General features: G+C 38.0%; 1 protein-coding gene and 2 long non-coding RNA genes across 9 annotated transcripts; 1 reads left to right on the plus strand and 2 right to left on the minus strand.

Moving 5' to 3' along the window:
• Positions 1–124,037: 124,037 nt before the first annotated feature.
• Positions 124,038–138,902, minus strand: LOC114017803 (uncharacterized). The gene is made up of 3 exons (XR_003563061.2): positions 138,742–138,902; positions 124,783–124,832; positions 124,038–124,603 (listed from the first exon to the last, which is right to left on the minus strand). It is a non-coding gene; the product is annotated as an uncharacterized LOC114017803 (long non-coding RNA).
• Positions 138,903–183,023: 44,121 nt separating this feature from the next.
• On the minus strand, positions 183,024–833,934 carry ROBO1 (roundabout guidance receptor 1). 7 transcript variants are annotated; one of them, XM_055701109.1, is made up of 30 exons: positions 833,794–833,934; positions 567,559–567,642; positions 457,380–457,706; positions 297,194–297,351; positions 269,896–270,016; positions 266,176–266,314; positions 264,792–264,919; positions 246,570–246,694; positions 244,500–244,671; positions 241,499–241,704; positions 239,994–240,075; positions 239,660–239,828; positions 239,397–239,563; positions 235,649–235,770; positions 232,996–233,227; positions 231,583–231,704; positions 227,931–228,102; positions 220,608–220,805; positions 217,176–217,202; positions 214,465–214,507; positions 210,693–210,847; positions 206,986–207,321; positions 204,429–204,536; positions 201,616–201,760; positions 201,050–201,262; positions 196,799–197,208; positions 194,850–195,002; positions 186,822–187,130; positions 185,349–185,548; positions 183,024–184,757 (listed from the first exon to the last, which is right to left on the minus strand). In XM_055701109.1, the coding sequence occupies exons 1-30, from the start codon at positions 833,879–833,881 to the stop codon at positions 184,743–184,745; spliced, it is 4,926 nt and encodes a 1,641-aa protein (XP_055557084.1). In that variant the 5' UTR covers positions 833,882–833,934; the 3' UTR covers positions 183,024–184,742. The 7 variants fall into 7 exon arrangements, with proteins under 7 accessions (XP_055557084.1, XP_055557082.1, XP_055557083.1 ...); XM_055701107.1 differs by having other exon boundaries at positions 201,050–201,301; XM_055701108.1 differs by lacking the exon at positions 217,176–217,202 and having other exon boundaries at positions 201,050–201,301.
• LOC114017801 (uncharacterized) lies at positions 506,772–549,957 on the plus strand. The gene is made up of 3 exons (XR_008730742.1): positions 506,772–506,833; positions 521,349–521,515; positions 540,175–549,957. It is a non-coding gene; the product is annotated as an uncharacterized LOC114017801 (long non-coding RNA).
• Positions 833,935–1,153,433: the final 319,499 nt, after the last annotated feature.

Below are 1,153,433 nucleotides of genomic sequence, written 5' to 3' on the forward strand. Positions count from 1 at the left end.
CCTACGGGGATGTGAGGCAGCAGCTGCTCTGGAGTCAGCAGGAGGAAGGACTTCCACAAACTTACTTGGTACTATCTGTAAGTTGGTTCACCTTGGATGCTATTACTTGGTTACCATACTATGTGATCTCTATTTCCCAATATGCCAGAACTCTTTATTAAATCTCTGTTTAACCACTCTGGCTTCAGCTAAGCTTTACATAACTGCATGGGAGACAGACTTGTAAGGTTAAGAAAATTTGGTACAGTCTTAGAGGTATCAAAAAAAACTGAAAATACTTTAAATTTGTAACTTAAGAATGTCTTCTTTCTGGTCTCTTGGTTAGAAAAAATAGATATATATGGAGGATTTCATTTGGGGGTTTTTTGTGAGCACTCAGATCTTATTCCATACCATTTTATCCACCTTTTTTTGAAACTTTTCATCAGACGTACAAATTGGATAATGTGAGACCTCTCTTTAAAAAATGAAAGAAACAAATGAGCCTTTGCTAGTGAGCAAACCTATTCAATCAGCTTCTGTGTAGAAGCAGTTTTCAACATTAGCAACTGGATACCACCCATTAGCATGACTTAGTGCAGCTGTGAAATGCTGCCAAACTTTTGTAATACAATTATTATGTGGCAGCATTGCATAAAATAAACCAGGGCTGCCACTGTAAGTTCTCATTTGTAACAATTCTGTTTTTTTAAAAGCTGATGAAGAACATTAGGCAGTTCTGTGGTACAAGGTAGATCTGGGAAAGCTCAGTCCCATGAGAATAAATAAAAAAACTGCTGTACTGGACATCTCAAATTAAGAGTCTGTTGCATTTCTGTATTGGTGCTTGCTTTCCTAGAGAAAAATACCAAAACATTCTTTTTTCTGCAATTAAATACAAATTAATCCCCCATATTTGCATGACACACAAACTTATTGTAGTGCCTTGCTGACTTCAGAAAAAAATAGTTCACAGAAGTCTGTTGATTTAAATCAGATAAATTTTCTATAAGTCTAATTGTCTAATCAAGGGGAAAAAGAGTGTCTTCTAAAAAATGCTGGGGTGGTTTTTTTTTTCTACAAAAGCCAGGAGACCATAGACTGTATGTGTAAAAGGATTGTTTAGAAGAAAATTATGTGAAAATGACTTTTAATAAAGACCTGCAAATCCAGCCAGCATCTTAGAAAGGATCCTTAAGATTACTGAATTGTGTTAATCCACACAATCTTTACAATACATGTCGCTCCAAAATCTCTGGCAAGGACTCAGCTATGCAATGCTAACATTTAAATATATGTACTTATTTCCTACACACTGATGTAATAATGAAAGGTATATTGCTTCCTCCCTTGTTGGATCATTTAAGGTTTCATACTTTCTGGCCGTATTTTGGAAGCTTTTCTCAGGGCAGACCCCTGCTGCTGCAAACAAATCTTTATCTGTAACCAGCTACACATAATTTTAGCAGCTTTTTCCCTCCTCTCATTATTTTCTAACTCTTTCATCATAGACCTTGGCTCTTTCACTATTCACTTAACTACCAAATATAATATTGAAAGACAGATGAACTAATAAAAAAATGTCATTCAGTACACTTGTTTGAGTCAAATCATGACATTTTTTCTTTGTTTTTGCTCTTCTGAGATTTTTTTTTTTAATCCTGATTAAATAACACTGTTAGCTAAAGTTTGTATTATGTAATCTGTGATTTTCATCTCTCATTAGTATGGTGTTTAAAGCATTGCTCTTTCAGGACAGCATTTTATCTCACTGAAACCTTTCACTTCTTTACTGAAGTATTAATTTCTTCATAGGATACTGTTTGCACTATCGTCATGCGTTAAGATGTAGAAATGTGAGGAAACAATAAGCTAGAGTTGAAGTGTCGCGTCTTGTAACTCACATTTTGCTGTTAACTAGTTACACTGGGTTTCTGTCCTTGTGTATAGGATAAGCAGGATCACTTCATGTGATGTTAGGCCTTACAGATTCTTAGCTGACCCAGTTAAAGATAAAAGATAGTCATCTTCAGAGGTCAAAAATTGGTTAGTTAATTGCTAGGCTGAAGATGTTTCTGGAGCACTGTTGTATTTTTGCTAAAAAAAACACACAGATTTAAGGTGCTCACTGTGGAGCTCTTTCTACGCTCGGTTTGTCAAAAAGGCTCTGTGTTCTTTGGACAAACCCACATGATTGAGCAGATGTGATCTCATAGTCTGCTGCCACCAAAAGGTAGAGGTCCTTTCCCACCCCACCCCCGGAGGCTGTGGAGTCCTGCCAGTTAACTTCTGCCACTTGTGGACCTTTGTGGGCCACTTTAACTCACTAAACAAAATTCAGATTGGCTCAGGATCTTTCACAACTGTTTGCAAAAGAATCGAGGTATTATTTTCTCCTCAATCTGCTCAAGAAAAACCCAGTATGACAAAAAACCTAGGACATTTAGAATGAAGTTCTTGGGCTTTAATTCTGTATAGGGACTCCTGAAGCACAAATTCGCCCTTTGTCTGAACAGAATTAAAATGACGTGCATAAAAAGGGAGGATTGCCATGGAGTTATACATACTGTCTCATCACCTTCAGCTGGTTGTACTTATTTTGCCATTTGAAGTCCATAACTGTAAGAGTTCTGTAAAGGTCAATTACTATGATCATTTTCTTCTTTTAATTAGCTTTGGTTTGCATATTTGCATTTTTGTGAAATTTTACCATAATTATTTCCTGCAATCTGGCAATTTCTCACCACCCCAGCTGCACAGAGTTGCTGGGAAGTCAAATTTGACAGGAAACCTGGGACAATTTTTTCTATAGGGGATCCTTATTTACCATAGAGATCGTGAAAGCCCTGGCCCTTAATATTTAAAAGAAAAACCCCAGGAAAATGGTATGAGCCCAAGGAATTCTGTTGTTCCAATAATCCCTAAAAGCTGAAATGATCCCCTGAGCCAAGGGCAGCCAGGTGCATCTTGGAACATGTCATGAAATACTGATAGAAGGTGTTGAATCACAACCTTTGTTGGCCTCAGTTTCTGGAAATTGCAACAGTGAAGAAAAATCAGCTGGCCTTCAGGCACTCAGAGTAGCCTTCGCTTGCCATAGAGGAAATGTGATGCAGCTAAATCTCAGGAGAAACAATCTTTAGAAACTCTTGCTGCAAGCTCCAGGTTTACTGGAATAAACCTCCGAAAATCTGATGCATGGAGTCCGATTAGAAGATGCAGTCACTGTTATTCGTTTTTTAGTGTCCTTTTTTATTACTTTCCAAACTTCAATTCACAAAACATGTTCCTGGCCATATAAATGATCACTGGGTTTGTGCCCATCAAAATAAAATGATGGGGGTTTACATTGCATGTATACCACAGTCCAAGGAAAATCAAATTGTAACTGAATACTGAGAACTTGATCCATAGACCAAGCTACACTTGATTTTTCCACTTGCTCTCAGGCTGTTTGGTTATGTAACTGGACTTTAAATTAGAAAATGCATCTGATTTCTCCCATTTCTCTGTCTAGCATTTCTTAAATGGTGGTACTTGGGGGGACTTCCTAAAGTCTAATGATTTAGAATTTGCTGTAGAGTCAACCTTGAGAAACTTTATTTCAAACTTCAAGCATTACAAACATACAAGTGTAATGATCACACAGGCAAATACAAATACTTGGTACAAATCAATAGGCCAAACACTGTTTTCTCACGTAAGTCTAACAGTTCAGAATACACCCTTTGAAATCAATGTATTCTGGATTTACTGGTTGTTTTTTGTTTTTTTGTGGTTTTTTTTCCATGGCTAGCCTGATGCAAAGATCTAGGTTTTGGGTTTCTTACAGTTTATGTATTGTATCATTGCCATACAATGAAATTTAGGCATCACATCATAAGAGCAAAAATCAGAATAGGTAAATCAACCCTCCAAATATTTAAAAAGAAAGCTATCAGTAAATACTGTACCAGAATAGGTTGAGAGGGAAACAATGGCTTAACTGCAGAAAGAATAGTATCCACAACTAATTTTTTAACACTGCAATACAGGTTTTCTTTACAGTTAGGATAATTTAAGAGAAGAAAATAGTTACTTATTCAACAAAATAAATACCAGTCTTGATAGTGATAGCTCACACCTTTTTTAGTAATTCATGCTAAACTGCATGTGTTAAAGTTTTCATACAATGCTATCAGAACACAAACTAAGAGGAATTGAGTTCTAGATCAATATAGTAATGGATTAGAAATGCAGTTAAAATATAGTTACAGAACAATGGTCAATCCAGGAGAATGAAACCCAGTCTCCATTAAATGGGGAAGTGCTATATGACATAAATAAATACTTGGAACTTAAATTCATGTTTTAAAAACTCAACAGACCCTGGAGTTGTCAATGCCAGAGTAGAACTGCTCTAAGAAAAGCCTGTTTGCTGCAGGAAGCTGTTTGAAACAGGGACCCTCTGAGTTAGCACTGACACAACTTTGCACCACTGAATTAGGGACAATGCCATGGAGCCATGATTTGTCTGCATTCAGAGACTTTATAGAAAACATCATGCATTTGTGCATTTGTGTTTTGGTTTTGTGGTTTTTTTGGGTTTTTTTTCCTCAGCAGCCAAGTGTGTTAATACTGGTTCCATGGATAATTTCAAATAGCTAGTTATATTGAAGGCTATATAGAGCAAATGATGTGACTCATTTACTTCAAATTTATGTGACTTACTTTTAAATTCATGTGACTCTATCCTGAAATGATAGCTTTTTCTGCTTTGTTTCAAAATTGTTACTGCAAAGTCAGATCAAGTTAGGTAAGTTGATTTCATCATTCTGTTAAGAAACTTTTTCTCACCTTTTCTGCATAAGGCAAAGCAAAGATTTTCAAAAGCCATATTTTTTTTTTTTAATAAAAGAAAATATATTATTTGGAAAACCCTAGCATTCTCATGATTTGTAACCAGTATTTGAAGTTAGTACTCTGACAAAGCCCACCCTATTTATCTGCTTTTTGCCATCCCTGTAAAATTCTACTCAAACTTGTGGCGTCTTTGGGAAATCACAATTTGTACGTGCTTGGTAGCAATTTGTTAGATTTTTTAACACTAATATATTCCTAAAGGATATCATCTGCACTGGCAATGCTCCAGCCAGGGCTGAGAAGGAATTTCCCTGCAACTGTCTTCTAAGATGCTTCAGGCTATGCCTGGTGCAGCAACTGCACCGAAACTGGGAATCTCACTCTCAGGCTTTCAGTCACATCCTAGAAAGGACTCGAGGGGGATCCAGTAAGAAGCTTCCCAGGTGTAAATACACTGGAGATAAAGTCTAGCAGTAGACGAGGAAAGATCCCAGGGTAAATCATGGAGAAACAGAGACAGCCTTAGGTGGAAAGGACTGTCGTTCTTAGAATGTAATGGTAGAAAAGCGTGGACCTGTAAGGTTAGTGATGGTGGGACAAGTATCTGAGTGATGAGGACAGTGAGATGTAATAAAGGTCTTGAAGGAAAAGTCTAGGACTAGAGGCTATAAAGTGTGTGTGGGAAGGAAGAGCAAGAGAGAAACAGAATGAAAAAGCAGAGATGGCAGCTACATATGTCTTATGAAACAAGCTTATTGTGTGACCTCAAGGTCACGTAACTTCCATACACTGAATCAGCTCCTGCAGTTTAATGAAGTCTAGACTGGAGGAGGAAGCCATAAGCAGCGATTCTAATCTTAGCCCCTTTGTTTCTGAGCCTGGCACTCTAATCCTATTGGGATATCAGCCTCATCATTTAGACAGATCCACCTTTCTTTCCCAAGGACCTCCCTTCAGAGGTTAGCCTACCTCTTTCCTGGCCTTGAATAATTCATCCTCCCCACAAATTTTTCTCTTTTTTGTCCATAAATCTCCCAGCAGATCTGGCTCCAAGTCAGATGTTTCTTTCATCTCACAACCTTGTACTCTTTGTGAAGACACCACTAACACTGGTGCAGGCAACACTTGAACCCACCTCCTGACAGCCTTATATTTAAACCCATCCATTTTGCTGTCAAACATAGAACTCGAGTGCATGAAAAACTCCACAGCTATCAGCAAGTGACTACTAGCAAATGCATCCAAACTCTTCTTAAAGGCAACACCACAAAAAAAAAAAAAAATATTTTAAAGGCAAAAGGAGACTACAGTTACTTAGATAGTCTACTTAAAGCAGCTTCCAGAATTTCAGCAGAAAATTCCTACTGACTGTAAGTTCTGACTTAGGTAGCATATACCCTTTAGAAAGATAGCCAGATGAACAAAATAATGGAATTTCCACACCCCACACCCCCACCCTTTTTTTTTTTTTTTTTTGTGTGTGTGTCTGAGGAGAAGGGAAAATACATGAAGAAAGGGAAAAAAATCTAGACAGGCCACAGCTTGTTAGGCAAGGAGTACAAACCATAAGATATAGAAATGGAAATTCCATTCCTCACTTTTGAGCATAACTGTGAGCAAGCCCACTGATTTCTCTGTGCCTCTTTTCCTTCAGCAGTATTGTTTTGACTTTCTCCATTTAGCTGTGTGGAAAGCAGAGACATATTTGGGTGGTGGTGGTGTTTGGAGGTACCTTGCATATGACTGAAACAAAGCCCACTCCCAGCCTGTGGTGCCAGCTTCTCTCTGCTTGTATTGCCTGGGATCTGAGAAAGCTCTTAGCAGCAAACTTTGAAAACATTTCCATCAATGACATGGAAGTGAATATAAAATTACTTCTGATAAGCTTGCAGAAGAGGCAAAAAAGAGGGGGAAAAAAAAAAAAGATGCCATGGAAAAAAAAAAAAAAGATGACTGCAGGGGCTACCCTGCTTGGCAAATGGGTACCCTTCAATCAAAACATGTTTCATTCTGTCTCACCAAATGCCACACAACAGACTGAGAAATACAAGTTAAACCTAAAGAATGGAGTAGTTTGTCTCAGAAATCAGTGACTCTGAAAGGAATTTTGGGGTCACAGTAGATATACGACTCAAAAAGCCTTGATGTGGTGTTGCAGGAAAAGGGTTAATGCCATCCATGGGTACATAAACACAGGAGGAGAGGGAGGTAAGCTTACCTCTGTGAGACTGTTATTGCAATACTTTGTGCTCTTCTGGTCTCCATATTTTTAAAGGATGTTGGTGAGGGTGCTAAAAAGAGCCATAAAAATTATTTAATGGCTGGTGACTTAATGACTTACAGTGAGAAATTTAAAACACTCATTTTGTTAAGCTTATAAAAAGGAAGATTGAAAGGTGATTTGATAATGGTTTGTAACCACGTGCATAGGGAAAAAACACCAGGGAACAAAGGATTCTTTAATCTACAGGGGGGGGAAAGAAAGTATAGAAAGTATAGAAAGAATTGATGACTAAAAGCTGAAACTGAAAATTAAAAATACAGTACACGTTTTTACCTGGAAAGGTAAAAATTGTTGAAAATTATCAGGGGAAATGGTGGACTCTCTACCTCTTGCTGACTTCAGATCAAGACTGGAGTTTTTTCAGAAGCTGGCTGCAACTGAAGAAAATATTTTTAATTATATTAATATAAGGGGAAAATGAGAAAAAAATGTGGTCCCCATCAACTTCCAATTTATTTTTTTTTTATTTTTTTTAATCAGCACGGCATAGATAACAGACTGTTGTGTTACCTAATAGCTTGCTGGAGCCTCATGATCACAGGTCTCCAGTGAGGGGAATAACGCAAAGGGTATACAACTGGCTAGACATGTGAACTTAGCTCTGCAGAAAAAAGTGGGTAAGAGACAATGGTTTGTACAGATAGGCTGAGAACTGTTAGGCAAAGGTAATGGACATAGGTTGGATAGTAGAAAAAGTTTGCTATCACATTTGTAGGACTTGCCAGAAGATACACAGCAAATATCACCTCCTTTCCCAACATTTATTTTTAAGGAATTTGACTCCAGCTGTCTAAAAAGTAAGAGCCTTTTTGGTATTCAGACCATATTCAGACTGAGCATTTCCTTCTGTAGTTCATGAAGTGAAAGAACGCTGAGCTAAAAGTCAGGGAAAAAAAATACTTAAAAACAAACTCCTTAATCTTTGAAAATAATTCCAGGGGTTTTAGTCCGAGTTTGAGTGTTGTTTGTTTGGGGTTTTTGCTTGTTTTCACCTTTCCCATTTTGCTTCCCTCCTCCCCAACTTTTCTGGGCATTTCTGTATGTCCCACACAAGGAAGCCAGGCTGGAATAGCTGGAATAGCTCTGTGACAGGGGTCTCCTCTTGTTCCAGCTCCTGTCCCCCAGGCAGGCTGTGCTGATTGACCTCACTTCACCTTACTGTTGAGACAGGAGGAGACCCTGATCCTCGTTATTCTCCTTTAAGAGCGAGCAAATAATTCATAATGAATTACTGATTTGGTTAATTTCACTCCCTCCTCCCTGTTTGTGAGTTATTTATGATTCTCATAAATACACTTGCTAAATAATTCCTATTAACATTTCTGGTCTGCATCTCATTTCAGAGCACTTCACTGTGAGCCTGCGTTGTGTGACATTTGAGTTGTGTTATCTAGCTTAAAGTAAAGATTTCTGGTACACTTTTCCACCAAAAGACTGAATTCCTGGGATTCACTTTTCTTAATAGCTTAGGATAGTCTATCAAGGAAAAGCAAGACTCCTCTGTCACATACACTGTGTGATCTCGGACAACTGTTGTCACCTTTCTCTGCCCTAGGCGTAAATTGGAGACAACACTTTCCTACTCATCTTTCAAGCGTGTATTTCTGTAATAAAGCAATGTCCTGTTTATAAGCAGTATGTTAAATGAAGATTTTTTGGGTCTGGAAAATTTTACCAACTCTTTGTTTTGTTTTGGGGTTTTTTGCTTTCTGAGTTCTTCCATATTCCTGATATTTCCTTGCATCTTCAGGTCCTTTCTCACCTGGCACTAGAGGAGGTGCTGCCTCCTTGCCCATTCCTCTGCTGCAGTCATGATTGCTTTCTGGTGCAGGGAAACTATGAGCAACAAGCAGGGACAGAGCCTAAACAAATTGCATGCAATCCTGCCTGTAACATATTCCCACAACAAGAAAAAAAGGGATTCAGTAGTTCCTGAACGTAGGGCCAAATTTTGCTATATGAGTGGCTCTGTGTAGTACATTTATAGTGGCCACAGGATCCCTAACCATGTAGCACTGATACTCAGGGCAACTGTGAACCTAAGGAACTTGGGCTGTAATAGCTCCTCTCATGAACCCGGTAAACAGACAACCACTGTATCTCTTTGCTGTTCTTCAGCTTGCAAGGAGAATGGGGGCCTGGAAAAAAGCACAGCAACAGGATTTATTCTTATAGGTTTGTTCTTCAGATTTGTTACAGTAATCACACGGTCCATTCTTGCCATAATTTATGCTTTGTAAGTACAAGTTGTACTTGATGGTTTCTCTCTTACAGTTCTTGTTTTCCTTCTTAAACATCACCTGCGAACAATGCCAGTGGGTGGGAAGACAAATATGTGTCATACGCAAGGTGATACATTTGCTTTGTATAGAGGTGGAAAAGGAACAAGCAAATTAACTGCTTATTCATTGGTGCTAAACTTCCAGGCAACAAGCATGAAGAACTGGAAATTCTCCTCATAAAGAGGTAATCTGGTCTAACTTGCAATGCTGAAAGCCAGTGAGAAGGGTTGTTTGGTTAAAATGTGGAAAAAAAAAAAAAAAAAATCACTGTCCACAATGTTTTTAGGAAGGACAAAGCAGGGAAAATGGTATTTGCTAGTAAACACTGTTATCTCTTATTCAGAATTGGAGAGTCATGAACATATGTAAATCAGTGCACAGCCTAGCAGGGTGAGGGGTCACTGTTTGTTATGGCCAGTGTAAAATAGCCAAGAGAATAAGCTACACATTCAGCAGTTGTCTGAACAGAATCAAATGATGTTACAAATGAAACTGCAGTGGGGTGAGCATGAACAGTTATTTCAGATGGTTTAAGATAGTTTCATTACATAAAACTACTGCATTAAGATTAACTGATTTCCTGGTCATTATGACAATGGACAAAGGTGAATTGACCCTTGAGCTGAAATTACAGTAGTTGCCCAAACTCTGCCCAGTCGTACGTAGCCCGATAACATTCAATAAGCATGAACAGAGGCCTTATTTTTAGACTTGCATACTTAAATTTGACAACTGAATTATCCAAGTCTTAAGAATGTTATATGTAAAGGTTGGGAATACGAAGAAAGAAAAAAAAAAGAAAACCTCAACAAATGAAAGTAGGGGAATAGGGAATACATTTAAGAAGTTAGAAAGGCGGCTCTGGCCCAAAGTGCATTTAACCACCCAAAGTGGTTAAACGAGATGGCTTGAAAAGTCACAGCGGTGAAATAAGGGGATGGGGTTAGCTTGTATTCCCCTTTGCAATAGTGACCATCAGAAATGTGTGACGGGATATTCACCTTGGAAAATGTGATCCAGATTTGGAGGTTTAGGATATACAGCCATTTCATTCAGTTAAATGAACACTCTTTAATGTAAAATCTGTACACCATAGCTTTGTACGTGGACTTTATAACCATGGTTCGTATGCCTGTTAATCACTGACGCTCCAGACACAGCATTACAAAGGCTTCTCACAAAGCAGATTTTAGTTTTAGTACCTTCTCTGAAAACATATGGACCTACGTTAAGGGATATTGGTATTCAAATAACAATTTATTAATACGTCACTCTTATTAAAGGCAGTACTTGCAGCATGAGCTATTAGTAAATTATAAAGACTTTCTTGTTTTTAAAGTGGTTTAGTTTCCATTGCTTTTATACCAACTTTTAACATTCTTTCTCATTATTCAGATAATAATCTACATGTTATTGTGTTAATACATAATGTGTTATTATATTGTTATTATTACTATCCTCTCTGGAGATTCTGTGTATTAATAAATATTTTGGACCACAGCAGATACTGCTGACCTGTTTCCAGTTAAAAGAAAACCTACTAAAATGAATAAACCTTCCAAATGTATGGTTTGAACACACTCAGTAGAGATGCACAAGATCATATCTGCTAAATTACCCTAGGCCTAGTATAAGTGCTCTGAATTGTCTTCTGGAGGATTCTCTCATTTGTTACCTCTCTCCCTCTGTTAACCGCAGGAGACAGCCTAGTCAAACTGACCTAAAACTAGATGTCTGGGGTTTTTTTCCATAAACCATGGAAAAGTTGCAATAAGAAACATGTAAAACCATTATTAAGGTTAAATATTAATTAATATTTAATAATATTAAAACTTCGGTGAAAATTTCAGGTATTTTGGGCTAAAAATGTGTAATAGTCTAAATTCCATGATCACATTTTTCTTTTTTCCCTGTGAGTTGTTTGCTATAGTGCTTGCATAATGAGCAGCTATTCAAGATCTCTTTTATCATTATTGCCCAATACATGTCTCTAGGATTTATTTACATCACTCTGGTCAATCCTCCTCTGAAATCAGATATATCGATTGCCCTGTGGATTTTTCTGATTTGATCATTACCATACCATCTGAGTACGTCATAAACCATACCGTAACACCTCTTTACAGCTGGAAAAAACCATGGATATTCAAAGATGATGATTAAAAATATTCCCCAATTTTAAAATCCCCAAATTATGACTTATTCTTTGGAGGGTGTTGTATTATCTACAAAATCAGTTGTACCACACACAGATATGCCTGAGTCTTTTCAGTACCATCACTGGTATTTATGCATCTCTGGTCTGTCACCTCCCAGAATTAATGTCCCCACATCAGATTTAGGTCAGTTTAATGCTCCAGAGAAATAGTTACACCCTTACACTGCTCAGAAAAATGAAGTCATATGCAAATGAATGGGAATCAGATTGCAGCGAAACTCTTCTGACAAAATTTATTAGACTTTGGCACATCAATCAATGGTTGTGCATAAAAGATATGTATCAGACTAATCCTGCATCTTTCATAAAGCATAAAATTTACAGTACCTATAATATCCTTATGCATAAACTTAAATGTGAATTGCCAATGTTTGCAATTATCTAGAAAATGGCCTGCTCTTATAATTATTAAAGCAAATGTATAAACCCTGGATGACAGAAAACACAATTTTACTGCTATTAAGAGACAATTTAATGTATGAAATCACATTAGCATGCTCAAAAGATGGCTTTCAATCATTCACATGAACATTACAACCCTGTTCTATGGAACTTCAAAAAGAGGATGGTTGATTTTTCAGAAATAAATCTTTATGAGTAGATTACTGGCACATTGCAATTAGAGCAGAACAGCTATCTGCTATCCTGAGAAACCATCAACTGCCCAAACTCCCTTCATATACCGAGTGAAACTACTTCTATAAATCTGATACAAATAATTTATTTGGAACTAAAACAAATTTCTAGATCTCATTACTTAATATTAATTAGACGTTTCTCTCCCACTTCAGGGGCTGGAAGGCAGGGAGGAGAGAGGGGTGAAGGAGTTTTGTTCATGGGGCCCTCACATACCCTGTGACAGAATGGGAAAGGACTTGGGCTCTTGACGTCCTCTGCCTGGGCAAGCTCAAAGCACTGACCAGGCTGGTATCCTAACATCCAAACCACTGGATACTGGAGGGAAGCGTGCAGACACATTCAGTACAGACCTGTTTCAAAATTTCTGGATTTATGCACCCCAAGTTTCCCCTGTAGACCTGGTCTTTCTTCTAAGGCCTCGCACAGAAGCAGCCATCTCCCCCATCTTTCTCAAGACCACTTCATCCTCTTTTTGATGGATGAAGTGTATAGCCCTTTCTAAGTGTCCATATATTTCAGCCTCAAAGAGAATTTTAGAAAACTTCCCAGGCCTTTTCTGTCTTTTCATTTGCCTTCCTGCCATAGAGCTTCATGACAATCTAGACTATTCCAGTCGGTACAACAGCTACAATTTTTGACATAACTCCAAGGTTGATGTCTACTCTTCAGAAATGTACTTCCAAGTCTAGAAATAATAACAGCAGGAAAACTTACTTCAAATAGCATAGGCCTTATCCTGAATTTTGAGGATTACCTAGCTTGTTGTGTATGAAGGCACAGACACCAAGTGAGAACCTTTACTGTATACATAAGTAACATTTATATACAATCACTTATCCACGCAAGTTCTGCCCCAGAATGTGTTTATGCGCAGCAAATTACCTTTGCAGCCAGTCCACACTCCACCAAGCTGTTTACTCCCTCCATGCCCATCTCAGGAGGTCCCTTCTTCCCCCACCCATACTTAAGCTGTGGGAGGCTTTGGGCAGCCCCTCATTGCAGACAGGTGTGCACAGAATGGATTTGCAGGTGAGCTCAGAGAGCCAGATTTAGTGTTAGTTGTTTCCTCACTACATTTTCAGGCACTCACCCTGCAACCTGGCACCCAGACAGTGAACAAAGCCTTTTCTCAGAAAGGGCCCCTACACAAGCTGTTGCATGTTTTTTACTAGCGTGTTGCTTCTGTAGAAGTGCCACATTTTCTTGGTACAAGAGAATCTGCATCAGAATCGTAGGAAGGTATCTGAAAGGTAAAGGCAGAAAAATGGAGACCTTCTGTAATAAAACCATATTTTATACTGTCCTTTGTGTAAATAGTTTGCCTTTTTCCTTGTGGCTTATTTAACATTTAATGCCAAAAGTCAAGAGCCAGTTGTGCTGTAGCTATATTTCTGACTCTCTGATAAATATGAAATCCAGTTTAATTTATGAGAGAACAGGTAAGTGTGAGACCTTGATATAAAAGATACATGAATGACCAAGGTCAAAAACCATAATAGACTTTTGTGTTTAAAGCTTAATAAGTCATAATCAGTAGAGATAGGAGAGAAAATGGAGGTCAAACAGTGGTAGAAAGATTGAAGCAGCGAGTGCAGATGTTATTCAAACTGACAAAATAAATATTATTTCAGTGAATGGCACATTCACTTTTTTTTTTTTTTTTTTTTTGCTTTCATTTATGATATGCAATAAAACATTACCAGACCAAACTGGAACGGCTTATCTGCTAAGAAAATTGAGGGAAAGATGTGCATACAGGACTTACGCACACACAAACTGGGAAGGAAATCCTATTTGTGTAGACAAGTATGCACATATATATACTCCTGGTTCAGAAAATAGCACCCAAGGTCAGTTTTCACTGTTGCATAAACAAGGTTGAATTTCAGCTTTCATTTTCTACTTGAATTATCATCTATATCTCCACCCATGAAAAAAAATAAAATTATTTCCAAATAATTAAAGCCAACCTCTGTCTTTCAGTGCTAGGGGCTTCCATATTTTCATACACTCTGAGCTTTGATTAATCGGTCTTTAGTTGAAAGAAATTTTTATTAGGAGGGGACTCCAGGGACTACCTTCCTTAGAATTCTTCTAGTGGTGTGAGATGGTATAGTTTGGAATTCAATTATGTGCATGAAAGAAGAGATACTTTTCTTACCAAAGAAAATGAAATTAAGATTACTTCTTAGAATTCTTTATAATTTGTTTTCTTGAACTGTACATTAGATAAAGAGATAAAAATCTGTAGGAAGCCATTCTTAGTCAGGAGCTAGTGTCCGCATCAAGATGGATATTTATGATCCATGGCACAAGACAAGATCTCAGGAGAAAGACAAAGCCTCAAGTTGAAGTCTAAGTGAAATCATCTATGAAAAGAGCAAGGTGGAGCAGCATAAAGCAAAACCTATCTTCAGTAAGAAAAAAATATGGAAATAGAAAGGATTTCTGAAGTGTTGGCTGAGCTGCAAACAGATACGCACAAGGATGAAGTCGTGCAGAAAAGAAAATAGACACCAAGACATTGTACCTGGAATGAAGACTTTATTTGTAAACCCATTAACTGCTGCTCAAAGCAAGGCATTGCACAAGAGAGGAATATGAACAAAAACAGAATTAACACAGCCATCCGGCCACATTCCATAGGGACTGACAATATCGGAAGATCATTTAAAGAACAAAAAAAAAATATTTAAAATTACAGTTTCGATGGACAGGAGACAATGATGAGTATTGATGCTAAAGCGGCACAGAGTAACTGCTCAGAGACCAATTTTGTCTTTAAGCAGCAAAGGTATTTATTCTGTGCAACGTTGGGGAGCTAGCGGATTCCCACCGGACAAACCAGCTCCAAAGTTTTCAGTGAAAAGTTAGGTATTTTATACAGTTTCCATGAGACGTTACACAACATCTTTACATACATATTCATTTGATTTTGACACCTAATCATTCCATTCACAATAGGTGGGATCTAGGTGGAGTAGACCTTTCAATTTTCTTTGTTCAATGATTTCCTGACTTGATGGTCTCCTTATCTCCTTCAGGTGCCCACCTTATCTTTTCTAACTATTCAGAGTACAGTCAGTGGAACGTTTTCTAATTATTCAGAGTGCATTCCTTTCTCAGCAGAAACAGAGCATCAGCCAGAGCATTGCACCAAACTCATCCTGACTAATCTTTTTATTTTAAGGCCTTGTTCTGTTTCAGTGTAATAGGGCTCACTAGCCATCTGTATGTCATCTAGCTGTATGGCTGATAATCCCATATGGAATGTGCTCAACAAAATATTTGTAAAGTGAGCCTGGTCATTTATGATTAAATAACACAGGAAGAGAGAAGGTTTTAGAACTGATGTAATGTCAAGAGTTACTGTCTTTTATTGTATACTGCCTATACCTTCTAGTTGAGGTCTAGCACAATCATTAATTCAAAACACATAAATTGTATGTGATAGGTTCCAACAACAGAAAGAAAAGCTGTGCTACCTTAGGAATGGCAGTCTAGTTTCATCAAATTCTTGGTCACAATATGAAGAAAAAAAATCCAACACATTACAGACCTGAATTATAAAACAAGTAATCTCTTTACAGTGCAAGTCCATCTACATGAACCAAAGGATCTCTTAACCAAAGATCATACTAAGGAAATCAATCAATCAAATATTAAGTGAGGAGAAGAATGTGAGCTATTTTGCCTGCCCTCCGTTCTTTAAACAGCAGATGCTGTTTGATCATTGTGCAAGACTGATATAATTGGGTTCAGCAGGCTTTTTTTGTGTCCAACATGCTAGAAAGCCTAGATAAAAATCTGCCCAAATGTTATTAACATTAGTAAAATAATATCCTTCTTTGTGCTAGAAGCATAGAGCATGCTATGGACCAGTATGACTTCTGGGATCACTGTACTGTTGATACATTTCTAAATAAGGAAAATCAGAGAATACTAAAACTTGGGCAAAAAGGAGTCCACTTTAGACCAGCAGAGAATACTCTGATCAAACAAGTGGGACAGCTGACATCAAAATGACTTAAAACATTTAGGGACTACTGGGTTATCAGCTCCCAAAGCTATCCTGAAGCTTATGAAAATCCAGCTTGTATAATCAGTGAACGTAAACCAATTAGCAATGGATTTAAGTGTACAGAAATGTGCAGGCTACCAACTGTGCAAATCAATAATTAATGATAAGGTGTACGGAACTGTGCAAAATTATTTCAGTGACGTGACTTGTATGAAGAAGGAAATCATGATGATGTTTGAAATACACGTGTAGTTTCTTTTGACTGCTTTCTAGCTTATCCAAAATATCTTCAGTATACTTGCCAGCAGAAAACATTTGTATTTCTGACTGGCATATTTAAACAATACTTTTATCTCCTAAATTGCAGAAGTATTAAGCTATAATGCAAAAATGTACCTATTAAGAGAAGGGAGAGTATCACCAATAAGAACATCACAATCCATACTCTCAGTGAAGTTAGATCCAAACAGAATAATTGAATAGCTCAGGTTGCCAGGTTCAGATTCAGAATTCACTGGGTCCTAGTCCACCACTTAAAGCAAGGTCATCTTCAACAACTAATTAATTACAGGTTCAGAGAAAAGAACACCCTAAGATAGCTCTGTATTCAATGCCAAGAAAAAGAGAGTGAAAGTGCAAGAGAGAGAGGATCCTCCTTTAAGTCAAAGTAGGGCTTGGTTTTATTTATTCTGACCTTACCCTGGAAGGTCTTTTGCAAATTAGAGAGTTTAACCTCTTAATGACTGTCACTAATCTTTGTGAACATGCCCTTATATTCATAACCTGTCAAGTACTTCAGGAAAAAAAAAAAAAAAAAGTTTCCAAACTAATCATTGTTCTTACCTCTGTATAAAATAGTTTTGCTTTCCTCTTTCTGAAACAAAGCATGAAGGTTTTATAAAGATTACTGTCATATGGTTAATTTCATGCCCCTAGACTCCAAATCGGAGAATTTTCTAACATTCAAGTCAAGACAATGAAAGGAAGTCGATGGCCTCCCTCATTTTTGTAAGACTGCACCTGAACAGTGGTGACATGTACCGGGAATGACAGGGAAGGTGTGTCAAGTGGGAGAAGCAAGCTGGTATGGATATTATAGGCTAGGATTTTGATGACAGGAATGGTTACAGCATTTCCAGTGGGATTTATGGTAGCTGTAATCCAGAAGCTGTAAAAATACTTGAAGGATACTAATGGAAATCACACAGCTAGTTCCTTCCAGAGAAACTCAGAAAACACAACCCTAAGAACAGATTCAATTACTATTTTTAAACTATCTCTTATTGCTGTGCATTTTTTTCACATCCCTGGACAAAGATATTGATGTTGTTGCCCCTGAGCCATACTTTGTAGTACACCATTAACCTTCTTATATCCTGCGCGTTTGGTCCCTTCCTCCCTGGCGGAGTGCAGGGCAGACACGCGTGTGCATGTACACACAGACACATGGGCAGGCACAAGCTGTTACAAGATTGTTCTTACAATACTGGCAAAGGTTAAAATTAGGTTTTAGCATAGGCGTACATTGTACACAGATGGCAGTGAATAGATTTAACACCACCATCAAGTACACAAAATGCATTTATAAATCTTCAGTGCTCAAATTAATTTCAGGCTGCACTGCACACTCTTGCATCTACCAGTCTCTTATGTACCTGGTTTTTAATTGTTTCTCTCTTTGACATAATGAATGCCAGAAAGTAACCCTGAAGCACTCATTTTGCATCATAAATCACAGTATCTTTTTAAAAGGGAAGGATAATTACAATGAAATAACAGTTCAAAACTTCTTACCTTTGACAAATAGCAGAGAAAATAATTGCCTAAAGACAATGTACAACATTGATTTAGATGACTTGTTATGCACACATAGTGTATTCTGTGAAAACCTTCTTTCCAAAAAAAAAAACCCCAAAACTCAACACACAACCAGCAAACCCAAGAACTCTTCAAACTCCTGACAAATTAATTTGTTCAGGGCAAAACACTGCACATTTGTAATTCCTTGTCTGTTTCTTAAAAGCCTGTGTGTCACGTCTCTTCTGCCCTCTGTATGTATGTCTGTTGTAGTTTATTTTAAAGAATGCTTCACCTTATCAGCCTGCTTTCTTACTGTTCCTATTATTTTCCATAAGAATTGTCTTTTCTTGGCTTTTTTTCATTTTTAGCTTTTCTAGTTTTGATGGAAATACAGTAAAATGTCATGGTTATATGAACCGCTGTGTTTTGGTACTGTCCTGTTTACTCTTTCTGGTGTGGAATCTGTCTTTACAGGTTCTGCTGTTTTTGCTGAAAGCTGCTTGAGGTCAGATAAAGTTATACGCAAAGATATGATGATCTCTTATAATTGCTGTCCCAGTCAAATAAATATTATTTGAATCATGTAATAGTCATCAGATTGTACCAGACTTCTTATCATGAAAAGTCAGGAGGAGTTGCCTTGTTCTTATTTTAAAGGAATATGAGGGAAACAGAGGCAAAGTTTTCACTGTTCAAGCTTGGTAGCTTGAAAATAGTTCAGGTATGTCTGTATGAGTTGTATTTACTTTTGCATTTACTTGTACTGTTATTTTTAAATAGCAATGAAGACATAGCCTGCATGATATATGCAAGCTATTTTGCCTCCCTTTTGCTGTTCTTCATCCCCAGTCCTTTCTCTCCCCTTTTTAGATCACATGTACAGTGCCTGAGACCTGTTTCACTAGGCTAGCATCTCCACTAAAATCACCAGGGTTTGTGTCCCTAAGCAGCCTGGGCAAACACTCTGCTTTGCAGGGTCAGGATTTAAAAGGGAGAGCTGTTCAGCAGCTCATCTGGAGCTAGCCAAATGAGGCTGCAGTTTAATCGGAAGGTTTCCAGACACTACTGAAGTAGAAATGACATCAAGGTTGGAAAAGGCATACAAAAAGCAGGTCCACCTGCTACCTCCCCAAAGAGGGATATGGTCTAAGGGATCTGAATACGACTTTGTTCTCTTCCAGACGTTCTCTTTCCTTTCTTTCCCATTATAAATCTGTCTTTGACCTCAATCTTGCAATCACCTCCTTTCATGCACATATCAAGCTACCTGTACCTTCTCGTCCACAGTCCTCTCGTGTTTCCCATGGCAGATCCACCATATGCAGGAAATGGTACTCAAACTGCAAAATAAACAATAATCTTTAGCATACAACAGTTTTACACCATATTCTCAACAGAGGTGTTATTTAATTGTAGTATTTTATTTTTCATAGAGAATAACTGTAACAGCACACTAAAATATATAGCTAAGAATGACACTACGCTTCTGATATTAACCTAGTAGGTCTGCTTGATGAATTTACTATGGTTCTATATTTTTTCAGAAACTACTAAGTAACTATGAATCTAATTGTAATTAGCAAAATTATCTCTTTCAGTGTTCATTATTCCTTTTTAAACTTACCTGTGATATTCAAAAATTACGGTCCACTAGAAAGTAGAAAAAAAGACATTTTAAATTTGTTCTTCTAATATAAGATCTACTTAAAGTAAATTGTGATTATGCAAACTACCTCTGCTTGGAGCAACAGAAAATCAAAAGTATCAGTTTCTATGAAACAGTTTGGTGTTCTGAAGACTGGCATCAAACCAGGCTTCTTTTCGTGAATTGAAAATCATAGGGGTAGGAATGTGCTGCCACAGGCATCACTGAGAAGATGGACTAAACTGTTTTCTTCAGGGTACTTTGGACAGAAAAGAAAGGAGAGAAACCATAGGGCACCCCTAGGCAATTACATAGAGTTAGGTTATTTACTACTGGAGATGAGGCTTGGTTTGAAGCCAAATGTTCACTAGAAGGGAATGTAGAGGGAAGAACTGATTAACTAACTATGGACAGTATGAAACAAAAAAGTATTGTAAAGAAAATAACTGGAAAATCCATGAAGGGTAGGAGCACCAAACTTCAAAGTCAAATGGTAAAATTCTTTTCCATTTAAACTTTCTTTCATTTCTTTTGAATCTATTCTGTCATAGCCATATTGTCAACATCCTACTGGAATCAATGCACAGACATCTAGCTTCTGTTATTTAAAAAAGTAAAAAATAGCTCATTGTCAGTATGCTTATTAGAGAAGAATGTTTCACAAGTTAGCTGATACTTTTCTTGAAGACTTAGTAGTAAAGCCCACTTTAAAGACTTTTTATGTTTGTTTACAAAACAACAACAATCAAATGGAGATGACAGCAGTCAGAATACTAAGCTCACAATGGAAATGAGAATTTCCAAATAATGTGTAGATGTTGAAAGCACAATTTATGTCTTTGGACATATAACTACAAAATTAATCATTGCTGAAGTAGAATTTTGATGACATTTTGTATATTAGCTTTTCATTAGCAAGATGTTTTGTTTCCATATTTATTAGTTGTGTGTTTTGGCAGCAACTTTTGTAAAATAGTTCTCCAAAAGAAAGTGTCACATATTTTCTTATTTTTTTAGTTTTAGAAGGAAATATAAATGAGGGTCTTTCTCCTTAGCTGTACAACTAATGTTCAAAATAGCAAATTAACCATCATACCAGTGGTCTCTCTTGAATTGGGTCCCAGGGAACCCCTCTCCAGCATTGGCAAGTTCCTGAGGCTAAGAGCTCAGCAACAGTATGACTTGCCTTAGGCAAAACTTCCTCCAATCTATGTTCTATGGTTTATGCCTGGAAGTACAGGGGTTTTTTTTCCCCCCTCATAAAAAAATATAATAAAGTAAAGCAAATATACAATGCCATGGGATGCATCTGTGGCCACTCAAAAACTCTATACAATGTCTAACCTTCTCACACATGGCCTTACTGTCACCATGACAACACATATCAACAAATACCTTGATCAGTATAAATGTGTCACTTGTCTACTAATTATGTCTGTGGAAACAATTTATTGAAGACAAGTTAGGTAGTAAATGGGAATTGGAACTCAGTGTGGTGAGAAGTGGACATTAACCAAAAAAACCCCAAAGAGGATGCGAACACATTTGAACTGCAGATGGAGTTTAATTTCTTTAATTGGATCCAAACACTAATCTCACTTCTGTAAAGGACTGAAGAAGAATTCAGACTGAATATACTCAGACCTTGGAGTTAAAATTTGAAATTCATGCATATAGGATTTAAAATAGGGGTCCTACAAGGTTAAATCAAAATACTTCAAGTTACGTTCAGAAAAGCATTACTTTGTTGAACATTGCTGCAGCAATTTCAGCAACAGTAACAAATCGAATATACATGCATTTCTGGAAACATTTTAAGATCTCCACCAATGATGTGCAAAAATGGTTGAGAAGAGAAACACTTACACCAGACTTAACCAATTGCTGATCTGAGAATAGACAGACAGAATGATACTGAAAGGGATATACTGTAGCAGGTCCTCTCCTTCTCATATTGCAGAGCGTTCTTTGGTATTCTGGGCTGTTACCATGAGCTCTCAGCCTCACCTAAGTTATTAGACAGCAGCTTTTTATATATTTTTAAGGACATATAAATGCACAGATTTACATAAGTAGCCAAGTTACTTCCAATAAAGGCCACTCCTTAACACAGACTGGCTAAGTAGTGTTGGCAGGAAATAAAACAGCAGGAAAACCGTTAGAAGTAGCAGACAAAGTACAGCTTTCCAGAAAAAGAAATACTAAAACAAACTAATTTGCAGTCAGCAAACCCGATATATTTACTTGCCTTAATTAGAGTTGCCTGAAGACTACCTGAAATACCAGGCTCTCAAGTTTATGCTGATTCCTTTCAGTTAGCATATCATCCCCATGCAAAACCAAAAACAATTTGTTTCTCTGTAAGTTTATATACCATAGCCAAAAAAATGCTGCCCAGTCAATGTCACTTATTTCCTCCGAATTATGAAACGCTAAAGCTGTCATTATCCCCCACAAAAACTTCTGCTTGCCCAAACCCAAAATTTACTAATCAAAGTATCCTTAACAAAACTGCTTCTCCTTTTCTTCATCAGTTGGTTTCAAAACAAAATTTCTCTACCCTCTCCAGGCAATCCATTCCAACCCCAACTGAAATGTTTGGGCAGTTCTTCCAGTCCCCATTCCTCCTCACGTAACGATATTCACAGCTGCCAGTTCTCAAAGGAGCCAGTCTCCAAAATTCTCATCTATGAAAACTGTACTCATCTTAGTTCTATACAGGAAGATAAAGATAGGATATCAGATGCCAGGGAGCAAGTGAAACTGCAACCACCTTTAAAAATATATATTCCATCAATCTACATGGGATCTGAACAGAATTTAGCATCTTGAAAGCATGGCAGTTAATCAACTAGAAGAAATAGGTCTCTATTAAAATACCACAGTGTAATAGAAATTTTCAGTCCTACACCAAAATGTTAAAAAAGGTTGGTATCTTGGAGGAGATAAAACCACAGACTTCCTACTGTTTAAGAACAAAGCATGACAAGCATGAGCAGCAGAGAAAATGTCATTAAAGTTCTATGTGGAAAAAGCTCTAAGTGTGTATCAATCAAGATAATATCAGTGGGAAAATGGCTTCAAACCACCGGTAGCTAAAACAGCAAGGTATACTTAGAAACACATGCTCACCTCGGAAATTTAATGCAGAAAGGAAAGGATTTAAGTAATCAGTTTGCATGCTTAGTGATTCCCAGAAAGCTTTTCAGCCCATCCTGTGTGAAAGTGTATGCTGGGGCATAGCTATGGTTCTTGCTGTCAGGGTGTATTCTCATGGAAATTTCTAACTGAATCACTCAGTGGGCACATTTACATGGTAAAAAGCTGTAGGAAAATCTGCAAAAGCCAGGGGAAAGTTATACTGCCAAAACGGTTAAGCCCTAAGTGGGTTTCCAAATAAAATTCAGTTGCTCTATTGGGTGCCACTTGAATGAGTCAACAATAAACTAAGCACTAGTTAAAAAAGGCCTTTTTAGTATGGAAAAGTATCTTTCAGTTTCTGAAACAGCAATCCCCTTGAGAATAAACTGAAAGGTGAGACTTGTGAAAGGCTTTGTCCAGTTTCAGCCCAGTGCCTTTCATATGTTTAGAGATGCATTCTGCTGTTGCTGCATATCAAGTTTGCAGCTTTAGTGTGGTTTTCACCAGTTGCACAGAGCAAAAGAAACACTTCTTTGGACTTCAGACAGCTTTTTAACATTTTCTGTATTGTGGCTAACCTTCTAACATACAGACCCATTCACTGACCACTTTCATTCCCTTTCTTGTTAACCTCATCTCACGCCTTTTCCTTCAGAAGGTCATCTGTTTGAGTACATAAAAAGTTCACAGAAGGTAAGATTAAAATGAACTTCTTCAGTGAAGGGCTGTTGTGGAGGTTGTAATTAATTTCATACAGCAATGAGTCTTTGGAGGCCCACTGTTATTTCATAACGATCTTCATAATTTGTTTTGATGTGTAGCTTTGTCCAAGTACTCTTTATGTTATTAAGGTAGAAAAGACATATTTATTCTAAAAGCCAAATATCTAGGGTGTATGGTTGGCTCATGAAGAGTCAATATATAATATAATGTAATAATGACTTATTCATGAAGACTTCAGGAAATTAAAAAAAAAATATATATCTGTGGTAAGAGGAAGTATGTACAACCTTGTTTGTAATGGGTGCTGCAAGACATTGGAGCTGTAAATACATACTGGGTAAATTCTTTCTTGTCTAAAAATACCAGTAAAATACCAGACGTGAATCTTGAATCTTGAGGAATTCAGTTACTTGAGCTCACCAAAATATTCCAAATACGATTAAACAGCTGTTAAAGAATTGGACCTCCTGCCCTTTACCTCTAACAGATATTTTGTGTAAGAATATTTTCACTTTGGTTACTTGATAAACAAGAGTATTTAGTATCTTAACCAGAACTACCAGCTGTTAAAACCTAAAATGAACAACTCCCTTGGTCTGCTGAGGTTCACCCTTAAAGACCATGACCACAGACTTCCACTGAGCTTTTGCTCTGTGATGATATTTCAAATGTATTAACCAGGCTGCCTTTGTGTCATATTTTACTCACTTAATGAGGTTGTACTTGGAGGGATGGCGTCTAGAAGATGTAAGACATGGCAGCAGTTGAAGCCTAGTCTGATATCTGAGAAGGGGGCAATATTTGCAACAAGCAAACATTTCAACCTCCCACATTCTGAAAAGTGCCCAAACCTCTAATTTCCTAATAAATAGAAAGGTTCCTATGCAATATCACCCTTTTTTCTGCATAGAAAATAAATATTTAAATGCTTATTTAACACCCTTTCTTTCAATATGTAAAAGAACATTTTCCACCTCATATCAAAGCTTCCCAGCTTAGACCAGCCCTACTGTTGAGGTTCAGAAGGTAGAATTATTTTCATTAACTGACCCCTTAAAATAATGTACCAGACTGGTGTTTGGGAGCCACACATTATGCTGGTGGAGGCTTTATCTTTTTGGTGAGACACAAAGCAAGAATTCTGTTATGGTGGTCTTAAATTCTGCCTAATATTCCACCTGATGATAACTCACTTCTTTACAATTCTTTGCTTTCTGTTTAAATGCCTTGTTGGTATTGAAATGTTCTATTTACAGAACATAAAGTCTGACAAACAGCAAGAATTAACATATACTGAATGTATCAAAAGAGCCATATCCATTATCCTTAGAAGCACAAATAAAATCCACTGCCAGATCTTCTCAATATTCATAGCAATATTTGAAAAAAAAAAAAACCAAACAAACCCACCCATCTGCCATTAAAGGAATTTCTCATGCTGATCCTTTCCCAGTCAAACAGGGTAGGTGGATAATGGCATTGAAAGTAGAGAGGGAAAAAGGGGCTAAGTTTTAAATACCATAAAAGACAGCAGCATATAGACAAGTTTGCTTTAATCAGAGAGCCAGCATCAGATAATTTGAAAAACTGTCAGTTTACAGTGGCTTTATTAGCTTGTGTTATTTGAAGGACATTGATATACACATCAAACAGAATTTAGGGTAAGCATTGTGGAAGTGCCAGTCGAAGCTTTATATAAAAGCTGAAGTTGGAATTTAATCCCTTTACCACACACGAGATATTCAGACTCTCTCCGAACAAATTTCCACTCCTTTGGAACAAAGAATGATTTTTCTGAGGATTTACAGGTAAATGAGTTAATTATAATCTAGTCTTTAAACAAAAATTATCACATACTCTACACCAAAGATTTGGCATAGGTCAAATTACAGTGAGCTTGCAATGCTTATGTTGTTTTATTATGCATAAAATTTAGCATTAGAAGCATAATATGCTAAGTTTCTTAAAGGGGTCCTAATAAAAATGGTAAATGAAAAACCCCTTTTTTCCATGGAGGGCATGGACAAATGTACATTCCCAAATCTTGCCTTGTATTCTTGGGTCATACACTTGCTTTGACCTTCCCGTTGCTTTGTCCATGTTCCACTCTGCACAAATGTGCATATATGAGCATACATATGCCCAAACAACTTCCTTCTGCTTTCTGTACCTGTGTTACCTCACTCAAAACTATTCCAGTCCAAATTCTTTTATCTTCCTGAAGCGTGACCCTTATTGAAATAATGGGGTTTGCCATCATTTTTAATAGCTAGCCATTCACAAAACAGTAGAAGCGGCTGCATAACCTCTCCTCCGGGAAAGAATCACAAAGGCTACCTCCCAGTGATGTAAGGAAAATAGCAGAAGTGGATGTCCTAAACCTCCTGACAGCAAGTTGGTAACTTCAGTTGCACTGTTGACAATGGAAGGCGACAACCATTTTGAAAGATATTTCTCTGTATACGATCTACAAAACAACACCGTTTTGCTGAGGAGAAAACTTCTGGTTAGAGGATAACAGGGAAAAAACTTGACTGATCAGGTGGCTTTGTTGTCCTGTTTCACACACTGACGATGAAATAACATATTTCTCCTTGCATGGGAGTTACAGGATATCTTCCCCTAAATATTTGTACAGCAGTGGTACTGCTAATGAGAAACAAATGGAAGTTCTTGAAAATGAAGGAAGGCTCCTTAGCCCAAGCAGCTGGTTACCAAATCTGCCAACTGAATTGTTAAATCACCATATGCAGTCTTTACAGAAAAGCTGTGACATACCAAAAAAATTATAAACTAAAGCCAGTCACTTTGTTTTATGTATGTTAAATTTGAAATATCAAGAATTATTTTTGATTGGTTTTTAACCATCTGGGAAAGCAAAGACTTGGTAAAAAATGTAATGCAACACACTTTTAGGAAGAAAGGTAAGAAAGCTTTAGAAACAGACTTATAATGGATGCTTTAAAGATGAAAGATAATTACTTCCAGCTAAGTTCTGAATGCTTCGGCTGCCATAAAATGGAACAATATACCTCTGGCAAATGTGCTTGGGAAGATGTGACTGAGTGAACAGGTTTGACTCTGGAAATAAATTTAGGATGTTGCAGTGCTTTGAAGATAAGAAATCCCAACATAGCTGTAGGTACAGTTCATCCCTGGGGGGGACTTGCAGCCCAGGATGTGGAGGGGGAATAGTGTCTCCTGCCAAAGTGTGCAGAGAGCGTGGAGGCTGGTCCTGCTGGTACCAGGCTCCGGGGAGGAATTCCCCTCCATCCACAGGCACAGACCAGTACCACTCCTGCAAGGGCGACTCACAGCCAATGCTCACTTCTAGGCAAATGCACTATAAAATCCAGCATACTAAGCTTCTTTCTTTCAATATGTTTAACAAGTCTTTTGTGGCTCTTACAAGCAGCCAAAGGATTTTAGTCAGGACTGGAGAGTAATTTTTTTTTTTTTTTACATGTATGTAAGCCGCCACTCCTTTGCCAAAGATGGCAGCTGTTCCCATCTCAGTCAACAAGACCACAGATGCTTACACAACACATACAACACTGCAGTCTTTTGAAAAGGAGGCATAAATCTCCAATTTTATTTCTGCCCTTTACCTTAGGCAACTGTTTTTGTAGATGTTCGTACCACTGTGCAGTATATAACTGGTCAAAAGCTAGGGAATAATTTGGATGGAAGGCATGATACAACTGTAAGAAATTATTATCTAATGTCACATAATCAATGAGAGGAAAAAATATTTCTGTGAGAAATATTACTGGTACTAAAAGATTAATGCTGATGAAAAAAAGTAGCTAAACAACATCCTACCTAAATATTTTTTAACTTCTTGAGACAATTATTTTTGAACCTATACTATGAATATACTTTTCTGATATATCTCAGCTGTACAGATTCAAAGGGAAGAGAAAAGCAGAGCAGAACAGAGGATTCATTTGTTCCTTGTATCAGAACATCATTTTCCACTGACTTCAGTACTTGGAAAACAATTAGGGTGAAAAAAAAAAAAAAAGACATTTTCTGGGAAGTGAGAGGTTTATGACCTTCATTGACTCCTAAGTGGCGCTTAAAGTGTCAGACTCAGTGTAAAGTTACTTTTTAAAGTGCAAATTAAAATTTCTGTGCATTAAGCTAGAATGTTAGACTGGTGTGTTAGTTACTGCATTGAAATTTCTCCAGTTTTCAGTTTGCAAGTGTTTACCTTACAGCAAATGTGAGGAGCAAATTATCTTACTTACTTGCTTTGGATAGTAGCATGCACACAGTTGTTTCAAAGTAACAACGTGTAGCTTGCTTATCCTGCGGTGACTTGTTCATGCGGCAATGCCTGTAATGTAGTTTATTTTGGAACAGATTTGCTAGTTTGTCTGGTCAAGGTCACTCAACAAGGTTGACCTAAAGAAATTAAATACGTTTATTGTGGCTTTGTTAAATCACATTAAACTTGAAGTATTCATTGAAAACTTTAACAATTAATTTAAAGCTAGACTGAGCTTCATTCAGTTTAGTTCACTTCCAAGGTAAGGCCAAGTTTAACACTATGCAGAAATTCTTTCACTTACCTAAACTGAGACAAATACCAGATGGACTAACAACTGAGACAAAACACTTTACAACTAGATCATTTTGTCTCCAAGACTTACCTTTTAATTCTTATTTAATCTCAAAAACCTTTAAGGCTTCTCCTAAAGCAGGTTTACCTACAGAGCACTAGAACAATTATTTGATTACTGAATTACTAGCGGCAGCCAATAATGCTGGATAAAAGGTAGAAGGACAATAACCCTTGTGCTTGTTCCATCTTTCAAGGCAATGACTTTACTGTAGAAGAGTGAAACATACATTCAGTAGCAACACAATCAATATTTGAAAATTTGCCAGTCTTTTAATATTAGATTTGCTTAGGGCAAAGCAGAAACATCAGAAGTCTGCAGCAGAAATGTGTGTAGTGTCCTCTAGCCTTTGAGAAGCATGTTAACTACCTTAAGTCACCTGGTGACCAATTAACTGATGACAGAAATGTCTCATGAAAAAATCTTTTTCATGGTAAATTTTGAAACTATTTGAAACCTTCTCCTCTAAAAAATGTATATGCTTAAATCTCACTGAAGCATAGAGAAACTGTGAGAATTACTTTGAAACACAGACAAATCATAGTGTGGAGGGTTGGTGACAAGGCATTAGCAGAGGTTATCAGTAATTCAAAGTAAGCGGCTGTTACCCAGCATGTGCAGCTGCAGGGACAGAGCCCAAGCTTTGAAAAACACACACAGATGTACGCACATACATGTGCAGACATACACAGCCATAAATGCACATAGGCATGTATGTAGGCACACACACGTGTCCACACATGCACACATGTGCACAACCAAAACTGCAGACTCTCATACATAGATCCAGTCCAGGAGGGCAGCAGACTTTCTGGACCTGCCACAGAAGAATCCTGAACAACATCCAGTTGGCCTAAAATCTCAGAACAGCAGAAAACTATGGTTCCTTTTGTCTCAAGAAATACAAAATCAAAATTATAGAGCAAGTGAGACACTTTTCTTCTCATTTCTATACTGTTACTGATGGCTGTCGCAAAAGATTGTTTTTAAGGATCTCTGCGTATGCATCAGCCTGCACAATTCCTTCCTATAGCATTCTTCCTTTTAGTATAAAAAAACCCCAAAACATAAAAAATTATTTGCTTTGCCTTTGGCTGTGGCTTCTCCTCTCAGTGGAAAACTGAATCTCATGTCAAATCTACTGTCCAACAAATAAATCAATAAATGTGAAGTGATGCTGCCAGCGACACTGATATGGAGGGGCTGAAGGAGCCCTGCTTCCACGCTGCTGGGCCAGAATGGGGAAACTTTGGCAGCAATGGGAAAATGTGGTAGCACACTGCAGGAGGAGTTTTGGTGCTTGGGCAGATGCCACTGCCACTACAATCAGTCCTGGTCTTTCCTAGGGAAAAGGTGGAGTGCTAGAGGGAAGCAGCTCCTGGGTTTGACCCATGGCATTACCTTGACCTAGGCTGACCAGATTTCACAGGGATGGCAGAAAAGATTAAATACTGGAGGAAATGAATAGATTCCCCAGTTTAATTGGCAGCTACTTCTGCTGCCAGAAGATATTAAATAGATCCTCTTAAAGAATGGTTTTTCTGAATCACTAAGGTTCAGATATAATTGAAAATGTGCTTATGAGAAACATTTTTTGCAAAGCTGTGAAACTGTGAGGATTAGGTTGAAGCATCCAGTGTGATCAATATCTTGCAATCGCATTAAGGCCTCGGGCAACAGGGGCCCTCGTTCCTTCCCATTTCCCATTTTCTGTTTTCTGTTTCTAGGCACCCTCACAGGCAATCAGACATGAACAGAAAATGAATTTGCTACAACCTAGTAGCATTGTAAGTGGCTTTGATATAAGTGGAACAAGGGTCGGTAACTTCTAAGCTCCAGTAGCCTGATAAGAATATTAAGTCTACTATTTATCCCCAATGAGTGCTTGATTAGCCATACAGTGCTCTGCTGACAGAGTTCACTAAAAATACATTATGCTAATAACACTTGAGTGCCAGCAACACTGGGAAAGCCCAAGTCTTAACACAAAGAATGAGTCATTATGGTGTTTACCTAGTAGATACAGTTATAGGCAAAAATATGACTTCCTAGTCCTGTTTCCAAAGGTATGAGTAGAAACAGAAGTGATTCTTGAAAGGACATAAGGATTAGGGAAAAAAAATTAACAAAAACATGTTGGCACACTGGCATGTGGAAAATGGAGACGCTTATTTTTTCGGAGGAGGTAGTTGCTAGTGAGGACAAGTCACCTGTATGTATTTATCTTTGTCTAAACTACATCATATGGCTATTTACTAGTGCCTCTTTCTGCCTGGTTTAGCATCGAACATGTTTCCTCCTGGCTGTGTACTCGCACCATAACCGGGGGTCCCCACTGCAGCCCCACGGCTCCTGCCTGCTCCCCAGCCCGCTGCCAGTGCCCCGCTACTTCTGCCCCGGCTTACACAGCATTTGCTCTCGTTTAAGGGAAGGATTTATATCGGCTGTCTCTCTTCCTTAGCATCACCTCCAGGTGTCACATACCCCAGCAACAATCCAAACCATACTTCAAGGTACAGAAGGCAGTTGACCGGAGAGGTTCATGGCTACTTCAGCTTAACTCACTGAATCTTACAGCTTCTCCCAAACATCCAACACCCCATTCCACAGTTCTCCTGTCCTCTGCCACGGCTGCCAACGTGCAATTAGCAAGCCGCCTAGCAGGCCTCTGGACTTCATACAGAACACAGACACATTCTGCAGCCGCCTGCCTGGCTGCCAGCTATTGAACAGGCAAATTGGTGTACAGCGCTTGGCCGTGACTCATAGCAAGGGCAAGCAATCATTTCACAGACATACAACTGAGAGTTTTTCAAAAAAAGATCAAGCTTGGAAAAAAAAGCACATCTAATCAGGCCATTAGAGCTGGTCAAAGATTTTCTTTTTTTTTTTTTTTAAAAAAAATCTTTTACTAGCCAAAAATGTTTTTTAACTGCAGCCAAAATTAAGTCAGATTTGGCAAAAAGTTTCAAAGAACAAAGATAACATTTCAAAAGGCAATGGACTGTCACTTCAATTTTTAAAAGATTTAATTTTTTTCTGTATTTTAGAGGTGCCATAAAAATATATTTAAGAGTTGATCGAAGTTAAAACCAAAATATATGCTTTAGAATATGTAAAATATTTTGATGAACCTGAAAAATATCTTTATTTTCAGTGCTTAATTTTGCCTAGAAAATGGAAGAACAAAAAAATAGCTTGGGACTCTACCAATTTTAAAAAATGTTGACAGTGAGCCAAAACCCTCAGCTACTCACAGTCAACTATTACAAGCCACCAGGCTGTTTAAATGCAAAGGTACAAAAGAGCTAAGTAATCTGATCTATTGTAGCTGCTTGTACGTGAAACAGTAATGTGAGAAAGGTCCAGGCAATGGAGGAAAACAAGCACTTCCATGGCACAATCTGTATCGTGCTAATGTAGATGCCTAAAATAGGTTAGATGAATCATGCCATAAAAATACTCGTTTCTCTTCACTGGGGGAAACACAGGTGACTAGTGCTGGTGTAGCATTCTACCTTATCAACATCAACAGTGGGGTGAGATAGATTTCTCCATTTTAATAATTAAAAAAACCAAAACAAAACCAAAAACAAAACCAAACCCAGCAAACCAGTTTTATGTGAAATACCCAAAACATGGGGCCAGAAACTGGAAGGACTGGTCAATGGACAGGACATAAATTCTTGCTGGTGACTCTGGCATTCAGTGTTTCACATCCTAGTTATTCTTCTAGTTACCATTTTTCTCACCTTTTTTTCCATTTAACCCTCTCATCTTCTTTTTTTCACCTATCTTCTGTCTTTCTTCAAACTACACAGCTTGGTAACTCTTTTTCAGAAGCTACTGTTGACAGTGTCCACCTGCTTCTGTCATCTGCTTTCTCTCTTTCATCACCACTGGAAAACAAAAGAGGACACTTCAAAAACCATGAGCACTTACACATAGTAAAGTATGGGAATTCTCCCAAACTGGCAAACTGTACCGTTGTCATCAGGAAATGACATTAGATGTGGCTCCAAGAGACGATTGCTCTGTTTTTTCAGAACTTTAACCCTGAAATGCCACCTTCATTACCCTCCATTTTTCAATGTATTTGTCTATATTTAGACCTCCTTTTTGACGTTTTGTTATGAAGTCAAGTATTCCAGGAACCCTAACCTCAGTTTTTTTGGTCTCACCTTTCAAAGAACTACTATGAATTCCATACGCAATATTCAGAGTTTTATATTCATCCAATTTTCTTGCAAGCAGGACAATAAAGTCCTTAGTGGGGCCTTAGAACATATTTCAGTTGGTCCAAATCTGGTCAGTGGTTTCACTGTTGATTTCCATGTTAACAGGACAGTGAGCAAATCTGAAAAATATAAGCCCTATACTGAAGCAGAAAAGAGTTATGTGTAGAGTTATTAACAATACTTTAGTATGCATTCTTCATTACATATGTATACCTACACACACACATATATATATATACACAAACACTGCATCCATCTCTTAAATTTTATTTCATTTTTAGCTAGAGCTTTCTGATGATGCCTTCTATGCACTACAAAAATACAGTAAGGATCACAACAAAAATTAAGGACAATCTGTATCACTCCTAGCTGTAAAAAATCATGCATTGGCATACACTTCTGAGGAAAGAGAGCAACAGCTGTATCAAGCCACTCCATAGGAGCAGTTTACAGGCACCAGGCAACTAGAAAATACAGTTTCAAAGGAACCCACTGTACTCCTGGTTGAACTGAGCTGCTGATCTCTTTGGCTGGATGCACTGAAAGTTAAAGCAAGCTGAAAGTTTTCGATTTATAGTGAGCACTGTACTTAAGCAGCAGAAAATTATATACTTACTGTTTCACTCCAACTGTGTGTGATATATGAAGTATAATGAACTCAAGTAAAAAAAAATGAAACCAGGTGGTAAATGATTAAACTATACTCTTCATTAGCCGTGGTATTTATTCTACCATTTTGCAAGTAATAAGAAGCCCCATGCAGTGTTAGGCCTTTTATTTCCTAATGGTCTTTATTTTTTGCCATTTGTATTCTCAGTATTTCCCTTTTACATTTTCCTTATTGTTCCTTTTTTCCTCCTCCTTCTGGGATTCTGATATTGCCATGATGAGTGACATTTATTTACTATCAGATTTAAACACATTTTTGTTTATAAAGTTAATTAGCCATCACTATAAGCATGTCAATGTAAGTTCTCTAGCTAATCGTACAAAAGTTTATATTGTTATCACACTCTCTTTCCCGATAAAGTCTCAGTTAATTTCAGGAATATAGGAGAAAGCAGAATTTTTTCCCGAGTGCTTATGAACCTGATTTTGACACTGGAAGAATACACGTATGGGGATACATGCAAACTATATTTAAGGCAGAATACTTAGGATAAGGTAAAATCCTTCCGCAGATCTGTAAGTATTTCATCATGTTAAGTGTACAGAGACTTCAACAGACACTGAACATGAAGCAAATTAAAGACACTGCAGAATGAAGTTTTTTGAAAGCAAACCATAATTCTACCTGCAGCTTAACATGTAAAATTACCTTTATGGAAATTGGGGACTTTAGCCCTTTTTGTTCCGATCGCTTGAAATCTCGTGTCATCTGTCTTTTTCATAGTTCTGTGCTGTACTCTTGGCAATAACACTGAGCACATTAGACTCAGAAACAGTAATTAGTATCTGTTCATACAAATGTTCTGGCCTGTTTTTTCTCATTACTCAAACTCCATACACAAGACATGTTTAGAAGCTAAATTGTTTTCCTACTGCGCTTCTAATTAACACTTCCATTAAGACCCAGGCAGAGAGCATGGAACATACTGAAAGAAACTGCTGTTTACAGAAACGGTGATAAAATGTATACAAATATGTCCTGCAAAGTGCAATCAAGCCAGCTTGCGTGACATGTGGATGTGTTTCTCTGTGTATGTAGGCACAAACAGATGTGGTACACTCACATGCAAGACTAATTTGTTCATTAACACTGAAAAAACTAGATGAATAACAGTCCATTAATTTTTATAATTACTTCTTGCATGCCCATATCACTGCTCAATTTAGTTTCTGAAGCCCTTGGTAGCTTCGCATTGGCTCCTTGGCATGATCATACCGGATACTTCAGTTACCGTTGACAGGGTTTGCATTTACAAGATTGGATTTACTTGGATTTTTATATTTATACACTTTCTAATGGCCTCCACCTCTCTTCTTATTCTACGTGAAATTTGAATTAACCTTAAATTAAGATAAATAGTAACAGCTTTCTTTTTTTTTTCCCCCATGTTGAAAGGCAGAATGAGTTGATCAAATGGCTTGCCAAGCATCATAAATAGTTCTGGATTTCTAGAAGAGCTGATTTATGCCTTTGAATAAAAACATGCATATAATCTTTTTGATTTTGCATATATTCAATAAAAAACGTGTGAGAAAAACCTCCAAGCAGCTGTAAGTGAATTTCACCTCCAGAAATCCCATTGTGAGACTCAGGAGAGTCAATCCACAAGGAAAGAGATTAAACAAATAGTCCTGTGACCTAAAGTGCAATAAGCTTTGCACTGTGAGAGTAAGTTTGAAAGCCTGACAATTAACTGTTGTAACTCAGGGTTGGTGATAGGGGGATGTTGGTTTTGGTTTTAATTACGTTTTATTGAACAACTAAGTGATAAGCATCAAAAGACAAGATTGTCTTGGATCATCAAAGACAGGGGAGTTTGTTTGTTCTGTGAATTCAGGGAAACTAAAAGAGCTTTTCCTATGTTTACCTGAGTAATTAATGAAAGACCAAATTGCTTTTGAGCCAGCAGACTGCAGTTAATTGGAGTTATGTGCATTCAGTGAACTTCATGATTTGGAGTAAAAAGGATTTACAGTGTAGGTGACAACCCTTTTCAGGGAAGAATTGCAGCAAAGGCTGAATAGTAGAAGACATCTTCAGATGATGTAATTTATGTGGAGAGCTTTCTCTTTTGGTTAAAGTTTGAAAGTGGAAAAAGTAGTGGGTTACCTGAGCAAAATGCTTGGAAAAGTTTTAGTTAAGTAATAAGTTTTAAAAGTGAGATTCAGACATTCAGCTTATTGCTATTATTTTTTAACTGGTAAGATCAATGAATTCAGAGAAGTTTGCCAGTCTGCCCTAAGGAAAATTATGTCTGCAGGGACAGACATGTCCTAATTTCTGAAGTTACTACTAAGCCTATTTTTCTAATAGACCTCACTAAGGACTGGAGACATATTGTGATGTTTTTTGTCAAATGTAGTAGCATCTAATAATCTACTGTTATTACCAAATAATAGTTAAGACAATTTACTTTAAAGGTACCTCTCAAAATGCCAAGAATTATCAGCATTTGTAATCCAGGTACTTATTTATTTTATTTTCCAGACCTGCCTGAATGTGTTCATCAAAGTGTTCTTAGATAGACCTGTGGTGGTACTGGGGATCAAAGACAAATAAAAACTGAAAAACGTCCCCCTTCTTCCTGATGAATGCTATTAATTTAAATAGACAAGGTTCCTCTGGTTCTTAACCAAAGCGTTTTTCACTTATGCAAGAACAAATTTAAAAGAAAGATGAGGAAATATTCTTCCTCCCTTTCTGAAGAAACTTTGAGGTACATACGCTCTTTCTTGGATCTCTTTCTCACCAAATAACAATGAGCTGATCAGACCTCAGTCTCAGTACACCTTATGAATTTGTGCACTAAATAATTATCTTATTAGTCTGGAAGATCTATTGACTTCAGCTTTTTCTCCTTCACTCCCTTTTTTGTCCACCAAGGTACAAACCATCCTGAGTTCTTTTACTAGATAATTGTACTATACATTGTTGTAGGATAAATGAATTTTCAGTCACTCTATCTTCCCTCTGATCTTTTCCCCAAAATCCTTTATCCCTATTTCTTGGAGTTCATGATACTGTTGACCAGTAGATATTTCCATGTATTTTTAATAATAAAAAATGCACAATGGCACAGTTGGTTCAATTTCACATGACTTTAAATAGACTTGTTTGTGTTCTATTTTTTCTGAAATAAGAGAAAAGATATTCAGCCATTGTTTCCTCTGCTTTTAAAAATCCTAATTTTACTCAGTCTTCCAGTAAAGATTTTTACAGAGAGCTTCAGAATTCTTTGTTCAAAGTCAGTCATTCTTCTCCCTCCCTATCACCCTTCCTTCTTTGTCTTCCTTGTCCTTTTCCATCAAAAATGCTGATGAACTGTACTGGTATTTCCACATACTTTTCAGCATGAAGTAGAATCAAAGTAGCATGCAAAATCTCATCGCCATCACTGGGTTAGGGATCAGGCCTGAGAGCCTCTACCCCGAGCCCTATCACTGAAATGTCTGCAGCACTCTGTGGGAGGCAGTAAGATATTTCAACAGTTCTATTTTTAGCCTGTCTGTTGGGACTAAAATTATGCAGTGCATCAGAAAACTTCTCTCAGCCTGAAGTGCTGTGGGTGTCTGCAGAGGCTGCAGTATAATCTGTGTTTAAGCCATTATGGGCTAGATTCCCAGTGGTTTCCTTTCTAATTTGATAAACCTAGAGATCCATTACATTTAATATGGACTTCATGAATTAATAGAAAAAGCTTGCTCGGATTAGTAATAAGGCACACATGTCCACGCTGGACTTTAATCATTTCAGCTGACTGGATATTTGCAAAGATCCAGAGCTCTGTAAGTTCCGTGAGTTGCGCTGCACATGAGAAATAGCGCAGGGCCATAGGTGGCCTTTTTAGAGTTCCCCATTCAAGCCAACGAGGAACTCTACGGAACAACTAGACATCTGTTTCTGGTTTACCTCAAGGCAAATTTTGCCACACTTACTCCCACTGAGTATGGCCTTGTACTGTGAGAAACAGTAACGAAACCCTGGGACTCCACGAGAAGAAGTTTCTCAGTGCGCATAATGTCGACAGAACCTGGTTTTCCCTCCCTGCCCCACTATAAAATGCTACAGAACAGGTGAATGGTGCTGAATTCTTTGTTTTCATTGCAGATAGCTGTTATTTTATACTGAAGCCACCTAAATACCATATAGCCAATGGTCATTTAATGGAGCTTCATGAGCCATGTGCAAAAAAGTTATAAAAATATATATGTTTGTGTATGTATCTACAAATGCACAAATATCTCTATATGTGTGCCCTCACTGTTAGTTCAATTGTCAGAGCCCATATTTGTTTCTTCCAGTTCCATAACTGTTGAATACAACCACGTGAGGCCAAAAGCCTAAAGGCAACACCATTATTAAGTGGAAAGCAATTACCTAGTGATGATAGGACATTCAGTAGCAGAAAGTTTGATAAATACAAATAATATTGCTTTCCCTGTTACTGTAAGAATGACAGATTTCTTTTAGAGAGGTGGGAAATTTTCATGGAATGTACTAGATTGCTGCATAGTCAGTAATTACTATGACCACAGCCTTACTAACACCTTTTAAAAGTAGTTTAATTTTCTTTCCTTGTTTCACTCCTATTTTCATTACTTATTAGGAAAATGTCTTAGTCACTGGTTATTCATTGCACAATTCTGTAATTACATTAAATCACTGAAAAAATTGTTAAAAAAAAATAAAATGGGAAACACACCGGCTTCTAAGTAATGCCATATGTTTCCAATGGAGTTGAGAAGACTCAGCTAAAAGCAACACAAAAATCAGGGTAGAAAAAAAAGAAATACATGCTAAGCTACTTTATTTTGGTTGCACTCATTTGTACTTACTTTATAAGAAGATGTGATGAACACATTTTCTGGGAATAACATCTCTGGAAACCATGAGCAAGGATATTAATTGAAACACTTTTCCCATTTCCTAGTTCAGAACAGCTACATACTGTATTGAGCAGTTATATTTCTTGAATTTGGAACCATTTAAAAACCCCAGATATTCACATCAGAGTACTGACAGTAAGGTCATGTAAACAGAGAAGTATTTTACACTTACAACTGAGTTGATACTTAGTTGATCAGCAATATATTCCTCTCAAGAGAAAGGAATTAATCCTGTTAGTACAATACATTTTCATAGGACTATAGCTGTGTCACTACTTTTCCCAGTATGTCAGTTGTGGCGTGTACAATATTATTATTTACAAAGCAGTTTCACAAATGATGTCTGTTAAATTGTGGAATTCAGAAAAAGCAGCAGATACACTGTGAATACTGAATATTTAAGCACTTTGAAGAGCCAGATTTACTCTGAATAACCAAATGGTTTTTGCAAGTCAGAGTGTTCTCACAAACTATATGCCAAAAAAAGAGGTTTCATTGAATAATTAAATATCATAGTTTTTTTATATAGAACTAATATTTGGTGTTATTAATCCTGTGAATATATTATTCCCCACCATAACATTTCTACAGAATTTATTGAATGTTTCTATATTCATGCAAAAAACTACATACACAAAGGATTTTTGCACTTTTTATGATTTAAATTTAACATTAACTACAAAGTGTTTGATTCCTAGGCTTCCATGGACAAGAGACTTGAAATAATTCCTCTCCTGAAACTTTCATGATCTGTGGAATTAGCTGACAAAGTAATTTGTAACTTATGGAAATACTTCTTTTGTAATGATTCGTAAGCATTATATTCTTCCCCTTGGTTTTGCATCTAAAGGTACTTCCTATGCCACATATTGAAGGTATCTAGACAGGCCAGCAGGGATAAATTCAAAGAAATGGGAAGAGTACAATTCATAGTGTGATCTGTGGGACCAAAATCCCAATTCTGACATCCTAGTACAATAAAAACACAGACTAACTGATCTGGTCGGCAACTGGGCTTGCCACTAGCATATCCCAAAGGGGAAAATAGGACTGCTAACAGTTAGCTAAAATAGATGCAGAAATTAAATTAAAAATTGGAACCTCCAGGGAATTGCAAGCCCATTCCTTGCCTGCAAAATGGAGGTGTTCTTTTGGTAAGGATATCAGTGTAATTCTGCTGCATAACATAGGAATTAGGCTCTGGAAAGATAACCTCATGTTACAAGCTCCCTTGCACAGAAGATAAGGAGTGGATGGACTGGATAATGCCTCCAGCCCCACGTGCTTTACCCTCCACTCAACTACAAACATCCGTACGTACCTGGCTACTTCAGCTGGCCTGGCACAGAGCACACAAATGGGATCCTGCAGGAAAGAGCGGGAGAGGGAGAGGGAGAGACGAGGAGGAAGAAAGGAAGCAACATATGAATGATTAATCCCAGGCACAAAATGCAGCTAGCAGGCTCATTTTCTTATATAGCTTGTGTAGGCCTGCGTAGATAATTCAGATATCATAATGCCAAGCCACATTATAAATAAAAATGCAATTATACTCATCACCTTGTATTTTGGCCAATGCAATATTTGGCCTCATTCCATCCTATGAGAAGATTTTAATGTGAAACAAGCCAGAAAGTTTAGCAAAAGAGAAATTGTTCCTAGGATAAGAGATAGGCAGAACCCTAGATATGTGCCAACCCCAGAATTCCTTTAAAGGCCTAACGATATGAGAAGTTACTCTTAATGTGATTTGGGAATAAGTTATATTTGCTACTGCCTGATTTGTAGTGTAGATAGAAACAAGAGACACAAGGGGTTTCTCTCACGTACACCTACAGATCCCAGCACATTATTTTGCTGCATAACTCCATAGCAAGCAAATGACGCATCATAAATTATACCTAGAAAGGGAAAATGCATGGGAAAGACCTTTTCGATATACCACACAGTACAGGTGCAAACTGTCTTGTGGTTTTTTCATACATTGAAAAAAAGCACCAGCCCCCCACCCTCAAACCAGGAAATACAGCTGTTCATTGCATTAACAAGCTGCTGGTAGCATTAGGCTTGATCCATGTGAACTGGATTGTACTGGACATCTTTGTAGTCATTCTGCTACTTGATGGCATTTGCAACCACATATTACACATGAAGGGTCTCTCCCCACCACAAGGAATCTCACCGAGGACAGAGGATCCAGGGGTCACCAAGTGCCAGGGGCCAACCTAATCCAGTCACCTCAGGTATCCAGAAGCATCATTTTGAAGCTGTTCCCCTATCCTCCAGATCATGAAATATACGGGGAAGTAGAAACAGACGATGCAAGAACGACAACTAAGATACTGATAGCACTGTTGTCAGGATTCAAGTCTCTGCTCCATGACAGGTAAGTTTTTTATAAAAAGCACAAAGGATTCAGCAAGACAGATCACAAGAGCCCCAAACCAGAATATGCTGCAATGTGGTGACCAACAAACTCCATCCAGTGTAGGAAACATTCTCAAGTAACAGAGATATAATTTTACAGACGAGTTCTATAATCATTGAACTATTAGAGAAAAAAGAATACAGCACACTCTCTTCAGCTGTGCTTTCTGCAGATTTGGAATTGGCTTGATACTGCTTTCTGGATCAATTCCTCAGGTGACCCACACAAAGAAATACATACATTTCCAACTGTTGAACTAGAAAAGGATCAATACTGCCCTCTGTTTTCTTTTATATTTGCAAGAATACGTCACCATATTCTTCCAATGACAAAAGCTGTTTCTAAATTCTTCACGTTAAGGACATCCATTTTTTTTTTTTAAATTTTTGCCAATACAAATGAGTTTCTTGAACTTTAATGGAGTGTAAAGAAAGAAGCTGTTCCTTCTCAGAAGAAAATTCTCAAGTAATTTTTACTGTGTTATTATGGTACTTTGTATATAAAGTTGTAACAAAGCAAATATTTTAAACCATTAAAATTTCCCATGTTACAGATTTTTGAAAATGAAACCAATGTTTTCGACGAAAGCTGTAAGAAAGAGAAAGTGGCCTGAAGCCTAAAGCTAGGAATCTACTAATTAAGATATGCAATAAAAATGTTAATCAAGTAAACTTAGGGAGGATGGGGGAAAGCGATTACATAATCCTCTTGGCACTGTGCAGTGTCTCGGTGTTCTCACATAGGAAAATGATGAGTAGGTAAACAAGTGAGAGAGAGAAAAAACAGGTCCTTTGATTGTGGGCCAAAGAAGAAACTGTTCCAAATGGCTTCTCTAACCAGCATTAACAGTTCAAGTAGAAAACATTCAGATCTAAGAGCTCTCTCTAGTGTGCCAGCCTGGGGATGGCTCTCAGAAACTAACGAAGCAGCATGAAAAACGGAAGTACTTAGGATGATGCTTGTTAAGTATGGTCATAGCAGTATCTTTCGTTAATTGCACCCTTGCAAAACTATAAGTGAACAGGGTATTTGTTTCTGTATCCTGTGTTACAGATGTTTCGCTGCAAACCAACAAGTAGGTATTTCATTCAAACTTGCACGGATCCTTACAAAGAGGGCTTTGAGATTCTCCTTGCTTGTAGCCTTGTCGCCCACTAAGCACAGCGTTGTCTGTAACCGGCTTTGCATTAAGCTAGTCGCACAGAGCTCAACACCTATCAGGTTCTGCCAGGACTTGGTTTGGCCTAGCTGGAGCCATATTTAGTCTTGTTTAGCTGTAACAACAATTACCTAATCACCTGGTGACTTTTACTTTGTTTTAGCTTGTGAACAACCGTGTGGAGCAATAGCAAGCAGTTCTTCAGTGCAGAATGAACTATTTATGACTTTTGAATAAAATGAAAAGTAAGAGGAGTACTGGCATGGGGTCATAGCAGGGGAGTTGAAACTATGGGCACAGGATGACCCCAGGGACCCCAGGGCTATAAATACGTTACAATGGTCAGTTAATGGACATTAAAGGAATGCAACCATGTGAGCAGGGTAGAAGTAGCTTTAAGGATGAAAAAGAGAACAATGGACAGGTATCTAACGTAAGTTAAATGTACTGTATACAGTAATGTGGAAATGTGAAGCAATGAAGAAGCAATAGGGCAGAGATGATAATATAAACCACATAAAATTACTCCAGACAGACCCAAAATTGAGGAGGAAGGAAATGTACATCAACACCACAGTTCTCCCATGATGCTGACGGCTGCCTGTAATCCTTCTCTCTGCCCTGAACCAAAGCCTGAACCTTGCAACACAGAAAAACAGCGGAAGGATGACAGCAATACCAGAGAAACATGGAAATACTAGACTGTTGGTCTCTACTAATCTTAACTGTATATAATTTGAATAGTAAGTGTTCATACAATTGTAAGTTGACTAATAGCTATTCTTTGATCAACCTGTTAAGACTTAAATTCAGGTAACAATACAATTCCTGTTTGTGTATGATATGTACTTATTTCCCCTGTAACAAGATGTTGAGTGTAACAAATAAGTGGGAATAAATGCAACTTGCTCTGCAACCTGGATCCAGCAACAAACTGGCAACACTTGCAGGATGCATGATACCCCAGTGAATTTCTCTGGTGTTTCAAAAATGCAAGAAGATACATCTCCACCATGTTGATCTGTTTTAGGAGATAACAATAACATAGAGTCTATACATGCAGAGAAGCATCTTTCAAAATTACCCAAGAAACTCCTTGCCTAGAAGTAAGATATTAAAGAAAAATAAAATTGAGAATCGCCCCAATTTCATAGATTTTTTTTCTCATTTTTTTCACAGTTTTTCACAATTCACAGTTACCAGCATCGGCGTCTGTAGCTCAAAGCTTGATGCTGGACTGAGGACTGTTCAGAACTCTCTGTCTGTCCGTCACTGATTCAACCTGAACCACAGATCGAGATTCACCCTTCTAGGCAGTGTGCCAGGACTTTGGTTTTCTTCAGGACAGCGAGGCTGTTTGCTCAGGAGGACAGTAGGGCTTTTCTAGGAGTTTTCCCTCTCTTGGAGGAATTCCTTTTTTAACAGGAAAAGGATTGGTACTTAACACCCAAAGCAATGACAGTGATTTTAGGTTTTCAGTACTATTAGGATCTAAAATGCTTACCAAATAGTACAAACATACATTTCAGAGGACTCATTATTTTTTAATATAACTTACTTTTGCATTAGAAGCAAAATCACAGCAACAGACTAATTTCTGGTGAAAAGAAACTCATTGGCTCTAATTTTGATAAAGTTGTCTTGTAACATTACTAACACTATAGCTTTAAATTTCCTGACCTGACTTTTTATTTTCATTGTATTTATACTGAATTATTTTGTCCAATACAAAGGCTATTATGAATTAGGCTTAAAAATATTATTCAGGTTAGGTATAAGTCACTCTGTAAAACTTGAACACTGTATTTATTACCTGGCTAAAGGTACCTACTGTTTTGGGATTCTGTATATTGATTTCAGCGAGCTTGACTTTATGAACTGTCTTAACACATCTCTCAATTCTGTTATTTACTTTCCAAAACAGTAATAACGATTTGCAATGTGCAATTTTGATTGCAATGGTAATACCTCTGTAGCTAATAAACATAATTATTAGCATGTGAACTCTTGCTTGGAAAACCTCCAACAGTATTTACAGTTCGACTTCATACAATAATTTTGTGTGCAAACTGGTTTTTATTTTTATTTTTAATATGAAAGGTTTATTTTTTATATGAAAATACTAATTTTGGTAAGGTGTGACAATGCAGTATTAGAATAATGAAGAAAATTATATGAATTGAATATGAATGTATAATATCTACATGGAGATGACTTCTCACTACTTTTTTTTTTTAAATCAACATATTTTAAAGAAAAATATTTAAAGAGGGCAAAGAAAAAATTAAGTTTACGTAAAACATATATTGTAAAAAAGTGAGAAAATTAAGACTTTTGTATCCAAGCCAGTCACATATGTATCTCTTCTACTAAAATAAAAATGATGTGTCATTAAAGCGATCAAAGTAAGGAAATAAATTATAATAATAATTTGCATTTTTTTCCCTAGATATCAAAGTTAGCTATAATTAATGCCATTTTACAAAGAAGGTAGCTTAGGAACAGAAGAGTTATTTGAATTATCTGGGTACAGACTGGTCCAGCTATTAGTCCCCATTCACCTAAATCACCCTGGTGCACAAAAGCAGTTCAGAAAGTACATCTGAGCCATTTCACAATCTTAGTTTTGATTTTAGTATCTTTGTTTTGTTTTCAATGTATAAAATCTTCTGTCTAGAAGTGGTGTTTTCATGTAGTTTTCAAGTAGACATGGATTTTAGCACAATGCAGGTATTTTCAAAGGTGAAATACAACCCTGGTAGCATGCAGGTTGGGAACAAATCATGTATATCAAGAAGTCTGGAGAATTAGGCTATAAATACACAGAAACAATGACAAACCTCTAACCCTTAACTGTGTACCACTACAGCCCAATACAATAATTTACTATGTCAATAAAACTGGGTGGAACATCAGCAAAACTCGCCTGTAAAAAGGAAAAAATGCTCTTCCTAAGAATATCAGTGACAAAGGAAAGATTAAAACAGCAATGATATGCCTTTTTTCCTTTGCAATGTGGAGTTTCAAAGAAAAAATAAAATTTCCCCCACTCAATAGTCAGTGATGTATATAATTAAATAGAAAGGTTTTGGAGGATGTGATTTTATCGTTACCGTAGCAACTAGTACCTAGATGGTCCATATTCCTGCGCTCTTCTACCATAAAAAAAAAAAAAAAAAAAAAAAAAAGAAAAAGAAAAAAAAAGGAAGAAAAAAATCTATGACCCACTTGAAAACAAATAAGTTTGCACTGCTTAAACTGCCATTGTTCTTTGCAGATTCTGCTATGGCTCAGAATCAGGCTGCTGGGATAACCCCACTCTGGAAATATTCCAGTGGTTTTACCAAACAGCAATATCCATCCTCCATGGCTTGACCTATAGCATAGCAGTGGAAATCCTGCGCACAGCCATATGCAGCTCTGTTTGGCCATGTGTGGCTCTAATTCTATATACAGGGAAAGGAAAGGAAGGTTTTAAATGGCTGTTCCATTTCATAGCCTAAGCTACTCATATTTAGAAAAGTTTTAGATTTTTTTGTCCCATAGTCACTCAGATACTCTCATCCCATCTCTTTATGAACAATTAACTTTTAAAACCTTATTTATAGTGAGCAGAAGTAGAAAGTTTTTCCCCAGGCTCACCTTACTGTTGTTCTGGCATGAACTGAAGATGCACCAAAGCAGAAGTGCTGAGCAGCTTATTTCCAGAGAGAGTTTTCCTGTGTTCATGTTTCTAAGAACGTCTCCTCACCTCTCATGTTGTGCCTGAGAACTTAAGAGAAAGGGGTGGCATAAGTTATAATAATGATGCAAAGTTATCATCTAATGAGAAACATAGTGTACTTGTGGACACTACTTCAATTATTTGTTCTGAGTTTAGATCTCTAATTGCAAAACTTTGTGTCAGTTTTCCAAAGGATGCAATAACATTAAAGCATGAGAACAGAAATTCAGCCCAACATAGTAAATTACCATTTTATTATATTTACCGTCTCTTCCCTCAGAGGCCTCACAAATGTTACTCTTCATTGTAAATGTAATCCTTGACTTGCCAGCAGCTTGCTCCTACTGTACACACATATGAAAGGCAGAATTAATATTAACATTAATGTTTAAAAGGCAGGAAGATGTTCTTTTTTTGTTTTTTACTGAAATGTCTGGTTATCATTCCAGACTAATTTGAAAGCAATTTCTTAATCTCGCTCTCTTTCTTTTTAAAAATAAGCATTTGTTTCTGTATTATCAGAGGTGGAAAACCAAAGCAAAACAAATAACATAGAACACCTCTTTATCACATGTTAGTTTTAAGTCTTCTAATAATTGACAGTACAACACATTCAAATGTAATATATTTATTTATTAACTAAATATTTCTTACTAAAATGACAGCTTCCCTTTTTACATTCCTTCACTCTTTTCCCTATGGGCTGTCTAATCCTTACTTCTAGACATTTTAACTTTAAATCATACTTATTTCCATTCTGTGATCGGAATATAAATACCCTGTACTGCCAGACAGGCGTATAAAGAAACTACCTTTTCTCCTCAATCAGTTCATCCTTTTAGAGTAAGTGGAAAAAGCCCAGGTTTAGAAACAGCACTGGGGAGAGGTTTTACATAGGCAGTATTCCACAAGTTTCTCTGTAAGTCCTCATGTACTTCAAGTCCTAACTGTACCTGCCAATCCATATGCAGGCGACAGATGTTCCTCCTTCCACTTTGTTAACTACCTTGTCACAATACATCCCCAATTATCTGTTGCTTCATGGAGGTTTGATTTACACCATTTAGCCTGCATTTCCACCTGTGCTTGAGTAGGATTGGAGAAGTACCTGTTAAAGCTACTGGATTACCTCATGTTTATGCAGCTGGTTTTATTTATTACATTTAATATTCATATTACATAGCAATTATATTAAGTCTGTTCTGTGCTCACCGCAGGTAACAAGTTTGCAGTCCTAAAACAGGTCGTTTGGCTGCCTGCAGAGGTTAGGGGATGTTTGCATCGTATTTTCACTCAGGTAGCAAACCTGAGATGGGTTAGTTGTACGTGTGGCAAGACAGCCAAGCACCTAGCCCAGTTACACAGCTTTTTGGTCTCACTTAGGTGCAGCCAGCAACGACAGTCATGCTATACTGTGTATAGGCTCATCCTATTTTTAAGTTATTTAAGTATTAAGTTATTAAGAATTTAAGTGCAACCACTAGAACATATCACATGCACTTGAAAAGTCTCATCATACATGGAAAACTTACGTCATGATCAGTGTGTGGCATTTGATCCAGAGAGCTAGCAGAGAAAAAAACCAGACCTGTATAAAATCCATAGAGGCAAGCCATTGATCACCAACAACGGGGCGCAGTGACCTCAAGCACTCTGCTGACGGTGGTGGTCAGCATGAAGCATGAGTGCATGATGCATGCATTGGCATCAGCTATCAATTTACCGGTCGCAGACCAAAAAGTTAATGTTTTTCACATCCTTAGGACTCCTAAGGGGGGGCTGAACCCTTCACTCTGACTGTAATATGTATATTAACACTTTCTGCTGTGCCAAATAAAAATGCAAAATGAGAAAAATCACAAGGTTATTAAACAAAGGTAGATTTTCTGATAAAGTCTATTATTTGTCTTAGGTGTACTGTCTCATTCATTTGACATATGTCCAGCACTATGGAAACATGTGAAACATGCTGCGCCTCCTGACTTACGCTGCTATGACTGGAAGTGGAATTGGAATTATGTGAGGGGAGTTGAGATGCTTCATCTTCAGTAAAGCATATCCTGCCCTTTTTCTTCTCAACATCAAACACAACTGTAAATATGAGGCTATTCAGCCTATGGAGGCATAAAACACAGGCATAATTCACTGGCAGGTGAAGAAATGCCACGCCAGAATTTCTGAGGCACATCGTCACTCCCTAAAATATTCCTAAGGTAACCCTGTGCACTGTCAGACTCCAACTGGAAAAAAGCAAGGGGAAGTTGGGAGGGCTGATGTTCACACACCATCAGTCCAAAGTTATTTAGCACAATTGTTTCTGTAATTGCAGCTCACTGGGAATGTTCAGTGTTCAATGGTCCTCGAAAATCAGACTTCCAATTGGCTGATGATGGGTTTTGTTAGATCCGCACATCAAGCTGGGAAATTCAGCTGCACATGTGAAGACCAGAGGATTCTCAACACTGTCACATGTTTTGGGGTGAAGAGGGTCTTAATGGCATCTAAGCTATTTTTCTTCATGCAAACATGTATCTTTCTTGCTGCATTAATAACATATATGTAAGAGTCTTAGCTGAACCAGAACCAACAGCTGTTTTAAACTGCAGCGAGCTAAAAATTACAGTGGCAATAGGAAATGCATTTGCTAAGAAAGGTCTTATGGAACTTAAAATTAACCATTTACATACTATTACCTTTGATTAAACAGCTAAGTATAACCAAGATGTCAAAAATGCTGCAAAACTGAGGTTACTGAAAAAACTTCGCAGACACTTTTTTTTCTGTTAGCAGCACATACAAATCACCCCCCAACTCCTAAACAAGTTAAATAAGTTACTTTCAGACTTTATCAACAAGAGTGGTGGCATCCTCACAGCTGGGATAGCACAGAAACATTAGAACGTTTTCTCTTACAGGGATATCAGATGACAAGAGTCCTCTCCTGCTTCAGGGGTGGGGGAGGCTGGAGGAGGCATTGGCTTGGGACTGTGAAGGTGGAGGAGCACATACACCTGCCCAGGACCACAGGTTGTCTCCACATCTGATTAACGGAAAAATCTCAGCAGAAATGGAGGAAAAAGTAGTGAACTGGTCCAAAGCTCTTTGAGTTTCTTCTGTATCCTGCACCCACCTCTAAATCCACACCTGAACATAAAACAAATGACAAAACAGGTTGACAATTAAAGGCTATTTTACAGAGGCTTCCATTCTGCAGCAACATAAAAGTATTGCAGTCAATAACTCTACTGCCTCCAGAAATATTGTGCTGGGTAAAATCATATTCCTCGGGGGAACAGAACTCTGTGTTCAAACACTTGATCTTACTTTATAGATGAGACTGTTCTCTGGCGGTAAAGAAAATTACAGTCCATGTGTAGGAGCTATATGAAAGAGCGTGCTATGAGTCTCAAGCTGGGACTGAGGAGCTCTGCAGTTCCTGGCGAGCATTTTGTTAGAGATAGCCTAAATCTCTGTGGGTTCACAGCCCAGCCTGCAGCTTCTGCCCATTTGACTTGATGATAATAGTCCGGGCTATCAACTCTGCAGGGTGAGGATGCTCACTCAGCCTCCTTGTCAGATGGAGCAGTGGCAGCCAAAGAGGGCTAAGCCTCTGGGCTGGCAATGAGACACCCAGCAGTGTGAGGTCATATTTTTCCTGAAAAAATATTTTTCTCTCCTCTTTTTAAGAAAAAATCTTGAAAAGAAAAAAATACAGGTTTTTTTACATTAGAAATATACATATATTATATATACCTCTTACATTTTACAAATGTAGCAAATTATTCAAATACAAATGCACATCAACAAAAAGAGCACAAACCCATAAAAATTAAAAGTTAAAAAAAAAATTCTGTTCTCTTCCTAAGAGAATTCACTGCGATCTGTGAGCACAGTCAGGGTGAGAGAGGCAACCCCAGCACATGCACATGTAGGAAGGCATAGACACCTATGAAAAATGAGTACAAAAGCCTCTCCAACAAAAGAGTTGCAAATAGGCCACGACATAAAACTTGTGTGGATAATGTTGCAGTAGCCACTATTCTTCCCAAAGTACATCACACTTAAGTTTTACAGACACGTGCCAGAGGAACAGACTGCCGAAAGTGGCCAGGCTCACAGGCACTCCCTAAACCTCTCCGGTTTTCACCAGAGGGGGACTGGTTACTGATGGCAGATGCTCACATGATCCAGGGCTTTTTTTCTTTTTTTTTTTCTTATCCCATCAGTTAAATTCTTGAAGAGTAGTACAAAGCCATAGTAAAGAGACCAGCAAATCAAATCCATTACTGACCGGTATGAGAAGGTTAACCAAGACAACTCAGCAAAGAAATAAAACTGTGCAATCAAAGCCGTATCTTTCACCAGCTCCTGCCTGCTGCCTAGGTAATCTGCATATTTAAACAAAGCTTACTAGTGTTCATGCCTGGAAGTGCATACCCAGGGAAACTGAAGCCAGATGGTTAGAGGTCAAAGTGACTAAAAATTTGCTTTTTAGAAGGTGGGCTTCCTATAATTAATAGTCCAGGTCTTCAGGTAATGTAAATCACTGAGGTGAATTGCGCAGTTCTGATTTACACTCCACATAATCTAGTTGTGTGTGTCCAACCCTCATTCTCAAAAACGTTTAGCACAGATTGCTCGGATAACTTATTTTCGAGATGGGGAAGGGGGGTGGGGGGGTGGGAACTGAACATGCGTTTGCTGAAAGCCTTTAAGGATATGACATATTCTAAAGCACTCTAAAACATAACTACATGCTAATTAAAACTTCATACTTTTAAATAACAAAGCAGGAAAGAGATACAACTCCAGCTGGAATAAGCATCGCGCAAGAGCACACAGATAAGACAGTTTCCAAAGGCGAAATGGCAGTGAGGCACCTCCCATTGAGAACTGGCGATGACAGATCAGGTCAGGCAACTCTGCACTCTCCCAGCATCCTAACAGAAAGATGTCAAAAAGCTTCTGAAGACAAAATGGCTGTCGCTACTCTTCGCTGATCAAAGAAAATTTTTCAGTTTAAGTTTCAGCTTAATTCTTTGCATTCGTAGAGGGGTTAAAAGACATTACACCTCTTCCCACCTGGTGGACTCTTGTGTTACACCTTGCAAGGCAGTAATGAAGACAGATTAATGCTGTTTACTTGCTGAAACTGACAAGAGCAGGCTGTCTTTGTTTCTGTATTTTATCATTAAAGTCTTGGTTTTCAGCCTCAAACGGCCCCAAGACAATGCACTGCAATAATTAAATAAAAAAAATATTTAAACATTAGTAAACTAGATAAAATCAACAAAAGTCAACAAACTGTACTCAGTGCCTTATCACATTCCTGAGGTAGGAAACAATAGAAGAAGATGGGTGTGTTTATTCAGAAAGGTTGTCCCCTTTTGAATTAGCCTTTAGGGATCCCTGTTCATCAATCACTTATAGGTAAAGCACTTAAAAAGCTCCCAAAACAAAGCAACAACAGCAAGCTGGATGGGCAGTGCAGCAGTGGAACTCGCTGCCCAGGGAGGCTGCCAAACCTGCAGATCAGTTTTTCACTACCCAGCTAGGCCAAGCCAGAGCTGACCTGATCTAGCAGCAGCTACAGCTCTGCTTTGAGCTGGGGTTTTGACTAAAAGACCTTCGGTGGTCACTTCCCACCTACGTTTCAGTGGTTTGACGATTCTACGAAAAGAGCTGCAGGATGGTGTCATGATGCAGGATGTGCTCGGGCAGCTTATACCTCAACAAGGAAAGAAGTAATGGTGCTGTGCCTTTATAACTTACGTGCAGCCTGAGACTTTCCCCGTCTGCCAGTAGTAGTATAACTCTTAATGAAACAAGCAGGCAAAACATCTCCTAATGAAAATAGTTATACGTTTTAAGTACGGTTTTAATTACAATGACAAACACCATTGATTTTCACACATAGCAATAAATTTACTCTGATGCTTGTACTTACGAGATCCAGACCTTAAGTATGAAGTTCTTGGCTTACTTCTTCTAAGTACTTGAACTGGCTTCTTTCATCTGCTTTATTTTTCTATTATTAAGAATTAATTAAAGCAAGCTATCAAGCTCATCTTTCTGACTGAAGTCAGCCTTCTCTGCTTGGGTGAGTATAGGCGGCGCTTACAGCTGCAAGCAGTATAGTCTATTTTTAAAATGCTTTTTATTTTAAAGGGTCACCACCAAGGTGATTAGCACCAAACTCAAACGACCTTTTAACCTGCCTCCTTCACTCTGATGCTGATTTAACTAAGAAAATCCTGCCAGCAACACCAGTTTTAAAAACCAGCCTTCAAAGCCCTACTACAGCAAAAGGTTTCTTGAAGTCCAAGGAGATTATGTCTGCTGCAGCGCTCCTGTCAGCTGTCATTGTCACTTCCTAAGGAGAAGTTAATCAGGTTTGCTCAGCCTGACCTCTGCTTTAGTGAGCCTGGACCTGTCTAAGGCTGTACCTGTCGGGTGCTCCCTGTTGGGGTCCTGCTCACCTCTGCAGCCAGCCTTGGCTCCCTCCCAAAGAGGGGTGTCAGGTCAGCTGCCCTCCCTCCGTGACCTCTCAGCTGCCTCCTTCAGCCTCTCTGCCACTCTCCCTCTTTCCTCATCTAGCACTAACTTAGAGGTAATGGGTGTTCTGCTTTCCTCTTTCCTCTGTGTGACGGGGTGAGTATGTACATCGTCCCCAGATTCAGCAGCTTCATGGTTATCCATCACCACTGGCTGAAGTGGGGCTGCGGGGACCATGGCAGGGAGAAGACCCTGCCCATGCCCCCACCCCCGCCCCAGAACTAAGTTGTAAAAATTTCCTTTTATTTCAAATGTTTATTCACCATTAACTGCATTTTCTTTCACTCAAATTGAGTGTTTATTATGCAGAGAGCTGGTAGTGTTTTAATTAAGGTTGTCTAATAATTTCCTTTATAGCTTTCGGTTTTCAGTATAGTTTATAACCCCAGGTACGTTAATCATTCTGGCCTAAATTTTTCATGCTTCCTTTCTGCCTAAAGTGGAATTGAATATGTTATGATCAGCTACCCTGCTCAGGCTTCCTCTTTTCCCCAAAATATACTTTTGCTTTAATAAAGTACAGTAGGCTGGGAGCCAGGTGATCATAAATTGCACTTTCATCATTTCTACTGCATAATGTTAATAATTCTGTGCAATTGTATCTGTAATCAAGCAAGGTGTTATGCATCTTTTGCATAGAAAGCAGAAAACTGTCAGCCCATCAGCTTAATCAGTGAAGCAATGGAGGTTTTCAAAGATTGTGCAAGGTCACCAGGGCAAACTGGGGTTAAAACTGCATGGAAGAAATGTGATGTTGTCCACTTTACACAATGCTTCCAAACTGCTTTCTTTTGCAAAAAATATTAAGCAGAAAAAGCCAAGACATGAAAAGAACTTCTGTAGTCATCAGATTTTTACACCCTGATTGTAGAGGATACCATGCATACCATATAGCACATCAGAGACACTCTTGGGTTGAGCTGGGGACTACGAGGCTTTCCCAGCACTCACAATAGCTGGCTGATAGCCTAAATGCAAGTTTGTCAGATCAGCACCGGGAGTAACACATCATTTCTAAAGGTTGAAATAGGAAGTTATTGTGATTATTTAAAAAAAAAAAACAAATTGAGTTTCCATTCCACTGGACGTTTCAGTAGTAAATGCTGAGCTGGAGACTTGGTATTTTTGCTTTTTTCCTTTCTCCTCCCTTCTGTCTTATCTTTGTCTCTCTTTCCTTCCTTTACAAGGTTAAGATCACATGCAGAATGGAAGTTCAGGATTTCAAAGAAACTCTCACTCTTTTGTCTTCTGCTCCACATCCCCTTTGGGAAGAAGGCTGTCCTCAGTAACTCTCTAGAACTTGTAAGGTTAGCTGCGGTCTGGGACAGACACAGCCCCCAGGGCTGCTCAGCACCACTGATCCCGATGAGAGCTGTTCAGTTCTCAGGACTCCAGGCAGCAGGGCTGCCCTCTCTTCTTCTATTTACTGCTGCTGTCTTCAACAATTTGGCAGGAAGGCTTTCTAGCCTATACTTTTCCAGCATCCACCAGTTCAAAACAAGTATCTTGCATCTTTTCTCCTTCACGCTTAGGCTGTTCAGAGGTCTAAGGGAGAACAAAGTGTTCAAAAGATGTTGAGCACTTCTGTCCTTCTTGGTAAAGCAGAAGAGTACGCGTCTGTGGCCCAACCCTGTTTGCCTCAGACCTGAGAGCAGTTTCATGGAAGTTACTCTTAAAGCACGCAGGCTCTGCCCTTGTGAAGAAAGCTGCCTTCACCTTCGGCACTGAATGCAAGATCACTCGCTCTTCTGCTTCTACTACAATACCTAGGTCCGACGGATAAGGAAGACAACCCAACTCTAAAGTTTTCCTATTCTGTGAGGTTAACCTTCACTTTAATCCTCATACTTTTCACTCGGTTTTGTGAGTGCAGTTTCTTGAATATATCGGGTCACAAGCTTCAGCAGCAGAAAGAGAAGGGGCAAAACCTATTGTCAGACAAGAATGTTAATTCTGAGCGCAAGCATCGAAAGGTTGACTCAGCCTGTGCCACATTGTGAGAGTTCAGCAAAGCTCCATTAATTTGTGTGACAAGCCTCATTATGAGGAAGCTTTTTAAAAGCAATTCATTCTGAGGAAGCTTTGGATACAGTTCCAAAAGCAGAAAATAAACCCTAGGAGAACTGGAGAAAGCAAAAAGAGCAGGCAGTAGAATCAAGCAGGAAGGCATACAAAATTCAGCTCTTTTGCAAGTTCATTTTTTCATTATGTTTGACATTCTTCAGGAGACAAAACTGCATTGCACACTTGTGGCCTCAGGCAGTGAAGCTGGAAGAAGATATTTCAAGAACTGCAGAACACACACATAGCTGTGTAACATTGAAAAGATATGAAAACTGAATTGACAAGATCATGATGCTAACGTGCTCCAGAATTACATCAGCCAAGGTACTCTATTTTGAAGTAGAAAATCTTACATATTCCCAACTATTTTACCGCTTATTTGGACCTTTAGGTGACCAAAAGGTGTGGCATCTGAAGTTCAGCTGAAAACTTAATTTAAAGTCAAACCCATCAAACAGATTAGACAGCTTTTCTGAAGAAAATAAGCCATACCTGGAAGTTGTGTGTGCTGTTTCGGGGGGAGATGAGGGATATGATCAGTAACAGTTCCAAGCAGACAGCTAGAAAAATATGTAACTTGATGATGTCCTATGGGTTCTAACAACCTCGGGGATTTGGGATTGTCATTTTTAAGTCATCCACCCCATCACCGAGAAATTACAAGAAAACAAACAAACAATGTTCCGTGCTCCCTCTGCTGGTGCTGGAGCAGCGGGGAGCTGGCAAACTCAAAGCTCTGCTGTTTAACCTCAGTCAGTGGTGATGAAGCAGAAACAAGCTTCGACCTTCAGTGTGGTTTTGTATGTAGCTGTTCGGCTCCCTTTTAGAAGAAAAGTCCATTTATCCTTTTGCGAATGACGGAAAAATAGTTTATAATGTTTTCTGAACCTCAAGGCACCTTGCAACCATCACCTCCTGGGCGAGGCTGTGAGACCGAGTGCCTTGCACAGGAACTGCCAAAAGCTCTCCAAGTGCTTGTTGCTATTATGAATTTCAGTCTCAGTATGAGCTAATAGTTGATCAGACCTCAGCTATGCTTATTAGCCAAGTAGAACTGAGGATTTAACTCATATGCTCAGAGAATGTAAATACAAAATAATTCCTAATATTCTTTTTTTTTTTTGAAAGAAATGAGATTTAACATAAATAAACTAGTGTGTTCACGAAAGGAAATTTGTACTAATTTGGTTTACAGGAAAACACAAATGAGTTTGACTTAGGTTAATATTCTGGCATGCTTTGGTGCAAACAAAGTTTTTCCTGCCCTACAGAGCACCCACAGGTGCTACATAGAGGGATGGTTCCTTTCACCTGGCAATGGCACTTCTGCTAGCAGTTCCTGCAGGAAGAGGAAGGTGGAAGGAGTGATGCCAGAGTACTGGGTGATCTCAATACTCCTGAAAAAGTTGTCACATTCACCTTTCAGTAAAAAATGAAGAGAGATGGGGACTTCTGAGATGACTTGGCTTTGACTTATTCTGAATGGAGAACCCCCTAACCTTCAGAAGTACAGAAGCTAAGTTTCTGGACTTAAAAATACATTAGTAGATATTTTAGGTCTGATTAAAGCCAGGGTTTGATTCCAGCATCAACACAAGGAAAAACAAGCATTGTAAGTACAGAGTGGAATAAGGAAAGTAATGCACAAACATCAGAGACACATATAACCCTAACTTTCTCATTGGGAACTTGTGATGTTCTAAAGCACCAAAATAACATGCATGTTAGTGTTTGAATACATTGCTGCAGCCCTAGAGCTATAAAATGTAATTCCTTTACCAATATATGCATAATTCTACCTATTCTCTGTCCTTTTTTCTAGTATGTTACTACTTCTGCTCTGGAACTGTGTTCATACAAATCATTCTACATAGGCCACAGTTGCAGAGATTAGTTGGGGAGTTCTGGTTTGGTGGTGTAGCTGAAAATCAGCCTGGTCCCAAGGCAGACACAAGTTCCCCAAGGACAACAGAATTGCACTAGCAGAGCACCTGTGTAAACAACTGGAGGACCAGGCCACCTTCTTAGTGCGTCCCCCACTTTTGACCTTAACACGCTCTTCATCATTTATAGAACTGCTTTTAAAAGCAATTTCAGAGGGATATAAAATGCCTTCCTTCAGCAAAGAAACTTGTGTAAGGCACACATGAAAAAAGATGTGAGAAAACTCCACCGGCCATTTGATTAACCCTAAGGAACAGAACTTGCTAACATAATGAAGCATGACACATCATCAGGAGGCTGTATCTATCTGGAGAAGCGTCAAACAGCACAGTTCTATAAAGCATGAATAGTGTGCATTATGGAAAGAGAAAAAGATTTAAATTTTACTTCAATCTCAGCTACCAGCCCACCAGTTCTAGGGTAAAGATGCTGCTGTATGCAAGACTGCACAGTTTAGAAAGCCACATACATTATTATGGCATGAATAACAGTAAAAGCATCAAAACCAGTTCTTTCTTTCTTGGAAATGGTAGGTAAATTCCATCCGTTCTGTGTTAATTGTTTGGGTTGTTGGGTTTTTTTTTTTTTTTTTTTTTTTTGTGTAAGTATATCCTAAGAAAAAAATAATTCTTGTATTAAAATAAAACAGACAAGGAATAACATAAAAATTGAATTACATAAATTATTCACTTGATTCAGTTTTGTAAGAGAAAGATAGATACAGGGAACAATTTCCTTCTGATTCACTGAAAACTGTATTTTTAACTGGATCTAGATGCTTAAATTTTCTGGATAGTTCAGAGTCATAATGCACATCTGCATACTATTTCCCTCTGTGAAAATTACAACATCGATGAATTATGTTTATAACATCCCAAAACTGGAGAGAGAGATCAGATCTGGCAGCGTTAGGGTCTAATTTTAGAATGCACCCAGTTGCCTGATAATCATTTACACCAGAGATGTTACTATGCTTTCTTATGAACTGTAGCTTATTATTAGCGATATATTACCGAAAAACACTTTCCCTCATTTCTGCAATGACTTTTGTATGCCTAGACCCAGTAGAATGGAGTTTCAGCTTTAAATCCCAGACTCAGATTCAGCTCAGCTCCTGCACCATGTGATGGAAGCTGCCGCGCAGGGTCTGGGGTGGCCTTGGATCTGCTCTCCCCAGAAGATCACACATGACAGTACCTGTAACATTCACGACCACGTCCGTGCCATCCCCCGTTTCCTTCAGTTGCACTTTCCGCCTGGTCTGAAACCCTGCTCCTCACTATTGCTTCCTTCTACGCAATAGCATACATAAAAATGATCTAGTGCCACACTTGGTTCTTTCTAGTCCCTTCTAACTTACCAGACATTATTATTTCTGCTGAAAATGTCCTTTGGTGTCTTGAAGACTCTATATTTGGCCTTAATGCCACCGCTAAACCATGTAATTAACTATTTTAATCAGAAAAGTCTCTACCCATCAGACAACCGAGCTGCCAATATCTCATTCTTAGCACTGTCACATTATTCATGAGGGCTATGTAAAGATTGGGAATTAATTATTTCAGAGAGGTGTCTTTTCTGAAATTTTCAAGTGTCCTCATCAAGATTTGAAGTAAAATATTCTCAGATCATTGCTGCAATTTCATCATCTTAAAATAAAAGTTACGCAACTGGAATTATAACAAGTGAAATGTGAAAGAAAAAAAAACAAAAAACAAACACCACCAAACTGTATATAAAGCCGGCATTCAGACCCCTTTTCAACTGAAATAATCCAACCAATTTCTTTCCTTTTGTATCTAATTTACAATAAGCAGAAAGAAAATGTAAACACTACCCTGAAATCCTGCAGGAGAATTACGAGGCTAGTGATACCCGATCACTGTGCCCCGTTATTTTCTATGTACTAATTCCTGCACAGCATGGTCTGCTTGAGAGGTGTGAAAGATCAACAGCTGTAAAAACAGAGCAATAGCTGCACTGAAGTTTCACACCTGCATGCAGAGACCCCTTCATCAACTTCATGAACTTTGTCCTTTTACTATAAGGCAAAAGGGTTTTTTTAAGTGTCATGCTGCTGTTTCCTTAGTAAACAATGGGGGTAATTAAAGCTATTATGTATCCTCCAGGCAAAAGGATACCACTATTAAATCGGAAAAAAATATGGTTTAGGATTTAACTGGCTAGATTTGTAATTCTCCTACTGTAGATGATAAACTGTTACCGAGTAAAAAAAGTGGTAGTAAATTTTTGTTATTGCACAGGAAACGGCTGCAACACTTAGCTGTAAAGGCAGTTCATAGTGAAGTGTTATTAGTAAATAGATTTCCGACAAGAAAAGTTTAGTTTATTGCAGCACAATGTAAGTTGCACTGGATTGCATTGCATGTAGTAAACAGAATTACCTCCAGATCTGGAAATAACTATAGCTGGAGAAAAACAGGAGAGTTAGCAGAAACACTAAACCCAGAAGTCAGTGATACAGTAATCACTTTCTGTTCTCAAAGGAGACTAAGAAATTAGCAGCGAGGTAGGGTAGAACAAAAGAGGTGTAATTCATTATTCTCTGAGCATTATTTTTTAGTAGAAAAATGGTGCTACGACGACTGGAAGAATTTAGTTTGTTTTTTCTAAACCCATCAGCTATGTAAATGATACAGACCATATTGATAAATGGTTAAAATGGAATGGAACAAACCCCCAAAACCAGAAATCCATGGCAACAGCTGTCCAAACCAGAGTATCTTTGTCTTTCATTTAGAAACCTCCAGCAGGTTGAGTGAGTTATTCCATGCTGCAGAAATGCCTGTGGGATGTGCTCCGACTGGCATCCTTGTGCCACCTGCTTTGGGAGTACTGTACCATGGGCCTTAGCATTTGCACAGACTTCTGTAAAAGGAAAATGTCAGCGTCCATCTGATGTCTCAGTTTTGTAGTTACAAAAGATGTACCCGCATAAGCGGTGGCTAGGCTTACGGAGGCAAGACGCACACACGCAGAGTGTGTCACTCCGTGACACTTATTTCAGCGAGGCTGGAATCTGCCTCTTGATTTTTCCATTCAAGCAAAGTGATTATATGGTGAATGAACAGTAGATTTCATGCATGTGAAATAAGACCTATTCTATACCAGCTGGTAAATGGGAGCCCAGCAATATTGCCCCCGCAACTTCAGCCTTAAGTCTTTAAAAGCTTCTTATAAGAAACATTATTTTCAAAATATATTCCGTTATTGGTATGTCTTCCTTTTGAAAATATTTCCCATGTCACGGCAGAAATTATTTATACAATGATAAACCTTATGTTCTCCCCCTGCTGCTTTTATAAATCATATTTTTAAATCTCAGGGGAAGCAGTCTCAAAAAGGTTTATGCAGAGTGGCTAGGCGGGGGAATGACTAGAGATAAGGTACCTGGAGAATAAAACTAACCACACTCTACAGGTTACAGAATAATAATAATAATAATATTAAAAAAATAAACATTGAAAATTGGAAAGGCCAACATAACTGAAACTGGAACCTAACACTGTATGTAGAAAAAACATGTACAATAATCTTGTCCTGTGAGAGAACTATACTAAACAGTTATGCTGAAGACACCTCTTGGCAGCAGGCAACTGGTGAACTAAGTAACTTTCCATTTTGGTTTTTAGATTGTCTTTGAACATGCTTGATGAGAAACCACTCATCTAACACAGAATGTCTTCTCATGAACGCCACCAAAACTGATATATATCAATGTTCTGTTGTCATCGGACTAATTTTTCCACCACAGGGTATATTTTAATTATTTAACAGTAAAATATGGTCCTCTTACTCTTTGATGCATCTGCACCACGTCTTATTCAGGGCAGCTACTGCTGTACATCCCATGCTACAGAGTGCTACAGCCAGCTGTATTTCTATCAATAAAGAAAGGCTGCTTCCTTCTCAGACCGGTAGGCAGTAACAATTCATAGTTTAATAATCAGTATTTTAACTGAATCTGCATTTCAGAAATCTTAAGATATCCTTTGTGTACTCCTGCTGGGATAAAAAGTTGCACAATCAGGGATACAAGCTGTTAATCCTATGAAAAATGAATGTTAAGTACAGGAACGGAATCATTTAGGTTGAAAAAGACCTTTAAGATCATTAAGTCCAACCATGAACCCAGCATTGCCAAGTCCACCATGAAACCATGTCCCTAAGTACCACATCTACACCTCTTTTAAATACCTCCAGGAATGGTAACTCAATCATTTGCCTGAGCAGCCTGTTCCAGTGTTTGATCACCCTTTTTGTGAAGAAATTTTTCCTAACATCCTACCTAAACCTCCCCTGGCACAACTTGAGGACATTTACTCTTGTCCTGTTGCTTGTTATTTGAAAGAAAAGACCTACTCCCACCTGCCTACAACCTCATTTTGGGTAGTTGCAGAGAGTGACAAGGTCCCCCCTGAGCCTCTTTTTCTCCAGACTAAACCATCCCAGTTCCCTCAGCTGCTCCTCATCAGCCTTGTGCTCCAGACCCCTCCCCAGCTTCGTTGCCCGTCTCTGGACACGCTCCAGCACCTCAGTGTCTTTCCTGTAGTGAGGGGCCCAAAACTGAACACAGCATTTGAGGTGCTGCCTCAGCAGTGACGAATACAGAGGGACAAATAAGCAAATAAACCAGTAAATAACAAAAAACACAGACCTGTGAAACATTGAAAAATCCCATATTCTAGAACATTCAAAACCCCCATGTTAATTCTTCCCAGAGAGAGATAAGCTGCCACACTAAAAGATGGCTTCTAAGCTTGGTACTTTATTGCAGAGAGAGCATGGGAGCAGATCCATCCCAGTAACTAGTTACTTAATTTTTATGTTTTCTTGCTGTTCATTGCAATGCATTTACAGCAAGTCATTTAAACGACATTCACTCTGAAAAATTAAGCCCTGGTACTGCATTTCAATCTTAAGAATTTCTGTCATTGCCAGATGTTAGAAGGACACAGGGAATAAACACTTGAAAGTAAGCAGAAGCTGTGTATACGTGGTTTACTTTACTGCTCTAAGATTTTCTTTTTGCACATACCTTAAACCTGTAAATCCCGTATTCTAAGATTCCTAGAAATAATTTCCAAGTACCAGAGTATTTTTCTAATATTTTGGTTACTTCTTGCAGCTGGCAGCTCTGGTTTTTTGCATTTAAGTAACAAACAAAGCTGTTTTAAACATCATTTTTTAAGACAAATTGCCTTTCTGAAACTCCAAAGAAGTAATCTCACTCAGACACGGGAAGATCTATTGTCCTCTCATCCCTAGGCACAACTTCCATTAAAGCAGATCAAGGAGGGAATACACTTTCTATTATTTAGATTTTAAAAACTATCTCAAATCAGACCTGTGAAGAATATTAAGGCCATTTTAATGGATGAGCCATTAAAAAAAGAGAGCAAAACACATACATTTTATTGAGCAGAAACAGCGATGTATTACACATGGGTTGCTAGACTAGCACAACTCCATTTTACTGACTTTAGTATATTACCCCTTGCCCGGCAACATCAAGGTAAATGACAAAAAGAAATAAAATAAAAGCAGGGTGTAAGAGTAGCGTCCACTTCAGAAGAACAGCAGTGGATCCCATTGTGGAATCTTTACGGTTAACTAGAAAAAACATGGAAAGCAGTAAGAGGCATAAAGCCATCATGAACAACATCCCATTCTCCTTGTAGCTAACCATTTAAAGCCTGCTAACCTGTTTCTGCCTCAGAATTTATACCAACACTGACACAGGAATTTTAATTTCAGTGATAAAGTACACATGAGCATTGTGCTAAGACAGAAATTCTCCTTCCATCACAGAAGCACAGATGTTACTTCATGTTTCTGTATGCAACAGCTTCACAATCAAACTCCATACAGAAATAATTGGAACAGGTGGGGACTTCAACAACATATGACCACCAATTTTGTCTCACAGCATCTCAAAATAAAATGCTGACTAAACTTAGAAAACATCCATTGGAAAAAAAGAAAAAATCACCTTCTGCTTTTCTCTGTTTTTAATGTCCTCCTGAAACAACCGGCAATGTATATACATACATAACATAAATATATCCTACATACCATATATAATCTCTCTCCACTACTTCTTTTTAGAGGTGAACAAAGACCGTTCAGTACTCTAAGTCTGACAGTTATTCTCATCACCCCGGAGTAACCGCCCTCCCTGTGCTCCATTTGTTTTGGAATGGAGCCAGATAAAACACTCAAAGCTTAAGTTCACTCCCCCCCCAATACTTTAGTATTCTTTCCTACTGTTATAAAGAAAAAGACACATTGGGTACTGTCTTATTAATACTGTAGGTTCATTGTTCAGAAAGGGATTGCAAAGTGTCTTGGAATAAATCAAAATAACGATTTTTTTACAAAGTCTTCTAAATCTAAACATTTTTTGTGACAACTTTATACTTGACATATAGAGCATTTATTTTATATAATATCAGTCTTCAAACTCTTTCATCCCTTCCTTCTGTTACTATGTTTGTGGAGGGGTAACAAAGCCGAGTGTGTTCTAACTTTCGACCGGCTTCCTTTCTGTGTATGGTATTTCATGCCATATCTTTTGGGTCTGAATATAGTATCCAGAAGTAAAATCGTGTCCCACCCTACCAATGCTTCTGTCCTTTAGCTCAACTAACTAACGTATAAGCTTCTGTGATGGATTCACTCAACCCTTAACCAGAGTAGCAGCAGTTTGGTGCAGGCTCCAAAGGAGGTAAAGGTCTAAGTCATAATAGCGTCAAGAGCTTCTCTAATCCTGATCCATTCTCTGAAACCCACAGAGGAGCAGTGACACAGTGAGCATCGATGCATATGAGCTTGGAACACTGATCATGTGATTAACATATGGATAGCGGGTGGCTTCTCCAAGACTCATTTATCAAGGAACAAAGAAAGTTGTGGGTACAAGGAATCTCATGCATACCTTCTCCATCACATGTAATTTGACTACAAACCAATAACTTTATCCTATAAATAGGATAGCCTAAGTGAGCTGTCTTTGAGCTCTCCCTGCTAAGCGTGCACCATGGTGGTGATGTCCCCTTGAGCAGGGACACCGCTCAAGGTTGCTCCCCGAGGCAGAGACCTTTCACCACTGCCAGCCTTTGGTAAGTGACCGGTATTGTGCATAATCTTGTATTATAGTACATTAAGATTTTACCTTGCAAACTTTGGGGTTTGTCTTCTTCAAATGATCATGCAGTACAGTAATAGCATGAACCTTGCCATCAAACTGTGTTGTCTTACTTTTACAACACCATATTTCAATAAAAACGGTTTTGTTAATACCTTTGACAGTGGTTCTTTAAGAGATCGAAATCATCCATTTGCAGCACTATAGCTTAACTGCTGAGAAGAATTGCATCTAACAGCTGGTTATTTCTTAGGTGCAATGTCTTTAGTTTAACCATTTTTAAAAAAAGAATGCACGTGAAGAATTATTTCCCCAGAAGCAGAAGAAAAACAGTCAGTTTCCTGCCTCACTATTTCCAAGACTGTTAACGGCTTCTTTGTTAGAGAAACAAGTAGAAAGCCACAGCAACCTCTTTCACAAGAGAATTTTCTTTTCTCTGTCCCAGGAACAAGGCAGATTTATCTCCCTGCCTTCTGACTCTCTATTTCTAAAATACAAGATTTGGACTGCTAGTTATTGCCCACCTCTGTTTGCAGCCAGAGCACGGCAAATGGGGCTGGGAGAGGGCACAGGGATGTCACTGCTGCTATGCAAACCCAAACGTTTCACCTTGCCACAGCAAGGACACCCAGCTCCTTACCTTTGCGCTCTGATGGACTCACAAGTTACAGTCCATGGGCTGACCTGCACAGAGCATCACAACTGCAAAAGGGTAGTACAGGCTTCAGCCACTCCAGCTGGGTCTAAAATAGGTCTTCTACTGTACCTTTGGCTTTGATGTCACCTTTGTTATGACTCAAGTTCTTGGACAGAGGCTTAGATGCAGTTACTGATAGAGGAACATTTATTGCTGTACTTATAATTAAGTTAAATTTTGCATTTATTGAAGGATGCTTAGTGTATACGTTTTGTTTAACTTTGTCACCAGTGAAGGCTACAAGCAGGGTAAATATTATGGTTGTATGAAGCATGGAAAAATATATGGCAAAATATTACTTACACTGATTAAAGGCATTCCCATTTTACTCCCAGTTCAGCATAGGAGTGGGGTTAGCAGTTGTTCAGTTAGTACTTACACATGAATAGTTGGGATTGTCAGGTTACCAGTCAATAGCAAGTAGACAGATAGAAAAGATTTCCAGTTTCTAAAGTCAAGAGTGATTCTTTTTGTCCAGTCTCTCTCCCCATCAGCTGTTGGGATGTATGATTATGTGTACTCGCTAGTACACTGTAAAGTGCAAAGGATTTGTGATAACTTATCTGCACAGGACCATTGTGCAAATCTGATTTTGCAGTAACTCTACAGGCTCAGTAAAGTTAGTTTGGTAAAACTCTTCCCAAGGATACTAAATTATGAGCAGCTGTACAATTTGGTACAGTCTCATTGGCTGAATCAGTCCTTTTAGTATATCATGAAATATTCCCCTATTTTATCAAGTGCTGTTATTTCTGCATCATTGATGAGCAGCATTTTCTTCATTGTACCATTTAAGAAAACAGAGCCTACATATGAACAGTGAAATTAGAGGCCTGAATTTTGTATAAAGCTTCTTTATGGTTACTTCTGTACTGTTTATGTTTGCCTCTTCCCCCCCCCCCCCGCCCCTTCTAATATAAGCAGCAGTAACAGAAGATACAGACAACAGATTGAAACAGAGAATGGATCGCAGTAAGTAAACTATTCTCCCCACATGTAACTGGAGAACTACTGGCTATTCTACAGTGCTTGTATCTTTTCAGATAAGAGCAGTAGAGTTTTCATATCAACACATGGAGCTGGAAAGACTGCGTTTACCAATGTGATGAAACTGCTTTGAAACTGTAAAAGGTATACTTTTGCCTCCTAAATTCTTTAAGGATTTTCAACAGCTCTTAAAAAACATTTGGTATAAGAATGAATGCTGGTTAGTCGAAGTCTGCTCGTTGCTTGAAGTTAGGTATGATTCATTGTTAGAGATACACTAACAAAACGTTACGCTGCAGGTGCAGCTCCTGTTGACAGTAAGGAGCTTCTGTTAGTATTACTTACACAGGTTTCTCAAGGTATGCCACAGCAGCTTCAACAGGAAGGCTTTTGTTGGTAAACACCTCTCTAACTAGCCAAACTAGAAAAAGTCTTATTTCCTGGAGCAATCCACAAGAACATTTTCATCATTCTTTGTCATATAGGTGACTGTGTAAGAATAATACAAGAAAGCCGGTGACGCAGAACTTGGTGCTGTTGCTTATTGCCTGTGAAACAATGGCTGCTTTGTTAATATGCTACGGTTTTGTCTTGTTCCTTTAACAGCAGGATTTAGTGGCTGTCTACAAAGACAAATCACATGCTAAAGTGCCAGCCTTGTTGCCCTTGCCACTTTCCTGAAGCTAAGATGGAAAAGGTCTCATAGCCTCAGCAGCAGCATCGCTGTACAGATGGGCAGAGCCACTCTGCCTTCACTGGCAGAAAGAAATTGTGCACTGCCTTCCCCGGTCCTGCTATCTAACACAAACATCCAGAAGCTCATTATTAACTGTATTAAATTTGTTAAGTACCATACATATTTTCCCCCACTTTGTATTATATGCGCTGTGCTAAAGCAAAGCCATTTCCTTTTATAGTTCACAGTCCCATTTTCTGATTTGAGTTCTGTCAATTTTTTTCTTTGTTGCAGTGTGATCCCTCCTGGTAAAGAGGGCTTCAGCTGTTTTTTTAAAGAGAGTGAAATGCTAGTTGCTTTCATAAATAGAAATACCTCAATTATTCTTTGATACTTTTGTACCCCTGCAACATGCTGGACTTTCATTTACCAGACCATCTTCAAATGAAAATATATTGTTTGGCAACCTTGATGCAGACTGTTTCTTCTGTTTGTGTGAAATATGTCGCTATTTCACTAATCTATTTTAACCCGGACTCTACATTCTTTACCATCATTCTTTGGTTCACAAGCTTAAAAAAACTCTCTTCAGATCTATTTCCCTGCTGTCATATTTTCCTTTAGATATTTTCTGAAGAAAGCTTCTTTTTCTGAATTGAAAAATGTCATAGCATGCTTTGTACTGTCTAATTTTTCATCTTATTAATACCAATAATATAATGTATTTGAACACCGCAATATTTTCATAAGAGTCATTGGGGGTCTACCTTTTTCCAGCACTACTCTAATGTTCGGATAATGAAGCGTGGGGGCTGAAATAGATAGCCTGCTGACCACCTGAACCCAGAAAGATTAAAATGTATGATTCAAAGCTGTTCAAGGGATATACTTTCTGGAAGAAAGATTCCTGTAGTGCTCTATCATTAACATCTAGACACTTCATACTGGAAAACTCTGAGGAAAGTAGAAATTCGACTGCTTCACAGAGCCAAAAATACATGTTTAGACAAAAATGCTAGGGACAGAGATAAGTGTCATTGAGCTGCATTTATACCATCAATTAAGCTATTTGAAGAATTTTCTTTTTCTTCTGTAGAGACTAAACATTTGGGTGGCTCAAAAATGAACGAGTAACTGAGAAGCAAAATACCTCCTCTGGTATTTCTCATAAAGGAGGCAGAAAACGGCACCAATAAATATCAAACAAAGAGAACAAAAGCAACATGCTGATAATAAAGCTTCCTATTAAATTTTAGCCTCCAGAAATTAGATGCCAAGGAAAAAGTATAATTAGTGAACTGGAATACCTGCAGTAGTAAGATCAACTGTAAAATATATATACATTATTAACAGAATTTGCTTTTTAACAAACATACCAGTGACAGACAGGGAACTAACTGCAGGGGATTTGCAAGATTTGAAAATGCAGGGTTTATGAGAGCTATTGAGTTGGTAGAAAGAATAAAAGAACCAACAACATTCATTTTCATCAAAATGGTCTTCAATAATGAATGTTGTCAAAAACCTTAAATGAAGACAATTTTGAGCACACCTAATTACATTGAATAGTCAAAAAATATGGAGGTAATACCTTGACTTTGATGTCTTCTAGGTGACTGTGACTTGGATCATAGCCTAGTCACTTTCTACAGACTGTCAGAAGAGATCCCCAGTCTGATCTGATGAAAACTCTTGGCTGAGTCAAGTGGCTTATTGACTTCATTGAGGCTGAGGCTTCACTGACTTTTCAAAATAAAATTTACAGACAGCTGAACAACAGCTTGAACGGTACTACTTTAAAAATATATTTAATTATCAAAACTCAGTAATATTCATAGATGGTATTCTATTTCAAATATAGCTGGGTTTTGTTTGTAAATATGTATTTTGTTGGTAAATATGTTTTGCGTCTCCTTGCTTTCTCAAGTAAAACCCACGCTGTGATTGCAAAGTATAATTTTTCTGGCTTATTTCATTAATGTTACATCCAGATGTATTGCACAAACTCTCTGCTGAGGATCATTTATTGTACCTGGAAGCCCTGAGACATTGCTTCTGTATGGAATAATGCTGCCAAGTCAGAGTCATCTGCACTTCAGAGGAATATAAAGAGGTAAAAATCAAATTCTGTTTGACACCTTGATCATGCCTTGAGGCTACAAATCTGATGGTTTTTGATTAGTGAAAAGCATTGTGTTTGTGAGAACAGGTGGAATACGACAATTCAAGATGTTCCGAAAAAGTAGTAAGGGATAAACAGACTTCAATGTCTTTGACAGGTGCTTCTAAGAGATAACTATAACTACTTCAGTCCCAAAGGCTTTTTGGCCATGAATAAAACTTTTAGTAATCCATAGGCACTGTGACAAATTGTCAGCTCTTCTGCATTATTTTTAGGGAGGCTGGAGTTCAACCTCCCCTCCCTTCCCCAGGCTATTGGGAGATTTCTTTGGCAGTTGCAAAGTTAGATGGGTTTCTATTTATCTTGATGTGAAGTGCAGTTTTCTCACATAGCAAATCGTCTTACAAGGTGTTAACATTTCCCGTTCCCACTCATCAAAACACTTACCACGAAACAGATGCACCAAAGATGAGTCAAGCTTGAACTCACACTTTAGCTACCAAGCTTCACTTTCAAGAGTGAACTCAGATACCAAGAAGATAAATTTGAACTGACCAAAGAAGAGCAACCTGCTGTCCCCTTCTAAGGACAGCTTAAGTGAAATAATCAGTATGCTTTTCTTTCCTAAATACTGGTGGTATTTGGACTGGCCAATCAAAAGGAGAGGATATCAAGACTTACTCTATTTTTACTAGCTGTCCATGGCCTCAGGAGTTATTCCCTCCTACAGCATCACTGCAGAACTGAAGTACCCTGTCTGTAGGACAGTTTTCTCTCTTTCTGCATCCTACTTCAGAATAGGAATTCTCTATTATATGTGGAGTTGCCAAAGGAAGACTGTGCTAAAAGAGTCTTTCAGCAGGATGGGAAGGAAATGGAAACAGCACAAAAGTGGCCAATCAGATAGGTATCCAAGGGAAAAATATCCTTATGCATTAAAACAACCCCCATACCAACATGCAAGTTTAGCACCACCATCTAATATTCTCCTTCTATTCATAATGATTCATCTTAAAAGAAGAAAAAAGTTTGATTTACTGTAACTAAGCTGTGCTTGCATCTTTTGAAGAATTTGTTCTGTTAATCCTCATAACCTCTTACCAGTCCAGAATGATTGTTATTGTCAGGTACATTAGTATGTTATTACCAGAATGAATCCTTTCAGTTGTGAGTCCTCCAGGAATTTCAGCAAAAAATGTTTGCTTAGGAAAGATCACAAATTAAAGCACCTGCTTTTTCACTAATAAATTCACTAGGAATGTTTTTCTTCAAAGCATAATGAGCAGTCATGAGTTCTTATCACCATGAGAATAAAGAGAACTAATTTGGCAGTTCTGCCTTCAGTCTCCTTCACACTTATTTTATATCAAAATAACTCCCCTGACTTCATTGGGGCTGCTTCTGTTTTCTGCCAGGTTTTGAAAATAATCATATCCAAATTCTTTTATTTCAACAACGTCCTTATTTTTCTTAGACCTTTTTTTAAATTCTGAAGAAGCTGTAAATGGGACCACCCTTGGTTCGTATGTGCTCCTTTGAACTGGCAAGCTAAGCTGTACGCTGTGCAAACTCCCTTGATGGCTTGACGAGAAGGGGCACAGCTCAGGTCTGCTGTTTGCAAGATGTCCCTCTAACTCATTTAAGCCCTTTCATTAGTACTAAGCAGTCCTTTAATCAGTGCCTTCTGTTCTCCCATAGAAGTCAATACATCCTAACAAAACTCACCTGGGGGGCTGGTTGAGAACAGAGCAGCTTAGCTTTTGCCAGCCTACACGGTTCTACGCCTGCATGGTTCCACTGCTTAATGCTTTCTGCATATGCACCAACAGAGAACATATGCCTATAGGAGGTGCGGCGGCCAATACTCTATCCAAAATATAACCAGACACTTCAAGTGCAAGCTTCAGGTGTAAGCACAGAGGCGGGAAACCTTTCAGAACACGTTTACAGGGCTGCGTACAAAAGCTTGCTAGCTGAAGTCAAGCTTGGTTAGTACGTACCATATGGTACTACTGATACTACTTAAACTGTTACACAGCTGGATATTAATGCGGATGCATTTAATTTTAACATCAAGTGAAAAGGTTTACCTGTGCACTTTAGATGGGAAGAGCTAGCTGAGATACAGAATGCAGTCCCCATACTTGAGAGAGTGCATGGACGCATCTGTGCCTGCCTGTGACACCAGGGGGGGGGTGGTGGTCCTAAAGGGGTCTCCTGAAGATCTCCTTGTGCATTCATGCAGGTGCTGTTGCAAATTTGCTCCACTTTAAGAAGAAGATGTGGGGGTTTTTTGCAGGCAAATCTTTATTGTCTCTTTTCTGATCAGAGTATGAAGCACCTAGGACAAGCACATAGTATGGATGAAATTGGGACAAAACCCACAATTTGTCTAGCTTTTGGGGGGGCTGCTTACAATAATTTCAAGTCTATCATAACTTGAGGACTATTTTCTTTCCATTGCTTTATGAGAAAACTCTCAAACAAAGCAGAGCTGATGAAATTTCTTGTCTACAATCATTTCAGATAAATCAAATAAATTACATGACCAAAAGGTTACACAAATTATTTAAACATCTGAGTGAAATCTTATGGGACCCATAAACATTTCTCAATGATGAAACATAACAATAAGAGTTTTCTTTGTGGAGGTTATGCTGAGGTTCTCTTGGATTCTTTATATATAAAACCGTAAAAAGTGATTCCTGGGATATATAACTCGAATGATGTTCCCTCTACCCCTTACTTGTAGCTAATATTTCACTAAAAACTAATAGCATTATAGCTATAAACAATGCAATATCCTGTATACAGGGATATGTTGAATGCTTACTAAAGCACTAAAAAAAAATAGTATCTAGTTATTTAACACACTTACAAAAAAATAAGTAATGGAAAATGAACTATATATTATAATTTCTTGGAAACATTACCTGCCTATTTTTCAGTGTTTGAATAGCATGGTACACAAAAGGATTCCCAAACACTAAAATACAATGAGAAATTTTTAAAAATGCAAATTAAACTGTTGCAGAACACTTCATCCAAATTCTTATTCCTGGTTTATGAAGATCCCACTACCCTGTTCTCATTGCTCTTTCAAAGTTCCCAAGCATGGCATTGCTTGCCTTTGTAGCTGCAGTTTACTGGGTAAGTACAAGCTAATTTCCATGAAGCATGGTATAAATTAAAAATAGCTTTACACCACCTTCTCCTTCCTCCCAGGCTAAATACTTTTGTGGCTTATGAACTAAAATTAAGGGCAATAATACATGAAAGATGTTCTGCAGTACTGAAACATCGCATTTGGATGTACAATAGGTATATGTAGAAATGTCAGTCCTATGTTCAAATTATTACTTTACTGGACCTAAGCTTACATTTTTGAAGTAAATAAGAATTAAATCACCGTGTTTCTTACAGAAAGTGCTTATTTTGTAAGCTCTTTGTACAGGATTAGTTGGGTCGTAGTGTTTGTATGGCGTGATGAGATTTTTATCTGCAGCCACTATCAAAATATAGATTCAGAGTTTTTTATTCCAGAGCAGAGAGTTGATTACTTACTCAGGAAAACATTACTACAGATTTCAATATGTAAATGTTACAGTATCAATTATTTATGGGAGGAAAGTATTGAGAATGAAAAGCAAAGCACAAACAACCATGGAAAGATCTATAGTATCAACAATGCTGCTAGACGACTTCTTGTTGTCTTGGACATAAATTGCAAACAGAAAATAGAGTTGTGCCATTCTGTCACAAAATTATAGATTTAAAACCACTAAAATTCAAGCCCTAGTAAATGAAACTATTTTTTCTTGTCATCCCTCAGGACCACAATGTTATTACATAAAGGAAACAGAGGAATAAGACATATTGTTTCTACAACTAATTCTCAAAAACTATTTATGTATTTTATAAAAAGCAGATCACCTAGGGGTTGTTTTTCTCTGGATTGTGTTGTTAAATTTAGTCCCTCTAAAAATATGTTTCCAATATTCCTGCTTTGAATAGACCTGCAATATCTCAGAGAAAAGCAAGAAAAAGTTTGAATGTCAGCTATTTTTGCTACATTCACTGTTGCACTTACACACACACAAAGGAATTATTTCAGCAAAGCAAATTTTGATTTCTTCTTTGTCTAAAGAATAAAAAAAGAAAAAAATCCCCATAGCCAGTGTTTTTTAAACTGAGACAACCTAAATAATCTTTTGTGGAGGAAGGACAACTCTTTTTGGGAAGGGTAAAATGTAGCAGGAACTATATTCTCGCTAAATCATTTGGAAGAATCATATGCAAAGGGAATTTAACAGCAGCATACGTGCAGTAAAACTGTATGATACTTTGCTTTTTTGAATATTTCGTTGCCTGTAAGACTCCAAAAATGAACTATCAGCATTAGCTACCTCATGTGCTAATGAGAACATTTGATGTTACCATAGTCGAGGCATACTCCTTTTCAGATAGTTACACCAGACTTTTGCATACATTCATCACCACATGAAGAAACACACCTTGAATTCTCTTCCAGACAAGTAATTTGCAGTGCAGATGCAAGCACTTAGTTTCTTTGAAAAAGCACTAAACAGAGAAACTATAATAAAAACATCTAGTATTTCAAACATACAGCTCATTTTAGTTCAAATCTAGAAATAAAAACCTATTCCTCAATTCTTATTGCCAAGATCTGGCTCAGAAGCATGAAAATGTGTCTTCTGGATTACAGATAATTTGTATCTGGCTGTTTAATGTGGCCGTAACCCTACGTATAATAACAACAAAGTGCACCTGATTTTTTAGATCAAGTGAAGTTCATTTCCAGTTTCCCTGAAGTGATAAGACACTTGATTTTACATTGGTTGTAGCTTTACTACTCCTCGAATCCCTTCAGCTCATGACCCTACAACTCTCATCCTTCACATAATTCTCATTTTTGGAACAGCTGAATGGGCAGTGCTGACAGCTGGAATCAGTGGGGGCTCAGTGAGAAGGGTTTGTTCCCATCCATCCAGATGACAGAGGCCCTGGATTGATTTTACCCTACATCTTAAAGGCCAGCCATACCAGTGTAATACTGCAGGAAAACAAACAAACAGGAAAAAAAAAAACAAAACAAAAAAACCAACAAAACCCAAACACCAAAACCACACAGGTAGCTCTTGTTCTATAAATATACTCAAGAAAAATTACATCTGTTTTTGTTTGTTTGGGGATTTGGGGGGTTTCTTTGTTTTGGGGTTTTGCTTTGGGTTTTGGTAGTTTTGTTTGTGGTTTGTGGTTTGGGGTTTTTGTTTGTTTGTTTTTTGGTTTTTGGTTTTTTTAGGGGGGGGGGTGTTTGGTTTTGGTTTTTTGCAAGCCTTGTTCTATCCAAGTATTTTACATCAAGACAGGGACCTCACACTTGTCCGATAGCAAACACAGCTATTGCAAATGTAACCAGCCTTAACCCAAGCACGCCTGTACATTTCCTTGCTAGTATTACCAGATTTGTGTAAAGGGTTTAACTGTAAACACAACCAGATCAGCTGATCACCTACAAGAAAATATCTTTGCAGTCAGTGGAGATGCAGGACCTCCATACAGATTTGTCCATTTTCTTTGTTTCTTACTTGGTAAGGAGTCAATCAACCTGCCCATTCTGCCTTCGGCTTTCCAGCTACAATAGTAGTTCTGTCACTCCTACTCTTTGGGAACAACGCTGGGATGAACTGCTCCACTCATATTGGTCAATGAACATTACAAAGATTTTTTTTTTCTTTTTATCAAGCTGGCTATTTTGTAACAGTTGGTGACAACCTCTGAAAAGCTCAGATACAGCTGCCACTCTCACCGGCTATCTTGTCCTTAGGGCTATTCATTAGTTGAAAAGCAACATGTGAGTGCTGATGAATTTCTATAGCTCACATTCCCAAATACAATGAAAGCAGATGAATTTACAACTTTGTCAAACTAATCTATTTTAATGAGCTGAATATAAATGTTTTACTCAAAAGAGAATTGCTGTTTACCAGTTAAGACAACAGGGTTTTAATGAACATTGAAACTGTGTACAACATGTAAGAATGAGGAAAGAAATCATACAGTGAGTTTACTGAACAGGTATCTTGTGAGAGCAGAAAGGAGCCACAATCAGAGACACCCTCAGGGGTCCACCTTTTACGGACACATGGTCCACAGTAGATGCATTCCTTCCATGAGAAACAAAGTAGGCTGGAAAAATTAATTTGGAGACCACCACTACAGTCAAAGACATTTTTGAATAACATTTGCTTCTTACTGTCAAAATGTTTATGACCACATACCTTCGAAGCTAAAAATATTTCTGCTGCTTTAATAATGTACTTGGAGAATGGCTAGATGAAAGCCAAGCATGCAGCTTCTTTTGAAGAATCTGAGCCACTAACAGGATTTCCAGCTTCTTCAATATGATTCTGTTTGTTTGCCAGATTTAACGTAGGATCCAACTTACTGACTTCAAATGGAACTGCAGTAGGTCTGTTACTTGGCATTCAGCACCTTGGTGTACAGGAGAAAGCATTACATTAGTCTGCCGAAAAAGGGCAGCCTATAGCTTCACTTGTCTGGGACAAAACCATACCACCGTGTAGCTCTCACAAGGCAATTGCCCTGCTTTTGGTTGGGATAGAATTAATTTTCTTCTTAGTAGCTGGTACAGCACTGTGTTTTGGATTTGGTATGAGAATAATGTTATTAACACACTGATGCTTTAGTTATTGTTGCATAGTGCTTACCCTTTCCAAGTTTCCCGTGCTCTGGCCAGTGAGCAGGTGCACAAGAAGCTGGGAGGGGACACAGCCAGGACAGGTGACCCCAGCTAGCCACAGGGATATTCCATAGCATAGAACGTCATGCTTAGTATAGAAACTGGGGGAGTTGACGGGGAGCTGCTGATCACTGCTCAGGAACCAGCTGGGCATCGGTCAGTAGGTGGTGAGCAACTGGATTGTGCATCACTTTTTGTTTTCCCTTGGGTTCAATTCCTCTCTCTCCCTCTCGTCTTTATTACAATTATTACTGTTTGGTTTGGGATTTTCTTTTTGAACTTTATTTCAATTATTAAACTTTTCTTATCTCAACCCATGGGGTTCACCTTTTTTTAATTCTCCTCCCCATCCTTCCAGGAAGGGGTAGAGCAAGCAAGCAGACACATTGTACTTAGTTGGTGGCTGATGTTCGACCACAACAGTGATGGTACTGATTTTCCCATAGAATCAAGAACTCTCCTAGAGCAGCATAAAATGAAACTGCTTCAAGACACAAATTCTCTTGTGGTTCACTTGGTTTCCTAATGAAACAGGCAGCCTTGTGGCACATTGAAGTCTGCCTGCGCATACACTGCAAACCCTTCAATTTGTTTACCTATGGGCAAATTATTTATCTGTAGGCAAATTTTGAATATAGTTTAAAGGCCAGATCTGGCATCCTTTGATGCAAATAATCAGCACTGAGGCCAGTAGCAGTTTCCTAGTGGAACTGAAAGAGCAGTGCACAAGTACACTTCCTTGGCATCTGTAAGCTTTACCTTTAAAAAGTAGAAATGAATAGTGACAAGCTGTCATAGCTTGAGGAGCACCACAAAGGAAAATGGGAGGTGAACGTCTCTGCACATCTCCTGAGGTTGAAGAGAGCTGGTGTCACTCTGCGTCCAATGCCTTTGAATCCATCCTGTGCCTAACCCTACACTGGTCCTGCCACCAATAGCATAAATATTGCAGAGTGGACAGAAGAGCAGATTTTGGTATTGCTGTCCTGATAGACACACACACACCTCTGCGTACAGGTAGAGAGAGAACATGCCACAGAATCACTGAATGGTTGACGTTGGAAAGGACCTCTTGAGATCGTCTAGCCCAAACCCCTGCTCAAGCAATGTCGGCCTGGGATTTTGTTGTTGTTTTGCAGGGGTTTGTGTGTGTGGTTTTTTTAGTAAGTAATGCAGGATGCTTTCATGAGAAAACATGAAATAATTGAGTGTAGAGTCTGCTAGGATGGTAATGGAGGACTGTGAAGAGAAGAGAGAGCCAAACCTGGCAGTCTCATCCATATTATCTAGTAAAGAAGTACTCACAAAGAGTGATTTAATTGATCACCAGAACAACCCTGGATTTTGCCTGGGAGGGAACCTTTACATTTCCTTCAAGTGAAGTTCTGGAATGGGTTAGTATCTGTGGGCAGACAACAGGGGCTCCAGAATCCAGGAGTGGTGGCAGGAGTTGTATGATTTTACCACACAGACTCAGGCACGAAGGGGTAACTGCTAATGCACCAGCAACCACCTCTCTCTGCAAAAGGGTTTGTCTCAGGCCAACCAAGCCATGTGCGAGCTTGCTGCTTCCTGAGCATTTGTTACCCTCTGTATGTGCTCACGCAAGATGCCAGGGGCCTCAGTGCCAGAACAAGTGTCTTGCTTGCTCTTCTGTCACCACGGCTTTGCCTTCACACTCCTGACTGAAATAGCTGTGCTGGCAGAATCCAGCATAGATCTGTGCTTAGTTTTTGGAAACAAAGGAAAAGCACTTCAGGGAAGAGAATGTTTGAATAAATTTGTAATGCGCTGAAGATTGAAAGACAGGATAAAATTTAGATCTCTATTGTTGCTACATGGCTTGACGTCTGAATTCTTACTATTCTGCTCAGGTTCAAAATCCCACACCTCATCACTGTGATCACCGAGTGCCTGCTGGCAATGGCTGAGGTTTTCAAAAGGACTGTAAGGCAAGTTGAATTTCAGTGAAATTTGGGCACCTGATTCTCCCACGATACCTTGATAATCCCAGTACACAAAATAAGGGGGTTATGTCTGGAAATTGTTAAAAAAGGAGAAAGAAAAAAAAAAAAAAGTAGTTGGGGTTCAAACACCAGAAATCAGCCCATGGCACTGAGAAACTAATCACATAATGTTAGAGTCCCTTCTAAGACTAGAGATTGCTTCATCAAAACCAAGCACATACAGGACAAACTGGTCTTAGGAAAATCAGAGTCCATCTGGGGTGAGGGAAGTTCACGTTAAACAGACAGAAAAGGCCACTTTGAGAAATCTCTCCCCAGACTGAAATACGGGATCATCTTTGAAAAGGGATAATATTGCAGATGGCAAGGCTCTGGCTAAAGAAAATCTAGTTATAGCAGAGGAGAAAAGCATATGTTCCAGATACATACTATAAATAGACTAGGCACTCTTATGGGATAGATCAGCATACAGAAGAGCAGCAACAGAAAATGCCAGAATAAATGTGCAAGGTTGTTTGGTTGTTTGTTTTGTTTTTTTTTTTTTTTTTATATTCAGTCCCGTCAGTTTCCTGCCTGCACCTAGTGGCATTACAGGGTGTTTTTTTTAACGTATCATATGTTTTAAAATCTAGTGTTTGATTCAAAATAAAGCTAATTTGCATTGGCATAGTGACTTAACTCACTGGTGTATTATTACTGTGTAAGCAGGTGTACCAGCAACTGCAAATAAATGCTTGCTGATGGAATCCCAGCAGGGTTTCTGATGAGTTTTCATTTTGTTGAACCTTACCCAGGAAATTATTGTGTAAAAAGCTCTGCTCTCAGTTTTGCCTGAAACATTATTTAGCTACACCTGGCCAAATTCATGGCAATTATACTAACTATTCATAGAGGACATACCAAAAATCCCATCAGCCTTTTTAAATCATTGTCTCAAAACCCACATATGAACAGTGAAAAAATCCCCCTCAGATTAATATGCACAATGAGACTTCTGATCCAAATGCTGTTCACTGTATAACCTACATAGAGAAAGATAAAATGAAAGCTTTAAGGTGGAATCTAGGTGACATAACACTGGAATATTCTAAGTGGAAGTATGTTACCCTAAAACACCTCCTTCAAAGCAAAATGTTTATTATTATCATGGCTTTGGCAAGACATTTGATCATGTCATTAGAGTTCAGTTTCTTTTTAGTTATTTGGGCTGAGAGCATTTCCAGTGTTGCTATTTGAGGGCTTAATGGTTTATTCAAATGATTTCAGAATACCCAAGAAATGCTACAATGGGCACTGCATGTCCCACATTGTACAGCCTCCTATGAAAGAATTATTTAGGTCAATCTTTCTTACCTACTGTAAAGAGGAGGAAAAAAAGTTTTCAGTAAAAGGCTGAAGAATAGCTATTGATGCTTTTATATAGATCCACCAGAGCAACCACCAAAAGCACATACAAAACCCACATCTAATATTATATAAAGGTTTGTAAGTCACCTTCAAATATTACCAGGGTGATTATTTGAAAGCCAACAAACAAGATTAAAATAAGTGTTTCCCTTTCCTACACTAACAAGTGAGCATTTGCCAAAGATTGAGAATTAAAATTAGTTTCCCTATTGATTGCTATGAGTGTTTATGAATTCCTTTAAGTGATAATGATGATAATTTACATAAAATGTAGAAAAGTAACTCAAAACCACTGTGAAAGATTCTATAGGGGAACTGCACCATTATTTACAAAGCATACTGACCTAATTATTTTTTTCTAATCCCACTGAAAAAAAACTCAAGGCAGTAAGGTATTTTTTTTCCAGCTTAAAACTAAATTTACCTTCCTGCTTAATTTCAAAATGATATACTATTGCACAAATTTTACTCACCTGTGATGTAAAAGTTGTTGGACAAAATTCCCATATCATCAGGAAGCTGCCAACCCAGCCACCATGCCGTCATAGCGTGACACCTGCCAGTAACTAGAGGAACCAGTGTCTTGATACAAGTCATAAGGGCACCATTTCAGGTTCCATTCAATTTGGTATACTAAATTAAAAAGATTTTTTAAAAAAACCTAGAAATATATCAAAAGGTAAAACCTCCATCCTGTGAAGAGTCTCTGCTTCACAGCTTAGCTTTTAGTACTCACAGCTTTTAATACCATGGAAAGACTGACAGACCCATCTTGCCCTACTGAGAAACCACTACTTGGAAGGACTCTCTACCTAAAGCAGAGCAGAAAGAAGCAGTAACACAGCTGCCAGTGGGCTTCTGTATATCATTTCCAGATGCTTTTCAGCTGTGGAAACATTTATACATGACCAATTGAAGGGAGGGAGGATAACACAATCACTTGGATATCCGCATACCGACCCAACTTCTATAAAAATCTGTCTTGAATGCCATAAGGAGTTTCCTGTGTGTATAAAAAAGGTCACAATACACTTTAGAAATGTAAATCTCTCACATCACATGATGCTGTTGCTTAGTTTACTGTTAACTCGCCATGGGTTTTACACAAAAAAGGCATGAAGCAGGGTACAGAGCACAATGTGCATCTAGGAAGCTGTTATGTGGGTAGGGTCAGTAATGACCAGGAACGTGACACCTTTTCTAGAGGCTGGATTAAGTTTTTTGGGCATCATAGTGCCAGCACTCATTTAGGGAGTACTGGGGTAGTTGCACTCCTACAGGTGCTTTGGAAGGCCTTCTCCTGGGAGCCAGCTGTCAGCACCCCGCTGCACTGCAGTCTCTCCTCTCTCTAAAAAGTGGCTGCTTCTGTTTCCCAGCTCCTGCTGAACTCAGCACTCTGCTAAATGTGTTGCCTCCTGCAGGGGCAAGAATCCCATTTCCCCCAGAAAAACAGGCTCCCACTGCCTCCTGGCCGCTGGCTCAGCTCTGCAGGAGGTTAGCTCCCAGCTCTGTGATCCCACTCGCCTGCAAGCACAGCAAGAGCTTGAGCTGCTACCTCTACTGCAAGCGTAATTCCCACCTATTTAAAGAGCTGTGATTCACAAATCATGAGAACTCCAAATTTAGTAAAGCAGATTTTAGAAAAGCAGGAGTCCTGTCCTTTCTCCCCACTTAGCCTCAGATCTCAGGAGAAGCCTGAGCCTGAGCAAAGGCATAAACCCACCAACTGGCCAGGAGCCAGGTGCAGACTGGGGGAACTTTGCTTTAGAAAATTCAACTTTTTTTTTAATTATTTTTTTATTTAGTTAGAAAAGGAATGAGAAAGCAAGCATGCAAGATACACAGTTCATTTAAGAAGAAACATGTAAACAGCATTTTTATCAGGTCTTCCTGGAGAAGATGTGATTGTTACCTTGACAAAAATGCTTTATCTCCCTGAGATCTGCACGATAGACTGGCAGAGCTGTTAATTGATTCTTTGTATTTCTGAACTCACTCAGGCCAGCAAGCATTCCTAACAGTTTCTAATTCCTCATCATGACATCCATTATGTTCACCTCTGAGATGTCTAAATGTATTCCATGTGCAATGGCAACGTTATGTAAAATGGGACATGACAGGAATACCTAGAATTGTCCAAAACTGTGCTGTGGAAACCAACCTTATTTGTGCTAGCCATCCAGCGTAGGATTTGCATGTTTTGGTTTTCTACAGGCATACTGAGAAACTCAGCTACGTAAGGCTTTAAACATTACAGGTGGGCTAGTGTTCTATCCCTTGTGGCTCCACTGTGAACATAACGCCAAACACAAACAAAAATAATCTATACAGGAAGAACAGGCATGCTGACAGAGATTGTTTGACATTAGAAAAGCACAGCTACAGCTGCCTACTCTTTGTTACAATGTCTACAGTAAATCTGGGATAATGGTCACACAAAAAACAAAGAACTACCACAAAGGACTCTTAAATAGGAGAAATAGATTCTGAAAGGTGTCAACCTAAGTAATTTAACTACAGCAAAGGAAAAATAAAACAGCTTTCTAAAATAGGAGTCTTTCAATTAGAGAAAGCAGCTGTGAGAAACCTAGCTTTTCTTTGAAGCAGAAAACCAGGTCAATTGTATGATACAGGCAAGAAATTGTATTCATAAAATATAGTCTGCTTTGCTTATCTATCTAGCACAGTGCCAATAAAAACCTCAAATCTACTGTTTCTGTGCTTAAACTGTGAAGAGAGTTGTACAGGGCGGCTGGACTAGATGATCGTTAAAGACCCCTTCAACCCGAGCCATCCCATGATTCTGTGATTCTATGATATGGTCTCCAGCACAGCAAAATTACTTGTGTTCACAGAAACATGTACAGCTTGTTGGTTCATTGGTGTTATCTTGCTCTAGGGCCATACAGTAGCTACCTCACAGATCTCACCCAGCCTGGAAAGGTAAGAGAATATCCACTTCACAGAAGAGCAAATTGTAGTATCCAGAGGGATAGTTATGAACACGTAGGAGAATTGGTAAGACACTGGTTGTAGGATTTGTAACTCAAAAGATGTTCCAAACCATGCTGAAAATAAATATAGTTTATTCTTCTGCCAGTTGAGAGGAGGGAATCCAAGTTTCTTTTGGATTTACCAGGTGTCTGGGAAGAAATGTCCAATTTGAAAAACTCAAAGTGAATAACAACTTGGAAACAAAAGTAAATATCTGTGATGCAACTTTCTTCAACATATCTGAGAAAGACCTGCAGCATTACTCACACTCCAAATCCACTCATAGATTAACTAGTAGTGCTGTAAAAACATGCAGAAACATTCCTATTTAGCTTTGCATTAATGTGTATTCTTTCCCAAATAACTTATATTTGCAAAATCATATATTCCTTTTTTTGTCAGATAAACAGAGCCGTTATTAAAAGACTACTTATAATAAAGAATTGAGACAGAGATATTAAACATATGCTGCTTTAAAAGCAACTAGATCATTGGTTCCCCTATATCATCAAGAAAACCAACAGATCCTCTTCTGAAATGTATCAGAGCAAAAATCTGTGAAGAACATCTGGGGGCCAGAACTGGTAAAATGTAAGAAAGATAAGAAAGACTGGCAAATAAAGAAAAATTAAATATTTGGTTTGGTTTGGTTTGGTTTTAAATTTGGATCTCACTATAGTTTTCTCAGCAGAGCATCTGAATCAAATAAAAGTGCAGTTAGAAGAGGTTGTGGACTGAACAGATTAAATGAGCGGCAACAAATGGTCAGGTTCATATGATACTTACCCAGCATTTTAGCATAATTCAAGAATAAATTACCTTGCCTACTAATTGTGGTGTACAACTTCTCTACATCCACATGTGGTGACTGGGAAGTGGCCAAATATTGATATTTTAAAGGTTTTGAGGATCTGATATCCATGGAACTGAAAATTGATAAACCTACCAGGAAAATTAGTAGAAGCATTATCAAGGAGCAGATGGACTGCTGCACAAACAGGAAAAGAAAAATCAGCACATGCTTTGAAGGGTAAGTCCAAACTCACATATTGTTAGAATTTTTGAGAGTCAAAGGCCTATGGATAAAAGAGGCCTTGTTAATGCTGATGCTGATCTCAATTAATTTCAGAAAAGCTCTCACCATAGGCTTTTAAGAAAAATATACAACCATGAAATAAGAGAAAAGGATCTTCTGTAGATAAATAAGTCATTACAAGAAAGAAAAAGCATCCTGTATTAGTAAATGGGAAGTTTTCATAGCAAAGGAAAAGTCCACAGGGGTCTATGCTTTTGCTTTTCAGCATTTTCATAAGCGATCTGGAAAAGGATGTGCCAAAATCTGCTGGTGCTACCAATTCATTAAGGATAGTGGTACAGATTATAGCTGAGTGAATCACTGTCAAAGGACTTATCAAAGGAGATAACGGCAGCTGAAATTCAAGATAGGTAGATGTAGTGTGGCACAAAAAATTCCTACCTTGATATATGAAATGATCAACTCTAAGATAACTGCTCCTATTTCGGAATGAGATCTTGGAGGGTTAGCAGTTCTAAACTGAATGCTTGGTAGAGGGTGAAAAAAAACCAGATAGAAAATGGAGCAAAATTGTTACTTCTCTGTATAAATCTGTAACATACCCACAGCTTGAAATTGCGTACAGGTCTGATCTTCTGCAACTTGAAAAGAATAACATGGAAGCAATAAAGGTTCAGGCAGGGACAACAAGGACGTGAAAGGTATGGAATTATTTCTGTACGGGGACTTAATCAACTAGGACTCTTAAGCTTGAAAAGTTAAGTCATAGGAGATGCAATAGAGGTCAATACAATCATGAGTGGTGTAAATAGAATGATGAAAGAGTTATAACTTCCCATACAAGAACTAGGAAAGCTAGCAGGTGTTGAGTGCAAAACACAAAACAAATGATCCGCTCACCATTAAGCTGTGGAACGATGTGAATCTTCAAAATTCAGATGCCTCATGCAGGTTAAGTTCTTGGAAGGAAAAAATCATCACACCTTATATGAAAAGAAATTACCTCTGGCACAGGTAGTCCTTGAGCCACAAACCTTTGGGATTTAAGAGGAAATGTTGTATGTAGTGTCATTATTATACTCTTTGATCCACATCTACTGATGGCCACTGTCAGATCCTACCTCACTGAATTTAAGTATTATCCAGTATGGTTATCCTTATGTTCTTATGCTAAAGATTTCCCAGGCACATTACAAAAATGAGTCCAGAAAAGAACCATTCTTGAGAAAAGATTGCAAATGAATCAGGGCCTACCGAGCTCGAGTGAAGCATCCAAGATAAATGTAAGTGTAAGAATATTTTTGCTTGCTAGAAATACCTTTCCAGTCCATTTGTATTATATGCCTAATGATATGTATTTTACTTTCTTTTTCAATATTTCTCAGCTCTGCAGGAAAAAGTTGGACCTGATGGTGAAGTTTCTGAGGAAGATCAGGTAAGGATCACAAAGAAAAACAGTAAAGAAATATTTCAGAACAAAGAACAGGTAACATATTCTGTGTTTCAAAGACCACATGAAATGTAAGAAAAGCACAAGAGAAGAATGATATAAATGCACCATTGAGATTTATAAACAGAAGGGATGAAGGAATCTTTAAAAGGATGTTTAAGAAAGTTTTTTTTCTGTCTTTAGAATTGTGAATCTGACAACACACCTCTACTTACACAAGAAATGACAAACTAAACCTCTTGCTTTACCCCTTGGGTTAAAAGCCTCAAGCAATCTCTCCAGAGAACTATACCCTTCCAACACCGACAATGATCCCTAAAGCTGCTAAAGGCATTTTGCTTATAAAATTAGTTAGGTAAATTGTTTCAAGAACTTTCAGGGAAACCAAATTTAAACGTTGCTTCAACTTTAGCATATCCATACTTTGAGCATTTGAGAACAAGAAGCAAGTGTACCTGGCTTAGCAGAGAGTAGAGACAGGCTTTATTCTTCCTTCCAGCTACATCATTCTTTTTGTCAAGCACTCTTTAAAAATAGACTTCTGTGAGATTGTCTGCATAGTCACACCACTGAAACTCTTGCTGGGCAGCTGTGTAAAACAGTTGTTTAAACTACGGGCTCTGTACATGTGGTATTTTCTACAGTAAGTTCTTAAAGAAATAATTTTCATAGTCATCAGAGGTTTGATTCATGAGAACAAGAACATTTACTTTCTATTAAGTGAAGAATTATTGCTTATGTGTTTTGTAAATACTAAAATCCTGCATATTTCATTTGTAAATCTTAAAAGGCAGAATAAGAACAGACACACTAGAAATCTAAGTCTTTGGCTGTAATATTTTTTTCAAAATATAAAATCCTTGAAGTAGGAAAAAAAGGAGAAACTTCTTACTTCTTACCTTGGCAAACTCCCTGTATAGAATAAAAAAGAGATAAGCCTATAAGGGAGGAAGACAACGGAAGAGGATTGTCATAGCAACCAGCTAAGAACATACTCAACACAGGAAACAATCTGATTAATCTCCTTTTTTTTTTTTTTCAGAACCACAGGACATACTGCACTGTCCAGAACCACAGGACATACTGCACTGTCCAGTTGAGTAACGGGACATTTTTTAAATGATAGTATATTAAATCTCACTTCATTAAAATTTGTACTTTATTTGCAGAGCTTTTGACTCATTCAGTGCACACACAGCTTGTAGGGCCGTAAATGAAAATTAAAATAGCCAGGTCTTCTGTTTTTTTAAGTTACCTAGGCTGTAATTAACCTCAAAGATCATAGGTAGAAGCCAAACAAAAGGCAATATTACTTTTAAAAACTAGGAACAGATAGTCTTGCACCGAAAATAAGAGTATTAGAAAGTTAAACTAGTCCAGGACTAGACACTAAAGAATGTAATCCCAACTATCCTTCTTTCCCACTTTTTTGCAAGCCAATCTACTACATTACAGAAATACTGGTGGCTTCTGAACAGTATCTTCAATTCCTGAAATCACACTCCTGTTTTAATATTGACATAGCCATTCACTTAGTCTTACTCAGTCTGTTTTACCACATGCAGTAATCAAATGCTGCTACATTGCTAGGTTTAAGATAAAACACAAACACTTATTTCCCTTTGGGAAAAGTCTTAATATAAGTAACACTTTATGACACATGTTTCTGAAAGGCTTGTTTTCAGTCACTACAGGACTTCACATCGAAGAATTCCAGGAAAGACTCATTAGCAGATTTCGATGGAAAACATTGCTGCTCATTAGCGAAACTTTATTGCAAACAGAAAAGCAAGAGACAGCAAACTTTTAATAAAACGTTCCACCTTTTTCCAAAGAAAGCTGAAGTATTAAATACAGCCAGACCTTGCTTTTCTAAGAGAAAGTTAAAAATTCTGCAAAAAGCCAACATTTCTGGTAGTAAATTGTTCTAATGGGATTTCTATTTTTCAGCACAGGAGAATTTGCTCCAATAATAGGTCGTTTGCTGTTCTTCAAGTTTTCAGAACCAAACTGCATTTGCTACAAATCCTTTCCTCTATGTAGCTGTTTATATTTTAAATGTCAAGGGAAAATACCGCATGAGCTAAATAAAAAGGGTGTTTATTACATAATTTAAACCTGCAATTATTTTCTAGGAGGTTAAATGCATCTCTTTCAGATCCTTCAGGAAAGAGCACTATTATTGCAACTATTAAACCCTGCACATTTCTGAAGTTTACATTTTTACCCTTAGAGCTTCCTCTTCAGATGCAAGAAAACAAAACACAGAGACATATTCTAGTAGAACGGATGGATTATAAATTTGGTCTCACTCACTCATTTGCTTTAAAATGCTTTAAGAGATCCTAAACATTAAACCTAATTCTCCACTCCAACCCCAGGGCAGAGCCAGAGTGTTTACTGCAGTGTTAGTTACATCCACTCATTCCTTGGCAGCCCCTGGGAAGCACCCTTCAGCTCCTGGGCCAGGCAGCACAGGGTGGCCCCCAGCCAGGCAGGGCAGCAGAAGCACTTCATGTCACCAGACCTGTCCCGAAGACCTGCTCTTTCAAAATCCACATCTCCCTTGCACCCCCGTCATGGCCAGACCACACCAGAGCTCTCCCTACAGCAACCTGGAGTGGCCGCTTACCTCTTCACTCCCACCTCTGTACTCCTGTGTCCCCCTCACTATTGCTGCCCCTGATGCTGTTTTCACAGGGGAAAGCTGTGCTTTCTGTCACATAAACCTTTGGCAGCGAACCAAGCTGTCCCAGCAGCCGCAACTTCCCTGTGGCAATGGGTGGATTTGGTGGTGGGAGGCAAGCAGGCACTTCACTACTCTACAGACCTGGAAAAATCAGCAATGGGTACATTTTTGATCAATAACTCCTTCACTTGGTGGCCTTCCAAATACCTGGTACTCTGAGGTGGCTTGAATGTCATCATTTCCTTCTCCAACATAGCCAAATCTTAGAATAGAATAGAAAATAGAGTATAAGGTAGAGTAGAGAGTAGAGGAATGGAATGGAATGGAATGGAATAGAATGGAATATTTTTGGTCAGAAAGGTCCTACAACGATCATCTAGTCCAACTGCCTGACCACTTCACGGCTGACCAAAAGTTAAAGCATGTTACTAAGGGAATTGTCCAAATGCCTCTTAATGACTGACAGGTACATCCTCAGCAGCTGCAGCACAGTACTTGCAAAGTCATCATTGTGTGGCTTTGCTGCCATTTGCCAGTGAAAATTATCTGAAATTCAAGGTGACAGGTCTGCTATGACCTTGCAAGGCCACCCTACAGATGTGCGCCATCCTCCACTGGAGGACCACCGTACCATTGCCAATCAGCAGCTCCTCAAGCTGAAGGTCTCCTTTGCTCTGTCAACTGGTTTTTCTATTCGTATTAATTTTACTACAGAAACACCAGCAAACTACATTGAGTTTTGAGCTATCACACTTCAAGGAATGCAAAAGGAATGTAATCCCTCTCCTATACAAACCTCTGCTTTCTTCCTGCTCCCTCCCCACTCCTCTCTCGTTCCACACTTGTCTTCCACATCCCTGTTCTTGACTGGTCCCAGAAAGTCGTGTTTGTAGAACTACCTAAGGTTCAGTTTTGAACTGACTAACGGCTGATACAAAAAGTGCCAGTAAAGTACTAGTGATGGTAGCAGCTAAAAACATGCTCCATAAAATCACAAAAAAGCAGAGAGCATTGGCTTCCACTGTTTCCCAACACGCTCCATTAGCCTTCTCTACAAATGGGCAAAGTGCTGGCCTGAAAGTGGCAGGGCAGATGTGGGAGGCTGGGAGAGTCCATGGAGGGGTGCATGGGTGAACACACTGGGTGTGGAATGGCCTTTTCAGTGGGAAAAACGTACTTAAGGAACCTCTTTGAATTTCAACAAAAATCCTAGTAACCCCATTCCCCAAGAACACACAGGGAATGGGAACTGACTCCAGTTTGTCCATCATGTGATGTGGATGCAAAGATTTAAAGATTTATGGCTCATGCTTTAAGCTGTCAGATGTCTAAGCCTCCTTCTGGTATTTTACGTTTCTGACAAGTGTAGTTCTTACTTAATGTATTCAGCTTTTCATCTTAGAATGATTAATTCATCAGTCCAATGCTCGCTTATTGGATTTCAATTTCATCATTTGTTGTTTCATGTCTTCTGAGGATTTTGTTAAAACTCTTGATAAATAGCTCCTGCTATTTTCCCTTTAATACTCGGGCACATTTTTAGAAGTCCCAATAAAGTATCATTGAAAGAACATACATCTTCAGCTATTGTTGCTTTGTGTTGTTCTTACCTTTCATGAAGGTTAAAGAGGTATTTTTCATTTTCTATATAAACACACTGATTTACAATAGATTTATGTTGTGTTTACACAAAATCATGGATAGCTGACCACATTAGAAGGATTAAGTGTTATGCACTGAAGAAAAACATAATGTTGTGCAAGTGTCAAAATTGCAAAATGCTACTGAAAAGAGAAAGTTTAAAAAGACAAAGCAGTAATATTTTCCTGCTTCTTTCCTCTTGTGGGAACGCACCAGAGAAGTTGAGTCTCCACCCTGGAAACCTGTAAGAAATTAAACTTTGTTAGGAAAACCTCAAAAGCTTGGGGTGTGTGGTATATGTGTGTGTGTTTTGGTTTGTTTTTGTTGTTTTTTTTGTTTAAACTACAGTATAGTAAACGTTTTCTTTTTCTGTATTTAGCCTTAAATTTATTGTATACGAAGCCTCAGGGGAAATCTCAATCAGTTCTAGAAGAATCTACATGAATTTATCTCCCAAATCTCTAAAGGTCAATGAAGAAATGGTTCTTGAACCTACATTGTATCTTGAGCATAGTTGCAAGTGAGGACAATCTACAAAATAGCAGTACACATTGAAACAAATTCCAAAGGGGCAGACAGAATTCCTTTGCCAAACAAACAAGCATTATAACCAAGAGTCACACAAAGTTCATCTGGAATGAACGTGGCCACTTTAAAGCAGTCACTAATGACAAACTGCCTCCTACAGACATTTCAGTGACAGCACTGGAACATATCAGGCAGGCCTATAGTTTCAGCAATAAATAGGTTAGGCACTCATGCATTATCATGGCAAAGACCACTAGCAGAAATAAATCAGTGACCTACGACACCATCCATTGGCAAAATAATTTTTTAACAAAGTATGACTAGTGAAATAAGCAGTCCAATGGAGAATATCGCTTTTATAGCTAAGGAAAAATTTGCATGGATATGTCCTTTCTTTCAGTGAAGCTATCTCAAATTTGTGCTTTACTTTTTGACGTGAGTAGCTGCTGATAGTTCCAAAACTAATAAAAAGATACAGTAAAGGGAATCAATAAAAGGTGTATCATTTATCCCTCTGAGATTCCAATGTGTTGCTAGATCTTGTTGAATATTTTTCACTGATAACATTATATTCCATTAATTTAGTGGAAGTTTTTGTAGTCATTTTTTTATAAAAAAGAATTTTTTTCTACACATGTACCTATTATTCATCAAAGCAGTGAATTTACAAGGTTTTATGACTGAGAGAAAGAACATTTGAAACAGAACAGACAATGGAAAACTATCACAAGCTTACTGTGTCACCTGCTATATGAGATAGTATGTAAGAATACATTATAATTTCAAATGAGTAGTAAAAAAAAGGATATTACTTAAATCTACACAATTACCAAGGAACAAAATGCTCATAAAAAGGTATGTGAAAACTTTCTGAAAACTGAACCAACATGCAGTATAAGACAATAATGAGGGTATTTGCTTTAAACCCACACTGCTGTTAGCATCCAAATAAGCTAATGGACACACAGCCTACTTTGCCTGTTGTGGACAGTTCCCCTATAGAAACATGTATGTTTTCATATGTGTAGAGATATATATATATATATATCAGTATGTATATACTGGTGCATGATAACATACTGGTTTAATAGAGAAGCGAACTAGTGATCAAAATACAGCAGCAAAGGAGTTTAGAAGCCAACCCATTTTTTTATATCATATAACCTTGCCCAGAGCAGGGCTAAATAATATGGAGGTTGAGAGAGAAAAAAGCGGGGAAAAAGATACTGTATATTAGCATGAACAGAGTTACATATGACAAAATAGAAGGATTTTTTTTTTTCTTTTAATTCAGTAGGAACAAAAAAGAGCATTACCACAGTGGCTCCACAAATTGGATTAATAAAGGCTGATTGATGAACTGTCTGTTGTAGTACAAGAATGGGGGGACAACAAATGAACTTAGGAGGTATCCAGTTCAAAACAGTGAAAAGGAAGAATGTATAGTCAAGAGTTGGAGCATCTTGTTTCATGATGCTATGGGTGCTTAGAGTTCAGCTGTATTCAATGAGAAAACTAATAGAAGAGATATCTGCCAAGGGCTATTAAATATAGAAAGAAATATCACTGATTTTGAAAACCTCAGCCACAAACTGGGAAAATACTTTGAAGAAGCACCATTAAATGAAACTTCTGGAGACTTTCTGTATGTGGGTATCACACCAAAGGAAATGCAAACTTACTAAAATATGTTGTTAGCAGGTTTCTCACTTCAATTTCTGATTTCTTATTATTCATCACTGTGAAAAACTTCCCGTGTAATCTCACACGGTGTTCTTCTGCTTACGGTCCACAGATTGACAGTGACTTGTAAAAGTCAGATATAGGCTGTGAAGTGACTACAGAAACATGTGAAAACCTCACACGCCCCTCCCTGTAATTGCAAGCAAGTGGGACAATAATAAGGCAGAAATAAAATGCATATATTAATATTCAATATTTAACCTAATTTTCAAAATAATGTAAGGAAAACCACTGAAACAGTTCTGGACTGAATTATTTGAGGGTTTGGGAGTGGCATTACTTTTTCCTAAAATGTTAGCTATGAAGATTTTAAAGTAACAATTTATACGTTGCCTGCCCTAATACAGCCACAGTCTCATACATTTTCTTCTTAATCTGCACACACCCACACCAACCAAGCTAGTTAAATTTTAAGAAATGGGGACCAAACCACCCAGTTTCAAGAAGGGTGTAGAAGACAGCTCCACATACTGTATAATACAACCTTAAATATTCATGAGTTTAGGTTAATACTGTAAGCAAGTCTCATTTCATAAGCATATTTTGAAGCTTTAAAACAGAAAAGCCCACTGTTCCTTATTTTATTCTGTTCAGTACAACTGAAAGTGAAGTCACGTTATCATAGTTAAGTCAAAAACAAAAGAACAAAAGCAACTTGTTTTGTTTGAAGGCTGTTTGCTTGCAAGCGCTGAAGAGCTTAGATACCTGAGTAAATCAGACAGCACAAATTCATGGTTCATTATGTCTCCTCTACGTTATACTGACAGCTCAGTCATATGTCTTTAAATCTGCAAACAAGAAAAATAAGTTTTATGAGTAGTAAAACTTAAGAAACCCAGCTTCCTTTGTCTTCAGGTTTTACTTCTGAATTTTCCCAGTCTGCCAGATTTTTATTTTCAGTGGGGCATTCACACTTCCAGTGTAGATTTACTGGTGTCTGTCTGATAAGATAGTTGAGCTGGCATGACAGTCTTTATCAGAACGTATGGGTTCACAAAACTGTTTTCTAAAGATACTCCGGAATTTAAACTGCAGGAAGCCAACAGGTTTATACAGTAACAATTCTGAAAATCAGTCTATGTGTGTTGTTTGGGTTTATTTTGTGGTTTTTTTAATTTGCATCCACATTAGCTGATGGAAGATCCTGGGTCTGCTTCCCAGGATTAGACGCATGGTATCATCTCTCAAAACAAAAAGCTATGGTAAAGCTGGGCATGTTGGTGAACAGTGAATACTATAGAAACACAGAATAATTTAGATCAGAAAAGACCCTTAAGATCTTAAGATCAAACCCAACCATAAAACTAACACTGTGAAGTCCACCACTAAGCCATATCCAGAGCCTTTCCCTCATCGACTAAGCAGGTCGCCTTGCCATAGAAGGACATCGGAGGAGAAAAGATTCTACACAGCAATATCTTTTTTAAAATATCCATGTTTACAGACATATGAATGTTGTAGAATCAAACCACATGAGTCTTGCTTACTACAGTAAAATGCCCTCACACACATAACATGGAACCAGGAGCTCCAGGATAAAGGTCTGTTTATGGATGAAAGTAATTTTTATTAGGCAATATGTCTCGTTACTCTTCTGCAATTTCCCAAATTCTGTGGATTTTGTACAGTAGCACTGCATTAATGGAGGAATTTTCAAAATTAACTTTGGAACAGTGCAAAACAATTTTATGGATTACTACCCATAGAAAGGGTGTACATAGATCATCCATTCATATGTGCATGTGTAAGTAGTCATAACAATAACATAGGTATTAATTGATATTATTAATACTCTAGATACTGCATGCTTATACAAATGACTGTATAATGGATTTACAGGGCTTTCAGTGTGGTATGTGTGGTTGGATGGGCAGATTGATAGATTTTTACATTTAATAGGAAAAGAAGAATATTTTGTGCAGGTATAAATCTCTTTTGTGCTCGGTTATTTGGGAACTTCATGCCATGATGCTGGCTTACTCACTTTTACATTATCTCCTGTCCCAGACTAATAAAACAGAAAAGTATAAAGAATATAAAGTCTAAAGAATAAAATGTGTGTGTTTGAAAATTCTTCTGTATTTAGGCATGTTGGGAGTACTGGGCACTGATTTGATTTCACAACAACACAAGACAAGCTGACAGCAGAGAACTCATTTATCCTTAACACAGAGCACAAAGTAAATATTCAGCCTTGTTGTTTGAATGTTCTGTCTGGACACACTGCTCACATATTACATCTGACTACATTACTTTGAACAAGCTCAGCTACAGCTACCAACAAACCTTTGTGTTTTAAATTCCTCAGTCTTTTTTCTCTTTATATCTTCCAGATTTTATGATGTCTCATCCTGAATTAACTGCCTTGGGCTACTACTGCTTTAACAATGCTCAGCCTAGAAAACTGTCTAACCTAATGGAAAAGGTAAAAATCAGAAAAGAGAATCACGCAGACTCTGTTCTCTTAAGAACTACAGCTTATGCTATGCATTGTCTCCACAATGTTTTGGCTTATTTTTTCCTCATACTTCCATAGTGCATTTTCTGAAATCTACAATATTATAAATACATTTATAACTATGACTACCCCCATCACTGAAAACATTGAATATTCAGAAATCATAACCCTGGCGACAACAACATAAATGTGAATAAATATCTTAAATACACATTTGTATTTTTTAAAAAATGTCTTTTTAGTCCTCACATTGGAACAGAAAAGCCTAGTAGATTGCAGTCATATAGTGAGAATCCCAAATGCACTGTTTTAAAAAACAATTTTTAACATGTATTTTTAAGGTGATCCCTTTTTTTTTTTTTTTTTTTTTCCCCCCCCCAGTGTTTGAGGCCATGGGGAAAAAATACCTTGTGCCACATACTTTTCAATACAGTCTTAAAAGCAGAGCATCCATTAGTTTTTTCATCATTTTACTACTTCATTAAAAAAAAAAATAAAGCAAAAAACCAAGAGTTCCCAGATGATTTATTTCTGCTTGTTCTGTGCACAACAGAATATGCCAACATGAACTAAGCTAATAGACCTAAGCAGCTTTCAGTGCTGCGTTTGGGGAAGGGGAAGGGGAAGGGAATTTGTGGAGAATTGGTACATTAAAGTATAATCATTAGAACTTAAAATTATTTTTCTTTGTACTAATTAGCTCTATATTGCTCTCTGAGGTCTTACACTGAAGAAGGTATGTGCCTTTTACCTTGCCTCTGTGCTGGCAAGGATTGAATATAAAAGAAATATCTTCATGAAAATGTTCTTATTTCCAAACACTGAACAGAGCTCTAGCCTTAGCTGTTTAGGAAGAAAATGCAATAATTGAACACTAGGTGCTCTGAGTGACAGAGTGATTGTAAAGTTAGTCTGACTGGAAAAAAAGGGAAGGTGCCTGGAGGGGAAAAAAATACTTATAATAAGTTTGAGTTCTAAATGCATTCAAGTGATTTATTTTTAGTATGTGCTTACTATATATTCATACAGGCTGCTTATTAAAAAATGCATGTCCCAAGAGTCCAGGTCTCCATCTGAAATACCAACAAATGCACCTTTGCACAAACGCCAAATAACAAATAAAAAAATAAATTATCCAACTAAATAACGTTCAATAAGGTTTAAATGACAAAAAGAAACTAAGTAGCAGTGGAAGAAGGCCTGCAAAAATTCAGGCAAATCTCCATCTGGCTTTAGTATGCCAAAGAAAAATAACAGATAAATAGAGATTCAGCAATGAATAAAGGAGTGTCAATGAGCTGGAAGACAGAAATTGGTATGGACAGTGCGAAACATCTGAGCTGTTTGCAAACTAATGTACAGTGTAAATGAAGCAGCAAAATGAAATACCAGTATAAAATAGAAGAGCAGATACTAAAGAAACAGCTATAATGAAGCTTCATCGGATTTAGTTTTAATTGGTTAAGGTCAATAAACACTGGGGTTTTTTTGCTGTGTTTGTCTGTCTCTGAGTCGTTAGAATACTTATTTCATGGTTATAGTTTCTGGATGATACAGCAACAGCTGTGGACTCCTGGCAAGGAAGTTCTGGGTCTCCAAAGTTGTTACAGGGAAGAAAGGATTAAACTGTCCAGAAATTACAACCACTGATAACCATCAGCAATCAAACCTTGGTTTTAACACATAATTTTCAAGAAAAATGCAAAATCCAATAGTAAGAAAGTTAATTATAACACAAATATCGACAGTTATGTGCACTAGGAACTAAAATGTGGAAGTATAAGAAATCGGGTAACTAACATAGACTGAATAATTAATGCTAAGTACAATTATAAAGTGCAGCTATTTCAGGATATAATAGTAAACAGATTTATTCACCAAATACCTACTGAGTCAGCAAGAGATGATTTTATGCTATTTTTAGATGAGGTTTTGGTAAGTGGCAAGGACAGAAAAGAAGAGCTGATTGCAGAAAATAACCTTGAATGGGGTGATCATGAGTGAATTCAATTTAAACCAAGATTAATAAACTATGGATTTCCATTTCGAAAAGACAGACTTTGCGATAGCAGAGTCATCTGGATTGCACTGATGAATGAGTGTAGAAGAGGCTTGGAATTCCTTTTAGTCAAGTGAAAGAAAAGATGTGGCATTTGTACCCTAAGGACAGGGTAAAAAGTTGTATCCATACAAAAAGGCCCTTCTCCCTTTTGCACCGATTTGAGTAGCTACATCGAACCCCATTTCCCCATAAACATCTAAGATGTAAGTATGCACAAATAGAAGTACAATGGTTCCGTATTTGCAATGCTCTCTATTCATTTGTGTTTATTCATCTCAGAATGGCAAGATTTGCTTGCAGAGATCCTGAGATCTCTGTACTCTAGAAACCCTCTTTTCTCTTAATATTAAGAAATCTTATCTTGGCACATGTGTTGATGAGGCAAGGTGCCAGCCCCTGAAAAACACTTGGTATCCATCATTATCCATATTATTGTGTCCTTGTGTACTCAGAAAACAGTTGATGTCAAAGATATTCTCATGACTGGCCACAAAGAAAGATATTTTCCACTTCAGTATATGAGAAAGAGATGAAATGTCTGGAAATCATCTCTAAGCTGCACAGTCATTCCAGTATTCCAGCTGTTGCCATGAGACCTCTGGATTAACTGCCCACATGCCGAAAATTCTCAAAACCCACTAATAGGTTAAAGATGAATGGAAAAAGTTGCTGTAAACTATTACATTATTAGCAGATGGAACATCACAAATCAGTAACAGAAGAGGATGGTAACATCTAAATAAAAAAACATATATCAGTTTGCCCTGTGCTGTCAAGCAAAATGTGATCATTTCAATACCTGCCTGTGAGAATCTAAAAATTTAAAAAATACCATTTGTATACCTGACACAAATGTATATACACAGAGAAAGTGACGCTCTGCAGTAAAGGGCTTAATTACTTGGGTCTGTTTTGTTTCTTAAATCAGAAACTATCAAGCAAGAATCCAAGAATTCTGAATTGCTGGACAATTAGTAGGTTGAATTAAAGCAGAACAGCAAGTAAAGGAACATATTTAGCCATTATCAGATAAATGGGGAAAAAATTGGTTTGAAACCAGTCACACAGTTATGTTACCTTCTTTCCAAAATTATTATTAATTGTTATTTTTTTTGAGGAAGTACTGTTTTGGGTAATGAATTTTTTCTCTTTATCAAAGAAAGAGCAAGTGTGTTCACACGCAAGTGAACAAACTATGTACCAAAAAAGCCATCCAAAACTGAGGAATTTCTTTTTCTTCACATAAAAAGAGGGACATTTCAGCACAATTTTGTATTTCTCCCAAATGGTCAAAATGTAAAATTCCATACAGAATTAGAAAGCCATTTCAAAGGGCAGGAAGCTTCAGTATTGAACAGAATCACTGTTCTCTGGAAAATTCAGAATTAAGACACAATCATTTTCTCTGTCATAGAGTCATTTAGGTTTGAAACAACCTTTAAGATCATCAAGTCAAACCATTAACCCAAGACTGCCAAGTCCATCATTAAACCATATCCCTAAGCACCGCAGCTTAGTATTTTTAAAACACTTCCAGAGATGGTGATTCCACCACCTCCCTGGGCAGCCTGTTCCAATGCCCTTTCCACAAAGAAAATTTTCCTAATATCCAGTCTAAACCTCCCCTGGTGCAACATGAGGCCATTTCCTCTTGTTCCATCAGTTGTTACTAGGGAGAAGAGACTGACCCCCACCTGCCTACAACCCCCTTTCAGGTAATTGTAGAGAGCGACAAACTCGCTCCTGAGCCTCCTCCTCTCTAGACTAAATGTCCCCAGTTCTTTCAGCCGCTTCTCATGAAACACGTGCTCCAGACCCTTCTCCAGCTTTGTTGCCCTTCTCTGGTCACAATTCAGCACCTCAACATCCCTCTTGAATTGGGGGGCCCAAAATAGAACACAGTATTCAAGGTGCAGCCCCCGCAGTGCTGAGCACGGGGGGACAGTCACTGCCCTTGTCCCGCTGACCACACTGTTTTGGATACAAGCCAGGATACTGTTGGCCTTCTTGGCCACCTGGGCAAATATATAATATAATAAATGTAATATTATATAACTTAACATAACACCACATATTCAATCTAATATAATACACTGATATATCATATTACTATATAACATGTAACATATAATGTACATAATAAAATAATATATTATACCAACATAGTGTCAATAAGACTAGATGTGTCTTGAGTTAAATATATTAATATAACTGATACATCCTACTGTTACAATAAGTGTGACTGTGTCCCAGCTTCTACATATTAAAGTATCAGTGAGAAAACTATTACTTTAAAATTTCCTATCCTGGTAACTGTAAACCTATACTGGAACTGACTTGTTCTCACAACACATTGACTGCTCCCAGGATTAAAAAAAATAAAGCAGAAAAGATAAATAAAGATAATCAAAGAAATGCTACAGATTTAAATACCATCTATTTAATTCCATCCTAAGGCTGCATGCCAAACAGTTTTCATTTTTTTTGGACTGTAGATGTACCTACATGTCTTGTTATATAGTTTACTATACTTTTAATCAATAATGCTAAAATAAGGAGTTACTTGCTTTTCAAAATTGCCAGCTTCAATATTAGCAGTAATGGTATGATTTTCACAGGTTTAATGAATAATCCAAAACTCAGTGGCCAGTCTTCCATTAACTTTCACAAGTAGTGTGTCAGACCTCTGATGGTGTAAACTGTATATATAATAAAATTTTATCTCATAACCTACAACCAATAAAAGAAGTAAATAGGATCCTGTCTTTTTGACTATCATCCTGCTGATACCAAAAGACAATTCTGTTACATTTTCCTGTCCTAATAATGTAAATTAATTTACCATGTTATGCAGTTGAAGCTGTGCATTGTATTTTCTATTACTCTATAAGCAAAATGGGAATATTGCTTAACTCACAGAGGGGATTTCAAGCTTAGATTTATGATCCTACTTTGAGTTGCCTGAATGCACAATTGAAAGCAAACACATTGTCTTTTATTTTGTACAGATCTAAGCAATTATTTTCAGCAGGCACTTTCAAAGGTTTGCATGAGATAGTTTTCATATTTTTTTTCAATTTTTCAGCATTTACTATTAAATCTTAATCAATTAAAAAATACTGTGAGAAGGCAGTGCCCTTAGGTTACTAGTCTAGCTTCTCTCCAGTGTGAAAAGATTGTCCTTGAAAGTGCTTACAGTCTTAATTCCAAATTTTCCTTGTTACTTTTTCAAGACATTCAGAAAACAGAACCTAGTAGAAAATACCTTTTCCTGTAAATAAGCTGTAGCCTAATTTTTACTGCACCATCTAGCTTCACCTCTGTTTCATTTCAATCACTTCTGATTTTTCTTAATACTGATAAAATTTGGTTTCGAATTGGGGGTCTTGTAAGTATCTTTCTGTTTTTCAAACTAAGGTATTGAACAAAGTCACTACATGATGGTGTACTCTAGAAACCTTTTCCTCCATGTGTAGAAAGGCACAGAACATGTACCATACACTTCTTTTAAGGATATATATGTACCAGTGTTCCAAAATTACATCGATTTTACCTCTTTTTTATCTCTTTGCATTGTTTAAATTTTAGATTAACACAGGAATTAGATGCTTATTTTGACATAAATGGCTATTATTGTAGTGCATTTAGGAGATTTATAGATTCAGGGAGTTGCAATAAACTGACTGAAGAGAGGAAGGCAAGCAGCTCTGAGGACATGAGGAAAAGGAGTGAGAGGGTGTGGAGGGAGAAGGGAAGAAGGAGTGAGGGCAAGCAGACCTCAGAAAGAACTATGTTGGGAACTAATAAGGAGAGACAAAGTGAGTAGTTTTCATACACTGGGGTGATACCTTCTCTCATGTAATGCAAATCCATTAGAAGAGGCTGCATGAAGGACTTTTGCTTTCATTTTGCAGTCAGAGAGAGAAGGAGGAATTGGTCTAGAAGATATTCGAGTAGCTACTCACAGGTAGTAGCCCACAGATCCCATTAACCGGGGATTATTAGCTCCTAGTGCAAAACAGATTTTATCACTTCTCAGTGTGATTTTGCACAGCCAGAAAGGGCCAAACCAGTAACTTACGCTTCTTCATTAGCTCTCCTTGATAAGCAAGAGGGAGGCTGGGGGGTCCTCAATGAGAGAAAGTGAGCAGGAAAAGACATGTTCCGTTAGATGCATGCATGCAGTGTTACAGAGTTAGCCGTGGCTTGTGGGTCCAGCCCCTTTGCTAAAGCCCCCTCAGCACTCTGCTGGGGGGGGGGGGTATGAACTCTGACTGAGGAAAGCAGAGAGTGCCACAGCGGTGCTGTGCAGCGCACCCCTGGGAGCGCTGCTGCCGTCCATGGCCAGTGGGATTTACCCCAGGGAAAAACATGGAAGCAATTCCTCGCGGAGCACAGGGATGTAATGGTCCACACAGGTGGAGGAAAACCCTTCGGGCACTCTTCCTATCCTCTTTCTTCTCTGACATTTTGCACCTATAAAAATTCTACACAAAATGGGGCACTAAAAATGAAGCTGAGGATTTAAAATGAAGCAGTTACCACTGCAGTCACGTTCACGCAGCTTCTGTCCTCCCCCAGCAGCAGTTCTTTGGAAAAGGACTTTGTGATACCTTGCTTGTAAACTGTGTGATATAAAATTAAGTTCTTTGCCCTTCCTTGGCAAAAGGAAATATAAAAATCACTACTATAAATACTGCATCCGTCTTTTAAAATGTATAGCTTTTAAGACTATATCACACATGGTGAAAACAGATCAAGAAAACAGATTGAGGCTTTTTAAACCATTGGTTTTATCCTGCCAGCTGCACTTAAAAGTGTAAAGACTCCAACATATTCTTGAAAAATAGTATAAGCTGCATGCTAATGAAGCCACTGTTCCCGAGGGTCTGTCTCCTACTATTTGTCAATAAAGACATTTAAGTTTCTATAGTAAATAACGTCTGCTCCTCAGAACATACTGCAAAGCCCCAAGAAGAAAGAGGAGGATAACAAGTACCAGGCATTGTTCCTTTGCCAAGAGAAACACTAGTGACTCCCTCCATCAGCCATCACCTCTGCCCTCCCCCCATCTCCTGAAAATAACATCTAATTGGTGCACCATTCAAAAATTTGGATTCCAGAATATAGCAACACAAGTTTTATATGGTGGACAGATCATTAAAACAGCACGAATTTTTGTGAACTGTAAATAATGAAAGAGAATCGGATTTGTGCCATCATTCTCATCAGCACATACAGCAATTTCAAGAAGCTGAAGCTGACATCTGACTGACTTCTCAGCAAATATTACCCCTGGCTGCACTGGCAGATTCCACCATAATATCCGAGACTGAAACACTAACTGACTGCTGCCAAACCAGGACTGAGCCTTGGCTTTTATATTGCCTACTTACTGTGGGGTTCTTTTTTTGGTTGGTTGGTTGTTGTTTGATTGTTTTTCTTAAGAAATTATTAATTTGTGAAAGTATTTGCATTTCTGCTTTACATTATCTTAACACATAGTAGCAGAAAAAAAAAAAGTATACAAATACTTCCTCTCCCCAGTGGCCCAAATAAGATTTATATACTCTTATCTCGTAGCATTGTGTTTCTGTTTCATAAAAGCCATGAGAAATATGTGAGCATATGAAGGAAGGGATAGCCAAGAGGATATACAAGTAATTTAGTTTTCATCCCAAATATAAACAACAACATTGTAGTATGCACAGATAAGCACTGCTCCAGTTCCATCAGGGGGTTCTGCTGCTATCTATATGGCATGATATTTATCATTCATACAATGACCTTCAACCATTTACTGTGCTACACTACCAAGACCCCTTCATAGAATAAAGGCCAAGTTTTACAGAATTAGAAAATATTAGTCATTCTCTACAGTAGCTTTACATAGGTCTACATTTACTCTCAGGGTAAAGCAAGGCCACACACTTCCGCTTAGCTGTACCTGCACAGATCTCCCAGTGCCTGAATTATTGATGAGTAATCTCAGGACAGAATACAATCTTTAAAGCATTGACTGGAAATATTTGTCTTACTACTGGGGATGAGGCACATTTCTGATGCAAAACATCCCCAGGATGTTTAAGTACTACAGGAGTAGAAACAGCAAGTATCCAATCCAGTGGTTCAAATGAATACATGGATGCATCCAACCAACCATCCATGAACCTTTCCTGAACTGTCCCTCCACAGAACAACGAGTTGGCTAGCAGGAAGGTCCCACCTACCCCTGGGTAGCAACAGGACATTTCTGTACCTGGAAAGCATCCCCTGGATGAAGGCAGACATAGAAGTCCATGAGTCATTTCTAACAAAACTACTGGTGCTAGCTGCCCTGCTGCAGGAAGGAAAATATAAAGCCCTAGTTGCTCAGATTGGAAAAGAGAGGTGCCATGTTACCTTCTGAAGATTGCTTGAAGGTGTTTGATTCAGATTAAAAGGGCGGGGGGGGGGGGGGGGGGGGGGGGGGGGGAAGTGGGAAAGGCACACCAAACCACTTGAAACATGTGAAGTACAGCCTTTGCAGTTACACTAGGTAAGATAACAGTTATAAGGGCTATTAGCCTCCATATTACAGATCAGCAGAAGATGTCAGGGACATATTTCAGCAAAACAGTGTATCCCAGCTAGCCAGAAGAAATCATTTTAATCTTCTTTGGGCTATTCACTGGGCTAAATCAAATGATATAAGCAGTCATTGCAGAGTTTAAGGACCAGGGCTGCACTTAGAGTCCCTGGATTTCTATGGCTATTTTCAGAAGTAAATCAAAATTAGGCTGCATCCCCAGTTCCAGAGAGAGTTTCCTTGAGAAAAACTAAGGGATCGTTGTGGATATTGCATAGGCCAGAAGTCAAAGAAAGGAACTGGTCAGGTTGTGCTATAGCTGAACAGATCTACAATGGGGACGAAGAGATAAGGCAGTGGTTTAGAGAGGTTGCTTGCAAACCTGCCTTTTAATGGTAGTAAAACACTGAAAGAGCCTTCTGTGTCACTTTTTAAAAGTAAATTTACATCCAAACTTAAGACTCGGGACAGTTAAAAAAAGACAATGAGGATATGTAGAAGATTTTATATTCCTCCTGTATTTATTTCAGATTTTATATAAAAATTTAAAAGGTTTAAACTAGAATCATTGGATGCAACACATCCCAATTTTAGGCAAATTTAGATTAGAGTATGGGTACAAATTCCACTTTTCAGCCCTCTCCAGTAAATGTGTCCCAAACTACACATGGGAGCAGGTAGGAGGGAGGACTTTAATACAGTCCAACTCAATTCTCCCATTGACTACAGGGGGAAACATCCTCTCTGCAGTGTCAGAAAAATAAAGAAATCAAAATTGCAATATTAAAAATAAATGTGGCCTATCATGCACTTTGAGAGGGATGATTTTGTCCTGCAGAAATGTAGTAATACAAATTCCTGGCCAGTCTGGGATATTTATAAAAGTATCTGTGTTTTTCTCTTCCTTTATGCGTACTTTTTGCCTGTTAGGAACATTTATTTAATTTCATGATAAACATTTTATGCTTCTGTGTCCTGCAAGGTCAACTAAGCTATGAAAACCAAGCTGCTGTCTGTCTGCCTTACCTCATCACTAAAATTCCCAGACAGAACAAAACCTCCAAAACTCATCAAAACACTATCAGTTAGACTGGAGAGAATTAGAACTGAATACTAATTTTAATACCTCTATTATGTATGCACAAGACAACTATACTTGAGGTTGAAATAAGCAACACATCTTGAAGGACTCTTGTTTATTCACTCTTCCCCAAAAGAAGAGGAGTAACAATTCCATCTAATGAAGTGAGAAGGTGAAGGTAGTTTTACTTTGCGAGTGAGTTAGTTAATGAGGCAATATCCTCTTGAATCTTTGAGATAAGCTCTAGGTCAAAAGTAGACAAATTAGCATAACATTCATATTAATATATTTCAGAATCAGATACAGAAACAACCTGCTCTCTGAAACCTGCCTAATCACAGACAACTAATTTTCAAAGGAGTTTTGGCACTCATTATGGTGACGGATGACAGTACTAAAAACATCAACATTTCCTTGAGATTTGCCATGCTTTGTAGGCACTTCTCTTATGTAATCCATGAATTGAATTTTATATTTTTCATAATTTATTTAGCTACTTAGAAAAGTAAAATGAGGTTCCTTGTTGAAGGTATTTTGGCATTTGCGTACTGGCAACTAAGATAATCCAACACGGTATCATATTCTAGTACCAGGCAGTTGCAGTACTGCAATTCTAAAGATATTATTATCATATCGCAATGAGAAATACACACAGTTATTTCTGCAAACACACTAAAATGCGAAATATTCTGTACATGAAGTAAGCGTGCTAGTATTTAGTGTGCTAGTATTCTTCAGGCACGTATATACAGATACATACATGCAAACACCTCTGCTTTCATAGCCATGTATACACAGCGTAGCCACTGTCAACATGTACTAATCTATATGCTACTGTATGCAAAATTATTAAATTATCTCCTTTTCCTGTAAATTAAATTAAACACTGGTACACCATGAAAGATTGACAACTCTGGGTTAACATTGATGGTGCTGTCTAGTAAAAAGCAAAATAAAAGTGGTGGGAAAGGCTGTGTGGAATATACTATTAAAAATAAATAATAAAATCAGGGAATCACTTTAAAGAAAAATGTGTCTACAACTGTTTCCTTAAGTTTTAATGGATTCTGTTGATGAGGCTGGTTTAAGCTGCCTACAGTTCTGTGGAGTTCATCTGAGCTAGTCAACAGAATGATCTTGATTCCAGGACAAAGTGCATTTCTTACGGTCTCAAAATTCACTGTTGCTGGAGAAAATCCATTTTGAAATATGGTATTAATCATCAATAAAAATGAAATACAGCCTTTTGCCCTCTGAGCACTGGGCTTGAATAAATGGGTACTCAAGGCACCATCTTAGAAGTGTGTTATGCATCTTTGGAGGCGATGAGCACACTCAGCTTACACTGTCTACAAGGGAAACTGATGTCTTTTGGCATTTTCTGGGTCCAGGCTCCTTTTGATTACAGTAAAAAAGAACACAAACGGATCGTGCCTTAGGCAGTGCAGATTAGCCAAAAGCACATGTGCCTAAAAATAAGAAATGACTGGAGAGTGCAAGGCAATGGTAGAGATGATGGGAAGATTTATCCTGCAAGTTACTGGAATACAAGCTGGCCATGGGCCTACTAGCAGCGGAAACTGGAGAGTAAGCCAAGGGAAGGGAGCTCATCTTATCTGACATGAGAGCCGACAGCATGTTGGCAGCTGCGGTCACAGCCATGACAGCTGTGAGTCAGGTTACAGCTTTCCCTCTGCCGCCCCAGGGGCTCCGCTGCCCCTCTCATTTGTGACAGGAACAAAATCTGCAGCTCGCTGGGTGCCGCCGCGATCGATGATCCAGCAGCATTTGTTACAGTGGTCACTTCCAGCTCACCGTTGGAAACGGCCTTATCCCCTAAATATTATTTTTGCTCAGTTTCAGCATATTGTTCTATACGATCCTAACGCTCCCTTTCATGCTTACTGTTTTCTGAACAAGTTCTAGCCACCGTCACCTTCCTCCCTTTGCTGGTTGGGACCGTGTGAGGTGTAGCACAGACACCGAGTGGGACAGCCTCTGTGCTCCTTCAGGCACTGTCACACCAGTGAAACTGTTGTTCCTTCCTAAAATGATCTCTGTCTGCTGGTACCCCCCTAAACATTCATTGTCTGCTTGGGTCTGGGTGGCAAGGTGTTGGTGCGGGGCTGCAGGGGCGGCCCCTGTGAGAAGCTGCCAGCAGCTGCCCCCATGTCCCACAGGGCCCGTGGCAGCGGCTCTGGGACGGACCCGCCGCTGGCCGAGGCCGAGCCCGGCAGCCGCGGGGGCAGCGCCTCGGGGGGGGTTTAAGGGGGGGGGACCCCAAAACCCAGAGCGAGAGCAGCCAGAGAGGCCTGAGAGCGTGCGAGAGCCCCAGCCCCGCAGCCCCCCAGGCCGGGGCAGGAGGAGGCCGGGGGGCTCCAGGCGCCGCAGCAGAGACCCCCCGGCAGCCCCTGGAGAAGCCCCCGGCCAGGCGGGCCGTGCCCCCAGCCCATGGAGCCCCCGGGGGAGCAGCTCCCCCCCGCAGCCCGGGCAGGACCCCCCCGGGGCAGGGGGTGCCCGCAGGGGGCTGTGACCCGCGGGCAGCGGCGCTGGGGCAGCTCCTGGCAGGGCCCGTGGCCCCGCGGGGAGAGGAGCCCGGGCTGGGGACCCCGCGGGGACCCCCCTGGGGCCGGCTGGGCCTGGGGGGCTGCGCCCTGGCAGGGCCCCGGGCTGGGGCAGGGGCAGGGGGCGAGGAGCCTCCCCATGGGGGGCAGGGGCGGCAGGGACAGCTGTGAGGGACTGACCCCAGCCCCGGCCCGGCCCGGCGCTGCTGGGGGGGCCGGAGGTAGAGACACCGGGAGTGGAGCTGAGCCGGGGAGAAGGGACGGGCAGGGGGAAGGGGGTTTCAGATGTAGGTTTTATTTCTCATTATCCTACTCTGATCTGATTGGTACTAAATTAATTTTCCCAAAGTCAAGTCTATTTTGCCCATGACTGTAACTGCTAAGCAATCTCCCTGTCCTTACTTCAGCCATTATATTTTCTCTCCCCTGCCCAGCTGAGGAGGGCAGTGACAGAGCCGCTTTGGTGGGCACCAGGTGTCCAGCCAGGGTCAGCCCACCAGAATTGTAAACGTGATACTTTGGGTCTTTTACGGCAGCTTGGCTGGCACGAGCTCAAAGGTAAGCAGGGAAGTTATTGGTGACGTCCCAGTGTGGGAACTCAGTGGCATGAGTATTGCTGACAGCACAAAGCAGAACGGCTTAAACCCACTGGAAATTCACTTGGCATCCAAAGGCTTCTCTTAGTCAAGCCACTAATATTCCAGAGGGATTTTCCCATCATCCAAGGAGCAGGTGTGTGCTTTGTGTCCTGGTCTCAAATCCTTATGCCTGGCCGTATTCTTGCATCATGCAAGAAGAAGAAATTAAAGCCATTACAATGAGACCATGAATTAAGGAATTCCTCAACAAAGAAAGACTAATCTGCTGGATGTATGACTACTGCACAGATATGAATCTAACACAGTACTTTGATTCATCTTAAAAAAAGAAAAAGTGCTGTAGTCTCTCCACTCAAAGATGCAGAAAGAAGTCTTAAATATAGGCAGAAAAAAACCCCACCAATGCAAAAAGCACAACCAAACCAGAAAAACACAATACATCTCCGGTTTCTCCTTCCTGCAAAATTTCTCTGTTGCTGTAATATGGGAAAGTTGCTTTGTGAAAAGCTTTTGTTCTCCTCTGATAGTAAATGCCTTTATTAAAGGTGAGCAGGTAGCTAGGAGTTTCCCATCGTGATTTAGAAAGCTTATAACCATGCCTATCCATTGCATCACCGATTCTCCTATATTATGCCAAAACCTGAGCTTTTTCAAGTCCATTCCTACCTTTGCTAGCATTTATTTACTAGTTTTCAAAATGTATCTTGTTTCTAGTCAGGTTATGACAGCAGCTTTTAGTTCATCAAACATCCTTATGCTTTCTGCCATGTGGATCCTTATTCTTCAGGGGAGCTCTTTGTAAACCACCACAAAGCCATCCCATGGTTCTTTAGATGCCCCCCCAAAACTCACACATCTGATGCCAATGAACAACTTGGCTATACCTCCTCTCTGCTGTGATTCTGACACCACGTAAGAGGTTAAGATTTTCTGGCATCCATTTTATCACTCGCCTGAGAGTGTAAGGCCTATGGGAAGGACTGCATTTTCACTCTGTCTTTGCACACCACCTGGCACGAGGTGGTTCTTGTCCAGAAGAAACAGCAGGAGACAGCTGCAACTTGCAGCCTGAATGACTACAGCCGGCTCCAGAGACAGTGTTGCAACTATCCACTGTGAGTGATTTCCCTCATCAAAAAATATAGCATGCTGACTCTAAGTCCTTCTCTCAGTGCTTGGCCCAAGAAACAATGTTAGATTTAATAGCTGATTATAGATCTTATATATAGAACTTAATTCTCATCTGTAATAACTGAACTTGTTTAATATCCAAGTTTCAATAGCGGGAGGATCATAACGTATTCACATGTGACATTAAGTGTTCAGCTATTCAACCTCATTTGATGGAAACACAACAAAAGCAGAACCTCAGTGTTTTAAGGGTTGGCGGTGTTTTGCCCCTCACTGTCTTTACAGTATGTTTCATCTTGTATCTTTAAGCTTTATAGATTCACAAGCATTATGCAAAATATCATGAGGATAATCGGCATGATGGGGGTTCGGTATTTAATGAAAGTAACTTTCTTAATTATAGCATTTAAGATAATCTTATTGTCAAGTGGAATACAGATTTGCTGTTTTGTGACTTGGCATCCATGGTTGGATTTAGGAAATATCCTAGCACCCCCTGCTTTTACAATGAAGATCATTTCCCACATTTTCAGGTAGCTGTATACATGTTACATACTTTGTTTGGGAGCTTTCCAAAACCAGGACTGAATAGCAAACAAATCAAAGACATTTATGAACACCTTAGTGGAAAATATTTTAGCATACTGTAAATGAATGTGGGCTGAAGTTCAGATTTAGTATCTCACTGCAAGATATTTTAAACTTTGAGCATATAAAATTCTCCAGTTTTTGTAGTTTCCTCCTCCTAAAAAGTAAGTCTCATGATGAAAGCAGCCCCACTGCTAGACTACTTGAAGCAGACACTTTGACTGCAGGTAATTAGATTTCACACATTTCATATTTTCAGTTATTTCATTTATACTATAATCAATGTTTTTCACATTTAGGGAACACTGTATTGGACTAGAGGTTTCTATCATGCAAGAGAAACCAGCAAAAAAAGAGAATAAAAGGCATGATTAACAAAATGTTCCAAATCCTGTTTGCATACCGAGATGTACTACACCTCAACAACAGCAAAAAGTAATTGTACCCAGATACACACACATTTCAAGACTGAAAAAAACCCAAATGTAATTGCTGTGTTTAATGTTTGTATCTTTTGTGTATATTTTAACCATATTTGCAATTTGCAAAGCTATTTGCCTGATGGCATTATTATAAATCTATGAAATCCATCCTTTGAACAGATGGTGCTATAAAACACAATTGTATCTGGGAAGAGGTGTTTGAAGACATGGTATATGTGTAGGCATACATGTGATGACACCTAGAAGACCACAAAAGCTATGTAAAATAGATAAGCACACCAACTGGGAGGCCCCGTTTCCCAGGATGGCTGATAGGTATGTCTGTTTCATAATATCAAATGCCATCTTTGCAATGCTTGTAAAATAATATCCATTGGGTACAGGAATAAAGATCTCCACTGGTACCTCAGCACTATCTCTTTCCTGAAAGCTCTGTATTCCCTATGGAAGATCTGTTTCAGCGAGGAAGAGATAAACAATGTGTCATGTTACTTATTTTCTCTGCGTTTTCAGGGGATTTTTTTTTTTTTCTTTTTATGTAACAATCTGTTACTGGTATAAGAATCTAACAAAAGTTTAAACATTTCTTTTCATCATAACAGTAGCAGTAACAATATTTATTTAGTAAGTCTTTGAGGCTATTTCTTTCATGAAAATATGCAGTAGAAGTGATAAAAAGCCAATAATATATTATTTGATTTGATGTATATAAGAAACTGGCTCCAAGTACTGAAATTCATACAACATGTTGGCATAGCTCAAGGAGAGCAAATTTGCAATGAATGATGATAATTTGCACTGAAAGAAATTAGTGCCTATTTTGATTAGGAATTAGCCTTCTGTTCAAATTTCAGCAGAGTAATGCATTCATTTCTGGTTAGAGCATTAGCTGGGTTGAAAGGGTGAGAGAAAAGCTGGTGGACAAAGGGAAAATTAAAAGTAAAAAGATTAAAGAGCTATTTCTCTAGTTCAGTAATAAGGTAACTTACTGAGTTCGAACAAAGAAAACACCACCAGCGTGTTACACTGAAACGTACGTTTAACATGGTACCCAATATTTGCCAAAGTAGGAACTCCTGTTGTTCAGTTTTAGGAGGACATTGTTCACCTTGCATCTTTGCACCTAATCACGCCCAAATTGCTCAGTTTTGAAGGCAGGTAGAAATGTTACTGTACCATGCTGTGACAATGTACAGCAGTTGAGGATATGGTATGCACTTCATAATTACATACATACAAATATTGCACAGCTCAGATTTTTGCTTCCTTCGCTTTAGCCCTGGTCTGGAAAAACAGTTCATCAATTACCTTAAAGCAATTCATGTCAAGCCTACAAAAGCAGGTTTCAGAGCTACTGAATTCTTCAGCTGCCCTGCTAGAGTTCCTACCAGGGTGCCACACTAGCCAGGGTTACAATTCTTGCAACTTCTAGCCAGGAAAAACACATTTCCAGAAAGAACTGGCTAGAGATCCAGCTTTAGTACTGAAAAATACAGCAGAGAACAAACGAATTCTGAGCAATCTCTGCTCAGTGAAAATCAAAGCACTGACTGTGATGAAGTGGAACCTGGAAGGGTCTGCCATTCAAGTGTGCAAGCTCTTTGAGGAGTTAATCTATGAGATAAGCTTAAAAAATGCCAGTATTTCTGTTGTGGTGCCAGCTGTCAGGGCTCTGACAGTTTACCTCGGCACTGAATCTTCAGAACAAAGGAACTAGGTCATGAAACAGAAAATTTAAGCATATTCCCCATGAAACTCACCTTAAAAGACAAGTATTCAGGTTACCGAGTCAAGGACTGAAAAGTCAGAAAATGACAAATTTAGGGCTGTATGTTCAACTTTAACTCTCCCTCTTTGTAGACATGCAATGTTGAACTACTAATTATATGACTGCAGAAATAATTGTATGTAAAGACCATACTTCAGCTGATGGCAAAAAGGAGTGCTGTTATTTAATTTTTAATGATTAATCAAAACAGGGGTTTAAAATATCTCGGTGAGTACAGTGCCCGTCCATCAGTGGTTTTAAGTTATTTATGCTTAACCTTACAATTAAAACCAGTCTTTTAAAAACTGAAACTAAAACAACTAAAAATACAGAAAAATATTTACAAATGTAAAGGAATTAGGATATTTAAGCATAAGTAAAATCTTATGCACAATGACAATAGCCCCCTGTTTCGCTCCCCCCCCCCCCTCCCCCCTAGAAATATATCTAGCATCTACTCTAATGGCTAATTTTTCCTCAATTAAAATATTGTAAGTTTAGGCTATTGAATGAATCTGGACTTACACATTAAGAAGACCTTAACCTTAATCCAGTGAAAAAAATTCATGATTAGATATAGAATTAATCAGAGATGGAAAGGAGCATCTCAATACCCAGGCCCATTGAAAAAGAAGCACCTGGCTGACGGCAGCTCGGTACGTATGGAGATGAAACCTTTTCAGCCGAGCTGCAGGTTACACTGCAGCAACACGGGAAGAGCAACGGGTCTGGTATTTCTTGGGCCCACTCGGGCCACAACACAGACAACTTGGCCAAAAGCCATACTAAACCCTTCTAATTCCCCAAGATCTCCAAATTCAATGAAGTCCTCTAGCAACACATTCATTTCTTTACATAGGAGAAAGCAGAAGTCTATAAAGACTTGTTTAAGAAGGGGAAGGATTGGGACTGCATGGGACAAAGGAGGTAGTTGTCTCTTTTTGAACTTTAGGAACTGAAAGGCATCACCTCCTTGTGTAAACTTCCCCACAGCCCCAGACTTTGCCACCCCTGAGCTCCTTCCCTTAATCCTCTTTCACTGCCTCAGTTTTCCCCCGTCTCCAATCACAGTTCAGCTCATTGGACTCCTCTAACTCCATTTGTCAGCAGCACCATCTCCATGTCACCTTTTACTCTCTGTATTGCTTTTTCTTACCACACACCCCCCCCACCCCCCCACCAGTGTTGGTAAGACACTGGAAGATGCAGTAGCAGAGGAAGGCGAGTGCTCCCTCTGGGCAGAGCTGAGCTGATGGGTCTTTGCTCTGGTTTTGTTCTTGGACACCAAGAACCAATTCAGAAGAGCCAAGGCAAGGTCTGTGGCTGCCAAGAGGGAGACACACCCTGAGGCTGTCTCTTGCCTACCCAGCTACTAATTTTCCAGAAAGCAAACATCAATTGCTTATAGCCATTCATTCACTCTCATTCAGTGTCAGCTACCTTCAACTTCCTCATGCCAGACACTCTTCAACGTACAGCTCCCAGTCTAATTAAAGAGCTTATAGTTCAGAGAGTGCAAGTTTTCAAATGCTGATGTCCTCCACAAGAACAGCGCTGCCTCTGGTTCCCTTCTGTCTTCCTGCTCCAGATGGAAAGGAAGGACACAGTTTGCATCTTCCCTTGTATCCCAAAGTTAAGGCAATGTGTTTGCCTTGTCCCACCTTCTACCCAGCCACAAAATGCATGTACTGCACAAAACGCTTCTAAGTTTTGCAGTTACTTCCTGCTATTGGATAAATAATACAATGCTACTATAAATCAAACCTCAGTCTTTAATGAATGGGCCATTTTGTAAGGAGAGACAGTATCTTCTATGAGGCTAACTAATAAAGCTGGGAAAAAACCCACAGAAGCTTTTTGGAATACATCCTTCAAATCATGATTTCTCCAGGTCATGGATTTATGGTTCAAGTCTATTTAAAAACACCAGCAGCGAGTGTATGGTACCATGTACAAGACATGGAGAAATAAGGCAGATTACATCTAATATGTATTTACAAAGCCATTGCTCACAAACTGCTCAGAGAATAAATGCTTCCTAAAGCCATTTTAAACACACTGAAATATGCTCCCTGACAAACACATCCTTTACAACCTCTTCCAAGTCAGAAATGGTTTTCAGTTTAAAAACTGCAGATACTGTTTTTCTAAAGCAGTACAGAAGTGGCATATCCTTCTGCACAAAGTGCTTGCTTAGTGAAGATAATTGAGGATGGAAAATACATTATTTTTCTGTTCTATCCACCATGGCAATTAAAAACAACAATTAATTGTGTCAAGGTGCAAAATGATGATTTTAATTACACTGCCAGAGCAACATAAAAGGTTCACATGCAGTGACTGCATCCTTGATTGGTCCAGGATACTACAGAAGAAAAGATAGAAATGCTTCCCCGGGGCAATGTTCCCCAGCTCATTCATGTTGATTTACTTCACAAATAATCTCACTAAGTTATTTTACTGACCTCCATGGTAGCAGGTTTTTGAAAGTAAACCCAAGATATTTTTCCCTTTTATGGAAGCTTTATTGTTTCATTCTATTTTAAAATACTAATGAGAGAAGTATGTTCCATATACAGCATCATATTTTTAAGGTCTGTCTTGTAATTTAAAATTGGTTATGAAGGTAACAGAAATAATTCTAAAAGAATGAAAAAGTTCATTGTCAACAACATTCACAGTGTCATTCAGGGCTCATGAAGTCCAGATTTCTCACTACTGTTGCTATCACACTGAAGCACATTCAGAAAGCAGAACACCAGAAAGACCCTCTTTTCTTTAATTATGCCTTCACCTCTACCATCATTGAAATAGCACGCCCTAAGGCAAAATAGGGAAAAACAGCAAACTCTTTCCTGAAAAGTTCATAAAGCAAACATGATCCATATATCTAAGTGTCTATTCCCCTTGTACCTTCAGGGAGAGAGGAATGTTATTGAAATGATTAAGTTCATTTTACTGTCTAGTGCCTTTGAATGGCATTGTTAAATTGGAAATAGAATATCGCTGCATATATAGGATGTGAAGCCAGGGTCTCTAATCCAGTGCTAGAGGCACATGGAACCATATCCATATACTGCAGAAGATTAATATATTCAAATTTATATTAGACATTTCAAGTTGAAGAGGGTGGTTTCTCACTAATGCAATATCCTAGCTTAAATGGCTTTGTCAAAACAAGTTTTCCTGTGGTTTCAGACCTTTTTTTGTTGAACTGTTACAAATATAGAGATTGTCTTAATCCCTCTTGTTTGTATTCAAACACCTGTGCTGGTGCATATTCATAAAGATGTTTCATATCACATCATACATCTTCCAGATGGTTTTTATTAAAGGTCTTTGGGAAGATTTTCCTCTTAGCCCCTTCCTTGTTTCTTCAGAACAGTTAATTAAAATACTTCCACGGTGATGCACAACATGGACCCACTAACTAGTGTCAGTCATTGTGCAAAAAAATGCACCAGTGTGTTGGATAACTGGTTATTGCAATCAGGTTTTTTTTCATGGCAGCCTGTGTTCTTATTGTGAATCAGCAGTACTGCTGAGGCATCAGTTAGTGTGTGGTTTCTAAAACCTTTTAAAATTCATGTTTAAAATGCCAGCTTCAACCACAAAGCACAGCAGTCCCATAATCTACAAAATAAAATTTGGGGCTCAGTTTCCATTTACCTAAACTTCTTCAATAATAAAAATATGTCTGCTGAAGACATCTGTTACAACTCAGTAACATCTAATTTAAATGGCAAATAATAGAGTTCAGCTCCATAAGATTAGAGGTTATGGGCTAGGCCTTTTGGCTGGCTTGGCTTCCCTGTTGAAATGTTCTGCCAGCCAACTTAATATATGCATTAAAAAATCCCAATGACTTGATGATTCCCTCCTCCTCCTAAGCCTCAAAATAAAGCAATTCTGTCATCTCTTAATGCTTTGCTCCATTGCATTGTTGAGCCTATGGCAGCATCTGTTTGATGGGACTGACAATAATATTATTTCTTTTCACTAAAAATACAGGCTAAATGAAGAGAAATCCAGAGTTAATTATATGGTGGAGACATATGCTCTGCTGGAGAGGAGGTGGAGTTGCAAAAATCACTGTATTTCAGGGCAGCCCTGCTTGCATTCCTGGATTTCAGATATTGGACTTTGTCAACCTGAAGCTTGAGATTGAGGATTTTTGAGATCACATTCAGTCTTCTAGCACATGTAAGTCGCAAAACAGTACAAAGCTATTGTAGAGGATGATTTTTGGAAAATAAATATAGCAACATCACCGTTCATAACAATCAAACCATCTGTGATTTTTAACCAAAGTTCTGCATTCCTTTTTAATCCAAAAACCTGTGAGAGAGATTTATGATTCTGCTGGGTAACATATATATTAGTGAAGTAACCAGATTTGAAATGCCTGTGGAAATCATGAGCAGAAAAAGGATACCGTCACTTCATCTGGCCTCTAACAGAGCACCCAATCCAGCGAGTCACTAAATAGAACTGCTTGCTAGGACATGCATGAACAAAGCTACAGAGAGCCGTTCACCAGAGACTCAAATGTTACTAAATAAGTCTCTGTAAATCCAGCAGAATCTGGGAAGATTGTGCCGTCAAAATCAATCTGCCCCATTTGAAAGCTGAGTAGCAGAAATATCATAAGCTCGGGAAGAAAAACGATCAGACACCCCACAGACTCACTGCTGATGTTGCAGAGGTCTAAATGGCCTGCTGGACATTTTGAGTGAGAGGAAAGCATGGGCCAGGTCACAGTTTGGCTTTCACTGCACCTCTGTGCACAGCTTTCCCTCAGGGCACGCACCTTTATTCTGTCTTTTTTCCCAGCTCAGCAGCTTGCACTCCTTTTCTCTCCATTCTAGGAAGAATTACTATGATGTGGTTTCTAGACACTATCCATGTACAGACGTGCCTAAGGGGTAGAAGAATTATCAAATCTGCCACTTGTGTGACTCATGCAGAAAAAGAAATTGCAATCCAGGAATGGGAGAGTGCCCTGGAATAACACAGAAGCATAGAATCATTTAGGTTGGAAAAGGTCTTTGAGTCCATCATGTCCAACCGTTAACCCAGGACTGCCAAGTCCACCACAAAATCATGTCGCCAAGCACTGCACCTACATGGTTTTTAAATACCTCCAAGGATGGTGACTCAACCACCTCCCTGGGCAGCCTGGTCTAATGCTTGATAAACCTTTCCCTGAAGAAATTTTTTCTTAATACCCGATCTAAACCTCCCCTGGTGTAACTTGATGCTTTTTCCTCTTGTCCAGTCCCTTGTTACCTGGAGAAGAGACTGACCCCTCCTGCCTACAGCCCCTGTCAGGCAGCTGCAGAGGGCAATAAGGTCCCCCCTGAGCCTGCTCCTCTCCAGGCTGAGCACCCCCAGCTCCCTCAGCCGCTCCTCATCAGCCTTGTGCTCCAGACCCCTCCCCAGCTTCATTGCCCATCCTTGGACACACTCCAGCACCTCTGTGTCCCTCTTGAAGCGAGGGGCCTAAAATGAACACAGCATTCATCACAGACCATGTCCCCAGCTACTGTCAGGCTTCCCTCAGATATCACTCACAAGTAGCATTTTAAGATGCTGCAGTCCTGGTTCCTCACTATATCACCTCTAGTACAATCATTTACTTCTCTATAAATTGAGTGAAAACCAGTTGGCATGTATTTTTATTTAATTTCAGTAGTACTTTATGAACAAATCTGTAATATAAAGTTTGGAAGTGAGCAACCAACTTTTGAACCAAAACCATCCCCACTTTTAAAAGGGTTAAAGATTTTGGACAAGGCACTTGCACCTTTCATTCAAGCTTAGGTCCATAAAACAACCATACACTTCTCCAGAGCCTTTTACTCCTTCCTGCCTTCTCCTCTGCGTTAGGACAGGGGTTGGCCACGGACACCTGTGTTCACCATGCTGACACAGCTGACTGCGTGACCACAGGCACGAGGGAGGTGCAACCAAGAAGCAAAGGATTCACAGGAGCAGCATTTTAGAGGCTCTGTGGATGTAGTTTCAGACCTGCAACTGAGCCAATGGAATGCTCACCTCCATGGAAAGGACACTTACCACCACCTCGCACACACACAGCCATTCTCTGACATTTACCCAGCCACTAGGTACATGAGCTGTTGCTGAGTGAAAGAAACAAATTCACTTCCCCCACCTGCCCCTCTCCCCCCAGGTATGTCCCTCCCTTTCTTTTAGGAACACTTACTGCAAGGTCACCCGAGTGTCACACCATGCTCAAGAGAAACAGCAGGAGTGTGAGCCTGACAGGGGAGAGACGGTTGTGAGGGAAGGGGAAACCCCTTTTCAGAGGTGACAAGCAGTTACATCAGCTGAAGCCGTGTCATGGAAACACTTCTCCAGAGAGTGAGAAGACTCTCTGGAGTCCGACAGACTTAGCGGAACAGTCAGGAGGGTAAGCAGTACTTACCTGCTATTCACTTTTCCAAGCGCGTGGCTAGGGAGCAGAAGTGGAGAAAGAGACAAGTGGGAGAAGCTCTGGCAATATCCCTCTCTCTCTAGTCATTAGGAAGAACAGCTGAAAACAGTGTTTACCAAATGGGCTAAAGTACCTACTCAGCACCCCAGCGTGGGGAGGGTTAAGAGGATACTGAAATCACAGCCACAGCTCATTCTTTCCTCCGTCCAGGGGTTAACCACCCACCTCCCTTTTATTTAGGATGTGTCGCAAGGCAACAGGCTAGTTCTTTATGACTGAAAGATTGTTTTTGCTCATTGGGGCTTCTTTGAATGAATAAATATTAAGTAATCCTATTGTTTTCATCTTCTGTCAGTGCTACACCACATACCGTTTCCACTCTTCCGTTGTCTTTAATGAAGCTCTCTGTGTGCTGGACACACCTGCAGAGCTCTTTAGGAACAGAAGATTGGTCATCATCAAGCAAATCTCTCTTCACCTCTCATGACTCTATTTATGATATACTGATTAATTAATCATCAGAGAGATTAAAGGTCATCTTTATAAAATAAATGGCTTATGGTTGCAGCAAATCATGGCTTTGCGATTTATTGGAAAAGGCTGTAAATTGTCAGTCATGTTATTACACAAATAAATCAGATAGTTACTGCAAATTGATTAACTGATTCCAATTTTTTTAGGAACAAATTGTTGCTCCAACCTATTTTTCTCTCTTCTTGGACAAAATGATTGCTTTGTAGTTCAAGTGAATGATTGCCTGTGTGTCCAAGGCCACAGTTAATGCTTTAAGTTGCTCCACACACATTAATGTTTTCTGAGTGTTGTTCATGACAATTTGCTTTCACATGAGCACTGCTCCTCATTTGAAAACACTAAATGGTACAATGGCTGCTTGAGATGTTGAAAATAATATTTCAACAGCATAATCAGCATTATATTTATATATGGAACAAACCTACAATTAATATAGATAGGCTTTTTCAAGTTTCACAATAAAAATAGAGGACTGAGGATAATTTCCTACACTGAAACAATTAAGAGCCTCTCATTATACCTGGCTTGCTGTAAACAGTATTGTGGGGTGAGGAGCAGAAAGAGAATTAATAGAATGTTTTAATAACAGTAAATAAAGTTGGCTAAAATTCAGAACATTCATTTCTGAGATCACAATTAATTTTCTTAGCAAAAATAATTATGTAGAGGTACATGAAATCAGAAATAAAGAGCCGACTAAGCATACTTACTCTTATTCTCAATGCATTTGCACCTTCTGCATGTCTCAAATAAATCCCCCTGGATCACAGCTAGTAGACACATTATTGAACTTACACTGTCCATTGATTGTCCTTTGTTTCATTTCAGTGCCCCGTTGCAGTGACCAGCCTCACTGCACACCTGTGGGATCCCTTCTGGAGATAAATAGGTAAGTTCCTCTCACCAGCTAAACCCCAGGCATGGCATCATGGCTAGATCAGCTCAGGCACTGCTCCAATGGGTGGTATAGATATGTCTGCACCAGCTTTTTCTCTTGCTGTAGAGACCTGTCCTTTGACGCTAACACGTCTTGCATTCTTCTGCATCCTCTTGGCATGCCCTGCGGTGGGCACAACCTGAAGTGCCATGTTATCAGAACACAAATGCAAAAGCCTGTCATCTCTGGCACATTACAAAGAAGCATCCATTATTAAAATACCTTAAAATAGCTAAAACATCTCAGAACCAGAGAATTCTAGGCATGGCTGGGAGGCTTATGCCTCAAATCACCCCAGAACTGGCAGTGTGCAGGGGGAAGGAAGATGCATTTAGAAAAAATAAATCATCACACTTGAAGGTCCATTGTGAAAATTATTATGGGTATATGAAAAGTACAGAACAGGCAACTTTTGTGCACTGAATATAGTGCAGGTCAGAGGGGCCTATGGGTGAGACAAAGCAAGCTGTGCGATAGGTGTGAATCTGAGATCTTTCCATGCGCCATCCTCTGAGGCTAGCCAGGTCTCCCTAAAAGATCCTTAAAGGGAAGGACCTGAAAACAAGGAACTTCATGCCAAATTCAAGCAGTTTAGTGGAATAGGAGCAGATGAATAGACTGGTAGGTAATGGCATCCTTACATTTGCAATATATACGGTTTGGGATGTACTTCAGCAGATTAGGCTATTCCAATGGGCACAAAATACACACACACACATAGAGGAAGCTCACAATAAAGCAGTCCCCAAATCTTGGCTTTCTTGGATGCAGGTCCGTATATAGGCAAATCTAGGAAGCCTTGTATGGTCTTCTTGCCTGTTTCATGCAGAAGTTTGCTTGAATTGTTTATAATGAAACACGCTATCCTGCCATCAGAAAAAAGTCTGGGTCCTTCAGAGCACAGGCTGATGTCAGTGTCACTGGAGCACATTTCTGGAGCTTCTGTGAGAATGCAGGGAGATCTGTTGCCATTTCCACGATGGCAGAAAGACTCTCTGGAAAGATGGAAGAAAGGAACTAAAATTCTTTAAAATAGTGATAGAATAAAAAAACAACCCAAAACCTCAGCAATTGAAGACAAAGCAGTTCAAGAAGGGAGAGGATCTTGAACAAAGAGAAGGCTGTACAACGGCTGTACAACTGACTGCAAATGTGAAGGAACATATGTCTTATGGATCTTAGCATACCATAAAATACCTGTTCTGAATGTTGCAGGAGCTCTCACTGGTTTGCAAATCTTCAGATAGCCCATGCATGCTCAGCATGAACAGGATGCCCTTGTGTTGTTGTGAACCAGTCATCACGTTGCACCCCTCTGTGAGGTTGGAGCACATTTGGTGTGTACTAGGTGAGGAATTTCCAGCTTAGTTTGCCTTGAAAGGATTCAGGTTTGCACACACCAGACTAATCCTGTGAACCAAACCGACGTCTGGGAAGGTAGGGTGATCTGCAATTTGCTTCAAGATAGTTCTGGCCCTATTATAAAGAAAACATTAACACAATCCCAGCCACTTCTGTTACACCCACATAATGGCTAGCAGAACTGTTTATGCTATCATGAAGCAGCAGCTCTGGCAATGTGGACAACAAACCTGATTAGCAAGTCTGATTCATCCTGGTCCCTCATTAGAGTCTTACCCCTTCCATATACAGTAGCACAATAGCTCCTAAAACATCCACTTTGCCAACATGAATGCAGCTGAAAAGAAGATATTGTTTGGTCTCCTGCATGTTGGAGTTCCTAGTCTCTTGACACTGGAATGGTCCTAGCAGCTATGGGTTGCCGGTCATAAAACAGACAAGCTTGAGGATAAATGTTTTATGGCAAAGATTTAACTGGCATCTGGCAGGTCCTGAAAGAAGAAGCAGAATGATAACTGAAATGTCACATTTTCCCTTCTGAGCTTGCACAAAGCACAGTTCAGGCAAACCAGACACTCTGGGCCAGACAGCTGAAAGGTCTGGTCAGCTCCTGCCTAGGGGGGGAGGGTACCAGGTGCTCTGCATCACCAACTCCTGCTTGGCCTCAGCCCTTCAGCCCTTCATCTTTTTAGGAACTGTTGTTTTCAAGGAGGTACAACAGGGAAGTTGGTGCTGGTTTTTCTGTAATCATGTTGATCAAATGCCCATTATCAAGACTTGTTTATTATATAACAGCTCGTAACTGTTAAGGGGGCTAAAGATGCTATATGTTTGTTAACATACTTAAAAAGCAAAAGGTGATAGTATTATCCATTGAAAAGAATCCACTAATCCGGTCAGGAGTTCATCTCACAAACACTAATGATACACAAAAGGTCTTAAAACATCAGTAATACCTAGTAATTGCATTTAAGAATTTTTTTAAGGTAATTCTTTCACATTTATTGACTCACAGGCATCCTATATTGCAGGTACTTATCTGTGGCACATCAGTCTATCCCATCAACTAAAAAAATATTTCATTTGTTGGAGCTAGGCTGATGCTTTTGTGATAGACTCCCTCCCACAGATGCCTGCAATGCCAGGCGGTCAGTGTAAGGTTGCTGAATTCAATGGAGCAAGGCTGATTATCACCAGCTGAAAGCCCAGTCCTTCCTATAAGCAAGACCAGTTATTTTGGGTAATTTTTTTTAACTGTATCCTGAATACCTTTGAAAAGTTTGACAAAAGTTTCATGCTTTTTACAATGGGCCCTAAAATATTAAAAACCTCTATAAATGTTTTAAAGATTTAACAAAGCCAAATAATAATAAAAAAATAATCTCTGCAGGTTCATCCATTCCTATTCTGAAGTTCCTTGTGAGCACACTGCTTCATAGAAACTCTTTTCCCAGTGTAACAGAATATCCTTTTAATGGCAAAAAGCTGTATTCTTATTAACTCTTAGACCAATATTTGCCTTAGTTGCATCACAGTGAAGCCCTTGCTATAGAAATCAGCTAGGAGAAAAAAAACAACCCATAGGAACTGTTACAAACAGAATATGCTACCTAGCTCACTAATTTTGAAAGATCACAGTTATATTTTCTGATAAATATAGAATGAAGCCTATAATGTACTTTCAAACAGCACCAAGCAGAGCCGTTGAACTTTGCTTTTCAAATACGTCTTTTCTTTTCTTTTCCCTGTTTTGCCCTGAGGTCTCTGAACTTTGGTAGGAATATGAAAGTCCTCAGAATCCCCACTATTTTCTTTCTCTTTCTTCTGTTACTAGTCATCTTCTGGGTTACCACTAAAAAAGCCATGCTGTTGTAAGCCATATGTAGGTGCTCCACTGAAACATCTTTCAAATGACCAGTAACAGAAGTAAAATGCTGGTACTTAAAGACATACTTCATTAACTTACTGCTGTAAATATTTAAGGTATAAGTAAAAGCAAAACCGTAACACACTAGCTCGCTTATATCGCTCAAGTGACTAAAAATCTAGTATACTTGTAAATCCCACTAACAGATCTCACCAGAAAAGGGTATATCTGGATGCACATATTAGAATTTTAAAAATCAAATGCCATTTTGTACAGCTATGATGCTGTGATTTGATAATCTGAGTGAGAGATTTACATAGTTTGGTTTGAAAACTAAGAGGACAGAAGTAAATCTTGAGGCTATTGAAGTCAACAGACAAATTTTCATTGCTTTCCATAATGATAGGATCTGGCACATTGCAAAATCACTGTAGAGAAACACATAATAAAACAAATTTTCAAAAGCTACTCTTCAATTGGCTTCAGACTACTGTATAATGACCCAAAATATTGTTATTCCTTTGTCAAGTAAATGCATATCCTATTATTTTAAAATAAGCTCCAACATATTTTTATTATATTGTGCTAGTACCCGAAAGAGTTTGTCAGTTTAAAGAAAAATATTTTCCTCCCTTTTGTACAATGTATTTTAATACTGTGTTAAGCTGTTTAAAAAGACATTATAGCTTTCCTTAGGTTCTCTTCATGGTGGCATTGCCACCACTGAGTTATTATGTAAATTATCGCAATCTGGTTAGCTCCTTCCATCTCTTTTCTTAACAAAAGGGGTCTGCAAGTGCTAATCAAAATGTTGCAATTTACATATTAATGAAGTTTTCATAATGGCATTTGCTTCATATGCAATATGAATGGTATGGAGACTTCACTTTTCTTTTGAGCAACCACTACATTTTGATTTCCTGAAGTAGCTGGGGTACATTCGAAAACAACCTATAAGTGCATCACAGTATCTCTCTCAATATATATATATAAATATTTCTATATGTCTTCATTATCAAAGTGATTCAATCCAATGTTTGAAGCTTAAACATAGCATCACTTGTGCCTGTGGACTGTCATTATTTACCCACATTCCCTTGAACACTTTTGTTGCAATCATTCTGCAAAATGCTAAAGGCGTATTTTTCTGCTGAGACTGCTGAGCACAAATAAGTAGTTAATCATTTGTGTCATTAAAAAAAAAAAACAAAAAAAAACAGAAAGAAAGAAAAAAGAGGGAGAGGGGGATGGAGACAGAGGGACAGAGGGAGAGAGATAAAGTGTTAAAAATACCATAACCCACTCCTATGAAAAGTTGAAAAGTAACAAATTGCTATACCAGGTCAAATATCATGTTAAAAAAGCCGGATAGGGAAGCACATTGAGTTTCCATTTTCCATTCTATTTTACACTTTACTGTTATTTTAAAATATGGCAACCACACAGATTGTATTCAGCATTAAAAGTTTAAAGCATTCTAATTAAAGATCCAGAATCAATACAGTGGACTGTATCGATTTCTACTTTCAGTTGAATAGTCAAATGTGAACAAAGTTATGTCCCGTAAATGCCTGATGGAAATTGTTACGGAATACCAAACAATGTAGGGTATTCCTAGTGGCAAATTGTCACCCATATTACTCCTGGATCTCCAGTTGTTGGGTGTTTGTTTGTGGTTTGGTTTTTTTTGTTTGGTTTTTTTTTTTTTTAATAGCTTCCAGTCACGGGATCTTGTTCAGCTCTTTTCAGTTAGACTGAAGAGTTCTTTAACAAATTTTTGTTCATCACTTAAAAATGGAGATGAGGTTAAATGTCTGTTCGCTAAACTAAACAGATCATGTGGAATCTCTCAAAACAATCCATTTTCTTTAACCATTTTCTTTATTCTTATTTGATTCTTCTACAGTACTTCAACTATTTTCTTCAGGAGTGGACTCTAAACTTGAGTGTTCCAGAATTGTTTATTCTCATTGATAGAAAATCTATACCCCAGGTTTCTGCTCTAAACAATCCCATTGGCCTTTTTTTGGCCAAAATTTCTATGGGGAGTTCATTTTCAATGGGACAGCCACTGCGAATCAGCTTCCTGAATTCGTAGCTCTGTGAGGCTTTTTTAAGGATGTTCTTGACACTTCAAGGTAAAAGATTCTTTGTCATAATAAGACCTAATAGTGGATTATTTACATGCTGGATGAGAAATATTTTTAGCTTGTAAAAATATGTATAGATGGCAATCTTTAAGATATTTCAATCTTACAGCATGACACTTTAAAAGTTACTCAGAATTAAGACTCTATCAGAACACAAATTTACGTGTGTTTTAATAAAACAGCTTCAATGTAATTGACAGATTTTCACAGGACTTTACTGTAGTCATCCTCAGCTTGAGCATGAGTTAGTGCTTTATCTGAAAACACTGGCCTGGGAGCTTACAAATAATTTCTCTCCAAATTTTTAGGAACAAAAAATGAGAAATTATATTTTTCTACAGCATTTCACTCCTGTTTGTCTTTTAGGGTCTAATCCAAAGCCAACAGAGCCAACATTACCCAGGCTCTAATGGAAGGATAGATTTGTGTGGAGCATGTTTTTTATCATTGAAATAGAGACCTAGTAATGATTGTATCTGATGCTTCATAAGGACGTTGAAGACATGTAGGAGTTACCGAATGATGTTAAGAAAAGGATAATTTACACTGAATTTCAGGAAAACACTTGAGAACAATATTGATTCAGCTACACAGAATATTCTCAGGGGTGTTGATAAGTGTTTCATTGCTTTGAGTATTTAGAACTAGTGCTAAAGAATAAACACCTTTTCTTTTTTTAGTTCAAAGCATTTGAAACTGGTCATGTTCTTTTCTATTTTCTGTTCTTTTTTTTGAAACTGACATATGATCGATATTTTTAATTGAAATAGCCAGTGTTTGAAAAATGATACATTTCAATAACTGTTGCAACCATATTTTCACTAAGTAGATCAGAACTAATCCAGAAGGGTCACAAAATGGTCAATCAAAATGTAATATTAATAATTTAATTCTCTGGTTTTAAAAGTATATCTTTTGAACCAGAAAATCCAGCCCATATGAAATTGTAGAGCACTTGTACTTAGAACAAAGTTAAGCATTGCTTTGGAGATCATGCGTGCTCGTTGCAGCTCCTATCCAGTTCTCAATGTTTTATTCCCTGAAGGGAGGGGCAGGGATGATGTGCAATGCCAGCTATCGTGCCAGTGTCTCATATTGTTGTGCAGAGGAAAGATGGAAAGTCTTTTTGTACCTGTGCTCCTTGCCAAGACATCTTATGATCCAATCAGAGATTGACAACCCTTCTAGCCGTGTGAACTTCTTACATCATATGACTGAGGGCCATTTAACACCCCCGCACACACTGCAGAGACTAAAGGGGTGATCGCTGAGAGGAGTTAACTGAAGCACAGCAACTGAAGAAGTTGCACTTGAGCAATTCATAAGCTGCATGCAACTCAAGAGTTGCAAGTTGGCCATCCTGATCTAACTCAGTGCCAGCATCTAAAGCAAGACATAAAATAACCAGTATAAATCTGCACATATACTGCATACAATATCTGATAACAGATAAGGAAGCAAACACTGAAAATACCACTTTGAAACTTGCTTTTTCTCCATAAAACCCGTGGCAGATTCATTCCAACCTTATATAATTTCGATGAGGAATTCTGGCAAGGTGTTAATGTATCCACATTTTATGGTCAGCTTACTTATTTTTAAATTAGGTACAGAAAATTACTTTTCTCAAAAGCTAAAGGTCCTGTTTTAATGAAAAGGATACTCTCCCCTGTAAAGAGAGAAGTTCTGGTGGTTTAGTGGCAGGTGAAAAAAAAGCAGTAGCTTTCCCGGCAACCAGAGGGGACATATATGTACGTATATATCTCAAAACATAGCACTGCTTGGAAATGGAATATGGTGTGTAATAGTGTTATACTGTTGGAAAAGCCAGCTCACCTTTTGTCAATGCTCCTCTTATTCTTTTCCAAGCAATTCTCAGGTACAGTTGAGGAACTAGGTCCTTCCAGAGCTGTTATTCGTAGGCAACTTGCATGCAGCCAACCTTGGTGTTAGGGATAAGGCATTTTACAAACACAGACTTGGATCATGCTCTGGAAATTGGTCTCCATGTCCAGAAACCCTCCCGTTCACACTCAGTTTAGTAGCACAGATATAAGTATACAGTTCTTCCAAGGATGAGAAAGCTGTTGGATCCATTGGTTTATTTTCATTAAACTTAGCTTACTCTTTTTTTTCTAAGGTTCACATACCTTTTGAGCAAATCAGGTGCTTTTCTCTATCTGTGATGTAGTCTTGAATCTGTTTTTTCTTTTCATTTTTTATGCATCTGTCGGCTTTTTCAAATATATCTCAATTGGGACAAGGACTTGCACAAATGCTACGAAAAAAAGAATCAACTTTCTAAAGTAGATTTCACTGATTCCATGACAGTGATGGAATTATTCTCAAAACTGAAATCTGTAGTTTTGAGACATATCAATAATCTTTTCCAGTGGTTCTTTATTCTAGAAGACATAGCACACATTCCAAATCCTGAAACAGAAATGACAAACTCACCTTCTGCTGTGAATGACACGGAAACATCAAATACAACAGTGTATAGGTACCTGGAAAACCAAAACATAAAAAGTGTTTTGTGGAGAGTTCTCAATCAAGCATTCCTAAAGAGAATAAATTTACTGATCCATACCATCTCTATTACTTCTCATCCCAGATCAAATGGCCCAACAGAATTCTTTGTACAGATACTTAAAAAGACATTGCAGATAAAATGATTTCGAACCCAGCAAAACTGCCTTGCAGATTTTCTATTTTCGTACAGATCTGCACTACATTCTGCCTCTCAGAAAACTCCAGCAGAGTTCCTTCTATAACTTCAGTTATCTATCACATCTGATCTGCTTAGAACAGATTTAGCAAAGCAGTGGAAGCAGAGCAGCAAAAGGTTTAAAAGCGTTCCCTGGGAAATATACTCTACAGGGCATCGGCATGAAATTACAGGGGAGGAAGGAACTGGGAGAGAAACGTATTTCTAGGAAGGTGTTGCATCTGTGACATGCCTGGCTGAGGCATGGGAGGGAACAACAAAGAGCCACACTGGCCAGTTGTTACCCACGAAAGGCTCAAATAATTTAAGCGCTCCATTTTTGTGAGTATTGTAAAGTTTAAAAGTAGTGTGGTAGGGAAGTGGTAGAAGTGGCAGGGGAGAGACAGAATAGTGGGGTATGGTGGGGAACCTGGATCTGTAGTGCTGAGAAGAGCCTGGCTGGTAAAAGCAAAAACCCTTGTTAGGAGCTAGCGAACCTCTCCAAGCTTAGGAATGACAGGATATTGTGGTACATGTAGCCAGTTCTGCAAAGAGCTGCAAGAGAAGATAACATAAACCTAGAGCACCTATGTTGATGATTTTCCTTATAATTTCCTTTATTCCCCACTAAGTGTGAAAACATAACTAATACCAAATCCACCTCTGGAATAGGATTTGAAAGTTCCCAAAAAACATATTGCTTACTTCTATTACCTATCCTTCTTACTTTATAAAGGTAAATAAGTGATTTGAAACTAGGTGCCATGGTATCAAAATGAGTCCTAGGTTCCTCTCTGCTTTTACTTTTAGTGAAAGAAAATGCCACATTTAAATGAAATGAAGTCTGAAGCCCAGCCAGAAACCTTTTCCTCACTGTATTTTCATTTTATCTAAGAGAAAGGTCTTTCTAGGTATAGCATTCCAGGTACGGCCAGGAACAGAAGGAAGAAAACATATAATCGCCTCTACACTTAGAAACAAGTGACAGATGTCATTGTTCTAGAAAAACTAGGATACTGTATGGACCTGGGGTGAACAGCAATGGTAGTCTATTAATATATGCACCTTGTAAATCAGCAGAGAACTTGTAATGTTTCCACATTTTTAAAAATTGCTATGTCTAATTTAAGAGCAATGAGGAAATATGAAACAAAATATGATGTTTGGAATTTATGGTAAGGATTTAAAACCACAATTTACCTGGAACCCTAAATGCACAGATTCACTTTAAAGCATTGGTCAGTTCCCCAGTTTTAGCTAGGAGATACAGCCCTCTGACTTAGTTCTACATTTCAAATATATGAGCAAGCAGAGAAGTATTTTGGGTCCATATGTGTGGAGACCAGTTGCTGTTCAAAGCAATCGCTTTCTTCTCTTTTTCTAACACTTACTTTCCAAGTAAAGCTAAAAAGTCTATATCAAGTCACCTCACACCAGCTATTAACACAAATTTCTTGCTTTTTTATGGTTATTTGTGTTGGAAACAATTGCCAAGGTGTCCAGACTGCTGGATCACAGGGAAGTTGAGATTTAACCTTGGCAGAAGGCTCTGTGATTGACATTTCCATTGCCAGAGTTGGCCCAAGTCATTTCAAGAGCCAACTAGATTTCATTTTGCCTTATCTGTGGGTTATCATTCTTACAAGAATCATCTCATTCTGGCAGGATCTTGATTTAAAGCTTTAAAAGTCAGCTGGGCTCAAACTGATTTTGCAAGGTCACAGACACTGCAGGTTCACTCCGTAACACGGAATTAGAAGATTGAGTGCCAGTCCTTTCAAGGTCTTAGCAACACTTAGATGTGTCTCACAGTCTCATTCTCAATTAAGGCAATTTTTAAGGCTGTCAGCAGCTCACAATTTTATCTCATTGTTCTCACCTCAATATTTTTAACAGGTTCACAATCCTGACAAAAGTTTGCTTCCCTTCCATTTGCAAGCTACTTGGAGAACCTTCCTTTGTGTCATATTTAGATAAGTGCATACTCCAAATTCTCGCCCAATCAAATAGAATTTCCCTTTCCAGAAAATGTCTGCTGCCATAATCCACTATCTCACCCATGCGGGTGCATAAGATGGAATGCCCGTTTGCAGTACGCTTGCATACAAATGATCAGCCATGTAAAATTGTTACCATGTTTTGATTTAATTGCCAATTGTTTTATTAATTAACAACAATTAGTTATTGTCAAATATATTGCTGCTTTTTACACTATACCATTCCCCGGGGAAACAAAATAAGCACTGAACTGCTGGTAATTGCGGGACATAGTTTTAATGGGTTTACTATGAAAACACTATGAGTTAATATGCAGATTTTACCATTCAATATACCCCTTTGGCTAGTCAAGTTTTTATTAATTTCATTGCAAGAGGGTAGCACATACAAAATCCTAGGCAAGTAGTCATCATACATGTGTGAACTGACTCTGAGATGCAATTCAGAATTGATGCAGACTGCACGCATATGAGCAATAAATATGATTATGGGATCCTGGAGCTCACTTCTTCCAGGTTAGTCTGTCTGAGTCAGATCAATTGTATGGAGCAGTATGTCTAATCAGTCCTGGACATGTGAAATACTCTTAATATGTCATATGTTACATGAGCATCCTCTTCTGTGTTAGAAATCTGAGACAGAAATCAGAGAGTCTTTTACTTAAGAGAAATTTTTTTGTTTCATTTTTCATTTTTAGTATCAGACAGCAACTTTTAGTTAGATGCCTCATGCCAACATGCAGCTTTGCATACGTGAGGTATGTTATGGGAAGGAATGCCATTTACAGAGGGGAAAACCCCCAGTCCTATCAAATGCTAACTTTTGAGGTAGCAGCTACCAGTTTGGGTTTTTTTAATGTATCAGTTTATTTTTGCCATTGTTAACTTTTACTGCTAGGTGTCTCCTCCTTTACTTGTCCCACTAATTGCTATGTGCAAGATGCTTCTCAGGACCAAAAGAAAAGAAACTGCAAGGAAATGTTTTATGAACATTGTTGGAGAATGTTGAAGGAACAAGACAAAGCTATATAATCCAAATTACCAAAAAGATGCTTTTTAACCAAAGGACCCAACAAGCTACATAAAGTTTTATTTTAATAAAGATTGTAAAACAGCACAATAATTACAACTACTTACTGTTTGCATTACAGCAATATCAAGAACAGAAAGTTACAAATCCTTCCTCACAGAGCTTTGGTACCAATCCAGCCATACACTTTAAATCCACAACTTCAGGTAATCTTAATGAACTCAAAATGCAACTCACACGCTTCAGGTTAAATAATGTGTTTAGCAACTTTCCTGGCTCAGGAGTTAAAAACCTACACATCTCTTTTTGAAGTTTAGCAATGGTCAGCTATGAGATGCTTCATCTAATAAGAATAAAAAAAGGAAGTTTCATTTATATTTTTCCTTCAGTCTTTTCCAGTAAGACTAATTTCCATTTAGTTACAAAATTGTTTCCTCCTAAAAAACGCCCCACAAACATATATGTCAGGGACTTCTACTGAATCATAAATATAGCTATCCAGAAAATAGCCACCCAGGAATAGTCCTGTTATTTATTATACACCATAAAGAACATCTTCTTCCCATCACTTTGAATTATCTTTGACGTTGTGCTCTGTACCTTCAGCAGGGCACTACTCTTTGTTTGAAAAGGTCACTGAAACTGAACATGGTGAATGAGCTGAAGTCTGGCCAGTAGCTTGTGTGGCAAACAATAGCATTTCAATCCGTTTCCCCATGGAGATGCCTCTATAGCTTGCTTGTCTTTTCCAGCTCCACTACATGCAGTCAGGGATTCAAGGACTGTTAAACAATAACGCCCTTTTTTGTCACTTGTGTCTTAAATTTCCTATAGCTATTATTATTTGTCATGCATTTCCTTTTACACATGCAAGCGTGTACTTTAGTCTACTTATGGCAGCTTCAGAAACTGAGGGGAAGAGGGGATATAAAGGCCATATTCACCATTATGAAGATTGCTGAAGACAAAAATGTTACAAACTTCTTGAATGCTAATAAAAAAATAGTAATTTTTGGTGTCCTAAGTAAGTCAGATGACATTTTTATGTGTTTCAACCAGTAACAGTTTCTGATCCTATTGCAAACCATTCCCTAAAATTTGCTTTGTTTACAGATCTGCTACCAGTAGTATGCTAGAATGACAAGTATTATGAATTAGTCACATGGAAGAAGAGGTAGCCCATACTAACAAAACCTGAAGATGCTACTAGGTGGGGTTCAAGCTAGAGACACTACATGGACTACAACTGATTATTATAAGCATTTTCACATATCTCAAGACATATTCTCCACTTGCTTTTTCACCAGGTTCAAAAATCCTTTTAGTTTAGTGTGTGTCAGTCAATAATTCATACTCATGACTAAAACACAACTACTTAAGGATTTTAGTAAGAGACTCGACTGATACTCGATGTAATTTGACAGGGTGAGGTACAGTGTCTAACTGGGTCATGAAGCCTCTGTAGGGCAGCTATTTATCATCATTAAAGGATTTTTGTATCCTTAGTGAGCCACATACTGTAGCAAGTAGGAGCGTGTGTGCAAGCACCTGGAGAAAGCTCAGGACATGGAACTAGCAAAGCAAGCAGAACGACAAGCTCCACGGGTAAGCTACTGCTCATTGTAGTTGCCAGTGGCAAAGCCAGGCTCCAACACGAATGAATCACTCCTGCAAGTGACATCACTGGCTGACTCATCATCCTGTATTTCCAGAATTACCTCAATATTTTGTTTGTGTTTTCCTGAAACATGTTCCTTCCTCAGGCGCAATTGTTGCATGCAAAAGAGCCACAATTCAAATGAAAGGGAACACAATATCTGTTGCACTGAATAAAAGGTAATATATTTATATGAATAACAAATAAGATGGTAATAGTCTGTAAGTCTCATTTTCTAGTCACTGTAGTCAATATTTAGAGATGAATCTGACTTCTAACTGAAAGAGTAATCCTGCACCAGTCACCGATCTCCGACATTACTATGACGGGGGTATCAGTTCTCGACCAAGAAGACTCTGCACCTGTTGAACGCCCATACACTCAGTACTTTACAACCCTGTGAGAAGGCAAAAGTCTTCTAAAACCTCAGCACTGCTCTGCTGTTTGATGCACAGAGAAATCCCCTTCCCCAAGTCCACTGTAAACCACATCATCACACTTTTAGGAAATTTACAGAAGGGGAGGAAAGAAAAGAACTGAAAAAAGGAAATACATCATAAAGCTGATTACAAGCAAAATTTGTCTCAAAATCTGAATTATTTTGACATACTTGTTTGGACACTTCCACTTGGCTGGTCTTAATCTAGAACTGCAGTCCTTCAGTAGCAACCTTTTGCCTGATATTTTCTGGAAACTATTTGAGCAATTTGAAAGCCATGAAATCATCGCACAAGAAAGTCGCACTACCTTGGATGAAAAATAATTGACCTGAAAGCTTCAGTCCCGCTCTCAAAAGTGATGTGTAATATGTCAAAACCAGAAGCGATGTGTTGCATCAGCATCTAATGCGAGGAGCCAAGCTGTGGCCATGCAGAGCCCCACAGGAGGGGCAGCTCCCCCTGTCCCTGCTGCAGCCAGAGCAGAGGAAGGGGCAAGCCCAAACCATACACTGAGAAGCATCACCTCAATGAAACTGTAGGAACAGGCTCAGTCTTCAGAGGAAGAGGATAAGGGTATCTTTGCCACCATCACCAAGATAACTCCTTCATGAAATTAATCACTGTCAAGGGTGAAAATGGTATACATTAAAAAATAAAATTCTGTCAGTTCTTTTTGTATTGAATGCAGACAATACCACATAATAAAAACTGGGGGGAAATGACAATTGAATTAAGAAATACCCAACTCTCATAAATTTATGTTACTTGTCTCTAAGGAAATTAAGTACCACGGCATGCTCCATCAATGACCCTACACATTTTCGCAAATATTTTTCTATAACTGATGACACAGACCTATCTCAGACTAACGACATTATGTTTGCAAGTTTGTAGTGCTCTCATCAAGGAACCTGGAAAGTAAATTCCCAAAGATTTCATCTGTTTCTATCTTCAGTTTCTTGAACTCACATAGCTATTAATTATTTGCATTCTAGTATTTCTTTTTTCTCAAGATACTAGAAATTTTCCTTTATGATCAGGTCTACGTCATGAGGAACATGGCACTGAATCATTTAAGAACATAAACTTGTTTTCAACTTCAAGTAATTGTGTGGTCTTTTTGAAAATGCTGGACACATTTATAATTTTAAATGTGAGGTGTGTTTTACAAGCCGAGGTTCAATTTGTTTCTCTTGGACTATACAAGTAAGCCAGTGGTAGAAGCAGGGAAGGAAGGAAGGAAGGAAGGAAGGAAGGAAGGACAGAAGGGAAGGAGAACAGAAGGAAGCCTGCTTGCAGCCTAGGCATACAGGTTGGGTTCTGTATGACACGATCGTGCATGTGGTCTCTCACCGAGTGAGTGTAACCAGGTCCTTGCCGCCTCAGATAGCCCACCCAAACTATTTCACAAGTTCCTGGTTCCTACAGAAACCCTAGATGTCCTCCTGCCATTCCATTTATTCCGTGTAGTAGATAGTGTACAACTGCTATTCCCCTTAGGTGGAAACCTGCACCATGGCTGGCTTCACTGGGGCTGTGAAAGCTATCTGCCGGTGTGGAAAGGTTTGTAAAACTGGGGAATTAATTTCCTTCCTGTTCTCTTGCTTTGCTGAGCTATTTTGCTATCTCCCCCTGTCTATAATCAGATTTTGGCAATTCAACAAGAATGGGAACGGCGAGGCAGGGAAATGTCAATCAAAAAGACACTTAATTTCACCACTGCTACCAATTCGCTGTGCACCAACCCTAGCTCATCTCTGCCTCTGCTTCCTTGTCTGTAAAATGGAGCAAAGCTTATTCCCCTGCATCTGTTACCAGCTAGTGCAGAGCTCTGAACACGTTAAATGTAACATTAAGTGTTGATAATTGGTTTAATTAGGAAGTATAATCCTTGCCCTGAGCAGCTTGCCATCCCTCATCTCTTCGCAAAATCTGTTATTTTATTAAACTTTTTTGGTTCCCCAATCTACCTTTTAAGTAGATCACATTCCCGTTTTGTTCTTCGTTTACTGTAAATACAGCAGCAGAATCCTTTGTTAGATGAAGTACCCTTTACAATTCGACATTCAGTACTGCTAATTATGTTCTTGACTTGCTTATGCTTATTTTTTGAGATTTCCCAATCCACCCTCACTACTTTTTGTATATATTTTTAAAGAAGCCTTCTGTTTATAATTATTTTTACATTGCCACTTAAACAAACTTGCATCTGTTGCCTTTTTTCCCTCTAGACTGAACCAGGATGGATTTTAATTGCATCACCAACTGTTTCTAAAACACTTCCTAGAGTCTCCATGAGATTCCCTCTGCATAATAAAATCTAGACCGATAAAATAATAACCAAAACCTGTTAGGGCATTTCATATTTTCTCAAAGTCAGCTTTCCTGTGGTCCAGAATGTTTACTTTGCTTCCACAAGCCCCCAAGAATATTTTGAACTAATGATATTGTAATGTCCTGGGTGTTTCTTTGCTTCAGTACTATTAATCATACTTGGTATATTTTCTAGGACTTGGTCCAAAATACCCTCTAACCATCTGAATGCTTCAATAAGCTGTGGAAGAAAGCAATCCTGAAATACCTCTCAAAATGTGTTCCTCCTCTTCATTTTTATATTGAGTGCCATCCAAATCAACATCTGAGTAATTAAAACTCTGCCAGGATCAAATATCCTGCCTTGTTATAGGATTCTCCAATGTATAAAAACATTTGCTGATTCTGTGTTATTTTATTTTAACTACCCTAGAGATGTAAACTCTCTGTAGCATCCTAGAATCAACTTACCATTTTATGGCTCTAATTTCTATACAGATTTCTGTGTCAGCCATAATATTTCTTTTCACAAATCAACGTTCTGCCTAACCAGTTCACTTACCTTCTGCTTTAATTTACTTAACCCTTTGGAAGATTCTGTATTCTTCATATTATAAGGTATTTCTTTGTAAAATTATTTAAAAACGTGTCCTACTTGTCAAATTATAAATATATAAAAAGTATACAAAATCCAAAAGCATAATATAAGTGCACAGAAAAATATTGGCAAGATGCACATGCACAACAGAAAAGAATATGAATAAGTGCTTCAGAATTTAATGTGATAGTCATGCTAAAGCCTGCCTAACTTCCTCAGTCAAGTTACAGGGTTTGTAGTCACAGGCTCATGATTCTCCCTTGCTGTCAGTAAAAATGCTGTTGCTAGAGATGGATATCTGTTTACCTTTTCAAGTGGAAAACGAGTCTTGATAGATCAGGCAGACAGAGAAACAGAGATCAGAAAACAGTTTGATTACATTTGAGATCCCAGAGTGATTGTAAAATGGGGGTGCAGCTCTCAGGGTGCAATGCACCAGTGAGGGAGCTGAGGTATGGAGAGAGGGATACCAGAGGTGAGAAAAATATCCCAGTCACTGAAGTAAGGCATTAACTGAGAGCTGTCTCAGGCAGTGGAAGAGTGCAAAGACAGCTGGAATTGCAGGGAAGTTACCTGGATAGGTAGGATGAAAAGCCTGCACAAAATCAAGGGTCTTTGTGCAGGATTCAACACAGAATAAGGTACATTTTAGATGTTAATAAAAATGTTTGGAATTATGTATCCTGTGATCCCTGAGCATATCCATGATTTTTCCCCAAACTAAAGCTTTTTCTTTTTTTTTTTACTTCGCCTACCATCAGCCAAACATAAAATTTTATACTCCTTTTCATTTTTACAGGTACAATCCTCCACGTGAATTTTTAAAATATTTCCAGTTGCATGTTTCCCATGTGATACTCATTTCAGGAATCACAACAAACTGCACCAGGTTCGTCCTTCTAATTCCTCTCAACTCACTAATCAAGCTTCTCATTACCTTCACTAGCATTTGGCCTGTGCTGAATAATCATTTTCCAATTAGCCTTACGCTTCTAACCTAAATGGTTATCTAAACGCAAGTCAGTTATTGCATCCATCTCAATTCATGACATAATCCCCTTATTTCCTTCCTTTGCTGCATGCATCTCCTGCCTCCAAGTCACCTGCAAATGGCTACAAAAACTTTAGGCACTTGGACAGTGAAGTTTTTTATATCATTTTTCTAGCTGGTGTCTTCTAAGAATCAAGCATTAGCGACAGATTTGGAAATAAAGCTTCAAGTGAGTTCTGAATTTCAGGGAACTATCAGATCATTCACATTAGGATCCAGATGTCCCAAACTGGTGGTATCACCTTAAATTTGAAAGCTTTAAAATTCCCACATGTTCTATGGGAAAAGAACAGCTTAGAAATACACTGGGAGAATTTCAGCCTTGAGAACACCCGACCCGGGAAATCCCAGGCAGGGTTACCACTGCATTCCTCTGTAATGACTTATGTTGGAGTACAGAAAACCTAGGGGAAGGTTTAACGTTGTGGCCCTTGAGGAGCCAGCTCTTGCCCAAAGCACATTCTCCTGATCCCAGTGTCCAGTTACACAGGGCACAACTAAGACTTATAGCTGCCCTCAACTACGAAGATGCTAGCTCAGCACTGTTACAAACACAGCAGACACAGAAATGTGTCCACTTGCTTCTTTGAACCCAAACTTCTTCACAATGATCCACCAAAACCAATTTGGTGTCTTTACATTGACCTCAGCTGTTCTCTCAGTGGCACACAGGTGCACAGCAGTGCCTGGAGAAGAGCACCAGAGGGTAGATGGATGGGCAGCCTTTTCTTTTCTGTTCCACAGCCTGATCATCCATGTTCTACCACTGCTCCTCCATCACACATTTTCACTTTATTTTGTTTTTACCAACCAGAATTCTAATAGTAATCTCCAATATACTCAAAAAACCCTGATAAATATTTTATATTTTAAATACAAACATCTTCCATGGAGTTTAAATCACTTCTCCCTTCTTCCACAAAAAAAAAGAAGGGGGAAAAAAAAGCAGACTGGGAAAAACAAGCAAACAAACAAACAAACAAACCAACCAACCAACCAACAAAAACCAACACACACCCCCCCCCAAAATGACAAAAAATAATGAAAGACTGAACTTTGCCTTTAATCTATCCTAGTTAAACCAAATAACTTGCCAGGTGCTGAGAAAAATGCTAGGTGGTAAGGGAGAGTCATCAGGACGCCTTTGTTTTAGCATTGGCCTTTGTTCACATGATGATCATAGTGAAGACGTGACCATGGAGCACTCAGTCTGCAGATGCCCTGAAAACTGCATTAGTTGTCCACATTGTTCTTTTACCTACACTGGCAAATTATCCACATTAAGTAGATGAATGCTTATAATACCAAAATGTTATTGTCCTTGAAACACTCAGTTTCTTAGTGATTTCAATTCATTGTATACACTGGGGTTAAGGATGCAGAGAAGGAGGTGTTCCTCTGGTTTTATGTTCATTAAAACAATTGTGTGTTCATTTTGATATTAATATTCAGGCTACCTGACATTTTGGAACAATTATATATTACTGTTTTTAAATACAAGCATTTTTTCTGAAAAAGGATTTTAAAAAATAGGAGTTTTTCTTGTAGTTTTCTGAAGGCTTTCTGAACTTTATTTTAAACAATCATTATTCCCCCCCCCTTTTTTTTTTCTCCCACAAATTTTTGTTTCCCTCAGTGAAAAAAGTAAAATATGGAGATCAAAAGAACAGGGATGAAAAATAAAAGAAAAAGAAGAATCACCTCTGATTAAAGATGCATTTTTTTAAATTATTTTTCCTAAATAAATTCCTTTCCGCTTCCTGGAATATTTAACATTGATAACAGCTTTTACATTGGCTTTTTTATAACTGAACAGGAAAAAAAAAATCCTTTTTTTAGCATTTTGACTGGTTTTTTTTCCTGCAAAATATAGATACTGGCAGAAATATTTCACACATTATGCCCCCTATGATTGTTATAGCTGTATTGTTGCAAAGGATGGAAGGTGCTTCTCTACCTTTGATGAAAGAAAAGGAAGGAGTGAAAGAGGAAGAAAGACATCTGGATTACCTTTACGTTATGCATTATTATCGTTTGAAAGCCTTGTTATTTCAGTTAAGCTTATTTTAGTTAATTCTCAATTTTCCCAGAACAGGACAACACAGTCCAGAGAGGTGGCACAGAGACAGGAGGTCCCTATTCATTTTCAGCACTCTTAGTGATAAGGCTTAGCAAAAGTCTTTCTGAGATGAGTAATGGCAGATTTGACTCTGGGAGGTAATTATAGATTTTGACAAGAAGTTTGAGACTTTGGGGATGAAAGTGACTGTGAAGGTTTCACTGAGGAAACCAACCCCTGACAGGCACAACATGCTCATTACAGAAATTCTGAAAAAGCACAGAGATCTATAAAACAAGCTAGATACAGAAGAACATATTTTTATTAACCCCACTGCTGCTGATGGCAGATGCATCCTCCTTGTTGTTTGGGGACTAAAGTGATTTGTAATCTCAGCTACTGCTGCCTTTTTAAGATTCAGAAGTTCATTTGCTTGTGAACCGCCTCCCATCCTCCCTCTCTCACCCTTTTTCTTTTGAGAGTTAGGCGTGGGGAGTGTGTGTGTGGGGGAATATCAGAAAAAATAGTGCCATGAAAAATAAATTATGACTGATCAGAAATTTCTTCCCATAATGCAACTACTAGTTATATTTGCTGCAATCATTTTTTATTGTTTGGGTTTCAACGGTGGTAAGAATAAAGAAAATATCAAAGTGGCATATGCACTTCGTATTCTCAGAATACTTATTTTCAGTATTCTGAAGTGTAATGTCTGAGAACTGGAGCAACTTTCTAATTGAAAGGGCTTCCTCCAAGGAAAAGGTCCTTAAAACAGCAGGGCTTCTGGTAGGAGCTCCGAGTGTCTGCAAGTGCTTTAGGCTCTTAAAGCAGCATCTTCCAGCTGCATCAGACTACTGTAGGGATTGACCATCATGTTACTACAACTCAAAAATACACTGACCAGGCTTTTACTGCAGACTCTCTGACTGGCCAGAGCTTTTGGCGATGGAGGGGGAATAGTTTTCATCACACAGGGGAGAGCAGAGCCCTAATGTCAATTCAGAACAGAACTTTTCCCCAAATAAATATTTTCTTTCTTCCAGTGAATAAGAGCATTGAAATAGAATCTCCAGGAAGAAGGAAATAGAAGCTCTAGGAATGGGCCATGAAAAGACTTATTGTCAAATCTAAATGTATTTATGATCCATACACTCCTTTATACATCTTGCCACTACCAGATGCAGACCTCGTTTCAGCAGTACCTTCTGCCTCCATTGTGCCTTTTTGTCAACATAAAGCAGCTGTAAACCTGCCTGCTCTGGCCAATTAAGTTGTTTTGTATTTTTGGAGTGGCACAAAGGAAACCCACCCCTCCTTCTCAGTTTTAATAAAATCAGGATATATGGGGCACATAGGAATTGCAAAACTTGGAGTGGAACAAGAGTCACAGGCCAGATTCTTGAGCTGCAATAAAACAGTGGCAATCCAAGGGAGAGATGGCAAATTATGCTAGCTGGGAGTCTGCCTCTGAGATTCCACGAACACTGTTCTGTCAGAAAAGAAAATGACATTATTAGGCTGCCTTTCACCAACATTCCCCAAAACATATATCTTCTCAAACCATTTGTGGGAACCTATGAAAAAGGGGCATATGCCCAAGTTCATTTTTATGAGATCGTTTGTATTACTTCATATGAATTGTGAACAGATGCCTCAGTGCAGTAATGGCTTATCAAGACAGCCTGGGAACTGTCATGTACCAAGAGGATATGCCCCAGACCAGGGGGTCAGCTTGGGACCACTTCATTTCCCTTCAAAGCCTTGTTCTAAGGTTTTGAGTAAAAATCAAATGAGAAATTTGCCCTGGACTTTAGGCCAAGAATATATCTAACCTGAAAGGCATAATGAAAACCTTAATAAGCAGGAGAGGTGTGTAGCAGAGCTGCTCCCAGTGAGGCAACAGGGATTTTGCTTCTCTGGGCACAATTAAGTCATTGATACTATCCAAACTCACTTACTCCACTGCATTAAAAAAGTCTGTGATGTAGATTCCCTCACTGGATTTAGGCACCTAACAGAAGCCAGGATTCATTTAACCTAAATTCAGATATCTGCAATATAGAAATTTCCCCTTGAGCTAACCACCATAGCATCGCGCTGCTTTAGGATATAATTTATGATTGTCTAGAAGTGCCTATTTCACTGGTGTCCTCTACATTTCAGTTATATAAAACCTGGTTTGAGCCTCCTGGTCTACCACTGTGATCAGCAATGAGAGTGTGCAGGATGATCTGGGGAACAGTCCAGAGCATTTGTGATCTGAATTGTTCTTGTGTGGTTCCAGTCTCCCTCAGTGCCAATTGAAAAGGGAGCCAAACTGGTGGCTATCATCAAATAAATAGTTTAAGAGTGAGGCTCACCTCTTGCGCCTCACGTAAGATCCTCATTTATATGTCTGGAATTAGGTGGAAAGCATCTGGGCCTATAAATTTCTGTCCAATAGGGATTTGTGGACTTTACTTTCACTCACATATGTTAATTTAATCATCTTATTCTTTATAGAAAACACAAGAGGAATAAGAGCAGATGGAGTACCGTAGCACCTACATTTTTTTGTGACTTACCTATAACATTTAGTTTCACCTTCATTCCATAGTGAAAGAAGCAGCTGCTGGAAGTTCATCATCTCAGGAGCGGGCAGGTGAACATCAGGAAGAGGCACATCACAGTGTACAGAGTAGAGAAAATGATGTAAAACATGAAGCCTTGATGGTGAACTTAGTTAAAAACCTGCAAGGGAAAAATGTTTGACATTTTAGAGGAAGTTATTTCAGTCCATATCTGCAGTAGCTTTTCACAGTTGACCAATATATGCTTTGAAAGCAACTTCAAAGTTACATGCATGAGAATTGGCAGAAACCGACCTTTACATCTGTACATAAAATGTTCACATAAGAATGGCTTGTGATTTCATGCAGCCAGGACACAAAGTACCGTGGGATTCATGAGGCCAGTTGTAGCTAAGCAAGGATCAGATAAAGCGTGTCCCGTTTATTTCAGCAGGATTAGAGTACAGAGCTCCATTTTCAAATAATCTCTGTGGATATAAAATAAAAACTCAAAAAGACATCTGTCAAACAAAATTTTAGTAACATATGAATCAGAATAAGTTGTGGCCTATTGTTTGAATATTCCAATAGTAGAAAAGGAGGTTAAATTCAAATAAATTATTCATCAAGACTAGTTGCTCCTTTCTAGTATTGCTCTGTATAATTTATAACAAAAACAAAGGTGTGCCACAGAATAAAATGAGATTTTTAAAATACTTCTGTGAATCTAGATGATGCAATTCCCTATCTCATTCCAAAATAATTATTGAACACGTGGAAAAAATACTAACGCATAAGAAATATATTCAATTGGCAGGCGACAAATACATTATTTATTGCATCAAGTTATTGATGAGCTTTCATACCACCTCGTCATTCTGTTTTGCTCTGTCACTCATGAGCTATAAGATCATCAGTAACTCATAATAAATAATGTATCCATAGCCAGTCCTTTGGGTAGCTACCCTTATTTATCTAGATATATGCACACAGATATATACTTTCTCACAAAAAAAAAAAAAAAAAAAAAAAAAAGGTCAGCATATTATACAATGCTGATTTGCACAGGTATCAAACCTAGAAACAGAACATGCAAACAAGGGGTTGAGGACATTACAGGGTTTTTGACAATGTATTATTTTCATGCCAAGAATGCATTGTTAGAATAATATGCAAATATGGAAGGTTATAGTGGATCTGTTCAAACCATATTTATGATAATTCAAAATCATAATAAAAATGTAATTTAACTGATTTAATACAGGCAAAGGGGAAAAAATATTACAGAGGTGTATTAATTGGTGTGACTACTGAGCCAATGAGCTGTACACTTTTAAGTTTATGGATAATATTTGGAAAAGGTTAAAATGGAAAGTAAATTCAAGATGTAAGTTAGTCCTATAAAACTGACGATTACACACATTATTGGACTGAATGGATGTTATTAGAAAGATTGAATGGATTCTGATACAGTAATATCATTTATTATAATTAAACATCTAATATATTTTCACCCTATAATACAAATATTCCTGAATGTTTGCACTGAGATGCTGATGCAGTGATCACTGATGAAAATGCCCTTTGTTTTGACCTGCGTATTTCAAAGTTACATACAATGCAGTTATTAACTCTTTTTTCAACTAATGAAGTAAGAATTGGGTTGGTTCCTGTCAATTATACAGTAGTATTCAAAATGGTTAACCTGTTAGCCTGAGTTACAATTTGCATTTTCAAAAAGCAGCTGGAAGTGACCTTTTCTACATAGTTTTTCTTTGGGGGGAAAAAAGTGTCTGAGGCAAGGCGCTAGAGTCTCCACCTCTATATGCTATGTGCTGGATTACATATTTTTCTATTATTCTATCCACCTTGTTTTATAATTTACTATGCACATTCAGCATTTCTATATGACTGAGAAGAAAATACGGGTATATTAGCTGCATAAAATAGATGAATTAAGGTAACATATAAGCAGGATGAACGTGAAACATCTGTGCATTTTTTATTTTAAAGAAGCTAATATGATTGCACAAAAATGCAAACCAAATATTTCCATAGGGAGATGGAATATTAACTCTATGGTATAAGATCTTGACAACAATTTATGTAGAATACTATAGGGATACTTTGTGTAGTTCCAATCATGTACAGTCAAGGAAGGCAGCTTCAAACTGGAATAGAAAGAAAGAAGGTTATCTAGGTTAATATGAGGAATCAAAGGGCTTCCTTTGTTCAGTTTAGAGAAAGAAATTACTGTTCATGTCAGTAGATATATGTATTTTTCAAGAGAGTATGTGTGTGTTATGGGAAAAGAGGGGTAAACATTCAAAAGAAAAGCTATTTACACTAAAAGACAATATAGTCTTTGGTATGGGAACAAAGAGGAGGACAACATGGCCAGGAATAAGCTTGCACAGAAAATGAGGAGATTTCCAGAGGAGTGAAATTTTTAAGCAGATTTCTAGTGGTAGATATAGGCAGAACAAGGAGACTAATGAAAAGGGAATTCAGTAAATCTATGAATGTCATTAGATAACACAAGGCAGGCTGTGGCTGCCCTTGATGACCTGAGGAACGTTCCCTAAGATTTTAGAGACATAAATCCATATGATTTCTCCTGAATAAAAGCTAGCACAATTATGTACAGAACCCACAAGGTCTCAGCTCTAAGTGAGCAGAGGAAACAAGAAATAATTTTTAAAATGGCCTAATAAACCCAAACCAACAAAACAAAAAAATCAACCCTTCCAAACCTCCCAGCTCTCCCCTGCTTTCTCTGTGCCCAGGACTGGAGCCACACGGCTAGTGTCTTATCTTAGCAAGGCACAAAGAGCTACGCTACCAATTCATTCCTTTGGTGTAGCACCTTTCACCACAACTGAGAGGTGAGAGGCTGCTCACCAAGAAGGAACAAATGCATGTGGCTTTTACATATTTAAAGAGGTGCTTATGGAAATGACAGTGACTCACATCAACTGAAATCGATAGGTATAGTAGCTGTATACAGAGAAATAAAGAGCTGGCATGCCAAAAATCCTCAGTGCTTCCCACTGACTTCAAAGACCTGTGCTAGGACAAGGTCCAAATTAATTTCCTACATGTTATTAAAGTTTTCCATCATCCAAGGCAGAGATATGCCGAGGCCCCGGGGCTGCAGTGAGCTCTACGGCAGTGTGCGCACAGTCACTCTGAAGATGGGAAGGATTCAAGCACCTCGATCCAGTCGTACACGATGGAAGCCTTTCCGTGACTGCCATGCAAGGCTCAGAGGCTGTCATATGCTGGAAACCAGAACCCAAACTCTGCCTTCGCGGAGTGTAGCAACACAGTCCCTGCATATGGGCCCATTTCGCGCAGTGCACCTAAAGCAACCAATTACAGCAGCAAGCCAGCTAAGTGTCTGGACTTTTTGTTCCAAAGAATAAAACAAACTAGTTCAATCCCCCCCCAGAATCTCACTCTTCTCCTTTTTAAATCGGACATCTGCTGTCATATCCCAAATTTGACACTAGAAAGCAGCCGGCTGGAATTTCTAAAATGTGTAAATTTTTCATATTGCACTGAGACTGCAACAGCCTTACCTAACCAACTGGATCTATCTGTCACCTGCCAAGCAGCACTTCCAATTTGTTTACAGTCAGCTGCAAGGAGATATATAAACTCCCCCAGATGAGGAAGATGCTGAATTTATACAGACAAGTGACAAACGAGCTCGGAATTAGAACGCATGCAAGAATAGCCTACAGTATGCTATTATATCATGACACAAATATATGACAACTACTCCAACCAATGCCCATGGCAAATGTTTCAATGTGTTACCACCACTAGAGTAATTTCTGTTACAGTTTTTGCCTTCTTTTTTTTTTTTTTTTCCCCCTTGAATGAGAGACTTGTTCTAAAGTAATCATGAATAAAAAGGCGTCCATTAGAACGAGCAGATCACACTGTACTGAATGGGTTACAGGACAACAGCCTCATTATCACAGTTAACGCCTCTCATTTCTTGTGGATCACTGTCCACACAGCAGTAATACACTCCACCAGAAATATACACATATATACACCCTGTGGTAAGTTACAAGAAGAGATAAACTATACTCTCACTATGCCTACCATTAAATTGGAGACTGCAATTATAATAAACAGAATAACCTACCGTATGCATCTGTAGAGTAATACAAAACAAAGCTTTCAGTACACATGAACTGCAGCCTTTCATAAAAGGAGTGGACTCCACATAAGTGTTAGCATGGGATTCAAGCTTCCTTCTGTCAAGCAGCATTTCCACTTCTTTCCAAGCTTGAAAATCACGACTCTGCAGAGAAACAAAGCAAAATCTCTGGGCACAAGTGAAATCCTCCCTAATCCTTCAAAATGAAGCTCACATTGCAGGAGGTGTTGCATAGATATTGGGCTAATCCTCTGGAAGTGAAGAACTAACTTTGCAAACAAGGAAAAAGTTGCATCAACCATGGCAACTTCCCCAATCTCTACAGATTGTTATTGGAGATAAGACTGATCCTTGCTTCAGCCTCTGATGTTTAGAAAGTAGCCTTTCAGTTTTAGAAGGATAAAATTCTGTGGCCAACAAAATCTCCTAAACACACCTAATCCAGGAATTTCCAGAATAAGGATGTCACCTTTTCAGGTTGAATGTTATTGATTATTCATACCTCCATACAGTTTTCCTAGCAAGTTACAATTTAGCTGAAGAAGGTTGAAAAAGCCTTGTTCAGAACAAAGTTATAAATCCAGTTTCTCTGCCAGAGACAGTTGAAGCAGGAGTCTGTGCCCAAATGCAGGTCATTCAATACCAGATGAAATCTAACCAAAGCGTTATGACTGAATGAGTTTGTTTAATTTTTTTGTTTTGTTTTAGGGTGAGTCCAAAAAATTCCATGAATAAATAGAAAAGGCAGCAAAAAATAATCTGTTTCTCAAAAGCACAAGGAGTAAAACCTGAAGGAGGAGAGCTCTGGACTGGTAGGAAATCGTTAACTGTAACCAAGGATAATGAATCCCCAATTTGATTGCTAAGAATTCAGAAGACTTAGACTTTGCCTCTTTTCTTTTTGTGTCCTCTTTTTTTTTTCTCCCCCCCCCAATCAAAGGAGAACACAGCAAGGAATTATCTGACTCCATCAACTGTTTCTATCCCTAATAAATAAAATCCACAGGACATCAATTTCAAGTAACCACTTGGCTCAAAAAAGTTAATATTTTATTCTCTGTCAGTAGACATATCATTGATTTTTGGTCTCATGCCACTGTTTACTAAAAGGAAAGGAAAGAGAGATCTGGAATGGTCCCTGAGTAGTAGACAAGGCATCTTCTCCACGCCAAACATATCACCAGCTGCTCCCTGGTCTTTCTACTCTCATGTTACAGATACATAGTCAGGGAAGGTGCCTGGGAAGGAGACATAGCACATTTGGACCAGGTTAACCAGAGGACTAGTACTTCGTATTAACCTTGGTGTTTATTGTCCACTCAGTAAAGACCCAGCTGTAGTTCAAGACACACACTATGCATTATTGTTTATTTCCAGTGACAGGTGCAGTATCTTCAATTCCTGAAACCCTTATGGACTAAACACGCAAAGAATGCAACAGAATCATTGCTTCTGCACAGAAAAGCTGGAAGATGGACAGGAGTTGCCTGAAGTTACTCTAATAAAAAATAGGAATTGCACTAAGAAAGAAATTTCATTATGCCTTTATGTAATGCCGTGCATGAAGCAATTTTCAGCTTCAAGAATAATATAATTTACATTTCGCCTTGCATAGCCCAGAAGAGCATTCCCAGTTGCCAAGCGAAACCAGGGTAATTCAGGCAACCAGCCACTGTTCTGTTTTAGATACCCTAGAGTATTGCCTCCAGCTGCCCCAGATCTTCCCCAGTCCTACACCACGTTCACTACCCTTGTGAAGCTGTCTTCAGTACCTAAGGGCTTCTGTCTAAAGGGTCTAGATGCTTGTGTCTAGGCAGCTGAATCCCACCCATCATGTTTTCCCTGTTTTTAGGCTGGGGCAGTAAAGGTTATAGTCCGTGTTTCTGGGCAGCCCTGGGATACGTTCTATGTTAACAGAACAGTTGCTCCAGCTTAACAACCCCTTTGTGTAAAAAGCAGCATAAAGAGGTCATATCAGAGCTGAAAATTGGGCCAAAGAGGGTATATTTTCCTCTGGATGCACAGTTATAATTGCTATTATGTTTAGGGAATTGGGCTTGATCACTGAATGGAAAACACTTTGCAATTAAGAGGGTTGAAAGCATAACTAGATTTGAATAATTGATGTTAATTTCCTTTTGCAGAGAAGACTATCACGATGCAGAATCCAAATGCCGTGCAATCTTCTGGTCCATGCCCTCATTTCTTGTTGCCATAAATTGCAAGGTAATGCTAACTGGAGGCCCTTGTGCAGAATTGCTATATGGATCACATCCCATTATACATCAGAAATCATGAAAAATCCATGTTTGCATCACTCATGCTCATGAAGCAAGTTCTTTCCTTATTTGGCTATACAATTAGCTTCAATGAAACTGAACGTAATGCCTTGAAAACAATACTAAATTAAATGGTAATGCAGTAATCCATCAATTACAATGGGGCAACTAATGGCTTGAAATAGCTTTGTACAAGAGTTTCTAGTTGGATTAATAATATAATTAATGCTATGTACTCACCATTAAAGTAGGAAATAAAATATTGTTTTAGTTAATCTCTCTTTGTCATTGATGGGGAAGTGGAATGCAACCAAAATTAATACTCATTGTAACGTAGTGCAAATATACATCTACCAAAAAAACACCAACAACCAGAATTTGCCAACTATTAAAACATAGTTCTTACTGGGATTGCTATAAGTATCAGAAATGGTGAACACATTTTTAATAATCTTATTTGTCTCAAATGCAATAATAGTCACACTAGCTTTGTACAGGTTTGAGAGAGAGGAACATCTGGGCGACACTGTGAGCTAGTAGCCTCAGTATTCAGTTCGTTCAGTTCTTTCAGAGACACAACCAGAAACACAAAAAATGGAATAAAGATATATGTAAATTATCTGGCCAGCTGTAGTAAGAAGGAACAGAACAGCATCTACATTTGGAGAAATGAAGGGAAGCTGGCTCCTCTGCTTTCTGATGTTACCCATGCAGATTTTCAGATTTTCACACTTCCTACCGACATCAAACAAAGCTTGAGAACTGCAGGAACCCAAGGCCACGTGCCTGTATTTAGTGCCCTTTGTGTGACATGCATGCAAAGGGACGCACAGCAGGTATCACCCTTTCTAGTCTCCTCCATTAGATCCCGGATCTGAATTACACTGATCACGCTCCTGGTTTGTTTAATTTACAAAAACAACCTGTTCCATTGTCACAGTTGTAAAACAGCCAGCAGCTCCATGTTACAGAGCAGAGTACTCCATATTTACTCAGCAGATTCCAAAGATGCAGCTTACACTGTTGTTATTGGCCAGGGATGGGGTGGGAGCAGGAGGAGGCTCACGAGCGCAGGTGGAGGGCGAGGACCCTCTCCCACCTGGATCCCACCACACGGACATGCCTTCATGGGAGGGAAGGGAGGGTTTTTGCCCTTACCTCAGCTCTCTTGCACTTTGTGCTGCATGCAAAGCTGCTGCCTGATGGCCAAAACTGAGGGCACAGGACTGTTCTCCAAGCACTGCCAAGAGGGCACAGGGGTGGGGGCCAAAGGCAGAGGGAGAACCATCCACCAAGCCCACCCCACGTCCCACTGCTAAAACCGCCCTGCTCAAGTGATTTACAGATGGCAGAAATCCTAATGCTCGCAGAGGAAAGCCACGCTGAAGCGTGATGTGCACAGGCACGCTGGGACTTCAAAGCCTGGCAGCCCACCCCTTTGAATACCTTCAGATCAGAGAGATCTGCACATAAGGCTGGATTTCAACAGTTGTTCAACACTTCCTATGGACCTAAAACGTAGCTATAAAAAGGAATCCAAAGCTCTGATGTCATGCTTTTTATGGAAAATTTACCCAAAGAAACCGGTTAGCATATGATGTGAGCTAAGGTCTCAAAGATTTAAATACTGTGCCTATAAATAGAAGTAGGAACAAATATACACACAGACACATTACAATTCATCATGGTATGTTTACAGTGGCCTTTGAAGCAGATATAAAAAATCTCCATTGCAATAGGGGCTGCTCAGAGGCTCCCCAGGAGAAATGACTTGCTCCTGTAAGTCTTTGGACTGATGAACTGGAAAGCAAAGATAACGGTACTGGCTCCTCCTTCTTTCACCTTTCCCTCTCCCAGGTTTTGTCTTGCCCAGTAGCTGATAGACACAGTTATTTCTGAGCTGCGGAAAAGCAAGGGAATGGCAGTTCTGCTTTGCTTCCTAATGCTTTCCCCTGACTCCAGCGAAACACCCCGTGGGCAAATAGACGGTTAGGACATGCTGCAGAGGTCACTTACAGAGTAAAAAGCTATCTTGTATTATTTACAAGAAGTATTAGATAACATTTTGGCCACAGAGACATAAAGAAGCATCGTGAGATCATTAAAGCTCTAAAGTGCATGTAAAGCAGAAGGGTGTCTTTTTAAGAGGTTATCAAAGGATCCCACATGTGTATCAAGTCGACTCCAACGGAAGCAAAAAGAAATATGCCTGTTAATGTTAATGGGAACTGCAGAGTAAGTAGGAAGGCATTCAATCCAACTGTCTCTGAAAACCAGAGAATGCTTATTTCAGTAATACTGAGATTTTAACTTGTGATTTAAGAGAATCTGTACATTTCAGGTAAGAAGCATAGCCCATTAGACGTCATGCCTAATAATTTGCAAACATTTAACATATCCACACAGATAGATTTTATTTTTGTTTGCTGTTTATGGGGGGGTGTGTGTGTGTGTGTGAGGGTAAGGAAAATCAGCTTTTATTCCTGCATTTATTTTATGCTTATAAGGGAAAAGGAAGAAAAAAACACAGGATACCATAAAACCCAAGGGGTGAGATGGAAAAAAGGTTAAAAGAACTATATGGGACAGAGTCTCCACTGACCTTGTGCACTCTGTCCTTTAAATGTAAATGCTGCCTTTCAAACCAGCAGCATTTTGTATTTCATTAGTGCCTGTAGAAGAACAATAAAAATGCACAAAGTGTAAAAATCAGGCTTCTGCCAGAAAGCTTGAATAAGCTAAAATTAAGAGCATATCCTACCCAGCTAAGGGTTTCCTTTTGGTTACAGTCATGCCTATGTATTTTCAAATATTGAAGGAGATGAGTATGGATATTTGTGGCTATACATCTGTATCTCCCAAGAAGAGGATAAAATGCATTAAAAGCTTGGATTTGGGGGGAAGGAGCACAGAAAAGGGACTGTAACAAAAGCAAAGGCGGGTGATAAGTGGAGGAAACAAAAGAGACCAAGAGTCATTTGCGTTTGAGGTAGGGTGATGGAATTGCTTAGAGGTTTTTTTATATTGTTTGACTGTATACAGCTGTCCTAGGTATCTTAACATCTGGAACAGATTTAAATTATTAAGGAGTGAATGACTAGGAAGAAAACCCTCATTAAATTATGAATGGCTATGTTTTAACATCCCTTTAGCAGGAAAATACTAGTTCAAAGAGAAACCCGTTCAAGTGTAGAACAGTGTCCCTCTCAAAAAACACAGCTCCTCTGCACTACTTGGGATCTGTGGATAGTGGGATCAGGGGTGTGAAGCTGGAAACAACCCTGTGTGATCACCTTCTCCTATAATTTATTGACTGCTGTCATGGCATGTGGTACTGTGCAAACACTGCCCTGGGGGGTTTATCCTCTAACCAGACACAAATGATAAAAGTCAGACACAAAATACCAGGGGAGAGTCCAAACCAGATGGAGATAATCCATTTTACATCAGATGTGGATGTGACTTTCTCTTGGGCTGATTACTTCTCATTAGAAGAGTGCTTTGCTCAAGGATTTAATTGAAAAGTGGCTGTCAGTCCTACCAAGACAAAGAGCTCCCTTGCAGGAGGCACAGAGTGAGTGCAACAACTGTAAATTAAGAGCAGGGAGTACTGTTCAGGGACACCTTATGACAAAAGATGGTTTAGTTGACGTTCTGGATGCAGTGTAGCCACATCATGTAGTGCCAGCTTTGAGTAATTACTACATTGTGAAGTGGCTGTTCTGTGTCTGCTGAAGACAGAAAGCATGCCACACTGACCTGCTGCCTTATTCAGAGCCAGATTTTCTTTCTCTGCCTGGTCTTACATTGAACAGGCTATATTTTACTCAAGAGGGTAAAAGAAAACTGAGTTATACTCGTGCCGTCTTTTGCCTACCACCTATTTAGGCTGCAGCTCTTCATGGCTCTGACCACGTTTATGTAATAGGAGGAGGAGGATGTCACAATCTGACATGTGCTGAATAATTCCAGACCATAAATTTTTGCAAACTTGCTGACACACCTTTAAAATAATCATAATAAATATCCCCAAAACAGAGCAATCAGGACCCAGAGGTCCGACAGCTGTGTTTCCCAGTGCACAGAAAGCCTTCGCCAAGACAGTAATGCACTAAAATGAACTCCTGGGTGATGATTAAAGGACAGAGAGCCCCAGTGACTCACATGAGAGTATTTCCCACAAAGCAACCACTCTATCAGTGATCTCTCAGCCTTGCTCTCAAGAGAAATGTATAAAACATTTCCAGGCATGAGCTCGGGAACTGAAATTTGTAAATCTACTGAATACCAAAAATGTCATAGCTTATACACTTATTAGCTGTAAAACGTTCTCAGTTTCATGCTCACTCGCACCCCTATTAATCTCTTAAAGTTTTGGAGGGTATGAACTAACCTTTTCTTCCACCTTATCATCCCTCTCCAGCAGTAACACCCCCTCTACTTCCAACAGATCTAATACTTTTTCTCTCGTGGTCTAACAGAGATTTAGCTAATTAAATTCAGCTTATACCTGAAGTTTGCTGTTTCTATTTTGAACCTGAAAGGTGTGCAAAAAAGTTTATTTCCTCTGCTAATTGTACTAGAAGTTTTAGTAAAAGATGTTATCTCGCTCTGCCTAAAAATTTATTGACATAAAACTAATCTCCTGAAGAATTTCTAGAGGGAAACTCCAAATTTACCAGGTTTTTCCATATATACCTTCATAAAAAGAAAAATAAATACTATTTCAAATATTTCCAATATATAAATATTTCCAGTTACTGAATGGAGACAATCCTTTAGGCTGCATTTAGCACATGAAAGACTCTCAACTCCAGCACCATAAGATCTTATTCTCTCTGGTCAACTCAGCTTTTTTGCCAAATCACATCTTTTCAGGTATACAGCGGTCACCCCTCTTATTCAAGTGTATAGTAAAACCCCCAGAGGACTCACATCTAGCCATTATGCACTACAGGAGATGTCACCAAAACAAAATGTTTTTATTTGCTTCAATAATTACTGCAAACTGGGTTCTTTGAATCCTCATTCACATTTGGTCTATTTTGCTCTGCAATTAGTTTCGCTGGGATGAATGGGAGATTTGAAATCTAATGCATGCCTCAGTGAGGGTAAGTATAGTGGAATCAGGCCATAACAATGGATAAAGTAAACACATCCTTTTGTTGCAATCCATACGGTTCTTAAAAGCCCTATTTAAAATAGCCATCAGACAAAGAAGATGATGAAAAGACACAAAATGAGGCCATGAATAACAACATAATTCAGATTAAGAATTCTAACCCAAATGGCCTTCAGAATTAATAGGCCATTCAAGGAAAAAAATACCCTCAATAAAAACAACTATTTGTGTGAAATCCTCCCTTTATACCTTTAATTTAGGCAGAGTTTTTCCTCCTGAGCTGCTGTTTTGCATGTATTTATGTGCTTCAGTCCACATCCAGAAGAAAGAGAAACTACCTACTGTACGTACTGACATACAGAAAACAAGTAAGAAATATCACTCCAGTCAGAAGACACCACCAAAACCAGCTATTACAACTGCATGAGGCAATTTGATCAGTTGCATAACAATACCTAGATTATCACAACATTTGGAAATTCTGACTGATTTATTTTGAAAGACACTGGTAACAACAGTGGGTGTATGTTATACATAAAGAAAGCATTCAGCTATCTGTAAACTATAATATTAAAATTTGTACTTACATGTAGAAGTCATTTTAACACTTTTTTCCCCTTCGTAATACAGAGTGATTATAAAGTTTGTAAAATGATGCCATAATACTTTGAAGTTTGAATTGGGTGATTCATATTTTGTTGCAGGGCAGCAAAGACACACTGTGGTGACTTTTTTCCTGAAAAAAATCTCTCACTAGCTCCTTTCAGCTATATAATGATTGACACTGCCCACTCCAAAGACTCCTGAGCAAACTGGCTATAAAAATATCTTTTCTAACTGTTTTTTTATGTTTTACAAGTGTCTTATTCTTTATCTTCCTGAAAAACTTTTCAACCCATAAAAGTATGTACACTCTCGCTGCTAACAGGATTTTGTTCAAGTAGGCTCTCACCTCAGGTACGAGGGCTATTATTTCTGGTAACAGCTATGACTTTCCTGACATACTTGAATTTCCTTAAAAGTTTTCTCCTTAATGCAGGCAAAAGAGACTAAGTATGAAAACCAATTGCAAATAAATGAGACTTACTCAGTAAAAAGCAAAATGAGTTGTGTTTTGATCTTTTCCCACCATGTTGTGCTGTTTAAAAGCACATGAATGTTTGAATATCTGAAAAACCATTTCACAACTGGAAAAAAGTAAAGGGGAGTAATAAACCAGAGGGAATCTGGAACAAAACTGGAATTTTATCCAAAGGAATCCTTGACAAAGAAGAGAGTAAATCTGACTGAATCAAACCAGGAACAGTTAATAGACAGTGCTCAGAAATGAAGTAAGTTATTATCCAAAATAGTACAAGAAGTGATATCTGATAAAAAAAATCTCATGCTGTGCAAAACTGGAGTCTGCAAAAGATTGCACATGCTGCTGCAAAAGGAACATGCCAAGGCAATATCCCACCCTCAGTGAAAGAAAGAGTTGCATTAATGTTTTCAACAGAGCAATAATTTGTTAAATGTACCAAGGGTGGAGTCCATGACCATTAAGGCAGAGTATGCATGACATTCCTGATTAGAAATGAGAAAAGATGAAACTCAGCATAATTTCAAAGAGAAAACATACTTCTGTGGGTTAAGAACATGGCAGTCCTTGGTTACTAAAATTTGCAAAGAGGAATAAAGCCATAGGAGGAGTCATCGAAAAGGCATAGAAAATATCTCAACAAATGATTAAAGGGATGTGAAGGACTACAAACGTTAAAATCAATGTGCCAGTTCTCCTTGTTTTTGAAGCTTCAAGAAACAGAAGGCAAAGCCAAGGATCAAGAGACTCAGTACCCTCCATGATCACTAAAATAGATATTTTTTAATAAAGTATATACATACGTATTAAATACTTGTTCACTACACACAATGATAAATAGCCATGGGCAAATAGCTGATACTTATTTTTTCTCCTGACACCTTGTGTCAGGATTGACCTAGGTAACACAAAGAACGAGACTTATGAAGTATGCAATGAATTCTCCTGAAGAACATAAGTCAGATGATTGTTGGACATTGGAAATAAAGAGGTCTAAAAGAAAATCCGAAATCTATTAGGACCTGAAACAAAAGAAAACAATAAAAAGAAGACTGCAGGGTTCTATATTCAGCTCAAATACACAAGAAGTAATTTAGAGCAAAAACTGAACCAGGAATGGAATTTTTTGGATTGAAAAAAATTAGCAGGTAGTTGTTGACATTTTTATATTGGTTGTAAGAAAGTATGTCCTTGTCCTAAACTACTTAGACTCTCTTCCTTCAGATAGCCTTACTAGATAATACTCCAGTTCAACAGTTATTTTTGTTACCCACTATCCCTAAAATAGTAGGCATGACTATGCAATTTTTGGCAAATTACATGTTTTGACATAATCTGTGGAAAATCCAAATAGGAAACATGGAAAAACACTCTAAAGCCAGATCTTTCTCCATATTTAGCAGTGCTAGATTACAGCTTGGGACCGGTGAAATATAGGTTGCAAGCTGATAACATCTGGTTTGACAGAAATCAGAAAATATGTTTGCACTTATGTGAGAGGCACTCGAACCTTCCAGATAAACAAGACAAAACTCTTACTGTGATTTGCAAGTGAGGAACGTTCCATTAATGCCCCAAACCGAAAGTGAGTAGTCCTAAGGTCACAGACATCAGCAGCACTGGGAATTAGCACCAGAGGTCCATGGATTGCTGTTCCTGTCTCACAGGCACACTCAGAAAAAGCTAACATCCCTTTCTACAGTGGCAGATAGGGGGGAAGACCAGAGGTGATGCTCCTGCCATTCTTTCAGACACAACAGACTGGCACTGCTCAACCTCAGGGCTTGGAAAGCCCAGAAAAATAGCACTGCTGGAGCCCATGGAGAAACACATCTGTCTGTGAAGCAACACGCGGCGCTTCAGGGGCTACAAGAACATCACTGGTTTATAGGGGGAACACATCTGTGAAAACTCACCATCCTTTTTGCTGTTACTAGCTAATATCACTATGCTTAGCCACAGAACGCAGGTGCGGGAGGGTGTACCTATAGCAAGTCATCGTCAGAGAGCTGAGCCACTAGAGCTGTTGTGCTGGTTGGAGCATTACATTACACAGCCACAAGCAACCAGACTCTGCATAAAGCAAAAAGCAGCCAGCCCCCTGATTCGAAGGGACTATTGGCCAGATGTGCCATTAGTGAAGGAGGGGGGGCAGCTCCGGGGACAGCTTAGTTCATCCAAAGCATATTGCTCCCAGGAGGGAAGGGCCCATGCAGCTCTTGCTCTTCTTTGCCAGAGACCCAGCCAGATTTTTGCGGGCTTTGCTCGCCATCCCTTAGCCCCTTAAGAAAGACACGAGGGGTGTCCAAGGAAACCACAGGGTTAAATACCCCTGACAAGGTAAGCAGCAGGAGTCCAAGGCCAGGATTACCCAGGGGAATAGGAAAGGTGGGAATGGGTCCCCCACCCCCTTTCTGTAGCAACGAGCTATTAATTTGCCTCAGCGATGTCTTGTGGAACAACAGCCCGCAATCAATCTCTGCTCAGCATTAACTGCAGCAGCAGAGCGTTTCTGACAGACTAAATGCACACAATGAATGGCAAGGAGAGATAGCAAGCGGTTTTGCTGTGCTGTTCTCCAGCCTTTAAGTTCTCTGGAAAAAAATACTAAATCAATGTGTTGCCCCACCCTCCTTTCCGAAAAAGGTGTCACGTTCCTCTGATCAGTGCAAAGCTACAAAATACTGACTTTTTTCACTGGAATAGAAGCAGCAAATACTAATTATTAACCAGTTACTAAGTATAGTTATCAGCTGAATCACATACCTTCAGCAGAGAAATCGCTGCATCTGTTATGTGGGAGGCAGACATTGTACCGCAACGGGAACGAAGCAAGTGTCAAGTAATGCAGTATTCTTGTTACAGCTTCAGAACAGATGTCATTTTGTCATAGCTGCTAACATAAGTTTGAAGATAAGAGGATTTGGAGATTTAGTCCATGATGTTTTAAAGCTAAACACAGGCAGGATTAAAGCTTTACATTTAAAAATAAGCTAGATATGGACTTACAACACAGGGTTACATCAAACATATCCTAAAAAAAAAAAAAAAAAAAAAATTAGAAAAAAGCACCATACCATCTTTAATTTATTGTAATTGTGGTACTAATGCTACTTCAATTATTATTTTACCATCTCATATATTATTAACTACTATTTTCACAGAATAATGTAGCCAGAAAACCTGACCCAAGATTGCTGTTCTGGAAAAAAATGTAGAACTAATGAGGCTTGGTTTCCTTGGATTAAGTTTTATTGACTTTCACGTCTAAGATGATGTAAACTCCAATGCAAGCTTTTCTCTGAGTGGGACCGCTTAAATGAACATATTCTGTGTGGATTCTCTGGTGTCGGGTACTGTATGAGATCATACTGTAGTATTTACAGGTTTTCTTCTCCACCCAGACTTCTGTTTTCAAACAGCTTTGCGGTATTAATAACTTTCAAAATTATGAACCTTGTTCAGTTTTGACAGGATGAGCTCAATGAGTTTGAGTCTGTTTGGTGTGAGGAAAGAGACACTGGCCCATATCTGAAGGCACAATGATCACTTAACCCTTTTTTGGAATAGGTGATTTTTTGCGGGTTTATATTTAAAAAGATAACTACTCCATAACAATTAAATTTGCAGTAGGAGTTTCTTCAGCAATCTCCAAGTTACTCTGAAGCTAACCAGCTTGGGTATGAGTAGGGCTAGAGATAAGTATGGAGTTAGGAGCACAGACCAGGTAAACTAAAGGAAGCATAGCCCATCCTGCTCTCTGCTCTACTGCAGCTAACGCACTGACGCTCAAACTCGTTTAAGCCAGTTCAAAAGTCAGATAGACATTTATATCCAGGTAAGCTGAACTCATATTTCTGACCACAGTGCAGTCTGTACACATAAGGCTATATCCCACTGTAGCCCCGATGTGTATCAGTATAAATGTAGGACAAACCATTCCAATAAAAGGAAATAATACCTGCTTCAGAGAAATTAGTCCAACTCAGACATGAAAACTTAGTGTCTTATTTTGAAAGAGCTGTACTCTTGATCCTGGATCCAGGGAAAAGGAAACAGTAAATGCAGTTGTAACTGGTTCTTAAATATTGTGTGAGATATTTTACTCATTAAATAACCTTAGTTAAGCCCTCATTCTGTCTAGTCATCTAGACTATACATCAAACCAGTATTTGCTTTCTGTTGAGGCTTGGTCATGCCCACACATACGATAACAGATTTCAAATACATCAAACCATACCCCAGCTGGATATTTTGAAACCAAATCAAAGTCTCACCTTTGTAAGACTAAAAGAAGGACTCCAGTGCTTTTGACAGTGATTGATCCAGGTTTATGGGAGCTTTCAAATCTTTTACTAATACCTACTCAAACCTCTTCTGCTAGATGTAGAATCACTATTGAAAATATTACTGCAAATGCATATCAGTCTCTATCACTTTTGACTTCTTTAACAAGACTTCCAAATGAAGCCGTCACACAGACATGCTGCCAATGGCCTAAGATGGTAAAAATAGTTTTATAAAACCTACAGTGAATAGACTGAGCCCTCTGATTATCCTGCCTGCCATTAGACATTTTAGTAACAGGCGATTGCTCGTTGTTCACGATAATTTCTAATGTGGAAGGCTTATCCTTTATGTTGGTTCATATCTGCATCTGAAGACCATTGCTACTACAGCAGTTCAAACATTTTTGCAATTAATACACAACTACTGGTCTCACACTCACAAACACGGAATAGGAAAAAATGTCAAACTAACAAAGTCAGGCCAAACAGGCTGGCACTGTATGGGCAAAATAACCGGCAAAAGGAAAAGTATTTGTGCCTTCCACTAACACTGTGGCATATACAGTATTGTGGTTTTTGCTAGTAGCATGTACAAAAATTTTCTAAAATGTTGTCTGAAAGCACACGTTGAGGAAGAGAAAATGGAGAAAGACAGAGAACCAACTAGGTATATCATCAAATGGCTTTTCTAGGAAATAAAGAAATCTAATCTTCTGATATAGGACTGTTTTTATATTTCAAAACTGAAATCCATCCAGTCTAAGTTGCAATAGATAAAATGGGATATTCTGTTCAACCTCTGCCTTGGATTTAATGTCATCTTCAGTGGGTATGGAATTAATCTCTGCAGGTATGTCTGAGTCTCTGAGTTTTTCACTTAAATTTCAAAATGATCTGCAATGGATTCCTGTACTATCTGGACTCAGGTAGCACTAAACCTACTCCATTTGGATTGGTTTATCTCTTGACTTCTTTGACTTACAGGAACTTAACACCACACCATGCTTTGAGAGATAAAACTTATCTCACTGAATATAATTTTTCCCTTTTCATATTAATGTGAAAGGATCTCTCATTGGATCTCGAAAGAAAAAAAGTCTTTATGGTCATATCTGTACAGGAGAAGATCTGAGGCCTGATGTAAAGTCACATTCAGTAACTTCTGTTTAACCTAATGGGAAAGCACTAGCCAAAGCCAGTCCATCAGAAGACCACTTTTCTCTTGAAACTTATTAAAATTTCCAAGGTGTGGGAGTTTGGGGGTTTCATTTTCTTTTTTTTTCTTTTTTTTTTTTTTTCCCCCAGCTGCTTGAACTCTTTACTTTATGTAAACATCCTATACACTATCCCATTCCAGGACTTCACTTTTTACTTGGTTTTGATTTTCTAAGGAAAACAGATCTTGCTCTGATTATTGTATCTGTCAATGCCTTTTCTGTTGTGTCTGTGTGTCCTGAAATATTAAGGGTAAATTTTTAAGGTCTGAAAGGCATTTATTTTGGGGGGTTTCTAGGGGCTGGGATGAAGAGGACAAGATGTCATTCCTGTGAAGCGCAAGGGGAAAGAAGCAGTTGTGTTGTCCTACAGATCTATTAATTCCTACAGGTGACTATCACACTTCCCGAGTTCAATACACAAGTAAAGGCTTGTGTGCTGAATCTTAATTCATGTACTTGTTTCTCTCTATTGATTTCCTGCTATTGAATTTTCAGAAACATGAATTAGAGAAGCGTGTAGCTGTCATTTTATACTCAGTCAGATAAATGGTTAAAGACCAAACCATGACACAGTAAAATCCTCATAATCTTAAGAAATGGTCGTAAACTAAAATGGTTTTGCCCCTCGTTTGATTTTCAAGTTTTATTTATATCACTTTGGTCAGGGAAGTTATTTTCAGGAAAACAGATAAAGATCTGAAAAACAAAGCTCTACAGTCTTGTTATCCTGCTTAGGATATGAAAACGGTTTACCACTATAAAAAGCACAAATCAGTGTCTTTCAGACCTACAACAGATCAAAATGTTTGACCCAGTCCCCTATGTCACAGCTCTAGTGGAGGAAGCATCAGCTTTATCCACTGCTGGTAGCTCGCTAGGAGGGTACCTCGTGTTTGGCTGAACAGCAGGCTGTGGTTTGTGGTACTCCAGCTCCTGGATGGATCCTTGCATGTGTCCGCATGTGGCATTTGTGCAGCTGCAAGGATTTCTGTCTCCTCAAACTGGGCTGGCAAGGAGGAAAAAGGAGGAACGTTGTCTGCAGGGACCTCACTGCAGGATAGAGACTGAAAAATATTCAAGAAGCAACAGGAGGTACAAATCCAGACCTTTAAAAGACAGAAAAGACCCCCCCTCTAGGGACCCAGTAATGAGGGGGTTTTCTGTACTCCAAAACCCCATGGAATACTTCTGGATTAAGAGGAAAAAGGACCGTCTTTGCAAGCACGCAGTGGGTGGGAGGTCAGTCTTATTCTGCAGATCCTGTGTAAAAGGTAAACGTTCTAGGTTGTCGTCCAGAAAAGCTTTGAGTTTGAGGGTCAAAATTCCTGGTTTTTCTACATATTTTTTTCTTGGAGGGATTGGCAGACCTACCTTGCATTTTGTCTTTTACTTGTCATCCAGCCACAGCAGCAGCGGAGCATCTCACACCAAATGACTAGGGTTTTGTTTGTGGTGTTTCTTCTTTCTGGATTTAACTACTTAATATGATTTTATGAGCAAACAAGACTCTTTTCTTTGGAATCATGACTTTTCTCATAGTATCATATCACACACATCATCAGACTCTGAACCTTTTTGACAGGCTGATGTAATGCAAAAATATCTAGATCCACAGAGGCAAAATCTCCCTTGACAGGAACTACAGAGAAAGCAGCATGCCACTCCCATGAACCTCTCATAGAGGAAGGACCTGGGTGAGGGTGGGGGACCAGTATCAGCTGGTGATCCCAGAGCTGACGATACCAACATAGCACTGTTGCTTCTTAAGCGAGTTGTGGCTACCAGAATAACTTAGCCTGAAAACTGGATTCAAACATGCTGATGGCTGCAAGCTGCTCTGCATCTCTCTTATCTTGTGGGCTACTAAGCAATTTCTTTTTTTACCACAATTACTAAATAAGTAACCCACTCCCTGACAGCACAGGGAAAGAAGTCTTTTTCTTGGAAAATGACACTGTATTTTAAGCATAAAACTCTCTTAAGAACCAATAAATGTTTCTGCAAATTTCAGAATTCAAAATTTTCTGCTGTCCATGGGGAAAAAACCCTATACTTTTTCATCATATGCCTCAATACAGATGTCTATGTACACATACACATTTACACGTGTCCGTGTCCATGTCTCTGTATATATGTCTCTGTACGCATACACAGAATGCATAGATACGCAACGCTCAGCACAATGTACACATATTTCCCATCACTTCCTATTGCCCAAGAGCAGACCGAATACAGGTGGCCTCATAATAGCAAGCATAAAAATGACAACTATTTTTTTATTGTAGAATAATCCACAGTCAGATGTACTGCCATCTGTGTTATTCAGTACTGCTCGCCGCCTGCTGCCACCAGTACTGGCCCATTGTTGGAGAAATTAAGGAGATGCTTGGCTTTATGAGAGAGCTTGAAACCGGTCCCAGAGTCAAGTAGAACATAAACCCCAAAGCTGGACTTACATGTGTATTCAAACCCTGTCCCCTGCTGTTACACAACAGGCATAGCTGAAGGGGATGGTGTCCACCATTTCCTTGTCAGAGACCAATGAGTTAAAGTAAGTAAGGCCACAAAATGCTTCGTATGGTTGTGAGGGAAGAATTAAAAATCCCAGTGACTCAAGCTTGCTGAAAACATTCACTTCTGCAGCTGTCGTTGCTGCGGTGCTACAGAAACACGTCTAGCACCGAGCCTGTGCGTGAATCGGATACCAAACCTGCACCAGCTTCCACAGGACTGCCAGCCTCCAAGTGCTATTGGGTGAATCCTCACAAGAGGAAAACCTTTGACACAATTTGGGTACTATTCTCTTTTTATTTTCTGTTACCCTATTGCTTTAAAATCATGCTCTAATGAATGCTGGTAAACATCAACATTAAAATGAACATGCTTTGTGCAGAATAATAACTTAAAGGACGTTAAGACCTTCAATGATTGTAGTCAGATCGTTGTTTTCTTCCTTTTTCCCTCACAGCCTCAAGTGCTAATGAAGAATGTTTTCTGGTATGCAAATACTATGGGTGGCAGTTCCATTTCTAGTCAGCTAGTACCTGTTTTTATTTTATTGCAGGCAGTTCTATTTTGAGAATGAGATTATAACAGCTATTATAAAATTAAAACATTACATGACTGAGGGATGTTTCCATAATCATAACATTTTAAATAGTTAAAAGAGAAAATATCTAAAGTAATAAGTATCTTCAGTAGAAAATAGAGTTTAGTCACAAATGTTTTGTCAGCCTTTGGCCATTTTCTACATATGCATTCATAATTCATACCACACTGTATAACAAATAAAACCTGCCAGATGGACTAAAGATTGGAGGTAATAATTACAGATTAAACACGGACTAAGAAGGGTCCCAGTTGTCCCATTCCACCTATGAAGGACCTGGCAATATGTAGGAGAGGTTCCTACATGTATATTGCTTCAAGGGTGTTAAAAAGATTTTTCACAGCCATAATATTTTGACATGGCTTTATAAGTAAAACCATAGCGAGCAAACACAAAAATCTTCAGAACGGTTTAGCAGTAAGGCTACCTGCTATGAGCTCTCCATAGGTGTCTATAATTTTCACACTGCTTCCAAACAAGGCTATGGTGCTAGCTGCCATCCATTTTCACGTATTCCTCATTTGTGACAAACCTTATTCTTTTTCTTGTCATCTAGGTCTGAGCCCTTGAACAATCTGGAATCAATTGACATCAGCCATCTACCAGCAGTTTCTCCAATGTAATGTTTTATGCTGTATTGCAACAATACACTAATGCGATAATTTCATACGATAATGCAAATTAATACTATCTTTTTCTTTACTCTGAAAGAATTTATGAATGAAAGTTGACATTTGTCTGACTTGTAAGTTATGTCTTCCAAAGCTAACTTCTCTCTTCACTGTCTTATTCCAGCCCTGACATATCTCAGCGGAGCAGGGTGGTATAGCTGGAGAAACCTCCATGTTATAGTCATTCTTAGAAAATGTCACATTATAATCTTACAATCATGACGTCTATTTCACTGACCATTTGCTATTCAGAACAAATGATGTTTTAATTCCCTCAGACTGTTGTTAGTAACTTCCATATATTTGCTGGAATCATGATAATATATCAATATCTCTTAGAATTAACAAAACAAAATGAAACAACAAAAAAGAAGAAATAAAAATCTGAGCATGCCATAAGCACTGTAAACAATGTCTGAAATGATGCAAAAGTACCATCAAATTAGATCGCAACCCTGAAGGAAAGAAGAGTCAAGAACATAAGTAAGCATAAAAAATCATTGCAGCTCTGAAAATGTTTTCAATCGGTATAAAATTTTCATTATACTACTGAAACATATATATTTGATTGCTTTGTCTTTCACTTTCTGACTTCCTTTTAGCGCTATGAAGAAGAAAGAAATAGAAAGATTAAAAGAGAGAAATGAGGAAAGCATAATGCAGATGATTAAATTGCACTTTTTTAGTTCAGCCTTACAAAATCCATCAAATTAAAAAAGATTAAAAGCTTGGTTAAATTTGCTTGAAAAAGAAAAGTTACTTTTGGTTCAAAAAAAGTTGGCTTGCTAAGTTAGTGAATGCAAAATCTTGAACCTGATGTTTCTCACTGATATATTAAAAGGAGACTCCGGGCATTAGAAGCTCCAAAAGAGAATTCCTTTAGGTTATACATTGTGAAGCTATAACTATTCCATTTCCTCTTCTTTGTTTAAAAAAATGGTTCTTCATCTATATTGCTATTAGTAGAAAAACCATATGCATACAATTGCACTTCTGCATTCTTAAAAATAAATGTATTTATTAAAGATGAAGTCCTGGTAAATCTGGAATGTATTTAAAATGAATTTAGCTGTAAGAAAGGAAAAATACTAATAAGAACTTCACAAAGCATGAAAATTAACTATGCTATGTTAATTGAAGTTGAATTTCAAACAGACTGGACTCTTGTAGAGCTTCAATTACGAAAATGGTACATCCCCTTCAGTGTAATAACAGTGTTTGTTCTACCACAAACTGAAGGTTTTTTTTTAACTAAGAAGTCAAGAGTTGTCAAAAAACGTAAGCATCACATCACACACAGAGTCTAGCGAGTATGGGTGTTTTCCATGCACTTATAGGAGCAGTATACTGTGTCACTAGGAGAGGCATCTTGTCACTCATAGTATCTTGCCACTGAAATCCATCTATTGCAGATTACAAATATCGCCATATTTAGAACAATTTTTTGTCAAGGTTACTTCTACCAGCAGTTGTTTTTCAGGACTGGATTGACAGTTTGACTGAGTCCATAATTTTCACAGTTGGAGTTTCATGATTTGTCATGCAACGGTGGCCAGCTTGGCGCAGTGGGAAAGTCCGCAATTCTGTAAATGCCCCAAAGGACATACCAGGGTTTACCATGCGTGTGCTAATCCACTGGGATGGGGTCCAAGTCACAAATGATTCCTTTCACTCACAGGCAAGAGAATATTCCTGATCAGCAACACTACAAGAATAACATTCTAATCTGGAGGCTTACCTTGCCCTGCCGCTGCTTTTTTCCTGTTTCTTTATACATGCATATATATGTACATGCATGCATAGCTTGTTGTGTTCTCAATGCAGATAAAGACAAGAAAACATTTAGCTCTTGAGTGAAAATACCTCCTTGCATGCTTTTTGGGCTATAATCTCAGCTATTATTAAATCTGTGAGCTATTAAGCTCCCTTATCTCCTCTGAGATAACTAAGAGAAAAGGGTGGTTGGCACCTGGTGCGTCTAGGATCTAAATGATTTCTAAAAGCTCAGTAGCTGCTTCTCTAATTCAGAAAAAATTGTATTGAGTATGATTTTATGTGTAAAAAAGATTTACCTTTTTCCATTTTAAAGACAAAACAGTGGACTATAATGAGGACTGGCAAGAAAAGTAAGGGGGAAGAGCACAGCATAATGGAAAAGAAAATGGAAAAAGTGAAATACATGAAAGAGTGAGGAGAGCAGAGGGAGAAGAATAAAGCTAGCTTCCTTTAAAAATCTCTTCTAGCAGGGCTTCCTCATGCCAGTTACGACATACTCATATGGCATCCCAAAAATCTTTCTCTTAGCGGTCTTCATTGAAAGCTGGTGTTAGCAAAGTAATGATGACTGAAATGCAACACTTTCTAGAAACTGATTAGGTTTCCAGCCTTACAGCTACTATTTCATCTTTCATTGCTACTCTACTCAGTTATGTGTGTTTCTTTATTTATTTTCTGGCAATTTATTTCCTCTACTTTAGGTTCTTTTCAGTTTATAGACCAAGGAATCCTACATCATCTTCTTAAGTGGGATTCAGAGTAATAGCTGAGACTACGAATTTACTCTTTTGACACAGATATTTTCTCTGGCCCAGAAGCCAACAGTAGCAAACTGCAGTGCAAAGGGAAAAGAAAGCAGGGAGAGGACAAAAAGTCAGTGAAACAAATAGCTTACAAACAAGTGCAACCCAAAGGTGAAATGAGTCTGTGGGTAGCTGTTGCTCAACTAATGGAAGGAATAAAGCTAAAATACCAGCTCCAAGACAGCTAGCTGTCACAATGTCAGAGCTCAGGAAAGCCATTTTTTCCCAGACAGAAGACAAAATAACTTCTCCCTTTCATTATGGGGACATCTTTGTAAGCTCTGTGTTACAGGGGAGGCCTTTCCTTCAGGAGACAAACAACGTGCTTCCATGGCCCAGAGACAATACTGGGGGAATGATCCTGGAGCAGGTGAAAGGGGTGACAACCTCCAGCATTCATTTTTTTTATATTCCCTAAACTGCATCTGACCAACCATTCAGCATCCCTCTCTGCCTATCAGGGCATGCTGCATTTTGGACTGAAAACCGGCTAAGAGCCAAACTTATAAGCAGCTACTGAAAACATTATTCTTTCTTTCATCTCTGCATTACTTATTGAATATTAATGTGGCTCTGACTTTCTACCACCATCAAAATTCTCCAGCCGTGCCCTGGCAACAAACTTCTGTTTCAGGATTTTTAACCTAATTTATAGTCTGACAATTTCCTGGTGCCTCTTTGCTCAATACATCACTTTACCCTTTTCTGCGTGGAGCGGTGTGGTGGGCTGACCTGCTCTGCTTCTCAGGTGGGCATGGAAAAGCAAATGGAATGAAAGGCCGTGGGTCGAGATAAGGACAGGGAGGTCACTCAGCAATTACCGTCATGGGCAACACAGACTCGACCTCTGGAAGATTACTTTAATTTAGTACCAATCAGATCAGAGTAGGATAATGAGAAATAAAACCTACATCTGAAACCCCCTTCCCCCCGCCCGTCCCTTCTCCCCGGCTCAGCTCCACTCCCGGTGTCTCTACTTCCGGCCCCCCCAGCAGCGCCGGGCCGGGCCGGGGCTGGGGTCAGTCCCTCACAGCTGTCCCTGCCGCCCCTGCCCCCCATGGGGAGGCTCCTCGCCCCCTGCCCCTGCCCCAGCCCGGGGCCCTGCCAGGGCGCAGCCCCCCAGGCCCAGCCGGCCCCAGGGGGGTCCCCGCGGGGTCCCCAGCCCGGGCTCCTCTCCCCGCGGGGCCACGGGCCCTGCCAGGAGCTGCCCCAGCGCCGCTGCCCGCGGGTCACAGCCCCCTGCGGGCACCCCCTGCCCCGGGGGGGTCCTGCCCGGGCTGCGGGGGGGAGCTGCTCCCCCGGGGGCTCCATGGGCTGGGGGCACGGCCCGCCTGGCCGGGGGCTTCTCCAGGGGCTGCCGGGGGGTCTCTGCTGCGGCGCCTGGAGCCCCCCGGCCTCCTCCTGCCCCGGCCTGGGGGGCTGCGGGGCTGGGGCTCTCGCACGCTCTCAGGCCTCTCTGGCTGCTCTCGCTCCGGGTTTTGGGGTCCCCCCCCCTTAAACCCCCCCCGAGGCGCTGCCCCCGCGGCTGCCGGGCTCGGCCTCGGCCAGCGGCGGGTCCGTCCCAGAGCCGCTGCCACGGGCCCTGTGGGACATGGGGGCAGCTGCTGGCAGCTTCTCACAGGGGCCGCCCCTGCAGCCCCGCACCAACACCTTGCCACCCAGACCCAGTACAACAGGTTAAGTGCCCTCCTGTTCCATTACACAGCTAAAGCACACTACTACTCTTCCATAATTAAATATCGGCAGAAGAAGTGGGCAGGCACGATGACAGATGTGACAGAGCATGGAGGAGCGATGGCGGGGCAGGCAGGCAGCAGGGAGCCGGTACCGGTGGGAGCGTGCCCTGCGGAAGAGCCCGAGTGAGGGCAGATGTAGCAGCGCTGTGGTGTTGCAGAGATGGCACTATTCAGATGTGATCCACCCAGCCAAACAGAATGCTAGAAACTACATATCTGTGAAATAATTATACAGTTATGGGTCATTAAGTCTACAGTATCTCTGTTCTCTGACAGAGGCAGTAACATTTGACCGTAATTTTTAAGAATGTCTGTGGTCACAGGAAGGTTAGATTTCATATTTGCCAGACCTATCGGTTTTTAGTTTGTTTCCCATATGAAAAAAAATATGTATAGAATATTCATATGACTCGATAGCTAAAGCAGAGCTCAGATGTTTTTTTCATCGTCAAATGGTACTGTGTATGTATGCTTTTTTTGGGTTAATCTGAAAAAGAATGGGACAACAGAGCTGGCCCTCTTCCTGCAGGCTAGCAATGTCTTATTGACTGTATCTTTTGTCCAAGTACTACTTCTGCCAACAACGTTTTTCCTCGAGCTATACAAAAAGTATAGATGCTTATTATGCTTATATCTTTTCCTTGACTCGGCCAATTTTAGAGACAACGATCTTTCAGGGTAAAACAGTTTTCTTTCCTTCGTTTTTTCAGGTATGCCCAAATGTGGTAGAGACTTGTCCACCATAATCTCACAACTAAGTACTGCACAGCCAAATGCATGATTTGGTGGATTAAAAATTTGATCCAAAGCACCTGGGAAGAGACAGAGATCTCTTTTGATGACTTCATCACTTCAGAACCACAGTGCAGATCTCATGCTGTAGTATTCTGATTAGTTGGGGTTTGTACCCTCATGGTACTTTAGACTTCATTACTTACTGTAAATATGGGAAAAAACCCACCCAGCTAGAGCTCAATGGTTGGGATTTAAACCATCTAGCTCTTCTATCTTAAAAAAAAAAAAAAACAAACAGACAAAACTCCTTAAATTTTCCCTGCCACACAAATTTTCACTAAGCTTCTAATTCTTATGGGGACTTCGTTAGCTACTACAAAACATTAATTTCTCTTTTGGATAACGATTCACACAAACATTTTCAACTCCCTTATCTCATCTGTCCCTAAGAGGAAGGAAATCTCTTTCAGCTCTAGATGCCGGGCAGTACCACTAAGGGATTTCAGTGTGGTGGTAGCTCCCCAAAGCCCACTCATCAGTGCAGCAATGAAACACAAACTTTTGCATTATTATTAATCCAAAATAATAATCAGCACGACCATTTTAATGGCTTCCACAGCACTGAATTGGAACTTCTCTTGCCATCCATTTCTGTCAATCACTGTGGAAAAGCTTTGCCTGAAAGCAGAACCGATTCTGCTCAGCATGGAAGCTGAAAAATTCAGCTATGAGGCAGTTGTGTTAATATGCTACCAATAATTACATTAAGACAGTTAAAAGTTCTGACAAATAAGAGTAAACACATTTAAAACTGTGACAAAATTATGCTTATACATATACTTACAGTGGCTGAGTAGACTGAGTAATATGTGACTTCTGGAAATATAAGGAAAACCAGTCTGCCTTTAAAGGTTCAGCAATACATACTGATGCTCTAAAGTAAAAGACCTGCACCCTTCTGAAAGCCTTGTTTCACAGCTTGCAGTCGGTCCAGTCCTCATTTGCTCCATAATATACATACTTCTTACAATGAAATTGCCAGGATATAGGATTGGATCTTTAACTTAAAGTTTAAGCAGATCTTCAGCCCCTGTTTTCTTGTTCCTGTGCTAAATGCACACCTGTCTATCTCAGCCTGCAGTGGTTATCAGTTAGTTACACCCTGCATTAGTCTGAATAGAAGAAGTTAAAGAAAACTCTTCCCTACAAGAAAAGGGGAGATACCCAATTTGCTTCTTCACTCTTACCTTAGGAGAAGAGGAAGCAGTGGAGAGCACATGCTACATCCCGGTCTGCCCCTGCAGTTTGCGGCCATAGTGCTGCGGTTGCTCCACTCCCGCCTTGCAGCAGGGACAGGAGCTGGGCTCAGGGGAGCAGGGCTGGAGGGAAATGAGCCCATGGAGGTGCATAAGGCAGACTGTCACATGGGCAGATTTTCTGTAATTGCCTCCTAAATGAAGAATCCTGAAGTGACAGAGTCTCTGCCAACTGGATCAGACCTTGCCTCCTCCATTACAGTGCAGTGACTTCTTTAAACTTTTGGATAGAGAAGTTTCTCCCTTTCCCTCAGTCCTGCTCTTTTGCTGTCTTACGCTCAATCATTTCCCCTTTGCCTTCTGCCTTCCCTTCTCCCCTTCTCTCCCTTTCTCACTCTCTTCTTCCTTTCTCTTCTTTTTTTAGCTTGGTGTGGAATATATTCACATGCCCTCTTTCACCAGGGAAGAAATTGCCACCATATGTGCAAAAAGATTCTTTGATGGTGCTGCTAAGATGTTCAGGGGCACAGCTACATTTTGCAGTCTGAAGTCTATAACACATCTTTACTTAGGAGGAATGAACTGGGATACAGTAAAATGTTGTGCAGATCCTTCCAGTTAATGCAGTTTTCTGGAAATTAGCTTATAGTGCTTGTGCTTAAGTGGCAGATAAGTTAGAAAAAGTGAGCAGACAGCCAGAACCCCCGTTTCTTGATCACCACCTATGAGAAGAACACTTATCTACCTAAGGAAAACGCCCAGCTCAGCTTTTCTGCAGAACAAATAAAAACAAATAAAAATATTTCTGAATCATATTTCGTACAATACACCAAACCTACATCTGGAGAAAATTTTTATAGCTGAGTCGTGAAACTTGAAAGGCAGAATCTGTAATGAAAATGATGACGGTGCCATTGTTCTGCCAATAATATAGTCATTTCAACCACTTAAAATAATACCGTGGTACAGAAAACCTAGAACTGCCCTAGCAGACAGAAAGATTCAGTGAGCACAAGTCGGAATACAACCATATCATCAGACTCAATTGCTCGCTGTGGGGTAAATATTTGAAATGATATAAAGGGGATTCATCCACATGATGCTCAGTGACATTAATGGGACCCCACACAGCTAAATCCCCTTATACAGCTACCCCCATATTTCTGATATGATAATTAAGCAATGGGATGCATGCTCCGTTGCATTCATTCATGCTTACCCTGTTAACCTCAGAACAGAAGCCAAGTAACACCAGTACAACCAGGCTTAGGCCAACAATACGCAAGTCTTGTACTTCTCCACCCTATTGCTCGTAGGAAATGTTAGCTAGAAACATTTATATAGCTAACTAAGCATCGGCAGTCTGGGCTGTAGCTGTAATCAGTCCTATTCACTGCGAGTGAGTTCAGTGTTGTGAATGGTGCTGATTACTCGTGGTTTGTAAGGCTTCCAGACAATCACATTACACAGTAGCTCATGCCCATTTTATAATTATTTAACAGAGCAGTAAATAGAATTTTCATAAAAAATCCAATAAATAATGTCCCTATTTTCTTTGTTTTATGTAGCTAACCCTCCACCAACATTTCCACCTGGAATCTCCTATTCAATATTACCAGGAATGCATTTGGCTCAAATTCCATAGACTTAAAAAGATATATTTAACTTTGATGTTACTCCTGTGTTATCTTCTGTGATTTATTGTATCACACTTTCACAGAAGAGCTAAAAATAATACTCTATTTTTAAATGCCTAAATAAATTTCTTTTAAAACAAGCTTTATTACTGTTATAAGATTCTATTTTAGCTTCATAACAGTGAATAGGCTATAAAAATCTGCCTATGTTAATACAGAAGTGCCATAAGCCTAGAAAGTAAAAGCAGCATAGACATTCTTCAAGCATTCATTAAGGATGAAATATCTTTGCTTCCTTAATCACTAAATTAAAAAAAAAGAACTCGGAAAACCAAAATGTCAAAATGTAACAGTAATCACCATCAACAGTAATCAATGGTAATCCACAGGAGTTCAAGCTCTGTTGAAACTAAGCAGAGGATTGTCTTCTAAGACTGCTTTGGTATCTATGCTAGGTGACTAATACAACTGAGAAAGTACACAGGATAACAGGACTAATTCTTTAGAATAACTTTTTTTTTTTTTTTTTTGGGGGGGGGTGGGGGCGGGCAGGGGAACAGAATATTTTTCCTGAAATATGTAATAATGCTATTAGCTCCAGCAACTCGAACCTCAGGGTAATCACATACTGAAGCAGTCAGACAATGCCTGAGCAGCAGATTCTTTAACCCCAAGAGATTTGTAGTCAAACCTAGACAAGACCAAAAAAATCAAGGATCAAAGAGTGGTAGAAAAGCTACAAGCTTGCTCTGCTTGCATAACTTGAGGTTAATACACAGTATTTAATTGTCACTAGGTATAAATCTGAGTGACTCTGAATAAGCTTAGCAGCAAGAGATTACTTGTCGTTTAGTTATGTATCAGGCTCAAAAGGATTATTTTAATACTGATATCAATATTACTTGGTTTGCACAGGCTGAGTGTTTGCCATGCTGTGACTGGAATTGGGAACTATAGAGTATATTTTACTCTCCTAATGCCAGTTCTATGGCTTGTTTCTGTCAAACAGAAATCATTGTAAATCCTTGCTGTGATTGCAGTGTGAGGTATCATTATAAAGGTATGAGGGAACAAGAGGAGTACTTCTGTGCGCTACTTGGATCCAAAGTGAGATCTGTTCAGTTACAATCATTCTTCTGGTAAAGGTTACCCCAGGTTTTCCATTAGATTTTATGACCTGAACATAAAAAATAGGAACAAAAAAAAAAAAAAAAAAAAAGGAAGCTATTGAGATAAGATGTACACAACTAGGGTCCTGGTATGCAGTCATCAAACTTGGACCGATGATACAAGGATCATGGGGTGGAGAGAGAGAGAGAAAACGTGATCTTTCTAGCCAGAGCAGAAAACACCAAAGCAATATTCACTGCACACTATAAAAAAAGTATAAACTCTGTACTCTTTAAATTATATGTAAATAATAAATTAAATAATCACAATAGGTACTGCCAATATCAATAATAAAATGCCCAACCTACAAGAAAAAGTAAAGCCAGAAAAAAAAACAAACAAAAAAACCAACAGAAAAGCAGAATATTTGTGAAATAAAGGTGCAATAATATCCAGGCAGCAAAGAAAACCTATTAAATGCTGAATACCAGGTGTTTTATATATATATATATATATATATTATTTTTTTTTCCAAGAAATATTCTGGGAACATTTGTTTTTTCCCCCAAGTTAGCTGCTTTCTTGCCTGTGCAGCTTCCAGCCACAGATATCATGTCAATGCATTTTGCAAATATACTCATGACAGGAGATGTATTAAAAATAAATAAATAAAATGTCTGTAAAAGTGCTTAATGCATGTCAGTAGACCTGTAAATACTACTGAATTACTATTTTTTAAGAGAATCCACACACCACAGCCAACAAGAATTAAAATGAGATGCCCATGTGCTATTGAAAAATATTAACAAATATTTTGCTTTCCTATACTCATGATGTTCAAAGTCATTTTGTGTTAAAATGCTGTGACCATTTATCAAAGACCTCTGCTGGTAATTTGCAGGGAAATAATCTATGTTTTGGTTTAGACAAAGCATTAATTTTTACATTCAAATAAAGGTCAACTACCACAGCCAGATGCAGCTGTAATGAAAACGTGTTCTGCTGAACAATGAAATAGTTCTTTCCATATTCTGTGTCAAATGCCTCTATAAATTAGCAATATTAAAACTGCATGAAAAAAAGCACCCACTAATCCGTCAACTGTCAGATATGATAAGGAATTAGTGAGATGTGAATTGCAGGACTCAGACAGGAAAACAGCACTAAGAAAAAAACACTTAAAAAGTCCAGATTATAACAAAGGTTAGGATTGCTTAAAAATAGCGAGGACTAAACTGTCATGGATAGCATTTTATAGGTTTATATACCAGATTTATATATATTTATAGGATTTATAGAATTTCAGACAATGCTTTTTATAACAGAAGAGTAAAATATTATGAACAGTTTAGTCACATTCAAGGAAGAACTGGGAGAAATTTGTGCTTTAAATACCATAGTGTTTGCATTGTCCTAGAAGTAAGTAGAGTCCGCTTTAATTTTTATGTACTTTTGGTGACCTCTTCATGAACTAATCTCACATAATTAGTTTGATGTGACAGTAAGAACTGTGCCAAAATTATTTATGAATGTGATTCAAATTTAGTAACATTAGGAACTCAATTTCCAGCTCATAGTGAAAACATACAAAGAACATTAAAAAAGTATTTTAAAAGTTATGGTTTCTTTCACAAAGTGCTGTGTATTATTGATAACCGTGTATCTTATAATTGCCAAGTTCACATTGACTTTTAACAAAGTCACAGTTAAGAATTTCCAGGAGAATATAAAAATGATTTTAAAATCTGACCTTTTAAGAGACTATAAAAGCTACCTGCCATAGTACTTTGCTTCAGAAACAAAACTACCAAACTTCAACAGATCAGCTGTTAAAACTGTCTCCATGTTGTCCTTTATATATCACTCCAGATTACGGTTCAGTTCAGTTGGAAGGGTAGCCTGAAAGACTACGATACGGATTCAAGCAGCCTTCACATCATTAGAGTCTGGAAGTTAAGCAGACCTACATTTTGAATGAAAACTCTGCTTAGAGGCCTCCCACCAAGATGAAGATTTCAGTTATATTTGCATTTATATAAAGCCAGAAGGGTTTTGTTGAAATTGTAGACTTTCCTAAGCCAGCATTTTTAAGCTTCAGCGTCTAAAGAAATCCACAGCTAGACAGAAAACAGAATTCTTGAGTTTGTTTTTGTTCCCTGTAAGAACAAAAGGTTAGTGTTTCACAAATTTTCCACTGGCAGGATTTAAAAAACCCCTACCCTAATAATCCAGAGAATTTTGAAATCTTTCAAATTAATAATACTTCACTTTTGCTATGTTAACACATAGTGACATAACAGAGTTCATACAAATGGAAAACTGAAAATAACTAATTCCATTTTTTCAAAGAGAAAATTGCCTTAAAAGAAGTGCAGCTCCAAAAAACTTCCATCTTTCAGTAAGCTAATACTTCTGTTGCCTCTTTTTAGAATAACAATTCCTATTATTCTAAGAGGAATGAAGGCGATATAAGTAGCTATAAATATATATAAATCTGTTCTTTGGAAGGAAGCACTTGAGGTGCTCAAAGGTAAGTGTTTTGCAGTATAATGTGAACGGTTATCTCAGCGGTAAAAATTAAGATTGTATCTTAACACTGCAACTTCTTTTTTAAGTAAAGATGACAGGGATGGAATTAATCTCACCCAAGTTTAGGCATCAGCAGTGCAGATACCTAAATCAGCGCTGGTCCTCCTGGGTCCCTGGCACCGGCCATCCATCAAGTGAAAGAAGCAGTGTCAGAGCATGATTTATCTGACCTATTTTAGATACGTGTCTTAGGATGAAATGAGTCACACCAGGAACGTGCCATTTTCTCTCCCATACAAGGAGGCAGAATGCAGAACCAGCTCAGGTGCAGACTGCTATGGTCAGTTCAGAAGAGTGTCACCCATGGGGCATAGATGACAACAACAGACAGGAGGAAGGTGTTACTGTCCTACCTGTAAAGCATGGATTGAATCCTGCCAGTTAAAAAAAGAGAAAGGTATGTGTCATCCATGCATGCATATCCTCAGTTTATGCAAGGTTGTTGCCTAGAATAAAAAATTCTTTTAGACAAGTTTGCCTTCTCTCTTGCTTTTTTCTTTCTCCTGAAGGACAACATCATAAGATGTAGCTTTGCAATTTAATTAAATGTGGCATGTGTTGCTATAAGCTACATACTTGCAAGTACTGTATTTATGCCAAGTATGAGCAATCCTAGAGTAATTATGGTTTATGTTTTACAGAGGGCATGTCACTCAGCAGACAAGTTTCATGAAAGGACCGAGAAAAAGAAACTCCAAAAAAAGGAAAGGAAATTATGGCCCTGAGGGTTTAAAGCTCCCAGCTGAATAAAGCGAAACTGGAAAGTCTCTTAATGACAGAGGAGCAGATATGACAATAATGATAATCAGAAACTAGAGGTTAGAGTTTAAGGTCAGACTGCCCAACCAGGCACCGTGCTCGGGCTGCTGAGAGGCAGTTACTCCAAGGATTGCTAGGAGAAGTATTTTTTCCACAGATCTGCTCCAGAGCCTTTGGGGTGTAATTCTTTTTCAGCGATACAAGCTGGATACAGAATGCATTTCAGGAGGTGTATGCAGAGAGTAACGTCTACCGGAGGGGTGCCTGAATGTGGCCATAGGTAGACTCCATCTGAAAAACCATGCTACAGCTTTCATGCTCTGGTGTATATCGCTGGCGAAAGCCACAGGAGAGATCATGTCAGTCAAGAAAATACATAAAGATATTTCAGTAGTAGATATAAAAACCCTTAAATGGAAACTACACTTATTTTTTGGCCCCAGAATGGAGATTCAGTTCAGAGTGGTCGATTTACTGCTTTATAAACTACTGTGATTACAATTGTACTGGCATTTAAGGATCCTGTGACTGTAAGATACTTTAAAATCAACAAAAACATTATAAACTATTGTAAATGTCCTTGCCCTTTCTGTGTGGGATACAGCTATGAAGGTAGCAACTTTCTTACACCAATATGTGGGGAGAAGCTTATCTCTAATTACATCAAGATATTAAAAATTGCAGAACCATTGTGTGAAGGGGCTTAAAATATCTGAATGTAGTAAAATGTGCTCAGGGGCTAAACCCTAGACTTCTAAATGATTTAAGCATGTTTGAACGTAATTTGTTTTTACACTTAGCACCCTGGGTGAAAAAGATGCGCCCTCAGGACACTGAATCACCCTTGCAGTCACCCCAAAAGGACTCAAAGCAATACGTAACACGCCACAAAAAAAGCACCAGGCTAACAAAATTGCAGGAGGAGCCAAGCTGCCTCAATCAAGTGCATTAAACTAACATGTGAAGGAACTTGTTTTCTACTGTCACGTATGGTAGCTAGTGCCAGTGAGACAGACTGAGAGGTCCTGCTCATCATTAATGAGGCATCCCAGAATTATCCACCAGGCTCAGCAGAGCCTTCCTTGGGCCTGGAGATGATCTGTGCAACGCCACGAGCATCCTGTTTTCTGTTAACTCAAACTTCTTCTCTGATGCCATGCTGGTACTGCTCTGATGACACTCTTGCTCCTTTGCACCTCATCAAATCCACCTGCTGGTTACAGGGTATTAGTTCTCCCCTGCTTCCTGGTGACTTCCATGATCTCATAGAGTTGTCCTCCCTTTGTCTTCTGGACCATGCCATTGAGTGGGGTTTTTTCAGCTTTATTTTTAAGCGCTCGTCTTCTCCCTTCTCCTCGTATTCTCATTTTCACTTCCTTATGTTTTTTCTCTGAGCTATCTCAGACATTCAGATGGTCTCAGCTGTCATCTTTACAAATACATTAAGATACCTCTCGCTCAGATTCAAGTTAGGGTGAAACATTTAACTTTGGATCCATCTCCAAAAGATAAGTTATTACAGGAATGAAGTTCATTATTTTCTGTCTATCCATTTAATTGTCTGAAAAGTGAAACCAAGTTGACCACTGTAGGTTATCTCAAGCTATTGGTCCTCTGCCATTTCTTCAGTCACCAAGATAACTGTTCAGTTTTCTTTTTCTATCTTTAGATGGAAAACTCTGACTTAAGTATTAACCTTAATGCCTTGCTCTGAAAGTGAATGTGGTACTCAATCATTTCAGCTTGTTTCAGAAGCAGTTTCAGAAACCACTGTACAGAGAAAAGTTGCATTTTGTTCTGTCATTACTTTCCTCATGAGTCCAGCTGTCAAAAGTTTCCTAATGAAGAGGAAGATTTCACTGGAATTTTAGACCAAATACAGAGACCAAATAAAAATTATTCTGGATTTTTCACATATAAACATAGCAAATAGTTGTTTTCACATTTGTCTATAATAGACTTTATCAAAAAGTTGCGCTATGACATGAAAGAAAATCTGGTTACCACAATCCTTCAGTTTACAAGGAGTGTATCTGATTACAGAGGGTAGATACTTCCAGTTTTCTAAAAGTGTCACCACAGCATCAGCTCCATGAACAACTAGAATTGGACAAAGTATCCCATTTGTGTTTTTGTAAGTGCTGAGACAATGACATATGCATTTCCCTTTCTTTCTGTTGGAAATACATTTTATGAGATATCTTAATTTTCCTTTGTTTTTATTTGCATCATCTCACTGGGAGCTTATAAAACTTCCTGGGATTAGCAAATACATTCAGGCCTTTTTCTTCCTCACAGTTGATGAATTTCCAGCATATAATAGGCATTCAGATTAATTCCTGGATGCATGACCTTGCATAGTGAACTACTTAATTTCATCCCATTTCTGTTATTCCAGTCCTGAAGGTGACCCACTCCTCCTCCACACTGACAATTGCTCACAACTTCCATGCTCAGCACATTTATTATAGGAGTCCTGCTTTTGTGTGAAGTACTTTAATGAAAATATTAAATAAGATTGTCCCAAAATTGATTCTCAAGGGGTTCCACTGATAGTCTCAGAATATCATTAGGCCTTACATTTTACTACTAATTATATTGTATTATTTACATTACAGCAGCAATGCCAGACTTGGCCGTCCTGCAGCACTACACATATACATACACTGTAAGAGAGAGCCCTTGTCCAGAGAAGCCAACCACCTGAACTGGCAAGATACACAGAGACAGGCTGGAAGTAGCATTCTACTGTTTTGAGAGGCCATTATCTAGATGATGTTATGGCATTTGTAATAAGGATTATCTGATAAATATAATACTAATAATAATAGCTTAAAATTTAGATTTCTGCTATTTGCAGATTGAGAGAGTGGGGAAAAAAACTCCAACCCTGTTACATCTTACTCAACTACAAGAATGATGACCTAACGTTAGTAGAAAATCAAAATTACTAAGCAGCTGGTAAGGAAACGGATAGTGATAAAGATACTTTGCCGCCTACTATAATGCCTGAAGAAATATTCAGAATTTTTCTTTGATGTTCTTCACAAATCAGCATGCTGTCACACAAGGCTTCTCTGGATGTGTTGAATGAGATTCCTGAGCATTTAATAGAAACATTTTTCAACATTAGTTTCAGTATTCCTGGGAAAATTTTTACCGTACAACCTTTCACCAACACAAAAGTGGTTTGATGACAATAATAATCAATGAAGAACTGTTTGATTCTAATTGCTGAAGTACTGCAACCACCAAATACTTAATAAAAGTACCATTTATATTTTTCCTGTCAGTTTTCCTTTGATCCTTTCTATAAATCGATGGTAACATTTGAATTAATTTCTTTAGAACTTGATGAATTTCTTAAATCGTTCACTGTCAGGAACTTTTTCAGTGTATCACTGATCACTGACAGCAACAAAATGTTCCTATTGTTAGCTGGACCAATATCCTCCATAGTTTGCCCTCAACAAGAAGTACAAAGCAACTGAAATTAGTACATATGTGTTTTCCTGGCACTTGGAATCTGCATTTCCCCAGTGTGGGCATGATGTCAAAATGTAGTGACAGTGTGCATGCATCCAAGAAAGCAAGCCTACAAGCAGTGAGCATGGCACAAAACAAAACAACAAAAAAAGAATCCACATATAATCTATTTTTTGTTTTCCTTTTTTTTTTGTAGTATAGATTTATTGCACTTCAGTGGACTGGTTAACTAACTAAATAAAAGCTCTCCAAAAGCTATTGAGAAACCATCCTGACTGTGATCACAAAGCAAAACTGACAGAAGTGCTGCTACTACTTATGGCTTACACAGAAATGTTCACATTCAGAGTGCCTGTCAGACATCAAATTAATCCTACTGTATCTTAATTCTAATTGCCATAGGGATCCAGACTGTTCTGAGGCATATCTGCTGCAAAAGTTAAGTGTCCATAGCACCTTCCTGCTGCAGTTAAGCTCCCATTTCTTTTGGTAAGAATATTATCTCAAGATTGTTTTTCTACATTTTACAATGGGGCTGAGACACCTTGGTTGGTATCTTGTTGGCACAGCCTTATTAATCATTGTTCAAAAAATGGATGTAGCTGCAACTTCTCCTTTGAAAGTTTTATGATGATTGCTGTGATAGCCAAAAATGGTGATCTCCATAGGAAATATCACCTCTTATTTGTTTTCCTAAGCTTTCATACACAATAAAGTAGGAACATAACAGTATTTATTTGCTCTTTCGAGGAAAAAACAAACAACCAACTCCCCCTAAACATTAAAGCACATTTTCAAACCCCCTCTTCATCTCCCTTTTTCAATTTCAAATTTTTGTTCCAGGACATGTAACATTTCTGACCAACTCTTTTCCAAGCACTTGTGTGCTCAGTCAGCTCATTAGAGACCCGAGTGCCAAGAGGAGCAAATGGTTTTGGGTAAGACGCCCTGATTTTCTTTCATGATCTGAGACTTATATTCTGGAAAAAACCAGTTCTTCAGCACCCGTTGCCTTACGTCTCGCTTCATGTTGCTCCCCCTTCTAAGTTTCTCCTTGGAGCACAGTGGACAAAGCCCCATGAAAGGCAGAGGAATACATAAGTACATCTGGAGGTAATCAAGAACTGCAGGAGGTGCTGGATCCCCAGAGCATCAGTAGGTTGAGCCTGTATTTGTGGCACTTATTAACCTGAAACGAAGGAAAACATTGCAAGACTTCAGAAACTGGACATCAGCACTGCGCTAGTCTGCCTCTGCGATTTTGACAAATTCTCCAAAGTGCTCTGAGAATCTAAGTTTCACTTTATATTTTGTGTAGCTGGGGAAAAAATGCCACCTGTGTCACAGGAATGCGATGAAACCTACATAAGAGGTTCGATAGTATGAAGAGCTACATCGGCAGCACAGTGTTAGTAGCGTGCACTCTGGATTTACTGCCTGCTTTTATGATGGCCAACCAAAGTGAGCTCTCAAGGATTAGGTTCCCAATGAAGATGTGGGTTTGGTTTCACAGTACTGTGCAGAGTTTTAATGAAAAAATTAAAAATTCTCCCTGAAGAGAAGCACTTTCAAAATACCCACCAAAGGCACAGACTTGCTCAACAAATAGAAATGGTTATAGCAAATTAGACAGTCTTATCCTGTACACTCTATGAAACGGGTTCTGTAGGAAAAAAGGTAAAATTCAACTTAAAAGAATGTCATAATGCAAGCACAGAAGGGTGGAAAATTGTAGGCTGATGAACAAATCTACATTCTTTCCTTTACACCTTGTACACAATAAAGCTGATGATGACTCTTGTGTAGTCCTTCCAGAAATTCAACCTACAGCAGCAGAAGCATAATACCCATGTCCCTCCCAGATGGATCACAGTAAGAATGAGGTTAGCTCAAGAAACAGAAGACATACATATATATATATATATGTATGTATGTATGTATGTATGCATGCAAAGCCATTTGGCACTTATATATTGTTTACATCTGCCTAAACAGATTCTGTTTCCTGTAAGACCAGGCTCCATTAGCACCTTCCATCGTTATACTATCTGTACAATTATTTCAGGTACCAGTATCCAAGAAATAAAAACTTCAGGTTTACGATGGCTTTTGAATTTTAAGCTGTTTCAGCCATCAAATGCTGCCACCTTTGTAATACCTGTTAATGATGCTATGGAAACTAATGTCTGTGGCAGGATCTAGTTCTCAGCTCCACTTTTTCCAGGATTTTATGAGGTATGAGAAACTGCATTGCTCTGTACTTGGTTCAGTGACGTCCAACTTCTTTTGCAAACATCTTGTTCAGGAATAAAATGAAATCTTTGACTCTGTGACAATTAACATTACAGAAATAAAGGTTCTTGGCCATTATTTTCATGCAACCAAATGCTTTAGGAATACCCTATTAGTTACCATTTACTGAAAGGGGTGGTTGAGAGTGGGTTTTGGTTGGGGTTTTTTGCCTTGTTTTGCTTTCGCTTTTCTATGCATCAAAGCCCATAAGAGCCCCTTTACTATTATCCCTTGCTGCTGATTTTGAACCACATCTGGGTTTTAAGACTAGTGGGAAGCCACAAAATAAAAGTCAATACTAAGTAGTTTCATTCTACATTTCCTTATGTTGCTCTTGCTAAAAATATCTTAGGTCTGAAAATATATTCAATAAACAGTTTTTATTGTCATGGCTTTGATTGTTATGCTCCAGAAAAAATCTGAAAAGCAATTTGCTCCACTTTATGTCAGATACCGAGGCTAGAGCTGAGTAGATCCCATCCCCACCATCTCATGTGACAAGGAAGTTGAAATCCATGGTGAATTAAACCCCCACTTTTCTGATAGCTTAAAATAAGCCCATTTTTGTACATTTAGCAAGAAAACAGAACAAAACAAGCATGCAGCAAGGATTTGACTTCCAGGACAGTTCAACAGGATTTTTGCCATTAGCTTCAATGAGACTCAGGTTTCTCAGCTCCTTTTTCTTTCTCTTTCTATCCCTTGATTCCCCTTCTCCAGTGTGCCTTCCTGCTTTATGGCTTTCATAGAAACTGGGTTCCAGTTTCTCCAGTTCCTTTTTCTCTTTCTGAACAGGATGGAAGTTTTGCCTATCCTCAATACGGAAGTAAAATGTAAAGGGATCCTCATTTCCATCGTGTCATCTCAAATCTTTGCCTGTTTCTGTGATACACAATTCAGTGGCTTGAGAGAAAGAAAGGAATCATTTAAGAAATACCATTCCCAATCTTCAAATGTTTCACTGCCATAGACAGCAGCACAACAGTGCACTGGCTTTGGTGAAGACCTATTTATAGGCAACAGAAAAGTCATATACAATGAAAAAAAAGTAAAGAAAATCAGACTTGGGTAAACAGTTCACATTGAGATCCACAGTTGTTGTCAATTTTAAAGATTCATCTTGTGATTTAAATTCTGAAATTTTCAGTCAGTTCAACACAAAATGAAGATGTTCAAGGGCATCTCCAGTGAGGATGAAGACCATGGCAACACTGTGAGTTACTCATGCATGGGTGAACTTCAAACATCTATAAACATTTTCACCTTTCAACTGAGTGTTTGGAACAGACTCTCAGTTGCCAACCTTAATCTCAGCAAACACAGAAGTGTATACACATGAAAAGCTGCATTTGCAGATACCAGTATCTTCCTGTGTACACACTAAACATATTATAATGCTTGTCTTACACATAAGCAGTAGGACTTTCATTTGCAAAGAACTTTCATCGTAACATAAGCAAGAATCATGTATAAAAACATTTCCTCCACTTGTTAAGTAGATCCTTCAATTAATGTGCTTCAATCAATGAATGCTTCACTTAAGGGGTATATTGTTCTTAAAATTTAGTAGATGGTTCTGTTGTTGACAGTAAAAAAACGCTTTAGGAGCTGTGAATACAGAGGTTGGAGGTTAGCTTTTGAAAAAGCATATTGCAGAATATATGTTATGTTAGGCAGATCCTACATTTTTGCAGTAGAAGTTCTTTCTTCCTTAAGCTTATTCAAAGAAGAAAATAATTATGGAAAACTAAAGCAGAAAATGTTAAAAGCCACACATTGTATAAAACTCACATGCTCACTAAAGCAATAAAATAACTAGATTGTTTTTTTAAAGAATAGCTGCTTCTGGAAGGAAGGTTCAGGGAGCAAGGTGGCAGACAGTTCAAATATATTTCCAGGAGTTGAAGCAAATTATATACATGATCACTTACAGCTAACCCACTCCTATACAATTTTTGCAAATACATTTCTAGGGCATATTTGCATTACACTAAAATAAAACCACTTTGTCATTTATGCATTTATGTTTCAAAATAAGTACTCATTTGAAAATAAAATTATATATAATTCTAAAACATATGCACGGCATTTTCTAAAATTTTAACAATTCTGATTTTTTAGACATCTTTCATAGTATCCTAACAAATATTTTAATTAAGTGAAGACAAATTTAAAAGCAACTCATATGGGAGTTCACAGAACACACTACACAAAAGAAATCAAACTTCTACATCCATTATATTAATTCAGCACACACATGCTACAGACGTTCTAGTACAATATTTGTTCAGGTATACAGCACAACCAAAGCCTCTGAACACTACTTTCTTCTGCTGTGTTGGCCTTCCAGTCACTGAGTAAGTCTTTAGGTAAAGTAGCAATGCGTAAATGACCTAGTTTTACTGTACCTGAATGCCTAAGACCAAGCCAAGTGTCTACCAATACTGATTAACAGGATTTGTAATTTTACGATCAAACTGTTGTATACTTTATCTTCATTATGGCGTTTTTGTTAAAACCACAAGGCACTGAGGACCCAGCGTGGGTGCATCAACTCTGTGACGACTCTGCCACTGAAGATACTGCTAATCACAAGTGAAGGCAATCGCAAAACAATCCAAATAACTTCCTAGGGGACACCATCAACGATCAAGCAAATTTGTAGTAACTCTTTATAAAAGAACTCACTGGGCAACATTTTCCACTTACCTTTGTTTGAGGTCAGAACTTCAGCTGGAGTCTGACTTCCAGCAAAGCTACACAGGTGGACGTAGGCACCAGCTGGGGATCCGAAGCGCAGTTTCCAGCACGTGACCATGGCAGTAAAGATCGAGGTGAGTACCTGCTATTTCAGGCCTGCAGCACCAGCCTTTCTGGACAGATACACCTTGGAGAGGTCTACACAGTCGAGCTGCAAGTAGACCCCACTTTTGTGATTCACCACTACACCTTTGCCAGCAGCTTCAGCTTTTGTGACACACTCAGGGACCCTTCCTCTAGCCCCACTTGTTCCCCAGACCCTGCTATAGCAACGGTTTGATCCCAAACCATGAGGCCATTCCTGGTGCCAGGAAAGACACAAGCAGCTGCTGAAGCAGTCTGTGCCCATCACATCAACCTCTCCAGCCTGCGCCAAGGGAAAGGGGCAGGCAGATGGGTATCTCCTACGGCACAGCACGGTCTGGTCTGTGGGCTCTTGTCTGGGTTATACTGGCAGGTCTAACACCGGGTGGGCTGAACTCAGGCAGGAGGACCAAAGACATGCAAAAAAACCCCTTTAAGCAACACAGAAACATTACACATTTTACTCGCTCTGCTTAATACCTGCATCAAAGCTACAACTACGAAAAAAAAAATTATACTTGAAGGTTTACACCCGATATAAGTCGTCTTGTCAAGCTCTAGCAATCTTCTATGGTAAGACAGTGCAGTACACTGCAGAACCTTAGGATCTAGCTCTGGAGTGCTTCCAGCTCTTGGGAAAGGGAAGTATGGTCGTCAAAAAGACAAGAACCAAAACATTTGTTGAATAAAAGATGTACTGATTTTTTCCTATGCAGTGTGCTGGCTATCTTTTTTCTCTCTCCTTTTTTTTTTTTTTCTTTTCTTTTACCTGGGATGACAGGTGCAGGGTAAGGAAGGGCATGAACAGGGTGATGAGTAGGAGTACAAAAAAGCAAAAGTGGGAAAGGGACCATCACCTACTTGATGGTGATCCACAGCAGGACTCTGGTGACCACAGAATGGCTACAGCTCAGGAGGACGACAGGCAGGGAAGAAAAATTGCCTTTGTGCAGGTCCCAACAAACATATGAGTCGTAATATTCATTCCCTTCACTTACTTGGATCTCGCTTCCTCTGTAACAAATGTGTCTCACCCCTGAGGTGAATACTTTCGTTGGTACAGATTTCCTTCATCATCTCTCGTTGGAAACTGGCAGGCTAAGAGATGTTTTCGTTATCACAGTTCATGAAGCGCCCAGAAATCAGATCTTTAAGGCAATCATTTGTGACTATGTAAAACCTTTAGACTGCATCCAGCTCTCCCACTTTGCTCACGCTACTGAAACGGCAGATTGCAGCGGAACAGATTTTGACTCCTACCAACAGAAGTAAGATCAAGTTGGCCCTAAAAATACGTTGCAGGGAACACAAGAAACTACGCAGGAAAGATAATGTATTTGAGAACATTTTTAATAAATAATGTGACAAAAATTACTTTTCTGATTATTGGATCCTCAGTATGCAAAATTATGGCTAAAATATGAGGTTTCTTACATGAACATAATGAAAACATTAATCACATGGATTGTTCCTTTAGTACTGCACACCCTTTCTATGGAACCTTTCTTCAAAAATTAGCTAAATGAAAAATTTCAGTCCTCGGTAAACACCAAAACACTTTTTTTTTTTTCTTCTTTTTTTTTTTTTTTTTTTTCATTGGGGCTAGACCTGATAGCTGTCAATAAACAAACACACATTTTTCCATTAGCACCAATGACAAAGAAATTTTATAATTACAAAAAGGATCATAAATTCTACAGACAGAGGACATCATTTGGCAAATTCAATGCAACTAATGCCTCTATTTCAGCTTTAATGATAATCCAATGTTCAGAGAGGCCACAGCAAAATTGGTAATTTTCTGTAAGTCCAGGAAAAGTGAGAAGTGTTTTGATTATGGCCCACATTTACGTTTGTTACTTTACCATCTGTCATCATTCAAATATTCCAAATACAAACATAGAGCATTAACAAAAAGATGAAAAATATCCCAAACAAATGCTTAACATTTTCAATAAGACAAAAAAAAAGGTTAATAGTTACAATGGTTTACAAACAAAGTTTAGTGATTGTGCTTTTAAAACCAAAAAAAAAAAAAAAAAAAAAAAGATAAGCAGTGCATTACAAAAAAAATTAACCGCCAAGATCAAACAAAATTTCTTTAAGTGGCACTTCTTTAAAGTTAATTGACACAAGTAGAGGTCTGAGATTTGGGCCAGTAACAGTTAATGATATTACCCAATCATTATTAAAAATGTCCATTGATTTTTTTGCTTATTTTCATCAGCACTGTTGAAGCTGAAAATCAGAAGAAGTTTCAGATAAACTTGCTCATGCCACGATTAGGCAAATAGCAATCACATTGGCTTACCTCCTGCCTATCCCAAAGGGCATTTTTAATAAGAATGTACTTAATGATGAAAATGGAAAGACAAATCAAAGTACCACAGGGGATTTAAAATGAGTACATATTTACAATAAGAGCCACCTCATCCCAAATTAATTTTACTTGCATTTGTAAAACTGTATCATCTGCAAAAGGTTAGCAAAAGACTGGCAGAAAACAAGACACACAGTCTGTATAGAAACTGCAAGACAGCATTTGCAATAACTGCAGGCTATAGTGAAACCCTGGAATAAAACGTTCTGCACGATGCTCACTTTGGGGGTCTTTTTAATCAATGCTGTATTACTTGTATTACTTGCAACGTTCTCGATTGGGCTCACTGGTGTACTAGCAGTGTTCTAAGCACTGCCTTGCTGGGAAGAAACCTCGGGATCCCAGACTCTGGAATTCCCTTCTGTGCTAATCCTGAAGCAGCAGCTGACCCAAGTACCACGAAGAGCAGCTTACCTGCCTTCTCGGGCAGCGAAGGTGATGCCCTTAGCGTTACGGAATAGGCAAGGGCTGTTCCTAATAAGGAGGGTTTACAAAGAAAGAGTAAAATAAAAACTAGCATTCTGATGGCATGGAGAAAAATGAAAAATTGTACACTCTGATTGCACTGAACATTATTTCTGGCGTCAAACATCATCAGACTTGAGGCATCTTAAGTGATTTTTTTTTTCAGATTAGATTTTAAAAGCCTGTTACAGTACATGTCGTTGTCTTCAGCTTTCTGTTTCCTGTATTAAAAAAAATTAAAAATTACATGTTAGATTTTATCATTTAAAATTTGTTTCACATATTTCTTAGAGAATTATTACCTTTTAAAAATAATTACTACTTTTAATTATGTGCAGCAACGTGACTGCATTTAGATACTCTTTCTACAATAAGGACTTAAACTGAATTAAAATCATTAGGCAGAAAAAAAAAGAAAAAGGTTCATGCCTTGAATCTAGAATGATAAACGTTCAAAAAATGTGAAAGGCAAAGTCAAGGTGTTCTAAAATGCTCCAGTTTTTTATTTTCACTTTTGAATGAAACTGTAAATATAAATTGCACATTTAAATACCATATTTCTACAAGTTCTGTTCCACAGGCTTTAATGCGGTGACAGTTATAGTATGCTACATATTACTTGAATTTTATGTTTTTGACACGTTCTTAAAGTTTCTCTTCCTGGATTGGGCATAATGTTGATAGACAGTGAAATGTACTGGTTTTCTTCTGAAGAGAAATATTCCTGATTCAAAAATGCTTTTTCTTGGCATCTGCCTAAGCACAGGAAATAATCTTAGTCTAGTCCTCTGCAGTAGTACAACCGCAGTTACCTCCATTTCTTCTTCTTCCTCTTCTCCTTGTTCATAAGCTCCCAGTACTTGCATTTCTGCAACATTCCTTCGGGCTATATTTGCTTGATCTGCTCTCTGTCTGCCTCCTGATCCTCTTGATGACATAGAGCTGGAGGAGCTGGGATCTCTAGGATTATTTGATGTTGGAAACGTTGGTCTAGAATATGGCAGGATGTCCTCTGTATAATTAAATATATACATTGTTATGTTTACAAGCCCAGAGATACTGTGATCCTAACATTTCTGCATGCAGGTGATTTATTTCACTTTTTATGATCCTCAGTAGGTTTCAAGTGATGCCTGACAGGAATATGAAATATACTGTTGCCATAATAGCATTATAGAAGCTTTCTCGATGAAATTTATAGTATTCACATGGTAACATTCACTACAGAAAAAACTAATTCATGATTACTGTCCACTTCATTTCCATTTATGATCCCTGCTCTATGTTCTACAGAAAAATTAAGTAAAAAACAACCCCTGGTAGTGTATTTTCGGTATGACTGAGTAGGAGGAAATGACAATATATGCACGATACTCACAAGGAGCTCATTCCACCTAAATATGAGACCCTGCATTTCTCAGACTGAGTTTGAAACAAAATTAGTAGGTGTGTTTTAAAATGTCAGCACCGTCCTCTAAGGTAACCTTCTAATGCTTTTTCTCTCTAGCAATCCAACATAAGCACCTCTTACTAATGTGCCCATTTAATGAACTTACTACCCAGTCACCCCTGATATTGACCCTGGACACCTGTGGGAAGAAAGGACCAGGCGTTTGTATAATCTGTGTTGAAAGTCTTAGTGAACACTTGGCAAATTCCATTAATCATGTTCCATTAATTACTAATCTTACCAACTTCCAAACACAAGAGATTACATTGATCAGGTCTGATTCACACAATGCCATGTCAGTTGGCATTTATAACTACTGTTTTACTGCTGCGTCTTTCTGATTCTTTAAACAGGACCAGATATTATTCTGGCCTTTTTCTCTTTTACAAATGGGTAAAAATGGGCAAAGCACCAATTCTTTGGTAGAAAAGTTAAATCTCTGACTTACAGATCTACTATCTGACTTCACTCAGTTCCCGTATCAATTAGATTCTAATTAGATAGATTAAATATAACTACATTATAAACGTATGGTAGGGGCAAGGACACTCATCCTTACAACTCTGAAAGAATATTTCTGTTTGGGCTTCCTCAGCATTAGCTTTAATACGTGATGGGTATACAGAAGGCAAGACAGAAAATCTATGCTTTTCTTTCCATTTTACCCTAATGAGAACCTGCAAGGTGCCCTATATTAGCACTGTATACAATAAATGGTGACAAGTCAGGAGGTCTAGTTTCACTCACACCGGCAGTGTGAGAGCCCTGAAAAGTGCTGCCCTGTTCCCTGTGGTCAACGCCCAACACTCCAGTAACCCAGAGCATGCAAAATAACCTTGAAGAAGATGAGTTTTTGCTGGCGTGCCTTCTCGTTTTGGTGCTTTATTTCCTCGCAGTTTCCCATCGTTTTGCTGATCCTGTGATTCTCTCCGCTCTCCTGAATTTGTTCGCACGTCTGAATGCTGTCTCCCATCCACCCCGTCCCTCCCCTTGTAGCTCGCTCCTTTCCTTTCTGCAGATCTGTCTGTCCTCGCTTCTATAGAAGCAAGTTTTGGCAACATGACCGGCCGCACCTCCAGCTGGGATTTGGACTGGGCAGTTGGTGATTTTATAGCTGGAGGTGGCACAGGAGGGGGTGGCAAGTCTAGAAAGTTGAAAAAGAATAAGAATTATGATGACATCACATGCTAGTGAAATTAAACAATAATATTTAACTTCAACTGAAGAAACAGATGCCCTGTTTACTTCTGGCGCTCACTCTGCCCTTCCCTCTCCATCCCCAAAACTATTATGTTACTGTTACAACTGCTGATGGGTATTTTTACCAAAGCTTGAGCTTTAAAAACATAAAGTAATGACCTCTTTCTGACTTTTCAAATCACAGTATTTTCTTAACAATCATTACAAAAGCTGTAATAAACTTTAGACACTTGAATATTAACACATCGGTAACAGTTATCGACACAGAGTTAAATATATTAACATATCTTTGCTGATACTTATCCGTTTTGCTAAGTCCATTCAACAACACAGCAGCTTGTGCTATTGCATGTATTATTTATAATATATTATTATAATATTTATTTATAATTATTGCATTCCTCTTTCAACATAATAGGTTGATCTAACATAAGATATCCCTGATGTCCAGAGGTATGTCATGAGATACAAAAAAAAATAATCCACACATCGATGAAGTAGCAAGCTCTCAGGAAGAACAAAGAAGGAAAAAAAAGACACACAAGATTTTAGAATTTGTCTCCTCAAAGTAGCACAGCTTAAGGAGTTCTAAAATTGCTTTTAAATAGTAATTATAAGGCACACATGTTTTAATTAGTTATTTTTTTCTATTCCTGCATTAAGAATTAAAACCAGAATGTGTAAACTGTTCATCAGGATACAATAATGCTCTGTGGAATACAAAATGTGAAGGAAAAGAAGGGTAAAATCAAACAAGGAAGAGACAATACAAAAGCAGTTCACAACAAAGCTGTAGGAACAAATCATGCATATATGAGAACAACAGGTTAAAAAAAGAGATGTGAAAGACGTTTCTGAAGTTAATATTCTCAAGTGAGATTGCAAAAAAAAAAGATAGCGGCACTATTTAAAAAATGTAACTTCAGCATTTTATAATAGTGTGCATTCATTCTTTCTACTTCCACAAAAATCTTGGAGCAGCTGTGTTTTTCTAACACCATCCCTATATATACAGCTAATTCACAGTCTATTCAAGAGAATGTTCCATCTGAAAATTAACTAAATTGGGCCACGAATAAAGGTAGTACTCCTGAATAAGAAAAAAGCAGACATCTAACATATATGTATAATTTCAGATACAGCAGATGCCAGAGGTTTTTGAGAGGTTTCCCAGTGACACAAAGCACAAGTGACTTGGTACAGCTCTGTGGAAAGGTGTAGCACTGCAGAATTCAGCGCTCTACACAAGCTTAATGGGCACCACCCTCCATGTTCGACTAGTGACGTAACTTGGATTTGCCCTTGACCTCTTTTAAATAAGACTGGAAATTTTATTGCTTGTCTGGACTGGGATGATGAGGAAGAAAGATGTCATAAAGGACATTTCCTAAGGCTGGACATAGTTCAGGTAAATGAGATCTGTAACATCATTCTTGCTGTGTTAATTCCACTGTCTTGGTATAAAGCACAAAAAGAGAGAGCAAAAAAGAAAAGAACACCCACAAAAAAACTAACAAAGCAACCAAGAAAACTTCTCCGTGTTCAAATATATGGCTTGAATAAGGGGCTAAATCTATTTCACAAAAAAACGCAGAAACTTCTTCATTTCTGTTCCTCTTAGCTAAGAACAGGTTGGACAACTGGCTTTATACTCCTTGCAATTTGTGTAGCGTAGTTTGTCTTTCAAAACTGAGCTGTTTGGGCAGCAGCAGTTTTAGGGAGCAGCTAAAGGTAAACAACTGAATACTGAGACATCATTCTAAGTTTCTACTTAACACTCACCATTCACCATTAAAAGAGAAAGGTATCTTTTAAAGAAAAGCACTGTCATTTCCAAAACTTGAGAAGGTACAATGTAAATTAGCTACAGGCTTGGATATACTGAGTGGCTGAATCAAAATAATTTTATTTATAAAGTGGGAAATATTAGACTATAAAGTAGGAACAAAGGCAGATCTGTGGGCAATGGACCAGATTTTTTTTATCTGAGGAAACTAAACTGGTAAAACTGAGAGACAACTTCTGATTCACTAAGATGGGAAACACAACAGATTTGGTAAGAAAGCACAGAAGATTGTGCTCCTTTGTTACCCATAACTGTTTAAACGTGGTTTGCAGAGGTAACCTCTGTCCAGTCCATGACCTTAGCAATGAAACTGTAATTCCAGACATCAGAGGAGCATTCAGACCACCTCCTCTAAAAATGCTCCGGGAGCTGCAGCCACCAAAGAGCGAACCAAGCCACTTGCACGGTGCTGTCCAGCCCTGTAGATGCTTAAACCAAGCACCTGTGAGTTTGGATACTTGATCACATCCATAGCTGTGCGATCTTAAGTTTCAATAGTTGCTCCAAAAAATGTCAGTCTGAAGAAGTACATAACCTCTTAGAATGCAAGAACTAAGTGAAAAATTGTGTGAAGACTGCCCAAGACCTTGGAGTTGCATGTGACATGTTCCTTGAAAGCCCAATGCTTCAGACCATGTCAGATCCAGACCAAAGTTTATCAAGCACAAGAACTGTTCTGCAGAAGCAAGGCTGAAGATGGTGATGGTTCCCACCTTTTGCAGAATACTTTTACTGATTATAAAACCTGGTCAAGATTTAGAAAATAAAACTTTGCATTAGCCTGCGGAGATTCAAACAGTATTTTACTTTCTGGGGAAAGCATCCTTCTCACATGTCTTCTCTCGGAAAAGGACATGCTGAATCAGAAGTGGATGAAGATACTCAAACTCAGAAGCATAGGTTACTGGAACCACAGCTGTTCACGCAGTATCTTGTGTCTCACATTCCCCACTCGCTGTCTCCATTAAGCTGCTGGAGGCCTGAATAAGCCCTTGTGATGAGGCTGGAGAGGAAAAGGGAGCGTAGGTACCTAACATCAGCTTTCCCGTCACCCTTGGAGCCAGGCTCCAACAGCTGCGGCACGGCAATGCGCTGGCTGCATACCAAAGGGAAGGAACAGCATCCTTCCTGTCGCCTATAAAATACAACTTGGAACAACCCACTTTATTCAAGAATTCTACCCAGCTACAGAGGACAACGAACAAAGTGGTGTTAAAGCTTGACTATGGAAAGGAAAGATGCATTGATATAAAAAAAAGTTTCATAAAATGGCAGTAGCTCTATCATACAGTAATAACTAAAGAAAAGTGATATTCTTTTCCAGGCACATTTTTGCAACCTGCAGGGAAACTATAAAAATCTTCATTATAACACAGTGCTTCTCGCTGAAAAGAATCCTTTACAGAGGGGAAAAAAAAACCCAACCCAAAAAACTTTTCAGAGGTCAACACTATTACACCCCTGTGGTATTTATTTTAACAGCTCAGACCACAGAGAAAATCCAGATTCAATCTGCCTCCAGTACAAACTGGCACACTTCTTATTAAAAGCCAAATGGAAGCTTCTATTGTAAAGAATAAAAAATAAATCACAAAGCAACATGAAACCAATATAAAGAACTCAGAAGTATTTGTTAAAGTCAGCTGTGTTCACGTTTCATTCATATCTACGTATTACTGTCGTACCGCTTCCCACGTAACACAAACAATTAACGGACACCATTTCATAGCACAGTCTATAGGGGAAACCTTCCATATGTCTTTTGAAAGGAGCGATGATAATTTTTGAAGTAAGAACATATACAGGAATGACGAGATAGGCAAAACACCGCTGGGGAGTGGGGAAAAAGAATCTGCTTAGTTAATTTGGCACTGAGGTGGAGAATGCACAAACAAGCACAAAAAGATGAATTGTAAGTAGTGAGTAATGAGTGAAGTGGGCCTTATTAGGCAACTCGCTCTTTTAAGCTCTTATTGGGCTGTAGATTTCTATGGTCGCATCCTGAAGCAAACAGCAGTTACAGACCTGATGCGATACTGGAGGAAGATACCAAGTGAATTGTCTTCTACTGCAAATTTATGCAGGCACGCAAAACTCACGATTCCTCCCGACTTAGTAAAGTTCTAGGATCATTTAAGATTCTTAGTTACATAATAACCTCAGCCACAATTATTTATGTTTTGATAGTATTTTCATGTTTTATCTTTCAAGAAACATGCTCAATCTGTACTATAATGAGATTAATAGATAGATACAGCAAAACCCAGGATGATCTATAAAAAACAGTGGGTTGTAGGTATTTTTTGCCTTTCTGTACATATACATAATGCTTTTATCAAACCAATTTTCACTCCACAAAACCTCCCTCAGTATCAAAATCAACATTTACAAAATATCTCACAATAGAATCAAAAGTAAGGACTGCAAAGCGGACAGGTATCTGAACATTATTATCATTCAGCAACAAGCTGGTTTTTAGCAGAGGTAAGAAATGCATTACTACTCACATTTTACCTTGTTGAAATTTGTGCAGAGTAGGTTTTTTGTACTGCTCAGGCAGAGGGAGACAAAAGTACAAATGATGCTGGCATGCATAATGGTTTAACATTTCAAAGTGAAAATTCATGGAAATATTTGGCAGATATTCAATTGCCTTTTGTGAGAAATTCAGCTGCCCTTATGTCACGTAATTGATAACACAGCTAAAAAACTCAGTTACAGTCTCCACCAGTTGTGACAATGTTAGTGTTTCTTCCTTTGTCACTCACGAGATTTAAAAAGAATCAGGATTTAAAATCTCATGTGAACAGTCAATGGCATAATTCCTACTGAAAGACCTATTGAACTAAAGCAATGTCAAAGTACAAATGTCAGCTGTTTTTATCGAAATACTTACAATTCTGAGGGCTTGTAACTAATAAGTCAAGGCAGTTCAGAAGATACTTTCACATTAATATTAGAAAAGACAAAAGTATTTTGTTAAAATTCGGTTTCTTAAATTAAATATTTAAGTAGGTCAGGCAAGGTTGAGAAGGAGGATGCATCTGTTAGTTGGTTCTTGTAATGCACTCTTAGTAGTTAACTCTAAAAGGCTAGATGAAGAGCAATTAAAAATTCATACATTTCAATCCTTACCACCTACTGAGCAAAGATTTTTAGCAACAAATATGGAGAACATTTCACTGCTTGGATGACTTTCAAGGAACAATACAACTGAGCTGAAATCCTGTTTCACATAAAGCAGAAACTGATTTGAACTAATGCTAGCAGAAAAGACAATATTGTTACTACTTGTACAATGCAGAGTAGATCAGAGAGCACTCTCCTTTATTTAAGAAAGGGTAGTAGTAGACTTTTTACTGTTACATTAGTAACAAACACACTTTCAGAAACAGCAATCTCCTTCATAAATCTTGTGGTATAAAGAAAAAAAAAAAATCCAGAATTTAAGACTTAGAGATATTGCTGCTGATAATCCTTTTGGCATTTTCAACCACTGATGCAAAGAATTTGTTTATATATCCTTTCTGTCAACTAATCATGCAAATTCTTCATGACACTGGGATGTCATGAAACTGCTAGCAAATAGTAAAGCAGGTAATTTGGGAACAGTAGAAAATTCTTTATATGTGAAAGTGAATTACATTTTAATGGCTGAGAAATAATGTATTTTTCTCTTATTAGTATTTTTCAATGCTTTTAGCCACCAATAACTGCTTAAATTCAGAATATCTGCTTTTCTGTACTACAAATGTACTACACACATATGTTCACTCACTATGAAGAAAAAAATAATCTTTGAATCGGGCACGCCTTTACAAAAAAAGATAAGTAACAGTATGACATCAAGCCAACAGAAAAAAAACCCTGTATATCTGGGAAAGGTCAATTGTGCTTAAATGTTTATCACTTTTCTCCACTTAGGGAAAGCAATTATAGATGTTATTTTATAGCTAATTCTAAAGGGACAATATACGAGATGTGGCTATTAAGATGAATGCTTATAATATTCAACAAGGTTCCAAATATGCTTATGTAAATGGATCAGGGAAGAAAAACAGAAACATCAAAACCAAACAAGATCTTCAACCTTTGAACTGTGTTTTATTAGATCTGCAGAAATTAAAGCCGTAATTTGCTGTTCCCTGAATGACCACACTGTATTGCACACTGAACAGGTTAGTGGAAATTCTTACCTAACTAGGAAATATGCTGAAGTAAGCAGGTGGTATGTAACACAAAACAAATATTGATCATGATTGTCCAGTCTATTGCCGTATCTAACCACAATGCTCTGTGATTTGATTTTGTATAACTGCTTTCACAAAACCCTGTCATCAAATACAGGCCCATCTCTTATTTATTCCTGTTAGAAGAAAACGGCCACATAAAACTCCTGTCCAGATCTTATTTCTGATGTCCTGGTTCTATCAAGGTTTGCCGCTCAGCCAATTATTCAGTTAAGAGCATTCTCTTCAAGAGAATAAAAGCTGATAAAATGTCCATAAAATCTTGCAATACACCATTACGAGGGTCTCATAAATGTAACATTCCTGGTACAGTTTTGGGATTTACACCTTGAGTTGTCCTTTCACAGAAGCAAACATGCACAAAACCACTGTAATAACCTCTTGAAATCAGATAATATTCCAACCGCTCAGTTTCACTGACAGAAGGGGCCTGGGCATAAGCCAAGAGGCCCAGGTGCACTGTGTCATGCCAGTATTTAATGCAGCCTAATATCAGATAGATGCTAGTGAGAGAAAATACTCAGAATAAAGTACAGATAATAGCACGGACAACCACTCATTGCTAAATTACTTCTGCTCATCGTGCTGTGAGCTTTGTATTAAATTTTTTTGTCAAGTGGCAGGAATCATGGGGAGAAGTGGCTCAAAACTCCCTTCTTGTAACCCTGGATAAGGATCTATAATATTAGGCTTTCATATGATAATGGCAAATGATGCCCCTCTTTGAAAAATTTCAGACTGGTAATGAAAGTCCTTATCAGATTGTTGTTGCAGAGAACCAGGAGGTGGGGAAAGATGCCTTTCTTTCTGCTCCCCCCCCACCTTTAGCAAAATCAGCAAACTTGACAAGATGGGTTAAGTCTTGGAGAATTTATCTTACATGATTTTCCAACAAAGCCCGTGGGTTGTTTTATAAAACTGGAAGGTAGTGCTTTAATAAAAGCTGCACCACCTGAGGCATTTTCATTAAAGGCTCTCTCTAGACAACATCACAATGTTTGCATTATCCTCCTACACTCCCAAGAGAACACAAGCACTACCTTTTCAGCAGGAGTTGATATTGTGTGTGAAGGCACGAAAGAAGATGATTAGATTTTGCTTTTACTCACAAAGTAACCGCTTGCAACAATGCCATGGTCGGGATTAAAATTCATTGATTTGTGTTGTCCACCATTTGAATGGTAAAAGGTTTTTTTTCAGGAACAGATACATTCTGAAGGTTTTAGTAGTCAGTCATGTGAATGAAGATTTTAATCCTAACCACACATTATTCTCATTGACTGTACTATTTATGCTATCTGGGCTCTTAAATAATGACAGTAATTAGCAGATTAGGACACTATAGAAAACAGGTGCAAAGCTCTGGAGTGGAAGCATCAATGTACAGTATTAAGGAACTCTGGCATTTAGAATGATTAATCTCTGCAGTGTGTTTAGCAACAGGAAACACAAATCACAGAATTCTGAAACATAATGTTATCTCTGTGGAAAAATTTCACACACACACGCACATTGAATGCTATTTAGAAAGGTTCACTGACGTTTTCACCCATTTCAGTGGACTCACCATCTGTGTAGACTTCTCTGCGCAGATGTCCTGGCTGGTGTTTTTGCTTTTTGGCAGGTCGGACCTTCTGTATTACAACAGCACTCATGTTGCTGTCAGTCGATACGGGGCTGGTGGGTCTAGGACAGTGTGATGCATGAAAATGTCTACGGCCTGGAAGTTGTTACAGAACAATAGCTATTATTTTTCTCACCCAAAATAAAGACACCTCACGCTTTCTTTTCAGAATGACCTAGCTATATGAAACCTGAAAATACAGTTGGAACAAAAATAAAGCTCTCACCCTTCCTGTAATCAGTTTTAGAGTGAGCTGTAACTAAATCGACACATTTGCTACCCCATCAGTAGGCAGGCTGGCTTAGCCACACAGAAATTATCCAACTGCTCAGAGGCTGGTAGCTCCTGTCCAAGGAATGTGAACTCCATCAGTAGGCAAGCACAAGCAGGTTTCCTGCCCAGCAACTTTCCAGAAACAACAAAACTTTTTACTTTCAAGACGGGTTTCACCTCCCCTAGCTCGGGTAGCGCGAGGACACCCGTGCCATATGCACAGCAAGTCGCCAGCAGGTCCCAGGTACAGAGGCCGCCTCTGCTGCTTTGAGAGAGTTACCAGAAATGCATCAGGGATGCTCAACTGGCATTTTATCACAGCTTATTTGCAGGTAGGAAGTGTCACATTTTTAGGATGTGTAGTCAGGTATAGGTAACATCAATACATAAAAATCCTGCGCGACGTGAACTTGACTGTTGTAAAACTCTTTACCTGTAATAGCAACGGGATGTAAAAAGACCTTTTCTAAATATATGAATTTACACCCACATAGACAGAACTGTATATGAACTTATATGTATACAACAAATAAAATACTGGCCCCGTGGGTATGAATGGGAGTTTTGCCACCTACTTCAATCGGCCAGGATTTCATCCAGAATTACTAAATTACCTCCCCTCTCACTCTCCATGATGAACAGCTGTGTTGAAATGAAACAAAGGACTATTAAGTGGGAGAGGATATCAGAAACGGGAGGATGGCTGCAAATCTGTGAAGTCAGGGTGGACACAGTTGTGCCAGAGTACCTCTTCCCCAGGTCTGGAAGTTTAATAAGAATGACTGGCAAAATGTTCATGGATCTGCTTGAAACCTGCATTCCACGCTGTGGTATTCTTATTTCTTAGCTGAACTATAACAATATCCATTTGGCATGGTCAGGTTACTGATTACCTGTATACACCCAGCATTACTAATATCCCGTATGTTGTAAAACATGAAATATTTAAAATACCGTATTTCACATGTCCAGCGGTGAGGAGAAAAAAAAAGATGGAACACATGCACAAGGCCTTGCTGCATATGCATAATCTGTAATTTAAACTGCAGCTAATAAGAGCTGTCAAATTATGAAACCTGGACAAACTCAGTTCATCTCAATAACACAGCAGTAAGAGCTTAAACAGCAGTCTCCAAAAGAGAACAACAAAGTATAAAATGGAAAACTACTATTATTACATTATTTTCAAATATAGGGGAAATATGACTCTAAAGGTTTGCTATTTATGTGGACATGTCAACACAGAGGGATTAAATCTCTCATGAAGAGTGACTGAAAACACTGGGAGCTTTATAATAGGAAAAGGATAGAATTCTGTAATTAATTTTTTTTCTCATTCAATCCTGGGCGCAAATCCACCAGCAGGGTTGAGGTTTGGCAGTAATCAATGAGACCAAAAAATTAGGATCTACTTATGAAAAACAATGTAGAGCAGCAATTTATTGGAACTGTTTCACCAAAACTCCTTTTCTGCACTTCCACTAGTGCAAACTGACTGCCCCTCTCCTGAATGTCTGAATGTTGTAAGAACAACAGGAACCCAGGAAGCAGCTGTGGATAAATACATTTCGAAATAGCCATTGTTTTTTCTTCTCCCATCAAACAGAGGACAAACTCACCTCCTGCTGCATCCTGCATTTGACGTCTGGCAACCTTCAGGCCAGCGTATTCCGCAGCTGCCGCAACAGCCTGTGCAAAATCTGCATCGGTAAAAAATGATCCATCAGAAGAGCTAACGCTAGACCGTCCGCTTGAGATGTTATCTTCTTCGGAGGCTGAACCCCAGCCATTGATCATGGACCCTGTTACAGAGCTCTCCAAATCCCCAACGCTGGAGGCAGGTGTCTGCTCAAGGCCACGCAAAAGGAGCCTTCTGTTCTGCATCTTGGCAACCTCTATGTCTGCCTCATCCTCCTCCTCTTCTGGTGCATCAGTATCCATATCAGAGACCAAGGGCCCTGAGATATATCCATAGGTATGTGGCGGGGAGATAGGCCTTGGAGGGGGTGGAGGACTCACAGGTTGACGTCTGCATGAAAATACAAGGGTAAGAAGAATTGAAGTCACATAACAGAGTCAGAGGAATAGTAGATTGATGAAAATATTTATTTCCCAACAAGCCTGACCTGCCGTTTTGAATCAACAGAATTGGTATGTGAAAGGTTCAGGGTTGGTTGTTATTTCTACGTCTTATTTTTGCTGTAAATCAGGACCGACAGCTACGTAGTTTGAAATCTACCACAAAGAAATCTGATTTTTTAACATGGTTCCTTTATCACGTATTTTAATGAAAATTGCTTTATTTTGCACAATGCTACAAATAGTACATGTACAGCTAGGTGAAGAGGTAGGCAGAGTTCATGTGATATTAAAAAAAAATAATTATTTGTGCACCCTTGAGAATATGAGCAAAAGAAGTGTCTGTATATTGCTCTAGAAGCTTGAAACTATCAATGTCAACAGATGCCTCTATCCAAAGAGATTGCTTCATAAACATTATCTTCCCTCCACCTACCTCATGATTCAGAAAGATACAAAAAGAGATACTGTTATTTCATTATGTTTTTAATTGCTCTAGGCGTTAATTTAAAGAAAGAATTCTCTACTGTAATGTTAGTTCTAGATATTAAGGATACCAAAATGCATATAGATGCATAGGTTAATTTATTTTGAGCTTAAATCATCAGTAGCGGTGTCTCAAGCTTAAAGAGGCCAAGTATTATATATCATTAGATCAACATTCTGTTTAGTTAATATTTCGCTCAGAAGTCCCGCGTAGTAACACTGTCAGCAGTTTTTCTTCACAGGGCCAGGGGCACGCTCCTTAATGGCCATTTGTCTGACAGGCAAAAAATACTCTCCACAGCAAAGGCTGTACCGTTGGCGTTCTCACCAGAAACTTCTGCTGCACTCTGCTTGGCAACAATTTCCAAAGTAATTTTCCTTTGTCAGTTTTCCCCTCTTACTATCTCATTGACAAATGGTGGCTCTCATAAATTATATCTTTTCTTTTGAAGGGGGCAGGGAGGGGCACAGGCATTTTTTTTAATTTTATTATTTTAGTAAATGGGAATACTTACTAATTTTGGAAGGAAAAATTAGCAAGGAAAAACCTAATACTCTGTGGCAAAAACAAGCTGGAACCTCCCTGGACTACAACACCTAGCCACTGTTTTCCACTTGCTGTATTAAATACGGAATGGAATGAAGAAAAGGTCAGCCTGGGATATATATCCAATAATCATTTAATAACCTGCCCATCCCCCCAAATCGCAGAAGCCATTGCTGCACGGGAATCTCCACCTGCCTTTGACTAGAGACCTTGCCTAATAAAGTTTTACTGCCTTAATTTAAAGCTCTTGTGACAACTGTCCTTGCAATATGTTTGCCAGTCTTCCTGTTCTCTAGGTTTTGGTGTTCGAAGACAGGCAAGCGGTTACAAAATATGTTAGGGTTCTTGAAAACACAGCTTGCCTGCCAGCCTTTAAGGATAGGCTAATTGAGAGCAGCTGGTTCATGGGCATACAGAATTAACAATACTTTGTTCGTTTTATCTGATGCACTGCTTCTCCTTTCAACAGTGACATCGTCCCCTGTATCAGCTCCTGTTTTAACATTGACATCATCTGCTATCTCACTAAATCTTTGTATTTTTCTCTGCTTATCCACTGTTCCAGAGCACAGATTTCTATTTCGGTTTGCTATACTTCTAGCAAGCTGACCGGACAGAGAAATATTACAGTACACCACCCACCACCAGCATTGCATTCTAGATGCCTGGTTCTGATTAGAAACTGACATAACATTCAGCAGAACTACAAGTAAAGCTTATAAAAAGTATGACAAACAGTATTTTAGACATTATTTTCCCTAAAGAAATCAACATTTGGACACCCACCCCACCCACCCCCAAAACCAACACAGCCATGCACCACTCAGAATGTATTCTTAATTGGAAAGTATTCGTCACCCCATATTCCAAACAGACCCCCCTTCCCGAATGGGCTGCAGCTGCTGAGCACAGTATATCCAGCTCCTAAACAGCAATGCCACGGGTCATATCAATGCCGTTAGATGGAAAAGGCAGTCAGCCAAGCCTTACAAATCGAGTAAACAGAATTAAGTGAATCTTTCTTAACTGATGAGATGGATGTAGCAAAAAGAAAAGAAACAATGCTTGAAAAAGTAAGACGAAAAAGACAAATTTAGTCACTAACAACTCTCAGGCTTTCAGCAAAGCTAGACTTAACCATTGCAGGAAGAACAAAATAAATATACATTTTATTTTTTCACTCAATGACTAAGCTGTATGCCCTAGAAGCTTAAATTGGAACATCCTTCCAGATACTTCTGCCACGACTTTTGATGACATTCATGGTGACTAGTCATAAGTCTTTGTGTTGAGCAAACTTTCTACTTTCCAGGCAGTTGCTGGCTGGTTATACATGTTTGCATACGTCTGCTCCAACACTTACTCCATTCTCTATGTCAGTGTGCATCTCCCACACTCCAGAACATGGTAGCTGAGGTTGTGGAAAGTCACTCACAACACATCGCTCACTTAGCATTTCCCTTTTCCATTAGTGTCCGGCTAGTTTAACCTCTAAATAACCCAGACAACTTAAGTGATTAAAACGAACACTTCTATGCCTTGACATACCAGGGCCAAGGGAAATTACAAGAAAATATTATTAGCCACCACTAATAAAGAGAGTGATTTCAAAGACTCAGGAAGTCAGAGGAAGAGAAAAAGATAAACAGTACAAGAAGTGTTACAGTGTTATCATACAGAATAAAGAAAATAACACAAGGCAGACCACGTAGAAGTGGGGAGCAAAACTAAAAACAGATACAGTCCCTTTGAAAAAAAGATTAATAACTACTGTTTACTTAAAAAAGGGAAAAATAAAAATGAACTAAATTTTCAAACTACATTCTGGAAAATACATGCATAAAAGTCCAGTAAGCTGTATTAAATAAAATCAAAGTTCTACAGTCTACTTGGTGAGACCAAATTCATTTCATCATCATAGGCCTGCATGTCACTAAAAATAGAAAGTGTGCCTAGAATATTGCAGGTAGTTCTTATATTTGTGGTAAGAAACAGTATGTGCAAACCACCTGAGAAAAAAATAAAATATAATTTGGGATGGAAAAGCTGTGCCTTCGTAAAAAAAAAGCAAGACAAGTAAGCATCATACATAAAAAGCCTCATTCAGATTTCATTGTTTTATGGAAGAGAAGCTCTGAGATTGTATATGCAAAAGAGTATGTACTAAAAGAAACTCAGAGAAGAAACAAAATTTCCCTCTAACAAATATCTATCTTTATTAATGTTGGTTATTCCTTTAAATAAGGGTAGGTGGAAATGTTAAAGAAAATTTTGCAAGCAATATCTTCCTGTATTAGGATTTATGAATGCAGGAAAATCTATAGGTTATATAAATTATATATTTATATATATTCATACATATTGGTGACAAGTTAATTGCACAGTTACTGTGAAATAATGCATGCTATTTTATGGTAATAATGCAGTAAATCTGTTGGAAACAATGGAACTGTAATTATATGGTAAGCTGTGTTAACGATACCACTTTAATATCCTGATGACTGTGAATTTAACTTATGTCAGCATCGTATGTACCGTAAAGTGATATACTGCATTTCTTTCCATGGTATAAAAATAAAACAACTTAATTACACATTTCTTAGGTTACAAATAGTACTAGTGTCCTGGATTAGAAGTTAAATTTTAACAGAATAAATATCACGGGGGAAATCTTGGCCTCACTGAATTCAACAGGAATTTTCAGTGGGGCTAGGATGACTTTTGTCACATCTCTCTCGCTACGTTTGCATTGACACACCTCCGGTCAGGTTGGTGTTGTATGTGTCCCAGATCCTCCTGACAGTCCTGTAACATGGGCTGGAGTTCTTCCTGGGGAGAGGGGGTGAGAGTGGCAGTTGACTGATGGCTATAGGAGACAGCGGCTGGAGAGGAAGCTGCTCCTCGGACAGGTGGAGTAGGACCTCGCTCATCTTCTTCCTCTTCCTCTAGCTCATCCTGCTGCAGATACATCCTTGCAGGTGGGACAGGACAAGGAATTTCTTGGTCATAGCTAAAATTAATTTTTTAAGAAAATAAGGACTTAAATTTGTACTGTGCAATTAGCAGATCTGATACATGTATAAATAGCCCAGAAAAAAAAAAATAATCATTGTTATATGTGCTCTTGAAAACAGCTTAGTAAAGATGCACTGACTGGATGTGTACCACTGTCAGTAAGTGACTTCTACACAGCCACACCACAGCTAGATGAGGAGCACCAGAATGGTACTGAAGGAAGGTCTCGCTGCCAGCTTGTAGGTCAAATTACTGTTCAATCAACTAGTGATTTAAGTGGGAAATGGCTGATGGATTCGTTTTTCTTACCTTTCATCCACTGAAAGACTGTAATCTTCACTATTGCTATGGGGAGGTGGATGTGCGGGAGGGGGTGGGAGAAGATCTGCCCAGTTCATGCCAGCTTGCTTGGGAGCCTTTGGGGTCCGAGCACCCTTCTTGTGCCCTTGACTCCCTGTGAATAAAAAGCAGAACAAGTTTGTAATGCTTTTAAGTACCTCCTCATCACTCATTAGCTCTGAAAACCAAAATAACCATAGTCCTCCCCAGATCCTCTTGAATTCTCTGGGAATTTACTGTTGTGCTGAGTTGGAATAAACTGGCATTCCTCCTTTTTACACCGATCTGTAATTGTAGCTGCTTCGCAGAATTACTCTGCATTTTAAGCAGTTGAATTTAACCAGAAACTTTACATAGCATGGAAAAAAGCACATGGGATACAAAACTTGAATTGTTAATAAATAGTCAAAATGTGATAAAACCATACATTAATTTTACAAGCAATGTCATTAAAAGTGAGCTTCCTACTTCTATTAATTACATTATAGATTAACATCTAAAACAAATGAGCTGTAGACATATTTTCTAAAGTGCCTTTATACTATTTAATTGCTGGAACCTAAAATACAATATGATACAGATATGATCTATTAAAGTTCCACTGTTGCATTAAGTCACTGAATATATGTAATTTGTACTTGTCCACTGAAACATTTTAAGCACAATGAAATTACTAGTTTTAGTTTAAATGGCAGGTGCAGTTGAAAATAATTGCTGGACGAACTACAATAACAGAAAAGAGAAGAAAGAAGATCGATGAAGTATAGCACAAATGTTTTCAACTACTATTACCAGGAAATTATAGCTCATAATAGAACAACGCAGCCTTAACAGTTCCAATAACTTTGAATAAGACCAATTATTCAGGTGATCTTCCATTTTAACTTTGGACATGGCTATGATGAGAACTGCCCTACCACTGTTCCTCAGTATACGTTATTATCCTTTGTTATTGTTACTTCTTTAATTGCAGATGAAGTCACCGTATTTTTTAGTATGTTTTAGAATCTTTAATATTTCTCTCTTCAGCTGAGGCATGGTTTTATAGTACCATAGTTAAGTATTATACGCAATTAAATATGTTGCAGCAAGATTTAGCAAACTTGTTTTTCTCACTTCTGCTGTCTCAGATTTTTCCATTCTTATGGACAGTAGTTCTGCTTATTATTGTCCCACATTAGCTGCCAGATACAAATACGTTTTAGCTATGTGCAATTATTTTTCTGCTATTTCAGTATGTCATGCAAGATCCTAACTATCCCAAGGCGACCATCGTCTGCATTCTCTACCCTAAGCAACATGATATATACTAGGTTCAGCACAATTAATTTATTACTCTGGTCACCTTGCTTCATTCCTGCTGGAATCCTTGTAGGACTATAAATTGTTAGTCTTATGAATAACTGTAATAGGTGTCGGCATGGAGAATACCACCTTCTCATTTTTAATTTGCAGGGGTTCATACCCCTGAGATGTTTCATGCCGAACTTCAGGTCCCAACGCCACTGAGCACAGGCTCAGCACCACATCCTGATGTTGCAGACGTGGGCATGGGCAAAAGGCTGGCTCCCAGAAGAACACCCCTGAGCAGCTGGGAGAATCGGGAGCCATGCTCATCTCACCCCAGCCACTGAGAATTCAGGTCGCCCAAAGGCGCTGCAGGCTCACCCACAGGTTTATGCCTCTGCTCTGCCTCAGTCACAACTGGTCAAGATGGAGCCACGTTGGGATTGAGGCAACTGGACTATCAAAGGCAACAGCAGAACAAAAGGGGAAAAGAAAAGTCCTCGTCTTGATTAGCAGATGTAAAGTCCAGGGGGCTTCTGATTGTGACCATGAACTCACCCTATAGCTGGCCTGCTGCAAATAAACATAGACTAAGTATCAGACTTACAGTAAAGCCAGTTCTGAGCATTTCACACACCTCTACCAGACATCAAAGCTGCAAGTGAACAGATTATACTCCAATGAGCAGCAGTCTCTTTTGAATTAAACCATGTTCTGCGGTTCCAAAGCACAGAGTGCAATTTCAGTGCCCTAGTCAGCACTCCCCAGCGCAAAGGGCTGTCTTGCCTCAAGATTTTTACGAAGAACTTTTAGATATTTTGCATAGGAAATGCTGATGAGAAAATTTACTTGTCAATTCTCTACATTTGAATGATGTACAAAAATAGTTTTGACGTATAGCCACTGAAATCTATGAAAATTTTATGTATGCATGCATGCTTTTTTACTTAATAAAAAGTATGGGTTTACTTAAAAAAATGAAAATTTTCTTAAGGCAGTTCTGTTAGGTATCACTCAAATGTTCTGGTATCTTGAGCCTGTTCACGAATAAGGCTGTCTTGGGTAAGTAGACCCAAGAGATGGAAAAGAAGTCAATAATAGTTCCAGGAAGGTAACAGATAAATTAAATCCTCTTTTTTTTTTTTGGTGACAGCTGAAAAGGCATTTTTATGGCTTGCCCATCTGGAGACCATAACATTAACCACTAGAGCATTAACATTAGGAGATCCAACTTCTATGTCGTTTCATCACTTTCATAATTTTGGCCAATCAATTACTTAATTGACATTGAGATGGCACTGAGCAATCACCAGGATGCAACAGAAACATAGGCACCTATCAGGCCACTTTTTTCTGATGTTTAACATCCCTGTGCTGTATGACTGCCAGTGGGTTCCTGCCCTTCAGCCCTTCTGTCCAGTAACTAGCGCTAACCATGGCTAGAGCACTCAACCACCACCAAACCCCAAGGTCTGGAAAACGCCGTAGGTACTCACCAGATGTACTACTGCCTCTGTCTGAGCTGTTGTAGGATCCACCCGTATTCTGGTCGTATGACTGGTTGTATGGAATAGTTGGAGCAATGTTGTCATTTACCCGGTAATCTGCAAGTTTAATAGTATAATTAATGCTACCCTTCAGAAAGACATTTAATTTTATATACCTGTGTTATAACACAAAGCAAAATCTCCTGAAAATAGTAAGGAAGAAACACATAATTTTTTTGAAAGGAAAATAGTCCTACACTCATGCTTTATTTTTATCTTGTCTCTAATTGCAAGTGTAAGGACAATTGTGGAAACTTAGTAGCTCCACAGCAAAAATGAAGTAAAATGTGCAGGGGTTGTCGCAATGCCTCTGCAACGATTAAGTCTCAATGGATATATATACAACCTGTGTGAGCGTTTTGCATATGAATAGACTGTCATCTTGATTGATTTTCCATGGTCTCTGCTTAATTTACACGTGCAGGGCAGCCAATGGACTGTGGTAGTGACTTTTTGTGTTTTAAAGGCGACAAACCCACACAGGAGTCAGCCTGGTATTACAGGGGCTGAATGATCTGCTGGAGCAACAATGCAGCTCCGCTGAATTTGGTTGACAACAGAACAGGTTTTTGTTTAACGCCTGCGGGCTCCAAGATTTCTATTACATTGGGTCATGCAGGTTCTAGCTACAGCCAGGGCCTTTTTTTTGGCCAATTGCTGTTACCCTAACATCTTTCTTCAGTACCAAAGTACTTGATAAACGTAGAGTTACTTTTAAATCTAGAATTGGCAACCAGATCTGTAAAACTTTATCAGAGGTAAAATACTCATCTGACAAAACAATACTCTCATGCCAAAAAGGAATTACAATTATATAGAGAAAAGAAAGGAGCTGAGTTACTCTTCATACAGCAAATAAAACTGCATCATAAACAGAACCACTGGACATAAAATCGTGACAATGAAGCACAGCATGTAACTCATCAAACTGGTTATTTCCCATCACAAAAGCTAGAGGTATAGTCATCAGCAAGATGGTTTTGACTTAGGAAATGAGAAAACCAAGATCAGAATATTGACTCATAAAATAGCAAATCAAAACAAAAATAAACAAAACTAAGAATCCAGTCCCCATCTGCTGCAGAAATGTTTGTGATAATGTAAGCATGGGAAAAAGAGCAAAATGATAAATTCCACACCAGAGTGTATTCTGTAATAGTTTCTCAGCCTAGTTGCATTCCAGAGACCACGCTGAAGCTCTACATGCCGCATATGTTTACACAGAGGATAAACACTAAATCAGCACTCTGAAATATGTATATATGACTGTCAGCAGACAATGCTTTAAGGGGGCCTTTCCACACTACAATATGCTAGAGAATATGCAGCTGTAATATACACAGTTTGAAAGATGCAGTATCTTCCAGGGCATAAACCCCAAACATGTTTTAATTCCAAAACAGATATGTAATATACAGTTCATGAAAGAAAACATAATTACAAAAAATTACAACTTTCATCCTCCAGTAAGGAGCCACAAAAACTGAATTTTCTGTTGACATGTTTATGTCAAGGGAAGGTGTCACATTTTATATTGCCCTTTGAATTCCTCTGTGAGTAGATGGGTCCGGTAGAGAAATCAACATTCCTGTAAGGAAACGTATCTTTTTACTGGATAACTTATCACTATGTTGAGTTACAACAATCCATGCAAAAAAGTTCCAAGTTAGAATGGGTCCAGTTCCTAGGGATACTGTTTTGCAAATCAGGTTATTAAAAGAGGTTGCATGGTAGCCTGGAGGACTAGTAAGAAACCACATACCTATTTCTTCCAACTCCAACACATTATATTAAAGTAACATGCCCTCAAGGCCACAAAAGTACATTCTGATGTTTTCTGTTAACACTGAAATCAATTTATTTTTAGCTTCTGGATCCACAGACTTCAGTCAGGGTAACAAAGGAATTTAGTTTCCAAAACTGCGTGTGGTAGCACTGCCTCTCAATACGTGAATCAGAGGCTTGCTAGGAACAAGTCTGAAATGAATTGGATCACTCCGTTTGTGTCCCCAGTGTACAACACAATACAATTTTACAGAGTTTGATATGCAAAATATCATTCGTTTACATGAACATGTAGATTTAATTAGTCTCCATCCACGACTGGGAAGAGTGGGTTGACCTATTTAAAATTTAAGGTAGAGTATAATTGTGACTACCATGCATCTGGCTTATGAATAAAATATCTGGCCTCTGTCCTAACCAATCCCTGAACTACTATTAAATTTAAATTAATCTCAAATCCATAGGAAATCTATTTTATTTAACTCTTTTCTAAAGATACCGCTTGTTATTTTTTATAATAGATTCAGTATCTGAAGGTTATTGTGGTGCTAATTAACTTTCTGACGCTGCTAACAGCGGATTTCTAAATCTAAAGAGAGAGAAGTCTAAAAGCACCACAGAAGTCTGTAATTGCTGAACCTAAAAGCTTCAGACTCCCAGCACCAGAAGGTCAAAGCTCCTCTGATGCCTAAAGAGGAGAAACAAGCTAAAAGCTCTTCACCTTTGTTTAATTTGTTTTGTTCCATAATGTTGTACTGTATGGGTGCAACCTCTTGCTTTTGCTGAACAGAGGGTTTCCAGTGTTTCTCATTCGTATCCCCGCTGCCATTGTTAACATTATTGCTGATATTTGACTGGATGAGTTGAGTGGTGGCATAAGGAGTGGGCTGCCCAGGCTGGCTGACAAATCTTCCGTCCTTTAGATTTGGACTATTGAAGGTTTTCATCTCATTGATTTTGTTGCTGAGGTCCACATCACCATATACAGTTGACTCAGGCAACATCAGGTTTGTTTGCTTGTTGTCCAGCTGATTGTTGTAATTTGCTATACAATCGGCTAACCACAGAGGAAAGAAAAAAGAAAAGGTCATTCTGTTCGCTTACAATGCCAATGAAATTCCCTTTAAAAATTTTTTAGTGCATAACTATACGGCTTGCATCCATGAAGCAGAGATACCGTAATTAACTAAATAATTAACTGAATATTATTTACCTTATAAGCTACTGCTTCAAAAGTAGTGTTCACTGTTTTGATTCGCTGTAAATTCAGATATTCTGAATTGTATCTACAACGACTTACCTTGCTGGGCTTTTTCCAGTGTGGCCACATGAACATTCACATGTTTAGACAGTACGCTCAAAGCAGTATAGATACCCAACCAACAACTGTGACTAAAAGAATTTGCATCGAAAGGAAAAATCAACCAAAACTTAATAGCGGGAATAACTAAACACGACAGTCATCTCATGTCACCTCAACAGCATTTAGACTTTCTTGTTCTCGTGGTAAGAAACAGAGATACAACAGACTTTTGTAAAACAGGCTGAAAAATGATTACACATAACAGAATTGAAGAGTAAAAGTACAATGTGAAAGGTAAACTCAGTACCCAGTAGCCAAGTCTTTATTTGAACATCATTTCCTTGTACAATCTTGTTGGAAACAAAAAGACAGGAAAGCAATCTGGAATTTTTTGCTAATTTTTAGTTGCTCTGGATATTGCAAAGTAAGTAATACCACAGTAATACCATTGCCCTGTATGCTAAGTATATATCATATAGACAGCATGATTTAATTCTTCTAATAGCTATCGCATGATGAGATCACCACTTATTGCGTAGAGCAAATTAGACAGATACTGGTGCTCTGGCCACTGCGGTGTGACCAGCGTGCCTGCCTTTCCACATTCCCTTGCCTCTGCGTGACAGAAACTCCACACACCTTTTCCCTTCTCTGTATCCAGCCCACGGGAAGAATACTGAATGGAGTAACACAGTGTGTGAGTCGGCAGTTACAAGGCTTACTGAAACTAGCTTGCAATGATCATTAAGCAAAAATTCTCATTTACCAGCTGATTAGTGCATCAATAATTACATAACAATCACCAGGAATATAGTTTTCTTCTTTTAAAAGATGTGGTATTTATGCTAATGAATTTGATTCAAAACCTGAAGTCCATTACCTGCGGCCACAGTTAATTTACCGGAAAGGGTGCCAAGTAAAACTAAGTACAGAATTCAGGATTTGACCATTATACTAAATGAAATAACTACTAAATATAGAGTACGTTCAATTTCAAAAATATTCCCTAATACATACATCTTTTTTGATAAATATTTCCTGAAAAAGAGAAATAAAACACTACATTGAGGAAGAAAACCACTGATCCACATTTTCAGTAATTAAGGAACAGTATCTGAACATGCCACATACAGCTTATCATTGCACGTTTCATGCCCCCCAGCTTGTGTTTTCTGAAGGTTTTACTGTTTGATATATTTTTCTTTCTTATGTGAGCTGTTATTTATTGCTTCACAGTCTTCAGCTTCTTGATTTGTACTTTTTAAACGTTTTCATTTCTGCTTTTCTTTCACCTACTGAAACCATGCTGGTCTTTCGTCCTTTCAAGCCTATTGTATTATATTGGGCAATTAGATATCCAGTGTATTCTTCATTCTTAGTACCTCTTGCTTTGCTATAAAACCCCTGCAGAGTCACCTATAACATATATTTTTACTTCCTTCCGTTTTCAGCTACGTCTGATTTGTGTGTAGGGCAATATTACCGATACAGTATATGCAGTAGGTACATTTTTTTACACAGACACATCAGAATTCCTTATGCAAAGTACTTAAACAACACTGGTTTACCTATATGAGAGAAGATTTGTTCTGTTAGGTTTTTTTTATAACATCTAGTTTTAGAACAACCCATTCCCACTCTGCAGACTTGGAAGACAGTACTATACTTAAACAAAATTAGAAATGCACAGTTACTTAGCATATTGACAGCTATAGAGGGGACATTCAACTCAGCTGCTTCAGATCATAAATCAAGCCCAAGCTGACATAATTAAGAATATTTGCCAGATTTTCCAGGACAGGAGAGACCACTATGAGCATAATGTCTGACTCTTAAGTTTGCAAGCTCTGCTTGAAGGGAAGGAATCACTTTGCAACACAACCAAGCTTAATACAAAAGTTAAATTGAGAATGAATCCACTGCACCTCACGACAAGACGTTATAATAGTTTACAAACCTCAAAAATGAGCATTCTCTTCCTTTTCTGAATTTGGTAAGTTTCAGTTACTAGAACTTGGTATGTCTGTACTTGCCACAATAAAGTATCTCCGTATCAGAAATCTTTTTACTTAAGTACATGTGGACATGATAGCCTTGGGCAGTGTAAGATACAAGTCTCTAATGTTAAAATCTCTCACCTTCCTCTGAAGCACCTGGCACTGGTCATTGCCAGACAGCATTACTGCAGGAGATGAATTGAATTACCATTACCACCATCCATGGATTACTAACCATTATGGCTGGTTTCACGTTAATTACAGGAGGTAATGTTGTTTTGCACTTATGCAACTTCACTATAGGCAATTATACTCCCTCTCCGAAGTTCTGGGAAATGTTACCAGCAAATATCAGCCAGAGATGCTGGTAGTGGAAAAATCTCAATTTTATTCCTCACCACGTGACAGAAACCGGGTTAAAACAAAAGAAACCCAAGGTCTGTTTAAAACAAAATGTGCAAAAATGAGTGCTTCCAGACATAATTCCCCATCTGTGCTCCCATGGCACTCACAAGGTTTTCTTCAAGAGCACTCCGAGTCCTGCCCAAGCTCTTGGGAACTACCACTTAACCTAGCATTTCATAATTGCTTTTAGACTGTGAAGTTAACTCTCCTATTCACACGCCCTAAACAGAAAACCAGCTATCCGATTTTGTACAGAGTGGCACCCCAAGGGAGGTTCTGAATGTGCCAAAGTAGACGGACTGTCTTACAAGTACTGTAACAATGTTTTATTTCTTGCTTCCCAACAAATTCAAACCAGAAGGAAAATCTTACTAGTGTCATTTCGGTACTTCTCCACCCAAGCAACAAGGATGTACAGAACAACCTAAAAATGACCTTATCTGCTTTCTTCAGTTGCCGAAATGTATCAGTTCAGCGGGACTTTGGTAACACTGAACTATGCAGGGGCTCCTTCCACCTACAGCTTGCTACAACCATCCAACGGGGACCAAAAAAAAGGGTTCCAGAAAGGGACCAAAAGCATAATCGTGACATAAAGGAGGAACTATATTAAGTCTAAATGCATTGGAAATAAAAACCCGAACAAACCTGTATACTCTCTTAAGTATTATAAATATATAATTTTTCAAGAAGATTCCTTAGCAAGGTAGAAACATATCTAACCTGGTCGACTGTACGTCGTAAGGTTGCTATCACTGTTTCCGTTGCCAGAGGTGCAGCAGTTGATGGAGCAGTCGTTGTGGTTGTTCCCTGTGTTAGGCCACGTATCTGCTAGCCATGGCTGAGTGGTCGGTTCACTGATGTTTAGGAGTCCTGGCCTTTAAAAACAAAGCTTGGTCATTAAACATATTAAACAAAAGCATTTTCACATTGCAATTATATTCTTCTCAAAAGGTTAGATTATTATAAAATAATATCACATACTGAAAGGCTTGAACATTGGAAAATACAGCTTGAGTGCATTATTTAATGGCTTGCAGTCTCCTATATAACCTGCTCCTTGCTACAACATTCTGAAGTGAACAGCCAAGGACAACACCAGTTCGGTTTGTTGAGCTACACAAGTGTTGGTGTGCAACCTTTATCTGACACTTTGGTTTTGTTTAAGGTTTTTTTTTTTTTTTTTTCCTTAACTTTCTGGGAAGGTTGTATTTTTATTTTTCTGCCATTTCTCCCTTTCTTACAGAAAACAAAACAAAAAAGGGGGAAATTGGCAAGTCAATCAAAAAATTCACACATGGAAGCAAGACGGATCTGTGGAAGTAGGAGCCAGGTTTGGATGTGAATATTCCCAAAATCTTGGTGATTTGTGAAGCTGAGCTCTCCTCACCATTAGATAGTTCTACTGCAGTGGATCAAAGGGAAGAGCAGATTACAGAAACCTCTGTCCTTTGGAGTATTTGGATCTCACTAAGCGTACTGAGGGTGCAATGTATCTTCGTTAATGGGTAAGCCGCTCGGTTAATATTTACATGGGTGAAAAGCAGCAGCTCCTAAGCAAGATTAAAGTAACTGAGAATACTCAACACCTCTAAAAACATCCAGTAATCAGTGCTGCATACTGGCTACATTTGAAATACAGTGTATTTCTACAATCGGCAGAAACAGCATTCCTTGGTTTCCACGTTGCTGGATTTTCTCAGTGAGCATGAAAGATGCTCTGGCAAATGTTTTATAGAATCTTTGATGCCTCTTCAGTTTTCACACTAACAATGCAATGGCATGTTATAAAGTCGCATATATGTAGCATCCCCTAACAACTTAAAATTGCCATTGATAACTAAGGTGCTTTTAAAAATAGATAATTTTAGCCACTGTCATGTATTTTTTTTAAAAAGGAATGCAGTCTCTTTCATCACAGGATTTAACAGGCAACTTTCCATTTGAAATAGTGCAGAAACTAGTCTCCATAATATTAGATGTGATGCTCTTCAAAAATAAAATATGCTAATCCTCTTAAACTGCAAGTTGAGAATACAAATTGCATGCAGTTAGTGTTGGAGGATATAGCCTGTCAGTGCTGCAGGCTTAAGTCATATAGATATATGTGTATATATATTTCTGTACTGCATATGTCACCTGACGATTTTACTTAGGAGGTGATGAGGCTTGACTCACTGTCAGGAACCAGCCAATACACCTACACTGAAGTATTTTCCGTAAATCTGAAATAAATGTAAAGATATGTAGTCCTGTGAGCAGACCAGGTGATTTGAAACACATGTTTTCCCCCTACCACATTGCTCTTTACAATAAAACTTTACCTCAAGACATTTGGAGGAGACAAAGCCTTTCAGAATGTTTCAGCACTTCTAAGACCTGGTACTGGACTTTTGGATAGAGAGTTAAAGGTCCTTTGCTTCTACAATTTACTTTGCATTCACACCTGCTGTCATGTAAGAAATGTGGTATGAGGTATGTAAGCAGACGAAAACCCTACTAATAGGAGCCATTTAGGTGGAACTGTTGGCAAGAGGCATTACAGCTCTATAACCAGTGATGATTTGAGATCTTAATTTCCAAAGATCTTCAAACTTTGCAGCAAAATCTTTGGTCCTTAGGATCACTGTACTGCGCCTGGAGCAGGGGTGGGCTGAGCAAGTGGCTGTGTGGGTGCCTGGCTGGAGTCAATCCACCACAACTACTATTACTTGAATCCTGGCTAGGAAAGGGATTGCCACAGAAATGAGTATTTTTTCAGCATTGCAGAAGCAGGGATTATGCTGAAATATCTCTCTGTGACATTCTGAATTCTGAATAATGCTTTAACATGCTCACATAACTGCACTTGGCAAAAATGCTAAACCTCTCCAAAACATTGCAAATAAAACGTAAGGAAGCAAAAACCTTAGGTTTGGAAATCAGAAGAAGATTTCATATGCAAAAATAACATTTTTTTAATGTTGCAGAAGTATGTTTCACATTCTACAAAATATGGTACATCATATATCCTGTAAACGCTACATATGCAAACGAACAAAAGAAGCATAAATGTCAGCACCTTGAATCAATTGCACTGCTAGATTGTGGCACTGTTCCTTAAAACTAGGACAGTAAAAAATGATGATGCTTCTCTAGCAGTACCAAAATGACTGTACACAATATAGACACTTCCAGGTTCATTTCTGTCCTCTATGTGAGTGTGCTTTCTCTAGCTTGTGCTATGGGAAGAGCGAGAAAGCACAGTGGCACAAAGAACACAAAGGATGTTAACTGCATATCTTTTTGAACAACCTTGTCAGCAAAAGAGAGGGTTCATCTCTGTTCTCTCTTATTTTCTCACTATCCTGGGGTGAAGGCAGCAACCCAGTGATTTACAGATTTGTCCATTCAGAAATCACATGGTAACTGCTCTAGAGGTTTTTCTCCATGGTTTTATGACTACGACAACACAGCAACATACAGTGCTGGACAGAGATATCTGCAATTGCTCTTAACATGCCAGGTTCAGCAGCAGCAGCAGCAGCAGAGTAGCCTCGCCTCTGCACAGCATTCAAGTAGACTGGGAATGTTTAATTTTATGCCTAATCTTTACAGTTACTGAATTTTTGTATGGTCTTGCAAATTAGAAATCACAAGATGCCACTTGTGAAACAGGAATTGATATAGGAATTTATCACCCAGCTGCTCTCTGAGATTTTAGAGTTTATAAAAAGGCATGCCTGAATGTGACCTAGAAAAAACTAAAAGGTGTGTTACTGAAGTGACACTGCTCTGACCTGCTTTTTTGCCCAAACTGTTATTTTGCCCTCCTGAAGAAAACTCCATCTCTACACAGGAAATGTAAATTACTGTTTTGCCCATTGCCATTCATTAAGTAACAACGTAAACCCAGTAAACATGTTTTAGTTAATTCCTCAGCATGGAATGGGCTAGGTTCTCAAAGTGGGGGGCTTTAAATGTAAAACCTCTCTGTTTCCTTCTCCTTCGGTGCTCGTCTCTCGCAAGCAACACTTTTAACTGTTTTGCATTCACAGCAAGATTTTTTCTTAAAAAGTCACCTTATAAGCCGTTTATGTCTTCAGCAATTTTTTTTTTTACAATAAACGTTTTCTTTCTTTGTAGTATTTGTGAACCAGCTATACTTCTTCAGAAATGCCAGGACGTAATTACTTTAATCAGCTGCTAAACCAGGTCTTTATTTTGAAGTTAAAGTGCTCCCTCTGCTGCTCAGATTTTGAGATGCAGTTTTTAGAGGTTAACAAAGCTGAAAATATTACTAATCATTCCCTGGAAATCAACCTAAAAATTCAAACCATACATCCTCCTTCTAAACAGAAAAATATATGGCTAAAATGTAAAATTAATATCATAAATTAAAACATATCTTTACAAGTGATTACTCTGCCATCAGTTACTAGGAAAATTATACTCCTAGCATCCTTAAATTTAGTTGCACACAATTCACAGCTTTTAAAGTAAAGCACATAATTACCTGCCTCCACTGCTTACGGCCTCTCCTCCTCTCTGATATGTTACTAAAATAGTTAAAGACAAAAAAAAGGAAATAATTTAAAAACCATAAGACTCCTTAAATAGCAGTATTACATTTGCCTTTGTTTCATTTTAGCTAAGACAATAAACGTGCATTGTTTATACATTAATCCTGAATCTCACTCTGCAAACTATTCCTTCAAACATGAGTTTATACGTAATACTTGTGTTGCTTGATAACTGCTAGTCTTAGCTCCAACAAAGTTTTATCTTTCAGTTCTGTTCTGCAAAACACAAAACACACGCGTATCACTTCAGAAAGCAGGAAGCCATACATCAGGTTGAACTTATCCTTAACATAACTCTGCTGACTTCAGTGGAGTTACTCTGTGGAAGAACTTAGGTCATATATTTATTTCACGAATGGGTAGATGGTAAAGCTTTGCTCTACCTTATTATTTTGGTAAGATTAAAGAGGTATCGTGATTCTATAACAGATCTTACTTCCAGTGTAAACAATGGCTTATTACAGCCGAACCTACTGCAAAAACACATCCTCCTTCTGAATGTTACTGAACCGTATTCGTGGAACAAGCACACTCTAAAAGTCCACAGATGCTTTGAATTTTATAACATTTTACTATTGGATTTATTAATGATACTCTTTTATCTACAAATTTAAGAGTATAAATCTTAGTAAAAAACGTATGGCAGAAAGAATACTCCCTAAATTAGAAGGAAGAGTTTTGCTAGCTTTTCAGAAGCATTACACATTAACAAAGTGGATCTCCACATGCATTTATTTGTTGCCATGGATTGCATAACCTTCACAGGAAGCATAATGGTTGAAAAGTTATTTTTTAGGATGCAAACACCCAAGAAGAAACACTGATATAAATTCTGCAGTTTTGCATTGGGTTTGGCAAAGGGTTAAGGAGATTGTCTTCCTGCAAATGCTGATGGATTCTACATTTTCCAGCTAGGTATGTGTTGAAAAAAAAGCAGCCAAATTCTGCTCTTTAGAAGAACTCCAAACTGGGAGTCTGCAAGAGAGAGATAAATGCTGGCAGTGATTACAGTAACAGGATTAAAATGTAGGATGCATTGCTACAGGTAAGTCATTTACTATTGGTAATGCTAAAGAAGAGGGTCTGGTTCCATTTAAAGTCAATGGAACTAACAACTGGGATCCTGGATTGAAAAAGGATTATTTTTTCCCCCCCCTCCTTTAAATGTTTTACATCTGTCATTTTTTTCCAATTTCTTCTTTAAAAAATCTCAGTGCTATTTATTTTGCTGCTTTGATGTATCTATCTTACGGAGACCCGATATTTTCTTTTAATGTTAAGAAGCCAACTGAGACAATATAAGTTTGTTAATCTACGAACCTCTGCAGAATTTCAGTAGTGTGCAACACTTGTGATTGCAATAGTAGCCCTCTGATAAGCCAATTAAAGGAACAGCAAAATAATAATAGTTTGAATTAGTGTCCACCGTGGACCTCAAAGGACTCCAGAAACATTACGGGCCACTCCGGCTCATGTCGAACAGTAAGCAACTCCGCTGAACATAATGGGATGACTTTTGAAACAAGATACTATTCAATGTGATTAAAAGCACATGGATAAGAATCTAACCCATTGTGACTGGGTCTGCGTGGATGAACGCAGAAGGACATGAGCTTGCTTCATCTGCGGTCCAACTTGGATGGATGTAACTCAGCCGCTGCCCAGGGGCCACATTAGTACTGTGCTGGTGTTGAGCTAATATGCCCTGCTAACGTAAGTGGGCAGAGGAAGGGGTGGGTGGATTTTACCCTGCTGGGATATACGTCCTGCAAGTCTCACAGACCTCTTGTGAAAATAAGGGGCTTAGAGCAAAGGAGGGATAAGCACCCTGTCTGTTCACTCCGGCTTAGCTAGGAGTAATGCATGCAGTATACTGGTGGGCACTGAGTATGTTGAATTGTATCTGCTGTAGAGGAAGAGCTGCTCAGCTGCTAGACTGTGGGATGGGCTGAAGGTCAGCTCTACAAAACGGCATGGTCTTACGGACTTCGGTGAGTGATGGCTCAGGTTATGTCATATTTTCTACATTTCCAAAGAAAAATGAATAGAAAATGATTTTAAACCCACCCTGAATTTAAAATGCACCTCTGTTTATGTAGAACAGGATGACTGTTTTACAATTTCAAAGCACAAATACAGTTTAAGGCAGCAAGCAAAGAAATCCAGCCAGTGTAACACTTTGATTTTCTGAATGTTCCAAAGCAGACAACTCCTAGGTCACTGGATTAACGCAAATTCAGAGGAAAGAGAAGAAGCAAATGTTTCACCAAGTATAATCCCACTGAATCCCTTTCAAGTCAGCATCTGGGCTCTGCCAAGTCATTCCTCCTCCATCAGAAGCACCTTTTGCATCACTAGATACAGAAGGTCACACCCAGGTTGTACAAGCTGATGAGATCATGCTACAAAATGGCATGCTTGCATCAAGTGGTATGGTACAAAATGGTACACACAAATAGAAAAAAAGTGTTAGCTACAAAGCAAATATACACTACATGAAGAACAAAATAATGACACTTTCATTAATAAAATTGTTTAAAAACCACCTTCAGAACAGCTGGGCTGGTTATGTCAGAAAAAGAAAAACAGTACCACAAACACATGCTAAAGTAACAAAGAAGGGGGGAAAAGTGCAAATATATACCTGTTGGTGTGAAGGTAAAAGACGGGACTGAAAAATCAAAACAAAATACAAACTGGTTATTAAGCTGAAGAGAGAAAGGGAAACATACCACATTAGTATAAATCTAGCAGACAGCTGAACATAAAACAAATGTATATAACTAACCCAGTAGTTCAGTCACATTGATATAGAAATAAAATTAAATTTGCGATTCAGAAAGAAGCTTGTCTCTGCAAGTACTATTCTGAAAAAAAAAAAAAAAAAAGGAAAAAAAAACCCAACCAAAAGAATAAAGCTTGATACTCTACTGTGCTCCTGAGGGGGCTGGACTGGACTGTGGTTTAGCCTTTCAAATACCCGTCAGTTTGGTATTTTAAGTTTTCCTGAAAATCCTAGCACAAACAAAACCCCCACACTGTTAATCATTTTAGAATGCAGAATGACAAATTCCTTAACAAAGCCTTATCAAGGTCCTATTGAATCTTATCTGCAGTTCACTAAGTAAATGCTCATTACACTGAACTAACAGGCACACTCAAGTATTCAGTAAGGAAATAATAATCATATAAAGGAACAAAGAGAACTGCTGTTTTACTGTCTCTGAATGAAGAATGGCACCAACTCTCACTGTAATAAAGGCACTAAAATCTACTGCAGCAATTAGTTTTTGTTTTCATAGACAAGACTGCTAAACAGAGTTATTATCTTCCTTAAATAACCACAAAAAAGATAAAAGATCTCTCTAGATGTAACACCCTTCTACCTTTCAACCCTTGGCTTTAAGTGGGAAAGGTTAACAGCGGAACAATGACATTGCTTGACAATCCTCACTCTCACAGCTACTATAAATCCTCTTCGGATCAATAGGGTCTCTAATCCAAATACAGAGCACCAGCATCTGCTCTTCCTATTAGCACATGCTCCCCCTCCTGTTGACAAGACAGCACAGTTTTTCTGTCACTGATGGGCAGAAAAAGGCTAACATTGCCCTTTTCGATCTAATGACAGCAAAGAAAAATATAAGAAAAACAAAATATTCAATGAAAGTAGCCTTGAGGCAGAATTCGATCAGCAAACCTGGCACAGAAAAAAGGTTCTGGCTAAGAGAACAACTGCTTAATCTCATTTTTACAGTAACTCTGATGTTTTGGGGGGTGGCCAGAGTGTCTTTGTTGTTATAATTCAGGATGTACTGTAGTTTTCCCCTGCTTTTACAGAGCCAATTTATTTCCAGGGATATGACACTAAGCAAAAAAAACCAAAAAAAAAAAAAAAAAAGAAAAACCTCTGCGCATTTGTCCATTTCAGGCTTCATTTGTAGCACTGCTCCTTATCTTGGGAATTCCATTGTGTTTTCTTTGAGCTAGGTCTTTTCACACAGTCAAGTTTAATTTAGCTATACTCAAAAATAGAGAACCATAGTAACAAGCTTTCATTAAAATAGAAGGTGCATTTAAACCAGAGCTATTCAAAAGAATCAAGTGTCTCAAAATTAATTTGCAAGCACAATGACATGAAAAAAAATCTTAAACTACTGTCTCTTTACTCTTCTGTGAGCTAAGTACTAAACCTATTTAGTTTCTTAAGGAACTGAGGAACAGATGAACAGAGGTTCAACTCCACACACAGAGCTTCTATTAATAAACTCTTCTGAGTGTGTAACAGTGCTAGTACAATATGTATGTGTGGGAGTAGTGAAGTATTATAACAGATGTCAGGCCTGAAGCTAAATATAAAAATAAATAAGTAAATGCAAGACTGAAGAAAGTTTGGGCTTGCAGTTATGACTTGATGCACTGCGGAGTGGCAAAATACTTTGCAATATGTATTTCACCAAAGATGGCTTTTTTTCTTGAAGAATACTTGCTAATGGAGATGCAGACCCTACTTTTCTGTATATTTTCATTAAAATCCCTACCAAATTACACGAAAGATATTTTTACAGATATTGATAAACACAGCTGTTTTGAACAATAGCTCATGTCATTAAAGTAACCATTTTTAAGGACAAATTGTATGCCTTTTGCTTAATCATAGGTACTGCTGAAAGCACAGTGATGTTAGTTTGATAGAACTGTAGAAAGGCAGCATGGCAGCATGCTATTAGTAAAACAAAACAGCGCAGGTCAATGCAGCAGTATGTCGGGGTCTGTCCTACCTAGGAAATCCCAGCAAAACAAAATCAAAGGTGAAATTCATCCCCGGTTTCTGTGGCTACAACTCTGCTACAACTGCTGTGCCTGAAGTCTACTGCAAGCATTGATACTTTAATAGCACAGAGGACACCCAAAATCTGCAACACTCCAAAACTATTTCCATGTTTCCACTCACTCAGTTGCTATTTTCTGCACTGCTTCTTTTGCATAGCAACACACTGCTACTGTTTAAAAACATTTGTTATATTGCCCATTTATCTTGCCCATCACATACGCATTCCCGAAGCGACTAAAGAACATGATCTCATGACACCATTCATACATGAAGGTGTGAGCACCTTTTAAGCCAAAGTCTATCTTTTGATTACTAAATATCATACATTCTCCTTCTAGTCCTTCAAAAGCAGGACGTCCCATTTTCTGATTCATTCCAGAATTTATGGTTCTTACTCTATGAGTGCCTATGAGGTACTGCTTTGAAATTTAATGAACTGTAGCTTATTGAATTCAGCTTTAACTTCAGGGCTTAATCAAAAGATTACTGCATCAGGAGAAAGCAAGTTTTTGTTCCAGAAGATCTTCCAGGTAGAGATTCTAGTTTTGTTTGCTATAGAGTACACTGTAAAGCCCTGCTTGGCCAGTGACAATCTGGTATAAAAGGTTATCAATAACATGAAAACGAAGAGTGCTTTAAGTTAGTCCCGCTGCTGCCATTCTAACTGAATGCAGATGCAAGATGTGATAGCCCCAGAATTCAGTCCCAGCAAAGGGTCTCACAACAGCATTTACAGAAGAGCCTTGGAAAGTATTACTGACTGTTGTCCTTTTGCAAACAGCCACTTCACCGCATCCCCCTGGAACACAAGGGAACCCAGCTACACGCACCAGAAGCGTTACTGAAACGTACACCACGGTTAGCGTTCTCAGCAGCAAGCAAAGGACTGAACAGGAGGGACGGCAAACCACCATCCACTTAGCTCCTTTTCAGCAGGTACAGCGTCAGGTAGCAATGGCATATTGGAAGCTCCCGGCCTTAAATCCATCTTTACATTTCTCATTTGTAGGAGTATCTTTATGTAAAGCTAGTCTAGGTATTTTGCTAAAGGCTTATGCTTTAAAGCCAGGTTTCAACACTTTAATAGTTGCTTTCTGCATCGGCTCCTGATCCATACTTCCTGAAAGCACTGAAGTAATTTGATAATTCCTGCGTTGAGTCTTAGAAGAACAAGAAACTTAAAATAAATAGCCAGTAAACAGGCATTCAGCACCCAGCAGACTGAAATATGTAATACGGCACCTTTTCTGATACCCGCGTAAGTACTAGTGAGTCCATTTCGCTTCTTCCTATGGCGATACAACCAGATGCTGAAGACCATAAGGATAATCCAACAGGCTGCACCAATTCCAGCAATAAAGGCTGGCTGCTTTACTACGTCAGAAATCTGCTGGGCTAAACTGACTTGATCTTCTGAAGACACAGGGTTTCCATGAGAATCTGAAAAAAAAAAAAGACACCCAAAATAGCCAATTAATTTGATTGAGTAACTCTAAAAGGCAGCATGAAAAGAACGGACATAACCAGTTTTTCAAGGAAAAACCCTTAAGACTCCTTCAAAATCTCTATTTACACGTCTAGATAGAAATGTTTTGTTTTCCATATGAGACAGATACCTCCAGTCAGCTACCCCAACATCCACTCTTGTAACTGAAAATCACAGAATTACAAATTCAAAGTACATTCACATGAGGTTGGTACTGAGGGATAAATTTTAATTTAGCAGTTCCTGACAGATGACTTAAATCTTGTATTACACATTCTAATGTACTCTTTGTAGTCTCTCACTTTGACCTCAATTAAAGAAGACTGAATATTTAAAAGGATGTAAAGACGTAAGAGCACAAAATAATCAATCCTGCCTTCTTGACTTGCATGAAAAAGCTATAGAGTAACTAAAAAATGAGTTATGAATTGGTAAAAACAATCACATGTTCTCATTATTACTGAACAAGCAGCCCTTTTCAAATACAATTTATCCTTAAATATCCCACTTGAAAATAAAGAATGTGTTATTTTTCCACATATTTTTAATATTATTTTTTTAATAGAGAAAACACCTGTAAAATCAGCCTTTTCTACTCTTTCTGTACTGAACCTTTACAAGAGTCTTGTAGGAACAGCAGTAAGAATATTCAGTTGGTGACCAATGCTTTCTACCTGAATTGAAGCAACTCAAAGACGAAATACTGCCGTCCTGGTTTTTTACCACTACAATGAGCACTTACTGGAAATTTCATTACTGCACAGGCGGAGGGCAAGAATTCAAAACCTTTACTCAGAGCGGATATTGCTTTACACATTCCGCAGCTTAGCCTTTGAAATACCCATTTTTTTTCACTCTTGTGTAAATCCAACATTTAATGGCTTTATGCTATGGGTAGTGACATCAGATTCAGAATGAGAGATTAGTGTTTAAAGAGAAAGGTGCTGCTACTAATTCTATTAATACAACCTATATAAGAAATGAAAAGGTATTTACTTAAGTAAACAAACTTTTTCCCTACAAACTAAGAAGTGAATAGATTTTAATTTTTTTTTTATGGTGACTGTGTTGCACAATTCCAAAATAAGCCTAAATAAAATATAAGAGACTGCAATACAAACAGGAGATGGAATCACAATAAACGATACAAATAATAAACCTCCTCTGGAAAAGGATACCTTTTTTGAATGGGAAATGGTTAAATTATAACACCTTCTTCCAGTGAAGAATTCCAGACGTCAGTTTTTGCAACACTGAGGTCAAATACCTATTTTGCTGAGGCATCACCACCACTTTTGACTGCTACCTTACTGGAAATTATATTTCATACTTCAGGTCCCTTTATCCTCTGTGATGCTAAGCGCACTGCCTAGTCTGAAAGTTCACCAGGCAGACTAATTTTTTCTTACTAATACACCCTTTGTGTCTGCTGGGTTTGTAGATTTCATGCCTATTTGTGCAATGTTAAGATGGGTTGCTTCAGATTTTATGGAGACAGCCAAGTGGAGTTCCACACAAGTGGCCAGATGGGCTTAAACATATAAAGTATACTGTGACCAATGCATTAAATCTGTCATTCTCTATTCTCATCTTTTGTCTCTTTGCAGCTGAGGCCATATTAAGATATGAAAACTTGCATCATCGGTCTCTTTGCAAAATGAGTAAGCTTATTACTTCTGTATTTTTAAACAGCTACACTACCTCGTACATCTTAATGGAATAGAACAAAAGATTTCCAGAGAACCTGTGGTCCTGAATAAATTTAGAAGGTTGAAAGATATTTTTCCTCTAATCCTTTACATACATATATATATATATATATACACACACACACACACACATATAAGAAGAATAAATCCGGGGCAGGAGGTAGGGGAATAATCAAAACTCAAAAGCCAAATAAGAATGTTTTTTAAACATGTCAACAATTCAGCCATACAGAAAGACAGCATTTTCATAGATACAAACATTTTTTTGTATAGAAATTGCTCAGGACGTCACTCAGTCAATGCATGCCTGAAGCTTACAAAATACTGAAAAATCACTTTGAACATTTATTGTTCTAATTTTTAATTAAGATGCATTTCATGGTATTATTTTGCTAGCCATTGCAAGCGTAAGAACAGCATAATGATATATTTGCTTTTAAGAAATTAGGCTTATGGCATGTCATACATGGGTGGACCGTTACAGCCATTGCATTAAATTAGCTGGTATATATTTAGACGCATGGTGAAGAGAAAAATGCCTATGCGTTCATGTACAGTCGCATATAACAGCATCATAGAACAGAAGATGGAAGGGCTTTCAAGAGGCCACATTTGACTCATGTCCTGCTCCTCTTATAATGCAAAAATAGAATGTAAGCTAAATATAAAGCAAAGGGAATGAAATCTAGTGAACTTCTCATTACTAAAGATTTCCAAGAACATTATCTTGGAAGTCTTTCTTTGCGAAGGGCATCTTCTTTTTCCATAATAGTCCTGTGACATCCTGAATGATCAGTCAGGAAAAAAGGCTCTTGAACTAAAAAAAAGTACTTTTTCCTCATCCCAGGAAACTTCTGGAAGCTTTGACTGAGATATAAATGGCTCATAATCAGCATTCCTGTTCCTGCTTGCACTCTTCAGGGAGACGTGCCAAAATAATAAGTGAACATAAACATTCTACGGCAAAGCGCATCGTACTGCCAGAGCAGCAGCCGCAGCGTTTAATGTACTTGAAAAATGCCTCAGAGCTGTTGGAGCAGGCTGATCGCACAGCTCCCTGAAACCACCATATTATCACCGTGACTCACCCCTTCTTCTTCTAGCCCAAGATAAGAGCTTCTTTTTAATCACAGATAATGTCGCTGTGGCTATGGCTCACAAGCTACCCGATTTGACTGTCTTGAAGCTCCAAGTTTCAAACTTCAATGAAAACTAATTAGAGTTTACATTGAGAAGAACTGGGACCTCTAATTCTCTAATCTTGAATATTCATATAAATAATAATAATGTAAACCCCAACATTTAAGTTGTTAAATGTTAAATAAAAGTTTAACATACAATTAAGATTGGAATGCTGAAATTTCAAAAAAGACACATAATTTCAAATTCACAGGTGGGCAAAGAACCTTAACTTTGCCCTATGGAATGGTGTACAACCTATGGAACGGTACTTTTCCATATGTCTGTCTCATTTAGTATAGAAAATCTACAAAGAGTAAGTAGGAAGATTTAAGTTTTGTTGACTTTGCTAATCCTGGAAATTCAAAACGTGCAAAACACCTGGAATATATAAACATGTCTGAGTGTTTCCTCAAATATACATGCATGATGCAATAGTATATCTTTGGTAAAGTATTATACCAGGCTAAGAATATGCTGTTTTGTCTCCTTTCTAGTTATATACATTCCCCAAACTGGAAAAATATCAGGTTTGCACTTTAATCTTGTAACATACGGTTTGAGGAAACAGCACCAAATTGGTTTGGAAAGGTTTGTTGTGAGGAAAAAAAAAAGGTTACTTTCTTTAGGTCGGTTGCAGGCCACAAGAAAAAAGTATCAACAAAAAAACCCTTACAACTATCACACTAGAAGTACTTGAAGGGCTGACAGAATAATATTCCCGAAGGCATGCTAGCTAGTTTACAAATCACTTCTCCTAAATGAAGCAATTAGAATAATAAAAAATGCAATGAGACTTTCTTCTGTTTTGTACACTTGAGACATCCACTGGTTGAATAACGCACTCCAGATAGAAAATAATTGTGCAGACTTAATAAATAGCTGCACACTGTATATGCACACAAATTACGTGTTTAACAGTAACACTAACTGCAGCTTCTCAGAGCTGGTACCCTGAACAGAGTATGTTGCAGTATGTTCCGATTGCACTAGTTATTTGCCAACAAGTATAGGTAATAATGCCAAGCTATCACAGGTAGTATCCCATCACTGTACAAAAGTTAGGTTAGAGATCAGAAAGAAAAAATTAAAAATTGTGATAATTCCCACCATTCTGTATGGAGCATTTTTGTAACCAGCGTCCTGAAATTACGCATCGTGACAAGAAAAGAAGTTCTATCAAAATTCGATGATTTTTCCTTCACAGCACAGTATTAAAAACATAATATAGTGAGCTGTGGCTAGCTCTCATGAAATACATTTTTTTTTTCTTAACACCAAAGTCATGCAGTCTTTCTTCATGTAAAATACCAACTTTTCTTTTAAAATAAACAAACAAATAGTTTTCCAGTCCTTGGAATTCCACAGAAAGCTTTAAAAGGTCATTCAAAAGCCAAGAGGAAAATTCAAAAGCCGCAAGGGGAGGGTTTTAAGAAGACACATAATTTGTCAGTCGATCTCATGATTTTAAACACAGAAAGGTGAGTTCTGAATAACAAGGAAGTAGACTGTTGGCTTGTCCCTGATGGCATGGGAAGTTTGGGGTATTGCAGCTCCGTGAGCTGCTTCATGTCAGCTGAGATGTGGAAAATGAAAGCGCTTTGAACTTACAATTTGTACCTGTCTTTGTAACAGGTTAAGCGTGTGCACAAGGTCATTTATCACAGCTCAGCTGATGCATGGGACTGCAATTGCACGCCTCGGCTCTCAGAGAATCCAATGTCTCCTGTCCTCCCTTCTCGTTCTGGAAGCTGGCCTCCCAAAGGTGAAGCTTTCTTCTGCTGTACAGCTGGCTGAAACTGCCCAGGCATTTCTCACAGCCACAACCCCGGCAGCACCCTGCCGAGCACCAGGCTCAAAAGTGAGGTCGCTGCACCAGACAGTAGGCTACACTGAGGGAGAAAAACTCTTTGGATGGTCCAGAGCCAGCCACAGCCTCATGTTTTTGCAAGAAAAACACATTGTAAGGAGATGAAAAGTTTGATTTTAATGAAACATTCTTAAGAAAAACAAAACCAAAACCAAACCCCTCTGAATATCTAAATAACATCATATATCCTGTTTCCAAACATGGAATTCCTAATGAGCTAATTATTATTTTTTTTTAAAAAAAGCTATGGATTGCACTAATTCAGCTATCAGAAAAAGATTTCCTGAAGGAACAGTTGGGATCAGTGACAGAAATGTAGAAACCTGAAGTTGCCGGTGGCAAAAATGCAGGTACAGGAGGGCAGGGCTCTCCCAAGCCTTCTTTCCCCCATCCCTGGCCTCCCTTCCCTCTCTCCATAACCATGTAATTAATTGCTGGTGAAAAGCGCCAGCTGATGACATCAACAAATTAATTTTCTTTCTTCAGAAGAGCTACCAGAAAAACTCCAGTGTCTGCTCCACACCCATGCTGGGAGCACATCTAAGAGCGAGGAACGCCATTCCTCGCGGGGGCTGCAGGAGAACTTGTATCACAAGGTAGAGTTAAGGAAGCTGCAGCCATCCTTCTGCCTTGTTGATTTTAGGTTGATCTGTGCTATTAAAGGGTACTCCTTTTAAATTTAAGTACTAATTTTCCGCAGCCTCCTCCAGTTGCTGAAAGGGCTGCAGCACTATCTAGGTATGTCTTTGTGCTGCTTCTAGTGGCATGGATGTCCACAAGACTCCTGCCTCCAGGTCTTTGCCAGGTAACAACTAAATTATGGGATTTTTACTACCATACATGTAGATCTGGCCATGCCATCTAATTAGAAGTAAGCAACACAGACTATGAAAGCAAACCCAACCACAAGAAAAATATAGATTCTGCCAGACTTGCACATTTGAACACCCTCTGAGGTGTGTGACTGGTTCATGCTTTCTAACATAGTGTCAGTAAAGGCCAGGAACCCAGAAGCAGGCAAAAATTTTACCTGGACAGAGACTAATTTGTTTCTTTTTAAGCTTATCAAAATCCCCAAGTGATTTAAGTTCCATTATAAAATTCACCTTCATTTAGCATTTGTTTATCATCAGAGAAAAGGTGAGGGGGAAGTGGTTATAAAGTTTTTGGCTCTGAACATCAAGGTTATTTTGCACTCATAAGCCTCACTAATTCAAAATTTTCAAAATTTAAGCCATACAGAACAAACAACTGTGACTGGAAAGCTGGCTGTAGGAAGCTGTGAACGGTGGCTGGCTGCGGGAAAGAACAATCCAACACGTTTAACTGTGGGCTTTTGCACATATTAATGCAATGTCATATAAGCCGTGTGTAATTTTGTCATAAAAGCTCTATTAATGTAATTGGGAATCATATGCCTATTTTAGTTAAATAAGTTAAAGATGATCTTCATTTTAATAGCCAAGGAAATGTACACGTAATTTTCCAGAGAATACATCAATTTGTCGGTCTGGTTTTCACATGCAGTAATTACAGATTTTTAAACATAAAAAGCGAGATAAGAAGGAAGATCTACTAATGATACAGAGAGAAACAGGACATAAAGTCCAAAGCAACATGTCAGTTTACTTTCACAATTATATACTGTAATGATAAGGTATTTTGATACTGGGATACTGGTAAAGCAGCATATGACTATACCTAGAGCTACTCTAAATAATCTTCAACTAACCAACAGCAAAGATGCGTTTCTCCCAGATACATCCAGGAGCAATGCCTCTGATCTGCATTCACGACAGAGAGATGTTGGGTGTAAACGAAGTTAGGAGGTCAAGATTATCGTAAATAATCCGTGTACCTCTTTTTCCTGCACTCAGGTTGTTTACTAGCTTTCACACACAGCAGATACTTATTGTGCTTAACATTGACATGCTCTTGGTTTTTTGCTTCGATAAAGAAAGATAAAATCTGATCAAGACAAATTATATTCCTAAACTAAAGTAAGACAACACTTAGTGATTCATACTTCCCTACTTGTTTTATTACACCAGTCTTAAGTGTGAAAATTCACTTTGAAGAATCAATAACTGAAAAGCATTGCTGAATTGGAACATTAAAAAACCCTGTGTTGTTATAAAACCATCTTTAGAATGCAGTTCTAAGGCAAGTTTTAAACCAGAAATGCTAAATCCTGCTATTCTAGAGATCAAGTAACACTATCTATTTCACTTGTCTCGCAAGTATTTCTGGTGCCATAAAAGAAAAAAAGCAAACAAACAAAAATCATTGAGACCAATAGGTAGGATTACCAGCAGGCTTACCTAATTGGATAAACTGGGGATCACTTTTCACTCCAGGTCCTGCCCCAGTACTTGCGGCCACTTCCACGCTATATCGAATACCAGGAACTAGGGAGGGGATGACTACAGAAAAGGTGGAACCATCTACCGTCTTGTTTATATGGTATCGACTTTCATTGCCAAGACACCAAACCTGCAGGGAAGGAAGTGCACGGTACGTATACATGTTCAAAGTTCAACATCGAAGGATAAGCAGAAGGAAGGATGACACATTCCTTCCTGCTGGATAAAGAACCTTAGAATTTGCCACTACTCTAATCTGGGTCACGAATTGCTGTCCTAGGCACTATGAATACTGAAAAGATACTTCTTGTTCCAAAGAGCAGTTCCAACTACTAAAATTATTTGATGGGTTATTCGTTTTTTTTACAGTTCAACCAGTGACATCAGTGCTAATAAAACTAAAAGCATTAGTAACACAGAACAAACAAGGGAAGCCCCATCGCCAAGAACTGGTCACCTAAACAACAAAGTAAGAGCATTCAGTTAAATGAATTTGCAATTCTCCTGTTCAGGAATCATATGTCAAGCAAGGCTTTCTTCACTGAAGTGCAAGGGCAAGTCTTTCATCACATGACATCACAAGAGAATCGATGTCATGCTGGAATCCAGATGTTATTTTTAAAAAAAAATATTAAGAGACAACAGCATGGCATCAGATCTCATTTTTTGGTTCAGATCAGGACACAGGTCTAACAACCTCAATGCACCCCTTTATAAATTATATCAATGATATTAAATGATTGGGAGAAACAGTATGATGAGATATTTTTATCTCCTCAGGCCTGCACCATTGATGTGGCAAATGCTTTTAAGAGTATAGTTGAACTCCCAACTGCTATTAAAGGTGAAGCAGCAGCTAATCTAGGTCTGCTAAAAAACTAATGAAGCCATGTTGATTTCCTCTTTATTACTTTCCCACAAATGTATTGCTCTACAATGAATATTTATCCAGAAAGTTAGATTAGTTAAATTCAGTACCTTATCTGTAAAGAAGCAAACTTTCCTGAGAACAGCAGCATTTCTGAACGTGTGCTGATTGTACACAGGAGGGATGATTTTGCTTTTGACTTATGGAGCTCCTAAAAGATGCAGTACCCAGATAGCTGCTCTTAATCCCGTGTGCAATTCTGCCGCTGTGGGGATTGCCAGGTGAGTGGGCGAGAGTTTCACGTGCAGAACAGCTGCCAGGGCCCTTCCTGTAGAGCCCTTTCTGCTGGACACTGCAAACGCTATTCCACCTTCAGGACATTTTAAGACCCTTTTCCCTTCTCTGGATGCCAGGGATTGAAAAAGGGCTGGTGGGACACTGTGAGGATCTGAAACGTATTTTAAGCTCCTTTGCAATAGAACCCCAACAGCATATACCTAACCGCTGCTGCAGCGCAGGTCAGAGCACACGAAGAGAAGAGAATCTCCTTTTTATATTCTGATACAAACTAGACACTGTTTCAGTCAGTAGCAGTAGTAGAATTATTAGTATTAAGAGTAATAGTGCTCTAAAATCCTAAAACATGGTCCATGAATATGCTTTTATGTAAATAAGAACTCCATAAAGTTAAGAACAGAAGATTTAAATCTACATTTTGACTTATGTCATTTTCACAGAAATTGTTACTGCCACCTCGTACAATGTGGGGTGTGCAAACAACAAAACCAATTTACTATGTACTTGTAACTGCTCACTACTAATTAATAAATAATAAATTCATAATTCATTTGTTCTTGGGTGCTCAAACACATGGAAAAATTCACAAAACAAGAATGTCAGGTTAAACATCAGGTTGTTCCGTGCTTGCCTGCTATATTTAATTGCACACCTAAACAGGCAAGTGAAAAATAACTTTAAAAATGTAACGAAGGAAGGAGGAATTCACATTATAATAGACACATAAGCGAAGAAAGAATTAGTATAATGAGAATTTCTAACTTCATGTGCTAGGAAAGGAGGGAATGATTTCTGCTGTGATTTGAATTTCTGGCCTTTTGTGTGTGCAACTGTCATTTCTTCAGTTAAGGTGGTATCCCCCTGCCTATTTGTTTTATCCTTTAATTAAAGTAGGTACACTCTTGCCTTAGAACAGAGTTGCTGAGGAAACAAAGAATTCCCCCACATACACATACCTTTTTTCTAGGAGAAAAGAGGAGACAGAAAAATAAAGAGGAAAGGAAAAAGAGAAAATTTTGCCGGACACCTATTTGGTTGTTTGTTTTTTTTTTTTTTTCTTGTTATTAGTTCTGTATTTATTTAGCATTTAGACAAAAACTCCAATTACATATAGCAACTGAAATAACACTCTGCGCATGGTAGAAAGCACAAAGGATGGCATCCACACAATAAATGTAGATGTGAAAGGTGCCAGTATGCCATCTACTGCTACACAAGCACTACAAGAGGCTTGCTCCTACACCTGATAGCCTTTTACCTCTGAACGCCAGGAGGTATGTTAGGTATTAGAGCCACTGGGAAAGGTGAGTTTCCTGACTTTTATTGTTTTGTCCTTACAACCTTAACATTTCTTTGATGCAGTTTCTTGATGGAAATAATTCCTTCTCTTCAGCTCAAGATCTGTCTTTAAATAAAATAACTTTGCAAGTATTTTTTTTCCCCCGTTTACATTATATATCTGAAACTAAGCCATAAACCGATTTTCTTTAACAGTTGACCAGGTTCTGAAAGGCATTTTATTATTCTAAATTGACCATGAAGCTTAGCGATCTTTTCCCTTTCCCATTTCTACTGAGATAAAAAAAGCTGAATGAGTTTTGATGGCTAGGAATATATGCTGATAGCACAGAGTTTTAACCTGAAAAATAGCCAAGACATTCTCATTTGAAATAATTTCTCAATAATGTGCATTTGCAGGAGACTAAAACCAAAGATCCTGCCTCTCTGTGGCTATAAAGCTTACTTGATATCCACAACCAGGCATTTAAAACATCTGTAGCTTGCTTCAGTTACTTTGCTATGTAAATTATCTCAAAACAGCTTGAACTGAAAATATAGTGTATGTTGCTGAATTAACTCCAAATAATAAATATTTTTAAGGTGCTTACAATTTGTTAAAAATTAAAGAGCATAATGAGGCAGTGTTTGTGTGAAAGGAAAAATTTCTATACATTAAATACATTTATTATTATACAAGTACATTCTTTACTTGAGAGTTTCCCATTTGTTTTAACTACACAGTTACGCATAATTTACTCAGATCTTAACACTGTTAATTATTATCCCTGAGCTTTTCAACTCATTAAGCCTGTTTATATTTACTACCTCAGCCAATGTCTTTTGAGTCACAAAATGGTTCTCAAACAGGTATGGTTCCTTCTCTACTTGCGTGTGCATTTCTCGAGGTATAATGAAGGCAAGCAGGTAGTTGTTTTAATTAAGAGTGCTGACCCTTTGCTTTGATTTATGGAGCCCGCTTTAATTGCCTTGTCCCATCCAGACAGAATTACTAAATACGGAGCTTGAATCGAAGTGATTTTTCTCTCCGGTTTGTCCCGGCTAACCAGCAGATGGAGCCAAGCACCCACGAACAACCCGTCACTACCTGCCCCATGCCCCCCCTGCCAGGGGACCTGCCAGGGGACCCCCCAGGGCCAGCGGTACCTTATATTCCTGAACCTTCCCGTTCTGGTTGTCCTCGGGGGGCGGCTGCCAGGTGACCACAATCGCTGTCCCATTCCCTTCGTTCTTAGTTACTGAAACACTTTGAGGTGGAGCACTAGGAGCTGTTTGGTTGGAAAGAAAGAAGGAACGGGGAAGTTCGCGTGCAGAAGTGAGGTTTTTGAAGAGGAAGATGGTTTCTGGCCTACACAAAGGCTTTCTCTTACACCCCACCCTTCATTGAGAACAGTTCTTGCCCACAAGATAAAGTAAGACAGAAGGAAACTGATGGGAACCTGCATCGAGATCCCCGAGTTCTGCCGCAGGACAGTAAGTCACACTTGTCACCACCTCCCCAAAATCAGATACCCAGTACTTGAATGTCACGGTCCTGAGCACTGACTTACTCACTGGTCTGAAATCATCTCACCCAGGATAGACAGTTTTGAAAAATAAAGTCTGTAAGTTGACCCCAATAGACTGCTAAATCTCAGTTCCTCTAGTGTGTAAATTACAACGATTAATACAAAACTTACTAAAATATGGATTAATAATAATAATAATTCAATATTAAAATAACTTTAATAACATTACACAATAATTAATATTAATTAAAATCCGTATTAACAGATTTATACTAATAATTTATGTTCTGCATTTTAAATAGCCTTTCTAAAGACTGGATGCTTAGCTGATGCTTAGGATGGTGCAGTTAAGCACACCTGGCAGCAATAAAGCAGAGCTACCCGGCATTTCTGCTGGGGAGGGGAAAGGCTGCACATCCCAACAGAGGCACCGAAATCCCTATTCAGAGGCACTGCCCATCTTGCATACTCATTATGCCTGAGCAGCAACAAAAGGAAGAGCTTCACGAATCTTCTCTTTTTAGCACATGTATGAGATGGAAATACATAATTTAGTCCACTATCTCTGCTGCCCTCATTCATCTTTTCACTTTGTCTTCCTGATTGATCCAGATATAAAAGCCTTCTAAAACTGTGGCTTCCATTCCCTCTGCTATAGCTCTTTGATGATTTCTGTGGTGTCTGCTATCTACTCAAGATAGTGATTAGCAAGTGCTTGAATCTGACAGAAGTCACTTGTGACCAGACCATGAACTCAGCAGGGAGGAGTGCACACTGAAGTGAAGATAAAAAGCACATTTCCCATTGTGTGTTGGAGGGGATTTTTGCACATCCCTCTCTCTCCGTCTCTCTCACATGGTTCTGAATATTTACTTCTGTGTCACCAAACAATTCACATAATGATCAGTCCGACACAGCCTCTGCTGCCGCAGATTGCTGTTCTCAAACAGCACGCACATCAAACAAAATCAAATAATGAACATATCAGAGGAAAGCAGGCCAGACTACTACTTCAAAAAGGAAAGATGAAGACAATCTGGCTCCTACTTGCCTTCTTCCAGGGTCTTTGCAAATTTCACTTCACTATCTGCTCCCTGAAACTCATTAAAAAAAGGACGGGCCTTGATTTCGTAGTTTACACCTTTCTTCAGCTCTGGAATGATAACGCTGTTTTTGGTTGGAGTCCTCACTTCAAAGATTAACCACTCTGACTCTCCGTAGGATGCCGGGGTAGGTCGGTACAGAATCTTATAGCCTTGAATATACTGGGATTGTTGGTCAACCTGGCAAGACAGCAGAACACACAACACATCCTTTAACAAATACGACCCAGGAATGATGCCTGTGACACTGTGCATGGCCCTCAGACCATCCACCCGCTCATTTTATTCAAAGCAACAACACTGCCAAGGCAGATAAAGGTGGCTTGCAAATTACAGGTGTGAGTCACTAGTGCATTAATCTGTTTGAAGCCGGTAGAACCGTGCTGGTTTCCGTGGATTTATGAAGGCATTAAAGGGGGATAACGGAATTGTATAATATGCCCCAGCTCCGTGAAATGAACAGCCTTTGCATCTGCAGGGCCATGGAGCTCAGCACAGGGCAGGCTTGTGCCCACCCGCATCTGCCTGGCAGGGCAGGCACGGGGCGGGGGGGGGCACGGGCAGGGGCTCTATGGCTCCACAAGTCAGGGTGATGAATACGGAGCTCAAAGAGAGAGCCTGCCAACTCTCCCGAGGTGTGGAAGCCTCCCAATATCCATGAAATGAGCAGCGCTTCCTGCCTGCTTCCTTCTGGAGAAAGGGAATGGGAAGGGCAGCCAGCTGGCACTGCCTCCATCGCCGTGCCGAGGCTGGGCTGTCAGAGGGCAGATCTGTCCCGGCTCTTCCTCCATGTCCACCCACGCAGCAGGAGCCGCCTCCGCTGGAGGCAAAGGGCTGTTCTGAGGGGGCTCTGAGAAGGCTCATAAAGCACAGTATGGTGACGCAGCCAAGGCTCGGAAAAGCAGATCAAAATGATCCTCGCTGGCCCTGAATGCTTTTTAGAGCGAGGTGATTGCATATCACATGTATGGAAAAAGAAATCTTAATGTGAACCAGGGTGGGATTCCATGGTCGGCTACAGCCGAAACAGAAAGCTATCTAATGGAACTGATCTCTCAATGATCAGTCACTTATTTTTTAACGGCCGGTTTCAATTTCTGATGAATAAGAAAATCCTGTAACAACAACAACAACATTTTAAAAAGTGCATCAAATTTTCCCTATTTTCAAAAATCTCACACAGTGATACAGTAAAACTGTTTGCTTGCAACTTTACTCCAGAAAGCAACATGTTTCATTTTTAATAATCACATAAAGAATGAGTGTGTTAACTGAAACTGAGGTAATGCTTATTTTTGAAATTGCAGAGAAGCCACAGGCCACCCCAGAGACTGACAAAAACTGCCTGTCTGGAAAAGGTTGTTCTGTAACTAAAGGTCAAACAAAATCGTGCTAGGCACTACAAAGATGTTTTAACATTATTAGTTTAAACAGGAGATTGCCTGCTGCAGGTGGCCGTGTAATTACCGTGCAACACAGCAGATATTATTTGTACTCTTGCAGCACCAAGGAGATCTGGTCATGGACCAGGACTCCACTGGGCTATGGCTCTTCTACAGAGTCAAAATGCCTTTTGTTCCTGTTCAAAATGTTCTGGCATGGCATGGCAGGGGTTACACCCTGTGCTTCCCTACACTGTCCCTGCCAACATATTGACATGTTCAGATGGAAGTCCTAAAAAGACCTCAAAGCTCATTCCCTTTGGTTGTATTCCTGCACCTGGTATAATTATCCCCCTTTTTCTCTTCATTCTGCATTCTATTTTAAAACTGCTCTTCTTCGAATTACATTTTCTTATCTTACTGCTTGGTACTTGTAGTTTCACATGTTCTTTCTCTTCATTCCTACCTCTTGATTGCCAGCTCTCTCCCACAGCAAACATTCCTAATCCTTTCTCTCACAGAGGCCTCAGCCTTGTAAGCCTACTTGAATCTTTTTCACGTATGTTCCCATTCCCTTTGCTTCAGGACTCCCACAGCGTTGTACCCCCCTCCCTCCTTTCCTCTGCTATATCCTCCATGCGCTCAGCTTCCCGCTTCCTCCTGCCAGAGCAACCTCAATGCAACATCTGAAAACCGCCTGCTCTTTCCGTCTCTTCTCCCTGTACTGTGCATTCTCATAGCATCATGGGAAAGCACAGGTTCAGATGAGGCTATACGGGTTTGGGTGTGTTTATCAGTATGTATATAGGGCGGAGGTAACACTTTCAAACGGAATTATGCAGTATTTCTCTCTGCTGGTGACTGACAGACAGGGAAGTGCCCATGCTATCTCATTAGGGGACTGATACACTTCCTACTGAACGCAGTGCGAAAGCTTCAGATGATAGGATTTAAGAAGGCTTTGATCAGTCCTTCAGCTTCCAGAGGAGGACTCTGAAACTCTCACCATATTGTAAACAGCACTCTCTACGGAGACATAAAATGGTAACAATGGGACAACATTTAATGAAGTAGGAAAGCAAAGACCAAGTAGCAGTTGCCCCAGAGAAAAACATCTGCAAGCATAGAAACTACACAGACTCTTAAAGTGTGACTCCACCACAACTGGTACAGTTCAGCAGCATATATAACCACCTCCCCGACACAGGTTTATACTTACAGTCCAATGAACTTCAATTGAGGAGGAAGAAAGGATAGTAGGGTTGTGCAGATGTAGTACCACATCACCTAGTTCTCTCTGGACCTGCTTGTGATCCACACCTTGACTTGTTGGTGGAACATCTGTAATAATTCAAGATTCCTTTCTCACAAGTATACATGATTGCAAAAATAAGTATATGTAAATACAAATGAATATATCATAAAGTATATCATGCTATCACCAATGAAGTTTACCCTAAGCACTTCCCAATTATGTAAGAAAAAAACCTACATTAAGTATTTTCCAGAGCAAATCACTAGCGCTTAGGTAGCACCAAATCAATGCACCGCACTTCCTTTGACAGAGAGAAACAGGAGGGAAATGCCACATAAAAAGAAAAAGCACACTCAGGGATGTCTTTGGTAAACGACTACAGCAGCATCTCTTTATTCTTTTCTGAAGGGAGAGGGAAATGTCCTATTACCCATTGCAAATTCCAAGAGACCAGGAAACCTATAAAAAGTGGCAAAATCAGAAGCTGTATCTTCAGATAAATTCATGGGCAAACTTACTGTTTTTAATTACAAAATAAATGTAAAAAATGAAGAAATGAAAAATGAGTCATGTGGCTGCATCTTCTCTGCTGGCAAATGACTTCTGTAAAGAGAAGGCAGAGCACAGCTGACTGCTGTCTGCCTCTTCTGACATTTGGTCCATCTTACAGCTAAAATAATTGTTCATACACATGAAGGGACAAATTCCTCTCAAGATACACAATGATACAATGGAAAAACATATTTTCTCCATGCAGAGCCTTTGAAAAGCATATTTAACTGAAATGGAATGACTGTCAGACATAAAATTTATAGAGCAATCACTAATAAGGTGTCTAAAATATATATGTACTATGGACAGCAGATAACATGGCTTCTGTATTGATTTCATGTATCTCTCCTTGATCGCTTCATTTTAAACATATACCATGCTGACTAGGACTAAAAATCACAGACTGGGAAATTAATGAAAAGTACTAACAGTGATTATTATTATTTATTTTTTTAATTAATAGTTCCAGGTACAAAGCAATGCATTACATTAACTTTGCTCCAGCCTACTACTTTGCTGCCTGACCTCCTCTAGTGACAAAGCAGTATCAGGAAATCTTCCAGGATTCTGTTCTCTGAAGACCTTGGAAATTTCAATACCTGTCTGCTTACAAGAATTGCCAAAGAGAGAGTACAGATAAATTGCATATATATTTATGTACAATTACAACTACTACAGCAAGTCACTGTAGTTGTGTAGGCTATCTTGAAAGCTAAGGTTTGGACAGCACAGTTGATGCTGATATAGAAGACACTTATTAAATGCAAGTGCAACAGTTGTAAAGCATGCTTTTTGCATGGTGGTAATATTCTTGGTTTCCCAGCTTTTGGTCTTCTCTAAACAATAATAAAACCATTGCAAAACTGCATTATGACAAGGCATGAGGACAAGCTTCTTTCCAGAAATATAGTTCCCACTTGGGAATACAAAACTTACAACACTTTGAACTTTTACCATACAGTTTCCTCAACATATTTACAAGAAGTTGGGATTTCTTGAAAGTTAAAGAAGCAAACTGAGGTTAGTGTGGAGTCAGTGGGTGACAAATTTGGATTGTTAGCAAGGAACACTGATAACAATAAAACAATGAAACCAAAAAACCCTCCACTGAATCACTTCCGTAGCCAGATGTAGTATATTCTGCCAAACAGTTCATCTATTAGAGTATTTCCCTCCCTCCAAAGTTTGAAAGCATTTAAGATAGAAGCTTCTGTTTGGAGAGTTGCCTAAACGTCACCCTCTTAAGACTGTAACAGGAAAGTGAGTAGAATAATTAGCTCTGTCTTTGCTAGTCATAAAAGATGAGTAATCAATAATATGAATCAAACTATTAATAGGCTCATCCATTTGCATGTCTGTACTATAGGACAATACATGTGTCTTCTTGTTTCAGCTCCAAGCTTCTGAGACAGGGACTGTCAGTGAGACCACCTAAGCATGTTGTTGTTAATGTTAGTAAGGTGTAATGATGAAGGTAGGTCAGGTTCCTGGTCTGGACATGGATTTACGACATGTCTATACCACTCTAGACAAAAAGTAAGCTGGGAAATTTTTGGACTTAGCTAGACCACCATTTACACAAAACTGCAATGGTATTGGAAGAAAAATGGAACTGCTTTAAAGAACTTGACACGAGATTATATTTCTTACTATTGATGAACACTTTACCTATCAGTTGGTATTTTCACTCAGGCTTTGTACGGTTCTCAGGTCTTTATATGATTTATATAAAGCTTTTCCATGCCATTCATTATAAACTATTCCGGTCTGCTGAGTGGACAGAACACTGCCTCATTCACTGTGTCACAGTCAGGTCAGTGATCAGTTCATTTGGGACATTCAGACCTCATCTCATCCTCATCTCCAGGAATGAAACTACTGCATGAAAACCAGACTCATGCAGAACACTGCAGCCTGCCTACAAAATAACGCGTGTTGCCTTGTTCCCAGGAATACAGAGATAACTGACAGGTTACTAAATCTCCCCTTGGTAACAGACTTCGGAACCTGTGCAATCCCTATTTTCCAGGTGACCATGACTCTGCTGTCTATATATATAATCCACCAAAATGGTCACCCATCAGGAGAGATGCATAGTAACAAAGGACAGCAATGTGAAACTGTTCACTCCCCAGGGGTGACGAGAAAGACTTGCTTTCAGACCAACTTCAGAAAAAATGAAAAGTCACCAAGGGAAAATGCTTTGTTTCCTTTAAGGAACTTCCCTGCAAAAACGAACATGTACTTATGCAAACAAACAAACAAACCAACACACAACACAGGCACTCTTAACAAGCCAGTGGGTCAATTTCCCCAGCAAGTAGGAAAAGCATGGGGGTAAAAAATAATTACCTCTATCAGTTTTACTTTAAAAAAAAAATCTCCAGTTTTTTTCTTCTTAAATATTTCTACTGAAAAACGCAGGCTGCAAAGTTGCAATGCATTATTTCCTGTACACCATCAGAAGTGTCATTTGTTTTCTACAGTGAACACAAAAGTTGTTTTAAATTTTGCGTAGCCAGATTCAGTCCATAGCTTGACTTGTCATAGCTGGAGCCAGTGGATGACTCCTTCATCCACTGCCACCCAGCCTCTTCTTCCGCTTGGTTATCTGTATGCATTGTCTCTCTTCCCTAGTATTTTACTTTCAATAGTTACGCTATTGAAATACTTCTGATATATTGCCAAAACCTCTTCTTTAGTAGCTCACAATGCCCAATTCCTTCAAATTTTAAATTCCTCTCCCAATGCAGAAGAAACCAACTTAGATTATGTGCTGTTTCTCTCTCTCAGTCTTATGCCTCATTTGATTCACTGGACATAGTAACAACATTTCCATGGAATTTGAGGAATTGCATGATAACTTAAAAAAAAATCAGAGATTACATTTGTTGCTAATGAGCTATTCTGCAAGATGTAACAATTTCTGGGTAAGAGATACTAGGGTTCCCTTAGGCAACACAATATGCTATCTAAGCAGCTTTCAGAGTCTATGTTATACAGAAATGCAAGTTTAAACACTGTATTTTACCATCTAGTATGTATTATAGCCAGAATAGGCAGAGGGTCAGAAGCTACTGGGATTTCTGCATCTGGATTGCTCAATCGACTTGTGACAGCCACTGTGGATACCTAAAATGTTCAGTTATCAAAAGCTTACCTTGAGTTTTCACTGGATCAGATATTTGGCTTGGGTCACTTAGTCCATATGCATTAGCCGCCCTCACAAGGAAGAGATAAATCGCATTAGGTTTTAGCCCTTTAACCGCAAAACTCTCTGTTTTCACATTTTCAGCCACAGTTTGCCAGCTGCTACCAGATGCATGGCTAAGGGTAAAACACACATAACAGCAGGTTAGCACGTGCCTCTTTAACAACATTGCATAAGCATAAGTACAGCGAGATCACACGAGACTTATATACCTGAAAGCCTCAATTATGTAAGAGGTTGGTGTTGCACCTGAATTCAAATTAGGTTGCCATGACAATGTGACCGTATTTCTGCTGACATCTGTAACCTCGGGTTTTGATGGAGCACTAGGAATCAAGTTTGGGTCAGTGGGTCTTGGTGGCTGCACTGGGACTCCAAACTCTAACAAAGGAGAGAGAAATGCTGAGTACAGACAGGAAGCAGCCCTAAGCTGAATGCTGTTCACATCCGCACTGGCCATTTAGGAGAGCCAGATAACTTCTGCATTTCAATTTCTGATTTTCCTTCATGTATTTTCTCCATGTAAGGAAACCCTAATTGATTTACCTTGGACCTCTATGTATGCACTCCATGTAGCTTCGCCACTTGGGGTTGAAGCAATGCAGGTGTACCGACCAGTGTCGCCCAGCTGAGTGGGGAAAGAGAAGAATAAATATTTGAAACAATCAGGCCACTCAGTGGGTTAGAAAAGTAATTACAGTTCTCCGTGTTCCCCCATGAATATGGATAAACATATCAGGCTGCAAAAACTTTGAACCAGAAAGATCTTCCATTAGAAGTTGTGTTCTGCAAACTGAAAATGGATATTTATTTCTGAGCATTCGTTCAAGGACTGGAAAGGCCACTAATTTAATGTTACCTATTCTGCTATGAACAAACTGAAGGCCAGTTCTTGTAGCATTTATTTCTCACCCTGCAGAGGTCCTAATAAACAGAGAAGGAATTTTGATGACAAGACCCCATGCAACTGTCAACCTTCTGCCTATAATAACGCCTGGGGAGTTCTCTGGACTGCAGCACCAGAGAGCGTGTCATCCTTAAAACAAAGCTTAAATATTGCATGGGGCCTTCTACATATAGGATTCCCTGTGTTAGAATAAATTTCTCTCTACATCAGATCCAAAAAAGAATCTCCATATGCTTGCTATTCTCATCCAGTTTTAAATGTTGGATTATTTATCTATATGTGACTTAATCACATTTCAAAAGGGTTCCCTTCAACCCCCCCTCCCCCCGCAAATGCTATCCTCCTAAGGTCCCAGCCTCAGCAAATGCACGGAACACAACTGCTCAAAAATCAGAGGTTCCAACTCTAAGCCAGTGTAACTTGTAATTGGTAACAGGGCAACCCTAGGGAACATAGTAAAGTGGGGTATTCAACCTAATTTAAAAAAAAAAACAACAAATTACTACATTCCGAACCACAGAAAAGATAGCAGAGAATAGCCAGTATGCCCACACTTAACAATAGTTTAAAACGTTTTATAGCATGCAAGGCATGACCAGCAGTACTGACCAGGTACTTGCCATAATTCCCTAAGGAAGCCAGGTATTTCACAGGTGGTTAGCCATTTTAAGCTCTGTTTACACTTTGAGTGAATATGTTTAAACTTTAAAAACTGTTTTGCAAAAGCTGGGTGCATGGCTATATTACTGCAGTATGCTAAACAAAGATTTTCTTTATAAACATTTGAAATCATTAGATAATTTTAATCTATTAGTGCTAAAGCTTTAATAATTTAAGGCTTCGTCTTACTGCAATGCAAGTTTTGCTTTCCCCTTCGTATTCTAAGTACGAAACAATTCCCTTAATTAATACCTTTTAAAAGCATTTTTCCTTATGAAATCTGAAATAATGTGCCCTAGGCAGAATAAGCCAAGGTGTTAAGCATAAAGAATGAACTATCTGAGAGCATGAAGTACCAAATATCTTAAACCATTTATTTAACATTTAATTAATTCTAAATGTAGGCTTTACAACATCAAACGTGCCCGGAGGTGAAAAAACAAAGTGAAACACAGAAGAAAACCCTTTTGCCAGCTCAAGCTACCTTGGCATATCGGATCTGTAATGCTCCTGTCTCCAGCTGCTTGATGCGAGAGTCCTGGGTGGAAACGAGGATCCCATCCTTCTTCCAGAGGATGGTGGGCATTAAAGTGCCTGTGGCCACACAGTTCAGTACTAAAGTACCATCTACAGCTACAGTCTGATTCACAGGACCCTGCCGAATGACAGGGGGAGGCCGGTCTGCAATCACTGCCAGAAGAAACAACAGGGAAGAGACTTCAGCAACTGGAAGCAATTTTCCGATCGCCTAAGCAACAGCAGTTGCTTCAGGCTTTGAAACAAACTAAAGATAATTAAACAAGTAATTAAAGTTGGAGGCATACATTATTCAGGGTAGGGTGCATTATAATGATGTACAGCTACAGAATTTTAAAATGATACACAACACAGTACTTTCAGAAAGTAAAGAAGCATTACATAGCGGTATCTGCTAGCCATTTTCTAATTCCAATGTCTTTATAAAGTGATAATGGAATGAGAAAGGACTTCCCAAATTCTTAATCAAGGCACAGGTTTCACCTTGTTCATCTTCTACCATGCACCAGGCTGGTATAACAGAATTTCATACTTTCAGCATTCAAAGACAGAGAAAAAAAGGAGGTAGGCGGGCAGGGGATAACCTGGCAAATATGTACTTAAAAAAATTTTATTGTGTACCATCAACTCATCTTGGTGCTGTTTCCTAATTGGGAGATGCCAGTAGTAGGGTAAAGCAGTAGGGTAAAGTAAATTCAAAGCTAATCAATAGTACCATATTAAAAATTTTCAGCTAAGAAATATTTTCCCAGTAGTTTCTGACTTTTAGTTCTATGATGACTTAATCTGTCAATATGACTTTAAAGTCACAAAGAGAATCCCACAATGCATTTGCATCAATTTTAATGCCTCTTTCACACAATGAAAATTAAATGTTATTGATGGGTTATTTAAACGCTGCACAGAAAGGTATAAAGCAGAAAAGGTATTCACAGAAAAAAGAATGACTGTCTGCATAAGTTGGTTTTTTTTTTTTTTAATTCATTATAATGGATAATCAAAAAAAGAGGTAAAAGCTATCTTCCTGTATTTGTGTGACCTCTTCTACCTGTACCATCCAACATGACAGGGCTGATGGCCAGAAAATAGCCACAACTTCAAATGACATAAATCTGTTCAGCAGTGTCACGGGGGCTCATACAACTTAAAAACTGGTTTGGTAGCTGAAAAATAAACCTGAAGTTCCAATAACTTGTGAACATCAGATATTTCTAAATTACTTTTTGTAACAACAGACAGGGTGTTAGTACTGCTTTTATTGGTTAAATTCCAACTCCCGTAATTTCATTTGCATGTTCAAATGACACTCTCTGTTTTCAACTGCATAATTTATCCTTTACTTCTTGTCCCAACCTGCTGCAATGCACTGTGAGGCCACTGGTATCCTCCTGTGCCGAGACAGTCAGAACAAGCTCACTTTAGTTTGTATTTGACTTTGACAAGTTTGTAAGTAACTTTGCAGTTGTCAGTGTTAAGAGGCTGACTGATCTGTGCTGTACAGGAGAAATCTAATGCCACTGAAATCCATGGCTAATTTAAGTTTCACTTAAGTTGATGGCAACTTCTATTACCTTTAGGAATACCAGGGTATCATTCTGCATATCCTGTCTTCACTTTTATACGAGTACCAAAAAAAATATTGTCCCAAGGTATTAAACAAAACAATTACCCATCAGATCAATCCAGAGCGTACAGTCACAGTAAAGGAAATATATTTAAATTAATTTGATTTTTCCAAGTTCAGATGGCATAAGTCATTAACAGAAAACACCTTAATTTTCTATTTTAAACTTATTTCTCACCTTGCCATGGCCTTCTCTCCAGTGAAAACTGGATACAAGTGGATGAAGAAATGTGGCTTACCATTTGTGAGAAACCAGAAAGCAGGCAGTCCTATTCTTCCAAAGAATCTCAGTCCGGTGGGTGCAAATACACAATTTTATTCTCAAGGTTCACTGCATGTTTCTAGTACTGTGCTACTTCTATGTTTTCTATAGGGCAAAGGCCTAGTTTATGGGAACTCTTCTCAGGCATCAGCTTTCCTCCCCTCAAAGTCTCTCCACAGACTGCACTTCGAATCACAGAGGGGTTTAGGTTGGCAGGGACCTTAAAGATCACCTGGTTCCAACCCCCTGGCATGGGCAGGGACACCTTCCACCGGACCAGGCTGCTCAAAGCCCCATCCAGCCTGGCCTGGAACACTGCCAGGGAGGGGGCACCCACAGCTTCCCTGGGCGACCTGTGCCAGTGCCTCACCACCCTCACAGTAAAGAATTTCCTCCTCATATCTTCTCTGAATCTATCCACTTTCAGCTCACCCTCTTTTTCCGTAAGTGCTAAGATTATTACTTTTCCTGTATATTTTTTGCTATTAATAATAACAAGTATTCCTGATAATTGGCAAATTAGTTTTGCATCAGCATATATTACTGCTTGCAGTCATGCTCCCTGTAGCTTTTTAATCTGTTTTTTTTCCCAACTGTTCCTAAAAAGGAATATATAATACTACTCATTTGTATGTTATTCCACCAACTTCCATAGAGGTCGTTTTTTTCTTTACTATACTGAAATATTAAAAAGTAGGGGAAAAACAGGTAAAGGGTGATGCTAAGCAAATGGACACACAATAATAGGAATAAAGAGCTAGGCAGGAAGGAATTTGAAAGTAAACTAAATCTAGTTGGGGAAGCTAAAAAAGAGCCAGATAAATTAACAGATCTGACAAAAATTCATGAACTGAATATACGTACTAAATACAAAATGGCAATATAAACAGTATCCAAAATTTTAACCCCCTGACAGAGCTGGACAAAAAAAGGATTTATATAGTCAAAGACACATACAACCTGCATTCATTCAAAACACATTTCAATAGTGTCGTATCACCCCACTGCTGTCTTTAAATAACAATAAAAAACTTGGGTATGACAAAGTAAAGGTATCATTACCATCAGTGACTTCCAAGTAGGCTTTTGTTATGATACTTCCTGCTACATTTAATGTCTGGCAAATATAGTATCCAACATCAGATCTCTGGACATTGGTGATAGTGAGGTCTCCTGTCTGGGAAACTGAAAATCGGCTGGATGACTGAGGGGGCTGGTATGAGAAAAGCAGATTCTACAAGATGTATAGGAAAGAAAGTGGGAAACAAGGGTTAAATAAATTCAAGCATCAATAATCCAAACTTTAATATATCTAAATAAATTAATTTTTTCACATTATACATAAAACATTCTGCTCGTCATACCTTAAGCATGTTTATACCACAATGTGGATAGCTTTTACAGGATTTTTTGTGACAAAAAGGTGCAGATGGGCACATATAATTGTGTAAATCCTGTGGGATTGCTCTGATACCCTCTGTTGCCAATGCTGGGCTTTACAGAAAGTTTAACAGGCACTAGCGAAGAAGTGATATGTACAGATACCACAATGGTGCAAGAAACAGTGGTGAACCTAAGTAACTTGCTTTAATATCCTTTTTTAGAATTTACTCCACAGCATTCTATTTATTTCATGTAAATCCAGATGTCAGTTCACCGATTTGTATTTTAACTTTTGCCTTCCTAAGAATGGAGGAACTTTTAAAAAAGAGATGCTGTTTAGGGCCCTCTAATTATAGTGGGCTTGTTCTATAAAGAGTCTTATAATACAGAATTAAATCCTATGCCAGCCTCTACTTAGACAGTATTGGTATGAAGTACATAGTATTTACCAACATTTGTCAAAAATCAGAACTGCAATCAAAATAATAGCAGTCCTTTACATGAAATACCGATTCCTAATTTCTAGCTCTGCCTGAAGAATTTGAGAATGAGAACACTTTAAGGTCACAGAGGCTATTTTTTATCTCCCTTTTTGCCTAACTACATTTTCAAAAATCATCCAAAGGAACGGGATGCAACATCCTCTGCTTCAGTATTAGCAAACCCCATTCACTGACCACCTTCTCCTCCAGTTCCCCCATTCATCACAAATGGTCATCACTCAGCAGAGTCAAAAATCAGCCAGAAATATCACGTACTAGGCAACACTTTGGGGGAGGGAGGGGGGGAACAGAGAGAAACCCCCCACCCCCCACCAAAAAAACCCCAGGTCATACAAAAATACAAACGTAATATACTGGGATACTTATACCGTTGAAGATTACCATCTAAATTTGGTTAGCAGTCTAGTTGTACTTAGATATTTAGACAGAAATCTTGTAAATGGAGTAAGGAAGCCAATCTAAGCGTTCTCAATTTCTCTGGCCTATTGTTTTGTAACACAAAGAACCCCGTCATATGCTACTGCACCATTCATTCCTTCATTCACAGGAAAACCAGAATCCCATATTCCTTCTTTCCTTCCAATAAAGAATACTTTGTGTCACATCCCTCCTTCAAAAGATGACTCTGAAAGAAAAGTACGATTCTCTTCCTGTGCTATATTGTGTTTCACCTGCTGGCTTTCAAGATTTTTTACAAAGAAGCTGAAAATATGTTTCCATTCCATTCAAATAAAGAAGCTGGGAGAAAAAGTGACCTATTCAGGTAGGACCTGTCAGACAACTGACAGTGGCAAAGCAGATCTCCTTAGCTCCAGACTAGAGTCCTCCCCACGCACTGCTTCGGATCAATACAGCGAATGATTTAGGCTGCCAGACACACGCAAACACGTGGCCAACTAATAGCTGCACCATAAACACCAAGGCAAACTTTCAGAAAATCTGGGATTGTTTGGCTGTTCAAATAATTTCAGCATTAGTCCTGTTAGGTGAAAAATATTTTCATGGTAGTGAAACAGAACGTTTCTCGTTATTTCACAGATTTATTTTCACATTCATAGAGAAAATGGAAGATTGAGCAGAACACAGATATCCTTTCAAGTAAGGCTGACATCACCAAGCACGCATGTGACTTAGAAGCAGAGGAGAGATATCCAGCATCTTCAAAACAATAATTAAAGTGTTTTTCTCTTGTGATATCATTTCTTTGAGGAAGTGCCAGGAAGAAGGGATACAAAGGCTGTTTTACCTGACTTCCCTCTCTCCGCCAAAAGATGGCTGGCTGAGGGTTTCCCGTCGCTTCACACTGGAAAGTCACCGTTCTCCCCAGTGCAGCTACCTGATCTCGAGGCTTTACAACAAACTGTGGAGGCTCTGAAAGGAAAGCACCGGGAAAAAATTAAATTACACTATTATCAGCCTATCTGAAAGCACAGTTTGCCTACTGATTTTAAACGGTGTAAACCAGAATAGTTCAGTTTCTTTAACAAGGAGTGGCAGCACAAAGACACATCAGCCTCTAACAGCCACAGCTTCAGCATCCCTCAGAACATCTGTTCTGTTGCTGGACCTCCCAATTACAACAACTCTGACTGTGCATCACGTGCTTTTATTACTGATCACTTATACAAGGGGGTAAGTCTCACCAACTTAGCGAGACAACTTGCGGAGCAACAGTCACCAATACAGACAAATCTGTCATAATTCTGTTTGTAAAGAAGGAATCCACCTACAAGCCAGACTGGAGAACTATGAGGGACAACTGGCCCACAGGCCACACTTTGCCAAGGGCTGCAATAAACACTGTCAAGTAACTATGAATTCAGGCTTACATGCACAAAAGTCATCATCTTTGATTTATGAAAGCTGAAGAGAGAAAAAAGCCCTTAATTGCTTATATAAGAGACTTCTGATGTAGTCAGGATCTCAAAAAAATTTAAAGTCAGAAGCCCCAGATATATTACTGAACAAATTATAACCATTTAAAATCTTCAGTTCAATTACTGAAGAGGAATTAATTTAATGGAACAGCAGAGCTAAATGTCTTCCTCATTTACACAGGCAAGGGCATGTTCAAACAAAATATATATGCAAATGAAGGTAAATTTGAAACATCTGCTCAGCCTAACATTATAACAACTGCCAGCATTGTCCAAACTGTTTGATTTATACAGGCTTCAACAACCCCTTCATCCAGTAGTAAAGAAAATGTCAAAAAATCATGTCAGTTACTTTTTAAAAAATATCAGCATATATGACAGCATTGGATACCTTGATGGGGCTAGAACGGGGGGGGGGGGGGGGGGGGGAAAAGCCAGCTTGTTTTATAGGCTGTTAACCCTTACTTCTTGAAAAAAAGTGCATTAAATGAAAGTCCATTTACTTATTCATTTCCAATTCCTTCTGATCATCTGTCCAAAACTAATTATGTTCTCCCTCTTCTTTGGGTTGAGAATAAAGGGGATGTTTTGCATCTGATTTAAATTTCAAGACAAATGTTTGGTTTTTTTCTTCCTTTCAAACATTTCTCTATTCACAAGCTTTTCCTTTAAAAAGTGTGATTCATAGAATTTAAAGATTTCACTCAATGTGTTTTATAAACATCAAGTAATTGTGGCTTTACCTAAAACAAATTCAGTAACACTCAAAAGCCAAAAAAAAAAAAAAATTGCTTTCAGTGTTCCTGTGGGCCAATACTTTCAATTGCCTGTTCCTCATGCCTTGTGGCTCTGTTCTCTATTGAGTTCATATTATATTCTTCCCATGACCCTCCTGCTTTGGGAGGGATTTTTAAAGTACAAAATATTATTGTTCACATTTCGATGCAAATGCTACCTTTCCTAGAATTTCCTTTGACAAGAAACTACGCAAAGTATCGGTGAGATTCACCTACAGTAATTAGCAGACTTCAAAACAATTAGCTCTAAAACATTCAATCAGTATCTTGGAAGATGTGGGAAGACTTTGACGTGACAGCATGTATAATTTAGAATGGAAGGTAAAAAACTGTTGGGGTGTGCCACAGGACTGTAAGGTATGGTGGGGAAGATGGAGATGAGGGTGAAGCGCCTTTGTTATGCTGTTGAATTCCAATAACAAGAATAAATTTAGCATATAGTTGTATTTAGGGCTTGGCTGATTCTGTACTAGTCTGTGACACAATGCCACACAAAATGGAATTGAGGGTTTCGAAATTCTGTGCTAGTGCACAGGATTTATAAGGTTTCAGATTTTGTTGAAGGTGAGAATGGGTACAGCTATAACGAGATTAAAATGGTTCTGAGCACCGAAGAAATAGCTGAATGCTTGCGGTTCTAGTACCTGAAGATGACTGTTCAGGAATACAAAAAAACGAGGGGAAATTCAGTCTTTCAGGTAACCATGGTAGAATTTGTAAAATTTAAATAGGCAGATGTTTCTCTAGATATTATTCTGAACATGTATTTTGTATGTATATTATTATAAATATATATGCGTATTATGCCTATGTGTATTATTCTAAATCTATTGCCATTGAGGTAAATAATACAAACTCTATTATCTTCAATGTCAGAAGAATTAGAACAGGGTTAAGTGAAACTTTATTAAATTCCATTCGGTGTCCACTATACTGGAAGTGTTTTCACTGTCTTTTTTTTTTTTTTACTTCAGTTTGCTTTCACATCTTGGGTCACATATGTGTGGTATGTGCTGAATACACTGTAAAAGATGCTGAAATAATAATCCACTTAAGGAAAGAACAACTTCTATTTTTAAGACCTTTAAAACAAAAATGATTTTTTCAATAGAACACTTTGAAGTTCAACTTACACAGTCACTGAAGAAGGAAGACAATAGGATATGACTCGTTACATCATGTAAAAAGACAGAAAGTTAGCAACCCATTACCTTTCTCCTTGCCATTAAGTTACCCATACTTCATGCAGAATTTATTCTGTGCGATGTGTCTTGTCAATAACAAGTAAAAGATGGGAGCTGACTGGTTGAAGGACATGGAAGGGGATGGATGGGAAGGGGAGGAGAAGTTCCCGTCACAGTGATACGATGACTAGAAGATGGCCAATAAAATTTCAACTTACCAGACACAACTAAAACAAAAACAAAACAAAAAGAAAACATGGAATAAATAAAATTGAATAGACATGAAACAAAGCAAAGAATAAAGTAAAATTAAAAAAAAAAAAAGAAATAAAATGGACCCTTGGTAAGGACCTTAGAAAGTACACGTACATTCTGATACTTGAAAAATAGGTTTAAAATGTTGGATCACTTTTTTTTTAATTTGATTTTTAAGCAGAATTCTCTATGACGTGCTGAAAGCAGTCTGTAGAGGAAAATGTAACAGAACGAAATAATGGTCAGGCAACCCGAGTTCTACTTCAAGCCCTTCCAATGAACTGTTGTGGAACCTTGAGTAATTTTTTTTTTTTTTTCATATTATCATTATTTATCTGCACCAAGAGCCTTCATGATAAAAATAACTTGAAATTTCCAGTAAATATCCACCTGCAACATTGCTGAAATGGAACAGTGACATTGACACCCTGTCTAAGGCATCCAAACATCTACAAATGGAAAAATATTTTTCTGAGGCAAATAACTGTTACAAAGGAAGTTTATTAAAAAATGAATTAGATGCTGAGGCATTTATCCCCCACACCAATCTCTTTAGTGTAAGATCACTGTATCAAGGTCATAATACTTGTTACTAAACAGTAAATGCAAACTAAACCACAAATAAAATTAATTTGGAAAGGTTCTTAACTCTTTTCTTTCCTCCCACCCCAAACCTCAATTTCACTGAAATATTCAAAAGAAGAGATTTATTCCAAAATATTAGATTTTTCAACAGAAATTTGTCAGTGGTAAATTACACAATTTTATTTTCAATCATAGTCGAAAATTTTCATAAATTTCAAAACGGCACAGACCTGGCAGGCTACTTTCACTTACAAGAGAAAGGCATGTTAGAAAGCATTCCAACCTCATGTTGCTGACTGGAAGAGCAGATTGAAAACAAAATGCAAAAATCACGCTTTTCAAAAATATATACAGATCCTGACAAAAAAAGTCAACCAAAAAAAGGGTAGTTGGTATAAGATAATTGCACTGAAAGTCCAAAAATATGTAGGTTTTTTTTTTTTTTAATGCATGTTACAAACACCAAGCCCTTCAACACTTCGGTCTTATCTATTTATGTTGAAAGTAAAACAATTATTGTTCACCAGGGTAAACTTCCATATCAAGCAGGTAAGCACCTGCAGTACACCATTCTCTGATAAAACACGTGGAGGAAACTAATAATAGCCAGTCTGCCAACATTCGTTAGGCATGAGGAATACTGCCTTACTGTTCAAAGAGAATCAGATATAACATTGGAATTTGGATCACGTCGAATCCAAGAAGCTGCAACTGAACGTGACAAAATCAGATGGTACAGAGAATTTAGGGGTTTATGTTATTAGAGACATTTTTTCTTTTTTTTTTTTTAGAAATAATCCCAAATGCAGGAAGTTGAAATATACCTTTTTTCAAAGATTTTGAGTTTCAATTTTAAGGAAATATTCTGGATGTACATTAGCCTTCTTTAAGTGTGTAGGCTTGGTATTTCTCAAAGAGAAAATCAGTAGGCATTATTCTGCTCAGATTATCTGCAAGTCTATGATTTGTAAGAAGAGTGGCCAAGAAGTGACATGCAAGAATTCCTGAGAAATATGCTCATCCCCAAGACTCAGCTCCCAGTTACTCCTGATCGTGTCTAAATATATTACCCAGTAACCACTCCTTTTTAACTGAAAAGCTCTCTGCTAAACTTGCAATTACAGTCTGACCTGCCCTGGAATTAGAAATGCTTCTCCATAAAACACAACTCATATTCTATGTGAAAGAGCTTGATAACAAACTTAATAGGATGCAATTCTTGCACGCAGGAAGTAACTCTGAATTAACAATTTTTCATTACTTGAGTAGTGCCAAAAAGGGAAAATTTCATCCTTTTTGGTAGCAATGCGAAGCTGCCTAAGCCCTCTACTGAAAGCTCACTTTAAAGTTTCTAAAACATAGAAATCTGTCTTGGTTGCTCAATAACACTTCTACAAACGAAATTAAGTTGTAAGTGCTGAATTTCCACTCTTCTTTTTATCAGACGGTTTTGTTATTGTAGGTCAAAAAAACCCCTGTCAAGTAAATGTATTTCTTTGCTCACTTGTAAAAACAGAGGGGATACTGGTAGAAGAGAAAAAAGTCCCTGTAGATACAGGGCATCACATTGCCTGCAAGTCTGTGGCAAGGACAAAGGATGAAATTTCCCAGAAAAAAATTGAACAGTTCTGTCAGAGGAACATCATGTGGTTTAAAAGAACAATAATAGCAACAACTACAACAAAGAGCACTTAGTTTGATTTACAACCTATTGATATCTAAGGTTACTAAAACTAAGAAGTAAATAGTTTTTCCTCTATTACAGCACTTTTTATTTGACAGCACCTTCAATTACAAAGTAAATTAATTTTCCCTGTGTTAATTATGGTTTTCCACATGGCAACTGGGGGAATAACCTGTTTGTAAAGACAGGAAGTTAGCATATAAAACCACAAATACCAAAGGAATAATATTTTTGCCTTTCAAATAATTTCCTGGACATGTGAGGTTTTCAGGGAAGACATGTCCAGTCTCTGAACAAAAAACAAAACAAAAGTGGTTTCCAGACTAGTGACATGATCTTTTAATGCCTTATTCTTGCAAGCAATACTATCAACCTCACTGGGACTACTGGTATCATTAAATCCACTCGCAGGATTAAGAATTTGCAGTTTTAGGACTTAAACTACAGACTAGTATAGTCGCTGTTAACAGAGCAACTATTGTATTTGACAGATGTGGTATTGTAGGTTCATAGGATAACCAGGCTGGAAGCAACCTTGGAAGTCTCTAGTCCAACCTCCTGCTCAAGCAGGGTCAACTATGGGGTCAAACCAGGTTGCACTGGGCTTGATCCAGTTGTGCCTTGACAATTTGCAAGGACTGATAATGCACAGCCTCTCTGGGCAGCCTGCTCTGCTGCCTGACTGGCCACCCAGTGAAGAAACTTCTCCTCATATCCAGCCTTGATCTCCCTTGTTTCAACTTTAAATCTGTTGACTCTTGTCCTCCCAACATGCACCACTGTGACGAGCCCGGCTCCACCCTACCAACAACCTTCCTGTAGGTACTGGCGGTGGCTGTCACATCCCCCACCGAAGCCACCTCTCCTCCAAGCTGTGCAAGCACTGTTCTCTCAGCCCTCCTCACAGGTATGTATGAGACCTTAACATACTGTAACACTACATCTCTAAGTAACACGTTTTGTAATTCTTCTCACAAAAATGAACACCAATGTTGATTAGTGTTTCTCTGTAACTCACTGATTTCCTCATATTTAGAATTTACTATTACAGGGTTATGCCTATTTCTTAGTCTGATGCTGGACAAGCTATAAACCTCAAGTACCCCGTTCTTGAAAGCTGTGGTAGTAATTATCTATTTCAAAAAAAGTAAAATTATAGAGTAAAGTTGTTTTCATTGATTTATACTAACAAGGTGCTTTTGAGATCCTGAGATGCCAGGTGGTACTTAATTACTAAACAGTACCTTGTTCTGCATATTAAATGCTCATTAATTACTGTTTGATTAGTATTTATTAATACCTTCCAGGTGCTCAGAAGATACCTTGTTATTCAGCTGACATAAGCTGAACACTTTCAATTTAACCTCAATGTGTTTCATTTTTAGTTACTTAAATAAAAATCTTCACGTCTTCAAGGGCTGCTTGACAGCCACAGAGGCTATTATAAAGGCAGCAGGAAAGTAGTTCTACACCAGAGAAATGAAACTATCCCAATCTTCAGGCCAATAATTACAAACAACAATGAAGCTCATATACACACTTCAGCTTCTGTATGAACCCTTGGCCATATGACTAACCAGGAAATGGCAGTCACAATGAAATTTAGGCTGCTTTCAAATAATTTTGTCATATATTAATCCCAGTTCAAGGGATAACTATCAGAGGTTGAATGTGCCTGTAGAAACAAACCGGTAGGAGATGGGATGAGTGTACGAGCCTATGTGCTGGAAGAGACATCGGAGCTCGGCAGTAGGCATTTCTGATGTGGATGGCCAGGTAGAGGCTAGACAGCGAGAGGAGAAACTCAAGAGCTAGCAACAGAGATAGTGCAGAGATAGCTACATCAGGTGCCATGGAGCATTGCAGTTCTCCAGAATGGCTGACACTCAGCTGTTGATTATCTCGGTATGAAATGAGCAGGTGAGAAACCCACTGTTTATAACCTCTGTCTGCAATGAGTGGGTACAGAAAATCTGGGTAGCAGAGCTACGTGCAGAGGAAAAGTGAAAGTCTGAGTATGTTTAGCAAACTGGTCAAACTGTACTGCTCACTCCTTAAAAAAAAAAAAAAACCAACCCCAAAACCACAAAGAAACAACAAAAACTTCTGAACAATTGCATTTTCTAATTTCTTTCCTACTTCCAAAAAAAACCTCAACTAAAAAGCTGCCAACCTCTTTCGTTCATAAATGTTTCATTGCTAAGCCTGCTAAACTCTGAAATCTAATTAACTACTTCTTACCCTCAAGTGTCTGAACAAGAACTATTGAATGACTTTCTGCAACATGACTATCAGATATTTATGTTGGTGTTTTGCAAAAACTATTATTAAGGGAGATAGTTTAAGACAATGTGCCTTGTTTCATTTCCTATCTAGTGATTTGTAGCCTATTTGCTCTTATCAAAGCAATCTGAAACACCCAATATCCTTGATATCCACATTTCTCTGCAGTCATTTGTGGAAAATACCACTTTGTACAGAGAAATAAACAAAGACCAAACTCTCTTGTTCTGAAAAAACCATAAACGCTGCCATTCACCTGTCTTCTGGCTTCAACCTGAAAAAATATGGGAACACCAGGTACATTACGGTGGGTATATCACTTTATATTGGGGTATATCACTTTTCATCCCTCATTGGTCTCCCTGTTTTCAGCTGTCACTTCCTGAGGTCTAGATATAAATATGAGTAATTCATATTTTCCCAGATTTTCTGCTACAGTTCACATTCATGTAAGACCAGACCGGGACACCCTTACTCACCACGAGTGCTTTCACAGTATGTAGTCCCAGAGCACGAAGTGTGACTCAGTACAGTACAAACTTCTGAGGAAAGGTCTAACAGTCTGGTGCCAAGCACATCACAGCCAGAGAGTTGAGGCAAAATGTTTCCATGAGATTGTTGATGTTTCAAATCAAAAGTGATGACTTGTAATTCCAAACGCCCAGCAAGGGAACGATTGTGGTTTATTACATTTATGATGACTGGAAAAATTCTGTTTTGGATTGCTGCTCGTGTGTCAGATAAGCACTTCTTAAGCTTAAAGGAACAAGTGACTACAGTAACTTCAAAATTACCAAAGGCAAGAAGATAGAAATCTAACTGAATGGAAAAGAAACAGATTAATTGCTTTCTATAATGGTATTGGAAGTAGAAGAATGAAATGAAGCAAGCAAGCAAGTTGACTGACTACTAGGAAAAATAGTTCTGATCGTAAGATCACCTTTAGAAGTAGTGGAAGCCTAGAAAACTCTAACGATGTTGTCAGGTTGATGCCCAGAAAAGTTAATAATGGGGAAATCTCAGTATCAATTAGCTGCTGTGGCTCCTCAACATACTTCCCCACAAGTTTGCATTTTTTATAGTTGGGTTTTTTTTTTGGTTTTTTTTTTTTTATAATTGACCCACATCCCCTCTCCTGTCTGAATAGTGAAGAGGTGTCACATGCCGCACAGTAACTTAGAAAAAGGCTGGCTAGAGTCGGTGTCTTACACAGAAGTGCTGCTCTTCGGGTACCAGAGTTGCCAGCTGCACTTCTCACCGTGCACTTACCCCGCTGCACTGAGCCAGCAGCCGCGAGACAGCTGCAGTCTGGAAACCTGGTACCCACATCACCATGATGCTTGCTCTGACCGTGCAGGGTAGAATACATCCTCTCATTCAGTGCACGCCTGGCAGGTAGGATTTAGCTTCTGCCTCTCAACCTGATACCCAGAGGAAAAAGGCAGGTGCCTGTGAATACTCAGGAGAGCTCACACTTTCTAGGAGAAAGTGGTCTGATGATGAAAAAAAGCAGGTATGACTCCTAGGTGCTGACGGTAGAAATAAAGCCTTGAAAATCTAAATGCATTTAGAGCTGGTACACATACCAGGGAAAGACACAGGCGAGGATATGGCTTTAGAACATGTATCTAAACTTGTACGTCACAACACATGCAGCGTGGCAGTTCAACATCATCAACTGCAGAACAAATCTGAGACCACCTTAAAGTGCCATAGACTCAAACCCAACGATTGTCCCTCCTGCAGCAAGCAGGAAGGTATCTGTTCGCAGCTCTGTGGCAGGAGCAATAAGCAATTTGTTTCAACAGTTTGTTGATTTCATTATCGGCATTAAAATGTCACTAAGCTTCTCTGCTCTCTTTGGCTGCTCAAACGCCACCCTCTGCGGATCAATGGCACAAGGCCTGTGCATTAACTGCACCTCTGCCTTGGGTACTATTCTGTTTTCAAGAGCTATCAAATGGCATTGATTCCTTATGGATTTCTAGCCATTTTGAGATTTAATTTAGGCTGAGAGGTGTTTCCCTCCTCAACTCTAATTGATGGGCTTGGGCAGTAAAATCTGGCTCTATCTGAGCTGTGTCTCAGTTGTGGAACTATATTTTCTTAATGTCTGCTTCACAGCAGGCTAATGAATCTTGCCTTATAAGTGTTTTTTAAAAGTCAAGATGAAAAAGGCTACACAAGCGTGTGTGTGTTTGTATATGCATGTAGGAGAGGAACCTACTGCAAAAATTTGTGAGCAGAGAACAGCGTGCAATATATACCCCTGAGATTTTTTTGATTTGCAACTGATTTTGCTGATACTAGCTACAAAATAAGGAAGTTCATAACCTCTCCTTCTGCAGGAGTCAATGAAGATTTCTACAATAAAAATAAAACCTGTGGAAATAGACTTTGCAGTGTGGTTTTAAAAGGTAGCACTTCTCAGGTTAATACATGTAGCATGCAGTTTAAAATGTTTATAAATCCTGTAGTTGTTGCCTTGAGGGGACAAGAGAAACCTGAAATGCAGGGGTTAGAAGACAGAGGGAGGGATTTAAGGTCTTCCATAAGTTCCTCTCTCGGTCTCCACTCCTGCTTCCTTGCTCTGGGTCTTCCTAAACCATACTATAAACCAAATACCATTTAGAGGACACACTTATGACAAGTGTAATTCCATCTATTTAAAAGCTACACTAATGCAGTTAAGACTACGGAGTCCCATTTCCCAGGCTTCTCTTTTCAGAGAAGAGTTGTCTCCCCTTGTGTTTAAAAAGAACTGAGTTAATTTGGGGCAGTGCTGCAATCTAAGTAGTCGCGGCTACAAATATTTATACTAAAGCCTTTTAAAAGAGTGAAAAAGGACTGATAGATTTTAAATAAGCTGTGCAGAAATACAAAAAGATTATGATAGCTGGATGGGATTTGAAGAATTCTTAGGAGCTTCTTACTGCATTTTTTTGACTTGCAGTAAAAGATAGTAGAGCTGAAAAGGAAAAGGAGTGGGATTTGTTTTCCAGCTGTTTATGATAGCACAGTTTTCTTCTTGGAAAGAAGTACTTGAAACCCATAGCAACATTCTTAGAGTAAGTTAAAGCTATTTGTGAACAGTGGCCAAAGCTCCATGATCAATGGGTACCAAACACACTAAAAAAGGAAGGACAATAAATCCCTACAGTGCAGTAATTGTTGATCACTAAAAAAATCTTATTTTTGGCATGCAATACCTAGTAAGGAATACTACCAACTGAAACAGATACTATTTGAAAAGAAATTTAGACTTTTTATAGTGACACCACACCCCCCACATAGAGACAACCCAAGTCCACATCTGGGACACTAATACCTGAACTTACTTTTTACTAACATTAAGAGGAAGGTAACCTTGACATAATAACAAAATTTAATTATGGGGAGCAAAAAATACAGCATATAAGAGTTCTATAGAAGAGAGAACTATCCATCAGGTACTGGAAATTTTACTGTGATGGAGGTAAAAGAGGGAACAAGTTGCTTAAGGGAACAAACACAATGTGCAAAACCAAAATAAAGTAAAATAATTCTGGGACACTTGGCCTGATTTTCATACAGTGAAGCAGTGGTTCACCTCTGCCAAAATATGATAATGCTATCAAAAATTGCATGTAGTCTGAGACAAAAGTGTTGCTGCAGCTACGATGGTTTAGGGATATTAGCAAATACGTTTTGAGGTTTAGTCTTCAGTTAAGTTAGTTACACTCTTCAAGGAAAAAAAGTATCTAGCAAGATCTGAGCACCCAAGACCTCTGAAGGAATAGGTACAGAAAAGGCCATCAGTGGTGGAAGACCACACCACAGAGTAACTCTCGGGTGACTTCTTCCTCTGTACCGAGACCCAGGTGTCAATGTGCTACCATAACTGTGTCAAAAGACAGAGGGGCTGTTTAATTTGGGGAGATGCAAATCCTAAGTGGGGTCTCATTATTCCCCTGGAAGATGCAAAGAGAACAGAATCCCACTCAATGCTGTGTTCAGAGAGCACACAGGACACTTACGAGAACAAGACAAGCAACCTTATGTCCCGCTTTGGTTTTTTTGTTTCTTAATCCTCTCATCCTATTCCATACTTAAATGGGGGAAAAAAAATCACTTTAAACTTTGGGAATTAATGTGTGGTCATAGGCACAAGATGAGCATGCAGATACCTCCTGCAGGAAAAAAATAAAGATGTGAGCATACATGATATTTAGCAGTTTAACCTGAAGGTGCCATTTTTTTCTTGCACTGGAAGATTCTGATAATGAGCTTACTAGGTGATCTAGTTCATGTATAAAGACTGTTATATACTTTTTTACCAGTTCTTGAGTGTTATTGAACACCTCAACACCTAAGAATAATTTTTTTTTGTGTTCAAATAAAACCGAATTCATAGTAACAAATGGTATTCAAAACAGCTTATCAAAATAATGGTTGAATGCACTGTTATTGTAAGTCAGCATTTTTTTTGGTCAAGAACCAATTCAGAGATGACTGATTTTAATGATGCATATAAACTAACAAAAATAAGAGAGTGCACTATAATCACTGTATAGTCCTTATGAAAATTACTTTCTGGCTATAAACAAGGCAAAAATAAAGTATGTTTTACCTTTTTATGGATGTTTAGCATAATTTAATAAAGCCTAAGTTTATTTCAGAATGAACATATAGTAGAAGTACTGTTTAATGAACAACCAATGAAAAGTATTCCTTGCACTGTTGAATTTTATACATAAACCCAAAAATTTGCAAACTCAACAACTTGTAGTAAAATTCTACTGTGTCTATTCCAAAGACAGAATTACTGAAATGTTATCTTTAGAACAGCAGTCACAAAACAAAGTCTGCAACAGTGAAGTCTGATAAAAAACCCCCTGATTTTTCCTGAGCCATGGGATTTAGGAAATTGCAGGCACTAGAAAGCAGTCTTCAGATTTTCTTTGCTACTTTTTAATTGAGTGCTGAAGTATGCTACACAAATCTACTTCAATTCTCTGCAGCAAGTGATTAAAAGGTAGGATTTTTAAGAATTTTACAGTAAATAGAACCCTTTAAGCAGGAGAAAGCCTCTAGCTTCAACTTAATTTAAATTCTGTAGTAATGTTTCTCCAAATTATTTTGACTCCTTCTGTTCTACTTGCTCAGAAATGCCTGTCTCATGTCCTGAATTCAAAGTACTAAATTGCAGGAAGGAATCTCAAAAGTTTCTGAAGTTTTATATCCCTGTAAGCAATTGCTGTCACTGTTGTGAGACTATGTAAAAAAATTAAACTTCGTTAAAAAACTCTAAAGCCACAGAAGCAGTTATTTATTAAAACATGTTACATGGATTTGAGACAACTATAATTTACTGATTCCTCCTTTTACCTGTATTTTAGAAATGTTTCAGGAATCTTAGTGTTCATCAACTGCATCAGTGGAACAAGCACCTTCAGGGCACTAATCTTTTCTTCAGATAGTTTCCTCGGTTCCTTCTGATGAACTTTTAAGATTTATATTCTTTCACCAGAAATAGGTGGCAGTCAAACTCCTCAGATCCTTGATAGAAATCTGAAGTCCTGTCGTAGTTTACAGCAGTCATTAAGGGGGAAAGGGCTGTATCTCTAAGCTATACAACTCATAAGAGAGGGTTTCCCTCATTCATCCTGCCAAAAGTTTATTAATTAAAAGAATCCTGAAGTACACAGGACAATCACTGTTCTTCCTTCCTTTTTCATGGAGACTGAAGACACAATATGGCCTAAAATTAGTTCTTTCAGGAGAAACACTGACATAAAGACAAGTTCAGATTTAAAACGAAATCCTAGTTTCAAAATTCAAATGGTTAAATTCACCCATGACACTGTGAGGTGCTTCCTGCAACACATAATAACCATTGTATACCTCAATAGCATTTTTCCAATCCCATAAAAATCTGAATTTTGTCTTTGTTATTTTAATATAGTAGCTCAGATGCCTATAAAGCAACTACATTTACAGGCAACTTATAATGTGTACCAGCAGCCTGACACAGTGGAAACATTTATATGGTATTTGACAGATAAAAAGAGCAAATTCTATTCCTTTTCATTCCAGGTGGTATTCTCAGCCCTACCTAGAATCCTTATCAAATAGATGTCTTTTACAGCTTGCCTTGAAGCTACTTTGTACGAAGAAGGAGTGAAAGGAGGAGGAAATTCCAGACCTGAAGCATGTGCCACCTTTTCAGATTAAAATTCCTTGCCAGTTGATGAGCACAGCAAAATCACAGCCAGAAGTCACTTATCAAAAGTTCTGCTCACTATCCACCTTGCAGACACACTCTGTTAATCCTAATATTACTGACATCGTAAACTAAAAAGCCTTGATATCAAAGATCACCACTGTAATATATGAATTGGCCAGTGTAATTTCCATAGGAATTCTTCTTTTGTTCTGCCAAACTGATAACACTGAATGTGTTTAGTGCCTTTGAATGGCAAAATTTATATTTTACAGTTCAGTCACTGTTGCTGCATGTCTAGGTGCATATTAGGCAGCGCACTGTAACAAGTATTGTGAGGTCCTCCAGAGCCACTGCTCAAGGAAGAAGAGTTGATTCAAAGTTTGAGGATTGTTGTTCACTACCAACCACCAACAGCTTCAGTGTTGGTATTTTTCTTGTGAAGTCCTTAAGTCAACTGACCTACATGACCTGTTTCTCTGTTAACTCCTGCTGAGCAGCAACTACATTGTCATTGCTATAGTGGTTCTTGGTCAACTGCATTAGTAGGACTTCCACTGGAACCATAATTTCTGCATGTATCAGAGAATAAAGCTTGTTTCAGCATAAATTATAAACTTACAAAATTAGATGTTAAAAAAAGCCTAATCAAACACTACAAATGGGAGCGAAGCAAATGGAAGTAGGAGAAAATATGTAAAACCTTTGGTTGTTAGATTTTCTTTAAAGCACTTCTATGATTAAATGTGAAATTTGCAGATTCTTGAAGAAGCCCTACTTCTAGTTGCATTAATAGTAAAACTAGTTTTCTTTTAGAACTGAAGTTCTGAGGCATGCATTTTTTGGTAATTTTGTGTGTCTTAAGAATGTGGGCTTCAATTCTATACATAATAATGAAATACATACTACTATAATTTCTACAGTCCTGCTTCAAGACATAAAACCAAGTAAATAACATAATATATATCTCCGTGAAAACATGAAAAGCATTTTCCATCTATATATAAAATACATACACAATAAATATATCCAATTTGTTTAGTGCTAGAGCAAGAGAGAAATCCACTGGTTCCAGAGATGCATTTTTGGCCATTGTTTCCCTTTTCTGGAGCACATGAGCTACTTGGTAAAACATAATGTATAGGTAAAATATAATGTATTGTGCTCTGAGCTGCTTCCTGGCACTTTGTATTGACTGAGGTATTTATTGAGTAATTAATCATCTCCTGAATGAAATGCTTCCACATATATTTAGCAACATCTCTGGATGCCTTACAAATGCACTACACATCACTGCAGAATGAAAACTGGACTGAGATACTGTAACTTTAGGGAAGTGCAAACAGCAGGATTGCATTTTCTTAACTATTTAGTTTTCCAAGGAGAAAATAAGATAACTTGATGAACAGTTTCAAGGGTGGAAATGCTTTTAAGCTGCAATATTAAGATTAACTGAAGGGTTCAAACTTCTGTATCAATACAGAACTCCAAATTTGGTTTAAGGATATGACTGAAATCACAATAAAAATACAGCATCTGTATTTCATGTAGGACGCACTCATATTCCCCAAAGTTAAAAGTCTGTATAAAGGAATATTAATGCCAATAACCAGAATCTGTGATGCTGGTTGCCATAAGCAGGAAGAACATTAAAATGGAATTGCTACTTCTTCCTCTCTTTTGTATTTTCTACGCTTCGCATCCTATTATATATAGTTGAACTATCTGAGGTGACAGTTCTAGCCCACGGTTGCCGCCTGGGCCCACTCGCCTAGGGCAGAGGCAGGGAGCACTGCAGGGCATGCACCACGCTACGTCAAGCAGGCTCAGAGCTGACCTGGAGGCAATAATGCCACCAGAGCCAGGGGAGCTCTCTGCTCCGGCACCAGGTTAGCTACCCGCTGCATTGCATCGACGCATGCCTGACACCTAGGCATCTCTATTAGCCCCGGTGTTGCATGCTCCACCTTGTAAAACGCTAGATAGCCCTGTACAGTGCAGAGCATACACGGGTCAATCACAGTGCTAGAGACCCGAAAAATGACGAGAGGGTATGTCCTCTTGTCAGCAGTTTAGCGACACTGAGGCCCGAGCAGTGTCCCAAAGAACGGGAGGGTGACCAACAGCCCTCGCTGCTGTGTGCCATGATCCATTCGGTGCGGCGGTTCCACCGTGCCTACACTGGACAGACGACGACTGCTCCTTTCCTAACACGGACACACATCTTCTGGGCTTACCGCTAACAACCCTCATAGTCTTTAGGTGGCACATGACCTGGCATGAAAACACCACAGCCTATTGCTGAGATACTGAAGGGGAAAAACCCCAAAGCAAACTCCCACAAAAATCTTCCAAAACCCAGACAAACCCAAAAAACGAAGCAAAAAACCCTCTCTGTCCTTTGCTGAATCTAACAACTCTGCACAGTGGCAGCTGTAACTTCTGAGGCTGTGACTTGCTACATAGCCCTCTGTTTACAAATATGTAACTGAAATAACTATAGCTGGCATACCAGAACACAGATTTATTAAGCCTTACAGTCAATAGATCATATGACAATCACCAAAAGTGCAGAAAAGACTTGTCATTTTCACTGCCTGAATCACTTGGAAAAAATACCACTCATAAGGAAAAAAAAATAAATTCTCAAAGAGCGGTGTGTCCACAAACAGTAAGATCAATGGCATCTTAGTGCTGAAACAAGAAGATCATATCTACCTGTCTAGATGGAGCTCAGTCCAAAAGCTGACCCTTTAGGGAAAAAGAACAGTGTTTTAAACAAGGGAAGAGGAGGGGAGAGGAGGAGGGATGGAGAGAATAAGGAGGAAAAAAAGAAGGAAAAATGAGAAAAAACCTGAATGGGAAAAGGATGTTTTTTGGGAGTCTTCCCCCCGCCCCACCCCCCCCCATAAAACTAGGTCTCCTGGATACTCTAATAAATGGATTTTGATCATAATTTACTACATTACCAGCTACAAATTGACCTTCCACATCAGTTTCTCACATCAATCCTTTCTACAAAGACATTAGTACAGACAAAGGGCTCAGGAGGTAATCCATTCCCACTGGGAAACAAATTATCCCATACCAATATCCACACAGCAAAGCTGTTACAATGTAAATATCTACTGTATAATACCAGTGCTTAAAAAACGTAAGAATCTTGCTGAATCAAGACTTAGGTTATGATCATGTTCCTTAAAAGTACCATTTCATTACAAAGTTCAAAAGATCTCATTCTAGATCTCTAATAGCTACACAGTTAAAATAATTTTACATCTAAGTAGCACCGTTACCTAAATGGGATTACAAGAATGTGTTTGCTTATTATTTTGAATAGACTACAAAGGTTTAGAGCTACCAATATTTTATTTCCAGAAATATAAGTGCTTAACCAGGCATAAAGCAAATTTTCTTAATACTAATATCTTAGAAGATGTAACAGTTGATATAAGGTGTGATCATCAGAACAAAATGCCATTTAAAAAATAATTCAGTCTTTTTCTTTGGAATAAACTGTGCTTGCTGCTCATGTGTTAATCTTTTATTCTAAAACACTGAGCATAAGTGCTGGTTATTATGCAAACATAAGGTATCAGTTTGATGTAAACATCATGGTGACCAACAAAACAGAACATCTCAAAATTCTTGGGTTTATGAGAGCTTCAACAAAGTAATTCCTATTTTCTAACAGCTACAGATGTTAGGGACAATAAATGTTTCTGGTGGAGAAAGGAGAGCAGGTTAAGGAGAAAACCTTTCCTGTTACAGTAAATGCATCAAAATAGAGGCCTGTTACCAATAAAATACTTTTAAGCCTATACTTCCCCAGAACTCCATAATGGCTAATTCCCACTGAGCAGAGAAAAGGACAGAAGGACCATCAGTGCTTAGAAAAAAGCATCGGGATGACATCACTGCCTGTCTGCTGCCCAGGAAAGGAAGAGAGGGATTATCCGAATAGTGAACATCTGGATTGTGTATATAAAGGCAATGAAGGATTTTTATACATATTAGTACACTGAGTTCCATTGATTTTTTTATCTTACAAAGAAACAGTAGTGCTACAATACGCTTTTATAATTAAAAAGGAACAGGAATTCCAGTGGTCTGGGTTAGTGTATTAAAAGATACACAAACAAATTTATCATTCATTGCTTCTTTACTGTGTTTAATTGAAAAAATTTGGCAGATACTTGAACTTATAACTCTTTCTTTTTTGAGTTAAAACAATATAGCTTGGTAATACTGGTTTTCTTCTTTCTGTCAGGGTTTCAGACACAAAGATTTTAAGTGATACGATTTGGATCACACTTAAGTTGAAAACATACTCTGTTCCCCATCCCAGTACCATAAAGACTGCTTACGAAAAATCATACATGTGAAGTCCTTTAATTTCTTAAGAATATGACTCAAACCAAACTTGTATTTTTGCTCTTGTGGTTTTTTTTTTTTTTTTTTTTTTTTCCACAACACAGCATAGAGTTCCTGCATAAGTCACAACTCTCATAGTTGTGTATATACAGAATTGTCTGCGTATAGCAACTCCACCAAAAAAAATTTATTCTAGACTGGAGTACTATGCAAAGAAACATTCTTACCTTGAACTGTCAGAGTTGCTGATGCTTCAGCTTTTCCAACCATATTTTCTGCAACACAAGTATATGAGCCCATGTCTCCTGCGGTAACTTTCCGGATTTTCAAGGTATGATCATCACGGATTTCGTATCTTTAAATATACATAATAATAAACAGTGAATAGAAATAATAGACCTTTGTAAAATTTCTGTAATGGATAAAAATTACGATGGGTTTGCCCTTAAATATTTTTATACCTGTATTTCCCTTAAAAATATGTATAAATCCTTATAAATTGATAATGTAAAATTAAAGTTTTAAAAGCAAAATATATCTAAATATTTGAAAACCTTATCCTGATTTCATTCGCAATGTGAAACAGTTTTACTGACGTCAGTAGAATTTCACTGGCATAATACAATCATAAAGCTCTAATGCAGAATGTTTTAATTGTTAGATGGCTTTTAACATTTAAATGTAGTAATACTTACTATTCTCCCTATAATTTTTCCATGAAAAAATAAAGGATTTTTTTAACATGGTTGAAAAGAAAATATTGTTCTCAAGAAGATCACAATTGTTTGAGAGTCAAGATAAATAATTTTTTATAAAGAACAATGTGGCCTTTTACAATTTCCTCTGCATTCATCACCTTTTTTTCTCTTCTTCGTATAATGTATTCAATGTGCTTCTCTTTTTGGGAAAAATTTTTTTTCTCTTAAAAATGCTCTAGTTTTTATTAAAGCTGTAGACTAGATTAACAGGAAGCTGGATTTGGATGGCTGGAGCCAACTGTTACAGAGTTTCTTCTTTCAGTCCCATCCCCTAATAAGTTTTTAACTTATAATTGGGAATTCAAAGTAAGAAAATACCTAATCTATCTATCAATCACAGAATATATTTCTTTTTAACAAGGTGGTTTACTTTTTAGCCTGAATTAGAGCAATGACAGGGAAAAAAAAAAGTTAATTGGAAGTTTAGTAACAAAAACATGTATAACCAAGGCAGCTTTCTACATTACCAGACTATATTTATATCAACTGCAATTCCAGTATACACTTTTTGATGTGGTAATCTAATTTACCGTTTCTTATACATCCTCCAAAATGTGTAATAATTAAAAAAGACTCTTCAGGTGAAGCATTAATCTGTGTCAAATATTACTGACTGGAAGTTATTTTTTGTGGTGTTTGTCATGTGTTGTCACAACAAAAGCTTGAGAACGAGCTGTTCTTCAGTTTCAATATAAATAACTTCAAATAGAGCTCAACAGTAATTAGAAATGTCTTATTAGATCAAGCCAGGCCTTCTCCACTCAAGAAAAATAAATGCTACGTGTCAAATGTTGAATGGCTACATCAGACACCAAGCTAGATGACATAGAAAAGGTAACTCCATGTACTGCACCTTGCTTTTGGCAATTCACCATCATCCTTCCTCCACCTTACTGTTGGGACTGGGTCCCCTCTGGCCTCACACTTAAACTCCGCACTATCATCCACAGTTACAGCCAAATTACTTGGTCTCTTCACAAAAGATGGTCTCTCTAAAAGGAAAGGAAAGAAAAACAGGGATTATTCCAGCACTTCTGTGTCCAAACTGCGATTTTCCCTGAACTGTGGCTGCTGGAGCAAGGGGAGCAGGGTGACGAGTCTGACGGAGGTGCCTCTTGCTCCCATCCCCAGGCAGAAGATCCATAGTCCTGCAGATGGCCAGTGCTGTGAACCTCAGCGCAGGAGGCAGATGCTTTCAACAGGGGCTCAGGATCTGAGCACAGACTTCCTCACTTCTTTTATCATCGCCCTAGCTAGCTAAAGGAAATATCACCGTCACAGCTAATATAGCTAAAGGAAAACACAACGTGCACAGAAAATCTAAATACACCTTGATCCTCAGATAGAAGCAGGCCTGCTGCAAGGAGCCAGACAAATGATCACACATCTGCTGCACTGCTGCTGAAAGACAGAAGGCACAAACCAAACATCATCTCACGGGAGGTTCTGACGCAGCGGTGCCTCTGAATCTGAAGGCTAAATGAGGCCCAGCACAGCATCTCTGTGAGGCTGCTTGCAGGTGTCAGCAGAGCAACCAGCGTTCAATGCAATCGTTTCCGATGCTACATTAGAAAGACAGCATTTTCTTTTGCTAGCACACATAAAATAAAACAACCCAAAAAACCCCCACAATGTCCTCTCTATTGTTTTTGTTCATAAAAATTGCAGTTATCCCCAATTTATCTTGTAGGGCATAGATGACCCGCATCCTGGCTCACCAGAGTCAGATTGATTACTGCATAATTTTTCTCAGGTGTTGTGAAACAAAACGGGATCTCAGTACAGGCTGTGTGCTTTTCTGGCAACCCAGCTACTAGCCTGAAATTTCAGGAAAGGGTTCAATACATTTTTCTACCTCTAACAAGGTTGAAAACTTTATGGTGCTGGGCTATTCATAGTTTCATAGTTCCATGCCAGTCTGGAGTGCAGTGGGGTCTGCACACGCACAAGGAAGAAAAGTATTTTTAACAATTTCTGGGATACTCCAGGAAGGATTCCCCATCTAGAAAGGGAGCACAAGATGACAACAGAATGTCCATAAAAGAACAAGGAAGGTTCAACAGGAGAGTGCTCGGCAGGTTCCGTTGCCTCAGGCAGATGACCTTTTTGCCTATAAACCTGTGAAAGCTCTGAGTCAGTTGAGAAGGCAATTGCATGTTTTGACTTGTATGTATTAAAGATATAAATGTAATCTCCCTAGAACTGGAAAAGTCTGAAGCCATTGGCACAATCAGGAAGGGCGAATACCCCAAAATACACCACAAATTTCTCATAGGAATATAAAAACACCAGACAGAAAGACAGACAGGCAATCCCATATTCTTACTGTCTCACATCTGTGTTTGAAAAAGGTGGTTCCGAATATTACTTTGAATTTGCAGATGAAGATACAGAGATTCGGTATTATAAAACCTTAGTGAATGGTTCGAAAAGGACTGACATGGAAATGTGAACTGAACAAAACCCTACAAAAAAGATTCCTTTATTCTCAAGGATGTTCAGACCAGCTGGATGCTTGTGCTTGTGTTGTAACGCTATGCAAATAATGATATATGAAATAGCAAGTTGATCTTTAAGTGTGAGTTCTAACCTGGGTTCGTATAAAAGTGAGAAATAAACCAGAGACCTACACACATGAATGTAGCTGTGAATTAAAAAATAGAAATACAGACACCCCCAACCCTAGCCCCTTTCTTGTAGGTGCACTAAGAACGCAACATGAATGCAAGAACGTTCCAGATTACACTTCAGAGTAAGAATAGTTTGGGGAAGAATATCCAACTTAATTATGCAAGAGAAAAATGACTGATTTGGTAAGGCCAGAATTGCCGCACAACAGCAAAACCCGCAAGAGCACATTGTTCTTTAGATCAGTTTGGTAAAGGAAAAGTAATAGCGTAAAAGCTTTTGTCTGCTCATTCATAACACTCTTATTCCAACGCATAAATGGAGAAAGGAATACTGATAATGGACACTGATTTAAGTATCTATCTTTGCCACATGATTATTTAGTAAATACAAGGAAAGCTTTGCAAGATTCACTTTGAAATTTTCTAATATTACACTTTCTGGTGTGCAAACCTCCCTCTGATCTTAAGCAGAGACCTAAAAGGAAAAGTTCAACTTCTAAACAACCAAACCCCATAAACAGAACATTTACAATGAAAGCTTTTAATATACGAAGTCAGCATGTTTCTCATGCCTTTTCACACATATCTAAGGCTGAGTTGAAAGAATAAGGTGTATTAAAGATTTCTAGACACAGACTGCTAAGACACTCAAAGCTTTACTGTCCTATCTGAAAAGAAAACCTCACTTGTCTTCCCAGGCTGAAAATCAGAAATACGTTTGAAGGGAAAACAAGATGAAGAAAAAGGCAAAGACAGACCTCTCCCTGCAACACATCCCTCTTACAGGTGTTCAGCAAGAGTAGTAATTTACAGCTTGGATTATGTAACAGTCCATACCATCATTCCCTGGTTACTAGTAGACTAGTGATGAGCAATTAACTGGTACAGTTAACAAGGAGCCCAGTGCAAGGACTTTACTCAATGTCTCTACAACTTTATTTTCACTCTAGATTTTTTTTGGAAGTTTCTTAGCTTCCAAAAAGTTACACACTATCTTGCTTGATATTCAGTTTTAACAACTTTATGACAGCCTACAACCTTGCTTTATTAAAGAAAATCCTGCTTCAATTGAAACTCTATTTCATTTGCCCAAGTCCTAACCCTAAAAAGTAGTGAAGACAGTTAAAAGTGTCAATGACTAAGAGGAGAGGTCTTAAACCTGATTTTTTTGCATTTAAAAAAAAAAAAAAAAAAGGTAAAAGGACTAGGAGGACTACAGCAGCAGCACTGTGATGTATGAACCACGGCTTCGATATTCTCATCCTGTGATGACAAAATATCTATTCCTTCTGCAGAAACAATCAAGCTACCTCAAGCATCCCCTACTTTAAATGCAACATGGGACACAATCTGAATAAAAACTACCAAAGCTGCATCTACAGTGATCATGAGGCAACTCTCCCATGCTGAAGGAATTCTGAGAATGCACTTGGAGTTACAGCTTTAGCAACAAAAAGTGTCATTTTCAGCTAAGCTCAGTTATCATAAATTAATTTTAATTTTTTGATGCTCAGAGGAACTGTCATTAGGATGGCCCGAATAAGTAGACTTGTTGTATGCAGCACACATAACTATAAATGAAAGGATTATTATTTAAAATAATTCTGATTTTCTTCAGTGAGAGGGAAAATTAAGCTTCTACTTCTTACTGATGTTAATTTTTGTTTTGCTATTATTTTACAATACTGATCCAGTCAGTGGACACTGGAATTATTTTCAGTTCGAGAGCTAGGTAAGAAAGTGTCTTCTGATAGCAGAAACAGTCCAAGGTGGACTGCAAAACCATCAATTGTCACCCATTTGCTAGAACACAACCATGGCAAAAGCATTTTCAACATAAACACTGAAAAGGAAATCGCTGAGAATAATCCTTAATAAAAAGCTTACTAGGAACAACAAAAGTAGGAAATTTTTATTAACACAGTCTTAAAAGGAGTTCTTACCTAAAACAGTGAGCTCTGCAACTTCACTTTCACGTTCCCCAACCATATTCGTTCCAACACAAACGTATTTGCCAGCATCGTTCTTTCTTGTGTATGTGATCATAAGCTTTCCTCCTCTGATCTAGGACAAATCAAGGACAACAAAAAATACTTTAATATGAACCAGCAATTTCATACTATTTATTAATTTCAAAAAGCTTTTGTTACAGACAATGAAATCAAACAAGCTATCAGTGATTTTCCAAATCACACAATAAAGTGGACACCGCCCCCCAACCTATTAACTTAATTTCTTTCTCTTATGCAAAAACTCCTTCTTTTAGTTTTACCTAAGTATGTAAACATTTCTCAGATTTGGACCCCTATTACTCTTTTCTTCATTTCGTGTAATGTACTACTGGCTGTTCAACAGCCTTTTTAATACTTGTTGGCCAGAAGGCCCACAATTCCTTCCTATGTACTACTGCAGTTTGATATAACCAGGTGGAGAATAAAAATTTGCACTAGATGTAAATTCCATTTTCACATCAGGTGCTTCAATTAATTTGTCTTGAGAAGTATGTATAGTTATCCTACCGTTGGTCATGCTCGTTATTATTCATGAATTCTGTGTTGGTTTTAGTTTCCATTTCTTAAGGAAGTGAAGGAAATTTTTTCTTCTTTAATTCTTCATCTTTAAATAAATAATTTTAACGGCTGATAAGCAATTGGGAAGAAGCAATTAAATCCTTACTGAGAAGTGAGTAACATTCTGCTCTTAATTCTGAATTTAGTTTTTGGAAGAAAATGGAATTCTGATAACCCCAAAATGCAAAAAACATACTTTCCCTTTGTGATTCCAAATCTTATTATTTTATATAATTACAAATAAATACATATTTTAAATGGATATGAAAATATCTGATCTCCCTTTAAAAGTATTTATTTTCCCATCTGATTGACAGAATGGTTCAACAAGTCTCAAAGTTCACCAAAATGCAGCCAGATTTTTGTAGGCAACTGAATACACACCAAATTTATTTTGAGATACAATCCATTACTTAATTACATTAATTACACTTCTAAGCAAACATAGCCTTATGAGTCCATTCACATAGGAAAACCTACGCAGTTCAAGGCATGGGCGGAAGTAAAGTACACAATAAATAAAAGCCGCAGATGAAGCTACATGAAAGGGTCTAATGTGGTCAGTGACAAGGAGGAGAGTGTTCTTAATACGAGGTATTTTGTTCAAGTTGCCTGCAGCTAGAAATCTATCCCTGAAAAGTTGACACCTTGAGCACTGTTGGGCTCTTATTATCATTGTAAGATGTACGCACACAAAGATGACAGTCAGTTATTGAGATAAATGAACATGCACGTGTAATGTAGATAGTGTTGCATACAAATTTCATTCTGTTGCCTTTGGCACTCGTTCGAGAGCAGAAAAGATAGGTCCTTTATCATCCAGAAATCTAGTAATGCTGAAACTTCAATAGGGATTTGAGGCATGAAGAATGAAAAAGTAAAGGTGACCTGCAAACGCCCATATTTCAGGAATATGTGTGCAATTTTAGGTTGTTAACTGACTGAACTGGTAAGCATGAGAAGAGAATGTAAAATAGAACTAGAAGTCTGTCTCTATTTATTCCCATTTCACATCTCCCTAAACCACAGAAAGCTATTTATTTTGAATTAATCTATGCAAATAATTTTTTAAAAAACAATTTTAGAAAGATTTCCACAGGCATTTTAGGGTATTTATATATTGAGATACTTATGCAGAAATATATACTTTACATGTATATAAATATTGAATGCACAGGATTTAACAAAGAAATGTACTTACATATCACAAAAATTCACTAACTCAGTTGATGATTTCAAACCCATGTAAACTAAAAGGAGCGATTTTCATACATGTCTTAAGAGTTTAAGTCCTCCTTTCAGTAGCATTTGTGTTCCTCTGTGATTTTAGCCCTTATGAAAATCCCATTCAAACCCATTACCATATGACACAACTGCTTATTTTGCAGAAATTGTAACCTCCCACAAGAACTATCCTAGGAATTTCTTTTAGGAATCACCACAAGGCTCTCTTAAAGGCATAGATGGAAGGAAGCGTTGAAGTAGAAACATTTGAACAACAAAATATCATCGAAAGCTGCTTTTCTTCCGCTTTATTTGAGATTTACATAAGGAAGGAGAGGTAGAGGAAACATTCTCTTTTGAACGTTGAGGCAGACTTCCAAAGACATGTCAGGAAGCTGCCCTTCCAAGACGGAATTCTGAATGCATTTGATTTATTTTTCCCAGGGTTTTTAGTTTGTTGATCTTGTTTGTTTTCCTTAAAACAGAAGAAGGGGTTAGAACTTTAGCTACAATTTAGCACATTAAATTGTGATGAATTACAGAGTTACAATAAAATGTACCACAAGTGCATGTAGAATTGTGTGTCTGTAACTAGAGCATTCGCAGACATTTTAAAAAAAAAGCATACTGCCACTCTTGCATCGCTACCCCCAGTTTTCCACTAAATTTTAACAATTAGGTACCCACCATCTCTAGTAAGACTGATCAAGCCCTTCTATTTATCAACAAGACACTGCAAATCAAATCTGTAGCTATGACAAATTTATGTTCTTTACACCCAATGTTTGCTACTTTTTCTCTCAGTAGGAAGTCCTAGAAATAACTACGGACTGTAGAGCAATGGCTTTAAGTAGCAAAGTACACAATGAAATAAACGCCTGTGAAGTTTCGCAGGAACACATCAAGAATCACTGCTACATTTCTTTGTCTGACTAAGTTCATATCCCGTAAGTCCTGTACTGTAAGTTCGTATCCAGTATTTAGAGCAGTAAAAAGGCCAATCACCCTTGGGGGCAGTATCTGAAATACTGCAAATTAGAACTATTCACAGTCTGTGGATACTTAATTAATCAAGGCCTTTTAATTTAGGTGCTTTGGCTCTTCCCATATTTGTGCCCCTGCCTCGGAACACACCAGCTGGACTTTATAGGAGCAAATGATATAATGGTTTGAAAAAGTGACAGGCAGTATTATATTTCATCCCAAACCTCCAGAAGAGTTGTTACCATACTGAATACAAAGAAAGTCCTTTCTTCCTAGTAAACAAGATATAGCAAACAGTTTTATTACACTGCTCTGGGTGATACTGCAAATCATGGGAAAGGAATTACTCTGCTAACTGCCAAAGCTTAAAGTCCAATTTTGAAAAGATGGAAGTAAGTATCATGTTCCATTTATACAGAAATGATGCCAAGGTACTTTTGGACTTTTCACGCCTCTTCAGGATTTTGTTCCGTTCTGTGCCTACCAGCAAATTCATCAGGGCTTTGCAAGCAGAGAATACAAGAACAGCACTGAATACTGATGAAACAACAAGACTGTGATCGGCGGTTCACAGATGATCTTCAGTTGCCTGTAACACATATGGATTGTTGTATGTACGTTAAAAGAATATATGATAGCATGGTGCCTTACAAAGAGTTATTGAAAGCTATTTTCTATGACCTGCCTGGCTGACCATATTTTGCTCCTCATGAGTAAATTGTTCATTCAAGCAAGTCCACTTCATTTATTTCTTTAAACAATAGTTGGAGCCATTCATACAGAACACTCTAGGCACCCACAGAGTTAACTAGGTCCAGAATTGTAAATTATGGCCACCCAGCAGCAGAAAATCATATACAAATAATGAATCAACTCGGTCAGCCAATAAATCAAATCCATAAAAAACTTACCCAAGGGTTCTACAACATACCACCAAGTATTCAGTATAACTGTACACACATATATACTTATTTTAAGACCATATTTTATATACCTATGCATGTTGTGTGTGCATGTGGAAATTTCTGTACGTATAAATCCATACCCATCTGTCTGTGTTAAGAAATATTTTTATATATATGGGTGATTAATTTACTTTTCACAGAAATGTGCTATGAAATATGAGAAAGAATGCTGCCATGAGATAAATCCTTGGGAAGTCCAAATATAAAGGTGGCTGGTGTTTTGTTGGGTTTTTTTACTTTCTTTTAGCTCCTAGTTTTATTTTATTTAATAAATGAAATCTGCTTTATTGCAAAATAATTCTAAAACAAATTTAAATCCATAAGAAAATGAAATTTAGACTGCAGGGTAAAATACTCTGTTTGAATAGCCAGCGTTTCTGAATATGTAGTATCTCAAATTTTATATATTTTAGTCTTCTATAGTACAGCATACGTATCACATTTTATTTAAATGAGACATGACAGGCATGTGATACTAACCTGTCAGACATGGTCTTTGCTTTAAAAGTGTGCCATCTAATTATAAATGACAATAACATAGTTAAAGAACAAGGCAAATACGGGCAATTGTAATTAATAGTGTCACCAATGGTAGCTATAAGTAAAATGGAGGTTTTATTCCTTAGGAAACACAGAGTTTGCTTGATTTCCTCTATGCAGTCTAGCATCCCGAAACAGATTAGTATATCCATATTATGACCTATTGTTGCAGCACAGAATGTAAGGCATGGAACGTCAGCAACAGAAGACAAATCTGCAGTTTTAACAAAGTTGAATGAAAAACAGTATAAATGAATACTTATCTTAAATTTTCATTTTAAAACGTGTGTCTTGTTTTAAGCCTTGGGAACCCCAAGTATTCTTTTCTATCTATTACAGTATACTTAAATATCAGACACTAGACATCAAAACGTGTTTGGAATAGGTCTTCAACAATGATTAAAGTTTGCTCTTGTACAGCTTCAAAGTTCAGACAGAGGAGTCTGTCCTGCTTTCGGTTCCATTCCCTGGAACCCCAGGAAGGTACGTGCTGCCTCGTCCAGATCAAACACACACAAAAAAAGTATTTGAAAGACGTTTAAAACATACTTTCAAGTGGTCTTCCTCTGCTGTGTCATGACAAAGTGCAAGTCAATTGTTCCCCCCTACCACACAGACCAACAAAACAGTCTTGCGATGATGACAGGCCTGAAGGTAGAGTCTATAAAGGATGGTGCAAAATGCACAGGAAGGTACCTTTACTTAAAAAGAAAGAGCATTTAAGGTAGATAAAATGACAATAGATTCAAGCTGCTGCTTCTGGCACCCCTGCCAATCCAGACAGGATACATCAGAGTCAGAATCGGATTCAAGTCTGCTCATGAGACTGCCTTCCCCTCTTTTATGGCCTCATTATTAATGGCTGTATCTACAAGAAGGTGGATACCTACAAAGGCTTAAGGGTTATCTGTGTCCTGAATTGTCTGGTGACTTCAGAGGCAGCTGAGGGTTATTCAGCCCTTGGCATTATCACAAGACACCAAATATCACAATTACCATATGTGTTTGATACTTCACCCAACTAACAAGATCGTGGAAACAGCCAGGATATATGCAGAATGTCATCAATCAGCTTCAGAAAAGAAAAAAATCCATACCTCAGCATGTAAAATTTTCAGAAGTTTAAAACTGTAACAATCCCAAACTTACTTTCTATAAACATTTGGCTTTTGTTAATCACAAAGGAAGATTTAATTCAAAATAGGCCGTATAAGCTCACATTAATCACAACTAATTTCTGAACAGACAGCTATGTTTACATAAAAATATTTGAACCAGTAAAATACTTTCCTGAAATGTTTTCACAGCTACAGCACAAAACATTTACTGTGTAATACTTCCTTTCTGATTATAAGCTAAGATTAAAATCCTCCTACAACAAAACCATGTTATGACTACCTTCATGGATTTAAATCTGCCCTACCAAGTCAAAAACCAAACAAACATACTAAGAGCACACACACAAAAAAACCTAAAAAACCCATAACCAAACCCCCAAAAAACAAGTAGCAAATACTTGCCTGAAATTGTTTTTCACAACGCTATTTACTGAGCACAGAAAACACACAAAACAACTAACGAGCAACACATAAGGATAACTTACAGGACAATAAAAAAATATATGAAAATAACCGATGTTTCTGCAACACCCAAAGAAAACCCAACTGAGCCCAACATGGGAATGACATGTTCGTAATGACCACTATGATATTTCTGTAAAACCGTGTATTTCACTTCATGCACAAATCTTGGCTGGGATGCACTGCTGCAGCTTTCACTGCAATCAGTGACTGAAATCAGCAAAGTGAACTTGAACTGAACCCAGTGTCTGGAATGTCCTCATTTCTCTCCCCTTAAGCAAGTCAGATGATTTGAAGTATCTGTTACACAGGAATTTTCTTTTAAGCATCACCACCACTGTGTTATTTACACACATCCAAGGATAAAACCCCAGACCAGCTGGGGTTAATTTGCCACACGAAATCTCTCAGTTTTTATGTTACCTAAAGTATTGCAAATGTAATAAGGGAAAATAATCCTAACCAACCACAAATTTTAAAACATATGAAAGAGTCCTACCTGCTAACTGTGAAAGAAACAATACAGCCCAAATCTACAGAGGATCGAAGCAGCGATTCCCCACTAAGCATGCCTGCGCTTTGAAAGACAGATGCGGGGCTGCTCTGTGGGGCTGTGTTGAAAAGTCACGGAGAACAAAGCCATGGGTGGTTTCAGACTGGCTCTCCAGGGACCACAAGGGCCCGTGTACCCGACCAGAGCAGCCTCTGCCCCCCTCCCCCAGGCTGCCCAAACCCCGCGGGCAGCACCGCCGGGGGGTGCAGGGGCACAGTACCACCACCACGCCATCTGAGGGGCATGGGCTCTGCCGCTGAGTTCACGGGGATTTCAGTTCCAAACTGCCACTGTAGGTATTGACCAATGCTGTCTTACTTTTCTAAGCCTGGAGTTAATGTTGGCGTGACAACGATGTGGATTTAAGACAACTCGGTATCACAGGGTGTATTTTGTCAATAGGACATTTCCTATTTTCCCCTAGGGAAAGAGGAGCTGTGCAAAGCATGAGTCTCCAATGGCAGAGTCCTAACTTTCAACTTCAAAGCTCAGAAGCACGGGTAGATAAAGCTTCACCAAGACTTGTAATCTGATGAGAGACATTTCTCAGAGAGCAGAACTCTCACAGGCATCGTGCCAAAACGTGGGATTTTTCCAGGTACTTATATAGGGTCTTCTGAAGAGAACTGTGCTGACAGGACTCAAGTTATCAAGAGCTTTGAAGTAGATGTTCACAGGTCTTCTACGATGAGCTCCCACAAGGAATGAAAAGGTTTTTAACATGCAAAACCAAGGTTCTTCTAGACTTAAAAGTACAGTTGTGAAACAACAGCACAAAATCATCACCGTCCAAGAACAGAGAACAGAAAGGAAAAAGAATTATTCAAGTATTTTCTCTTTGCATGGCTCTGTGCAGCAGATCATTATTTTCAGCTTTGGCTTCTGTCATTCAGTGACCTTCTGAGACACAGCAGATTTGGCACAGAATCCCAGTTGCCTTGAGGAGAGGGCACATCTCCACCGAGACTGGCTGTCCAGTGCTGGCTCCTCACTGAAGGGGATGCAAATTAACAGGCTCCTGGGTCCTTCCTGTGACTGTTGCATTCCCTGCACTCGACTGCCTGTGAAGGCTGGCACAGCAGCTTCCCAGGGCAAGAAAGAATTTGTCTTTTTCTGAGGGTAAATCTGAGCCCTTTACGGCACAGAATATAAACTGAGAACCACATCAAGCAAAGAAAATTAGTCACAGGTGGCAAAAATGCAGTGGTTTCTTTCATACATTTCCAAGTTGGTACTTTGACAGTCTTAAAATTTGAGACAGATCTATCTGACTTCTCATTCAAAATATTTTCTTTCAAACTTTACAATCAAGCTTACTTCCAAGAAGTGTTGGCCCTACCAACTAACACTACAAATACACTAATATTTTGCAAAAATGTAACTTTTTTTGTAACATAATTAAAACCTACTTATTTTCTGACTTTTGAACAGGATGCCATGTCATGAAAATGAGACCACACTTCAAAAAGAGCACATAAACCTGGGCTGAGTTTCTATTGCATTTATCTCTGACAGAGCCTAGGCTTAGTACAACTCTAACTTTTATATTAAGACTATGCTGGATGTACAAAGTTGTGAAAACGTTAAACCTTTCACATAATTTGTGTAACTGTTAAAAAAAAAAAAAGGAACACATGCACCACATTGTCCCTTTCATGAACAGTTAAACACAAAAGTAATATATGAACCTTCCACATTTCACTCTTCCATCAGTGATCACCGCAGCTATTGTGACTGCAGCACATGCAGATCATAAATCACAGATTTCCTTGTATTTTTTGTGGTCTGCACAAGAAATTTGTGCTACAGGACTGAGGTAAAAACCTGCAGTCACAGGCAACCATTAGTAAATCTGACCGTAACTTTCATTTTTATTGAAGGAATGCTGAAAACCATTGTGCTAGACAATATAGCTACAGATAAGGTCCCTGATTGGAAGACGCTAAAATTTAAACACACAAAAAATAAGGAGGAGAATGTATGCACAGAGAGGTAAAGATCAAGTCCCCCAATTTCCCCCGCCCACACAGCAGTCCAGCATCATGATTATTATTTTTGTGCTCAACTTTAGATACTCCAGACAGGCTCAACAGGGAGTGGGTGACCTGCAGCTCTCGGTCTGTTCGCCCCTGTTCAGCTGTTCTTTAGCAACGGACAGTGAAGCAGGAGCTACTTGGGCGTGTTACTCTTGAAATAAGCCAGCGCAGGTTGCAGTCAAGCAGAACAAAGCCCACACTGTTCTCATTCTCGGTATGTCCTGGGATCACTGCTCCCTGATGCTCACACGTTTCCTACCGCCATCCTTTAACTACGATACCCTCTGAAAGCTGCTCATGGGCTACTGCTAGGCTCGCCACTGAGAAAAACGGCTCCAGTATCAGCAGGAACAGGCTGCCTACCAGTTCAGCTACTCCCACTCAGCCTTTGCCTTTGGAGCAGCGAACCACTTACTGCTCAGTGTGTACATGGAAGCGGTTGCCGTGTGAATAGCCAAGGAGAATGAGGAGACTGAATCCTGCAGAACCCTGCCTCTCCCCTTGCCTGTCTGCTCGCAGCTGGGGGCTGCCCGAGCTATTCAGGGGGGCTGTGGAGCCCTGCTGGGGTAATTGCTTCCTTTGCAGAGGTTTTTTGCTACTCCTCTCAGATGCCACGGTGGGTTTAAATGCCTGGCACAATATTTGTTGTTGAAAGGGTATTGTAAACTGCACCAATGGACAAGGCAAAGAAAAGTGGCTGGAAATGGGAAGAAATTGTTCTGGATACTGGAAATACCAGCTGCCCAACTTTTCCCATTTGTATCTACAAAACAAAGTAAAGTACAATCCAGCTGGCCAAGTTCTGTATGGAAATCGGTGTCTCTTGTTTGTGGCAGTTTGGCGTTGGTAAAATGGGCTTGTAGAAACAGCAGAGAAATTGAAATTACTCAGCACTTTTATCTTTCCAGTTTCTCTCATGGCTGCATGCATGCCTTTTGTTAAACTACTACTACCCTAACATAAATAGGAAGCTGTCATGTCTTCTGTGTGAGCAGTGTAAAAACACATAATGAATAGGAAGCGATCTTTACAGAAAACTAAGTGTTATTTGATCAGATTTCAGTTCCTTTGGTACAAATTACCTTTTTTTATGACAGTGCCAGGAAGTTAAAATCTGCAATTGCATTCCCACAGTAAACGTTTCCTCCCTAAAAACACAGAAACAGCCTCACTATGCTTCCAAAACAGATACAAACCCAAATGTTCAGTCTGAAGTAAAGACTTAACTTTTAAAGACATGACTGTTTCTTTGCCAGGCACTCAGCATGACAAACAGTGAAGAAGACATAATTCTGCATTTAAAAAGACTCATCTGGCCAAATTTTTCAAAAACAGATGGCAAAAGTTAGGAGTCCTTGGCAACTGTGTAAAGTAAGGGGCAGTCAATGCTTTTGACTATCAGATGAACATACTGACACATCCAGGTAGTCGAGTTTGCAATTCCACTTTCAAAATCTGGTCCTACATGTAGATCACCAAAAGGTGTTGCCTGTAGCTCATGGCATGCAATACAATGAGTCCCATCCTGACCGAACGGAGACCATTTACAAAAGGCCTGGAGTCACCACTCCTCAGACACTCTGTGACTTCAATCAGCACCACAAATACATACAAATATTTCCAGAAGTATCTGCGACTGGCATTTCTCTGTGTTGCTCCCTTTACTGTGATTTTTTTCTTTTGCTGACTTCCCACACATGCTGATGTACCTCAAGGAAAGATAAGGAAAATGATGCAAAAAACACACACTAAAGAATGCTGGGGAAACTTGATGTATGTGAACAGGCATGGAAGACAGTATTTAAAGGACAGTTTTGATAGTATCTATGCAAACAAAAGACCTTATCTATAAGCCTCCTTAGTCTTCTTGCCTCCTTTTCTAACAGGAACATTAGCAGGATCAACCACTACTGCACTATGTAAACAAATTTCAAGTAGGTCACATAAGTACCCTGATGTCTGAACCAAGGCATAACCTTACAGAAAATTTTGTTAACAGAAAAGTTCACCCTTGTTTATCTTACAGGGTATGTTTGTTCCAACATAGATCCACTTGCTTTGCTTATTTATGTCCAGAAAAGGTAAAGAAATTATACTTGCTACACTTGCAGATTCATTTCTAATGGAAGACACATAATGTGGTTTTCAAACCCTGAATAAACATTCAGAAATTAAGGGGGGGAAAGTTCTAAATCCCCTCAAATATAAGAAGTATATAAACTAAATAGCGAGCGGAACTTTGCATTGTACCATTAAGGTTTATCCTTCATATACTTATGTCATGGTTTAACCCTGGCCGGCAACCCAGCCCCCCACAGCCACTCGCTCACTCCCCCTCACCAGAGGGATGGGGAGGAGGACTGGAGAGGGATGTAGAACTCAAGGGTTTAGATAAGAACAATTTAATACGGAAAGCAAAAGCTGTGCATGCAAACAAAGCAGAACAAGGGATTCATTCCCCACTTCCCACAGGCAGGCAGGTGTCCAGCCATCCCCAGGAGAGCAGGGATCCAGCACGTGTCATGGTTACCTGGGAAGACAAACGCCACGATGACACATGTCCCCCCTCTTCCTCCTTCTTCCCCCATCTTATGTACTGAGCATGACATCCCATGGTATGGAATATCCCCTTGGCCAGTTGGGGTCAGCTGTCCTGGCTGTGTCCCCTCCCAGTTCCCCGTGCCCCCCCAGCCCTGTCCCTGGCAGGGCCTGAGAACCTGAGAAGTCCTTGACTCAGTATGAACATCACCCAGCACCAACCAACCCCATCCGTGTGCCATCAGCATTGCTCTCACACCACACCCAAAACACAGCCCTGCACCGGCTACTGAGAAGAAAGTTAACTCCATCCCAGCCAAAACCAGGACACCTTCATACAGACTTTTTCTAAGTCAATCATATTGTTGATTTTTTGAAGAAAAATGAAAGCCAAGTTCTACTGTAAATGGCAGTCAGTCATGACCAGAAATGTTACAATTTTAGAGAATTTTTGATACAGAGGGAAAAAAAAAAATGTTCTGATGATTCTCTTCATCTTTCAAATAATACCTTGTGTTACTACACATTTGACTAAAGTGCCATAAAAACTTAAAAACGTTTTGTCCTTTGGTAAGATCCACTTTCAGTGGATTGCAATGAAAAGTTACATGTTTTCCCCAGACCTAAAGTTTGGCAAGAAATCGTTAGTAGAATATAATATGAATATTTCTACTATATTTCAGAAAATAAGCTTAAAAATTCTTAAATTTCTGAATATAGAAATTCTGGAAAATCCTATTAGATGCAAATTTTCTTCAAGTTTTGAGAGAAATGAAGCATAAATTATGTACTATAGATGATATTACTGACACTTTTAACCATCCATGCCAAGAACAATCTGAAATGCAGGCCATTCTATGCACACAATACGAAAATACTATATTTACTGTATTTAGAGTTTCCTTTAATAACGTGTTAGATTTTGATCTAGGCTCACTCTGCTCACGCAGCAAGCTAATTTCACAGCAGGATTGCGTGGAAACACACCACAAAGGTATGAGCTTATGATCCTAATGGTAACTTTTCAACAAATGCTTAGTAGAGATTCCCCTTGAAGCAGAGGACTGGGCCCCTGCTGAGCCTGACATACTTCCTTGAAGAGTAGAAGACCAGAAGCTCATTCAGTGGGTATTTGGAAGAAGGTATACATACGGGATTCCATCAGAAAGACATTTTAGATGCTAAATTAGTCAGCTAGGCACACAGGTATTAGAATGTTTTGAAGTGTTGTTTCTTCTTCTGTATGACCATGTGGTTAAATAAGTAACACTTTTCCTTTTCAGAAACCTATTTTCTGGCATTGTCAACTACTGTTCAAACACTTCCAAAGGGGGAAAAAAACCACATTGGATCACACCTAACTGGAGTTAGTGTAGCTGTTACCCTGACTATTTTAAGTTTCCAGACCAGTGTAAGAGAAGGAAAATGACAGAAATCTAACTGAAAAGAGTAAGTGATTTAAGGCTTGCTACCTAAAAAATTGTGTTCAATGTTTACAGAGAGGACAGAAAAGGATACAACACTGTCCCAGGAATATCTCAACTCTCTCAGCTGAACGTAAAGTGGACATAAAATAACTTTGCATATAGTCTGAATGCTGCAGATAGGTACCCAGGTTTAATGCCTATAGGCCTATTTTAGAGACTGCATCCTGTAGAAAGTAAAGAGGAAAGAATGTAAAGGTAAAACCTAATAGCCTATTGGCTGCTTGGGATTAAAAGTAATCTCCTGCATTTGCAGAAACAAAAATTGATCTGGCATTCTCCACTGCACATGAATAAATAGGTCATCTTCACCTTATAAAACTTTTCAACATTAGCTAGTGTCAATTCTCAAATGAGAATATGTGGAAGTCATTTGAAAGAATGTAGGGGAGAGAATAAAACTGATTTTGGTATCTATTCCTTTTATTATTTCATGACCACAAAACTGATGGCCATTAACAGTATCCAGAAGTAGATCTGGCCAATCAAATGGCCTGTGTGTTTTATCAGAGGACAATCTTGGGGGGGGGCGGGGATGATGAACTCTGCTAAGAGCACATTTATAGGGTACAATGTATTAAAACAATATTGTAATACATATTTGGAAAAATCCATGTCAGCAGACTTCTCTTAAAAGAGTTCCCTTGGCTAAGTATCAGTCCCACAGACAGGAACAGTATTTGCACATATAATTTTCTGGGTTAGCAAACCAAAACCCATTTTAATTATAACCAGCTAATTATCCAACATGGTACCTTGGTAAGACAACTGCAAACAAATAAAGTATCCTTAACCTGTAAGTAGCTAGAACTTACTCCACAAAGCCAATACTTAATGATGTCTGTCCCCACACACTTTTTTGCACTGTGTAGCTATGTAGTACTGTAAGCAACAGTTCAGGTATGAATCTGCTCATTTTGTATTTAAAAGGAAATGCTTCCTCATCTTTTTATTTTTGCTTATGGTCATATAGTTTTTATTTTAATCATTTAGGGGAAAAAAGAGGTAAAGCTGTAAGTTTTAAAATTTCCCATCTAGGGAAACACAAAACTAGGAAGAAATATAATTCACTCTCAAAAATCAACAAAACACACTCCTATGAAAAAGCAATGAGAGACTGAGGCTTCTGTTTAAGTTCTCAGAAACAGTGTAGGCTGATAAACGCTCCAAAAGAACAGGTATCCCGAGCATCACAAGCTGTAAAGATGTGCTAACCTTGGTGACAGTCAGAACAGAAGGGTCAGAGGTTCAGCTGACATCCCTGGGGTGATCCTTCAAGGTGAATTTGAGACTCACTGACAGGGCAGCACAGTAAGACTGCCACTGCAGTCTGAAAAGCATATATGCTTCAAAGACGAAGAACTGCCTTTTTCTTGAACTTTATATTTATAGTAGTAAAAGAAATGGCCTTGGTTAAGATGGGTAAACATAGGGAGAACACAGTTTGCCACTGTGAATGTTAAAAGTTAAAAGTTAAAAAGCTGAAATGTTAAAAGTGAACATTTTTGAAGGTTGTGTTCTCTTTTTGAATCTGAAAAAATTAGAAAAGCAGGCTCACAGGTGTATTTACACTGGTTGCTCCAACGACTCTTTGCAAATTTAAAAAGTTATTTCCCCATGTCCTACTTAAAATGTCCAGATTGCTAAAGTTAAGGTTTCTCCTCCTACTGAACAAAAACCCGTTACAACTACCTACATTCAGCTTCAGGAATAACAGATATAATACATGACCTCTTTTACCACCAAAGATTGTGATTTTGGATAACGAAAGCAGAATAGCAGCTGCCACCTCCAGTTGGGTAATTCCTAATATTTAAGAATGACAAATGCAAAAGACACCGGCAAGACATATAACATGGACATTTTCTAAGCAGAAAGTCTCATTAGGACAAAAATGAGAATGAATATGGAGTATGTCCATAAAATTCCAGCTGGCAAAAGGAAAGTAACTTAATGACAAACAAGCCAATAACAACAAAACGTGAAGCAGTGACAGCAACAGCAACAAAAAGATGAAGAATGTCAACTCATTCAGCACTTCAAAAAGGGGCTTCTCCCTTGCTGTAAATTATACTATATACTTTCTTGGAAAGGGTGAAATATTAGTCCAACGAAGACAATGGTAATATACTGATTTCATTAATGCCAGAATTTCGCACTGACAGTTCAGGATGTGTGCAAAGTGTATTTTCATGAAACATACTAACGACAGTCACTATCAATGCAAATTTCCCAGGAGTTATAATCATGCAAATTACCTACTGTAAAGACATTCCTAGTTTATTATAAACTTCTGAGATCCTTGAATACAAGGGACAGTTAACTTCAAAACCACTTTGACACTTCAGCAGATAACTGAAATGGTAAAGTGATGTTTACTTTTATTATAAGGAAAATCTCAAAATATTTGTAGGTGGGCTAGATCATGCAAGTATTATGCAATCTGAAGCACCTACAGTGGAGCATGGCCTGAGTATTTAATGGGACTATTACAATACTGGTTTGCCTACAAAAAAAGAGTCTATTCATGATTTAGGATGTAGTAACACTTTGGCAAAGGCGCACAACACAGCTTTGTTGCAACAGTGTCAGGCTGCTTTACGCGTATGAATGAATTCAGTCCCAACAGCTCAAGAAATGCTGAATAAGAAGTACTGAACAGCTTCAAGGCTTGCCCAGAATCACGCAGCAAGATTGCAGCAGCCCAGCAACCTGCTTTGCTTAGCTTGCTGACTTTCTACCTCAAGGCAATCTTTCCTTTACTACACAATAATTTTCTCTGTAGGAAAATGTTTTGTAGCTCACTTTTCAAAATCATGTTGCAATGACTGTATAGTCTCGTGGTAATGACAGCTCATCTTTAATTCTACTCAGTATACAGGTCTGCCAGAGAACAGAACCACTTAATTCCTGGAATACCTACCATGAACCATAAAACAGCTTCATCAGATACCTACAGCTTCTATGGCAACACTTTACCCTGAGCAACCAAATTTTTTCCTACTTGATTTGTGTCAGGTCTTATTCCAAGAGAAATGCTCAAACTGAACACCAGAGTTCAAAGTAGTCATATGAGACACATGATTTCAGATGAATGGGATAAGCAAGATCTGCAGAGTCCGAAATGTGGGCTGTGGTGGAGGGAGTCCAACCCATCATGTCAACATCTTTTGCTTTCAAAAATGTGGCATTCTGAATGGCACAGCCACTTGGAAAAGCCGTGATATAAAATACACAAGCTTACAGTTAAGAGATCTTGAGTCTTAATAATTTTGTTCAAGCAACCAAACTTCACAATTTGTGAGGGAAGACAAAGTTGCGTAAGCATAAATCTCTATGGCTAGTTTCAAAATGAAATATATTCCATGTAGCACAAAAAATTTCAAGGTATACACCTGGAAGGCATTTCAGTTTCTCAAGTTTTAGTTTTTTAACAGCATTATTTTTGCTGGAAGGTTTGTGGGTTTTATTCTCTCTTTAACATATAGGGGGAAAGAACTCACTTTTCCCCCTCTTACCTCCGTGTAATTTATTGTCCCCCATGCAACCAGGACCAGGCGACCTTGCAGAGGCAAGCAGACAACTGACAGCCGCAGCAGCAGAGACAGAGGCAAAAGCAAAGCAGTTGAGTTTGAAGAATAATAGTCTAATTAGACCCAAGTATAACTAACCACCCACACTTCCATGTTAAATAAAAGAGCAGCCTTTATGTGACCATGTGCCACATAAGTATCTTGTTAGGTAACTATTTTTCAAGAGGAAAAAAAAAAAAAAAAAGATCAATTGCTCAATGCAGCATGAGTATTAGCAAGAATTGTCCCACAGCTAGGTTAGGAAAGCAAGCAGCTGTTTTTTCTTTCCCTTTTTAGGAGGGCAACCAGAAGACAGCAGACTTGGTCCTGCATAACATTACACAGGAGTCTGGAACAACACCCTGCGATGTCTGTGTTAGTCCCACGCTACTGCACATGCTGAATATCTGAACTTGGCAGTACTAGTGAGTATATGATTACCTGGAGAGAGAAAAGTACTCTGTTGGGTTGAGGAAACCCAAGAACTGAAAAATTATTATTTTTGAAGTGCTGTGATTTGGACTAGACTTTTCATATAACCAGAAGCATCACAGGAAACTCAGTAAGGCAAAACTATCCAAACAAAGTGAAATAAGCAAAAATGAAGTTGACAGAACTTTCAAAAAGTAGACCAAAAAATCAAAGCAAACCAAACAAGAAGCTGTAATCACTTACATCTGTTCAAGGCTCCAAAAATGGGCACTGTTCTCTACTATTTTTATTTTACATTTTTCTTTTGATTATGAGAAAAGAATATGTGCAAACTCAGCACATAGATTGTTGAGGTTTTATTAAACATGCTTTTAGAGTTAGTGTCATTTTTACTTTACAAAACTAATTCCTAAAAAAAGCACGATACACAATAAAGTCTCAGTTAGCAGTTATCCGATATTTAGATTTTAAGTGACAACATGTGGCTGCTGCAGTGTGCAAACGACTAGGAACATCAAAAATGCCAAGAACGATCAAATTTATAAGGTCCACTAGAGGCTTTCAAGAACAAAAATGTACTTTCTTTTTCACCACCTCCTACCCCCACACCCACACCCACCCCAGTGGAGGGGGGGGTTCAGTGTTTGGAAAACGGTGAACACAGTGAGGAGCTGGGTTGCTTCACTCCACTGATACAGACTTGCCACATGTAACACATTGATTTCTGTAGGGTATTTGTGTTTTAAAAGGCCTTTCATGTTTTACTAATGGAAATGTCTGTTATATGAGTATAAACTAAATGTAAATAAAGTAAAAAATAAAGTAAAACGCTCATAGGTTTGTGAATCTGCATGAAAGAACCTTGGAACAGAAAAATTCAAGTGCTTTTTTGCACATTTGATCTGTAGGAATCCAAACTCCCACATGCAATGGACTGAACTCTGCTCTGAACGTGTTTTCTGCCTGCACACAGTGTGCACACTTCCCAGCAGGAGTCCTGAAGTTTGGTGTGTCAGATTCATAAAAGGCTTTAAAAGCTTGATTCTTTGATTATTGCTTTGCTTCTCGTTGTTTTTGCTCCTGATGAGGAAGCGGAGAAGGCACAGAGCACAGCAGTCCCTAAGGGGCTGGGGAGAGCGGTGTCTCCAGAAACGGCTTTTTAACTTAGAGGAGGATGTCCACAGTCTACATGCAGGATTTCCATACAGCTGAAGAAGGGAGGGGAGGAGAAGAATTAACTTTCTAAACGCAATCTTCATCTTTATTGTGCATGATAAAAGCAAAGGCTCCTTTCCTGACTGCTTGAAAAACCTAACCAAACAAAAATGTTTCTTTTTCATTAAGAGAATAGAACGAATGAAGAAATAATTTCCCTCCCACATCCTTTCCTCATCTCCCTTACCCATCCCCCCAAAAAACCCAACAACCAGACTGTCAGCCAACCAAAACAAAGTATTTACTTTCTAAGCATAATAAATCACCTTTGCTCCTAACCCTTCAAATCATAAAGTCCTACACACTCTGGATAGCTCAAGTAAACTAGTCTGTGATAACAACCACCTGGATTTTTATTATTTTTTAAAAGGAGACTTCACAGACTCCATTTCTGTAATTTCAGATGGTCCCAAAGGTTCAAAACTCTCAATAAGCCATTTTAACAAGAAAATTCTGATAGTCTCATGTCTAGGCCTCTGGAAGTCTCAAAACTCAGATATCTAACACATACCCTATTTGCTGCAGGCATTTATTTTCTTTTACTATCTAGGTCATCAGTTCATGACTAGGGACAAAAGAAATCTGTGGAGAATTTTTACTCAATGAGGAGTTTTCAAATCCATTTAAGTCCGCAGAGCATCTGCAAAAGAACTTCATTCATCTTCACTTTACTTTTATATTTAAAAGTAGAAATCAGTGTGAAATGAAGTTGAGCACAGAAAAATACATTCTTAGTTCACATTAAAGGTGTGCTTTTCACTACTGCTGGGTGAAACAATACCCGGAAAATAGTTACATATGTCTAATGCCTAATATTTTAGGAGGCGAGAAGACAAAGTAGATGAAGCAATGCACATCACTCATGCAAAGGAACATTTTTGAAAGTTGTGAGAAAACCCAGAAGGAACAGATACTCTTAGCTACAGGGACAATATGATCAGCAATAGCTTGGTTTAAAATGCCAGCAACTAAGTGACCATGATGAGACATTAAATCTACCACAGAATGATGACGTTTTCATTCCAGTAGTTTTGGTCAGTGTGAACAGTCTGTAAACCTCATAACCTCACACAATAGGCTACACGATCAGCAAGCATGCCCTTGGGAACACAGGAGGTCAGTTTGGTCCTAAATGCGAAGTCTAGTCTCTGTGATAGCCAGCACAAACCTACAGAACCTGGTGTCCTCCCCAGCCCACAGATGTTTGACACCGGCCCACTCTTTTGCCCTGCATCATGATGCTCCTTCTCTTTCCCCTAATTCCACACACCGATGTTAGCCTTTTGAGATACCTACTGAACAGACACATCACATCAAATGTGAACCAGTCCATGGTTTACCCTGTCCTACACTTTACCCGGCAACCTTGCAGAGAAGATTCAGGGTTAAAATGAGCCATTTCAATCAATTAGAACAATGCCAGGCGTTGAGCACGACTCAAACGCTTTAGAGTAACGGGCTTTTCCCTCAACATTTTCTTGCAGCAAACATCACACTAATGGAGAAAGCACCTTGTCCCCCAAACAAATATTCGGGACGGTTGACTGTAAGAGGTACAGAGAAGGAAGGGAATGTCCACGTGGATGTTTTCAGGCCATTTGCTTTGGCTTGGCACGTGAGAGACTTCGAGCCAATGCAAGCTCCCTTTGCCCTTACCCTCAGCGCAACAGAAGCTGTGTGGCCACATTTGTACAATACCATGCCGGAGCGATCTAGCCTGTCTCTCAGCAGGGCTTATTAGCTCAGGCTCGGCGCCACATTAACCGCTGCCATATGGCTTCTGGTTGATTCAAAGAGTGAACTGAATGAGCTCACATCTGCCTGACAAAAGTCCGCATAGCTATGCTCTTTAAAATGGCAAACCTGCAAAAAGCTGCGAGGAGAGAATCTTGTAATAGGTTGGGAGTTTCAATCCACATTTACTTCAGTGCTTGTGGAAATACAAGCTGTTGCTATTAACAGCTGTGGTCAGGGTTGGAAACTACATGTGGATGTGTTAGAGATGAAAAGATCCGTCTCAAAGAGCTGCGTCTGCAAAATGGTGCCAGTATGGTAAGACGGCAAATAGGACATGAAAAGAGAAAGAGGAAAATGAACACAAAAATAAAAGTATGTCCGATGTTTTCTCTTTTTTGTTAGCTCAGGCTATTAGTCAGATTTTTCACAGCCTTCCAAGATGAGCAGGGTCTGCTGTAGAAAAAGGTAATGTTTTTTTGGTTTTTAGGCTCAGCCAACGCTCCCCCCCCCAAAAAAAAAAAAAAAAAAAAAAAAGTAAAAAATGATGTGACAAATGCTAATCAAAGATTAACGTACCACTGAAAAGACCTTAGATATGCCTGTGATCATAAAAAAATGACATGGGAAATAGCAGCGTAGGGGAAGATACCCTGAGATCTCTTTCTCTTAACACAGAAAGAGTGGTTGTGCAGATGTGGAAACTCAAATGGTTTAGGCATGGCAGGCATGTAAAGAGAATTGAGGAGGAAGATGGGAAAGGTGCCCCGATGATAATGCAGGAGACCACAGAAGCACATGCCACAACCAGAACAGAAAACAAAAGAGACAATCCGCAAGACATATTTTGAATGATTTCTGGAATCTGGAGAGCAGAGAGACTTCAGCAGGAGCATAGGGAGCCTGAAATAGAGCTTAAAGCATTAACACAGAAAAACAATGTCGTATCTTGGAAAAACTAAGAGCAAGAAACAGCAGGATTTAGAGCCATTCTCACTATCCCCTGGGACAGCTGTGTGGTTCCAGATTATTTTTCACAATCTTATAATTTTTTTACCGCTTGGGGTTAACTCACAGCAGCTCCAGTTGTGTCACCAGAGGAAGCAATACTAATAGCAGAAGAAGTACGACTCATTAACAAAAACTACTCTTGATCCTTGAGGAAGCCACCATTGTAGAGGTCAGCAGTCGAAGGAAAAAGAGAGGTAAAGTGGGATGCCAACCCTCCCAGGGAGTGAGAGAAAGACAGAATGAAGAAAAAGGACTGGGAAGAAAGGAAATTGCTGGGGGGCAACTAATACATATTGAGAATCAGAAGAAAAAATACACTTCTCTTTCTAACCCTCCTGGGGCACATAGGAAATTGTTGCTTGCCCTTTAATCTGCCCCCCAAAAGAAAAACAATTAAAATGAAATAAAACACTGAACTGTAAGTACACGTTCCCCCCTTGCCCTCAACCCCATTGCTTTGTGTGCTGTGTGCCCAGGCCAGGTTCTTTCATGCAGCTCTCCATAGGACACACAATGCTACCATTAGTGTGACATCTTCTACAGGAATATGCATTCTTTTGCGCTGTACCTAAAATATGGAATTTGGGGAGATTAAGATGTTAAGAGATTAATGAGTAATGAATTAATGAAAAGAGAGGAGGCCAGAAGAAAAAGAGAAAGGGAGAAGAATAAATGGGGATATCTAAAATTAATTTGGAGTGGCATTTTAACAGTATGGTTTGTGTCGGGAGCATCACTGTTTTAAAGGGTTTAGACTGTTACTCCTGCACAGCACACAACCGTGAATTCGATCATTTTTGTCCCCTTTTTCTTGATTCACCTCTCCTCCGCAATTTTTCCCACTGCAATTTAACTTTGGAAGGAAAGGCCCATTTCCTAAATAGGGAATTAATTTCTGCTTTTTCCACTGCTTCCTCCAATATAAACAACCCTTTCTCTTTTTGTTTTTGACAGATAGGCATAGTAATATCTTCTATTTCTTTTTTTCTTTCTTGTTATGACCAAAATCACATTGGGATCACCTATGTAGTTTTAAACTTCTCAAAGCACAATGAGGCTGTGAATGGCCTCCACCCAGAAGAATGAACCAAGACTCTTCAGCAATTCGTTAACAAAAATTTTTTGGGCAAGTAACTAAAACATCTTCCTGTGGATGGCACATTTAAGAAGGTTTTCCTGTCACAGCAGCAGATCAGGAGCTTTGTTTTCACATTTGTAGAAAACATTTTCATCACTTATTCATGTAAAAATACCATTGTGCAAGACACAATAAATGCTTCGTATTTGTGATGTACTATTTAAAGGCCAGGAAATGAAACAGGAATCAAGAATTCAAGTTACAACTTAACTAAAATAAAAGTGTAAGTCATTCAAAACTGTTGATTTCACAAGACAACCACAAAAAAAGGAATGGAAACCTGTATGCATTATTCATCCTGTAACTTTGATCTTAAAAGCTAAGAAACTTGAACAAGGAAAGATAAATGGTTTCTCAACCTTTTCCTTTTAAAAATCAAATGAGGATGATTCAGGATAAATGATAGATAAGAGCTAATATGAAAGAGGGGGAAATTGCAATCACAGTGCTGCACCAAAGTTTCAATGCAAAAGCTTTGCTTTTTGTGTTCAATTACAAAGGATTTCTTTTTTAGGTATCAGCATCTTTTTTTCACATATATGTAAAAGACTTTGCCTATTAAAATTTCATGTTCAGCATGCATAGCTTTTTTTTCTTTTACCATCTACACCATGATTTCATGCTAACAATTAGGAAGCTTTCTGAAGCAGGGGCTACTGCTGGTCATGGGGCAGACACAGAAGCAGCTATGAAATCCTGACCTCCAAACCTGGCTCAAACACATCAACTTGCTCCAGAGCTTACGCAAGCTATGTATACATTCTTCCACTGGGAAAGTATTGATAATTACAGGCACTCTGATGCATCCTGATTTTACTGAAGCTTGGTTAATTATGCAGGCATTGCCCCTAAAATATGAAGAGAAGTTGAGAAAGAGATCCAAAAGCACAGGGAGGTTGCCCTGTCTTGATGGGAGATCCACAAAATCCTCTTTGCATGCTTTGCGCTCCTGAGAGCCTGTAATTATTGCCAGTTTTTGCCTAAAGATATGCTCAAAGGCCCCACCATCTTGGTTAGATTACTGATGTCAGCATCTCATCTAAAGGCAATTGCATTTGGGACTCACAAAGATGGAGCAGCAACACAGTTCCTTAAGGAAGGCTCTGAGCAAGCCTAACGCAGAGAACACCGCATTCATACCGTATCACAGCACACCGGCCACGTACATTAACAGCAAAGCCAAAGGAAGAGTGTGTTTACGTTACGGCATGAAATGGGAGGTTTGGCTTATCTGAGCTTCCAAATTGTTACCTCCACACAAGCAGTTAGCACTAATCAGATGACAGAGTCGGGCCGGACAGGTAGAAGAAAAAGGCTGGGTGGGTGCCAGGGCACGTTGTGAGGTGAAGGAAACAGATGAGGAGATGAGATGATCCCATTGCAGTGGTGTGTGGTAGGAAGGCAGTGGGGACACGGCTTGAAAAGTAGTGGGAGATTTTGGTGCACAACAGGAAGATGGCTGAGAAGGGAATGGAGGCACACCGGAGGTATTCACAGGCTTACGCACAGCCAACATTCACTGCAATTACTGTGAGTGCCCAAGCAAGGCACTGCTAATGGTCCTCGCAGCCACTGATGCTCCTGCCAACTGCATCTAGACAAAATACATTTCGCAAGACCAAGCCCAGTGATCGCAGCAGTCAGCAGAAACCAGACTGACTGCACTCCCTCCTCAGCCCAAGGGAATGCAAACTCACAGCTTTCCGTGCCAAGGGAAGTGCCTGAAACACCTGACTATGTCCTAATGACACTGGGCTGCCATGCAAAGAAGATGGCTAGACTGGTGGGGCTGGGAGCAGACCAGTTCCTGGTGAGGTTACCTACAAGCCTGGAGTCCTGGCCTAGATCCTGGCTCCAAGCAACGTGTGGGGCTGTGAACCTCACCCGGCAAGACAGTGATTCCGAACATGCAAACACCGCTGCGGGCTGGGCGCAGGAGGAACCTCCCCACCTCGCTGAGCTCCCTTCTCTCTCACTCCTAGGGGAGAACTTGCACCTTCTTTCTCCACCCTGTCTCAGCTCCAAGAAGAGAGCAGGACAGCCTCTCCTGGCGCAGACAGGACATTTCCCAAATGGGAAAGCACATTTTATTTTTACATTGCTTGCAGTGAGAAATCAGAGCTATTCTGCACCAAGGCACTCCTTTTCAGCTATATATATTATAGGAGGGATTCTTGATTCCACAGTAATCCCAGGAGAAAAATTAACTAGATGAGCACAGAATCACACTAGTTCTGCTCTGGCCTCCTAACTGTTTTTCAGTTCAACAAATTAAGTTAAAGATAAGCATTTGCTTCACATGCAAGGCTGCTATTCCCACTTCATCTGTAATATATGGAGAGGGATTAGCCACATCAAGCACATGCTTTCATACTGTGGTGTAAAGAATACACATGAGAAAAATCATGTTTTGCTCCAATGTGCTGAGAAAACTGTTTATAGACAACATATTCAAGGGCAGAGAGAAAAATAAAGTGTTTTGATAATGATTCTTCATCAGGGGCACCCGGTGGAAACGTGTGCACTGGCAAGCCTAGACTGAGTCTGACTTGTCCTAACACTGAGCAGTACTGGGAGAGCTGAGCTCAAAGAAAATGCCTATAATCCTCATCACAGATAGCTGTGCCCATACCCTCACCTTCACTTCTTATTTGCTCCATTCACTATTGCTTATAAGCTGAAAGACACATAAATTTATTTGGCTTCAAAGCACATTTATTTGCCCTACAAATGGACCAAAAATATGGAAAGACTACTTTGATTTTTTATTATCTCACCTACAAAAACATATTGATTTCCTTAACCCTACCAGGACAAAATAATACTTTCTTTTTACTGCATTCCAGAGGAAGTTGTGCCTTAACTTGGATCTTATTTAACTGCTATTTATCTACATCTACTGCTTCAAACTCTGTCAGGAACAAAGCTACCACCTCTATTTCTCTGGCACTGACTTAACACTCAGTCTGTAAAGCCTAGTTCTGCTGACTCAGAGATCAACATTATCATTGCAGATGAGAAAAAACCAGCTTCCATATATTGAAAATAAGTTAGCTTCATGGACAAACCACCTTTTTTAAGAAAGTATTGATACTAATTGCAAAAGAGGTGCCAAGCATGATCCCTTATTCTAAAAAAAAGTAAAGTATAATCTTAATGTTTATTTTAAATCTCATCAGACAGGAAAGCATTCATATGAAATGCTTTAAACAGCCTTTGACACGTACAGACTCTTAAAATGGCAATGAGTCAAAGATCAACAAGCCTTTAAGAATGAAAACAACTGGAAATGCTTTAGAAGTGGAACCACTGAAGTGTTTTCATTGAGCAAATGTCCAGTAGCATTACATATATATTGAACATCAACATACATAGTTTGATATTTCCTGATCTGGTAATTTCATGGCTTAAAAAGAGGAAGGTAATACCTGTAAAATATATTACTGAAATTTAGCCTGAGTCAATAATTTTGCCATCAAATGAACATAGGTGTTCATATATAAATACAAGCACTTAATTGAAAAGTATTTTTTAAAAAATAAAATGTTGATTTCATGTAAAAACTAAATCTGTTACTTAGAACCCAACAACTTCACCCTTCTTTCAGCCGTTGTCTTCTTTTAATTCCTTACGTTCCTGTTTAAACTGAAATGGAAATGATCTAAAGGAGGTAAGTTAACAGAAATGGAATAATTCTAAGTCAGGTTTCAAATTTAATATTTTCTGCCCATCTGCCCTTTAGCATGTTGTCCATTCCAGGTCCTAGTCTCCCCTCCCAGCCACTAGCAAGATAATACAGATGGGTACTGCAAAATCTGTTAAGATGTACATCTGAATACGTATTTACCCTCTTGGCAAGATCCTGCTACAGCTGTAAGTAGATGCAAATATGCATGACAATGTAGCTTCAGCCTCTTGCCTGTGTGAGAAAGCAGCCGTGATATTAATAGTGCTGCTTAAGACAATGCCAGGCAAATATGACGTAAGTGAACGCAGTTGAGCGAGCTATCACAGCACTGGTAATTTACACCTCTGAAAAGAAACACTCATTTGGGCACATGAAATATCTGCATATCTGCACCTACATCAAAACTCATTTTCATGTGTTTGTTTTTGGAAGCAGAAATTGATAATGCAAGATAATTCCTCCACCAGATGTCACGGTGAAAGGATACTACGTAGGTGAGTGTTTGATACAATCACCGGAAAACAAAACCAAACTGAGGGCCTTTTTCCCATCCTAAGCACAGTTTTAATAAATAAAGGTGGCACTGCCAGCCACTGATAGTTGCTTTTGTTCTGGGTATGTCTTTGTTCCAGCAGCTGGGACAAGAGCAGTATTCATGTATAACAAAAGAAACGTACTTAATAGGCAGCACCTGAAAATCCTTCAAGAGAATAAACTATAGCAATAGAAAATGCAAGTTCAGAAAGCATTTCCTGGGGGAAGAAAAAAAAAAAAAAAAAAAGTACCACTGGAATCTTCTCTTTATCTCAGGTCAATTGACTTGTCACAGTGGGAAGGGGATTTGAAAAGGAAATTGCAAGTTCTTAGCAAGTATGATTGGAGGAATTGAGTTAATAGCCAGCAATCAGGATAGGTTCAGGAGGGTACTTAAAAATTTAAATGTATGCATATGCCACAACCACAGAAATCCTGAGCTTTGTCTTGTTTGTAAAAAACCCAAATGGAACAACAGGCAATTTAAATCTCAAACAAAAATGGTAATTTTGTACTTAGGTTGCTTAGGTTTAAGTGTTCTTCTGTAAAAGATTTCCCTCTTTTCAGTGCACAATTGAGGTGTATGAATTGTATGTGCCTTTGGTCTTGTTTTGCTCTAGTAATCCTCCTAGTGCCAAAGTGATCCTATATGGTATACACTTTCAGATGATATGGTTTCTCACTGTATGGAAAGATGTTTTCTATCACCACATTGGCAGCATGTAAATGATTTGTGAACTCCATTTTTCATTGTCATTTCTTCCAGCCATCTAGGCTCAGTAGCTTATTGTTTCACATGTCAAAAACTAAAAGGGTAGTTTTCCAAGTTGAGAAGATGCTTTATCCATACTTTTGAATAACTGTGCACTGTATTCATCAAACTACAGAAACAAATGAGTATGACAACACCTCTAAGGAGAAAACAGCTTAATTTGAAAGAGCAGGATAAGCCATCACCTCTCTGAGGAAAAGTGACTATATCTGAAAAGCCTTACCCTTTCTAATAAAATGCACAACTTTTCCGCACAGGTTCTTTTCAACAGAATTACAAAAGAAGGTCTCACCTACACTAAAGCTCCTCTTTCCAACCAAAGAAGGCAGATATTACAGGTTGCAGAAACTTGTAGGTGGATAAAAGGCAAGAAAATTATAGGACAGTGACAAATCTAACGAATTTAATTTCCACAAGCCTCTAATTTGCCTGAGGAAGAGAAGAACATAGGTTTTGCATGGTCCTCTTCAGCAAACAAATGCATACCCTGCAATGAAGCAGTAGGAGACAAGAGGAGGCATTCCAAGCTAAATGCAAACTAGCCTTGCCTCTGAGGCAAGGAAAGGACAGATCCTAGAAAGTACAGCGTGGCTGGATGCCCACATGCTAAGGAGACCAATAATTTCAGATTACCCAATTTTTGCGTTGTTTGAAAGACTTTTTGTACTTACTGTAATTCGCTCATCTTTGTCATCTAGAGGGGTCCCATCTTTTTTCCACGATATAGTGGGTTCTGGGTGACCTCTTGGGGGCTGACATTCCATCACTGCAGGTTCACCCACAGCTACCATTACATCTGATGGATTTTGTCTGAAGTCATCTCGTAGAACTAAAAGAATAAAGAAAAAGAAATAAAAAATTACCCAACTATACACCTACAACCAATTGTTTTGTTTATGCCTTTAATGGTCCCTGCTTTCATGGTACTTTATATTAATGAACAATTCACAGTTAATGAATTTCATCTGGCATCTGTGGATGGTACTTCCACAGAGTAACACAGAAAACCCATATACAACTCATTTAACTTCCAACATACAAGTCAAGTGACTGACAGGGACAGAGGTGAAAGGCTGGCACAGACATAGCACTGTCTGCACAGAAGAGCTGCCTCGCTGGTGGTACTTGGCTAGTGTTTGCCTAGTGTGTGAGCACAGGAGTCACTCACCTCTGTGTCCAGCAAGATCATGGAGCAGATCCTCCTGGAAACTACGCTAAGGCACATGGACAACAAGGAGGTGACTGGTGACAGCTAACATGGTTTCACTAAGGGCAAATCAAGTCTGACAAATTTGGTGGCCTATGATGGGGTTACAGTGTTGGTGGATAAGGGAAGAGCAACTGATGTCATCTACCTGGACTTGTGCAAAGCATTTGACATTGTCCTGCATGTGACAAGTCTCTAGACTGGAAAGACATGGATTTGACGGACGGACCACGCTGTGGATAAGGAACTGGCTCGATGGTTGCACTCAGAATTGCGTCAACAGCTCAGTGTCCAAGTGGGGGGACCAGTGACGAGTGGCATTCCTCAGGGGTCGGATTTGGACCAGCACTGTTCAGCATCTTTGCTGGTGACATGGACAGTGGGACTGAGCACACCCTCAGCGAGTTTGCTGACGACACCAAGGTGTGTGGTGCCGTTGACAACAGTGGAGGGAAGGGATGTCATCCAGGCTTGAGAAGTGGGTTTGGGGTTGTTCAGCCTGGAGAAGAGAAGGCTCTGACAAGACCTTAGAGCAGCCTTCCAGTACCCAAGGGGAGCCTGCAAGAAAGCTGAAGAGGGACTTTTTACAAGAGTATGTAGTAGTAGGACAAGGGGTAGTGGCTTTAAACTAAAAGAAAGTAGATTTAGACTAGATATAAGGAGGAAATTATTCACTATGGCGGTGGTGAGACACTGGCACAGGTTGCCCAGAGCAGCGGTGGATGCCCCATCCCTGGAAGTGCTCAAGGCCAGGCTGGATGGATGGGGCTTTGAGCAGCCTGGTCTGGTAGAAGAAGGTATCTCTGCTCATGGAAGGGGGGTTGGAACCAGATGATCTTTAAGGTCCCTTCCAACCCAAACCATTCTACGATTCCTATCACAGGCGAAGAAGGCATGTCTTCTGCTCAGGTAGAATGCTGCTTAGGAAAAAGCATGGCAGAGACTGCTTTCTGCCACTCTCTTTCTGAGACACAAGGTCAGCTTGCCAGTAACTAAAAGGTTTATGGTTAAAGATTGGCCACTGGCCACATGAATTGCACCCATCCCTAAATATATGACAAAAATTAACAAACTAATTAAACTTCCAAGTTCTTTGATAACATTCTAAAACATCAAACATTTGTGCACCCTTAGCTAAACTCATCTTTGCATTTTGCCTTGTGTCTTCTTCAAGCAAAAGAGAGAAAGATGTTTCCTGATCTCTAGGAGTCATCCCTTCGCCTCAGCCAGGACCACATCCTTCATTTGGAAAAAGTAAATTTTATTATGTTTTCATAGTAAGAAACTTTTTTTTTTTTTTCAGCATTGTTACTAGAATTCTTTCTCATCAGTTGGCTAAGCCCAGACTCTAGCTCCCTCCAATCACCCATTATGAATTTTATCAATAGCTGTCTGATTATTTTTCTTTTTGGGAGGGGAGAGACATCACACTGTGCTCAGCAGACCACTGTACAGGGGCACAGTTTAACAGAATAATGGCATTCTTAAGTCTTGCCATGTAAGTGGCATTAGGTTTAAGCTGAAAATAAATAAATAAATAATATGATAACAAATATAACATTCCAGTCCTCCCCTCTGCTGTTACTGAACAAAGGATATGGTAATGGAAAAGCACATTACCACCAAAGAACTCGGGAACTTGACAAAACTGTCTCATTCTTGCTACCTGCAACTATCTTGTGTCAACTGCAAAAAAATATATCCCTAAAACCACGGACCACAGATATATGGGCATTCGCTCCTGAATGGCGGTTTGGTTGTTAATGCCGCTTCAAAGTGAGGTGTGATTTATTGTTAGATGTTAAGGAATGTGGGTGTGCTTATAAATTGGCAGGTACAGAACTACCACCAAACCATTCCTCTCTGTAAGGTCTTTCAGGTTGTTAAAACCTTTTAAAATGGTCTGAGGGCCAAAGGATCATCTCCTTTGTGACAGAGGTACATACCTTGCTCACACCTACTTCCTGTAATGCTATATAATCTAAAATAAAGGGAGGGAGCAAAAATGACTTGTAGTTCTTCATTTTGGAGGCTTATTGACAAATAGCCCTGTCAATAATCAGTAGGAATATCTTCTATCTTTTCTTCTCCAGTACACTCATCCTGTTCTGATACCCTACTATTCAGTAGCTACAGCCGCGTCCTATGTGTCCAGCTTGGCTCATTATAACATAATACACAACAGGGAAAGCTCCAGATTGACATATAAGTGTCAATGGGAATCAAAAGCAATAAATACAGAGTATTTTACCACTGTTCTAGAAACAGGACATAATTTCTGGATGTACCAAAGAACATCAGTTTATCAACAAGACTGAAGTGTATTGCAGATTTCACCAGACATCATCAGAACTTACCAATCCTCTTCCATACGGAAGCACATTTCATATATTTCAGTTTAATTACTAACATTTATGGATGCCCTGGCATCAGGAAATACTGATGCAATGAAACAGGACAATTGAAAGATAAAATGTCTCTACCACTTTAGCAATATAAACTAATATAACAGAATTATAGGACTTAATGAATAAATTATAGAAAACAATTAGGTTGGAAGTGACCTCTGGGAGGTCATCTAGTCCACAACGAGATGCTATTGGAGGAATACGCTCTCTTGGATGAACCAGGTCTCTTGAACAGACCTAGCCTAGAAAGTTTATTAAAAAAACACCCCAAAACAACAAAACAACAAAGCAAACAAAACACACCACACACCTATCGCTTGGTGTACAAAAACTTGAGAAAATATGCTCCACATCCAAGAACAAAGAATTTCTCTCACTAGAAAGCAAACCACAGGGATATTTTCCTTTGGTGACTAGGGAAAACTGAAAATTATTTCAGCTATAAAGTTAATCCAGGTCAAATCTAGAGGAAATAATATGTTTTCAGAAAGGGGAATGATGTAATTTTTAGTTATTCAGAAAGGTAAGTCAAAAGACCAATCCTTTGGCCTCCCTTCTGCTTTTAACAAAACTTAAATTTAACCTGCATTCTCTTACAGCTTTCTTACTGAATTCCCCTAAATATCAATGCATCAAAATTGGATACATCAAATTATTTTGATGATAGGAGCATTAAAATACTACTCACATACACTGAAAACCTTGTATTTACTTATTCCATTTATACTTAGTATGGCATTAATAACCAGATGCAACTTCTTGTGCTCCCAAGCAGCCCTCAAGCCACCCAGCTACAGTAAATCACGTAGCGTAAGTGGTTAGGCTGACACTGCTTCTGCTGAAGTCAAAGGTCTTTTTCTTTTTACTTCCATAGAGACTTGATCTGGCTTGGGGCCACTGGTCAGATTAGTACCTCTTTTTACCACTTCTCCAAACAGAAGAACATAGAAGAAGAAGAAACAGAAGTTGTACCAGGTTTCTACAAAAACCCTACATATCCAGTTCCCAGTGCCAGGAGCACATAAAAGTGCCGAAGAGCTTGTTTGCTACTCCACAGTTCCACTGCAACACGATAAAAGGGGTGTTTTCACCGTGAGTAAGAAGCTTCTTACTGCTGAATATTGTATCGCTTAGATAAAGCTAAGAGATACGCTAAAACAAAAGTGTCCTTAGGTTTAAAAAAAAAAATAATAATCAAGTGAAGTGATCTTAATAAACCGCAAGTGCTTCTCAAGTCTGAAGGACTTGATAATTCTAAGAAAGCCTAACAGATAGCAGCTCAGATGGCTTTTAGCACCCTTGAAGCAACAAAGGCGGCCATTACTTGCATAATAAAACCAAATTAATTCAGTAATTTCTACACTCCTCAGTCTTCCATCAGCTTTACAAGACAGTGCCTTGTCTATTAAACCAAGACCTTTCATAAATTAACCAATGCTTACTAGAATGCCTTGGGAGGACATGAAAGGTCCAGGCCATAGATACATCAAAACATGATTTTTTTTTTTCCATTTACTATGAATTATTTTGGCTTTAACATTACATAATGAAATGCTAACAAAATGTAATCCATTAGAGATTCCTCCATAGACAGTCATCATGTAATTATTTTTGCAGTTGTAAAGTATATACATGCTCTGGTTTTTTGCCTCAGGCCCTGGCAATCTTGCATGAAGTTATAAACTTAAAATTTTCTTCCCTTACTGAAAAAAAAAAAAAAATCATTTCTTCTTTTCAGTTCTCATAGTCAAGGCTCACTGTAAATTGAGAATACATTTCCCTTGAAGATATATTAAAAGTATACTTTGTAATGCAGTACAGCATGTGCTTTCAGTCACCAAGGGGTCAATTTCACCCCTGCACAAATTCAGAGTAGCATCTTCATACATACACACATGCACCACCACCCCCTACAGTTCTGACATACTGTGGGTAAGGTTTTCTTTAATATAAGGAATAATAATCACAATTGTTGCCATTGCAAAGCCAGGACAACTGCATGATCTTGCTGTGTGAACTCCGAACTCCTGTGTGCTGCGAACAATTTTCGGCTGTGCTTGGTGAACTAAACAGGTTCAAGAGCAACTTTTGTAACTCCACTTAAGAAGTCAACCACTCATGCAACTATTTTATATGGTGTACTATTCAATCAACAAAACAACTGCACGTTCCCCAGAGAATCTTTCCCAGAGCAGAAAGGAACTAGCAATCACTTGAGGATAATTTTTTATTGACAAGTAAAGACAGTGTTTTTTGTATAAACTCCAAACAGAGCTTTTCAAAATGCAGCACCAGGTGGTTGTTTTCTTAAATTTGTCATTGACTACTATGAAAAAGAGTAGGGAGTCACTACTGGGTGAAATGGGAGGTAGGTAAGGCAGGGTTTTTTTGCATATGCACACTGTAGATATTTAGGAAAGATTATTGCTAAAGTTTATCATTAAATAACTGTGATCTAGTTCAAAGAAAATAAAGAAGACACAAGAAAAAAGAAATCAACCAGAAAGCTCTAGTCAATATGTGAAAAAAAAAAAAAAAATAAAAATTGTAAGAAACACAATAATTACCGTCATGCCTTAATAGGTCGTATCACTTAAGAAGTAAGAAAATCTTCTGAAAATTTTGATTAAACGTCTGTTCTAGTCTAGACACTTCATGCTAGATCAGTTCAAAGCAGTGCACCAAAATATACCTGGGATCCCCATCAACTAAGGTATTACAGCCATGGTCCCCCAGTGAACAGAGGAAGAGAGGGAAATGAAGATGTCTGGGGTGCAGTTTCATAATCAGATCGAGGCAATCTTAATCCATTTCAATTCTCATAAAAGACATCATCCCGACTTGCTTCCCACTAACTCTCTTGCATCGTCCCAGACGAAGCACGCTATTCTGCAAGTCTACTTGTTAGAGATCGGAGAGCCAAAGTATTGCACAGTTAGCTAACAGAAGAGATCCCAACCATTCCCACTCTTTCAGCATAAAGATAATTTAAATGTTTCTTTGTATTGTAGCATATGCTTCAAAATTGGGGGAAAAGAAATAAATAGAAGACATGCTTGTTCCTCACACTGCTTTAGAAAGCAACCAGACCTCAGCTAATGAGCAAGTTTTCATCCAGCAAACAAAAACATGCTAACAACAAAGTACAATGCAACCTTAATGGCCCACTGCCCTGAAAGTTTCCATCTAATCCTTAATCATATAAAATACAAGAAATAAGACAACAAAAATGAGCACTTCCTTTAAAATGCTGTACGATTAAGAAAACAAAAAAAGGAGTTCAGGTTATATAGATGTTCCAATCCCATGAAGCCATAATTAAAGATAAACTAATTATTTCTTAGTCAGGATTGAGCTGTTATTCAAAAGCAGATCAGTTCCTGTAATTTAGGACCAGTAATGATTCCCTTTCCCCACTACCTACTGAACTTGTAATTCAAATTTACGGAGATACGGCAGATATTTTTGGCATTTAAATATATTATGAAATGTTTGTCCGTTGGAACAGTGCTTCAAACAAAGTGCTTAATTTTAATTATAATTAATTTAAGCATCAACCAGACTATGGTACCTCGTTTAAAGACTTTGTTGGCATGAGATTTATACAGATGCCAGAATATAATTTTCAATACATGCACACCACTAACAGGAAAGTGTTATAGCACCCAATTAAGTTAAAAAAAAGAACAAAAAAAGCATGCATGAGATAAGATTTAATTCAGCATGTGTTTTACCAAAATGTATTTTAGGCCTTTTTAAACTCTTTCACAGTGTTATCTGGTTTGACCAAAAACTTGATCATTTATAAATGAGAAATATTCTTTTCTGAAGACAACACCCTAAAAGTTTCCATGCTGTCATGTAAAGTTAAAGGAAAAACTGGTTCCCTAAAAAAATTAAATTATTCTTTTTCCATTTGGAAGATGTTAAAAACAGGTTAACACTGGTGTTAACTACAGTACGTAGTCATTAAAATGGAACAGAAGGAGTATAGCTATAAATAGTCAGAAATTACTGTTTTCGTCATTTAACAAGATCACCCACATAATCCAGGCAACACTTTTATGCAGTTACTGAGTCCAGCAGTACTATACTGAACGTTTCAAACGATGGCTACACTTTTTTAAGGCCTACAAAGGTAGGGAGTCCCCTCATTCAGCAGCCGGCCTGACTGGGGCCCCTCGCTTTCAGCATCCTCAGTCCTCATCCGATTCTCACCTTCAGGCACTTTGACCTCGGTTACTGGATCTCGCTACACCTTTCTTAGTTGGACTAAAAGCCTTCTGCAGGCAAGCAGGTGTCAACCAGTTCAGTATCTGGATCTTTAATCTTCTTTCAGCCTTCTCTGAGCTTCCGAACGATATAAACACTGGACATGTGGTCCAACAGTTTGACTCTCGTGGAGTCACCCCCAAAAACACGGGGCTTCCCTCATTACACAGTCTACAAAATCACATTGAGTAGGTTTCCAGATAAAAGAGATTACTCATTGTAAAGAGCCTAATCATAAAATGATGGCCATCACTTAACACCATCACAGTAGAGATCAGTTTTGTATCTTCGACTATACTTTTATGACAAGACATCAAGGTAATGTATTCATACAGTGCTGTCCTGCTCTGCTTTAAACACTGCCCTTTAGTAAACCTTGCTACCCCAAAACCTGAAGAAACAAAAGTACTTTAAAATCAAGTGGTACTTTTTTGCTTAGTATTCATATATATTTGTATCAGTTAGTGTCGATATCCTTGAATTGTCTTTGTAACTGAGATCACAGCATCATATACATTTGTATGCAAGATCTCCTTCTCAAGCTCAAAACAGCAAAGTTAAAGGAAACAACAATCCCTGTATTTTTTCAGCTCCACTATCATGGAGAGCAACTAGTTTAGTTTAACTACCTTGTTCATAAACGCTTCCTCCATGATCTCATCATGGGAGAAATTGTAAGGTTGACAAATGCAAGAAATTTTAAAAGGCCTTTCCTTTTTAATTTGATGTTGAAACAATTCAAAATCTACCTTTTATTATTATGCTCTTTCTCTTCCTAACCTTTCATATTGTCTATGATTTATTTTTAAGTTTGAAATTACAACATTTTTAAGATTTTGGTAGACACTGTAAGGGGCATACAAAAATGTTACCAGCAATTAAAATTTAGAAGAATTAACAGTTAAAAAGAATAGCATTATTTAACTTGAATGAATGAAAAAAAAAAATGAATGAGTTTAAGAATGAATGGTATACATAGAACACTTTAAACAATTCTAGGAAGAGACACTGATAAAACCTGCATCCTACGATCCACCAGAAGAACGCAGAATTTCTAGCAATGGGAAATTGCCTATTTCTCATCAAACACGCAGATCCGGCAATATTTTACTGCATTTAGTACCACATTCTGCTATAAAGAATGCTAACAGATTAAAAGTGTCAGGGAGGAGTATTAAGTTCATGTTATGAACCTATGTAATTTAGCATTGGCATTATTAGTACTGCCTAGCTGATGGCATCATTAAGGACTGCTGGTGGTCAAAGAAACAAAACCCCATAACTTTTGGTGGCGATGAACAGCACCAAGACACAACCCACAACTAACTGAAATAGAGTTAAATATAGGTGGTAGACGTATGAAATAGCAGTAGTGAAATTAGATCTCTCTCTAAAATGTTAACAAAATGTTCTGCCTCAATTAGTGTAACTTATAAGTTATTTTAAAATGTATTCTCTCCAAAGAGTAATATTTTTAATCAATTGCTTTTTATACAGCACCACCAAACTGGGAACTCAATATCTACTGAAAGTCAATAGTTACCTTCTCTGGAAAAAGTTGTTTACTGTTATATTCCGCAATACACATTAGCAAACACAAGACCTGCAATGCTTCTATTCCATTAATGTAGAAAGAAATCAAGGAGTGCTGCACCTGCTGGATCATACCTTTTAATAGGTGCTGATGTCAAATACAAGCGACACGCTTGATTCAAGCAACATGCTACACTGCAAAAGCAATCAAATGTTGAGGCACTTGGCAATAGACATACTGAATGCATATAAAAGTTGTTAAAATAAATATACTTATTGTCATTCGTTACTGTCATTAAGAAACTTGCAATTGTGAATAGAAATAAATGCATGCTTAAGGAGCAGGCTCCAAACAAAGACTGTAAAAAACACCAGCTGAAAGTTACTGATGAGAATTACAAAATTTTATGGAAACTACTCACAATCAGTCTGATTTTATTTTACTAGTTGAAGATTTGTGCTTTAAGTATTGCCAGGAATCTTACTGGGGAACAGAGCTGTCAGCCCGTAACAGTATTTCCATGTGTGGAAAGGAAGGTGTAAATTAATTAGATGATGAATCGGGAAACAATTAAATGACCAAATCTGATAAGTCATGTAATTTAACTCCTGTGAGAAGGGTAACTGACAGGCCTACGAGAGCACACTGCAGTGCTGGGAAACCTGATTAAACCCTGAAGGATCTGTGATGCCTCAGGCATACGACTCTGAGAGCGCCCCTTAGGCTGATTAAAAATTGAAAATAGATAAGGAGAAGGGACCTAATTATTAATTTGATCCCTCTCAACATTTTCCACATATTATGGTCTAGGAAAAGGCACTTACTACCTGTAAGTCAAAATTTACCTCCTGGAGGAGTAGATTTGTTTATGCAGACTGCAGAGACAGTTGTCCTTCACTCGTTTTAAATATTTACAGTTAAATTTCCAATTTATTTCTATTATTATTTTATTGTACCTTTCATTTAAGAGTGTTGGTGTTATTTGAATCACGCTTCATTACAGACAGCATTTTTAGTGTGACTAACACCGCAGATTTCCAAACTTATGGACACAAACCAAAGGGGTTTAGACACAGCTCACAGAAGAAATGTGTCTCTGGGATATCATAAATTAAGTTTTCCTTAGGCAAAGAAGGATTTGCATCTTTAAATCCAAGGATTTGGGTGTGTTCTCTAAAGAAAGTTTTTTTTTTCTGTACACTCCAAATCAAGGTTCCGATGTCCAGTTCGAAATGAACAGTCAGCTGCTTTCTTCAAAGCAGATTATAATAGAGAAAAAGAATCAGATTAAGATGCTGTAGGGAGACATTGTTTTGGCCCTCCAAATTAAAGCATAAAGAGGTAACTGAAATGCCAGAGGAGATAGAAGGCCCAAACAGTGAAAGAGAAAAGGTGAAAAGACACTTCACCAAAATGCCAGTGTTTTTCTTAACTACATACTAAACCTTATTTCAAGAGCAGAACGGTTTTCCCTTTAAGAAGACATGAACCAACACCATAATGCCAGTGCCCTGTAACTCAGGGTTAAAGGGAGAAAAATAAAGGAAGGAATACAGGTAGCAAGGACAGAAGCAAACGTTTAGCCAGTTTTCAATGAGGGCTTAAAGATAGGATATACAGCACTGGCAAATGGGGCCAGATTACAATTGATGGGAGAAGGCGTTGCTGCCAAATAATGACTTACACTGGCCTGGGATGTGAAAAACTGACACTCTTCCCATAGCTTCCGAGCCGGAAAAATCTCTCACTAGGTGAAACCTGAAGGAATCTTATTTGTCTTGTGTTGTTAATAGCGGAGATACAACTGTTCCACAGACTTGCCAATGAAGCCGTGGCAGCACCGTTTCTGTAGTACAGAACAGACTTAAAGAGCCAATACTTGTAAAATTGCTTGTAATCATCCTTTCACCCTCAAGAAGCCAGAAACTTATCAGAGGAGACATTTTCAAAGCCATAAAGATTCACACGCCTGCGATAACACCATTTCTGCAGAATGCACAACCTAAATCTGCATATGGACTGTGCTATTGTTTTGCCATGGTCCTGCCTCAAGGCAACAATTTTAGCCCTGTCCATCTGCTTAGCATTCAAATTTTAGCATGTTATAACTGTACCACTACCATCAACATTTTTTGAAAGGTCTCTATTTCCATGAAAAAAATCGCCATTATGATGTTAAAGTGGTGGAAAAATATGACATTTTCACATCAGAGATGATACAGTATCATTATCACACTCAAACAGCAAAGTCACGTCTTTAATATTCCAGAGAATGATATTCCCCCGTTACATCTGAGGTCAAGCTTGAAACATCAGTCAGAAGTTGCAAGATGCAGGCACTTGGTATGGCTGAGTGGCTAATTCTATAATAACAGCAGAGCTAAGAAGAGCATTTCTTGGTGCCAGACACCATAGCAAAGCTACACTGCCCAAAAATGCTGCTGAACTACTATATACACTTTTATTTCTTCTATTGTTATTATATATGATTTTATTTTCTTGAAAGGAACTATAGACCACTAATCCCCACCGTCTTTTTCTCACCTCTCAAGACTGCTATACAGCAGGATATACCCGAGTTAGACAGTAGATGTTTTGCTAATTATACTCTGCATGACCAAATGCAGAATACAACTTTCTTATGGTAAAGTTATCTTGTTTCTTTGCCTCCTAATCATTCAAGATGTAAACTGACAACAGATTACCACAGTAGAAACAGGTAAACTTTTTCAAAATTACATTTATGCCAGATATCATATGCGCTTCAAATTACCTTTCCTGGTTTTAGAAAACATTTCAGGAAGTCACCTCAGGGAAAAATGGCAGACAGCTTTGTACAGAGGTCATACAGAAATATAGTCTTCATCTAATTCAATTAACTACTTTGAGTTAGGTCCCAAACAGCACAGGCAAACATTTGTTCTATTTCAGGCATATTATAAAATGAATCATCCTGCTTTCTCAGTATGAAGCACCATGGCGCAATATCATACACTCACAGTTTTTATTCTTCATAATCTGAAAAATCTCTAGACAGACGTCTTCATGATTTACAATGATGGCTCTTCATTCAGACAATCATCCAAAGGCTGCAAATGTAAAATTCTACATAGACCATTACAAAAAGTAGCAAAGTTAATAGCTCCAGCAATAAAAAAAGGTTTTGTAAGCAAATGGACATTATCAAATTTACCAAGCTGAAACTCTGAATTGCAGCTCTTGGAGATTTATACACTATCATAAATGGCAAAAGACAATAAAAATCATGAGAAAAGTACTTCTGCATTTGGACTCTTATTCTGGCTTTAATCCCTACGAGATATTCAAAGGCAACATGCCAACTGATCAATATGTTAGTATTTAGTGTGCAGTAAGTGCTACTGAGTAAAAATCAGAGAAACATTGCCTCTTAGCAGAGTCTGCCTTGCTGCTGGCAGGAAGAAGTGCATTAAGTTTTGGTTCGCTCCATGTGGTAAAACAGCAGCCAGAAATCTGATTCAGAATTAACAAAAGGAAACAGAGGATGATGCTCAGCATGAACACATGAACACAAATGTGCATAAAGGCAGCCAGATTTCATTACTGAAGATTTTAATTTTGATTAAACACTTCCTTTTATATTGGGTCACATTCACTGTTTTCAGCCCTGTGTTTTCATTAATATTTTAGTACGCACAGAACATTAAATTGCGTAACTTCAGTGTTGTGGCTAATGATAGCATCTTTAATAACAGCTACAAAAGAGATGCTGGCATCCATTGCTGTCCAACTTTGTAACGCTGTGAGGCACCGTGGGCTGGTAGGGATTTCACGGCATACAAGACAACGTGTCTGCACTCACCACCGAGGAAAAGGAACGTAGATGACTGTAACATTGGCTTAATCTGTTTGAACTAGAAACTTAAAAACGCCTTCACAACAAACCAAACCAACCTAAACTGAAATGGCTGTGAAAATCTAAAAGGATCAAGGTGGTGAGGGCTGCTTTCACCTCTGTTTTGCACCCTGTGAGAAACTGCAGGACAGTGCAACTCCTTCAAAACTTCCCAGGAAACAATGGTGGTAAAGAAATTGTAACACGTTATTCTAGTAATTTGTCTACTGGCTATTTTCCCTTTGCTTTTTCTAACTGATTTTTTCCTATTTCCCCTTAGCTATTTCTAACTACTAATGATGAAACCTAAGTTGCGACAAAATTCAAGAGACCACGCTTTTTCTTGAGTCCATACAAGTTGTGGAACCATCAGCAGAAGCACCCATGCTCGATTTCCCTTGCCCTTACAAACTGAACTGTGGGGTGCCATGACACACTCTTAAAGAGCGACCAACACTGTTAATTCAACTCCTGTCAGTCCTAAACAGCCCATATAGGTTAATTTCCTGGCAAATCAGAAGACTCGGTCTTCCATTCAGAATTGTTTCAGAGAGAAAAAGCAAATGCGGTATTGTGACAGACTGACAGACTGGGATTCTTTTATTTCTCTATGAACTCTGAAGATAATTAATTTTTCACATCAGTTCAGTGGACTGGTTCTTTTATGTATGTTTAAGCACAAAAAGTAAGCTTGAAAACATTATGAGACTTGATTTCGATTATCAATAGATGCAGAAAAATGGAAGTCATACATTTTCACAACAGTTTTAAAAAGCAAATACATTAATGACTGATTTTGGTAAACAAGATACTGAGAAGCCAGTGAATTTTCAAGATAAAGGCTACTGGTATCTTCTAATAGTTCCCTCAGAAAAAACTGAGTCAAGGGATGCGAAAAACATCAAAACCAAAAAATTAGTGGATTGCCAAAATCCTTACACTTGTTTTTCTGATATACAGTGAGAATATATTTTTGCTGTTATAGGACCTTCCAGTAAAGAAAAACGCCAGCTGGTTTGGTACTGCTTACCCTCCTTGAGGCACTTTAAAACTTACTGGTGAGTGGCACTGTTGAGGTTATTAATTGTTACTCATTACTGTGAGTGTCTTTAGTGCAAAGCAACACTGGCTTCAGCAGTTCAGTCAGGAAGAATTCCAGCTCCTGTTTTCCCCCCTTACCTAGTTAGTTAATGCAGAGAAGCTGTACCACGGACATCAGAATTTCAATTAATTTGTTACATTTCTGATCTGCCTATTTATATGGGCCTCTAGTAAATACACAATGTATAACAATAAAAATAAAAAAATTTTGGCTTCTATTGCTTACCTTCAGTTTGCTTCCAAACAGAGCAAAAACCAAACTCAAAGGCAAAACAGAAGTTTATGTGTTTAAGTCAGTACTTGAGTTTGGATCAGGAATACACTGTGAAGGAAAGTGCCAAACCTTCTCCACTAACCTGGCTTTGATTCATATCTTGGGATGGGGCTTGGAATGCAAAACCTGATTTTTTGGAGGGGGGTGGACGGAAGTAGAGCAGAAGATGAACACGGGGTTCCAAGGGGTGTTCAGGCAGCAGACCAAACTGGAGTTCTCGTGAAACATGCACAGTGTAGACACCATTTCTCAGGCCAACTGTTTCCCTCCATAAATACGCTTCTGTTGGGTTGTGCTACTTGCAACTACTTGCTGCATATATAATGCATATATAGCAGAACCAAGAACACCCGGCATCATAAACATTTCTTATTAAGATCCACTATAACAATCTTATAAAGGACAGATAAGTTTTTTAAGTTCATATTACAGGTTTTCTTTCAGTGTATGTATCTATTTATTACATTTTGGTTAGTGATTACACAACCAACTGGGAGCAAGCGGGCTAACAGATAGAAGATACAAGCCTTTTCTTGTCAGGAAGCAAGAAAATACAAAACATCAAATAAGAATCTTCAAAGTCACCATGTTCATTTACATATGAGAAACTAAAGCAAAAAGAGACAATCTCTTTGCTAAAGAAACTGCTTTGTTGTTAGTCCTGTGCTCGAACAAAATTGATTGGCATCTTTCGGGAGCTTACCATGACAAGGGAATGCTCAGAAGCCTTCCTGAACTTTCACACTGAGGGACTACAGTTACTTCATGTAGGAAACGCTTTTAAATAGTAGACACTACTAATGTTCATACAGACTGTAAGGTGTTGGTTTTCCTTGCTGTTTTTCTTGGTTGCTTTACAGCAACGAGATGCTTGTGTCAGGACTGAAATACACCGAGGGTATTATGTACTACCAAAACTGCAATGTGTGCACACTACAGGTAAACGTTACGACATATTTGTATATTTTGTATTTATTGGGGGGAAGGAGCATATCTGTTGTGTCCTTACTACAGCCACAGAAATAACAGTATTACATATGTACAAATCCATTGAATAGATGGACCTGGTCTAAAATGGGAACCCTTAAGAATGTAACAATGAGCAGGGAGGGGTTTTGTTTGTTGTTTTTTTGGTGGTTTTTTTTTTTTTTGTTTTTTTTTTAAGAAAAAAAAAAAAAAAAAGGAGTGATTTTCCCAGTAAACAGAAGTAAGCAGTGTCACTAGCATCTATTCCCCTTATTGTGCCAAACGTCTGTTTTCACTCTAAGTCGATATGAGTAATGCCTAGGTAGCTTTTGTTATTTTAATATGAAAAACTGTACAACAGACGAAACTATCTGATCTCTCAGGAAATTTTTTTGAAGAGCAAAGTGGTAACTCTATACATATTCATCTAAACAAACAGTAACAAATACCTCACTAAATTCTGTTAAGGTTCATAGAAACAACTGGGATCTGTACATACATCATTTGGATATAGGCCATTATCAAACTATCTAGAGAGTTAATCAACACAGGACACTCTCAGCGAAACAAGACTGATGCTACATAATCAGAAACACCAGAGCTGTAAACAATGGAAATGCACCATTATTCCCAAACAGTATAAATAATTTAAGACTTCCAGAACTGAAATTAATCTGCATACCATTTGAAGCACACCGAACCACCAATTCAGACAGAATAATAAAAGGTAAGGGAAAAACAGATGGATAATTAAAAAGATACTTTCCAAGTGGGAATACACTTAGCTTAGCACTGCTGGTAACAAGTAAAGAAATAAATATCAAGGCAATCCTATTACATGCACCTATATTTTATATGATTTTTTTTTCCCAGAAGGGATTGGGATTTTTTTTCCTATGGTGTGATTGGACACTGAACCTGCTATATCCGTCAACATCTATCTGATTAACTCTTCAGCTCTTTGAAGCATCAGTGTTTTATAGGGCATTATTTGCAGAGAGATGGAAACAATCTGATTTGTCCATATTTGAGATGGGCATTCTTCTTTTAGCCCCCACTGCCCTAGAAGTCCATACCCTTTCATCCCCATATGAAGTCTCAACAGCATACTTCAAAGGAAAAAGATACTTATGGTGTCTTAACCTTTCCTTTGAAACTGAACCTGTAGATCCAATATCATCTAGCAAGGCTAATTGCATAGTATGCAAGGAAATTACTATTATTTCAATAGAACCCACCACAGAGAAACGATGAAAGCTGAGGCCCTGTTGTAACAAGCTTTACATAAAGACAGCACCACAAACACACCATCAAAGGCAAATATCTTGCACAGGTAAACCAGGAAAATTTCAAAAATTATCTTTATAACCTTAACAACTACATTCAAATATCGGCCAGCTTATCTTGCAAAGAAATCCTTGGGGGGTGGGGGGGTGGGGTGGGGGGAGAGAGAGAGTGAGGAGAATGCAGATATGAAGGTGGTATGTGATTTCATGGTTAGATGTTACTATGTATCTGTCATTACATTAACTTGCTGTACTCGCAATTTATTTTATATTTAAATCTCCTCTGCAAGTTTTATGTTTTCCAATAACAGAGGTCCAAACTACTACTCAAGTAGGTTTAAGATAAGGTAGAAAAAATATGAAAATGCAATAGAGAAACTACTAAGAAAATTCTGTCATTAAAAAAAAAAATAGTATTTCTCATGCAGCAAGCAACAGTGCTAGAATATTTATGACGCGAGTGGCATGTGCGCAAGTAGAAGTATGACCTAAACAGCAATTTGAAGAACTCTTACTACATTAAACAGCTTCTACTCTTAAGAACATATACATGAGGTGATGAATTTGGAGACAACTATAAGTTTTAAAGTAAAAAAAAGAAGAACTTTCTACTCCGCACCATGAAAATTTGTACCCTCCATCAGTTTCATGATTTCCATCAATGCAGAAGTAAAAGAGAAATACTGGAACCCAAGCTAGAAGAGTGCTTAAACATGTCCCCACTGTTTCTGATGCATCAGTGACTTTAAGATACGCTTAAAAGTTTTCTTCAGCCAGCAACAGTCCTGTCAGTTCTCCCAATAAATGTGGAAAGCAGGAAAAAGGTCTTTGATCTTGTTAAAGCACAAATATGGGGTTCAGGGGAAAAAAAAACCAAAAACAAAACCAACAACCACCTGAAACAAAAATAAAACAAAAAACCCCAAAACCTTGAATAACACTAACATCCATCATTTTTACAAAATGGGAGCTGCCTTCTCTATTACTTCCTTACATCAGAGTGGGGAGGCAGACTGCATGAATTACGTTCAGCACTGCTTTATGCTACCTGTGACTACGCACAAGGGACCGTGTATAACCTTACCCAGAATGCCGAAGCTGAACCCAAAGTCACTAAGGCCTGGTATGCAGTAAGAAGATGCAGCTCTACATGAGGTACCAGGGATGCAAATCATCTTTGAACACCTTTGCCCATTTATGAAATACATTCAAGGATTTTACTACTTTTTTAAAAAACTTTTTTTTTTTTTTTTTTTTTTTTTTTAAAGTTTAGCTTATGAGGAGGCTGGAAGCTGTTAAATGAATGCTTTTGTAAATTCATATATATATATTCCTGTACTGTCCAGATACTCCATCAACTTTTGTTTCTCATGATTCCAAATAAATGTTGTGTAGTAGCATGCTCATGTACAGTTTACCATAAAATGTGTCTAGAATTCACACATTTACTTTAGGCAACATAATCAATCAATAACAATCACATTTTTAAAGGCAGCCGAATTCAGAAATGGGCTGGATGTTACTTATTAACTTTAATTATTTTTCCATGTGAGTCAATATTGGTAGTGCCCACGTTCAGCAAACACTGAAACAATCAGCTAGTATTTTTAAAGATACTTTATGTCAGATGTAAGAGTTAGGTCTGAAAAATTTGATTTACATATTTTTTAGGAAACAGCTATGAAAAAGAGCAATAAAAAAATAAGGTTACTTGTAATTAAACACAGAAATTAATATCTACCACAAAATAACACATTATCAATGTAGTAATTAAAATACTGTATTCTGAAATATAAATATATTAGCAAGCCAGAAGGATCTGGTCTTATTTTATTATACTTTAATAGAGAGGAAACAGAGTTAAACAGATGGCATTCAGGATTTCTCAATGAATTCAGCATCTGTGAGTACATGTTGCGTAAATGCCAATTAAAATGTGTCCGAGTAAATTTAAATCCCTTGCTGATAAAATGTAAGCCAACCTAGCTGGCTTAAGATCAAGGTTAAAGTTAATCATCTGCTCAACTTGTAGCAAGTTGCTCTCAAATTGTACAGAAATTCCCAGTGAAATAGTAAAACAGCATTCTTACTCATTTGTATTTATTTACATTCATAACTCTCTTCTCAAGCATTAGGTCAAAGCACAAAGGAAAAAAAAAAAGGTACTATGTGAATCGTTTGACAAGTCTAAATGAAAAAAATACGCCTTTGATTTAAAAAGCTTCTGCACAAATGTTCTACAGAACTTTCTCTTTCAGTAGTTTTATGAAACAATTACCTCACAAGTATCTTGATAATTTTATTAACCACACAAGCCACTTTTTCCTTTCCTTTATTTTTTACTGACAATTTTATTACTTGTTACCAATATCTTATGTTGTCTGAATTTTTCATAGAATGCAAAGCGAATGCTGGAAATTACATAATAAAATCCATATAGAAAAGGCTATATTAAAAAGTTAAAGCAATGCTGTTATGCAACCTTAGAAAAGTTCTAATTCAATTCGGCATTCAACCATCTTGTAATAATAATGCACAGAGATGAACAGAAAAAAACCAGTTCCTTTGGTATAAAACAAACATTAAACACCACCCAAAAGCAAAACTCACAAAACTTTGAGATTTTGCTAGATATTTCAAGAATTACAAAGTGCAGTCTAGCAGGTCCGTACTCAGGACAGCTGAGCATCCATTCTCATGAGAAAAGAGAAGTCACTTTTGTGATGTGCTGAGCCATCCATAAAAATTTGGTAGCATTGACTGAACTGGGGCAATCGTACACCAAACAAAGCTTGGATCTTTTGCAAAGCAAATCAATTAAGTCCCTTTATAGATAAACCATGTGCGCAGACTTTTCCCATACCAATTATTTCATGCTGGCAGCGTTTTGTTGAGGAAAAAGCCAGTCAGAAATTGTAAAACATACAACAAAACAGCAAATGAAATTAAATGCCAGAAGTGCAAATTAGTATCTAGGAAATGAAATCTGAACTATTCATGCATGCATACATACTAGTAATAAATTAAATGATGCTAGTCAGGGAAAAGACTTAAATGTCATTAGGAAGAGTGCAATAGAAACACTGGTGCCACACTCAGCAACTATAAAATAAAAGCTTTCCTTAAAAGGGGGAAAACAAAAGGCTTATCACCATTTTCTACAACAGCAGGAATAAAGTGCCCCAGCAAGATGCATAAGCATCTCTATATATTTTTACATTACAGAAAACATATTAGATTTTGAACAGTTCACTAATTCAGCAAAATCTGTTTCTTAGGCACTTCTGCAAGATTGGATGGGGAAGAGATCATCATGTCTTTTACAGAAGGCCAGTGCTCAACGGGATGCACACAAGGAGCCTGATTTTCAGACCTATTCATCACTGAACTGCTGAAGCTCTGGCTAAGGAGCATCACTGAAAATAAGGTCCCTGGGCATTTTAATGACAATAGACAATTGTACTGGAGAAGCAAGGAAGAAAAAAAACAACAAAGCAAACCCAAAAGTCAGAGTCCACAACAGACAAGCTTCCTAAATTGAATTATGAAATGGGTAATATCAGCAGAATTTTCAGACATGACTTTAACTAAGGATGGCACGCTACTTTTGACTGCCTTGTGACTTGTCTTTTATTGCAGTATAGAGCGTCTGCAGTAGGGATGGTGACGTACTAGGATGCTGAAGTAGTCAAACGTCATACAGTACAACATGACTGACCATATAATTTACTGGGAAAAGAAGCATGTGGTCCAAACTAGGAAAACTTGTCGTTCAAAATACTATTACCAAGAAAAATAAAACAAAAAACCCCCAACCTTTCGAGCACAGGCAGCATTCAGCACAGAGGCTGAGGGAAGGAAAGACAGATGGGCAGAGTAACTTGGCGCTGCTGAAAACACGACCTGGTGCGTGCTAAAGGGGAGCCAACAACCAATGGTGCCCGCTTCAGGTCCTTCCCGTCCTCTGTCTTATCTTTAGGAGAAGCGTTTTTGCTTGACTTATCTGTAAAGCGGGGTTTGGGGGAAGAGCAAATTCCAACAGACAAATGGAACAGCCCCTGAAAGTCAGATTTCCCTCAGCTCCCTGCAGGAGAGAGCCAGCGAAGAGGAGGGAGAGGTCTGGGTGCCGTGCTTTCCTTCTGTACTTCTTTCGCTCCCTAGTTATTACTCCTGATTGCACCTGTGCTTGATTTCTTCTATTGGCTTATTTTCCAACCCTCTTCAGAGGTTTGATATACTTGCACTTAAAAGTTTCACCAGAGTCAGGACTGGCACACTCCCCCAATCAGTTGATAATGGCTGAATGTTACGTACATCTCAGCAAATGACAAGATTTTTGAAAGTGGATTCAGACCTTTTGATGGCGGAAGCATCTCTAGCTTCAAAACCAACAAGTTTTGCAACTGATGGTTCAGACACATTTGTGTCAAAGGTCTTAGAAAAAGAAAGGCAGAACACCTAACAGGATGGATCTGGCCCTACCAAGCCCTAATCCTCGCAAAGACTGTAATGATACTTGCATCAGAATCTTTAGGTTGCAATGCACAAAATAATATGATTCAACAACTGCTGCAATTCTCTGCAGTTACACAAAGAATAAACATGTAAAGATTCAACTGAGCAGCTTTCATTGTTTTCTACTGTAACTGCTGTCTATTGATTCGGAAGAGGTGACCTTCTAGTAACCTTGTTCTGTGCCTATGAATGAATGGAAATTTGCGTTTGACCTCAATTTATGACCTCTATAAAAAGAATTATACTACAATGATTTTGCATCTTTATGTGAGCATGTCAGATAAATATTTTATTCAATTGCTAACTGCATAATGCATTTGCAAAACAACTCCCAGCGCTGAATGTATTTTTTAAATATATTGCTAAATGAAGCAAAAATTCAGCTAATTTTTTAATATTTAAATACATTTGACATTTAAGTACTGGACATATTTGCCTTAGTGAGAACGCATTATGCATTTAAAAAGTTTTAGCTTCCATTAAGAAGCAGAACCTATGAATAATACATGTTTTTCTAATGTCTTCTTATGTACACAAAAACACCAATTTGTATCTAGCTTAAAAGAAATCTAAATTACAGGTAAGCCATCTAATGTGTCCCTTACTACCTTTTGGCAAGCTTAGTCTAATCAGAGTTTTTCCACTAAATTACCCAGATCAACAGAAACCCTGCACAATTATATCCAGCTCTCTAAAACAGCACATGATCTTTGCTCATGTGGGTAATTGCCAGGGCGGAAAATTGCAGTGAGGATGACGGTACAGATGTTCTTTTTCAGTTGACCAAACAAAATGAAAGAAAACAAAGAATTCCTGTTTCATAATGACTTCTATGTAAAAAGCACTGGTTTATACACATTCGCACACACATGAACAAATATAACAGGAAGTTCCAACATTTTTTTCTAATGGAAGATTACATTCTTCTGTTGACGCTATGGGAAAATATTAGGCTTCAAGGCAGAGAAAGTAATAATAAAGCATCAACATGTGAAAAAAATGTTCAATGTTTTCAAACTGTAAGAATGTACACTATTATACTTATTAGGTTAAAGTTGTTGAAGAGCTTTCCAAAGCAGTGTAGACTGGAGAAAACCTTTTTCTTTTGTATGCAAAGATGGAAGACAAGCAAACTCAGCACTGACAGGATACAGATTTGCCTGCAGATGTTATCACTGCTACATTTACTGGCCCTCATCACCACAACCAGAAATTGCACTTTAAGGGGATGAAGGTAGGACATTGTAAGTAATGTCTAATGAATTCACCAGAGACTGCTGCAGAACCATGCCTACAGAAGGGACATCTCAAGAAAACCATTTTCCGTATCTCACAACCCTCTGCCCTCCTCCCGTCTTGTTCTTTTCTCCCCACAGGTACTCTTTGCTCTGTGTATCTCTGGGAGCTGTTATCCATTATACATTTGTTCAGAGAGATTCTACCAAGGTGTGGGGTATTTTTGTTTCTTATAAATAATTATTTTACATCGTATCCAAACCCCATCATTAAGCATAGTTGCTGTTAGTTGAGGCTTTTTAACATTTAGGTTATTTCCAAAAGTGCACTGCTTATTCTCAAATACAGAGCAAACCTACCAACCAACCCCTAGCAGTTATTCTGCACCGACATACACTGGCACCAGTCTTCAGTTACGGCAATAGAGGGTAATCAAGATTTTCCTATGTTACAAGGAGATGCAACAAGTAAAGGACACACAGACCCAGGCAAAGTTGGTGGAGAGCTTAGAAGAGCAGCTCTGTGGAATCTGATCACCACAGAACCCTTTCATATAAGCAAAAGTAGTAATTTCTATCAAAATGAGTCACCGTAATGTATGGAAGAGCAGCAGAACTTGTGCTGACCCGACAGAATATACTATGGGCAGTAGTGAAAACCAAATTGCCTTCCTTTACCAACACTGAGAAATATCTGGGCTGAAGATCTCCCACCAGTGTACTCACAAGCCAGGAGAAACTGAGATCTGCACTGTGTTTAGTTTCCGATATTTCAGTCCCTCATCAGCAAAAGTATTTGCATTTGCAAAGCAGGAAGACAAAAGTTAATGGCTGTCTCATATGTGTAAAATTTTGCTTTTGTGAGAGGTGCAAGAATCTGCATCTCAAGAATAGCTAATTTCTGGTGAGTGAGCACAGGCCAGAGACTAGCGTTGTCCACCTTCCATGGTCTATGCAACAGTGCTTTACTGTTGTCTGCCTTAAAACAGACTTCTGAGTTAGTCTGAGTTGCCTGGACACAAATTATACACATTCAACACGGAAATGAAAAGACCAAGAGGCATCCATGTCACACTGAGACAGCATGCTGCTATCACCTGTCTCAAGGGCTCCATTGCACCTAAGCCTACTTATTAGGGAAGGAAGAACAACTCAAGATGAGTCAACATGAAGACTGGGGACTAGGTATGGATTAGCTACCCTCAGCCTCATTTCTCACAAAATTCAGATGCTTATGCACCTGTATTAAAAGAAACCATGGGAAATAACCAATAAAGTTATCAGCACTTTCCAAGAAATCCAGTATCTATTTCATGGTTCACAACTGAGTATCTTGCAAGGTGTGTATGTAGATGCTGCATGAAATCCTGTTGGCATTCTTTACAACTCCTGGTTGTAAAGTATTTACAAACAGTAATTTACAGTTACTGGTTTCTAAACGTTACTGATAATTTCAGGTTATTCCATGACTCCTGCCTCTCTGCACTGCTTTGCTATTCCCTGTAAATAACATGTGTCAGAAAGGGAATAAACATCCATGTATGGCATAAACTGCAACTGAAAATCAACCATATTTTTTCAGATGTCTTTTTACAAATCATGCCACAAGACATCTGCTCAGCGTCAGGGCAGACAGAAGAAGCACGAGAGGAACTGCCTTTCCCTAAGGTTTCTGAATACCGATAGAGAACATTAAATGCAATTATTTTACAATAATACATGCACTGTTATGCATGCATATTCCTGTATAATCTCTAAGCATGAAGAGGGATGAAACTGTTCTTCGTATCAACCTCAAATACGTGTTTTATTTATCTTCATTTAGAATAAAATAATTGAAAACATCTGACAGGTGTTTAACAATAACAAATACATAATTACTGAGAGTCACAGATGGGAAGAGTAAATCCACTGTTTCCCACCACCTCGTAGTGTTACCTGTCTGGAGGAGAGTCAGTCCCCATTTGTTTCCTCTGCAGAGCACAGACCTGTAACTACAAGCCAGGCTCACGGTCTCTTTTCTAGTTCAGCTCTACAGGCAACTAAGACAAAAATATAGCACCCTTTGGGCTATGTATCTCTCTGAACCAGTCTGTCAAGGATCAGTCACATCCAAGGCAGGTTCCTGAGACGCTGATCATCTCTCAAATATGCAAGTGACAATGAGTCAGAAGAACCATTTCATGTCTGTATAATGACCTCACAGCTGCAGACTTAGTTGATGACTAAAAGATCTGTCATCCTCTCACACTTTCAAATATTTCTTCCAAGAGAAAGGATGGGAGAAGTGCGAAATAGAGAATAACTTTCTCATCACAATTGCCCCATCACAAAAGTAAGTCTGAGGCACAATCTCACACACACACACACACACACCAATCTAAAAACCAGGCTGTGGTGCAGGATTTTACTTACTTATATCTGGTTAAGCTAAGCACTAAATAATAGCATGTTTCTTTGCTTTGCCCTGGCCACAGCTCTGGCTGATTGATTTGTTCTCTGACAGCAGTTAAATATAGCTTTTTCTGCAAAAAGTATCAGCTTCAGAAATTTTGTGAACTATTTCTTTATTTGCCTTGAATCACTGAATAACTTCAACAAGTATGCATTGACATTTCAGCAATGTCATATTAACAATACTTAAATCTCCTCCCAAACACAACCGGGAAGGAAAGGACATTAGCACTGACACCTATTGCATATATGCCAGTGGCGCACACAGGTTACCTCTCGCCCAAGAGGTCAGCAATTAAGTTCACATTTCCTGGCTGTGATTCACGGAGAAACTTTAACGTTCTTTTCCTGAATAATGTCTCAAACACTAAGCTTTTGGTTTATCTAAACAATAAAAACCTAGCATTGGCAGCTCCATCCTATTCTTATTTCTGAGTTTTGTTCTCTGCAAAATAGTTAGGTATATTACTGGAGTAATTTAGCATGCAATAGTTTTAGGCTTCAGGCTGATTTAAGTCTTTTGTGTTGAAAATCGTATTTTTTACAGTGATACTGTCAAAATTCTGGCTTTAGCAAACACGTTGTTGTAGCTTACAATACAGCATGCTATGAGTGGCCTGTATCTTTGATGCCCTGTTCACACAGAAGGAGCTGGAAGTGCACACTATGGAGTCTACCAGTATTCACATGATGCTTCAGTGACACAAAGATGGGCTAATCTCTTGGTGCTTCCAAGAAATGGAGAGTTCTTCAAAAGTATTTCAAGCAGTAAGTATATCATTATCAGTACCAAAACGTGCGGACGAGGACTCACTCAGGTTAATTTATTCTTGTTTCATGACTTTGTCTGAAAGCTTGCAAAAAATCAGCAAAATTAGAAATGGATCACACAGGATTATGGTCTGCTAAGTACACTAGTCTGCTACGGCATCATCTAAATGCCTTTCCTGTTCCACCAAAAATATCTTATACATCATCCGTGGGCCACCCAGGGTATATCTGCCTCCTCCAGCAGATTGCAGAGTAGCTACAATCAGGTTGGTACATCCCCACGGTGTGGTGCCAGTGATGTGGGGATTCCACTGCAGGTCTGAAATCAGTAAAGCCACATAACCCGGCACCTGAGGTAACAAACCTCCTCCTCAGCATTTACGAATCTGTGAACAGAACCACACTGACAGCCTCCGTAGTGCAAACATGCCTTCACTTTCTCCAGTCCCAGTTTCCCATCTGCAAAAATACAGGGCTACAAGTCACAAAGCTTGTAGTCACAAAACACTAGCAACATGAGGGCTGTATGAAAACCTCGGATAGATGTAGAACGTGACCTAGATCTAGATGTAAATACCGAAACGTAGATAAATACTGAGAGGATTTAGATCACTGAGCCCTTCAGAAACTAAAATGGGTTCATGTGAATGAAAATCCTTCCATCCTCTCCATATTGCCAAAAGTCCATGCACATATGTTAAGAAATTCAACTTAATTCATAGCTTTCTGTGCTTAAGGTCCTATTTTTGCCAGAAAGACAGATTTTCCTTGACCACACTATCAGTATGTTAACCTCAGAAGGTATTAACAAGATGCTTCACTGTATTTTTATACCACATCGAATGCTGAAATGAAAGCCTGCAACCCAGTATTAAATAGATTTAAATCATCCTGAAACTGTACAAGTGATATTTTCTATTGTCTGTTTATAACATAAAAAGCACTGTAATAATTTATGCCATACAGATCTGATAATTTCCATTCACCTGTTCTAATGGGAGCATGAGGTTAATAAAAGATGTCGATTTAAATGAAATGTACCATAATTGGAATCTCATCTTTTCATTTGCTCTCACACTATCAAATCCTGCAGAATAAACGGCCGTCAGATTCCTAGGGTAAAATATATGAGGACTTTACATCCCTGATTTTTATTGGATAATGAGGCCGCTGCCATACCTGGGTCTAGACTACGGTTTTATGCACGCTCAAATTAAATTTACATTCTTTAACAAGGTCCTCGAAGCTCTCTTAATATTATGTGTACTCTAATTATTGCTGTGCTTGAAAATTACAAGGAATCATGTTAAGCTGAATTCTAGTTAGATTGTTAAAAGTCCAGGAATAGCTACAAGAGATGACAGGAAGAAAGAGGATAACAGTTCCATGCATTCATGGAGCTGGACTACACACAAGCATTATATTCTTCCATAGGTTTCAATGTTTAGAATTTCCTAAATAATTTTCGGTGACAAGACAGACATTCAGAATCTTATCACAATACACATCTTGATACAAAAGATTCATATCATGCCGTGAACTGAAGAAATCTTACTGCCTTCCCTCCTTTTTTTCACAGAAAAAAAATCCCCAAACTAAGAATCAACAGTTCCGCATGCTTAAAACTCACAGCACGTATTTATATATACACGTGCAAACAAATATGCTCATGTTCCCTGCCTGTCAGTAGTTCCAAAAAAGCAGGTGACCCGCTGGGAGTCCTGGTACCTCCCAAGACCCCGATAGCGGCTTTGTCCTTCCAATTTCAGAGGAGGTCTCAGGGTCGTAACAGCTTCACTAGCACTAACTTCAGAATCTGTTTTTAAGGAAGCCTGCTTCCAAGCACACTACGGGATTTTTTAAAAATAATTTTAAAAGCCTGACATACAGGCCAGCTCCTATCTAATGTACCTGAGAACAATTTCCAGCTAAGCACCACACTCCTCCTGTGGCTGGGAATCTGTAACACTGCTACGAGCTCACTGATTGCAATACATCGTTGGAGCTTCTTTTAAAGCAAAGTACGGAGAAGAGAACAAATATTGAAATAATGTCAATCACCAAACTTACACCAATAAAGCAGTTACAAAATTTAAGATGCAGTGTAATTTTTTATTTATCACACTGAATAACTACTGGTGATTTTATATTTGCATACACTGGTGGATGGTACCAAATTTCCAAACATTATATAAAACCACCACCACAAAAAAGACATGTTCACCTTTTTGATTTCTTTGGTGTTAGCCTGTTACGATTTTTCAGTGGTTAAAAACTGTCTGCTGTAACAAACTTGTAGCTCAAGTACAAACACATTTGTATGTGTAGTAAGCGTGAAGTGTTTTTACCACAATCAATAAACCTTTATGTTGAAGTACTTTGTCATCACTAATAGATTATCTATATCCTCCAAATTAGTTCCTTTTATTAATTCTAGTATAGAAGGATTTTTTTACAACTCAGACTCTAGTCTACATTTAGGTTTGCATTAGACAGTTGTAATCACCTGATTGAATAATTTTCTGAACTAAATTAAGCTTACACCTAGACAAAATGTGTGAATCTTGGGTCTGTAACAGCAGAATCTCTCAAAAGAGAGCCAAACCCTTAATTCATAAAACTGAACTCCATTTCAGTGGCACCAAAATAATAGAAGGATTTACGAATAGTTTCTCTCCTTGTTACACCCAGACCACTGTGTCGTCTGGGTGAGGCTGAGGACTTAAGAGCATTTCACCTAAACTAATAAACCTATTTACCGAATCTGAACTAAGTGCTGAAGTTTACTTCTAAGGAGTGTTGACTGATCTTGGCAAACAAAGTGAATTAGATGACACATAGCTGAGCCAGACAAGTCATCACTAGTCAGTGTGTCCCCAGGGGACAGGATGAATAAAAATTGTTTCTCAGCTTATTTTTTTTTTTCTTTTTAAGGATCACCACAAACGCTCATGTTGATAGTGGCACTATCTTGACATCCTTTCAGAGCTGTTCTTAGCACTGACTGGTAATATCTTGTCTTGTTGAGACTTTTTTTTTTATGAGTTGAAAAATTGAGCCATTTTCACAGTTTATTTTATTTTTATCTATCCAAACACTTATAACACACTCATCACTCCCATGTTTGTAAGCCTAGATTTGAGTGTTGTCACACAAAGGATTAGTGTGCAAATCCCCCGGGGTCTGGCACGCTCTATGTCAAACAATGGGGTTTGCGGCCAGTTTCCAGCGTAGCAGCTCTGGGGTGGCAGGGGGCTCTGCTCCAAGGGGGCTGGACTGGGGGTCAGAGAAGCTGCTGGGTTTGATTCAGCTTCTCCCGACAGCCTGAACAACTCACATCACATCCCTCTGCCTCAGTCCCCAAGCAGAATGGAAATGGCGATCTCTCAAAGGGTACAGCTAGAAAGCCTAAATAAAAATTCTGTCTCTATGAGTATTCTCTATAAAAAAATGCACAAAATACCACTAAAAGGTTCAGAGTATTATCACATCTAATTGCTTCTACCAAAAGCACTGCTATAATGCCACTGGCGCTGTCACTCTCATGAAATGAAAATAGGAAAAATAATCCTGACCTAATGGAAACATAAACACAAAATACTGTGTATTTTAAAAGTTTTTTTTTTTTAAAAAAGTTTTGCTTTTTTTCATTCACTTGAGGTGTGAACATGAAAAAGCATTTTTGCTTCCCTGGTTTCATGGGAAGTCACCTGTGGCTCAGATCAGGAACCAAACGTAACACATGTCCTATGCAGCTGTGCTGATCTCTTGACCCGAGTATGGCTGGAAGAAGAGAAAAGCCAATCTTTTTGGATGTACCTTTCATCACAAAAGTAGCCGGCAGAATTGCAAACGTATTGCTGCCCTGACGTCTTTTTTCCCCAGATATTCTGACCGCTGGATTCAGAGCATGCGAGTGCAGTAAGGGGCCCGGGGCGCCTTCCCCTGCCATGGGGCTGGGCTGCGGGAGCTCGGGGCTGCGGGAGCTCGGGGCTGACCCAGGCTGGGAGGGCGTCCCTGACAGTGTGGCGAGGAGGCTACGGCCAGGGCCAGCCCCAGGGATGAGGGAATGCCTGCCTGCCCCACAGCCTGGCACAGAAATGCAGAGGGCCAACGCTTTCAGAGAGAGCAATGAAGGCTGCCTGCACTACTTCTGCTAGAAAGACCTGGAAGACACATAATCCCTGCACATCAGTAAACGCAGAACTGCATCGCTTACATTCAGTTACTGTGCCTAATCACAACTGGATTTACTTTTTCCATGGGCACTTACATTTGTGTTACCTTTAACCTGGGTTTGGTAAAATTTACAGCCACCGGCCTCCTATAATTTTCTCCATAGTTTAGTTGCTTTTACAATAAAGAAAATTCACGTACTGTGTTATAAAGGAGCGTTACAGCCAGAGAAATCAGGCCTTCTGTAAAAACTTTTAGGTGTGAAATCAGAATTAAAGCAAGATAAACTCTTCCAAATCAATATACAAACATTTAGTCTTAATTTTCATTTGCAGATATTGCAAGCTCAAATGACATTAGCTTTTGAAAAAAACCCAAAGTCTTCAAAACCAAACCTCACTTTTTTGATAAGGATGAGTATTAGAGACAGATGATGTGGAACACAACACTGCTTGGACCACATTGTGCTACTAAGTGTATCACCATACAGGAAGCTGGAGATCTTCAAAGGTTATTTTAGAGACGACAAAAAAATTTGCAGCCTAACATAATAACAACAACATCTCCTTAAAAGTTACAGTGCATCTGCTAAACCGCTTTGTGCAAAGGACACCGCTCACTTCCTCCCTGGACATTTTCAGCTGTGCTGTATATTAGCTTGAATAACCATAAAAAAGAGCAAATATTACCTGCCATGATTTTTTTTTTCTCCTAAGTACACTGTGAGATGGTCCTGAAGTTCTTTTTAACTACACCTTTTCTAACCTGTATGTTTCCCAGATATCTAGATCTAAGGCAAAAAAAAATAATAAATGCTGGCTAAAAATAAAAAATAATTCAATGTTGGTGTAGTACTGGAGGAGGAAATTAGCATGTCCTTTGGATGCAAGCTTCAGACGACCTGGATAGAGCAGAAGGAATTGTGGGTTCTTCTAATTGAAACCTAGCATCCAGAAAAGCTTGCACATATCTACCCTTTATTCTCTCCTACAAAGCTGTTCAATTACACATGGAAAAATGGAGCACAATAAAAGCTATGGCATCTATTCACACCACAGGAATCCAGTTTAATTATTCCCAGCAGTAGACATGAAGCATTTCCTAATGCAAATACTGGACTCTCAGAACACTGACATCAAGGACCCGCACTGTATTTTCCCCCACAGGAAAGAAGTGTAAAACGTGTTGCATTTTACACTCAGTTTACGCTCAAGATTTTCTGATGATTCTGTTATGGAATTAAAAAGGCAAACATCTAAGTTTTCAGTACAGCTCTTGCAGATTTTCCAATGTAAAATATGAATCTGCATAATTGATTATTGCAAAATACAGCTATTTCTGTAAACATCGACAGAAACGTAACACAGTACACTCTGCATTTACTCGTAGACCTGCCATTAAGATATGTCACTTTCTGTAAGCACTAAGCATTTAAGTGCTGTGTTACACTATTAGCTATGCAGTTACTATCAAAATAAGTGATAGATGTGTAAAACATATCAAAGACCAAAAGTTCATTTCTAAAGAAATGTCTGATGAGTGGCAATAAATGTTGGCTTTAAAGAGGGTAGGACTGATTTGTTAATTAACAAGTCAAAAGATTTTTATGCCACAAAATTCAAAACTGAATCTTCAACCTAAGCCAAATTAACATTTACTGCCAAATACTGAATCCAACCTCCAAGTAAAAGAGTTTCATCCATGTTCTCTCCCAATGCTCTGCGCCTTGACCTTGCCCGTGCTAACCTCTGTGTCCCCTTTCACCAGTTGCTCTCACAGGCCTCCTTTTCCACTTCCAAGTTATTTCCAGTGTCTTCTGCTGGTCCGTAGACTGAGACAGTCTCCAAGCAGTGACTGGAGACTGGTGCCCTGGGCTCCACCAGAGAGTTCAGCTGGCACACAGCTGACAGTCCTCTACGCTATCTACTCAAGTACTATAGAAAGGAAAATGTGTATTCCTATTATATTTAAAAATAATCAAATAAAAAAGTAAATGTGATGGAAAAAAGGTTCCGAATCTACAGACTACCACACAAAGAGTCCCTTGTATCCCCCCAGAGTCTACGGATTTTATGTGATGTCCCCTGAAATGGCAACTGAGTCCCAAAGCACACATCCGTCATGAGCAAAAGCTTCTACTCCAGCAACAGAAATAGGAAATAGATTTTAAGAAAGTACCTGTGTATTTTCATGAAAAGCATCTGTCATTTGATCCTAGGAGGAAAAAGGAGCATGATTGTGCTATATTAACAAAAAACCTCCCAAAGTTTAATTTTGGAGGAAAATTGGGATTTACATTGTCCTCCATGCCGTGCTAGCAATCCAAACATTCTCATTTATACCAGAAACTGTTTGGTTGCAGATCACAACTACAAATAAAAGTAAATCGATTCTCAGTGTCTATGGTGAATGAAATATATGCATAAATAAGTTAAATATATGCATATTTGTATATATGTCTTCATCCAAAATACTAGAGCTAATATAGGGTCGTCTTTCAGCATAATGTTCGAAGGTACACTTAAGCACAAAAAGATCTTTTCAATATTACATTTTAACTTGATATATCTTTTTTAAAAAAGCTGGATAAATGAAATGTTTTAGACAAATGTGGTAGATTCACCACTTTAACTTCTGTACAGAGACATAGACACAACGTTGCCATACACATAGCCCGAAATTGCTACCATGTGCTAAGTAAACTTTTACAGACGTTCAGGAACAAAGTTCAAAGAAACTGCAGTGTGTCTTCCTCGATGTATACCAGCCAAATATATAAACCCCAAGAAATGTCACGGTATAAATGAAGTGTCCATTTGCTGATGTTCAGATAAATGAGATATGCAGGACTAGTAGTATTCTTTCTTTCCAATTACTCTTGAACTACATTCAAAAGATGCTCCGCAGTTATTTTGAGCTTGCATCATGAGGCATTCCAGCTAAAGTACGACATGTTTTAAAGTGACTTTCCCCCTTGGCTCTCAAAAGCATATTTCTACATCACAGTACAAGCATGGAATCCTCCTCCAAGAAACTTTTGTATGCACACACAGAAACTGTCTCTCTCTCAGCATTATACGATCATCGGGAGAAAAACCTACTCTTGTTGGGGTGGGATTACTTTTGTAAACTTAATCACAAAAAACCACTTAACCATTTTGTCCGGTAGAACCAATGATGTCATAGATAAAGTATTTCTCAGTAAGGCATCACCTTCCACCTCAAAAAGTCTGCTTTTATTTTTAGTGCTCTAAAGACAAACATATTGTAAATTCATGTAATAAATCTAAAAATCTTGTAATGAAGCCTGTAACTGTAGGGTAAAATTAATTCATCATGTCCTGTTGACCACTCACCTATCCTATAGATCTGTGCCTACTAATTAATTTTCTCTAAAGCCATTTCTAACATTTCTAACATTAAGACATTCAAGAATTTCCAAACATTTCTTAAAAATAAAAATACACCCGCCCCACCCACTCCCAAGAAATATTTCCTTTCTTTTTCTCCATCAGTGGAATTTCCATTTACTTCTTTATCCCCGAAACACCCCCATGCACACATTCCAAATTACACTTCCCTGAGGCATAGGACAAGCAATATTCAGTCCTGGAACACTGTCAGGTTTAAAGTATAATATTTCACAGCCCATTAGGGCTGGAAAGAGAGGCTTTTTAGCATTTAGTGAGCTAGAAATTCCCTTTCCAATAAGACAGGATCCTGATCCTGCTCTGGGTTACTCACTGTCTCTCTCTGTAAGTGTGTACTTATATATATACACATACACATATAGGTATAGGTATACACTAAGCCTAATACATATGTCTTTATATACATCAAGCACATTTTTCCAACACGAAATTCATGGGAAATGTGTATTAGGTGTTTTTTAGAGGTTTCTACAATTTATTGCTTATAATTCTTTCTCTTTCCACACACGTGGATTTGTTCTATGACAGGAATTCAGTCCAGCAAAGGAAGAGATGAGAAATAGCATCAATGCAAACAAGAAATCATTCAAGAGGGTTTTATGAAGCTAGATTTTTCTTCCATGCAAGTTATGTGATACATCGAGAATTCATGGTGTTTTGGTATAACATAAAGGTTTTATTTGCTTTTCCTTAGGATGAACTGCAGAAGCAACTTAGGGCTTTCACATGCAATACCATCACAAGCTCTTGCCAACAAAAATTACTACCAAACGTTCATGTTTTCTTCCTCTCCTAAAACTAAAATTTCCTCTCCTATAAAAGTCTATAGTTATTGCTACTGAAAAATGACCAGTTGTTGTTTGTTGGTTTTTTCTGTAAATAAAGAAAATTCATTAGAAAACACAACTTTGTGAACAGTGTAATGAATGAAGCCTGATTTCTTGCAGATTTGTATCTCGTAACCAGTTACTCCTAGTAACTAACAAGGTGGCAACTTAAACTGTAGCTTTTCACTAGCTAGGTAATTTACAACAGCTCTGTTCTCTAGTGTCTTGTAAGGGCTGAGCTCATGCACAGTACCTCCTCCAAGGTCTCTAGCTCTCTGGCTTTCAAAGCTAGGTGCCTGTATTTCAGGAAATTTGTAGGAAAGAAATATTTAAGAAACTGGGCTCTATCTCACCCCTACAGATTTGGCTGAAATTGGCCATAAAGCTAAAAATTCTGTCGTTGTGGGAAACACTCACATGCATGTGGGTGCACGTGTGCATGCACTCCCAGGCACACACAGTGTAATCACATAAACCTCATTTCCTTCGGAAACCAGGCTAAAAATGACATAGCAACAGCAGATGTGAACACAGTTATGAGAAGCAGCTGCAAGAGTTTTCCATGAAACAAACAAACATAAGGTCAACACACATACAGGTTTCTTTAACAAAGCTCAACTGGCAAGCCTTTGAAATATTTACATAAATTTTTTAAATATCCTCTTTCTGGGGGGTAGAGGACGTACATCTTAATATCAGTCCATGTAAGGCATGTTTCCTGTTTTCTCTAGGACAAATTCTTACCCAGTGAAGGCAACAGAAGCTTTATCTTTGACTTTTAAATCTACAGTCAGGATTTCTTTCCGAGTACACTGATGTATTTTATATGGGTGTGCTCATATCTCCCATTCCTCTGGCTGCACTTACATAAATAATAATGTTTTTATATCTTCTCCATGCCATGCATGAATATATTTAATAAATTCCAAAATCTACCACTGACAAAATACGTATGAAAATCTTCATAATAAAAGAGTTAGAACCCAGAGACATTTGGAAACAAGTATCATCGCAAAATAGCCCTATAGTCTTAACTAGAGAGATGAGCTTTTTGCTGCTGCTGCAATTCAAAAGCAGTTTGGTTTCTCTTAGACCAATATGAGAGCCATTTAGCAAACACTGTTCCGTACAAATTCTAAAGTCATCTGGAAATTATTCTATGTCATGTGTTATCCTGGTACCGTAAAAGCACAGGACTGTGAGGGAAGTTGAGGGGCAACAGAATCCAGCCCCATCGTCCCCTCTTCCACTATGCAAGAGACATTTAATCTAAAGAAGTCCATAGCATATCTACCTTTTACATCCCACGTTTCTTCTCTCATCTATTTCAGAAAGCTCAAGATGAAACCAAAGCTAGCACTCTAATCACACACACCCTATGCCGCCCCCCCCCCCCCCCGACATTACATGTTCAAGAATCTATTATTAGTATATATGTGGCTTGATATTATTAGTCTCCAGTTCGTCACAGCAGCTACATCACCTCTCCAGGTACTCCTCCAGGAAAGCTTCCTGTATGAAACTGGCATAAAGACAGTTAAAGACAGTATTAGTTGCCGGGTTTATACCACTTCCAGAGGTAAAAAGCATTACCTTAACAGCTTCTATGGCAAATGCAATAAAAGGTTAAAAATTCAACTACATTTTGAAATACTCTAACAAGGGCTCAGTTTTACAGTGTTCTGACCATATTCACAGAATCACACAATACCAGGTTGGAACGGACCTCAAAAATCATCTGGTCTAACCTTTCATGGCAAAAGCACGGTCTAGACAGGCGGCCCAGCACCCTGCCCAGGCAGATCTTAAAAAGTGTCCAGTGCTGGGGGATCCATCACCTCCCTGGGAGATTATTCCAATAGCTGATTGTTCTCATTGTGAAAAATTGTGCTCTTGTGTCCCATCACAATATCCCCAGGTACTACCTGTACTCACTAACCTTCATCTTTTTCATGTGACTCTTTGCAAAAAGCGAGCCTCTGTCTTCTTCGTAGCCACCCTTTAAATACTGGAACACGGTGATAAGGTCTCCCCTAAGACTTCTTTTCTTAAGGGTGAACAAACTCACTTCTCTCAGCCTTTCCTCACATGGCAGGCTTCCCAGTCCTTTGATCATCTTGGTGGCCTTTCTCTGGACTCTCTCCAGACTGTTTGTGTCTTTTTTGTATAGTGGGGACCAAACCTGAACACAGTATTCCAGGTGTGGCCTGACAAGCACCGAGTAGAGTGGGATAATGACTATCTCTGCTGGTGATGCCTTTGTTGACACAACCCAGCACCCTGTTGGCTTGCTTTGCTGCAGCAGCACCCTGTTCACTCACATTCAGCTCGTTGTCCACCAGGACACCCCCCAGGTCCCTTTCTACAGAGCTGCTCCCTAGCCAGGCAGATCCCAGTCTGTGCTCCATTCCTAGACTACATTCTCCCAGGTGCAAGACCTTACATTTGTCTTTGTTGAACTTCATAAGGTTCTTGTTAGCCCACTCTTCCAGCCTGTCCAGGTCTTCCCGCAGGGTGGCTCTCCCTTCTGATGTTGGACAACATCAGACATTCATGAAAAAAATCATAGAATGGTTTGGATTAGAAGAGGGCTTTATAGATTATCTAGTCCAACCCTTTTTTATAGGAGGGTTTTTATTTTCCTAAACTCGTAATTTCACTGGGCTTTGTAGTAGGTTTAATGTAACTTCTGCTTTGAAACGGAGGACAGCTTCATAGGAGATGAGAGAGTTTGAGCTGTTATTTTTCAGTTGTGTGGCTGGTCCCTTGTTGACTAAAATAAAAGCCCCCAGTGAAATACTGGATTTGGAAATAACAATTTTTTTAAAAAAATATTCAACAATCAAAATTTTAACAGCTACCTCACTTACAGGCTGCCTTCCTAAATCTAACAGTCTCCTTTTTGTATGGAGTAAAACTCAAGTAAAACTTAATCACCTCTGCAAGGGAGATCTGGGTAAAAATTAAAAGAAATTCAGAGCTATATGCATCTGATATTGAGTGCAGTTGCAGTCATATATCCTCAGGCTGTGAACTGAAACTAAAGGCTATTAGGATGTACTGTGAAGCACCAATACCCTACAGTATCTCAACTTCTCGATGTTCAGAGAACAAATAGCATAAGTCTAGTAAAAACTTGGTGATTACCAGCCTAGAAGCTGTAACTGGGATTAGTTACCTAAACTGAAATGTTTTCCACTCATTCCAAAGTTTCTGTCCACTGCTTCGTTCTGTCCAAAATGGGAGATGTGCTTTTGCTGGTAATACTTCTGCTTGGTTGAACAGACAGTATTTTTCCACATTTGAATGAATGAATAAAGCAGTTGTCGAGGCAAGGCCTCCTAAACTGAGTGCAACTCTGTAAACACCTGTGTTCATCCCCATTTGAAGCACCATTCTCAGTTTTACCAGTTTTTCCCATTCTGCCACAGTTAATCTTTCTCAAATGCTGGGGGCACAGTGTCAATTGGAGTCTTATTAAGATTTTGCATAATAAAAGTTTCTTACAATATATGAGATTTAAAGTACTTCAATGGAGATGACAATGCAGCAAGTACTTTGGTACTGGTAAAATACATGCCACCTCTGAGCTGCGCACTCACTGTTCTGTTTACTTAGGAAGGGGAGGGAAAAGGAAGATCAAATGAAGCCAGGAAATGAAGATATGAAATATAAGCATAAAAACTAACTCCATCTAGGATGACTCTACAAACATTTCAATTGCATTTTCAACAACCCGCAAAACTCATAATTTTTGATGTCACCAAATTTGCAGAGACAGAAGTAAGAGTGCCCAGATTAATTCTGAAGGCTTAATTGCTGTCAGTGCTTATCTGATACATTGGGAATATAATTAGAAGCCAGTAATCACAGAAGGAGTTGATCTGAGAAGTTGGTCTCCTGTGTACCTGTTTGGTTTGAGTGATGTTATCAGTGCTCCCCGTTGAGAAACATTACTAGCACCCAATTTTGTTTAGTGTTTGGGATTAGAACTGTGCTCCAATTACATCTGTGGGTTTTTTTTTTTGTATCAATTCCAATTCTGCAAGTACATGTCTATTCTTTTACTTTGCTAGAATATACTTCTTCATGTCTATGATCTTGTAAAATAATAATAAGCTTAATATGATCTGACAGTTGTAAAACACACTATTCCTTCGAAAGATATTCCTCCCCTTGAAATGTGTAAATATTGTTGTGTAGCGTTTGTCCTCCCAGATGTGTTTTGGACTCTTCAGAATCAGTGTGGGTTTTATTTTAGGTTGAGACTGCTGCCTGATCAATGAAACACAATCTGCACTGCAGAATACAAACTGAATACGCAATCCTGTGCAACAGAGAACGCAAAGCCAGATCACAGTGCGAGGCGGAGCCCACTAACTTTACAAGACAGTTTTCTATCCCAGTGAAAAGTTTAGCAATACTTGCTACAATTTGTTTGAAAGAGAAGGAGGGGGGGGGGGGGGTAGGGGGATGGGGTGGGTGGGTGGGAAACCCTCCAGTGGTTCTGGTTGGTTTCATTATTGCATAGTCATACATACAGAAAGCATTAGAAATTTTCATACTATGCATTTCTTTGCAGTAAAACACAAATGCTTTTATGCATCAAAATGTTATTTCAACCTCCCTAAAGTAGTAACAACTGCACTTTTTTTCCAGTTTAAGAAAGCAAAAATAAAACAAAACCTAAAATGAAAGAGAAGTTCTGTTTCCTCAGTGAATCCTTAAAGTAAAGCAGATGCAACTGATTTTTGTTTTGAATCTGCCTCAGGATCTGGCACATCCTGGATCAGCTTGCCAGTGCTTGGCTGCTTAGTTCACTAGAAAGAAAGAAAGAAAAAATAAAAATCAAAATCTTCTGGCAAAGTCCTTTTCCCTCCTGGAAGCTTTCCCAATACTTGTGGCTCATGATGCCTTTTTCTATGGACAGCTCAGACATCCGTGGGCTAGCCTGCAGTCCTCTAGATTTCTTTGCTGTTCTTCTTGGATCAAGTTCCCAAAACCTTAAACTCATAAGCATTCTCATAACTCCCGCCTTTTCCATGCTCTTCTGCTTTCGGAGCTGGTTCTGGCACCAGTTTTTTCATAGTTCCTTTCCAGTAATGAGTCAATCTGTGGTGCAAGTCTCAGCACAGCAGCTACCTTCATCCTTCCCTTCTTTTAACTAGCAGTACTCTGCTTAGCATCACACAAGGCCAAGCTTTAAAACAAATTGTAGAGGTCAGCAGCAGTTTTGTTCCCTTTTGTCTGGAATTCAGGATTCCTCCTAGGCTCATTTCTTCTCTGACTAGTGATCTAACACCGATAGATTCTCTTTAACATTCCAGCAAGTTTTCAGATGTAGGTGTCTACTTAGATGACAAACCCACCCCGCTGAGAAAATGGTTGCAGTTTGGTAAGAAAAAATGGCACAACATACTTGAAAGATGGAAGCTTTCTTTAGATTTCATCTACCAAAAAAAAAAAAAAAAAAAAATCACTCGCACATGCATGCTTTCTCTTTTTTTGTTAACTCCAAAAGTCAATGCAGCTATGAAACACTGAAATTAATCTGACTTCGGATCCTAATGGGCACAATAAAACAGACTAATCCATGCCTCATTCTTCTGATTTGCACCTACTCACCATAACGAAATGTAAGGAAGCCAGGAACTCTTCTATGAAACCTGTGCTGCTGATGGGGATATACAACCTAGAGGGAGAGTACCTTCAAGGGAGTCAGGAAAGGAAAGTTATTTGTTGTAAAGACAATAAATCCAGCAGTATTTATATGCAATAATGTGGCTTGCTGCCATTACAGAAAGACCTCAAAAGTAGAACCAGATTCTTAAAGGCAGCTCTTCCATATCATTCAGGATCAAAAGCATTCACACTAGCCTTTCCCTGTGCCACCAGGTATCTGTTAGCTTTGGGATTTAGTGACAGTCACAAAGCTGCTACTGAAGCCCTGAGATAACAAGGAACTTGGCATGCACCTAACTTCAAGAATAAACGGAGCTCATTCTTCTTAATGTGGAGCACAGGTTGCATGGGCACATGTTATCGGTTCAACATACTATTTTATGCTTTACAATATTAAAGATATTAGCACCACCACGAAGATCCTAACAAGTCTTTCTTTACAGTTCTATACACCACTTTGTCCTTTTTTATGCGTTACATCGCAACAGCTCATTATCCTATCAATCTTACTTTCATGCATTCCTTACTAAAACGCTGTAAATATTCCTGAATAAAAATATTTAATTAGTCTATAACCCTGAATTGTCATATCACAGAAAGATGCGTATGAGATTAGGAGTTGAAGTGAAATCTAAAGTAGGTTTCTGGCATTTGAAGGTTATTTGTCATACGGAGATTCATGCCATATCAACCATTTCATATATGGCTACAAGGGAAACATCTGCAAGGTCTAACAGCTGATAAAGAGAAACCTGCCCTGCTACGAAAAAAAAGGAAGACTGCATTCTATTCAAAGGCTGCAGATAAGACTTAATGAACTGAGATTTCATAATGGAGAAATGATGGATAACATAGACCTCATATATTCCACATGCACAAAGCATTAAGAAAATATGTTAAAAAGAGAATCTTAAGCTGGTTTTTGGGGGGTTGCTATTTGATTGTTTTTTTTGTTTTTTTGTTTGTTCCCCCCCCCCCGCCCGCACCCCCCCCCCCCCCCCGTATTTGCAGTCCTACATAAAACATGGATTTAACAATTTTAAACAAGCCTCAATATCAACTTTTCCAGAGATGCTATTTCTAAATTAAGATCGTGTGATTCCCTTCCTCTCTCCCACCCATATTTTGGCAAGCATTACTAAAACATTATTTTAACCAGGGTAGAACACGCAGGCTCAGAAAGGGCCTTGGGATATTAGGTTTGCTGGCCATTTCCACAGAGAAGAGGTTAAACCACATAAATTTTCACAGTACTCTTGCTGGTCATTTCAGAGAGAAGCAAAGCTAGTTGGTGGCATGGAAAAGGATGGAATTAGAAGTTAAAGGAGGAAAGAAAAAAAAACAACAAAAAAACCACCAACCCTTTTCACTGACAATAAACAACAAGCTTTGACCTTTTGGAGGAGGGTGCTCTGTCCTCAGCTCAAATGAGCTGAAAAGGAGCTCTTAGCCCCACAGAATGATTTATAAAATGGAGAATCCTACAGCAGAAGAAAAGAGGGAGCCTAAATGACAATGGATGAAGGACTTAATCCCCATGACTGCAGGCAGGGTTTCACTTTTAGCTAAGTCTCAAACCAAAGGCATTTGCATCTGCATACTCATTTAACTCCTTTTCAATTCTGTTTAGCAAAGGCCCAGCTTTGCATCTCCACCTGAACAAAATGAAACCCACAGATTGTTAAATAAGTCCCTGACACTTCGTCTGGCTAAAGCCAGTACTACAGGCTGGTTTTAGTTGGTGAGGTATTAACACATAGGAGTTTCAAAGATAACAGAAATCTCGGAGATAAACAGAACTTCCACTGCAGATCAAGCCTGTCACACCACAGCCCTTCACAATATTTGTAGCCTTGTCAACAGCTTTCATTTCAAAATATATGGCTGAATCCAAACTTTAATCTAAAACATTTCATTTGGCCAGGAACTGCTACTTCTCAACCAAACACTAATTGTGCCAACATCTTTTTTTCTCGTCTCCGTAACTTAGTCGCATTCTTGAAGACTGTTAAATATGTTACAGGACTTGTCCTTCACAGTAGTGACATCAGACTAGTAAGTAAAGAGGCTTTCATCATATAACAACTCTTAGGTGCCAGCTTTCTTTACTGCATATTAGTGAATAAAATGGGATAACCATGTGTTGTACAAGTATAATTGGCTGAAGTGATCAATATGATGGGCTTCCACTCCTGTGGTTTCCATAGGCACACAAATCAGTATGCATTTGCATAATCCCTCAGTAGGTGTTAAATAACCCAATGTGTGTTTTAGGATTGCCATTTAAAAAAACATTACATCAATTTAAGGTCAATAACTGCTCCTAGGAATGCCAAAGGGGAAGCATGCTACCAAGATTTCTACATTGTTTAAAACAGGAAAAGAAAAAAAAAAAAAGAAAAAAAAAGAACCCCCCCCAAAAAACTATGTCAGCAAATGCATCTGGTGAAAAAATTATTCTGTAATATGCATTGGAAAAGTAACTTCATTCTGTAGCTACTTTCATAATTCAGCTCTTATGTTACCCGTAATGCTCCCAGGTCTGTGAAGGACAAAGGGAAGTTAGCATCCAAAAAAGTGATACATATGGTTTTAATTGCTTTTTGCAGGGAAGTCGGGGTCCAATGTAAAGAAAAGTTATTCCAAACTCCAGCTTGCAAACCAGGTTTTCATGTGAAAATTTCCAATAAAAAAGCAGCAACAGATGTGGCTGAGGCTATTAACTTGCTTGGGACATTTTTTTTGCAGTCTGTCCACTTTCAATCGACTGCCATCTACTTCTTCCCAATCATCGCTGTTTTCACTTAGTGCAGTCAAGACTTCCCTCACAAACCCTCTCCCAACAAAGAATCAGCTGTACGTACAGCGATGTCCAATACCTTCCTTTCCCTTTAGTTCTCTTGTTTAAAAAATAATGTATGCCTGATTTTTTCCTTTTATTCTTGAAGTCAAACATTTGGGATAGAGTATATCATTTTTAAATGAGGTAATGAAATATGGTATCAAGCTACTGCACAGCACTGAAGCTGACTGTTCCAACACTAACCAGAGCAAAAGAACTCGACTTTGAAATTCTATAAAATATAACCAACATTTTCCTAATTTGATTCCTTAGTCTTGGCTATAATAACTCAGGGCATTAGGTAGAGTAAACCTTCACTTACAGAAATCATATGCAATGACACAGTACGATTTTAATGCCCTCAGAATAAACATTACCTTTTCTTCAACAAATTCATCTAAGAATTTCAGTAACCGAGGAGTATTTGCTGTTACATATTCTGCTCTTCCACACACCTATGAATGTGTTTAATTCTGCAAGCGAACCATTCTTCTATGAGTGGAAAGCAGAGGAAGATCAACTATGCAAAGCTAAATGTTGTGGCCAACGTAAGGTTTAGCAGAGGGCATGGGCAGATGCATTTTAAAATTTAAGGAATAAGAAAGATGGTGTGAGAGATAATGGGGGTATTATCAGCAACAAAAAAAAAGTAAAACATCACCACAAAATATTCTGAGTGTAAGCTAAATTTCTTAGGTCTGAGTAAATAAATACACCAAGCACACGCGAATGAACTAAAAATAAAAATACTAAACAAATGATCATAGCTAGGTGAAATTTTACAAAGCACTGACAACTAGTTTTATAGAAGGTAGTTATTACTAACTCAAATTTTCTTGTTAATCTATAAATATAAATGCTTTGTTTGGTCCTTATGATTCACAGATCTGGATTTTTATCAGCTGTGATAGATGTGCAATAAGTAACTAAAGCACAAGAATTCAGTTCAAATACTAATGCATCTGGGGGTTGCAAGCAACCATTAGAAAATGGCATCTGAATGAACTGTCTCCAGAACAAATCCTCACTTGTATTTTCAATAAAAGTATGGATGTGATGGTTAAGTATGGAGCGAAGGAAAAATGCTCGATGAAGCTGCATTTATCCACGTGGGGTTTCTTCTTGTGATTGCATTGTTTGACTGTCACGTACATGCGGCAGAGATTATATATCATTCATGTCCTTTAAATCTTTTTTTATGATATAATATTAAATCTGTCCAAGATTTGGGGTTTCAAAACAACATTCCACTTCTAACCAACATATAAGGAAAAAAAAAGGCCCAAACAAATAAAAACCACAAAGCCAAATAAAAATTACAATATTGCAAATGCTGACTTAACATGCAACACTTTTGAAATGTATAAAAGAGGTTAATTTCAATCTATAGTCTAATTAATGTAATTTAGGGACCTTGCATTTAATGAAATAATATTTACCAGTAAGTTCCAAATGAAGACAAGGATATGAAATGCTCTGAAAATACGTGAGACTTTCCTTTTGTGCATATTCTTAATGTGACATACGACCATGCAGATTTGGTGATGGAGAACTTTCCAAATGAGAACACCTGACCACAGCAAACAGATCCATTAGTTCAATGATACTTCTGTCATGAAAATTTTTGGTAAAGAAGTCTTCCCAATAACAAATTAATATAAGAAAAATTCTCAATTTGAATACTGAACTCAGAGACTATTTTATGTGGAAAGATAGCCCAAAATTGATTTGACAAGTTGTGCAGTCCAGCAAGCTGAATCAATGGGACTACTATATTTAAAGACAATCTGACAACTGTTTTTTGCTGTCCTTCTTAAACGAGTTTGCACTCTGTTCTCTTCAGCCTCAGGATAAAAAGGAATAAAAGAAAGGAATGGAAAAAAAATCCCAAAGTTTTCAGATATTTTTCATGTTAATATTTCTGGTTCTTCAATGGCCACTCACAATGTACGTACCAACCTGCTATAATTCTGTGACTTGAAATTGTGAATCCTATCTATCATGATATCGTCAATCTGAGAAAAAAAGTCTGTGTTGTTAATAATTACATTATCAACTATGTATTTTTAGTTGATTTGATAGTGCGAGCAGAAGTAATCAAACTAATATGCTTTAGCATATGTTAACTCAGTGCCCAACATAGGCTTCTTTCAATTTGCTGAGGAAACATTCCTAGTGACTTTAACACACTTTAAAAAGGAAATTCCTGGATGTAACTGGGTGATACCTAGCTCTTCGGAGACTAATGACACATGTATCCCCTTGAGCATTAATTTGGCTGGGAGGTTGGAAATATCAACAGTTTATGGACTAAAGCACAAGAAGAACAAGAAAACAAATCCCGCTTATATGAACAGAGCAGGCATTTGTTAACGTTCTGTACAGGGTTCCCAAGGTTCATTAACAAGTACATAAGCCTCTCTGCTCCCTCCTGGAGAAAAGGCGTTATTGTCTCTGTACATAATGACAAGGACATACTGGACAGGGATTCTGGTATCCACAAATTCTTTCATCAAGAACAGCAGCATTGCCTCCATCATGCCCTCAGACTGGAGGCTGCAAACCACTTGACCAATGGAATTTGCTTGATAAATGCCACCAAGACTTTTCCCCAATACATCCCTGCTGTTACTTCTCTTTTCTGTACCTCTCTGTTTCTCCTCTCTATCACTCTTTCCCTGGAGCAACATTCAAATCTCCATTCTCCTAAACAGTAGTAGGAAAGTGTCACACAGGAATGGACATCAGATCTGAAAATAAAATAAGTGTATGGGCAAGGGGCTTATACTCGTGCTTTACAGCCACCCAGGCGAACAACATAAAACTAACTACATAAATAATGTTATGTCATGCAAGCTGTAGCAATGTACCATGCCACCCGCAAGGCTGGTGGATTAAATATTTACAGTGCTTTTGTATAGGACTTCCTGGAGCAAACAGCAGCAGAAGCCAGAGAAGAGCAAGCAGCTTTGCAGGGTCTAACTTCAGGGAAAAGAACACTCTGTACATTGGAGTCTCTATTATTGGCTGCCAGGGAAAACACACAAACAAGAAATCTTGCTCCAATACCTACCGACCTACCTGCACATGTTTATTTTAAGGCAATTACTCAGCTTTCTGCTTTTCATTTTATCTGAATACAGGAATTTTCTCTAATCAGAGGTGAAAATAAGTAGCTGAAAAGGAGAAAAGAATGTCCTATGGTCTAGAGAAAAGTCAAAAGTCTTGAGCATCACTTGAGTGAAAGGATTAAGTTAAAGAAGGGCTACGCAATAAGTCAAATGCACAAATATATTCACTTTTCAACTCTTCCTATTCTTACACATCCAATTTCTAGACATCTAAGATGTGTGCAACTTCAGCATGTGAGACACCTATCAGTCTGTCTACAGTCAGCATCATGCTTGAGAAATACTCTAGAACACTGTTAATAAAAGCCATGAACTGAAGTAGACCAAGAAAGTGCTTGGTTTTCTCTCATTTTGAGACTATTAATTATCTCAGTTTGATATAAATGGCTGAAAACAATATACAAAACTAAGCAGTTCAATAATCACAAAAAAAGGACAGAAGCAGTTCAGATAATTACCACCAAAATAATTATGAAGTATTGGTGTCACCATGTAGCAATGACAGAGTGGCTGGAACAATGACTAATTTGCACTTGTACTGCTGAAATACAGAATTCAAGATCCTGATGCTGCCACTGGGAATACATGGGTTCTGAGATCCAACCACTCTCCATAAGCAAGCTTCAGGACATCTGTTGTGTGACCACTTCCCGATTTTTTGCTTCCTGCTAAAAACAAATTACTTTTTTTTTTTTTTTTTTTTTTTTTTAAATATAGGTTATCCTGCACCCATTTATTCATAATAATTTGATGTTCTGGTGATTTGTTTACTTGGACAGCATACTGCAGTTACTAAAGCTTGATTTTGTTCCTGCTTATTTTTGTAACCTATAGGCTCCATTACTTTGTGAACTTTATTGGTTTTGTTTCCTGTCTTTTTCTTTAACGCTCGATCTAATAATGTCTTTTTTTCTTTCCCTAATGTTGTTTCCTATCTGAAAAAGAATGCTATAGCATTTCTCTATTACTCATGTGGTTGTAACAAAATACAGTGGGAAATCTTTAATTTTATAGCTTCGTAATTAAGATAAGTGAAGCTGAATAAAGAACTGCTCCTATAAAACTAAAGAACACCAAAGAAAGATTAGTAGTTAGTATGGGCTTATAAAGTTTCTACAGAGAATATATACATTTTTGTACATGATAAAATATTCTTCTTAGGCCAATGCAAATTAATATTTACAAATTGCTCTGAATCTTTTTCTCCAAGTATACAATAGCTCACTTGTTACCACGGACATATTTATCTGGCCTTTCCCAGTTGTAGGAAAAAATTATGTCAATTTTCCCTCAGACTGCCTTCCTATTTTGTCACACACATTATTTCATGAAACATGAATCCAAATGTTCTGTTTCTTTTCAATTTCCTTTCACCACAAATTCCAGAGTCCCCCTCTCCATGGCTTTTAGTAACAATTCAGCCTTTCTAGTCTAATGGCAAAAACTCAATACCGCTGTCTTTAATCAGGCTACTTTTCACTTCAATGTCTTCAATAATGAAGATTCAACCCTTTGTTAGAACTACTTCTTTCCAGGTCAGATATGATTCTACATTAAGCATCTATTCTCATAAGAAACAGCAAAGCTTGATAAGGCATCTGAAAAACCACAGAACACTCACACACAGAAGGGGAGGGGAGGAACTAATGGATTTTAATAAAGAACACCTTTTACAAGTTGTAATAATCACGTATTCAGGTGCTTCTAAAAGACCCAGGTGACTTCGTACTGGGATATGAGCCATTAGAATTATAGTTAATGCAAAGGTAACCCTTGTTACTCAGAAAAGAAAAGAAGAAAAGGTAATGTTTAAATAATTAGAGGGAATATCTTTGTCTCTTTCCAAATCAAAGAAACATCCCCTAGCTGGTTCAAACCATCTGCAACTGTAATTCTGCATCAGGGTTCTGACAACTGAACAGATGAAGGTCCAAAGAAGCTGGATTCAGATTAAGATCACAAAACTGACACGATCCTGATACTTTCTATCCTGAAAAGCTCACAAATACAACGTGTGACAGACTGTACAAATAAAGGGACAGCATTTACTGACACACCGAGGAGAAAAACATCATTAGCATGTGGATTTTCTTTTTTCACTAACTGCAGTTTTTGCATGTTTTGTCCTGCGGACAACATACTGCAAACTCAATGCGACAAAAGGAGTCACAGTTACACAGGCGAATCTCTTTAAAAGTAAAGAATGGGAAATCCTTTGATTAGAAGAAGTAGCTGTCTTTCACACATTGCAGAAAGGTAAATCTCAGGACTGTGATATAGTTCGATATAGACTAAATAGGCAAGTCTTACACTTGCCTAATTCATCTAAGAACATGCTTTATTGTGAAGAACCATCATCCTTGATCAGCCACATCTCTTGGTCCCGAAGGAGCAAAATACTCCAAAGGAATGTCATATACTGCTAGAAACTAATGTAAATAGAACACAGCAGCAACCAGTATGTAAGAGACACAACAAAAATAAAATTGCTCTGGATCTGTGGTCCAGCTGATGCTGTGAAAACTAATGTTCTAAAAATCTTTAACAATCTTTGGTTTGTTATCAAGCAACAATATACAACAACCCAAATAAGCTATATAACCTGTGAGACAGATTCATAGAATCATTTAGGTTGGAAAAGACCTTTAAGATTATCAAGTCCAACCCTTAACCCAGCACTGCCAAGTCCACCACCAAACCATGTCCCTAAGCACCACATCTATGTGGCTTTTAAACACCTCCAGGAATGGTGACTCCACCACCTCCCTGGGCAGCCTGGTCCAATGCTTGACAACCCTTTCGGTGAAGACATTTTACATGGGGGAATAAGCATTCTGAATTCTGTGCTCATATGAGCGATTCGGGTCCCCCTTCCCACTAAGAGCTGCAGAAGGACAAACACCCACCGGGACACTTGAAGCCCCTTCTGTGGACTTCACATACCTCAACTTCTAGAGATCTGCTGCCAGGTACAGATTCTGTTCAATCCTTAACACCCCACTGTAAGTGGGGAATATATTGTGTGGAAATATAATCTAGAGATAGCCTACACTACAAATTGAAAATAGTGTAAGTGGGTCTCCAGATAACATGAAAAACCAGGAACATTGTTTTTTCTGTTGGATTGTGTACATTTTAGGACTCTGCTCCAAAAGAACCGGATGTTTGGTTTTAAAATATATACATTAAGCTCAAAATTGGTTACTGAAATGAACTGCAGTTCTGATTCAGATGTGTTTATAAACATAGGAGTTATGCTGAAGATCTACAAGCATTTAAAAGTGCTATGTATGTTTGTGTATGACTATCTGCATATAAACTGGCCTCAAGTGTTATGCTTTTATTAATCCCTAAAAGGCAAAGTTTTGAAACCAAGGACAATTTACAGTAACAGCAACCACAGAAATTATATAGGGGGGAAAAAAAAAGTTTACTATAGGAAATACATCTACTTCTTTAAAATTGGGGGATTAGCTCACACATCCTTCCTCCTAAAATACCATTCCATTTTAAGGACACAGATGTTAGGCATAGATTTGCTTCAACACTGTCAATACCAATGGAAGATGTAAGTGTGTCACAGATTGGGAAAATCATGAAAAATATGACTCTTCAGCCATGAAAAGATGTAGCACCTCACAGAGCCAGTAGCAAACAAAACCACAGTCTTGTCTCTTAAATGGGTAGGACTACATATTGATTGGAAATTACCTAAACTCTTGCGGCTTTTATCTAACCAAGCAACCTGAAAATCTGTTCAAATCAAAGTATTTGTTCATGGGATATAAGTAAGGAAATGCTAAAAAGTGGTTTTAAAATTGCAGCAGATTAGGTAGCACAAACTGTTCAGCCATGCTCACCCTGTGCCAAGGTGAAGTCAAGCAAAACAGAACCCAGCTGAAAACATTTTAAGATAGGTCATCACGGAGAACTGCTCAGATTCCTAATGGGACACACAAATTACACCTCCTAATCATTGGTCTGCATATAGACTGGATTTTTGGTGGCTGAAAATTCTTGTCCTCTGATGGTAGTTGGTTGGTTTAGCACTGAATTGTAAAATCAGGTCTATGATCCTCATTCATAAACATAACTCCTTTTTATGTATTGGTAATTATTTGTCCATTTAACCTTTTTATATAGTTGCAGTTTTGGAACAGCAAAAATTAATGGTTCCATTTTCCTCTGAGCTGGCAGTAGCTAAAGGCTTACATTAAGAGAACACTACTGGAATGCTGAATGTTAATTTAATAACAGAAGGGAGCCACCAAAGAAAGACAAAACACTTTTCCCAGTGTTGAATTTCATACTGAGAAAGACACATTGGAGAACGTAGTTTTCTATCTAAAGACATTTTTATATGTTTAAAAGGAAAGAAAAAAATTGAAATATGAAACTATGGAAGCTGCCTTGGACTGAAAAGTACTCCTGAGGTCAGTGCTATATAAGAAAGATGACTCAACAGAGTAAAAAAATTAAGGCAATGAAAGTGAGATACTGCAACCAGGTTATTGTCCTTAGATCTGATCCTAAGAATGAGGAAGAAAGAAACTTTTGAAATGCCAGCATCAATAACCTTGAAGACAGTTATTAAAAGGTACCAAATTTGTACAACATTCTTTAAGAAGGCTGTAATGGAATATACCAGGATTCTCTATTTCCTATTAAAAAAAAGTAAAGGGATATTTTGAAAAGACCAAGCACCTTTTGTTGGGATGTTTAAATAGATTCTCACATTTCCAATCCCCTAGTAGAAATTAAAGCACCAAAGTTCCAAGTAAATCTTAATAAGCCTATGGAATTGAATTCATCTCACGCTGAACAAAAGGAAGGGCAATACTATTCTACGAGTGTTATTCAGTACTTAGAGTTTCCCAGAAGATGGATGCCTGAGTACATTTTGAGCCAAACAGGATTTTCACAATATACATCCAGGGGATACATAACTCACGATGTGCGATCAAGCAATTCTATTGTTCTGATCTTGCTTGTCATGATACTTGCAGGCTTCAAAATAACACTATGGCTAGGAAAACACTTTTATATGCTTGCTACAGACAGAGAACTGAAGCACAGATGAGCCAAGACGTCCACAGTTACACAGATTTTCAGTGAATAGGGAAATCAGGACAACCAGCATCAGATGAGCCTTCCTACCCTTTTCCTTTGGAGAACATGGAAAAGGACTTCAGCGCTCACAGGGAAGCAGGTCTGTAGAGTACTCAGTGCGCTATTGTAATTCCTCTTACTGTAAACTGGTATTTTGTACTATCGTAACCTGGAACTAAACTAGATGCAAAACTGATGACTGCAAAAACGATCTGTTAGTCTGCTACAGATTGAACTAAGCACTGTATTTGGAAGAACAGTGAACAGAGTTCTTCACAGAAAAAAAATCCTATGTTCTGTTAATCCTACAAACCCCAAAGCTACTAAGACTTCATGCAGAGTTTTTAGCATATACAGCTGTGATAAGATTCAAGGCAGATTTGTTTAAGAGACCCCATTTTGTCTCTTCCAGCAACCTGGCATCGTATGTATGTACAATACACCCTTGTGCATTGCAATCTTAGTATACATTGCCATACACATAGATAGGGACAGAGACAGGGACTTCTTACTTAACTTGATCCAGAAAGCTAAAATCTCACCTTATTTACATATACACAGCTTAACTGAAATAGTGAAGCTCCCTCTATTTGCTTAAGCTAAGAATATGGCCCAGGATTTATATACAATAAGCCCCAAAGTACCTCATCTCAATTGTGCCAAAACACTTTTACTAGATACATTAAAAAGGAATCAATGACCAGTGTACTAGACTTCATACAAATCATCTCATTCTGTTTCCTTTCTTTTACTTGGGTTTTGGTGCTAGCAAATCCAAACTTTTCCCACTATCTCTTTCTCATGTTTCTGATACCAGGAACCCCAGATCCACTCAATAAAACTCAATGCTTGTCAAAAAGGCTCTTCAGAGTGCTTTGACTTGGCTTTAAGCCAGTAAGATTATTTTGAAGGAAAAGGACAAAACTGGAACATATTTTCTATTTACACTGATAAAGTCAGTCAGCTGAAATATATTAAAGAATTTGCTGGTGTTAACTTAAATTTTCTAGTAACTGCATCACCTGATATAGAAGTAAGAGAACTTCTCAATTGTAAGCGGTTTATTTGAAGACCTGTTTCTTTCAGATTATATGTCCAAAACGATGACACATGAAACAACTTGTGCTCTGCTTGATGCTGTACAGCTCGAAATCAAGTTCATACTCTTCTGTGGCTGGGAGTAAAACTGCACTCAATTTCAAATTACCTCCAATAAGCAGCATGTACTGGTATACTTGTCAGAATTGCTCTGTTTACAGCAACAGCGGAAATAAGTATTTGTCAATAACTGACTCATATTTACAGATGTTGAGTTTTAATTATGACATATATTAGTAATTAGAAAAAATGTGGAATGTAATACATTCAGTAAAAGAATTGATTTTCTGAGACATGAGTAAGATTCTTCTAGAAAAAGCTGGAACCGCTGAGAAAAAATATAGGGATTCTTTGTAAATCTCTTTAGAGAATTCCTACTGCACAAAGATTTTGAAATGTTCTATCTTCATTTCTACATTTTTTATCTTTATATCTAAAAATAGTTTAAATTATTAGAAGTGCATCACTAAAAAAATAATTTTTTAAAAAAGCAGGAAAAAGAAAACGAAGTAAGCCAAGAAAATACCGTTAGCCAGTATTTTGGAACTATACTTTGGAAACTATAAACAAGTAAATTCATTGTTCTACCAATAAATAGTTAGGGCCTACATATATTAATAGTGTCAACCAGGAGGGCTAGCAAAGCAATCTGTTATATTTTTGTGATGTTGTTAGTGGTCTGTGTTGATACCCCAGATTTTCATTTCCAATAGCTGAACTTGGTTTTACTAAATACCTGCATTGTATGTTTTATCTTTTATGACGTTTTGGCTCACAAAGAATGAGCAGAAGTGCTTTAAGGTCCTCAGGGAACTGTTCTTAGTACACTGCTATTTCCAAATGTTTTGTGTTGTGGGTTTGGTTTGTTGTGTTGGGGTTTTTTTTTGGAAACAATGATCTAAACATAAAATCTCTATTGCAAGCATGCAGATGACAGAGAGATTAGTAAATACATAAATAATCCAAGAACTAAAGCAACTTGGCTACTGCTACAGAGTAATCTACCTGGTTAAACAACTGCAAATCAACAAAATATGTTTTATATTGACAAATAGAAAATACCACCTTTGAGATTAATATACAACCTAGCATAATAAAAGAATAAAACCTAAAGTTTGGAAGGCCTTCCTACAGTGCAACTAAAACAATACAGACTGCAAGACTCCAAAAAAAGCTACTGTTGGAAGGGGAAGAAGTATAGCCGCAGCAGTGTGGCACCATGCCAGAGCCCGACTAACCTTGGCACAGCACCGCTCCGAGGGAGAATCTGGTCCCAAGCAAGTGAAACTAATCTAAGATTACACTACCACTGAAAAAGGGTTACAAATTTCTCTACTTCTGGCCAAAAGGCAGCTGTAGTGCTCTTCATGGGGACTTGGATCAGTTCACCGATACAAATGGAGACAAGAGTGGTGGGGTTTTTTGTTTTTCTTTTTTGTTGTTGTTTGTTTGGGGTTTTTTTGGGTTTTGTTTTTTGGTTTTTTTTCCATGGTAGGTTTAGTCAGATGAGCAAACTCGATTCACCATGCTACGACTGCGGTACAAGAGCCAGCGCAGGGGGAGGAATGGGAACGTGTGGCTGAAGTAAGAACAACCCGTTCCCTTCAGCAGCAATGCAGGCTTTGACCAACTTTTAAGCCAATAAATAGTTACAGTGCTTCCAGAACCACATCAAGAAAAACATGCCATACAGCAATTCTTGCAGACAATTGCCATAACATGTGTTTCTAATGTAATACAGTGGCCAAAAAATAAAGACAAAAAAAAAGACAAAAAATGCACCAGCAATACAACAATCACGGGTTGTACACAAAGAGAATCTTCAAGTACAAGTGAGGAACTGGCCACACGTCTACACAGTGGTAGAAGGCAACCTACCAATTTTGGCTCCCAAAGCTCAACACAGACAAGCAGCTGTCACTTCTATGTCTTAAGAAAGAACGTAGTCTTCCCGGTTAAACTTAGGATGGTAAGGAAATCCTGTTCTTTCTCTGATTCCCAGCAAATCTAGATGACTATGTAAAAGTGACCATATGCATTCTGCTCTGACTGCTTTCAATTTTCACATTTTATTATTCTTTTTCTATTTCTGGGAGAGGGAAAACAGGAATAAAGAAAAAAAACCTCTTAATTGCTTTAAAATTTTACATATTGGTCAGCAACTACCAAAGAATTGCTATTCCTATACCAGCCTGTGTGCATTTCTTGCCCACAGAGTCTCATGGTGATCCCCCCGTGTACAGTCAGACAGATGTATAATGCACACTGTCAGTCTGACAGGAAGGGAGGGAGGAAACAAATCATCTCCCTTTTCAGCACGCACAATGACACACCTGCCGAGATCATCTTAGCAAACTAATCATTTTGCATAGACCACAAAAAGTGATAACATTCTAGTCTCTGCTGTTTTCAGCTGTTCTAAAAAATAATATTATTTATATACTTGCCGGTTTTAGCATGCAGATAACTGGGTGAAATTTAGCAGATGTGACATGCACAGTCCCAATGAGACTAAATGGTTTATTGATCCTTCCCAGTCTTAAACATTATGAAAGCCAGACCTAGTGTGCATAGCAGACAGATCTGAATTATCATGAATCCCCAAGTGAAAACAACAATTGTGCATAATGACGAGTGAGTGTGGGGGTGTGGGACCTGGGTGGGGCAGGGGCATGGGGGGGGGGGGTAACAAAAAAAAATAACATCAATGCAATATAAAATAGTTTCCACTTCCAACTAATTTCATTTGACTAAGCAGAGCATGCAGTCGGATGCATCACAGAATTTGAAAAGATTTTTACTGCATGTGTACTTACGTGAGTATATGCATATATGTATACCATCAGGTGGAATTTATAAACCACTGATTGACCCAACTGATTGTCCCATGCTTCCTCTAATGACACTCATCAAAGTAAAAGATCTGAGTCACAGCCAGAGGCATAAGGGACAGCAAAAGAGTTCTTGCATATCTCTGAATATATGCCAGTTCATTTTGGTTCAACATGTGCAAATAAAGGAGAATAAAAAAAAAAAAAAAAAGAAAGAAAAATAAGACAATTTACATAGACATTTAGTTTGTTCTCAGGCCATGGACTGAACTTGCTGCATTTGTACAGTATCAAGCACAACAATGTCCTGGTCATAGCAGGAATCCCTAAGGTCTAGTGTAATATATGTAATGAGCAATAACGCAGCCTCCTGCTGTTTCCTGTGTCTCTAACTGCTACGCTGACCTTCTTCTCTTGATACTGCACATGTCAGCTGGCTCCATTTGCTCCTGGAATTAGCATTAAAATGGCAATCCTCAGAGATTATGCTACAGCCAGAGTAATGATAATGGAGATTTTTAAATAATTTCTAGGGCTTTTTAATTGCATATTTTAAAATGCAACACTTTTCCTAGACAATGTGAAGCAAAGGTAAAACTTACTGGTTTATCCAAAAAAAAAAAAAAAAAACTTTAAGAAATTTGTGTCAGGAGATGTATTTCTCCACCTCCATCTCTTGTTGCCAAGACAGCCTGTGGATGGATTTGTCACAGCAATGCCACTAATGAGATTTTATTGCGAGCTTATCTTAACTGAAAGAGTAAATGTTTTTCCTTTTTAAAATAACTGCTACAGACATGAAAATTCCTGCAATCTTTGACCAGATTTTAAAATGAAAACCAAACTAGGTTAGTTGAAAAATCTGATCAGTAGTTCTAAGATGGGTGGAAGTAATACAATACTTGATAAAGAATAATTTTCAGATACTGAAGTGATTGGTTAATGCAATTTTGCATGGGCATTGCATCTTGGAGGATTCCTGTCATGCTATATGTCAAAGTTGTTATATATTAAATCTAATTCCTTCTATTGAACTAAACTGTGTTTTCTACGTTTGTATCACCTGCCCTTCACCTGAAACTCAGTAGGAAGATACTGTCACAATAGATTTGCAAGACCATATGAAAGTTCAGGGAGAAATAAGATTAAGAAATAGCACACAACAGCCCATAAAATAAAACCTTTTTTGTTCTAAGATGAATCTTACTGTTTCAAACCCTGAAATTGAGTTTACACCATGTTAACAGTTTTTTTTCTGCTGAACATATATATATATGAATCTATATATTTGGATTATTTTTTTATATTATTTATGATGCATAGAAAATATAAGGAAATATACTGATTCTGCACCACAAACCTCTAACAATGTAAAGTAATACAGTTAGGTACTGCACTTGATAAATTATTCTGGCTGACCATAGTCCTGATTGTGTTTGCAGTATACCAAACCTAAACCACTATTGCCTAGCTCAGTATCTAAAAAGATGAATATTTCTAGTAAAAAAAAAAAAAAACTTTTAATCTGGCAAACAGAAAGCTAAAGTTCAATTGCTCTAAGTTGTAACTGGACAAATTTAGTCCAGAAAATACAGAGAACTCTCAACAGCCAAGGAATGGAATAGATTCTCCCTCATTTAAAATCTTCTAATTAAGACTGGATGTCTGTCTTAAAAGATATGCTCTAGCTCAACCACAAATTGTAGGTTGGATGTCAAAATCACGGAGTGAAATTCAAAGGCTTGTGTTACGCAGGAGGTCCATTCCTGGTCTGCATTTATACTGAGATGAAAGGCACGCTAAAACTAAGCAGCACGTAATTTGATTTCTGTAAATTTTGAAGTCAATGTGTGATCTCCATGGTCAGAAAGAAAGGAAGGATGCAGGCACACAGACTACAGCCTCCTTTTTTTCTAAATGAGTAGGCTAATTTACCTTTCTTTTATGACAAGACTTTTCTAGCTGTTGTAGTAGAACCTAGGCTCTAGGAAATATGCCAGTGCATTAGAAAAACTCAATAAAGTATTTTTTGAATAGGAATAAATGTTACTTAACCGATTTGTCATTGTGTTGTTCAGCCACCATCTCAGCTTACTATTCTACAGTTCTGTGGAACAGCTACGGGTAATATTACTACCATTTAACAATCAAGGGATTTTACCACTTTAAATACATACTAGCAGGTATGCCTTTTCCTTCCCATTAACACAAAATGGAATTAAACTAGATGTCTAATAATTGCCTACAAAATAATTTCTGTGACATGATAAAAAGATTTTATAATCTCTTAGCGCTGAGCGTGTTACAGAGAGAACATTCCACACAGTAACTCAGAAGTATATCAACAAACTGATGAGAATTTAAGGGCACAGCAACAAAAAATGTACTCAAAGACTTAGAGGAATGGGTTATGCAGAAGTATGCAGGCATACTAACTGCGCCCTTTGCAAAGACGACATAAAATGGGACTATCACGAAAACTGTCTCCTTGGTATCAAGGGCAGAAAGGAGAGGGCCTGCTTAGACTGTACAAGTCTATTATTAGCCTTATTTACACCAATAGTCACGCTAAGCTTTGAACTGTAAACCGAAGCTGAGAACTCGCATTCATTATTAAACAGCAGCTATGGAGCACGGAGCCCCCTAGATGCTGCGAGGCCAGGCTGGGCTGACACAGCGCTACATGCTGCCTGAATAGATGCCCTGAAGTCCACAGGGTTACAAAACCCTTCCCTCCCCCTCCACTCCTGTTCCTGCCATTAGTGGGCTGGCACCAGGCTGGCAGCTGCAGGCAGCTCATCCCTATTCAGTTGTCAGAAGGATGCGGAGCCAGGATAAGCAACGCCAGCCTTGCAGGGAAAGACAGGCTGCTCCAGAGGAGTCCTGGCCCATGTAAACAGCAGCACTCTGGAAACAAGCAGCTCAGGATAACCTGTTCTCCCAGGTTAACTTCCCATGCTGCTTGCCAGCCTCTGTAGCAGTGGCAGGTGCCCATCCGTGTTGGGACACTGCAGCCCAAAAGCCCTCCTTTTCCATCCTAACCACCCAGGGCTTTTTCCCTGCTGCTTCCCAGCTCCAATTGATACTTTGCGTATCAACTTCTTGATATACCCCACAGCATGGAGAAAGGGAACCCAGTCTCCGAACAAAAGAACCGGAGTGAGGAAGGACAAGGCTTAGGGCTAACCATGTGTAGAAGTCCCCAGCCCGTGTGGATGTGCCACCAGCAGCAGCCGGGCTGTGCTGGCTGACACCCCACGCTGACACCAGGGTGCCCACCCACACCAGCCAGCCTGCTCGGGGCTGTGGGCTGTGCACACAGAACATCTCCGTCTTGCTGACACCGCTGCTTTTTGCAGCACAAAAGGGCTGTGTTGGAATACGGTCATTCTCCAAACAGGTTCATTTACATAAAAGCAAGAGAATCAAATAAAACACAGAAAATAGGAGGGGGAAAAAAAAAAAAGGGGTGGGTGTGTGGAAGAGTAAAACTATCAAATAATGTGCAATTAGCTTGTGGAAAGCTGCTCCAGGAACCCGAAAGATGCACCAATGTTTAAGTAATTAACTTAGCCACTCTCCTTTGGGAAGTAACTGCATTGGTGATGAGTCCTTCTAACAAGTTTCTTTCCTCTGTGAGCCTCTCGAAGGAAAAACTCTTAATTTTAAAATGCTGACCTTCCAGTGCTGTGACATTGTCGGCTCTTGTCATTCTCACAATACCATCACCATTTCCCTAGTCCTACTCAACTTCTAACTAAGATGTCAAAGTTGTAATTTTCATCAATGAATAAAAATGCAATTCATTTTTGAATGGCAGAATTAGGCAGGAACTTCACAGACTCCTTTATCTGCCACTGAATGACCATGCCTGAGCTGTCTAAGATTGCCTTAGGGAGTTGCTCCGCTATCAGCTGAAGTAGCAGAAGCCTTTGAAGTCATTCCCTTGTAACATCAAGTTAAAAAGAAAACACTGCCTCCAAGGAATTCTAATTACAGTACTCCATTTCCAGGAACATAGTTTTATACTGACCCAATGGTTCAAGGTACACAGATCTTTTTCTTGTCACTATGATACATTAATAAAGCAAAATATATATTTTAAATGCTTCCCATACCAGAAGGTTTTAAATATATGGTTTAAAAGAAAAATAAAAAAAAAAAAAAATCAAGGTCAAAAATCATCTCCAATAAAACAAATCAAAATTTAATGAGGATTAAAAACCAGGTCACTCATCTGCTTTGCAGTTCTATTTATAGTGTGTCTACGTAGACCATTTACTAAATTGTGTATACAAACAGATTAATGCGACTAGAAAAGAATACAATAAAATCAGTAACAAGGAGAATGTCAGTAGTTTGGGTTACAATTTTTGTTGCTGTAGCTAAATACTAAACAGCTATATAGACTTTATAATGTTCTATTTTTTTTAGGAAAAGCTACTTTACCTTAATTTTTAAGTACAGTAAGATATTGGAAACAACGTCTCTTTCACTAAAATCTATGTACCTTAATCCAGTAGTTTGAAAAAAAGGAAAGCTTCATTCATTAAATCTCCAGAAAGGCAGCCACAAAGCAATGACTTTGTGTGGATGGGTTCTAGTGAATAGAAATCAAAGTTCCTTGAGAAAACATTACTGTTGTTTAGAAAATTTTGTCCACCAACTTTTTTTTAAAGTGATCTGGTATCATATGCTTCATAATAATTTTTATAAATATGGTAGAAATACAAAGATGACTGAACTGAGCATACACAACAGTAATCTACATTGTTTACATTACAGGACTGCATTCTAATTTTTCTACAGGGAGCACTTAGTATTAAATTATAAAGCAATAATTTTTTACATAAAAATCCTACTGGGAAATGATATAACCTGAGTATTACAGAGGCAGTATATCTAACTGATTAATTATACCCACTTAAGAATTCTAAGTTGCCTGTATTTAACCGACTGGGAAATGCACATTTCATTGTATTTTTAATGCTGTATTAATCTCCAGTATTTCAATTTACCCAGTCAAATTCAACATCTTTGAACAGCACAGTGATACATCTTAACATTGTGTTAAAGACATTCCCTGCTAAGAAAGCTTAAGTATTCATTAGGAATTCAGGTACAATAGAAAGGACTGATTAATTAAAAGAAAAAAACATATTTGACTTTACTATTTTTTGGATGCCATTAAAGAAGGCAATAGAAGGCAATAGGATGAGCTTCCTTATTAGTTAGTTTGCTACCATGTTTAAGTGATGCATTCTGCTGAAGAAACCCTGCTCCCCAGAAGTTCTTACAGTCTTAAAATGTGCATCAACATGGGTGTAATTAAAGGCCATTTGATTGTGTTTCTGTACGTTTAGGAACAAAACTTCTCCTTATTGTCCCAATGCGTGAAATGGGCTTGGATGTCAGGCATCCTTTTCTAACAATATCACATGTAGAAGACTTATGGGATAGCACTCATCATAAATTCTCCACAAATTCTGACTTGAGCAGGTAGCAATACTTATCAGCTATGATATTATTCATGTTATTTAGATATACTCACGGGTATTTAGGAACCTACTAATCAACAAACATACAGCAAGAGTAATAATTCATAAAAGAACAGCAGAAAGACGACCCACATAACCAGGAAATTTCCAACACCTTTATAAAAACAATAGTCCCTTTCATGCCTCTCCCCCAAATCCCTGCCCATAACGCTCTCTGAACTAAAAAAATCATTAAATATATCCATATTTAATCCAACTTTGTCATAAATTCAAAAACTTTGGTTGTCTCCTGAAACTCCTTAAATACTTTATTAATTATCTGACAGGGTTTTAGTTGGAGATTGAGCTTTGCCATCACACTTCACAAAAGATGTCAGCTAGCTCTAGAGTTCAAAAGGGACCATAAAAGGATAACCAAAAAGACTAGATGTGTCCTCAGATGAAAAGGAGTGCTCTAAAGGATGGATAAGACTAAAAGGGGGACAATGATAATACTCCTTGTTTATGTAAAAATCCCTTTCCTGTTAACTTAGTAATGTATCAGAAATGTTTCAGTTTCTTCAACACTGCTGAGAAATTTTACTTGGACATAGTTACATGTTGCAAGATTTGGGCGCCTACTTGATGCAAATGGCTGAAGTAAGGTTGTCTTGGGACTCCTGCGTCCTATTAAAAAACATGCCTCCTCTCACTCACATGCAAAATATGAAGAGCAAAATTACCGTACTGCCAAAACTATGACGGATGACATCCTCAAGTGTCAAAACCTCTGCTTTTGATTTGCTTAATTTTAATTCTTCAAGTTTGAACTTTCTGTCAGGACGACAACAGGATGATCCCTTGAGGCTTGTTCTTTCTGGAGATATGGATTAGGAGAATGATCTAACAAATCTTGATCGAAAAATGCTGCCAGGGAATGAATTAAACTTTGGTATTGTGTAATGTAGAAACTGTGACTTCTGTGCTATTTTCTTAACTGGTCTTCATATCTTCACTTAGAATCACAAATTGGAAAAAAAAAAAAAGTAATCTGAACCCATATTTTTTAAAAAAACAAGTCATTGGTAAGAGGCAGTTCCAACATCCACGAACTGCATCCCACAGCTCTTTGCAATGACTCAAAGTAAACTTGGTTTTGTCTGTCATGATAGTATCTGGAGACAGGAGACTGACTCCCCACCACCACCCCCCTTTTCACTCAGGTTTTTGTTTCTTTTTTTTTAATTTATTCTGAATCAATGTGGAGATATGTCAGCAAGTTAACAGATGTTAAATGCTAATTTCAGAAGTTTCAAAAGAGTTTGCAAAATCACCATATTGAAAGGTTTAAGAGGTTTTATGTAGAGAGACATGTAATGTAGCAGACTAGCAGGGATGAGAATTCCAAAGACTTTCTTCATATTACTAGTCACTGTAACAGTGAATAAATCTTTCCATCTCAGGTTTGTGTGTGCGCGTGCATGTATCTGCATGTGCGTGATTACACAGTCCTAAAACAAGAGCAGTATGATGGAAAAACACAGGACTAGACAAATACGCCTTAATGAACAACATTTAGGTGAATGGTAGAGTTAAAGTTACCTGAAGCTTTTGACAAGTATAGCTCCCCACATGGATCCAGAGGGCTATTCCAATGAGGCCCTTCTGCATCCAAACACATGCATTTCAATTGGGCATTTTCTTCTTTATTGCTAATATGTGATAAAAAGGAATTCATAGGAACAACCTAGTCAAATATGGTATTTGCTACATCATCCTTTCTGTAAAAGGAATAAGAGAAACTGTCCTTTTGCCTAATGCATAACTCAAAGACACTTCAATGGTAAAGGCACTACAAAAACGTACACAAGGCAGGCCTGTTCAATATGAAGCCTTAAAATATTGCCATTGCTGCAGGGGGTATTTCCACCCTACAGGATGCTGTCTGCAAAAACAAGTTCCTACACAGTTCCTGTTATACCTGTAGGACATAATGAGATTTGAAAGATTCAACTTTGTGTGAGTGATGCTTTTAAATAGAAGTAGCTTTCCTAAAGAAGCAAGCTTTATATGGATAGAGTGCCTGTCTGTCCGCTTACCTGTCTCCTTCTAATAACTCTGTCAAATACAGTCGCTTTCAACCGCATTTAACCATCAGGTTATGGTCTTCAAGATAATTACCTCCTACAAGTTCTGTGAAAATGAGCAGCTAGAGCCAGAAGAGTCTAAACCAGTGTTTCCAGCAAGAAAAAGGCAATCAAAGCTTTTAGGCAGTAGCTGGCTTACAAATCAGCATAAATATACATCAACCACAACAGCTCCATGGCTCACCTGAGCATCACAGACTACACAGGAATCAAGTGGGGTTACATGTGTACCTATCTATACATTAAAAAAGTATCAAGAAACAGCCATCAGAATTTGTTTTCCCCCTCTGAACAGTATTTTTGCCTTTGCCAGTAGACTCTTGGGGTTTTAACAGAAGAACTCCAGATAGGACAGAGCACTCCGGTGTGCAAGCCTCACGTTAGGAAAGCTTTCCATGATGCTTCCCTACAGCTGCCATGGAGCGGCAGAAAACACCTCTGACCCACCTCTCTCCCCAGCCCCTTCGTCGGCGACTGTAAGAAGCTCAGCTCCATGCACAGTGTCAGTCTATGGCAAATGAAAGGTACACTTAAATAAACATAAGATATCCTTGACATTTCAAAAACCATCATCAAACCAATACAACAGTAAAAACGTTTTGGATTTAATGGTCTCACTACTTTGTGTTACTCTTGTGCTGTAAATGGTAACAAGTTTCAATGAGCAAACGAAATGTGAAAAGGACCGGACAAGGAAAATTTGTGAACCTTCCAACGCAATTATACATGCAACAGTCTATATTTACCTAGCCCTGTTTTCCATTTCTCCTAATTAAAAGCAATAAATCAGGACAGTTTATTGCTGTGTTTTGTTGTGGGTTTTCTTTCCCAAAGAAGAATGTTTTGACTTATCAGTTTGACATCTTCAGCGTCAATTAACAACTGGACCTCAAAAGGGCATCTTCTGCTACAAAGCTAATTTCAGATCCATTCCAAAGCCTATTAACAAAAGCCTGTGGACTAAAACCTTGCTTACATTCACAGTGTATAGCAACAGGACTGACAGAGATCACAGAATAGAGATGGTTACATTTTATCATAAAAGGATTGAATAATAATGAAATACCTGATTTAAGTAAAATAATTATTTACTTTTTTGCACGTTAAGCTGTGTTCTTCCAAAAGACTATGTAGGAGATACCCATAAACTAGCCCTGAAGCAAATGGTCCTGTCAAGTCCTCAAGGTAACACACCAAACAGATGCCAGTTTGGGTCTTGAAAGCAAGAGCATCCTTCATCGCTGCACTACTGTGCTCACAAGAATAATTCTAGCACCTCCATGAGAATACAGATTATTTTAAGGCCATACGATGCAATCATTGCTAGGCACTCTGTGCCCTATCACTCAAGACATTCAACGTGCTATTCAAGGATTTTTTTTCTTAAACTGTAAACCATTGTAACCATAATTAAGCAATCTACATTAATAATAGAAAATAAGAACAGGAGAAAATTATTTTAGTCAAGTTTAATACCTGTAATACTAATACCCTCTGAAGATTACAGATACAGTTTGATTCACCTGTTGAACTAAAACACTGCTTTATGGCCCATGAAAAACTACCAGTTTAAAGACATCTCTAGAGAAGCAGTGCTTACTTTTCTGTTTTCTTTCTAGCCACATGTGAAAAACTGTATCAGGGCGTCATGCTATATTTTAGTTAACTTTTACAATTACTTTTAAATATGCAGAATCCCTCCCGTGGCAATGACTTGGAAATTTATATTATTAAATAATTCAGTGATCTTAGATGTAAATAGTAAAATCACTTTATGTCTTAGTACTACAGCAGCTGAAAAAACCCTGCTTCAGCAACTCCCAATTTTACCATGCTGATACACCTTGGCTGAAGAAATCAAGATTAAAGCAGAATATAGTAAGTAGCCAAAAGAGTGAATTTGCTCAAGGTGAAAAAAGATCTACATCTCTCATTTGAGCAAACACAGAGCTCATGTTCCAAGTCCCTTAATGAGTAAGCGTTCAAGGAGTTCAACATAGGTTTAGTCATTTGACTTTGGTTACAGTCAAGCAGAGTCTTGTGGCTAAACTCTCAGTTACCACTTTAGGAACTGAAGTGTTGATGGAGGCTTTGCTTATGCTGCTTCTGAAAGCTGTTTCCTCTTTATGGAGCAAGTAACTTGCATTCAAACGGCAGCAGAACAATAAGCATAATATTTGTCATAAACCTGTTGGTGATAGCTTTTAACCGCTCCGGTCAATGCTAAATACCTCAAGAAAAATTCTAATCCTGCATACAGAAATGTAAAAGCCATACTGCCTTGATGAAAAGGCTCCCAAATTACTAAGTTGGAACATCATTTTTGCACATCTGTCTTGAATGGAAAGCTTTAGCAGTGGTCAACTCCAAACATGTGGGATACATACAGAATATTTATGAGTTAAAAAAAATAACTCAAAGTACGTCCTTTACACCACCCAAACACTAAATATTTGAGTACAAATGGTCAAACAAGCAGAAACCACAGTACATGACTACTTATCAGTTTAGCAAATATTTCTGCAGCAGTAATACGAAATTATTAGGCATTTTATCTTAGTCCTCGGATGAACAAATTAGGATTATTCCAAAAAGCAAAATAACTTTTGCACAATTTATGACATACCACCAATCTTTTAAGTACTACTACAACATACATTGTCTTATTCAGACTTTGTAATGATAAACCGACACAGACAATAGCTAAGAACAGCTGACCTATGTCTAACATACATAAAAATATATACATACGCTCACACACAGAGAAATATGCAGACATATGTATGTACAAAGAAAGCAAGTTTGCTTTATGTGGTCGTATGATACTACCTACTGCCAAAATAAGAATAAAGTAACTATGCATTATACTTGTTTAGTTAGAGAGAAATTTGTTGGGGTTTTGCCCCCTTCACTCCTACAGAAGAACAAGTGTACAAACATGCACCACAAAATCCAAGCATCTATTCATTGTATACTTGTCTGCACAGACGAAACTTGTTCGTAAACTCGTGATTTGAGAGGAGTCAAAAAGAAAAAAAAACCCAAAATCTACACACCATCATGTACATGATATATTAGACCTGTAAGACAGAAAAGGAGATATAACTGCAAAGGACAGTGGGAAACCCAGACTGATGCTTTGGAAATACCCAATTTATGCTTAACTCCTCTTTGACATCTACTGTTTACAGTCAAGAGTATTTAGTACCAAATTAGGATGGGGTTTTCAAAAGCTCTCAGTGTTGGTTAAATCTGCTACCACTGAAGTTAATGGGGGACAGATTCACAGATGGTGTAAATCGGCTTAATCCTATCAAATCCAGCTTTGAGTGTTTTATCACTAACTTCACTGAGTACAGATTAGGCCACTGCCAAGTCTTTTGAAAATCCCACTCCTTAATTCTTCTGTACACAGTAAATTTAAAGCCCAGTAATTAAAAAAACCAAAAAGGACAAAATAAAATTCTAGGCAAAACGAGGCTACTGGCTCCAGAGAAGTCCTCTTGTTCTCTCAATGAACATCCCAGCTGAGTCCTGTAATCCCGGTTTTCGAAGACACACAAGCAGTACATATCATTATTAAAAAGAATTCTGGCTTTTTCTAAGGGCAGTAGTAATATGCTGACTCATGTAATGTGTAATTATATGCATATGTGCAATAATGTGACCTGCTCACTCGTGAACTAAATAGTCTCAGAACTATTTGATAAAATCAGGGGAGGCCAACAATAGGTATGATAGCTAGTTTTTATATTATCATCATCTGAGTCAAATTAAGACTGTATCTACAATGTATTAATCTCATGATACAACTGTACAACTGAAAATATTGGTTTGGTTAGTTTGCTCTCGATCTTCAGAATTCTCTAAACAAACTGTAAATAATACATGGAAAGCAAAGAAATGGACTTTTTCCCCATATGAGCAAGAGGGATGATATCCTCTGCAAGGGTATCAAATTTTAAGGGTATTAAATTCGCAGTGCACAAGGTCAAGTGAACAGTGTACTGTGAATGTACTGTGAATTTTCATTCGATAGCGCAATGACAAATCCACCAGCCTCAGCTATGCCAGAACAGTCCCGTTTGTTAGAAGGAGCTTTGTACCACAAAGAACTGGAGAGACCAAACTGGTGAGGTGCTAAAACATCAAAGAACTGACTAGGTAAGGTGGTCAGAGTCGGCCAGTACGTGTTTCACACTGTTTAGAAGAGCAAACCCCTTTCTGAAGTCCCTTCCCACATCGTCTGCAAACCCTCGCTCCACATGTGGCAATCATTTGAAGCATGAGACTAGAGCCACCAAGGACATTTGTAGAAAGTATGGGGTTTGTACCATCTCATTTACCGCCCAGTGCCTCCCTCGAAAGATATTCTGATGTTACAGAGCCAAAGAAGGAAACAAGTAAAAGAAGATAAAAAGCATTTAACGAGCTGTGCATCAGGGAACACTCTAACCTCCTGGCTCACCACGCAGATGACCCGACAGAACAGCCACTGACTGAAAGGTCAGCGCTACAAGAAGGCTGAGGGCAACACAAGCAACATTGTCCTCTCCAGGGCTCCTAAGCGAACTGAGAGGAGTTCCCGGTGAGGAACTCCCGGTGCTGTCTCTCTTGGGAAAACCATCGCAAACCAGTATGTTGTCTTGCAGTTAGGACACTGCTCCTGTTGTACACACTTTTCTTACACTCCTGTGACATTTTCTCCATGCTAAATGTCTCCAAACAAAGTGAAAAAGTTATGCACGTGACTTGGAGGTTTCCATGTTATGAAGACACACAACATGACAGGAAAATTATTTCTGAGGGTTTTGCACTCGTTTAGTTAAATGCTGTCAAAAAGACTCAATGGCATACCACCATGCCTCACACAGAAAACTAAAGTACTCAACTGAGACCAAAAATACAAAATAACTATTTCAATCTTGTCATTCTTCAAGACTGGAACCTGTCCCACAACCTTTTTCATAGCTGGAACGAGATATTTTGAAATATTCTGCCCTCTTATCCCCTTGTGAATTTAGTCACACAATGAAGGTGCATGTGAGACCATTTTTACAGCTTTATTATGACAAATACAGTTTGAGTGCTAGTCTTGGTGATAACCTTAACTTTTGAGACCCCTTAACATCTGACCCCTCTGTCTGTCTTCCTTTTAATCAACATTCCCCTCACTCCATTTCCCCCCCCAGACTATTAACTCCATGATTTCTAAATAGCATCCCTGTAACAGTCATGCTTCCCACAAAAGTCTCAAAGTCACAAAGCAGTTTTGTCAAAGTTGTCCTGTTGCAATATTTACACAGAACTCAAAAATTGCTAGGCTGCTGATGGACTGCCATCATCAGTTACCATTTACTTCTTTCATTATTAGCTTCTATTCCCTCTGGCTGTTTTTTTTTCTTCACCCATCTACTATCTCACATCAGAGACCTACCTGCACTGTGTGTGGTATCATATACAGCACACAGTTTCCTCTCCTGTTTTCCTTCTCTATTCAGCAACTGAAATGACTAAACAACAGCAACTGTTTATTGAGTGTTAAAAATATTAGAGGGGCAAGTGCCCCTCCCACAGGCAAGAACCAACTTTAACATCCACAATCAAAATGTATGGTCTAACATCTCAGAAAGTTCAAACTTCTGAAACGTATCACACAAAGTGGTCATACAAAACTAGAGCAGGAAGAGGTGTTTGGTTTTTAAGTGTACCTCTGCACTTAATTCCAGTGAGTAAGGGACTCCTTGAAATACTGCTTTCAGATCTCCTGTTCTGTAGCAATACATAGTAACGATCACTCAATTTCTTTCGTCTTTCCATTCCAGAAAAATAACGATAGGAACAAATCTAGTTGGAAAGGAATCAAAAAAGATCTCTTCCGTGCTGCAACCCTTGATAACTACACGTGTTCTAAAGCTGCTTACAGAAGGTGGGATTTCAGGAGAAGAGTGTTGAAGGTTGGTCTCCATAGGAAAATGTAAATATAATAAACTCCACTATAGTGTTCATAGGGATTTACATACAAAATCCAGAACAGAAATTAAAAAAAAAAAAAATATCCCTCTCAGGCGTTAAATCTTTAATCCTTGATTATTTGTCCAGGAAGGTGACAGATGGCAAATCTACTGCTATTATTAAAGCTCTTCCTCTGCATTGGCATCTGTTTTCCCTGGGGTAAGTAGAACAAGGGAGTTTGCCTGCCTAACCAAATCAGCAAAGTCTAGATATGACTCCTTTTAGTGTATTAATACTGCACAGAACTATATATCCTCAACGCTGTGTTCTAGCATCATGCCTGCTAGTTATCTATTAGGTTTACATGATATTCTGTTCCAGTCTTTGCATAAAGGAGAATCTAAACTGTTATTAATTTACACCTATCTACATATTTCTAGTACATGAATTGCTGACATAAATAGGCATCAAATAATACCAATCTCGGAGAAGTGCAATTGTAGTCATGGAAACAAGATCCAAGCATCAATTTGAATTTGGAATTCAAAATGAATGATCATTAAAAGGAGGTTAGTATTGACAAACTCTTTGATACAGCTCTGTGTTTCTGCAAGCATATCTAATCCCCTATCATACAGACCTAGACTGCATCATAGATTAAAATGAAGCTACAAGGGTATCTGCACCTATAGATGCACAATCCAGGGTGGGAGTGAGGGGGGTGCCCAGATATTCAGAACATTGCATTTATGACAGAGTCATTGCTCAACAAAAATAATATTTCTGAAGGTAATAGCAGTTACCTGAGACACGTTACACGTTTGCCATCCAGCTTGAAAGAAATAAAAGAGCATTTTTTTTTCATGTAAACTATGTAAAAACATCCAGAATAACGAAGGCAACTTGCTGAGCTTTTCCTCATAGTCAATCTTTTTGCTTTCTTAAAGCATGTGTAGACTCTAAGTGGTGTCCAGCAGAGACATGGGACAGTTCTGTTTTTCTATTGTTTCAGAAGGAGAAACTACAGCCTTGTTCAGAACTCTAACAGTTAAGGCTTTTATCTTCCCTAAACCCCAATTACATTCTTCCCATCAAAGTAGAGAAGTTAAATTTTGCTCTAAATGACATTTAGCAACGTTTTGCATTCCCTGGAAATTTTATTCACATTTTAGTGGAAGTACTTTACATTAATATATGTGGAAAGTTAGACTAAAATAATAAACTAAAAGGCAGTTAGAGTTGAGACTGTCATGAATATTATATGCATAATGCTATATATCCATACACCCCCAAAGATAATACTGTAATCTACTTTGCAGAAATAAAGAACTAGTATTCAATGTATAAAGTTGTGTTTGTTTTTTTGTTTTTTGGGTTGGGTTTTTTTTCTTTTTTTTTTGGGGGGGGGGGGGAGGGGGCACATTGGCAAAGCCTATAATTCATTAAGATTAGTTCCATTAACTGTTTTTTACAAACAATTTCAAATAAACCAAATAAAGACAAACCAAAAAGAAGCCATCTGCACAATTCAATGGTCAGTCAGCACATTTAACTTACATAGGCCACATTACTGAACAATGAAAACACTATCTCCTGAGCTGACATCCTGGCAAAAAAAAAAAATGCATCTTTCATGTGTTTGAGGTTAAAGTTGCTGTGAAGTGGTGTATCTTGCTCTAGAGAAGAGGGCAAACATAGACTTTATCTATAAAGAAGAAGTGGGAAGGAAACAAGCCCTCTCAGTGGTGTTCTGTTTCTGAGCAAGATTAAAAAGGAGGAAGCTTAAAACATGAAAAATGCAGCAATCAGGATCTTGTCTACCACTTTTTTTTTTTTTTTCTTTCTTTTTATTTTCCCCCCACTTGGTACAGATGTGAGTTAAAAGACAAGCAATAAGGAAGAAAAATGTATGTGATAACAGGAGGCAGCTACCCGTTGTGAAACACACACATTTACAGTCTCCTGAAAAAACTGATTGTTTAATTCTGAGAAATATTTTTGGCAGTCAGGTTTTCTGAACTTCTTAATTATAGACAATTTGTTTCTCCTGCCACCTAGATTATTAAACTGGCTGATTTATTCAGAATGAGCCTTTTGCCCTTTTGAATATAGAAAAAAACCCTATTAAACAGTATGACTCAGGCATGTACCATAATTTTTCCAGCAACAAAACAAAAGGTCAAAGGCTGAGCTCAGAATTGACAGCTTAGCTGTGCTGTAAATCAATACTAGCCTTTGTTGACCATGGCGATCACTTTATGGAGAAAGGTCAAATGATTTAGAAGGTTCAAAGAATAGTAATGAAACCTTGTGCTTAAATTCTTCCGTTTTTCTACTCTCCTGTATTATTCTTTTACTGAACAGAAAGATGAAATGATAAACTATAAATCACTCAGTTGCCAGTCAGAAATGGGAGAAAGACAGAAATCATCATCTATAAACTCCAAAAGTTCCCCTGACACCTGAAATTAAGAGGATGATGCCTTCCCTGCTGGCCTAAGAAAGTGATTACTAGCGCTGTGCTAGTGCTGTAAAATACCACTTAATTTGAAATTCACCATGAGACTACTAATTGGGTCAATAGCCAGAAAGTGAAAGTCGGCAGTGACAGTCTGCCACTCAAGCATGCTTTGCTATCTGCTTAGAGAAATTTTATGCATTTGAAAGGAACCGCAAGCAACGGGATGCAGCTGCAATGACACGAGGAGAAGCGATGACTGGAGCAGTAGTAGCTGACCCTGTATGGAAGGATGTGAGGTCTTTACACGGCAAGCCCTTCTGGTACCGAGTGAATGTTTTCTATTGCATGGCCTCCCTGGTCATCCCGTCACAAAGCCGTGATCTGAGCCAGGTCAAACAGGAGAAAGTTCAGGGCTAGGCTAGAAGACAGCATTTATTTTGAAAACAGAAGCATCTCAATGAATCCAGAGTAGCTCCAACTGTCCTTTGTGATACAGAAACACGTACATTGTCTACACTGAAAAGACAGAGCTAATTCACACATATCTTGTGGAATAGACGCATCTTATCTTGAGATAAATTGCTGCAAATTATTAAATTAAAGCATAATACATTTAATGATATAACCTTCAGAGAGTCATCATTGATTCTCCTATCAGTACAAACTCTGTTAACTGGGGTTTCCAGTGTTTACTAGCATTGCCTTGTCTGATCATTTCTTCTGATCTATTAAAGTTTTATCAGTTTCAACGAGGTTTTGCTACTGACAGAATTTCGATTAGTAACCACTCAGCTTCTTCCCTATTCACAGATTCCTTTTAGCAAGACTGTAAGCCACTTTGTCCCTACACCGCAGGGGAGAGGCAGGCCTTCTCCTGCGTTTTGTCAGCTTGGCAATCACAGATTTAGAATTCAGAAGAACAGACAAATGTTTTCCTCTCAGTTTTGATGAAGGTCAGCAGCAGGAATTCCTCCCTTCCGGGAAAGTCCCGTACTATTACTGTTTTACACTTCTTTGGAGTCAGTCAAGAAAGGTTAAAATGTCTGAGGTTCCCTCTGAGGTCAGAAACATCAAGAAGAAAGTAACCCTCATGTAAGTGCATGGTCTTCACATGAGGTCTCAAAAGCTCTCCTCCCACTGCTTTGCTATTGTTTAACACATTTCTGCCCATCATATCAATGTAACTTATATCTGTATGTGTTTCAGGAACTTTATCTTCTCTTTATAGTAAAACTGTGCCTGAAACACAATTCTGCATGCAACCTGATTCAAAGGTCATACCCTTATAGGCAACTATCAAAAAGATTTAAATGATCCTCTTAAGCTAACTCTCCACATGCCCTGTGCCCTGCTGGAATCACGGTGCTTCCTTCCTCATCTGAAAAACAGCAACAAAACTCCCAACCTGGCTGTAGAATGGGTCTGTCGTGAACTGACAGACATCATGCATAGATCACCTTAAAATGGAAACATCCATTTAAAATGGACAGGCGCTATTTAAAAAAGAAGAAGAAAAAAAACACCCCACCTTCCTGCGGTTTTCCAAAAGCATTCCAATGAGGTTACTTACAGTGCTTTGAAATTGGTTTGAGTTATGGGAAGGCCACAGCCCAAGACCGGCAGCTGAGACAGCAAGAGATGAAAGTTTTCTAGCTTCCAGATCTGAGGGGAACACAGCTGCTCCAGCTGGTCCGCTCAGATCTCAACACTTACTACAGTGATGGAGAAGGCGATAACGTTTTATGCCTCAGCTCGAAGAATGCATTAATAAAAACAGTCCTTAAATAGAATTAAAATCCTCCAAAATAATTAATCAAACACTAAGCTTTTAGCTCTGGAGGTTGAAGTGGGCTGATTTGAAGGAAGCCAGGTTCTGTTACACACTGAACTACCACCTCCGCCTGAAACTGCCAGTGGTGTGAGTCAGTGCTCGCCTTTTTTTTTTTTTTTTTTTTTTTTGAAAGTTATTTTTTTTTTATGTTAACCCCACAATTTATTTTAATTGATATACAGCAACCCATATATATACGAAATAGTTATAGAAGTTTCTTGCAGAATGCTAGGTAATAGATAATACTATTAAATGTGGACCGTGGCAGATATGAAGCACGTTTTCAAAAAAAACCCGCCAGTAATAACCTAAAGTGGAAAGGACTGGAGATCTTTAAGATAATTACTGTTGAACAGTGACTGTTCAACAAATGATTCTGTGACACTTGTACCCTCCCCTCTGGGAACTTTATTTGAAAGCTGGGGGTGGGGGAGAAAGAACACATAAATATGGCGTTTGGAGAAAATGAGCATCCTATTTCATACATTCAATTTCAGTAACAGTGACAATTTCAAGACTTAGCTACAAACAAGTACTGGTTTAAAAATAAAATCGGTAGCACGGCTACAGCTGTTGTTAAAGTATTCAAGTCTATTTAACCAACCTGAAAATTCCTAGTATTTTAACTGAATTTATCATCTGTTCCAGGATCTGGGTAACTTTTTAAAGCATAGAGGAAAGTACCAAACCAGAAACTCAAATTCAAATATTGAGGCTCAGTTTACAAAAAGGTTTCAGTTCCCAAGTGAGAACAATGCAAACCACTGAACATAATAACAACAAAAATGACAGCAGCTCACTTTAGGTGTTTAAACATGAACAGAGCAACTTTGTGAATTTGCCTTCTGCAATGTTCTTTTCTTAGTCAGCATACTGGTTTTGGCTGGGATGGATTTAATTTTCTTCATAGTAGCTAGTACAGTGCTGTGTTTTGGATGTGTGCTGAAAACGCTGTTGATAACACGGGGACGTTTCAGCTGTTGCGGAGCGGGGCTCGCACAGCCCCAGGGGCTCCTGCCCCTCACCCGGCCCCGCCAGCGCGGGCTGGGGGTGCACAGGAAAGGGAGGGGGACACAGCCGGGACAGCTGCCCCCAGCTCCTCGGAAGGATGTCCCACACCATGTGGCATCATGCTCAGCAATAAGACTGGGGAAAGGAGGACAAGGGACATTGGGAGTGACAGCATGTGTTTTCCCAGGGCATCATTAGGCATGACGGAGCCCTGCTGTCCTGTGGAGGGTGAATCCCTGGCTGCTGCTGGGAAGCAGTCAGTGAATTCCTTATTTTGCTTTGCTTGCGCGTGCAGCTTTTGCTTTAGCTATTAAACTGCCTTCATCTCAACCAGGAGCTTTCTCACTTTTACCATTCAAGTTCTCTCCCTCATCCCCCTAAGGGGACTGAGCGAGCGGCTGGGTGTCTATGGGGGTTAACCCACAACAGCCAGCAAACAAGTGTTTGTTAAAAAATAAACCACCTCTTCCAAAGAAAAAAAAAAAAAAAAAGGAATAACACCAATGGCCTCTTCAAATAAATACCTGCTGTCACTGGTAGAATTATTTTGTACTGTGTTGTACCCAATGTTATGAAGGAGAAGGTATTTCAAATGTGGCTTTTTTCAAAATACAAAAAGGAGATCAGAAATTATTTTGTCATAGATTTTTTTCTGGAAGAAAACTTGAGGACTGAAATTCAACAGCTATATATAAAGGATGTTACAATGTTATTGCATCAGACCTATTTTTTCTTTCTTCAGCCATCTAGAATATAGCTTATGAAGCTGATGACTTGTCTGCCATCAGCCAAATTTGCAATATTTTCTTGTATCTTAAATTGCCTCCAACTAGTTTTATATGCTTGCATGTTTTTTGTTTTTCTTTTAATAAACTCATCACTGGCTACGATAAAAGATATTCTTCAAGACTTCATTCATAAATTCTCCCTCTTTCCCAACAGTGAAAATACTGAAAGCAAATAACCACTTATATCAAAGCAGTCATCATTCTATTAAGTTAGCTAAACCATACAGGTAGTTGGAAATCAATACGAACTAAAAGCTGCAAGTCAGTATGCATGAAAACACACATTTAAACAGTCAAAAATCCAAAACTATTTACTCACAACATGCTTGTTAATTGTAATATGATCAGTCTTGGTTTATGTCTCGGGATGGGTAATGGAATTTTACAAAATCATCATTTTTGGTTCATGATTAATTAAAACAGTAAACAAATGAAAAGTCGTTCTCCACAGTAAATCTCCTTTATGAACCACCAAGCAACAGATATGGCATAAACTACTGTTCTAACACAAAGAAATGTTGTATGTTTTGTCGTATACCATACACATAAGTCTTAAGTTATATTTTGATCAAATTTATTTATATTTTGATCAAAACCCTGAAGAAATCTGTCTTGTCTGAAATGAATCCAATCATGGTTTTCCTCCATTAAGCAGGTTTTAAAATAAACAGAATTCTTCTGTTACTAAATTATGTACCTTTTTTTTTTTAAAAAAAAAGTAGAATCTTTGTGTCTACAAAAGGATTTTGCACATTTTATTGCAAATGCTCAAGAAATTAGCTTCACAGAGAAGTCAGCGATAAATAATTATTATATACTTTCAAAAGCAGGTGCAAATGCTTGAAGCTTTTGTTTCTGCAGTGTGAGAAGTGATTCATTTTAACGTTGCTGGTTTTAATTATCCTATATTTGGAAAATGGATTTCAGAAAAAATGGCTTTCAGAGCTTTCACACACATCCTCCAATTTTAAGAGGTAGCCAGGAAAAAACCAAACCAAAAACCCACAACCTTCCTGAGAAATGTGGACATAGGAGGCAAGTATTTATTCATTTACAGTAGGATTCTGGACCTAATGAAGTCAACAATTGGCTACTGCAGGTCTAGAATTTCTTTCTATTCTTCAAAGGTATACTTCTTTCTAAGCTAGCAATTGGCCCCCATAGTTTGGGCTCTCTCACTTCCAGCTTTAGAAGCTCCCCGTATCAACAGGAGCGGCACTGCTGGTATTTCAGTGCAGAAGACAAAGTCTCCACTGAAGTGGATTGATTTATCACATCCAGCAGTCTGTGAAGAAGTACCACTTCATTTATTTCAGTTATATATAGCAAATGGTGCAAATACCTAAGCAGAGATCGCTAAGCATTAGCTACAGCCAGAAGCACAAGAGTGTCACACAAGCCAGAGCACAGCAGGTCCTACAGACCGGAGAACATCTGGCCCTGACAGGCAGAAAGCTGGGAAGTCCGTGAAAGCTTGATTTCCCATAGGATCCATGGCCGTTCACACTGCTCATGTTTTAAGTCCCCTGGAGATAATCCAGACTTCAGAAAAAACCTGGCAAAAGACTACCATGCAAAGCACAGATCACACCCAACAGCTCTTTAGTCTTCAAACAGAAGACTGCTACTCTACTCTAGTTTTATAAGTAAGATAGCTCTCCACCCTCCCCCACCCCCCCACAGTTCTCACCATTCGTATTCGTGGCTAGGCAGGGATCCCATTATACAACGTCATTGTGGTGACAGATACTAATGAAAATTAAAAAACAATCATTTTTTTTCAACATCATACATTGTGTTGTACATCCAGACACAGCTCCAGATCCCAGATGAAGAATAAATATTGAAAAATGTCTTTTAATTCAAAGGGCTAGAATATTAACATGTTGTAAGCTTAATACTTCCTTTGAAAATCTGACGTTAAAATACCACCCCCTTAAAATGTCCAGCAGTGAAGTAGGTTTGAAAGAAAATCACTGAAATTCTTCTGCCTCACCAGAAATAACCATTACTTTAGAAAAGAACCATTATATGCCTTCTGCAAATCATAGGTACCAGCAGCAGGTAATTCCATTTGACTACTGAACATTACCTGTGGTATTTTCACTTAGAAATGCTTCAAGATAATTACATCACCTCCTTCTTCAGAACTGACGTCTGGGATAGATCCAGCAGTTGACTGCCACCACTGTAGTAAGAATACTTAGCATTTAGAACCAAAACAAAACCTCCACGACTTCAAGGGAAGTATTGGTAGATAAAATAAAACAGTAAGAAATACCCTTTTGCTTTCTTAATCCTTACTTAGTTCTATTTATATTAATCTATTATTAGTAGTTCATTTATTTTCAACAAAAGTTTAAGTTTCCAGAATAAAGCACCTAAACTTCTTAAGCTTAAAATAACTGAAAACAATGTTTTAGATGACAGTGAATTTCATATTTCTGAGTGTCGAACATGCTGGAAAAATTACAACTTCACAAAATCTGGTAAAACTACTTGTGAAACTTTAGACTAGTTCTTTAAATCTTTTCATCTAAAATGGTGCTACTTATTTTACTCAAGTATCAGTTAGAACTCAGAAATTAAAATCAGCCAATTTTAATTAAAAAGTTTCTATTAATTACACATTTCTTGGATATTTAGTTCAGTTCATATACCCACGAGGCACTATCAGCAAAAAGACAGACAACAGGTCATACGACTCACATTAAAAACAAAAGCACAGCTCTACTTAACAGTTGGTAAGTGACAACAATCAGGGCATTATTTTGAAAGGGTTTATAATTTTCCAGTTAAAATACACAACTACTTCTGATTTTACTAGGTAAGGTCTATGTGATTCAAGCACTTGCTCAAGAAGTGTTAGTCTAAACTGTCAATATTCCTTTGGGACTCACAAGAGATTCAAATTAATTTCTCCTACATCTTGTAGTGTAGATTCCTGAGCAAGCAGTCTAACAGCCTACCACGTAAACAAAACAGCACCATGAAAATTGGCTTTTATAGACATTATAGCCATTGTCTTTCTAAAATGAAGGTTACTATTGATACAGTTGCCATGCTTTAGAACCCATCCCACATAAAGGAGATAACCCTGGGAATCAAACTTTTCAGACAGCATAGCAGCATTTAGTTTGCAGGTCCCAAGCAGTTGTAGACGTGAATTCAGAACGAGATGTTCACCTTAGCTGGCACGGTGCTAACTGCACATCACCACGATAATAAAAAGTTAGACAGTTGATAAAGCATGGGCTACTAGAAACTTGACAGAGCATTTTTGAAATCTTTATTTGGACTGAGAACAAAAATTCTGCTGAAATTTTGCAGATCCATCTCTTAAAGACATCACCTGCACAACTGAAGTAATTGTTTTAAAATACTTGTACTTCTTTCCTTTTTTTTTGGTGAATGTAAGCAGGATATTAATTAAAACTGCAACATCACCATCAGCTACAGCACATAATTTGTGAGCATTCTTTCTACAAAGTTAAAAAAAAAAATCTTCAAGTTTTGCTACTGCTTTCAGAGAACCTTGTGGGCAGCAGTAAAACTGTAAATAATTATGCCAATGGCACACTACTGCTGAGTCAAAATGCCTGAAAATAAATCCACGCCTTAAGAAACTCAGGAAATACCATTATTTGTGGAGAAATATGACCTAAAATCTGGTGTTGTTGTGGGCAACCATGACCAAAAACCTGAAGCTGGACGAGTCACGAACTGCGAGATGAACAGCAGACACAACACTTTGCCTTCATTTTTTATTTCTCAAGAGGCTTTGCCACGGGAAAGTAGTTGAAAGCTGCTCCTCATCTCATCCTCAGTGTCAAAAGATAAATACTGGCTAAAATCAAATCTATGAAGTGCTGAACAAAGAGGATCTGACCAATGTTAAATGCCAAACCTGACAACTGGTATCACAAGGATCTCAGGCTTTGCATGAGGTTATGGCCTCCAGACTTTTGTCTATCATGTTTTGAAGATCTCCCTATAAAATTACACATTTTATTCAGACCAAGCAAACTGTTCCCAAAGCAGATGATCTCAACTTTTTTTTTTTTTTTTTCTAAGAGAATTCATTAAGATAACAGTCTCTGTAACAAACTGATGCATACTGAAGTTTAACAAAGTCATGGAGAAGTACTTGAATTCAAGTCAATAGTAAAGGTGGAACAGGTATTGACTTCATTGTATTTTTGCTTGTGTTCATTCAAAATCTGCTAACCCTAAAAAGGTCGCAAAAGCCAGGGATTGGGGTAAGCTGATTTGTCATAGATCTTACCATTGCACTCCAAACATGCATTAAGAACAGGAAAATAAAAAGCTTCATATCAGATGTTAGGACAAAGTTAGAATTCTACTAATTGCATCAGATAGACTTTTCATTAAGTACACCTTACTTTTTTCTTCCCCCACCCCCAAAAAGCCTACAATATTGAGATATTCTACGTATGTGGAGTCCCAGCTCTATTTCCAGGCTGCATAGAAACCATCTGCAATACCAGCCACTTTAAAATGTCATCTCTAAAAGCAAGTTAAATGAAGAACTAAATACAAGATAATCTTACTGGTTAACATCTGGTACCTGTAACTACTTCTGTTTCCAAGGAAATTCTACACCAAAACGTACAAGATTAAACAGGTATATTTCTTTCATAACTAAGCATTCCTTATAAATATTACAAGTAACTCACAACTGTTCTGTATTATATATAACATGAGTCTAAAGCCTATTCCTATGGTTCAGATGGCCTTTCTGCAAATGAGTGAAGGTTTTTAATTTGTTGGTAGAACCTGGCAAATGGAACACCACTTCTGGTAGGCAGTCAAACACTTTAATGTTTCCTGCCAATTTGCAGCCACCCCTGAAGCCATTTCAGGTTCTGATTTTAAAGTACACCACATTATTATTTAAGATAGGTGTATTAGTATGTTTTAAAGAAGGTTAAGAAGATCATTTATCAAAACACTGTTTTCCACACAAAATACATTTGGCTGACTGTCATTTCCAACAAAATCACCTTCATTGGCACTCTGAATGTTCCCTTTTCTTTTTAACTGGTTATTTTCATTTTTGTTTCATAAAGAATATTTTTAAAATATCGTTATGTTTGTAAATGATACAGTAAATAATTTCAGCACACTAACAACAGAATAAGCTATGTATGTTTTCAAAGGAAATTAATTCTGAGAGAAGAATCTCTCTCTCTCTCTCTACCTATATATATAAGTGATCCAAAAGTCACCGATGGCGATATTATGGCTCAGGTCCCCGACTTCAACCTTGGAAAATGTGCCCAATGTCTCATTTTATTTGCCGCCTTTTCAACAATCCTCTGACAACGATTGCAGCTATTCACTGAAGGCCTACAAATGAGCATTTTCTATTCAGTCATCTACAACGAAAAGTTTATCATTGTCTAAATAAATAAACTGCATGCTTTCACTAGAGATAATAAAACTATCATTATTTTCAATCAACTATGAATTTTAATTACGTAGACCTACATTTATTTCATAACTTGCCTGCAATTTCAAAAGCATTTATCAGTCTTCATTTCTATAAATTTTTAGACCTCAGTCCTGTAAAGATTTATGCACTAGAAACATGTTCCAATGCAGCTCTTTACTTCCCTTAGAAAGAAGCACAATTTGTATTTTAAGTTTGTAATATGCACTTAAAACTCTGAAGTAGAATTAAATTAAAATGGAATGTATTCTAGTTTTTTAGAAGAAATGAAAGTAAATTCAGTAAGCTGTTTTTAGTGGGGTTTTTTTTAGTTTAAAATATTTAGAGATCTATTATTTCTTGGTTTCAGATGGTTAGAACATAGACATGGAGACTATGGCTGCTTTTGGCTACATACAGAAATGGTGATCAATGATTTAATGTGGACTCTGAAATTTACAGAATGTGCATACATCTTGGAAGTTCAAACAAGAACAACAGTTTAAAAATCAGATATGCATTGCCATTTCTCATCCTGAAAAAAAACAGTCGCTGATACATCAGTGTCAGCAGCTGGCCCACATGGCTATGGCAGCTATCTCTTCCTACCTGTGGAAGAAATCAACTGAAAGCCAGCTCTTGAAAAACAAAGTTTACCCCTTTATTTTTTAAAGGCAGGCTCTTTTTCCATCAAGGTACACTCTCGCAATATCCAAGGACCCTGGATCTCATGGATCCACAAGTTACATTGACCTTAAGGTAAGCAGTAATTTATTATGCACAACTAATAGAAACCACCAGGACTTGTTTACAGTCTATGAAAACATTCATAAGGGAACGGTGATTTTGTTATCAAAATAAATGTTTCATTTAAATTAACAACAAAAAAAAGCATTCATATAGAACTATCATAAGTATTTAAAAGTTACAGTTAAATTCTGACTGAACTCCTCTGAGGTACATAAATACTGTTTTGCTAATAAGCAAAAAGAGAGAGCAGAAACACAACTGAATTCGGACATGCTGTTTCTTCTAAACTATTTCACAGTTCAACTGAAATTCAGCCCTGTGAAACGCTATGGTGCAGACAGGTGAACATAACTGTACTGGAATAACCACTTAAAGCAAACACTGAAAGGCAAGAGAAACATTACGTGAACAATTCAGCAAAACGAGTCTGATCATCTCTCAGAATTACTTTCTTATCTGGTTGAGTTGTGCAGATAGAACTTGCATGGTTTAGCAAAGATTATTATACTTTTTGCTTCTGACCTGTAAAATAACCCAACTCATCTATTTTAATTACACAACATAATGTACGTAACATTAGCTTAAGGAATTTAAGGGATTTTTTACCTTAAAGATTATTTTGCATAGTATTAACATTAAAATCATGTAATTATTAATTATAGACCATTCATAAGTAATTATATAGCAGAAATTATAATCAGAAGAATTAAAGACCAAAGCACTTATTCTATTGTGAACACAATAGCAAGGGAAAGAGAAGGTAAAACAGATTTTTTAGGGTTTTTTTTTTAAATTTGGTATAAAGTGTTTGTAGACTGTGGGGCAAAGGGGTGAAGATTTAAAGGGTAAAAATGGGAAGGAAGACATGGCAAAATGAAGAGTGGTTCAATGGTACACAAGGAGAAGGTGAGAGGGGAAAGTAAATCTTGCCAAGAAAATGGGATGTCCGCTAAAGAGACCTAGAGAAAATGTCGAGACTTGTGTTTAGAAATTAGGTAACAGGTATGGAAAGACAACATGGGACTACAATGTCACCTGTTCCCCCCCAGTGGTCAGGGGACAGAAGACTAGCAGAAGAAAGCGGAAGAACTGTCTGTTCTTCACAAAAGATGGAATGCTAATTTTCTCTTTGGCTGTGAGACAACCACACATAAATTACAAGTAATGTCTCTTCCATCCTAAATACCACACTAATGTGATTAATCTGTAAAGTTTTAAAACCAATCCAAATTAAACAGTTTAGATACGTCAGGTATTTGAGTACTCTTCTACATGAGAGCTATAAATTTTAATTTTTTTTTAGAATTTGCAGCTTGGGGTAATAGCAGTTGAGCACTATGGCTTACATTTATTGTATGTAGGAGAGAAAGTGCTTGTACTGATTTGGAAAGAGCACTAACTGAAAGTTACAGCACTTTAATTAAAGCATGTCATGGCTATTGTCCAAAATGACTTGAACACTACTCTTATCTCTAATTAAAATATAACATTTGATTCTCTGTATCTGTCAATTTAGACTGGATATGACTTCTGAAGCATCAAAGGATACCACAACTAGAAAACACGTTAGAGTTCGGAACAGCAGCAACTGCCAAAGAGCCGTCCTGCATTTCATCAGCTCGGAGTTAATACACTGTCATTCTAACAGCAGCACAGAGTGAGCATACTTGCAAAAAATAAACCAGGCAAAAAATACTTCAGGAAACAAATGACAGTTGACAACACACTTTTCTTTTATGTGCACATATGAGAGAGAGCAGATGAGATGGAAAGATACAAGAGAGTTAATGTTCTAAGAGGAGGAAGGGGAGTGCATATATTTTCCTTAACATTCATGCTAATTTTTCCTAGAAGGCAGTCTCAATCATACAACAGGTTTGTGGAATTCTGCCAAGGACTAACGAGGCAAAACTTTCACACCCTGGAATACTACTCTCCTTGAGTTAAAAAGAAATAGAAAACTGAAAAGTGGTCAAGAAACCTGCTCCTCCAGCCAGTCCTTCAGGAATACCTCCACTGCAGGACACAAGAGAGTAGATTTTGCCATAATTTGTAACTATTTTGTATGCAAAGCACCTCACATGCCTACGAAGCATTAGGCTGTATCTTGATTTACTAGTAATTATTTTCTCTAAAAGCAGATTTTGTAAGATTATAATCTTGCACAAGAATTTTCTATAATGGTGTAAATATTTGAACCTGAAGGTGCTTTTACGTTGTGTAAAAGTACAATGGAACTGCTACAAAAGCAGACTTCCCTACCAGCACGAAGTGAGCCTGCTCTCCAGGCAAGACCTACAGACCTCTGAGGTTCAAAACAGGTAAATGTCATTTATGCTACTACTAAAAAGTTGTGCTCATTTACAGATCAGTGATTTTTACACAAAATAACAGAAGTCAAATTACACGCCATCGTGGATGTGCACAGGAATTTCAAGACTAACTCCATGATTGCCTGGAGGTCTCCTCCATCCAGGATGTTGGTTAGAAAGAAATGTTGCAATATTTACATTTGCTGAGATGATGAAAGAGCAGTGCGGGATGATGGAGTACATGACTTTGGAATTTAGACTGTGATTTAGTGGATTTTGCATGAACAAAGCATTCTGAAATCGGCGCCTGCCACATGGATCACTGGTGATTCAGAAAATATTTCAGTGGAAAAGATACACACATAGGCCCTTGTTAGCATTTTGGCAACAGATCATTGCAGTTTTTCTGCCAGACGTGCAGAAGCTGAACTGGCATAACATCGTGCTACACACTGTACATCCTGCACATATCTTTCAGCTGTGATTGCTCTGGTATAACAAATGGCATCTAAGAACTCATAAATATCAGTAAACAGTTCCAGCCTACTAATAGCTTCTCTCTCTCTTTAATTTGGCATTTCATACCAATAGCATTAGGCCATTTCTGTTGTTCTGAATAGAGAGTATTTCCTTTTGGAAAAGACATTAAAAAAAAAAAAAAAGAAAGAAAAGAAAAGGAAGAAGAAAAAGAGGGGGACACACACAATTCCAAAAGAGAGATGCACAACTTGCTATTTCTAAAACCACTGAATATGTACTGAATTCAACTCCTATGCAATAGCTTTACACATGTAAAAAAAAAAAAGTGACTGAATGCAACTAGGATGAAACAGACACTTGACTTTTTGCTGCCACTTCCAGGCAGGAAACATTAACGGCCACATGCCCTCCATCTGCCATGAGTAAGTTCAGGCAACACCTGTGGCAAATCCTCTACTTCTTTATGGTATACCTTATTTTTTTCTGTGTTGCTGTTGAAAGCCCAGCAGCACATATACAAGAAGTCTAAATCTTCCTCTATCCAGTGCTCAAGCTCATTAAATGTCACAAAATGTTTCCAAATGGATAAAGTTGAAAGGGCAAGGTTCATAGCAGGATTTACAGAACACAATATCCCTTTCACTCACTGTAACTTGGGAGAACATTTATACCAAAAGAAAAACAAACAAACCTAAATAAACAGTGGAAGAAGTTCAGTCATCTGACTGTCCTAAAAGCTGTTAAACAAAACTGATAAAGCTAACCTATTAATCCTCCAGCACGACTGCTGTAGAAATAATAATTTGTGCAACCCCCCTGGTTACTCTGATGTCTTTATCTGTGGAAGTGCACTGACCCCGAAACGTCTTTGACCTACTAAGTGCTAACAGATCAAACACTCAACAGCTTCTAATATATTTTCAGATTTGAGTCCTTCTAATCACATGCTGACTCTCAAATTCTCCAGCAATGAATATTTCATAATATTCAGCCAAATACTGTTAGAGTCAGAAAGTATCAACTCCTGTGGATTATATGTAATATATTATCTTCATACAAATATATTAATTTTGTTGCCTAAATTCTTATAATTTGGCAGGATCAAGTGATTGGAGAGAGTAAGACTAGGCATGGCAGTAATACTAAATAATAAATCACGATGAAAAATATATGGAAATTTTTAGTCTACAGCATTACACACATTTATTTCTTAGCAGTATTTCTTTACACTTGAAAGGTACACTTGATATATTACACTCAGAAGCTTATACTGACAGGAAGTATGAAGTAAAAATGTTGAACTTATTTCACTGTAATTCCATGTCCATACGTTTAACACAATGGCAAGGAAATACACTATTCTGAACACAGATCCAGATGTGGCATCATTGTACAAAAATAAAGACATTTAATTATAAATTGACCTACTCTACTGCATTAAAATAATAATTAAAAAAAGATGTAGTGGTGCAATCAAACAAAAGCAGAGGGAAGATAAATGGTAAAGATTAATCAACACAAAAAACTAATGACTGTAAAAGGTATTATTTTCTTAGGTTACTGTCTTCAGTTACTAAAGCAAAAGTTAACAGGATCAATCTAACCAAAGATGATAATATTTTTAGGTTTTGTACAATACTTATTCACATTAGCATTCCATTCTATGGGTTTCCTTTATATGACGACTAAGGGTTTACAAGGGCTTTGTATAAGTACAAAGAAAAGATCAAGACAAAGGTCCATTAGAAGCCACTAAAATCTGTACTGAAGAGAGAGACTGCCATTCATCGCAGCAGAATATTCCAAACATAACCCAGCGGATCACCCTGCTCCTGGTTCACTTTTACTGTCATTGGAAGTACAATGTTATTTTAAGCTTGTCTCTACCTAGCAAAAATTAAATGTTAATAATGTTTAATGACTCATTTTCCAGTTAATCTACTACGCGAATGCAAAACTACTATGCTAAGTAAAATCCTTCCAAACATGCATAGTTAATAAATCCACAGTATTCAAAATAGGGATTGAGAAGGCAAACATAATTTGCAGTATATGCCAGTAAGTAGCTCACCTTCTCATGAACTCAGATTTGATGATTATTTTGTTGGTTTTTCAAGCCAAAAATTGCTTGTACTTCAGAAGCTTGCCAGAGGGAAAACAAACTCTAGTGTCTTATGAAATGCAACAACTGAAGAACAAGCAAGTGCATATTTGAATGAAACAATTACACAATATCACTAAGCTGAGTGTGATAAATAATCAATACTCCTTAAAACTTGCATTACTGTTCTCTCATAATGGAAAACGCATTACCTTTTGAACAACATTTTATTAAGTTAAGCTTTGTCCAAGAAAATTTTAGTATTCCAACTTACAATTGAAAACTGAGAGTGAACTTTGGGATTTTTTACCTTTCCACACACGCTGGGACGATTACGAAAAACTCACAACCTGGCTTATACTTAAGTCTCATCTTGCTGAAACAAAACCTACTGCCCACATTCACCCACAGCAGCTGTCTAAAAGGAAAGCTGTTACAGAAGAAAGCCTTCAACTCATGGCTTGCCACTACAGACCTCACATTGTGACTTGCACTGAACAGGCTTGCAGGCTCCACTGAACCTCGCAAGTATAGAAACAGGGTCCCAGAAAAAAAGAAGCAGATAGGGGTAGCCATATCCTCTCTAACGTATGGAATAAGCACTGCTTGGAAGCCAGAAAGGAAACCTGAGTTTTGATCCTTCAGTGAAGAATCCTGTCTCTGAAACCTGGATTTATAACTATTTTCCAACCAATAAAGTTGTCCCAACTTATATTAGAGGAAGCAGTACTCTCTACTTTCTATGACGGCAGCATCTCCTGCACTTCTAGGCTTTATATGGAGTGAGAAAATAGCAGGAAGCACTAAGAAGTAAAATCCTTTGAGATCTTTTTGAGTCCTTTGAACAGTTAGACATTCACATTTCACTATAATGTTCACAGTTCGTGTTCAGAAAATTAGCAATGTGAAAAATAGCCTGTAAAGACAACAGTGAGTTCTACAGCTATCTACTGAACATGTCACACTGTCAATATTCAAAATAACTTATTTTTAATTTTGAGCGTCTAATAGTTTTTCCAACTAAATGTAGCCAGTTGCATGAGAAGACTTTCATTGGCAAAAAGGGACCTTTTATTGAAACCAGCAGGCAGGTAAGTGCAGCCTCTACTTGTGCATTTAGAAAGTATCACCCCAGTAAAGCCCTGATAAAAAATAAAACGTGAAATACTTCTGAACATTTTTGTTCACTGCTGTGAAGAAGAGAAATTAAGCATTTCACTAATGCTGCAAACACAATTATTTTCATACTAACCGAAAGGATGTCTACTGGAGTAGACTTGTCACAGGAAAAGTATAATGGCTATTAAGTCCAGGCACTCTAATTGTTCTCCTCCAGGGCTGAAGGGCTTGCTTTGAAGAGCAGCATGCCACACTCCACTGAGGACAACCCCTCTGCCTGGTGAATGGCAGGGGGAGATTGCTGCAGGGCTGCGATGCCTCTCACTCACCAGAGTTGCCATCGCTGTCTGTAGGCTTCCAAGATGTTTTGGATTTATATAAAATAGAGGTGGAAGAATAAAAGCCAAATGGAAGTAAAGAGCACACAAAAATGTCTTATTAAATAGCCAGTTTCCTAGGCTGTTCTTTTATCAACTATGTGCTTAGCTAGACACCAAGAACAGTAAGAACTGAAACCAGCAATGCATCACATATGGCGTTATTCTAGTTATTACAGGTGTTGAAATGGGTTTAGATTTACTGGATGGGAGGCAGTAAAAAAATTCCCTTCTAGACTGCCTTCTCAGTAGGTATGTACATCAAGAACTACAAAGAGACAAAGAAAGGAAAAGGAGGAGAAACCAAGACAGTTTCGAGCAAGCCAAGGACAAAGGGCAGGGTGTAAAGCAAGATAAAAACTAAAATACATTTGTGAAAAAACTCTCTCTTGCCATATTAGGTAGCAATTACATCTTGGCAATGTTCACATGCAGAAATGAAGCCGTTTACGGAAAAAAAAAAACACCAAACCACACACAACAAGAAAAAAAAAGGCGGGGGTGGGGTGGTGGTGGAGGGGAATGACACTGTCCATTTCAAAAACAAGGCAAACTTGTGAAGTTCTGACTAAAAGCAAGTTTTGTTCTGGCTCATTCGAGATGAGCAGCTGGCAGAAGACTAAACTGATGTCCCTTCAAATATTTTAATTTAGGAAATGTTTTTTGGACTTGAAAGAATGCACTTTCCAAATCCTGGAAAAAATGGCTTTTCTTCTAGATGAAAGGGGCAAAGCTTAGAATAGAGTAATAGACATGAAATATTTGGCTTCTCTGTCTAACTGGCAGATGTTTCCTGAAGTATTGCTAGGGTGGAACAGGCTGGTGACTGTTAGCATCACAAAAAGTGGCTGAAACTGTGATCTTAGTCAAACATCTTATAGCAAGTGCCAGAAAGTGGTATGACAGAATTCCAGGGGACAATACAAAAACCTTCAGGTTTTTTTTCTATGTATTAAATCTCATCCAATATCCAAACTGATGTTAATGTACTTAAAAGCAGAAACCCCAAAGAATACCTATCGGTTTTACCACCTCAGTAAAGACTTTTGACTGCTACCTTAATATGAAGAATGATATTGAAATAAGATGCATCACAAAAAGATTGTTAACACTGTATGTGAAAAGAATACTTTTTATGCAAAAGTATAAAATATCATCAGCAGTAACTACATGATAATCATGTTTCTTTTGTGTTGTTCATTACTTCCCATAGTGTGAAAAGAGGAGCATGAATTCTCAGTGCTTCTGTGCTACTATCAGTTTCTTCCAACAATACATTCAGATACTACCAGCATTTAACCTTTAGGTAACAAACTTGGATCCTTCTGTGTAGTAAATGGTATTAATTCACTGAAAACCAAATTTGCATGAATTAGGACTCTGAAATAAGTTATAAAAGATGGAAGGCAAATACTACTTGTATTGGCCTCCAAGTAGAAGCACTTTTGAATAGCCGTTAAATTTAAATACCATAGAAAACAGGGGGGAAAGAAGCAAAAAAAAAAAAAAAATACCCTATCTATGACTCTAAACAAGATTTATCTTTAATAAATGAAAATTAATTAACTATTAAATGAAATTACAGACTTCTAATTCAACATTTTAGACACATCTCTCATGAAAGGCCCAAGGTACTTTCATGAAAGGCCCAAGGTACTTGGATAGCTTCAGCATCCTATACCCCTGTTTTGCAGCAAACAATAAAATTATTCTTTGTTATTTTAGTAAAAAGTAAAAATCTCCTATATTTCATGATAATTATTGGAGTCTGGAAAAGTGTTCTAAACTATTATGTGCTTTGTCTTTCATATATTTTTTTAATCTTCATAGAATCATAAAATAAAATACCAGGTTTGAAGGTACCTCAAGGATCATCTGGTCCCAGCTTTCTTGGGGAAAAAAAAACCCACCAAAACACACAGTATGATTTTCTCTGACCCCCACCCCCACACCACCCCCTGTAAAATAAACATGAAATGCCTTCATCTGAAATTCAGCATAAATGAAACCCTTCAGATATAAATCGATACCGTTAAGATTTTCCTCTTCATTTCAGTAGGTGATGGTAAGTCAGGCAGAAACCAATTGCAGTAAGTTGGACACATGCTGTAATCGCAACCAAGATCAGCTTTATGGTACTTCAGGGCCTGCAGCGTTTACACCATACCACCAATTTTCTATTACTATAATATCATTTTGAAAAATCAAAACACAATATTGGGGTTCTTCATTCATGAGCGCTACTCAACCCAAACAACAATACTTTGTGGTAGCCTGTGTATTTTTATAACAGATGTAAGCAGCAAAAACATAATCAAATCTTGAGGTAACTTCTATCCCCTTCCAAAAGACAAAGGTATTTATTTATCTCTTGGATGAGACTAACAAATCCAGAAAGACCAAGCTGAGCCAAATTAAAAACTGGCAAGGAAGTTTAAAAGGACAAATTTAACAGAGGTGAAGAATGTTTATTCTCGAGTGGAAAGTATATGCACAGATGTATGGGCACACAGACACACACAAAATCTTTTCTTTATTAGGCTCATGCTTTTTTCTCCAGCCTCAAACAGGGGATGTCGCTAACGGTGACAAGCCATCACATCAAGATATGTCTCTAGCTTGCCCAACCAAATATTGCATACACTCTGAATTACCAGAAAATGGTTTCTGCAAAATGAAAGTCTATCTGAAATTGCTAGTTGAAAATTCTATCTCACGCTCAGTGAGCAGACAAAAAATACTGAACATGCTGGAAAATGGGCACATTCAGCTGTATCTTCCCTGCATTACTTTACATAAATATTGGATTTGGGGTTTTGACACTGTTTATTTGTGGGTTTTTGACGAAAAAAAAAAAAAAGTAATTAATTTGAGGAAAGCATGGGAGACATGGAGATGGATAAAAACATACATGTGCTCCTATGAACTAGAATCTACTATTTGAATGCAAAGCATTAGCCAGGAAAAGGAGACGCTAGATTCTCATGGGATTATTTCATAGCGCAGCACCTTTCAAACGTTATCCAATTCCTTGCTAGACAAGTTTTTACAGTTCAATAATGAGAAACAGACTACCTGATGATAAATACCCGTAATGAGCTCCAAGATGAGTGCTAGCCAGGTACTAAGCACCCTATGAACAGAACTACAAGAACCCAAAATATGTAGGCATGAATGCTGCTGATCGGTTGGCAATACACTTTTAAAAGTGTATTTGTCCAACTGAATAATTACCCAAACATCTAAATGTCCACTAAGGCATTTTTGAAGCTACACAAGACATCTAACCATGTATAGCAGGAGGATCCTAAGTGTCTTTAAATACACCAACCTTCTACCTTTAACTTCAACTTTGTTTGTAAAGCATTTGTGAAATTCCATGATTATTCTTTCAGAAATCTACTTATCAAAAACACTCTATTTACAGGGATAAACACAAACCAACCAACCAATGTAATTACTGGAGCTACAAAATCAAACTGGAATCCAGCATCCAAGCTCTAGATTCTCACCCTCGCACAGACTAATTGAAGTTTTACAACTTTTTTTGGTTTTGTTTTTGTTTCTTCTTTCTCCTCAGTGCTAACTGTACATACAACTCTTACCATCCAAAAAGGCTTGCCCTTGTGATGCTGCGAATAGCAACCTTGAAAACAGTGATTTTAACGAAATAAAATTCATGTTGATCTTGCTGGCTAAAGCCTACGTAACTCTTGACATATCAGCTCCACAATCTCAACAAAAGTAGATTTGAAAAGACAAGTCCATTTTTCTGGGAGTAAGGATCTATGAACATTCTGTGATGTGCTCAGAATCAAAATTTGGAGAGGTTCATAAAAGCAGTATATAGGAAAGGCTACTTAGTGTTAAAAACTATTAAAAAAACCAAAACCCTAAAAAACCCCAAACACACACACATACAAACAAACAAAAACTAAAAAAAACCCTGCAGAGTGTAACACTAAAATTTAGGAAGACTTCAAAACATGAATAGGTCTACCGAAAAGATCAATGGTACCTTACTGTCTATGGAAGTACTATGTATATTCAAATTATTTAAGTGTGAAATGAGTTATTAACTACTTGGAAGAGTTAAGACTACAATCCGTAAATGTAATCTGCATGCATTAAAATACATAAGTAATTATTAACAATGAAAACACAAGTTCTAAGTGTATTTTAGATTATCTTATTGTGCAAATCCTTACTTCTGTTAATAAACGCGCCGGTATTCTGAAAAGAACACAGAAAAGCGTTTACAATCCATTTTGAACAAAAAGTATGGAATTCTGTAGTGAAAATAAGTTTTTCTTAAAAAATTACAAATATTGTAAGAAAAAAGTTTTGAAAGCTACTTCTTCCTATGTTCTGTCTTAAAGCTTTAATCTTCTTTATGCCAAATACCTATATTACTCCTATCAGTTAAAAAAAAAAGGGGGGGGGGAGTGAACATTAAGAGAGAGAGAAAACAACAGCCAAGAAAAAATTACAGAGTCTGTAGTGTAATTACATGTGCCTTGACATATCTGTTTTATGTAACAACAAGCATACACCCAGATCCCTAGGTAAGCATTTAATGTTCACAGGTGTCCTCTATTAAAGTTATCACTCACAAGTATTTCCCACCGATTTTAGCATACATCTCACTAGCCCTAACAAAAGGCCTGGATCCCATGAAGATGAGTCCTCCTCTTTCCTTAATTCTCATGGCATAATTCTCCCGGCAGTGAGCTATCCAACAAAGCAATTCTCCCTTCCTTTTTCAAAGATACCAGTTCAGGAAGTTAGATACTGCATCAGGCAGCTACTAAACCAGACCACCCTGCTAGCCACCACATCAGATACAGGTCCTTCGGAAGTTGCTACTAAAATGTAAAAATAAGTCTGCAAAAAATTGGTTCCAGCAGACAGGAATGGGAACAGATATCTGACTTAGTCTTGCTGTTGTGCACAGAACCAAGTTTTTTGGTGGTTTGTTTGGTTTGGGTTTTTTTTTTGTTATATCACCCAAGTCCACGCTGCGCCACCAGACAATGCAGCTGTTCTGAGAATGACCCTATTAAGCTGTGCAATTAGAACAAACTGCAGGCTGAAAACCAGATTTATTTATGCATAAGTCTAAACACGATTTATCAATCCGATGGGAAGTATCTTGCATGTAAGTTTCTTCTTTAATTCCATGTACTAGGTTTGCTCTTTCCAGAAGACTTTAAAAGCTCAGTTCAAGTGATCAAAATATAGCGCTTCATTTTTTCTGTCCTTAAACTCTGTTCTATTTTGTAAGACAGCTGACAAAGTGTGCTTCTTTCTCTGGCTTTGCTTTCCTCTCATGTCCAAGACAAAACCCAAGTAAGCTGCTTTTTCAGCTTCGGTTAAACACATCACTGTGTTACTACAAAAGGCATCAGCTCTGAGATGATGTTTTATTATGCTCCTTTATACAGTTTCAGTAACTGTTCCAATTCTTGCTCATGGCACCCATCAGCTGTCCTCTCCACCTCTGCATGTTTCTTTCTATGTTGCTCTCAATAAACGAGATCACAAGGCTTCAGCCCGTTAAGGTCAACTGTCTCTGTTCATTTAATGTCTTTACTAAAATAAACAATTGCTTCATGGCATTCAGTAAGGTTAATTCCTAGGCAATACGCTCCACAACTGTAGCAGAGGAAAAAAAAAAAAAGCAGTTATTTGAAAACTTAATTAAGAAATTCAACCTCAGTTGGTTTTTTGGGGATTTTGTTGTTGGTTGTTTGTTTTTATGGGTTTTTTTGTTTGGTTTTATGGGGTTTTTTGTTTGTTTTTATGTTGTTGTTGGGGTTTTTTTTCCTTTTCTATAAGATTTGTCTTTTTTAGACTTCCATCTCTATAGGTCAAAGATATTCTGGTAGCTGGGTGTCACCCTGGCACTGTGAAAATCTCATTAAATAATCAGCAATATAAGCTGTTCCTCTTCAGAAATGAACAATTACTACACTGGGTGGCTTCATACAAGATGGTCTTTAACCTGAAGAGACAAAGCATCAGGATATAGGCATAAGAAATTCAGGTCGCCTCAGAGAAACCACCACATCAACAGGTAGTATCTCCAGGCCAAGTCAACGGAGTAGAATCAGAAATAAGGAAAAAGATCTAATAGTTTAATTAAAAATTTAAATTAATTTTAATTTAACAATTGCATTAAAAATTCCCTATTATAGCTTGGAAAACACTCAATGGAATAAATGGACAGCTTTTTGAAGGAAGTTCTCCACTGAGATGTGTTCTCTTCCATTCATTTCTCCTTCTGAAGTTTCAATTTTAACATATAAATAACCAAGCAAAGGCACACATGAGTCAATGGCACTCATGAGGTGAAAAGTGAGAATACAAACATAAGGGAAACCAGTAAAGAATACTGCAATTAGGCTGTACTACTTTTGAGTTGGACAGTCTTGGCACTAAATGAAGCTATTTTTCATTACCACCGTTTCATACTAAACTATCCTGATACTCAGACAAAGTAAAAGCTTCCCTATATTTAACCTAAAGCTTTAGCTGAATGTGTAAAAGGGAGCCCTTAAATAAAACACCACGAAACCCACCAAACAAAAAACCTGATGCAGGTGAGTCTTTCTGAGAAGGAAAGTTTTTCCACTGAAAACAGCCAAACAAAACCCAAGTACCAAACCTATTCCTGTCTTAAATTCACTCTTCCCCCACATCATAAAAAATCGTTACCTTTTCTTTCTAAAGACAATAAGGTAATTTTTGCAACAGAACTGTATTTTAGGACATGAACAACTGAGTGCAAACATGAATTTAGCAGTCGACTTCCAACACTTTGGAGGAAACAGGTTGGGAATACTCACATACTTTATCAATTTTGCTCTTTCTGCATGAACTGAAAGTTTCAGAAGACTCAGAATGACTTGTTTAAGAGTCACACCCTCTCAGCTAGAAAATGCTGCATGTAGGAAAGCAATCAGCATACAACTAGCTGCAGATGCATTTCAAATTATAAAATATTACACAGGAGGTATATATGTACACTTACAGAAAAAAAACATTAAAACACCTCAAGAAAAGAAAAAAAACGTGACTCAGAAGGAGCCTTTTAAATTAAGCTTTATAGAATGGTGATTAAAGAGAAACTAGGCAACCATACTAAACTAATTATACTTAAGATTCAGAGATGAATAGGAACAATCAGCTCAAATTTTAAGTGTATATAACAATTTTCTTTGAGGTTTTAATGTCTAGAATATGTATAAGTTGGATTGTATCCTTTTTAGTAAATCCTCTCCCACCAGAGAAACTGTTAATTTTACCCATTAAGTTAGTTAATAAATTAACTAAGGCTCAAGTGCATCTGCGATATAGTAGGATAGAACTGTCAAAAATCCATGGTAAATTTAAAGTTACGTAAAAAAGAATAAGTGACTATTTTGATTAATGGATCATTTTCTTCTTACAATCTTGCAGAAAATTAAAAGCACCTGGAATCTGCAGGATGGCTCTGTACATAAGGAGTTATAGTACAAGTTCCACCAATGCAAAAATAATTTATCTTGCACTGTAATTGATAAAGGTGACTAAACTTTCTGACTGAGGTGACAAGGTTACTCCATTATCCAGACTTCCATTAGCATGAAACAAAAGAAATTCCTGGCCCCTGAAATCTTTTTGGGGTTTTGTTTTTTTTTGTTGTTGTTGGTGGTTTGTTGTTTTTTTTAAAGGAGGGACACCAAAGCCTGACTGTACATACACAGTAGATTAATACACAGAAATCAGAAACAAATGATTCAACTATTATCTCCAGTATAAACAGAAAATAACTGCTGCTTTTATTTAGTTGACCAAATGCATCATAAACATTTGAAAGCTACTCAACAAAACAGGCATATAAGGACTATAACAGTACCACAGAAATTCCTCTTTTTTCATGATGCAACATTTCTATTTTTTTTTTAAAAAAGTAAAATAACGTGGGAATTCAGTGTCCTTGATGCACACTACAACTAAATTTTAATGTATGCTGTTAAAAGACAAAGAAAAAAAGAGCAACCTTGTCAAAAGCAGGAGAAGAAATAAAAAAATATCTGGCTTAAGCTCCACGGAAGAAATCCATAAATGCATCAAACCAGAGATTTACAACAGAGTTTGAGTTGAAACTTTAACTACAGCTTTCACAGTCAGGGATAGGGACAGTCATAGACATTACCCACTAACACAAAAGGGAAAAAATATGTTTGGCGCATCACAGCTGTCTTCCATTACCTGTAATTATCCAAGTTCAGACCACACTAGGAACAAAAGACACACAAGGAACAAGAGTTAACTGTATGTTACAAGGCAACTGTGTAGTACTCCTTCCAACATGTGATGTCCATTTCCAATGGGAAAACACCAAGTATCCTACTTGCAGGAAACAACATTTTGCTTTACATTGTGGATTTTTTAATTAAATGCAAGTGAAAACTGATATCGTTTTTTAATCTATTGTTTTTAAACATATTATTTAAAAAAAATATATTAAAACTTTCTAATACATTTATTGAGATTTGTCTCAGAAAGTGATACTTTTGACCCCAATACCCCAACCAAAATACTGCTTCAAAACCTCGAATCTCTTATAATTAACCCCCCTTCTAAAACTTCTGGTCAGGCTCTATTTAAGATCATTTTCTACTCATTTATTCTTGGGTAAAGTCTGGTCTTTTAACAGTAAGGAAATACCATGCCCTCCTACATCATTCATACAGTATAGATTTTTTTTAGCTCTCAATTTTGCTAAGTAAAGCAAAGCTGCTCTTACAGTCTCTTCTTACAGTCCGGATTCATCATTCTTTCAGTTATTCTTGTAGCTCCCCTTAGAATCACTTCTAGTCTCAATTCATGTCTCTGGAACATGTGAGATAGATGTTCTATATCATATTTCAGATGAGGTGAGGTCTCATCTAGTCTTTCTACAGTGGTACAGATGCTTCCTTATCTAACATCTTAAAGCTGAATCTCATGAGATGATCAGTCATATTCTGATACCCTCATAAACCTTTTCATTTTCAGTCACTTTTGTTGCCTAAGATCATTGCTTATATTTCATAATTCTGTTAGTTGCCTTAAATACAGGACATTCTGTTCATCATTCTAGTACAGGGTTATGAGCTTCAGCCAATCCTGAATTTAAAATTATTTTATTATCTTTGCTAGTACTAAATCCTAATACTACTATCTGTAGACTCATGCTAACAAACAAGACCAAAGGTGACGATATTTTGAAGTTAAAATTAGGGGAAAAAAATACCATTTAATGACAAACTAATGTGTCTTTTCCTTAAAATATACTATCATTGAAAAGGTGAGAGAATTACAGGTGAGAATCAAATATTCACCTGTTAAATTAAAAAAACCCTCACAATCCCAAACAATTTCCAAAACTGAAACCAAATTACCTTACACATCCGCTCTTCCTCCCACTTTTCTTCTATACTATTTGACGGTCCCACTATCCTATTCATTATTGAAATAAAATCCCAAATGTAAGGATTATAGAGAGTCACACATTTGCAATGCTGGGTTAATCTCTCTGTCCTCACACCAAAATGCAGCATTTTTCACCAGACATTACTGACAGGGTAAAAAACATATTCAGAGCAGGATGCTGAACACCCATAATGCTGAACAAAAAAAATTAAGTCAGCATGTTCTGAAGAAAGCTCCCTGTCATTATGTAAGAGAAACGCTGAGAATACAATCTTAAACCCCACCACTAAAGCAAGCACCTTGGATTCTCCTTTTATAAGGGAGAACCCAGCCAGCAGCTTATAAAGATGCAAATTCAGAATAATGGATCATTACCATAAACCACAGACTAATTTAAAGACAGACTGGTCTTTTGGGGTTTGCTTCACTCTCAAGAACATAAAAACTCTCATTTTTCATGCTATCGCTGCTGTAGAGCAGAGGAAGATTTGTATATAACATCAGTTCTTTACAAGATACAATCCCAAGACACAGTATTTTCCATAAAATTCTGACCTACTTAGTGGTTTTAAAACTTGGCCTTTCCACTTGTTGAATTATGTCCCAACTTCTGCTGTTGCAACTCAAATATTTTCAGTATCAGGGACGCTGAAAGAATTACAGGAATTGTGTACGAGATAACTATTCCTCCTCACAATGAAAGTGAATTTCAAAGTTTTTCCACCAAAACCCAAGCAGTATTTCTGCTACTGCTGTACACTTTTCAAACTATTTTTTAAAACCAGCTTCTTTGTTGATTTCCTTGCTGTTGCACAGGGTTGAAAATACTTTTCTCCTCACACTGCTTTTACACTGTATTGAGCAGCCAATATGGTTTCCTTTTTGCGTAGATGCTTTAATAATTTAGCAATCTAATTTTACTTTGAACTTTCAGTTTTCCCATAATATCTTTCAGCATTGGAGGAAGAAGGACACAGAACTAAAGAAAAGTATTTAGCCTTTTCTCACTTCATCTGTCTTCAAAAATTCTTTAAACATTACACTACTCATAAAACTATTGCACTAAGCTATCAGACTCAATTAATTTTTTCCCTTTTCTCATTTTCTTCAATCCGAAAGTTCTCCTTCCTTTACAAAAGAGAAACCGCCTGACAAAGAGTGCTATTCTTACTCGTCTGATTTATTTTATTCACCTTTTCAAGAGAACAGAGGTAACTGTGACTTTCAGAAGGATTTATTGTTTCGTTTGCACTATTATCTCCCTCTGGAGAGATCAGATTTTGCTGTCTCTCTTCTGCCAAAAGAGAAATAGATGGGCTAGCTAAACTGTTAGATCTTATTTCTGGGTTGACCGTATTCCTTTGTCCATCGACTGAAGCTCTGTCTGCAGCAGTATGCCTGCACCAGGTCTCCTTCCTTTCCCAGGCTACTGGATAAACATCTCAATACCACTGGGATGTCTAAACAATTGCTTGAAAAGTTCATCAGTTTCAAGGTTCCTTTCGTGCTTATATTCAGCCCTGATAGCTCCCCATTTAGATTAAAAATCAGACACCCAAATAGCAGAAGCCTTGCCAACAACCTTCTGAATCAGCAAAATCTGATCTCCCAACACATTGAAGAAGAGATCTTCCTCTTGCCCAGTGCGACTACATCTAAATGAGTTGAATTCACCTTCATGCAATGCGCCTGATACACAAAACAAGTATTTGTCCCCTCAGTGAACAATTCTACAACTGTGGGATAGTCACATGGCTTCTCCTGTAGCAAAGGTTTTGCTACTTTTTCACTTGCACTGCTTGAAAGCACTTGTGAGTTAAGAAAATCTTAGCGGTTTTGCTCCTCAACTCACTATACCACGAACTTCTTTTTAACAAAATAGTTTCATCTGGATTATTTTTAGTGCTGGTGTATTACTCAAGAAGAATATTCTGGAGGGATATGGAATGATCCTACTCTAAGAGAGAGTGCTACATTCCGTACCTAGTTCGGTGATACTGGGGATCAGCACGCATTGCCATTCAGTATCAGCCCAGGGAGAATGCTTGCAGCTGTGTTGCGATACATACTCCCCCCAAATCTCTCTTCACAACTCCATCTGGTATCCGACTCATCCTTTCATTCTTTTACCTCCCTTCTTGGCAGCTGGAACGAACAGTGAGATGTGTCCTGTATCCCACTCCAGCACGCCCCTCCCATGGCACAAATACAGCAGCTCTAACAATGTGGACATGCTTCGTATGCAATGTGTATGACGAAAGGGCACCATGAGATAATCACTGTTTTCTCAGCATGGAGAATTAAGATAGTAACAAAACTGGACTAATGGGCAGGGCAAATAGCAAAGGCCTTGCTGCCAACAGAGCTGCAGGGCCATTTTTCCCCTCACCAAAAGTTCACTGTTGCTCATATCTTGCCAAGATTACCACAACTACAAACCAGAGTTGTTCTTTCAAAAGCTTACTTATTTTAGTTACGTGAAAATGTATTCTGGCTTTTACTATTGTAAGCACTGCACAAGACTTATGAACATAAGATTTATGCAAATCATATTAATCTCTCAAAATCCATACCTTTAGCTGGGAGAAAAGTGATATGGGGCCATGCTAACAGTTTTCAAATATTTGAAAATAGTTCCTGCAAAGAGAAATGTAACGATTCTCTGTGTCCCCAGTAGAATGGACAAGGAGTAATACATTTACATTATAGCAAGGATAAATCAGGTTAGATGTTAGGGAATGACATCTTGAATGTTAGGGAATGACATCTTGAAACAGCAGAATGGATAACACTTGGGAAATAGTGGAGTCTCCAATGTTGCAGATCTTTAAAAATGGCTTAGGCAAGACATTTACCAGGATTGATACTGGAGGCTGATTCAAGAGATCTTCTTTGCAATTCTTCCTGAACAGTAGTGGAGAATGCCTCCTGTTGGCACTTTCTCCCAGGTTTACCTTTCAACTAGCTGAAATACAAGGCAGTGATATGTACACTCATAACGAACGTGTAGAGTGATATGTACACTCATAACGAACGTGTAGCTTTCTAACGCTGTCCATTCTCACTTCCATGGGAGACAAGATAATTTGAAAGCCAAGTTTTGTGCAAGGCTTGCTTCTTACAATCAAGAGAAAGACTGTAGTAGTATGCAGCGAGGTAACAAAAGGCAGGCAATGCCATCAGTTATTCAATGACAATTGCAACTTACTTTACAATATAGTCACAACAGCCGTGTGTTAATATCCATGTTAAACAAGGTATACACACCTCTGCTTCAGGGTGTGAAGACCACCAAGACTTTCTTAGGCATTTTAGAAAAAACATATGGAAGGACACAGTTTATATATGTAACAAAAATAACTTCCTTCAACCTCCTATGTACTTCTTTTTGAATACCCATGACGCTTAACAAAACAAAGTAAATGCAAAATATCTTAATAAACCTCATGGTAAGGAGAGTATAGAGTCACTTCTTCAAAGAATTTATAGTTCTCAACACAAAACAAATGCTGTCCTTTTCCTTCTCCTACTGGAGAGCCAGTAACATGGAAACAAAATCAAATATTCTCAAATATGGCACCGCAGCACACATCACCACTTGAATTTTGAACTTCATTACATGTAACTTACCATCTTTCAGATGGAAAACACCAGCTACCTATTTCTAGTAATACATGGGCAGCCTGCCTCCTCAAGAGAGCACAGAAGGAATCATCGAGTTCCTTCTGCACACAAAAAAATTCAAATACAGAACAATATTTTAGCCACTCACCCCTTTCCACTAAAATATTTAATGCCTTTATCAACAATCTGGATGAGAGGATCAAGTGCACCCTCAGTAAGTTTGCAGACGACACCAAGTTGGGTAGGAACGTTCATCTGCTGGAGGGCAGGAGGCTCTGCAAAGGGATCTGGACAGGCTGGATCAAAGGCCAAGGCCAGTTGTATGAGGTTCAACAAGGAGAAGTGCCGGGTCCTGCATTTGGATTGTAACAGTCCCCCGCAACATTACAACTTCGGGGAAGAGTGGCTGGAAAGCTGCCTGGTGGACAAGTACCTGGGGGTATTGGTCAATAGCCGGCTACATATGAGCCATCATTGTGCCCAGGTGGCCAAGAAGGCCAACAACATCCTGGCTTGTATCTGAAATAGTGTGGCCAGCAGGACTAGGGAAGCGATCATCCCCTTGTACTCAGCCCTGGTGAGGTTACATCTCTAATACTGTGTTCAGTTTTGGGCCCCCCACTACAAGAAAGATGTAGAAGTGCTGGAGAATGTCCAGAGAAGGGCAACGAAGCTGATGAAAGATCTAGAGCTCAAGTCTTATGAGCAGCCACTGAGGAAATCAGGCTTGTTCAGCCTGGAGGAGGCTCAGGGGAGACCTTGTTGCTCTTTCCAGGTACCTGACAGGGGCTGTAGGCAGGTGGGGGTCAGTCTCTTCTCCCAGGTAACAAGCAACAGGACAAGAGGAAACAGCCTCAAGTTCCACAAGGGAAAGCTTAGATTAGATATTAGGAAAGACTTCTTCACCAAAAGTGTTACCAAGCACTGGAACAGGCTTCCTGTGTAAGCGATTGAGTCACCATCTCTGGAGACGTGTAGACCTGGCACTTAGGGGCATGGGTTAGTGGTGGACTTGGCAGTGTTAGGCTTATGGTTGGACTCAACAATCTTAACAGTGTTTTCCAACCTAAATAATTCTATTGTTCCAAAATATATTGTTATGATTGCAAGGAATTTAATGGCACCCACAAACACTCTATCTGTGAATCTGGTAATTTAAATTGCATGTTATTTCTCTTTAATACATGCTAATTCACCCATTACTTCTCAGGCACTGAAATGATCCAGGTAATATATTCTCATTGTAATTATTTGAGTTCTACACAGAGTTAAAAAAAATTTAGAACATCATTGTGTTACAGACTCTCATGAAGTCCCTTCCCAGCCTTCAACATTATGCAATTTTTAGCACAGTATCTTAACTTTTTGTTGTTGAATGAGGGGTGGGGCTCAGACTGGTGTCCACATCCCTTTTTTTCCTGTCCCCTACAATGTGACTGTTCTTTCTGCCTCACTGTTACGCGAGATAATACCCATCTTTCTTACCTACAACAGGAAATATGTCAGCGTTACACCTTTCCTCCATCTACACCATCTCCCATGTTCACCTCGAATCTCCACTCTTTAGTATTAAAATAAATGCTAGACCTTACATAATTCTCTCTAATTCCACTAGCACTGGACTCACAATGTTTTGTTATAACCATTATTTCTTGACTGTTCTCTACCTCATCTGATCTCCTGGTTCTGCACTCTGGATGTTACCTCCATGTCTTTTCTTTCATTTGTTCCTTTGAAGTTCTTACGAGAATCTTTCCAACACTTTAAATATGTTCAGTAATAGTAATAAAATGCGATAAATCAGTGTTTTATCAAAACAGTGTGGAAAATTCCCATTTCATTTACTGAAAGTCCACCTTGGACAATTTAAAAGCTTCAAATTGATTCCAATTGCACTATATAAATGCCAAACAGAATGAGAAACTGTCACTGTAATTGGCAAGTTCAAGATAAGATTTAAATACAGCACGTCTCAGCTTTTATGATGGCTCATTTATATGTTATTTGTTGGTTCCATTGGTGGTGCAAAAGAAAATGCAAAACACTGTCATCATTGGAGTAATTTTTAAAGTATGATTTTTTTTCTCATATATAATATTGGGTTTATTTATGTGATAGATTAAAAAAATTGTTAGCAAACCACTTTCCAATACAAGGTCTTTATAATGTGTCTCCCTCTCACGTCTATATTATATAATCCTTTTGTCCAAAATGCTTATATCATTCTACAGAAAATTAACTTACTATATATTTTGAACCTGAACATTCTGTATGTCTTTGTCAGCATTTATTATTCAAAACAAAAGCAAAGCATAGCTCGTTTGTAATACAGTAATGGATATAACATTGGAATGACTGCAATAATGCAAACTTTACTGAATTTTACTTTTAGGGTCAACAACCAAGAAAATGAAAAAAAATTGTTGCCTCGTCACAAATACCACTAGCGTGGTGCAATGCATTTACTTATTTATCACATGCTGTAAAGTGATTTGCTAAGAATTTCACTGTGTATTTAGGTTCAATTTCACATTTGTTTCCACCCAGTGGTCTGGCCCAAGTACAAGGTTAAGAAATATGCAAGCAAAACCTACGTAGCATGTTTGATCTTATAAAATTCATGAATATTGTTACCACATGCTTTCTTCACACAGAAAAAGGAATCTAAATACCATCTGTGCAAGGTACTTTAATTAGGGGATTAGGACCACAGAAGTTCTGCTCACTCACGTGTTCAAGCGCCTGCTCCCTTGGCCACTTCAGAAAAAACCTAAGTGAAGAAGAATTGAAAAGGGACAGCAGCACCCTCCCGGATCAAATGTAGACAGAAGTTAACTACCCTCAAAGAATTTAGTTGTCCAGCTCTACCCACGGGAGTTTGCATTTTTTTCCCTTGATGTATAATGCCTGGCCCAGCACAAGGCTTGTGAATAAACTTGGCACCAGATGAATCACATTTTAATAAGTTCAAATGATATTCTGCAACCAACTGGTATTTAATGGCTGCAGCACACTACAGGGACCAATTTTTCATGATTTGGCACCAACAATAGAAAACTAAATGATAAAAGCACATAAGTAGTTCTTAAACAAAATAAATGAGGTATCAACATAAGTAAAGGCTATACTGAATATATAAAAAAAGAGTTTGACTACACACCAAACCAAAGACCCATTTGGAACCACCTAAATTTAGAAACAAAAGTGATAAACGTACAAAGCAATATTCTATTAAAAGTCACTAACGTGCTTCACCAGCAATTTAAAAGTGTTTCTGTTTCCCACATCGTTTTTCTTAATCACAGGATAATTTATGAATGCTAGTTACAACATGCAACCAAAACCCTTACAGGAAAATTAGATCTTTTTATTTTGGACACATATTCTGACAAGTTTCAACAGCTTATATCATATTCAACCATTTGACAGAAATTTGTAGAGGTAAGCAATGAATTCGCTCAGAAATACATGTTCAAAACATTTTCTTCTCTTTGACTCACCGAATGCTCACAAACAGATGGGTGGGTTCTATTTGTTTAACATTCAATATTTATTTTATTTTTTTACCCTTTCTGTAGTTGCTGCTCATAGTTCACTTTGACTAAAGAAAAATCAGCATGCGAGACTGGTAATGAATCACAATTATGCAACTAGCCTGCTTCTTGTCTGAATATACATGTATATCTTATCTATCACTAACTAAAATCTGTATTCTGAAAACATTTTTCAGTTTGAAGCTAAGTCAGAATACCTTTGTAGGAGTAGTACATATTGTCAGACTATGGAAATATGAAATGTAACGCCCGTCACTATCCTGATCCTGTAGCTAGGAAAATGCTATATAAAAAGTGAAAACATTATACCAACGTTGTGCAAGATAACTGAGCTGGGAGGCAACGGCAGGTCTCCAGGACCTTGTATTAGCATTATTAAAATCAGATAAAGTCTTTACCAGTGCCCAGATAAAGCACAAGTAGCTTTTAAAAGCACTGTGTAACAATAAAGATGATCCGTGTTGTGCAGTAATTAAGCCGGAGAAGGAAATGACTCAAGTCAGTAAGTGTTGAGGTATCCAGCATGATTACATCATTGAACCTAATTTTGACTTTCAGTGTTATCCCTTGTTTAGTCTAGCACTGCTGTGGAGGACCAAAGACTGATTACAAGGAATAATATTTTAAAGTGATTTGGTAAAATACAGCTGGCCATTCAGAAAAAAAGCAAATCCCCAAACATAATTTAATTACTTAAGATGGATTATAAAGCAGCTCTGAAAAAGCACGTCTCTGCTAACTTTACTGCAAAAAATTGCTTTAATTAAAATTTCAGTAAATTCACTAAAATAAAAAATATTACTTTAATCAAGTAAATATTCAGTAATTGGTCTAGCCAGAACAGACAGGCTTCTCCCAGCATAATGACCTTTGGTTTTCCAGCTGAACTACATAAATAGTAGAGAAACAGAAGAAAACAAATACCACATCCATATTCTACCATGTGAGCAGTTGACTCAGAGTGCTCCAATTCAGAGCTCTCACTGTTAGCAACTAATATTCCCTCTCCCATTCTGGACACTCTAATGTCTTTTCAGATACTGGCTTCCACAATGAACTCACATTGTCAACAGATGTGAGGGTGCTGCTTACTCAGCTTATGAATGGTTGCCAGAAGAGATTTGTTGCTTCAGGCTGCAGTAAATTAATCCCAGTAAAAGCAGGGTTTATTTGCTTCTCCAACAGTTTGAAGAAAATACTGACGGAACAATTCTCAGCAAGGCTAAGGACAACTGAGCACTGGAGATAGCCTTGGAAAAGCCAGAGCTCTACTGGAACGCTCTTTCAAGTCCACATTACCTATAGGGTATTGACCTCAGAAACTCCACTTACCCTTTACAAGATACTGCTGTTTGCTCTTCAAATGTTTACACAGAGAAAACTGTTAGTAACAGTGTATATATGCATTTAAAGTCAAGGACACAAAGTTAGCCAGTGAGGGTAATAAAATCAAATCAAACTGCAAGGTATAGAGCCTTTTTCCCAAAGCTCTAAACTAGAAGCAAGACTTTTTTTTCAGCAGAAATTCTTTCAAAATGACTGTTATTCCTAGAAATTCAATTTCTGCATGGTTGATTTTGTTTTAAATTTTATGATCACAAAGTAAATCTAAAATAACAAAGGCAGACCAACTTTGCTTCCATTTTCAATACCTCACCTAGATGAAACGTCATGTTTTATATTGGGAAGTGAAGTTTTCCTTGCTGTTCTGGAAGCCAACTCAATGCTACTAAGCCAAAGTGGTAATGAATTTATTTTTTTCCCCTTTGCTTGCCTGGAGAGTCAAAGAACTGCTACTACTTCCCTCTCTGTCTTTTGCCTACTGTATTACGTAAGTTAAAATACCTACTTATTACACCGCAACAAAATTGTAAGAGCTGCTTGAAAAGAAACAGTGCAGCAATGTTGGTTTTTTGTTTTGTTTTGTTGGTTTTTTTTTAACCTAATACAACTGATTTTAAATATGATTTTAGTTGGACAGCCAGAGTCAGCAACACAGCAAAGAAATATTAAGAACTAATGCAAACTATGTATCTAGTTTTAAATAGTCAAGAATAACGCATGCATTAAGGAAGCTGCAAACTGATCTTTCAAAATGTATGTACTGCATGTGACAACAAACTTATCTCCAGCAGCAGTCATTGCTCCTATGCTGATAAAAGCATTACTGCCAATAGGAGTATTCAAGTGCTAAATTGTAATCTATGCAATATAAAGTTTGCTTTGGGTTCAGCAGAGGAAGAAATACCAAAAGTTCTATACTCACTTTTATTTTCTTCATGTAGGCATGGATTTTCTATACCCACGTTACACAGTTCCTACACAAAGCATGTATTTGTACAATATCTAACAGTGCAATATAGAACTTGTACAATATTTTGCATTCCAGTAAATTTTCAGCCTCTTCAGTATTTTTTTGTTGTTGTTGTTCAACTTTGACCTGCATTGTTAGCTTTTCCATGGAGATTTACAAAAATTGAAATCATTGAGCAAAAATCTCTGAAGGACACTCTGAGAGATTACAGCAGGAAATGGGAATCTGTCTGCAACATAACTGAAAGGCAAATAGTAATCTTCGTGGTGCAGATAGAAAAATAATGTCATGTTTACTGGTAAAAAAAGTATTGTTAAAGCCAGTGGTTTCTGGACTTTTTATATGTATAAAAAAATATCTTTACTGGCCACGAAATATCCAGTAACTCAAACCAGCACATGATCCAGAAACCTGTTGGAAGTCATTATTTTTAACTCCTAATGTTTCTACAGAAAAAAAATAAAATACTCCTAAGGTGAGCTGGAACCGAATTCTTTCTTTTGCCTGATTCTCCAAGCATACATTTCATCTGACACTTTTGGCTTTACATTCATCCTCACTGAACTGCTCAACGCAATCTTTGCCAGTTCGGGTTTCCTGATACTTACAACTTCATATTATTATTTTATCAGAAATACAGCATTAAAGAAAAATATCTCTGGCTAGATAAATGAACTGTTTACAACTGGAACAAATCTGCCAGATTCTCCATCCTCTACCAATGCTGTTTGTTAAAGAGTCCCACATTCCTGACCTTGTCACAGTGGGCCTTGGCAGGACCTAATGGCAAGCCTTGCTGCAGGAACAGCAAGAGTGAGCAAAGGTTTGCTTCATTCTGTTATTGCTACAAGCATGCCCAGAAGATACAGACACAAGAAGTCGGCTGCAGAATGGCAAACACCAGAGCTGGGTTATTTACCATAGCCATAGATTTGATGGAAGGATATACAAGGAGCAAAATACTGTAACCTTCTCTTCCCTTCTCCCAAAGGCAAACTGGTATGAGAAAGAAGAGTTTGGCTTCATTTATCAAGGATTTACTAAAAAAGCCAGAGGAAATCAAATTTATGAGCAACAACATAAGAGAACAGAGAGAATTTCAGCACTTCTCCCTGTAAATCACCTTCAGTAAGTCATCAGTGCCTTAACTTTGATAAGCTACTCCATCTCTTTTTAATCATGTTTCTAAAATACTACTCTTAATTTTTTTTTAAAAGCTACTCTGCTTACTTCAGTAGCTGACAGTGCTGTATTGAGGTTCCTGAGATTCTGCACCCTTGGGAAAACTGGCGCAGGCAATGGACGCAGCAGGCTACCTAAGTAATGAAATGGAGCCCAAGGCAACAGAAGGTCTGAAAGGCTCAGAGACCATGCAAAGCCACTTCAGTATGACTCCAGGCTATATTTTTCATGTCCCTTTTTGAAGTCTTTTGCATTTTAAAAATATGTCGTATACAATAATTTTCTTCGTTGTTTCTCCATTAGTCTCTACACAAAAACACCTCTACCTATAAAATATAAGAACACAAAATGTCTCCTTGCAAAAAAGCAGGCTCAAGGACTGCTCTGCCCAGTATTACATTCCCATTAGCGGCAAGCTGCAAATTTAAGTAACAGATCTAACAGAATTATTGTTTTCTTAATACACAGAGTTCAGCTTCTGGAAGCCAGAAACAGTAGTTTTAAAGACTTTGCATCTGGACTTACATATTTAGTAGCCACTGACAGATCTACTCTTCATAGTTACTTATTTCCTTTAGAAAGCAGTTCGTACTAGTATATTGCACCAATGAAGCCATTTCATCATGCTAGAAGGAAAAAAAAAAACCCAGGCTGAGATTTTCCAGTTCGGTAGGTTGGTAATTTTCTTCAGAGTTTCACCAGAACAGCACCTCCATTAAACAAAATGATACATCATTCTCCGTTTCATGGGTGCGAGAGAAGAGACGCAGAAATCATCTTCTGACAGTCATCTCACAACCCATGTCATCTTTAAAAATTACATAGTAATTAGGAAGGACAACTAAAAAGGAGTGATGGAATTTTTCCAGATTGTCACATGCAGGTTGTCAAAACACAATAAATGCTTTAGAGAATGTACTTTCCATGCTCATACTGGATCCTTAGGCCATTTGCCTCTGATAACTGCCTAATCTGGCCAAACGAACAAAACTGTCCTTTCCAAAGCACTTCCAGGAGGAAAAATTGTCCTTTCCAAAGCATTTCCAGGAGGAAAATTACCCAAGCTTCTCCTTGAACAGTACTTTAAAAAAATTATATCATGGTTGTTATTCCAATGAAAAAGCAGCTAATCAGTTTACACAGAATTAGCCAGTTAATGCATCATTCATCACACGGCTTTGCAACAAGAATTTCATATATGAGAACTGTAGGTTTTATGAGGCAATAACTAACACAGGGGAAGATGGGTAGACTATGAAGACAACAGAAAGGTTCTTTATCATAGTTCTACTGCTTTCCTCTCCCACTTTCTTTAAAAACAAACACATAAAAAATGACAAAACACCCACACACAAACAAAACAGATAAATAACCAAATTAAACTAGCTAAGCTAACAAGGGCAATGGTCTAATGCTTCACACAGCAGAGTCATTCCAGATATTCTTAGCGGTCTTCCAGAAGAGAAAAAGGAATCAAATTTTATCAACAGTTACTATCCAGCACAGAAAAGTTAAAATTGAATAACTGATCGAAATGTGATTTTTTTGTTGAAGATGTGTCATTCAAATTTTATACTTACTGGAACCTCCAACATCTCATGGTAGCCTAGAATTTTGACTGCTGGAGCTGACAGAATTACTACAACCAAAGCCCCTCCAACAAAATCCCCTTAGTATTCAGAATCAGCTCTTGAGCTCATTGTGGCTACTCTATCAATGCCAGGACCTTTTTTCTGTTCCATTCTAGTAAATGATATATTTTTTCTTATTAATTTTCCACCAAGAATACCAGCCAAAACCAAGACAAACTGTTTCTATCCTCAGCTTCTTTCTGATGTAGATGAGCAGCAGTCTCAAAAACTGAAAGTGCTCTATATTCCTTTAGAACAGGTATGATTAATTTTAAAACGATCTGGATGAATCTGGACAAATCCTACAGTAAGTTTCTTAGGAAGCACTAGCTAATCTTGAAAGAAACAAAACCCTTCCCAGACCTTCTCAGGATTTAATCTCCCTAGAACCTTGCTTTTGCTTTTCAAATTTATTGTGAGTAACAGAGAAAGGACAGTTCATCAGCTGCATTCCTGGACACATAAAGAGTTATTTAAATGCTTTATCAACATATTGGAAAAGACCTCTCTTTCAAAACCAAGTTCCCACCACTTCCTTTGTGGTTCCACTCAAACAGTGGGCAACAGCATTAATTAAAAGCAGCCAGCCAGATTTAGAGTATGTGCTCTGTTTGTTGTTTTAAATTGTTGAATATCAATTACCTTATTATTTTGTGATTAGCATGAAACATATGCATCTATGCCTTGTGGCTTTTGGCAGTGATTTAAAAAAAAAAAAAAAAAAAAAAAAAAAAGCAGCAACTTTGCATACGGCTGTAAAACAGCATGTTTCCAGGCATTTTTAGCGCTGACTAGAGCCATTCTCAATCTGCTCACCAGCATGAAGTTAATTAGGAGAGGCATGAAGCTTATGGCTGGGTGCAGAAATCAGCAATGGAGCAAAATTATCCCTTTTTTGGATTGAGCCAGTAACTGCCACTGACTACACATTTTTTTTCAAAATGCTGTCACTGTTAAGTATTGGTTTAAGCTTTAACTTTGTATCTTATCCAATTTTCTAAATCCTTCAATGAATGCAAATTGATGAACATATGAAAACAGGAAGAGCTAATTATGTAGAGCTCGGGGAGGTATTATAATATACTAATATACAGAAAATCCAGTTTCAGACACAGCCTTGGGATTCCTTTATAAACAGTCCATTTTCAACCAGAATGAAACTGGACATTTTATTCACAGAATGCCAAACCAAACTTGGGCAGCAAAGCATAAACACCTTACAAGAATATCCACATAAAAGGGAATCTTCCTGCATGTTTTACAAGAGTCCTGCATCTGCATCACTACAGTCCACGGGGGGGGGGGGGGGGGGGGGGGGGGGGGGGGGCGGGGAGAATAAGAGTATTACTTTGGGTAAGTGGATTTTATCAAGGCCCTGTCTATTTTTATTATGTAACAAGCCTGCAGTGAAAGCAAAGGAATATGATAAAAGATAAGTAGATAGGAAAATCTTCCTACCAGTCTTCTCTAGTAATAGATTTCATTCCTCATACGATAATAGATCAGGGATTTATTAAGAGGATGCGTTAAAAAAAAAAAAGAACACACCAAAAAAACCAACCAAACAAAAAAAGTAATCTAGGGCAAGATGAAATTAAAACTCCTTTAGTTTTCTTTCTTTTGCCAACTAAGAATGGATTTCCTTGTCTAGATCATCTTCTGCAGTAAAAGGACCGCTCAGTTACATACCAAGGTATTTGTTACCCCTGCTGTGCCTCAAATCATGTGCATACATTAGCTTTTTGATTTAGGTAAGCCTGTTTTTGAAAATACTTCCAAACATCCTCACTTACTGCATTTTAGTTTGCATTGCATAGCAGTCCTGCACTGTGAACTGAATTCCCTTCAGATGAAGGTAAGACAGAAGACAAGGCCCTGAAGGGGAGCAAACGTCACTCAGGCCAGGCATCTGGATCAGACCTTTAAAGCAGAAGCTCCAACAGCCATAAACAGCTGATACTGGGGCCCTACCCCAAACATTTTCACTTCTACTGCACTGTAGTATTTGCCAACACCAATACAATGGCAGTCTTCCTAAGTCCTTTAGCTTATGCTGGCAGAGTTTAACTAAAGGAAAATTGATTTTCATATCCCACACAGCTGCCAGACATCAAGGAGACAACATTATCTAGGTGTAAGAGGATATCTGGGAGAATGGAGTAACAAGAGTTCAGATGCTAACAGGAGGAGGTTTAAGATATTCCAAGTCAGTCCCTTCTTTCTCTTCTCTGAAAGTGAAGAACTATTATAATGGCTCTTTTTTTGGAAAATGCTATTTGCCTCTTCCAACACTGATTTAAATTTCTGTTCTAAGTACTTCAGGAAGTGACATGAGCTCATCACATCCACAAGAGACCATCTCATAAAGTGAACCTTTTTCTGACAGTTTCTCCCTCAAAAGAGTTCTCCAGAACAGCATCCCCATTCTTCAGAAGGCTGATTCCAAATGACAAAGAATGCAAAATACCAAAAGTGAGGGGATTTTAGGTTTAGCCCCATCCTCCCAAAGCAAAAGTCTATTCAGCATGTTGCTACCTCTTGCATCAAACACCACCTGTACACTTACAAGTACAAAACAGGACTTACACTTTTAACCTAGATACAAGTTCAGACAGAACCACCAGGTTATTTAAAAACTTCTTAATTACAGCATTCCATCACATCATGTCAATTTCACATTAAAACATAATCAGAACATTAACATTTTGATAGATAAATACAAAAGATTAATTTTTATAATGGGCACATCAATCAAATACTGGCATGTCTGATCTTAGCTTTTCTTTTTCTCTACTTTGAAGAAGATTTAAAGACACAGCCAAGCTATCACAAGCAAAAAAATCCCCAAAACACTACCCACAAGGGGAAATTCAGACAGTCATACAAACCATAGATGTTTCCAAAAGGAAAAAAAAAAGTCACCAATAGATCAGAACTAAAGACCAGAGAAGGCAAAGAATTTAGAGTTACAAGCTATATTGAAATTCGTTATTTTTTACTGTGTCTTGTTTGTGGCAAAAATACTTCTCTCTGATAAACTCTCGCAAAGAAATACAAAGAATTCTTTCTTGTACTGAATAGTCAAACAAGACATTATGGAAGACTCCTGGATTTGGGGAAAAGATGAACAGAGAGAAGAATCTGCTGTATTTTTCTGTATTCAAAATTAACATTAGAAGAACTTGAAGGAAGCAAAAATGAATTCAAGAGCAAAAGCACATCCCTGAAATTATGAGAACCCTGGGATCCAGTGAAACCTTCAGGTTCTAGTGCAACCACCTTGATATTGCTAATTCTTCTGGTGGTAGAGATTAAAAAAAATATTTGTGTATACTCCAGACAATGATAAAAATAAATGACTATTGTCACTAAATAGTAAAAAAGCTCACAATGTTTAAATCTATATTTAAACTATAATTATATAGTTTAATTAATCTATAACTATAATTATAGTTACCAGTTCCAACAGTAATAGATTCATCTATAAATGTGATGGAAATCAAACATACACACATTCTGAGTTCTGTACAAATCCAGCATGAGGTACGTTATAAGTACATCCACAGTACAAACAAGCATGAACTTTATCGATCACAGATAAATTACTTTTCAGATTGCAGCCATTTCTAATTAACATAAGGTGGGTTTAAAAAGGTACAATTTCCTTATTTATTCTTCTGTCATATCAAAAAAATTCACAATGGACTAGCAAAAGGAAGGATTTAAGCTGCTAACTGGTAAGGTGAACAATTTTTATTCCACATTCTCAGCAATCTGAAGAAGAGTTTTATAGTGTCAACTGAAAAGTTAGAGTGAGTTGATCATACTACATAGTTGCTACATTGTAGCAGCCATTTTATATTCCACCAAGAACTGCCATTTTACTGCTATTTTTACATATATTTAGATTTTATATGAAAACAGTTCAAAACAAGGTAGTGGGAAACACGGAAGAGTTTTTTTTAAAAAATAACAATATTCTCCCTGTTGTGTGTTGGCTTTTCTCCATTAATTGGCTGAATTGTGCAGGATTGCTCAGAAGATTTATTGATGCTAAGGACCCAAGGTGCCTTCCAATGCCAGGAGAGGCTCTACTCTCCAAGGCTTGTCACCGAGGGTTGTTTCAAAGAAGCAGGAGTATACAAACCACTGCAAGTTAGGAATGGTACCTTGTCACAAGGTGAGGGAGCTACTGAACTCATATAATCCATTACTTACCCGTACAGACTTTTCCAAGCCTAAAACAAAACCTGAGCAAAAATTTCAAAAGAAACAAACAAAAAATCCAAAACAAAAAAAACCAACCCAACACACAATCCAGAACTCAACACCTTCCTCTAAATTTAGTCTTACTCATTTAGTCATGTGCCAACTGAAGCTCATTAACCATTTTGAGAAAAGAGAAGTCCTTTAGGTTATCTATTAAACACAGCCAAGGGTCCCCCAAAGAGTAAGTGGCCTCATGGCTGAGGACCACGGCTGGGACATGTGCCACTGGCCTCTCCAGAGCCGAGTGCCAGACTTTCCAAAGGCTCTCATTACCCCCTCAGGTTGAGGCCAAACTCAGCCCGCCTGAAGTTCTGGTAATCTATTAGCCAAGGTCCAGGCCAGCCCAGGAGGGGAATCATTTAAAGGGATGGGTGGGGAGCATGCAGGACAAAGGTACCTCCAGTACTAGAAGAGCTCTTCATGCGCCTGTGTGCCTTGAGCATTGTTCTGCCTCTGAGGAGCCACATTAATCAATGTTCAGGAGGGCTTTAAATACAGAAGTACAGAGCTGGCTATTCACGGGTGATTTATTACCCGGCCCAACACGCAGCAGACACAAAACAAGTTGGTACTTTGGAAGCTGCCACCAACAGACAGAAGAAGGGGGACGTGGCAGTGGGCGTACGGAGGCACAGTCAAACCGGCTCCATTTAACTGCCACGTGAGGGAAATGTGATGTCGGCAATCACCTCAGCCAACGTCCACAACGCATCCCAAGGGAATGAATGCCTCATTTTGATTAGCAGTATTGTATAATTGCTGAGACTCCAGAAAATTAGAGCTCACAGAGTCATGAATACTGCCATTATACATACATAATGTCTTAAATGTCAATTAGAAGTGCCTGGAACTGAGGTTATAAATTAAGATATCTACACCTCCCTCAGAAGGCTATGGAAGTTTTAAAGTTGTGTGCCCTTAACAGTGAAAAATAAAACCAGTTTCCATGTTCCTGTACTTCCAGAATTCTTGTATAAGCCCTTTTAACTTAACCCTGAGATGGAAGCTTCAAAAGTATCTCTCACTTTTTATGTCTAGGGAAATTGTATTTAAAACTTTAAAGAAAATTTATCTCAGAAATCACCTCTTTCTGTTACATACTTATGTCCCAGAGTACATATGATAATGTAGTATCTTCTCAGTAAGTCCAGTCCTCTTAAATATTACTCAAGAAGAGAGGAAGGACAAAAAGCTCTCTGAGCAAAAAAGATGCACATATGTATAATTCTAATTTCATATTGTTCCTCGTGACAAATGCTAGAAAAAATAATTACACATTTCTGTTATTACAGGGCAGTTAATATGTAAATTTTATCTTGAGATATACAGATTATTTTTAAAGCAAAAATACTACTATAGCACATCTCAACTTCAGGGTTTTTTCTTGTCTAAGATACAAATTACTGTAACGTGGACAAAATCCATAGATTACATGGTAGAATTCTTAACACATATGCATTTCACAACGAAGAAACAGTAAGAAATTGTTTCAGGAAGAAAAAGGAAATCACGGCAACTCGAAATACAAAGACCATGATAATAGCCAGAGGTCACAAGTTTAAAAATGTACCAAATAAACTCTGACACCAGCCCAAAATAGATACGTTGCAAAGTGCCATCTGTGCAATGTATGTAAATGTAAATGTTTTTTGTGATCTGTGTGAAAACTCAAAGGAAATATAATGACAGCCTGTGGACAATTACAGTTTGTCTGCTATTTCCAGGAAATTTAGGTTTGTGTTCTCCATTCAAGGAGTGAGTATTCACATTTACTTGAATAATCTGCTATTTCCCTGTAAAGAATACAATCCCTCTGATAATCCTACTTTAAATACAACATGTACAGTCTTCAGTGCCTTCGTTAGCTGCAAAACCAGATGTACCATTTGGCTGTACAGCATTACACCTATTAACATTATACTAACTGGATTTGCCTCAGTGTCTACTGGGTGTCCTTAAAATAGAATTAAAATTAAAAAAATACTCTTCTTCCCAACTTCTACATCATCTGAGCCCAAATTCTCATCCAAGTAAAGCGCTCCAAGCTTCTGGGTTTCATCCTCACAATACCTTTATTTTCACAAAGCTCTAAGGGAACATTTTATTATATATTCTAAACAAGGATTTCTTAGAAAAATCCAAAACCTTCTTCTAAAGCATCAGCTTCAAATTTCAGAGCCTAAATAAACATTTCTAATCCATGTATTCTCATCTGAAAATTCTCTTTGAAAATATTTTACAAAAAAAAAAAACCAACAAAAAACCACCCAACCAAACTTCACTATTCATTTTATTTCTAAGATTCACTTGCAAAAACATTGCAAGTACACAAAACTATACATAAAACACCATACACAGTTTTTTCCTTGCATTGGAAGTCTAATAGATGAAACTGCTACAATTACAGCATTACTCTGATGCAAAGTTGGTATTTATTTATTTTAAAATAATTTGAATGATGGCAATACAAAGGGAAGAAAACCAGAGCAAGTCTGAGGCCTACCACGTATGAAGTACACAGACTTTGAAATCAGCCATAAGGAATTTATTAGTTTCTCCAGTGACAGCAGTCTTGGGGAAAAAGCAAGAATGAAGAGGATTACAGAGCCAAGAATCCAGTATTTAGCTAGCTATAGAAAATTTTAAAAAGAAGTGTCCTTTTCAAAACCAGGTTACAGGATGAAATAGGACAACAGAGGATAAAGTTTATTACATCTCTTGTAATACTTAGAAATCAAAGCTCCATGTACAAGAAATCAAGCTAATTCAATCTAAGTTCTTCAAATAAAAATATGTTTACCTCACTTGACTAGTCAAGTTAGTCTACTAGCCTTAGCTGGTTACATAGCTCCCTGTTGAAATTAGAGGACCAGGACTGGCAACTGAAGGCTGAAGCTTTGGATGCACACACTGTTTACTGATTTATTACAGGAAGGGTCTAAAAAAACCTCATATTCACTAACACCATTCAAATGGCCACCGCTAGATGACACACAGCTCGCACTAACCCTACAGAAGCTAGTGTCTGCCTCACAGTTACAACATGGGTTTTGACAGTGATTAACAAATTCAGGTAAATATTTTTTTTGTAACTAGCATGCCATAACCAAGAATGCAATAGGTAAATACTGTGTACCCATGCAAACACACCCTGTGATTGCCCGCTGAAGTAAATCCTCAACTTGAGGGTTGCAATTATAATTGCAAGAGTAATACACTCTGAGGTGCTCCTTGGCCTTCACCGAGTCTACTGAGAAAAGCATTTGTTGTAATGACAATTATTTTATAATGCAGATGAGGAAGTGTCCAAATCAAAGACCTCTTGTCACTCAAGCAGCAGGACTGCTGTAAAATTTCTGAATACCACCACTCAAACCTGAAATGCTAACTGGGGGGCTAAAGGCCCAAGACTCTCCAAGTTGAAGTTCTGAAAAGACCTTCTCTACACCTGAGAGGTATTGTCAGATGACTTTCATGATATACATTTCCACTAGAATAGTTGGCTCATGCCAGCACCAGAAGGAAAAAGACTAGCAAAACACACAGACATGGGGGTTTGGTTGGTTTTGTTTTGAGTTGGTTTCCTTGGTGTTTTGTTTTGGGTTTTTTCCTCACAAAAAAGTAGTTAAAATGTAATCTGTCATCCAGAGAGGTAAAGTACTGCAATGCCTCCTATTTTTTTTTTTTCTTGTTTACAGCTAGATGCACATCAATGTTTGAGAGATACTTGAAAATGACAAAACAATTTGTTAAGAGAACTCTGAAATACCCTTCATCAGAAAGCTGTCGAAGAAGTTTATATGTAGAAATAAAAATGTCAATATGCTATGAAACAATTATGAAAATATTTTCATCCCTCAAGTATTAGTTATGCAATTACATCTCCCAAGAATATTCTCCTTGAATAATTTTATTGAAATGCAAAAAGAACCTTCTCAGATGACATTTGCTAAAGAACTGCTAAAAAACTCCCAACCTTGAAAGTGAAATTTTTACCTTAATTTTTGAGATAAAAATATATATGCATTACAAACAACAGTCTCAAAGACAATACTCAATATAAATTAGTTATAGTTCCTAAATGAGCTTAAGTATATATTTCAACTTAAACTCCTTTAATTTAATCCTATCTCTTCATACCCTAAGTCCCGTTCATTTGTGGAGTTGTCTGGTTAACAGGGTTGATGCCCTAGAGGAATCTTTGAAGACAGGAGATTTGTTATTACTGAATGATACAAAAGATCTCTTCCAAACCTTGCAATTCTCCAAGTAAATTGTCCTTTAAAAGTGAAACTGAACCATCCATACATTTAGATCATGCTTGGTAAAGATGTTTCATGGGTCATCTGATGTTCTTACAATACATTTTAATTGAAGGATTTTGACTTAATCACAACACCGTGCTAAAATCCAATCAACGGCCATCTCTTAATCACCCATATTTTATTTAAGCTACAAGAACCCATACGCAGAATAACGCTAGTCAAGCAAATGAACGCTCAGGAGAATAAATTTAAACATATAAAATCAAATATCATTAACTCTTTGGGACAAAGAAAGAGATCTCCACAAAGCATTTGTTTACACACTAGCTTTAGTCAATGTACTTAAATTTGTAAAGATTACACATCAAGGTTAAAAACTGGAGGATTCAGGCCTCTAGCGTAAGTGATGATAAAGAGGACACTGTGCTTTTACTTGAGGTATATCTCACACATATGCCATAAGACCTTTAAATTCAAACATGATGCTTCTGTTTCTGTCGCTGTACCTTGCATTGAACTGGTTTTAACCAATTTATTTTACACAGATATAAGTGACTATTTTTTCCTCTTGTTTTAAGGGATTCCCCTGGTGCCTTGCAGCCTGACCTGGTTCAGTTTCAGATCAGGCAGAGCATTCCCACTGCACGGACCCAAATGACAAACAGGGTAGTGAGGCGGTTCCCAGGCTGCACAGCCCATCCAGCTACAGGTCTGCAGCTGGCTCATGTTCTCTTTAACAATGGTTTTAAATAAAAACTTAAATTATCAGTATCCGCTTTGGGCCTTGTGAAATCGGGATGACTCATTCATTATTGGCCATCACTCTTAATGTTTCATTTACTGATGCAGAAGTTAAAGGGCCCACAAGGACAAGCGACCAGCACAACCTTCCCCAAAGTAACTTCGACATGGCTCTCAATGTCTGTCCTGGTTTTTCCAGAGTTATTAAGTCTTACTTGAAAATGGGTGGGGGGACACACAGGGGCAGTCACTTTAAAATCAGATACTGATGTTGTCTATTTGGCTTACCTATTTTCTATTTGGGCTGATGCAATTTTTGTGGAAGAAATCCATTGTTTGAAGGGGAGACATTGATTTGTCAGTTTTCTGAAGGTACTCAGGATTATAAAACCTTTAAATAAGACCTGATGAAACACTTTAGCAAGAAAAAAGCATGAGATTTTTTTTTCTTGTACCACAACTGTTTGTCATGTGGGGGAGCTCTACAAGACATATATATATATATATATATATTTTACATATATAGGCATAGTTTTAGCTCACTGGATGGACAAAAAAAAAAAATAAATCTAAGTTCTCCTAAACAGCACCAACTTTTTTTTTTTTTTTTTTTTTTAAATGGGAGTCTGTTTACCATGCTCAAACTTTGAAGAACAGTGATGCAGCCTCTCAATTTCAGAACTGTTATTCGTTCTTGAATCAATGTCAGTAATTCATAAAAGCAGCAACTTACTCTTTATTACCTGGGCTGTCATGGGAGAAGCATTGCAAAAGCACTCACCACAGGCATACACTTTGGTCACAAAACAATCCAGATTATTTTACTGATACTACTCAGAGAAGTAAGAGTTATAGGAAGACTGCTAACCCTGCCTGTAAATCAAGACTACCATAACATTTCTATGTGTAAGAAACACAGAAATAAATTAAGTCATAAAAATTAATCTTTCAAAAACAGAACAAAAGTAGCTACTGGCCTTTCTTCATATCCTGCCAGCGCAAAGAATTCCTGCTTGCAAGAAAAACAGTCCATGTTGAAAGCAAACAGAGGCCTGTGGGAATTTGAAAAGTGTAAGGCTGTTATTTCTAGGCTTTCATAGACAGAAACGTGATCAGAGCTTCAGGAAAATGCAGAAACCAGAAGACACAGCAATTTCAGTTTTAACCACAGGAACTTTGAAAGTGCAGTTATGCATAGCTGCGGCTCTTGAAATTTTATCAGTATTGCCACATAAGCCTTCATAAAACAGTTAAATTAACATTTAATTTTATTCCAAGCAAGGTCCTTTTGACAAGGCAACCTATTCTCCAACATGTACAAAATTAATTCAGGTATATATCCTCCCCCCACCAAAAAAAAAAAAAAATATCCATTTGCTGGTTGGATGGTTTTTTTATTTTCCTAACTGAACTTCAGGACAAAAACATCTCGACAAGTACATATTTGACGTCATGATTTCATTCTCAGTTCTGATACTACCAGCACAGACTTGAGGGGTGGGGAGAGAGAAAAGTGGGATGGGGGGAGTTATCCAAAGAATATCCTTAAGGAAACAAGTCTGGTCCACATACAGAGTTGGACTGTTTTAATAAATCAGTAGAACTTCACATGCTGACACACTTTAATGGCTCCACCACTGACTTGTATATTTTAACACGTGTCAGTAAATATACAGAAATAAGCCATGCTGACATAAGCAGTTTGAAACCAGTACAAATACTCAGTTGGGACACTAAACTTATTCAGTTAAGTCAGCTTCAAAACCTACTTTAAAAAAGTAAACAAAGCATAGCAAGTGCATACATGTGAATATATAGCACTTATAAACACTGCCATGAACCTGAGTCCTAAATGTGCCAAAACCCCAGCTAGGGTACAGCTTCTGCAAAAGAAGTGAGAAGGGGTTCTTGGGTTTTGTTTGAATGTTTTTCAAAAGAATTTAAATGGAAAGGCAAAACACAGACATGTGGCATCCATGTTTCTCTAATTTGCTGTCATAAGACTAAAAAATAACATCAATTTCAAGTTTATCTTCAAAATAGTTGCTCTAACAAGCCTTTGGCAAAGGATTGTTCTTAAAAAAACATGACAAAGAATTACTGAAAGTGATAACATTTGGCTCCTGCATGTCCTGAACAGTGCTCTGCTTTATTGAATATTCCCCTTAATCATCCATGTTATTTGTAAACACTTATCATAATCTCTCCTGACTTTACATACAGTCATCTGGGCTTTTTTAACAGGGAAGATAGACAATGTTTTCTCCTCTTAGCATCTTTTTTTTTTAAAAAAAAAAAAACAAAACACAAACAAAAATAATTACAAACAAACAAACAAAAAAACCCCCACACTGAGAGAAAACGAGACCAATTAGTCACATTTTCTTGCTTTATACAGACAGCTACCAACTTTAAAGCTGTGACTTGCTATACCAACCAAACCCAAACTCCAGGACTGACTGGCCAAGGGAGAATTCCACTCACCCTACATAATGAAGAGAAAAACTTTCATTATTGTTCGGTTTTCATATTTGCAGAGGATTTTTTTAGATTATGCAAATCTATGAGAAGTGATTTATATTAACTAATTAAAACCAAAGTACAAATCTATAATCTGAAAATTCAGAACAACTGTTTGCATTTTCTATGTAATCTAAGAAAAAAGATGACAAATACAATTGGGACCTTCATAAATATCTGCTTTATTGTCTTATATTTTTTCTTTCTTCGGCAATATTCTCCCCTCTAATTGCTGTTCTATTTTTAGAGTGGAAATTGCTTAATATATAAATAAATACCTAGAAACTGTCATTTCATAGATATATCTTAGGTTTATTCTTGCTAGAATAAACTAATATGCAGTGCACATACTGCAGCAAGATCTCCAGGAACACAGAGGCCATCATCTCTGTGGAAGTCAGCATGGAAACTCACAAGTTCCCTCTGACAAGAGTTCGTATCCAGAGTTTCACGATGACTTGACAGCCACAAGAAGTGACAACCACCTCTGCGCGTCACGGAGAGTTGATCAACCAGCTCCGTTTCATTAAAGAATAATCTTGCAGTGGCATACAATATCAGAACAGAAAAGAAGTTGTGACTAATGTTAAACACAGAATTCTGAAAAGGAATATTGTGATCTTCTCAAAATTTAAAGACAGAAACATTTCATTTGAAGGACTGAAGTTTGAATGGATTTTTCAAATCTATGATGAAACAACATCATCTAGGAACTAATCAAAATTCAGCACAGTAGCACAATACTGGTGATTTTAAAGCGGTAACATTTATTGCAAAAAATGTGCCACTTCCAATCAACTTTTTTTTCTTTTTTAAGTAGGTGGGCAAAACACCATAAAACTGACATTGGACAAAATTTCTTGTTAAAGTGGGGGAACACAATCTTGAACAGAAATGATTTACACCTATAAAATGTTACCCTGACAGGCATGAACTGGCTCCTGTCTTCCAAAATTTAGAAGACAACATATTATCTATCATTTCTTCACACCTATACCTTTGATAAATTAGACCACATCAAGTGTCTCCTCTAATAAGTACTGTGATAGTCCAGTTTTCCCTCTGCATTTGCCATTTCCATGCTTGTTTTCTTTCTCCGATTATGTCAGTTTTCCCCTTCTCTGCTCCTCCCCCAATACCAATTCAATAAAACAGGACAAAAAAATACAGTAGTTGATGGCCATGTCCAAGGAAAGGTGAACATGCTCTTTGATATCTTTATACACAATTTAAAATCAAATACAAAAAAATTACTTTTTTTCTAGAGTCACTATAGTCCAACCTTTATAGACTGAATAGTTTTCCGCTTCATTAACCTTTCACTTAGAGATTTTCTGTATTATTTTTAACAAGTTCAAGAATAAAATGTTACCCTTCTTTTCAGAAAAAGTCCAAAGCATAAAAAGCAATCATTAGAAATTAAATACACAAATAACTGTACACGTTATAGGATTTAATTGGTCTAAAGAAAACATTTATTGATAAAATTTTTTAGAGATGGATTTTTTTAAAAATCTACTCAGAGTGCATAGACTAGAACAGGATGTTCTTAAAATTAAGCAACCCTATTTCAGATCAAAGGATTTTAGAGCCATTTCTAGTCAGAGAATGACATTATTTATACTACTGTCTCCACAGAGGATAAATCCATTTCTTGTTTGAAAAGGTTAGGCAATAAAGAGAGATTTAAAAAACTAGTACAAATAATTGGTTTCCTTTTCCTTATCCTCTGTTGGCTTCAGTACACATTGGATAACCTTAAACCTCCACCCAGTCTGGAGCAAAACATTTTTATTGAGATTTTACATCACTTTTTCTAAGAAATCTGCATATTTATAATTAGGCTTGGACAGAATCAAAATCATATTTTAAAAAGGAAAGCTATCTGCATATATTTTCTCATACTGTCCTAAAATTCACATTATGAAAAGCTGAGTTTTCAAACAATAAGTTTTATGATTTCACTCATCTGTGTAAAATATTCACAAATATTCAGAAGACAAAAGATGGGAAGAAATTTCCGCTGTATAAGCACTGATATTAAGAATTAATTTAACAAGAGAGTGAATGCAGAAAGAATTAAGAAGGTAAACAGTGGCCTTAATTATCTCTGAAATCTGTAGAATGATACTAAGGCTTTATTATGGTTTACTTTTTTGTTTAGTTCTTGATTAATACCAGTGTTAAGTCACTATATCTATCCATAATTTTGTATATTGCAAATACAATTTCATAATCCATTAAAAACCACAACAATAATAAAAAAATGGAATGAATTGGTTAGCTAGAGGTAGCCCTTCTGGAAAAAAAAAAAGGGGGGGGGGGAGCATTTTAACATGCTGTGGCAGTCATTGATACAAATTCCTAATAGCATTTGTAAATCAAGGGTTTCAAGATTTTGTTGCATTTCACACAATGTCACTGATACTATTTTCAATACCTACAACCTATTTCTAAAAGCATGTAAGAGTTGCTGGTGACTATCACTGACTACACTAGGTGATTGAAATCACTGAAAATTACTTCTAAATAAATATGAAGGGACTCAGAATGAAATCTTGTATATCTTACATTCTATTTATCCATAACAGAGCCAGAACAATGCCAGCAAAGAACAAAATTTCTTTTTCTGTGTAATTAAAAATTAAATCTATCTAAACCATAATTGTAAAGGGGGGATTTCTCAGCAAAATGGTTCTGTGCTGATTTTCATGCTCTAATTCAGCAATTTGATCCTTTTAAGCAAAAGAATTGGATACATGCTTAGTAATAAGTTTCACATACTTAAAACTTTTTGATTTCAAAGTGACATAAGAATAAGCTTCAACATTTTGCAAAATTATTGCTTAAATATTTGGTGTTTCTTGGGTGACAGCTTGCCAATTAATGCAAATTACTACAGCACTTAATATACAACTTTAACACCTGGGCACCAGAAATTAAGTGAATATTCATTTATTCACTTCACATAGGCGACTGAGCAATAAATCAGGCCTAATGGCTAGAATGCAGCTTCTTACCCAAAATGAACAAATTGAATAGAACAAAAGAATATTTAACTTGCCTATAAATAAATGCAGCTTTTTAGAACCTTTAGTAGTCTCTACTGGAAATACACCATGAATATCCAGCCAAAAGGAATGCTGTAACATCACAGAAAGCCACAGAAGATGTTAGAGGGACAGTGTCCCCTTATTTTTCTGAACTAAACAACTGAATAGCCAATTACTTATAAAAAATATTTTTATCATATACAAACAAAAATAACACATGCAAAAAAATTATCAAGCATGTATTTTAAATGTTATATATTTCCCTGTAGTCCCTTTGATCAGAGCTTCATATGCTGCTCTAGCAAAAGCCATGCATTAGGTAATATTTGGGGATTGTTGTCTCAATAACTTGGCTAATGCTTTTACCCTACTTTCCAATGCACACACAACAAAAAAAACAAAACAAAACAAAAAAAAGATTCCAAACCCCAACGAAATCACCCACCCAAAATCCCCAAAAATCATATATCAGGAAGAAAGAATTAATACAGTATTTTTTTATATATATTATATATAATTAGGTATATAGATACTCTACTGCTGAAGTGCCAAACCTAGTCCTTCATTAGCAACAGCAGCAGTGATGGGAGCTACAGCTACCAGCTCCTGCCAGGCAATCTGCAGGGAATGCATTGGAAAAATAAGGCCCAGCTCAAAAAACTATTCTACATTAATGATCACACTATGCAAGTAAACTCAGCTTTTTCACTGAACAGACAGAACAGCTATAATGAATGTGAACTAATTCAATCTCCGTTGATGAAAACTACTTCTACGGTCCTTATCTAGTGACACACATCAATAAGGAAGCTTTCAGTCCACAGACTAAAAAAGACCTTTTTGTACAACCACAGATCTATGAGATGCATTATTTCCCACAGTGCCCTAACACTTAGTATAATTCGGAATCTTCAAAGAGTCTCAACCTGTAGGGGTAAGAGGATGAGCCAATAATACAGCGCTGTTGTGAGACTACAAACACAGTTTGCATCAGTCAAGCTTCTGCTGCAATATTGCGTCCAATTTTGGGCATCATTCTCCAAGAAAATAAAAAAATACAAAAAATAAAATCGAGTCAGACATTTAGAAATAGTCTGTGGGAATGCAATACGAATGACCAGAAGGTATGAAAAACTTGACATCAGAGGAAAAATCGAGAGAGTTCAGACTGCTTTGACAAAGGAAGCAAAACTTAGGTGCAAGAAGTAATAATGGTCTTCAAGTAGGCAAAAAAAAAAAAAACCTTGCAAAAAAGACACTTGTGCTCTCCATCACCACAAAATGCTGGACAAAGTATAAAGTCTTGTATTTCAACATAAATGTCACAGCCAGGTCAAAGACTGTGAAAATATTTGCAATGCTGAAGACTGCAAAGCATTATTGACTGCCTGGGAAGTTTACAGACTTCTCACTGGAGGTCTCCAAGATCAGACTAGGTGACCATCTGTCAGGAATGATACAGGAATGATTGGATAGGCTTTGGGGTAGATTTAGGACCAGATGGGCTTCTACGTTTTACAAAAACATAAAAAAAAACATGAAGGACTTTTTAAGCTCACCCATTCTAAGTCAGATATATAATACATTGCAACAAGTTAACAACTGGTTAGCCAAATTAAGATTTTTTTTGTAAAAACAGTCAAGCACAGTTGATATTAGGCTCAGAATCCTTGAAAAAAGTGGTGGTGGTCTAAAAAAACATGAAGAAACAACTGTTAACTTGGTCTCAAATACAAGATCGTCACTAACAAAGAACTACTTAGTACAGTGACTATAAGACACAACAATTAACATCCAAAAGGGGAAATAACGAGCTAGAATTAAAAGTTGAACTACAGAAATATTTTTTTTAAAAAGAAGAGTATCAGAAAAGAACTTAAAAAGATAATATTCTTCCAGCTGACATAGAACTATTTGAAGATCACGTGAGAGATTCATCACTTTTTGTCACTTTTAACAGAATGACTGGGTACACCAACAAAAATACCAGGCAGCATATATGCTCATGCCTTTTTTAAAAACAGTTTTCTGTAATTGTTTTGCTTCTAAACACAGTACGTTCTGTAAATAGCTCCACAATGCTAATAATCACTGAAGGTAGAAGGGAACTCTTGAATTGTTCTATTCCAACCTTCCTGCTCAAGCATGGTCAGTTAGACCAGGTTGCTTGGGTCAACTATGTCCAGTCAGGCTTTGAGTATCTCCACAGATGGAGACGTCATGACCTCTTCCAGGCAACCTGATCCACCATGACAGTATTTTTTTTTCTTGCGTTCAGACTGAATTTTCTGTGTTTTAATTTATGCCCACTGTCTCTTCTGCTGTCACTGGGCACTACTGAGAAGAGTTTGGCTCCCCCTTACGCATTCCTTTCCACCTAGTATCTACAGACATGGCCAAGATTCCCCTGAGCCCTCTCTGCTCCACACTGAACAGTCCCAGCTCTCTCAGTCTTTCTTCATACAACAGATGCTCAAGACCCTTAGAGCATCATTGTAGCTCTGCGCTGGACTCACTCCAGTAAGATTTACAGTTTTCCTGTACTGGGGAGCCCAGCACTAGACCCAGGACTCCAGCTGTGTCTCACCAGGACTGAGCAGAGGGGAAGGATCCTCTCACTTGTCCTGCTGGCAACACTCTTGCTAACACAGCCCAGAAGGCTGGTAGCCTTCTCAGCCAAATGGGTGCACTACTGGGTTATGTCAAGTTGCTGTCCACCAGGACCTCCGGTTCCTTCTCCACAGAGTTGCTTCCCAGTCCATCAGCTCCCAGCCTGAAACTGGTATATGAGGTTACTCTTCCCCAGGTGCAGGATTTTGCACTTCCCACTGTTGAACTGTATGAGGTTTCTTTTTGCCCATTTCTATTGCCTCAAAGTAATATGAATAGCCAAACTGTAAGTGCATTTAAAAAAAAAAAAAAATACCTAGCTACAAGCTTCTGTTCACCACCAGAATCTGGGGAAGCATTCCAAGCACACCTGGTGTTTATTAAAACTTTTTCCCTCTTAACATTTAACACAGGCTACTTGAACTTTCAGCCTGATCAACATAACCCTTTCACATTCCATAAGTTAGCAGTAAAGATATGATAAAGGAGAAAGAAAGGAAGTTTAAAAAAGGGAAAAAAACCAAGTTCTTCTTGTCAAGAGCTCCTTTCACATTCGTCCTCTTTATTATCAATAGACACTTGGTAAGAAATACCTCCAGTCCTAGTCTCTTCTGAACTAACATAGCTTTCACACATTTTTATTAATAACATTCCAACTACGCTCTCCTGTTGTTCCCTGGTAGCAATTCCTACTAATCCTATCGTTTGTCTCAATTACCAAAGCTTCTACTCACTCATTCTGCTGTTAAATACTGAAAATTGTCTACAGTGGCTCTCCGGTACTACACAATCCGATTCCAGTCCATGTTATTCACTGAAGTAATATTAAGTCATCAAATCTGAACAAAACCTCTGAAACTGTAACCATGGACAATGTATTACATGGTATATCCAGTATATTACACATGGGACCTATTTCTGATACTACATTTTGCTTCAAGAACTCCACCATTTAGACAAAAGCATGCAGCACGGTTTCTAGCTGTATGCTTACTTTTCCTCAAATATAAATAGACAAAATGGAGCATTTTTAAATTTATAATCAAAAAAATCAAACTTGACAGCAAAGGATATTTTGTGAGAGAGACTGCTAAGCCAAAAAAAAAAAAATATCAACTTTATTTCTTTTTTAATCCCATTCTAATTATCTTTTTAATCTCTTGGCTAATGGAAGTCTACTCTAAATGCTATTTTATTCTGTTGTATTTCCTTTCAGTTATACTGCAGTGCTCATCTTGACTAATGCATGTCTGTAAATCAACTAGGCTGGCTGTCTCTCCCAGTACCTACTGACCAGAAGGCATACCCCAAAAGCTAATGAGCTGCTAAACACTGCTGCCATTGAAGAGAGATGTATTGTGAATCTGCAATTTTGCAAAACACCATGCACATAACTGATGATTCCTGTCAGTAGGTGCGGTGTGAGATCGCGATTGACTCCAAGGTAACAATTAGAATGGAATACATAAAGTAACTCGTTATGGATAGAAGCATAAAGCTTGTCACTGACTGTGGCTTCATTTCCCAGAAGCAGACACTTCATGAAAGACTTAATGACTTGCCAGGTATCAAAAATTATGAGTCCATGTATAAAAATTATTTGGAATAGTCTATAGCTTTGTTATGCAGGCAAATCACAAATTTTATTTACTTGAGAATATAACCCTCTTTCATCAGGATGCCCAGACAGGAGAACGGTTAAATGATTCAGAAGTATTACCGTGCAGTCATTCCCTCATACAAAATTAAAGATTTGATTTATAAAACGACTACTTGTTTTTAAAAACCAGAATTCCACATTGGACTTTACTGCCCTGCACCTTAGTTCCTTCCTGTTCCACTGCAGAAGAGAAAGAGACAGCTCAGAACCAAATTTACACAAAGGGGTTTTGATAATTGTGCTCCTGGACTCAGTATATAAATTCTTACACTTTCCTTTAAACACTGATGCACTTATATAAACCTGAACTACACATTCACTAAAACTTCCAGGCAGAAGAATTTTGCTGGAACTATTAAATGCTGAACAGGGAGCACATGAAATGTCATCCTTTATAGAGACTTTGGCATATGTTTCATCAATGAATTCATAAGCCGTAGCCCTCTAGATTGAGGTGATAAAGATCTCTCTTTTAAAAGAAAGAGGGAGTGATTCAATCCAAGTATAAACATTTGGAAGTGTACTTTCTCTACATTCAGTAATTCAGTGGTCAAAGTCCTTGTCCATTTATCATCATATCCTCAGGGACCATCTCCCTCGCCATCTGGACTGTTTTGAAGTAAGGTCAGTTATAAGATTATTTTGTTTATTTAAAAATAAACAATCATCATCATCATCATCATCAGTTAACTCCTGATCAGCTCAAAATATATTTCACATTTACTTTGCTCCCTTTCAGTGAACCTGCTTTTGCCACATTTGAACTCTCCTCCACCTGACTCATTTCTAGGATAAAACTGTTCATATTTTTTATGTTTATGAAACTAAACATTGATATTTCTGTGACTCCTGGACAAGACTGTCATTCTAGTTACAGCCCTGTTCCTTAGTGACTAACAACAAACTAAATTTTCACTGACTGTGCTTTAAGTGGATACATGTTTTTTCATACTGACCAACTGAAGTGTATGAATTCAAATGAAAATGGTAGTGACTTTGCATGTTCTCACAGTATTATTTCCAACCAATTACAAAAAAACACTGTGGAGAAAAGCCCAGAATGTCAGACTGCAGATTTCAGTATTTTCTTCCAAGTATAACTTTTCATGCCACTTGAATTCTGAGGTGCAGTGAATTTTATATAATGAAAATAAAGCTATAATGGTCCAAGACTCAGGGTTCTGATGAAGGCTGCTAGTTTAAATGACAAAGAAAAACAAGACAAAATATAGGGTATATTTTAAATCAGAGATGGAAAATAAAGCAATATATCGAGCCAACTTCAGAATTCTATTTCTAATGTCTTATAATTCCTCACACTAGAACTGACAGGTCTGGGGCCTTAAAATCGTACCTATTTTATTTTTTTACTAGTTTGCTGTGATTCATTAGATAAATTCCAAGCTTGACTTCTTGCAACTAACAAAGCATAAAAAACTAAATCTATGAACCACTACTTTCATTATACTCTCCCTTCCGAGGCCAAAACCCAGCCTTCGAGCAGCACTGAATGTTATTAGCATCTAAGTGCACTGGCTCATGAAATATTGGACATTAAAATCAATCAGTGTTTATCCCAGGAGCCTAGACAGAAAATGAGATGTCTCTAATGTAAGTTTTCAATATAAAAATGGAGAAGAATTTTCATCTTTGTAGCTGATCATCACTGTATGAGTGAAAAACATGTGTGGATAGGCAGTACAGACATTTTCCGGCTTAGGAAATACTTGCTAAATGTGGGTCTGTGAGCAGTAATCAGACAGGAAAAAAAAAAAAAAATATTCTCCAAGGACACATATGATTAACAAGCTGGAACCAATTAAAGTCAAGTGAAATCCATTAGATCAGAAGATCCTCAAAGTCCTGGTGATGCCTCCCTGGGTGGCTATGTGCTGCCTAAATATGCACGTGCAACACAGGACAGGGCAACCAGGAGTAAAAAGTTATATTGGCACTGTCACATTGCAGAAGAGATCGTGTAACATTTTTTTCTAAAAGCTTAAATACAATACTTAATGCAGTGCCATCACTAAAGTATGTTTACTAACTAAGCCAAAAATCTCTCTTTGGCCATCAAATCTATTTAGGCTTTAAACAGTTGGTCGTCAAAAAAAAATAATACTATAAAACAATCCCAAATAACACACTATGCTGGAACTTCATTTTGAGCATAAAAAAAAAAATCCCTCTTTTGTTATATAAAAAAAACAAACCAAAACCCATGCCTTTTTAATTATTTAAACAGATAATATTTTTAATATTATTTTTATTCCTGGCTGATTCATATTAGGCATATAGAGAGATTAAAAAAAAATATCTTTCTTTCTTTGGTAATATCTTTAAAAGATTAATTCGAAAAAATCTGCGATCCATACCTCAACTTGAAAACAATGTTGACATTTTCTGTCTTAACTTGCTTAGGAGAAAACAATACCTACAATAGTCTTTTACAATGAAGGTTATGTTCAATAGTTCTTAATATGATGTTTCTTCTACCTTTAATTTAAAAGAACAGAAAACAAACAAAAAACCAACCAAAACCACACCAAACCACTTTACCAAATGGCAATTAACCACGCACAGTGTTGGTAAAACTGTTGATTTTCCAAAGCAATTCTGTTTCATCTCCTCTATTACAGACTCTCTAGTTAACCTTTTCATTCTAGTAAGGCCATTAAACCAATTTTTTCTACTTTTTTGTAAGATACTACATTTGGCTGTTAATGAAGACTTCAAAGTTGAGGCTGTTCTCTTGATTAACATTGAAGTTTCTAGCTCCAAATTTAATTCATCAGAATTTCTGAAGAATTTCTGGTTTTATCTGTCCAATCTTCATCACAAATTAAAGCCTTGACAAGCACTCTGCTTGGGCTCACCGAGTTCCAATTTCACAAACTGCATGCTCTTCCTCTGGACAGAACCCTTCTGCTGTAGCTTTTAGATCTAGGGTGGGTTTTTTCCTCCAAGTTTCCTCCAACATTCATTTTTATTACTAAGCAAAAAAAGAAAAGTCCAAGCATAAATATGTTTTCTAAAACAGCAACGACTTAACAACCACCACCATTCTATTCTGATAAATACATGAAATTCTCTGTTATGTTACGCCCTACTAAAAATAAAGTGTCTGAACATTGGCTTCTCTCAGGCTTTGCAGTCCCTGCATCCCCGTCTCATCCTTCTGCAGATGTACCTCTTTCTTCTCCTTCCTCCAGGATTGGTGTTAGCTGATCTCACTGATACGGCTTTAAAGACCACTTCTGTGATGATAATTCCTGGAGCTTCCTCCCCACTCCTGACCCATCCACGCTGTGTCCTGTAACACTGCTGTCCCTTGCAGTAGCTCAACGTTACCAGAGCTCGTCCGGGGCTCTAACCACAACATCAGTTGTGACAGAACAACCTAACTGTTGCTTAATTTTTATCAATTAACTGAAAACAGCCACATGTAGAGATAGGAGAGTTTGGCTCCCGCTTGCCAGGCACAGAAGGCCAAGTCCCGCTGAACCAGTGCGTGCTGCCTTTCATGCAACATCACTACCCCGTTTCCAAACAATCTAGACAATAAGTCAATATTTAAGATTAAAATTATCTATGAATAATACAGCAGTTGTTCCTAACCCATTATGCTTAGGCTGGAGAGCCAAATTAGTGTGTTCAGAAAGGAAAAGTTACAAATGCACGAATGTTTAGCAATGTGGCTAGAAGCAAATACAAGTGCAGTTACAAAACAATTTTATTTCTTCCCTATATGACTCCTCAGAGTCTCCTAAAGGGGGTTGATTCTCAAACGTTCCTTGAGTGTGAAACTTCATCAGACAATTTTTTTTTTTTAAAAATCTATAGAAATTGTGAACTCTAAGATTTTTATCTACTATCTTCTGATAAATATAATCACAGTAATGCATGTAAAGAGGTCAGTAAGACAAGCTGCATGGATCTTACATTACTAGAAACAAAATCACCGTGCTTATGGACAGGTAGCCTGATATTTCCCCCTTTGGACATCACATAGGAATAGATAAAAGGGTTAATATATACTTGGTATTTTTGTAACAAACAAGATATCAGCTGGTAGGTAAGACCATACAGAAAAGCACTGCTGAAGCCCAAGGAAAATACCAGCTGTCTCTGCTCAGAGAAGACAGATTACCACCTGTCCTGTTATCTTCCATACACAATACAAAGCACGTTGGTCATTTTAACAGGGATAACTGTACCCATATGCTGTTTAATTTTGTGCTGCACTCTGCCTACTTGTAAATAGTCGTGATGGATCATTCTAAAACATAGATTAGCCCAGTGGTGATGTTTAGCTAGAGGCTGAACTTCACGCCTACTTTAGCTCTCAGAAGCCTTAATCTACAGTGTGTTATGTTAACATCCTTACTTTAGGCAAACAACGGAAGACAAACATATGCACATGCATTTGAACACATGCACACGGGGAGGAAAAGAATTTTAAAATATACTAAAATTTTCAAAATTTTTTAGAGAAAAATTGTTTTAAATCACAGGCTGGTTAAAGAGCTTTGTTTTATATACTGTGAGAAGTTCTGCTTACATTTTAAGCAATGCTCCAAATAGTTGTAAGATCATAAATATTGCTGTAGCTTTCAAACCAACATGAACAAGAAAAAAATAATCTTCCCACATGCTATACGGCAAGAAAATAAATAAATAAAATCTGTTCCAGTAAGTTTTACAAAGTTAGTAGAACATGCCATTTAGGATACAAATAACATGATCGGCACTTTGTTTAAGAGCAAATAACTAAAGTCTCAGCAACAACTTCCTATTGATTTAGACATTGGTTCTCACAAGTGAACTGAGTGTTTTTATCTTTGAAATATGGCTCCGCATTATTAGTTTTATAACACAGTCTGAGTTTTATAAAGAAATATGCAAGATAATCATCTACGGTGTAACTCTGCCACCTTCACAACCATAGCTCTACCAAAAAAACCACTCTCAACCTGAATCTTCAGATCACACGAGCTGCAAACGTTATTAGAATATTCTGGCTCCTCTTATTATTATTTTTCTGCCATTCTCTGTGTTGAAGACCAAAAAAAAAAAAAAATCCCAGAGGAAAAAAGGCACTTGGGAAGCACTGGCATAGAATACAGCTGACTGCTGTCTGTCAGCCAGATGTTAGTGGCTAAAAGCTGCACCCATTTACAAGGAATAGCAAGGATGTCTGAATAGGAGTCAGGAATACATCAATGAGGAGTGAGATGAAGGATCTCAAATTTTGACTGTCTCTGAAACTTCAGAGATTTGGAGTGCTCTCTAGCCTTGCTCAATCCCTGCAAATACTTTGCCCTAGCAGCTGTTCAGATGTTCAAACAGATGTTTGTAAAAAATGATGAAATGATTATTCTGTATGAAGCTGTTGCATCATGGTCTAAACTGCTAGTTACTGCAGGGCTCTGAGACAATGCACTGTGGTTTTGACCCAGAATCAAGTATTCACTTATGCTGCTTTCAGTTTTAGAAAAAATTAAAAGACTCAGAGCTGTGAAAGATTTGAATGGAAAAGAAGGATCAGAAATTCCATGTGAAAGCTCTAGTCAGTCACTCATACAACTCACTATTACATCAGGTGTGAAATTCATGATAGCTAAGCAGAAACACCACCATATCCATCCCTACATGTTGTTTTTGCCAAAATAATGACACAAATCATAAATCCACCACTAGACTTTTCAGTATTTCAAACAATAAAATGTTACCACATGTTTAGTCATAATATATATTTTAATTCCTTCCTTGTCTGCACTTGGTATCAAGTTGCCGAGTTATCAAAATAAAATAAAAAATAAGTACAAGAATTCCCACCCAGAAAACCCCAAATCCACAGAACATGATTTTCAACAGTGACATACAACTTACTGTTGTAAAATTAAACCAAGGTAACTTTCAATTTTAAAACATGTTATATTGTCGTTCAACATGCAAGACATTCACAATTTATTGACAAATCACCTTAAAATATCACGTCATTTAATTAGCTTCCACTTCACTGATGCTGATAAAATTTTATCCTCAGCTGAAGGAAGTCAAGGCTTTTCTTATGCTGATCTACACAGGAACTGAGATTCACATGTTGCTTTTAATAAAGCTTAAAATGCTCTGAAGATAAACATGAAGGCATTTGCCTTCTTAAAATTATTTCCCTGTTTTGTAAGGAAATATACATTCCTTCAATCAGATTTTAAAACAACACTTGTAAATCTACTGAAACACAAAACAGCTTTTATATCTGAACTGCAGATACATTATTCATTTGTACTCTATCTCCAGATACATGCAGAATTATGTAACTTAATTAACACAGGTTTGCTCTGAGCATATTCAACTGCTTGTTAAAAGTATCACATACAAGTTAATGATATAGCTATCAGTACTCTAAGTCTGACCAAGCATTAACTTCTCAGCCCCGGCAGTGTGCTCCCACCACCTGTGCCAGAGGTAATACCCGAGCGTCAATGACACAGCTTTGCTTCAGCCTCAAAATGACAGATTTTGCCACTCCAACTAAGTCTAACCACAACAGCCCATTAAACAATGGTTATAATACTGAATTACACTGAATGATTCGTCTTGGATTATTATAAATGGACAAAACCCCAAAACATGCAACCAAGAGATAAAAATAAATTACTTTTTACAGCAATTTTTACAGAAATTAAGGAATGCCTTGAGCTCTTTTTCTTTCAAGAGCAGAAAAATTAAGTTAACCATTAAAAATGTTATTTCATCGCTTTCATAAGTTTATTCCCTGTAGAGTAGTCTAATATTTTACCTAAAACCCTACATTATGATTTGTCTATATTATAGTAAGCAGTAAATACTGTAAACACAAATTTATTCTGTTAGCTACTATATTAAATGCATAGGTTTTTTTAACAGTCAGCTCATACAAACTCTAGAACACGGTCTTATAAATAAATAAATTGTTTATAGTTTAGGCACTTTGAAAGAATAAATCTTCTATGCAGTCAAAATTTTATTGCTTCAGTCTAATCAGACCTTTGTTCTATGTAACCAAACACAGTTCTGTAATCCAGGCAAGAAACAGCGGTCCCTACCAGATGTCATTACTTAAGGCTTACAAATCAGGTGAAAATAAGGAACTTCAATAGGTGAAATTTTAAGAGCTCAGTTGATCCTTAGGTTAAAGTCAAACAAAAAACCCAAAACAAAACCCCAACACACAATTACAGGCACAAATACAGTATACAGAAGTCACAAAAAAGTAACAATCTGGAAGAACATGATCTTTTCGTACCTTTGCCAAATACTTAATTATAGTCTGGTAGCAATATGCCATAGCCCTGCATGCTACCCTGATGGCAAGAAGAGATTATCACCTTTGGCTGCTTATTCACACCCCTTTACCAAAAGCTACCCTCACCGATAAAGATCTGTTTAAATGTGTTAGCTTAAATAAAGGCTAAGTAACAGCTAGCACATAGCCTTTCCCTACCATAGTTTTGTCAAAATAATTCTGTAGACTTCAAATAGCATAACTTAATTCAGTTTTTCTTAAAACAGATTGTCTTGGCAGTGGCTACACATGCAGTTCTGCTGCATCTGAGTGGGGCTGTACTAACTGTAGGGGAGGACTAAAGCAAACCCGACTAAACTCATAACCTGGCCTAACAGTAGCCAGAAGAGCACATCTGACCTAACTTGACAGAAGAGCAGTTAGTGTCACACCCAGCCAACCCCCCACGTCTGTGGGGTCTCACCCACAAAGAGATGAGGTTATTCTCCTAGTCCCCACTTTCTCAGCCATGCAGTAATAAAAGCAATTTGCCCAGGACACCACAGTCTGGTACTTCAACAGCTGCCATCTGGAGGTCAGCTCCACAGTACTGGAATTTCTTTCCCCATGCACCCAAACCAGCCTGTGCTTGCTGTAATTCTGCATTTCTAAATGTAACAAATATCTTTTTTTCCCTCACCCCCCCAGAAGATTTACGAAGAATGAGTAAGCACCTCCTCCGTTTCTGCTGTGGTTCTTTTTTGGGCCTATATAACCTCTCAAGTATTTAATCACCTGTTATATTATGCAACTATTATATAGATTATACCAGGCCTGATTTCCTCCAGTATTGTGACTGAGATACAGCAAGCCAGACCAGCAGCAGGCTAGAACCAGCCACTTATTGGTAGGTTTTCTCTGCAGTCTTAGGTCAGTGAACAGACTTCTAGGCTGAGCTATCTCACATAAAACTCTCACATAAAATTAATACTAACACAAACCCTTCCAAACTTTATTCAGGTTACTGATTTTAAATGGGAGACAAACTCATTCATATTAGCATCTCCTGCGTCTTCTCATTCATAACAATGTCTGCCGATGGGCTTAGTAAAGCAGTAAACTTCGTGGTTGTGGGGCACCATTTCCCCTGTGAAATTTCACAAAAAACTGCTTATCTCGCCATGCACAAGATGAGCAGTGGCACAGCATCACAAGACCTGCAACAGTAGGGTGGTTTACCCTGCACCTGAACTGAAAAATCCGGGATACTCAAAGCAATCTGTGAACATCTTTGGACCTTGTCTGTGACTCACTGCAAACTTCTGCAAACTTTAGAAAAAATTGTTTCTAATGACCTGTTGGAGAACTTAATCTGCAAGGCTGTTCTTCTAAGCTGCAAGACGACACAGCGGGAAGAAGTTTAGGGGCAAAGCCCGAGTTCAGTATCCAAAGAGACTCACCTAACAGCACTTGCTGCCTCTGCCTAGGAAGGTGTCTACAACAGCACTTTTTAAAAGTAAAACACATCTGCTCCCTGCAGCTTTCATCTCTTCTGATCCACTTTCAGGATGTTTACTCTTAGGCTAGGTTGTAAGCTCTTCTGATCCTGTGAATGCTGGATTTCACTCTATAGTCAGTATTAAAAAGGGTGAAAACTAAGCAAATTTTCTTAACAAGTTCCTGACTTGCTCAGGATCTATGACGATGAATACCGATCTCTTAGAAGGACATGTTAACAAAATACTATTTAGAGGAGAAAACAACAACAACAACAACCACCCCCCCAAAGAAACCCCAAACTATTAATACATTAAAAGTTAGCCACACAATGATCTATATTTTCATACTGAAGAATTTCCTTACAAGGAAAGTAGTAACAGACATATGTCAGATATCATTATATGAAAAGAACAGAGCAACAAAAATAAGCCAACCAAAGATGTTATAACCAGGATAAAGTAATTATTTTTCTCCTTGTAATATGTGATCTTTGGAACTCTGGGAAAGATTATAAGTCTTTTTTTGCAAAACTTCATATAGGAAATTGATTACATCTTTTTCTCTGTTGCCCAGAATAACATAGCCAGAACAAAAATGTATTCCTAACTGGTTTATACTTGCCTCTATTTTATTGCTCTGAAATATTCATTATAAGCTCTTGATCAAAAATGAACATATTCATAAAGACATTTATTTTATTAACAGAAAAGGTAAAATAATCTCACATTGCATTTACCAGAATTTTCATTTTCTCCCATACAAATGTGTGCACAAAAAGATCCACAATGGAAAGTCTGAGAGTACAACTTTAAAAAGACCTGTGCTGGATTGATATTAGCCTTCCTCAGTGTATCTCTTGATTTCCCTCCCGAGTAAGAAAGCAGTGAAGTAAGCTCTAAACAACAGCTAAGAGAGATACTTTATTGCATCAGATTTATGACAACCTGAAATCTATTACTTTCCCTTATAAACTCAAACATAGTTTGGCATTGACATTATTTTGAACTCTTCCCATATGAGTAAAAGCTGAGAGGCTTTGAGAAGGGGGGTTGGACTTTACATCCTCTAGAGGAACCTTCCTACCACCGTAATTCTGAGGCTATTATATAAACAACACCCTGCTAAATATACATGTTAAAACACTCAGATTAATAAAGTATTTCTAGGTGTATTTTCTGTTACAACTTCAATAATTCAATCACTATTCTTATTAAATGAACCCTGCAGCAGAAGACCTCCTTCATGCACACTACACAGAATATTCAACTACATTCACAAAGGCAATAAACATGCAAGGCCACTTCACACAGCCTCTAACAAATCATCTCTAGCTAGCTGTACAACGACCTCTGTAAAAGCCTCAGTGACAGCATTTGTGTACTTCAAATATAAAACAAACAAAAATTAAATACTCTTTAAATTTATGATTAATTTCATTTATATTGTAGGCTCTGTGTTTTTAAAAGAGACTAACACATTGCTGGCTGTATAAAAAAAACAGGCATGCCCTCAAGGAGCATCTTTGAACTTAAAAGTCTGAAATGGTATGATCAAGGAAGACCATCTTCCACAAGAGACCTTACTTTGCTTCTGAGAATATTAGGCAACTGAAAAACACGGGAAAAGTCAGGTGTTGCTGAGTTTTGGTTTCCTCTTTAAGTTAATCTTTACCTGAAATGAATTGGAAAAGTAACGATTGCAAGTCAAGAGAAAAGAGAAATATTGCTTTAAAACATTCTGTTTCTTAACGTGAAATCTCTGTTCAAACTCATAAGCCCTAATATCAAACAATCTTGAATAAATTAATATAAAACTCTACTGGACCTTTCAAGTTTAGGACCCTAACATCTAGTATCTGCATAAATTCACTGTAAAAAAATGTATATTTTAGTATGATTCAGTGTCTTTACAGTGAGGAAGTAAAGGCAACTACAAATCTTACTTTGTAATCCAAGAGACTTCTTCATTTACTTTCAAAATTGCAAGCATCCAGATTACAAGAGAGGAAAACATTAGTAAATAGTACCATTTCTAGAAATCTGCTTTATCAGCACTTACTGGGTTGCAATTCAGACAGAAATTTTGCAGGGATGTAATTTACTGGACAATTATAATATTTGCAAGTAGGTATTTTTTTTTTTATCATGAGTGCATATAACTCATTTTTGTATTTTTTCTGTAGAATTTATCAAAAATATCTACAGGAAAATAATGCATTGCTTAATTTTTAACAACTACTGTGGTTTTGCATATTAATCAGACTTACTGTACTTTTGCAGCAAACAACATATTGTTTGCATTAATTTTTACAATCTCCCCATCCAAATATTTCCAAACTAAGTCCATTTCCTACTTCTGGCTCATTTTTGTGTTGCTACCTTGTACTTATTGGAACTATAACTCTGATCTAAGAGGGAACATTAAACAATAAATGACAGAGGGAAACACTCAAAAGGCAAATCTTTACCCACAACAAGAGTACCACAGGTTTGGCTGAACTCTTCCTGTTACCTGGGTTTCTGCACAGCTCATCTAAACCAGGAATCACTCTGTGAACTAAAATGGTTTTCTATCGTCTACAGTTGTTACCAATTCCAGTGTGGAAAACACAGCAGATCTCTCCAAAAAAAAAAAAAACCAAACAAACTATGCATATGAATCACATAAACAGCTATTATTTTTTTAATTCTTAAACATAGGTTTTGTTTCTACCAATTTTTGAAAATATTTTACTTGGAATGAAGCCTGAAAAGTCACTGCAAAATATTTTACTGATTTTTTCCTAAAATCTGACAATAAGCAAATTACAATGTTGATCTGCCCATCTCAGTAAAGCTGTCCTAGCAGAAGGGCCAGCCTCCTTTAAATAGTCAGCAATAAAGACTCAGCTGGCACTTCTTCCTCAAAGTAGTCAATAAAGTGCTACCTTTGTTGTATAGAGCTCCTATACAAGGCATTTCTATATAGCCATAGGTCTCTATAGATACATATTCTACTGACGCCAGGGTTAAAAAGCAATACTAGTTCAGGGCCACAAAACACATTAATTAAAGTCTGGAATACAGTGTGGCTTCCTGGCCTCAGTACTCTCTGACATAACTCCTTTAAAAACCCATTTTCTTTTTCTTTTAGGCCAGTTCTACCCTTGCACTACAGTCTATTATAAAACCTGAAGACATAATACAGACAGTCCTGAAAGCTAAGAGGAAGCTGTGTTATATTTTTAAAATAGGTAATAATATACTCTTACGTGTATTTTGTATTATTTTTAAATACTAATGAATTTATCACTTTTTAAGGCAGCAAGGACACAATGGGAATTTTTAAATATATATATATATAAATAATATATTTTACCGTATTGATTGCTTTATAGAAAATTCTTAAAAGAAGGTCCAAGGTTTTAAATACCGTAACTTCTGCAACACCCTCATATGTGCAAATGTTTGGCGTGCTAAATGTTAAGGCGGCACACACACATACAGTTCTTCAATGAGGAAAAAACCAATACCTCAAAGATGTGTGATAGGTAGTGTAAATATTGGGGTATAAATTTATTTATACAAATTCATATTTGTACCAGTGGTTCAGAAATCAACAGCCCAGTGCTGACCACCCTGAAAACACAGAACAGACAGTAACTAGGATGGTTTTGCTAACCATCTAAAAGAAGAAATGTCTCCATTACTTAGCTTGTCAAATGCCTACTGAATCTGACAAAGTCAAGTTAGCAATCTAACTAACGGAGCAATACACTTCCAGCAGGTGTATTTACAGCTTAAGGACACTATCTGCCAACATGACAGGTATTAGAGATGGCTATGGCCCACCCAGACTAACAAACAGCCCACAGATTTGCTACAATACTACCTCTGTAATTACTATTATCCTAATGACGTGTGCTATGAACAAATGTGCAGCAGTTTGATTGAAATCTTGTGTAGGCACAGCCTCCATTCTTAGTTCATTTGTTTTTATTTCTTTTGCAAGTATTCCAGATATAACCTAAGTCCTAGTTTGTAGCCTTTGTACCAGTCTATTTACACAGAACTATTCAATACAGATCACTTCATGTAGAGATAAACCCTGCTTTAGGAAAGAAAAATCTGTAAAGAAAGAAAAACAGCACATAAAAGGGACTTTAAGGACAGACGAGTTTCTCAAGATAACTAGGCCTTCAGAAGACAAATGAAAAATAGCACTAGAAATACAGATTAACAGCTCTTTTACTGGAAGCATACCCAAGGCTGAAGGAAAAGCTGGGTGGAAGATTCAATGGGTAAAAGGCGAATACTCTATCATTAAAATAAATGAAAATCTTTCACATTAGGGCTTGCCATTCTTAACTACAGAGGGGAGAAAAAAAATCCAGTGTATTTCTGATTCCTGTCTACCAGAAAGTAAGCAAACAATAAAAACATTACTGGATTTAAAAATAACTTTTCCACCACTCAAAACCAGAAGAGCATGTCTGTATCGCCAAAAGGTGCTCACAAATCGTTTTTGTCCTCAACTACAATCTTTTTTGTACTTAATCTTAAATAGAATTCAGACACATTTAACAGCAAGTTTCCCTGCCTCCTTAAAATTTTCATAAACTATAACGGTTAAATGACAAAGGAGACTCTTTGCATTACACTCCCTTCAAAATCTTCCTATGCATTACCAACAATCTACGTAGAACTGCAGGGATTTGGCCCTGCTAATGAACACGTTCAGGTGCCTACAATCACCAGAAGGCCAGCTTGCCCCAGGACACAGACAGATGCCGGCACTTGTTCATAAATGGCCAGAGAGTTAACACAATAAGTATTTCCAAAATAATGTGCAAATCCTAGAAAAGAACAGAAACCTGAAATAAATCTCCCACTCACCAGACGTCAAATAATTATGAAAAAAAATTCTAATTAATAAAATCCCTTGTAAACAAAATCCCTTTAACCTTCACTGGAATGAAAGGCTCTTACTATCTCCACATGCTACCATCGTATTTATCACCAGTTTTAATTATAAACTGTGTTGCAGAGATTTCTATAGGCTAACAAGTCTCATTTCACATCACCAGTAATCCTTAACACAGAACAAAGCTGCAAGAAACAATAATGCTCTACTATGAACCGCTTACTGTGAATTACCTGAAATTTATTGTGACTGCTACTTTTCTAAACAAAATGGTAAAGCATGCTCAGAAGGCGTTTGTGTATTTTGACCATCTTCATCATCACCGCATTTGCACGCTTAAAATATTCAGAAAGATGTTTACTACCTTACCAAAAGAAATCACCCTACCTTATATTTTATTGCTGTTAGAAAGAAACAATTACCTTCCCATCACCATAAAGCTTACTTCTCCCCAGTGTAACAAAACACAGCATCTGCCAGCATTAACTTTATTTCTATCCATAAAAAGGGTGAGGGCCTTCAGACAGTATTTTCCAATGTATTTTGGATAAAATCCTCTTTCATAAAAAGCACTTGCCTCCCTCTAATTAGCTCTAGCATAGCTCTACTCCTTCGTGATTCTTGTTGTAGAAACACTCTCATTTCCAAGCACACCTTAAACTTCTTAAAACATCCTCAAAAAGGTGAGATCTGTACTATTTCCCAATCAGTGCCTTAAAAAGTACATCTGCAAAGCTTGCCATAACTTTTAATAGTGCCCATATTACTGCCTTTAGGGATGATACAGTAAATCTGAGATACAAAAATAAAATGCGCAGGCTCATAAAAGATCTTTATTACATACAATCATTGAAAATATATTTTTTATTTTATTTTTTAAGGTAGACTTTCTCCGTGTATTAAAATAATAGAGTCTTGAACAAGATCTCTGAATAAATTTGCGCAGAATTTTTATTTCAAGTGAGATGTACGCTAGCATTTGTTTTAAAAATGTTTAATTAAGCATACACGTGTGTATTATAGGTTGCATATATTTTATTTAGATCATCACGAGGAATTAAGTTAAAGTCTAAAGTTAATGTGTTTATTACTTAAAACAGTTGAATCTATATGAACACTGACATGCCTTAACATTCCGTTCAATTGACTCATTTCCCTTACAATAAAAAAAAAAAAAAGCAATGTAACTTCTTCCAAAGTCTGACACACTACTACACTTACAGAAGAGCCTACCTATGATTATTCCCACTATGCACACATGTTTCAGACATGATTTTTACTTATCAGCCAGAAGAGTTTCCAATACTTCTATAGCAGGAACAATCAGACACAACTAATCATCAGGCATTAGACACACTAAGCCATATGTCTCAACAAATCATCTTAGCCAAAGTAAAAATTACTTCCCTGGGAGGATATTATTTCTCCAAATCATTTAAAGAGAAAGACAAAAATTTGAATTATTAAGGTCAGGAATAAAGAGATCACTACTCTTAATTTACCTTCCCATGTTTCAGGTCCTAGCCACAACACAGCGCTGAACCTGGGGCCACCACCACTCAATTTTTTTGCTGGGAGCCATCCCCCTTTCGCTCTCACAAGGGAACAGCTCACTGAGTTCCTCAGAGTCCACCAACAGAGTTTAATAAAATACAAATTTCTGGAACTACTAGATGGACAATGCTCTACCTAGCTTGGAGAGACACATGACCACAGCTTCCTTGGCTTGCTGTCCCCAAGCCAGCACCAGCCCTGGGGGCTTCCCTCTCCCACCCTCTGGCAGCACCAGCCCAGGCAGCCTGTGCCCAGGGGTCGAGCCCCTGCAGAGCTGCCAAAGCCCCGTTATACACGCTGCAGAGCATCAAAAGCCTTAGATCCAGCAGAGAAGACAAAGGACAGCTGAGCAAGGACTAAAACTGCAGGTACAGCCGACAGCATATTCAGAAAACATACATACTTTTAAGAGCCCCCAGAAAGAGGAATGAGGGGAGGGAACAGAGCCCCGAGGGCCTGGCACCTTCTGCCACTGGGCACAGCGCTCCGTTTGCTCACACAAGGCCAGCTGGCAGACCTGATGCAATTGAGTGCCTGCCAGCAGAGGTGGCCGAGGATATAAAATACCCTTTTCTGTGTAACGTGCACACATCAAGCTACCTTTAAATGAAATCTGCTGAGAAAGACTAGTGTGTAACCAGCTACTTTCAACTGTTCCCTGCTCTTCTGGTGGTCTATGGATTTACAAGATGCCATCAAGATGAATCACAGGCAGAGACAGTATGTGAGATCTGGTTAATAGTTAATGTCTTCAGATGCAGACCACAGGTCAATTCAAACTTTCTACTCTCCTCTTCAAGTATAAAGATACTGCACAGATCCTCTGCAGTCTTGCATACCAGCAGCTCACTTCAACACAGGAATATTTCAAGTAAGTGTTAAAAAACCCCAGCCAAACAAAAAAGAAAACACAAAACGCCACAAAACCTAAAAATGCACATCATATTTCAGTTAAATACGTCCCAAGGAGTCTACATTTCCCATGAAGAAAGGCAGAGTAAAAGCTACTATTGTTTTCTGACACGCTGTGCTTCTGAAGTTTCATCCACAATTCTGTTCTGTCCCTTCCACTTCTCCTGGGTTCACTAATTTGTGTACTATATGAATAACTATGTATTTCTTCAAAACACTAATGTTCCTTAGGAAGTCAAAACAGTCTGAACAGCAAATCACACTTTCTTATCCTGTAGCCTCCCTTACTGTGTTCTTAATTGATGAATAAATGACAGTAATGAAATAAACTCCAGTTCTGATTGAAGTTGCCAGAGCCGCATGAAAACCAAAGAATTAACAATGTTTCACCTACTGATTTACTTTGTAGGCACAGAATTGTTTACTTTCTTCAATGCCTTAACTGTGGTCAGGGTGGTATGCATATATATATATATATATATATCATCTTAGAGACAGAATCCCTGCATCTATTTTCATGTTAATATAATACTAATTGGAATTTTTATATAGTATGAGTAGATTTCTGGCCTCAAGTTGCCTCTTAACACTTGCTTTAAAAAACTATACTAGGTTGAGCAGAAGCGTCACATATACCAAGCTTGTCAAATTTGGAATCATTTGTGCAAACATTTTCAGAGTCTGTTCCAACTTTCCTGTGTCCTTTTTCATGCGTGTGCTTGGACTCAGCATTCCAATAACGGTCTCATCAATGATTCACCTGTACTGTACCTCTCTATTCGTATTTGCCAACACAACTTGGAAAATCCTAGAAGGCTATATAATGTAATTCCAGTCCTTTACAGCACCGCTCCCTGACAGACTATGGTCCCATAATGCTAAACTGAAAATACACCTTTCGTACTTAGATATACGATGCAACATTTGAATGCAAGCATATATACCTGCCAAGCCGTTCAGTTCAAATATGGGGGGCGGACTTAGCTTTATCACTACTTGTTTAGCTGATAACATTTGTTTTGTGTGCAAACCCTTCAAGTTGTGACTAACTATTATCAGGTAAATTCATTTTGAGCTAGGTACCTCTACTTCGGTGGCTCTTTCTACATATTATCTATTAATTCAGCAGTTTTGTGTGTGTTTAAAGGAAACAGTCACTGCTTGATTCTTTCTATAAAATCATAAGTTAATTTGAAGAAAAGTAAATCAGTTTTTTCACCATTACACTGTTCTTTATAGACAAAATCTCCTCACACTCATCTAATCCTCTGTGAAGACTGGTTTAGATCAAGTTTCTTTTTTGTCATAACTGAAGTCAGGAAAAGATTAAACTTACTTTCTTCTTTTCAGTAACAAAATATTTAAATGGTGACAGCATATTGAAGGAGCAAAACCAGGGACTGTGACTGCTAATTACTGCTCCCATTTCCTACCCTCTTAACTTTGAAGCTCTAAATCTATTCCATGACAGAGCACAAATATGCATGAGTTGCGATTCTCCCTCCAGAACAGGGAAAACTAATTGGCAGCCTGAAGGCTGAATTCAGCTCCGCAGGACTGTTTTGCTGGGCTCCCACAGTGGCCTACAGCAAGACTGCACTTCATGTACTGGGCTGAACAATCTGCTCAGCTCACAGGAGAGCAGGAAAAAAAAGGGAAGGAGGAGACATAGGTGGTGGGAGGAATGAAAGAGCGTGGGTGAATGGCTGATGAGCTGAAAATGGGAGTGTAACCATTCCAGCACTTTCCTGAGTCGCCTCTGTGGAAAGCAGCTAACATGGAGCAGAGCTGGAGCAGGCTGGGTCCCTCACTGGGTCTGGACTGATTCCGCTGCAGTGACTGAGGCAACCACGCCAGGCTCTCCAGCCCACATGCCTTTTGTGATGGGCTTTTAAGGGGTAGCTTTGCTAGATCTACCAGACAATTAGGGTAGACCAGAAGTGAACCAGTGCCCCAAGGACCCTGCAAAGAGAGGGGAAGGCAGTACCATTCCTGCATGGGAACTACAATCTTTTCAACAGGAGGTTGCACTCTTGGAGCAGAGAGATAGCTTGGATGTTCCTGGCCTGGGCACAAGGCCCTCTTTTCTTTGCAGCCACTGTGTATTAAAGCAAAGGGGATTAATTTGACTTTATAGGCTTTCCCTGAGCATGGGTGAAATTAAAATCAGTGACACTCATTTTGTTCCTGTAGGACTGGTCCCAAATCTGGCAGGAACACACTAAACTGAATTCAGAAAAAGAAGTGTCCCTGTACCATGCTCACCTACATATTATTAGGATTTCTCTTTTGTAGACTTCTCTCTCTGAACAATGGAGGGTTAAATACACAATCACCTTGATATATTCATCTGATCCATGAGCAGCTGGCAGGGAGAAATAAAAAAAAAAAAAAGGTGACCCACATCCATAGGGAATTAGCAATCCAGGCTCTAGAGAAACAAATCCATAGAAGGAAAATAGAAAATTACAAGTTAAGAACTCAAATTATATCCCAGCACCACCCAAAAGGGGTAATTTTTGGAACATTTCAAAGGACTTTGAAAGTTATTTGCAACTAGTGCTAAAAATAGCTAGAAAACATTTCAAACCATTCTTAAAACAGAGCAATGAAGAGCAGTTTTGTGAAGAACAAATGTAACAGTGAGTGACTCCCCAGTTGCTCCACGGCTGACAGCCGTCTTTGTGACCCTCTGAGACCAAGATTTAATTTCTTCCTGCCTCAGTTTTTCTGTCTAGAGAACAGCAACAGTAAAACCACCTTTTTTTCTTTTTTTTTCCCCTCAATAATGGGCATATTTTAACATTTATAAATTGTTTTTGAAAACTTCATTTGAAACACCTACAGATACACAGAGAAGAATGGATTTTCAGGGTACTCTTGCAAAAGGAAACATATCACAAAGGAATGCCAAGATACCGAAGTTGAAGTATATGCACTGATTCTCTTTACTCTATACAGGGACAATATTTACTAAAATTAGCTGGCCTTTATGATTTTTTTTTTTCATATTTGGAAAATACTGTGACTGTTTTTGGTTTAAAAACCTAATTATTTCAAGTTAGCATTTTAAAAAGAAACAATTTGCAATTCCCACCATTACACCTTTTATTAACATCAAAGGACCAGTTCAGCACATTAATAGTGAAAAAGCTACATACTGAGGAGATTTTTATTGTTTTTATTTTACTAGCTAATTCCATGATTGCTGTTTTGCATATTTCATTGTCTGCTTCTTCCGTAATTACTAAACTCTAGTACATCTTACTTTATAAGGAAACTTTTCTATCATATCAAGTATCTTGCCAAAAAAATTGCTTGATGCCTATTTATGAAAGGGCAGACCTCTGCACTGCATTTTAATTTATGTTTATTCAGAAAGTCATACATAGGTAAGTATTCATATATTTTGAAGAAAATTTGATCAGTTAATAAACCAGAGCCATATCTAATAGAAAGAACAGTCCAGAAGAAGACAATTTTATAAAATATTTTAGTGAAGTCAGTTATCAGCAGAGCCTTTCCTGTTTTAAAACCTCACCACAGACTACTACCAAAGAACTAATTCCACTAATAAAGCTGGAGCCAAACAAATTATCTTCAGATAAAGCTGTCTACGACAGAGACTTGCTAGTGTCCGATGAAAAATTTAAGTACAGCATGGTATTCAAGGAATCTGCTTAATTATTGCCATCTTACTCTTGTAGCATTTTTAGTCTATATATTCTCTATACTTGAGGGTGAAAAAAAGTATTCATTTTTTTGACATCAGAGAAAAACCTGCAGGTTTTTAATAAATAGTCAATCTGTAGTATAATGTGAGTAAGAATAAAGCATTGAGCTGAATACCAGATTTTAGCACTACGCTTCTGCCAGTAAAGCATTTACTAATAGCAACTGAGGAACAAAAGGAACCAAGAATGCCTTTGCATCTGGAAATGGTTACAGAAACCAAAATGGTAACTGTGTATAAAGTAGCACAGTCACACAACCCTGACTTTTTTTTTTTTTTTTAAACAAGGGTTAGAAAAAGTATTTGACACTTTTTCCTCTTTTTTTTTTTTTAATTGAAATATTTCAAAGTTGTAAGCTAATAAAAAAGCTCATTTCTGGTGGCTTTTTTGCACTTCATTATGAACTTTTGGAACTGAAATTATAGCATGCATATAGGTAAAATATTACATTTCAGTCAAGCCAGCTCAAGCACACAGCTCCCTCCAATCACTTTTGCTAGCACAGAAACACAAAGAAGCCCAGCTTAGAGTGTCCACATGTGTTTAATCTTCGATTAATTGAACAAAAACCAAGCTCTTCCAGACATATTTCTTTTAATCACGGGAAAGATATCTTTTCAGTTGCTTTCCTAGTAGGAAAGAGTCAGCAGATGTCTGTCTGGTCTAAAGGGAGTTTCTCTTTCTCTGGAGAAAACAGTTTAAATAGGAGAGGAACAGACATATGCTGACTATGCACTGCTTAACAGATGACGTAGAGAAGCATCTACTACCACAGGGAGTGAAACAGGGCAGTTTTCAAATTAAATTTCTTTCAAATTCAAAGCAATCAGCTGAAATCAATTTACATAGAGGATGCAAGTTAAGTCAGACAGCTCTCATCAAAACATCTCACAGACACAAAGATGCAAATGTGTCTTTGTCAGCAGTATGATTTTTAAAGAACGCTTTTAATGTGATGACAGTAAAAAAATCCATTTCTTCACAGTTTTAAACACAGCTGATACTTTTGTTTTCTGGGGAACGATGACTCAAAATAACAACAAAATATCTCATCAATATGAAGTATTTGCCAACGGTTCTAAATTCATACACAAAATGGTACTGGCACATGCAAATTTATCTCCAAATTTATCCAAGAAGCAAGTCTTTCAGTACGTCAGGAAAACATGTTTTAAAATGTAGTATTGGGGGGAAAATAACAGCAGAAGAACCAATGCATGAGGATTACTAGTCAGCACTTATTTGTCTGACTTTATTATTTTGCCTACAGGCCTACGCCCTATATCACTTAAGAAATGTAAACGCTTATAAAAATAGGAAGAATCTCCTTCACTTCATCTAGTTCTACCAAGATGTCTGGGGCGGGTGGTGAAGATCAAGAGTTTAAAGCAGAAACTAGGAAAAAAATGCACTAGACATCTATTAGCTGAAAACGGCATATAAAAACTCCCTTGGACCAGAGGAAGCTCACCGACCAGAAAAATAAAAAAAAAAAAAAAAAAAAAAAAAAAAAAAAAAAGAGGAGACAGCCAATGGTCCCATTTCATTTGATAACTTCCACCAAGGAGCTCCCCCTGAACTCTGCTTGAGGTTCTACCTTTCACAGCCCACAGGGCATACCGGCTTGAGACCTATCAAACAGCACATCACCGAGCATCACACGAAGGGGAGTATGCAGCAGAGGCTGAAAACAGACTGTGCTATCAAAACCTCCATTTCCTTCTTCATATAATTAGGATGCCTGCCTTTATTGGTATTTATACTAGATGTTATCAGTCTGAAACATCAGAAGCTTCTGAACAGCAACAGCAAATTAAGGAGAGCTTTGTTATCAATTCACAATGCAGCTGGATTCAAAGAAATTACTTGCATATCTGTCTCAGGCTCACGCTTGGAAAAGTAGGGTCTTTTAAGCCTGAAAATTTTTAATTCAGTTATTTTATTTCCTCTGACACTAATGACTGAGGAGTCTAAATCTGCAGTAAATAAATAAATAGCTTCCACCTTCTTCTAAGAACCAACTTCTCCAGTTCTGGTTCAAGGTTTCAGATAATCTTTTACCCATCAAAGTGGCCATTTCATAGAAAGACTGCCATCACATTTTGTGATTTATGAATGTGCCAAGCTGCACAGCAATTTCTGGCAAGACTACTAAATACTTAATTTGCTTGATCATCCATCCCAGCATGGCCACTATAGCATCCTAAATTACTCATCAGCTTAATCTGCGTAGTCACAGAATCATAACCAATGAAGAACTCTGTTGGCTAAAGGCAACCTAAATTCCTCTGCTCTGCATAGTTTCTGGAAAGACACAAATATGTAAGAACAGCTTTCTTGGGCTGGACCAATATTATTTTGCCCTGACTTTGACAGGAGTAGATAACTGCATTGAATAGCAATCTTATTTACAGGCTTTGTTTTCACAGTAGTTGTAATGTGTATCATGTAGTTCTCATATATCAGCATTTAGAAAAAGCTTTCATTTGTTGTATCGGTTTCATTGTTACCCACCAGCAATAACACTGACCTGTGAACTGCTCTGAGTACAGAATTAGCTATAATGCTCTAAATATGTTGACACACATCCTCAATAGAAGTCCTCTTAGTCCGCTTCCAAAATATATTGAACCTTGGCACTTCAGATCTAGCATGAAGTATCAACAATATGGGCTTTCAAACATCTCCACAGAACAACCAAAATCCTAAAACACTATTCTTACAACTGTAGACTATAAAACCTTCTAACCTTTAAAAATTACTTTTATATATTCCCAAATACATACTTGTTGTATTTTAGATAACACACATACAATACTTTAAGAACAGACTTAGACATAGCTATAGATGAAGTTTTACCATATCAAACTGTATCAGTTAGGAAACACATTTAAGCTATGGCATTTCCAGTCATGTTTTGGTTTTCTGTTGTTTATTGTGTTTTAAACCTGTACATCTTATTCCTCAATTCATACAATAACCCTGTAACCCTCTTTACAGTATGAACATGCAGTAACTCTGGTAAGGCACATTCCTAATTTTATACATTTCTTTCATAAGTACAGGGAAGACTGAATCCCCAAATCACCATCAAATAAATAAATAAAAGCAACCCTTCTTTTTGTCTCCTCCACTGCCCCTGCAAGCGTAGCTATTTGCCTGAAGAAACCTAGTCTTTGAACAAGATAAATGAAAAACTCAAAAAAGAAAGGCCTTTTCTGATACTATAAAACTAACTGCATACTTGAAACAAAAACCATCCAAAACTTTCATAAGTCTTTGCCAAAAAAATTGTAACCAACATAAACGGCACATGCTTGCCATACAAGGCTTTCATTTTATTATACCTTGCTGCCAAGTACTGTATACAGCCTGTGAGTGCAGCAAATCAGTTCTTTCCAGTAGGAACTTCTGTACCAACGTACTTCAAAACCTATCAACCATCCTAAGCAGCCTACAAATGGATGGGAGACTCTCTTCCCAAAAAATTTACTGTGGCATTGTCATTGCTGCTGACAAAGTTTCGAAAGAATCTCCAGAACCTATGGTGAAGTAAAAAAGCAATAAAAATATAAAATAAGACCTGCTTTTGACTTGGCATGAATATGTTTTCATAGAATAAATTAGGTAGGAAAAGACCTTTAAGATCATTAAGTCCACCACTAAACCGTGTCCCTAAGCACATCTACACACTTTTAACAACATCCAGAGATGGTGATTCCATATCACTGGACAGCCTCTTCCAACACTTGACAACCCTTCCCATAAAGAAATTTTTCGTAATACTCAATCTAAACCTCCCCCGGCACAACTTGAGGCCATTTCTTCTTGTCCTGTCACTTGTTACCTGGGAGAAGAGACCGACCCCCCCTGCCTACAGCCCCTGTCAGGCAGCTGCAGAGAGCGATAAGGTCCCCCCTGAGCCTGCTCCTCTCCAGGCTGAGCACCCCCAGCTCCCTCAGCCGCTCCTCATCAGCCTTGTGCTCCAGACCCCTCCCCAGCTCCGTTGCCCGTCTCTGGACACGCTCCAGCGCCTCAACGTGCCTCCTGCAGTGAGGGGCCCAAAGCTGAACCCAGGATTTGAGGTGCGGCCTCACTAAGTGCCAAGTACAGGGGGACAATCACTTCTCTAGTCCTGCTGGCCACATTGTTTTGGATACCAGCCAGGCTGCTGTTGGCCTCCTTGGCCCCCTGGGCACACTGCTGGCTCATGCCCAGCCGGCTGTCAACCAGCACCCCCAGCTCCTTTTCCGCCAGGCAGCTTCCCAGCCACTCTTCCCTAAGCCTGTAGCCTACTCTACCAAATAAATCCCAAGGCGAACAACTAAATCTTAGCTGTCTTCACTACAGGAGTGTTTGCTTCAGATCCAATATGAGATTTTATCTCAAATTATCAACATGCGGGCAACAACTTTAAAGCCAAAGGAGTCATAATTTACGTGCATTTTGTACACAGAAATTATTTCTATCATGAATGGAATAGAAAAAAATTAAAAGACATTAATACTTGAAGAAATGTAGTTTGAGTTACTGTTTATCAAAGTATTGATAAACAAGTATGACTTCTCATGTATTTATCAAGCACTAAATGGAAACTGTAGCATGCACCATAACATTGTCTACTGGCCCACTGCAAAGAGCATGCAGAGCAAACAAAATAATCATGATTTAAAATTGAGCTAAACTTTTAATGAAGTGGTAGTACAGATCATGGCTCTAGTAGCAACGTTCCACCAACAGGTGAAGGGGGCTGCCCTCCCCAAGACAAAGAGAAACCTAAAAACAAATACTCTAACACTGAGAGGTGGTCAACAGAAGTTGAGGGTTGGTGGTTTTTTCCTGATCTGATGAGGTATGACAGTAAAACATTGCTAATGAAAAACGTCATTAAAATTTTTTTAACCCAGCTTTTAATGAAAAAAATCCTTAAAAGTTTTTTCAGTAAGAAATGTGAAAATATAGTAAATGAGATAGCTGCTGGAAGCACAGAAAATGTAACAGCATTAGCCGATACATACCACTGTTGAGCATAGTTGCATATATAGATCTGTGGATCGTGACAGCAAATAAACAGAACTGTTCTTCTGAGGTTTGCCCAGTGCTAAAATCATATGGCCTAGTAGGATAATATACTGCCAGCAATATATTAAGTTCCTTTCTTCAATGAGGAAAAAAACTAAATGTTTTGTTAAAAAGGACTTTTTTTTTCTCTGAGACCACAGGTGCCTCGAATGTTGGAGATTCTGATACATACCCAAGGTTATATTCATTATCACGCAACTGAAGAAGGTAGTAACCTGTTTGCCTGATTCCTCTACCACACCAGTTATTGCACATAAAGTATAATTTAAAACACAGAACATTTATAAAAATTAATTGGTTTGAATTTTGACAGTATCGCATAACAGGAAGCTAATGATACAAACAACAACTCAGGGAGAACTTCTATCACCTAAAATTCATGCAAAATGACAAGGAATTTTGCAGTTAATCAAACAGCTCATATTCTGTATAACACAATGAAGTCATCACTGATCCTTAGATTATGGAGAAACCTTTCCTTCATCTGTCAAAGGAATTTCAGAACAGGGGACATTTCATTTTATCAATGATAATTAACAAGGCTACCGATGAAATTATCCCCTCCTGAGAATGGTTAACTCTGTTTCTTGTAATTCAAAGATCTTGAAGTGTTTTTAACTGTAAGACACCTACACTGACTGTACGTCATTTTTATTCCTTTTCTGCAATTTCAAAACTGAACAAAGCATTTTTATAACTAGAACAGTCACCTAATATGTACTGAAGACCATGTTACAACTATGACAAAGCTACGCATGAAAGAATCGTGCCAAATTCCCTGGTCTTAAATATACTACTTCTCTACAAAAAATCGTAATGACATAGCAAGGGGTGAGAGAAAAGAAATTTTGTACTAATTCAGTACAAAACATGAGCTTTCAGATCTTGATTTCATCAAACAAAATGATCTTAAAATAATTCAGCCACTTTCTCTGAAACTTGACACAGGGTCTGTGTCGATTGGTTGCATGAAGGCAACTTCTGTTCATAAAGAGCATGAACATAAGAAACTCAACATATTGCCTCCACGTGTCAGGACAGTCCAATTTGAAGACAATCTAAAATTATAGCTTATTTCCACCCAGTAGAGATCACCCTAGCGATTTCTGTTCTCATTTGGAATCCTTTGAAATTATTTTTTTTTTTTCCTAATTACACCATGCTATGAGTTCAACTGAAATTCTTCATATGTGTCAATATTTCATTTTTAAACCATGCTATAGGACTTTCATAGAGGGCTGTCAGGACAGCCATGGAAGGCTCATGGAAGACCATTTTTTCTAAACCTGAAATAGGAATATAATAGCTATAACAACATGATTAAACCTGAGTACAGTAGGAACAACGATTTTTAAGCATTTCCATTTGCTGCACTGCTGGATTTCTGTGCAGCTTCACTTCTCTATCTGCTTTCGTGTTTGGCTGATTCATGTTATAATTTAAAGAAGGTCTACAAAGCAGAAATATTTACATCAAATATGAACATAAAACCTCCCTATTTTGTTATAGAGGTTTAATGGGACAAAAATTCCTTATTTCACTCTACTTTTACCCTTTTTATAGGTAAAAGTAAACACAACTGGATAAGCATTCTTTAAAATATGGAAGGTTTGTTAAGCATCTGCTGTTCTCATTAGGTCCACCTCAATATGTGACAACATCATTTTCATCTAATGAAAAAAAAATAGAAAGGAAAAAAGTACAAGTTTCACTTCCCAAACTTTCAAGGATGCAATATTATTATGCTTAAGAGAGAAAAAGCATGTGCATGGAAACACACACACACACTAGCATCTAGAAATACAACGGCATATTTCAAAGACATTATTTTTTTAGTTTCTTCGCATGTTCTCGTTCATTCTGAAGTCTCATTGGGACAATTAGATTTCCTAGAAGTAGCATTTAGTGGGATTTCATAATAGTACTAATAAAATACTTCAGTTCTACAGTTACCAGGGAGTTGGTTACTAAAGGAAACAATATATATGAACACTAAAGATAAGGCTCTATGCATCTTCAAAATCCAGGTGCTGGACTTCCAGAACTACAATGACATTTAAACTCTCAATGAGTTGTAACAGCAGAAGAAATTAATATAAGCAAACTTGTAAAAGTAGCTAAAATAATTGTTCTTGCCTTCCTCAAACACAGTTAACTACATTATAAAGCCAGCACATCTGCATGCAACTTTGACCTCACTGCAAATAAATGTCTTCTAAATGATGTTACATTTTTGGTAAAATATGCTTCAGAGGCAGTTTATAGTAATCCAGGCTTAGCATACCACTGCGACAAGCATTGAAAGAGTCAGGTTCAAGGTAAACCTGCCATTGACAAATAGTAGGTTTTAAGAGGCATTAGCAACAGCACTATTATTAAAACCTTCTATGCCTCAAGCGACTGTTGTTAATGCCGTTGCTTGTGGTAAGGAATGGCATAGTTTCAGTAATTTTTTTTTATATATACATAGCAACTTAATGAGATTCATCTTTGTTATATATATTTAAGTATTTGCATTAAGTCACTTGTTTATCAGTAAGACATTAACAGCTCAAGTAACAAGATCTGCAGATTTGTTCATTGATTTCAGCTTGGTTTGAAACATTGATGCTGTACAATGGCAGGCAGTAGGGCAAGTTTACTCATGTAGCCTAAAACCACACAGGCCAAATGTGATGAAAGCAATACACACGAAAAATGCAACTTTCATTGTGAGAAGGGTACTATTGTTTTAAAACCACTAAGCAGACAGAGCTGTTAACTTCTCTTTTGTATCAATCCTTTGCTATGTAAGAGGTTACGTTTCTTTTTAAAATCACAGCATAGCAAGTCTGTAACTGGGATGTTCCTGGGATCTGATGTAGAAAGTATTTGGAGTATTATTGATCATAAATTGAAAACAAATGCATGCAAACCTCTATACACAGCAGCTTACTTAGCATAAAATATCCTGTTATTGAGGTTAGAGGTAACATACATGTGTACATACTTTACAAATACTTTTGCAAAAGCATTGCTCTTCAGAAGCAAATCCGTATTATCAGTGGGAAATAGGAATGCTATGTCAATTTTTAACCTAGAACTTTCATGGCAAAAGTGAAATAAATGTGTCTCAGAGAAAAGCAATTTGAAATAAAGACACACAAAGCCACTGACAAGAAAACAACTTCATTCATATTTGATTTTTCTTAACATCCCTAAAAACATTAGAGTGGAGAAATAAAATGAATATACTACTGCAGCCATTGTTGCCACTCTTGACATGGGTAGGTGTCTACATAATGCTACGTAACAGACACCTGTGAGAACCAGAGATAATTTTTTCCTCAAAAAGGAAGAACTGGAGGAAAACAAAAGAAAAAAATTAAACCCTGAATCAGACTTACCACACACACCAATAACTGAATCTGGTCTTAAACAGGTGCACTGTTCACCAGACAGTCCAGAGAGATTCAGGCATATGAAGCAGCTGCAGCCGCTTTCCAGTCTGCTAATGGGTAACTTTCCAGTTTTCCAAAACTGCTTTTATTTCTCTACCGTGAAAATTGACTTTTGTTTCCCAAGGGTTTATGTGATAAAAGCCCTTACTCTGAGGATCAAGCATGGTTTCATTTTGTGCTCCCACCCGTAAAAGCTGACGTTTATAGAGAGAATTACTCAGTTTCGTTTTGACAGGGGTATGTCCTTTTTCATGTTCCTTAGCATCTTTCACCACTGGAGAACATGTGACTGGTAGGCAGTAATCCATAACCAGTTACATTCCTCAAATCCAAAATATGGAGCTAATTTACGTAGGACTCCAGTGATTGAAAGGCTGAGTTCAGGAATTCAAGAAGAGCAAGGTAAATGTACTTGTAGCAGCCCAAGTCTGAAGAATGACTGCAGCCTGTTACCTGAGTATCCCGTTGCACACCCTTTCTAGGCCACCCTACTGAAACTGTTCTACTACAAATTAAGTTTGAACGCATACAGTGACTCCCCATTTCAGAAATTTTGTGGGAATAATTTTTCATATGCAAATGAAGTCAGTCAACTACCAAAACCAGAATCCCCCAATTAAACAGGAGTTACATCTCTTACTTAACTTACTCTGAATTCTGCTTTCTGCTGAGTTCCTATTTAGGCAGATTCTTATTCTTCCCCTTTATGAAAATCTTATAGATCTAAATTACATAGAAAATGTCACATAATACTAAGTTACAAAGCTACTTTGCACAGGGCTGTGTATCTTAGAACAGTTTTACTAGTCTCTAAAGTGTCTGAGATTTAATTATTGAAATATCAAGTGGCTACCCATTTGATTTGGGAAAGTTACAGTCCCTGCAACATAATCAAACACAATAAAGTCAGTGGGGGTTCAAGCACTTGTTTCATAGATTTAAGAACAGCACTGCTCTTCACCAGCCAGAAGGACCATCTTGTTTTTAAGGCTATTTTGGGGACAAGGATGGGGCACGGTTTCAAAGAAATAGCAACAGAAACTGCAAGAAATACAGCTACAAACGGTGTGTATAGATATACATATATAAAATAACATTATGAACAAGATATAAAAAATCCCCAACACTATAAGCAGACACATAGGATCTACAAACATTTTGGAAGGGCCATAAGTTGCAGAGATTGCATAAGAGACTGACTGAATTCAGTTTCCTGATAATAAATGGTATTTAGATCACGTTCAATGGTATTATTTGAGGACTAACACTATCATGACCGAGATACATATCAGTGGAAGAAAATGAAGCATCCTTTAGATTAAATGACATGTACACCTCAGTCAAGTCACCAAAGAAAGGTTGATGAATAGAAAGGGACAAAGAAGAGGGAAAATAACTTTATGATTTATGATTTTAATCTCTCCCCCATTGCGGCAATCACATTTAAAGCTATTTTTAAAGTTCTTAAAATACACAGGTATTTAAGAAGATAAACCAACTTCTAACATAGTGCACTTCTGAAATTTTTATAGTCTTGAAATCCTTCCACATTTCCTTCTTTTAAACTGCAAAACGTATGCACAGTATACTTACGGCAGATGTCCACCTTATTACACAGGCAACAAACTCTCCTTGTGGACTATTTAAAACATTAGTATTGGAACTGCTTAAAAAAATTTTGATATGCACAAAGGAGCAACAGGAAAAAAATATTTTTAGTATTAACCTGAATCTGAAGTCAAATCTACACATCCATTGAACAGTGAAAGAACATCATCCAATTAAAGCCATTACTGTATGAGTTGGTAGAAGAAAATGTGATAAACTCCCCATCACAAAAACTGATGTGGACACAAGCTGCTTCTTCCAGCAAAAGCTGGAAAAAAAAGTACAGTGCCAAACATGCTTCTGTGTCTTATGTTTCATGGAAGCTTTTTGGTCAAAATTACAGTACCAAAGCATATAACCAAATGAGTACTCTAAATGGTCATCCGTATTTTGCAAATGGAAACTAAATAAAGCCAATTTTACTCTATAAACATACAAAAATTAAACTATAACATAAGGATTTCGAAACCAGCAGTTGCATATGACTGTATACAAAATATAAATGCTGCGGTGCTCAGAACAGGCGTACTGAGAAGCTAATCAAAACAGTTTACTGATTTGCAGCAATCCACTGTGAATGTAACTGCACTTTATAATGACAACAGCATTACAGCTATAATACATAACTTTTAAATTTGATGAATATTTATTCCAACAGCCTTCAACTCTTTCAGTGTTCCTTACCTCTTCTGTACTATTTAAAGTGGTTTTGTGCTTTTGCACTGTCACATCACTACCTTTTATATTAAAATACTAACTTCTTCTGTTAAAATTCTTTGTCTATAATCTCCTGGTATACAGTTAAAACTGTATACAGTTATACTTACAAATTTTATGTCTAAATATAGATTGGGGGGAGGGCAGAGCTTCCCTTCAGCATTGTTGATAGGTATTTTTCCTGACACTAGCCTTCAATATGAGGGTAATTTTGAGCTGGATTAACAAATTAATGCTATACTATTGTTAGGTGGTGTGCATTTGAATCCCTTTAAGAAAATACTAATTTTGTTTTATTATTATTATTGTCTTGAGTGTTGACAGATGGTCTTAGAAAAAAATTGTAGCAATATCAATATTTTGCATTCAGACCCTGTCAGTTAGGCTCTCTACTGTAACCACATGCAGATGACTTCAGGCAGGAGTGACAAACACATTTAGCAACTATCACCACTTGAATTGATGCACGCCACAGTGTACCAACCACTGAAATTTTCTCACGTTTCTGGGTTCTGATGAGAAATTGTGGAAGACACAAAACCACATGTATTTCAAATATTACTTCAAGGTACGTCGCAAACCAAAAGAATGTGAAATAAGCACACTGTCCACACTGCTTTGCTGCATGGACAGAACATTAAAACTCATTGGAAGAGTCAGTGAGTAGTGCTATGAAGTAAACAACAGCAATCAGATAAAAATCAAAATCTCTTGAACATTAACACCCCCCTCAAAATTACACCTGTAAGATACTGAAGATAACATTTGTGAGTAACCAATCAACAGATGCTTTAAACAGGTTATACGTTTACTGGATAAGCATACTTCCAGCTAGCCAGACACCGATTTCTTTCATCACTGGAAGTGGCAACAAGGAAACTGCATGGTAATAGATGTTACTCATGTGTATTTACCATATTACATGTGATGCTCAAGATCCTTCTGGTACGAGCATTATGAATGACCTTGGGACTGCCTGTGAATGTGAGTGAGACCAGGCAAAGGGCTCAAGTAAACGCACAAATATAAAGTCTATTTCCTTTACCTTCTGTGAGAGTTAGGAAAATCTATCCCTTCTTCTATAGTTATACAGGAGCATTTAACTTCTCTAAAAGTTAGGAGCCTTGTCAGAGCTATTTGACAACATGAATCATTTAGACAGGGATAGGTGTTTTCAGAGAATGACTCACCCAGTTCTGTGCTAGCTCTTCAACATTACACCAGACTGATGGCTAGAGATTACAGAAGAAGCCTATAAAAGCAACTTAAAATAGACACCTAACTTTTGAATCCAAGTTTTCCTCTCATACTTCATACCCCAAAACTGGTATTTTTTGACCTATACTTGGCCCTCCATATGAAACATTAAAACACTTTCATGTACACTCTCTCTTCCTGTAGAATTTAAAGGGTATACAGGAAGAGATAAGCAGTACAAACTAACGTGAACGTACTTGACTGCTTCTTCCGTTGCCCAAATACTTAGAACTAGAGACATAATTTGTAAGTCATTTCTTTTGGAGAGAAAAAGAAAAGAACAAAAAAATTTCTAAATCTGCCAATTTTTGTTTCTAATGTTTTATTGGTGCAACAACAATTGCAAACATACCCTGGCCCTCCTGCCTCCATATGGCATTTTGCATGGTTATCTGGAGAGGAAAAACATCTATAAACTGAAATTAAATATACAAAATCTGAAAAACATTAAGTAATTATAATTGCATGGAAGCACAAAAGTAGTGAGAAAGCACAAAAATGTCTGAATTTCTGTAGTGATACGATACCTTTCCTGACTGTTTTTCTTTTTTCCTCTCTCTGTATTAATAATATTTGAGCATATCATTCCTTCTTTGGTTTTAAGTCAATGCCTCAGAGGCAGCTCACAATTTTTTTAATCTTCAAATAACATCAAAGCAAGCGGCTGTTACCGAAGAGTGAAGAAAAAAGAAAAGAAAAAAAAGCACTTACTTGCCACCTCCAGCGATGCATTATGACTTACAGCTTCCCCAAGGTAATTCCTTGCCACACAGACATAGACCCCTTCATCTGGCCTACTCTTGCGCCCGTGGACTATGCGTAAGAAAAATAAAGATCCACTGGGCAGCAGCATGCGGTGGGAGCGTGGATCATCCTTGTCCGTTTCTACTCTTTCTCCCCCCTTGTACCACTCAATGGTGGGGGTTGGCCTTCCTTCTGCTTTACAGTTTAAAGTTGCTGGTTCTCCTTTGGAAACAATTAGATCAGAAGGGTGTTCAACAATTCGAGGTGGGAAATCTTCTTGACGAAGACGGGAACCTGCAAGATAAAAAAACCAGCAGTTTTCTTAGGAGATCACTGCCAGGTATAGTCACTGTGTTTTGCAGTACAACTATTTAACCATTACCTCGTAGTACAGGATTTAATAAGAGCAACTATTGACATAATCTTAAAGTAAAAAAAAAACAAAACCAAACAACCCCCCCCCCCAAAAAAAAAAAACAAAAACACCCAAACATTCAACCTTAATGCACTTCTTTGATTGTAAGGCTCTCCCAAGTGAATACATTCAAAAGCATTTTTTGACAGGCAACCTATGTTAGTGAACTTAACTGCCATGTTCCTAAACATGTATTTGTTTGTTTATTCATGTCTGTAAGTTTATACACACATCCATATGTATACGTAGATTATGAAATACTAGTTCTACAGATACTCTATAAACATCAGACCATCTCTACCAGCAAAACTAGTACTGCTCTAATTCATAGCACAAAGTCATAGTCAACCTCATTTAACCTCTTGGAAAGTCCATTAATTCATGCGATGTCTGCAGAGTAAGACTAACATCACCAGCACACACAAAGTTGCTTTATTTTACTTGTACGAGGTACAAATGCATGGAATCTAGAATTCTGATACAACATGAGACAACAGTATCAGGGATAAAAGAAAAGTTACAAGTCAACAAAATACTCTTCTAAAAAAGAATTTAATTTCAAACTCATTCAAACTGCAAGCTGATAACTGGCATAAAAAAAAACACCTGCAACTGTCTGCATAGATACATACCAGAAGAATGTGGCAGCCAACCGGGTGCCAAGAATTCCAAATCAAGAATAAGCAGCTACCAAAGCTTTGAGGGTTTTAAATTCCTGACTCAATTTAAAACTATTTTCCTTATTTCTCTCTTTCTTGATATACAACTTTGCCATGGATAAAAATAGTCTCTTGGGTCACTAATTGCTGATTATTAAAAGTTCAGATGCCAAGATTCTTTAACATTATAATGTGGGCTTTGAACACCTGTGAAGCAGCAGAAAGAAATACAAGACCTATTTACTGCAGGTTAATAGACCGTAAATTTGTAGGGCAAAAGGGAAGGAGACAAGGAGAGCAGAGTCCCAGAGAGCTCTGCTTTCAATATATACTATATGTGTGCATACCATAAATATGTCTTTATATATAAATAACAATATTCTATAATGTAGAATTTTCCTGTAAAGTTTATTTCACACATTCCCCTTCCAGATAATCAATGCAAATTATGTTACATTAATCAGCTAGCGCTAGTCACGCATTTCCCAATCTCTGGTAGCATGGCTTGGCTACACTGAAATATGTATGCATTCTGTATGCAGTAAAAGAATACACTTGTACATGACCGTTACTGATCATTGACTAAAAAATAATTCCAAAAGCAATAAACCTACTCTTTAGTCCTTTGAGGAAAGATAATATATGTAGTACCTACTTTGCCAATTTTTGTTCGGATATTCACAATACTGCAAGATCTCATAGTACCTAAAGCAAACAAGTAATTATATTTTACACTTACTTTTACCTGCAACAACTGCCTGAGACATGAAAAGTAAAGTATGGGTAGACAGAACGCAAGTCAGGAAGCTCCCAAACCCTTTTGGGGGCTACACGTCCCTGTGCAGCCCAGCCCTGTACGCCACTAACACAAGACTGAGCTGCACCTCCTAGAGGTAACAAACAGGTCAGACCCAGTGAGAGGAGAGGTAAAAGTACAAGAAAAGAAAATTGTGCCAACCAGCACAGGTCTTTTGCAGCCTCTAACGGACTTCTGTTTTCCCTGAGAGCACATCTCAGTCCTTGCAAACTGTGTTTGTGCCTACTCATCCTGAACTTTTACAGACCTTTTGTGAAAAGCCCCTCATGTGACAATGCTGCCCTCATAAATGGGGTGACCAATTTTAGAACTCTCTTTCCAAGGTAAAAATGCCTATACAGGGATAATTTGGTTTGGTTTTTTTTTTGTTTGGTTTTTTTTTTTGTTTTACAATCCCACTCACTTATGTACTTCATAAGGAGAGGCACAGAAACAATGAATTAGAGCACTAAAAAACAGCTGTTATAAGTCACTCTGAAAATATAAAAAGCCAAATTTGATGTGAAATGTTTAAAGATAGTTAAGAAAAATTTGTTTAAAACTCAAAGTTTGCACATATACTAGTACATATCACATTTTATTTTCACAGATAATGCTAGCTAGCCAGCACACAATATAGTACAAGCCTCCCATTGTTTCTGTCAGCCTGGCCCAGACCACAAATAAATGAAGTACCATTTTCACATACACTGTATGCACGCTTCCCATACTGACATTAAAGCGACTGTACACTGCACTTCAAGTACTGTATGGAATTAAAGTTTAAAGAATGACCTCTGAACTTTCTTGAAAACTTAGACTCAAAACTGTCGGGGAAAAAAGGTCCTCAGGAAACTCCAGAAATGCTCATATACTCTTTAAATTTCCTTACTGGGTAAAATTAGAGGAGTTAAAATGAAAGAAATGTACTTTTTTTTTTTTTTATCATAGCATTTTATAAAGTAACACTTCTCTAGGAAATTTCATAAAACTGCTTAAAACAGAAAGTGACCAAAGTTGCATGAGTAGTAAGCATTAACCATGGATGTAGTGACAACTGCCTGAGGGGTATAATGGCCTTGAAAAACAAGTTGTAATCTTTCTACATATCTACTTTTTTTCTTTTTCTTTCTTTTCTTTTTAGAATATTTCTTTCCTTTTAGCCTAGCTATTTAAGCTGCATTTACATTTTATTGAGAAGAAGCAGCTTCAATTATCAACATAAATCTTATAGTGGGCACCAATCCTGTAATTTTCCTGTCAAAAATCCTTCCGAACAGGATACTTGGTTTTTTTTGTTTTTTTTTTAAAAAAAAACAAAGAGGCAGAACACCTATTACATGCTGGATCTGCCATTAAATGTACAGCAGAGCTACTTTTTCTTTCCCCCAAGATGACAGCACTGGGTTATAGAAACTAACCAACTTGTGTTCTCTGCTTTTATTATAAGTCAAGTTCTTCATAAAAAGTCAACTGTATACCACCAATTAAAGTATGCCATACTAACAATTTCATGCTGCTACTTAAAAGAACAATTATATGAAATCATGTTTCCAGTTTCTTGGACTGTGCCACAACTATTTTTACAAGAACTTGAACACTGGAATGAAAAGATGTGAAGGTTCAGAGAAGACCAGTATTAGATGAATGCTAAACTCAGCGGCAAGATTTGCCTTTATTCCCACCTTAAATCTTGCTGTTCGTAGTATATATAAACCTAATTATTGAAAAATAGTTGGGAATGTCTTTCAACGGGAAAGCTGATGATATCAGTACAAAACAGTGTGCTGTTCTCCTTTAGCAGGACAAAAAATCCAACTTATGTGCTACTGGAACAAAGTGCCTCAAACTCGAACTACTGCAGCCCAAGACAGCTAAAAATCAAGATTGTATCTACAGTTGATCTAAATTTCAGCTCAGGTACATACGGAAAACCTGAATTCCCAAGCTCTATATATCTAAATAGTAATTTATCCTAGGTCTTATAACAATGATACATGACAGACCATGTCTTTGGCCAACGGCCAAAAAGCCAGTACACTCTTGGCCCCATTTCTTTTCCATTTCAGATGTATAGCATTTCACACTGATTTTCAGAGCACCACATCTCTGTTCTTTTCTTTTATTGAAATGCTTTACGTCATAACATAAGATTGGAGTAACTGGCCTAATTGCTATAAAAGTTATTAGTAAAATGCTAACAAACAAGACCACTGGTTTAAAACCAGCATTAGGTGATTCTCTCAAACAATTATACTTCACCAGAACATATGAGTGTTCCCAATTCCCTGGTGTTTCCACTACACATAAACTTAACCTCTTTCAGAAACTTTTCAGAAAGTGGGCGGAATTTTATTATGGTTTTATTTACATTGACTGGAAAAATATACCGTAACTCTCTTGCTCTAGTGGTTAGAAACCTTTTTCTAATCCTCAGGTTAAACATATCCCTGAGTAATAAATATCTCATTCTTCCTGTGCTTGAGTTGCCCTTTAACTCAGAACTCTCCACGGCTTCTTGGGATTTTATCCCTTTGACACGCAGATTGCCATCTTTTCCTTCTTTACCATCCTCTTGGATTTTTTGATCTTGTTGCTGTTAGAAGCCAGCAAACTAATCTCATCTGGTTTTCCCCTCATAAGATTCACTCACCTTTTCCCTGTCTTAAATTCTAGATTGAGGCAAAGCAGACTTCGAATGCTATTTCAAACACACAGCGCAAGGCAATGTCACATCATGTTACAGGGGAAAATCAACTACAGGCAACAAAAAGCATTTTTCTGAAAGTGGACTTTCTGCCCCAAGACATGCAGCTAACAACCTATTGGGTTTACCTGTTCTCACAGTCAATAATTTTCAAGGAAAAACAACAGAACAAGGAAAATCCACAGAGATCTCAGTCCCATTTACTTTCTTTCTCTCAAGTTCAATTTTTCAATATTCTTACTCTTTGGATACTACACTTGTTCAGCCTGAATAAAACATCTTATTTTCTGAGCTTTGAAGCCTGCAAGAGCAGTGTATATTTAAATGCAACTATTCTGAAATTTTTTTTACAGGTGTTGCAGCCTTCCCTCAGTAACCAAAGACAAGAAGGAATTACCAAAGTCAATAATGCTGCACCTATTTAGATTTTCCAAAAATAGTTAACTGTAAGAAAAGAAATTTCATTTTTTATTCTACTTCGCTATAAAGCACAAGAGCCAAAACCGCACCGAACTGATATTTCTGGAATACTGATTTGAGAATAGCATTGGTTGATGTGTCACTTTGGAGTCAGTAAGTAGATCTTTGCACAGAGTTTTATTTACACCAGCTGTTCATCTCAAACAACTGAGTACTGAACATATAGTCTAGAAAAAAAGGAAGTCATGTTTTTAACCTAAATCTTCCCATTACTTCGCACAGTCATAACCGTGACCATATCCATACCTACTTAAAAAGGATGTCACCTTTATTAACAAAAATGTCAGGTGGCAGATGTTACAGTCCTGCAAGTGAGCCAGTATCTGTACACAAAAGACAAAAATGAATAGTTGGAATTTAACAGTTCTGGTACATCAGCTGATTAATGGCCACCCAGGACTACAGGTTTATTGCACTGCACTTTAAGATGTGTTTAATGGTTCCAAATACCGATCTGGGAATAGGTCCAGTTCTTTCCAATAACTTGGATAACATAAAATGTAACAAGCAAGGCTCTCGGTTTGGATCAGTAGAACCTGCAATTCTCCTACGTATTTCCAAAAAAGAGCAAAATCTCCCATGTCTTTTCCTAGGCACACAATGGAAAGCAGGTGAGCAAGATGTAACTGCAAAGACAGACACTGAACACTAACTGACGATTCCTACTAAGAAACCACTGCAGCGTTTCCTGCATGAGAAGTTAATCGTGTAAACTGAAAAAAGAACATGTCAAGGACTGCAGTTGTTCCCCTCCTTTAATTGCTATTTGAGTTCCTGTTCCTAATGAAATTAAATTAATGAATGGGTGGGTTTTTTTCATTGTTTCTGTTAAGAAGGGATCTTTTGGGGTAAAGCAAGTTTTATTTTAAATACAAAGTCTGGTTATAAAATATAAAAAGAAATAGTGTGGACCACGGCTTTTAAACTTCAGAGTTACAGGCACCCACAAAACATTCTTCCCCACTTAAAAAGATAACCTTAAAAGTATTTTTTTGTTGCTACCACACCATGAATTACAAATACATTTCTGTCATGGCTAACACACTATCAGGAGATGTCAGAAACCAATAATTTACTGTACACTTACAGCTGGGAAAAAACCCTAGAATAATGACAGAGCCTGAAGTTTAAAGCCACGTCTGTTGGTCTCTCTGAAACGGGAGCTTAAATGGGAGCTGTACTAAAAATGCCTCAAATCCAGACTGATCTTGTGCCTGGCTCTTATACTGAAGGAAGATGTAACCCGAACATTGGAAGCTATAGACATTCCATTTACATAATAATCATGTCCTGGTCAACTGAACAGAAGTTAGCTGAAGTATTATAGCAATAAGCTAAATAACGGAGAAAAAATAATAAAAACCAAACATTTATACATCACGTTAATTTAAATGGTTTCTGTTCCTTATTCTGCAGTAATTCTGGACATATATTATTAAGATTAAAAAAAAAAAAGTCATACATTTTTAGTCAAAAAGACTTCTGGAAAGGTGTAGAGTATCTTATAGTTATTTAAATTTTCTGCCTGGTGGAAATGAAAAAGAAAAATATTGGTAGGTAAAACAAAAAAATCTGTACAGATATTAAAACTGAGTTAATATTATACAGATGTTAACACTGAGTTTTTGTTATAATACCCAAAGACACATTTCCCAGGAGCTGCTAAGAGAGACCAGCTCTCTGAAATAATCACTTTTAACAAAGAAGCTGAAAGTGTCAACACCAGGAGTCATGTTTTAGTTTCTTCATCTAAAATTAAAAACAACACTTAAAGATTGACTCTAAAACCGTCTCTCTTGAAAAAGAGATGTTTTTTTCAAGAACAATTTTTGTTACATGAACACACACTACTGGTTTGTCCAGCAGTTAGCATAATTCCTGACCTGGTTATTCATTAAATTAGCTGGAATATAAATTTTAAATAGCAATATTTATATTAAGCTATGCAAGAGGCTGACATTTACATAAAACCTCAGGCAGTAGGTAATGTTCCCTGTTTAAGAAAGTGTTCAGATGTATTTTTTCTCTCTCTTAATTCTGCTTTCTGGTAAGATATTTATCACATTCAACTTTAGCGGATACTGGAATAGTCTGAGACAGCAGTACCAGGTGCACTGACTTTTGAAACCAAACCTTACGCAGTAAAAATTACAATATATACACCAAAATGTTAAGTTGGGAATAGTATTTTCCCTTAAAGAACACAGTAATGAAATTACAGGCATGTTTTAATTAATAATGTAAAATGAACTATGACCCAGTCAGTAAACAACCACACTATATTCAAAAACAAACACAAAGGTAATAAAGGCTACTTCATTACTCATTTTGTCTTTGAAATGGCTGGAGATACCTTCCACACTGGGATGAAAATGAGAAGAAGTGCACAACAAGAAGAATGGGAATGGTTCTGAAGGCAAGCTTGTCTTTGGACAATCGGATGTGACAACCTGGCAATGACAGACTGTTGGTGATGATCATACCGAACTGCAAGGTGAGTGAAGCAGTGGGGTCAGGCCAGTACAGGGTAAACACAAAGACCACCATGACATTGAGAGCTGTACAGACCCTGGAATGAGTCAAGAGTGTAAAAAGATGGCTGGGGGAAAGAGGTAGCAAAGAATTAGTGAAACGCTGGAAGTATTAGGTAGAGCTGAAGTAAAGAGTGACTGGAAGATGACTAGGGAACCAGATACTTGAGCTATATTAAAGTGATAGGATTTGATGATAACTGGATAATTCTGTGGATAACAGAGCTGAAGACATTGGAAATGATCACTGGTTAAACAGAGGAATTAGGACGTGTTAGAAAGATCTGGGACAGCTCTGAGCAACCACCGTTACCCTTTTCTTCCCTGAAGTATCATGTTCCCTAGAAAAGAAGGGCTCCCAGCTCTGTCCATTGTCAGTAGTTTCACTGGCACACCTGGGAAGGAAAATCAGGCACAGTAAGTGGGAAAGTGTGGGGACAGGGGCTGATGTGAGTCACACGAGAATTGCCGTTTCGAGGGCTTGCTTTTCTGCTGAGCAGGGAGGGAGGGAGAGAGGATTAGGAAACAAGACAGTCAGGCTCTGCCCTCCTCTCCATCTCTTAGCATTGTCCTCAATCATGTTTTATGCCAGACAGAAAGAATATCTCATTGGCTGTGAACCACTGATTTGCTATTTGAGACAGGAAAACAGAACTTGGGAGAAAAACGACAGTGCACCAAAAGCAAAGAGTTTTTTTAGCTGCACGGAAGAAACCAAATGCACCGTCAATGTAGTGAAGATTCCTAGGACTCAAATTCATATACATATACACATATTTATATAAAGTATTATTATATTAATGACATGTTATATATTTTAATATATATTCTATGTTGATAATTCAGATGTCAGACATACTGATGCAGAAAAATGGTACTTCACCTTGAGATGTGTCTGTGGTCTGTGTAAAAGATTTCACCTGTGTGTGGTGTGATTAGAGCACACTAGGCTGTTTTACTCCAAAATTTTATCTATATGGACAAACAAATAAACCACAAAACATCCATCTGGATGATTATACTCATTCATAAAAAACAATACATCTAAAGATATATTTTTGGGTTGCTCTTTTTAAAAATCATTTAGTCGTAAAAACAAATTTAACGCCTTCTCTTCGTACTGTTTCAGATGGTTTACCCCATGTACCTCCAGACTTCTCAAGGCCACTTCCTACCATGCTTAGGAATGCCAGCCTCTAATACATTTCCAATTCCTGATTCAGTGTGAGACTGAATCTGATATTGATCAACTGCATGTTCAAATCTCCCTGAGACGCTGAGAGAAGGGAAAATGGATCCTCATTTCCGCAGGGCTATCAGGAAACCAGAAAAACAGCAATTCCCGATAGGACCAAAGGCTTTCTTCTGAGTATCAGGCAACACTCCTGAATTCTGCGACAACAGAAGCCCGATATTATACCACCACAGTCAATAGCATTCCTAGGCTTATGCCTGTGCTAATTTTGGTACATTGCATACAAATGATACTGCCATTTATTCTTGTTCCCAAAATAGATTTAAAAAGAAATACCAGGATTCAAAACACCCATCCAAAATCCTACTCCCTTAGACGATTACAGATTTGTTTCAGATGCAAGGGTGAATGCAATAATAAAACTGCCCTCATGAATCCAAATATTAGGTATTAATAGGAGGGTTATGTCAGCTCAGGAATAAGTTTGAATTTAACTATTCAGTGCTCACTATTCAGAAAAAAATATACAATGGAATAAAAAGGATCACTATTAAGCAGTTCAGTTTCTTTATCTCTGTTGTTGTTAATGTGTTAAAAATTTGGATTAAAACAGCTTTCTCTCACTTTGTTTAAAACAATTTGGCTTTTTGTACATCAAGTTTGGACAATTACAAAAAGGCCGGGCAGTTTCAATTACAAGTTGTTACTAGAGTAACACAATACTGTCATGTTTTAGTTGCATAAGGAAGAATGGAAATTTAAATCCAAACGGAAAACTATTTTCAATTAGTTGTTTACAATTACATAAAATGTACATATCTGTGTCAATCAAAATATTTTATAATACTTTTTCAAAAAATAAAATCAAATAATCACTTACTTAAAAGCCATCTATCCATACCCTCTTTCCAAAACATACTTCTATCCAAATATAATGCTAAGTAAATCAGTATGAAAAATATAAAAGATAACATGCTCTCAGGGGAAAGCAATAAATAATCTCTTCCTGAGAGGAAGAGAAAAAGGAAATATGATCACATTGGTTTAGGTATTAAACATCTGTTGAACTTGTAAGAACTGCTAGTCACATCTGACCATACTGCTGGACACTGACACATCAGTGACTCAGTGAGAAATTACTGCTTGTAGCAATAAGCCAGAATCAATACAGCATTTTCAGAGAACTTATGAAATAGTTCACTTTCCCATATAAACGCAGATTAATCCCATACTCCTCAAAACATATTTCAGCTCATTTCTGTACTAAAAAGCCATGAGTTACTTGGCATAGCAATCAACACAACATTCACTACATGATAAGCAAAGATACCTTTTTACTGCTATTTTTCACCAATGTAAAGATACGTCAAAACAGTAAACAAACTTTCACCTAAAATAAACTTCCACCTATCAATGCCATCAACATAATTTTTTCTGAGCAACTGTGCAATTCCCTTTGAATGTGTTTGAATTTCCTAACCCTCAGCAGGCTAGGAAGTCCACTGGGTTTGGTTTTTTTTGTTGCTTCAAAAGTTTCTTTGGTTCCAAACAAGGAAAATGAGAGATCCACACACCCATTTCTTTTAGAAATGTTTCTACTTGATCGTTTGCATAAAGCATAGCTTTACAACACTAACATGGCATCCACTGCAGATGTATGGTAATACATGCAAAAAGCCATATCCCAGGATGAGCTTGAATGTACCACAGCATGGACACAAAAGGCTATCAACACAGTGAGTTTTCTCCTCTCAGGGATGAAGAATTAATGCTGCCATTATCTGTGCTCTGATTCTCCATCCCAGAGCATGACTGCTGAAAATCTAGTGAAAAATCACCAAAAATTTCAACCAACACCTCTGCCACTCCTGTATCTTCTCATCTGGATTTTAATTCTGATTGTAGTAAAAACGGTACAACTGGATTACAACCACAGTGAAGACTTCAGTATCATTCAGTGGCTACCACACAGCTTCGAAAACACAAGGCCTGGAGAAGTTCCATTAATCCAGCTTGTGTATTTACTCTTACGTAAACGGTAAGTCATCTTGATCACCTACACATTTGCATGCAGAGCTCTCACCCTTTGAGCTCTGAATCACATTATGAGAAAAGCCCTCTGGAAGATGCCAAGAAACAAAGCCACACAGCGAATCGCTCAGCTCTATACACTCCTCTACCAATGCACACTACAAAATTTCCCCATTATTCAAATACTAAAGTAAGACCTGTAGAGAAGAGTATTTTGTTAAAGTGACTGTGGTAGAAAACATGAGACTTCATACAGTGGAGAAGCACAAAAACAAGGAGCTCAGTGAAACTTCTCCATGTTCTCATTGCTGAGCACAGGGAGATGCTTCAGCCAACCAGGTGAATGTTACCTGTACGAAGAGTGACAGAACATCAGCCCATGGTACCTGCTACGAGAGGCACTCCCACAGCCAGCAGTTTGACACTGCCAAGTGAAACATACAGGTATCAACAGAGCCGAGAAAAGCACAAAGGACTTTCATTTTTACTTTACCATCTCTAGATAATTGCTGAACTATCCTCTCAATTGTCCCAACGTAACAGCATTCCTTCTCCGTAAAAGAAGATTGTACAGTATTTACACAGTTTCATAGATATAAACATATAAAATACAGTTAGCAACATGGCTTTTTGGTGTGTCTTGTTTTACACTACAACACAATCTGTGAATAAAGAAAAAACCTCAAAGGAAGTAGTTTCAGGACAACTTTAAGTCTCAAAGCACTTTGTAGACGCTAACTTCAGTCTTCAAGCATGAAAATTATATTTAACTTATCTCTATACGAAATTAAGAGCAGAAAAAGAAAAAGCATACTTTATCAAGACATTACTGGTAAAAGAAATAGCGAAAAGAAATGTTCACAGACTATTTTCCTGCGTGTGCATAGTGAATTCTTCAGGAAACCTGTGACTAATCACCTAAGTGCTCAGCAGCCTGAAATACCTTTAAACATTTAAAACAAAAGATTTTGAGATGTCCCATATAATAGGCACACTCAAGGAAGGTACTTACATAGCACTGGTTTTGGGCAAGTTATTAACTTCATCAAGAAACAGAGTACTGAACCACAATTTTAAGGATAATTGTCTGGAGTCATTTATGCTTTAAGAAAACAAAATATTTGAAATGGCCTTTTAAAGGATTAGTAACAAATCCCTAGAGGAATGCAGCCCACCTCAGTCAATTTTCAATCTTAAAAGCAAATTCTGACGTATCCAGAACATTAATGAACATCATGTTTATACTTACATAGCATGCTAAATGTAAGCATTTCACAGATAAACAAAAATGCTGTTGACTCTGCTCACTGAAGCTTAGAGTAAAAATAAAAAGGTTCAAGAAGGGCAGTAGCTTGTAGTTGTTGAGGATGAGTTTTAAGGGAGCGAAGAACATTACTAACAAACAGTCTGAGAAAAAGTTAGACAAATTAATTGATCAAAAGAAAAAAGTCAGGACTTTTTAATTTGTACATTTTTAATTATTTTACAGTTATTTTAATAGCTTTTTTAACAACTACCTTTTGTATTAGTATTGTAAGTGGTTCTGGTGTAGGGATGAGAGTACTGACAAAGAAACAGGGAGGTCAATATTCAGAGGTCAAAAACAGAAATAGGAACAAAAGCGGAGAGGTATGAGAAAGACACAGTGCTACATAACCATGAGGCCAAGTCACAAGTAGCAAGACACAAGGGAAGAGAAACAGATCTCAAGAGTTCTGTAGAGGTGCCCAAGAAATATAAACAAAACAGCAATTGAACTTAAGAGGAAGGGAGCTGTATGATTTGAGAAGAATGCAATGTATAATACACCACCACCACAGGCGAGCAGGCAGAGGTTTGTGTGTTTCACACAAAGGCAAATGACGACAAAGCCTCAAAATTATTAAGAATGCTGTTTGAAAACAAGGGAAAGGAATCACCATTATCATTAGTATTAATATTATTAGCCATTGATGCTGGAAGTAATAAAGTGACAGGGGAGGGTTTCAACAGCAAGGAAAAAGTGGTTACACCAAAAATTAATAAGCCTTAGGGGAGTCTGTGCCTGAAAATATTAGACCTCTTTTTTGCAACTTTATCAGTAGATCTAACAAAAGATATTACCCCTCTGCAGAAGGCTTGTTTTGTAAGTTAAGATAGCTCTGTACAGAGAGGTAAGTAGAAAAACAACAGGAAAAACCTATAATAAAAATGGGCAGCTAGATGCAAAGAATTCCACTAAGTATGTTCCTTCAGAAAAGGAAAGCTACTTTTCTCCAGTCTGTAAGACTCTAAGGTATGATTATATTATTAGAGTTTTCCTTCCAACAAATTAAATTGCATTTTATAAGGATGTAGAACTGCTGGGGAAAAAAGCCACATACTCAAAGAAAAAATTAATCTGAAGTACAAGCATCTCATCTTCTACTACCAGCATCAGGGTAATACTTCCTATTATGCATGGAAGCTACCTGTTCACTAAGTTTGCATGTTCCAGTCATTCATTACAAAGTGGATTAGTTTTAATTACCACCTCTATCCCCTGCCTCCCTCTCTCTCTTCTCCCATGACTACTCGATGCAGAACTTGCTCAACTGCTCCTGAGAGATCAAAGTAGGCTGGGTCCTTTACTGTCAATGTGTAACATTAATCTCACTAGAAATTCAGACTGTTCAACTAGCTACATCCACCTCTGTTGCAACGCAGGTAGGCTATCAAACGTGACTTGAGAGGTAGACAGAAGGAACTACAGGTTTTATTTGTTTTCATCCTTGCAAAGGACTATGCAAAGTTTTAAGCAGGCTTTTTTTGCAATAAGGTTTTCAAGGCTAAACTACCTTTTTGCATCATGCATGCAAGTACGGCGTAGTTTCTAAACACTAAAAGGCAATCAGCATATGGACTTTTCCGCTTTATGTAAACAGCCATTTGAAACAAAACCCCTCAACATAAATTAAGGCTTCCTGAATAGGCTGAGAGCCTTCAGTGGGACTAATTAGACAGAACCACTAGGCCTTGAGGCTCACAGCTGCTCACCAGTACCCTATGCAAAAGCTCAGTATTAAATGCCTGGTTAGGGGTTTAAAGTGATTAACAGGTATCAGTTGTCCTTTCTCTACAGGTAGATCCCTAATCTCTTTTTTTTATTATTATTATTTTTTAATATACCACATGACCAATCAGTAGACATTATGGCACATATCAGTTTAAAGAAATCTGAATGACAATTATCAGTCCTTGTTTTAAATTCTCACTTTAAATAAACAGGAAATTTCCCCTCAGTGTTTTGAATACAGGCAGAAGCTAAGTAGTGCTAAAAAAAAAAAAAAAATCCATTAAAAATGAACGGGTCTTTTCTTGAGAGATTGTACTGCAAATTGTCAGTCCTCTATGCGTTACACAGGAATTCTACTCTTAATTTGTTCTGTAATTTCATGATTGCTGCAAGTACTTATGAACTGGCATAACTGCAGCAGGAACACCACACTGGAATAGCTACAGGACTTTATAAGCAGAAGTGTACTGTAAGAAGTCAAGCTCCTTAGGGCAGATTCAACACCATTTGATTCTTCATAAGGACTGTAGTAAACAGCTCACTTCCAAGACTGTTAGGAAGGAAACTGGGGAAAGACTAGGAAGTCTTTATCCACATTATCTGCTTAAAACTTTCAACAGAGCACACCATCATCATTGATAAAGATTACCATCAAAAGAGCAATTGAGTTAATTCATCAACGTTAAAAATTATAATCCAATGAAAAATAAATGAAGAAACTGGTGCATAAGACTTCAAAGAAAGGAAGAAAAAGGTCTCTAAAATACTCCAGTCAAAACCCTGAGTTTTAGCATGAGGAAAAAATGAACTGGGTTTGAAGGAGAGCTCAAAGCTCTCAGCAAAATGGTGTGCCACTCAACCATATGTTCTTCTTTAAGCTTAAGAGTGATGTGATGAGAAGCTACTCAAGGTCCTCTCTGGATATAACCCCTAAGAGAAAACACTATTTCTAAACACCAAGTGCTTGGTCTTTGCAGTTAGAATAAATAAATAAATCAAGATTTTTCTATTAGGTACATGGAACACACATACACACACACACCCCCGAGTGCAGGGGAAAGACAGATGAATTCAATACAAAATAATAGGTTTTGTTGTTTGTTTGGTTTTGGGGTGGGTTTTTTGTGTGTGTGTGTTTGTTTTTTGTTTTTTTTTTTTACATTCTAAGCAGAAAATGTAGAATGAGCCTACTTGGTGTGAAACTGCCTAACCAAGCCAAAGTCAAACCTCTTGTTTCTTTGTGTCTTGCCACTTCAGTAATGGTAAATTAGTCATCTCCTTCCACATGGAACAAGCAGTCCACAGACTTTGGATGCTTTCCTGGTGTTTATGCCCTTTCTTTTAAAACCACACAAGAATATTTTCTCAGAGAAGTAGTGAGGAAGGTGATGAAGGGGACCACTTCTATCGGCAAATAGAGAAGTCTCCACTCCAAGGGCTATGGATCAATTTTACACAAACCAATTAAAACACCAGGTTTACAAGAAAGCAATTGCGACTTGTTCAACAAACGCAACCCGATAGGTCTAAGACAGACGTAAGCTGTTAGTGGGCTGAATGCCCTGAAAACCATAGGAAGAGTAGCAGGCATGAAGAAGGGCACAGAAAGTTGGGGAGGAAAGAGGGGGAATTTCTCTGGCAGCATTCAGGCTTCCCTGTGGTTGTGAAATAGATGATACATGTTTCAGAACGGCAGTTTTAGTCACTGGTTCACTTCAAGTATCCAACTCCTTTTTGGATCCCAACTAACCTGGGTGATTATTTCAAGTCCAGAAGAGAGACAAGATATTTATCCACCCCCATTCATGGAATCTGCTAGCACTCCAATCTACTAACACTTAGGCATAGCCCTATTTAAATACTACCATAAATAATGAAGAACTAAACCAGAAAACTGAAAATAGTATGTTAGGTGCAGAATCTAAACAAAATAATAATAATTAAAGGGAAGGAGAAAAAAATAGATTTTTCTTATCTCAAACGCTGGTTCCATGCTGGTTTTAGTGCTATTTAGTCAATGCTACAGCATTAAAAAGATTGAGAAGCGATTTTCAGAACATCCAGAAATCCCAAGTCCCAGCAGAAACAGCGAGATAACAAAACAGATTCACAGGGCCTAGCTGCTGAACAGTAAGCATGTTTTTTAGGGTTTTTTTTTTCCTTTTTAATATTTGTGTTTAAATATTGGTTAAAAAATAATCAAACAATATAGCTGTAATCTGTGCAAACAACTCTTCTTTACAGGTCAACCTTAAGATTTCACAACTGCTTTGTTATTTAGTTTCATTCCCTCTGCAAAGATATTTGGCATATGAAACAGGCTTCTCCAAAATAACAAGACACCACACCACTTTTAAAAAAAATAATAAGATGGTATTTGATTATAAAAAAAAATTAATTAGGAGCAATGTTACAGAAGTCTCTTCAAGACAGACTTCTATTTTAAAAGACAGAGAAATCTGAGCCAAAGCTGAAAACTTCTTAACTATAAGTCAGGATACATAGCTTTTATAATGAAAATAAAATCTCTGCCTTTCTCTTCTTTAAAGAGGACCATTTTTCAACTAGTTGCTGGATTAGTTCTTAATGGACTATGCAGCATTATCCATGAGACAAGTAAGTTCACTGTTTGTACTTGTAGTTCTCCAGACAGTCATCTGTTAACTGGTAACGAAATTAACAGGGGATTGAAAGCTCCAGTAGCTTTAACTCAATTTGTGTTATTTATATGAACAGAGATCAACTTTTATACAAACACTTTACTAAAAACCTGTAAATGGAAGAACGTCTTACTTGGAATTAAATTGATACCATAGGATGAAATGTTGAATCAAACCACAGTTCCTAATTTACTTTGAAAAACACATCAGAGAGTGAACTGGGTTTCAATCAGGCCTAAAAAAATAATTTTACAAAATCAAAACAAAGGCTTTTTTCCACATGCAAGACCAGAGCACTCAAACTACAAAAAAAAAAAAAAAAATATTTTAAGTCTTTTCTTCTAATGACAGAAGCTGAATATACTAAATAACATACTTTCAAGCTGTCATTCTATACCCTTTATACACACTGCAGAGAGTGTTTCATGTAGCAGGCAGCCTTCTTTAAAGGTCGCAAAATGTGCTTAATATTAAAAACGCAACAGACCCTCGATATGTCTGTTCTTGCCAATTAAAGTAATTGTCATCATTGTCTGTGCCTCTGTAATCATATTAAAAGTACTCATAGACCTAGACTGAAATCAATTTATGACTTTAGACAAAAAGATTCTACGAACCACTAAGTCCCAGTGCATTTCAATGGGATTCAAGTCTCTAAATCCTTAAAGCTGACGTATAAACTGGAAACCTTAATATAGTACTGAGAAAAGAATGTAGAATGTTTTTATTTGTTTGGGTTTTAGATCCCTTGATCATAGAACCCTACCCCTGTTAGAGTATGCCTACAAACAGGTCAAATCAAATAGGTTACTTCAGCAGGTGTTTACCAACATTCATACTGGTTTCACTAGCCAAGCTATAAGAACGCAATACTGTGTGATGATGACTAGAAGCAATAAAGTCAATGATTAAACAGGAAGCTGTACACTGAGTGTGCTGCACTCAGTAAACTTTACTTAAAAAAAATAAAATAATTGAAGTAAACTCTGTATTTCATTCCATCCTTCTTGTAGCCTAATAGCACCCATCTTCAAACAAGATTGGCTAAAGGAAACTGAAACATGAAACAAAATTTTCTATTCCTTGTTTATGAAACACAAATCTCTTTCCTTGACCTTGACAAAATACCAGCTTTACAATTCTTTGAAATTTCACCTGTAACAAAGAAAAAAATACAGAATACAGTTCTTCACCTTCCCTTAATTACCGTCTTTCACTATCTTCTTCCATGAGAAGTCACAGGAGTTTGGTCAGACAACACAGACTAGTCTCTCTCTTATATCCCCATAAATCCAACTCTACAATGAAACACATACTTAACCTTTGTTCTTAAGCAAAACAACAGATCTCAAAAATTCCTTCCAACCTAGTTTAAGTAAATATCCTCAATGATTAACTGCAAAAGTAGTACTAATATAAACATGTAGAATCAAGCCATAGTAGAGATCATCCCTGACCTTGAAAAAAGCCTTTCTTGATATACTTCAGGAGAAAAAAAATCCCCATTTTCCCGTTAATGCTGTCATAAAGCTCAGAAAGAATTACTAAAAATCGTTACTTTTTACGTTAAAAGCTCTCACAATGACAAGAATGAATTAGCCTGGGACAGGAAGTAAAAAGACAAATGATGCTAAAGAGGCCATCTCCACAGAACACTGCTGTGAATGCAAGTGCTAAAGCCTTGCATGCTTATTAGTATTGCTCATTGTAGTCCCCTCTCCACACAACAATTTACCTGTTCTCCTTCACTAATGTACTTTTTTTTTTTTTTTCCCCTTCCATTAAGAAGACTCCCTTCCCTATGAATACCCATCATTCAGTCTACAGCAGCTGGCTCTCCACCGAGACAGAACTCTATTTAATAACTTTTGGTGAAAAATAATCTGCAGGGGTAGACAAAATTGTAGTGATAAATAGTACATTACTAACAGTGCATTGCTTCCAATGTAGGTAAGACTGTACACGACAAGGGATAATAAACCAGAGGAACTGAAGTTTCAATCCTGGAAAAAGGAATCTAATCCTAAGGATTATTTCATCAAGGAGGGGAAGGAGGAAGAAGGGAAATGCAAATTTCAGCAACTAAAAATAGGAATCATTAAAGATTTGAAATGATTGGTATCCTTCCTGAAACTGATCTGTAAAAAAACACACACACACCACAAACAAAAAAAGAACAACCACACACACAAAAAAACCAACCCCCAAAAAGACTTCATTAATAAATTCTATGCATAATATGACTGTACATGTTCACCAGAAACTACTCTGAATCAAATATTAATCCATACAACTTAAAAATTCTATAAATCATTAAAAGTAAACATTATCAATATACACCGTAACTTAAAACAGTACAGCTGGCTTGTCCATTTCCTCCAAGTAAATATGCTTTTAAGTTGATCTTTCAATCAAAATGTGATAGGATGACATTACGACTTTACAAAATGAGGTACTATTCTCAAAATGAAAGATTACTTCATACAGCTAAGAGAACAGATACATATTCACAACGGGGAGTCCTTTAAAAAAAAAAACAAAACAACACTGTTTGTACATGCTCCTTTCCTATTTTCAAGGCCAAATTGCTGCATACAGATGACAGATTTTTCTGTCTTGCATATAAAGATATGTTCATGGTACTTCATGAAAAAGAAATAATTGCAGATACAAAGTTTGAAAGAAAATGTGGTTTAACTTGACAAGTTACTATGCATACTTTATAAAAATCTACAGAATACTGACAGAAGCCTGTTTAAGTTCTATTTTAAACATATAGTTCAAAGTTATATTGCATCCAAATTAACACAGTGTGATGTTCATGATAGTTACTTATTATTACACTTAGAATTCATTAAATTGTCAAACTTTCCTTTCATTTCTTAGTACGGGTTTGAGATTGTAGGCTTTCCAGTATCTTTGTTGCAGCCACATTTGGATCACTTTTGTTTGTGATTAGGTCTCAGCAAAAGCGATGACTGAATACCACAAAGCCATTTGTAAAAAGCAGGAATATTTTTGTAACTACTTCTAAACAACATGAGACTAAATAAAAACTACACCCTTCTATAAACCAAAATCAGGTATTTTTCCTCACAAAGCATCAGCTCCTTTATGCTACAGATTTCTAAGTTATGTGTGAAATAATTTTTATTCATTATATATCTTTTGTTTTTTTAAAAAAAAAAATTGTCCTCCTCAAAATGCTCACAATGTAACTGTTACAGGACGTGCCCAGGACTGCATAAACAAATGCAGTGCCTGAGAGGTGTGACTCATACATTTTTCATAAGATGTCTGAAATAAAATGTCTGCTTACAGAACCAGTTGGAAAAGATGAAAGACTAAATAAGACATCTATTACGTCTTTAATATTGCTCCCATCTTTGTGACCAATAGCTAATTTTAGTGCTATGAATGAGTAAATTTAGCAGAGTACTATTTATTTTCCCCTGTCCTTCAAACTAACAAGAACATATCCCATGAACTCCTACAGAAGTACCAGGTCCACTGATTCTCTGGGACAGGAGAACAAGAATCTCAGGATGCTACAGAGCCTTCATGAGGAAGACCAGTGCAGGAAACCTAGACAGGATTTGTAGTTTGGTTCCTCCTGTGTGATCCCTGAAAAAAACCCAATGGACATAAACAGCAGGTATTTTTAAGGTGAAAGTTAGTTATGAAGTTACTGCAGATAATGTTCATAAGGTTAGAACATACTTGTTGAATAGGTTTGGGCACAGCTCTTCTAAATTCTTGTTATATTTGTACTTTTTTGTTAACATAAAAGTATAGTTTTGCAGAACCTGTGACCAGATTAACTTAAATTTCTAAATACCACTAAATTACATGGGTCAGGTTGCTCAGTTCAATCAAGAAAGTACCTACAACATCAGTACTGGTGTTAGAGACTGAGATTGTTTAATACTAACCCACATTAAACATTACCAAATTAGAAACACATCAGCTGAACAAAAGAAAGTTAGTTTAGTAGGAAAAATTAAACTTTAAGTCATTACCTGAGAGAAGTTAGCTCCACTTCCCAGAATCTCTAGCACTTGCAATGGCATCATCAGCTCACTTTCAGTGCTCACTGTTGACTCAACTAGCATCTTTACCTAGCTTGCTTTTTTGTTTGTTGGCGTGGGGTTTTTTTGCTATTTTTACCCCTTTTTAAATAAAACTCCTCACATCAACTTGTGATAAAGCTACTCTCGCATCTTGACTAGGTCTTCATTTACAAACTACAAGTTTTGTTTTGACATACCAGGAATTTCAGCAAGCCCAAGCAATCACTATCGCTCTGGAGACTGACCACAGTATTTTCACTTCATGGATATTGGTAAATGGCTCAGTGAGCCACAAGCTGAAGCTTCACCATGCTTCAGAACACCTTGTTTAGAAAAGTCTACATTTTAATATAAATGTATACAATTGTCCCTCCATTAATCATCACATTAGCAACAACATTTCCTTAGAGCATCACGCTGCTTCTGCCAATGGTAAGACTGAGCAGCATTAGTTACTACTGGAGCAGTGCGCATCAGTCTGTGCTTTCCAACTCCCAAACACCCTCACAGTACTCAACTAGAATAATTTTTAAATAAACAGATATTCTAAGTATTAAGTAGGATTTAACACCCTCTTGCAGAAATAAGTATTTCTGCCAGCAAACAGAAGAATTCAGAAGACATCACCTCAATTCTAAGAACAGTATCTATACACACTGAATAGTTTTAAGAGAATTATCTGCAAAATAAGCTATTCATGTTTTATTTCTGCCCAGATTGCCCTACAGCTTCTATACTATGGTAAAAAGTGCCAACATATCTTATAGTACTGGAGAATGAACAGAGGTATTTACTGGATGTGCAAAAGGAAGTTAGGGGAAGTTGCGGGAAATTCCAGCATGAATCACCCTGAGGATCCTTGGGAAGGGAAAGGGAACAGAAGAGAAAAAAAGAAGAAGAAAAAAAATAAAAAGAAAGGAGCGCACAAATAAATCCTCCTATAAAGAACGCTTTTCAATTGAAAACTAAACCAGACTTCGAAAAAGCTGCTGTGGATTCCTTAGACAGATGGTGTCAATAGATCTGCCTATTAGTCACTTCAGCAGCAGCATGGTGATGGGGTTTGTAAAATGCCACTTAAACACTCAATATAAACACCAGGGAAGTACATTAAGAAGTTAACTCAACCTTCCAATACATGACACTTTTTCCCACATATCACATAAAACTAACTATTGCTACTGTCTGAGACTTTGCGGTCTTAAACCAAAAGTAATACCCAACGTGAGACAGCTGGTCTGAACAGGTGAAACACTCAGATCCTATGACTTTCCGGTCAAAGTCCTACATTTTTGCTTTTGTCTTCTTGTAGGAACTGATGACATGTAATGCTATTTTCTCACTGATACATTTAAAATTGGAAGTCATGGCTGTTTGTGCTCCTCCTTCCCCTGTTGCAGGGTTTCTACTTCCTACTAATGTGATCATAGAATCATTTAGGTTGGAAAAGACTTTTAAGATTGAGTCCAACCACTAACCTAATACTGTCAGGTCTTCCACTAAATCAAGTCCCTAAGCACCATATCTATACATCCTTTAAACATCTCCAGAGATGGTGATTCCAGTCCTTCCCCGGGCAGCCTATTCCAATGCTTAGCAACCGTTTCCGTAAGGAGTTTTTTTTCCTGCTATTCAATTTAAGCCTCCCCTGGCACAACTTGAGACCTTTTACTCTTGTCCTGTCACTTGTTACCTGGGAGAAGAGACTTACCTACATCTGCCTACAACGTCCCTTCAGGTAATTGTAGAGAGCAACGAACTCTCCCCTAAGTCTCCTCCTCTCCAGACTAAACCACCCCAGCTCCCTCAGCCGCTCCTCATCAGCCTTGTGCTCCAGACCCCTCCCCAGCTCCGCTGCCCGTCTCTGGACACGCTCCAGCGCCTCAACGTGCCTCCTGCAGTGAGGGGCCCAAAGCTGAACACAGGATCCCAGGTGCGGCCTCACCAGTGCCCAGCACAGGGGGACGGTCCCTGCCCTGGTCCTGCTGGCCACACTATTCCTGACAGAAGCCGGGATGCCCTTGGCCTTCTAGGCCACCTGGACACACTGCTGGCTCATGTTCAGAATTCATTAAATTTTAATTAATTGATTAATAACTCCTAAATGTTTTAGTTTAAAATGTATCTGGTTTAATTATCTGAATTTACATTCCAGAAATGTTTGATGCCAGCAAATGTGAGGCATTCTTACGGCGCTCTTCAATGAACAAACATGAATTTAAAATCCTTCACAAACATTGAAATCAACTTGGTTAGCTTCCAGTGACAGAAAGTCTTGCAGGTGGAAAAAACCACCAAAAATACAAAGGAGATTTCTGAATTAAAATATTACCATTGTAACGCAGTGTATTTTCATAGGACCTGATAACTTAAGGATTTCTAGAATCTGATAGAATAGCTGAATACAGTAGGAACAAAGTCAGCTTTGTATTTATGCAGAAGTAAGCACCAGTGATTAAATGGCATCCATCTGGCTAAGCTCAACTAGTATACGTAAAATAATATCATTATTACAAATTAAACATATTTTAGAAATAGATATTCCCAGGATTACTGTCTTCCTCATTGTTGGTTTACTGATTAAAATAAGCTGTAGCAATAACATTAAACAGCACATATTGTGGCAAGGAGCTCAAAGGTTCAATTTTAATTCTCAGAAATATTTAGAACATTCAGGAAGTCAGAGTCTCTCCCACTGCCCTACTTTATTTCACCAATAAGAAACTTCACTGAAAGAAGCAATAGTTGATTCCTCTTCTTTTAAGGTGGAGGCAGATGCTGAACACTGAACATCAACCCTCAGAGAGGACAGACATGTAGTTCCAATAATTTTGGTTGTTACCCACACAGAAAGGAATGCATAAGCCAAACAAAGAAAAGGTTGGTCTTATCACAGGCAATGCATATGGTAGGAAAACTCCTTGGAAAATGCTCAAGAACTAAGAGCAGAAGAATCATAATTTAATTAGCCACTACAAAGCATTCCACCTGCCTACCACAAAAATCTGAGTCATACAGTTGCTATTTTAATTATAAAAGATTCATTGATTTTAACTATGTCTCCACTGGCACGGCAAACTTCAAAATTTTTTCCCTCCCTTTTTTACTGTGGTAGAAGGGAAACCATTTCTGAAAGAATCCATAGGATGCAGCTGAAGACAGGCAATAACTCTTGGATGCAACTACACGCTCATATTCAGATTAAGGAAGCCAGCAACACCTCAGCCTACTTGCGATATCTAAGTCTGACCAAACAATACATACATATGGAGAAAATACAGGATGTAAAGTGTCACTTACACAAAACTCCAAAAGTCCTTTCAACTACTACCTGCCATTATAAAAGATGACCATCTTTGGTCTTTCCTTGAAGGTGGTTCCTAAACTGTAAGCTGCAAGCCACTATCACCCACATGAGACTGTTTTAAGAGATTCATAGTTCGATATGATGGAATGGTACTGATAACATGGAGTCAAAATCACCCTCACAGTATTTTCCATTAGATTTAATTTTAATGGTGTATAATAGTAATATAAAAGAATTTTTCTGCATTTACATAGTACCTTAATCCAAAGAAGGTGGAAACAGTTTATCAAACCGTATTTAAGAGTAGTGCTGAAAAAAAAAAATTGTAAGCTACTACACTGTGACAGTTAATCTTATAAAACTTAATTCCAGACTTTTTCTGTTTGGTTATTTTTGGAGTCAATTATCTTTACTTGAAAAATAAAATGCTTTCTACTGTAGTACCACAACCTGTCAGAGGGGGGAAAAAAAAAAAAAATAAAAAAGAGGCAGCTCCTGGCATTTTATGCTGTTTATATAAAACAATAGAGCAATAGAACTCTGTAACCAGTATGTTAAGCAAAATTTAAATTCCCTTGGAATTTTATGCTGTGGACCGGCATTTCCTTTACGGTTAGCGAAGGAATAGCAGCAGTGTGGCCTTGTGTTCACACAGCACACTCAAGCAAGGTAGGGAAGCGAGAGAAGAGGGCGTGCGTGCAGAGGGAAGAGTGGCTCTTCCTAAGGAAACTGTGGCATTCCTATAGCGGTGTTTCAATTACTGCTTAAACAACAGATGTAGAAGGAATCAAAAAATTTTTAGAAACATGGATGGGGAGGGGCAACGAAGTACTCCTCATTATGTATTTTTTAAATGGTATTGTCTATTCGAATGGAACAGAAAATACATTTTATAAATAAATTTTTCCACTCTGCAGCTTCCCAAATTAAAACAAGCTGCTTAAATATGCACATGAAAGATTATAGCTTTTTTCTAATTATATAAAAGCTTCCTTATTTTATTCCTTATAATTACATATAAGCTTCCTTATTTTAATAAATTTCTAAGACACTTCATTTTTTGTTTAAAGATTAATATTTTCTCAGAGAAAACGTTCTCCCCCTTCTCTAGCATGCCTAAACTTGTATTTATAAAGATGGAGACAGGCAGTAGCAGAGGATTAAAGACCTGTCTAAAAGGAGTTGTTGAAAATTGTCAAAAGTATTCACGGGAAGGATGAAAGTTCTTATAAAAAATAGTAACAACAGACTAATATTTGAATGTTATGCAAGGATTACTCTATTTCAAACTAAACAACTAGGTATCCTGGATATAAAATATGGCATTTTGTGATCTGGAAGAACAGGTTAATCCTTTCACCTATCTCAGAGACAGAATTTAAAGTAAACCAGAGATTTTGGAAAAAAAAAAACCAAAAACTAAACACTTCAACCTTACCTAGGACAATGAATTGTCAATGAGTTTGGGATTTAATGATCCAATAAATAATAAGTCAGTCTTCCATAGCTACAACAGAATTACATCAAAGTAGCAAGCAACATAATCACATATTATCTTCAAAAAATATTCCTTATTGTCTAGCAGATAAATAACTGCTAGTTAAATGTATAAAGAGCAATTTATTTATATTCAGGATACACTGAATTCAGCAGGATTTATTTCCTTTGGAGAAAGTAAAAGACAATGCAAGTGAAGAAAGCTGTCCAATACAGTCAGGAGCAACTGTATTCAACTAAAAAAAATAAATTAAAAAAAAGCAATACAGCACAGAGAAAGCTAAAACTTACAAAGAACTTGAAAAGGACAATCATCCAATAACAGGCTATTTATGTGCCTGTTTAAAATTACTATAAACTTCATTTGTCTACCCTGAATTTTGCTGGAACTGAAAACTCATAATATACTATTTTACACACATTACCTATTCCTAAATCTAGTTGTCTCTCAATTCTGACACTGAAATATCAGTGTACCAAAACCATTTACCATATGGAGCCTCTGACTTGATTATTCTAACAAGTAGTTAATGATTTTTGCATGATTTTTTTAATCAAATTTACAGACTGAACTTTGAAGTCTATTCCCATGACAAATTGTTTTCATTTCCTAAAAAGCAAGGAAAGAGACAGAAAGCTTATCTTTAGAAACTAATATAAATTCTGCTTACAAGGTTTACTCCTTAAGACTGTTCAAAGTGAAAAAAGAATTAAAAATACAATCAAAATACTTAAGATTTTACTACTGTGGTAGGTATACTTAATCCAGTGACAGAAAAAGTATTACTAAGTATTATCTAGATAATTTTAGGAGCAGCAGGAAGAGAATAATTAACACATGCACTTTTTTCTTTTAATTATGTTGAGAAAATGTATAACATCGTAGATTTCAACCACAAATATTATACTAAAAGTGGTATGATTAACACTCAAATTTCATGCTGGTGTGAAACTTCATGTACAATTCCAAAATAATAAGGTAGTAACAAAAATTACAGATAAAAAATTATTGCTTGCTTTTTTTTGTTAGTAACATTTCTGCCTATTGTAAACTCAACATCATGCTAGCATTCCTACCACAGACAAGGAAATCAACTCATACTTGCAACTACAGCTTGAAGTAACCAAACCTTCACAGGAAGAGTACTTGTAACATTTTAACAATCAAATGTCATTAGAGTTCCATATAATACACATCAGCAGGGAAGATGAAGTGAAGTGAGTATCCAATCCTTCTTAATAATCTATGAGAGCAGATAAATGCATTGTGGATAGATAAAGAATTCCATCAAATATTTCTCTATTGTACAATAATGAGTCACATGTCTAAATGTACATACATACACACAAAAACAACAAACAGAACAGTGCTTCATTGTTAAAGGATATACAAAATATTTATCCCTAACACAACATTCCTTCAACTGTGAGACTAAAACCACTTTCTTATGATGGCAAGATAGTATTGGATACACTCTGTTAGTTTCAAGATGTCGAATGTGGTCTTGCTCCAAGGCTACACCAAAAAAGGGAAAATATGATTTCAACAGCCAATACATAGCTATTTTAATAAATCTTGTTCTTCAAATTCTCTATCAATTCTCTTTATGGTAGAAACACTTCCTAAAGAAACAAACACAGCTTGAGCAACATCTACTTTTTATTGAATGCACATAATTAAAGCTGGCCAATATATCAACAGCTTAATGCAGTTAAGGCATTAATTACCTAAACTGCTGAATACTTCCCAGACTACTATTGCTTCTGAAGGTTTGGTACTGTGATCCTCTTCCATGACTTTCATGGGGTTCTAATTAGTGATTACTTAATCCCATTAAAAAACAAAAAAAAAAAAAACAAAAAAAAAATTAAAAAACACACCAAAAAACAAACAAAAACCCGAAGAAACACAACCCAAACCATAACACAACACAACCACACAAAAAAAAAAAACACAAAACCAACCTGAACCTTAAGTTAGCCTTTGTTGTTGCATAAACAGGCAGCTATTTGTACTAGGTCAAACCAAATGAGCCCATAAAGCATCCTTAGTCAATGTGAAACAGAAGCGACAAAAACCCCTACCTAATCTTTCTAGATTCCAGCTAATTAAAACATACAGAGTCCTAACATTACATATCTGCTGATATAATGCACTAGGAAGAAGGGGTGAATACATGAACTGAATGGCTGTTGACAGGTAGAGTTAAAAAAAAACCAAACAAACTAATTAAAGAGTTTGATGCAGTTTGATGCAGTTTGATGCTCTAGTTAGGTTTCAATTCAGAAAAAAACTCCAATTCACTTTTCATATTTTTCCCAGAATTTTTGCTCACTTAATATTTTTAAGTCTAATACATCCAGTTTATAACCACATAATCTCTGGAACTGACCCTTATCCATGAAAACTGCCAAGTTTTACATGTAACCTTTCCAGCAGGAGCCCACACTAGCATGCTTTCTGACACTTTTTCACAATCAAATTGTGGAAACATTGTTTCCTTTAGCTTAATTCCTACTCAGATACAAATAGGCCTCTACTATACTGACTTGGTCTGCAATAGCATAAAATAACAAACTTTAAGAAAGAGTCCTGTCTGACACCAGCCCCAAAACTGGGCTTTAGCCCTTAGGACTGCCAAGTCATTTCACTGGGTACAAACGTTAGCAAAATTGCAGTATTAACACTGATAATACTTAAACCAACCTCTTACACAGAAATGGCTTCTGATTCTACTTTATACCCAAGGGTATTACTTCATTTTTTTAAAAAAAATTAACTCATATGTAACTTAAGAGTAAAATAATAATTTCCTACACTACATACAATATACATAAAGGCATTATTTTGCCTAACAGTTGCCAGGGAACTATGCAGGTTCCAAAACATACCAGATACATTATATAATATCTGACTTAAAAAATACATATGTATTACAGAAACATACCTTAACATGTTCAAAGAAAAGTTAACACAAGCTGTAATTAAAATAAAACCCTATAAGCAGGGCAGGGCAAGCAAAACGTCTGTATAGACAGTTTAAAAAAAAAAACCAGAAAGAAAAAACTACGCAAACCATTAAATGACAGAGCAACCACACAACTAAGTCAAACCAAGAGATTTTCTGTTGCAGTCTCCCACAACACTGCCCATGTTAAGGAATCTCAAATCAGGTAGGAAAGAACTGCTGAGGAAGTCCAGTATACAAGGCTTTTCTGAATAATTAGTAGAGATCACATGTCACTGAGGACCTACAGGTCTCTAATTCTCCATCTTCATTACTCTTGACAATCATGCTTGCTGTGTAAACGCTGTTTCTCAAACTGCTGACATACAAATGCCTTCAAATTCCAACTGACTTGGACCTAGAAAGTGACTTCCTAATCAGCAGGCACGTAGCTCAGAGCAGACCTCTGGACAACTGCATCTGCTGTCCAGCTGATGTACAGAAGGCAAGAGAATTCACATGCTGTGAAGGTGATGCCAAAAAAACCCACAAAACCACAGGTACCCTGTGCCTGCAGTATGCTTTCTCATCACAGACAAATGTGACTGACACCTGACTTATCTCTGCAACCCTTGAGAATTTAACAGGAAAAACCATGCTTAGGTTACCCTAAACACAAAACCATGATACTCAGTTTTCTTACATATACAAAGCACATTACAGATCTGGTATAAAGAAGTACTGAGGAATCTATCTTTGCATTTGGCTTTGTTCTTCTTTACATCGCCTTAAGTTATACAGCTGACAGATGAAATGTCTGATGAATCAAAGATCCTCTTACAAGAAGTCCTAGCTACAAATGGCAACTAGTCTTAAACAGTGAACCAGGATACAACCAAGCCTTCCACCTAGGAGTATCAACCACTCACAAAAAAACCCAACGTGATGATACTCGATACATTTGGAAATATCCGGAACACGCTCTAGGATAAACATTTCATTTTAAGTGCCAGTGGATGGGGTAAAGGAGCAAATCTCCACATACTTTCAGTCTTATACAAGATGTGGCATTCTGCATACAGCAATTCTTTTGATTATTACAAGTCTTCCTTGAGTATATGTTTATGAACACTTAAGAAGTACACTGCCTTATTCCTGGTACTAATTGATCACAAAAAATAGGAAGTACACGTTAAAGAGTAAACATTTTACATGGTTGCACCTAGTGTAAATGCACAGCAATTGGTATGCGAAGCACCTTAAGTAAAAAACTTCAATAAATCTGCTTGCAGGAGGAACCAAAATACTGGGCAGTAAAGAGCTGCAATTGAAGCTGAACCAAATAAACCTCTCCAGTCCTGCAAACACTAAGAACATCAAGAAATCTAGATAACAAAATCATCCCATCAGTTGGAAGCGTCTAGACCTAGAGTCTCTGGGTAGCGCTGAATTGTTCAGGACAACAACAAAACCAAGAGTCAGTTGGAATTTTCTTTCCTAACGCACTGCACATTCTTCCAACAGGTAGATATGTAGTAGGCTATAGAAATAAGGGGGGGGGGGGGTGTTTCTCCTTTTTGCACATCTTTAAATCCAGTACTAAAAGCATCTGACTGCTCTCTGAGACTTACAGAGATCATCACTTGATAACACTAGATTAGGAAACTCTTAATGGCTTAGTTAGTCTGATGTGGTTTTTGAAGTCACCAGCTTTTTCATTCAGCTTGCCAAAAGGGCCATAATTTTCATTTGACCTGTAAGGCCATTTTTTTTTTTTTTTAAACAACTGAAAATGTTAAATGTTAATGTCTTGCAACTTTCTCTAATGTGTATTTGTATCTACAGCGACTAGGCTGATCCAAGTCTGTCTTTTGTGAAGTAGTTCTGAACAGACAGAACTCATTCTCATGAGCCTCACCAAAGGCTTAACTAGTCTATATCCTCTCCCTTCTGCTATATAAGTGTCAGGTAAACACCACTATAATACAGCTCTTTGGGGGCAAAACACAGCATTTCAAAACTCCTGGGTAAGTGATGCCTCTGTTCTGTGAACAGGACAGGTCAAGTGCTAGCAGTCTCCGCTAAAAGCAATCTTCAGCCTTTTCCACACAGAAGCTGCTAATTATGTCAGTCATGCAGAGTGATGATTGACAGTTTTGTGATTTCAACTATTTTTCAACTGAGTTCAGATCACCCACTCATTTTATTAGTAAGGAGAGGATCTGGAATGAAATGCTGAAGTACTTATTATCTCTTTATTTCCAAAACAGCAACAGTTTATAAACGTTTGTTTGTGAACACAATTCTACTTGCAATAAACACAATCAGGATGTAGGAATGTTAACTTCTTCCTCAGAAGAGAAGAAAACAAATACAAAACACCTAACTGATTTGAACCTCTCGTGGGATAAGTGCTTGCCTTAGAGTTTGCCAGTTGCTCATCTACTTGGACAGATTCTCAAGTGAAGTAAATTAACACCGGCTCATTGACTTCACTAGAACTACACTCATTTACAACAGTTAAAGCTGACCTACATTAAGGCAGCATTTCACACCAGGGAAGAGCTGCCTCAAGACAGCTGGAGCCAGGAACTGTAGTGTATTTCTTCGGTATACTTAATCCTCATGCTGAACACCCATCTTCCTCTTCTCTGAGGGCTTGCAGCCCTCCTTACATTGCAGTGATAACAAAGTGACAGCTTATACAAACAGCAACTTCTGAACTGGTCAGCCCCTGCCAGCTCACAGCTGGTGGATGACTAGACGAAGCGTGTGAAAGCCTGAGCAACTGCCCTTAAAAAGTTCTGGGAGGGAGTGGTGCCTGTGCTTGCCAGACTAAGTTACAGAACCCCATTTTCAACTGAATTCTTACGGCTTTTGCCAGCTATCCTTCTTTTAACAGTCAGAGACATGTTCTGTCTGGAGCTGGTGGTTCCTTCTGACTGGTCATGTACAGTAATGAAAGGAGGCTCTACACAAAGGAGTCAGAGATGAGGCAGGGAAAAAGAAGTAAAATTCATGTAATTCAGAAGGGACACCTGCTAGGATACTTCCACACCCTTGAATTTCTTTTCTACCATACACAAATGTGTATCTGAATACATAATCGAAACCACTAATAAAGGGTGAAAAAGCAACCAAACTCCACAATCACTGGAACTAAATAAAGAGTTAATATACCTGGGGAGATACACAGCACCATTCATGAGTGCAAGGCTGATAAACACACAAGCTCCACAGCAAAGTAATGCTAAATAGACAAAACTAGAAATAAAAGTTCTAAGAAGAAGTCTCATTTTGAACTGGAGGCAAAAACGAACAACTGCCTACCTGCAGATTGTAAGGAGCAGGCTCTGGGAAAGCTACAGCAATGTTACTGTGCAAAGCCTGGCACCACAAGACTCACTCAGTAGCAACGGGCATCCCCCAGCAAGCGTGAATAAAAGCCTGTATTTCCTACTTTTCCTCATTACCTGGTTAAATGAGGATACAGAGGCTGCAGTCAAATTTTGATATCAAATGAGTGCACCTTTGTTTTGGTGTGGGTTTTTTTTTAAAATTAGCTTAACTTTTTTAAATCAATTCTTATACTTACCAGGGCATGACACTGTTTACATAAGACTAAGTGCAAAATCCTGACCTCTGTATCGCCATCATGACCTCAGAGAATAGAGCCCACTCACCCTACCCCAGTTCTTACAACTTTAATTATGTTCAACAAGGCTGCCGTGCTTTAAAGGTATCATTTACCAAGACCAAAAACTGTTTATTTTTATTCCTGTTAATCACTTCCATTTTGTTTTATTCCATTTATACACCCTGGCTTTTGCAATCGGAATTGCTGTCAGACTGGATCACTTCTTCAGATGCAGATGAACAGCTTCCTTCACTAGTATACAGCCCTATAAAAATCCACACCATTTAGCTTTTATCTGATGTAAATGGAATCCATCACAGAAATTCAAAGAAGCTACCAAATTGCTTGGCTCTTAAGGATGCAGGGGGAGCACACAGAGAGGGACAGGTCCTACCTGTCTCATTACTCACAATTATAACATCACGAACCAGGTAGATATCTTAAAAAAAAAAAAAAAATCCAGCCTTTCTTCATAACTTCCCTGTCACTCAAAGAACACTCATTCTCTTCTCACACACTGTTGAACTTGAATTTTCATTAGTAAATTAGAGAATTGAGTGAAAAGCAAAGTTACGAATGCAACTTTAGAACTATCTAGAAGAAAAGCTTAAACACACTTGAGGGGGTATTAGGGTTTTATCTCCAAAGGTTCTTAAAATTATTTAATGGCAGATGAGGAAATCTACAAAAATACATTAATGTTAAAAGTTAAGCTGTAAGACTTTAAAGCCATTATCATTTAGTTTATCATTATCACATAGTTTAAAGCCATTATCCTTTCATTTTACATTTAGAAGATGAACAGCCTAAATAAAAGCTGTATTAGATTCAGTTTATTTAATGGGATTTCTAAATTGAAATAAGAAATATGTAGTTTGAACTTTATGGCAAACTACACAATCTTCACATTTTCTTTTCTGTACCACATGAGCTGCTTGCTCACTAGACATAAACGGGCAGAAAACAAGAGTTTCTTTGTTTGTATACATTAACTTAACGCTGTAAAACTCATTCAGGCAAACTTTCACCTTTAAACCTTAACCTGACTTGTAACAACATTTGTAGCCTCTAAAATTACACTGCATGCACCCAGACGGAGTTAATCACCCTTCACTTTTGATGCGTAGAATAATGATCTACCACTTAAACCTGAGCCCTTAAAAGCCTGAAGAAAAATATGTACATATCTGTGTCTTAAATCAGTAGCAAAATAACAAAATTCTACCTAGCATTACCCAGCTGAAAAGGAAAACAAAACAAGATACAGAATGTGTAGCTTACCAAAGTTGAAAATGAGTGCATTTTAATTCTCCTCAGAGATTAAATTCATGCTTCCCAGCACATGCTATTGATCAGACACCTGGTACTTTTAGGAAAAAAAGACTAGTCACAGTTTGGCTTTATTTTTCCTGTAATTTAAAACTCCAGGGGGAAAAAAAATATCTAGAAATTTGTAAACAGCATGTTCTAAAAGTTGATGAGCACATTATTATTTTAAATGGCCTTTTTTTTTCTTTAAATAAGTCATCAGTGCTTAACACTTCGCTTATACTATATTACGCTCCCTTCAAACACTGTGCTAGTAGGAAGCAGACTGTATTAATTTTCAAAGCTGAGCAACACCAATACTTGAGTATTTTTGCTATCTAAAAAAAGAATAGAAAAAATCAGTACTGTGTAGAAGAAACTCTAGATTTTACTCTCACAATTCCAGCTAAACACCACAGAAAAAGAGAATATTATACAGCACATGAAAATTTAAAAGCCAGAAGTGCTTTGAAATAAGTTATTAGGGACACAAACAAACAAAAATCAAACAAAGCAGATAAAAATGAGGAGCTAAAACAAAACCAGTTTGGGTTTTGAGGAAGCAGGGGAATTAACGACCACCACAGGAAAGATACCAATAGCACAACTCTGCAATAAATCCAGCCTTGCAATCAATGACAAACATGGAAGCTAAATTGCAGAATTTTATTAGTCTTCAAAATTTCCTCACTTTTAAAATTTAGAAGTGACACTATCATCTCTTTTTCCCCACTATTAGGTTTTTCTATGTAATATCACATGACGAAGAACGGCGCACAACTTGAGTATTTGCAAGACAAGGTAAAAAATGAAATCAATAGTTAAACCTCCTTTGCCTTTCAAGGGCCAAGAATTCATCCAGGTTTTTTCTTCCTCAGGCCACAAAATGAATGAGCTGCTGTTTCTCTTTTAATTTATGCTAATGAACAGGTAGCTATTTTTATTTTCTCTTTATTACTGCTTTTTTTTAAAAAAAAAAGGAATCCTCATTTTAAAACAAGTTTTAACAAGTACATTGCAGTCTGCACACATAATGCGTTGGGTGGAGTAAAAGCCCTCAGAAACAGTGCACAGAGCCAATAATGGACTTGTCGCCAACACCCTGTGATTTCATGACTGCCAGAACAAAAACAAATGCCACGTTCAGTTCATTGCAAAGAAAAGGATTCATTAACTTGATGTGGCTTTTTACTTGACCTGGGTAAAGTGAGTAAAATAAAATTTCTTTTTATGAGATTCAAAATGATCAGCTGCAAGCCTAAAGGAACTGTGATGAAACGACCAAGTTAAATGACTAACTCTGTTTAATTCTAATTATTACTGGACTGTAGGTCACCACAAATTTTTAGCTGTGAGGTTGTTGCTTTCCTTCCTGCAATAAGGTAACAGACAAACAAAATGTAAGTGTCTTTCTGTAAACTGATGTAAAATAAAATGTAAAATCCTTCAAAGACAGAAATATCATTCCCGAACACAAAATAATCTGAGTGCAGATATTAAGCCAGTCTTTTTGGAATAGTAACAATTGACTTCATTGACATTTAAATAGTAATTCAGCACCACAAAAAAAAAACAAAAACAACAAAAAAACCCCACACAACCACACAACCACATTTAACAGTCAAAACCAAACATCAACAATATCAATAATCCTATAGTCAGAGAAAAAAAAAAAAAAAAACCACCACCAAAAGCCAACTGTATAAATATCATGTACTCCTTCTGGTCACAACATTAAACACTGGGTCAACCTAAATCTGCCAAACTTCTTAGCTGGGCTATCCCAGCAAAGGCAGGGGAAAAAAAACCTCCATGTGACCTGGAGTATTAGGGAGGTGGGGGGGTAGCGGGAGGGAATTAAATAGTCTTGTTCCACATTATGGTGGCAGCTACCACATAGATGTATGGATGGGAAAGAAGCAATCATTTAGCTTTAAGAAGTCCTACTTGCTCGCTTTCTGCTGGACACTCCTCAGGGGACAAAAAACCCTAAAATTAAAGAAAATTGAGACGGACATTAAACAAGCAGGAAAACTGGCAATCCAGAAGCCAAAAATATTGTGAGCAGAGATTTCTCATCAATGCAGTTCAGGGAACCTCAGCCCCTAGCTGGTAGAGATTAAAGCTGAATTCTATTTTAATATTTGCAGCAATAAGCCCCAGTGGGATAATATCTTATTCTAAAAAGGGAGTTAGGCCCTTCATTTTCTACCCCCATTAATTTGCTGCAGAAAGGTCAACCATTTTAATCACTGGCATCATTTATGATACAACTGTTTGCTTCTTTTTACATTTCTGGAAAATTCAACACCTGAACACACACTTCACTGGTTTCTCTATTCCCTCCACTAAAAACCTGGAAGTAAACAGATGCGTGTATGTATCAGTACTATAATCTTCCTATGGAATGACAGCCTTTGAACATTTTGAGCATTACTCCTGATGTGATACCAAATGGCATTACCATTCAGCTAAGTAACTTCCAGAACCGTGCTCAAGAAAAGTTAAAAGTACTCTGCATGTCTCTTAATTTTGTTTCACTTTATATGTTTCAATATTTTGCTTTCCTTACAGGCAATACAGATTAACACTCCTGAGTGAGAGTGAAAATAGAAATAATTGTTCTGAAGTTTCCCAAGAAGCAAAGTACCTACCAGCAGCAAAATTCTCCATCCTGCACACTCCTTCCCATGTCAAGGCTCCGACTGCTGCATACACATTTAAAGTCACCAAGTATTCCTCAGAACAATTGTCAAAAGTTAAATTCTTAGTTTCTAAACTTAACAGTGCACATAACAGATTTCTCTTTGTATCAAAGCAGGTAAAACTTTCCTTCACCTACTGTATTGAAGAGGTCAATAGTAGTAATGGTTCCCTCTTTCTGCTTTGCATCTAGTTTGAAATTATTCCTTTTAATTTTTAAGGGCTGTATAACCTAAGCAATCAGTCTCATTAATCACTACTGAATGATTTAACCCAGCCATTCAGTTCCAGATGCCACTCAGTGCTAGAGATATGCTAATTCCTTCCAAGCTTTACCTCCTTTTGCAGTTGAAACCATAATTTTCCACATTGGTGGAGACAGGATTTTACTCCTTGCATGGGGCCTCCTGCCAATCACTTTTATGCCTGAGCAGTAGCACAGTTCCATTCCACAGTTACATCAGACCCCTTTTCATTAAGCCTGTTCATTATAAACATCCACTCTCCTATATTCTGCTGCAACAGCATCACAGTCCCGAACTCCACCCTCTCCAGTGAGAGCTCCTAGTTTGGGTAGCAAAAGGTAAAATAATTTGTTACTGCCCTTATCTTGTTTTCTTTTTTCCTTATTTCCTTACACTATTTCGCAATTTTTTTTTTTCCCTTTATCACCACCTACCATTAAACACTTGACTGTGGAGTATCCATCAACTGTTGTACCTAGGGCAACAGCTATATTCCAATATTAGAAAGTTGTACTGACAGAGTTGTTCTGCAAGTAGGAGGCGGGTGGGGAAACATTCAGAATTTGCAAATCTCAGTTCTGAACCTGCCTAGCATCCAAGACATCTCCCAGCACAAAGCTAGACCAAGTGCCAAGTTTAATATCAGGTACCAAGAAATTCTGATAGAAGAAAAAGAAGAAAAAGAAGAAAAGGATTAGTGACACTGCTGAACATTTGATCCAGAATCTGTATTTTATGACCCTGTATTATACAGGCACAACCTATTTTTTGATTTGGAGGCTGCTATCCTTACCTTGGGTTTATTTGACCAACAGGAGATGTCTAGGTTGAAAAGCGATGTTAGTAAAACACGCTACAAAAGGGACAAGCTGAGAAGATTCTAAAAGAATACATACTGAAGCACATCTTTTATTGGCTTATCACCTTACACAGAGCTATAGATTCACATGCAAATTCAAAGGTATACAGCTTTTTTCAGTTAATTGGCTCTGAAGGAAATGTTCACCACAATCTCAATTTTCAGATGGGCCAAGTACTGACAGTGACCCATAAACATCCACAACTGAAGATAAAGTCAAACACTTCCTGCGATTTAGCTGTAGTTTCCCAAATTCAATTGGGAATTGAACTCACAACACCCTGAATTACAAAAAAAAAATCTGAGTTTTACTGCTTACTGAAAATCAAACCACTCTTTCAACCATATCCATCTGATGACTATCAAAACACCATTTCTTTTCCCCTTTACCTACTTCCAAAAGAAAGGTAAGTTCATCTTGTGCATAGCTTTAGGCCTACATTATATCCTTGGCCATATATTATAATCCTAATTTCCAAAATGAGAAACTGTTAATATCTATTATGGTAGTGTCAAAGCAAACAGTAAAACTAAAGTCTTCTATACATGAATTTAAAACCATGAACCGCTTTATATGTCTAATCTTCAATGTAAAGGCAGTTAAGCAATTAGATAAGATGCAATATAGCTAACCCAGAAAGAAAAATAAATATCTTCCCCGGGGATATGCAAATTTCAGAACACACAAAAATGCCAGCCAAGCAAGTTTTAATGCATTACTAGCATGAAACAGTTTAACAGTACTAAAGAAATCACAATTCTGATTTATGTACAAGACACTTAAAGAAGCGGAAGACAAAGACTACTTAACAAGAGTAATAACAAAAGTGTATAGACCGTACAGTTCTCTCACATGGCTGCCAGGGATGGCTTCAGGTTTCCTTGGTTGGAGACTGACCCTCGCTATACCCTGCCCTGCACACCCCAGAAGACAGGTTGTTCCGAAATTGAGCTTATCTAACTGCTAATTCACTAGGCAAGGCGAAAAAAAATAAAATATTAACTTTAAGATTTTAAAATCCCAGAGCTCAGCACAGGCTTGTCAGCTTTACAGATCTTCAATCTACAGTAAAGGGTGTTCATATTATTTTAATCATTCACTATATTAGCATTAGACTTAAGGTAATGCAACACCGTACTGAGCAAATACTTGCCAACAGAAAAGGGCAGCTTGAAGAATTTTGCTTATCTGACTATGCATCTCATCAAATAAAGTATATGTATTTCAGGACTGCAGCAGTCCAGAAAACATGCTTGTTTCCTGATTAAAAAAAACCACATTCATACATTTCAATAATATTATATTCAACTAGCCATTTTGGTCTAAGTTGAATTTATAGTAAATTATACTTAAATGCTTTATTTAACTTACAGGGATTTACTTAAATTTCAGTAAATATAAGCATTTAGTATCATACAAAGTCCTATGCCCCTCTAACAGTGTCAAGTCTAGTGGAAGAAAACAAGAGCTGAATGGGAGGACATTGTTGAATTTACCTCTACCACCAGTCAGCCAACTGAATTGTTTGTTTTGGAATTTCTTTGAAAGCCAACTAAGAAGGAAATCTTCAGAAACATATTGACTACTTTGTGAAAGTATATATGCTAATACAGGTATTCTATATATGTCAGCATTATGACTGAGAAAATTAACACCTTAGAGGTGTAAAAAACAAACCAATACCAAACACTGATGTTTTTACATACTAGCTGTATATAGTTTATATAGAAGAAAAATCTCTTAAGATAAAAGCCAAATGTGCTACCAATGAGGTTGAAGATGACATTAAAAAATGCTATTGCTGTTATCAAAATCCATGTATTCAACATCTGTATCAGAAGGTAAAGAATATTCCCAAATTACACCATCAAGGCCTTCACTCCTGCAGAAACATGTCGACATCACTTCACTAAAAGCTAGTTGGAAAAGTGCTCCAGTTCTGTGCAGTTCTTTGGATAGCGGCACAGAAAGTAACTATGAGTAAGCCTGAGGACCAGAAAAACAATTTTCACAAAGATGCAAAACTGCTTTTTAAGCTTTTAAAACATGCTGATCCTTTATTTAGATCTACAGATTTATCCTCTGCTGATTAACTGTTGATCCTCCTTCCTAATTTTCTGTTTCTGGGAAACACAGTTAACATTACTTCCCACTAAAAAAAGTGAAGACTAAAGGTTTTCTATTCCCCTTCTCAGCAGAGTTCTTCTTTTGGTAAAGCCACCTTAAGGATGTACCATTCAATAAACAGTTCCATCTTCAGCCGTGGGGGAACAACTTCTCTGATCATGGGTGTGAACAGAGCATTCCGCACCTTCCCCTTAACTGCAGCTGCTCAGGTAACAGGCAGGCTCTAAATTAAAAGACTGGCCTGACACCATTCACAGATCTTATTATTGCCAATTTGTGTATGATTAAAACAAAAATGGTAGACACATGCATACACACAGTCTTGGTCAGAAACTTTCCCAAGACTCAGAACAAGACAGGCATGGAAAATTTCTACAAATCTCAGAGAACCCTAGAACAGTTCTAAACATTTGACAGTATTTAACCCCATTAGTTGTTCACCCACTCCTTCACCTTCCCAGGAAAAATAGTTTCCCCACTTTATTTTCAAGAGACATGAAAAGAAACAGTATACACTTTCCTTAAGCCTCTCTTCATTGTTTTATGGAAGCATAGGACATTGCTCCTACTACTTACACCTGAAGTGAGTACTTCAGGGAAGTTAAATGAGAATAAATACTTGCCTACCTCTGCCACAGGCTGACTTTGTGCTGCCGTTGTAACACCAATTAAAATATTCCTGGTGTGAGGCCTACCTTGTACCTCCTAGCAGATGTTCCAGAACCGTATCTTAGAATTTTTGTGGGTAAATGCACAATTATTCCAATAAATTCATTGTGTCAACTAACAGAGACACTCTGGCATCCAGAATTAAATTTACCACCATCTTATTTCAAAATCACTTACCATCATCTTCAGGGAAAGGTAGCTTTCAGCATCTGACCTAAGTCTTTCCATACTCTGACCATTAACTTAGCTCTTTAAGAAAACAAAACCCCCAAACACAATAAAACAACAGTGTAACAGAACTCTGCTCATTGACTGAAAACCGAAGTCATTAGCAGCTTCCCAGCTGCTCTGCTTTTTCACCTGTTGAGATTTTTTCCATAGTACCAGCTCTCAACTGTATGAATTCAGCACAGCTGGCTGCCACCTACAGCCCATCTCTGCAGAACAAGATACTTGTTCTCATAAGACAACTTCCTTCTTTGCACAAAATACCCTTCTACCCACACCAATTCAGTGCTGATTTAAGGCTGATGCAATAATCAGCTAAGGGACATCAGTCAATGGGTGTAACATGCTATTATAGTCAAACAGTGCTATGAGGACCTATACGTAGGTAATCCTAAAGAAGGTATGAAGAAAAAGTATAAACTAGTAAATTTATCTGCCCTTAAAAGCAGCTCTCATTATCAAGAGTACTTCTTTGTATCTCTAGTCTCACCTTTTGGTCAAGCTTCTAGTCACTAAAAGGAAAACGCTCGAATCTCCTCTGTTTACACCATTTATTGGACTCAAAATACACCTCAGTCACTACTTCAGTTATTTCACTATTTGCTTTACAGTTTTATGAAGAGGCACTCAGGTGAAAAGTTAAGGAAGGTTATCACTACAGAATGAGATTATATAGCAGAACACACAAATAAAACATGTCAGGACCTCAGCATATAAAATTCTTAGGTGCTTTTCAGTTTGCTTGGAAATAGCAAGGTTCCTGCTAGCTTCCTGACCGCAAAAATAACCTCAAAACATTAGCAACTATTGACAACAAAAAGCCTCATTCCCAACCATTCAAGCACACAAAACCCCCAACAAATCTACAACTTACACATTAACAATGCCAGTCTTCACTATGAAAGAGAAATATTTTGAAGAAGAATGTAGAACGTCTACCATGACACCAAGCCAAGTGACCGTTATTCACACAACACATTTAACGATGACAAAAATAATAAGTTGTAGAAGATGAGCAACTGACTGGACTTGCTAGCCCCAGCATATTATTAAAATAATTAGACAAAGCTAACCTAGAATGAGACATGGTATTACATTTGTTTAGGATTGTGAAACAAAACTCTTCCAGTTATTTAGAAAATTAAGCGTCAAAGCAAAACCAGTATTATTTGAGAGTGTGGGAATACGTTCTCAGATTAGTAAAGTACAGCAGTAGATTTCTCAGTCTCAAATGTCTAAATATTTTTTCTCTCTACTTCTTACAAAAGATGATTTGTTGATCCCCCACTGGACCTCTTTGGCTATCACTTCCAAAACATTTTATACTAAAGCATAATTTGCCATGGATATCACATGTTAATATTTGACATTAAACAATTTTGTTACCTTAGTGTCACTAGTTTCTAAAAATATTCGTAATGGTCTATCTATCTTTGTATGTCCAATCATAACTTTGAGCCTGTAGACTTTGGACAGGAGATTCAGGAGTATTCTTAAAATAAATTTGTTTTCTAGTAAAATCTTATGGACAGTACAGAGAAATCGTCCAAAATTCAGCACCCTGAATATTACAGATTATCCCTGATAATGAAAATACTGTCTTGCTTCAGGACAATGATGTGAGACTGTATGACACAGCAGCAAGAGAGCATTTTACAACCAACACTGACTGCAGTGACCAATGCGCAGCCTGAGTGTTCCTCTGTTTTAAACGGGTATCAAAATTAATTGCTAAGTTTTACCAGAAGTGTCTTTCTAGTTGAAAGGCAACAAAACCCATACTAATGCAAATTGAAGAAAATAAGTTTGACCTCCACAGATGCTATCACTACTCAGAAGGGTAAGTGGTTTTGAATCAGTCAAACACCTGGATACTTACCTGGAAAATGTTCCATCACAAGTAAGGAACTGTCAGTTTCATAGGATGTGGTTATTTCTTTTCTAGTTTAAAGTTCTCAAACACAATGCAAGTGTGGCCAGTTTCTTCAACTGTAAGCAGCTGGCTCAATCTTTCTTAAATGTTCTTGCAGTAAAATCACTTACAACAGCATACAATGCATTAAGGGTAGAAGAAAAAACAGCTGGGTTTTACATTTTCTTGGGTAGCATTTGCTTTACAGATTATGCACTTAGCCGTTCATAATCCGTTGAATTACTGTGTTTTTAAAAAAAAAAAAAAATCTCTCTTTTTTTATTACTATTAGACAGAGAACATGGTAAAAGAGCTGAAACATTTCCTGAAATACTCTACCACTTCTTGAGCGAAAGGTTCCCTCTGAGTACAAACTTGTGAGGCAAACAACATGCATCAAAGAAACAGCTGACTTACTCCAACAGGCAGACTAGGGAACTGGAAAGGACTTTGGGGACACTCCACGAACACCCTCAAACTATAAACTACTCTCCCATGAAGGAATACAAGAGACAATTTTGCCCTCCACTGGCTAGAACGATCGCTGGAAACCATGCCTGCCTCACTGCTGTCAGAGCTGCCTATTTCACACACCATGGAAAGCCCTCTTGAGCAAGTCTACCTATCCCGTTTGAAGTACAGTAATTAGTATGGGATATCATGGACAGGAAATGGGGAAAACATATTGAGCAGGTGGAAATCACCAATGCAATGAAATACTTCATAGAAATACAAAGATTTCTGTGGAAGGATCAGAAAAAACAAAAAGTAGCATATTTATAAATAGCCTTGAAAGTAGTCAGAGCCGCGAACACACATGGAAAACCAGAACCCTGACAGTCTTACTCACAGTAAAAGCATTCTGCTTGTAACTCTCCAGACAACTGAAAGCTTTTATTTTCCAAAAATATTAACTTGATGCTCCTGTTTCTTGGGGGGTAGAGAGATGGGAACTCTATGGATTACAAAGGAAAGGCTGCCACAAAACAGAGGAAAAAAGGCAGACCGCAGGTAAATATTCAAGAAAACAAGGATACCAAAGAAGTACCCCTTAAAGCAATTTTTATTCTTATCTTTATGCAAAGAAGTATTGAAATCGCACTGGAACATTAAGGAAGGAAAGCAGCTATATTCCAATGTTCAAAATTATTCAAATTTAAATGTATTCAACATTTATAAACCACAGGCTTAGATGAAAGAAGGTACTTCACAGGATTGCAGAGAAGCAACGCCAGGGTAAAAATTAGGGGTTTAAAATTCTAAGTGGTTTACCAGTTACTGTTTTAACAAACACTAACCCACTTACCTGTTTATTACTAAAATTTTCCTCCTCCCCATCCCCCAATTATTTCCCACCTCTCTGTAGAAGTTTCTAACATTCTATTTAGAGCGTGGCCACAAAACCCGTTGATTCAGTATTGGGTGTGAGGGAAGTAAAAGCCTTCAGTGGAAAAGGGAGGAAAGGATCAATCAACTTGCAAGCATATCAGCTGTCAGTAGAACTCAAAGGATTTTGGTGTGGAATCTGCTGTAGATGACTCCTGTTGTTCCTCCTGTACTGCAGCCATCTGCCCTCAAACTTCATCCTGCAAAAGGTTTCTGGCATCTCCATTGTTCTAGACACAAGACCCACTATTCGATCACACTCTAGCTAAGGGGGAGGAAAAAAAACCCCACCCTCTGGTGAGGGAATGGGTACAAAGTTACTCTCTGGTGTTTGTCTCTTTGTTACTGACTTTGCTTACATGGCAAAATTAAAAACCTCCATAAAAATTCATGGCTTTTTTTTTTTTTTCTCCTTTCCAACAACTCAGCTGGAATCAACATTATTAAAGAGATCTTCCTCATCCGTGGGGTGTGGAGGGTGTGTCTAAATAATAAAAAAACCCTTACATCTGTCTTACTCTATTGAGCATTTCTCTGAGAAAGGTAAGAGAATAATAATAAAAAAAAATAATCCAAAACCACACAACAAAAAACAACCTACCAAACTGTTTCCTAACTTGGGAGTTTAAGATACCCTAGCACAGAACTAAGTTATGGAGTACATAATCTATGAGGTCTGCTTTTCCAAGGTGGGGAGGATTGACATGGAAGATTTACAAAAAACAAAACTGGTGAAGAGGCTCTTCCCCATTCCAATTGTTCCCTCTATTAGATAAAGAAGGCAATACAGAGAAAAGCAAATTGAAGACTGCACAACTGACACAGTCAAAAGTGAACAGGGTTAGAGTTACTCTCTTTTTTAAAAGAGGAAGATGCAAAGCTTTCCATATTCAAAGCCACAAGAAGCAAACCTAGTACCTAACAGCAAAAATTTAAGTTGAATTTATGATATAATCTAGAAACAGACGTAAGTTATTGCATTTGGTGACATAATTAAGACTTAAAGCTTCAGGCAGTGTACTTAAGTCTTTCAAAAACTTCATTCACTTATTTACTGACCAGGTGTCTCACGCTACTGTAACTTTAATGACTCAGAAGAGGTCCTCAGCGAACTTATAAAAATCAATTAAGGCATAAAAGTTCGCGCCCAAAACTAACCTTAACTATAACACAAAGTTTTACTGCATTTACCCATAGCTTAACGTATGACAAAAGGCGTTGTTGAGAACGGGAAGGAATACTGCAGGCAGACAAATCCGGCCTCCTAAAAGCAACAGGAAGCTTAGGCAGGGGAAAAAGAAAAAAAAAAAAAAAAAAAAAAAAAAGACACACAAAACACAAACCCCCCGAGCACCCTCGGGACCCCTCCGGCCCCGCTGCCGCCCGGGGGTGCGCGCTGCCAGGGCCGGCGGAGGGATGCGCACCCCGCTCAGGGCGCTATACGCGGCCCTTCCGCGCATCCCTCGACACCGGCACTTGCTAGGGTGCTTACACGGAGCAAAACCTGCCACCAGCCACACGCTATTAGTACGACCCTGTCTTTAATCTACAGGCACGATAAAATGCCCCAACACGCATAAGCCCCGCGCAAACAGTGACTAATGACCACTAATCCCCCCTATCTCCTCGGCGATCTCTCCCGCTCCCATTTATCACGCTGGCGCTTCACCTCACACACGTGGGTAAACTTTAACCGCCAAGGTGATGCGAAACCTGTCCCCAAACCCCACACACCGACCCCGCCGTACTCCCCACCCGCGGCGGGTGCGCAGGCTGAACCCCTTCGCTGGGAAGGGGCCCGGCCGTTCCAGGTCCCCCCCGGGGCAGGGTGCGCGGTACCTGCGGCCTCTCCCCCGGCGTGTTACCCGTGGGGAGCCCCCTCCGTGCGGAGGCGCAGCCCCGCTCCCGCGGGAGGACGGGGTCACTTCCCGCCGTCCCCTCCCGGCCGGGGCTCGTCCCCGGCCGCGGTCACATCAAACGGCCCTCAGGAGCTGCCGGCGGGGCGGGGGGAGGGGGCGCGGCGGCCGCCGGCAGCGCTGGGGCCGCACCCGGCGCCGCGCACCCCTCCCCACGCCGGTCCCCCGGCAGCCCCCCGCCCGCCGGCGGCTCCCGGCACCGCGCCCCGGGGAAGCGCGGTCTGGGCGCCCCCCGGGTGGGAGGCAGGCTCCGTTTCCGAGGAAGGGAGGGGGGCGGGAGGCGCGGAGGGGGCAGCCAGCGCATCCCCCCGCCACACCGGCGCGGGCGGCGGGAGCGCGGCCCCGCCGCGGCCTCACATCCGAGTCGCCTACGCGTGGTGGTTACCTGAGGTGAGACATATGAATCCAAAGAGGTAAAAGTGAGCAAACTCCGCGATCATTGTCCTCGGGTGGCGCCTGCAAGCAGTCTCATGCCAGAAGAGCGGGGGGAGAAACGAGGAGCCCCCAGTTGTAATTCCACAGAAGCTTAACGTAAGCGAGGCTCCCTAATCCCGCCGGACGGCCGGGGCGAGCCCCCTCTGGGCAGGGGCCGTCAGACCCGCGGGGCTCCGGCAGCTCCGGCCGGCCTCCCCACTCCTGGCCCGGGCTCTCCTAAGCGGCGCCTTGACACTTCCCAGGACCATCCAAAGCGACAGGAGAAAACAAAAGATCCTCGAGTTCCCGCAGCCGAGGTCCACCGCCGGCCGATCACAAGTTGCTGCTCCGGCCCGAGACTTGGCTGTGGGTGCTCGGGACGAGCCAGTAACGGGACGCAGCCGGGACGCGCAGGGACCGGCCGCCGCCGCCCTCGGCGAAGGCGAGAGGCGGGAGGGGAGCGCGCTCCGCGAAGTCCCCGCCAAGTCACTGGGCACCCGGCGAGGGGCGGGCGGCGGCGCGGGGCGAACGGCGGGCAGAGCGCGGTGGCGGCGGAGCGGCGGCAGCCCCCGCTCCCATGACGGGGGAAGGAGGCGGGCGCGTCGGGGGCCGCAGCCCGGCCGCAGTCAGGCGCGGCGGCGGGCAGGGGAGCCCCGGCGGCAGCCCCTCGCCCTGCCCAGCATCGCCGCCGCCCCCTGCACGCGGGAATCCCGAGCTCGCCCCCTCCCCAGCGCCGGAGGAGGGCACAAGAGGGGCGAAGGAAGGAAGAAAGGAAAGAGAGAGAGGGCGAGCAAAACTTCCCCGGGCCAACGCCCCCAGCCACCCACCCCGCCCGCCCTCGGTGCGGCGGCAGCGGGAGGAGGAGGAGAGGAGGAGGAGGGAGGAGCGGCCCCTCGCCTTTCCCCGCTGCCGGGGCAGGGGTGCACGAGTCAGGCGGGGCCGAGCCCGCCGCGCCTGAACTTTCTGGTGTCACGTCGAGCCGCTCGCGGCAGCCGCGGGTTTCCCCTTCCCCTGCCGGCCGCCCCCGCCTCCTCCCCGCGCTGCCGCCGCCGCCGCGGCAGGTCTGGTGCCGCCTCAGGACACCTTAAAGGAGCCGCACCTACACGGCCCCGGAGCGCCGCGGCCCGGCCCGGCGGATCCCGCCCCGCGCGGAGCCGTGGCGCCGCCTCCCGCCTCCCCGCCCCGGCAGACCCCGCCGGTAAAGCGGCTGCAGCCCCCTCCGCCCCCGGCCGTGCCCCGGGGCACAGCGTACACCCCACCCACCCCCCGACTCCGGTCCGAGCCAAGGGTCGCATCGGTCACAGGCCCTCCCAGATCCCCCCCCCCCCCCCCCCGAAGAAGCAGCCCCAGCTCGCCTCCCCGCAGCCCCAGGCCCAGGCGGAACATGGCGTGAGGCGCGCTGAGGCCGCCCCACGCGTTACCGACCGCGGGGCGCGCTCAGCCCCGCGCACCCTTCACCGCCGCCACAGCCTTCCCCCTCACGGTTTACCCGGCTGTTTATTTTCCCTTCTTCTCCTATAATGATCAATGGCACTAGTAGGCAGCACTGTGGGCAGGTAACAGCACTGTCTGGCATTTCAGGTGGAGTGAGGTGACTATGGTTTGGTGGGTGATCCCCATCCCCAGCCGAGCTCCAGGCATGGACCAGCCCTCTGGGACAAGTGTCCTCCACCCCTTGCTCCAGTGCCTGGGCACAGGGACAGGTGCTGTGCAGAGCCACGTGAGCAGCTCAGAACAGCTCCACATGGTTGTGTGGGCTTTATCTGGCACCACCAGAAGTAGTGGTGGGGCTGGAAGGCTTAACGCTGTTGGGGGAAAGGGAAGGCGGACATCGAGCAGCACTATCACCTCACAGCAAAGCTCCAGCTCTTCCTAGGTTTGATTCATTAAGTTAGGAAGATTGACTGAGATGCGAAAGGAAATTTAAATTTCCAAGAAGCATGTTGAATATATTAACCCCATTGCAAGCAAGCTTTTCTTGCAGTGGGATAATAAAACACCAGGGGAAGAACCTTCCTGTAGCTCCCTGTCACAGGATTCATACGCAGCCCACGCTGTTGTCAGCCAAACAGGTTTGGATGCTCTCAGCCACCACCAACTGAACCGCTCATTTGCTGGCCTCCCACTGCATTTGCCCCATTTTGTCTCCCTCAGGGTGGCGCAGGGCAAACTCTGACTAGAAGTCCAACAACAGAAAGGTCCTGTGGGTTGCACTTAATCTATTTCAGTCCATTTTTACACGAGATCTGTAGTAAAGACAACTTTTCAATAATCTAAAACAAAACTTTTACATTGCAAAAGGAAGTCCCTGGTTATGTATATCCAGGTTTTTTATGTATCATCGGCAATGACCCTGGCAAGATTTTCCACTAAAAGTGATGAGGACAGACCAGACATTAAACCACTCAAAAGTTTAGGAAAATAATCTAGTGTTTTGACACCAACTGCACATTAATTTTCAGAGAGAAAAAGGAATTAGCTCTTACTTCAAATGCATTTAGAAAACAATCATAACGGTGGAATCAACAACAGTGAATGCATTTGGAGATGACCAGATTTCTTCAGGCTGTACCTAGTCAAAAATTTCTCTGTCTGTTCAGTGACCTCATGCATCATTCTGCATTTTATGAAGCAAAAATGCATTGGCACCTCCAGAGTTAAAACAGACCGCAGAAACAGTGAAGAGGTCCTAGATAATCCCTTGTGAGAAGTTTGAGATTTCAATAAATTAGGTTTGAGGTTTTTCATTTTTAATTAAATAAACAGGAGTCACATGCAGGGCTGAAAATGAGCCTCAAGAGTTCATTTATTTCACCTCACTGTTCTGATAGAGGGTCAAATATAAGTAGACTCCCACCAGCAAGTATTTTTTAATCCGATTACTATACATTTCTAATGACTTGAATTTCATACTGTCTTTAGGTAACCTGTTCCAGTAACTATATAGTCAGACTTTTTATGATTTTAAAGCCTAGACTAAATAGTATCCAGGGAGAAAAGAAAACACACCAGCACCACCACCGATAACATTTTGAAGGCGTGTTTTTTATTCCTTCTGTAGTATTGGCAGACTCACATTGTACTGAATTACATATTTTAATTGATAGCTTCTGTTGAAAGAGCAAACCCACAAATCTACAAGTAGGTCACTCTATAGGGAATAAATGGGTTTACATATTCTGTGAATGTACTTACACACATAGATTTTATATATACAAGTATTTATTTACTTGTAAAATGTAATTTTTATGTATCCCTGGTTTTATATGAAGCTGTCAATATTCCCTGTAATCTTTAATTGTAAAAATGTCAGGTTTAATGTATTTCTATGACATATGTATCCTCTAGCAACATAAATTAATCCATTTACCTTTTAACTGCAATAAGTATATATGATGTCCAGAGATAGTAAATAAAGCATTTAGCTAATTCTCAGAGTGTTTCCTCTACTCAAGATAAATTTGTTTCCTGCACATTAGTGAAATAGTAGGCTTCTAGATTCACATAATCTTTTGCTTAGGTCTTTCAAAAAAATGCCCAGTGAAATTTTATGCTGTGTTGAAGTCTGATGCACGCTGGATGTTAATTTTCTAATTTCCCATTTCAGATACAGATATATTCTAAATACAGCAGTGGATTAAAGCTTTGAAGCTTGAATGACCTTACCATATGATCATGAGTTGAGTGTAAGTAAAACAGTTTAAAGCTTTTGTCCCACAGTTACTCCATCTTTTACAGACATTGGAGACTGTTTCTATCACTGTAAAGAAATCTTCATCCTTTCAGAAGTGCAGATTCATTCTACTTTAGGTACCTATAGTGAAAGTACACTAGAGCTTCAAAGACTTGTTCAATTTATACTGTGTTGGGTACTTCATAACATGTTTAGCTGTCAGTGTTTTCTTGCTTCAGAAAAAAAAAAATTACTAGGAGTGTATATATACTGCTCTAATTATCTTTTTCTTAAAAAAACCCCACTTAGATTGTAATAATATATAACAGCTGCACAGCTGAGTGAATCTTCTGAAATTGTAAGCCTACAGAAATCCATCAGAATATCTTATAAGTAATTGACATCATCTTTAACTGCAGATGTTCTTACAAAATGTGTGCCATTCAAGCATCCTTATCATCCTTGATATTGAGACATATATATATATATCTATATGAGACACATACATGTATCTGACAGAAAATGTTTCTAGGAAAAGAAATATGGCTTTAACCTCTTCAGAACTGAGGAACACTTCTTCTATGTGTATTAAAATGCAGGTGTGCTTGCTGTGTTAATTCTGTAATATGTGAAATGTGAATGCCTGAAAAATAATCGGAGAAGTTAAATTTGGTGGCATCTGAAAAGGCGAAGGCAAAAATGCCATAAAATTACATTCCACTCTAAATTATATCAATGGATTGTTCTAACTCCAAAACGCTTAGGAAAAAATAGCCCACTTTCAGTGGCATAAAGTCATGTTTTTAAGTGAGTTTAAAACTACAGAAAATACAGTAATGTATGCATTTGATTGTACAATAACATATATCTACTGCATTCATCAAAGTGAAACATTAGCTCTAATTCCCAGTATTTATCTTTTTATTTAAATTTCATACAGTACTGAATGCACAACAGTTGTAGGGCTGAATTTTTAATCTGGTATTTATCTTCCTGTAAACCTCACACACACATCCCCACACACCCCACACACCCCCTGCTGCCTGTCATTTCTAAGACTTACAAACATGTAATTAATTTCCAAGAGAATAGGACTACTCCTATGCACACAATTACACATGCTGCCTGTGTTTGAGGCATGGGATTCTGGTTGGGAAACCTCCAGGAAAAAAAGAGAAGGTTCTACAGAACTGATAGTTGTGATTCAGCAGATGGCACTCTTCCCTCGAAGTGACTGAAATCAGTGCTGCTGGTGAATAGAAGGGACAATGTGCTTTTAGAGATTAGTTTTTTCATGTTACCCTGAAGAACCTGAATTTCTGCAAGTACTAAAGATCCCAGGGTACTTCTCTCTGAAGTCTTGGATGTGTCACGGTGGCAACTGCACTCTCTCCCCACAAACCTTTTTAAACTTCAAATGACTCTTACCTTCCTGATCTTAAAACTACCATGTAGCCTTCTGGTTATCTCCAGGAGCTGGCTGCCAGAAATAGCTATGAGCATGTGTGTGTATAATATTATATGAACACACGTGCACATGTCTGCATAAGTGCACAGAGTTTACGATTCTGAGCATTCTGAGGCTGGCAGGGAGGATGACTAAATAACATTATTCTATATGCTAAAATTAAGCTTCCATTGACATCACAGAGAATTAGTTCAGATAAGGCTGCAATGTTAGTATTACCAATTAGAGTACTATGAGGATGTCTGTATGTACAATTTATTCAAACTAGAACTATTTTCACAGGTTTTTGTCAAGATGTGCATGACATCCCTCCCAGGTTTAGGTCTGCTTTCATGTGATCAGCCATATAGATTCGATTCCTACAAAAGTAGCCCATGCACTTACACGTTCGCTCGTAGTAACTCATGCAATTCCATGTGTTGTGTCCTTGGTGTTTGGGTTTTTTTTTTCCCCCCAGTTAATCTCTTAATCACTTTAATGTTAGTTATTTACCTGCTATAATCTAAAATATGTTTAAATTACTGTATCACATTATGCCACCCTCATAATGTAATACTTGTTTTAAAAAGGTACCCACTTAACGAGTCCACTGTACTCCTGCCATTGTTCTATCAGATATAGCTAAGTTTCGAAAACCAGTTCTTCCCAGAATATTTAGGACACCACAGAAGTGACCTGTTTGATAATTCAGCAAACTGTCTTAAAAAAAAAACAATGAAAAGTCTTATTTCTAAGTGTAAGCATTAAAAACTGCACTGAAATGGAAAAATGGAAGGAGCGATACATCTCTCTCTTTACACGTGTCTCTAAGTGCATTATGGGCCTAACCCATGGTAGCAATCCTAACTGAAGTCAATAAACATACATGACAGCAGAAGAATATAATTTCAGTAGGTTTTTTGCAGGTTTCAGTGGTAAAAAAAATGGATTTTTCTACATTAGAGGTAAATAGAGAGTGAAGTTGTTAGAAGGAGCACTGTGAAGTGTATCTGAATATAAAAAGTGCATGGATAGCAAAAACTTGAAAACCTACAGTTGCCATATAATTAATTGGGATAATTATGACTACACAAAAAATATTATGATTTCCATGGCCATATAAGTCAATTTCTGTGCCTTTCTTGACCTGGCCGGTTACTGTTTAAACATGTAGTTCAAATGAATTATTTTCTTGTATTTGACTGTTAGGGCCTTAACATGATTTTGCTTTTATTTACCTTAATTTTGGGATGTAACTCATATTTCTTTGATGTTACTCTGAATTACACCACTAGTGAATTCAGACTTCTAGCGCCTTTTGCAATGTACAATGTTTAGAATAGTACTTATAGTCATTGCAGAGTAAGGAATACTATCAATAAAATATAAGGTTTTATTTGCTATGTTGAACTCATAGACAGAGACAGTAAACAAGCTCAAGCTTCATTATGCTAGGCGTATAAAAATAACATGACAAAAGATGCTTTCTTCACAGGATTTATAAAGCATCATTATCAACATAAAGAATTACAAGAAAAATTCACCACTGGCATAAACATGCAAAATTTCATTGAAGTTTGTCTTTTAAGACTCCTTTACATTCGCAGTGAATGTGGTTTTTCATTTCTGTTTCAGAGATGCTATAGCACATCCCCACCGGAAAAAAAACAAAACAAAAACAAAACAAAAAAAACCCCCCAAAACCCCAAACACCAATAACAAAAAACCAACCAAAACATCACTGAAGCTATATTCCTTCTGTTCCCCCAGTAAAAAATGCTAAGGGCATTATTTTCTATTCAGTCTACTCAGCAGACTAGCTCAAGCGCTTTTTAACAATGTTTGTAGGAAATATTGCATACAACTTCTGCTCTGCGGTTTTGTTCCTGTTAATGACAGAATGCTAATCTGCTTAATATGTTATTTATATACAAACAGCACAGTATTTATTACAAATAACAGTGTTATCTCTGATACTACTAAACAAAGAGAGACCTGTCCCTGAAATCTCAGTATTTGCCTCAAATATTTAACAAATGAGCCATGCTATCTCCTTGTTTCTATACAGAGTATAGGGAGAGTATGAGGGTGTCACCTAGTGGATTGTTTGGACTGCCTGTAAGAGAACTAACAAGCAAAAACATCCAAATGGCATTGAATGAACTAACAAAACGAAAGAAAAAGGATTCTTTTTTCTTTATTTAATTACTCCAGGAATTGTGAAGGCTTACAACAGAGCGTTATTGTTCTGTAATATCAGCCTTTGGGTTCCCATTCATGTCACAGAATCTATTGGCACTGCAAAAGGCTGTAAGAATGATGCATCCAAAATTTTGAAAGGAAAATTACCTATGTTCCTGGCTCAGAGGAGAGGTTTAATATTACCACAGATGACTGTTTTAAATGAGTTGCACAAAACTTTTGTTTAAGATTACAAATAAGTGGAAGAAATGATATACAGTGCCTGTAAGTTCCACCAATTATATTTTAAAAGAAGGAACTGTTCCATGGTTTTCAACAGGCCATCAAAAAAGGGTTTTTTACATGTATTAGTTTGAGATTGCTGTATGCATTTATAATTCATGAATAGTTAAGGTTAACCTTAGCAATCTGGAGATGAAAAGGATTACATAAACTATCCATCTTATTTCTTTGATTGAATTACTGCACATATTTAAAGCAGACACCACTTAAGAACTGAATACCTGCAGTGAATTAACTCAGTCAAATGTGAAGCAGACACCCAGGCTAGCTCACCCAGTACAATTTCAATTGCATGTTGAAATTTAAAATAACCAGCATACAATTTATAATTGCATAATGAAAGCCTATCTGTTCCCATATATTTAACCTCTTTTAATTAAAAAAATGCTCACTATGTTTTTAATATTGCTTTCTGCCCTTGAGTAGAAGAAGCGAAAAATACATGGAACTATAAATGATAGAGACACCCTGTTTTAGTGCCTAGAGCATACATTTTATTGCACCCCCTCAAATTTTTCAGTGTCTGACCAGCATTGGAAGGGGAGGAAGTCTTTGCCCCATGACGGTATGCTTATTTGCTGGTGTCAGAAGCACTAGCTGTCAGCAGACACAGCATACTACTGGAACCAGCAGCCAAAATCTTACACTAGCGGTACGGTTTGCTGGCAGTATCCTTCTTGAAGTGGTAATATATCTGTTTTAATGAACAAGTAAAACTGCCTTCCTCTGTGTGTAAGGGCTAGCCCAGCTTAGCCTTTTCTGCATATACGGAATACATACAATGTAAAATTTCTTGCAAAATACCCTAGGTGAAAAGGTATAAAGACCCCAGCAATCCTTATCCATAGTAAAAGCTCTCAAAGCCAACACTTCAAGAGAACTGTAAAAATGTATATTAGTTAATTTAATTACCAAATCAAAATTTTGTATAAATGTATTTCAAGTGTTCAAGTAAAGCCAAAGTACTGCTACTTTTTGAGATAGGAAATGAAGGAAAAAAATGGAAAATATATTAGTTAAATACCTCACCCTCAAAACAGAGAATAGAGTTCTGTTGATCAAAAGCATCTTAGTCTGCTAGATACTAAATGTTTTCTGGACCTTAGAAACATTTATTTTGGGGTTTTCTTTTTGCTTTTTTTTTTTTTTTTTTCCCCCTCAAAACTTTTGGTCTAGGTCCTAATGGATTCTGGTGAGAAGTGCCCAGGTGTTGTATATTGTGAAGTTTTGTAGTAGACACTGATAAAAGTACAAAACCTGCAGGGCAAGTAAGGATTGCTGCTGAGGGAGAGGATGCTGTCGATGAGCCTTGTATACCCATTCATCCAGCAGGCTATTTTATTTTAATATAATTCCTTCCAGCTTTGTGCAGGAAACAGCAGTGCCAGGCTCCCATACAGCATACACCTCGTTTCTCACTGAAGGTCAGGCTGCCTTTAGAATAAAAAGACAAAAACAACAAAGCCAAACCGAAGAACAAACTAGAGGGAAGGCCTTGGGCCTCAGCTAAATATTTCATTAAAAAGAAAACTGGTCTTGCATGTGTTCTCCTTAAAACCTCCCAAAGGACAAATCTGTCAGGGTATGTCTACATAGTTAGGAGCATCCAGTAACACAGCTATTCCTCCCACTCTCTGAGACGGCCTGACACAAGCCAACTCCAATCCAGAAGCTGAGTAAATATGCTATCATAGTGCCAAGCCTGAGCTAACACAGGTTGTGTCTCAACAGGCCTTATTAGCTCAGGCTCATTACTATAATAACATGGCTATATGGCTGCTGCATTGCAGCTGGCTCTGTGTGCCTGGCTTGCTGTGTGCGAGGAGCAGGCACTTAAGTATCTGCTCCTGACTGTGTAGACATGCCGTCAGCGTGTTCCTCCTCTTCTTCCCGGGGATTTTGTCATTTAATTTAAAGCTAGCAGCTGCTCCTCTCGAAAAAACTGTACTGGCATAAAAGAAGAACATTTGAAAAATAGTATGCTTGTGAAAGGTTGTGAAGTGCTCATTGCCTCTAGCAGGTCAGAGGATCACTTGTGTTACACCGTAATGGTGTTTTCACAAGTAGAAAGCACGACCTTGAGCAAGGATCACATAGGTATACAACTGCAGTTTTCTCTCCTATCACCTCTTAACAGAGAAGATGCAAGAGTAAATTACACACTGAGTGCTGGAGAATGCCTAAAACATACAGCAATCTGTTTTCAAATAAAAAGTCAAGAACTTGCCCTTCTCCCTTATATAAAAGGACGAGTTTTGTGTTTCCCCAGTTGTTACTGAGTAGACACAGTTTACCTGCATTTTCCCTCAACTATACTTATGAAGAAACGTCCTACTTTTAGCTGGAGGGCACAGTCAGATCTGCGTGGACTTGTAGCCAACCTGAAAGAATGCAACAAGAACAAAAAACTTGCTCTTTAAGTCTTAATGCTGGAAGGACACCACGCCAGTATGGCATTTCAGATAGTAATATCAGACTACATAAATACTCAGACCAAAGAAAGTCTCAAGTGAAGTTTTTCTAGACCACAACAGTGGAAGATACTACCCAGGATCTACTCCTTCCACATAGGATCCTTGTAGTTCTAATTTGTACATGTACATTTAAGTAGAAAAGCAACAGCAGGACACTAAACGTTATGTGCCAAAAATCTAATTCTAAATCTACACCTATAAACACATATGCACGCAGAAAAGTATTCATGATAATTTTGCATTATTTAATAAATTATTTTTGGTTTTAGCTTTCATGGACATTTTTAAATGTTGCTTCCTAATAATGGAGCTGGGAAACTCGCTTTTCTGTATTCTGTATTCAAAATTAATAGTCTCACATAGAGACAACAACCTCAGGCCAGGGGAGATTGCTGTGGCATTGCGAGGGTTTGCAATATTGAAACTTTGCATATTGCCTTGAAAATATGACATTGCCAAGGGACCTCTTCTTAACTGGTAGGGGAAGCTGTTCAGCTGAATAGAAGTTGGAGAGATTTCATTCAAACATATTCAGTTGGTTCTCATTAGGAACAATTTTATTTTTAATTGTAAAATTCTAAACTTGCACCCCAATTTTTAAGAAAAAATACATGCTTTCATTTTGCAACACATTTTGGTACGCAATACTACTCGTGTTGCAACGTTGACATTTTGATTTAAAGAAGCGAATGAGGTTTTAGAAACCTGATTTTTATCATTATAATGGGGAAATCCTCTCAATCAGTTCAATGTGATCATTAAAGAGTCTACATGTCTTTCAGTAAATTACTTATCAAACCTCCAACGTACTTTGTTCCCGTCTGGATTGTTTCCAGCAAGTTTTTATGTCTTAGTGAACTATGCTGTAATGCCCTCTGCTGGTGTTAACCTGGTAAAAGCACTTTAGATACCCATTTTAGGTGATTTTTAAAGAGGTATAAAGTGGTTTAAAGATTGAGAGTTCACACTACTATGAACTTCTACCAGTACCCTAGGCTGGTGAGACTCTACAGAGGCTTTTAAGTAAAAACAGCCAAATTGATCTTAAACGATACCAAATTGGATATAAACTTTTTACAAAGTTGTCAAGACCTTTTGGTATTTCTTATGAAAGAATATTTGCTAAATTCTCAAAATCCTGTGGAAAATTCTAGGGCTAAAGAAAGAAAAAATTAAAATTAAGAGCATCAACTGATGTCCATTTAACTTCTAAAAGTTAATTCTGCATTAGCATATCAAGACTGAAAGTCTTATCAGAATGGTCATGTTAGATTTCAGTATTTCAAATGGAATTTCAAAGGTTTTGGCTTATATTTTACCCAGCCAACCCATGACAATAACCACAGACTGAAGCCACTGTTCAAGCAAGGAACTGAATATAGGCACTAGGACTTACATGATGCTCTTGGTCAATATTTTGAATAGCTTTTAAGAAAATGGGAATGACAATTTTGACAGTTAAATATACATGTACTGAAGAATCCTGCTCCAATACCTTTATGGCATGAATACACGGGAAGAAGAAAATACAGAAAATCAACTAAGTTTTTTTCCTTCCCAACTTACTACTATCTTACAGAAAGCTTAGTGAGATGCTACCCATTCCCAAGGAGTTAATACTTTCCATGAATAAATACCAAACACATTCTGTGCAGCAAGATTAATCAAGTAATTATTTTTAAAGTGCTATATCACTTGAAGTCTGTATTTCGTAGTGGCTTGGTTAAAATTGCCTTAATTTGATAGAAGTACTGATAAAAAGAAGGTCTAGGATGTTCTTGGATATGTCTTTCAGTTCTGTGTGAGCACAGAATAAAAATTATAAACCTGTCCTGAATGTGGTACCTTGGAAATGTGAGTGAGAGTTTCAAAAGTGTGTTGCAGAGGGGGATGTTCAACTGCCATTGAATCCCTTTGGTATTCTTGAAAATCCCAGCCTTAAACCTTTATTAAGAATCCCTTGAAAGAGATTTTTGCTTGAAGCCAGAAATCTTCCCATCAGATATGCAGGGCAAATCACCAATTAACAGGAGACATGAAGGATTTCCTTGATTACAGTTTGGACATGCATTTCTCCGGAGAGCTGCCTTTGTTCAAAACCAGCCTGTCTTCTCCATGTTTGAGCTCACAGTATGTTTCACAATCGAAACCCAGACAATTTTAGTGCAACAGAAATATGGGTTTGCATAGTCTAAAATGCTTTCATGAGACAAATCGTTACACAATAGGTGATACCATATTGTTTTGAGACAACATCGTTTCAGAAGGCAAAACCATTCTGCTTCTATGTGACACAATGGTGTTGGATCCAAATGGTGAATACACGTAGATGGGGTAATAAACACATTAAAGGCAAAAATTAGCACTCAAGACTGTTGTGTGGATTTAGGGTAATCCTTAGAGGGGTTTAGTTTCATGGATCTGCTGCATCCTAAGCTGGCAGTGGCTTGAGGTGACAACCCACTGCCTGAGAGCAGGTGTGGGAGGCATGACTGCTACTTTTCAGATACATATGAAAAGCTGAAGTCCATTTGTTTTCTTCCCCAACATTTTAATATTTGCTGTATCTCTGATTGTCCACGTCATTTAAGCCACAGTGAAGACAACAGGGGAGATAAATGTTAAAGAGCATAATGTGGTTCTCTGAAATCTGCTTTGCTCTGATGTGGATTGTAGTTGGTTTTATTTTGTTTGGGTTTTAAACTTAACATAATCACTACAGGAAACAGTTTGATCAGTGATCGGAGTTCCTGTCGGTGAAATAATGTGATGCCTAGCCTTTGTGACACTTGCTTTATTGGTTTTCTAGAAAACATTGTCCAACGTCGTCTACTAAAAGTAACATTCTTGAATTGTCTCTTTTCTCTGCTCTTCTCTATTAAATACAGTATTAAAGGTAATGTTAGTCCCAAGTATACGTAACGATTTCTTTCTAAAGAGGTTAGCATTGACTCCAGCGGCTAAAACAAGACATCTTGAAGAAATAGCATATTCTTTTGTTACCTATTGGATTCAGGATTATCTATTGATTTTACATTGATTTCTCACGTGAACAGTGAAGAGGCTGAAGTAAGCATACAGTGAAAAACCCCTCTTACAGAGAGGAGAGAACTAATTACTAGAATCTTGGCCCACAAAAATACACATTTGCGGCACTTTAACATTGTAATTAAAGTGTAGCAATCATGTAATATCCTCGCCCAAATGCTCCCACGCTTGCCATGATACTTTAAATAGAGCAAAGGTCTCAGTCCTAGGGAAAAAAAGCTGTCTTGGTAAAGTGTAAACTTAAGCTGTTCCCGCGCTGGCAGCCATTGCCGTGGCATAGCAATCTTCCCTGCATCTCATAACCAAGCACACACTAACAGCAGCAGGCAGAAAGGAAAACTGACAGCCCTTGTCTCTTCAATGCTCTTTTGCTGCACAGGTGTCAATCCCGAAGTCAGACTGAGATTCCATAAAGCTGGATCGAGGTCTATACAGAAAACCACAACAAAATACTTACATTCTGCCCACTCATTCAACTGCCAGGTCTAAATAAGAGCAGAACAATTCTGCCTCGTGAGGCTTGAGGTCATGACTTCTGGAGCAATATAAAGTCTGGTTTCTGTCAAATCCTGGAAAAACTAGGAACATTGTATTTTGTACTCACAGAAAAAAAACAACAAGATAAAAACAGCTTTTTGGGTGCATTTATGCCTAACTGTTAACAAGTTTAATAAAACATACAAAATACAGCTCTCCTTTTGAAATCAGATACAGCTTCTAGAACCAATATTTACAAATAATTTTTTGTTATTATTATTACAAACCACCTAAAATAACATAGTACTGAAGAGTCAAGGTAAGAAGTTTCTTGATCCCTGCAAATTAAGAAAAAGTGCTTTTCTGGAAGCCTAAGCAAATACAAGCATGTCATATGGAGCCCAGTACAGGGGTTAAATGTGTGACATTTAAATGGCTTTTATAAGATTATATTTGTTAATCAGGTGGTCTTTTCTATCTTAAATGTTACAAGTCATGTAACTGATACTAAACTAAATTATCTAGGAAATCAACATCAACATTTTAAAGATTTTATATATGCCAACTAATTGAAAGGGTTCTAGTTGTGTCTGCAGCTATAACCATACTACAGCTTGTAAAAATTCTTTTCTATTCTGTTGACAAAAATGAACATAGATCCAAAACGTGATAGTTCATACCCACAAAATGGGAATGGGTTACTCCTTTGACACCTCTTCAGTTTGTGGTTTATAGACTACAACACAAGCTGATTACACTTATGTTCCTAATTATGAAAGTTAAGGAGATTTTCATACCTTTCAATGAAGTAATGTCTTCAGTTGATTACAAGTAAGATTGGAAAACAAATTCTTTAATGAAATATGTGACACAGTTGTACTAAATACAATCACACGCTGCTCAGCAAAGCTGCCAATAAAGTGAAACAAATACAACTCCTCAAATGTTTCCATGAAATAAGTAATTAAAGGTTTTATAGTATGCAGCTTCATGGAGTACAAAGAATAAATCACATAAAATAAAGGCAAGACACTAACAGCCCAATTTCATGCAGAATTCCAACTCCTGAAAGGTTTGAAGCCTCAGGCACTTAGAATTTACTGTTCCCATTCAGAGAAATGATTTGCAGACCTAAATGAATATTTTAGGGTTTTTTCTTTGAGTCAAATGATCCATCTGTTTACTAAAACAATTCACTGCAAAGCCAAAGAGGTCATTTCAGGGTAAAACCTCCATCTTAGCAAAGAGTAAACCAAACAGAGTGTCAAGTTGAACTATTTGAAGTATAAAGTGACATCAGATAATGTTTGATGATGGTCAGATTGTATAATCTTTCTGCTGCAGCATTTTTAAGACTGGGATACAAAGAATCATTTTCTTGGAAGGTACACCATTAAGAAAGGTTTGTATTTCTATGTTATTATCTTAGTTTTACACTGTTGAGTAGTGTTGATAGCAAACTTCATATGTAAAAATGCATACACTCTCCAACTTACTAAAAAACTTAAACCCACACCATCAGACAAAGAAGCGTTTGTCAGTAGGCTATGAATTTGTAAGTTAAATCAAGGCAACAGACATATGCCAGAGAATGTTTCTCATCTTCTCCCATTTTAGAATGAGAGATCCCGTTTATTTCAATTTGATAATCTGCAATAAAGTTGGAATGCTTTCATGTGGGACTTGGTGTCAGGGGGAAGAGAGTAAAACAAGGATAGAATGTGTTCTTGTGGAATCAGCACATTGAGTAGGAAAATGTTTGTCAGAAATGAAACTATACCATATTACCTAAATTGAACACTACCAAAAATTTCAGTGGTGCTAGTTTTACAACACCGCTTCTACTAAAACCAAAGGAGAACTCCCCTTAAATGGATTATATTCTTAAAATTAGAATATTTTTCTTTTTGCTTCCTAAAATAAAAAATAGAGAAGTTGCCACATTTCTTCAAATGTTATCACTAGTCTCAAGAATTAGCAGAATATATAGAGAATAAGCGCTTTTCTCAGTAAGGTGATTTCCCCAATTTGTTGGTTTTTTTTTTTTCCTCTCTTCCCCACCCCCCACCCCCCCACCCCCCTTCCATGCATTGGAAACAGGAAGGTAGAAATGCTGTATTAGTGACTGCAAATAGTATAGAATCTAGCAGAAGAAACTTCAGAAAAAAACTCTGTATTTACAGTATTATGTATACTCTTCAAACTCACAACCTTATCCAGTGATTGAAAGTATAGCACTGGGTCCCAACCAGAGTTTATCGATGTCTGCAACATCACATAGAGTACAGTTCTGTGGAGCCCAGGGCTCCAAAGAGAACCTGTTCTGTTGAACCCAGATTTCTTTTCTATGAACATAAATATCAGCCATCATCTCCATCAGAAAATTCAAAGATCATTTGTTTTATTTGTGTGTTTTTCAAATCTTTTTCTTAAAGCCAAAGTGGAAATTTGTAGAGCACTTTCTTTTTTGCACTAACTACTTCTATGTACCTGGTTGGGAATAGTGTTTCAAAGGTCAGCTGTCTGAAAGCGAGTTCTGTCCTTATTCCATCTACAGCCAACACAGAAAAGTGGGCAACTCCAGAGGCTTTTTAATGGGTGGATCTTAACACTGATCATAGAACCGATGAAGCATCTTCTGGAAGCGCCTGTTTTTACCATCTTACTACATGATTGGTTTAGACTTGGCCTAACAAATTTTCGTACACCTGAAGTGAGGCAAGATAAATCCAATCTTTACAGGTAATACTAGAGGTCCACTTGAGTGAACCTTCTTCTGTTTGGAAAAGATGTTCACACAAAGGCGTTTTCAATATCTAGCTTTAGATATATTTAACGAGGTCTTTGAGTTAGGAGCCTTTGCTGTAGACACGGTCTGTGAAGAAGCTGTGACACTTCTAAGAGATCTGGATCTGAGTAGTTTGGCTGAATCATCAGCCAACTGAATCATCTGAATCCTTGGTTTTTTCCACATAAAATTATATATCATCTGTTTGCATACATAAATGAACTAAAAACTGAAGTGGCAGCAAGAAAGGGATGGACTAATTACTCTGCAGTTTCCTTTGCCACCATTACATTACTTATAATATTATGCAAAGACAAACAGACAAACACTTGGCCAGCAGTTTTGCAGTACAAGAGGAAATCGGTCAAGCCATAGTGCAGGACTTCTGTTGAGTCTGACATGTACACAATGTGTGTGCTTTTTCTCTTTGTCCCATTTGTCATTTACCCTTTATTGTATTTCAGAAAGAAACCGTAATGAACTGTCTGTGCAATTAAGATCTTGCGCCAGTGTCTCTATTAGAGGTCTTGAATCCCTCTTGCTTTAAGGTGGCTGGCTTCTTGGTGTTGAGTATCATAACAGTCTATCAACAGAAAAAAATCTTTTAATGTTTTCCTATGAACTTGCATTACTTCTTGGCTTATAGAAATTATATTGTCAATGTGCAGAAGTTGCATCAATAGTCTAATTAAGCAAGCAGGGCACATGATGGTACTATTAATTCTTCCAGTAAAAATTTCTAAGATGGGCTTTTTATTTTCATGACTGTGGAACTGCAGGAGATCCTTTATCAGGGGCAACGTTGCTTCTTGTGCCCCATTTTGGAACATGCATTTTTCTTTGAAATTAGAGAAGATGACAGAGAAATTGTAATGAATCTATGTGAAATATGAGCATCAAAATCAAGTCTTATTCTCCAAACATGCTACACATTAGACACTAAGCAGGGGAAGAAAAGAATAATAAATCCGGCTATTCTAAATGGAAACCAACAGAGTTCCTTGTGTTCTCCTGTGTTCTGTATAGTACATATGAAGTGTGATGATGATAAGAAGTTGCCTCGTGCTTTACTGTTTTCACATCTTTTGAGTTTTAACACCCAAGTAAGTGTTTAATTCTTACTGTTTGTTTTCAAAGCCAAGGACAAATTCTTCCAAAGCTCTTAAGATAAATGGTTAAAATGCTGTTGTGAAAACATATGTGTTGCTAACTTTCTGTGTCTTCTTTCAAATCCATTCCTTTGTATGTGTCTTTTATACTACTTTTGAGATTATCAGACACACAGAGCAGAGATAAAACACTGATACTACATAGATTTAATCTCATAAGAAAACACATGCCACCTTTAAAATGATTTAAAGAGTACAGGTGCTTTATATTAATCAAATTCTTTTTTGCTTTGAGTATAACTTTGTCAATTGAGGTGCTTATCTGTTCATGTTCTGTTCAGATAAATTACTGCTAATCATGTTTGAATGCATGTTTAAGAGTTTTTAGATTGGCTATAGATATTATACCATTTCAAAACGATCATAAATATTGTACTTGAACAGATATAGTGCATCTGGATAACATTCAACCTGATTCATAATCATTTGCCATCTACTGTGCTACAATAACCAAGCATAAAAGCATGTTGTTATTAGTCTGTGCAGACTACACTCGAACTATACAGTAAGTATTTGTGAGGTGGGTATCACAGCCTTACCTGTTTGAGTATCACTGCATATTCTTATATTACAGTTGTTAAGAATTTATTGCAATGCTGTAGCCCGCGCTATATATTCGAGCCTATTCCACTTTCTTACAGGAGTGGGCTGTTAGCAGGGGAGGCAGAAGAACCAAAGATATTATTTTCGTTTCTCATTGGGAAGGACAGTTTCAAACTGGCGGAGGAGAACAGGAACCAAATCTATTCAGATAACAAAAGCAAACCTTTTTTGAAACAACGAAACAAAACACAGAGGTTCAGGTGAGGTAAGCCTGTTATTTTTCAGTATCACCAACAAAATTAATTGAAGTATGGGAAGATAACTGAGACTACTAAAAACCTTTGCAGGTGACAAAGAACACATTGGAAAATGTACAGTGTGACGTGGCAGATGCTGCAAGGTATAGCCATACAAAGTGCTCACTAAGAGAAAGGAGTAGGATAGGAGTGGGCAAAATGAACCTGAAAACTTGGCTGTGAGTTTCACATGATGATACTATGCTACTAGAAGGAGATAAGGGGAAAAGTGAAGGAGAGGAAATGCAGGAAATAATGCTGAAGACAGTTCAGATGGAATATTTTGAAGGAAACCAGGGAACAGGCAGATACAGAAGCTGGGGAAAAGTGACAGCAACTTCTAATGAGAAGTGGAAAGGATTAGAATAGCTTTGGCAAGTCTTGTAGCATAGCAATAACCCTGAGAAACCTAATGACATTTGGGAACTCAAACAAAGCCTCATATCTAGTCTGGAAGCTATCAAGGTAAATGAAAATCCTTAGCAACAGCACCACTTGAGTTCTTATTCCTGTGTTATGACAGTTACTTGCTGTTCATCAAAAGACTGCACTGTTGAGAGAAGGAGTGGGCTATGCATTAAATATCTAAATAGAAAAAAAAAAAATACCCTCTGAGCACACAGGACTTCCTATCCCTTTCTGAATAATACTCCCTTCCTTATTATCTTTGACAGGAGTCAAAATGCTGAGTGTTTGACAGGGACTGGGCCTTAAGAATCATCTCCAGTCATCACTGTCTTTCTATTTTCCTCGCTGCTGCCTAAGTTGTAAAGTATGATTTCCCAAGCCCAGTGCCAGCCACCATTCTTCTTCAATCAGATTCTTCCTAGAGACTCAAAAGTGTCACATCAACCAATCCAGCACTTCATTATAAAACAGGGGGTGAAACACTGGGAAAAGAAAGCAAACAGAAAAGAAAAATGTAAATAGCATCACTTCTTGGTTACCAGGTGCATCTTATCTTATCTCTCTCTGTCTCCCAGGCTGCAAATTCCTGCGGGGTAAGGGCTGTCTTAACAAGTGCTTTGTAGAGTGTTTATCACAGCATCATGCATGTGTCCTAGCACAGTGACAAATATGTCACAGAGCTACTTTTCAGCTTTTGTATGTTTATGCAATACTACTTTCAGATTAATATACGTTACATGATTTGTGTTTTGCAATAGCAGAACAAAAATCAAGGTATTTGGATTTCATTGTTACCTTTCTAGGACAAAACCCCAGAAATCAGTGCCAAACCTGACTTCTAATTGGACAGCAACATGAGGAGATGCATGAGAAAAATGAGTATTTAATTTGTTCACTCTCAGTTTCTTTATGCTGAGACTTGCGGCTGCTTTGTTGAATTTCAACACGCTGGTCAAACTGCATGAAACTTGGCCAACTAAACTGCCTTTGTACCAAACTGCAAAACAGATTTCCACACACTATCCTGAAGTCAGGATTTGCCATAGATCCCTACATTCTGAGCAATACTATTCACCTATTAGCGAGAACCAGACATTCAGACCACGTGTACTTCTATATATGTCCATCCACTTTCTGTTTGGCTGTATTCCTGCATAATCTTCTCACCTTGAGTGTACTGATTTCAATTGATATCAATGTAATTTAATCCCCAATTCATGGCATATTGGCTGTTTTTAACCTAGCCCTTTCAAAGATTTTCCCTTGAAGCAGTGGTGTCTGGGTGAGCATTTCTTTGCACTGCCTATAGCGCAAGTTTGCATTTTTCCCTCCACCTAACAAGAGGTGATTAACTAAAGGAGGAATCAGTCACTTTTGTCTCTTCTGCTACACTGGTCTTTTACACTTTCAACTCATATTCCAAAATTACAGTGGTAATACTTCTCATTTACTTCATTATTTTCTGCCATTTCCTAATCTGCTTTTCTAACAATGTCAGTGAGGCAGGCAGGTTGTATAAAGAGAAAGACTTTTGCCCAGCAGCCTAGTACATTGCTTAGGACAGTAATAAAAAGGATTGTTTCAGGACTGGGATAAGACCTAAGAGATCACAGTTTACCTTCTTAAACACCAATCGAATTTTACATCATGATCTATATATATCACATTGAATTGCCATTTGCATACAGGCCTAAGAGCCCACTTACAAAACTACATGTTTAATACGTGTTTTATTCCTTCAGGTAAACCAAGGAATGTTCATATTAGGACCGCATGACAACAGGTCATATGGTTTATATTCCAACAATGAATGAGAGCAATATTTCACATTTGAGCTAACAAGACACAGGAGAGTTGTTCAACAACTCTTGGCCTTTTTTTTTTCTTGTGTATATACACTGTGGTCATCATGGACTTAATAGTAGCTAATATTAAAAACAGAGCAAAAAGCAAAGTATCAGTTAGCTAACAAGCAGTGCCACTCTTGTCATTCTGCTTCCTTATAAAAGAAATGGGTGTGCTATTGCATAACTTCACTTCCATGGGAACAGAACCACACTCACTCGTTATTTGTACTACCATTTTGTGGCAAGTCCTGGAAATAAAATATACACCCTTTTATTAGTGCTAGAACATGTCAATACACTTTAAAGTAAAGCAATGAAAAGCATCAGAGAATTCGGGGCTACATACATTTTCCTTTCTAAACCTCAGATTTTGGAGATTTAGTTCTTCTAAAGGTAATTTAAATGAAAAGTGCCACTGCTAAGTAGAACCAAGTTCTACTGCTAGCCAAAAATAGGAGGTCTGAAATTATTGATTACTTAAAAGAACTGCTTTGGCACCAGCTATAGCCTACTGAGAAACACGGCAAATGCAACAAGTGGCTTATTTCATTAGAGAAATGTGGTTGGAGTTATACTCTTAAATGCTGAGTATTTAGAAAGATTTAGGCAGCTGTAAGGAGGGAGATGAGATAACCTCTCATCTGGTGTGGGGGAACCCAGCCAGGTGTTAGTGACCCACCAGTTAGTGTATTTTTCTCCAGTAATTGCCACAGGGAAGTAAGGACCCACTAGAATGTACATTTTGCTGTACAACCCTGGTGCGGAAAGGGTAAAGCAAGGTTAACGCTTCTTTAACAAGGATCCATGTCTATGAATAATATTTTTGGCTTCTGACTAAAATCTGAGTCTCAAAGTATGTGACAGAAATAGATCCATTTAGTACAAGATGAAACATTACACCTAACCTTTAATCACTGGAAGGCTTATTTTTTAAAATTCTCCATTCAGTATTGAAAAAAAGACTTTTTCCCCCTTTAAAATGAAAGAAGAGTAAAGACATCATGCTGAGGAAATTATGCAAATTAAACAGAGTCCATATAAACCAATTAGTTTCAAGATCAGGGGTGACATATTTTCTAACTAATACCAGTTTAAGCTTTTATTTATGAGCCTATAAATAAGTATACCCTCACAGGAACATGTACGAAAGAAGATAAAGTATCTACAGAAGAGGACCAAGTTAATTTTCCATACCACTAATATATTAATAAACAAGAACCTCTGAAGAACAATTTATTTTGAAATTACAGAATTCCTATTATTATCCTGTAGTCATGAGTTTACACAGGACTTGCAGACTAAAAATTTGCAGAGACCATGGACATAATGGCTAGATGCCTGGGGAGTCTTATAACAGACCCTTTGATTCAGAATGTCCTCGAGGAAGCATTCATTTGGTGGTTCTCCTCGTGCCCACAATAACACCACCTGCCTTCAAATGGCTGCTTTGAGTCAGCTCTCCCCCCGAGCAGCCAGCCAGCTAGTGCTCTCCACTGCACTGCATGCTCTTAAAAGCAATGCACTATTTTTTCCCAAATACCACAGCCATCTATTCAGTTGGGAATCTGCAGCAAGCTGGACCGAGGCCAGAGAGTAGTCCCCCCGGTTCTGACTGCTGCTGGCAGAATTGCCATCCACAAACCTGCTGCTCCTAGCAGAATTGCTAGGGCAGTGTGGAAATTGTACTCGGGGCTTCATAAGGAATGTTGCAACTCTGTGTTTTTCTCCTATTCAGGAGCCAAATAAAAAAAATCTACAAAGTCTGAAGTATGTGGTTGCTGAAGAGGACATTCTCTAATTTTGTCTTTACTACTAAAGTACATATTAAGTTCTACATGAAGTGTTTTAAAAAGGAAAATTTTATTGCCTCACTCAATCCTGTCTTATTAGAACTTTATTTTTTTTAATTTTCTCTTTTTAACTGATTTTTTTCATTCATCTGATGTTTCGATTTTGATAAATCATCATTTCAGAGGAAATACTGTTTTGCTAAACATTAACTCCTAATTCACTCATTAACTTTTCTGCAAAGGAATTATGTTTTACATTTGATTTTGCACCAATTATCCCTAAGGTTGTGCCAGAATTTTACTTCTCTGATGCACAGATGCCCGTTTCTAATCGGTGGGTTTATTGATGGCCACTTCATGCCTTTTCTTAGCATTGTGTGAACACCACCTTTGTGTTTCACCATTACCTTCTCTTTCCCTGATGAGTATCTCCTAATGACTGCTTTTGGGAGCAAACCTTCTCCCTCAGCTTTGTTTCTGCATCACTGTTTACCAGTTGTCATTTTGTGATTGATGTGTACACTCAGGTGGTTTTCCTTTATCATTTCACAATCAAGAATTCTCAAATTTGTTGTAGATAATCTAAGTCCCCTAGTTTATGACCTTGTTGTTCACATACTCAGTCCCAGTTCAGTTTTGCTAGTCCTTATAGTCAATACAGTTTTCCCTAAATGATGTCTGATTTTCTTCTGTATTTATGGTATCTCCAAATCCTACCATACATCATGTTCTCATACAAGGATGGTTAGGAAAATGAGTAATCTAGGGCAGACTAAAGACAAATATTTGAAAGATTCCACTGTTTACTTCAGCTTCAGTATTTCTGTAGTTCTCTTGACAGCATCACCCTGTGAGTTGCTTACTCAATTTACTGATTTCATAATAGTTACAATCTTCTGCAGCGTACTTTAATTTTTGCTTTTGTAGAACAGAAAAGATACATACCCAAGTCCAGGTTTATCTAATATCTGCTTTTGTCTCATCTCCAGGAATCAGTTATCAAAGATAAATCTGAGATCCCGTGATTTGTCTTCATGGTCATCAAGTGCAGAAAATCTTACTCCATTTTCCTTTTTCCTCCTCCCTTTCTCAGTCATAAATATGAATCTCATTTAACTCCACTGTGATCACAGTATTTTCCAATGTAAAGATCAATGTGCCTGTCAACACACAGCCTTTCTCCACCCACCATACTGTAAATACAAACCATGCAAACCCACAGTTTCTCTTCAGTTTACACCTTATACTACCAGCGCACAGCTGTGAATGTCAGGCAAGTGTGGGTAACTGAAGAGCGGCGCATCTCACGCCCTGGGTTTGTAACATTGACATCCAGCTTCCTACCAAACCCTACCACGCTGCCCCTGGTCTTCTACCACCACCAGCTTTCTACTGTATTTTCAGCTTCCCCCAGAGAACACAAACCAATGTCCATTCCCTTCTGCTCCACCAGCACTTCTGCTGCACGCCTCTCCTCACAGAAACCATGCTCCACACCTTCGGCATTTTGTTACCTTGACTCTTTCTGTATCCTCAGGTACTGGTGGAGCTCCTCAGATCAGCTGAGGGACAAACAGGAAAACTGTGTGGGAAGGGGGAAGCTTGTGCTCCTCATCAGAACTTACTCTGCTTCTAAACATGCTTTTGCCCAGAATGATCCTCTTCTGTTTTCCAGTCATCAATGCTAACATTTGTGGAATCAGAAAAAGAATCTCTGGTAAATCTGTTTAGAACATGAAACAAGCTGAGAACGATACATACTAGATTCAGCTGCAGTATTCTTTCCAAATTTGGGTTTCCTGGAAGGCTGCTTCTCTCATACCAGGTCTTCTTTGAGCCTTCAGTCAAAACCAGCATATCAAAAGGGATGGGGCTTAGCATCAGATCAGATCTTTTTGTTACTCTTTATTTAAATTAACTAAAAAAAATTTTGAAAAAAATTCAGCATCGAAGCACATGGAACTAAACAGGGTAGGTAGTGAATCCTTGCCATGGCTGCTATAACTGGAACAGCAGCACTTTTATGCTGTACCGTTATTTCCCCCCAGTAGTTTACTATCCCCCCCCCAAACTCTACAAGTATTCCAAGGCACCTTGTGGTGTTTGTGATGGCAGTCTCTGCAGCACAACTTGTAACTGACAAGTTGTGAAGAAGCCTGATCCTTTGGGAAACAACTAATCCATGTTTGCTTTGCCTGCCTGAATTTGTATTCTTGTGAAAGATAAGACTCCAAGAAAACTGCAGAGGAACAACTCCCCCAACACACACACACGCTAAAACGCTGCCACTGGCGTCTGCTTAAGGACTGATGGAGCAGGCCAATGATTTCGGGGGCATCACGTCCTTTAAAAAAGTTCCCACACTCAGATGGCTGTCAATGGTGATGCCAGTGAACCGTTACGCAAAGTCCCCCAAACACTTTGTAAACTAGGATCCGGGAGGACAATAGTAAAGTTCAGTACTGGAAAGAGATAGTGTACTGAATGCACAATGCCAAGCTTTGTCTGTGGGGGCTTCTGTCGAGGGAGAGGGCTACTTAATCTCCCCACTTGCCCTGGGGATTCTAGCTGTTTTAATGTGTCCTTTTTGAGAGCCTGTGAACTGTAGAATATAGGCTGGTAACAACTTTCTTTAGGACTGCCTCAGCAGAACCAAAAGCTGCCAACACAGAATACCAGCACAGCAGTGCTAATGAGCACAAAGAAGACCTTTAACTGTTTTTACAGCTACCATGGCTAGGGTTTCATGTCATTCCTTGGTGAAGGAACTAATTCTTTGGCTTGTTTTATATGAGCCTAGCTTCTATCACGCTGCAGAGGATGGCCTCTTCACCCATTTTTCTTTTTTCTTTCCTCTTTTTTGAATAATAATAAAGCCTGATGCATCTTTAATGAACTGTGGGGCTTTCTTTCCCCCTTCTTACTCTACGGTGTAGATACACAGTGCGTATGTACTCACTGTTACAAAAAATATTAACATTATTATTGATTTGTCTAAGGATGAGTAGCAAATGCAAATGAAAATAATCTATATATACATTAACATTTAGGGATTAACTCCTGAAGTCAGTGAAATTCCTGAAGCGAGAGTAGAATAAACCAATAATCATGACTTCAGGAATGTTCTGCTTTTTGTATTTTTAGAAAAAGTTAATGTTTTATTTTGTGTAATTTGGCCCTTTTGCAGTTTATTATATATTATGAATGAAACTGGGCTGTAACTGAGAAAAACAAAATCGTAAAAATTATGCACAGTCCAAGCACAAAGACATATACCCTAAAAAAATAGAACAATATCAGAGATACCTTTCAGACAAATGAATGACTTTAAGAAATTAAAGGAGTCCTACATATAAGCATATGAACTCAAGGGCTTTCCACCATTGTCCAACCCAAAATGTTTTCTTTATTAGCTACACACCACATTACCTATATGTGGACATAAAAAGCATAAATAATTTTCAGTTTAGTCTTTGTGAATGTTTGTGTCAATCTAATGACTGCACTTCTCAATGCACTCACACAGGCTCATCGAACATTTGTATTTCACTGTTACTTCCTTCCCTCTAGGTGTCTAGATACCGTATAAAATCTCCATGTGCATACATCCATATTTGTATCAGAATATCTTCGTTTCCTATTTATTCTTATTTACTTTCCTTTTCCTTTCAACTTCAATCTGAGGTTTTGCATTAAAAATTAAAAAGATACAGCGCAACGAAGGCTGAAGTGTTAATGAGATACTCAGGGCAAAGGACATGTTCAAAAGCTGCAGTCAGTTGCTTTTTACTGCAGTAGTGTAGGACAAAGCAGCACAGTTGTTCTTCGTAGGTACATCAGTACTTTATATCAAATAATAAATGGAGCCTAAGTAATGGACTCGTGCACACGCAAACCCAAAATGCAGCTGCATGTTTCAAAGCACACTGGCGTGCTGTTATCTCTTTGTGAATGATTGTACTTTATGGTCTCATGAGAAATCACAGATATTTACTCCTATAACGAAATGAAAACCAGGCTGATCAGATTGAATCCAGGAGAAATGCATATTGTAGTTAATCTGGAAGCATCAAATTAACTTTATTTTTAGTACTTTGGGGCTTTCCCTTTCTAAAATCATTTGTGCACTACTAACTTTTTATGTGGCAAGCTTGGCTATGAAGCAAACCTGCTTTAACACACACCGATGCCTCCCCAGATTAGCCAGCGAGGTAAGAACTCATGCTGAGATACCAGCTTTACACCTATATGTCAGGAGCCAAATTCATGACCTATTTTAGTAAATTGCTGCAGTTTGCATGTGATGGCACAAGATGATCAATGAAGTAAATTAAATAACATGATTTATGGAGAAAAAAAACCCCGAGGAATAAACAGCTGTAGTAAGTTTCATTCTAAGTTATAATAGAATCATGGGATACTGATTTAGGTATTTAGCAAAAAGATAAACTACGTATGGCATTTTACAGGCAATGGAGTTTTGCTTGGCAACCAGCATACGCTGAGAACCAAAAATTCATACAAAGCCAGTAACTCAGTCCTGCTCTAGAAAATCAGATAAACAATTTTGCTCAAGATTTGCTAGGGAATGAAACCAAGTTCTGCAGGGTCAATATTCAAAGATTTCTTTATGCAGCTAGGCTGATAGATTAGCTTTCCCTAGAAATTGTGGCCTCAATTCAAGTCCAAGCCAATCGCTCTTATTTACTTTTTCCCAATGGTACCTTGAACCAAAACTGTTCTTATGGAACGTAACTGACTTTCATGGATGGACCATGGATGCTGCAGAATACCTAGCTAAGATAGGGATGCCAGCATTATTTAGCCACAACTTCAAACAAAGCAGAACAAACCAAAACAGAGATGTGGAGTATGTTGTTTTTTGAAGACCAGAAGAAACACGTAAACAAGATCTAATGCAGTAAACTACTAGTGGAAAGCATGGAAGTTATTCTAAAATTTTGCAGGCAAGTGTAGGTATTCCCATCCATGCAAAAGCTGTAGGATGAACCTGCAGAACAGGTGGGAAACAACTATTGCTTAGCTACCACGCAGGATAAAAAGTCCCAAAGAAATACAAACCAAATCAATTTTGCTTTGAAGTGTTGCAAGAAGGCACCAGGTTGGCTGATATTTGTCTGGAGCAAACCAACACCAAAAAATGTGATAGGTGTACAAATCGTCGACTGGCATGCAATTTATAAAGGCAGGTTTTATGTCAGTTTTACTCGCAGACCCTGGTGTAGTGGAGCAGAAGTCAAATTTTGGTGAGAGGAGGATGAACGTGGCTGAAGCAAGGTCATCTTCATCAGCTTCAGAAAGCTGGTGAATTGAAACATGAAATAATGTTTGATTACCTTGTGGAGGAGAGATCAGTTTGGACAGGAGAGGATAAAGGAGAAATCTATTTTCCTGGCTTTAGCGAGAAAAATAATCTTTATATTAGCAGCTTAATTTCTGACCTAAAAATAAAAGTTAGCTGGCCACAAGAGATTGGTTTTGGATTCTCATGAATCAAGCAAAAAAGTGAAGAGGCAGAGAACGGGAAATTAATTATATGAAACCTACATCCACATTTCTCTCTCTGAAGCTGAAGTCCAAACAGAAAGGCTTCCGTGGCTTTGCTGAGTGTGGAGCCAATGCCTGTGGCTCACTGCGGACACAGGGAGCCCCTAGGTGACTATAAATTGCGGATCTCTGCATGAATGCAAATATAGCTACATTCACACATCTGTGTTTTATTAGGTCAATTTTGGTTGCCAAAATAAGTATTATCATTTCCACTAATAAATAAACAGTATTCTTAGGACTAGCCAAATACAAAATTTTACTGCCACAGGCAACCTTGCTTCTATAGAAAAAAAAAGCTAAAGTTTTGTACTTTAGGCACATTATTTTTGTGTACAGAGCATGAGTTATTTGATAGTGGAGCAATACGGTTTCCAGAAATTATCTTGTACAGCTGCAGCAGAATCTTACTAATTTGTCCTAATAAACAACAGTCCCATTTGTGAGTTATATCTTGTCTATATGAGGAAATGAATGCAGTGTGCACTAGCATGTGTATTAAAAGTATACTTGCTACTCAACATCAATTCCTTGTATGGATATGCTAAGATCTAGATTCATCCACCTAATTTTGGGCATGTAACTGAAGACTCCAAGTTAGGAGTGTAAGCGTCCTGCACTTTTTCAAATGGAAGAATCCATTTGAGATTTCGCTTATGCTCTAGAAGCAGCTCTCTTTAGCTATTATCTGCATAGAGTAAGTAAATCGGTTGCCTGAATTTAAATACCTAAGGATAGGTGAGATGTGTCCTGGTATAAGGGTGTTCTGAAACAGCCAGCCAAATGTGTGCAAGGAGGCATCTCGCACAGCTGTTGCCCTGGCTCTGTAATTGTTCCCTTTGTCCACAGATCAGCAGTGAACACAGGGGTTTGGTACTGTGGTTGCTCATGTTGTGCTGGCTGTCTATATAAAAAGAAGCGTTCTATCTTCAGGGCTGTCAAATCAATAGGGTTTTTTTTACAAGCTTTAAAAGTTCACAGTTTTCTAGTGGAAAGGAAAGAGTATAAATAAAGAAAATATAATCCTAAGTCCCTTTCCCTCTCACTCCCACCCCAAAGGACATTAGTATGTTCTGTCTGGTCTCTTTCAGCTTTAACATTTCCTGCTACACTCAGTGAAATTTAAACAAAGTCACTTTTACAAACATTTAAATGGAAAAGTATGGAGTTTTGTCATTTCCCTCCTTGTGCAGCACTAATTAACAAAGCCTTTTTTGTGAAAGCATAAAGCTTTCCTTTTTTAGAACTGACATGGTCCTCCTTACTGATTCCCAACTGTGGTGGCACAATCCAGTGTTTTTGAACAATGATGAGAACAGAAATAGATGGAATTCAATAGAAGCATGAATAATGGCAACCAGAAACGGAGTGGTGACATAATCTGTCTTCCAAACTGCCTTAAGATATAGTCAGGAAAACACCACAGTGTAACTTGTATGTTGTGATCGCGTCTGATAGGTATCACCAAATAATTTTCAGGACAGATTTACCCACTCCGGTTAGCCATTTATACACTTTTTAATGAAAGCTATGCTTACGTACTTATGTCATATATGCCTTCAGCTCCCACAATCTAATGATTATCAGCTGGTTATTTTCCCTCTTGAGCTTGAAAAAGTGGAGGTTCTACAGCATTTCCCATGTGTTGCTTTCTGAAAACACACTCTGGAAGGATATGCTATGTGAAAAACATATTGGACAAACAAGTTCAGGGAGGCAAAAGAGATGTAATGCTCTGTGAGCATAAAGATGCATGAATAGGCAGAGAAGTACAAGGGAACAACCTGAATGTGGTGTGAGGCTGTTAAGATTTCAAAATTGAAGGAGGTGGATGAATTCATATTCAACAGAACAAGCCTTAATTCCAGCTGATGCTTTGTTTTGTTTCCAACACCAAGCTGAAAGCTTTTTTTGTCAATACTATATTAGGGTATCAGAAAGATGAATAAATTTTTTAAAGTGGTATGTTTTTGCAGGTTTTTTAAATAAAAAAATATAATTAATTACTAGTGAAATAATCTAACACAGTGAAGACGCAAAGTATTCAAATACTGATAGAATTTACAGTCCTCAGAGGGATATGACCCATTCAAATTTGCTTATTATTATAGCTTTGGGGGGAACAAGAGATGCATGGCTGTTAAAGCTGTGCCACGATTTATCACAGTCTTCTGTTTTCATTTGTTTGTGACTTTCTGAAAGAGTCTTTTTTTGGGCTGAGACCTCTATAATTGGTCTCAGCACAATGGAACTCCTCCTCACTCATCCCTCTTGCCTTCCCATCCCCCTGCCTTCAATCTGTTCAGCATTTTTGTGTTAGTGGTGAGTGGAAAAAATAGCACTTATTAGAGACATTTCTTTTTTGGCTTCACCATGATTCAAAAGCTGTCTAAAAAGAAACCAAGAGAATTTTTATTTGGCACAGTGAACAGCACAAGCTGCCCAGTTTAAAGGTGCAATCAAAGTGGCGCTTTTGAAGGCTGCTGGCAAGACGCCCTAGGAGGCATTTTAGTTATCTTTGCCACAGGCAGGTAAAACCCTTCCAGTTCCTTCCTGCTCACTGACATAATGCCATGCCCACAACTCTGCAGAACGTTTCCCGTTCCCATTGCCAAAGAAGTAACTACTAAAAGCACACAAAAGTCAATACAGCAGCAGGATCAAATAGCGTGCGGTGGAAGGAAATGTGGTTTGGGGGCTACTGCAATGGTTTGCAAGGTCTTTATGTAAAGACCTCTCCCTCTTCTTTCAGATAGATCCATGCAGGATTTTCACCTCCATTTCCTTTATATGCAGCAATGAATGCTGCAGTTGACCTGTCCTTCTCCATCTTTTTTCCCTCTTCCCATCATTTCTTTCTGACCTTTCTTCTCTTTTCCTCTACCCTTCTGTGAGATTTGCTACTTGGAGTTTACTCTTTTTCACTGGCAAAGCCATTCCATTTGGTTTTGTTCTGCTGCTCGTGTCAGTTCACTAGGGGTTGCATGCAGCTAGTAGCAACACACCCTCTGAGAACTGTGAGGCTCCATTGTATTGACAAAAAAGGCAATTGTGAAAGAGAGCTCAAACCCCTGCCAAAGCAAGAGCCAGAGCCCAACCATACCGATCTAGCACACGGCTGCGTACCAGAGGGCTATCTGAAGTCAATGTCCAGATCTATCAGTAACTTTTTTGCACCTGTAAGCATTCCCTAACCTTTGTTTCCAACAACTGGAAACTCTTTGGAATAGTTCCCCAGTATACATGAGTGCAAAGTTTAGGACAAGAAGACGCTGCTTTGAGTTGGGATCCACAGGTGTGATTCAACTGCCTATAACTGATTACTGTAATGTTTGATGTGAGTTCAAACATTCAGACTTGATCGTCTTTTTCCTTCTCTTGAGTTTTGAGAAGTCATCTGGGCAAAGATGGCCCCAGAAGTCCCCTCCCATGCCAGGTTTGCATCAGTGGAACACCCCTGATTTCACTCACATTCTTCCTCAGCTAGACGAGGTCAAGGGGAGAAATAATCACAACCAACCGGTGCTGTGTTGCATGCACTTAATTAAATACAGCGACACTATCATTAATCAAAGTTGTGTTTTACTGTTATATTCACAGTGAAATATATGATTAATGCTATTGATATGAGAAGAACAACCTTCTGTGATCTTGCAACTACTTTGTCTTCCTTAAAATGACTGACAAGTTGCATTTGAGGGTATACAGGAGTGAAGGTATGCACATGTGTGTGTATTCCTGGCTTTTATCTATTTACCCACTGTATCTGTAAGAGGTTTGCTTCTCTGTGTATAAGGCTGCCACGTGTCATACGTGCACAAGTAATCTTGTTGTATACATTTGTGAATCACCAGTGCATGGTTTTAGAGGAGCTCGTCATACCATTCACTGCGACCCAAGGAAAGCCGAGGGCAGCTGAGGCACAGCGCTCTGCGGCAGGAACTGGAAGACATTCTGCATCAGAGCTCCACTTGTCTGAAGGCACAAAACGTGGGTGTGAGGGAAAGAGCAGATTTGGCACTACATTGATTTATGGGGTGCAATATACTCCTCCTGCATACCAAACACAGAGTGCAGGCTGGTGTGGAGATTAGGGGAGGTGAGGCCAGACTTTATTTCCTATCCCCTTGAGAGCCTGCTCACCCCATAAGGATGAGGGATAAAGAAGTCTCTGTAAACACCTGTTTCTCTATTTTTCCTTTCTCCTTCTGCACCGGTGTCACATCTAGGAAGAATCTAGCCAGTATATTAATTCTATTTTTTAAAAAAATTAAAATTGCAATCAATAAGGAATGGGTTTAGCGAGCAATCAAATGACATTCCTGGCCATTCTCTGATGGGCCTTTGAATTCCAAGGCTTTGTAATTCCAGTCTCTGTGTATACTACATAAACTGCTTTTCCCTAAAGGAACTGACAGAATTTGTCTTGATTACTGAAAACAGATGTTTGTAACATATGCATCATGCGTTACAGCTCTGGTGCATGAAAAATTGTGGAGAGACGTTGAAGCTTCATTGCATGCAGACTTACATGCCCCCACTAGAGGGAGGTCAGCAGAAAGCAGAACAAACATTCTGTATCCAGAAAGGATGATACCAGCGTGATCCTGGTTTTCCCTAAACTGGCCTTTTTAGTTATGTTGCTGTTTAGGCATTCTTAAGTAACCAGGATCCACCTACATATGCTTTCAAGTTGTTTGCATGTTTATGCCAGAATTTATGGATTTCAGTTACTTTAAAGTTGTCGTCTTTATGAAACATGAAATTTCTACATTGGAGTTGGAGATCTCATCAAATCCTCATGTTTACCTTTTTATTCTGCAGTTTTGGTTAGTATGTCTTATAATTGAAAAGCATACGTAAATACTCAGGAAATACAGGGACATGATCACACTGATGTTTTGCTTGTGTCTGACCTCTACATTTTATTGCATATACTGTAATTTAGTATCTCAGGAAGTACTTAAGCGTGTAATTTGGATTTTCAATTATCTCCCTCATGAAAAGAAGATAATTCTCTGAAGGAGAAGAAAGAAGTTAAATTGTTTTAGCATTTAGAAAATAAAAACAGTAAAATAAATTTGAAATCATGTCTTACTAACTCAGTATTTTACAGTTGATAGAAACCAACACAATACAGAAATGAGAGAATCCTTTATAAAGTCATGTCCCAGAATTCGCAATTTTCACTTCTTGTTACCATTTAGTTATAACCATGCTGTTGGTACACAGCCTTTTAAAAGCAGAACACCTCCCTAGAATCTGTATGTATTTGTATGTTTTTCTAATGTCCAAGCATGAATAACTTTCACTCTCAAAACCAGTAGTACAGGTTTCATTATGATGACTCTGTTGGTTCATGGTGTTACAACAAATTGGGTTCTTCTATGCCTTAGAACTGGAAACTGAGTGAAACACTAATGAAAAGAACTGGGATATTTAGCCAGTTTAGACAAAATGCGCAAAAACAGTGTGTGTGTATATATATATTTATATATTTACATATATATACACGTCACACAATGCATATCTATATAAAACCACACATATTTAATACATACAACTGAAATGGTTTTCATGATAATGTGCACGTAGTATAAAATATTTTCTAGCACTGTGTGGATGCTTCTTTTGCAAATGCCCCAAATGGGTCACCACAAAAGCAGTTTAGTCCGTGACAATTTCTAAAATCTATAAGTTCTTTCTATTTCATAGATTTTACAAACATTTTTGCAGGAGCACTTAAAAAGTTAATTTTCCATATTCATTTGCCTGTTACATCTGAATTCTTTAGGTAATAGTCTAAATCTTGCCCAGCTTGCAACCCTGAGCAGCTATAATTTTTAAGATAAAATTCCATAACTGGAAAAAGTAAGAATTCTTTCCTAGCCCCTTTGCACACCAAGCCTAAATAATTTCTAATGTTTCAAAAATATAAGAGCTTCTGTATTCTTATCAAACACAGCCTGCCTAGTCCAAGATCAGGCCTCTAGGACTGATCAGAGATTATAAAAGTGACTTTGTAGTAAACAATTTTTTTAAATTCTTTTTTTTTTTAAGTCACTATTTCCTTTTATTCTGAGCTACAGGTGTATATATATTTAGGCAGCTAGGGCAGCTTGGGAACCATGGTCTAATATTTTCAAGCAACTATTCCTTCTAAATCTGTTATCTAGAAATACTTGTGTATTGTTACATTCCACCTTAAAATAAGCAATTTTTATATAGTCTCATGCTTGTTTAATCTTTATTTCATCCAGTCTGAATGGTTTTACCAGAACTGAAATAACACCATATTTTTAATTATTAAATTCTAATGTCTTAATGCTTGCATCTGTTCTATTTGAAATATGTATATTATCACACAAATAGAAGTAATATCTAGCAGATCGATCTATCTTTACTTGACTTCCTGTAAGAATAAAGCAGAATAGAGTATTTCAGTTGGAAGGGACCTACAGTGACCATCTAGTCCCACTGCCTGACTACTTCAGGGCTGACCAAAAGTTACAGCACGTTATTACAGGAATTGTCCAAATGCCTCTTAAACACTGACAGGCTTGAGGCATCAGCCACCTCTCCAGGAAGGCTGTCCAGTGTTTGACCACCCTCTCTGCAAAGAAATGCTTCCTAATGCCCAGTCTGAACCTCCCCTGGTGCAGCTTTGAACCATTCCCACATGTCCTGTCACTGGATCCCAGGGAGAAGAGGTCAGCACCTCCCTCCCCCCTTCCCCTCTGCAGAAAGCTGTAGGGAGCAACGAGGTCACACCTCGGCCTCCTTTGCTCCCAACTAGCGAAGCCTGAAGTCCTCTGTTGCTCCTCATAGGACATTCCTTCTAGCCCTTGCACCACCTTTGTTGCCCTCCTCTGGACATAACCAAGGGGACCTTCACATCCTTCTTAAATTGTGGGGCTCAGAACTGCACCCAGTGCTTGAGGTGAGGCCACACCAACACTGAACACAGCGAGATGATCACCTCCTTTGACCGCTGGTTACGCTGTGTTTGCTGCACCCCAGGATGCAGTTTGCCTTCTGGGCTGCCAGAGCACACTGCTGACTCGTATGGAACCTGCTGGCAGCCAGCACCCTCAGATCCCTTTCTGCAGGGCTGCTCTCCAGCTACTCCTCTCCCAATTTATACTTGTGCCCAGCATACCCTGTCATACGTGAAAAATACATTTGGACTTGTTAAATTTCATCCCATTAATCGTTGCTCAATGCTCCTGTCTATCCAGATCCCTCTGGAAGGATTCTTGTCCCTCAAGAGAATCAACAGCACCTCCCAGTTTGCCATCACCAGGAAACTGTTTTGTTCCTCGCACTTCAAGTTCCACTAGAGATTAGGGACTCACTGCCCTGCGCTCTGAGCTACACCTCTCCCAACATCTCCAAATCCTTTTTACTCTCCTGCCAAGATGCTTAGTAAAGGCACCATTCTTTTTCTAACAAGTAATATAGTAACGAGGGGGGGGAAAAAAAAAAAAGGAAAAAAATAGTTTGTCATGTGAGGATGTAAAATTCCAAACTTGGCAGGCACACTGCCTCCAGTACTGAGTTAGGTGAATAATGGCACTTTGTGTCCATGGTGATAGCGGCTTCCCCCTCAAAAGGACTTTGGAACCCAGGGGCTGCCCTTGTCTCTCAGAGGTACAAGAGTCTGACATGCTCCCGTGCGAGGCAGTGACTCCAGCCTGTCCTAGCCATCAAATGTCCTAGCCATCAAATGTCCTAGCCATCAAATGTCCTAGCCATCAAACGTCCATCAGTGCTGCTAACATCAGGGCGCTGGTGATGCCACAGTCAGAGGGCTCACCCCTCCTCCTGCGCCTCAGAGCAGCTATGGCTGCATGAAGGGCAACGCAGTATGTTGCAAATTTTTCAGAAGAGCACAGCAACTTAGTTAACTCAAGAAAATTCACAATTTATATTGCAGTGTACTGGAGTTTTATCATCAGGGGCAATGCATTCTGGGCGGCAAATGGATAAAGTTTGGTTAAACAAAGCTACGGGTTCACAGACTGGAAAACAGATGTATTTTTCAAAAATTGACATCTCTGGCTGTCTTGTCTCAATCAAGCAGTAACACACATTTGGCTAGCTTTTGCTGATGCTTATATTACTTAGACCTGAGAAAGTTTATATTCAAGTCATATCCTAGATGTTGATTTTTAAAAAGTACAAGCTCTTCTTCCTTAATAGATCTTATTTAAAATATATATATATCAAAATATTTCATGTATTTTCAGTTACAAATTTAGTATTATGGGTTCAGAATTAGAAAATTAGAATTTCCTTAAAATTCAGAAATACTAAGCTGGCTGTAAGTTTAAACAAAAAATAAATCTTAAAGACAATTTGTTATACCGTATGAAAAACTGTTTTCAAGGGTACAAAAGGCAATCTTTAAAAAGAATGCCGAGGCGAGAAATTAAATCATTTATCTATCTAAAAGATGGCAAATTTGTAGCTTGGAAAAATTAGCATGCATATATACAGTGCAAATTCATTTTCACATCTATTTATGGTCACATGCATTTACATTTACATTCAGAGAGATGATTCATGAAGCGTTTTCATTCTGTCAAGTATGCTGGGAAAGTTGAGGTGAAAATAACCAAAGTACAGCTGAAAAAAGGTGTAGTTTTTGTGCTGCCTGGCTATGATGATGAACAGATAATTTTTTCTGTCCCTTGGGAACTGCTGCCTTTATAAGCATGAAACGTGGATGTTCTTCACTTGGTTGATTCCTGAACATATTTATTCACAAATACAGTGTATTGATCTTACTGTACACTCGCAGAAGTGTCTCATTAATTTTGATTATTGGATGTGGTACTATACTGTACTTTACATATTTCAGAGTGCACAAAACGTCTACATACATCAGGCCACTGTACGATACAGGAGGATAAAGTAAAAACGTAAATAATTTGCTTTGGGAGGGGTGGTAAATTAGTTTAACTGACATAGTGGTTTTCATCCAGCTTGCGTTATTCACAGATCTTCTTTCAGCTGAAGCTGTGTCAACTGAAGAAGATTTATCCACGAGTCACTGCCTAACACCTCCCTGCTGGAAGTCAGGTTCTATACAGGTGCTCTCTAACCTGCTCAGTGAAAATGCATGATGTGAGCGGAAGCAGTGACTTGCACATCTCCATCACTCATTGACTCGGGAGCATCTGCAGGAGCAGCTGAGCCAGCAGCTCGCTGGGGCCATACCCTTCGTACCCGCCTGCAAGGTGATGCAAGGAAAAGAGAGGGAAGACCAAAGGCGCTAGCTGAAGATGGATGAGGAAGTCCAGCCAGTTCAGGCAGGTTCAGTTGTCACCACCAGCAAACTATGAGACTAACGTAAAGCTTTAGGAATAGGTACCTCCCTGAGTATCCCTGCCCCTTTAGCAGACTGCATGGCATTCTGCAGGAAAGTACAAGGCAGGTGGAAGCTGGCTGTGGATTATCCTGGCACGGTCTAGGTCACTAAGACTTAACATGAGCATGGGAACACCGACTAGATTTTAAGCCTGAAGACCATGAAATCATCTGTTACCTAAAACAGCCATACAATTTTATGCCTTTTTATGCCATATGTGCTTAATAACCTGCATTGCTGAATGAACTGCACTGTCATGGCCTAGTGTTTCAAGCATTTGAAGACACGGAATGATCTAGAATTCAGTGCTGATTTGGCCATTATGTTAAAATATGTTGCTACTTTGGCAATGAAATACCTGGGTTTAACTGCCATTCATTGTTCTGTGACGTGCAGCCACATTCTGCACCAAAGGCTGTTTCATGAGCATCGTAACACACTGTGATCAAATTTCTCCTTGATTTAATTAATAATTAATAATTCAGCTAAAACAAACTAAGCTTGTCAGTAGTCTTCCAGTGACAAACACAGAACCACCTGTTTGACACTCTCCTGAATCCATTTTTTCAATATCTTCTGATATTAATAAACATTAAAAAAGAAAAATATAGGACTCCTTCCATCCTCTAGGTTTGCATCTAAAATCTCAAACTATAGAAGCTATAAGAGGCAGAGTGAATGGCCACAAAAGGACAGTTTATCAGGATTTCTATCTGTTTCAGGTTCTAAAATAAGCTTTTAAACTGGAGACATTTTTTCCACTCGTCTACCTTCTAAAGCTACAACTGGGAGACTGGGTCATATATAAGCTATAGAGATAAGCATTTAATGGAACTATAATTATATTTTTAATATAAAATTATAATCATTAAGCATATGGGATGATTCGCTCTGCAATTCGAACACAGAAGAGCTGTTCAGAATGACAGCTGGGATGCTAGGCTCATTGAAATCAATGGAAAAATCCTGTTGACATCAGTGGACTGAATACTTAGCATTTGTAATTTCCCAGAGAAGGCTTAACAGCAAAATAAATCATTTTTTCAAGATGTTTTGGTGTTACTGTGCTACAAAAGAATGTAAGAATGTTCAAAGATCTGTCAAAAAAGATAGACATCGAATACCGATGAAGGAAAGGCACCATACACATATAAAACCCTATCATTTTACCTGCAGACCTTTTGTAGACAATTTGAAATTATATACATTACTATTATAGAATACTGGTTTTGCTGCAGAGGTGCTATGCAAGCTGCAGCACTGAGAATTTTGTGTAATTTATCCTGTTACAACCTCTGCTTTTATTTATGACCAAATGAATTCAGCATAGCATTTCTCTTCTTAGCTCTTTAAAATGGAGACTGTATTTCCTACCAGATTATCCCATGTAAAGTGATTTGATAATACATACTAATTTCCAAAATGAATTAGCTGAGCCATAAAGGCTAGTTATAATTGTTGCCTTTGATTCTGAACCAAGGTCCAGAAATACATTAGAATTTTTTCCAGTCAATTTTTATCCCATAAGCCAAACGACCCAAATATTTTCTTTTCCTTTAAGAAAAGTGTAGTCCTGTTTTAATCTCAGAACACCTGTATGACTTTTAAGCCACAACGCTGAATCATTTGGTAAGAGATCAAACAGAACAGCATTGGTTTTGATTGCTATTCATTTATGTGCTGCCAAAACACATTACACTGCTTTTCAAATGTGTCGTGATGATTACTGCTTCCAAAGCCGATTGCGTTTCTACAGGTGATGAGCTCTGTTTTGTTGCCTCTGTCAAAAATGAACACTTGCATTGTGAATAATCTCTCTCACAGGTTCTGAAACACATGAAGGGACTTAGCAAGTTTGTAAAAATTATCACTAAAATTATTTAAGTGGTATTTTTTGTTGATATAAGATCTAGTAAGCCTAACATAAATAGCACCTAGGCAGGTGTTGATGATGTAATTTTCTAGTTTTCTAAAAGACTGTGGGTCTGAGACAATTATGACTGACATCAACAGATAATTTATCAGTGCATTTCCAGTCAAGCCCAGAAAACCCTTTTCAAACGAGCAAGATGCTTATCTGTGTGAATGGATCCATTCTATTTAGATGATGAAGTTGTATATGGGAATTGGTCTTTTGCTGACTGGGCCTTCAGCTGTCACGTTTTCTGACTAGTCATGTTTTCAAAAATCCAGTACAAAATCCTTTTACCTATTAAGATTTTTTTCAAGACATTCATAGCCGTGCACCTACATAACTTGCAATTACAGTTTGCCTATGATTTTTTGAACTTGTTCGAGTGGAATCCACCCATCACCCTCCTAAATTACAGGACACCTGCCACTTGAATTAATACTTAATGTCAAGAAGCGTCAATTGAATAGAATTAAAATACAGCACTTCAACACTAATTCCTACATTGTAGCTGTAAGTCATTCTCATGAGTAAAGTGACTCTTATTATAAAGCAGGTGTAGCTTTCATGGCTATATTATGTCTTGTGGGTCAACGCAAAGAATATGTCAGTGAACAAACTGCTATGACATACAGAGCCCTAGGAAGGATTTGTGATGAAGCACAAAAATAGGTTAGTTACAAAACTTAATAAACAATTCAGTATTAAGCTTTTCCATCTAAAAGCACTTTATGCAAAACAGGCAACATTGTGAAAAAATGAGATCCGTTTTTTCAAAACAGACCTTCTCTTGTTTACTTTGAAATACATTTAAAAAAAAATAACTTACATAAATGCCTTGCTTCCATGGCCTTATGAAAGCTTTTTCTGAAATGCACATTTTATAGGATGAAACAGCATAGAAAAAGTGCATAGTTTCTCAGTAGTCCAAAGTTGTCCAAGGTTCTTAGCAAGACTTTCAAAGTGTGAAGAAGATATAAAATGGTGCTGCAAGTGTAGTGAAATGGTACCATAATAAAGCTCCCTTAGATGTTTTACAAAGTGGAAAAATTTATGATTCTGGACCTACAGATTTTCTAATATTTGAGACAACTAATTATGAATAGCAAGAGGGGAAGAGAAAATTAAGATTACAAAGAGAAATACCATGTAGTCTCTCTGCCACAATATGTATCCAGCTGCCTGAACCAAATTTTTTTAATCTGTGAAAATCTATAACAATTATATTTTTCAACAGGGTTTTTAGTAGGAGGCAAAATTTGTACATTCATCACACAAAGCTGGTAAAGCAAAACAACTTAGAAAAGACTGATCAAATTGATGTAATCTCATTTTTTTCCTATTACAGCTAGATAGCTCTTGAATTTTAACAGAATCTCACTGCCCTTTTTATATGATTCAAAAGTCGAGAACATATGCAGAGACAAACAAAAAAACCCCACCGAAATATGTGCTAGAGAAATTCCTGCAAATGCAAGCTTTGCACAGTTGTTCTGGAATAGAAATGAGCCAGCCATTTGAATCGGTTTTTTAAACAAAATGCTTGTTTCTTCTGCATAGATTTTCTCAATGGGAGTGACCTTTAGTTGGCACCACGGAACACTCAGTTGTTGAAAAGTTGGAAAAAATAAAAATAAAACAAGTTTTTGCATTTGCCTTTTGAATGTATCTCCGTTTTCCTGCAACCTGCCAGTAACGCTTCAATTCCAGCTGATGCCTCAGGATGCCTAATGCTGAAGATTTATCCCGCTTATCTAATGAATGCTACTTTTAAGGATGTTGTAAGTCAAAAACAGGATCACAGTCACAGTATGAGGGTTCACAACTAATTTCCCCAAAACATAGCATGCATCTAGATGTATTAATCAGAAATGTTAAATGTCAGAGCCTGCCCTAAGGAGTTTTCTTCTGGGACCTGCCCAAATGTGGACTCAGACTCTTCTCCTGATCTGTTTTGGCCAGCTGTTTTCACGGAGTTTCAGACTAAGTAAGATAAAACTCAAAGGAATAGATGACCTCATGAGACTTTCACTCCTTAGAGTAGAAGCCTACTAAGAGGACTTTATGATATTTCCCAGCTGTCAAAGTCATAAGAAAAGCCTCGCATTAACTGATTTAATATAATAGAAACAAGTACCTCCAGACTCCAATAACTTGGCCAACACCAAGTTTGCATTTAAAGATCTTCTATAAAAACAAAATCTGAATTTATTCTCCACAAATCTATGTGTGCAATGATTCTACTAAATATACCCTTTACAGCAAACATTTCACATTTCTTTCCAGAATGCATCTATTTTAATTAGCTGAATGTGATAATGGAACTGTGTCAGTTTTCAGGTTTCCAGCATTTAAACCAAATATTTTAGTTCACAAGGATGGGAGCTGCTCTGTGGGATATTTCTGTGGCAGGTGGCAGCCTGCTTTCTTTCAACACACACCATGCATGCATTCATTAAAAAATAAAAAAAAAAAAAAAAAAAAAGAGAAAGCACTGAATAAATTCCAATTTGGCATGATTATGTGATGTGTGGCCTTTTGTGCATGGAAACTCTCACCTATTGGCACTTGCAATTTTAGTATCATGTAATTAAATTGATTTTTTTGTCAAGTCATTTTTAAACTATGTCTTTGAGGTAAAAGGCCAGTGCATTAATCCACTGTGGAATTTATTATTTAAATACTAATCAAGAGGTCAATTAATGTTTTCATTGCTTCTCTAAATGAGTAATGGAGTACTGCTTAGAGCTCTTGGGAGAGTCTACTGTTAAATAGGAATCTGATTTCATTCCTTCTTTTCAAATGGCCCTAAATGTACTTATTATGCAACTCTTACCTTCTGTGTAGCAAATGGAATGTTTCACTTGAACTCTAATCCCTATCCTGCACATCCAGAGCCCCGAGTTTCTAGAATATGCTAGGATTTTAGTCCCAGTTTTCAAATCCACATCTATTTTGAAGTAAAAGTGTGTCATGAATATGCGGCTGATTTAATTGCAAGAATGAAAGTCTCTCCATGTGACAGACATGAACTAGGAAGTTTCTATTTGATTCATATTATCAACAATATTGAACAGAAGGAGACGTAAGTCAGCAAGGGATGATTAGCCACTTTGCTAAAATTGATCCATGCGTATGGAAGAAGAGATTTTGATATATACATTCCAGAGTTTAATAAACACCTACATAAGCTCTATTTTCCCCACTCACTATAGATAACATTACCTAATGCATTTTGTACGAAAGCCAGACTTCCAGTTCCTTTATCCCATGGGAGTCAGACTTGAACAGGTACTTCATCACATAATGATATTCCAGAATGCTATAAACTGATCACGGTGCAACATACTTCTCCTCATAGTTACCTGCTTCATTATAAATTCTAAAATTTTCCTGGCCCAAAAGTGTGCTGGCTGTCTCAGCTAGGAGCAGAGATGCTAGATGTCAGCACAGGAAAGAACTGGTTCAAGATCATCATCCCAGCACAGTCTTGCTCACTGTCCCTCTGGCATCTGTTACTTTTCCCTCTGTATCCTTTGGTCTCTTGCGCAAAGTGGAAAAATCAAATAGACAGGGAGAGAGACACTGTCATACCAGTTTATATTAAGAATATGTAGAACTGTTTCAAGAAGTGATGTTTAATTTCTTCCCACTGTTGCATTTGGGAACAAGGTTAACTGACCAGCTAAAATCTGACTTTGCTACTGCATCTGATGTTTATACGAGCAAGGAAGAGCTATAGACATGACCTAGAACCTCCTGCATTGTTCAAATGCATTCTTCAAGTCAGGTCTCCAGTATTACTTGGGCAGTTAGAGTGGATTTTTGCATCTAAATGAATAGTGATAAGTAAGGGCAAGTAAAATACATCTCATTATGACATCTTAGTGATCAGAACTAGTTTTTAAAGTGCCATGAAATACAGTTTAGAAGACATCACTACTCTACTGGTAATTAACACAAAAAGACGAATATGTACCGACAAGAGAGGGTTTGGGAAGAATTTTAGACCCTTAAAATATAAGCTTTACCCCAGCAGAAAGGAGAGTAGGACCCAAGCATGACCATTAAAACAGAAATGGAAAAGAAAATGTGAACACTGACCAACAGGGAACATGACTGAGCTCTGTACTGAAAGAAGACAGAAAATTTCCTTCAAATACTTTGTGTAAAAAAACCTCTTTTACTAAAGTTAAGTTGCAGCTGCCTCTTCTTTGACCTTGCCCATCTAGTCCTCATCTGTGATGCATGAAGTGAGAAGCAAGGTGCTGAAATGCAAACAGGACTGCAAATGAGGATCATGTATGCGCATGTGTTGCTGGGACTTTCAGAGAGAGCCTAAAAGCAAATCTACCACAGAAATCCAACATTACTGCTACTCATCAAGACAGGCGGGCACTCAAGGCAATCAAGTAGGTTGTCCATTGCTTAGCAGAGGTAGTTAATTGATAATTCTCCACATCCATTTGAAGAAGAATGCTCAATAGTAGGATTTTCTTCATGTAAAGGATGCAGCTTCTTTACTATGCCACTGACTTTTTTTGTTTTTCTACTTTTTTTTGCATCGGACTTTTGTCTGCAACTGAAGCTTCAAAGCCTAGGGTCCTACTGTCAGGGCTTATTTCCTTTACTGGCTCTTGCCCCCTTTCAGACTAAGGCAATATAAATGAAACTGACAATTTTTCATTACTAGTATGTTTTTCATGGGGTTTGAACTTCATATTCAAAGGTTTCTTCTCACAGGAAAAGAAAATCATGTTTAGTTTCCATTACATTAACACCCAAAAGCTTACTTTGAGCCAACTGCAATACGATGCTCTTAAAAAGACAATTTCTGCTCCAGAGGCCCTATGATTTTATATTATTTCTAACAGTTCTATTTCTGACTGTGCTGAGCGCTTAGCCAAGATGCAATCTGACAAATGAGGCTCAGAATATGACTACTGCTAATTAGCAGGTGTTAACAACTGAAAAGATACATGTGGTACTAATACTTCATTGCCAACAGAGAGAAGGGCTTCCTGCATGATGAGGGGTTATTCACAGGGTTGCAGTGGTTCCTGAAGCAAGTCTATTGTTGTTGGCACCCATACTGCAGGGACAAAGATCGTATCGGCTGTGTGTAGGCACTAAGCCATCCCGACAGATGGCTTCTGTTGTGGGTAGAGCGTATACGTTGTATGCAATATGCTAGGGCAGCGATGCTCACTTAGGCCAACTGGAGTGTCTGCCTTACCTTGATTTTCCGCACTGCCTTTACTGACTCAGTTCTGCAGTCAGTGTGTTTTAAAAACCTGCTCACACAGAGATTTTCAGTATTCCTGGACTTTGCAGCGAGCTTGAGAGGTAAGAAGGGTAACAGTAATGACAATCCCATCACCACCTTTCATCCTTCAGCTAGAAGAATACGGTGGTATGAGCCCGAAATTTTTTGGTAGGCCTGCCAAGGTCTGTAAATGCATCAACAAGGGGAAGAAACTCAGTGATAGTCCCTGTGCTTGAATGAAAAGCACGTGTGGGGACACCTGAATCTCTAGTGCATTCAAGTGAGAGAGCTTTCTGTGTAACTGCTGCTGTCCTGTGGCAAAGCAGTTTTATATATTGGAGATATTTTAGGAAAATGTACTTATTTCCCAGTAAGAAACTACTTTACTGAAAGCATTTCTCAAATGACAGGAAACCAACAGTTTCATCATGAGGTCAATTCTTGATATTTTGTCTATTTACCTGCATCACAGGAGAGAGTAACATAATGCCTCTGGTTATATATATGTCCCTAAAATTGAGAATGGGAAAGTTATTTTCTATACAACAATAACAAATGTAGCTTTCTTTCAAATTGTGCAGTGTCATCAGCGATGAATAATATATGACTAGTACAGCACGTGGCATGAGAACAACTAGTTTCCTGACCAGCCAGATCAGCGAAGCCTGGTTTCCTAAGGAGCTGTTCCTGGCCTTCTCTCCCAGCGCTCACGTTGCCACGTCTTGGTGCTCTCACTTCTTGTGATCTCTGTACTGTCCGCAGTGTAATGCACCATCATCAGTTTTCCCACAATCTTCCTTGCACACTGTAGTATTTCAGCTCTCCCCTGTGTTTTCTATTTACCATTTTGAAGATGTTGGCTGCCCAGGAGTCAGTCCGTGCTTGTAGGCAGCCTGCAGCTAGTATCTGTTAATTTGTCAGCCAGTCCAAACGGAATGGGACCTGCCTTTTGGACAAAATATAGTTTTCCTCCTCTATCAAACTTAGTTGCCATTCAAACGCTAAAAGTAGGGCTAAGATCAGAGGTATTTTGTTCACACAGAAGTTCCGACAAATAAAACCTGCTTTTGCCCTTATATCTAAAATACTCAGACTATTTTTATGTATTATCCTACCTTTGAAGCAAGTACTTTATTCACTTATTTTTTCTTTGCTACTTAACATGTCATGTTAACATTTTATTGACTCCAAAGTGTCTGATTATTATGCTTTATGTTCTTTACAGAAGCAACCCCTGACCCTCTTCCTTCGCTTTTCAACAGAGATTTACTAGTAAAGGCTGAAGTGCATAACAATGTTAGGGAGGCCTCGTGATTCCAGTATATCATGCTTCTGAGCGTTTGTTCTGTTTTCATTACTTAACTGTACTTCCCAAAATGACTATCTGTCATTTATCAAAGTAATGGACCTTTAATAAATATTATCCTTTCATTTTGATTATATTTGCTCCAATATGCAATATTTGCAACCATCATTTCAAAAGGGGCTTTCCTTCAGGATTATGAATATGAGAGGCTTTTTGCTATTCAGTTGAAATTATATAGATCATAAATTAAAGAAAAAATGGAAACAACTGTGATCGAATTAAATTGTGAAACACAACCTTCTTATGAACCCTTGTAATTCATTGCTTGCAGAGCTCAGTCTTATTTAACTAGAACCCAGGAGACAGTATTCTAGAGACAGAATGAAAAGCTCCTTACCGTATGCCTTGCTGTGGAACATGATATTGTATAAAACTTATAACATCATTAGATTGCTGGTAGATTGTTGGAATCGATAAGGACAGAACGTGTTTTCTGATGTTTGTTTCACCTGAGAAACTTATTCTTGGTTTGTATTGATTCATTCTGATGTATGGCAGCAATATCATGAAATGTTCTAGTCTCTGAGTTCCAAACAAAGGTTATTTGAGAATCTGTATATATTTGTCTTACCATTCGATGTGATTATCTATGAAAAACATGTCTCATATTTTTAATATAAATTGCCAGGCATTCTCCATCCACTGTAACAGTTTAAATGCTGAACCAAAATGTAAATCCATTCCTTCTGACATATGAAGAAATAGTATTTGCTTCATCATTGATTTCTGCTCATGTTTACAGTTCATCAATGGAAATGTATTTATGTAACACAGTCATTGTGAAATTCAACACTTTTTAATCCACAACTTCATTTTTTTTAGTGTTTTGGACAATGTATGTGTGTGCCTGTCTTGTAATAAAGAGGATGTGTGAAAATTTACTCTAAAATCTTGTTCATCTTGCACAGAGGTAATTCATCTAGGTATTTATAATGTCTTCCTTATTTTTACTCTTTGTCCTCACAAAAGCCTGTATTTTAGGAGGGAGAAACCTTATATAATCTAACACAAAAATGTTACAGTTTTCTATACCAGTTAAAACAGTTAAATGCTGGGCATTTGTTCCTCTCTGCACTTAGAGGTTGCTAGAGTTGTAGGGGTAGCTGCAGAGTAAATGAGGTGTTCGCTGCTTGAATCAGACAAATAATTAGTCTTGTATTTGCACACCTATCTTGGTAGAATTCCTACTGATCGAACTCCAGTTAGACCTATTTCCATTAGTTACCCTACAGAAGAGAAGGACTGAGTTAGACAGAGGTCGGATCCTCAGATAGATGGAATTCTAGGCATGGATCCGTATAGATCTTTATAAAGCTTAATCCTTGCTTTGAGCAGTACTGAGTAAAGGACTAGTAATCAAAAGCAATAGCCCCTGAATTGCTGGCCACTGTGAACTGAACCATGTCTTCATAAAAATTGAGAATTCATTTGTAACTCTATGGGTTAGAATAATCAATATAAAAGGGACCATGGCTTTTAGTAATGTGCATACAGCATTTTAGTATGGAATAATTCAAGACAGCACTTGGCAAAGATCAACGGGCCTGATCTAACTAAATTTACCCATGCCAAAGGGGGTCTTTGATGAGATTTGTTTCCCGTGTAATCAACTTTGCCAAAATAATGCTGCATCTCCTGGCATTTCATACAAATCATAGTGTTTTCCTAGAGATATAATACATTATATCCCTGTATTCTGCTTCTAGTTTTTAAGCTTCTTGAAAAAGAAGAGAAAGTCACAATAATTTTGTTGAGAAATCCTTGTATTCTTATTTTTAAGTGACAGCTAATAATACAATCCCTTCAATACTCCACTTACTGGAATACAATGAAAATCTCTAGGGAGGTCATTTAAGAAAATGAATGATATAAAGCTACCACATAAAATTCAGAGTATCTTGAATGTGGTTTGTTTTTTGGGGTTTTTTTGAAAGAGCTTTTTGATATATGTAGGGTGTTACAGTAAAATCTCTTTAGTGAATTAGAATTTTCCATCATATCACACTGAGAGTAATACAATGTGAAACAAAAAAGTATTATGCCTGATTTGGTAGTCAAGAGGATTTTCTGTCTATAAATCAGAAACTGACTGAGCACAACACATACACCACGTACCTTTGGGGAACATAATGCTGTTAAATGTAGTTCAAGTGTAGTGGTGCAGTTAATTTTACTATTTTAATATTATATTCCCAGGCTTTTATTAAATGATCACTCTTTAAGGAAATTTCATTGTTTCACATCCCTTCTCATTCTTGCCTTCTTGTACATGAAAGGACACAATGCAAATCAAAACAAATTCAGAATGACACAAAGTCTGTGCAGGAAGGTACAGCTTACTACTTTTGTGTTGTGGGGTTGGGGTTTTTTTAGGGTTTTTTTTGGGGGGGTTCTTATTTGAATACTGTGGATTTAACTGTTTAGTTTCTCTGCTGATTCTTTCTTATGCCAAAGGAAATTAAATCAAAGTACATTTAAAATTGGAATGTGAGTTGAACATAGGCACTTTGAATTAGAAAGAACACACACAGGAAATAATTTTCAGGTGATGTAAGTACTGAAGGCATGCTGGGCTGATATTTTTGCACCTCTAGGTTTTGATGAAAGACCTCTCAGCACTAAAGCGCTGAAGGACTAGCTTCAGTGGGATTATTTTAAAGAACAGTTATGCGGTAGGTCTGCTTGTGGTATTTAAAATGAAGACCAATCAATACTTAACATTTTATATACAAAATTATGTTAATTCAATACATTTACTGTTGTTCCATGTACGTTATTAATTTTGATAAACAGCAATTAGTCCTTTCACTTAACAATCTCAATAATGAAATGTATAAAATGTTATTGTTTTAACATCATAGATAATATACTTTATTCAGTCTTTACTCAGATTATTCTTTGCATGCTCTTAATCAAGGAATACATTGTTTTGGAAAAGAAAAGACGGTATGTTATTGTTTTCTTTAGTAGCTAATATTAATGTGATAGATCTAAAAGACTCCATTTTAAAGAAAAAGTATGAGCTGTGGAAGAAATTTTTTTTTTAATTAATGTCCCAGGAAAGTAGTGTTTGCTGTGCTAATGGCAGCATATTTTAGGTAAGTTTATTAATCTAATATCCTGCCAAATAAAGAAGAAAATTTGTGAAGAAAATAAAACAAGAATCTACTACTAGATGTGTGATAGAAACATCAGAGTAAGATATCATTTCTCAAAAGAAGGTAGTTTTTTCTGCTTCTCTGAAAAACTATTTAAATGAGGTCTCATTAGCCTTAGCCTCAGTGGTTGGTGCTTAAGGTGCACTGCTAGGCTTGCTAACCTTTTGATTAAATCCCTAGAGGTCTCTGACCTAGTTCTTCTGTGCTGACCACCTGAAATATGTTCAGATGCGTACTGCTGGTGAGGTGGTTTCTGAACCAGTATAATTAGTGAGCCTTAAGCTATTTAGAGCTTGAAAAGGCAAGAAACCATTGATATGGAAACTCACACACTTGGTATCTCTTCAGATGAAATCAAGAGTCAGGACAACCCTGGGAGCATTTAATATACCTTGTAAATAAGACTGCTTTCCTATTTAACTCTTTTACAGGCTTCCCTAAAAAATATTGAACTTTATCAATAAAATAAATTTTCAAGAAAAGAATGGAGGCAGAGTTGGATGTTATAATAATGGCGCAAAGGAAGGACACGAGGAGTTGTAATTGTCAGTACTTTTTCAAGTGTAGTTATCTAACTGTTTGGAATAGAAGATGCTCGCATACTATTAAAATATTTGAGTTTCCATAGTTTTTCTGTATATTGTAAAGAATTGGTCATCTCTGACTAAAAAAAAAAAAAGTTCCTCGGGCCTTTGTTTTGAGCACTGTGCACTGAACCTTACAAATCATGCAGCTCAAGCTGTGGCTTGTCTATCAGTCCAATTTATAGAACTGTAGAATCAATAGCTTGGGTTGGAAGGGGCCTTAAAGACCACCCAGTTCCAATCCCCCTGGCATGGGCAGGGTCACCTTCCACCAGACCAGGTTGCTCAAAGCCCCATCCAGCCTGGCCTGGAACACTGCCAGGGAGGGGGCATCCACAGCTTCCCTGGGCAACCTGTTTGTTACAGCGCTTAATTCTAAATACTAAAGTTCTTAATACTAAAATTCTAAATACTAAGTTCTTAATACTAAAACAAATAGTGACTCAGTGGCAGCCACTGTCTAGGAGCTCTCACTTCAGCTGAGACCAGCTGCTCCCTTTATCTGCTGCAGTATATTGTCTGCACGTCCTCTTCGCTCTGTTGTACCTGCTCCCAACAGAATTGCTTCTGAATCTGGGTTTGATGAGTAAAGCCAGGGAAAGTGCAGAAGGGAAAACTGGGGATGAGAGATGGTGGGGACCTTGGGGGAAGGCCAGAAGAAGTGGGTGCCATACAGCCCAATGGCAGGAAAAGCAAGAGGGTAAGTGCGGCATGCTAGTCCTCCTGCATTACTTTACATTGGACAAAGACCCTTTATTGAGAGCAAGAGTACAGGCCCAGGACTTATGGACTTATCTGCAGCATTTCTGGGTCTCTACCCCAAAACACAGAGTCTCTCATCTTAGTGCCTCTGGTGTGGCATATGTGTTAGCAGGTGATGGAGGAGAAGGAAACAAGCCTAGTGCTGTATCAGCCCATTACTCCTTCCCAGCTCTTCTGCTCTATGTACAGAAGGACATGTAGAGAAGAATTCTTCTATGACCAGAGTAGTACACATAGTTTGGGGGCACAGGAGAATATGAAAATTATGTCCCTTTATGCCTCAGGGCGAAAGTTGAGGATAGGCAGTAATCTAGCCTATTGGCTAAGAAATTCTTTAACCAAGAAAGGTGTTCTGTGTTGTTTTTAAAGTGTTATTTTTAACTGCAGTTAAAAGTATTTTTTAAATAATGTTATTATTTACATATAACTGCAGTGCTATTTTTAAAGAAACACATATCAATACCTGTAAATCAGAAAACTGCATACAATACGTGTCATGACTCTCAGTAGCTCATAACTAACTCTTTAACTGAACTTCTACTTGAGTACAGAAAGGTACAGGAAACATTCAGACTGTTCCAGTCCTCCTCATTTTCTTCCCCAGACTCTCACTTCCCTTCTCTCCATACTGTTTTCTTCCTTGCCTGCTTGTAGTGGCACTAAGAAGCCAAGCTCACTGACTCAGCAGGAAATACTGTTTAAATAATTTCTAAGGAGTCCTTTTGCAGGGAAAAGGCAGACTAACCACTTAGGCCCTTGTAAATCTCCACTGTTGCTCCATTAGAATAGAAGAAACAAGAGGCCAGTGGGTATTTGCAGTGCTTTACCCACTGACTTCTACGTAACACTTACGGAAAAACAATCCACTCATATGGCATACTCCACTTTATTCCAAATTGCAGGTTATTTCACAAGAGAGGCTCATTGTAATCCAAGTCCCAGACCTGACTATATACTCTGTGTGCATATGTTGGAATCAGCTGGTTTAAGAAGAATCCAGAATATTTTTATTCCACGGATCTCATCTAGTGAAAACGATAAACAAACCCCACTGATTCTGAGATAATGAAAAGCAAATTCAGAAGAGGCTTTTATCTATTTACTTAAAAAAAAATTCTTTCAAGAGAAAGACTTCAAACTTAACTTCAACCATACTGATAAATGACAGATTTTAAATCCACTTTTTCTATTATTTGCATGCCCTAACATTGTCCTGAAAGTATGTTCTTTACCCCTATTGGAAAAGAGAAACAAATAAGCAAGCAAAAAATATAATTAAGAAATGCTCCATACCTCACAAGACTGGACTTTGCTCTCTTGGCAGAAGAAAGAAGGAAAACCACATTTCAAATACTGCTAGAGGACTTGGCTTCCTATGTTGTTCTACTTAGATTCATACCCTTAACTCAGTTTTTAGTCATTTTTTGAAATCTTCCCATGAATAGGCTCCATGGCTTGCTGAAGTAAATGGACTGTAGTTGGATGGACATTGGATCAGTCTTACCATGAACAGATGTGTTATGGCTAGAGGGAAATTAATACAGGCAGCAAAAGGTCGCAGTGAATCGTAATTTCTCACTATATTCAGTTCAAGCTGTGTCCTGATGGACACGCACTTTCTAACACTGTTCTACCCTGCCAGCGCCAGTGCAGATCCTATCGCAGGGACACAGTTTTAGGAATGCTAACTCAGCCTTTTCAAACTGCATCACTTTGATACACTTGTCTGCCTAAATACAGCCGTCCTGCTTTGATCAGGCTGCCAAAATAAATGTGTCATGATGCTTTTTCTTTACCTCACTTCAGCTTCTGAACAGTAGAATTTAAGAGCATCTGCAGCTACAAAAAGACCTTAACCTTAATACAAGGACATTTGCCAACCAAAGTAGTTGAAAACTCATAAAGGTGCCATCTGGGTATTACAAAGGAATTAATTATTCAGATTTTAAAACTTGCTGCATCCACTCTTCAGAGAACTTTTATAGACCTATTAAGAAAGAGATCTCACCAAGTATATTCTTTCTAGGTATTATGTTCACAGTCACGTGGGTTAAAAAAAAATAAAAAACACTTATCCTTTCTATTCTGTTCTCCTGTGAGTCCCTACTTTCTTGATATTTGTAGCTGTTTTGCTTTGGATTGATATTCAGTATGTCGGCAAGTACAGAAACACAGAGAGAAGCTAGACCGACATATTTGCATGTATACACATGAATAAGCTTATAATAAACTTATATTGAATCTATGTATAAATTAATTAGTTCATAAAGCCCTTAAACTATAGAAGTATATTCTAACATATTTGTATGGCAAAAGCACATTCCTGTCCATAAAAACAGGGCTCTACAACTCTAGGCTGTGCTCCTGGAAGGAAGAGCAAACAACTCCTAACCTCTGTGGAGTTTTCTTTTTCTGGAAAGATAAAACCTCTGCATTCTGGAGTTTAAGGGCAGCCAAATAATCTTGCTGTTCATCACATCTTATAAGTATTCATTTTTCAAGCATCATTTTTAAGCCAAGAAAATAGTTAGCTACAGGTAGGTTAAGATCAACAAATGTGGGTGGGTTTTTTTTGTCAAAGTTCTTACTTTACAGAATCACAGACTGGTTGAGATTGGAAGGGACCTCTGGAGGTCATCTTGTCCAGTCCCCCTGCTCAAGCAGGGCCACCTAGAGCCTGGTGCCCAGGACTGTGTCCAGGTGTCTTTTGAATATCTCCAAGAATGGAGACTCCGTGACTTCTCTGGGCAACCTGTGCCAGTGCTCAGCCATCCCCACAGTGATACAGTGTTTCCTGATGTTCAGAGGGAACCTCCTGTGTTTCAGTTTGTGCCCATTGCCACTGGGTGCCACTGAAAAGAGCCTGGCTCCATCCTCTTTGCATCCAGGTATTTATACACATTGATAAGATCTCCACATGTTACTACAAAATTGAGTGCACTGTTAGCTCAATGTCTATTCTTAATAAGCTAAAAATGGCATACTGTGCTGATGCGCTTGAGATAAAGCTAGATTATGGCTGCCCAACTGTTAGCTGTGTGTTAAAACTAATCTCACTTGTAGGAAAAATGCACACCTACTTTACCTAAACAAACATTCCCTCTGCAAGTCCTTCCCTTCATTATGAAATCTTTCCTTTGGGATGATTATGCTGTTTACCTGGCTTGTATTCCCTTATAAGATCTTGAATTTTGAAGAATTTCCATCAGGGGCTCTCTGAAATCAAAACATTGTCCTTATGCAGAATTTTATTTTTTTCCTCCAAATCTTCAAAACATTCTTGCAAGTCCCCAAAACGTAGGAGGGGAAGTCAAATGTTGATTGCAGTTTCTATTTCAAAATTACTATTATTTTCTTTAGAGAAGGTTTATTTAATTTCTCGTTGCATACTATCTGATTGTTTTAGTTATGTTATGGATGCATTTTTTTTAAATTCTTAATAAACCCAGAAGTAGAAGTAGTTATGTTTATGCATATAAATTTTGCACAAAAATCCAGTTATGCCTTGGGTGATACTGTATGCTCAAGATCTGAAAATCATGCTGTCAACAATTGTGTGCATGTTATAGAACAATATTCACACTATTCCCACAAATTCCTACCTATCTTTTTCAAATAAGTTTTCTTTCTATTTATCTATTTAATAATGGTCTGGAAGGTATAATTTAACAGCTACAATTTTGGAGGAAAAGATCACCCCTAAGCCATTTTCAGCCTCCTGTGATGTGCTTAATGTTCAATAAAAATGGTCTCTAACCTCTATATAATACTTGAACATCGCACAGTTATTTTTTCCAGAGAAACAAGCACCTTCCTCGCCCACCATACTATTATGCTAAATTTGTCATTTGAGGTTTTGTAAGAAATCCAGAACACTAACTTTGTAGTGACTAGTTCAGGAAGTTCATGATCCTTTCGCATTCTTTTTCCTTTCTCTTGTGCTTTCTGTCAAAGTTTACCATTTCTATTGGTGCGAAGACTACAATATTATCCATTTATTTAAGCAAAAAAATAAAGAAAAATAACCTACATATGAAATGATGAAAGGCGTCAGTACACATCGGAGTACAAGTAAACAAACTTTGCTCTCCAAAAGTTTAAATCTACAGAAAGGCAATTTGGTTTCTCTCACACAATACTTACTCCTAACAGAAAGAGCAAAATCTTCTGTTTGGGTTTGCACTAATCTAGAAACAAGATAGAGAACCGTATTCTGCTAAAGATTAGATAGAAATAAATACAGAACTTAGTTTTTCAGTGGTTTTTGAACGGGTGAGTTATGAGTGTTGGAGTGGGCTGGTTACTCCATTCCGAGTTTAGCCAAACTGCCACCCTTCTTTTCCTGTTGTATATTCAGAAATTAAACACGAAATTAACACCAAACAAGCAAACAAACAAAAAAAACCAAAAAAACAAAAAACCAACAACCAACCAACCAAAACCAATCAGGAGAATGAAGCAACCGGAGTTTATTACCTCACAAGAACCATCTAATGGGAATAAAAGGAAGAGTCTAAGAAGAGGCAGAGAATCTAGTCACAAAGGTAGTGCCGGTTTGGAAGGGATTATTTCATAATATTCATTGTTTGGGGGGGGGGGGGGGGGGGAAGGTTCTGCCTGTACTTAGAAGTCCAAAATAATTTAGGATTTTCTCAATAAAGAAACCAACAGTAAATTTTAGTAGTAATTTTTCACTGCCTTTTAGGAAGTATCAGACTTAGAAACACTATAAATAAAGTATTGTCCAGTAAATTGTAAATGTTGCCACAGAAAAATGTCTCCTTTCTTCAACAAGGGTCAGTGAAAATCAATACATTTCCTTCTAAAAAGCACTCCACAATGTTTTAACGCTTGTAGGTGATGGTTCAACTTGTTCCGGTTTACGGATAAGGAACATAAAAGAATCACACACTCACAACACATCCAAAGCACTGGAATGAAAGTACTGGTCATACTTCCAGAAGGATCTGACAAAAATAACTCCGCGCCTTCCGAGAGATGTTGATTTTTATTTTCTTATTCAGTGTTGATGTATCAAGCGGTGATGCTAGGACAAGAGTTGTGATTATAAACAATGCTAAAAGGAGAGATCAATTTTAATGGGAAATCCTAATTTGGTAGATTCTTTAGATTTTTCAGCTCCCCATGTATTGGGTTCAACACTGTCTCCCATAATATTCATGTATCCAAGCAGTGACATTATGGTCTGAGTGGGTGAGCCGTCCGATGAGTCAAAACTCGATGATTCATCATCTCAGAAGATAATGGTTGTTGGGCTGCAGCCTACCTTGAGGACAGTAACAAGAGGGACCACCAGGTCTGTCCTGGGACCTGGCCTGCTTAAGATCTTTGGCAGTGCCCTGGAGGCAGTGAGGGAGGGCACGCTCCTCACGTTTGCAGGAAAAAGCAAATGGGGGAACCAGCCCACGTGCCCAACAGCAGGGTTGCCACTTGGAAAGAGTCAGGCTGGTGGGGAGGGCCACAGGAACCTGCAAGGAATTTAACAAAGGCAAATGCAAGTCCTGCTGTGGGACCACCTTCGCAGTGGTCCAAGCAGGGTGAGACACAACATGCCTAAGTCAAAACAAAAGGGGTTCAGACCGAATATATGGAGAAGTTTTTTCCCTATGGGCAGTGGAGTGGGCTGCCCAGCGAGGCTGTGCCAGCTCCATCCTTGGAAGTTTTCAAGACCTGACTGGATCAAGCCCTGGGCAGCCTGGTCTGACCTCAGAGCCGACCCTGCCTGCACAGGAGGTTGGAGTAGAGACCTCCAATGGTTGCTTCCAACCTGAATTGTCCTGTAAATCTGTGATCCTGAATTATCCTGTAAATCCATGATCCTATATAGTCCTTATGACAAAATACCAAAAATGCTAATATCTGAATTACAAGAAATTACCTTTCAACATTTTTATTTTCCTGTAACACTTTAGAAAGTGCATTATTTTAGACCAAAAAAAATATGTTGTCATCTATACAGTGCATTGCACTGCTATGCATTTAATGAGATGTGCATTATTTACTTCCTACTTCTTTAAATAAAACAAATTTCCTGGCTAAAACAAAAGACTAACTTGCATGATTAGGAGTGATCTCCTCTTGCATTTCTCACCCTGTGATAGCTCATACTCTTTTGACCTACCGGCAGAAATTTGCACTTCTGAACATCTTCACAAATTGCTTCGTATCCTTAATTCACTGAACTGACAGCAGTGTCTAAGCGTAATTTTCTCTGTCTTTACTCTTGCTAGGAGGCCCTCAGCAGAAAGCCCCTCGTCAAACTCCAGGGGTTCCTGTCTGTGACAGTCCAAACAGAAAAGAGAAAGTATAATACTCTGTGGACGCCTTTTGTTTTGATTTCACTTGCCTTATGATTAATTAGGAACACACAAACTCAAGATTAAAATGCTTATCCTGGGGAATCAAATCTAGCATGCACAGCTTATCACAAAATTAAAATATTTGGAAAGGAGATTTCAAACTTCTGTCTGAAAACTGCTCTAGAATCTGCTGCTTTAAAACATCTTAATTTTCTATCCTAAATTAACTGGACTCCATTTTATGCCTGCTTATTCTTTTGTCAAGAAGAAATGTGTAAGTGAAAGCTTAGAATCACCCAAGGTAAGAGTTCACATTTTGAGCACTGTTTGAAGATAGGCTATTTACCAATAACCGGATTTCTTCAGGTTGTAGAGTTTATATGCTCTGTAGCTATTTTTTTCTCTTAAGAACATAATGCTGGCAAGAAATGCCAATCGCATCCCCCTTTCACTAAGGCCTCTGTCAAAATAAACTTTCTATTCCCTGATTATTTAAATAGCCCTTTCATGCACCTTCTCTAGCTCAAATTTATCTTCCTGAGATATGGGTATTTAGAACAATCCTTAGTATCTCAGCTATATAGGGTCATATACTGATATTAATGTCACTATTAGACAAATTCTTCACACAATGTTTTGGGGTTTCTTTGGGGGTGGCTGGGGGGTGGGGAGCGGCTGTCATTTAAAATTGGTCTGATGGCTACCAGAAAACTCACTAACAGGTTGAGAAGCATGGGATGTTGCCGTTGCTTCCCATTTTAATCAAAGCTCTGCCTTGAAATAACTGGAGGAGGAGATTTTCTTTAAAATTTTTCATAAAAACTGGCAAAGCATGATTTATATCAGTGGGAGTATTTGTGCTCCAATATTGCTAATATATGTTTCAATAAAATTATTATTGCCCAAACATCACTATCATTGACAGAGAAGTCTATCGATTGGTGTTATATTTAAATCTATATTTTAATACATATTAAAAAAAAAAAAAAAAGCCTCAGTATCTGTTTCAGAAGAATGCTTGCAAAGAGAAGCACAAAACTGAAAAGACCTCTCTGGCAGTTTAGATTGACATAGGGAACAGAGAGATTGCTGATGGACAAGAGCAGGGGATTTTTTTTTTTTCTTCCTTTCTTTCTTCTTTTTTAAATAACCATAACAGTATCCATCTGTTCCTGGATTTAGAGTGCAGATGTACTCTGAGAAGTAACTTTGTAAAATCGGTATCATGGGGCTCTGTGTTCATTCTCCCAGTGACTCAAGAGCACACTTGCTCAGTTGGCAAGTTTTAAAAAAGAGAAAGACTACGAAAAAGGTCTTAACTGCTAGCTTTGCATACATCCTGCGGTGTAAAAGTCAAGCAGAAGTCTACTGTGCATTACTGCTAGCAATAAGGGTTCACTAACTGCAATTAAATTAACATTGCTGCGGTTTAATCTAGTGATTCATTCGACTCTGTCAGATGTCTATTGGTTCTGCAGTGCAAACGAGTGTTTGTTTTTCTCTTCAGGTTTCTGCCATGATGAACTCAGTGCAATATGAGAAATGCCAATAGCTTACTTGGAATACTTGTACAGAAACAAGACCTTTGCTTTGTTCAGACAGTGCTACCTACCTGCCTCACACCTGAAATTACAGCTGCCTCCCAGCCCAAAATACCCAAACTCTGCAACATACATGTTCATGCACCAATTTTTCCACCCCATTAGCCAAACACTGCTTACTTTTTAGCATGGGGTGGTTGGGGTTTTTTTTTTTCCCCAATATTACTTATTCTTTCAACTAAACTTTAAAGATGATAATCTAGAAGGAATTTCAAATCAAATAGCAACTATCTCTTTACAACATTCTTACTTGTCATTGTGTTGTGTATCGTAGCTTTTTCTTCTCTCACCCCTTTCTCTCAGTCACAAAATCTGTATATGCATTTACTACCTCTACTAATCTGTTACAATAGAAATGGCTGAAAAATACTCCATTTCTCATTAAGTATTACTGTAAATTTCCACCTTTGATGTCATAGAAGTCTTAGAAGTGTTTCTTGAATGGATAACTAGTGTAAAGTTACTGGAATAGAAAAAGAAATATCTTAGAGGTGGTCGTGCAATGAAGAGAGATTTCCCCCTTGAAATGCTCACCAAGGGCAATCCGTCCTGTTTGACACTGGACAAGCAGCGATCCACTACAAACAACTCCTCTAATCACATAACAATATAGTAATGAAAAATAAAGGTAGTGTGAGAAGAAGGGATGGGATCCTTTGTCTTACCACAGAACACTATCACAATGTTTTTGTGATTAAAATCAGGGAGGGAAAAATAAAACACTAACTTTGGGTCACACATGGGAACCACCAGATTTCTCTGCATACTGGAAGAGTCTTTAGAGAAAACTGTGAATAAAAAAGTTTATTTGGAAAGATTCCTTTCAAAAGTCATGAATCTACTTAATGAGGAGTGGTGATCCTTGTCTGCAAAAGTTTGACTATATAGCGTTAATTTAACAAGCCATCATTCTGGTCTCTGTAACACAAGCAATACGCTGTGATCTGTTAAATGATCCCCGATATTTGTGTCACAGTTGATTTAACAGGAAATGTGCTACTTCCTGGAATATCATTCAGCGCGCACACTTCGATAGCACAGCACAATGCAATCTCAGAGATTACTCTGCAGCCATTGATTATGCGGAAAATAACTGAGGCTCATACCTGGTGCTTACTGCCCTTGCACTATTTTGGGGAGGAAAATAGAAGCTCATGAGCTAAGAGTGAATGGGTACTTTACTAATTAGGCTGGCAAACTACATGGGAAATCTGATTTGGAAATACTGCTTTACTCTTTTCTTGAAAATCAGCTCTAACAAGGAAGAATTAAACAGAAAAATATGTTTAGTCATTTTAGTCAGGACAGCTTTATCCTATGCTCTTATTCAGGTTTCCTCACTCCCTGCTCCCTGTTGCAGGGTTCTGGCTCTCAAAGCTCCTCAGGAACCGAAGGACATCATTCAGCACATCACACACCCCATCTGACCATTAATCACAAGCTCTTCTCTTGGAAATCCTGATGTTATTTAAGGCCCTTCCTTCTATGAGTTTTTATTCCAAATTCTCCATCTCTTGAGTTCCTCCAGTATCTTATTTGGATGATTTTCCATATTTCTCCTCTGATACACAGTGGGAACTCTCCTTGATCTCTTTCCTTGCTTCCTTTCTTTTCTGTTTGTCCCTGTACTTATGTCCAGGACTTCAATGAAAAAAACACAAAAAAAATCCCCAAAAAACAATGGGCAACTTAAGGGTTTCTTTCCACTGTAAAATAACTGTTCATACAATAGTCTTTGCCAGACATGTCTGCAGTCTAAACCTGATCAAGATCTGGATTCCTACTTGCACCTTCCATTCCCCTGCCTTCCTCTGATGACCAGAAAAGATTTCATTATATTCTCTGGTGCACACTCCTATCACCTGCTTCTCCTTTCAAAACCTAGATCAAAACTGTTGGAGCGGTGGAATTACTGGCAATTGGTTTTGGGTATCTACATCACTGCTAGTCACCTGAAGTTCCTTTAAAGTCTGTAGGAAGAGAAACAGGCAGAGTTATAAAGCATTTCAGAAAACTACTTTGGATGTCTTCCTTAGGGCAAATTAAATAAAACACAAAGCATCTAAATCATATGCTTTTACCCTCTTGAATGTCACTGTGATCTGGCCTGTTCTTTATGCACATAGTTAAAATAGTAATTTAGATTTTTACTATTACACGTCTTAACTATGCAATTATTTTCCAATCTGGTCTTGACAGAGTAGAATTGGTCTTTTGTGAAGATGCAGACAAGGTGACAAGGTAATCTTGTTGGCTCATTTCTTTAAACTGACAGTTACAAGTAAAATTTTTTGTTATTTTTTTACCCTAAATCCTCTGCTGAATCAAGCCAGGTATGTCTGGCATCTTTAATACGATTCCTATTTGGTCACATCAGCTTTTAGATGTTTTTTAATTCTTAGCATTTTTCTCATATCAAATATGCAAAAGAAAAACCTATAAACTCCTTCACTCTAACATCATTGTCGTGCATATGGAACAATCCTCAGTGACTGAAATTCTTATCCTGATTTGTTATTATTCAACCCCTATTTATTTACATTACAAATGTTTTCCAAAAGTGATCGTCTTTAATATAGATGTGTATACAGTCTCTCCATTTGAGTCTACAGTTAAAAACTACTAATTAAAAAACCTGGTGATCTATAAAAAGTGCAAAAATCTATTGGATACCACATTGCTACATTGATTAGGGAAATAAAAAGCCTAGGGTTTGGTCCTGTAACATACTAAGAATCAGGAAAAGTCAAATACAAGTTCATCATCGGTCTTGAAATTTACCAAGAACTTTAATCATTATCTGAAAGAACTTGGGTCAGCAACTCCTCTTCCCTGCCTGAAAGCGACGTGCTTCCTGTTTGGTACGAGGTTACTTCTCAAGGCAAGTGCTCACATCCACAGCGGAGCCAGAACCTAACGCGATAGCCAAAAATCTCCTAATTTAAAGCAGACTTTAGGAGAACACACTGAAACACTCTCTAGGAGTCAGGCACCTCCACTTAAGAACAGTATGAAACAGCTGCATATATTCATCCTGAAAAACATATACAGAAAGAAAAAGATGTAGGAAGAAATCATAATCTTTAACCCTGAAACGTCCCATAGTAGCAAATGCTTTGCTTATTTACCTCGCAGCTAAACTTACATGCAACTAGGAAGACGTGCCCTACAGATCTATCACTGCTCTTAGTATGAGTAAAAATGTACGATCCTACTGTATGCCAGCAGTTATTAGCTTGTTTGGGTTTTGTCCATTCAGACACCACCTGAAGATAAATACAGGATTAGAGAATAAATTGCTGAGGTTTTTTGCCCATGGGTCCAGACATCCTGGACTTAGCTGAATGATTTTGGGAACGAAACAGAGAATTATCAGCACAAGCAAGCTTCTGGAATGGTTTTCCTTTTGGAGAATGGAATTCCATAGGTAAGAGAGAACAAAAAATGATCTAAGAATACTTTTGTAAAATCCAGGAACTCCATATTAGGCTCACATAAATGAGCCCATAAATTAGAAAAAAAAACCCTGTAACTTTACGTATAAGATTGTATTACAGTTAATGTTGTTCTTAATAATCTTTACTGATTATTACAGAAACCTCTTGGAGTAATTTTATTAAATACCTTAGGGCTTCTCTATAGAAATCAAGGTATACACACATAGTGCTACTCATTACTATTACATTGTGGTGAAGAAATACTGGATCATTAAATCTTTAAACATGAAAAACCTTGTTCTTTATTCAGTGCTCTTTCAAATAAGAGGCATAAAAACTCCAATTAAACAAAACTGGCCATCCTCTCGGGTTTCATATTTGGTCAGCTTGTGTTTGCTTCTAACTTGATCCTGACTCTTGTGCTTGTTTGGAAAATGCCTATTAAAACATGGCCTAGAGTTAAGATCCGGAGCCTCGGGGGAACTACTAGACCAGGGTTTGATGTTGTCAGCCTTCCCCATGACCCCATTAGTCTCTGAGAGGCAGGTTAAACCGCTGCAATGCCCTGCAGAGACATGGCACCCAGGTGCATGTGCACACCTTGGTTTGGGCGAAGGATCCCTGTGGATGGGCAGGTGCAGAAGGGTCTGTGCTCTGCTCAGGAAGCAATCCCATGTCCCCACACTCAGAGGGGACCTACTCTTTTAAACACCACCGTGTATGCCTTAAATACTGCCCTGCAGGAGGGCGACAAAGTGCAGCACCACCTGCAGCCCTCGCACCCTCTGCCTGCCATCACCCACCTGGCACGCTTGCCATGCAAGTCTCCAGCCCCTCTTTGAAATATACCAGTAGGAAAAGTGATGGTGTATCCCCCTGAATTCCTATCCCTGCTACTCCTGTGGCTAAGGGAGCTTATGGAGAGCACATGCAGGGCCCCCTCTCCCACCTCCATAGGGAGATGTGAGGCTCTGGGCACAGAAATCCACCTGCTGAGCACCAGCCCCAGGCCAGGGAGGGGTGAGAAGCTGGAGGGGAACTGATTGCTCCTCTCTAGGTAAAAGCAAGCAACTTTATTATTAATAGAGTCTCACTCGTGGTCCCACGTAAATTAGTGGCTGCTTAAACACAAAACCCAGGGATCACCGTTTCCAGCCCCATTTTCTGAAAGCCCAAATCTAACTTCCAGTAACTCAAAAAGAAAGCATTATTTAAGCTATATTAATTTTCTTTTTTTCAATATGATGACCCCATATGCATCAGAGAGCACAGATGCGCCAAACTCGGGGCATGGGGGAGGTGGGGGGGGGGGGGGGTGCATTTAGAAAAAAAAATAGGAATAATCAGAATATAGAAAAGTTAATAACCACATGCAGTAAAGTTCATGCCATGGCTTTCTGAGAAGGCATCTATCTTCTTGACTGAGGGGAAATTTGTATTGCCTTGCTTTTTTACCTTTTTAGAAAAAAAGACTTTTAAAATGGAATAAAATTTTGTGTCAAGGTTTTTAACCACATGCAGGGATGTTTTGTGAGGCGTAGGCAACGAAAGCCATAATCATTGTCAGTGGTGTATAACAGACTTGAAGTTTTATGAATGGACAAGAAATTATGCCCTCTTTGTTATACCTGCCTATCCTCTTCTTCTGTCCTATAAGACTGTTTTAGTTATGAATGTCTGATTCATACGCTTTTGTTAGGAACTTGACTATAAGCAATTTTACACAGTGTGAGCAGTAGTAGCACTAGTAACCCACCAATACAGTGTTCAAAGAACATCTTCCAGTTAAATGCCCAACTCCTCACTCCTTCCCTTCCCAAAAGTTGCTACCACCAGAAGAATTATTACTTACCTTCACAACCTAAAGTAATTTAGATCTAAGAGTCTGCCACTGTCCTGGACCACCCGTAGTTCATGAAACCCCTGAACTCGGGAACTCTGAAGCTGAGCCCGCGCTGCGGTCAGTAGCGTGTCTGGAGTGACTCCTGGAGCTGGGTATCGTCTCAGCACGCAGAGGAGTTACAGAAATGGGCTCCTCAGAGATCCCTGCTGCTACATATCGTATGGTGCTGCTTATCTGTGGATTTTCTTATTTGGCCTAGAGACATGTTTCTCTAGTTTATGCAATGCAGAGGTCAGTGAAATAGATTCTTCTCCAATCACGTTTTAGTTTGACTTGGACTTTTTTCCCTGCTGCAATATATTTTGGGTTTGTTTAGAACAGAAACAAAGCAAAAAAACAATCCCAAATAAACACATTGAAAAATCCCTGTCTTTGGTCTTTGGAAAAATTTCTCTTGGATGATACATTGCCTCATGCACTAACATACACAGTTTGAAGGAGAATAATGGGTGCATTGTTTCAAGAACAGAAAATTCCTTTAAACATTTAAATAATTGAAATGTACTAACACACAACAAAAAGACAGTCATCTTGGTTAGTTAAAAGGCACAAGAATATCTTCCAACAGCACTAACAAAGTTGAACTTCTAGGGTGATGATGAAAGATAGTCAGCTAGCAAAGATGATTAAAAAAACGTGTACAGGTGGTAATGGCAGATGTATTTTGAAAGTGTCAGAAGGAGGCAGTCAGGAATATTTTGGAAAGATGCACTCTACCTGTGTAGCCCAGCGAATTGTCGCCATTATCAGAGGTGGGGAGTGGTGTCCCGCTGTCGTTTCCCCTCTCTAGGTCGCCGGAGTCTGTCGGAAACAACACCAGAGCTGCTGATGGGGTCACAGGAGTAACAGTAGTTGCCATTTTGATCACAACACGTCCAGACACGATTAAATCCACACATGACAGCAAAAGCCACAGTGCCAGTGCACGGCACACTTTGTCCTTCCCCTGCCGACATGGTGGTGCCCAGCAAAAGGTGGCGGGGAGCATCACCCCAGGTCCCCTAAATGCTGCTCGCTGTCCCTCTCTGCCCACTCCAGGTCTCGCTCTGCAGCCCGCCAGGCGTGGTGGCCACCCTGCCAACCAGCCAGCACAGGCTGTGGTGAGCATATGGGGACGGGAAGGCAGGGGAGCTGAATGCTAGCATTGCTAATTTTCCACCTTATTGTTAATCAAAGCTATTGACTGTGATCACTCCCCATCATCGCTTCATCTCCTGGCAATTACAGACTCAGGGGACTTCACCTCTTTGTGGGGAGGAGGCGGGGGGGGACAGAGGGGGGGGACTGGACGACTGTGTCTTGGCAAGCACGGGGGCGGGGGGGCTGCTCTACCTCTTCTGGAAGATGGGGCAGAGGAAAGGGCTAGAGCCCCTTTATGAAAAGGCAGCAGTTCAGCAGCATAAGGAGTAAGATGCATTTTCTGAGTTCAAAGATGCTTGCACAGAAACACTCGATTTCAATGTCACATAAAAAAAAAAAAAAAGGAAAAAATGGAAAGGCAGCTGGTCAGCTAAACGCATAAATGAACATGTGTTTTAAGACCCCAAGATAAATTGCTGATCAAAGCACCACAAAGCACTGTGAGGATAACTCATAATAATGAACTAAATAATTCAAAGAAAAAAATAAAATTAAAATCCCAGTGGCTCTGAAAATAAAACAGCACAACCCAAAGGAATTTGTAGTCAATATCACTAGATCTTTTTACTCGTCTATGCAGCTTAATGTAAAACTGTTTGTTAAACTTAAATTCTATTTTTAATTTACTTTTGATAGTGCACTGTTCAACAGAAAACACCTAAAAAGAAACATTCATATTTTGTTTAGGAAAAACTGCAAGAAGCAAATCTCTTTGCAGGAATATCACTACACAACAATAAGCTGCTTATTTCTTTTTCCTGTTGACAGGTGTCAAATTATTTATTAATTATTGTAAAGACCCTGAATAGGAAAGATATGTTATGCTTTCTCCCACACAGACTTATTCTGGACTTCTATAATCACTGAAAGTTACTGTTCCTTTTCAATAAAACGCACATATTGCTAAAAAAGTATTCTGAAGTTCCACAAAACATTTAAAGCAAACTAGAAAAAAAAACCAAAACTAAAGAGGATTTTTTTTCCCCCTGGATGCTTAATTTTACTAGCTCTGTCAATCTAATTTTTAAAAATGTGAAGCCAAACATTCATATTCTCCATGTTTTGTTTTGTTTTTTAAATCTTAGAGAGACAGCATCCTTACAAATAGAAATCTTTTTACAGAATTACAAAAGAAAAACAAAAATAAAACCTAAATCTTCAAGACCAATCCACTTAAGGGGACTTAATGGAAGAAACAATTATTTTTAAAAGTCAATTAAAGAATTGATAACATCTTTTAAAGTACTGCTGCACATATAATAAGAGACCAAAACCCAAAAACCAACTAAACACCAAGATGGTGCTTCATCTTGGCAGATGAAAGAAGTGAAATATGTTCGTTTATTGGTCCATTCATCTTTTTTGCCTCACTAATGGCCAATGTCACGTACATCTTTAAAATCTGCTCTGAAAATGGCTTTAGAGTGACTGGATCAACATTCTGCTTCTCCAGATTGCTCACTTATTTGCATTCAAGGGTGGACCGGGTCAGAGTTTTAAATTACAGCAGTAAAGGACAGAAGGACAAGACTTTTTATTACATCAAGTGGCAGAGGCTGTGCCTACTTATTTTAGGGCAAACGTTTATAATCAACTACAGAAAGCTCAGACGGAGATTTCAAGCAACAAACATGCTGATGATCATTTTGTAAGACTGATTGCCTTTTAGGAGATTTAACCACACACTGCTCAAAATGATGAAGAAGGAAGAAGACGCACTGAAAGCTACTGGAGTGTTCTATGTCTTGGTGTATTGTCTGGTGTCATGTACAAAATATAATTGCATAATGAATTGATCTTTTTTACCCAAGATACGACCTCAGACATGGCACTCCCACCAGCAGGCCACCCTCCTCGTAATACCTCCCAAACCCACCAATGCTAATGCCCTTAGCAAGGCTCACTTTGGAGTTTAAATAGGAGCAGTCTGCGTTTCAGAAATGCTGTGCATTCAATACAGCCAACAGGACACGAGAGCAGCAGCTTTAGAAACTAGGCTGCAACTACTTGCAGCCATTTAGACCTGAAAATCTTGGTTTCAAATCCTCCACTGATGGAAATGAGGGGATTAGTCTCTTTTTAACAGTAATGATACTTACATGATATCTGTTACTGACAACGTACTTGTTCTTTACAGTCCAAAATACACAGATATATTCACTCATTCTTTGAGAAACATGGCTTTTCTACCTGATATCAAACATGATAGTCAACTAATGTTAACTTATGGTCTCTGGCTGAAAACTACTTTCAGTAATGATGCTCACTGATGTTCAGCTCTTGCTGTGGTTTAATTCTACCCATTTCACTCAATGGTAAGTCTGCGCCCAAGTCCTACATTTTGGGCTGTGGCCCCTTGCACTTGGCTGAATGTAATTTTAGCTCTGTCACAAGATCCAGCTTTGCCTTTCCTTGGGACTCCCTCTTAAAACTTAACAGAAATAAGTGCTATTGACTTAAAAGAGTGCATTTCACCATGAGACTGCTGTGAAGGCACACTGCTGAATGGGTGGTAAAGTGCCTGAATGTTAAGAAGTGACGTATTTCTTATGACTAGTGTGCTGTAGGATCAGGCAATTTTTGACTTGCCTTTGTTAAACATAACGAAAAATTTTACATCACTACACTTCTTGAACAGTCACCATGCCAAAAAAGGTGTAGAGAATGAATTATAAAACCTGAAAGATTCACCTGATATATGAAAAAATTTACAGCTCGGTCCAAGTCAAAGTGGAGGCTGAACTTGATGCCTCATCCTTCAGAGAAATAGCATAATCACTTTATAACAGGTTCCACAGAACTGACAGAGAGATGTCCCTCAAAACAGCTCTCCAGTAAGGCTGAACATCTTGGCTGAATTTGTGTATTAGACAGGAGGAATTTAAACCAATGTCTTTGATATTCTAGCTGCCAAGAGAAGACCATTTTCAGTGAAATAAAACTTACACTTTAAAAAAACCTAGGCAGAAATTGGTTGATTCATGAAGTTAAAAAAATCAACAACAACAACAACAAAAACCCCCAACCAACCACCAAAAAAACCAGAACAAAACCCAATATTTAATTCAACAGAATATTATTTCTCCCTGTAAATACCCAATACTTCAGGAAGATGGTAAAAGGATTTTTTCTGTGTACCCCCTCCCTCTTTTTTTTGTAGTACCAAATGGGTTTATTTTGGAAAAGGAAGATGAAAAGCAGAGACTTGACTACCAAAGAGAAAAAAAGGTGCAAGCTGCCCCTTATTGATTGCTACTACAGTTTTCTTTCATAGGAAGATTTGAAAAAGGCTGCCTTTGAGAGGAGGAAGCGCCTCATCATGATAAAAAAATCTCATTCCCTCTCTACAACCATTTACAAAGCAACCATTCAGTAATTTGGGCAAGTATCTTCTAGCATAACCCCCCCAACCAACCAAAAACAACAAAAAAACCCCAACAAGCATCTATTTTGACTTGATAGGAGAGTGCTAAGTTTATCAACACTGAGCCGTCTAACTTTTTGGTGGAATGGTTTCAGGTTTAGTCACTGCAGCCCAAGCACAGACAATATCTTCAAAGCAGCAAGAGGATTTAGCTTAATCACACAAGTTCATAACAAGTTTAAGTGGTCCAATGGCAGTTTGATAGCACCGAAGATTTATGTGAATGCAGGGAACTTTTTCCAATGAAATTTCCACTGAAATCTCTAAGTTATTCCATTTTATTGGACTGCAGCAGGAACTACTAAACACCAATCATGCTTTAAATTACCTATCTTCTAAGTCTTCAAAATGATCAGAAAATCAAAATACTAAATATTTACTATTGTTATTCATTCTCTTGGCTCCTACAACACCTCAAACCACACAGCCACATTTATTTTCATGGATACTTGCATTCAAGTGCTTTGTGCAATTCTAACCTCAAAAATTATATTAAATATATTTTTAACCATGGCTCTTCTATTCATTGAAAATTCACCAGTGATTTTGGTTTTCCCCACTGGTAGGAGAAAGTGATGCCATCAGTTATTGTGTCTTTTGTACCAGGGAGATATGTCTGTGTGACACATTTTATTGGCAATGCATCCTCAAAAAGTCCCCAAATTAATCAGTATTGATGCCCTGACCCATCCTCCTGGAGGAAATAAAGAAAAATGGAAAATACCTAGGAAACAACTTACTACTGTAGGAATCTCATGTATCTGCCCTGGTCATTGTTTATCTGAAATTAGCGCCATCTATTGAACAATGTCTGATTACAAAAATAGTAACTGTTACCATATTTAATTTCAAAATATAAAACTTCATTATTTCTTGTTACATTTCTCTAAATTTCATTATCATCATCAGCTTGGGGGTACAAAATTGGGAGGAAACAGCACGAACAGCATTTTGCAAATGAACATTAATAAAAGATTAGGGTGAAGCAAATTAATATAAACTACTATCAATATTAGAATTGTGTTCTACAAATTGGATCAATTCCCATTGATTCCCTTCTAGTGATCTAGAGGAATTCACGAAGAGACATCAGAAAAAAAACCAAACAGCTGTGACTACATCAAACCACAATCTAAGATGAGGAATTAAATTAGTAGCCTTTTTTTTGTTTTCTCCCAGTATTGATTGTAGGTTTTTATTGCAATTACAGTAGAAATACACCATAATATGTCTTAAGGAATATTTGATTTAATTCTGTTTCTTCATTTGGTTATTCATAATAACAAAAGATTTCATGCTATCAGAGTACAGGTAAGTAAGGCTAATACTTTAGGGAAAAAACTACTGTTAATATAGCTGTGAGAAGTAATTTGGGGGTTGTATTTAGAAACACATAGACAAGGTTTCAAGATTGTAGACCTATGCTTCAGATCCAGAGCAAAAAGGAAAAGCTTCAAGCTATGATGCGTAGAACTGGGAATAATTAGACTACCCTTGGACTATCACCGCTTGTTAAACACTTACAGGTCTGTATCAGAAGCCTATATAGCATATGGCTGATTGACCTGGAGAATATCCTTACTGATGTTTCATATTAGCTGAAGGAAAATATTCTATTATTTTTCATATCGCTTCAAGAGCAATTTTCTAGAGACATTCACATTCAGCCAGCTAACTTGTTTAAACTGGATAACTTTAGGGAGTTATGACCATTTTCATCAGCTAAGAGTCTTCACAAGTTATTCAGTTCTTCATTGAAAGTTTATATTGCTCAGCTGCCTTGTCTTAAAAATTAAGAAAGGTTTAAGCTAAGCGGAAAAGGCAAGAATTTGTTCACACATATTGGCTTTAATCTGAGGATATGGCACAAATAAATTACGAATGAATCCATAAGGAGGCTTTTATTAATAAACTGTACAAGTATGTTGTAGCAACTCAATATATGGTTCTAAAAATAAAATGTGCACTTATAGGCAGGTACAGAAATGTTACTCATTACACACAGGAGACAATTTTCACATGAGAACAGAATACCTTGTGGTGTAAAAAAAATCCCTTAGAAACAGTTTTCTAATACAAAGAAGAATTTAGCTTTTATTTAATGATTTGAGTACCTTTCTTTTGGTTGTTTTCAGGCAACTGTGCATATGACTGAAATCCTGACAAAATCTAGGTAGTGAATGTTATTTAAACACCTTTCCTTCCCTTCGTTTTCATGATTCATTCTGAAATAGCCTTTAACATAGTAAAAAGGAAATGAAGACTTCTAGTTATGCAAAAGCAGCAAACTACCTCTTTGCATCTTTGTTACAGGTAAACAACCTCTTTGCATATTATTTTTTTTTTTATTTAGGAAGTAAGTAGTAAACATAGGTGTTACCAACTTCAAAACAGATCCAGCAAACGTATTTTACAGAGTAGTATAACTATGATTGTTGGGTTTGTTGTTGGGTTTTTGTTGTTTTATTATTTATTGGGTTTTAATCTGCATAATTTCCTTTCAGATTATGAAGCTGAAATCTTATGTGGAACCAGTCATGCCGGAGACTTTACCAATATAATTCCATAGCAACATTTCTGATTTAACACTTAAATTCTCAAAATTTGGAGTTCAGCAGACAGCAAGTAAACATGAGTAGTATGGCTTTGATGCCCCAAATCCTGTCTATAGTCCTCACTTCCCTACACACCTTGACTTACCCTAGCTCTTCTTTATACTTCTTTAGCTGTGCCTTGTATCTCTCTCCTGTTCTGCATCTGCTCCCATATCTTTCCCTGCCAGATAAACCCAAAGGTAACAGCCATTCAGGCTAATTAAATGGTGCTGGAAGTGAGGTAACAGGTGGTGGCCTCAGCTGCTTTAGTTGCAGGGGTAGATAAGAGACCCATCAGTAGCCTGTATGAGGAACTATGATTAATTAGGGCAAGAATCCATTTTCTAAGGAGGGACAACCAGATTTATAACAGATTTTTCTTCTCTAAGGCAACACACAAACTTTCTCCAGAATGTACAGAAATGAATTACCTATTCAGAAGTGCTCACTAGTCATCTTGACTATATTCAATATGGCATAAGCAATTTGGCACAGGTTTCTTCACAGCAATATTTTTTATTTTCTTTTTACTACAAGCTCTGAATTTGAAGTTACTTTAGGAAATTTCCTCTCCTTTAGAAGCTCTCTTATTTTGTTTTCTTCCAAGTAAACTTACCTGTTACTCAAAGGAGTTCTGATTACTGTGGGAACCAACATCAGGGCACTAAATAATAGCAATTAGCACCAGCACCACATACAGTTTAAGAACTGGTTATGCAAGCTTCCCGTGCAATCCTGCAGCTCCACTCCTTCCAATAACCCCCTAAGCATTTTAAGCAACTCTAGGAGACTACACCCACCCCCTCCAGGCATTAACCCCTGGGGCTGCTGCTTCTATGACTTTAGCCCTGTAAGGTTGTTTTGAGGCTCAAATATGCAGCTGCTTTATGAGTAGCTGCCCCCAAAATACGAGCAGAGAACTGGGTTCAATTTCTCTTTACTACAGAACTGGAACACAGCAAGAAACCCACCGTACTTAATTACCTCTTATGTTATTCAGCCGAGTGTTGAACTTAGGAAAGGTGGTGAATTTCCATTAATGACTATAATAAACAACAAAAATGCAGAAACTCATTGAACATGCCAATGCCAACAGCCTTGCAGTCACATGGTTTGAAATTACAACTACCATAAAAATGAACACTGAAGAGGATGTACACAATTCAAGGGCTGAGAAAGCTCTTTCTCATTCCTTTGCTTTTCTGTATGTGCAAAGTCATCTTCTAAGCTGTCAGATATATCTGCAACACAGCTGTGCCATTTACATTTTACTAATCTATCTGCAGAGCTCAGCATGAAGAATAATATTAAATCAATGTATGTCAATGCTTGTTTACAGAAATAATGGGTATACTTGCACTAATACACTGTCAAGCAAGGGAATACACTGGCACATTAAGCAAGCCTATTAAAACAGCTATATAAGCAAGAAAGTCTGATACCACAAGAATCCCAGGTCCTTTTTTTCAGGAGATACTCCTACCTACATTTCTACCTGTCCTGGTTTTGATCCCCTAGCACCCCCCACCCCCCCCTTTTAGAAGAACTGCATTTTGACCCTTTTTGCTGTTGTGAACACACGTTCTTTACCTCCCAACAGTGACTTCAGCCACCTTGTGATTACTGATATGCTCAGCATATGGATTTCTCAGAGGAAATGTGTCCAGTTGTTCTGCTGTGCTCTCCCTTCCTTTTTGCCTTCCACAGTCCCATCCCTTTGGCTATGACGGAGAAGCCAGCAGACAGGACAGGCCTCCATACTTCAAGCCACTCACATTCTACTTAACCTGCCTCCTGCACAAAACGAGAAACTGATGATGCTATTTCCTATGGGGTGATTCACAGATTAAAAAAATGAGGTTTTAACCCTGACGTAGTTTACAATGAAAATCTTTGTGACCTAACAGGAAAGTAATTTAGTAAGTGATACACAGGGATGATTTTGAAGTGAAATGAAAAGGTGAATTGCATGGTTAACAAATATTCACGCTGACTTGTAAAAAAGGCATGGAGTTGAAAAACATACCATGTCAATCAGCACAGCTCTACAAGAACAAATTTACAGCAAGCTACAAGCGTCATCAAATCACAAATACATATCCATGTAAAGTAGTAGCAAGTCAAGTCTGTCCAGAATTCCCTTTCCTATTCACCTTCCAAGACAGTGAATTAGCTGCAGATCTCAAACAATACTCACTTGCAACACTTGGTTTTTTGTTTGGTTTTTTTTTTTTCTTCTTTTTAATCCAGAGAGTGTTTGCTTTTATTCATACTAAATAGAGGTAAGTACATCAGGGAAGTTTTTGTCTTTTGTTATTGGATCACAGGGATTCTTTCTGTAAAGCTCTTTTTAAAAGCTACTTCTTTTGTGCAGCATAGTGAAGTGCATTCTACAAAGAAGGTTTTTAAGTTTGTCCCTTGGAGAGAAGCTGTACAACAGGTGTTCCTCCTTTCTTTGTTTACCTGAGCTGACTGCTCGCTGCTCAAAATCATATCCTTAAGAAAACAAATGATGGAGCATGTAAGCATTTGCCTGGAAAATTTGATATTAGGCTAAAGCCCTTTCTTGTTAAAGCAGCAAAATGCTTCCATTGACTGTATGCAGGGTTCTGTTAGCACAGCTGTGAATACTTCAGGGAAATGGGAGAAAGAGCCACAAATAAAGAATTAGCAATTACTATCTAGCTCATAATGAACATACACATATGTCCCAATCAACTTAATAATTCTCAGTCTAAACCGCAAAATTCATAAAATAGTGGTAAGTTAATTTATTAGTTCCTAGTGGTTCTTTAGCATCTTCCAGCTGGGAATCTCATTTCTCTGTGTGATTAATGTCAGCCTCAAAAGAAAGCACGGGGTCAAAAATTACTCCAAGTTTATGAAGTCAAACTCCAGACAAAATAGAACAATGATAAAATGAAATAGCCAAGGAGGAGAACAATCAATAACTCTTCATTCTTGTCAGATTTCAGCTCTGCAAAATTAATACCAGATAAGAAATCGCACAACACAGCATGGGATACTTGAGTTTACAAGGATCTACAGATTTCTCTAGATATTGTCAATTTGTAATACTGAGTACATTGAGCATGGGAATTACTAGCTAAAGGCAGTAATTTTGAGACAAAATAGGACCTTCAGTAGGTCCATGGGAACTCCTGAAATAATTAGAGCTGTAGCTAGAAGCGCAGAGCCCAAACCAATAACATATGAACACTGAAAAAATGATGGGTTTTAAATGACACAAATATGATGAGGACAATACCAGTGTAAATAAAAAAAGAACCACATCAAAATTTTGATGGATAAGACTATCAAGATGGCAAAGACAGACCAAATTACGTTTCTATGTTCAAAAAACAACCAGGCCTTTCAGATAAACTACCCAGTAAGACATAAACTTGTCAGAAACTTCAGTTTGTGTGTTGGTAGATACAGAACAACAACTAAATAGCGAATGGAAGGAAACAGTTATGCCACCCTTAAAAAGCAAAACCAGAAAATCCATAGCGCTAGAGATCAGGAAATTAGGCTTCTCATAGTAAGGGACTCATTTATCATCACAGCAATGAACAGAAAATGAAAGCACAGATGACTAAGAATGCATTGTGTCAGATTTACTTGTAGAAAGTTTCCCAAGTCTACCATTGCTGACTAGGTCACAGCTTTAATATTTCTAAAGTACAACACTGTGAGAGTGACAGCTCAAAAAAAGAAAAATTTCTTAAGCAAAACCCAATTGTTTGTTTGTCCTAACTTCATTAAATGTGTTGGTGCAGCTGCTTTGGGCAGGAAATAAAAAATACTTCTGAAGCAACATGATACATATCATATGTTTCTAGCATGATTGGTTCCATATTGTTGGGGCCCTCAAGTGCCTCTAGCAGAGTTCCTCTGCAAATTTTAACATGTCAAACTGGATAAAAGTCACAAGTAGATGCTTTATCCCTACAGGCTAGGATAACTGCTATCCAGCACAGCAACTCCAACAAGGAAGATGATGGCCTGGTTTCAATCTGAGCACCGAATGCTCCCACAAACTGCCAGTAAGAGTACCTGGCCTGAGCCCTGAGGTGGCCACAGCAGCCACCTCCACACTGCTCCATGCCCTGGTGCCCTCAGGGTTCTTCTCCAACCGTCCACGGCTGAGACCACAGCCCAGGGGTGCCCCAGCTCTGTGGCAGTGGGGCCAGCAGCACCTAGCCCTTGCTGCATGCTGCAGGTGGGCAACAGGCTTTTGGAGCACAGTAGGTGTGTCAGTAGACCAGACGAATGTCCTTCAGCAACATTTTTACTACCTAGTCAACGGAGAAGCTGATAATCAGGTTAAGTCTCAAGCTGAAAACTGACTTACTGCTATGAACCTTTAAAACTAAATACATGGAGCAGAATAAGAGCATACCACATAACGGAGTCTAATCAGAAGATTAAGCCACTGACAAACACAGAGAGGTTGAACCAGATCTGTACCCGTAACTCCCAGCTGGAAACAAGAGGTGCCCCACAATTCAGAGATACATCACTACTACTACTGAATTTAAAAGATAACATGCTGTGTCTAAAGATTGCTACTCTGGAACTTCACCATATTATGTTATTAAATATATCTAGGTATGATCAAGATTATTTCAAATAGTGTACTAAACTTCTACCACACAACAGACCACAATGGAAAAACATTTAATATTTTTACAGACTTCAAATTTACTTTATTGATCTTGGTGAGAATATAGGTATGAAAGTTTATGGAAGAAGGAGACAAGAGAACAAAACAGATACGTAAGAACCTAGAGAAAGAAAAGCATATTTAGCATATTAAAGTCAATTAATCATCTTTCATTTTAGCAGGCCAGACTACATAAAATTCCTGGAAAAACAATGTAATTTCAGAAGGTGCTAGTTACAAGAAAAAAAGAGAGTAACAGATTGGATCAAATATCATCATATCCAGCTAGAGACTGATCTGACATTGAACACTAGTTTGAAAGAAAACAACACAAAGCAGAATAGTATTGTTTTATTACACTATTTTAATATTTCCACTTTAAAAAAATTACCGGAAGAGCTACTGAGAAAATTTAAACTTTAAAACAAAAGAAACAGTAATGAGTTTACCACATCATTCCCATTACTCAAGTTTTACAGTTTATCTAACTCTAATGAAACGTGTGTTGTTGTTCTGCAGCTGGAGAGTAACCAAGATGATGTGATACAGTCTTGAAAGTTTATCTCTGAAGATATGTAAGCATGTTTGTTCAAAACTGAGGACAACTGAAGCATTAAGCAAGTCAGAGAAAAAGAGCTTACATCTGAGATGGACTGTTTCAAGCCCACTTAAGCAAAAAGCTTCTAAAACTGTTAAACATTTTAGAAATTTTTCTTAGCTACAAAAGGCTGAACAATGAAAACAGCAACATTTGTCACTAGAAATAATATAATTTAAAATAATCCAAGATGTTTTCACTATAGCTTTTATTCTTTTAAATGGCTATAACAAATGGCTGTGTATTTGAAAATGCATTTTGCCTCAGAAAAGAATGCACTGACACATACAAAATAAAGTCATGCTCAGTGATGAAAGGTAAACTAGGTAAAAAAAATGAAATAAATCAATAAAATCTTCCATAAGTACTGACTGACAGTTTTACACTGATTGACACTCATGCCTAAGAAGGCTTGCTAGGTAAACTCCTATTTAAAGCTTTTCTAATCAGCTTGAAACTTGAACATAATTATGTTTGACTAGATTCAGGCTAAGTGTGTCTCAGGGTCCTGTCCCTGCAGGAATCCCGGTCAGAGTCCTAGACAAAACCTTCCCGGTTGCCTTGCAGCTTCTCACCATAGGTATCTTTCTCAAGACAACCAAAAGGCAGAAACTGATGTATAGTGAAATCTTGTCCTAATATGCAGACAAAATGTAACTACATCTTGCGTCCACTGGTTCGGACATAGCTTTGAGACTCCTGACATCTTCATTTAAGATTTTGGTTAAGATTAGCAGTTGAATTCAGAAGACACTAGAGGAGTATGCCCAACAGATGTAGACTATGTAGTAACAGAAACCCTATTCTGTAGAAAATCAGACTAAAGTAAACCACTTCCAAGCCCTCCCCCACCCCCTCAGTTCAATTTATCAACCCTTATTTCATAATCTGAATTAATAACATTAATACAAATGATGTATTCCATAAATCTGAATGACTGACTCCAATTTCACACTTTGAACAAAGATTATTACAATTGAAAATAAAAGCCATTCATAAGAAGAAAATTCACTTGATGAAAAATGCTATAGGGACATGAAGATTTTTGTGATGATATAGTATCAAAGAAAATTTAGTTGAATTTAAGCTGACCCCTCATTTATCATATCCTGTGAGTGAGTCAGTTAATGACTATATTGATTCTGTTTTATGTTCATTCTTATACACACCATCCAACCAAGGTGAAAGTAACCGTAAGATATTAATTTTAGAGAAATATATTGCAATGATAAATGTTTGAAGTTGCAGTTAAGAGTGATTATTATACAATGGGTTTGCTGTACTGAAATTACAGGACACATTAATCTCAGGGGGAAATATCACATAATATGCACTAGGAGATCCCTGGATTTAGTGTATTGTGAGTAACTACAATGGATTTCAACAGAATTGTTTCAGTTGAGGATGTGATACATGTTAAGTGTCACTTTTAGCCTAAATTCATGAGTACTGCATTGCTTGGAAACCTGTGATCATTCAGAGAACAATGTGAAATAGGTACCTGAGACCAGGGTTTCTCTAGCCTACAAGTGTCTATAAAGATGAGAAGAAGGAAAAATATCCAATTTCTACCCACATCTGATTCCACAGGCATCCTATAGAGTTTGGTTTTTTGCTCTCACTGAAATGTAAAGAGCAGAGCAGATGACTCCCACTCTAACGTTTTTCTGTTTTGAAGAAATGTTGATCAATGACAGAAATGAAAATTATCTGTCTTCCACAGGGAGAAAGGATGCTCTGCACTTTGTGCAATTGGCTTCAATCTGTGAAGAAAGGTATAGAGCACACTGAACTACTGTGTGACTGAACCACAGCACAAGACATGTAATATTGCTTATCAACACAATACGTCTTTAAAAAATACTGGAAGCAGTGTCAGTTTTTTCTTTGACTTCCCTTTCACCAAATGTAACTACTGTTCTACCTTTCTTGTACAACTGGTTTTCATTTTCCAACTAAACAGCTCAACTAATGACCAGTCCTCGATTCCTGGACCAATTCAATCAGTCACTACTGTATTATTTGCATATTTAGAAAGTTTAATCTTTGCAAAGATCTTTTTGGTACTTTCTTTATTTAAAAACCTCTTTCTCAGCGGCAAACTTTTCCCCAGTCTAGCCTAAAGTCTCCTGCCATTTTTTCCAATGCTTCTCATTGTTCAGTATTTCAGGTTTAGGTAGCAGAAAGCAAAACAACGTTGAAGACGCATCTTTGTGAAAACTGTGTTCACAGGAGCTTCCATTAGCTGCTGAAAGGTCACTGTGCTACGGGAAGGTGCAAGGTGGCAGGTAAGTCTATCTTACCATTTTATTTAAGCTTTTTGGAGAAAAGAAAAAGAGAGAGGAGGGAGCGCACACAGTTGGACCAGTCTGTGACTCCTTTTAAGGAATCAATTGATTTCTTTAGGATTTTTATTACTGGAAAAAACTGAAAACAGATATCTGAAGAAAAAGGAACCAGATCTCCCATTTGCAAGGACACTCCGTAAAATCTGGCTGGTGTCTGATGGAGTGCTGAACCACAGGGAAAAGCTGGGCTTGGGAAGAGCCGCCAAGCACTGCAGCTGGGGCTGGAGCCCCGCGGAGGTCAGGGAGGTGCAGTGGCCCCTCCGGGGAGAGCTTCCTCGGGGCTGACAGGGCTGCCCTACAGCTGCTGCTGCTGCTGGAAGGGGAGGAGGAGGAATTATAACGTAGAGCGGGGAGGCAGGGAGGGGAGAACAACAGAATGTCTGAAGGGATGAAAACACAGTTTTACTTTCATCCCTCTAATATTCTCAGGAATTGCTTTAGGGGGGGTGAAAGACTTCCCTTGAAAGTATGATTTCTCTGTCTTTATGTTTTGCAGGCATCTACAGACAGTAGAAATAAAGTGAAAATGAACAAGCATTGAAAACCCCACAAACTGTTGCCTGAATCCCAACGAAATGAGCGCAGGCAGATAGACGTTCCTTCAAACATTGTGACCAGTTTTTTTAATCAATAACATCAAATTATAGGCAGTTATAGGATAACACACACACTCTCCCAACCAAAAATACCTGTAAGTAAAAATACTTTTTACAGTCTTATGGTCACAAAGACACAAACTTGAAACTTAGGGAATTGTAAAAGTGAAGCTGCATGACTGATCTTACTACAGCTTCCCCAGGCACGTCTTTGTCATTAATTCTGTGACCATATCAAAGTATTCTCCCAGTGCAGAGAACAGATAATATTCAATATACAAGCAACTATGCAACGTTTGATTTGTCCTTACTGTTAATACATATTCAAAACATCATTGAAACCATAGTGTCGTTTTGCTAAGTGACTCTGGCCCATAGTAACTGAAGCCCAAAGTGTGTGAGGTGTGTAGACAGTGAACTCTGATTAGGAATCAGACTTCTTCAAAACTAACAAACTGGCAGACATCACTGCTCAATGTTCTGCAAATGTAAACTAACGCATTTTCCCCAAAACCCTGCAAGGTGGAGGAGGTACTGTTATCATATCCATTTTAAAGCTGGACATCTGAGATGCCATTGTGGTTAGAGTCAAGTTCTCTGAAGAAAGTTGCTTTCTTCAGACTTCCATCCTCAACGCTCCCAGCTCCATGTTTAAAAGTCTGTAATGCTGGAGCTAGACAGGGAGAAAAGGACACCCAATGATGTCCCAATACCCTGGTGATCTCTGTTTTGGAGCTTTTAGTCTGCTGTCTGATAGAACAAGGTTGACTAGCTTCAAAGTTTTAGCCTAGCTAACCTGAGGGACCCAGCAAGCCAAAAATGTTACAAAGCCCAAAAATGGGGACACCTCCTGCCTTCATGAACATTACTAGACCAATGAATAATTAGTTGCTTAACCTACAAAGGAGCATTTCCAATTCTTAGGAAAGGATTAGTGAGCATGAAATATATCTTTCACTTCCACCAAATGTGTTTAAATGATATAATCGTTAATCTGTACTATTCCAAATAGGATTCATATTTAATGTTTAATTTTGAAAAATACATTTTAATGTTATGTTCAATCTTTTAAAATCTGGTTTTATGTTTGCATGGCTAATATGAAATCAACTTTGATTGTTTTTTTTCTATTTTGTCTCCTTCTTCCCAGTCCTCTCCCAACAAAGCAAATAAGTCCTATTGCCATTTTTAAGTATGCATGTGGAAAATGATTGCCAAGGCAAGGTTCTCTATGTGCTGCAGAAAACAGGGTCATGCTGACAAAGGTTTGCTTTAAATAAAGAAAACAGTTTGTGACTGATTGCTTATGAAGAAAACAAAAGTTATCTTAGAGAATATTTTGGCTCCCGGAAGCAAGACAGTTTAAAGGAAAGAAAACCTTAAGGAGAGATAGATGTTTTGAAAGAAAGACTGCTAGCCTGGAAAACATCTCAACTGCTAACTTCTGAAAGCAAGTGTCTTAATTTGTCACTTTCTTACTGGGTTTTCACAATTGGATCAATAATACTCAAAACCAACCAGGTACTAAGATGCCAGACACCTCTGTGGATCTATTCCCGAGCCCTTCTTTATCCAGTTTATGAAACGGGAATAAAAGATTCCTGAACTATAAAATATATATGTCCATATCAAAGTGAAATGTGTCTTAATGTCTTTGTTACTACTATAAGTTACACTATCAAATATGTTTCAGTAATAATCTCAGTGTCTTACAAGCTATGAGGCATAAATTTATCTAACACGTTTCTTAATCACGTAACCTTCTTAATCACTGAAAGTTTAAGAAAGTGTAAGTACAACTCTTATCTATACTAATCCTATACTTTGAAGAGGACATTGTATTTGCATTATAATTACATCTTCAGAAACGTCAACTGCTGCACCCTGTAAAAAAAGTAGTTTTATTAAGCCTAAGTTTGGCACTACTGACAGCTGGGCACTTTGCTGAGCATGTCTAGGTCTTCAGTATTCTGTAAAATACTAATTTATCTCACCATTCATGTTTTAGAGGCAAAACCCAGGGATTTTCTTCTAAATAAAGAGAAATACTAATATGTTAAGTATTAAAAATGTTCTTTCTGCAAGTCTCTTAAAATGCTCAAGTGACAACTTAGTCTTACAAAAAACTGTCTTAGTATGAGACTCCTAAGCTATAAAATCTAACTATGTCTACCAAATATGAGCACCAAGTCTTAACAGATTAGGTTTTGTCATTACTCTAAACTAATGTCAAAATTGTTTCTGGTATTTCTGTGATACTGCAGAAGCCCCTAGCAGTATTTAAGCATCACATTTTGCAGTACAACTCAGTGCAATCTTGAAATGACACAAGCTGGAAATACTTCCCTTCTTCCAAATGTCTTGCTGAATGCAAACCCCACATTTGCATAAACCTAATTAACAGCTTCTAAGACTGTTAACTCAGGTTCTGTTATTTTTTTATTATGAAATGAACTGCAAAATGAGTGTGGTTTTTATTTTCTATTATGTAGAAACAGCTCTTGTCACCAAACTGATTTCCGGGATCACGTCTAGGTGAAGAAACCACAACAGCTTGCTCTTTTGTACTTTAAGGAATTACTGGCATTTTAAGTATACCCAAAAATCTATTTTGGAAAGGGGTTTAAATAACAACGTGGTCTAAATATTTTTGCTTCATGAAGCTGTGCTAGCTGCAGCATGCCCAGGTTGTTCTCAATACAAAGAAGTCCAGGCAAAAAAAAATATTCTTGGCATCTACAAATGCCATATGGAGCTTCCATGTGCCATTGTTGTATGACAAAATTATCTCCCAATTTTATTTTTTTTTCCCCAAGTTATTTATTACATGTTGACATTTCTGCCAGTTCTTTTTCTTCCAAATCTGGGAGGAGGAGAGTTAATTTTTTTTTGATTCCAGAAGCAGAGAAAAATAATTAGCTTTAAAGACTCCAGCTATAGTCTGAAATGGCTTTTCCAGGCATAAAAACTGCACGTTATTAAGACCTACTGTTGTGGGACTTTCCATGGCTTGAGGCTAATGCCCTCCCCAAGCAAAGCTGAGGATCCATCCTTTCTCATGGCTTGATGCTCCTGTTTTTAACCGTCATGGTTTGTTAGCCAGGTGACCTTCAACCTTTGATCCTGGAAAGACTATTAGTGGTGACTCCAGGAGATTTGCCTCAATAGCACGGCTGTATGGGAGCATTCCCAGGTGCATTATAAATGCAGCTTATCACATCATTCTGCAATGAATCAATGGGATATCACCATACAATCAGAATACATATATAAAATATATATTATAAATAGATATATCTGCATGCATTTTAAAATGGGCATTCAGTGGAGGTAAGGCAAGCTGCATCCCTTATGCTGCTGTGACCCACTTTTATGCATGTATTCCCTGCTTCTCCTAATCCAAGATAGGATTTATGCAGTTACATTGCTTCAAGCAAAATCTTAGCGTCATGACTGGGGAGTGTTCTTTAAACAAAGCTATGGAATCAACGACAAACTACTAGAGAAATTAACTATGCATTTTCAGCAGCTTTTGTTGAACTGGGATCTAATCCCAGCTCTTTAGACTACAAACTAACATTTCAAAACTTGGGACAGGTTTGAGTACATCAGGTAAACAATTCAACATCCGCCATGCTTGGGCCCTTACTGTAATATCTATATTAAATAATATCCCTTGGACGTGTTTAGAAGAATTGCCAGTGAGGAGTAAAACTTCTTTTTCTCCCTCTTTTCCCTTGTAATTCCCACCACTCCCTCTCTTCAAGACAGTCTGTTGTGTTCCTCACTGGTGTCCTCTAAAATATTTCTTTCAGGATAAAAGACTAAAAGGAAGCTTTCTATCATGAAAACGTATCACTAGTTAAAATCTGCAGCGTTTGATGAAGTTGTAAAACAAAGGGATACCTGATTTAGTAATTTTGTATCTAGATACAATATTTGAAAACGATCTTTAGATCATTCTTCTATTTTTTTTATTTTATTCTTAAATCATAATTAAAATTAAAGTGTATGCCTGAGACAGGAAGAATAAGGGCTATGACAACAGAAGGTCTAAAGAAGATGCCAAAATAACGTGTTCCTTGAAGCAAATAAGACAAAGCAGTATTGTTTTACTGAGTTTATGGAATTTTGAATATATATGTTTCATACATAATGCAACATGATTCAAAGCAGCTGACCTTTCCTTACAAAGAGTAAAAAAATTACTGACAATTACAATGCAACATAGCTCCATTGACACGACTGCAACATGAACAGAAGCTTCATCTTGCAAAGATTTTTGTGCTTTTATGTGCTGTGGGAAGTCCCATTGATATCACGGCTTTGAAGGTGAAGTAGGCAACTGCATCTTCTCCTCTTTATAGTTTAGTTGGCTTGTGATCTAGCAAATTAAGAACGAAGAAGTGCCAAGCTTAAAACTAAGCATTTTTATGTGAGGGGCCAATAATTATACGGACTCAAAGAAAGGGAATGATAGATAAGAGTAGAGTCACAAGGATGGAAAAGGGAAGAGAAATGTTTGGTTGAGAAATGAGCTCCAGCTGCTGACTCACAGCAACATTTCTCAACAAAGTTCATGAGGATGTTGCATATGGATTCAGTATGCGCGTGTGTGACTGCTGAACAGTCCATGGATTAAGAGCCATAGACACAGTTAACATCCATCCTGAGCTTTTCAATTCTAATGACTAATCAAGCCTGAAAGTTTCTCTTTTTTTTCCCCTCCAATAAAGTTTATAGGTTGTATAATACACACTTAACAGTCTCTAGAGAGTTCCCATAGTGATCTCGGCGGTACAGTACCCTTTGGTGATATTACTAAATAATCAATCATAAAGAAAGGGAAAAAATATTTTCCAGACTATTTTTGTAAACTTAAATAGCTGAAAAATAAATACTGAGTCTACATAACAAATATGATCATCAGTACTGCGGGGAAGATATAAACTCTAAGAAAGCACAAAACCTGGCTCTGACTTTCTGCTCCTCTTATTCCACAGTTTCCATTTAAAACAGCAACACAGGCAAAACCTTTCTTGAAATTTCTCCATCGTCATTACTAATAGAGCTGCATCACTGACGACAACAACAATGCGGTTTAGAACACCAAGAAGTCAATGTCCTCTTGTTACAGTTTCCAAATTCTTAGCAATACGATAGGATGCATAACATGTTCCAGCTTCAGCAGAACACCAAACAGGTATTTAGCTTTATCCCTTAAAAAGCAGTTAAGCATATACTCCACTTAGGCATATTTAAGCTACATTCATTTTAATAGGATTTAAGCATATGGTTAGCAGCAGTTATATGCCTTGTGTAATGAGGATAAAAGTGCTATGAAATTAATATTGGTTCTACATTTAAATTTCCCGGTGTCTTTTAAAGACAGATTCTGGAAGTGGTTTGTAAACATGTTCATTTATTATTATATATTCACTAACAGACTTGTGTTGGAGTCCCATAATAGTACAGTGCAGATTCTTCAGATTATACAAAAAAAAAATAAAATCAAAATGACTATTATACGCAAGGTCTTTCCTGTAAAACGATATGCCAACTTCCATAATTATTTGCTATTCTGTCTTTAGAAAAAAATTATATATTTAAAAACCTCCTAATTACAATAACAAATAAAAAGTCCTTTTTAGTAATAAGGAAGGAAACTGGCACTGAATCATAATAAAGAAAAGCCAGCTGAGGAGCCTGCTAGAAAACAATACTATGTATAATTGGTGTTTAATTATGCAGAATTAACAAATGGCAGCAGCACTGGTTGTATTACTTGACCAGGGCTCTTTGCCAAGTCAACAAGCTGGTTTTAATGTAGGAAGTAACCCATTCAGTTATCTGGCGCCTTTGAGCAGGGCCCTGACTGCTGCGTTCTCCATCTGTGTTGCCAAAAACATTTAGCAGAAGAAAGAAATCTGTTGATTTGCTAAAGCAAGATAAATTTTGGTCATTGATATGGGTGAATGCACCAATAAGATCATAAAAAAGTTTTCTAAACATTTTATTCATCTGATGCCAATGATTTAGCAACACCATGAGAGCTCAAAATACTAATTAGTGTGAATTTGCTGGGTTGATACATTATACAATAGAGTATCGAACACGTTTATTTGAATCTATTACCTCCGCTAACCCCTCCCCTCTCCATACACACATATTCGAATGTATTTAAAAACACGTTTAAATATTTATGTTCTCTAGAGCCTCATTACATAATTTACTCCTATACTAAGCAATTAATTTGTATTTTGAAATGACTACAACTATGATGATACATATAAGAGGTTCCTGGAGAGTGTGTCTGCTGATGAACCCACACTCACAACTGACCCATGTAACAAATCTGAGCACTGGCCTCACCAGCAGCTCCTCCTGCTTCCTCACCACTGCTGTCTACCACACTGAAGAGATCTGGCCTGGCATACCTGTAACAAGGTGTGCTGATTTGAGGGAGCTCAAATTCAATCTGAGAAAAGCCTTTTTGAATTAAATACAGATAACAAAAACCTTTGGGGCAAGAAAGCAACAAAACCTCTTGGAGATCCCCAAAAGCAGGTAGGAATCTGCCCCTTTGTTGGGACTTCTCTTTCATGTGGAGGTTTCTTTGAGAGCTGTTCACTATGATAACAGTAACTATAGCAGATGTACTGTGAAATGAATAAGAACTTCAATTAAAAGTGTATTGATACATACATTTATATTGTATATTTATGTTGTTGCCAGGAATGCAGAAGATCTATTGAAAACCATGGAGAGAGAAGCAGAATTTGGGGTTTGATAGAACAGAGAACACAGATTGAAAGTAACCAAATGGTAAAGTCTCTGCCAACCAAATAAATCTACAGATTTGCGTACATTCAGGTTCACCTGAGCTGCTGGAGCTCATATTGTTAAAAACTTGACTAGTTTTCTGTTAGGTCAGATTGGGATTTAGATTACTGCGAGCTATGGTGAGCTAGTCTCATCTGAAATCCTGGAAGTTAATTTTGCCCGATCTTTCTCATGAAAAGTCATTGTCACAAGAATCTGGTTGCAGCTGAAGAGAAATTAAGAACAGAAAAATTGATCTTTGTTTTCAGTGCTTCTCAGGATGACAGGGTCCATGCAAACAGGGACATTGATCTGCAGAGCACTAAGTGCAACACAGAACTAAATGGGGATCCCTTTTACATCCTTAAAAATAATAGGCTTTAGAATTCAATGCTTATTTTACACACACTCCCTTACTGGCAAAAAACAGCAGTTTTCTCCTTCCTTTTTTGCCATACTTTTTCGATGACATTCAGATTAATAAAAAGCAATTCTTAAATCCACAGCATGTTATGTTTGGAAATAGAAAGTAAAATAAAAATGCCTCTCTATGTGTGCATGTATATCAGCATGTGACTTTACAAACTTGAGCTATTTCCAATGCAAACACAAGTAAATCTGGACATCCTCATATATCCTATATTTTATAGGCCCAGTAAAACTTGATCAAGATCCACTTATACTTGTTGCTTGTGTGACTTAACCTTTAGGGTAGATTAATTAGATTAACAGACCACATACTGTAGATTCCAGTACTTCCTCAATGGCTATTAAATTACACAGAAGGAATTATGTTTTAGAGTCCTGCTTCCTTAAATCAAATTCCAGCCGTCACCTTTCTTTCATTTGTTAAACTGCAATGCTCTTGTTCCTTTCATAATAAAAACTGAACCTCTGTTACAATTCCATCCTTAGTACTTGAAGATATTAATGATTGCTGTACTCAGGATCAGGTAACTACAGAATCTGAGTGCACTGGGAGAACACAGTCCATGATGGGTATCCTACCAAAGGACTGAAAAAGGTGCCACAATTTGTGAAGAGGCAGGGAGTAGCGGAACATTCTTACTTGTAAGTGACGGGCTACAAGCCTCCCCATGCAGACCACAGCAGTGGAAGCACAGAGCAGCCACTGGCACGGCAGAAGGGAGTACCTGGGCTGGGAGGTGCGTATGGCTTGACGGAGGCCAGTTTGGCTCTCACCATCTGGACAGATAATGCTACTATGCCGAACAACTCCTTGATAAGGCATGGAGCTGGGTAAACAGGGCTTAAGAAAACTCTGCAGCTTTCCTAGCACGTTCACTTTTTCTTTCTCAAAACATCATCCAGGCAGTAATCAAAGATTTTTTTTCCACTTCCCCTGTATTCCCAGACTCCTGGGAGCCTGGGCATGCCCGTAAATCTGAGCAGAATATCCAGTATTTCCCAGACAGCGCTAGAGAAACTGTATACACACAACACGTACAATGCACCTAGTAAGCTGAGGAAAAGAGACAAGGTTTGGGGCTTTCTTGCACTTGCATCTTCCTATAAACTGTTCCCTGGATATTACAAACAGTACAATAACTGAGAAACCTAGGTAAATATGTCAGGCTTAAAAACCTGAGATGATCTTTGCCCTGAAAAGGCTGTACAACTGAGAGGAATATAATAAGTAGCGCCAAGGGAAAGTCTGCCTTCTGCACTTCTGTGATGCAACAGCGGAGAAGATGGAATCTAAACCCTGTGACACAAGAAGATGACTATAGATGTATCATCTGCTGCATGCCTGCTGATGCACACTCTTCCACTCAAATGTCAGCATCCTCCTGCTGTCAAAAATACTAGGAACTTTGGAAGAGTAAGTATGGAAAATTTGGTGACACTGTAATTTTTTAAAGCTCTCCGGATGCCTGGACTAGCTTTGAAGTCGTGCCACACAATCTGGCACTAAACATACCAGTGTGTGCCCAGCCTCAGGCCGTATTGGGCATTCAGGACTGTCCCATTAGGACATCAGAAAAGCTTGTCATCATTGAGACACCACAGCCTCAATCTTCTTTCTCTGCAGCTCATTTCTGGCCTGTGACATTAATTCTACACTACATGCCTAACTTTCTCGCTGCATTTACTGCTGATGCACTCTCTCGGTGCTCCCTGTATTGCTGGAACTATGGGCTGGCAAGTCCCACTACAGTAAGTACAGTGCTTTAGTAGGTACGGCAGACCATGGCTTCTAATGACAGGCCAATTATCTTTGAGGGTAGCAACTTACCTACAATTGTATTTCTCCAAAACTACGTAATTAAACCCATATGGCTTCAGTAAATAACAAAGCAGTCTTGGAGAAAAACCTTGATGAATAGAGACAAAAGAATCCTCCACCTTTATCGACAATGTGCTAAAAGCCACCTACTTGTATATATTTTTAAGACAGAAATTTCATTTCAATCTGAGCAGGCTGGCAGAGCCTTTAAGCAGCCTGAGACAAAGGGGGGTTGGAACAATGGATGAAACAGCAAACCCTGACAACCTCGTGCTTATGATCAGGTAGCTGAGCCCAGGAGGGGAGCCTGGTAAGGCAATTAAGAGCAGGTGACGCTTGCCAAGAGAGACTTCAATCTTTAGGCAATTCCTGTTAGAAGGGCTTTGACACAGCCTACAGAGGAATCCAAAGCTGCCCTAACTTACCACTGCTCAGAACTTACTCAGGATATGGACTCAGCCCTACAACTGGCGCAAAGTATGACAAGCTGTGACCACTCTTAATATAATCATGGCAGTGCATAAAAACATTATTATTTATATTATGTTAGTTTTGATTGGACTTTCATACCCTGCTGATGGCGACATCTTTGTGCTTTGCACAGAAGAAAAAGGAAGAGTGTACATATTTTACACTATCTCTACTTGCCAACATAATTTGGATGCAATCTACACACCTGAGGATCCCTCCATGGTGGGAAGCTCCTCTCCAGTGATTTAAAGCACCTGAACTACAACTGTGGCTGGAAGAATCTCTTCTCATTCATTAAATACTTGTCAACTAGAGACAAGCAGCTAAAACTGCACGCCTAAAGTTGGTGATATGACACTGCACTGTAAATACTGCTAGGTGGTTTCTGCCTCAAAATGCTTACAGCTCTAAATAAGAACAGAAAGAAAACGGGCAGAGGCTTCATTTGCTATATGCCACAAGTTAGCAGCAGAAGGGGAAACAGTACCTAAGGTCTGTTCTCCATTCACTAGGTTTCATGGGCACCGCCAAAGAAGTTTGTATGACCACATACAGAATTTAAGCGAAAAATCTCCCACTAAAGAAAATTCTACCATGAATACTAGAAAAAAGGAAAAAAAAATCCTTCTCACTTCCTTGAATCAGGAAAAACGTAAAATTCTTTAATGCCTTCATCTTCTCAATTAAGATATAAATCTGTATTCTGAACTCCATTTTTTCCCATTTGATTACCATACTGACTCAGGGGGTGGGGGGGTGGGGAAGCACACAATGAAAGATACATTCTTTGAATGAAAAAAGGAAAAATTTTTAGTGTCACAGATGGCTGTCAGGATGAAATGGAGCTTGTGTCTGCTAAGGGAATCAGACCTTAGTGTGAAATCTGAATAGAAAAGAACATAGCAGAAGGCAGCATTTCAAAAGGACTTCAGCACCAACTGGCATTGTGAGGGTTAATTTACTGCCAGGAACTGCTGGGCTTTTCATTCTCAGCAGACACACAATAGACAGATCCCAAAAGTACCCATCATAATCACAGATGCTGGGGAGTAATACTAAAATAAAAGCTTCATGAATATTAAAAATAACAAAACTGCTAATGGTTTAGCAGAGTTTGGAATAACAACCAATCTGAAAATCTAAGAGTGTGCCATGCAGACATAGTGAGACACTGTCTTTTTAAAACTGATTAAACCTACTCAATTTGTAACAGAAAGGCTTATGCATATTAGGAGCTGAATTGACTGCCAAACTTTACAAATTGCACAGGCTAATTACCATAATTAAGCTTTGGATTGAAGAAGAAAATTCCATTTATCTCAGAATGACTCAGTGGAACTTCAACAAAGAAGGCAAAGTACATCAGATGGTTTGGCCTTTTCTTCCAACACCCCCCCCACCCACCCCCCTTTTTTATTTTTGCCTCTAAGTGTTGTTTCAAAAGCAGTTGTGAAAAAAAGAGAGTAACAGCAGAGAAACACTTTTGTGTGAAAATCAGAAAAAAATCAATGGTTTAGGGATCTGCTTTTGGAATTTGCTGTGAACCCTCCCCTACAAACCAGTACAGTAAAATATGTTCTATTTTTCAAATATGAAATCTGTTTCAGGGGGTAATGTAAAGCCACGTGTCTTTTATAACCTGAAGCCGCACATAATTCCTGTAACTATACTTTATCAGTTTCCTGGGGAGGACTCCGAGTAGCGTTTGATCTGCTGGACTCTCCTGCTGCTATACATGTCTGCTATTTGCCTTCTCATGCCGATGCAAAGAAGTTATCTCGAAGGGTGAGATAACAGCTACCACACTTTAAGATAAAGATTACATGCTATTCTATGACTTTGAGCTGCATCCAAATACTTCCCACTAATCTCAAATGGGATTTGGATCTTTTCCTTAGGGAATGCTTAGTCTGTGAACAATAAAAGCACAGCTGTGAAAACTTTATTATGGGATACAAAAAAATGGCTTACTGTATTTCCTTTCCTATCCCAGTTTAGGACGAAACCACATGAACATCTTCCTTAAGCTTACCTAGGCTTTTAAGTCACATATGTATGATACCATGCATACACAGAGACATGATGCAAAGGAGAACACCGAGATACTTGGGAAGAATTAATCCTCCCACATACCTTGTGACTGACTTTTTGCCCATCAGTTACCACAGTTTTGTTGCATTTACCTAACTTTGCTTCTGTAATGATGTCTATATATTTTCAGGTGTCTTTACAGAATTTCTTGAACAAAATGGTTCCCCAAAAATGTATATGCAGGCTAATTTCTAGCAAGCAAGCTCTAAATGGATAAAAACCTCCTAAACAGACCTTCATTTCATTCCCTGTAGAACTCTGGACAGTTAAAATAGATCTATCATTATGAGTATGCTGTAAATACTTGTAAAAATAAACTAGGTTAAGTGTATGAAAGAAAACCAGTCAAAAATAAAAAGGTCTTCATGTTTAAAACATGATTTTAGAAGAATCATGAGCCCATCAGAACAGAACTCTGCAAAGAAAAACCAGGAACAACTTCAAAATGCAGACAACTAGAAGTGAGATATGTGACACACAAGAAGAGGGAGAAGAATGTAGTGATATTTATCTATCAGCATAGGTGCTTTTAGGTACCACCTGGATTTTCTGGAGCACATCTTTATTAAAGATTCACTAACATTATGAAAGAACGTGTTCATATGAAAGCATGTAAGAGAGAAGAAACTACCAGCTATTTCTAGTCCAGTATTTGCATCCATCAAGACTGAATCAAATTTTAAATGTGATATTGCTCATCTCATTTATACACACCATATACATTGGCTTCATTGAAAGTCTCATCTCACATATCGAATAAAGACACAGAAAGCACTATGGCATTTACTCCTTGAGGAATCAACAGAAATTATAATAAACCACCAGATCATGGGTACTTTTATAAAAATCTTTGATCTATGCATACCATGCCTTTCCCTTTTTTATATGGCTGCTAATACAACCAACTCTGAGACGGCCATCAGCTGAAATTCCCCACTATGCAAACTAACCATTCTGGCAGAAAAACTACTCTGAATTCCAAAAAAATCAGAAGGCATTTACTTCACATGCCCAAAATTTAGCCTGTGTGACTTTGTGTGGTGGCAGAAGAAAGAAATATAAATTTTGGAAACCCTTTCGTCACGAGGAATTTCTCAGACTGGGATACACAAGCGATTATCCTGAATATGTGTGCATGTATGTGAGCAATTTCGTCTGTTACTAATTTTGTGTATGAAAGTATATCAGTCTCCTCATATAAGTTGGAAATGAGTCCATCAGATATAGTAGAGATTCAAGTAGTAAAGGAAGAAGACAATCCCAGACTTGCACCACTATCGCTCTTCCTTATGCTCACCATTAAAAAAGGAAAACACACATTCATTATTAACACATAAAAAATCCTGTCTCTTTTTACCTTGTTTCAAGATTCTTTTCTTGCATTGAGCTATTCTGGAAACGCATGCAGCTGTTACTGGATGAAACAGCAAAAGAAAATGCTGCATTATTAACTGTCCTAATGTGACTATGTCAGATTCTTTTCATATCGACCTGTCATGACAGACTCAGTTTTCTTTTTTCTCCACAGTCCCATCCCCAATGGAAAGCTCTATAGCCAGAAACTGCACAGGCAGCGACAAACCACTGAAATGTCCAAGCCTGGCTTTAAAGTGTTCAGCTGGCATGAGAGTTTTTTCCACAGTGGAATAAAGAGGTTAAGTGGCATCTAAAGGTAAAAACCCCCGTATTATTTAATTATTCCTACAGTAAGACACTTGCTGACTCAACTCAAATTCACCATTCACAGTTCAACACCTTGAGAGAAAAATGCCGGCACTTCAGATGTCCATGTTTCACCTGATCTGCTGTTTGATGGACCATTCCTTGAGTACTTGTGGCTAGAATGAACTTCATATCGGTAACGTACTGCTTAATAAAACAATCTCTGTGCTTTTTCAGAAAATTTTTCCTTGCCCTCAATTTAAGGACAAGGAAAAATCTTTTAATTCATAGGTTTGTCAACAAGCTCTTAAAACACATATTACTTAATATTTAGAAGCTTTCCAACAAGAATAACCGTAACCTAAAGCAGGTCAAGTACAATTGTGTAAGGTGCCCATGCTATGCAAGATGCCCTACTGTTGGTACTCCCTATTGTTTATCCATCAGATAAAAGCAAGAAAGATAAATTCCAAATATTTGGGTTTTGATTGACTCAGTTCAGTTAATGATTCAGGATTTCAGAGTCTGTTCCCTTTCATTTTCCTGTTTGTTTTTAGTTTCTTGTTTAAACAAACTAACAGAATCATTTAAAATATCTCAATCCAATCTAAAATCTTGGGAAGGGGCACAAAAAAGAAAAGCTCCAGCTCTGTCATTTATTACGTGCAGAAAATAAGTGTCTTCAGTTTGTTTAAAATTAGTAACAAGTATAATATGCTTTGTGTATAATCAAAAGTACATTATTAATATCCTTTCATCCGAATAATTGTTCTATATTTTGCATTTCTAGAAAGAATTAAAAGTTGTATGTAAATGTTTTGTAGAGACTGTGAAGTTAAAAAAACAAAAATCAAACAAAAAAATACAAACAAGGTAGAGTCCTAAACCACTGATGTTTCACCAGCTTAACAAAACAATAAGGAACTTCAGAAATCGGTATATTATTACTTGAGAATAGCTTTAATTACAGTTTAGAATATGTACATTATTTCTAACATCACTCAGGTTCTTCTTAAGTTTTCTTTGCATATATTCCTGTTCTGCAACAGTGGGCTAAAATCTTCAAGCCTTGCTGTGGCGTTAGGAATAGAGACATTGAAGAACCAACCCCGACCCTTCAGGGGGTTAAAAGAACCCAAGAGATGCTTTTCTTCAAAACTCTCATTCTTGTGCCGGCCTAGAAGGAATGTGGTAATTTTATCAGTTGATGCTGATGAGACTCTGGAATTCTTCTGAGAAGCATACTATAGAATCGCACACTTGGATGTTAATCTGTCAGCACAGTAAAGCACAGACACACAAGTTTTAAAAAACTTTCTTATTTTTAAAGTATTTCCAGGTATAGATTAGGAAAAAAGTCACTCAAGTCACATTGAACCTTTAGAATGAAAAATGTGTAGACACGATCTAAAAAATATCTGTAATGATCTTCAGAGGGAGAAATTTGGGAAATACAGCCAGGCTGACCTGTAGAGTTTGGAAAAGAACATGTCTTTATATTGAACTGTGGACTATAAATATGCTGAAATTTCATTTATTCTGAAACTTGAAATATGAACAAAATAGTGGCAGGATACAAATACTCAGAGAATTAAGAAATATATTGCCTGTCACCTGTAGGTTACTGGTTCAAATTCAGTCAGATGAATACTGACAGAAAGTCAATACAAGGCAATGGCTACTTCATGAGCTACATGTGAATCAGGTTAAGTAATCCAAGAGCAGATCCTGGTACAGTAAAATTCCCGATGAGTAACAGCTGGTAGTTGTAGCAAAACAGCCAAACTGAACTCCTCCCTAATGAAGACTTATATTATGAAACTATGCATTTGAAAGCATAGGCTGCACATAATTTGTGCTGTAGATACAAAAGATCCATTTTTCTTCGAATGTTGTTAATGGGGCATAAGCACATACACAAAATCAATGTCACTAGGCACCATATTCCAGAATTCTGGAGAAATGTCTCTTCAGAGATTGAGTTTGCTGCCAAGGGAAATGCATTCACTTCATAAAACTTGCACTTGAATAAAAGGTATTCACCAATACTCTTTCTTGCAAAGCAATTAAACGAAAATGATAATTTCCAAAAGACTATATTGGTGTTAGATGACTGAGTATTATTATATTACATAGTATAAATAATAATAAAAAAGATAGTACTATTAAGAGTTTTTATTCTATGGTATTAATATGGGGGTTTAAAACGCAAAAAAAGTTCAGTTTTTAAGGTGTTTTTGGTTTTTGTTTTTTTTTTTTAAGACATTTAGAAAAAGAGAGTGAAGAAAAGGCAGGAAGATGCTACCTGACATTCTGACTTTTTTTAAGAAAAGCTAATTATTAGCAGCAATTTAATGATTTTAATTTTTTTAATTCTAGAAGTTCATTTCCAGTATATTTCTATGTTACAAGTTAGTTTAACTCCCAGGAACCCTGAAGCACAACTTTTTGGTGCTAGTGGAGCCAGAGCTGTGGGGAATATGTTCAGGAAGCAAATTCAGTGCTGCAGCAAATCAAGCTGCTTTCTAAATTTAATTTAACACACTGGTCAGAATTTTTGAGAAAACAGAAATAGCTTTTTACCACCTACACTGTAGACAATGCAAAGGATCCTGCTAATTACGTCTGGCAGCACAGTTAAAAAATTAATTATTTATCATCAGAATTTAAAGGACATGTCTTTGGAATAAATTTAAGTGACACCCAAATGAAATTCAATTAAATTGATTAGGGTACATAACAATTAAAAAAATCTAGAAAATATTAGACTGCTATTATCAATGGTTTTATTCATACTGCACACATTGTCCACTTCATTGCATATTTTCACTTTTAATTTCTCTCAGATTTTTATAAAATGCTGTCTATTTCAGAACTTCAATCATATGGCTAATATGACACAGCTTTCCGCTAACTTTACTTAAGGTAACAACTTTTAATCTGTGCATTTTTAAAATAACCTCAGACAGCTACACAGTGAAAATCCTTGGATTTAACTCTAAGTTACTCAATACATTTTCCGTTGATCTAGAAGGGCCTACCTCTTCCACAATCTTTATTTTTCACTAGTTTGAAGACGCATCTGGAAACAAATCTCTGCTATACTTTTGTCGCAGATAACTTGTTCCACTGTGGCTGAGCTGCAGTTTTACCCATACAACTTTCTGTACTACAAAGAGTAGCTTTATCCTGGTTACAGTGTAGGAAGAATGTTTTCAAGGAGCTGAGGAGTATTTGCAATGCATTTTAAAAAATAATGCAAAATACATGAAATATTTAAGAAAACCCTCCAAATAAAATCAAACAACACCCAAGACCCCCCCACCCCCACCCCAAGAACACTTTGTTTTGTGGAAAAGGACAACATAATTTGTAATACCCTGTGAATTCAACACGCAGACACTTAGCAAAACCTCTTTTCAAGCCACACAAAATTGCAGGCATCTGTATCAAGGCTGGCTACTATTCTCCAATATTGGACAATAATATTAAACACCTGCTCTTACAGCCTACTGAATGAATATGGCCGATTTTGACAGACAAGTACTGGAACTAAACCATCAAATTACAAACCAAGGTAAGCTAGGGAGGGATAGAAGAGGTGGAGAGAGTTGAAAAGGATACAAATGTCTGTTCACGTGTAAGCAAGTGGTAAATCATGGAGCACAATGTTATTTCCTGGCATCTTTTTATAATGTGGCTAGAGACTGATGAAATGCAGAACCAGACATATTATATCTGATAACTGGTTCTATCAAGCCCAGATTTCTGTCCGTGCTGGATGTTCAGAGAACTAAAATACACCTAACCTATTAGACAGTCTTAGATATGGAGGAAGAGTACTTATAATCCATTTATGCTTAGAGGAATGAAATTAGTTTTTTCAAGAGAAAAGACTAAAACAAGTAGTTCTATAGAAACTAAATATACTGCACATCAGAGAGATGCACTGAACATTTCAGGAACTGTTGCTAATAGGAGGCCCAAACAACACTTGGAGTGGAAATCACTGCCACATGTTAAATGTATTTAGGTTGTGATACAGAAGGGCAAGATTAGTAAAAAAATTCCAAATATGTGCAGGGAAGGAGATAACCCCTAAGGAATTCCAATTCTACACAATAAAGGTGAAACTGCTCAGGTTTCTCCAGACTAGCTGTGGCCACGTATGTGTTGCTATTCCCACCACCAGTTTCACATGCAGCTGCACCAAAACCTAAATGTGAGGAGAATCAGAGAACCCATCTGTGTTTAGCGTAATATCGCCACAGGCACTGGAGTGGCAAACATGCAAATGAGCTGATTAATCAGGAGGTAATTATGCTTGAGTTATGCTTTCTGTTACAGGACTGCTTTGATAACAAGATTAGGGATTATACATCGGAGCAGCGCATAGGGGAAAGCGTTACAGTACCCTCTGAGACAGTTTAAAGTCCTTTACAAGCACATTTCCTGTAATATTTAGATGAAAAATTTCATTTACAAGAATAGGTTCATATGTCATTAACTAAGTGAATCTTGACAGTGAGAAGCAAGTCTATAAAATATTGATTTCAAAACTAAAACGTTTACAAAGTACTTTTCACCTGAAATAATTTGCTGGCACTGGGTACAATCTGTTTACTATTTTCCTTTAAGGACTATTTTCTCAGATAAAGTGAGTCTCAGATCTTTCCATCTCTTAGGACTGCGCTGCTGCAAAATGGAGCAAGAGTCACTAAAGGAAGATCATCTTGGGAAAAAAAAAAAAGGCAAGATGGTTTGAGCATCTTCACTGACTACAAAAAATCTTGGTTTTGAATTCAGATGGGCTAAGTCAAAAAGCAAAAATAACCTGTAGCAGTTACATTGCCAAGTAACAAGCAAACCTTTTGTGCCCAGAGTGCAAGTGTAAGACAGTAGAGGATTTCTATCTCCAACTTCAAGAGTGATTGCTCTAGAGGATGCTTGATGATAGCAATCAAGGAAAGCTGTCCCAGCCTGCAACGCACAGATCAGCAGCTCTGGGGCTTACTGAGTGCTGTAGCTCTGGGGTGGCTCCTCTGCAAGCAGTGGGAATTGCTGCACCTGGGGACTGGGTGTAATTCTGCAACTGTACTGATTCCAAGTACATTCTCAAAACTGTGGTGTACTTCTCTTACTCAGTGCTCACAACACAACTGACATTTTAACATCCATTTCTGTATGCTGTTTAATTCCTTGTATGTTTGCATGCATACGTTTCCTACTTTTGAACTTCTACAGGATCTGGTCACAGGCTGCCAGAAGCAGAACAACATGCATGCCGGAGCTAATTCATGATACAACTTCAATGTTTAGTTGCACTGATGTTCATAAATCTCTATGGACTCAAGGCTATGTTATCTCTATCAGTTTAGGGGTTTTTTTCCCTGCTAAGAAGATTTAGTACACTTCACTGAGAGGGCAGTATGCCCAAGTAGGAAGCAGACTTTCACAGATGTCAAACACAATAGCCTGTTCACAGGTGAAAGTTACACGATGATTAGGATCACAACAGTGGGGGTCGGTATTTCTGGAGGGACCACTAAATGCCCCGGCTTCCATTATTTATACCAAAAATATTTATACGTGCACAGGTATCATGTATCCAGCTTTCACCTCCTGAAGAGCCTAGCTTAGCAGAACAAGCTGAGCTGAGACACAGGGGCTCCAGCACAACCAGAGCCAGCCACAGCATGCCTGTTCCTCACTACCCAGGCACCTGCGACTCTCCATGCTTTCAGTGTGAAGAAATCTTGGAAGCAAGATTTGCACCTGGTATTAAATATTGCAATAAACTGAGGCTGAGAAGGGTACACGTAAAATATTTTTTCTTTGTAGGGAACATCTCTGTCTCACATCTGTAGTGTCCATGAGGCATGTTTAAGAAGCGATGTCTGATTACTGCACTCTAGGATCCATTCCAAGTTACCCTGCGTAGGTTAACTACAATATTCCCATAAAACACTTCAGTGTGTCCCTTTTCCTGTTGCCTGGCCTTCTCACCAATGTGGCTGATTACATCTCTGATGGAAACCTCTGCCAGTGATTTTCCACTGGGCTTCTTCAAAGAGCGGATCCTGGTTGCAAAAATCAGTGAGTTTGGAACCTAGCTGATTCCAGCTGGGTTTTGGAATGCCATATTCATCTTGGATTGGGCTTATTTAAAATAAAAATGAGCTAAAATACGTACAACAGCAGTGACTGCTGACAGTAAATGACAGCCTGTGTTGTGGCGAGTCTCGTGGCAGCTGGCTGGCTTAGGAGTTGTTCAATGCCTCGAAGAGCTGGCTGTGGATCTGCCCCTGCTGTGCCTGGGGAAAGGCTGATGATTTTCTGGATCCTTGCACACTAAAGTTCTTTCCTCCTCAGAAACTCCAGTCCTTTCACCCGAGTACCTAAGCATTAGCCTGCTCCCCACAGCATGTTAGATCAGTTTGTGAGCTGAATACTGAAATCCAGTGTCAAATTCAGAGCCTTTGTGTCTGTCTTGAAATAATACAAACATCTCGATCAAACAACAGACAAAGAAAAGTAGCAAACCAAGCTAAAAGTATTTCTTCTCCAAAGTATCATTCAGTGCTGTGTTATCACTTGTGACACTCCAAGGTAATCAAACACTCATATAATTCACTGCAATCCCCTAGCGACTTGAACAAAGTCACAACATAAATATAAATAATAAAAATTAACTCAATTCTGTACATGAAACAAGTAATACTGGACACCTGCTGTAATATCCCTGCTGAGTAGACATGCCAGGCTGTCTTACAGAAACTCAAACAACTTCATTTTGTGGAAAGATGAAAAACCAATAAACTTGAAGCTGTGGTGTTCTATCACTTGGGCTTTTTTCCACTTCTTGCAGGGATTGCTGAATGGGCCAGATCTTTAGGGTGGATATGCCTACACTCTTCTCTTAGGCCGAGTAGCAAAAGTGGACCAGAGGATCAAAAACCCTGATTTTATCCAAATAAAACCTTCAATACTGAGCTTCTAAAAGCGAAAACTCCATGTACACAAAAGACAGAAAAGTAATGTAAAAAGTTACAGAGAATTGCCACAGCTCTCTCTGTGTTGGCATATTTGCCTTAGCCCTTTGTTTCAGTTACTGAGAGACTTCTTGATTAGAGCAACTCTGACTGGTCTGCAGTGATGCCTGCGAGGTTATTTCTGTTCCCACCACTAGCTGTAACTGATTTATTATTTTTTTTTACATGACCTCTGAGTTGTATCTTTGCTGTGACTATGTGCTTTTCCTTTTCCTGCAATTTACCCACATTTATAGCACTGTTTCTTTTAGAGAATAACACTGTCAAAAAAACCCAAATAATTTTTGTTGTATTGCTGAAACATGAAATATTCTCTGAGAAAATACTTGTTTCAGTTGAAATCCTAGAAGAGGTTTCACACGAGGTGTTTTGAAAGTCAACTGAAAAAATAAGAGGAACTAAAGAATGAAAGACAGTTAGATGATCACGCTAAGTGAGACTCCACAAGCTTCAGTTTTGCCAAGAGTGGATTATGCATAACATATTTGTGGGGATAACACTAGCAACACACAGTATTTTATTTTGTATTATAACTTCTTAAAACAGTTTTACAGGAGACAAGAATCTCACCACATTTAGACATCTAAAACTAGGTGACTACTAGAGATCTAGATGGGTGAAGCCAGGGTATTTTGTTTTTCACTACCAAGAGTCAGTAGGACACTTCAAAAGATTTTGCTTACTTTGTCTGCCTATATTCAGCAAAGAATGAATTCTTACCTTTTCAAAGTGCCAAGTCATCCAAAAGGATTAAAGTTATTACAGCCATAAGCCATCCCAGAAAATACAAGACTTACAGTTTACCTTTTTCTTCACTGACTGTATAAATTTTAGTACTTTTAAAATGTGATGCATTGCGTGTATTCTTCCTTATTAAGAGATTTCCTCAGATTAATTCTGAATATAGTAATTCACAGCACACATCTGAGGTTCCTAGTTCTCCTAAAGAATAATAACGATGTGATTAAAACGGCTGTAAAACAATATAATTAATCCTTTTAAGCAATCTTTAGAAGCTTCACTAAAGCAATTTGAAAGCATGCAAGCCACAAATACATTCCTGAAAAGCACACTAAAAGTATATTCTTTTTTTTCTTTTAAATAAAACCTGTAAAAAAAAATCCCCAATTTCTGCTGTTTTATTTTACTTTCAACAAATGTAGCTTTCATCAGTTATACATGGAACTGATACAAATATAAAGCTGATACAGAAATATCAGGCAGTTGGCAATACTTGTTAATACTTTCCTTTGAGAGGACACTCGCAGGAAAATTTGGGTAGATTTTTTACTGAAAACAATAATATTTGTCAGTATTGTTAACCTAAATAGTGAAATAGCTGCCAGACAGACTGTAAAGAGTTATTAAGGGTGTGGTAATGAGGCAGCTTCAGGAACAACTGGATGCCATAATATTTGGTATTTATTCTTAAGAGGCTGAAATAACGTGGAAATGGAACTAAAACCATACCTACATAACGGCCAGGAAAGGCTGCCCTCAAGTGATTTTTTTATTAGCATCATAAGCAGCTTCAGATACTATGACTAAAACATGCTGTTGATTCGCCTGAGAATTTTAGCAAACCAAACAGAACGCTCTTTCAGGTTATTGATGTCAGATGCCCCAAAGGGAAATTTGCCATTTTTTCACCTTCTTACATGGATTAGAGTTTAGGTCCTCTTGGCATAACCTGTTATGTACTGTTTACAATGTGCAAATATGCAAGTGGAAATCCATGAAATGTTGGTCTGTACCATTCTTAACTTGGGCAGCATCCGATGCTCAGCTGTGTCATTCACTCCATTTCATGCCATTCAGCTGGCAGACTTCAGCAACACAGCATTTATTGGCTGAGTAGCAGACTATGTACCGAGCATCTAATATAATACATCAGTGATTATGGTTTTGTTTTCTCTCTTATGACTAGATTTTTATAATGAAATACTGGAAGAAAAATCTTAGGTCATCAAGTACAGTCGTATGGTATTACAAGCAACCACATTTTGTAATCCCTTATGTAAACTGATCAAGCTCCCTCAAATCTGTAATATTTTTATGACCTTCAGAGATGGCAGCAGCAAGGTATATTTGTTTTGTTTTACACTGGATGAACTCTTCCTAGCTTCTGTTATAGCCAAAGACTTACAGCTGCGCTGTGCCACCCCCTCCCCCCGCAACAAGCACAACAGAATTTAAGAAAAAAAAGTACCCAGTGTATTAAAAAACAGCTGTCTCAACGTTAACCATATACTTTTGTGATGAAAAAATTTAACACCATGCTATCCTAACATTTTTTTAATCATAAAAAACACACACCTGTAATCACAAAATCATATTGAAACGTGAATGTTATTTTTTGCTAAGCAACTGTGCCATTCCAAGGTGCAGTTACCGCTACAACTAGGGATGGGACCAATCATCCGAATTTAATTTCAAGTGTTTGTGAAGCTGAAGTCTATCTAAGAAGATTCACCAAAAATCCAGCTTAATTTGATTTTATCTAGTATGTGGAATTGTCCCTACTGCAACCAGAAGAAAAAGGATAAACAACACACATTGCATAGCAGAGCTATTCAGCATCACAAAAAGAGCCTAATGAGACAGTATTATGATATACATCTGGATAATTCATCTATACATGTAGAATTTAAACATTAACATATTGATGCCATCTTTCAAACCAAATCTATAAATTTGTTTAAGACCTGGAAACAGGAGTGGCAGAAGATATTTCTGATCTGAAGCTAAATAAGAACATTAAAAAACCAACCAACCAACCAAAAAAGTGCAACAAGTCATATAATTTTCCCATGGGCCATGAAGAGCTGATAATTACTGGCAGTAGGACATCAGACATTCTTTAAATGAAGAACATTGTATAGGACATTCAGCTGTATTTTCAGATCACACTTTGGTGTTTTTCAGAAAGCTATCTTAAGAAAAGCAGCCACTTGCTGTGCTTGGGTTTGCCAAGCAACAGCTTTATTTGTGGTCTCATGAAATACCTTATATGTTGCTGATGACAGACAAGTGCCTGCGCTTCTTGTTCAAAGGCAAGCTGGAAATCAGGATTTTGGACCAGAAAATGTGTAATGAAATAGTTAGGTTCAAATTATGACTGTATCAAGCACATGCTCAGTTTTCAATATGTAGGATCTGCTAAGGCTTTCTTAGCTGTAAGGTAATTAGGTATACATTATAGCCTTCTCCAGACAGACTGACCTGGAAGAATGAAATGGCCTCAGACCCAGCACCTGACTGTGGGGGAAGGGGCGGTGGAGTGAGGGTAGCAACATCTGTGCTGTACGCTGTTAGCAAGACCAACTTCAGAAACAAATTCAGAGGATCAAGCTCAACCTTTTTTGCAAAGATCTTGATGCTGTGCTGGGGAGAGCAAGACATTTGACCTGGTGGCTGTTACTGTCAATCTCTGAACCTGGCAAAAACACAGCTTGGCAGCAGTAGTTACAGCATCTCTTTCTTTGCTCAGTTTTTCATTGTAATTCCTCTCAGCCAGCCATTTATGTATGTGGAAAGTGATGGGAGGATGACCCTTTTCTAATACAGTAACGTTTACAGCCACCTTTACCTTGGACCCTCAGTAGATCCAAATGCAATAATTACGAGTGCAACAGACCATGCTGAACCATCTGATAGAAATTCCATTTCTGTCATACTATCAAGTAGTCCAGACATATTTAACAACTAAGCTATCGTAGCCCTACTTCTATAGTTCTAAAGCTGTGAAAACTACTTGGGGAGGAAAAAAAAAAAAAAAAAAAAAAAAGTGGTGTGAAAACAGGGACTAATAGCCAAATTCAGGCCTTTGCAGCTCTTGAAACACCAGCTCCAGCTTTTCTTGAGAAACACAGATATCTCACCCAGAAATCGGGCTGTATTTGTTTTGCAATTTGAGTGAGTCAGACACATAAATATTTAAGTTTTAATTCAATTGCCTCTCCTGCGGTCGATGAGTCACTACTACTCTGATATCTGAGGAGTCTCACTAGGGGAGGTCCTGGAACTGTGTTATGACTCCCAAGTGGGTTCCAGCCGGAAAGTCTGTAAGCTGCACGTTTAAAATGTATAAACTTATTTTCCTTTCATACACTCAAAATATATCTAATGAACTAGAATGTGTTTGCTTCCTGGACAGCAAACAATCTTGCAGCCAGAAAAAATGTTTACTTTGTAAACACTATTTTCTTTTCAGAAAACTGTTTTAGTAATAGGTTCCATGATGAAAAACAGTTTAGGTCATAAAAGACCTAAAAGAAATAGAAACTTGTAACACTTTTCCTTCTCTCCAAACTTATGAAATTAACTTACAAGTTACAGTCACTCTAATGTGCTTAAAAACACAAGTCCATACTTTATACAAATGGATGATGCAAAGTAATTCCAAAGTCTTTGATCAAATAGGGAGTATTACAAATATTTCCATATACAAGCTCCAAAGAGAGACTCATGAAAAACTAAGAAGTTATATTCCATTGGCATACACCTTACAAATCAAGTGGGTAAGTCAGTTGCAACTGACACGTAAAAATAATTAATGCAAAGGTGTAAGAGAGGTACTTCCTTTCCTATATGACATTCTGCAATATTCCTGTAACCTTCTTGATTCATCTTACCACCACTTGGCAAGAAATGTGCCACCATTTACTCACTTCTGAGAATTCCTATTTTGACCCATACTAGATAAAACACAGGGTCAGTACCAAAGCAGAAGATGAACAATGAATTCAGTCATGCTCTGAATTCAGGAGAATTCATGTGTTTCACCCATGGAGGTACAAGTGAGAAAAAAAAAAAAAATTAATCACACTGGAGTTTAACAGCTCCAAAACAATGACAATGCAAAAGACGAATCTTCACAACCTTTGTGGCCTTGTGAGCCTTGCAGCCCCTGAGAGACTTCTAACCCTAGCTGTGAACCAAGTCAGCTACTTGGCAAATGAAAAGTAAACCTGCTGCAGTTGTCCTGACAGACCAAAATTCCCAGGTCTCCAGCTAGAAGTTATGGAGCCTGTTCAAATGAGCTCCCCATAGTCCACATTTGACAACCCCCGGTCCTCAAAGTTCTCTACACATTTCAGGGGGATGAAGCCCAAAGCAGCAAACCTTTGCTGAACAGCTGTTACTGTGGAAATATTAGGTGTGAGCACAATATTATTAAATCTTCACCCCCTGCCCTCAATAACCACCTGCTGTTATACCCTCTACCCAAATTATGAATCTGTACGCTAAATCAGAGTATGTGTATACACTAGGCACTTCCTTCCTAAACCAGAGACAAGACCCTTTGATTTTCACTTCACTAGTGTTTTGAAACTAGATTTGGTATTTACATGAAGCCCAGGCTTTCACAGGTCACTTGGTAGTTTTTGCGGCAGCTCAGATAGGTGTTGCAATCTAATGGCACGTGTTAGGAAAGCATTATTTTCACCAATCAGTAGTGATAACACAGGATAGACACCTAAAGGAAACCTGTTTTTACAGTATGCAAAAGCCCTTTTACTATGTGTAGCAAGTCTTGCACATTCCTCTTCTTTTTTCTTTTCCTGCTGCCAGCCTGTATTAATGAGGTGGTAGATATAGAGGGAAATGACATACTGCCTACATATGTTATTTCAGAATAAAGATTCCAAGAACTTGGAATAAAGCATCCCCCACAAACTTTAAACCTATCAGCTCTCTTCACTAATGGTTGTTAGAGTGGCATCTCTTTTTCATTTTGCAATAAGCATCTATGTTTTCTGCGTGCTATGCTACTCTCACATAGCGTTTCGTTCTTAACCATTGCATCCACCTCCAATTTATGTCATTTTTCTGGGATACTGACAGGGAGCAGCCACTTTCCTACAGGTAGTCCTGAACACAAGGATTTTCAGAAGGGGAAATGCATGCCATGGGTAATTTCATGGACAGGGAACAACATCATGCCACTGGCGCCTGAAATTTAGCGGTTAACTGTGGGTGCTGCAGGGCTGCTTTTTATCACTGGTGTCAAATTTACAAGAAAATCACCACAGAATGCCTTTAATGTTGGCTACAGTTTTCAGTTCTGGAAAGTATCAGAGGGATGCAAGGCTATGTATCCCTTCCCATGTACAGGGATTTGTCTTCCAAAGCTGGAACTACTATGGATGATGGGCTATAGTTTGCAAACAATCAAGATGTCACTGAACTACAAAGCATTTTTTTCTTTGTACGTCACAAAAGTAAGATAAACCTGAATTTTAAAGAAAATAATCAGTTTATTCTTTTTTCTTTCTTTTAGTAATTTAATGTTGATCTTGACAGGCACTATCCAATCTAAAATAACAAAGTAACTAGTTTATTAACAAAATATTCATAGTAAAACGGTAGAAAAAAGAATCTGAATATGAATTATTACCCCTGTAGCAAGAGTAGGGATTTTACATGCAGTAATTTGGCAAGATTTGAAATACAGTAGTAGTATTTTCCCAAAGGGAGAGCCAAAATCTGGCCACATCTGTCATGGTTTTGTAAGTGTGCCAGATATGACACAGAATAGATGTGATTAATTATCTGAAGAATTATATATGTACATGTATTTCCATGAAATAGTCTCAATCCCCCCCCAAATTATACCAACAACAGCAATCTTGCTGTGCAGTCTGAGGTAAGTGAACAGAGGGAAATCTCACAAAGACAATGAGGTTCTACCAAGTACTGCAAAAAAATGATTCCTTAATGGGCATTTATTGATCATTCCAGAGTGATTTTTAAATGTCTTCCTTGCTCAGTTTCTCCTTATTTTGTCCATGGTATAAAACTATACCAAGGCATTCAAGAATTACAAAAGCATATGGCCGTCATTTTAAAAACTAAATGACAAAATTTAAACTTCTGAAACAATCATTAAATATATAAAAATCAGCTTGAATATTTAAAAAGTCAAGCAACAAATGTTTGTTTCAAAAACTTATTACAAAGGCATTTTAATTAGCAGCTCCTTTTTAAGATGCTCTTTCTGTAATCTTTCCTTACTAACCACCACAACAGAAAATATTTTTTTAAATTCTTGGTGCCGCTAGACAAGAGGCACAATAGCTTTCTAAACTGAGCCACAGAAATAATTGTTACAATCATAAAGATTACGACTAAACTGAAATAAATTTAAAGATCATATTTTAGTGGATTTAGCACCAAAACATTATGTGCTATATATACTGTCAGATGATAATTTCCAATTAAGCTTGAGTTACAGGAAAGCAGTATTTTTGACATGTTATGGTGCAGCCTCAGTGTTCTTGCAACTATAAAGGAATTCCAGAATTCCTTAGACACAGTTCTGATTTTTGTGCCTTGGGGAAGACATGAAACAATTGCTTTATGGTCAGTCAATGAGGTCTTTAGAAGACCTTGCTGGAGAAACTGCTACTGCTATCTGTAGTGAAACTGTATAGGCATAACTAAAATGGAGCACAAGATACTCTTCCCTTATAAACTCAGACTTGCTGGAGTAATTCCTGTGAACAGCCACCTGCTCCTACGAGCCATTTGTTCCATTTGTAAAATGGATGTTAGCTCCATACTAACTTGTGAATGAGAAATTCATTAAGCTAGACAACCATTCACACAGCTATTCCATCACAAAAATTGCATATGTTCCTATACTTCAAAATACTAGGTGATAACATGTCATCCAGATGTCATCCCTCTTAGATGGTGCAATTAAAACACTCAAAACTGCAAGAAAGAAGTATGCAAGATAAAAGGGTATTATAAAGACAGATTTTGTAATTGTTCACATTTTTTTAAACTACACATCATACAGTAGCCCATGTCCAATCTACATGGTCATGGTATCTACAAAGGTCACTTTGTAGCTGTGGCAATATCTAGCAGCCGTAACAGTCACGAAGTTCCACCCTTTTGTGCTATCTGTTCCAGTCATATCAACAACGCTAAGTAAAAAGCTTGACATCTTTTCCCCTAGGGAATGACATCATCCAACCACCTTAAGACAGAACCAGTTGTTTCCACCAGACATTGTGATGTCACTTTGGATGCAGACTTCAGCTGCCTCCATGCTGAACAGCATCACTATGGCTCTCCTCATAGTGCCAAAGTTGTATTCCAGACTGGAGACGAAGAACCCACTTGAAACAGGTTGATTGCACAAGTTATACCTTGAATTCTGCCCCTTTCTGGATAGCTAATAGATGTCAGAAAATCTGGGAATTTCAAGCAGGATTTTTCTGACTACATACTACAGTTAGCATGTAGTACACATCTACATTACGGTAGGGGAAGTATGAAAAACAAACTAGCATGATAAGGCATAGGCCATATCTACAATAGCAATCTTTGTCTGCTGCAGGATCCTTCAGGGGTCTGTGGGCCAAAAGTGAAATCTAGAAATTCCAGCCAGTCCCAAAAGCACCACAGGAGCTGGCAACGTTGCTGGGCCTGAGGGTGCTGAGTTCTTGGACTTGCTCTCGGCGCTGTGGATGTGCCAACAGCACTTTAGTGCCAGCATGTGAAGAAAGACCATGACTTTTTGTCACCAGTTAAATGAAAGTGAAATTCATATTCACGTTTTAGCCAAACCCAATAAAACAAAACCTTAACCAAGGTCCAACTGTAAATACAAAACTCTTCTCTCACTTCATCCACACTATCAGAGATATGAATGACCCTTTTTACCCGGTTTCTGCACATGTATACGGTCTTGATGCCATAGAATTAACATTGTAAAAATCACTGTTCACCTTGGAGTATGTTCCCAGGAGCTGATCCCCCAAAAAAGGGATAACAAGAGAGTAAAGCTCGCCTCACAAAGAATGCCCAGGTATTTTCTACTTGTACAACATTGCTTTCTAAGTGGTGGAATTACAAAAGATGGAAAGGAAAAAACAATTTCATAGCTTTTGTTCACCAAAACACCCTTAGCAGATGAAGTTCTGAATTCAATGGTACAGCCTGAAAACGTGATCTGATGCAATGGACAGATTTGATACTAGAAATATATCATATGTTTATTCATGTCTGTGATGTGAAATATGCATTTCCAACACTGCTGGCTGTAGCCTTCCTGTCACCTGAACAGGAAAAGAGCATTTTAAAACCTTTTTTCACTTGTGTTGTTTTTATTCTGTGCTTTCAGTAAGGAGGTGAACGCTGAGTCCCAGCTGGTTACCAAAACACATTAATCAGATTATTTTTAAAGTAGTAACAATGTCACTTTTTTTTTTTAATTAATAAACAGTAGACAGTTACTTCAGAATTAACATTTTAAACCCTAAAAATACTGTTCTTGTTTTAGTGCCTAGATGTCTGGGTTTAATTGTAGACACTAGCCTGAACACTTGAAAAAGCAACAGAAGTGAATTAGCAGACCATATTTAGCCACGAAGTAATGCCTTCTAAGATCTTTCTATTTCCAGCCTACCCATAGCCAACAGCCTTACCATAACTTTAAACAGACATAAGGTCATGCCATTTTGAGGTTTGGTCCATTCGTACTTGCAATAAACCATCACATGTACTTTCACGTATGGTGGCAGGACTGGGAACTTTGCTATGGCTCCTTCTGCCTTGAGAAGGGCCGGCTGGCAGCAGAGCCCTGCCAGGCTGGCCTGCAGGCAACTGCCCTCTGCAGCTGAGTAGCTATAGGTGCCAAGGCTGAAAAAACCCCAGTTTCTTAAGCCCTGCTTCTCTCTCCCCTTTTTTGAAATGCCTCTCTTTTTCTCTGCTCAAAGGCTTTGCAAATGAAGAAAATGGATTATCAGGTCACCCTTAATTAGCTATATGAGTGGTTTCTGGCATTGCTTCATCTTTTTTTTTTTACATTTAGGACACCACCCCAGTGAATTGATACATCTACACACTTGCTGCAACTACCACTTTTCTATTCAAGTTATGAAGAATTTCTTTTTCCAGCAGGAACAGCACCCACTCAAGCAGTGTGAGGTGCAGTTCACTCAGGAATACCTGTGTCACAGTTGTGCTGGAGTGTCAAAATGACACCCCATGAAAGGATGCCTGTAACATTGGGATGGGCCAGCAGCCCTGCTCAGCAGGTGTGTGATAGAAAGCAGGAAGGCAAAAAGGTGAGGTTTGGGAAACACTGGTAATGCGCTTTTGCTTTGCCATGTAACTCCAGTAAAATCCATGACTGTGGGGAAAGGAGAGAGATGGGAGACCTCTAGATACATGGGAGGCAGCTGGATAAAATAAAATAATCACTGCCTGCATCTTTAGTACGAAAAGCAGAGGATGTGCTGTGTCTTCTCCTCTGAGTCTGAATAAACAGCACCTCCCTACTCTTCTTCTTTTGCTCTGGTGTGAACTGCCAATCCTATTTCAAGACACTTTAACCAGCCACAACACATAAACCAAAAGTTTCCAAATTATTTTGTTAGTAATTGTTTTCTTCATTGAGCACATCTGTACTGCTGGGATAAATTCGAGATAGAATGTGGAAAGGATCAGCAACACTGAAAAAAAAAATATGCTAAGGCCACCTTCTCACAGGAAAGGAGTAAGAGTGCCAGGATTAGGGCCTTAGCCTGATGAAATCAAGAACTAAGATGTAGACTTTTTGTCTGACCTTGAAAAAATCACTTTCCTTCTAAATCAGATCTTAAAGTGGGAGTATTGACACATTCTCCTTCATTATCAATAAGGGCTGCAAGCCTGAGAGATACCCTGGGAACAGAAAGCATTAAAGTGCACTAACATCGGTGTGACTTTCCTGATATGGATGACTTGAAATGGATCTCCACTTGAAACAGCGGGGCCTTCCTTTCAGGTACATACATATGTACACACATACATCTCTTTTATATGAAAACAGGTTTATGTGTTTAGTTTGAGAACAATGGAAGCAAAACTTATCCACTGATAAGTGTAATAGTTTCTTCTGAAACTCTGAAGTGTATTGCTGCAAATAAGAGTATGAATTCTTTCCTGTATTTCATTTCCTCTCTACCTTACCTTCTTCTGAGACATCACATAAACTGTCACTTACATGCACAATTCTAGTTATGTTTTGTTTATGGCTTTTCAGCAGCTCTGTAATCCTAGAGGATGAAAATATTTTCCATTTGCCACAGTGACACGTGCTGCAGAGAGAAAATATGAACAGCTGCAGGCTTCCCTAATAATGGGATCAAATAACACATTGTTCAGGATCTGGGTTTATCATTTTTCTTTAAAGGAAAAAGCAGGTCATCTGTTCAGGCATCCCAGTGTGAGAGTACGTAAGGACCATCATACTCTGGATGAAGCGAGTGCTTCAAAATTAAACATCTCTACACTGCCTGGCTGAGGGAATTTCACCAATACAGAATCAGCCCATTTTAACCATCTTCTTCTGAACCAAACTTAGTGGCTTTAAGTTAGCCATATGTGCTTACATGAGTAGTCAAGGGTTCAGTCCTTTCCAATTAAACCGACTTTTCAGAAGAAAAAGCAGCCTACGTGACAGCATGTCAATGAAACTTAGGTGGTGAGTTGCTGTTCCCTTACTGGAGAACTTTCAATATTTGTCAGTGATATACTAGGACCATAAAAAATAAAATATCATTATTTAGGATGTTTACTTTAGCTTGGCTCTGAGACACATTTGTGACCTTACAGAAGTACTTCATTGGAGGTCATTATTTAGACTAAATTCCAGATACAGAAAACAAAGAACTCCATTCATAACAACTAAGACAGCAAAAGTATTCACAAGAGAAATGACCAAGAATTTAAAAATGTAGACTAAATAGGACTGTGATTCTATAGAGGTCCCAATCCAGGCAAGCATCCCTGTAAAGCTAACTCCTTAAGCACATACTTATTTTCATCCTAAGCAGCAGTGCTTTCAACGCAACTTTAAAAATACTTTAAAATAATTTCTTGACTTGAAGCTTGGGATTCCTCTCAAACAAATTCCTTGATATACGCATAGGATAGACTTTATCAGAGAACAAAAAGACCCACTACAGTATCATTCACCACTGCAGCTATCAAGCACATCTTTTTCATGGTTCAGACTTACAATTGTTCTTACTGAATGTCTAGAAGCACAGAGGTCAGAAAGGGATGAAGCTTGCAGACAGGCAATGTGAATTCATTGAATCAATAATAGATCAGTGAGCCAAAACAGCGAATTTTGTGTTCCCAAGACATGCTGTAGAAGGATGGCCTGTAATACCTTGAGATCTGAATGAGCAGATCAGTTTTTAATGATTACTTCCCCCTTCTATCTTTTCAGCAACCAACCCTACTGAAAATATTGAACACAAAGAACAAAGAACAACAAAGAACGTTGGTGTGAGGACGCTATTCTGTTTGGTTTTTTTTTTTTTTTTATGAAGGATACATCAGTGTTTCCTGAGGAATACATAAGCATCACTTATGTCAGGTGATCTTAGAAATATTCACGTATTTCAAGGTACCTATAAACATTCTCTGACCTAATGAGACAGATTGAAAGAAAAAAAAAAAACAAACCACACCAAAACTGAGAAGAGAATTGCTAAAAGCCAGAAACTGTACAAAGACAATGAAATTTTGACTGGATTCATGTCCATTCACAGAAGCTATGAGGAATGGGTCGGTGGCCAGAGAGATCCTGAAGACTGGTGTGTCAGTGAATATCAAGTCTAAAAAGAGTTGGGTATGGGATCTTCTCTGACAAGCACCTGGGGTAAATTCCCACTGATCTTCATTGCCACCTTCTTATATGAAATGGGGATCCTTATTAGGATTGTGTTGTCTTATACAACATGACCTGGTAATGAAAAAAATGAAACTGTAAATTCCAAGTTTTCTTCTGGAAGATACAAAAGAATACTGAAAGTTCTCACTGACAGGTTACACAAGGCTAGTTTTGAAATAAACAGACTTTGTCATTAAAATATTATCATGGAAGACCTTCAACAAATAACATTGTCCATAAATGTCAGTGATTTACAAATGGATTTATTTTTTTTTGCCTTTTAAGTTGCTTCCTTTTCCATTCCTTCCATTTCTTTATGCCTTTATATATGAAGGCTTCGTACAGAAATGGTTTCTACATGCACAGCCTGTACCACATGGCTTACAAAGCCCTGGAGAATTTTGTGGTATTGTACTAATAATTAGTGAGACATGATGCCAAGAAAGAATGTCTTTCTACAGAACATCCTTGTAACACCAATCCACTTTCCCTATCTGCTGAATGTGGAGGTAGAAAAGCATTAAAAAGACAGAGAAAATATTTTTCACTTTTACAGGGATGGTAAAATTAACCCTGTGTAACACTCATTTATGGGATAGACTTTTCTGCTTCTATATATACTATTTTTAAGCCTTCACACTATTTAAAAACTATTGCTTTAACAATGTGACATAGTCCTCCCTCCAGATTGAACAAAATTGATTCTATTTAAATGAGGTTAATTTTGTTTTAAAGCATGGGAATTTTTGTCTCTCACAGCAGGCTTAAAAGGGAAGAAAGCTGCCTATGCTTCTAAAAATTATTTTTATATAGTAATATATATTATTGTATTAATTGAAGTTATTGTAGCAGGTCTGATCCTGCTGGATATCTTTGTGTATGATCATTGTTTTCATCTCTGAAAAGATATTGAACCTGCAAAGAAGGAAAGATCTCAGTTTCTAGGAGGAACACTAACAGGAAATTGAAAAACATCTTTTTCTTGCTTTGAAGAGAGAGAGGAAAACTCTTTGCAATAGCTGGGATGTAGCCAGGAATGTACTTTACCCTGTACATTCTTAATCTAATACATAGTTGTTTTGTTGTTACAGGCACAAGTCCATTTGCCATTGTTTTGGGGATTCTTAATGGTTCACATACTTACTAATTGGTGTACTTGCAGCTGAGGAAACTCTGACATCACTCACAAACATTTACAAAACTGTAAATTCCTGATTTTGCTCAATTGTCTCAGCAAATACATATCTATAGATACAGCCATTTTTAATCAGCTTCACCTTCTGGTTAGAGTACTTCTATTAAAAAACTTCACAGATTCTGAAGAAAAGACAACCTTTTTTTAATAGCAATATTTTTAAACCGCTCAAAATGATGTATGTTAACCAACTTCAAGTTCTTCAGGAAAAAAACATGTATAGACATTAATAAAATCTGTTTGAAGTGCAATATGCTGGACTATAAGTAATAAGCAATATTAATATATTTGCAACACAGTACTTCTGTTACAATTCCATTTGAATCTTTCTGAATAATCACTACAACTATGGACCTCTCAAAAATGAACCTGACAACTCAATGGACCTGATCTTTGCGTTACTTTACTGCTACACTAAAGATGACTGGAATTTATACTCGCTATTGCAGGGAAGGAAAGACTATAAATGATCAGATACCATTCATTTTAGATTGCTTTTGCACTGTCTGGACATTTTCTGAAGATTCCAGATTCAGCATTCTTAAACTGAAGGAATCTTTTTCCCACCTTATAAAACAAATGAAAAATTAAAAACATTCCTTACCAGGTATACATTCTGATAGTGTTTTGTATGAAAACATCAATACCAGAAGGAAAATTGCACGAGAAAAGTAGACTTCTACACACATGGGAACATGGGAAGCTGAGAAGTGCAGAACTCATTCAAACACAATTTCACTGTACAGGAACAATATAAAAAAGTAGCTGAAAAATCTTTAATCCTTGCAGTTATTCCTTTGCCCTGTGAAGTATGACTTATCAAAACACATGACGCTAATTTTAACCATGAATCATATTTTACTCTCAAGTTCAAGAAGCCACAAAGATTTTCAATTTTCTCCTACACTGGTGTGTAGGCCTGCCAAATAGATTCAGATTTCGAAATATCACTGTATCTATTATACATGCTAACAGGATTAACTAGCATTAGACTGGCATCCACAGGAAGCATGATACACAGTAAGACCTGAGGAATTCTCTCGGGAGGCAAAAGGTCTAAGTTGAGGCATGCATGATTTCAAAGCAATTCTTGGCACAATTAACTGCTTGACCTGCAAGATGAACAAGCATATCATTTAATTAATTGCCAAGCCTTTTTGAGCCATGCTGCTCATTTTTCTCTTAAGTGTATGATAATATACTGCTACCAGTTTTTATGGAGACGATCAAAGAAATGATACATTAAATCACCTGGTGATGAATCAGGACTGCATTTCACATTGCCCTCAATCTCTCCCATCAATTCTGCTGATGTGATGTATGTATATTTATGCAACTTAATATTCGATAAAGAGAAAGCAACACTAACACTACTAGAAGTAGTTCTTATTCTTACAGAGGTTCCATATATTTTTTGTTTCCTTGATAATATGGTAAAAACAAAACAAAACAACAAAAAAAAGTAAAGATATTTTTAAATCCTTTATTAAGTGAGGTGAAATATCTAATTAACTGTTGTAAAAATAGTTTCTGTCGCTTCTGGACTACATCAAATGTACTCTGTGCTAACATCTGTGTAGTCTGGAACCTGCAAGTCAGAATAAGAACCAATTCTCCCCCCTCCCATTTCAATAAATGGATGGCATTTTGTATTTTCTTTCTATAGATACACATAAATGTCTAATTATTCCTTTAAGCTAGTATCTGTTTAGAAGTAAAAACATTCTTTCTTTGGATTAGTGGCAAAAAACTCATTTGAAAATCTGTTAACTTATAGTACACACAAGGAAGCACGTATAATTTAATATTTTAAAATAGTAACTTTTAAAATGATGGCCACAGCATGTAAGAAAAAACCTTCTGTGTATGGAAAACAACAGTGCCTTGTCTATAACTGTTCCTTCATGCAGTGTGTCCACAAACAAGACCAGCTTTACTGAGCTCTTACAATTTTAATTTTGGCAACAAAGCTGGTATGTATTTTATCAGTGTATTGTATAATTAATTCTTAGAGGACTTTGCCCCTCTGCTCTGCTCTGGTGAGAACTCCCACCTGAACTACTGCATCCACCTTTGGAGTCCTCATCACAGGGCAGACACGGACCTGTTGGAGCGGGTCCAGAGGAGGGCCACAGAGATGATCAGAGGGATGGAGCACCTCTGCTATGAAGACAGGCTGAAACAGTTGGGAGTTGTTCAGCCTGGAGAACAGAAGGCACAAGGGAGATCTTATTGTGGCCTTTCAATACTTAAAAGGGACTTATATGAGAGGTGGGACAGACTTTTTAGTAGGGCCTGTAGCAACAGGACAAGTGGTAATGGTTTTAAACCTAAAGAGGGTAGATTTAGATTAAGGAAGAATATAGACAGAGAAAAGAGAAGAAATAGAAACAAGGAAGAATTTTTTTACAGTGAGGGTGGAGAAACACTGGAACACGTTGCCCAGAGAAGTGGAAGATGCCCCATCCCTGGAAAAATTCAAGGTCAGGTTGGACAGGGCTCGGAGCAGCTTGATCTAGTTGAAGATGGCCCTGCTCATTGCAGAGGGACCTGGACTAGATGACCTTTAAAGGTTCCTTCCAACCCAAACTATTCTACGATGCTATGACTTAAGGAAAATAATTCTGAAAATAGGATTTACTCAATTAACTAGGAAGGTCTAGGGAGATGGTTCTGTGCTATTAAGAAGCTAAAGCTTTTAATAATGAAAATATTGTCTTGGGGTCTCTATAGTTATGTCAAAAGTTCTAGGCAACCTTATAGTATTCATATTAACTCTGCCAGATTTCATTTTAATTGTATGTAGGTTTTCAGTTGAATTTATTTTTAAAAATGGGGTAGAGTCACCAACAACTGCTTTTTAATCTCCAGCGTTTTTTGTAGTTCTTCTTGGACTATACTGCTGTATTGCCGCTCTTTCTCCCCACCCCCAATCAATCAACATATTATTATTCGTTCATAACACCTATGTGAAGCCCATTGCAAATATAAGTGAAATATTGGTTTTCTTAGGTGTTTAAACACTGTCTTTACATGACCAAGCTAAGCAAATAAAAAATTATGGCTGCTTGAGTTCCCTTCCCTAATTCTCCCAAAAGGCAAAGCAGAGACCCATCTGTATTTGGTTTGATTTAGTCATTTAGAACAGGCTACAGTTCCGCCCTGCCCCCCCCCCCCCTTTTTTTTTAAATAACCACATCTTTGTATAATTTAGAAGGTAACTGATTAAATAGTTTTTTCCTTTCTTTGCAATGTGTATACTTACAGAAAAGTATAAATAATAGAACACTCACAAGAAGCCTCTAGTAATAATAACTTCTTCTAACACTAACTTTTTATTCTATATGATTTCTCGTTGATCAAACAGCATCAATGTGCTGCAGAACCTGTTGCTTTTAACACTTGGTCAAAGTATAAGAAGTTTTCAGGATGGTTTAAGAGTTCACCAAGGAATGTACGAGACTAGGGCAAGTAACATAGTGACTTTAAACAGAAATATAGAAGAAATTGGGCAGGGAGTTAGGCTGCTGGGATGAATGGGAGCATATAAGTCTTTAGAGGTGAAGGAAGTGAGTCTTTGCACCTCTTCTGGTCTCAGAACTATTCTTCCTGACAGCAAGAGATTTCCCAAGAAAAGCATTTCACTCTTCTCAGTATTTTTCATTTACAAAGTGTTAAAGATTTTGTATGAACTTACCAAGTCTCTACTTGCTCATTCACCTCTGCTCTAAAAAGTACCAACAAGAGTTTTATCTTTAATTCCCTAATATAATTAAGTTAAGCTTGAAGCAACTCTTCTCTTCTGTGATTAGCTTGAAGTTTGCTGTTTCTGACCTTGGTGCCTGAGAGCCAAGGAATCTGTATTTTCCAACTGTGTCACCTCATCTAATAAAGTAATGTAAGAATCCCCAACAGCCTTGTCCCCTGAGCCAAAACTCTCACCCAATTCAAACTGATTTATGAATATACATTATTTCTGAAAGTGGAACCCTTAACACACTCTGATGCTTTGGAACTAGCAGATTAATTATCTGGAAGAGCAGCCATTCCATAATTAAATTTTCATGGAAACACAGACACATCAAGATCCCAGAGAACTGTACCAGCAACATGTAAACAATACAGTGCAGCAAAAGGCAGGAAGGTTCCTGTGTAAGAAAGCAGTTTTCTGTATAAATAAGTACATTCATAGGAGGCAAGAGAAGTAATACGTCCAAACACAAAGTCTTTTTCTGAGAATTTCTTTCCTCCTCCACATCTCTTTGTTCACATATACCTAACCACAGTACCTACTGATGCCAGAGTTGACGAGAAATTAGCAGACTGCCACTCCCACTCGCTTTAGCATGCAAGCCTGATGGATTTGAGATAGCCACAAAAAGGGCAAAAGACAGAAAAGCAGCCCTGGGCTGCCTCCTGTTCTCTGATCTTTGGTGTCTTTTGGCCAAGAACATGTTAGTAATGCATGACGTTAATCTGTTTGCCTGCAACTCATCCATACCTATCTCTCAGATATTGAAAAGATAGCCCATTGATTTGTACAGGTCACTGATCAACTGTTTTAGAACTGGAATGTCACACAAAGAAGGACAAGCGGGAGCTCTGAAAAATGAGCCATACATTCTGCTGAAATTGTAGAAAAGGGAATAACAACGTGTCCTAATGTCTACCTATCAAAGTAGTGTCTTCCCCCTGTCTTTGAAAACATTGCTAGGTAAAAATGCCAACATAATTGACATTTATTCTGTTTACTATCAGATTTGTATGTTCACTTCAAATAGGTACAAATAAGATGAAAAAAAAATTTGGAAATCCTATGTGCATATGAAATACCATATGACTGCTGCTGTAGGCTTTTTACGTGCCCTAAGGCAGATAAGTAAAATGCCTGCTGCAAAATAACCGCCAAGTCCATCCCGGTCGCCATCCCACCAGTCACAGAAGCACAGGCGAAGAAAGGCCACAGGGAATGATGTGGCCCACTTTGAACAAAGCAAAAAAGTGTTTGTTTCTTTACTAATGAAACAAAATAAGGGAAAATATTTTCATTTGTTGCATCCATGCTAGGTGTCTTTTGATACAAACCCCAACATTTTCACATTACTCTTGGAAAAAAAAAAATAGAAAAATGATCGAGGCATTTAGTCAGTTGAGGCTTAGGAAGTTTCCAAAACAGTGCAAACTTACCTGTCTGTATGCAATGCTTGCTATGTTTTCACAGAACTGGTAGTAGACCTCCAGATTTTGATCCCCCCAAAATCTGGGGAAAAGTAAACGCGCCCATTGTATGCGATCTTTTAAGCTTTAAAATTTTCAATGGAATTACTGAGATTTTGTGCTCAGAGTGGGTGCGGCGGGTCTCTCAGGGGCTGGGGGCAGCCCCCATGAGGCACGGCCCGGGCTGGCACAGCCGTTTCCAGCCGGCTCCAGTGGCCCCAGCGCAGGGCATGATGAGGGGACCTCTGGTAAAGCATGTGTAAGAATGGGTAGAAAATGCCAAAAAGAAAGGAAGAACAAAAAAAAAAAAAAAAAAAAAAAAAAAAAAGTGTGAGCACTAAGGTGAAAGAAGGAGGAGGAGGGAGAGGAGGTGCTACAAGTGCTGAGGCAGGGACTCTGCTGCAGGCCCCAGGCCGCCGCAGGTGGGTGTTCCCTGAAGGAAGCTGCTGCCCAAGGACCCATGGAGAGCCCCGCTGCGGCAGGTTTACCCTGGAGGCCTGCAGGCTGTGGGAAGGATCCACACTGGAGCAGGGGAAAGGCACACGAAGGACGGAACAGCAGAGAGGAGCTGCAGTGTTGTGACCACAGCCCCCATTCCCCTGTGCTGCTCACGAGGAAGCAGGCAGAGGAGTCAGGAATGAAGTTGAGCCTGGGAAAGTGTGGGGAGGAACTGGTGTTTTAATTTTGGGGTTTTTTTGTTTCTCACTAACTCAACCGCTTTGTTTCTCACTATATTAATCTGAAATAATTTAGTTTTCTGCAAGTCAAGGCTGTTTTGTCTGTGACAGTAATCGGTAAATGATCTCACTGTCTTCATCTCAACCCATGAAATTTTTCCACCCTATTTACTACCCCTGTCCTGCTGAGGAGGGGTAGTGTGTCAGCAGCTGGGTGGGCATTTATCCCTCAGTCAAGGTTAACCCACCACGCTTTTTCTCCAGATGATGCTTCCAATGAACAGCATATCTGTCCAGACCCAAGATCTTGTATGATCCTCGACACTGCAGAATTCCAGCTACTTATTTAGTAAAATTTTAATATCCCATAAGGTAAGAACCATCTTGTCATCCCTAATTTATTTCCAGAGAATTAATGCTTACAGATTGCTTGACTCAACATCACAGATTATTTCCATTGCAGCAAAATTTGAACACACATATTCTAAGTCTGACTCCTGAGCCGCAAGCAGTCAAATTGAAATGATAAAATGCCTTAAAATGTTTAACTTCCTGAGGGAAGCAGCAACTACTGTTGACATCTTTACAACAGCTACTTCTACTACTGCATGATAACACCATATTACCAACATTTATGAAATAATTTCATTGAAGATAGGAAGATAATTTTACAAACACTGTCAAGTCCTCCTTATTCTTCCTAACGTCACCTAAAGAAACCATCAAGTTCAACAGTAATAGTACCAAACCCCTTTCATCACATGCAGACCATGAAGGAAGTATAAGTACATTTGCCACACCACCACCAGCTATATGAGGGAGGGGATTATAACAGATGACTTCGCCAAGATCATCCAACCTACTGCTGACTTCTATTACTGAAATGGTCTCCCAGACATAGTCTGTACTAATATAGAATTTATCGGGGGGCGGGGAAGTGTATCTCCATTTCCAGCGCAAAGAGCTACCACGATGAACACACAATATCCCTAGTATTTCAAACAAAGTGAAATTGAAACCTAAGAGATCTAAAGTTTAAGGAAATAGTCTCATCCAGCTACATATTTATTTCACAGGGGAGATTACTGTAAAGACACCAAGACCGGTAAGTAAAAAAGGCAAAAATTTATAATTTGAAAAAAGCTCAGGACATAGGAATGAAATGCCTACTAACTTGTTTTTAGGCTAAATTTTCTTGAGAAGTTTCAGCCCACCAAAGGCAGCTTGGCTGTTTTTATTCAGTCTTTCAACATATCCAGCTGAAAACTAATCTCAGTCCCTTAAAAAAAAAAAAGACAAAAAAACCCCAAGCAAAACTCCCAAACCCAAACATAAAACCCCACAAAAAAACCAAACAAAAACCCCAGAAATTTGTTTTTAGCTAGATCAGATCCTTTATTGGGATGAAGGTATACCACACACAGTACTAAGTCTGGTACTGGGTATTTGGTAAGAACCAAGTTTGTGAACCAAACTGGAAAGAAAGAAGAGTTGGATCATTTCCTCTAGTGGTCCATTCTGCCTTTAAAGAGGCCTCAGCTGCCTGTGAAATCAGATTCCAGGTACAATTTTGAAAAGGTACAAAGGAAAATAAATCTTGCGAATCTGTGTGTGTATGTAGTGCTCAGGCAGAACTGTTCTAGTTTGCCACCTGAATTCAATCTACAATACCTGGGGAGAGCTAAGCTCCTTACAATAACATTTACAACAACCAGTAGCAAGAGCAGAGCATATTTTAAGTAATAGGAAATAGTGAAGAAGTTACCTCCATCCCTGGAGATAATCAAAACCCTACTGGACATGGCCCTGAAGAATCTGCTCTAGCTGACCCTGCTGCTCTAAGCAGGGTCGGACCAGGCAATCTCCAAAGACGCGTTCCTGCCTTGACTAGTTTGTGACTGTCAGTGAAATTCATGCCACTGAGACACCTTTAGGAAGCTGATTGTGGGTTGGAAATTCACACCCCATGACCACAGAAGTTTGGCTTTTCCTATCACTTTCACTTTTAAAAATACCTTCTGCCCCCACATAAAAAGAAACGCTTTTAGAATAATTCTCACAAAGTATGTATTTTGTTTTCAGACAGGTAAATGTATCACTGTATTTCAAATGATAACATCTTGACTCTATTCTGAATACTGGCACAACATGTTAACTGATAGATTAAAATTAAAAAAAAAAAAGAAAGCTATTTATACTATTGATATCTTAACAGGTACATATACTTAAAAAGCCCTCAATGGGTTTTCTGTAAGACTTAAAACTTTCTGAATTTAAAACTTTCTGGCTATACAGTCTCTCTCAGAAAGGTACAATGATTTACTGTTTTCATGAAACTTTTTAGTACAACTTCTCATCTCAAAAAAATGTTATTTTATATTCAGTACTTTTTCTGGCAGTCCTTTAAACTACTCTTTATTTGACTTACAGAGCTATCAGTCACTGTTTAAAAGTCCTCAATAAACTAAATTGACTGCCCTGAAAAAAAGCCATCAATCATATTGACTAGTACTAAGAAAGGGCAACACCATGTTAATTGCGTGCAAAATTAACAATTTGCAAGTGATTTTCTCAAGCAGAATCCCTTCTACGCTTTGCATGTGTTGAATTGCTAAGTATTCTTACCATAGAAGTAGCTCAGGAAATCACTTAATATTATCAAAACACAGGAAAAACAGTGGGAGATGAAGAAGTTTTTCTTTTAAAACCTTGGTTACATCAAATAATAGCTACCATGCTCCTCTGAGGTTTTAGGGCAGGGCTGCTTACAGTGACTGTCCACCCTCTGACATCCCAACAGCTGCTACAGCTCTCAGATATTAGATATTACAAAAAGCCCTGGCCAACTGAGTGTTGGTGTTCAAAATGCAAATAGCAGTAGTAGCGTAACATACCTAAACCAGGATGATGTGTTCAAATTCACTGAACAAAAACCTCACCACTATTGCTATATTTCTAAATTCCAGAAATGTCCACTTTGATGATCACATGATTCCTTTTGTAGAAGTCTTAGCATAATTCCTTATGAACAGTATTAAAATAGTACACACAGCTGTATCCATTTTAGTCTGACAAGCCTTTGTTCTTAGTTTCAACCCTCTTTTTTTCACTTTATAACTTGGGGGGATATTCTCATATTGATGAGTTCAATGTTTCTTATATTAACTCACTGTGCAGGAGAAGATAATTATCCCCCGAGTAAGGTCTGACACCTTTCTCCGCCCCCCCCCCCCCTTTTTTTTTTCCTGAGTGGGTAGATGAAAGCATGCTTTTTGAATTTTATATTGTATGTAAAATAATACTTCTTTCCCATTTGATCTATATAATCTTTATCTAGCATCAGTCACATAAGCTTGAAAAACAACAGGGGCAGATCACATGAAAGCATTCTTGAGGGGCAGATGTGGAGATTAACAACTATGAGAAAGATACATTTTCACCGGCCTTCCAGACAGATCATAATGTCTTTTAAGACAGATTTTTAATCCTGCAAGTAACAGACTGATGACCTAAAACATTCTCAAAGTGTAATATTATGTATGACATCTACACATGTTGGAGGAGTTGACAACAAAAAACATACAAAAACAAGTGTGGATTTTTGGATGGTTTGGGCTTTTATTTGTTTTAAAAGCAGCCTGTCAGCACTTCATGGTCCATTAAGAAAGTCGCCTTGCATTCTCCTTCAAATATTATTCCTTCTGGGAGACTTCTCAAGAATACGAAGGGCCAGATTGTGGGTCACAATCTATCCACATTGCCTGTCTGTGTTGGCATAAAACCACTATAAAATTCAGTGATGGCAGGCAAGACAGCTCAGCTGACCTAAAAGGCTACTGTAAGTGGCAGTTCACCTATTCTTTCACTGTCTCCTGGTTCTACCTCTTCTCTGTTTTGCTCCCAGACTCATACTCTTGTGCTTCTTGCACCGACTTTGGTACTAATCTGACTTAACAGCAAGCTGATGTGGTTCACCACAGTAGCAGAAAGTCTAGTTCCCTCCCTCTACCCCTTTTACTACTTTTCTGCTTGTTAAATAAAGGGTCAACTGAGCATCAGGAGCAGAGGGAGAACATGTGATCATCCCTTTCAGTGGCAGTGAACCCTGTGATCAGCTATGCCCCTGTTTTCCAGTTGCACCCTCATTCACCTACTTTTAATAGATGAAAACCAGCAAATGGAATAGATAGGCAACAGGAGCCTGCGTACCACTCGGCTATCTAGGGCACATTGCTGGGTGCAGTCAGGGCATTACTGTGCTCTGATGGTAGAATCATAGAATGGTTTGGGTTGGAAATTTAAAGGTCATCTAGCTCCAACCCCCCTGCCATGGGCAAGGACACATTCCACTAGACCAGGTTGTTCAAAGCTCCATCCGACCTGGCCTTCAACATTTCCAGAGAGGGGCCATCCACAGCCTCTCTGGGCAACCTGTTCCAGTGTCTCACCACCCTCACGGCAAAGAATTTCTTCCTAATATCCAATCTAAATCCATCTGCTTTCAGCTTAAAGCCATTCCCTCTTGTCCTGTCACTACATACCCTCGTAAAAAGTCCCTCTCCAGTTTTCTTATAGGCCTCCTTTGGGTATTGGAAGGTTGCTATTAGGTGTGCCTGGAGCATTCTCTTTTCCAGGCTGAACAACCCCAACCCTCTCAGCCTGTTTTCATAGGAGTCCTCTATGTGGGATCCCATGAGAGCAGAGTGGGAGAATCACCTCCCTCAACCTGCTGGTCATGCTTCTTTTGATGCAGCCCATGACATGGTTGGATTTTTGGTCTGCAAGCACACACTGCTAGGTTGTGTCGAGCTTCTCATCCACCTACACCCCCAAGTCTTTCTCTCAGGGCTGCTTTCAATGTTCCTTTTAAACTAATCCTCAGAAAAAGATAATTTAGAACAGCATTCAGAACTTTGACATTTAGTCTGAAAGTAGGCCTCAACACCTAGAGATGAGGGGATGATAAAGATGCTCCAAGTTGCATCCTACTAGCTCAAATTGTATAAACCCAAAAGCGTGGAGTTCTGCATCCACCCATAGTAAGAAGTAAGCATTGATTATATTACTGAAAGATGCATTCACAAGGAATTTGTCAGGACACAAGGGAAGGGGAAAAAAGAATCATAATCCTGAATGGTGAAGGGCAAGAGAAGCAGGACAAGGATTTGGAAAAATTAGAACAGTCTCTAAAAGACCAGACAGAAGACATGATCTGTTAAAAAATCCAGCTAGGTAAAAACTCAGATACATCCAGGAGGTCTTAGATTTAGGCATCATACTTGTTTTATATTGAGTAAGAAGTGAGTCTCCTGAGAAGAACTCTGCCACTTGTCCAGGTAATTTGAACGGTTTTCCTTGACGAAGTTATATGACTTGCAAAGATTACTCTGGTACTGGCTCTCCTGTGGAGCAGAGTGGAATAGCTGAATGCACTGATAATAACAAAGTATTGATTTGTTGGTCTAAAACTCACTGGCTGCCAATACCATTTGTGCAACAGTTTCATGAGCAGGAATTCTGCCCATCGCTGTGTTCAAACCTCAGTTCGCCAAGCAACAGCAGTGTGGACTTAAAAAGCACCTCTCCTCCTCCTAGCACCACATCCCTTCGTCAGACCAAGACACTAGTGATGACACCATGAAGAGAACCATACTCAAGAATGGACTCAGGCTCAAAATAATCTGCTTGAGGGTTTTGTGGATGTCTTTTATCTTTCTTCAGATCATTTTCTTAGTAAGTTACTTAATCCAACAGTACATAATGTCTCTAATATGGTCAAACTAAAGCAGGTATTTCTCACATGAATAAAAAGCTGCTGGTTCAGTCCCCCTCCCAAGCCCTACCCATAGCCCTCTTTTAAAGAGAAATGCAACAATTGGGTTTCATTACTAATTATATGTGTCCTTCTAACAGTTCAGATAAGTAAACTGAAACTTAATTATGGATTTAATTAAGTATCCTCTTTAACTTGTTGCATGTGTATTTTAGCCATAGTGCTGACTACAGAAGACTGACATTTTCAGCAGCACTGAAGTCTCCTTGAAAATACTGACACCTTCAGTGAAGTACTGGAAATAAAATAAATACAGTAATACTACACAGACTTTCTTTGCTTTAACCCATATATGCCTGAAATAGAGTAAGCACAGATTCACAATAACAAAGACTGCTGTTCTGAGATAACTAAAAGATAAAAAGATAAGAAAACAGGATGAAGTCCAAAAGCTGAAATCACAAGAGAAAATGAACAGAGGTAGGTGCTGGCCATTATTATTATTTTTTTTAAAGTACAATGCTTTTCAATGCCATACAAAATACAAATCTGAGTCATAGTCAGTGAAAACCCATATATTTGCAATAAAGGGTTTAAAACCTGAATACTAAAGGTATTCTTATATTAAGGGGCATGCTTAACTATCAAGCAAATGACTAGATAGTGAAACTGAGTCACAGAAACCAAAACATAATGGCCCAAGCACAGAGCCTGAGGAGTTAACAATTTGCAAATTAAAATTCACAAAAATGTATTAAGATATTCTTCAAGTAATTTTTCACTAACAAAAACAATTTGGTTAAAGTCTTTTTTCCCTGATACCACTCATCTACAGTCATCTATCAGATATTTAAATGGCTTACTCCCCTCAAAAAGACTTAAAATTGCTAGGCAGAAAAAATGAAGATGTTGAAGGTAAGCATACAATTTTTAGTGAAAATCCTTTATTTCTCAGAGTTTTTGATTTCTTGATGAAAAATTGTAATAAAGGCACAGGCACTATGGAAACCAGCATGAAAAGGAAGATGTTGGCTCAGAAGAGTCTCATGCTCTTGAACAAACTAGGTATTATCTTTGTGCAAGACACCTGACCTTATTTTTAACCACAGCCAGCTTAGCATAAATTGAGTCCGGTACCCAAACTGTGGATCAGCTCGGCAGAAAAATTGTTGTGTCCGAGAGGAACTAGCAATAAGTATGCTGACTGAGTACACTTTGTTACGCTAAAACATTGCTGCAGGACTCAAAATTCTGACTAAATTATCATTCTCTATTCATAAAACTAAGAAAAATCTCACAATAGCCATTAGGGCACTATGCATGTGAAGCTTTTTATGTGTGCAGTTTTACTGCAGCCACTGGAAGCGGAGCAACCCACTTTGCTGGATCAGACTTGTTCTGACTGTAGCATCCGTCACCAAGTAAGCACACCCCGGCACCCATGCTGAAGGGGAACCTCCTACTACAGACATTGTGTTACGGCACGTAAACAGCAGAAAACCAGGTACCCCAGGGCATCCACTTCTGTAGCAAACATGGGAGCTCAGTCTTGTGGGGTCACAAATGCAGGACTGCTTGAACAAAGGAGGCAACTCTTTCTACTAACTCCTCTGTGCAGGAATTCAGTGAAAAATGCACTACATTACTTATTGAAGTTTTCTTCCTTTAGGATAACCCCTTCAAGCTTGCTTTTGCAATAGTAAGAAATTTGAGCCTGATGAAGGGCAGCGCTGGCTACAGTCAAATGGAATCCACATGCTTGTGCAACATGAAAAGGCAGAATAATAGAAAGAAGTTACTACATGTCATGACTGTAGAGTTTCCAGCCTAACTTCCTCCTATTTTCCTTACTGTCTGTCTCTTTCTTATTCACATCACAACTCTATAAAAAATAAATAAAACCAGCTGGGCTTCTTTTTGTAGCATTATATCCAGGAAAGTATAGCTAAGCCCAGTGTTCAAGTTACACAAATTTAGATCAGCTCAGGATGAGGTCCATAAAACTTCAGAAGTAACTCACCAGTATCATAAAAGCTCAAAACCACTGGCCAAGCCAAAAGGGCTAAAAACACTGGGAAGCAGCTGAAGCTGGCAAAAGTATAAGCAATTGAAAACAGACGTGGTAACAGCAAGTGTTAAGAAACTCTAGCTGTAGATATTGCTGCCAACTCTAGCTATAAATCAGAAAAGTAAAATGGGAGGGGAACATTCAACAGTCTGTTCAGAGCTCTTTAGAATAAGAGCATGTCTGTTTATATACTTTTGTACAGTGCTAGAAAAATACGGTAATTAGAATGGAAATACTACATTTTACTTTACACTAAGAACAGATTAAATAAGAGATCTCCAGAATTTACAGGAAAATATGAAATCACAAAACTAAAGACTTCCTTTCAATTTTTCAATGTCTTCTAAAGTTTTGTTAAAGTATTAAAATTTGAGACAAACTACATCTCCCAACCAGCTTTGTGAAAATACCAGCAAGATGTGCTCCCCTTGATCTAGAATATCAGCACAATTCTCAATGAATTTCATTTCAACCATCAAGCATACTTCTTCAACAGTAGGAAGATATTTTGTACTGTACTATGGAACACGTTTTGAGTATCATAGGGTTAATAGGTTGGCAAATGAGTGAGGCCCCTCCTAATTTTGGTCTTTGTGGCTAACCTTCCTCAGATCTGTTCCAGAAGTTCCTTCTTTCCATCTTAAATCCCCAGACAAAATAATATTGCTTGTCTCTTTCACAGTGTTTTATATCTGGGATATATTCACTCATCACAGAAATGCTGTCATTCCTCACCTTGCAGATGAGGAACAGAAGTGATTTACCATGGTCCCATAGCAACTCAATAGTTAGACTGAACAGATGGACCTAAATAATCCAGCAAGGGAGCCACAAACCCACTCTCCTCTCTGCTGAGCTCTACCACTCCTCATACCTAAAATGTGCCACGTCCAGCCCTGGGCACCACATCTCCTCCTCATCCCCTGCTCCATTCCTAAAGCATCCCTGCCTTCACAAGTTCACCCTCATTCCTACAGTTGCTGCTCCCACAGCTCACTCTGCTGATGGATTTTTTTATGACTTTTGAGAATGCTAGTACTAAATAACCACTTGGACTGACATTTCAGCACGGACAAACTGTTCTATACACACAGCCTTGAGCTTCTCCAACGAGACAGAGGCAGGCAAACAAAACTATGATGAGGAAAAAAGAGAGAGTGGGAAGAAAGTGAAAATAAGGACAGAAGCCTTGCAGTTTGCTTTTAAATACTAGTGATGCACTGATGGCAAGCTATATGCCAACTTTCTCATTCACGTAAGTAAGAGGCATTTCTAAAATGCAACTTACCCTCAGCCAGGACCTGTGTTACTAAGGTCATTTTTGAAAATAGATTAATTGAGGGGCTGTAAGAAAATCATATGCAGTTAAGTTTTTTATTAACTGCTTTATTCATTACCATTAATGACTTAATAAAGGTATTTATTCTCCCCTAGATAGCTTGATAACAGAATGTACTGCTAATTTTAAATAATTTCAGATCATCTTAAACATTGTTTTTGTAAAAGTTAATCTGTTACTGATCTTGACAGGTGACTCAAACCAACTAAGCATTTTATTAATTTTTCAAACCCTTTCCTTATTTCTTCTCAACTATATCTCTGTTTGAATGGCTAAGTAAAATGTAAAGCTATGCAGTCTGTCTACTGATTTCAGCCACCTTATTTGATAGATCTATTACCTGTGAAGTTTCTTGCATACAGTTTTTAAGAATCTAGTATTTGTTGCTCTAAAAACTAGTAGAAATACAAAACAGTTGAGCAGCTCTTGTTTACTGTAGTATGGAACCAGGACAATAAATAAAACAACGGATCAATGATTCTTGGACATGTTTGAGTTTCCATTGGATGCATTTCAGTATGACTTCAAGAATACATTGACCTATAGACACTAATTTTGAGTATGCTCAACTAACACAAGCCCAGAAATTCTCTTACATGAAATACACTATTATAAGGGACAGTTTCACTTTGAATTACTGATGTGTTGACTCAGTTTGGTCTTATTTTTTTTAAGCAATGAAGAAACCGAAATATAGGATTTTTTTGAAAATTTAGACCTGAAAAGCCTGAAATAAATCTCATTCACTTTGAAATAAATCTTGTAAACTGTAGATGTCACAGTATAGAGCCCTTTTATCCAGAAGACTAGTTAAGAAATACTTTATTTGCTATAGGAAAGTAGAGGTACATTACTATTGCTAGATTTAAATATCTATATATCAGAATATTATATATATTAGAATACATAGTGCTATCTGGAATATGTATAGTTAGTGATGAAGTGTGAGACTACAACAACAACAGAAACATGCCAAGAAGTGCACACTAATTTTATATCCAAACACAGTTTAAGAGTTTCTATTTTATTAATATATAAAATAGGACAATAAGGTGGCAAATGCTTGTTTAAAATGCTTAAGGTCGGCGAGCTATCCTTACACTGTTTTTCTGGACCACTTAATACCTGACTTCTGGCAGGCCTAGTTAATATAAACAAGACATACAACTAACTTGGCTCTGAAGAATAATGAATGCTAACACAAACTCTAGATTTGCCCTTATATAAACCTCTACTTTTGCTGTAAAAATCCCAGAGTGATAGTTAGAGGTGAGTTGAGTAGGTATTAATTGATCCATATCTAATCTAATAAAGAGGTGATCAAAACCTTATATGCATTCTTGTATAAGTATTCAAGCGTCAGTGTGGTACAAAAATTTCCATGCTTTGATTCACTGCAAAAAGATGTGAAGGCAGGTCTTCAGCAATGAGAATATATAGAGTAAAAGTGTGGGGTTTCTTTCTGCCAGTGATGAAAATTAAACAGTTAGTGTGAGGCAGGAAACAATGAAATAATGAACTGTATTGTTTTCTTTAATTTTGAGCTTGGGAATGTCTAATGAGCAGGAAAGGAGAACCACTGGACCAGCACATATTTAAACAACTGGCTGGATCAAGGTCAGTATGCTCAGCCTTTGCCAGGACTGAAAGGAATTCAGATGCTAAGTAACACTGTTTTCCTTCCTAAATTACTCTCTCCTAAAATCTGCAGCCACAGTGGTGGGAGTACACATGGCAAAGTAATATTAAACAAGAATGAATATATAATAGCCATAAACTACTCATTACCCATTAGAATGGTGGTAGATTCTGACCCAGTGGGGATGCACATTGTTTCTTAGATAACTATACCATGGTTCCAGACACTCATGCCTGCCTCAGGTCATCCTTACATGTCCCAAGCCCAGCTGTGTGTGACAGCCACCCTCACCTGGTACACTAAGACAAACTCATGGAACACCCTGTGGCAGCAGTGCAGCGCCAGTACCAAAATGCCTTGAATTTACCAGGAGTCATCTCGGCCCCTGGTGCTGGGTGGTCAGAGCCTGGCTTGGCCAGTCTCGGCGCAAGGGCACGTTCGCACTGTAGGGACAAGGGGATGCCTGGCACTGTGGTCCTGTATTGCATCAGGCAGAGCCAGGGAAGCATCGTGCCACTGTGAGTAAACCTGTCAAAAGGAGAAGCATAGCAGAAAAGCACCTGAGACGCTCTGAAAGACAGAGCTCATAGCTAACTAATTAAGTTTCCCTGTCAGAACTGAAATAACTCCCACTGGGGGTGACTGGGCTCCTGCCCAGCACTACATAGCACATGCCATAGTGTTCTATTATCCTGAATAATAGAACATACAAATAACATTACCTTGAATGACAGAAAACACTCTCCTGAAGAAAACAAACCCAAAACCTAGAAATACTTTCTAAACTTCAGTAAAGGGTGGAAGGTAATGCAAAGCACAAAAAGTAAAGAGTGGCCTGAAAATTTTACACCTTTTTATTTTTTAATTTAGTATTTTTTATTTTTCTCTCTTACACTAACCAGCTGCTTGTAGTTCTCCAGGTTGTATTATCAAATGTGCTTTTGACTTGGTCAAATATCCTCCTTTTGTGCTAGGATGATTAGGCTAATAAAATCACAATATTATTTACAGAGTACATGGGAATGGCTTAGCAAAAGTTCAGGTTGAACAAAGCTCAAAAGATGACTTTATTTTTGGCACTTGCCATGTTTGCAGAAGAAACAATATCTAAGGAAGTGCAGTTAATGAAAGGAGTCTGTTTAATCAGCATTAAATAAACAGCTAAAAGCAGGTTGCACAGGGAGAAGCAATAAAAGAACAAGTGACTTGCTATGGTATTGTTTTCTTTTCAAGTTCTGCTCACAACAGAAGCTTTTCAACAACTGTACTTAAATGCTTCAGTTTCAACACTGAATTCCAAAAGGAAAGAAAGAAAAAGCTTTCAGTCCTTTGTACTACAATGCTCACAAGCCACCCTGGATTTTCTGTAAGCCTTATGATGCTCCTCAAGCAAAAGGTAAAAACACGAAATCAGTAAAAAAAGAACACAATTTGTACACCAGATGCAAGTAAACCCAGTAATGGGGCATAAAGACTGGAAAGCTGTGTTCATTGAACAAATACACTTCTCTTAGCAACACATACATAGAGTCAAGTGTACACAGTGAATTTGGGAATGTACTGCACTCCCGGAAATCTTTACATGATCAGATCCTTTTACCCCAGTGGGACTTACACAATGAAACCCCAAATTTTCCTCTGATAGTAAAGAGTTATGATACTGTTTTGATTTTAAGCTGCTACTAGTGCCAGACAAATAATGTATATAGTGTCTTTGGAATAATAATTTAAAAAATTATAATAAAAAACCCAAACCAAACCAAAAAGAAACAAAATCCCCAAACAAAACAAAAAAACCCACATCCAAACAAAACCCTGACTTTTTCTCCTTCAGCAGTCTTTCTTTTTAGAAGATATTACAATAATTTGGCATTTTACTAAGTCACCAGAAAAGGAGAATTCCAAAATACCTGTTTTAAACAAAATTGTCTTTTCCCAATTGCTTTATAGGAAATTAGATGAAATCATATTTCCATCCCTACAAGAAGTGGGCACCATACAGAAAACCACTTTCTTCATCTGCTGAGTTCTCTTTGGAGGCATCACACACACAAGACAGCAGAACCAGCTGGACTACCCAACTGAGCTATAGCACCATGGTACACACAAGTTTGTCCTCTTGTTGCTACAACTGAATAACAAACTCAACAGCATCTGTTTCTGTGATCTGGAACAACAGTTTCATACTAGAAGACACATACTACTGCAGCATATTTTGGTTTTCAACTGTTAAGCTTTTAAGTATAGTGAAACCAGTTTCACTTGCAAGATGTCAGATAAGCATGTAGAAAATGTAGGTAAAACTTGTACTTTAAAACCTGTCCAGCAAAGAAATTAGAGTAAAAAGTAGGGCCAAGGATGTGGGCTTGCCTTCAGAAGAGATGAATAATAGGAGTCATACAACACCACAATGAAAAACATTGTACAAGCAAAAAAAAAAATTCAGGCTTTTCAGTTCACCATACCTCACAATACAGGATCAAGAGAACAATCAAAGTTCTGAAGAAGTAGGAAGCTGGAAACAGTTGAAAGAGAAGAACTTACCTCACCATGCAAAGAGACCATGTAAACCTCTGCTAAAAGGCACAACTGAGAGCACACTTAGGAGACTCAGATTTTTTTCTATTTTTTTTTCTAATTGTTGGTGAAGATTACCACATCCATTGCTAATGCTGGGTGTTGCTGCAGCTGATTCTTTCCCTAAGGCCCAGCTAGCAATTGCTTATACCTTTTATGATTTGGGCAAAAGATTTTCACACTGGATATAGCTGCAGACTGAAAGCTTTGCAGGTTCATAATAACCTCTAAGAGTGTCAATGTGATTCCACACCCTGGGATTTAAGATGTCTGGATTTTGTTTTCAGTTTCTTTCCTTAAAAGCCAGATCAGCAACCTAAAACTTTCCCTCAAATCACTCATAATACTTAAACACATCACTGATTACCGACGGCATTCCATGCTCTGAGGAAGAACCAGAACAGGGCGAAGGAAACTTCTGTCAGCTTAATTTTCACGGAAATTAAAAGCTGTATACTGAATGTCTGGAAATGTTTATTCCTAACTTGCATACCAAACAAATGTTTTGCAAATATAGATGAAGGGAAGTTAATAATATTCTGATCATATGAAAAAGGGGTCTAGGATAATAATTTCTAAATAGTCAGAAGAGCCTGGAAGGTATAAAAAAGGTACATGCCCAACAGCCACGAACTCAGCACAGAAGAAATGAGAAAAATGTGATGTTAAAAAAACCACTTCTTCAAAGTGCACATGTTCTCTGAGGAAGCAAGGAAGGACAGTACATGATGATTTTTTTTCTAGAAACTAAGTACAAGAGAAATAAACCTGATTGTAATTGTAGTGCTCTGTGTTGACTGTACAGCTGCAGCACCCAGAGAACCTGGGAGCATGGGTGTAACGTGTACAGAAATGCAAGTGCTCATAGAGCAGAGGCTGTGATATGTAACACCTGAGAAGTAACTCTGAATTTTAAGTAGAACTTGAAATAAAGCTGTAACACACATAAACTATGTTCAGTGCTCTTCTCTAGTTCAGAATCGCCGGTCCTATTATACCATAGAGTATAATGCTGTAGCTGCATCTTGATGCAGTTCCACATCATCCTATTTTGTTTTTCATAAGGAGATGAGTTTATAACTACCATCTGGGATCTTTGATTTAGAGCTTATTTATGTGCTGAGCTACTGCAAAGTTCTTCACTTTTGTGGGAGGTGAAGGGAGAAAGAGGAAGGAAGGAAGAGGGATAGAATTTAGAATTTATTTTGTTTAAAACAAGACTTGTCGGAAAGCAGCTTACTTTTCAAGAAAATTCCCATGGGGAAATGTGACTTAATTTTAAAGTTTTCCTTTAGAAAATTAAGGATTTCATAATTTTGTACTGCATTTTACCTTTTTTACCATTAAAAAAAAGTATTACCGTATGTTTATTTCTGATCATGCTCTGTATGTTTACACTTGAATTGTATATACATAAGAAAGTTACGTGAAGTTGTTTTCAGACCAAGAGACATTTTGAAGAAAAAAGGAGGAATATTTTAGTTAGCAGTAGCTGTCCACAACAATTAAAAAAAATGTACTAAAATAAAAATAGATAACATTTTGTAATATTTTGACACAAAAGCAATGAAAGTGTGCTGTTACTATCATGTATTGATACATAAAGAAATAAAATTTTACATGCATAGAGTAAAATGGTATTTTAAAAATAAAAAAATTGAGTAACATCTTTTAACTCTCTTTTCTATCATTTCCTTTTTATGGAAAATATAAGCACCTCCTTTAATTCTGAGAGGAAATTAAAATAGTGACAAATGTGGGATTTTTAACAGCTGCAGCTGCATTCAAGTGTTATAAACTCAAGTTTTAAGTTTATGCACATGAAGTTGTATATTGAGGCTTACCAAAATCCTATCTGATTGCACTACTTTAGAAATAAAACTTTGACATACAGTAATGCATCTTACCCATTCAGTAATTTATGAGATCTTAAATGATAAATAAGTAAATAACTTCTCAATAATATTAGTAACTCAGGAGTAATGCATACCAATTTGTAGCTACATCCTTGAAAGAGGTTCTGGAGGTTGTCCTTGTTTTTTGCAGTTATGTGTTGAAGAGTCAACTGATGAGCTAGAAAAAAAGTCCTCTTCCACACCAGTGGTTTGCTTTACCAGCTTAAACCTCTTTTAGAACCATGTGAGAAGGAGGCTTGCTCCCATTGTAGGCTTGTATCTTAAGCTGCTAATACCAGAATAGAAGAATTTTCCAGGTCCTTGATTTTAAGACTTGTCATATCATACCTCTAGCTTGTCAGATAATCTGAAACTCCTCTTGACACCCAAGTCATGTTAAAGTAAAAGTAATTAAGCAATCTATTCATTACTCCTAAAACATCAAGTATGAGCAGGTATATACAAAAGCATATGCACATAAGGAAACAATCCTTACATCTACTTGCATTTTAGTTAATTTCTAAGAAGCTTCATTCTTGCTTTATCCATCTAACCATCTAATATAACAGATGATCAAAGACTCACAGCTGAGATCCAGCCCTACCCAACCTTCATCTGAAGAACTTGTTCCATTGGAGCATACCTTTGCTAGAATACACTTTATCTTTTATGTTCAAAGTCTCCCTCATACTCAGATCTTTCACCCACAAATAATTCACAATTCATAACTTAATCAGGTCAATTTTATCACATTTCTAACAAAACTACTGTCTTGGCCTAATTTAAGAAATATTGGTGCCTATTAGAAACGGAAGGCGGAACCAATAAACATGTAAAATACTAGAAGAGGTGTAACCTCTTTTAAAAATTTAAATCATTATCTCATGCTAACATATTAATATAACGTACTGTATAGTCATACAAAGAAAAAACATTTGTAGGCTTAATATTCAATTCTTTTGGAAGTTAAAGGCATTAGTTGATTTAGGATGAATAATCTCTTAACCTAATTTGTATTTATACTACTTCCCTATAATGCTTCGGTTTAAATAGATCCAACGTTTTCTTTCCATAGGAAACACACACATCATGAATTTTGTACACTGGTGCAGTTTTAGGGATGTCAAATTTTACTGCATAATTCTCAGGAAGTTTTTTCAGTTATAAAAGTTGTTAAAGAAAGTATCTGTAGAAGGAACCAACAGGTTAAAAATCTCAGACTGTAATTTATAGTGTAGCAGGCTACCATAAATGCAAAAAAGACTCATAACTTCATACCATTTTGTAGAAAGAATAACTTAGGAAAGAAAGTGCTTGGGGAATTGGCTGGAGATGGAAGAGTATCTTTGCCTTGTAGCCATGCTTAATGAAGGTATTAAAATTTTCCCTTCTGAGGCTGTCAACTTACCTTGCAGAGGTTCAAAAATTCTCCCTTAAGAGACATTTGTATAGCATGCATTTAAAAAATACGAGCTGGAAAACTGATATGAAGAGGTTGTCTTATGAAAAGAATAAGAGAAGCTTAATAGAATGCTATATTTGGCTGACATACAGAGTTTTTTCTTCCCTTTGTTGAGATACCACCATTGCTCTTGCACACACTTGAAAGGAAAGACCAGATGAAAGTTACAAAAAAGTGATGTAGGAAGTGTGATGGGATTGTAAAAGGGGGATGGGGGTGGGGAGTTGGGGAAGCAAGCTGAATATGCCACTGGATAAAAAAATAACCCCAAAACATAGAGGACACAGATACGAAAAAACTGGGAATTAACGTGACAGACAAATTGACAAATTAAGAAAATGGACATAAAAAAACAGAAGACTTCATCGTAAAGAAAAAAAAAAAGGCGGAGGGGGGGGGGGGAGTGAGGAAGGGAAAGAGGGAAAGAACTAGATACAACTGGGAAAAATTAAAAGGTGCCAAAATTTTAAAGATTACAAAAGTGAGTTTAGAACATAAATCATTTGAAATTATTAAATTAATATTTAGTTCAATGATTCTCAAAGAGAAAAGGCTTCTAAGTAATTATAGCTTCTGAATATGGGACTCAAGCTACTTTGAAAGTTTTATTCAAGGACAGAAATTATCTTGAGGAAAGAGAAGGGATTTTTGGAGAGAATAACAGCTTTAGACAACATGTACAGCTAAAGAAAGGTTAAAAGGGAAAAGGAACTAAAAAAAAAGGATCAAAGAGAAATTAAGATAAGAAAGTCAGTGAGAATAAGGGACTTTTCAAGCTTTTACCCAAATGCAGAATGAAGAAAGGAAACAGGAAATGAATACAAATCAGGGACTTTTCTTGACAGAAGTTGAGCATTAAAGGCAAATCTGTCATCTCAAACCCATGTGTTTGCACTCAGTTTTGGTACTTGAATTTTCAGACATGACATTGAAATAGAGAATTCTCATTGAATTAGTAACTTTGAGCAAAATACATCTTTTAAGTCATCATGTTACAAGGGCAAAATTGTGTTTTAAATTAACCTAATACATGTGAGAGCATGTAATTGCTTTGCTTCAAAAAATCAGTCCAAGAACAGGAGGGTGGCTCAGCCATATAAGCCCTTCCTATTTTCTAGTTGGCACATAGGGCAAGCCATTACCATCGGCTATTTTAAAAAATAATTTTTGCTTTGCATTTCATTTTGGAGGAACAGCCTCAGCCTGCAATGGGGCAGAATAAATGTGTTGCTTATTGTCCCCAGTTTTCTTCAATAACTTCCTGAGCACCAGGAAAAATAGGTGAGGTGTGTCTGCCAGGGCAAGCCTACTCCCTTTCCTAACTTCAGGGGATGCTAAAAAAGGGACCGCAGAAAGACAGCTTTGTGGAGTCAGTGACGTTTCTCTTTGCTCAGAGGAGACAGCTTTGGCATAGATCAGGAGAGTGCTGTGAATAAGATGATGTAACATAACCAGGAGGAGGTGGAATAAACTTCCTGGTCATTGGACATCATCTTCTCCCAACCTTACCTCTTCTTAATGGGCTGGTTCTATTGCAGGTACTGGAGGTCTGAAGAAGGGCCATAAGAGCACTGGAGAAGTAGTGGGGAAGGACAGACTCCATGCTCCTTTCCTCTCACCCCACTCTTAAAATCCCAGGCCTCACATGGGCTACAACAGATCCCAGGAAACTGGAATGGGACCTGGCATTACTGGTAATACAAAACTCTGTAGCTCTCTCTGTTATATGCCTGCATCTAATACATTGTTTCTCATTCCCACCATGGAACTTTCATGACAACTTCTGGGCCTTGTCCTTTATGTGTATTCAGCACACACTGCAATGTGGTATGTAGGGCAGCAGCCTCATTACTCGGCCTTTGGAGATCATCTTTAAACAAGAAGGCATCGGTCTGAAGCTATCTGCTCTAATGAATATACTTATCTAAATACAGACTTAATTTTCCTTTGCTTGTAGTATTATACATTCCTCAGTACTGAGGACTCCGAAAGAGATCTCTACATCTAGACAGTTAAGACAAAGAAATACAGGAAAAAGAGACAGGAAAAGGTAAGAATAAAACCAAAACCTGCTCATCCTTCTGTTAACAGCAGAAGTGGGAGACAAATCCTGCGTCTTAACTGCCAGCACAATTCTATCTTTTTTAGGGTTGTATCTTGACCAACCTTACAATTTTATTTTGCCCCCATCACATTGTATGCAGGAAATATTTAAACAGCTATCTTAGTCCATGGACTGGCTGCACATCACCAATGGTCTAGCTTTGTAGTCAATCATAAGGCCAAAAAAACTTAGTGTGGAAATCAGAAATTAAAATAGTTCTTTGTTCACATAATGGCAACACAAAGACACTTTAAAGACATTCTTTAGGTCTAAGCACCGAGTTCAATTTTCATTGAAGATGACCATTTTAAGCAGCAGACTTTTGTGGGGGTTTTTTGACACTCAAGAAAATGTCCATATTCTCTTCTTTAGTTACTAAATTCAGTAGAGAAGCTGTAAACAAATGGTTATAAGAGGCAAGTCTTGACAACATTTGCCAAAGTGCATAACTAACACTTCAAAACATCAGGCCAAACAGATCCTTATGTGCATCCCAGTGAAGGTATTTTATACCAGTAAAAACTTCAAACCACATCTTTCAAATTAAAACTCAAATTAACTTCAAAAAATAAAGAAAAAAAATGTGTATTTCAGAAAGATGCTTTGTTAATCTACACTAAAGTGAAGGATTTAGGTCAGGGACCATGACCATTAATAGAAGCCATGCTTATAATTTGCAGGGGAAAACGCTAGAACCAAAGAATAAAAAAAAAAAATTGGGTAGAGGCAGTCTTAAGAATAGATAAATAGGAGAAACGATCTGTGGAGGCAATGGCAATGTAGAGCTTCCCAGTTCAACAGACTTCCTTGTCTCCTCAAGGTGTTGCAGACAAGATAGGCTCTATAGGGCCATGGTATACAAATATCGTGATTAGATAATCCACCATAAGGGCATCTGCCATCATGTCAGTCAGGGCCAGGATACGATATAGCACTGTAGGCAAACCTGTTATGTACAGTAAAATTTCAGTCTCCACACCCCCACCCCCACCCCACCCCCTTTTTTTTTTTTAACAGCTTGCATGATTTCAATAATCATTTCCATCTGTCTTAAAACTGCTTGAAACATGATGTTGCATACGAAAACACATCTAGAATTAGAGTCCTGCACCTGCAATTACATTTTCAGCATATCTGAAACCTGAGGCAAAATCTTGATGACAGAATTCACAGAGTGAAATCTTAGTTTAACCTTGGGAAGATGAAAATACCTTTATTTAATATTCATTGACCCACCGTCTTAGTTTTGATCAATATTAATTTTGGATGCTAATAAATCTTTACACTATGCCAAGGAAACGGGAGTCAATAATTGCTTATTATAGTGAGAAATGAAAATACAATCTTGCATTTTTATTCTTTTCACATAGACAAATTACCAGCCTGCGTTAAAGTTTATAAAGGCATCTGTCTCAGGCTCCACCAGGTAAAAACAACTAACTTTCCAGGCAGCCATGGTTGATTTGAACACCACAGAAAATCTGAGGTTTTTCTCAATAAGCCACAAAGTACCACCTCATTTAATATCTATTATGTTGCAAGGAGATTATTCCATATGGGCAATCGATGGACACATATCCCAAACAGCTTCTCGTGGAGAAACTATTTAGTAGACTTAGACCTCACAAATGAACAGCATTCTTAAACTTTTAGGCTAAACATTTCGATTTAAGATTTCACTCCCTTGCATTCACTTATGTGTCAGGCATCGAAAAGGAGCTCCTGGCTATACTTAAGGCAGTGCCAAATTTCCCATTGATTTCAACCGGGACGAGGTCTTTCCTTAGGGAAACGAAGGCAACTGTCAATAATACTGGGAAAGCAGCCAAAAGCCTAAAATAGTCAATATTTAGTAACTGTATTTCATTTCAAAATATCCTACTTTTGCCTCTAAAACCCGTGCCTGCTTTACCAATGTCACTTCTGGCCCACACCAGTTAACGGACATGTTTAATGAGAACAGCTCAGGCAGATGAGGAGGCAATACATAATGACTTGACATATTGATGGTTTGGTTCCAATAATTCCAGTCCTAAAAGGAATTTTTAAGGCCATATATAGGCTGCACACAAAGCTTACTGCACTGTTAACTTTAACTGGTAAGTCCACTTTTTAAAGTTATATTCCATTTAAGTTAGTGACTTTTGACTTTGATGATTAAGCTTTCTAATGGGATGCCACATGTTCACGGGGGCAAACAATCAATCAGTGCAATATTCAAACCTCTTCACCAGTGACTGCAGCAATCACTCTTTATCACACAGTCAGCAGTCTCCTGCTTTTAGCCATCAGCCACACAAAAGCAGCTTTAGTCCACTACCACTTTTGCCCCTTCAACACATGATAGTGTGCCATTTATATATAGGCAAAAAAAAGGTAGTCATATGTTACTAAGTTTTCTGGTACTTGTCTTTTGATAGTCTTTGTCTTTTTGTTAAAAAAAAATGAAATTTCCATCCGATTTTACTGAAATCTAATTTATATCTACGTTAATTATGCAGCCAACGAGCCTCAAGGGATTATGTGGGAAGCCAATGGTACATTCTTTATCATCATAAATATTGTATTACTTCAACTGCACTTTTGAAATTCCATTCTCAGCATTTCTTAATGACATTCACAATTCCAGGACAGAGCAGACTCTTATCATCCCATGTCAGAATGAGTTCTACTCCTTGTGTATTATTTTTTCTATTACTGCAATATCAATCTTCCTCTATATTTCAATAATTCAGTAAAAGATAATATTATTATGCTAGTCAAAGGGTTGCTGAAATTTCTATTTAAATGCTTTTGATTAAAAAAAACTTTTAAAAGTTGCAAAGCTTTTACCATAGTAAGGAAAAGCCTGTACACAATATTTTAGGCCAGTAAAAACAAAAAGCAAAACAAACCAGAAAAAACCCAGCTTACTTTCAGATACGTGTATTAATCTGTCTTAATCTTAATACACTAAAATACTACTAGGTTTATACTTGTCTTAATTAAAACAAATCCACCAGTTTTGGAGGAAGATTTTATTTCATGCTTGCAAAATAAGTAGTCTTAGTAATTTAAGTGCAATAATTATTTCCATCATTTAGAAGTCTTCTTTATGGACCTCTATTCATGATTCCCTTTAGAATCTCTCTCTGGCTGACTTGCCACAGCTCATTTATTTTTAAGGACATGCTTGCTCCGGAAACTGCTATGCTTCCTAACTACTTAAATGCTTCACTATTAATTGCTGAGTACTGACATAAAAAAAAAAAAAACAAAACCAACAAAACCACCTTGATACAAACATCTGATGTGCATTCCTTTCCCTTATGGCTTTTAGCCTGTAAAGGCACAAATGGAACTTGGTCCTCCTGAAAACAAATTCTGCTCTAAGAGGAAAGAGCCATGCAAACCACCTAGTCCCAGGCAGGAGAGAGACATCACCTTTAAATTTTATTTTCTGTTTAAACACATTGCTGTTCATTATGAGGATTCACAATATAAAATCTAAGCTGAAAAATAATGAAAAAGATACTGTGAGCACGTCACATAGAATTCTACCTGCGTGTTTGGTGACGGACTATGTAGAGAACACTTAAAGCTGTGTGGTTGAAAGGTCACAAACTTGCTGTGCACTGCACATTACTTTCATACGCTACGTATCTCTCTCCCTACAGCTATACAGCTGCTGGGTTGCCTTGACATAAACTACATTAGAAAACCTGACCCAGAGCTGTGGCTTCCTTTTTGATTCTTCAGGGACTAGTCAAGGGTTGGGAGTGGAATGGGACTTCGTCTTCATGGTTTCCCTCCCATTACCACAGCACATACGTGTGGTTTCCTCTCAGCTGTACACAGGTCTGATCAGCACAGCTAGTGGGACTAATCATATTGCAAAAGCTGGGTGGAAACAGTGCTGAAAGTGTCTTCAAATTAGCAACAGCTTCCCTTGCATTTCCGAGACAGTACGGGGAAAAGATGCTCAATATGTACAGAAAACTTTTTTTTATTTCTGTATTAAAATGAATGCACCCATTTCCCCAAACCAGCAGAGAATAAGGTTATAATCCCAAATTCAACACTGCATCAGAATGCCAGTTTCTGGAAAACTTTACAGATATGCCTCCCCATTATAACTCAAGATGCAAGTAGAAGTCATGTGTCCCAAAATGGAAGTGGAAAGAATGAAGTATGTAGTGTTCATGAAATTAATTTCAGATAAAGTTCCAAACTGAGTAAGTTCTCAAATATCAATTATTTATAAATTCTTACTCCCATTTTATTTCTATGAGCACAATTCAGGTTTTGATGTAAACTTCAGACGAAATATAGTTAAGTGTGACAACTACTATTACTCAGGTGTAATTTAAAGTGTATGTTTTAGGTCTAGATGTGCCATAGGGGATAATAAACAAGTAATAAGAAAAGGAAAGTGTAATGAGAAATGCAAATAGATTATAGAAAAATGCAGATTTCTTTTTTTCCAAATTGCAGAAATAATTCCTGTTCATTAAATTCTGACAGATCTTTTTAATGGGCCTTAGTTTTGAGAAATGTTTACAATAAAGTATTATATCTTTTTTTCTTTATTTGGTTTTCACGTGTGGTGCCTGGTGGCCACGTTGCCCTGAGGTAATGGGTATTATCCCTTTGGATTCAATCGTTTTGAGTTCATGTCAGACCTCATGTCACCATACCTGTGGTGGCTCATACCTGCCTAGTCTCCGTGGAAAACGCAGCTAGTAATGCTTCTGTCATGCATCTAGGTCTCATCAGCATGTGCAAGTCAGGAGCCTCATCTGTGACCACAGGTAACAGTAACCTTTTTCACTGCTAACCTAATTTTAGTTTTCCTAAAAGGAAAACTAAGCTTAAATCCACTGATATAATATGGAGAAATTTCTGCCAAGACATTTATTGTTTGTCTAATATTAGAACTTATTAATAAAATATTACAGATTTACACAGCCCTTTGCAAATGTGTCTTTTTAATGCCTTGTAAGAGTTGTATGAGCTACTTATCTGTCACAGAATTGCTGATTCCACATGCTGAAGCTATCCGTAGGTTTTCATCAATGTCCTTGATTTGTGCTGACTTTGTGCTTTTTATACTACATACCTCTTCCTTTATTATATATTGATTTTTATTTCTATTAGCTATACAATTGTTTTCATCTTTTTTATTTTCCTTTTTAAGGTACTTATGTCACATGAATTCATCTGTCATAGCTGGAGGCAGTCTAAGTCAATAAATTATACTTAGCTTCTAACATATGAAAATAGTGGTTTGATACAACATTCAGGTTAGTTAAAAAACAATGTAAGTTAAATTATAAGTGCCTTTATATAAATGTAAATAATTTCAAACTGTATTCTTTTTTACTGCTTAAATATTCCATTGAGATACTTAATAATATAATGTTGAAGCTAGCCACGTATAGACACCAAGTATTTTAAAAAGTGTAGCTTCATAGGAACAGGATCCACAAAAAAAATCAACTTACTTGACTAAAAGGGTAACTTCTCTCGAAGTTTCTCTCAGTGACCTCTATGGTTATCTAGCAAAAAAGGCTCCTTTATGGTCTGGGCAGCTGCTGTTTGCATGGCACGCATTCTGTATAATTATGACTTTAGACTATCCTAAAATCTGGGGAGCCAGTGAAAGGCTGTGCCCCAGAGAATGCAAAGCTCAAGTCCTACTTTCAGCAGACACCAAGACATGATGACCTGAATTCTGCCATTAATGCCACAACTATGTTGTGGTAAGCGTGAAATAGGGCAACATTTTTGAAAAGACATAAATACCTTTGGCATTTAAACCACATCAAATTAGTAGATGCTAGTCTCTTGAACACCTTAAAAATGTAATACTGTAGGGTTGCCTTTGTGAGGCAGAAACCAAAAGTGAGATGGGATGAGAAGTTACAAAGCATATACTATTCTGATACTAATTCTACCCTTGAGAGCATTATCAGAGTGCAGCTAGGGAAGATGATTTTCACAGGCGAATGGGCTGGTAAGGTAGCCCATGAGGAGACAGCAAGGAGGAGAAGACATCAGTGAATGACCAATTCTCATGCAAAGTGCTTTGCAGTGCCTCCTCCCCAATGATTCTCAAATAGCTGGGACTTCTCAATTACAGCTTTGAACTCTGGATCCTAAGCACAAGCAATATACGTGCCTTTAGAAATTGGATTTGAGAACCTAGAAGAACATTTATGAGTGAAGGAACATAGTCATCCCAAATCTAAACAAAATGCTGTTTCATTGCATGCAATGTCGTAAAGCTGAGAAATAATAATACTATGAAATTACCTTAAATGTCTCAAATCTGATCTGATTTGGGGTGAACAGGGAATATGATCTTGGCACCTTTGCAACTGTTTTCTCTCTCTGCTCTGCACCTGCACCGGACTGAAAACCCTGAGGGAAAACCCTGAGGGACAGAGCGTGTCTCGCTGGCCTGGGTGAGCAGGTCTGCCCTCTTCCTCTCCCCCAACACACGCTCAGCTATCTCCACATCCCGTAAACAGCCAGGCTTGGGTCCCACTCCTTTACATGCCAGGAGACAAGCCTTGTCTCTGGACAAGGGAAGCGCTCGCTGTCCCCTTGCTCAGGCTCAGCACACCGGCCTTTTAGCTTCCATCAAGACTCAAATATTCAAGACTCCACCGATCACCAAGAGAGCTGTGTCCCAGGGTAGCGACCAATCTAAACTTCATGGCATGACACTCCCAATTTTACTCCACATGAATTATCCAGTGTTTCTAGGCTAATAATAAAATCTCACAAGAAAAAAAAAAGTACGGACTTTCAAAAATGCTGAATTGCCTGACTAGATGTATTCTATCAGCTATTTCTATCATTTAAGCAATTACAGAATCACCTAGACTAATGCAGTTAATAATTTTGCTGGGAATTAGACTTGGGCATCTCATACTCTGGTAGAGAATATTTTTGAATAAAAGAAGTAATGTCTTCCTTTGAAAACTGTTTTGTACAGTAAATTGTACCAAACGATTTCTCCTATCTGAGCATTTTCCTATTACAAGTGGAACCTTCACTGGAAGATATTCTAGCAGTTCTCTCCTAATCACCACCTTCAAGTACCTTTGAGGACAGTATGAATGAAATGAATGAAAACATCGGGAACGCAAAAATCTACAAATAAGAAGGCCTGCTAGGCAGAGTCTGAAATGGCTGTGGCTCCTTCCCACTCACAGGGCTAATAGAGATATGCACCATACAAAAGTGTTATTTCTTATCAGGAAATAAAAATTCATAACCAGCTATTTTTAAGTTTGGCATCAAGAGACAGAAGTTGCAGAACTGAAAGGGAAGGGGTCATTTTGCACCATTGTGTATGATTTTTATTTATTTTTTTTTTACCTTCTTCTCCACTCTTTACAGTAGAGGTGTAGCTCATCCAGAAATCCTGCTTACTGTCAATCACGGTCGGAAAAAGAATAAGGCTAGAGCCTGAATAGAGGATCACTTCCCTGCTACAGCTATTTGAAATTATATATGTACACATAAATTTAAAAAAAAAAAAAGTTTTCTATTTTTCATTTGCAATCTAAAGGACCACCTATGTTTTACTGCTATCTCAAGCCTGACCTAACTTTAAGGTTAAGATCATTTTTTTCTGGAAGTTCATCATCTTTCTCATTACCTGTGTTCAGGAACTCAGATCTTACAGCTTTGATTTTGCTTTGGGCGCTTGGATAATATCATGTAAATATTTGGATTAAAATCTGTAGTCACGCAGTACAGCCCCAATTTAATTTACTAATTACATTCCAGATGTACGTTCCACACAGATACTTACCACTAATTGAAGATATTTAAAATAATTACTTTAATGAATGCACCATTTCACTTAATAATTCTACTCCAGATATTTTTAAAAAAACCCAAAAAACAAAAAAAAAAACCAAACCAACAAAGACAACCCTTAGAAGATACAACCAATGATGGCATCTACGCTGAAAACACCGTTTAATGTTTAGTATTTGAAACTATCCTAAGCCTACTGTAACAAAAAATGAATGAGTTGAATTCAAGAGTATCCCTCACTTAATTATATCAATAAGATTAACAGAAAAGAATTTGGTTCTGACTCCTAAGAGCTTGATTGTTAAATTCATAATGACATGGGAACTATCTTTCATTCACCAGAGGAAAAAGAAAGCCAGCAAAAAACAGATCCCCAAAATGCATATAGTATGGTTGAGGAACCTAGTTTACTGTCACAGAATTTCATTCTTTTCTTCTTCAGTAATTGTAGTAAAACAGCTGCTCCTCAGGGACATATTAGAGTAAGAATGGTAATTAAGCTTAGGAAGGTATAATCTGTATAAAAATGAATTAGAACTGACTCAGTCTAAAACTAACATATTACAGATTCAGATGAAAACCTGGCTGTACCCTGTGAATAGCTTATTCAAAAACACTTCCAGATTTCTACATGTCAGCTCTGTCACTTTGGGCACATTTATTATCCTCCTGAAAATGTGTAACCCTTCAATGTGAAATACGGCATCACTGAGGAGCCAACACTTTCCCTTCCCTAAGGAGCCATGCCTGGGAATACAAGCAACATTCCTAAAACCAGATAAATAGAAGCTCTCTTTATGAATGAGCCTGCACAGTTTATGGACACAATCACTTAAATTGCCCACATTATTTTAGCAAAACATACAGCCCATGCTCTGTTTTTGAGCCAATCCCAGCAGTAAAGAAATCAACATCTCAAGGGCTTTTAAAAGCTAGTGCTCCAGCATAGCTTTTTGAACTGAAGCAGTTTACTAAAAATAATACACTGTTGAATATTTCTGATACCTTGTTTCCAGCTAGTGAACACCGAAAGGAAGACTAACAATCCATAAACAATTCCTTTTTAAATTGTGTACTTGATGAAGTAAAGCAATGAAATGTGTAGTTGGATGCATTTTATGGGGCTGCCTTACACCATCCAAAGCAGCTGAATAAACTAAATAAATAAATAAATCATGGACTATTGGAGCATACATTACTTACTACATTTCCATAAAACGGCACAGGCATCAGTGAAAGATACCACCAGGTTCATGGGACTTCACATTCCTGTGAGGTCAGAACTGGTGTACTTCCACGTTTATAGGACATTGCTGCTTTCCTTTCTCCCACTCTCTCACTCCAGTGTTAGACCTTCCCTTACTGAGCGGATTAGAAATGCACAGCTTATTCTGCCAAGTCCAAATACCTGATTTATTGTTAAAATTATTTTAGTCAATATTTGCACAGAAGAAAATAAAAGGGTTTTAACCAGACCTCTTAGATTTCTTCACTATAAATTATAAAACCAGAAATTAAGTTAAACAGAAAGCAAAATAAAGCATGACCCTCCCTAACGACTAAATCATCTGTGGCAACCTGTACAAATGGATGTATTTTGGAATGTTCCCAAAGTCAAACTGATGAAGCTAGCTTTAAAACAAGAAGTGAATTACCTTGGCATGCTCCACCCTTGACTTAACCCTCTAAGGATATGGCCAAAAATTTGTAAGACAAGCAGACAGGGAAGAGAGCACAGCATCACTGATGACAAGTCATAAAATTTCTTTCTTACAATTTTGCAAAGCACTGCCCTCTATATAGAAAATGTAAGAAACGTGGCACTTCTCTACTACCCTCAGAATAATCTGTTGTGAGATAACAGCATTACTGTTTCTTATTTTTAATTCAACATTATATTTTAATGATTATCACATCACATTGCATTTCTGAGTGTCAACCAGTAAAGAAAACAGGTGAGAGCAGCTTCTTTTAGGATACAGCTCTCTAAGGCTTGGAAAACCCATGACAGTTGTGTATGAAATTAATGCAAACAAGGAGGGTTAGTAAAGATTTACTATCAAACTAGAAATACTGGTTTTAACAACTCTATGAACATTTGCAACAGAATTATGTAAAAATAAGCAGATTGAAATACTGTGCAATAACGTGCTGATCTACGGATACACGCACACACAGAACAGCTCCCTGTCACGCTCTTAATAGTGATGGATAAGACACTGGCTCAGTTCCAGTCTGACACACATGGGCATGCATTTCCAGCATGTTCTGGAAAAGAGACAGTTGGGTTTGAGTTTGCAGGACTAAAGGAAAAACTACCTTCTGAAGCATGCCAGACAGTTTAAAATCTAATATAACAAGGAGATCATAAAATAGCCTTCCTTTTATCAATTAAACACTTGACAGTGCATATTACATGAGATTTACCTATACCGCTTATTTTGTATTGCAATACAAAGAGAGAAACATGCCCCAACTCCTTGTTGTATGTTAATATTAAATCATTACACATGGCAGCTGGTTTGTGTTCTGTGTGGTTTTCAGTTTCTCGCTGACAGGTGTCCAAATCACAGAAACTATCCCCACATGTAGTGGCAGCTGGCCACACTATCAACCCTGAGATACCAGAAGTGTAAAAAGGAGTTTGTTTACTGGGATGATTAATATAATCATTAGCTAGCTCTCTGGTTTGAAAGCCAAGCAGAATTTAGAACAGCGTGTTTTGAAGTATTTCAGAAAAACAGTCTTCCAAAAATTATAAGCAGGATTTTGGTTTTGTATGGAAAAAAACCCTGATAATTGCTTGAAATGCTTGCTCAAAAGGTGAAATATTACGTGGAGTTTTTCTTGAACTTAGTGAGCTTTCCATAACATGGCTCTGTTCAAGTCAGGTAATCCCATCATTGTAAGAATTCAGTATAGTACACTAATAGATCATGTCAGTCCTACATACATGAATTCAGATTGTTGTGTACTTTTGGATGTTGTAGTCATTTTTCTGATAGTGAGAAGAGTTAAAAAGAAGACAGAGCTTTAATTTACAAGTGAACATTAGGTCAAACATGACATGTTTTTACTTCATTTACAGCAGAAACACAAATCAACAGTATTATTTTCAGCTGCCTGTTTGAGTGACAGTCCATCTAATTGTACAGGAACTGCTGATACGTGCTAAAAGATACAACGCAATAACACTTGCAACACCCCGTAAGGCAGAAGGTCAGCCTCCAGGGGCTGGTGGAAACCCACTGCATGCTGCTGTCCTTGCAACCAAGTGATCAAATGCCATCACAATGCTAGGAGACAGACCTCAGCTGGCTTTACAGAAACATATCTCAACAAAGGAACAGTGGCTGAAGAGCAAATGTTGGACTATTTCACTGAACAGCCTTTCCCAAACACCAAGTCTGCCCAACATGCTGTGACCCAAGCTTTTCCAAAGCTAACAATTAGAAAAGAGAAGCTGAAGTCGAAACGGGCTTCATCTCACACCAATGCCGCTCTGTTTTCCCTGTTAACTTCCGGGCTTTAAAGGGTTTAACAAACTATTAACCATCTTGGTTGCAGTCTCATTCCCTTAAGAAATTCTAAACCCGATATTGCAGAAAGGCATGGATATTTCATCCTCACACCTGCTAACCCTGGAGGGAAATATCTTTAGAACAATCTTCTGGGAATGCTAAAAAAAACCCCAAAAATCCTTAGAGCACATTCCCCAGAAATTGTAGAAATCTTCAAGAAGCACTTGCCTTTGAAAAGAAAAGGAAGCAAAAACCACAGCAACAAACAAGGCAAGTTAATTCAAAGCATATTTTCAAGTATCGGATGTGCTCCACTGTAGTAGCTCTTGCTTCTATCACAAAGTTGAGCAGTGCCACTGAAATGTACTCTATTAAAAAAATGCAATAGAAAAAGAAGTTTCTTTTTTATTTTAAGTGGTTACAAGAGAAATAAGTGGGGGTTTTTTAAACACCAGATCTAATCTTGTTAACAAATGTGCGTGTTAGCATTAATGTGATTCTGATTGTCTGTAGCGCACTCTGAATGTTGTTCTTCTGTTTAAAATTACTTCTTAAAACATACAATAATTTCTACATCTGTAATTCACAAAATGTGTAACCTTTTACCTACCATTATGTTTAGAAATTATATATATTTATTTATTCTGGGGAAACTTTTAATTAAAAGGTACCTACATTCAAAATCAGCAAGGAAGAACCACCTAAATATGCTAGGAGCCCCAAAATTTCACAAATGGGACTCGGTTGCACACTATTTACAGGCCATTGCTAGCAAAAGAAGAGAGAAGCAGGTCTTCCTTTATTTCTCAGTAGCTGCTAGGGCACGTGCACAACACATGCAGGAAGCTCCTCAGTGGTATTAGCTCCCTTCCCTCAATCCAGCTACAGCTACATCAGGAGTTATTTCCCAATATGGTATCAGCTACTTTCACAGAAATCAAGATTTCTGCTGCAAACACACTATCTGGACTGATGAAATCACAGTCCCACAGTGCTTTCTGTGCCTGTGCCTTAAAAAAGATAAATTATCTACCTACATAAGACTGAATGAAACAAGCTCAGATGGGAGCTGATAAGCAATCCAAAACTCCGATTTTGGATCCATATGAAACCAGAGAGCAGATGCAGAATCCACTGGTCTGGCAATAAATCTCCTCTGCCCCCCAGCACTGTGGTTTTCTTTATTGAACTGTCTCCCTTAGAAGTTCACAGCTGCCCCCGAGCCTGACCTTCAACCTTCTGCCTGACTCAGTGTTGCGAGTATTATGAACTTTTTTTTTTTTTTTTTTTTTTTTTTTTTAAGTTTTTTCCTCTTTCAGGCAGGAGCATAGCTGTTGAACATATAGGGATGTGAGATACTTATAAATATTCAACCAAATACTGCTGCGCCACTCATGCGCCACAGCTAGGGGTACTGGTACTTGGTACTTTCTTATATCATTGATCAGACTAAGTGCAGTGAGAACAGCCTGTTACTGATTAGAGGAAGCCTATTCCTATAGGCACCAAGAACAAGATGTGCAGATGCAACAGAATAAAATAGATCGATCCTCTTCCTAATCCGAGGTGCATAGTTCTTAATTTATTTTAATTAATAAAGGGATATCCAGAACAGACTGATAAACCCCCTCCATGAGGGAAAATGAATGCGTAGGAAACAACAGCATACTGTCTGCCCTCCTTCGTTGGCCTTCACGTTGACAGAGAAATATAATTTGGGACAGATCAGTGAATCTTGCAATTACTGCTCCCAAACACTCTGGGCAGGTTTCAAAACCTACCTGATCCCATCTCATATCTGATCATGTTTCAATTACAAACTTTTTTTTAGTGTCTGTTTTACCTGACAAAGCTGGAGAGGCTCACAGCACTGCCTAACGAGGAAAGACCCCCTTTTCTGCTATTACAAAGTCATCTTTATGGTTTCATAAAGCTAGTACTACTAAGTACATGTTAAATATCATTAGTAATAATTTAAGTATGTATCAAAGAGAAAGAAGTGAATAAATAACCTTTCTATTCTTGCATAAATGTATCTATGATTCTGTTTATTTAAACTGATTGGTAACATAATCTGGTTATGAACTATAAATATTTTTTCCCATTCTGAGTGTGACACATTCTAATTTTGTTTGTAATATAATAATTATCCCTGCATATCCCAGTATGTGCTTTAAAGCATAATTTTCCCTATATGAAAACAACTACTTAAATTTCCACTTTCCATGAATGCATAATTCAAACCTGTTTATTGAATGTTTTATACTAGTGCTCTGTGACCAGGAGAAGGAAGAAACTTCAGCAACCGTACAAGGGAATGAATCTTTAAACACAACATGCCATTCTAAAATATCCCAATATATCTCTATTAGGCCAAAGTCAAAAGTCAGCAGAAGTGCAGGCTGCCGAACCTCCTTATTCCTACATTAATCAATCTCATCCTGCTTCATTTTGCTTTTGGAATAGGAAATAAGAGAAATAAGGGTGGGTGGGGGAGGAAGAGATGATTACACAAACATACACTTCAAGGAGATAAATCCACTGTAGCTAGACTGTTGAAAAATATTCAACAAAATAAAGTAAGATAATGCTTTCTTTCTGTAAAAGAAAAATCAGTCATACTAATGAAATAGCCAAATGGAACCTTCAGGCCTAATGTAGTAAGTCTCCAGCAAATTCCAATTAGTACTGAAGTAATAAGTCTGGAAATGATTTTTCTTCATATAAGTAATGTATATACTTAAAGAAAAAGATTGATAATAACTTGGATGCCATCAAGGACCAGATCACTAGATAGGTAAATGCATCATTAATATGTAGTATATAATTAATTGATACATAGTTTTCAAGATACAGGTCTTAAAAAACAAAACTAAACCAAAACCCACGTCAGCAAATCAGAACCATAACGCCGCCCTTCAACAGAATTGTGCCTTCTCATGGCCACTTTCGAGCTGGCAGTCCCATCCACTGGCCAACTGCCACAAAACATTCTGTATCCGAGAGCCAAAGTCTCACTGTTGAAAATGGAAGCCTTCAACAAGATAAAATAAAGAAACAGAAATCCACAGCTGCGTGGTACTAGCACTTTGTGAAACAGCATGTAAGTAAACCAAAATGATCTCAACAGAGATCGAGGAGTTTTACAAAAATACTTTGTGCAGAACAAATGTGTGCATCATATTAAGCTAATATTGAATTTTCCTAAACAAATATCAAAATTCAAGACCAGGTGATGCTTACATTACGGTAGGTAAATGTTGTAGATTTTTGACAAATGCTACCACAAATACACTTTACCATATATGAACCAAGGATCTGATCTCATCTATAGCAAAGTGATGGTGAAACTGGAAGACAGAGATGAATACCGCACTCTCTCACCTACTCCTTCTCCACCCCCATATACGTAGCACAAAAATATCATAGATTTACCCGTACCAGAGAGAAAATATTACAGACTTCATAAGAATGGAGACTTCAACCCCAGGTCTGGGCACTGACTCTTAAACTGAGAGGTTCAACTCAAGACACGGCTGATCCTTCTTAACTTACTGTTCTCCATAGTTCTGCAAAACACAGCACATTCCCACATACTACACACAGTAAATAATCAAACAAAATCACCTCAATACCTTTGATCAGTAAAAAAGGTAACAAAGGTTCCTTCCTTTGCCTTTCCTTTCTTTCCACATGCTGGCCAGTAAGTCAGAGCTAATGTGGAGAAAAGTCCACCCAGGAAAATCTGTGTCCAGAAGGGACAAAGAAGAATCTACGCATCTTTCTCTTGAAACCCCTGTAGCAGGCTTTTCTCCTTTCCATGGATTATGCCATCAGATCAGTCCAAGAATAAAGATCAGACCACAAGAATAATGCAGTAGTTGATTACCTCTTCCTAGCTGCTCTAAGAATTTAGGGGGTTTAGATACTATAGATTGAAAACCACACATAGAATTCATTTAGCTGCTTCTATAGACATGCTTAACACTGAAAAAAGTGGGTTTAGCTCTTGCTACTACTTAGTGACTCATGTTTATGCCAGTTCACTACTGCATACCTCCAAAGACCTAGTCACTGGCAGATTGCATTTTTATGCCGCTATGATTTACGGAGTGCAAGGGGAACAATTACATAACTGTTTACTTAAACTCATAATTTCTTGGAAGCCCTACACAATCCTTTTGTTATCATAATCTCTAATGGGCATATGTAGCGTGAATATATCACGGCGTGAAACTGGATATAGCTGACTTTGCCTGTCTGACTGGTGACTTACCCAGTCCTGCATGTCTGAACTTCTGGGAAACAGCTGCTGGTCCCACACTGAAATTAGAACATTTGAGCTCATCTGATTTATGTTAATTCCCGTGGGAACAATGACATGAAAAATGAACACCACTTGTAAATAAAGTACCAGTTCTCTCAGTAATGGGGGAGAAGAAAAAAAAAAAGGCGCATCTATTTCAGAACACACTGATTTATTTACCACCTTGCTACACTGAAACATATACAGTGTAATGGTGTTGTAGAAAATGAAGCCTTGAGTATCCAGCTATTCAGAGAAGGAGGAGGAGGTTATCTGTCCCTACCCTGCCATTATTGGAAGAATTGCTTTGCTACAGTTATTGGGTTGGTTTTAGTATAAGAAGTAATATTATGATGTTGTGGAGCATGAGGGAGTCGATTAAGAATGAAGTTTATGCAGAAAGAGACAAGGTATAGGAAATACATCAGGAGTGCATATTGTCCAAAATTTAGAAGCCATTACAGTTCATCTAGTTTTGATTGCTCAGCCTGACAGGTCAAACATTTGAAATCTGTTCTGTTAAGCATACTGGACTCTCACGGGAGACTCCACACAACATTACAGTGTCCACTGATCAAGGCTGATATTCATGAGACCAAATCCAAAACGGAAATGACTCCTTGAGGATTTCATAGTTTTTTCCTGTAGATGGGAAGAATAATCCCTCCAAATATTTAGTGTAGTCACAAAAATTGGTGTAAGGGAAGGAATAACTAGTTGTCTGAGACCAGAACACAACTGCATCATATAGTAGCATAGCTGAGATATTTCTAACCTTTTGTCATTCAGGGTTTAATACTTCGGAAGCTCTAGCAAAAAGTCTCATCAACTGGCAGAGACTCTAAGTCTTAGCTTATGAGCACAGGCAGCTTTTAAACGTATAACTGACTGGAAATTCGGCTGCTTGAGATATATGAGGTAGCAGAGCATAGGCAGGGTTACTTAACCAGAAGTTATGTTTTTTTTAAGGAACATCACTTCATGATATTTAGCCTTTTGCTAGGCTAACTTGAAAAGGCGGTCAGAGGAGGAAAGAGGCACGGTCAATGTGTTTGCAACTACAGAGAATCAATAGCTAGAGCTATTAGGGCAGACCACTAACATACTCTTAACTTGTCATTTCCTTATGAATTTTACATGCCAAGCTCAAGTCAAGTTTTGTTTTTGTTTGGTTTGTGGGTTTTGTTGTTGTTTTTTTTTTTTTTTTTAAAAAAAAGCCTCCCCCAGGTTTTTGCTGTCAAGATTTCATTTCATTTCTCTGCCTCATATTTGAAAAGGCATAACATACACAGGTAAAACCTATATTAATACATTTTTAAAAAATGCAGATTGTTTACTGAGGGAAGGAACACCACAAAATGTTCTTAGTTTTTATGTCTAAAATTTGAAAGTGACAGATCACAACTTTATTGGGGTGTCTAAATGCTAATATGGAAATGGCCACTGAAGCCACAAAGTGCATCAACAGCAGTACCTTCATACAACGTGCTGATAAATTGTAATGCTTCAGAAAGCCCCAAAAGAAAATATACATGTAAGACTGACTGAATACCTCCACATCCTGCAGCTCTTCAGAGGAGACTTCATTTCAGGCACAGGGTGACTTAAATTTAAGTTTTGATATGCTCTTGAATGGTATAATTTGAAAACCTAGTTGACTAATCAGCAGTGGCATTAGTGAAATAGCCCTGAAAAAGGAAGGAGGAAAGGATGGCTTTTGCCAAAGAAATGAGAAAATCTACAAATATCAAAGGACTGAAGCAAGGGCGGGGGAGCAAGATACAGCACTTCATACAGATGTTTCATTAATGACTGCCAATTCAATTGTTTTCCTCCTCAATGTGCTAAAGAAGATTAAAGACTTTACTACAGTCTTCAGGGTTTAGACATAAATTAATGTGGAATAGGACTTATTGGAACTGGGATTTGGACTGAAGAAAAAATAAACAGATGAAAACTGCTATCAATAGAAGCTATTAATAAGAATAGAAATTTAGATTTCTTTTGTATTTTTTTTAAAAAAACTGCAATGAAAGAGGAAGATGAGGAACAGGATCTACATGCTGAAAAGAAAGCTAAACTAAAAGGAAGAAGAATTGCCTGTCACTTAATGTCTTAGTCCCCCATTTTTTCTCAAAAACACAGAATTGCCAAAATGGAACACAACTACTTGGTTATCTCAAGTTGAAAACCTTGGGGATTCAGATAGGGTACAGCATTGTTTTGAAATACGTAACAGTAATTTCTAAACTGACTTGAATATTTACAAGCTTTCCTTCAGTATTTGTAGCAAAAGGGGGGGGGGGGGGGGGGGGGGAAGCCTATGCAAACAGTTCTGTTTCACTAGCAATATTCTACTTTTTCTAGTTTTCCTGAAATTACATTCTAGACTCCACAAAGTCAGCTTTCCAATCTCTAAAACTTGTATGAAAGGGATTTGCCTTCAACATTTTGAAAACTCTTAAAGGAATATTTCTTAAGCCATGGATATAAGTTTTTTGGGGGTTTGAGGGTTGTTTTGCTTTGGGTTTTGTGTTGGGGGTTTTTTTGTGCATCAATTGAAAAATAAAAGTTGTTTTCTACATATAAACTGCATAAACGCCAGGTTCCTCACAGCTGTCATGATGCTGTTCCCAGGCAGAGACAGCTCACTTTTATCCACAGGGAAATTCCTCAGGAACTTCATGAGATAAAACTCTCCCAAAGACACATTTTGAGCTTTTGCGTTAACCCTGATTTTGTGGGAATGCACTTTGTGCCTGGCTGTCGCATACAGCATGCTCTCCTTGACGAAGCATTCTAGTCAGCAGCAAATGAAGATAGATACTTTATACATATATTACCTGTTAAGCTAATAGTTACCTACTTGTTTGGTAAGAAGTATGGTGATTCTCCCTTCAGCAACTAGTCTGACAATACAGTAATTATGGCTTAGTGCTAGAGCTCTTCATTAAGGAAGCAGGAGTCCAAGCTTTTGCTCATCAACAGTGCAATAGTTACAGATCTGAGGAATAAAGACTGGATTTGTTTTGCGTCCTATCACTTTGTTTTCTCCAGCGGTAACGCTCAAAAAGCTAGTTTTATACAAAATATAGTACTACTTCAACAACTTATGCATGATGCACAATAGAAACTATCATATTGCAGAAGTTTTGTCGGTACTTATTCTTGATGTTTCCAGAACTGATGGATGAGGGAAACAGTTATTTTTGAACAGAGGATGACGAGTCATTAAAACCTTAAGTCTGTAAATTGATAATGTGCTGACCGAACTGAGTTCAGAAATGGGAATATCAAATTCCATTTATTTCATGGCCAATGGATCCATATCATTACACGTGTATGCATGAAAACAAATCCTGTTCCTGGATGCACTGGGGCAAAGTCAAGCTGACCAGCAGCACGTAGTTTTTCTAGCTTTACTTGAACTACTGGACTAGCTAAACAACAGAAGGGATTAGCAAAATGAAAAGAACAAAAAAGAGCAAGCATTGTGCATACTAGATAGTGCCATCATAAAGGCGTTCATACTCAGAAACTGGTTACAGGTTATAGGCTAACAGAGTTGAAGGTATTTTTACAACAATCAAGATAAAAGGAAGAAGAAAAACAAACCACCCCCAATAAAATGCTACCAACCCCTGTGGCTCCTAAATGTTCAGGCCAAATTTAAGAAATAAATATAAATTTTCCTTCTTGCACAACAGTTACTGTGACACCTTTATCTGCATAATACACAGCAACAGTACAAAATGCTGTGCTTGCTCTCTTCTTCCCCATATATACGTTCTATAACACTGCTGAAAAGTAAGTTAATAGCGTATGTTGGCTTTTTTTATTGAGCATTGAGGACCAATTTTAAGATCAAAATACTGATAAAAATTTGAAATGTATAAATACAACTATCAGTGATTACACTGCTCAAGCATTTTTAAATTATTAATTGACAGGTATACGTGCTTCCATTGTGCTTGCTTTCAGAGATTATTACTTAATGTAGTTGAACATTTTTTCCTTCAAACAGTGCGTAGTTCTCCATCTGTGACAAGGAATGTCAATCACTAGGAACATGGCTAGTTTTGTGTTGGTTTTTTGTTGTTGTTGTTGTTCTTGGTGGGGGGGGTTGTTTGTTTGTTTATCAATATATCTTGTGACTGATTTATTTCTTCATTATTTTAAATTAAGTAATTGAGGCTAGGGTTAGCACTGAGAAGGGAAATATTTTTTTAATATTTAAAATTTAATTTCTTCAGCTTGGATAAGACATTCCAAATCTTCAATATACTGCTTTGCTTTAACAGATGACGTAGTAGCTTTTACACAAGACCCTTTTGTGTAAGGGGTGCTTTGTTTGTTAAGATGAGATAGATGGCCATGGTGGTGGAACACAGGCCTGCATGACACACTATCCTTTCTCTCCTCTCTGCTTGGAGAACAGTTGTTTCCCCAAGACGTGCCTCCCCCAAGCCCCTGGGAAGCCACGCTAGCATCTAATAGTGCAACTGAAGTTCAATATCATACTTTTCCTTCAAGAAACAAACTCCCTCCTCATCTTTTCTCCCCCTCTCCTTATTTTGCAAATCTATGCTCATGTTCACTTAGAAGTTGATAGAGGAAACATAATTAACCACACTTTCCCCTGTATCTTTCACATCTTAGGAGTGTTTCCGGGAGCAAAAAGGAACAGAAATATGCATGTATATAACTTACACATCAATATTTGCACTTTGCCCTGACCTATCATCCCAGTATAGCTACTGTAAGCCATTATATTTATGATGTGGTTCTAAACCAGTTCCTCCCAGTAGAATAACTTATTGTTTCTACTGTACCCCAATAAATAGGGCTACTTGGATCTAACTGAAAGTAGTCCAGAAGGTACAGGGAGAAGGGAAGATGACCCTGGTCTGAAAGATTTTCACATATGATTTTCACAGAAACCAAGCCCTAGTGAAAGAAACTTCAAGGCAGGATATGTTAGATCCATCCACTGTTCTGTTAGCTTCTCAGGGCTTTGAGCTTTGATCAAAACCACCACACTCCCGGACTAAGAACAGAGAACAACCAAATGCTTGTACATCTAACAACATTCCAGGTACTGGTTTACGAGGGAAAGAAATACCATATATCCTTAACCTGATCTGCAGGTTTTGTGTACAGTGCCATTCAGCCATTTCTCAGAGCCCTTCCCTTCCAAACAGGCATTAATCCTGTAGCCAGTCTGCAGCCACAGAACTAATATCGAATACTGTGCACACTGTCTTGCTTTCCGAGTGATCCTTTTTAGCATGGGAGTTCTCAATACAGAGAAAATGCTCAGGAGAAACCAAAGATAAAGGCCACAGTTGAACAGTCTTAGTTAAAAAAACCAAACACACACCAACACACAGAGCACAAAACACCCAAACAAACCCAAATTAGAACACAAACGCAAAACCAAGCTAAAACCACCCCCACAAACACACACACAAAAAGGCCAAGTCCCCCAAAACAAAGGCAAAAGCACCGGTGAAGAATGAGCATTCAAAAGTCTGCCATATCAGCTGAAGTCCTCCACACATATTAAGTATTTTTTCCACTGTAATTCGCCGAGGCAAAATAAAGTGCAGTCAAAGGAAAACAGAATAACAAATGTTATGTCCTGCCAGCCCACATGAAATATTGATGATAACTCATGTGGAAAAGAATTTAATGTTGAAGTTTATCAGCACTTGACACATGACACATTCTGAATAATTAGGAATTATTGCAGGTGATAGATAGACCAGACCTTTGTGTCAATGGGAAGGGTCAGTTTCATAGCTGCCTTAATCTGTGTAGGCGTACTCACAAAGAAATATATTAATGTGAATTTCCCATTAAAAACAAACAAACAAAAAAAGATGAAAAAAATCCACACAAAAAAAAGAGCACTTAAAAGAAATTTCAGTTCTTTCCTACAAGTGAGTAGTGAAACACTGTTCACAGAACAGGAAGACCTACAAAACTGCAAATGCCTTTACACGGAGATCAGGGTTCCAGAGGCTGCAGCTCAAAATTAATGAGAATTAGTTTTAAGAAAGTGTATGTGACTGGCAAAATCTTTTAAAATCTATTCAGCTGAGGAATCAAAAGGTATCTTCTTAATTCCTTCTGTCTTTATATAACCTCTTTCCTAACCTCTCCTGGCTTTAAAGGAGGGGTTAGGAAACAGTATCTATTCACAGACTAGCTAATAATTTTAGAATGACAACTTCTGTAGGAGGTAAAAGTTAGAGAAAATATAGGTTTAAATCATATTAAATGTGAATTTTTGAAATTATTGTGCACAAAATTCAGAATATTTTGTAGTTGGAGAGGTGCAAAGGAAGCAAGAGCTTAGTTTCTGTAATTCTGAAGAATAATGTTATCTAAACAAATATGTATTATAAAAAACTAAAGTTTTTTATGATACTAAGTAAAATAAGCAGTTAAGCTGTTATGCAAATCTGTATAAGAGATTGTTTAAATAGAACACGGAAACATCTGCCTGTGTATTTTTCACTGTGCTTTCAAAAAGAATGTTGACTCTACAAAGAACTTCCTATTAAAAGTCCTGTTTTTTTTCTAGAAGTAAGTGTTCTCAATTAAAAGGCATTTTTTCCCATCAGTTACTATACAGCAGTGACTTCCATCATCATCCGTTTCCTTCTTTATATACTCTTGGAATAGTTAAATGACCAAAATACATCTGATAACTGTATGAAATTTATAATTTTGGGACAGGAGAGGGGAAGAATAAATTATTGGAGATCTTTTGTAAGATTAAAGGTTACTAAACACTGGCAACAACTGAGAAGTAAAGCTTCACCTTTCATTCTAATTATGTTTCTTTACAGTGTATCTTGAGTCATCAGCACAAAGGGTTAGCCAAAGGGATAACTGAGCATCAGGGATCCTCTTTGTACCTGCTGAAAAGAAGAGACTTTATGAAGAAGACTCAGCTTGCAGTTACTTTACTCTGACTGCTTGAAAGGGAATTAAAAAAACCCAAACAACCAAGACACACACGGGACTGGCACAAAGATCTAGCCGAGTGTTAAGTAGACAGAAGCAAGCATGTGTCCTGCAGGTCTGGACATACCTCCTGCTTGGAAGGAGATATGTGAAAAGGCACAAGCAGCTGCCTGCCGCTGGCTAACTCGGCCTTGCTCGGGTTGCCTTTGCTGGCCTCCTGTAACTGCTGGGGAAGCTGTCAGAAGCCGCTTGCACAGACCAGGCAATGCAGCAAATCAGAGCAAAGGGTTTACTGACTAAACCCAAGCAGCTGCCATTTCTAACGTAACCCGCTCCTGCTTTCAGCTCACTCCAGCTCCTGCTTTCCAACAGCGGGTGGGGATGGCCGTGCTATCGACAGACAGCAAGCACTGTGAATATCCACTCTTTCGTTCCCTGACCACAACTCAAACCTCTTCAGGCATTCAAGGTCTTGAAGTTCAAGTCAAAGTCTCCAGAAAGATGGATGGGATCAATGCAGTTGTGCACAACTTGGGGTTGATGGGATTTTTTTGTTTTGGTTTGGTTTTGTGGGGTTTTTGTTTCGTGGTTGTTTTCGGTGTTGTTTTTTTTTTTTGTTTTTTTTTTTTTTTTTGCTTTGGATGTGGGGTGGTTTGGGTTTTTTTTCTCCCCTTTTTCTTGTTTTTTCTCTTCAGGCAAACATGGCTATTGCTAAATCAGCACAAGAATGGTTCAACATAATTATTTCCTATGTCCCAGGCTGGCTAATCCCCCGAGTGAGGAGGCAAGCCGGCTTTGCAGCCCTAGGAAGATAGGGAAGAGAGAGCCTTCTGGCAGCAGATCAAAGGGTTACCCCGATAACTTGAAATACACGGAAGGCAGAAGCAGCCTAAGCTTTTATCAAGGTAGCGAATGCTTTTCTTGTTTCTTCAATTAGCTGGCCATTTAGCTGACTGTGCTGATTACCCGAGGGAGGCACAAGCCGGTGGAGGAGATGTAGGGTATGCACAAAGGAGCCCGTAAAATTCTTCCTGTCAACCTGAGGAAAAGCACCCAGGTAGAGATGGTTTCACAAACCAGCCGTTCACTGACACAAAGTTTGTACAATTCTGTATTTAGTTGGCTGCTACTACTAGAAGAGTAAGTCACAGTATTTTGTGTTATTTGTTGGTTGCTTTTTTTTATTTATTTTTTTTCAAAGTGTATACGGGGTGTGGATATGGAGGGTCTGTCAGGGGCTGGGGGCGTCCCCATGAAGCACGGCTGGGGCTGCCCCGCGCCAGGCACAGCCAGTTCCAAGGGCCCCAGCGCAGGGCACGGCTGGGCCCCGCAGCCACCGCGGCCGCCATGGCCACAGGGAAAGCCTGCGCAAGGGGAGGCAGCGCTGCCCGGTGTTGAGGGAAAACCTGTGAGAAATGGAAAGGCAAACAAGCGCCAGGGTCAGCGAGAAGGAGGTGCTCCACAGTGCCCAAGCAGAGGTTCCCTGTGGGTTGTGAAAAGCCCACGCCAGCGCAGGGGGAAACTGTGAGAGGGAAAAAGCATCAGAGAGAAATGGCTGTGTGCTGATGGTAACTTTCCACAGCCCCGCTCCCTGCTCCCTGGGGCAGGTGGCAGAGAAGCTGGGAGCAAAGGAGTGATGTTGAGCCTGGGAAGGAGGGGCAGCATGGAGAGAAACTGGTTTTACTTTTGTCTTTATTTCTCAACATCTGACTCTACTCTTAATTAGAAATGCATTTATTTCCCCAAACAAAGTCTATTTTGCTTGTGACAGTGACTGGCAAGCCATCTTCCTGCCTATCTTCATACACCACCCTGCTCATCCTATTTACTCACTGTCCCACTCACAATGGGGAACGAGTGGGCAGCTGGATGGGCATTTGGCTGTTAGGCAAGGCTAAACTACCACACAAGTGTTAACGGCTGCTTTGCTTTGGAGAATGAAAAGCCTCCACAGAGCTTATTCAGAATTTTCAAACCCCATTTTGGCAAAAAGCAGAATAAGAGTCTAGAACAAAATTAATTTTTGATATTGGACTTGCCCATAGATTGTATAAAGAAAAAAAAAAAATAGTGATCGCCATTTCTAACACATTCTAAGCAGTGCAGATTTAGGCTCAGTATCTCTGTCACTCATGCATATGTGTGCATGCTAGATGCAAGAACACACTCCGTCAAAGTAGAACTCTCCACAATGGTGGCAATTTTCTATACACTTAGTGTGTATGTGAATGACTTCTCAAGGTGGAGTGAGAACTCCTGTTTTGTAATAAAGCTTTTCATTGCAGAGATGGTCTTATAAGAAGAAATGAATGATTTCAAGTCCACAAAGTCTGCACCAAAAAAAAGGGAAACCATAACTGTGCATGACAGAATCAGGATAATTTATAAGACCATACATCAAGTAATACTTAAAACAGAAATGAAGGCATCATGGTCTAGAATAAAAAAAAAACCACAACACTCCACAGCACTTTGATTGCTTGATAGTGACAGAAGAGAGCTAGAAAATACAGCCTCCAAAATTCATATATCATACTGCAGATTGATGCATGAGCATATTACACTTTGAAAATCCACTATGTTTTTGCCTCATGATAAAATAATATAAGAGCCCTTTGCCTTGCTGTATGTCAAGAGAAGCTGTGAGGAGAAAAAACAAAAACCAAAAACCAACATCAAACAAACAAAAAACTTATTTCTGTAAATTTAGTAGATCTCCATGATTCCATGATTCAAATCCAAAGAGATACTGAAAATTCATATAGGTTTTATTTGAGCCATGTGCAACTGACATGCACGGTTATTTTTTTCCTTAAAATGCACAGCTGTCTAATTGAGCATTAACAATCTAATAAGGTACACAACAGGACCTGAAGAGCAACTTTTCTTTCAGACCCAGCAGTGCACAGGTTCTGTATCACTCCCAGCTTTTCAATTAGATCATAATTATAACATGCCTCATTTAGAGCTACAGGAACCCTGACCCTGTTAACAGTACTGGACCATAACGTGTCTGTCTTAATTAGATGTGATTAGTTCTGGGCCCAGATTTCATTGTGAATCTTCACTCTCTTAAAAACTGCTCATCTGTTTGGCAGCTGTGGATATTGCTGAGCTTTCTTCATCACACTGCAAGGATGTGCTTTGCTCCTCCTGACTCTCCTGAGACATTAGGACTCAATGCAGTGGTTTTGCTTGGTCCTCAGAATAAAGCAGATTATACAAAGTAAAGAGAAAAGATAAAAGTGAGTCTTTTATGGACTATTTCACACTGTATCAGACTGGTCAATTATCATGTAGTATGGCTTAAAATTTTTAGTAGCAACTAATATCTTGGGGAAAAGAAAAGATTGTTATTAAAAAAAAAAAAAACAAAACAAAAAACACAACAACCAATCAAACAAAACCAACAACCAGCCAACCCACCCTGGCAGATATGTTGAAATTGGAGAGACATGACAATGCAAAATCACATATGTCATCTAAGAGTAACAGAAAGGCACACAAATAAGTTGTGTGGTGGTTTGGTTTTTTGCTGTTCAGGGAGCTATTGGGGTTTTTTTGGTGTTTTTTCTTTTTAACATCAAAAGTAGTAAAAGGTCTCACCATTACAGTTCTGGGAATATTTGTCCACTACAGTATTTTGAGCATATTTTAATAATCCTAGAATGTATAAAAGCATTTCACTGGTAATGATTTAATTTCATCATGAGGTTTTGCAACATACAATTGATACAAAGAAAACAAATCACATCATTTCAATACCATTTCTCTCTTCTAAATTATAATAATTGATTTTTCTTCTGCATCATACGTTTGGGGTGTTATTAAAAGACCAATATGATTTTTCTTTTTCTTGAGATAATGATTATAACAGATGTTCCCTAAGAATTAGCACTCTACACGAAAAGCCCTATTGCCATAGTTAACTTTCATAACTATGTGTACCACTTTAAAAAACCAAAACCTCAAGAATTTAGTTTACCAATAACACTGCTATAATTGTGCTGCTAGAGTTTATTCCATATCCAAATTATACGGCTTTAACTACAAACCCCCCTTTCTTAAGTCACCCAGTGATGCTCCTGTACGGGCTGTAATTGCAGTGGAAAGCAGAAACATACTCAATGTTACAAACTTAAAAGCTGTCATTGTATACAATACAGCTACGAAAGCATTGGCTAGAAAATGCATTCCCAAGAGCTTCTACTGTTGTCAAAAATGCAGAATTTCATTTGAATAAAGGGAAAATTCAGGCCATTAACAAAAGGTGAAGTTTTTAAACCTCACTCTCTGCATGTTTCTGGTTGTAAGCAAATGAAGAGAGAAGTCCCATGTGCTAAACAGATTGTTTTTTAAATGTATTCTGTATCACACTAACTTGCACCTAGCCAAATATAGTTAATTTGGTATGAATTCCCAAGGATTATTAAAGTTAGGAGTATCTAAACAACATCACTTCTAAAAGAACAGCCTGAGAAAATTTACTGTTCAAATTAAAGTTTCAGAACAACTGAGCTTTTTGGCAAGATTTTTTCAGAAGTCAGAGCTAATCAATACGCACCTCCAAGTTAATGTAACAGACGATATCATAGTAAGACTACTTAGCTTAAAAACCCCCAACAAATACAAGCACATGCCTCGTTATCAATTCCACACTTTAAGAAGTATCTGAATTCAAAAGTTCAGTTTTATGAAGAAAACTGAATGAATAAAACCCAGAAAGTTTCAGCAAGTACAAAAATACTCAGTTACAAAGCTTCCATTACTGTAACTCCTAGAAGACTGGTTTTTTGACTATGAAAAATCTTAAGCAGGAGGCAAAAGGGAGGTATAGATAACTACCACCATAATATTTGTGTAGCAAAAAAGAATTGAAATAAAACAACCAGCTAACCTTAGTTCAAACCATAACTCCAAGCCTACTATTGTTCCTTCCTGCTTCTTAAGTTTAAATAGTCGTTACGTGAAAAATACATTCCATAGAAAGCCCTAAAAAAGCCAGAGTTGCAATACTTAGGTTTTATTAAAGAACATACATGAAGAAACAAAATGCTTCTAATAAAAGAAATAACTATGCCATTAGAAGTTTCAGGTGTCATTGCAGATGGTATGCCAGGTACACCCAGGTATGAGATATTAGCTCTTATTTTTTAGTATTAATAGTAATGAAAAAATCCATCTATTGTATATTCCTCTTCTGGAACGTCATCTTAGACCTTCTATTGTGTAAGCACTGTTAGTATCCTTTGAGAAAAGTTTTCTGATTTTAGGACTCTCTGTAGAGGAAGGATATCCTTTTGATCTTCCATCTCTACTTCAACCTACCAGCTGTGCTCCTTTAAATACAGCTGACAAAACCATTGACCATCCCTGCTGCCAGGGCAGGCTGCTGCCTCACGCTCAGCGCGCTGTCACCAGGAAGCAGGTCCTTTTCTGCAGAGCTGGTCCCCAACTAACATTGCCAGGGGCTATTTCTTCCTAAGTGCAAGACTTTCCTTGGTGAACTTCTTTAATGCTCCTGCTGGCCCATTCCTGCAGCTTAAGTCCATCCAAACAGTATTTTACTCATCTTGTCCTTCCACTCAGATTGCATTAGCTTAATTTGGACATAAAACATTGTGGGAGACACTGGGGAAAGCTTTGCTAAAGCTGAAGTGACACGCACTGCTTTTTCCTCACCTGGAAATCCAGCTATTATAGGAGACAACCAGGTTGGTCAGACATGATTTAACCTTGTTTGTGCCATTTTTTCCCAATCACTGCCTTCATGGGCCAAAATTTCTACTCATTGATTTCTCCAGAGATTGAATTGAAGCCTGTAGTTCCCCAGTTTGTCCTTTTGGCCCTTTCTGAAGGTGAGGGGTGTGTGGCAGTTGCTGCTGATATGCTCTCCAGGTCTCCCTGGTAATATTGCAGATGCCCACGTGGAAAAGAAGGAGAAATTGTCCAAGGGCCAGATAAGCCTTGGCAGCCTCCATGACATTCCAGCTCTGAGCCACCAGCAAGACTCCCTGGACATTAGGTCAAGTCTGCAGATGGGGCCCTTGCCCCCTGCAGCAGAGTCTCCCACCACGATTCCTTGGCAGTTACTCTCCTGGTGGGCAGAAGGTTCAGACTCAGCACCTGCGATACTTCCCCAGAGGGAGCTCCCGTCCTCTTGTTTGCCACGGGGGCAACAAACCTACTCTGCAGGTGGTTATTTGCAGGGGCAGACAGAGCAGACAGGCAGATGGAGGCTCAAGCAAGTAGCCTCCATCTGCCCCCCTTCTGTGCAGATAGGGCGCAGGCACCTTTCTGCAGGGTCCCTATGAAGGTCCCCATGCTCCCTCTTCCCTGGCACCATGTAGTCTGCTCCCCTCCTCCTGCAGCACCCTAACCTGGCAGGGACAGCCCCGCTGGCAGCATGCACCACCACAGGTGAGTGAGGACCCTGCTACCATCCCAGTCCTGGAGAGCTGAACCCGACCAGCCGCACCCGGAGCTCTGCCGAGTCCATACCATGGCTGGTCTGGTGCAGCTGCCCCAGGCCATTGCAGGGGACTGGGCACCGCGGCCTCAGCACCAGCACCAGCCCTGAGCAGCCTGACCCCAGCCAGGTAAACTGCTGCTTCTGCTGGTTGTGCTCTCCACAGGTGAGAAAAATAGTTTATCTCATTGCTATGGACTTGAGGTTTTTTCCTCACGGTTTTATTTTATTTCACTTTTTCATATGATTTAATTGACGAGTATCTTTTCCTTTAAAGACCTGAGAAACGTAATGCTTGCATGAAAACCTTAACAGTGGATGAATCCACTTTTACTTAGTTTTCTTCTACCATAAGTAGTGCATACTCCAACAGGATTCAAACCTACGCTATCACTTCAGTAAGCCAAATTTATCTTCCACCTATTTTAAGACGAACATTTGCATTATCTTCAGTGGAATCTGTACAGTCCTAAGAGCAAACACAATGCTAAGATTTACTGGGCAGAGATCTTGTTTTCTGGTATGTCTGCAAAGGAGCATGCAAACTACAGGGGTTGTAGACATGTTAAATAGTAATTACAATTTGGCTGCTGACCCAAGCAAATTGCAAGTGCTAATTTAGAGAAAATTTTAATCTCATTTGCATTAAAGAGATCATCATTAAACTCTCTACAAATTCTTTTGCAAGTAATTACACAAACATAATATTTATTAGATATTAAACACACAGAATGCCCTAGTAATCTTTGCAGCTTTATCCCAGTGAACAAATATGAATCATTGTGCATCCGTGTGGATTTCTGCCTGATCTCTGCTCTCAATTAAGTGTCATAATGTTTGTAGAAACGGAAGTATTTATCATAAAATTCCATGCATACAACTGACTATAAATTAACACAAATATATTTTGAATAATGAGATCACCAGTTTTGCAAAACAGTGCTGTAAACATTAAATGTTAAGTAACTCATTTTAAAATACTGTGACTTCACTACATGAGGTTTCATAAAGAAAATAAGAATTCCCAAGTTTTTATGCAATACTTATTGCCATTAATCATAGAAAAAAATATTTGCATGGAAAGATTCATGTGTTTTGCATAAAATAACTGTAAATAAAAATGAGCATTAAAAATCTCTGGGAATTATCTTATTGAATTTATATCAACTAAGAAAATACAGTAAAAGTTTATATTCAAGTAATAAAACCCATAATTCATGCTGCATTTTGTTAATTGATATATTTACATTCCTTTTGGTCCCGTTGAAATTTCAACAGTACTGGTTTAGATTCATGCCTAATTTCACTGCATCAGCTGACAGTGCAATGCCCAAGCACTTCACGCTCTAATAATAGTTAAAAGCTCTAATAATAATTAAAAGGCATCTACTCATAGAAGTTAACATATTACTGTTTCTCAATTAGTATTAAAAGACCCATCTATCCATAGATTTCTACAAATTAATGATTGCTATCCGTTATCCATGCATCTGCTAACATAGAAGAATCACCTTTTCAGAAGCACACAGAAATCCTAACTTCTGAGGACTTTCCAAACTTGCCTGATTTTCCTTTTCTTTTAAAACATTCAGGCTCCTGAAAGGGACCAGTAAGTTTTCCCTCCATTTCCAAAGCTTTTTGATGTGCCATATCCTACCAGGAGTACGCAAGCCTATTAGGATGAGAACAGCAGTGTGAAAATACCTGTCCCATGATACTGACAGAAACGTAATAGTTTCTGTCTTCTTGATCCAGAAATACCCAAAAGAAGGTACATCAACAAAGAACAAGTCTGCCAGAGGTAAGAGCAACAGATCTTTTTCAATAAAACCTTTGAAAACTGTCTTTGAAAGGCAGCACCCTGGGCATACACACACTGAACCCAAAGCAAAAAGTGAATTTGGAACTATGAATTTCTTATGGCTAGAAGAGGGGGTGAGACTTGCTGAGGACAGAAGCCTGCATGTGGCTCCCAGTGATGAGCATCCAGACACTCATCAACTATTCCTATAGCTGCTGGTCTGCAGGTTTGGCACTGATGGGGGTGGCGGCAGGGTGCGTGTCAGAAGCTAGGACAGCAGCAAAGAATAATTTAGTCCTACAGACTCCTCCATCACTTTTAGCAGTGTAATGAACATCCCATTTGGATGAAGGCTTCACTTGATGGAGCAAAACATTAATTACAAAAACACATTTCCCCCCAGCATTACAAATATTTGACACTGCTATAGGCAGGGGTGCAGGGGAAGAAATACAGAAATCAAATCTACAGGGGAAAAAAATATTTCCTTTTGCTCTCTTACAGGTAAGTCAAGGCCACAGTGTTTAAGTCAATAAGCTATTAAAATTGCCTATGAAACTCCTGAAGCAAGAAAACATTGTGATGGTGAAATAAATGAGAATAGTGTCGTCAATTTTTCCCTGCTGTTGGCTTAAAATATTCCAAGAATTACCAATAGCAAACTCCAAGCCTCTTCCCCTTATTACTATCATCATCTCTTCCATTTCCCAACATTCCCCCCTCCCTCCTCTCCCTTTTTTTTTTGTAAACACACAAATACAAAGCCAAATGAGCCAGCTCCAGCCAGGCGTCCAAGAAACATACCAGCTAAATCTAAATAAACTTGTAAACGGAAAAAAATACAGTGACGGGGGGTTGTTGGTGGGTTGGGTACATTGGTTTTTTTTGTTTTTTGTTGTTGTTTGTTTTAAACAGAGAGGTGATTGTAGGAGATGTGTTTTAATTCATAGCATATTGCATGAAATAAATTCAGGCATGTTTTTAAAGCTTAATAAGTTGTTAGAGTTATATATTGCCACTCTCAATACTATTCCCCCAAAATGGATGCCAAGTTTCACCTATATAAATATATAGCCAAAATAAAAGTGATCCATCATAAAAGAAATTAAATTGTCCTTAAAATAAGGACTTCTGGAAATGATGAGGAAGAGAGAGTTCTGACAGTCTGATAGATTAATAGTGTGATAATAAATTAAACATAAACCACTGATCCCAGCTGCCTGTGATCTAATGGTCACTCAGGGACATTGCAGAGCTTTAACATCTGGTGCAAAAAGGGCAAAATTACCACCACACTGGCCTTTCACCTTCTAAAGACACTGGGATTGTGTATGGCACAGTTGCATGCATACCAGATGCTCACTTAAAATGTGCAACAATCCCTTCCCAGTAAACCCAAACAGTTTAAGTGATTTTAGTCCAAGTTAAATCACAATGAGTTTAGAAGAAAACGAACCCAGAATACTACTTTTTCCCATATAAGATTTCCTGCTTGGGAGACTTACACTTGGATAAGAGAGGCACTTGTTTCACTCCAGGTCAAACGAGAGGGCTGGCCATTAAGTCCTGGGAAAAAAGCTTTGCAAAGCATTGTATAACAGTTGGCTCTCTTTAGCCCATTTTCAGTATATCCCCTTTCAAATGAAAATGGCTATGCTTGAAAGCCCAAAGTTGCAATTTAGAAAACCCATGCTACAGCATAGGCAAATAATGACCTCCAAACCAATAAAAATGTAAATCTAAATTTAATGGGAGATTAAATACACAGAGAAATTAACATTAGATCAACATTTTTATCTTGCATACAATATAATTTGTTTCTTAATGTTTGGGAAAAGAAATGTGTCTAAAAGATTGACTGACTATACTATACACAATTGTGTCCAGCAGTAGTACACTATTTAATCCTTACATAAAGGTTTATTTCTATACACCACCAAAAGGTTTTGTTTAATCGTACCTTGTATCAACATGACAGTATTACATCAAACTGGAAGTACCTGCCTTAAGTTTGACCTTCATCAAGAAGCAAAGGAATACTTAAGGATTTTCTCTTTTTGTAGTGTTTTTTTTTTCTCCCCCTCTTGTTTTCTAACAGTATTTCTCTGCATATCACACTACTGAAGCTGCTGTTTACTATTTAACTGCTAACTGCATTTCCAACTATTAATAGCAGTAAGTTCTTCCACTCAGGAAGTAGAAATTAGTTGGACAAAGTAGTAAAATCTTAACCATGCCTTCCTAAGGTAGACAAACGTCAGAGATCCCATCCCTACGGGCCCATGACTCAAACATGCTTCTGGAGTAGCATGACTTCTTTGAGAACTTTACGCACAAGTGACTTCATGGAAAAGGTAGTTTAAGGTTATGTAAATCTCCCCTGGAGTTACATAAAAGCTCAACTGTCTTCTCATTAGCAATTTTCTTCTTGTCATTTACTGAAGTATTTATACAGCACCTTACATAATGAAAATACATTGTGCCTAGGTAACCATTTGCAATACCAAGTCATATAAAGAAAACCAAGGAGGGATTTCTGCTATTTGAAGAACTACAGAAAAGCATGGAAATATTTGCTTCCATGCATCAAGTCAAGGACTAGCAGCTGGCACCAAGACAGGCATTTTGTTAATTATGTCAAATATCACAATCCTGGTGATGTCACAACCTTGCAAGTTTAGAACTCAGTTGACTACTCTAAAAGGAGAGATGGATAGCCTCATTCTTGACTCCTTTTTTTTAGGAATGATAGGACTGGAGGAGAGGAAGGGATATGTGTCTGTGAGGAAAGAAAGAGCCTGCAAAACTGTAATTGTTAAATTTAAGGGAACTTTTAGGAGACAATACCCTACATTTTTACTCTGGTTTTACATGATGCATCAATTTTAAGTAGGAAGATTTTAAAAAGGAAAAACCAAACACACACACGCTACTTCAAAACCTTCCCTCAAAAGGCATAACACAGCGCAGTACATGTTAGTAACTGTGAGCTGAAACCAGGCTAAGTCAGACAATTTTTGCTATATATGTATTGTAGTTAGCCTCTAATGCAGCATATATAATCCAGTATAGTCCAATACAGTACCTCTCTGCAACACCATCAAAAATTAACATAGGGGTACAATCACCCCATGCTGGTCTGTTAACTCAGATGTTTATCACTGTATTATCAACACTGATGTTATTGTAGGTTGCTTTCTTTCTGTGAACATAGCCTTCAAGGACAAAAATTTATACTATGCCACCTCAAACCAGTAATAGAAGTCTGCTGTAATACAAGTCTTAAAAGTATAACTATGTCTTTATGTCTGAATTCCAGTTTACTTAAAAACATATTTTGAACTTCCATTTTCTCTATTTGTTCTTTTGAGTCTTCAACATTGTCACATTTCTTGAGATTTCACAGATGTTTGCACATGCCTCATGGACTGGCTACATTCCAAAACTAACTCATGAAGGTCTTTTGGGAAGAATGGGGGATGTTCCCCATGCCAAACCTCCAAGCCCAACTAATACCAAGCCATCAACTATTTCCGCAAAATCAAAGATGGAGACTGCTTGTTACAAGACACAGGTGATAATTAATCAAACCATGATTTTGCAACAATTATCATGCATTATCCTCTGAGATCCTACAGAACTGTCTAAAGTATGTTTTGCATTTAATATTTTAGAATTTGCCTGTCCAAAAGACAAGGTATCATACAAATGAAAGTAAATAGCTGGATAATCTATTTGTCAAACTGGATGACACTGTTAAACTGACTCCCAAAGTCAACTCCCCAGTATTCAAGATCACCCAATTAGAAGGCCACCATACTCGTTTGGTTTATACAGCAAGAACGTATTCTGACCTGAACTGCAAAAGAAAATAATTTTGAATTGACAATAGAGAGGAAAGACTTATCACAGTGATTAAAAAGAAGTAAATTTTTACCATTTCTTGATGAGTTTTATTTTATTCTTGTTTTATGGGTTTTTGTGAGTTCATATTACTAATGGAATGTTTTGCATATGAGCTAAACTCATGAGACAACATCTGGATGTTACATTCCATCTAACAGTATTTGCAGAAACAGGCTGTTGGGATGAATCTCTCTCTGTCACGGTGAGAATGTCTTAATTTTATTTGTTTCACTGTTGGGCTTCTGTATAAAAATGGCTGGGTAAACAGCATCCACATCAGTTGAAGGATGTATGAGGAGTTAGCAAGTTTGGGTGTTTTTTTCTCTTTGTATTTAATGTACTATAATGCATTTAAGATGAGCTTGGTACTGTACTGAGATTCAAGAGAGGTGACAAATATTAGTAACATTCTAACATCAAGCACTTTTGCATAGCCCTTTGACTTCCATGTGCCTTACCAACTCTGCAAAATATCAGAACATTTGAACACTTCTAGACTGCATCTCCTGAAGAACACAATCCATCAAGACAGGGGATCAAGACAGCAAAATGAGAAAATATCCAGTTACTTATACTTTCTCACTCTGACTGCTGCAAATGTGACCAATTTTTATGCCACTATGGTTGTGCCACCAGGAAGCAATGACAACTTTATGATTTTCTCAGTTACACAAGGGGTAGCTAAATCCAAGTTTCACAGTGCATTTCCAAAAAAAAAAAAAAAAAAGAAACCTATTCACATCACACTTCATAGTCCGATTTTAAAGATTTTTCAACACAAATACTAGAAGCAAGTATGCTTTAATGGCTTACTAACACTTTCCTCTACTTTTATTATTGCTTTTACTTCAGTCTCCACACATGGAAGTTTCCATGACAAACATTTCATATTTCAGAGAAGTAAATCAGGAAGTAGCGAGTGCAACAGGGGTGAGGGAAAAACCTCTTTTGGTTTGTAGAAAACCAGTCTAACCCTCCTCCTATTCTGAGGAGTGCATGTATGTATTTGGGGAGGGAGAGCAAACATTTTCCTTATGGTTGTAGACAGTAGTCCTGCTTTTGACTGTGAAGGTCTTTCTTTCCCCTTCCTTCTTAATTTGTAGATCTGCCAGACAGATATCCACCTGGTAGCACGTTAAAAAAACTGACAAAAAGAAAACCCAACCAAAAAGCATCAACCTATCCATCGTTGGTTTCTGTGGCTTTTCATAGGAGATGAACAAATCTTTGTCCTATGCAACCCCGTTATCCATATGGAAAACAAAAACAAACCACAAAATATCAGACGCTGAAGTTCTATACCTGCAAGGCTGATTACTGCCCTAGGAAGAAGACAGGCTATCTCTCCACTGTATTTAAGAGCTAATAGCTTTTGACATATGGGAACCTATCACATCAGTCACTGCATCACAGAATTCCATAGTATAGAAGTTCACAGGACCCACCATTGGCAGCTATGATGGCCAATTAATTCTTAACACAGAGTGAGTGACACCATCAGCGCTGCCAAATGGTGTGAAGGCAGAGCGCCTCAGCCCAGCACTGCTGCCACTGCGACCTTTAGGAATTCCAGGATTCCTCTCCACAGAAAAAAAAAAAAAAAAAAAAAAATCAAGAAGTGTCCCTAAATTCATTTGCAGTCGATAAAAGCAGTTTTATTCCTTGAATAGCTAATAGCTCTTGCGTTTACTCAGTGGAAGAATATGCTACTAAAATTTTGGTAATGAAAAAACAGACTGGTAGTGAAATGAAATGAAGTTTTGAACTTTTATGAGGCACGGAGACCCTTCTTGGGTTCCTGCCTTGGGGGGGAGATGAAAATAGTCTGGTGGGTGAAATTAGGCAGTTTAAAAAAAACAACAAAAAACTGAAATGGAAAGAAACTGAATTAGTTAAAAATGTAGCAAAGCATTATATACAAACTGACTGGGATCACGCACAAGACAACTAGAGTAGGAAAAAAGAGAAATAATGTCATTTCAAGCTTGACAGCAGCTTCCTCCTTCACAGGCCTCAAAGGCAGTTTATTTTGATGCTACTGTTGGAACATATTTAAGTGACTAACCAGCACTTTTTCAGCCATAGTCTGAAGGGGGGTGGGGCAGGGGTAATCACAAAGCAACCAAACACAAACCCACAGTGCCTTACAAAATAATTTTATCAGTCAACTGACTACAGATGTGGAAATATGGAGATGTTAGGGATACAGTATGTGAACTACACTGTCTATATGCCCTCCTATTTAGCTACAGTACGATTTTCAAAGTTATTACTTCAATCTGTCCTTTTTATTGCTGCTTAAATTGTCACTGGACATCCAAATCTTTACTACAGTCAACATGGCACACTTGAATAAAGAAAGAGCATTTGTCAAAGCTTGGGGTGGGGGACAGGAAAGATGCTGTGCTAGCCAAGATGTACATAACAAATTCTCATAACAGGTTTTTATGTGTGTGAACAGCAGCTACTCTACTTGGGTACAAATAGGTGATCACAAGAGCAAGCTACCATGGCTTAATGAGTTACTGTTAGCTGAGCAGTAACACCTGAGCATGTACAATATCCCAGCTTGCTCCCAGTACAGAGTCTGGTAGTTTCAACATGAAAGATGCACCAGCACCCTCAAGACAAAGAAAACAAGAACCCAGCACTTACCTATATGGAGGAAAAAAAAGAAAAGAAAAAAAAAGTGTAAAAAAAAAAAGCAGAACAGAGCTGTTGAAAAAAACTTTTTTTTTTTTAACTTTAGGTGCTCCTGACTTCTTGAAAATCATAGGGAAGTTAGGTATTCAAATCTCACCACCTCATTTTTCTGTGAATCTCCTAATGAGGGCAATTTGCTTTTGTGCAGTCCTTTTACTTGTGTACCCCAACAACAGTCTGCAATAGAAATAAGAAGGAAGTCCAACATTCTTCCTTTTAACCTACATTAATCAGTTTTCATAACTGCGTTCAAGAGATTTTAACAAAAAAAGCAACACTATTTCAGAAGGTCAGTTTCTAAACAACACTACACATCTGCTACAATTTTAGTGTTTGTTTTCCAATCATTCAAGAGTAATTACTACTTACTTATACATTAACCATTATAATACCAATAAAAAAATATGTATTAAGAGAAAGACAGTTAAAATATTTTAAATTGACAAATACTGTAGTTTGGCCAATGTTTGGTTGCACTGGAATAACACTGGCTGACATTTCAAAATTAAAAAACATTTCACATGGGAAAGCTGGATTTTTTTAATTATTTCTATAAATAAAAAAAGTGATGATACATCTTTTCACTCTTACTTGTCCTCAGATTAACTGTTGGGAATGCAACCACCAACACTGTACGTGAATTTGGCAACTTCCAGCACAGATTAAGTCATTTCTTTGAAGAAGTGAAGGAACACTGAGAAAATTCACTTACGTGTTCCTCTTGCATACAGTAAAGTCATCAACAACACATAAACGGTGATTTTTATGTTTCTATTTTATGCAGTATGAATAACCAGTTCTTGTAATTTTATTGTAATCATGATATTTAGGAACAGAAACTTCTCATTGCTGTCATTGATAATGAAGCTAAGGGGGCTTTGGTTTTTGGGGGGGGTTGGGTGTTTTTTTGGGGGGGGTTGTTGTTGTGTTGTTTGTTTTTTTCTCTTTTCAAGGGTGGGTTGTTGGGTAGGAATGCCAACACTGGACAAGACAATCATTTCACTGAAAATGAAATGAAGATTCTAATTACTAAAAATGGCAATCAAGAGGAAGGGAGGGAAGAGATGGAGGCACCTGGGATTTGGGCATCAGGGCACCCAGAGAGAAGCACCGAGGGCTGCAGGCATTTCAGAAGCAGGCAGCAAGTCTAGTGTGCAAGTCAAGACCAAGTATTGAGACATGTCAACTAAAACAAGCTTGGTGAGTGAGTAAGCATGAAAAAAAACCCCAACAAATCTGTTTGAGATGCTTGGGTTTTGCATTAGAGTGCATAGCTTTTTCACAAGGTTTTTTGTTTGCCTTTCCATTTGACCTTTTTCTAGTCCTCACAGGCATTCAGCTTCTGCTGGTACATATTCCTCACAGGTTCCAGACAGCTTCACCCCTCTCAAACTCAAAGAGAAAGTAAGCTACCTTAACAACAATCACCTGGCCTTCTCAGAGGTGGAGCTACCTGGAGGTCTGTGCCTTCTGCCTCCACAGCAGGTCTTGGGCAGCAATGACACTGGGCAGTACCTTAGTGGAGGCTGAACTCCGTTTGGGAAATGCCTCCCAGAAACATATTTGTCTTTCATTGCAGAATTGACAGGGTAGGGAGTTATTTACCTCCCCGACACACAGAGAAGGGAAACACCAGCAACACATCAGGAATAAATACATGTATTTGAAATACAAATCTGTTGACCATACTCGCTGTTGGGACTGTAACTCTCCAACACTCCTTTCTTAACATAAAAAAAACCCCAAGTTATACTGGATCCGAGGCTCGGCCTTCATAGTTTAGCATGACTTACAACAACTACATGGCTTCATCTGAGTTTCAAACTTCATATAGTTCATTGACACATTTATTTAAAATGCTTTATTGAAAGCAGCTTTTCTTAGAGGTGTTTTCAGTGAAGTTTATTTTCAGTAGTGGAATTACAGAATGGTTTGGATTGGAAGGAACCTTAAAGATCACCTAGTTCCAACCCCCTTGCCATGGGCAGGAACACCTTCCCCTAGACCAGGTTGCTCAGACACCTTCCAACCTGGCCTTGACACTTCCAGGGATGTTCATAACTTCTCCAGGCAACCTGTTCCTGTGTTTCATCCCCCTCACAGTAAAAAGTTTCTTCCTAATATCTAATCTAATCTACACTCTTCCAGTTTAAAGCCATTACCTCTTCTGTTTCTACATGCCTTTGTAAAAAGAATCCCCTCCAGCTTTCTTGTAGGCCCTCTTCAGGGCACTCCTAAATCTCTTAATACCTGGAGAACTATGAAAAAGTTGAGGTAAACAAAGAATCTGAAAACTTCAGGATATTTTGCCTGTGGATAGAAGCCTGGAGAAATTACTCCTAGCACATAGATGGTATGATACATTTGAGTGCTCCATAAATAATGTTTCAAAGTCTTTTAATTGGCATTTGGGATTCTTAATATTACCAACTTCCTGGTGCCTCCTTCAGCCTTCTGCTCTGTAAAACAAATACCATTTCTTCCAGTCTAAGTCCTCCTTACTAGCATTTGGACAAGCATTTAGCCATTAAGTTCTAAAAGGCTGAAAATACTTTATACAACTGAATTTCCCTTCAAGAAAGAAGCAACCCTCAATCACTAATAAACCTCAAAGGAGTTACACAGCGTGTCTACGGTTTATGCTTTAACAAGAAACAGACATCAGAAGTTTTGCATCTGCCTGTATACATGGGATAACTTTATGATCAGCAGTAATTTTTATTCTCAAAGGTTACTTCCCAATAGACAAATTAAGGAAAATTATATTCTAGTCACCACTATTACACTATTGAATTCAAGAGATTCCATCTCTATCTGCTGAAGTACTTCCAAAACAAACAAAAAAATCAATATTACCATCCAAACATCAAAATTCTCTCTTTTCTAAAGTCTTGACCCCATGCTAAGACTGATTTAATGTAAATTAAATAAGTAATAATTATAGTAAGTCTTCAACCATTAAGTCATTTTAGCAGATAAAATTTCATTTCTGATTTTTTTTTATTTGATAGTTCTTACAAGTACCTCACATCTGTTTCGTTGGAAAAATGAAACCACAGGTGTGCACTATAGGTAGTATTTCCAATGTCAGTGGTAGTATAAGCTACACAACAGTGCACAATTATTTAGAGCTGTCTTTAAGCCCCAAGAGTGATGTTATTTAAAAAATATTTTTCGTCAGTTCTCTTTTCATGAGTAAAATATGCAGAAGATGCAAAGAAAATAGTATTTGTTCTTGTGACCTGTTTGGAAAGAACGTAACTGTTGTTACAGGAACAAATGCATGATTCAGAATGTTCTTACTGTAGTATTTCGAATGTTGCTTTAGTCTGAACGTTATTTTTATTTATTAAGATAAGAGTTAAGTCTTAAAAAAAAATTCTGTTCCTCAAAAAACCTCAGGATAGCTCTGTAATTATTTTTTTTTTTTCAGTCAAAATATAGGTTTGCCTTCAAAAGTTGTATCTGATAAGAATCAAGTAAGAAGGCAGAAGACTATGACCAGCAGACATAAGAGTGGAGCATATCTACATTTGGCAAGCAGGAAGAATATCCAGCCTCTAGTTCTTTCATTAATGGTCTCTACAAAATTTGGGGAGAATGTGAAAACTTGCACAGAACAAGCACAGGAAAGGCAAGACACAGGGGATTACTACTATCACTGGTATTTTTGCTACTTTTCTACACATTAGAAACTGCACAGGTAAATATGTACTAGGATCTCCAGAAAGGGAAAACTTTGAGGAACGGGTCTATAGAACATGACAGCTCTCAGTGCCTGACTGTACAAGACACCTAGACCTGGAGGGTCCTCTGCTACTCTGGGAAGTTGAAAGGCTACGATATCCTCTGAAATAACAAGAGGATTGCTTAAATACATAGGGGGAAAGTTGTATCTTGCATATCTTTCTTCCTGAAGAAAAAACAAAACAAAAAAACACAAACAACAAAACACTATGGCCAACTAACATGTTAATAAGTCAACACACTCAAAACTGCTAGATACCTAAAACAACGTCCAATTTCGTTTCTTAATGAAGACTCATTCTTGGAATGCTCTAACAGTCTCTTTTAAGCTTTAGCCTCAGTCATAGCCCCAAAAAGCATTCCCCTTCTGTGCTGGTTTTGGCTGGAAGAGAGTTTATTTTCTTAATAGTAGCTAGTATGGGGCTATGTTTTGTATTTGTGCTGGAAATAGCATCAATAACACAAGGGTGCTTTCATTACTGCTGAGCAGAGGTTACACAGAGTCCGGGCCTTTTCTGCTTCTCGCCCCACCCCACCAGTGAGTGGGCTGGGGGTGCACAAGATGCTGGGACGGGGCACAGCTGGGACAGCTGACCCCAATTGACCAAAGGGGTATTCCATACCATATGATGTCATGCTCAGCATATAAGGCTGGGAGAAAGCAGGCTGGGGATGTTTGGTGCAACGGCATTTTGTCTTCCCAAATAACCATTATGCATGATGGAGCCCTGCTTTCCTGCTGATGGGAAGCAGCAAATTAATTCCTTGTTTTGCTTTGCTTGCATGCATGGCTTTTGCTTTACTTTTTAAACTGTCTTTATGTCAACCCGCAAGTCTTCTCACTTTGACTCTTCTGATTCTCTCCCCCATCCCACAAGGGAGGAGTGAGTGATCGGCTAGGTAGTGCTTGGTTTCCAGCTGAAGTTAAACCAGGACACCTCCTCATAAGCCTTTTCTAGTGACATTGGGAACGTTTTATCACAGGACAGTACAATTTCTCTTCTGATCAGTGGTGCACACATTGGCTAAATGAAACAAAGATTTTTTGCATAATGCTTAACCTGTAACAGACCTTCACATCAAGCCATGAGCCGAGTGCTGTGCTGCCTGTACCCTCTTAACCCAAGTTACAGATCACTTTCTGCTAACACATTCCATGTCATTTGGCATCAGCCTGTACCTAAAAGTTTTCCCGAATCCTCCCTGCAAAGCAAGACATTTTAATGAACTGATACGGCATCATCTCCAAAGAGGAATACAAGAAGCTGTCCTAAGCTATCTCTTCTTGGCTATAAGCCTAATTTTTATAGTTGAAAAATTGGCTTCAGTAAGTATGGTCCAGCATTGCTTTAACTTTCTGCTTAGTTCTTTTAAGAATTTAAAAAAAAAAAAAAAAGTAAGTGGAGAAACAGAATAACGTGACAGACAAATAATGCAAAAATTTCCCTTTGTGTACAGCCTCACAGAAGAAGCCTTTATACAGGTATTCCTTGCAAATAACTTCACATTGAGAAACTTCCCCCTGTAGGGGCTAATCAATTACACCAAAGAGCAACGAATTGCACATGTGAGATATACATGCAGGAATCAGCTGTTTTGTTTAAAATTAGTAGGTGCAGCCAAGTTACTTAAAATACCAGGAATATGTTTCTAATAGAAAGCACAAGAGTAGTCTTAGTTTAATCTCTTTCCTCATCTGGACTCAGCTGTAGTAAGCAATCATTAATAAAATGCATTGCAGAACCCATTTTTTTCTGCAGTTGTTAATGAGTCCCTTTATTTTCCAGAGAGAAGAAAAGTGAACTCTCATAATGGGCACAAACAACACTGTCTATAAAGCAGAAAGCCAGGCACCAGGCATGGAGTTGTTCAGTAAATATCATTACAGCCAGAGGTTTATACTAAAGACCTCTCAACTGTAAGCACAGGAAATGATCACTTAAAGCAAAAACTCCTGAAGAATTCTGACAAGGTACAGGAAAAACTGTGTTTCAATCATCATACATGTTTTGAGATCAAATGTGAAAAAAGGCTAAATCACTTGAGATTAAAGCTGAAAGGTGGTGGTGTGTTTTTTGTGCACATGAATCAGAATTCCTCCCAGAAGTTCTCAAAGATGGTGCTCCTAGGTTTCCTCCACAATCAGAAGAGAGAAACAGCCCTAATTATCTTCCAGAGTGCTTCTCTCCAACTGCTTTGAAAAGATAAATCCTGCCCTTAGTGCCCATTAAGCAAGAGCACTCACTTCCTCGAGTGGAATGACCTCCTGAACCCCAAGCGGCAGAGCCTCCCGTTGTGAGCTGCGGGACCTACACCACTGCAGGTCATAAAGAACATACCAAACTCCTAACTTTACTCCAGAAACCAAAGTAAGCCTGGAGTTAGCGATTAAAGCCAAGGGTGATGATGTATGAAGAGAAGTTGGGACACCTCAGGTCTCGGTTAGGAGTTACCAAAGTTTGGCTATAAAATGCAGCAGTGTGCAACATGTACTACAGCAGTCTTGCAAATCACTTTCTGTGCTAGGAGAAGAATTCTAGCACATTAAAGCTTACTTTGTGATGTAACTAATATCTTCCTTATTACACAATATTTGAATGGAAAAAACAGTATCATAACACACAATCACACATGACATGATTTACTGTCCTGCCTTACAAAAATCCCCATTGCTAGCACCACATGGAAGACCATCAGAGGCATTCCTACAACTATTTTTTCCATTTTTTACATCACCAATCACCATGGACCGATGAGGTTTCCAAGACAGGTTCCCAAATCCCAGACTAACTCTCTTTGCTATTGGACTTACCACTGTGAGGGATAACGGCAGCACAGATTGCATTTTACCATCTTTTCTAATATGTGTATATAGACTACCTCCATCTGGTATAGGGATTAAGAGTATAAATGCTATTAACTGAAGTGCAGCAAGGTGACGGGAACAAAACCTCAGTGGTTTAAGTATCCAAGTCTGCCACTGCTGAATGTGATTTGACCCCATGATTAAAAAAAAACCAACACAACCCAAAACACATACACACACAAAAAAACCCCAAAACCCCAAAAAACACAGAAAGAGGCCTTAGTTTCTTTTGGGGTATGAAGTTCAGCAGTTTTTCAGATCACAGTTTCTACTCTTTCTCAGAGTACTGATTTCAAACAAAGGAAACATTACATCTGATGTTATGCTTATCGCTCTAGTAACATCCCTTTGATAAGCCCATTACCCTTGGAAAGAATAACATCAAGGAAAAAGTTTAATATTACAGGTCTCACAATACTGTCTGACTACAATGCAAAGATTTGTCTAGTTTTATTGCATGCAGTTGCCTAAATCCAGGTGCTTGGTGACATTTGTATGACTTATGATATTCCTCCTAGTCCCCAGCTGGCTATTTCATTTGTGCTAGGGTATCCCAGACACCCCATGTGTAGCTGGCACATATAAGGCAGGACCTATGGGACATCAATGACAATCCAGAGAAGCAGTTGGAAACTAGGAAGGATAATCTAAGGTGACTTACAGTCAAAAAAACCCACGCACACTTCGGCAACGGAATTCTGTCTGCAAAGACAGCCAAAGAACTATCCCTAGTCTGGACAACTGCACAGTAAAAAAAAAGGAAGATCCTCTTATGTATTTGCAGCTGCTTTCAGCTCTTTCCTGAGAAGAGAGACATGCCCAAGCAAATACTATCTGGACATATGCTATATTGTATCTATCCATCCTATCTGTCTGAAACAACTAATGAAAGAACTCAAGAAGAATTAACTGCTGTTTTCAGTATGATAGAAAAATAGGGAGGAATTTTACTCAGGCAAAGATCATAAATGTTTCATTTACCTTCAAATACCATACAAAGTTCAAGTAGAATTGGATTACTGAGACAGATATAAAAGCACTAGCAATGGAAACCAGCAAGAGATAAAAAGAAATAAGAAAATTACTGTACATTATTATAGTTTGTTGTACTGATGCCCATGAAAAAAACCCCACTTTTATGGCAGTTTTTATATAGCAGGAATTTTCCTTCAAGATGTCACCATTGGTTTCAGCAGAGTTCAATCTTACACTTTAGAAAATAAATAGCAAGAGAGATTATCATTATGTTCTTCTAGACTCCACGGTTCTAACCAAGTCCTCAGGGTACTGACTAAAACACCACGACCACCTCGACCAAAACAACTATGGCACACAAAAATAATATCCAGGGTATTCAAGAGTGATTTAGCCATTCAGGATCACATGATAAAACTCTGCAGCCATCCAAGCTGCTTGTAATTTAACTTAATAAAACAGCTTTGGAGAAAAACAAGAAGTCAAACAGGTCCCCCAAAAGTCTGTTTTAAAAAAAAAAAAAAATGCTTACTGCATTTGCCATGGTAATCCTTTGCACGATGTGTGATTATCTGTTCTCCTACCAGATACAGATACCAGGATGAATATTTATTCAGACAAAAATCAATGCACAATTACAGAAGAGACAAATATTTAAATTCTCGGCCCTTTCCACATAAATCTGCCTACCAGGTTGTATCCTTGATTTAGAAAAATATCAACTTGATTTAGGTTCTTCTCAACCCATACTAAAATTACTTGATAATAAGGCAGTAATTTGTTTGCCTCATCAGCATTTTAAGAGGGATTAATCTGCTAGCGACATTTAATGGAAATTAAATCACAGGCATATTACAGGATTAATCTGAAGCACTAAGTAGCTGCTCCATCTAGAGTCATGCACATCCTGTTCTTTCCAATTACAGCACCAAAGACTTGAGTTTCTTTTCACTTCTCTGTAAGAAGAATGCAGTAGAATTTAGCACCTAAAAATTATAAGAATAAAACAACTATCACAGACACAAAAATACAGAATACATCTTGCACCTGAGTGCTGCACAAAGAAGCTAAAAACTGTCAAAAGGAGGGGGCAGCAGCCCATCCTTGCACTGGACTGGAGCGGACACCAGGGCAAAGGAGACAGTCATGGTTAAACCCTTGGGTTTGTTATTCGGTCTTACCTAGAACATTGAGTTTTGTGTTATTTAAGTAGTTAAATGGCCTAGTTTATGTTCTAAAAACCCTCAGTCTGTTATAAGTATTTGAAAGCATTTTGGCTGCTTGGCTGAAGAAGGCAACACATGCTTCCCCACAGATGTTAACTCTTTCATGACAAGAAGGATACCTCTGCATACCAAAAAGTCTATTTAATATACACTACTGATACTTCCATCTACTTCACATCTTCAGATAAACACTCTCCTGAAATTTCAGTTGAAAAAGACACAAAAGACCATGTATTTACCTACCTGCCTCCTGATAATTATTTGCAGTCTTCTCAAAACACAGAAACTTGATACAGCCCTCTGATACCCTTGATTATTAACAGAGAGCAGGTTTTAGTCCTGATTAAATAATGACACAAGTCTGAGGCTAACTCTAGGAAAACCCAAAACCACAGTGAAACTCAGTTACATGAAACAGTCTCCAACAAAGAATTTGGCCCTATGTTACACTGCACACCATTGCTTCAACACCTCTAGGTTAAAAAAAGTGAATTATTTTAAAATTAATTGCGTCAAGACAGAATGATGATAGCTGAAGGCAGAACAAGGGTAAGCTGCAGATAATACGGAATACTGCAAACTTTTTGGTGCGAGATCCTTGAGAGGGGGGCGGCAGAAGGCACAACTCTTCTGTGTGTGCGGGGGTGCGAGGCCTGGCCCAGGGCCAGAAGCAGCTGCTGTTTGGGTACTGTCTCCTTTGACGGTGGTACCCGGGCAAGCCAGGCTTGTGACTCTTAGGTAAGATGGATAAAAATGCATATGAGTTTGTGCAGCCTGGTTAGAACAGGTAGACTCAGTTTCTTGTGTTTTCTTGCAAGGTGAATTAGCAGTGCTGCTTTCCCCTTACAGCTCAGTATCTTTACTTGTTGTCTTGCTAGAAGGAACCACTTGTCCACAGAACCTCATGTCCAGGCAAAAACTGAACTGCAGTAACAACAGCAAAAAAAAAAAAAAAACAACTAAGAAAACACTAACAAAAATAAATGTGTTTAATTTTAAACAGAATAAAGTTTGGAAGTTGTATTTCATTCAGTTACCTTTTAGCCCAGTCCTAGACGGTCATCAGCTTGAACAACATATGCACAAGGAGGCTAGTTACAGGTCAGGAATGCTGTGCCTTGGCACGATTGTGCAGTAAAATGCATATGGCACCTGCTAACACCCCACAGGCACTTTCCAATCCCGTACTCCTTCAAGAACACTAAACAAACAAGTTAAATTCCTTATTCTGAGATTTACAACTTATGGGTGGGCAGATTGCTGTGCCTACATGGTGCCTCACTGAAGTCAGCGTGGCTCCGTGCAGGTGCAGCTGTCCACATGCACACAGTAAACTGCAGGCTCAGAGCTCATACTTACTATTATAAAATAAAAATCAAAGACATACAAAGAAGAAACCACTTTACACTTTCCCTGCACTCTAAGTAAATTAATGTTTTAGAGAGAAATAACAGAACTGATCCCGGTTCAATTTTTCTTTCTCCCTGTATAGATGCCTGGGGAAATGTCTCTCCAGAGTAGCTTGGGAAAAGCAGCTGCACGTATTTTTTGCTTGTACGCTAGGGGTGTTGGAGTCATGGTAATCTAGTCAGAATAAACTACAAAGAAGTATGATTCGCTACTGCTGAATCTATTTTGACTTCTTTATGTAGGCAGGGATCCTTAAAAAGAAAAGATTTTGGCTGTAATATGCCTTGCTTTGTTAGGTCCTCAAAGTCTGGCTTGGGGAATGCGTGGGAGTGGCATAAAGCAGACAGCTGTTCCTATAATCTTCACTAACCTCCCGTTTCGTAACTGCTAGGTCAGATTATAAAGAAAGCACACTGTAAGTATTGCCTTTCAAAGTAACTCGGACTATACAGTTGTTGCTACAAGAACACTATACATTGGCATACGGGACAGAAAACAGGGTTTCTCCAGTCTGAAGAAAGAAAGAAAATGGGTCAGAACCCTGTCATCTTCTGAAAGTTCTAGAAAGTGTGAGAACATACAAGTCACATTTTAGTCACCTGAATTCTCAGTTCCAATGCTGATACTCACAGACTGCAGACTCATTAAATCTTATTTTTTCAGTATGCTGTTCGTTTTATATGATGCCAGTTCATCATTCTAGGATTGATTCAGAAGCCCCTTCCCATGAGCCAGTGCATGACTTACATAACTTATTTCATCAGTTTTTGCATTTAATTACTCTGTCTCAGTTGCTTCTTGGTGTTTGAAAAACATCAGGAGACAGCAAAGCTTAGTGTCATGACAGAAGCCGTTTTCAAAGCAAGATTATCTCCCCCTCTTTTACACCAACTGCATGTAATTCCCAGTTTAACAACAAAAAAAACCAAACAACCGAAAACAAAAAACCAAACAAACAAAAAAAAGGCAATCAGCAAAGCGCAACCTACAGCCAGGCATGAGCCAGGTTGATGCTCCATCTCTAATTATCAGGGTGCATCATTATTCTCACCACCTCCGTCCTTCAGCATTCTTATTTGGACTTCTGATACAGGCAGATTTTCAAGACCATTTTCCTCAACATCTACTTATGAAACAGACAGCAAGGCTCTTCCATTCACATATAGTCAAGGGGACACTTTTGCAGCCTCTCCCACGTTTCACCTTTGTAGCAGTTAATATGCAACCAGACACTTCCCCATCACATTTGAAGTTAATATTCTGGAAAATTCATTCTTTTCCCAGCCCAACATCTACATGACAAGTAATTCAGACCAGCCACAGCCAGCCATGACTCCCCTCTGTCACGGTTTTCTCAGCACAAGAGCAGCTCAGAAAGACCACGTACGATTCTCCTGACACTTTGCATATTCAGTATATATTGCCCAAAAGAATGATGTTTAGGAGTTTTTGTCTCACTACGTTTTTAACAGCCCCAGTGTCAGAGGACAGTCAGGACAGGCTTAGCTGTGACAGTACGGCTGAGCACAGACCTGCGTGCAGCCTCAGCCAGCATTTCTCCTTGCCTGAAGAATAATCCATCATGAAAGTTTGATTTCCATAATAGAAAACAGTTCAAGAATATAGCAAAATATTTTCCAGTCACTTGGTTGAAACTGAGTATTTTCTAGTTAAAAAAAAAAAAAAATTGTCAAAGCACTTTGTGAAGGAGTCTGTTAAGCCCATTGTTTGGGGACTACTTTTATGCCCCTGTTCTTCAATTTCCTGAGTAGTGCCTTACACGGCAGGTTGTAATCACTTCCATCCTTTGCAATATTTTAAATATGCCTATTTCAATCTACAGTCACAAAACCAGAAAGACTAAAACACTGAGCTACAGTGAGTTTGTCTTTCTAGCCATCCAGCCTTTTAAAAAACAATATGGAAAGGGTATGACCTACAACAGCTTTTCTCTACCAATCCCTTTTTAATGATGTTATATAATAAATACAACACACTTGAAAGAGTATGGAGTTCAAGATGTTTTTTCTGTTAGGTATTCACTGAACAACAAGGTTGGTAAAACCCCACATTTTCCCTGCCATCTGCCCCCCACCCCCCAAGTTCATTTTTCTCCAAGTGAAGCAAAAGGCTTTGGTTTTGGGTTTTTTTTGTGCTTTTCTGGAATTAGAGCTTTTATGAGCTAAAGCTTCAGAAGAGTATCAAGTCATCCACTAAAGTCCAATGCCCAAGACCAAGAGAAAACAAAAGCTTTAGCATATCTATGATTCTTTCTTCCTTCCAAACCCAACGTTTCTTACAGAATTTTTGCTTTTTATTGGATTAGCAAAAAAAGTCAACCTAAATTTTATCTATTGGTGTCTTTCAGAGGAAAAAAAAAGAAAACAACCTAGATTTACTCAAAAAAATATGTAGGACATCAGTGGAAAAAAAATGCATCATCCTTATTAAGAAAATGGAGTAATTTGAAGGTGTAAACTACATACAAGTTAGTCTTTACATGCTCCTGTACATAGTAATCCCTGAAAATTTGGGCTTAATTATCAAGATCTTTTGTAAATCCAACAATACTTAAAATATTTCCAGCTCAGAGCTTTTGGATTGAGTGTTGAACACAATTTATAGCACAAAGCAAGAGATATTGGATATATTCTGAAGTAGAGCAAGAAACTGCAGAAGTGCTTACATTTTGTAGTGACCCGGTTAAAATTCTTTCTCCATGAAAACCTTCATAAATCGGGTGTACTATGCTTCTAATATTCAGAGAAATATGCTTCAAGCATATGACTCATCTGTTATATTGGTCTGCCATCTGTAGGTCACTGAGAAAATTCTTGATTCCTGGCATTTCAGACTGCTTTGTTCATTAGGCTACATTTATGAGTAGATAGTAATTGCAAGTTTTACCATTAGTAGACTCCTGTACACATCATAAACAGCTGATTTGCAAATTATTCCAGACATGGGATTATCACTAGAGACTTAACACTTCCCCACCCAAGAAACATCACAATCCACAGTGCACAGCTGGTCTATTATCCTCAGCTTTAAGGGCATCCCAGGATTATTAAGGAGTAAACTGGAGCCTCAAGAATTGGCCATTTATAGCTGAGTAATACCAGCTTCTCAGCCCTGTGTTTTTAGGCACCTTGTCTTCTGCTATACCGTATTGCAACTACATTATGTGTGTCCACACATATAAAAAAATGTGTGTACACATACATATTCTTGCATCCCATGGCATTTCTCTGCGTGTTTCTTCCAAGTGTCACACAAACGATGCTTTTCAGGGATGCCGCATGAATAAAACCAATCCAATAGCCTTAAGATATAAAATACTCTTTATGTTTTGTATGTCCTCAGTCAACCTCAGCTGCAATTGGTTGTGAGCACTCGGATTCTGCACTGAACAGGAACTGCTGCGTCTTTATGTCATGCTCACAGATGTCATTTAGACTGCTTGGTAGGAACAAGTGTTCCTTTAGAGACTGCTCCCTTCCTATCTGTTAGGATAGCAGAAGATAAAATAACACCGAATAGTTGAGAAAAGGTACAGGTAGAAGGCTCAGTGCCAGGATCTCCCAGATTTGGGCAGGTTGTCTAGCACATTCCAGGGTGTAAATTAAGTTATGGTCCATTGGGATTGTTGTGTATCACACCAGCACAGACACACACAAATTCTCCTTAGATCCACACGTTCTACACTGCAGTGACAAGTCCTTTAAGGATAAATTGCTTGGACACACTTTCCTTCTGTATTTTGCAGTCTTTCTGCAATGAAAGGCAAAGGACTCTCTAGGTTTAGAAATCAGTGAATAGGCTCATGCAATACAGAGTTGTTCATCAGTAATATTAAGCACTTGGAGTGACCAGACTTCCTACGCTGAAGCAAGCATGAATAGAAATCTGTATTCAGTTTCCATCTGTGAAATTAGAGGTTCTTAACAAGCCTCCAATACTGCTGAAGTGGCAGAGATGCTCTTTTTGTTCAAAAAGTTTCAGACTGCTGAAGTCTACCGCACACGGTCTTGCCAAGTTTCATACAGCAAAGAACATCTGCACTGCACCATATCTTACCGATCTGTGCGCAGAAACATCTTAGCTAGTTCTGAACAAATAGCTACAGACCCAGAAGCAGCTGAGAAGTCCCTGCTCAGACCAGTTGCAGTGGGACTAGACTGCTTCCAGGGCTCTGGCTACTACTGCTGCCTAAAGCTGTGTTGCACAACATGGACATATGCACATTCACTTGGAGCAGCTGATACTTTCAACATGCAGACTTCATTTTGGTTTTTTAGTATTGGAAACATGCATAAAGAGACAGTAAAAGCATGGCTAGTGTACGTGGGCAGCCCAGCCAGAATTTGTGCCTAACTCTGAAAGATGTCAAGTTAATTACTACAAAGGAGCAAGGAACAAAACAACCACAAACAAAAAACAAATGACACCCTCCTCTATGATCCCCACATGTATCATTCCTTTTCATATAATAGACTGGGTGTTTCCTGAAACATAGCTGTATGCTTCTGAGAATATAGACCCCATCTGTTATCCCAGCCTTTCTTCTCCGTAATTTAGAGGTGAAATATCAAGTCAAATCACTTAGATCAAAGCATACTATAAACTTTCCTTTCTGAGATTTGTATCAAACTCCCCATCCTGAAATGCATTTTAAAAAATATGGCATAAAAAGGATATGCCATACTACTAATTTATCCCAAAGAAAACCTTACCAAGGTTAATTTCACTGATACTAACTTGAGTGCTCAGATCTTCCTTGAATGGCAAAGCTCGAACATTTTTTTAAAAGGCCTTATTTTAAAAGGGCTCAAGAAGAGGTTTCCCACATTTCAAAAAATCAGAGCAGCACCCCAGAAAAAGGGAAATAGGGTCAACATTCTTGCAGAACATCCCAAAGTGAAACTGCAAGGGATTATCACCATCATTAGCAGAAGCAAGTGCAGACAGCCTGCATCTATCCAACAGGCTTCCTCACTCTTTAAAGGCACCTTGGGCTTATTTGTAAAAACAAAACAAATACAAAGACCACAAACCACAACAACAACAAGCAAAAAAAAAAAACAAACAACAAAACAATACCCTAAAACTTCCCATTCCCATCTGAGCATCTTAGCAGTAAGGTGGACTTAACTCCAAATTAAGAAAATCTTTCCATATTGGCATGGTTTCAAAAGAGAGGAGTGAGTATTATAAAGAGGATTGACTGGTAGATGGTAAATCAGACCAAAGAGCCAAGTATCCTGTTTCAGACAGGTGTCCAAAAAACATTTGCAATTCAACACAAAACAGATACTTCTCCTGAATTATCAGTATCCCGTGTATAGTGATATGGTCTACAGGCAATTACTAAGCCAGAGGTATTTTTTTGTTTATTAAATGTGCTTAGGGTTTGGCATTTTTTCCTCCCTTCCATGCACTCCTAAAGATATTTTTCCAGAGCTTATTTGGGCTCCTGCTGGTTTCCAGCCCCCACACTCTCCTTTGGCAAAGAATTCTACAATGCAACTGTCTGTAGCAGCAGAAGCATCTTTGGTGCATTTAAAAAAAGGTAACAAAATCCACTCCCCACCCCCCAAATAAAACCCTCAACAACAAACAACCAAAACCCATAACCCCCAAAAAACTGTCACCTGATCTCTGCTGGAACTTTGACCTGGAGGATTACACTGTGCAGGCAACCGAGCACTTTGGTTCAGACTGCCAGACAAGATTTTTTTAATCTAATCCTAAATTGCCTCAGGAGTGCTGTATGACACTCATTTCAAAATACAGATGGCTAGAGCCAAAATTACCAATTTAGCCTTTATGCTGAAAAATGTTAAATCCAGAGGAGGATTTCCTATTGTGCAGTCCACAGCTGTGGGCTAAAGTGTCCCACAACAAGACGCAGCATGTGCACAGTCTGCAGCTCTAGCACGAACGCAGCTCACGTCCCGGCCAGTGGGAAAAAAAAATAAATTCCAAGCTAACCCATAACTACCACATGATTGTATCTGCCACAAATACCAAGCCACACAGGAGAAAATCTAGGGTTGGAAACTTGAACTATCCTTCAGAACTTGAGACAAAGAGGTATGTTTCTAATTATTTTACTTTTCAAATGAACGTTTTTTTCTGTAGAAGCCTGTCTATGGCAAATAAATTGGAAACAAAACTGAAGTTGTATTATTGCACATCTGTGAGGTGAGCGAGCCACCGCAAGTCTGTTCTCACAGCTTGAAAACTGAGAGCACATAAAACCGCTGGGATCTCAGGTGAGATGAGGTGATCTCTGATGAAGGACCAATTGGATTATTATAAACAACTTGATGTTAAGGTTAGGCCTTTTCTTGAAACACCATTATAAACACAAGTTATAGGGTTCTTTGTGGGGATATCTGGGCAACTACTCCATGATTTGTAGCACAGCAGAAGTCAAGCTAAGTTTTCCAATTACTTTTTAGAAATAACCACCCTTCTATAATTACGGCTGTATTAGAGATATATACTTGCTGATCATACAGGTGTCTTATAGTCTAAATAAAAAGTACTTCATAATTAGAAGGAAGACAGGAGCAATATTAGCTTTATGAAGAGGACAAATGAAACCGTTTGAATCCTCATAGCTTCTCCGGCCACAAAAGTGACAGACCCCAACATATTCAGATACTTGACTGTTCCAGCTGTGAAAACAAACTTTTCAAAGTTCCCAACCAGCAGGCTTTCACATTTCTGGGAAATGAAACACTACTAGTTGTTTTATTTATGGTATCTTTGCTTTATGACGGTTAATGAGCTGTAATTTTATAAAAGAGAACAAAAACAATGCTTTGTGCCATCACAAATAGCCATCAGCATTATTTACTGCAGATGTTTTAATCTATTGTGGTAATAATGAAACATTCATTGTTTTGCTACCCTTAGCAATCTGTGAGAAATTTAAAGTTACAAAAGCTTGCTCCCTTCCCCCATAAGGCTTCTGCTCCTTTCCAGAAGGTTCTGTTGTGGAAGGGCTAACAACGCGTTTGGTAAAAAACATAGCCAAGGAAACAGCAATTGTACAGAAATAGTTTCACGATGAAGTTTAATCAATGCCTTCTGCAGAATGCAACCATTTTGTAGACAAACAGGACACTATAGGCATGTTTAAATTTGAACATTAAGTCCTCAACTTGTTATTATTAATGTAAAAGAAAGTTTCACAGTATTTAGTCAGTGTTATTAGTATTGCAACTTGAAGATGTACAAGAGCAATTTAAGATCATCAATTCAGATGCATCCAGCCTCTGTTCTCATTAGGAACAATCATGGCTGTTCAATGATCTTATCAAAGCCAAGTCAACAGGCTCATGGATGCACGAGAACACCTGCCAGCAGTGGCCAAACGTACAGCGAACAGGATATTGACCCAGCTTCCCCAAGCTTAGCCAACAGCTCTGCACTACAATTTGCCTCGTATCAGCAAAGGCTAGTGTGGGAACCTGCAAAAAGTACGTCCTTCATGCCGATTCTTTGGCTTTCCACCTAATAAGCAACAACGGGAAGAAGTCTGGGATGACTTTACCACTTGAACTGCATCAACTTCCACACAAAATCATCAGGGACAAGCAAAACCCAAACCAACCCAAGCCAGTCCCTGAAGGCTCCCAGGCCCAAGTTTTTGGTTCATGTTCCCATGAACATTCCACATTCCTCCTCCTATTTCTCCATTAGCTCAACTATTGACTAATGCAGCCCCACTCGCCTGGTAAAATAAGTAGACAACTTAAATTATAGCAGGTTTAGCATCTGTCAGGCAAGTAACAAGACAATCATTCACAAGGCTCTATACCTAAGAGAATGGGCAATTACTCAGCTGTCTGGAAAAGACAAAAGAAAAGCTGAAAAAATTGTAGTGTGGTTAGCTCATGTTCCAGTGGTTGACTTTCTGCAATAACACTAAGGAGCAGGGAGCCCAGCTTTTGTGTTTGCCAGCTCCAGCATTTGCCAGCATTGTAGTTTCACTTAGACTCAAGTTTAATCACAGAGGAAATTGCAAACTGTAAAAAAATGGGGATGTGCTGAGGAAGAAGACCTGTGGCCTAGCTGAAGCTGTTTCAAGATCACCATTACATTCTTATTGTTGTAATCCAGTCATAAAGAAACAAGTAATTTGTCTTTATCACAGCTAAATGTAACTCTTCAAAGACTACTGCACGTATTGCCTAGTCCAATTTCACTGAGCATAACTCCTCTGTTACAGCTGTGAGAATGCAACGCTCATGCTCACAGGACACAATGGCTTATACTCAGCTCTTTGCTCAGGCCACTTGGAGGAGTTCCCAGCAAGCAGCAGCTCCTTAACGGTGTGCCCCAGACCTGCCTTGTACATGTTAACCTTAGCCAGAATGACTGAAAGCGCTAGATGAAGTGCAATCCTCTGTGCCTACACGCCTACCCTAACCCTTAATTACTACTCCTCAAATCAATCAGAGTGTGCAAGGGGAGCACTAAGGACCAGGGATCTCTCCCTTCATCACAGTTCATCAGAAAGACTCTTTAATACACCAAGAATTCACTTACCACTCAGTACTAAAGAAAGCCTTGCGAAAGAATGCTGTAGAGATGGAAGATCATGTTATCTTAAAACATGCTGCCTATATTCTCTTAATAGCTTCTGCAGTAACATAGATTTTAACTGTGAACCCTGCTCGTAGGTAAAACAACCATTAAAACCATCAATGTGATAGCTGAACTGCACTGAGTTTCTTAAAACAGTACCCAATATCCTTGGAAACATGTCACACACTTTCTCCCTAGCCGTAGCACAGGTAGCATCTCGGGCTAGGCCAGCGTATTTCTCTAAGTGCATTAAAAGTCACAACCACCTAGTAACTTTCATCGCTGCATTTCCATCATCAAGCCAAGTCTCAGGTATGTCCTCAAACTCTTTGTCCTTACCTACCTCCACAATAGTCCTATCTTCACAGCTCTCAGTTTCCCCCTTTGAATTAGCTCAGTGATGCTATCTGCTTTAGAAAGATATGGTCTCTTTAGTTTAATGTTTCACAAAACTAACATAAAAACTTGGTAATATTCATGTTAGAGCAGAGATCTGTGCCTTGATGTTTGATTTAGAGCTTCCTAGAGTTTGTTTGCCAGAGCCAAGAGATCTGCCTGGGCTTTAAACACATTATTTGCATAGAGGGTTGTGGGGTTTTTTCCCCCTCAGACTGTTTTCAATAGCTACGCTTTCAAATGTAAAACAAGGTAAACACTGCTGACAATTACCATCAGTGGAGATTCCTTCTTCCAATCAAATGAAGCTCTTCAAGAGAGTTAAGTACATTGCTAATGGAATCAAAATACAAAGTAGTATTCAAAAGTGACCTTAAAGTAACTGCCATGATGCAGAATATGTAAACAGCCCACACTGACCATTTCACTTGAGGCAAACTGGTAGACAGGCTTACTGTTGATGAGTCTAGCAAATATTGCTAGCCTAATTATTTGTTTTAGTTACTTAAAGCTGAAGAATCGTGCTCCCACAGGCGGGCTAATCCCAGAGAGCAAGAAGACCAAATACTTAGTTTCAATAGAGACTAGGTGCAAATAACAGAGAGTGTTGATACATTGAAGCTATTAAAGGCATACAGATACCCAAGAATAAGGTTCTGAGAGCATTAAAGATATGTCAGAACTAAAGGGCGCTGTGCCCTGCAGGCATACTGGGACTTGCTTTGAAAGCTGGTAAGAAACACAATTTCAGAACTGTACCGCTGAACTCCAGTACCCAAACCCTTAGCTAAACACACACACTGCAAAAACATCACATTGTATGCAAAAAGGCCACTACAGCACAAGAAAAACAAACAAACAAACACACCAAAGAGCAAGCTAGGTGGTAACTGTGCCACACACCCCACTGAACAACATTAATTCCAAACTTGAGACTGAAACGGGCTCAGTATCACCACAAGCACAAAGCGTGGTTCCTAAAGATGAAGGCTAGCTCACTGAACAAGCATCCCTCGGAAGTACAAGGGGCATTCTCATGCTTCACAAAACTCAGATAACCATTTAGAGAAGCTTTTTGAGACAGCAGCTGTTGACATTAAAACCAAAATAAACCAACAAAACCCCCAACATACAAAATACCAGCAGGAAATCACAAACTGCTGTTAGGAGAAAGAATTGCTAAAGAGATCCTTAGTCATCTTTATGTGGAAACTTCATACCCAAACCAATTACCTGCCAACATGCCTAGTTCAGCTGGAAAGCAACAAACCTGAAGAAATGCCAGTTTTGTGAAACCACCTCCTTGAACTTCTTTTAAGAATGTTTTTGTAGGAAGGATAACGGAGGATTTTCCAGTACGGTAAGGACTGCTGTTCCCATAGCTTCAGAATATTAGCAACCTAATGCACCATGCATTATCATTTAAGAACTTTTAGCACAACTATTAATTGCATTTATACAGTATATTAAAATAATCAGGAATACATTACATTAGGAAGTTCTCATTAAGTTAAATGCATGTACCCACCTAACAGTTAATAGCAAGATACGACTTTGACTATTCTTCACCGAGCTGTATATAGCTTTATTCAGCTGACAGGGCCCCAGTTTTATCTTTCAGACATAAAAATCATCAAGTACACTTCAACTCCTTGTATCTAAAGGGGTTCCCTTGCTTTTCAGCAACCTTACTTCAATGAGATCAACAATATTCAAACTCAGATACCACTTTCCTAAAGACTAGTAGGTAAAGCTTTGGGAGAGAAATGAGTTTACTCATTTTGATATTCTGGACTCGGTAACAAGAAAATCCTTAATGCTAGATTGCCAGGATCAGAACTAGACATAAGGCATATGCTGTATTAACCTGCCAGCTTCACCACGGCTAGGACCCAGCAGCCAATAACTGCAGCAGAGAAACAGAAGCAGGGGACAGACAGGACAGAGGGGCACCAAAAGAGCCAGCGAGGTAAGCTTTAACCATGGAATTTTGGACAGCACAGAGAAAAGGATTAAAGAAACACAAGGAGAAAAAAAATAAAATAATAAAAGCTATGTTATTTTAGCTGTGTCTTCCAATGCGAATTTAAGCTACCAGCTCAAGGCCAAAGCCCACCCTACTATTATTTCCTCAGAGGAAACTACTTGGGTAACATGCTTCCAGCTCGCTGTTCTCCCTGCCCCTGAGAGGGGACGTATATTGAGCTTCGCTCCTTCTCAAGTTTTTTCATCCATTTCCCAGTGCAGTTCAGCAACAACCTCTCCAGACCAGATTGCAAGCATTCACCAGCTAAACATCACCCTGGGGGCTACAGGGCTTCACAAAAAAACCTGCTGGAGACCAAACCAAGCTCAGACTAGAAAACTGATAGTGAAAGCCACCAAGACAAAAAGCAATATACAGTATTTTCATAGCATACGTAAGATATCCTCATGTTTTACTGAGCAATTCTATACCACATACCTTCAGCTCCTACATCGTTCTAAGGTCTTGATTTCAGCAAGACTGGGCTGCTAATGGGCTGTCATCTTTGTTCCCACTTTTCTCTAACAGTGGACCAGATCCACAGCTGGTACAAATCAATCTCATCACTAAATTAATTCCTGCCAGCTGAGGAAGGGGCCTCTCTTTACTCTGTAGCTTGGGGTAGACTCCATCTACTCTGTCATTTCTCATCTCATATGCAGCAGACCTAGTACAGAAACGGTTATGTTTCTGATAGACAGCTACTCTCCTTACTTTAAATAGCACCTGACCACATATATCCACCTGTTGAAATCTTAACAATAAAATCAATTGGATGATCTGTAACAATATATTAAATAGTTATTGAAATCAGATGCAAGTTTTGAGTATACAAGTAGGGATTGATTTTTTCAGCCTGAGGGTATTCTTACACTTATTTCTCTCTATAGATGGACTCAAGACAATTCATAGCAGTGAATCATAACACCTGGCCGGTTTAACAACAGTCTTTCATTCTCCTTCATAAATAGGTGTGCACAAACTCTCTACTCAAAACTCAGAACCCATGCGCTCAGACAGCTGACTACCCCAAAGCATGAAAATTCCTAAACTATTCCTTTCCCCATCACCACACTTTAGGACTGGATGATCACATGAATACTGTTGCAAACAAAACTCAGCTAAAAAGTGCAAGTACTGTTTTAAGATTGTTACCTACTGATACTCATCTCACTAAATGTACTACCGCATTTCCCATGAGATGAGAACACAGTGGGCTGCTTTCTACAGCATGAGCCTGGAAGGCTTTTTGTCTCGGTTGTTAAAATGCGACTGTCTAAATAAATATTCTGTACAAAGTGAGATTTATACTGTAACTTTATACTACACATGAATAACTACATTAAAAGAATTAATGCATGAATGGAGTTTTTCTACATTATTTTGATCATCCTTCTGAAATTCAAACTCAAAACCAATGCATGCACATTTTGCAAATTAAGCAAAATTTCTTGTCACTTGTGAAGTGTGAAGAGTTGATTTCAAATCACCAGAATAACAATTATTGTTGACAGTTATGTAGCTTCAATGGCTCAGATCCAAGTGGAAAAAGTTTTCTCACTTACAGTTTGAGAATCTAAGAACTTTTTTGTAACTTTTATATATGCATTTTACTATAAAGTTAAACTGCTAAGGCTGAGGGCAAAAGAAAAAACAAACATTCTTACAGTAATGAAAGTATATTATTGAAATAAATGTGCCTTACATTCTACAGTATATTATTCAAAGAATCTTAAATTTCTTTACAAATACTCTTTAAATAGTTCACAATACTCCTTTCAGTCTCATCCCTGTACATTCTAACTCACAAATTAATGTTTTATTTGTCAGAAAAGTGTGAATACTATTGATAAGAAAAAAAATAGCAGTCTAGAGGCAAAATAGAACAACTGTTACCTTTCAGTGCCTTTTTTTTCAAGAGCTAATAACTTTTTGGAACTTTCACCAGCGAGATGCTGATATTTTTCCATAATGCCATCCCACATGAAAGTAATTTGTTTTAATTAAGCAAAAGTAGCCCTGTTCATTTTAAGTGAAATAACTATTTTGCTGTGTTATTAAGCACACAAGTATGTTTCCTTTGAATAACTGGAACAGGTGTAGTCTGTAAGACAGAATCTACTATAGCCATCTGTTTCAGCAAGTAGTTGTGCGCACCTGGCTCTGGAAGGTACTGGTCCTGTTACTGTATAAATACATGGAAAGTATACACTAAATAAACAAAATACAGTTGGACTCGATGATCTTAAGGACCTTTTCCAACCTAAATGATCCTATGAAAATATGCTTCTTTCCCTGAACTTGGAAATTATATCCTAAGAATGTGCTATGTGAGTGCAGCCATACGTTTGGGTTAATACCTAGGCTATAGTAATCAATAGCTTCATTGTGCTAACCTAGTTACTTGGTATACCTAACGCATGCCTTACTAACAGCTATGCCCTTGAAGAAGAACTAGAAGACAGATAAGAGGGGGGCATCTTGCCCGAGAAGTTGCCAACAGCCAGTTAGTTACAACAAAGACAAGATGTCAGCAGAATAAGACTGAAATGAGATGTAAGGTAAAGGCGGCTGGGGGAGATTGTGGCCACTCACTCAATTTAGGACTGGAAAGACTTGTGTCCTGTCCTGCAAGGAGCATGTGTGCAAATCTACGTGGCAAGACAGGCTAATTTGAACATAACTAACCAATGAGTATGAACTTAAGTGGGTTTTACTTTTACTGATCATGTAACAAGAAAAACATGCTGTAGTTCTTCTGTGTGGTGTGCTAGCTTTGTGGATTTACCACCTAGAACCCATCTCTATGCAGACATGAAAGAAACAAGTCTCTTTGGCTCTGTGTGTAAAATTGGCTTATTACACACTGGGTATTGCGGGACAACATAAGGGTGCAGAGATAATTAAGACTGCACAAGTGAAATGTTAGGTTAGACATTTGAATTTTTCTGAAAGGGTAAAACCACCTGAGTTACCATAGACTCACTGTAGCACAGGCTGTGGAAGGGCTAAGGGCACAAAGCTTGCAAACACGGAATGAGCATAGAGTGAACCCCAAAGATTTTTGTTAGGCATTAAGACTAACCCAAGTGATTGAGAAAAGAGTAATTTAAAAAAAAAAACCAACTTATGATGACATCTTATGAATGCTCCCCCACTTCAGGACTGCAGGCTGAGCTTGTAACTGCTGCACTGAAGTACTGTAGTAACAAGGCTGTGGCAAGCAAAGAACGTGAACACAACTTTATGAATATGCAGAGGGCAGAAAAAGTGTTGTAGGATCAGAGGCAGTTGGATAATGCAAATGCAAACTAAATGCTGAATTTTTAATCTGAATTCTGGCATTTTCTGAGGGTGTTCATCAATGATTACATTAGTGGCATTTTGAGTATTTGAGCATGAATTCACATTCAGCGTAGTTGGCAGCTTCAGTGTATCCTTTTGTAATTTATAATTTTACTACAAATGCTAACCTTCTGAAATAGGTATAACTCAGCTGCAGGGCAGTGACATTTTTATTTGAAATATCATACCTATACAAATACAACATAACTTCCGAGTGCTCTACAAATAATCAGCAACACACTGTCAGGCTGAACACAGCTGCCATCGTTTATCTTCCCCATCTTTGTGTATACACAGCAGAGACATGGGCCTTTGGGCTCTACTTTATCTATAAAAGATCGAAACTCGCAGGTGAGTCCTTATAACAGTTTGACTCCAAGGAAACAGTAGAATTGTGTCACATCAGGTAAACTTGGGGTCAGACTGGCTAAACTGGGGAGGTTCAGGAGGTGTTTTTGCTAAATAGTACCAAAGGTATCATAACAAGGTATTGCTTAAAGCAGCTGTAACGCTTCTCATCTGAATGAGGTATTTCTATCCTGCCTTCCACCCAGGCCAGCTAACCCTACCACTGATACAAAACATGTCACAGAAGAACCTGGAATCTGTGTTTCATTGGTAACAGAGAAGTTGACCTTGCCAGCTCCTAACAAAACCATTTTTTATTGTGCTGGTACAATGGTGAAAAGTGAAGTGTTACGCTCGTTTCCGATTCTTAGAAGTCAGTTGCTGTAACATGCAACTAGATTGCTCTCAGTTAAAAATAAAAAAAATTAAGTGTACTATGGAAGCTGCTGAGAAAAACATAGACACCTGCACAGGCCGATGTCACATCTGAATGTTTCATGCAGATATATTTACTTTATTTATACTTGTCTAATTCTTGCTGTACTGGAGAAGTTTAATCCTAACTTAACATAGCATATTTTGAAATATATGTACTCAGGTCTTCTGTAACCAGCTAATAAGAAGTTTCTTTCTACTTCTGTTTATTCCAGATCCTCATTCCACATACTAAGGGAACCTATTTTATAGCTCGTGACTTCTTTTATCTGGAAAAAGAAACAATTATTCAAGTACTGAGTAAACACTTCAAGTATGTGTGAGGGACATACACTGCTGTGCATACTTTACAAGTATTAAAACTTTGTTTTCATGCTCTGTCACAAAAGAATTCATCCCTTTTGGTAATCACTCAATCATTGGGAAGGTTCTGTATGGCAGAATCATACCATCACATTCTACGTTTTTTAACGCTTCTTTATGTAAGTCATGGACAATGCTGTGTGTAATTGTAAACCTGAATTTACTGTTTGGCAATACCTTATTCTTGCTTAGTGAGTAATGTCACTTAAATATAAAGCAGGGCTTTTTATAAGAGCACAGCGACTCAGGTTTTCTAAGGTAGTCTTGGTACACTAATGTGTAATTGAAATCTTCAACTTCACGTGTCAAAGAGATCGATCTGACTGCAAGCATTCAGTTCCCTAAGCAACATGCTTTATTTCCCTAAGCACCATGCTTTATTTCCCTAAGCAACATGCTTTATTACATGTTTTCTCTGTTGCTGAGAATCCTTTTCCTGGCTGCTTTGGAATTACGTACTTCCAGATATATTCTTGGCTTTTAAGATATTTTCTGTTTTATTGAGGACGCTAAGCCCACAGAGGAGACGTGTTGTCCAAAAATATTGTTGCATTTTGAGTGGTCCAAAGGCAAACTTTAGCCTAATGAGGTTAATTTCCCTAGGCTCCCCTTACTGGCTCCTTCAAAGGAAACTCTCTGCTGAGAAGCTTTGGGATAGCTAGGCTAAATTCAGCCTTTATGGAAATACCACCCTTATTTAGTTACTACCTTAATTATACATCTGGTCTCTTGGACTCCAAACAAAACGTTAAATCATTTGATTCTGCTGCAACCCAGAGAAAGCACATTTTCCTCCATCGTGAAAAGCTGTTGTAGATTTTTCAGAGCTGCTGAAGTCCTGAAACTGTAACTTCAATTTTTATTCTTTGCTTATCATCATTGTTATGTGTTGCTGTCTTTGTGAGAAGAACTAGGTACTGAAAAGCATTCTCATACAGCAAGAGAGAACATGCTGCTATATATATATGCACTAGATTATGTAGAACTTTTACTGAAATCTGTGCCAAAACAATTTTATGAATAAAATTATGCATAAGCTAATCCAGAATTGCATTTGCTTTCTACCTCTGCTGCAATGTCCTCAAAAGACCACATATTCCCGGATATTTCTGGATTGACCCTATTTCCCTAGCTGCTCGTAACATATGGCCACACTGTCAGTAACCATCATAAAATACATCCAGAGCCAAAAATATGTACAAAAGAATATCCATATATAGACTTTGTACTATGTACTGACATATCAATGTATTATTTTTTTAGCAACATCATGTTCTCATGAACTTAGAACAAGACAAGAATCTTTAAAACTACTAATTTTCACTGTGACTTTTGCTAATTCTCATATATACTTCATCTATCATTGAATTCATCCATTAAAGAAAGACAGCAAACACAGTACTACTTATAGCACCTGGTAGTGATGTGACAGAAATGGATCAATTAATGCCTTTAGATACCACAATTGCTGCAAGGTTGCTAGATTATATTTCTTGGGCTGGGGCTACTTCAGAAACAAAATGCTTTTGATAAAATACCATCCCAAAAGATTGAATCCCAGGATGAACCTTTTGATGCAGCACTGTTAGGTGACCATTGATGATTTCTGTAGTTAAAGTACATAGTGACAATGAGCTAGAAAGTCAAAATTGTTCATTCTGATGATACGCATTTGCACAGAGCAGAAAGTGCTGCAGCTGCAGAAGGAAAGAGACAGAACTTAAAGAACCTGTCATAAAATAAATCAATAGCATTTGTTATTCTCTAGCTAGATTCTAGACTCTCTAGAATCCCCCAAAAGTAAGATATGGTATAGACTGAAGCATCTACAGCAATAGAATGGTGGATAGTATTTACTTACAACATATGCTAATAGACTGAACAAATATCAAAAGTCAGAGATGTAACCTTACCAAGGTTATGGTTTAAGTTTTTATTATTTAAGATTAAAAAAAAAAAAAAGAAAAAAAAAGTTGTGAAGTTTATAATCTGAGTGGGATAAAACATCCATCAAAGATTTGCTTTAGCACCTGCCTCATAATTTTCATATTTCTCTAACAGTTCATATGAGAAGGGTTTCTGAAATACAGCAGACACTCCTGGGAGACAATCCGACAAAACAGGCTAAAATCTGTATCCACCAGCACAATAGCATCATTGCTTCTCAGTCTACAATTTCCACATTATCTGGGAGGTGCTTATATACACAGACTATCAGATGTCCAATTAAAGCTTAAAGGTGCTGCATATAAAATGCAAACTAAAATGTTTACAGTCATTAAAAAGAAGACATTAATGTCATAGTGTGATACGAAACTAAGCAGGCTTTGCTAAAAAAACAACAAACACTACTATTCAGGGCCATGTGATTTTTAAATCAAATATTGGATATAAAACCATTAGTAGCTGACATGTAAAACTGTAATATTCCCAATGGTCTTTAAGAAAAAAAGAAAAGCTAAGTCAGTGAGACTTTCTTTTCAAGGAAACATGTAGTTAGATTCTTTATGTATAAGAAAAAAAGTATCTTTATGGGTACCCAAATATTAAAAAATCACAACAGAGTTCAGGCAACCAGAAATTGATTGTGAGAAAATTATCTTTGGATATAGTTGTAAAGGGACAAATGGTGTTAAGAAAGAAAGAGTATATCTGTAAAATTCTATTGAAAGCACTAGAAACAACAAAAATGTTGGAAGATATATTTATAAGTTTCTGTGTTTGGGGGTGTTTTGTTTTGTTTTTTTTTAATTAAGACATACACACAGACTGTACATTGGCCAGAGTAAATTATAAAGACATTATTTAAGCAATACCTAAACCACCAAAATAAACCACCAAACATAAAACTAACATCTTGTTACAATGTCCTGTAACCTGCTCTGGTTTTATCCTGATGTGTTGGCTTCTCTTTACACAAAACAGTAGTCTTTCTCCATTAACAGTACACAGGACCCAGCTGTTTCTCATTAAATACCTTACTTTTTCTGCAGTGCATTGTGTTTCTGTTGCAGAAATCTCTCAGAGAAAAACGGGTTTCAAAACTAAGGATTTTGGTACATTCTCGAAGCCTCCTCACCTCAAATTCAGCATATAGAAAAAGAAGGGTCAGCAACTGGGAGACATTTCTTCCTCACGAACTCCTTCTGCTTAGAGTCCCCACGTGTCTCCTCATTCTGCACTAGCCAAAGATATCCAAGGTAGCCCCAAGAGATAAAGGGGCTTTCCCTGTGCACTGTGTGACTGCCAAGATTTGGTTTGGGAGACCATGGATGAAGGGATGAATGACAGTGAGACCTCCAAAAAGTAGCTCCTTTCAGCAAAGCCTGTTAAGGAGAAAATACAAATAAAAATGCAGGGAACAAAAGCAGGTCCATTTTCTGGACTGCAATACATCAGAGGAAACATTCCACAGGGGTAATTTCCCAGCTTGGCAATTCAGTCCATTGGGTAAGCTGAAACATACAAAAACCTTACTGAAAGGGAGTGTAATCGAGAGTAGCAAACTCGTTGATTCTGAACATATGTAGAAGAATAGTAAATAAATGTATTTTTCTGCAGCAGCTATGTTTTTCAGCTCATCACAGACAGATTTTTCATACAAAGATTTACTACACAGTGTATAGAGGTTTTAATTTTGTAATTAATTCAATTTTCACATAAATTACTCAAATACAAACTTCCAGCATGTTACGAGCAGCCAGTGCCTTCCTGCACTCATGTACCTGGTTCATAAACGAAAAAGCCTTTTTGTTCTATTTTACCCACATTCCTACCGAGTCCTACAGCATGGAGTATCTCTGAGACACTAAGATTTTATATGTAGCATGAAAACAGGAGTTTGGGTAGGAGAGAGAGACCCTACAAGCATCCTTTCTGCAGGAAAAGTTGGTGCCAGGGTGCCAGGGACAGAGATTTGTTCTACCAAGACAGAAAGGGAGAGGAAGGAATTAAAAATATGCATGGGCCTTTAAAGATACTAAAAATGTCCAGTGTGAGACAGACATTTATAGGCTTCATTATTTCTGCTGTATGTGAACGTCCTAATTTCTTGTTTTGGTTTATACCATATTCAATCTTGAATAAAAACACTGATATTCCAAGCACTCTGCAAGGCACAAATCACGTTTTATGGCATTTTGCCTTAGTTGTTTTGTATCACATAAAAAACGCATGATGTTGTATCACAATACCGGGTAAAACTAGTTATGGAAAATAAATGATCTCATGTGTTCTTTCATTGTATAAGAAGTAATCTTGATTTTTACAAATATATTAATTGCAAATACAGGCAATATACTTCTGAAAGACAAACTCTGCATATGTATTTTTAAATCTACGTTCATTCACATTTGGATAAAGTTTGTTTAGGTAGTATGTGACTAGTCCCTGACCTAATACATTACAGATTTTGGTGCCTAATTGCATTGCAAATCTTTAAAGAGAATGAGATGAGTTTAAATACTTGTCATTTATTACTTGCAAGAATGCAAATATGGGTAATTATACAAAGAACAGCCATTTCCTAATAACTTGTGAACAAACCCAGTTTAAAGGGTTGTTTGCAAAAAGCAAGTAAATTACATCACTGATGGGGCCACTGAACAAACAGCCATTTAGAAAATAAACTCAAGCTCAAGAGCTCCTCTTCAGGATTTATACCAATGATTGTCTTGAGTTTGCTCTCTTGTGGTTTTGGAATAGTGAAGGAAAGAAATGCAGCTTTATCAGCAACTTCCACTTTTGGAACAGTGGATCTGATCTGGTGTTTTTATAGCCCAATACAAAAATCCAAAGAATGTCCAGGAATCATAAAGTACACATTACCCTAGAGGTGCTCTATATAGAGCAAGCTTCACGTTGTTTTGTTTCACTATTTTTCCCATGTGCATCCTTTCACAATACAGAAATACCTCCTAGTTGACACCGAGTTCTGTTCCTAAAAGACACACACACATATAATCTCTACTTGATTGTGGTACCTTCATTCATTAATACCTCACACAGAAATAAGTATTTCTATGAGTATTCATTGTCATAAGGATTTTTGTTTTTTGTTTTTTTTTCATCTGTAACGAGAAGGTCACATTGATAACATCCGTAGTCCAGCATCATATCATGATAAAGTGATACCTTCACTGGAGGGCAGACCTGAAGCAGAACAGTGATGAATCAGGCAACTGTTCATTTTTAAGGCTATACAAAAACCAAATGGCACATCAGAAAAATATTTACAACCTATGTTATAATAAATAAATCTAAAATGAACTAACAACTAAATTTATACTTGTTTCCTGGAAAACTGTGTTGTATAGAAAAAACATAAAGCCTTTTTTATAACCAAAGACAAAGGACTCTGACTTAAGAAAGTCTTGAGGGTACAAATGGATTGTTATGTCTGGGTCACTCTTGAAACTTTGAGACAGGTATGCACAAGCAACATCATCTACAGTATCCGTGGAAACAAAACAGCCCCCTGTAGAACACACACACACAACCCATGATACAGAAATCAAGACTTTCGGAAAAAAACTCAAAGTTAAAAGAAAAGCTTTTTATTTTGGCTAAAACAGCTCGCTCAGCTAATACAATTAGCCCTGAAATGGTGCCATGTTCTTGGCATAACTTGAATTTATGCAGCATTAGGCAGATTTTCTGATCCTTCAACCTGCAGCTCAAAAACTTAATCTTGCTGGAATTCATTAGGTACCTCGGAGAGCCACATAAAGTAACTCTGATGCTGGAAATGCCAGTCAAGCCTCCAGTTAACCAGGAGGTATGAAACAAAATCCCAAGAACAGAGTAGAATATCGATCAGAGCAGTACCAAATTGCTCATTTCCATGGGAAAGCTGGTTGTCCAGGGGTCACTGCCATGTGGGTTGGCAATACTCACACAAGGTACTGGAAAAGATGTTCGAGAAGCCTGGAAAAGCTTAAAAAAATCACAACTGGGGCACTAGAAAAGTATGTGATAAAGAAGAAGGTACAAGGGTAAGGCAGAAGTGAACACATGAGATGAAGGCATAAAGAGACTCCCAAGTACATGCCCAGGCAACACAGTGTTGCTGTAGTCCCAATAGTTATTCCCTGGAGGGGTGGGGAGGAATCGATAGTCCTTGTTCCTTTCCCTTCACTGGCTGTGGGAAAGTAGGCTGACAGTGGGATTTCAGATTTACAAGAGGAGAAAGATCTTCAAATTGAAAGCATCCCTTGAAGATACAAAGGAAATACATAATGTGCTGTGGTCCAGAGATGTTCTTTCCCTGTAAGTAAGCAATGCACCCGTGTCTCACGTAGCTGGCCACGTCTTGCGGTTTTGTCAGCAGTGGGACACAGGACAACGTCCCAGTTACAGGTTCAGGCCCTGGACATAAGCGATGACTGTTTGAATCTTCCTTGTGTTGGGAAATGGCCTGAAAATGGAGGAGCTGAGGGGAAGTGCAAGGCTGTAAGATCACTGTTAAGAGGAACGAGGAGGTTCTTTACTGTTCTTTTCTCAATCTTGAGATTTTTTTTAATCATGGTTTTAGATATCTGAAGTTACTAACAGTGCTCTTGGCAGGAAAGCAGACTTGGAGCACCATAAACTGCTTATCTAGGTACTGGGTGGTCCTCATGTTCCCGTTTGGATACTGGTGCCAATGATTCCATATATCACCAAGGAAAGAGGCAGAGGGAGATGAATTATTGGGAAGCCCAACTATCTAAGATTAGGAGAAAAAGAAGGGAATGCAGTCACTGAGGATTTTAGTAGAGTTCACGCAGAGAATGACGTTAACTCTTTCATTGTCCTTAGATGACAGCTAAAATAAGGAGTTACAAATAAATTAAAATATAAAGCTACTCTTTCAGGTGTTAGGAAATGCATATAACGCTTTAAAAAAAGACTACAGAGTGATTAAAAAGAAATTACCATCAAATATGTTTAAAGGAGTTTATACACAGACTGGCTTTAACAGATGGTATGTACAGGAGGGCCCACAAAGAGAAATGGGGATTTATGTCTCAACATAACTAAGTTACAAAAAGAACATTTTTGGTTTTGTTACTCAGAAATAATAAATGGAAAAGGATGTTTTTTAAAAAATATAATTAAACAATTGTACACAAAAATAGAACAAATAGGAGCACACAAATAGTTTTTTTTAATCTTCATGTAATTACTTCAAAATCATTTAAGGGCTTTCTTGAAATTGTGGAGTGTCTCACAGAAATGTAATCTTCCAGCAGTTTCATTGACTGTCTATCATATGGTACACTTTACATTGCAATTCAGTTCAATTTCCATTCAAATTTTTTAAAGGTCAATAGTTCTGGGGCACCAAATGTTCCAAATTTTAATTACTCTGAAATACTTATGCTTTTATGAATCAATGTCATCTCACTTCCGTTTCTACCATAAAATCTTACTGAGGCAATTTTAAAATAAACCAGTTCATTTTATCCTCGTAACTTAGACAAATTAAAGTTCTAAGTAAATTTATTTCTTGATATAAGAAGCCTTTTCCTAGCTCCTACAGACAGTGTGATGAAAGTGGGACACGGCAGTTAATGTTATAGACTGAGCAGTTTGCACAAGAAATTGTAAATTAAATGGTAACAGCAGAAGTAGTTTGCTTTATGCCCTTCTAGATCCTCTTATTTTCTCCTATCTTTGTTTTCCTTTTTTTCTATACTTTCCTTCAGCCTTCAGCTATTTAACTGTCACTTATTTGTTTGCTTCCAGTTCTTTCTTCTTTTTCTCCCTTTTAAAAATCTTTCTCCTTTTTTTCTTAACCTCTCTTTTCACCATTCCTGTAAATTTCTTATCAGCCACATCTACTCAAAGAGAAAAAAAAGTCTCCAGCATCTACAAGCAACTATCTTTTCTGTTCATAGCTCTTTTTAGATACTGAGTTACCTGATGTTAAAATATCTGTGATAAAATGCTATCGTCCAAGACAGTGTTGTGTGAAACAAGATTTCTTATAAGAAATAAAACTACCTGAAAATAGGAAAAAAATACTTTGGAAGTGGCCTCAAGGTTAGGAAAGGCTGAAGCAAACCCTCCTGTTTACACTTTGACACCAAAGATCACAAACTGGCATTGGTTTGGGATTCTGTTTGAAGCTTCTAGTGAAGCATGTAAGAATAATAAGTAAATTATTAAAATTAGTAAAGTAATTTGATACATGTCAGGGTTAAATACTGTAACAAAAAGAGCAGATTTGAACCTTACACTTTTTTACATCAAACCAGGAGAGTTCATCTGGGCAGAGAAATAAATCTCTTGTCCATGCCGCACTCCCAGCGACTCTTTGGGGCCCCAGTGGTCACTCCCACATGGAGAGACGGGCGCATGGCCGGTGGCATGCCTGGGTGGTGTCACATTAGGGATAACGGCTCCCTGCTAAGATGGTGACTGGAGAGCAATCCATCTGCCCCAAACCTTAGAGCCTGCCTTCTTCTAAAAGTCCTCCTGGAAAAAGCATGTCTGGGATCGTTGCAGCACAGGACACCACTGGATTGCACTAACTGCTTGGGGCCTTTGCTGTCCTCTGTCCTGAGACCCCCTCACCTCCAAACCGTGTGAGAGCCATGCATGGGTTGGGCTGGACGCACACCTTAGGACTGCGCACCCACCACAAAGCCAGTGCTTCAGTCCGCAGCTGTGCACCCACAGCTGGGGTGCTGGCAGAGGATGCTCCTGCCTGCCTGGTGCCGCAGGAGGCAGGGACGGGCCACTCCAGCGGGTGTCAGGTAGGGCAGCTGTGTCACCTCCTGCCAGGCACAAGCAACGTGTACAGCCTGGGCTTGCAGTGCTAATCTATGGACCTGGGTCTGGTCTGAAGGCAGAGATGACTTTTTCATGGAAATAGCAGATAGAAGGAACACGTTCTTACCACCACTTTTAACTTAAGGTGTTGTTTTTGAAAAGCATTTCAGTCATAAGATATTCCTCTGTCCTGGTTTCAGCTGGGATAGAGTTAATTTTCTTCTCAGTAGTTAGTACAGGGCTGTGTTTTGGATGTGGTGTGAGAGCAATGTTGACAGGACACTGATATTTTTAGTTGTTGCTGGGTGATGTTCATACTGAGTCAAGGACTTCTCAGTTCCTTGGGCCCTGCCAGGGAGAGGGCTGGGGGGGCACGGGGAACTGGGAGGGGACGCAACCAGGACAGGTGACCCCAACTGGCCAGAGGGATATTCCATACCATATGACGTCATGCTGAGCATATAAACTCTGGGGGAAGAAGGAGGAAGGTGGGGACATTTTGGCATTATGGTGTCTGTCTTCCCAAGTGACCATTACACGTGCTGGATCCCTGCTCTCCTGGGGATGGCTGGGCACCTGCCTGCCCGTGGGAAGGGGTGAATGAATCCCTTGCTTTGCTTTGTTTGCATGCGCGGCTTTTGCTTTACCTATTAAATTGCTCTTATCTCAATCCTTGAGTTTTACATCCCTTTCCGATTCTCCTCCCCATCCCCCTGGGTGAGGGGGAGTGAGCCAGCGGCTGTGTGGGGCTGGGTTGCCGGCCCGGGTTAAACCATGACATCCTCCTAATTTCTTTCAGTACCGGCCTTGATCCTTTGCTTCTCAAGCATATTTATATTTGAGGTAGTAACATTACTGTTAAATCTGTATTTTTGTTATGGGTCCACACAGATAACGTCACATAGCAGATTTCATTTCCCTCTTACAAAAAACTATTTGAAGGATGTACTTATTTGATATATAACATATTTGATATGATTTATATTAAAATATAAACCATGGAATAACTTGCAACATTTAACCCTAATGCACACTTCAATTTGTCTAAAATGTGATGAATCTGAGGAAACTTGGAAAGTAACAGCTAGATTTTGCATTAAAAAAAGTTAGCACAGTGTTTCTTTATCACTTAAAGATGGGTAAAAATTATGATATCAAATGCTGTAATAAATTCACAACCTATCAACTTTTCAATGAACAGCAATACGATATTTTTAGCAGGAAATAAGTAAACAATTTTAGTATATTTACTTTACCTAGAAAACACTGGACTGGGACCAACTGAGAAATGACTAATATGTTGTTGATGGGCTTTTAGCACCACAACCAGAAGATTGTTAAAGCTTTTAACGGAGTGAAGTAGCTCTCTATGTACCTACATGAAATGTTAGACTGATGACTCAGCATTAGCTGAGTCATACAGAAATACCAAATCTGCTTTAGGTACCAGCGTGAACCCTGAAGAAAGCAAAACATTTTAAAATCAAAAAGTAAATTATGATTACCACTATCATTTTAAGGAAATTCCTTAGTTACTGGAAGCCTATGTGAATACTGAAAGTAATTAGAGCAAATGTTTTCTATCACTTTTTACCACGCACATTACAGGAATTATAAAGCTATCTGTCACAATAAATCCCTCAATGGATTGAAAGTTTTCACTACCGTCTACTTCTAAATAGATCTGAAAAATGAAATATATCCACTGTCCAGATAAAAACAGGTGCTTGTTTTGGTTGGCTTTCTTCTATAGGGAAACAGCAGTAGAAAAATACCATAATTATTTACCAGTAATTTTTGCTATTTCATATATGTATATACGCATTTAATTTTTAAAAGTTAAAATTCTCATTAACATAATAGATTATTTTTATATGGTAATTTACTAGTCAATAGATTAGAATAAGAAATACACTGACATTTTTCTTACATTCCCTAATTCAATATAGTCTATGAACAGCTTGATAGTTTTGAAATCCAGAAGAATATCACATATATGCTGACTTTTGGGGGGTGGGGGGTGTTTAGTTCTAGTTACTATAATTATTGCTAAAAAAACTTTGATAACCTTAATTACTTCCTTCTCCTGAACCTGCATATTCTGTGTTCTAGTTGAGTAAAATGTAGGGATAAAACTCAGAAACCGTGCTTTTGAACAAGACATAAAGAATATAATAATTATAAAACAAGACCATAATAAGGTTAAAAATGCTTTATAAGAAGTTATCATTACTATGCAAAATATCTATGTATTTACCATCTTAATATTAGTTCTATGCTCTTTATTTTTGGATAAGTACTTTTACCCTCTTTTTCTATCAGTTCGAGTCGTAAAATGTTTTGAACATTAAAATCAGCGTTCACAAATGTACAACACATTCTGCTCTAGAGCAACAGCCCGAATCCTGGAACTGTGTGGTTTGCCTTCTTGCCCATCCTTTTGCCTACACCAAGTTCCTCCAGAGAAATGAGGCACGTAAGCTTCCAGAGTAGCAGTTTGAATAAAAGTCAGCCCTTGCTTAAGAGTCAGTCCAACTGCAAGACCTTCTCTTTCAGATGTTTCCCTAGCACACAGTTTCTGTTAAAAATATTGAAATGTCATTAAAGTTAGTTCTTCACAAAACCCAACAAAACTATAGCAAATTTTTACAATTATCCAGGTTCAACAAAAGTGTATTTTGTTCCAGAGTGCTCAAGTGAGAAAGTTATGGAGCTTTTAGTAAGTGTATGTGTATATTTCATACATGTATGTATATATCCGTACATGTATACATACGTACATTTCAACATACAAAGAATCAGCAAAAATAGGTATGTCTCTTCTTTACTAGTGATATATTAGTGGCATTCCCAATAATAACTATGGTTAAATGAAGACTTCGATGTTCCTAGTGACAACTATAGTAAATAAGACAATGATGCTGATCTCAAGCTCTTTTTTCTGAAATGCAAAATTAATTGAACAACGGAAAGAATAATTTTAACACATTTTAAAGCCCTAATATTTCACAATTCTATTCCTATCAAAAATATGAAAGGCACGTTTCTGCTCCAGCAGTTTACTCTGTGACAACTTCACATTCTGATCTTTACATATGACATCCAAAACCATCCCAGAAAGTGACGTTTTTATTCTCTATAAAATGAGAAAGTATACTTTATTCACAGAGTAAGCAGACATTTTGATTAAAATTTCCTAAAAAAATATATATATATATACAGTACAGAAATAAATATACAAAGTTATAAATGTTGGAAAATATGCTTGTACAGTCTTCAGTGTAAACATTATTTGCAGTATATAGCAATTAATAACAGCTATGGGTTTACTCTATAATACAGTTTTCCTGTGGGACAGTAAGACAGTCTTAATACATTGCCACTTCAGTATTAAAATAACAATGAGATTACTTTGCAATATTTCCCATGGTGATAAGCACGTAAGTTGTAAAATATAGGCATTCAAGTAATAATTGTCATTCTTAAAAATGAAGTGAATACACACAATTAGTAACATGCGCAGAAGAAGATATCATTGCCTAAGCAATTAAGCAATGACTGTTAAAAATATATTTAAACATTTGATAAGTTTAATATTACATGCTGTTCCCCATCCTGCCCTACCCACATGCTGTTACAATGAAAACTACAGATGCCTATGGGAATAAATCCACTAATTTTTCTTCCATACTATTTTTTGTCACAGTTGTATTTGTCAGAAATCATAATTTCTCCCCACTCTCCCCAAATCTGATTTCACTCACTCAAGCTGTGGTGGAGCAGAACTAGGCTACAACTTTCCCAGCTCAAAGACCCTTCTATGGGAAAGGAAAGAAAAAGCTTCACCCAAGGCGATGTAAACTCAGATAGGGCGAACACTACTCACAGAAATGAGAGTTTTGTTGTGGTCCTTTCTGAACCACTTTGGTCCTACCCTTGAGGTGCATGGCTAGAACTTGGATCCTGACAACTTTTCAGGGCAACTCATTACGCTTTATATACCATGGTCTTATTTGGAGAAGAATCACAGAGAGTCTAGAGAAATGCAAAATTATTCGATCTTTTAAAACACCACTTGGAGCAAAAGTATTGAAATCTGTCTATATTGTAAATATGAAATACTTTTAAAGCATTGCTAAACTGCTCCATCTGAACACTTTAGTGAAAATTCCTGTTAAGAGATACAGAAAACAGACATGTCCCCTTTCATTTAAAGTCATATTTTTTGGCTTTGGTTACGCAACGTAAGTGTAACCCAATTAAACGAACATATATATTATACAATCACAAGCCTTTTCAGGGTATTTTTTTTTTTTTTAATTTGTATTTTAACTATGACGTGCAAAAATAAACCAGCAAAAGAACATCTTAAAGTGCTATGTCAACTGACTGGCAAATATACAACAGTAATAGCAATCGACAAAGAATCCACCAGCTTTGATTACACAACCTTTTGGCTTTCTCCTTTCTCAGAAAGCAGCTCTCTGGTTCTTACAGCATCCAGCTCTGCATGGTATCTGCATTCTGCTAGCAGAGAAATTTTGACATCATGGATAGCAAAGCCAAATAGTATACAATGCGAATGGCATTCCTGTAAAATCACTCTTACTGTTCTTAGTGACACTGCTGCTAATATTTAAATAAAAGGAATATTAAAGTCTGATCCAAATATCTTTTCATCTCAATGAAAGTTGATTCATATCCATAACTTTTAACACATTCCACAACTGATCTCTCTAAGCAATTAAGTACCACAATATCAATATGATATAAAAACTAATTTAAATTCCTGTTTTTCCTTTAATCAAGTATTAGCAATGAGCTAATGTGCTGGACTGAGAGCCCCTTAGCCTAGAGGAGAAAGCAAGCAATTTGTATCCATAAGGTCTAACAGTTAACTACAGATGACCTTAAATGAGCTATTATAGTTGCAAAACAGTTTCCAAAGATGTGGTGCTCTCAGTGTCCTGAATCTTTGTGTAATTTACTCATTGTGGATAAACGTTGTCCCAAACTGATTAACTTCATTAATACTTTTGTGAGGTATTAGTATCTATATTTCCATCGTTCTTCACAGAAAAAAACATCAGAGTAAATACTAAGAAGCACAAACTTCCAAAAACCTGAAAATCAATAAATCAAAAGTGAAAATACAGTATTTTTGCTGTGGGAATTGGCTTTTTTTTTCATAAAAGATAGTGATTGAGAAGATGTACAGATACATATTTTAGAAGACCATTTTGCAGCACCAAAAACACACTGTGGAAAAACTTCAATCAACATTATTTCAGGTCTCATTATATTTTTGCCTGAGTTTCCTACATCCGTTAAATTTAAGGGCTCTTTTAGTTATAAGCAGTTAATATGCTTAAATATTTATAAGCCGTAGGGTGTTATTTTTGTTCATCACTTATGCAGACATTAACAACCTGCTAGTCTGGGCAGCATAATTTTTAGATGTAAATTCCTCGTGAGTGGATGAGGTGGTTCTCAGTTCCACTCAGACCAGTGCCTCTTTCCTTCATGCTGCTGATTTGGGGGACTGAGTCAAGTGGCAGATTTATTGATATGTATGTTCATGCTTTAAGAAAAACAAATATTACTCAAGCTGCAGATCAGCTTCCAGATAACACTATTGTGAAGATAATACCCATCCCAAGGATACCAACAGCCACCCCTCCAAGTTCTGGTTATTTTAGGGACTTCCATCACATATAATTCCAAGTAACACATTTAGCTGAATTAAACTGAAAACCTTCCTTCTGTTTTCAATACTCCTTCCCCTTTCTGTAATCTAAGTATCAAAAAAAAAATAATCCACAGTAAAAATCCACAGGCATAATGATAACAGTATGTTACCCATCGTGGACATGCTTATTTATAAATAGCTTGATGGGAATAAAGCATAATGTCAACAAGAACTGAGTTGTCCTTTAAATGAAAATAATCATCTGGCTATTTCAGCCAAGCAGCTGTGTATGCAGTAGGAAGCCTCACTCCCTGATATTATCATGACTCATCTACTTTCCTTTTCTAATGGTGATGTTCTTTTCTCTCTGTAAGTGCAGTGTTGATAAACCCTGCACAAGCTGCAGGCTGTGTTAAATCCCCGTTTAAAATCTGTGGATTTTAAGCCGCAGTTACCCATTTACATCCCTAAAGTTACCCAGTGCAATCGCCGTGGTTACAAGTTTCCAGGAGACAAACAGCAGACCTGTAACATCCTACCTTTATCAACGTTAACACGTGAAACAGCCTGAGAAAGGGTGAGACCATAAACAGAACAGGTACGGCTGCAATTAGCCTGGAAGTCTCCCAGCTCTCTGGGAACAGAGGAGTTAATCGGCACAGGCAGTTGGGAGCTTGCAGTGGAATACAGGACTGTACTGCAGATGTGTGGAGCACACAGAAGGTGTGGTCCGTGCTATCTCCATACAAACTTAAATACCCAAAATTATACGGCCTTAAGGCTATTATTAAAGAATAACCTCAGGAAGAATTACACAGCAAAACGAGGCCTAACACATTTCTTCAAACAGAGAGCTGAGAAGAAGAGAAGGAAAATCCCGGGTTACTCACGATTCTTTTCACCTCTCCACCTTGACCCCGCTTTTATTCTAGGCGCGACGTCCGCAGCAGCAGTTATGTCTGCTAGCCCAAGCAGCAGGAGCAGTGACAGCATAGCCATGCCAGGTAACAACAAAAAATTAAAAAAAAAAAAAAAAATCACCTCTACCTGGAGAACTGGTAAAGATGAATTAGAAGACTTTCCTTAGGAATGAATAACTGGAGCTAACAGCACTTACTCAGCAGAGGCAGAGGGAGATGTAACATATTATTCCTACTAGAACTGTTTATTAAAAATTTCCATTGCATCGCTTCTTTCCTTTATCCGGGGAATGTAAAAACAGAAGAGTCGTAAAGGCTTCCCCTAACCCTCAGCCTCTGGCACTCAGACGCCAGAGGAGATGCACTGACAGCTTCCCGTGGTCTCGCAGAAGCCACCGGCTCCTCACCTGCCTCTGCCACCTCTCAGCCCTTCCCAATGTTTATCAACATTCCCCACAGCACCCTAGCAGGGGACACAGCCGGGCTGAAACCGGAGGAGTTTTTTTCTCCTTCACTTGCATATTTCACTGCAGTTTCACAGAGCTGATGACATGGAACATTTTAACATTGACACTCAAAACTCACTACATTTATCAATGGGTGCAAAAGCACAGTTCGTAAAGCTTCCTCCCCTACCCCCAAAGGGGAAGCAAGGCAAGGGGTGGGGGGGTGGGGGGGAAATCATGTATCTAGGACAAGAAAGAAAGGCTAAAAAAAGAAACTTTTTTTTTTCCCCTTAAGCTGTTGAGTAACTGTCTCTTATTTAGCACAAATATCTTCTATTTCTAGGGAAAGTAACACAAACATTACCACCTCCCACCCAGGTTTCTGTCAGCAGATGCTGCAAAAATGAAACAGTTCACTGACAGTAAGAGAAGCTCTAAGAATTGATGTCTATAATCTGTGTTACCTAAAGAACCTTCGCCCTGCAGCCCAGCAGGCTCTGGGCAGGCAGCACCCGGTGCTGGCAGCACCACCAGCAGCGTGGTTGGAAGGTAGTGAACCCCACAGCTACTGGCGCCAGGGAGCTGGATCGCAAACTTCCCTGTGGTGATCACAGCAGCCTCAGGGAAAAACTGTAAGGAAAATCATCTGCTAACCCTTTCACGACCATAATAAATGATTATGAAATCATTCCACATGACCTGTGGAAGCCCAGGAAGGCTTCATCTTGGGAGCTGAAAATCACTATAAGACCAGAGTGCTTTTCTCTCTCTGGAGGTCATCCAGAGTCTGGATGAAGCCTACATTTATATTAATAAAAGAAACTGCAAAATACCTAGTTCTTTAACATCACAGGCATCATCCTCAGGAATACTTATAATTGTTATTTACACAACAGGAAAACTTATTTTCTTAACAAAACAGCAATTCTAGGTACATTCTGCAAGCTGATCTGCCTCACACATTCCGTACTGGCTATTGCGTAGATGCTATGGCTTTAACCGAACTACAGAATCAAGGGTGGTTTTTTTTTTTTTAATAAAGTACCAGAATAAATTTCTAGATACAATTTGAATTACCAAGAAAGGAGAGACAAAGTAAGCTATTTTAGTCTTAATATTACATCTATTAATAGAGAGTGTTCACACCACTGCTCTTATGAAATCTCAGCTCAAAATCGGTGCTATTTAAATACTACTGCACAGTGACATGTTACAGCCTGACTATCTGAAGCCGTTCATTTCTAGACATTCTCATATCACTGATGGTAACTTTCCAAAAGAGGCCAGGAGCAATTTTTTTGCCTAGAGCTGGCAGACTTCAGATGACCACAGAAATTATTGTATCAGAAAGTTTTCCATGACTACTAAAGTAGATATCTATCAGTCCCTTAAAAGCAATACTGTTTCTTCATTTGGACCAGATGGAGAAATTAGGAAGGGAGATGTGTTCTTATTTGAATTTATGCTATCTATGTTCAAAACTAAAACCAAGGTAATTACAGCACAGGACACAAAACCAGTGATTGCCAAATCTCCCACATGTTACAAATTACAGGTAGTCTTGGTTTTTGCTGTGACACCAGCAGCCCCTGCATGGCTGTTTCCTCTGTGCAGCTGACCAGGAGGGGATGGTTTCTGCATATGGACCCAGCACTGGTCTGGGTGGGGAATGAGTCATCGCATCCTTGCCTTAGTGGAATTTCCTGATGAAGAGGTTTGGTTTGTTGCGAGCATTTTAATCTACAGAAGTCACATCTATGGGTTGAAGAACAATGGAGCATCACTCCTATACCTGTCATTGGGTCTTTGCCCTAAAGCAAAATAATAATAATAATAATAATAATAATAAAGATCTATGGTAACATACAGAATTAAAAAGAAATTATTAGGGATTTCAGATTGTCTTTTTTCTAAAGTACATTCCATCTGCACATCCTTCACCATCCGAACTCATGCTGGGGAATCGCAGCAATAGCCACTCTCTAACGGTGTCATCATGTTGCTGGTTATGTAAGACACTGACTGTACCAAATTGTTCACTGCACCAAAATACAGCAAAGGAAAAAAACCTCACTTGATACAAGGTGGCCCTTTAGGAACACATCAGCAGTAATGTGAAATGGTATAGTTTACTCTGAATGCAGAAAAATTGTCTTTTTAAATGACAGCTGGAGTTTTGAGCACCAAAACCAAAAGGCTTTGTGATCTTGCAGTTGGCAGCGTACTGTTCAAAGGACAGAAGATAAGCATTTTCAAGGAGAAAAAAAAAAAAAGGAAAAAAAGAGAGAAAAGAGGAAAAAAAAAAAGAAAAAAAAAAGAAAATAATACAGCGTGGAATTCCAGAATGAGAAAAACAAGTCTGAGCCAAAAACATGAGCTGCCTCATAGAAGAAACCCCTGCATTGTAGTTAACACTTTCAGTCTTTTATTTGGTCCCAGAGTCAAACCTCATTGAGCCTTGTGCTGTGCAAAAGTAAACTGGCACATCAGGTTGGTGTTCCAGCAGAAGTCTGTTGAGCTCTCAAGCCACACAGTTGTTTTCTTTAGCAGGCAATCTTACGCAGAGTTAATGGAAAGTAGGCCAGAAGGCTTTTTATCTTACAAGACTAATGAAAGGGTACCGTTATGGACACAAAGCCTGCACGGACATTTTTGTACAGGTTGTGTCTGTTTATCCTGTCACAGGAGAAGGAGCGCTGCCTTCAGAAATGCTACCCTGTATCCTGATGGGTATGAAGGGATGCCCAAAGCAGCACCTCCTAAGTGACAAGTTTTCTCTTCATTCACAATGAAAATGCAGTCAGGCAGAGGAAACTCATTGCCAAAAAAGCATTTTTATCACCCTGTCTAACAGGGTGTCTCATGCAGCGCTGCTGGTTAGCAAGATAGAGGACAATTACTGCCATAGAAGCAATGCCAGTCCACTGCCTTCCCCACTGGAGTAATAGCAAGTAAAACCAAACTGATTAAGCATTCAGAGGTGTGAAGCCCAATAAAAGGTGGCCTGCTCCTATGTGATTCAGTGTTTTATAGCTCATTTAACTAGTTTCAGTTTCTGCTGTATAATTTCTGCTCATGTGAGTTCCTTAGCAATTTGAAAGCTTATTCAAAAGCAATGTAATTAATTCTGGAATTAGCCATGTGGACAACTTTTTCAGAGATGCAGTGGACCACTTGAAGATATTACACCAAGACTGGATGCCTTCCTGACTTCTATGTTGCAGCTCAGTCAGAAGTTAAGGGCTTGAACATAAAATTACAAAACGAATTTATGGTGTGTGCTATGCTAGTTCTATCTAGCTTTAATATATGTCATTCTCTAAAATCTTCAGACATATTTAATTTGTTTTCTCCTCAGCTTTCATTATGTCCCAGCCTTTTAATTTTTGTTTTAGTGTGTTATAGATAAAAGTCACTAGCAATTTTCTGCACAGTCCTTTCCTTGGATCTGATACCTTCCACAGAGCTTTTTATCCATAAAGGGCAGATATTTTTCTACAGTTCTCTCTCCCTTCATTAGAGACTTCACCTTTAGCTTCTTCTACAGGGTAGCAGAGCTCTCTGCAGCATCTTGGCACAGCTTTCCACGAAGGGTTTGAAACAACTTTCCTCTCTTCTGCACCGGGATACTTCATTCACTGAAGACATGATGAAAGCTACAGTCTCTCTCACTGGAAGCTTGCAAGGCCATGAGGTCAGCCCTCTCGTGCACAGAAGTCTGTCTCCACTCTCCTCAAAGCCAAAGCCACTTCCTTACACAGGGACCTCTCTGTCACCTCTTCTGAAGAACCCACTACTGATTGTGTCGGAAATTGATGGTCAGGGAAAGTTGGTGTTTTGTTGTGTTTTTGATTCCCGCCCCCCCCCAAGAGGTCACACTCTGCTTTAGTGCTGAAAGAGGACAGACTGACAAGGAAGAGCCACCATAGCACGGGCTCACGAGTCATCCACCCTCTCCTGAAAGTCACAGTAGGACTGGATCAGCTCCTAAGTATTGTTCTCTCCCTGTCTTATGAGCTGCTCTTTAGGGTCCTTCATTGTAAGGCGTCTTTTATCAAGTTTGTGAAACAAAGCAGGTCTCTATTGCTGCAGTACAAGCCATATGCAAACTGCTGACACATGCGGTTCTTACGTTGCCTTTGATGCATTCCCCCAACAATCTCCCATTTTAGAAGAAAGACTAAATCTGGTGACTCTTAGAGAGCCTCTGCGAGGCAGCCACACAGAGACTTTAAGGCATGACAGGACAACAGTTACAGAATTCATTAAGGCTAAAAACTTGCCAAGTTTTATTTTGCAGCCCCTATGACTAACAACTCTGGGGAGATCAACCCAGACGCAGCAATGTTTGCCATGAAAACACTGCAGTCCTGTGAAGCGAAGGGCGCACACATAACCCAGCAGCGTGTGGGGACCAGACCCACACACCATTTTAGCCCTGAAAGCTTGGGGAAACAGTAAAGTTCCCAGATCAGCTTGGTAGGGGTTTTTTATTTTGCTTGTAATATAGAACCATTAAATACAGCAACCAAAGGATCCTGAGACTTGTTGTAGCTCATGGGGAGTACAAAACATACCTTATTGGTTTTTTTTGTATCATCCAAATGCATAAAATTAAAAAAATATGCAAAATTTACCATTTTACTAACATACACTTTTTCTGTTTACTTACTGAACACCAGCGGTGCACCCAGCACTGTATAATCATATAAACTGACATTGCCTCTCCCCTAAAGACTTCATGGTTTAGCACAATGACGTCTTAAAAGTTGTCACTTCCATGAGGACACATTTTTGTTTCTTAATTTCCTCACTTCTAGAGCATTTCAGTTCTCACCCGTAACATTATACATTTTGTTAGCACCTTTTAAGTTCTTGGGGGTAAGGGAAAACAAATGTGTTCTGCAAAAATACACACACATATGAATCTTTAAGTGCATGTACATGCATCTATGTATATATGCTCCTGCTAATAAACTCACAAACACATAAACAAAGCAAGAGTTGCACAATTAAAAACTCAGTTTTGATACATATTATTTAATCTTGATTAAAGCTACATTTGAGTAAGCCAGTCTTTCTTTGGGTCAGCCAGTCTTACATATATACTCATTTATTGTACAAGTAACATGGAATAAAGTACCTCTTAATGAAAAATTTAAAAGATATGATCTGGTTTTACAGGCAAAAAATGTATTTTTTTTTTACCTATGTGCCTTATCTATTTGCCATCTAATTCTCAAGCTCAGTGCTCACAAGGTAACACAATTTTTTAATTTATTTTTTTTTTTAAGTGCAAGGGTCTTTGGCTATCAACTGTAAAAGAGACTTCAAAACACATACAGAGATCAAAAAATATTACCAAACTTATTTTTTCCATCTGGCTGCAGAAGAGTAGGCATTAGACAAAGTCTGTAGAGCTAAGTCAGCAACTACTGAGTCTTACAAAAAAATTCCACATTTCTGGCCTAACTCGTATGAAAAAAGCAAGAATTACAACTTTATTCTTCTCTTATAACACATATTTTTTTCTCTTTGCTTGCAAAAGACACTTTAAGTCCACCAGGAAGTAAATGAAAGAAAAACTTTTCCAGAAACATGTAATACATAAGAGTTTTTGTTCTTGTTAAGAATGCAAATTAAGTTCCTATGACATACCTCCAGACTTGTACTCAGGCCAAAAATACCAGCCTGCCTAAGCAATCTAGACATCCGAGTTACTGTAACCAGCTGAAGTCTACATGAGAAAGAATCTCTTGAGGGCTCCTATTTGAGCTGGAGGTGGCTAACTTACCCTTCGTACCATGGCATTACAGGAGAGTTTATGCATTTAAAGTCATTATTAAAAAAAAAGCTAGCCAAATGGCTAGGACCAACCCCAGCTAAGCCAGGGTACCTGAGTGATGCTGATGCTACTGTGGGCTACCAAGAAAAGCTCCTGTCTGTACCTTCTCCTATATGACAAATCGCTTCTACTGAATACAAAGTACTTTCTTAAAAGCAGAAAGTACCACAGAGTCCCAACACACCATTACTAAAGAAAGCACGACTTTCACAACAGCATCACATCTCAATATCCCTTCTTAGCTCTGGCACTAAATCAGCAAAACACCTGAATACATCTTAAGAGCTCTCAGGACCATTACACCATGGCACCTCAGCCTTTTAAAGGCACTCTGTCTCTTTCTGTTTTGACCCCAAAACAGCAGCTATAGCATGCCTTCTTTTAATGATTATTTAGGATTTTTATGTGTGATTGTGCAACCAACAAACCCACACAGTTCTATGTGAACTTCTATTTCAGCACAGCCAGTGTTTTATGTTAGCATAAATGAGAAGCCGTATGAGTCTACCACAAGAATGCTTCTCAGATCATGTTCATAGTAAAATTTTATAAGATAATGTTGGTGCTATTAACATCAAACTTATGGATTAAACATGTCCAAAACACATTTAATGTATGCAAGCCATTTATCATTATCTGTTCTAACTAACTGGCAATCTTTATCCTATTAATTCAGGCAAATGTAGGAGTGTTTACTGAGCGATGGAGAATTAAAGGATGTGTTTGGATAAAAATAAACACAAGAAAACTAAAATGAAGATCATTTAAAAATATGCCATCCTACTCAGCTCTCAAAATACACAGCTAAACTGCAGTTGGCCTTCTGTTTTTCAAAAAATGATTGTTAGGCTAATCTGTCAGGCCTAATTTGAATTTCTGTTTTTACTTTTTCTCACACATTTAAAATATATTGTTAGCGGGTTTCAAGAAAGCATTCAGAGAAGATCTGGGCATTTTATGGTTACAAGATCAAAGACAAAGGCTGTTGCATTTTTTCTTCTTTATTATTTATGCTTTTAAAATTTCTTCCCTTTTTGTTAATTGCTCTTTACTGAAATCTTATTTTCCTTTTCACCTAGCCCTGATTTCTTCATTCTCCGTCTCAGCAGAGTCTTTTTTGCGCAGTGTACCCTCCGTTTATTGTTCCTCATGTCCTTCTTCTGTATCTCTGGTTAACTGACCCCTACTCAGTAATGAGTTACCACATGGAAGACGTGCAAAGGAAAGGTGGTTGGGCTGAGAACTGCGCCAACACAAGTGAGTAACTGATGATGAGAAGCCAAGGCGAGGGTGGCATTATCTCAGCAGCTGATTTTGAGTAGGTGACATGAGATAAAAATGCGATACACCTTGCTCACTGGCCCTGTTCTACATTTCAGTTCAAAAAGCAGGAAACCAGAGCTAGGCTGCCAAGTATATAAAACCACATGAAATTTATTCCAGAAGATGGAGATACTCCTGGTAATCATTCTGTTCATTTAAGAAAAGATGTTGCTTTCTACACATGCTTGCTGAATGGGCACGGTGCTGGAATACAAAATCAGGTAAATTTTGCTGGGGTGGGAGGCACCAGAAGCAAGAGGAACTATTTTGGCAGAAGGGCAGAGAAGAGGAACTACGACAAAATGTGTAAAAGCAGGTGTAAGAGTCTGGCTAAGCTGCCTCTGCATCTGCCAACACTATTCCAACCTAAATGGCAATGCAGTGAAGGCGTTACACTATCTTTATCCAAGCAGGTGAGGGCATTTCCCCTGCAGTGCTTCCATGCTGATCTTCAGAACAAGAATGAAGGTCAGCGTCTCATAGCCTGACAAAACAAAATATCCCAGTTAAAGGACAACTTTAACGGGCAATTGCACTGGTGTTAATGAATCAATTTTTCTTTAAAAGAACGTTTTTTGTTTTTCCATTTTATCTCAGCAAATTTAATTCGTCAATGTTGAATTTTGTTATTAGGAGACTAAGTAACTTATAATCATTTTAGCAATGATATGGCTTGTGTCCCAAATGGTGCAAATAATTCATTGACCGTAGCAGAACCATAGCAAACTGTGAGCATCTGGCCTCCTCTGCTTTGATCAACATTTTCAAAGCCTACTTGAGAAAGATGGATGCTCATTCCTATTAAGAGAACAATGGGAACTGGGTTTCCATGTATCCAGAGAGAAGCCAGTAATACAATTTTCAGCAGTCAATGGAAGTTAGTGGTCTGACTTCTGCTTGTGCCTTTGAAAATCTCCCCAGTGAGATTCTTTGGTTGAATTAGAACTATGGGGTAATCTCCTAAATTGGAACAGAATCAATAAGCTAAATGAGAACATTTACCTTAAACTGTAATTTAAGCCTGAGCTGATGGAATTAAAAATGTTGTATCTTTAATCAATGTGTGGAAATAAAAAAGTCTCACAACTAGCTGATATGTCATAAAGAGAATGAGGCTAAAATTATCATTTAAAATCTCAAGGCAACTCTAAGTTCAAGTGGAATATAATAAAAGTAAATTTTTCGATGGGCTAAGATATAGAGATACTCAGAATATAGGTCAGTATGCCTGGCAAAAAAATACTTTCTTAGCTGATTCAGGGCATTTCACTCTAGGTTTCACGTAGTCCTATCGCACGTAGATGTGTTAATGGAAATCAGCCCAATGACTATGTGGTTTTAATGAGTTCCACACTTTCTAATCTGAAACATCACCAGTATAATATATTGGTGTTTGGAGTGATACAATAATAACTAAGACACGGGATAATAAACATTCCCAAGCATATGAGCTACTTGAAGTTAATACCTTCAGTAATAAAATCAAAACTTTTCTCATAGTATTTTGTAACTGCTTCCAATATTAAACTCTGACTCAATTAATGCACAGAACCTTTTGTCATCTGCTAGATGAAATTTCTTATGTGCCACTGTAAGACTTGCTTAAAATCTGGGTTCATGTTACCATTTTTATCTACCATAAAGAGAAGCATTATTTTGGGAAATCATTGAAAATGTGCATGTGAAATAGCCAGAAAATAACCAGAAATATATAAGTGATTGTTTTAAACATTATCAAATCACATATTGGAGACCTTTAATCCTGACCATTTTCCTCTGAAAAAAATTGGAACGCCTATAATGCAAAGATACCTTTCATTTATTGGTAAGAGTTTGTTGTGGGAATAAAAAAATGGTACATTTAAGTGAAATATGTGGTTTTAACAAAACCAGCGTGGTTGTAATAATCAAATTCACCTTAGTAATACCAGGATCAAACAGGGCTAAATTATGCTATGGAAAAGATTAATTTTTGGGAGGCAGAGCTATTTAGTAACATAATATGCTAGCAGGCTTTCTTTTACGAGTAAGTATAGCACAAAAATAATCAATAACCATCAAACTAAAATGAAAAAAACTCAACTTCAGTAAGGGAGGATGACAGAATGACAATCATACTTTCTTATAAGTTGGGAATGATGAGTATCACTTTTTAGAGTTACCGGTATAAATCCTTGTATATGAAAATGAATGCAACCTGAATGTTGAAAAATGGTTTCAGTACCTGTAGGTGTTGTTTCTCACAGAAAACCTAGTTCTTCTCTAATTAGTATGTGTAGTCTATTCTTATTATTATTTTTCTCTCCTGATTGTTTGATTTTCCATGTTAGCTAAATTAACACTTTTGCTTCACACTTGCACGTGGACCAGTTGTCTGATACATTTCACAGCTTTCTGCTCTGTTGACAGCTATTCTAGGTGCATTCAGAGCTATTTTAAAGATGAAAGCTGTTAACATGACCTTCTCAGACAGGCTAGTTAAGACAATAGTTTCAAATTTGCGGGAGTCTGTAAAAACCACATTTTTAAAAAATTCAAACCCACAAGCCACTTCCTTTTCTGATTTTTAATCAGATGCTAAAACATTAGCAGTCACAGAAATACTGTTAGCTTTCCAGATAGAAGATTATTTTTTTTTAAGCATAAGAATTTTACTACTATTAAGGATTAGCATAAACTCAAAGTATATTTGCATATGTTATGGTATAACAGGGAAGATGGTTGAAAAGAGTAAAACCTTTAAAACTTTCTGGGCTGGCACACAATGCATAGGGAAACTGTAGTCTGTAAGAACGAAGCCTGCAGAAGCACACAGTACAACAGCCTTGCAAAGCCAGTACTAGTCTTCTCAAACTGAAGACGCGAGCAAAACTCAAGACCAAGAGTGCCACAGAAGAGGTGAGCAAATGTCAAGCGTGAGTGGCAGTGCTGGGGATGGGGATGCACCGCGCAGGCTCCACGCTGGTGCGGTGGCAGCGGATGGTCTGGTGGCAGCTCCTACTGGAAACAGCCTGAATACACATTTTTTGGGGGTCCTGGAAGTAGGTGATAGTGTCCTGGCTGACTCCCACTCTGCATTTCCTTCCCTCCACTGCAGACTGCTGCAATTTGGCTCAAGATATCTAATACGAACCCAGAGGGCTAGCTCAAAGTCGTTTGTTTGTTTTTTCATTTCAGATACACTCAGTGTACATTGTATAAAGGAATCTCAGCCTCGCTGTACAGGAACACCTTTACCATTCACATTGGTTTTGGTATGAAACTCTGCCTCTGGAAGTGTTATTTCTCCTACCATTTCCCAAGACCTACCAATAGCTTTTGCTATGGAGTGGGATTTCATTAATTACTTTAAGTTAAAAAACAAAATAAATCACTCCAAGAGAAGCCACAGTCAACTCTCATATAAACAAACTCCAGAGAAATCAAAAGCATTTGGTTCACAAACCTCAGGGCACATTTCAATCCCACATAAATGACTATGGCATCTGGAAACAAGGCAAGAGGGGTGAGAGAACCCTGTAAGGAGAGCACAGAGCTCTTCCATTTGCACACCCTTTCTTTCGTTCCCTCACCTTTTTTCATCTCCCTTTTCTCCTCCTCCTCTCCATCCTCTACACTTCTTCACATGGCACCCATGTAACTGGACAGCTCAGACAAGTCACATGTCATAACTTCAGTTATGCCAATTCAGTTTGTTTAAATAATTTATTCATTTAACGTAAAGTTGATTGGCTTATCAGACTATACATTCAGAGGATCTTTTTTTGCAGACACAGTTGTCCTCACTTGAATTAACAAGCCCATTCCCTTCATTTTAGCTTCCTAGGGATTTGTTCTTTTCCTGTCTTTGGAGCAGTTCAAGTCTTTTTCATGGCTATATATTATATATACCCTTACAGATACATATGTATGCACAACATATATTAGGATATATATTTACTATTTGTTTATAGTGAGGAAATAGATGGAGAATAAATTGAAGCAAATACCTAACGTCTTGTTTTGTAAGTTGATAGCTTTTCTCTAGCTAACTGCTACACTTTGTAGCAGGCACTGTAAGGCCACCTGTGGATCCATTTCCATTTATCTGTAATTTAGCCTATTAGCCTTAACACTACATGACATAATTCTCTGCTTACAGCACATGTCGGCAGTTTCACTCTGTGAGGTCCATTTACTGAATCTGAAGTGTGAGCACACTGCAGAACTGTGCAGTGCACACACAAATCCCTAGAGTCACTTTATATTTGTAATGCGCGTTGCTGCTTGGTTTGTTTTGAAAAAGATATTTTAAATTCATGATTCAGAGATGTATGTAATTGCTTCATACGTTACCATGCTTACTGTGCTCATTATGTAATGCAATGTAGACCAGAAGTTAGGAACTTTTAACTTGCTATGTCACAGGTTAGAAAATGGTATAAAAGAGGGGGGGGGGGGAAAAAAAAAAACCAAACAAACAAACCAGCTGAAAGAAGAAGTAGGAAAAATCTACTTAATTTTTCTTGAAATCAGCAGGAGTTATAAACAAAGGATGACTTAGTACTTAACAGAGTAATGAAACAGTCTATTAAATTTGCAGCTACAGGAAAATGTCTGAACTTTATTTCATGACTAACTCAAGTTCATCATATTGGCTTTTTAAAGTTAACCCCAAAGAAAGTCTGGAAAGCAGTAAGTTTTGAAAACTGTTTTTTTTGAAAACACCTCTTCATGTTTTGTTTAATAAAGTTAAGATTGTAAATGTCACTGTATCAACTGTTGTTAAAGCCAATACTAGCAATTATAAATGGCACCAATATAGCCAGATGAATTTCAAACAACAGAATTTTAACATGAAGAAAACACAATTTTTGTTGATATTGGATAAAAATGATTAAACAAATCTAAGAATATTTGGACCCAAACTATGTAGCCAGCTGAAACGAAGGCTACGACAAGTGACTGTAGACATTATGATTATTACTCACACTTATCATGAAATGTTTTTCACACTGTAATGCTGAGACGTGAAAGGCTTAGGGCATAACTTCTAAATCCTCCGCTATCAAATACAGACTCAGCTCTCTTAGTTCAAATTCCTAAGGTGAGGATTCATCAGACCTATAAATATTCCTTTGATATACAGGAACATTTTGTTCTTCTGCAACACAGATCAACTAATTAATTAGTATTTGCAAAAGTATTGATTGAGACCTCTGGATACAATTTGTTCCAGGATACAAGCATGTGCTTTTGAACTTGAGCCACCATACATTGATGAATAAATATTTGGATTGAATTAAATTGTGAAGTTCTGCATCAGCATTTTATAATTGTAGCACATATTTCACTTTTATTGGCAAACCAAGAGTCATTAGAATAAAAGTCTGATTTATACATAGCCAAATGGTACAATTTGTCAAACAGGAACATATGCACTTGGAAATAGTCAACCTTTTCCAGTAATGTCAGTATTTTTCACCATTCTTGAAACAGAGGTAATGGTTTTAAAATTTTCTAGAGTGCATAGGAATAGCTTCAGGAGCCAAATCTTTTATTCTGTGTTTCTGTGCCAGCAGATGGTTCCTTCAAAACCACCTTCCCAGTTTTTACTCTTGAAACAGTACTCGATGCAAGATTTCTGGTTCTGACAGCAGATCATCCAGATTTTTTTTTATTATTATTATTCAAATCTTAAGGATTTCTCCATCTCCTTATGAAAAAAAAAGCACGAGAACATCCTATTTCTTTGAGCACAGAGAAGAGAACTGTAGAAAAGAAAATCATAAGGCAGAATTTGAAAAGTAAAATGGTAAGAAGGATCAATGAAGAAAAGCTGTAAAAATCAAGATGAAAATCAAAAAGGAAAAAGAAACAATCAGCAGAAAAAAAATATTTGTTTTTGGTCAGATTTCTGTCAGGCACTTTGCTTGAGCTGTGAAGCTGATAAACTATTCCAACAGTCTTTGGCAGAAAAGCATAGAAAATGAGAGGTCTGAGAACGAAGAAACTTAAAATACAGTATCACAATGACCTTCTAAACCAAGTTCTTCATATAGAAAAAGCGATCTCCACTCCAGTGAGGTCAGTTGCAGTGTGCTTGCCACTCCTGTCTGAACATCTCTTTTTAATTTACAAAATAGTTAAAAAACTGTAAAGCTAAAATCACATGACCTTTTTCACTTCATGGTTGAAATACCTGAAGACTCATCTGCTCAAAATCTGCTTTGTTTTGTGCATTTAATTTGTCTGAAAACCATAAGGTAAAAATTACTGTTTAGCGCTCTTCTTATAGCAATTCTTTAAAATGAAATTCTGTTAGACATTCTACACCAGAACTTGTTTTTGAAATACTCTGTATGACTGTAATTATAAGTCTATAATTAAACAGAGTATAAAACAGAAGTAATTTACAATAGTCTAGTGAATGATTGCAGCTTTGTTTACCAAGAAACTTTTAAAAGCTGTATAATTTACTCAAAACTATAACTTAATTGCTTTGTCCTGGAACTTGACAAATAAAGCAGAAAGTATATGTACTGTACTCATAAGACAGGAGCGAGACTACAATAGATTTATTACTGAGTTTAAAATATCCGTTATATATTGTACAAAGTGACAATCCAAAAGTTGCAACGTAAGTCTAGTAAATTTTTGTATCACTGAAACTATAACCTCACTTTGCATTTTGTTCTGAGAAATGTGTGTATAGTTCACTTGCTTATTTGTTCTTTAAAAAATTTGAATGTGATACACTGAATTTATTTTTATTCCTGATTTTGCAATCTCAGTTTCACAATCTAGTGTTCCTATGAAACAGGATCATTACCAGTTAGGAATTATAACTTTGCATAGCTTGAACATTTCTTTTTTTACTAGTGTAAAAGTATTAGGTTCTTATACTCAGTATGTATTGAACAAGGTAGGCTACTGCAGCCAACACTAATAACAGTGTATGCTCTACAATACATCCCAGTTTTAATTTTATTAGAATACCATATATGCTGAATAATATCACTTTGGACTAATTATATTCATTTTTGCTCCAGCCACAGAGTAGAGTTTGAGTCATCCAACTTCTGGAGAAAGGGAACACAGAAGTAAGTCTTCAATTAGCCATGGGGGCTGCTCCTAGCCCCATAAACACAAAAATAAAACCAGATGTCAGAGATCTGCAGCGGAGATTTGAGGATATCTTATGGCTCTCAGGCACATAATAAAACTCCAATGAAATTGTTAGGTGAGGTAGTAGGATTTGAATATCGCAAAATGCTCACATGGAGTAATTTAAGTTGTTTCTACTGCATACAATGTCAAAACCAATTCAACTATCTTAAAAATTAATACTGTTCTAAGGTTGTTGGGGTTTTTTTCTCATTCTTCTTCCTCATTCTCTCAAAATTAAGGAAATTTGGAGAGTTATAATGTCACAATAAAAGCTGAACGTCAAAGAGAATGATCCAAAATAAGACATGTCAAATTTCCAACACTATGGAAGCAGTTTCCAGTTATTTTTCTGTTGAATGAAGTTCTGTTTAGCTTCAACTAATCTTCACTTGCTTAAAGAACATTAGACAAACATTTTGAAAGCAGAGGATCTACAATCAATATGGTGCAAAGCTGTGAAGCCCCACACACATGAACTAATTATGTAGGTGGCAGTCACATAAACTTCCCTACAGAACACTATGTCCTTAGAGGTGATTTAGCCATGTGGAGGTCAATGGAAATTTTTCCATTGGCTCATACAGAATTTAGACAAAGACTTTGAGAAAACAGTAATGTTGGTGTCTCAAAAAGGCTTCTAAATCAGATGGCTGAGGAAAGAAGCAAAGCACTGCTTTGCTCAGAAGTGATAAATTCTGGAAAATATGCATGCAATAAAAATCACAGCTAATGCTGATATGTTAATATCAAAATATGATACAATGCGATCAAAATCCCAAAATACAGTGTTTCTTCCCTCAAGGAAAAATACCCAATAAACTTGCTTTGACAAACTTAAGCAATGTATAAAGATAAAGGATGTGATTTATTTAAAAATTTTAGATTGTGTACGTTTTCTTTAAATAAAGACTGCTGGAGGTTAATGTAATTTTTATTCATTTTAGAAAGACCCAATAAAGAATCTTCAAGTATTTAAAACTTGTGTGATGTAATTTAGAACATAATGTTTAATAATTTAGCACTTGTTAATTAGTTTTCTGCGTTCTATAAGAATCATAGCTACAAAATTATGGAAAGGATTAGTAAATGTGCTGAAGTAGTTTTACTTTGAACAGGACAGTTCTATGCTTTCTTCTCATTAGTGTGCATGCTAAGGAAATAAAATTCAGTTTTTTGAATGTAATTGTTAGGCATATTTCACTATATCCTTCTGAAATTTTCTGTATGTTCCATCTACAAGTAAAGACAACTTCAATATTGAAGTAATTTACAATAATGCATCTAATGTCTTTGTTTACCAATAAAGTTATTATTTACTCAGACTTCAGCCTGATTTACTATTTTTTCTAAATTAATTTTTCCAGCAGAAATATCATCAATGTTTCTTATTACTGGTATCCTCCCCCTCCAACTAATTTAATACAGCAGAATGTGTTTCAGCCCTCACTGTTCCTAAAGCAAATGCTAATTCTGATTTAGTGAGGTTTGCAATGAACAATATACTTACAAAACAGATTCCTATTACATTTATATTAAACATTGCCTTTGCAGTTTAAATTCAGTTTCATGAAGATTTCTAAAATCTAACCCGTATATATGATGCCATTAAGATGCGAGACTTAAGTGGATTAATTCTCACAACGAAGCTAGCATGTACATAAAAAAAAAATGCCCCTTATCAATATTTTTAGTTTACGTTCTGTAGGAAACAATTAAAAATATTTCTCCAGAAATAAGACAGATGATAAGCACATACATCTCCCACAGATAGTCCTCAGAGGATTATAAGTGGAGACCTTAGGCGGATTAATACTGTCAGTCCCCCCAAAAAGCTCAGATCTCACAAAGTGCCTACTGCATAACTGATGTCCAAAAAATGTAATTAAAGTACTGAAAATATCCTATAGGTATAATTAAGTTAAAGAAAATTTCTGTTTCCATATAACTTACAGAGTACAGAAGATAAAATGGTAGAGGCAACAATAAAATGATAAAAGCATAGCTGATAAAAGAGAGATGATCTCTCTCAAATTACCACACACCATAAATTCAGTCAAGACAAATGAGGTTTTGAATTGATACATCACAGAAGTCAGGAATGTCAAAACTGTACTTTCTAAGAGTTCATTATGAAACGTAACTAGCACCGAAATTAATCTTTGTGCTCTCCAGAAATTACATTACAACATACAGCTCAGGGATACAGTGAACTAATTAATATCTGTCCATAGAAAGCAGAAGGACCTTTTTCGAGTCATTAGTCAGCCTTGGACAAGAAAAAGCCCAAGAACTGTATTTATGAGGGAAGATGGGTTACCACAGGGAAGCTTATCAGTTTATTTCTCACGGTCTTCATCCATCTCTTCTGCCTGACACCTAAACCAAAAATGAATCAGCCCACAGGTGCCACAATTTACAGCCCAGCGTTTCAATGTCAAACTGTGCTGCCAGCAGTTCAGTACCTGCTTGACATGCAGCATATTGAGCTTCATCAAGACAGAAAGATGAGGGTAGCAACTACTTTGACATACGAACGTCCTGTCTTTTGTTTCTAAGTCAACAAAGGGCAAACCCCGCGGGTCGGTCAGCCCAAGTCAGTCACTTGCATCAGCCAATTCAGGTCTGAGCTCAGCCAGTCCTACCACCCCCATGGCACACTCGGGCCATGGATCAGGTACCTCTGGAGGAGGAATGCCACTGCCTTAACACCTTCGAGGGTATTCTTCTCCCCCCAGGATGGGTGCATGGAGCCTGGGAAGAGATCAGCACCAGACAGCCCACACAAAACATTCCTGAGTCGCTTGCACCAGCTTGGAGCCGAGGCAAACAAGCAAAAGTACAAAACAAAAGTTTATGCCCAGCTTCTCAGCCTGCACTTAGCCGTGCTGCACAAAAAAACTCTTGACCTTTAAAATATTTCAGTGCCATGGACACCCTACCTCTCACTCTTCTCTTTGTTCATTTGTACAGAAAGTGTAGAAACTCCTAGTAATTAAGAATCCGGGTCAGTTCTAGCTACACGACACACCTTGCAAATTCTGAAAGGTCCTGATGTGATACATACAAATAAATTGAAAATGCTTCTAATAAACACACCCATATCATTGTAAGTTGTGAATATATCATGCCACAGCAAAGTGAAACCCAAACCAAACATTATAGTCACTCAAAGAGAAAAAAAAATTATGCAATTTTAAGCCAGCAAAATTATAACATATGCACCAGAGCGCTACTGCCTGTCAGCATAACCTATTAGGAATCCAGTTCATAAGCTCCATCCTTCTGGGCATGTGGGAAAAAGAAGTCATTACCGCAGTGGGAAGGGACAATATTCTTCTTTAAGGTCAGAGGGGCAACTTCTATTTGCTGGCAAATAGACTCCTTAACGCATGACGTGATCAAAGGGACAATCCAGAACAAAGCCTGGGTGCAACTGCCTGGTTTACCAACATCACATACACTGAAATGCATGTGATATTAAAAGCGCACAGTATTAGGCAGCACAAAACCTCCAAATTTTGTGCATGTAAAATACCTTGCTACAAACACGACAATATTATTGCTGTCACTGCAAAGTGTGCTACTAAGGGTAAAATATGATTACGAAGATGAGCCTTCACATGCACACAGTCTTGTACACACTGCACACAATGCGTTAAAAATGGAATTCTGCAACAACTGACAGGACAGGGAAATGAGGGGAGAGAGGGGAAGGGGAGGGAGAGGAACAGGGACAGAAAAGAGAAGGAGTCAGGGCAATGCAGACCCCCAGGCACACAACAACAATTTATTCAACCTGCCTGTTAGCTGTCAGGGTATTTCAAGCTCACTAGAATACATTCCAGTCCTGATAAAAAAAAAAAAAAAAAAAAAGTGTCACACAGAGGTGGAGGAAAAATAGAAATGTGTGTTGAAATTTGTGGTCAGAATCCATAATCCCTGTTCAGCAATGCCTAGTAAATGAAAAAAGAACAAGCAGCAGTAAATACTTTTTACCTGACCTTCACCTAGGATTTTGTTACTATTGTTGAGATTATTTCTCAGTGGTAGAGATACACCATTGTTTAACATCTGTATGTCATCTCTTCCATGGCTGGCTGCCTGTGCGTGCGGGTGCACATCATGTTTTGCCTAATGATTTTCCCAACTTAAAGTTCGGTTACTTTTGTGTAAACTGGTAGTGTTTATAAGACTTGCTAAACAAATAGACTTTTCCTTTGCTTTATGAATTTCTTGCAGTCACAAAATATTTTTAGGTATTTTGTGTTTAGTTTCAGCCACGTCTTCAAATATTTGCTACTTTTGCATGGTGTTGTTCTAAGCCTTGGCTGAATATGTAAAAGGAAACTGAGAGAAAAAAAAACACCAAACAACCAGGAGTGCCACACAAACCCACACTTTTGGCACAAATCTTCAAAGCAATGTACATTCGCACAAACATACATTGAATTTTCATTTTTTGAAACAATTTTTGGGGTGGGGGAGCTATCTAGAGGAGCACCAGAAACAATTCAGCACTGTTACTTATGTATACCTGCATGCTTGTCATTTAGTAATAGAACTTTAAAAATCTACAGTGTGGGGTTTTTTTTAGTTAGGTGACTTTCATTCCCTAGTTAATCATTCAAATATCCCTCCACAGCTCATGTTTCCTAAAGGTGTTTCCCTCTATCATAAACTGAAATACTTATGGCATAAGGAATTGTTGGTGGGTTGTTTTTTTTTCCCCCTAGTGACAAGTAATACCCCACAACAGATGCCATTCATTTCTTCTGAGTAAGCTTAATTCTTACTGGGTTTTCAAGGTAATTTAGGGAATGGATTGGTGAATAGCGTGAAGTAAATGGGTTTAGAAAAGTAATACATTAGGAAAAAAGGAAAGGGAGTTGGGGTTTGAACATTGTGGTGGAGACAAGTGTTTGTGGTTAATGAAAAAAATAATTGGAAAGGGTGAGCTTTACAGCCTGCCTTGGCTGTTCCTATTAGAAGATCCAATCTCCCATATCCACATGTTGTGGTTTAACCCCAGTCAGCAACTAAGTACCATGCAGCTGCTTGCTCACTCCACCCTGACACCCCCCTCCCTCCCCCCCCGCAAGTCGACGGGGAAGAGACTGGGAAAAGGTAAAACTCGTGGGTTGAGGTAACAACATCTTAATAATTGAAATAATTAAAAAAACCAAAAACAAAAAACAAACAAAAAAACCAAACCCAACAACCAACCAATAATAATTGCAATGAAGAGGAGAGGGGGAGAGAGAGGAATAAAACCCAGCGGAAAAACAAATGATGCACTTGCTCACCACCCGCTGAGTGATGCCCAGCCAGTCCCTGAGCAGTGGCCAGCAGATCCCCACCAACTCCCCCAGTTTCTATACTAAGCATGACGTTCTATGCTATGGAATATCCCTGTGGGTAGTTTGGGTCACCTGTCCTGGCTCTGCTCCCTCCAAGCTTCTTGTGCACCTGCTCACTGGCCTGAGCATTGGACGCATGAAAAGTCCTTGACTTAGAGTAAACGTTACTTAGCAAGAACTAAAACACCAGTGTGTTATCAACATTATTCTCATCCTAAATCCAAAACCCAGCACTGTACCAGCTACTAAGAAGAAGATTAAAACTATCCCAGCTGATACCAGGACACTACAGGATGACAAGTTAAAAGGTATCTTAGAGGCTGATAAAGCCTTCAGTGTAACGCTGTAATGCTACTCTCACAAAGAACCTAAGAGGTAGTGAAAAACTGGAGTAACTTCATTCCTCTGACAGAAAGCTGTAAAGGTTAGAAAGACAGAAAGATACAGCATCACACACATAACCCACTCACATAATATTAAGGGACAGCGCTTAACATGATGCTCCTGCCAATGCCCTTGGGAACACTAGGTGCTGGTAATTGTGAGTGTGGACAGAACTGCTAACTTGTGCATAAAGCTTCTAAAATAGGATTTTCAGAGGGGCTTAGTGTAGATTTAACTGATCTTGCCAAAAGCAGCAGGGATTTTTAATGCTGCCTTCAACAGAAAACAGAGTTGCATCATGGTTGCCTTTTGAATAAAGCTCTACTAATGATTTGTCTCTGGCTGAAACTGTGAAACTTTTCTGCAATATAAAATTTGCCACACAAATACTCATGGCTTTGGTACTTGAGCATCTGATTACTATAAAACCCATGTTAGACAAGTGTCACAGTGAAATCGAGCTAAACAAACCACTGCAGCGTTCTGGGACTTTCTGGTTATAGGGGATTTCACACCTGGGGGATGTTACATCAGCTCTCTGGGCAGATCTACATGGTGCCAAAGAAGAAACTGTTAGAATGCAACACGTTGGTTTTAATCTAAAAAGCTCCAAATAGTTTAAGAATATGCTCAGATGAGAATGTTCCTTCCTCTGTGCAATAGCTACCTACAGCTGTTTCATCATAAACAGAAGGGGGTTGCTGGTTTGCATTCACTGAGTAGAACTGCACATCAGAAACAAAACATTCATGGCATGGCCCCTTGGTCTTGACCCTCTCTCTTTACTTTCCAAGGATATGGGAGAAGAGGCAGGTGACATTCAGAAGAAGCAGAACCATTACTTGGTTTTGGCATAATTATGGCTTGCATCTATGCTATCTATGTTGCACTTGTAATTGTGGACTCCAAGTTATATTTGTCATTCAGAATTTGAAATAAACATTCCTCGTTGCTTCCACCACTACAACATTGAAATGATTTTGCAAACACAGAATGACTGAAATTAAAGCACATCACAGAAGATTTCTTCAACAGTCAAGAACATTTCCCTTATAGAAAATTCACTTTTCTTTTTTTAGATCACATTTAGTTATAAAATTAGAGGAAAAATCTCTCTCACTTACTAAATTTGCAGAGGCTAATGGCATGTCACTGAGTTGGATTTGATTTCTCACCTTACTGCACACACTAACATATGATCAGAAAATACTTTCATTGCAAAGTTTTTTACCTTGCAGCGATGTGCCTTTAGCAGAATAAATATGCCTTGAAGTTCTATTCCTAGGTTGAACAATAATTCTGATGAATCAGGTAACGTGTAACATTTTCCATTCAATCTTTTTTGTTCTTCAAGGAAATTAATAGAGTTAATTGTAGATTAGATGACTTAGGTGCTTTGCCTTTTCTTTTGGATTCATTATGAGACTAGTCTGTCAAAAAATTAAGGTAAAATTTCAAAGATGAAAAGAAAAGTGCACCTGACAGAATGTCTCACTAATTAGAAATAATTTTAAAAGGCGGTTACTAAATATAATTTGTTCTGCATTTGCTGTCAATGAAATATACTTGAAAATTTCAAGCCCTTTCTCACCATTTTTTCTAATCACAACTTCCTACATTGTCACAACTTGGGAATCCCAAAGCATTATTTTTGCAAGTGCATACATCCACATGAAAAAGTGACTATTAAATTTATACCATCACTGCTACAACCTATCATTGTTCCCACCAGTGAAGGAAATGTTCTCTCAACATGATGATAGATGGCTTGGAGTCAGAACAGCGCAATTAACCTTTCTTAAGTGTATTCTCATTTAAGTGGGATAATAGAATTTGATTTTTCTTTTCAGGGACTGTTGAGTTTTCAACATTATTTTACAGCATGCAGAAGCTAAGCACTTTCTACATATCTTAATAAAACACTGTGCAATTTTTGTATTAAAGGCTTGCTTGCCATTCAAAAGGAACAACTCTCACTATAATTAGTCCACAAAAATATAGCACTATATATCAAGACCTCTCAAATAACAAGATTTTAAAATACCGTTCAGATCCTGTGTTCTAATTTGCTTTCTGTTTTCCTGTTTGTGACTTTAACATGCATTCATTTGAAGTTTTTAAGCATTCTCTGGAAGTTTACTTTCAACAAGAGAGTTGAAAACGCTTCTTTTAAATGAAGAAAAAAAAAAAAAGGTTTAAATTTCTGATGTTGTGAGTATGAGCTAGAAGCAGATGGGATTTTCAAGACTTGAAACAGAAGTGCAGGAGGTGGAAGTGTTGATTAACATGCACAGATCTTTTCCCAGACACAACAAAGGAGAACGAGCCCAGCTGAGTCCACTTGTGACAGCTCCTGTTTAAAAAGGTTAAGTGACTTTTCAAAGTCATACAGGGATGACTTTGCCTTCTGATTTTTCGTTCCCTTGCTCCATTAGATCTCCACAGTGCTGCACACACATACTGACAGGAGGATGTGCATGAGCTAGTTGTGACTGACAGTTTGCTGTATTGCCATCACTACATAAAAAATATTAAAAGAAAAAAGGAACTACAGACTACAAAAACAGGTTGCAGAAAACCTTGAAATAATACTTCCCAACGTTATAAATACCTCACAAGGTCAGTCAAAGGTATAATTTTATCTCTTAGGAAACACCTTCTAATTGCATATTTAACTTTCTAATTTTCTTCCTAGTGGGAAGAGAAAGTAAGTAACGGAGTGACTCCCAGCATAACAGATCTTGCAACTCTTTGCTCATGTGAGAAGGTGTCTGGTTTTGTTTGGGGTTTTTGTTTTCGATCCTTGATACTGATATTACATTTCACAAGATTGTATTTCATAGAATAAAAGGGTATCTAGTAACTTGTCCAAATACATTCCTAAATTGGCCTACATCGGTTAGAGCATTTCCTTTATGTTGGTTAGCCTGCCCCAGATTCAGCAGAAAACAATGTGCTGTATGGAAGGAGAGATGTTATCTGTGATACGTTATCCCATGTTACCTACCTGTAAAAGAGCCAGGGCATCACAACAAAGCTGTAGAGGCTGCCACAGTGACTAAGGGAGATCCTCACAATATAGGAAGTCAGCAATGAAGCTGAATCCTCGACAGCCTCTAACATTTACACTTTCAAAGAAATTGGCTAGTGAAATAGAGCAGCCAGCCCAGAGGCAGAACCAGGTAATCTTCCTAGAAGAACTGCACAGGACACTGGAGCAAAAAATTCATCATCTGGCTAAAGTTTCCAGCAAGGCTCACCTGAGCATCGCCCCAGATTCACCTTGGAACAGCAGTCCTGGCTGATCGAGCTGTAAATGTGCATTTCCCAGAGGCGAAGGTGGGCTATGGACGTCTCTCTACTCCTTTGTAACCAGATGGCTGAGGAAACTGAGCTCACTTGATAGGGCAAGGGGTACCAGGCGGAACTACTGAGCACATGGGGAGACTAACGGTGGGAATAAAGCAGAAGAGTATTAAATGGAACCTTAAGAAGTTAATATCAAGCCTCATACCTTTACCCATTTAAATACATGAGACAAAATAAACATGTAAAACCCACTTGCTGCTGGGAGGTACTGCTGGGATCCATTTGTATCTGGTGGATGAAGACATTACAGAAATCACTGCTATAAATACATTTATTTTAGTGCTGGTTTTTTTTAGTTGGTTTGTTTTTCCAGAAATAATTTGAATGAATCTTTATAAATTCTTTCTTACAAAAGAACTGCCAATGCTAGTGTAGAAAAGTGCACTAGCACTTACTTGCAGTGACCGAGGAGGAATATGAACTAATTTCATATATCTAGTGTACAGTAAAAATTAAGATACATAGTTTAACTGAATACTTGCCTTACACAAATGATAGTTTCTGTGTTTAGGATCTAAGATTTATCTTAGGACTTCCCTCCTAATTTTATGTTTTCTTTCCCTGGCATTGCTGAAACTAACAAATAAAGACTGATGATGGTCCATCTAAACGCATGTACAGAAAAATATTAAATGCATTACTTGATTTTTCTCCCCTCAAAGAAGTAAAAAGAAAAGCATGCTTCACATGCTCATCCTATGGTTTGACAGCTGAGGCAGAGTTGAGAAAACTTCATGTATTGCAGCTTTCTACACAATTTAATTAATCCTTCACACCACTATAAGTAATGCAATACTTATCCAATAGGACTGTATTTGTAATTTATCATCAGTTATTGTCCCTCATTGTAGTGTTAAATAATACCAACCTCATTTAATGTGTGAAATGAGTCCCATTGATTCCTTTGTCTTTGTAATTGAAAGGGACAGTACCATCAGTTTCATTAGCGGTTATTTGTCCTCTAACACATCAAACAAGATTTAAAGCTTAAATACAATAATAAAAAAAAAAAAAAATCCATTACAAAACCCAAATAAACTCAAAGGTAAAATTTACAAGGTCAGTGCAATACTAATATCAGGTTCAGCTACTCAAGCATCCTGGAGACAGATAGCATATTAGCAGCTAGTATATGATTTTCCTGTGAAAATTGCAATAAAAGAAATGACTGTAACTTAAAATCAATGTTAATATAGAGAAGTATGACAATACACATTGTAGGCCAGTGTACATTTCTGAAAAAAGTACTTTCATAACTGCTGTATCAGTAGCTATGCCAGTCACACTTGTGTCATGGTCTGATTTAGGTCCCAGAGAATGCCGGGAAGCAGAAGCATCACTCTGCAATCATTATTATTTTTGGCTTAGGAAGAGAACATGCTTTTTAAGCAAGCAATCCAAGCCATAGATAAAAATCAGTCATCCTTAATAAGTACTGGAATTGCCAAAGGAGCTTACAAATATGAAGGAACACATTTACTGGTCAGGCCAGTTAACTCTTTTTATGCTGGAACAGGCATGAAACTGTAGTGTAATAATACCAGGACCTAGGCCGATGTTCAAGAGCCATAGCAGACTGTAAATATATGAGAAACTATTTCTTTTATATTCAGAGGTTTGGCCCATTATTATCCATTGGTTTTAGAATATTTCAGTCATCTCTGTTCATAACATGGTGTACTATCTCCACCAGGAATCACAAAGCAGAAAAAAACCCGGCACTTGGCTATCTCAGAGAAACCAAGCACCTGTGCATTCGTTGAATTCAGTATTACTATTCATGCATGAAAGAGCTACTCGCAACAAGCACTTATGGATTAGAATTGATTCTTCACATTGGGCTTTCAGAACGAATCTTTGCCTTTAACGTGTTACGTATTTCGCTGGTGTGAGAGCCCAATATCGTTCCTCCTCTTTACGAAGAGAAAGCAAGGCAGAACTGTGACTGTAACATCATGTTACATTGGGACCCCAGCCTGCGCTGCAGCTCAAACCCCCAGGTTATTTTCACTTTTCGCATGTTGGTTCACATTCCGGTTTTCTTGGCAAGAAAATTCAGATACAGGTAGGGAATGTCTGACACAGGAGTTTGTTTTTATGGGGAGCAAGAGTTGAAATGATTCAAGCCCAGTTATCTCACAGAATACCGATATATTGCCTTTGATTTGAGAAAGATGAGAAAAGCAAGTTAAAAACTATTAAGCCATTAGTATCTCACAACCAAGAAGTATGCTGAAATTTCGCAGATTTATCAGGAGGTTAGTGAAATGCGCAAGTAACATAATATGGCTTAACATTTTGTAGCACGTATCTCCTGCTTTCTATCTGAAAGTATGTTCTGAAGTTACTGCACCAAGAATGTATCACCTTAGCAATGTCTCTGTAGTCAGCTAGAGTTCTTCCCCTTATGTAGTTTGCTCTGTTTAAAAATCCTTTCTTGGAAGATCAATATGTAGTCAACATTTATATGACTTAAGGCTTAGCTTCAAAACTTTGTACCTGAATACCATTTTCATCTTACTCATGTTTTATTTTCTTCATAAACATGTCAGGCATGTGTTTTTGTAAGTACTGGTTCTCCTTTCCTTGAATGTTTCTTTGTATCTTGAGGATGGACGACTACACGACCCCCCCCCCCCCCCCAAAAAAAAAAAAAAAAAAAAAGGCTGTTAGGAATTTTCCTGGACTATTTAGTGCATATAACACATATCTAAGAGTTAATTTCTCCTTTACGAAGCAACAGCCCAATTTCATTCATAGGCTTGAGCAAAACTAGCAACCATTAATGAGCCTTGGCATACAGAATAACACAACAAATACACGTTTACTTTCATAGCTTTATCTGAAATAATAAAGCTATCCTCTCTTTCATATTCTAAGATCTCTTATCAATGCTTTAATAAGATATAAATAGAAGGACATCTCTAAAAAGAAAGGACTGACAGGAAGTAAGTATCACAGGCCAAAGACTTTCCCAGCCCTTGAATTCTGGAGGAAAAAAGGGGAGCAACCTTCTCTCCTTCTCAGACATACACACAACAGTATCTCAGGCTTCCCCACCCTCTGCAAATACTGAATCACATCTTCCTAACACTCTGGGAAGGTCAATGGTCTTCGGCTACTTGAGGAAGACTTTCAAATGGAGAAGTTGGTATGAAACCCAAATGGTCCCTGGCGCCAGCCTCCCACGCAACAGATTCCCTCCCTGCCCCATCGCAGCTCCAATATGATCCTGGATGAAAAGCCATCAGCTGCTTTCACTGCCCCTCTGGGGTGGGGAGCAGAAAGGAAATCTCAGTTAAGTGTCTTCAGGCTTTTACACAAAGCAATTGCCATAATTTCCACATGGGAGATGATAGGTTTAACAGAAAGCTCTCTCCAAACTTCAGCATGTAATCTATAAATCAAACCACAGACTGAACAATAACATGAAAAGAAAAGCAACAGAAAATGATTGAGTGCATTTACAGGAAGATGATAAATAACAGCAGAATAGAGGATAGGAACAAAGAAAACAAGGTGAAGAGTGTGATGAATCAGGGGAGAGCTGAATGGGAAGTACAAACAAGGAACTTTACACCCTCCTCTTTGTAATTTTTGATACCACAGGAAAGTTCACAATGTTTTTATCATACTTTTTCAGTGTGAACTTTGTGACCCCTTAAATGGTTTTCGAAATACTACCTCTGATTTTCACGTTGGTGTCCATGCCATGTTCAAGGCACTGTCTCCAATTCTTGCACTAGCTTGAATAATTATTTCAGTATTTATTTATTGATTGATTCATTCAGAGGTGTGTATTAAAATAACTCCACAGAAATTTTTCAGGCACAAAACTGTCTTTATGGTTGGGATGTCCACTAATCTCAAAATAAACGCATCCAGCTGTCTTGCCTGGCTTAGAACGGTCTGTATGTTCCCTAGATTAATAGTAGACATTTTGTTTTCCTGCTCAGTTTTCTACCTTCAAAAAAATATTGAGTCTATGCAAAAACTTCCTACACATCACATGAAATTATGGATTTAAAATATACTGCACCTTTTTCACTAATTCCTAACAACCTAACTGGGCAAGATAGAATGAAGTAAACTCTTATGTAAAGGTATTCCTAGTGTGTGCTACAATGACATAGCTTGCTACTAAATCATATCTTAGGTTATTGAGTAGTATTTTCCCTGTGTTCCTTAGGAACTAAAGAAAATGGAGAGTGATGGCTATGTTGTAATTGGAATCTGAAAGAGACTTTATGTTTATGTTTACTGTTGTTCATTTTAATGTCCCAATATGGTTTCTCTATGATACCTGGTTGGTATTCTGAATTTCATTAAGTTTACTTGGAATAGACGATGAAATATGAAACCATATATATAAAAAAAAATAATCTTAGCTCCTTTCTGTGCATTTCTTTCTATTCAAAAAGACAGAGTACATTAATGCCACCTCAGCAGTAAGCTTTTATATATAACGCCTATGTTTTGTATGTATTGAACACGTTTTACTGCATTACAAGGGCAACTTGTGTATCACAAAAGGCGATTTCAAAGAAAAATATTCAGCTGTGTCCATCCAGAACCTGTAAGGAAATCCCAGGGTATGGAATTTAAAGTACCACCTTAGCTAAAGCACAATCCCCCTTGCATGTTTCATTCTGAAGATCATTAAGTCATTACCAATATTCCTCTTGTTGTTTTTTTTTTTAAAAAGGTAGTATGTATTTCAAATTCAATCAGAATACAAAGGTCAGAATCACTATACTCAACATTTGCTCTGATATAATATAGAAACACAATAATACCACCACCACAACAACAGAAAAGTTCTTGATTGATGTAAATAACATTTGTTTTGGTTACAGAATTTATCTCTTTTTGTGGCCCTTTGAAAGCAGTCAACTTATTTCCTCAATATTTTTTTTTTTTTTTTGCCAGATTCTCATGGTCCACTGAATACTATCCTTCTAAACAGAACAGTACGAAAATGTTTTTCTGTTTTGCTGGTGATGACACCAGAAAAATATCAGATGGCATGATCTTTTTCATGCATCTCAGAACAACTAGATTCTTTTTATATTGCAGGATTTTTATGTTTTAATTATTATTTTATATGCTTTTATTTAAATATAATGGAATAAAATTGTGAAATAAGTTCTTTTTACCCAGGGAAAATCAACTTATTTAGTTTAAAAATTGTCAAAACACTGTCTGAAGTAATTTTAAACTTAATGGAATTACAGTTATTTTTTTCTTCTATACATTATATGCATATTAAACTTTAAAACTGTGTAAGTAATATTAAAAGTAAATATTTTAATTTCTGGAGACACAGTGGTCACAAGCCAATCACAGGCTTCACCATTATGCTTCGACATACTGATTAGTATTAGATTTTGTTCTACGGCGCTCCACTAATTTGTATCGGCTAATGATCCGCTCAAAACTTCTACAAATATTTTAAGTTCTATATGCTTTTTCCAGCTTTGTGGAAAAGGCCCTGGGGGTCCTGGTGGATGCCAAGTTGAACGGGAGCCAGCCATGTGCCTTGGCTTCCAAGAAGGCCAAAGGCACCCTGGCGGCACTGGGAGGAGCGCTGCCAGCAGGTGGAGGGCGGCCATCCTCCCCCTGCTCAGTGCCGGTGAGGCCACAGCTGCACCGCTGGGACCAGTCCTGGGCTCCCCAGTACAGGAGATGGAGCTACTGGGGAGAGTTCAGCAAAGTCCGCCAAGATGATTAAAGGACTGGAGCTTCAATCCTGTGAGGAAAAGCTGGGAGAGCTGAGGCTGTTCAGCATAGGGAAGGACAGGCCCAGGGCGCGTCTTGTCAATGTATGTATATACCTGAAGGGAAAGTACAAAGAGGACAGAGCCAGGCTTTTTCCAGTGGTGCCCAGTGACACGACCAGAGGCAACGGGCACAAACTGAAACACAGGAGGTACCATCTGAACATTAAAAAACACTTTTTCGCTGTGAGGTGATATAGCACTGGCACAGTTCACCCAGAGAGGTTGTGGAGTCTCTGTTTGGTAGAGATATTCAAAAGGCATCTGGATGTGTTCCTGGGCAGCCTGCCCTAGGTGGCCCTGCTTGAGCAGGGCAGAGGAATGAGGTGACCTCCAGAGCTCCCCGCCAACCTCCATTTTGCGATTACGTTACAGAAATGTCTAGCCATCTTCATCCAGATGGTACATACACAGTGAAGCAAGACGAACAAAGAAACAAAAGTATGAAGGGAGACCTAAACTTTGCTTGCTGGAATAGAAACAAGCCCACGTGAGTCCTGGAGCAGTGATGTACCTCCTGGGGCGGGCACTCTGGAGCTGTGGCATTCAGCAGCCACATGTCTGCTGCACCACTGCTTCTCCAGGTATGCCACAAAATAAACTAGATCCATGACCAAAAGCTGTCATTGCTGATAGACAGATTTGCCTTCATTGCTGCTGCTGCAAGCCTGAATTAGTGTAATGGAACAGGCACTCTTAATTTTTACACATATGGCAACAGAACATGTGAAAAAGTGTTACTGAACTCTTAACATCTCTACAGCCTTCAGATCTTCAAATTTCTCTGGCTCTTTAAACTGCTAAGTAGTATCTCAAATATAGAGCTTGTTCTTTGGTCCTTTGTGGCAAATACGTTATACAATCCCATGGTTTATCTTCTCTAAATTAAACTAGCCCTCAGAAGCTTAACATTTAAATCAGGATTATTTCTCAAACAAACCAACACAGGCTGCACTTGAATATTCCAAAGCAATGCATGACTAACAGGATTTTTCCTGTCACAGACTAGCTAAATTCAAATATAATCTTAGCTACTGCTTCCTTTCTACTGATTACAGTCAAGGATGCAGCAGCCTCTGCTGCTTGGGTGAACTCTTTCTGATATCTTAATGCAATTTACAGTACACCCTGGGATAATCCTTTGTTCAGTATTGCTGAAGTGGCTTTTCCACTGACCAGCAGTGTTGAGGAAAGCTCAAGACGTTATCAGTTAGCAATCATTAATTAAAACTGTTTACTTTAAAACTAATTTCAATTCCTATAGCTGAAGAAATGGGTTTATATACTTTCATTCTGTGAATAATGATTTTTTTAAATTTCTTGAAATATTTCATTTTATCCAGACTATCCATTTAGTTGGATGCCAATACCTTGTCCAAAGGAAATTCAGTCAAATACATATGTGCATTTATATACATGCAAGCACTGTATTTCACAATTTCAAAGAAAATGTCATAATCTATTGTCTGTCTGATATCAACCGAAACATCATCAGATTAAAAGATTCCTCACAATGTGAATGATAAATTTCGTAGCACGCTTCTCCCTTACAAATCTGATGGCTTTTCCAGTTCCCTGGCCAGCAGGTGAGGGATGGTATCTTCCCCTAAAATGCAGAGGTTCACTCATGTATTTTGACTGCAGCAAAAGCACCTTTCTGCCATGTTGTAATTTAAGGCCAACATTTGCAGGATGCTTCAGGTTTTACAGACTGACTGTTAATTGAACCACGATTGCCTAACGGTGGGTCAAAACACAGAGGCTCGGTTGACTATTTCACCTTTCTCAGGACAGACAGCAAAGGCTGGAAACAATTAATACTTTCCACGCTTAATACGAATGTTATGATTGTTCCCTTTCTGTGTGACAACAATAAGACAAAAGGCAACACCCCACCCCCCCACCCCCCCCATGTTACTGGTAGACTTCCTACTATTTACAATGCTATTATATACAATTTTATCCCTCTTACACTGAGCTGAATTCCTTTGGGAGGCTAAATAATTACCACCGTCTCCTAACCCCTGCACCAGGCTGCTAAATTGATGAAATAGCCTACTCCCTTCTGTGTCTTTTCAGTCATCTGTATGCCTTGACCAAATAAAACAACCTTTTTCATTCTCACACACAGTGTGTTTTGCATGTGTGTTTACAGCTTCCCACCCCCCGCCCCATGTCTGGGGATAGTGCCTATTTATGAGAATTCTCTGGTAGCCCCTTTCTGTCCGGGGCTGCACTGAGTACCCAGGTGTAGTAAGCTATGTCTAGCCCCGTGTTGCTGTGTAAAAGCAGCACAAAGCAGCTGGAGGATATTCCTGGGATCATTCCTTTACCTTTTCCTCTAAAATTCTCCTTAGAATTTGACTTACCTATTTTCCTGACATTCACAGTTCCCCTTACTACAGTATCTAAGCATTATATCATTTTTTCAACGTACTTACGACACACCTGTGAGAGGGGAAGTATTTTTATTCTCCTTGCACTGAGCTGGACTTCAGATATGGAGAGTTTAATGGAGGAAACCCCACAGCTTATTGGAAATTCCCCCATCCTTAGCCAATTCTATACATTTTTCAGTGCATTAAGAACTGAAAAGGAAATAAAGTTATCTGTAGTATTTGTTTGCCTCTTCCAGAACAAATCACGAGAACACCTGAGAGATAACACCAACCTGCTTTTGGAATAGGGACAATAGCTGCTATCAAACTGTGTGCTTCCACAGCATCGAGGTCAAGAAGTAGAGACTTAAAGTAGAGAAGGACTACATTCAAAAATTCAAAGCTGAATGAAAGTTATTGTAATCTGAAAGGCTGCAACTAGCTAATTCTATAACCATAGAAAAATCCTTGTTTGTTTTCCAGGGGAAAAAAAAAAGAAACAAACAAATAAGAAAACTCAACATTTTAGTTCTGTAAGCAAATAGCTGGATGACATTTTGGAGCAGAAACAGTATAGTAGAATGGTCAGGAGAGCATTTACTGCATTTTCCAAAGTAGTGTAGCACAAAGACATGTTCTAACTTATTATTTTCTGTTTTACAAGTGGGAGTTTCCTTCCCATTCTCTTGCAATGCAACTGAAGGTCACAAGTTCCCAGGTGGCCATCTTTTGAAGGCAACTTCCATTCTTGTTCCTCTGAGCTCCTTTATATCAGAACACACCAATGTCAAATTTAATTGCTGAACAGAAAAAATTTCCTAATCAATGAGAAAGCCGAAAACAAAATAAATGGGTGGAACTAAACCATTAATTGAGCATTGATCAGCATAGGAAATGCTCTAGAAAATATGCTGCAAGACAAATTAACTTCAGATATCAGTCAGGAGAAAATCCGAGATCATGTCTAGCAAACTATAATTTAATCTTCCTCAAAGCAGAAAAATTAGATGAAACAGATATTTTCCATTACAGTGAAACGTTAAGCCAGTTATAAGAGGCTTCTGTTTCTCTTGCTGTTATGGACATTTCTGTACACTAATTTATAATTTTAAAGCAGATCAACCTAAGGTTATTACCTGTCAAGGAGCCAAAGTGGGCAGACCTCTTGTCACAGCACATTTTACACCAAGGGAGAGAAAGAAACTGTAACTGCTTTCATTTTAGCTCTTACCCGTTACTACAATGGAGACAGTGAGATGGATTGTATTAAGTAACGATACAGGTGGAAGCAGACAGAGAGCTCAGCAGCTGTGATAATGAATGAACATATCCGCACTGCAGTGACCTCATTGCAAATACAGAAATAATCCACAAAACCCCACTTTAACTACAGGCTTCACCCAGATAGTAGGCTTTGTATCACCTCAAAGACATCCTGGTTCTGATGATCAGGACAGAAAGTCAGAATACATTAAGCAAAGATCAGCTATAAGAACTCCTGCTATGCTGTGGATGTCCACCCAATCACTTTCACAGAAAGTACCTTGAAAAGTGTTACAGCCAAGATCCATATGAAGAACTGACATATAGTCAAGCCAAAAGTAGATCAGTCCTTTGTTTAGTCACGAAAATTAAAGGTGAGTTAGATGAGTTGGGGAAGAATAGTTTCAATTTTTCACTGCATGTTTTTAATTTGCTTTTAAGAGACATTATCTGTAATGCTCATAACTACATGATCTGTGTCTGCAGGAATCATAAACTTGCCACTGACTAAGTGTTGTTCCTTTACATACAAGCATGACCTGCTACTGAAATTAAAGACAGAAAATTTATTACGATGGACTTCCCACTTACGTATCAACAAACTTTAAGAGAGGTACTGTAATACACACTCACACTTAAATTGTCAGCTGCTGGATAGATTGCTGTGGAAAATATATTGACAAGTATCCCGTATGTTACATTAAGGACTGATGGCGTTTTCACTACTGGCAGAAATGATGATAAACATCTGTCGGCAATAGATGGGGACTGGACTCACTAGAGGCGATGAGAATTTGCTTAAACTGTTTATCTTTATATAAAATCAGTGCACGTGGTCAGCTGCAGAGACTAGAAGGGAGAATCACTCCTGTGGAAGTCAAGGTTAAAGCCACCATCCCACTGAAAAACACAGAGATGATCATGCACTATTAGGCTTTACCGAATGTTTTGTTTCTTTTAGAGGACTGAAGAAAGCAAGTCCCTGGGGGAAGAGCCAGGGGACCTTTCCAGGCACTGCCCTCAGAACCCTCAGCACCTTCTGAGTTACAGGACAAAGTCACTTGTTAATGTTGCTCCCTCATAGCCAGGGGTAAGGATGGTTTTGCCACGGGTATTCTTAATAACCAGTTTAGTTATGCCTCCAGCCTACTGGCTGAAGTTTTATAGGGGTTTTCCCAACAACAGAAAGAAAAATCTGATAAAATACAATCAGCATACATACACGTTCCCTGCTCTGACAGACAACAAACCACTTGTGGAACTTTTGATGAAATGCGAGGGGGTGTTAGCCATGGCATTTGTTCAGCTGGGGCCCTGGTTTTGAATGTAACTGTGTGAATCTGGGATAATCAATTAGGTAGGGTGTCAGTATGCCAGCACAGATGTCCTCAGTCAATTGCAGATAATCATCATGTTCTTTGAAATTTCCAGAGGAGATTGCATTACTCTTGGGACACCCTTGACCTGCCATCAGAAAAGGCTTCCCAGATAAGAAAAAAATAAAAGGATCATATCCTTTCCTGGTGCAGCAATATATATTGCAGGCTATTCATAACCTTGAAAGGGTTAGTGTGATTCACTGAGATCTGCATGTATACTGCAGGACGCAGAAGCAGCGCTCCACCCTCCCCCTGCCTTCCTCCCTTCGCCCAGAATGAAATAAAGCACGATATGAAATATATCCAGGTGCTTAACTACAAGATATTTCCCATGAACTACATATCGTGACAGTCTGTCAATGAGGAAAAAAATAGTGGCATCAGTGATATGTTTTCTCTTACATTCTCTTCCCAGGAAGGCCAGCAGCTTCATGGACATGTAGTTTTGCAGGGTCAAACAAAGGGAGAGGGTTTTTAATTTCAGTGCGTGTTTATTCAAGATGGCACTTGGAATAGAAAAAACTGTGTGTGGAAAAGTGAGATGAAACTTCATCTTACAGGGACTACAAGAAACACTTTATCAAGGGTTCAAATGTTACTAGTGCTGACTTTGAAAACTTCCTAAGAACAAACCAAACTTAATAAAGTTTTTCCCTACCATCCAGCTTCAAATGTGGTGTTAGAAATCTTTTAGCACCAATCAAGGATATCAGTGGTAAGAGATTGGAAGCAAAGCTATCTTGGTTTTGTTAGAAGCACAGGACAACTTTTGAATCTGGAAGAACACCTCAGTGAGAAAACACAAATGAAGCTCATTTTGACTTAACCCATCACTCTGCAAAGGATAATTATCACAGAAACAAACCCCAAAAAAGGCTACAATACCAAAGAAATGGAGGTGGATCCTGAGGACTGTTTAGACTTAACGGTCACTTCATTCTGATTCTTAGCATAATTATAAAACCAAACTTTTTTTGTTTGTTTGTTTGTTTTTGTTAAAGGAACTATTGATGTGCGGTGATGAGACAAGCAATACATAGCATCCAGAACTTGTTCACATGAGAAAGGACATGCAAGCAGAGATTTTTATTCAACTAAGGCGCATCTGGAAGACCTAAGGACAGAAGAACTCCCACATCCAGCCATTTGCCCAGTGGGCCAGCAGATTGCAAAAGCAGGTATTAGCTACTGAGCAATGCTTAATGCCTCCAATTCACACTATTTCAGGACAAAGCAAAGGGAAAAAAACCAAACAAACAGAAAAACAAAAAAGATCACATCAAGACTCTTAGACAACAAAGATAAATACAGCTAAATAGGTATGCTAGAGTTAATCACGTCTACATTGTAGTCAGAGCTGTGTAGCTGAGAGATAAACCAGGCAATCTTTACCTGGCTTGGGTTTCAGTAGTCAATCAGCTGTGACAGCACAGAGCTCACCACAAGGTAATTCATATATAAATAACTGCTGTGACTGTCCTTGAAATATATATGGGCTCATTTGGGTATGCATTATGTCTCCTGTTTTCTAAGTGAGGGTATTCACTCTCCACATACATTTGCTGTTTTATCATATGGCTGACATAAAGCAGTGAGTTCCTAGTATATTGAATGGTATATAGATTATTATTTTTGTTGCATAAGCATTACTCAAAGCAAAATAAAACATTAAAAAAAGTATTATTTGTCTGATGTTTCTGGAGCCTTTGGACAGGTAGCATGAATTTTTCCAGCAAAATTTTGCCCATTTCAGTGAAGACTACTATAAAGAAGAAAGAAGTCACTGTTGAGTATGAGTTGAATGCAATGATGGCTATTGCTCTTCCTAAGTACTGATATAGTGTCAGATGTTCTGTAAGTTACAAAAAATTGTTCATCATACAGTCAGGCTGAAGAGATAAGTGCATTGAAAATGAAGTATTTCGCATGTATTAAAGAAATTATTTTCCAGAGTTTGAGCATCGTTCTGTATTGGCCAGTTTTTATAACCATACTGTATAACAGTACTGCCCATTTTGACACCAAAATATCAACATATCAATCCCTCTAAAATAAAAGTTAGACTATATAAAGACATCCACACAAACATATGATAAATTTAACATCCTCTTTCTTTGAAAGGAGAGAAATAAAAATGCTCAGCCCTTAGATGTGAGTTTTCTGAGTCTCAAGAAACTGATGAGACAGCGAGTTTTATGCCAATGCCATTGATCAGATGTCAGTGTCTCACAGGACTGATTTAATTGTTTTGGATCAGGTTGGGCCACCCTTATTCTATTAATAGTGTAATTGATTTCACTGTGATTACTTGCAGAGAAAAGTTCTATCCAGTGAGTATGAGAAATGCAGGCTCCTGCCCTAATGAATGCAAGAGGACTGTTCAGATTAAAATTGCACTTCCATCTTTACAATTTGGGGATTTTTACATTATTCTGCAAAGATTATATCCTTCAGTTGTGTAACATGTTGTTGGTTTGTTGTTTTTTTTTTCTTCACGAAACCTCCCAACATTGCCATTAATCTACTCCAACATGAATATTAGCATATGCTCCGCTAATGTGTGACCTTCTAACAGACACTGTATGCTTCCGTTAGCCATGAAGGCATTTCCAATACAAGAATGCTTGTGTAAGACAGTCCAAGTGATAAATGAAATGCATATTAAGCCTTAATTGTAATTAATTATAAATACACATAACAACGCCCATGTTCAGTACCGTATAAAATAGGATTGGTTTCTATTAACACCTATCAATGTGCAAGGTTTAGATAACAGTACAAATTAATACTGAAGGATGCTAAATACGAAATCAATGAACTTCATCCAAGTCTAGTGAATAATGAAAGAATTTTAGTAACACCGTTGTACTTAAATGCCTGGTACATGTTGCCCTCTTGTGGAACCTGTGAAAAAATACAAGTTACTTTGTATTTATTTTTATGATTTTGCAATGCCTGGAATGTAATGATTTATTCAATTCACGATGTGAGTAGTTTATCATGATAAACACTAAGTATACTCTGTAAATGGCTACATTTGACAAGCAAACCTAGGTAATTAACTCTAGTAAATCAGGCTGATGGCCTGCAAATTGTAGAACCTTAGAATATTAGTCAAAGTTTCATTTGTTCATTTGGGGGGTGGGGGGAAAATTTACATATATATATAAGATGTATAATTTTAGATCCTTGTCAAAGTTACAATTCTTGCTAACCATGCAAAATGGTATTTTAGAATTTTTAGCTGTTATTGAAAAATCCAGGCTTAACCCCACCTCTCACCGCTACTACCTGCATCAGATATGACATAAATAGAATCCCTTGGATGCCTCATACTTCACTATCAAATCACTCACATACTTTACATGCAAAGTAATTAAAATACTAACTTTCAAAGAACAATCAATTTAATCATTTTTTTCCCAATACATATTTAAGAGAGAAATATTTTCCTTATGAACCAAAAATAAAATAAGGAAGCTTGAATTAAACATTTAATCAAACATTAGAGAACTAGAAAACATATTTTAATGAAGCTAAAAAGAAGAATCAAGAACTTCATAGGCAGTTTAGCACATTATCAGGATATCTTAAGAGTTAAAAATTGAACTGTACCTAAATACTCCCTGGGAAAATCCACTCATATAAAAATATGAGTCTTTTAATTCCTTTAGCATGTCTCCTAACGGAAGGTACATTTAACACATTTACATAGCATTATAATTAGGGCAACTTCAGATACCGCTAAGTGGTTAGTTTTGTTGTTTGGGTTTGGTTTTCTTTTTACCATTTTAGTTTGATTTCAGACATGAGTCAGTTTGGTACAACACTTGTACCCTTGATCAAAGATTTCCATCAACTGTGGACAAAGGTCAGGTGTCCATGTTAATGTTATCAGAGGCCTCTGATACTACTGACAGCTAGGTGTTACTGATAGGTCTGCAGAATCTGATGGATTTGGTGTGACTGCTTTATTCTTCGGCCATTGAGGTTTTATTTGGTTTAGAAGAAGGGGCTGAAGGGAGGTTGTGATTAGCTAACACATTTTGGCTCACCCTGTCCCATGACCCTTTTCCTAGTGCTGGCATAAACTAAACATTTTGCCTGATTTGCTTGGATGAAATCGATCCGGGAGGCAGAGGCTTCAAAGTTCAACGGGTTGGTATCCCTGGATTGCCTCACAACAAAAAGTAAATTTCCAGGACGTTTGAATTCTTTCAATATATGGGATTGTTTATGGGGACCGTCAATGACTTGGGGCCACAACGTCGTTGATAAATATTTGGATGAATGGAAGTCCTCAGGCTTTGTTTCGTTTCTAGCAACTCCCTTTTTTTCTTTTCTCCCCTCTGCATTTATTTTGTTTATGGCTTCTGCCTGCTCTAGGAATACAATGATTAATAAGCATCCTATAAGATGAGGTTATGCTGACACATAAGGCCCTAAAAATACTTTCTAGCATCCTCAGATGATTATTCCAGGTTTCTTCTAGCCCAGTTTTCTAAGACAAGTCTTGAATTTCTTGAACTTTGACCTCAGAATTTTATCTAAAACATTCCTTAAATCTGGTTCTGTGTGTTTATAGTATTAGAATGTGTATCCTTGTGTTTGTATCCACATATATATGCCTCTAACGTAAACTTACACATGCTCATTGGACTTAAATTACTTGAGTTACCCCTTTTTCACAGAACTGTGTTAAAGGCAAATAGCATCTGCAATTTTTAATGCATTATGGCTTTTCTATCAGCAAACATATAACAAAATATAATCTCAATGTTATTAATATAGAAACAAAACTATTTCATCAGGCTTATGTCAATATGAGATAAGCTGATCTGACTGAAAAGTTTTTGTTTTGTGTTTTTTTACTTTTTTGTTTTGTTTTGTTTATCAGGGCTAGTGTGATCAATACTTTGAGCTGACTGAGCACGTAGCTTCACAAGCATTAATGCTGGCTCAAGGGAAGCGGAAGGGATGCCTGGCAGAGAACACCACCATCGCTTTTGTCAACAGTGTCAATTTACTTTGACTTGATTGAGATGTGAAGCAGTACCACAGTTGGATGACCGAGGTGAATTGAGGCTTTAGTGGTTTGAGGTCAATAATGCCCAGACTTTAAAATCCAAACCACCTACATATATCACAAAGCATTAGGCTCACGTATTCACAAGGAACAGCAGTACTGACACAGCTCCTGCCCTTTCCGCGAGTTCCTGTAACTTTATTCATGAAGATGCATCATGTAGCAGAACTGAGCTCCACACCAGGAAGGTACGGATCATGAAACTTCAGGAGTAATTACTATAACATCCAAACCAAGGATAAATGAAAACATATATTAAAGTGACTTCTTTTACATTCTTGCTCAAAACCAGACATAAACACAGCACCAGTAACTCTAGTAATATCTGGGCGGCAACTGCTCTCATTTCAAAGAGTAAAACACATTTTCTTCTGACTTCTTGCTTAGCCAATCACACCTTCATTTTATGTCTGGTAGATCATCTTGGAAAGCTACAACAGAAAGGTACATGCCAGAGTCATGAAGGAGCAGCCATGATAGTTGATATTTCTGTTCATTCTGACAAATGATTCACACAGATCAGAAAATCATCAGAACACCAAAAAATGTTTTATTCATGAAAAACACTAGTGAAATGTGAAAAAAATTCAAAACTAGTCCTTCATACGCAGCACGTACACAGACACACATACACATGCATGCGCAGAAAACTAAGTGAAATCCCTGCAGTTGTCTAGAAAAAAATGTGGGTTCTCTGCAAGCCAGATACAGGCAAACCAGTGTTAGCGGTTTGGGTCTTTATCAGCCTGATGGCTTGGTCAGTCAAATTTTTTATATTTTTGTGTGGTTAGAACTTCCTGGCAGAGTTACCCATCTTTGGGTTACTTCTGCAGAGGTGAATTAGAGAGTTGCATCTGCATAAAATTAGGAATGATTATGTTTTGTGTGAAATGATCCAAGGAAAAATGTTCAATATTCAATACTGCAGTCAGTGCGGGGAGAGGGTCCCAACCTCTAGCATCTCTGCCATCTCCTTCATGCCCTCACAGCTTTAGGTGAAAAATACTAAATACTGTCCATACATAACCTTCATAAATTGATGAGTTATATGAGAAGAAAAGGGCACTTCTTAGAAAGCTTGTCTGCACTTGGGTGCAAAAGAAAAGAAAAAAAGATGTGATTCTGAGTTGATGCTTAGCAAGCAAATGGTCAGGATTAAACATATTATAATCAAGAATTAAGATGAGAGTCATACTAGGTCTGAATTTCACCACTGAAACTTAGTGCAGAAGTAACTCTAGTGCAGCCTGTGAAGTTTTAACTGGTAACTACGTTAGTAATGATTAAGCAATGAAGTGATGACTGTTTCAAATGTATGAAAACATCACCCGATTTGCTCTTATAGCACTTCCTTAGCATCTTATATATTCTGAAAATCAGGTCTTCAAACACAGCAAGCAAAAGTGGTTTCTGGTTTCTATCTGTTACTGAGTAATACAGAAACACAAGCTATTGCTTGCAAGTCCCTTTTACTAACACAAATGATCAGCCCAAAGACTATTAAGAATGTCTGCAAACAGTCCCTTTGAGGAACAAATAAAAGCCATTCTGTGTATACAAAGTACTTTCAGTTGGATAAAACATTTCATGGGTCATGATCAATGTTTCATATTCCGATAAATTTAGGTTAGCAGTTGTACTCCTTTGCAAAGGTGGGTGAAAAAAGCTCCTTGTTCAATAGACCTTCCAAAGACTGGATGTCTCAAAGAGCCTCTAAAATAGCCTCTTTTTTCTTTTCCCCTCCAGAAATCAATATGCTTTAAAACATTTTACCTTCAAGAGTTACTGCACTTTAAAAAGGATATATTAAATATAGGACCGCTCCCCCAAATATTTTTTCATCTATCTCCCCCATAGACAATGTTATTATATCCAAAGATACCACAACTCAACATTTAACGATCAAAACAACTCAACTTCTAATGTTCAAAACATACAGTCTTCTCTCATGGATTATTTTTTATTTTAGTATCCAGAATTCAAATAAAATACCTTTATTTAACACACTTCATGGGAGGTAGGAAGGGGTGAGAGGCCAAAACATTAGCCCTACTGACATTCTTTGTGCTTTCCAGCTAGTAAAAGATTTATGTGGTACTTCATTCTTCTGCTGACTTTGCTTCATAGCAAATGTGCATGTATCTCAACTTTACAATTAAAATCAATGTAAAACTTCCAGATCTCTTGTTTTGTTTGTTAGACTGTTAACACAATGCTCCTCTGTGCAGTAACATCTTGGCAGAGCAATACCTAATACATTTTACTATATTGAATACTACTTCATCTTAACACACGGTATATATGAAGAAGGCATTACCACAACTTACTAAGGCATTTCATTCTGTTTCTGTTCTAAAACTGAATCACAAGAATAAGGATTTTCAAGCAAACCTGATTCTGAATACAACAAGGATACGAAATATTAGCATTCAGCCCAAAATCTCCACAAATTTATTAAAATCAGTGCATTCTAAATTAGTGCGTTAGCCTCCAGCAACAGCCTAAGATTAAAATGAGCCTAATGTTAAAGGCCAGTAACAAAAGGAGGTTGCATCTCTTTAATGACGCTTCTCTGTCATTTCTTATGGCTATCTGCAGCTTCTACATCTTCTGCTCTTCACTGTTGTCCCAATAACCCTTACACAACCACTGAAAATGATGGGTGACAGGAGCCATGATCACAGCTCGTGGTAACCCACGCAAGACCACTTACAAGGTACATGAATAATATGATAAAGAGGAGGTCCTGGGCAAAATACAACAGGATTCAACATAATTCAATAGTTATTTACATAGGCGTCGGAATGTAAATTCTAAACTGAAAAAAATGTTTATATAACATACGGTTTATTTTATTCACTCATATCAAGACAGCATTGAAAGGGATAGCAAAAGCTTGCCTAAGCCCTCCCTCCCTCTCCCTGGCAAGAACAGACATGGATCTGCTGAATTGTTAGTCTGTGCCACAGTCCTGGAAAACTAGTCTGCGTGCCAGTCAAAGAGAGAGGTTGGGGCCAGTGGTGGCAGCAGACACTGCTGGCAGGATGCACCTCTCATTTTCAATTTTCCACCCATGGGAGGAGGTGTTAGCCTTATGCCTTTTGCCTACCTAATGGCTATTGGCAACACCAGCATAACGCTACAAAATTTCTCTTTGCTCTTCAGCCAGCAGTCTGTCAAAGCTCTACTCCACAGCAGCTGGGAGAGCAGAATTTATTTTTGCCTACATTGTTCAGAAGCCCTGAGTCACGTCTGCTAGAATGATTCCTCATGATGAAAAATTTACAGCTTTTACTCTGCCTCCCTCCCTCCCTTTTAGTGTCCTTCCCTTTTCCCCACAATGTTCTTCCCAATTGGAACTGGCAAGCTCCTCAATTCCTCGTTAACATTCTCCATCATCATTTTCAAAATAAATGTATCTACAATCATGCCTCTATTTCAAGACCGCTATCCTTCGCTTTTAGACTGATGGCTTTTAAGGAGTAAGCCAAACCCCTAAATGTTTTAGATCAATAGTGTTCTTTAAGAGTTGCTTTAATCACTTAGATGAGACACCTATGCAATTTCTAGGAGTGAAGTCATAACTTGTGGAAGGAGTGAGTTATACAAGATAATGCCACCAGCTGTGAAGTGCTGTGAACATCTAGAGAAGTTGGAATGGGCAGAGTCAACCAAAAATAGTTAGTAAAGCACAGAAATTGAGTCTGAAATAAGAAAGTAAATTAAGTAATACCCTTCTTTCCAGCTGCCTGCAAATTACCATTATCTCCTCCCACAACACGGCTCCAGGCCATTACGGCTGATAATAATCAAGAGCAGGGAGAAGAGAACGGAGCTTTCCATCAGTGCCATCTATGCAAGAGCTCCAACAAGAGCAGAAGGGAAGGGTCAGCCAACCAACCTATTTGCTGGTAACAAATAACACTAAACTGGTAACACTAACTGGTAACACTTAGGGCTGGTAACACTAAACCAGCCCTAAGTCAGGGGAAAAACTACCCCTGGGTTTACTCTAGAATTCTGTGGGCTCAATTTGCAAGATCTTCCAACCCAGAAGAAAGTCACTGCTTAAAGAAACATTTAAAATATTTTGTTTGTTCCAGCTCAGTATTTTAGAAACAACTTCATAAAAACAGATACAAACATTTTCTTCATTTTGCCTGGAGATTTTCCTGGATTTCATGTTGATTTCCATACTTTTCTCTTGCATTGATTCATAAATAAATTATTTGTCTATGACCTCTGAGAGTGTTTCTGCCACATCAACAGGTGAAAAAGAAAACCTGCCCTGGATACTAACACACGTTACATCTTACTACTATTCATTTTTATGTATGCTACTTGTTTATGAGTGGCAAAAAATCTGTAGGAGGTAACTACTATTCACATTCTACCTCTCGTCACCTTCAGAATGCTGCATCTGTGCTCGGAAGATGCCAGATCGCTGCCTGTGTCTGCCTGGATACACTGGCAGGCAGCCCTCTGGGGTGGCACAGCAGCTGGTAGAGCTGGGACAACCCTTCAGGCTTCTGCTTTTTCCTAAAACTGTACCAGCCATATTCAAGATATCAAAATATCTGGGTTATCTTAAGGTAACCTAAAGCTACTAAGGTAACCTAAAGCTACTTAATCCTAAGCTACTAAAAGCCAATGGGATACAGATCCCAAAGGAATACATCATATTCCAAAACTGTCTCTGAGAAACTTCAAGTTTCTGTGTCTGCTATTAATAGATCACCTATCTTAGCAGAAACATATCAAATTTTGATTCATTCTTTCCTTTCTTCCAAAAATATGTCTAGACCTTTAATGAAGGAGTAGACTCAGTTCAAGGATAGAAATTCCAATTAAGCCATAAAAAATGGGTTCCCTGCAGGTAGCAGAGCTGGGAGCTGCCTGCACATCTTCTGGGCTGGGGGACGAGCTTTTGGGGGGCTGTGCAGAGCTGGCTGCCAGGCAGAGCTGCTGCAGTAACTGGAACCAAGACTGCATACCAGGACTCACCTGCAAAAATACTGTGAGCAGTGACAAGTTTACAGAACCTTCTTATTTTTATTGCATTTGACCAGAGCCCAAGCTTTTCAAGAGAAGCATCTTGAAATACATTATATCTCAATTCAGTAAACAGAAAACTAGTCCTTTAGGCAACAACAGCCAGGTGAGAGGAGCAGGGAGCATCCCTCAAGCAAAAGAAACAGAAATCTTCTGTATGCTGCATATCCAAGTAGATACTATGAGTCAACAGTAACTGACCTTTACATAGAATATATAATGTCTAGCAGCAACGTTAGGGGTTGAACATTAAAATCTCATTTCTGATTACTGATCTATGAAATGCTTGTTGACATAGGAAGAGTTTCAAAGAACAAATAATATCAAAAGGAATATCAGCAAAGAAACTGTATTTCATGAGGCATAAGATACATTTTTTGTCTTTGCTGACTGATCCATGCATCTGCAGATCTAGTATTTCAGAAAATGCTGTAACAACGGGAGAACACTGTTGTTTTTATAAAGAGTAGCACATTTTGTTTTCATGCACTTATTGAAGAAGGTAATAGCATTTCTAGGAAAACAAGTTGCAAGTTCTGTATTACTTAGCTAATTTCATGCTTTTAAAAGGAAAAACCCCTTCTCTTTAAGCAGGGTTTTTTTCTGTGAGCTGTGCCTTCTTAATTGACATTAAGAAGGTTTCATCTTCTTTCTTGACATTACAAATGTTTCTGACAACTAAAAAAGCTGCTGGTAATATTGATGTTATAAATTATGAAACTTCAGCTGCTTAGAGTAATGGAGATTGAATACTGAGTAGATGCATTGCTGACACCTTGGAAAGTCAGTTATATATACACATACATATACAATATATAAATGTATTTACTTTGTTCTGGAAATCAAATAAATCTCATTGGATTTTGTTGCCCACATGGAAGAATGCGAAATAGAAACAGATGATGGTAAATTGATTTAAGTTAACCAAACAATGCAGTCAGAGCTATATTTATTTACAGTATACAGTTTTGTAACTGTAACTTGGAATTAATAACACATCTAAGTGGCTTGGATCAGCCAAGGAGGCACCTGAACCTGTGAAGCTGTCAGCAGGAACTCCTTTACAGCTGCAGTCCAATGGGTTGTAGTACTTACATTTATGTACACACAGTATGCAAGGTAAAATTGTGCACCTCGATTACATTTGGAATACAATGATGAAATGACTGCAAAGACTGAAAACAATAAAGTAATTTCCACTTTGAATTTACAGTCTTTTAATACGAACATGCTGGTTGGGAAAATAAGGTTCTGTAATTACTACCAACTAGAATAGGGCAGGGCAAGGTATTGATATAATTTTCTCAGCAGTCTTTCCTGGTGCCCTATCCTTTACTTTCTTAAGGAGTGATTTCTATCTAAGAATTAGGGGAAAAAAGGAATCATCTTCCTCTCTTTTCCCTTCCCATTTTTCCTTCCCATCACACCATTTAACATTGTGTTCATCTGCTGCCTCTTCCTGGGCAGCTCTTCTCCCGCAGCCCTTCCGTGTCCATTCCCATGCCAAATAAACACAGACAACCTCCAGTTTACGTTGCTGCTTTTCTCCCCCTACAGGATTATCATCAGAGTTTGCAGTACAAACATTTAAGAAACAATATATGTGTGTGTTAATAGAGCTCAGAGGCAACTCCAGTAGTTCACGGCAGAGAATAAGTTGTTAATTTTCAGCGAATCAACTAATAGAAGCTGATGACAGAACACTTTTCATATAGTTTTTTAAATGTTCTGAGCACTATGGGAGAAAGGCCGGAGTAGCACAGAAAATATATGAATGCCAGCAAGTATCATCTGTTCCAGAAGACACAAAAGGGACAAAGAAGACAGAGGATCTATGCAAAAAAGCTCTACATGCTTCCTCACCTGCAGTCAGTGGAAGATGTGTGGGCTGGGTGGGGAGGGAGAAAGAAATTGGGGCCAGACAAGCTTTACTTGTTGGTATGGCTCCTTTTTTGTCTGCTACTTCACAATAAACCACTCTTTTGTTCTGAACCGAGGGCAAAATATTCCCTGACACCTTTTATCTCGTAACCCTTTAGAGTTACATCATGTTTGTTTAAAGTTTCCTGCAAAATACAGGTTGTATGTTTGTTTAAACACACCAAGTGCTTTGCTCTGGACCATAACACTGAAGAAAGGTTAGAAGTGTGCTCTTACTGAGGGGCATTTGCTCTCCCTCACAGTGAAGATGTTACCCTTCTCTGGACAAAAGCACAAATGTCTATTATTTTAGCATTATTAAAATGGATAGCAAAACATCTTTAAGCCTATTGTAAGATGGAAATTGAAAACTATTTTTTTCAGTGTCTTTTCCCTTCCCGGAAATTATGCAATCTTTTTTTTTTTTTTTTTTTTTTTTTTTTTTTTTTTTTGTGTGAATGTGGACAATTATCAAGATACATACATTAAAATTTTTGATTCGAAATGACAAAGCAATAGGGTATGCAAAAATGCAGCCACAAAGGATTTGAGATTACTGCATGGCAAACACATCATCTCTTCTTTTTGAGATGCAAATTTCCATGTGAAACGTAAAACTTGTCTGCAGCTGACGGGAAAAATAACAGAGCTATGTTTTGCTATCTCAATACACAGTTGAACATACTTATCCATCATAGTTTTTACTACTGCATAAATAATGTATACATACTTGACAGTTCTGAATAGGTGTGTTGATTTTGACTTAAAAACAAATAATCCTGTTTTTCCATGAAGAATACAGATGTATTAATAACACACGTATACGTGTGTGTGTGTGTATATATATATATATAAAATACTGGATGCTGAGAAGCTACTGTGAAAGAAATAGAGACAAGACTGTGTGCTGAGAAATATAAAATTCACACCGTATGAGATATTTTTGGATGGATGTCTGAACCCTGATAAAATCAGTTGACTATAATGGTTGCAAGAATACATTCACAAAGACCTGACTTAATGGGATAAGGACCTTCTGTGCTAACAGTGGACAATTTTTTTAGATAACTTAGATAAACACACCAATAATGAGCATTCTGTCCTTGATTTTTATGGAGTAGATTTTTTTTCTTTTGGTCAAAAGTTGCTTCATATTGGAAGATCAAGATAAAAAGGTTGAACACTGAATGTTTTAGAACATAAATTGCACATTTGATAGAGCAAAAAGGAGCAAAGATCCTATTCTACAAACATAAAGTTAGCTGTTAAGGTTATGAGCCATGTCTGACAGAAAGCAAAACAAAGCAGTTGTGTTTGTTGGTTTTTTTTTTTTCTTTTTACTTCATAAATATACAGCATATAAATAGCAGCAGACAGGATCATGTTTTCCAGAAAGCAGAAAATAAAACAACTGAAAGTCTGTGGATTACAATGCAGAGGTGAACTACTGCAGACTGCAGCATGCTCTAATGCTGTTTGGGTTGCAGCTGAAGAAGCTCTTTGAGGACAAGCAGTCCGTACCGAAGGAAAAATGGAAACCTGTGGTATGCTTGGACAAAGAAAGTGTGTGAAACATGAAATTTTCAATCAAAACATTGAAGGAAATGTAGACAACCAGGATTTGCTTGCCTCTCTTTAAGACAGGAGAAAAAAAGGTATCATTACTGACATTTTAAAGGTGCTGAGAAATGTGAGGAAGTTTCATGACCACACTCCTTTCAATGATGGGTTTTTTTTACCTTTTGAAAAAAAGGTAAATCCCTAATTCCACCCCAAAAGTCCCTAATTCTTCCAGTTATCACAACGACCAAAAATGATCCAAATCTGAAGGAAATGTGAAAGCATGCTATCACTGAAGAGATACGATGCACAATTTTCTGATTCATCGCTCTCCTAGAGATCTCTGCTATATTGTACTGCTCAACATGCCAACAGGGTATTTTAATCTAGTTTAATTTCATTGTGTATGCTCTTCTCACAGAAAATAACCAGAAAGGTGCAGGAGGAATTCCTTAGTCAGAAGATACTAAAAACTTCTAGGCTCAAGTATGATTGATTTGAAACATGATTTTATGTATTTTTAATTATCCAGTGTAGCTTCAAAACAAGGGTATATAACAGTCTTCATGTGCAGGAGCTGTAAGCTTTCATAAAGAGAACAAACTTCTCAGTTTTGTCAAACTTCAGTGAGTTTGACAAAAATTTGGAGAAACAGCTGATTTTTCTTATTTTTTAATGTTTAACTCTTTTTACTACCTTGCATAGGTAAATAAGCCATGAAACCACTGCTGTAATTCTTATCACAAGATGCTCCTTCAGTCATAATTTCTAACCAATGACATTCAGAATGTATTAGAAAATTGGTTCAACACTCCAACACCTCGATGAGTTTAGACCCACAACTAAACAGTATCACTGAAGAAAATGTATTAACATGGTAGTTTAACCCAAAGGACTCTGAACAGTCTCATATTCCCATGGAATACAGCAATGACTGGAAAGTATTTAACAGAATATCAAACTTTGTTGAATACTTGGAAACAAAAAGAAAAAAGTAAAAATAAAATCTGAAAAATTGGATAAAACATGAAAATATGGGCAGCACTAAACAGAACTGAAAAACATACCATACATTTCTCAGAGCTATCAATAAATCTATAGCAGTAATAATGTTTTCTTTATCACCTCTCAGCTTTTTTATGAGATTATGCTTCTAGAGGACGATGCCCAAGGATTGATCAGAGGAAGTATTAAAAGTAGATAAAGAAGACTAGGAGCACCACAGAGAATCCATTGTGCTTATCAAACCATGCAATCTTTGGGCATTTTATATAATTAATTTATGGATTTCCACATTGTATAGAAATTTTTTCCAAGATTGCAAAATATGAAGAGAGAATTTCAGATTTTGAAATAGGAAATGAGCCTACTTAACGCTAAAGAATGGGTCTTCCAGCAACCACAGATTAGTGTAACTCCACAGAAGTGCAAGAGTATGGAATGGATTTCAGTGTTTATGAAACTGATCCTTATTAAGCATAAAATGTTGTAAATTATGTATTTTGTTTCAATAGCTTTGCATTTCTTTTATTTCTTTCCCCTGGAATCTCCCCCTGTATCTATTTTAAACCTCTTTATTCTTCCATCATTTTCTTTGCCTCTCAGCACAGCTGGGACAACACTACTCCCAGCTATTCCCACTACTTTTATTCTCATGGTCTGATGTTCCATCATGACTTTTTGCATGTGATTTACTTGCAGTCTGTAAATGGTCTTCCATTCAAGAACTAGAAAGGTATGGCGCAGCCTATTTTCCCAGACAAAACACATTCTGGTTCCTAGTATAGCCAATGGCTTTCCTTCAGTTTGCCATAGCCAACAGTATTTTTACTGTAAAGACACCCTTCTTCCTCCCATCGCCTGCCTTTCCTCGGACAAATAATGAAATTATACAGACCTGCTCTTCAAGAGGTCACTGTTACATTTCTGAAAATGTTGAGTTTGGGGTTTCTTTGTCTGTCATACCACAACTGGTTATATTTTAACGCGAATTTGTAAACAAGCAAACAAAACGCACACACTCAAAAAACCCAAAACAACCACAACCCAACAACCAAAACTAAAAACTAAACAACAACTGAGAAAAAAAAAAAAACAACAACAACAAAGAAAAGCAACCAGCCAAGTAAGTAGAACTCACTGGCAGAAAATAGTGGCTGTGCAAGACTCAAAGAAATCATCAAGAATCACTTTCCTAACCAGAAACTTTACTAACCAGCAGATGAAACTAGCTGTAAACCAAGTACAATAAAAAACTGTATTTAACTGATATGGTTTTTGTTGCAGAATTCAACAGGAGTTCTATCAATGCAGAAGGCTGTGCTCTGCTATAATGTCCAGTTAGATAAGTTTCCACACCATCAGAAGGCAGAAGTAATCTGTCCGATAAGAAACCCCAATCTGGTAAGATCTGCAATAGAACCAATTATTTTTTAGGTTTAAAAGCCTATACAAGTCAAACACAGCACAAATACAAGTGTGAAACAGCCAAAAGTAAACCGTCTGCAACAAACAAACAAAGCAACCATCTTAGAGCTAATTATCCAAAGTGCTCAATGACTGTTTATGGCAACAGCTACAGTGTAAGGAACATCTGACTTCACTCCTGAAATAAATTTGCTCTTAACAAAGCAAAGGAGAGTCCAGAATCATGGGACTGTAATAAACATTTTTAGAGCTCTACCAGTGAAAAACGTTAGCCTCAATGCCGACCAGTTAATTTACTCTCTAGAAGAGCAGTTCTACTTAGAATGCAAAAAATGCCGTTTGTATCGAGTCTTTCCCCCGTTTTGTTACATTTTTTTTTTTCACACTAACAAACGCTATTTCTTCGTCTTATTTTAAAATGGTTTTGTCTTCAAAATATAGTTCGAAAATCGCTTTGCTGCAGTTGGTATTTGGCACCATAAACACTAGATGGCAGAACAAGGCTGGGGCTGAGCGTTGGCAAAAGGCAGCACCAAAGCTCGCCTGCATTTTCCACGGAGCATTTCTAAGATAAGCGTTGAAATATTTCACCTTTTTTTTTTTTTTTTCTTTTCCCTATGAAAGCTGTCAGTGGTTACACAAAAATTCTCTCCATACTTTATAATCTCTGTATACACAAGGTGTTTTCCCTCCCTGAAAAGGAAAAGCGAGTGGTGTTGCTCCAGCTCAGCCAGCGCTGTAAGGTCAGCTCCTGAAGCCAAACCGTGCTGAGTTCAAAGGGCTGCATGTTTAAGTTGAAAATGACCGAGAATTGAATGTAGAATTTAGGATTCTGGCTGATGTACAGCTCAGAGAAAGGGATTTACCATTCAGGCTTGTCAAGGAATCTAACAGTAAGACACACAGAAACAATGCTAGGACACAAAACACTCAAATACAGAAATGAGCACATTGATTAAAAAGATGTCTTCTACTCCCTCTTCTAAAATTTGAAATTGCTCTTTACAGACAATATTAGCTCAATTAAGAGTTTAACAGAAATTAAGAGATTAACAGCCACAGTGGCTCACCTGACCAGCTCCATGCATAAAAGAATACAACCATCAAAAGCGCCTAAACAAACTAACAAAAGCAAGGTGTGATTCAGTTGCATTGCTGCTGAAAGCAGTTAAAATACCGTTCCGTTCACAGTCAGGCTCATAGGCTCCCGTATCCCACCATGCCTTTGACAAATCCCACTGGATCACCTCAGTGGAGCCACTCACATTTTGGGTAAGTGGAAAACGTGCCTTGGCTGAGAAGTTACCCACAGCTGAACCTGAGCAGCACTGCATGTCATTTGCTACTAATAGCATGTTTCACATGGGATGGCAAATTTCTCTGAGGCTGCATGGCAAGCCTGCCTTTCATTCTTGCACAGTAAGCATCATCTGTGGTAGCCAAAGGCTTTCCATAAGAGCAGTGATGCGTCCATTACAGCCTAGATACACTGGGTAGCATCATAAAAAAAGCAATGTGTACAGACTTTATCTCCTCTCCTAAGCCTTGTCCTAGCCACGTTGTATTTCTTCATACGCCTAGAGTTATACTTCAGAAGCTTCAGTCTTTCTGGTTTTGGCAGAGCTTTCCTCTGCAGCCCCTTAGGAGGTCTCTGAACATACACTACATGAAAACAAAAGGCAGAAATGTCACAAACTGAGGCAACAAATGGTCGTGGAGGGCTGCTGAGCTGCTGCTCTGGGGAAGGCAGAGCAGCTGCTCGGAGCTCTCCCACCTCACGCCGAGCTGCTCCTGGCACTGCCAGCAAAGGCAGGCACATCCAGGCATCAACGGACCTCGCTCAAATGCATTGCAAAATTAAAGGCAACAGCATAGCGACCATTTGTAATCAAATACATAATTCACATTATATTATTTCAGCCTTGTAATATTGCATATATAACATTTCAAGCTTCATGCTGAAAGATAGGCTGGAGATTGCTGCTTTAGCAGGATGAAGTTGTATTGTCTCCCAAGAATCAACATACAAGCACATAAACTGTCAATAAAAGATGGGTCGGGGGCAGGGGGAGGAAGGGGAAGGAGGAGAGGGAGAGGAGGAGAGAAGTAAAAGCCCCCCTCCATATAAGCTATCCACTGGCTGTTCTTTTGTTCCAGTTCTGCCACATTCTTAAAACGGCACATTTGGCTGGAATTAAGCACTAACTTCAGCCCAAACGAGTAGAAATAGTGAGAATATGGCTCTTGGGCTGCTATCCCCCTTGCACTACTGGGGCAATGCCACCGATGTTCCCTGGGGTCTGTTGTTCCCACTGCTCCTCCTTCCCCAGCTCCCCCTCTGCAGCCAGCCCCAACCACCAGAAATGGGAACAAACTCCAGGATGACCGAGAGAGGATCACAGGGAAAATCAGACGCCCATACCCCAAAAGATTCATGCTTGTTTTCTTTTTCCTCACAGATGCCTTGGCATCATGGTAAGATTCCTTACCCATCTGCAGAAGGGTAGTTTCAGCAAAGAGGATGCCACGGTAAGCTAGTATGAATTGCCTTTCACAGCTGCTCGCAGCTGAGCTATGCAAGGCTTTATGTCCAGGCTTTAGCATTGCTCAGGTTAACTAGGCAGTGCAAGTTTACCCCTCGTATGCTTTAAAAGCAGAACAAGGGGTAAATGGTGTTTTCTCATCTGTAGTCATAAATATCAAAACGACAAATTACAAATATATAATAGGGATCAATTTTTCCTGTCTTTTTCTGGTATTAATTAGCTGCATATCAACTGCAATCAGTCAAACTAGTGGAGAAGTACTATACGGAGGGGGGAGACCCAGAATCCTCATAATCAAGTAGGTTTTGGATAGCTTGATTTTCCTATCATTTTTCTGCTTTCCTATGCCTCATATTATGTAGAAACATCTTCACGTATACACCCAGGAATCCATCTCGCCGGTCTCTTTCAACCCTTTCTTTACTAACACAGAGCACTGCACAAACACTGTGGAAAAGGTAATTTCACAGCATCTCACACTGCTCCCAGCTGTTTCAGAAACCTTATGCTCTTTTTTACTCGATGAGAACAAACCTGCTTGGTTTTCACCTCAGACTCCAGTTTCTTTCAAGCAGTTGCCAAGTTGCTACTGCAACACGATTATTCAACTGGCATTAAAAAAAAAAAACAAACAACACAAAAATGACGAATATATGTATGTGATAAAGAACAAAGATACAAGTAGGTTTTCTGCTTGAGTCCGAGTATTACACAGGCGAACCAAAATACAACCCTAACTACATATCACCAGAGCAAAAACTCTGTGAACACTTTGATGCCCCACAGTTTTTACTTACATATATATATACCTGCTAAGTTCAATAGCCTTCACACTTGGCTGAGCACAACATCCTCTCTCCTATTCGGAAACATCAGCTCTCTAGCATATTGATTGGATTAAAAATAGTAATACCTAAAGAAGAGGTTACTCAAAGATAGGAAGAACTACTCTCCCGCTGTAACACAAGAACCACAGAGGTGGCAGCGGGTGGCATATTTCTGTCTTCTGGGCTACCTTTTCTCAAAAGCCAAAGAAACCATTATATATATTGACATAAAACAGAGAAGATGCTAAAAGTTTACATGATTTCAAGCAACACTTTAGACTGATGGACAACCTCCACCCCCATTAAGGACTGTTAAAGTGAAAGATGTTAAAGTGAAAGACTACCTCGGGCTGGGAGTGTTTTAGGGAGCTGGACTTCCCTTGTTCTTATATTGCCTATGTATTTGCTGTTGGTGATTTTGGATTTGAGGTGGCAAGATAGGCAGACCACATAGGGGTTCTGTGACGTGCTTTCCTACACTCTTGTTCAGCTTCAGTGTATTTTGACGAGTGACATGTTAACCCACCTCAATTATTTCAATTGTTGCTATAAAATTTAGTTGAAGAAACGCAACTTTAAATTTGTTGATTTTAAAGAAAAGTTTTCATTAACGAAGTCTGTGCTAGTGCTGTCCCTGGTTAATCTGTCTAGCAAAATCACTGGCTTTTCCCTGCTTCCCTGCATTTTTCTGTGTATTTTCATTCAGACCAGGGCAAGTTCCTAACTAAACAGAATTACTGCTGAACACAGTCTATACTCCAACCATGTCAAAACATGTCATCCTCGCTAATAGTGAGCATAAACAGAGACAGATTTTAGTTTCATTAAACTAAATAAGACCTCTTGGACAGTAAATTATTCTTTAAACTGATTAAGCATAGCCGGATCAGTCAGTGTATGAGTTAGTTCATGTTGTTTTTATTGTGCCTTCCTGAACATGTGAAGAGTACCTTCAGCTATAATTTACCATTGAAAGCTGATAGCCCTTTCTGACTTAAAAGAAAGAAATGATGTTGCTAGTTAATTACAGGAGCTTTGCTGTTCTGTTTTGAAAGGAAACACTTTGCCACTGGTAGTTACAGAAACTGCCCACAGCCAGACTTCAGCTTTGTAAAAAACATTTAGGTCCAATTAAACTTCTAGAGCAGTCTCTATAAATAAACACAATAAAAATCCAAATCCTCTGGAAAACCTTGTGTGTTAGTCTCTGACAGGGGAATTCAAACGGTCAGATTCTGGTGGTGCTCACGATAAACCATAGCTGAAACCCAGGAGCAGTGCTGGGGCTGGGGCTGGTGCAGGCATGCAGTGACAACACACAACGGGCGCCGAAGGCTGAAGCTCTGCAGAAGCAGCACCCACCGCGCTTTGCTCGGGTGGGCATGTGAGCCACAGCAGCTCACGCCAGCACGGCAGGCTGATGTGCCTGGAGCACAGGGATACGGTCCTTTCTGCAACGCCTTCTCTGAGGGACATAATTTCTTGCAGAGATGTAAAGAACATAGCGGAGACTTAATCATTTCCTATCTTAACCACCCCAGCAAGGTTTGCAGGAGAATGCCTTTTGAAACCAGCTGCACAGTTTAGGTTTGATAATTTTCATGTGAATTAGAAATTGCTATGGATGGCTTTTTCATGAAAGTAAAGAGTACAGCATCTTGGTATCGATACAACTTGGGTAAAAGTTGCTGAAATAAGTAAAGTTTAATTTAGGAGAGGAAAATGTGTGGATCTTTGGCTAAAATCACTCAGTGCAGAACACTTTCAAGATTTTTATAGGCTACGGAAAACGTATAAAGTTCCCACAAGCGCATATGTACTCAGGTATTTTGAACCCTGAAAAACAAATGTTTGAAATCTGATGCATTCTAGGCTGCATTAACTTTCAATAATGAAATCCTAAATGTTACACAACACTTAAATCTAGGTATATCTCTGTCTAAACCAAAAGGGATATAGTTTCACTTTAATGCACAGGGGAGTCATATACATAACCACAATTAACAGCAGTAGGTACTATGTACAGATTCTATTTTTTTTATTATTTGACATATTGTATTTTATCGTTGTCATACTACAGGGAATCAACAAATAAGCATGTCTAACAAGAAAATACGATTGTGAATTATATAAAATCAAAAATTCAACTCTTCTTACAAATAGAAGAAGGCATCACAGATATTCTGTGATACTACCAATTCTCTTTCTTACCATCTAAGTTGAGACATTACAGTGGTAGGTAGGTCCATGAGCCACGGAGTCTTTGAAGAAAACCAGCTGACAGTGTAAAGCAATTTTAGACAATCTGAACTGATTTAAAAAAAAATTAAAATACAAAATAAAAACCAAAAAATAAAGACAAACAACAAAACCATGAAAATGTGGATTCTGTTAAAATTTCTCTCTGATTATGTGTGGATTTAGGATTCTAGGCAAAAAAAAAAAATAATTCAAAGAGAGAAACACAGTATGCAACTTGCAAGGACATGAGGAAGAATTATTACTGCTGAACTCATGAGCCTTGTTCCCAGAGCCAGGCACTGGGACCTCCAGCTCCAGGTGTTGTTTAAACAGACTGCACATGGCTGCCCTGCTCTGAAGTGCAGATCCATCGCTCACTCACTCAGTAGCATCTTATTGCTTCCATAACATCACTAAAATTTAGTGGGAATAGTCCAGCGATAGTTGAACATAAATAATTGCATTGAGTCCATCCCTAAGCAGAAGAAAGGAGGGAGACAGAAATCTAACCCTGCCATTTTGCCAGGGCTGAACTTTGGTACCAAGTAGTACATCCTCAGTTGTTTGCAAGAAATCGATGGCAGAAGCAAGAGCTGTGTGCAGATCTCTTGAGCCTACATCTGTACTACCAGGCTAATATCAGTAATGCGTTGAAGGTACTCACAGCTTCGTTCTCCTGGGGAGGTCAGTGCACAGTGTCACTACTTTCCCAGTGAATGCTTCACAAAGCAATCAGCTCTCTCATTGACAGATGTTTCTCTCTGCCAAACTGTTTTTTTAATGGATCTCCATGTATTCTAAGTTACTCACATTTTCTTTCCTACCTTAGAAAATATCTTTTTAGAAGTGCATGCTGCTATCCAACACCAGTAAGTCACAGCTGAGGTAAGGGAAAATAATATTTTGCTTGCCCACCACCCAGGGAGATTACAGCCTCTAGCCTAGTCAGATCATTGTCTTGCACTGCCAAGAACATGCCGTAGCCTTCAGTTAAGACCCCTTTGTAAAACAGAAAGGCATTCTGCTTTTATATTCTCTTACACATACTGGTATCAACTAGGACGAATTCACTGAAGTCAATCTACACTGATATAAACCCACGCAACAGAAAAGAGAAAAACTCTAAATACTCTGGTGTGGCAGCAAGACCAAAGAATAAAAACCTACACACGCTTCATCACAAAAAGTTTCACCAAATGAGAACGAGATACTCTTTCATCCACCACTAGGAAGCAGCATAACCATGTGTTTAACAAGCTGGAAATACCTATTCAAGTCAGACTCCTGGAATACTTAGAGTCGACCCCAGGAAAAAAAAAGAAGCGGGGGGGGGGGGGGGTGGCAGGGGAAGAAAGGTAAAAAGCCGTTTCTGCCTGATGACTATATCAACTGCTTGTGACACTGAATGCCCCTGCAGGAAGGTAAAACTGGAGAGGAGTCTGAACATGATGGGAAAGCTTCATGTAAGACATTTTTCTCCTGATTGAGGGAGATAAAATTTTACAAGCCTTCTTGCATCCTTCCTGCACATGATTACCAAGCAAAATACAAGACAAAAAGCAGAGGGCCCGCTGCTTCATTATTTTGCACCATGCAAAGTGTTCAATTACAGGTTTTGAAATTTTCTGATGTCTTTGTAGAACGCTTTTATAAAGGTGTGAGTAGTGTGGCGCATTTACAAGAATATGAATAAGACGACAATTATCATTATAAAATCTAATGGAAAAAAGTTTATCAGATTGGGCTTTGGCTAGATCAGTGTTTAGGAGATGTAAATGTGTGATAACTCTTGCTACCTGTATCATATTTTGTGATAGTGAGTTTTGTGTCTGTGTCTTGAGCAAGAAAAGTCGACAGTAAATATCTCATCTCTGTCTATAGGGTCAAGGAATCCATACTCTTCCTGACCCACAAGCCCTGAACATGCCCTAATTGTTTCAGTAGTAAAAGTGTCATATTCTACACCAAGATTTCATTAAGAAGAAAAGTCCAAAGGCTTACATTCTCTTGCAATTCAAATATCACAAGTAGATTACTTATTGTGGTAATAGCACTTAACATTTGCAACCCTCATTCATCAACTACTTCACAAACATCAGCTAATAAGGCAGACATAGATGTGCTTATTTTCTTTGCCTTCTAGACCAGAAACCCAATCTAGGGAAGTGATTCATTAGTCAAATGCAATACGTGCCAAACCCAGTAATGTTAGTTTCCCTAGCTTTTTTTTTTTTTTTTTTTTTGCTACCTATAACCATGGTATTAACATTGCTTAGTATATATCCTGTTTCAGGAGACAGATAAAGTGAATACAGTGATTTAATTTCTAAGATGTTGATTACTTTTCAGAGCATTAAATGTAGCTGGTTTACATCTTAACCTTCACATAAAAGGTTGGAGGTTTTGGAAGTGTTTCTAAATGAATTTTTTGTAGTTTGATAAATACTGCATCATTTCCACAATTTACAACTATGTCATTGGTCTTCTACTAATACACATTATTTACTTCTCTTATATAACTACATAAGCTTATCTCCTTTACATGTCTTCTAGGCAGAAAGTTTTAAAAATAGATGTTTTGTACAAAGTTGTGTTTCTTTTCAGTCCACTCTTGAAAGATCCATAATCCAAGTGATGCTATGAACACTTCTCAGCTCTTCTGAATTTTTCATATTTTTCTTTCTTGCACATCAAAAGACATTTTACCCCTTCTTTCTAACTTAATTTCATTAGTTTTGAAGACTGCTGACTAAGCCCTCAGCAAAACATCCTGTTGGTATTTATTCTAGCCTTAATGTAAAATGTCATTGAAATTCACATACACACAAAGGATTGGTATATACATCGCCTAAGAGAGTTTACATGACCTCCTAGACAGAAGGGTCATCACTAGAAGGTAGATTAGTTTGAGCTGCATAAACAGACTCACCCACTCCCATTTCATGCCTGTCTCTGCTATCACACAAAATACATATTGCCAAATTACTAGCACTAATACACTTATTATTGAAATTATTGCAGGAAAACACGAGTTCTTATGCAAGCATAAAGACTTTAATATTGGGTAGGTCAGTGCTGAAGATGCTGTAAGTCAACCTGTTCACTGAGGGAAGAGCTAGAAACAAAACAGACACGTAATTTAGGAGAGGAAGAATAAAGATAACCTGGGACTGCATCCTGGGGCCTCAGTGAAGGCTGTAGCTAAAACTGCAAAGTAAGGACTTTATTCAGAGTTAAGTCTTTACATTTCCCCCCAAGCCTTTTGGTAAGCTTGCTGTGTGTGTTTTAGGGGCAGGAGGAGGGAAGAGCCCTTTAAAAATTCATGCATTTTAAAATCTATGCTCTATATTAATAATAAAACACACCCTCTAAAGCAGCATCACTGTGATTTCTTCCCCCTCAAAGAACTCTTTTAAATATAGGAAACAAGATTAAAAGATAGTACCGTGTATCATAGCAAGCAGTATAAATGATACGGAAATAAAATATAGCTGGGCTGGCAGCATTCCAGCCTTCTTGGCTACTTGTCAGTTCTCTGATGTGATGATATGCTGCATGATACTTGCCTCCGTATCTCCTGCATGTAACCCTTATCTGACAGGGGCCTAAACAATACCCTTCGGAGGAGACAGATTATGAATACGGCAGTTTGCATTTCAAGCTAAATTCCACAATTAAGTATAATTATGTGCCATATGTTTTCATCCTTTCAATTTTATGTAATCTTGAAAACTAAGTAAATATGTAGGCTGCTAAAATAATGGCATGTGGCACTGCCATGATGCAGCATCTGTGGTATACTGCAGTAATTTAAAAATGAAAATACAATGAATGTAATTATTCAAAACTAAGTTATCTGAATTACAGGATAGTTACCATATGTATGTGGAACAGTTTTGAAAGTTTATCTACCTGTATTTTTTACTATATTCAGATTGCACTTCAGATCTCTAAACCATTAAAGATCGCAAAGGACCAACAACAGTGTTCCCTAAAACCACTGCAATTTCCCCAGGAAAACAAAAGAAGATATAACCTCTTCTCACATGTTTACAATGATAATATTAAGATTTATGGTCTCATTCTTGCTTATTCACCCATTCATCGACTGCATGCCTCTGCAAGCCTATTTCTAAATGAATTTCATTTTATAAAGATAATTAAAACCTGAAAGATAATATTTTTATTGAAATGTTTTTAATATTAAGTATTGATTCATTTAATTGAAGACTGTGAGAATATCTAAATGTGCCCACGCTTGCAGAGCATGAATTCTTTTGAAGCTTATTTGACGAAAACTTGCCTGCGGAACCCAAGGCATGGTTACTCATTACAGTGCAAGTGTTTGGTCGTAGTATTTGCAGCACAACTGATAGTAAACTCAACACAAACACACAAACATATCCACATTGACTGAGAGAGAATCTCACTGGTTCATACTGGTTCACACTGGTGAACGCAGGGGTACCCCTGGCTCCAAGTCTTGTCTTCATTTTCCTCTGAGGTCAGTTTGAGCTGGATTTCTAGATAACATTACAGCTTTTCTGAAGTCACTTCCAGGGCTGACTATAAGCGGGCTAGGAATTTGTGTGCTAAATTCAAATACTGGTGGTTTGTTTTGGTGGTTTTTTTTATTTCTTTGTTTGGACTTGGGTTTGGGTTGATTTTTGAGGCATTTGCTCAACTGGAGGAAACATTCATGAGTCAATTAACCAGTTCTCAGATACTTCCAGGAAATTATGACTTCTTTAAAAACAAAACAAAACAAAACAAAAAAACCCCACGATGCAAACAGCATAATGCAGAACTGAAATCCTAAGAATTGGAAAGGGGTTTCATTTACAGAAACAGTCTCCAAGATCGAAAATTAAGTGTTATTGAAACAGGATAATTACAGTAAAGCAGGAATATAAGCAGTTAACTTAGTTGACAGTGCAGCAAAGAAATCGTTCTATTCTTTTATCAACCTGATCCTAAGGCATGTGTTCCTTCACATGCAAAATACGTGGCTATGTAGTTTTAATGGAACTTGAAAAAAATAACTAGTAAGTCCTGTATATGCTCAAAGCTGCCCTCCTTCCAATAGGGTAAATATGAAAACAAGGCCTTTTTTGACTTTTAAGAATTGTGCAAAAGATGGACTCATAATGGAAATGCTATTGCAACCACAATTACACTACAGTGTCAGCTATGGCCTGACCTGTTCCGTTTCTTCACAAAAACTGCTGTAATGACTTTTATCTGGTACTTTAGATGGCATATTTAGGTCCAGCTTTAAAATAAGCAATATGGAGAGAAATACTGCACCATAAGGAATGCAGTTGAAGACTGTGTTAATCAAGTATTCAGGGCTCTCTATGATTAGGGGCTGTATTTTCCCACAAATAGTTTTCAAAAGAAATGACAGCTACATAGTTACTGTTAGCTATGTTGTTGTAGACTAGTAACAATTAGCATCTACTATGGTAGTTTGTATACACAGCAACATGCTAAAAGATATTCCTAATAATGGAACAAAACTATAGACCAAACCAACAATTCTCCATTTTCTAAATAAAGAATGAAAGACAGAAAGAAATGCAGCTTCAAAGACATTTCAAAATCTTACTTCCAGAGTGGATATATCTAGTGAAGCACTGGGGTTTTTTTGATTATTAAACCTTCACCCTAGAAAAAACATTCTAGGAAAAAAACCCAACAAACAATGAAGACAAATTCTGTATGATGACCTTGGACTCCTACTGAAGTTAACACTCCTACTACAAATCATCACCAATTCAATATAACTTTTAAATGAAGGCTGCAAGGAAATGTACAAGTATGAACCAAAAATTATTCTTCATTCCTACTAAAGATAAAGATTTAAAAAAGCTCATTTTCAAAGACTTGACAACTAATATTGTTGGGTCTATTGGGATGTCCAACTACTACCTGAATCCCACTAATTCTTGACCTTTACTCCAACACCAAGTTTCACAATCTGCTTATGAGCATTTTATTATGGAATAGAACAATTCAAGATTAAAACACTTTGACTTTATTGAAACACTGCATTCCCATTAAGCTAATATGCTTTTGCTGATTTTTTACAGCTGGCCTAAAATGCTGCACTTACTTTAAAAAGATAATAATTCTCACTCTTCATCTTTCAACAGATTCCAAAATGAACTGAAGCTTAAACCATGTGATACTGAACCTCCCAAATACTTTTATAGAGATATTTTTTCCTCCCTCGATCTTGCACAAACTGCTCCTTCAAAAAAGTAGTTATTATAGCGGGGGGTAGCGGTAGGGTAGGGGGAAGAAAGAGGAGAAGGTAAATCAGTTAAAGAGGTAAAAGCAATGAGAAAAAAAATCAGAAAATTCACAAGAGCAAAGCAAGCTGAATCAGTCAAGGCAAATTTGGATCACTGGATTCCTGTAGCATGCAGGCAGGTGCATATCTAATATGACAGAAATAGTAGGACGTTATGAAATCAGCAAAGCTAATGCAAACCATTAGCAGAGTCCAACAGATCTGTTAACCTTTGCAGGATTTTCAGACATTACATGGCCTGCACATCCTCCATCAGTCTCTAGAGTGTATTTTCTACCTCCCTCCCACTCTCACTAAATTAGAGAGTTCATGCTATCCTGAAATCCCATAAGAACATGCCTTGGTGGCCAGCAGCAGAGTTTAAGAAGCATTTCATGGCTCAGAGCCGGAACTGTAAGCTCACAGCCAGCCTGGTCTCTCACCAGTAATTCTAAACCTCGTTCTGTTCATAATATTTTAAATAGCTTACACAGTCTTTCCATTGATCACTGAGAAGGTATTTAACAAGTTTTCTCCAGGAAAAGATTAACTAGCCATGATCTCTTTAGATTAGAAAGGAGACAATTAATTGATGATATGATAAACATATAAATTCATGACTACCTGGAGCACGTTTTTCTCATTACTAGCAGACAGGTTAGCTTAGCATCTGTACCACTTTGATTCTTTACCAAGAAAGGCAAAAAACCCTCCACTTTCCACTCTCCTTAAGTGTTTCTAGTGCACTAAGTGGTCTGAGCTGCAAGGGAAAAGATCGTGTTACAGTGAAATGGAAACAAAAACCTATGGTCTTGGCTAAGCTACGAGGTGAAGCGCATATGCATCAGAAAGCAGAACAAGGTATCATGACATGTGTACAGTGACAGTTTACTGTTTTTACAGCACTGCGTGAATCAGCCAGGGAGGGATTTTGCACAGAGGGGTTTGCTGGGGCCACTCTTGGTTTCTCTCTCTCAGTTCTTGCTGGCAGTGGAACAAAACACAGCAGGTGGCTGGAGCTCCATCTGGGTCCAGTGCTTAGCATTGTTATGCCACAGAAGAAACCCACTGAGTACACATTTTGGATACTAGAAACAATCAAAGGTGGTGTATAGCAGAAATAGAAATAATGCAGGAAAGAGCGAGAAAATTCATGGGAGACAGGAAGCAGAGTTTGTATGAGGAGAGAAAGAGTACCCTAGGACTGTTCAGGTGGGTTTGAATCTGAAGCTTGACCATTTTATTTGATGTCATCTATGACTTTTGAAATACTCTTCTCCATGTCATTCTTTATTTTTATGCCTTGCAACACTTACTTCCTAATAACCAATAAAAATATTTTTTTTCGCACAATGCATGCCTAACTGACAGCCCTTATTGCCACAAAACCCTGTGAACATCAAAACTAGAAAATGTGACATCAATGAAGCACTGCAGTGGAAGAAGGCTCTGAGGAGAGAGGCAAGGGCTTTGTGCTCATGAAGCTTGTGACGGGATGTGGGGAGCGACTGTCTGCTCCTGATGCAACAAAAGCTGAACTTCCCTCAACACAGAGGGTCCAGGCTGGCCTTTAGGCTACATCAGCTGTCCCCTGAGCCAGCCAGACTGGCGAGGTGCAGGTTAATACACAACTCAGCCCAATACAGACTACAAAAAGTGAACAAATGACAAAGAGAACTTAGAAGAGAGCCAAGGGCTTCAGCTGGTTTGAACCCACGTACTCCTTCCCAGCAGCGGGGGACACCCAGCCGTTGTACTGGGATCCGCCTGTGCATTGCAATTGTTAGATGCTGTTAGGTGTACTTTTGATCTTACACGCACTGCTGCATCACTGTGCTAAATCAAAATCCCGTGTCACATTCAGATAGTGTCAAGTAAGTAAATCTGACATTAAACATTGAACCCTTCACGTGTGGAATATCAAAAATAACCTGGTCAGAGAGAAGTAGACTCTTGACATTAATGCAGTCCAACACAGTTTGATCACTTCATGTAAGAAAAGGCCTTTAAGGACTATTAAACACCATTATTCAGTATAATCTTTCATCTGAGGTTTCCTAACCTGCATGTGAGAAGAAATGCCATCTTATAAAAAATCTTCTTCCCTAAGCTGCTGGCCACTAAAAATACAAGCTGGCCAATTAGCCTGACCCAGTACGTTGTTCTTGCACTGGGTAAAACAGAAAGCTCTAACTAACTCTGTTCAGTTTGTTCGTTTATTGAGGGTGCAGGGGCACAAGGGGTTAACAGCGAAATGTGCTCATTTACTCTCAGTGTTCATCTGTACCTAAGTCAGTTTTTGATAGGATACAACGCAATGCTTACAGCTTGCAGCCCATGACTATTCAATGTATTTGGTAAGCATTGCAAGAGATCTCTTCCAAGTCTCAGCAGAGTCTAAACAAAATGTCAGTTATGATCTTCTTAATATGCTCATTTATAATGTGTTTGTAAAATATCAACAGAACTAGAAGGGAGAGTTCTTTTTCACACAGGCTTTTCTGCTTAGAATTGTCACACCATGGTCTCCCAGGTCCTTCCTTGCACTAACAGACGAGGCTGAAGTACGTGCTCTGGAGGTCAGTAGCACCCTGGTTCAAACACAGACATCTGTAAAATGTGGATGTGATACCTGTCACTCTCCAGTTCCCTGAATAAGAAAAGCCTGCGTATTTTTAATAGCCTCTCATTTATTTTATACTCCAGTTCTCTTAGTAGACTTAACTTTGTCCTAGTTGATTTTTTTTTTTTTTTTTTAAAGTGTGAATAGTCCCAGAACCTCTCCAAATGCTCAGCCTTCATTGCCAAAAGAGGGAGGTATTTCTTCACAAGCTTCAGTGCCTGCAAGTCATGCATGCCATTCATTCAGCTGCTTATCACTGTAGCTCCCATGATTTCCTATTTCTACATAATTGACACATTTCTTACTTAAGTATTAAAGAACATTTTTTGTATGAATTCTCTATGTATAACAATAGCTCTTTTAATGTGTTTAAATGAATCTCAATTAGGCCTAAATGACAACACTGGGAATCTATTTTCTACTACCTTTTAGCAGTTATCCAGATTGGCTTCAACTCTGGTGTATACACTGAGACAAGAATTACAGCTAAAAGGAGTTTATCTGATTTTGTCACCGGTAATTTTTATACTGTCCTTGCTGAAGACATATGTAAATGTCAAACACTATGACATTAGAATAACTATACCTCTGATTAAAAATTGAATGTAAAATGATTAAAAAATAAAACACTCAAAGATTAAACTAGACAGAAAACAAATGAAATTCTGCCTTATTTTCTGACAATTAATAAATCAACTTTAAGCCAATTAGTGCATAAGCTCAGAACAACCCTGTTTGAAAAACAATCTTCTGAGTTCATGGGAAGCGACGGTTTAGTGAACAAACTTAATTTCTATGTTTTCACAAGTATGAAACAAATACTTCCTGCATACATCTATGGATTCACACCTTCAAGTTAAATCCTGCCATAATCAACAAGCAGAACATTTGACAAATTCCATTTGCTATTTCTTTTTTTTTAATCTCTTGTCACTCTGCAATTCATCATGCTAAAAGCTTTGATCCCTAGCGTTGAACAGACATGAATTTCCTAAATGACTAAAACTTATGGGCAAGTGTTTCCTTTTAGAGCTGTATGTAAATGCAATGTTAAATTTTATTTTTGTAATCTCTTTAATCAGAAACAAGGGAATTAGCCAGCTGTTTGGAACTCATGTTAAGATGTAATTAAGCATTTGATTGAATTTCTGTGCATATCAAACAGCAAAGGCTAGTATTTGCACACAAGACAGATCGCTTTCATTAAAATAAAAATCTCACCAAATGACAACAGAAAGGGTTTACTCCAATGGTTTGTCTCTGAGATATCCCTCCGCAAGAAAGCACACATCAGAATGGCAAAAAAAATTGCTTTATGTGTCAATCATACCAACAGGATTCCTTCCTGAGTGACACCTAGCTTTCCCTTACATCTGTACCGCATGCTACTGCAATACGCCAAGGAATTGCCTGTCTTGCAGGCTTCATAGAAGCGGTGGTGGGTGGGGGGAATCCCACAAATTATCAATTACTCCAGTGTGGAAATAAGCTTTACCACCACCTGTGCGTGGTTTATTTTTTTTAATTATTTATTTGGTGGGGAGTGGTTTTTGTTTTAAAATTGTTAGTGAAAGACCTATAAAAAAGTATTACTGCAGGGGTTTATGTATACATATCACATATAGCCAGGATTATTATTTCTGATAAAGAAAAACCCAAATTTCCTCCTTCTCATGTGAGACTGCCCAGAGATGAAGATTAAGAAAGATGAAAACCTATTCTCTTTTTTAATACTAACAGATGAGTACAATATTGAACTAAACTAAAAGCACAGTTTTATGGTGTGGGATGAAGACGGGTAAACAAAGCATTAGCGAAAACTGCTTCTTTAAGTAATTTCATCTCAAGAGAAGAAGGAACAGCTCCTTGACTGTTGCAATCAACTTTGATTTGGGTCAAAGCATCCATATTCCCTTTGTGCTAGCTAGGAACAAAGCAGAGGCAGGAAAGAGCCCCCACCCGAAGGTAGGGTGGTTATTCTCTTTGTCTCTTCAGTTTCCAAAGCTGGAAGTAGGGTTTAATAACCAAGTTATTCTCTACCCATGGCACTTCTGTACTCTCGCTGCTTGAGGCACGGGGCAGTGGAGTGATGCTGACTTTTCTAGGAACAGTCTGTACATGCCCCACTTCAGTTCCCTCTCCTGAAGACACTCACTTGACTCAAGAGAACATGAAAAGCAGCCGACCAGGAAGCAGTGTCACATCGGCTTGTAGCATCAAGACCAGAGCTCAGAGCCACAGGACAACACGACTCAGAACAACAAACTGGCGCACAGTGTTGCCCAGCTTACTCAAGCACCACGTGAAGGTGAGGCTCACGGATCTAACAAATTCTTCTGGGTTTGTAGAAATCCTCCATGTATAATACACAAAGTGTGACCCAAAAAGATCCTAATCTGGAGAACCAGGGCAGGCAGGAAAGAGGAGTAGACAGTGCCCAGAAAATGAGAATATCTTAGGTAAAGGCATTTAAGGAGTTCCTGGCTTGGGGATCTGCATACCTGCTAGACAAAAGCACGCTGGACACACTCACCGAGTTTTTAGTGTTCCTGTCTTCTTTCTTTGCTACATGAAAGGAATGCATTGGCTATGAGTTACTATGCAACAGAAAACAAGTCCTGTATTTGATAATTCAGAGGAAAGGAAAACAACAGTGCGACAGACTACATGTGCACAATTCAGGTGCGGTACTTTGGCTGCTTCTGATCATGACAGTTGAGAAAAAAATCCTTGTCTACGGCTCTCTTGTTGTCCCTCTGTAAATTAACGAATACAAAAGTTACAAAACAGCTAAAAATCACATGTGTTTTGAACATGAACTTGAAAGAGAGAGAGAATTTTGACAATGTGTTTATTGTATGCAGAGCTGTCTCATTCTTCTTACAAGAATAAGCTTTTGTAAGTTAAATAATTTTCACCTAAGGGATTATTTAGTAACTGTTAGGTAGAAAGTTTTAACTTTTTGAGACAAAGATAATTTTAAAAATTCAAAAGATTGTGCAAAGTTTTTCAAAGAACAGCCAAAGTGGTTCTCATTAGAAAACTGCAATTTGGTTTATAACAGAAAATTGAGATTATTTTAAACTACATTCTATCTAGTCTAGTTAATGTAAGCAACATACATATTCCTAGAAAGGAAAACACCAATATTATCACAATGTTGATGTGATTCAGCTTCAATTTTTTGAGAAATTATTATTGCTTATACCAAATATCTAAATGGCCACTGCAAAATGCCATGGATGAAAGACAGAGCTTGTTTTACAGTAGAAGCCAAACCATAGGCAAGCACCGACAACATTTTGTCCACTCCAAAAACACTTGAGTATTCTAGTATTCTCCGCCATAAAGCACTAGCAGCAAATATTTCCTAAGATAAAAAATATCTGGGGTAGAATTTATAACAAAGTTCCCCAAGCAAACACAACCTCCCCTAGAATAAATGATGCTAGAATGGGGCATATGCATAGAAACTATATAACTCTATGTCTACAAATGTTCTTATAGAAGTACATTAGACACATGCACTTATTTGGTCATACTGCAAAATTATTTTCAATATTTTTTTTGTTCAAAATCCAAATCATAATAATGATGATAATCTTGAAAGATGCCTCTTATAATCAAGACTCTGCTTCTTTGCACATCCAGCCATGCCAATCTGAACTCTACTCATATGTCTCCAACGGCAAAGAATCCATGGCTTAATTTATAGTTATTAATCTACACGTGCTTTGTAACAGAATAATCTATTTTATCTGTTTACTCTGCTTTCTCCATTTAACTCTCCTTTTTTCCACAGCATCTCACAGATTTCTTCCTACTGAAGTGTTTAGAAACTAATGCTCTAGATGCTAGGAAATGAGTACTGAATTGTCTTAATGGTACAATGAATCCCAAACCAATTATGACTGTTACTTATCAATTATCATTCTTAAACTAATCCTAGTTTGGACTTTTTTCTGTCTCTTTTCCTTCTTCTGTAGAACAAACATTAGAAAAATTCTTTGGCCCAAAATAGTTATGCACAAAATTCAACTTATACTCTCATAGCTACTCTGCAGCACTGGATAGCAAACAAGGCTCTGCAAGACAAACACACTGTGGTACATAAGAGTTGCTTTCATCAAACTCTGCTCCTTTTAAAAGTATTTAAACATTATCCTAAAACATCAATTGCTATCACAGGAGAGATATCACACAGTAAGAAGAAATTCTTTAAAAATACCTGCTTTTTCATATTGCAACTGATTAAAACATTTGTTGAGGTTTGATCTGTGTGAAGAGTTTTTTTAGAAAAGCCTCATACATATATCTCTCCATGCTTTTAATTTGATAAAACTAGATTTAAAAATGAGAGTCAGTTATTTTGCATGTGTTTGTCAGCGTTTTCCTGAGACTTGGTCAGGGCTGCATTCAGGCTAGAACTTTATCATCTATACAGACTGATTCCATTACTCTTCCTCCTCAGGTGCTTTGTGCAACACTAACAGCTGGATCTCTTGTGACGGAATAAGGTCCAGTCAAAAACTCAGTGAACAGCAAGAAGAAAACTGGCCCATTGCTATGAAGCTAGGAATTTAGTTGATATTGCAGAGCATTTCATTTCAGCTTTAAATCTTCAGGTTCTGGAGTCACATTATTCTGTCAGGCTCTCAAATTTATTTATTAATTTGTCTGCAGAGACTGAAAAAAAATTGAAGCTCAAAGAAAAAGAATCCAAATCATTGAAAAGGAAAATACACGGCATCTTTTCTCAGTCTGTGTTATGATTTTTTTAAGCTTTGGATAGGCAGTGTGGTATATACATGATATTTTCAGCTTTATTTATATGAATTAAAAAAATTATTACAGTTTCCAAGTGGAGCGAGAAAAACAAACCAAAGATCAATTCTGATGCAGCCATGCTTCAGGTCGGATAGGGAACCCTCATGCAGCCCATATTGATTCTAACAATGAGTTATTACTGAAGCAGAAGGTCTGCACATATTTCCAGAATTCTCAGTTCCTTTTCCCTAATTTATATCAGTGTTTGTCCGTAGTTTTCCCAAGCCAAAAAAACCCACAGGAACCTCCTCCCTTCCTCAGATGACCTTAAAACTCAATGTAAGTATTTGTCCACAGATGAATACAAATATAATATCTATCAGTAGATCTGAAATACATTGTTATTTGTATGGTGCTATTGGCTGGAAAGCCAGCTGTGTTAATAGCCACAGGTATCAAAAATAGAGGTTTTAATTTTATTTTTTCTAAATAGAGCTGATTTCAGTTCTAAGTGTAGTAGACCATATGTCCCTATGCAATAGCATCGTAGGCATTTCAGTCACACTTCACCTTGGAGGCTCAAGTACTTGTTGCCTTGGCAACACCATGCTTAATGTGTTTCATTTTGCCTCTTTTCTCCTTTTGTGAGTATGAACCTAAAATAAAGAGGAGAAAGTAATATATCACACCTTTTTTCTAACCAAATTCCTATGAAAGTGAATGCTAATAATAGTATCATCATAGGAGCAATCTTTTCGTAGACAAAGCATGAAAACAATATATGTTAAAGAAAAGACAACCTGTTCTCTCAGAACTGAACTCAGATGTTCAGGATTTTTAGCTTATTAGCAGCACCAGATGCTGTTTCCTTTAGTGGTTAAGCATGATAAATATCTCTTTTCCCTTTGTTGAAGAAAGAAATGTTAATAATTTTATAATATTTATATACCTGTGTACATGGTTAGAGATATATATATACGTACATACAGTACATATAGAAAATAATTTCTTAAAATTAGTGCTTTCATATTTTGGAGACTTGTCAGTATCTTCAATAAGATCATTGACAACCTTCGGAATGCAGCGTCTTTGCTGCTCTGGCACCTCTGAGTAATGAATAGAGCCAATGGCACTGTCTATCTGCATTAACAGATATACATACACTTATTTATATATATTTGTGTACACATACATGTTTATATATATGTATATATTTGTGTGTGTGTATACAACTATTTTATATACAACATACCAAATATCTTTAAATGAGATGCAGAGTGCAAGTACACTTAGCAAGAGCTTAATATAGTGCCTGAGTAGTAACTAAGTTTGACATGTAGCTAGCTGGTTGCTAAATAGTCTTGTTGTTTTGTCGTTATTTTATCGGTCAGTGGCAAGGCAAGTGAATCTTCTGGCTTTATGAATACTAACTTTGACACAAGCGGGGCTGGGACCGTGTGCGTGCACAGCAACAGCCATGAGCATGCAAAGCATGCTCCCATCCATCCAAAGCACCGAGGATGCACAGCAAATCTGCTCATTTCCTGAAATGACCGAAAGTAATTTGGGGGGTTTTTAGCATCCATGTGATAAACATAATGCCAAGCCCATGGCTTGGTAATGAGCACGTCCTCAAGATATGAGGGTTGCAAAGGGACTTTTTGTTTCCTTGCCAATATATAGAGTATAAAATGTAACATGTAAAGCTCCTTTTGCCCTTATAAACATAATTCTAAAGAATACACTGTGAAGAGTGAGTCCTTTTTATCGCATAAGGCAATGTTATGTTTTTTATATATATATATGAATATGATAAAGAAAAATGAGTTGCCAAGTGTTTTCAGAAGTTCTGTTAAAACAGTGAGGCATATTTTTTTACTGAGATCATCATCAGGTCTAGAATGAAAGAATGTTGGTACTCTCATTAAACATTTCTGTAGTTTATAAAGCATATAAAGCATACAAAGGAGCATATAAAGATAACACTTTCTGCTTCCTACTCAGCCAAGTTCTTGATTGGCCTCTTCATAATCAAGGAATCAGATTTAAATTCAACACTTTACCATTTTTTAAAAGTCTGCTACAATCTTGGGTTTAAAGTTTAGAAAATACAGAGAAACAAACACCACACTTCACACTGCTTCACAGCTAAGCCTCAGAAGTAGGGAAATACTGGAATTTACAGTTTGTACCTGTAATCAAGCAGAAGATGCAGACATAACTGTAGTACGACAGCCAGTACGTGGCAGTAAGTTGTGCACAGAATCCTGAATCATTTTCTGCCAATAGTCTGCTTTACAGGTAAGTCTGAAGCATTACAAACTCAAAGAAACAGTTTTCTGTCAGGTAAGTTGCCCTTGTTACAAGAGCCAGAAAGCAGGAATACGGCACAGAGGTGGGAGCAGAAAGAGCAGTTCTGGGGCTAAACTTGCCAAGAGACATGGCTCGGAGCTCTGTCCTACGTGGCAATAGCCAAGTCATTACAGCTGAGTCCTCGCTAGTAATACCTGCCCATGGCTCACACGCAGGTCTCCATGCAGCTGTGTAACACTCGATGCCCAAAACTGCCCAGCGCTCACAGCTGCAACTGGGAACAAGGAGATCTGTGCTCTGAATGCTTCAAAAGCTACAAAAACTAGGTCCAAGGTGTCCCTGGTGGAAGATACAAAGTAGGCACTTCTGATCTAATCCTCTCTGCATTTCAGATCTTCATTTATAAATCAGGAAAACATCCCTTTTACCTTGCTGGAGTCATATGAACTTCAACATATGAGTTCATATGAATCATATGAGTTCAACAACATTTCTAAATCACTCAGACACTGTTGGAATGAGCAAACTGGAAAAGATCATTAGAAAATTAAAAGCTGTCCTCAAAACCAAGCATAAATTCAGACTATATCCATACAACCAAGAACACTAAATGAGCAGTACAGATTGTTTTAAAAGCCCTTCAAATGTGTCACATTTCTATCCTTTATAATAGCTATTGGTTTTATATGAGTATTTCAGAAAGAATAGTTGATGACATGGTTTGGTGCACAGATTTTTATGAGTATGCACTTGGGATTGCCACTCATGGGTAGCTAAGTCAAAAATTAATTGTACAGATGAGTCTGAACAAATGAAAAAAAAGTGTTTCTGTTGCAGTGTTATGTGTTTTATATAAAAAGAACAGATGAATAAAACTGTTTGACAAGAACCTAAGAGATTTTAGTGATTTTTAATTGTAACTATTGCACTTACCCTGCTACATGCAATATAATTTAACTCTGCAATACAGATGCAGTATTTACTTCAGTGTACTTGACTTTGATTGGCAAGAAGAAAAGGATCTAAATGATTAGGGTTTTTTCTCCCCTCTATTTAAAATACAGAAAAGTTGATGTTATGTCCTTTTTAAAAAAAATACAGTTAATGTTTTATCTGGAGGCTTTCTGGGTTGCAGCATTTCCCAGCTACCGCTACAGTGAATGCTGTGTATGCTCTTGTTGGAAACGGAGATCTACCTTTTTAATATGCAAAACATCATCCCACTCACATAATCTTTATTAAAAATAATGATAAATTATTCCTTTCCCTGCACAAACCACATTTTTCCCTATTTCTGTTTCTCTGGTTTTATCTTACAGTTACAAAAGCAATACTAAGTTCTATACAAACTTAACAAAGCCATACCTGGATCTATTGCCCCTCCTCAGGCAAATGTGCCTTTGGGGTTGGCATCTCTATGGCTCTTTGAAAAAGTTCTTACAGTTAAGGGCTGTGCTTGCCACCATACTCTCTCTCCTTCTATCACACACAGGTGTACACATGCGCGTGAACAAAGGTAGAAAACTTGTAGCAGCAAGCAAAAAGACTAACCTTTTAAGAAAGGAACACATATTTTAGCTCTATAAAGCTATAGATAATTTTCAACCAATTGGACCCAAGTATAAGTTCATACAATTAATACTGACTCCTTTCTAGCAATTAATGAAGTACTCCCAATCTCTAACTGCAAAGCTGATCATCCTTTTATGTCCTCACCATAAACCAGTAGAAACTGACAGAAAACAAAGTTTTTAGGTTTTATTCACTATCTATAATTTGCTGGTAATTTCTGTCCATGTAGCCAACAGTAACAGCTTTCTTCCATCAGCAAATTATCCAGTGATAAACTGGACATACAGTGTCTTTAATGTTGACTTACGAGGACTGACAGCTGAACATCCTATTACTCAGGGTTGACCGTATACACTTAAATGCATAAAATAAAAGGAAGACAGAAGATACAGAACAGCACATTTTCCAGAAAGCATCACGCGAAAACATTTCATCTCTGCTATTAAAGGCATGATACTAGTGTCATAAAAAAGTTGCTCATATGTTTAAGCTGTCACTAAATTGATTAATGATTAAGAAAAGGTGAAGAGTTCAGCAGAGTTAAGTCTGAATCTAATACATACCAAGGCACTAGCATCTGCTGAACAATACCGATCTTGTTTTTATTAGCTAGGTTCAGATTTGATGGGATGAACCATTCACCCAGACATAGTCATAACTCAAAAGAACTACAAGCAACAACAAAATGTCTTTTCTACTTTGGCATTATATGTATAAACAGACAAACATTATATGGGTCAAATCCTACACTCTGTATTTAGAATTAAAATGCTTGAGAACAGAAGACTCAAAAAATTATTAAATGAGCACACTCTCCTCAGAGTAGAAGTAGATATCTACCATAACGCTGCACAGCTTCCCCATTAAATCAGCTTAGGAAAAGAAATAATTAAGGAGCCTTTTTGATGATAACTAGTGAAACAAGGAATATTCAAAGCTACCAGAACCCTATCCACAGAGCTCTATGCTTAATTTTGCAATACCCTTAGGTTTCTTTACCTATGGAATGCTGGCCCATCGACAGTTTTCCTCCTGGCATATATTGGGGTATGAACAAACACGTAGCCTAAGGAGAGGATTTGCCCACTTCTCATCTCTCTCTCTCTAACTGAAGCACATGAAATATGCAGGATCTAACAAATGAATGTTTAAAGGGCATTGAAAGGACAATTTAGAAGCATATTTGCAGTTTCTAGGAAGATGTTTTTAATTACTCATCATTAACTACCATTATCACATTAATCTGTAACAGTGTGAACCAGCAAGGATATGGACCATGGCCAAGTATATTGGTAGAGGAAAAAAAGGACTAGTGAAAATTTGGAAGCAATATGTTAGATAGAAAACAACTACGCTACATGATACAAAGCAACAGAGGTAAAATCTGACAATCAATATGCCTAAATATTCCCAAATTAAAATCTGAAAGTTGTCAACACAAAAAGTATGAAATAATGTAAACATATTTCAAGGTACATAATCTCAAGACTTGTTAATAATTTTTCTGTTACCAATTCCATGGCTACTGTAAATTTGTCATAATTAATAATAAGCAATAACTCATAATTAAAATGTTTAATAATTAATTAGCTCACTGGGAAAGGATCAGTGCCCATTATGATGTATTTGAAACAGCAGTAGTTGTCAGGATGCCCTTGTCTCCTAAGACTGGTAAAGTGTATCCAATTTCCTTATGTGATTGTAATATATTTGTTTAAAGGCAGGCATCGTAGGCATTAATTAGAATCATTATGATAGATACTATGCAAGCGTACATGTATTTTATGCAATCCATACCTGAAAACTTTGACATTCCAACTGAAACGAACAACAATATAAAACAAACAACGGGAAAATTAAGACAGAGACTTCAATAACAAATCCCTGTGCTTACAAAAGTAACCATATGCATAAATAACATGTTCTCTACTCTTTAATATATTATATTTTCAAATACTAGCTTCTATTTGATCTGCTTTTCATTGGTTTCTCACTAATATCACTGCTGAAATAGATTCTGATGCAAATTGATGTTCACAGAAAAAAGTGAGCCGCCTCCACCTGCCGTTACCTTGGGAACTTTCAGAGGTACAGGTTTCAGCAGACCTGTCTAATGAAGGACGTGTATGCACTGTCGTTACTGTTCAAAACATTGCCGAAGTGACTCTCTGTTCTATACAGCTAAGCCTTATACAAATATAAGTGTACTTAAAATTTGAGAATCAGATCAGCTCATTAACCAGGACAGGCACACAGATGTGTATCCTGACATTTAAGGACATTAAATAAATTCCAATAACCAAGTTAAATTAACATGCAGAAATTATGTACGAATAGTTGAAAATACTTTAAACATGATTAATGAAGCCTGGAAGATAATTACATTAGGAAACCAGTAGCATTAAACAAAGATAATTCTGTGTAAAAGAACAAAATTCATCAAAAATTTTAACAAATGGATGGAGGATTCAAGATAAAAATCCAACTCAATTACAGTCTATGGCTGCAATCCAGCAAACCACTTAGAGCATAAGTTTAGTTTTATCAAAGATAACAGACCTCATCAACCTAAAGATAAGCATCTGCCTAAGGCACTTTCTAGACTGGGACCTACTGATTTGGTGCAACTACACTGAAACACAACACATTTGCCTCACAATAATTACATATTTAACCAATAATGAAAATACTATCTGTTAAATTGAAGTGTATTCTAAAAGGCTTTGGTGAAATGAAAATGCTTATGTTTCTATCGCTGTTACATTCACTGTGATCTGGAAAAAATTCCAGGAAGCTAAATAAGAGATTTCTGATCTCTAATCACAGAAAGAGAGGATGCAGTTTGCGACCTTTTTTTTCATAATTTGTGTGTCTTAGGAGCATATATAACTATTGAAGTAATCTTTCCATGATGGTTGAATCGAATTTAAATATAGCCACTTGGCCGGTGTTTAACTTTTGCTTCAGCTTCTTAGAATAGAAGAAATCTAAACAAAAATCAGTAAGTCTTTTGGGATAGTAGTAAGACCACTGGCAATGGCTCTGGATATCAGTAGAGACCTCTGCCGAAACTTAGGGACTAAACCATTGTAGTAATTATATTTTACACTGAAGATACTGCTTAGAGAACAAATACTGCCTTTAGGATGAGGCATATCTGGATATGTCAGCCGATGATCTCTTCACCACAGTCACCAGCTGGTGGTACTTTTTTAAACACGGATTTAATAAGAACAAACAAACAGAACAAGGTATTGTAAAAATAACCTTGCTCAATTGTGCGTTGATTAACTGAAGAGATAAGCACCTAATATAAAATGCACCTGTAAACAAACACTTAAGAACAGTGAATTCATTACAGAAAAAAAGTGCAAGAAAAACCCAAGGACCAGACAGTGTTATTGCTCTGCTATGTTGAAGATAAAAATGAAAAACAGAAATTGTTTTCCAGCTAAGAGGTAACACTATCAGAGAATAAGCCCAGGCAGGACTAGCTGAACAATAGCAGGCATATGTTCATATAATTCCCTTTTTGGAGCATAAAAATTGAGAAAATTTGAAAAAAAAATGTGACTGCATTAACATGTATTTTTGTGTTTTCTAATAGTGTTTGATAATACAATGTAATATTACATTGAAACTTCACTTAGGTATTTCTTTTTTTTTTCCACTTTGGCAATCGTAATTAAAAAACTCGACATTTGACTTCACCCAGTGGCTTGGTGGCTCATCATTTGATTCATTAAGGAGAAGGTTGTGGTGGTGGTTGTCTTCTCATCTTTTAACAGTTGGATATCTAGAGCAAGAAAGTCCCTGCAAACGTTTCATTTCCCTCTCTGAGCAGTTTCAGCACATGAGATTTTATCTCAAGGAAGTGACAGATGTTTGAAGCTCTAATGGTGGTAGGAACAGACATAGACTGGACATGTTCTCAATTCAACCCTTCTACAAAGGAGCAGGGCTAAAGTCCAAAGACTGGAAAGATGCCCTAACCACCAGTTTGGACAAAAGGTACCCTCTATAACACAGGTATTTTCACCTCAACTCCAGGGCATAGACATTTTCACTCTTGCCTACAGGAAGACATTCTAGGATGTAATGGAGACTCTTCTGCTGTGCATGGTATCTTGTATAGTTTTCACACAGTCATAATTTGAAAACATACAGAAACTTCTGTTATTTTGTAATTTTTAATTTCACTAAAACTGTTTGAACAATCAGATGTGTTCACAGAAAATACACAAAACATTACTCACCAGAAACAACTATCCATGTGGGAGAAAAATGTACAGAAGACTCTGTTTGGTTTGTTGGACAGAGTTTAAGCAGCTAATTATTAAAGCTTTTTAAGAAAGAATACGCAACTTACTAAAACTATTCCACTTTTCAGTTAAAATTCTGATAATTCACCATTTGCCTGGATAGTAATTTAGTTAACTTGTAAAAATCCTTGATGGGCAGGACCAAGGCTATGAGTTCAGGGGAAACTGGATGTAACAGCTCTCTCTTGCCAGATGGTGGCCAAGACAGGAAACAACACTGTAACGATGCAATTCCAGAGGATGTATATAATCAGAAATTGCCAATCCTGCCTCACAAAACAAAAAGACAAAGCTTCATAACATGCAATCCTATTTGAGATTCCCTGCTGTGAAAGCACAATTTGTCTACACCAACGATATTCAATTGATTACTTTGGGAAGCGCTTGGGTTAGGGTGTGATTGGCACTATACCACTCTTCCACTAATGCATATTCCATTCCACTCTAAAAAACAATCCCTCTACAGTAAGGTCAAGAAATAAATAAGCCGACTCATCTATGAAATCAAGCATATGCCTATTTTTCTCAACTTCAGTAATTCTAACAATTCTATTATTTAATGTATCAGATACAGTGTGCTGAAGTTATTTTCTTCTCTAAGAACTAGAACACTATCGGTGTTTCAGTAAGTTCTTACTCATACAGCATCTACAAAGACTGTAATCTGTTTCAGCAGTGAAAAAATGTTTTACAAATACAGTGAGCATAGCTTTCAAATACAATCCACAACAGTCACTCTGTCTCAGGCCCCCCCAGCTGGGTTTTAAAATTATTTTTAGCCTATTAATCATAACTGAGGAAAAAGAAATTATTTCAAATAAACAAATGAAAACTTGGCTTTGTAAGGGGTTTCTTTCTTTCCTATTGTAAGCCAGAAAGAGACTGCTAGTTCAGCAGGTGTGAAATTCCAGTTTAAGTACAAGCTACTCTAATTTCATAGTTGAATCACAGAGTTGCCACAGAGTCCCCATTGAGCAAATTTCACATTTGCATGCATTCAAGGTCATTACTGAAGGTGATCGAAATGAGACTCGACACCTCCATTTATTTATTGTCAGAGAGTGGGTCTGAAATTTGCACTGACTCTAATCATTCTGATTCCACGTCTAAGTCAAGGTTATTGCAGTCTTGTCTTGCCTTCTCAAAGAAGAATTTCCACTTCTAAAACACTACCTTCCAATAATTCGCATCTTTGATCAGATTTCAAGCTCAATAATTCTGACACAGATACTACACAATCTGCTTGTACAACGCTTCATCAATTCATATTATTACCTCTCATTGGATTAAAACAGCATTTTTTTCTTTCCTTTGCCATATTCCTGAACACTCATGGATGCACCTCAACATCTTAAATAGAAGACAGTTTAAAATATATACATACCTGTATCTGTGTTTAAAAACACAACCTCCTATTTCTATGCATATATTTATACATATATGCACATGGTGTATATATAATATATATTCATAAAAAGGTAAACATGCATATATAGACACTCATATAACAAGAGGTAATTTAGACTCTCTATCCAGATAGTCATCACACATTGTATTTTCTAACAGAAATTTGAATAATGGTTACAGTAGACACTATAATGAGAATGAAAACCTCAATATTTTGAAGTGTGCTGAAAATCTTACTGATTCATTACTTATAATGAAAAATAATTCTACTCAGTAACTGTTTTTGAAAGTAAAGTCTTGAACTTCTGGAAAACTTGTTCTTGGAAAAAAAATCAGCATATTTAGTCTCAGTTTGGATAGTGTCAAAACAAGTAAATTTCATAGGTCTATGAGCAGTTCATACGAATAGGAATGGTTTATCTCCATTACAGGGATGAAAAAATGTACGCATAGAAAAATTACAATACTTGCCGAAAATAACACATTGACCCAGAAGTGTTGAGAAGCCAGTGCAGATTTCTTTGTACAATTCCTTACTCTAAACATTATGCAAGTATATCTACTCTTCCTTTCAGAAGAGCACGGTCAAGTCCCAGGAGTCATTAATTTCATTTCTTCTCTAGTACCCTGACACAACTCCTGAAGTCTATTACAGGTTTGTTGACTTGCTTTAACCGCATGTTTTGCAGTCTTTGAGCCTGAAATTGGAACACATTTAATTTAGTTTATTATCATATGTAGCTATTACAAAATAGATCTATGATGTCAGATTAATTGATGAAGTCAAACCACCCTGTTTTTTAGGGTCCAGCTACAGTTTCTTGGATTAGCGCCCATGGTTAGATAATCCCTAAAAAGACTAGAGAGGCAACTGCTATCAATTGATTTCCTTTCACTCATTAAAAAGCTTTCTGTTGAGCTGAAAAATAAGCAGTGAATTGGTAAGTGTGAAATCAATTAGTTTTTACTCTTTGCTGGCCAAAGATAAATACTTGTAATAGACCTGGAAGTTACAGCATATGGCTAACTTTTGATCCTTGTACTCTCTGTACAGCACTGTATGTCAAAGTTATCAATCAGAATTTGTCAAATTCACAGATCCACTTCTCTTCCCTAAGAAAATTAAGTTTAAATGTCACTATAAGGAAGCATAAGGAAGAACATCAATAAATAATCATTTGGTCACTGCACTTATATAAACTCATTTTCCATGGAGCATTTGCTGAGCTTAATATAGTGTATTCTTAATGTTACCCATGTAAGATATTTTCTACGCACAAAGAAATATATAAACACTGTGGCACCTAACTTTTTCATTTACTACTATGTTTATTCTCACATGTATATGCTTCAGGAAGTATTACTATCTAACTTTACAGAACAACTGAAAGTAACATAGCAGTATTAAACGAACTGAATTAAGGCTACACAAAGACCATGAAAAGAACACGCATCTCATCACTGAGTGTTTTACCCATGAGCATTTACTGATACTTCCTTTGGGAGACATTATCTATGCATCAAAGAATTGTTCAGTAATATTTGCCAGTAACAGGGGAAACATTTCTTCAGTACAACGGTTTTTAAACTTGTTCCTAAAGAAATATTTTTATTTATTTGCCATTAATATGACATTTAAAGCAAATTAATCATTTCACACCTAAAAAATTTAGAATAATGTCAATAAAATAAACTTAGATAAAATTTTCCGATCTTTTTTGTTTTCAGTCTATTCAAACTAAAGATCTGATTTCTTAGACTTAACTATTCCAAGAAAACCTATTTCTCCTGACTGTAGAGCTGCACAAATGTTTTGCAGAAAGAGTGGCTACAAGGGGCAGAGGAACATCCCAACTATCCTATGGTTCCTTTTCAGCTCTCCTTCAGCAATACCACTTGACCAAAAGGGTTCAGAAATGTTAAATATGGTACTCTTTAGGGCTTCTAGGAAAACTTTATCAGATGCAGGGTCATATCTTAACATGACATATATTGATAGCCCTGATATAGTAACACCAAAATATTTTATTGAAGTTTAATTTTAACGAAATTGTTTAATAAAAAAATATTAAAATAATTTCCCCAGAATCATTTAGGTTGGAAAAGACCTTGGAGATCATCAAGTCCAACCATTAACACAGGATTGCCAAGCCCATGACTAAACCATGCCACCAAGCACTGCATCTACATGTTTTTTAAATACCTCCAGGGATGGTGCTTCCACCACTTCCCTGTGCAGCCTGGTCCAATGCTTGACCACCTTTTCAGTGAAGAAATTCTTCCTAATATCAAAAAGAAATGTCTCTGGTATCACCTGCAGCCATTTCCTCTTGTCCTATGGCTTGTTACCTGGGAGAAAAGGCCTGCCCCCACCTGCCTACGGCCCCTGTCAGGCAGATGTAGAGAGCAATGAGGTCCCACCCCAAGTGCCCCCCAAGACTAAACAACCCCAGTTCCCCCAGCTGCTCCTCATAAGACTTGTGCACCAGATCCTTCACCAGCTCTGTTGCCCTTCTCTGGACGCGCTCCAGCACTTCAATGTCCCTCTTGTGAGGGGCCCCAAACTGAACACAGTATCCAAGGTGCGGGCCCAGTGTTAAGTACAGGGGGACAATCCCTTCCCCAGTCCGGCTGGCCACACTATTTTGGGTACAAGCCAGGCTGCTGTTGGCCTCCTTGGCCCCCTGGGCACACTGCTGGCTCATGCCCAGCCGGCTGTCAACCAGCACCCCCAGGCCCTTTCCCACCAGGCAGCTTCCCAGCCACTCTCCCCCCAGCCTGTAGCGCTGCGTGGGGTGGTTGTGACCCAAGTGCAGGACCCGGCACTGAGCTTTGTGCCCTCATCCCGTCAATGCAGCCTGTCCAGATCCCTCTGCAGAGCCTGCCTGCCTTCCAGCAGATCAACATTCCCACCCAGTTTGGTGTCATCTGCAAACTTATTGAGGGTGTACTGATTTTATTTTTTTAAAATTAATATATAAGAAAAAACCCAATAAAATAAAAAGAATGTAAACTCACTAGCATTATTGACATGTTAGAATGACTCGTACTGAAACTGTATAAAATACATTTGAAATTGACAATGTTTATTTGAAACTTTTTTAATTCAGAAAGCTAAACAGTTGAGGTTTTATTTTTTTTTTTAGCAACACCAGACAAAAAAGAAATAATAGTTTCATAATTAAATATTGGCTGATGGTTTTGCTGCCTCTAGATATTATGGGACTAATTTACTTAAGAAGGTAGTGGAAGTCTTTCTGGTGCAATGTTGTCTTTTCCTGGTTACCTACCATTGACAGCATGGCAGATGACACTGACACACAGAACTGTTAAATCCCACCTTTAATAAGAAATCTAAAATGTTATGCATTAGCATTTTGCACCTATGGAGATTAGCAAATACGTAAATGGTTCACCACTTGCTGTGGTAATGACTTTTGTCAAAAAACACTTCCAGAAATCCATGATGCCCACATGAGCACAGAGGTGGTGCTCACACCTGGTATCAGCTTTTACAGATTAGGTAGCTAACATTAACATTGATCTCTAAAAGGTGCTATCTAGTTTCTTGATGAACTACAGGTATTCCTAAGTTTCGTATTTCTTCTTTTAAGAATCATCATTATAAAAACACAGTATCTTTCTAGAAAACAAGATTTTTGTGTGGCTACAATAGTGAATTAAACACACCTATGAGGTCCTTTGACGTGGTGCAACCCCTGTCTGTACCAGCAAACTGTCCCTCTTGCCAAAGGATGGACAGCTGCAGGGATAGTTCTCTGGCCAACACTAACCATGCAGCCACGCCTGGGGACCTCCTGGGCTTCCTGCTAGAGGCCAGTTCAGGTGTTTACCAGTGCAAACTGCCAGGTTTTGGTGGCTCACAAGAACCTTTAATTTAGGAGGATAGGCACAACCTGATATGTGTCATTTCCAGTGCTACCATTATCTCAAGTTTTTCAGATGAGACAAGTGTTTTGTACCTCCATTTCAGGACGTCTAGTTTGTAAAAACCTAAACTGAGCTTTGACTTCAGAAACTCAGAGCATTCTCCCATTGGAATACAATGTACTAAACGATTTCTCAGGGTAGCATTCTCCTATCAGTCCTGAGTATCATTCTTGAAACTGTTACACAGCTAGTATATGCTAATAAAATGGGAAGAGCTGTGGGAAGTGTCCTAAATTTAACTTTAAAATGCAATAATGGTCTTACATTCCTGCTTAAAGAGTTGTTGAACTTTACGGGAGTGCAAAGCACTCAACAGGTTGCAATAGCTTCAGAAGACTTTGGATTACAACCCCCAGGCAGTTAGTAGATTATATTAAAATCTGACAGTAGTGCAACTAACAGTTACATAATATATTTTGTCTTTTTCTATAATAAAAAACCCTAAGAATAGTAAAAGAACTAAATCAAACACAAGCCATACAAAATCCTAAAACGCCCAGATGTTTCAATTGCCTTTCATAAAATATCAGCTGAGAACTTGCCCCTGAACGATACGTGACATTCTGAATGACACTATATCCTGTTGTAAAGACACAAAAAAGAAAACTGTGGATCACAAACACTGTTCTTCTTTGTAAGATACATTGTGGATAATGATAAACTATTTCCTGAAGTCCTGACAACTTATTTTCTGAGACTGAAATAGATTTGTGTTCTTTTCCCATTGATTTTATGACAGAAAGGTGAGAAATATATCTGATACACATTGATAGTTAACGATTAGAAGGGAAATGTATCTCTTGAACACAAACGTCAGTTTCATCTTGTCTACCTGTTGCTCCAAGGCTTTTTTGTTAGTTTGATTTTGTAGAAGGAATAATTTTAACAAGTTCTAGGCTACATTTTTTTAAAATGCAATATATAGAAGCCTCCCAAGGAAACATTTCTTAAAAAAAAATACACAAAAATAAATTCAAGCTATCTCAGCATGCCAGTGAGGAAATGGTACCTTTGCAACTGGATTTACAGAATTCTGCTTTGTTTATAGGCTCGTTTTCTTACAGACATATAAAGCCAGTGTCTACTTGCTTATCTTTCCTCCTTTACCTTGAAGAAGATGTTACGCAGACTTTCCCCAAGAGCTCGCCCGAGGGTAACTCAGCACAGCCGCAGCCAGGGCTAAGCACAGTACCTGAGGTATCTCACTGCTGCTTTAGGTACTTCTCTTCACAACATCCTGTGAGGAAGCCCTACTTTTCTCAGATGAAAGTCAGGCAAAGGGCTGACCGAAAAAAATGGGCATTTCTCTGCCCAATAAAAATTTTAGGGGCCTATACTAAGATAAGTAGAACCGAGGTGACTGCATTCTGTTCTTTTATTCCAAGACAGGGAGAAATGAAGCCCTTTCTGTATCTGGCCTTGAAGTTCCCTTGGTGTTTGGAACCACACTTCCAAAAATGCCCTGAACTGCCTCCCATGAGGAAGATCATGCAGTTCAGTTAGACGACAGGGGTTTGTTTCATGACAGAATATTTGCTAGGCAGAGACAAGTGCCTCCAAGCTGTGTGGGCTCCCTCCCAGCAAGCCCTGTGGCCACTGGCTTGAGCATCTCATCTGGGCAGGAACTACCTGCAGAATTACCACCGTGGCTTCAGCCCACCCAGAAGGGATTCAGTGCACAAATACATTCCAGGAACAGAGTAATATGAAAAGATATACATTAGTATCTTTTTTAAAGGAATGAAATAGCTTCAAGAGTTTATACACCATATCATATAACAGTGTATAAAGGACTGTTCAAGTACATCCTGACCAACTGCAGTGAGCGACAAAGGTAGTCTGCTGGGCTACACTGTCGTGCTGAGCAAAAACGGTCTACTCCTGTTTGACTACAATGAGTACCTTTGATGTGAAAAAAGGGCCCTTAATACGTATCTTGCAGGTGTCAGAAACTCTGTGCAGGGGTTATAGAGATAAAGATACCAATTAATGTTATTGCCCATATTTTCCTGCTTTTAGTATGTGCAACACGAAGAACACAAAACCTATTTCTTTTATTCTGTGATCTCATGAATATTCTTTTTCGATAAAGATGACTCTGCAGTCTAACACATACGTTTACTTGTCAGTTGGTTATAAACAATGTAAAATTACTAAGGCACATTCTTGGTGTATCTAAAACACATATTGCTTCTTTTTTTTTAAAGCCAGTAAGTCTTGCTTAAAACAAATTAAATACAATTAAAAACAGAAGAGAAGAAATATTTAGTTTAACCAAAGAGCTTTGTCGTTGTTGTTGTTTTTAAGTTTCAGGCAGGGAGAAATACAAATGTGAAATAAACATACTGGCTTTATAATTCTATTCTTAGCAGCCTGCGCTCGATCAGAAGACTTCACAAACTATTAAGTCACCAACCAAAGATCTGCAGGTCCCACTTTAGCAATTACAGCTTATGTAGAAGATGAAGGAAAAAGTCGATTCCCAAGTTGAAAAGCAGGTATTGTTGTGTTTGTTGCTTGCAGCTCATTTCTGCTTTGACTGAAGTAAGAAGTGAAATATCTATTGACTTCAGTTGAACAGAATTAAATGCAAGTGCATGTGTTAATATAAATGCAAAACAGAATTAGTATGGGAATGGGTGACATGAACACAAGGAAGGGAAAACTCAAAGGAATCTGTAGAGTGAGCCCTGGAAAAGTTAAACTTATAACTTCACGAGTGTCTGAGCTCTCTGAAATATTCAGGAAGGCTGTGCCTCTGAAATGAAATTATTTGCTTATGATAAGAGCTATCACTTCAGGTTGTAGCTTGTAGTAATTGTTTCAAGGAATTTGTTTTTCTAAGCATTCAATTTGGCAGGGAAAAAAGGAGGAAAATTCAGGCAATCTGTTAGTTATACACCACCAGCAAAGGTATATATGATATATATATATGACTCGGCTATTTGGAGAACTGGTGTTTTAGAGATATTACTATAAATACATAGTCTCTGGCAAATTTTATATATTTATTACTTCCTAGAATCAGAAGAACAAACCTCTTGGTTTATTATCATAAGCCTGGCACTTTTTAAAGTCTAAGCCCAGAAATTTGCATTTAGCTATGCACCTGGTGGAAGAAATAGCTGTACCATAAATAGGGAGGTTTTATATAGGTCTTGCCTAAAATCCTCTCTTACATATGAATGGCTCTGCCAAGGTCAATCTAGCTCCTGCCTCCAAAGCAGCCAACGGCCCACGCCAGTCAGGGTGCATTGCTGGGAAAAGTATAGTGCTCCTTCACGAATACGCTTTCCTGATATCCAGGAATAATCATGCCATGGACTTTCAGTGATAAAAGTAACATTTCATATGAAATAGCACTTTTTCTTCCATTACTTTTTCCAGTCAATTTTTGACATGACATCTTGCAATAAGGATTCCCCCAGGGGATTTTATATTACATAATATAATTTATATGTTATATATATAACAAATATCTACACACATATCATACAAAATATTACATAAAAGAAAAAAAAGCTTTTTTGTTTGTTTTGATTATTTTTCCCACAATTTTTACTCCTGTAAATACCACTGAACACTTCCAGTTCTTGAATCTGAAAAGCTAGTGGGCAATCATTCCAAACTCAGTTCCTCTGTTACAATCCATTTCTAAATCTCCACCCTGTCTACCTTTCCCCACCTCTCTCAAGGGCTGGAGGTCTCCGAATCTGATGAGTCAGTCTTTCTGTTCAGTCATACCCACCGTTTTTCTCCAGCATTTTTCCAGCTCCACTACAAGTTTTAGAGATGGTAGAATTAGAATCAACTTCAGACAGTATTCTAAATACTACACTAGAGTACACTAAAGATTTCTATATATGCATGTTAATGTTATTTGCCTTATTCTGTATGCCTTCCTTCATAACACCTAGCATATGATTTGCCTTTTTTTTACTGTTATTGAGCACTGAACTGACATTTTCATAGAACTATGAATCATAACTCCAAGTTCTCATTCTCTCATTTCCATATAATAGTCAGCTAAGAATCCATCATTATATATGTAAAGTTAAAATTGTTTATTTCCCATGTGCATCACTTCAAATTTATCTAGATTACACTTAATCTGCTAGTTTACTGCAGTTACTTATTACAGTAATATATTTCTTCAGTTCATCATAGTCAGTTTTTGTTTCTTTTACCTTGAAAAACCTTGTGTCATCAGCAAATTCTGTCTACTCATACACACACACCCTTTTTCAGTACTGATGAAAACGCTGAACAACCTAGACATGTGTGACTCTGCTGGTGACCTCCTTCCCCTCTCAAGAGCAGCCTTTTATTCCTACCTTCTGTTTCCTGACTGACTCATCTCTGCTTGGAGGCTAGGATTCTGCCTTTATTTTTCAGCTCTTCAACCCCCACCCCTTCTTTTGCTCAAATCCAATCAATATCAGCATATAATATTCTACCCTGTTGTCCAGTTGCCTTCTACAACAAAAGCAGCAACAGCTGAAATAGGTAACTTCTGGCCAGAAGGAGGGTTGGCACTGCTCACACAGGGATGTATAACAAACTAAACCCTCAAATGAAAATAAGCAGGTTTTTATTGTATGCATTTTGTCACAACTACTGTGGGAGAAAAAAAAACCAACCCACACAACAAACCCCCACATAAAAACCTCAAACTGTTTATACCCATCAGTCACATACAAAGAAAATTTCCATGTCAGAAGTAATGAGCCTAAAAATGACTTGCACAAGCTGCAATCCATCACCGTGTTAAAGATTTGGGGTATTACCCTGTGAAGAGCCATGGGTTGTGTCAATGCAGATCATTCTTTTTCCCCTCTCCCTTAATGCCTTGCCAATTCCTTCAATAGAGTTACAGTCACTGTCAACCTATTCCATCTGTACACCTTTAGAATGTGACTAACTCCAGCTTCAATATATGGTTATTAAAACCACTTTGAATCATTCCACCGTAGAATTCAAGTGTATGTAAATACTTACATAAATATGATACTTTTCATCATAACAGGCTGACAATATAAATTCTACTACAAAATTGATTTCCTCAACTTTGGATTTTAATTGGATAGCCATGGGACTGTCTATTGATATCTATTTACATTAAAGTGCTATGGATAAAAAAAAAAAGATTATTTTTCTTATTCCCCTGCTCAGATACTGACTCTAACACTAGAATGAAGGTACCTGGGGCTTCCCAGCCAATAATTGCTACCTGTAAGCAAGTACATAGGTAGTAAGCAAGGGAGTTTGTTTCCTTGCAGAGTAGTCCATTTAATTAGCTTAGACATACTGCAGGTATTAAATTGCTTCCATGGAAGGTTTAAAGTTCTATACAGCTACTCCCGTCTTTGCTTCTTTCTTTTGCTGTCCCCCCCCTTCCCAACTCTCTTGCAAAAAGAATCGGGAGAAAGAGAAATTATTTAGCTTTTTCACTCTGAGATCAGTAGGACTCTAGACCTGTACAATCTACCCTGCTGTCTCCATATGTTAACTCTAACACTAGCAGATTACATGTTATACCAGTCCGCTGATATAAATAAGCCTTGGCCCAGGATGACACATACCTTCCCTATTTATTCAGGTGACTGAAAAAGCACCACCACACAAAACCAAAAAGAACTCTGTTTCCCTTTGAATGGAAGAATACTAATTTTTAAATTTATTTTTAATAAATGTCATGTATCTTTCCAAAATGCATTAAATCCATAGTTTTTTTTTTTTTACTCTACTGAGCACTTTAGGTTCTCAGTTACTATAGGTATTTCTGTACAGATATATATATGCACACATATATATATGAATAGGCTTTGGATGCCATTAGTGAAGTACTTTTATAATGTGTTCCCTATTCCACTATTATATCCTCCTTTGCTTGCTATTCAAAAGTCATTAAAAACAAAGTGCTTAACTAATTTGAATTTGACAGTTCATTTCAATTCATCTAATATGACATCTTATATTTACATCTCACATTTGTAGAGAGAAACAGAAATTATGCATCCAAGAAGTTTTATGAATTTTCTAGGTGCTTTATCCACACCAGTAATTTTGAACATGTGGACACATCCCCAAAAGAATATGTAAAAAAATTTCTGCTTCTCAGCTGTTGACTTGCCAATTGCTTAAATAGATGTTGTTAGCAATCTTTCATTGCTCCTTAACTACACAGGCATAAAGCTGGAGCCTGAATCACTACATACACTAAGAGCGCGGACAATGCAGATATACAGCACAAATATTCATATGAAGATTCAACTCCCTCCTAGAGAGGGTCCAGCAGAGGCTACAATGATGAGGGGACTGGAGCATCTCCCCTGTGAGGAAAGGCTGAGACAGCTGGGGCTGTTTAACCTGGAGAAGACCGAGACAGGATCTTACCAACATCTACAAATATCTTAAGGGCAAGCGTCGAGAGGATGGGGCCAGGCTCTTTTCAGCAGTGCCCAGAGACAGGACAAGGGACAATGGGCACAAAATGCAACACAGGCAGCTCCACCTGAATATGAGGAAAAACTTCTTCACTTTGAGGGTGACAGAGCCCTGGCACAGGCTGCCCAGAGAGGCTGTGGAGTCTCCTTCTCTGGGGACATTCAAAGCCCATCTGGATGGATCATGTGAAACCTGCTCTAGGTGACGCTGCTTTAGCAAGGGTTGGACTAGATGATCTCCAGAGAACCCTTCCAACCCTGACCTTCTTCTGTGATTCTCTGTTTGTAAACCATCATAGGAAACAGAGCTAGTAGCAATGTATGCATTACACATAACTACATGGAATCTGAAATAATTATTTAAAGATCAGTATTAAAAAAAGACTTTAAAATTACTATAATAAAATTTGCAACGTGATGTACAAGCACTTGACAACATGGCAGAAAAACCATAAAAGACATTTCGTTTTCCATTCAATGACACAGCCTCAATCCTGTAAGTAGATTCTAGATTCATCTTTAACTTGAAGTCTCCTTTTAAATCCTAGAATTAAAAGGAACAGATGAAAGAGACTATGCCACCAGCTTTTCCCCACCCCGTACATTACAGTGGCTGCAGTAGGTGAACTGAAGGAAGTAGTATTTCACCCAATTAATTTCACAGCATGAATATACGAAAGTGGGTCATGGTAGCTGAATAGTAATTCCGCATTCTCTTGATTTATTTTAATGAAAAAATAACATGAATTGAAATAGTTCAGCACTTCACAGTATGACCAGCATCCAAACATATTTTACAGGTCTTCTTTTATTAAAAATATGGATTAATCGCTCAAAAAGTAGCATTATCTTTCTGATATATGACAGTCCCACTTTGGAAAGACTGTGTGTGATGACTAATTATATTTTGATAAGCCATGTAACAAGTTGCTGTTTAAATAGTAAAAAAAAAAAAATATATCAGTAAAGATATTAAATTGATTCTTCTTGCTACTGTAACTGCTACAGAACATTTTTTCTGACACTACATCCGAACCTACATTATGATGCCTGTAGGCAAAGTCAGGACCCACTAAGGAGGAGGCAAGCTCCTTACAGTGGTGGGAAAATCAGACACAACAGACACAGACTGAAAGAAAAGAGGTCTGGACTGGATATAGGAAAAAAACTTTTCCCCCATGAGGACAGCCAAGCATTGAAGAAGGCTGCGCAGACAGGTTGTGCAAACTCAGTCTTTGGAGATTTCCAAGAAATGACTGGATACAGACACGAAAAGCCTGGTCTGACCTGGTGACGGACCCCGTTTTGAACAGGGGGCTGCACTAGTGACCTCCCAAGGCTGTTCCAACCTGAACTATTCTACAGTCCTGTAACTGTCCACATCGTCTATAACCTGCTTATATCATCAGGCTCCCATCTAGAGAATAATCTTGGTCTCCTTGCAAAAAACAACCCAGCTCTTGGGCACCCAGGAGGGCTGGCACACATGCACATACACACAACACACACCCTCCACTTTAACGGTACCTGACGCAACCATCATTTCCTCAAAAACATACATTGGACACCATGTTCTGGTTTATGTTACATATGTATTGAAGTACGTAGAACTGAACGTGGGCGGAAATACTTCCTATAAATGTCTTGTCATTTTATTGTGTTTTGATTCTTCTGGGGGGGAAGTGTGAATATTAAGATAAGATGAATAATGCATTAATTTATTTTGGAAGGAGAATTTCCTTTCATATGGTGACTTCACACTGATTCAGCAGACTGAAAGAATATGAGGATAAGACTTTTAAGCTGTATGATGGATAACACAAATATGACAATTCGCCCCCACCTTGAACCGACGTAGTTGGATAGCTTAGTCTACAGACTGGGATCAGCTATTCAACTGTGAGAAATGTGTCAGGATAGTATTAAGAGGAATCATAACAGAACACATTCAGAATTTTCAGATTGGCAATAAAATATATTTTTAAAACAACCACATAGATTACATATCCGTGAAAATTTTAGAAATAGGTATATAAAAGTAATTGATGGTATGGTCTCACATTTTTCACGCATCTCCTTTCCATATCCAAGTCTTTCCTGCTTTTAACTTAAGTGATCAATATCACTTCGTTACTACCTAGCACTTCACTGCTACCTTCTCTCTCAATCAATTTTTTAATACCCTTCCACTGTACTGTTCCACAGTGGGCAAGTGTCCAGACAAAAGGCATTTCTTTATTCTTTCCTGCCTTTTCCTTATCCCTCGCTGCATTTACAAGGAAGCAAGGATAAAGACCACTTTCTCCACTGATACATGCAATTACACCTGGCAGCTCCCAAATCCTGAAATAATTTCATTCTACTCCTGCATTCTGTAAGAACAAAAAGCACTCATCCCATAGTTCTGTACCTTTTACAGTGAGGTCTTTTCTGAATTTCACTTGTGGTTTCAAAGTCTATCAGGATATTTTGACTTATATAATAGTGACTTCTATGATAAGCTCGAGAAACTGTGTTTGCAAACTTGACCTCACAACAGTGTCCCGCTGAGTCATGCTGTAAAACCCTGAGCTCTCTTGGAAATCAACCTTGATATAATCTCTAAGAAACTTAGCTGGGGGAAATGGAACCTCACATTTAGCGAGGGTCTCCATTGCAGACAGCATATTTCAACATGCCTGACGCTGCATACAGAGTTGTACTCATGCTCGATTCTTATTTTACTCATGTTCTGACCCACAAGTCTTCCTCATTGCTGACTTGGTTCCTTCAAAAATATAGCATATGAAGTCTAGGAAAAATTTTATTTGTTACATAGGATAGATTAAAAGAGGTTAGCTTGTTTATGAACTCCCAACACTTATTTACCACACTGCTGACTTTCAGAAGATTAACCCACCATGAAATCATTTTAATTCCAACATAATTTAACCTCTAGATGTGGAAAATCCTGGAAGACATCTATGACCCTGTATACTAGTGATTCTTTCAGTGATCTGAGAAAAGTGGATCTCTTTTAGCGATCTGCAAACACAATAATCAGAACAGTGATCTTGTGCATCTCTGACCAGTGTACTGGATCAATTCAATTTGTATTATTTCTGAGACCTGCATAAAGAAATTATGTACACTTTTCTCTGATCTCTGTCAAAAGTGATTTTTTGTTGTTAAAACAAGGCGATTTTTTATATAGTCAACGGGAGTTTTGTGTAATGCCTACACCTTGTGTTATATTTTTCAAATACAAGTTAATCTAAGCAACGAGCTCTTCAAAGAACAGAAAATGTATAAACCAGAGAAACTGAATATAAAAGGTTGCATCATTGCATGTGAAAAAGATCCATAAATTAAGAAGAAGCAGAAATTGTTCTTTTGGAGAAGATAATATAAAAGGTATCATTTTAAACTAGGATGGATGGGGCATTTCACATATTTGGGTACTCTTCTCCAATCAACATCTATCCTCCAAATGGAAAACCGCAAGCAGATGTTGTTTCATTGCCAATAAAAAATATGTGGTAATACATAGACTAGGTACTTTGACAATATTATCTGTTATATGTTCGTGTGCAGATACCACTTATCTTTCCTCTTAATCTGCCAAGAATCCTTGTTAAACTGCTTGTGAACTTCATGAAGAAAAGTAATTGTAGTTCAATATTATAAAAATTTGTTTCAAATTAAAATAAACTCCCTAAAATTCAAAATTTCAAGCAAAAGGAAATTTATTCTTTATCTTGTAGCATTCTAAATTAGAAGCACCCTAACGTATTCTCCTGCAAGGCTGCTATCAGACCGTTGTCTGTCTTTCTCTAGAATTTATTTGAAACTGCACTATACAGTCACCATAATTTGTCATTTCAACATGCCTGACGTTGCATACAGAGTTGTACTCATGCTCGATTCTTATTTTACTCATGTTCTGACCCACAAGTCTTCCTCATTGCTGACTTGGTTCCTTCAAAAATATAGCATATGAAGTCTAGGAAAATTTAAGATTTTTAAAAAAGGAAGTATTTTGAAATTATATCTGACTTTCTTGCAGCCAAGCAGTTTATCTATTTGTCCTAAGTAATAATCATTTGATAATGGGATGAGCTTCTCTATGCCAGACCCTGGTGCAAAATTCATAGGTCTTCTTTTACATAAAATATAGTAATATCCATAGAGCACCTTTTTTCTGCTTGAGCTGGCCTTATGTTACAGCTGTGTACATTCAACAAATATTAACCCCTAGTTCTTTATAATGTTTTTTAAAAAAACTTCTCTACTCCTCATCACAACAATAATTAAGAAAGTACACAAATTATTATTCTGAAGTCACATGAATTCAGATCAACTCACTAATAAAATTGTTTTATGAGGAATCCCTTTAGAAGCACACTTTCTTGCACACTTACCTGAATGTACGTTATTGCCTGAGCTAACTTCAGAGTTGCCTGAGCTAGCTGACTTCAGAGACATCTGAGAGAGACTCGCTGGCTCTCTGACATGTTTAAATTGCACTATGAGCACTAAAAAGTCTGCCTGAGTGGCACCTGGGAGGTTCATTCATGTCACCAGACATGTCACCCCACTGAGCTGAACCCTTTAGTTAATGTGCTTTTTCCTTTGTTTTTCTCTTAGAAAGTAAATGTATTATACCTGGGCCTCCTTTCTCCTTTTCTCTCGCCTTTGGGCTACAGCTCCAATTCTCATATTAGAGCTGCTCACTGGCCTCGAAATTGCCTCTTTAACAGCTAGTGTGTGCCACAAATGCTGCTGTGAGGATATAAGTTTTAGGACTTCCATCATTTATTCTCTCTCCCCTCTGTTATTGAATTTCTTTAATTAATTTCACAGATGTGTTTAGTAAATGCCTTTCAGCTATTTATCTACCAGTTCTCCCCTCCCCCAGCTAGCAATCCCCAAAATGCATGTATTGTGTGCTCTCTTTGCCCCTGCTAAATTCAGAGAGTAGGGCTCCACAGTATCAGTAATCTGCTCTTCCCTTCAATGCATGCTACATCAAAGATTTGGACACAGCTATTTCTAAGAACAGAAACCTCTTCTCTTTCAAAATCTACTCAGCCCATAATAAAAATTAAATATTACGTGATTGACTTTGTTTCTGTCTTATGCAGCGCCATTAATAACAGCTTAGCAGAAGCAGTATTCAGTACCCCAAAACAAAAACTCAAACTCCAAAATCATTACAGAAAAATAACAATGCAGATAAAAATGGCAGGTTGACTGTAATTAAAACTGTCCATCTCCTTTTCATTATCAGCATGTAAACTGGGATCATTGCTCCCTAATTTAAATAAGTTTAAACTTTGCTGACTCAGTTGTGCAATACAATTTTCAGAAATCATTAAGTAATTTGGCACTTCTTATCCGTAGGTATGGATACTCATCGCTACAGCAAACAACTACACTGAATTACAGCCCTAACATGGAGATTACATCTGAACCATGCTGGGGCAATGACACCTGTATATGCAAATTAAAGATGCTTTTAATAATAGAGAAATGAAATCATTCATGCAGAAGTCTGCGTAATAAACAGTACCAAAACTAGAACAATAATAAAATGTATATTCTTACTCTGCTTGCAACATTGAGTGATAAATACATCTATAACTCACAAAGTATGTAAAAATGCAGGAGCAATAAAACACTAACATCAACATGTTGAGTCATTAATCAGAAGATAAGATCAATTTATGACTAGCAATTAATTGTAAAGGATTGTGACCACTCTTGGTCCCACGGTAATTGCAGGGGTAAGTCCCTGAATATTTTTTAGACTCCAAAGGATACCAAATACCTATAAAAACAAGTATGGAAAATATCAGATTTCTAAATTCTATTTCACTTCAGTAAGCCACTCTGGATTTTTCAAATATCACATTTGATATTTCATGTGATAAACCAAGAGCAATTTAAAGAAGATCTAAACATCTTCAAGTCTGGTTGGGAGTGTAGGAGAAAATTTTAAAAAGCATGGCATCATTAAGCAATGCTGTTGGAGTAAAATACCTATACATAAAATTATGCACATGCTATCTGCATGTCCTATAAATTAGGGAATTGGGATATGCTTACAAAGCTGAATATGAAGGTTTACTTTCATGTTTATGAACTGACATTTGAATTTCAAGCAGCATGCAAAACTAGGTAATTCCTGTGTATTCTTTCTCAATTTAAATTTAAATTGGTTCAATTAAACAGTTTTAAAGCAGTTGTTACTTCTAATTATTGTAAACCTCATTTTTTCATACCTGTTTTTGAAGTCCTTCCCTGAAGCAGCAGTTTTGATATAACCAAGCACACGCAAACCTATATTTACGCATATTTTTTACAACCTTAACACACTACTGTGATTAAAAAAATCCTGCAGCACAAACCAGAATTTAAAATGTCACTTGAAAATGAAAGATTCTGATTATCTTTTCTAACCACCATATAGGAAAAAAAAATTACCTTTGCTAATGCATATAGTCTAAAAGCAAAGGTTGGTTCTTCTGCAGTGTTCTGTTCCCCTGCCCTCTGCCAAGGATGCTCTAACAAGCTGTGTATTGCACATGCACCACATTAAAACAATTCCTTAAAACAACACTGATTCTGAGAGAAACTATCATCTCCTGCTCTCCAGTCTTAGTTATAAAGATGCAATCAGTTGCGCAGGTGCCCTGTAAACTACGCATATTACTGATTTGGTTTACTTTGCAACACCACAAATAGTTATGCACAACTGAAGTTCATGCAGAAGCAAGTATATGGGACAAAAAAATGTTACAATATATGGAACCATACCCTCAGGAAGAGCTTAATTGCTTTGGTAGAAGCAAGCAAAGTATGCAAGCTTGACTTGAAGAAGGTTGACTTTTCATACACATTTTTGTTTTACTTATTTATTACTATATTATAGTATTTTGTAACAGAAAATGCCAAGCAACTTTCAAAATAGATGTTGATTTCAAGTTCAAAAATAATTGATTATTTTATTGGCTTTCTGCAAAAATAGGAAATTCTACATGAGTTTTTGGTGGGGTTCCTTTATTTGAAGAGCAAATCATAAAGTGAAACTCAACATTTGGGAAAGTTTACAGAAAACCTTAATTTCTTCCCATTCTTTTCTTCTATATATGTAATACTGTAAAGTTTATTCACACGGTAGAACACCTCTTTCCGTGCATGGGCTGAACATTGGTCACAATACCTAGCTGCAATATTTAATTTTGTCATCATCTTTAAAAGTGTGAACCAACATTTTGCTTATTATTCAAGGCAAAGCCTGGTAGTAAATTACTTCTTCTGATGGTTCCTATGTTGTTCCCTTAAACTACATCCTTAAGCAGTTATTTATTTATATGTATTTATTATTATTATTTTTAATCCCAAGAGGAGAAAAGTAATCACAAAAAGAAATAGTTTGCAATTTAATCAAACACTCTTTCATTACATACACTTTCTGGGATAAAAATAGAGTAAGGCAATTCTGAATTGTCCTCAAAGCCTGACGGCTGAAGAAGCTCAGGGATCTGAGGAGTGTGAAAAAATTGCTATATCCATACTAGAGCAAGTGATGTCAAGGCTGCTTCACAATGTTGTTCTATTTCTCACATAGCATACATGCTTCCTGTCTCAATAGAAAATGAGAATACAGTTATTAGCCTGAAGAGTGGAGCTGCATTATTTGTTAAGAAGGCTTATAAGTATCTAGATGAGAAAAGAAAAAAAGAAGAAAAAAAGCAAGCCCTCAATACTTTTGATCCAATATCAGATCCTCACCAGGTATCATTATTGGTTCCTTCTTTAGTCACTGGAGAGGCACGGGTAGCCAAGGAGTCATTCGGCCCAGTTCAGCCTTGGCTGCAGCAGGGCCCAACCTCAGGTGTCTCCACTTAACATAAGCTGCAATGAATCCAGACCCTCGCAACTACACCCGAATTCATTTCCTTGGGCTTTACATGGTTGAGCTTTTATATTTCCTGAGACTGGTTAGCTTTCAGGCACCGTGCCTGAGGTTCAAGCTCTAGGCATAACTCTTTTTCCCCTCCTGAGACCTGAGATGCTCTGGCCCAGCTGCTGAAGCTTGTGACTCACACTTCAAGCTTTTGGGCAGGCTCACTCCGGAATCCCTTCCAAGCGCATGCAAGGATGCTGAAGACTTCATAAAGGCTTTCAAAATCCCTCATTTCTGACAGCACAATGTCCAGACAATGTCATGAAATATGTGTTCCCATAGCCTCGCTTACTTTTGAACATACTAAGGAATGCCTAATACTTCCCCTCTTCATGCTACAGCTACAAACCTTCTGCATCATTGGGAGCTGCTGTCAGAATAGGTTGGGAAAAGTACGTTTTCTATAATGTATCATCCTGAGGCCTCTCATCAGCTTGACAATGGAAAAAGTTTCACATTTAAAAACTGATGAAGACTTCTATGTTGCACGTAAATTTTTTTTAGTGGGTCTAGCAGTCCATTCTCAGCCTGTCCTGCACTTCAGGCAAGCACCAAGCACCTTTATCCTAGGCTTTGGTTTTCCTGGAAAGAAAACATGAACATGTGGACTACAAGGCAGCCACAGTACAGTTTGTCTTGATCCCTGATTTGGATAATTATAGGTGGGACAGGTGCAAGTTAAACAACAGCACATCCACCGTTTAGTCTAGAGGCAGCCCAGCTGTCAGAAGAGAATTAACAGACACAAAGATGGGATTTATCTGACCGAAAGCATATCCACACTTTTTAGTAAAGGGAGAGAACAGGGAACTACGGAGGACAACCCCCAAAATGCACCTAGGACACATCAACTATACTCTGAATTGCCTCTCTTTATTGAGTATAAAGTATGAGTGCCTAAGTGATCAGCTCGGATGTAAGTATCTACATCAGGTATAGGCATCGCTGATGCTAATTAGGTGGTAAAGAACAAAATGTCAGCACAGAGATGGAAAATCTGCCTATTTGATGAGTCCAGGCAACATGATGCAACCTTGCACAGTGCTATAAAACACAGTAAGAGAATATCTATATAAAGCAAACTAGGATTTCTTGTGTCAAGATGTTGTTAAAAATATTATTTATTTTGTTTGCAAATATTTGTGTATTTAAATTTGTTGATAAAAGTTACAGTGCTGTTAGGCTTCTGTTTCTGAACAGTTACATCCAGAGTTCTGCATACAGCAGTACTTAAACTTAATTATTGGTAAACCCCTATTGATTCTGCCCCCAAAATCCTGTAAACAAAACAAAACACACAAAGAAATCAAGCCTATGAATCAGTAGATATGCTAGAATATAAAAGAGTGTAAAAGAATTTTCAATTGTATTATCTTAACATCATCACAGTACACTATACTCTCAAAAGTATCTGAACTTCATACCTATAAAATATAATCTTCTCCATGTAAGGTAATATTTCTTCCACTATACAGATGGAAAGAACTGGGGACTACCATCTGCAATATCCAGAGTTTCCACCAATACTGTACAGATAAACTGAGACATGCTAAGTCTGATTTTTTAAGCATATTTTACACCTTAATGATCTTTTGTGGTGAAAAATGTGATTATGTTTAATTCTAACGGTGAATGCTTAGGCCTGCTGGAAGCCAAGTTAGACAACTCATGAAATGAGCTGTGGACTACTAATGTCCACCTGTTGGCAGCATGTTTGAAGACTCGTGCGCAACAGCACTGAAGAAACCTGTGGCAGATGCATGGAAGGACACCAGTTCTCTGTGGCTGCGCATTAAACGAGACAGGCAACATAAAACCAGCAGTTCTTTACAATACCACCCTGACCACAATTCAGAAGCGCTATGCGCTCAAGATGGGGGCTATTATAAAAAAAGATGTTGTTCCATAAGGGATAAATCTAACAAAGCACGGCCGCCTCTTCTCTTACATTCTCCTACCATGATAATCCCAGATCTTTATGACGTAACCTCTGAAATCCTTTCAGCAGTGGATTCATTTCTCCTCCAGTTCCTCTACACGCTTCTGCATTTCTTTTCCCTTTCTTCTTCCTTCTCTGCCCTCCATGCCCCCTGGTTATATACCCAAACCCCTACACGTACCGGGTTCATTCTGAGCCACACCATGTGCTGATGAGCAATAGATGCTTGCGGATACCAGACTGCATCTTTCTCTACATAGCCCAATTCTTGCAGGAATTTCACATCTCTCTGGATTCTCTTTTGTTACATCCCAAGAAACAGGTCAATGGATTCTAAGACTAGCGAAGGAAGGGGGATTAAAAAAAATGAAAGAGTGGCTGAAGTTAACATGCAGACATACACTACTATCAGATAAGCTAAATCACATTAAAAAGACAACAATACTACATGTGCAAGAGCAGTTCTAGTATACCACAGAATGTACAGAACACAGTAGCACATTTGCAACAATAGTTTTGACAGTATGGACATAGAGCTGCTAGCATGAAATGCCATCTCATGTTATACAAAATAGGTTGATAATATGAAGCAAACAGGCTATGAGCGTGGATGTCCTCAACTGACAGAAGAAAATATTCATTCATTTATCTTAAATACTGGTGATGAATTTTTGATAAAATAACAACTGAATTTTGTGGCTCTAATGTTCTCTTTTTATAATTCATTGTTTGGCATTTCTTTGGCTAACCCTCTTTCCACCCTTCATTGTGAGGAACTACACAGCCTCAGAATCACCGTATGCAGCCCAGGGGTGCTTCCCAATGCCCAAACAGCACCTGGTAGGTCCCCAGAGTCATCCCAGTATGAATGGCAACACAGCAACTCCTTCTTTTGAGGAGTTTCACTCTACATAACCTTGTAGTTGGAAGGAGGTCGAGAGAAAGATCTCCTCATATGATATAACAGAAAACCACAAGGCAGTGAAGGAAGAGACCCAGACTCCTCACATTTGTTTTCAGCTTCTTAGCACTGCTGCATCTACAGCAACAGTCATTCTGCACCACTGCCTCTCTGTTCTCCTTCCTCTTCTTATCCCACTCTGTTTTTCCACCTATCAGGTTAAATTCCACAGCATAATCTTTTTATTTTCCTAATTCCTTAATGCAAACATCCTCTGACTCTTTCCACACATTGTTTTCACCTCACTGGTTCTTCAGTTCGGTAGGTCTCTCCTGAAAAGTTATTTGGGACCACCCTAAGAGAACAAAGGATTTGGTAATCTTCCTCATCACTTTACCAAAGTCCAACTGCTATTCTTCAGGAGCAATGATCACAGGGAAAGTCTTCTTCATTCTTCCTAATGTAAGAACACTGAAAGATTGCTTTGCAAATTCCATCAATATGTCAAACAACATCAGACGCTGAATATGAGATTTCATGGGCTTATGCAACTGCAGCACATTTGAAGAAGAGCTGACAAAAAGATGTCAGGCAAGTCCTATTTCCAATATCAATTCTTTCTCCAAAATGTTAACTATATAACAATAAGAGCACAAGAGGGTCCTTTTATCTGATCTTTTCTTGAAAAAAAAAAACAAAAACCCAAAACACAAACCCACCATAAACTATTTCTCCTATATTACACAAACATATGAATTTGGTTCACCTGGAAAATCGCAATCCAAATTATTAAGCTAGTCAAAAGGTAGGTCCTAATAATGGGAACTATTAATCATATAGTCAATTTCTTTGCTTTATCACTACCGAAAATTGAAATAAGCTTTCCAAGTGATGGAGAGCTTTTCTATATGATTGGAACTGAACAGGAAAAAATGAAATTAAAAGATAATTGCAGAAGTATAAAAATTTCATGGTAGCCCTGCCTATTTTAGCTGCTTACATAAATAGGCTAAAAAAAAGTTAATCCTTCTGTACACAAAAGTAAGATTAAAGCAAACACAGAGAAACATCAATGAGGTAGGAATGAAGAATTCTGCAGAGAAAAGGGTGCAAACCAGTCGTCTACAGCTGGGGAATGAAACATTATGTACTTCTAGGAGACTGAATGAAGACAGATATTGAAGATTAAAATGGGAAGTAAGACAGTCTTCAACAGAAGATGACTCTGATCACTTAACTATTCACTTTGACAGAAGTCAATTCATTAACAAGTTTTAAGGTGACTGCAAGCATCCTGTGGCTTTTAAATGGAATTTGTTACTTCGGCACTGCGGTGTTACAATATTGCTTATGCTTTGTTATTTACGTGAATACCTACCTATGCCATCAACTATCAGGATAAGTTTTTTATACAATTGGCCTAGAATGGAGCAGTTTTGCTCTAGTCCTTCCTTCGGTTTCAAGAATTGTGGAAAAATGTGCTTTTATGAATTGTAAATGTTATTACTGTAGCCATCCATATATATCACACATGCTTTTAGTCTTTTTTTGAAAAAAGGAGAAACAAGTTGGTTTACTTCTAGTATCAACATTTTGTCAGTCTTTCTGAATTAGCAAAATGGACTGTTCTGCAAATGCTGACCAAGGGATTTCACTTATTTCTTGCAAGGTGACTGTAACATAGATTGATTGCAATTTCTGCAGTAATAGAAAGGTTAAATATTTTGAACTAGAGCTCAAAGCCAGACTTGACACTGACTGAATAGCTTCATAAGCTACAACTGACCTCAGACCATCCTTTTTCTCACTGTACTTAATTCCTTTGAAATACTAGATGATTCAGACTTTCCTGCTAAAGCACGCACAACTTTTTCCTATCATGTTTAAAAAACCCTCTGCACAGCCTTTCAAAAACCATGGGAGACAAAACCCCTTAATAATGGAATATTTGTAAAAAAAACCAAAAAAACCACAAAAAACCCAAACCAAACAGGAATTAGAAGCCAATTTCACTTACAAGCTATATTATAACTTTTAAAATGTCTACAATAGGATAAACCAGCATGAAGTCTCACAAGAAAAGCAGCACTATGAAATAAAGACAGCAGACAGTGAAGGAACAGCGGACTGCAACATAAAATTGAGGTCCCAGGCTAGCTTTAAATAAAGTAGCATGTCTACAATAGGATAAACCACCATGAAGTCTCACAAGAAAAGCAGCACTATGAAATAAAGACAGCAGACAGTGAAGGAACAGCGGACTGCAACGTAAAATTGAGGTCCCAGGCTAGCTTTAAACAAAGTAGCTCAGGTCCCAGAAGTAATCTAGCTGTGACACCAGGGGGCTCAATTCGGGTAATCTGTGTGAATGCCAGAATAAGCCAAATTTAACATTTTGACCTGTCTAGTAGAATTTTCAAGGACAGAGAAGTTTTGGAAAAGATCTATTTTAAAGAAATGGGAACTAAACTAGGTAGGAGTAATCATTGTCCTCTTCCTAGTCCTAAGTTTCATGCCTTTTAGTTCAGATTCAGATTTGTGCATATATTTTGAAAATTTAGGACACAGTACCATCAAACAGCAGTTGTGATCTATCAAATTGCCATGATTAAGTTATGAGACCAATCCAAACAACCTTGTTCAACCCAAATGCTAAAATAAAGTTAATGCATAAGAAGTTTTTTCTCCTGCAACAGCTCCACCTTAAAAACAGAAACCCTATATCAGAAGCATGCCATCAAAGTGCTAAAACTTAAAAAACAGATGTTAGCTTCTTTGTGTGAAGGTGGCTGAAGTAAACCTCAAGTCTGCAGTAAAGCTATTCACATATATATCAGATTCTAAACAAATTAAAACCTGAAAGATAAACTTGTGAGATAAGAAACTGATAAAAGCATATGAAATTGTAAAATATAGGAACTAAACTAACAGAAACAGAAAACAATGAGTCTAGGTACCAAAGAGGCAAATGAACATGTACGACCAAGAGATGATTGAGCTCCTACTTAACCATCTATAAACTGTTTCTCTATGTTCCTCAGTGGAAGATGTAGTTGTAAATATCCACAAGCTCTAATCTCTCTGCTAACTTCAATTCTGATTTAGTACAATGTTTAGTCCTGATTTTATAGCCAGATAAAATCCAGCTTACCAGCTACCATCCCTAAGCAAACATACTTAAGAGACATGGCAAAAGGAGATGGTGGAAAATTATTAACAGAAGTGGTCATGAGCACCACATCTTTCAAAACTGGGATCCCTGTCAAGTCTTACCGGCCAAAACAGCAAAGATTTGCACCTGTACATGTGCACCAAATTTCAAGTATTAAGCTATCCTAGTCATTTTAGAGTAACATGTTTAAAGCAAGACATGCTTAGACATTAAATAATTTCAAAAAACACAAGTGATCAATTCTGTGTTAGTTCAGTGCCATATTTTTGGGCAAGTGTTAGTGAATATAAGAAAGTATGTTTCCTGAAATGGTACTGTACCATGAATAGAACCTTTAATTTTACACCTATACATTGAAGTGCCAAGACGGACATAAAGTGAACTGGAAATTGTCTAATCTTACTGTGAGTAGGAAGTACTGTAAGTGAATAAAATCCTGAAGGGCATGGCTGATCCATTTTGCAAAGACAGGAGAGAGGAAGGAAGGGGAAAAAAGCATCCTTTTGTTGTGTACCATTAACTGCCTTTTTATTTTCATATATTAAAAGTGTGACCTTAGAGGTGTCAAATGTGTGTCAAAATGAAGTAGGCTTAAAAACCCAGTCGTTTATGATCTGATTTAAAAACAAGTTCTAAATAATATCATTAAATTTTACCCTTAGGGTATTGTTGAAAAGAAAAAAAAAAAAAAGACAAAGAAAAACCACACCCAAAATATAATTAAAGAAATGTCTAAACACGGAAACTTAACAGTAAATGGCTAACCAGATGTGCTTCACAGCACTTGTAAGGGTTCTTTTATCTTCACTGTAGCCTGTTAACAACGCCTTGAGCAAAACCCGTTTGTAAAGGATAGGCGTTTCTTTGTTTTCATACAAGAGAGGAAGGAGAGTTGACTGGTTTAGCAGTAGCACGCATCGAATATGTGGCACATTATTTTGACAATTAGTGTTCAACAATTAATGTAGGAAAAAATATTTAAATTGCATTAACAAAACCAGAAAGTCACTGAAAGTAATGGTACCTGCAGCCTTATACTCTATAATCTACCAAATCTAAAATATCAACTACTATGAATATGGGCCATATATAAGTTTCACTCTGGATCAGAATAATAGGTGCTAATTTTTTCTGACAGCAACTAGTCAGTTACACATTGCTGTACTGATAACACCATCATGGATATAGTAAAAATACTTACAATAACGTTACCGTCAACATAACTCAACAGTTGGGTTGAGAAAAATCCTTAAAATATAAGATTTGTTTCCCTTCACCAGTTCCACTTTAATGTTAAATTCAGATTAGACAAAAGACAGTAATTTCCCGTTTAGTTTGTGCAAAAAGAAGGTGGCAGTCTCTGACAAAAGGATATTTTTTTCTGCATATGCAGACAGAGGTGCATATAAATCACCCTTTGTCAAGGGAGGAATTGTGCAAATATGTTCAACACTTATTAAAATATTTAATAAAGCATCTCTAGACACTCTATTTCACAGCATCGAAAATAAATTAGCAAGCGTAGATACGCCTACAGTAAGCCCTTGAGTAGTCAAAAGTGTGAAAACACCCTTGTAAATTGTTAGATTCTTTCACCGATAGGACGGAAATTAGTTTTATAATTGATGTTAAAGACATGAAATTGTTTTGAAGCTCTAACAGATTCATCACCTAAATAAATATTAGATTCAATAGAGACACTGTTATTTTGTGCTCTACTTTTGTAACCAAATATTGTTCTCAGCATAATTGATGAATTATGTAAAGAAACATCTATTCTTGTTAATTTTAATACAGGTAGGACAGCTTCTGGTGAAAATTCTATTTATATTATCTACAAATATATACACAGCATTTATGCCAGTTTCTCCATTAACCATATGAAACATGAACTCTATAGAAGAATTCAAGCAAATGCATTCTTAGATTATTGTATGTAAATGCCTGTACAGTAACATTGCTATCAACTTTGGAGTGTCATAGAGCTATGTAAATCAGGAAAGCTTTTCAGTACAAATTTATAATGCCCATGATAGATATTCAAGACCTGATTATGTCATCCTCATAGTGTATTTTTGTCTCTAAGAAGTGCAGAGCTTTGAGTAAGAGTACTTGTGAAGCAAGAAATGAAGAGTTACCAGCAATTTTACCAATAAAGCTGCAGAATCTGGTCTACACAGTAACAAAATTCTTAGCAGCAGCCAATCAAGCCCATATCAGAAAAACCTGTTCCCTCCTAATTATATATACTCAGACCTTTTTATGTTACTGATTGTTGTCATCACTGAACTTTTTTCTTCTTGTTTATCTTTTCATATATATTAGTGGACAGCCTTCCCAAAACCTTACTTTTCAGATCAGTTTTGGTGAATGCTGTGTCACTGCATCCGAAACAAGTAGAGTATTTGTATGTTTTAAGGAAAATCACAGGCAGAGGCTTCCAAAGGGAATAAATAAATAAGGAAACACCTCTGGGATTACATCCTTGAAAAGTAAGAGAAAAGAAAGGGAAACAAAGCAAAGTGTGCCTTCTTACACACACAGAGAAATGGCTTATAAAGGCGCCTACCTGCAGGCACAATAATAGCAGCTGTAGTATCTAACCTCTATCAGTCATAATCTAGAACAGTGCCACTTTCTATTAACCAAGCAATAGAGGAACTAAAATTACTTATACTGGTCTACGCAAGTCACTCTGGTTGCTCCACTGCATTTTGATGACTTAATTAGGAAGATGGTGCAGCACATGTGGTTTTCCAGCCAGGTTCATCACAAAGGCCACATCATCAAAGCAGAAGAGTTGTGTCTTCTACAGCTAGATTAAAAATAGGGATTTCTTCATTAAGTGTCTTGCAGCTGACTGTGCCTCTTGGTTTGTCTCCATCTATTCAGACAATTAAATAAAGCGTCATGCTTTATTTATTTCTTTTAAAAGGCTAATAAAGAAGCCGTGAATTGAAGTACAGCTGGCAATCTTTATATTTATTAAGACCTCAGTGTACACAGTGACAATCTCTGGAAGCAAGGCACCTGCCAGGATTTCCCTCCCCCCACCCCCACCCCTTTTTAATATACGTCCTCTTTCCAGGCACAACAGCTCTACTTATAGGAATTAGAAACCTTCATCATCCTCCCAAGCAGGGAGAGAAGTTGAAAAAACAAAAATTATCAAAAAAAAAAAAACAGACAAAAGAAAAAAAACACAAAAAGGAAAACCGAAAACCTAAGGTCACACCATAAATACAACAAATATGAAACAATCTGAGTACTTTGAAAATGTGTTGACGTCAATCAAAGTAAAAAAAAGATGGGCTGATGACAAAACTGTAAAAATCAGCTGGCATATATCTGACAGAGTCCGAACAAACGTAGTCACAATATTCCAAATGAAGAAAAAAACAGCTATGTATTTTTTTACTTCTCTCAGCAGGGATGGATGACTACATAAATTACATGATCATTATGTAGTTAAATTAACTGAAAACAGTATACAAGATTTACTACACAGTTTCAATTTTCTGATAACAAGAAATGATTCTGTCTTGTGTTATTAAGTAATCTAGTTTTTACAGTCATAATGTAAATTACACATGGTAGTATCATACCACAGAAACATCATAATGTTTCCTTGATAATAAACACATTGTATCATAACATACCATGATTTAGCATTAGTTCATGAATATCAGGATACAGGAATACAAATTAGTGGAAAATATTTAAAAATATTTTGCAAGGATGACATTTTCAGAGAAAGCTGAATACTCCATGGGGGAAGATGACTTTTCACTCTTAAGAGTTACTGGTAATTTTATGTCATTACATACTTACAAATGCGTATACACATGCATCCAAATACACAGCGGTCAAATTAGAGGATCTTGGCACTGCTTCCTCTCTACAACAGCTTAAAGCATAGCCTATGCACATTGCAGGGACAGGAGAGAAGGAGAAGGCTGTGTTTGTGTTCACGTCTGGCTCCAGAAGAGCACAGATACCAGTTTTTCTCTTTTTTAATTTTTATTTCATTTAGTCTGCCTAGAGCCCTCTCTTTGCAGGGGCTAGACAAAATGTGGATGGTGTTTGGTTTGGTTTTTCCCCCCACCCCCCGCCCTTCTTTTAGATCTGGATTGAAGAATATTTTCTGTCTGTTTCAAGTTAATTGGATGTGGATGACAGGAGCACATCTTTCCACATGTTCCTTGACCCCAGGAAGGTCTAAACTGCCTGTCTACTCGCTGAGATTTTGACCTTGAATACCACAACCTACAAGCTTCATGGCACTTAGAACTGGAAACAATATATTAAATCATCATTCCTTGCTACACATCACTTACAGATGCATTTGTCACAGTTATATTAAATTAGAATCACAAAAAAAAGAATTTATGGCCAAGACTGACATTTCATAAAGCCTGTGAAAACAAAATTACTGGAAAACATGTACCAAAAAACGTTATTTCTTGCCACTACAGTTTGTCAACAGAACAGTTCTTCCAAGACGATCCTTTCTACAGTAGAAGTTATACGATGGAAAGTTAAGAACATGACAGAGATGAATCTGTGGTCCTGGTTGGTAAGTTGAATTTGAGCTGGTAGTGTGCCCTTGACACAGGGAAGGACACCAGCACAGTGGGATGCCTTAGTGAGAGCACAGCCTGCAGGTCAAGGGGGGATTAATTCCCTCCAATTGTCATTCATGAGTCTGCACATGGAAGAGTGCATCTAGTTCTGGGCTACTCACACCAAGACAGACACAGAAAAAACAGCTGGGAGATCAGAGGAGACCCTCTGAGATAGTTAGGTGGCTGGAAGAGACTAAAGAAGGTGGTTTGATTTAACATACAGAAATCTACAGTAGCGGTCTAATTACAGTCTTCAACCACCTTACAGTTTTGCAGAAGTGAGAGGCAGATTTTCCTACAAATGCACAGTGAAAGGGCAAGATGCAAGGGTCACAAATTGCAATACAAAAAGTTCCAGTGGGCTCTAAATGGAAGTAAAAATTCACCTTGAGAGTGGTCCAAGTGGTTATGACATTTCCATCCCTGGAGGTGCTCAGAACACAGCTGGACACAGCCCAGTGTAACCTGGTTTAACTACGAGAATATCAATGCTTCGAGCAAAGGCAAAAAGTCAGACTAAATGACCTCCAAGTGCCTTCTAGACTAACGTTTTCCATGATTCTATGAGAGTTCCTACATCAGAGCTACGGACTTCCAGTCTTATATTTATACATATGTCTTTAATCAAAAATAGCTAAAGGTTATCTTCATTTGAGCTCAGATTCAAGGAAACAATAAATGGAATTTGCATGGAATTTTGGGACTTGCATTTAAAAATTTGACCCTGTTAAATCACGTCCTTCCGTCTTTAGAGTTAACATCCCTCTGGGACTCCAAGGTCTGTTGCTGAGAAGGTGTAGCTTTACATAAGTTTTGAGAGTTTTGGCTTCTATATTTTGTCTCATTTCCCCTGTGACCTACAAACTAGGCTTTCCTGTTCAGGTGCTCTGAAATGCTTACAGGCTCATCACAAAATAGTTATGAACATCACTTAAAACAAACGAAAATTTTAACAAACAGAACTTCCACCTTTTAAAAAGATGAGCTCAGCTGTTGGATCACTTGCTTAGAAAGGGTGAAAACTACCCTCAAGTACCTCCCAATTGAAGGAATTTAAATCCACATCCCCTGTTCTGAGGGGTGTCAAGGGAGTCTGGTCACTTCCTTAGCTAAGTGAGTCTTTGCTCTTCCTTTACAGCTTCACAATCAGGGTCTTACATGAAATTTGAGCATCCGAATCTCTTTGCCTCAGCCTGTGCCAAAAGACAGTCAATAGTTACACACTTTGGGTTGGGTTTGGCTGAACATTTCTTTTTTAAACATTATTCTCAGAAAAAAAACCCAACAAAACAGCACAACCAAAGCACCAGCTAAATTCTTCACCTGAACTAGTCAATATCCAGATCATAGATTTATTTGGGATATTTGATTGATTGTACTTAAAAAGTACAAATGAATGAGTGAGTACACATTATACAAGACATTGATCTTTATGAAGCAGCAAATGAAGATGTTTCAGTGCTAAGAACCATTTTTTCCAGGTAAATTCACAGGTTGCAGGGGAACCAGAAGAATATGGAATTTCTTGTCAGAATGTATCAATCACTCATATAAACCCAAAGTATCACATTCAGACAACAAATTCAGTAGTTTGACAAGCAGGTGATGAAGAAAACTACAAGTCTTGTTTTCACTAGTCAGCTTACAGAGTCCCGAGTACTGAATAGTTAACAGTGATTAAAAAACCAAGCAGCAAACAAAAAAACCCCACACCAATTTACTTATGCAACTGAACTATGATTAACTTGACAAGAACTGGGATGTAAGAGTTTTCAGTTGCCAGATACAATTGCTTACAGCTTAACATGTTAGAGGCAGTGAAAAAAGACAATTTGAATTTATGAAAGTTTCGTTATGATTAACAACTGTCTCCTGTTGAAAGAGGCAAACATGCTAGTATAGTGAATGTATTTCCTGTAGTGTTTCATTAGTAACCCAAGAAGCATTGGGGAAAAGGAAATTTAAAATATTCTTGTCTAGCCCAGAAGGGATCAGATCCTGGGCTGCTTCTCTTCAGGACTTCAGTAAGCTTTTATGATTATCAGAGACGGTTGTTTCATGGTGGTTTTGGGATTTTTTTTTGGACTTACACTAGCAAAACGTATTTCTCAGATGTACATTTTACTATGTATGGTTTATATATCCTACGCTTTATTATATATCTGCATCTCCTAAAGGAAACCTATTTCCTGGAGAAACAATGCGCTTCACAGATTTAAAAATAAAAAAAAAAAAGTATCAGAAAAGCAAACTTTTTTTACTTGAAAATTATGGAAATTGTCAGGCTTGCTAATGCGACGTCAGTCTTTGCACAAGTACTGAGAAACAGTACTTGTAGACCATGGATGTCTCTATCAAAATTTCTCAAAAATCTGGGATCAAAAGAGGTTTTCTCCTCGTACTTCTCTCCCCAAGATCTACAGAAAATTCTGTTACAAAAAACTGTTAATAATCTGACAGGAACATTCAAAATTTGTCACTCCATGGTTTTACAAGGCTTTCTTCATCCAGATATCTTTGTAAAGCTCAAGGATCCCACATATTGGGCATCTATTCTAGTTTGGATGGAGGGCATTTCCATAATACTCGCTGATAAAGGACCCGACCCCAAACTCAACCAAATCCATGAGGAATGCTCCTACTGTCTTTATTAACAGGCTACAAATCTGAAAGCTTGTACTCACTTCTATTGATTTAAAAAAAAAAAAAAAAAGAAAGAATTCTCAGTCTAATTACTAAAATCTTTTGCTGCATGTTGGATTTATAGTTCTGTGATTTTTTGACAAGGTAACTTTAAAACTCTTCAATGACTTAACTAATGCTATATTATATTTAGATGCATATGTTTAGCTCTATGTTTTCAGTTAATGCCATGTTTTCTTCGACCAGTGCACTTTAAAATCAACTCTCAAGTCTTCCAGCTTTTAAATATGCAGAGCAACTGGAAAGAAAAATCCTATCTTTCCCAGATAATGTTCAACCCCTGATTAAATAAAGATGTGCCAAGGCAGAGATACTTTGTGCCTCGGGAGACAGCCATAGTGGAATTGCGAGTGTATTTTATATGTGAATTAGAGGTAAGATGTAATGACATGAGATGAAAGGCCCAGCCCTGATTTTAATAAAGGGGGGAGAGAGTACTTCCCTGTGGACCCCATATGCAAAAGACTGAGACTCAACAAGAATATATGAAAAGATTCAGCAAAAACTGCAGTAAATGTCTCGAAGTTCTAAGACCACCTAAATTAAAATTCATCACATTTTACTGGAGTTGAGAATTCCAGTTCTAAGGGTAAGCTTTAACACCCTTCTGATAGTTGTCATGTGAAATTAAAGCTATGTCATCAATAAGCTGGAACAATTTTTCAATTTTTAGGTAAGACAGAACTGGAGAGTTTGAAACCATAAAAATTAATTTTTAAAGGTTACTAATAACATGATCTAATAATAATTTCATTGAAACTGTTACTTTGAAAGCATGGGTTTTATTGAAATAAAATAACAATTTTGTAGTACTGCAATCACAGACGTTTTAGCTGCTTAGTGCTTTTAGCAGTCCTCAGAAAAAGCTGTTACTTATTGCTCTATTGATATTTTTAATGGATAGAGCAGAATTCCAAAGAACCACGATTTCTTTTTTTCCCTCCATTAAATGGAGGAAAAAGTTTGAGATTTTGCACAGCTCTTTCTTCCTGTGCATAAAAAAAATAAAATGAGAGACATGCCTTTGTAAGGAAAAGACATGAAAAGAGAAAAATGAATGGGATGAACTGCTTAAAGGAAAAAAAAAATAATAATCCTGCTTTATTTGATCTTTTGTGATAATCGCACTCCTGGCACCCTGCCAGTAGAGGCTGAGCATGCTGATGTCTGGCCAAGCACAGTAATCTCTTGGTTCAAGTCTGAGGTCTGTGATGAAAATTACAAAGCAGGGGCAAAATCAAAATGCCACCTGTGATTTTATCCTGAAATTAATTTGATGGAAAACGTAATAAAATGCAAACAGCCTTTTTAGCAGAGTCTAAAAAAAACTGACTAAATTGAATCCAATGCAAGTGGATGGAGGTAGCCATCATGCAAAGATATTTGGATCTGCAGGCATTCCTTTTAAAAAGAGAGGTAGATGTCTGTGTGACAGGTAAATTACTTTGAAATTATGTTTGACGTCTGAGGTCAAACTTCTAAAACGATAATTTTAACTTACACCTTCCTTTATTCTGTAGTCTTTTTGCATCTCCTACATAATACGTTTGAAACCAACAAAGGCGGGGGGGGGGGGGGGGGGCGGGGGAGGAGAAAGAAATACGAATTCATGTCCTTAACTTCCTTTCCATGAACCTTATAGATCAACAAACCCTTGAAGGAAAGAAAAAAACCAACACCTTTTCCTTGTTCTTTTCATTCAGTAGTCTACATTTGAAGTAGTTGCCCACAGATATATGGAGAACAGTTGTATAGCCACAAAATTCTGCATACATGATGTACTCAACTTAGAAATCAAGCCAGTAGAGTCTTCTATGTTATTATTCAGATTCAAAGCAGAAAAAAAAAAAAACCACACCAGAAATCAGTATGTCACTTTTTTTTTTTTATGGTCATCGAGTTTTCCTACATGCTACTACAAGGTTGTATGTTATTAGCAGTATTGATCAAAGTTAGTTTGGGTTTTCCCTAACAAATATCGAAGACAACTCAGAATGACTCAGAAGCTGTTTTTACAGATTTATTCTTCGAAAAACCCAACACAACACCACAGATTTTGTTTCCTGTATGTTACTGCAACAAAAGTGCACTGTTCACTGGATTGATACAGGTTACCTATTGGACCACCACCTTCTCTTTAAAGTTGGTTAGTATCTTGCCATATTTACACACACTTCCTACTCTTTGCACTAGTAAGGCTTGCCATATGCAAACATCAGGACAATCCCTGATCTCCAGGCCTTCACTGAAAACACCGCATTTCACCTATTTCACAGTTGCTGCTATTTTTCTTCTTCAGGAAGGTTCTCTATAGATTTCCTATTCTCTTTGATAGTCAAGTCTCTTCCTCCTGCATTCTGTATTTCTTCTCTCCACCAATACTGCTAATCAAAGGAATGCTTTAATAGCCACCTTAACCTTCTCGTACTTGTATTTTTAGGCCACTCTTTTTCTGTATTTTAATTTGCAATTGAAAAAAGCAACTCATTGCAACACAGACAACACAGTACATATTAAATTTTGTGTTTTATATATGCAGATATGCTCATAAATTTCTTACCTACACACACACACACACATTAATACATGGAGAGAGAACATCAGGAATATACATGCATATATTCACATGGACGACATAAAAAATGATCCGTAAAAACTTTTACAATTATATTTAAATAAAAGGTACCTACCTGGAATGAGCTGACCCAGTAACTGATTGCATCTGGAAAGGCTGAATACAGCTACTATGACGAGAAAAGGATAATGTTTCCATTTCATGATGCGTCCTTCCTTGCATTACACCAGCTCAGCAGCGCTAACGTAAATGTCACCTGCAATACACAACAGAAATAAAACAGACAAATTAATGATAAATTTAAGGTACTTCCAAATATTTTTGCCCCGTGCAGCTCTTTGAAGTATGCTGGTTTCAATAGTTTTAGCTATTAAAATAATGCTAAATTTTCTAGGAAATTGCAAACCACAAACAGAATATAAATGAACCCGAAGTGTTTTAAAGGGAGACATGAGGAACCCCATAGTGCACTTTTATATTTTAATGTGATGCTTGTTGCTTGGTCAATTTATTAAAGAATTTGCTCAGTTCAGCAATATAATTCAGTATAGATTTAATCCATTTCAGTTCAAGGACATACTGAAACACCTGCCTATGCTGAAAATGCTTCAACACTATTCAGTTTTCTATATAAGCAAGGTTTAAACTTTAGTTCACTTCTTATGACATGGTTTTTTGCTGAATGAGGATTAAGGATAATTTTGCCCAGTAATAACAGGAACAGTTACAGCAACTTTCTGGTGAGTTTCTGTATTCTTAAGACCAGAAAAATTTCATCTGACCGGTAGAATAATGGAATCTTATGAAGGAAAATATCTTTTTAATCAAAATGCGACTTTTAGACTCATTTTTCTGATCACTACAACTGTAGGTTGAAAATTATTTACAATTCCACCACTGCTGAAAAATAATCTCTGCCTATCCTACTCATTTCTTACACTTCAGATACGTTAGTGTTTAGTACAGACTTTGTCAGAACTCCTCAGGCCTTGCTTACAGCATACCGACGTGTGCAAAATGTCTTCCTGCTACAGGTTCAAAAAAATGTACAGTGTTTTTTAGTTAACCATAGGTTTCTAAAAACAGTAAGATGTTTTTCAAACAATCTAATTAAATATGCACAATCTGTAAATCAACAGGTTTAGAGTTTGGGGGTTTTCTCTTCTTCTTTGTTTTGCATTGTTTTTTTTAAAAAGGGCCTCTAACTCCATAGAAACCAAAATGCACGTGACTGCAATGTCCCATATATTGCACAGTATCTGGGATTCATGTTATGTTCTTGTCAACAAAAGAGACAGTATTTTAAGAGTCTGTCAAGTTACTAGATGTGCACAATTGCCTGACCCTAACCAACAATTAGAGACTGCTGAACACAACCGTAAATTTGAAGCAGGCTGACGCGTGAAGCTCTACTCTACAAATGAGTACATCAGACTTTGATAACATTACAACTGCACTTCTCATTTCTTTCTCCTCATACTCGTTCCCCGTGTAGTTAAGAATGTATACTCAAGAGATGAACAGTTTGGATTACGATTCCTGTATTAGCTAAATGCCAACAGACAGAATCTTAACAGTGAAAAAACTTACGGTGCCATCAGTCACTTCAAGTCTGCTGGGACAGAGATTTTTTAGCTGTAAACCTAATATATACTTGATGACTACAGATAGAAGAGTTGCATTGTTAGTGGGAGTATTCAGTATCATCTGATACTTGCGGATGTTAAAAAAAGTTAAATATGAGTAGATTCAATCACCTACACATGGTGCATTTTACATTTGCTTCTTGTGTTACACCTGCACTTCTATTATCTTAGTAACCAGAAATATTAATACTCCATTTCCTACAACTGCTATTACCTGAATCTGACAAAGTATTTCCTTTCATTTTTCTCACTTCAAGTGCACTGCACACAAAAACCCAGTTCCTTCCATTCCCATTCTTCTAATTTTCCCGATCACTTGTATGGCTGCTCTTCTGTTGCAAACAGCTTGACAGCTCTTAACGGCAGAGTTAACGGCAATTAATGGCCAAGGTGTTACACGCTGCTCTAAATGCTATTTGTAATATAACTACAAGACCAAAATGAGGATTTGTAACTTTGGGCCTTTAGAATATCGATCTCTTTCTCTGTACAGTAACGCAGGCTTGCTTTAGAAAACTATTTACCACTTTGGCTTCACATCCCCATAGCTTCCTCATCTTTGCTTTCTGTCTGAAAATACAAGATTGAATGTTGTTTCTAATGCAAAGCTGATGAGGCAGCCCATTGAATTTTGTTCCCCAAAGAAAGAAAAGTAACTTATTCAGTTAAGGATTTACTTCATCATCATAATGTGAGGTCCTCACATAACATAAGTCAACATGAAAGACTAGTTTCATTATACACGTAACAAAATTATTCAAGGACTCTGATTTAATAAGAGCCTAAGTCTTCCAATCCAGCGGCAGGACACAGCTCCTACTGATCTCCACAGGTGTTAATATCACACATTCTGGAGGCAGAATATTATTTGTGAACCAGATTGTACTGGGTTTACATGGCAAGGTGCTGGTTGAGGTGGTACTGCAGGGTGAGCTCTTAGAGCAGAGGCCAGGGGTTGCCTGTGCCAGACACAAATGGCTCCAGCAGACCCTGTGCAGGGCAAAGCTGAGCCGGTCAGCCAGGCTGGTGGTGCCTCTGGGAAAGTCTGTGTAAGAAAGGGGGAAATGCCAGATAAGCAGAGGAACAGGGAAAAAGAAAAGAAAAAAAAAGGTCAAAACCAGGCGAGAGAACACCAAGGTGAAAGCAGAACAGGGAGAGGGCCATGCTGGAGCAGATATCCACACAGCAGCCCATGGAGGGGGGGCCCAGGCTGCAGCAGGTGGATGTGCCCTGAAGGAAGCTGCAGCCCATGGAGAGCCTGTGCCAGAGCACCTTTATCCTGAAGGACCACAGCCCAAGGGAAGTATCAACATTGGAGAAGGGGAAAAATGTCAGGAGGAAGAAGCAGAGGCAGAGAGGAGCTGTTATGGCCTGACCACAACCTTCCATTCTGCAACCCCCCGCACCACTCCGGGGGGGGGGTGGTGGGCAGAGGTAGAGGCGTTGGGAATGAATGAGTAAAGTTGAGCCTAGGAAAAACGGGGAGGGGAGGTAACTTTTTAATTCTTGCCTGTCTTTCTCACCATCCAAGTCTATTTTAATCAGCAATAAATTTTGCTCTTTAGCCAAGGTTAACCCACCACAACCATAAAGGTGGGGGTGGGGGGTCGGGAAGAGATAAATCCTGTGAACATACTTTGTGGCATTTGCCCTATCTTTGACAGCATCCCATGTATAAATCCAAAGTTTTTTCTTTTCCATACCTCTCACTTCCATTTACTTACTTGGTAGACTAAGGCTTCTCTGTAATCCCTTTGTATGGGACAGAGCCCCACAGGGAGCTCAGACCATGACTGCCCGGCTGTTAAAATGTTTTCTGCCCTCTAATTCTACATGTGGTTTATGTTTGAAATATGATATTTAATTCGAAAATCTGAAATCATTTCAGTGTTATGAAAAACATTATTCTTACAGAAAATTTCAGTGATGATGGCTTTAACGAAGCCAAATAAATTTAATATGAAAACAATTCTGAATAGAAGGTTAATCCACTATATTCAGAGTATAGCGCTTTCTTCTGAAATAGTAGCCCTGATCACAGAAAAGACAAAGTAGAAAAAGATGTCATCAGAATGGAAAATGGTTTTCAGATAGAAGTCGAGTTCAGCAGAAGAGAAATAAGAACTTTCTTATCATAGTCTATTGCCACATTCTCACAATTCAAGTACTACACTATTGTGGAAGAAACTCAAAGAAATGTATCACAACCCAAAGCATCCAGCTGGCAATTTAAAATGCTGCTTCCCTTAGAACACAGTAAAAGCCTGTGAAATATCTGCCACATATTCTTCTATTCATACACAAACTTCTCAGCGTCATAACACTTTTTTGATTATAATAACTGAGCTAACTGTTTCTGTGTTTGGTCTTTCTCTGCAATTAGTCCTTCAGTGTCTGAAATAGAAAACTAATATTGCAAATAAGGACTGACACTAATTAGATGTTGCCAGTGACAGAAGAAGGATGAACTTGCCATATAAACTTCAGCTGGCCTGAGACCTCACTTAACTCCGTATCAAATGACTGCAGATCTACACCAAAATGTGCAGGAAAAGATTCAGGTCCAATGTGTTGCCCCACAGTGCACAATGAAGATAAACACTGGTTCCTCTATGACATTATAATCATTAAATAATCAATGGCAAATTAAACTGCACAAACCCAGAGGGGAAAGAAGCACTATGGTAAATGCAGGGAAAGGGTCTAATCAATTATTTTCTTGCACTTCCCAAGTATAGTGCTATTTATTACTATAGCCAGTGCAGCATCCAGCAGCAGAAGCAAAGACAAGACAAAAACCAATGCTGGATTTATTTATCTATTCATTTATTTGTTTACAATTTGATTAATATTGTTGCTTCTTTCAGAAATAGTAACCAGCTTGGTAAGACTAAATTTGACAGTGTGTTGAGTCGTAAAAAAAGGACACAAAAGCCAGCTAATTAAGATTCTCACTTGTAAATATAACTTCCCTTTATAAAATCTATGCACTTTGGAAAATATTATGCTAAATAAAATTGTTTACCTACAGGATGAGACAGAATTTTGATTTGCCAGGTAACCAAACTAGAAAAATTTCACTGCAAGGAGAAAAAAAAAATAGAAAAACCTTCCTTTTGAAGCAATGTTACCTCAATTTGAATGCAGAACATTTCCAAAGCTTGTCATGCATTGTTAGGCCTGCTGATATTGGATAGGCCTTCCCGTACCTTCAATCCTTTCCTTTACAAAGTCCTAATGTCCATCAGTTGGACACCCAGTTATCCAGTCATCTCTGTTTAGACTGACACTACTTCTGGATTTATTCTTCTTGTGCATTATAATCAGTAAAGTTATATACCATTGAAATTAAGAACATCCCTCTACTATGTTAAACATCCTGTCTTTGTTAAACTAAATTTGGGGTTCCAGGAGGATGGGAAAGGAAGCACTGCCATATATTGCCTCAACTGTTTCCACTTAAGAGCAAGAATGACAATGGGTTGATGAACTAGGGGGAAAAAATTCAGGCCAGCTCCCTTTCTGTTATAAAGTAAATCAACTCTACCAAGATCAAAGTAGCTAAAAAAAAAAAAAAAAAAAAAAAAAAAAAAAAAAAAAAAAAAAAGCTATTTAAACTAAAGTAGTTATCAGTATAAAGTATCTATGGACCTGGACTGTGATCCTTTCAGTGACAGTTTCAGCAGGCATTCATGAAGCTCCCCTTATTTAATCTTTTAGTATTCCAGAACATTTGGTTTTTTAGAACCAACTGTTTGTTAGGTCAGTTGTAACAATTCTGATGCAAGACATATTATTTACTTATTTTAAGCTGTGGTTTGTTTTGGTTTCTTTTTGATGCAGTGAGAAAACCAAGAGTAAAATAATAATATTAGTAATAGATTGAATATGCTCAATTTATATTTCTAGGCTGGCAGGTGGCAAACTTATATGTAAAACTATCTCACCTAGATGTTAACTGACGTGATTCTCTGTATAGCATACTTATTGCCCAAGCAGTACCATAGGAATAGTTCACCCAATATAACTCAAAGGAAAAAAGAAAAAAAGCTTTGGCCACATTCATCCACTTGTACTGAAAGACTGCAGCAGAAACCCAAACAGCAGTATCAGCCTGACAGACGGGCAAGCGGCATCAGCTGTAGCCTAAACCCTAAATACCCTCTACTATGCTGCCTACACATGACAGCTCGGCATGAGGAGCCAAACTTAGGGCAAAAGAAACATTTTTTTTGCCACCAGTCTCAGTCTCATAAACAATCTCTATGACAAGTTCTGCTAATTGCTTCATGTGGCTATATATATAGCCTGGCTGTATAAACTGAGATTAATTTTGAATAAGGGACAACTTTAACAAAGACATTTTCCTCAGGGAGGAGTACATAAGTGAGACAGCTAGCGACAGAACATGATTCTCGTGTAAAGGAAGCAATACGTTCATAATGCAATTAACGTGCAATGCAAGGTATGAAGTGGAGTGTAAAGAGAAATAAAAAAAAAAAAAAAACCAAACAAAAAACCTAAACAAACAACAAAAAGCCAACCCTAACACCATTAACTGTAACACAATGATTTCCAAAAGTGCTGTGAACTGGGGGCACTGGAGAAAGCTGACAGGCTCCCGCCCCTGCCGGTGCACCAGACTGCTGGTGTCTCTCTCTCGGAGCCAAATGAGGTTGCTGAGCCCTCGCTGCTCCCTGCTGTCCCTGCCTGCTGTCCCTGGAGCCACACGGAGACACCGCCTGAGCATGCAGGACTGCGGGCAGGGAAACCAAAGCCCACCTGGAGGTCAGGCTGGTGAGGCATATGAAGGACAGCAAAGAGGGACTTCTACAAGTAGATCAGCAGCAAAAGAAAGACCAGGGAAAATGAGGTGGGTGACCTTGGGACAAAGGGCATGAAAAAGGCTGAGGTATTTGATGCTTTATCTCAGTTTTTGTTGGAAAGACCAGCCTTCAGGAATCCCAGGCCTCTGAAACCAGAGAGGCAGTCTGGACTAAGGAAGGCTTGCCCTCAGTGGGGGAGGATCAGGTTAGGGAGCACTTAAAGTACCCAGACACATACACCATGTATGTACACATACAGACACATACAAGGGGAGCTGGCCAACGTCACTGCAAGGCCACTCTGACTAGCTTTGACTATCAGGAGAGGTTCCTGAGGACTGGGAGAAAGCGTCACCCATATCTTCAGGATGAAGGATCCAGAGAAGGGCAGCTCTGTCAGCTTCATCTCTATCCCTGAGAAGGTGATGTACGAACCTATTCTGGAGAACATCTCCACAGGCGTGGAAGGACAAGAAGATGACTGGAAGTAGCCACCATGGTTTATGAAGAGGAAACCTTGTTTATCCAACCTGAAAGCCTTCTATGATGAGATGACTGGCTTAGTGAATAAGGGGAGATCAGTGGATGTTGTTTATCTCTACTTTAAGTGGCCTTTGACACTGTCTTCCATAAGACCCTTTAAGGAACTGATTAAGTAAAACCTAGAGAAGCAAAAGGTGAAGTGGACTAAAAACTCACTGAACTGCCAAGGCTTAAAAGATTGTTATCAGTGTCACAGAGTCCAGCTGGGGAGCAGTCCTTTGTGGTATGCCCCAGAGGTTGCTACTGGGTCCAATACTGTTTAACATCTTTACTAGTGACCTGGACAGTGAGACTGAACACACCCTCAGCAAGTTTGCAGTTTACACGAAACTCAGAGGAGTGACTGATACACCAGGTGGTTGTGCCACTATCCAGAGGGATGTCTGCAGGCTGGGCAGTCTCATGAAGTTCAAAGGAATATCCCCAGTTCTGCACCTGGTGAAGAATAAACCAAGGCACCAGTACACCCCAGAGGACAAGTGGCTGGAAAACAGCTCTGCCAAGAAGGACCCGGGGTTCCTGCTGGACAAGAAGTTGAGTCAGCAAGGTGTCCTTGCAGTGAAGAAGGCCAAAGGTATCCTGGGCTGCTCTGGGAAGAATGCTGATGGCAGATGGAGGGAGGTGGTCCTTCCCCTCTCCTCAGCACTGGTGAGGCTGCACCTGGAGGGCTGGGTTCAGTGTTGGGCTCCCCAGTACAAGACCGAGCGTGCAGCAAATTCAGCAAAGGGGCACAAAGATGATTTAGGGGTGGTAGTATCCATCATGTGGGGAAGAGACTGGGACTGTTCAGTGAGGAGTAGAGAAGGCTCAGGCAGATCTGATCCATGTGGATAAATACCTACTGGGAGGCAATGAAAATGAGGGAGTCAGGCTTTTGTTACCGGTGTCCAATGACAGGGCAAAAGGCACAAACCGAAACACAGGGAATTCCACTTAAAGATAAGAAAAAAACCTTTCTAATGTAAGGGTGATTGGACAGTGGAATAGATAGCCCTGATAAACGTGGAGGCTCCATCCTCATATGCTAAAGCTGACAAGACACAGTCCTGGGTAACCTGCCCTGGCTGACCCTGCTCTGAGTAGGGCACTGGACTAAAAGATCTCCTCCCTGCCTCAGCTGTGCGCGACACCAAAATCAGCAATCCATATACTGTTTCAGGAAATACAGTATTATAAAGTATTTAGCACAGAATGAGGGAAAGCTACCTCTCACAGAAAACTACTTACAAAATGCTGGAAAGCTGTAGTGTTAGAGTGACTAGAAAGCCAGCAGCATCAAATGGTCCTGGAATAGAGGCTGGTTGGATGGAAACAGTATGCTGGCTTGTCTTTTAGGGCTTAAAAGATTTTAAATAAATAAATAATAATAATAAAAAAGATAGAAATACTAGGAAAATCACTTACCCTGTGAAAAGTCCTAAACGCACAGTCAAACATGGAAAGTTGAAGAGGTTCGTGATGACATTTTTGGAGGAATAACCTTATGATCCCACAGGTAAGCAGAACATACAGACAGGCTAACGCTTAAATATGCTATGCAACATCGTAAGCCATTGCCTGTCATCACAGTGCTTGTGTTCATGCTGATTATTCCCCTGGAAAGCAAAAATCAATTCTAACTTGCAAACTATTATTTTGCACAGACCTGCTATTGCAAGTTTTGTTCAGTCACTCTCAGGGGAGCAATCAGGGGCCGAAGGTAATTGGTATCAGTCACCAGTGGATTCATTGGACAAAACCTTCCTCAAATCCAGAAGGTGACATCATTCTGTTAATTAGCTTATTTTTTATTATTTTTTTTCCCCATTGAAACTGCTGATATAGCTAAAAGCTGTGAGAAGAGAGGGGAGAAGTGAAGATATTTATGTCATAACTCTCAAGAAGCCATACAAGACAGTCAGAAGGAAAGATCTGAAGGCCTCAGCTAAAAGCTTTCCAGTGCAGGACACTCTCCGTGTGTGGGCACATGCACAAGCGCTTGGGCAACAGGAATAGGAATGTAGCTTTAGAGACATTTCTAATCTACTAAAATTTACTTGTGCTTCACGCCTAGAGGACAGTGACACTTTGGGTCTTTCTTCCCAGTTGTAGCCAGGCTGCCTGGCAGCATTCTCACAGGTAGAACACCAAATTTCTCTATAAAGAAGCCTGCCAAAGGAGCAGAACTACAGTCTCCAGGAGCTTCAGCTCACTCACTCCACATAACTCTAAAACACAAGACTTTCAAAACATCTGTTTGGGACTGTTTGGTGTTGGTTTGGTTTGGGGTTTTTTAAATGCAATTTCATATTTTTCAAAATTGTATCACCGTTAATCAACCTGGGCCTCCATTTTTGGGGACCATCTCTTAACAAGAGCAAGCAAGGAAATGTGAAGCAAAACCTATAGTAACAGCATTATGGAAAACCCTATGGGAAAATTAATTGAATTCAGAGCTGGATTTGGATGTGGCACTATAGACAAAATGAGGTATAAAGCAGGGAGGGGAAGGAAAAAACCCTGACAATTCTTGGTTAGTAGCTGGATCGCTGACTAAGGCAGGATGTCTGCAAAGAACTTGCACATAGTCATTAGAATAGAAATTGTAACAAAATTCATAGATTATCTATGAGGTTACTATCATTTAAATGTCTTGCCCTGTTTTAGTGAGATGATTCTTTTCTGACTGTGTCTCAACAACATGAGTTTGGAAACCAAACTTCAACATGATTCTGAAGCCAAATCACAAGACTGCCAAGCATCAGATACTAGTCTATGCCTACTCAGAAGAAAGCAACATGTATGATATAAAATTTTCTCATTGTTTCTCAAGTCTGGAAAACAGCATGACAAAAGTAAAAAGGAAATTCCCCTTTAGAGATGCTTCTACTTGTGAATGTCAGGAAGAAATAATAATAATAAAAAAAGTGGTACTCTACTCCTATTATATCAGATCCTTAATTCTTGCATCACTTATGTGCAAAAGGAGTTTATACAAATGAAAGGTGGAAGTATCTTCTGTTCAGACATAAATAGGTTCCTTCAAAAAGGTTTAAACTTGTTAAAAGCAATGCTGTCTCTCTGAAATAGTAAGAATATGCTTGCACTCTAATCTAAATTTATGACAAATTGAGTAACAGTGGAATGAGTTCTGTGTTTTCCAATAGACAAATTGTAAGAGCTGGCTAAATTTAAAAAGTTTTGCTTTTTGAAAATACAACCAAGCAATGATCTAAAAAATCAAGAACCATCTCATATCTTACATAACCAACGTATTATCTCTTTTTGCCCTTTGGCATATCAAATCAATGACTCGTGTCTCAACTACTAAGTCTTTCGAGGGAATGTCTGGATAAAACTGAATACTGTATCTGTTGCAGATTTCCCAATACGAAATACCATGTTTCTCAATTTCTAGAGCAACATACTCATCACTTTTTGAATATGCAAAAGGATATCATTAGTAATGCCTTGATGTAATTAGTAATTTCTTGACGCATAAGAAAAATTGTCAATGTTCAAACGCTATTAAGTAGTGTAAGTTTGAAGAAGTAAAGTATTTGCCGTCAAAAGGACTTCCAGTCAGTCACATGGAAGAGAAACATTAGATAGAAAGAAAATCCAGTGCCTGAAAGGTTAAAAAAAAAAATAATCCTTTGAATGTATTTTGACTCCTCTCTTATACCTGATCTAAAAAAGCAAGGGTTTTTCAAAGGCATTTAGCTTTAAACATTAGCAGTATCTTTGAATGTCCTCAGCAGTAGCAGAAAAGAGGGATTCAGTTTTCAAAGATAATTGTGTCAGATAACTGTCTCATCCCTTTTCAGAAACAATCTGATAAATACCTAATTACCAGCCAAGTGATTTCAGAGCCACACAGCTGGGTCTGAGAAAAGGCTACAGGGAATGACAAGGTCCCCTAAAGCCATCGAGAGCAAGAGGCGGTTGGTTTGTGAATTACTTCATTTATTCAGCTGATAAAATGCATAGAAAGTCTCCAGAGAAAACAAAATATTCATAAAATGTTGAAATAGTAAACAGAATCAATATTTAACCAGAGAAGTAAAACGTTTTCAAATAAAACAGGACTGCATACTGCAGAACAATTACATTCCAAAATCCACAGCAGTAAATATTTGAGCCTTTAACACCACTCATTCATCCAGAAAGCATTTGTACACTACTCAGTCTAACCTCGTCTTGTGTTGATATATAATGCTGTATAATAAGAAATTGGCTTTACGGTATTTTATATTGCATTCTTGATGCAAACTTAGAGCAGCCTGATCTTAAACAATTATAGTTTTAATTGTCAAAAAGGAAAGAATTTATAAATTGTCAGCAGTGTTGAAGAACTACCTCAGCCTTCTTGGAAAAAACTGGTAATCCAGCAATTCTTTCTAAAAATACAGAGTAATTTCACTTTAAAGTTATCTTCACCAGTTAAAAGAAACCCACAGGTATATGTAGCATCTCAGATTTCAGTGAATCTTTTTAAACTATAAATTGTAAAAGCCAATCCTGTAATCTTGCTGAATTCCTTGTGCTTGGCGAATTGTTGGCCCCTACTACACATCCTAAATGTTAATGGAGTGGGGAGCATAAAGTATCAACATAATGATGCAGAGTTCAGAATCACAGATGGGAAGCAGAAGATCACTGATAATGCTTCAACAATACTAAATTGACCAAGCTATATATTCCTCAGGCTTTACGAAATACAGCTTTGCTTTGTGAAAAATGCAGCAGATTTGGGGTGGTAATCTCAAAAGTACACATTTCTGACCAAACCCTGCTCCTAGATTGGAGCATATTGATCGGAATTTTGCAAATGCAATGAAATAGGGATGAAATCTATACAATTCTGTAAATCCCACTCACATAATTTAAAAATAAGGACACAAAGAATGTTACACATACATAGCAGAGAGAGGAGTCAACAGCTGTTGAGTCTAAATCTTTGTCCCCCCATTGCAAACTAAGCTGGTTGCCTTTACTCTGGCACGGAACGATAGTGATCATGTAACCAAGAACAGAGGGACAGTTTTAAAACTTCTTTTCAGCTTCTCAGCTAGCAAGTGACAGCATTTCTGTATGTGTCATTATTTACCTTGCACATAAACATGAATTAAAGCTGGCTGAGAAGAGCTGACGTTCTGCCAGCATTTAGGTTCCAGCAGTCAGGTGTACATACTCAGTGGGGAAGGCAGGAAGAAGTCCTGGGGTTTTGCTTGTCTGAAGATTAAGATTTGACTTCAGATCACAGCTTTGGTGTAACCAGTGTTGTGAAAGCATGTTTAAATATGGCAGTAAAATTCCCAGATAAATTCTCTCCAGCTACAATGTAGCAAAAAGAGACCTGAATGCTAGTCACCCGATGCAAAGAAAAGCCCAGACTCCCGTGCATGGTGAAAGCTTTATGTTCATCTAGCCTCCAAGATTCTTAGACTTCTGTCTATCACGACAGAGGCAGTAAATGCCCCTCATAAATTTAGAACTCTGTGAAATAAAAAGGGAACACTAGACAATGTCTCAGAGCACAAAGCAAAACAGGGGATGCTTCCCACTGCAAAGCTATGAAACAATAAGCATTTTGGGACTGCAGCCTCTGGAGGCAAAAGGCTTGCCAGAATTGTTTTCCTCCTGAGATTCAACTTTGAGGGAAAGAAAAACAGCTTGGCTTTTGCCCTTAATAAGAACGAGAGCAATTAGAAAGGATTTGCAGATCCTACCCCACCAAAAAGCCTTCTCAGAGACAGAAATTCACATCAGGATGCAAAGAATATTCAGCTCTGCCCTACAGCACATTCATCCTTCTGGGGTCACCAGTAAAGGTGAAGCTTAAACAATATAAAGACTTTCAACCTTGTCCGCTTCTTGGTTAAATAGACTTGTTTGAAATGCTAACTCCTTGGGGGAAAGGAAGAAGATGCCAGCTTTCATGAAGCTACTGGAAGAGTGGCAGAATCCCTTTGAAACCGAGACTGATCTGATAAGGTCGTTATGGTTGTTAATAGCAACTTACTCCTCTGCTTCCTTGGAGGGGGCTGTGCCATTCAGCTGCAGTTTGGGGCAGGGAGCAGCCAAGCCATCACTGCAGGGGGATGTTTGGGACTGGCTGTGCCTCTGGAATGCCCCATCCTGTCCATATCCCAGCAGGCATAAGAGTTTCCCCTGCAAGCAAGAGGAGTACTATTGCCTCCTATCCTTTCTGGGACCAAAGGTAGTAGCTCTTTTGCTACATTTCATACTTAAAGCAGACTTTGCCGCCTCAGCGTTGATTTTGCTCCCACTAGCTTTTAAACCAGGAGTCCAGCACGAAGAGAAACACAACGATTTAAAGTAATTGCATTTCTACAGCTCCTGAGACTGTAAATCTTAGGGTCAAAGGCAAAAATCATGTCGCCACTCCCAGCCCCAAGAGGGATGCAGGGAGGACATAACCCTTACCCCGTCCACCTGGCTAACCGGCCCACGCAGAACCGTGCACCAGCTCCAGGGCAGCAAGGTGCAGGAGAGTGCAGTGGTGGGCCTTAAAGTATAGGAGAGAGAATGAAAAAGGAGACCTGGGATTAATCCAGAGAGAACGCTTAGTGGGTGCAGGACGTAAATCTTCCAGAACCCAAGCCCTTCTGGTCCTGCTATTTGTTTCAGCCTCCTGTGAGAATAGCCAACGGCGCTGGGGGAACCACAGACTACAGGCAAGCACAATTCTGTAAACCTTGATAATCTCTCCCATATGTTTCATGAAAGGGATTGATTTAGTCTATGTGCTATCCACAACCTGTGAAAATTTGAGGTACCATCAGCAAGCTCCTCCCAGAGCATGATGAGCTCCTGTTCCTCCAAGTAGGAGGGAAGAAAGAATCTGAGGCAAGACCTGACAACTCATTTTTAATCTATCTATGGAACTGAAGTCTCAGACTAAATGTATTTTAAAACTGTACTAAACTTTATCAAGAGAAGGATATGCAAAAGAAGAGTTCCTCTAAACCTAAACACTAATTTGAAAATGTAGATCACTCCTAAAAAGAATATTGTCCCCTCCCCATCCACCTGCTCCTTCCTCCTTGGTTTCTCCTTTTAAGGAAATCCCTTGCAGCATATTTTTAACCATTTCACCAGTTCTGGAATATAATTTAAGGTCTGAAGTTATCTATTATAGAGCTAACAGTAGCAGAGAACTCAACTGATAGATTGAATATTTTGAGCCTGGAAAACTTCCTATGCGATGATGTTCCCAAACCATTAATCCCGTCTATTAGAAACAGAGAAGCTTTTAGTGTCCATTAGTAAATGAAGTACAGTAAACAAGAGTGAGCATTCTAAGTTTTGTTTCCATTTTAAGTTTTGTTTTCCATTATAGAAAAATAATAAGGCTATAGCTCCTAAAAATGTCCTGACCAGGAAAGCATAACAGATACGGAAAAGAGAACAAGGGTTTTATGTCTCAGAAAGGCTATCCTAACTTAGAAATTCTGATGCAAAATTCAAAACATGAAACCCCCACATGTGTTTCAATAACAAATACTAGGGTTTCTGCAACCCAGGCAGCACAGTAAACCAAAGCCTGGCAATAATTTTCATTTGTATTTTCTCCTATTAATGCAATGAACTTTCCTGAGAGAACATTCAGATCAAACAAAAGGGATTTTGTTTTGTCAGAACATCTAATATACTAAAAGTTCAGATTAACTGGCTAGTATTTTGACAGGTCCCCAGTCTCTAGTACGGATCCTCACACATTTTGTAACTGTCAGATGCACAATCAGATGCTCATACATGTATCACAGTCCTTGTAACTACAACAGACACCAGCTATAAACATATTTTAAAAGTTATGGATGTGCCTGACATAACTAGTGTGACCTTTCCTAATAGAGGAACTGCTGTATAATCACTCTCAGGTGGGCAAGAAAATAAAACATCTTGTATCACTGAATTCAGTCACATCAGCAGGAATTTGAAAACGCGGACTAAACTGCTATCTCCTAAACCTTCAGAGACTGACACTTAAATATTCCTGAGCCAGACAGAGACGACTGGAGATTTATAGAGGTGGACAACTGATTTCCTAGCAATAAACCATAATGACCAAACTAACTTGTAATGGATGACTAATTAGGCAGGGGTAGGGGGAAAAAAAAAAAAAAAAAAAAAAAAAAAAAAGGCTGAATTCACAGGAATTGTGTATTCACGACAATACTCAGCTGCATTTCTGCATATTTCATTTCAACCGTTCCCTCAATCTGGGACTACTAGCAGACTAGCTACCATCCAGACATTGTGACAGTGTAACATTAACAAGGCTAAGAGCGATTCAAGAGAAACGGTTCTGTCTTTGACTTTAGAAAAAGGTTTTATTTTCTTTCACTGAAGCAGCTGCCTCTTTGGAAATACCTGAAATAAAGTGGCATTCATTTTTTAACAAGCCCTATACTATCAGAAATAAGACACCAGTGGAGCAAGACACCATCATATACTTTCTCTCTGAACTGGAAACCGAAACAAATAGTTTTAATGAGACGTTAAAGAATATTACGCATATCTGGCTTGTGCTACTGGCACTTCTGAAAGGCAATAGTGTTTTCTCTAGGACTCATAAGGCAGCATTAACTTAGCTTATTGAAAGGAAGACACTGTAAAAGACTGACTCAAGATACTACTACCTCACTTACCCCTTTTTAAAATAATAATTTAGTTCTAATATTGCCATTACGTTCCCTTTCCACCCCCGTCCTTTCCCCTCCTTTCCTTTCAGATAAGTCTGGAGACTTCGATCCACAAGATGGGTTCTTGGCAGCACTCTAACACCACAACCAGTGAGAAGAAAGCAGTGGATTAGATGTTCATATGGCTGCAATGTACATTTACTCACATTTCGAGCATGTGATTTATCATATAGTGAGATGAACTACTCAGTATAATTTAAGAAGTTCATAACATGCCTCAAAGTCACATTCCTTGCACACATTAAACTGCTCTTCTCCAGATCTTTTCATGTTAGTGAGAGGGAAGTAAATTCATTGTAAATCCTTGCTCTCATCTGTGCCAACCCGAATCACAACGCACTTCCCATTCATTTCCTGAAAAATGAATACTTAATTTGTTTTCAATCTGCCTTGGAGATGTCCATTATGTACAGGCAGACAAAAAGCAGATTTGTTGGGTAACACAAAAAGCATGCTCTATAGAGTAAAAAATGTCCCTAAACTTTTTAACTGGAAAAAAGTAACAGCTAATAATATTTTCGCAGGGAAACAAGTATGCACTAGCATACTTGTATGTTCTTATAGTATAAGACCATACCTTGCACAGCAAGCACTAAAATCAAAACCTCTAACAATATATGATCATAATTCATAAACTAGTAATTAATACCAATAAAGCCTCTTTTGCATAACCACAAAGTAATTCAAGAATTTCAGTATCTGAAACAAAATATTTTAATTATTACTTGATACTCTTCCCATTTCTTTTGTGTCACCCTGTGTGCACACTTTTGCTAATATCTCTCATGGACACCAGCATCCTAACACTTGGGCAAACTTTGCTTACTGAGCCATTACTGAGGTCATTGCTGTGGGATGATCTGTTTGTAAGCACAAAATCTACAACCATCCTGGTCATTGCACAACAGTTTATACCTTTTATTTCTAAATAGTTCCTTCCAAGTACAAGTGTAAAAATTAAAATAATGCTGATAATGCTGTTTTTCCCTCTCAGTTGAGACGATGCTGCTATGAGAAACTGTTTCTCGGTTCCTCAAGGTGTCTTCTAGTCCCACACAGACTCTGCTTATGCAAAGCCCTTGAACAGCTCAAGAGTCATGAACTGAAGTGCTGGCAGATGACAAATAAAAATCACATTTCCATAAAATGAACACTATCCCTTCCAGCATTTAAACTTCTTGCCTGAAATTGCCTTTGATGAAACAAGGAAGTTAAACTTTAAAAAGTCAAGGAGAAAGAGCATGCTAATGTGTGCTGTTAGGCAGTGGACCAACAAAGATGGACAGTGGTACATGCTGTAGTGTATGTTTTGGAAGACAGCACCTTCATCAGTACTCTGGGAAAAAAATTACCTTTATGAATGTCTACAGAAAATAACTGCTCCCCTCGCATGGTACAATCAGCTTAAAAATATTCTCACAGATAATACAAAATAATTCACAACTGACAATTTGTTGACGTTCTTCAAAGCAATAAATGCTGCTCTACCACTGCAGGCAAGGAAAATTAAGAAAAATACAAATGTAGTGCATGAATAGAAATTACAGGAGTTTTGATTACAGTGAAAAATAAGAAAATCCAAAGCTTCTGAAAAGCAGTTTGAAAACTAACAGTCCTTGGTAAGAAAAACGCTGTTCTTAAAATGGCATTCAGCAAATCAAATCCCTCTGCAAAAAAAACCTTCCTGTTTAAATATTTTAGCAAGTTACTGCACTAATCTAAAATAGCATCGATCACATTTATGTAAAAATTACATAATTACAACTACATCTTCACAGTTTTTAAGCAGGTTTACTCTGTACTTGGCAAAGCATTTAAGTTTTCTATAATATAGAATACATCATATAGAAAACATACGTCTGAAATGGAACAAACTGAATTGTATGCTCAGTGTAACACAGCAGATTCAGAACACAATATCAGAAGAAGAGAAATAAGAAAATAGTGCAGGAATGACACAATAGTTTCACTGCTCTTCCATTTAGTGCAACCTGTCAGTCTAAGTCTAAACCACTAAATTTCACATATGAAAGTCAATCTGATCTGCTGGGCAAACATTCAGGCAATTCGTTTTAATGGATTGCTGTCTTGACTCAAACATAAATCAAACCCAGTGTTATAATAATAGTAGATATGAGAAGAACTTCTTCTGGTAGCAGATCTATCTTCAAGTCATTAAACCTGCAATAAACGCACCCTTTATTAAAAATACCTAGTCATCATCAATGGCTTTTGGGTTTGGTTTTTTGGGGGTTTTCCTTTCTTTTTGGCGATTCTCATACAGGCTTACTAAAACTGTTTACTAAACAATACATACTAAACAGCTTTATTGACAAATCACAGATTAATCTCTTCACTCCTGAACTTTCTTCTTCAGCTTAATCTCCTGCCTCAGCTACCTCTCCGATACCTCACCTAGGTGGCATGCCGTTTGCTTAACATGGACAAAACTGACCTCTTTGTCTTCAACCCCAACCACTGCATCACCAGCATCCCCCCTGTCACTCAAGCCTGTAATAAAAATGTCACTTGTTTCATCTCTCCCTAGCCTTCCTAATCCAGATCATAAATAAATCTTTCTGCTGCTTCTTCTACACATTAAAGATAATTTTCTTCCTTTTTTGCCTGCACAGCTAAACGCTCACTTAAGCTCTTGGTTCTCATTTTGATTCATTTATTCTCAAACTCCATTACATCGTATCAACCATTCCCTTTCAGCCCATTCTAAATGCAGTTTTTAGTTTTATCTCCATTTAGGTTTTATCACAATGGGTCAAAATTCCAAAAGCATAAAACAGCCTAAAACCCAAAGATCCTTGAATCCATTTAAGATTCTAAATGGATATGGGTCATTTTTGTAAGCACTCATGCAGCTAAAGATGCAGATTATTATTAGACACATGAACATCTACAATAGCTTCTCTCTCTGACAATGGCACATCAGCCCCTAGGTATCATGGAAATTGGACAATTTTACCCACTCACCCACTCTTGTAAACCTTTTGCCACCTTCTTGTGTTTCATGCGGCAATTTTTTCATATAATTTCTTAACTCTGTCCTTTTTTGCCTCCTCTTCTCTCTTAGCATTCTGAATTCTACTTTGTCTGCTACCATCTATTTTATCTGTAGCTTTGCCAATTCCTCCCATAAATGTCTAAAATTTCATTTCACTTCATGCCTTTGGCATAAAACATCCTCTGTGAACTTTGTTCTTAACGGTACAGCAAACTCTAAGAAGCAGTTCACTAATGACAGCTAAATTTAAGATGCTTGATGCTACAATAGTAACAAAGCAATTAACTATTCCTACAAAGCATGTGTGTGTGTGTATAAACAACATATATCTGATTGCATATTGTCACTTTTCTTACAATCATTTTATGTTCCAATCTGTGTCATCTGTGTGTCTTACAATGAGATTGAGTCTTCATTGGGAAAAAGAAATAATTTCTCAATATACATATTAAACCCATAACTCTAAGAATTCAGGCACAGAGGCAATGTAGAAAATTATCAAACACCTAATACCACAATTTTAAAGCCAACCATACATAAATATATACAATATTTCATTCTTTCCGGATTATTTCTGCCTTGCACTCCTCTTTCTCATCTATCACAGTATAGTTTTGTTGATTTAACTGTCTCAAATCTAAGCTTTGAAGAGTATATGAAAAAAAAAAGAAAGGGCTAAACTAGAGAAAAATGTTTTTGTGCTGTCCGCCAGAGACAATGTGTGTCTATCTTGTGGTGTACCCTAAGGCAGCAGTAAATTAACAGCCGTGATTCACAACTGATTCAAAGGGAACTACCTGTTGATACTGCATCAGCCTGTTCTGAAATAAACTTAATGCTCTTAATGTCACAGAGGGGAATTTATGGACTGGGAAAAACACCTGTCCCTGTGCCATTCTGAAACAGCAAGTGGTGAGAGGAGGAGCGGTCAGTGGGCCATGGCCCTCAGCCAGCATCCACCCACCTCGAAGCCAGGGCACACGGAAGCGTGAGAGGATTCCCGGCCTACAACAGTGTGGTTTAGAGGCTTTGTTAAATACGAAGTTTTGTCTTTAGAGTCCAAATGAACGCAAACCACGCATGACATCAAAATAACAAAATTTCTCCTCTGTTCAGTGGACTGGGCTGTCCTGTTCCCTATGTCCCTAAATAGCACCATTGCTAGGGCTCGTCTTCAACGTGTCAAAGTTTCCGTCCCTGTAAAAAAGACCATCCATCCACCTAGCTGTTTGTTCAGTTCTGGTGGTATAATTCCTGTAGGCATGCATCAAGCTAGCCACTTTCTTTTTTATTAGATAAGTTTTTCATTCAGCCTATGGTTTAGCTTCATAAATGCTATAGGGAGCATGAAGGACATAGCAAGAGTAAGCAGCCGTGACTATAGAAGAGGAAGGGAGGAATTGCCTCTGCTGGCATTTGTTCCAAACTAAATGACTATGTGACCATGGCTTTAGACCATGACCCAAAACACAACTTGATAACTTGTCAGAGATTCTTAATAGTAAATCTCTACATTCTGGATGGATTTTTAAGGTATATATGTGAAGGAGCACAGCACAACAAAACAAAAACCCCAGGGAGAAGGTATTCAACAGCCGTTGCAGGTAAGCTTTATACATAATGAAATCACTTAAGAAAAATTGCGGAGTTCTTTTCTATCCACTGCAGAAAATACATGTTATTTAATTTACATATTCATGTCACAGCTATTAAATAAACCAATATTTACTTATTTTAATCAAAATAGCAAAGCCTGTTATTTAATAAGCCCTGTTGTTTTTTTTCCTACTGGAGTATTTTTGATAAACACTACATATGACAACAAAAACTATCATATCTATTGTATAAAAAGAAGCCTTTGTTAAAGCCTATATAAAAGCATTCATAAAATACTTGGAATTTTTCCTTAAAAGAGGTACTAAAACTTCCCCCTTTAATTCATTAGCTTTCATTCAACTTTGATTGCTGCTATAAAATGCTATTTCTTTTTTATGATACCATGATCAGGTTTTTTGGCTTACCGTAAAGGAAGTGAACATCAATCATTTGTATTATTCTATCATGATCAGTGCTCAGAAGGGAATGCTCAAGTAATTTTATTAAATCATGCATTACCTACAGCCTGCAGTTAAAGAAAAACAAACCACTGAATCCAAAGCTCTAGTTATCAAAGAAATATGAATAGCCCTTTTCAATATGTATTATTAAGCATTCTGCACAAAAAACCTCTAGTACTGAAGCCAAAAACGACTGACATTAGATACGTTTAGGGATGAAGCACTAAGAAATTTCTGGCAGAAGTGTTAATTCAGCACATTTTCCATGATGGAATAAAATGGCCAGCACATGTATTAATCATCTGGTATTATCTTTTGTATAATGGCATGTACTTCTCTCCCTTTAATTGTTGCTAGCTGAAATGGCATTTGAGCTGAGTAGAGACTTGTGGATTAAAGTCACTACAATATACAACCAGAACCGCTTCGCTAGGTCTTCTGCTGAGTATATTTTGGCCATGACTCTCAAGGCTCCACTTCTCCTAAAAGTTACAGTCAAGAGACCCAGACAGTAAAGGACACTGAAATGACGGACAATAAGAAGCATACCCTAGTTTCTCATGAAAGAGTATTTGTGACCAATAAAATGCGTTTTCCTTATGTCTCATGGCAGAAGGAGTAACCATAAGCATGAGTAACAATAAGCATGATAACACTTCCACATGAGAGTATCACTACTGACAACTCACTCATAGTTCCTCATGCTCGACTTCATACTTTCTTACATCTGTCCAGAATTTTGGAGAGAACTTCCCTCACATTCCTCCCTTTATGTTTGAGTGAATGCAGTTCCCACCAATGCTCAGCCCTGGATAAGACTTACTCACTTTGTTCTGTAGCATAACAAAGAGCACAACAAATACTGCCAGTAACAACACTTATTTCTGCTGGGTTCCAAACTTTGGCTGCAAAAGTCTGTGGGAGTAATAGCATGGACTTTTCTGCACATTCCTTGGACATGCATTTCTGTTAAATTTAATCATCTTCTAGCTGTCAAAAGTTAAAATGGAGACACAGAAGTATGCCTCAACATTGAAAACATGTTATTGAAGAGACAGAAGGGGTTAAAAGCAGGGAAAAGAAAGGGGTTAGGCTATATCTCTAGACAAGCCCAAACAGTATAATTAAATGCATTTATCCTCTTGCCTGCAAAGAGGATAATTTTATGGAATTTATGAAAATGCCAGTTGGCTCGGAGTGGCTTGCATCCATACAGTTCTTTGCAACTTCTGCTTAGAGTTGCCTGGCTGCACTCGTGAGAGAAAATGCACATAGCATTCGAAGCAATCTGTGGCTCAGTACTTACACCACAGATACTCACCCATAGGCATCTTTAGTACATTTGCATAAAGGACATCTATAACTGCTCAACAACCCTGGCTTTTGTCCAAGGATGCTCGTGCCATATCACCCAGGGGCCGGGGGTGATATGGTACCACGGAGTGAAGATGACCCAGGCCAAGGAGTGATGCAACCTGAACCACCAAGGCAGTAAGAGTGGTTAGGGGTGTACTGAATCCATGTGTCAGACCTGTACAGATCTGTAATACAAACTACAGTAACAGTGCAATAGGATTGATACATGTTGTCCCATTGTGCCAGATCTATTTGTTGTCCATAAGATATGTCAAATACTGAATCAGCCTCTACACTACGTTATTCTGGTTCTACACATCCTGAACTGAAAAGGGAACAAAGAAGGTGCTGAGTTTTGTTTTAACATGGGTATTTTGATAATGAAATGAAGACCTACGAGCAACATTTACCTTCCGAGAAGATTTTAAATGTTTTACAAATGATTTGAGACAAAATTCAAGTAACAAGGATAGCCCTTGTGAGCTGATGCCAGTTTGGTATTTTGAAACATTAGTGACCTGCAAGCCTAACAAGATTATATGGTCCCTGAAGTTAAGAGTAGAACTGGGAACACAGACTCCAGCCCCTGAAAAACATGCTTTTTGGTTTGGGTTGTTTTTTTTTTTTTTGGGGTGGTTTTTTTTTGGTTTTGTTTTTGGTTTTCCTTTGTGTTTTTGTGTGTGTATGTGTGGTTTTTTGGGGTTGGTGGGGGGAGAAGAGGCTGCAGCAGTTCACTCTAGCAAAAAAAAAAAAAAAAAAAAAAAATCTAAAAGTTCCCTAGAAAAGGTAAGCCTGTTTTCCAGCTGTAGTTGGCATTGACAATACTAAATTTCTTGCAGACTCTGTCAGGAATCAATTTTTTTTTTTTCCCCTCACCATGTTCACATACACACTCCTCCCTTCCCTTCGTGAAACAGTTAATCCTTACTGAGACTGGATAACTGTCTGGTGGGAAGGGTAGCAAATGAAAACCAAATTACCAAAAATCTCGAAATATTTTTTAAGATTCTACAACTAGTCACAAAGCAAGCATAGCTGCATTTTAAAGATGCAACTCCAAAGACAGCATTGGTAAGAGCTTCTCTTACGTATTTGTATATTTATTTCTTAACTCTCCATAACTCAGTAAAGTGAAACAAAAATAAATAAATGAATATCATAAATAATCAGAAATTATTAAATACTTAATCTTTTGTAATGTTATCTCTTGGACATTTGTAGGGAAAGGTTCCAAGGCACGCCTCGCATCATCACTGGATCAGAATAGAAAAAAAAATGCCGTTGTTCCAGGCCTGTGCAGATTTCCCTCTTATTTATTTGCTCAGAGTTCACCGTGTGTAAGGGTAAGATTGCCAGGCAGCTAAGAGCTGAGACAGTTAAGGGGCAAAAGTCCATGCATGCAACCGCAACTGTGCCACACTTCAGGGCTGGTGGGGATGTCCCGACCCAAGAGCTCCAGCCCACGCGGTTGCATTTACTCTTCCAGGGAGCACCACCCACTCACCTCTGCTGGGCTTTGTGTTGGTATATGCATTGCTGTGCTTAGCACAGGAATAAAATAAGACTCAAAAAAGTAGTTATAAAGATCTGGACCCCCTGTCCTCACAGAAAGACTTAGCCCACCCACCACTGTTGGACACAACCTTCTTGTGTTTTTCTTGAAGGAGTTTGAGACAGATGGACCTTCTCTCTTTCCCTGCCTCTGCCCTCCTCCAGTTTATTATGTGGGCATGGCAATATTTTGGCAAAACTGGTAGAGCCTTGCTAGTATAGTACTGGGCAGCAGAAATATGCAAACCTGTCTCTCCTGCCTACTGAATTATGAAAGTCTGCCTCAGGATTCAGTCAAGATCTTTATTTTAATATCCATGAAATAGAACAAAGTATCACTAATATGAACTTTGAAGTTAGTCCTGCCCTCAGCAGGAGGTTGAACTAGTGCCAAATACTGTCATTTAAACATACTTCATCTTATGTGTGTATATGTTCCAACTGCGAAGACATGGGAAAACAATCTCCCTTTATCCACAGGTGCAGCTCATTAATCCCAATTCTCCGCTTGTCACCTGACCAAAAAGAAGATATTTGCTATCATTTACATTTCAAGTTCTACTGTCCAAGAAACAAACAAACAAACAAAAAATCCATATGCTTTACCGTATCTGAAAAAGGATTATCATCTTCCTAGTCAGGCATTCTACATGATAGCATTAATACACATAATTCTGCTGAAGCCATTTATATCACTCCATATTGCTTTAACTGAGCTTGCCTAAAGATCTGGTACTGTACACACAATTCTTAAGTGATCTTAGACCTATAACCTATCACATAAATTTCAGTATTTTAATAGGGATAGTTGGAATTTGAAAAAACTTACAGTTAAGTTGAAACGCCACAGCCTATTGAGCTAAAAAAGTTGTTGAAATGCTTTTAGGAAATATAATCATCTTACTTTGAGCTTCCTTATTTTGACTTAGTTTAAATACGCAGTCATAAATTACTATTCTAGAGCTAGGATTGTATCCTGTATATATATGTATGGAGTTGTTGCTGCTTAGTTCATGGGAAAATAGCTAGGGAGTACGAGGACTGTTTCATATTTGTTCCTTAAAGAATAAGTATACTAATGAGTTGAAAAATTAACATCTTAAGCATAGGAGAGAGACAGCTTCCACAAAGGGTCTGAGATGCTAGAAAGCTGTAGTAATTGTAGTCTCATCACTTGTCATATTACTAAAAATAACTATTGTCACATAGAAATTATTTTTACTGTAATATCAGTAGATCTTGTTTTATAGTATGGCTCTCTTGCTAGATGGCCAATAGGTCACAGATCTAGGAATGTCCCTGCATCCATTTAGAATATCTGTACATAAAGTTCATGCATCATGCCTCAGTAAAAGGCAAATCTTTCAACCTGCTCTTATTTCTCTTTTTAATCATGTTTTACAAAAGCCAACAAAACAGCACCAGCAGCAACACCACGACCACCCAAAACCCCTAAACAAAACCACACAGCACCACAAAAAAATACCACAACACTCCACCTGTATGGACTGAATACAAATATCCACAAAATTTGCTGGATCTCCCTCTTTATCAGTTTGCATTTATACAGCTATTTATACTTTCATTTGCATCTCTCTGTTCCCAATAGTAACTTCGGCACTAGAGAGTTTTCTATTAAAGGCAAACAGCACTGATTGATTGCTGCCTGGCTTCCCCCACCGCTCTCCATTCCAAGCCATTCACAATGGGCTCATTGCTTCCTTCCATCACCTTAGCCTGAATGCCTGAAGCAATGTATCCGTATCTAAGCTTCAGATCAGATTTTCAAGGAGCAAAGGACCTAATTAAATCAACTGGAAACGGAGTTTAATCAATAGCAAGCTATAAACTCACATCTTTGTTTTATCTGTAAGTACATAAATTAGAAAAGTTGAATGCAGGAAAATAGATTGAGAGAAGCACTATCCAATCTACACTACCCAATGCTGCCATTAAATTACCCCTCAAACTGTTAAGAATAGATTGAATTTCAATCAGGAAATGCAATATTCATTGTGTGCTTTAATTGAGGCAGGTGAAAACCGTATTTATTTTTTTTTTTTCATTTTTCAGCTTTTCAGCCTGCAATTTCTGCTCTTTTAACAAACCTTTCCTTCAGCTATTCAAGGTACAAAATTCTTTTCAATTTCCAGTATATCCTAGATGGTAGTTTTAGCTGCATACTGCATTCTCTGCCTTTGCCCATTCAGTCTGGAATGCAACATAATAGATACACATTCTTCTCAAATATGCCTTCATTATTCACAGTTTTCACCATTTTATTTATTATTTTTTTTTTAAATACTGTGTGTGCTGTGTTATCTCAATGAGCTCCACAGCACATTGGCTTTTCTGTACTGTTAGAAGGGTCTTTGACAATCCAAACAGCACTGATAACCAGAAGTACCACTTTCATTTCCTCTTTGCAGGAAAGTTGTCAGGTTTTCTCCTCTGTTCACACTGGCTTGCCATCTAAGCCTTTATAAGCCACAGGGTGCATTACTATTTTGCATAACATCATCTTTGTGGGCTTCTCTTCTACACTACACAGAGCTGAACGAGTGGGCACCCATTACAATGCCACACTTACGTACACCCCTGTTCAACACTGTGCCATACTGAACCTCAGGCATGTTTGGTCTCAAACAATTTCTTAAAGAATGCATTTTTTAAAGTACAGAGTCCATTTTGCTTATAGGTTTATACAGAGGGCATAACACAACACCGAATTTCCAGTCTGTCCCTCTGTACCTGCTTTGCTCATTTCAATTTGATTGCAAAGAACCAGACATCCATCCTTCTCAAACATGCCTTCTTTTATCTTTGTGCTGATACCTTCATATGCAAAATAAAGACAGGATTCTGAATTTCTAAAACACCACACAGCATTTATCAAAAGAACTCTCTATCCTGGATCTGCAACTGGCTTTCCACACACATATATGCAGATTAACTTCTTGGTATTTCTCCTATCTTGCTTTGTGTAATCAGAATTATCCACAAACCCCGTGTGAACAGATACATCTGAATGTAGTTTTCACTTTTGTTAAAAAAAAATGTTAAACTGGCACGGAAATGGCAGTAAAAATACACCTTAATAGGTGAATATTACCTATGAATAGAAACATATTTTTTTTTCCCCAGTCATAGCTGTCTATACCAAAATTAATAAACTGGACTCCTTCCCCCCCCCCCAGTTTTCTTCAAAATAAGATTTATGCAATCATATGCCATATACTCTGAATCCAAGACGATAACAAGTATTGAATCTGTTCATAAGCTGCAACCAGATTTGAGAGGTGGAGTCTCAGAAATGAACTGCATTTCCACCTGGTGGAACAGGGCACCCCAACAGAGATCCCCACTCGTGTTTTTACTGAAGGGCAGCCAGCAGCAGGAGCAACCCTCGAACACCCCCCCTGCACAAGCCAGCCAGGTAACGAAAACATCCGAGCTCAGGGCAACCCCTGACTCCCTCGTGCTGTCGGAAGGGCAGGCAGGGAAGGCTGGGAGACTAAAAATATTTTGGAGGGATGAGGCTACATTTGGAGGTGGAGTTGTCATGACTGAGCTGCGACAGGAGAAATAAATTCTAAAAGACCATGCTTGATTTCCCTGCAAAAAACCCTAAAGAACATATTTGCCAAGGAAAAAAGGCAAGTAAAGTAACGTTACCCAAGTTACAGTAAAATACAATTCAGTAATTCCATCGGTTGGCTATATATCACAGACTATGTGATGGTGCATGGCAGGAACCAAGATTGGATCTTGAAAATGTAATCAACAGTAAAAACAGAGACACTTTAAATAAGCAGTTTTAAAATCAGGGTTTGTTTGTCAGCTTTGTCTCTCATCTTCAGGTAGAAGTGCCTGTGGAAAGGAGACTCTCTGCTACTTACTGATCATCAGCTATTTTCATTTTGGGTCGGTCCTGTGTGCCACTAACCCATTGTAAGAAACTAATTCTTACATACCTAAACTGAAAATCTAGCTTGTGTATTCAGTTTGAAAGCTGCAATTATTTTTTCGGTAAGTAATTCTCTAGTCTCTTGATCCAGACAGTAACCGAGAACCTTCCAAGCACATCCCTAAAAAACAAGTTAACTAAACAGCCAAAGTGTTAAATCCAGAGAAAAAGGTGTTTGAGGAGCAGAGTTAGTCTAAAATTCTCATTATATTCAGACAAACATACTACTTTGAAATGAGTATTTCATGATGGTAGTTCAAAAAAATGCCAAAACAGATTATGACTGTTCACATTTATATAAACGTAGTTGCTAGTTTAGAAACGTGGTTAATGAAAGGTGGTGCGTAGCTAAATTCAGTCTGGTTTATGGTTGCTAATTTCTGTGTTCTGTTAATCTAGTGGCTGCATTTTTTTCTTTTAATGAAGTTGTTTGTGTCTGTTGTTAACTACTGTTAAATGACCAGCTTTCTACCACATCTGGCTTCTAACTACACATGAACAGCAGCTGCTCAGATGTGCTCTACCACTTGAGACAGGAGATGTTCTTGTCCCTTGCAAACATATCAGCCCTATGCATCATTTATGTTTGCTAACAGCCAAAAACTCTTCAAAATTACATTTCCCTATTCCTAGCAGCTGGGTTGGGTTTGCATTAACCTGATGAGCCTTTACAAGATGCACCAAAGTGCAAAATGAATCTACGAGGATGAAAATGTAACTCCTCCTGGAGTGCCACTCTGAACCTGAGCAGGCACCGAGCGCTTAGGAGGCCTGTGGAGGTCAAAAGGATGTGCAGGTGCCTGGCAGTGCTAATAACAAGGCTTGTGGCTGTGGGTCATTAAGAAACTGCGCAAGTAGACTAATTTGAAACAAATCTGAAGCCTTAAAATAAATCTTAGCCCATTTAATATCTATGATTGCTGTGGTTTCAGGAATGGAACAGACACACTCAAGCTCCCAAATCCTTCAAATAAGACAAATGACAAAGACGACATGAACAGGTGACCTTGTATTTTAAAAACTAATCCTGCCTAAAGAAGTTTTAATTTTATATTTCCAAATCAAAGACCAGAAAATGGACCAGAACTGTAACACTGATGACACACATGGAATTAGTTCCTTGGTTTGTTTTTCCCTGTTCAGGGTAATATTTGACTCTGATATTTATGCAGAACTCTGTTGTTCATTATGAAAAAATGAAAAAAAGAAAATTATCTATGCAGCATACTAGTATTTTCTCACAGCCCAGACTTATCTTGCTGAGGGTTTTTTTTGTTGTTCTTGGTTTGGTTTGGTTTTTGTCTGTTTGTGTTTGGGGTTTTTTTTAAATCTTCCAGAATCTAGTCCAAGGATTTTTTTGTGCCTTCAAATAAGTTCTGACATTTTCTGCCTATTAAAATCAAAGCTTATAAATCCTAATGTAGTTGTTCTTCTATGGCCAACTAATACATATAATATAGACACACATTTATTTTACTATTTGAAACAATGCAAAGTAAAAATGCAGTAACTTGTTACTATGATCACTGTATTTATACAATTACTACAGCTATTTAAGAGTGGTGTTATTAACTTTCATGAGTACACACAAAGGTGTAACTTAAGAATTTCAGAAGGTACAGCTTAGAATAGATACCATCACCTCAGGGTTATGAATTCTAAGGAAGGGGTTTTTTTCCAAAATGTTTAATTCTTTAATCAATTTTTCTTTAATCAATTTGGAATTACTGCATTTACTCATTAAGAGCTTCCAGTAAAGCTTATTTAAAGAAAGGGTCTGTGTTTTCTGATGCTGAGCATCTTCGCTATCCTCAATCAATTATGCACGGAACTCAACCTGCGAATGGCAGGGGTAGGTGGTACCTCTCCCTGTCTCACAGGGGCTTTCAAATATCCTTCAACTTTGTCCTACAGAACATTATTTTAAGAGTGGGAGAATTCCAGTGTTCTTTACTTTCAGGCTTCTAATATTCCACTTCAGTGTCTGTAAGGTTAAAACGAATGATTAATATCCCTGTGCAAATTATGATTGTCTGTAGGATGTCAACATTTGGAGATCTAGATGCCAGGGCAACTACATAGTGATGATTTTTCCATTTCTCACAGATTATAGAACAGCTGTCAGATGGTAGCTACTCAAGCTAACTATTAAGCTAGTCTGCATTTGAACTGATGACCTAGGAGTGAAATATTCTCTCTCTCAAATATTCTCTCTCTCATGATATTTCCTTCATTAACAAGACCCCTGAGCCTTTTGCTTTCCACTGGTTTTTGGGTTTGGTCAGAGGGTCTTGTTTGGGCGGTTTTTTGTTTGTATGGGTTTTTTGGGAGGGGTTGTTTGTTTTTTTTTAAGTCAATAGCATGTGTTTTCTTGATTATTCAGTAAGATAGCACCAGCTGGTGCATCTCTTTCAGACACCCATGACCAGGGACATAACAATTGCTGGCTACCTAGATACTTAATGACAACATGGAAAATTTAAAAGGCAATAAAAAGTATTTGCATTCTACCACATAGCTGAGATATATATGGTAAATAATTTTAAAACTAAAAGTCAAAATGAAGACAAGATTGTAAAGCATAATGCTACATTTTATGGGTACACACTTGCACCACACACACCTGGAGTTTGCTAGTGCTGAGACTGGACAAGAAAAAGTTGAGTTCATCCTGACAGAAAAGCAGTAAGTCCAAAGAAATTGTATATCAATGTATCTGCCAAAATGTCATGGTGAATGAACTCCTCCTCCTACAAGTATCACATGTTTTCTTGCTTTCCAAGTCCTGTAACATTAATAACAAACTGATACCTCTTAAAGACGCAACTCACTCCTGCAGGATTTTACTGAACATACCCTGAGGCAATGGATGTTGTAGAACTATAAAAATCACAGAAGGATATACTAGAAAGTGGGGAAAAAAACCCACAACAAGCCCCACCATCAAAAGACAGGAAACTGTCAAAGTGACTATATATTTATACACTAGAGAGGCAGAAAACTAGAAACAATATAAAAGAGGAATAGGTAGTAACCACTTAATCCTCAAAGCAATGAAAAGTGGATGACAGCCAAATATCGAGGAGCAAGACACATGAAAATACACTATTATTAAAAAAAAAAAAAAAAAGAGAGAGAGAGAAAGAGAGGAAAAAAAAGGAAAAGAAAAGATATCTAGCATTTAGCAGCCCCAAATCACAACTATGTTTTCATGCCTTCCTTCTTAACATAATGGACAAGTAGGAAAGCGGTAACGTGAAAATGGAAAACTTTCACAGTAGTTAGCTGTATTTAAAAGACAGCATAGCTAGTTCCATAGATATACAAGACTAAACAGGCATTAACAGAAGAATAGTAGCACAATAATCAGTTAGAAGTTCTAAAACATACTTCTGCCGAATTGTTTTACAAAATCAACTGAAATAAAGAACCAGTTAGCAGCCTCTGTTATTTTTATAATCAGTTGTTGTTTTTTTTTTAAAAGAAGACTAAAAAGTTCATAACCAACATATAACTACATATATAACTATATACTCACATGATTCAGCAAAAGGTCTGTCCCAAGGCACACAAACCAGCCATGTTTTTCAGTAAACTAGGCAATTAAAATTAAATCTGGTTTCTCTTACTAGTGAAGCTTCTATCTTATGTTTTAATGCTTAATTAAAATGGGAATTCTAAAGTGCTTGGATGCTTCTGCAAGCTAGGGGTTAAATTACTCTCTCCTCTGCTTGAACCATAACCAAAAAGCATTTTATGAGTGCAATAATGCACTTCAATAAAAGGAGCTCACAATGGATACTCACTTTTCTCTGGGGAATAAAGAAAACTTGTATTCTCTTTCTGCCTCACAACACATTGGCAGTCTAAGGTATCCTTTGTAGTCACACAGCTTGCCGTATATTACTGGGTGTATTTCACTGATATAGATGCAGGAAGCAGCTAAGTATAGCCCCTCACCTAAACTATAACTATTTTAATCTCCCAAACTGTTACCCTCCTTACTCGTGCAGAAACCAAGTTATACTATTTCTTAACTCTGAGTTTCCATTTCAGTTTTGGGAAGAAAAAATGGTGAAATAATCATAGAAATGGACCATAAAGTTACACCCCATATATTTAAATTTTCATATTGATACTACAATAGCAATTCTATTACCATAATAATAGGTATATGAATATAAATAAATGCTTCACTTCATTTGTGTCAGCATTTGCAGAAAATAATATGACAGAGAGCAGGGCTCCAGGGATTCATTTGACATTATTGAACAACCTCTTAGCCTAGGATATACCTTTAGCTGCCCTGCTACAGACAGATTACAGAAAGAAAGATCTACTGCTGGCTTTTGAATTAAAGTCTCAGAGACCGATCTGTGCAACACAAAGAATTCACTAATGGGAATGCAAATAGCGTCACCTTTATAAAACAATACAAAAAAGCCAGGAAATCCTACAAATCCAGCACCCTGATAAACTCTTCCTTAAGGATGTTTCTCAAGAAGAAAGAGCCCTCGTGAAGACTCCTCCTGTATATGCCTCGAGCCCCTAGAGCAACGGCTAAGATTCCTGATATAAAATTTAGATTAAAATTTTGTCATTCCATTTTAAAATTGAAATACGAGAGAGGGTTTTAGCTTCAGAGGACATAAAACTTAACAGTAACAAAATGTACCCTAAACCAGAAGAGTTTCGAGTGCTACATTACTGTATACAACTCTCAGACCTCATTTCTAAAAACTTAATAGCAACCTGCACGCGGAAAGACTGCCAAACTAATTTTAAACAACTATTTTTAATGCAAGTGTACCACATATTATACATCCCGTTTAAAACTTCAAGGAATTCGGGATACTCTGCCACAAAAGGATTTCCAGCATTGTAGTTGGGGGAACATCCTATACTGGCATGAGGAACGATGCTTCAGAAAAGAGCTTGTTACCACTTTAAACTGCAGAAGGAAAAGAAGGGGTGTGGGGTGCAATAAAACATCTCACTGGGGCTCCTTTAAGGATGCACTCCTGCTGGTCCTGTGCGGATTGGATAGCACCTCATACCAGGAGAAAAGTCAGGAAGGTCAGAGTTGTTATTGATAGCAGTAGGCTACTACAGTAAAGACTTAGAAGGGCATTAAAGATGGTTTCAACACTAGCCTTTAGGTTATTCTGCAAAAGAAGGGTCAGTCTAATTTCCACATGCAGTCACTTGGAGACAGAATCAGCCCTGCAGTTCACAAGTTGGGTTTCTTTTTTTGTTCGTTTGTGGGGGATTTATTTTGAAGTGAAATGTAGCCAGTTATCTGCTTTCTGTATTTGTGTCTCATGCACATATGAATGTAAAAAAAACCCCAATTTTCATAATGTCACACTGGGGGGCTGCGGGGAGGAATTTAGATTTTTACAATATTAACATCCTGGCCCATAAATGTGTTTAAAATGAGCATGAAAGGAGCCAACCCCCAAAATTTATGGATCGCATGGCATGCCTGCAGCCTTCTAGCTAGAACCACAACACAAAGGTTCTCTGCAAACCTCCCCTAAGTGAATGAAGTTACAGCAGATTCACAGCTCTGAACGGACTCTTTATTTTTTACTTTTAAAAATTATTACTAACTTGATATGAAGAATTCATTTAAAGTCATAATGTAAGAGCTGAGCTTTTACATTGTTCCATCGCTGATCTTTAATAGATTTTTCAGATGTGAATCAATTGGGGATGAGTTTGGTAAGGAATAAAGAGCAGACTAGGAAGCTACATGACTGTGAAAAATAGCAATACAGGATAGGCACCTGTGAATATATTAGGCCTGACCTCAAACAGGTGGAAATCCACAATGCTTTTGTTTTACACCAGCTGAGAATCTGACCTATTGAGTTTAAGGTGACATTTCCCATCAATCTTTTATTTATTTCACATCCATTGACAGTTTTCAATGTATTGTACAAACCAACGTGAACTACATCTATTAGCTGCTGTATTCAAGAGTCAGCATGCTGACACTAAAAAAAAACCCCGATAAAGTTCCACTCTTTCTTCCCTTTTTTTCCCCTTCTTGTATCATTCATGATTGTCTTTCAGAGCTTGGTAATTCTTGTTTCTGGCACCATTCAGGCTACCTTATCTTTTTCAGTAAATAAAGCAACTGAAAATTGAAGTGGAGAGAGCAGAAAGAACGTTAAAGGATAAATTGAAGATGATCTAAAGTGGTGAAAAGAAAATTACACATACTGCAATGAAACTGCTTGTGACAGGTTGCTTCAGTAGTTTTGTATCATGTGCTAGAAGCCTGCCCTGCACATCAGAGCAGAGGGGCTGAGATGCACTGCCAGACCAGTTCTCACCTGAGGTCCATCCTTTGTACAGGTGATGGGAGGATGGTGGGAGGCTTAGCCCCTGCCTGCAGTGTTCCTACTCAGGCAGTCAGGCTGGAGTAGAGTTTGTAGTCCCTCAGAAAAGCAAAAGACAAGCAGGAAATGAACTGCATTTTGGTTTTACTTTTATTTCCCAGGAGCATTGCAGATACTGCCTTTTATTTGAGGTAAATAATGAAATAACTATCTCATATGCAGAGAGATCTCGTATGTGGAATACAGCAGTACAGAAAGAAGAGAGTAACAAGGAAAAGAGCGCAGGATAAGAAAAATGGGAACTTCTGATGAAGAATAGAATTAACATAGTAAGAGAAACAGTCAGCTTCTGCAGTAGGTACAACCAGTACCCATTTAGTCGACAACCAATTCAAACTAAACTGACTGGGCAGCACATGGCTTTGCAGCAGCACAGTGCTGCATACTGGGAGACTGAAGCTGACATCTTAGAGAAATCCTTGGAATCGAAAGCATTCTTACTAACAAACTAGTAACAAAGAGCAAAAGAACCAGTAGGTAATCCTTGCATGATGCCACTGGAGATGACTACATGCAGTTAGTTTGACAGCGCACCTACATTTTGATGCACTTAAGGCTGCAGAATACGAAAATACTGCAGAATGCGGTGGAGGGAAGCAGGATATTTCGGCAGCTGTGAAGGAAGCAGTTTGGATATAGCATTTTGGAGGCAGTAACAAATAATACACAGTAGCTGACTGATCACTGAGAATGCACTCTCATGTAAAGAGGAGTCTCGGCTAGTAAGCAAAGCTGATCAGAGGATAAAACAAATCTCACTTTGCTATAGCTCTTGGACTTCCAACATCTGTTAGAAATAAATCAACACCACTTTCTGATGAAGCTTACCCTCTTGTCCTCAATAGCACTCAAAATACGGTCTTGGGGTATAGGAAAATGAAGCACAAGTTCCTGCATCTTCCACATCCCAATCTGCGAGCTCCAGCCACAACTTTTCAGATTGCTGACATATTATAATTTTGTCATTCAAATTGAATCTATACATATCCTCAGTAATCACTTTAATTTCAATAAAATATATTGTATGAGTATTTTTATTGAAGCAGATTCCTCTTCCTAAAAGCATTAATTCATTTCAGTTCGCAGCTGTATTTAATCACTCTTGAAAATGCTGTTTTCTTTCTACTAAAAACAAACAGCAACAAAAAAAACAACCCACAAGAAAAATAACACAAATGCTTATCAGTGCCTGCATCTTGGAAAAATAATTCCACAGGCATGAAATTTTCAAATAAGGCTACAGAGCCTGAAACTCCATCTCCTGCATTTCTTTGAGCAGAAGAGTGGCCTTTAACTAACCTTAATGTAAGTGTCTATAACCAATAAAGAAATACAGGTACCTCCAGGTATGTGACTCACCTTAAACACCTATTTTAGACAGAAGTCAACCTCTGGACATGCTCATTGCTTCCCTCTGGCTCTTTGGTCAAGCTGTTAAAGCTTACAGTGCAAGTCTAACCTGATGATGACTCACTGGGGATGGCAGAGTCCTTCCCACTGTGGACACCTGGTTAACATTTCGGTATGATTTAAAACTGGAAGGAAATAGAACTGTTCTTCCCAACACTTCTAATAGGTATATCTGACACGCAGCCTGCAAGGGAGTCCATCAGAAAACTGTTAAACCAGATTGTTTTCTCCTCCCTTCTCTGCATATCGAAGGGTTTGCTCATTCTCAGTCTTGGGAGATTGTCACTCATCTGTGACTTCACTCTCCATCTGTATTGCCGTATGCTGAGCGATAAGGTCCTATCAAAATCCTATCCGTAATTTTAACAAACTGTTATGTAGCAGCTTAGGCAAAAAGAGATAAGATTTAACAGCAGTATAAAAAGAATCTCCTAACCCCCCCTCCCAAATAACAACGTAACCACTCTACAAGTACATAAGCATAAAACTAATGTTATGTACAAATTCTGCTTGTTCCAAGCTCTTTGTTCTCAAACACCATGACTTTGGATTGGTTTAGGGCGTTTTTATCAAATTTAATGAAAAGCCTTCTCTCTTTATTATATATTCCTATACAGAGAAATAATAGGCTATAAGGTATTCTTTATAGTATCCAAACCCAGACAAAGAAACCTATGAAGTGTCTAAACTATTTCACAACAAAAGGGTTCTCTCTCTCTGTGTCTCGTTACTGTCTCACTTACCCTGGCATCCTAAATGATACAACAATATGGTGGCAAAATTTATGTTGATTCCAAGAACTCCAATGCCTCTAAAATTGCTGAGTCAATATCCTTTGCTCAGGATGCTACTTCTCATGGGTGATGAAGCAAAGAACACCTTAATCTGCACATGTCAAGGAAAGTAAAATTCATGTCAGCCCTCGCAAAACAAAAACTACTGGTGCAGAAGGTCACTAAACACTTCAGGCCAAATGCTGAACTAAGGACCTGATCCTGCAAACTTTTCCTTGACAACACAAAGTCAATGGAGAACATTCAGAACATATGAAAACTAGAGAGGATAAGCCCTTCCTCAGGGCCTTTTGTATGAACAGGGAGTATTATCCTGCAAACGTGTTGTTCCTCTGCATTTTTGAAATTCAGCTGCATATTAAAAACTGTTGGTTATTCCTCTATTAATCTAGGAAGAATTGTGCATGTATATAGGTAGTGGCACATCAGTCCAGCAAGGCATTTAACCACGTGCTCTACACCTATTTCTGCTCAGCAAACTTCTTCACATTAAAACTTCAAATTCTCTAGGTAATAAACAGCAATGGAAAAAGCCACCAGACACTAAAATGATGTGCTCAGGGTGATAATTTTGATGACTATACAAACAGTAATACTTGAAATCATATTGGCCCACACAGTCAACCAACAGCTATATAATTGCAAAATAAGAGGGGAGAAACAAGTAGAGAAAAAAAACACAAACAACCCCCCCTCCATACACCAGCTAGAATGTGTCAAACCAGGGGTTTCTCTACCTTAGTACCCCGTCTGAGCACATCAGTCAACGAGGACGACAAGGAACAAGGACAGTGCAGGTACACAGAGCTGCTTCTCCAGTGTGACTGCCTTGCTCCTAGCAGTTGCTGGCTGAGGAGGTTCCCAAGCCTGAGGTCATCTCCAATTTTTGGTATAGATTTTTCTTTTCCTGAATTTATTTAATCGATCTTTTAATCCATTTTGGCCATTGCAGCATTTGCATATGCCAATGTGGTCTGCATATTACAAGAAGCAATTCCTTTGCATGTCGTAAATGCAGTGCTTGGACAGAAATACCAGATTGCATGATATATGGTTATTTTGGCACTCCTTATAGACAGATAAACCTTTAGTTGCTGACTCCTGATGCCTGAAGGCTGGTATGGAGGGTGCAGGGAGAAGCTGGCACAGACAGGTCAGGGTGCTGCTCGGTGCAACCAGAGGCATTATGATGCCATTCCTGGCATTTTGTAAAGCTTCATGTGAGCAGCGTGAAACATCTACACTTCACATCTTTTCAAATGCGTTGTTCATCCACTTCTAACAAAAATCTAAAGTCTGCTCCCTTAGCAGATGGATCTAAAGGACAGTACGGTCAGTTTTTGTTAATCACCCTCCTGCTGCTTTCAATGTAAGGGAAGGCTGAAGAGCTTTACATAGATGTCGCCTCAGATCTATAAATGGAGATAGCAAAGCAGGTGTCCCTGCGCCACTCTGTACCCACAGCTGCAGACCAGTAAGCAAGAAAGCATTGGCATTGATTACATTATTTTTGGTTTTCCCATGGGAAGCAACTTCTTCCAAAAAGTATGTGGTCTGTGTTTGTTATCACAAGCTATAGCTCTCCAGATAGATGAAATACTAAAAAAAAAAAGAAAGTAATTTTGCCTTCAATCTGTTTCCTTTCAGTATCCCGTTGAAACACAGTTTAACCACAATAAGAGAGACATGCTTAAAGGATCATAAAATTGGAGAAGAGGGAAAAATGGAAACTTCCCTGTATTACATAAGTTTAACATAAAGAAATGAAAAGAAAAAAAAACACAGAAAAGCAATGAAATTAAAACCACAGATGCAAATCTAAAATTAAGAAGCCACTTCCAAGTCTTCAGCTGCAGAGTTCAATAATCACCAAAAAGCTGGCTATAGGCTGCTCTATAGCAGGTGTGTATCCTGGTATTTCTATGGCAGGGTTTTCACTTTTCTGTTTTTCATATGATTTCAAACATGAGGGCTGGCTAATACAAAACAAAAATTGAGAGGGTAAAAAAAAATAAATAAATTACATGGACAGCACAAGTCAACAGGTTGTGGAGTTCTGTAACCAAAAATGCCACATAACATTGTTTGTGAAAAGTTTGCGTTCATATAATCAGAACTAACCTGAATTTGGAAAGAAAAAAACCTAAAAACTATTCTTGGTTTTAATACTTAAAATTGAGTAACTTGCATGAAAGTCTTAAATTGTTATGAAGCATGCTACTACACTTAAGTTCCAGTTTAAATATTTTCAGAAATGGTAAGCACAGATTTGTAAAGAAGCCTTACTAAGCTTCATGAACAGCGAGTAATGAACAGCAAGCCTGATTGTGTCTTCAGACCTGATTAAAATGAGTTAGTTTCTTTAATTAGAACCACAATACATCCTGCGATTTCAGGGTCATCAGGTAGAACACCAATTGGAGATATTCACTAAATTTTACTTTTTGTTCTTCAAGTAGCAGCACATTTGTACAGTACACAGGACAGATTTCAAAGGCACTGGAAGGGAGAAGGACTCCTCTCTTTTTGCAGGGATTTTCAGAAACAGTTGGTCCAGATTCCCTCCCAAATCCCTTTGTATGCAGATTATCACCCTTTCATTTGCATAAGGAAATCTTTCCTTCAAATCTCACAGTTCTCATGCACAGTAGCGACTCTGGGCTATACCTTTGATTACATTATAAATTAATATTTGTCCTCGGCTTCCAATCATTATGAAAGAGTATTTTGTCAAAAGGCGCGCCGTTGGCAACACTTGAGCATATTCATGAGGCTTAGCAGTGATTACGGTGCTCAGGCACACACAGCAGCAGAGCTTCTCTCTCCCCTGCTTTGTGCGCACTGCACCTTGCATCTTTCCTGGAGATTTTCCGTAGGCTCTAATAGCTCCCAGTAGGCTTCCCCACAGCAGACCTCCACACAGCTGGGAAGCTGACGTTGCTATGGAGCACCACTACCATTACTGGATAAGGGTGCAAAACAGTGCATTACAGCTGACATGCAGCTATGGAAGGCATTAAGTGTCTTTACCGAGCTGTCACTTACAGCCCTGTGGGAGATCAGAGGCAAGTCACGGGTCTGGGAAAATAATATAGTGCATTAGCAATAACTGTGACAGAAAGCTGAAGGGGTTACACAGAATTAGTTATACCACATATGGTTGTACTTGGCAAAGGATGACTGAACTAATATTGACTATATTAAAGCATACGACTCTGCTTTAGCCTTTCAGAAACTTTAAGATATTGCTAGAGTGACAATCTGACAAGGAGATATGACCTCTATTATATATATATACATATATTAGACATTATATGTATAAATAAAATAGACATATATGCATATATGTCAGTAAACTGTTTTTATTTATATGGGAGTATGAGCCAGACTCTCTTTTCAGACATACACATGCTGGTCTTAGTCACTGCCCTGGAAGTTTTGAATGCATACCCCAACAGCACAGCTTATGCCTCACAAGGGTATATGAGTAGGCTAAGTAGTGCTCTTAATTATTTTATATTTCTGACACTCACTTCTACAACTTGGAAAAATTTCCATAGTCAGATACGATAAATTAGGCATCATTATAATCCATTAAGTGTCCCCTAATGCTGTCAACATCTTCAGTTCTTGAAAAGATTATTATATCTTATTATAAAATATGCTTACTCATACATATTTTTAACAACAGATTTGCATGAGTCAGGAAACACAGCCTTTGTTCTTTCTCCTCCAGATAACTCCTCCAGTGTTCAGGGGGACACTCTATCAACAGGCAGGTGGGCATAAAATACCCACCAGTTGTTGCTTGGTGTAAAAGCGAAGTCTGCTCTTGTATTAAAATATAATTCACAGACTTGTGTAACTCCTTCCAGTTAGAGGTCTCATATTCTTTTAACGTAAGTTTGCAAGTCTCTCACTAAATAAAACGCTCTACTGGGATGCAAGTAAATACGCAGCAAACACATGTGAAATCCTGATCTTCATATGACATTCTGTGAATTTACTGACTTATATCATGACCTTAGGATCAAGGCCATTTGCGAGTTACAGTTACACTGCAGTACAGGTTACATTTACTTAACATACTAGATCCAGAGTTGTATCGGGTATGAATTCACTGGCTGGTAGTAATCATTACAGTGGCGCACACACACCTTGAGGTACACTACTACTGATCAAACCAAAATGCTGCCCATCTCCTGTCATTTCTGAGAGCAGCACTGTCCATATCAACTCACTAATGATTACTACTATAGATCACAATACAGTACAATATTAGCGTATCCCTTAAGGATTTTATTGTATTTTGGTAATATTTAGATGTTCCTCCTGGATCAGGACCTTTCCCACTGCAACACACGCAGAGGAACCAAGAGTTTTTATTTCCCAAAGATCCCAAGACCTTTTATTTTTTAAAAAAAGACTTGTTTAATTTCATTGTGGCTGGATATTATTTTCTGTCGTTATTCCACAGTGCGTTTCTTGAAAATGCCAAGCAATTCTTTGCTACAGCTTCTGACAAGAATCAAGGAGTTGAGGAGCTTATTTTAAACCTCAGTAAAGTGAGGAGATTTGCTTTTACATGAAATTGTTTCCATTTTATGGGTCAGCTGGATAAACTTTGCAGATCTATAGAAATGTAGCCCAGTTCCATCCACATTCTTCAACTATCAAGTCACACAACGGCGAGTTAAATTATATCTCTATTGTGAAAACAGCAAGTTAAATAAGACTGATTTAAAGCTATGATGAGCTTAATTTGTTCTTCAATTAAGTTATCCTAAGGACAAGCATATGCGGAAGTTTTAAATGAAAAAGTATTTCTAAGTAAATAAACTCAAACATGTAAGTTACGCTTGATCAGTAAAGCCTGGTCCAAACACAGACAGTGGCCAAATCCTTAGCTGAAAATGAATTCTCAAGTTTAAATAAAAGCACAGCAGAGGAGAAATCATAAGGTATTACACATTTAATGGAGTATGAGGAAAGCAAGCTCTTCCCTTCTCTCTACTCCAAGAAAATGCACAGTTCCTTTCAGTGCCCTTACAGTGCTATTTATATTTTCCCCATTCTTTGACTGCATCCTCCTCCATAAAAAAAAAACAAAAAACAACCACAACCGTTAATGAAGCTGTGTGCGTACAATTCATGGAGTGCTGTGTTCCAAACGATGCAGAGTCACCTTGTCAACTATTACCTAAAATCAGTTAGCTTTGTTCAAAATGTAACAGAACAGCACTTCGATAATATAAATGCTTGATGCTTATACATACCAAATTCGCTTACAAAAAAGGAGAGTTTGGATTAACATTAGCTGTGAAGGTGCTGTTGGTTTGACACCATGATATCGATTCAGTATTCTACAGGGCAGTAAGACAGTAGCATCGGTGTAGTGAACAGGAATACTATTTCCATTAAAATAATTTTTGACAAATCAGTAATTTAAGTACATGCTTTGAAGTTGGTATGTATTGGACTATGAATAATGAATATTTGATATCTATTTTTAAAGGAACTTATTATTTCATACGGGTTTGGCATGAAACAAAAAGAACACATCTTTTGAGACTTTTAAACTGAGACTAAAATGTTTAGAGGAAGAAATCAAAAGTTAGACAGTTGTGAACTTTTCTCCTAAAGTAGCATTGTCTTTCTGTTAAATAAAAGAATTCAAGTTGTTGTGGTTTAACCCCAGCCAGCAATTAAGCACCACTCATTGAAACCAGTACAAAGTCCACTGCTACTAGCCAAACAGATTTTTGTTACATTTTAGGTTTTAATTGCAATGTACCTTTATTGTAGGATCTTCCAAAATAACTCAAACAGTGGTGAAAAAATGACAGATGCCCATTAGCATAACTGACTGCTCAAAAAATAACATTAATGCCTTATTACTTATAACATATTCACCCAAATGTTTCATTAACCTCGTAATGTAATATTAATGAGAAAGATAACTAAAATTTTCTGGACCCAGCAACTGCAAACTGCCAGCTAATCATTACATCCCAGCCCTCCTTTCACTTAGTTTCATCTGCCCAGGTTCCTCACAAATTCCCATTCACAGATCACAAAAGAACAATTTGGGTTACTTCAGGAATTAATTAGACATTTGTATGAAAGCCACTAGAACAACTGCTCCTCCTGCGAGTTCATAAAGCTGTTTAATTTGCTCTTGTATTTTCATTCAGAGAAGCTGGCAACACCACAATAAAACGCAGCATGCAGAGATAGCAAGCCAAATTTCTTACTTAATTGTTCACTTTCATTTACTATGCTCATTTAAAAGAAGCAAGCACTAACACCTTTTAACCTCAGCAGTGACACAGCTGGGGCACTCTTCACACATAATACGGAGTGACTTAGAATAATGCACCCCTTGTCAATCTGTAAAGGGTATTCAGGTTGAGATTTAAAGTCTGCACTTGCCTTAGCAAAAGGATGAAAACCCCTCTCTTGCACAGTTTAGCTTTTATTATGTTTATATCTTAGCAGCTAATTGCCTGAAGAAAGGAAGAGAAACGCTGAACAGGAAGTATTGATGTGTATTAAATGCTGCAGAATAATAAGACAGCATATTTACTGATTTCTTTTCTTTTTCTTAACATCTTAGCTTCTTCACTGAGGAGTTAAATAGCCATTCAAACGATGCTCTTTTGCCAAGGCTGTCTTTATAAAGCTTCTACTGAGCAGAAGTAATAGACAGACTCCTATATGGAACACAGGATAGATCAGATTTCTGCATTCAGCAGAGGTATTCTGCAAGAAACTTGGCCACAGAAATAATGTCACTAAAAAGTCAGTGTGCCCTGCAGGGACCTAATCGAGGGTGGAGATGAAGATAATCCTCCCTCTGAACAGCAGTCCTGGCTAACCATAGCTAAATGTCTGTTTTGTACTACTGCAGTATTTTTTCCTAGTCTCCAGCCGTGGAGTTGGAAAGCACAGGTGCATCCCTTTCACCTTAAACAGGAAAGCCTTTTAAGATTTTTCAAATTCACGATCTGCAAAGGAAAATGTAGCCACTCAGATTTACATGTGATGCGAAAAGTGGCTCTCCAGCATACCAGCACTGATGTCCATCTGCCAGCATGGCAGTTAGCCCACACACAGGGTGGAACGCCAGTTTCAATAGGGCATAGGTGCCAATTAAATAGAAATTTAGAGTGATAGCCTGCAGAAGGCAGAAAATAGCGTATATTCTGCAAAGAGGCATTTCTGATGGTAAATAATGCCAAATGTTTTATTATAAGGGATCATTTATGTTTATGATAGCAGGCATTATGAGTCGGATCTAAATCCCATGAAAGTCATAGTAGCCCTCCAAACACCACAGAAATTATACATATGTAATATGTGTCAAAGCCTGTTCTTACTAACTTGAATAGCAAGACTATTTAATTCATCAGGAGAAGAACCAAGGCCTTAGAGAACACACTTTTTTTCCAATCTATTTACATGACAATGAAAACTCTTTATGCACAGAAAGTACTAATTACATGTGATTGACAAGGTAAAGAGAAAGACTGCAGTACTTACCCTTAAAAAACACACCAAAAAACACCACAAAACACACACAAAAGAGCTTGGCTAGTCATAACTTTGCCTTTCTCCTCCCCTGTGGCAAACAGGTTGCAATTAAATAACATTTATTCCAGCTACCTCCCAAACTATTTCTGAAATAAATACATTACCAAGATAAAGAAAATCTGTAAATTGGCATGTGTTCTTCAGAAAATATACTGTTCAAGGAATAATAATAATAACAATAATAAAGACTTTTTGAGGCATTATTGGTTATTGACAAAAAGAAGCCTCAAATTTCATTCCCATTTCCCTCCTCCTTTGTTCCACTACCTACCTTCCAACTTCTGCTACTTCAGCCTTTCAGGACACTTTCTCTGCTACAGAACATATTTCCTTGAAATAAAGCAAGATGGAATAAATGCACAACATAAAACCTGATGATTTCTGTGAACTGCAAGAAGTGAGAAGGGAAGAGTTGCGAAGGCAGGAGAAAGGCAGGCAGCAGCAGAGGACCAGCTGGTATCAAACAGGTCAGACCTCACAGCTGTGAAATCCAAATTAAATACTATTGGAAACTGCTGAGTATAGGTAGAAGAGAGACGGCAATGGGGCAGCTAGGTCAGAACCAGAGCAGCTATGGACTGTCAGTTACAGACTGACGTGCTGTACAGTGCCTGCCTTCAGCTCTGCTTCTGGAGCCCTGCAGAGCCAGAGCTGGAAAAGAAGCACATGGCACATGTAACAGGGTTTCTCCTTCCTAGGAATGTGGACATCACCACACCAGGCTTTCAGTGACACAACGATCCCTCCCAATGCAACCTGCTCTTCCTCACTTTTTCGCCGCTTGCAGCTTCATGCCTAACACCCTGCACGCCTGATTCACGTCTGTCATCCTCAGATGTTTACAAATACTGCTGAAAGTTTGCAAGAGATATTGCTGTGTATATAAACAGGCGCTGCCACTTTAAATGGAAATATGTTGCAGAGGTATGCTGTAAGACTATGGGAGTTGAACATCTTGGTATTAATACAGTTTTTATCGCTTGTTTCTGTGAGGTATGTCACACAACCAGCCTTCCCCTTCCCAAGCTTTACTTAAAACTGTGTCTGAACAGGGAAATAGCACTTCATTCCCAATGCCTTTGTTCTTCTGTTGAAATTACTAGCATTTCAAAGTGTCAAATTCAGCTAACAGGCAGATTTCTCCAACTACAACAGCATTTTTTTTTCTTCTCTTTTTTTTCTTTTTCACTAAGGAGGTGGGAGTAGATTTGTTATTCAGAGACAGAAAAGTAAGTAAAAACCCCAATCAAAATAAAAATAATTAATGCAATTTCTTCAGAGCACATTTGATAAAATGCTCAACATTAATTTTCATTAATTCATACTGGAGAGGTAGCTAGAGTCTGTGGTACAAGGAACTGCACTTTACAAGCATCTGCCCTGCACTAGTAAAGAGACACAAGAAGGATTTTCCGGAATCCTTGGCATCAAGTGCTTGTAATACCAAGCACCTGTAGGTGCAAGCTTGGATTGGGGTGCTTTTTCTACTCTAATTGTCTCTTAGAGAAGCCTTGAAGCATTAATTTCATATTTGGAAAAAAAAATAGAGCAATTTAATAACTCTGCATTCATTTTCCATTTTCTTTCTCTCCTAGAACAACCTTATCAACCTCCTTCCCACTCTGAAAAATGTTAACGGCCACACACTTTCTATATACTGTATAATACAATCTCATTTACTGAAAACAGTTTGGGGGAGAGTAGCTTCTGTAAGGTTTAGGGGTGAAGGAGTTGCATTCTGCCTGCGAATTCCTGCTAAAGACCTTGGTAAAGTCCCTTTAGCTGAGTTAATCACTGAGAAGCACAGGAGGAGGTATCGCTAACAACAATACAGAACCCAAGGTAATGAATGTTCCATGCAATTTTAAGCACAGAACAAAATTAATCATGCTCTAGACCACACAAGAGCTTCCCAAAAGAGAAACAAGAACAGCAGCTGTCAAACACTGGAGTACAAACCAATGACGGGTACAAAAACCAGCAACTGGTTAGTAACAAAGAACTATAAAGATACAATCCAGTCCTTCAGCGTAGCCTAAACAGCGTGTGTCTTCAAATTTGGTAGTGAATTGTAAAACCAATGGCCCATTATTGGAATTATCTTACAAGTAGGGCTAGCCTTGCATTCCTTGTAATATATAACAGACATGACTTAATAGATTTAAACTGCTATGACCTGAGATGGAAGAAAAACTGTGTTCTGATTTAATAGGATCCTAAATCATTAAAGCTAGTTAAACTATAATGACAGAAAATTTTAGCCGAATCCACAGAGCTAATACACAGCGCAGAGTACTGAATCTTACTAGAGGCTAAGTTTCTGCCTTTACCTTACCGAAATGTAACAAGTTTGGTGAATACACATCAATTTTAGCATTCCCATATTTATAAACCTACTCCCCATTCCCCCTCCCCCCCAAAAAAAAAAAACAAACACCAAAAAAACCCACTTTATATTGCGGGAAAGTATTTTCTTATATCAAGAACCCTTAGCATTGTGTACGCTGCCTTTAGCAGAGCTCCAGCAAGAAGACCCCCTTCCTGCCATGTGACAGGGTGGGAGCACAGATTCCCTGGTAAAGGCTCGCAGGGCTTTCCCTAGAGTTTAAGGAACATCTGCCATGCTTTTCCGTAAGTAGATGAGTTAAGAGGGGAATATTAAACGGTATAAAATCAGAGTGCCCTAAATCGGCTGCCTTGAGAACAGACAAAGGGTGATCTCTCCAAAAACATCTAAAGCATGCCAACAGATAATAACAACAACAATAGTAGTAGTAGTAGTAGCAGCAGCAGTAATAATAATCATCATCATCATCATCATCATCATACAGAGACAGGTTAAAGATAATAATGATTCTTTTTATGTATTAAAGCAATAGAGCCTTTTCTCATCACAAATGAGTAAACTATGATCTCTTAAAACTAATTTGGACAGAAAACTTCATGTGCTGAATGATCCCCAGCCTCAGAGATCTCCAATCTCAGTGTTCGAACTAAAATGGAGCCTTGTTACTTGAAGGGCTACAATCAGAGAAAGATGTTATTGAAGCAACAGACAGACCCATAGATTGTGAGACAAATTTCATGATCTCTCTGGATGTAAGACTCCGAGATAAAGGGTATTTCACAAATTGACTCCAGGTAGTCTAACCCCATAGCCTTACCCCTAGCTTCACAGACTATGCTGGATCACCCTCTTGCCATCCTCATTTCTGACTGCATGGCAGCCTGACAGCCCTGTCACCTCTGGTACGGTCTGCAGAAGTGTCAGATAGCTACAGACAAATGCATTAACACTAGCATAATGACTTGCTTGTGCCTGTAGGTCGCAAGTAGAAGAAAATCACACTAGGAATTTGGGAAGAGCTGCTGTGCAGTACCAGGGCATTTCTGAATGCCAGCTGCAATGCAAGCCCTTAAAACCAAGCCCTGCACAGACAAAAATAAACACAGTCTTTGACTGCTTAAAACTCCACCTTCTAAAATACTGTATTTTCTCAGAGAAACCTGAAATAAGTACAGTCTTTCCGAAAACTCAGCCTTATCACCACTTCTTGCGGCCCCTGCTACCCAGCCACTGTAGTATGAAGACGGGACTTATTTATACAAAGTCTCCCTACTGCTGAAGTGCCACCTGAAGAGTCTTTTTTCCACCCATTTAACAATCCCTTAAAGAAAACTGCCTAAGCAGATACCCATCCTGACTCAGGTGAGGCTTGTGCAATGGGTTCACGGTTCCCTTGCTCCTCTCCCCTGCCCTGGGCAGGCGATATACTGCCTTATATATAGAGATATAACTGCACTGAGCTGGGGCTGTTGCCTGCATCCTGCCCACTCTTTTAACTCCTAACCGTAGATACTCTTCTTCACAGCTCTAAAAAGCAAGTAACTCTAGGCATGCCTGTGGTGGTTGCCCCCATCTTGCATCGTTGTTATCTAAGCCAAAGGAAAAAAGTTAACTGAGGATCAAGCACTTCACCTTTTGCAGGAAAAGAGATGCCCTTCAGGCTGTAACTCCCAAAACTCATTCTTCGTACCAGAGATCAGGGAGTAAATTAATCAGCTGTTTCCTACTTTGTGAGTCATCACATCATTTTAGAAGGACACAGTGAGCACAAGCAGCTCTCAGAAAGAAGGCACTAGCCTGGCTGAACCAGATCCAAACCTTGCCAGGGAAATTCCTATTGTTCCCTAAGCTATAAAGAGGAAAATATTCAATCAGGTTATTCATGGTACTGAAAAGTAAAAAAAAAAGAAGGAGGGGGGGGAGAAAGTATTTTTTGCAATTAGAAGGAAAGAAGTTTTACCAACAGGCCACATAATGGATCATTAACCAAAACATCCATATTCAGAAGCCCAGCAGATTTACTGAGGCACTGTACAGATCGTACAGATCATTAGCACTAGAGATAATAGCCATTGATTAAAAACTGACACATTGATCATTTGTTCTGGCTTTTGATTTGCCTAAGGCTTCCACCCAGTTTCTTACAGTCTCTTACAGCATTTTATCCCCTAGATCATGAAAATTTTAGTTTCAGCTTCATGAACACACATCCTTAGTCCATCTATTTATGGTATTTATGCAGCATGTCCGTTGATAGGTTCCTGCCCATATAATTTAGTCATAAAATCTTGCCAGGCCCATGACATGATTTGCTTCAAATTATTAAACCACTTTGTTCATTATTTATTATTGCAATATTGTTTGCCCTGTAGAAGCTAAGGTTATGTTAGCATTTCCATTACAAACACAGATACATCAAGGGATTTAAAACTTGATTGTAAAAATCTTGCTTTAGGCTGGGACTTGCAGACAAGGTTTCAGCTGACAGCACGGGTTGCTTTTTTTTTTTAAAAACACAACCACACCATTTTGTACTGAAAATAAAAACAAAATCCATCTCCTACCAATTTGGCTAAAGCAATATGGAAGAAAATGATTATATTTGCTATCAAATCACTTTCACATACACATTTTCCTAAATTAAGATTTTTATAGCATGCCCTGGGTCATTTTGTTGTATTTCAAAATTATAAGGCAATTCAACTTCGTAAAGCTGGCCACTATATCTTCATAATAGTTTCATATTTTATGTATGTAACTCAGAATTTGTACAAAAACATCATTCCCTGCACATGTGAATGTAACAAATTGCTATTTAAGGACACATAATGGACATTTCTCAGCCTCAATACCCATACGGAGGGTTTGAATATAACTTTACAACCAAATTGAAAACCCCAAATTAATATTAACATTTTTCTATACTGAATAATGTATTGCTACTCCATAAAAGGCTGATCCTATTGCCTCTGCCCACCTCATCAGTGTTTATTGGACTAGTGTATATTTTTGAAAAGCGTGACTACTATTTCTTCTGGGAGCGCGTGGTGTGTAGATGTAAAACCCCAATACAAGTATGAAATTACAGTTCTTACCAGCATTAGGATTTAAAAGATTACTTTTTCAAATAAAGACTTCAGTGTTGACAGTGCATTTGCTAATAATTCAGATGCACAGAACATCCTATTCTGATGGATTAGAGAGATAGACAATTCACCTTCAAAGAAGCTGGAGGTAATCTTTGCTTCAGGCACAGCAAATTCCAATACAGTTCACTTGCTCTATTAATACATAAGCAGATATATGATAGGGATTAATAGTAAGTCTATATGGATTCCTGTACTAGGCTATCTCAGAAATCTTCAGCAGAATTTCTCCATTTGCTTGCTTATAGAGGTCTATCCATAGGTAGCTCATGGGTTACCTAAATTTAATATTTCAGTATGTCAAATGCATTCAGTTGTAGTGATTTAATAGACCTATCCCTGAGATGGGAAGTTGGAAAAAGTAATCATTTGTTTTAGACTTCCAAGTACTGTTATTATATAAACAAGAGGATTCTTTATTGCACTGATTGCAGTTTGTGGACTATGACTTTGAGATTGAAATGGAGAAAGAGGAATACGTTCGGGCTCCCATTTGATCACACTTCAATGTTGAATTTAATTCCAATGACAGCTATATGATGCAAGCTGATCACTATTTTTACTTATGGGAAAATCAGAGCAAAATTGGAAGTAAAATTTTGAAGTCCATCTTTTTAAAAATATAAATGTTTGCTAGATATACTGTTCCAGAGATTTTTAGAACAATAAAACACTTTCATCTTGCAACAGAAAAAAGAGACATGAAAGGTCTACATATTTAAGCAAAAAAAAGTATTTGAGTCACATCTCAGAATTTTTTTTTTTTTCTCTCAAGGTTAAATCTGTCTATCCTCATATGATTTAACATATTCTGCTTTTTATCACATAGAGTCAATTATGCTTGCATGTGAATAGATTTATCTATGCTTTGAACGGACTATTTTTACAGTTAGGCATAGACATTTTACAGTCACTGCAGATACATTTCTAAACATACCCTTTCTCTGTTCTCCATGGAACATTTATCTAAATTGGTATTTTCTATTAAAATGCTATCTTTTACCTGTAACACACTTCTTCCCAAGTCTTTCCCACACCTCTTCCACTCTGACCGACCTTCTTTTAGCCTTCACAGTCACAAAAGCAGTGGATAAGACGCTGAGAAATGATCCAGTATAGCCCTTCGATCAAAGGCAGCATCAAATACACGTCATGGCATTCCTGACAGATGTGTTCCCAAGCTATTCTTGAGGCGATCATACCACAGATATTCACAGTTTCCCCAAGTGATCTATTTCACTGCTTTGCCATCCCTATCATTGGGAAGACTTGCCAGACATTAGTCTTCCATGTTGTCATGGAGAAGAGTTTACTCATATCTGTCTGCACACACAAGGACTGATGGCATGAATGACTCTGGGTTTTCTCACCTCAGGAGTTAACAGTCTAGTTACCTCCCTCTTTGAAATCTTGTTTCTGAGAGCATCTTACTGCTTTCCTCTGCAAAAAGCCTCTTCCTTGGAGATGTATGTTCAGATGTATCTGGCCCAACAGATTCTCAGGCTCATTCTGAATAGTTTAATTTGATCCTAAAGTGCTGAAAAGCCTTACCCTCCTCCCACAAAGCTCTCCCCTTTCCTTTCTAGGGCAACTCAGTACAAGGCAAGTCCCAAAGAAGAAAACCTGGATGACTATATTAAGTTTCCTACGAATCTTCTTGTCAAGGAGGCCATGAACATGAGAGGGCATGTATTTAGCCTTTTCAAGATGGAAGGAAAAAAAAACCCCACAAACAAAAAAACAAACCAGGAAAAGTCTGTTTCTTTCCCATGAATTACAGTTCTGTCCAAAAAAGATTTTGGAAATATTTAACACAGTTAAAAGTGAATGGCTTTACCAAACCGTGCAGTTCAGTGACACTTACCTATTCGCCTGCCTCGTGGTTCAGCAGCGTTGGTGTGACATCAGTCTGTGAAGACAGGGCAGTGATCCAGGCGATGCTGGGTAATAACGTGCATAAAGCACGGCTGTTACTGGGGGCACTAAGCGTGTATCATCAAATAACATCAAATTGATTTGCAGGTCACCTTTAAGTAACCAATACACTCTGTTGCTGTCCTCCTACCTTTCCTAGTGAGCGTCCCCTTCCAAGCACTCCCACTGAGTGGGGAGAGGCAGCACATACCAGAGAGAGATCCTCAGTTTGTGTTAACCATGTAACTCCGTGAAAGACAACGAATGGTATCTGTTTCCTTTCGGTGACAAACATGCTCTTACTGTACAGAACACACCTAGAGTTTACCAGACTTTCCCATTTCACTTTTTATTGTCTTCCCTGCCGCTCCTCACCCCCCAGTTTTAAATTGGTTTAAGTATTCTACCACTCAAAAGCTGTTAGAGGGGCATACAGTGACATGCAAGAGTATCATGAATCATAAATACAGCTTACGGTTAGAAACCCCAGTAATTTCAATAATGACAGATTCTTTGGCCCTCTCCCCTGGTCTCTGCCCCTGCCCTGCTGTATTTCAGGGTCAGCACGATGCCGTCTGTGCTCAGCTGCCTCATACGGACAGGGCTCTCCCCTCAGCAGGGAGCAAAGGTAAACTGGTGCTCAGGGCACTTGCTGGCAGCTCTAGAAACTACCACACCTGTGACTTTCCCTGTGCTGTCTTATGCAAGTCAATTCAGTTCCTTCGGAGAAATCCAGCCATGAATACACATGAGGGGGAGGCAGAATCCAAGCTCTGTTATGACTTTCAGAGTGCATCATGAGAACCAGGACCACTAACCAGGTGCTCTAAAAACTCTCATTAAGCATCTTCAAGGAAGTGAGCATTTGGAATTTGAAAATGCATCAATAACTATTTCTGCTTCAACCACACTTGTGCCACACAGCAGAGGTGACAGATATACTACAGTAGATATCGATCCTGGGAATTTAGCTTCCATTCCTTCTCTGGGCTTATCCCCTTTGACTGATTTAGAGGAAGACATTTCCACTATGTTTCTTGTCAACAGGTGACTATGTTATTAAAGGAGTGGTTATTGATTGAAAGCCATGACAACCTGGGCATTCCAGTAAATTTTCACTGAGAAGTCTTTAAATCACTTTGTGAATCTCTTTCAAGCTAGAAATAAATAATTTTAAAAAATGTCTGAAATCATTAGGCAGATTTAAAATTAAGATTCTGAAAAGTTTGTTGCCAGCAACAGAAATCCAGTTCCTACTAAGTTTTTTTTTATACGTGTCTGTTTGTTTTAAGTTGTTTTAATGTGTTGTCTGTGCCTGTTAGCTAAGCTATGAAGGGACTGCCTGGAGACTTTGGGAGGAAAATTCACACTTGTTTTGTGAGGCAGCATCTATTTCCCTGTCAGAAGGAACTACCATGGGACCTCCTTCATGCCTCTCAGCACAGCCATGAGATTAAAGTTTTCTCTACAACACCCGGGGGAACACTCCAGAAAGCAGTTTAAAATTTAAACAGATAGTTCAAAAAGAAGCCACACTGCAATGGCAGGGTCCACGCATGTGCTGAAGGGGAAGGGGGTTAACCGGGGGCTAGAAAACTCCCCCTTTGGAGTACAGACCATGGATCTTCCTGTGCTATTCTAGAGATACATGGATGTGATTCAGGGAAGACCCTAATTGATCCCAGAGCTGGATGGCCTTTTGGCCCAGAGGAGACAAGAAATGGACTGCTGAGAGAGGCATAGATGGGCAGAGCATTAAAAAACATTAGGTTTTAAGAACGACTGAAGTTGGGATTACTTACTGATATTGATTACCTGTAAAGCTAGAGGCAGCTAAGAAAATGAAAAATTTCCCATTTCTCAAAACCTCTCTAGAAAGGCACTTCTTTTAAAAGTTTTAATTATCTTCATAGTCCGGAACAGAGCAACCTGAGTAATGGTTGTATTGGTAGGACACAGACTGGGCAGGTAGGTGGGAACTCCTTGGCATGTATTGCCACTGAGATTCTCTCCCATCTAGTCACAGCTTGAGCAGTCACTCCTGGCACCACATAAACACTAATACAATCAAGTACCAGCACTGCCTTTTGGATGGTTTAAAAGCAAACTCCAAATTAACAACTTTTTTTTTTTTTTTTTTTTTAACCACTTGTTGCTAGTGCTGCACAGATCCAAACCAGCAAACCAGATAGGGTCTAGCCTACACAGGTTTCATCAGCTGCTCTACGGTCATACAGTTAGACCAATACAAGCCTTTCTACCTGATACCCTTAATTTCAGTCAGATGAAAGTCATATTGATTTACCTTGTATTGGTAAACTGACAATCATAAGCCACAACAGTTCAAAACCCAATATTTCAGTCATTCAACTAAACTGGTATTTAAGTCTGGTTTAAGTCAATTGATGAACATTATCTTTTTAGACATACTAGATTCCTTATTTGAAACAACAGGAATTGCTGTATTAGTGCCAGAATCAGATTTTTTATTCAAACCCATTTGTATGCCCTCGATTCCCTTTCTGTCTTTTCATTTCTTATATAAACTGTTTGATGCATTCCTCCCTCAGGAATATAAACATATCATATGCCGTGTGTGCACTTGTAAACTCTTTCAAGATACAAGGATAGTAAATTCTGAACAGGATAATTTCTAATGTCTGAATACCTCTACTGAACAAACCATCTATCAAATATATAAGAAGTCCTCCAGAAGGTGAGAATCAAAGTAAGAAATAACAGTATAAAGCTTGCCTTATTTATCTAACAGTCAGATCTTATTACAAATACACCTATTCACTCATAGTAATGTGTAAATCGTTTTTACATTCATATTTAATATAGTGCCATAGTCATTACGGTATGCAGATAATGCACAGGGGACCATTTGCAGAGGGATGCAGTACAGGCCACTGCACCAACAGGTATGCCACGAAGCCCCATGGGCTTAAAGAAAACAAGCCTAAGTCTTTAACTCTCAGCGTTATCCTTAAACCCAAGAACAGCACTCTTCTAGGCAAACTACCATTATTTCTATTGAAGATAAGCATTGCTCCTCAATCATGCTGTGATGAGAAAATTTCAGTTTGATTGCTTGATGTTTGATGCAGTCAGAAAAGCATATTCAAACTACTCATAGTGACAGATAGAGAATGCTTACACAGAACTGATTTTTAATTCATAATTGGTTGGACTGAATTATCACAAACTTACAAAGAAGCATCTTCAAACCACAAGTGTTTTAGCACATTTTATATCACTAGGGATATCCTGTGCAGCCATCATTTTCGTTCGTAGATCAACACACCAATAATTTCCATCACTTCCATTACTATATGTGAAAGTTGGATAGTAGCATCTTTACAGCTCATTACTTTTTAGATATTTATTCAGCTAATTATCATCATCCTTTAAGTAGACGCAATCCATCATTTTGACAGGTCAAAAGCTTATTTTTTTTCCCCTGCACTGCAAACAAGTTGGATGAAACATTAAGTTTCAACTTCACACAGAGATCTTTGTTTATTTTAAATGAAACGATGACAGAAGCACTTGCCTATAAATACTTACTAGCTGGCGACCACCGATATTTCTGTGACTAACTGCACTTTGTGACTACTTTGCCCCTGCATGCTTTGGTAGGCTCGAAAACCTTGTGAATGTGGCTGGATGACCTTGGCCCCTTGCAAGAAGGTTTTGAGTGGACTCTCAAGCTGCTCTTTCTCCTCACTTGTTCGGATGAGGTGTCCCGGGTTTCTATCACGCTGCCCACACCAGTAACACCAGCAAGGAACACTTCTCCCTAGTAACACAGCTCTGTAAAGACTTCACCACGCTCACCCAACCTCCCAGCTGCCGAGAAGAAGCAGGGAAGCCACCCACCTGCATCAGCCACCAGCGGGGAGATGGTGAGAGGCTGCCACACACGGGTGCCCGCCAGAAGAGGGGGGGGCACCGGCCCCAAGCTGGGGTGGGAGCGCAGGTGGGACCCCGGGGGGGCTGGAGGAGGGAGGAGGAGAGGGGTCTGGTGCCAGCTATGGTGGGTGAGGGGCGTTTGCTTCGGTGCTTAATGGTTTACGCTCGCTTTTTCTCCTCAATACCCGAATCAGTCATTAGAAGTTTGTGTTAATTGGCAACAAATTAAGCAAAATATCCCAGGGCTGAGGCTGTCTTGCCCTGCCAATATGTTAAACAGACATTTTACAGCTACTTTGGAATTAAGCATTGAAGGAGGAAACCATGACACAAAACCTTCCTCCTTTCTAGACTTCAGCTTGTTATTGTTGGCCCTGTTCGTACCCCATAACCTAAAAGGATGAGTGAATTATAACCTGAGGACTGATACCTTTCTGCATATTTTGCAACAAAAACATTCAGAAACACAAAGGGTGACTGCACACACTCACACCAAACATACCAGTCGGACCCCCTCCCTCAGCTCATCTCCCAGGGAATGGAGCATGGAATTTGCCCTCGCAGGAGCTGAAGACTAAGAGCGATAAAAGTGGAAAAATAGAAAGACTGAAAAAGGCAGATGGCTGAAAGAAAAAGACAAAACTAATTCTAGAAGTCTTTAATTTTGTTTTCCCTCTGTTTAATTATTTTTCCAGTACTGAGCTAAAATCTGGGTTCTGTTGAATGTGGCGATTTTACAAGTAGGGATTCAAAAGTATTTCCGCTCTGTTTACTCACATAAATTAACAAGAAGTGCTCTTCCAGTTCCAGGTGGCTCTGTCAAGTTGGTTAAAGCCATATTTAGCACAGTTGATGTTAAAAGCAAAGACCAAAATACCCCCAACAAATTCACAAGATAGACAAAACGCGCGATGAATCACATGGTTCCAAAGCACTAAAACCAAAAAGCTCCCTGTAATGAATGATACATCTTCAAATACCTTTAGCAATGATAATATAGCCAGAACATAATTTTATCAGTATGTCCTTCACTAAGGCCATTTGAACTTTCAAGGATCTTAATGTAGCCTAAAAATTAGTCAAAGAATCATACTTCTTATGAAATAAGGACACTAACATGTTAACCTCACCACAAATACGCATCCTTAATATTTCATTAAGTCATAGAGAATCACAAAATACAACACTGGTATTTGCCAGATTCCATTGAAAGGTGACTACCCTGCCAGTATTTTATGTTCTTCACTACACATATAAATTTCTGATCCCACTGGAAAAAAAAACCCACAAAAAAACCAACAGAAAAACCAGAAGTAGGGCCAAATGGAAAATCACACCAGTGTGTAAGAAAACTTGAGTGTGGTTAATCCACTTTAGGTACTTCATCAAAAACCAGATTCCTGAAACACCAGCACAACTAAATCTTGCCATCTCTTGTCCATTGACACTGAGGTTTTGATATTAAAACCCTCGAGGTACCTAAATGCTGCTGTTTGAGACTGCTCAGTGGCACCGAAATTGGCAGCTTGCTACCTCACCCACCTGCAGTAACGCAGGGCTCACAGAGGTGTGCCAGCACACAGGCTGCCCAGGGTGCTCACCCCAAGGAGCTCACCTAAAGGCACGTTTACAGGTCAGGTGTTCACACACAAAGGGAAGCTGTCACTCTCCACCATCAGGGTTCTAGCAGAGGCTGGGACAGTGGTGCTCCTGGTTTGGCAGCTGATAGCTCCTTGCTGAGGACAGACAGGCCCGCCGACAAAAGTTTCTTTTTCGCTTTTTGAAGGAGTTATCACATCTCTCATGAGCCTGGTTTACAACAGGATGGTTTGCCACAAGGACACTCACAGTCTCATCAGCTGAAAGAATTGAACGTACACTTCTACAGGAGCAGCAGGACAAGCAAAAAGGGAAGGAGAGAGATAGGACAAGCCCCTGTATCTAGCTATACAGGCACTCGTTCTGCAACAGAGAGAGGACTGTTAAACAACTCTACAAATACAGGCTCTTTCCCACCACTGCCTGTTTTACTAAGTACGTGAACCACTAGAGAGAAGCCCAACCACCTGCTGCCCCTTGTCATCTGCAGAAGCATCCTCGGCTAAAGACAGCAGCTTCCCTGGGCGATGCTCCATCTAAGCCCCCAGCCGCAGTGGAAACCCACCAGGGAAGCCAGGTACTCTATCTAACAGAGTCCATGGTGACTGCCATGCTGCCAGACTGCAGTGGTGACACAGCCCAAACCACGCAGCTGAAAACTACATGGCGTATCTCAGCATGCTACATCTTCCTCTTTTCATACAATGTAACTCTCCCCCTCCCCCAAAAAATCAGCGCAGACACAAATTCTACCAACAGTGCTGCTGAAAAGTTTAAGATAGGAATCATTAGGATGAAGAAATCCTTGCAGGTTGCTTGTTTTGGGTTATTCTGGCTATTACCCATGCTTGTAGCAACTGAGATCAATGGAAACATCTCCCAAGTCCCAAATGTTGCAGAAGTTCCAATCAATCTCTTAAAAGGAGGATTTGATAGGTTTGTGATTCTCTTTCATGTAGAAAATAACAAAAAAGAACGACCCTACGTTTGCTGTGCATGCAAGAATAATATAAGACAAGCTCCCCCACCAGCTTTTAATATTAAAACTAGAAGAGTAAGCACAGTATGTTTAAAGCATTTGTTTAAATGTCAATACCCTGTCTGCTTCAGCAGCTATGAAAGTTTTTGTGTCACTTCTCCTGCCAGCTATCGATTGAACAATCATGATTGCTAATGAGGAAGCAAAAGGTATTATTTTTAATTCCACACTGATTTTTAACTCTGTTACTTCATACATGGAAATATCTTTGTTATTTTAAAAATCAGTATGTTCTTTATCATACACTTTGAAAGTTATAAACGTGTACATTACACTGTTTCTCAGTAATTCACATTCATGTCCAAGGATATTTTTTTCCCCCCCTTCAGAATTCAATTAACCTTAATGAATTTCCCTACCACAAACTGTCAGTCAAGCAGAACATATAATCATTATGAATGAAGTTCTCAGAAAAGGCTAGGCCTAAATATTCAAGGGCAGTCTGCTCAGCCTCATGTAAGCAGGGGTAAGGAAATGAATACATAGCTGAAACCCATAGAAATCGTGTTCTGGAGGCACTGAAAAATGTCAGTATGCAGAATTCTTATTGCCTATTTCTGTGGAACAGTTGCATTCATTCTTTAATAGATATAATAAACACATTTAAGCATTTTGCCCTGCAACAGAGGTATGGTACAGGAAAAGATGACACCAAACTGATGTCCCGGGGTATGGAAGGATAGCAATTTCTCTTTGTATTAAAGTGTTATCTGTACACCCCAGTGGTGTTTCATTTCTAATGAATATTAGCAAAAAGATCCAAGCTATGGCTCCTGTAAGTGATTAATTTATCAAGGTAATGATTTATAGAAACTTCCTGAAAATAACCAAAGTGGGCAAGTAAGTCATTAAGCATCTCCCTTTACTTTAAATATGTAAGTTGGGTTTATTGGGGTTTGTTATGTTGGTAAATACAAGTGAATAATTCTCATATAAATGTGACTATTGCAAAGGATTTGGGGGGGGGGGGGGGGGGAGTATTTTATAGATTTCACTGTGCGATGTTACTTTTTGATTCTCTCCTCCCTTTAGGGAAGTCACTTCCCAATGATCAAGAGGCTTTTATATGAATATATCAAGGAACCTGTTCTCTCGTGTCAGAAGGATGATGTCTTAACCAGTTATCTCAACTACTGGTGTTAGTGTACCCATACTTTGGTCCCAGATGCCTTTAAAAGACTTTGTAGTGCATGAACAGAATACTTTGCAGGATGAATTGACATGGATGCTCAATAAAGTCATCCAGAGAGCGGTTATTTGCTGTAGAGCCCACATGCTTTGGCCTATAGAGGATAAATAAATGCATTTCAGCCTTCATTCCAAGCTTCTGACAGCAGGCTTATGAAAGAAGTTGGAGGAAGAACAGTTACAAAGTGGAATTATCTGACTTATTAGCAGAAACTTCAGTCTCTGTCCACTAATATAATCTATAAAAATATCAGAGACACAAAAAGTAAAATATACTCATCTTGAGCAGTACTAACATGTTCAGTCAAAAAAAAAAAAATACTAACTGGGTAGTAAATGATTCCCTCCAACCGTAAACAACTGTCTTGCACAAGAGCTCTGAAGGTGGCATTGCTAACTCAAAGGTGACACATTCTGTGGAGTAAAATTCCACACAGAGGGATGAAATGCTTATGCTGAAGCTAGATCTAGCCTCTGACATTTCTTTTGGTCAAAATCTTCTTCAATACATAGGCATAGAATAGATGCAGGAGTGTAGTAGAAGAAACAGTACAATGGTCTGTGGTGTGTTTTTCCAGCACACTGCTCCACTGTATTCGCTTTCACCTTTATTTCCTAGCGTCTGGAATGCTGTAAAGTCATGAGCTTCAGGCATGTACAGGAGCACCACAGCTGTAGGGTGTTATTTCCACCTTCAGTACATGGCATTGGTTACCAAAGCCAAGGGCACAGCCCCTCGCATCTTTGCAGGGGATCTTTCAGATGGAGTCGGGCAGCACAGGGTTGAAGAGCTACTGGAAGGAGAGTAAGAGATTACGACTACTGCAGGGATGCCAATACCACCATGGGGCTACATCAGAAAGCTTCCTGGTGCAGCAAGCAGGATGAGAAGGAGCTATGCCTCTGTTTCTCAGCTTCTGATCAGAATGCTTGTCTCCCAGTCTGTCCTGACACGGTGGATTTAGCTCCTGGCATCCATGGCTGTCCTCTGCTAGACATACTTCCCATCTGGAGCTGTATCTTTTATTGGTCTGTTCCCCAAGTTTCTTCGTGCTGCAGATGAGGATTCATCTTGCATTCAACCTCTCCAGGCAACTCCAGGGTCCCCCCCAGGACTGTCTTCTGAAGAATGCAGCTCCCAAAATGATTTAATATGGTATGCAGTATACCACTGAAAGCTGTGACTAAAAGCACTTATGCAATTATGAAAATGTTCCTCTTTAAGCAAAACATTTAACACAATACAGTAAAAGAAAGAGCAGTGTCATGAACACCAAAGAAACAGCCAGATAAGTTGTTCATGGAGAGGTGCTTAATTCCTTTATCCAGTTTTGCTTCTCTTCCCTGGAAATAAAAGTCATTGGCAAAGATGGTTCTCCATTACGACCTCCAGGGATTTGACAGAGGACAGGTAAACCAAAGATCCATAAACATCCAGTCAGACTGATTACATTAGAATGAGGGCCAGATCTTTTTAAAAAATAAGTATTTATGCCATGCACATAAAAGATGAATTAAACCCAGAACATTTTAAAGGGCTTATTTTACTACCATAAATTGTTACCAGGAATGCAGAAGCTTTTAGTTTTTCACCTAGTAGAGCTTGGTCAATTTTCTCATCTGTCATAGCCTGTGCTCTGTTAAATTTCCTACAGTTACAGTTTTAGCTTTGGAAAAGAAATAATTTATGAAAACAATTTTCTCCGAATTGCTCAAGAGAAAACAGTGCAAAACGTCTTCAGTGGCGTTTCATTACTTACTCTAACAATTTTAATGCTTCAAAGCACTCTTCTAAAGGTCCTTGACATAGTTAGTTTGGCTTATCTGCAAAACTCTGCACCATATTTTACACAGATATATATACAACTTCGCATCATAGAATCACTTCAGTTGGAAAAGACCTTTAAGATCGTCGAGTCCAATCATTAGCCCAGCACTGCCAGGTCCGTCACTAGACCATGTCCCTGAGCGGCACATCTACACATCTTTAAAATGCCTCCAGGGATGGTGATTCCACCACTTCCCTGGGCAGCCTGGTCCAATGCTTGGTAACCTTCCAGTGAATATTTTTTTCCTAATATCCAATCTAAACCTCCCCTAGTGCAGCCTGAGGCTGTTTCCTCTTGTTCTGTCCCTTGTTACCTGGGAGAAGAGACCGACACCCCCCCCCGCCTACAGCCCCTGTCAGGCAGCTGCAGAGAGCAATAAAGTCCCCCTTGAGCCTGCTCCTCTACAGGCTGAGCACCCCCAGCTCCCTCAGCTGCTCTTCATAAGACTTGTTCTTATCGTATCTGCGATGAACAAATCTGCCTGTGTGCTGTGCTTGATTGAGCTACCTGTTAGTCATACTGGTAACGCATTTTACAATATCATCCTATTTGATAATCATTTAATGTCGATCACTTTCAGTTACTTGTGCTATGGCATTTGCAAGATAACACAGCTTAAAAATGTACTTCCACATTTCTGCATTTTTCTCTATAATTTTTTATTCTATTATCAAGAATATCAGCTATGATTAAAATGGCTGAAAGCTCAAAGGGCTCAAGGCTTGATACCGCAGTCAGATATATCAGCAATAGACCAAAAATTATATACATAAAATTATGTAGAGAAAAGGATGAAAATAACATTTTTCATTTCCTAATGATTCCACCTTGATCACCCTTCATGTACAGCAGTTCCACTACACGAAAGGTGTTCAGCAGATCATGCCCAAAGAAAGACAGTGCTGTTTGCACAGAAACTTCGAACACAAGTGTTTCTGTATCAAAGTATCTATAAATGCAAAGAAAAAGGCATGGGTAGGATGGGGAACTGCAAGCCCAGCACAAAATTTAAAATCTAGTTACCCAGCAATCAGAGGATGGGTACTGCATGTGCTACCTTAGCCATCCAGCTGGATCTAGCTGGCAATGCCAACAACAGGAGTGCCCGTACGAAGGTGTGGGCTGTAACACACACTAGAGACCAGGAATAAATGCATGAAGACTCTGGGTAAATAGCTCATGTTGAAGCCCAGTTAACTACACTGCTGCCATGATCCATGTTCTCTGTGGAAGCTATTGCATACAACAGATGCTATAATCACAAGTATTTTGGCTATATGTCAGTTATTCCGCTCAACATCACTTTTAAGATCTTTAACGACAGCAGTGAAAACACCAGTTACATCTTAAATTTTCTTTAAAAAGCCAAACCAACCAGAAAAGCATGCTGCTTGAAGTCCTCCTATTACGTGTAAACCTTTTGTACTTGTTTAGAAATGAAACTTTTGATATTTTTCTCTGTAAATTATCTGCCTCAGCAATGCAGAACTATCTTGCTGTTCAGACTTAGACACAAACCACAACTAGATGGCAATTCTCCCTCACTTAGAGTTAGGAATTGCAAAATGTTTCATGAAGTACAATTACGCACTTGTTAAAAAAAGATGTGTTTTATGTATTTAAATAGCAACTCCCTCCCACCAATATCACGTTCAGGGTGAAAGGCCTCATTATTTTTTATTTTGATGGTGATTATTAAATATTGATGTTGACTCTGAGCCAAAAGCATTATTATGGCTTTCAGTTTTAGAGGTTAGCCCTGGAAGCATACTGAAATACAGATTTAAAGGCTTTATCAGTATTCTGCTGTAGCACGACAACTTAATTTACTAAGTTAAAGTAGTGCTGCTGTTAAAATTGCTTCTCTTGATGAGCTTCAATGAATTTATTTATTTTATTTTATTTTTTTGGTCTTACCCTAACTTTTCTCATTCCAGGTTCTGGTGACCTGAAGCATACTGCAGATCCTAACAGATCTTGCCAACATTTTTTTATCCAATTGCACTCACAAGCATATCCATCAAGTAGTCAGAATACAAAGGATTATTCCATTTACTTCACCATTCCCAAATGGCCAGGTTATTCACAAATTTTTATTCCTAGTACAGATTTATGCAGAAAAATATACTAAGAACTCTAAAAGTGCAGCTTGAATTCAGCAGTACTGAAAGCAGTACAGAAGAACACTCAGGATCCAAAGGTATCAGCTACATCTCAAAACTATACCAACAGGATTTGAAAGCCGTTAGGTATTTTGTCATTACACTACCATACTGATTAAAAAGCTACTAAAATCTTGAAAGGCTTAAATTCTGAGGAAAAGAATAAACTGTATATGCATTTGAATGCATAATAATCAGCTACAAGCTATTCTGTTTCAATCAATAAACAAATTCTGGTTCTAATTTGATGATTTAATCCTTCAGGAAGCAAGTGACAACAGGAAAATAAATATCTAAAATTTTAGATTTCCTGATTTCTTACTAATCAGAATTTCAGCTTAGCGACTTCAGTGGATTTAAAGTTTCCTGAAACTGAAACTGAATGTATAAAGATGTTGTGGGATATCCACAAGGTCCAAATCTGCACACAAAAGCCCAGCTTTGCATTCACAATGAGCTACTGTGGAGGTGTGTTTTTTCTCAAGTGACATTTCAAAGGTGGGTGATTCTGGTTGTTCTACCTTTTGCTATGTTTTTTTGACTAAAACCTGCTGTAGGAGGGGTGCCATGTAGACAACAGTGCTGGAGAAAATCTTGTACAGCTCCGTACTGAATAATGATTAGAATCTGCTCATGTGTTGTTAACAGGAATTTAATCTGAGGAAGAGACTCAGGCTGGCAACTGTGCCAGTTTTAATTTGCAAGGAGACGGGGTGGAACAGAGGAATCCTAACAAACTCCCCAACCTTGAAAAATATTATTAAATAAAAATGTAAAGCTGGTCTATCCCCAGTGCATGCAAGCTAGAGCTGGTCTTTAGGAGTGGTGTCTTGTGCCTTCAGTGCATTAAAATGTCATTATTCACACTCACCAAAGAATCTTTCTCACTTCCTTTCTTTAAGCCTTTTTGTAAGCTATAATTACAATTAAGCAAAGACATGTTTATTGTCATGAAATGTATGCCAACGGCTCACGCTAATGCAATCCAAACATTAGTATGAAACATTTTTCCAATTACTGCACAGACTCCCTATAGTGTTTCAAGCTGCTTTATGACATTTTAAACTCCGTATATAATACAGTCCTTTAGAAAGCTGCAAAACCTTTCTATTCCTTTCTCATGACCCAAGAAAACCTAAATCTATTAAAAGCACATTTTCATAGCAGCAGGATAAAAATGCTTTTACTACATTTATCTTCAAAATTGGTGGTGTTAAGTAGTGCCAGGGGATAAATAACCATAAAATATAACATTAGTGTACAGGGAACTGTTCTAACTAGGCATGATGGGATGTCTTTCTACCCTTTCATTTCTACTTTCTATTTGTCCCATTAGAGCTATGCAATCATTCATCAGTCACTGTGGCAAGCAATGTTGCTCCACCTTGACTGCTGCCTAAAATGAGACTGAAGAAGTCATAAAGAAGACCAAAACACTTCTGCTGTTTATGGGGGAATATTTTAATAGCTTCACACGTGACTTTTGAAATTCTATTAGAGAAACAATCTTTTATCACTTTAGATAGAACTAGCAAAAAAGTCTGTATAATTAATAACCACACGCAAAAAACAACTTTCAGCTTTGATTTAAAACCCAGATGTTACAATCAGCTTCTTCTAATCTAACTCTGCTGCTGTGTCCTGGCACTTCCAGCAAACTTATGATAACTTACTATACTTAACCTGTCAAAGTGCTTCAGCTTGAAGCAGATGCTATTTTTCCAATCAAAATATTAATAATATTAGCATTGAAGCAATCTGAAAATAAACTTAATTTAACAAAAACAAAAAAAACCCCTCATGATAAATGAAAATACCATAACGGTAAAGCCACATTTTTTTTACTAAGAAAATTGAGAAGAACAATATGGCTTCTGGAAGATAGTAGATGGCTTTTGATAAAAATGCATCTAGTGGTTTTTTACTTATTACACAACATCTACCAGCTAAACAGAGAGGAGTAACTCACAAGAAAATTTGTCACTTTTTTATACATCTAATCTCGCAGAAATCAACAAGGATGTTACCTTCTCACTGAAGATTATTTTTCAGCAAAAACTGTAATAGAGAAACACCTGGTTTTTGGAGCAAAACTAGAATAACTGCTATATGCCTTACAGAAACCAATACATTAAAATGCCATGTTATAATTCAAACATTGTCCTTTGTTTTTCAAGGGATAGCATGTATCCTTTAAATAACTTTTAAATACTGAAATTGATGTTCAGAAGATAAAGCCTCTTCAGGAAATCTTGCACTGAGTTTCCTGGCAGAACTAAAAATTGCATCTTCAAGTTGTGCATTCCGTCAGGCAGTCATTTAACACAACCTCATTACTTTAAAGTATGTCCTCTCATTGACATCTTAAAGAATTTTTTTTTTAAAAAAAGAACTAAACAAGCAAACAAAAAAAAACCTAAACAGTTAAACTCTGAATAAAATGCGGGAAGAACTGAAAAAGTATAGAGTCTTCCTTTCAAAGGACAAGTAATTTCTTGGACTTGTAGCTACTGAGAGCTCTAAACCATCTGGATTTTGTTAATCTAAATTATTTATGAAGTCAAGGAAAAGAAATGTCATACTTCAAACCCATGATGTCTGAAGTATGAAGATCAGTAGACATGCATTTCTAAATCACTCTAGCCAGACCATGAACCTGACTCATAAAATAAGCATTTTATTTCACTGAAATTAATGAGTGATCTTGTGAGAAAATTGCCACCAAAATAAACAGCAGAAGGCAGTGCTGATGAGACTCTCCATTTTCATGTTAAGGTCAGGTATCTGTATCATGTACAGATACAATGTATCTGTAGCTTTGATGACCTCACTGGACACAGTACAGCTTAAAATTGTTCATTTGCTAACTACTTCTGAGTCAAAGCCCAAAATCACAAATGCAATGAGCCTAACAAGGTCAGGGATTTATCTTAAATTCAAAGTGATTATTTTTTTTAACTAGCATGGGCCAGAAACCTTAATTTTTTTATGGAGACAAGTGGATTAGTCATAATGGGAACACCAACGTGCAGATCAGTGGCAGTAAGGAATAAAGGAAATGCAAGAACAAAGGACACCCTAATCTGAAGTATCATTAGCATCCACAAATTCATACAGGCATCTTTTATTGACACTGCATCTGTTGCTGCCGTGGATTTTGTTAAGTGTCTCACAGAAGCTTGGAGATGGCCATTTTGTCATAGGAAGTGCCAGATAAAACTAAGAGAACTGAAATTACGGACAGTCACTTTGCAGCACAGAACGACATACCTTCCGCGTTTTCTCTCCAGGCCTGACACCCGTGCTTCACTGAAATTTCTAGCTGTGCAGCTGTAGAAGCTTACTGCATTCCACAGTTCAAATGTTTGGATGGAAAGAAAAGCAAAACATATAACTAAACTTGTTGAAAAGTGTAACAGTTCTCTAGGAAGCTATGAAAATTATGCTGTGTCAAACATAGAATATTATACTCTACAATCTTTGAGTACTCTGTCCTAAAATAAGTGACAGAACAAAAATAAAAGTTCACATCAGCCTTACAGAAGGAGCATTCAATTAATATCATGAGGAGACGAAGACTGTTTCACAAACTTATTTTAAGAGCAGTTATGCCAGCTATTATGCTATTATATACAGCCACAGCAAAATAAAAAATCAAGGTGTCTGATCCAGTTGTGAACAACCACCATCCTCTCAGTCCAGAATTCAGCCAACACACTGACTTTGAATATGAACACTTCCAGTAGCAAAGCTAAATTAGAAACATAAACAGACCTACATTTTTTTACCTTAATCCTGCAATTCATAATTAAGCAATCCACTGAAAGAATTCTTGCTTCCAGCATGCCTAAAGGCAGAGCCATCCATCCCACCAGCCACAGCAGTACGGGAAGCCACAAAACCAACCCGATGGCAACGTCTGAGAAGCACATGAGTTGCATATATTTGAAAGTGTGCTTTAAAATTACAGTGACATGCTATGCTTAACATAAATAAACTCTCAGGGAAAGAAATTTCAGCGCTAGCTGGCTCAGATCACTATAGTTGACTATATGGTAAATTGCCATTCAAACAGGTTTCACTGTATCTTTATTTTATATTCTCCAGATCTAAACGCTGTATGGCTCACAAAGAAAAAAAAACTGCCATAGAGTGTTCAAATCTTTGGCATATCTCCAAAAGGTCTGCTGGTTTAGAGTCTACTCATCCAGGAGGAACTATTCATGACTTTAATTGTGCCTCAGACATTTCTATTAGCACTGTAAATATTCTATACTGGAGAGAAAATGTCAGGACTTTTCCCAGAAAACTATTCCACAGTTTCATAGTCAAAAAGGAAATCTCTGCTACTGCCTTTTCCACATTACTTAATTTTTTATGAATGACAGTAAGGACATAAAATAATGTCTCCACATAAATATTCTGTAATGGATTTTTGACCAGCTGAACTAACACACAGCAGGTTTGTTCCTTAATCGGGGCCCCATAATGATGGTAACCTTTCATCTCGGGGGGTCACTGAACCACAAATGCTCCACTGAGAAGACAAAGCCTTTCAACTGACTTCAGTGAGGATTTAGAGATTGGGCCAACTGATTTAAGGGACGCTATTATCCATACTGGTATCAAATTTTGGTGGTGGGTAGGGGAGTTGTTTGGGACTTTTCTTTGTTGGTATTGAGAAGAATGAATGAAATACTATACTGAAGAAATATGCAGAACCTTTGCAAGCTTAAGAGACTTCAATTTAAAAAAAAATAAATATTACTGTAACATGATAGCACCTGAATAAAAACAAGACCAACCCAGAAGTTGAAATCCAGTATATTCCATGCACCTTTCCTGACCATACCTCTAACAGTTTCAAATACAGTAGTAAACAAAGTCTTCCCCTACATTTAGTAAAAACCTGAAGTTGCTGGAACACAATTCTTACAATAAGGGGTCCCAAGGCAACTCTTGGTGCTGGATTCTTTTTGATGTGGTTTGAGGTTAAGGAGAGACTATGATTCCCATGATACAAGTCCAAGTTATGCTGCCACAGGAATCAAGTGATTTTAGTCATTGAATAAGAAATATGACCTAATAGGAAGAGCAAAAGATGACATCAAGAAGTACATTGCTTATAAACCCCATGAGGACTTACAGCCTTCATAAGACAGTGGATTAAACTTCATGTTGCTAATGCAAAACAGAACAGATTCACATTCTGAATATTAAAATTTTGGTTTTAATATTGAATTTTTTTCTCATATACTTTTATCTGTAAAGAATTAGATGCTGACTGTACAGATTCATGATGAAAACCACTAGAAATCACAATATTCTAACTGAGCTTTGATCAGCATCTATGTTTGTAGGACCCTCTTCGGTCCTCATTTAACCTGCAACAATTTTCAGTCACATGAACTTGCTAAAGAAAAATTAGCCCTATCTACCAAACATTTAAATCAGGATCAGAGGTCACTGTCAGATGCTGCCTTGTGTTTTCAAACAGTATACATATAACATCTAATGCAGTTATAAAATGTTCTCTTTTATTTCATTCCTAGGTAATTCATGATCATGAAGTGCACTATCACAGTCTTGCTACTTACTCCCCAGATCAATTACATGCTGAATGTAAAAGAAATTGATTTCATGGACAAATTACATATCATCTTTAAAAGTTTCCTAACACTTATTATCTCAGTCAATAGCAATTTGTATTTGAGTACTCTCCAAATTAAAACTTCTTTTTCTTATGTACATGACTCCTCTGCAAGCATTGAGCTTATCTTAAAACAAGTTTAAAAAAAGACAAAAAAAAATGTTTAGCCACTAAAGATTAGTTATTCTTTCTGGAGAAACAACATTATTATACAAATACACAGGTTCTACATATATAAGAATGTTAATTTAAAAATGCATTTTTTCCCTTTCCCTCATTCCTTTATTGCTGCTTCTCTCCCCCTTCTTCCCCCTTTAGGCCATTTGTGAAACTGTCAATGTGTTTCTACCAAATTCACTTTGACAACGTTTATGTTTTTGCAGTCAGTTGCAGCCCAAATTAAGAGAACAGATTTACTCTTAAATTACTTCTGGCTTATGCCAGCCAGAAAGAGTATCTGCACTATTTGATGCAACACAGGTGTGGGTTACCCAACCCTACAAGGCGGTGCCACAGGATATAATTCCAATACATCCTCCTTGCCAAAACTGAGAGGAAAGTGCAAGAAATGTTAAGTCCACTTGATACATTTTTATTACTACTTTTAAAATCTTAACCAGCATTCAACACAAGAATATTTTTTTTTCTATGACTCATGTTTCTTCCATCTTCAATAGATTAGACTCCCTATCTGGGATATGTTTTTGCCATTATATATTTTTTTCTTTTTGTCCAGACACTGTTGTTTGTAGAACATCCTGGTAAGGATGCTTTGTTAAACATACAGGTGAGCAGAAGAATCTGAATACTACAGGACCCCAAATGCTATCATCTAAATGGCAAATTAGCCATTTAGCTGAGTAAGAAAAAATAAGAAAAAAGGATTAAAAAAAGGTAAATGTTTTCATATGTTCTTATTTTTTACAACAAACCAACAAAAAAAAAATGCTAGATCCTATAGTTAAAGTAGTAATTCTCTCTTTAGTTAAAACCTCTGCAACATAGTCAAAGTTGAAGGAATTTTTGAAGGAATTTTTCCCCAGTTTCAACTTACTTCTATACTTACCAGTAAGTTTCCCTGTTTTGATGGAAAACTGTCTTTTCAGGAATACAAACACTGATCTTCATTTTCATATTCTAGTACAAAAAAAGTCAGTCCTTAATATCTTTTACTGTAGTTCGCGATTCTTTTCTTTTCCAAAGTGAGTATTACCTAACATTTGACCAATTTGCTGAAGAAGTTACTGTCTAAAACAAAAATATTTCCTGGTTTGTTTCAATAATTCAGTGAGAATATGTATTGCACTAAATGCAGCAAATGTTTATTATGGCTACTCGGCTACTAATTTGTTTAGATTACTTTCATAAAGGTATATTTTTCGTAATCCTTGTGAATGTCACAAAAAGAAACAAATACACTTAAGTTCTGGATACAAGATAGAGATGGTAAACATTTAGAAAGCATAATATACTACAGAATAGTTCCTTTAATATATGTGACCATGAAGCGGACTAAAAAAAAAGTCATTTAGCCAAATTACCTTTGATACCTCACTTGGGATTTGGTTTTGAGTTGGGGTTTTTTTTTTGTGTTTGGGTTTTCCTAATCTTGTAGTGGTTCTGTAGTTCTAGCAACCTAATCATCCACGATTTGGGGGATGGATGGATGGATGGATGGATGGATGGATGGATGGATGGATGGATGGATGGATGGATGGATGGATGTAAAAGAATTTCACAAATCTTGATCAGATTTCCTGTACTATTTTGTTAGGCAAACTATTATTTTCCCCAATAAACATTAGCCAACTTAGTGACAAGTTATTGGGAGATATACTGACATATATGCACTAACAATTCCAGAAACTTCTCCAACAAAAACTAGTGCATTTTTATCTTATATTACAACTATTTAACATCTTGATTAAATTAAACATGAAATACAGCACACATGTCCTTAATATACATACACTGGTTCTGAGGCTCTGTTTCATAAACCAGCTTTCTCCTGAGATGTATCCATTTAGGTCATGACTATTTAGAGAGTAACTGGGGATTATTCTGAGGTTAATTTGTTCAGTAGAAACCCCCCAGATATTCAGCTTTATAATTTTGGCATGCTTTGTAGCCAAAGTTTTCCTTTCTAAGTGGTCTTATAAAAGGCTGAGACCCAGAAGTTATCATGGCTCCATTTAAACAATTCAAAGTCACAAAATGAAGTTTGTAAGCAGAACACAGACTAGAGAGCTGTAATGAAGGAAACGAATTTCACATCATTTAGAAATCTATGATTTGGATGGGAGAGAGAGATAAAAAAAATCCAGCAGGATAACTTTCTTTCCTCCTACTGTATCAGAGAAGTTTTTTTCTCCTTGGGCTGCCTCCGCCTGCCAGTTCTGCCTGCCAGTGCATTGCTGCTTTATCCCAAGCTCCTTTTCAGCAGCAGTTTCATCCTTCTTGTCTGGTTTTCACTTTCCCTAATAACAGGAACCAGAGAAGTAAACCCAAGAAAAACCAACCCTAAACAAGCATATCTATAAACTGGCTCAGAAAACAAAATATAACAATAGAAAATCCACATAGAAAGTCATAACACTGAAATCCCAAAATACCGATTACAAAGTGAGACAACATGGCAAAGAGAAGTCACTAAAGTTTTTTTTATATATATATTTTTATATATATATATTTATATATATATATATATTTATTTTTATATATATATTTATATATCTAAATAAATAAAATATATTTATCATCCTTAGGAAAGCAAAGTTGTGTAGCAGCAGTGTCTTTTGGAAATCTTTATTTTTGGAAAACATTGTGTTATTTTCATTTTAAATGGTCATCTTATCCTGAACTGGACATCTAAGATGACAGAAGTACGTGATCCTACAGCTTTAATTAGAGAATCAGAGAAAGTCATAAAAAATCATTTTTCCAACTGCTAAGACCCACTAAGTTACCCTTGACATAGATCATACAAGCAGGTTTTTCAGAGTATGGGAGTAGCTGAGTAATTTCATTTTAAGGATATAAGCAATAGTATAATTTATTATACATTTCTGAAAAGTTCATATTTCAATGCTCTTGTGGCAAGCTTTTGAATGTTTGGTGTTGGAGCAGATGGAACACGTTACGGTAAGGCTTTAATTCTCAATCCAAAAGGCATTGCTTTTGCTTCTGGTCAAAGGTGAATCTATTCCCTCTGCTGGCTCTGTCCTGGGGCTCTCCCTAAGCAGGCTCTGTCAACTGTGCTATGCTTCTGCCAAATTATGTGATGATTTTGTCATGTGGGCTAATATTCCCCAGTGATTCCATTTTAATCAAATGCATGAAAGCAAAGCATTGTTGAACAGCACAGTAACAAAACCAACCGCTTTAAAGAGATATGAAAGAAGGATGTTTGCATTTTAAAACTTGTACACACACAAATGTAAAAAGCCTGCCACACCTCAGAAAAGCTCTGCAAAGCAGTTACTACAGGCAGTAACTCACACTCTTAATGAACATTTCTTGTTGTAATGATAGGAAATATTCTTCGTATGGGAATTTATACTTTAGAGCAAGGGACTGAGCTCAGTATGGGTGAATCTTAGGGCTGTTATACATACTCCAACAGTGTTCAGCCAGCTTAGTAGAACTGTACAGTAACTTGAAATATAACATATACAAACTTCAGGATAAGCTTTTACAAGTCAATGCCAGCAGGAAAGATGGGTCAGGCCACAGATGTAAGCTTCTGCTGGGGGATCCAGATACTGAAGGTTTTGCAACATATTAATATTAAACACTAATGAAGATGTTATAACTGGCTATCTCACTGAATATGTGTATATACTTTTGTGCTGTACTATAGAAGTGCCTGCTACAGTTGTGTAGGAATTCGGCCTTATCCTTTACGGAGAATCATAAAATAAAATAAAATAATTAACCCAAAGACTACGTCTAGGTTAGCAGACAGTTTATGGACGGATAGCAGCAACCCTGTAGACAGAAACAGTTGATGCTGACAACGCGTGTCCATAATATACACCTTTCAAGGCTTTTTATTTTAGATTAGCTCTAGTCTGGCCCTATGGATTGAATGCCCATTTGCAGCTGGAGTGCATTAGTTACACTCCTGGCGTGTGCTAAATCTTCCAAATCTGAATCCTAGTTTCATCTGAAAGGAATCAAGTTGAGGCACTGCAAAAGCTCCACATGACGTGAACCAAAGCACAATAAAGAAAGAAAAATATGCACTTCAAAAGCATACTCTTGATTCAAACTGATAAGCTAACAAAGATGCACCCTGAAAATATGTATGTATACTGCAGCCCACACACATATGCACATAAACATACATGTATTACCAAAATAAAAAAGTGATTCTAGCACAAATGGGTGGATATCATTTATCTGTTTTTTTCGTGAGTTCATTTCCTTTTTACTACAAACCTGCATATCAGGATTAATTTGCCCATTATTTTTTTCAAACTTCTGTCTAATTAAATTTTAAAATCTTTTAATGAGCTTTATCATACAAATTTTAATGGAGAAAAAATAGTGTTTCAATAATTGCAAAGTAGTTCAAATTTTTCTTTAGCATGGAATTCTGAATACCGACTTAAATGTTGCACATACATGTAAAACAGATGTTGCACATTAAACAAGCTGGTCTTCTGTAATACCACATAATGTAGCAGGGAAAACTATATTTGCACATTTAGCTTAGTCTTGCCAAATACACCAGTGTAATTGCCTTGACAATACTTTCTCCATGTAAATAACAAGCGTTTTCTTTCTCAGCAACAATGGCAAAATTAGCTTTAAATCATGATTCTTTGATGCTACAAGAACAAACTCGGAGATGAACATGTGCAAATACTGGTGTAGAAATAAGAAAGTACAGATCCACAAAACATTTTAGTATGACTGAAAAGCCTGAGAAACATACTTTTTCATAAATAAGGGTAGGGGGAAAAAAGGACTTACGTATTTAGTCCTTCAAATTCACTACAGTGAAGTTAGAAGACAGAATTTAGGGAGATTAAATGCTTGGTATTCAAGATCTCTAGTTAGTTTAGAAGCCCCTATGCTCAATTACAACCAGCAGATATTTGGATTTATTTTTTTAAAACTCAGGTTTATTGCTTATTTCCCCAAAGACAGTTTCCAATATGCATCTATAGCATTTACTTATTAAAAAGTACTATATTCATAAGTGTGCACTGTTGTTCAGGGTTTCACATAGCACAACTTGTGCACCAACTTCCTTTGCTTTATATTTATGCATGCTGAACAGTGTATGCTCAGTACATACAGGACGGTACAGTGAAGAACAATGTAATTGCACTGGGCTATGGTAGGTACTCCAGAAAATACCTTCTTCCCACCAAAGACTGTAGCATGTAACCCCTTTTTATAGAAAGCAATGTAGTTTATCCCTAAGGAGTTCAGTTGGCTGATGCAGAGTAAGACCGTGTCTTCTTAGGATGTCTTCATTGTGTAAGCATCCCAGAAAAATCAAGACCTACCTTCAAATTCTCTACTACTCTGCTACTTAAAAAAAGAAAAAAAAATGTATTTCTGTATGTATGTATAGATTGTGTCCACCATAGTAGTATTTTTATACAAATCCCATTTATGTTGCAGTAGCTAAATACTGTAGACACTCAGATGCTCTGATATTTCAGATGTTCAGAATCATCTGATGTTTACAGCAATTAATGACGTGAGATATGTCGATAGGGTGAGCACTAACTTTGAAAAGCTCCTGTCCACAGTACAAGTATACAAGTCTTCAGCTTTTTTTGGGAATGAACACAGTTGGTTTTAATGCAGAGAATGTTTTCCATGGAGTTCCGAATGAAGAATTGGACTGAAAATGCATTTTTTTATATATACCAAAGAAGCATAACAATGACAAAAGCTAACATTTAAAATGCAAAACAGCTAGTGTTGTGTGACACAGTGTGAGATATATCTCAAAGTCTTAAGGTTGACTAATTGAATTGCCATTGATAAGATGTCACTTAAAGAGACATCTCTGCAGTGAAACATGGGTTTGCTGTAAATGACCTGTCATTAGAGCCATGGGTAATGTCCGTGTCCAGACTGAAAAATATTGTAGCTCCCAGCAATATCCTCAGTAGGAGTTAAAACAGCAAGAATAGCAAGAAGTCAGTGTATGCAAGCCACCAGAGAATTATGCCTCAGGTGCTATGTTAATTTACTTGTTGGCATACATTAATTGAAACCAATCAATAAAGCTAGTGGTACAACAGAAGGAATGCAAAAGAAGTAATCAATTGCCACACTTATTCATTTTAAACTTGGAAAACAGGAATAATTTAGTCTAAGATTTTTCATTTCTGTCAATACAGATAATGGGATTATTTATTTATTTTCTCTTCTTTCAGCACTAATTATAATAACTATGATGCCTTTCAACAGCATCTTGTGTAAAACTCAGTATTCTGATTAGCAGCTGTTAACTTCCATATAATGGGAGTGACTTCTTTCAAATGAGAAGATAGAAAATACGTGGGTTTGCGCCTCCAAATAGTGCTAATCATTTTGTCACACTGAAATCAATTATATATTTTAATAATTATAAATTTGCAGTCAATTTTTTTTACATGTATGGTATACTAGCTTTTAATTTTTTTCATTCCCGAAGGTAAACATTTCAAAGTAATTGTCTAATAGGCACATAAAGAGCTGACACTGTTCTTTTGATATTTTTTTTGCATTAAATTTGCTTAATATATTAATTCTATATGCCCACTCTTCACTGGTACAGCTTTTAATTTTTAGTCTAGATTGTTGAGGGTTTTTTTTTTCTCCCCCCCCCCTTTTTTTTTAAAACATCTACCAGAAATCTTTTGTGCTTTCATCAGCTGTTGTCTTATTTACTACAATTATTTCTGTGAGCTCCACTAGTCAGTTCTCAAGACCACAGTGCCTAAAAAGCAAAAAATAGTCACTTCATATGTGGAGAAATGCACTCCCAATTATCACCCTCATTTCATGAAAACTGTTTGTCCTTACTGACCTTCTGTTCCCAGAGAGATCAATGGAAATCAGCGCGCCATTATTCATAACCGCTTTGCACAATGAATGGGCATGTACATCACGGTAAACGTGGTGCCATACATTACCATTATGTTTATGGTGGCATTGAGTGTTACCAAAATTCATCCAGAAATGAACAAAATCTAAACACGTAGCTTCTGTCAAATACAGAACACTTCCTTCAATGTTCGTAGCAGCATTACTTCCCTTCTGATGATGCTCAAAGGTGTGGTTGTTCTCACTAGTATGACTTAATTTTTCATGGTCTGTTAAACTCCAGGCGATAGAGCTAAATTCAACCTCAAGACAAAGACCGAGATCTGCAAATGTTGTCCTTTGGCACAACTTCACTAAAACCATGTAGCTGTACAGATTCCTACCAGGTATGATGCTGGCAAGCTGACTTTGTAACATTGTTTTCTCCAGTTTTGGGGAGGTGTGGGTAAGACATGAAAGATGCTTTACAGAAGAAAAAAAAAAAGGGCAAATTTGTACATACAGATTACTGAGCAGGATGCTTCTCAGGAGATCGTCTACACCTGGCAGATTTTTCCCACACTGGCATATGTTGTGCTTGTAAGCGAACTGAACCATCCACTTGCAATTTCTGTGTACATATATTCATCTACAGACTCTTGCTTGATTTGGTTCTAAAATATCAGTTCTACATTATTATTTTCTAATGCAGTCTAATTAGTTCTGATTCTTCAAAGAAAAAATAATTAAGCCAACTGTTATCTTTTTGTTAGACTAAAGATCTCATAACCATGCAATCTTCAGCAAAGATTGGTAGTATAAGGTGAGTACCAGATGTGTGTACAGTGAGGGTTTGCTAGTGGTGGTGCTGTCGCTTGACAAACCTGAAAGCAAAATAGTAATTTACATCTGGCTGGAAAGCTATTTTGTGTGAACTCGGCTAAGTTTAAGGCAGGCTTTTTTAATTACCTCTCGATTACTAATGTGGCAGAGAAGTTTTGTGAAACACTGAGCCACGCTATCAAACTTGCTTAGGCCCTTTCCTATGACAATGCTGTACAACAATTTGGTCTTATGGATAATACATTTTCCAACAGGAGTTCTCCAGCCAAAGGTTAATTCAATTCCCAGAAAGGAGAAAGTCCTGGGCGCCAATTACTATGTATGTGTGAGACGGAATCCAAAGACTGAATCCCATGTAACTGCTACAAGAATTGAACCAAGGAGTTAGGCTGAAGCTCGTTTTCCCTCCCTCATATTCTCTAACCCTTATTAAAAATTAAGAATTTCAATAGTTTCAAGTAGTTTGAGCCTTTCCATTTGTAGTCTGGAAGGAACAATACTGAAATGTTCAGGGCTAAGGTAGCTGAATTGAAATGTATGGACCGTGATCGTAGAAGTGGAAGTGTATACTCCCATCCCAAAATTTACCTTTTTTTTTTTTAAAACACTTGTAAAAGAAAAGGATCTATAGTAGGAAAAGCAAGACTGCTTCAAGTTTCTGTCATTTCTTTGCAGTTACAAAGCAGGATTCAGAACCAGCTATTAAATGTGTCTATTAAAGTGAAAAATCACCTTTATGCATTTTGCACTACTCATTTAAGATACTAACAGTGAATGACAGCAGCTAAAGACATTGTAATTCTCCTTTCTTGCAGTGATAAAGGCTAAATACTTCACATTTTACTCAGTCTCACATATTTGATCAACTTCTGAAGTAAAATTGTTTCATGTAGCTTCTTTTATTGGAATAGAGGGGTTCAGTAGCTGCATTTGTGAGAGACAGAGCAAGAGCCAACTTACAGGTTTGTTTCATGACTGTAAATCTAGGGAATGTTCTCACATTTTCAGGAACTACTATTGATAGTTCAACTACTATTGACTAAACCCTATTTTATTATTTTTTTTCTCCTTTGCTCTGAAAATTGTGCTGTTCAGCTTCTTCGGGAAAATGTAATAGGTGGTCCCTGTGGGCAACTGCAACGAACAATTTGTGCTGTGAAGCCTCCCTTCTTACAGATTCAGATCCTAATCCCTTCTGCGGTTTTATTACAATAATCCCAGTTACAATTCATTCCCCTTCCTTCCTATCACAGTGGAAAACAGTGCACATCATCAAGTCAGCTCCACATGCCTGTTTCCCACCAGCACATGCCAAAGTCACTCAGAGGGACAAACTAGGAAAGGATCTGGGAATGATCTGGCACAGCTCGCTTCTCATTAGCCAGCCAAAAAGTACACCCTGATCAATCATGCGGCAAGACTAACAGAATAGATAAATACTGTGGTAATGTGGGCATTAATTTAGGTCTCTCTCTTCTCCCCTGCTACTTGTAGGAACTTCGATATCTTTGAGACCTCAACCCCTCTAGCAAATTTAACTCAATAGTTGGATAGCAGATTCCAAGATTAGCTATAAACAGAGAATGACGATCATTGTAATTGAGCAAGCTTTTTTTCTTTACCTGTTTGAAGCAAGTTAGAAGAGAACAATGTAAAATTATTCCAATTACAGGTACTAGACCCCTCGTATTTTGGCCACCACCACTGTGAAACCTAGCATGAGTAACACCATGACTAAGAGTTATATTCCCCTCCTCTCAAACAAGTTTTACCTAACGACTTAACAGCTTTATCAAATATATATTCAATAAAATAACTTTGCAAAGAAGCAAGCAAAGTGTATCCTATTCTGAGCCGCTAAGTGTCCTAAGATGAACAACAATGAAAGAACAGATTTCTTATCAAAAGGAGACAGAATGCACAGACAAGAGACTAAGGGATAATAATATTATTAAAGGCTTACTGCAGCAGCACTTGTCCAAGCCACCCTTGCTAAAAAAAAAAATAATCCACTAACAGCTTTGTAAAAAGATGAAGAAGATCACAATGCATCCAGAGTACTTCAGCTGTATTTTTTTGTTTGTCTTTTAATACTGCATTGAAATCCCACTTGGGAGGGAAAAAAATCACCTATAAGCAAGTATGTTGTTTCTGTAGGACGTGCAATACTTCAATATCCCCAAATGAATGTTTGAAGTTTACATTTGAGGATTTGCTTTTAATACATTGTATAAATGACTTCACAATTTAATTAAAGGCTTATAAGCTTTATTGAATGGACTCTTCAGCATATTCTGTTTATCAGCTTATGACTACAAAGACATTATTTAGGGAACATTAACCTCAACCTTTCATTTGAATCAAAACTTGTAATTTTAAACTTTTAAAGGTAAGTTATCTTCCACATAAAATTACAAACAAAAAGTAGATTTCAAACATAATGTAAAATAAATGCCTATCAATCTTCCCTACCAGACCTTCCACATTCATACTATCTTAGCCTGCAGATCCAATTATCCTCCAACATTTGCTGCTCAACCATGCTGAGATTTTTCACCAGCCCTGCAGTTAGACTGTAATAAAAGGCCTATAGATGCATTTACACTCAGAGAAGTAAGGCATAAATGCTAGCATTGCAGTCGTCTCTATTTGAGTTACACGCACAGCCTTGAACAGTGCAGTAATGAATCAGACTATTCCCAGCTACTTTATGCATTCATTTGCATGATACTTGGCCTTGCTGATTTAAAAAAAAAACTAGGTGCAGCATACATTCAAGGTGACACAACTCTTGACCCAAAGGCCTTACAAATAAAAGCACTAATGGAAGATATTTCCTCCTGTGCCCAGACAGCCAAAGCGTGGCTCCAATGTGGAGACATGATTACCTTCTGTGTAGGCAATCTCACCTCCTTCTCACTATTTTTCTTTAAGCTTAACATTTTGAGAAAGTAACCATATATACTGAAACTGCGCTGACCTCTAAGACTATGTTCTGCACAAAATTTGGCCTACTTTCTGCTTTTCAGCAAAAAAATTAACAGCACATTAACGACAAAATGATTTCTTATATTCCAGTCTTTATGGTCCTGGCTCACTGCGGTAGTTGTACATCATGACAAAACAAAAACTCTCTGCCACGGGACACTGGTATATGTTGCCAAAAATGTCAGAACCACAGTTTTCAGCCGAAAGCTGCAACTACTTGAACTGCAGGAGTCATTTCATTAGCTGACAGCTGCAATAAGCTGTTCTTTCTCTATGTGGAAAAGCTACTGGTGGGAGGTACAATTCACACAGGCATTCCCCATAAATCACATACCACTTAAAGAAAAATATACTTACGAAAACATTTACAAAGTACTGTGCAATATCTTTCCTATTTATTATCCTTACTTTGTTAGTGCATTCATACCTTAACATCTTGCAATTCAAAAGCTCACAATAGGCTTTAAAGACATGGGCAAAATTCAGGAAAATTCAGCCTTTTGTTCCCATTTGTGCTTTTTCTGCTGATCTAGAGAATCTAGATCCTTGGTGTTCCTTGACAATCTATTTCTAGCGAATATATGCCTACTGACCTAGGGAAAACAAATTAGGTATTTTGGTTACAGGTTGAAGCCATGACCATGGTGTTTATTTACTGGATTACTTCTACGCAAGGTAATATAAAAATGGAAATTGACATTTAACTAGCTGGAAAAGACACTAACACACTTCCAAGCCATATGGTATTAGTAAAATACAGCATACTATTCAACCACATTAACATATATAGGCAGGTTTTAGTCTTTAATGTTGTGATAACCTTTAGTCTCCTAATTGTCTAAGGAAAGCTATAGACCGACATCAGTGTCACAAATGAGTGTTGGCCAGCCATTAATGAGCCAGGCAAGTAATAGGCCTTCAGATATACCTTTTCAAATTGTTTATGTACTGTAAAAACATTTTTTTATGGAAACCATTGAAAATTTCTGGTGGTTAATAATGCAATAGCACGCCCAGCCTTCTTTTTTTCTTTATACGCATATTACATTCTACACATGAACACAAGACAGGTGTGCAATCTCCATTCTTGTAGCAAACTGCCTTTATTATTCATCAGTAGCCTATTGCTGTACAAATGGAAATGCTATGTTTGAACAAAACACATTAATAGAAAGACAGATTATGTAATTTTGGATATTGCATTTCCTGGCCTATTTTTTAATTTGTTGGGGTTTTTTTAATTGCAAAGCATTTTCTCCTTAAAAGTCCTTTACTAGCTTTACTTCAACTGCCCAAAGTTTTTAGCTTCACTTCAACAGGAAAATTTTTTTATTTGCTTGGGTTTTATTTATTTATTTTTTCTACATCTGGAAAAAAGCACACTGAAAAGGACTGTTATGAGCATTTCACCTCTGAACTACAGCCATTTTACTTTAGATAATCAATGCAACCCAATTTAAAAAACCTACTACTGTTAGAAGCAGAGTTTTGGAGAAGGGTGCCACATCTCTGCGAGAGACACATAATTAGCTGTCACACACTGAGAGTATTCCCTAGCACCAAGGACTCTTAAAAGCTAAGGGCAAAACAGGCACCTTAGTCCTGCACTCCAGCAATGGCTCCAGCCAGCAGGTGGTCCAGATGGAGCAGCATGAAATTATTTTAGCTGCCCATAGAAGCAGTCATCCATTCAGTTTTCCAAGCCATTATATGAAGTTATGGAGAAGAAGAAACATACATTGCCAGGTTATGTATTTCCATTACTTTTCTCCCGATTTACTCATGAGTATCTGTTCCACTAGAGGGAGAAGCAGGCTCAGGAACTGAATTTCCAACTACCTACGATAATAGCCTTACCCTGAGGTGAAGGATGGTCTGGTGTCACAAAGAGCAAAAAGGGAAAAACTGGACCATGAAGGTCCATTTATACAGAAAAGTTTTATAACAACAACCACCCGAAGAAGGAAGAATCTCACCTGAGGTACATTTGATTTTCTGCTTTTGTTTCTGTTTTCCTGAAAATGGTGTGTGTTTTTAGTTACAAATCATGTCTTTCATATTATATTTAGATTTCTAGATCATGCTTTCCTTTGATATTGGGATAAAACTACCTGGTACAGAGCAGCAACTTGTAGCTTACTTCCTCTCTTGTAAAGGGCTTCACATAGATGTTGCTTTTCATGTATTCACTGCTTCTTACTGCTAAGATTTGGTAACAACATACTATCTTCATCTAAAAATGGGTATATTTAAGAGCTTCCAGATTATTAATATATTTTAAAGTATAAATATATTAACATTTCAAATTCCAGTATTTTCCCCTGAAATATATTTCAGATAGAACAGACCTAGAGATTGCAAAGGTTCAATTTTCCCCCAAGGAAACTCAAGAACTACAAAGCCCCCATGTCAGAGTTTCTATATGTGCGCCTGTATCTAACTACACGGCAATTCACTTTAATGAAAAGATTAAAGTAATTCACTACTGGAACTATTTTTAGCAGCTTTGGCTGGAACAAGTCCTGTGACTAGTTAGTGTAGCACAAAGGAAACAGGTTCATTAGAACAGCTGCATCTTAGGCAGACAAGAAAGGCTACAAGGAGACAGGGCTTTAGTCCAGCCTATCCATCTCACCTGCCAGAGAATAGCTGTAGCGGAAAAGGAAGATGTTTATGGGAGAGCTGGAACCTGGCATGGATTTCCCTCCTCCTCACCCTCTGAAACAGTGGGCAGACCGATATATTATCTCCCCTTTAGAGCACTATCTGATGGCATCCATGTAGGTGACTTCAATACTATGCTAAGCATAGTATATGCTTATACGTACATGGATGCCACGTAGGTGACTGCCTCCTGGTTGGGTTTTTTGACTAGCAGCTATCACATTTGAATCTTCCTCCTGATGACTGAGACAGTCTTAAAACAAACCAACCTGCTGTGTGTTGTTTAATCAATCTAGACAAGACTCCAGCAAAGAGAAGTGCTGTATTTGGAGAGGAAGGTGCAGTTAAATGTTGGTTCCTAACTCCTTAGGCAATCAGTTTCATAGCGCTTTAGCATATGCCCCTAGAAGGTCCTCTCTCTTAGAGATTGCACTTTAGCTTTTACTGTAACACATTCCATCTGTCCAGAAAGATGGAGACATTTTATAGAGAGCTTGAAAAAATTCTGGCTATCTAGGACCAAAGACATTAAGCTCCCTGGATATTAAGACAGAAGCCTTGAACTTGATGGGATGCAGAGAGTAGGGTCAATATGCTTTTGGTAGCCCCAGCAGGAAACATGCTGCATGATTTCATATTGCCTAGTATTTTCTAAATATTTAGGCTTTCATGCTTCTCATAACTGTAGCTCAGCCAAGAATCAGAGCAACTCTGAGTAACTGAGGTCAGCTGAAATTTTCCTGCCTTCCCAGAGACATGTGAGGGTTTGAACCATTCTCCCAAGCAACGTGTTATAGTCAAAATAAGATCAGGAAGAGTTTTACAGTCATCCACGATAATCTTAGCAGAGCAGGGCAGTAAACTGCAAGAAATGTTTAGTGGTTGCCTTTATTATAGGTTATTGCTGCCATCAGGATAAGAAGACGTGTGTAGTCTGAGGTTAGACGTGCACTGTAGAGTCGTACAGAGGTCAGTGAGAAGCAATCTGGATTATTCCGCTCTTCCTAAAGCATACTGATTCCCCTTCTGAATGTCTTGATCTGTGCTGATGATAAGCAGATGAGCAGGAAATCTGCAGGATTCACATTTGGTTCCTGTTGTCAGAAAAAAAAAAAAAAACAACATTCCGAATAATATCATCCACCTATGGCTGGGCTGTCTGGATCAATGCAAGGTTAAGGCCACTGCCTCTTCTGATCTCCGCTGGTTAGCACACAACCTGCGGTCTCATTAGAGTCAGGTGATGCTGGGCATGTAGGGTGCTTCGCGACAGCAGATGAAGAACTACGTAGCCTTCCAAAAAGTATCACATTCAAATTGATCTATTTTGCTCTACACTATTCTGCATACCTTGACAGAGATCAAGATCAGTTTCACCTGATTTCATCTTTTCAAGTGCTGCTTATTGCTGAGAGTTGCATGAAGTGAAATTATTCCATTGTCACGAAATCAATGGGAATAGGTACAAAAGAATTACTGTATTTGCTCTTAATGCTATTTATTGAGTGAAACAAATATATACCCATTATGACTTGTCCTAAAATAACCAAAAAGGGGCTGCTAAGATTATCCATCAGGGAAAAATCAGGGAGCTGCTTTGACCCTACAGGCAAATTAGGTCCTTTTCCCATACAAATAGGTATCTGTGGCCTCAGATAATAAACAAGACATTTAATGTAATGACAGTAGCAATCTAGTCTAGCAGATTCAGGATAACTGTTCCTGAAAAACAGACTGCAGTACTTAAATTAACAATATTTCAAATATTTTTTTTACAGAAATACAGTTGTGGACTATGTTGTCAGTGTGAATGGTCAGTTGCGCAGCTGCACTTTGGCTCTCTCACACGTGACATTAGGGAACGATATTGAGAGAGGAGTTATGGCCCCCAGAGAAAATCATTCAAACCACCTACTTCAAACTTCTACCAAATATTTTTGGGAGAATTATTACTTTCTGGAAAAAGTTCACAATCAGGATGGTTGCTCATGTTATGGACATAATGTTAGAAATAAAAAAAATAATGAAATCACACATTGGCAATTTACATGCAAACACAAGCAGAAATATTTTGATTAGATGAGCTACTGATAGAAACACAACATCCTCCCTCCAACCAAGTAAGGCTGAACATAGATGATGTTTAAGTATGGCAAGGCGTGAAAATGCCCATCCTCTTAGCTATTTATGTTCAGTACATTTTAGTAGTTGTTACCAGAACTTTTAAGATGAGAAAAAAAACACTACCTCAAAACACATCCCAGAGCTAAACTTCGTATCTTATACCTTACATGAACATTTCAAGATTGAAAGTTCTGTATTTCTCAAGTTAAAAACTATGGACAGAACTCTGTTGATTTTATTAAACTATTTTTTTGAACCTTTTCAACTGAGATAATGCTTCAAGACAGAGAAATACCACTTATTCCACACACTGTTCAGGAGCTAGGAAATTAAAATCCTGGTTCGGGTAATGTGTCAAAGGCAACTCAAATGATGTAATGCTCTTCATTCCACTATGACAGATCATGGCTGTAAAATTTTGGAAAATGTACTTTTTTTCCCCTCAGAAGAGAAGTGGAATCCTTCTTGGTTTTGCTTGCCACTTAGTCATTATCATTAGGTAAATATATATATATCATATGTTGATCCTCTCCCTATTATGACTATTTTCTGTAATGAGATTTACCAGGGCACAGAGCCCACAAGCTGTGGGTTACTCAAAAATATATTTCAGTGAACAAAGATAAAATTAACTTGCAGTGTCAAGTCTCCATGCAAGATGAAGCATATTTGGACCCTGTCATTCCTTCTGCCATACTTTCCATTCCCTCATTCCTCTCCTATTTCACGCAGGGGAAGTGTTCCTATCTTTCCATAACAGAGTGTAGATAGTTCAAAACTGTGCCTTGCTTTCATCCATATACAGCATACCCCATCTAAAAGAAATTATTCAAAACAGTTTTTTTAGTCCTTCATTTCAATGCCGCAGGCAGTCAAATTTGATTACAATACCATGATATAAAACCAAGCAATACGTTTTAACTTTCCTTAGACCTTATGTGTGCGATGTTTTCAATAATAGCTTTTTTCTTAATTTTAAAAACATTCAGAAGTGCTATTAGCCAAAAATACTTAGCTGCATCAGGGGCTTATCTGGGGACTGAAGTTGGCTTTATTTTATTAAAATATTTCAGTTAGAATTGTCCGCAGTCCTTTCTGCCTGCAGATAATTTGTTTAATCTTCCTGTTTAATTTTTAACACAGAAAGGATTTTTTTTTGTTTTTCAGTGTCAGATTTGACAACTCCAACATGGGTTCAAAGAGTAAAGTTACATTCTTAAAAGAATATCACTAATGAAATTCTTGACACAACTGGGGTGGATTTAGTGCATAAACTTTCAGCATAATTTATCCAAGTCACAACTACCACCGATGATAAATGAGAGTAAAGGAAAAGCGTCTGACTTTTAGATACGAAGTTGGGTGTGGCAGGGCTTGAAGTTAGAAAAAGCTTAGTAAATTTGGAAAGTTTTATAAGGAATCAAAATGAGTTTACAGCTCTTCTGTCCAGCTGTTCTTCATAAAATCCTACTCTAAAGTCGTCGTGTTCTTGGAACAAGAGCACGTTACAAACACTACTGCCATTTGTTAAGATTTCCGTGTTTGCCAAGGACAGCACCATATGTATACAGCAGATCTCCTCCTGCAATTAGGTGGTCTGTTATTAGTTGTATACTGTTTTGGAGGATCCCTTTACCTTTCATGTTTAGTTTTTTGGTGCTCTCTAACACTGAATTATTTTGAGTGTGGAAGTCTTAATGAAGACTGTAATGAAGTTCCTTGAGTCTTGTTTTTTGTAGAATGTACTGCAGGACACTAAAAGGTGTGATGACAGCAATTTAGTACATGTATGCTCACAGCCATTGTCTTACCTTTAAAAAAAAATTTTCCATTACCTTTCTATAGTTCCCTTTTAGAAAGAAAAGCTAGAACAACAACAAAACAAACAAAAAAAAAACCCACATCACCACCAGCCCCCTCAAAAACAATCCAAGAGTATTTAATTGACTATCATGGCTGAGGTCAAACAGACACATAAAACACTGGAAGCAACAAAGTGTGCTATATTAGATCATATATTCAAATACGCATATTTTTGAATATATATACACCATCATAGCAAACCTGCTAGTGTGAAAAGTTGCCATCATTGGCAACTGAACCCTAGTTTACCAGATGAGTCAAATTCCTCTTTCTGCTATTTTCAGGACTGGAACAGACTTATTATTATGGGGAGTAACAAAGATACACACGGAAGTTCACTCTGTGCCCCGCAGACAACTGTTCCTTCTCCCAAGCAGAGGCTCTGAGAGGGAAACTAGCATGCAACAGAACTTATGCAGAATTGTTTCCCTAAATTGAAGAAAGTGATACAGAAAAAGCCACAATCTAATTGCTGCTTAAGGTGTTTCTCTCTTCAGCCTGAAAATTTCTCTGGAGAAATGGGGATGATGCAAAACTTCCTCAACTAGGGAAGTTAGATTAACCTCCCAGAAATACAGAAACAAGATGAAAGGGCTCTGGAACTCAGTGCCACTTCTTGGTTGGAAGGAAACCCTGTGCTCCGTCCAAGGTGAAGATCCAGGCAGCATGAAGTACAACGCGAACCATGGCAGCTCCTTTATTCAAAAGATGGAGGAGAAAAAGAAGGAATGATATATTGTGCAGGAATTGCTTCATGAGGAAGTAAGGGATGGAACCTCAATTCCAGCTACACTCTTGCCAGAAATTCAGGTCTCATGGCTCTTCTCTGCCCAGTACAAATAAACTCCAAGTGACGTCTTCCATCCCTGTTGTACCAGGTTGCAAGAAGAAACAGATGCTGCTTGGGGCCAAAAAGCATGTAAGAAAAGTCTGTTGCCCAGGAATGCAAGTACTTGGTTGAAGATAAGACTTTCTGGGCTTTGGATGCTATTCCTTAGACCAATTTTGAACATTGTAACCACAGGGTACCTGTCTGAAGCCAGCTGTACTATAGAGAAGCCACAGCAGAATGAGCAGTATCTCCCCTAGGTTGGGGACAACCAGTAGGCTACCAAAGTCACACTGCTGTCTCCTGCCAACTCATTTTCTCTCTCCTGCCACGCTCATTTTTTTGGTGTAAGGCTCAATTTACATGGACTCTGAGGAGCAAGAGATGAGTTGAGTCGGGAAAGAGAACAAGTAGACTCAATGTGTTCACTACTGGCGGTGGAGAAAGCTAAAAGACACCTGGGGAAATAAATTTACCATATGAAAATGTGAGAAATTCTCATGACTTGGCAGATCTGGAAATGGGTAAGGAAAGCCAGATGATACAGGATTGGAAACAAACAAACACGCCTTTATGGAAGTTATGCAGTAATGACCAGGGAAGGCAGGAGGATAGCACGCACTTGGACCTCCAGAGAGACAAGGACAGATTAATGAGTGGAGAAGTTTGGAGGATAGAGAGTGTTAATTGAGGCAAAGGATTGATGTGTTTGGCAGACTATAAATTGGTGGTGGTGAGAGAGAACTGATGGGACTGATGATTAGAAGATGGATAGGGAATGAAAGATTTATGGACTGAGAAGCTTAGACAGATAGAATATTGCAGGTGAAACACAGTATATCTATTAAGTCTCTTGTAGATTGGAGGAAATATTTCATTGTCCCCCTGTGTGCTGGGTAAGGATTACCTGAGTCTTCTGAAACCTTATGGTGCTGCTGCACATTCAACTTACATGCTCAAAGTATGCATACTTGCCTTAGAATTCTTTCAGGGGTTATAGGGTTATTCATTTTCTCTGTCCTTTCTACAGCTTTTTTTTTTTTTTTTTTTTTTTTTTTTTTTATAAAGGCTATATAATAGCAGAGAAGGACACATAACTTTTCATGTTTCTGTTGTGTGATGTATGACTTTGGTGAGACTAGAAAACTGAAATTGTCTGAGCTTTTCTTGAAGAGGCCATTTTCCCTATAATGCAGGTAAATAGGTGGGCAAATCCACTCCAATTGGTGCAGTTACAGTATTATGGAGCACAGAAAGAGATGGAAAAATCATTAAACCATAAGCTACCCCTGAATGTAGAATCAAGTGCTGAACCTGTAATTCCATAGGGCTTGACTAATAAATGTAAAAATAGTGTTCACAATTAGCATTACCAAGTAACTTTAGTCTTGATCTGCAATTATTTGAGTATTTTTCTCAACATAAAAGATCAAAATATTTAAAGTTCCTGATCTGGTACATTAACAAAGATGTAGCTAGGAAAGTAACAAGGACATAGAGAAACATATTAGTACAAGCACGTATACTATGCACATTTAAAATTATGACGGTTTGCATTTTAAGCCACAGAAAAGGCTATATGGAGAAGATATACAAGTGAGAAAAGTAAAGTTTAAGCCCACTATTTAATTCATCTCTTTCTTTCACAAACACAGGTTTGTAGCCCCTGACAGTTTAGCACATTGCATGTATAACTTCTGTCACCTGCTACCTAGGAGTCCAGGTCTGGCTCTAAACAAAGCAACACAAGACTGTTAGATGTTTCTGAGGACACAGAACACACTTAAACGGGCAAGTGCAAAACTTCGGCAAACAAAATCACGGTTTCCCAATCATTTTAATGTTTTGAGCTAAGCGCTTCTCTGCTTGACAGCTGATTCCACCCCAGAATGATCACAGCCCATGGAGCTCCTCTCACGTAAAAAGTCAAGAAAATATAAATCCCCTCCTTCCTCCCACCTTCCCCCCTCCCTTTTTTCACACACTTACCTGTTGAACTATACAAGTTTGCTAAATTTATACCTAGCCACACGCCACAACAAATGAGTCAGGGAAAGCCAGACAGAAGACTTCTTTACTCTCATTTCTACTTAGAACTTTACACGAGGAAAGTATATTGCATTCACTCATCTGTATACAATGTAGTTTCCCATGGTTTCCTCAGAAAAAAAAAAAAAAAAAGTATCTGAGTGTCCTCTGGCTAACACACTTCCCTCTGCTGCTTAGGCTGAAGTTCACATGTGCACATAGACCTGGAAAAGTTACTTGATGGAAATACTTTGTATGTACGACTTCCATGTGGATTACATTGTTTATTGTGGTCCAAATCCAGTTACAGCAAAAGACAGTATGAAAAGTCCATAAAGCTGGGGGGGGGGGGGGGGGGGGGGTGTGGCACACACGACGATGGATGGACAAAACAGAGGAATAGATGACATAGCACCAACAAAGGAAAGCAACAGAACTCAAATATCCTTCCCTCTTGTTAAGAATTCAGTTTTCTTTAAAAACCTATTGAAAGCTTATATCTAATAAACTTTTTGTTTATGCCTTGGTGAAGACACTTGCAGATACCTCATTGCAATATTCGTTAAATCCTTCTTATTTCTCCAATATTCAACTGGTCCATGTTCAATATTGAGGATTCAATATTACCAAGGAAAGCAAAAGGTAAGGATCGAAATTTCCTCTCACTGACTGAAAAAAGCAATCAACAGCCACCAAGCTGTTTCACAGTTGCCACAATGGGATCCTTTGTTTTTAATGAGGATTCTTATGGAAATCAGTGCAGCTTCCTGGCAAGTCTCAGTCATGGTACCAAAAATGCTTGCAGGAATCTGTTATTGTAGGGGCTTGGGACACAATTACTATACAATTTGCAGAAGTTTGGTGGTGTTTTCTGAAAGACTGAAAAGCAATAGACTAAGAAGCACCAGAATCATTTTAGTAGCTTTCTGCCTGCCTTCCTAGTCCCTAATCACCAAAAGCTAGGTCTCTTTTCACGCTCTTGTAGCCTGTTTACGCCAGTGTAATGCCCCTGGAATTTACAGCAGTGCAAGATGTAAGCAGAAAATGTGCGTGCAGACAACTATGAAACGAACGAAGAAAAGAAGCACATAATAAAAAAAAGTCAGACATGATGTTTGGAGATTAGCCTTATTATTTCATTATATACCAGGCCATTCTTTACCTGTTTTGTCTCCCAACTGCATCCAACAAAGGCTTCTTTTTCCTTTAATGAAGAGTACAAACTTCAGTTTAATAAAAAGCCTTCGCAAATGCCAGTTTTTGCCTACGAGTTGAACCTCAACATGTATCTATGGCACAATGGTCTAGGATTAGAGAACTGTCCCTTCAATCCACACATCTGTGAAACACAGGTATGTCACAAAACGTGTTGTTCCCCCACCCCACCCTGAAAAATGTCTCTAAAGTTCATCGGTGTACTCAGAATAATCAGCAACTTTAAAGATTTCCATTTTTTTGCCACTGAAATGTGAAATCTGAGCAAGTGAAATTAAACTGGAAAAAATCTTAAGCCCATTTAAATCCATTTTTGAGTCATCGGTCTTTAATTAACCTTAACATACCCCAATGAACGTGGAGGGGAAAAAAACCCACCCTACAACACTTTACAAAAAAAATATATGGATAGCGATCGTGTTAAAGGTGAACTTAATCGCATCCTAAATTTTTTTTGCGTATGTGTTTTGCATTTCTCCCTCCGTATCTTTATTATTTTTGTTACAGCTTCACACTCAGGTGCGGCAGCACTCCCGCTGCCAGCCCTGCGCGGGATGCGCCCTTCGCCGTGGCGCTCCCGCATCTCCACACTGCGCGGGAAATTAGCGGGTACCCCGGCCCGCCCCACCTCAGCGCCCCCCGACCCGCCCCACCTCAAGCGCTAATTTCCCGCGCACCTGGGCCGGGGGCAGGGGGGGGTGTCCGGCCCCCTGCGCCCCCGGGCCGGGCGCAGCCGGGGCGCGGGTCTGCGCGGATACTCCGCTGCAAGGCGCAGCGCCAAGCATCCTCCGCGGGGGCGCTGCCCCGCGGGGCGGGGGCGGTGCGGGTTTGCGGCACTGCAGCAGGAGCAGCAGCTGCTGCAGCGGAGACGGAGACCTCCCTCCTACTCCTCCTCCTCCTCCTTCTCCTCCTCCGCCACCCCGCCGCGCCGGGGGCCCTCCATTGTGCGGGGAGGCGTCCGCACACCCGCGGGCTGCGCGCCCCCGAGCCTAGAGGGGCCGCTCCCCCCCTCAGCCAAGCGCTGGCGGGTGCGCTATCACAGCCCCCTCCCCTGCTGCCCCTTTCCATTTCCGAAGAGATTTGTACACCTATACACAGACACACACACATATATATATATTGCCCCCGCTCCCGCTGAACGCGGGTCTCCCGCCGTCCGCCCCGCCGGGTGGGGTGTCGGAGCTGGACGCTTCCCCAGTGGAGCTGCTCCCCGGCGGGGGCATCCCCCGGGCAGGCGGAAAGGGGCTGGCAAGCGCGGCGAAAACAAAGCCGGCCCTGCCCGCCCCCGCCGCCCGCCCCGCCAGAAGTTGCAGCGCGGACCCCGCTCCGCGGCCGCGGCAGGGGGAGGGGGCGGCCCCGAAGGAGCCCCGAGCCCCCTCACCCCTCCACAACCCCGGGGCACAGCGGCCCCGCGGCCGTAAAACTTCTTTGTTAGCAACAAGCGAGGCGAAGTGTGGCCAGAAAGCGGGGGGCTCCGTCCCGCGGAAACCCGGTAACTTTGCGGACAATAAGCACGCCTCCCGTACCTGCACAGAAACTTGTTGGGCCGCTCCCTCCGCTAACCCTGCGCACTAGCTACTTTCGCAGCCCCCTCTCCCGCTGTGACCTCTCCCGGCGCCTCCGGGAAACTGTTGCCTCGCCCGCAGCCGCTGCCCGAGCGCGGCGGAGCGGGGGGCGGCCGCCCCCGTACCCCCCCACCCCCCCCGGCGCGGCTGCCGGCGAGACCCCGCAGCGGCCGCTACTTGAGCAGTTGCGGGGACTTACCCTGCGGGATCAGCAGGCTCTCAGCAAACTAGCAGTTCCATCATCCAGACAGACCTTCGCAACTTTCCTTGCATAGAGCGAGAATATATCTGTATAAATATATACGGAGGGAGAGGGGGAGCGCGCCTAAGACGGCAAGATGTTCGGGAGACTTTTGAAATAAAAAGGGGGATGAAACCGGCTTTCTTCCCAGTATCAGGACCCTGCAAAACCAAATCCTTCTTCAGCAGAGAATTCTTTCAGACCCGTTATCTGTATTACTATTAATGCGCGGAGCGGGAGGCATTGCATACAAATAGATCCAAGTAGCAGCGTCTATTGGTGGCGGCCGCGGGCCCCTGGGTCCTACTGCTCCGGCGCCGCCAAACTACAAAGCCGAGCAGCAGCGAGCGCTGCGGAGCGGGCACGGGCGGGGGGGCGGGGGCGGGGGGGAGGACGGGGGGACCCGAGCCCCTGTAATTGATTCGTTACCTCGGGTATTGTAATACGTGTTGCAATGTTTAAGCGGGAGAAAGCCACATTATGAACGGATGTCATGCAATCTCGCCTTGCGTTGCTGCTCTTGCAGGGCTATTGTGCAGTCTGGTGTGAGAAATGTGTCTGATTTTTTTAAAACAGGGCTTTATTTGTCTACAGCTTTTCCTTTTTTATTTTTTTTTCTTTTTTCTTTTTCCAAGTCTTTCCTGCGCTGCCAAAATTATCTGTCACTTCCCTAATAATTTTATACTTACTTCAGTAATCAACTATCCACTGAATTTCACTTACCTGTGCGTTTTCTTTCTCAAGTTATGGCTTTCCAAGGATGCATACGCTCCTCTGTGCAGAAAGGGTCAACAAACATTCTTAAAAATTAACTTATTCCTAGTTAAAAGAGAAAAAGTGACAAAAAAGAATTATCGGGGCAAGTTTTCTCCATTACAGAATACAGAGACAGGCAGTTTGCGATATTTGAATTATGGTCCTTATAGGATGCAAGAATCATTGGGCTGAAAGAAATTACCCCATTTGAAAATTCAGGCAGCGAAAAGAACAAAAAACAGATGCAGCATTTGTGTATTGACTGCTAAATGGAGAGTAGATGTGAGATAATGACAACATAGGTCACCATAGCTGAGAACTGAAAACAACATCAGCACTTACGTATTTATGCAAGAGTATCACACGTAGCTAAACTTCTGTTACTGTCTTGTAGATAGTATATGTTCTATACTAAGCATGCATCTAGATAATAAACATTAATGGGCTTAAAACTGTAAGCATTTAATGAAGTCTTTTAAATAGTGTATAAAGATTAGCTAGAAATAAACCTGCAATATATTGCAATGCATGATGCAGTTAAAGGTCTAAACATGCCCACTTGTCCTACACGGAAGAATGGAAATCAGTGACAGGGGGACATTGTTCAAGAGGTCCTGTGTGTAGGGTATTGTTAATATGGCAAGGTCCTTACACGCTAGTTGGGAGCTAGCAACATAAATACAGACAGTATTACAAATATTATTGAAAAGTAAATAGGTACAGCACAAGGTTGCCGCTACCCTGTTATTTCACCAAGTATATAGGTAGAAAGATAAAAATTAGTTTTAAACAAAACATGGAGCAAATTACAGTGTTTAAACAACTCTAACACTCTGAGAATCAACAGTAGTAGCTGGATCAGTCTTTGAAGTACTCCACACACCTTGGAGGAGAGCAACAGAGAGGGCAGGGGGTATCAGCATTTTTATGGATCGGTAGTCTCTGATGATATGAATATTACAGTGTGAGTTCAAAATCAGGTTTTCAGTTCTGCATTTCAGACCTACCTCACAGCTTGCATCTTTAAGACCTTGCATCTTGTTGGAAGAAGATTCTAACTCTTTGTTCTTGAATTCTGTTACTGCTTTGGTTTGGGTATTTTATCCCTTAGGTAACAAGTATATCCCAGAACAGTAACATTTCTGTTGTCAGAGGAGGTATACTAGAACAATTAATAAAAATCTTCTATGAATATGCTGTTCAGTTATCACTGTAATTACGCATATATTTTTTTTTTCTCTTTTCAAATAGAAGACATTTAAGTTTCAGTTATGCTACTTTGAGAACAGGTGACTATTGCACTAGTAAATAGAAGTTGTAAAGGAAGATATTATAGTTGTTTGCAGTTTACACCAGATTTTGTTTCACTGTTTTGATTTTGTTTCTTTTTAGTTCTGCTTATGACAAATTCTGCCTACCTGAGAGTTCGGGATACACCTCTCACCTCTTGTAGCTTATTGATTCCATGGACCTTACACTTGCCTAAGGAGATTCCTGATTAACATCAGTTTAAAAGAGAACATTCTCAGGCCTGTTGTATTCAACAAAATAATGTGAAATCAGACGACTTGGCATCATCTGCAAATTTAGCAAAAATAGTATGTAAGTGCAAATTAAGGAGGAAAGAACGAACACCATCGCAATTAAGAAATTACCCTGTGAAGGAGAGGAATTGCCATGCCCATTGTAGAACCCAGAGAGATTAATGAAATATGGCTGTGAAACTGTTTTAATAGATAAATTGGGTGGGTGGTTAAACATCTGAGCAAAGATGATTACTTTGTAGTGAAACAAAACAAAGAGGAATAAATCACAAAGCTGCTCTATTACCACAATTAAAATGCAATTGTTGATCAATTATCACTCTAGCTAATAGCCTGATGGAGGACAAGCAAATAAATAAAACATTACGCTAACAAAAGTTCTTTGAAGTATAATAGTAATAACATCTGTGTGCATATACATTCCTTATTTGTACACATTTATGCCTAATATATTTACAGTGCATTCCATAGCAGCAGCCAGGCTGTATATAATGTGTTTAGCTATTTATTTGTAGTATACAAGTAAATATCAATGATATATCGTCATGATAATGCATGCAGTGGGTAAACTGCTAACATGTGTTTAGATTACTGATACAACACATTTCAATGATTACTAGATCTCTAAGAAGTCCGTGTTTTACATGCCGACCAACCAAAGGTGTTCTGGAATAGTTTCCCCTTGGATCAGTTTCCAGTGTTGGTATATGTGATGACACGTGCTGGTTTCCAACTTGCCCTTCGAAAATGATAGCCACTTACTGGAGTTCATGTGCACGTGGGGCATTCTAGGGCGCTGATAAAGCAAACTGTGACTGCTGTATATCAGCTTTACATTTTTATATCTAGCAATCAGCAAAGCGTGCATTCCTATACAGGAAGGTAAGTGGTAACATACATGTTTGTATGAAATAAAATCTAGTGTATAAAGGCAAATAACTTGCTTATCTGTAGTATAAGCACACTGTGATAACCTGATGCAAAGTCAATGGCAATGAGCAGACTTGCCCCCTTGATCCAGAGTCCTGGTCAAATATAATACATATTTCATCTGTGGAAACATTCACACAGGGTATTTTGAATATGTAAGGAACAAACACTTTGTAATGATTAATTCAATGTGGAAAAAAAATACATGTATTTATGTTGCCTAATAGCAGCACCGATTCTGTTAAAAGTTGAGTAAGATTTGAGAAGAAACAGACCCATGGTGAGCTTTGGTGAGCTTCTCAGGTATCAAAATGCAAATAAAGGGTAAGTAGTGCAACATCCAGTTGTAGAGAAGTACGTCTAAGATTTCTTTTCAACATTTTAATGCTTTGTCTTATGCAAAAAAGATTATACACATTCGGCAAACTTGTTTTGCTTTTCCCAGGGCAAGAGTAATTAGAAAACATACAAGTTTGAACATATTTAAAGTGAACAACTTATATGTTGTAAATATGTAGGTATTGCTGGAGTGTACTAATGAAACAGGAAAATTTGTGTTCTCGCGAAAGTAGTGTGAAGCCTCACCAGATCTCTTGTGTCCTGTTATTCCCCCAGAAGCAGGTAGCATTCACATTATATCGCTTCACTTATGTACTTGCAGTTAATTTTTATCCTTGATTATTCATATTTGGTAATTTATTTGAAGAAAAGTCTGAGAGACTACTGCCATTTCATCACTTCTGGATGAAATGATTTAAAAAATGAGGACTCCTCCCTTTCTTCCTTTCCCACTCATAAAAGCGAGAGATGCCTTCTGACGATCAGAAAGAACATGCTGGTGAAGACAGAAACTTGGTGTAGTGAAATTTTGCAAGAAAAATAGTGGGATGGTCTCCGAAGAACAACATCTTTGTGTGTGAAACTGGATTTTAAAATTCTGCTAGAATAATGGGCTGTAACTTTCTCAAGTACTCTGTACTACTCAACATCCGATATGTCTAGTGATGAGCTGTCAGAAAATGTAGGAAGGAAATAAAGGGAATGGAGAAAGGAAAATTAAAAAAAAAGTAACATGAGACTTCAAAAAGGACTTGAAAAGAAACAGTACAATGCTACATATATACAAAAAGTATGCTACATTGGACAGAAACACTGGTCTATAACTAAGAGTAGACAATAATAAAGAATAACAAGCTTTCCTATAATAGGAGTGTAAGGCAAAGGTAGGATTAAGTACTGATTTCATGCCACTCAGGCTGGCAGTTATCTTTGTTGCGATGCGTGAAGGAGTGTAATTGAAGAGGAACATTCGGCACCCCGTTTCTTTCAGCCCTTCGTGCAATCACTTTATTCCAAAGCCCTAGACACTTCCAGTCTGACAGCTGTTGTCACAGGTAGGAATGGTTGCAGATCACAACTCCGTGGCCTCTCAGCTGTTACCATTGTTTATTTTTTTTTTCCCAGATACTGCTGTTGGGCTTGCAGTTAGTGAAGAGATGAGGTACTTTCTGTAGGCCCATAACATTGCTTTGCCCATCTGTACAGTACAGTCACAGTCACATCTAAGAATATCTGAGATGCAAGAAGGAGAGAGAAAAGCATTTTGGCTGAAACTCAGTTGTGAGGAGGCTATGGAAACGGAGTTAACTGGAGGAGAACCTTTAGCTATGTGAACATCCTTTAACCAAGGCAGTGGCATCTGATTGGAGGCCCTGTGTAGTCCGTATTCCATGTCTCACCGCACAGGTAGCACAAAGTCAGTTTGTATGTGCAAAGAAATGTGACTCTACAACCCTGCTGTGCATGCACTGCAGCTCTGATGTATCTGTCAGCGGGGCTTGGGTATTTATGCTTTGAGATGGCCCTGGACCAAAGTCCACAATTTCAGGATCTGTACTCTCCGCTCCTGACTAACAAATTGCAGCAGGGCCAAAGTGTGCATTCTCATTTTGTTGGGTGTGAAGACATGCAGACTTGAAGCACGGGACAATGAGATTCCCACATTTTGTGAGAGCAAGGGCTCTCTGCTCCTGCTTTTTGAATGTGGAGGAGAAATTTGCAATCTGAATGTTTTCTACTGTAGTTCTGTAGTATTATCTTTTGAAGTGCATTGTGGAATTGGAGACCTGACCATTGGATGGTCATTCTATATGCTTAGGGGTTTTTTTTCAGAGCTTAAGAATAAACAAACAAATAAATACATAAAACCCAAACACTAACCCATATGTTGTAGTGGTGCATGCACAAAGACTGAAGGTTAAAGAGAGCTTGAAGAAATTCTGAAAAATGAGAAAGCAACATATATCCACTTAGTGAGGGCTGCAGGGAAAAGATAATGTCAGGAAAAAGCTAAACGAGTTAGTGCTATCCAAGGAGTACAGGAAAGAACAAGAACTTCAAAAGTGTTTATCAGAGGAAAGTAAAGTGTCAGAGAGCAACTTTTCCTACTGGCAAATGAAGAGGAAAATGAAGACAGAAGAAAATTAATTCAGACACTGAAGTCTTTCATTTTCTGTATTCTTTTTTCTTCTGTTCAAGAAAAATAAATGTCATTCTGAAAATATTTCTGATGGACCTTCTACCAAAAAGTAAAAAAGCATGCCTAAAAAAATAAAATCTGTAGAAGACACCAGTTCTAGATTATGTCACGGTTAGCCTAGGCGAGTTGACATACGAAGATACAGTATGTTTAACTAGACCCACGAAAGCAGCTGGAGAGTGGAAGCTAAGCCTGGTAACCATACAGGCTCTTCAAGGCAGCTTGTCTCACTCACATCCTTAGACCATAACAGCTACACCAACATGACAACTTGCATTTTTGTTTGAAATATGAACTTGGAAAAGTGCTTCCTTGGTCATCAAGTCCAGCTTCCAATATTAGAGGAAACCTTGACAATTGTTCTCCAATTTAAAATATACAAAGGCCAGTTGAAATATGAAACCGGAATGGTGCAATTCTTTCTTATGGGTTGTAGATAATGCTGGTTTCAATACAAACTGAAACAACAATATGGAAAGCATATATTGTACAGGGCTTCAGCTGTATGCAAGATTTTGAGCTGTTGCAGACCTTTGAACCTCAGGATTGGGTTCCCCTGAAGGCAGGGTGTACGTATAGCAGCTAGACATGGAGCAGCTGATAGTTAATTTCTAGTCACTTGATTCTCTACAGGAACGTACAGATTGCCTGCTGCCCCTGCTGACAAGTGAACGTGGTCCTTCAGCTTAACGTGGGCTCTTGCTGGAGCAGGCAAGGATACAAAAAGGGTGGCAGCTCTAGCTATTCTCTCTCTGTTGTTTTTATACTTGCTAAGATCTAGTTGGGTACATGAGTCTTGAGACAAAGCTAAGGGAACAAGCAGGCCATGTTGTTTGCTCTCTGTTAATCAATGATTTGTAAAGGAGGACTCACCCCAGCCACACTTGACTGTATTTGAAAGGCCTTTAAGTGTGAATGGCAGAAGAGATTTTGTCAGGAGCTCAATGCAGTGCTTCAAAAAGTTGGTGAAGTGAGTATTGTGTGCATGTACTAAGGGGCTGGTATACAAAGTAATTATGTCAGCAAGTTTACTGCTGGCTACGAAATAAGGTCCTATCTCCTTTCATATCTTTCTTGCTCAGAAGTAGAAAAAGAACAGGGAGTTTCTCATTGAAACTACGAGAAATTTAGAAGCCTATTATTTCTCCATCAATGTATGTATTTCCCTGCTGGTCAATAATATTTGTTAAGGCAATATTTGGGGGGGGAACTGGGTATTTAACTAAAAAAAAAAAAATAGATCTTTTTTAGGGAAATTAACTTCCTATTGAACAGTTGAACTCTAGAAAAGCAAATAAATAAATAAAAAAATATTAACTGAATACTTAAATTCAGAAATACAACTTTGTATCTACCTAGGACAGTTGTAATGCTTCTGCATCATTTTGGTCTTGATTTTAAATCCACTTTACACTAGACTGATGAGGAAATATCAAAGCCAAGAATACACCTTTTTACTTTAAAAAAAATTGCAAATTAGAATTCTGAAGATGATCTGAAGTGCTGTGCAAGGGTGGAAAAGCTCTCTCTCAAAACGTCTCGTTGAATCACCTTTAAAGAAAATTGGCACAGTCTGGGCGTCAGCCAAACCATTCCTAAACCATAAACTTAAATTTAATCTAAAAAATCTTACACTGAACCACTGAAATGCATTTTTTTAATTTTCTTTCTGGTCCCCCCGCCTCCCACTGAAACACATTTGTTGTGCTGTATTTAGTGAGTCCTCCAGGGAGTATCACAAACTCACATGATGTTTCTTCAAAGCTCAGAATTTATTTTTGGCAATGTTTTCTACATTAGCCAAATGATTTAAAATTTTTATCTGGCAAGTTAGCTCCATATTGGCTTCTTATTAAAGGAACCTCAAGAATGTTGGTTTTTTTTCAGATGTTACCAGAACGTGAAATCAGTCAACAGGCTCTATATCTATTTCAGCTGATTGCATTAGAAGAATATATGTTCTCCTTTCCACACCTGTTTCCCTTCTCTTTTGACACTGATAATTACAAATATGAATGAATGTTTGGACTGTGCTTGGTGCGCAAGTGCTGAAGTATTAAATATTATTATTATTATTGGGTGTTTGATTTGGTGTATTAGCTAATAGTGAATACTTCTGGAAAACAGCCAAGACAATTGGCTTACATGAAGAAGTACATGTTTGTAGGGGGGTTGCAGACCGTGTTCTGCAAGGATCCTCCAATTTTAGGAAGAAGTCTAAAACAAGAAAGGCTTCTTGAGTACTTTTTCCCCAATTATTTTTTGGGTGGAAACAGAACAAAAGACATTAATTTCAGTGATATACCAAAGAGAAACAAACCCCCAATATTATGCATGCAACTATGATTTAAGATTGCTTAAAAAAAAATCTATACTTGTTGTTTACTTGATTGTTATTTCCTAATAGGTATTTGCAAAATGAAACTACAGGAGAAAAAAAGGCATTATTTTGATATCTGGAAAGAAAGAAATATGAATGACATGGTTGAAATATTTAATTTCCATTTCCTGTATTTCCATAAGGCTATATATGCTCTACGTTAAAAAAAAAAAAAAAAAAAAAAAAAAAAGTTTTTTTGTATGGAGAAAACTATGAAAATGTAGTCATACCTGTGCCAACCAGCTGTATCTACGTGGTATAGGTAGTTATAAATGACCAAAGGCAGTGTCACGCAGGCTTGTGCCATGCACAGGCTGCAGAAGAGTACCAGAAGGACTGGTGGAGATACCTTTGGAGTTGGAAGATTCATGCGTGTGCCCTTGACAGGGAACACCAGCTCTTGGCAGAGCTGCAGCCATTAACCAGAACAAACAGCATAAAAAGATCATCTGATTTTAGCAGGCGGTGAAGGAAGGAGGACTGACAGCGGAGGAGCTTGGCCTGGCGTGGGAGGCAGGCGGTTCAGCTCTCCCAGCAGCTCAGCAGCAGTTTGTGGATGGGCTCACCAAGGCAGGAGAGTATCTTCCGTTGCCTGCTCTGAGGTGGGTGTTGGTGTGGGAGGAGGGGAGCAGCCTGCCGCTATTTTCTGTTCATGTGTCTTAGTGAGGCAACTGATGTTTTTAATAGAGCCAGCTTTCAGGAAAGAAGTGTTTAATTATTCTACCTTACTATTCTCCTACTACTGTTTTCTCTTCTTCAATAAATATTTCTTGCTAAGCCTCCCTATTTTCCAGCTATGTGAAGATATTAGCTCATTGAGTCCATGTATTATTATTTTTTTTTTATCAGCTTGCTAAAATTTGAAGCTATTGTTACCAGTTGATTTTTGGTAGAAGAGTGATGATTGGTTTTGCTAATCCTTCATAATTAGAGCCAGTTGGTTGGTTGTTTTTGAGGATGGGCAGAACATGAATAACAAGCCTCGGTGATTTTATAAAAGAGAAAAACCCCCACATCGTTCCAAACAATACCACTAGATCGTCACTTGTTCTGAAGTTTTCATTTCTTTCTTCTGTTCTGATGTTTTCATTCCTTTCTTGATCTTGTGGTAGTCCCTAGAAAATGAATATACATTTCTCATTGCTGCATTTTGCTCAGTTTGAACCTGATGTTTTTGGTTCTAGTGGGAATAGAAGATACAGCATGAAAATGAGGCACAACTAAATCTGAGTGAATAGTCAATGATTATTTTTTGTTGTCTTTCATTTACTGCCACTCTTAGTCTTTTTTTGAAATTTAAACCCAGTCATCTAGTGTCATAAAGAGATCCAAAGGCAAAGGGCTATATTGCCTAGAAGGCTTCTGGAAAACTGTATAAACTAAGCTTGTCTGAAACTGAGAACCACAGGGATTTAATAACTCTGAAAGTATCTTCCATTCTCTGTTTCTGTCAAGTGCTATCACCCATGTAAACTTCTCAGCTGTAAGGATGCAGTCTGGCCTATCTGTTCATGAGCCAGATAAATACGCAGCTCTTTCTGCACTGAAGACTTGCAAAAAACCTCTATCTTAATTCCAAGACTATGGAAAACTGATGCACATTTTTGCCACTGAAAGCTAATACTGGTGATGGCTACTCTGTTAGGAAAGAGACTTGCAGCTTGGGGAAATGAAGGAAGCTCTTTGGAAGTCCAGAACTTAAACTCCAGCTTGCATATCAGGAGATTTTTAAGGGTGTTTTTGAAAATGACTAAAAGCAGCCCATGATCTTTAGGGAAAAAACTGAGAAGTCCCACACAGTGAGGAATAGGCAGGGGGTTGAGAGAGAGAGAGGGAGAGAAGGCAAACATCGGAATATGAGAGCAAGAGCTGTGCCAGGCAGGCAGGCGGCTGGACCTGCTCTCAGAGGTCAAACTACAGCAGAGAGAGCATGGGCTGAAGAGATGAATAATGACTAGTGAGAGTCAAACATGATCTCTCTGGGCCTCAGCAGGAAAACTGAACGGTAAGAAACACTGACAAGCTGAATCCCAGAGACTGAGATGGTAAGAAATAATGTCCAGACCAAGGAAGAAAATGGAGCGTGACGTGAAGCCCATGGTAATATTTGAAATACAAACAGGAGTGCTTCTTAAAACCACAGACACAACAAATGATGAAAATACTAATCCTAATGATGGCTTCTGCAGTGAATATTTTGTATGTGAGGGGAAAAGTAATAATTTTCTGTGTCTTGAGACAGCACTCCAAGTCTGTAAATGGGGAATAAGCACAGCACTGCAGTGCCGGAGGAGCAGGTTATTTTCAATAACTGTGTTGTGCTATAGGAGGACCATGACTGAAGACTTGAATTAGTGGAGTCTTCTCAGAGAAAAATATCAATAGAAATATTTTGATCAATAAGGTTTGTGTTTATTTCTGTAAGTATTGTAAATATAGTTCCTATACACTCGCTGAATTTAAAACTTCTGGCCATATAAATGTCAAAAGATTTTTACTTTGCTTTTAACCCACTTCCCTCCTTCTTCTGCATGAAACCAGGGAAGACAGGTCAACTAAAACAAACTATATGTAACTAACACTTCACCTGATATGATTACACTTATGCATGAAGTTAAACGTGTATGCAAGAGTTGCCAGCTAAACTAAATACTTTGAAAATTTTTTTTTTAAAAAATTAGACATTAAATGACTGGCATACTACTATTACAAAAAAACCACAGTAGGAATACTGAAAATTCTAATCTGTCTATGTTGCTGAAGGTGATGAAATGACTGATTAATAAAGCAACTGGGAAATCCATGAATTAACTGTTAAATGAAAGCCCACAATAGAAATTTGAGTCTCAGTAGGTGTTGAAACTATCTCAAAGGATTTGCAATCTCCATCTGAATAGAAATTTTGGCAGTAGAAGGAAAACCCTTATGGAAAGTCAAGTATTCACAGTTTTTTAAAGTGAATTTTATAAGAACAGGTACCCCGTTTTGATGCAGAACTCGAGACCACTGTTATCAATGCTGATATTTCCATTGTTTGGTGGAACAGCACTAAGACCTGCTTCACTGTCTTTAAGGCAGTTCTCAGATCCTTGGAAGGTGCATTTTCTTCATGGTAATTGCAATCTGAAACTTCATTTTATTCTGTAAAAGAAAATGTTTAATGGATCTAGGGGAAAATATGGCTCTGGTTTCCAGTAAGGAGGTTAATATTGTGCCCCACTTTTCAGCAATGGCATTTGTTCTAGAACGAGACAGAAGCATCTTCGTGCTGTACAAGCTGAACAGAGCTGCTGTAAAGTGAGCTCACAGCTGGAGGTATAGCATCCTCTCTACCCACCATTTCATGAGAGCTCCCTGGAGAGCTGCTCTACAGCTATTTTTGATGTGGAATATAGGTATTATTATTTATGTAGCATTGCACAATACTTTGGTATGGATACAAGGATCTCTTAAAAAGCCAGACATTTTTAAAAGCTAGATTCACAGAGCAGATGTGGAAGCATATTTGGTACAAGAACTTTACATTTAATCTTGCCTAAAACAGATTGATCTTTGTCACTCCCAAGCTTCAGTTGTTGAGTTTACAGATACTAGAAATAAACTTGTGAAGACTGGAACTTATGAAAGCTTTAATATGCAGTTGTGTATACTTTAAGTATATACAGTGGAACCTTTTCTGGCTGCCTTTTTTTTTTTTTTTTTTTTTTGGTAGAAGTTTGAGTATCAGTCTTAAATATAGTAGGACTTGGTCACTTCAGCAATTTTAACGTTTTATCAATAAACAACTATAAAAGGAAATGTAACTGATGTATCTGAGAGTTATCTGAGATGTGTTAAACATTTTGGTTAAATCCATTAAAATGCTTAATCCCATAGCTTGCTTGGAAACACTGAGTAGTTTCAATTAATAGATGTTAATAGACTACTTGCATACCTTAATAACTTGTGTGGATCATGAGTACGCGGCACATACTAACCTTTAATCACCTAGGAATTTCTGGAATGTAAAAGAACAACTGAAACACAGCAACATAACGAGTTGGGCTTTGTTTTCTTCGTTTTATCGATATGACCAATCTTCTATTGGCTTTTCATGTAGATTACCTCAGTCTGCATTTGCATTACAAATTTTTATTCTTGTTGGTGTTAAATGGATATATAATACTCACATGGCTGTAACAATGAGCTTACAGGCTCACTTATTTTGTTTTATAATTCAATACTGTAGTGGAATGAAAAGCAAATCTTTTGCTATAATGGTTATGCTAATTGACTTTTAATGTTGTTTTATTTTCTAGCTACTCACCAGCAGTCTCCAAAGTTTAATAAAGCTCAAAACATTTAATTTTATTGCCTTGGACTATTGATTATCTGTTTAACACTAAGAACAATGTGATCTGTTGTCTTTGCCTTGCTGATTGCCTGAATTATCTTGAAGAAATAAGAGATGTGCACGAGGAGAACCTCCTGTAATAAAAATTGTCACTTGTATGCATCACTCATGGCTATTGTACAGAAACCACAAGCTAATCTCAGACTTTCAAAGGAAACAAATTTTATTGTTTCACAACTGAACTCAATATTCCCTCAGGCATTACACCACCATTTATATTTCTCTTTCTTGATTTTTATTGCCAACATAAGCTTATTTAAAGGAATGAATAGCATGCTGTCTACTTTGAGACAAATTTTTAAATAATATGTAAAAAACCCCTACTAGATTTATTAGAGAGGGTTTATTTAAATCTTAGAAGTTAAATTATTAAAGAAAAGCACATCTGTTTCAAAGAAATAAGAGAAAAAAAATAAGAACACTATAAGGCTACTTCCATTACGCCATTATGACATATTTTTACTTATCATAATGTGGCTATGAAGTCTTGGAGAGTGGGAAGACTTGAAAAAACCTATTCACAAGAAATATTGGCTGATTCATTTTAGAAATAATTTATCAAAGCAAAAGCATATTTTGTAGCAGTTTGTCAGAGTACAGTGTTTCATTACAATTATCAAGACTTTTTTTGTGTGGAATTATATTTTCACTGTCTGCTAATCACATGGTTATCACATGCCTAGAAAGATCCAGTAACTTCCATCACATGGAGGGAGCTCCTACCTTATTGTACAATTAATTGTTTTGAAAGCTGCCATGGTACTGACTCTGCTGCCTCTGTTTCCTGTTTGCAAAGTAGAACTGATTCCAGGTGTTGTGGCAGCAGATGTTTTACTATCAATGAGCTCATAGAAACTATCATTCTAGTGAATTAATAACTCTAATCTTGTGCTCGGTGGGCTGGAACAGATCACAAGTCTTTCATGCTAACTTTGTATAGAATGTCCTGTGTGTCCAAATTTTTGGGGAAGCGTGTAACACTTCCCAGGCACCCCTCATTTTTCTACATATCTGTAACTTCAGTGCTTGTACTGGGAATATGAATTGCATTCATTGGAGAGAGGAAAATGAATGAGATAAGAAATCATCCAGGAATATTACTACTGAGGAAGGAAATGGAGGTGGATGTGTACAGAACGTGTTGGTTGTTATTAGATTCTTTACCTTTTCAAGAAAATCTCTGTGTTTTGTTTCCATATATTTTGGAATATCAATATTTTCTTATTATTTACTTCATTAATATGTGCTGCTTAACCTGAAGGAAGTTGGAGTGTGTCTGAAAGGCCATTTTAGCAATTGTAGACTTTCTAAGTTAAGAAATAGGAAGTGCTATTAATTCCATTTTAAAGATCCCCTCCTCTCACCCCAGTTATATTTTACCTTTAAAATTATACTGTCAGGAAAACTGAATATAGAATCATAGAATATTTTGGGTTGGAAGGGATGTTTAAAGCTCATCGAGTCCAAAAGCCCCTGCAACGAGCAGGGACATCTTCTTTTGGATGAGGTTGATCAGAGCTCTGTTCAACCTGACCTTGAATGTTTCCAGTGATGGGGCATCTATCACTTCTCTAGGCAACCTGTTCTGGTGTTTTACCAGGTATAACATAAAAGATTAGATATGAAATAACAACGTACTCACAATGTGGGCTACTCTTATCCTGGCTATGATTTTTTCATATAAAGAAAAAAAAAATCTCAAAGAAAAGCATTAGCAGAGACCATAGTATTTTGTAGGCCCAAAACGAGCTGCATGCTTTCATTTTGTGATAACTATCTGACCAGTCCTAGTAAAGGCTTTTAGTTTCTGGGGAAGACAGGTTTAAAACTGAGATTTTGGAAATTGGCATATGTTTTGTCTCTTGTACTCGCGGAGAAATTACAAAAAGACATACAACTGCATTTATTGGTTTTTAAATCTGGGGCGATTGAACAAACCTTCTTCCTCAGTAAAGCTTGTTTTTTGGCTCCATCTCTCCATCTCTCTCTAGTATTAAGCAAAGTGGTGCTTTTACAAGGGTCAGTTTTCAGCCGCACGCCTTCCTCGGTCTGCATCACCAGTGTCACATGCCAGCATGGGGGATCTAGGAGAGAGGAGCAATGAACCAGAGAATTGCAACATCCTGAACTTCTGCTTGAACACAATGTAACCATGGCATAAACCCCCTCAGCTAAGCACTTTTCCTTGAGATAAACTGCTCTGGGGCAGAGAAATTAGCTCCAGAGAATGGAGCTCCTGGCCAGTGCAGCTCCAAAGCACCAGGTAATCTATGGTGGGCACTGGCAGCTTTCTGTCCTGGGCAGCATATGAACCATGTTACCTCCAGAAACTCCCTCCAGAAATCATTCCTACCAAATCTTTTTGTGAACCAGGGGTTTGAATATCTTGACATATCAGGCAAATGTTAAAATGGTCATTAGAGCATTTAATTATTTAGGAAACTATCTGAAGGTGTCTTTTCTTAAGTTTTTGACCTATGTGCAAATATTTTCAATGTTGTTTAGCCTCCTCTACTTTAGAATAAAATTTCAATGTGAAAGCAATCAATAAATCACTGCAATGTTTTGAAGTTTGATATAAAAGTTTATTCTTAAACGTGTATTTAAACATGGGCAACATGTCATTTTGTGATTTTTCTGGAGAAAAATATTTAATCAGCTCTTGTAAAAAGATGTTTTTCTGTTGCATAAAAGTTTGGAATTAGTCAAGTTGAGAAAATATTGGTAACATGAGTTCTTGATATCTAAACTTCTCTCTGCAAGCTTACAAATTCTATCTTTCTTGGTGAAGCCTCTTAAAAGTTTTCCAGGAAATGTTGTTTTCAATATACATTAAAACACGCAGGTTCAGTAGGAGTCAAAAATGTACCTAAGCGCTTGGTTTCCTTCTTTGGGCAAAAAGCAAATCTGTAAGAAACGGATTGTAATTATTATTTGAAGTGTTTTGACTGTGTTATTTTACTGTAATACTTTTTAATGTTGTAAAGACACAAAAGAAAAATGCACATTTCAGTCAGATACAATTGCTTTTTGTAATATAAATAATTTAGAAACAAGTAAGTTTTCAATGTTTCAATATATGTTTTGTTGTAGCTATTATATTCTTCTTTGTACTTAGAATATCAAAATTATATATTTACATTAATTTTACAAATTTTTTTGTTATTAAATTGTGATAGGCACACCAAAAAAAGAATCTATGTTCTGGGGAATAATAATAATAAAAAGCCCTAAAGACCTTAAAGCCTAGCATGCAAGACTTTTTTTTTTTTTTTTTTGCATTTATTTAGGCACAATAGATAGAAATATGTTAGGGTTTGGGAGGAAAAGAGGAAAGATTTCAACATAAAAAATACTTAGGCTGCTTTAGCTTTTAGGACATCTAAATTTTAATGGAGTATCCAATGGACCACCAAAAGTATCTGTACATTTTCTCTGTTTCAGCTACAGTAATGACCTAAGATTTTCTAAGTAATATGCATAAATTATTTTAATGTAGTCCATAAGATTGAAACAGAACAAGACATAGCACTGTGTGCCAAAACAGTCCATAAAACACCTGCAAAGGGAGATGTGATAAAAAAAATATTTATTTTTTTAAACCCTGGGAGATTTGGGTAACAATATCTCTTGATGGCTCTGCTTCCCTATTTGTAAAATGGAGGAAATTGTACTTTTAAGCAAGCGCTCTGCCTGCCTGTTACATTAGCTTAATTGTCGATGTGAATCTGCGTTATCTCTGTAATGCCCCATCCCTCCCTGCGATAACTGTTCTCTCACATCCCTGTGACAGTGTGAAGTGCTGGAGAGGAAGATGCAATATAAATACAGAGCAGAACTGCCAAGCATCATTTTTGTGGTAGGAGCCTGTGTGTCCCACACCCACCCCACAAGGCTGTTGAGGCTGGCATCAGGTTCCTCTGTCTTCTTTAATCAGACATGCGAAGAGCTGAAAGGTGAAGGTGAGGGTAGGAAGAAGAGGGAAGCGAGGTCCAGATCTCTTTGTTGCACCAAGGCTGAGCACTAGAGAAATGCATGTCCATGATTTGAAAAGGTCATGGATTAAGTGTAAAACACCACAGGTTGGTGGCTGACAAGGCAAACAAGGTCTCCCAGAATGAGCAGCACCGTTACCAGCATGCTGGGGCACCCATGATGGGCAACGTCTGGTCGCTCGCCCTTGTGCGCTCAAGGCATGTCTGGCGTCATGAGCTCTGGGGACATGGAGGCTGGTGCCGGAGCTGAGTGAGTGACCTTCAGGCTGGAAGTCCAGGACGTAGGACTGTCATCTCCTTGCTTTGGGATCATCAGTGTTTTAGAGTTTTTCTGAAACTTGTGTCTGTGTTGGCTTCTGGCTGTGGCCTATGTACTTCATGGAGCTCAGGGACAAAAGTGACCCCATATGTTGAGCTGGAAAGAATAAGCAATTGCAAATGTCAAGAACGTGAAAATATGAAAAGTTATACCTGTCCAGTTCATTTAATCCAACTACTGGCATTTCTGTATGTGCAGTACTAATTAATTACAGCTAGCTTTTATCAGAAGTCTTCAAAAACTTGTAGAAAGTGTATTACTTTCTTCCAATGGGAAACCGAATTGAAGGGTGATTTAAATGATTTTTCTGAATTCATCAAAGGTAGAGCCAGGGATAAAGCTTGCATTTATGAGACCCTGACTTCTATTTGCTAGCTCACAGCACTATCAGAAATATGATACAATTCTGAGATATGGTGCCTTTACAGGTGCACTGGGAAAAGAATATTAGTAAGGATCGTAAGGTATTTGCTAACATGTGTGTCCTACAAGTGCTTTAGTCCTTCTTTTGTCTTACAATATTTTTACCATCAATTAAAACCATTGTTATAGGGACAGCTTAAAACAATGAGCTTTTCTTAAGATTTAATTTCATAATGGTTTTAAATTATAAATCATGTCCTAAACCGGTTAGCATCAAACTTTCAGGCTTGACTTGCTCTGTTGCAGTCAATTCTCAGCTTAAATTCAGGCCCTCTTTTCTCCTTGTTCTCTTGCTCACGTACTTTAGCGCTCTCTTCTTTGTGTGATTCTTAAATCTGAAAGAACAAATGTGATTGCTTTGCAGATTAAAACTGAAAATCAGTTATCTCATGAAATAAATAGACAACCAAGCTTGACATTTTTATTCTTGGTAGGATGACATTTAAATTGCTATTGATCAGAAAAGAAGTTTGGTTTGAGCAAAAGAATAAGGATAAACTCAAACTTATTTGCTGAGGCTTTGTAAACAATTTAGATATATAACAGACACTTAACAGGAAAATGTATGTCTGCTGAAAGTCACTAGATTTTGTTAACTCTGTAATGCTCTCAACTTTTAAAATGTCTATTGTTAAAAAATAATTTTGAATCCCACAGATTAAAGTTAAAATCATAGAAGAGAGAACTAAGGCCTTCAAGTACAATTTTTAAATATTTATTTCTAGATTTTGGAACATGCAGTTGGGTAGTGGCTTTTTGGACCTTGTTTTGTGATGGGTTTTGAATTTTGGAATTGTTTTTATGTGATGGTGGTTTTTTGTTTGGGGGTTTTGTTTTTTGGGGGCTTCTTTGTTTTTTGGTTTTGGTTTGGTTTGGTTTTTTTTAAGGGTAAAACCTGGAGAAGCTAGTAACATTCATGATCTTCTTGGAAGGTGAACGTTCCTCCCTATTCTGTGAGGTAGCTGGGTTGATTTCTGTTTTGGAGCCTCTTGCGCTGCTGGACAGCAGGCGATTGCAATGCTCTGAAGTAAATTCTAGCACCTTTGGAAGGTGTTAATGTCCTTTGCCACCAAGCCGTGACATGTTAGTGACACTTTCAGATGATTAAAGAGTAGTTCTTAAAATATTTCTATCCTGGAGGCTTTTTGTGATATTGACCTTGCTGCATGTAAAAAAATCAAGGCCAACAAACAAACAAAATCCTTCTCTTTTAGCTACCCAAAGGGGCCTGAAATATTATAAAATCCAATCTGATGGACACCAAAGGTCTGATGTTTGCTTAGCATCCTTTTTGATTCAAAAAACCCATCCTTGACTTCTGATGTCTAGAATGTTTCTTTGTGGTAACTACAGTTTTCTCTTCCCTTTTTAATCTATGTGGTTTATTTAGCTAGGATCTGAATACCTTTCAATAATTTTAGAACAGCAATAATAGCACTGTTTTGGTTCTTGCATGTATAAAAAGCAATTTTAAAATTCCTTCATTTTGGTTGTAGCGTTTATTTCTGTGCTAGGTTGTCCTTCTGAAGTACTTGAAGAAAGATATGAAGAAGGTCCCAGAAGGGATCTTTCATTTCTAAAACAGTTAGGGATTTCAGGGCACTTCATTTTTATTTTTTCTCTTGTAATTTTTCTCAACATAGGTCATCTTACCGTTTATTTTTTCACCCCACTTTACCTTTTACATTGTGCTTCTAATCCACTGTACAGATGTGTTACGACTCCCTTGATCCTTCCTCTGAGGCATCTGGAGAAGATCAGTGCTAAGGTCAGGCTGTTACAGTGGGTGAATTTGTGCTCTGCCTGAATTGCAGGCAGAGAACTTATGTTCTTCAGTGATTAGATTTGAGATGGACAAAACTCAGCCCTTTTCAACATGTCATTGCTCTACTAGTGTGCAAGTCATCAGGTATATACACCTTTATAAGAAAAAAAACAGCACTCAAGGTGGAAGATACATTGTGGTCTTTGCTTGAGGCTGAACTTTTTGGCTGTAAAAATTAGAGTATTCCTGGAATAGGGAAGAAATAAGGGAAGAAGGAAAGAAGCGAAAAAGATATGCCAGTTTTATCTGTGAATTGTGAGGTTTGTTGGGGTGCAGGTCAGTTCTTTAAGACTACTCACGACTGATAGTAGAAAGGGATCTGGACTGAGCCTGCTCTATGCTTTGTTTACACATAAGGATAACTTACTGGGGTTTGAAAAGATGTTTTACTCTTGTCCTTTTAAATATTTCTGTTTCCTTGGATACAGATAGCTACCCAAAGGGGCCTGAAATATTATAAAATCCAATTTGATGGACACCAAAGTTACAATTTCGAACCAAAATGACCTCATTTTAATAGAGTCCTCCACAACATGCACGGTGAAGTTTGAGCTGTTATTCATCAGAGGGTATGAAGTACACTATTGCAAAGATACACTGATACAAATGAATGGTTATGAGAATTTTATGACCCACTCATTTCTTTAATATCTTAAGTAGGACGAAGCAATTGGCTGACTAATGAGATTTTAATGGGAGTAGTGGTCTGAGTGAGGGGAGTATAACTGTCTTCATTGAGTCTAAATCTGTCCTGCTTAGAAATTTACTGTCCTGAGAATTTTTCGTTTAGTACTGGAGAACTGGCACTGACAACATTACCAGTATATGTAATGGTTTGGAAAAGGCAATGACAGCAACAGAGAAAGTAATCTTTCCAAATGTGAGCATTGCTGGTGAGTGTTTTGAGGGGACCTGCATATTTTCAGGAACCGACTAGAATTTTCTTTTATCAGACCCCAGGACTTCAAATCTCTGTGGCTCAAAAGACAAATTTCATAAATAATTTCCAGCAGTTAGAGTACATAGCTTTCATTTTAATTTCCTACCAGAGATATGCAACATAATGTGGGAGCATAGTGAAATAAATCTTAGTTGTGTGGGCTTTTGTTTGTTTGTGTCCTCTAATATTATCTTTTAATTCACTCCCACTTTTTCCTATAATTTTTTTCCTTCCTTCTGATAGTAAGAGCTCTTTGCTTGAAGAGTTTACTTTTAGCTGATGTATCCTTTAAGAAATTTTTTTTCTCTTCTTCCTTCTCATCCGTTTCCATCTGATTCTTCCTAGTCGGTTAGCAGACTAGCATAGTAACTACGTGTCTCACAGTTTATATTTGATTTCATTCCCCTTTTGGTCTAAAACTGCTTTCACAGATGTCTCTCTTAATGCTGTGTGTTTTGAAGTTTAACACCTTCAGGTCAATTAGGTCTCTTAGATTTATGTAGAGCATTTTGTTACAGTAGCAGTACTACTGTAGCTGTTATGGTCTATAATATTTTGGCTGGAAATAGCATCTTAGACCACCCAATGTAGTCTGAAAGAAAAGCTGCAGCTTATCAGGATACATGCTCTTCCTGTCTGAAAGAGAAACAGCAATCTTTAAAACTAAATACCATTTGAAAACAATTATTCTAACTTATTAGCTTATTCTAATTAATTAGCTGTGTTACTTAGACCATGGGATAATAGATAATTGGTGTTTGTGTCTGTATGGAGGTGTTAACCATGTCTTTACCTTTTTTCCTTACTTACAAGAAAGGGAGAGAGAGATTTTATCAACTGTGGGATGTTGTTGGTTAACAGAGAGAAATCACAATGTTCCATAAGAGCAGTGCCTCTACTGAATACATAATTGCGAGTATCCTCCAGTGTTACGAATTCCTGTTTCCAGCTTGCGCTGAATTAGTTCATCTTTTACAGGCTGTTTGGGAGCCTCCCTGGGAGGGTAGGAGACAGGGGTCTTTTTCCCTCAGTGTGGGCAGGTCACATTTGATGCCTGTCATGTATTGGGGAGATTCATGTTAAACAGGAGCTGTTTGAGAAGCAGGAATTTCTGGGTAATATTTCTTAAGACTGAAACTTCCTCCAGCACGGGTTGTAACTTTTCAGGACTTTAATTTTTCTAAAATAAATGAATAAATAAATAAATAAATAAATAAATATTTGTCCATAGGAGGTATTTTCCCTGAATACTGTTCTAGTCAAGTAAAAATCCTCTTTAGGTAGTTCAGTGGTATTACAGTGGTTTTGCTCAGAAAATATGGTGGTATTTAAAGGGATGACTCATATTATTTATATTGTTTATATTGAAAAAATGAATTTATAATGACTAATTAGTGCAACTACTGCTGCTACTTTTTCAATAATGATATCGATAAGTAATCACTCTTGGTTCTTAAGACATGTATTGAATTTTTTTCATCTGGTTGGAAAGATTGCTGGGTTTTGGAGGTAAAAATTAGTCCCGACAAACTCATGCTTCTTATCTGCTAAAGCTTAGAAAGGACAGGAGAGTCTTATAGAAGGCTCAGGGCTCCTCAACCTAAATTGGTTTGTTGTTTTTTTTTTTTTTTTCTGTCCTTAGAATGACAGTTTGAGTATAGACTCCTACTACCATAGGAGAGCAGGAGATACAGTACCTTTTTTAAGTTTGTTGTAGTGGATAATGTCAGAGCTGCTTGTCAGCCTCCTTGATGTAGTCTTTCTGGTTTAAGATTACGATCTCCTTTCTTTTGTCTCCTACTTTAATTACTATTTGATGGTTATAGACAGTATGGATTTTCTCTCTGAAAGATAACAACCTTTTTCTCTTCTATAGTCCTTTCTTCTCTGTAGTCAGAAAATATCTTTCTTTAAGATAGTCTGACTAATATGTGCAGTAAAACTTAATTGTTTGCAACTTGTACGCAGCTTTGAAATTTCCTCTGTTTCAAATCTGAAGAGTTTGTGTGTCTGGAAGTCTATTTTCTTTTCTAGCTAAAGGACCTTTTTTCCATAAATCTTGTCTTAGCTTGGGTGAGAATCCTTTTAAACCAGATCATTATCCTATATATGATATTAAAATGTGATTGAAATAGATTCAGGTACAGCCTGGCCATCATCAGTGCACTACATTTTTTGGCATGCCTTTAGGCCCACCCAATTCAAAATAAGACAGCAAAAATTCAGTGCAAGTTAGATGGCTTTGCATTAAGAAGAGTGACTTTAGGAAGTTGTTTAATTAGCACGTTATGGAATATAAGCTTTTCTTAATGAACTGGCAGCTCTGCCTAGGCAGCTAAAATCTTGACATCATCATTTAGTAAGCTTAGTCAGATAAAGGTGGTGAAACCCAAAATACCTATCCACATTTAGGAAAACCAGACTTCCTAAACAATTTTAAAGAAGGACACAGGTGCCTGAAATTGCACAGAGGATAAATTTAGGGCTTAAATTCCGTGTTTTGAGTTTTAGAATTCCCAGTCCTCCTTGAAGTCTTGAAGAATAAAAATTTTGTTAAGTGAATGTTCCTAAGAATCTAATTTTTGTCTTTGTGTTCTTCCATAAACCAACACTGCTTTGGCAGAACTGAGTAGTTCAGTGTGTTTCATGGGTGCTGAGCTCAGCTACCTGAGTAGCATCAGAGCAATGCTCTTAGCAGTGTGCATTATATCGAATTATTTATTTATTTATTTATTTATTTATTTATTTATTTATTTATTTATTTATTTATTTATTTATTTTTCTTTTATGAATAAGGGTCAGGAGACAGCACAGCTCCATATCAGAAGGGAAAATGGAGGGGAAAATGAGTGTAGACTGCGCTGGCCTGCTGCTCCTATGGACCTGCTGACAAGAAGGGTGAAGGTGGCAGTGGCTCCGGTGGGAGCAGTCTGATCCTGTTCCTACGGCACCTCCTAAGCCTCTGGGGCTGCCCAGGGCTTGGTGCAGTGGGAGTAAGCTGTGGGGCCAGGGCCAATATGCATGGGCCCAGGGAAACGTTCTGTTGTAGGCCAGCACACCCCTTTCCCCCATGCAAAAATCTCAGGTCAGCCCAAACCATGACTTTCAGGCAGCAGCAGAAACAGAGGAGCTGGAGCTGTTGGTGTTACACTGTCTGTGTGATTGCGTATTAGCTATAGTATGTAAACCAGTCCTTGGGGTCCTTGCAGTTATAGTCTTCTGCTCTCAGTAAGATGTATATCCTAATAACGAAAATAAAGGATTATGGGCTGTTTCCTCTACAGTAAGGTCAGGGCTTTATATTGTCAGTGGGGCATGAGCCCTGTAATTGACCAGTAGTCCAGGAGATACAAAGTAGAATAAGGGCCACAAAGTCTATAGCTCTTCCTTCTAATAGTTCTTTCCTATGTTAAATTAACAAGTTTTGCATAGTTAAGTACAAACACACAAACAAAACACCTCAGACCATCTGGAGGAACAGAACCATTTCAAGAAAATAAAAAAAGACATCAAGAGTTACTTTCCTGGAGACAGTTACAGATATTACGAGTGACAGTATTTTGCAACAGAAGTAGCATGTCCCTCTGTTATTGGCAGTGGGGAAAAAAACCAAATGTCAACAAGAACTAATTAAAGGGAAAGGATTTACTTTATTTGCTAAACGGGCGAGAATAGAAGAGTTTATTTGACAACAGTTTGCCTTTGTACGGTCAGAAAGCCATTGATGTGCAGAGCCAGCAGTTATGGATGGGTGTTCAGCAGGAGAGAGTACACTTATTTTTCAGGAAGTTTAGGCCACTTACAATAACCTTTTCCACTTGCATGTGTTTTATTTGCCTTCAACCTTCCTTTCCTACCCAAAACAGGAGATCCCCCAACAGAACTTTGGGTGACCGCAGATTTTTCTTCTTGATAATTACATTCAAAATTGTAACACGTGTTCGTTTTTCTGTGGAAAGACAGATTAAGAGATAGGAAATATTTCTTTAAAAAAATGGATTTATATTGTTGATAACTTTAACTCTAATTACTTGTTTAAAAATAATTTTAGTTTATGTAATGTATATCCAGGTTATATGACTGGTCTGATCCCACTCTTGTTAGTGGGATCACTGTAATCTTCCAATCCATTTTTGTTTTGGCGCTCTGTTCATAGCTCTATTCAGTCTGTCAAACCTTTTGACAGCCAACTCTCAGCATCTGCCAAACTGGCTATCTTTAATTTGAGGAAGGAAACACTGATAGAGATGGTTTTCTCTACAAGTGTTGATGATTTGCTCTAAAAGGATGAGTTCCAGACAGTGAGTCATGCATGTCTTTGGGAAGCAGTCTATACATCACGTTAGCTGATGGAAGTTCCTACATTATCAGAAGTAGGATGAAACTTAATGCTGCAAATAACAGTTTCTAGATTATTTTTTTTTAACTCAAGTGAGCAAAGTCTTAATCGGATGTGATAATACACATACAATTCTACTATGGCTAATTAAATATGTCATCTTGCTTTAGGTAGATTTATTTCATGTTAGACTCTGATGTAGTTGATGTAAACTGGTTTTGATTCAATGGAGCTAATTTACATTGGTTAAGGATCTGGTCAATTATATTCTGATTATGTCATCTTGTAGGAGGAAAATAACAAGGAGTAAATTCATAACCTCATGTCTCATTAAGTACACCATCAAACATTAAAAAAAGTTCATTAAATAATAATTCTGTATAACTAAGCAAGCTTGGCTGTGGCTGAAGATACAGAATGCATGCATAATTGACAAGATAGGAAAACAAATTACAAAAAGGGCAAGTTCAGCATAACCTCAGGAATATGTTAAAATTCATTTAAACTCACCATTGGGAGTTTTGGGAGAATGTCTTCATTTTTATCATGGAAATTAATACAGTTTGAGGAAATTAAGAGTACACTAAAATAACTCAGCCAAGAAAAAATTCCTCATATTGGCAAATGGACCTGCAAATAATCATGTACAATGACTACTATATAAATGTTTGCTGATGTGGTTCCACTTGTCACTTTCAGTATTTCCATATTGATAGACTGTTTGATATCTGATGAAAGGAAATTTTTGACTAGAATGTGCCTTTTTTAACCACAGATTATGAGAAATTAATATTTTATTGGAGAAGCATCAACATGTACTTGGTGATTATTTTAGGTGTCTTAGATGCCAAATGTAAATGCTTTTGTGAATAAGACTAGGAATAGTTAAGGACTTAAAATCAACCATCTTATCAGACTTTACTGAACTGTTGTCCAAAATTAGGCAAATGTATAAGAGACAGAATTTCTTTCCTTTATAGAAAGATACAATTCTGTATCCTTGGTCCTCATTTTTGGCTTGAGTTCTATTGTTCTATTCGTGCTCTCTGCCTAATGCCTGAAAACATGTCAGTACATTATTGTTAGGTTTTTTAAAAAGTTTTAATTAGAAATAGTAATTGCAAAAAGCAAATGAATTAATTTTTAGAATTATAATCTAGCTATTTTATGGGTAGTATTCTCTCTCATAGGTGTAAGTTATAACTTCTCCATTGCAAAGTCATGCCAACATGACTTGCTGGTTTATGTACGATACTATTTCTTCAGTATACTGCTCACCGTGCTGCCATAGATGGAGCTTTGTTTGGACTGACAGGTCTGCTCTAAATCAGCCTGTATTATTCTAAACCTTGCCTTTTGTATACTTGATTAGATATGCAGGAAATAGTAGGGAATTATATAATTTTCCTAAGTAATTTAAAAGTGTGAGATTTGGTATCATAAAACAGCTGAAGTTTTGAAGTCTGCTTTTTTTTATAGCACAGATGTGTTTGTATTCTACACCTGTCACAAAGGACGGACCTGTGTATCTGTCACAAGTATCTGTTTGCTAATTATAAAGTGAATTTATATTTCAGCTGCAGTAGCAAATCTTTCTATCTGGATAGATACAGGAGTACACACTGCCCAGGGCAGTGTCCTTCTGAGGTGGAGCCCAAATCCTCTCCACCTGCTGCCACTTCAATCTAAACGACAGGCATGTTTATTCCTTCCTGGACCTGCTTTGCTCACTAGTGCGTCTCTTTTCTAGTTTTTTTTTTTCTCCTTTCTTTCTTAATTAACTGGATATTTTTTTACCACTATAGATGTACTTATCCAATAATATCTGTGTGTAGTGATCAAAACAACGTACAAATGTGTCTAATCAAACTAAATGGAGAACTAAGTTAAACAATGATTGAATTTTGGGGGAAGCATTCTACCAGCTAGATTTTAAACTGGCTTTTAATAATGTATTTCTAGTAGCACTTTCTAAAGTCTGTCTCATGTTTTTCAGGCATATTGGGATTTTCTGAATTGCCATAGACACATGAAATGTCATTTTCAATTATTTAGATCAGTGACCTTTTCAGTATTTCTTCTTAAATAAACTCTGTGCCCATGATTTGAGTTTACTTTGTACTTTTTGTGCCATAATCTCTGCTGCAATATGGATAACAGAAGCCATGAATTCTTAGGTATAAGTTGTAACTTACAGGCCTGTGCATAAGATTGCAATTTGGAAAATCCTGACTTCATATTTGCCTTTGTTCTTGACATTTTTCCTGTAGCCTTGCTTAAAGATAGAGGATCATTTTTCTACTTGTATATCCTGAAACATTTTTTCTGGGACTGGGTTCATATATATCTTTATTGGACTAGCTGCACTGGTTCCCTAATGGTTCCCTAAATAAATGGAAATGGATTCCTGCTTAAAAGATCTTGCAGCTTAAAGAAAAGGGAAGTCATCTAAGGATACAGGCTGTGTGCCAGAACTTTGCATGAAAGCTGTTTGTTGGGCTTGTTTGGTCTTGTGTTTTGTGGTTTGGGCTTGTTTTTTTGCCTTTTTAAATTTTTTTTTTTCCTAAGCCGTGACTGAAAAAATGCAAAGCAGGATTTCAGGGTTGTTATCTTTCCCATTTACAAAAGAGAAAACAGAGGCATAAGGAAGCCTGGTGACTGGCCCACTGCCACCAGCTGCATCAGTTGCTGGTGTAACAGCACTGACAGAGGTGCTGCACTTGGGAGCCAGACAAGGTATAGGTATCTCTTTGGTCAGGATACCATTGAGCTGAATGGTGTTTGCAGCTTCGATGAAGTTTGACTCCTTTTTTTTTTTTTTTTTTCTTGTGGGTTGTTTGGTTTTTTTCTCCATTTAGACACACAGACAAATTCTTAATGATCTTATCCAGCCTACTGTCTGGCTGATACCAAGAAACAATAAAAATATGTAACCTTATATGCTCATCATCCTTCTTGAGAAAAGATTACATGTGGTAAAAGCAAAAAGGTTTGCAGACAGCTGGAGTATGCCAGCCTTGGCAACTGGGGACCGTGTACAATTTGGATGGATGTAGGAAAAAAAAATGTAGAGGGTTAATAAGTGGTTGTTAAAGCACAGCAGCAGGATAGGATGAAAGCAGGTGGGACTACAGAAGTTCATCTGGAGTCAAATATTCAAAACTGTTAACTATGAACTGTTAATATTATTTATAGACCAAAGTAGAATAGTGGTAATCAGGACACTGTAAATGTAAGAAGATAAATCACCAGAATGTAAAAGTAAGCAATTTCCTTCTAAATAAAAGTATTTTTTAAAAAGTAATTTGTGTTTTATTTGTCATTAAAGAATGAGAGGTGTTTTTTTTTTTACTTCCACTTGCAAGGCCCAGTGGATAGAAAACATTAGCAGTAAGCAGCAAAAGCTTGAGGGGAAAAATGACCAGTGTCACCTTTCAAGCCACAAAAGCTGCAGCAACTGAATTTTTATGTTGCTTCCCAGCTCACCACGATGACTTACAGTTAACATTTGCAGCACTGCGCTACTGAGAACTAAAGGCTTACTCAGCAGAAGTAACGTAAGGTGAATACATGGTGCTTGTTCATATGGGGTCAGCGTGAGCTGAAAATGCTTCATACCATGCCATCATCAATATTACTAGATAGGGAATGCAACCAAATGATAACAGGGCTAGCTATGACCTTGGTGTAAGTGACAAACACCTTACATTATAGCAGTTCACAAGTGGCAATAAGTAATAGGGCTCGCAGAGGTGGCCATCAAATATAAGTAATTAACTGAAGCAATGTAGAGAGAATACATGAGCCTGGGAAATGGTCCAAGAAAGAAGTATAAAAAAAAACCCCTCAGACAAACTGGAGGAAAAAGACATTTTTGTTTTAAGACAGGAGACTTATGAAGGTTGCTGATAGCATCCTGGACTGGCTGGGAAGTGGAGATAAGTTGGGTGAATGCTATATAAAAAAAATAAATATCTTGCATGGCTTGGATAATATCACATTAGCAGAACTGGTATTTTCTTTCTTGTTCACAGGTGAAGCGTATAACAAAACGATACATATATCACGGGAGATGGAAGGGAAGGGCACATCCGGACTGAGGCTTAAAATGTAAATATATCTGGGGCCAACATCATGTACTTAGAGTAAAAAATGATAACCTTAGCTTCCATTATCAATATTTGGGTTTTTTAATTCTTATTGTCACCACTGGGGAAGGAAGGGGATGAGGCTTGAAAACATCTCCAGCATGTAATTGAAGTAGTGATGTCTTCCTGAGTCAGCAGTTGAGGGGTGGGGAAATATAATTAAAAGAAAGACTATTCCAGTGCAGAGGTGTGTCAGAACTACAGGTCATGCAGAAAGCATTAGTCCTGCAGAGGCATTTCTAGAAATGGAGTGTGTCTTGCAGACTTTGCAAGCATGTACACCCTTATTAAAAGCATAAATTCAGAAGAAAGCTATTTCTGCTGGCTTTGTCTCTAACCATCTATTACTTTCAAAAGCTTTGAAATCCATGCTGTGATGGAAGCTCAACCTCCAAACTGCTTCAGTCTCTCACTGTGAGTGTGCTATCTTGCAAATATCAAACCCCTTTTATATTGTCTCACAGTAGATCAAACTTTATTATCTGTCTTCACCATATTCAGCTTCCCACCTTTTCTGAGACCTGGGTGTTATAACATAAGCAAAGAACATTTGCAGGTTCTTGCAACAGGGAAGAGCCACACACTGTACTGCTGTTAAACCCAAGACTTTATACCTCCATTTTGTGTACCCTCTGGAAAAGGCTTATGTTGAGAAATGGAAGGAAAATATAGCATACTTTTCCCCTCTCTTTGTGCTTTCCAGGGATGATTGAAAAATACAGCACATTGCTTCAGCACTTCAGGCAACCAAGGACTGGGGCAAATGATCAGAAAGTTGTAAGCAGCTCATTCATTTGCAATTGAGGAATTGCAAAAAATGAGGAATCTCCTTTTTATAGAAGACAGTAAGAATTTCTGTGTGCACAGGGAAAGTTCACTGAACTCTTACACTGCTCTTCTGGGAATCCCTTAACTGGACAACAAAACAGGCAATAGTCCTCTTTTTTTTATGCTTTCCCCTTTCAATTTAGTAAGCAGAGGCAGTCCTGAGCAGGTGCTACGGAAAAGAAACAATTGCCTAAGATTGTCCCATGGCTCATATCAAAGGTGCCTCTGAAACTACATGACAAGCAGGGAGATTTGAAGGGGAGACAGAAATAGAACTTCTTCAGAGGCTACGGTTGGAGAGAGGTGACCCAGGGAACAGGATATCAGTTCATGATCACACAAAAACTGGTTTCCTTAACCAGAGCTGTGGACTTTTTCATCTATACCAGGAAATCAGATTTTCTTTTTAATCTGCACATGGATGTTTGCAAGTGTTCAAGGTTTGCAAATTGGCCAGAATTTTGTAAGTACTCAGCATTCATTGTGCCAAGTCCATTTGTGAGTAGCTCCTTTCCCTACAGGCAAAACAGAAGTTGAGCCCTCTTGTAAGTCAAGCCTTTCAAAAAGTAAAGGCAATTTTTGTTTGTATGTGCTGGCAGCACAATGACTTCAAATCCTATGAACAAGTGGAGCTTGGTGGTCTTCAGCCTGGCAATTCCAATGTGTGTCTTGACGAAAGTAGAGAACAATAGTAGGGAGGTTGCTGGAGATCTTAGGTCTACATAGGAAGGTATTTAAGTCTTTTGTTTGCTCATTAACAGGTCTAATGACATTTGAGAAGCAGAAATAATTATGTGGTTGCCTTGCAAATCTTCACTTTTGGTTATATATTTTTAGCAGTCTATCAGTTATAAAAACGGATATGCACTGATAATAGCTTCCAATACTAATTGTTCAAAGACACTTTATCAACGAGTCAGTCACTTCTTAATGATATCTGAATCCTGCAGTGAAGGACAAATATTCAAAATCACTAAAGGATTTAAATAACACACTTCCAATGGACTCCAGAAAACGGGATGTTTTTATAGGTATTTCTATGCTTTTGAAAATCTGATATTGAATTCCACTGTTTAGACATGTATAAAACACCTAAAGAACTAAATTATATACAGTGTACCACATGCAATTTTAAGGTAAAGTCCATGAACAATTCTTGAGTGCTATCTACTTGCAGAATTATAAATAATCACATAAATATTGCTGTATAACTTGCTTTTTTTAGTGTGTATTCTGCAGTAGTTATAAATTTTTATTCCCATGTTTTTCCAAGAATGTACCATGTTTCAAAATGCTAAATAATCTTTTTTTCTTGAACAATATCCTAGCTGGAAACGACATTGAAAACAGTATAATTGTCCTTGTTCCTATCATATGTAGAATCATTCCTCTTTGCTTAGGTTTATAAATTGGCTTGTCATGTTGAATATTATTCCAGTAAAATTCTGTGGGAAACTTTGGAAACTCCCTTGGAAACCCTCTAAGTGAGAGCTGGTAAGTTTGCTGCAAGCACATGTTTTTCGCTGGCTGCCTGTAATTTCCTGAATTCATGATGCTTTCTTACATTTTGGAAAGACTGGATAAAATTAAGTTTTCCTAAAATGGGTATATTTTTGTGGATGCATACATATGGTTGTTCCTAAGATAGGCACCTTTTTAGAAGAGAGAAGAAACCGTTTCACTGTGAAACCATCCAGAACAGTTGTTAGAACATATTTCCATCTACAGCTGATAGCCAGCTGGCAACGTCTCCCCGCTGGCTGCAGATACTTGCCAGAACTAAATGTGGGTTTGTTCTCCCTGCCTTCCAATTTTGCTCTATCTATTTTAATATTTTCTTTGTTTCCAGTACTTCAGAATCATCTACCTTGTGGCCTCAAATTTTTTTCTGCTGACATTTTTTTCCTTTTAATATTTACTAGTGACCTATTTGATGGTCAGATTTTTCATACCAGAGAATTTCCTCTGCATCTGCGTTTGATTTACCCTCTCAAAGACGACATGTCTTCATTGACTGGCCCTTTGTAAGGCAGCTGTAATGTCACCCCACTGTTTTCTTTGAGACATATTACTGAGACCAAACAAGTGTTCTTCAACTAGATTGGAACATATGCACTTAAAATTTGACGCTTTATGGTGCACTTTCTATACGTTAAATGCGAGCACATTTAATTAAGATTTTATGTCTGTAGAAATGTTTATCAACTTTTTCCCAAAATAATATCCTGCTTAACTCACTAGTATTGTTTAAAATATATTATTTACCTTTTACCAATGTTTTGGTAAATATAAATTATTTACCACATATATATATATATATATATATATATATATACACACACATTCTATACATGATATATATATGTATAATATATGAAAAAATATATTAAAAATATATATCTAATTTACAGAAATTGTGGTATTTTTCCAAGATGCTGGACATTGCCATTACCATGTTAGAGCAAGAAGCATGAACAAGTATAGGGGACAAGTAAAACCAGATTTATTTATCTATCTATCTATCTATCTATCTATCTATCTATCTATCTATCTATCTATCTATCTATCTATTTATTTATTTATCTTCTATGACAAAACCCCAGGACTCTGGCTGCTGGTAGAAATTGCAGTTTTACAGTTTTTCCAGGGAAGTAAGAGTTAATATATGCTAACATTGGAATAACTTTGAGTGAGTTTTTTTTCCAAAGTATTTTCATTTTAAAACATTAAATAGCACTGCTCTACTAAACATAAATTTTATGCAATGCAAAGCATTGTGCTTCATACATATATTATTATTTTGTATTAAACCCCTGAATTGTAAATGTATTATGCAAATTATTTTGGTAGATTATGATTTTTGGGGTTTTTTTGCAGTGTGCATAACTGAAGAAAGTTTGAGTGAAGGTTTTCCATGTGTTGGGTATTATTTCACCCGACAACATTTTTATGATTCTAATTTTTAAAAAAATTTATCTTTTCAGTCTGATGCCCATTTATCGTAAAAGTTGTTTCATATATGTTTCTATACAGCAGGAACCAAAAAGACCTTATGAAGACCATGTCTAGAAGATGACTACAATCTATTTGCTTTATAGGGAGTTCCAGATTCTAACAGGTACCCCCTGTACCTGCTTGTTTTGTGGTTTTTTTTTTGGCTAGAGTTTACCTTTCCTATGTGCTCTCAAACGTATTTAGTTGAAAATAACAGAAAATTAGAAAACTGTTTTTGTTAAAAATCCCACTGGATTTTCTATATGGTTCAAAATGGTACATGGGGTACAAAATGATGTAGCTCCACTGCATCATGGGCACAACAAGAGATGTGGTCAATGGCTCAATGTCCAAGTAGATACCAGTGATGAGTGGCATTCCTCAGGGGTCTGTACTGGGACCAGTGCTGTTCAACGTCTTTGTTGGTGACATGGACAGTGGGATTGAGTCCAAGTTTGCTGACCGGGCTGAGTGGTGTGGTTAACATGCTGGAGGGAAGGGATGCCATCCAGAGGGACCTTGACAGGCTTGAGAGGTGGGCCTAGCTGAACCTCAAGAAGTTCAACAAGGCCAAGTGCAAGGTCCTGCACCTGGGTTGGGAGCAACACCCAGTTCCAATACAGGCTGGGTGGAGAATGGATTAAGGTCAGCCCTGAGGAGAAGGACTTGGGGGTGCTGGTGGACAAGAAGGTCAAATGACCCAGCATTGTGCACTTGCATCCCAGAAAGCCAGCTGTATCCTGGGCTACATCTATATCCTGGGCTGCAACTAAAAAAGTGTGACCAGCAAGTTGAAGGAGGTGATTCTCTCCCTTTTCTCCACTTTCATGAGACCCCACCCGAAGCACTGCATTCAGCTCTAGGGCCCCCAACATCAAAAGGATATGGCCCTGTTGGAATGAGTCCAGAAGAGAGCCATGAAGATCATCAGAGGACTGGAGCACCTCTCCTTTAATGACAGGCTGAGAGAGTTGGGGTTGTTCATGTTGGAGAGGAGAAGGCTCTGGGGAGACCTTAGAGCAGTCTTCCAGTACCTAGAAGGGGGCCTACAAGAAGGCTGGGGAGGGAGTTTTTAAAAAGGCATGCAGTGGTAGGACAAGGGGAAATGACTTTAAACTGAAAGTAGATTTAGATTAGATATGAGGAAGAAATTCTTTACTGTGAGTGTGGCCAGACACTGGAACAGGTTGACCAGGGAAGCTGTGGATGCCAAAGCCAGGCTGGATGGGGCTTTGAGCAACCTGGTCCAGTGGAAGGTGTCCCTGCCCATGCCAGGGGGTTGGAACTAGGTGATATTTAAGGTCCCTTCCAGCCCAAACCATTCTATGATTCCACGATTCTACAAAATAACCCGAAGTATGATGGTGAAGGAGGAAAGAAAGAAAAGGCTCGGACAACTTCTTCATTAATTGAAACGTAACACAAGCCAGGCTACAAATAAGTGTTCAGACAAAAACAATGTGGGTTTTTCCTTACTTTTTGCAGTCACTTTTACCTGTCTTTAAACATATGACAGCTTTTACTCAGGGGTATGTTTGCAATGTATTTGGACTGCCAGCAAACAGTGAGCTCTGAACAATCTGGTTCAACATTAGACCTCTCAAGAAATAAGTCGGACAAATCCTAACTGAGTAACTTGACCGACTTGACCTTTGTGCTCAGTCGCATGAAGACCTCTATACTGTGACCCATGAACATGCACTAGGAAGCTCAGCACTCACTATGTTGGATGGCAACTGAGCCACGAGTGGTCAAGGGTTCCCGCTTTCCCATAATGTGTCCCATAAGCCTCAGCCTCTTTTCTCGCTCCTGTGAGTACATTGGAAAATGCAGCCTTGATCAGAGCAACACATTCGTCCTGGTCTGGAGGCTTCAGCTGGAGCTCCTTTCTGTCCCCTCTTCCAGTACACATCCCTCTTTGCCCCACATCTGCAGAGGTCTGGCATGGTGAGGCATAATATACACGTAACTGCAAAAATTACACCATTTATTGGGTTGACTTCCCTAGTCTCCAGGTAGGATGGTTTAATTTTTTCACAATGGAGTGGCTAAGCATTATCATGCTATGGTAATATATGTGTATAAGACCTACTTGAAAACTGATCCAAGACAAATTCTTTGAGCTTTGGCTGACTTCATGGAGATCTCCTAGTTGTCCAGGACTGGTTTTTTTTGGTAGCTTTGTTGTTGGTACTGCCTTATACCTTGAATATGCGGAGGGCTGCTTCACAAACCCACATTTATTGTATAACATGACACTGAATATGTGCTTCCCTTGCACAGGGGCATGGAGTGCTAACATGGAAGGCAGGCACAGAGGGAGAGAGCATCAAACTTGGTGTCGCCAGACCCGACCCTGGACAGTTTGAAAATGGCAGGTTAGAGCAAAACAGGGGCCAAATCAAACTAGTGCTGTAAACATGTGTGGGAGCTTTCACTTATGTTCTCTCTGTAGACCAAAATCATCTCTAGCTCCAAACATCAGACCTGTGCTTTCTTATAAGTTTGTGACACTTTGGTGTTCACCCATGAGGGCATGGAACAGGCACATGCTCAGGAAGATGAGAATAATTATAAACATTTGAAATCTGCTTGCCAAAAATGAAAGAAAGAGGAAAGCATGTTCACTACAAAGACTTCATACTGTGTTATTGAAATTAATGCTAAGGTTTACTCAGCTCTTATCCATTATGTTTGGCTTGTGTTGAGTAGTGATGATTACATGACACTGATGCATGGACTAATATTATAATAGATTTTTAATTGAACTGAGGAAAATACTTGTGGGGTCAAAGTTTTTAATAAATGAACAGATTAAATGTCCCATGAAAGGTACCATATGGTTTTTTAAAATCTGAAAATTAGTTGCAAAGTCACAGTTAATTTAATTATATGGTTTCTCTGTCTTGGGATAATAAAGTAGACTGAGAATTATAATAGAGAATGAAATCTTTGCTGTGAGAGGCATTTTGAAGATCAAATGGCAGGGGGTTGGATTAGATGATCTTCAAGGTCCCTTCCAACACAAACCATTCTGTGGTTCTGCGTGAAATGTTTGCTTAAGCTGCTTTTAAATTACTCTACTTGTATTCATGAGGATATTATTTTAAAGTTAATGTATTTAGGTCTTAACACAATAATGATTGGTGGCATGTCATCTTCTGTGTTGTGCCTTCTTGTTATGCTGACTATCTCAGTCTTTATGCATGCAAATTTTGCTCACACTAAAGTGAAGATACTGTTGTAAACACATGGGAGGCAAAAATTTTGGGCCACTGATCGGGTTTCCTCTTTACACATACACTGGGCAACCTTTATAACCAGTACTACAAGTGTGACTATTGTAGAACATGTTCGTAAGAAAGCAGTTGTCTTCCAAAACAGCCTGTCATATTCATTTCTTGACCAATAATGTATTCTGATAATAATTATTCATTTCTATGAATTTGGCTCATAATTTTTGAAATTTTTAAATGTCCATTCCTCTTTCCAACATGGTGCTGTTTACTGGCTGTGATCACTGGCACCATTTCTCTTCTCTTCCTTTTTTTTTTTTTTTTTTTTTTTTTTTTTTGTGAGTGTGTGCAAATGCTATACTTGCATTGGCTTTCTTCTTTCCACATGAATGATATATAAAGCTAAGTCTTTGAATCATTAATTTTGATACCTATGAACAGCATGGACTACAGTTTATCTTGTAGTTAACATCCATGATATAACTTGTATAAGTAATTAAATAAGGTTATTCACAGAAACAAATGCTCTCTATAGTAGTGAATATTCTGCTTTAGTGACGCAATGAAATCAGAAGTCTATTCAGCAGCAAAGTCAGTCACTGATAAGAACCAAAGCTGGTTTTGATTGCATTTTTTTCAAGTATAGTGGAAAAAAAAATCTTTCAGAAGTATGTTTTTTGTTTTCCATTCTGTTCAAGTAACTTTCTTGAAGGCATACACTCGGTGAAATGTTTTATATTCTCCTGAAAATGGATAATATTTTTATAGTACCTGGAACAAATTAAACTCAGAAATTTTATTACTAATTGGTAAATAAATGAATATAATAATAGAAATTTAACTAATTAGAAATGTTTAATGAAAAATATATTTTAAAAATTAGTTTCATAAAAGTAGATGGAGAAAATGTAAAGTAAAAATACAAATTCACTGATCAGCAAAATCAAAGATCTTATTGTTCATTCTTTTCTTTGTTAACAGCTTGATGAAGTCAGTATCTTTGCAATCAGAATGATCAGAATCTTTAATCTCTGATTTCTTATAACAAAATGAAATGATAGGGAAAGGCTAGAAATTATGTAATGCTTCAACACTTACTGAATAAAAAAATATCTGGTTTGAAACAGTGAATACCCAGAGGAGAGTGTAGTAGATAAGCTGAATCATTAAACCATATTATTGAGAGAGATTTAATTTTTTTTTTCTTATCTCCTCCTCTTTTGAGGGTCAGAAGTGTTTCTCTAGACTTGTGATACTGCCTTGTATTAGGCAATTTCTGCCTCAAACTAGCTTTTCTTTTTCAAATGAATGTTTTTAGGTACTTTCAGTCGGAAGTGTACATAGTAGGCTAGTATAGTTAATCTTATTGGTCATAATTATGGTGAAATATTTCCTATTTCTTGTCATACTATTATGTTTGGCAGCATAGTTCCTTTTATGCCATTGAAGTTTCTATGTATAAAACAATTCTTGCTGATCTAAATGACTGCTACTGAGGATTAAAAAGTATTGTATAGGAGGTAAAGGAATTGGAATGTTCCTCTGTGGAAAATGGTTTCATTAGATAGGTAACTTTTCCTTTTTTCCTCCTCCAAAAATTTCTCACTGAAAACAAAATTTTGCAGACAGGTTGATTAGCATAGGAAAACAGTTTGGTTTTTTACTTCTGCACCCTGGGATAGAAATTAATCTCACCTACCTTTTGCTTGAATCTCAGTTCTCTGAAAACTATACTCTGGAAAATGTTAATACTAAGCCCATAAAAATTGAAAGATGACATTAAAAATTTCAAAACCTTTTTGCATGAAGCTGGTTGGTTAGAAACCTAGGGAAAATAGTTTAAAAAGTAATAAATTTAAAGGAGCATTTTGACCATTTTGACATGATTGATAGAGCATTGTGTTCAGTTAGGGAGAAAAGCATAATAGCCTTGTGTCCCAGTGCTCTGAGGCATAGGTGTATCCAGCCCAGTTATGTCATAGAAGTGGAAGGCCCAAGTTTCCTATGGGCTGTAAAAATCTGACCTCAATTACTGAGCTGACTTTGACCATAGTCTTGTGGTGGGGAGCCTAGCTTTATGACTGCAATGCTCGGTCTTACTCAGAGAGTGCAGGACATGTTATATACATTTGCTTTGTAAACACCTTCATTTTGTAACATTTTTTTAAGCGATAAAACTGAAATAAAAGCAGTTTTTAGTCAGTGGGTCTTCAGTTCTGCACATCTTTTAATCTTGTGGGTAATGACTGTGACCGTTCTGACATTAAACACAATCTTGGGTTTGATGCATGCCATTGGCAGTAGCTAGAAAGCTGAAAGTATATTTAAATTGACCAAAAATAGCTAACTAGTTTTTTCACTGCGAAATACTGTTTTTTTTATAATAGCTGAAATCAAAGAGAACTGTGGGCACTTGTTCCTACCCCTGGGTGGTCACTGACTTTCAATGAGAAAGGAAGAATGTTCAAATACTGATTAGAAGCAAGTAAATGTGATGAAAAAATGAGAAAGTCAGTGGAAGAAAATTGAAAAAAAATTTTTTTTAAGATACCATGTGTCAATAATGTCAAAATGTTTGATATTACAACACTATGAGAAACAGAATTTTTATTTGGGTTACTAAGTATATAATAATTTTATGGTATGCCTAATGTAAATCATACTTAAATCCTTGGTTTAAAATACAACAAAATGAACGAACAATAAAAATGTAATACTTTAGCAAAGAAAAAACCACACCTTTCTTTCATTCCAAATCAATTTTAGTATTTATTACATCTGACTGTAACTGTTGATAGCAGTAAGGAAGATCACCCTTTCTGATATGATGCGTTTGCTGTTATTGCTTCTTCCTACTCATGGTTTTTGCTTTGCTTAAATTAGACTTTGTGATGATTCAGACTGTAGATCTCTGCAGGTGAATAATTCTTAAAGAATCTGTGGGGTTCACGTGCATTTCTTAACGAGTCATACATGATAGCAAGCGCTCTGCCTATCATACAATGTAAATACTCAGAATAATCTATGGAGCAAATAAACCCAAACTGGATAACAATAAAAAAAGAGGCAATCGATATTATAAATAATCGCTGAAGAAGAAAGGTGTGCTGGGGAAATTACCAGGGCTGGAACAACTCAGTTATCACAAACAGTGAGGGACGAGGGAGGAAGGAAGTTCAAGCAGAAGTTTCTCAGCTGAAGAACAAAATAGGACAAGCTGATGAGAGGGAGAACAAGGGGGGCTTTATCCCTCGATAAAGACACATGATCTTGACTGAAAAAGAAGTAATGGTTAAGAAACGTACCATAAAGATCAGAGATTCTGATTTCTGGACTTCTGCATGTACAGAAACGGAGGGATCTGATCTCTGACCAGCTGCATGTATGAAAGAGATTGGGAGTCAGTGGCCGACAGGGACAGTTGTGTTCTCCTCTGCGCTGTTGTCCCCTCCAAGCTGCAGGGAGACTCTGTTAGACTTTTCATGCAGCAGGTCCATTTGCTGCCTGTAACTCCTCTGTTATTAGAGTGAGAATTTAGTCAGGAGCACCTGCTTTTTAAGTTTCTGATCCTGAAAACATGAACACAAGGGTAACTTTCTGCATGAGACCTGTCCCAGAGGAGCAGTACTTTTGAAATTAAATGCATACCTAAATTTTTTTCTTGTGAACAAGGATTTGTGAGTAGAAAAGAGGTATTATTTTCCTGTAATTCTAAGATGAAACCCTATCAATCTGGATGAGGTAAAAATTCTTCCATTTGCCTTTGTATATGTATGTAGATACACCCTCTAACCATAACGCCCCAATCCTAAGAAAGTTGTAAAGTCTTCTGGGTCTTTTTTTTCCCTCTTCTCTAGCCCTCCTGGCTCAAATAATAAAATTACAATTATTGATAGTAAGGCAGGAAGACAATGACAGACTACCAAAAAGAAAGGTATCTAAAGCATATATAGCATTTGCCTGAAATGTATTTGTTAAAACATGCTTTGACTAGTTACGCACTCGTGATTAAGCACCCTATGTTTTTTGATTTTTCTTCAGTTTTTATATTTTTCCTTTCCCTTTAAATCAGCTGGTTTTTATTCATTGTCTGTGGAAATTGTCTTAGTGGATCATGATGATGAGCAAGCACTTCAATATATTAACCATCAAATACACTTAGAGTTTAGTGTATGCTATTCACACAGTCCTTTAAATGCAGAATAACGGAGAAAATGCAGATTTCTGTGGTACTTCAAAATATTTTAATATTGACCTTATATCACTTAGAGGTGTAGTGTTTTTATTAGGCATGTGATCAGCTGTGAATCTAGGATTACCTTTTTTTTTTTTTTTTCATATAACTAAATTTTATGGAGAAGGTTCAATTTCATCAGTCTATTCAAAAAGCAAATGAAAAACAAGAAATAACATCTCATAGGTTACCTGCATGGTTGGAACATACTAAAGCCATTATATGATGTTTGCTTCTGGATGTAACAGGGTAACTAATAACAGTAGCTGTTCATCATTTTGTGTACAAACTGTTACTATCATACTTGGACATACTCAGCTGGTGCATTTCATAAATATTTGCCGATAGCTTTAGGCAAATGCTACAGTAAGCATCACTTTGAAGCATTTTAAGCAGATGTTCTGGTGGTAGCACATTTCAAATCCTGTAATAAAGTTATAATGCATAGGAAATTGCATGGTTAAGTGTATTCATAATTTTCACTCTCCCTTTCCCTTTTATATAACTTTTCTTTCATGAACACCCTACTGATTTTTCGCAGGATCCTGTATTCACTTAGTCTGTCCATGCCAGGAAGCCAAGGCAGGACTGCTGTTCTCCTTGGTGTGCCCCACGGTAGTGATCCCTGTGCTGCCCGATACTGTTGTGCATGTGTTCTGCATCCCACCATATCCATACATACTGGTTTTCTTCTGCCTGCCACTTTTGCCCAGTGGCTGGCTGGGATGCATCTGGATTGCACACATGAACCTAGAAACTAGAAACAGATTCTGGGTGTAGCAATTTAGATGTATGTGGGAAGTTCAGGATTTCATTCCAAGCACTTGAATAGACTGTGCGGTTGTGACCACCTGTTTCTGTTGTCCTCACTAAATGACACTTGTTACGTCTCTGCCTATTCCAGCCACCTTCCCTTTCTACCACTTTCCTGCTGGCTTTGCAGCACAGAAAACTCTGTCCTCTGCTACCAATTCTTCTGTGGCCCCATGTCCACAAGTAGCAAACCAAAAGGCCCCTTGTTGTGCTCTGCAGTGTGTGCTCTTCCTTCTAAGGTTCTTCATCTCGGTCCTTTATTCCTGATTTTTGCACCTAAGCTACTTGTCTTGATAGACCCATTATTGCCCCCCCCCCCCCCCCCCCTTTTTTTTTCCCCTGGCCTAGGTCCTTGTTCAAGTATTGTTTGAATGCCTTTCACACATAAACCTAATTTTCTGCTTTGCCAATTACTACCTTCCCCCCCCCCCTCAGTTTCCTATATTTACCAGATCCATGGATCTTTTCTGAGTTATCTCCCATTTTTTCCCACCAGCTACCAATCCTATTTTTTCTTCTGATAGTTCCCATCCTAACCCCATTTTTTTTTGTTTGTTTACTTTAAAATATGGGCAACCACTTTTCTCTCTTCTTACCTAAAGACTGTGGAGTATTTTACATTGATATATAAATATATATTTATATTGATATATAAAAGTATATCAAAATGCAATTTTTGCAAGTGAGGCTGGCTGTTAGTCTCTCTTGTATAACGATATTAATTTCTCAGATGACTTGGGGATGCAGAGAACGTAAGAAGATTCCCAGTAAATATCATGGTGTTTTTCTGTTTATTCCATTTATCATATTTTAGTTATGTAAACCAGTATTACTTACGAAGAAAATAACAACTTCACAAGTTTGAAGCAACTGGTACAAGTGTATTGCTTGTTTCTGCCCTTTCTGTTTCATGTAGTGGTACGTGAGGTTCCAAAGCGTATCCTTTTTTCTTTCTAAGTGTGGAGGACTGATGGTAGCAGCCTCAGATTTACCAGCATTAGGGCGACAGACTCAGCAGTGCTAGGAGGCTGAGGCAGCTTTCCTGTGCATTTCCAATTAATCTCAGCAGGTTGTCTCTTTGTGGCAGGATAACATATAAAGTGAGCCATAAGATTGTAGCACTTTCACTTCTACAGATGGGAATGAAAATACTTGTGTCTGTATTGCAGATACATAGCTAGATGGAGCTTGCCTATAGTCTTTTATACATGCATGTATTTTGAATATTCTGGAGTGTACAACTTTCTCAGCTTGAAGAACCCATTAATTGTTTTGAAAATCAAAAAGAAAACCTGTGCACATACTGGAAAAATAGTGAGCTCCTACGAGTCAGAGCAGACTAAATGGTTATTCCTAAACTTACCGTAGCAGACTGGCTTCTTTTCTGTTTGGCACATCTATTATTGATATGCTTGTTGTGCAGGACGTTATTCTTATAGATACGTGAATGAATTGTATTATGGTACCAGAACTGCTCGGACGTGTCCTACCCCTGATGATGAGTAAATGAAAACATTGATTTCTGTTACTGCTGAAGAAGGGCTAGTAGGTGTGCTCACACACAGAGTCCTTCTTACAGTTTCCGTAAATGATTAATTATCACAACCTGATTTTTTTTTTAGACAGAAGGCTTCATTAATCAAGACTCCTAAACTATCAAAGTCGCCATTGAATGATAGTTTATTATAATAGATTGTATTTCTTATAGAGTGATACTGTTCTGTAGGCATTTTGAATTGCAAATGAATAGCTGCACATCTTTCGGATCTGTTAATGCATGCCAGATCAGAGCCAAATAGCCACTAGCTACACAGATACAGTGTGACATTTCTGAATTCTGTTGTTTTCTTCTAGAATCATATTTGCAGAAGTGAAAGCAGTTAACACAGCAAACATTTTTCTTAATGGTTATATCAGCTGTACCAAAATCCTTTTTATATAAAGGCATAAATATTTTCCTTAACTTTCGTATAATGTTTAGAAAAATGTATACATTATACCTGTTTAATAAGCCAAAATTCAGTTGTTATATGGTTATATGTTCTATATGTTCTTTCATATATGATTCAACCCTTTTCTTAGCATTTACTTGCCAGTGATTTAGATTTAAAAAATCGTGTTTCCTCCTCAAATCTGCTTATTTGCATAATATATATATTTATCGATAGGTAACTACCTAAAGTTTAACATATTGGTGTTCTGACAGATTTTTAAAAAAACTAATCCCAGATGAAAATGTTACTTTCAGTCATTTTAAAAAATAATTTAAACCTTTCTTTGCTATTAACAAGTATGTACTTACTGCACATAGAAAAAAAAATCATTTCTATGAATCACTGCATATTCATTAGTGAAAGATGATCCTATGGTCTCATTTGGCAGTGAAAATGTATAGTAGGTGATGAAGCTTTAAAAGTGAAAACAAGATATTCCATTCAATAGGTAAACTCCAGGCTCCAGTACGGTGGTAAGATAGATATTCTTGCTGCTAACAGCAGGAAACCTTTGATGTGTTCTCTGGCAGTTCAGTACAAATGGTCCGTACAAGAACGCTGATAGAATTGAAAACTAACGAGAGGAGTCAGCCTCTGAAACATATCTCCTTACAATCCTGGTTTGGCAATCGAAGTATGGTATTTTAAAAACAAGGAAATAAGTCAAACCAGCCGATTTTATCTTACCAGTTATAAAATGAATACTTCTCCAGTAGATATTATTAAGTTCTTTTTGGAAGAAGTGTTTACATTTAAGTGTAAAAATCATTGAGGCTTTTGAATATCAAAACTATAATCTATGTAAAAACTAGTTTTTCAAAAGGTGATTTGTTTTCAGAGAGGGCAAGAAATTAAGATTCATATTTCTCACAAAATCTAAAGATTTTTTAGAACTGTATTCATAATATTTCATTTATATAGTTCTTAGGAGGGGAAAAAAAGCATTTCAAATAAAAACAACTCCAATTTTTTGTGTGTGTGTGTATATGTCAACTTTCTAAAATGCATAGAAAGATTTTGGTTTTCTCTATGGTAATGTTAACGTGCATCTCCATGTACTTCCCTAATATTTCCCAACACATACTGAGCATCTCTTGTGCATGTCACTCACTGTATGCCATGTTCAATCCAAGCAGGCTTCCCAATATATGTAATGGCCAGCTTCCTCCCCTTATGTAGACCGATAACAAGTCTCTCAGGCACCGTGATACATATACTACAGCCAAGGAGAAGCCAAACAATACTTTCTAAAAAGTGCTATTGTAGATTAATGAAAAACTAGGTACCTGGCTGCAGCTGAATTTTTTCTTCAAGCTACAAAATAATTTTGCTAGTCTTTTCTAACAGAAAAGCTGTACATGTGACCGTGCTTGCTGTGGTACCTGGCTCCCTGGCCCCAAAAGCTGATGGAAAGATTCAGGCTGAGAAACAGGATTTGTGGCTGGATTGAAAGCAGGGCAAGGAGGGAGGTGAGTCTCTAGTTTCCAGAGACCTCAGCTGCTGTGAACGGATAAACGGGTAATCTGGATCTTTGCAGAGCTTCGCTCTCACAGCATGTTTAGGTGTGCATACACAAGCAGGGCTTGGGCAAACAACATCATCAGCTGGGCTTCTTATCCCAAAGACAGGGTGGGAGGAGGGAGATAGCAGGATCTTCTGGTCTGTCGCCTGCTGAGCCGGAGAAGGTACCAGCACTGGGGAGCTGCAGCATCCCTGCAGCATGAGGGGTTTCTAGGGGAAGCTTCCCTGACTGCAGGAGGTGAGGGCAGATGGAAAGCTCCCGGGTGGAGATCAGGTTATGGGGTTGTAACATTTTTGTTTGCCATTACGGAAGTTGACTAATGCAGGGGTGAAAGACTGCTCTCTCTGTTTCCACCTGTATCCTAGGATGCATCAAAAGAAGTGTGGCCAGCAGATGGAGGGAAATGATTCTGCCCCTCTGCTCCGCTCTGGTGAGACCTGAGCTGGAGTGCTGTGTCCAGCTCTGGAGTGCTCTGCACAGGAAAGACGAACCTGTTGGAGTAGGTCCAGAGGAGGCCCTCAAAAATGATCCGAGGGCTGGAGCAGCTCCCCTATGAAGACAGGCAGAGAGAGTTGGGGTTGTTCAGCCTGGAGAAGAGAAGGCTCCGGGGACACTTTATTGCAGCCTTTCAGTACTAAAGGGGGCTTATAAGAAAGATGGGAACAAACATTTTAGCAGGGCCTGTTGCAATAGGACAAAGGGTAATGCTTTTAAACTAAAAGAAGGCAGGTTTAGACTAGGTATAAGAAAGACATTCTTTATTATGAGGGTGGGGAAACAATAGAACAGGTTGCCCAGAAAGGTGGGAGATGACCCATCCCAGGTTGGGTTGGATGGGGGCTCTGAGCAACCTGATCTAGTTGAAGATGTCCCTGCTCCTTGGAGGGGGTGTTGGACTAGATGCCTTTTAAAGGTCCCTTTATGGGGGACCGTTCTATGATTCCTTTCAAATACAAATGCAAGCTTGAGTCAGAGCAATGTGCTTTATCTTCTGTAGAATACATTATTTTTATTTATGCATTTTCCTGGCTGCATAACCATACAAATGGAATGGCTTGGAATAATTTATTTGAAGGATATACACTATTTCTAATTTATAAATGATTACATTGTACAGATAGCAAAAAGAGGCCGTAACCTAGCTGCTTGCAGTGAAAATTGAACCTTGAAATAAAATACAGATGGACTCTTATCCTCAGGGAAAGCTTTGGGTCCCATGAATGCTACAATGCATAAGGATGTTTTACTGAGAAAAATAGAAATTATCCTTTCCAGGGAAGAACCACAAGATTCCAGTCTTTCTTTTTTATAAAATTCTATATAGAATAGAGAGAACAAGAAGATATTGATGTGAATTGCACTAATTCTTGAAATAATCGCTGCATTTAAATTGAAGTGTTTTCAAGAAGCTTGAGACTGCTCCTGATTGTCAGAGGTGAGGCCTTCTCAATTACCTCAAGTGCTAGTGACCTACACAGCAAGGAGGAGGAGCCTTGGTTTTGATGACCACTTATGAAAGAGGTTTATCATAGATGGGGAATGATCCTGGGTTTGAAAAGTACAGATATTGGAGACAAATTGCCTCCGTCAGATAAAGGAGTAATACTGGTTAAATTCCCCACCCCCACGGTTATCTGGATTGTTTTTATATGGCTGGAATGACTGGAATGATAATGATTACTAGACAACATAACCTGTTTTACTTAACTACAGACTTTTTTGTTTTTCTCTTTCTGAAATTATTCAGGCTTTTGCATAAAATACAACTTACAACATCTATTCTGAAGAAAAATTGTTGAAATGTGGGTACCAGTTAGAGTAAGAAATTTAGCTATTCTTTTTACTTCAATAAGGATTTGAAAATTTGTTCATGAAATGAATATTTATTAGAAACAGAGGGAAGAATGAGCAAACAGAACATGCATCTGAAAGTTTGGAAGCTTATCTAATAACAAACTCATGTGTCAGCAATTCTGGCTGATGAAAAATTTTTACAGCTAGATATTCTAAGGTAGCACTATTAATACAGTTAATGTTCTCCTGACTATGGAGAAATCAGAGCAAAAATCTTTCCTTTTTTAATTTGTTGCAATGTTTTGCCAGCAGGAATTTGCTTAATTATATCTTAATTTGTGGTTTTAATGAATGCCACGAGGTTTACTTATTATTTTTTTTAATACAGTACTCATTATTCCAAGAAATGGAGTTACAACATTCATGAAATTAAATTTATTAAAAAATATTGTAAAATGGTGACAAATAGTCTATGATCATAAATCTGTGCTTTAAACAATTGCACTAAAGAAACCGAAGAGTTTTTGGTCTGAAGACTGGATTTCATATACAGATTAAAATTTGGTCCCATGAAAGTTGAGAATAAAATTCCGATTTTCTTTAGAGTCATGCAGAATTTTTTAAAAAATGTTGCCTTACAAGAAATAAAGAAAATAAAATCAATACATTTTGTATATCTCTAATAACTTTAAAGTTATATAGGTATATAACCGCACATCTTTGTAAAAACAATTTTATAATATATTGATGTGCAATTATGCATCTGCTATGGTTTTACAAGACAAATTGTTATATATATATATTTATTTTTTTTTTTACCTATTGAGTCAGACAATATTTCTCATTTGCTGTTTTCTTATACTCTCTTTAGGGGGAAGGAATAGCAACAAGTTATGTAGTTCTTATCAGATGCACTTACCTCTCTGATTCATGTCACTGAAATCAGTCCGTTATAAGAAGCATCTTAGTATAAGAAAAACAGGCAGCATAAACAGACTAACCGAAACTAGTCTGTTATTTTCATCTAGCAACATATACACCAGACAAAAGTATCAAGGCACCAGAATTTAGTTGCAGGGAAACTGAAGTTATTCTTCTGATTGATGTTTGCTATTTCCTGGTACTCTCTGATGGAAGAAAATATAGTTCATTACTACACAAAAATCTGTAATATTAATTCACAAGGTATATGTCTCTCAAATGATTATTTAAGCCAAACAAGATTTCATTGTCACCAGGGAGTGGCAAGCAAGAAGATCTTGGGATTTGCATAATAATTGGTTTGAAACAAGTGATATTCTATACAGTACTATGTATACAGAGAGTAATGAATATGGTAGCCACGGTCTGTGAGATCAGTATTGGGACTATAACAAAAGCTGAATATTTTTCAGTCTTTGGAGGTTTTCAAACATCCGTACAAGCTAATGAGCTAATTTAGATAAGCATTAAACATGAATTTAATCACATTACTGGTAATTATTAGCAGACACACAATATTAAGGCCTTTTAGTTTCCTTCAAAAGTTGTAATTAACCATAAAAAAAGTAAATTGTTTGACCTCATGCACTGCATATAAATGACTCAACTAAAGACTTTTAGATTTAATAGGCTGCTTAGCTTAGAAACATTTTCCCTCATATATTATTTAGCTGAAAGTAAAAGTGTATTTTTTGCCACATGTTAATTTAAGGGCAAAACTGGTTTATGTTTCTGAAAATGTTACTCACGGAAAATCAAACCGATTTCTTAGAAGTATACAGCATGTGCTTATCCTGTGTGTAGCCTCATTCCCCCACCATCTCCTGCGCTGGGTAAGCATATACTCCCAGCAACCTCCCCAGCTTCTCTGAACTGTTTAAGGTTAAGCACGTGAGTGAAGGTCTTGTGGATTAGAACAAAAAACATGCTCAGATAAGACTTGGTGTTTTGCTTGGCCAACATCTTGCAGAACAGACATACCTGGCCCAAAAGTTTTGAGAGACCAAGATTTCCTCCCTGCCTGTCCCTATCAGGCTGGGGGCTACACTCCCCATGCATTTCAGTGATAAAAAATAATGTCTGGAGTATAAAAAATAATATATATATATATATATATATATATATATATATATAAATTTTTATTAAAAAGCTTCTGACATAAAGTTTCCAATCCTAGAAATGTGTGACCAAATAAAAAATTTTAGTTTGCTTGTTTTAAAGAAAAAGTAACCCTTAAACAGTTTTAAAGCTGATTTATATAGACATTGGTCCCTGAAGTTAGGATTGTGGAAAGAAGTGCTTAATAATCTAATTTCAAATAACAGAAGTGAACTGCTTTTTGAAAGTTGGCAAATGACTATAACTGGTTGATTTCTTTCAGGCAGTGAGGGTGAGTGCTTTCTTATTTAACAGAGCAGTGAGCTCATCTACTTTTTCATTTTTCAATGGACCGTTGCTCAAGAGCACATCTACCGTGCCTTTATTCACGTTACTCAGAAGTTACACTTTTTCAGCAATATTGAAAAATGAATTTATGTGAAAATAGATAAAATGCCCTTTTTTCCAGTGGATTATCACTGATATAAAATTATTATCTTTTAAGAGGCTTGCTGAAAGCAATTTTTTCACTGTAAAAGTTGGTAGAGAAGCCATTTTCTGTATAATTAATTTTTTCCTTAAAAAATGTTCAGCCAGCTCTCCGACCAGCCATGGTACCTGTGCCGGTGATTAAGCTGAAGACAGTCTTTGCGCTCGAGCAGGTCAGCTTTCAACCTTAGCTGGAATGTGTTTTTGCACACAACAAAGTGAGTGAAGGGGAGTCAAGCCAAAAGTACATTTTTCCTATCTCAGAAATGGCTAATGAAAGGGGCCACTTGCAAGATCTTCCCTCCAGTACGCTTAAATCTCATGTGTACTTTCTACAAAAACTAACTTCCAGCCCCGAGATCCCACACTATCTGGGACAGGAACAAGCAGAATTCATCAGAAGTGTAGTTAATCAGCTATAGGGGTGTAGGTATCAACTAGAAGACAGAGTGATCAATGGGTTTGGGGCACTTTCTTGTGTTGAGTAAAATTTTTCTACTTCTTGCAAGTGTTTTTCTTTCTGTCTTTCATGCAACTTTGTTCTTCAGCTCTACTTTAAAACATTTTGCTCTTCTCCCTCCTCTCTCTTCCTCTGATGTAGTCATTCTTTTTTCTTTTGTTGCTTTTCCAGCTGGGCAATCCTTGCTAAACAGACATTCCTGAAATATTGTGGAGCCATGATGGCTCCTGCAATTGCAGTCTTCAGTTTATTTACATTATACGTCTTTCTTTTATGCTGTGTTTATATAAGCAGTTACAACAGTGGAGCAAGCTATCTATAGACTAATTAGAATTTACCATAATAAACACAACTATTAATCATGACTTTCATTATTTTTTGCTCTAACAAACATTTGATATAATACAGGACAATGACAAGAGAATGATCATTAATAGCAAACACTTAGTATCTACTAATTAATTAAAGCTGCTCATTAATTTATTTGAAGGATAAAGATTAAAAGAACATGCTATTCAGGTAATTTACTGTAAATTAAGAAGAGAAAAAATCTTCCCGTGGAATTAAAATTTTCATGAAACTTTGTGGAGCACGTTAAGGACCTTGTAAGTAGAAAGCTACATCTGTTTAATGAATCAAGTTCATAATTTAATTCTCAGAGCACTCACAAGCTCTATGGCATATATGTGAAATTGCATTAGGTAAGTAAGAATTTTGTTTTGCACACTCTGACTGCATGGAAACAACACCTCTTGCTATGCTTTTTGTGTTCTGTCTACAGCAAATGGAGATGTGATCTTATCTCCATGTCTCATCTTGAAGTCTCTTGGTTCTGTTGTGTTTAGCAATTATTTGTTGTAATAAAACAATAGGAAATATCAACTTCTGGTGAGAATATAAAATTTGACTGAGGAAGGAAATCTACCTTTTTGTTGTTGTTGCTTCAGGCATATCTCAAATTAAGTTACACCCATCTCTACGAAACTGATTTTTCCAGCCTATCTGCTGGAGTTACTCTACACAACTACTAATGTCTTCTTTTGGTTATGCCTTTCACAGTCTGTTTTTGTAATACTCTAATTGCACTTCACGGTGCTGCTGGTTTTTTTCACTATAGCAATGCTAAGTATGAACATTTTGTAATGGTTAAGTGCTCAGTTTTGGTTAACAAACATATGATTTTGTCTCATCTCTTTTATATTATTCATCAAGAACCTAAAGCCTTCTATCTCCTGTCTTGATGAACAAATTTTTCCCCTAGTTTTGCTGTGTAACGATAATACTGGGAAAGCATGGAATGGAATGAGAACATGCGGTGAGAACTCAAGAAAAAGAAAGACTATAAAAACCCTACATATAGTAAGAAGTCTGAAGAGTTTCCTGTTTTTAAAAACGATCGTCTTTTATGATGTTGAAGAGCTGCTTGTCACTGTTGGGGTGCTGAGGAAGTTGTGCAAATACACATGTTCAGGCCATGTTCCAGCAATGTGGTGGAAAATGTACCCAACACAGAACAGCACCGACTCAGCTGCTTTGGCTCCGCTGCCTGCTACGTGGATATCCCTGTCTGGGCTGTTGAATCATGAAAACTAATTTACTTGAGGTGTGTTCAACGTACCAATACACTGAATGTCTTCCATATAGCTTATTAAAGGGAATATTCTTTAGCAAGCTTCAGGAATATTATTCCAAACTATGAAAATGGTTTTTGAAACCAAAACAATAAAACCAGAAGTCTAATGGGTGTCAGCTGCAGAAGTACTCATTTTTTTTCTATTTCTTTTTCTTATGAATTATTTCATACCAACTATGTCCCGTATTTCCACATTTCCAGCAAAGAATCTGACCTCTGCTAAATGTCTTCTGAAACTCATTTGTGTTTTGTCGCTCTGAACTCAAAATTATCTTTTCAGTTAATAAGATTTGGGTGTGGTCTCATTTAGGTAGTGCAATATGTAGTAAAAATTGCATTCAAAAAATATTTTTTAAGTCCTTCATGGTGGACTAGATCATTCTCCTAGATCGTGGCAGAGGACTCAGGGCACTTTCAGCAGCATTTGGGATTTGTTGTAGAAATTATTTGATTGCATGGCTTATAACTGGCATTTTGAAGTTTTGTTTTTTGTAAGCACAGCTGCACAGGTATTCAGTGTTAATTTGTGACAGACCTATGTTAATTTATATGACATGATGATCCAAAATGCTTGAGGCAGCACTTATTTTGCTCCCCACCCCCCACCCCCCACCCCCCTTGGTTTTTTTGGTGATTTTTTTTCCATAGGAAAGGCACTATGGACATGATAATAATTTTTATCATCTCAGTGAATCAGCATATGTTGGAAAAGGTAGAAGAAATATTCATATCCATGATTGCCATCCTCCTCCTCCTTATCTTTGCATCATCATTTTTTTTTTAAATAAATCCAGAGTAATTTTTGACTCATGTAGCTCCTTCAGTCAGTCAAATTTTTTAAAAAAATATCTTACTGAGTGAATGAAAAAATAATCTGTCTGCATGTCTATGGAAGCAGAGGGTTCCAGTGGGATCTTGTTCATTCTGTGAGTTTTTGTGACCTCTGGATGAGCAGAAAGTTGCACATGAATATGTAGGCAAGCACCAGCAAGGCAGATGTTACACTTACTGACCTTCACTCACTGAAACCGATAATCAGTTTGGCTGTCATTCATTGTCCTTTTGAGGTTTTCTCACAGCAAATGAATGCCAAGGAGACATATTTGATCCTGCAGGTCCTGCCAGAAATTAGGTTTGGACTTGGATATTTTGGAATGAATCCGAGTCGAGTTTGACAACAAAGGGAAGGCTGCTGCAGTAACACGTGCAGATGATACACTTCTCAATCTGTTTGTATGCTCCAGAGCAGGGAGATGTCGGGGTTTTTTCCTGCCTTTCATTCAGCTGTGGGTTTGAAGGCAAAATTTGCAGTAAAGTCAAAACATATAATTTATTTATGCAGACAAACTGGCTACTGAAGTTGCATCTAGGTAGCCTAATGAACGGGGTATCAGTGTTTCACTTAATAACAGGTAAATCTTTAATGACCAGCAGCAGAAGTCTTCTGTTTCATGACTTGGAAATTAGAATAGGATGAGAACACACATATTAAATAGTAAGACAAACATTTTCTGACACAGCTAATAATAACTTATATACTTTAATCACTCACTAGCTAAACTATGTTTGATTGAAAAGCAAAATGTCTGTATAACTTAATCAGATTTTTTTTTCCCCCTGATGTTTGATTAATGGTTTTCAGAGGTGCTGCAATGGTACATGAGAATGACCAACACTGCACCTGCAGGTACTGGATAGAAGGAATGTAGCAACAGAAGAATAACGCTGTTCAAGGACCACAGCACGCAAGGGTTTGTAAGACTTTAGAAGCTGCAGTGGGATAGTGAGAGACAGTAGGTTCTTAGAGAAATAAAGACGAGCCAACAAAAAAGGTACAAATACTGATGAAAAAGTTGCAATCAGTGTTGTTTGGAAAGGTATGACAGAATCATAGAATGACTTTGTTGCACATGCTGTGTATGGCAATGAAACACATTCTTTGCCCCCTTCCTCAATAATTATTGCCTCCTTTCATCAGCCAGTTTTAGTTTTCCAGCTTTTGGGTCAGTCACTTTATCAGCATATAAAACAGGAGAAATAATGTGAAGCCCAGTTTACTGGCAGCATGGTTTTTATACCACTTCAGCCTCCATCACTTGCTACTTTGCACATTCTGTTTATTTCTTTGATGTTTTCTGTCTTCTAGTTTTTAATCAAATTTGTAAGAGTACGCAAAGTGGCACTGACAAACTGTATGGTGTTTTACAAATACAGGATAAAAACATCAGCTTAATATCATAGCAAAGCAAGAATCCACCATGAATGCTGCAACATTCACATTTGGTCATTGGATGTGTTCTGTAAAACCTCTTTTTGCACACTATACGAAATACGGATCTTGGTGTTTCCTATGCATTTTAGTACAGCGAATATTTCACACAATTATATGCTTACATTCTAAGTATAAATTGCATCTTAGCACTTCTGTATGTTGCAGTAGAATTTATTAGAGTGACACTGAGTTACAAAACTGCTTCACTAAAACTCTTTCTTCCAAATGCCCTTTTCCGATAGAAATCTGTTGCTTTCAAATTATTTCTTCGGTTTTTGTTTTGCTATACTTATCCTTAAGTGTATGGATAACCATAGAACATTACCTTCAATATCTGCTTTCTGAGAAGCCATTCATCAGCCTGCCTCTGCTTCCAGTGCAAATTCTTTTCCCATTCCTGTTGGTGGTGGTGGCACTTTTTCCTGAAGAACCTTGTATTTAGGTGGAGTTACAGTTAATGCTCTTCTTTAAAAAGATGCTGGGGTGGCAACAACTAAGATCTTTTGAAGTAAAAAATGAGGGAGCAGTGGCCTCGAGGCTCACGTGGGCAGATGCTGCATTCTGGTACTGCTCCTTGACTGCACTCTCCCATGGCTGTCCTAAACTCCTCCAGCACCTGGTGTCACACAGGCTGCACCTCACAGCCAGCCAGAAACTTGGCACAGCGAAATATGCTGAGCATAACTTGAAAGCGGAGTGAAAAAAGCATCCACGAAAAAAACCCAGAGGAACTGAATTAGTAGTGTACAGCAAAGACAATGCTGGTATGTGCTAGAATTTTGACCACAGGCTGTAGTTGCAGCTTGCAGCTGAGGAGCATATGGGGCAGCTCATCGGGAAAGCCAGCTTGGCCCTTTTTCAGTCTGCAGTTCTGCATGTGCTGATCCGTTCGTCCGACATAGCTGTACTTGGCCAGGGGGCTGTAATGTGCTTTGCAAGCAGTTACTGCCCTGCCAGGACTGTATTGCATAGCAGGTTTGGCAAAGAAAGCCTGGGCAAGCAAACCCCCTCCCTCTGCCCCTGTATTTGCTCAGAGGAGAGTAATTGGAAACAGTAATATTACCTCAAGAATATTAGGGTGATGCCTTGATTATTTTGGCCTTCAGCTGCCTTTCCATTACCAGCAGTGGACCAATAAAACACAAGATTGAGGAGAAGATGCACCATCCTGTTTCTAAAGTACTGCAGTGTATTTCTAAGTTACTAGGTGTCCTTTATCGCTGCGCTGACCAGTTGACCTCTCAGCGTTACAAAGTCTTTGGGGTGTTGTTTGTCTTGCCATGTGAGGTTTACACCTCAGAGCAGAGCCACAGCTGGCAATGACCTGGGCTGTTAATAGTACAGGATGCAATTTTGATATTATAGTTTGAGTCTGGGAGCACTCTCCAGTTGTATGAGTTTCAACACCATTTACTAACCCAGGCTGTTTCTTATTCCAGAGCTTTTAGCCTCTGTTTCCATGTCACCACTGAGTGCAGACATGATCTGTGCTGGTTAAAAAGGTATTCAGAAAGATGAAAGGGAACAGCTTTTAGACAAGGGGGAAATAGTATCTCACTTACTTGTAGCCATGAATACGTTTTTGACTTTGAGATTTTATACAAGGACTTTTTTTTTTTTTTTGAAAGAAGGCTTGTTGAAGATCTTCAAGTTTCGTAAAACTGAACCTTAAGAGCATTATTAATAATAAAAGTGTTTGCATTACAAATATACTATACATAATATCAAATGGGTGTAAGCAAGTCAATTTTCTTTTTAATCTAGCAATCCCATTTAGGAAGCCCAATTTCCCCCATTCTCTTTTCTCTTTTTCCAGTTGTGTGCTCTGAGTGGAAAAACCTGCTGTCTTCATGGCAACTAAAATCTTATCAGCAGCACAAAACCAGCCCGGAGTGATATGCAGCCACTGAATCCTCTGAATCCTGCCCTTCCTGAGACCTTAATCTTGGCTTCAGAATGAACACTTTTTTAAATACAGAAGACAATTCAATCTCTGAAAAATCGTGATCCTAGGGATTTTTTCAACACAGGCTCTCAGTTCTGAAGGAAAAGGGAAAAATGAGGAAACCAGTTCTGACCATGTGTAACTGAAAATTAGAAAACAGGTAGGGTGAAACCAGAAAAGTCTAAGATTGCGGTTCAGAGATTCAAGAAAAAGAGGCCAATGTTAGTTTTCCAGGCTCTTTGAAAAAAATCCCTTGGTGTTTGTTTATTCTCCATATATTATGCTTTTCAGAGTGACATTTACTGTTGGTCATGAATACCTGCAGGAGTTTGCTTTATTTTGTTTATTTTGTCTGGGAAAAAAGCATTAGTCAGGCTGTGCTTTACACAATAAATATTATTGTTGGGCTTACACATGTAATTTTTTTAAAAAAACCCAACAGTTAAGAATTGTTTATTGCTTCCAGTATTAAATATAACAATATGGAGTGAGGTATAAAGTGGTACAATAGTATCTATCAGCCAATTCCAGTCTATTTATTGAACCAAGCATCATTAGTCGTGAATAAATCTCATTCTGCTGGTGTCAATGGTGTTGTGCTTAGTCCTGTGAGCTTGAGAGCAGTTGGTTATAGCTGAGAAAAATGCTAAATAATAGGACTTGAAACACTGTTCCACAATTCTCAAGGCACTGGTACTGAGTGTTTTTCTCTGGAGAGGGGGACTTTGTGTCCAAACAGAGATGGTAGAGAAACCTCAACCATCCTCAAAAACTGAAGGTGCAGAACTGCTTCTGTATGAGGTAGGCTGAGCCTGGGAGTTACATAGCTCATTCTGTGGTGATGTATGATGTGCTATTTCCAAATGCTTTTGAGTCTTCATTGAATTGTGTGGGTTTAATATTCTCAGGTATACTCTGGTATGAGTACCTGCTTGATTTGTGCTCCCCCATTGCACAGATGCTATATATCTTTAGGTATGCCAAAAGTGGTATCAATATAGTTCAGCAGAGGAACTCTCAGGTCCTCTGCTGATGAATTATTATTAAATAGATGAAATTTTATTTTAAATTATTATTAAACACATTTTATTTTATTTTAATTATGATTAAATAGGTAGACACAGAAATTGCTGTCTGCTAAACAGGTGGCATTAATGCAGTGGTGCCATACAGGCCATTGGTAGATCAAAAGCCACTGTCACGCTGGGGCCTTAGTAAGTGATGGGAAGGAGGAATTGATTCACTTAAGTCGCCAGAGACGGCGTCTCAGAAGTGCAAGTCATTCATCCTGCCTAAGCAGAAGGTGATCCTGGCCTTGGAACTGTCGTTTGTTTGGTTTTCCCATGGCCTGGCTGTTCCCTTGGGGCAGAACAGTCCACAGGAGGAATTCAGACTCTGCAGTTTTCATATCAGGTACTGTGCAGACGATGTAAACAACTGCATTGCAGTCAAAAGGGATCATATGGTAGGGAACTGCACCCTGGAGTGCCTCTTTCTCTCTTTGCCAGGCTCGAGAACATCAGTGGGATGTACGTTTTCCTTTGTTATCAGCGGTATGCTGTTTATACTTAAGCTAATTTTAATGTACTGAAATAAATTATTGGGTTTTTCATTGCCATCATGGGTAGTGAGGAAGCAAAGGACTCCAAGAGGGAATCTGGAAAGGATATCACTTTGAAAGGACGGGGGAGGGCTACAGAAGGAATTGTAAACAGGACCATAATTTGAGTTACAAAATACTTCACCTGATGTTACTACTGACAAAAAATCGATACACCAGGGATGGTAATTTGGTACACTGGTATGGGAAGCAATGGCTTTTGTTTCAGCATAACATATGTTCTGGACACAGCAGAAACATATGGGAATGTGAAAAAAGCTGTTATTTCCTGGAAGCTTTGGGATCTTGTTGAAAACAGCATCAAGGGCAACACAGGACTGTAGTCACCATAACACACGGATACCATAACAACTTGGAAAAAGGCTAATCTTGGTACCTGTAGTGGAGCCTGCTGAAAAAGACAGCCCTGCTTAAAAAGGAGATTGGAGTCGTGAACTCAAAGGGACCAATTATTTTTTTCAGCTGTGCTGGTCTCTCAGCCTAAAGGCACCTGCTGAACTATTCCTACTCTCATTTCAATCCAGAAAATTCACAGGTGGTTCATGTTAGATTATGGGGACCTTCATAATCATCATTTTGATGTTGCTACTTCTTTGCTCACTGTATTTCAGTGCTTTGATCAGGGGATTGGTTTTCCTTATAGTCACAGATGGTTGCTGTTTGACAGACTGACAGGCAGGCAAAGTAAATAGGCATGGAAATAAAATATTCCTTTGTTTTGGTGAGTCAGGCCAATGTCACGTGGGTTGACACTGCTCTGTAATCCTTCTAGCTTCTTTAAGATGGGGAGAGGGTATTGTGTATAATGGTACACAGGAATTTTACATCATTCTCTCTTGGACTGTCCTGTTGAGGATTTGAACAAATCCAAGTTTACAATGAAATTGCACTGTTACTTTTTTTGACTAAGGTGGTAAGTGTTGCCGTTACATAGCACTGTGAAATTTCAAGGGGTTAGTCTGGAAAAATCCCATCTGGCAAAGATGTGCCTGATCCTGCATATCAATGGGAATTTTGAGCACAAATCAATGGCAGGATGAAATGCTACATAATTATTGCGTGTCTCTGCCTGTATCTACTAGCCTGCATTCACAATGAAAAAAAAAAAAAAAAAAGGGTTTTGCACAAAAATTTGTTTTGCACAGACTCTTGAGGTGACAAAAGATACAGATCCTGATCTTACAACAAACTGGTTACCTAGGCAGAATAAATGTTTTTATGACAATTTTTTTTTATTATGAAAAGATAAATCTAATAAATCAATAGTGATTTTGAAATTAATGAAATACTTTGGATTAAGGACTGTTCCATGACATTTGTGGCAACTCCTGAAGAAAAGTGACATCTGGTTGGTGAACCCTCCTGGGGTAATTTTGTGGGATTGGAAATCTGGTTTTCCGTAAGGAAATTGTTACTGACCTATTGATGTGATATGACATTGCTTCTTTTTTGGCAGGGTAGTCAGTAATAGGGAAAGTTAGTCCCACCAGCCATTAGACCGATCATTTGCCAGGTAAACAAGAAAAAGAATCAAATAGAGAGCTGGCTGACTGGCCCCAGAAAAGGATGAGAGCATGACAAATTTCTCTTACTCGTTGTGTATCAGTTAAAGTGAGCATAAAGCAATGCTTTTTGACATTACCTTTATTTTAGTTGAAAATTATGAAGGTACCAAGAGAACAGATTTTGTATTATTGATACATTACCTAGCTAAAGACCAGATTATTATATTCAGTACGTGGAAAAAAAATACTTTGGATAATGTAAATAATTGAAAAGAAACTCCATTACCACAGAATTTTGTGTACAGTTCTCTCTTTTCTGCTTCCTGAATGGTTTTGCTGGATCAGGTTTATCTGATCAGTGCAGTTAAACAGCAGTTTGTCTAGTACTTCTATTGAAAAGAAGAATCAAGCCTGTTATTCCTGAGGGTGCTGTGGGAAAAAAAACACAAAAATGTCTTAAAATGGTCTTAATTTTCATTTAGGATTTAATCCTTTTTGGAACCTAGTGGTGCATAGATACGTATGGCTCTCAGACCACAGTGCCAGATTAGGACCTTTGAGAGAGCTCTCACTACAGAGCCTGCATCTCCCATCGATCTGTAATGAATACAATAAAACACACTTTGGGGTGTCTTCAGATGCTGATCTGTGGCCAGGTACTGGGAAGCTGGGCACCCAGAGTGGGGCACCGGGGCTGGGGATGTCGGCTGGGGCTGTACGGAGGGCAGGCTGGCAGGCAGCAGTTGCTCCAGGCTGCTAGGCTTAACCCTGAAAGCTTTCAGGGTGGGGTGGGCACCCCAAGCATTTTCAAAATTCTGCTAGCCTATGAGAGCAAACATGAAATCTACCACCAGTTCTGGGAAATGTTTGTCTCTAGGTCTTGACTTGGTTTGGTAGCTTGGCTTTGTGGATCCTCATTTCCAAAGGCAATAATGCAATGTTGCAATAATGCAATAATGGTGGTTCCTCCAGCTACTGAAAACAAAGTGTGTTTTTTAGGAAAATGTTTTACATTTCCATTTCTTAAACATGGTAGATATTGCAATTTTTAAATTGAATTTGCTTTGCTTGATATGCATAAAATTCCAACAGACTCTATCGTATGAAGAAAAAGACTGGGGAGAAAGTGCAAACCATTATTTTCAAACATTTTGTTAATGTCAATACATTCTAGAAATTAACACTGTAAATAAATTACCTTCATCTGGGTAAATGCATACCTCTAGGTTAGTAAAAATATGTGTCTATCAGTGGAAACAGCCATAAATACAGACAGGGGAAAAAAAGAAAAAAGTGTTTTCATGGAAAAACTTCCATGGTGGTTGTTTGCAAATGCTTTCCCAGACTGAGATAAATTAAGGTCAGAGAACACTGTATCTCCAAAAAAGGGCAAGAAGGGAACATAGAAGATCTCACAAAGACATAACCAGCAATTATCCTGTAAAAGCATACAAAAATACATATAAAATGCATATATTGAGATTTATGGATTATTTCATAGATATTTGAAGTAGATGCCAATGCTCAAATTATTTTTGATCTCAAATATAGAAAAAGTTAAAGACATCTTTTTGTAGCAATGAGTATCTGAAATAAGAATTGACTATGACGATGTCAATCTGCATTGGAAACATTTTTCATTTTATTTGTACCCATGTTAGATTCTGCTGTTCTTTCAACCCAGTTCTGTTGCTACTCCCAGAATCTGCAAGAGGCTGATTTTTCTTATTTTTACAGCCCCATCTTATGAACCGAACCAAACCATGTGTTAGAAAATAGTTGAAAATGTTAATGGTTCTATTATTGAACCATGCTACAAAATATGAGGCTCGAGGCTTTTCTGTGAAGTATGTGAAGATGGAAAGAGATACACAGTCGTTCATGTAGGCTTAGGCTTTGTTTCTGAGTAAACTCAAAGCTTTCATTGTTTGCCACAGCATAGTTGTCACCTTTGTCTTATATCTATGACAGTTCCTCAATCTGCCTTCTGAAGAATCCTACAGGCCCTCTACGCTGCAAATCTCACTTAGGTCTGTAAGATAAATTTACTGATAGTAATATTTGTTGAATGTGCCCCATGGTATAATTTTTTTAGTGTTTTCAGCTCCAGAACTTACTTCGGTTAATTTTCTCTCCCTCACCTTCCATGAAATTTATATCTTGCTTTTTACAAAATTAAAATAAACCCAAATGACTAAAGTACTCGTATTATTTAAGTTTAAATATTATGACTAAGCTGTTAACTTTGCCTACTACTGGCAAGAGTAACATCATCCATCTACAGTTCCTCTGTATTGAATTAATAATTATTTTTTTATTCATCTTAGCTGATTTTTTTAGTTTTCTCCCTTCAGGGTTTCCTGTCACTTCAGGAAAATTCATGAGTCAACATTGTCCCTCATTGGAGAGAACAGAAAATGAAAAAAAATCATTCAGCTTGTTCAGCTTGTGTCTTTGCATTAAATCAATCTTGAAATTATTTATCCTTCCCATGAGCCTTTCAGATACAAAGATCTCATTTATGCAGCTTCTGTGCAACTTTCTTCACAGCTTTCATTTGATTTGCTTACCCATGTGCTTCTGCATGCTCACATTGGATTCCGGACTTAATAGATGCATAGCAAGTCGTCGTGATGTTTCAGATACTCTGAATAAATCAGATCATTAAACTGCAGATTAACCTAATGGATCACCCCTGGAGTGTTAAAAAAAAAAAAAAATCTTCCACATTAAAATGAACAAAATTGTTCTCTTTAGCAACTTCCACAAGACTGGAAAATAATCATTAAAGTGCATGTGGAAAAACAGTGTGAAACACTATGTTCAACTTACTATCCCCTAATTCCCTAAACCTCACAATTTTGACTCCTCTGTCCACATCTTCATTTGGGATTTCATTTGGGGGAGCAGCCATCTTTTTGTAGTATGTTTGCGCAGTGTTCTGATACATGGTTGGGGACTCCTTGTGTTGCTATTGATGCACGAATAGGCTTAGTTTGCAAACAGATACATCATTAAAAAATGATTTATTATGCACTATTCCAATCTAATCAGGTTTACATAGGCTAAGATTTTGGTCATGGATCTAAAGATATTAAAGAATGAAACAGAAATTTGTGTGCTTGATAAAACACAGTTGAATGTATTTACTTTGACAGATGAAATCATCTCATAATTCATGACTACACAGGAATGGCTAAAGCATCTGCAGAACCACTTTGGCCCCAGCCCCAGAGCCCCCCAGCTCCAGAGCCCCCCAGCACCCCCCATGCCTTGTAGGTAGCTCTGCTAAAATACACAACCTGCTTGCATGGGTGACTGGTGAGCTCCCTTGCCAGCCAGAGGGAACATAGGTATCACCCTTCCAGAACAAAGGCAATACACAATTTCCCAATTTCTGCTGGAAAGGGGGGCTTCTGCTTGTCTGCCTTACCCCAGCAGGGCAGGCTGCTCCCTTCTACCGTGGTGGGAAAGGCTCACTCCTGAGCGCCAAGGGCATGGCTGAGTCAGATGCCAGAGCTCACAGGGTCCTGATTCCTCACTCCCTGGACCAGGGTCTAGTCTCCCATTCATCCTGTGCATATTTTATTGGCTTATCTCTTTATTTTATTTCATAGGAATAAGGGTATACGTAGAGTAACTGATGCCAAACTGGCGCTTGCCCTGGCAGGGCATTGGGATGCAGCAGGGGCAGTTCTCCAAACCTGTGAATTAAGAAGTTCTGCCAGGCCAAATTAAATGGCAGGGAGACGATCTGAGAATTGACTGGAAAGACAGAGGTAACAAAGTGTTCTGCTAACCCTTCACGATGCCAGAATGGTGGTCCATTGGAATTCTAGGAAAAAATGCCATCATGGACGATTGGGACACGGCAAAATATGCATTTCAAGCACAAAATTAATAAAACCTTCCAAAGACCTTAAAGAATCTTTATAAATTAGTACCAGCACTAGATATTTCTTAATTGAGCTACTAGTTTTCAGTAGGCTGAAACCCAATTCAGCTGCCTATTCCACTGCCATTTGCCATTTGATGCAGTTCATGTTTGACCTTGCTCTGTTGCTGTGTTCGGTTGTTCACTGGTCAAGACTTTAATCACCTAATAGCAAACTGAAGTCATATCAGCGCTCAGATGCTTCTGTGATCCGTTGCTATTTTACCAATGTGAACAATGTCTTGCCCCCTGACCCTTAGGCCAGCCTGTGAAGATGCACTACATGGATGTACATGTACCGCCTACATGTAGTGCATGTAGAATAGCAAGCACTAGACACTACCCTTGGGAGTACTCGCAGAGCAAATAGAAGGGTCCATGTGAAAGATCAAGGACTGCAGCGGCTGCTTCACAGGGTCTAGCATCAGTACTCTAAAGATAATCACATATCCTACATACATCGAATGATTGGGCTAACCCAGTAATGGAGAGGAATGGACAGAAAGAAAAAGCAATATAAAAAGATACATCAAAAAGACAAGCAGAAAAGATGGTTGTCCACAGTTTTATTAAGATAAAAACAAATAAATGTAAATGTAAGCATGAAGAATTAAGATAAGACATAAGATAAAATGGAAAATTATGAAGTCTGTACTTTGTCTATCACTGTGATTTCTTCCAGGTCTACCAGCCCAACTCTAAACGAACATCAGGCCTCAAAAGGACTCATGAATCTAGGATTTGTAGTACTGGATTCTCTGGAAGCTGAGGAAAATGGAAAATCAGAATAGAAGTCAGAGGCTTAAACAGTATGATCATTAAGGAGGGAGACAGGGAAAAAAACAAACCTGAAAACCTGCTCTGTACAAATATTTGATTTAAAAAAAAATAGTAATTACATATCAGAAAATACAGTATCCATTTTCAAAGATATAGAAATGCTGTGAAAACTTCATTGTCAATACCTTTGCCAAAAAAGAGAAGGCCAGATCTGAAATATTTTCCACCTATCGGTTTAATGCTAAAGGTAGTTTTTCTGGATCCCAGACTTTGCATACCTGTACAGAACACGATAGGAATGCTCACCAGATTCCCTTCAGAAATAACATTTCCAGGAAGAATTAATCAGTCCAATTAGCCTTTTTGTAGGTGCAAAACTCTTCATAAAAGCAGCTCACCCAAGTTCATGTGCATTGAGCAGTTCAAGTGAAAAGCCATCAGTGGAACTGAATTAAAACCATAGAGCCAAGGTCTCTCCTGGTATAAATCATGTGCATTGCTATAATAAAACAACATGTAGCAGAAGCAATTCTTCACACCACTGAGTTTTTGGCATGAGAGCTGGTCCCAGAATCCAAATCTTACTGCTTCAGCTTCCATATTTCTTAGTGTGTAGGAAAACCTAAACTACAATATACTGTAATAATTTTGTGACATTTGAGTATGTGTGACCTAGGATCTAAAAAACCTCCTAAAATAAGTAGGGATTTATCTTATTTTTCTTTTTTAATGGCCTCGGTCATGCTAGTAAATGGCATTTTCTTATCTGTAAAATGCAGTGGAGGTATTGTACCATGTCCTGATTTTACCAGTTGAAGCCTCTTTCTTTTTTCATAGTCATAAAATATATGTCAAGCACTATGAGCAACTCCTTTATGCCTTGCTTGCAGTGCTGCAATTAGGATCATACTGTGTCATATTCGAAGCTCAGTGACTGTTAAATGTGCTACGCCTGCATCACACTAACTACTATATCAGTCATTTTAGATGACCCCCTTGAAAATTGCTGCCAAAAGTTTATATGTCAGAAATCACTTTCAAAATGCTTATGAAGTGAAGAATTTTCACAGCTCTTTACCTACTCAAATACTAAAAACTGTCAGTCAACGAAATCGGCCTCGACAGTTTATACTCCAAGACTCACCACTCAAAAGATTTGCTTGAAAAATTATTCCTATCTTCTGTCAGCAACTGGGTTCTGTGTTTAGTCAGTTGCTCACTTTTATATTCTAATAACTGCTGGAAGTTGCTACAAAAGATCTGCCAGAACCTTTGGTATTATTTTTAAATGGGGTGAATCAGGGACTCGTACATCAGCACTGCAGTACTTGAACGGTGCCTGTTGTGTGAGCTGGGAATTCGGTCCTCTTGTCCAGGTGCGTGGCTATTTTCATTCAGAGCTCTGTATGGTTTCATCGGTGTCTTCTGTCCCAAGTGATAGCAAAAATGACCCAGGTACTGAACATAGGAGATTTATTTACAAAACACTTAACAGCTGATAACATTTTTAGAGAAGGGACTCAAGAGTTTTTTAAATTTTAAGACTTTGAACTGTAAACCTATAGTATAGGTCCATTACCAAGGATGACATTTGATTTATGACTGGAATTCCATGTTATCTTTTTAATTTTCTGGAAAAATACACTAGTCTGTTCTGCTATAGGTGGAACTTTCGTAATATGCCTTAGGTCCAAGCCTAAGCCTACAGAATCTATAGGCTAGATCTCAGTGTTTATTTGATAACAGCTGTATAGCCATCAATATAGTGCTAAGGGTCAATATGTACAATGAACTATTAATGAAAGGTCAGTCATTCTTTCATTTGTAAGTTCAAGGCTGAATCAACATTGTGTTGCCATGAAGGGTGCAATGGGGCTTTGTGTGCCCTTTTGCCAACCTGTACCAAACCTTTCCACTTCCTCGCTGTGTAACAAAATCTCAGTGTCACTGAGGAGTTTCCTCAGGTGTTTTTGCTCAGCCTGAGCAGGTAGGATCTGGGGATCCAGAAAGCAAGCTTCTTGGTACCTGTCCTATAGACCTGCTTGGAGTATAATAATTGTATGGCTCTATGACTGTGTTCTTCACAAAGCAAGGCCATAGAAAAATTCTACTGCAGCCATCTGTCTCTCACGTAGTAAAAGACAGGTTCCATGCTCTCCTCATTCTCAAAAGATTTAATTTCCATTTTTGGCTTTCCAGGAGATGACCCAAGCTCTAGGCCAAGGGCAGGACTCGTGTCCTGTCCTAGGAGGAGGGAAATTCAAACAGGAAAGGAGGAGATCTGTGTTCTTTTCTTTTGATTGCTACTGCCTTTTGCACTAACCTCTCACTGGATAAACAAAAATGATGATGAGACCAGGACATGACTGCAACCTACCCACTGTGTGTTAGCCACAGACATTTTTAAAGCTCTTGTACAGGTGCTGCCTAACCTTTCTGCTGGGCCAGCTGTCACTGAAATGGAACTAAAAGAGGTTTCTTCTTCATTCAAAGCTGTCTTTTTCTGCTGTGAAATGGGCTCTGTAGCCCCAAGAGGAGTAGGCTGTCACCAGGTCATCCAGGTGCCTCTGCAGGAAGGAGATGCAACTTTCAGAGATTTATCCCTGCCAAAAGCCCAGTAGCAATCAAGTCTTTGCACGCAAAGGATAAGCCGTATCACAAAGTTTCCTCTTAATATGGTATGTCTATATGGCAGTTAAAAGCATGTTTATATATTTATATATATATTTAGGTGGGTAAATATTGATGATTATAACAATATAGGTATAAAAAAGAACCCTAGCTGATGTTAAATGAATGTATAAACCATGCATGGGTATGTCAGTGGGAACATCGTCACTGACTTTCATGGACATTCAACCAGGCCTCCCCCCAAAAAAGAGATTTTGAGATTTTTAATTACATGATATGAAAATCTATTGTATCTAATGTTCAGTTTAGACACCCTTCCTTTGGCATCATAGATCTGTGTGACATCTCATTACAGGCAAGAATAAGTATGATTTAGTCAGAAACATGTATGTTGTAAGGGGGTGGCTGCTTTCAGATCTCTGTTACTTGTAGAAAAACAATCTAAAATAGATGACTGCTAAACTGAGACTCAAAAGGACGTGAGAGTAGGATTTCTTATTGGTCAATATTAACAATAGTCTTGGGTTTTGGTCAAATATATTGCTAAATCAAATACTTCAGTTTGACTATCATGGTCCTGGTTTTTTTGGGTTGTAGTGGTTTTGGGTTTTGTTTTTGTATTTGTCGTTTTTGTTGTTGCTTTTGTTTTTATTTCTTCCCAGAGAATGCTAGAAACCAGCACAGGAGGCCTGCAACCATGGAATTTACTACAAAGCTTTCAAGGTTCATGACTACCTCTGCTGGAGCTGCCTGACAAGAAAAAAAAGCGAGTCAAATTAGAAGGCTGAATCTAAATACAACTGGACTCCTTAACCACTTGTGTTATCTACCATTGCTGGAGTGATAAATCTGCTTGAGAACACAGGAATAATTTTACACTTTGTAGATGCTTTTCAAAGACACACGTGCCAAGTGCGTAATGGAAATATGTGATACTCCCTGTACCCCCCAAGTATACAAAATGATAACTCCAGCATGAAGACCATCACCAGCCCTAATCTTAAGGCTAAAGCACACTTGCATGGGAACATGTCTCACTAGGATGACAAAAGAAGGTCAGTGATGTTGAAAAATTTTATGAGTAGTTTAGGCTGTTCTGACAAGCAATTTTTTTCTAGATTAAATTGCTTAAGGTAAAAAAAAAACCCAAGCCTTAAATAGCCAGGACTAATTTAAGAATAGGATCTGTAGAATTATCAAAGGTGGTCCTCCAGGGAGAAAAGTGCTATCAAAACAATATTTACCACATTGCATTTATGCCTACAGAGCTATTTTTACTTTTGTTCCTTTTTTGATCGTACTTCAGTGGGGATGAGGTCTGGGCTGTCACTGATCCTGATGGACAATGCAATTTCACTTGTAATTCCTATGGCCTTTTGATGTGTGAAACGCCTGGATCAGTTTAAACTCCCACTGCTGCTTTTGGAGTTCATGACCAGTGACAAAAATGGTGACCAGAAAGGTGTCTCAAAGTATTGTTTAATGGTGGGACCACAATACACTAACAAAGGGTAGTTTGCGACAACCAAAATATCTACATTCATGATTATTTTACTCCAGTCTGTCCCCAACCTGCCTTGGAACCTAGGAATTTGGGTTTCTTTATAGACCACAGGAGTGGTCTTCTTCTGAGTGCAATTTCGTAAGAGCTAACTACTTTTGTTCTCAGAAGAAGGATACTTTTCAAACCAGTCTGAAAACCTTTGTCTTCTCATTTTCTTTGTGCCTTTCCTCTTTCCACAACCTGGTCGGGTGAGTTCAACAAGGGGTCAGCCCTTGTGTTGCCTCTCAAGTGTTGCTAGATGGGTAGTTATCTGAAGGTGTTGCATTCTTTTCTACTCATGGGAACTAGCCCTTTGTTAAGTTAATGCTACACATTCGGAGTAACTTTAAATATATATAATACTTTTGCATTATTGCAAAATGACTCTTGAACCAATGTGTTTACTTGCTGCTATTTGCAAGCACTTGCAAAACTTGCTGTTGTAGTTTAGGGTTTTAACCCCAGATTTGTGTTCTGTCCCAAGAGCTTACTGTCTCTTAGCAATGTTAGCAGGAGAAAGCATGTATATTGTCTTAGCTCAAATACCCTGTCACTGACAGTTTCTACTGACTCTTGTGATAATGGAAAGCTCTGGCAAAGAAGAATAGGAGAGTGTTAATTTCTACAGCGTAGTTTGCTAGAATTTATCTGTTAATCCCAGAACATGAGAAATCTTGTACAGGATTAAAGTAATATTTCTGTAGTCTGTTTCGGATCTAACAGTCAGGCTGGTCTCTCTACTAAGACTTATTGTCAAGATCCCTGGATACTATTTAAAAAATAAATAAACCACTAAACTTTAAATTTTGCCAACCTATATTTTATTTAGCATCCTCTTCTGGCTAGATCCTGTAACTGAGGCAACATTCAGGATGTTTGCCCATGAGAAAACACATCCTTTTCCAAATAATAACTGAAGATACAAAATATAAACCAATTTCTTTTTCCTTTAAACTGCTAGCTGAAGAACAACGGGTACAAATGGCTGTTGATGGAAATGTGCATAAGAATGGCATTATCCAGGGAAGAAAGAGACCATAATTAGGTAAAAATACATATGACAATGATCCTTTAATAGAGTAAGCGTTGCAAGATACAACTGCGATTGCTCAAGCATAGAAATGCCACATACAGTTACGATGGATGTGTTTGCCAGCATATAACTCTGGTAAATTTTAGCATCACAGTAACATAAACTGTGACAGGCACCCTCAAATTGCTGAGTTCTCCCAGCTTGCTAAGGTCTGCAAGACCCCTCTCTTGGCCCCGTGAGCCCACACTCCCACTGTGGGGGCTTCCAGGCTGCCCCAGCTGGGGTGTTGGGGTGACCTGAAGGAGAAGGGGGAGGGGGGGGGTGGCATCCTCCTAGAAATTGGTTCTTAGTTGCTAGGGTCTCCAACACTGCTGATTTCTAGTTTGTCCCATCTTTTAGTCATAGAGTTATCTTTTTGTCCCCTCAAATCTCCATGGCTGTGTGTCTTCTGTACTCCTTTGTTCCTCAAAGCCCAATTGTTTGTTCCCTCTGGGGGGTTTGTTCCAGAACTGCTGCAGCTCCAACACTGTTAATCTATTTACCTTATGGCTTGATAAATGTTAAATCAGTATTTTGCTAAATGTATTTAAACTAGGTGAACAATTTGATTATTGCCTGATTACTTCAGTCAGCAATTTGGTTAGTTCCTCTCTTGCTACAAGAAATGGTGATGTTCTTTTTTCCTGTTTTTCCTTCCCCCCCCTGGTTCTTCTGGGGGATTTTGGTTGGGGTTTTTCCTTCCCCTTTTTTACCCATTTATTTCCTATGCTTTTTTCCTGCTTCCTTTTTTCCCCCTCTCATAATTTTCATCATCATCATTACTCCTATTCCTATTCCTATTCCTATTAATTATCGTTATTATTAATTTTCCAGCTCCAGAACTTGAAGGATGTTAGATTTCACCAAAGGAAAGATGGAATGCTGAAGACATGCCAGAAAAAGGTACTTTTTACACTTTCTGCCTCTGCATCAGGCAGAGCAATTCCTGCATTGCTTTTTGGAGCTCCTTTAACATCCAGCCATATCAGTACAGTGCTTGGTCCTCCGGTGTGCTTCCTGTGCAAACTGGGCTTTTGCTGGACCCACTCACTTTTGTCTTGACTGAGGGATTTCTTGAGAAGCAAAGAGCAAGCAGTGAAGCAAATGTTCTTCCTTTGCACCTTCTCTTCTCTTTCCAGATTACTCACTGTTTTTCACTTGCAGACAAAACCAAGGCAGGCACTCCTTCCCTGTGGCCAAAGGAAACACGGCTATATTGCTTGCTAAAGTAATTGTGATTTGAAACAATCAGTAGTTGAGAACTGACTGGAATCAAATCCCTTAACACAGGACTAGGTTAAGTGATTTATGTGATAGCATTGCTCCAAGTACCTCATAAGGCAATTTAGTTGTGTCCCCCTAATGGAATGTTAAAGAAAATATTTAAATTGGTCATAAACCCAAGAAAGTTAGAGTTTTAGTAAGTGCTTAGCCAGCTCAGCTATTGCTTGTGATCCTTTCTTGGTGCTATAGCCCAAATTTAATTACAAGCTGCTTTTCCTTCAACTTAAATAATCCTTTAAAATCTTCATAAAAATGGAAGACACAGGCTTGAACTGTTTTTCTTCTACTAAAGCACATATTGCACAAATGAAACTGACTTTCAGATTATGATTTGCACAGTACTATATAATATAAATGCGTCTGAAATTTATAGCACTCCACAAACTGTTTAATACTCACCACTTAAACTGCTGTGTTTCCACAGCAAGCTGTAATAACTGAAGATTTAATACAGAACCTGATATCTGGACAGTTATTAACATTGTTTTCTTAGTATTTTACTGCCTGCTTGTAAACACTAGTTTATTGAAATGTAATAGTATATACATTGTCATATAAACTGTGAAAAAGAACAGGTTGTTTTCTTTGCCAAAGGTACTGCAGACGTAAATGAAAAAGTCTAGACCCTGAACTTAAACATCCAATCCTATAAACAGAAAAAGCAAATCCCTTCCTACCACACTATTTTGACCTTGCGTAGCTGTTCAGTCTTTTTAAGAACCAGTCAGAGGAAGGTGCTGCTCTGGAGAGCTGGTTTGTTCCGGTTGTGTTTTAAATCCTGCTATTCCCTTTAAGGAAGCAGGATTCCCTCCCTTCCCCCTTTATCATCTGTAAAAAGGAGGAAGGACACTTCAATGCATAGGATTATTTTTACCAACAGATCCTGTGCCAACAGAAACATAGGGTTTAATTCTATTAGATTGCAGAGATGAAAAGTACCCAAAGAATCTCAGTTAATGGTTGATTTATTCATTGATATTTTTGAAATCAATATATTCGTGTTCCAAAGTAAGTACTTTCTCTGATCATATTTAAGTAATTTAAGATTCTCCTTTCACTCTTTGTCACCTCCTAAATTGATTTTAGGGCGAGATCTTAGCAACTGTACAGCCCCCCCATCCAAACAAAAAAGGATCATTTATGCATAGACAGGAAAACTCTTGCCCAAGTATTGAAGCAAGTGCAGTGTAATATTAACTGACATGAGAAACTGCTTTAGATTTAAACATTAGGGTAGGATGTTAAGGACCTACCTTCATTTACCTAATTGAGAAAATCCTAGCTGAACTTTCAGAGCTAATCCATATCAGTCTCCGTAATGATTTTCGTGAAAGAAATCAATCTTGTTCAAGAGAAAAGGGGAAAAGCAAAGAAAACCAGTAGCTGTTTTGGGAAGGACAATGTCATACCTTAAGCTGTCACTTCAGCAGAATTAAGTCCAGAATCTGTATGAATAAAACCAGCTTTCATGTCCTTTTTGTCCAGACCTTCACTTTCTAAGGCTGGTCCTGTAGTTTGAGACTTAAAGGCTTCGAGTGCTTCCTCTATAACCCATTACACATGATCTCCTGCTCTCTAGATACCGTTCTTTGGATAGATCCTACATTTCAGAGCTCCTTCATGGATGCTTTTCTTGCTTTGTCCACAAAGATACGTAGCTGCGAAATGGAGCCAGTATCTATCTTGAAGAAAGATCCTTCCCAGTTGTTTAGTCTATATGAATTTTCCTGTAAAAAGAGAAATTTCTAATTACATTTGGTCTACAGCTAACTTCAAATACTGCACAGCTGCTTCATATATATAGTTATGCTGGAACTGTAGTCACTTGACTAATGCAATTAATGGGGCTTTAGATCTAGACATTAACATATCACAGATATGACCGAGAAGACATCTTGCATCTCTGATACCTTCTGAATAGTTTAAACACACAGAGGCACTACCAATACTTTGGATGTATTGAACCTTGGGGGAAAAAAGAAGAAACAAAACAAAGCAGTAAAAAGTAGAACATTACCTTCATAAGAAAGTGAGAGGACCTATTAGGCTTGTCACTACTTTCATATAATTCCCAGACCAACAATGAAGCAGTTTGTGTATGTATGTGTTAATGTCTTGTAGATGGAAAAGAAATTCGAAAGAATTCTTACTGGTCCTTTTTTTTTTTTTTTTTTTTTCCCCCCAAATTTTAGTCTATAGTACTAAAATACACATTCCAGTATTAGAAAAGAAATCTGAAAAAGAACAAAACTTCCTGGGGAAGGAGGGTGATTTATTTTTAGCATTATGGAACTGAACTTAAACTTCTTTAAAATGGCAACGGTTTCTTTTTAATGTGAGCAGGTATTTTCTACATTTACAGGTAAACCAGACAGACAACAAAGGAAATACCTGCTACTAGTCTCTTTTACTACTAGCTTTGGATTCATTCACTCGTATGCAAAAAGAGTGAGCAGAATGGTTCTTTGATTCAGGCTCCAGCTCTTTTTAGCTGCAGTTAGTATATCTATCACATGCTGAGTTTATACTGAATGCAGATACCAGAACTGTAACTAAAAGGCTATAGGTTATGCAACAAAGACACAGAGCACTACATTCACTAGTCAACAGCATCGCTAGCCTTTTACCCTTTAGAATGACATTTTAAAAATCCTGACAAGATTTGAAAGGGCTTTAGTAATTACATTTCTTTTTTTTTTCCAGTAAAGAATGGAAGTGTCAGATAACAAAGTTCAAATGAAATATGAAATGGCAGGATGTGATTCTTTTAATGGGGTGTTCTTCCAAATTCTCCTCCTTGGCTAAGTAAATCAGCCAATTATATATATATTCTATTAATATAGTGGGAGATATGTTTCACAAACAGATGTTTATTCACTATATTCCAGCATGACATGAGGTCTCCTCTGAGTAGATAGTCTATAAAAGAATGTAGAGGGGCTTTGAGTAGAATCCAAGTATTTTAATACTCTTCAGTTGCTCTCCAGCACTGCAGCTCATTTCCTTCCACTCTCAGATTTCCAACCTGCGAATGTACAGCCAATGCTGAATTGTTTTTTTGTGAAGGCTGCTTTTGCTCCAACAAAATTGTGAGAATCGTGGCAAAAGGTCTCATATCTCCAGCACATCTTTTAATGTGGGAGTGGACTTTTCAAACCTTGATTTTGCCATCCAAAGGCATTATGAAATCCTCATCCTGAGCGTGCATTTTTAAATGACTGAAATCCTAGGACTTTAAGAAACATGCCCTAAAGTCTGAGATATGTTTTATGACATCCTCAACTTAAGGTAAATAAAACTTGTGCTTTTGGTAGTCTGGTTTGGTATTATCTGGCACAAATGAGCTAATCTGTATCACCAAATTAAAATTGCAGGTATATTGGTGGTTTCTTCTGATATATATATTTAAGGCAGAAAAGTGCAGGAAGAGATTTCATTAACATAAATGACAACAGCACATGAAAAATTAGGGTCTGCTGTCTAAGTAAAGACAATACTGCAGAGAGAAATCTTTTTCAAACCTGTCTGTATAGGATTAAAGTTTAAAAACCTCTCATAATTACCTTCAATATGAACTTGTTTTTCATATCAGCATCTTATTTTAAAATATACAGGCATGTATAAGAAATAAATCCAAGTAAAGTATGCAAAATATGTATTATTATGGCTCATTAGTGCTTGATGTGTGTTCCAAGTACAGAAGATGCCATTATCCTGCTCCCAAACTCCTAGGGGAGTTTGGGCAGGAAAGAGAGAGATATGTAATATAGAAACAGAATACTCCCTGAAAGTATCTCCTAGACCACTGCAATGTACTATCATTTACACTTCAAACCTGAGAGCTTAAAGCCTTGTCAAGCAGGAAAAGCTGTGTTTCATACTGCTTTACCAGAAGTGTAAAATTTGCACAAACCACAGTAGGGACCAGCAAAAGATGAGATTTAACACTACACTTCCATATATGCTGATATAAAAAAAGTTACTTGCTTTAGAGGTTTTAGTTTTCCCTTCTAGCCTTATTATGATTGTTTTGAAAACTGTTGTAATTATTAAAAAGGGTACTACTCCACTAACAGTATGCAATTTTTTATGTTTTAAAGGCCAGGACTTCTCTTGACCTTGATATTATGTCTAAAAAGAAGTTGGATCTTGCTAGGTGATTATTCCTCCAATGTCAAGAAAGTCTGACCTGGAAGCGAGGAGGTTAAACTTAGCCCAGGTGTATATATATCAAGGTTGGGTGAAAGAATAACAGGGTACACCTCAGTTCACTAAGGAACAAATGCTGTGTGCGAACAGGCCCCAAAAGATCATGAAGACCTCGTTCACTTATGCTAGCACAGACTGCTGACTTATCTTTAAAGTACAAGACATAAGGGTCTTAAATTCCAATGGGTTTCACATTGAGCATTACCACATGAACTAATGTATTGAAGTACAAAAGGCAGATAAGTCAAGCTCAACCAAGCTGTGGAGGTAGACCTGAATTTTATCTATCTGTAGTTCTAATTTTATCTTTCATGTTTCTATTTTCATGATGGAACAAAGTTGTACAGTATAAAAATTAGTTATCCCCCTTATACTTAGCTGCAATAGCATGCCTAAAAATGTCTATCTGAATAGAAATATAACTTACCAAAGCATCACTGTTTTTTCAATCTACATATTTATCTATGTATTAAGCTACAAAATAATTCAGTAAAATCAATATTATAAAATATTTGGAAATTTCTAATATACTTATTATGTTCTACATTTTTTTTGCAGACTGTTCTTATTGTCTTCCTACCTAATATTTTCTTGAAGGCTGAAAGGACAAGAGAAAATATAGTGTAAATCTGTTGGCTCTTACTTGATAGATTATAAAAAACTTCTGATCTTTTGATCTTGAAACAACATAACCTAAAAGCTTTTTCTTTTTGGCTGGAATCCCAGACTCCAAATGTCATTCAAAGGATACATTTTCATGATATACTGTTTGATACTCTACATCCTTGTATAAACTTGTATTTTCTTTATTTTGTTTGTTATACATTGGTGCTTCCCATGAGTTTTTTCATATTCAACCTTGACGATTTCATTGAGGGCATAAAAGTCTGGATATTTAAAATAGCATTTTGAAGAAGTCTTTCAGCATAGAAATATCAGAACTTGCAGAAGCAGAAATTTAAAGTGGGGCAAAAGTAATCTTTCTCCATTGCTAGATGAAAGCAAAGAATTTTACACTAAACAAAGTAGTTCCATACTGCGATCAAGGAGATGGATAACTGAAAGACAGACAGCAAGAATCGTTATGGATTAGTATTAGACAAACTATCTTGCTCAGGTATTTGTGAGTAAAGCTGCCTAACCAATACATGTATTTTCATTTTGTTTTCTCTTTGTGGCTTATAACTGACATTTAATTCTCTGGTTTTTAGAGCTCGGCTTATGGTTGAAGGCAAAATCCTTTGGCAATAGTGAAACACATACTGTGGATAAATAGTGAATATACATGGTAGCATATATATATAAAAAAATAAAAATCCTTGTGATCCAGTATTTCTGTAAGTGCAAGTCAAGAAAATATCTGGCTTCAACCAACTTTAATTTAATGGGTAGAGTAGGAAATTGATTTACTGCAAATTGTTTTAATATTACTGCATAATACAGCCTTGCAAAATTGTCATGAAAATTTAGCAGCACAGATGCGAATGTCTATTTGTCTGCCCTTTTTCACAGTAATCAATCATCATAGTGAATTAATATTTTTTTTTCACTGCATTGCAAAATATTCATTTCAGCAAGCTGAATGAACAAAAAATTTGCCAAACTACTTTACTATAAATACATATTTCTGTATACTTGTCTTTTGTAAATAAATTGTATGTTGTGCCTCTGTAGCTTGTTCATGTGTTGGGGATATAATCAACATCGACACTGAAACAGAGTGCATGAGGATTACATAAAACTGACAACTGTAAACTGCACGAACCTTTTTTTGCTTTTTTTTTTTTTCTTTTTAGGAATGTTGCAGGCACAAATAATGGTAATGTTAGCTACATGATAGGCCTAATTTGTATGGTTTAGATACTAGAGAAATATCTTTAGAGCTTTAATAACAGATTTGTAGTATTTTTTTCTCATAAATCAGAATTATCAAGTTTAAACTCCAGATTATGTCGTATCAGTGGTGCAGTGCTAATGAGTCACTACATCTCTATGTATGCTTGCATAGGAGGCATGGGACTAAGAGATAGGTCTGGATGGAGTTCATAAACAAGAGGATTGATGATGTTTTCAGCAATATACCTGGAGGGCACAGCATAGAGCAATACAATAAATATATCTCACATTGTAACCACCATAGTGACCTGGCTCTGAGAAGGCTGAAACACCTCCATAGCTCAACATGTTACTTTGGGTCCCAGCAGCAGACTAGGTATCTTGATAAATCTAGCCCATCTCTGGGGTTCTTACGTTTCTGTTGCAGTCTTGCAGCATATCTTCCATACAATCTTTATATGTACATATTTAAAGTAAATGATCCAGAAGTCTTGCTGGAATTTTTGGAAGGAGACCATATGCAGAGATTTCTCAGGATACTGTAAAACCCTAAAATTAATTTGAATTGAGAACATTAACCTATTTTTTTGTTTATTTGATGTTGGCCTAATGATTCAAGTTGGGTGTAGAAGCAGTGCTCTTTTGTGGAAGATTTTGTTTTCAAGTACCAAGTTTAGCAGAATTAGAAATGGAGCAAGCTGCTGGTTACGAAGCCCAGTCCTCCATCCTGCACTTCTGTGCACTTGAATGGTACAACTCTTTGGTGTCCTGGACCTGCGATGGTATGTGGCAGGTAAGACTGAGAAATTATAAGTTGTCCTAAAATTTCAAGACTCTCTTTTACACTGTAAAGAATCAGAAGCCTAGAAAATTAGGTCTCGTTTCATATCTTCTTTGTCTTTATTCTGTAATTATGGTATTAGCTTTGATGAAACCAAACATGTTTTAGCATGAGTCAGTGTTCCAGTTGAACCTTCCTTGCATCTGAAACAACTTTTCCAAAGTTAAACTGTGCTCGTTCAAGTTCGTAGCTATCTAGAAAAGAGGCAATTTCAAAGGAAAAAAAAACCACAAACAAAACGTTTTTTTCAGCTAGATGTAATAGCTACCCATATGGTAGTAAACAGCTACTTTGGCACTGGTTGAATAAGATAATAATTTTCAACCACATTATTGAAAGCTTTCTGTATATCACCAAAATGAACGTTTCATTTAACAGAAAAGTTTAATGAATTTGTCATTTGATGGTGTAGAGGTGGTTGAGGTGCTGGAGAGGGATTCAGTTGCAAGATCTCTGTCAGTGATGAGGCATTAAGGTGGGTGAGAAACTTCAATTTTTAGAAGAGAGAGAAGGCTGACACTAAGAAAACTGAGCTTGCAGTGACAGAGGGGTGAGTTTCAACAACTAACCTCGTAGTCCCAGAGTTCATGACAAGGTTCAGTGTTGTTTGAATCACTAATGAAAATCAAATTACCGTAAGTAATACATTATATAAGGCAACAAGCTAGTTTTCCTGATAAAGAGGAGGGGAAAGAAAAGCAACAAAGCCAGCCACTTGCACAAACAAGCATTTTTTGTTGCGAAGTAAAAGTCAATGACTGAGGAGATAACAAAGGCATCTATGAGTGTTTATGATGGCAATTGCATCTGCCAAAGGGTGGAATATTTTTCCACCTTCAGGTAGGTGATGCCAGAACTGAAGATTAACTTTAGATCTGCAGTATATGATGTAATTTCTTTTTGGCATCACTGATTTAAATGTGAGGATTGAGCTATGCAAGAGTGGGAAGCAGATAAACTATCATTAGCATCATTCTAGTAACACCAGCTGCAGTGAATACCAAACACGTTTATACTTAGCAGGGGAAAGTAAATGTAGCTGTATTGAGATTTGAATATCTATTAACAGCTTGTCCAGCAGCTGAGATTAGACTGGTCTCACGTCAGTTGATATGTTTCACTCACAAAGTCTTCTGCTTAACATTAAGCTAATAACTGTTTATGAAACAAAGAAAATCATAAATATCTACAATAAATCAGACTGACCTATAGTATACTAGGTCCATGCCCGATCGTAGATAGAATTTATTATTTCCTTCCTCTAATATCAACACACAAGATGAACTTTCAAGAGTTCTGGCATTTAAACTTAAAATTTAGAGTGTGCTTTTGTTCTAGGCTTCTCAATATGTTTTTTTTATTATTATTTCTGCATTTTTTTCTGGTAGGAAAACGGCTGCTAAATAGTCTTTTGTTGCTGTAGAAAGCATTTCAGTCCATGCTATAAAAGATTTAACCTCTTCTGAATTTCCCACCAAAAAAATCCAGCAAACCACATTACATTTTCCAAATTTTCCAACCACAGAGGATCACCCATGTATTTTTCAGTATGCATCAATGTACGACAACACAGGAGTTACTAATGTCATTTCAGCCACACTAGTAACACCTGGTGTCGCACTGTGAAGCTATTTGGATGAGTTTCTTTCAGGCTTTAGTCACTACTTGTGGCATTGCCACAGAACACTTTTGCATAGGCAGGGTGCACCAGGAAGGCTGTTTTGGGCTTCAGTGGTTGGGATTCAGGATAGCCTCTCTGTTTTACTGCTACCATCTAACGTGGGGCTGCAGGGCAATGTCACTGCCCATTCATTTATGAACAATTATGTTAAATCAGAGGGGAATATGGCCTGGTTTTTATCCCAGTTTTACGAGTGTGAGTCACTTTGGACTAGAATGTAGGTGAGTGCCACCAATTAGGGGCCATGTAGAGTAGCATAAAACTGCCTATGAAATTCTGGCAGGTCCTGACCCAACTAAATTCTGAGGCCAAGACATGCAGAAATCGAGCCTTCAGAAAAACCTTGAAAGCTTGTGTTTAAGTGCAACTGATTTCTTTATGTTAAGTTAAATGCCTGTTTAACGTCCCTCAATATCAGCTTTGAGTTGCACAGAGATAGAAAGAAGCTGAGGGAGTTAATTGCCTTGTATGATTTTGCCAGTGGTTTAGTAATTACAGTGTTGGAGAATTTATGGAGATTTTCTCACAGGAAAGCAAAAGAATCCTTCTTAGATGTTTATTCAGCTGCAATAGCAATAGGTTGAACCTGAGCAGTTCAGGGGCAGCGCTAAAATTGCTATTGACTTCCCTAATTCAGAGACTGGTATTTATATAACCGATGAAAAAAAAGATAGTTATAGCTTTGACTGGATGGGTAGAGGAATGAGAGGTGAGATATAGTCATAGTGATAATGAAATGCAAGTAACTCTCAGAATTCACTCAATTGTCCATCAATGCATAGCAATTCATTAGAAATCTTCTCTAATAAATGTGTCCTAAACCCTTACTTCACAAGGATCAGACGCAGTGGTACTGCTGAATACTGTGTGAATTAAGTCAGTTTTAAGTATTCTAATTGTCAAGAAGAATACATTTCAAATGCATAACAGAGACTGATTTAAAGCAAACGTTAATCTCAGCTACTTTATTAAACTAAGATAACATATACTGATTTTAAATGCGTCTACTTCCATCAAGAAAACAATTGGGTGCTTCTGTCACCATAACCTTAGTAGTTTCCTAGACCACTCTCTTTTTCTAAGTTGACTAACTACTATTATTAAAACATCACACTAAATACACCATGTAGTGTTTTTCTATTTTGCTTTTCAAGGGGTTATGGAAGCTAAAACTTAAAAATTATCAAGCAAAAAAAAAAAAATCTATTATTTCTGAAAAGGACAAAGAATAATGTATTTGAAAGTAAGTCTTCTTTTTACATTTGTTCTGGATATATCCTGGAGAAATTTTGTGTAGTACAAAGAAGAAAGTGATCAAGTTATACATTGAGACAGCAACATAATCCTGTGTACATTATATAGGTGAAATGGGAAAAGAGAAAGCTTTGCTCTGTTGCTTTTTCCATTTCAGGGTATAAGTAAAATTGCTTGTCCCCTGGCTTTTCTGTATTTCAGGCTCTGTAGACTACAAGCTTCATTCCTAAGCACTATGGAAACTCCGTCAGCTGCTCCACAGATATACATCATCACACTCACATCTGGGCTGGTGGGATATTTTTGAGAAGAGGTTGTACTTAACAGTAGATGTTATGGAACCATTGAATATTTGGATCACAAAAAATATTCTAAAACAAGGGAAGCAGGGAATTTTCATAGGAAGAAAAGACATCGTGTTTACAAGAGCAATATCTATAATCATTCTTCCTGTATCTCTGAATGAATGAAGGCACAAAAACTGCCTTCATGAAACCTCACACTCTTGACTAATAAAAGTGGTAGTAATAAGAAATATCTATAATAATATATAAATTTTGTATTTCATACCAGGTCATATATTTCCCACCCTTCCAGGAAAACCTGGGACAGAGGAATAACAAGAGATAAAATATGTAAGTGCTATGTTCAATCTCTGATGGAGAAAGGAACATAAAAATCTTTTCTCATACTTATAAAAATGAGTGGAGCTACTTGTCCTCCTGTGTTAAATATAACATTGGAAACACTGCTAAAGCTAGGGCAATGCCCCTTGCAAAATGACTCAACCTTGCCTTGCTTCAAGTAGTTTTCCATCTACGTCAGACACCAGTTCACTTGTCTTTGGACATAGGATTAAGGCAGGAATAGAAAAGGAAGATTGTTGCTCTGATCGTTCTTCAGCTATTTTTTGTTCGTTATCTCTCATTTTGGGCCGAATGATGGAGCACTGCCCAGAGGCAGGTCAAAATAACACTGAGACTTGTCTGCAAGTAAACTGTGGAGGCTGGAGAAGTCAGGTGATGAAGCAGATTTTCATGATTTGTGTTGTGCAGGGTGTTACCAGCATCTGTGCCCTGATGGATGCAAAGCTGCCACAGCTCTGTGCTCTCAGCCACAGCCAGTGGCAAGGCTGAGCATGCATAGCTGTGTACATGCTTAGTATAAACTCCAGCTGACCATCTGGACTAGAGGCATTGTACCACAATACCGACTGCCCACATAATCTGAAAAAAAACCCAAACAACCATTTACCTGTGCTTTGCAAAGTTCCTTTTGGGAAAATTAACGTGGGCACTAGGTATTAGTACATGCATTTTTTTGAACCATAGCTACAGGACCCAAAACTTTTCTGTTGTACCACTGAATCTGCAGAAGGGCAGCAAGCAAAAATCAGAGGGAGGAGATGTCCCAGAGCTGACCTTTATCATGCTGCTAAGTTACAGGCTGCACCCCCATCACACCTCAGAGTAGTCTGTTCTTATCATGATCAGCTATATAGATGGGAAGACATTGACATTCAGGAAGATAAAAGTAGTGAGACTGCCTTTAATGTGATAATTGTCTGTCCTGGGTTTTTTTTTGGTTTTGTTTTTTTTTTTTTTTTTTGTCTTAGCCTCTGAGGACTGTCTGGGGTGTATACTGTAAGGCTGTATGGGCTTACGCTGTAGAAACAGAAAGTAGAAAGGCTCTATTAAGATTTTCAGTTGTAAAATAAAATCCCCATATAAATGTTATTGAAAGTAGCTAGACTGTATGGTATAAAATATAAACTATTTCTCTATTAGAAAAGGATAAACAATTCCCTAGAAAGGTCTTTCAGGGAAGGTGAGAACATAGAAATGTAGGTTTTCTACAATAAAAACAACAACAACAACAACAAACCCCTTGAAGTAAAACACTCCGCATAAATTATTTCTGGAATCTATTTTCTCTGCTGGCAGATGACAGTGATTACACTAATTATAGTTATATTTTCTGCAGAAGATTATGGATAATGTATGAAATTAAAATATTGCTTCAAATTTTGTTTGTCAGATGTTAAAATTACAGAGAGAAAAACTTTATGTGAACTTTTTGAGAGCAGTAATCTCAGGAAATGGGCAATCCAAGTTTAGCATTGTTTTGGCATTACATTCTCTTTGCAGTAAAATGCTGAACAGATGTATCTGATAGCAGTTGTAACCTATTCAGAAGGAAGACTGCCAGTGCTAACCTACCACTGGTAGAAAGCAATAAAGTGTCTCTGGAACCTGTTCACTACATATGGTTTGCCTGAGGTTACTGTCTTGCCTTTCTTACAGTGTTACCCAATAAATCACAGAAAATATGGATTCATTTTGAACTTGAACGAAATAAGACAAAAATAAAAAAAATAAGGAGCAGATTGTGAGGACTGCTGAATATTTTCATTTCAGACATGAAATAAGCCACTTACAAGGCTAAACTGTTTTAAAAAGCCCTAAAATAATGCCACTAAAATGTATTTATTGTTGCTTAACATACTTATTTTCTTTTCAGAAAGAAATGCTATTGCAGCCAAGACTTATACAACATCTGTTGTGTTAATTATCAATATATTACTAAGCCCTCAATTTCCTTACTCAAACATAATTCTTTGAAACATTACGAGAAACAATGGATTTAGGAGTATACCGCTTGGGGATTTGATGTACTGTTTGACTCTAGATTCTTTCATTCTGTCCAGATGGAGTTCATAAGAAGTTGTGGGGGAGGAAGCCTCTAAATAATTGCCAAAAAATCTTTACTGCACATGCAAGATTTGCAAAATGGTGAAAGAACAGGTTATCCAATGGTGGCCTATAGGGAGAAAACCCATCAATTTTACATATGAACCAGTTATGTCCTTAATGTAAATTCAAAGGTAATTTTGCTTCAGACTGGAAAAAGTATGTTTCACATGTGCTGCAGCTTCTGTTGGAAGTGAACCATTTGCTTAATCCATTCCCATATCAGTTTCTACAACGGTAGTGCTTAAAATGCTATCGAGCAACAGGTAAGTCTTGCTTATGGTATGTATCAAAGACTAGGACTTTGGAAGATAAAAAAAAAAAAAAAGAATGAGATGAAATGTCTTAGAAGTCTGCATATCTGATTTAAATTACTTACCTCTGGGGGTAGGGGGGGGTGGGGGGTGGGGGTGGGAGAAGGATAGTTTCTGTTACCTAAGGTGGCGTTTGTATCATCTGCATCTGAGCTTGACGTCTTAACCTGCCTTTAAGTCAAGAGAGATGACCTGCCACTTCTAGTAAGCCAGCTAACTTGTTTTTGGTGATTACTGTGCATGAGGAGAACTGCTAATGTTTATATTTTTCCACTGATGGCATAGGCAGCCTAGAGAAGAAAGCTCAGATTTTGGTGTTTACACCGCCAAATGAACCCTTCCCCCACAGCCACTGGTATGTCAAGCTACTGAGTTTATGCTGGCAACACAAATGAGCTGAGAGACAGTGCAGCTTAATTGTTTAATTGTTTTCCTAATTTATCTCTTCTTCTACTATACCCATGATCCTTTTCAGAGAGCATAAATTGTCCTGGAATCCAGCAGCCAGGAGCCCAGCCCAGGGAAAATGGCAGGTATGGTCACTTGGGTCATGGGATGAGCTACAGAGAGACTTCTCTGGCTCTCGGTCTGCTCTGGGTAGGTGAACCTTAGACCATCTTATTAGACTTGCCTGCTTATTAGACGTGTCTTGTGTGGATGAGTCCTTTGGACTATGCAGAGATTTGATGTGAATGAATTTGTTTTAAGGTCAAAGAGATTTTTTTCTCGAGGAAATACCTTTATTACACTATATTGTATCGAGTAAGCTATATTTTAAAATATGTATACCATTCTTTAGACTTTCAGAAAAATGTTTATTTAAAAAGGATTGGCTATATAACTAAATTTAGAGAAAATATGTATTTAACGCGTGCCACAATTAAGATTCCTTTACTTTTCATCTTGGCAGTTCTTGAGGAACAAAAATGTTACTCTTTAGGAACAATGGGTCTCATTCCTAGTGGCCATAAATCAAGTCAGAGTAGCCTGGGGGATTTATACCAGAGAAGGAGCTGCATCACCAGGTAAAACTATTCCCAAGGGAAGATTCTTGGTGTAATTCCAATGAATTCACTGAATAAATGTGTCCCTTTAATCACACATGAAATAATCTAGCTTCCTCATATGTGATGTTACTGGCTTGCAGAAAGAGATTTCAAATATACTGTTTCTTATTTACTTACTGGCTGAATTAGAACTAATAACACACTTTCAGCTGGTTTTCTTCTCTTACACAGCCAATATTATTACTTTGTTATTTTACACTATTTTTAAAATGGTGAAATATTTTGCCAGTAAATAAAAATTAGGTTGTCTCAGTAGACTTAAAATCTTTATGAGTTTTTATTAGAAAATATATATACCTGTACCAAACAATTTAAAATGTAGTCTGTAGAATACCTCAACAAAGCTATATTCTTTTATCTTTTAAATTATCATCTCTGCTGTGTTAACCTAATATCTACAAAAAGATGGGAAAACTGTAAGCTTTTTGAATAAAATAGTAAGTTACGAGCAGCAAGAATTATTTTTTTCTTCCTTTTCCGTTCTCTGAATATAATAGAATACAGTATAACTATTCTTGAGGTTTTGTAGTGTTTTGAAACTGCTGGTGTTGCTTAGAAGCACATTTCCTCTACTTCTGCAGATTTGAAATGATGCAACAGTAATAAATTTTGCTTGAAAGTTAGTATCTTATTTTAACAAGAAATCTGAGGCCCATGCAGAGCATTTACAGTCATAAGTCAAACTCCATAGCGGCGGTTACTAGCATCTTTTTGCCATACCTCAGAAAATAAAATTATTAATATGCAATGGATCTACCGATGCAGTAAATAACAATTATGGTAAAGAAAAATTGTTTCTCCAGTGAAAATAGATTTTTCTATGTTCTTCTAGGGATTTATTTTGATCACACATAGTTTATAAATGAAATAGCTGTGTTTGACAACAGAAAATATTTGTTTTCACAATTTAGTAGAAAATTAGGATCTCCTGCTAACTTTCATTTGAAGAAAATATGTAATGAATGTCAAATGCAAGACTCAGACAACTCTGAACTCACAGAGGTGGGTTTTTTCTAAAACTATATTTAAAAGGTTCTGATTTATTGAAATGTGAATCAGCAGTAAAAAGGGTAATATACAATTAAATGCACAAACCCTATGTTTAAATAACATGAAGGTTGTGACACAAACTGACAAAAGACAGGAAATTTAACGTTAAGGCTGTAACTCTGGCTTTAAGTCATGTCATGAAAAACCAGGGAGCATTATAGATTGAATGTCAGCCTTAGCTTTCAATTTCCTGGCTTTTGTCAGTTTATGTCACGATGTTAATTATGTTTAACATAACTTTTGGATTTAATTTCCTTGTCTATTTTTCTATAACTTCTTCTTGTTGTTGCTGTTGTTTTTATGAGGGAAAATAAAACCCATTGCAGTTGAGAAGTTACATATTATTTAGCAGGTTGGGTTTTTTTTTTTTTTTTTTTTTTTTATGGTTGTACTCCTTTTGGCTGGGAGAGAGTTAAATTTCTTTGTAGTAGCTTGCATGGGCTATGTTTGGATTTGTGCTGAAAGCAGTGTTGATAGCACACTGGTGTTTTTGTTACTGCTGAATGGGGCTTGCACAGCACCAAGGGCTCCTGCCCCTCACCCAGCCCCACCAGCGAAGGGGCTGGGGGTGCACAAGAGGCTGGGAGAGGACACGGCTGGGACAGCTGACCCAACTCATCGGAAGGATGTCCCACACCATATGATGTCATGCTCAGCATACAAAGCTGGAGGAAGAAGGAGGAAGGGGGCACACTGGGAGTGATGACATTTGTCTTCCCAAGGTGCCATTAGGCATGATGGAGCCCTACTGTCCTGGGGAGGGCAGAACCCCTGGCTGCTGCTGGGAAGCAGTGAATGAATTCCTTCTTTTGCTATGCTTTCATGTGCAGCTTTGGCTTTACATTTTAAACTGTCTTTATCTCAAGCCATGAGTTTTCTCACTTTTGCCCTCCCAATTCTCTCCCCTGTCCCACTGGCAGAGCAGAAAGCGAGTGACTGGCTGGGGCTGAGCTGCCAGCTGGCGTTAAACCACAGCAAAAAATGTATCAGGTATTTCTCAAAGCCATAATATTTAACTTAGAAAGCCTATCTTTAAATATCCCATTATTGTAAATTAAGAATTGTTATGAATGAACCTTTTTTACCTACTTATTGAAGATTGGAGTGTATTCTTGCAAAACCCTTTTGCATTAAAAAAATTAAAAGGGCACTAGGACTCTCAACCTATCACAATGTTAAGGCCAGAATAAATATCCTAGATAAAACACACCTGTGGTTTCTTTGCTGTTATGACACCTCATAATCAGTGAGTCATGTTCTGCAATGTAGAGTTTAGCGATTCCAGCCACGACAATCTCATTGCACAAGGCAGAAAGCTTAACCAGGAAAGGAGGAGTCTGGCTTTTGTGTCCCTGCCACAGCCCCTGCAGAAGTTGGGGGGATGCTGAACGTACAGAAGTTCTGCTCTGAGTGCACACTGCAGAACCAAGGCTGTAGTCTCACTATTTTAATCTGCATTAAAATAAATGCATTGCAATTTCTTCAACAATTTTGCTATAGTGGTCCGTGCAAAACATTGCCTGGACTGGTCATCGCTTCTAAAAGACTGAAGTATGCAAGGGACAGTTTACTTCTGCCTCCTTAAAGTATGAAGTTCATAGTATCAAAGGCAGTTGGGGAACTGCCTTGTTACCAGAAATGTCACTGTGTGGCAGACTAAGAACAGACTTTGCAGGTATTTATGAGGGGATTGGGGGGGGGCAGGGATCTGTATCAGTTGCCTGATGAATTTGACAATATGACGTCTTGCATGGGTTAGCAAATCTTTCATTAGAAACTTGTAGGCTGCCCACAGAACAGAGGTCAAAATAATTTCATACCATTTCAGCTGCTTTTCCTGTAAGTTCTTGGTCGCCATAAGTACCGATGACCAAATTATTGCCTTGTGAATTGGTACTACTAGGAGGAAACACTTCCACACTCTGCTGACATAATTCTGCCCTCTACTCTTGTGTTTAAATGTTGGTTCCCATATTTCAGTGGAAAACAGAACCATCAATTTTAGAGCACCTCTCATTAACAAAAGTAGGTGTACTTATTTATGTATTTATTTAATTTATGCAGGACATAGAAAAATTTGTGTTAAGGACAATTGATTTTTACCTAAAGCAGGAGCCCCTAGGTACTGACCATAAATCTGATCTACCTTGGCGAGCTCTTTGAAGTATTATACCTACCTTGGAGCTGAAGTCTTGTATCACGCTATCCTTAGAAATCTGGATGCAACACAGTGACTTTCAAAGCACATATTCCCCAGCTTACTGGCTCTTCAGGAGATTATGTTTGGTGTGGCTGGTGACAGAAGCCTTTAGATCTAAATTTGAACTGTGAATTTATAATAAGAATCTTTTAGGTGTGTAAATAAATAAATACATTTCCAAAGAGTAAAAACTAACAACAGGCTTTTATGTTTTCTAGTTTGATATTTCATTACAACTAAACAGGACAACTTTTCTACTTCAGTTGCTGGAACCAGACAGGCCAAATTAGCATTCCTCGAGGAATGCCAGAACTTGAATCCTTGGCCTTGGTTGGAGATTTTGCATCCTGATGATTGCTCATGCCTGCTTTTGCTCCCCCTGTTCAGCAGGAAAATTCATCAAGTCTCAGTGACTTGCATATAAGTCAAACTTATATGGCCAGATTTTTGTCTGACTAATACAGATCTTTGAAATAACAGGTAGGTTTCAGATTTCACCTGCATGCACTTTAAAGCTGTTTTTTTGTAGCTTACAATTCCCAAAACAGGCAAAACCCCCTTCCAACTGTGGGCATGGGTTTCATATTAACAGTATGCACATATGCATATGAACAAATATGCAAAACCAGTAAAAGTAGATGACTTCAATGACTACTTGATCGAACTTTAAATTCTTCCTCTCTTTCACTACTGGCAAAAATCTACAGAATAGACTGTACTTACAGATCTTGGAAACAATCTGTTTTCTGTAAGAGGTCATGCAGCTTAATTGGTCTCTTAGCTATTAAATACCTCTCAGTATTTATTTTTTTGATAGCTAAAGCATTTTAAGTTTAAGAAAAGTTTTGCCCATCTTAAATATAATCGAGTTTTCTTTTGGAAAATGTCTTGTGTTTTTGCTTTGTTTTGGTTTAGTGAAATAGTTCTGAATGATATGTCCAGAATAAGTTTCCCACTATTCTCACTCTTAAGTATCTGAGAAAATTACCATCGAAGTCAAAGGAAGTCTTTCTATAGACTGCAATGTGCTTTAGCCTGGGTCCCAAATTCCATTTTTGTCTGCTGTTTGTTTCTCTGCTTTTTGCACACAGGAGTTTAATTTGATGTCACAGTTTTGGGTTGTGGTTGTTTTTTTGGGTTTTAGATTTCCCTGTGTCTCTAGCCTTTATATTTCTCATTGCCATTTAAGTGGTCCCAGGAATCTAAGATGTTCATAAGAAAAGGCATGCCTTTTATAGAGAATAAAAATTTGAGTGGTAAGTTTATGCAAATGTATCATTACATAAAAAAATTAAGATTCTTTTTTGTTTATAACTGATATTAATAAAGCTCCCTTATGAGCTTTAAAGTACTGGTATGGAAAGTTACTTCTTAGTCACTACTATATACTATTTTCTAGAGAGCCATTCACTGAAACAGTCATTTTTATACTTATCTGCTAATTTTATATATTGCCATATTTTTTTTTCAGTAACCTAAGACCTATATGTTTAAAAATTAAACATTTCTCTAGGAATTTTTTAGTTCACATGTTCTAGACTACAATTATTATTTTATTTTACAGTTTCTTGTCATCAAGACAGGGTCACAGCTCAAAACAGGAAGCTGTGCTGATAAACTGTTCTTTTTTTGTCACCAGCCTTTCTGCTTATTACTCTTTTCTCTAAAATTCCTGATTTACCTCATTCAGCAGGACTGTGAATGGCTGCAATAAAAGCTACAGCTGTTCCTCCTTTTTTTCTTCTTTTGTCTTCTGCTAGATATGACCCAAATGTGGTCAACAATGGTCTGTCTACCTAGGAAAGAAGCATGCAAAGTCTCTTGTTTCATGGCATTCCTCCTTAGCTGCCTGAGAGGAGTGGGGTTTATAGCGCTTAAAGCATGTCAGCAGCAGCAGTCATGAGGAAGACTATGGGATGTAATCACCCATTAATGCTTCTGACCAGAAGCTCTCTGGGATGGCTCCAGGCTCTGATGCCAGCAGCACCAGCTGGCTCAGCATTCATGCGGGCTGGTGCCCGCCTTTTCTCCACTTTTATTAGGGAGTCATTGTTGGGCCAAGAGGTCCTGAGGTGCCCCCAAGCTGCCCTGTACATTACCTCCAGAATGACAAAGTGGAAACGGCTCTCGCTGGGTATCTGATGGTGCAGACCCTAACAGCAGTTCTTGGCTGCAGGTGTGATCTCCAACCTGTATGTCCCCAGGTTTGCAAATGTGCTGTTTTCCATCTGGTTCTGGCTTGGTGGGCTCCAGGTAAATTTCTGATATAAAGATGAAACAGGCCTGGTTTCAGTACTGGCCTGGTTTCAGCTGGTACAGAATTATTTTTCTTCTCAGAAGCTGGAGCAGGGCTGTGTTTTGGGTGTGGTGTGAGAGCAATGCTGATGGCACATGGATGGGGTTGGTTGGTGCTGGGTGATGTTTATACTGAGTCAAGGACTTCTCAGGTTCTCAGGCCCTGCCAGCCAGAGGGCTGGGGGGGGGGGGGCACGGGGAACTGGGAGGGGACACAGCCAGGACAGGTGACCCCAACTGGCCAGAGGCATATTCCATACCATATGACATCATGCTGGGTATATAAGCTGGGGGAAGAAGGAAGGGGGGCCATTCAAGACAGATTCTGGCATTTGTCTTCCCAGGTAACCATTATGCATGCTGGATCCCTGCTCTCCTGGGGATGGCTGGACACCCGCCTGCCTGTGGGAAGGGGTGAATGAATCTCTGGCTTTGCTGTGCTTGCATGCGCGACTTTAGCTTTACCTATTAAATTGTTCTTATCTCAACCCTCGAGTTCTACATTCCTTTCCAATTCTCCTCCCTGTCTCTCTAGGTGAGGGGAATGAGTGAGCGGCTGCGTGGGGCTGGGTTGCCGGTTGGGGTTAAACCACAATAGGTACTTAGGAGAGCCCACCCAACAGTTGCTTTTCTTCCTTTAAAATGTTACGTGGTGTGTGCTAGCAACCATGGAGGAAAAGGAACCTTTAAAGCATGGCTTCCCTTCGAACACCCAATAATGAATTATTAAAATAACACTTTGTGAACTATATATTCTGTCTCACATATATATTGTCTCAAGATGATCAGCCTTTTTGTATTATGACATGAGAGGAAAAAGTTGCTTTGATTCTGGAGAAAATGCAAATTACCTAAAAAAAAAAAAAAAAGAGAAAAAGAACACGCTAGTAATCTCTTTGTTCTGTAGACAGGATCAAAGACACAAACGAATCTGTTTTCTACTCATGCAATTATGATGTGGCGGAGAGATTGTTTTGCCATCTCTCCCTCCGCCACAGAGCCTGGCAGAGATCTGTTTGTTCCCATGGGTGCCTGAGGCTGCAGTCCCATCCCTACTTTTTAGTAGCCGAAGCATGTTATATAATTGAAGGTGACTGCACATTTCTGCTGGTTTTTTTGTTGGTTTTTTTTAATGCATAATGAACTGAGGCAAAAAACTAATGACTTATTAAAATAAAAAAAAAAAGTTTTCATCCAGGCCAGCCTCCCAATTAAGTACCAAGACTTTATTGAAGAAGGTGGAGATGCATAGCTGAGGTGAAAAGAACATCAGAAAAAAAAAAAAAAAAGTTATCATTTTAGAGGCAGGGTTTTGTTTTTTATTTAATTGTAATCTTGGGATTGTATTTTAGGTTCCAGTTGATCCAAATGCATCTAAGATGAGCTGTGGTTTTTCACACCAAGTCTTCCAAGGAGCTTGGGTGCTGGAACCTTTTCAAGGTAAGTCACTACCCTGGCACCTAGAAAGCAGGCATCGCTGGGCACTTCTTACATAAATTATGAGTTAGTAACTGTTAAATTTCATTTACACATTTTAATAAATACTTACAAAAAATGAAATATAGGGCAGCATCAGGCATGGTCCTTTTAGTATCTGAAGTGCCACAATAACAAAGGCAGGCCGTCGTAATGCACATGGGGCCTCACTTTGATGAAAGCAAGCTGTGTCAGTGGCATACCTGGCAACTGTATATGGATTTTCACGTGATTCGTAACTGGGGATGGCCAGGCTGCCATTTCTTAGCTAGATCCTTCTTAGATTTATTTACCGGTCCTTGTGCAAAAAGACAGTACTGACTGGTGCAGGTATTCTCCATGCTGGGATGAGTGAATAGGAAATATGGTAATCAAGGCTACTGTGTTTCCATTGGTAATATAATCCTAATTGCTGCAGTGAAAGTTTCCTGAGACTCCCAGGTAAAACCACAGAATCTGAGCTGTAATGTGTGTACGCTTGTTTCAAGACGCAGTTGCCACACATTTTCTGTATTAAAAACTTTTAGATGTAACAAGATAATTAATATTTTTCAAGATGAGCCTATTTGGTGATAGAGTAAAATGTACTTAATCTACTGAAAACTCCAGTTCTAGCTGGTAACTGAAACTAAGGAAAAGTTTTATTCTTGGTTTGGGGAGAAATCAAATGAAAACAAAGTTCTGCTGGCTTCAAAAATATTGCTCATGATTGCCCACTGTGGCAATTCACCACTAAAAGATGGTGTCTTGGTTACTCTTTACTCCAGGCTGTAAAATAAATATATATTTTAACAAACAGCTATTAAACAAAATCAAAGGTATTATAGGTTTTATAAGTTAAAATGAAGAAAACACTTTACATACTCTTCATGCAATTTCTCATTTTGGTTGTGTTAGTAAAAGTATTACTTCTTTCATTTTCAGTACTCTTCCAATGGAAAATACTAAGTATTTCCTTAAATAAAAATCATGTGTTGTATTTTTCCTAACATAACCTTGAATTTATGAAATATAGCAATTATGATACATTGTTTTATTTATTGCAGGCTTCAAAATTTGCCAGTACCTGTGAGGCATTTGTTATCTCATAATAACATATCTGTTATCTGTCTTACTGGTTAATTGCACCATTGCCAGCACTATCAGCTATGCAACCTTAATTAATCTAAAACTATTGTTTGTGAAATTTCTTATATTCCTGATGGAGAGGGCTCCACACTCTAAAAACTGAGAGATTTTTAGGTGCTATGTTTATTATTTTGCAGTCCTTATCAGAAGATTGGTACTTAGAAAAAAAACATATAAACACGATTAAACTGGTAAAAAACTACTCATAGCCATTATTAAAATATAGTGCATGAAGAAGTACCTGAAAGAATTAATATACTATTTTCTGTTCATGTAGTTCTTTATAAATGGGAAAATTTCTTCACTGGTGTTCTTAGATACCCGTGTAACTTTAATATGAGGACCACAGAAGATTAATTTAGTGTATACTACGAAAAAAGAAAAATAAGGGTAATATTTAGTTATAACAACATATTTTACTTTTTAAGTTGCTGTTGTAATTTTACGACATGCGGAAAAAAAATCTAAAGTCTTTGCCAAAGGAAAGCAGAAACTCTGATTTCACCAAATCTGCTCCATTTCAGAGTGCTCTCTCTGTGGGGAAGCCTGCACTACCTGTAGGAGCAAAGCATCACAAAATCTCATTCACCCTCTAGATTTGTGTTGTGATAAATTTATAAGTGGCTTATTATTCTACTTGGTAATTTTTATGAACAATTAGATGTAATGAGTCAAATTCTGTTCAGTTCTAGATCTGGGTAACTTTGATTTGTAGTGTTGGTTTTTTGCTATTTTTTCCTTTTTCCGTGTTTTTTTTTCTTCTGATGAGCATCGTAAGCATTGCAAATAAGTTGAAAACCAGCTCTTTCCTGCAAGCTTTACTTTTCAGAACTAACATGTTTGATATCCTTTGCTTTACTTATAAAATAGGTGCCATTACAGTGAATCTTTTTCTTAAACCTTTATGCTTTTGCCTGTGACATGGGATCCACAGTATGGGCCTATATTTCCTTTTAAAAATGTAAAATCAAACCTGACAACTTGGGAAAAGTCATGTCATTATAAAATCATGTAATGCTGTTTCCTTTTATTATTTTTTAAAGTTATGTCCAGCCACTCTTATTTTCATAAGCACAAATAGGACAATTGTCTTGTATGGGGTGATAAAGAAGAATTGCTTTCTCAGTCTTCTAAAGCAGAAATGACAATCGACATTTCCAAAAGAAAAGGAGGGGTAGAGCAGTACGATAGTAAAGGATGGTAAATAGCCCTACCATGTAAAACTGAAAAGTGGGGAAGGATTGAGAACCTTGCTATGGAAAGGGGAATGTACTTTATAAGTGGAAATAATAATTTATTATAAGTCCAATTAAATACTTAACAGCTGGATCAAAAATACCCAGTTACTTTCAGTCCAGTTGCAACGATACTTATGACTGCAGCCAAATACATTAATGCAGAAAAACCTCTTTGACAGTACAGTTTTAATTTTTATGTGAAAACCTGCTAATACCCACCCCTTTTCCTCTGGTGCTATGATCACCCTTGAAGTCTCCTTCTGTCCCCAAAGGTGTGGCAGGATGGGGAACAAGGGATTTCAGCAAGTCTCCAGCATCCAGAGTCCTTTACCACCAGGAAAAAGTGCCACTGAACCTCCTCACGCATACCGAGAGCAGCCCACACAAGTCCTGTGGCTCTGGGCTGTCAGGTGAATAAAAAGTCTATACGTCCATTGAGAAGTGTAAAAAATGGCATCTACTGGGCTACAAGAAGCCTTCAAAATCTCCAGGCTTTGACTTAATATCTAAATGTTTTAGTATTGACAGATAGGGTGGAGGTCAAATGGCGGGGGCCTTTGGTGTGTCGTTTGTAGAAGATATTCAATTTAGAGGAAAAAGGGGATCGTAATGATTTTTTGCTGATCTCTAGCTGATATCCTTTCCCTCTTTGAAAACTCCCCTTTCATTCATGTATTTGGCACAAAAATCAATCCCATACAAGATGCAGCAAGACTTCATAATCAGCTGTTACAAAACTGGAAGACTGAGCCTGGTATCCTAGAAAAAAGGGGAATTTCACCATTGTCTGCAACTTAACCTGGACACTCCAAGGTGCTCCTCAAATATCACTTGTCCAGCTGTGGTGCTCCTTTACTCTCACCCTTCCTATATTACACTCGAGCAGCCAATATGGAGTCACACAACGGAAAAAAACATGAACATCTATTAAACTGTCTTGTTTTTTCTACTTTTTGCACATTTGAAAGTCCTATCTGATAAAAAACCCACAAAAAGAAGAAGGAAAATATTAAAGATCAGTGGAGTTCTGCAGTTTATACTGATAGTATAAAATTTTTTAAAAAAATTAAGAAAGTTCTGCTCTTTACCTAGAATGAATTTTGTATAAGTGGTATAAGTGCCTGGTTTATACCTTAGTGAAGTCGGCATCCATTTTCTTGAATAAATCTTATGTGAAACTGAAACTTAACCAAGACCGACTTTTTTTCCTTACAGATTTTGGTTAAACAGATGTATAATTTAACAAAGACACAGGTGTTACCTTGTGTTTGCTTTTTCCCTCCTTCGCATTAGTGGTAACCTGTGTACACTTAAATGTTGTTAATTTTGATTTGCTTTGATCTCTAACATCATAAATAATTTTAGATACTGCAAGGTGAATTAAAAATCTGTGTTTTGGTGCAGTGGTGGCTGTGAGTCACTGTTCATAGCACTGACAGCTTGACTACTGGAATTTCACAAAAAGTAAAGATATTCCTAGCAGCAATGAGCACCAGCAATAATCCTGGACTGAAATTGTTTCTATTTATTGATTCTTTATGTAAAAATATAAAGATGAGAACTGATGACTGTATTATAACAATGTGTGGCTTAGAAACTTTCACTTAATGGAGTTTGGTATAACTGAGATCAGTATTTAAACGAGGGAGTAATGTCTAAATTTTCTCTTGTATAACTTTGGAGCTGGAAAATCACACTGGCTCATCTCATTCAGCAGCTGATGATCACATCTAGAAAAATCTGCTGTAGCTTTATGTCAGAGGGTAGGTTCACTGATAATGGCCAGTACTACTTACTGGAGATCCTGATGATGTTGAAAGGCTGAAATCTTTTAAGGGTAAAAGTAATTTTAGGAATTAAGTATAATTTGAGAACAATGGCATGCATCTGATATGAATATGCTACTCAAACAATATGAGAAACAGGCCTGTGGACTAAACTGTGACACTCACAAGGAGTAAGAGGAAGGCCTCAGTGGGGCAGTACTGGCTGTATACGTACTGCTGAGGAGTTGGCTGGTATTTAGAAAAAAATGTAATGTGATAGAAACCCCATTACCTGCACAATATTTAAAAAAACTTCTACTGAAGCTAACAAAACAAAGGGTGTCTTCTGAAGGTATTTTGAAGGGTTTTCCTGATATTCAAGGCTCCAGAAGATCCGAGATGGTATAATCACTGAAATCAAAATGAGATTGGTGTCAACCTGATCTTTGATATATTCTGTGTCAGAAGCACATTCGGAGGGGAGGGCCAGGGTGCAAGTTATTATTTTATCCCCCAATTTTGTTTGCTACAAGAGAAAATTTTTGAAGCATTAAGAAACTTAAGGACTTGCAATTTTTGTCATTCACAAACATTTTTACAACATTTTTTTTTTACATTTTTACATTTACATTTTACAATGTGTTTCTCATTTTCCTTCCCCCCGCTTTCAAAAAGTGAGTCATAACAGATTCCTGAAGTATTTTGTTCAAAAGAGCCCCTGACCTGGGGAGAGCAGTGTCTCTTGCAGAACACTGCTTATTTCTGTGTCAGTAAGGGCTGGCATACGTATGAGTGGCAAAATGTCCACATCATAGCAAATTTCTGCAATAGCAGACGATACCCAAAGGCTTTCAGGAATCACAAAGGAAAAAATAGTAATAATAAATGAGTCTTTCTAATGAATCTAGTTTTTCTGCTCTGAGCTCTCTCTCTCTCTCAATCTAAATGGCTTTTTCAGTGGCTGTTTTGGCAGTATTATGTCTTCTCTTAACCCCTTAGGAGAGCTTTTACCTTTAATTTTGGTGTATCCTGCTGTGGCTGTGCTATTACTTAGCTATGACAAGAGTTTTAAAATTACAGACATGTGGGGCTAGGGTTGCTGCATTTTGCTTTAGCTTTTCAAAGTTGCTTGTTGATGTTAATATACAGCACCCCTGCTGTGAATTTTTTTCTTATTCTGACTTTCTTTTTTGTCACATTTTACATGTAGAGCCAGAGTGATTAATATTTCATCAGTTCTTCAGTGCAGCATGACACTAGGATGCGTTGTGTTTGGCTTTTCTGGAGCAATGTTGCCACTGAATTGTGACTAATAGCTGGAGCTGGACCTCTAATGGTTTCATGGGATCCCCATCAAATAGAAACAAACAACTGTTTGCCACATCATTAATCTATAAGAAGTTCATTAAATACTTTCCTCTGCATTTGAAATATGTTATCTTCTCTACAGTATGTCAGAAATTAGTGACTACTGTTCTAATCTTGTATACCACTGACTTGTCTTAATTCAATGTTTAATGTAAAATTCCACAGAGTAGCATAGTTTCATCAGTAAAATGATTTGTCACAAAAATGGAAATGCTACAAAATTTTATGAAAAAACCTTTCACCTGTGTATTTTCACTAAAGATGTCACAATGAAATGCATTTGAAAACTTCAAAGCTTTACAATTCTAAACCTCCTAAATAAAATATATATACATATATATATGTACACACACATATAGACATAAATACCAGACACTGATAACACAACCACTTCATCTATAATATATATTTGTTTTCATAAATTAAATTGGATGCAATTTTTATTATTTAGCCTGAAATCACACTGTATTTATAATAAGATACATCAGGAAAAATATGTTGTAGAAGCTTCAGTATATGACCAGAGAAATTGTAGTCTCATTTTTTTCTGAAATTAATGCATGATTTATGGGTGCATGTATTGGTGTGTGATTCTTAAATTCATTTTTTCACATGCACATCAGGTCGCATGCCTGGGTTAGTGTGGCAAGCTAGTGACAGTGGTGATGGTGGGTGGGCATCCAAAGACCAGAGTGCTAAGATTACTTCGAAAAATATAGGAGTTAAGAGTGGGGGGAAAAAAAATCAGCTTAGCTAAATCTGCAAGAAACTCAGGCTGGAGGGCTCTTTGCTTATATTTCTACTAGATAACCTATTTGAGCTACAGGATAAATGGATAATCCACATAAGTGCTCTTATCAGAAGCCTTTGGCTCTTTGTAGTGATCTCAGTAGGCTACAATTCTTCTACCAAATCCTCAGTGATAGCATTAACAACAGAAAATGAGCTAACATTGGCTTATTAATGTATAAGTACAAATATTTAAATTTTTGTGATCAGTTTGTCCCTGTTGCAGTTACTTTTGTGAATAATTTTGTGGATCTTTCTGCAAGTTATTTTTAAAAGCTAAGGGAGTGTTTAACAGCAGATGTACCCAGGTTTAGCTGTGGAAAAAGGACTTAAAGAAACAAACCAAACTGTTCTCATATAAAGTACTGAGCACAAATATGTGGAAGTGGTATAGTGTATGTTCATCTTTTAGAAAAGTAAAGAATATTGGAAAATGAAGAGTGAAATATATAATGACTCAACTCAGAACTGTAAAGGATCTTAATACTGATACAACGAACCTTAAAGATTCATTATAGTTTATTTTCTACGATCTATCGAAACAGAATGAAAAAGATTCTTTTGATGTTTATTCTACTGCAGCCATTTCTAGTATTATAGACTTTTCCTCCAAAATTAGCAAAGGAAAATATTGCAGCAAATGAATGAGAAAATGATATTGTATCCTCAGCTTGCTGGATTTGAATGCGAGCAGAGCCACAGCCCTGATGATTTGGGTGTTCCCTAGTGTTTACTGCCTGGTCACCTGCTGGTAAGATCACTTCCACTTCCTACTGTCTCCCACCTCCGACCCTGTAGTGCGGTACGGGGGGAGGAACTCCGCACTCAGTGTTGCCAGTTCGTGTTTGTGTCATTATTTTCTTTACAAGCTCCAACATTTGTGGTTTTGGTTGGTTTTTTTTTTTTTTTTTTTTTTTAGTCTATTAAGGAAAAGCAAGAAATTGCTTGACAGGTTTAGCTGATTGTTGTGGTTTAATTCCAGCCAGCAACTAAGTACCATGCAGGTACTCACTTACTCCCCGCACCGCCGCACACACCCCCCCCCCCCCCCGACCCCTACCCCCATCCCCAATGGGATAAGGAGGAGGACTGGAAAAAAGGTAAAACCTGTGGGTTGAGATAGGAACAGTTTAATAATTCAAATAAAGTAAAATATACTACTACTGATAATTTTAATGAAGATGGAGGTAACAGAAAGAGAAATAAAACTCAAGAAAAAAAAAACAAAAACAAGAAAAAAATTACAAAAAAACCCTGAAGTCATGGCAACACAACTGCTCACCATCTGCTGACCAATGGTCAGCCAGGCCCTGAGCAACGATCCAGCCCCCAGCCAACTCCCCCCAGTTTATATGCTCAATGTGACATCATATGGTATGGTATATGCTGACCCCTTGGCCAGTTGGGGTCAGCTGTCCTGGCTGTGTCCCCTCCCAGCTTCTTGTGCCCCTCCAGCCCTCTGGCTGACAGGGCTTGAGAAGCTGAAAAGTCGTTGACAGTATAAACACTACTTAGTGAAAGCTCAAAACACCAGTGCGTTATCAACATTATTATACTAAATGCAAAACCCAGCGCTGTAACAGCTACTAGGAAGAAAATTAACTCTATCCCAGCCAAAACCAGGACACCAACAAATGCAGAAATTCCCAAAACTTCCACTCTCCATGGCTGTATGAAAGTTTTGAAAATGTGATCTTAAAAGAAGAAACCAGAAAACCAGGAGAGGGCTATGGCGCTTAGGGAGAGGGGAACAGCCTGTTATTTTTGAATGCTTAGAAGATGTATTACTGTGTATCGTAACTTGGTGTCTTCATTTCTGTATTATCAGTGGTACATTAGCTGCCCAAACTCACATGCTGAAGGAGCACAGTAACTTAAACCTGTCTTCAGCACCCAGGGGAGTGCTCCAGCTGTCAGGCTGTGGGTGTTCAGCAGTGCACATCTTGGTCTGTCCCACAGTCATCACCCCATCCTGGAGCCACAATGGCTTCAGCCTTAGTCTCTTATGCATTGCTGTGTTACGGGGCTACAGAGCCATGATGATGAAAAATGTTCTATTGCTACAAAAAAGAAGAGCTCCAAAGAGGAAATATCCAAAGTGTTCATGCTGGAATAAACAAATCCAGTTGGTTAGGAGATGCCTGCATGAGGTCTAAGGTGAAGGTTTAACTCCTCTCTCTGAATCATATAAAGAACAGCAAATAAAGAACAGTAATTGTTTTTGAAAGCAGATAGTCTTTGATCTTCCTTTTCAAATCTTGGTTTGCTTCAGTGGAACAAAAGAAAATATGAATTCTTAAAACCTTTTGTGGGATGCAGGGAGAGGAAAAATAAAAAAGCTAGGCATGGTTGGCAAAAAAAATAAATCTCTTTCCTGGAACTGTTTTTCATCTTGGAGAGGTAAACCTTTTTGAAGCTGGGGAAACTTTTCCAGCTTATAGCCCCTTTCATTGCTATGAATAGGTGGTGTTCTGGTATCAGCTGGGATAAAGTTAATTTTCTTCTTTGAAGCTGGTACAGTGCTGTGCTTCGTATTTAGGATGAGAATAATGTTGATATCACACTAATGTTTTGGCTGTTACTAAGTAGTGATTACTCTAAATCAGGGACTTTTCAAGTTTCCCAGACTCTGCCAGTAGAGCAGGTGCACAAGAAGCCGAGAGGGAGCAGAGCCAGGACACGTGACCCAAACTACCCACAGGGATATTCCATAGCATAGAATGTCATGCTTAGTTGGCCAGGGGCCACTGGTCACTGCTTGGGACCTGACTGGGCATCGCTCAGCAGGTGGTGAGCAATTGCATTGTACATCGCTTGTTTTTCTTGGGTTTTATTCCTCTCTCTCTCCCCCCCTCTCATTTTCATTAAAATTGTTATTATTATTTTGTTATTATTATTATTGTTGTTTTACTGTTGTTATTATTATATTTCACTTTATTTCAACTATTAAATTGTTCTTATCTCAATCCATGGGTTTTACCTTTTTCTGATTCTCCTCCCCATCCTGCTGGGGAGGGGGTGAGTAAGTGGCTGTGTGGTACTTAGTTGCCAGCTGGGGTTAAACCATGACAGTCCTTTTTGGCACCCAACATGGGGCATGAAGGGTTGAGATAACGACAGATCTGACCAGAGCACGTTAAAACATATTTGTTGTAAGTATTTATGGTATTGGTTTAATAGTGCTGGTCACAATTTTGATTTATTTACTCTCAGAACTATTGTGCATGATCTCAGGGTTGCACTGTGTAACACCTTACTTGCACCATGTGTTTGCTGTTTTGGTATTTATTGCCTTTGGGACCTGGAATAAGGTTCTTGTTTTGTTGTGCTTTGTAATACTGGCTTGTGATATAATAGAATGGCTGGTCGTGAAACTAGTCTGATCTGTGTACTCAGCACTGCCATCACCTACGCACTTTGGAGAGCCAACCTATGGGGGAGACATCTTCCCATATCTTCCCATTCTCCTCCAGGCTAATTACAGAAGCATTTGAGAACTTTGAAAGTTTTAATATCCTTGGAATGTCTATTCCTGGTCCTGGTCCTGTTGCTAGGAATGCTGAATGTGGTTCAGATCTTGTTTAAGGTTAGGCAACTACTCTGACTCCCACAATGGGCACTGAGGCTACTCAGACCCTGGCGATGGGTGACACAGAGGACCAACCCATGCTGGTATCAGTTGCCCCTATACACAAGAAGAAACGGACACAAAAGGCAGCTTGTTTAGTAAAGGAAGACGAAGCAGGGTCATCACAGGAACAGCAGGAAGAGTTAGCACAAGAGGTAACCACTCGATCCCTATCCCTGAGTGAGCTGCAGGATATGTGAAAAGATTTTGGCCATTGTCCATGTGAGCACATTATCACCTGGCTGCTCCAATGCTGGGATAATGGGGCTAATAGTCTGCAGTTAGAGTAGGGGGGAAGCCAAGCAGCTGGGTTTACTTTCTAGGGAAGGGCGTATTGACAAGGCAATTGGAAGAGGGACACAAGCCCTCACCCTCTGCAGGCAACTCCTGTCAAGCATGAAGGAAAAGTTTCCCTTTGAGAAGGATGTTATATGTCGCCCAGGCAAGTGGACCACAACAGGGAGAGGTGCCCAGTACCTCAGGGAACTGCTTAGTTGCCAGCTGGGGTTAAACCATGCCAGACAGACAACACATTTCCCTGTGAAGCTCTTTACCTGATAGCTCTGTCCACTGGCAGGGATTTGAACATGTCAGAGGCATGCTTCTAGCTCTGGGCAATATCATCTTGTGTAAGGGAATGCAGTCCTGATGAAAACAGCATTGGGACTGAACCTTCCAAAGACACAGCAGCGGCAGTTACATTCTTCACTTTACTGTTCCAACTTCATGCCTTTGCCCTTTTTCTGGCATAGCCACGGTCATAAAATTCTTACTCAGAGTCCATTTCCATTCAATATTTGGCCCGCTGAGAGCATCAATTAAAGTCAATTGCAACAGAGTTTTGAGTTTGGGGAGCCATATGCGAGAAATGTATTGAAACAACTAATGCATTTTATTAGAGCAAGAAAAATCTAATCTCGTGTAATGTACTCTGCTGTCTCTTTGCTGTGCTATGGCTGCAAGATGAAGTTTCAGATCTGTCTTGCTCCCGACCTGGGCTTAATCTGAACGAATGTATGTAAATCTCCATATCTCATTACTAGTCTCCTGGGTTTTCCCCTAAACAAATACAGTGGATTAAAATGCAAGTTCATTAGGTTAAAGTGCTTAATTATCTTAAAACTCTTAGTGTTAGAGTCAGATGTCAGGATTTGATTAGCACGGCAGGGAGGCTCTGTAAAGAGCAAAATGGAAATAGCCATTGTCCTAGTATAGTTAAAATGCTATAAATATGTAAATAAGGACACAAATATGGGTCTAGATACATATGCAATATTTCTTAACTCTCAAATGAAATAATTAGCATAAGTTATTTTGATGTATCCCTATCTCTGATCCTTAATTATATCAATGCTACATTATTTAATATTCCATGACACATTGTCATAATCACATTCCTTTCAGTCTCGTTTATTGCCTTATCCACTTATTAAAGTGCCTTTTATTTGTGTGTAGACAAAAAATTAATATCATTTATTATTGACCTTTAATGCACTACATTACAGAGTTCTGGGACTTTCCCACAAGGTGTGATATAACAATGAATTTTAACTTACAAAGATTGCTCTGAAATGATTAATGAGCTACCACCCAGGGAAGAAATCGTAATACTGTGCCTTACCATAAGACAGCACAATTGTGTTAAAGCAGTCAAGGGATTAGTACTTTCACCTTCCTCATTTCATTGGCTTTCTTTATTACTTGAGTTGATGTATGGGAAAGAGAGCAGAGCTGATTTCCAGGTAAGAAAGAGCTCTGATCGGTGCACTGTAAAGGTTTGTTTGCCAGGTGCAAATAGGAGGAAATGGAGCTTGATGTTTTTCAATGCACTTTTTGCAATTCAGTCCCTCCAGTAAGAGGAAAGGGTTTTTCAAACTACCAAAATCCACATTCAGTTTCATTACTCCCTTCTTGTTCTTGAAAAGGATTCAGTATCCAACTACTTAATAGCAGCGAACATGAAATGAAATTGAAAATGATCATTAATCTTGAGCTTACATGTCCATGAAGTTCTTTTATCTGGCTATTCTTAGCTTCAAGGGGCAACTGAGTCAGCCAGTAGCTATATGTCATCTATGTTAGCGCTCTTTTTTTCTGGGTTGTTATTTTTTTCCCCTTGTAAGGTTTCTTTTATTCTTAAGGTGTGGTTATTTTGAAATATATTTCAAAATTAAAGTTTGAAAATATTGTTGATTTTGGGTTTTATTTTTCTAACCCAAGATGAAACCTGCCACACAGTACTGCATTGCAAGGTTCCTAACAGATGTAGTTCCAGGTGTGCCTTCGGTAGAAGTGTCAATGCCCATTGCAAATCTCAGTTTGTGGCAGTCAGTGCTGCATAAGAATCTGAAGTATTTTTAAAATTAAGCATCTCATCTCTTCCCTTGGGATGCCCAGTGTGTTACACAATATTCATGTTCATGGTTCTGCTCTGCCGAGGCTGAGGTATTTAATCTGCAGCTTGCTGCAGGGTTTTGAGACCTGTTAACAGGGTGAGCTTCAGGGAGCAGGCTTCCAGCTTATTTCAGTCCCAAGTGTGACAGATTTGCTGTAGGAATATTTCACTTGCATGTCTCTCTCTTAAATGACACTGTAATCAGATTCTTCACATGGCATCAAAATGGTTCTGTAAATAGCTAGGGCAAAATCCGGCCCCAGGGAAAGAAGTAATAGTGCCATTGGAGGCAATGACAGTCGATGGAAGTGCTTGGGCAGGTTGTCTCCAGGGCAGAATTCAGAAGGCAGAGCTGAACCTGATCATGCTCCTTTATACAAGTCATGTGCATCTGCACACGAGCTCCTCTGGAAAGAGAACGGTGTCATCCGTTTAGCAGTGATTATAGCAGTGGGCACGTAATCCTTTGGATAATAATGACTCTGTATAGGAATATACTGAAAGTAAAATATATTTCTGGTAGGATGATGTTTTTTATTGTTAATATTATTATTGATGTGTCTATGTCTAGAAAAAAAGAACGCTTTCTCTCAAAACTTTTGTCTGGTTTTGTTTCTAACTAAAGGCGGAGATTGCAAGTTAAATTCTTTCAACATCTTCCTAAAAGCTTCCCAGTGTTTCCTAAAAGCATATCTGAAATATTTTAAAAGGAAACTCCGAAGGTGTTATTTGACATCCCATGTTGCTCTTTCCTCATTTATCCTCGGCATTTTTGATTGCTTCTAATTTTGTTCAGATTTCAGTTTCTGCTTCCAGACCTTGTACCCTCAAATTCTTGCACTGATGATGGCTTGAATTTTCTGTCACTGATCCTGAAGTGAGCTCATGCAGACATACCGCTGTAAATGTACTGGCCTTTGGGTTTCTGTGGTTGTTTATAATTCTACTCTCTTCCTCTTATGGGAGGAAAGGAGAAATCAGAACAGTGCAAGCAGTGAGATGGTTAACTGGCTCCAAGACAGATGTTCATGTTGCTCTAATTTTCACAAAAGTGCCTTGGCTTCCTGTGAAGCAATGGATTGATTTTTAAGCATAGTATTTGCAGACCAAGCTCTGTATGGCTCAAGTCCAGCTTTCTTGAAAGACTTATTAAAAGCTCCTCACATTCTCTTTGTTCTTTTGAAAATCATCCACTGCTTCAGACACCTACTGTAGCTTCCTGCTGTTTATATACTAGCATTCTTTTAACGGTCACTTCTCTTATCTATTGAACATTTATGCTTTAATTTTAGATGGTTTTAGGACGTGTTTTAATGTTCTTCATTAGTTAATTGCAAGAAGTCACATTTTTTTCTGTAAACAAGGATTTGTTTATAATTTCTTAATTATGCTTTTCTATTATACAATCATCAGATTTTGTCTTCTGGCTCCAAAACATACTTTTAAGAAATCTTTTCCAGATCAGGCTTTTAAATTTTTTATGAAGATTATTATTGGTATTTTTATTTTCTTATCTATTTTATTTTATTTTATTTTATTTTATTTTATTTTATTTTATTTTATTTTATTTTATTTTATTTACTGTTGCTAGTTTATTTGTGAACAGGTTTATATAAATATCAGGCATATTTATCATTTTGCTCTGATACATGCCATAGCTTTAAGACTAATAATAAAGGAAAAAAACCATCAGGAACTGATTATGGACTACAGCAGGCCTGTGCAAGGTGAGACTTGGGCTAACCTTCCTAAAGAGACAGGGGCTGACACTTTTTCTCTGATCACTGGTGCAAGTCAGTGGCACACCTGAGACAGTGGGATCAGGCCTGTTAAAGAGCTGTTCTAGTGATAATACTTAAACCAGCTTTTTTTTCAACAAGACATTGAATGCCACAGGAGTATGTGTTTCTATTTATACACACATTTGTATATATTTGTATTTGTAAAAGGACCTAGAAATCTATTTTTTGCTATGAACACTACTGTATGTTTGCCTTCAATCACTCAATAGTTTGTGAGCAAACTTTGACAGTGATGATATTACACACATACAAGAATAGTTCTAAGCCTTACAATAAGAAATTCTATGTGCATATTTGAATATAAATCTATTGGTTATTTATTTATGTATTTACAGATTGATTTATGTATCTATATATATAAGAAATTCTCCTCTTCCCTTAACCTTTGTGTGTGCTACATGTGTGCAATTGTCATCAGCTGCCACAGTGTAAACACAGAATAAGTTCACTTAGCGTTATTTTTCTATTTCCAAAATACACGTATTATTCCAGTAGATGTCTCATTTAATATTCTCCAAAGTAAAATCTGCAGTTCAGTAAACATATATTTAAAAGGGTGCTTGGTCTCAGATAAAACTTGAGGAAAAACCTAATAACAGAACAAAACATTCAGCTTGCTGTAACGGATTCCCAGGCTTTCTTGTTTTGCATAAAAATATTCTAAAAATAATATGTTTCAATTGCATTACTTCTTTTTCACTCCCTTGTACAGGATTCCTCATATTATCTCTCGTAACATGTTTTAAGTAAATTGACTGTAGTTTATGGACACAGAATCAGTCTTAGGGAAAGGATCACCTACAGGAAAACACAAGGACCATCGTGTTGTCATTCTCTTTCTAATCCAGTGTGCTAGCTAATATATTAAAATGCCCTGCAAAATACAATTGTTCTTATCTTGAAGAAGTGATACTAATATTTCAATTTACTATGTTTTATTAAATAGTTTCCCCAGGATATATGCAGCTGTACAATATTTTTGTCTTATTCTTTTTCTTTTCTTCTTTGATTTCCATACATAGCATTGTAGAACATGAAGCAAAAGTGCCTGTGACACTGAAAACTACCCTGGACCATCCTTTGGACAGAGCTGCTAGCCTTTATCCAAGACTCCAGTGATGGTTTTGGAAAAAAAAGTAGTTCTCAGAACGATTTCTTCTCTCTTTCTCTCTCTCTTTTTTTTCTTTCTCTTTTTTTTTTTCTTTTCTTTTTTTCTGTTTTTGTTTCGGAAAATAACTTTTCTTCTTATAACTTGTGAAACTGATCCCATTTTACCACAATGTACAGATTCCAATTCCCTGTAGCAGACTTGGTCTGCATTGTGTTATGTTGACAAACTTGAATCAAAGCTTAAATTTGAACTTTTGTCCCTGCTTAAGAAGGCAGAAAAGTCTGCTGGCATAAATCGACTGAACTTTACTGCCCAGATAAAAATGTCACTCCTTTAAAACTCAGTAACATCAATGTGCAAAATACAACCATGATGGACTGCAATAAAACAAAATGTTCCCAGAGTTCCTAGTTTTGTTATCAGTTTTATTGCTTTTCATCTCTTACTGAATTGTAAAATGCTGCATGTGATTTAGATTATTTATTAAGAATGCTGTGAGAATGGTTTTTCAAGGCAGGGTTTACTATATTTAATTTTATTATTACAGTAAATGTATAAAAGTTTGAAAATAAACAGTAAGAGAGGCACGGACAAACACCTCAGATGTTTTACAAATCAGAAGCATTATGCTTACACTGATGATTAAATGAGAATAGAGAAGGGAAAGGCCAGTTATGATTCAGCCTATAAACAATTTTTTTGTGGTGACCAATCATTACAAAAAATAGGCTTAATTTTCATACCAGTGCTGTCAACCATCCTACTGTCCGGGAAAAATTACAAAGGAAATTTAAGTCTCCTTTAAAGGATGGTTGGATGTGTGGCACCCTTTTTTTTACCATCTAATGAGGCTCTCCAAAGATCATCATGTTGGAGAATATTAGAGGTATGGATAAAGCACAGTTAAGCATATATTTATGATAGCGGACAAAGAAGGCAAAATCGAGACTGATTCACACAGTAAAAAGCATGATCTTTGGCTAGGGAGGTATTTCTGCAGGGTATGCAGTGGCTACATCTCTGCCAAAAAATTTCACCTGCAGAAAATCACACTTTGTAAGTTCTCAAAGAAGCAGAACATTTTTTGCCCTGCAGCTTTTTTCTTTCATGAGGAAGAGACCATTTCATGAAGCATAGATCATTTTTGTGTGTGAATACTTCTAAAGATCAAAAATATCCCCAAACACCTACATCCCAGGGCTAGGCAATGAAAGATTCAGGCATCTTCTCCCTGAGTGCTGCAACGTCTATGTTTTGTACATGGCCTTTATGGTACCTGAAGTTGAGGATTAAGTGACTAAGCAGTTTAACCCACACTGAGCTATGGCATATATCATCAGATGGAGATGGACATGAAAGTATGGAACATTGGAATAGCAAGGGTGATAAAAGGCTTAGAAAACGTGAACTGTGAGTTAAGGCTGAGGGGATAATTTTCATTTGGTCTGGGAAACAGAACATGGCAGAAGCAGAGATGAGAAATATGATAGTCTTCAGACATGTCTAAGGGTGTTACAGCAAGAACAGGTAGACAGGGGATTTAGGGACCTTAAGGACAGGGTCTAGTGGTAGAGTGGGCAGTGTTAGGTTAACAGTTGGACTTGATGATCTCAAGGGTCTTTTCCAACCTAAATGATTTTATGATGGGTAGGTCTATCTGCAGGTCTTGGGCACCCCACTGTCAGATGGCACCTTCGGTAACATCTGCTGCTCACTGCTGGACACAGGATCCTAGAGAAACTAAATCCTTGTCACTATTAATGGTCAGAGCTGATATTTTGCTCATATGACCCAGCCCTGCCATCGCCACAAGCTGAGAAAGACAAAACCCCCTAAAGATTGATGTGTACTTTACCTTCTCTCCTAGGTACCCGAGCCAAAAATGATACCAGTCGTCCCCATGGGATATCCACAGCTATAACCATGTATCACGTTTCCCTCTAAAATGAGACCACTGTTAAGTAAATGTGGTGGTTGTGATAATAAATAGATGTAGCCTTACCTACTTTCATAATGGTTAGAGTATTTGCTTAAGAAGGGGAAAGTTTTATTTATCCTGGAGTTCTGCTCAGTTTCTAATTTCAAAGCTGTTCCAGCAAGCGAGGGACGAGTGAGGTTGGAGGATTGGGGATGTTCCCCACCTCCTTCCTTCTGGTGCCAGGAAGAGATCTCGACTCAAACACAATTTCCTGCCAGTGCTGAGCATGCTTGGGAGGGAGGATTTTTGAAAGCCAATGGCTAAAACCCACCTGCTTTGCACTAACTAATGGGATTTTCCCCTGCCACCCCCCTACCCCATGAAACATCTCGTTGTCTTACAGAAGTTCAATCACAAACACAAATATTGTATGTTGCCTTCTTTGGAAAAAATATGATTCCTCTCAATAAATATTATCTAGTGAATGACTATGGTGGCTTCTGAAGAGCTGTGTAAGCTTTAGGTTTTACTTTTGGTTTTGATTTCAGTAACTAGTGTGATAGAAATATGAATCTTATAGGCAGTTAGAAATATATCCCTTTTTGATCTCTCAAGATATAAATAAACATTATAAAATAATTTCAGGTTGCTAAATAGTTCTTAGCTGATATCACTGTGAAGAAATAGCAAATGTAAAAGCTTCTGATTGAAAACGGAACATTTTCATCTATGTACAGATGTGTACACATATGAAGGACTATATATATCCTTTTGCTCATAACATTTTCTATTACCTCATATGAATGCCGTAGTGCAATGTGTTGAGCTCAGAATTCTTAAGTGTCTACGTCAATGAGGCAGGAGAAGCGTTAGGAGAAACAACAGTTCTTCAGTGTAATTCTTTATGAGCAAAGTTCTTGTGGGTAACATCTTCTCTCATGTAAAAACAGAGAGCTTGCAAGATGAGCAGATGTTACAAAAATTACTCCAGACTAGAAGATAATAAAATACACACTAATGTCCCATCAAATTTGTTCGTTTCGTACTGAAGTAGGAAGCCTTGGAGTGGCATCAGAGCACAGAAATAAATGAGAAATAAGGAAATGCCACAAACACAGTATTTAGCTAACTTTGGGAAAACTAATTTTAATTTGAATCTCTTGAGAGATTATAATCATAGGAATTAGCATGATACGAGACATATAGAATGAATGAAGCCTAGAATTAGCATACAGCCATTTTCCAAGCTCAGGGAAGTTGCACCAGCAGCAAGGTACTGGATGACTGGAAAAAAACCCCGTTTGTAGGAGAATGAGATGAACATTTCTTATTGCAGCTTCAGAAGACAGAAAGCAAGCAGAGAGGTAGAAGCAAGCACAGGATCCAAGGGTTTGTCCCAAAAACCTTCTGACGTCACTGGTATTATTTTTCCCAGCACTTTGAGACCTTCATAAGAGACCCCTATCTCTGCGTTGAAGCCACCAGCAGCAAGAGGAGGTTGTTTCCCCTGGCGGGGTTGACATTATGGAAGTTGTACTAAGGAAGCTGTTTCCAGTATAAATAGAGCGTGCTTACTTTTCCAAACAGGAGACAGAAGAGATATCACTTGCATCACTGTGTGGACTTCTTGTTGCCTGTGTTCGAGAAGATTAAGTGAAAGTGTAACAGAATGGCTGAGGAAGTGGGAGCCTTGCTTATAGGGGCAACAAAAGGACCTGCCAAAATAAAAGCAATGTTTAAATGTATAAAAGGCAAGCATGGAGCAGGGGAAATTCTTCTCAGCTAAGAGATAACACTTGTTGAAGGACAAATAGAGATAACCTCAGCATATATGAATGTATATGGAAAATTAGAAGCAGCTTTCAAACCCTCAGGGCAATGAGACAGGAAAAAATAGGTGCTGGGAATTTAACTGGCTGTGCTATTAATTCTGCCGCAGGACTGCAGAAGGGACTGTTTCATGTGCTCACCTAAACAGGAGAAGGTCCCTTGCAGCCTGTTTCCAGGAGGGTCTGAACTTGCAGCAGAGTATTTCAGCTAAATACTTTGGAAAGCAGTGTTTCATCTTTCAGCAAGTGTCTGTGTTTGCCTTCTCAAAAGCTGTGAAATGTGTATGTTTATGTTTGAGTGTGCAGCCTTTAACCACTTCAATGTAAATAGATCAACACACTTAATACACTTTATGTGGCACTGATAAACATATTTTCATGGGTTACAAGCACATTCTGTAAGCAGATTTTTGAAATATTCAATGGATGTTTAAAAGTTTAAATCCTACTTTAAGTATAATTTGCATTCTCTAAAATAACCTGATATTCAAATGTAAACTTTGAGTGAATCCTATTCTTATAGGCTGTTAGTAGCCAAATTTAAGATCACTAAGGGCTTTTTAAGTATTCATGACATTTCCTTCTACTGACATGCTAATTGAATGACAAGGCTACAAGCATAACTGCTATGTCTTCCAAAGCTGTTAACTCTGCCCAATATATTTGTGATTTCATTGGGATGTTGTTGATTACAATGGTTACAAATGAATTTATGCATTGCAATGAATTTTATTCACAGGGAATTGCAATGACAACTATATTACTGATGCACTATCTTGCTATCTGGCTCTTCATTCAAGCTTTAATAATGCCACCACATCCTTTAAATAAACAAATGTATTTTCAATTATAAACATTAAAGTGATGGAGAAAAGGAATATCGCTATTGCATATTTGGTTATACAAACCTTCATTATCACTATATTCTCTTTGGGAATTTGAGAGAGGCTATGTTACTACTAAGATAATTAACATTACCTAAAGATTTATGTATTTTTAGGGTGATTTTTCTTCTAATAATTTATTTTCATGCCTGACACTATGGAAAATGACTTGTAACGCTTAATGTTTTGACGCATTTTTATTAGATATATTTTTGTTTTCATAATGACCCTATAAAGTTAGAGACGAAACAATAGCCAGTTCATACTTTTTAGTACCAAGACTGGACTGCAAATTAATTCAATTTTCTGAAAATTGTATACAGATTTTAAAAATTCATTGTTGAAACTGTTTTTTGAAAGTCATAAGAGCATAGTGGAAACAGAACATTAATTTCTCCCTACAGCAGCCTTAATTCTCCAGACTTACAGACTTCTCCAGGTGTTGTTTTTCTTGCACAGCTTTATGCCTTTGTTTACTCTGCATTTTTAGCCCGTATTTACATGGCCTTTGCGGTTTAAGTGCTCAAGTTAACAAACACCTGACAGCTGTACCGTAGGTGTTGCAACCCACTTCAGTGCCCAGAAACACATTGCTTAGTGCACATCCATCAAGCTGGCACCTGAAGAACCCTGGGAAGGATTCAGTGTCTTAATGAAAGTTTGACAACAGTGAAAGTGCCTTCAGAGATTTGTCCCCTAGTGTAACATGGGAAAAGTTAACAGATTGGTTCCCTTTCTAATTTATCATTTGTCATGCCTTCAGGTATATACACTTTAATCCTGAATTTTTCATTGTCTGATATTCTGGACTTAATTTCCACACTGTGTTTTGTCAAAACAAGAATAAATCACTACAAGGGAGCAGAAATATCTTTTTCTAGGAATAAAACAAGAGAGTGACTTTAAGGGTTTTGGTTTTGTTTGTTTTGTTTTATTTTAGTTTTTAATTTGGGTAACTATAGCCGTTTAATGTCATACATTTTAAAATTTTCTAAATAAATAGGCCGGTTAAGTAAAATCACATAAATCAATTGCTAACTTTGTTTTTGCTACTGTTTTTTAAAATGCTTGTGAATTTATGCAACCTACAATTTCAAATTATTTTAATTCTTTAAAAAATCTTATGACATTTATGATGAAATTATGATGAAATACTTACGAAAAAAGTATTTCATCAAGACATACTTGTAAAAGGCACAAAAGTTTTGAAAGGGACTGAAAAAATCTCCTGTCTGGCAAAAAATCTGAAAGTCTTGCCAAACTATACAGTAAAATAGCTGTAACCTTATCTTCTCCCTGAAAAACTATAGGCAACTTCTAAAAGAAAAGCTAAAAAATTCTCTCATTGTCACATTGTTTTCCAAAGTGTGAAAGAAAGTAGATTACTTTCTTATATATATATATATATTCATATATTTATATAATAAAAATTATATAGAAATTAAACTTTAATAAGAACCAAATAGTGACGCTAGCACATTTATTTATTTATTTATTTTAAAATATTTAAGCTCTTTTATCCTCACTAAGATCAGTCCGTGTAAGGTTTAGACCTGAACTTCAGGAAAAATGAAAGAAAAAAACCCTGGAGATTCCATATCCTTTATTTAGACATGTAAATAAACAAAATAAAAATGCTCTTCTTGATGTCAGTTCCTATTAGGGTCCTTCAAACATCTGAAAAGCTGACCAGGTACCTAGTATCTGAACATGAGTTTAGAGTTTTAGTCTCAGGTTTCTGTTTGGTTTGGATTTTTTTTAAGTGATGGTATAAAACATGGATGATAATTTTCCAGAAATAAAAAATGTGGTTAAATTTTTCAGACTCTGCTCATTGTATTTTTAATATTAATGAACTTGAAAAAAAAAAAAAAGGTACTGCACAATACAATATTGTTTAGTTATTAATGTTAAAAAAGGAAATATATCTAGGTTTTATGCTTTCAAATTATGGGATATGTAGCTTCTTCAATAAATCAGCCAGTACTACAATTCCTCTCAAATCTTGGCATTTCCTCCTCTGTTTTTCTTCTCACTGCCTCATTTTCCTTCATTTTCTCACAGGAATTTTCTTCTTGTTATTCTCATCTCTGCTTTTCCTCTTTCTGTTCCCTTTCCTACACAGCCTCTCATTTCTCTGTTTCCCATTCAAGTCTGTTTTCTCTGTATTTTCTATTTCTCATGCTCTGCTCTCCCTTGCTTGTACTCCCTTTCACTTCACTCTCACAATTTCTTCAATTTCTCATTTTTTAAATTAGTCTCTTTTTTAACTCTACTCTTGTCATTTGCTACATTTACATATTCTGCATTTTCCTACCTTATCCGTATCTATCCCCTGTATGGAATCTCAGTGAGGTTTTCTTTTGTTTCCCATTTGTACTCTGCTTTGGAGTCAGTCACTATAAACACTTGAGATATGAACAGCAATTTTAGAGGCAATCCCATCAGCGTTTTGGGAAGTAATCCCAGCATGCCGGTTTCCCATGCATAGTTATGTGTGTCTTCATTCAAGATACACGCGTGATTATATGTCTCTCTCTGTGGTGCTGTCCCATTTCTATGGTAACACTGCATATCTACCATTTGTGCATGATGGAGATTCTGGCAAGTAGGCCCCTTTAGCAGATCAAAGAACCCAGAACATATATAACATTTTGAAGAAACTTAACAGCAGTAATCTCCCCATTTAGTCTGTAAACTAAATGGAATTGAAACAACATTTTTGTTGCCTTTTAAAAATTTTTTAACAATCTGCTTGAATATGGTTAAAGAACAGAATGAACATATTTTCCCAGTCTGTCTTTCTACTTTAAATAATATTTTTTTTCCTCAGGAAAGTTCTTGGATGACAGCACTTCTGTGCTTACTGGTGAAAACTTTTCTAATGCTGGACTAACTGGTAATACAAGCCTTCACCCTGGGAAGGGGGCTGTGAAAATACAGGTAATGCCAGAACTACAATTAAATCCTGTGTTCCAGACTTAAACCAGATTTTAAAATATTTTAAAAGTTCAGCCATATATACCGACAAATATGTCAGAATACTGCACCGTTGGCTTTCTTGTGTTAAAGCAAACTATTTCAGTGGTACACACCATTAAAAAGACTAGGTATTCCTAAATGTTAGGGCTGAACACAGCTTGCTGCAAAAACCACCAAAAAAAAGTAATGAACAACCTGGCTGGCTAATGAGTAAAAGCTCATCTATGCTAGGAAGACCTTGGGTCAGAAGCAATGCTAAAATTTTGTCCAAGTTACACAGTAAAAATGAGGGCTCTTAGAAAATAAGTCTTCCTTTAAAAAATTAGGAATAGAATACCAGCAGGTTTGTCTGACAAGCTTTTACTTGTATAGATCTGATATTATAATTGTACTGCGAAAATGCTTGAGCATTACATAGCTGTGTGTGTGCTGTTTCACTCTGCAGGAGCAAAATCCATTAGGCTACCAATGTTTATTTTGGCTGTTACAATTTCTAAGTGCTTTTTTCTCAATGTACGTTATGACAGCAAAAGACTCAGGAAATGGAGGAATCTCAGGTTAGATGTAAGACTTAGATATTCCATTTGGGATCTAGGAAAAATGTAGGTAAATGACTCTCAGGTGCAGTGCTGGAGAGGCTTACACAGGGGGAGAAGTCCTGAATTTCTCTCTCCCCCTCACAGTCTTTCAATGATAAGCTATGCAGTATCAAAAGACACTCTGATTCTAAATGTATAGGGCAGCCCAGGGGACTGGTGTCCCCTAGGTCACACGAAAGCATGCCTGTCTTTGGCCCAATTAGCCTTCCTTGCTTCATCTTAGAAAAGAGCTTTAAGAGGAAAGGAGGAAACTCCTCCTTTCTAGATTGCCCTTTAAATCTGGGGTGAGGTGCTGCCTGCAGGAGCTACTCGGTTCCTACAGTCTGAGGAGTGTAACAAGTCCATTTTTTTCATCTCTTGGGGTAAAAAAAACCCCTAACAAACCAAACCAAACCAGACCAAACCAAACCAAATCAAACCAAACCAAACTGAAAAACCACTCCACCTATTCCATGACCTTCTGCTTCTAGTGGCTGGATTGTTAGGCTTGGTTATGTTAATATCAAAAATGTATACATCCTTGCTTAACATCTTTGTGTGTGTAAAGTGCTTTGATTCACCCAGAGGTGGCTTCCTGAGAAGACAGCTTCTGAGGAGCTGCTGCATTCCTGGGTCTGGGTTGGCAGCAATGGACACCAGACTTTTCAAGCTGAGATGTTGCAGGGAATGTCACCCCACGCTGCGAGTGCCCAAGCAGTTTCACAAGTAGTTTCCGTGCTTGCCAAACCTTGACGTGGGGACCTAGGTTGTTAACTTGATGCCTGCAGTCTACCTCACATGATTTTTGGTTGCTAGGGCTATTTGAGATCTGATTCTGGGACTCTTAGATCGGACAGCTCATTAACTTACATGAATAAATGTTAAAATGAAATAAAAAAATATATAAAAAGGTCAGCACTTAATTGCTTCTACCAAAACAAATGGAGTTAAAAATCAAACATTTGTTTAATTTTTAATATGTTATAAACAAATGCCATAAACTTAGATGCCTTTGATCATTTTTTCCTTTCACAATAATCTTCATTAATACCACTAGAAATGTTTAAACTGATGATGTGGGTTTTATAACGCTGACTCAAGTACTTCACCTCTCTAAGTCTGAATGATAAAGCTGATTATCTTTCTCTGGGCTAGGAAAGGTCCTAAGAAAAATGTTCTAAAATGTAGGTTAAATAGCTGCCAATTTTATCTTTTCAGCTGATAATCCTCCAAGATTTTAGAACCTGATGTAACTGCTCTGCATCATGGCGTACAATGCCTGCCGGTTCTTCCAATAAATAGCTTTCTTCAAGCCAGAAGAGGATTTTTATCTGGCCTTCTCCCTGTCTGGACTAGATGCTGGTTGCTTCCATACATAAAAACTATCAGGCAGCTCAACAGCGGTCAGGGGAATATAATCCTGTATTTGAAAAGTAATCATTAGAAAAACAGATGCACAGTTTGAAGCTGTCATTATTTCCAATATTTATTTGTGTCCCAACAAAGAAACTGCTGCAGAATATTTTGCAACTGAACTAGACAGAAAACTGTAAAAGAACAAATTTTATCTTTTACTTTTAATTTTACTAGTTCTTGCTACTACCATACTTACTAATATAATTCTGGAAAATTTAGATCTTTTAAAATGAAGACATTTCTAGATGTCATGATTTAACCCCAGCTGGCAACCAAGCCCCACGCGGCAACACATTCATTTCCCCCCACAGCGGGATGGGGGAGAGGATCGGAAGAGTGCAAGTGAGAAAAGCCCTGGGTTGTGATAAGGACAGTTTAATAGGTAAAGCGAAAGTCACACATGCAAACAAAGCAAACCAAGGGTTTCATTCACCACTTCCCATGGGCAGGCAGATGTTCTATAATCTTCCCATCTAGAAGTTTAGGCTAATCTTCCTGATGAGACAGAAAAGTTTTTCTTTAATTTTTTCATGAAGTGGAATATTTTTGCATGATGTTCAATAAATTCAAGGATGGGCTAGACCTGACCGTAATATAATATACATCTGGGTAGCCAGTATTTGAACAGCTGATCTATATCCTTCCAGATGTCCTACTCACAGTGCAGTTCTAAAATCAACAGTCTCCTCTAAGTCAAAGCTAAACGAAAGAATGTCTTTCACAGGTACTCAAGCTAACCTACAGGTAATAGATATTGAGCTGTGTCAGACAGTAGTCTCTTAAGAAACATGGGTGAAAAGTCAAACAATTCAGTAGAGTGTACCTGAATACTCCTGAGAGTCTATTCAATATCCACAGAGATGTCAAATAAAGCAACAGCAATGAAAATGGAGCTATGCATGGAACCTTTGATGACAGAATTAATGAATACCTGAGATTTACTGCCTTCTGTTGCATTGCATTCAGATTATTACAGAGAAACCACTGAAACAGTATTGATTTGTGAAAAAGGTTTACCACCACAACTAATATATTTGTAGCTCTATCCAAATTCCCTAAGTTTTAGCTGTACCGGCATTGTGCAGATGGCAGAATAATTGTGTAGTGCACCGAAGCAGACTTCAGCTGAAACAGTAGTGCACTCACATGACGAATACAACTGCATTTCCACTTAAGGTGAAGAAATAAATAGCTTCATCAGATGCTTGTGTGGGACCTACACCAGCCCTGTGCTGCCTGGACTGCCAGATCATCCTGTCTGTCATTAGAGGTGAGCCGACTCAGGTTGGTTGATTAGGGTTAAAATAGCAATGAGGACAAGATAAACTTGGCTTAAACTCTGAGTGTGGGAAATGTATTTCTTCCAACATGAAAGCATCAATCAAAACAGAAAATGATGATTTTATGCATAATGATTAGTCAAAAGTAAGGAATTAATCTTAACCTATGTTATGACCTTAATCAAAGCAAGCACTGTGAGACATATGCCACACAACTGAAATTTGAAGAATTACAGATGCCTTATCTTATCTATCAGACCTGCTGGGAAGGCTTCCATAAATCTTTTGCTGCTTGTCCATTAATGTGATAAGTTGGCATTTTTCTAATTACCATTTCCTTGCATAAGTGTTTTCATGTGCCCCAACAATACAGACCTAACATCTCGCTGAGATAAACTCAGTGAAGTCACTGGCTTTTTATCAAGTTACATGTGAATCTGGTGTTTTGTCCAGTAGATTTTATGGTGTAACAATAAGTAGAACATTCCAAAGAAAAGGATGAGAGCTCATGGTTTGAAGCTAGATAGTTGCAGCCATCTCCTCAACACAGTTCGTATATAAGCATAATGCCATTTATAACAAAGGTTTTGACATATCAAATAATAGCTTAATATGAATAAAATTTTGGTCCTCTAGAAATTAAGAGGAACTTTGCCATGAAATGTGAGGTCCAGGATTTCATGAAGTGTGAGGAAAAAGAAGGTAACATTTTCTAAGTGTTAACCTTTGGCATAAGCCTCAGAAAATAAGCACGTTCCTTCTTTATCTACCTGTTTTCTGTTGCATACTGAATTATGTTGTATTTTACCTCCAAGTATCATTTATAACTCCCTTCACAAGATCAAACACTAAGACAATCCCCTGTGAAAGTCAAATTTGCAGAACAAATTCATTCTGCTATCATTGTCTGCCTAATTTTCACACAGTTCTCTTGATATACAAAAACAGTTGTACTGGGGAGGAGGTGTTTGCATGCATTAGCAAATATTTCTATATAGTATTCTGTATCACGGCATGCAAAGAAATGATTAATCAATGAAACATACAGTAAATAAATTTTATGGTGATATCTGGCTGTTATGCCATGGGCATTGTTGCACACAAAGAGCAGGATCCTTCTTCCAGAAGGGATATAGAATTGTATAAGCTCATCTCAATGCAGCCCCAGGCACTCACACTCCCCACTGGCAGCTGGCTATTTAATTTCTTGGAGCATTTCTATTATTAATTTGGCTAACAGAAACAATCATCATAAAATTATTAGCTCTGCTCTCATAATCAGCACTGCAGTATTAAAATCTATAAAATCAATCAGATAAGCGCTGATTTGTGCTAGGTGAGAATTTTGCCCTGCCGATAGACAGAATAAAGGAAATATGTTGCTTTCAGGGCATGCATGTGATAACTATCTGTACTTGGAGGTACACATTTGAATAGAAAAATTATAAATGGTTATAGTCTTGCTATGGGTTTTGTAAGAACATGTTGCAGAAAAGGCATATTCTGTTACACCAGGCTAAAAAACTTGTTGCTGAAATCAGCTATAAAATGAGAATGGATTTTTTTTTTTTTTTTTTTATGATAAGAAAACATGGATTAAAATCTCTGGGGATATACAGCAGAATCTACAATAGCAGCCCCCCTCTTAAGCCAGATAAGAAAGCCTATTAGGCAGATGGTATCACACATGAAAAAAGTGATCAAGCTGTGAGCAAGAGAGCCAGATCTACTTAGTGTGATAATTAGAAAAGAAAGAGCCCCAGAGGAAGTGCAGAATAATAAAATATAAAATCGCAGCTGGAAAATGTGGTGGAGACTGTATTTTGAACCCAGGAATAGGTCAAATCAAGACAAAAAGAAGGAAGGACTTACGAAATTAGAGGAGAGAATTTGGAGAGAATGTGCCTATCAGATTATGAAACTGTGGTTCACTATCTCATTGGAAATATGGTTGGTCTGATTTCTGTCTGGTGCCAGTAGCAGTTCAGGAATTTGAACCACAACACCCTTACTCAATTTTTTTAAATTCTGTGCTCCGTCCACCAGATCAAATTCTGCGTTTGCTTGCCGTATGCATATGTGTAACCAAGGTGAAGATAGCCTTATACTGCAATGAGCTATAACTCAGTTCATAACCACAGTGTAAAGTGGTTTTGTAGGTACAAATTTACATGTCTTAATACTCAAAATACAGCCACTAAGCTCTATCAATGCTGTTCTTTCATAGAATAATTGTATTTCAAGGTATCAAAAGTTTTAAAAAATCTTCCCATCTTTCTAAGTTGCTTGGTAATAAAGTAAAAGATATGAAACATGAGGGGCATTTCCTTCCTCTTCTCAGTGCCTCAAATTCTCTTTTCAATTACTGTAAAGAAAGAATTTTCTCCTTACTGTGGTAAAACATTCTCTTTTTTTATTCCCTGCTGCAGATTTTTAAATTTTTAAGTATTTAAAGCAAACAAACAACAACAACAAACAAACACCAAAACTCTAACACTTCAGTATTTAACAGGCATCAAAAGCAAGTGCTAGACTGCAGTGCACAAGGCAACTTCAACAAAATGTACACAGGGATCAGCTCTCCCAGAACCTAAGGCATATGGATCCATACAGTCATTTTGTTCCTTTAATTTTTTTCTGTAGATTTAAATAACAAGCTTCTTACCTCCTGCACATATTTTCAAGAAGTTCAGTTTTTACTATAATTAAAAATGTTATTTTAAGTCTTTAGACAGCTTAATTTAAAAAAAAAATAATGATAGTTTATTAGGTTGACTTTTAGCTTTGCTAAAACTGATGTTCAAATTAATCTCATTTCAAAGTTGCACTTCCAAACAATCCTAGATTCAGCCTTTAAAACAATTAAGTAACTCTGTTGATTCAACTCCACAACACAGTGCTTATGAAACTCATGTAGCTCAAGAGTGAGCATTCATGGTCATTAACAAAATCCATATTTAAACTCCTATTCAGCTCTAAACAAAGTCAATAGTAATGTTTCCATCGGTTTTGGAGGATCAGAAGATTTTAGATGTTTTGGAGAATCAGAAGATTTTAGATGTTTTTAAATGATGCTTCATTTAGGATGAAGGTGTGTTTTGGACAGTTCACACCAGTTCAGGTCTACATTTTCATGGGTAAGGAGCAGCATCACTAGTTTCCAAAGCTACTAGAGTAAAACTCATAGTGGACAATGATGATTCTTCCCCATGGGAATTCCTTTCAGCCATTGTATTTTTTTTTTTTCTCTAATAGAGGAGATTTATGTTCATTTATAAAAGACATAGTAATACCTAATCCTCTTTGTGTGGTGTGGTTTGACCTTATTATTTTTGTGGAAAAAGATAAAAGCAGGTGTAATGAAAGAAGATTAACTCTATATTGTTTAAAAGGACATCTGTTATCAGTTTTAAATTCTTCCCTTTGGTTTAATTTAATTTACTGTTCCTGCTCTGGATATTAGCAGAAGAGGTAAAGTTTCTTTGTACTTGACATAACATACCTGTATGAGTACTTCTGATATCATTTCTTATTTGACCTTTCTTATACCAAACTACATTATTATATTTTATTTTATTTTCCAGGGATTTTTCCATATATGCTCTCTTTCCCTCATCTTTGAATGCCCTGTTTCTGCTTTATGACATTATTGTCACCTTGTAGGGGGGGGGGGGGCGGGAAATATTAAAGATAAGGTCTAGTGGAATGCTGTTGCTTGCTTTTTGTTTTGGTTGGTTGTTTATAAAGGAAGGGGATTTTGGGGAATTCTTAATGCAGTTATCCCTTATGCACGTTTTGTTCTACTTTGTTTTTAAAACAAATTTCTACTTTCTCTAGGCAAAATATTTTGCAGAATCATATTACAGCCTGAACAGGAGAGCCTTGAAGTGCCTTTCCAGGGGTTACGTAGGAAAATCTGAAGAAAAAAAACTTCAAATTTGCATCTACTTCTCATCTAAAAATCTTCAGTGTTTGTCACAAACACATTTGTACCATTTAATGTCAACATTTAAATTGGACAGATAATATTCATTCTGGTGGAGTCCTCTGAGTTCTCAAGTGGAGGAAAAGAATGGGAATGACTTGTCAGTACTTGTAAATGTAATACCCAAGCCCTGCTCTTGATCCAAAGACTAATACGTGCACTTTAATTTTATGTTGACTTGGGCATTTTGCTTAGTCAGTAGTTGAATGTTTTAAGCCTCTGAGGCACTGAAATCTCATTTATTTCACTAGAATGCAGACACCTAGATAGTATGTAAAACATTATTCTGGATTCACAAATCCGTTCAAATGCATTTTGCTTTTGATATCAAACCCAAAGTGCAGGTTCTCGAACAGCGCTGAGCTGTCACCACCAGCACGGAACCTGAACTCACACACAGCAATCTTCTCCAGCCGAGTTGCTGATGTCTGCAGTCCACTCAGGGTCGGAGCTGGAATCGTGCCGCAGGGAGTCAGCACACCTTCCCTCTCCTGCGGCCCACAGTAACACATGGGAGGGAGGGAAAACAGCATCAGTTTACCCTCACAGCAAAACCACAGTGACTAGAACATCCTGTCACTTGGACAAGTGAGGTTCAGGTTCTCCTCAGGCTGAAAGGAAGAAAAGATTTAAATCCATGGTTTTCCCAGCCCACGGAATAAGCTATGGCACTCTGAGGCAAGTCTTTAAGTCCTCTTTGCAATAATTATTTGAATGCTTATTGTGCCAGACTGAAACAGTTGCTCAGTTGTCTGCTGATTAGAGCAATTAAATGGGAAGCCTGAAACAGAGAAACTTGCTGCCTTCCATGTCTTTGATTCCTCACTATTTATTTTATCTAACAACCACAAAAGAACTAGACCCCAGTGGAGCTGCGGGTAGATGCTGCTTTTGCTGCTTGCTTCAGAGCAGGTGAATCTTTTTTAGTGGTCTTGCTGGTTATGCAGACCTCTGAATAAATACACACTGTGCTCACAGAAGGTAATGATTTTAAAAACAACCATCTACAAAAAATGGTGAAATATCGAAGGCTGTTAGACTGTACTAAAATTACACTAAATGACAGCATAATAATATTCAGATAAATATTTTTTTAGTTATCAGCGATAACAAAAGCACTTAAAAAGTTAATCTTACTAGTTTCTTCAGAAAAAAAGCCACATCTAGCAACAAGTCCTTAGAAGTTATGCAACATAACGATTTAAATGCTGTCTTGTGACATTCAAAGGTTCTGGTTTTGCATGTGGATAAACAGGAAAACTCATTCTTGGATTATTCTTTTTTACCCTAGAGAAATCTCCAAAAATTCCACTGTGTTCTTGTAGTATTTAACACCTGTTTCTGTCTTTTCTTTCTTTTTTTTTTTTTTCCGGTGGGTTTTTTTTGGGTGGTTTTTTTGTTTGTTTGTTTGTTTTTGGTTCTGTTTTTTTGTTTTGTTTGTTGTTGGGCTTTTAATTTTTTTTAAGTTAAGGTAATGGAGGTATAAAATGAGCATAAAAGTAAACATTAATTTACTTTTGAACAGTTACAGTTTTGCTTACATGCTTTTTATGGATGACCAGACACCCACACTTCTTTCTACTGAAGCTGGGTAGGACTTCAGGAATGGTTTCTCTGAGGGCTGTGGCATCGATAATCTGTATTATTCTGTAGGAACATAGAGTTCTTTGCATCACAGAGGAATAAATTTCAATTAATCATTTTGATAATTAATAATAAATAGTCATTTAAAATTAACAATATTTTAAGAATAACAGCAGCAGGAAAAGAAACCTTTACATCTCATCCTTTACCAGTGAAGTAGGTAAATCATTCACATCTGAAAGGTGTTGTCTTTATTGCAACCTTTGATCACACTCCATATTTTTAGCCTACTGTAAAAATAAGCAACTTAATTGTCATTATCTTAAACTAGGCTTGTGTTGACCAAACAAATGTTGACCAAAAATATTTTTAAACCCCACGGAAAATCCAAAGAAAATCACCTATTTATGTGTTTATTCACATGATAATTGAAGGGCACTGAACAGGGAGGGAGAACAGTGCTGGGACGTCCTCATTGTCCCTTGAGGGAGACGGTGTTGCCTGTCCAGAGATACATGAAGTAGGTTTGTCTGCACTTGTTGGTAAATTGTGCCATAAGTATAAAGGATTTTTATTTTACAAGTAAATTCCCTTCCTGTAACATACAACATATAAATTATTTCCCTTTAATACTCCTCTTCTAATGGGAAAAGTTTATGTACCTCAGGCATATGAGGAGGATAATGCTCCTCCAAGCTTCTGTTTGAAATTTCCATTAGGAATCAATGACTGCTGATGTTTCCAGCCTTGTGTTCATTGATGACAGACTCACATAATACACACCCTTGCTTCAGTTTGCTCTTTTCCTTCTCATTTCACATGATGTGTGAAAACCTGAGATAAAGGCTCATCGAAGCCATCAGAATTATTCATTAATCTGGTTTAGATTGGTTTTATCATCCATTAGTCCTGAAACGGCCTGTTTTTAAAACATACCACAAAATGTTCTATGAATGTCATAGATGTGCTGCCGCACATGGTACTTGGGGCTCCTTTGAATACATACACTAATGTCTTCTGTGTATTTCTAGGTAGAGCCAGAACATCAACTGTTGTAAAGTGATTGTAAGTCTATTGATGTTTTTAGCATGGTCTACTGACCTTTATTCTATTGCCTACAGTATTTCAGCAAGCAGTTCCTCTGGGCCATAATCGCCTGAATAGGAAAACATTAGGAATTATCTTTTCAACAGACAGGATTAATTCATGTTCTGTTTTTTTATTCTTTGTTTTTGTTTTTTTTTAACTGCCTATGTTTTTAACAAAGGAAAAGTATGGGGGTTTGTTTGTTTATGGGGTTGGTGTTTTGGTTTTAGCAACAGCTCCTGCCTCCCCTGTTTCAATGGAAACTTTTTTTTTTTTTTAATACTCAAATGTAGCTTCTGTCTCTTTCTACTAATATGAAACAAGTATTTATGCTCCTCATTGCTAAGTTGCAGGCTCAATGTCATGCTGTCATGCTTGCCAATTCTTTTTCATGCTATTTAAACCTTCAACAGATTACTCATTTAACAACATCTGCACATGCCCAAAACCACAACAGAATCTGGACTCTACTTTTTGCTGGTAGTTCTTTGTTACCTGTACCGATCAAATGATGCTCCTGTTTTCTTTGTCAAGTTACTAAATCTTTATTTATGGTCTATCTGGACATTTTCCTTGGTGGTTTGCTTCTACAAGGTGTTGATTTCCATCCCGTCAGTGGTATAAGCTTAAAAAGTTCAGAAGACTTGGAACTGGATAGAAATATACAGCACCCTGCAGTGTTAATTTCCAGGTTGAACCACAATAAATGTATTGCTTTTCTATGATAAATTTAGATGGTTATAATTCCTTCCCTTTATTTATTGAAATTTTATTTAAAGAAGTTTTTCTTCAGGTTGCTTTTCTTTATTCCACAAGTTCTAGTAAATTTGAATGTAGAACAGTACCAAAATATCACCGGAAGTAATTTGGCTATGTTAGATCATTTAAACCAGGCAATAATAAAATATATTAAAACCTCCCTAATATATCTTTCTCATATGTGTCCATGTCTGTCTGTCATTTCCATTACTCTGCTTATCCATATGGAATCAAAGACACTAGGTGCTTCAAGTTTTTGTGCCTACAATGCATAAGCAATCCTCCAAAAATTTTTTTTTTTTCAACTTTTGGAATTGGTGACCCAAGTGATAAGACTGTGATGAGCTCTTTGGGCTTGTATCAGCTTCTGATTACCACAGGATAAATGAAGATCAGGTCCCTGCCAATTAAAAAAATATCAGTACTGCAAAAGCGTGCTGAGATCAGAAGCCTCCTTCCCTTTCCCAGATCCTTTATCTACTTAGTATCCATCTGTGGGATTACATGTTCATATCATTGCACATCTGGAAGAAAATGTGTCCGAATATCATTTTGCTAACTCTAGAACAATTAGGAGCTAAAACAACTCTCAGTGTCTTACAGGCTGTTTCAAGGAGAACCAGTTGGTCTAGAAATGCTGGCATTAACTGCTCCTGAACTGTTCTTGTTTCCAATAGTTTTATCACATAGAGATGTAAAAGAGGTGAGAGAAAGACTTCTGCAGTAGATGTACACTAAGAAGTATATGCTTTTGAGAAATTCCTTGAGTGCACTTTTAGCATTTCTGAGGGTTTCCGTTATCCTTAATCTCATTCTGTTCATATGTTTTGTGGGCAACATGCAATAACAGCTTTCAGGTTCAGCCCTTAGAAGTCTCCATATGTGACGACAAATGAAAAGGTATACTTTCACCTACCAGAAATGGATGAAACTTTTTCTTAATCTTGCCTTCTTTTGCATCTAATGGAAGCATTTTTTTCATTTCCTGGTCTGACCAGCTCCAGAAGTATCTTAATTTTATATGGTGTGTGCTATAATGAAAACCAAAAGGCATGTATCTGTAAAGCTATTCATGAGTATCTTTGAACACTAATTCAGCCGCACAGAGCGGTTACTGATGTGGATTTGGTGCATTAAAGCAACCTTTCCTCTCTGTCCCCTGCTGTTTCTGACTTGGTGGTAGGATTGTGTATTATGGCTCCGTCTCATAAATGCTGCCTTCTGAGTGCTGAATTTAGTGCTATGAATCAAGCCATGGAAGACAGTAAATATATAGTATTTCTTCCCACATAGTAGATGAAGAGCAAAGTGTACAGTAAGTAAAGCTGTTGTAGCTAAAGAAGTTACATTCTGTTACAAAGCCAAACATCAACAACTGATTTGCAAGCCAGTTTTCTTTTTAAGTCCTTGGAATAAACCATCAACTGCCTTGCGTTAAAATCTTTTTGTTAAAACCGTTGAGTCATAAAGTTTAGATTTCAATGGATGTCAATCTTCTCAGAGATAATAATTTGTAGATATTAATACACTCTCCATCTGTTCCTGCTTTCTTTCATTTTGTGAAAAATGATTCATTCAAATAGGTAATTTAACCCATAGACTAACTAAAACGGTATTTGCATCAGAAACCTGATCAGCAAATTAATTTCACAGAAGGTTCATAATACATAAAAAAGATGAAGTAGTGTTTGTAATATACAGGAAAGAGGAAGGTGATAAAGGAAAGAAAGAAAAGCCTACTCCCAGCCTTCCACTCCCACCCAAACCTTGCCTTTCCTCACTGAAAACGTTCTGCTGTGCACATACTCCCTACATGTAGTGGGTAAAAACTCCACAGTAACTCTAGGTTTCCCCACACAAACCCTAGGTTTATAATGGTGCAAATCTGGAGAGTTTTCCACTGGCTATAACTCCATGGAAATTCGTTAATGTAATCCTGGGGTGATGAACTAAGGAATTAGGCCCTTTATTTTTAATAAAACTCATATTATTACCAGATCACTTTTCTCTGTTGAAAACTCATTTGCAAATACAAAGCTCAGACTTGAAAACCTGTGCAAACATCTACCACCAGCACTAGATCTTCTGAAGTTATTGATTTTGTTGAGGTTAGCTGGAACCCTACACTTTAATATGCCGGGACAGTGACACCGGGAAGTCAGGCTTTGCCGTGTTTGCTGGGAGAAGGTGGTGTGCCCAAGCTCTTCCCCAGGTGCAGGGGAGGGCTTTTTGGGTGAGCAGCACCTCTGCAGCTCTCTGCCAGTTTCTGCTGTCATGGGCAGAGCCAGACCTGCTCAGGTGTGATGGCTGGGCTGGTTGCTGCTGAGCCACATCTACCTCTCACCCCTCTGCTGCCGCTCAGGGATGACATTTTGTCAACCCATTCATGAGAACTGCCTCCTAACTCAGGCGGCTTCAAGGCCATGTGATTGGTCCATAATTCAGGGTTGCCAAATTGCTTCTGCAGTGTGTGAACCCTGGTGTGCTTCAAGGAGAAATACATTCTCCGGTCCTCCATTCCTCCCACTAATGGCCTGGCAGCAGACTAGCAGAAAGGAAAGCCGTCCCTTCACATTTCCACAGCAGTGTCCTTGAAAACGTGAACCGTACCTCTTGTAAATGGATAGGCTACTATATTTAGTAAGAGAATCTGAAATAACAAAAGTGCGATACCTACAGCAGAGCATCCTTTGCCTGCAATCGTCCAAGTTATTTTAGAGCACCAGTTTTATTTATTACGTGTGTTTTATATTTTTCTTCTAATACTATTAAGGAAGACAACTTTGGATCAATTTACTTGGAAACCATTAACTCAACCAAGGTGAAATGTATAAAGTACCCAGTATTGCAGATCTTCTTGGCCTCTTTCCATCTGTATTTCACCCTTCAGGCTATTTTTATTACTTCTGTTTGTATTTTTTTGTGTGTCCAAATGTAATTTGCTAATTGTGAAAAAGCCCACAGAAAGCTGAACAAACGACAAAAGCAGACTACTTGAAGAGCCAAGAATATCACTTCAGGAGGCTTATTTTACTATTTCTTCATGTCTTTGTCACGTACTGGATCCTTCAGTCTTTTGCCCTTTAAACTTTTGTATATTTCTTACAATCAGACTCTGATTAGCTTCTGCAATTACTTGATGCTATTCCAAGAAATGTAAATGAATGTTAACTTGCTAATATTGAATTTTCTTTCTTCTGTTCTTAGTGTAGTTTATTTTCTTGTCCCATGGAAGATCTTATAATCTGTGATGGTTTGTAAGACTGAAGGACCAGTAACTGCTGCCTGCACTGCAGGCAGAAAAACATACAAGGCATGAAAGAGCTTTGTCATCCAGCACATTATTGGGAAAAAATAGCCTTTAAATCAGCAACACTTAAGCCCTTCTTGCTTTTTGGCTGCTTTTCGTAAAGTATCAGACAGGTAATTTCAAAGTTAATAGATCTGCAGCTTTGTGTAATCTGCAGCTGTTCATTCTCCTTCCAGAACGTTTCATACACTGCAGATTACCTTCATATGCTCGTGTTTATATAAAGCAAAAATTATATGATGCATTGTGTTACATTGTGCTATACATGGAAATCCAACATGGGCGTTGCTTTATGTTTTTGTTTTTTGGTTTCTTTTACTTATATCATTTGAGATATGTGAACACAGAGCTCATGACTGAACCCTACTTTCCTTGAGAATGGAAGAATAGTTGAAATAACAGCTAGTTCTGTGTTTGTTCAAGTCTTGTGCAAGGTCTAAGAAAATAGAATACGACATTTCATACCCCACTTTCCCATTTATAAAATGGAAGACAAAAGACTTTTTAAAAAATACATACTTCCAGGACAATGAAAATTAATCTGTACATGAAAACAGATTATAATTGTCATCTGAAAGTATTTCAATAGGTATTTCAGACAGCGTCCTACATGCTTGTGTAGATCCTCTGTGTTGGATAAGACTGGGAATCCAGACTGTAAGTGAACACAAAGGTTCTTTTAATCTCTGAGCATGGCAAATGTTTGTGGGCTGAGGGATTAAGCCACACACATCACCTATAGACAAACATTTTTGTTACATTATTTAAATGTGGAGTTGGCCAAAAGGAAACACTTTTCAGGCAAAGGTAATTTCTACATTCTTTGACTAGTTTTTTTTCAAAACTCACTATGAAAATTCAAGATGATAGTAACAAGAAAATTTAAATTTTTTGGCAAATTTCAGGTTTTCTGCTGAGAAGAAATTATTTTCTTTGCATTAACAATTTAACTCTCTTTTTCTGTCAGTTTGATGAGAAACTGAATCAGAAACACAAGGTTTGGTTTCAAAATGTCCCTTCAGATAATATGAAAAAACCTAAATTTCTGGCAAAGGACATTTTCTTTTGCAGTAGATGCTGATAATATATCTTGTAATGTAACAGCCATCCAACTACAATGATCAAAACCTGATCCTGCAATTATTTATGAGGACAAGTCTCAGTGATACAAGTAGTCTCACTGTTATGATTAAAGTTCCCCATGTACAATAGCATTGTTTCTAGATGGAGGGAATAAAAAGAAATTTTAAAAAATATTTTTCACATGGGATATGAAGAGTCTAAAAAGCCTTAATTCACACCAGACTGTTTTTCTTGGAAAAGAGAAAGATCCGCCTTTTCTTTCATGTTTTTCAAACTCAAAAATGGTCTCTGCTTAGTGCGAAGGAAAAAAAAAAAATATCGCATGAGACATTAGAAGCAAGTTCACTAGTCCAATATAACTGTTTCTATGGATTAGCTGAGGCTGGAAAGCTGCATTGTATATAAATTCTTGTGGTTGCATCCATTGCAATGATAATCAGACCAGTATTGGTTTTAAATTAAAATTTTGCATTTAGTTTAAGACAACCATAAATATCTACATTAGTATCTCACTAGAGATTGTGATTATTTGAAATAGGACAAAGGTACACAGAGATTGCTACAGGGCAAGACTGGTAGTGGAAATACTATTTTCACACATCCATCAATCATTGTCTTACCTGAAGCTTGGGAACAAATAAAGATGAAAAAGCCCACATAATGACATATTTGTTACAGATTTCTTTATATTTATGATTTTTTGAGCAATAATACAGGAAAGTTCTCTTTTCTGCTGCCTTTTATGCTAAACAAAAGACTTTTTTTTTAAATATATATAACCTGAAACAATTTACTAGAATTCTCATTTTGAGCATACAAACAAAAATATACAAAACAATTTAACTTTATAACACCATTAACATAAGTATCTCACAGTTCACAGCCAATGCAGTCATAATTATTTTTGAAATGTCACATTCAGAGTTTCAAATTAACAGGTATGATTATTTTGTGGGTTGTATTCTGCCTCCTACCTTTTATTGGAATAGTCTTTTAGTGGTACAGTAATTAATGGAGTTACTTGTTGAACAAAGCACTTAAATGATTAAATGTGAAATATTTCAAAGGCTGTTATAAGGCTGGTCACCCAGAATGTATTTGTGCGTGTGTGTGGTGGGTAATAACAACAGCTGCTAAATTCTTTTGGACAATGAACAGGAACAGTTTCAATGCAGACCTTAAATTAGACTGGAAAGTGTCTTAGGAGAGACAAAAGCTTCTGCTGGTCATAGGTAATGAAGAGACTGAAAAGGGCTGGAAAAGGGAAGGGTGACTGAAGAGAAGAGGAAGGGATTTACGGCATATATGGAGTTCTTACATGGGAATTGGAAACTCCAGTTCTGCCGAACCGGAGAGTTTTAGGCGGATGACAGTTTTGGGTCGGCTAAAATAGCTTCTGTTTGGATCCGAGTGTGTCTGTGTGATGCTGAGAACTAATGGTAGAGATAATTGCACCAGCTGGGGTGACATTCAGCTCATTTTGGTCCTGGTGACTCAGCTAAGGAGGGCTAAAATGGGGCATGAGAGCTGTAACATTGAGATTAGACCATGCAGATTTGCAGACTATTTGTTTTGTGAAGGATTAAAAGTCAAGTGGAACCAAATAAAATGAAGTCAATGAAAAGGAAGTTGGACCTCAAAAGAAAGGCATGTGACTTGAGGATGTAGTTCAAAGTACATTTTTTTCCAAACAGAAGATGACTGTATCTAGCACTTCTTTAGCATGGCTGGAGCTCCTAGTCCACATAGAAATGGGAAAGCAATTTCCATTTATGTGAGATTTTATCAGATTTGCAGGAACTAAACTTTTTTTTTTTTTAAAAAAAAATGTATATATACATACATATTTATTTGTGTCAGTAAGACATCATACCAAAAGATGATTTTAACTGATTTTAAATGGTCTATGGGGTGGGTAGTGTTTTGCTACTACTAGGAATGTTTCTGATGTCTAGGACTGATCACAGACTCTTGGGTTACTTTCTCTATATTGTATTTATGTGATTTATTGAAGCCATTGAAGAAGTTAAGTTACCCTAGAAAAAAATTGCAGTGAAATTTTAATAAGCTTTGTCTTTGATTTTTCAAATTCTTTTTCAGTGCCTTTGGTCACTTATTAAAAGCCTGTAGGACACGGAGCTCTCCTTCCCTCATCTGCTCTAACCTTAGGCAGGCAGAAATCCCCTTGAATTCTTACTAAAAAGCACCAGCCCCTCAATACTTAGCAGGCTACAGTACGTGGAGATCTTGGGAAAGACAGTCTTGTAACTCTGAAGTCTGAAAGGAAAAAGGTTCCGTGGGATTCAGGAATACAGAAGCATCTGATTAATGCTCTGTGCCTGGAAGTATTGAGAGCTGCTGTTTGTGTTTGTCCCCATTGGCATCTTTCGAGGAAGCCAGAAACATCAACAGAGGAAGACTGTTGATCTTGCCATGATATAGTCCAGCTATGAATAGAGCCCGGAAAACTGAGACTTCTGCTGGCTCTAGTATAGATCACTTTAACAGAGAGCATATACCCTGCAGTGAAACTTCAGAGTGGGGTTTAAGAAAGTTCATTGGATTATTGGTTGGGTTTACATCTGTATTCTGTGTGTGCAGGAGGAAATGACAGACAGATCTGCAGTCAGAAGCAGCGGATAGCAGGTCTCTTCACCTCTCACCCATAATTTCTGTGTGGTAATGACTACTCTTTCCTTCTAATTTACTAATATCTCTGCTTACATGCCTGGTCTTCCTGTTGTTATTACTGTAGTTGCTGTCTGAATATTTCGTTCATACTTTTCTTTGTAAGGCACTTAAAAATCCAAACTCAGGTTTTTCTACTTCCATATGCACTGATAGAATCCTTCACTAATGCCAGCCATTCATCCTTTGTGTAAATGATTTGGTAGCCTAGCTGATATTGGCCTATTGTTGTCATTTTTCAGTTGTTAAGTTTTGTTGTGCTTTTTTCAGTTGTTAAATTCAGTTTTTGCATTTCAGAACAGTTAGCGATATGCAGTAAAAACAAAATGCAGAAGTGTAATGTAACATCAATGCTTATTTTGAGAAAACCCTCCAAACAATATCTTCCATATAACCTGGCAGGGTAATAAGATTGCTCGGTTTCAAAGTGTATTAGTACATTTGAGTAGGGCAAAGGTTGCTCATGTTTTCAGGGAGGGTAGTAAACAATTTAGAAAGATCTACTTAATTAGCAGAAACAAAAGTGAAAATCCAACCTATTAAATGTAGAAGCTATTAAGGAGACAGATGGATAAACAAAGCTGTTTTTCTCTTTGGCTTTGGGTTCGGTTATTAAGGGTGGAAAAATCGACATAATCCTTTCATTTGCTCCAAATTCTAGGTCCATATTCAAAGCTGTGTGGGCAGTGCAAGAAGGAGCTTTGAAAATTTAGCTTTTGCTTTGGATACTCACACCATCTGGATTCCTGATTGTAACTGCATACAGAGGCCATCAGAACAGCTGTCAGACCAGGTGATGGGTTGTGATTCCTTCTGCAGTGCCTTTCTCTTCACCGTGTCTTCTGCGCCCCAACCCTTACACACCCCATGTGTGGATGAATTTTTTAAATGATTTTTTTTAAAATTCCACACACCTCAGCTCTATAACAGAGGCAGAAAAAACTCCAATGTCTATTCAGTCACTAGATAGTACATCAGCAGGTTATGCCTACTGGTAATTAGCTAGTGATCATCAAGTTAAATACTGCTTGCCTGAATGGGGAGAATTAAGCATGGGAAATCAGCGTTGGAATAATACCACAGAAAAACAACAAGGGCTGGTGTTATCCGTGGTTCCCTGGCCTACATAAGCCATTGTAGCAGCAAGTTACCATCCACTTACACGGCCTTCTTGGAAGGAAGGTCTACTATACAAATTGATCACCGTGGCCTCCTTTTCCCCTTTCTTCGCCCAGTTTCTCTCAACACATGTTATTTCGACACAACCAGGTCTTATGCTTGTTTTCTGTTGTTTCTTGCATCTCCATCCAGAAATGCATCCCTGTTCCTTTCATTCACCTTTGTTTCAGCTGGGATAGTTAATTTTCTTCTCAGTAGCTGGAGCAGGGCTGTGTTTTGGATGTGGTGTGAGAGCAATGCTGATGGCACACTGATGTTTTAGTTGGTAATGGGTAATGTTTATACTAAATCAAGGACTTTTTGGTTTCTCTGGCCCTGACAGCAAGAGAGGTGAAGGGGAACAGGGAATGGGGAGAGGACACGATCAGGACAGCCGATCCCAACTGGCCAAAGGGATATTCCATACCATGGGACATCACACTCAGTATATAAACTGGGGGGAGTTGTCTGGGAGCTGCTAATTGCTGCTTGGGGACTTGCTGGGCATTGGTCAGAGCTTGGTGAGATGCTGCATTGTGCATCGCTTGCTTTTTCCCCTCCTTCCCATTGTATTTTATTCCTCTCCCTTTCTCCCTCCTTTTCATTACAACTATTATTATTGTTGTTGTTTTTATTTTATTTATTAAACTGTTCTTATCTCAGCCCTCAAGTTTCACCTTTTTTTTCCTGATTCTCCTCCCCATCTCTCTGGGGTGGGGTGGGGTAGCGAGCGAGAAGCTGCGTGGTACTTAGTTGCTGGCTGGTGTTAAACCATGACAACCTTGAACTCCACTTCTTTGGAAATCCCTTAATATTCCAAGAATGCATTAATATCCAGCTAGAACAAACACACATCTATTTTGCAAGTCATCAGAAAATGTAAGTGTGCGGTATGTGAGTGGAATAGCTGGAAAAGGACACTTCAAATGTGATTTACCTCAATGAAAGAACATACCCCCTACTTTCTAACCTTCTGTGTAAAACAGAAAGGCTGGAAAAATTAATTGTTCTGTTGCTTCTGTGGCACTGTGGAAAATCTCTTCACATTTTTTAAATGAAATTAATCCCAGAGCACTAACTAAACACATTATATGTTTAAAATATTAAAAATGTTCCCTGTGTCTCATATGCAGACATCTAGATTGAATTATGTATATATCAAATACTAAGCTTTGATATTACTAGCTAGCTGTACATTTTATGCATGCTCAATGTTTCCTTAATTTCTTCAAAATTTAGATGAAATATTAATATGTGGATTGGGAGAGTTTAGTTCTTTAACTATAAATTAAGAGTTTGCATTCATTATTTAGTAGTTAATTCCGGCTTCCAGTTTTTGTGCTCCTTGCTGTTCTAATTATTCTTTCATAATAGAAGTAATTATACAGTGATACAAGACCAGGTCAAAAATATCTTCCCAATATTTAAAAAGAAGCTGAAGTATCTTTATTTAGAAGTTAGAAGGTGATCCCAGTGTACAATGATTGCTTGACCCTGTGGAGGTGGAAACAATAAATTTTTAAAATTTTACATCTTGCCTAATTTTTAATTGTGGTAGCTATTCATGGTGACAATTGCAGAAGTGATACATACCTGTAGTATTAAGGTCACCTGAATAAGGTATGTAAACAAGTTACTTTCTTAACTGTGACCCATCTTGCTCTTCTTGCTTACACTGTAGAGGTCAGGTATTTGCAGAGTAATTCTTCCAAAGATTGTAGGAGTACTTCTGGATGAAGTGTGCTTAATGGATTGCATAAATTATTGCAGCTCCACTGAAACCAAGAGAATCACAGGGAATATATAGGCCTATCTAATACAAAATAAGATGTCCTGAAAACAAAATCAACTAATTTCCAGGATGAAGGACCTGATCCTAGAGAAATCTCTTATTTTCTTTAAAAAGATGGTTTAGATATATACAAAGCAGCATCTGGATCTGAGCCAGTCATGTCTGATTTTCCTCATGCTGAAGGGAGAAAAACAATTTTAGAGCATACTTCTTATCCTGAGATTGTTATGTGCTTAGAGGTGTAAGGAATCACACCTTTTTATTGCACAGGAAAACTGAAGTGACTAAACAGGTACACAGACCTACTTTAGGGAATCCTAATTCCCTTGTTTTGATGGATCCCATCCTAGCTTTTGAAATTTTCACTTTACAAAAGAAGAAACTAACTAAAGTAATAATAACTTAGAAAAATCAAAGACCTGAATGTTGTAAGCTATTTCTACAGCTTCTATTGTTTGTGCAATGTTGTCAACAAGTGATGAATGTGAAAGTAGCAGAAAGAAAAATGAAACAGCTACCAGAGCACTTGTTGAAACAGGTATCCCAATTTTTTTTTCCCTACTACTTGTGCTATGAGAAAGTGGAGTATGTGGGAAATGACCAAAACTTAATAGAAAATATCTTAAACACTGATTTGGAAATTTCCATGTGATTTTGAAAGGCAAGTTGTTGGGGGTTTTAGCCATTCGCACCCCCCACCCCTCCCACCCCTCCCTTGAATTTTCATTGCTTTTCATGAAGGTTCCAAGCTTTGGAGTTTAGCTTGGAATTTAGCTCCTGGATAAGGCAGAAGCAGAATGAGGTCGGTTGTCTCCTGACTCTATCACTACCTTGCCTGTCCTCCCTATATTAAAGAACTCATTTTTCAAATATAAGCATTTTTCCATGAAGTCCCTTCTTTAGATTTAATTTACTATTCAAAATTCTCCTTCTCATTCTTCATTCCGTGAATGTATTGATAAAATGTAAGGAAATGTGCTGATAGCGACACAAAAGGTGAGATTTATCGTTCATGCTTCACTCTCTAACATCTTCACTAACACAGAATTGTTGGTATGCTCCCAAAGATGAAAAAAGGGGAAGAAACCCCTAACAACCCCGTGTTAAAGAGACAAGGGGAGGGAAATGAAGGCTGATGGTAGCTGTTCTTCCAGACACTGGCACAGGAGCTCAGAGGACAAAAGCAGATATTGCAGCATGTTCCTGGGGAAGCTTCATACCATCTCCTATCACTTAAACACCTCCTTTATTTGATACTAATAACACTATGCTATGGTCAACTATATAATAAAAATCCCATCAGTAGCAGCATAGTTACTTGTGCATGACTGACTAATTCCTCCAATGTCAACAGATAGAGTTTAAAATACCCTGTGGCACAAAAGGTTACTTCTTCTGTCAGTTTGTCAGTGGAAAGAAGTACATCTTGTCTTTCTTGGGTCAGTATGATCCTGCACTTGATTACTCATATAAATCATAACCTGCAGATGTATTATTATGTCAGCGATAAATAGTATAAAAGTCTGTCTGTTTTAAGCAGGCTATTTGCCTGACTGTGACTTCTTCACAAAATCAGCAGAAATATTAAACTCAGTCTTATATTTATGGAAGCAATATACTACCACATGACTGAAAAACTACTGAATTAGTCACTATTTCACAAACCTTGAATGCAACAAACTATTCAGATTCCTACACAGGCATACAGCACAGCATCACCATCAGATCTGTGGTGCACAATAAAACCAAAAAGCTCTTCAGCTGAATGATTGTTAGGCTTTTTTTGGTTATACTTAAACTACCTCATTTAATATAATTATAAATTAGCAACATTTTATGATTTGAAAGAGGATGATGGTAGTGATACGTCTTTCAATTATGCCTTTATGACCATGGCAAGTGGACTGCGTGATTCACATCTACAGCTATTAAGGTACCTTTGTTATAACCTCAGGCCTTTATCTTATCCTAGATGGACTTCATAAAATGATAGTTCCCACCTTTGGGATTTATTAAGCAGATATGTTGTCCTTCACAGTTCTGACAAAGGTCAGCTTCAGAATGTTGCTGTTCCCTACAAGCAATTACCAGAAAATACTAGTATTGGAAATGCTTGATATCTTAAACCTCAAGATAATGGTGCTGGGACTTCCCAGGTCCAGAGCAGGCTGAATCTAAATTCTCTACAGTTGACTCCAGAAATCTGTTGAGCAGCTGCCATCTCTTTCAATACAGCCAAAGTGTTCTATTTTTAACAATGGGCTTAATTTAATCAGCGTAGTTGGAATTTTGGCTAGGACGAGGGAAAGGGCTGTCATTATTTCATTTATTTTTCCAATGTCAATGCAGTTGCTGAGCAGGCAAATCCTCACAAAATGTCAAACCTCGTTACTGTATTGGCTCTAGTTGGGAATCCACTGTGTGGTACATCATTTGGAATATAAAGAATAATGGGAAATGCACTCCAGCAACAACAATAGCAATTTTAAGCAATCGAATTGCAACATATTATATGCCACCTTGTGACCTTGGGATTTGTGAAAAGCTGCATAAAGATGTGAGGAAGTGAAGAGGAATAACAACACTGCTTCTAATAATGGAGAAAGAATAATACTAATTCACCAAAGTACCCATACCAGAGGTGCATAGCTGTTAATAAATTTTGATAAATATTCTAGGCCTTGGGAACATTCAAGGATACTAAAGCCTGTCTTATTGGAGTTACTGTGCTTAAGAATGCATGCACAGGGAATGGAAGGAATCCTCCCCTCTTCTGAGCTACGTTAAAACAAACCAACCAACCAACCCCAAAGCATTAATGATTTTCAAACCTACTTTTTCAGTCATTTCTACCTGGAATTAGCTGTTTTGCCTAAACTAAAGCAGAAGTTGACAAGTCCATATATTTCTTTTAGGTCAAGGATAACCGAAGGGTGTCTGAGCCTCCTTCTCAGGGTCTCACAGTCCAGTCAAACTGTAGCCTTTTTCACTTCAGATACAATAGGTTTAACAAACTTATGCGGAATAGAACTAAATGTTGATCAGAAAAATGAAAAAAAATAATCCAACAGGCATGGGATTTTTATTCTTTATTTACCATATTCTCCAACAGAGCTTATGGAACCACAGTATGCTCATAACAGCCATTGAGCAAAAATTTAGGTCTTTGTATCACTTGTTGCCAAGGTACTAACCTTGAACTGAAATCAGAACATAAGCTTAGTTTGCTTCTGAATTAAGAACAAATTTGATGCATCACCACTGATTTAGCTACAGCTAGGCTGATGCAAAGCTGCTGTGCAAGTAGTAAGAAAACTATAAGAATAATTTGAAAATATCAGTGCAATATGTGCTGTATGGATAAGCAGGAGCTTGCTGCAGAATGTAGCACACATAATTATATCTTTAAGTTTCATGTAGAATATTCTTGAGCATTTATCACACATGAGTTCTCTTTTTCCACTAATGACAGTTGGATGCACTGTAGTGCATTAGAAATCTGATGAGCACCAATTCCAAATTGCTTCTAGGGTATGGTGTGAATCAATTAATACCTTCTCTTGTGACATAAATTCAAAGGCTACAGTTGTCACAAGCATATACTGGTATAATTGTAGAATATGCAGTATGTATTGATGAGTATTGAGTATTCCAAGAGGAATATAGAGATAATTATATGCAACTGTACTTATAATGAAACAAAAATCAATGTTATTTTCTACTGATCTTCACAGCAGCATAAATATATTCAATGCTAATAGTTCTGCTAATTGCACATATCCTTATGCATATTTATGAATACAAGATAACAAGATTACCTCAGAATAAAAATCAGCACAGGTCTTAGTAGGACATTTACTAGCTAAAGCCATTGCAAAAGTAAAAGTTAGTTTCTAAAGAAAACAAGAAAAGAACACCACAGAAAGCTATAGGTAAAAAAAGTGGTCTCAATTTTAAGAACATATTTTTCTAGTAATTCAAGTGCTTTCTTTTAATGGGTCTAAAACACATATGGTCCTATTTTATTTTTAACGTTTTGAAAAAGGAAGACTATAAAATTTAATTTTCTTCTATTTAAATATCTTTAATTGCATAAAATCCTTGTTAAAGGTAGCAGACAGACCTTTATAAACTAGAAAAATCCCATGATATCCAGACATGATTTGAAAGATTTTAGAAAGAATTAATATTTTCTGAATGTCAAAGGTGTCAAAGAACTAAAATGTTGCTTGAAAATTCCCTTAGAAACCATTATTTTAATTAAAATATTTTCAGATTTCTTCTTTTTCTTCTTCTATTTCTTCTCCTCCTTCCCACAGCCACTTTTTTTTTGTCAGGTCACGGGTTTCTTTTCTGTGGCTTTTCCTGCCCTCACTTTGTGAGTCTTTCTTGCTCCTGCTCCTCACTACCCTTTCCTGTTGCAGACAGTGTAAGAGCACAAGACTCCTCCTACCTTTGGTGTTTCCTCCAGCTCTTGCCCTGGGACCTGCAGCTCCATTTCCCCTCCTGAGACAAAATGTCAGTCCACGCTCTCTCTTGCCACAATGGGTGAGAGGGGCCGGCTTGTGTGCTGGTGGAGCAATCTTATGTTGCTCTCACCATGGGATGGACCAGGTGAGAGGCAATCACGGAGTCACCTGGAAGAGGGACTACCCAGCCACAGCTGCCCTCATGTCCGCATCAGAGACAGCGGCCACCAAACCTGCAGCCCAAGCTCTCCAGATCTTGCACACATTCAAAGTAGTAAGGGTGGGTATGCATGACAGGGACATCTCCCATGTCAGAAGTTTCACACTTGCCTGGTGCCAGATAACAGCCCTTGCTGTATCACAGCTGCCCATGGGGTCCCCATGCTTGTAGCAAAGCTTGCATGAAGGTCCTTGCAGCTCTTGAACATGAGAAGGCTTCAAAATGTCACACACAGCATCTGTAAAACAGTAACAAGCATCATCTTTCATTTTTTATATCAGATGTCACTGCTATTATTACTTCAAATACAAATATGGTTTCTTGAATTCTTTTGTGATAAATAATAAAGGTGAAAAGAACATTTGCAGGGTGAACGCTACAGAACCATATAGTACAACTGGAAGGCCCCTCTTCCAGATGTTGGAAGATGTTGGGAAAACAAACACCTGAGAGCCGACCCATGAGGCACTCTTGAAGCTGCCTCACAAGAAAACCAGGAAGGGAAAACATTTTTAGAATGAGCACATCTGTGAACTGAAACAACCAGAGTAAAAGAAAGTAGCCAGGTTGAGAGGGAGACGCGGTGGACGGGCTTGTTAGAAAGGAGTCGGAGCTCTCTCCAGTGCCAGCTGAGATCTTAAGAGGACAGGAAGGGTGAATATTGCTTAAGAGTCAACATATCTTCTGTAAAGGGAAGCTATAACTCACAAATGTGTCTGATTTCTTTGAAGGAGTCAACTAGAGCAAGGATAAAACATCAGTATTCACTATATTGCACTGAATTCAGTGAAATTAAAATGAAATTAAATGAAGTCTTTTATGTTTAAAAAATATTTTGTCATGGATAAGGAGTTCTGTTTTTTAGATTAATTAGTGGTTGAAAGAAAAATAGGAACTTCATTGCAAACACTGAGATGAATGAGAGAAAACCCAACTGAATAATTATGTTGCTGGAAATTATTGAATGAAAACTAAAAAATCGCCATGGCTTAGTCATGACTGCCTCAATGTTTATAAAAAATGGATAGCTGTTGGCAGAGTGGCTGAAGAGGAAGATCAAAGCTGTGTGAAAAGGAGAAGTGGCTTATCTTTTGCAGGGGACAATGTACTTAGGCCAATTAATGTAGACATTATATCATATAGCTACCAAGTGCCAATGTTTAGAAAATCTGAGGAGCCAAGCCTTGGTCACATGGAAAGTATTCTCAAAGATTTCACTTTTTGTCTCTATTGAGTTATCTAAAGTCTTCATCGCATAAAGTATCTCTTTAATATTTTCAGTGAATTAAATTTCACACCTTTCATGATAATTTTGGACTTCCTACACATTTGTTCTGTTGAATTGTGTCTCCCTGGGATTGTTCCTGACTCCATTTTTTATATTTTGTCATATATTTCCTGCATTGCAGAACAGTAACACTCAAAGACAGTATATTTGGAGAAAGAAAACAAAGGAATGAGTATCACAGCTGAATGGAAGCAAGAAAAGGAGTTGAATGGATATATTCTAGTTAGAACTATCTGCAGTTTTGCCTGGGAGGAATCTGGTAATGTAATCTCCTCTCTGAGAGCTACACATACCTGTGTAAGGATTGCTGCTGCCTGTTGTAGCTGAAGCCTCAAGCAATTTGAGGACCTAAAGCTTTATGCTGCTATTTGCTGAGAATTTCCCGATTTCTGTTTTCTTCTTTCTTCCATTCTCGTTTCCATCACTTGGGATGAAGTACGAGCACTTTGTGGGATTTGGCTTCGTTCTGCTTTAAGAGTACAGCAACCATATTTCAAGAGCTATTGGCTTTGTACCCTGCTTCCCTGGCTTTGGCAACCCAGCGCTATGAGCCATTTCCTTAGTTATTTCCTTAATGCACACTGCTGTGAACAGCCCGCACCTGTAGAATACATGGTTGATGTTGTCAGGCTTCATTCTGACTGCACACAAGAAAAATTTATATCCCATCCAATTTGGTATTACCCTGGATTGGAGTACACGATGCAGACCTTTTAAGGAACTGACAATTTTCAGTGTGATATTTCAGCAGATTTCCAGCACTAGTGATTTATATAGCTAACTTCATAAACTGCAGTTTTATAGAAGAAGTGTTAAATTAAGTCTTGATGACATAAATTGGTGGCTTTCCTTCTGCTTTTATTAACGAAAAATCTGAAACCAATACTGCAACTAAACGAAATTGTCATTTTATTAAATCTAGTTTATGATTAAGTAATTATGTTGAACTGTTATTCTCATTTAGATATCATTCTTCTGCATGTGTTTTAAGGAGTATACAAAATCCCAGACTGTGGAAACGGGGAAGAAATTCAAGCTTATAAAGCTCCAGCTTGCATATAGCCAGGGCAGTGATTTAACCTAGTGAAAGATATACTCGAAGATTGGAGAAATAGCTTGTTTTAGAAAATAGTCATGTAATGAAAATCAGCCCATAATACTACTATCTGAACAGCTATGGTGCTGTGGTGGGCTAACCATGATACCAGATACCCACCCAGCTGCTCTCTAACTCTTCCTCAAAAGGACAGAGGGAGAAAATAAGAATAAAAAGTTCAGGTCAAGATAAAGACAAGGAGTCCACTTACCAACTATCATCACGGACAAAACAGACTTAAGGAAAATTAATTTAATTTACTGTCAATTAAAATAGAACTGTATAGTGAGAAACAAAGAAAAATTAAAACAGCACCTTCCCCCACTTGCTTGTTTCCTGGGTTCAACTTCACTCCTTCATCCTCAGTTCCTCCTCCTTTGAGCAGGGCAGGGTATGAGTAATGGGGGATGTGGCCAGTCCGTAACAACACCTTTCCTCCACACCTTTCTCCTCATACCTTTCCCCTGCTCTAGTGTGGCCTGAATGTCCCGTGGCTGCAGTCCTTTAGGATAAACCTGCTCCTGCATGGGCTCTCCACAGGCCACAGTTCCTTCAGGACACATCCACCTGCTCCAGCAGGAAGAAAAAGACAGGATATTTTATGAGAAAAGAATATATATTGGGAAACACGAATTCATGGTTTTTTACATGTCACTAATATTCACAAATAGCATTTGACCTTTAGGGACTGGGAAAAGTTTCCAGTTTCTTTGGAGTAACCAGATCTAGCCCTTTAAAGCCTTATTTTTCTGTTCATAATGTTCTGGAAGATGAGGTATCTGTTTGGAATTATGTTGGGAAAAACAAATATGTCTTTTCTTGACGTTAGGTTTTATTTTTGTCAAGTTAAGTCTTATGACAGCTCTGTGTAACATTCCTCTGCTCATTTTTTTCATACCTGTGGATATTTTGCAGCTTTATTTCTTTTTCATGGAGGTGCACAAGGATCTAAACTACACAGAGGATTATCTCTGTTTAATCTTTACAAACCTGAATCTCTGTAATGAAACTTTTCACTACGTACTACCACCATGAACCACTTACAGAAGGAAACAGGAGTTCATATGTAACTGTGAAATCATGAGGCAAAATGACTACCTTAGAAGATCAAGATCTTGTCATTAATACTGGAAAAATAAACTGTCTACAAAGAAAATTTTACTACAGCTGTAGGACTATTATTATTTTCATTTCATGTTGATCTTTTGAAACAGTGCATTTGAAATATAACACCACCACCAGCCATCATCTCATCAAGGCAAGTACCACCAACACTTCATTAGCACTACCTGGTGTAGCTCATGTTCCTAATGATATAGTGTGAAACAGCTGGGAACTGTTATCTTTCACTATCTACATTCTGTCTGCTTCCAGCTCTAACTATAACTAGAGAAACACAAGGAATTACAAGCTAAAGGAAGGCATGATTTTGAGAAAGAAGATTGCACAAGGGAAAGCAACTCAGTGCCTGCGTTCAAATTGTTGCTGTTAAGACGTGTCTTCTCCAGCTGAACTGTAAGGACTTTTATGCACTGATCTTGTGAGCCTTTGACATTGTTAGTTTTAAGCTTGTGTGTGTTTGTTGGGTTTTGTTTTTTTTTCAAATAGGTTAAACTTGTATGTTTGTAAAACTGTGTCTTGTGCTGCTGCTTAAAAAAAAAAAAAGTAGTAGAAGGAAAGAATATATCTACTAAAGTCCATAGTTATATCCTGTCTGGTTAATGCCTGTGAGTTAGCAGCACTGAATGACGTGTTCCATGCTACACGGAACATACTAGTGACTAATGTTTTAAAAATTAGATCCATGAGATAAAAATTTTTAGTTGTCTACTGATAAACACTGAAACAAGAAAACAAGTCTTCACAATGTAATTTTGTTGATATTAAGTTGCAGAAACAGGAAAAGAATTTCAACCTGGAGAATGGTGTTTTCCTTGGGGGGGGGGGGGGGGAGGGAACCCAATAAGCCAATGAAAAAAAAATCCCCCCAAACATGCATACAGCGCTCTTAAGGAAGAAAAAGCACAGGAATTAATTGTGATGACAAACCTAAGAAAAAGGAAGGGAAAAGCCTAAGAGCAGGTAGGGAGAGATTGTACAACATCCAGAGGTTATCCGGGGGTGGGATGACATGACAAAACAAAACGTAATCCAAACAGGTTCTTCTTCAGGAAAGGAAGACCGTTTTCCATTCACGTGACCAAGCCTCTGGAATAAAAACTTGATGGAAAAGATTTCAGCTGATGATATTTAACTAGTCTCCTCCTAATTCGGTGCACTGGATAGTAAATGTATTATACAAATTACATATGTGCAAGGAGTTTAAGATTAGGTTTTACAAACCTTATTCCCTGAAGGTTCAGAAGTTAAAATGAGGCTGCTCTTGATTCCCTAGAAAGCTCATGAAAGAGAAATGCATAGTGTTCTACTGGTAATCCCAGCATTCAAGTTGCTTTTTGTTGAAAGGCAAGCAGATATTTTCCCAATAGGGGAAAACAAAACTCAGTTCTGGGTTCTACATGTAGGTGAAATTTCCAGTGCGGTAAACTTAGCTAACTGCTTACTATATTACTCCCATGTTAAGAGACCACTAAAAACCTTCTGTCGTGGTTTAACCCCGGCTGGCAACCCAACCTCACGCAGCTGCTCGCTCACTCCCCATCACCCAGAGGGATGGGGAGGAGAATTGGCAAGGGATGTAAAACTCAGGGGTTTAGATAAGAACAATTTAATAGGTAAAGCTAAAGCTGCACACGCAAGCAAAGCAAGGGATTCATTCCCTGCTTCCCACGGGCAGGCAGGTGTCCAGCCATCCCCAGGAGAGCAGGGATCCAGCACGTGTAACGGTTACTTGGGAAGGCAAATGCCACAAAGCCATGTGTCCCCTCCCTTCCTTCTTCTTCCCTCAGTTTATATACTCAGCATGATGTCATACTCCTTTGGCCAGTTAGGGTCACCTGTCCTGGCTGTGTCCCCTCCCAGTTCCCCGTGCCCCCCCAGCCCTCTCCCTGGCAGGGCCTGAGAACCTGAGAAGTCCTTGACTCAGTATGAACATCACCCAGCACCAACCAACCCCATCCGTGTGCCATCAGCACTGCTCTCACACCACATCCAAAACACAGCCCTGCTCCAGCTACTGAGAAGAAAACTAACTCCACTCCAGCCAAAACCAGGACACCTTCAACAATTCTTCCAAAAATTGAAAAGTTGGCAGAATTAATTCCACTGGAAAAAAAAAAAAAAAAGAGAAAAAGAAAAAAAAATTGTTTTAGAAGGCAAAAGCACGATTAATGTAAAGGGGAGCTTTGCTTAGATCAGATCTTCAAGGCTGGTTCCCTTGCTTATGATAACAGCATGCAACCTACATCAACAAAGTAAATTCAGAGAAGTCAGCAGTCAATTTGACTAACTAAAATGGGTCTCACATAGAAGCCCAAAAAGCAACAGTTCTAGCCACTTATGTTACAATTTCATGTACGTATTATGGAGCTAGTTGTTGAAATGGAGGGAAAATCAGATTATGTTTTAGTTTCAAAACCAAAATTCCACTGTCAATATTCTTTTGGGTTTCTGAAGGCATGTAGCTAATAACCAAAGCTCTTATTTATTTGCTACTTAAATTATCTGTTTCTGTTTGAGGATCATTCTTGTTTTCCCATGTCTGGTTTCAGAGGACTTAATATTAAATCTGGGATGCCCAGCTAAAATCCCGCCATATAATCCATGTAATTTTTTGAGTGCAGAAGATAATTTTCAGTTTTGCAACTAAAAGCGTTTTGGAGCAATGATGCCTAGTGTTAAGAGACTGCTGTATTCCATTCTAGAAATGATTGCTTCCACACGCAATTGAAGTGGTTCCTGTACATGTATAATTTATAATTACGTAAAATGCTGTGAGGACAAATATGACAATAATTAGTCAGTGACTGAATAAGCAGCCAGTGTCTTTTATTTCTTTACTGAATCTGAACATTAGAAGTTTGAGCTATTTCAGAGTTTTGGGCAAGTTTTAGAAGCAGCTTTGTTTAAGACTGGGATCAGCCCCCACAGCTGTGCTGTGGAGCTGGGGCCCAACCCACTGGTACTATAAGCCTGATTTAGCTTAGAAAGATCTTGTGCTTCATTAGCAACTAATCAAGCTAAGCAAACCTGCTGTCTCTTCCCCATCTTCCCCCAAAGTCTTGAATATTTGTTTTTACCAATGGTATTGCATGCTAGTTTTCAGGTGGCACAGTTGTATTAAGTTTGCAACTTTTTGCTGAGTTAAATAATTTAGATGTTTTCCTTTTAAAATAAGCAATTAAAAGATAAACACTGTTAGCTTTGCAAAGTACTTAGAATGTCTTTTAATCTTGATCTTGACTTGGGCATCAATTTTTACTCCAACATTTGAGATGTTTGCTTTATTATAGGAGTTCAGTAAAAGGAAGAACAATGGTTATGTTTTTAAAGTGCAATTCAGGTGAACAGCAGCACCTAAGCTGTTTCTAAAGTGATTTTACTTACTTGGTTTTTATTTTTGTGGCTGCTCAGTACTGAAGTTTTTAGCACAAAAATTACTTATCTTGTGAGGTTTGAAAACCATACTGTTTCACTGACATAGAGAAATAGACAGCAGGGGAGAAGTGTATTATGACAGCCTGTTAGGCTGTAGGGTATAGGGTAAAACAGGGAATTGAAAATCAGAGAGAGGGGAGGGGGAAAAAAAAAAGCACAGACAGGTGGGTGGAAAAAATGCTAGAGGGAACAGAAACTGCTGCAAGCAAGATTTATCATAATCATTCACGGAAGGTTTACAAAAGAATATTACAGCTACCTGGGAGACCAGAGCCCAGGGCCATTTTGGCACACAAACTAGAGAGAAACCGTAATGCAGTAATACGCTGTTTTGGGATCCAATCATAACAGAAGTATTTGGAAGACAGAAGGCAGCAAAAATGGTTGAAACGTGAAAGTCAACTAATTTTCTTTAAGTAAATAATATTGGTGCAATGACACTGTCAGAGGGGTTTTGTCTTCCGCAGAGAATGTGAGGGCTATCATATCCATCCCTAAAAAGTAAATATCCTGCAGACAGAGGGTGAGCATTCTTTATGTTAGTTTAATCCTGGAGATACACACTGCCTGAAAAAAAGCAAACACTGGCATCAGGAACAATTCCTGTCACAACAAGGAGGTCCTACTCCATGGGCTCTGATAACAAAACACCTTTGTGTAGATCAATTCCCTGAATTTTAACAATTCTTCACAACTGTAGGCTAGTAACACAGTGCCTACCTTCATTGTTTCAATAGGAGGAGATGTATTTTTTCTCATCTGTTAATGCAGCATCGCCATGGCTACTACTAATGGCTCTTGGTGGCTCTTGTAAATTTTGTGAACTTGCCCATGAGATTTTCCATGTTTCCATGTCTCCTTTTCTATTTCCTCTTATTATTATTGGAAGGAACTGGGGAAATTTGCTTTAATGGTAAGATACTATTTTTATACTGGCTTTAGTGTTGAAAAACTGTGACAAGAGGTAATGTAGAAGTGCTAGCCGCTCTGTCACCTGCAATGATTTTATTTAAAAGGGGTCCTAAGTGCTGATGTGGCAGATCTGTAATTGCAAGCAGCTGAGAGCTAGCCATTGCAGCACTCGGGTACAAGGTCCCCTCTGTAGAGCTGCAGCTTCATAACCTGCTTAAGCGATGAAACTGAGCTGATATGAAAAGGGGTGGACCTGTCTGTCTTCTTCCCTTCCTGTGAAACATTCCAGCTTCACCTCTGTGTCAGGATTAATTATGCAGTGAATTAGATCACCCTGCCAGCCTGACAATGTATTTGCTCTTTGGCTGTAGTTGTCTACTAGATCAGTTCCTTCAACCAGTTTACCATGCAGTCGCCTGGTTGCAAGGGATGGGGAAGGGACCGTGCCTTCCACCAGAGCAAAGGAGGGAGTAGCAGCCTGGGCTAAAACCATTTTACATTGTCCTGGAGCCACAGGGGGTAGCTGTAGAGGGGCTGCTCATCTGCATGACCCTGGCTACAGCATGTGACTGAGAAGTGTGTGATGGGTTATCTCCAACGGTGAGAACTGGAACTAGGAAGGTTCCTAAACTACCTGTTAAGTATGTGTCCGAGAGCACCCAATTCCTGGACCCTCAGCTCTCTTTGCTTAGTTTCCCCCTCTCTAAGCTGAGCAGGACAACCCTCTCCTTTTCCCGTGCTTTGTATGTTTGTTCTGTGCTTCTGCAGCCAGGTTTTCAGTGACGTGCTGTCATTATGCACATCTGTGTGCAGCGCCTGGTACCAACAGCATCGTGACCTCAAGGGAACAGGGGAGAGGAAGGAGTCGAGGATAACTCTCACTACTACAGTGATAGAAATAAAAACCAGCAGTTTGTTTACTGGGATTGAAATCTGTAACCCTGGCCAACTACAACTGTAATGCATTCTGATTTCTAGTGTCTATCTATAAATCGAGTGTGGATCCTGGCTGCTGTGGTCAATTAACCCTTTCATTTTATTGAGTAGTTCTATAAATAATTCTATTAAAACTAGATAAATCATCACAAATGTGTTATAATTATCTTGACAATTATTCTGTATCTCAGTGGGTATGGCAGAAAATGAAACCTGTTCCTAGAGCATTTCTGGTTGCTAAGGAACAGTTACTTCAGTCCTAGAAATTGTCTCTCACACCAGATACATTATTCTGGCAAATTGGACTTTCAGATTGAGTACCAAGGGAAAGGGGAACAATCAGAAATAGAGAAAATTGCTATTACAGAGCTGCATGGGGTCTAGTATATGTGTGTCAAAGATTCTGGTTTTATATCTGCCTTTGTTTCTATTTTCATGAACTCTTTTTTTTTTTTCTTTTTCTTTTTTTTTTTTTTTATTTCCTTTTTCTTCTTTTCCTCCTAGCCCCCCAAAAGCATTTGATAAGGCAGCATAACATAAATTCTGGTTTATTCTTGTGGGGGAAGGGATGGTAAATATGATCTTTTCAAAAAATAAGCCCCATGCAATGGGATTTAAGACAGGTTTCAGCAAAAGCACCAGAGGCCCTACTTTTACAGTAGGTGAAAGGGATGGGGAAGGTACCAAAGCCCATTCTGTGCCTGTTACTCTGTTAGGTGACCCAGACTCTTCCCCTTAGCAAGCCAGTGCTGTGCCACAGCCTGCTGTGGGGTGCCCGGGGAGGCTCCAGGGGCTTGGGGCGCTCCAGGGCTGCCCAGCCCAGCTGGGACGGACACCCTGTCCCGGGGCAGGGGGGTCCCTGGGCACGGGGGTCTGGGGAGCAGGCTTACAGGGGTTACAGCACCCACACGAGGCAGGGGCTGCTGTGTCAGCCAGGACTTGAGCCCAGATTTTAATAAATTTGTGGGATTGTGAGAAATTATGCCCGTGCTGTGAGAATGAAAACACAGAAAGTTTCTGAAGAGGCAGTTACAGCAAGAAATCACGAAGTTCGCTAATCAGACCTGGGAGTACTTAGTGTGTGTGTGCATTTACATCTCATTTACTCTTTACATAAATTATAAATTGGCCTGGGTCCTCTTCAGACTGATCTGCGTTCAGTTCTCCTTTGTTACAGCTTTCTATTTTGTTGACTTTGAGATGCCTTTTTTAAAATATTGCAAGTACATTAAGTTACCATTTAATAAAATAAACAACAAAAACCCAGCTAGCTTTCTGTCAAAAGCAATGAAAACAAAGAATCAATCTTTGCAGAGCTCTGTGTTTTAAGTTTAAAGCTTTTATAAATTCTTAACTGTGTTACCGTATTTTGTATTTAAACGTCTTGGCTAATTAAATTTCTGGCTGAGTTTCTTCTGTAGCTTGCTCAAAGATTTATAACACTAAAGATCAGAAGGTTGAATCAAGGATTTAATAAAACGTGTTGTACAAAGAAAGAAGTTGTGTAGGTGTGCAGAATAATAAGTGATCATTTTAACACTCGTGGTCGTAATGATAATTACTGAACATCTATTGAAATTGATTTAAGTTTCAATTGTACTTAGAACTTTAAACATGCCATTAATTAATTACTTTATCTAAACAGAGTTGAGGTATTGCTGAAAACCTTGTAGAAAAAAAAAACCAAAACAAAACTGGCTTGCTGTTATCATCTGTAGCTTTTCTCACTACATTTCTGTATGTTTGAGAGGTAGTTGTCCAGTTATACCTATAAGTAGACATAGTAATGTGCTGCAGTCATTCATAGATCTTACCAGAAACATACAAAGTATTATCCTATTGTGTGCTACTCAAATCACATTAGAGTTAATGGATTTGTATTTTCTATGTTGGAGATAACAAAACTTCAATAAATGTTTCCCGGTGTTTTTCTTCCCCCTGAGTGATGGGATGACACTTGCAAGAGCTATCTGTCTGCTACTGTAACGTACAATTAAGGCAGCTTAGAAAAGAGGTGAGAGAAAATGTGTCCAAATTCAAAAGAAATTGTTGGTTCTTGAAATATAATATATCATGGCAAAATATTCAGAAGTTGCTTCTGTCTGATATCAATCTAAGGGTTGTGTGGTTTGTTTGGTTTTGATTTTGGGGGATTTTTTTTTTTTGTTGTTATTATTTGGGTTTTTATAATTATGTCTTTCTGAAGTGTACTCTGCTCCTTTGCATTGTTTGAAAATCAGAGTTATAAGCTGACCTTTGAGGGAAGCTGGAGTTTGACTGCTTTGTAATTCAAGGCCCAGAAGGTGTAAATTGGGTTGGATCCAAGGTTTTGTATTTAGAACATAAGGGAGGCTTTGAAAAGTACCCAAACAATGGAGGAATTAACTCTCTGAACTCTAACTTACTTTGCATCAGAGAATGATTAAAGTATCACCACGTGATCTTTAAATAAGCTTTCTTGGGCAAACATTCCTCGAGGGAAGGATCAACCCATGTTGTTATAAATCCAGGCTCAAAACTGGCATTAGTCATACCTTTGAAAAATAAGCGATTATTGCTGGACACTTCTAAGGAACTGTAACTGAACAGACTGGGATAACATCTTGTCTTCATATATTCTGTCCAGTCCACTTACAGCTGCACCTGGGTGGACTTTATGAGAAGGCTTGAAAGTATTCTCTAAGACATTGTTTATATTTTTATAACTGCTTTCTTCGTAACGTAGTGACATTTTAGTGGGTCTAATTTTGGGAGACACATCTTCCTTTTGAAGACAGTAGGGTGCTAGAAGAGCTCCCACAGATCCAACCAATACTGCACATTGGCATGAACCTGCAGCTCCCTAATCCGCTTAGCAAGAATGCCAGCTCTGCATCTGGACTTTGAATTCACTGAGAAACGGGTTGGGGTGAAACTCTGGAGCTCTGTCCTCTTTCATGTGTGCTTTGCTTGGGGTGGGAAGGGGGGAAGCCCCAAAACAGACCACCAGTCTCTTAGCCGGCGTGTCAAAGCCAGGGAAAGTTGCCAGTTTTGACCTGCAGTTCTCTTCATGGTGTAGGGCCAGCATTTAGCATCCTCCATCATTCTCGTTGCTATAAAGCAGATGTAGACGGAAGCCACCTGCCTTGTGGCTCTGCATCTCTGGGCAGTTGGTGGCTATCAGGAGCTGATGTGGAGCCTGGAGGATTGCTCTGAGCTGGGGGAATGGGGTGTTTCTCTCTCTCTCTGTGCTTAAGCACAAAGTTCAGCTGTGTGGTGGATTGAACTTGATGGCCCTACTGAGTAGGGTGATCGCACACAAAGTTAATCAAGTGTTCAGCAGCAAAAATTGTTGGCCAGAATTATTTTTCCCTAGTTAGATTCTAAAGCAAAAGTAGATAATCCAGCATGAGATTCCCTTTATAACTGCAAGTGCCATTGTCAAACAAGGAATTGGATATATTGATTAAAATCTCTTAACAGAAGACAAAGGAAATGAGCTGATGACAGTTCAAAAATTATCTTTTTCGATAGATTATGTTTTAAGGCCATCCAAGGAAGGGAAGAAAACCTGAACTGATGTAAAGGAGAAATGGGAATTGGTTATCATCTGTTTGCTTAGACAGATGAAGAAAAAAGAAAAAAAAATGTTTGAAATAAACTTTACTAATACATTTGAAACATTACAAATGTTACATTTGAAAATTAGGGACGTGGAACTGGAAAACTTAAAAATGCATTTCATAAAGAGTATAAATTTTTGTTTTCCAGAAAGGACACCTTTGTTCATTTCTTTTAGTCACTCGTGTCTTTTACAGAGATTGAATAAATATGTAACATTAAAATGGTGAAAATGAAGAAACATAATAAAATACAGATTTTTACAGCTAAGAGCTACTTTATTTTGAAATAAGTACTTGAAATATGATTGTGTATTCCCATAAACATAATGGTTTTCCATTCCTTTCTTCCCCCTTCTGTGATATTACTGTCCTTTTTCACTGAGTGAAAGTTCAGAAAATGCAATAATAGTTACAGTGGCTCGACAATTTACTTCTGTAGCACCATGAGAAGTAAACCTTTTTTAATTCAGAGAAGGCAAGTAGAACAGTAGACACAGTGCCTCATCACAGACTGTAAAGTAAGTCACTACAGCCATGCTAATGTGAAGTATTTTAAGTCAAATAGCATCTTTGTTCCATTTAGATTCTATTTAGATAATAGGTAACTTCCTAAGAAGGCATCAAAAATACTATCTATCCTTCCCATAGGGCCAATTCTTCACCAGTTCCTGAGTTAAAAGCAACTTCAGAGGGCACTACACAGTGTGAGAAAGGAAGACCAGGTGTGTCTTTCCGTTGATTCTATTCTGATATAAATAATTTTTTTTTATATACTGTAAGTATTTTACTGTGTTAAATACGTAGTCTATATGTAGGAATAAACCAGCACAGTCAATATCTCATCGTTAACATGTAAATAGCACCTCAGGAACATCTATAAATGTATTAGCTTTTATTAACATTTCTAAAGTTTTATTAATATGAATGCAGAAAGCATGCAGCAATACTGAACAAATCAATTTAAGCATGTCGTCATAATGGAGCCTCAGTAATAAATCAAATTCCAAAACAGTTATGCAAAGATAACACAAACCAACCCGTTACAATCTTGTCTTCTTTCCAAAAAAGATGATAGGAGGCAAACCAAAGATGAATAAATATTCAACACCTATCATCATTCAGAAGACAATGATGGGGGGAAACTCAAGTCCTGCTTTCACAGAAATGCTAAATGGTATGGAAAGCGAAATATGAGTTTCCAGGCAAATGCTAGATCATCATGTGCAAAATCTGGAACAGATATTAAAATCCTAACTTGAATCCAAGTTGTGTGTCCAGTATTTTATAGAAGAAGCTAACGTAATTTCTTTCATTTTATGGAAATTGGAAGTGGAGTTTTGAAGATACATGATCCTAAAATCCAGAGTCCTCCAATACAAATGATCAGTGAAATATTAACAGTAATAGGCTATCTAGACTAAAATTGCTGATGCTTCTTAAAAGAGTTAAGGTTCAGATCTGAATTTACTTTATCTCATGAAGGCCATGGATGTGGCTTTTGGCTAACACTAATTTCACTTGTTTTCATTGCAGTTTCTTCTGTGTGATGGAATCGGACATGCTGCCCTTTACAAAAATGACACTTGTACTGTTATGGAAGTGATTTCATGCTTCTGATAAACCAGGACTGCAGACACTTGTATTTAAGAGATTTCTTCTTCTTCCCTCCTTCCACAGCATTAACTTCAATTGGAAAATTATACTTGAAGCTTTTTTCTTTAGATTTATGGGCAAAAGTAACCATTCCAGACCAACTAAAGGACAAGAAAGCATGAAAAAAGGAGCCAGCACAATGAAGTAACAGGAAAAATGCCAACAAAACAACCAAACATCTGTAAACCTTTTTGATATAGGACTTCATTCTGAAGAGAAGTCTTGGCAACCAGCTTCTTGTAGCAAAACCTAAAATATTTTACACAAAAAACTGATGTAGACATTATGGACCTGGACTAATATCAATCTTCACAAATATTCTGGATTGTAAACTCACAAGCATATATTTCCTTTTTGACTGTGCTGTTCCCCTTTTATGTTAATTTCCCACAGATCCATAAACAACTGAGATATTTAATTTAGTGTTTCAGGCATCTCCGGAGATGAAATTCTCAGTGACATTTCTAAAGGAAATAGTATATTTTATATGGAAAAAATGCTGTTCCACAAACAGAGGGATCTAAGGGAGAAAGGAAATGAGCTGCTTCTAGTGATGCAGCAATAATACAACATCATTGAGCAAAGTTCAGTTCAGAATGAACAATAATAAATGCATAATATGTGACCTACATGACATAGGAGGTCACATACCACTTTCAAAAGATTTTAGCACTTGAAGCCTATTGCTAAAAGTCACTGGCATTTAAGATTCTAAGTGTCACAGATACTGACAATGGGACTTAATCTCTTCTGTTATTTGGTTGGGTTTTTTTCCAGTTTCTCTTTTATATTTCTTTTTTTTTTTTTAATTAGGTTATGTTTTAGTGATTTTTTTAGTTGGGTTTTTTTTGTTTGGGTTTTTGGGGTTTTGTTGTTGTTGGTTTTGGTGGGGTTTTTTTCCCAGTGCATGCTAGAAAAGGAGTTTGATGGTCATTCTAGTGCAGTCTTTGTTTTTATGAAGAAAAGATGAGGCCCTTATGTGAAAAAATGGTCCATATACATGTGACCTCTCTACTGCACCCTCAGCAAGATCGTTACAGTCTATCTGGAGTGCTATGGACATGCCACTGAACAAATATTGGATTACATTATGCCTATAAACCTCAGGCATTGTGCACTTTTCTAAATTATTCACACATAATCACTCCAGGGGATTACACTTTAGGATGATGGGAGGATGCCTAAAATCAGACAGCCATGAAGTACCTTTAGTCTTCAGTGTGTTCTTGGAATACATTAATCTTGAAGCTTAAAATGCAGTGATGAGTTTACCTATTTGGAAAAGATGATGATGATTGCAGATCTGCCAGATAACAAGTTAATTGCTATATTTAACTTAGTTATTGGGAATGAAAGGCAGGCTAGTTGTTTTTTGGTAGTTTTTTTTCCCTTTTTTTTTTTTTCAAAGGACACTTCTAATGACAATTCTTTCTTATATGTAGCACGGCCAGTCATTTTCAGTGGATAGGGTTGCTGTTCAAAAGCCTTGCTGTCAGAAATAACAAGTGTGTTAAATTGGATCTCTTGAACTAGGAATAGAAGATTACTGTTATTCATAAAACTATTTGCTTAGTGAAAAATGTAGTATGCCTAAGGAATTTTTAAAGTATAAATCTAGCAAAGGTGACGGTGTCTCTGCTTTTCCTACTTAACTTGATATTTTTCTGATACTGAATAAAATATAGCATAATATTGGATACAGAGAAGAATTCTGGAAATTCATAGCATTTAATAAAACCTCTTCACATAGCCATTCATACCTTACATGAACATGTTAATACATTAAAAGCTGTGAATGATGCATAGAATAAGAATATACTGACGATGTTCCTTATTTCTCACCCTGAGCCAGGCACCTCAGTAGAAAACATTCAGTATGGTGAACCACGAGGCAACAGCACCAGAGAATATTCTTTGTTTTTAAAGATGAAGTGGAATTTATTTTGATGACAGCTGATTTGAACATATGCATCTGCTGCAGAACTTCCCTTTAAAAGTAAATGAAAATATCCTGCAGAAACTATTGCAATGGTAGACAATTTTGAGATCAAAATGCAGTGTTTTCAAGTGTATATATTAACTCATCAGAGATGTTTAAATGTCATCCTAACTGTGACTGCTCCTGTTTTCTATTGTGAAATGAAACAGATGAAATATTTTTTTCTCCCTCATTTTGCACTAATTATGAAATCCCAGAGTAGCTGAGTTGAGAAGGTACCTATGGAGATTGTCTGGTGCAAACCCTTGTTGGGGCAGGGTCAGCCAGAGCAGATTGCTCAGGGTTGTGCCCAGTTGGGTTTTGAGTACCACAACAAATGGAGACCCTGCAACTTCCCCAGACAACCTAGTCCAGTGTTAACCACCCTCACAACAGAAAAATGTTTTCAGGTTCCTTGTATCTTAGTTTGTGCCCATTGCCTGCCACCCTGTCACTGGGCACCAATGAGAAGAGCCTGGTCCCTTAATTTTACATTTTTAATTCCCCTCATCAGGTACTTATAGATATGGAACAGATCCCCTGAGACTTCTCTGCTCCAGGCTGGGCAGCCACAGCTCTCTGCCTCTCCTTGTAAAACAGATGTTCCAGTTCCTTAATTGTCTTTGTGGCCCTTCTCTGGACTCGCTCCAGCATGCTCCTGTCCCTCTTGTGTTGGGGAACCCAGCACTGGGCCCAGTGTGTCTCATCAGTGCTGAGCAGAGGAGAAGGATCAAGCCCCTCAACCTGCTAGCACCACTCCTCCTAATGAAACCCAGGAGGCTGTTGACACCTCTATCTGAGCGGCCAAAATACGTCATTAATGCATTTTGCAGTTTCCTCAGTTTGTGCACTTGATGGACTTTTGTGTAGACCGGTCAGGAAGGTGAGAGAAGAAAATATGTAACCAATAAAGACAATAAACAGTGACAGTAAAATATGACTGTCTCTAAAGTCAGAGCCCCTAGCACTTAAATGTAAAGATGTTTCAAAGTAATGATGATGTTTTCAGATTGATTTTTTTTTTTGAGTATGTATTTGGTGTAAAATACATATTTCCTATAGGAAATATATTTCTCTGAAGAAACATAAGAAAGCAAGCTCCCATCTTAGTCCCACACAGAATTTCAAATGTAGTTAGAAAGATCCCCAGACTAAGCAACTTTAGTTTTATGGATCCTGTTTGCATACAGATAATCAAATATAGTTATTGGGAGTGTTTCTGTGTCTGAACATAATTGATCAACAGAATGTTGAAACCAGAGCAGCAATTCAGACTAGAATGAGAGCTGGACATTGGAGAATGGACCCTCTGAAGAAGCCCCATCAGCAATGTGAAAGTTTTAAAATGCTGCCATTTTAGAAGAGATCATGTTGCAAAAGTATGAAGAACTGTCCACCTTTTTAGGACTATTTAGGAAGTGAGGATTCATTAATGTTTTTAAAGTCATAACACAAATGCTTATACTAGGAAAATGGGGCTCTAGGTATACTGAGACCTCTCACTGGCGTACCAGGGCTGGAATGACGGGGAAAAAGTTCCTCTGTTCTTTTTAGTTTATGGTTCAAGCACAAAAAGCAGAAAAAGGAATGTTGTTACTAGAGTAAAAGTAATGAATCTGTTCTAAGTAGTTAAAAATAGCTCTTGATAAAATCTCCATGAGAAAGGAGTTTTAGGATTAAAGTAAATTGTTAATTAGATTAAATCTTTTCATCCTGATGTGGTTCATGGGTGTAATCAATCTTCCTCTAAGACTCATGTAAGAGAACATTTTATCTGGGTGAACTGGACAAATTATCCAGGACGTTACTGAGTGAGATTACATACGCTTATTTTAATTCCTAAACTTGTACCTGAGTGATAAGTATGATTGTGGATGTTAAGACTCTCACAAAGGGAGAAAAACAAACAGACCCTTGAGGTCTTTAACTCCAGATGCTGCAACCCTCCAAGAGTTTTGTTGCTGTTTCATAACAACTGTCTTCTACAGTGAAGTTGCACCCCTTCCCTGGGAGATCTTGTTAGCCTAAGAAAATAAACCTGGTTCATGTTGTTTGAAGTTGTAATCTGAGGGGGGGGGGGGGGACTGAAGGTGGAGCAGATTTTTGTGGAACAGAATGCAAAAAGCAGCACAACTTCTACATTGCAGGATGTTGCAATTGCAACACATTGCAACACAATTGCAAGTACATTGCAACACCCTACTTCAAATTGTGTTAAACAGAAATTTTGCCGCTGACCTTTCAGAAGGCGAGACTCCCAGGGCAGCATCAAATAAGCTTGTTATGTAGATAGGGATTGTATTACATGGCAAATTGCTGTGTCTTGTCATGGTACTTGCTAATAATACATAATGTTCACAAATAAGCATTTCCTTCCTTGATTAGTTTCCGTGTCGAAGTCATCTTTCTCCTTCCACCACTGCAATCCAGTATTGGTTTTACCCTTTTTCCACACCATGACTATGACTACATCTGCCAAGTTGCATCTCTTCATTAGGCTTTTCTGTGAGGTGTCACCATGGATTAGAAATGATTAGTTGCCTGAAAAGGCAACAGAGCTTACTGTACAAGTAGAATTAAAACCCCAACCAAACAAGAAGCTATGCCAGTGCAATGCATGCAAGCGTGCACGAACAGCTATTTAGATTCAGATTTAAAAGGAATATTTCCATTAGACAACCAAATAATAATACAAATAAAGCAACTAATTGAAAACTTGTTACAAACTAAAGTTTCTAAGTTATATTTATACATGTAGTAAATGAATTTCACAACTTATTTTTTCTTGAATCTGGCCACATCTGTTACTTTCTCTGTCTGAAAAAGTGCCCAGGTTCTATGCTGGAACACAGAACAAGTCCTAGGTTGTAAATACTCTTGTGTGAAGTCTGCTGTCATCCCACATACCAGGGATTTTATTTAACATTTGCTTAACTGAAATGGGAAAAATTCTGATCAGTCTGTCATTTCTGATGGTCATATCAAATATCAAGACACAAATCCATGAAATCAGGTTTTGTTTGTTATAACACTTTGCAGGACTCTTTGCAAAATTCAACTTAGCTGTGAATTTTAAAAAAATGAAGTACCACATTGCCATGTGCTCTGATTCAGCAGGTCTGGCTAAATACTAATACAATTATGACTTATTGAAAAGGTCATTGATACACGTGTAATTTGAGAAAGATACTGTAAGATTATAGCTAGAGTGAAATGTAACTGCAGCAAATAATTGAAGGATTAAGAAGGGGGAAAAGCAATACTTTTATGTAGAAATTCTTGCAACTTTTGTGTTAAGCGTTTTGAGAGGTTTTCAATGAAAGTACAAGGCATAGAAAAATAATTTACTAAATAAAAAGCCCAGAAATGAAACAAGTGTTACATCTACTGTGTTTCTGATTATGGTTTTATATACTTGCTTGTTTGCTTTGGAAGTTATATTTCTCTAGCTATACACTATAAATAAAATTTTACATTTATCCCCATAAGCAGCACAACTTTCTGTTCATAGTCTCATAACCCTCTTGCAAAACTTAAAATGTATATGGCATTCCAGGAGGAAGAAAAGGCTTCTGTTTTTATTCAGTGTTCATGAATACCAACAAAATGTGTCATTATCACGGTAGCAATAGAGAGATTAGTAAGTTAAAAATATATTTTCAGAACATAAATGTTTTTACAGAAGATCTTAGCTTTTACATCAAGTGCTTTGTGGGTTTTTTTGGTTGTTTATTTTTGGTTGGTTTTTTTTGGGGGGGGCAGGGGTCACTTACAAAATGGAACTTGTTTTCAAAAGAGAATGTCTCAATTCACCCGGTGACAGCTTTTAATGGAACACAGGCACAATAGGGTAGTCTTAAAGGAGACCACAATTTTCCAAGAATTTCAGATAAAAAATAATTTGGAAGTGGTTTTATACAGGACCTTTCTCTAAAACTTTAGAATTAACAACAATCTATTACAAACGCTACTATAGAAAGTGTTAAAATTGTGCCTCGGATATAACTTAATCTACTTAGATTATCAAAATAGAGTTTTTTCAAATTCTGTTAACAGAGCATATGAAAATAATTTCAATTGTTCAATGCACTTGAATGACTACCAGGTGCTGGCTATCAGCAAATGTTACAAGGTGTTACAATTTATTATGAATTTGGCCCATTCTGTAAGTGACTGTCATATATTAGGTTACAGTGAAGCCTGCTGGTAGAGTGCTGGAGGCATCGCTATTAGATTTAAAATTGACCTGTGGAAAATACATGGATTCTCAGATCAAATTGATCAGGGTCTCATACTGTCACTGCCCTTTGGGCACCGTGATGCTTGTGGTGTTGGTAAAGGTGTGTCATCAGTCAGCTTTAAACGGCTTTTGCTGAAGCTTCCCTTTTTTTTTTTTTTTCTTGATAATTTTTCATAAATAATCCAGCTTTGAATTTTCTCAAAGAGGAATCGGTTTGCTTAAGTGAGTAAGAAAAGGTGATAGGAAGATGAACAAAACACAGCCAACGTTTCTTCAGCTCTTTTTGTAATTGTGGTTGATGAAAGGCTTATTCTTTTCAGTTGTCTACACTCACCGCCCCTCAGAGTGCAGGGCAAGTGGTCATACGAGGTAGCTGTGCCCAAGAACAGATGAACTAGTCCAGGTTGCATCCAGGGTTCTTCAGGCCCAGTATTGTGTCTCTGGTGGTGGACAATTCCTGAAGTATAAGAACCAGGATTTAGACACATTGATTCACAGATTTGGCAAAGTTACTTATTTAATGATTTCATTGAATAGTTCACCAGACAGATTGTACTTATGACCAGATCATCTTGCATATGAATACATTACTTTTAGGGTGATATGCAATAGTCTTGAACCAAAGACACACTGAAAAAAGCAGATAACATACTCTGTACCTTATTGAATCTGCAGCGTAGGTATCAGTGACACATGACGACTGCTGCAGTCTGAACAAAAGCAGTAAAAAGTTATTCCAAGGTAAAGGTTTTAACTGTCTATGTAATATTACATTAGTTTCAGTAGGCTACTGGAAAGTTCTCTTTGGAAGATGCCTGCCTTTTTTTTTTTTTTTTTTTTTTTAATATACATATGCAAAGTTACTCAAAGTGCTTTTAGTTTTCTGTATTTTGTTGGAAGACTCACTAACAGCTAACATCTGATGTAAAGTGTGTGTACACGTTCAGCTATTAATTTACGGATCAATATAGAGGCAGCATCAGAAGGTTATGTTTTAAGTCATGCTTCAAAAATGTTGATGTTCTCATTTTTGCTCAAAGAAATAAATGGATTTTAGTACTGATTTTTAAAATATGACAATGTTGAGAGTTCAGAAAACATCTGTATATGTACATATGTATTATATTTATACACACACATATATAGATGCGCATACATATACTCACTTTTGTTTTTCTGTGGGGAAAAATACTGTATTTCAAATTGAGTTATGTGTCCCCATATATGATAGCATATTGAAAGTTTCTGAAGGGTCCTTATGTGTCTTATCCTCTTCTGGTTGCTTAAATTAGATGCTGAAAATATCAATTTAAAACAGAAACTCATGTATTCTTTGTGGAAATCAACTATGTATAATACAGCAATGCGTAGAATCATATACCACTGATTTATAACAATGCCTAACCATAGTTACCTCTAACCTAAAGGAAACACATAGTTCTGAAGCTGATTTTAGATTATTTCTTTCAAGAACAAGATTTTCATAAGACTATGATGATTTCAAGTGGCTTGATTTTACTGATTGCTTTTCAGATCTTAAACAACATTGAACTAATTTATAAGTCCTTTTGAAAACTTGCTTCTCTGTTCACGAAATGTGAGCAGAAAAAAAATAGGGTGATAGTTCTACCTGCTGCTTGTATGTTTTTTTGGAGAATTTGTCCTGTTTTCTATGACAAAGAATAAGGAATCCAAAATCTGTCAAACCTGACAGTTTTTAATGATACAGAGAGTGGAATGTAAGATTAGAAGTGAGAAGAGGGTGGGATCATACAAACCCTTGCTTGAGTTTGGCACTCATAATCCTGAGAAGGGTAAGACCTTTATGGATGGTCATGAGCGGGGGGGAAGATTCTTTGTGTCCCAAACAGATTTTTTTTGTAACAAAACTCATTTTTTCTCTTCCCAGACTTCAAAGTTTTGCTTGATGTTCATCAGGGACGCCTTTCAGAAGCTTAAACACCCACCCTTCTAACTGGTATGTTGGCGTTGTGTGTATGAGGTTGTATGTTGATTCATGTATGGAGAGAGGAAGACGTTTCATGCACATCCTCATAAATCCAAGAACAGACAGCCTGTGTGGGAATTATTTAACTTTGTACATTGAACAGTTACAGCTGACTAGTCACTTATTATTTTTTCATCAAAGAAAAGGAGCTGATAACACTATCCGCTTCTGCTTAGATCCTAGGATAAATATCTTGAGCAGACCAAAATTACCATGTCTGAAAGTGTCTGCTTTTCTCTGTTGGCTTCAAAGGGGAGCCAGTTCCTCAGCACAGATGGAGGTGTCTGAAGATGGGTGAGATAAATCCCATCCTTTGGGCGTTAACAGACTGTACAGGCTCCCATCCAAGTAATTTCCCAGTCCACCCAGTGTGGGATTGTCTCTGACTGCAGGCAGAAATTAAAGCAATTCTGAGTGAATTCTAGCCACCTCAGGGCTCCCCTGAATTGTAAGGTATACATACGTAACCCCATTCAGCAGTTTGAAAATAAGATCCCCTTTCAGACTAGATATACAGTGAATCAGCCCTTCAGTCAGGCAGTGCTGAATCGATGTATCATTCTGTCTAATTGCATGGAGGGGGGAAAAAAAGGATATTTTGCTTTTCTGTATACTATTCATATATGTAACTAGAATCTCTGTAAGACCTCTTATTTATATTTGTATTATTTATTATGAACATGAGGACGTTTTGCCATAATCCTGACAGTTTTACGTTAAATGGAGATCAGTATATGTTATGGTCAAGTCTACCCAGATGCTTATAGCTTATGTCTCGACATATTTAGATACCAGGATCAGTTAAACATTTGTCTGAGGTGTAAGACTCCTGGAAAGGCTTTAGAATGCATTTTGTGGTGACTGAGAAGCAATTGTACCTCCAGCAAGTACAATCCTTTGATCACCTGAGTAATATTCACAAAGGGTTACAAGCACACTACTGTTCCGAAATTTCTTGTTATGGGAAATTACGTATTGTGTGTATCATAAATCAGATTGAGAAAATTCTACAGCAAATATTTTGGGATTTGACACTACTGAGAAAATAGCAAATGGCTTGGTGACACCTGCTGCAGCAGTATCGTGAAGAATGCTGTCAAGTGGAAGCCATTTGTCACCTACCTATATTGAAGAGGCAAAGTCAAGGCAAACTTAATCTGTACTGCTTCTGTATTAGTGGAATAGCTATTCGATAAAAAAGGTTGGCTCAAGAAGGGAAAGTCTTTCTGTGTAAAGTAAAACATCTATCTCTGATAAGAATTAATGTTACTTGGATTGCCCATTCCCTTTTTAAATTTAGTATGTATCGTACGCCTATGGAAACTTTTTGATTTAAAAATTAGCGAGTGGAATATCTGACACCAAAATAAATTTGTAAAAATTCAGTTTATTTGTATGCCAGATTAAGTGAGGAATATGTAGAACTGCACCCTGAAAATGTGAATATTAGTTTAATATAATTTCTGCTGTGTTAAAGAAACTCAGCTGGGGTCATCAACTCTGATAAGCAGATATTTTTTAATGTAAATTTCAAGGAAACTACCTAGATATTGCTTGTACTATCTGGTTCCCCAACCCTTCCTGAATTATCTTGCATCTGCCATCCTGTTAGCCTTATTCTAGTTCTGGCAATGTGACAGCTATTGTGTTATCTGTCAGGAAAGGATTTCTTTTAGTCTCTTTCATTTGCATTCTTAAACTGTTCTTAATATGTGAAATTGTAAATGTGATTATATAAAATGCATTATTTCTCATTTGTCTGTTTGCTAGCTAATACATTTCTGATTAGGTGAAATAAAGGAACTTTATCAGCTGATTAATACTGTGTTAAGCTCCATACTGTAGTATTGGTTTTGATAAGCTGCTGTGCTCCCATGAGGGGGTAGTGAGGAACTTACTTCAATGAGCCTGAAAGCAAACTGTGTGGTCAGACTTTAACAGTTTCTTACCTATGAGCCTGCCTTAATCTTAAAATCCTGTCTGACTGGGCAAACCTGTTTCCTGCAGGGGCTTTTGAGGTTTGGAATTCAAATGATTCAGCTATAGGTGACCCAAAGAGATGGTACCAGATATCCGCAAAGTAGGTGACTTAGGTCAAAGTCACAGAATGCTCATCTCTTTTGCTCAAGTCCTATATTTTTCAGCATTGTTATTCATTTGTGATGGTGATACTATTTTGCTGAGATGTCATAACTTATTATCTGAACAGAAAAGTGGGACTCAACCTCTCTTTTGCTTCAATAACATAATCTCATTCAATCAGAACAGCATAAATGGAATAGAAATTTTAAATGTCACTTGCAAAATCCTTCAACATTGATATTTTACAAATACACTAATGCAGCTGAAGTAATTTAAGCCTGTGTTAACATTGCTCATGAAGCATATCGAGTGTTTAATTGCAATGCAAAAAGAACAAATAATGAGAATAAGTTGCCCAAATTATTTCATTACAAAATAATTAATGTGATGGGCAATTAAAGTATGTGTTTAAGTGTACTCATTACATTGTCATTCAAAATTACCTAAGCTAAGGTTAAAGGTGTTATTAAAAACATTAATTTAATTTGTTATATAAAAGGCAGATAATTATCATAAAATATTGCAAATGATAATGAGAAACACTTTAATGAAGTCTTGGTTTAATTAGCTGGGGTATCATTATGATTTGCCTGTGGGTAAAATGGCAGCCTCTTAATATATTTTCTTTTCATTATGATTAGAGTCTTAGAGAGTTATTTAACAACTTATATGAAGAAATATAGGCTTACATTTATATCTTTGGGATGGTATCTCATTTTGCTTGACACAGTTTTATGATATTATAAAGATTAGATAAATCCAATTTCTGAAGATAGTGTTCCAAGCGTTGTTTATCCTCCTTAACCTCTCAATTGCATGTAATATCCACTACTGACAGCACCTTACCAAAAAAAACGTCCCATGGAACCTGGAGGAACTGAGCATCTTTCTTTGGTGGCTTTTGGCCTTTTCACACCATCACACAAAAGGTATTTAAAAAATAGTTTTAAATTTTTTTTATGGTATATGAGGCTGTATCTCTAACCCAAGCCAAGGGTTGTACAACACAAGCTAAGCCAGGATAGTTTTCTTGGTGTAAAATTCTGAGAGTAAGCACCTCCTATTTGACTCTAAGAAGTTTGTGAATGAGACAAAACATTAAAGAAAAAGGTATGTTCGACTCACTGAGTTAAAAAAGATATTTTAAAAGTAACAACTTCTGCATCCTTTGCACGGGAAAAATACTAGAAATAGACATTCAATCAACTGGAGATTGTTCTGACAGAGAGAAATGTTGCGCTTGAGAACTTGTTATCCTTGTGATGCTGGTCATCTTGTTTTCTTTCTGCCATTCCCTCATCCACTGCTTCTTTAGAGCTGGTAAATACTATCAGAAACTACCAGGTTGTTACTCAGAGCAACAAGAATAATGTGGAGAAATCCCTGCTGGCTAAGGCAGTTCTAGCTTCCTCATCTTTTCTGGTTACAGCAACAGCAGTGAGTTTTCTCCTTAGTAGTAAAAGGGCTGTATTTCAAGGACAGCATCTCACTGTGATGAATTTGGCTTGAGTGCCTACTTTATTCAGTAATGTACAGAAACTGGAGAAGATTCAAGCAGCTACTTTCATTTAATATCTTCCGCTATTCTTTTTTCCTGTTTCTCTTCCTTTTTATTTCTAACTTTCCTATTTAATTCATAGCTAACATAGCAGCAAGGTAATGAATTCAATCTTCACTATTTACTAACGCTTGCAGTCCAGTAAGCACATTTCATTTGGCATAATCTTTTCTATGCATTATTATGCACGTAAATTCAGATTTGGGTAGATATTGGTAGAGGCTAAAGCCTCTTTTTACCAAAAAGTGAACTGTGACATTCAAGCTGTTGCACGTACACCTGCAAGATGTGTTATAGCACGTTCAGGTGAAGACTGTAGAGTTTTTAAGAAGCCAGGTTATTTTCTTAGAGAAATGATACTAAAGGGGGTGTCTTTTCTGATTTTTGGGTAACAGCTATACTTTTCCACCAAGAACTGCCCAAAAGTAAATTTTAATTGCAATTTCATATATAAAATACCACTGAAATGAAACTCTTTTTAAGACTTCAATTATTTGATTTCATTGAAATAGAACTATAATAGAGTACATATATGAACTGTCTCTCAAACAGCAAGTTTTGTTTGATTTTTCCAAATTGGTTTCATAGATTTTATTAGGTTAACAAGAGAAGAGGTCCTCATGGCAGCCTGATAAGTCTGCCATGCTCTACTTCACAAGTGGCAACCACTTTAAAAGTTACTGAGCCGTAGCTTGAGATACACCTGCCGGAATTGCCAATGTGATTATTTAAACGAAATTTAAATAACCCATTTTATCTCACAACTGGTTAAGTTACGGTCATGCCAAAGCAAACATCCACATCTGTCTGACGAGAAAGTGGGACCTGAGGGTACACTTTCAATCTGAGTTAAAATTATAATATTAGATGCAACTGGATATGGCATAAAATAGATGGATAACTGCATAGTGATACAACCACACTCACTAAACTCACTGTAATTTCAATAATGAAAATTGGTACATTTGAGAGATATTAGAGATATTTTAAGAATGTGTTCAATCAAAATACTGTTTCCTAAAGGAATAACATTTCATGTGTTTTCTAATGATGAACTGACAAATAGATGCATGTAAGTCACAAGGTGTACTATGTAGTGCTCAAAGTATATTTTGAACATTAATTCCAGTATTACACAAGTTCTTTGATCAGATATTCCCTGATGCAGAGGCAAGGCAAGCAGTTCATTTTAGTCTCTAATATCAGTCTATTCAGTCATAATGACAGGTGACTGAAGTGCAAATAAAATAAGTATGTTTTCCATTAATCGATCAGTTCCTCATGAATTCTGCAAAAATGCTGAATATGATGAGGTTTTCCTATGCTTTTCTGCAAATACTCACCTGCCTAAACTTTTCTCATGAGTCAATGAGACTGTTGGCAATCCCTGCTAAGTCTATTGAAGCTCTGTAACACTTTATGTTTTCATTTTTTCTTCAGACATAAGGAGAAGTTATTTTTATTTTGCTGTACAGGATGAACTTTTTACAAAGGTTTCTGCTCATGGTTTGCATACCTGTTAAGCCCTGTTTTCCCTCCAAAGAACTCTACTATATTTAAAATAAAATTTATGGAAAAAATACCTATTGAGAATATTTTTTGCAATTAATAGCTCAATTTTGGGTTGTGTGAGGCACCTGGCTTTTCAAAGAGCATGGAGAGGTGAGGTCACTTCATATCCAGACCAAAGAGTCTGAATTTTAGGAATTTTAACGTGAATAACATGCAAACCACTTTGCTCTTGCAAACCACTGTGGTCTTAAAGATGAAGCTGTGTGCAGTTTAGGAGGGTTTGTGGACAGGAGGCTGGAGATCACTGGCATTAGATTATATGATTTTGACACCTCAGTGATGCATGATGTATGCAAGCACTAACAGCCAGCTTCGGCACTTGGACCCATAAAACAAGATCTTCCCTTCCCTTCCTTTGGTCCATTAGCATCCAAGTAGTGTCTGAATAAGCTGCTTATTAGCCTACACACATGTGTCCCAGCAGCATTTTTGTATGGATAAAAACTGTGCTTTTGGAAGGTTTCTCATGCTGATAACAAATGTCTTGGTTTGCATCATTACTTTGGTGAGTACAAACAGCTCTTCTTTATGATGAAGCTAACCTGAAAGATACACTGCGAGCTGGTCCTATCCTTGAATAGGTGTAACGTCCACAGGACTGGACCAGAATCAGTCCAAAGTAAACCCCTTGAAGCACGGATAGTACAGATATCAGGTCCTCAATGCAGAAGTGTTCACTCTGAGTCATCTGTGCTCCTAGCTCCACACTACTTGCTCATCAGAGACAGCCTACACTTCAATACCACATGTGGTTCTGATCTTCATTTGGGCAGAGAACTCCATATCGCTGTCTGCTAAACAGCACAGCTATACTCTGTTCTTACAGACAGCTGGGTACCTTCCAGCTGGAGCTGAAGTGCAATGTAAACTCTAATACTGCATCCTTAGTTGAGTAAACTAAACCACACTTACAGTGTTTCAAAGCTGATAACAATGTTGGCAAAAAAAAACTTGAAGAGGTAGTAGTTTTGGCTTTGTAGTGGTGGAAATTTTCACTTTCTGATACACTAAAGCATTTTACCTGGCACACGTGGTGCACAGTTAATGAAAGATACTGCTACTGACATAGTTCTCTTAGGGCAGCAGCTTTTCAGGGTTTTTTTGGTTGTAGACACAAAAATTTTCCTAGACTGGTAAAAATTGTTTCATGTCAGAGACTAGAAGTAGATGAAGTGCATGACCTGTTGCATGAGATACAATTAACTTAGGAGCAGCTTGGCCATATCTGAAGCAATAGATAGCAATTTTCTTGAGAAAGGTTGAAAAAATCCATATTGATCAGTACTAAGTAGTAAAAATTTATTGCAATGTTGTCAGTTGCCTTATTCCAAATCAATACAAATCTCACCAAAAGCTTCTTAAACGCAATAAGAATCTGACAAGGCCTTTTTGTCATAGATTAGTGTTAAAGCAATGAAAAGGCCCCCAAGGAAAGCTGTCTCTGACCAGAATGCCAGCTGTATCCCATTTCAGCAGTACTCCTTCTGGTATAGGACATCTTTATTGGCATTTTGGAACCCTGAAGAAAAGCTTAACATTTTATCAGTTAACTAATGCGAATGTTAAGAAATGCCTAAAGACCTTGCATTTCTGACTGTTTTTATCAAATTGTAAAAGTTGTTAGTTTTCAGAAGAAAAAGATCAGTCGGGCACCTGAATAAGAATGAAAAATTTGCTATAGAAGGAATTTTCCTTCTGTTTACAATTTAAAAAAAAAAAAAATCATAAAAAACTATTTTACTCAGAGGACTAAGATCCTATGATGGGAAATTAGATCCTGAAATTAGCACTGATACGAGAGTAATACTTTTTTTAGAAAAGCATTCAGAACAATTTCAACTCAGCTATAACATAGATTTAGATATTGATAAACTATGTTCCCAAAGCAGCACAATCTAATTTCAGGTAGTGAAGAACTAAGACAACATCCCCTGTACATTTAGAACAAAGTAGAAAAAATTTTCAGGAATTCTCGTTGTACTATCATTTGATCAATTAATTGGCGTTACCATAGTAGTTTGCATGAAAAGAGCTATTTTAGTTATTAAGTTATCATGTCCTTCATTATTTTTGCAGAAAACGTACACACACTTTCATTAAAAATTAATGAAACTAGAATTAGTGATAAGTACCCACTTAACATGTTTCAAATCACGTATTTTTCAAAGCTTAAAATGATCTCTTGATTTCACTGGGGACCAGAGACCTAAATGCCTGCAAATGTGTAGCCACAAATAATATAAATCCTGTTCAAAGAGAAAGGCATTTTTGATCCTAAATCACTTAGAACCTATTAAAAAAATCACACTAATTTTGTTCTTTGTGTAAGATAGTGTCTATGCAGTAATGTGATTTAGCTCTTTATCCCTAGCTCTTTTAAAATCACTCGCTGACACGCTGAGTGTGAACTACATTGGTGTATTCACTCATGCTAAGTCAATCCACACTTTTAGAACCAGACATTCATCTCACTTAAAAGACAGAAAATAATAGGAGAAAATTGCTTCCTAAACCTTCTCCTGGGTGTTTCTAATTATACAAGTGCTGCTTCTGTGATGCTGTCTTCCACCCAAACCTAAACAGATTGTGTTGAATGCTTGCTCTCAACCAGGACAGTAAGGCTACTCCATTTCCTAGGCAGAATCTTATGGAGACCATGCACCAATTAATAAAGGATAGTGAGTTATTTATTAGGCAAAGGCTACCTTCCGGTTGAACACCTTTATACTGTTTTGTCAAATATGCAGTTTTCTTCTTAAATGCAAGCTTTCCCATGAACCACGACTTAAAAACACGAGTAACAAAAATGCAGGTGGAGTGGTGTGTCTATAAATGAAAATAGTAGAGAATACAGAGGGAAAACCTGCAGAATTCAGAGGACAAACTCTGTACAGAATGCAGTTCCAGAATAATTAAGGAAGGGGGTGGGGGGGGAGACAGCCCCCCACTCACCCCCAAAAATTTACAAAAGCAAGTGGAAATGTTATTAAGGATAATAGAAATTAGATTTTCTTTGTCTTGGTGCTGGTATGTTGAGCCATAGGTTGTCTTATATGCCACAGTTAAAACCAGCAGATTTTGGAGGACTGGTGCATACCTGTAAGGAGTGCAGCCGCTGATGGTTATCTGTTCCACAGAAGAACTCAAATCTCTGGATTGCTAATTATGAAGCTTTACAGTAACAGTGCTAGAAATGTCTTTCCCAGAGATGCACATTTGGAAGCTTTCTGGAACCTTTTTTTTATGAGATTGCGGTCAGGAAGGAACCAAAGCTGAGAATCACACTTCCAACGTGGATTTAAACATGGAAAAAAGGCAGCTTCTGCTTATCAAGTAGAAAAATGTAACTACATCAGAGCTTATATTTTCAGTGATCCACAGAACACACAGGACCAAGCCCAGCCCTGAAAGCAACTGAAGAAGAGGAACCAGCAAGATGGAAATGGAGGTGTGTGGAAGATGTGGAAGCAAACTCGATTGAAGCAGTGGCTGGCATTTGGAAAGAGATGCTGCATTTACAGGAGAAAAATTAATTTTCAAAAGCTCACAGGGAAAAAAAAAAAAAATGAACGATCCCCCCTCCAAAAAAAAAAAAACCACAAACCCCCAAACAAAAAAAAACCCAACAAAACAAACAAACAAACAAAAAACCCCACAAAACCCCCACAAAAAACAGAATTCGGAAAGTATCTTCCTAACCATCATACACAAGTGGCACTAGTGTCTGGCTGTATGAGGAGTCTTTTTTACATTTGGCTCCAGAGCCACTTTAAACACTTTAGATCAAATCCCATGCAGTTCTCCACAGATTTCTTGGCTGCAGAAGCCATCCTCTCAGCTGCCTTTGGTTGGGGCCTGATTCCTGGTGGTGGAAGACACCACCCACCCACCCCCGCCCCGCCCCCAACCTCTGTGACACCCTGTGCAAACTACCAGTGGTTTAAACTACATAGTCCAACTTAGCGTTAGAAGTCAGCAGTTACCAGTCTTACATCAGAGGCAGCAGCACTACCAGATTGCCACAATTTTGCAGTTTTTCCGTGCTTTTCATCTCTTGCCTAAGATGAGAGGCTAACCTATTTATTTAATTTTACACTGGGACAAAGTAGGAAAGGAACAGTCACCTGCTGAGACAATAGTTTAAAAGGATGAGGGAAATACAGGAGCAGCAAATTCAAAGTCTGGTGCTAAGTCAGCTTAGCTTAGTTTAGCGATTGACGTATTAGACATATCGGCCAGTTTTAGCTGAAAAGCGATGTAGAAAGCTGCTAAGAAACTGACAGCAAAAATTTAACATCTGAGATGCTGACAATTCATCAGTGGCTTATAGGCCTTTGAATGTCTACATATTCACATTAAAAGAGTCAGAACTAATTTTCCTTCTAAATTATATGAACGATCTGCAAAGAGAGGAGGCTGAAAGCAATTGCTAGCATTCAGGCTGATTGTCATGCTTTTTTTCATCTTTTGTCATCTTTTTTTTTTTTGTAAGCATGTAATGCGTGTACCTTTGTACTAAACAAAATCACTTCCAGACTCAGTCCTGAAGTGCTCAGGGAAGTGTAATGCAAATGAAGCAAAAGATACTGTACCTTTATCTTATGTATTATTTTTCTCAGCCCGTTGAAAACAGAATTCTTACACTCAAGTCAATGGCAAAACTTTCTGCAGAGCAACATACTACTTAGCTGGGTTTAAAAATTCTGTTCTTAGTGGGCATGATGAAGTTGATGGAGGGTGTGAGACCTTCAGGGCAACGGAGGGATACCTCAGAGGACACTGACTGGTGAGAACAGATCTCTCCCTGCTCCAAGATATGGTTTGAGGTCTAGTTTCCAGTATGTTTTTTTATGTTTCCAGCACATTTATGGAATGTTTCAAATGATTTGTTGTGTTCTCAATCGTTTCCCTGTCACCACAAAAGTAATAGTTTATTTTAATAAGTAGAGATACAGAGCAGAAATGACTGAAAAATAATAATTTTGACACAAATACACCAGAAACTGGGAAGAAGTTACAGTTAAGATGCAGTTTAGGATTCTGCTTCCTCTTACCTCTCAGCTGGTAGTTACCAGTCCTTTAAAAAGACACAGAAAGCGACCACAGGAGTGTTTGTCTAACCTTCTTGGGCCAGTGTAAGACTTGAAACTTTTTCCTGGATTTCCTAATGAAACCCAGGGATTTCATTAACTGAATATTTTAGTTTCCTTTCCAAAAACCAGCTTACAATGGCAGAATGTTATTGGTGATAATAATCAGCTTCTCCTTCTACCTTATACGGAGAATATAGATCATAGCAAACCAGAATAAACACAGCTCTTACATAAGACAATGCAGACAAAAATGCATTCAAAGTGTTAATCCAGCCAATTTCACTATAGTCAATAATGGGTATGCAGAAATGGGCTTGAGAGAGTTATTTACTGGGAGGACTGCAGAGACAGCTCTTTATTGACTGCTGCTCTCATGGAACAAAACAGAAAAGAGGATTTTTGTAAGGCATTTGTAAACCATGACTGTCTCTTTAGACGGTTTAGTTGTGTTAAAGGCTGGATTATGGAAGCATCCTTATGTTCTGTGATGAATTAAAAAAAGATTTGCTGCCTTGGACAATGGGAAGTCATGCAGTCCAATACTAAGTAACATCTGCTAGGTACTTCTATGCCACTTGCAAAGTATCAAACACGTAGTGGGGATCTGTCGAAAAGGAGGCAGATTTCAAGGTCCAAAATATAACAACAGGTAACAGATGTTTTGGTCAGATGGTTAAACTAAAATATACATTTTGTTACTGGTGTCTGAGACAGCAAATAAGACTAGTATTTATGACTTAACGAACTTCTTATACAGTAATTTGCTTTAAAAACTCCTCAGGGTACAAAGCAACATTACAAATAAATTTCATATTTTTGTCATCAAGTAATTCTATTTTAGATTAATGGATCCTCAATTTCAACTTGACTGATCCAAGCTCTTCTGTCAGATTTCCAGATTTTCTGTATGTCTAGTGAGTTAATTAAAACTGGGCACTTCCATATGGTTTGTATGATTTTAACATTCACGTTGTGTATTTATAAGCATCTTCTGCTATGTCTAGTACTTCAGTAGGAAAATGGAAACATAGCCTGATTGAATGTTTTTTGTATTAATAGGTTATTTTTACTACTTCTTTGTATTAAGCTACGACACTCCTTTTAGCAACCTGGTAAGACTTCATTTGACCATTCTAATTTAAGCTGCTGGTCATTAATTGACAAAGCGATTGTAGAAAGCCATGAATGTGTTCTCCAGGGTTCTCTGAAATTTCAAAGAAGTAGGAACATGATTATTTCACAGCAAGGTCGTTAGAGAAAGCAGATGAGCTTGATCAGGTGTTTTTAAGGTGCTGTCACTGCTAGTGACAGTCCTCAAACAGGTAACCTCGGTACTTGTGGCGCTGCTGGGGGAGTGAGAGGCCACTGTGCAGCCCATCAGGTGACTACTGGATGACAGGACGCACTGAGACTTTCAAAATGTCCTAGACCCGATCCCTGGAATAGCTTCAGGAGCAGTTGCTTCCCACCACACAGTTTACCAAGTATCTGTACTGGCAATCTGTGACTGTAAAGGGTAGAAGATCCCAGAACTGACAGGAAAAGTGGATATTCATGTAGCACTGTTGCTAGTTTATCCCATTACAACTCATGAAACATAATTCAGTTGCTAAAGTATTGCTGCACCCTTAAAACCTGATTCCCTTGCCACATGTTATCTGTGCTGTGTTTGCTTGTCGTTGCCACTTTATTTCAATTGATGCACTCAAATTCCCTACCCTTGGCAGTGGGAAATCTGATTTCCCTCCAGCTTTTCTGTAGTGCATTCCAGAACTCCTCAACTTAAATGATCTTAGACAGTCATATCTTCTTTCTTAACTTGGAAACAGAGAATGAGGCAGATATATATTATTATTATTTTTCATTTAAGTTCTGCTATTTACTATTCTGAACTGAGTGAGACAAAAATCACTTTTTTTTTCCCTTTCCTTTGTTAATTCCAGATGGTTTGATTCGTGTATTTTCACATGTCAGATTCTTAAACTGACAGGGTACATAGAATTTTCAAAAATAAACTTAAAGAATTGCTTATCAGAGCCCTGCAGGTTGATCTCTATCCTTCCCCGTGGTAACACTTTTTCAGCACAGTAGCAGCCAGCAGTGTAGATAATGGAGCACTTCTGAACCTGAAAATCAGAAGCTGTCTGCCATAACTAAAAAGTAAATTCTCACAGTGGAGGGATATGAACAAAATGGGATGAAGTTAAGTTTTGTTTGCATTTTAAAAAGAACGCAGAAGGAAAAATACAGGAAATCAGTGTTAGTATGAGAGAGACATGCACATGGACGTAAGGTGATCACCAAACAGACCAACCTATGCAATTGCCCGAAAAGAGTAAAGCACACTTTTTTCATCCATTTAATAGGTAGAAAGTTTGGATTTATTTATTGGAAATTAGTGGTTGGCTAAAAAAGACAGTCTCTTGTTTCATATAAGTCCCTAGCCATGCTACCTGGGTATGTAAGAAATTATTTTGTACATAGATTGGCAAAGGTACTGCAGTGCCTGTATTGCCATTTCCTTTTCACAGTAGCAATATTTACAAATAACAATGTGAAACGAATACTGGAATTTTTCTAAGCAGGCAGCAAAAAAAAGAAAAAAAAAAGCTTATTGACAATTTTATGATGCAAATGAATAAGAGTTATTTTCTAAAAAATAAAATACAATTGCCGATTTCTTTTTTTTTTTTTTCATTTCTTTAAATTGTCATATGTATTAATGAACCTACTGACATGGGGAGAGAAGAGCGGAGAAAACTTAAAGCCTATATTTTTTTACTGCAAACAGTCCTTTGACTTTTCTTTCAATTCAGGAATGTTTTATGCTTATAAAGTGAAAAGATTAATGAATTTCCTTGAAAATTTCTCAGCAGTGGTTGCTGATGCTGGATGGCAACAATACCCCTTTTCTGATTGACAGCTACAGCACTCTGACTCTGTCTTTTATAATACAAACATCACACTGAATCTTTCACGAATAGATGTAGTCTCCCTCCCTTTATTAGCTTTCTCATCCCATAGAGCACAGTCAGTATAGGCATCATTCCTGTCCTTTAGAAAGAAGTAGATTAGTCCATTTCCTCATGGGGGTTTGCAAAGTCCTTCAATAGACGTGACTGGAAGAGGAAGAGGATGAAGATGGTGGCCTAAGGGAATAAACCGCTGACTTGATAAATCTTTGGGTCTTAAGAGGTCATCTCTTGATGTCTGAAAGAAAGATTGACTCACCAGCAAATATGAGCACTAGTCGTTACAGCTTTGTGAGGGGTTTTTTTAAGTAATATAGAAAACATTTGTATATGAGATACTTAAACATTTTCTGCAAGTACAGAAACAGTGTTTTCCTTTCTCAGATCTTAAGCAATTCTCATAGATTTATTTATTTTTTTTTACACTGTGTGTAAACATGCTGTCCATGAGATGTGCAGGGAATTTTAATGAGTTTTTTACACTAAAAAATGCAGCTATGAAATACAGCATGAAAAAATCTGAAATTCTGTGAACTTTTGTTACATGTGATACCTTATAGACCCAGAAGAGTTTTAAGAGCACTGAACAGCATACCATTAATGGAAATTCTGATGTTTCATATCCGTTGTCCTGAGATGAAGAACCAATTGCAGCTAGCAGCAGTTCTCTGTCACAGGAGAACCTACACATTTTTGGCAGGGGATTGTCTACAAATATTTAACTTTTATTGCTCCTTGCTACTGGTAGATTCTAAAAACTCATAGCCAGACCCGTAGGTACAGAAATTGAGGAGATGCATCAGGAATCAAAGGAACAAATCTGTGTTTGAAAAAAAAAAAAAAAAAAAAAGTTTATCTTTTTGTAACTGTATTCTATAGATAGGGGCTGCAGACAAGTGTAATCTACACGTATTCAGACTGTGGTTTCAGAAGGATTCACTTCCAAGACAGCCAGACTGCCCTGCAGAGACAATGTCTGTGGAGGGTTAAGAGTCTGGCTTAGGACATAGACTTTCAAAGGATGTCCGCCTTAGTGGATGTCCTGTGCTCATTTTTGGCTGACATTAAGTCTGTTGGTAGATTACACTTTCTAGGTATCTTTTGTTTCTGTAACTTGTTTTGGGAAATTTCCAGCTTCTGCTTATTACCCAGAGCCCACAAAAGCACTGGGTACTTCTGGGGACTTCTGTGATGGCAGAAGGCTGTCTGGGCTGTGGAAGGAGCCTAAAAGTACCTTCGTTACTTGGGGGAAATAAAGTACTACTGCATTTCACTCAAGTCTCATAATTTTTAGTTGAGCAGGGAGTTAGATTCCAGTGTAAATTACAGTCAATTTTTGGAGCTGATCTTGGTTTCAATTTGACACTTGGGGACAAATGCAAATGTTGCATGTAGACCATAGTTTTCTGTAAGTGTGACAAATTTGTGAACAGAATCTGTGACCTACCTCCATTAAGAAATTTTTCTTCATTCCTTATTGTTAGGATCCTACATTGTGAAGTGGATTGGTATTTTTAAATAACAGCTGCCTGGACAAGCAGTTGTATAGAGTTCTGTTCTGTTTTTTTGAAAGATCTCTCTCCTGAGAGCTCTATAATCTAGGTCCAGATTGCTGCTGTCCTCCTCTGACAGGCTGGCAGAGAAGTATTGATCCATCATGGGAGGATGTGATGAAGTGACAACAGCAGGGACTTCTAGTTGCTCATCTCAGAAAAAATGTACCAAAAGGTGTGTTAGCTAATCTCCCATACTCAAGGAGGAAGAAGAAGTGCAAAGAACAATGGGAAGAATGTGATTGATTCTTGCTTCCATTAGAATTTGGGCAAGGGTGTGTTGGCACTGAAGTTGCCTTGCTGAGAGTAAATCCATTATAATTTGTGGCAGTCTTATGATCATATGCAATAGGGTTGAAAGCACTTGGGGCTTACTTCCACAATCAAAGCCAAGAGCAAAAGTGACGTTTTGTCCAAAAGGTCCCCAGAATGTCTTGCCCATCACCTGACAGAAGCCACAAAACATTGCAAACATTTAGGGAAGTGTGCACTGTAAAAGGAGAAAAAGAACCCAACTATAAAAAGGAAGGAGTTGCTTTTTGTCATAGGAAAAGGTACACACTGACATAAAAAGGAAGAGAGAGGAGTAGCAAAAGTCAGTATTGAATAAACCCATTTTTTTCCTACAAAACTTTTGACAGAACATAGATTCATGCCAATTTTTTTAGAAGAAAAAGATAATAGCGAAATTAATTTGTAATAGGAATGTATAAGATTGTTGTAATCTGCATTTTTTGCTCAATAATTAATTGTGTTCTGCATGCACTGCCAAAGAAATCAAGCAAGTATAATGTCCCTGAAAAACAAACTGTTAGAGGACTAAACTAGGTTTAGGAAAGCAGAGATGCATAGGGGGAAAAAAATAATCTATTAATATTTGGGAAGTATATCTGAATTCTAGTCCATACACCTGAAGAGCACTGTTCTGATGCTTAGACATTGACTTTCACATTTTATTTTATGCTGAGTTATGCCATGCCCTGTTAGGCTCCAGTTCTTTGATGCTCCGCATATTGCTGGATTACTGCACTCAGACAGACTGCAGGGAAGTCAGCCATCTCCCAACAAATTCTAAAACTGGGCCAAAAGTGAAGAGTATTAAATTGGAGAATAAGCATGATGACAGGGTTTTTTTTTGTTTGTTTGTTGGTTTGGTGGTTTTTTGGTTTTTTTTTTCCAAAAGTAAATCCAGAAAATACTGCCCACTCGGGTAGCACAGGCTGGGATCAGGGTATAAAAGTGTACTATGCCACAGGAGCACTGCATGTACTGCATGGTTTTCTGGAGTTTTGTTCTGCTTTCTTTGCAAATATATTTTTGGCTGTAAAATATCTTGCTCTCTCTTTCCTGGGGAGCACTTCTGAAATGCAAGAAGAGATACTTATCACAGCTTGATATTGGTTTATATACAATAGTTAAAATCCATTTTACTGGGCAATACAAAACATCTTAACTGTCAGCTGTCACCAAATAACAGTACCCTGTCTGTAATAGGTGAAAATTAGGGAAATTTTGTGACTGTATTCTGCTTAATCCCAGTTAAGTCCCTTAACTGTTAATTATACTTTATATGTAAGCTAGTTGCCATCTTCAAAACTTTAGCATTTCAGTTGCTGGAGTCTGGTCTTCACTGAGTCTTTGATTTTTAAGAAAATTGAACTTAGCTGTTGTTCATGGAGGGACACAGCAAAGGAGGAGAGGAAGAGAAAACAGATCATTTTTCAGAACCACTCACCCACCTCAGCTTTTTACCTCTGAAACTTATTCTCCCCATTTAACATTTCTTAATTGTTATAGGGGTTTTTTTTGGCAATAGAGTAGCTGTGACATAAAAATGGCTCAGAGAAACTGCATTAGGTAGATACATAAAACACATGACTAGTCATATTCTCAAACTGAAGAATATAATTTGAAAATTATAGTCTGAATCAAACAAAACATGTTTAGTGATCCACTTGCCTGCTGACCTCTTAACGACTGTGCTGCTATCAGTGTGGAGAGTCACTCCCTTCCCTGCAGCCTCTGACTTTGACAAGAAAATGTTTTTCTTGTTGGCAGTGGGGATGCTTTTAATTGACACACACAGGGAAGGAAAAAAATTTAAAAAAAAAAAAAAAAAAGAGGAGAGAAGAGGAAAGGAAACAATAATGCTGCAACAATGAAGCAAATAGTAGTGTCTATATTAGACTAATAATGGTGTCTATTCTGGTCACTAATTTCCTAACAGATTCCCATGGAAAAGCAGGTAGTAAATCCTAACATACCCATTAATGTTTTTTAGTTAGTATGGTTTATGACAGAGCACAAAAATTGAGAAGCCAATCCAACGCTCTTTTTCAAAAATCCTAATCTTTGCTTAGTTCTCTGGATAGCAGGAAAGTGTAATGTTGGCTCAAAAAAGCCCGAAAGAAGAAGTGAGAAAGGGATGAAAATAGTAGCAGTATTCACCATCCTCAGTTGACAAATGGTTTTGTATGAGTACTTTGCAACCTCTGTTTGAAAAGTGAAAGCATTTAATTCTATTATTTCTTTAGAAAGCAAATGAAAAAAATATTTTAAGGGAGACCTTTAGGAAGCTCTATTTTAATGCTGTTAAAACTTCAACTTTGTATGAAACAACCTGGAATGTTGATCTGGACATTTGCTTTAGGAAAGTGCAGCCTTTTCTGAGAAAACTAGCTTCAGAGTAGGAAGGAATTGATTCTGTAATGATGCCCTTTTACTACTACTTTGTTTCTGTTACGCTAAATGGTTGACGTAGGTATAATCATTCAATCTGATGTTGTTGCAACAGAATGAAAATTGATCAATATATCATTATTGATCAGTTTCTTTCTGATTGGCTTAGCAAATCTCTGTGTTATTTCTAGCCTCATGCAGCCAATCTAGCCTATCCACAGTTAATCTAAATAAATGTTTGCGTCTACTGACACATAAGGTTACAAAACAAGTAGATTGTAAAAGATGAGCTGAACAATAACATAATTGCATATATACGTATATCAAAGCCTTTAATATGTGCTTAAAATTAGGCATGAAATTAAAACCACACTTAAATCTAGACATGAAAGTGAAGTACTTTGCTTGGTCACAAGTCATAGTCGTCCAATAACCTCTCTGTTCAGCTCAATTTATGCAAAGCCTTTAAAAATTGCACTTTCTAGAAACCGTTCACTACAACCTTGAGTATTTCAGTATTTTCCAGTCAAATTCATGTAGGTGCTTTATTAATAACACTCTTAAAATGGATTGCAATATTTTACTGCATTATAAACAGGCATGTTGTAACTGGCACATTTAGCACAATCCAATGAAATAATATTAGTCCCATGTTTTACCTATTTTTTATGTATCCTTTACATACTTTGTGATCACATTCATTAAATGTTAGTGATTCTTTGACTGAATTCTTAGTTTCCTCAGGTGCCTTAGTTGGCTCCTGCACACGGAACAGCCTGTTTTGGATATACTTTTTTCCCAAGTTTAGTGAAATTATTTTTAATACCCAGTTAATCAAGATAGTAACCAGCAAACCGTGATAAGTTCATCAGCTCGGAGTGCTGTTCAAAACATCCAATTCCAAATCTCTAGTGGATAACGTGCTGAAAATCTAGTTATTTTATCAATTTCCCAGCCTAGTTTCTGTGTGGAAAGTCAACCAATTAAGAAACTGTGTCACAGCACAACTCTTTTCTTTTTTTTTTTTCTTTTTTTTTTTCCTTTGGTTCTTTTTAGCGTATATACAGTGGCATAGCAATGCATGGGAGAATCGGTCCGGTAACATTTGTGTAGCTCAACCTGAGAGGTCAGATTATGCTTCCGCTACTCAGGTATTGTGTTTGAACTGATGTGATGACAATATTTCCCCATTATGTCAACAAAAAGGGGTGTTTAAAGCTGATTATCTTGCTGCTCCATTGTTAACCTCTTTCATCTTACTTACTTTTCCTCAGTAAAGTGTTTTAAAGAGAAAAAAATGATCATATGTTTTTTTTACTTGCATGCATCTTATATTTTAGCCAGTACACATGATTTTATGTTAGAAATTATTTTGGAATAAGGATAGGGAGTTAAAGACTGAAATCTGAGGACTGATCCTTTTGGCTTCAGACACAGCTGAGAGTAGTTCTGTTTAGAGAAGATTATAGCAAAAACAGATTCTTCAGGCCAATCCCAAAAAGCAATTTATAGCCACTTTGTGTGTGCTTGGTCTCTTGGACACAGACATCATAACCTGCTGAGATGCTCCAGTCATTCTCCTTTACAAAAGGCCAATGAAAGCCAAGGCTATGCTTCAATCTATGTCCCATGCCCTGGTTTCCCCAGCCAGATGGGTAACTGTTCTTGCAAACCTGATGGCCCAATTCACACACATTTTTCAAAGAGGGGAGGTGAAATCACTAAATTGATCAATGTTCAATACTAAAGATTCAAAACCTTTACATTACAACCAGCATTGTGAAGGAGCAAAGTTAGTCTCACGTTTGATTCCTCTCTTAGATTCTTTGTCTCCAAATCATCCCAACAGCGTTTCACCTCATGTTCTTGCTGATGAGTGTTACTTCTTTAGCCTATTTACTGGTTCATTTCATAGAACATAATATAGGAGCCTCGTAGCCCACGTTGACCTGTGCAAACGTCACCAAAATTTACCTGAAGCCACTTCCATTTTTCAGTATATATATTCATGAGATAGAAGACCTCACCCAATATTACTTCTCCTCCTACAAGTTCATCATCATGTGTTTGGAGAGAAGTAGAATATGTTGTCCTACCCCCTGCTGAGGCTGTGAATTTTCTGGACTCTGTCAAGTCAAACCCTTTATTGACCAGTCCGGGTGAGTTCAGTCAGGTACATCCTCTGCAGGCTCTTTTCTAGCAGAGTGGAGAGCTAGGATTTGAACTCAGTCATTTTGGACAAATAGTGCTGGGAAGAGGAGACAAATTTTCATATTAAGATGTGAGCATCTACCTCCTTGTTAATATAAATTCCCCCTCCCTCCCTTCCTCCCTCTCTCTCCTCTCATTTAAATTTAGGGATCCATGTGCCACTGTGAGTGACAGGAATAAAAGAGAGTATAAAGAACTGTAAATCAGGTTGATAATATGATAACATTTGGTTAGGGAAAAGTTAGCTAGGAGGAAAGGGAGGTAAATTTTTGAGACAGTCATGCATTCTTAATAAAATATGCCAGCCAGTTGAATGCAGGTAAATCTCAGGAAATTATGAAGAACCTGGGATACGTCTGTGCTTTGTGAAATAACGTAAATGACAGTCAGCCTGTGCCTAGATATTGTCTGCTCACTGCTGGACCTGAGGGTACAAAGAGGTTGCGACTTTCTAGTCTTGTATTTCCAGGCTCAATTTCCAGGGTTTGGAACTCAGGATTTGAGCAGTATATAATAGCATCTGTCTTATCCGTTCTTCTTCAGCAGCTGTTCCTGCCCATGTGTGAAAGGCCAGATGAAACGACAACAGAACTGTGAAGTGTGTGCCTTTAAAAGGAGCCAGAGCTGGAGGCAGATGGCCCCTGTTAGTTGCTCCCATATACAAGGAACTTTCTGGGTGCTGGCCATCTTGCAAAATGGCACAACTCTGTGAGCTATCCTTTAAATTGCAACCTACAGAAGCGATGATTAATCAGAACAAAGTAAAGTAATGGAGCTGAAGGAGCCGGGGAGCTGGGCAGGATTTAGACAGGGTGGTTTTGCTTGCCACCAGGCACTGCTACATGTGCCTGAGCAGCAACAAGAATAATGCTGAAAGATAACGTGGGCACTCCACTCAGAGCAGGGGGAGGAAGACTCCACGTTTTGCGGTAGGAAATACTAGCTGCTAGGCATGATCAGACCTGTAGCATAGCATCTTCTTTGTAATTCTCACTTTCATAAAATGAAAGTCTTTTCCTCAAACAGAAAATACAGAAAAAGCCTATTTCCTATAATCATGAGTAACGACTAATTTTATGCTGATTTCAAGACCAGTTCTTTTCCAACCTGTATTGTCGCAGCTACTCCAGCAGGGAGGAACTAACTTGTTTAAAGATGTGACAATACACTAGGAGTTATATGAATAATGGATTTCTAATGCAATGACTGAAGAGAAAAAACTGAAAGAAAAGAAGTAATTTTAAACTGAATTAACAAAATAGTTAATCTACTTTCCCACTTCCACTTTGGTTCAGATGAAAACTTTGGAGTTTGAGATTGTTTACACATAATTTAACCAAATTTTATTTCAATATATAAAATTAATTTCTTTCCTTTCCTGCATAGCTAAAATATTTTGGGGTTTGTATCAATTTTCTTTCTTTTATTTTTCCAAAATGCTATTTTCTAAATTATCCCTGACTTGTGTGTCAAATATTTTCACTTAAATATCAAGCGAGAATTAAAAAAACCCCTACATTTCAGCTAAGATGTTAATTTCTAATTGAACAAATTCAAATCACTCTGACTCTGGGTGAAGATGAGCAGATTGTGGAAGCTTGTAAACCACATTTTACAAGGATACTGCAGAGTCTGGAAGCAGGTAGTGAAAATCAGAAGTTCATGCTAGAAATCCACTTAACTGCACATGCCTCTGTCTCTTTCCCTGAGTGCCCCGACTGAACAGGATATTATCATTGAAGCAATGCAAATCCATGAATACTCATCCACCACAGCAAACACTAGAAATGTGCTGAAATCCAGCTGACAATATGACTTTGTTGGATTTTTGGGGGGTTTTGTTTGTTTGTTTGTTTTGTTTTGTTCTGTTTATTCCCTAAATGAATTTGTAAACTGGTGTTTAGTTAATAACCCATCGTTACATCTACAAGCTTATCATTCCAGCTTGTGAATGCTGTTTCATGGCAAACAAGGCTATTTTTTTCCAATATTATAACAATGATCTGTGGAATAGAATAGCCGTTTAGTCAATAACATTCAGCAGAAATAGAATTCTATGGTTTCTGCAGAATATTTTTTAATGCATGTTTTCTTGAGATCCTTCTTCCTGATGGTGAAATCTGACTTCAAGCAGAAACTCACCCTCTTCAGGATTATTGTCAATAAATGTTAAGATGTAATTTGAGTCATAATGAAAGAATATTTTATTGAAAATCTCCAGAGAGTCTGTTTCACAAGATATAATTGGAGAGGGGCTAAGAGTCTCCTGCACCAATTTCCAAACTAAGCATCTCAACCATCAAGATGTGTATATTTTAAAACTGTCTAGGGAAAAAAAAAGAAGTAATATAATCAATAACAATATAAGATTAGAATACAGCTATGCTGAAATGGGGTCAGGGAGGGAACTGGAGAAGAACTCTGAAATTGATGCAATTTGTACACTGACATGTTGTTTGTCAATGTGTTCTTAACCTTCCTTTTCATCCGTATCTCTGGAACTGCTGGGACAGATCTTCATGTGTTGTAAATTGTGCAGCTCCACTGACTAGCTCGGTTTACAGACTCGGAAGCCACTGCAGGTTGTTTGCTTGTTTGTTTGCTCCAAACCGTTTGTTGGTAGATGGTGAGCTTTGTTTTCTAACATTTTGTTTCAGGATATACTGAGAACCCCCCAAAATGCCTCTCTCTCTTCTATGGCTCTAAAATCACATCTAGAAATCAAAATGTGTGTTTGGAACAAATACCATACCTTGCCAGTGTATTTTCCAAGAGTTTATGACACCAGAATTGCAAGATTTTTTTGGTTGTACTCTTGTTTCCTGGTAGAGTTTAATTCTTTAATATTTTAGGCCTAAATGACTTGAAACCAATTTGTTTCGGAGGTGGTCTCATTTTCTTCTTGATTAGTGCTTTGGTCACAAAAGCTGAAGCCGAAGCTCATCATTAAAGACGACAACAGATTACTGGCTCTTCACTGCAAGGGAATTTTGTGGATGGAATCTGCTTTTCTCCCTGGCCCAAAATAATTCAAATCAATTGACCCTTAGTCCCATTTCTTTCTTTTTATCTAAGCTTTTGTGAAGGAGTAGAAAGATCGGTATTTGAGAGGAAGAAGTAAATTGAATTCCATTTAATTGCTGATTTGGTTGGGTTTGGTGTTTTTTTTGTACTGACAAAAAGCTCTTGGTTACTTTTAAAAATCATGTCAAAGACACTGAGAGGTGTTTTGTATCCTGTGTCTCAATTTAAGACATTAATGATAATTAAATTTTGTATTTTATGCTTGATCTTTACTTAGCAAAAACAATGCTCCTTTTAAAAATCTTCCTCTAATACAGACTGAAATTAAGTTAATACTCATATTGAAGCTTAGTGCAATTTAAAAACTTCACCAACTTTTTTAAATGCTGAGAGGAATATTGCATTATTTATCTTGGATACACAAACCAGGTTTTCTATAGTTAGGAGTGTGCTCTGTTAGAACATGGTTTAGCTATGATTAGCAGGGCCACTCTTTCCATAGTTTTAAAGGGGTGCAAGAACCAGTGAGGAACAGTTTGCTTTTGAATACAGAAATAATTTTTGTGGTTGTGCAATTTTCTTTCTCATGGCTTTCCTGCTCCCCTCTGTCCTGTTAGTTTTTTCTCTAAAAAATATTTAAAATATTTTTTATGGTTTCAGACACACTATCTTTGGGCTTCTAGGCTGAAAAATCAATATTTTACTTGTAATTGCAAACTTTCATGTAAGCAAAAAGAACATTCTAAACTGCTGTAGCTGATAACAGGGGAAGGATTTTGGTGTGCATTGTTAGAAAAGAGGCTTAAAATCTCCTTTGCTTCAAAGACTGAAAACACAGAAAATTATTTGTTTTTACCATATGAAACTTGACAGTCCTTTCTTTACTCTGTTTACCTGTAGAAGGAGGTGAATGGTTAAAACTGATATTCCTAACTCATACTAGGATAACCTGAGCACTAAATCCAAATGTAATGGTTCTGATATTTCTGAATTCCTGTTTAGACATTGAGAAATAATTTATAACATAGGTGCTTGTCACTTAACAGCTTGAGAACCATGCTGCTGCTGAGCAAAGCCGCATGAAATACACACAGTCCTAACAACTGCCCTTTGCGCTGCCATTTTTACACAATACGTAAAGCCACCTTTGTAAATTTCCATAACCAACTGTTGCTTTTAGTTGCCTTTTTGGAGTTATTTAGTCATGGGTAGTGGAGAAGAGTTATTTTTCTCTCCTTTGTGGATTCCCATCAATGCCTTGTAGTCATGGGTTGGTGGCCGAGCTGTCAGGAGCCCCTGCAGTAACATTTGCAAGCATCACATTGGGGCAGTTAATTTTCATCTTCTCTATTATGTGGTGCTATGTTAGTCTTGTAATGTCATTCACTATTGAAAATGTATGGATGGCATAAAGTTGGGCATTCATTGCTGGGGGGGTTGTTGATGTTTTGGGTGGGTCTTTTTTTTTTTCTCTTTTTTTCTTTTTTAAACCAAAAATGTTTAATGACTATGAAATACTAACATTGTCATAAACATAAACAAAAGAAGTTTGTCACCTGTGAAGCTGGATGGAGAATTAATGTGTATTGACTTGATGAAACAGTGAAAAGTTGAGTGGACAGCCCTTCTGATTTAATGGGAAAAGAAGGGTAGTGTGAAAATATGGATTGTAAAGGATACTACTGTAGCGAGAGATACATTACCCAAATACTTCAAGGAGAGCCTACTTAGCTTCAGCAGGGCTTGTTCACTTTTGTTCAGTTTTGTAATGAGCCACAATCCAGAGAAATCGACAGCATATTACTTGGCAGTGATGGTAATCTGGGAATCATTGCTTTAAATCCTTTTCCTATAAAATGGAAAGTGTTGCATTAATGTGAAACATCAATGACCAAACTTTAGTACAGGGAGAAAGGAAAGGAAGTAAAAAAAAATTGTAATTGTCCTATCATTTCTCTTACATTTGCAAGGCTAAACTGCATCTGGAAATATCTGAACATCCTTTCTTTTTTGTTGTGACAAATATGCCAAACCTCAGAAATGTAAAAGTAATGGTGGTGTTTCTAAAAAAAAGATTATTTTTTAACAGGGCCAAGTTTCAGCAAAATGCTAGGTAATAAGAGAAAGTTTTTTTTTTCTTTTGGTTCAAATGCTATTTTGGAACAAAATTATTGGTCATATATTGTGCTCTGAAAGCAGACAAATGCTCATCTACCTGAGCTGCTAAATGGAGAACTGACAGACATGATCCTGTCAAAGCTTCATACATGAGAAAGTTCTGGAATAATAACACTGTTCTTTACAGGGTTAACAGCCTCCTTTATTCAGTCATCCTACACTATACACAGATGATCTATGCACTTTTTGAGTCTTAAGATATTTAAATCTGAGAGCTGCTCACCATGTTCTTCTCTGGCTTTGTGGAAAGAATGTCCTGTACCTCCGCAGTCCATTTTTATAAGCTAGGTATCATGGAGAGGCATGTATTTTATACCAAAAAGTGTATGACTGAATGCCCAGCACAGCTGAAGGAAGTCAGCGTGATTTTCTTATGACATAACCCAGAAATGTGTATGGGAGAAGGCTGTGACTGAGGCAGCTGTATCAGTGCTTGCTACCTCTGCATATACACATTCATACACACAGACACAGACACACACACATTTATATGGTTTAGGCATGAAGCTGTGTGCAAAGTAACCATCATCACAGAGAAAGTTCCATCATGATTTTAACTAATTATACTTCCTGACAATTGATTTTTATTTTTCAGAATAGTTGGACTGCATGAAAAATGCTTTGCTATTTGCTTCTATAGCATGTCCCTCACCAGCATATGAGCACTGGCTTAAATGAGTGAACAAATTCATTTTGAATTTTTTCTCATTTCAGACAGAATGCTTAAATTGTGTCACCAGGTACGTGAGCTAGTTGTCCAGTTTCCTCAGGCTTTCTGTGCTCAGTAAAGAGAGTATGGAAAAAAGTAAGTCAAAACCTTCTCTGAATTGTCCTGCAGAGGAAGTTGTGGGTTGCTTTTTCCCCCTCTTGATTAGGATATTATGCAGACTAAATAATTAATGCAGTAAGCTGGAAAAATAACTAATAGCGGAGGCAAGATTATCCCTGATTTTCATCCCATCCACTGAAGAATTCCTCCATAAGGTCAAAAAACTTTTTGAACATTTCAATTATTTTCATATCTTATACTCTTACTCCAATCCCCCCCCCCCCCTTTCTTTCATCGTTAATTTCTTCAAATATTTAAATATCTGACTTCTCTTAGGAATGTCAGTATCTATTACTACAGAGACAATTTATTTCCCTGCTGTCCCACTCCTTGCTTGGTCACAAAACTATTGAGCACTGTGAGGTATTGTCAGGACACTGTGACATACTGTGGCATGAGAAGGGAGGGGAAATCCCAACTCCTAAGTGAGCATGTCAGGACTGACAAAAGTCACACAGAAAGATCTTGAAACAGAAACTAAACAAAACCAATTCCAAACATGAACAGGCTAGGAGGAGAATGACAGGCTGTGATTGCCGTAGCTTTTTATTTCTATGTACATTTCAGTGATCAATGGTACTCTTCAAAAGACATCATTAAGGTTTTTTTGGTGTTCCCACAAGAAATCATCAATAAATAAGTTGAAGGCACGTTCTCAGAATGAAAATTTCATTGCCACTCTTAATTATTATAAACTGATACCATTACGCAATAAAGTGTTTCCACACTGTATAGTGAGTATTTTCTCCCTTAAGAGTCTCTCTTTAGAGATGTGGCAAGTAAGGTCAGATGCCTCTTAACAGAAATAGTAATGAAAAGCACTACCTCATTGATTTCTTCCCCACTTCCAAAAATGAGATTTTTTTTTCCCCTCTCTGCCTCATGATGATGATTCCCGATAAGTACCTCCATAATAACAGACTAGTATGGAGAGGTATAATGCTTCATTTCAATAATATTCTACAGTAAGTTTATCATAGATTCAATTTGCTGCCATGAGATGTGGCTACAGTTGCTAAGAGGAGCTCTCAATGAAAGAATTCATCTGTGCATGGAAGACAGTGAACCAAATTCATCCCTGCTGTAAATCATCCAACTTCATTGGAACTGCCTTAGAAAAAAATTTGTCCCACTCCATTTATCCACCGTTTTACAGAAGGATGCCTTTCATAAAAGTTATTTTCCTCTTTGTTGCTCTGCTACTTACATATTTCACTCTTTGAGTAGCCAAAGTGAATGATAAAGATGAAGATGAATATTTGGCATCCTACTTCTTTTACAAAGAAGTTCTTATGCAAAGAAAGGCAACTCTGAACTTTTTACTCTAATTGGCTTGGGAGATGCAGCATGAGCTTTCCCGCAGAGACTGTAAGGTAAGGGGCTAAAGGCAAAACTTTAGCAAAATGTCAGTTTAGGAAAGGGCTTCCACCAATTTAAATGAAATTATGTTTACATTTAGCAGTTCTGTAATTCAAGTTGCCGAAGGGTTCATAGATAAGTGTTCCTCACAATGCCACTGCCAATGGGGAAAATTACTCTTCCTATATAGTGATAGGTGAGCAGATTTGGTGAACACTACAAACTGAGAGAGACATCTAATCACCTGCTGAAAGAGTAGCTCTCGTTTAATGTAAAATGCACATTCAACTAAAAAGCAAACTCTTTTTGCCAGTAAATCAGATGCATTTCTTGAATGATGTTTACTGACCACCTTGGTAAGGCCAGGTTAAAAGAGGATTTTCATTCCTTACAGAATCCAAGGTAGCTAGAAGTTAAACTTGCACAGCAATATTTGTGGTGAGTAAGACAAAGTTAATTGGTTCCTAACTACCATGTTCTGAATAGTAACACTGAAAAATAGAATGCATGGAGAGAGCAACAGTGTACTGAAGTGTAAGGCAAAGGGCTAAAAAGCAGATCTCTCCTTCAGAAGACTTTGTATAAGTCTATGTCACATTTTGAAGTATTATAAAATTGTGTGCACCTCTCTAAATTGACCCTGCTTGTATCTATTATAACAACTTACTTTGCAAATGTCTAAAACTTCAGATCCAGGTATGTGTCGTCTTGTTCCCTAAACTAATGGCAGTTAAGAACATTTTATTCACTTTGAAATTCTACCTTCACATTCTCTTGCCCTCTGATACACAATTTTATACTTACAGAAATCTGTCAGTCATGAAGCACTTACAAACTGTCAGGATAACGGAAAAAGATGGCACGTGGCATTTGAACATACCTATTACTGGTATGCTATGTAAGGTGAAAGTTTAATTAGTATTGTGTAGTTTGGATTAGCGATATATTGACAGCACACTGATTACAGACAGAAAGCTCTCTCAGCTTTCTCCAGCACCCAGCCAGGCTGGCTCCTGCTTATTGCACAGCATAAAGCACAAATTCACTCATTAAAAATATTTCAATCTGACATTTGCTGTTCTAATGGATTAAACTTATCCTATTGTTTAACAAATACAGGATTGAAAATTAGCTGCCTAAATCAGCAATTGGATTTTCAACAGCAGATAATAATCTCTTTAGTAACCAGGTAAGATTTCCTTATTTTGCCCCCTTCCTCTGAACATGCTGTGTATTTTATCCTGTAGAGGGTGCAGTACACAAGAGTTTAGATATGTATTCCAGGAAAAAGTGGACATTAGAGCTGAGAAATCTGTGTGAGCTGCTGTATAATCAAATGAGATTGATGTGGCAGTGACCTTTTTCATGTACAGCTCTGCTCCTGAACATGTTTATGCTTTCTGGGAATCTGATTTCAGTTAAAGCTGCACCATCTGCTAGAAAACCTAGTGGAAAATCTATTACACAGAAGATGAAGGTGAAGGAGCTAAGACCACATAAGGCAAAGCCTTTGTGAATATGATCACCTTAAGCTGAATAACTCCATCCATGTTAAATGGGACTTTTGGGCTGTTTTATGTAAAATATGTATTCAAATGCTCTGCTGAAACATAGATCATATTGCTTGCTTCTTGTAAAGGCAATGTCTACTGAAGACATAGCAATCTGATCTGCGTTGAAATTTCAGATGAACACGTGATTCATAGATGTGGTGTTTCTCTATTTTTACTCCAAGATTTAAACAACAACAACAACAACAAAAAAAAAGTAGTAAGATGCCATGTAAGTTCAAATCATGAGACAAGCATTGATTTCTATGACAACTGAACCCTGTCCTGCAAGCTTAAGGGAATGGAAGCAGTTATTCTGTCTTCAGAAGGTCTGAATCATTTTATCACCCAGCTGGAAAGCAAAAGAAATACAGGAAAGTTGTCTGAGGTTAACTAAGGGGAAAATGTATTTTGAACGATAATGCCATCTAATGCTTTAGCTAAAAAAAAAATAGTTTCATCCAAAGCCCTCTCAGGACAATTAGAAATCTCATGGGGATTAAAATAAACTTTAGATCAGACCACGTTTGTGATTAGTTTTTACATAATAGGAGAAAATGTAAACAGTCATACTGCAAATATTTTAACTGGTAGTAATACAGAAATGACAGAAATGATCAAAAAGAAATAAAAAAATATTCCAGTACGGTAATGTTTGCTGAGGTACTTAGTGGTATTTGAATGCTGTATCAAAGAGTGAACATATCACACCACTTCACCCAAGGTATCACTGGATGAGTGGGGTGGAATATATTGAAATGTTGATCATGTCGCACATTAGCAAGCTGTGTATTGACAAGCAGCTTCCATACTCAAGGTGTTGATTTTGATTTCTTGTTAAGCTCCCTCAGTGATTTGTGACTAATCTATATCTAATTTAAAGTATTCAATAGAACCCCCCACATCTTTATTTTGAAGGTCCTGTTCTCTGATAGAAATTTTTCTCAACTTTATTACCCCCTGATTACAGTTGAGCACGCTGTGTACGCGCCTTCAGAGAGCTTGTCTAATGACTCATAATTAGCCAGTCCTATTAAGACAATCCACAAAATTTTCTTCCCCACCTATTAGTTTGATCATCTGTGACCGCTTCATGGGAATTACGACATGAGATATTGCAAAACACACATTAAGATAAAATTGAATAACATTATTTACTGGTGATAGCAACTGTAATTGTTTAAGCGTCAGCACCATGCGCTCAGCAGAAGCCTGACTCAGCTGCCTGTTCCGTTCCACGTAGCTCTTGCCTCACCTTGGGACTGTGGCACCAATTTTAGCAGTTCTATTTTCCTCATTATAGAATTTGACTTTTATTAATGTGAATTGTATTAGCCAAGACAGAGAAGCACTCAGTTTGTCTGTGAATAGCTGAAAATTTACCCCTAAAATCTTATAGAAGCTTTTTATTTCTTTAAAAAAGATTAAAACCTGGCTTTTAAAGCAGAGGTTTTGCACACACAAAGCCAAAGGTTACATAAACCATCATTAAATGGTAAAAAGAATACCTACAGCAATAACAAAAAGAGGGTTGAAAGTTAAGGCAGTTCATAAGCTTTTCCCTACAGTTTTGGCAAATTGAGGAATACATGTAAAAGAGGACAAGTAGCGCCCCCCACCCCACCCCCACCCCACCCCCCACCCCCTGCCACCCCTTTGGAATAAAGATGTGCATGTCAGAAATAAGGCAAAACCATGGAGATTAAAATAACCGTGTCCCCTAATGCTTAATGGCATGGACACTTTGATCACTATGTGAAGGTCTGGGAGAGCCTTGACTCAAAGTACACATTTGAATTTGTATTCAGACGGTGAATCTGTCCCTTTAGCACTATGCATGTTGCACAAATATGCATGAGATCAGGGGCTGGGATCCCTTACTCTCAATTCCACCTGCTGAGAACTACCAGATCAGAGTCTCTCTTCCCCCAGCGAATAATAATTGTTTTATACAAAGTGAAACAGATTTACAGAGGAACACTGGCAGAGACCCATCTGCTGGTTGGCATGCATTTCTGCAAGTGCCTCCTCCTAGTAGGGAAGGGGAGAGAGAAATAAAAGCAGTCCCTTGAAGATCTAAGCTTGAATGCTTTTTTCTTTTTTGTTTTGTTTTGGTTTTGCCATGTGGCCTGATAGGGGATTGATTTGGAAGCAAACTCTTATGGTTTGCTGAGGCTTAGGCATAAAAACAGTACCGTGACTCACCTGAGGAAATGTTAAGTAACAAAAATGTTGATTTTTTAAACAACTTAATACTGACTTCTCCAAGGTAGAGCTATAGATGGATTACAATTTTTAGTACATACACTTTATAGTTAGGCAGCTGAAGGCAGCAGTCTCTGCAAATCTTGTACAGAGCATCTCTGAGCAAATTATGATATACTAGATCCTGATGATAGACTGATGAACAGGAGGGTGCAGAAGGTGGATTCCTTCTTACTCACAAAGCCAAGATAGAAAAAGATTAACTCAAAACATTATGATCCATTATGCTCCTAAGCAGTAAAACAACAAAAATCACCATCCATTACCATTTTTACACATAGCATTTTCTCCATTTAAAAATACCTTAACTTTTCATACAGAGTGGTGGGTTTATTAAGGTACTAGAATGCTGACTGCAGTAAAGCAAAATATTTGTTAAAATGGTAATTCGTTCCTTTGAGAAAAGAAAAAAAATCTGCACAACTGAGCAGTAAATATCTCTTAGGAGTATGTTCAGTATTTCTGTGTATGAGCCATGACAAGAGCACTCATAGGACTTCCCAGAGGAAGCTTTGAAGCCCTGTGTTCCAGGTGACATTCACACAGGGGACTCTGCCAGCTCCTGCTGGAGAAAAGAGCATATATGAGAATCAGCTCTATAATAGTCTTAATGGTAGTCTAAAAATAGCCATGTGAAATATTCTGCATAATTTATTTTGCAAACTGTTGCCAAAAGTAAGCTTTTTTATTTTGCTGAATAAAGTTACGTACTTTATTTACATAATTATTGTGGTATAGTTTCCCGTATTCTTTCATGATTAAAGATTTTTAATGTAAGTACCCATAATACCTTAGGTAAGGTAACATTTATTTCTGTGTAGAGGGGAAGCAGAGAGCTTCCAAAGTCTGCAAAGAGCATATTAAATGTTACATTTAAGCCTGTCCAATGCAAAAGAGAAGAAATAAGGGGAAGGCAATTATTACAGCAATTTCCTATACCACTGTATTCTCACCTTTCTTCTAGTGTTTCCTTCTACTTACTGATCTACTGGGTAAACAGGTGTCCATGGGGCTAAAAAAAAAAAAAAAAAAAAAAAAGGAGGTAAATAAAAGGAAAAATAAAATTTTATGCTTTGGACACACAGTGATTTCAGTACTCCTAGGCTAAGGAAGGTCCTTGATTCTAAAGTCACATTCTAGGGTTCTTCTCTATGTGGAAAACATGTAAAGGATCTTCACGAGACAAAGACTGAATATTAGAGGACATGCAAGGGGGCCTGCCGGCACAGGGGAGACCTGCTGTCCTTCACTCCCAGTGCTCAGGGCTACCAGGCCCTCTCCTTTCCGAGGGTTTGTCCGGGCACACACACACTGACTTTCTTGTCACAGGAGTCAGAGCCTTCTGTGACAGTGCTGGTGTCCTCTGACAGCCCAAGCCACCTTCAGGCACACCAAGGAGAGGGTGCTGGCTGCCCAGGCGGGCTGTCCCCAGCACTGCGCGGCTCCAGCGAGGGGAACTGCTGGCAGCACAAAATCAGGGTATGCAGCAGTCTTATTCTCACAAAACACAAAAGCAGAATGTGCTAGGAGAAATAAGTTTTTGTAAGAGGTTATATATCCTCTCCTGGATGTAGATGTGTCAGTGAAAGATTGGCCACCTACGGTGGTTCATGGCTCTTCAGCAAGTGCTACTGTTCTCCACAGCTCTGACATTTGTCCTACAGTTTCATAACTGAATCCAAAGTCAGACGATTAAGCCCCGTCTGGGTTTGCTGGTGTTTTAATTGAACCCCATTGCTCTGCCTGAAGGGAGTTAGACACTCCATTCTCTTAGCAGAGGTATGGAGTTAGGGACCTTAAGCATAGCCACCCAGGCAAAAGCCATCAGTTTACCACTCTCCGTGTAAAGCATGCTGTTGACAAAAAAACCCCACAAAACAAAACAAAAACCAAACAACAAAAACCGAAACCCCAAAAGGTAGCTCAGTCTATAATTTAAAATATAAAATTGTACAGAGAGACTGGGAGGAGAATGGCATTGAGGAGCGCAGTGTGAGGCAGAGCATGGCAGTGGTTTGGTCTCCTAGGACACATCAGCCTCTCCCATCCATGACTTTTATTTGCCCAGGCAAAAAAGAAAAAAAAGAAGAAAAAAAAAAGAACAATTTATCCATTTATTTAGGTTTTCTACATGTCACATGGCCTTGTTGCAGCTGGGCTGCCCGATGCATGGAATTTCTCCTCTGCTGAGATGCAGAAGTCTTAGACAAAAAACCCTGGCCTTCTGCATACATCAGACTTACTATTCATAAGCTGCTCCACTATGTTGTGTATCCATGTATCCACATAACTATCTGAAATTTCACAGACGGCAGTACAAAACCCCAAAATTTAACTATATTCCAGGAAACTAGAATATCACAAAGATTTTCCTTAATAGATATACAAATATGGTATAAAAAATGAGAAGAAGTGCTTGTGCTATACATTATTTTCTCTAGGTATTGTATTAGTAAAAAATGAGGTTGCTGGTATGTCCCTTGGTATTCTCCCAGTTTTGTAGCATGTTCATGACATTGTGATGAGCATGTGTTTTGTGGATCATCTGGAGAATTGTGAGACAGAGTGGCTGAGATGTTGGGAACTAGAAAATTTCAAATGCTAACAAGAATGGATTATGCAGTAACTGCAGAGATTTAACTATTTCACTTCTTTTCCACCAGTTGTCTTCCTCCTCCTTCTCTTCATCTCTCTATAAACAGATGCTTATAAAAATGGAAGTGTAGGTTTTGTTGCTTTGCATGCTTTGCATGCTCAGATTTTAGTGACAGCTAGAGCGCATTGTGCTTTGATATGGCTCACTGCCAGAGCAATAGTCATATCCAATGCCAAATTGCAGCACAAGACTATTTTGAATGACAGACTAAAGTGTGTGTAAGGATGTGAAAACAGGTGGTCTGGGATGTCTGGTATCAACAGAGCATCTGGTCACTGGAGTGTGACTGCATTATATTCTGTACTCCTAATCCAGAGTGGTATTAGCAATGAGTGAAGAAGCTGGCGTCTTTTCCAAACCTATCATTTCGTAACCTGTCCTGAGTACCCAAATACAGAAAACTGGGTGTTTTATGGCTAAAAATACTTTGCTGAATCTGTAAATTCTTTACATAATCTGTATTTCCTAAATGACTAGAAGTCAGATTATCGTCACATATGCCAGAATATTTGCACAACATGGCTTTGCTTTCTTCTGTGAAGACACACAGCTGTTGCAAAACACTTCAATAATTTTTGACTTCTTTGTTCATTTACAACTGACTAGATAAAATAAACAGGCTTTTATGTCTGCTTAGTGTTACCAACTGTATTAATATTAGGCATATTAAATCAATAAAATGATTTAAAATAGCCTTTGAGGGTGAGCATCCTCTCTTTGCAGTCAAATGCTTGTTAACAACAATTTATCAGCAGTTTTAAGTGGATAGATAAGTAAAGGCCTGAAACATTTTCTGTTGGGTGACAACAGAAGGTGCTTGGGACAGACACCGGAGAGGATGTATACTTTTGCTGGTATTGCAGGTTTTGTATTCTTTGATACAGAGAGTACAACATTTTTCTTTAATGTGCAAATAAAGTTTTAGATACAGAATCGTAACAGCAGGTATGATCACATTAAACACATTAAATGTTCAATTTCATACCATGTCAGCTCTTCCAGGATAACTCATTTTGTGCCATACTTTCCTGTAGTAAACAGAAAGTGATTCATGAGAACTTATCACACGCTGAAAGATGAAATGTAGGCCGTGGTTTCAGATAGCAACATTTTTTGGTTAGGTTTCTGTTAATGAGTGGCTTTCTTTAGAGCGTGACTTTTCCACTGAAATGTATGTAAGAAAGATTTCTGGGTTATTATTAAGAAGAACTGATGAGGAAGACTATAATGTTCTCTGTATAAGAAGATGGAATATCCGTACCCACATTTAAACTCAAACTCAAAGATATCTTTTAAAAAAACCAACACTCAAATCACGGATGGAGCAAATCCTTTTTTACATCCTTACATCTCTTCTGTTACTCTGATGACAAAGTTAACTTTGTGGTTTCAAATCAGGATTTGCACAAAAATACAGCACCACTGAGGGTTGTCCAGAAAAAAAAATAATTATAAAGTTAGCATTATTAATTTACCCTTGTGAACAAATGATAGCAATATCAGGGTGATATGTGATGAATATATCTCCTGTAAAAAAAACCCAAACAAACGAACAAAACACCAAACAACCCAAAATAGAAATGCCAGTATCAAGAACTCTCTCTTCATGAAAAGGAAAAATATTCTGTAGAATGTAACCATTGATGCTAACCATGATTGTATAACCTCTGATTGCAGAGAAAATAGCTTTTTAGTGTGCAAAGCTGATGACCTTTCCCTCAAATTTCAGAGGTTATTAAAGCAGATCCTGTACAGTTGTTTGCCTAACCATATAACCTGTACAACCAGGGGACTGAATTCTCTAGTCTAAGCACACATTATAATTCCCAAGACACCGGTGCAACATGTTTAACTTCAAAAAAAGAAAAGAAAAAAGAAAAAAAAGGAAACACACAAGAAAAACAAACAAACAAAACGCACAAATAATTATTATTTTTAGTATCTGTTTACAGTATTGGAAGTTTAAATATTTTGGGTGTTTAAAATGACCTAAATGACCTAAATGAGATGAGAAATCAAATGTTAAGGCCCTCTTCAATAACAGGCAGGATAGAGATGGTAGTCCAGCTCTGGTCAGCTTACATTATCAACGAAATAAGCAATATTTAGTTTCTATTACTTTTTGAGTTCCTATGAACACTGAAGCAAATCAGACTGTGAGAAACAGAGGGTTGTCCGACAGGCAGAAGCCACGTTTTCTGCCTTTTATTCCAAAACCTTGTTTGGCCTGATTTTAAACTACCATGTCTTGTTCTGTGAGATTTCACCAAGGAATAGCTGTCAGCATTAAAAAGTCAGCCTTTTAAGATGGTATGGCATGTATGTGTGTGCTCTGCCTCCATGAAACCGCTTTGAAATACCAAAGGTCATTACCTGCTCTGGTACCACAACTCCTGTAACACGCTGTGGTATCTCAGGTACATCGCTGTGTTCATGTTAACTTTCTAATGGTGACAGCTTCATGGAGAAATGACTGTTGGTCGGAGGCGTTTCAGGCATTGTCCCTTCTCTGTTTTACTGAGCATGAATTTCAGGCTTTGCATTCAGAAATACCAGTTATTTTGAAAATGAATGTATTTGTACTTATTAATGCAGTGATATTAGCATCACAATTGTAAAGTGTGCAGGAGGTGCACCGTCGAGACAGTGTAGCGATGGTGAAATTAAGGACAAATAGGGAAAAATTTATGAGACACATCTCCATTTCTGCAAATCCACTGAAATCCAGCAACACGCCAGATTCAGAAATAATCTGTTCTGCTGGAACTCTAAAAGAAGAGTTATTTTAGGTCAGATTTTAAGATACTCTTTCCCATTTGGACTGTCATGTCAGAAGGAAGCAAGAGACATGGGCTAGTGAGGGAGGTCTCTTTGCAAGCCAGGTCTGGTGTGCTCGTTGCCACAGCTGTGGGCAGCTGTAGGTGCGGCAGCAGCGTGCCATGCACCTCTTATCACCAATACGTCAAAATGACCTTTGGATCCAGCAAAACACAGGCAAAAGCAGTGCAGAGACTTCTGCAGGCCAGCTCTCCATTCCCTGGCACTCTAGAGGTTGGCAGGGTGAGAAGTCAAAAATACCTGGGTGTGCTTCATCTCCTGACAGGACACTGGGACACATGAGCAGATGCACTTAGGGTTCTTGTGCAGTGGGTAGTCTTGAGGTGCCTCAGGTTGCACATCATTATTGCTGCCCCCTGGTTTATGCTCTTCCTCTCCTTATTTATGAAGAGTAATTTTCGGAATGTTGCAAAATGTTCTTTGCAGAAGGGTAAAGGTCTCAGAGCGTATAGTGATAATAACATTAAAGGTTTGCCTCTTTTTCAGTTTGTTCACCTCTGGCTGTTTGGCCGAAACCAAATTTTTCACCAACTAATTTGGTGAAGCTTATCACAGTGATGCAGTGACTTCAATGAATCAGGCCTGTGCTCTGACAAACTTTTAAAACCTACATGCCTTTGGATGGTTCTAATCAACATGTTCTTCAGTTCACGCAGGAAAAAGGATGTCTGGAAAGGTTACCTCTTTTCTATCCCACTTCCATCCTCATATGTAAAACTGACTAATAGAGGGAGAGGGGTATTTTCAAGCTGGTAATAGTAATATTAATTTTAAAATGGAAACAATTACTCATTAAATTTTGTCCAAAATCTGATTTATATTTTAGTTTCTCTGTCTTAGGATCAAAAAACAGGTTATTTCCTGATGCCTAATGAACTAGAAATAACACTTCATAGAAGAAATAAGGGAACCAAATTGTCATTAGTTACTATAACACTTCACTGAACGTTTTGAAAGGCTTGTAAGAACAAAACAAGACTGATGTATTTTAAATATCAGAAGTGTTCTATATTTTTTTATGTATATGTATTACCTTACCTCTTTAATCAAGGGTATCATCTCTACTATACTTCAGTGCTGAAACCAAGATCTTAAATTATTTAAAAATATTCTTCGTTAATTTTGCTGAGGAGGTGTTATGAGTTAAAACTTGCATAGAAATGTAACAGCCAGAGTAATAAGACTGGAACCAGAATTCATTTTATCTTCTAAATTAGACTTTTATAATAAATGGTAAATTGAAATGCCATTACAAAAAGGTTACCATCTTTTATTACATGAAGTTAAGAACTTAAATTTTACTAATGGTGCAATTTTCTCTGTAATTCATCTTTTACTTAATAGCATATAATTGTTTAAATAACGGTTTAGTCCCTGTAAAAAGAAGGTATTGTTAGCAAGGGAAGTCTGACTATTAGATAGCTCAGGAAAACCACAGAGAGTCTTCTTTTTCAGGTGTTCAGATATATTACTTTGTATTTCATTAAGCCACAAGAGCATGTCATTTTTTCACACTGCCAATTGATTTGTATTCTGGCTGATGACCTCAATCTCTTTCTCTTGTTTTTTTCTAGCCAACACACTTGAGGGGGTTTTGTTTTTAATTCATTTTTGTGTGGGGGTGGGTGGGTGGGTGGGATGGCTTTTTTTTTTTTTTTTTTTTTTTTACTAATCTTAATAAGGTGCTATGAATGCATTTTACTGAAATAGATTTGTAAGTGAAAGAAAAATACGTTTGGAATTGCAATTAAGCTTGACAAGTGCCTATAGACAAGATTGTGCAATTTTAAGCTTAAAACTTTCAAACCCTCAGGTCTACCCTGCCCTCAAGGGATTCAGTTTCTCAGAATGCATAAACTTTATAGATCTGGATGCTTTTAAAAATGCCAGTACGAAGCTCTTACCTAAATGCTAATGCCCCTTAGCATCCACAAAACACATTTGGCCAGCTGCGTTTCTTTCAGTGCACGCAGCCAAAGACTGTGTGACCTTACTCAAGTTGCATACCTTGCAGTCCAAAGCCGTTTTGGGACTCACAACCTGCACGATGCACTTCTAATTCTCCTGAGGCATGGTTAACATGCTCCAACACAATCAAATACACCACAAACCCAATCCTTTTTGTTCAAATTTCATGTTGATGGTGATGGTGGTGGTACCCATCTCTGTACGGGGGCTCAGTGGCTGGAGTCAGGTGACTGAGGGTAAGGACAGCATGTCTTGCTCAGTCTGATTGCCTAGCTCGTACCTCTGAGTGAGCTCCCATCTGCCCGTGAGCAGACAGCAGGAGTTGTGTCCTAGGCTGGGTTTTTCCTACCACCCATCAGGGCAAAACATCTGCAGTCCTCTGCTCCCCCTGGAGCCGGCTTGGGGACCACCACATGGGAGAGAATCCAAGGATCATGGGGACAGGAAAAAAACAAGCAAGACACTCTCCTCCAAGAAGAAAAGCTGCATTTCTCTGTTTTGTGTGCCATTATGTATCATATCCAAAGATTTAAAGCAAATGTATAAGCTGTCCCTGGAGCTGGAAAAAATCTATAGTATTTCTATTGCTGTAATATCTATGTGCCAAGTGCAGACATTTGTTTGATTTGGCCTATGGCATTTTTATCTGGCATGCTCTCCATTTCATTTCTACCGCACTGTATCAATGTTAAAGCTCCTTTGATTTAAAAAAAAACAAAACACAATCACCACCCCCCAAAAAAACCCAACCCAACCCAAAACTGACAACCACCCTGTTATTTCCTTCCAGTTAAGATGCAAATGAAAAAAACCCTACCCTTCTCTTCTGAAATATTAGTCCTAATATGGTGGCAACCCTACTGAAAAGCTGGAGGAAGGGTTTTGTCTGCTGTGGTTGCCTGTGAAATACCCCCTTCCCTCCCAAGCCTGCTGTCATTCACCTCCTAAGTAGCGGATGTTCCATCTGACACATGCTTCGCTGAGCAGTGTAGCTCAGTGGCATCCCCATACTGCCTTGTCATGTCAGTTGAAATTGCTACTTTGGAATGTAAATTTACCCCAGAAATTACAGGTACACTTTTGATAACTATGTATTTTTTTTTTCTTTTCCTGTATATACATTTCTTCTCATCTAAGTGAGGGGTTCTGGATGAAAACATGTTGGGCAGCAGGGGTGGGGCATCTCAGTTTATCACCATATTAACTTGGATTTGTACGTTTTAAGTGGAAAACCAAAAGCTTGTTAGGCTTTCAGGTAACAACTAAATGGTGCTTATGTTAAAAGTAACATCTTGCTTGAGCAAAAGGGCTCTAGTTTGCAGTTAGATTAAATTACTAATAAATTTGTGTTCCAGTGAGAGTTTACCACAAGTAACCATGAAGTGTTGCAAAAATGTCTTAACCAATTGTGTGGAATAAGGAGGGTCTTGAGGTGTAAGGAAAGGGAATTAAGTATTGCAGGTTGTTACTGCATCAGCATATGAAAAGATTTACTGCTATTCATAAAATAGCTTTAAGTATTGACCCAGATTCATTCTGTTCAGAGAAGAGACTCCCCCATCATTCACTGAGCTTTGGTTCGGCCACAAAATAGACTTGGAACAGACTCTAGGCTCTCCCTGGATTCCTGTCCATTAAAGCTGGAGAAAGCCTGAAATTAACGGTTATGCTACAGTGGAGGAAGAATTGGGTTTATTGGTGTTGGTTTAATATTTTTCTCTTTTAGTATATAAACTCTCCCTCAGGTTACACAATTCTAAGACGTTATTTCAGGATCATTATTCTCTACTTTATATTTTTTTTCATATTCTCAGCTTTATATTTTATGGCAAGCATCTGAGAGTCATTAATTTCGAATGGCTGAATAAACATTGCTTACTTGACAGGCACTTATTTAAATACATTATTTTTGGCATAAGAAATAAAATTATGTTTGCAAGAGATGGCAACATTTTTTGGCTCTTTTTTCCCCCTCATCTCACTGCAATCTGGCACAATTTCCCCAGTCTATCTTGCTTCACCTTACCATAGCTTAAAAGTCAAATTTAAAAGGACAAAAAGGACTCACACCTAGAAATATGTAGTAATGATTTGCTTAGAGCTCTTTGTTAAGCTGTCCTCTGATATTCAGCTCTGTCGCTTTGTCTGCAACCTCCATGGAGCAGACTGTGTCAGTAAGGGAACATTTTTAAACTCCCCATGTCAACAACCTAAATAGTGAAGAATGGTTCTTCACTATTATACATATTTCAATATGGAGACCTGCACAGTTTAATTTTCAGTAATAGAAGTTAAATGAACATCAGAAAACTGCTTTAATGAATTTGTAGCTCTTTTATGTAGCTGTTCATTGCTCCTTAGTTTAACTTTCTAATTATACTCCGTTATACAAGTATTTCTGCAGCTCTGTCAGCTCTCTTTCCCTTCTATTGTCTGAGATCTAATTACAGGACTTGTCAATATAGTTAGACAGTTTTGAGGAACTGAAAAAAATATTCTCTGTGGGAAGAATGTATTCTGAAGAACGGAAAGTAATTTGTTGTGGAACACTGTTTTCCAGTATTCCCTGAAACAGTTTGTTCTCTGTTCTGAAAGACATAAGAAAAGGGTCTAAAAAAATGCGTACAAGCAAGAAGATACCCCCCACACACATTCCCTTGCAGCTGCCAGATATGTGTTAGCACTTGCTGACAGATGTACTTTACAGACTGTCTGCTGTCTTCTGCCAGTACCTGCCAGCAGGCAGAGGTTTGGATGACATTTTATATGTCAATTGCAAGAAATATTTTAAATATTTAAATGAAAAGTTAATATTTGTGGTAGAAAACGTATTATGTCTATTAAAAATCTTGCTGAATTGAATTTAAAAGCATTGAAATATTATGGAGAAAACAGTACCTTGATCTGGAGCTAATGTCTTCATTTTGATAACCTTAAAAAAGAAATATTCAATCCATGGTCATAAATCATCATCATTAGTCTGCTTCATAAGCGATTAGATAGTGCAAGGTGACAGAAAATACTGGACAGTTCAAGGATTGCAAAGCGTTGGAAGGTGTATCAAAATGGATTTTTATAATGGAATGAATGAATGCTGGAACAGTGTTCCACACTTTACAAGGCATTTATATATGACCGTGCAGTTTTCCTATACATCCTGTTACCATGTATCACTCATAGCTTCTACAGAGCAAGAGCTACCAACACATGATGGTTTGCAATCAGATTGGGCATACAAGGGTACATGGGCTTACACTGGTGATGAACCTAACTTAAGCACCTTGATTAAACACCTACAAATCAGTAAAATTAATTTGGGCCGTATTTTCAGCTGGATAACCGGTCTACCTAGAAAACAAAACCATAGGACTTCATATGTAAAGTTCTTGGCTATACTACTTCAGGCCCGTCCATCTGAGTGGAAGGACCCAGTTTTCCTGCTATTGCCTTGAACGTTATGTAGTCATTTGTATCATGATGAAGCGAGTAAAATACTCACTGTCTTATAGTCCTTCATTCTTGAAGGGATTTGGGCCCAAATGTGTCTTTTTGAGTGGAGTTATGAAGTTAGTTTGAAAGCAAGATACTACATTTTGTTATTTTGATGGTAATCTATTTATAGATGTACAGATGTGAAACAGGCTTTATCAAGAACAGTTACGAATCAGGCCTGATAAAATAATTTTACTTCATGAAGTTCATTGGTCCTTTTGGCTGCAATTACTTCTCAAGCTGAGATCCGATCTGGGAAAGAAATTGGCAGTTGGGTTTCCTGTTTCTGCAGATCTTCATAATATCTTGAAAGTGCACTGTGGATTGATTTCTCATAATATCTTGAAAGTGCACTGCGGATTGATTTCTTTTTTTTTTTTTCCTTTTTTTTTTTTTCTTCCCTCCCTCCCCCCCCCCCCCCCCCCCCCCATTGCATTTTGAAATAAAGCCTGGATTATAACTTGAGGTAGAAAAAAGAGGGGAAAGAAGAAAGAAGAAAAAAAGAATAAGCTGTGATGGCATGTCGAAGTTAAAACATGCAAATTCCCCTCTTTTGTATAAAAAAAACATTTAGAAAGTCAAAGTCATAAAACTATCACAGTATTTTGCAAAAGCTAGTAGAAATCTTTAAGAATGTTGAAGATGTTTAACTGCATAATACACAACTTCATAATACGTGGAAACCTATGAATGAGATGGATAGAGTGGGAAAAACAAGCAACTGTAGAGTGAGCAATCCTGATAAAGACAGAAAATCTTCATCCTGGTCCGAACCAAGTCAGTAAGGAACCGAGCCAGGTCAGGGCAAAGCTCGGCCTGGGAACAAAGCTATAAGAAGATTTTCAGCTTCTCTGTTCCTGCTGTCACAGGCAAACTGTGTGCTGTAGTAGCATTTGTGATGGTTGCTACCATCGTATTTTAAGAGGCCTTATGCCTTACAAGTTGAAGGGAAACGATTATTGAAAGACTGGTGAAAGTGTTTCAAGCAATATGTATGATTTAGCAGACTAACTGTAGTTCCACAACAAATGAAACAAACACTCACTCAAAAAGTTTTCATAAAATAATATATTTTATTCTATTATCTGCATTTGATCTTAAATGCCTGGGTTATTGTTTTCGAGTAGGTCTGAAACTAAAACTTCCTTTCAAGATATGAAATTCATACTTAGTGAATATTTACAGAAACACATTCATTCCAACCCAAGAGATATTTCTAACCAGGAAATTTTTGAGCGTTAGTAGCATTTTCTTTCCCTGGATGATAAAAATGAATAATCAACCTTCCTTTCAACACTTCAGAGCTATTCACTGAACACAGTGTGAGGCTTTTGAGGCAGAAAGGAACAAATGAGCACAGGAGAGTTGTCAGAAGTGAGTGATCTTGAGAGCAGCCCTGAGGAGAAGGACTTGGGGGTGATGGTGGACAAGAAGGTCAACATGGCCCGGCAATGTGTGCTTGCAGCCCAGAAAGTCAACGATATCCTGGGCTGCATCAAAAGAAGTGCGACCAGCAGATCAAGGAGGTGATTCTCCCCCTCTACTCTGCTTTTGTGAGACCCCACGTGAGGTACTGTGTTCATCCCTGGAGTCCCCAGCATAAAAAGGACATGGACCTCTGGAGTGATACCAGAGGGGAGCCACAGAGATGGTTAGAGGGCTAGAGCACCTCCCCTATGAAGAAAGACTGAGAGTTGGGGTTGTTCAGCCCACAGAAGAGAAGATTCCAGGAACACCTTACAGCAGTCTTCCAATACCTAAAAGGCTGCTACAGGAAAGCTGGAGAGGGTTTTTACAAGGGCATGTAGTGATAGGACAAGAGGGAATGGTTTTAAAATGAAAGGGGATAGATTTATATTAGATATCAAGAAGGAATTCTTTACTGTGAGGGTGGCGAGACACTGCAACAGGTTGCCCAGAGAAATTGTGGATATCGCATCCCTGGCAGGGTTCAAGGCCAGGCTGGATGGAGGTTTGCACAACCTGGTCTAGTGGAAGGTGTCCCTGCCCATGGCAGGGGGGTTGGAACTAGATGATCTTCAAGGTTCCTTCCAACCCAAACCATTCTATGATCCTATGATTCTATGATCTTCCTGTTTCCAACCAGGGCATCCACCAGCCCTTGGAACCATTCCCCTTACATCCTCTTACATCTAAGCACAACATGGGTCTGCAAAGGAATCTCCCCAGAAGAAGAATAGACATTGTCCATTTGATGGTACTATGCCAGGCCAATTTCATGAAAACTGCATCTTACAGTTCAACTGTAAAGAGATCCATGAATTATTAGATATCTGTCTGTATCCACCATTGCATCTGCAATTTAAATCTGCTCTTAATAGGAAGACCACAGTGACAGTGATGTTGTATTCAGAATGTTCTCTCCTTATGTTGGTAAACATGCATATAGATTATTTTTAAATTTTAAAAGAGATCAGAAACGGAGAGGAATTCCAACAATGAGTGGTTTGGAACCATGATTCCCTGTCACATCTCAGCAACCTGAAGTGCTAGTAACTGATCGGCTTTATGCGTATGAGCACAGAGCTTCTAGTTTTTATTGTAGAAGACTGCTTTCAATTTAGAAAAAAATCAATCAACAGAAACAGTAAATGGCACTGAGCTCCACATTTCTCTTTGGGAGCAGCATTATAGCGTTTAGTCTTGCTCAACAAGAAGTTTTATATCGCTTTTGTTTATATATAGGATAATATAATGGGGATACAGGGCTTCCGTTTAGAAAGGTTATTGACACTCTTGGTGCTGTGTTGGCATTTATTCTTGGGATTTTTATTGCTTCTGATCTGTGGTATTTATGTCTCTGAGGTGAGGACTTTCATCTGCGATACATGCTCATAATTTACAGACCACATGGTGCCCTGATGTTGTCTGCAGCAACAGGAAATTAAGCAATTAAACAGGAGGCAGACATGTAGAGTAAAACAAGCTATTTCCCTGGTATAATTATTTTTCAATATTATGATCTGTTGGTCAGAGAAGGCTAAAAACTATTGCCATACCAAATGACTTTTGGGGAAGAAAGATAGGTTTTAATAGATGGATGTGAGAAAATGGCAAAGCACTTCAGGAGGGGGCATTAGCGAGGCAGAATACAAATCCAGCCTTTAACAGCAGTTTGAGTTTCCATGTTTTTCCCGTGATCCAGCTCCCCCAAACCTGTTACAGCATGGCTGAAGCCAGTTTTTCTGGCCTTTGATGCAGATGTGCACTTCCCCCCACTCCAGCTGTCTGAAGTGACCATTGCCAAGCTCCCTAGTGATTACTTTAACTGTAATAGCAATGACAGATCACTTTATTAATTGCAGATGGCACTATCTGAAGATGGTGACAACAGATATGGAGCAAGGTACAGAAAATCCTAATTTTTCATAGTATAATCAGCCTGTTTGGAGCCTCAGATAAAAATAAATTACCTCAACCTTACAATACACTTGACACATATTTATTGCAGCATTCTCTATCAGCAATTGCCATACCTTCATGAGCTAACTTCTCACACATTACCCTAACGTGAAGGGGAGTGTTAATGAGAAAGGGCAGTCAAAGCAGGGCCCTGGGAGCTGGATCTGCATTCCAGTTGTTGCATGCCACCAGTGTTGGACATCGCCTTGTCCAAGCCCCTTACACCCTGCTGTCCTGCAATTCACCCAGCCAGGTAGTAGCCCCAGTGAGAAGTTTGTGTTAGACACCTTGAGGGTAAATGCTTGACAGAAAAGGACTGTGTAATCCTTCAATGGTAGAAAACAATTCAATAGATAATGCTAACCAAGAATACTAAATACTGAAAAAGAAATTTATCTTGACTTGCAGAAAGAAGAACAATCCCAGTGACCTGAGAGGGAAATCTGGCAACATTAGCTTAATTTTGAAAACCTAAAGAACATGCCTATAGACCTACTGCTTATCCATTCTTAGAGCTAAAGTTCACAAGACTTTATAATGGAAGCCGAACATTTTTCGGTTCCTGTTTGCTGCAGCTGTTTTTGCAGTGTCCTGAGATGTTGGATACAAAATCTAAATTAGTCTTGAGAAACGGGATTAACCTTTCCAATCACATTTAAGGTGAAATTGCTTAACTACAGCACACAATGTCATGCTGCAGATAATCCATGTGCTTGATTAATGCTTTTATAATCAATTGCTGTCTGGAAGTGACTCCTTCCCATCACACTCTTCACAAAAAGAGCAGATGGTATTTAAAAGGTTATGGCAAGAGGGCATTTCAGAGGTCAAATAGAACATCGATCAAGTGGGCAGAAAAATTGCTTTTTTCCTTCCCCTTCTTATCCTCACAATCCATGAGGGAATGTGGCCTATGAATTATAGTTTGATCTATAGTTCAAGCACTAAAATGTTTTCTTGTTTCAAATTTCTATGTTGTTTTGGGTAATGAACCTGGAAATTGGATTCCTTTTGTGCCAATAAAAAATTGTGCCCAATACACGTATCTCAGCAACATAATTTTTAGACCTACAGAGATTTGGTTGCTCTTACCTTGAACACAGTCAGAATGCTGGCGCTTAATAAAGGCTGTACTAATATCCACAATGCCTTTAGATCATTTTGTAGGAATGATAATGACTCTGGAAAAAGGTACTCTCCATTTCCATGCTCCTTTATAGAAATCAATAAAAAAATTTATATTGTGTGATTTACACTCTTGCACTGTTTTCCCTATACGTAGTTGGCTGCCGTTCTGCGTTAGAGTCCAAGGGGAGCTATTCCTACCTGGAGTGAGGGGAACAGACAGACCACACCTACTAATGCAGCCTCCAAACCCAGAAATCAGGGGTTTACCATTGTACAATACATGAAATACATCAGTAACCTTCTTCCTCTCCTTTCCATCACCTGTCATGCTAACCACACTGCATGTGACTAATAGAAACAGAAGAATAAAATGGTTTATGTTTTCTAGTCATCTTTGTAATTTTACTAATAAAAAAGTATTTTTTTCCCCACTGGTTTGAACATGACTATTGTCATCCTTGCTTTCTAATAAAAGTGTATTTTTGTCAGTAGTCATATCTTACTGGCCATTCATTTTTTATGATTTTTTAATTTTTGTTATATAGGTTATTTTGGCAAATGAAGTGCTCATCCTGGGTAGGTCTCTAAAGCAGGTTTTCATCTGGGAAGTAAAAAGTAAAAACACTGCAATCCTGATTTGTGATCAAAACCAGGATTGACTGGCTTAAGATATTTTTTGGCATTGCAGCTTACATTTTAAGGGCCTGAGCCCACCAAATCCCTCTTATCTGAATAGTTCTCATTCACTTCATGTAAGTAGCCATACAGGAGCCTGAGGAGATATTAATGAATTTTACGTTTATTCAAGAACAATTAATACCGATCATATATTGCATAACTAAAGCTGTTAAACATGAACCTTTGAAAGGTAGGCAAAAGCAGAACTTGATGAAATCATGCTAACCAATCCTATTAAAAATGATGTCTCAGTGCCTTTCCACCCAGGAGTGGTAGAAAAGCTATCGCTGGAACTGGTGGTGCATTTTAAATAGTCCTAATATACACAGCTGTTTATAACACACTGACAGGCATTTCGATATCAGTTTTGTAGTTAAACTTCCTTCAATGTATTTTATGAGCAGGTGTACATTTTAAAATAAGTTGAAGCCTATGAGACACTTCAATTAAGTCCTGTTTGTCAGCATTGTATATGAAAAACAAACACAAGTACAAATACATATTGCATGATTTTTCCTTGGTGTACTAGCCCATCGAGAGAGAAAATCTTTCCATACAGGTGAGGTACTGCTGTTTCACCACTTAAGTACAGGTTGTTGAAAAGTAGTGTGCGATAAAAAGATGCGAATGAGGGCGTTTGCATAGTCATGAATGAGGAGTTAGGAGTGGTTTGCTTCTAGAATTAACTTAAACCACACAGATTTCCCCAGAAAGAGTGACTCTTGGGGACTGGCTGCGCTCAAGGCACTCTTCACAGGCATCCCTGAGCCAGGAGGCATTATTGGCCCTTAGCAGACAGTTAGTGTCAATTGCTTGGTTATGACTAGGACCCAAGTGATCAGAAGTGCCATATTAAATGCAAATTGATAAATGAAAGTCTTTAGTACTAGTCTAGAAGCAAAAGAGTCTGTGAAAATAATGCTAGGTATAGATATATAGATATATAGATATATAGATATATAGCATCCTGGCATTTTTCATAGTCTTTAATGTATGTATTCCATCACTAATCCTTTAGAAATATTTAAACTACATCTTTTGTCTTCTATTGTGTGTCCATATTGATCTGCTGTTGAAGCATTGCTTGTAACCAAGAGACATTATTCATTCTATTTGGAAGCTATTTGATCAGAGAAGAAAACAATACAGCATGGTTTCAAAAGAGAAAGAAAATCAAATTAATTGATATAAAGGAAAAACAAATAGTTAAGATGTGCTTCTTCAAGTTTCTTTTATTTATTTCTCAGGGCTTTTTTTTTTCCTGAAGAGACTAGGGAACCTTCAGATAAATTGGCAGTCTCTTAAGTAACCTAATAAATAGCTAAAGCCATCAGCTAGCTTTTAACAATAGAGATGTCTATAAATATGAAAGTGTCATTTCAGCTTTTTTTTCCCTATGCTTAATTTTGCTTTTCCCTCCCAATTTTATAGACCCTTAAACAATGTTTTGAATCAAGTAATATGATCATATGTATAACTACAACCTGATTTTTAAAAATCTGCTCTAGATGAATATTGACTAGTCCTTTGAATGCTAAATGTGGAACAAAACGTCATATATATACTATCAATCATAAAAAGAGAGTAACATATAGAAACCATTAAAAGTATTTTTCTTACCTGTCTTTCCTCTAACCAAATCTATTATACCTACATAGGCTGCCCATCACTCTCCCTGCTTTGTCACTTTCTAAGCCATAGCTCCCTCTTACCTTTCATAACCATTCACCATCAATCCTACATATATATATTTTTCTTTATGTTATGAGAGTATGCAAAGGATTCCCTTTCTGACTTCTATTCCTGATCTTATGCAGGGTATCAATCATCAGGGCCATCACATATATATGCCAGGTGATCACTCTTCTGCACCCTCCAAGTATTTCCTTGGCCCAATTATGTTGCTGCCTGGGTTGTTTGTTTCTTTCTCAGAAATCCATAATACACTATCTGTTGGAGGGGGAGGGGGGAAATGCCCTAGGCTTGCTAGTAGTTGTTGGGTTTGCTGCTCAGTCCATAAACGTAACACTAAAGTGAATCTGTGATATCTGTGCTTGGATGACTATTAAATGACAAAAGCTATGCAGTATTCCTGTACAATCAATACCTTACATGGGAAACCTAAAAGAGCACTTTAAATTACAAAAATAGCCAACAAACCCCAAACACACAAACAATACAGTATTAATAAAGTGATGCCGATACCTGGTTTTGCTTGTGTATTGCTGTCTTTTCATGGCAAAGCACTCCATCTCAGATCCTTTCTGCTGCCACTAGCACATGCTAAAGAGTGACACTGATAAAGCACGTGCTATGCGCCCCTCACATTTTTCAGATATGCTTCCTTGTGTCTACCTGATATAAGTGTTCTGCTTGTTCCTTTGTTTCTATGAAAGGTTTTCTTGAATGTCTTCTGATATTTAGGTGTTGCAGTTTTAAGCAAGCTTGTTCTGTTACACTTTGAGCTTCATCTGGAAGGGTGAGAGAGTAGCTGCTTGATTGCATCAGGAAAAAAGATAGAAAATCAGGAAAGAAAAAGTAATTAGAAAAACAGGGCACTTTTTTTTTTTTTCCTCCTGGTGTTAAATTTAATAAAAATATGAATGTGCAACTGTTTCCACAGAAGAACAAAGCTAATACTACCTGAAATTGTCCTACATGTTCCAGGATGTAGTAACAGCAATGTGCTATGACTAAAACGTTTAATTTAAGTTCAAGAATTCTACACCTATCTGCCTATTGGCAACCTGAGGCACCTGAATTCCTCCAGTAACCTGATTTTCTGTTCCTAGAATCTCAGAGACACAGTAAATCTGCAGTACAATAGGCAATAAACAAATGAACTCTGCTCAAAGAGATTACACATTCAGATTTCTTTTGTAAACTGATTTCTCACAAAGAGCTTTACCTGTGCCGCTTGCCTGGCGAGCACTGCAGTCACCTGGATGCCAGACACGGTGCGGGATACCCACACTCCCTTCGCTTTGGATGGACATGTTTATGTGTTTTTATATGTATTAAATGCTTGCGTGTGTGGCACAGAGAGCTGGCAAGGTGCTGAGTTAATGGCACACCTTGACACCATTGCCCCTGCAGTGCAAACGTGTTACGTCCGACATGCTCCGAAAGACGCCAGCCAGCCGTGCATGCCATGGACACTGTGTGCACAGGTCCAGCGCTCCCCTAAATCCTGCTTTGCTGAACACCCGGCGATGCAATCCTGGTGACAGCTCTAATTGGACTGCGAGGTACTCAGGCATCCCATGTACACGATCTATTTCTTTTTTTTCCATCTGGATCTAGTTTCATGGTAAAGAGAGCATCTCTAGGACAAGGATATATGCCATCCTTACCTTTCATCCCACAGTGTCTTTACCATATTATGATTAAGAATCAGCTGATCTGCGATCTGGAATTAACTGATCTGACAGTTGGGAAAAGAATTGGACACTTCACTGGCAAACTGAGCACATATTACGTGGAATTTTTCCCAAGATAATAGATACAGAATATTTTTGTCAGATATATTATTTTAAAGCAGCACTGGACTTTAATCATAAAATAGGCAGCTGATACTAAAATCCAAGTGTTCCTGTGTAAACAATAATTGTCTCCAATGCATATGGCATCCCTGAGCTTTTTTCTAAGGAAAAACTGCCTTTCAAATGAAAGGAAATTTTTGGGCTTAATTCAGGTTTGCTAAAGGAGGGGCAGGCTTGGGTTGAAATGGGGTATTTTGAAAGTGTCCTGATAGACAGTGAGATGAATTTCCTATCCTGAAGAGAAAGGGGCTGGGGGGTTGCAGGGAAGGGGTAGGGGGAGAAGGTGTTGGCTTTTATTTAGTGAATAGGAGCTGTAGTGGAGATTTGTGCGAGCCATAATGTGCCTGTTCTATATGAGACTCCTTTCAGGCTGCCCTGCTGAGGGCAGGGAAGAACAGTGGGAGATGAAGATCCATACATGTCATTACGTTCTGACAAAAAGCTAGATGCTATTCTTATTTACAAGAGTATAAATGGGGAATGATTGCACTAAAACCAGTGGAGTTTCTCCTGATTCACAGCTGAACAACAGAGAAGAACACTTTACCTCCAAAACCTGAAATGTTTGGGGTTTTTTTTCTTTAAATACAAAGCCATTAAATTTAAGGACATTTAATATTTTTCTTTTAGCTTCATGTTGGTTCCAGTGCATTTCCTACTTTACTCACAGCAAGCAGATAACTCAGTACATCAGGTCAGATTTACAAGGATGATCACGTTTCTTATTGTCCCTGAGGAAAAACATTAAAACACCCACTTGAGGAAGTGAAAAGTATTAAAACATGTAACATATACAATTTTCTTGTAAAAAAAGCCCACCCCTATACGACACTCAATCACTGAGCTGCAGTTGAAATTTATTTGATGATTATCTGATTGCAATGAAGTTAACACACTAAACTGAACACTTCACTTTTCTTTAGTGTCACTCTTGTTCATTAAAGATTGACATGGGCTGGTGGGCTCTGAAAGCAAACTGGCCACAGAGATGTACATGCTTTAAGGCAGATGCTATTGACGTGTAGTAAAAGTGTAACGTGCCTGACCCAAAAGGGGTGTCCAAAGTTACTGGTGGAAACAAAGACTTCATGCTGAGTCAGATAAAAACTAAAGAAACAAACCCAGAAATGGTATGAGTGGTACTAGGTAATGAGATTTGTAAGATGGCCTCTGTGTGACTGAGATGATAATATAAAAAAGTAGGGTGTGTTCTAAGAAGAAAACGCAACAAGAATAAAGATAGTAATGAAAACATTTAGCCCACAGTCATGCACCATCTAATTCAGTTCTTTATTTTGTTTTTACTGTATAAATTTTTGGGAGTATCCCACAGTGAGGAAGTCTATAAAATTAAGAAAGTGGTTTACTTTATGAATGTTTAAAATGTTAACATTCAACTAATTTTAACTGTGTTAATTGAGTTGTTTTATGTGTAAGTGTGGCTATCGGAACTGTTCTTAGATGACCAAAATATTTTCACATTTAAAAAGCAAGCAAACAAACCTAACTGAAGCAAGAGAAAATACTGGTAGCAAACTAGGAATTAATGAGTGATAGAGAACTAAAAAAAAAAAAAAAAAAAGGTACAGATTTGAGGAATTTTGGTCTTGAGGAGATTTTTAAAAGAAAGCCTTGACTCCAGAGACAAAAATTAATGTATTATTAAACCTTTATATTCTGGTACCATCTAGAGGCCAAATGGCACAGCATTCCATTTTGCTAGGAGCTGTACAAGCATAAAGTGACAGATATTCCCTCTTCAACCCAGGGAATCGGTATGGCAAACTCACAGCTACTTAATGTTTATGTTATTTCTTCTTTGTGGAATATTCTCCGTCTGCCTTTATTCTTTACAAAATATCTGGAGCATCTTTGTGCAAACCCTGGATGCGCAGTACTTGCTTTCTGCCAGCAGCTGTGTCATGCACACAGATCACAAGTACAGGCAGCAAGCAGAACGTTGCAGTCAGCTGCAAGAACTTCAAAAGTTGCACCCACCAAAAAGTTATGATGACAAGTAATACAGCTAGCATCAGGAACAAATCGTTATTACCACCATGGTGGCTTAGGATTACCGTTTTCTTTATAAAACAGTCTTTTGCTAGCATTTGGGGTGGAATATGGAAGGCCAAATCCTCCTGCTTTTCAGTTGCAGATATTTGTAGGTGACCTCTAAGGAAATATGTGTATGTTTTCTGCTACTGTTATTTTGATGCCTAATTGTTATGAATGAGGCAGCGAAAGAATTTTTGAGCTGCTGCTCCAAGAAAAAAGCATTAAAATGGCTTGTTTTCATGCAGGCCAGGGCTACCGAAATAACCTGTGAATAAGCCAGCCCAAAGGTTGGAAGCCATCAAGGCAGGATTACTTGAAGCTCTGCCTGAGCAGGCAGAATTAGGTAGCCAGGGCAAACAGATGCAGTGATCCAGGGTAGAGCTCTGCACTAACGGGTTGGTGCTGCTTCCAGCCCCCTGAGGACAGCTCTGGTCCCACTTGGGCTAAGAGGACTGTCCCTTCCTCAGACAGGTACGTTTATTTTTTGCAGCTGGGTAATAAGTCAGTCAGGGTCTGATTCCACACTTAGTGAGTTCTAAATGGGTTTTTCACTGATTTAAATGGGATTTGGACCAAGTTTTCTAACTGTAAGCTTCACTTTATGTTTGAGCTTTGGGACTTTGAACTTAAAATTAAATTTTGCTTTGCTGGTAAAATTAATGGAGTGAAATGTAAAATATACTGATATTCAGTGAAATTCAGTAAGGGTGTTCCCTAGGTTAGCTGCAACATGCACAGTGATCGTACAGATTACTTAAATAGCCCTACCAATTTTCTATATATTTGATACACAGAAAAGATGACATTTTTTTTTGCAGTGCAACTAAAAAGATCTTTAAGCTTTCCTACATATATTACAAGAGGATCACAGAAGCAAATACCCAAATAAATTAGGGAATTTAGTAATATAAAGTAGATAACATTCTATCCATCAAACTCTAATATTTCACTATGATTAACTGAAAGAATTGGGATTGTTTTATGATTTTTTCAACTTTATATTTTAATTCCTTACTTTATTTGTTAGCACGTAGGTATAAAGAATGCCTACCTCATTCAACTGTCTTTAGACATAACTGAATGCAATAGTCCACTTCTATAAAGTGAACGACAATATTCCTTTTAACTTCAGTAGAGTTCAGATCACGTGCTAGATACTGGCAAACATTGTGACTCTACTTGCTTCTATAGGAGGAAACATCTGTGGGGTTTGGTCTTGTTTTGTTTTGGGTTTTTGTTTTTTGTGTTTTCCTGAAAGTACTTCAAAAGATGAAGTAATGTTTTAATCAGAATATTTGAAGACACTGAAGATGGTCCAAGGGGACAATATGCATTACTTCAACAGTAGAGTATTTGGAACTCTATTTTGTAAATCAAGAAAAAAGTTTTGTTTAATATGCTATATTTGCCAGTGTTTATACTGAGACACCATTCTCCCTTCCCTCAAAAATACCTCAGGGTGTTTAGACACTTCCTCCTACAGCTGGTGCTGCAATGCCACTGCCCTGCTCCAGCACCAATGTCACCGTGGGAGTCAGCGAGTATTACCAGTATATAAGGCTCATGGTAAATTTGGATGTCGCCTAGACCCTTTAGGGCCTGTTCGCTGTTTTAATCTGTCATTTTAAAAGCACGATCAGTGCTTCATTGTTGTTGTTGGGGTTTTTTTTGTTTGTTTTTTGGTTTGTTTTTTTTTCCCACTGTGGAATGATTCATACCCTTTACCACATCTCAGGAATTTACCAGGAGAGCTGGTAAAATTTAGACATTTTTGTCCAGTGAGTTCTGTGTGCTCTTGGTCAAACTTTGCAAATGTGATAGGTAAAAAGTAAAGGTTCGCTTAACCTTTCCATTCTTCACAAGCTAATACCAAAAGCTGAAAAGAAGAGGGATCACAGGGATCACAACTTCAGCAGGAAGACACTGGAGAGGGAAATCCCACCCATTTGACATAGGTCATAACGCAGCCAACTGATTCCTTCCCTGAAAGCTGATAAAGTATTGCTAAAATAAGTAATAAATCAGCCACCAAAACAGCTTTATTGTTTTTAATGGTAGCACATATGGAACAAATAAATAAGCAGGGGGATCAGAGGGCTGGGGGGAGGGGGGTGAAGAGCATTTAAGAGAAGCTCTAGAACACTCCTAACTGCAGGCAGCTGTGCCAGCTGGTGGAGAATAAACTGAGGACCCCTGGTGTCCTGGTTTCAGATAGGAAAGAGTTAATTTTCTTCTCAGTAGCCGGTGCAGGGCTGTGTTTTGGATGTGGTGTGAGAGCAATGCTGATGGCACACGGATGGGGTTGGTTGGTGCTGGGTGATGTTCATACTGAGTCAAGGACTTCTCAGGTTCTCAGGCCCTGCCAGGGACAGGGCTGGGGGGGGCACGGGGAACTGGGAGGGGACACAGCCAGGACAGCTGACCCCAACTGGCCAAATGGATATTCCATACCATGGGATGTCGTGCTCAGTATATAAGCTGGGACAAGAAGGAGGAAGGGGGGAACATCCGACATTATGGCGTTTGTCTTCCCAGGTAACCGTTACACGTGCTGGATCCCTGCTCTCCTGGGGGTGGCTGGACACCTGCCTGCCCGTGGGAAGTGGGGAATGAGTCCCTTGTTTTCCTTTGTTTGTGTGTGTGGCTTTTGCTTTCCCTATTAAACTGCTCTTATCTCAACCCCTGAGTTTTACATCCCTCTCCAATCCTCCTCCCCATCCATCTGGGTGAGGGGGAGTGAGCCAGCGGCTGTGTGGGGCTGGGTTGCCGGCTGGGGTTAAACCACGACACCTGGGGAGACCTATTAGGTATTTTGGGGTGTGCTCCCTGTTAGCTGTTCGGCATTCTTCTCTATTTCTCTTTTTTCCCTGGCTGAATTAGTTTTGTCATTTGTTTGTGTATGTAGTCTGTGAAGTATGCTTGTGTTTATGTTCAACTGATTGTGATATTATGGTCTGGGGAAGAAGATAAATTAAGTATGTGTTTAACAATAGTTGGCCAGGGACAATAATTTAAAAGAGTCAGAAGTGCTGTAATATGTTTTGGTACCTTTGTGATATTTCTGACACATCATCACACAGATGCACTACTTATTGTCCTTGTTTATACTCAGTTCAACATTATCACATTTTTTATACTTAAGCAGAAAAAAATGAATACAATTTTTAACTGCTAGGGCTATACCATCAGTTCATGTTTTTACTCTCACCTTCCTTAAGAATTATTTAAAAAAATAGGAAATTCAGTTAACTCCTTGCCTGTTTTCCAGGTAAAAAAGGCTTGAGAAAGCAAACATTGTGTAAATATATTTGTGTGCATCTGTGAACATGCATAGAGATCTTCTCCTTACAGTATCTCTCACAGCAACGTAAAAGAAACTTGATAAAGTGGCAGATGTCAAAAAGATAGTAATTTTTTATAAGTTCCAGAAAAATAGACAGAGAAAGGTAAGAGGCTATTTCCTTACTCTTAGTGAAAGAAAGGGTCAGCTCCAGCCTTACTTTCTTAGGGTAAAGAACCCACAAGAGTATGACCTTGAATCCATAGGAAACCAGCCCTATTTCTGTGCTCCTGGAATTATTTCCTTTCTAATAAAGTAGCATAACCTAATGAGAGAGAATATTTTTTTCTCAGACTATAATGCTAGTGAATTTAATATTTCTCTTCTTTCCCAAGATTATATTGTATAAAATAAACAGATTTAAATTCTGGCATTTGTTTATAATATTTAAAGAGGACTTATAATTAATATGAAGAAAGAAATATGCATGTTCTTGATCTCTCAGATGATGAGAAATCGTTTGAGAATTTCCAGTAACTGTTTAAAGAAACATTTCTTAGTCAGCAGCACTTTCATAGTAATAATGTCTGAAGCAGCATCCTTTTAACTGAAAATAAAAGAACCAGAAAAACAAGCCAGGATAAGAATGACTGACATGATTTGAGTTCAGCCCCATGTACTTGATGGGACAGAAAGAATGATGATGCTCATGCTGAGTAGAATATTTGGTTTTTCAATCTCTGTTTCATCAAAAGGCTACCTTTGCTTTCTCATTATGGTGCAGGCTTTTGATCTGATCTGATTCCTTCCTCCTAAACTGGTAATAGATACTGAGCATACCATGACCGGTGGTGTTACTACAGATTTAAAGTTTGCTCTTTTTTTTAACTTTCAAACTTGTGTGTCTGCATGAAGTACAGTGCTGAAAATTTTCAGGTCTTACTGGAATGAAAATCCAATGATTGTAATTATTTTGGTTGAAAACATATTTTTGATATTTCTCAAGCTTTGTCTTTTCATATTGTCAGAATGGATTTATGTGAAACTACTGCCCATTCATTTTACATCACAGTTAATTCTTCTATTTTTGGATGTCCATGCTTTTCACATGCAATTAAAAAAAATGTGTTTTGAAATGATGCTCTTGGAGTTCAACATCAACTGTTAAAGCTCTAAGAGTGGTCTTAAAGTCTGCTTCCAACGCAGGGGTTGAATTAGTAGCCCTGATACTCAGATTATGAAATCAGCATAGTTTCATTGACTCCAATCCCTCTGAAAAGAATAATTTCAACTGTTCAATTTGATTCAGTGGTTTTTACTGAACAGAACTGATTTTCATGGAGAGAAGTTCAGAGTGACTTGTTTCCTTTACAAAAAGAAAGATTTCTGGGACTCTGATTCAGCCAAATTTTTAACTCAGGGTGACTGCTGATGATCGCAGCCATCCAAGCTGTCACAGATGTTGTGTTAAGAAAGCTATTGACCGTCAGTGGGTAGTAAATTTTTTCTGCTCTCACTTTATTGCTGCCCCCATTAAACCATCCTCTCAGGTCCTATATTTGTGTAACTGGTTCTGTCCCCTATGGTCTGGGGTCATTAGCCCATTCCTCAATAGTGGACTATATAATGCTTTCTTAATTAACCCTGTGGATCTTGTTGCCCCAAATAACATTTAAATGGGAGTTTGTAGCTGTAATATCTTGATATAGATTTCCACTGGAAGTGCTTGAATGGAATACATAATTTCAGGGAGAAATCCTAAAAACCCACAAGACACTTTTGGGATAATTACAACATTGCTTGTCATTTCAAAACAGAAGGCCTGGATTTATTGTCAAGACAGCATTCCTCTTTGAATGCCATCCTCATTCAGCTGCAAGTCCTTTGAGTTTCTGCTAATCCAAATAAATTGAAGAGGATAACAGTACTCATCAAAATGTTATCACAGGTATTGCGTAACCTAAAATATTACTTTGCAAAAGCCTCACAGGAATAAGTACTAGCTATTTAATGTACAATTCTACCCCAACCAACATCTTTAAATTTTCAATACATATTGCTTCTTGAATTAGAAAATAATTATATGGGATATTTCATTTCATTGCCTTTTGAACTGTTTGTCTCCAACACCTCTTTCTGCACATACTTTTGGATTCAGTCCCAGATATTTGGTCATAGAATGAAGCACTGTTTTGTTGAGTATATCAAGTGTGTTCAGTACTAGGTAAGTCTACCTGTATGCATTTATTTGTGTGTTCTACTTTCATTTCCATAAAAACATCAGTAGTCTTAGTGCTTTGGATCAATTACTTTTATTATTATTATTATTATTATTATTATTATTATTATTATTATTATTATTATTATTATTATTAATTATTATTATTATTATTGAGACACTTTTCTGTGTCCTGCAGCTATCCTTGCTTTTATCAGTAGGAGTAATCTTCCTCAGGATAAGACTTGCTGGGAATCTATCCTTGTGAATCTTCTCTTCTAAATGAAAGTCTAGACCATACATCACAGAAGAAATAGTGAACCATTTTGTGCAGACAAGATTTTAATCACTATAGATGGCACAAAAGAGTTCCTAAATATTGTATTTGTCATTTCATTTGTGTTTCTTTTTCACCTTCAAAGCAGTCTACTGTCAATGAATCATTCAAGGTTTTGCAATTACTGAGAACTGCCGAGTGCAATGTTTGCAGTCATGGAAATTAATCATGGACACTATCACTAAAAGACAAGGTGCCACAGAAGTACCAATTGTAAGTCTGCATATGCAGGGTAATGAGGCATAGTAGAAAAAAAGTAGAAAAAATTTGAACTACCAATGACTGTTGCTAATACAGCCTGAAGCAGCAGAAATTCCAGAAATAATTGATCAGATATGCATATTTTGGGTCTGAGGCATACAGCTTGCAACTCTCTATAAGACCCTATTGGTAGGGATAGTTAACTTCTACTTAACCATTGAATCATAGAATCATAGAATGGTTTGGGATAGAAGGGACCTTAAAGATCACCTAGTTCCAACCCCCTACCATGGTCAGGGACACCTTCCACTAGACCAGGTTGCTCAAAGCCCCATCCAGCCTGGCTTTGAACACTTCCAGGGATGGGGCACTCACACCTTCTCTGGGCAACCTGTTCCAGTGTCTTGCCACCCTCACAGTAAAGAATTTCTTCCTGATATCTAATATAAACCTAACCCCTTTCAGTTTAAACCCATTCCCCTTGTCCTATCACTGCACGTTCTTGTAAAAACTCCATTTCCATCTTTCCTCTAGGCCTCCTTTAGGTATTGGAAGGCTGCTGTAAGGTGTCCCCAGAGCCTTCTCTTTTCCCGGCTGAACAACCCCAACTCTCTCAGTCTGTCTTCATAGGGGAGGTGCTCTAGCCCTCTCATTGTCTTTGTGGCCCTTCTCTGGTATCACTCCAGAGGTCCATGTCCTTTTTATGCTGGGGACTCCAGGGCTGAACACAGTACCTCACGTGGGGTCTCACAAAAGCAGAGTAGAGGGGGAGAATCACCTCCTTGATCTGCTGGTCACACTTCTTTTGATGCAGCCCAGGAATATAGTTGGCTTTCTGGGCTGCAAGTGTACATCATCAGGTCATGTTGACCTTCTTGTCCACCAACACCCCCAAGTCTTTCTCCTCAGGGCTGTTCTTAATCCATTCACCACCCAGTCTGCATTGATACTGGGGATTGCCCCAACTCACATGCAGGACCTTGCACTTGGCTTTTTTGAACTTCATGAAGTTGGCATGGCCCCATCTCTCAAGCCTGTCAAGGTCCCTCTGGATGGCATCCCTTCCCTACAGTGTGTTGGCTGGATCACACAGTGTTGTCAGTGAACTTGCTGAGGATGTACTAGGTCCCAGTGTCCATGTCACTGACAAAGATGTTAAACAGTGCTGGTCCCAATACTGAACCCTGAGGAAAGACACTCGTCACTGCTTTCCACTTGGACACGGAGTTGTTGACTCTTTCAGTGTAACCATTCAGCCAATTCCTTATTCACAAAGTGGTCCAGCCATCAAATCCATCTCTCCAGTTTAGAGACAAGGACGTTGTGTGGGACAGTGTCAAATGCTTTGCACAAGTCTGGGAAGATGACGTCCGTAGCTCTTCCTTCATCCACCAATACTGTGACCCCGTCACAGAAGGCCACCAAATTTGTCAGGCTTGATTTGCCCTTAGTGAAGCAATGCCGGCTGTCACCAGTCATGTCCTTATTTTCCATGTGCCTTAGGATAGTTTCCAGGAGGATCAGCTCCATGATTTTGTCAGGCACAGAGGTGAGAATGACCAGCTTGTAGTTTCCTGGGTCTTCTTTGTTGCTCTTTTTAAAAATGGAGGGCATGTCTCCCCTTCACCAGTCAGTGGGAACTGATTGGATTGAATATAATTGATTAAATGTCTTTAAGTTCTCTGGAACAGTGTTTCCTGAAAACACTTTTCCATATATTTTGTCTACTGTACCATGATCCTTCTACACCATGCACAAGTTACTGCTAAAATTACCGGTAACTTCAAGCTCCGGAATTAGTGTCTTGACTCTTCCAGGAGTGAATTCACACAAATGCTCAGCGATGATGTTGGCTTACTGGGCAAGCATATGGGCCACTGACTTTGAACAGAAATGAGAGAAGGTAGCTGAAACTCTTTAAAGAATAAAAACTGAATAGAAACAGAATAACTGTAAGGTTAATAGATTGAGATTTTTCTGAAATAAAAAAGGGGGATGACTTAAAATGTTTAAACAGAAAGTTAATCTGCTTTCTGTTTTGTAAAAGGATTATTACATGTTGGTTTATTTGTAGGTGCATTGTATATGTTGATCAAATGAAAGCTTCAAATGAAAAATAATTAATTACAAAGTATTTACCCTTTCTCCTGGACTGGGCAAGCCATCTTATTTGTAAATAAATTTTTGAATTGTAATTATGGAGATACTTTCACTTGCTAACTAATTGTTCAATATGCCTCATTATTTTTATTTGAGAAAATCTGCTAATTAGAGATATGAACCAAATGTTTGTTGTTACTGTCTCTTGAATATATGAGATACTGAACACAATTTTTGGCTTGTATTTATTGGACTAGATCCCTCATGATGGCATCTCTTACAGAACAGAGCTTTGCTTATTCTCTGCCTTTGACAACCCACACGTATCTTTTCAGCAGTAAGGACATTATTCCTTTCTGAAGGAGAAACAGAGAAAATTAGGCGCTTTTAACAGAGTCACATTACAGACCAGAGTGACTGCAGTGATTTACTTAAAGGGCCAGAAAGAAAATGGTATGCAATCATTCAATTTGTAAGAAGTGCTCTTTAAAACTCACTGAGATTTTTAGGTAAACCGCAATTGAGTTTTCTGATTGCTCATCTCAATTAATAAACAATATGCCACTTGTGTGTCCTTTCTATCACCTTTAGCCTCCAGCTTTTCTCAAAAAGGCTGAAAGATTGAGAACCTTGTGACTACTCATTATCTGTCTCAGCTAGTACGTGCTAAAAACCAAAGTCATTATCATTCATATTTTTTTCCCCATTAAAATGGCAAGGGGTGAGGATAAAAGCAAGAGTGTGCACCTCTTCTCTGTGTGTTCTGTCTACGATTTCTAAAACCACAATGAATTTACACTTGCCGAGCAAGAGATTAATGTTCTCACTGGAGATGGTAGGGCTCTGTAAAGCCTGAGTTTCTTCTTTATTAGTCCAAGATGTTATCATGGAACCAAACACTTGTTGTACTACATTTCTCACTGTCCTTGAGAAAATGGATGAATAACTTACAACCGTAATTATGCCCACTCACTGGTCTAATGAAGAGAATTAGAGAATGTGTAAACAATAGCTGTGCAGGGGAGAGGATGCATAATTGGCAACTATTAATCTAATAGTGAGAGATGGAGACGGGTGAGAATGATTAACATAGGCCACACAGAATGATCATTTGTGATAAGGATGACTGAGAAGGCATTGACATTATTTACCCTTCCCCACGGGCAAGGAGAGCACGAATAGAAGTAAAATTAAATGCAGTATAGATCAGCAGGTGTAGTGCAGCAGGCTTTCAGAACCTGCATTTTTCTTTCTCTGGAGAAAAACTGCACAACTTTTCCTTTGCATGCTGTTAGGATCATAAAAAGAAATGTTGAATATTGATGTAGAAGAGCAAATGGTTTTCACTGTCTCATACAGAGTTTCATTGTCCAAATTGTCATTTTCTGGGACAGTCAATGCCTTGAGAGTTATGGGAGGCAAAAATTTAGGTTCTCATTTGTATCCTTTGTCCTTTGAGTCGTCCTTTCCTTGTTGCAGGCAGGATAGTGACTGCAGAGTGATGGAAAGGGAGGGGGTAGATAGTTCATGGAAAGGAAGAAAACAGTGGTTCACTGGAAGTGAGAACAGAAAAGGCTGTAGGGTTTGTGAGAGGAGGATGATAAAGGATGGCTGGGACAGTGATGTGGCATTTATGGGGTGAGGAATTAAAAAATGTATTGGAGATTTTTCAGTTGTAAGGATGAAGTCCCCCAGTGGGGGAGGAATTGGATGAAAGAATAAGAAGTAGAAGTTCAGGCCAATCTGGGAAGAGACTAGGATGTGGAGACAGGGGTTTGTAAAGAGCAGAGCTAGACCAGCTGGAAGTGTGATACCCTGGCGGTGATGCTGAGAGAAACTCCTTGATGTAGATGACTGAGGCTTGAGACCACAGCCAGCTGGTTGTGAAAGGGCACTAGAAATATCTGAGAAACAAGGGAGTGAAGAGTGAGATCAGAGGGAAAAAAAGTAGAGCTCAAAGTGAGGGTGGGTAGATGGATATGAGAGAAGGCTAAAGAAGCAGAAAATGTGTAGACTGTAGGACACCTGGAATGGTAGCCAAGACTTGTAAGTATGCACTTCTCCTGTCAGCAAGGAACCAGACCACAGCTTCACCATGCACACCCTCCCTAACCACCAGCACAGGTTCCTCTTGTGTGCCTGGACCCTCAGGGCGAAATATACGAGGTGGTCACCTTATTAAAATTGCTTCTTAAGGTTCACACAAATGAATTTAAGTTGGCACTGGAAAACTGAAATCTAGTATTTTCTCAATTTTGAATTTTATTTTCCTTTACTTAAACGTGGCAGATGTTTTAATGCATGTCTATGCACAGTTGCTATTGAGAAGATATGCAGACTGCTCAAGTCAGAGTAATGGACACAAAGAGAATAAAATAGCTATCTGAGCATCTTGTGTGACATGCATTGCTTCCTCTCAATAGTTGCTGCCCACGGTGGAGGGTCTTTTTACTAAAAAGGCTACTCCAAAGTCAGGGCCATTACCATCAAATTCTAAATTTGTCTTGTATTGCAAGAGGCTTCCAAAGTATAGCTAGGTGAAAACTTGAGGTAGATAACAGAGAAATTAGCATTGGGAAAGCATAATCTTAATCACCAAAATCTCTCTCAATCTGTATTTCTTGAAAGGACTTTCTCAGAATTGTATCCATGTATATAGAAGAAATACCTATGGAAGTTATGAGATGGTTTTGTACTTTCCCAGTCATGTATAGATCCTTCTTCTGCTTCCAGAAAATACAAAGATAATCTTCCCATCAGATTCATTTGGGTATGACTAGAGAAAAGTACTGCACTTCAAAACACCCTATGAAAAATGTCATTTATTGCTTCTGTGGAAAAATAAAACCCCACAAAAAACCACACACACAAAAAAACCCCAAACCCCCCCAAACCCCCCCCCCCCCCCCCCAGGTCAAAACCCCACCCAAAGACCAAACCAGAAAAACATAAAAAAGGGACTACCTGAAATTCTCTGAAAGCTAATACTTGTCTAATTCAAGTTGAACCAGAGACTGTCCATCTGTTCTGTGGATACTGCAAATGCATTCTGCCTTCCCATGTGCTCCAAAGACAGAAAGCTTCCAAAAACTGTCAGTGGAATGAAGTTTCTCCTCCTTTCCTCTGCTTTGGTTGTGATTGCTTGAATCGGATTCAAGTCTTCAGCTTTTATTATAAATGTTGTCTTCCTTTTACTGAAGCATCATGTCTTATTTAAAGAATATTTACTTTACTAATGAATCACAGACTGCATTTATCCTCTGTAAACGTGAAATTAAGAACAAGATTGCAGGAATACTTTTCCCATAACAGTCTTCTGTCAGTTTAATATTTAAATACCCATGGGCTCAAAACCAGTATTTTTTTATTTTATTTTTTTTAACACAGTGATGTTATGCTGGCATTTTTTCCCTTTTCAAAGTCATCATTTGTAGGCTTCTTACTACTGAGATTCCTCTTTTTTACTTCTTATCCTGTGCTAGATTACTTCAAAGATCATTGAGAGCAGCTGGAGACTAGTTTGAAAACTGAAACATTAGGCAAGGGGTGATCTGTTAAGAAGTTTCTGAACAAGACACCATACTAAGCTCTTGAAATACTACTTTAAAATTCAAAAAGGTTTCAGAAAATTCTAAGAAAAATCCCATATGCATATAGATATAAATAAATGATCAGTATATGGTAAGTATCTGACCTGTAACTACTGACCAGTCTCCATCCTCCAGTTCGTAACACACAAGTTAACACTTTAGTGATTTCCCTCCTGTGTAGCATAAGCCAATATCTCCATCCTTGATAATGTGACTTTCATATAATTCCAGCTAGTTTGGAAAGACTGTGAACTTGCAGCCAGACGTACTGTGTCAGCATTCCTGACAGTGGAGAGCTCTGCAGCTGTTGCCCCAGTTAACCTGCAGGGCAGCAGGTATGCCACAACCTTCTCCAGGATGCTGGGGATCTGTCCTGCTCCTCACCACTCTGAAGCAGGAAGAACTTTTTCTTGGCTAAATGAAATAATGGAAATAAAATTGTGCCTACAATACTTCCTTCAGGATCAGAAATAGAACTGTTGTTTTTTGCCTGTGATTTCAGTCTTCTGCTATAGAACAGAGCAGAACAGAGAAGAACAAAATAGAATAGAATAGAATAGAATAGAATAGAATAGAATAGAATAGAATAGAATAGAATATTTCATTTGGAAGGGACCTACAATGATCATCTAGTCCAACTACCTGAACTCTTCAGGGCTGCCTAAAAGTTAAAGCATGTTATTGAGGGCAATGTCCAAATGCCTTTTAAAACAGGGGGCATCCTGTTCCAACTCGGATTTTTTCATCTAATACGTCCTGTCGCTGAACCTACATCATACTCTGCAGATACAGTCCCTTCCTGGCAAAACCCATTAAATGTTACAAATACTTCCCTGAGTTTTCCTGTAGTCTTAGCATTGAATTTCTCTTCCCAAAACTTATCTGCCTCTAACATATCCAGGAGACCTTATTGCCAAGCAACTTCACAATGCCAAGCTGTATGTTTTTCAAAAAAAATTGAACTGAATGAATTTATAGAAGTTCACCCAAGACTACTCAGTACAAAGGAACAACCAGTGACTCAAGAAGTCATTAAATCATTCATGCCTGGATACCGGGATACTGACCTGCTCCTGGAGTCCGAATTTTGACTCCAAGAGATAGTGCTGAAGTGGCCTGTAAGCTCCACACACCTTCAACAAAGCTCAGCATAGAGAGGGCTACTTTCCGTTCCTCTGAAGGCAAATCCTTTATGGCATCCTGCAATTGTTGTGCAGTGTGTACAGAAAACTCTTTCAAAACTTTGCGAGATGCCATATTCTTAGCCCTCAGCAATACGCCACCAACACCTCTGGCCTTGTTCATTTTCAGCTGATCCAGTTGCCACCATACCAAATCATCTGCTTGACTGGAAGCTATTTCAAACAGTACTGGAAGAAGATGTAAGTCATGCTAATTAGAAAGGTGGAGAATTTTCAAAACAGATGAGACATTAATGTCACCTTCTATTAAAAAGACAGAAACTCTGTTTATCTAAATTGCGCAAAACCTTGCAGTCAACCTTTTAAACACATCTGCTTTTTAAATTACTATAAGGAACCTTTAACAATAATTTCTTTAAATTCCATCTTTGCTAGAAAATGTGGTAATTCCTCAAAAATATGGATTTGCCAAACCAGTAGTAATGCATATATTTTTCAGTTGCCCTGTGAATTTTAATTCACTACACCTGTGAATTAAACACTGAGTAAATGCCTAGGAAGACTGTAGTTAAGAATACATCTGACTCCTTTCCTATGGCTTTGTCTGCCTAGAGTTTATCCAAAACCTAGCAAGGTTTTATCCAAATTCCTCCAATAGCTTTCCAAGCCAACTGAGGCCAAGGGTTTCAATTTCCAAAGCAATATGTTTTTCAAGTCTAGCTCTGTTAAAAAATCAAACTACAGCCTCTGAACCCCACTCATATTTCAGTTTTAATGGGAGAAAACCTAATTAAAGCCTTTCATCTCAGATGCAACACATTTCTTGAAGAAAAAAGAAGAATCTAGAATATCACTTTCTTGATTCCTAGAAAATTTTTCTCATAAAAAGCCATTTCCTAATAAGGATACACACAACATAAGGAGGGTCTTCCCTCAAATAATCTCAGAAACAACAAGTAAAAAACCCAAACACCCCCCACCCCCAAAAAATCTCCCAACCAAACAACCAACCAAAAAAAAAAACCAGAAGAAAATGAATTAATGCTACGTTGAAAAATCAAAACTAGTATAAAAAAGGTATTTTACATTTTATATTTATATATTTACATTACATATATACAACATCTAGAAAGGATGTTGCAAATTAACTCTGTGATGCCCTCTGTGGGTTTCCAAGTCACTGCTGATTTATGGAAATGATTACAGTTTCACTGGCAGGAGGAAACCCACTGGCAGTCAGGTGCCTACAGGTTTTGAAACAGGGTTTGGATTGCTCATGAAGCATAGCTGGATAGAAGACAAATAAGGGAATAAGTTTTAAGATATGATTGTATTCATTTGACACATGATGAGGTTCATATATAGCCATTATCTTGCTCACTGGTCATTTAACAGGGGCTTCTACAGGCACAAGGGCAATAACCCATATCCAGGCATC

The sequence above is a fragment of the Falco cherrug genome, chromosome 2 (genome assembly GCF_023634085.1).
Source record: "Falco cherrug isolate bFalChe1 chromosome 2, bFalChe1.pri, whole genome shotgun sequence".
In the NCBI taxonomy this organism is placed as follows: Eukaryota; Metazoa; Chordata; class Aves; order Falconiformes; family Falconidae; genus Falco; species Falco cherrug.

Coding starts and splice junctions, on each gene's coding strand:
- ROBO1 (XM_055701107.1), bottom strand. CDS start 833,881: ATGAAATGGAAACATTATCCTTTTCTCGTCATAGTAGCTGTATTCAGC. Junction 201,761..204,428: donor CAGAGGCAGTAGTACATCTG/GTGAGTACCTAC, acceptor TTTTATTCACAG/GGAGTCAAGGGCACAAGAAG. Junction 185,549..186,821: donor AAAAACTCATCTTCTTCAAG/GTTATTTTGCAT, acceptor TTAATTATACAG/AGGACATCCTGCCATATTCT.